Source organism: Aphidius gifuensis, linkage group LG4 (assembly GCF_014905175.1).
Source record: "Aphidius gifuensis isolate YNYX2018 linkage group LG4, ASM1490517v1, whole genome shotgun sequence".
NCBI classification, from domain to species: Eukaryota; Metazoa; Arthropoda; class Insecta; order Hymenoptera; family Braconidae; genus Aphidius; species Aphidius gifuensis.
The window spans coordinates 1621746-2677451 of record NC_057791.1 but is presented as its reverse complement, the minus strand read 5'-3'; the positions used below and the strand labels follow the sequence as shown (position 1 = coordinate 2677451).

Here is a 1055706-nt window from a genome sequence, read left to right as displayed (position 1 = left end):
TTAAATAATGTTTTTCAATGCGCCCACTACTTTTTTTTTTTTTGTCGTACAAATATTCAAGTACATTTATTGGATATTAATATAAGCATTTAAATGAGAATCGATTAAATCTGAATAAAAAAAAAAATTATATTATTAAATATATATGTTCATTAATAAATCTTTTTTGAAAAAAAAAATTGATAAAAACGTTATGTCTTATAATACTGAGGGTTATAAAGAAGGCTCGAATTCGAGAGATGAAAATTTAAAATAATAAAATATAAATAAACAATTTAAATGAAAATAATAACATTAATAATAATAATTCACGCTCTCTGTCGTGTCTCTCTTTACATAGTTAATGTTAAAAAAACGTATATATATATTATAAATATTTGAATGAAAAAATTAAATAAAAATTATAAATATAGTTAAAATAAATTAATAATTGATTAAATAATAAAAATGTGAAATAATATCTCACATGTCTGCATATACGAATAATTAGAAATATTAAAAATTAAATTTTTATCTAATTTACTTTGTTATTATGATCAATATTTCTTACACAATCTTCATAGTTGTCACGAGTAATTTTCAAATTGAAAAAAAAATAAAACCAAGATAAATAATGAAAAATATTTCAAAAAAATTAAATTTGTAAACATTTTTGCCATCGTATTAAAAATAAATACATTAATTAAAAAAATTAATTGAATAAAAAACACTTTCGAGAACTTGAAGATAAAAATAACAAAAAAAAAAAAAAATATTTAATTTATTGCAGATATATATATACTAAATAATATTATAAATATAAAATTGAAATTAAATTTAATAAATAGTTATTTCTACTACTCTATTTCATCGCTTCTCTACGTGTGATTGTTGTATAAAAAAATAATAATAATAAATTGATAATTATTATTTATTTCTTATTTAATATTTAATTAATACAAAAATTCATATATAACAATAATAATTATGATGATAAAAAAAATAAAAAAAAAAAGGTTACCATGTACACGTTAAAAATCTATCACTATTTATAAATTAATTTATAAATTATTATTTTGTTTGTTATATAATTTTATTAATATAATATATTGTTTTGTTTTTATTTTATATTTACATTAATAAAAAATTTATTATTTTGCCGCACGAATGACATTGTCTAGCTGATAAAATTAATTTATAAAAAAAATATAAATAAATAAAATTAAATAACAATAATTATTATTTTAATTATTATTTGTTACGATAATTGAAAGTTTAATAATGACCAGATGGAAATATTATCAACGTTTTTATTTGTTATTTAAATTTATTGATAATATATGTAGAAAAAAATAAAAAGTAGAAAATTTCTTACTGTAAAAGTTGAGAAATTTAAATTAAAAAAGGGTATAAAAGTATAAGTAAAAAATAATATCGAGCTATGAATTTGGATATTGTTAATATTGTATTTGCAATGAATTGACTTGAATTTGTAAAACAATTTCTATGTGTCTGTTTTTATTCTGATCTTGAATGAATCAATAATTAAATGCTTTTTTCTGATAAATAAATAAATATATTTCATCGAATACGTGATGTCTTGGAGGGATAAGTATTGTTCATTACAAAATATTTAAATAAATACAATTTTATTTCATTTGTATTATCTTGTATTATTTATCAAAAAAAAATATTTTTCTTTTTCTCTGGTTGATTACGTTTTTTTTTTTCCATTGAAATTTAAAACTTTTATTTTAATTTTACATCAATTGTTGTAATAACAGTGTTTGTCCCTCAAAAAATATTTGGCCTAATAAATGATTTAGCGTCTGTTATAAATTCTCAATTAAAAAAAGTTTTAAAATACTGAGAATTTTAAATTTAAAAAAAAAACGAAAGTATTTTGTATGGACGCAATTTCTTAATAATATTATTATCAGTACATATAACTATCTGGAAATTTTTTTTAAAAAGAGAAGAACTATGAGAAGAGTTGCAAAAATAAAATATTAAAATATATCCTGTGGTTATTAATTTTTACAAGTAATTTATTTAAACAATTTAATAAAAACGAAATAAAAAATAATTACTAAGAGCAAAAGTTTAAATTTACATGGTAAAATATAATATAAAAAAAAAAGTTTAATAATGCAGGATATTGATTAATATTATTTTTTTCATGTTTTTTTAATTTTTCTATTTTATCCCTTTATGAAATTTTCTTTTGTATGTAGTCTTTTTATATTTCATGTGCGATAAAATTGTGTTATCGCATCGCCAGAAATGTCATTTGAAATTTAAGAAGAATAATAATAAATAAAACAATTTTAATAAAATATATGAAAAAAAAAAAAAAAACAATGTACCTGGTGGGTAACTCTCTGGCGAGTTTCTAATGCAGAAATAAATGCAGATGAAAAGTTAAGGTAAAAAAAAAAAGAAAAATAATAATTAAAACATAAACTAATAATATATTAAAAACTAAAAAAAGTTTTATTTATAATTAAGTCAATAATTTATAGCTGATAATAATTTTATTAAAGTTTTTTTTATTTATTATAAATTTCATGTAGTTAAATTTGATGTACTTAATCAGCTGTTAAAATTGATTATTAATAATGTAATTTGTGCTGGTCAAAAGGTTCTAAGTAGTTACAATTATTTCTACTTACATGATCAAACAAATTTAGAACTGATTAATCAGTCAAACGTGATTACTACTTATTTTGATTGCTGATTGAAGTATCCAAGCTTCAACTACATTTATTAATACCCGTAAATTGCTTTTTCTTGTTGTTATATTAATTTAATAAAATATGTGTATGCAGGAAAAAATCCGGTTGGGGTAAACTGAAAAAAATAATTATAAAAGACAGTAATAATAATTATCTTCTAACATATTTTCATCGTGGCTTTCCTACTTTTTATTGGGATAATAAAAAAATTTAAAAAATAATAATATTATTAGCTATGAAACATAAAAATGTTTGTCTATTAATTTTTATAAATATATCAGTCTCCATGAACGACCATTATTTAAATAAACTGGTTATAATAAATAAACTAATTAATAAACAATAGAAAAGCATGCAAATAAAAAATAATAATAAATAAAATACTTGCTTTTTTCAAGAAAATAAGAAAAAATAAAATAAATTATAATAACAAAAGAAGAAATGACTTTTGCCAAGTCTACTATGAAATTATTATCAATATTTGAAATAATATTAATTCTTAGATAATATTATATTTATTACTTTCATTACTGTTACTGTTAACAATATTTTTAATTAATATGAATATTATTCCTTAAATTTATGATGAATTTATCATTGAATAAAAAATAATAAGAAGAATCATTTACATTTTTGTTCTACTCATTATACGAGAGAAATATTTCGAAATCATACAATATAATTTGTCGCAAAAAATTCGAATACTTCTTTGGACATTCTATGTTCCTGTTACATGTCATTAGTTTTTCAAATAAAAAATTTTATATATTTTTTAATTAGAAACAGGAACTAAATCATTAATTGGATAAAAATGATATTTTTTTTAAATTATTTATTATTTTTTCTTATTTTTTTTTAAAAAATAAATTTTATTTTTAGGATTTTTAAAATATCAAAAAAACAGGAAATACAGGAGGTGAATCATGAATTAAATGAAATACCTCTTGCATTGTTCTATGATCCTGTTCAAAAAAAAAATTTTTCGATTTTTTTTTGTAAAATGAATTTTGTTTTTAAAAACTCTGTAATACTAATATCAGAAACACAGGGAGCACAGAAGGTGAACCATAAATTGAAGGAAATACAGAGAGCAGGTAACAGAAGAGGTAAATTAGAAATTACATATAATTATACCTCTTTCTTCATTCTATGATCCTGTGAAAAAATTAAACTCCCCACTCTTTTTTTTCTAATTGTTTTTTGAAAAATAGAATTTGCTCTCAAAATATCAGGAGAGCAGGTAACAGAGGAGGTGAACTAGAAATCACATGAAATACCTCTTTGCTCATTCTATGATCCTATGAAAAAATGAATCTCCCCACTATTTTTTTTCTAATTGCTTTTAAAATAATAAAAATTATTCTTGAAATATCAGGAGAGCAGGTAACAGAAGAGGTAAACTAGAAATTACATAAAATAATTCAAGTATGTTGCAATAAGAACAACAACAAATGTATTATGCTAGAAACCGAAAAATGTAAAACTTAGTTTATAACTTAATATGTTGTTTATTTATTGTTGTTATTTGTTGTTATGACAGGTAAAGACAGCTGGCTACGGTCACGACGCCAAAATGCCGTGAGAATAACAAAAATTAATTGCGCAAAACTTACTGCGCATTTAGATAATTATTTTTGCAATTACTCATCGAAAATAATTAATTAAAATTATTTAGACAATTAAGTATAATCAATCAATTAAGTTTAGTCAATCGATATTGAAGTTTAGTAAAACCCACTCTAGTACATATATGTATACATATCTCATCTCATCTGCTGGGTAGAATCGCCTCCATCTTGATATATGAACCGAACGGAGGTTTGGGAACGTACCCCTGGCTTGCTTTATAACAATTGATACCATTGATACACTTACCAGTGCAAATTTAATTTTCTCATCATCGAATAACGTAAGAAAATTAATAAAAAATATATATTAAATACTAAATATTATAACAAATTAATAAATATAATACTCGTATATATTTTATAATTATTTAAAACAATTATAATGCATTTTTTAACACTGTGATGGTCCATAAAAAAAGGGATGCTGGTCATCATCTGCGGTTGCAGGACTTTTCTCACGTGCAAAATTCACATTTTTATTTTAACAAATACCTATATTATATATTAATTATATATTATTTAATTAAAATTAATTTTAACATTATAATTAATTATTAGGAGAGATAGGGGTAAAATGGACCCTGAAAAAAAAAATTTTTTTATAGTAAATTAATAATATGACACTTGCTTTTGACAGAAAATAAAAAAAAAAAATTTGACAGGTCACATTAACAACATTTTTCTAAAATATATTTTTTAGCAACATAATACAGCTGTTGATGTTAGCCATATTCAAATAATTACAAAAAAAGATTACATTCATGACTCATTGTTATTAAAAATTAAATAAAAAAAAATTTTTTTGTTGAAAAAAATTTATTTGTAATAAAAAAATAAAGTGTCCATTTTGCCCCGAGTGTCCATTTTACCCCTATCTCCACTATAGTATTACGTGTGATTATCGAACCACGTATTGATTGTTGATAGTAAAATATGTATGTACCTATACGACAATTTTGCTCTCAATATTAAAAAATATATAGACATATTATTATAAATATTATTTTTTTTTTGTTTTTCAATTTCTAGACAATCACAAAAAAATAAAAAATGAGCTCAAAAGTGTTAATATTTTCATTTTTTCTGGCTTTTATTGCTACAAGTAAGTTATCATATATAAAACCACCGCCCTCAAACACAAAACATGATTGTATGATATGTATTATTTTTTTCAGTAAACATTAATGAAGCAAAAATGGTGCCAATAGAACCAGATGTTATAGAAGCATTTAAACCATATTTTTACAACATGAGCTTGGCTCTAGACTGGATTGAAAACCTCGCACCAACCACCAATGACTACCAAAAGCATGAATTACTTGAGGTCATGAATAATCAAGTAAAAAAAAATGTTAAAGCTAATATGCTTTACTTTATTAATAGAATACTGATGATCTGTTGGCCAGAAATATCTAAAACTAATGAACTATTATTTCCTATTACGAATTTATTAAACAACGTTTCAAGGTCAACTGATGTTGATGAATCTACGAAGCAAATTAAAACAACAATTGACATTATGAAGAGTCAAAACATTTCATCATCATTAAAAAAACAATTAGAAGTATTGGAAAAATTGAATGATACCAGTTTTTTGTTAATTGAAGTTATAAAGACGTGGACAACATTCTATCGTATACTACCGGATAAAAATGAAACATCAACAATTAACAATAATATGGAATTAGATCCTGAAAAAAATATTTCAACTATATTAATTACTAGTGTTGGCATTATCTCATGTATCATTTGTGCTTTTGCTATATATTTGATACATCTTGTATGTAAAAGTTTTAATTATAAAGCAGCTCATAAAAAAAATATTATTCAAGCGTAGATTGATATTTAAATGAATAATTAAAAAAAAACGATTAAGCATTGCGAGCTGACAATTAAAATTTAATACCGTGTTTATTTATTAGGTATATAATTTTTATTTTGCGTGATAATAAAATAGGATAATCAATTTTTTTGTAAATAATATTTGTAATAATGCATTGTGATACATTTTCAAAATAAATTATAATAACAAAAGAAGATATGACTTTTGCCAAGTCTACTATGAAATTATTATCAATATATTTGAAATAATATTAATTCTTAGATAATATTATATTTATTACTTTCATTACTGTTACTGTTAACGATATTTTTAATTAATATGAATATCATTCCTTAATTAAAAGCATTAATGAATTTTCAAATTATTAGATGTGCATAACATAGAACAAATAAGCTACGAAAACTATTAAATATCTCTTTAAACATGCTATGTTCCTGTTGATATCTTCATTTTTTCCAATAGTAAATTTTAAAAATTTTGGAATTAAAAAAAAAAAAAATATAAAATAAGGGAGATAGGGTACGGAAACTATTGAATATCTCTTTAGACATTCTATGTTCTCGTTACATATCAACAGTTTTTCAAATTGAAGAATTTTTAAATTTTTAAATCAGAAACAGCAGCTGGAGCTGAATTATAAATTGAATAAAATAAATTAATATTTTTTATTATTTATTATTTTTTTTTAGAGAATAAATTTTATTTTTAAAATTTTTAAAATATCAGAAAAACAAGAAGCACAGGAGGTGAACCAAAAATTAAATAAAATACCTCTTGGATTGTTCTATGATCCTGTTCGAAAAGGAAATTTTTTTTTTTTTGGCAAAAACATTTTTTTTTTCAAATTTTCTAAATATCAGGAAAACAGGTAGCACAGGAGGTGAACCATAAATTGAATAAAATACTTCTTGCATTGTCCTATTATCCTGTTCAAAAAAAATTTTTTTTTTTTTTAATTTTTCTATTTTATCTTTAAAAAATAATTTTTTTTTTTTTAATTTTCTAAATATCAGGAAAACAGAAACAACAGAAAGTGAACTAAAAATTTTTTTAAAAAGTTAAATTTGCTCTCAAAATATCAGAAGAGCAGGTAACAAAGGAGGTAAAATAGGAATGACATAAAATACCTCTATGCTCATTCTACGATCCTGTGAAGAAACGAATCTCCCCACTATTTTTTTTCTAATTGTTTTTTAAAAAATAAACCTTCCTCTTGAAATATCAGGAGAGCAGGCAACGAAGGAGGTGAACTAGAAATTACATCAAATACCTCTTTGCTCGATCTATAATCCTGTGAAAAAACTAATCTCCCCACTATTTTTTTTCTGAATGTTTTTTAAAAAATAAATCTTGCTCTTGAACTATCAGGAGAGCAGGTAACAAAGGAGGTAAACTAGGAATTACAGAAAATACCTCTTTGCTCATTCTACGATCCTGTGGAAAAACTAAGCTCTCCACTATTTTCCTTTTAATTGTTTTTTAAAAATCAAATCTTGCTCTTGAAATATCAGGAGAGCAGGTAACGAAGGAGGTAAACTAGAAATTGTACAAAATACCTCTTTGCCTGTTCTATGATCCTGTGAAAAAATTGATGTCGCCACTATTTTTTTTTTCATTGTTTTGAAAGAAATAAAATTATTTTTGAAATATCAGGAGAGCAGGTACTGCAGGAGGTGAACTAGAAATTGTACAAAATACCTCTTTGCCTGTTCTATGATCCTGTTAAAAAATTGATGTCGCCACAATTTTTTTTCTAATTGTTTTTAAAGGAATAAAATTATTTTTGAAATATCAGGAGAACAGGTACTGCAGGAGGTAAACTAGAAATTGTACAAAATACCTCTTTGCCTGTTCTATGATCCTGTTAAAAAATTGATGTCACCACTATTTTACTTTTAATTGTTTTTCAAAAATTAAATCTTGCTCTTGAAATATCAGGAGAGCAGGTAACGAAGGAGGTGAACTAGAAATTGTACAAAATACCTCTTTGACTGTTCTATGATCCTGTTAAAAAATTATTGTCGCCACTATTTATTTTTTCATTGATTTGAAAGAAATAAAAATTTTTTTGAAATATCAGGAGAGCAGGGACTGCAGGAGGTGAACTAGAAATTGTTCGAAATACCTCTTTGCCTGTTCTATGATCCTGTTAAAAGATTAATGTCGCCACTATTTTTTTTCTAATTGTTTTTAAAGAAATAAAATTTATTTTTGAAATATCAGGAGAGCAGGTAACGCAGGAGGTGAACTAGAAATTGTACAAAATACCTCTTTGCCTGTTCTATGATCCTGTTAAAAAATTATTGTCGCCACTATTTTCCTTTTAATTGTTTTTTAAAAATTAAATCTTGCTCTTAAAATATCAGGAGAGCAGGTAACGCAAGAGGTGAACTAGAAATCAAATAAAATACCTCTTTGCCTGTTCTATGATCCTGTTAAAAAATTAATGTCGCCACAATTTTTTTTCTAATTGTTTTTAAAGAAATAAAATTCATTTTTGAAATATCAGGAGAGCAGGTAATGCAGGAGGTGAACTAGAAAATGTACAAAAGACCTCTTTGCCTGTTCTATGATCCTGTTAAAAAATTAATGTCGCCACTATTTTTTTTCTAATTTTTTTTAAAGAAATAAAAATTATTTTTGAAATATCAGGAGAACAGGTAACGCAGGAGGTGAACTAGGAATTGTACAAAATACCTCTTTGACTGTTCTATGATCCTGTTAAAAAATGAATGTCGCCACTATTTTCCTTTTAATTGTTTTTTAAAAATTAAATCTTGCTCTTAAAATATCAGGAGAGCAGGTAACGCAAGAGGTGAACTAGAAATCAAATAAAATACCTCTTTGCCTGTTCTATGATCCTGTTAAAAAATTAATGTCGCCAATTTTTTCTAATTGTTTTCGAGGAAATAAAATTTATTTTTGAAATATCAGGAGAGCAGGTAACGCAGGAGGTGAACTAGGAATCAAATAAAATACCTCTTTGCCTGTTCTATGATCCTGTTAAAAAATTAATGTCGCCACAATTTTTTTTCTAATTGTTTTTAAAGAAATAAAATTTATTTGTGAAATATCAGGAGAGCAGGTAATGCAGGAGGTGAACTAGGAATCAAATAAAATACCTCTTTGCCTGTTCTATGATCCTGTTAAAAATTTAATGTCGCCACTATTTTTTTTCTAATTGTTTTCGAGGAAATAAAATTTATTTTTGGAATATCAGGAGAACAGGTAACGCAGGAGGTGAACTAGAAAATGTACAAAATACCTCTTTGCCTTTTCTATGATCCTGTTAAAAAATTATTGTCGCCACTATTTTTTTTTTCATTGATTTGAAAGAAATAAAATTTATTTTTAGAATATCAGGAGAGCAGGTAACGCAGGAGGTGAACTAGAAATTAAATGAAATACCTCTTTGCCTGTTCTATGATCCTGTTAAAAAATTAATGTCGCCACTATTTTTTTTCTAATTGTTTTCTAAATAAATTTGTTTGTGAAATATCAGGAGAGCAGGTAATGCAGGAGGTGAACTAGGAATCAAATAAAATACCTCTTTGCCTGTTCTATGATCCTGTTGAAAAATTAATGTCGCTACTATTTTCCTTTTAATTGTTTTTTGAAAATTAAATCTTGCTCTTGAAATATCAGGAGAGCAGGTAACGCAAGAGGTGAACTAGAAATCAAATAAAATACCTCTTCGCCTGTTCTATGATCCTGTTAAAAAATTAATGTCACTACAATTTTTCTAATTGTTTTTAAAGAAATAAAAATCTATTTTTTGAAATATCAGGAGAACAGGTAATGCAGGAGGTGAACTAGAAATGTACCAAAATACCTCTTTTGCCTGTTCTATGATCCTGCTGAAAAATTCAATGTCGCCACTATTTTACTCTTAATTGTTTTTTAAAAAATTAAATCTTGCTCTTTAAAATATCAGAGAGCAGGTAACGCAAGAGGTGAACTAGAAATCAAAATGAAATACCTCTTTGCCTATTCTATGATCCTGTTAAAAAATTCAACTCGCCACAATTTTTCTAATTGTTTTTAAAAAATAAAATTTATTTTTGAAATATCAGGAGAGCAGGTAACGGGAGGTGAACTAGAAATCAAATAAAATACCTCTTTGCCTGTTCTATGATCCTGTTAAAAATTAATGTCGCCACTATTTTTCTAATTGTTTTAAAGAAATAAAACTTATTTTTGAAATATCAGAGAGCAGGTAACGCAGGAGGTGAACTAGGAATCAAATAAATACCTCTTTGCCTGTTCTATGATCCTGTTGAAAAATTAATGTCGCCACTATTTTTCTAATTGTTTTAAAAAATAAAATTTATTTTGAAATATCAGGAGAACAGGTAACGCAGGAGTGAACTAGAAATTGTACAAAATACCTCTTTGACTGTTCTATGATCCTGTTGAAAATTGATGTCGCCACTATTTCCTTTTAATTGTTTTTAAAATTAAATCTTGCTCTTAAAAATATCAGGAGAGCAGGTAACGCAGGAGGTGAACTGGAAATTAAATAAAATACCTCTTTGCCTGTTCTATGATCCTGTTAAAATAATGTCGCCAATTTTTTCTAATTGTTTTAAAGAAATAAAATACTTTTGAAATATCAGGAGAGCAGGTAATGCAGGAGGTGAACTAGAAAAATGTACAAAATACCTCTTGCCTGTTCTATGATCCTGTTAAAAAATTAATGTCGCCAATTATTTTTTTCTTAATTGTTTTTAAAAATTAAATCTTGCTCTTTGAAATATCAGGAGAGCAGTTAACGCAGGAGGTGAACTAGAAATCAAATAAAATACCTCCTCGCTTATTCTATGATCCTGTTAAAAAATTAATGTCGCTACTATTTTTTTTCTAATTGTTTTCAAAGAAATAATATTTATTTTTGAAATATCAGGAGAGCAGGTAACATAAAAGGTAAACTAGAAGATGTACAAATTACCTCTTTGCTTGTTCTATGATCCTGTGAAAAAATTAATCTCCCCACTATTGTTTTTCTAATTGTTTTCAAAGAAATAAATTTTTTTCTAAAATATTAGAGCAGGTAATGCAGGGAGGAACTAGGAATCAAATAAAATACCTTTTGCCTGTTCTATGATCCTGTTAAAAAATTAATGTCGCCACTATTTTTTTTAATTGTTTTTTAAAAATTAAATCTTGCTTTAAAATATATCAGGAGAGCAGGTAACGCAAGAGGTGAACTAGAAATCAAATAAAATACCTCTTTGCCTGTTCTATGATCCTGTTAAAAAATTAATGTCGCTACTATTTTTTCTAATTGTTTATTGAAATAAAATTTATTTTGAAATATCAGGAGAGCAAGCAACGCAGGAGGTGAACTAGAAATTAAATAAATAAAATACCTCTTGCCTGTTCTATGATCCTGTTAAAAATTAATGTCGCTATTTTACTTTTAATTGTTTTTCAAAAATTAAATATTTGCTTTTGAAATATCAGGAGAGCAGGTAACGCAAGAGGTGAACTAGAAATCAAATAAAATACCTCTTTGCCTGTTCTATGATCCTGTGAAAAAATTAATGTCGCCACTATTTTTTTTTTTATTGTTTTGAAAGAAATAAAATTCATTTTCAAAATATCAGGAGAGCAGGTAACGCAAGAGGTGAACTAGAAATTAAATAAAATACCTCTTTGCCTGTTCTATGATCCTGTTAAAAAATTAATGTCGCCACAATTTTTTTTCTAATTGTTTTTAAAGAAATAAAATTTATTTTCGAAATATCAGGAGAGCAGGTAATGCAGGAGGTGAACTAGAAAATGTACAAAATACCTCTTTGCCTGTTCTATGATCCTGTTGAAAAATTAATGTCGCCACTATTTTCCTTTTAATTGTTTTTTAAAAATTAAATCTTGCTCTTGAAATATCAGGAGAGCAGGTAACGAAGGAGGTGAACTAGAAATTGTACAAAATACCTCTTTGCCTGTTCTATGATCCTGTTAAAAAATTATTGTCGCCACTATTTTCCTTTTAATTGTTTTTTAAAAATAAAATTTATTTGTGAAATATCAGGAGAGCAGGTAATGCAGGAGGTGAACTAGGAATCAAATAAAATACCTCTTTGCCTGTTCTATGATCCTGTTAAAAATTTAATGTCGCCACTATTTTTTTTCTAATTGTTTTCGAGGAAATAAAATTTATTTTTGGAATATCAGGAGAGCAGGTAACGCAGGAGGTGAACTAGGAATCAAATAAAATACCTCTTTGCCTGTTCTATGATCCTGTTGAAAAATTAATGTCGCTACTATTTTCCTTTTAATTGTTTTTTAAAAATTAAATCTTGCTCTTGAAATATCAGGAGAGCAGGTAACGCAAGAGGTGAACTAGAAATCAAATAAAATACCTCTTCGCCTGTTCTATGATCCTGTTAAAAAAATAATGTCGCCAATATTTTTTTTCTAATTGTTTTTAGAGAAATAAAATTTATTTTTGAAATATCAGGAGAACAGGTAACGAAGGAGGTGAACTAGAAAATGTACAAAATACCTCTTTGCCTGTTCTATGATCCTGTTAAAAAAATAATGTCGCCAATATTTTTTTTCTAATTGTTTTTAGAGAAATAAAATTTATTTTTGAAATATCAGGAGAACAGGTAACGAAGGAGGTGAACTAGAAATTGTACAAAATACCTCTTTGACTGTTCTACGATCCTGTTAAAAAATTGATGTCGCCACTATTTTCCTTTTAATTGTTTTTTAAAAATTAAATCTTGCTCTTAAAATATCAGGAGAGCAGGTAACGCAAGAGGTGAACTAGAAATCAAATAAAATACCTCTTTGCCTGTTCTATGATCCTGTTAAAAAATTAATGTCGCCACAATTTTTTTTCTAATTGTTTTTAAAGAAATAAAATTCATTTTCAAAATATCAGGAGAGCAGGTAATGCAGGAGGAGAACTAGGAATCAAAGAAAATACCTCTTTGCCTGTTCTATGATCCTGTTAAAAAATTAATGTCGCCACAATTTTTTTTCTAATTGATTTTAAAGAAATAAAATTTATTTTTAAAATATCAGGAGAGCAGGTAATGCAGGAGGTGAACTAGGAATCAAATAAAATACCTCTTTGCCTGTTCTATGATCCTGTTAAAAAATTAGGGTCACCACTATTTCACTTTTAATTGTTTTTCAAAAATTAAATTTTGCTCTTGAAATATCAGGAGAGCAGGTAACGAAGGAGGTGAACTAGAAATTGTACAAAATACCTCTTTGACTGTTCTATGATCCTGTCAAAAAATTATTGTCGCCACTATTTTTTTTTCATTGATTTGAAAGATATAAAAATTTTTTTTGAAATATCAGGAGAGCAGGTACTGCAGGAGGTGAACTAGAAATTGTACAAAATACCTCTTTGCCTGTTCTATGATCCTGTTAAAAAATTGATGTCGCCACTATTTTACTTTTAATTGTTTTTCAAAAATTAAATCTTGCTCTTGAAATATCAGGAGAGCAGGTAACGCAAGAGGTGAACTAGAAATCAAATAAAATACCTCTTTGCCTGTTCTATGATCCTGTTAAAAAATTAATGTCGCCACTATTTTCCTCTTAATTGTTTTTTAAAAATTAAATCTTGCTCTTAAAATATCAGGAGAGCAGATAACGCAAGAGGTGAACTAGAAATCAAGTAAAATACCTCTTTGCCTGTTCTATGATCCTGTTGAAAAATTAATGTCGCCACAATTTTTTTTCTAATTGTTTTTAAAGAAATAAAATTTATTTTTGAAATATCAGGAGAGCAGGTAATGCAGGAGGTGAACTAGAAAATGTACAAAATACCTCTTTGCCTGTTCTATGATCCCGTTAAAAAATTAATGTCGCCACTATTTTCCTCTTAATTGTTTTTTAAAAATTAAATCTTGCTCTTAAAATATCAGGAGAGCAGGTAACGCAAGAGGTGAACTAGAAATCAAATGAAATACCTCTTTGCCTGTTCTATGATCCTGTTAAAAAATTAATGTCGCCACAATTTTTTTTCTAATTGTTTTTAAAGAAATAAAATTTATTTTTGAAATATCAGGAGAGCAGGTAATGCAGGAGGTGAACTAGGAATCAAATAAAATACCTCTTTGCCTGTTCTATGATCCTGTTAAAAAATTAATGTCGCCACTATTTTTTTTCTAATTGTTTTCGAGGAAATAAAATTTATTTTTGGAATATCAGGAGAGCAGGTAACGCAGGAGGTGAACTAGGAATCAAATAAAATACCTCTTTGCCTGTTCTATGATCCTGTTAAAAAAATAATGTCGCCAATATTTTTTTTCTAATTGTTTTTAGAGAAATAAAATTTATTTTTGAAATATCAGGAGAACAGGTAACGAAGGAGGTGAACTAGAAATTGTACAAAATACCTCTTTGCCTTTTCTATGATCCTGTTAAAAAATTATTGTCGCCACTATTTTCTTTTTAATTGTTTTTCAAAAATTAAATCTTGCTCTTAAAATATCAGGAGAGCAGGTAACGCAAGAGGTGAACTAGAAATCAAATAAAATACCTCTTTGCCTGTTCTATGATCCTGTTAAAAAATTAATGTCGCCACAATTTTTTTTCTAATTGTTTTTAAAGAAATAAAATTTATTTTCGAAATATCAGGAGAGCAGGTAATGCAGGAGGTGAACTAGAAAATGTACAAAATACCTCTTTGCCTGTTCTATGATCCTGTTAAAAAATTAATGTCGCCACTATTTTCCTCTTAATTGTTTTTTAAAAATTCAATCTTGCTCTTAAAATATCAGGAGAGCAGGTAACGCAAGAGGTGAACTAGAAATTGTACAAAATACCTCTTTGCCTGTTCTATGATCCTGTTAAAAAATTAATGTCACCACAATTTTTTTCTAATTGTTTTTAAAGAAATAAAATTTATTTTTTAAATATCAGGAGAACAGGTAACGCAGGAGGTGAACTAGAAAATGTACAAAATACCTCTTCGCCTGTTCTATGATCCTGTGAAAAAATTAATGTCGCCACAATTTTTTTTCTAATTGTTTTTAAAGAAATAAAATTTATTTTTGAAATATCAGGAGAGCAGGTAATGCAGGAGGTGAACTAGGAATCAAATAAAATACCTCTTTGCCTGTTCTATGATCCTGTTAAAAAATTAATGTCGCCACTATTTTCCTCTTAATTGTTTTTTAAAAATTAAATCTTGCTCTTAAAATATCAGGAGAGCAGGTAACGCAGGAGGTGAACTAGAAATCAAATGAAATACCTCTTTGCCTGTTCTATGATCCTGTTAAAAAATTAATGTCGCCACTAATTTTTTTCTAATTGTTTTTAAAGAAATAAAATTTATTTTTGAAATATCAGGAGAGCAGGTAACGCAGGAGGTGAACTAGAAATTAAATGAAATACCTCTTTGCCTGTTCTATGATCCTGTTAAAAAATTAATCTCGCCACTATTTTTTTTCTAATTGTTTTTTGAAAAATAAAATTTATTTTTGAAATATCAGGAGAGCAGGTAACGCAGGAGGTGAACTAGAAATTAAATGAAATACCTCTTTGCCTGTTCTATGATCCTGTTAAAAAATTAATGTCGCCACTATTTTCCTTTTAATTGTTTTTTAAAAATTAAATCTTGCTCTTAAAATATCAGGAGAGCAGGTAACGCAAGAGGTGAACTAGAAATCAAATAAAATACCTCTTCGCCTGTTCTATGATCCTGTTAAAAAAATTAATCTCCCCACTATTGTTTTTCTAATTATTTTCAAAGAAATAAAATTTATTTTTAAATATCAGGAGAGCAAGCAACGCAGGAGGTGAACTAGAAATTAAATAAAATACCTCTTTGCCTGTTCTATGATCCTGTTAAAAAATTGATGTCGCCACTATTTTACTTTTAATTGTTTTTCAAAAATTAAATCTTGCTCTTGAAATATCAGGAGAGCAGGTAACGCAAGAGGTGAACTAGAAATCAAATAAAATACCTCTTTGCCTGTTCTATGATCCTGTTAAAAAATTAATGTCGCCACTATTTTCCTCTTAATTGTTTTTCAAAAATTAAATCTTGCTCTTGAAATATCAGGAGAGCAGGTAACGCAAGAGGTGAACTAGAAATCAAATAAAATACCTCTTTGCTTGTTCTATGATCCTGTTAAAAAATTAATGTCGCCACTATTTTCCTCTTAATTGTTTTTTAAAAATTAAATCTTGCTCTTAAAATATCAGGAGAGCAGATAACGCAAGAGGTGAACTAGAAATCAAATAAAATACCTCTTTGCCTGTTCTATGATCCTGTTAAAAAATTAATGTCGCCACTATTTTTTTTCTAATTGTTTTCAAAGAAATAAAATTTATTTTCAAAATATCAGGAGAGCAAGCAACGCAGGAGGTGAACTAGAAATTAAATAAAATACCTCTTTGCCTGTTCTATGATCCTGTTAAAAAATTAATGTCGCCACTATTTTTTTTCTAATTGTTTTTAAAGAAATAAAATTTATTTTTGAAATATCAGGAGAACAGGTAACGCAGGAGGTGAACTAGAAATTGTACAAAATACCTCTTTGCCTGTTCTATGATCCTGTTAAAAAATTAATGTCGCCACAATTAGGAGAGCAGGTAATGCAGAAATCCGAAGAAGTAATTTCCAATAAGATTTTTTTTTTTTTTATCAGGAATATAGAATGCTAAAGGAGGTATAATTGAGATTCTCAAATATTAATTTAACATAAAAATAAGTTTACTATGTAGTTTACTAAATAAGTTATAATATGTAAATTTTTTAATTTATTCATTTCTTTTCCGTTTTTCTTTTTTTTTATATAACAAAATAATCATAAACTTTTGAAATTTTTCTTTTATTTTACATATAAAAAGAAAAAATAATAGCACCATTATGGCACAATACATCATCATTTTTATCCTAATTAAATATCATTCTAAATTCAAATAATAAACGAAACAAAAACAATATTATGTGTTTAAAGTACTACAAATTTTCATTCACCGTGTTAATTATTGCACTAGATCATATGATTGATCAATCACTTATGATGATTCTTTTACCGATAAATTTTTTTATTTTTTAAGTATTCTAATTGTTTTTATATTTCGAATGAATTGTTTTTTTTCATAATTTCACTTGATCGATAATTTAATATCTTTTTCTTATTCATTATTTTCAAATAAAATAGTGATATAAGGCACATGTATGCATATATTTGCTTTGTTGATGAAATAAAAATTATTATTATTAGGCATTGTAAATTAGACCTGTACTGAAAATTATGTAAATGAAATTTCGATTAAATACGTTATTAAACAAAAAAAAAATGCGAAAATCAGAGACACGTTTAAATAATTGTCAATTATTTTTGTTTCAATGAATTGAATTGCAAAATGAATATTGTCATCTTTTAATTATTTAGAAGCTATGAGGATGAAGATCAAATGATTTATTTTACCCCCCTCTCAAGTCATCAGCTTCATCACCACTTCTCCTCCGGTTTCGTCCGCGTCCTATGAACATTTTTAATATCCAACATAATAATAAAAATAATAACTTGTACTTTAATAAGAATCTCAAGCAGTTTACAATTGAGTTGTTTAAAAATTAATTAATTAAAAAAAAAAATAATATTAATAATCACAAATTTCAAATGCTCGGTGTTAATTATTGTTAGGATAAAATAATTGAAAAAAAACTAGCTAAATACATTATTAAAATCCAGTTGATATCTATGTACAAATTTTAACTAATTCTCCATAGCTTTTTTTAGCACAAAAATTCGCCAAATGATGAATGGAGAAATAATAATTGAAAAAATAATATTAATGAATGTTAGCAGAAATTAAAAGCATTCTACAAGTTACATTCCAAAAAATAACGAGAATCCAGGTTCACAATCATAAATTATCGCTACCTCTGCGAATCTGATTGAGACAAGCAAGCATCCTGATCATAAATACTGCTGGTACTGTTATTGTATCTTTTGTTTCTTCCAGCATAACTGCATTACGTTTTTGAAGCTAAAATAAAAATAAATAAATGAAAAAATATATATAATTATAAATTAAATAAAATTTATCTTACATCTTCAGCAAAATTACAATCAAAATTTGATTCTTCATTGATTGGTGACCATAATTTAACATCATAATCAATACCAGATGTTGCAAGCATTGGTAAAAATGGATGTGGTTGTAAACAATTAACAACATGTTGATCAGCTTCAAGTAACATACATAGCTTTGCTGTTTCACGATCCCAAATAAATACATGTCCACAATCACTTCCTGACATAACGTAATTATCACCCCAAAAGTTTGCTTCCTTAATCATGGTCCTAAAGAAACTAGAGTCAAACCAGGGAAGGACAAACGATCAGAAATATTGGATGGGCTGATGCTAATTGGCCCAGTCCGCTTGGAGGCTTTCTTTTTAAATATTTATTAATTTTCATTGTTTGCTTCTTTGTTAACTAATTTTTTTTTCAATTTTTTTTTTACAAGAAATAATAAATAAATCAATTACGTAATTAATTGACGAGATACTTTTTTCGTTACTAATTCCTGCTAATAACAACGTGTAAAATTGGCTGGAACATCTATTTGTTTTTTTTTTAATTTTGTGTTTTGTATTTCGAATAAGAATTCAACAAAAAAAAAAAAGGGGGAAATGGGGAAAGAAAGTAAGTAGAGTAGTATAATAAAATAAATAAATTCATACCTCGCATTGCGATGACCCATGTATTTTTGTTTGACATGTATTTCTGGTGAAGTAATATCATCAAATGATGTTTCATTTTGACCCAATGAATTTCTCCTTTCAGATTTATCAATTTCAACACCAATTGGATTAATTTTAATACCAGTATCATCACCATCATCATCATCACTGTCATTGTATACATCTTCATCTGTTTGTTCATGTATTGAGCTATAATTTGTTTGTGTAATACGACTTGGTCCAGCTGTAGCTGAACTTTGACTTCCAGATGGTCCTGGATGATAATTATCACGCATAACTTCATTACCAACACCCATTGATATTGTTGCTCCAGTTGAACTTTTATCTGAATAAGTTAAACTAACAGCAGGTTCACTTCCATGTTTTTCTAAATATCCATCACGCATTGTTGTCAATCTGTCTTGTAAATTTTCCATCATATTTTCATCTCTAACATTTTCAATTGGATTTTCCTCAATTTGATTAACAGAATTATTATCATCATGTTCATTATCATCTTGTGATATACTTAATGTTGTAAATGATTGTATTGATGCTTTAGTATTTTCAGATTGACTAGTTTCTTGTTGTTGCTGTTGTTGTAATACATCATTATTTGAATTATCTGATAATTGTTGTATTGGAAATGAATTAATATCATCACTTTCAGGCTCATCATCACCAAGTGATTCAGTATTTGTTGAATCTAAATTATTTTCAATTGTCGTACCCATACTACCAGTCTCTATGCTATCATCAATTGCTTGTGCATTTGATTCTGTATCCATTGATGATTGTGCATCACTATTTCTTTCTTCATTATTAATATCTAAATCAGCATCTTGTTGTACACCTGCTGCATGTTGATCAATAACACCCTCAAGACTATCTTCACCACCACCACTTAATGCTGCTCTTGTTGCTGGATCATTTAACATTCTACTTAATACATCTGTCATTCTTTGCATAAGTGATGTATGAAGTACTGGTCTTGCTTGTGCTATTTCTGTACCATTACGACGTCCACCTTCACGTTCTGGTCTTGCATCTGGTCCAGTATCAGACCAATCACCACGTAATCTTAAACGTCTTACTGGTTGTGGAGATCTTACAATTTGTTTTTTATTACTTTTATTAGATTTTTCAATTGGTAATTCTGTTTTAAATTTTACAATTCCTTGATCTTTAACACTGAATAAATAAAGATGATCACTACTGTAACTAACAAGTACATCATTACCATCTGGACTATAACTCAATGATGTTATTCTATATGGACTACCATCAAATTCAGGAACAGTAAAAAGTGATATTGGTGGTGTTATTGAATCATTATTATCTGTACAATTTGGATCACGTGTACTTAACATTCGACGATCATAAATTCTTACTGTACTGTCAGAACAACCAACAGCCAAATAATGAGATGTTATGGGATTCACAGACATTGCTGTTACTGCTCGTTGACATGATATTAATATACCCTATTAAAAATAAAAACAATTAAACAACAAAAAAATCAATGAAACAATCAATAAAATATAAAAATTACTTACTTCTTTACATCTTGGTGTATTGCAAGATGACTTAATACGTAAATCAAAATATCTAACAGTACAATCTTCACCACAACTTAAAAAACTATGAGGTTCACTAGGTATTGTTGCTATTTCATATGTTGTACCATTGTGACAAGTAAATTGATTATTAAAAGTTTCAGTTTTTCTCATCAAATCTATAAAATATAAAAATTTAAATTAGTATTTTTATTTATTGTCATTAATGAAGTATCAAAAAAATATATTCACCTGTATAAAGTATAATTCCATCACCACTACATGATACAATACGATGATCACCACTGTTTGGTAAAAATTTGGCACTAAATATATTGGCTCTGTGACTCGTTTTGTAGTCTGTTAGAACCTTGAATGTTTTTGTAAAAAAAAAAAAAAGGAAACACAAAAATAACCACGAGATTAAAATGATTATTGTTGTTATTTATATTTATTTGTTAAAAGTACTGTGTTCCAGTGAGCTTGTAAAAAGGATCAGTCTATTGTAACACTTGGTCTTAATAAAATTTGACAAAGTCAATGAGAATAAAATGATGATTTATCACATCAACAAAATTGTCTTGTATTATCTTTGTAATACAACAAGTTCTAGATTAAATGAATAAAATTAGAATAAAAAAAAAAGAACAACACGTGCATGTTTTTTCATCCCATTTGGCAAAGATACTTAATTTTTAATGTGGGTCAATGTTAAGTCTATATTAACATTATGACAAATTAATTTATATTTATTTCATTCAAAAAAAATTGAAAATTACCTTGTAATTGTATACATTTGTTAAAACAAGATGTTGATCATCACTTCCTGATAATATCAAGTCTCCATTATCATTCCAACAAATTGAATTAACACAACCATTATGAACTTTTAAACGTTTTACTAATGACATTCGTTGAAGAAGCTCCAAACTTGCTGTTTAAATATAAACAAAACAAACATAAATAACTGTCTTTATAAATAAAAATATAACAAGAAATTTACCTTTACTGCTGGAGTATAATTTGAGTCTTGTTCCATAATCATATGGTTGATTGTAGATATCATAAAAAAGATTTGTTTTTGTTCGTTTCATTGTTTAACATATGATAAATCAACAATAACCTTCAATCAATTGTTGAATGTTTATTTAATTGTTTATCAACTTCATGGAAAGATAATTTATGAATCAACTTGTTCAGATTGTCAGTGATGATTATTGTAATCCTGTAAAAAAAAAAATGCAATAAGCAAGTGAGCTTTGTCAGGTCGTTACACTGAATGAATATACTCTGGTGAAAATTTTTATCTTTTTGACTAGATGATGTTGTACATATGTATGTTAAATATCATCATCACCCACCCCTTTTTTTTACCACCAACATTGCCAAAGTTAAACTAAAAATAAAACATTTAAAAAAAAAAATCTTCATGATGATATTGCTGTTGTTTGAAACAAAGGTTTTCTTGAAAAAAAAAATTTAAAAAAAAGCAAATGATAATTTAATAAATATATGTAGTATCTATACAATGACATTATTTTCTTGAATTAAAAATACAAAATTCAATGAAAATTTATATAAAATTGACAATGACAGTGTTAAATTATTACTTTAAAATATAAAAATTAATTAAAAAACAAGTTTAATGACATAATTTTATGATAAATTAAAGACATACCTCGTAAATATTTCATTGGATTATCATGTTTTTTTTTATTTTTGTCGATAATGACTTTGTAATCAACAATATTTGATCACTGATGATCTGACGTACTTTAATGTTTTTATTTATTTATTTTTGATTGAAAAATAGATGAAGTTTTTTTATTTTATGCTCCGGGGGAAAGAAAATCAACATACGCTCTTGAATGTTAAGTCTTAACCTTAAATCTAAAAGTCTATTACAGAAAAAAAAACACAACACATTATAGAACTCTAATTAATATTTAAATTGTCTTTTGTTAATAATAATAGTAAAAATCACAAGACAATAATAAAAGGTAATAGAAATAATAAACTCTATTTTTCAAGTCTGTTAGAAAACGTAAATAAAGTGTTTTAACATAAATGTATTTCGATACCGGTTATAAATTGTTGTATAATTATTAACAATTATTTTATAATTACAGCTGATTATCATTTATCAACATGCTGCCGTTTTTAAGAATTGGATCAATAAATAGGTACGTTAAATAATATAAGTCACCTTACTGTTTTTATAAATGTTTTATTATCAAACTTGTTTTAAAAAACTAACCTTTATATTTTTGTTGATTAAATGTCATGTTATCTTGTAATTATTATTTTTCAAGGTGCTCAATAACACACAATGCTTTGAAAATACAACAAGTTAGATTGTCAAGTAATGATAATGACTCTTCATCTTCTTCTGATTCATCAGACTCTGACAATGAACAAGTCAAATCAACAAAAAAAATAATTACTGACAATACTAGTTTAGATGAAACTAAAAAAGAAACTGCTAATTTGTTAAATAGTTTATTGACAAAAATGACAGAGGTAATAAATTAAATTAAATAATTTTGCTTATAGTATTAGTACAACAATAATAATTATTTAATTTTGTTAATTCAGGAAAAATTAGTTACAAAAACTATTGATTTTGCTGTACCAAAAAAAAAGCCATTTTTAAAAAAAGAAAAAATACCTACATTAGAAGAAAATATTCAAGTTGCAGCACGACAAGCTGCATCAAGTCTTGGTGGTGATGTTGAACAAAAAGAAAAAGATCTATTGGGAAAAGTATTTTCAGCTGGAGTTCCAGGATTAAATGAAACACCTGAGAATTTAAAAGAAACACCTACTAAATCACTTGGGTATGTTATAACTATTACTTTTTGTAATTAAAAAATAAATAAAAATAAATTAATTTTGTTTTTACAGTGAAATTTTATCTGGTATGAAAGTTGACAATACAAAAAGACCAGCAAAACAATTTTCTCATGATACTATGCCATATTCAAGATCAGCAAAAATTCAAGAATTAGCAAGAAAATTCCAAAATGTTCGTAAACGTGATGGATTTAATGAGACACGTACTCCCATCAATGTTGGGTAAATATCTATTTAATTTTACACTTCAACTAATTACAAATGGTAAAATATATTTAATTTAACTGATGATATAAAATTGTTACAGAGAAAAAGGACAAGCAGCTGATTTGTTTGGTGGACGTCCACTTGGAATATTTAAAAAAAATATGGAACAAACAGGTGAAACAGTTACATTAACAACTTGGGAAAAATTATACGAGAAAGAATTAAATATGCTGTTGGTTCATCCACCAGAAAATTACTTCCAAGAATTAATACAGTGGACAAATCGTGGATTAATTTGGAAATTTCCAATTGACAATGAACAAGGTAAAATGATAATTAAATTATTTTGTTTATCAATTACTAAAATAAAATATATTTTTAGGATTAGAAGCTGAACAAAGTGTTCATTTTTCTGAGCACGTTTTTTTGGAAGGACATATCAAAGATTGGTGTCCTAAAAAAGGACCAATTCGTCATTTTATGGAGCTAGTTTGTGTTGGATTATCGAAAAATCCTTACATGACTGTTCAAGAAAAAAAAGATCATATTGCATGGTTTAGAGAATACTTTGGACTTAATCAAGAGCTACTTAAAGAGCTTAATTGTATTCAAGATGATATACCAGTTGATGTACCTAAAGATAAAAATCTTTTTTCAATTGCTGCATCATAAATTAATTTTGTAAATATCATTAATCATTTTGAAAATATATACTATTAAAATATTTGAGTAATTTTTATTTTTAAATTAATACCAAGTCATTAAAAAAAAAATGCATTTTTCAGCTACTAATTATTGAGTAATTATTTATTTATTTTCTTTAACTATATACATAGTTGAAATTGATGAAGAAAATTTACTTATTTAATTAATTTTTTGTTATCAAAACAAAAAAAAAAAATATATTAATGAAAAATTAATAACTGAAAGTATTAATTACATAGATAAATGTTTGTTAACATGTTATAAAAAAATTATAATAATATAACGACAAGTTGATGAGTTAATCCATAAGAAAAAATTAATTCTAAATTGATAAAATAAAAAAGAAAACAGTAATTTACTTTGAATTTAATTATTGTTGATAGATTTGGATGATGACCAAGGTGCAAGAACAGCATATGACTCACCAGGTATTTTAGTTAAATTTTTTTCATCAACATCAACAACACTTGGAAATTTTGGAGCAAGACGTCTAAGACGTGAAAGTTTTTCAACAAGTTTCTTCTTGCTTTTTTCTTTATCATCATCAACATTATTTACCTGATCATTTAATTTTATTTTATCCAAATCATCAGTAATATTATCAACCAGTTTTTCATTAGAATCTTTGTTTTCTAATTTTTTAGTAGCAGGAACATCAGCTTCTTCAACAACAGTTGATGTGTCTTGAAGATTTTGTTGTGAAGCACTAAGCAATTCTCTTTTAAGTTTTCCCATCGATATACTTTCCAATGACATGGTTTTTGATTGACTTCTTGGGAGTCTCATTTTATTAGGCAATTGTAATTCTGATCCAGCATAAATTGATGATAATCTACCATCATAACTTGATGTATCACTACCAAGTTGATGTCGTTTACGTTCTGCCAAACGAAAATCTTTTCTTTCTTTTTTACTTGCTACAGACAATTGTCTGATAATCATTTTTTCACCAATGGTTTTATTTGGATCATATCCTGGTCCAGTTTTTGCCTATAAATAATTATAAATCCACATTAATTAAAAATAATTATCAATTACAATTTAAATATCGTCAATTGTTGTAATGATAAAGATAATACTCACACTGTCCCAATTTTCTTCACCAAAGTCTAGACCTTCCTGGTGTTTTATAACTTCTTCAAGTGTTAATACTCCAGCCAATGGTTTTTGATCAGTGTTGTAAGTGTACTGATGAACACTTATTGCATCTGGACATGTTTCAAGATGATGCTAAAAGCAAAATAAATATTAATTAATTATTTAAATATTAATTAACAAATTGTAGGGTTGAAAAATAAATTAAACTTACTGGAAAGACAATAGTGTCAACAATGTGTGTTAAATTATATGGACATTTTGATTTTTTAGTCATATCATGTTGTCTTTCACATTTTGTTAAATGTGTTTGAATCCTTTTTTTTAATATAACATGGTGGACATCAAGTGGACAAACCACATATGCACTTTCAACTGGCATTTTTTATCTCGTAGCCTTGAAGATACACAAATAAAAAAAAAGAATAAACATTATGAAAATTAATAAACTAATTATAATATAATTATTTAATGAATTAACTTACTTGAGATTTTTTTAAAAAAGATAATATCTTGTTGGCTGTCTTTTGTAATGTATCACTTTGTTGTTGCTAAGCTGATGATTCGGTGGTTTTTGTTAGATAACTCCAAATGACTTCAAAGCGATTCTCAACTCTCAAGCACTCTCAAGTACTTGGGGGACCTATGGGAGAATATACACAAATAAAAATAACGCTTCTTCTTGATGCCCAATCTAGACCAATCAGCTGTTTCCAATCCACCGAATTCCAGGTATTCTATTTTTTACAGTATGGCGTCTTATTATTGTGATTTGTGAGCAATTTTAGGAAAACTTATTTCACATAACCTACCCTGATAATAATAATAATTTTGCAACTGTTTGCAACGGTCAATTACGTAAATTATATTATTAAAAAAAAGCCAAAAAACATTATAAATAAATTGATAATGTCGGAACAAACTGAAGAAGTATTAAAGTCTCCAGAAAAAGTAAATTTATCAAATGATAAAAATGATTTTATTGATTTAAATGGAGTAAATTTAGGACAAGAAGAATTTACTTTTTCAAAGTCAATGAAAAGTTTGATACATAAAAATTCAACAGTAACAGATGCATCAGAAACATTGGAAATATTTAAACAAGATAATGAAAATTTCGACTGGTTAACAACTGATTATGTTGAAGTAGTATTGAGCAATGAAACAATACCAATAGAAATAAATAATAGTATAACAAAAGAGTGTTGTTTTCCAACTTGTTTTAATAATCAATTAACAGTACCAGATAAATTTTTTTATGCATTACCAGCTGAAAAAAATGAATTGAATTCTTGGCTAACAGAACTTGGTTTACATTTACCAAATGAAAATAATTCTAATAATTCATATTACATATGTGGTGATCATATTGCCACTCCTGAAACATCAATTTCATCAAAAAATAATCAACTTTGTCCACTTGCAACTGGTTTAAGTAGTTTAACTGTCTCAGAAGTTGATGAAAATGATTTAAAAACAATTAATGGTAATTATATAATATCTACAATTGTTTTTATTACTGTTATTTTATTTAACATGATGTTTTTTTTAATTATTTTCAGAGCCAAATTTTAGAAAAAGTCCAGTTGAAAAGATTAACAAACCACCCAGTATAATTAATCGATCATATGGTGCATCAAGTTGTCCAGAATTATTGTGCAGACTTTGTGGTAGATGTACAACAACTTTAAAATCAATTTATTCTGTAAAAGATCAACAAGATGGTTATAATTTAGCTGAGAAAATAAATTTTTGTTTACCAATAACAATATCATTACTTGATAAATCATCAAAGTACATTTGCTCTGAATGTGAAAGAAAAGTTAATATATCATTCAACTTGAGTATCATGAGTATAGAGACAGCTCAATTATTTAAATCATCATCAGGACAAAAAAATAATGACAATATAAATAACATAAGTTTAAAGTGTCCATTATGTAATGATGGTAAAATAATTAAAACAAGTACACCAAAAAAAACTTTAAATACATATGAATTAAAAGAAAAACTTAATAATGCAAAATCATTGATTGATAATAAGGATGATAAAAATGACAAAGATGATAAAGATGATAAAGATGATAAAGATGATGAAGATGATGACACTAAAAAATATAATACTGTTTGTCCAATATCAAGAGTAGCTACTGTATTAACATTTAATGATGAAAAACCAAGTAAAAATGAATATGAAGATGCTGAATCAATAATGGATGATACAAAAACAATTACTGATGATGAATTTGCTTGTTCATATTGTTCACGAACAATATGTGATGAAGAATCACATGAATGTCAGTCAAAAGGTAGAAGAGGAGGAAAAGGATATTACATATCAAAAAGATCATATGCTTGTATTCAAGAAATTAATCCTGAATTAGCTGATAATATTTCTGAAGATCGTAGTGATGATGGTCGTCCAGCAAAGCAAATGAAATATGATACACACTATGAAAATTGGTAATATTAAAATTATATTTTACATTATTTATTATATCCTGTTGTTGTTTAATAAAATAATTAATAATTTTTGTTTGTTTTTTTGTTTAAGGTTCGAGTGTAACATGTGTTTTACGACATTTAGCCATCGTGATCGTTTGACTGAACATTTGAATAGCCATCGTTTAAAAAGACCAATAAATCATTGGTGTGATTTTTGTCAAACTGAATTTCCTCGTAATGCTATTTTACAAAAACACATTGCAAGTGTACATGAAGCAGAATATTTAGTACAAAATAAATGTTTTAAATGCACTGGTTGTTGTCGTGTATTCACAAAAGAAGATGATGCATTTACTCATGCATCACGTCATTGTAGTTTTATTATTCAAAATAAATATTCAAACAAGGATCAATTAATTCATGAAGTTTACATTGAAAATGTATATATATGTGAATTTTGTAATGAATGTTACAGTCTTCCAACAACACTTCATGATCACAGAAGTAGAAAACATGTTACTGAAGATTATCATTGTTCAACATGTGATAAAAGTTTTACATCACGTAAACAACTTGTTTTACATATACAAAATAATGAACATTTAGAAGATTTTCGTATATTATGGATAAATCGTTATTTTGTTTGTAAATATTGTAATAAAACATTTTTACATTATTCATCATTTTTATCACATGTTATACAACATCAAGATGATGAGCCTTATTCATGTAGAATTTGTAATCGTACATTTACAAATTATGATGAAGTTTGTGCACATCGTGAAAATGCACACAGTTATCAACTTATTATACAAGAACGTTCATCAAGATCTTATGTTTGTCCTTATTGTCAAAAAGAATTAGAAAATGAAATGGAATTTGCTAAACACATGAGATCTCATACTGGTGAGTTTTTAAACAATACACATATATATTTATTTAATTACAAATCAATAACTATTCTCATTATTGTTTTTTTATTTATCAATTCATAGCTGCACACTTTGCTCGACGTTTTCCACCAGAAAATGAATAAAAAATATCAAAAACAACAAGCCAATTATTTGACTATTAGACCAAGACTGTTGGTAATTAAATATTTGATATATTTATAGACTTGATCAGTTTTAATTAGTCAATATCAAAATGACTTGATAGTAATTATATATTTGATAAAATCAATAGTTTATATTATATCATTTAAAAATTCATAAACGTTAGAATATATTTTTGTTCTTTTTATTTGCTTTAAAAATATTATATTATTATCAATTAAATTCATTAACGAATCAAAAAAAAAAAAAAAATATATGATATTAAGGTCAAATATATTAGGACTGATTTGATTGATATAATACCATTTGAATATTTATTTTCTTTTTAATATTATACATACTTTCATATAACTCAGTAAATTAATTTAAATATTTTATAAATTTAATATTTTGATTTAAATAATATGTCAATATTTATATATTATTGAAACACTGACAATACATAAATTAATTTTAAAAATTCTACATTGTCATTATAGATTAATTGACTTTTTTTTTTTTTTTTACAATATGGTTGATTAAATTGCACCTAAAAAAAATTGATTTAAAAATTTGTATTAATATTTTTCATGGAAATACGAATAAACATATATTTATTTATGTTTTAAAAATTAAATATTAAAATGTAATATGTAAAATAAAAAGATATAAATTTTGAAAATAATTATTTTTTAATTATCGTTGAATAACAGATTTTAAAATACTCAAATATGAGTATAAATTAAATATAAAAAAACGAAAACCTTGCATATTTACACCCTCAAGTATACCAAGTTTAAATAATTTTTGAGTTTTCATTAACATTAATTTAATGGCATTTTGATTTTTCGAATTACACTTGTACCAGTCACAATGAATTAATGCATGTTGTATTTTACATTCTGTTTGTAACAATGTCTCTCCAACATAACAAACCAAAAAAGCAGTTAAAATATTTGCAACAAACATTCCTGTAGTCTTAGAAATTACAACTTCATTTGTCGACTAAATAAAAAATAATAATAATTAATTTTAAAAACTTGCTAAACGTATTGAATAAACATTTTTAAATAATTTATTTACCGAAAGAATTACCCAACCAGATCCACAGCCACCAAACATACACCCAAGAAATTTTATAGAAAGCATACTTGATAATAATCGACAAATTTTTTTTCCATGAGCAATGACAATACTATGAAAATTAATTGTTGTTTCAATAACATCTTCAGTACCAAATTTTCTAATTTTTGCTGCAACAATTTCAAGCTCACCACAAAGATGACAAATTAAATAAATTGACAATACATCTTCTACCAGTAATCCAACTGCAGCTAGTAATACCACGAGTCCTTCAATAATATAAAATACATAATACCTAAATATAAATAATAATTTATTGTATTAATTAATTTAAAAAATATTGAGTTATATTTATCGAAAAATTTACCATGTTCCAGTGTACATGTAGAATGGAAGAGCAACACCAATAGGTAAAATTTTTTCATACGATAAAATTGGTCCAATAATATATAGTACTGCTCCAGTTGCATACATTTTTGATAAATATTTAATAATTTTACAATTATGTAATTGCCATTTTTTTCTAATAGCTAATGTCTCTTGATTTTTTTCAACTGATATTTTTTCAGTTTCTATTATCAATAGAAAAATATAATTTCTAAAAATAATTAATTACTTATTTTAATTAAATAATGTTGGTTCTTTTTTTTTAACATAATTTTTCTTGGTAATTATTAATTAATTAGTAGTATTAATTTTTATACCTTTGTGAAATTGTCCAAAATAATCTAGATGATATAATAATCATTTGTGTGACATCAAAAATATTTCTAAAATTAAAAAAAAAAAAAATAATGATCAAGTTTTAATATCAAATTAATTAGTTTAATATTATAATGATAACTTACACAATAAGTGATGGAACATTCATGTCATTGACATTTGAAAATATAACGATACAGTTGAATATTAACATCAATAAATACATACCAGCTACAATATTAAATATAAATTTATTTGATTTATTTTCCGGCCAATAGCCAATGATTTTTAAAAAAAGCTTACTATGTTTTAATTGCTCACAAATAACATGTTGTTGTTTATTTTTATTAAACTCATTCATTGTAAATACTGGCTTTTGAATTTGACTAATCGAGCCTAAACAAGTTGTTAGACTAAATATATTTTTTGACTTTATGAATCTACATCATGAAGCTCATGTATTATTAAACAGTACAATCAATATTATAATTACAAAAAAACAAAAATGTTATTACATTAGATACAAATAATTTTTTAAGCACGCTATCACTGTTAGCTTCTTTTCTTCCTACTTGTAAATTATAAATTAATGTAGCTGAGGAATAACAAAAAACCAAATCGAAAAATGTTAAATTAATGATATTTGTTATTCAGCTATTATTAATATTATTATTAATATTGTTCTTGCATTTTTAAAAATTATTATTACCATATGAAAAGTAAAAATAAAAATACTATTATTAATTATTTAGGAAATGGAAAAAATAAGAGTGAATTTGATGATATGACAACAAAATCATAGGTTTGTATATATAAGTTAAAAATAGAAAAAAAAATTATAATAATAATATAATGGTTTTTTTTTACAGGTTGTAGTGTATTATATAATTTTCAATGATGATTAAATTTGGACCCTAAAGTTCTATTGTGGTGACAATAAATCTTTCTTTAAATCCCCAAGGGATTCCAGTTCGATAGATAAATAGTTGACCTAGGACCGGTTGTTACCTAAAACCGGATTGACTCAAAAATTCATTGTTACATTATATAAAAATAAGAAAACGAAACGAAAATATTCTTACTTTGATTTCTTACGTAGTCATAAGAGTATAATCGAGATTTAACTGGAAAATCTCAATCTCGATTTTCGAGTAAGTAAACGCGTTATTAAATTTATTAGAAATTTTTCCTAAATATATTTTATACTTCTATGATAAACAATTGACATAAAAAATTATCATAAATAAATTTAAATACTTTTTAACTATGCAATAGTAACAATAGCATTTATTTCGATTTTCAAATAAAATAATCATTTTTATTTCGAATAAAATTTTTAAATAAAGAAGAAAGTAAAACATTAGAATTATTAAATTATTAAATAATTTTTTCTTCTTTTTTTTATTGATAAAAAACAAATATAATATACGTGTTAAATAAAAAATTAATATTTTAAAAAATATCAATTTTTTAAAATAAAAAAAATAATAATTAAGATTTCTTTGTCATCAATTTATTATCAGAGTTGAAAATCATTTCTTTAAATATTTAAAATAAATATATAAAACTAAAAAATATTTAAAATAAAAAAAATTATGATGATTAATAATAGATGATTATTATTTTTTATTTTTTTATAAGTAATCTGAGTAGTATTAACGACGTGGATTTTTTTAATAATTTTATTTTTTATCACAATATATTGGTTGGATGATTTTTTATTTTCTTCATAAGGTGATTGATCATAGAAGTGTTAAGACTTAAGTTCGTAGACTTTATTTATCCAGGCGATAGAAAAAATAAAATATAAAATAAGATATCAATAAGTTGTTTGAATGGTTTCTGAATTTATTTTTCATTAAATTATTCAAAAATACAGGTTAAAAAAAAAAAAAAATAAAATAAAAATGGTGGAGATTAATTTGCCAAAAGAAAAAAACCATGATGCTGATGACAAACTTCTTTGGAATGGAACATATAAAATTATAAGAGATCAACCATATGGATCACCAGTTGATGAATCACATGATGCAGTTGATGGATCAAACGATGCAGTTAATAAAATGATTGAGACAATGGTTGAGAATCGTGACATTGAATGTGGTATCAGCTGTTTTCGAGGATCATTACTTCAAAAATTTGCAAATAAAAAAGCATTTGTCATTGCTTATGGAATTTGTTCACTTATGCTGACTGCTTCGGCGGGATATTACATTGCAATTGGATCGACACTGGAAAAAATATTTAAAATATCATCAGTAACAGCTGGTAAGTAAAGTAAATTAAAAAATAATATTCTCTTTAAATATATATTTATTTGATATCCATTTTTTTTTTGTTTTATTATGAATACTTTAACATTTAAAAATATTTAATTGATGATGACGAAAGTACTTTGAGTTAATACTTTTTAATGTTATTTATTTAATCTATAAAAGCTAAAATTATTAGAGCTGTTTTTTTTTTTATATAAAGAAATTAAATTAATCAAATTTATATAAATAAATAAATAAATTTTTATCGAATCATTAAAGTATTTTTCAGATATTCATTATTAAATTATTTAAAAAAAATTAATATCATTTATTTAATTCATAAAAGGTAAAATTATTGGAGGTATTTTTTTTTTTTATATAAATAAATTTTATTTATCAATTATTTTTTTTTGTATAAATATATAAATAAATTTTTATCGAATCAATAAAGTATTTTTTTAAAAAATAAAAAAATTTAATTGTAGTCTTATCTAGACTTGTTCACTTTTATCAGTTTGAAAAATAAAAAATTTTTCCAAGAAATAGTTAACTACCTGGCATTTATCTTATCGTATTTTTTTTTTTTTAAAAGTTTTAACTTTTATTAATTATAATTATTTATTAAAAAATAATTGTTTTAAAAATATATGTAATATTTTCAGCTTTAATTTCAAATGGTAATAATATTGGATTATTAATAACATGCAATGTACTCTCATACTGTGCCAACAAAGGACACAAGCCTCGATGGATGGCAGCTGGACTTTTCATTGTAAGTTTTAATTAAACTTTATTAAAAATAAAAATCTAAAAAATATATTTCTTTTCAGATGACTATATCCTGTTGTTTATTTTTTTTGACTCATATAATCTATGGTCCAGGTCAAGACCTTAAACATCTTACCAATAATGATCACTCAGATTTATCAATAAAGACAATAATGCTTCATCAAAGAATAGCATCACTTTGTCACGATAAAGAATTCAATACAAGTACCTTGCACTATGATCATTCAAAAGACGGTAATATTGGTGCACAAATGATTTTATTTACTGCAAGATTTCTTCATGGTATCAGTGATGCTGTTCTCTTCAGTCTGGGCTTGGCTTATATGGATGACAACATCAAAAAGAGTAAAATACCAATATTAATTGGAATTTCATATCTCATAAAAATGGCAGGGCCATCAATTGGTTTTCAATTCAGTGCAATTACTCTCAGCAAATTTATTCTTCTTAATTCAACTCCATCTATAACACCAAATGATCCAAGATGGCTTGGAGCTTGGTGGCTTGGATGGATAGTGTTTTCAGTTATAATTTTTATCATGGCCTGTATTATGATGTGTTTTCCAAAGACTTTACCCAGAGCAGAAGCAAGACGTCTTCTTGCATTGAGAATAAATCAATCAAATGATAATAATAATGATAAAAATAATAATAACAATGATACAAATAAAGAAGTAAAAGAAGTTGTATCATTTTGGAGTACAATTGAAGCTTTCATACGTTTAGCAAAAAATAAAACATTGGTATGCATCAATATAGCATCTGTTCTTTTTGTTTTTGGCTATTGTCCATTTTGGTATCATGTTGTTAAATACATTGAAGTTGTATATCAACTATCAGCATCAGTATCTGCTTCTGAAACAGGTAATGTTTCTTTATGGTGTGGTGGATTAGGAATAATATTATCTGGAATAATTGTTGCCACATTTAAACCAAGTGCTAGATATTTAGCAGGATTTAATGCATTCTCATGTGGTATTGCATGTCTGGGAATATTATCTTATACTTTTATTAATTGTGCAGCTAATGAAAATCAAATAATACAAATGAAAGCTGTTACTTCTAATTCTGGAAGATTGTTAACATGTACTGATAGTTGTACATGTGAATTTTCTAAATACAACCCAATTTGTACTGAAGATAACAGAACATTTGTGTCACCATGTCATGCAGGATGCCAGCATTTTACTGTAAGTTGATACTTTTTTTTATTAAACAATTGATTAGCTAATATTTTTTAATATTTATATATATATATATTTTTTTTTTTTTTGATTAGACTGGGGAAGATGGTTCAATAACTTACACAAAATGTAGCTGTGTAAATAGTAAAGATCAAGGATTACCAAGTGAAATATATGACAATCATTTACCATCACCAACAGAAAGATTGGGTACAGCAAAACCTGGTGCATGTAAAGTTGACTGCACGGATCAAAAAGATTTGTTTATGATTGTTTTTAGTGTTATAACATTCATTGTATCAGCTGGAGCAGTGCCAAGTTTCTTGCTTTCATTGAGATGTGTAGATAAAAGAGACAAAGCTCTAACAATGGGTGTTAATCTTGCAATAATTGGTCTTTTTGCATTAATGATATCTCCAATTATATTTGCACGCATTTTTGGTAATTTATTTTTATATTTTTCATGTAAATTTAATTGATTTTAATAAATTTTATTTCTTAATTCAGATGACACTTGTCTTTTTTGGGGTAAAACTAATACCAGCTCAGGAAATTGCTGGTTATACGATAGTGGAAAGCTACGATACAGATTTAATCTAATTTCAGCTGGTAAATATTTTAATTATTTTAATAGTCTATTTATATTTTTAAATAATATATTTATTTTTTTATTTTTCAAGCTTTTGTTGGAGTTGGAACATTTTTCTACATGGCAGTTTGGTATTTAGTAAGGGATTTAAAAATTTTTGATGATGAAAAAAATCGAGCAGTAAGATTTTAAATATGCATCTTAATTATTGTTTTAAAAATAATTGTAAAAATCTATTTACCTTGTAATAAATATTTGAAAAAATTTAATTCAATTCAGTTTTATTTTTACCACAAAGGTTTCCGTTTATACCGATTTACAAAACTATATTATTATTATTTTTTTACACACACAAGTGTGTGTGTTTACCTGTTACGTTTGTTGTTGTTATTTTTAAAATGATCAACGTGTGAATAGTGATTACATCAGATTACATAAAAATTACTGATAATTAATTTAAATTACGTTTAAATGGCATTTCTACAGCAATGTGGAAATTTGATTCGAGTGTTTGTGAATTTATCTGCATCTTGTCAAAACATACTTACACCAAGACTAGTAGTAAACAATGTATTTGGTGGTTATGTTAGCTCAATGTCAACAACATATTCACAAAAATATGCTTATTCAACAACAACTAATAAACAATTGGACTTTGATACATCTAATAATTCAAAATCAATGTTATTAAAATTATTAGAAGAATCTTTACAATCCAGTCAACGAGATACATCAATTGAAATATTAGAAAAATTAAAAACAAATCAAATTGAAATTAGAACACATTATTATTGGCCATTACTTGTTCAAGCATCAACAGAAGGAGAAACAAGTATTATATCAACAATTAAACATATGTTAAATTTAGGAGTTGAAATTGATCATACAACATTGATAGAATTTATTTTACCATTTATTAACACATCAAATCCTTCAATGACATTACAAAAATTAACAAGTATTGGATTAACACTATCACAAGTTAAAAATTCACTTGTTTGTTATTATCTTGAGCATGAAAAAATAAATGAAACAATTAATTTTTTAACAACAACAAAAGGAAGTTTAAATTTTGATAAAATAAATAATTCATTAGTTAAATATTTTCAACTTTCAAATGATGTTGATGGTTGTTCAAGAATTTTACAATTTTCAACAAAATATAAAAATTATGCTGGTATATTTCTTGATAAAATTTTTTTAACAAAAACAAATAAATATGATATATTAGTACTTGATAAATTTATAAATTCATTTGAACAACATAAAATATATATTTCTAGTGATACTTTAAAATTATTAAGAGATAATTTTTCATCAAATAATTACAAAGATCATTTTAATATTTTAATGAGATTAAATAATATTGAAAATGTTAATCTTGAACAATTAAATTCTGAAAGATTATCAGGTATTCCACATCCACATAATATGACACTTGAAGAACTTGAATGTCATCTTGTTGAATTAAAATCAAAAGGTTTTAATACACGTGGTGTGCTAAGAAAATTATTAATAATACATTGTAAAAATAATAATTTAAATAGAGTTGAAGAGCTTAGAGATGAAATTAAAAAATCAGATATGATTATGTCACCAGCAATGAAAGCTCATCTTCTAGATATTTATACTAAAAATGAAAATGTCGATGAAGTTTGTTTTTTTATAATGGATTTACAAAAAAATCATCCAAGTTTTGTCATTGACTCATTCAAGCTTATCAATGCAGCAACAATGCTGGTGAAGCATAATAAAATACAAAAAACATTAGAAATTATAAATAGCTATGGAAATGCTTTGCATCAAGCACCATCTGAATGCTGGAAATTGTTAGATACAATAGCTAGAAGTGAACATGCTGAAATGACTCATAATTTTTTAATAACATTAGTCAAAAAAAATTATTGTGAGATTAATAATACAATCTTGGGGCCTTTAATTCGACGTCATTTGATTAAAAATGATCTGGTATCTGCTGTTGATACATTTGATGTTCTTTCAAAAATGTATTCATTGACTCCACTAAAACAAGAGTTAATTTGTGCTCTAGTTGAAACAAAGAGTGATGATAAAATAGCAAAACTTTTAAAAATTGTTAGTGATATTGTTTTAAGTACTCATGGACAACCAACACTTGATATGGAATTGACAATTGCTTATGCAAAACATGGAATGATTGATGAACTTAAAAATTTATTAAAAGTATAATTAAATTTTTTTTATAATTTATAAATTAAAAATTAATATTATAATTTAATAATTTAATTATTTTTTTTTGTTTTAGAACTTTGTACATTTAAATGTTTTAATTGAAAATTCAACAAAACATATTCCTGATGATTTTAAGGAAAATATTTTAATAAATATTTTAGAAGCAAGCAAAGGATTAGAAAAAATTGATCGAGTAGGAATTTATGAACTAATTTTAGATATTTATTGTAAGTATTTTATATTAAAAATTAATTTATTAACTTTTATCTTTATTTTATTAATAATTTTTTATTTTTTACATTCAGGCAAAAATGAAAATTATCAAGCTGCTATTGAGCTGTGGAATAAAATTAAATTAGAAGATGTTATTCCTCCATTAACATTAAAAACAAAATTTACAAATTTATTATCAAGACACAATGTTCCTGTACCTCAATAGAATATTTAAAACAAAAAAAAAATAATAAATGGTAACATGTTTTTTAATAATTAATTAATAAGCACGTTTTGTATTTTGTTGCAAAAATATATTATATTTTGTAACCAATGAAAATGTTTGTTCTTTTAGTGGCTCATAATTAACACTATCACGTTCTTGATTAATTAATTTTGATATATTTTCATTGGTATCTTTTAATTTATCATATTTTTCTTCTAATGCATTAATTTGTAAATACGTTTCATTTTTATCAAGTTCATTTTTTAATGTATCATATTCTTTTTTAATAATTAATAATTCTTTTTCATATTTTGGATATTTATTTTTTAAATCATCTTTTCTATTTAATAATTCTTTGTGTTGTTCATCTGTACGTGTTTTTAAACCATCTAAATCTTCAAGTACAATAAGTTCATTTTTTTGCTTATTTATTATTTCATTACGTTCTGTAATTTCTAATTTAAGTTTTTTTTCAAGTGCTTTCATTTTAATGATAACATATTGTAGTCTTATGTGTTCTTTAGTAAGACCTTCAAAGCTACGATCAACATCTTGTGATTGTTCATTTGTTGTTGGAGAAAAATTTAATATTGACATTTCATCAGTAAATTGTCCAGAATCATGATCAATTGAAAATGAAAGTTGTTGTAATTTATCAATAATATTTTGTTCTAATTTTTCAATTTTTTCAAGTTCATCAATTTTATTATCATCAAATGATGGCATAAATTGTTCAATAGCTTCTTCTCTTTTTTTTAATTCAATATATTTAGCTTGTTTTTCCGAATGATTATCTTCCATATCAATTTCAATTTGTTCTAATTCTTGTTCAAGTTCATTAATATGTTTTTTTGCATCTTCAATTCTTCTTTCAGCTGCAACAATATCCATATTATCTTGTTTAACTTTAGCCAATAAACGTTCACGTTCTTCATCAGGTGATAATTTATTTTTAAGTTCATCTTGTAATTTTTTACGTTTATCTTCAACTTCATTTATTTTTAATTTTAATTTAACAACTTCTTGTTTAACTTGTGATAATGAAATTTGTTCTTCATAATTTACCTTTTCATTTGATAATAAATCAATGTCTTCTTGTAATTTTGATATATCATTTTCTAGCTCATTTCTTTGATTTATTAATTTATCATATTTTAATTTTACATCTGATGTCATTGATTCAATAATTCTTTCTTCTTTTTGTTTTTCAGATATTATTTGTTCTTCCATATCACGTAAATGTTGTTCTTTTGATATTCTTTGTTCATAAAGTTTATCAACTTCTGTTGATGCTTTGTCATTTAGCTCTCTTAAATCTTTAGTTTCTTGTTCAATTGTTTCTTTATCAATATTTGATGTTGCCTTATCAATAACAATATTTAAATCAGCTAATTTACCCTGAAGATCAGTTAATTCTGCTGCCAATTCTTTAGCACGATTATCATAATGAATAAATGTTGCACGTTCTCTATTTTGACTATCAATTTCACGTTTTATTATTCCAATTTCATTTGTTAATTCACGAATTTTAACTTGAATCATGCCTTCGTAATATCTTTTGTCTTGAATTTGTCTAAAGATAATTTAAAAAAATAAAATAAACATTATTATATAATTTTTTGTTTAAAAAAAATTAATTTACCTTGTCATTGGTAATCCTCTTGTAGTTCCAGGTCTAATACCAGCAAGACCCTGTTGAGTTATTGGTCGATCCATCATATTATAATTAACTTGTGAAGTTGATGGTAAACCAGTACCTATTCTTTTAATTCCCATTGCTGATGATATTGTATTAATTCTTGAATTTGCTGTACTTCCACGATTTGAGCTGACTGATGCAGATGGTGGTCTTGTTTGTGGATTTTTTGATATTGGTGTTCCAGCTCTATATGAATTACTATCACGTGATAAATCATTTTGTGTACCTCGTCGTGATACTGGACGTTCAATTCGTGTTTGTGGTCTTGCTGTCATTGTTGATGGTCTATCAGTTTTACTATCAGATGTACCATATTCATCATCACGTCGTAATTGCATTGCAAGTCTTGCACTTGTTCTTGGTCGTTCAGAATCCATGCTTTTTTTTTTTTTTACTTTAAAATTCTATTTTATTTATAATAATATTATTATTACTATGTTTACACAAATATTTTTATATTTGTTGTGACATTTTAATTGTCATGGAAACATAAAAATTAATTTATCGATTTTATGTTGTTGAATATAATTTACAGGTTGTTGTCAAGGTAACAATTATACAATATACAAAACAACTGTTAACAAATCTAAACATAAACATTTTTATTATCTTAAAAATAAATAAGTAATTGTTGATATTTAATAATTAAAGTTTAAAAAATATAAGTATAATCATGACAATTACACAGCCAGATATTGATGATGATATTTATGGTGGTTACAATGAATATCCATCGGTATATAGTACCCAAGATTTGGATCAAGATATTGTATTTCAAGAAGCCGTACAAATGAGTAATATTAAAAGAAATATTTATACACCAAAAGTACCAGGTACAGCAATGAGATTAGGTACATCAACTGGTTTTCAACGTAATGGTAGAATTTTAACTGGTAGACCTGGTACTGGAGCAAGACCAATGACTGCTGTACGTGGTGCTGGTTATACAAGTCAACGTCAAACAAATTTTGATCCTTTAAATATGGGAAGTTCATCAAGAGGACCAGCACCACCATTAGAAGCTGGTAAAGAAGATACAACTGAAGAAAAAATTAAAATTGCTGAACAAAAAATTATGAATTTAATTGAAAGTTCAGCTGATGCTGCTAGTAATAATAATATGAAAGTTGCATTAGAAAGAGCTAGAGAAGCATCATCAAGAGAAAGAAATCTTATTCGTATACAAGAACAAGCTGGTCTCAGTGATAATCATAATGTTGATTTGACATTTGCTGTTTTATTTAATCTTGCAAGCCAGTATACAAATAATGAAATGTACACAGAGGCACTTGCAACGTATCAAGCAATAACACGAAATAAAATGTTTACAAATAGTTCAAGACTTAAAATGAATATGGGAAATATTTATGTTAAAATTGGACAATTATCTGAAGCTGTTAAAATGTACAGAAAAGCATTAGATCAAACATCTGTTGCTCAAAAAGATATAAGGTAATCATCATTAAATATTTTTATAATAAAATTATCATTTAAATTTATAAATTTATGTTTTTTTTTTATTTGATAGAATTAAAATAACTCATAATATTGCAATGTTATTTGTACAAATGGGAAGATTAGAAGAAGCAGCTAAAAGTTTTGAATATGTCATGGGACAAAGAGCTGAATTTAAAGCTGGTTTACATATTATACTGTGTTATTTTGCTCTTGGACATCGTGATAAAATGAGAAAAGGATTTATTGAATTACTAATGGTACCATTAAATATTGATCAAGATGATAAATATATCATTCATTCGGTAAGTCTTTTGTATAATTTATAAATTAATTTTGTTAAAAAAATATATATATATATTGATTTTTTTAAGGATGATCTTGCAGCAAATATATTAAATGAAGTTATTAAAACAGATGAATTATCAAAATTAGAAAATGAAATGAAACAAGAAGCTCAAAAAGCAATTTTAAGTGCTGCTAAATTAATTGCACCAGTTATTGAAGATACTTTATCAGCTGGTTTTGCATGGTACAAAATAAATATTAAATTATTTTCAATTAATTTTACAAATAAAAATACTTATTGGTATATATTTTTTTTTAATCAGGTGTGTACATCAAATAAGATCATCTGCATATGCACCTCTTGCTGCTGATTTAGAAATAAACAAAGCCATGGTATTTTTACATAATCGTGAAACAAATATGGCAATAGATACCCTTAAAATGTTTGAAAATCTTGAGACGAAAGCCAACAGTGCAGCTTCAACAATGTTATCATTTATTTATTTTTTGGTAATTTAGTTTTTAATATTTATTGCCATATTTAATATTTATTATGATAATAATTTTAGCAAGGTGATTATGAGCAAGCTGAACGTTATGGAGAAGCAGCAAGAAAAGCAGATAGTTATAATGCAGCAGCTTATGTTAATTTATCAGCATGTGCTATAAAAAAAGGTGAATTAGAAAGAGCAAGAGAACTTCTTCTATGTGCTCTTGACAGTGATGCTAGTCATGTTCAAGCTCTCTATAATTTAGGTAAGAAAAAAAATAATATAACGTAAGCAAAAAAAAGCAAACTAATAATTATTTATTATTATTTATTATTAGGATTAGTTTATAAAAAACAAGAATGGTATGAAGAATCTCTAGAATGTTTTTGGAAACTACGAAATATCGTACGATATGATCCACAAACATTATATCAGATTGGACATTTGTATCAGCTTATTAAAGACATGGATCAAGCATCGGAATGGTACCAAGCATTTTATCAATCAATTTATTTATATTAATCACATTAAACTTATTATCATATTTTAATATTATTATTATTTGTTATTTTTAAATTAGGTATAATCAATTGTTGGGAATAATACCATCGGACCCTGGAGTACTTCAAAAATTAGGAGAAATGTATGATAATCTTGGTGATAAACAACAAGCATATCAGTACTACAGTGATGTGAGTAATAATGTTATCTAATTTATGAAATTTATATATATTAATTTAATAATAATAATGACAACTTGGCATTTTTTTAATAATTCATTTTGTATAATGAATTATCAAAAGAGCAATAGCCAGATAAAAATAAATAACATGACCCAGTGATGAATCTATTAATTAAAAAAAAATTCTTAAGATTATATTCAAGGTTTTTATTTATTTTTTTGTCTTATTTATTTCAGTCTTTTAGATATTATTCAGCAAATTTCGAGGTGATTGATTGGCTGGGATCTTACTTCATCTCCATGCAGGTAATGAAAAAATAAAAAAAAAATATATGAATGAAATAAAAAAATATAAATAATATGCGTAGTAAAAATTTAAATATGTTAATTTATTTAAATATAATTTAAATATATAAAAAGGTTGCTGAAAAAGCATTGACGTATTTTGAAAGAGCAGTTGAGTTATCACCAGATCAACCACGTTGGCGTTTACTTGTTGCTGCTTGTTTACGAAGAACTGGACAATTTCACAAAGCCCTAGAAGAATATCAAGATATTCATAGAAAATTTCCAGATAATATTGAATGTTTAAAATTTTTAATACGTTTATGTAGTGATTTAGGATTAAAAGAGGCACAATTATATGCAGCTGAATTAAAAAAAGCTGAAAAAACTAAAGAAATTAAAGAACGACAAACTTCTGGACGACCTGGTACACAATAATAAAATATTAATAAGATAAAATTTATTTATTATGATTTATTAATAATGGTATTATAATATTTCAAGGTTCAAGAAGAAGTAATAGTGGTAATTCATCACGTGGTGGTTCTGAAATGAGTGTACAATCGGATCATCGTTCTAGTCCAATTGCAAATCGTAAAGAATTTCGCAGTTCAGTCAGTGGTGGACAATCACGATTTAATCGTTTAAATGTTTTTGAAAATTATGAAGAATCAACAACTGAATTACAAAATGGTAATGTACCATTTATTTTTAGAGTTTTTTTTTTAATTTAAATATACTTAATGTATATATAATTGAAAAAAAATAGATTTTTATTTTTTTTATTATTTTGTATCTCTTGTGAGTAAGTGTCCTTGACAACTAGCATGATTGGATCAATTCACATTATCACAATGTCCATACTTGTGGCAATGAACTTTATTATTCTCATATACAAATTGTTAATTGTTAAATAGCTCATCAGTAATACTAGTTGCACTCTGATAAACACAAAACTTAATTATTTTATTATAAAAACTTTTTACTTAATTTTTTTAAATATCACATCTTTTATTTATTTCCAATTAATTTAAAATTTAAAATTATTAATTTCATTTTGTGAATAACAGATAAAAAAAAAATTTTATCATTATTTTTAGTTAATTACGTAATTAGGGTTAAAAAGAGGAAAAAATTAAAAAAATATCAAGACAGGTCAAGTTTGATAATTATTTGACGCAATTAATTTCTAGAAATTTATATTGATGTGTTTTGATAATGATTATTTTCTGGTAAATATTTATTTTTTTCTTTCTCAAGTCTTGGAAATTTGTAAATTATATGGAATTTTTCAAGCGAAACGCAGTGTCAGTTATGTGCGTAGTTTCTAGACATCAATAAGCTAAACATAAATGCAATAATGTACTTGTATTACGCATATAGCCCTAATGGATTGAATTGATGATGTATAAATTCAACTGATTTACAACATCTATTTCTAGACTAGTCATATATTCTCAGCCCTTTTTCTATTGTGAAATTAATTCTCGATATTTCAATATTTCAATGTCAATGAATGAAAATTATTTCCGCTTTTCTGTTGTTGCTATTTTATTTATTTTATAAAATTATTTTTACAGAAGTAAATTATGCAGATCCAATTGGTCCATTGCCAACAAGACCAATGACAGCTGCTGGAAAAAGAGATGATGATTTTGGTGATGAAGAACTTGGTGATGATCTTCTGCCAGTTTGACCTCAACAAATGAAACATAAACAATTTTATATCAATGAATATTGTGATAATATATCATTTATATTATTCAAACTTTCAAGAAGCTACTTTATTATTATATTCAAATTTAACTTGCATTTAATTTAATTCAAAGTATATAAATTTAAAAAAAAAAAATAAAATTGGGTCACTTAAATCAAGTCAATTTATTAAATTAAATCAGAAATAAAAGTTTAATTGGAAGGTCTCATATATGAATAAAAAATAAATATATAATATTAATTTTTGATAAATATAATGTATAAATAAATAAAAATTATTTATTTATTGTTTTTGTCCTTCAATTGTTATTAACATTATTTTCTTTTTAATATCATTTTTAAAAGTTTATACGACAACGAATATTATATGTGTATTATGATCGAAAAAACTGGTTTCGAAATTCATTCAAGCTTCATGAACGAGTTATATATCAACTTGCATATGGCTTTAAAGTTATTTTTTAGTTTTTTAAATTCATCATTTTCAATCATTTGTAATTATAAATAATTTAAAATTGTTATTTCAATTGATTCAAGTTCATCTATATTCAATACACATTATTCACAATTTAATATTCAAATATAATTTGATTGATAAATAAATAAATATATTTTTGTTAAAGAAGGGTTTATCAATAAATAAATAACAGAAAAAAAAAAAAAAGAATAGATATTTTAAAAAAACAAAATAAAGATCATTATTCTGCTCCAATTGAATTGACCCTAGCAAAATTATTGATAGCGATAATCATTTTGTGAAATATAAAAATTGTCTTAAACAGAGGGTGATAATTTTATCAAAAAAAATATAAAAAATAATGTTTAAAAAACATTGCACATTAAGTAAATGAAGAAATTATTATTGTAATTCAATTGTAATGTCAAGAAAAGTTTTAGAAAAAAAAAAAATGAATCTGTTGATAAAGGTGAATGGACCAAAGACATTTTTGCAAGTAATTGAAAAAAAAAGAAAATTGATCTACTCATTAATATGAATTAATTATATCGTAGATTCTTTGAATGTGCAGAGGTGGCACATACCAAAAACAAAAAAAAAAAAATAAAAAAATAAATAATATCGCGTGTCTGAAACACATACAAAGACAAGTTGAATTATTTATCAGCGAATAAGTTTGTCCATCTTGCTTGGACTTGTGCTTTATTGACAGCTCAAAAAGAGCAAGATAATAAGCAAATAAAAAATAACAAAAAAATTTTTTGATGTGGTGGGAGGAATATAGAGACATGACCAGACGTGGTCATCATGAAGATTCACATTTGGTGAATTCACACTGTTCCGCACTCATTCGAACGGTACGTAACGCGCGGCTAGTCCGAACAATAATAAAACCAAAGTTAACTTTTAATACAATTCTTTTAATCATTTAAATATATTTATTTTAAACATTGATATTAATTTTAAATAAACATTTGTCTTTTACTTATATTGTGTATTGATAAATTATTTTTTTTATTGATAATCAATATAAGCTTCAATTTATTTCGATTTTTATTAATTACTATTAAATATAAATTTTATTATTTCAATCTTAATTGTTTTTTTAAATAAAAAGTCATACGTGATTTTAAGTGATATATTAAATATTGGATCAAAGTTTAATAATTAATATTAATTTTTTTTTTTTAAAACTAATTTGATAGGTGAGTTTGTTATGTATATTTTATGAAATATGTAGATTAATTTTATTATACATCTCGAATTTCAATATGAAAAAACACGTGGTGATTAAAATACATATACGCAACAAGTTGAATATTTAAAAAATACTTTGTACAATATAATAAAATATATTATAAAAAAAAATAACATAAGTTTAGCATAAAAATACATTTTAAATGGACATAAATTTCAATTAAATTATCACATTGATTTTAATATTTTTTATTAAATTATTTATTGTATTGTGTTTGTGTTTTTATTATTTTAAAAAAAAGTTAGAAATATAAATTGACTTAAGGTACATTATATACTTAAAAATAAATAAAAAAAAAAATAACATTATCAGGATTTTTTAAGTTACTAAATAATCGTGATAGTAATCAAATGTATATATGAAAAAAAATAATACTTTGACAGTTTATATTATTAATATTGGTATCAGAGATTTAGCTGATATATTTTTTATTAATTGCAAAATAACCAGCAAATTCCCACCAGCTGATATCTATTTATGATTGAGATTTTTTATATGAGTCTATATTAAACTAAAATATTTATTTCGATTAAAAACATTTCGGGTGTTTCTAATATATTATAGTAATTAAATCGAGACTCTCGTTTTGTTTGTTTATATAATAAGTAAATAGAAATAGCTTCTATATATATATAAAAAAGTCATTTAGAAAATAGCTCTTGTGTTTATAATTCTGGATGGTCAAGTGATAAGTTCGTATTACTTAATGTAGATACCAAATTAAAATAGCAAGTCAGGTCAACTAACTAAACAATTGCAACTGACGTTTACACCTTTCAATTGATTTTAATCAAGCTTCATTCCAGTATTTTTTTACATTTGTTGCTAATTTTTTTTTTTTTTACAATCTTAATATCGCAAATTATTAAATGCGTTTTTTATTTTTTATTTTTATCATACAATTGTTGAATTAAAAAATTTTATCTGTATAATATCTGATGACTTGTGGCCATGATATTCAAGCCACGTGAATTTTGTCTCATTTAATATCTCAATTAGACGAAATTACATTTCTCACTTTTTTATTATACTCTAATCTTTAAAAAAAAATTAATTAATTAATTTAAAAATAACTTGAAGACGATTTTTTTTTTTTTTTTCATCAGTAATAAATCTTGAATATGATTTATTTCAAAGAAATTTCAATTATTTATATTCTTTTTATTTTAAAAATATATTACAAAATTAAATTTTTATTTAAATCTATGATTGTATAAAAAAAAAATAAATTTAAAAATCAAAATTATTAGTCACATGGAAATTAAAATATCTAAGTATATTTCCTTATCTGGCCAAGCTTATCATTAGCTTCCGAAAACATCAACAGAACAATAAAAAGATAACGATTTACTTAAATATAGCTTTAGACAAGTTTTAAATTTAGTTGTCACTGATTTTTAAGATTGCTTACAAGTTATATTTAAAAAAAAAAAAAAAAAACAACAGACAATTATATAACTTTAATTTGTCAATCAAAATTATTTACATTCAAGCTCATAACACGTACAATTATTTTTAAAAAAATTATGGAAATAAATTATCTATTATACTACAAATAAAATAATTAAAAAATTATTTAATTTGTAAAAAGTAAATTAAAAATTAACATTTACTTTTACAGCTGATAGTAAGTTATCAATTTTTTTTTTTTTTTTTCCATTCTACATTTAGTAAAGAAAAAAAAAAAAAAATTTGTTAAATGATAACAAAATTTATTGACTTTGTACGATTAAATTAGGACAAGTATGGCGTTAGTAATCATGCGCACATCTATATGCATAAATATAATTTACAAAACCGCGTACATGTAATTAAACGAGTATCATGTGTTGCATTCTACAAATACTCTTACAATTAAAACAATACGTAGTTCATGATAAAAAAATTAAAAAAAAAAAAAACTCGTGACGTATTTGTGTAGCTAAGTCATTAAATCATAATATACACGTGTGTAATATCATTGTCTCGTGTGTTGTTTTATTACATTTAGTATAGATTAAAAAGAAAAAAAAAATTTTTTTTCAAGTGTTTATAAATAATTAAAAAACAATTAAATAAAATATAATTTCTTTTTTTTTTTTTGGCATCATTTTAAGTTTTTTTTTTAAATTTTTAAAAATTTTTTACGATGGCTGATTTGTTGGTATATTAATGTGACGCGAATGGGCTCACTTTAATAAACCAACCAGCAACGTCAACTTCAAAGAGGTCGGGATGATGGCTAGAGAGGATTGACGACGATCATGATGAGGAGGAGGAGGGCAATATTTGTGTTGTAACAGGTTTCCACGTTGCGTGTTTTCATGACACTCTACGTAAGCACGAATGTCGAGCGTTTATTTACTTATTATTATTAGAAAAATAATAAATTCATTAACAATCAATCAAATTGATTTTTTAAAATTATTTATATAAAATAATAATAATAAATTAAATAAATGGAAATAAATAAAATTTAAATTCATAAAGTGTACTTGATCTAAATTCAGTCGAAAATTCGTGATACAAAAAAAAAATAAGATCATAAAAATTTCCATTCATGCGGGTACGATATCATTTTGTACAATGATCTTTAAATTTTACCTTTAATTTTTAATATTGATAAAAATTTAAAACAAACAAAAAATTTATGATTGTTTTTATATCTTATGAATTTTTTTGATAATAAATATATATATAGAAAAATTTTATTGTAATAATTTTTTTTTCTTTTTTAAAATTGTTTTAGAAATATAAAGAGTCTGGAAATTTGAGTATAATGGTTCCAAGTGATAGAACATTGCATGATGCGATTCAGGTGGCACCATTGGAAATTCCTGATGACGTTAAAAGACAAAAGGTAATCTAAAAAATTAAAAAAAAAATATATTTATATTGATAAACAAATATAATTAGGTATTCCGGGAATTTTTATTTTTCTTGTTTGTTGAATATTGCAATTATCACAGAAATGATATTCAGTAAACAATAATTAAAACATTTAAAAAAAAAATAATTAAAATTATATAAGAATGATTATTTATTATTTCTACAATGTTATATTATTTTTAATGATCCTATTTCGATTTGTCAATTTAAACTCGTGATCAATTTATAAATATTGGATGAATAAAAATATATATTCTATTGTCGGATTAAAATTTATTGTCGAGAGAGCCCTTCGATATTGCTGACACTAATAATAGCATACTTTAGTTGTCAAGCAAATCAACTTCAAGTGTTTAAAAGTGGCAAAGTAATATGCCATATAGTTATTATAATAACACTTAAAAATATCAGTAAAAAAAAAAAAAAATTAATTAATATATATTATATAATTTTGTTGAGATAAATTTTGCAATTTTGATTTATATAATTATTATTGAATTTATAATTTCTCAGGGTTATCAAAAACGTCTTAACTTTTTCGAGCAATGTCCACTGACCTGAACTTGAGATTATCATATTTATTTTTTTTTTTCCCCCTTAAGGTTGACCTTATTCACTCTAATGATAATAAAAATAATTTTATAATTTGTAAATATTATATTTTTATTTTAAATTAAAAAATAGCTAATTAATAAAAAAATTTGAAAATATATTTTTTATAATTGAGACATTGGACGAGCCCCTTTCTATCAAAAATAAAAATAATAAAAAAATCTATTAGCAAATTATCTTTTTCTCCTCAGGCTAAAAATATATCATTAAACCTGATATTTTTTGGCAAAATAGAAACAAACAAATATTATTTTTATATAATTAAAAAAAAAAAAAAATAAAACAATTTTTTTAAAGTTATTAGAATGAGTATTTTTTATTTTATTCGATTGCTTTAAATTAATGACGTAATTTAAACAATTAATTATGTGAACTGTAAATTGTATGTGACTTGAAAAATTCATGATTTACTTTATTGTATTTTAAATTGCAAAGAGGTGGGTGGTTAAATACCCTCATTGACACTGACTAATTAAAGGATTGCATTTTATTACTTTTAAGTATTTATATATTTGCAATTTTTTTTTTATTTACCAATGATTTTCAAGAATTTAATATTTTAGATGATTAAATAAGCAAAAAGAAAAAAAAAACTGAGATGATAAAATAATCAATTATAAAAAAAAAAAAAAAAAGTATTGACACGACAAAATGTTATCAAGTTTTTTAATGATCTTGTCGAACTAATTTACAAAAGTTTCTTGGGGCTTGTCGGGCAATTTGTAGTCGAAAAAAATAAAAAAAAAAATAGCTATCATTGATCTGATGTTGGTGGGTTCGTCCTCATTAAATAAACTTTCTTAAATGAATGCAAATTATGATTCAATTTGAATATGATGAAATATTAATTTTACTTTAAATAAAAAAAATATTTATAAATTTTTTGGAGTAGTAATTTTAAATTATTTCTTTTTGATATTTAGATTGAAAATTTGTTGGAACAAATGAGATTGTCAGCAGCAACTGTTAGAAAAATTCAAGATGTTTTTTTATCAGAAATGATAAAAGGCATTCATCAACAAGATTCATCATTGCAAATGGAAAATACATATATTCCAGAATTGCCTGATGGAACTGGTTCGTTAAAAAATAATAATTTATTCAATGAAAATAAATAAATTTTGCATCAATAATGATTTTTTTTTAAATGTATTTTTAGAGGAAGGACTTTTTTTAGCTCTTGATCTTGGTGGAACAAATTTTAGAGTACTCTTACTTGAACTTGTAAATGGTGTTGTTGTCAGAGAAGACGTAAAAAAATATCACATTGATGCTCATCTTAGAACTGGCTCGGGTATTCCTCTATTTGAGTATCTTGCTGAATGTGTCAGTAATTTTGTCATCAGCGAGGGTCTTCAAGACGTAGAGCTTCCTTTAGGTAATTCAAATATATTGATTTTTTTTCATTATTATTATAATTTCTACTTGTTTGTCATTGCCACTTTAATTACAATCATTTGATACTAGAAAAACAAAAAAATAAATGTTAAGTTTTATAAAAATAATTAATTAAAATATATTTATAAATATTTTTAGGTTTTACATTTTCATTTCCAATGATACAACATTCACTTGATGTTGGTATACTTGTAACATGGACAAAAAGTTTTAATTGTCCTGATGTTGTTAATAAGGATGCAGTACAATTATTGAGAGAAGCATTGGATAGACGTGGTGATACAAGAGTACAAGTTGTTGCTGTTTTAAATGATACAACTGGTACACTTGTTCAAGGTGCAACACAAGATCCACACACAGCAATTGGTCTTGTTTTAGGTACTGGTAGTAATGCTTGTTATCTTGAACGTGCTGATAAAGTTGAACATTGGGAACCAGAAAGACATGGAGAAAAAGAAGTAAATATTACCAAACTCATTTTACTTTATTTTTTTTCTTTTTTATTCTTTAATAATTACAATAATTTTTTAAATATTTTTAGGTAATTATTGACATTGAATGGGGAGCATTTGGTGATAATGGTGTTTTAGATTTTATCAAGACAGATTTTGATTTGGAAAATGATGCTAATTCATTGCTTGTTAATTCATTTACGTATGTTATTAAATAATTATTAAAATTTATATATTTTTTGTTTAAATAATATAATTAATTTGATGTAATTAAATTTTATAGATTTGAAAAATATATAAGTGGTAAATATCTTGGTGAAGTTGTGAGAATAATACTTGCAAAATTGTGTAAAGATGGTTTGTTATATACAAAACAAACACCAGAATCTCTTTTTACTACTGGTAAATTTTTGACTGATTATATATCTATGATTGAACAAGATACTGTTGATGGTGGTAGTGACAATGCCAAGGAAGTTTTAACTAAATTTGGTATTAATCCTGATGAAGAGGATCTTAAAATAACACAATATGTATGTGAAGTTGCATCAAATCGTGCTGCATTATTAGTTTCAATATGTAAGAGTTATTAATATATTTATATTTTGTATTGTAAAAAAAAAAAAAATAAAGAAATACATTATTTATTGATTATTTAACAGGTGCAGCAACACTTTTGGATCACATGGAAAGAGAAGATGTTACAATAGCTGTTGATGGATCATTATATGAACATCATCCACGATTAGAAACCTGGATGAATCAATACATTAGTCTTCTTGCACCTGCTCGCAAAGTAATTTAAATTTAAATTATTCTACCTTTATTATTATTCATATTTTAAAATGATAATTGTGTTTTTTGTTTATAGTTTAAATTAATTCATGCACAAGATGGCAGTGGAAAAGGAGCTGCAATTGTTGCTGCAATTGCTCTCAAGTTAAAAAAGCGATTTGAATGAAATATAATAATTGAAATAATAAAAAAAAAAAAACAAAAAGACACCAGTTGTTTAAATAATTTTGCACGGCTTTGCCTTTTGTGATGATTTACATATTTGCCAATTGATTTAGTAAATATTTCACAATGATAATGAAATTTTACACGAGTCTTTCGATCAAAATTTTTTAACAACGTGGATTATCTTCTTATTTTGATCAAATCAATTGTTTTTATTTCAATAAGCTGATAGTATAATTTAATTTTTATTCTATGCAGTTTTATGTAACACGTTTTTTAGAGTATAGAAAAAAAAAAACAATCCATATAATTAGCTCAGGAAGCTTCCTTATTTTTTTTAATTTTATTTTAATATTGTTGTTTATGAAAAATTTTTAAAAAGATAAATTGATAAATATATCATATGGTAGTTGAATAGTTTTCATTTTGGAATATTGAGGCATTCCAGTTGTACATAAAACTTAAGAAATTATAAATATTTTTAATATTAATTAAAAAGAACAACGTTAAATTTATATTGCACATTAATTAATAATCAAAATTTTGATATTTTATTTTTTTTTTTAAAATTGATTGAAGATTAAAATATACTTTGATATAATTTTTTATATGTATAAAATAATATTGTAATGAAAAGAAAATTTGGGTTATTTTAAAAATATGAAAATTGTCATTTGTAAATTAGTAATTTAATTTTCTTATAAATAAATAAATAAATAAAATGACAAGTTGACGATTTGATTTTATTTTAGAAAATTAGTAAATATATAAAATGTTGAATTTTTAGTATTTTGTGATATCTCAATACATATTGTGACATAACATGAGACTTGATACTATTGTTAGTTACACTTATCAGCCAAGATAAAGATAGGCAGTCTCGCCCACGCAGACCAAAGAATAAAATAGTAAGCTTACAATACTTTTCAATGATATATATTTAATTCCACTAAAATTTAAACATTAATTTTAATTTTTGTGCTTTTATAATAAAAGAAAATAATTAATTACTATATGTTGATTAATTTTTATTACATACACAGTTTTTACATAAATATAAACTAAAATTAATTACATTGGTTTATTAATCAAGTCACTCAAATTTATTATTACATAATAATTTAAAATATTATTCAAAGCAAGCCTCAATTAAATTCCTAGCTTTCTCCTCGTGTTTTTAATAAAATGATAAATTGATAATAATTGTGAAATAATTAATCTGTGATATCAAAATAGTTTAACAATAAAAATACAAAATCCAATAGTCGATCCTGTTGCTAAAAATTTAAAAACAAAATATATATGTTGACGTTTAAGAGGTCTTGGTTCGTCAGATGTTTTATCATTTTATATTTTATTTACATGCAATAATTTATTTTCAAATACTTCATGCTCGGAATATTTATTTAAAATATCATTAAATCGCTTTGTTAAAGGCTTATTTCTTCCCATTGCTAAAACTGAATAAGTTTGAATAAATGGTTTTTTTACCAAATACAATTGTGGATATTGCAAAGCTTTATCTCTTAACACCAACATTCCATTCACACAAACACTATTTTTACTGCTATAGACCGATTAATTAATTCTTCATCCAATAGGTGTAAAAATGATGATTTATTATTGTACAATTAAAAAAAATTGTTAAATTGAATTGTACTAATAATATTTTGAAATACGTACCGCTAATGGTAACAAAGTTGAAATCTAAATATCAAAAGGATTAATTTCTTAGTATGGTGTTACCTTAATTTTAAACCTAGCCAAAATAATTTTATACTTTTATTTATATATACTGATATTATTTTTTTCTATAATAACTTTTTTGGATAATTCATTTTTTTTTAATCTCAACAACTTGGTGATTGTCGATGTATTCGGTTACCAACTATAATCATTAGTAAAAAAATATAAATAAATCCTGGAAAGACAAGTAATTGTGGTAATTGTGTGTTGACGATTTGTTCTTATTTTAGAAAATTAGTAAGTATATTCAATGTCACGTCGGTGTGTCAGTACTAGATGTGACAAACACAAAATAGTAAAAAATTACCTTTAATGTTCTACACTCCCAATGGATTTGACAGAGAAATAAATAAAAAAACCTAAATGTATATATGGTATGCAATTAATTTTATAAAATGATGAAATATTATTTTTATTATTTTTTTAAAAATAAATAGAAATATTAAATAAATATCTTTTGTATACTTGTTTCTTAAATGATACAAGATGAGGGATAAAATAATTTAACTGATATTCAATTCTTTGTACAATGTCCACGAGTATAAATTATTAATGTAAAAAAGAATGATTAAAGAAACAACAAAAAGAATGCATAATAAGTCATCATTGATGAAAAAAATAAATTGTTTTCTCGTAGAAAAAAAATGTCAAGTTGCTTAAAAAATTGTATTTTACTTAATGATTTATAATTTCAATAATAATTATATTACTATTGTCATCATAGAATACTATAATCTTTTTATAGTCTTTAATATGTATATTTTACTTTTATTTCTTTGCATAAAATGTTTTTTGTTATGAACGATGATCGCTCAATCTGTCTTGTTTTTTAACACTAGTGCCAACAGCTGAATTACTACGAATGTAGACGCCAAACTGATAACTAAAAGAAAAAAAAATATATTTAAACTAAACGGCTGAGTTTTGAAAGGAAAAAACAATATAAATAAAATTTAGCATGATTATTGCAACATACAGAAAGCAGAATAGCAAAACAATTCTAATAAAAATTGTGGCAGATAATGAGACTTGATTTGTCCGGCATCTACACTCACCGCCCAACACCAAGATATCAGCAACTCGACCATACGGACGATTAAATAAAATCCCAAGCCCGGAACCGATCCCTAGAAATAAAAGAAAAAAAGTTATCAATTAAGCAAAATAATATGTATTGTAAATAAAAAAAATCGAATTATCATAATTTTACTTTTCTTTCAATTAACCTTAATCACACTAATATAACCCAATAAATTGGCAAGAAAGAGCAAGCTTATCAGAAACATCTCATCTCTGAAGGGCATATTTTCCAAAGTCATTATTCGGCCACTCTCCCTATCTGGTATGATCGGTACCCTTAACTCACCATATTGACTACTAATTACTTGTACCGTTAATGGTAACAACAGAGCTGAAATCTAAATAACAAAAAGAATAAATTTTTAGTATGCGGTGTTGTTGTAATTTACTGATATCTTAATTTTATATTCAGTAATAATAATATATATTTTCTATACTTACAACGCCATGAAGAGCGAAAAATCTACCAGCTCTATAAAGAGCACAGCGGTAGAAAGTATCCTGACATTTTATCTGTTTTATCTATAGAAAAACAATAAATAAAATCATGAACAGCTGATTGTTGAATGCAAGATTTTATATTTTTTCGATTTGGCATTTAAATAATTGAAACGTTTTAATTCTCGAAATTATGAAAAGAGTGCTATCAATATATTGAAGATATTTTGAGTTTAAAATGATTTTTTTAACTAACCTCTTTATTTGTCAATGGTAACATCGTGGTAATTCATCAATTTTTTTTTTCACGCCCCTGAGATCAGCGAAAATTTGAAATTCCTTAGTATTAATATAAATTTAAAAGACTGATAAACATACATATACCGCTGAAATAAGTAGAGTTTATAAATAATTTGTAATCTTAATTATTATAATAATTTCATTGGAAATGACAAGACCACGTGTTTATAGCAACAGGTACGAGATAAATTTTATATACTGTTTACGTGCACTCAGCTGATTCGGATTGACATTTGCCTTAGAGAAAGAGACACACGAACCAGTGCACAATGCACTGCGTTGCGCATTAAAAAAAAAAATTAGTTTTCTTGCAAGATGTCTTCTAGATGTCTGTCCATTTTCACAACTGCAATGGTCAAAAACACCATCATATGTTTTTATGTTAATTAGGTAAATATCAATCTAATAATGAAACTCTATAATAATCAAATTATTATAACACCTTAATAAATAATGAAAATTAAGCAATCGATTTGTTTGAGACCATAAACGTATAAGTATGTATATTCTCCAAAATAATTATTTTTGTTGACTATTAAATAAACACCAGTAAACAATTTATAGCAGGAATTCACCAATTAAAAGTTGCTAGAAAAATTGTATTTTAATTCGATTTATAATTACAATAATAATTATATTACTATTGTCCTTATAAAATACTATATACTTTTTATAATTTTCAATATGCATATATTTTTATTTTATTTTTGTTGCGCTTAAATTTTCTTTTTGTTGTAAATAATGCTCGCTAAATAAGCATGATCTCCGGTAATTATTCCAAACACTCATTCCTTCTTGCATTTTATGACTTTAAATGTCACTACATGTATTATAGATGTAAACACGAGTTCGATAACTAAAAAAAAAAAAAAAAAACATTTTAAACTTAACGGCTGAGTACTATTAGTAAAAAAAATAAAAATCAATATGATTATTTCAACATACTGAAAGCGAAGAAGCAATACCATCCCAATACAATTTGTGACATAACATGAGACTTGATATGATCCTTAGTTACACTTATGAACCAAGAAAAATATAGGATGGACTCGCCAAAACGGACGAAAAAATAAAATAGTAAGACTGCAGCCCATTTCTAGAATTGAAGAAAATAAATTGTCAATTACAAAAAATAATTTGTATCATAAATAAAAAAAATCGAATCATCATAATTTTGATGTTCTTTCAACCAACCTTAATCACACCAATAAAACCTATTAAATGCGCAAAAAAGAGCAGGCTTATCAGAACCACTTCATGTAAGACAGACATATCTGTCAAAGACAGTATTATCATATCAGGGTCTGTTGATTTAAGTTTAAACGCGCACACCAACACACCATATTGACCACCAATTACTTGTACCGTTAATGGTAACAACAGAGTTGTAATCTGAATAGTAAACAGATTAATTTCTTAGTGTGGTGTTGATTTAATTGATTGTTAAATTTTAAATTTAGTCAAAAAAATCTTATTCATTTTATATACTTACAGCACCATAAAGTGAGATATATTTACCATGACGCATAAGATCAGCGTGGCCTAAATGCTTGGGTTTTATCTATAAAAAAATTAATTAAGTCATAAATAGCTAATTGATTCATATTCCAAGATTTTATATTCTTTCGATTTTGCATATTAATTTTAAATTATGAAAATAGCTTTATTAATATAATAAATATATATTTTGAGTTTAAATCGATTTTTTCAACTCACCTCTTCTTTATTTGTCAATGGTATCATCTTGGTAATAGTAAAATTTTTCCACGCCCTGATATCACCTAAAATATTAACATAACATTTTAACATTATATTTAAAGTAAAAAATCACTAATTATATTTATTTAAAATTAGTTGACGTGAATAAAACACTATATATATATAGATCACCGAAAATTTAAACTTTTTATGTAATTATAAAATTCAAAGACTGATAATTATACCACTAAAATAATTTGATTTTAATAATTCGATTTAAAATTACAAAACTACATATTTATGGAAAATTCTATATATTGTTTACAAACACGCAGCTGACTGTCAGATTGACATTTGTCTACGAGAGAGACATATGAACTATTTAAGGGCAGATAGCTCAAGTCAAATCGTTTTCCCACTGCGCTGCGATGCGCATTAGAAAAAAAAAATCAATTGAATTATAATTTATTAGTGTACAAAAAACATTCTATTGAATTATAGGAATTATTTAAAATTTTATAATCAAAAACTGTATATTTTGTAAGTATTTAAAATGTTGAATTTTTTGTATTCTGAAATATTTACCAGCACGATAAAAAGCACAGCGGTAAAAAGTATCTTGACATTTTATCGATTTTACCGATAGAAAAATGAACGAAATCATGAACAGCTGCTGCTTGATGAGTACAAGATTTTATATATTTTTCGATATGCCATTTAAATATTTAAAAGGTTTCGATTCTCGAAATAATGAAAATAGCTAAAGTTAATGTAATGAAGATAATTCTAATTTAAACTGATTTTTTATTTAACTGACCTTTTTATTTGTCAATGGTATACCATCGTAATAATATTAAACTTTTGCCACGCCCTGATATTACATAAATGTATTAGTATTTCAAGAATCTACTGTATAAATTTCAAAGCATTCTCATATTCGGAAAAAAATCGACGAAATACCTTAAAATTACAAAGCTACGTATTTATAGCAAATTTTACATATTGTTTACATACACTCAGCTGACTGTCAGATTGACATAATGCCATGTGAGACATACAAACCAATGCGCTGCAAATTATTTTCCCTGTTGCTTGAAAAATTGTTAATTACAAAAATAATTATATTACTATTGTCATTATAAAATACTATATATACTTTCGATAATTTTTAATATATAAATATATTTTCATTTTATTTTTGTTACGTTTAAATGTTTTTTGTTGTAAACGATGATCGCTAAATAAGCATGATCCTTGGTAACTCGACACTTATTCGTCCTTGTCTTTGTCTGCTTCGATTGCCATTGCAAGTATTACATAGAGAGAGAAGAGTGCGTTCACTAAAAAAAAAATAAAACATTTTTTAACTTGACCGCTGAAAATTATTAGTAAAAAAAAATAAAATTCAACAGAATTAGTTCAACGTACGGAGAGAAAAGCTGCAACACCATTTCAATAAATATTGTGACATCACATGAGACTTGATACTTTCGTCGACTGCACTAATCAACCAAAAAAAAAAGAAAAACAGTTCTACTACACGGACAAGAAAATAAAGTACTATGTATCCAGTCCATTTCTAGAATTAAAGATATATCCAAATTATCAATTAATAAAATTACTTGTATCTTAAATAAAAAAAATCAAATTATCATAATTTTGCTTTTTTATCAACTAACCTTAATCACACTAATAAAACCAAATAAATGCACAAGGGCGAGCAGGGTTATCGGAATAGCCTCAACTGCGGCAGGCACATCTGTGAAAGTAAAGAGTTTTTCAAAACGGCCTTCGCTGGGGTATATAAGCACACCATATTGACCACCAATTACTTGTATCGTTAATGGTAACAACAAAGTTGTAATCTGAATAGTAAAAAGGTTTATTTTTTTGTATGCCGTTGTTGCTATTGACTGTTAGCTTAAGTTTAAATTTGGTCAAAAGAACATGTGTATTTTATTATACTTACAAGGCTATACAGTGCGACAAATTTAGCAAATGCATAAGTACTGAAGCAGCAAATTCTACTGTGACGTAGTATTTCGTCCTGCGTCTATAAAAAAATAATAAAATCATAAACAGCTGATTGATGAATGCAAGATTTCAGGTATTTTTTGGATTTTATACGTGTAAATAGTAGAATAGCCTTTTAATTTTCAAATTATAAGTTTTAATATAGGCAATGAAGATAATTTAAATTTAAATTATTTTTATCAACTAACCTTTTGATGTGTCAATGGTAATAACATCGTGATAATATCAAATTTTTTCCACTCCCTGATATCACCGATAATATCAACTTTTTTGTAATCATAAAATTCAAAAACTGATAATTATACTAAAAAACTGATGATTATTGCTAATTTTATATGCACCCAACTGACACTGACTGTTCAATTATATAGGGATGTTTTTAAGTGATTATAAAATTTAAAGACTGATAATTAAATTATATTACATATACACTTGAAATAAGTAGAGTTTATAAATAATTTGTAATCTTATTATTATAATAATTTCATTGAAAATGACAAGACTACGTGTTGATAGTGACAGGTACGAGATAAACTTTATATATTGTTTATATGCACTCAGCTGCGATTGGGATGACATTTGCCTTAGAGAAAGAGACGGACGAACCAGTGCACAATGCACTGCGTTGCGCATTAAAAAAAAAAAATTAGTTTTCTCTCTCAGAAAAACCAAGATGTCTGTCCATTTTCACAACTGCAATGGTCAAAAACACAACCATATGTTTTCGTGTTCATTAGATAAATATCAATCTAATAAGCAAACTCTCAGACAAAATTTATTTATTCATTTTTTTACTTTAATTGATGAAATATTTAATACATGATATTGAAAGACATTTTAATAATTATTTTAACGACTTAATAAATAATGAAAATTAAGCAATCGATTTGTTTGAGACCACATTAAATAAACACCAGTAAACAATTTATAGCAGAAATTCACCACTAGAAAGTTGCTAGAAAAATTGTATTTTAATTCGATTTATAATTACAATAATAATTTTATCGCTATTGTCCTTATAAAATATATACTTTTTATAATTTTTAATGTATACACAGTAAAAAATAGTTGGTAAAATTAACAAATTCAGTTTGTTAATTTAGGTCCACCAACAAAACGTTTGTTAATTTAACAAACATTTTATTTGCAGTAAATTAGGTCTGAAATAACTGTTTGTTAATTTTACAAATTTTGTTTGTAAAATAAAACTACAAACAGCTGTTTGTTAATTTTACAAATACTTTTTGTTAAATTTTTTTTTTTTTGTGCAAGCAAAAAAATAAATGTCTATTCATTTATATAATATTTTTTGATACGTAAATTTTATTATTTTTTCAAATATTCTACTTATTTTTACATTAAATCTTCATTTATATATTCTTCGAGCAATTTAACACAAAAAAATTTGTAAAATTAACAACCATATTGTAAAAACATTTTAAAATTTTTGTTGGTAAAATTAACAAACAATTTGTAAAATTAACAAACGGAGTTTGTAAAAATATTTTACAAATTTTTTGTTTTGTAAAATTAACAAATAAAATTTGTCAAAAGATTTTACAAATTTTTTTTTGTTAAATTAACAAACAAAAATTTGACAAACGACTAAAGTCTACAAATTACAAACGAATTACCAACTTTTTTTTACTGTGTATATATATATTTTCATATTATTTTCGTTGCTTTCAAATTTCTTTTGTTAAAAATAATGCTCGCTAAATAAGCATGATCTTCGGTGTAACTTTTTCAGACTCTTATTCTTTCTTACATTTAATGACTCGAACTGTCACTGAAAGTACTAAGGCTGAAGTTAAGAATTCGATAACTAAAAAAAAACATTTGTTAACTTAATGGCTGAGTACTATTGGTAAAAAAAAAATAAAACAAGATAATTATTTAAACATACCGATAGGAAAGAAGCAATACCATCCCAATACAAATTGTGACATAACATGAGACTTGATACTATTGTTAGTGACACTTCCCAACCAAGATAAAGATAGGCATGTCTCGCCCAAACGGACCAAAGAATAAAATAGTAAACCTACAACCCATTTCTAGAATTGAAGAAAATAAATTATCGATTAAAAAAAATAATATGTATCATAAATAAAAAAAATCAAATCATCATAATTTTGCTTTTTTTTAAACTAACCTTAAGCACACTGAAAAAACCTATCAAATGCGCAAAAAAGAGCAGGCTTATCAGAACCGCTTCATGTAGCAAAGTCATATCTGTCAAAGACAGTATTTTCACATCAGGCTCTTTTGAGTGAGGATCATTGTTCGGGTTGATCACCTCACCATATTGGCCACCAATTACTTGTACCGTTAGTGGTAACAACAGAGTTGTAACCTAAATAGTAAAAAGATTAACTTTTTTAGTGTGGTGTTGATTTAATTGACTGTTAACTAAATTTTAAATTCAACCGAAAAAATATTATTCATTCTATATATACTTACAGCGCCATGAAGTGAGGCATATTTACCAGCCCACATAAGAGTGGAGTGGCAGAAAGGATTCTTGGGTTTTATCTATAAAAAAATTAATAAAGCCATGAAGGGCTTATTGATAAATCCAAGGTTTTATATTTTTTTAATTTTCTCTTAAATTATGCGATATTAATTAATATGATGAAAATTTTTCGACTAACCTCTTTATTTGTCAATGGTATCATTGTGGTAATATCGAACTTTTTTTCGCACCTGAGATCCTCGAAAATTCAAACTTTTCATGTGATTATAAAATTCAAAGACTGATAATATTTTATTGAAAATAACAAGACTACGTGTTTATAGCAACAGGTACGAGATATAATTTTATATACTGTTTATATGCACTCAGCTGATTGGGATGACATTTGCCTTAGAGAAAGAGACACACGAACCAGTGCACAATGCACTAAGTTGCGCATTAAAAATAAAAATTAGTTTTCTCGCAGAAAAACCAAGATGTCTGACCATTTTCACAACTGCAATGGTCAAAAACACCATCATATGTTTTCGTGTTCATTAGATATAAATATCAATCCAATAATCAATCTCCAAAACAAAATTTATTTACTTATTTTTTTGCTTTAAATGATGAAATATTTAGCACATGATATTGAAAAAAATATTAATAATTATTATAACACCATAATAAATAATGAAGATTAAGCAATCGATTTTTTTCAGATCATTAACGTATATATTCTCTAAAATAGTTTTTTTTTTTTTTGACTATTAAATAAACACCAGTAAAATATTTCTAGCAGAAATTCACTACTATAGAGATTTGCTAGAAAAATTTGTATTTAATTCGATTTATAATCACAATAATAATTTTATTACTATCGTCCTTATAAAATACTATTTATACTTTCGATAATTTTTAATATATAAATATATTTTCATTTTATTTTTGTTACGTTTAAATGTTTTTTGTTGTAAACGATGATCGCTAAATAAGCATGATCCTTGGTAACTCGACACTTATTCGTCCTTGTCTTTGTCTGCTTCGATTGCCATTGCAAGTATTACATATAGAGAGAAGAGTGCGTTCACTAAAAAAAAAAAATATTTTTTAACTTGACCGCTGAAAATTATTAGTAAAAAATAAAACTCAAAAATATTAGTTCAACGTACGGAAAGAAAAGGCGGAACACCATTTCAATAAATATTGTGACATCACATGAGACTTGATACTTTCTTCTGCACCTACACTAACCAACCAAAAAAAAAAGAAAAGCACTTCTACTGCACGGGCAACAAAATAAAGTAATATGTATTGAGTCCATTTCTAAAATTAAAGATATCAAAATTATCAATTAATAAAATTATTTGTATCTTCTTAAATAAAAAAAATCAAATTATCATATAATTTTGCTTTTTTATCAACCAACCTTAAGCACACTAATAAAACCAAATAAATGCACAAGGGCGAGCAGGGTTATCGGAATAGCCTCAACTGCGGCAGGCACATCTGTGAAAGTAAAGAGTTTTTTAAGACCGCCTTCGGTGGGGTATATAAGCACACCATATTGACCACCAATTACTTGTACCGTTAATGGTAACAACACAGTTGAAATCTAAATACCAAAAAGATTCATTCTTTAGTATGCTGTTGTTGTTATTGACTGTTAACTCAAGTTTAAATTTGGTCAAAAGAACATGTGTATTTTATTATACTTACAAGGCTATACAGTGTGACAAATTTAGCAAATGCATAAGTACTGAAGCAGCAAACCCTACTGTGACGTGGTATTTCGTCCTGCGCCTATAAAAAAATAATAAAATCATGAACAGCTGATTGATGAATGCCAGATTTCATCTATTTTTTTGATTTTACGTGTAAATAGTAGAATAGCCTTTTAATTTTCGAATTATAAGTTTTAATATAAGCAAAGAAGATAATTTAAATTTAAATTATTTTTATTAACTAACCTTTTGATGTGTCAATGGTAATAACATCGTGGTAATATCAAATTTTTTCCACTCCCTGATATCACCGATAATATCAACTTTTTTGTAATCATAAAATTCAAAAACTGATAATTATATTAAAAAACTGATGATTATTGCTAATTTTATATGCACCCAACTGACACTGACTGTTCCATTAGAAATTTTTCTAAGTGATTATAAAATTCAAAGACTGATAATTAAATTATATTATATATACACTTGAAATAAGTAGAGTTTATAAATAATTTGTAATCTTATTATTATGATAATTTCATTGAAAATGACAAGACCACGTGTTTATAGCAACAGGTACGAGATAAATTTTATATATTGTTTATATGCACTCAGCTGATTGGGATGACATTTGCCTTAGAGAAAGAGACACACGAACCAGTGCACAATGCACTGCGTTGCGCATTAAAAAAATAAATTAGTTTTTTCAGAAAAACCAAGACGTCCGACCATTTTTACAACTGCAATGGTCGAAAACACCATCATATGTTTTTGTGTTCATTAAATAAATATCAATCCAATAATCAATCTCCAAAACAAAATTTATTTATTTATTTTTTTGCTTTAAATGATGAAATATTTAGTACATGATATTAAAAGACATTTTTATAATTATTATAAAATCTTAATAAATAATGAAAATTAAGTAATCGATTTGTTTGAGACCATTAACGTATATGTATATTCTCCAGAATAATTATTTTTGTTGACTATTAAATAAACACCAGTAAACGATTTATAGCAGAAATTCACAACTAGAAAGTTGCTAGAAAAATTGTATTTTTTATTTCGATTTAAAATTACGATAATAATAATATTACTATTGTCTTTATAAAATACTATATACTTTTTATAATTTTCAATATACATATATTTTTATTTCATTTTTGTTGCGCTTAAATTTTCTTTTTGTTGTAAATAATGCTCGCTCAATAAGCATGATCTTCGGTAATTATTCCAGACACTTATTCTTTTTTACATTTTACGACTTGAACTGTCACTAGAAGTACCAAAACTGCAGACATGAATTGGATAACTAAAAAAAAAAACAAAAACACATTCTTGAACTTAACGACTGAGTACTATTAGTAATAAAAAAAATAAAACTCAACATGATTATTTCAACATACAGAAAGCAAAGAAGCAATACCATCCCAATACAAATTGTGACATAACATGAGACTTCATATGATTGGTAATTACACTTATCCACCAAGAAAAAGATATGCATGTCTCGCCTATATGGACCAGGAAATAAAATATTAAGCCTACACCCCATTTCTAGAAATTAAGAAAAATGAATTATCAATTTAAAAAAATAATATTTATCATAAATAAAAATAATTATCGTAGTTTTGCTTTTCTTTGAACTAACCTTGATCACACTAATCAAACCTATTAAATGCGCAAAAAAGAGCAGGCTTATCAGAACCACTTCATGTAAGACAGTCATATCTGTCAAAGACAGCAATATCATATTAGGCTCTATTGGGTCATTGTCACCTTTTGGGTGTATCACCTGACCATATTGACCACCAATTACTTGAACCGTTAATGGTAACAACAGAGTTGAAATCTAAATAGTAAAAAGATTAATTTTTCAGTGTGGTGTTGTTATTAACTGTTAACTAAATTTTAAATTCAGTCAAAAAAATATTATTCATTTTATATACTTACAGCGCCATAAAATGAGACATATTTACCGGCACATATAATAGTAGAGTAGTTGTAAGTTTTATTGGGTTTTATCTATAAAAAAATTAGTAAAGTCATGAATAGCTTATTAATAAATCCAGGGTTTTAAATTTTTTAATTTTATCATATATCTTAAATTATGAAAATGGTGATATTAACATAATAAAAATAATTTAAGTTTGAATTTATTTTTTTAATTAACCTCTTTATTTGTCAATGGTAACATCGCGGTAGTATATTAATTTTTTTTTTTTCACGCCCTGAGATCACCGAAAATTTAAACTTCTTCAGTATTAATATAAAATTAAAAGACTGATAATTATACCAAAAAACTGATGATTATTGCTAATTTTATATGCACCCAACTCACACCGACTGTTCGATTAGGGATGTTTTTAAATGATTTTAAAATTCAGACTGATAATTAAATTATATACATATGTACAACTGAAATAAGTAAAGTTTATAAATAATTTGTAATCTTAATTATTATAATAATTTCATTGAAAATGACAAGACCACGTGTTTATAGCTACAGGTCTGAGATAAATTTTATATATGTACTGTTTACATGCACTCAGCTGATTGGGATTGACATTTGCCTTAGAGAAAGAGACACACAAGCCAGTGCACAATGCACTGCGTTGCGCATTGAAAAAAAAATTAGTTTTCTCTCAGCAAAACCAAGATGTCAGACCATTTTCACAACTGCAATGGTCGAAAACATCCCATCATATGTTTTTGTGTTCATTAAATAATTATCAAAAAATAAAATCTAATAATCAAACTTAGACAAAATTCAATTATTAACTTTTTTACTTTAAATGATGAAGTATTTAGTATACATGATTTTCAAAGACATTTTAATAATTATTCTAACACCTTAATAAATAATGAAAATTAAGCAATCGATTTGTTTGAGACCATTAACGTAGATATTGTTTGGAATAGTTTTTTTTTTTTTTGACTATTAAATAAACACCAGTAAACAATTTATAGAAGAAATTCACTACTAGAAAGTTGCTAGAAAAATTGTATTTTAATTCGATTTATAATTACAATAATAATTATATTACTATTGTCCTTATAAAATACTATATACTTTTTATAATTTTTAGTAGATATATTTTTTTATTTTATTTTTGTTGCGCTTAAATTTTTTTTTTGTTGTAAATAATACCCGCTTAATAAGCATGATTTCTGGTAATTATTCCAGACACTCATTCCTTCTTCTTGCATTTTAGGACTTGAACTGTTACTGCAAGTACCAAAACTGAAGATATGAATTCGATAACTAAAAAAAAAAAAACCATTTGTTAACTTCATGGTTGAGTACTATTGGTAAAAAAAATAAAACAAGATAATTATTTAAACATACCTAAAGCAAATAAGCAATACCATCCCAATTCAAATTGTGACATAACATGAGACTTGATACTATTGTTAGTTACACTTATGAACCAAGTAAAAGATAGGCATAACTCTCCTCCACGGACCAGAAAATAAAATACTAAGCCTATTCCCCATTTCTAGAAATATAGAGAAATAAATTATCAATTTAAAAAAATAATATGTATCATAAACAAAAGAAATTAAATTATCGTAATTTTGCTTTTCTCTCAACTAACCTTGATCACACTAATCAAACCTATTAAATGCGCAAAAAAGAGCAGGCTTATTAGAACCACTTCATGTAAGACAGTCATATCTGTCAAAGACAGTATTTTTATATTAGGCTCTATTGGGTCATATTCAGTCTTCGGGTGTATCAACTCACCATATTGACCACCAATTACTTGTATCGTCAATGGTAACAACAGAGTTGAAATCTAAATAGTGAAAATAATAATTTTTTAGTGTGGTGTTGTTGTTATTGATTGTTAACTAAATTTTAAATTCAGTCAAAAAAATATTATTCATTTTATATACTTACAACACCATGCAATGAGACATATTTACCAGCACACATAATAGTAGAGTAGTTGTAAGTATTCTTGGGTTTTAGCTATAAGAAAATTAATGAAGTCATGAATAGCTAATCGATAAAACCAAGGTTTTATATTTTTTCGATTTTGCATATTAATATCATATATTGTATATTATGAAAATAGTGATATTAACATATAATAAAGATAATTGAACTTTAAATTCATTTTTTTAACTAACCTCTTTATTTGTCAATGGTAACATCGTGGTAGTATATATAATAATATAATATCAAATTTTTTTTTGCACGCCCTGAGATCACCGAAAATTTAAACTTCCTCAGTATTAATATAAAATTAAAAGACTGATAATTATACATATACAACTGAAATAAATAGAGTTTATAAATAATTTGTAAACTTAATTATTATAATAATTTCATTGAAATTGATAAGACTACGTGTTTATAGCAACAAGTACGAGGTAAATTTTATATACTGTTTACATGCACTCAGCTGATTGGGATTGACATTTGCCTTAGAGAACGAGATACACAAGCCAGTGCACAATGCACTGCGTTGCGCATTAAAAAGAAAAATTAGTTTTCTCTCTGAAAAACCAAGATGTCTGACCATTTTTACAACTGCAATGGTCAAACACACCATCATATGTTTTTGTGTTAATCAGAAGAATATAAATCTAATAATCAAACTCTTATAACACTTTAATAAATAATGAAAATTAAGTAATTGATTTGTTTGAGACCATTTCAACGTATATATTCAAATTTAACGGATATATATGAATAATTTTTTTTTTAATATTAAATAAACACCAGTAAACAATTTATAGCAGAAATCCACTACTAGAAAGTTGCTAGCAAAATTGTATTTTTTATTTCGATTTAAAATTAAAATAATAATTATATTATTATTGTCTTCATAAAATACTATATACTTTTTATAATTTTCAATATACATATATTTTTATTTTCATTTTTGTTGCGCTTAAATTTTCTTTTTGTTGTAAATAATGCTCGCTCAATAAGCATGGACTTCGGTAATTATTCCAGACACTTATTCTTTTTTACATTTTATGACTTGAACTGTTACTAGAAGTATCAAAACTGCAGACATGAATTGGATAACTAAAAAAAAAAACAAAAACACATTCTTGAACTTAACGACTGAGTACTATTAGTAATAAAAAAAATAATTAAATAAAATTCAACATGATTATTTCAACATACAGAAAGCAAAGAAGCAATACCATTCCAATACAAATTGTGACATAACATGTGACTTCATATGATTGGTAATTACACCTATCCACCAAGAAAAACATATATGCATGTCTCGCCCAAACGGACTAGGAAATAAAATATTAAGCCTACACCCCATTTCTAGAAATAAAGAAAAATGAATTATCAATTAAAAAAAAAATATGTATCATAAATAAAAATAATTAAATTATCGTAATTTTGCTTTTCCTTGAACTAACCTCGATCATACTAATCAAACCTATTAAATGCGCAAAAAAGAGCAGGCTTATCAAAACCACGAAAACCACTTTATCTCTGACAGTCATATCTGTCAAAGACAGCAATATCATATTAGGCTCTATTGGGTCATTGTCACCTTTTGGGTGTATCACCTGACCATATTGACCACCAATTACTTGAGTAAAAAGATTAATTTTTTAGTGTGGTGTTGTTATTAATTGTTAACTAAATTTTAAATTCAGTCAAAAAAATATTATTCATTTTATATACTTACAGCACCATAAAGTGAGATACATTTACCAAGACACATAATAGTAAAAAAAGGAGTAAGTTTTATTGGGTTTTATCTATAAAAAAATTAGTAAAGTCATGAATAGCTTATTAATAAGTCCAGGGTTTTATATTTTTTCAATTTTATCATATATCTTAAATTATGAAAATAGTGATATTAACATAATAAAAATAATTTAAGTTTGAATTTATTTTTTTAACTAATCTTTTTATTCGCCAATGGTAACATCGTGGTAGTATATTATTTTTTTTTTTTTCACGTCCTGAGATCACCGAAAATTTAAACTAACAGCGCCACTAGAGAGACTCGACGACTCGGTAAGCTGCGGGGGTGTGCAGTAGTGTGGACAACTTCGTAGCGTGCGGACGTACTTTTTGTCGTCCGTCTTTTTTTTTTGTACATTTCTCTCAGTGTGGTGTAGGCTCCCGAAAAATGTAGCTGCTTTTTTTCTGTTCCTGCTTTTTTATTTATTTTTGCTGTTATTATGGTATTGTGTTTTTTCATACATCATTATTATTATTTAATATTCATTTATAAATAAATTTTCAACTAATTAATTATTTATCGTGTTATTTTTTAATTTTATAATATTAATTTTTTATGGCGTCGTATATTCGGCACGTAAAATGGCCGTCAATCATTAGTTGAAAATTTATTTATTTCATTCATTTGTTTTGTTACTCAAATTATTACTTATTATTTGTGTTTGTTTTTACTCCTTTTTTTTAATTAATATTTTTAACAATTAACATTAATGGGTTGCCGAAAAAACACGGTGAATAATTTTTTTTTTTTTCTATTTCTCGTCTCTTGCCGGGCAACGGCAACCGACGCCATTCGTCCAAAATCGTCAATTTTACGTTGTATTTTTTTTTTTTATTTATAAATAAATAATTCGTCAATAATACTCTGCGAAATTTATTTATTTTTTAATAAATATTTTTTTAACAGCGATTTCCAATTTTTTAATAATATTTTTGTTATTATTAATTAATTGATTTTTTTTTTTTTTCTCGTCTTGCCGGGCAACGGCAGCCGATGCCATTAGTCCAAAATCATCAATTTTACGTTGTATTTTTTTTTTTATTGATAAATAAAATATTCGTCAATAATAATTGGTGAAATTTTTTTATTAACAACGATTTTGAATTTTTTTAATAATATTTTTATTATTAATAAATTGTTTTGTTTCTTTTTTTTTTTTTTTATTTCTTTTCTCTCTCGTCAGTCGACCCACACCGACGCCATTAGTTCAAAATCATCGATTTACGTTTTATTTTTTCGACTCGATTTTTTTTTTTTTTTGTTGAAATAAATAATTCGTTAATATCAATTAGCGAAATTTTTTTATTTTTTAATAAATATTTTTATTAACAACAATCTCGGATTTTTATAATAATAATTTTATTATTATTATTAATAAATTAGTTTTTTTTTTTTTTTACCCCTCTCTCGCAAAAATAGTGGTGGGAGAAAAAAAAAAAAAATTAAATTTTGCTGCTTGAATTCGCTGATAGGTAGCGTCTATCAGTCCGCCATATTTGATAATAAAAGCGCGCCATGCCGCCATTCTCGTTTCCAATTCAAATTCCGTTTTATGGATTTTGCGACTCGATACAATATATTTAGCAATTATTTATTTTTTATTTATTCAATCTAACGTTTTTTGGATTTATTAAAAATAAAATAGCCTTTTTTATTTTTTTAAATTATTCGTACTTTGGGTGCATGTATATTTTTGTGTAAGCTTTTTTTCTTTTTTTTGTTCTGTGTTCTTTATTTTTCAAAAAATGTTAAAAGATGAATGATAAAACAGCTTGATAGCTATTTTGAAAAAACAATTTTCCCTACCTCCCATACGTTGTTATTTTATCGAAATCTCTTCGGTAAACATTCGAAAGGTGAATAATTTTTCTTCATGAAAAATTACAAAATTTCGTAATTAAAAGAAAAAAAGAATTCAAAATATTCGATCGGTCGTTCGTTGTTTCCCGGCTACAAGTTGTATTAAAAAATTCTAATACATCATTACCAGAACAATTTTTAATTTAATTAATAATAAAAACAATAATTTATTTTTTTTTTAAATAATAAATATTCACTTTCATGTGAAATATAAAAATATTATTCTTGATTTAAATTTAAATACTTTACAACATAAATTGCCAAATAAATAAAAACAAACTCAATGACAAAATAAAAAAAGCTATAAATAATTAATTAGTTTATATCATTTATTATGAATATAAAAAAAAAAAAAAATAATTTATATTGATCCCTCAGTTACCAGGTGGTCTGAGCGCGCGTGTATTTCAAACCACTTGTATTAAATAGTACAAATTTAATTCGTTAGATGTCTCAGTCAGTACAAAAACACACTTTGTTTTTATTTTTCTCTGAGAAAGTGACAGTTCTTATCAACTGACAGCGGCATTTAAAATGACAAAATTTATCAAATAACTATAGTATAAAAAATTAATAAAAATCCAAAAATAAACATTTAATAATATTAAATAAATATTATAGTATTTATTTAAAATTATTAAATAATATTATTGATATTAAAATTGTTTATTACAATGGATTAATGGTGGGTGTGCACGCAGATAGGAACAGCTCGCCGGTTCACTCAGTCTGCTGGAAGATTCCATTGTGAGTGGGTTTAAAAAAGTATTAGCTCAGTTATAAAAATTGTTTTTAAGTGTTATTCAACGTTTATTAATATTATAACATTAACATATCAAGGTCAGTTAATTACTATAAATATAATAAATTTTTTAAATTAATAAATTACATAATAAATATGTAATTTTATTAAAATTTTTCATTTTAAAATGCTGGAAATATATCTGTCCTTTTCTCCAAGATTCAGCTGGGTTCGTCAGCTGACGACCAGCTCTTGGCCAGCGACCGGTTTTACATGATATTTTTTTAAAAATGCCCTTTACCCTCGACAACCGCATCTTCCACTAGGATATATTTTTAACTTGATAATATATATATTTTTTTAATTATAATAATACAAAAAATAATCAAGAAATCCTTTTATTTTTTAAAGTAAATATTCTTCAACTTAAAATAATTTTTATTTAATATTGATCAGCTGTTTGTGTTGTTTTAAATACCATTGAGTTGTTGTTGTTATTGATTTTTTTTTTAATGTTCTACTTGATAATTTTAGTTATTTAATTTACGAGTTAATTGTTGTTATATTATTTGGGCAATATCAGTGAATTTAATTAAAAGCAACTGGTGCGTTATGTGAAAATCATTCAACTGAATTATTAGCAAAAATTATAAATCATTCAATTGAATATGTCATCGTGACTTTGTATCAGTTTATTATTGAATTTAAATTGATGAAAATTAGTTACAATTTATATTTTTAAATTGATAAATTAATTTGTGCTTGTATATATGATGTTGGTGAAGGATTTACTCATTGAAATTTACTCGAGGGGTGATTTAAAATTGGGGGATTTTAATTATTAACTACAAGAAAATTGAATGAGCAATTTTGCATAAAAATGCATACACATTTGATATGATTTTATAAATATGCAAATTGGATACTGGACATTTTTTTTTTAATTATTTTTTTTATATCCACTATACAGAGTTTTTTATTTTATTTTTATTTGTTATTTAAATTAGATTTTTAGACAAGTATTATTATCATTTTTAATTTGCCTTAATTAATTTTAATTATTTAATTTTCTCAATTAGTTATCAATTCTCATTTTTTATTTCCAAAATCTCAAGTTACTTGTGGCTTAAAGATAATATAATTCATAAAAAATTCCATGAAATTTAATATACAATTTTTTTTTTTTTTTGCTCATTAAACAAAACAATAATAAATTAAAAAATTATAGTCATAAATTACATGTTTGATAATTAACTAATTTCAATAATATTCATTGTTTTGCATGACTAAACAAAAACAATAATTTTTCATTGGAAATTTTTTTTTTTAACCAACATCATTATTATATATACAAATTTTCTCTTTTTATATATTTATTTTTCTAATTTTATTATTTTTTTTTCCATCACAATTATTATTATTGTTATAAGCATTATTATTTCATTATCAGGTAAAATTACTCGGTTAACCAGGCATATCACGCGACTTGTTATCGTCATATTGTAAAAACCAGGGTACAAAAAGTTTCTCGTTATAAACAACGACGATTTCTCGTGACGTGACACATCAACTTAAAATGGTGCACGACCTCAGAAAATATATACGATAAACTATTATTCAGGTGAAGAAAACTAAAATATAAATTTAATTTTTTTTAATTACAAAAATTTTTTTAACATTAAAATTAATGATTAAAATCATTTTACAAAAATACGTAGAAGTTATAAACAGGAAAGACATTGGAGTAAATAAAAAAAAGAGCTTGCACAATCACCTGACAAATGATGTGTTTACCTCCTGTTGTTACTCTTGCCTTTTTTTATATTTTTTTTTTAAACGTATTTTTAAACTTCTCTTTCATTTTCATCTTATTTATATCCCAATTTATATATATTTTTTTTATAAACACATCATCATATGAAACACCTTTTGCTGACCCACGTGAGTCTTTACTAAATCGGGGTCGTCGAATTTACCAATCGATCCATCGGCCTCTCTCACGATCAGCTGATCATGCCGGGTGCGGACCGGTTTGCAATATATTTTATTGACAATATAACAAGAAAATAAATAAATTAATATTGACAAAAATATATCTATCATGTATTTATGTATACATATATATACATAAATTTAATTTACTTTTATTATTTTTTTCTTCTCTGGAGTACTCTTTCTCATTTATTTCTATTCGCTTTTTCTCTGTCTCCCTATTATTTTTCGCTTACTTGCATTAGTCAGTTCACCTTTCACATGCAACTGCCTTAACTTTTTTTATTTTTCTATAAAAGTACATATACTCGTTTCACCTCCTGTCGACGCGAGATTTTTTTTTTCCTCTTCTTCTTCTTCTTGTGCTTCTGCTTCTTCAGCAACAGCAGCAGTATGATGTTGTGTATGAACTCGCGGACCTTTGCATTATCCATTTTTTTGGCTGACTATTCCTCTTATATTACTACTTTTTTTTACACTATAACTCTTACTACACATGTATAATATCTTTTTCTATCTTTATTGTTTTTTTTAAGCCAGTATCACCCTGTACATATAACTTGTGTATAAAATATAATCCTTTATTGTTCGTGCAAGTCGTCAGTAGGCCATTGTATATATATGTTGAGGTTAGCGAACTTTTATAAACTCTATATAACAACCACCAGCACCACTGAACGGTTTTTCATTCGTTGGCTTTTATTTTATATTTTTTTTTTTGTTCAATAAATTATCAATTTAATTTTTCTGTATCGAAGAAAAATCATTTGAAATTTCATTTTTTATATCATCTCAATTCATTTAAATTTATTTATCAATTTTTTTTTTTTTTTGATACGAATGGAAAAATATAAATTGATTTGATATTGTTCGGATGGTTCAAGTGTGGATGTCGAGTCCTTTGGGGGCTGTAAATATGCCATCCTGTGCCAATTTAAAAAAATGTTCAAAGAGAAAAAAATATATATCTTGGGATCGAATGAGATTCAATGTGTTTATTATTCTATTTCATTATTTTTTTATTATTTTATTTCTTTATAAACTAGCAGACACTTGCCAATAATATATATATAATTTTTTTTCATTTTTTATGTATTTGGTTTTTGATTTTTTTTGTGCCATAACACAGCTGTTTTGTTCATGCTTGGCTGAGTGGTTCTTACGTTTCGTATAAAAGTCACGCGTCGATGGTCATGCTGCGAGATAAATAAAATAATTATGTGCAAAATGAGAAAAAAAAAAAAAAAGAAATAATAAATAAATAAAAATCTTGTGAGGATAGTGATATGTGAGTAGGCAGTAAGACAACTGATAATTCTGTTGAATCACCACTTGAACAAAAAAAAAATATGCTTACTGGTTTTTTTTTTTTTTCTATTTTTTAAATATTATTTTGAGCGGTCTTTCTGAAGATCTGTCACTGACTTGTCGTACCTTAATCATGAATTATGTTTTTTTTTTTTTTAAATTCTTAAATTAAAATGCCAGAAAAAAATTGTGAAATATCATTTGTATAGAACAGAAGGAAAAATTGTATACAAAAAAAAACAATCATACGTAAATTAAAAGAAAAATAAAAAAAAAATTAAATAATGCATTTTGCTGACGAGTTTTTTTTTTATTTTTTTTTTAAATGAGTGGACAATTGTCAATTGTCGTTTTTTATTTATTTATTATATTTTTTTGCTGACCACATACAGAGACTAAAAGCTCCATAAAGTATATATACATAGGCTCTTTATATATTTATACATATAAATTGTAAATCAAAATCTGACTCTGCAGACTTTACCGGTAGCTGTACACATTTAAACATCGACATCCTCACGCGATATATATTCAAACACTTAATTTTTTTTTTTTATGACTTTTTTCTCACTGTTACCTTTTTTATTCTTTTAAAACTGGCCGTCGGTGAATTTATAAAACACTCATGTATACATATATATTTTATACTATAAACAGAAGGATTTTAATCGTATATCGCGTGAAAGGTACCGATTAAAAATAGTTAGCACGAAAGCTTGGTCAGGCATCATTCATTCACAGTATGCCCATACGTTTTAACTTAAATTTTTGATAAAATTAAAAATCGCAAGTAGAAAAAGAGTGAAAAAAAAACTTTCTCTTGTGCAATATTTCCATCATCATCTCACTTTATTATTTAAATAAAATTTTTCTTTATTTCTAATTTTAACATTAAACATACGTTTATCATGCTACTTTGATGTCATGATTTTATTTTCACAAATAAATAAATAAATAAATAAACATTTTAAATAAAAACTAAAGTAATTTTATAGACTACTAATGGCAATGTCAATGACAATGCAAAAAAAATATACGCACATTTAGTTTGACCAAGCATAATTATTATTTTCCACAATATATATATCATTGCTTCAGTATAAAAATAACACTGTAGGGTAAAATGTTATTAAGTGTTATTATTGTAGTATATATAGATCTATGGTATGCGTGTGGTGGTTAGAAAATAATAAAATAAGCCTGTGGCTTGACTGTAGAGCAATATTAAGATTGAAAGATTAAAAATAAACTACAATCTTTTCATATTATTATTCTTCTTCTTTTTCTCTCCTTGCAATAACACCAACAGCATCAGTATCAACATAATAAGTAACACCCAAGCAGATGCAATTTAACTACAACATGAAAATTTATCATTTCATAATTGTTTTTTGACGTGTCCTTGTACATTGAAATAAATGTAACTGACCTTCTCTTTACAACATATATAATTACTCAAATGTGACCGATAACAACATACTCTGTTATCGTATATTATGTATGTCAAGTTTTTTATATTTATCCAACCAGCTGTTTTGATAATTCCCTACGGGTTCTCTAAAAAAAAAAATTGAATATACGCATAAAATAAAGATGAATAATATATATTTAATATTTTGACATTTTTTTTTTTTCTTTTTATACTCGCACAAGTTATAATTTATCGTTTATTTTATATATAATTTTTTTTTTTTTTTTAATTTATATTTTAAAATAGATTTTATGCTTGTGTATTTAAAAGCTAAATTTATTTATGATTCATTTAAAAAGGAAAATTATCTGCCAAAAATTTATAAAATTTATTATTGTGTTGACTGATAAAATTGTCAATAATTAATTTAAAGTAAATATAAATATTTAAATTTTAAATATAATATACAGTATTATAATTAGACAAATTTTAAATTTAATAATTATTATTACGTATTATAATTATTTATATATGTAAATTATTGAAATTGTTAGTATGTTTATTGTAATGTTATTTGCAAATTTCATATATATATATAATTGGTAATATCGTTGTGGATTTAGATATATAAACAGAATTTCAAATGGCCAATTTCGACTATTCGCTAGCCGGAAATGAAGTGGTCCAACGGAAATGGCTATTACCATATTCTACATAGCATCCAATACAATCTCATTTACAAATCCTCCTCATCCTTGCACTAGCCAATGTCTACATTTACCCTTCTTCTATATATGTATATATATTTTATATATATACACACCCAAAATGTACATGGTTCAGTCCAATAATCATGATGTTATCTGAAAAGCCATTTTCGACATGCAAAAATATACAGCAGTTTTAAAAAATCCCCTCGTTTCTTTTTACCATCACAGTGTTGCTCTATATTTATATTTTTTTTAAATTTAATTTTTATATTTTTGTTTGACAATTCATTGAGATAGAACAATATCCATTTGAACAAAAAATAAAAAAAAATATAAAAACAACCCCTGACACTATCAAGTTTGTTTTTTTTTTTTTGAATTTTATTTTGAGTTTGAATCATCGTTGCAAAGTTAACGTGTTATTATCACATTTATAACTGCAGTGTGTTATCAGTATATAATAATCGCTGCTGGCAAAAAGTCGTTCTCAATAAATCATATTTATGGGTTTTTAAAAATAAAATAAAGGGCTTAACGGTATTTTTATTATTATTTTATTTATTTATATTTATGAAACAAAGGATAAAAAGAAATATATATATTTTTTTAAAAATGATTTATAGATGTTCAACATCAGGTGTCTTTTATGCGCTTGACTATACAAATTAATTATCATTTTAAAAAGAGGCGTAGACTGTGTTGAATCTTGGTCGTGTTGATTTTTTTTTTTTTTTAATTTTATTATATATTTAAGTGGAACGCCAACGTGACTGCGAATGAAAGAGGAAGAAGACGAATAGCCAAAGACGACACCTAAGGTCACGTTGGATTTTTGTAAACAATATTAAAGGTCGTTGAACTTATAATATGTTTGAATTTTATATATAAATGTTGTTCAGTTTATTGAGTAAATTATTTTTTTTTTTTTAATATTTTTTTTAATACTCATTATTCTGTAATGATCTCAAATTGAGCATTCAATAGTCACGTGTTATTATTCCATATTAAGAGTTGTTAGATCATATTAGATTATAAACACAAAGGCAAATACTATAACTCTATGCTATATATATGCATTGCTAATATAGTGTTAGAATCACACAAAATACGTATGGATTTTTGAACAAGTACATGTCTACTTTTATATGTATACATACTGGATATACTACTAAGATATTTATGTTGATTAAATAATTCAATAGTTCCTGTCTAGATCATTCATGTTTGTGTTAATATTCTTTATTTTCATAATTTTGCATAATTTAAATTTACACAATCTCAGCTTTAAAAAAATTTAATGTGTCGGAAAAATATTTTTAATTTTAGTGAATAAATATATAGAGCTTTTTAAAATACATAATAGCAGAGTTGAAAAAAATTGTTTAAATTATTATTTGACTTGAATTTCAAGGGCTTTTAGTAAAAGTCATTATTAATATTATTAATAAGATAAATTTGGCAATTTTATCTGCGCTATAATTGATTTTAAATTAATAAACTTTTGGGGGGTATGGAGCTTTAACATAAATGAGCTTTTATTTTTTGCTTTGTACTATATATATTTAAAAGAAAAATAATTTGATTTATAACTACAATACCACAAACGAATATTATTATTATTTTTTTTTGATTATGCATTTTTAATGTGCGTTGTATATATGCAAAATAATAATAAATAATAATGATAATAATAAATATACACCCATCATCATCAGTGCAGTGTTTGCAACTTTGTATTTTGCTAGTTTCATCTCCGGGTAACCCATGATTTACCGCTATATATTCCCGCTGGCTTACGTATTCTTTTCATGCATATACATACTCTTTATTTTTATTTTTTTTTTTTGTTTTTCATTTCCTTTTTATATACATTTTTTTTTTATCTCTACAGCTATTTTTTTTTTTTTTTCTAGTGTGTTTTACTTTGTTCCGGTTACTTTATTCATCATATCCGCCCTTTTAAAGCTCATAATTTATTTCTCCGAAATATAAAATCAAATAAAAATTTTATGGTCAATACGTATTAACAAAAGTTCATTAATATGATATGCTTGTACAAACAAATTTATATCATAGTACAAGTGAGATTCCACTCGTTGAATATTTATCATTCGTCACGCTTGATAATAATCGAACAATTGTTTAATTTCACATATGCAAACTGACCCTCCTTCGTCATATTTTTTTAGTTATGCCTTTTGGATATATTTAATATTTATATATAGATTTAAAGATAATTTTTTCATGGATTTTACAATAGTCATACGCATAAATATAGTTTTAGCTATTCACCAACGGATGGCTGATCTTGAATGGTGTTTTGAGATTTGTAGGACAAGTAACGTGACATTGTCAGATTTTATTTAAAATTATATTTAAATAAATTTACAATTTTTTTCTCTTAATTTTAAAATAGTAAATTTAAAAAAATAATATTTCATAATAATTTTTTTTTTAAATTACTATGTTTTATATCCCACTATATTATTTATTTTAATTTTTTTTTTTATTTTATAGTCTATAATTAAGTGTCTGCAAATAAAAATTTAATTTGTAAAAATTTTTTTTTTATACTTTATTTTATGAAATTTTAAATTAAATAAAATATAATTTTTATTAGTAGAAAAAATATTTTAAAATAATTATTAAATTATATTGTGTTTTGAAAAAAAAAAAAAACTTTTTTAACCTTTAATTTTTTAATAAATAAATTTTTATTATAAAAATTATTGAATTTATTTAAATGAAAATCTACAATTGTTGAATTAAATGAGATGTAGGATTATGCGAGAATGGCATTTTGTTAGTATAAACTGATTTGAATAAACATGCGCTTGATGAGTCTCAATGTCAGACAGTATATTATCTCAATTTACAGTAGACTGACAAGTATAAAATGAGATGAAAAATCAAAATAATAAATATAATTGTTAGTTTAAAATTATTGTTTAAATTATTCTTCATATGATTATATTCATATTTCCTAAATACAATATCAAATCGTTGATGAATTTTGTTTAAAACTTCTAAAGTTTTTTTTAAATAGCCTCATCGTTAATTCAATTCAGTTTGCCTTTGCTATTTACCTGTCATTTTCCATCATTTCCGTTGTTTATCGTACAAACTATTAACCCTTATTTACAACATGTTTATATACTATCTCCCTTTTTGAATTTTATTCACACTACTGAACACACACACACACACTTTGATGGTCTATTCTAGTAAATACAAACCATCAACTTGTACTATGTACTTTCATCATTCACTACTTTACATGTACTTTACTGTCTACTTTACGATTTTTGCCATATTATCTTTATCCAGTTTATTCATTCAACAAATACTCTTGATTAATTTTTACACTTATTTTAAAATTATATTATGTAAATCAAGTATGTAAATTTTTTTTTATTCTTTTACAACGTTATATAATTAAATGACTATTATTTTTTTTATATTTTACATATATTTTTTTTTTTTTCCATTGATGTTTTATAAAATTATTTTGAAATATGAGGATAATGAATTCATCACTGATCTTGTCTCTCTGGCAGCATATATTACTGCGAGATTTTATTCTTTTTTTGCTTGGCAAGTGTAAGTCTTCAACATTTACAACAGCGAGTATAAGAGATATATATAGACATAGAGCTTTATCAAAGTGATTTTGTCTTTTAAACTTGAAGAGATTTTATTTTATTCTAAAACGTGAATAGGGATGAATCAGTTGTCTTGAAACTTGATGTCTCTATACACATATCATTTGCATACATATGTATGTGTGTATGTAAATATATGATAATAATTTGCATGCATACAGAGTTGACTAAAGCACAAGCCAAATGAATTACTCTAATTTAAAGCAAATGCTGTGCTTGCTTCTGTATTCTATGTAATATTTCCGGCTCTGTCTGTCCCTACGACCTTTATTCTTAAACTAAGATACTTCATTCACTATTTTTTTTTTTTTTTTTCATTCTCAAATGCATCTAGTTTATTATATAATTTTTTATTCGTTTAATCAAAAAGTATTCAAAATAAAATAAGACAAATGTATTTATTGTTATTTTTTTTTTTCTTTTCATTTTGCGATAATATTTATAAGTAACAAAAAAATTTCAAATGTAAATATTTATTTCAAAACTGTGCATTTAAAAAGAATGAAAAAATAAAATAAAATCTTCGTAGGTATAAAAGTAATATCCACTTTAAAAAAGAATACATAAAAAGTGTGGAATATTTTAGAGAAAAAAAAAAAATATATATATATGATACAATTCTTTTGATATTTTTGCGAAAATTCATGAGACAATATACATCCACGTGTTTCACTGTGTCCGGGAATAAAAAGAGCTGCAAAAAATGAAAAAAAAAATATATATAAAGTGTTCAGGGTGTAGTAAGCAAACTTTGGCATATAAGAAAGTGGTAAAAGACAGGCTGTTCAACATACAACAACGACGACGAGCGGAAGAATAAAGTAAAAATAATAAAAATAAAAAAATTGTATTTACAAAGAAGGTTTTTGGCTCGATGAACGAGGGGAATTGTGACAGTAAAAATATAAGAGCATATATACATAAACACTTTTGTACATAGATACATACATAAATGTAAAATATGAATAATATTAATATTTTATGTATGTATTTCTCTACTTAAAATAACATATATAAAAAAATATAGTGCCAATATAGTGCCAGGTGGCACTTACAATTCGCCAAGAGACTTCAACGAGAAGGCCAAGTCCTTTTGGAAAAGGCATCGTGTGTGCACCATTTCCCTCGGGCTACTAACTTTCGTAATAGAATTTCGTTTATGTATTTCCACCGTCCAACTTTTGCCGTCTTTTCATAAAAAAACTTTCTAATAATCCACATGGTAAAGTCTTCGTGGTAATAATTTCAAAGTCAAAGTAAAGAATGAAAAAAAAAAAACACCTTAGAAATGCTATGAAAATTAAGTTTTATTTGAAAAAAAAAAAATTATTATTACAAATTTTAATGCAATGTCTTCTTTCGTAAATATTACAAAATTTTTTATTTTATTTTATTGTTTGGGTAAATATGTTTATTTGTTATAATCGCATGGCAATAAATATCTGGGTTTATGTTTGTTGCACATGGAGAACATGAGCTTTTTTTTTTTTTTTATTTTTTATTCGTTTGACTGATTTCTTCGACCACTCCTACATTATCTTGTTGTTTTTCATCATAACAATGCTTCTGTATTATTATTATTTCAATTTTATAAAAACGAAAATTTATATTTATCTGATAATCTTCAGAGGATTATTTATAAATTGTTTTTAATGGATTTTGATTTTTTCGATATTTTTTTCATCATCAATTTTACTTTTTTTCCTCCTTTTTTAATTAAAAAAAAAAATAAAATTTTTTTATATATATAATCACTAAATCCATAGAGAGCGTCAAATGTTTTTTATTTTGTTTAAAAATTAATAATAGTAATGAGAGTATATTTTTAATATTTCGAAATTTCATGTGATAATATCGAAATAAGTGATTCCACGCTCAATGTAATATTTCGTACGTTAGAAAGCACGTTATTGGCTGTGTTTTGTGAAATGGAAAATTACAAGTTATATGTGTATTTATATATGTACAAAATTTTGTATTTGGAGGTGCGTTATCTTTTCCTGAGGCAAGAAGATCCCTGTCGGCTGATATTCCACATGAATGCATGTATATCAAAAGTGCGACGAAATATTTATCTCTTCTACTTTTTTTTTTTTTTCATTATTATTATTTTTTTTTTCTTCTTTACCTTGCAATATTTTTCTTTGAAATATTTTTTTTTATTTTCTTCATATCGTCAAGGATATATACACATTTACTTGAATCACGCAAATAACTTGGTATATGAATAACTCATGTTAAAAAATAATAAAAAAAAAGGAAAATTCTTTTTTAAACATATTTTTTTTTTAATCTGAATTTCACATTTTTTATGTGTAATCGCACTTTCATGACAATCAAGCTAAAACGTGTAAAACGATCCATCAAGGTTCACCAACATACACACACATTTACAAAATGCCTCACCCATTAGTTTCATGACAATCCCATATTATTAATTTGCTTTTATTTTTACATATATTTTTGTTTATTATTTTCTTTGTTTTATACTGATATAAACTGATGAAAAAGTAAATATAAAAACATTAGTTAATTATGCTGAGGAAATGCAAAAATAGCGTGACCGTTGGTTTATATAGATGACCAATGAAAAATATAAAAAAATAAATAAATAAAGTCGGTTTTATAAATACGTAAGAGGCTTATTAAAAAAAAAAACAAATTATTTATGTATCTAAACTACAATCACATCATCATCAATTGATTACATTCTGGGTTTTTATTTTTTTTTTTTATCTTTCTCATCATTTTTAATCAATTTGATAAATCAAAGTCAGGATGAGACAGGTCATTTAATGATAAAATATGCGTGAACAACATTAGCAGAAATATCAAATAATTCAAAACAACAAAGTTTTGTTTGTAATGTGTAAGAGAGACAAAGAAAGACCATGTATATATTAAAGTTTTAAACACGAGAGAGAGAATTTTAGAGAGTAAAAGTCAAGTGTAGAGAAATACAAGGACTTGGTGTATATGAAAGAGATTGAGAGAGATTGAGAGAGAATGATAATGCAAAATGAAGAAGAGATAAATAGATAAGTGTTGGGTGGTGGGTGGTAGTAGTGGTGGTGGCGGTGGTTTATGTAGGAGTTATCGTTGGTTGCCACTGGTGCATGCAGCCATCAGGGCCAAAAAGATATATAGATGCGAAATTTGGTGTAGAGTCTAGACACAGACTGGCTCGATGAAGAAGAAAGTAGGATACCTAATACCATACACAATGAGAGAGGGTGGTTATGCAAGTGGGTAAAAGAGTTTTAAAAAAAAAAAATGAGGAGAAGAGCAAGAGGTGGTGATGGTGGTGGTTTTTTAGAGGTTCATTTGAAAAAACAAAAAATATAAAAAGGATGAATAAGGGTGAAATTCAAGTGAAGTCTCGTCTCAAGGGGTGTTATTAGACGTCCATACAAGTTGAAGGAATAAATGTATAACTATATATGCACACACAATGATGATGACGGTCAAAGTAAAAGAAAAAATTTACAATAAATAAGTATGTATATAACAAAGAAAGAATAACTATGTATATATATAAAACTATGTACAAGTGAATGGAAGTTGAAGAGAACTCGTATAGACGCTCGTTTGAGTTGACTGCTCCAGCCACTGACTTTTATCGTTGGCTTACTTTACGACTTTGAATCGGTCATCAATTATTTTATTTTTTATTTTATTTTATTTTATATATATATTTTTTTTTCATTCTACCTTTTTTATTATTTATTTTTTTTCTTCACCTGGCAGTTTAATATACTTTCGTTGAGAGGAAAAAAAAAAAAAAATAAAAAAAAAACAACTTTTGCTAACTGTGTAAAGAAATAGAAAAAAAAATAAAATTCAACAAGAAATAATATAAAATTATTAAGAATAAAAAAAAATAAAAAAATCCACAAAACGTGAAAGTTTTATCGCAAAGAAAATTATATTTTTGATGAACTAAGTACATCATTAGTAGAACTGAAAGTATTTAAATTTAAAAATATAATATTTTGTTATTCATATATATTTTATATTATAATGAGTTTTTATATTTATTTTAATAATTTAAGTAATTAGCTTTTATTAGAAAATCAAACAAATTTAAATTATAAAACTTTATTTTTTTTTCTTTGAAATTTATATACACGTGTTAGTAATGTTTATATATGAAATTAAAACATGTTGACTAAAACAATAATTTACAGTCTCAATTTAACCATGTAGAATATCGCGTTCATTGTAATTTTAAAGACAAAGTAGATAGCCCTGATTGTGTTAAGCCATTGGATAGTGTTAGTTTGTTATTATTGTCATTGTTCTATGATAAAGGTCTAGTACACAAATATGTGCATTGGAGGGTAGCATCCTCTTGAGAGAAACACAACATTGAAATACACTTTATTTCACATAAAATACAAATATCATTTCTCTCTATGCTAAATAAACGACACGTGACAATGTAAACTTTATTATTGAGTATTCTGTTTTCATTGTTTTACATATATATCACTGAGGGAATCTATTATTTAAAAAAAAAAATATAAATATACATACTAAAAATAAATAAACTCTATCTTTATCTAAATCTCGTGAATTTAAAATACAAGAAATGCAAAGAAATAATTAAACTTTTTCAACAACAAATTACATATACAAACTTGGGACTTGTAAAAATCCTTAAATGATATTTTGATGGGTCATTAATTTAACATTTATTATTAATAACATGCAGTAATATCAAAAATTAAATAAATAAAAAATTTCAATATAAGGTCAGTTGAATATTAACAGCAGCTGTTATTACATGTCTTGATAATTTACATAGTAACTCCAAATATGGATTCATTTTTTACATTAAACAACAGTACATACAAATATACAATTATATTTATATTTAAATTTTTTAAAAATACATTTACAATATAGTTTTTTAAATAACAAAATAACTGCATTGTTGATAAAATAAAATATGATATATTATATGAAACAAACGCAGGTGGTATATGGATAACCATAAGCTTAAATGTATTATACAGATTATACAAATATCCATCTATATGATTGCTATTAAATTTATCACATGCTACTGTGTTGGTACTACTTCGTTGCACGACTATCATTTATCCCACGCCACTACGAGTCTACGACAGTTCAGAAGAGCCAAGTGAAATCACTATATGCACACACGATGATCATAGTAAATAAAATTCAACAGTATAAATAAATATATAAATAAAAAAAATATGAAAATTATAAATTAAATTAAAAAACATGAACAAAGCAACTGCACTGTATGTGTTTGTGTTGAATTGGTTCATTGCCGACATGTACAAGATTGTGTACGCGTATGTTGCCACTAATGGGAAGTCGGTGTTTTAATATAACATCGTATGATATTCATCGAAACTATATATACATATATGTATTTTGTTAAATCAAGTTTATGATGTTCAATCGTGCGAGAAATTAATGGCATGCTATTAATGTTTTAATTTTTTTTTATTTTTGTTATTGATTTATTTATTTTTTTTCTTGAATTTTTTTTTTTTTTTTTTTTTCATCATAATAATGTTCAAAATTTCATAAACAAATATTGTTTAATAAATAAATTTATTATTTATTTGAATATATTTTAAATTGAGCTTTAACTTTCATCTCATATATTTTTATAAATATATATGAATGTTTTAATATTATTTTAAATAAAACCACATGCAGTATGGTTTTTTTTTTTTTTTCATATTATTGTAAGTTGATGATCGTGCAAAAAAAAATATATTATAATTTATTAAGTGTAATACTGTTAGGTTCTTGGAACGTCATTATCACGATTATGTTGTTAAACACAATTTGTGTCCTGGTGATTTTATTGTTATTATTTTTTTTTTTATTATCATATGGTATATTATTAATTTTTTTAAGCAACAATTTTTAAATTTATTTCAAATCTAACTGTTAGCTTGTTGTTATTTAAAAATATTTTATAATAAATAGTTCTTTTTTTTTCTTTCTTTTCTTACCATGATTTTAGAAAGTTAATTTTTCGTTTAAAAACATATACTATTTAATATTTGAAAAATAAAAATACAAATAGGTTTTTTTTTATGTGAATAATATTTTTTTTTTTCGAATAATAAAATATATATTTTTATTTAAAATATTATATTTATAAATAAATACATGGACGATCCATTGTCTCATTGAATTTTCGTTGAATCATTAAAATTCCAAGAATCGCTAATTATCCGTGACGTGTGCAACCAGGTGTTGTGTTAGGAAAGTAAAGAAATAATAATCAGCTGTTTTCATTTAACAAAAAAAAATTTCAGTTATAAAAAAATTATATTTATAAATAATACATAAATAATTAATTATATATAGTAAAGTATAAACAGTTTCATACACAATAAGGGAGGAATAATAATTATTTTTATAATTTTTTAAAAAAATGATTGATGGATTAATATCGTGTATGGAATATGTAAATAAACCTAATATCATGATAATCATTATATTCATTATCACACAATAAAATTTATATAAAATTATAAATTATATTAAAAAAAATTAAAATACAACAAAATAAGTTGCAATTAAACTTGTTACGTTTACTTTTTAATCAAGAAAAATTTATATTAACATTAAATTATAATTTTACATTAAAGTTACTGTAAATGTAGATGATGATGATGTTGATGAGGATTAGCACAATTATTCTGTTCTATTCGTTTTTTTTTTGCTTTGCTTTTGCTTTTTTTATCTGTTCCAATCAGATGATTACTCAAGCCTTCATCTATTAATAATGCTGACACGCAAACTTTGTATGTTTTTCTTTTGTTCACCATTGGATATACATATAAATGTATATAGTATTTAGTCATGTCGATGTCATTTTCTGTTGCATATATAATGATAAACAAAACATATCGATAAAAAAAAAAAACACAAATCCCTGATATCATATTATCTCATGTGTTTGTTCTGCTTTGTCTACAGTAGTTTGTTGTTTTTTTTATTCTCTTTTATTTTTTTTTATGGTCATGTTTTGATGTATACACTATTGATGATGATGATACATCTGCATAATGAATGTTTTAAAACGCATTATTGGTAATATAAAATAATACATACCCTTGTGTAAATATGTATTACCGTTCTATTCATTTGCCATGTCTGTCTATCACTTGTCATTTATTTTACGTGTGATTTGAAGACTTAACGTGCAACATTAGTCATTCTAATCTTATAAATATGCAAACAAGTTACTAATTTACCTTATTCTTGATTTTTTTTTTTTGTTTGGATAATTAGAAATTATTTATAAATAAATTTATTTACAATTTACTATTCAAATTATTGTTAACAAGTTTGAATTGCAGAGAAACTTGGGGCTTGAGAAAGCCAGTGTGATCATGACGTTTGTATGTGATCATGCAATTGTTATAATTTTCATTGTACTGTATGCAAATTAAAATTGAAATTCAATAGGGACAGCAAATTTAAGGTTGTCAACGTCAAAATAAAAAAAAAAAAATTATAAAATAACAGTAATATTGTAATGTGTATTTAAAGCTTAACTAACAATCAACAAAATATCAAAGTAAAATAATAAAAAATTCTCTCTGTATAAAATAAAAAATAATATTGAATTTTTTGAAATGAAAAATTTATTTATAAAGTTTTTGTGAATTTTAAAAATGTTGAAATACATTTGTATTTTTTTTTTTTTTCGTTTTCATATCAATAATAATAGTCTCAAATTGAATTTTTTAAAAAATATTTTTCAGTAAAGTTTTAAAGTATTAAAATAACATTTCTAAAAAAAAAAAAAAAATAAATGAAAAACAAATTTTTATAAACAAAAAGTTGCAACATTTGATATTGATTTTTGCATGCACAACAAAATTAAATAAATCATACATTCAATTTTATAAAGAATTTATTTTTTTTTAAAAAAACAGTATATTCATATCAAACTACAAAATTGATTTATACAATCGAAAAAACAGTATATAAAATACCGTGACAACCACATGATATTTTTCCAAAGCTATATATCATAAATATAAAAATGAAAAAAAAATCAAAAACCACTATAAGCTGATAATTTAATTAAGCACATTGATATTATCAATCAATTTAAAAAGTAGTAAAACGAGATTACTAATTAAAAATAGATTAACGTCATGTCTAAGTGCTATTATATATATTCAAATATATAAATTCAACATGTATTTGAAATAGATATTCTGTTGATGAATTGAAATGATGCTCATGTGCCTGAATGTTCATCAAAATCAATGCTCGTTTATTAAAGCTTCTTATGAATTATATAGCCCTGAGTGAATAATACATAAATATGTACATCAATATCAGCTTTCAGCTTGCTAATATCACTCAATGTTTTGTGTACAATATGTGAAATTGGTGCATGTATCTTCTGTGTCTAACCCTTATTATTATTTTTGTCATGTGTATGATTTAAATAGAGATTTATACAATATGTCAATGTCAGTGTCATTGTACAGAAAACACACCCAACTGTTGGATAAATTATACCACCAAAAAGGTTTAACATTTTCACCTTTTTCTCACTTTATTTTAAACTCTTGTGATGCTTCTTTTGTGATAGAGTTTATATCTTTTTCATGTGGCTAGCTTACATCCTCTTCCACTGCAATTCAGTTAGACAGACCGGGTCATTATATGTATCTGACTTTGAGGCACAAGAGAAATGAAAAGAAAAAGTTAAAAAAAAAAATGAAAAATCTTTAAGATAATGTAAAAAAAACTGCAGACACAAAAACAAGATGGTAGAAAAAAAGTATGATGACTACGGTTAAGTTATATACTTTTTTTCTTTTAGCTAAAACCTTTTTTGCTTGACTGCCATTATATAACGACAATTTTCATGTCAAAAAGATATTTTTCACCGAGACATCGTTTTAATATTTAAAAAACTACAAAAACGCATCAGTAGATATCTTTAAAAATAACCCAACTGCCAATATTACCCAACGGTTCTTAACAATTGAAAATAATATTTTTTTATTTCTCAACTCATAAAAGTATATATAAAATTTGAAGAGCAATTGTCAATAGATACTTTGAATAAAAATATATAAAATAATTGAAAAAATGAATATATTTATTGACAAAGAAACATTGTAATAAAAAATTTTCTTTTTTTAGTATCAAAATAACTATGAATATAAAATTGTAGTAGGTAAAAGGTCAGACTGTATATATATTCAGAAAAAAATATTTATGGTAGCCAGTAACAGCTATATGCTGTCATGTCACATTACATACACATTTTTTTTTTTTTATGTATTTTAAAATCGATAAATAAAGTACGTATATAACTTGATATTGGTGTACATAAACATATACAATTAATGCTGTTTACAAGTCCCAGGTTCGTATAAATTTTCGACTCATCTGGGGCACCTTGCAATTTTTCTTTTCAACTCTTGTTACCCCCTCGAGTCTAAAATATATTTACATACATTGTTGGCATATAATAAATCAAAGAGAAAAAAATACACAATGTAAATAATAAAATTTTAATAAAAAAGAAAAATATATATATTAAAACAAACAGCCCTGATATTGTATTAGAGCTAAAGCTGTATTTTGAGGCTGAAATATATATACTGGATAAAGCATTGAGTCAGCAAAAGAAAAATGAAAAAAGAGTTGAATTTTTTTTGTTTTTGCTTCAAAGGGATTGAGGATAAAGTAACAGTCGACTAGGCAAAGTGACCAAATAACGAGCTTTATATAACCATTGACTAGACGGTACTATTTTTAATCGTCCTGTATACAAAACTCTTTTATCAAAAAATATTTCATATACACTGAGAAGAAAAAAATCTATAACCAACAATTAAAAAAACATAATAACAATGACAGGTGAATGTACTGAGATTAGTTGTCAAAATAAAATTAAAGCTACTTCAGGTCAATGGAGTCTGAACTTTAAGTCTTGAAAAAAAAAAAAATAATAATAAAGCCTTACGTAATTGATATTGAGATTGTTTTTATAATTGATTTATAATGAGATGTTCATTTTATTCACGTAATATTATCTCGAGCTACTCGTTGGACTTGATCTCGAATAATAATGTAAATAAAAATTTTTATAGACTGGTTAAACTTTTGATTACGTAATAGGGAATTGTACAATCTCAATGTTCAAGTGGAAAATAATGATAATAAAAAAAACATCAAAACAATGGAATATCTGATAAAATTAAATTAAAAAAAAATATTTATAAAATTGCATATGTATCAAGACGGTTTTTTATTTCCAGCTGAGAGTCGAATGACCGAGATAATGGTGCCGAGGTCTCTCTTAGTATATATATTTACGTAACTCAGAGAGTATTATTTATTTTTTATATATCTGTGTAATATTGCCTTGGATAAGGCTGATGTCAATGTAACAGCAGATATTGCAAGTTCAAAAATTTTAAATTAAAAAAAGACTGAAAATTAAATCTCTCCAAATTAAATTTTGCTAATTTATCATTTTAAACAACAAAAAAGTACATGTCAATTTATATTTAACATTATTTTTTTTATTCTCAATATTTATAGTAGTAAAAAAGAAAAAAAAAATGTTTTAAAAAAGTAAAGAAAACGATCAGTCAGCTCGTACCGTTTATCCCGACACGCTTGGTTTGTTCGTCGTGAAACTCTGCGCGTAGCGGTGAGATCGTGTTTACTTGGTTCCTAACGAGCCCGCGCTTCTGCGAAATGCCAATTACAGTTTTAACTTCTTTAGAGTTTTCGCTTCACCGCGATATCTCGTTAAGAACTTATGAATCGAAAATATCATCAATTTTACAACATTTTGTATTAACCGACCGACTCATCTTCATAGTTAGTATTAAATAATTATTGAAATAAATTTTAAAGAACTTTACAACTATTTAAATTATAAAAAATTATTAACAAACAAAAATTCGTTTTGTCTATATTTTAATTATAAAAAAAAATTAATAAGCCTTGTAGAAAAATTCAGTTGGTCCGACTTAACCGACTTATGTGCTTACAAATTTCTACCAAGGAAAATGATAATTAAATTAAAAAACAATTTTTATTTTTATATATATTTAAAGCTCAACTGCACTAAATATATTTTTCAATTTACTATATAATTATATTTCCGATGGTATATATATTATTAAATAAATATTGAATGAAAATTATAATAATAATAAAAGATATATTACCTTAAAACTATTAAAAATATATTAAGAAAGGTGCGGTTTGCACGATGTCTTGAAACGATGGGAATTAAATTGAAGTTACAGTAGTGAAAAAGGAGAAGGAATATATGTAGTCAGTATATATATGGGGGTGATGATGGCAGTATATGTACACTGGGACGTAATGATGATCGCTTTGGCGATGATAGGGCACGATTCACCGATAGCTATCCTATCCTATCCTATACAACGCGTATACGTGTAGAAATTATTCCAAGTCCATGTGAGTATACATGCCTCGAAAGATGTATAACTTGGTGAACGTGTATATATACTCGAGTGATTGTGAACAAGAGAGAGAGCGAGTCTTGTCATTATGGCGGTGATGATGCTAACATCGCGGAAGGGAGCATCAGGTAGAGGTGCTTGCGGACTTTTATTTGTACATATATGTGTGTATGTTTGTGTCATTGTATTGAAATATTGTATATATGCAAGAATAGATAAGTGCAGTTGCATTATATTGACGCTTGCTTGCTATTTAACAATGTGAACACGCTGGGCCCGATGTGGTTACCTTATCGATCACATTTTCCGGGGCTGACGACCTCGAAATATACACAAGACTATATTTTAAACTATACATCGTCATTGTAACATCTCACTAATATTTACCAACCACTTATATTCACGTCTTTACTGTAAATATATGAGTATTATATTTATTCACAAATAAACAAACATCACGAATCAACTCACTATATATAATTATGTATATTTATATATATATTTTGTTATTTTTATTTTTTTTTGCATTTTAAATTTTATTTTGCAACAAGTGTAAATACCAAACTTGGGTAGTGCAAAGTTTAAGATATACCGTAATGTAATTATATAGAAAAAGAGGGAGGTAGATAGGGGGGTCAGTTAGATAGCGTGCTAAGCCATAACTTTGTTGCTTAAAGGGGTTTTAGCTTCTAATAAAGTTTTACCTTTGACACAGAATTAACTTTAGTAAATATTTTTTTTTTTTTCATAAAATAATAATGATTTGTAACTATAGAATTTTTTAAAAACTTAATTTTAATTTTTTTCAAGTACTAAATCAAGTACAAACTGATGTATTTAAACTTTTTTTATTTTAAAAAATTTTTAAAAACACAAAAATATCGTGTTTTAAATTATTTTTCATTTTTAAATAAAAAGTTTATGTACATCAACTTTAAAATTCATTACAATTTTATACGACAGAGATTGAAATTGATGTCTTGTATATTTTACCGCTATAGAATTTATGAAGCTCATACTTTGGTGCTAGTGATCCTCATCATAAACGGGAGCATAGCATGATACTTTATTATTAAGATAGTTTTCAACATTGAAGGTAAAGGATATTAGCTAAACCATCAACTTGTGAGTTAGCGTTGTCGAACTTTTATGTAAATGCATATAAGATGAAGAGTTTTATATACATAAAACTTTTAAAAAAAATTAAATAAATAAAACAATAAAGTAAGGGTTTTAAGATAATCAAAACCTCATAACTTAGTTGTTTTACTACAACACTTGTATAACTTGGAACATTAATATACACAACATGAACATAAATACAAATACACTTGAGAATAATAATAACACTGTCAAATGACTTGACTAAATTTTGATGATGATGAATGTGTAGTAATCTCAATGTTAACTATCTTCTGATGAGTTTTATTTTTATTATGAAAATTACCATCAACGCATTGATAAAAAAAAAACAAATTAATTTTATAACAAAAATTTACCTAAATTGTGCCAGTCACAAATGTTATTATATTTTTTTCTCAGCAATGAGTCATTTGACCCTGGGAGACCTTGACCTGTGAATGAAATCGATTGAAAATAGGGTAGGGTATATAGTGACGTTTTATTCTCCCTATATATATTTTTTTTATATTTATTTTTATTATACTTTATCTGAACCACACTTGCAGATTGCTTGGTAACACGCCTTACAAATGAAATCCGACTTATTCATTGTCATGACCTTGAAATAAATATGAAATAATTACTGTATAAGTTTTAAAGCTTTTTATTTGATTATAACAGTTGAGCTTTTTTATTTTTTATAAATAAATTCATAATGAAAATTATAAAAAATAAAAAAAAATTGAACAATTGAATCTTGTCTTTTTTTTTTTTTTACAAGTGTATTTATTTTTATAATTATTTTTTTGTTGTGTTATTTTGTATTGATTAATATGCAACCTTGAAAAAATTAAATGAATTATTATTTTCAAACTATCATGCTATCTTTTGATCAAAAAAAAAAAATATTAAATAAAATTATACTTGAATTTTGACATCTTTGCAGTAGAATGTCAATTTTAATTTATTTTTTAAAAGTACTCTAGATTGAAAGTGCTCTTTTGCCAAGTACCTTGACCTTGAGGTAAACTTTTGCTCTGATAGTGAGAGTGAAATATAATATCTACATAATCTATAATAATAAATTTTTTTTTATAAATAAATATGAAGTAAATTTTTTTTTTTTTTGATTCAATTTTATTTATAAAAATTGCTAATTTAAATAAAATTGATAAAATAAAAAAAAAATTGAAATACAAATTGAAAGCTTGATTAAAAATAAATAATAATAGATGAGAAAAAATAAAAAAAAATTAAATATATAATATCTAAACAAAATTGAACGAATGAATTTGTTTCATCTGATGAGTAGAAATTAGTGGTTAGAAATGAAATCACAACGTGTGTGTATATTTGATACAGTCGTATTTTCATATAACTGTAAGAGCAATTGGAATTGAGATTGCCGAGTTATTGAGATTATAGAACACATATAAAATTATATATGTATATTCACAAATGTAAATTTGTTTGTTTGGGTGTCAGGAAGAGTCACTGTGCGCGATGCAAAAAATGAAATGAAAAAAAATAAGCAACGATTCACATCAATAACAACGACGATGTGTTCTAGTTGGCTGATGGGCGTGCCATGAAACTTTTTTTTATGTATATATACCTACCTTTCTTGATTTACACTACATACCAATATCATATATACAAACAAAGACCAAGTAGTTGATTTTTTATACCGTCAAAAGGTGTTCAAACTTTGATGCAAAAATATCGCACGCGCGAATAATTTTACCGGATACAGACAATTATATTTACTGCTCTCTTATTTTATACAAAAAATATTTTTAAAATATTAATAATCATTTGGTTTTATGAATTTTTAAGATAACCATTTCATTTGGAATTTTTAACATGTACATAACGAATTTTAAATACCAAAAGCCCATAAATTAATTTAATTTTTAATCTAAAAGTTACTCTGTTTTATTAAAGCTAAATTGGAAAAAAAATTTAAAATTCAATTTTAGATATTTCTATATAGATAATATATTATTAAATAAATTTTTTTATATTGTTATTTTATACTTGAATGATTTCAATTTTATTGATTGAATATTATTAATATATATATATTTTTTTTTTATTTACAGAAAGAATAACTCAGTGAAATCGTGGACCAAGATAACCTGATGGCAAGAGAAAAATCATGAGAAAAATGTAATGCTGGAATAAATATATATTTGTGCGCGGGGGCGGAGTTAAAGTAGTCACACACCAAGAAACTTAAATTCAATTTCTTCAATTCTTGGCTTATTTCATATTTTTTATATCTTTCAATTTTTTCATCATTGTACTTCTGGTTTATCATCTTCTACAATCACACAAGTAAGATACAAATATCTATAAAAATATATCTATTCATGTGCATGATAGTTGATATTGAAAATCTTGATTTTTTTTCTTTGTTTTATTTTTTTTTTATAAATAGATCAAGAGCTAGTAATATATATCCTTGAATAAAGGAAGTTATTCGTAATCCTACGGAGCCTTCGGTTACCGTTATATGGAGTTTCTACTTTTGTATATTGAAACACACTTCGCCCACCGTTTTACAGCAGCAGTAAACGTCAAGGGATAGTAATAAGTAACAACAGACAAGAGAAGTGCATAATATTGTTTATGAGCAATTTTCAAGACAAAAAAACCAACCAGATAAGACCACAAAATAATAAAAAATTCTCAAACATTATTACAAGACAGAAAAAATTCAAAGGAAACAAAAAAATAAAAAGAAGAATAAAATATAATTATATTTCCATTATTGTTCGAGGTTGATTTGTTTTTTTTTTTATCTTTCAAATATTATTTTATACTGATTTAGCTTCATTTTTTTTTATTTGATGCCATTACATCAAAACGTGCGGAGCTTAAATCAGCTGTAAAAACACGTGTACTGAAGGTTGACACAAATAGTCACAGCTGTCAATATTTCAATACAATAACAAAACAAAAAAAAACGTCAAGAAAAAAATTGAATAAATGGTTAATACCCATTTTTTTCTAAACTTTTATCATCAGCTTATTTTGTGATAGACTTACTAATTAAATATATTTGAATTAAATTTGTTTACTATAAAAACAAATATTAAATTAAAATCTTGATAGATAAAATTAGCTATTTAAAAAATAAAGAGGAAGATTTGCAATTAAAATTTTTTGCAAAAATAAATAGTAATAACAATATAAATTCTGTGCTGTGAACGAATAGAGATAATTTTTTAAATAAAGTGGAAAAGTACGAGATGATAATAGACAAGTTCCCAAGAGGCGAATAAAATAAACCTACAAAAATAAGTAGAAAAAAAAACAATACCCAGTGAATAAATAGGGTAGCTTCAAAATATCTCACTGAGAAAATTTATATGTTAATATATGCAAATAGTCATTGAAGATTATAAGGCATATAAATATCAAGGTTTTAAAAGAAGCATATGTCTGAAATAGTGTATAGAATATACAGATGACATACTTGAAATGAATTTTTAGTTTTTAAACAAAAAAAAATTGATTAACAACATTAAATCTACTTGAATATAAATGACAAAATAAATAATTAAATTATACATAAATAAATAGAATAAATTTGCATAAAAACTAATCTAAAATAGAAGAGATTTTTTTGTTGTAAAAATAAAGAAAAAAGGCATGTACAGAGATAGAAATAAATCGTCAGGAAGTGGTTCGTCGACAAAAGGCGACGAAGTAGAAATTGTCAGTAAATTTTTGGCTCCCCTGTGTGACCGGGATGAAACTGCGAGAAATATTGCTCTTGCCGCAGCGCAAACCACCGTTGAGGGTTGGCTTGGTGGTGTTGCTGAACCAAATCATTGTCAGGAAGAAATAGAACGAATGAAAAATTCAAGAGATGAGCAAATTGTAAAATTCAAAGGCCAAAATGGCAGGTGAGTTTTAACTCTTTACATTTATCCTCCATACTTTTCTTTTTTCTTTTTAATTGAAAAAAAAATTTAACTATTATTCTTGCTTCATTTTTTAATGAACATGTCAAATTTTAAAACTTTAAAATTTTTATTCTTCATTTAAAGTTGAACTTTAATTAGATGAAATATAATTATCTATAAATTTAATGAACATGTTTTTTTAATTACAGATATGACATGAGTATTGAGCGTACACCGACAAAAATTGATGAAAAATATCAAAATGATAATCAAAGATATCAAATAAATCAAGTTAAAAATATTCATGATAATTTTGGAACAGAAAGTTTTTTTCCTCAGAGTGTAACAGAACATTTAGCCTTTCCATGTGATAGTAGTAGTAATCTTGATTGTATCGATAAATATCATTTAGAATCATTTGATTGTGTTGATGGACGTACAAGTAATAGTAACACTTTACCTTCATCAACAAATAAGGATAGACGTCATATTATGGATAGAGTCGTTGATAATGTTGCACCATCAAATACCACATCATTCGACGAGGCTAAAGGTTTGAAAATTGAAAATCGTGGTAAAAGATTTAATAGAGATAATGATACAAGGTTCAGTTCAAGTGGTGATAGTGAACGTAAATTATTATATTATTCATCGAGTGATAAAATAAATGAATTACAACAAACAACAAGTGATGATACAAAACATCGGTTTTTTAGAAACAAAGGAGCTAGACAAAAACAATTAGATGATGATGATTTGGATTCTGATACAAGATTATATGGAAAGAGTCCAAAATTTGATGATAATATGGGAAATTTTGGGTATTTTGAATCAAATTATCGCAGTTATCTTTCAAGCAGTGAACCTGGAAGACGTTCTATTGATCAAGGAATGAGTGGTTATTTTTTTGACTTTGATGAAACATCACTTAATGATGATCAGTCAACTAAAACAAAAACAACAACAACAAATAATCCTGATGGTGTTGTATTTAATACACTTGATGGTTTTGAAAATGATTATATGATTGCATCTTATGATGAAGTATTGGAAACTATAAATTTAGAATGTACAAATCCATCAAATGACAAGATAATTGAGCCGTCAAGATGTTACGAGTCATCATTTCAAGATCACTATTTGCGTAATAATGATGATAGAAAATTTACTGCTGGTCAAACAAAACGACCTTTATCACAAGATGAAGATGTATCATCTAAAAATGGTCGGCTTCTCAAGGGTCCAGAAGTAACACCTGGTGATGTTGGTAGAATGCTTAATCTTGGTAATGCACTCGATGGTCCACGTCAGCAAACACAGCCCAATAAATATTTGAGCCTCGTGACGATGCATCTTCCGGTTATTCTTCGGCTGAGCGTTAATTGTCCATTCCAAAATGTTCGTATCAAGTGTAGCGAGATTTTACAACTGGTCAAGGTGAGTTGAGCTAATAAAAATTATTACTTTTTTTTTTTTTTCTCTTTTTCTTTCTATAATGATTTCATTTTAATTATAGAGGATTGTCTTGAGTCATTTATTTGTGCCTTTATTAGAGTAAATTGTTTATAATTATATCTGTATATAATAAATGTTACGAATGCGAAAAAAAAAAAACAATCATAACGTTACAGTATCAAAGACCTTGAAAGTTAATCGGTTGGAATTTTTGAAAAAAAATGCAACAGCATCAGGGCTGGAAAAATATAACCGATATCCATTAACATGCTTACCTTATACCCCTGCACCTTTTAAATCTTAAAATAGCTTTTTATTTTCGTGTATTTATGAGGGTTCTGTGAAGCTTATCTAGTAAGGGCGACTGACAAATTATTTTGGTGACACAATGCTCTTCTTCAATGCCAAAATAACTTGTTATAATCTTAGAAACTTTTTATGTTTTTTAATAAAAAATGTGTATGTATACATATCGGATAAATTGATAGGGCACGTTTTCTAAACAACTTGAAATTGTTTATGTTCGAACAAAACAAAAGGAAAAAAATATACAATGTGATGCGATTAAATAACAATATTTCTACAACCTAATGAGTGTTTGATTTATTTATTTTTTTTATATATATATAGATACACAAAGAGTGTATGTATGAAAAAAAATAAAAAAACAAAAAAAAACATATACAAATTCTAGTGATAGGATCTGAGATCGTGACTTCTCTCTTTCATTTCGTGATATGAATTATTTATACTGTCAGCACGTACTCGAAGTAGAGTAAGTGTAACCTAGTTAACCCGATGTGAAGTGTAACGGACGGACTGTAAAAGAAAAGAAAAGCTAACAGGATTGATTAACGTTGAATTATTAAGATACATCAAGTATGAAATGTTGGAACATATCAATTCAATTTAACCATGTATTTTTTTTACATGTTCTTAATGTGTTGTTGTATCGTTCTTTGAATTACTTTTTTTTCTTTGACTTGCAAATTACTTATATTTACATTTTACAGTGCCAAAGTACAAAGCAACAAATCTATGTATAGTCGGCGTGTTTTTTAAATTGAGAAATATATTTTTAAATTTTCTGGAGTTTAAAATTCTATCGTTATATACTTAGAATTTGTATATCAATAATTGATTTTTATTTTTAAATGCATATTTAAAAAACACTCAAGTGAAAGTAAATTAAACAGAAAAAATTCATAGTTTTATATCTCATCGTTAATTTTTGTTTTCAATTAAATATTTTGCATAATATGCGTGGATGAATATGGCTTTATCATTAATCTTTATTTTTTTACTTTCTAATAAAATCTATCGACAATATAAAAAAAGATAAATAATAAAATAACTGTATAAAAAAAAATTGATATACGTGAGATTAGCTATAGCTTTCTTGTACGAATTTTTTATGGAAAAAGATGGCAAAAAGTATGTTCGCCCAAACAGGGACTTGAACCCTGGACCCTCAGATTAAAAGTCTGATGCTCTACCGACTGAGCTATCTAGGCGCCGACTGGTGTAACAGGGCGCACAATTGCCTTCATAACTAAAAAATCATCAAATATATATAATAATAAAAATTTACATTGTCACCACTGAAATATAATAAAACTGGAAGGTGAACTCCTATGCTTAGCCAATGCACGGAGTGTCGCTAGAGATAGCAATATATTGGATGGCTTTCCCTCTCACTCACGCATGCGCACATTAAAACTTGTACAGTCAACGTCAAAACAAACTAGTACTACACGATATAAAAGTTACATTATATTTCAGTACAGTCTCAACCAACTTTAGTTGACGTGACTGTACCGACAAGGACAAAAGCCCATCCATTGAATCTCTCTCTCGGCGACGCTAAGTTCGGCTTCCAGTTTTATTATATTTCAGTGATTGTCACATGTTTTTCATCGATAACGTAGAAAATATTTTATTGTCAGAACATATAGCACAAATAAATTTTATGTTACGGTTACAGCTTAGAAGTAATTTGTGGAGGCAATTGTCCGCCCTGTTACACCAGTCGGCGCCTAGATAGCTCAGTCGGTAGAGCATCAGACTTTTAATCTGAGGGTCCAGGGTTCAAGTCCCTGTTTGGGCGATCATACTTTTTGCTATTTTTTTTTTGTGAAGATGGTTGAATTGTTGGCCAATTCGTCAGATATCCGTAAGGTTTTATTAAAAAATCATTAATTGTTAAATTGGACTTTGCGGAGAAGTATTATTATTTGGTAACAATGTTTTTTGGATTTTGCAAAAAGTGGCAAAAAGTATGATCGCCCAAACAGGGACTTGAACCCTGGACCCTCAGATTAAAAGTCTGATGCTCTACCGACTGAGCTATCTAGGCGCCGACTGCTGTAGCAAGGCAACAATGGCATGCAAAATTTGCTTGCACCGAAAAACCTACGTGCTTCGTTGTTACTATTTAATTTAACTTGAAAACGGAAAATACCTTATGATTACTTTGCAAATACTTAAAGCTTTTTGAATAAACAACTTCTTTATTTTTCTGATATTTGTTGTTCGTTATTTGTTTAGGATCGAGGGCTACCCGTTCCAGTACCTACATTTGATGGTCCAAGTACATTTGTCCCAACATCAGAGGTGAGTTTTACTCTTACAAATATTCATGCTACTGTATTCCCCCTTTTAATCGAATTTCACTTTACGAAAGAGTCTAAAAACAGCGAAACTAAAAAAATTATACATCTGCCACACACATTTAAATGCAATAACACATTTTGTTCGGTCAAATTAAATTTAAAGAATATTTAAATTGTGTGAGCCAAGTGTTAATTATGCAAAGTGCGTAGCATATTAAGGGCTTCTGAAGGCATCTACATAGTCATGCTATTATGCAATAGCGTGACCAAAGGTATAGCATAAATAACTTAGAAGTCAGGAATGTCAACGCTTCGTGTATTCTATTTTCTTTTTTTTTTAATCGTCATATTTAGCTTTTATCACTTTCGTTTTGCTAGATTTAGGCTGTATATTTTTTTTTCTGTTTAAAAATGACCGCTAAGAGTAGATCTCCAAATCACATCTTGCAAAAAAAAAGAACCCACGACAAATTCAGTCAGTTATAATTATACACTTCTCGCAAAGTTCTCGTTAAAAAATACTAAAGCAGGTTGCCAATTTTTGTGGTTTAATGCACGGTTAATTAATACATTGCAAAAAAAAAAAAATTAGTTTCATTTAAAGATAATAAACTCGGAAACACAAAATAACTTATAAATTCTTTTAAATAAAATTGTACACTTTGTATTTGTCTCCGCGTAATCTCCAATTTATTTTAATCATAAGCAATTAGAGCTCGTTCATGTGGGTTTAGTAACTATCTATGATATATAAATGTTCAATGCAACTTTTAATGAGGTCATGAAATCTTATTTATCGACTGTGATAATTGAGTTCTCGGTAGAGTTAAAATAAAACTTTTCTCTTGATCATACACAGGAAACTCAGCAGCTGTTAGCAGTTTTTTTTTAAAACCTTTCAACTGAGTGTACGTAAAGTAGAGTTCTAGTTTGCCACAAGTTAATCTAAATTTATGAAACTTAAAAATTATTAATTTATTTTTTCACTAAGCAATAATAGTAGAGATGAAAGATTGCATTACTAATAATAAAAAAAAAAAAATAGGTGACTTTTTGACACGTTCAGCTTGGCTTGCTTGATAACTTGTGACGTGTTTACTACCTTGTCCCAACGTATTTGGCAACAAGCTTTGACATTCTTGATTTCTCAAGTACTTTAATTTTGCTATTCAAGTATTCATGTCTTGCTTTTGGCACTAATAAAATTGTACTGCCTCGTTGAAATGCACTCGTCTGAAAAACCAATTTTGTTAGCTTTAATTATTTTTTTACACCAAGATATTTTTCGGTGTATCTGTCTCTGAAATTTTTTTGATTAAATATAACTTTTTTCGTATATGTAATTCAATAATTTTTTCAATTTGAAATACTATTTTTTTTCATAGTTCTCATGCAAAGATTTGTGAGTTTATCTAAAAATTTTTCTCACAATATTTTTCTGCTTTTTTTGTATCTCACTGAGAGGATTACAACGTAATCTTACAGAGTGCTGCAAATACTGAGTCAAGGGAAATTCCTCTTAAAGGTTTTTGAATCAAACTGGATGAATATATCTATAGACTTGAGTTTGTTAACAATTTATAACTATCTTTTCTATCTCAGCTGTTGCGTTATTCAATTTTACCACCAATTGAAACATTCAATAAATTTTTTTTGCTTCTTAAAATCTAAAGTTTTCATTGTAACAATACACAGAAATCGAAAAAAGTTTTTTTTACCCCTGAACGGTAGTTATTTAATAAAATATTCATAAAACAATATTAAACTGACTGTTATAGATTATTATCCTTCGAATGAATAAATACTTGAATAGTAAAATAATCAATAAAGACTTGAGACCCTCCGTCAAGTGGAATTCGTTATTCGACATGATCCCTTTCAGCAATTACAATTAATTGTCAATTCTATATTTAAACGATCCATTCATTTGCAAAAAAATAGTGAAACGAAAATTCTATAAATATAATTCATTGTGAAAAAAAATTAGTGGCATCAGTTCGACCTTTATTGAAGACAGGTAAGTGAAATTTATATTGAATCATATTAAAATATATAATACTTAATTTATAATACGAAAAATATTAAATTTTCTATTTACAAAAAACTCATGGTAATATTGATTTTCGATAAAGCAATAGACTGTATTGTTTTATTTATAAATTTTGATAGTTATTTATTTTTATCGGTTTTAATATTTTAAAAACAACTTTTTTTTTTTTTTCCTGTTCATATGTCATATCATGATAAGAATAGCGACTCAAGTCCCATTCGAGTATATCCACCAAAATGAACAATGCTCGTGAAATATATTTTTGTGAAAATGTTGCCGGTCGTAAAGTCAGAACAGCAATGACAAATGTTGACAAATAGAGTTCTGGACGAAAATAACAAAAAAAAAAAAAAATTTGTACATCACATATCGCTTACGATCTTCTCTAGAGACATTCACGTTTACCTTCAATTTTTTTCCCCCCATTTTTTATTGGAAGTGCTCTCTTGTTGAGGGTTGAAATGGAGAAAAATACCACATTTCCTGAAGCATTTTCAAAAGAATCATGACTAACGGTTGGTAGATTTTTTTTTTTTCTACTTCTGTATTGAACAGGAGAGACAGAAATTCATATTTTATGTATTAACAAAATAAGAAATGAAATGATATATGAAATACATAGCATAAAATCGATTTTCCAAGGCATTTGCGATACTTTTGTGTTTATAAATTTGTTTGTCTGGCGCATATCTAACACTATATTTTATAAAATTTGTTTTAAATCAAGTAGAAAGTGATATATACTTGATTTTCATTTCAAGATAAATTACAAACTGAACAAACAAAACTTGAATGGTTCTTTTGGTAAAGCTTTTCAAACATTTTAATGATGATGTTGATAATTAATTAAAAAATTCCAACTGTTATTATATAGTTTGAGGTTTGTTTATTCATCAAAAAAGCTTGATGACTTGTGACTTTGTGGCTGGTGATAGTATTTGAGTTGAATTTTTTATTTTCATTTGAAAACCACAAAATTGAATGAATATAAAAGAAAATGAAATTGAATATATATAAAAAGAGGTTTTCTTTTTTTTTTCTGCATCTTCAAACGAATAAGATAATAAAACTATACATGTTCAGGTATATTAAAATTCTACAGAGAATTTTTATTATTGATGAAAAAACCTAACATAGATATTGAGAATTTATTTTCTTCTTGTTACTTGAGATTTTTGCCTCATTTTTTTTCTTTCATTTCCTTCATTTCTATTTGAACAAAAAAAAAAAAAAGTTATTTATATAATGCATTTTTATTTGCAGACATTTTTTTGTTTTTTTTCATTTTATTGTAAAAATATTTTTTTTTCCATTAAGTTAAATATATTATTTTTCTGCAGTAGAGCCTTTTTTATTTTTTTATTTTTTCATTATCAACCATCTATAAAAATAGTCACGTCACACAGATTTCATTCATGCTTGTACACCTGAATTAAACTTGTGTTCCCTCGACATTTCATTCGGTCGGATTTGCCGGTTCAACTGAACTATCGAACATCCCTTGAGAGAATATTTTTTTTTATTTTTAACAACATACATTCGTAGTACGAATCATATGCTTTGCGGCAGAAATGTCAACACATGATGCGTTCAGAAAGGGCATGAATATATCTATACTAAAAAGCACTAAAAAGCAAAATGAAAAATAAAAAAAAATCCAGCTACATGGTGCATATATGAAAAAGAAAAAAAAGAAACAGAAAAATGCAACTCATCTCTTTGATTCTCTGTCAGAGAGATCGTTGCAGTAAAATACGATAAATATTGAAATGCAAAACAAAAAAAAAAAACAAGCTTTTATATACTATATTATTTTTCATTTTTTCATACAGAAATTATGACCTTATTTTTTTTTAATATTCTTTATCCATTTTTGAATAGATGCGAAATTTTATGTATACAATTTTTTTCATAATACAATTTAATCTTTTATTAAAATTTAAAATTATGTTTTCAAAATATTATTAATATACAATGTAATGAGGAAAATAAATTTCGTTTATATTTTAATTTTGCTTATACATGTTTGATTAATATCACAGTGACAAGCTCAATTCTGACGCTCATATTATCATGGAAAATTTCATTTTTATTTTTTACTACATATTGGATATTTTCTGTCAGTCATAAAGATCAAGTTAAGTCACCAATATAACCAGTTACTATAAATATATATTTTCGTTAAATATATATCACAGAGCCATTTCATTGTCTTCATTACATTGACATATTATACCAAGTTTTATTATTATCTTATTTTTTACTATTTTTTTTTTCATTCTGAAAAACTTTTCCAACTAATTATTTCCTATAGTCCGTCAATAAATCTTTAGTTGTAAACTTTCTAAATTGTATTTACTATATACGTGACCAAAGACTTAAATTTTACCATCTTTTTCATTTTATCTGTTTCAAACTTTATTTTAAGACTAATTTTTCTTTTTATTATATTTTTTTTCTCGAAGAAAAACAGCCTGTTCAAATTCACATTAATTTTTTTTCTTTTTATTTTATTTAATACGTAAATTTATTTATATTATTTATTTTTTTTTTTTCGTACTTTTACTAGCTATTAGATACACCTGAATTATTATTTTCGTTTAAGATATTTTTATTCAGTATATATAGAGATATATATATAGAATGTACTTATCTCCATTGGGTATTATATATCCGTCAAAGAGTTTTTGAGATAAAGTTTTTCATCCTCTACTTGAAAACCAACGAAACCACTCTGTTGCAGTTAATATAAACCTCAAGTGCGCTTCGAATACGTAATATTCTTCTTGTTCAATGTGTGTATGTGTGTGTATGACTATATGAAAAATAAAATTTTCGAAACTATAGTCCTTTTCATGTTGTCATAAACCAGCTCGATTTAGACCCAAGTGTGTAGTTTAAAAGTTACAACGTTAGTTAAATAATAAAAAAAGGAAATAATATTATGCATATATCATAATACATCCTTTGCTGTTAGAATAAAAAATTAAGTTTTCTTGAGATCTTTTAGAGATCTCTCCTAAATTTCGATTGTGAGACGGATATAGATTTTTAGAGACATATTAAAAAAGAATAGAAGAAAAATTAGAGACAATAAAAAAATTTCTCAGAGACAAAACAGATAAAAATTACAGACGAATTAAAGATAAATTTAACAAGTTAACCATGAATAACTTTTTGAACTTTTTTTCAATAAATAATAAATAATAATATTTTATTTTTTTTTATTTATACTTATATTATATTTTTCTATTTATATTTTACCTCATTTTTTCAAAAACGTAGAGTCGTACTTAAGGTCGGAGTCGGACTTAAGGTCAGAGTTAGAGCTGGTGCAAGTAGTTATTGTTAAATTTTCAAATTTGAGTGTTTACTTATTTAATTGTATTATTATTAAATCAAAGACTTTATTAACACATATTTAAGTTAAACTTGGAATCCACATTTCAGAAAAAAACGTAGAGTCGGACTTAGGGTCGGAGTCGGAGTCGAAACCTAAGGTCAGAGTCAGACTTAAGGTCGGAGTTAGAGCAAGTAGATATTATTGAATTTTCAAATTTGAGTGTTTACTTATTTAATTGTGTTATTATTTATTCAAAGAGTTCATTAACTTATATTTACGTCGAACTTGGAACCCACATTTTAAAAAAAACGTAGAGTCGGACTTAGGGTCGGAGTCGGACTTAAGATCAGAGTTAGAGTTGGTGCAAGTAGTTATTGTTAAATTTTCAAATTTGAGTGTTTACTTATTTAATTGTATTATTATTAAATCAAAGACTTTATTAACACATATTTAAGTTAAACTTGGAATCCACATTTCAGAAAAAAACGTAGAGTCGGACTTAGGGTCGGAGTCGGAGTCGAACCTAAGGTCAGAGTCAGACTTAAGGTCGGAGTTAGAGCTGGTGCAAGTAGTTATTGTTGAATTTACAAATTTGAGTGTTTACTTATTTAATTGTGTTATTATTCATTCAAAGAACTCATTTACACATATTTAGGTCAAACTTGGAATCCATATTTAAAAAAAAAACGTAGAGTTCGATTTAGGGTCAGAGTCGGTGCAAGTATATAGATCAACTTGTTCAATTTATCTCTAATTCGTCTCTAAGTTCTATCTGTTTTGTCTTTGAGAATTATATAACGCATCAACAAAGCTCCTTTTTTTATATGTAAAATATAGAACAACCAATGTGATAGATGTATCAACAAATTGTGCGACTCAATTCAATAGTCACTTGATGTTTGTTGTTCCTTTCAGTTCAACATGAAACTAAACCATTGGTTCTTCAACGTGACCAAACCTGTTTGTATATATAGTGATCATGATTTTTTGATTCTCTGTTTATTCCACCGTTATTTCCAATGATCCTCTTTAGTTCATGTTTTATCTATAAACCGGAAATTAAGTAGGTATTTATGAAGATACATGCACAGTATATACTCAGTCTCAATGAATATTGAATGATTTGTATTGTGTGCGTTGTTATTGGAGAATTATCACTGTACTAAAATCCATGTAATGCTATACAGAAACGTAATAAACATTTCAATGAAGTATATATATATATAATATTATAAGCTCAGAGTAAATGACATATTTCAATGAATTAATATTTGTATCTATTCAAACTTTACTTTAACAATGACATATTTACCTTGGGGTAATAATCTGTCGTATGTTTAACTAAAGTTTGTTTTGTTTTATCAAAATTACTAAAGTTTAATTTGATTGTTTTTGAAAATGCTTTTGACATTTATAAAAGTTTATTTTCATTAGTTTAAAATTTTATTTATTTATATTAAATTTTATCAAGAAGCAATTTATAAAAATGGAATGTAAAATATATTTTAAAAGAGCAAAAAAATACGTAAAAATTTTGATTACATGTACGATATAAAAATTATTACCCAAAGAGGATTTACTTTAACCGGATGAAACGACAATTGAGATATAATATCACTTGCGAATATATTTTATCCTCGTGTTGCCTTGTGGCTCGTGTTTTTTTTTTATCACTGGGAAAAAAATGACTACCAGCTGACAATGTCATATCATCTGAATAATATGATAAAATTGTTCAATCGAGTGACATGTCACATTTCATACGATACATTTTTTTTTTTACATAGCCATGACATCGAAGCTCGTGCGTCATAATCATTAGTCGGACTTAATGATATTGATAAATTATCAACATTTATATTTTTCATTTTCCCGTACGTTAATTTATATTTTCAATTAATAATTCATTCATAATAAAAATATATATTTTAATTTTAGTATCATATAAATTCATATCAAAATAAAAAGTATAAATAAATATATAAATAAAAATATACTTCAAGTGAATCAAACCTTGAAAGGTTTGTGGTTGAAAATTTTGCGGTATCCATAATACTAAATGATCCAAAAAATTCAGAAAATCTTCAGCTGATATTGGCCAGTTGAATTTTGAAAAAAATAAATATGGCAAAGAGCGATATACCAAAAGGCCAATCGACTTGGCTTCAATTCACTTCAGTATATACCAATCCCTTGCCAGTATCATTTTTTTTTTTTTATCTTTTTCTGTTATATGCAGGCTACTTGTTTTTCCATCATGATCCCTTACCCTCGTCTTTAACTTCTACACCAGCCGATCTGTTTTCTTCTCCTTTCTTTTCTCTTGTATATATATGATGTATATATCCTCTTCTGTTCATGGCATAACCGCTTTCTTGAAAGGCATCATACCGAAACGATGTGCCCTAGTTGTCTGGCAAGATGAAAAGGGGCACGAGTGCTTGTTTTTTAGTCGTAAAAAAATAAAAAAATAAAACTTTAAGATGAAACTGCGAAAGGAAAATGCTTGAAGAAAGACCCACCACCACTACTACCATCATGCCTTTTTTTTTTATTCCTCCCAAGTTGAACAGGATGTCTGATTTATTGAGAGGGATGCAGAAAAGAAAAATGTGATTTTTACAGAGCCAGTGTATATTTGTGTTTGTATGTTTGTGTGTCTTTATATATATGATGATATTGTTTGTGTTAAAATACGGTCTCTATAGATAGTGGTGTTATATTATTCTATATATTTTGTAGAAGCCAAATTTACGGTTGTTAAAAAAAAAAAAAAAAAGCTATATGTGTATGAGCCTCGACGAAAAGTTTGGCCATTCATCTGGCAAAGGACTCTTGTGCGACCATTTTGCCATGATAGTAAAACGAAGAAAGCGATAAAAAATAGTCGAAAGAAAATTACCAATAAAAAAAAAAACAAAAAAACAATGAAAAATAAAACAAATTCACACTTAGCTATATAGCCAAGTCTTTTTTTTTTTTCTCTCTTTATGTTTGGGCCATTGCTTCTTTCAATATTATATGTTTTTGACCTGTTTTATTATCTTTCTCTCTTTATCTACTCTACCCATCTATTTACCCCTTGAACAAATCGAAGTTTAATTGATCGAACACAGAGTTTTAATTGCCTGGAGAATTGGATATCAACCATTGAACATATTGCTGTTTTATTTTCTTTGTAAACATTTTACTTTGTTTTTTTTTTTTTTTTCATTGTTATTTGTCGTTTGCTTTTGTACTATCAAACTTATAAGAAAGAGCATTTAAAACACGTATATATATTATTATATTTACATTTATTTTTAATTATTATCTATTTATTTCTCAATTAAATAAAAAAAAAAAAATATATACATAAACAAGTTTATTGAGTTTCAAGAGCTGATAACTATGACATTGTTTCATCAATAAATGCAATTGAACTTTGTCCAGATAATCAATAAAAAATTATATTTACTAATAAAATGATGATTATAATTTAATATATACATACACATACTATTTTCTAGATTATAATTCAAGTATAAAATTCAAACAAAAGACAGTAAACATTAAACATGCGGTCAAAGAGATTTTGATTAATCAAGTTTATAAGGAATATCTAGTGTCTCTATAGTGAAGTGTATTTTGAGATGGTTTTGGTGTATATAAACTTGATACTTATCAATGTTTCAAGTATCTATAGATAAAGCAAAAGGGTTTTGCTGACACATTCTAAAGTACGATGAAATTCAAGGCACATTTCTAAAGCCTAAACTACATTTAGTGTGGTAATCCTTTCTATTTCATACTATATACATTATTTCTCTCTCTCATTTTACTGTTGTCTGGACTACCACCCCTTTTCCACCCCTGGTATTTTCAAAGTCCATTCTGATGGTACATCTTTTGTTCATTTACGTTGTTGTATATATATTTCGAGTAAACCCAAAAGCAAATTCTCTCACAAAAGCAATAGATGCTTCTATGATCCACACAAATACACATACAAACAGACTAAATATTTCTAACCATAGAGCTTTTGAGTATAGATGTGTATATGTGTTTGCAATGACTGAAGATATTTATCTATTGATATAAACTTAACTGTCTGAGAGAATGATAAATGCCAAAACAAGATGAAACGATCAAAACTTTATATTCATATCTAAATTTATGTATGTATTTTATATATTATATGTTTGTTTGATGGTATGAGTGAACTATATTATATATATACTTGATTCAATGCGCAAAGGTCATGCGATAGTTCAACTGACCACAAGTGGCTGTTAAAGCTTCTTTAACTCTCTACCAACAACGAGACTTCATCGAAGATTTAAATGATCTCTCATGCGGTTACCAACGAATTTCACTGACCCCGAGAGTAGTTAATGCATATATAAACTTAACCATCATGATGAAACAAGTTTTAACTTATACTTTTCGAATTAAAGTGACTTTTCTTTTTCGTTTTTTCTTTTTATATATATAAAAAAAACTTATTTAACTTTTTGATGAATTCTTTGGAGTTTTTTTTTTTTTTTTCTTTTTACATGATATTTTATTTTTTTTTATTTTAATCTAATTTTTTTTTTTAACTTTTGAATTGTATTTTTTAGTTATTTATTTTTTATTTTTTTTTATGGGTAAAAAGTCCTTTACTGTTCAGTGGGTTGGTCTCACCAGTGGGACTTGTTCAATTTTCGAATTTTGTATTACGGAGTTTATATATTATATTTGTTCGTGGAAAATTTATTGCAAAACCAATTGACGCACGATGGAGAATGTGGTAGAGGTGATGTAGTGAATTTCAAACAACTCGTTGAGTTGCTTGGAAGCAGAGTGCCCATTAGTAGAAATAGTCTCGAGACAGGACACAACTGAAGTGAGTATTGTTGTTAGGATCACAAAGAGAAAGAGAGAAATAGTAACAAGATAATATGATGGGGTGGAAAGTCAATATATATATAGAATCTTCTATCTTTGCCAAAGTCAATTTGACGTTGACTCAAACGTTCCTTGAACTTTGCTTCTCCCCAAGCATCATCATGTCTACAATTTGTACTTGACGCTCAATCAAATACATATTTTTAAATTAAACAAAAAAAAAATAATACGATACATTTTAATAGTAACAAAACATTGAAAATTTATTACACTGACAATTTTGTTTTTTTTTTTGAGATTGTATTCTCATGGAAAACACGGTATCCCTTGTCACTTTTCACATGTCATCTCATTCAAAATTTTTTTTTTTTTATTTTGTTCTCACTTTGACTCTTTTTCAACGTACATCTTCAAGTCAGCGAAAAACTTATTTCTTCAACATCACGCCCGCATTGAACGATTCACTAAAAAAAAAAAAAAGAAGTAATATAATGTTAAAAGAAAAAAAAACTAAAAACCCCTCCACCTGTTCTCGTTCTTATACTATCCATAGACGACGTAGACGACGACTTTTAGGTCCCAAAGGAGATAAAGATAACATTTATCACATTCTAGAAATCCCTTTAGAGCAACGTGTTTTTTATAGAACATGATAAATGTATAGTAAACGTACGTGCCTACATTAGTTCTTGTCTTTCAATTATTTAAAAAGTAGAAGAAAAAAAAAAATTCTTTAAATTATTTTCAAATGTCAGAAAAATTAAATGAAAAAATACTTTTAAAAAATAATTTCAACATTGAATTGCATAATTTATTTTCAATTTTATATAACAATTTTAATAATATAAAAATTTTTAATTATTTTAATAATACCATACATTGTACAAATTTTCAACACTATTATTAAATATATTAAAAGTTTATTCAATATTTAATTTTCCATTGAATAGTCATTAAAAACTTTGGCTATATTCCAGTGTTTTACAAGCTTTCAATTAATTATTGAATACGGTTTGAAAATTCTAACGTGATTGTTGCAATATGCACAAGTGTTACACATACATAAAAAGCTTTGCAACCCTTGAATATATAAAGACCATTATTAAACTAGAAAAAGAAAATTAATAAAAATATTCAACATGTTAAACAAAATAGTAATAAAAAATAACATACTGATAAAATGTCATAAAAGTGTGTTGAAAAGCCAAGCTACTCACTTGCCTCAATTAAAACAAAGAGAGGCCAAATCTAGTTTGTTTAATGTACATATATGTGTACATAAAATTTATCTATATATAGATATATTTAAATCACACTATTTTGAACAGTTTGAATTAACATGAGCCAATTAACTGGTAAACGAGTGCAAACAATTTCAGATAAATGTGATTATACATACACACATGCATACACATCCATACATACACTGCGATGATAATAATAAAATAGTAAAATTTACTGTTGTATTACAGCACTAACTATCTCATATCGTTGTCTCATTTTTGGTTTATAATAGTGCAACTGTTTTATTCCCCTTGTGGCTGAAAGTTTTTTACATATTTATACTAATATATATATGTGTGTGAATGTGTGTCGGGATATTATAAATATATTATATATATATATGTATTTGCAAGTCGACCCTTAACCACGGAAAATGTCGGTAAAATGAAGAGTTGAAGTGGAGAGAAATTGGTGTGAGAGGCAATTGTATACACTGGAAACTATAGCCTTCATTGTCGGTGGTAATAAACGGCGTTCCCAGTGCAAAATTAATTATTCTCGGTTTGTGGAATAGCTTGTAGATATATATGTATATTTTTGTTGATAATATAATAGTGTTGGTAATATGAGTGTGCGTGGACGCATGTTGATATGAGCCAACACTGAATCTGTTTGCCTGCAGGTGGTAGCCTGATTATATTCACATAGTAGACATAACCGATATCACTATATCCCAGTTGTACAACTTTACAAAATAATTAACGATGTGATTATTGCTTGGTAAATGTTTCCCGGTCATATCTTTTCATGTACTTAACAAAAAATACCTTACAAATTTTTAAATGAGAATTTTTTTTTTATTTTTATTTTTAATACGTTTAGCTGGTAGACTTGATTGTATTTTTTTCATTTTAATATTTCAACTTTTTAAGTAGTTAGTAGACAAGTCAGACAGAGTTGAATTAATTTTAAAAATATATTTTAAATCGCATTATTTAAATAGAGCTTTTTTTTACAATTTTTGTATACGAATAATTTTTCTTTCATTTTCAATTACGAATAATAAAATTATTCGGTTTACTAATTATTTTCATAAACTGTCTACAGTTTGACTTTTTAAAACTGATATATATGTATTTATTAAAATATGTTATTGAGCATCATTCGTTAATTTTATTTCTCTTTGATTGGTCGGTATATTGAACATATAAAGTCTTTCATATTTAATTAAATCAGTCAATTTTAATTAGTTTTTATTTTGTCGATTTTAAATTCAATTAACGGCTGGTCAACTAATTTAATATTAAAATTTATTTTCAATGGATTAATATTTCATCAATAAAGCTCTAAAGTACTGCTATGATTTTTATTTAATTATAGATAATATAAAATAGAGATATTACTTTTTTTATTTCAATATTATTTCAAATATTATTATGAAAAAATATCTATATTCAGCGCTTATCATTTTTTATTTTTTCTTTAAAATTGAAATACTCAGAAGACGCAAATCTGATTGGACTAAACAAGAATAAAATTGCAGAGGGGTCAGAAAATGCCTGTGGCCATTTTTTTTTTTTTTTTTTTATAAAATTTAAAAAGTTTCCTAAAGCGGATTTCTTTGAGAAAAAAAAAAACGGAGATTACAAAAAATATAAATAAAATAAAAAAGAACGAAATAAAATTGAGAAATAATTTTTTTTTTCTCCTTTAAAACCCAGGTATTATACCGAGTTTTATTTATTTTTTTTTTTTTCAAGAGTAAGTTGATTGGACCCAAGCAAATTCCACTATCTCATTATAGAAATAAATTTGAGCTTTCAATATATAAACACAAAAGCTCGTTGATAATATAATAATATCCATTTTATCATCTTAATTTACGTTTATAATATAATAATAATAGCATTTACATTTTATTATTTTGATATTATCACATAGTTATAACTCGTGATAAATTGAAAACAAAAAGGAAATGAAATTGCAATATCTCATTGAAAATTCTGCAGTGTTTATGCTTGTTTTATTTCATTTTTTTTTTTTTTTTTGTACAAAGCATCGTCACGTAAATAATCACTGGTATTTTCACTTCCATTTTGCTACTATATAGCGTGCTTTTTACTATACTATTTTCATCACTTTTACTCAAGGGAAGAACACCTCTACTGCTGTAACGAATTTAAACCTGTGACACCCTATTTGCCTCAAGCCATTATGGAAATAAAAAAATGTTCCCTTGGCAGCGGTTTACATTTTTCTTTTACTCTTCTCATACCATTTTTATTTTTTAATACCATTTTGCATTATTTATTTTTTTTTTTTCTTCAACAATCTCTGATAATTACTGGATTTGCATATTCCTGTGTTTTTTTTTTATAAACAAAAAATTTATTTTTAATCTTATTAATTTATTATTCTGATAAAGTACATATAGGGTAAAAAAATAAATATATATTTAACGAAAAATAGTTAATTAATTAATTAATTATTTATCAGTGAGTTTGATGAATATGTTATTTTATATTTTGAGTTAAACGATCATTCGTGGATTATATTCAAATTCATTTATATATTACGTTGTTCAATGACACATGTATTTTTGTTTTTGTATTATCTCGTAAACATAATTTCAGGAAAACTGATGGTTATCCCTGTCAAACTGTCCACTGAAAAATATTTAAATACCATATAAAATTTAAAAGCCATCAGATATACCATCTACATTTATGTTGTTCTGTATTTTCGTGTTCGTTATGTATCGTGTTAATCACTTCATTAAATTTTATAATCGTCAAAGCACAACCAGTATAGTTTATTCATTTATTTTTTTTCAACATATATGAATTGCAGTTAATTGTAATCCACATGCGGATATAAACAAATTCTATTTCCTCTCTATTTGAAATAATAATACCAATAAAATACCGAAAAAAAAAAGAAAGGAAATCTACTGTGTAAAACATGGAAAAAAAAAAACAAATGGATGATAAAGAAGGAAACAATTTACACCGAGTGAATAAAAAAAAAGTTGAGGTTTTTTAATGTCAAGTAGAATATTTGTTTAGTAAGTGAAAATGAATTATTACTTTTTGTACGCTTTCGAAAAATAAAGGAAAAGAAAAAATAAATAAAACCGTTGGTAAAGGGTAGTTGGGGTGGAGTCAGAAAAAAAAAAAAAAAAATGGAAACACCATTATTAACCATGAAAGAAGTCTATTGAATTCCGGAGGTGTTGAACCAAGTCGCGAGAAGGCTCTTGAGAATTTAAATTCATGTTTTTTTTCCCAACTATTTTCTCTATTTTTTCTCTTGTAAAACACTTTTGTCTGACATGTATATACATTGATAAAAATAAAAATATATAAAAACCTGAATTTTTTTTAAAAAAGTACACTGTGAAAAATTTCTTCTGAATTTTAGAAGAAAACTTCTTGGCAAAAAATGGTTTGAAATAAAAAAAAAATTATTTATTTTAAATAAAAAATGGTTTGTTTAGAGATACAAAAAATTCTTGTTTTAAATAATAAATTGTTTATAATATTCAGATAGAGTCTTGTTAAAAACGATAAGTGGTTTGCGTCAAGAAGAAAAACTTCTAAACGCAATCCCCACTACTCCTTGACAGAAGCACTATTATGATTATTATATTCCATAAGTTTCTCGTTTCAAACGGCAGGGGGATTTTTTCAAGCCGAAAACTTCTAAAGTTATGCCACATGACGTTTGACGTAAACGTTGGCTGTTTGTAAAAAGACAATTGTCATTTGTTTAAAACGATATACTGTTTGTTTCAAATGACAGATGACTCAATAAAAACAATAAAAGTAATGAATTAAGAAAAATTAAATTTTGTTATAAACAAAAAGGGTTTTTGAAGGAATCAATGTTTGGTTTGATACAAACGGTGTTTTCTTTTAATCAAACTAATATTCTGTTGGAAATGTGAAAAAAAAAAAAATTAAAAATTTAATTTTTTTTTTATGTTGAATTATTTATATTGTTATTAACTTTATCCAACTGTAAGATTGAATTTTTTTTTTGTTTTTTTTTCCTAAAACTAAACTACCTAAACGGGGATCGAACCGAGATCCTTTGGGGCGGGAGGCGAGCGCGTTATCCGATTGACCGCGAGATCGAATGTAAAATACAAATTTTAATTCTGTCACATAGAGAATTTTGAAATTGCCGGAAATAATAATAATTTTTTTTTTGAATAACAATTCAATTAATTAATTCCAAATTGATTGGTTATATGTAGTTAAAAAATTATTGTATTTAATTTAATTTTTGTGTTTTCATTATTTTTTTTTTTTTTATATCAACTTTTTTTCTTTTCAACCTAAAACTGAATCAAATCATCTTTAATATTGAATAATAATTATATACAATAATTTTTTGACTATAATTAATCAATTTGGAATTAATTAATTAAGGTTGCTTCCCAGAGATTGAATTTCTATTGAATTTTTTTTTTTTTTGGCTTATTTTGTAAATGAAATAATTATCTATCTGGTAAATTTTTTTCAATTTTTTCTGACGTGGATCTTTTGAGATAATTAGTCTCAAAGTTGATAACTTTTATACATGAGGATAGGGGGGAACTTTACATTTTGATTTTTAGCTTATTCGTTGTCTATTAAAAAACCTTCCATTTACTACAAAATTTTAGTGATTACAAAGATACATACGATAAAAAATTTTGAATTTTTTCTGACGTGGATTTTAAAAAATAAATAACTTTAAAATATTAAAACTTTGCTAGATGCGCGGCACACTGACATGAACACAAGCATGGTTTTGGCGTACTACGTAAACTTTGTTTGCTAGTGTGTTGCCGCGCACACACATACTACTAAAGAACTTGGTTTTTTCATCAGTGGCGCCACAAAAATTTCAGGACACGAGAATAAAAAATAGCGTTATCAATATACGGGCCCTTCGTGGCATAAATATTGGTTCGGTAATGCGACTGGGAAGCAACCTTAAGTTATTATTCAAAAAAAAAAATTATTATTCTCGGCAATTGAGGGTCCGGCTGCAACAATATGAGCATATAGGCGTCCGCGAGAGAAGAAGCTGACGATCACGCATATATCGCCCTTACGGCAGCTCGCGGATTGTTGTTAAATTAATAACTCAGTAAATAATTAATAAAAATATCTAAAAATTCGTACGAAACACATGATATACTGCTCATGGCAATATCGCCACTGACGAGTTACTCAATTTTAAATTTCTCTGACTCTTTTCCATTCAAGTAAATTCAAATACAATAATTTTTTAACTACATATAACCAATCAATTTGGAATTAATTAATGAATTGTTATTCAAAAAAATTATTATTATTTAAACTTATTTCAAAATTCTCTATGTGACAAATTAAAATTTATATTTTACATTCGATCTCGCGGTCAATCGGATAATTTTGCTCGCCTCCTGCCCAAAAGGATCTCGGTTCGATCCCCGTTTTGAGTAAAGTTTTAGGAAAAAAAACAAAAAAATTCAATCCTACAGTTGGATAAAGTTAATAACAATATAAATAATTCAACATAAAAAAAAAATTAAATTTTTAATTTTTTTTTTTTTCACATTTCCAACAGAATATTAGTTAGATTAAAAGAAAACACCGTTTGTATCAAACCAAACATTGATTCCTTCAAAAACCCTTTTTGTTTATAACAAAATTTAATTTTTCTCAATTCATTACTTTCATTGTTTTTATTGAGTCATCTGTCATTTGAAACAAACAGTATATCGTTTTAAACAAATGACAATTGTCTTTTTACAAACAGCCAACGTTTACGTCAAACGTCATGTGGCATAACTTTAGAAGTTTTCGGCTTGAAAAAATCCCCCTGCCGTTTGAAACGAGAAACTTATGGAATATAATAATCATAATAGTGCTTCTGTCAAGGAGTAGTGGGGATTGCGTTTAGAAGTTTTTCTTCTTGACGCAAACCACTTATCGTTTTTAACAAGACTCTATCTGAATATTATAAACAATTTATTATTTAAAACAAGAATTTTTTGTATCTCTAAACAAACCATTTTTTATTTAAAATAAATAATTTTTTTTTTATTTCAAACTATTTTTTGCCAAGAAGTTTTCTTCTAAAATTAAGAACAATTCCATTTATTTATAACCAAAAATTTTCACAGTGTATGTTCAAAAACACGTGCAGATTTTCTAATTGGTTCGTTACTTAATTAACGTAAATTTAAAGGACACTCCAAGTGTTTTTAATAACTCTATCTATCCAATATTATATAACTGAATATTAATATAAATTCAAAGAAAATTTTGCAATTATAATAGTCATTATTTCATGATAAAAAATTAAAAACAATTGAAATTAAATTTTAAAACAAATAAAATCAATTATTAAAATTATAATTACTCGCAATTGTTTACAAAAATTTCTCATAATTTTTTAAAAATGTTTTCCTTTTTTTTCTATTACATTTTGCTGATTCAATATTATTTTATCGAATACTGTTGTATACGAGTTTTATAATATCAAAAAACTGAATATATACGTTTTGTATTCACCAGGATTATTTTTTATTTGAAACAATATAAAATATTCTTGTGGATATAAACTCTGTAACTATATCTATATATGAAGAGATGTTTGCCAGTAGTTTCAACCAACACTTTTCCAAACCTCCCTTTTCACCCAGTGTATAATCGAAGCTTTTGCCTGAAGGATATAGAATTTTGCCAAACCGCGCACATATACACACCATTGGACACGAGGTTTCTCACGTTGGTTTCAATATAACTAAACTTTATATACATGTATCCTAGCAATCGATCGTTAAATCGGTAAATTCGCGGTGTTACACCCCTTATCCTTTATCTTTCTCTATTTTCTATCCTTTTTTTTTTTTCTATACCACATCTCAACCCTTGCCTGTCTCTATATATATATACGATTGTAATTAGATCCAATGTTGGGTATACGACGACATTAATTTATCGGAAGCTTTCCAACGATGTGCCTTTCGAACATTGTATGTTTCAAACCTAAAATACTTCCTCTCTTTATCACTTCCTCTTTCTCTATATTGCCAAAGTAGTTGTGTGTTAGATTGTTCGATTTATTTAGCTAACTTAATGTATACCTGTATGGCTTTATCGATCTATGTATCTTTACACATTTTCAATCTTATTTGCACTTGTTATATTGCACTGGTATTTTTAATTTTTTTTTCAATTAGATAATTTTTTGTATTTATTACATAATTTCGAAAAAAATTATAAATAATTTAAATTTTTTAAATGTCAATTATAATCATTTGTAATAAAATTTAAATGTTGAGCTTTTTTTTTTTAAGACTCTATATGTTATATACTCTACTGACCTCATTTTTTTATTATATAATTTTTTTTTTTTTCTTTTCAAAAAAACACTGCTGCTGCTACTGCTGGTTATTTTATTTTAAAAAATTTTTTTCTACCCGACAAGTGGCGCGTTTCCTTGCAATCGTTTGTCGTTCGTTTGGGTTTTTTTTTGGCTTATTTTTTTTTATTTTTCCTGTTCACAGCTACTGCTATATAGATATATATAATATTAGAGGCACATATAGAGTGCCTTCATTGGCCCATGGCACCGACATGACTCCAGGCTCTGCCAGTAAATTCGAAGAGTTATCGGAGACCACCCTGGTTTTCTTATCGTCTCGTCGTCACTCTTTCTCTCTTGCTATTTTTTTTTTTTTTCTCTCAGTATTTCAACTCACTCGCCAACCCTCAAAAGGTAGATCTACTGTTTTATCAGCTCCTTCTATGTTTGATGTACGCGTACATGAACTCAACCTACATATACATGCTGATATGGTTCAGCCAAAGTGCCTTTATCATAAAAAAAAAAAAGAAAAATTCATTTCAATTTTCTTTTTTATTCTTATTCTTTATTCACATTCATCTCATTCTTTCAGTTATTTCAATTTTATGTTTTTACATAAATTTTTGGATTACTATCATTTTATATATAATATTTTTATTATTTCAAAATAATAATATAAAATGAAAATAACAAAGTCAATTTTAGTGAAAATACGTACGTTGGTTTTAAATTTATCCTGTGATATTTTGATGATATAATAAGAGTGTTAACCAGATGGTTCGTAGTTGAGCTTTTACAAAATACTTTGCGCAAATTTTCAAAATGTACATTTTACATATACGTATATATATATACTCAACTAAATATATAGATATGTATCAAAAGCACCGGAGAATTTTCCCTCACATCGAGCATACCAGCTGGTTTTCCATTACATAACTTTGTCATACTCAAGTGCAGACATTGTTATCGTGTGTAGCCCAGTATGCATAATATCAAAATTTACTCAGACCAACAAAATAATAATAATAATAATAACAAAATGTCATTATTTTCTAACAAAGAAACATTTCGAGAAATTGCTTTTTAATTTCATTCGTATTTATGTACTGGTTGATGTTGTTTTTAAAATAAATGGAATATTTTTTTTGTGATGACCTCTGATTATTTGCATTCACGTATTTGATGACGATATTATCATCGTATGTTTAAACACAATAATCGTATCAATAATAGTGTCAATAAAATTCAGCTTTTTTTTTTAAATCAATTTCCATGAATTTTCAATCGTAAATATGTTGATAGTACGTTATGAATTGTTTATCTTTATTATCCAAACAAATTATTCAAAGTGACCAAAGTGTTGACACTATAGTTTGTTGATAATGACATATCATATTTATCTAACCAACTAGTGTATATTATTAATAATAATTTTAAAAACACTATAAACATTTAAAATGTTTATTTTTATTTATTTTTGAATTTAATAATAATATCTTTGCTACACAGTCAATTACCGTGAAAATTTCATTCAAGAAAGTCATAGCTGGAATATTGCCAGCTGTTGGGTTTATATTATTTTTTTTTTAAATAACAAATTCATAAATTTATTTTTTTCGAATATAATATAACAAATAAACACAATGCCTATCGAAAAAATATTCCAGCCAAGGTGAAAATAATACTGTAAATTTATTTTTTTCTATACTAAAAATAAATAAAATATTTAAAAGATATTTTCTAAATAAATATTGATATGTTGGTGAATATTTACTGGTATATCAAATTCACCAATTTGATATGAGGAATTCAAGAAGATTCGCTTTGTAAAGTATGTCAAATTGATGATGCGGGAATTGTGTATGCGTGGTAAAATTTGATGATAAGGGCTTCTGTATCTTGAAGTGTGTATATAGTGCATTGTGACGTTGAGATCCATGACAACCAATCAACCTGAGAACATGATGAAATGTCCAGAGGCTTGTCCCAGCATTTGATCACTCAAGTGTCTCTCTCTTGTTCCATTATTAAATCAAACCAATATCGATTCATTTCATTGAAAATTTAATTTAATTAAATTATACAACAAATAGCAGTCACATAACTCGTACATCCTTCAATCATTAATATTAATAATTATAATAAATTAATAATATATAATATTTTAATTACACAAACGAATGTTTTATTATTTTAAAAATAATAAATCATTTTTACAGTATAATTAGATTGAAAAGCAAAATTATTTATAAAGTTTAAATTGATATTGAAAAATTTTATGAATAAAAAAAAAAATTTAACAAAATATAACGAGCTTTTTCTTGTATTAAATAAATTAAATTAATAAATATATATGATTAAAAATATATATTAAGAGTGTATATATATTGAAAAATAATTTATATAAAATATTTTTAATTTTTTCGTTTTTAATCAGATGTGAAATTTAATTTTTTTAATCTTGTAAGACGTCGATTTGATGAGACAACATGATGAAAATTTCCGAGGCTCGTTCAAGCCATTTAATTCTGATACATGATGTGATGACGTGGTTTAGTCCCGCGCTCTTACTTATCATCCAATCGAATGCTTTTGTACAATCGAAGTATGACGCGCGGGCGCATACTGAATACTTGTTATGCTGGGGGTAACGGCGGGACACGTCGGCTCGTCTTTCATGAACATTCTCAGTATCAGCGGCACTTTACTCGCGTGCCAAACGTGTATTTAAAACTACTTGTTTGATAATCACATGTCACATATACTTAATTTATATATCGCTTAATTTTTTATTGAATTTTAAATACAAAAAAAAAAATTACGATAATAAAAATTTATCTGTAATAAATTATTGTTTTAATTTTCGTCAATAAATTCAAGTTAATATTGTTGAATATTTCGAATCAACGTGTCTATTTATTAGCAGATCAACACAATAATTTTTGGTATGTTTCATTTATTTTATAAACAAATATAATTGTATTTAAAAAAAAAAATTAAATTCAACAAATTCTATAAATTTACAGATTCAATGCAATTTTTTTTTTATTTAATTTTTTTTATTTGACAGTGAAAAAAAATTTTCCAAACAAAACAATGGAACTCTTTATATATGATATTGTCAAAAGTCTTTTTTACAATTTTTTTTTTTTGTTTTTATATATCGCTATTGTTTTTTTCAGAACAATAGTTGTGTCTTATACCAAGATTTTAAAACAGTAGAAAAAAAAAAAATGAAAAAACACATATTGGACAAAACACAACATGCTATTTTCTTTTTTTCAATTGTTATTTAATTTTTTTTATTTTATTTTTTCATTTGACAATTTTTTAAATTTATTAATTAATTTTTTTACTCTTTTTTTTTTGTACTTTTTTGATGATAAAAGAGACAATGCTATTTGGTGATAATAAAAGTGGGCTTTGATTAATTGACTTGAAAGCCTTTTAATACTCGTCAGTATTATACAGAATATAATAATGAAAAAATTTAATATATTAAAAATGTTCTTTTGATTTTAACCGAAAATATTATTTGATATTATATTTAATATTATGTTAAACTTTTTTGACAGAAACCGGTCATTTAATGTCTTTCTTAAAAAAGCCCTTTATATCTATAAAAAGTGGCACTTTTAGAGACAGAAGAAAAAGATAAAAAAAACCTCTTTTTACATCTTTTGAATAATAAAGCATCGTGGCTTGAAAATATTCGTGTTAGTGTGGATAACGTACATTTATTTTTTTCTATATTTCTCTTGTTACTTTAAAAAATGCCACATTTTCATGCAAGCTCGTCTAAAAAGCTTTTTTTTTTTCTGCTCTATTTATACACACTCACATACTGTATATATTCAAAAATATAAAAAAAAAATATAATCCATATTTGCCATTATGTTTATCATATTTTTTTTTTTTATTTTAACTATTTTTTTTATAATATTAAAAACGTGAATACCAAGAGAGATCCACTTCGAAATCTTAGCATGCTTGGTACGCGCCCTCTAGCAATCTGGATTTATATAATAAAAAAAAAAAAAATAAAATAATAATTCCAGCGTGCATGCATAACACCAGTGGTAATAAAAATTTGCTTTTCGATTTTTACCAACCTTGCTTTTTTTTAAAAAAAAGCAAATTTTTTTTAAAATTTTTTTTTCCTTACCAAGGAGAAAGAATGAGATAAAGTTGAGATAGGATTATAAAAGAATAAAAGAAAAAAAAAAAAAATGATAATAATAATCTAAAAATAACAGAGTTAAATTTACATAAGTTGACACAAGATTTTATCCGTTTATGAAAATCGATTTGGTAAAGTTTATATATTCATTATAGTCTTATTCCACTTATGCTGAAAAAAAGAAAAAAAATAATTTTTTATTCATATTAAAAATTCTATTGTTTTGAAAATGATTTTTTTATTAATTTTGTGGTATTTTATTATTTTTGAATAATAAATAAATTACCTTAAATTAAATTAATAATTCAAAATTATAAAAATACAAAATTCATCAATATATAGATTAAAAATTATAAATTCCATTTTGACACTGTTCAAGTATTCATAATAGAGACTATACACAATGAATATATCTATATGATGATATATGAAATATATTTCTCAAGCTATATATATTTCTAAATCAGTAGTTTCAAATTTGTGCACGTACTGGCGCGAATTTTGTCGTCAATATAATCCTGTATTCTCTTTTACTTTTGGTACCTCAAACGAGTGGGTGGTTTAAAAAGGGCTGGGTATTACTGGGATTGGAAAATAAGGGTGGTACTGGCAAAGTAATATAAACCTATATATGTACAAAATATATATAGTCTAGAGAAAACCGCATCAGAGACTCATTTTAGATTCACGGTTGTTTGAGAACAACGACTAGAAGCTTTGAAGCTTATTGGAAATATATATCTGAATAAACTATATAGAAATGAATTTTTTTTTTTTTTTTACTTTTTATCGATTAACGTCAATTATACATTACCTAGAACTACTTAACCAATAAAATATAAGAATATACGCTTTATTCTAAAAATAAATAATTTTTTTTTTTTTTTATTGATTTAATTTGACAGTGGAAATTATTTAAATCATAAAAATTAAATAAATTAAAATTTAAAATTGATATTAATTTTTAATGTAATTTAAAAAATTGTAGTAACAATTTTTTTTGTTAATTTTTATATATATTTTTTTATTTTTCACACGTATAACGCCTAGTTAATGGAAAGAAAAAAGTGCTTGCTCAGTTTTTTTTTTTTTTTCATTTTCTTTTGTATTATTTATCATTTCTCTAATTTTTTTTTTTTTTCTATTTTTCCTCATCTTTTATACCTCACAACTGCTCTCTCAGTTATTGCCACAGGCGTGCTGTGACTTTTCTAGCAAAAGTAATCTTTCACTCTAAAAAAAATATATATATATTATTTCTTTTCATTTTTATTTATTTATATTTTTTTTTTTACCTTGAGAATTTCTTGGTTGGCCACTGCCGGAAATATTTGGTTGGTGCTGCCGCAAGAGCAGTTGAATAATGAAAATTAAAGACCCTGGAGAAAACAAGGGATGAAAAAATGTATTGCTTGTGGGATACTTAATATATCTAGTACAGTATATAAAGGTTTAAAAAACGTAAGGCCTCGTACTTGTATAAAAATCCCCCGAAAAAAAAAATACTTATAAATCGTGAATTGTAATTTTTCATAGTTTCTTTTATATTTCATTTTTCTTTTGTATTTTTTTTTTTTTTATTTCTTTTCAACTCTACCAAATAACCTGTAAGTGAAATATACGACAAATTTTACTGATATATTATTATTGTTAGTCTCAAGGAAAAAATAAAAAAATATTTATTCACAAGTAATATTCCATTTTTTCATTTTGAAATAATAAAGTTACTTTATATATTGTATAATGTAAAGAAATAATTTTTTATATACATACTACTTTTACTCTTATTATTACTTATCATACTTTTTTTTTTTTTTTTTGTTATATTTTTTTTACAAGTACATTAACAAACAGCTGCATATAAAACGTAATATTAATCATCTCAATATTCTCTCAGCTTAAAAATATAATAATAATTATAACAAAAATGATATAGTAATTACTAATCAAAATCAGACTCTACGTTTTTTTTAAAAAAAAAAGAATTCTGTGATTGACTTAAATATGTGTAAATAAATTTTTTTAATTTAATAATAACACAATCAAATAGATAAACAACTAAATTTTAAAATACAACAGTATCTACTTGCACCAGCTCTAACTCCGACCTTAAGTCCGACTTCGACTCGGACTCTGACCCTAAATCCGACTCTACGTTTTTTTTGAAAAAAGGATTCTAAGATCGACCCAAATATGTGTAAATAATTTTTTTTAATTTAATAATAACACAATCAAATAGATAAACACTTAAATTTTAAAATTTAATAGTATTTACTTGCGCCAGCTCTAACTCCGACTTTAAGTCCGACTCTGACTTTAAGTTCGACTCCGACTCTGACCCTAAGTCCGACTCTACGTTTTTTTTGAAATGTGGATTCCAAGTTTGACTTAAATATGTGTTAATGAACTCTTCGATTCAATAATAACATAATTAAATAAGTAAACACTCAAATTTGAAAATTTAACATTAACTACTTGCACCAGCTCTAATTCCGACTTCAAGTCCGACTCCAACTCCGACCTTAAGTCCGATTCTACATGTTTTTCTATCTCTTCTGTCACTGGGAAATTTTTTTACCGTCTATAATTTTTCTTCAATTCTTTTTTAATTTATCTCTGAAAAATCTCTATCCGTCTCACAAATATTCGTTAATTAACTTTAGAACAATTGATTTGGATAAATTGATATAATACATTTGTTGTTAAAATTTATATATAATTGTAAAAAATATATATTACCCTTGGTCATGTGTTTCCCAATGGCAAACAACTAACCCCATGTTACACACCATCCGTTTAAATTACGTCAAGTAATTGGGCTTCGCATAGCATTCAATCTTGACACAAACACACTGATGGTCAAAGGACTGTATACATACAATATAAATTACACATATTATACACACACATATACATGTATATACATGTAATTGTATAAATACAATTAACCATACAAACCAAACTATATTCTAAACGTCAATTTATAATTGCACAACTTTATTATATTATTATTGATTGACAAATATTAATTAAATTTTCCCAACATATTAATTTGACAGTATTTTTTAAATTTCAATTTACTTTTAATACACTTTTTTCTTTTGTTTATTTATATTGTTATTTAAAAAAAAAAAATATTTCCGGAAATAATATGAACTTTGAAATTATCATCATATTTTTTTTTTAACACATTAAATAAACATTATTAATTAATTAGTAATCATTTTAGAGGTGTTGTTAATGACAACTTTTATATACACATGTTCGATAAACTTTGAACCTGAGTTATAAACATTTATTTTTTTTTTCAATCAAGCCAAATGCCAATGATCGATAAATAAAATAAAAATTTTATATTTTTTTTTGGTTTATTATTATTTTCTTATTTATTTATTTATTATTATTATTATTTATTTTTATGAAATGGCAGTTGTATGTGTCACGTTCGATACTTTTGTTACCTTTTGAATATATATATTGAGTTTACGTGACGTTATCAAAAAACATCCTTGGAGAATTAACATGTTTGTATTACTAAACATTTGCGGTATGTCAGCAACAAACGTCAATGTTTAATAATATATTGACATATATACATTTACAATATAAACAATAAAAACGTATACCTAAATAAACTGAACAATATAAATAAAAAAAAATAGTTTTTTCATTATCAAGTTTTAAGTCTATACCCGGAAGTTAATGACATCAATATACGAATATTATTTTGCGCAGTTAAACACATTAATTAACAACTTTAATGTACTATTTAATTTACGTAATTTTGTATTTTTATTTTGCCTTGAATTGATGACTAAATAGCCAGTTTAATGATAACTATTGTTTTTTTTTTTTTCATTGTTTATCGCAATAACGAATAACGTGTTGATATTTTTGCATAGACATTTTTTAATTTAAATTATCAATTATGTAATTGTAGGAAATATATTTGTTGGTATTTTTTTTTAATTATAAAATAGTCAAATATATATCGAGTGATATGATATTTGTTATTTGTAAAATAAATATTTCAGAATATAGCAGCAATGATCTGATAAAATAATCATTAACCTCAATTAAACGGATTTATATATAAATAGAAAACTCTTGTGAATTGTTGACATTTAATTTATTTATTTGTTTGATTTAATATTTAAAAAAAAAACAGAAAATATATCTTGAGTGTTTTTTAATTATCTTTTTTTTTATATAACATGTTTTTATTTTTTTTTTTTTTCAAAAGATAAATAATTTTAAATTAAGAATTTCAAGGCAAAGTTTAATAAACTTTTTTTTTATAGACATTAAAGATGTTTATATTTAAAAATTATTTTTTTTATTAATCTAATTTTTGGTTTTTATTTATGTGAGATATATTTTTACAAAATAGAAATAATTTATATTGAGTGCTTGTTAATATTTTTCTACTCAATACATATTTGTTTTTAATGTTTTTTAGTTTTTTTTTTTCTTCGTTGCAATATGAAGTTTTATTTTCGTTTGTCATATATACGAGTTTCCATTGAGTTGTATAAAAGCTAGGATATAACTATCGATATAAATATGACGTAGTAACATATTTTTATGACAATATATGAATATGATAACTCAGTTGAATGATAGAAAAACATTATTGGTTTTGCACTATACCCTACACATAAACATTTCCAACAATATTCAACAAAAAAAAAAAGAAAAAAGAAAACATACAAACGTACAATACATGAGCTCTCTTAATTTAAAAATATCAAAATTGTAGAAAAAATAACGTATCAAAATGTTATACAAACATGTACCTATACTGATATTTTATTTTTCTTGGCACTCTATTTTTTTCATTGCCAAGTAGTTTTATTTATTTAAAATTATTAATGATCTATTGCTAAAAATAAATATTATTTTAATAATAATAAAAAAAATATTTATAAAAATATACAATGAATATTACAATAGTTTATATATTTTTTTTATTGACTACATTGATACATCTATTTCATTTTTATTCTTAAACTTTATCGTTTTTAATAAAAATCAATAATACACATTTTATTTATTTATTTATTTTTTATACTATCATCTAGCTTTCGATATATTACATCCATATGTATTGTGCTATTGATGTTGTATATATATTTATTTTTCCATTTCCATCAAAAGCATCAAGTTGGAAAATGTGTTTTTATCATGATTATGAATAATCCATATCTTTGATCAGCAAATATATGTCTGTATATTTGTGTGTGCATGCATTTATATATTAAATATGTTTTCAATAATGCCAACACACACACAATATTTGTATATATATATTATATATATTTATTTATAAAATATAACGTATTTCAAAATTGAATAGTTGAGTCTTTGAGCTTTGATATTGAATGACATATTTGATTTTCAATAAATATATCAATACAAACATAAAATTATTTATCAAAATTTTATTATTAAACATACAATTTATTATTTTTAATTTTATTATACTTTCATTTTGGTAATTTTATTTTAAACATCAAATATCATTTATTTAATTTTTTTAAATTACTTTTTCTCTGACATTTACCAATGGAATATGTATAGGGCTAGAGCGAAATAAGGTTAATACGATTTTAACAACTACCAATAGTACGTTTGGATTTTCGTATCCCTTTCATATCCAACTGGACCCGAATAAAGTATCAGTTATCTTTGTACCATGGAATTGGAATATATATGAATTATTGCATCCGTTATTATATTATCTTTTTTTTTATCAATCGTTACTTTTTTTTTTATCATTTTATAATTTTTTTCTAAAAATATCAAATCTTTATTCAATAAACCTCTTTTTTTTCTTCCTTTTTAAAATGTGATTTTGATAAATAATATTGAAAAGTCATTGGCATTTATTTAATATAAATATTAAATTCATAAAAAATATTAACCATCTTTTTTCGTATCAGCTGTATGGCATGTAGATTTTTGATAAGAATATATCTTGACAATAAAAATGAATTTAATTTTTATCTCGTTTATATTTTATTTATTAAAAAATTTTATGTAGATATAAAAAATTATCATAATAAAGATCCTTAATTTTTCATGTTATCGTAATTAAATTTTTGTGCTTTGAATTTAACTAGATGAGTAAACATAATGAATTGCTTTATTAAAAAAAAAGGAAGTAAATATAAATAAAAAATGCATTTTATTCAAGCACAAAGAAAAATTTCTGCTTGGTTAAATTGAATTAATTTTTGAAATATTATTATTTTATATTAAGTATAAAAGGTGAATGTATTTTGCCAATGTTTTATTATATTTTATATACACAAATTTTAAAAAATTAAAACATCTATTTTCATTGAGAGTTTTGGGTAATCCATGTGTATGTGTTAAATTTATTTTGTATATTTTTGGTGTTTTGTTTAATGCGAATTTCATGTTGTGCCTTAGGTGCTTGGGCCAAATTTAAACAAAGTAGTGTGAGAAAGTTGTTTTCGACTGGTCAAAAACCTTTTGGGTCAACATGCACGTTATTAATTTGTCCAGCAAAATATATTAATCTGTTAAAACATACAATTTATACATTTAAAACATTAAAATATAACACGAAAATTACAATTTATCATTTAAATTGTTTTTTTTTTTTTTTTTTAAATAAAAACAATTATCAAATATCATTGAAAAATATCTCTTCGTCATAAAAAGACATATGATTTCGAATAATAATAATAATACAAAAAAAAAAAAGTGACGAGAGAGGTAAAAAAAATAAATAAGTAGATAATTAAAAATCAGACAAGTCCGGTGAAAGTCAGGAAAGATTATAAAACTAGAGATTCAAGTACTTTTGATCTGTCGAGTTTTTCTATCGAAAAGTATCAAGTACGACGTTATAACTTGACGATAAATTACTTATCAAATGACAGGTCAAGAGTCCAATACGGATATCAATAATATTAAAAATAAATAACAAAAAAAAAATTGATTAAATTTATCAAATTAATCGATATTAATAATTATTAATTTACTAATTTATTTTTGTAAATATTATAATTTTTTTTTGATAATAACAAATCATGTGTTTATTATTATTTTTTATTTTAAAAAAATATACACTGCTCAGTTCTTTTTTTTTTTTCTTTTACCTCATCAATGCTCATTTATTCGAAAGTCGGCCAACTCTCTCCTCAACTAAATGTTAATATTTCTATCTTTTGCTAATTATATTCTGCTTGCATAAATTTTGAAAATCTTCCTCACAGAATCCTCATATTTTACCAATTAAGAAACTGTAGCAATTAAAAATTCATTCATATAAATTATTTTTTTTTTCATCCAATTTTATAACAAACTAAATAATTTACAATTACATTTATTTTTGAACATGATATAATAATAATGTCAGAATTAAAATACATAAACGTGTATATTTTTATAATTACAATATTTTCATTTTTTTTTTTTTCACATCAGTAATATAATATTTTTACTGTTTCTATAAATGTACTTTCATACATTGTATATCTTGTACAAATTTTACATAAATTTAGATAGTTCATGTTATTTAATTCAATATATATTTTATTATTATATATAATATAATTTCATATTAATAATTAATTCAATATTTAATATTTTAATAATCAACAATAAAATATATTATTTATTAAAAATTTACATAATTTTTACATTTTTTATTTAGTTACATTTGTATATATAATAATATTTTAAAATTAGTAAATTACTAATAGTACTTCGTATCATATATTTATGATATAAATTAAATAAGTATGCATCAATTTTTTGATATATACCACATATAAAATTACATATTAATTTTTTCACTTAATTCAAATTATTATTTGTAATATATTATTTAATTATAATTCATTTTCTGAAAATTTTCAGACTCTCACTAGACCATACAAATTTTCTATTTTTATTATTTCATTGTAATAAAAAGGGATGACAGTTATAGCATCAAGTTCAATTTAAGAGCGTCTGTTTTTTATTAGGTTAACATGACTCGACGAATCGCATTTTTCACTCATATATAAAAATACTTTTTTCTTACCTTTTTTTATATCCTGTATATACTTTGATAATTCCTTTTTTTTTTACTTAAACTTTTCATTCGATACTTTTACCTTGCTAGAAAATAGAGCTATTAAACAAGACGATCAAAAAATATATCGCGTGACTGCACATGTTAAATCAGAGAATATATTTTTTAATAATCAACAACGAGAAAATATCTAACATTAATATTCTAAATTAAAAAAAAAAAAAACCAAACGTAATAGTTTACACAATTATTGATTTATTTTTTGCAGTTATTTTTAGTTTGTTCGCGTATATACAATTAAATATTTGTAGATCGTTAACTATTGTAATATAATTATTAAGTTTATCCTGGCATCATCATCATTATATCATTGATATAAGAGAACCACCGAGTCAGGAGGAATTGCAAATTAAATAAAGCTCTTCTATCTATACACTGACTGTCAATTCGGCTGAATTTAATCGTATTTGAAGTAGTGAAGAGGATAGTGGAAATGATGAGAGAAGGGTGGAGATACAAGAACCATGCTTGCAGATAGGTTTCTAATTGAGAATCAAGCTCAGTGTAGAGCTTTTTTTTTTTTCTTTATTTTTCTTCATCTTCATTTTCTTTTCTTTATTCTTTATCGACTATCAGACTTTTTTTTTCATTTCAACGAAATAAAATCTTTGATACCACCTACAACCCTTCGTTCACTTTTTTTTTTCTTCTATTAATTTTTATTTTTTCTTTTATCTACAACTACTTTTTTCTACAAAAAAGTTTGATGAACATAATAACAATCTGTGAATGGCTTTTGGTTCTTTCATTTGTGGAAATAAAAAAATTTTAAAAAATAAAAAAAAAATACGTACAATGAAAATGTGGGTATGAGATAAAAAATAATTAGTTTAATATAAATGCCTGAATGTAAAAAATGTTTTTTTTTTTTTTTTTTAAAAAATATTTAATTACATATAGTAATTGAGATATTTTTATTAGTATTTATATATATTTTACATGAATATTAAATTCATTTAAAGCACAAAAATTCAGCTTCTAATTTTTTTACAATTTTTATATTATATAATATTAAAGCAATAACAAAGTCTTATAAAATTGTTTTTTCTTCTTATTATTATTTTCAATTATCCACTGAATCAAACAAAGAGTAAAAAAAAAAAAAGCTAAATAATAAATACTTTTGTAAATTTCAAAGACCTAATTTTCCATTACGAAATTCCAAAAGTTTCAAATTTTCTCGAGCGAAAACACAATACAATTTAGCATCGTCAAGTAAAATCTTTAGTCAAATAAATGTATGAAGCACAATAGTGAGTTTGTGAGTTTGTGACAGACAATTGGACCTGGCTCTGATGTGTATTATTCCAAAAAGGAAAATGAATAAAATATATGTAAAAAATTCAAGAGACAACATGATGATCAGTTTTTGACTTGAAAAAAAAATAAAAAAAATATTGTTTTAAACTAAATTTGAGGATGGTTAATGGTATAGAATGAAAAAGAGAAAGAGAGATAGAAACAAAACAAGAAGAAGATAAAGAGCTTTATTATTTTCTATATATATAGTGTAAATGGTTTGGAAAAAGGTATGAGTGGTATACAAGAACATTGAGCTAAAGGCGATATCGCATCCTAAACTCGAAGGACAAGTTAGAAATGTCATGGACTTTTCAATGTATATATACGAAGTACAGAATATAGGATTAAATCGAGAGATGCACATTGAAAATAGCTGGTAAAATGGATGGCAATATATATAACAAATAGATAGATCGACATATATATACACAAGGATATAAAATAGAACAGGAAAACGACGTAAAGTCGATGACAGCCAAGTTCTAACCAACCAAAAGATAGTTGTGTTTCCATTCCCTCTTGATTCTCCAATACTTTAGTTTTGCTTGAAAAAGCGTCAATCCCATTTTCCATTCTCTTATTCCCTTATACATATATCTCCATATAGGTATCTTCTAATCTTTCTTTCTCACTTACTCTCACTTAAAAAATTTTAATATATATATATATACACATCCCTCTTGATTTTTCCTCTTTACTATTTTCCCACTTTACTCCTTCACTCTGGCTCTAATGGTCTTTAACAACGAGCAGCAAAGCACTGGAACGAGATTAAAGCCCGGAAGCACACGTTCAATGTTCGTACGGAAACATTTCTTTTTCTTTTTTTGAAATAAAAAGAAAAAAAAAACATCAAACTTACCTCGACTTTCTCACTCACTCACTCTTTAATTCACACGATCGAAATCTATTTTGTACTTGGATAACTCAAGCTATACACACTCAATGCTGCTTTATTTGTGGTGGAATATAAAAAATATATATATGTATTATATTTTATAAAGAAAAAAAAACACTATACAGAAAAACGATTATACTTGTTCACGAATGAGTCGAGGGATGTGAAAAGGTGCACTGCAAGGGGTCATTACGCGAAAACGTACTCTTCCAATCTGGAAATGAAAAAAAAAAAAAACATTTTAAAGTAGGATGTAGTTTTATTTTATTTTTTTATTCTGTTATTTTTATTTTTTTATTGCAAACTTGGACAAAACGAGACCCTTGAGAACTTACCAAGAAAAAATTTACGGTTATCCTTTGGATTATAAAAATCTACTGCACACAGTGTATATGCTCTTGAGAATTTAATTTTCATTCGTTTCAATAAATCAAATTTTTTTTTTACCAACAGAATAATCTGATATATATTTTACTTGATTTTTTTTTTTTCTAAAATTTTAATTTATCTCAAGTATATATTTAAGTTATTAATAAAATTAAATTTCAAGTAAATTATTATTAAATTTTTTAATAAGAATATTTAATTTATTATAAATTCAAAATACAATAAAACAATAAATATAGCAGACAAAGTTGTCGTGAAACTGGGCAAATTGCAGCCGTCGTCTTTCTCAAGCTTATTATTCCTAACGAGCATTTAGAGACAAACAAATTAAAGAAACATGCAAGACTCGGAAATGTTTGCAAAATGGTTGCAAGTGAAAAGCCCGAGGGAATTTATACGTATATATATATTCAGTAAAATGTCAGGTTGAATAAAGAAACTAGGTGAAATAACTGAGGGGTGAAAAGATACTTCTGTCAAGTAGAAAAAGTAAATGACAAGTCAGACGTACGAGAGATAAGTCATAGTGACATTGGGCCCTAGGCTAGCATGTGTTTTTTTGCTTCAATAAAAAAAAAAAAAAAACTATAACAAAAGAAAAATGAATCGAAATAAAATATTCACATAATAATAATACAACAATTATTTAAAAATAAAAAAAAAAGAAAAGTCATGAATTCAATAGAAATGAATGAAAAATATCAGGAAATAAAATGAAAAATAATATCATGTTGCATACAAAGAATAAAAAAAAAAAACATTTTTAACCATGCATAAAAAAAAATTTCGCGCTTTTCCATCTGTCAACGTCGTTTCACATCCGCAAAGTCTCGCCAGGGGATTATTTTATTTCACGCATACCAACTCTTATACGCGTCACCCCATATGCCAAATAAAAAGACAAAAAAAAATTATTATTTTTTATTTTTCCTCTGAATAGACGTTGTATATAATAATTTTTTTTTTTTTTTTTAATTTTTATTTTATATACAAGGCTTTTTTATACCTTTTTTTTTTTTCATTTTGTTTGTAGACTTTTTTTTTTTTTATGTTTACAGCACTATGTTTTCATTAATTATCTAAAGGACAGGTATATGATCACACTGACTCTCATTTCTATGAATATTTATCTTTGAAAATGTTTGCTGATTTGTCAAACGAATTTTGTACTTACTATCTAACTCAAAAAAAAGGGCTTTGAACAAACAAATAAACTAGCCAAATTGACATTGTTGTATATATTTTTTTTTTAAATTATAAATTACTAAAAAAATTATACTTTTTTTTTTTTTAAATTAATATTTATGTATGCATAAAACTTGACACTACATTTTTTTAAATTTATACTTTTACTTCTCTTTTTTTTTTTGGTAAATTAAAGAAATAAAAAAAAAAGAAACTTTACCAATCCAGGTTGAAATGTAAATTTGTATTTCGCTTTTATCATCAACTTTTTCTGATTTCTTTATGCTTTTTTTTTTTTCTGTTACTGTACAGAAGAAAACTTGGTTTTTTAAGCTCATTGCAACTTTTAATTAATATACTTTTTTTCCAAAGACCAAATATTATTTCAACATTTTAAAATACAATTTTTTTTGAATAGTAAATAAATTATATTCCATTTTTTTTTTACTTATTTTTTCATTATTTTATCGTGATATATTCTTTGATGTTCAATATCATCAACTTGTTTATATTTATTTATGTAAATTGAGTTTGTAAACGAGTTCATATTTCAAATATATTTTTTTCATATAATCAAGTAAGGTGTCCTTTATGGCTTTCAATATTATTAATAATAATAAATAAATATTTTCATTATTAAAAATATATTTTCCCAGTTGTAAATTTGACTCTTGGGTATAGAATAAAATCGCAAATTCTTATCAGACATTTACAGCATTGAACTTTAAACATACAAATATACAAACTCAAATTGAAGTGCATTTCTCTATTTCACTTGGATACATTGTATTTTTACGATTGCTATATAAAATTTTAGGTATAACTTTAAAGTCAAACTTTGTTTTAAACTAAAATCAATCATTATTTTTACTTTATTTTCCACTTTATATATTATTATTATTACAAAAATATTTGAGTATATAAATTTATCAAATAATCCAAGAAACATAAACTTACAGTGTCATTTATTGATCGTTGAAAAATAAAATAATATATTTTATAAAAATAAGTAAATATAAATTTTATATAAAAAGTTGATATAAAAATAAAAAAATAACTTTACGTGAGCAGGAAACGAGGAAAGGAATACAAACTATCCGTCGGTTGCAAGAAAATGCGTACTTCAAAAACTCCGGAAACTCGCAAGTTTACTTTTGTATATTTTACTTGATATACGTCTGTATATATATATACATAAAGTAAAACGACGATGTTGTTGTATATGCAAAAAGAAAAAAAAAAAAAATATTCTTTTGACGTTGTGTGTATATATATTTTCCAAAGTCTTGGGTACACTTTTCAGTAATGCAGGTAACTGATAAGCACTGTGCATATATATACACTCAACAACTTGCCTCCTTTTACCTTTGTTATAATATTCAGCATAAAAAATTACAAAAAACTATAAATTAAAAAATAAAAAAAAAAAAAAAGGTAGTAGATAAATTCGTGGTTGTGTTTTTGAATATTAAAAATAAATATTTTCAATACAGAGTAGCAAACTGGAGGGTTTGATTTGCTTATAAATCAGTAGTAAAATTTTAATTGAATATTGTAATTAAAAAAAAATATTATTATTCAACTAAAATTTTTGAAGCATTATTTATTGCTTGCTGGTGTTTGCAAGTAAATTATTCAAACTGGATTTTATAATTTTCGATATTTCTCTTGTTATATTTTTTGCTTTTTTTTAATTACTTGATCAAAATAAATTTATTATTTTTCGAGCTTACAGAATATATATTAAAAAATATACTAAATAATTTATTTATTATTATTTATTTTAAATAATAATTATTGAAATTACTAATTAACATAATTTTTACATTTCAATTGATTTGGGCAAAACAAAAGAACCAGTTAAAATATTGAAAAGCTTCAAGTTGTTTCTTGTTCTAATTTTTTTTTTTTGTTCTTCTTAGAGTAGTTAGTTTTTATTTATTTTTTTTTCTATTTTTTATATATTGTCGTCGTATACATTGTCTGACCAACGGTGCGACCAACATGTGCACCGAATTGCCCAATCGCAAATAAACTTTTCAACAGTATGAAAGAAAACGAGTAAAAGTTTTACAAAAAAAAAAGTAAAAACCACAGACTGAAATTATACGAAAAAACCACATGAAAAGTCTTGTGTATGATACGAGTTAAGTTGAGGGTAGTTTATTCAACCTAGTTTTGTATTTTATTATTTATTTATTTTTTTTTTTTTCTAAACCAGATGAAGCGTTATCATCCAAGCTGTTGGTGATTATCTGCAAAACCACATTATTCTGCATACTCAACATAAAAAGCAGAATAAAAAATTATATATATATAATATGAGTCGTTTTTTTTTTTTCAATCTCATTTATATAATTATGTTCAGAAACTTTTATCATCATAATATTAAATTTTTTTATTAAATTATAAATTTATATTTATGAAAATTATACTCAGTATTTGTTGTACAATTTTTTAATATTTGTTTTAATAATTTTATCAAAAGAAAAAAACAAAATAATAATAATATAATTATTATTTTTTTAATATAACATTTTTTTTCTTTTGAATAAAAAAATAATGAGTATAATGAATAGACTAGATATATATTTTTTTTTTTGTGTTTTGCTAAAAAGGTATAATGAAGCTTTTTTTTTTTTTTTAATTGACCAATTTCATTGCAAAAGTATATACTTGAATTTTTATTTTTTTTGTTATTACAATATTTTTGTTATCTCTTATTTCAGAAAGAAATAAATTTTTTTATTTTTCTCTCTGCCAAAAGTATATGCTCAAGTTTTTCATGCCCACAATTGCATTCGATAAGTTGTAGGGAATAAAAAGAAGATAACAAATAAGAAAATAAAATGAAAAAATAAAAAAAAATAAAACAAACTCACAAACTTGTATGGTATTTGAGTCCAAAAGTCTCGTTTTTCTCTCATCCGATAACAATCAGAATCGAATATGCCCCCATGTTTTGCAAAACTCCCCCAATCTTAGCCAAGTATTTTTCGATGGGCGTATATAGTACTTTTTGCTAGTAAATTATCCACTCGTACACGCACGTACAAGAAATTGCATTTGAAAATCTCGTTACCACAACTTCACGATACTTTATCGCAATGTAAAATGTCTGAACAACAACAAGAGACATTTGTTTCCAATTTATTTTTTTCTATACTAAATTTTATTATTTTTACTTCTATTACTTTAAAATATTTTTAAAGAATAAAAAATACTATTGTTCTCTACATAACAGACAGTTTGACAAAGACAAAATTTTATTTTTTCCCTTATTTTTTGACATTTACGAGTTTACAATAAAAAAAATTTAAATAATAATTTTAAAAAATTTATTTAAAACTTTGTTCTGAATAAAAACTATTATTATTATTTTAATTTTAATAAAAAAATATTTTTAAAGAGTTATTTGTAAATAGAAAATGCATTTAAATTTTCAATTTTTATATATTATTGTGTAAAAATATTTATAATAATTTTTTTATTTCAGATAAACACAAAAAACAACCAAATTGAAGAAAAATTTACGGAAAATAAAACAATAATAATAAGCAAATCCTCACCGAGGTGCTGTGAAAATCGTGGCAAAACATAAATTTAATAAAAATAAAAAAAATATATTAATATTGAATAAAGTAAAAGAAGATAAAATGCAGATGACACGAATGTTGTTACAAGAACCAGGATGGAAATTGGAAAAAAAAGGTTCAGCATTGTTTTTACGACGTGACAGTTCTCATACAAAATCAACTCGTGTATGTTTTAAATGTGACGTTGAAGTTAGAGAATATGAAAGAGATGAAGATTATGGTGACAATGAACAACAAGAAATTGCAGCAAGTCCATTGGCAATGTGTGCAAGTTGTCTTGCTGCACTTTGTGTCACTGTTTTATTGCCATGGTTACTTCTTGGTGGTTAAATTAATCAACTCTATTTTTTTTCATCTTGATTGATTATTTAATTTATAAAATTATTCCTTCTTTTTTTCTTTTAATTAAGATTGTTATTTATTTTTTATTTTTTAATTAAAACTGAAAAATAATCAAATGTGATGAGTGATTTGTTGAGAAACTAATAATAAGACTGTTTATAATTTTTTTTCTTTTATTTTATTTTCAATTATTTTGTATATATTTATATATAATATTAGAAAAAATATAAAATGAAAAATCTGATAAAGAAAACTGATGGTTTCTTTGTGAAAAGTGATTTTATGAAATTGAATGAAATGAAACTTCAAAAGAAAATTGTTTGAGTAAAAACAAGATAAAAAAAAACAGTCAAATGTGGATATAGGATTTTATTCGTATACATGTACTGTATGTATTTTAGAATTTTTGAAAGATTGACAAATCTAGGATACTTGAAAGCAAAAATAAACAAAAAATATTCTATTATTTTAGATAAAATTTTTCATCTTGCTTTTATACAATTGATGTATTTATTTTTCTTTGGCATCTGATGAATTTACTAAAACAACTGTAGCTCTAAACACTGTGTATTTATTTTTTTTCTTCAAATGACAAAAAAAAAAAAAGATATCAAACTTGTTTACACGTTATTTCAATGGAAGTTATCTGATAGCCAACAAAATTCGTTTAACATTGTTTATAAGAAAACATAAATAACAGTATGAAAAAAAAAAAAGTTTATCGATCTCTTGAATTGCATGTGCAAAAGTTAAAAAATTCGTGATCAATTTCATCAACTGCCAAACTTTTAATTCTTTTTTTCTAATCTGATCACCTAAATTTTCTGTGAAACATAACAAAATAAAATATGACTGTTACGTGACAAGGCAATGAATTTTTTTTTTCTCATCTTCAAAAACTGTTAAAAAAAATCTATTTAAAATGATAAAATAAATTTCATTTAAATCTACAACATAAAGGCAATAATTTTTTAAAAAATAACTATTATAAAAATATAATTTTTGATATGCACTATTTAATTTCTATTAAATATTTTATGCTACATTTGTTTGATGTTTTTTTTTCTTTATAAAATTACTATGAGAAATTAAAAATAAGGTCAGATTGAAAAATTACCTACTTGAATGAATAAGTTAATATTGATTTTACAACTACGTATATAAATAATTAATGATATCATGTATTTCCAAGACAAACATCGTTAATAATAATTGGCAAATAAAAAATTTGCATATTATATAATAATAACTAATGATAATAATTATCATATTCATAAAAATTAAATGTTTTTTGCTTGTGGTGCTTTTAATAATATTATTGTAATTATTATAACAATCAAAGGTTATTACATCAACGAAATATTAAACAAATAAATATTAAACCAAGTCATGTATATACCATAATATTAAATAATATTTATAACATTGATTTATAATAAATTTTTATTAATGTAATTTAATATTGTCAAAAATAAAAAAAATAAAAATGTAACAATTTCGTTATGTTTTCAATAATATAAAAGCTAAAAAAAATTTCAATAAAAACTATGTAAATTTATTTCATAATTCATTTTTTTATTGTTTTATTTTTTTATTTTTGTATTTTATTTTTTTTTTATGGTCAAATACTCGATAGTTGGTGTGAAAAATGATTGAAACGTGACGAGAATATCATTCGATTTGAAGCATTCATTTTCCAGTGGTCGCAAATTGGTGAAATAAAAAAATTCAAATAATAAACGATCTCGATGAAATATATATATACCTATATATTTTTTTCAACTAACTGGATTTTCGGAAAATCAACATACTGTGACAGACAGCCTATGGAAATTTTTCATTTTTAAAATTAATAAAATTGAAAAGGGGTGTAGAATCAATTCCATTCAAATATAAACAGAAAAATTAATACGTAACTGGAAAAAAAGGGGAAGTTTTCAAATCACAAGTTGAATAATTATATATATAATAAAAAAATCCTTGACGTAGCAGAAAAGTTTTTTAGTTTAATTAAACTTTTTGGCTTGAGATAATAAATCATAACATTTTTATTATTTTAATTGTATTTTATTTGTTTTTTTTTTTCGTTTATACATTTTTTTTTTTTGCTAAACCAGCAAAAAATTAAATAGCGGTCAGCTAATTATTAACCCAATGAATAATTAAATAACGTGGTTTTCGTGATACAATTACATTATATGTGAAAATTTAATTGTCATCAAATATACCGCTATGTTGACTCACACTCTCAATCACTTCAGATTTTTATATTTTAAATTAATTTGCATATATAATGAATAATTAAAAGTCGAGAGATTAGATGGTGTCATGATTTTTTTTTTAATTAATTTTTTTCAATTAGCTGTACTTATAAATGACATAAAAATCATTAAAAGTTTTTTTTTTTATTATTTTTTTCGCCTGAAAAAAATACAATTAAATAAAATTTAAATAAATATCTATTTTTTATATTTATTTAACTATTCAATTCTAATTAATTAACAACAAAATCCATTTATTTATTTTTATTATAATTTCATATATTTATTTTCAAATTTCCGCGCCTTATTTTTTTTTTTTTTCTCAAGTTTTCGGCCATGATTCTATTCGGCCGCTTATTGGTCGAGAGAAAATAGAAAAAAAAAACCAAAATCTTGACCTTGGGCCAGTCGTTACTCTGATGAACAAGCGGACGCATCATTTCGGGATAATTATCAATCGTTTTTAATTAAAAGTAAACATTAATTGAAAATAATTTAACAATCTAATTACTCAAACAAGCGATGATTATTGATATTTCAAAAAAAAGTCAAATCGTGAATTATATATTGTGTTATTTATTAGTTTTTTGTGGAATTAAAAAAAAAAAAAAAAAATGATGCAAACTTCTTGACGTTTTTTATCGTGATTTTTACATTATAAAAATATACAAGTGTTTTTATTTATTTAATTTTAATTTGTGTTGTTAATGTTATCAAGTGATTATTGATTTATTTGTTAAAAATTATTTCCAAATCGAGATGATGGATATTTCGTCACAGCTGGGGTTTCTAAGAGTATGTCATTTTATTTTCCATTTATTTTAAATAATTCAACCAGTTAGATAATTAATTAATACACATTTTATCGATTATTAATTTTTTTCATTCATAAAAATCGAGTTCAATACAAGTGTGATGGATTCGGATGAGTTATTTTTTTCTCCGGGACATTACCCTTTTCGTCAATAAAAAAAAAAAAAAAACGCCATCGTCATCCTCCATTATATCATAGTGTTATTATCCCCTTCGTGATTGGTCGTTTACACACCCACACATACGTCATCAAAATATCATTACTCCATGTTTTTTTTTTTTTGGAGTAAAAAAAATACAAAACAATACTCAATAGCGAAAAAATTCGCGTCAATAGTTGACTGCTCTTTTTATAATAATTTTGATATTAAAAATAAAATGAAAAAAAAAAAAATGATTAAAAAGTAAATAACATTGAGTTGAAGTATATGAAAAAAGTTGAATGAAAAAAAAAATAAATAAACAAGAGGAATCTTGACACTCCAGTGTCTGTCATAATATTTATTTTTTTTTTTCTTTGCACTGTTTTGTGATACTCTGTTTCACTCTGTTTGATTGTCACTATTATTAATTTTTTTTTTTTTTCTAAAAAAACTATCTTGCAATAATTTTACAATATTTTTATTATTTTAACGGTCAGTATGTGTGTTAGTCAAGACAAAAAAATAGCCAGACTTGTTAAACTAAAATTTACATGACAAACGTTTATTATTTACTTTGTATAATATTACTAAATTTATATAACATTACAATATTGAGAAAAAAAATGAGATAGAGTGTGTGTATGTTGTTGGAGTGATTCTAAAATTTAACCGAAATATTATTAGCATCACGTGAGAACACTTTGTTCATGGTAATCAAAGACAATGCATCTTCTTGGTCGTGTTGATGCCTCAGAGACAAGAGCAAACGTCACAAACGTGTCTTGCATTTAAATAACCTTAATCGATTTCTTGAAAATGCTTTTTTTTTTTTATTTATTTATTTGAATTTCATTCGTATGCCTTTATCGAAATTGCATATTCAAAAATAAAAAAAAAAATCAAACAATCAAATTCCTTTCAGATATTTCTTCTCATTGAGGTAGTTCGTTCATTTTTTTTTTTTTTCATTTCTTTTCATGGCGTTATTTCCTTCCTTTATTTTTCTTTTATTTTGTCTCGGCAAATTCTGTTGATGAAAGTCGTGAATAAAATAATAATAATAATAAAATTAAATAAAAAATAAAATATTCTCTTAACATTGATTGCACGTTCGTGATATATATATTATTTTTTTTTTTTTAAGTGGTATGAGGTGTCTCACGAATTTCACTTAATACCACTGAACGATAGTAATGAATTCTCTTGTGTACGGATAATCAGCAATATGGCATTTCGTCGACACTCGGTTTTGCGGCAAACTAAAGTCAGAGAAATGCAATTATAGCTGCTTCGTTAGAAACACCTTCACAAAATCATCTATTTAACTTGAACCGAGAATGATACTCAATAATTAATTACATTCTTTGCTTTTTTGTTTTTATATATATTCTCATGATAATTCTTTTTAATTTTAAACCAAAGTTTTAGTAAAATGAATTGGTATAAATCACGAAATAAAATTTCATATTAAATTCATTAATTAAGTTTTGAAAATCAACCTTCTTTTACTTGGCATGTTGATACAATTTTTTATACTATTTTTTTTTTTTTTCTACTGGATTGAAATTTTAATTTCAACTACCCACACAGACTTTTTCAATGAGTTAATAATAGCACTTGTTATATGACAAAGTACACTTGTTCTTAAATTGATTTCAACACGCAATTTATCAAGAAAAATTAAATTTTTTTATTTTTCAACAGATTGCGACGAATTATTTTTAAAAAAAATTCATGTAAATTATGTTGGACTTGTAACGACATCTAATTACACACTGATTCTGTTTTATAAATATATTTTAAATTTTCAGAAAATATAAATGACTTTATCTACTGAAGTTTTTAAAGCCCACTGCTGATTTTTTATTTACAGTTTTTTTTTCAGACTGTCGGTATTGTTGCTCTAGTAAAAACTGCAATACCAATGAAAATTGATAAAACAGTTTTTAGCTTCGTTTAACTTGATCATTCTACCGCTAGTCGCTTGCCTCAATTTGCCCCTTTAATTTTTTAAAATCCAATAATCATAGTAAATATTTGAAATATAAATAATATAATTTATTAATTTAATTTATTTTTCTGTTTTAGCTTCCAGACGTCAACAGCCTCGATGAAAGGGTGAGTGAAGCCAAAAAGTTTGCATTTATTTTCTTTATTTTAAATTTGTAGGTGTAAAGAAAAAATTATTTTAAAAACAATAGAATATAACGAGCTCAAGCCCAAGCTAAATAAATATTTAAATAAATATTTTTTCAAAGAAAAATAATACCCTGTTGATAACGTTGACCTAATTTAATATTGTTCAGTATAATAACGTATGAAAATATATATTTTATAGATTATTATTTGACTTGAATATAAATAAAATAATTTGGTAAAGTTTATGTTTATGAATATAGCACAGTTGATGTGATTATATGCCAGATGATTTTTGATGTTGTGTATACAATAACGCAATGTATACATTATACAATGTACGAAAGACACTAAATTATATTTTTGATCTGCTGGACCATTGCCCACTCTCACGCGATACCTTCTGTCATCTCATTTAATTATAAAATTCTGTCACATAAATAACCAACCAGTCAAAGGTAATATAATTATTTATTTATTTATTTTTTTATCTCACACATACAAAATAAATTTTCACATTTTAAATTTAGCTTGTGTGTGTGTGTATATTTAACACGATAATTTTATATATACGCCCATTCAATGAAGATTTATATTTAAATCCCTTTCTTCTTTATCATCTCTGATTTTTGCCTCACAAGAAAATTCGTAGAAGCCCATTTGCACAAAATTATGTGAGCAAATTTTTCCGTCTTTTGAGGTTGAAGTACGCGTACGTTAGTCATCATAAAATTAGTGTCGATATATAAAGATCTTCCGGGAATGCCAAGTTCGTTAGCACCACTTTTGAAGTAATGATTATTTATCAAACATATATACAAACTGATTTACTGAAATTTAAACATATAATTTATTCAACGAAATAAATTCAAATAAAATTAAATAAGTAGTATAAAAGTTCAAAAAAAAAGACTAATGTTTGAAGTAGTTATAAGCCCATCATGATCAAACTTGTGACAGGTAAAAATAATATTATTTTTATATAAAACTTGTACGGTAAATTTATATATACATATTTTTATTTTGCCTTTTATGAATTTAAGTTTGTAATAGAGGGAAAATTGTTAAATTGCAAAGGATAATTTCTCATGCTTCATGTTGAAATGTTGAGGGCATGTATACTGTACATTCAACTCGAGAATGAAGTAGTGCTTGAAGCTTTGCGTAAAGTAGAAAATATATATATTATAAATAAAATAAAATTAATGGTTGAATGAGGTTTTAACTTGCGTGCTTCAAAGTTGTATAAGATATATAGTATTTAAATCGACATAAAACGTCATTCTGACATTTAAAACTGTATATCGATTCTTCAATGTCCACTTCATCGTGTTTTTGTACGGTTTATATAGTCACTTGTCTAATGTCCTTCTATCCATATTTTACAACATTTCTCAACCCTGAAATTTAGGTTAATGTTTTTTGGCATGCTGGGACAAGTATATTGAAATACCCACCTCAGTTACACTTCATTGCAAATAATATTATAAATATCATGTTGATTAATCATTTAAATATTAATCATAGTTTTTAGTTTTTTAATTTAAATTTGCTTTAAAGAATCAGTTTACTTTTTATTATTTAGAAACCGTAATATCAGAAAGAAAAAAAAGTTGATAATCATTTTTGAATGTGTGTGTCTTATCAGTTGGTTTATAACGTCTTATCAAAATGTCTGAGTTTATGTATATATTTGTTTATACATGAAACGAGTGAAATTTATTATTTCATGTAGTTCATCAACCAAGTCACGTTTGTCGTCGTCAAGATATCCAACACCCTCACACCTTATAGCATATATTGCTTTCATCGATTTCTTTTTTTTATTTTATCTATTTACAATACACACCTTTACTCACACCTTTTATAATTTTTTTTTTCTTCTAAAACTCAGTACACAACCCTTTTTTAAATATATATTTTTTTTATATTATTTTATTTTGCTATTGTTAAATCTTGCGCTCTGTTACCTGTCAGTATTCATTGGGCTTCCCAAGCGTAAAACGATTGAACACTGATCGGATTGTCTCGACGAGGTATAGATACTTTTACAAATAATCAATGACAAAATATCGGTGTCAGAGCGATGAACCGAAGTATCAAAAATCTAATACGTTAACAAATTTTTTTATAATAATAAATAGACTAAAATTTACATATTTATTTTTTAAAAAAAAGTTTTATATTTTTTATAAATCTATTTTCTGCTTTAAAAAATTTAATTTTAATATTTAGAAATTATTTAAAATATACAAGATGATTTTTTTTTTCAATTTAAACATGAAAATGCTAATGATGTATCAATAACCACTAATAAATTAACACAAATACATATATTTTCAATGAATACATAAATATAATTGTACTTGAAATTCTCATACTCGTGTATTATGTGCAAATTTAAATGCATATAAAAAAAATTAACACAAACAATATCTACCAGATATATAAAAAATAATTTAAATAAATTTGTCTTAAAAATTATAGGATATTTTATATCAGTCAAGCTTTGCTTTGTATTACTGAACGAGTAGTATAACAAATAAATTTTTAAATTGAAAAAAAAAAAAAAAACAATGATAAACTTAATAAAACTCGACAATCAAGTTAAATAAAAATAGTTAATTAAAAGTATACATGTGTGTGTACTAATACCATAATAGATTAGCAGATAAATATATACACAATTATAAAAATATTTTATATTTTTATACACGTCAATTTTTAAGTAGTATAGGTAAACGTATGTGTATCCACAATGATATATGGCATAATGGCTCACCGAATATGGACGGACTTGGTAAACAACAGTGGTTGCCAAATACCAAGAAATCCTATTTATAATTTAAAAAATTCATTTGCGTAATAAATAAAATAATAAATGTAAAAAATGAAAAAAAAAAATTATACTATTTTTTTCTTTTTTTTTTTTACATCAGAAAATTATTATTAATTAATTCGTTTATTTATAATAATTCACATAGCCTATTTAATTTTATTTATCTAATTGTTTTTATGATTGCTTTTTTTTTTTTTTTTTCTTTTTATACAAAAATTTACATCGTTATTAATTTATTACTTTTTAACAATATAAATTTTTTTTTTTTTTAAAAAACACATCAAGGTTATATATATTGTTTATTATTTTATTTTTTATTTTTTTAATAAATTAAAATTACAATTGAAAGAATGAAACATAATGTTTTGTTGACCAAAAATGAAAAAAAACAAAAAAAAAGATAAAAAATAATGAATAGAGACTTTTGTGTGTATGTATATTTTTTATGATGATAAAAAAAACAGTAAAATTGCGGAAATGTTTGTGAGATTATGTTTTCTTGTTTTTTTTTATTTTATTTTTTTTCACCAATTTATATACATCGTGAAACCTCCAACTGAGTTACATTATCAAATTGAGGTTAATTGAGCGTCATTTACAAGTGAGTCTAAACGACTCATGAAATTCTACTGGAGATATATTTTTTTTAATTTTATATATTCATATTAGCAACACGTTGTTGAATATATATATTCAATATTATCATCATTTTTTTTTTTATATTCTTTATTTCATTTATATATTTATTTATTTATTTATGAATAAATAAACATGCAAAATGTGCAATGTTTAATGATGTTAGATGGTTTATTCAAAAATTAATTGGACACGGCGTCATATATTAATGTGATGATTCGATATTGGATTATAAACTTTCACATTGGGCTGGGATGAACCCATGGGGGAGATCGTGGGATATCTTGAAATCACATTATATATATATTTTTATTTTTATAAAAATACATGGGTGTGTTTGTGCTGCGCATTTGGATTAACAGAGTAGGAGTATAGGTCAATCAACATGTCCTAATATATTAATTTATGATATTATTAAAATTTTAATTATCAATTAATATAAAATAAATTTTAAATAGATTTTTAATAATATATTATTGTTTTTATTATTAATTCAAATAAATATAAAATTTCATTGCTAAATTTATTTAAATTTATTTTTTTTCATATCATATTATTCGCGCAATTGATTAAAAATTTTAGTAGTTTTTTTTTAAAAACATGTATCTCTTCAAGGTTAATGACTTGAAAATAAAATAAATTGGAATATATAAATGAAATTTTATGTATTTGTTTATATGACGAAGCAAGTGAATTTTTGTGTGCCATGTTTTTCTAAAACTTTGATTAATGATGTATACTAAAACGCTCTTCCTCATTTATTCGCAATGACCTCGGTATTTTCTTCCTGGGTGTGTTATTTGTTTTATATATCTATATTTTTTTTTTTCTAAAATTTTATTTTTTGCTAGTCTTTCTTCTACTCTTGCTCTTGTGATTATTATTATTTTTTTTTACTTTATCTATACAACGAAGAAAGTGGCGCCAAACAACTATAGACGAGAGATTTATTTTTGCCTGGGCTTGTTGAGTAATAAACCGGCGCCAGATTCGATGGCGCTGCACTTTCGATACACACTTCTCAATCTTTATTAAAAAAAAATTTTTTTCTCTTTTATACATCATATTTGTTTTCTTCATTCTCATCTCGTGAAAAAAAAAAAAATGAATAAATAAACATTTTATTTATCATAATTCAAGGATAAAAAAATTTTTTGATTATATTTTCAATATTTTCTTGTATATATTCGAAAGTCGAGGGACGACCAGTTTTCTATTGTGCAAATTTACTTTTCTCATTGACCATACAAATAGTATTTGAATCATAATGAAAAATAAAGAAAAAAATATTTTTTATTTATATATTTTGTATGTACCAATTAAATGATTTTTTATTTATGAATTTGTGGGTGATTTATGTTTGAATTTTAAAAAATATATTTATATAAATATGTGTTTATCATTATTTCCGGCCTCGTATAAATGTGCAAGAAGCAATATCGTGATTTTTCCCCACCTCTTTATGTATTTTTTCCATCTCGGTAACGTCCGACACTGGCGAATATCATTTTATTTGCATAAATTACTCCAACCAAGTATTATAATCACTGACCTGATTTTTTTATTTCAATTTTTTTTTTTTCACCCCTTTTTCCCCTCATCACAACTCAACTTGTTGACAATATTATCTTTTATTATATTTCAAAGCAATGCAAATATTTTTTTATTTAGCTTTTATTAATTTATTTAAAAATAAAATATAACATTTATTTTTCTCAAGATGTAATATATTGATTAAATTTTTATATTTAATCTTCTTAAGAATTTTATAAATAAATAATTTAAGACATCTGATATGTTTGCTTTTGAGATGAAAGATCAACCTATCACTCAATTGTTTGTCAGAGTTTTGAAATAAATATGAAAATTAAAATTCTTCTTTTTTTATTTTTTATTTTTTAATATAAAGTCGTAATTTATTATTTCTCATTGAATATTTATTTTATTTTTTATTATTACAGTGACCTAATTTCATTATAAATTATATTAATTTTAATTATTTTCAATATACGTGCAATAAATGAAGAAAATACACGCGACAAAATAATGAAACAATTTGTAAAAATTAGCTATAATAGTTTGTATCTTTTTTATTGTTTTTTTTTTCTATTGCGTTCACAATTCTTCTCGCCATCAGAGTTCATTAAACTCCCGATGATTGCGAGCTAATTGCACTTGATTAAAGTTTATCAGTGGCGCGACTTTAAGAATATAAAATTGTGAAGAAAAAAAAGAGTGGGAAAGATAGAAAGGAAAAGCTACTACGACGAAATTCTTAGGTATATGTGCGAAAAAAAAAAACATAAAAAAACTTATAAATCTATACGAAATATATTAAAATAACGGTAAAGAAAAAAAAAAAATCAGCATACATATAAATATATTAAAACACACACAACTTTCTTGGGTGTATAATAAAGCAATGAAAAATGATTATGTATTTTTATATAACCATTTTAAGACGGCCGTTATCGGGAACCACCTCAAGATTTATTGTGCGTCTGTAGATAATCAATGTGTCGAAATAAAAATATATTTTATAAATATTATTTAAAGTCTAAAAAGAATAAATGAAAATAAATAAATGTAATGAAAAAAACCAATCATACTGGACTTTTAAAATCGATTTAAAAGCATATATTGTTTTTCTTTTTTTTTTTTTTTTCATTTAAATTGATATTTATTGGGTGAAAAATTTAGCAATTTATTATTTAAATAAATATTTTTAAATGCAAAACAGGGGAATGATTTTTTCGAGTATAAAGATACATTTTAATTTCAATTTTTTAACCCCTATAAAGCTACTATTATACAGTTTAATTAATCCCTATGAAAATTGACTAATCAACAAATTAAATCAGCACAATTGCATTTTTATTTGTGTTAAAAAATTTACAAAATTATGACAGTTTAATATGTGGCATTGAATAAAAAGATCAACGGACGACCTATAATATGCGTGAGGTCAATTACCCCATACTTAGCACCAGTTGCATCAACAAAATATAAAAAAAAAAAAAAAATAATAAATAAATCACACTAAAAAACATTTACAATTAATATTTAACAAAAATATATATTTCAAAAAAATAAATAAAGTTATCATAAATAATAAAAGCTTATAAATTTTGATACACGAATTTTTTAAATTAAAATACAAATTAATTTTTTGAATAATGTCAAAGTCATATATTTACTAAAAAATTAATTTTATTATATTTTTTTTTTTTTTATATCACTATCATGGCTGACCTTACGTACACTCTGATCTCATTTGAGGTCAACTACATGGAGAATGTCCCTATCACTTATCACCGAGTCACTTGAAAAAATTTTCAAATATTCTTTTTCCTCATATGATTTTTAATAAAAAAAAAAAAATAAAGACATTTGTAATGAATCATTACACAAATGATAATAAAAATTGTGTTATATTTAAATTATATTTTCATTTTAAATTTTTTCGCGTTAGGTATATATCTATAAATTTAAAAATATATTTTTTATTTTAAATATTTTAATGGAAAAATTCTTTGTGTAGGTGTATAATGGATGTTATTTGTATGATTTGTGTGTCTGTATAATTTGATTAAACATTAAATTGAAAGAAGCCATGATGGCACGCAAACAATATCAGTATTTACTTATCAACAAACAAGAGCTTCTGGTTTTTTGATTATGCAATTATGCACTATGCAAATGTTATAAATTTAAAATTACTTAAAATCTACACGTGCACATCTATGTAGAAGCATCAAAAGTCGTTGTGTATACATAAAATCATCTTTCAATGTTAATACTCATTGCATCAAAAATATTTTATCCTATATCTGATCAGCATCGTAAATACATCGTTATTTTATTTTTTTTTATTTTTCAAATACACGTGTAATTAATTAAAATCTAAATAAACACGTATCAATTTAAATTACTAATTAAATTCAACCACAATATTATTAATAATTTAATCTATATTCATGTAGCTATAATTATTTCAATTAATTTTTTTCATTTGGCTTATTTTATTATAAATTATTGGCTCATCATCAAATAATTTACATTGTTATAAATTATTATATTATTTATAAAAAAAAAAAAGAAAAACAATGTTGTATTAAAAGTCACACATGCATAATGTCTTTTACTATCTTGTCAATGATGTTTTTTAATTTTATTTCTTTTGTTTTTTAAAATATATTCACTGATATATATATATTTATTGCACGTGCCGTTTTACACAAATGTACATTACATCAGTGTTAGATAAATGCATATATGTGTGTGTGTTACTGCATTTTATTGTATGTGTTAGTGCAGCGCATGTTAAGCTTCAAAGTAATATCTCTCTCTTGCTCACTCTCACTTTTAATACCAACAAATGAAGCAGAGCCATGCGGTCATTATATTAAAGCAGAACTTGTCATTAAATTTTATTGAAAATAAAATTTGTCAAAAGCTTTTTTTTTTTTTATAATTAATTAGATATTTTTTCTTTTTTAATTCGAATAATAATTCTTGTAGAAAGAATTTTTATTTTATAAAATATATTTGAATATACAGATAATCTATGATATTATGGCTCTCATTAGCTGAATACTTGGCAATTAGCATAATAACTTTGTTCGTTTAGTTCAATGAAAAATCTCTTATTGTTATTATTTTTTTTTTTTTTAATTTAATTTGCTTCTTGTTAGTTTGGATATTTCAAATTGTTCGTGAAATAAATTTTTAAATCAAATACAATAATTATATTCTTTAAAAGAAACACAAAAAAGAAAGTTTTCTTTTAATGAATTTTCTTTTTTAATTTATAAAATTTCTTTATAGTTGAATTATTATTTTTTTTTTTTATTAATTATTGCTAAAATTATAATGTAATTTTTGAGTTTTTTAATTGATAAATAGGACATTGCCAAGTGTCATTTTAAAAACTAGTTATTTTAAAAATGGAAAAAAAATATAATAAATAAAGATAAGCTCTTGATATATGAGCTTTTTTGGATAAATGCCAAATGCATTTTAATATTTTATCTTGTTTTTTATTTTTTGTCAAAATTTGAATCAACAAAATTTATAAAAACTCATCGTATAGTTTCGTTTATAATTATAATTTTAATTAAAAATCTCAACAATTTTATGACTTGGATTGAAAAACAGTCTCTTGTTTTATTTAAATTTTATAATATTTTGTTATCATCATCTTCAATGAAAATTAAACTATATACAAAATATTATTTTTATTTTTCAATCAATAATTATAAGCTGATGTAATTATTACAATATTTTCGACATTTAATGATAGCAATTTCTTTTGTGGTTAATAATAATATTATTTTTTTTTTTTTCCATTTTTAATCACTAACTGCAGTTGTGATAATTGTTCACGACTATTCTGTTGACATGTTTGTCACTGTTTTGCGTTAAAATATTCACGTTAACACTCGTAAATATGTTGCCAAAAAATTTATATATATTTATTTATTGTTTTAATTTTGTATATAATTTTTTTTATTTCTTTCTCAATTTTGCATTCCAGTTTATTAATATAAAGTTTAAAAAATTTTTTGCTATACAACGGTGCATATAAATTTTTATTCATGTTCAATAAACTTGGGTAAATTTATAAATGAAAAATATATATATTTTTGATGGGCAAATGTCCAAAGCACGATCAAAAAAAGACCGAAATAAATAATCGAAAAAAAAAAAACAAGCAAAATAATTTTACCTGCTATATTTATGTCAACCTGTTATTATTTAGTAAGATGATAAATTTTCTATTTATTTATCTATTTACGCACAAGCATGTTTTCGCCAAGTTTCAATGTTGCTTTGGGGTTATCCGCGCTGAAAGTGGAAGTGGTTGAATAACCTGTTTAACTCTTCTTTTAAATTTTTTATCGTGCGTCATTTCCGGTTTTTTTTAAAAATGCATTACAATGTTTTCTTTTATTTTCTTTTTTTATCAAATAACAAGTATATTTAATAATTTAAAAAAAAAAAAAAATACATAAAATTTCACTTTATTTATAATTCATTGATTACTATTATCATTGTTGTGACTATTTCGATTTTTTTTATTCCTTTAAATCTTTATGATTATTTATTCATTTTATGAAGAGTTTTATAGATATACAGCTGTTCTATTTACTGGCGGCCGATGGACCCTCCTTATCTATTTGGTGCAAAAAAATTATTATAAACTGGTTATAATTCTGCAATATATTCTTGATGATTTTGTTGTGATATTACTAAATCATCTTGTGGCATAAATTAATCATTATATTACAATGCAATAAATATTTTAAATTGAAACAATTTTTGTATTATAATATAAGTCAATTTATATTTTGACGGATATATATTTCTTATCGAAAAATGCTTATTTACGTTCTCACATGATCATCAAAGTATCAAAGGTTATTCATATTGGGAGAACAAAAAAAACGGTGACGATTCGTGTGTATAGTATCGAATGATTTAAAATAAGTACGTAAGTAATATCTTTTTTTTTTTTTTTTTTATTATTTGGTAATATATTAATATGGAAAGACAAAAAAAAATTTATCATTTATCGCGGCTATTTATAAACTTAAATGGGGACATAATCTAGACGTTGATGTTGTAGTACTACTGCACTCGAATTCTCTTATTAAAATTAATCAATCACTGAAAATATTATATTTATCTATAAATAATTTTTCAAATTGATTAATAATAAACAAACTATTATTATTAATTCATTCTGATGACGTTTATAAACTTGTTTATGTAGATGCTTTCTCTCTCATCATATTATTTCAATTATTTATAATTTTTTTATTATAATAATAAATCACACAAGCCACGTGCATATGCGACCACCAATCTACCGCCTCTTAAATCAACGAAAATAAATAAATATATATTTTCTAGACTGTTTTGATTTACGTTAGTCATATAGTTTTTTTTTTATATTTGTTGATACAAAATTTTTGAGACCTTCAAATGCAAAAGAAACGATGGACAAATATTTATCTATCAACAATGATTATCAATGTGAAAAAAAAAAAAAAAATGAAATAATAAAGAATATATTTATTCAATATTTATATTATAAGTGACGGTGGAATTGAGGAATGGTGCATATACTTTATATCTGTTTAAGATAATACCGCCTATACGTTGAGCCTGTCATACACTTTTCGTTTTTTTTTTTTTTTTAGTTTTTCTTTTTTTTTTGTTTTACACACGTGCTTTGATACTAGAATATCATGTTTATCACGTGAACTTTGTGTGATCTTCTATTAAAATGAATACGTTTATTTTTCTTTTTTTTTCTTTTTCAAATTAACCAGTGTCTTTTAAAGTCTTCAATGTGACAAAATGTAAATGAGATAATTTTTACTTGTTAATTTAAAAGTTATATTATATTTCAATACGTTGTAATAAATATTAATATATTATATCAATAATCAATCACTTGACACCTCATGATGATTATAAATAAATTGAAAATTTAATTTTTTAAAAATTTAATATCCATCATCTTGATGATTTTGTTTATGTATATAGTTAATTTTTTTCAATGTAAATTTATCTTAAATTTATGATTATTATATTTGGAACAAAATCCAAGTGTTATATTAAAAGTTCCTGATGACACTTAATGTCCTTGAATTTATCATTGAATCTTGCTATGACTCATTGTTATATTAATATATATTATTATTATTATTTGTCGTTCATCTTTGTCAGACCCTTAAATTAAAATGAATAAAATCATACCACTTATCTTGTTTATGCTTCACATATATAACTAATTCATTTGATGTTAAAATTACATTTTATTTATTAAATCAATTTTCTACTTGATATTATTATTTATTAAATTAATGTAAAAAAATTATAAAAGAAAAAAAAAATAAATATATTAGATATAGTGACAAGAAAGATTATATACAAACTGTCAGTGTACATAGCAATTTACAAGTCCCGCATGTCTGATTCTCGATAAACACTTTATTTCTGGCCATGTCGAAACGTTGCGGTGGTACCGCATGCCATGCGTCCCACTAAAAATACGTGAGTTTGCCACTGTGCACCGCAGAGAGTAACTGCTAACGAAAATAACTTGATGGAAACACCTGGCCTCATACGCGGGTGCATTTTTGTTACCTCGTTTTTTTTTTCTTTTTACACACATAAACATGTACGCAAGCATATCTATATCATCATCACATTTATATAGATCATTCATTTAATTTATTTAATTTATTTGTTTTTTTTTTTCTTTAAATTCTTTATACATATCATGAGTATATGTGGGTGTAGGGTGTAGGTATACCTGACTCAACTAAAAAATTTAACCAATGAAAATCATTGAATCTGCTGATAAAAGTTATTCGATGAATGCTTCCTCTGGCCTCATGTCAAACTCACGTCTAAATACAAATTCAAAACAGGCGAGTCAAGAATAACATATATACATTTATGCAAATTGTAAACACTGCACATATTATTTATTTATTATTCTATTTTATTTTTTTTTTAATTATTATATTAATAATTCTAAACAGCATTGTATATTGATATTCCATGATGAAATATATATGTCCATAAATGCAAATGTAGTTAATATAAAAAATAATTAAATTTATAATTATTTTTATTATTTGTAATTATAACTATATATATTTTTTTAAATTATACATACTCGACCTTAATTGCATTGTATATATTGTTACCGCAACAATGAGCCTGAATTATCATTCTAATTTGGCTTGGTAAGACTAATGAGAATATCATTGAAAATAACAATGATTACTTAACTCGCGTGACTTTAAATAAAAACGAATATACCATTGCTTATAGACATATGCCATTTTTTTTTTTTCTCTTACAGAAAATTTATGTTTACATAAAACATGTAAACATTAAAGTGGTACAATTATTATTTTATTTTAATTATTGAGTTTTTTTTTTTTGTCATTTACCACAATCAGCTGATACAGCTTGTCACAATGCACCTGTTTTTAAATTATCATGAATTTTTTTATATAAAATGAGAAAAGGTATAATTTTACTGTGTTGGTAAATTTTTAAAAAGTTTTTAATATTATTATGGAAAAGTTGAGTAGTTTGGAGGGCAAGAGGAAAGAACAATTGTATCATTGTGAATCACATTTCTTTGTTTCAACTGTGTTACCACCCATAAAAGTGAATCGCGAGTAATAAAACCAATTTACACACACAGTAAATGCCTGAGTCACGAACTAAATGTTTAGCAAAACCTTCAAACTCTTTTTACTTTTGGTATTTATTTGTTTTTTTTTTTTTTTTCCACACTTTATTTATTTATTTATTTTTTATCTCAGAGTCATGTATTTATTAAGATAAATAGATAATAAATAAAACACATGTCTCAAATGGATTTAAATGTCTTCAGATGTCTAATATGGCAGGGATTAAATAAAAGTAAAAAAAAAAAATTGAAATAATATTAAGAGTATGTAGTTAGTTTTGTGGCTCTGACAGAGCTCGTAACATTTTGATGGTAGAAGAAAAATAATTGTATCAATTTTATAAATAAAGACGTGAAATTAGAGCAAACCATTTAACTAAACGAAAATTATAAGTTCCAAAACTGTTGTCAAGTGTTAAACTTTTAATGCCAACTTCACTGACTATAACATCACTTTCAAGCTGTTCATCATTTCTAGGTTTCTTGCGAATAACTTTTATCTATATAGTATATAATTCGGTTGGATAAAATCTTGAGCTTGTAGACTTGACAAGGATTTATTTTATCATTTGATGTATACATTTATCGAAGTTTATATACGGAAGCACCTTTTGATGTTTTTGGCCGGATTAATAGATGTATTAGTTTTTAATGCTTGAAAAACTTATGAGACTTCTACTTGAAATAATTCAGTATAGAAAATTTTTATTCCCGTGTTTTAAATGGTTATCCTCTAATGACATCTGTGAATTCTCTATTTTGGAAGCTTAAAGTTTAATCTGCTCATAAAAGATTCTCTTTTCTCGACAAAATTTAGGGCTATACTATACTGTGGATCAGTAGAGGTTTTTTAAGCAGTTTCATAGTGATTACTGCTATCTAAGAGTATTTTTTTATCGCCCATGTCGTTAAATTCTGTCATATCGGTGTGAATTCGAACTGTGTGCGCCTGTGAAGATGATTGAATTGCTGATCAATTCATTCGGTATCCTTAAGGTTTTATTAAAAAATCGTTAATTGTTAAATCGGACTCTGCGGAGAAGCATTATTATTTGGTAACAATGTTCTTTTGATTTTGCAAAAAATGGCAAAAAGTATGATCGCCCAAACAGGGACTTGAACCCTGGACCCTCAGATTAAAAGTCTGATGCTCTACCGACTGAGCTATCTAGGCGCCGACTGGTGTAACAAGGCGCACAATTGCCTTCATAACTAAAAAATCATCAAATATATATAATAATAAAAATTTACCTTGTCACATGTTTTTCATCGATAACGTAGAAAATATTTTAATGTCAGAACATATAGCGCAAATAAATTTTATGTTACGGTTACAGCTTAGAAGTAATTTTTGGAGGCAATTGTGCGCCCTGTTACACCAGTCGGCGCCTAGATAGCTCAGTCGGTAGAGCATCAGACTTTTAATCTGAGGGTCCAGGGTTCAAGTCCCTGTTTGGGCGATCATACTTTTTGCCATTTTTTTTTTAAATTCCGAAAACATTTTTACCAAACAACAATGCTATTTAGATACAATAATCCTTTTACAAAGAGAACAATTATAACTAAAACAATTGAGAAAAAAATAAATAGTAATATTCCAAGTTTTTCAAGTATGTATGTAGCAATTAAAATAGGTAGAATAACGCACTCCAAATACCTTGTAAGCAAAATTAAAATCAATGTTGATAGAGCATATATTAAACGACTGATGATAAAAGTTGTGTGTATAATTGATGATTGACAGTCTGATTAATAATTATTACATTCAAGTTTTAAAGACTATACTTGATTCATTCATTTCTTGATTGTAATAATTTTGAAATAATTCAAGAGAAAAATGAGAAATTGAAATAAAATAAATAAACAAAAATAAAATTTTTACATTGTTGGCAAATTTCCAAACAAATGCTTGCAAGCTTCAGGAATTTTTGACCACACGGTATATAACTATGAACGCAACCAGGTCGACGAACCACTAAATATCTACAGATTTACTGGGTTAATCACCCAGCAAGAGTTTTATTTCACCCTAGCAACTTGCAAATCGCGCCTCATAGCGGTTAACTTGGATAAATTTTGTAACTTCAAATTGTATATATAGATATTTAAATATCATCACATTTATAAACATAAATTTATGCATAAGCTATATATGCAAACACTTTTTTTTTTTTTTTTTTTTTCATAGAGTTGAAACAAGTTGTTTACTACATTATCACGTGACTTTTCAAATGTAAACATAAATATGTAGTAAAAAATTCATTTTCTCACAGCCCCACAATGCAAAAACATATTGTTCATTTATTCATGAACATAGTAAAAGTGTGAAATGAGTTATCGACACTTTAAAAGTGCAGAATAAATAATTGATGAGTAATGTTCTCTTTAATGTCTTGCTTGATTTTTTTCATTTATTTTCAACTCTTCCATATTTTTTTTTTTCATTCTTTAGTTACTTTTAAACATTATCATTGATGATTCAGCAAGATAGGAAAGAACAAACGATTCTATATAAACCTGATTGTGAATATTTATTCAATCAACAAAGAAAATTTTAATCAATTTTGCTTTTGACCTAGTTGCAATTTAGTGATTCATTTAATAAATAATTTTTTAAATAATATTACAAGTGTTTTATGCGGTTATCATTTTTTTTTTTTTTTATATCTTTCGATCTTCTACTTCTACAAAAAATTAAAAATAAGAAATGTCAAGACAAAAAAAGCTGAAATGACACTGTCGACAGCTGTGTTGTATGACGTAAACATGTTCTTGAACTGTCATGTCATGCTTTTTCATTTTTATCCTTTTTTTTTTTTCACTTATACTGTATAAGATTTACTAATCGGTGTCTGGTAACAGCCAATAGCTAGAGCAGAAACTCTTAAAAGCTGTAAGCGATTATTCTTCCCTCGTCAATCATCAAAAAATACAGAATAGACAACAAAAAATCAAATCATATTTAAAAACAACTTGCGTTTATTATTGCTTATAGCCTTATTTATACAGAGCAAATTAATTTTATTTGTCTTTATGTTAAAAATTGACGTCATGATGACAACCAATGGGTTGAACAGAAGGTCATGAGGAGGAAATCGGGCTTTTGACACATGGGAAAATCACTAGTGGCACGACTCCAAGAATTTTTTTTTTTTTTCTACTCCCCTAATATCCTCTTGACTATTTTTTATTTTATTTTTTTTACGTTGATTTTTTTCTTCACCTCGTCGTGCAGCTGGACGTAAGTTTTTTTTATGTTTTTTTCTTTCGTTATATTGGTCTAGCACGAGGTAAAACCCAAGTCAATATAACAAGGTAAAAATAAAACTAGAAATAATAAAGTAAATCCCGATCATGGCCATGAAGAAAAATAAAATTTATATACAAATAAAATTCTAACACAACAATGCAAGTATTAAATAAAAATGGCATGCATAAATAAAATTGTAAATAAAAATTTCATGACACTGATAGACACCCTAAACTTAAAATTTGACGTATAAAAAAAGGCCCATAATTTGTGAATTTACAAAAGTATCTTGTCACATTTTATGCGTTCAATTCAAATGATTTTTCGTTGGGGGGCTGTTTAAATTCGATAGAAAAGTTTCATTTTTATCTATTTCCTTATATTTTTTTTTTCAATGACTTTAATGGCTCGAGATCTATACAACAAATTTAACGATTTTTTTTTTTTTCTTTGTAAAAGATCTTATATAGAAGATCAAAGTTAATGCGTTCGATATGTCGAGTATATTTTTTTGGGGGCCAGTTTACATAAACGTCATTCTCATTTTTTGTTTATTATATCAACGATACGGTTTGAGAGCCAAAAATAGCACAAGAAATTAGCCACATATGTTTGGGTAATTTAAAAGATGTGGATAAAAAGAAAAAAAAAAAACAATAATAAAAATTTAAGAGAGAAACCAGCTGGAAAACGACTAGATATATACTTTGCCAAATAATCAAATGGAAATTAGAAAATTATTTTGTTTTTCATAATACACAGTTTATTTAATATACATAGACCACATGTTTTTTTAATTTTATTTTTATTTTACCAAGAAATTTTATGATATATTAAATAATAATATTTTTATACCACTACTGCTTTTATATTTATTATTATTATATTTTTATTAATATTTTTGTTATTTGATTCGCTCCAATTTAACAAAACTTTCCAATGTAATTTTCTTGACGATTATTTTACGATCGGTTGTGCTGTCTGAATTTAGCACAGTTGCATATACGTATTCAGGTCGTTGGTCTCTATTTTTGGGACATTATACACACCAAGTGGAATTCAAAGTGCCTCCCATCATGCTTCTAAAAATTTTATTATCACCTCAAAAATTTATATTATATTCAAATTATAATGATCGTTTATATTATGAAAATTTTTTGATTGATGGTTATATCTTTATTATCATTTTATATTCATATAATTTTACTCTACTTTTATTTCTTTTTATTTTTTTTTTTTATTGTTGTTGTTGTTGGTAGTGGTATGGTTATTATTTTATTAGTATTTTTTAGTTTTTCCTTTATATATACATTTCATTTAAACTTTATTGGACATAATGTAAAGTAAATACTTGCGTATTTTTGTGTATGACTATCTCGGAAATCAATATTTACCATGAACACGAATAACAAACTGGTTGTTGTCCTTCGAAGCAACCCCGATGCCGTTAGATTATCGTAAATTTATGAATTTTCACCGGGTCATTGACGCTAGCAACCTTCCAATGAAAAATAAAAAGAAGTACAAGATAAAAATTCTGAAAAATAAAATAACAAAAAATAAAACAAAGTCGTGAGTTTGAAAATAATACGAGTAAAATCCGGTTATTGTCGGGCGATATATATATTTTTCTTTTTTTTCTTTCATGTTGAATTATGATTTTTTTAAAAGCTCAAAAAATATAAAAAAAAATCAAAGAAAATAAATAAAAATATATATATTTCAGTTTTAAAATAAAAATTCTAGAAAAATAACTTGTTTTCAATTTACTAATAAATATATATTTATAAAAAAAAAATCTTTTGAAAAACATGTTATTCAAAAAATTAATAAGTCAATAAAATAAATTAAATTGTATTATACAATTATATAGCTGTTCTTATCACAAATTTGTTGATTTGAAAAATACATTAATCTTAAATAAAAAATATAATTAATAGTTTTCAAATAATAAATTTAGTGTTATAAAAAAAAAAAAAATTAAGTTACATAATTTTATTTAGAAATGATAAATATTTATATAATTTATATTAATTTAATTATTAATATATTATTTAAATAGTATTTATTTTATAAATATATTTTCATGTATTTATATGGCTTATGTCTAAAGCTAACACACATTGCAATTTTTCAATCAATGACTTGCGCTCTTTCTTTATTTATATATATATGGACACAGTGGCAATTCGCGCCAACTTTCTCACTGGCATATTATGCGTGTGTTCCGGCGCAAGCCAATCGATTTTATATATATATTCACATATATACTGACCATAATGTCAGCTGTAATTTGCATGCGAATGTTGCAGTACAAACCGTCCATACATTGTACATTGTATTGCGACATGAGATACACATTGAATTGAGATAGTAGTTGAGTGTATTCACGTGTCTTTGAAAACACATTATTTCTCATTAAAAAGATAATAATTTTACTTAATTCATTGTTTTAGATATTTGGTCATTTAAATTATCAATATTTCATTAATTTTATTAAATTAACAAATTATAAAATGCCCGTTAAAAACAATTTAATTTCGTTTTAATAATTTTCTTTTTTTATTTTTATTTATGAAAATTATTTAAGTCTTTTCGAGACATATAAAAAATAGAAAAGTAGATCATGAATAATTTATTAGCATATTACAAATATTATTTTGAAAAAAAAATAAAATTGTTTTGTTGTATATTTTATTTGAATAAACTCAAGTCGACATTTGCGTAGTCAAGAAATTGTAATAAAAAAAAAAAAAAAGAATAATTGATGAAGTAACAATATTGAATACAATGGAGATTAGCTTTTTGATATTTTTATTGTTCGTATATTATGATTTTTAAATTTATTCTTAGATATTTTTTTAATGTTAATGTTGATCTAAAAGTTTTTTTTTTTTAATTTTGTGATTAATTCTAATTACATGAATTGCACCATCACAGTTTGTCAACAAACTTTTTTTATATGTATATTTTAATCAAGGATATATTGGATTATCTATTTGCTTTAATGTCAAATGATAATTTTATTTTTTTTATTTTCAAGTGTCGGTTTGACGAGAAACAATGTATGCGAGGTTAAAAGTTATAATGATTAGCCTCGAAACACCAAGAATACATTTTGAAATCTTGTCAATTTTAATATTTTACTATTTACTTAAGAAATAAGTATCATTACAAAAATTTACAATTATTATTAAACCTTGAATAAAAATTTGTAACTCTTTTTTTTTCATATTTTAAATTTAGATAAACGTAGAAAAAAAAAACACAAATTTTCTGTTTTTTTTTTTTTAATATTATTAATGTTTAAAAGCAATCACCAAGATATAATAATCAAAAAATAATATTTCATGATTCACGTGTTACTTTAGAAAAATAAAATTAAAAAAAAAAAATAATACAAGATCGGTGTTTAGTAATGAAAGAAAACCGTCATCACAAAAATGAAGGGGTTCGCTCCGTTCTTTATTTCAATTTTTTTTTCTTCTCTTTCTTTCGCTGTGGATGTTTTAAAAATACTTATATAGGTAGTGTGACTTTGTTCACGGATTGAAATAAAAAAGTTTAAAAAAAAAAAATGAATAATAAAAAAACGTATCCCGTTGAAAGGGTGCAAACGACGAGGGAGTCAAGACAGTATAAATTTGATGCTTCTTCCCTTTTTTATTTCATTTTATTTATTTTTTCATTTTAATCATTTTTTTTTTTCTCCTTTTTATTCCGGCTATATCGGTATAAACGACGTGGCGTGATGATGATGATGATGATGATGATAATGATGGAGCACATCACAGATAATACCCATCTTATGGCCCAAAGTTGTTCTTTATTTAGCTCGAAGCCGGTTCCATCTGTCCGTTATATACAAAATACATACACATACACAGTAGCTGACCAGTTACAACCCTTTCGACTTTAAAACACCTCCAATAATTTTTTTTCTTTTTTTTTAAACCACTGAATATATATCTAAATAAAAAAAAAAGCGTCAACTCATCAAAAAAATATATTCATTTTATTTTTGTTATTATTTTTAAAATATAAAAATGCTTATTATATGCTGAGAATTAAACCGTTGAAGTTGGTGGTGATTATATAATAATGAATATCTGTGTATATCCATTAGTCTCGTGAATTTTGTTGCCTCTCATTTTGGCATCATTATTCATTCCATTCGCGTCAACGTTTGACAAATTACATCGATATATATACCATAACATCACAGCAATATATATATTCTAATATATACACATATACAAAGTATGTATATGTATATAGAGTGTATATTCATGTTGTACATTTACTGAGGCAATTATCTTTGCTTCTATTTCATCTCTCCTTTCTCTTACATACACACAGGTAATAGTCAAATTGCATATACATATTGGTTGAGTCAATTTGGACAATCCAGACTCCCTTTGTCCAAGCTGTGTGCAATATGCAATTAACTTGATGAATACGTACACCAAGTTCAACGATATATAATGATAATAAATCTATCAATTGATGATAAATTAATCTATCAATATATATAATTTGTTTTATAATTTCATCAATATATATTGCGTTAATAACAAAGTGGAAAATAAATTTTAAATAAAAAAGGAATATTTAAAATTTATATAATTTAGCTTTGTTTAAATCATAAAATTATGTAGTTTTGTTTTTCTTTTAAATACCGTAAGATGATTCAAGTTTGTATGATCGAAAATATCATTCGCGTTTCATGCTTCCAAAAATATATCTAAATAGTTTCTTTTAGACTCAACAGTTTTATGTTTTTCTTCATCTTTTTCATCTCTTTGTTTAAATTTATATTTATAATAAATTATTTAAATTATTGAAAATTTTTGAGACAATTTGATGCCAAGAAGAGTTATCACGGTATTTAATTTTAAAATTGTGACGATGAATTGGTACATAGGGCGCCACAGCGGATATTCAAGTCCCGACCTCTCATTTCCGAATACAATTTTGTTCTCTTCATCTTTTATTTTATTTGGCAAACTGTTGAAAACCATTACTATCACACTGTATATATCTCATTTGATTGGTTAAGGTGACACTATAAAGTCAATGCTCAATAGTTTTCAATGGATCTCAATGGATCATTAAATTTCTAGTGAGACTAAAAGATATTATGTTCATTGTCATTTGTACTCAGACATTTATCTATTTAAATAGTTTTTTTTTCGTATATCTAAACATATATATTTTCGGTTAAAAAAATAATCTATCGACATTTATTCACGTATAAAAATGGCTTCTGTCCAACTCATGAAATTTCTATGGAAATATATTGATAGTTTATATGCTACCACATGTGCTCAATATATTAAAAAAAAAATTTTTTTTTTTTCTATTATTAATATCAAAATTTTAGCACTGTCAATTCATTCGTAGATTGAAATTCTATACATAAAAATCAAAAAAGACATTTTTCTCATATTCAATAAATCAGTTTTTTTTTTATATTTTATTGTAATCAATAAATTTATTCTCTATGAAACATTCATAAATATTATCTATAAACTTCAAATTTTCAATGAATTTATTGGATTTACTTCAAGTAATATCAAGAAAATTTTATTTACTGAATATTGAAATTTAGTATTTTTTAAATTACATAAGAAAATCCGAATATTCAATTGTGTTTAGAGAAAATTGTTGCATTTATTTATCGTGAAAATAAATTTGATTTTGATTATAAAAACATCTTTACGTAATATATAAGTATCCACACTTTAAAGAAATCATTTTGAGGATATATTCAAACCACATAAGACAGTCATTTGAATGTTTTTGTGGTCCACGTGTTTCCTGGAAGGCACACCTTTCATATATAATCCGATATGTACACAATAAAATATCTCATTACATCCATACACGTACAATTTTCATCAAAATATTCTTCAATTATATTAATATACTTCCTTATTTTATTCTTAATAAAATTGAAACAAAAAATAAATAAAATTTCAATGACATAATTTTTTTTCTCAACTAAATAAACTAAAAAAAATTAATAGTCATTGTTTCACTGAAGAAAGTAATTTATAAAGTTTCTAAGCACGCTTTAAAACTTGGATTAGCTTTCAACTCTTTGTCCATGTAATGGCTAACCAATTTACATTTCCGTCTGTGATGGCAAAACCTCACCCATAACAAAAAATAAACTTTTCATTACATGAGAATTTTTTATCTTCTACATATTAAACTTTTTTTGTAATTTACCATACATTATAACGAAAAATAAATAAAACAAAAAAAAAGTTTATACATTTACCATTGACCCAATTTGCCATATATAATTTAGTAGACAATCATTAAGAAATAAATAAATTAAATAAAAAATATCAAGAGGAAATGAAGTCCCTCCATATAACCAGATGTTATTTGATATGTATATATTTTTACATGTACATACACATGCATCTATACATATATATTTGTTAATGAAACTCAAATATCATTATAACCTAGGTCGTATTACTTTCAGACATGATTTTTGTTATACATCCATGGATACACAAAAAAAAAAAAAAAAAAATGAAAAGATAAAAAAGATCTAGAAGAATAAATAAAGAAACATAAAAAGACTTTTTTTTTTTTTCTTGTAAATCTTACGTCAAAATATTATAGAAAAAAAAAAAAAACAAGTAGTATAGATAAGTTTGTGTGGAGACACTAGCCAACTTTGTTCTTATTTTATTTTTTAAATTTATTTATTGTGCATTATTTGGGTGAATTTTTAGTGCGTGTGGTTGGCAATGGCTACTAAGAATTCAACATCAACGTTGATGTGATTCTTGCAGACGGCCTGGTGCCAGGCCCCAACACAACTTGCTTTGGATCCAAGCAGTCTCTTGTATATTCTGTTCTCGTTTCGTTTTTTATTTTTTTATACACATTTTTTTTATCTTTTTTTTTTCTATCTCTTTATTCACTGGTGAACCTCTCTTTTCCCTTGCCTCTTTACTTATTCACTCACTCACTCTTATTCATCGTTTTACTCTGTAAAATATAAACACGCCAAGAGACAGTAGATATACACACTATATATTTAATATCGTCACGCATTTTCTCGTTCTCGTTCTACAGAGTTAAGATCTTTTTACCTCTGAGTTAGAAAAAGAGAAAAATAAATATCTATCTTACTCTTTCATTATGTAACTCTCATCACTGAGATTGTAATTGGCACCTTCAACACCTCAAGTCTGTTCATTTTTATTTTTATTATCTAAACATACGTTTTTCTAACTCTCTTTTTTTTTTTACATTATTATTTGTTTTTCTTTTTTAGTAGTAATTTTTTTATATCAAATTTAATTTTATTTATTTTTTCCTCTTTCAATTTGAGACAAACATTATTTTAATTGCATTTTTTTTTTTCGTTTTTCAAAATGATGCAACGCTGATTATGCTTTATTTAACTGTATAATTAGTCTGAGTCTCTCCCTAAATGAATAAATAAAAAAAAAAAAAAAAAATGAATTACAAATAGCTATATATTGTCCTCGAGCTTAGTTTGCATGTTTTTACTCGTTAAAATGTCACTTTAGCCTCATTTGAGTGTCACATAAACGCGTCTTCGTGAGATCAGCTTGTTGCTGGATATATGTAAACAAGCTGGACAGAATAATGGTCTTTTTTTTTTTCAAAAATAAATTCCCTATTAAACGCATATAATTATTTTCATTAATCTAGCCCATTTTATTTTTTGGTTTTTATTATTATTTTAATATAGAAGCTGTTGATTGACAAGTGCATGAGATTAAACCTTGAGAGTGACAATATATTGATCAATGTGAAATTTGAGTCGATGGCATGATTACTATTATTAGTTTAACATGGTGTAAAAATTGTACCACATTTACCAAATGATAATTGAAAAATGTACAAATAAAAATTAACTGAAAATAATATTATAAAAATAAAATAAGAGTTTTAAAAACACGTTTAAGAATGAAAAGTGAGGGCAATGAAGTATATATAATACTATTTGCGTATATTTGCCTGGCAACTGATGTGCGTTTTTTTTATTTTTTTTTCGAGATCTAAACTTGTGCCCAGGCACACTGATGGGTGCTTCACATAGTAATACATATTAACATTAAATACATGCATGTATATTTACTTGCACCTGTGCATGCATTTCATGGACACGCGCAACCGCAATGATGTATTAAAATATATTGATACTAACATTATTACACGTGCCAATGTTTGTGATGATGATGATAATGATGATGATGATGATTGTGTGTGTATTAATATCAATGAGTGTTGGCAATGATTTTTTTTTTTTTTTTCTACAATTTAACACAATCGAGAAACAAACAAGTCCAACCAGGACAATCCTTCAAGCATTGCAAGTATTACTTTAGCGGTTGACTGAGTCACGTACAGATCGATCGACAATCAAAATATCATGCTATTAACAATCTATCTCATTTTGTTTTTTGTTTTGTAATTTTTATGTATTTTTTTACTTGTCATTATAATTGTCTTTAATTTCATGTATATTATTTATATTCTTTCTTAGCTGGATAATAAAAATAATATATAAAATTAAAGACAAGCAAAGAAAATTAAATTAAAATGATAATAAATATTTGATACCATCAGAAGCAATAAAAAATATATACAAACAAACAACATGATAGTGAAAAATATTTAATTTAATTTCGGAGGCTCGACACACATATACTTTGACTCTTTATATATTTATATACTTTCACCTTCATTTTGACCTTTTTTATTTTATTGTTATTGTTATCAATTTGTATTTTTTTTTTGTCCCTTTATATATATATTTTTTTTATCAATTCTATAATTTTATTTCTCAAGCTGTTTTTTTTTTTTTAACGTATTTTAATATTTCTTTTGGAGATTGTTGGATGATCCCTTATCGAGTACGTCATTTTATCAACTCAACGATAACATACCCCAAGGCCATATTTATAAATTAAAAAAATAAAATAAAAAATGAGGACAATAAATATAAAAAAAAAAAAAATTTATGCAAATTTTTTACGATTAGTCAAAGAAGCAATTGAGATATTTTTTTGAAATAAAAAAATTTATTTTTTCATTAATAAAAAGTAGACTATATATATATAATACTTGTTTACATGAAAAATATTTTTTTTTTGTGTATTTATAAATTGTTATTTTTTTATTAAATTTTTTTTATTTTATTTTTCTTTAATCAGTGGTTGTTATGCACGCAAAGAGATTGAAAAATTCCTCGATGTTTATAAGTACATATATGATTATATTTTTTATTTTTTTAAACGGCAAAAATTACGCACGTGACTGCTTGGTTTACGCTTTGTGATTTGATACGCGAGACGTCTTTAATATATATAGATTTATAAATAAATATAATCATATTACCTGTGTACATAAAAATATATTTAAAAATTGCTCGGAAGCATTTGATGTCGATTCGTAAGGTCAAGCATTTTTGCATATTTAATGTTCGATTGTTTTCATGTTTATTTAGCCACTATATACACCTAAATACTTGAATTAAATATCCCTGAACGTGTAATTATGTTTTATTTTATTTTTCAATTTATATTTATTTATTTTCATAGTGTTGCAACTCACACTAACGGTACGTGATTCATTTTGTCATTTTTTATTTCCCTTTTTCAAGCATACCTGTTTCATCTTGCTTTTAAATTTTATTATTATTTTTTATGTATATATATTCTATAGATTTTTACCCCTTAGCATTCTTGTCTGTCCTGTGTCCTACTATTTTCTCACTGTAATCTTCCAGACTTTACGATAAACACGTACCATGAAAAAAACCAAAATTCAAAAGCTTCCATACGAATTACCGCCCGGGTAGTGTCCTCGTTTTCTTCCGGTTACAGAGAAAGAGGCTACAGAGTAGATATATATATATAAAAAATATAATAAAAAATACAAACCAGGAGTGAAAATGGGAGGAAACTCGTCTACACTTTTGCAGGCATCGTCCTTGCTATATGCTGGGGCAAAATCACCATAGAAACGACTTTACCTTCCGGTCCCGGGAAATGACGCAACTTGTTCGCTTTTCAACTTCATATATATTTTTTTTATATATATGGGGATAATAAAAAAAAAAAGTATCTATAGTGTTTTTTAAAAATGGTATGTGTTCTGTTATTTTAAAATATTCGTACAATTCAAACGAGTATACAAACAGAAATAGCTTCAAACTCGAAGTTATTGTCAGATATCCTTGGTGGAATTTTTTTTGACGTCAATCCTCATTAGAAATTTTTTTTTTGTTCTTTCCAATTTAATATATGAAAAAATATTTGTATAATTAAAAATAATTCATTTATATTTTTTTTATATCCATAGTTGAAGGATAGAAATTTAATAATAAAATTTTAAATATTGAGATGAGATTTAATTTTTTAGTGTCTGATATAAATTTGGATGAATAAATTTGATTTATTTATTTAATTTTTTTCAATAAATAATATATTTATATAGTTAAATATTGATCATCCATGACGATTATTATCATAGAGGAAATAATAAATATATAAATGCATAGGAAACAAGATTGTCGGGGATCACCGATTTGTCTCTGCATATTGCATTTGAATTTGTAGCATTTATTGACTAAATTTATACGCGTATATATATCCAAGCAATAACGGAAATTGCATTTATAATCTGTAAAAAAAAAATAAATAATATTTATTACAAAAAACAATGCATATGTGTGTGTGTGGTCTTACGAGATATGCGCAAGGTTTTGTTGATTTATATTCACCAAGTGCATGACCATCGGAAATCAAAATGCAAATATCAACAATAAAGAAATTAAATTAAAAAATAAAAAATTCCATATTCACATTTGTTGGAAAAATAAAGTACAGTACATTGGAAAATACAACAGATTAATTCAGTTAAAAACAATCGGAATTTTACAGTACTGTAATAACAAGAAATTTAAAATTTTATTTTATTATTTTATAGCACATTATCTCATTGAAAATATATCCAAATATAATAGATATTAAAAAATTCTATTTTTGTTAATAAAAAAACAAAAAGTAAATTAAACTTTTTATATTAAAAAATACAAACTGAACAATAGACAAATAAAAAAAAATGCATGAACGGAATTTTTTTTTTTTTAACAATGTTTTTATCATCAGAAAAACAACCTGTTTTCCATGTGTATGTTATATGAAAAAATTATTTCATAAAATATTCCGTATACACAACGTTGTAACCACGATTTTTCTACACAATGCAAAATATTTGATAAGATTATCAACAAGCTAATGAGTAGCTTCAAGTCCTTGTTATTGAATGACTGTAATTTTTTTAAATAAAAAAAAAAATGATACATAAAATATCGCAATTTTTAAAATTAAAAGTAGATAAAAATAAATATATATAAAAAAAAATAAAAAACAATATATAATTGTTATAATATATTGTTTTATATTTCTATTGTTTTCAACTGGATATATATTATTTTATTATCGCAGCGATAGCCTTCAACAATATTTAATTGTAACGAAAAAAATAGTGACGTCACAACGTCCGATAGATTCAATCCAATTGATAATTAATTCTTATATATATGAAAAAAAAATATCATCGATTTTTATTCTTTTTATAAATTGTTTACTGTATCTTAATTTTTTTTTTTTTAATTTAAATTTGAGATCGAGTGTGGCGAACGTGACAAACTGCATGCCCATTTTCTTTCAAGATATTTTCAGCTACAAATCACTGTCTAATTTATTTTTTTTTTTTATATTTTTAATTCGTTATCTTCATCTCAGTCTCGGTCATTTGACAACACAAAAATATCATAATAAAATTTTATTTTTATATTTTTAATAATGACATCAATAATATTTATTAAAAAATCATTTAATGTTTTTTTTTTTTTTTATCAAATGTTGTTTATTTAAATTGGTTTTCTTTTTTTTTTTTTGAATATACTTGTCAACTTGTTTTTCATATTGCATCATTATAATTTTAAAAAATATTAAATTATCAATTATTACTGTGTGGAGATTTTTATTTTTTTTATCTTCAAAGAATTTACGTCAATAAAAAATTTCACACGAGACTATCCGTGTATTACGTTAAATTCCACAATATGAAATTCAATTCGATGCTCGTTTAACCAATTTATTAGTGACGTATTTTCACGTCGACTAATCAATTTAATTATATGAAAAAATAAAAAACAAAAAAAAAAACAATTATTTGATAATTTTTAATCTAAATTGATGATAAATTTTTTTTTAAATTTTACAAAAAATAATTTAATAATATTCACGTAAATAAATGAATTACCGTATTATAAATATCGATTATTCATTTTTTTTTTTTTTATTTATATTAAATGTAAAAAATAATAAATAATAAATTATTTTACGACGAGTTTTGTTAATCGAGATTCACTCTACATATGTTTTTATGATAATAAATAATATTATTGATCAATTTTTATATTTGCCATTGATTGTAGTAGTTTCAGACTTTGATAATAAAAATATATTTATCCAAATGATAATTTGTTGCTTAAAACTGGTTAAAACTGGTTTTATAGAATCAACAATTCGACAGGTGCAATACCTCATTGTACTTAAGCATTGCAATAACATCCTTTTTCAGACTTTTAATTTTCTCAATTTATTTATTTTTTTTTTTTATTTCAATGCTATTATAAATGTGTCTATATATATATACTAGATCAAACAGAAAATACCGTCTAAGAAAAATAAAATTCTTACATTTTTTTTTGGCTGAATAAATATTTACAGTACTCCTTATTCAACAGTGCGATTATACTCTATATGGTTTTGCCATTAAATGATAATTGACATTTGAACAAAAAAAAAAAAAACCAAAGTATGCATGAAAATAAAAATAAAAAAAATATATATATAAAAACAACAAGTTTTATTATCATTGATAAAATATTTTTCAAGATATTCTATTTAATATCTAGCAGTCTTGAAAAATATATCTTGTAATAACAAATTTATATTGAATTTAAAAATTCCTTTAAAATGAGTAAATGACATATTTTTATTTTATGAATCAATATAAACTTTACTTGTAAAATTATTCACACATATGTTTAATGACTAAGCCATTATAATTATTATTATTATCATCAGAACAAATAACATAATAATAAATGTTTTTTAACATATAAAAAATTTTCATTAGTCAAAAAACAATATAATAACAAAATTATTTCCAAATGTACTTGTAAATTTAAAAGAGAGAAAATTTTTTTTTCCTTTCTTTTTTTATCATTCATTGTTATACTTTTTTTTTTTCTTTGCATACATCTTCTTGCTTTTATTATTCGTTTTCATCTGACGAAAGGGTGATGTTTTTTGTGATCGTGTGGGCCCAGGAAAATAGTAATGAATAATTTTTAAAACTCTTTTTTTTTTTTTTTTTCATGAAGCAACATGGGGCGAGACAAAGACTCCATGATCCCTTTGTGTTTTGTTATAAAAACGAGAATATGAATTTCCGTATAGGGCTGTAGTATAACACTGTAGGCAAAGTTGAAGTAAGTCAACCGTTTCGCTTGGACGATCTGAATCTCGATAGTTACTTTGACGCTCCCATTAATCATTGTGCACAAGTATAACACAGCTACCAAGCTACGCTTCAACGCCATCATCACATAAATATATCATATATACACTCACACACTCTAACACACTGATGAATACAACTCATCAAGACGATTATCACGGATCACACTCTTATTCAAAGAATAAAAAAAAAAAAACCTTCTCAATCTTTCAAATTTTGTCGTATAAAAAAAAAAAAAAAAACTAAAAAAACAAACAGCAACAAAATAAAAAAAACTTACATCACCAAAATCTAACGTCTTTGAAACGATGACTAGTCATATTTCATCTGACCATGACAGTGAAACGGTATAAAATATAAAATATATAAAAATATAAAAAAAAAACATGACCTTTGCCTATCAAAAAAAATAAAATAAAAATAAACGACCATCATAAAAATTTCCATGAAATTACGTAGGCACACTTTGATAATAATCTTTTTTTTTTAAACCATAAATTTAATCAAAAATATATACACAATTTAAAATATTTCATACAACAACATGAAAATTCAATTAAGTTATAATTTTTTTAAATTTTAAAAAATTTTAATTGTCTAGCTTAAAATGTATTATTAATTATTTTAATTTTTATATATATAACTGTGAAATATTTTAATGATATAGATAATTTTTTTTTTTCTATTTTTAAGCTATTTACGGTTGAATTTCATCTAGGAATAATGTTTTTAAGTCGACTTAAAATCTCTGTGCTTCCTCTTTCTCTTCTTACATATAAATTTTTTTTTTTTTTCTTTAACTTAACGTTTCAACAGCGACACCAATAATACTATTATAATAATTCCTGTCTCGGGTTTAATCGCGATTGAAAATTTGCATAAATTTATATATGGTACATCACAAGGACTCATTATACATGGTAAAAATACTTAGTGGTAACTTTAATGAGACTAGAAGAAACTTTGACACTCATCTGCTTGACAGACTTGTTATGTGGTATTATTATTATTTTTTTTTCTTTTGCCTCTTTACTTTGGTTTTATCATTTTATTTTTTTTTTTGTGAAGGATAATGTTACCTCAGAAATGTACTAAAGAACATCGACATGGGGGAAAACAACTTCCCTCCATCAATGCTTCATTGCTTTGTTAATTCCTTTTTTTTCTTTTTTATGTTTATATACTTTTTTTTTTTTTTCTCTTTTTACTCTTCACGTTTTAATGCAAGACGCACGATAAAACGTGGTGGAAAGTCGAAATCAACTCTTGAGCACGACCCTTAAACCCTTGGATCATGTGCAATAGTTCTTTGTTACCTTCCGACAATATATAAAACGTGTAATAACTCAAACAGTCTGTTGAATTACTTCAACTTTTTATTGAAACAGATGATGAAAATAAAAAATATAAAAAGTATAAAATAATGATCATTCATAAAAAATAAAATATAGAAAGTAAATTAAATAAATTGATATATATTTTACAAAAATAAATGAAATATAAATTTGTTTTTGTTTTCATTGATTTTATTTAATTTTTTTTTTCAATTTTAATAAAAAATTTATTAGCTCATATTTTTAGCTTTTTAATATCCACGATATTTTCATAAATAAGGGTTGCTTATATTAAAAAATCAGGCTTAAAATATATACCTTTATATCTATAAATTTTTTTAATGATAATTTTTTTATTTTTCCCAAATATAAAAGGATAAATAATCCGGTGATTTTAAAAGTTTATTTAATCTGAAAAAATATTTACTCAAATTATTTTTATTACTTTTACAAATATGACTGATGCTTTTTCAAGTCAGCCAAAAGTTTATGGTAAATAATAATATATAATTTTTGATTGTATTGATGAATGAAATAATGATTGGGTATACAAAAGAAATAGCAAAAAGTTCATGAACAATGTTTAAAAGTAAAATAACGTTATAATAATAATATATAGGAAATGAACACCCTATTTCCAAGGGGATAAAAAGTATAAAAAATATAAAGAAAAATTTCAATTTAAAATACCCTGAGTTTCATTGTTGTGTATACATGAGCCTTCGACCCTTATTTATTTTTTCAAACATATTATATTTTAATTATTTTATTATTTATGCAAATAATATGGGTATCGAGTGGAAAAATACAAAATGCCAGAGGATATATTAAACGGTTACCCAAAAAAATTTAGGTCATATTATGCATGATGGGTCAATTTTAAACGTAACAAATAAAATAATATGTTATCATGATCATTAATGACAACTTGACGAAATGATTATCCAACATTTAACATTTGTGTTGCTATCTTAATCACAAATACTAATTCATAATTTTATTTTGATACAAATTTTTAATTTTATACATTAAACACTTAATTAAAAAAAAATTTATATATATATTTGATAAATAAAATCAACACTGCTTGATTTAAAAAATAAATTAATTTTTTTTGATTAATTTTTAATGAGGTCAACAAAATAGTTTTGGATATAAAAATTATTAATTATTACCACCATTTTATCACAACCTATAGATGATGAAATTTATTTCCGCATTGCATTATTTTTTAATAATGATAATTTATATATTGATCGAAGTCCCTGGGTCCAAAGCTATCATCATGTACATTATTATCAAATTGATTTTATTTATTTTTTTATTTTTTATTAAATCACATATTTACTAAACTGATTACTTTCTTGCATACATGAACAAAAAAGTAAATTTTTATTTTATACTTGAATTTATTTTTTGTCGTAAAACACACACATTTTTTAATTGTTGTTTTTTATTTTTAAAATTGCATAAATTATCATATCAGTTGTGGAATGTCACATTTTTTTTTTATTTTATGTTTTTCTTTATTCCAATTATTTCAATGACCAATTTTAATACTTAATACTTTTGACCATGGCCTTCCTTTTGAATAAATTATACTGTGGAAATTTTCTTTGTTCTCTTTTTTTTTTGTTCACGTGTTTTTCGTTCCAGTCATGTTGTTATTGTCACAAACACCCTTGCATATCGCACTATATCCATATAGCCATTTACAATACAATCATGTTGAATAAATGTTCATGTTAGTCACGATTCAGAGGACCCCTTCGGTCGTGTAAATGTTTCTTTATGTATGCCAGGGTGTGAAGTTTTTCCGAAACAAAGTAGACCAAATCTAAATCTATGTCCTTGATTTTTCGTGTGTAGAAATAAAATAGAAATATATACATACACTTCATATAACACCCATCAAAATCTATTTGATTTGTTGATGTCTTACATATGTATATTTGTCTCATGTTACTTTTTTTGTTTTCAAAAATAAAAAAACACGTTTTTCTTTGTTTCATCATCTACGTCATCAACCATGAACTCTTCCCTCATTTCACCCTTAATACAAAAAAAAAAAACCAATCAAATTGCAACAACAAAAACACGACAATAAAATGTCACTGTTGTAGCATAAAAATATCATAATCGTAAAAAATTATTGGTATAAATTGTTGGATTAAGTCTTATGAGTTCTTTACTTTTCTTTTTTATTACTTTTTTTTTTTCCATTTTTATATTATCTCCTTATTTTTGTTTACATAGTGGGGGGATTTTTTTCTTAACATCTTTTATTTTGGCATTTTTATTTTTCATCCCTTATTTTATCCATGACGTCACAAAGAAAATTTGTGCCAAGGCAAAGTTGTGTTATAACAGAAGTTGCAAGAGATGAAATAAAATTGTGAGAAAAAAAAAAAAGGGAAGAAATAGATGCTTGTATTATTTTTTTTTTTTTCTTTGTGTAACAAACTCATGCTGTGGTAGTCAGCTGACATATAAAACCAACTATGTGTTTTATATCTATGTATGCTTTGAAAGTTGTATTCGCAACGGGACATCTCTCTCTGGGGGTATACTGTCATACATATGCACTCGGATTTTGCTATAAGATGAAAATTTATATATGTGTGTGTGTGTGATTTTTTACGATTTCCCCCATTATATATTTTCCATGACATTTACGATCGATAAAAAAATATCAAAAAAAAAAAAAAACTAAAATTTGTGGTAAAAGATAAAATTATACTTGTATATTTTAAAATATTTATTTATTTTTTTAAATAATAATGTTTATATATTTTGTCATTTAATTTATTAGAATTTTTTTTTTAAATTTTGATGGATGATAACTTGATAAACTGATAAGTTATCATTTACAAAATGATAACACATAAAAAAAGTTGCGTGGTTTTATTGTCTATAAATTTATGTTGTTATTTTAATTTTACCTCTCTTTATATTACTGAAAATATTTAAACTTTGTACACTCTCACGTGTCCAATAGTTTTTCCGATATTCTTTGTTTGACAGAACAAATAAAATTATAGATTTGTAGGGGAAGTTTACGATAATTCTTTGTGTGTTTACTGTACATAACTGATCGGCAATTGGGCGTCAATCTGTACATATATATTCTTCTTTATTCTTATATATTTACCCTCATGCAGTTAAATTTATTGTGCCACTTCTTCAACCCTTCACTGCATCAACAGTTTTTATTCTTTCATAAATTTGTTATTTTATTTTTGTTATTAAATATATACAACTGCGGTTGTATGTACACTCAACACATACTAATCCATTACATAAATTTGTATCGAACCGTTGCTCCATCAACTGGAAATGGTTCTTGTATATATCGAAATTTAGGATTCTTTTGTATTGTAACTTGTGAAAAAAAAAATCATAAATGATGGATATTTTTATACAGAAAATTCAGTCATGATAAAACATTAAATATATATAAACGTTTTTTTTTTATTTTTTTTTCAGTATTATCTGTTGGAAAAGAATAAAATCAAATATATAGATTTTTTTTTTTTTTGAAATTACAGCTTATTTTATTTATTAGATTATCAAAAAAATGTGTAGGTTAAAATTGAAATTGGATTTCAATTTTCAATTTCAAATAATGTCGAAGATATTTTTTTCAGTTGATAAAATTGTTGCATCAGCGAAAAGACAAATGAACTATACTTTTATCTGTAATAGCAGACTTTTTTTATCTTAATTTTATTTTTCTTTTTAATCAGAAATAACGGTTTTTCAAAATCAATCATTGTAAAGAAAATTACAACACAAAAGTTTCAACCAATTTTCGAGTATTTCAATTTTGATTAAATCAAAGAAAAAAAAATTTAATAGAAAAAAAATATCACAAGTATTGTTAATATACTATAATTTACTTGATATTTTTTAAGTCTATTTATTTTCTATTTTAACTTTATCATGATTTTTTTAACAAAGAAAAAAATATAAGTTGATTTAATCTTAATTTTTAATGCTTCTTTGTGGTTTTCATTCTTACCGGCTTATGTGATATAAGTTTAGATTGTTATGTCAAGTTACAAAGATCATCTACATTTAGATATTACTTGTTTTTTTTTATTTCAACAAAAAAAAATAATATAAATTTATAATAATGCAAATTTATAAATTATGTCATGTTCGTAGATTAGACAGATTAATTTTAAAAATATATTTAAAAAAAATATATAAGAGTTGATTTTATATTTGTGTCACTTGATTGACTGGTCTTTAAACTTTTATTTTTTTGAATTTTAATTTTAGAATATTATCATATTTTTTTTTTATCATTGTACACATATTTTTCAAATCGTGGTCAACATAAAAAAAATTCTATATTTGAATTTAATCTATCAGTATATATTTTTAGATTTTTTTTTTTATTTGTTTTTTTGATAAAAATAAAAAAGAAGAAAAAAAAAACACGTGAGAAAAAATAAAATCGAATGTTCATAAATTGTTGATTATCACGAATAATTATCATTCAAATAACAACTGATTAAAAATTTTATTTTCGTAGCATGATAATTAAATAACTACAAACGTATAATTGTAAACAATTTAAAAAAATACATTTTTTAATTAAAATTAAAACTTTTATTTTTGAATCAAATTTTAAGTCAAGTTTATTATGTATAGATTGAATTAAACCACAAGTGTCACGATAAATTTTGCAGTGACTAATTTTATTGAATTTAGTATCTATTAGTAGATCAATTGCTAAGATTAAACAAAAAAAATAAAAAATAAATAAAACACGTGTACATACACACACACATCCTTTCAAAGAAAATTCAATAATCATCAAGTATCAGGTATTTAATTAAATTAAGTTTTTATTTTTTTTCTTTTTTACTATACCTAATAATTAGTAGCTTTTTTTTATAAATTTTAATTTCAAGATAATTTCATGTTTTTGAATAACATTCATGATAGTCTGTTTATGACACCCCTTTAATTTGAAGCTGAGTTGTATTGGGCCCACGAAGATACTTGTTTTGAGAAATCTGGCGCCAATAAGTTGAATAGTATGTCTGGTTTGTCTGTCGCCACAAAAATTGAAGGTTTCATTTGATTATGTTTACAAAATTTTAAGCCCAAACCTCATAAGCTCTATGAATTTTATCACAGTATTTTTTTCTCTTTTTTTTTAAATAAGATTCTAGTTTAAATTACAAATAATATATAAAACAAGTTTATCAATATACATATATTGTTAAAAAATATTGACGCAAGAATCTTTTTATTTTTATTCCTCTTCCTCGTCATCAAGGCTTGTACTATTACTATAGATAGTCAGGTTGAGTCATTCTATTTGTGATGTATATATATTTTTTTTTATCAAGGGCAAGCCAATTAATATTCGTCGTTCATCGAACGTTATATACAAACACACACAAGTACATAATTTATGCATGTGTAACGAGTTGTATAAAATATATAAAAAAAAAAAAACAAATATAATTATATAAATATTCTATTTATCGACAAAGTAATATAAATCGAAAAAAAAAAAATTATGTGATCGACTTGAGGATCAGCCAATCATTGTTCCTTGTGCGTAGTCATTTTTTTTTTTTTTTTCATTTAGCTGTTGCTATTATTATTATTAATTTTTTATTTATTTATTTATTATCTCTTTGTTTCTTTATTTTTTATTTTAGCTAGTCACGAACACCAACTGGCTATTTTATGAGCTATATTAAAATTTGTTATTATTATAATATCAATAAAAAAAAAATAATGTTTTTTATTTTTAATAATAATTATAACATAAATAAATAAAAATTCATGATTGTTAAATATTATATACTTATGTTCAACTAAATTATATATATTTCAACTTGATTGAATATTTATTTTATATTGTTATATTATATTTATTTTTTAATTTAAAATCTTTTATACTGTATAGCGTGCAGTACAATGATAATCGGTATATATTATTAAAAATAAATAATTTTTTTTTATGATGACTTCTGTATTGGTTAGTTTGAAAAATAAATATAAAATTTAAAAAAAATAAAATAAAATTGCCATAAAAAAAAGAATAACAATATCAGTGCTTGATTCGACTGACTAACGGAGACTTTGGTAATAGGAGGTATGGGTGGATCGAACGACGTGTTATGCATTGCAAAAAAGCATTTCATATGTTGCAATATATAAATACATGTGAAAAATATATAAGTGTATGTGTAGACAAAGTCTTCCATGAGTATATACAGTTTTGCGAGCAAACTGAGTTGAAAACACTGAACCGGTTTTATAAATCGTAAAGTACTGTCCAATGTGAACATAACATGTATATATATACACAAATGTTCATCCAACAAAATATATATATATTTTAATATAAAAAAATCAACTACATTTATACCAATGTCAACCATTCGCCTTTATATATTTAATTTTTTCATTATTTATTTTTTTCTTAATTTTATACAAACTTTTATGATTCCAGTCGTTTTATATACTCTCAACGTTCTAAATAATAATAACAATAAAATAAAAAATTCAGTCGTTAATCGCAGTGTGCCTCATCATTCAATTTAAATTGCCCACGCGAATTATTATTATTTTTATCTTAAAAAAAAAAGAAATAAAAATATTAATTTACTTTTTTTGCCAAGCACAATTGTCTTCATTTATTTTTATCATGTAATTTATCAAAATATCTTTTAGCATATAAATAATATCATATGTTTATATAGACTTTTATTTATTTTTTTAAATTTTATATTAACATTTTTATTTTGCATATGAGAAATATATATAAGAGCTACTGTGTATTTTATATAATCATGTTTTTTTTTTTATTTTTTTAACTGTTAAATTTTGCAGGTGTATATTTATAGCGGTTTATTTTATATATATTTTTTTTTATTCTGCATAAAATTATTATAAATAGGTGAATTATTTGAATTCTAGGGTCTATGTAACCCATTGACCTAGTGATGAAGAGGGCGGTGTATCGAAAAAAAAAAGGGGGAATAAATAAAATTCAATGGGGTTGTAACAAAGAAAGTATCGCGCTGAGTTGACTAAAAAAAAAATTATATATTTAATTGAATGTAAAAAAAAATATGATGGGGAAAAATATGTACACCATTTGTCTCATTCTCGTTGACAAAAATATTTCTGTAAAGAGATGAAAAATTAAAAGGGAATAAAAAATGTAAATAGAAACCTATAATTTTATTCGTTGTGGCCAATGATCATACTGTGTTGGCAAATCATTTGTCAAAGATTTTGTAGACTGTAAAAAAAATTATTTTCAATGTTAATATTTTATTAACTTTTATATAAAAATATTTAGCCGTTATAACGGCCTCTGATTTACTTTGTTTTGTATTTATAGTTGTGTTGTTGATGGACAGCTGAAGAAAGGAATACAAAACGAATATATATGATGAAAAAAAAAAAAAAGATAAAAATGAAAAAAGATAGATAGGTATATAGAGATAGACAACAGATAGATTTCTTGGGTGATGGTGTGGTAATAGCAGTAGCAAGTATATGGCATAGTAGCATAGTAGTGCCGTAACGAGACGCGCTTTCTCGTTCGTTGAACTCTAGTCATGTTTCTTTTTAACAACACTAACCTCGCCCAATCTTCTTTTATGAGTTATTGGAAATAATTCCCCGCAACTTGGTGCAATTTTATACTACCTACAGTAGTTGCTTACAATTAAATTAATCTTTATTTTCCTCTCATCATTTTTTAAAATTTTTTTTAGCTGTTTTGTGCTTTTTTTTTGCTTCTCTTCTTCAAAAGAATACATTTTTTTTTTTTAATAACCTTAATAATTTTTTATTTTTAATGATTATTGTGTGTTTTTATTTTTTATTATCAAAAATTTTAAGATACATTTGAAACGGTTAATCTTTTTTTTTCTTTTTTTTACACCTATATATATCACGATGTAAATTTATTGTTAATAAACAAAATTTACGATAAAATAAAACGATAAAATGAGTATGAAAATTAACATTAAATTTTTCTTCAAAGAGAAGGCACAGTTGTGTCGAAAAATTATCTATATAAACAGTGAGTAATGCTCAAAAGGTTTTTTTAGAAAAACATGTATATGAATTATTTTTCAATGTACATTTGGGAATTGGATATATATAATAACGGATATTAAAAAAAAAAAAAATGGTTTTCCTTTCAAACTCACTATACCGTAGCAAATTAACGAGATAAAAAAATATATCCAACATAAAATGACAATAAAAATAATTATTTATTCTAGTAAACAATTAAAGTAAAAAAAAAAAAAAAAAAAACTATAATTGAATTTTAAATAAAATTATTTTTTTTCTTTATGGATTTTTATTATATTGTTAAAAAATTTATTTATACTTTTTTTATAGTGTAATGTTATTTTTTGAATATCGATTAACAGACGGGGTTAAACACAATAAGTATAAAAGGTGTCACGGAAGTTCGGGTGCACCGACCGTGCTAACTATTAACATAATAGCATAATGCCTTCCGAGTTTGCTAGACGATGGAATTAATAATTTAAATGTGTATATTAAAAAAAAAAAAAAATATGAATATCTATTTTTCAGTTATTGATCAATAACTTTATTTTTCTATTTAAATCTGTTTTTAATTTTCTGTCATTTCCGCAATTTCAAAACTTATTTTTTATTTGTTTTTTTTCATACATAAAATTATTCTTCATGACAATAAAAAAGACAGTGAATATATATTTCACGATCAACTGTAGGAAACGTTTTGTTATTGATGCCTCAAGGCATATTTTTTTATTTCAATCAATCAGTATTCAAAAATGACTGTTTAATTTATTATTTGACTCGTCATATTATTGATTAATTCCATTATTTAATTTGCAAAAATATCATTAAAACAATTGTAGATATAACAAATAAATAAATAAAACAATGACAATGAAAATGGCAGTAATTTGGCACGATGAGTCATACCGGTGGCATGACACACACTTACTGTCTCGTTAAATTTATTTACTTGTTTTCTTTATCACTAAACTTTAATAACAAATTCCTCCTTTAAAATTATCAAAATATTTAAAATTCAATTGCGCAAGAATTGCTGAAAAATAAAAAACACACACAATTCTATTAAAATACATTTTTCTATTTTAAAATGTTAGCAGAAAAAAAATATATATACATCATCAGTCTTATATATATTTTTTGTCATTAACAAACTATTTAGAAATGTAAAAAAATAATAATAATAATTTTGAAGTTGAAAAGAAATTTGTTGCAATCTATATATATACACTATATTCAGACGGTTTCTAGTGAAAAAATGTTGAAGTAAAAAAAAAAAAATTCATAGCCACATTTATACAAAAAAATGTTGTATATATATGTAGAGATGTCTTTTGACCTAGAATGGTATAAAAAAAAAATTGATAATAGAATTTAAAGTACAAAATAAATAAAAATTTATAATTATATATATATATACAAAATTAGAAAATGATTGTATATTATGTTTTATTGTAATTTTATGATTTATGTCAATGGTCTATAAAAATTCAACATAAAATTATGTTATTAATATAATTCAGATAGAAGATTTTCTGTTTAGCTCAAAACTGCATTATTTTATACAAAAATTATTCATAAAAGATAAATGATATATATGTCAACATATAAGGATGCGAAATGACTGTTAATTTATTAATGATCTTAGAAACAGTTACATAGATAAGCAATGAAAATGACATGTAACGTGATTTATTACTTGTTTTTTATTCTAGATATGATAACCAAAGTAACGTATAAATTGTTAGCATCATATATTTGCATTAACAAATATGATAAGTTTGAAATAAAATAATTTTTTTGAATTTTTATTGCTATAGATTAAGTCTTCAAAAATTCGTATGATTTGTATACCGTAAAACTATATATATACAGAAAAGAGTGCTTCTATTTTGTATCATGTCAACGCACGCTTCACAAGGATGCGAACAAAGACTCTTAGTGAGCAAAGGCCTGTATGGAAAATGGTATGAAACCGTTGTTGGCTCTGAACTGCAAGATGTGAAGTTTTTTTTTTTTTTTTTTTTTATTCTATAATAGTAATGTGAAGCCGAGTAACTATATGAGACACACATACGACAAAGAAAAGGAAGCATTAAGCAAGAAGGCTTCCTTCATCGTTGTCACGCCCTCTCCTCTTTTCCCCCTTTTTCCTCCCCCAAGGCCCCCTTTTTTTCATTTTTATTTTTTTTTTTATTTTGCTGTTTTTATATACAGGAAACCCCTTGGCATCTTCATTGCTATCAAAGACAAAGGGACATTACTAAACGGCCACTGCCTGATAGCTTTTCCTTTTTTTTTTTTATTTTTTATTGTTTTCAACCCCCAGTCGTATTTTCATCATTTTATTTTTTTCTATTTTCCGAGATTCGCTTCAAACATATACATGTATACATGTACATATATTATTATTATCTCGAGACCCTGAATTCATCGATTCTTCACCCGGAAATAAAATATACCCTCTCAATGGAAAATGCAGGATACTGTAATAAACATACCAAAAAATATATATACATACATCTCTATGTTCTAATATTACGCATTTTCCGGATTTTCACCCACGTTAAAATAAACAAAAGAAAAAAAAAAATGTATTGGAAAAATAAATATATCCATCACATATCCAAAGTTAACAGAATATAAAAAACAAAAATAGAGGAAATAATGATTTAGGGGTTGTTAAATTATTAATAAAAATTATTTTTACGTCAAAAAAATTATCATTTTTATAATTTTAAATTCATTCTAGTTAAATAAATAAATATAATATTTACATAAATACTTTTTTTTTATTATTTTTTATTATGTCATTTAAAGCTCTGTTGTTGTTTCATTAAATGCATATATATGTTGTTTACTTATATTGCCGCACCTTGCAACAAGTCATACTGAAATAAACGTCATAAATCCATCAATGTAACAATAATAATTGAAATAATAAAATTAAAAATTATTATTATTATTGATTTACCGGAAGTTAACTATCTTGAAATAGAAAAAAACAACAAAAATTAATAAACATGTTATTTTCATTTTTTTAATATTCAAATATTTGAAATATAAGACAATTTTATTGTGTTGAATTTTCATTTTCTAAGCAATGTATATGTGTACATAGCTTATAAATGTGTGTGTGAATATAATGTTGATTCTTACGAATGAGCAAAATATATTTTTAGAATGGCTAGTATAACTCTTGTTGCTAGGGTATCAGCTGATTCAAGTCAGCCGCTTTTGCCGGTTCAGTAACGTATATTATAAAATATCTAACCCTGTGCAAATGTTCTTTGTTCACAATGACTATTATAAATCATACTATTTACAAAAATTTTTCAATTAATTTATCCAAAACTAAGGTCTATCAATTGTCAATAAAACCATACACACTAAAATTAAATTGCCTAATAATTATTTCGATTATCTTAAGTACAAAAAGTCTTATTGATAAAGTTAAGCCAAAAAATGAGTCTTAAGTTTTTTTGGATAAGTTATTTAAATCGTAATCGTTATAATGATGTTAATATAAATTACAAACTTAGAATATATGTATATTTTCTAGGGTAAATTCGATAATTTGAATTTAAAAAATGAAAAATTCTGACGGCCCTGAATGATCGAAGTAGAATTATATACATAGAAGTATATAGAGTGTGTAATAGTGAGCAGAGGGGTATTCAACACTGTTCAACACATTGATATTTTGAAGGAGAAATTTATACCGGCATACCCCCCACTATCATTATTACATACATTGCCCGGCTCTTTGCCTCCCACCATTAAAATAATGTCCCGGCCAGATGATCGCATGGCAGCAGTGGCCACGGGTACTTCATACTTTGAAAGCTCTGAAACTTTGAGAGGCGTCAGTTAGCAACCGGCTCTCTCCAAGTCTAGATGCTTCTTCCGTTATTAAAATATATATTATTTAAATCGTGATGTTCAGTGTAACTTGAACTTGTCAATAATAATTATCACGTATTATATATTGATAAACGTGTCATCGCGATTTAACAAAAAAATATAATAATAAATAGTAAAAAAAAAAAAAGATTTTTAAAAAACGTGAAAAAGGAGAGATTATTTATTTACAATTTAAAAAATATATATTAATCAAAAGATAATAATTAAATAGAGAAGAAAAAAGTGATATAAATTGATATAATAATATAAATATTTTTTTAAAATAATAATAATAAAGACAAAAAATAATTATTTGAGTTTTTTTTTTTTTTCGTTTTTTTATGAATGTATAAATTTTTTAAATGTTGGTAGAAAAATATTTTACCGGCCGCTCGTGAACATCTGTGATATATCAAATTGTTTTTAATCAAAAGTGACAATTAACGGTTGTATTATTATTTAATACTGATTTTCATATGTGCCGTATAATAAAAATATATAAAATTTAAAATCAGTGATATAAGAATATTATTTAATTATATACTTGATTAATTTATTCATTGAGTTTAAATTATTATCATTGATTTTTTTGTTCTTTAATAATTAAAGACAAAAATTTTATAAAAAAAAAAAAGCTCAATTGAAAAATAAAAATTAATTAATTAATTAATTGATAATAATAGCTATATAATTATAAAAAAAGACAAGAAAAAATTAATTTTTTTTTTTTTAAAGTTATAAATTTATTATTTTGACGTGTTGTGTTTATTGAAGTCATTCAAAATTCCTGTGGCGGACGAAATAGGTCTCCACCCGGAGGCGGATACCGCGCGTGGTGGTGGTTCTTCTATAATGGGTCAAATTGGAAATGACGTGAGTTTAATTATTACATATTTATCTTGATTTACAAAATTATCCATTGGTCCGAAACATGCTACCGGTGTTTTTTTGCTTTTTTTTTTTTTTTCATTTTCAAAGGCTATTTTATATATTTTACTTTTTTAAATTATAACAATGTTTTTTGGAGCAGTCATTTAATATTTTTCTTTTTCTTAAATTCATTTTAGTTTTTGTCTTTATATATATATTTTTTTATTTTGGAGCAAAATTAAAGCCGATGTTTCGATACTTGTGAAACGCCGGCTCGAAATTTAAAACTCATCGAACTGTCTCTTTAAATTTGACTCGAATCAATTGACATGAAATATTTAAAAAAGCAAAAATTATTTTATTCAATATTAACAATAAAACATTAATAAATTCATCATTGTTATGACTTTTTTTTTTTTTCGGTACCATTCCATTACAAGGAATTCCTATATATATTTTTATTTTTTAATTCTTTATTGAACTATGAATAGTTTGTTTTATTTATAAAGTATGTTATTCATGCGTGATTTTTATACCAAATAAGTGTCATTAATTAGTCATTGTCATCATGTTGATGAACAATATAAAACGAGGTAATTTAATCAAGTCAGTACGTGTTTATATTGATGTATATACTGTCACATAAAATCATAAAAACTCTTCTAAATATTCATGCTCTACTTTATAACAGTATTGTTTCATAGAAAATAAAATTTCATCAGCTAAAAAAATAAAATTACATCAGAAAAAAAAAAAAATAAAAAGCTCCCTGACTTATACTGACGTCAGTATTATTATTCTATTTTTTAAAAATATTTTTTTTATCACAAATATAAGAGCTATAAAAAATATTAACAAATAAATAATATATATGATCATTTTTAAAAATAGTTTAACAAATAGTAATAAATAAATATAACAATTTATTTTACAAATAAAAAAACAAGTCATTTTAATTACATTACAATTTATATAATTAATATAAAAAAATTAAATAGAGTAATAATACTAATAATCTAATGAAAAAGTCTGCGTAATCGAGGGTCACAAAAAAAAAAATGCATAAACAATCAAGTATATAACTGTAATCAATATTTTCTCAAACAATTATTTTATCAAATGAATTCAATAATAAATTATTTTATCATCAAAGTGTATTTGTAAATTTATATTCTTCAAGTACATATAATATCGTATAAAATTTAAACAACTGCCAAGTAATATTTGAATAAATAAATTAATAATAATTTTAACAAACTGACTTTTGCCAATATTCAATGATAAAAATAACATAAATATATACATTTTTTTTATTAAATAAAAAAATAAAGACATAAACAAGATGACATTATTTATTATTCATGTAATAAAATCTTATAAGATTTGTAGTATAGTCAATTTGTCCTTGACAAAAAGAAAAAAAAAATCATTTAATATTGAAACACATATATGTATTATAGTAAATGACTATATATTTTATCGGCAAAGTACCTGTTACCATTGATGAGTAGAGCTTTGTATCGAACAAAGGGATATATTGTTGATGCTTTGTATGAATACAGCAAGATAAAAATAATAAAAAAATATAAACAAGATCAGGCAAAAATATTTTTTTTACATAATAGTATATATATCTATATGAAAATTGCATGTATACATATATATTCACACATCTATCATCATATGGGGGAGCTTTTCCCCTCTGCATTATTCACAAAATTATCTTTACTCCACTTCAATCAAAAATTCTATTTATACACATATTTTTTCATGATTATTATGATTATTTTTTCTTCATCATGTTTTTTGTCTTATAATTGTGTGAAATTAATTAAAAAAAAAAAAATAAAAGTACATGGTATTTTTTTTCTTTCATTATGTATTTGAAAATTAGATTTTTTTCAGTATAAAAACAAATCTGTCCTCGTTTTTTTATTTTATATTTAATTTCAAATACTTGAGTAAAATTGTTTTCCAAGAGTGCGAGAATAACCGGTTTACCTGTTGAGATCTGGGTTCTCGTTTCCAATGTTGTTTACGCTCGGTCATAGGCCGTACTTTGCCTTCACGACCTCGGGGCCTGATCCTTTGCAAAAAGGATATTATATAGCTATATATATATGGAAAAAAAAATCAAGTAAAATAAGTAAAATACACTATATTAAATCTATGCTTTTGAACACTGTGTATTATTTATTTTATTTCATTATTTCTTATAAATTTTTTCCTTTGATATTATAGAAAAAAAAATAAATCAATTTTACTGGTTGGTTGTTTAAGTCTTAGTTTTACTTGAACCTTGTTATTATTTTTTAAATATAATTTAATAGTTGAATTAGATGGTATTACTAAAAATAAAAATTGATTTTACACGTGTTGCAAAAAATAAATTTTATTACAAATAAACAAAATATATATTATAAATTTAGTTTATTTAAGATATTTTGTAATTTTTATTTATTTTTTTATACTTTGATTTCCGTATAGATTTTATGAGACTGTTAAAAAAAAATACAAAATTTAACTGCCATACACAATGTGTAAATTTTTTATTTATATATTTTTTTAAATTGAGTCGATAAACATCTTGTTTAAAGAGAACATAAGATGATTCGGAGTATATAATATAAAGGGAGTGGAAATTGTATCTCATTATAAATTTCTTTTTTTTTTTTATTTTTTTGTTTTTTACGCTCTTTAAATTCAAATTATAAAGAGTAAATGTAAATTAAATAAAAATATATTTATAACTATATATATTTATATAAATATTTGAATATTAATTATATATTTGATATGAAAATTGGAAAATTTACATTTTTATTAATTTTTCAAAAAAAAAAAAAAAAACCAAATAATGGATATATTTATGATTTTTTTAATTTTTATTTTCGTTATTATTTGCTTCTTTTTTTTATTGAACCAGAATTGAGAATATTGTGGGAAGGTGCGCCTTGTGTATATGTGTGTATTGTGATTGGGTGATAGCGTCCCATCCCAGTTAGAAAGTCATTGTTTATGGTGTTGCTTGCGGACCGGTTATATCTTGAGGCATCGTTCTCTCGAAAGCACATGAGAGAGAATCACAACCATTGCTTCAAGATTCGTATAATTGGTCCAGCAAAAAAATATTCATTCTTTTATTATTATACCAAAATCATTGATAATAATTTTTTAAATTAATAAAAATATCTAGACCTTCAAATAAAAAAAATTTAAAAAAAACCAATCATTTCCTAATAATTTAAAAAATAGGAAGTACAAAAAAATAAATAATTAATAGATCAATGAACTTAAAATATTAAAATTCAAAATAAGTTTTTTAAATAACAAATTTTTTTATATTTTTATTTACTATTCAAATTTTTATATTCAAGTATATAAATTGCGTCACTGTGCACGTGTATCAAAATTGTTCAATGATATTGAAAAAAAAAAAAAATTAAATTAATCAGTAGTATTTACTTATCAACACGTGACATAAAATTTTTTTTTATATATGTTAAAATAATTTTTGAGATTATATTACTATCAAGTCTTCATTTGTCTTCTCTTATGTCGCAACTAAAAAAAAAAAATAAAAAACAAATCTAATATAAAACTGCCGAATGATGCCTCTATTTGTACATACGAGAAAAAAATTGTTTGAATATATATGAGATACCGATAAGATTGGGTATAGAGGAATTTCCCCAGAGGGCTTTTTTCATGGCTTATGTAATAGTCAACTTTTAAGTTTAAAAAAAAAAAATAGAATACAAATTTATTTATGAATATTGGCAGACAAAGACAAGACAATCGAATACTGCAAAACATTGTTTATTGATGATGGAATATTTTTGTGTCTCTTGAGTATAGATGTAGCCAATTTATTTATGTCCTTGATGTTAAGAATTAAATAATATCAATATTAATCTTCAGGGTCTGACTATACTTTAAATTATCATTTGACTCTTACAAGGTCCCAAAATATTTTTTGTATTGCCCGAGGACTTTTTTTATATTTTATTTTATTTTCTATATATATTCTTCAGGTCATTGTGTTTTTATTATAAAATATACAACGAATTTTATTTGTGCGTGACCAGAAATTATTACATCAAGTTATAATACTATCTTCCATTTCAAATACAATAAACATATCTGTTATTTTTTTCTTCCTTTTTATAGTTCTTATCAAGCTAATCATCAGGAGGGACTGAGTTACACGTACCTGCCCAAAACGAATACACAAAAAACATTAACAATAATAACAAAAAATTTAATAGTTTCCCCTAACGGAAGTATCTCTCTGTATTGTACAATAAATATATTTTTTTTTTCCATATAAAAAAACAATTTATATATATAAGAAAGATCAATACCAACCGACCTAACTTTACGGCTTTTTTTTTTTTTGTGTACTTGTTAATGGACGATGCGCCAGTAACACAAAACACAATCGTCATTGTCTTTCGTCAGGGTGTGTTATGTGCAAAAGAAAGTCTTGAATTGGACAGAGAAGTTGAACAGAAAAAAAAATATTTATATTGCAATGAATATAAGAATACACCAGTATTCTCTCCTCTCGTTGCTCATTGTTTTCGTTCATTTAAATTGTTTTTTTTTATCTTCCCTCAACTGTATTGGTTCAACCCCAGCATAATAATGAAAAAATAACACATTTTTTTTCAACATCATCTTATTCTTTTATTTAACTTTTAAAAAAAATATATTTTTATCTTGTGGGTATATATATTAAGTGAGCATTTATGCAATTATGCTTCCCTTGATATAAATTATCGTATCAATTTATCATATTTTTTCCCCCTCATTTGATCTGCATTTATTCTTCGATTTATTAAATGGATGATAAATATTTTTATCAGCTTGATTATTTAGTTTGAAACTTTAATATTCATGTTTGAAAAAAATTTTAAATAGTTGCAACATTTACTCACCGAGGTGGCGTTAAAAACGTTATAGCTTTTTTTTTTTTCAAATAATTAAACATGATAATTATGATACCATATCTGTATATAGTAATGCTAATTTAATAAAATTGAAAAAGTGAAATTCATAGTTGAAAGGAAGTAAATTGAATTGTATCAAATATAATTGTTGCGTGTTTACAATATTGAAGGTAGTCTTGCGTATAATATATAGCAATGGTTTTTTTTTTATTCTCACCTTTTATCAATGTATAGTTTATTTACACACACGCGATTTTATAAAAATAAAAATATCTAAATATTATTATTAATATTAAACTTGTTGATATATTATATTGTTTTTGTCATAATAATATTTTTATTTATATATTATTTTTTAAGGGCCCATTTTTATAATGGCAATAAATTTAATCAGTCTCGACCCTCGAGCCGGATAAACGAGTTTTTTTTATCTCTCTGTTTATTCCATGTATTTGGCTCACTTTTTCGCTTCGCATATTTAATAATGGGGACCTAAAAATAGACTAAAATAACCGAGCTTTTTGTGTGCTTTTTTTTTAATCTTCTTTCCTTTAATATATATATATTTTTTTATTTTCTATTTGAAACCACACACGCTATATTACGTTGTATCTTCTTGGGCACGTATTTTATTATACTCCTACAATAATTTAGTAGAATTTTTCAAGTTGGTCTCAGGTAATTTGAACGAGGGGTAGAAATGTAGATATATTTTTTTTTTCTTTTATTATGAAATGATGTATCCAAGTGTAAATTAACGGGATAAAGTAGTGGATCCCCTTTTTTTTATTTGGTTGTTGTTTACTCTTTTTAAAATTTTTGGTAGCTTAAATTCTTAGAAACAACAAAATAAAAAAACCTGCCACTACTCTTACGCTAGATATAAATTCTTTGAAATTTACATATATTTTTAAGATAGTAAATTTCTCAAGTCTAGCCATGTGGATAGTTCTTCAACATATTTTTTATTTTTTTTTTGGAGCTGTCTCAGTTTACTGCTTCGAGAATTTTATAGCTATTTTTTTTTTTTCTTGTTTAATTTTATTTTTTTTCTTTCTTTTTTTCATGTTTGTTATGCTAAGGAAGTATTTTTAAAGGTTAAGGGCGGTGATATGTGCACCTGTGTGTCATTCTTATAAACCACTTTAGAGCAGTTTTTTTTTTTTTTTTCTTTTTTCGTTATTCTTTTCGTTAGATGCAGGTTCATGCATTTGATGCATTATTTGTACTCTGACCCAAAGTTTCTTTTGACAAATAAATAAGGAAAAAAAAAAAATCTCGGGATTGTGATTTGTATTGTGGTGAAACAGCTGTTTAGTCAACCACGAAATATAGAGAGAAAAATCAGGTCAGGAACTATATTTTGGGGACCACTTCAACAAATAATACCCTCTCAAATACAAACTGAATAAAATATACAAATATATTCATTTAATTTTAACGATAAACATATTTAAATAATTTTCTAGTAAATCGTAAAGAAAAAGTTCTTTTATTTCATCAATTCCATATACTTATGAACATTTTTTTTTTTTTTTTTTTTTATCTTTTAAAAATTTCTCGCGACCCAAATCAACCTCGACATTTTCACTAACACATGGTTATCGTATTTTTAATTTTATTACATATATTTATGGCTTTTTTTTCGATGCTTCAAGGATACTGGAATTTAGCAAGGCATTTAGTAGACAATATAAATAAATAAATATTTTATTATTTAACCAGTAAGCATGATCAGGCAAACTCGCTGACTCTTGGGCAGCTAACCCAGCTATTATAACCAAAGCCTAAAAAAAAACTAGACCTAATACATAAACACACACTTTGTGTATACAATTAAACATATCACTTTTGATTTCTCATATATCAGTAACATATATAATCTCGTGTTCCAACTCAATACAGCTGAAAACTTGAGTCGGTAAAATTCCATTTCAACAGTAAATATATTTTTTCTCTCGTAAAATATTCGCTTTAAAATAAAAAAAATTGTATAAACTATAAATCATCTTTGTTAGAATAATTCTTGATTATTTTTTATTCAATTTTTTTTATATTGATATTTTTTAGACCTCTGACACTATAAAATTAAATAATTTATTAAAAAAAATCATCTGTTATGTATATACAAAATTACATCACATTTTTAGATGTCGATAATTTTTTTTTATTATATTATAAAATTTATTATTATCAATAATTAATTTGACAAAAATTTTAATTTTCTGGCACTATCAAAATTAATATCTTGCAAATGAAAAAAAAAAAACATACAATATAAATGCAAAATAAATATAAAAAAAAATTGATAAATAAATAAAAAATTAACTCTCATCTTGTGTGTGTGGGAGGAGAATAAAAAGAAGATGATTGGCTCGTGAGACAAGTGTATGCCATCAAGAAAAAAAATATAAAATCTAAAGAAAAAAATAAAAAGAAAGGTGGATAATATTATAATGTTTGTTCAGGCCACGCAAACAAGTGCTCAAGTGTTACATACACATACATGTAAATTTATACATATAAAATTATAAAATGTTAGAAATATGAGTTTCAATAGTTAAACAACTGAGACTTTATTTTTTTAACAATTCAACAGAGAGATAGAATGATGATGATGATGAATAAAGACTTCATTAAAATCAATAACCTTTCCACTCTCGTCGACCAGTGTTAATTGACAAAAATTGAAATAAACATTCTATATTATTTTTTTTTTAAATAATCAATTAATTTAAATTATTAATTTAATCATCAGTAACTCAAGAAATAAAAAATTTAATAATCATAAATTTAAGGTATAAATAAAAAAATAAATATTTTATAATTTTTATACGGTAGATATTAATAAAAAAAAAAAAAATTACTGAAAAACAACGTTCAGAAGATGGGGCAAATAAAAAAATAAAAAATGTTTTTACCAGTAGCTTGAATCGACCGGTTCGATAGCCCTCGAGCGGTTTTGATATTATCCATGACAAATGAATCCCATTAATCCATGCAAAACAATTTTTTTTTTTTTTTCTTTTTTTATCCATCTTCTTTTTTTTATCTTATTTTTTTCGACGAGGTCAAAATCATTGAAATTTTAAATTTATCTTACGCAAGTTTTGATGAAAATATATTTTAAAAAATTATAAATTTATTTATATTTTAAAAAATGTCGACAATTTCAATAGATCTTGATGTTTTTTTATGTTTTTTTTTTTACGATATCTAATGAATTGATATAATTATCTGCGTACTTGGCAATTTGAGGGGCGTGTAGGCACTTGTCATTGAGCTTTGTTAAATGTGATACAATAAAACGTGGTTTGATTTGTACATTATCGAGTAAATATCGGATTTGTAAAAAAACTTGTTGATGGAAAATAAAAAAAAATTAAATGTATCAATACGAGTTTAAAGAAAAAAACCATTTTATTATAAAAAAAAAAAATAGAAATGCGAGGAAAACTGCGGGTAATTGTTGTCAAGTAGTCTTCTTCTACTAGGGTATAATTAAATTTAATTAGTACCCGGATAAATTATTTCAGTAAAATCCTCAATGACGTGAATTTATAAAAGTAATTTAAATTATCTAATTTTCTATATAAATAAACTTTCTTTTTTTAATTATTTTTTTATTGTTTTATATTTTGTATATTATTTTTTTTTTTTTAATTTATCATAGTTGATTGTTGACTCCAAATTCAACTCATAAAATTATTATTATGATGATGATTATCATGATAATACGCCCTGCTCCGAATTGGAAAAATAAAAATATAAAATAACTCAAGGTCGTATTGTGTAATCAGCTGGCAAACTACTCGTCATTTGTAATTTTATTTTATTATTTTTTGTTTTTTATTAATTCAGTGTTATTAAATCAATTAAATATCATTTTATTTATTTATTTAAATTTAATAACTCTTTTTTTTAGGTTAAAAAAGTAAGCATAGATTAAATGATCTTTTTTTTTTTCCGTCAATATTTTTTAATTTCTGTATTGTTTTATGAATTCTATAACACGTAAATTAGCAATACAGTCGGTTGAACCTGTCGCAATTAACGTCAGATGTTTATCCTGCTCATTTATTTATTATTATATTTTTTTATGACCCGAGTAGTTCCACACTTGCCTTTTGTTAACCGAAAAAAAAAAATATATATATAATAAAAAATATAAATGATCTAGCTATTTACAAGCAGTGAATTTCCGTACTTTGGTTTAGAACAATTGTGTGTCATGTTTTTGTCTCAATTGTTATTTGCCCTTGCGTGTCGTACCAGAAATTATGAAAAAAAAAAAAAATAACATGTACATAATTAAATAAACAAAAACAATATATGAAATATAAATAAAAACGAGTAAATGAAAGATCAGTAGCAGAGACAAAATACACAAAAGAGTAAATAATAAAAAAATGATGGAAAAAAAAAAAAAAAACAATTTTAAATAAAAGAAATGTTGCATATATTCATGCAGTTTGTAGTTCAGATTTTGTGCAGGAAGCACAACTAAAATCCGATTCATTCGTCATGGCCATTGTCTTTATGCTTGGCCAAACACGGAAATCTCATAAATTTAATTCTATTTCTCCTGCCCTTTTATTTTACCCTGGAGATACTATCAATAACCATCGTACATACACGTTTCCAATAAACACAAAAATATAAAATCATATATCTATATTCATTAAAAGCTTTTTTTTTAAATTAAAAAAATATAAAATCTACTTAAATATACAATACATACATATTATTTTTTTGTAATTATATCAGCATCTAAATAATCATCAATAGCTTATCATTCATATGTTTATACTTCTGAATTTTTTTTTTTTTTGTTTCAAGTCATACATTTAAGTGTGTATAATATTTCATGCCTCAAAAGATTAAAGTTTACAAACAAAAAAATAATTAAAAAAAATTAGTTATAATAATTATTGCATGATATGTATATGATTTTTTTTTTATCTTAATTTTAAATTTATTGTTTATGAAAAAAATTAAATAAATATGAATCAAACAGAGATGAGTACAAAGTAGGTTGATGATATTTTTTTTTTAACACTAGCAAAAATAATAAAAAAATAAATTAAAGAGTTTTATAGTGATGATAATAATGATCATTATAGTTGTAGTTATATATATGTGGCTATTTAAATACATCCCCTATTGCTAAATTTGGCAGTGTGGTTGCTCAGGGCAACAGAACGTTTTACGATCAGCCTCCACAACATTACATCTGGTTTTCGTAAAAGGCTCCAGTCTCATTCACTTTCTTTTTTATTTATCTCATCCCCCTGCCACCCTCTGCTTGTTTTTTAACTCCCTTGTATTTAGCTGGTTATTTTTTTTTATTTTTTTCTATTTTATATATACAACATTGCCGTTGCTTTCTGCTCAAGCTCACCAGGACACTTCGGGCCATTTAAATATCGAGGATATTAAATATCGTATTCGAGGAACATATATAAATAAAAAAAACCATAAAATAATATATAAGAATGATCATCAGCTGGCCTTTTTTCCCCAGAACCGGAAGAATTTTTTTTTTTTTCTCTTCTTTATATTCCTTTTTTTAGTTCTTTATATATTGAGAATAAGAAAATTTTTCTTATACATTTTAGTTTAGAAGTTTCTCTTTTTTTTTTCTTTTTGAATTTGTTATTTTCATGATTATATATATTTAATTTTTTAGTTTATCTATTCTTCTTTTGGGTCGATTTAAATCCTGGATTAGTTTAGTTGGGATTTGTGAAAATCCATAGGTTAGATGTATATTTATGAAGATCTCTTTTTTGTGATAGTTATTTACAGAATTTAGTGAACATCAAGTCCTGTCCTAATTTTTGGATTATCTAAATTTTTTGTTCTTTTTGTAATTTTTTTTGTTTTCCACTGTTTTAGATAAAATGTAAATTTTCAAAGATTACCAAAAGTATGTTCATATATAATTCAAAGATTTCGTTTCAAGCTGTAAATGCCAAATTTGCTTTTTTTTTTTTCTCCTCTGGCACTTTGCAATTTTGCTGTTAAGCCAGACGAAAATATTTATATTGAAAGACTTGACTTTACTACACGTGTAAATATATCTCGCCTTTTTTTTCAACTATTTTATTTTTTTGTTAATTTAAAAAGTTTGTTTCACGTCAAAGTCTGAAGATAAATAATTTTTGTCATTTTTAATGATATAATGTTGATTAAAAAAATATATTTACTCAAATCTATATATACCTTGTTTTCAAATTAACTTTTACATGAAAATAAATCGTTGATTATTTTTGTTATCAAGTAAATTAATAATAACAATTATTTATTGACATGACTCGTGGCTCTCATGCAAAGCCACGATATCATTGATAACAATATTGAGATGAAATTAAAAATAATCATTCGTAAATGAAAAAAATAATAATAAAAAATAGAAAATATAAAAATATTATTGATATATAATATTGAAATATAAATTTATCTTTCAATTTTTACGTGATAAGAAATAATAATTTATAATGATGAAAATTTATGTACTTGTTTGTTAAATGTGTTTTTAAAATAAAATAATTCTTGCACGATTTCCATATAAATTTTTAACATAAATATTTTTTTTTTTCTCTTTATATAATAATAATTCTTTCACTTAAAAAATTTTTTAAACAGATAATAATTATTTAAGTTATTTTTATCGCTCAGTTAATGGATTATTAAATTTATTATACAAAAAAATATGTAAATAAATCAAAAAACAGTTGTTAATTATTATTTTTTTTTATTTATTTTTTGTATGATAGTCATGTGTTAAATAAATTTTTCGACAATGTAAATAATAATGGCTCATTTTACGAATTTATGATGCGTTTGGTTGAAAGGGAGTAACTTAAGCGTATCGCTAGTGTATAAATCTTGTAATCGAGCCTCGTAATGGCTCAATTACGAACCCCATCTATGTTTTAATATGAATTCTCAACTTCCGGTGTCATCAATAAATCACTTTCCGTACATTAATATTATCTTTTTTGTTTTAATTTTTTTTTAAACATACATATACCTAAAATAAAATTTTAAAAAATAAAAAAAATCTGGCGCCCGTAATTCTATATTTTGTCTCGACATTTTTAAAGATTTTATATATATCTAAACCTTTTTTTTAAACATACTAGTGTATAGATTTTTTTTTTATTCTTCCCTATGGTTTTTTTATTTATTATTTTTTATTTTCTCCACGTGTAACTTCGTTTGTTCGAGCGCGTCCTTTACTTTGGCAATAGGGGAAAAAAAAAAAAATACGTGAAAGAAAAAATAAAATATCAGCAAAGAGAGAGACTACTGGTGTTATATCGCCATTCTTTTGAAAGGGTGGCTTTACGTTGCAAAAAGGGGTGAGCAAAGAAAGAATAAAAAAAAAAAAAATAAAAAAAAATAAGGGTAACCCTATGGTTTTATGTTCCGGTGGGCGAAGAGCCAGCTACTCGTGCCAAATTTTCATGAAATATTTCACTCAGTTTATTGTCGAGTTTATATATATGATTTTCAAATACCAACACAATATATAAATATAGTAAACTCATTAATCATCAACTATATATAAATTAAAAAAAATAAAATCTTTGTTTTTTAAATTTTTTCATTATGTGTTTTTAAATTATTTTTTTTTTCAAATGCGGAAGTTATTTTGTTTTTATTAGTATTATCATACATTCAAGTGTCTTTTTGTGTTTTACATCTTGTTTAATAAAACTTTGTGCTCATGTGCCAAAACTTTATATGTACATATATATTATTAAGAATTTAATTGAGTAATATTTGTTATAAAAATGGTAGTAGTATTATATTTTGCACAAGTTTTCGAGTTGAATTTTCATGCTGGTTTTTGCTATTTATAAATTCATATTACAATATTTTAAATATATAACGGCGCCAATGGATAAACACGTTTTTGTGTATTGATATGTATATAAATAAATAAATAACATGAAATTATGGCACTTGTTCACTCAGGCGTGTGGCTGACCAGTGCGGCTGCTGTTCTACTGCGCTTACAAAAAATATACGCATTTTTAATTATTTCAAATAAATGCATTATTATTATTTAATATTTTTTTTTGTTTTGTCTTATCAAAAAGCAACGTCATCTTGTTAATTTTTGTATATCCGTTGCTCTATATATATTTTAGTTTGATAATTATTTTTTTCGCAGTTGTAAATTTTTTATTTTGACGCTGATTTTTTTTTTCTTTTTCTTTTGCGCATAATTGGATGACAAACAATATGTGTATAGTGATGTGATATTTATTTATTTTTTAAACGGATTAAGAACTTCTTTTTTTTTTTCGTCTAGATATGTACTTAACTTTATACGATTTTAACTGCAGGTGGAAAGCCAGACAATTAAATCCGATTTTAATTGTAAATATATTTTTAATATTTTTTTTTTATATTTAGAGATTATATACTAAAATAAATTATGCGTGATTTTATTATGTAATTGACATTGTGTTTATTATTGACTAGTTTATTTTAAATTGTTTAGTCAATTTTTTTTTTATCAATATAATGACTGTTGGCATATTGACATTAACAACTCGCTTTGTTCAATTTATTATCTTTTTAATGATTTATTTCTTAAAATAATTTATAAAAGACAAAATATATTTTCAAAATATAAAAGAAAAAAATAAATAAATAACAGATAAGATTAAAACTTTTTTTTTTTTTAATTATCTTCGTTGTTTTTTTATTATTAGTAAATTCATTTTCGTTTTAAAATATAAAAAAATAAGAATCATTATATAATTTAATCAATTGTTTTATAAATATATTTTTTATCATTTAAAAAAAAAAAAAAAAAAAAACTAACCGGATGGTTGAATTTGAGAATGATAAAAATTATTTTTAAAAACTGTGTTTGAAAAATCGGCCATCATTTAAAATACGTATGTATATAATGAATCGTGTTGAGAATCAATGATATTTTCATGATACACACATATACACTCATTGAAACATCTCAGTGGGCTTTCTTTCTTGTTCATCATAATTTTTTATCAGTACTGTATTATCGAGTTCGCCGACCAGTCATAAGACAATAGTCTAACAACACACACACACACTCCTATATACACATGTTATTTTTGTATGTATATCAATATTTAAAAAAAAATTCAAGTCACTCGAAACATACTTGTAAAGTCACTATACGTAAATACATATTTTTTTTTTCACATCTGATGTCGGATGATCAGGTGTGGTTTATTTTATTTTTTATTATAACACAAAAAAATAAAATAAAAAAAAAGTATATGTATACAGTTTAAAAATTTTAAGAATGTGACAAATGTAAAATTTATTTAAGTGCTATTAATTATTCGCATTTGTGAGTAATGTAATATTAAATTTGTTGAGTGATATTAAATTCATCACACATGTGTGTATACCTCGCAAGTATTTTTCCATTTTTTTTTTTTTTTTAAATTTTAAAATTTCTGTATCATCGTTATTATGATTAAAGATTTTTTTACATGTTATACATAATTCATACATTATATATTAAATACACATTTACTTTTTTATTAAATACACACAAATATATTATAAATATAAATGTGTGAATCTTTATTATCGTGGCGACACGCGGACTCGCCTTGCCAGTATAATTGTTAACAAGGCAAAACACATTATAGAAAATATATTTATCTATGCGAATTTGCACTTATTTATTTAAACATATATATATATTCATTTACCAACACGTGTAGATGATTGATCATTGTATAAACATGATGCAATATCAAATAAATATTGCATATACCAACTAAGGTGTTCCCTAATGACAAAATAAAGATGTTTTGTTAATCGAAGGAAAAAAAAAAAAAAACATTTATCTCTTTATTTTTTTAATTTTATTTATTCGATTTTATCATCATCATCATCATTATAACTATCATGATGATTATAACTATATATATACATTTATGTTCCCTTTCGTCGGTTGAGAGAAATTATCCATGTCGATAATGCGAAGCGATTTATTTTTCAAAAATAAAAAAATAAACTTGTTGGCCTCCAAACATATATGAAAAACCGGTTGTATCGGTCGCAAACCATATACCAGATACATGCAATTATATGTAGGAAATATATATATATGACAGTGTATATATATACACCACAAATCATAATTTGCCTGATGGGCTTTTATAAATATTTATTTTTGTTTACAAAAATTTTGTACATCAAAATTATATTAGTTTGAAAAAAAAAAAGCACAAAATACGTGTGTATATAATTAAATATTGTATAAATTTTTTTTTATCATTTAAAATTGAATAGAAAAAAAAAAAAATAATTGCTAATGTTTATTATTATTATAATATTAATTTGAATTTTTTTTTTTTTTGCAGACACACATGTTGTTGATGGATGCTTTCCTACAAAATAATCGTTTGGATCATGTATCCCGGGTGATGTCCTCGCACCCATCATACCTGGAACATTTTCTCAGGACACAACACTTTATCTTACGAGGAGACGGACCCTTGCCCTACGACTATCGTCATCTCATTGCTATTATGGTAAGAATTTATTTTTTTATTTTCTCTTTTTTGCCAAGTTGATCTGTTAATAAAAAAAACAAACAAGTTCAAGAAAATAAAAAATTCTGTTAAATGTGAATTGACAGGATAGTGTAGGTCGTTGGATAAAAATTATAAATAAGTATATAAGCAATACACAATTGTGAAATTGAAGTTGATTGATAGATCAACATTCATCGATTGAAAGTAATATAGAAAACAGGTCCAAGATTATAATAATACTGATTGTGATTACGTTGAATTTAATATTCAAATAACAATTTTCGTAGAATTTATAGATAATGCATTTTTGATCATTCGTAAATGCTTTTTGTGTTGCGTGATAATATATGAAGCTGATCTAGATTCTAAAAGCTATTAAATATTAAAAAGAAAAAATTATAATTATTTAAATTAAATATTAATAACTATTTTTAAATATTTTCATTGATTTAATATTATTTATTTTATTTCACAAATGTGAGTTAAAACTTTTGGCCTTGACGATGCATATAATGAAAAATAAATAAAAAATTGCGTAGGATCACGTTGAATGCAAAAGACAAAGATGAAAAAAATAAATGTATATAAAATAAAAAATTCTCATATTGATAAATTAAGAAAAAAAAAAAAAGCACTTTGCTTATAACAACGGAGCACTGTTATATTCACATTTCGCGCATCTGTGTTATCGAGTTTATCATTTAAAAAAAATTATATTTATTATTATTTAAAAAACACGATATGATAAGATGATATATATTTTGACAGCTAAGCGCAAATTTAAATTACACTTCTATCATTTAATAATCTTGATAAATTAATTTTTATATATATTATTTTTTTTTTATAAACTATTTTTATTAATCTTTGTGTATAGTCGATTAAAAAAAAAAAAATAACTGATTAATAACAAGCACTCGTAATGAATTAATATGGGTCAGAAATAAATGCATGAAAAAAAAATAAAATAAATATATATTTGTCTGAACGCATTTGTGATAAGATATATATTTAATAAAAATAAATATTAGCACTGATAAAAACAGAACAATGTCTATGATTAACTAGAGACAATGATTAAAGTTATATGAATTGAATATAAATAATATATATATTTAATTAATAATGCAAAATAGTTTCAAGAACAAATATTTATTTATGCAAGTGAGTTTATTAAATCCCTGAAATGACCCGAGGCAATAAAATACTAAATTGTTGTTGTTGTTGTTGGTGTTACAGACACTTGCCCTTGTTAACGATCATTGACACTATCATGAATTTATAATTTTATTATGTATATTAATTTTTTTGTTTTTAAATTTTTTAAGGCTGCTGGCAGACATCAATGCAGTTACCTAATAAATTTACAAAAGAGTGAGTTTATACTTCAAAGTGGTGATCCAACATGGCTTCAGGGTCTTCGTTCAATACCCAATAAACTACAAAATCTCTATGAAATTAATAAAATATTAGCACACCGACCTTGGTTATTAAATAAAACTCACATAGAGGTATAATTTTTAATAATATAAATATAAAAATATTTTTTTTATTTAGTTAATATAATATGATAATAATAATTTTATTTTTTAAAATAGAAATTAACAAAAGGTGCAGACAACTGGTCACTTGCTGAGGTTGTTCATGCAATAGTTTTATTGGCACATTTTCATTCATTATCATCATTTGTATTTTCCTGTGGTATCAATGAAGAACTTGATAATGTTACGGGTCATCATTACAAAGAAAATGTACCAGACAACAGCAATAATTTGCAACCTGCCAAAGACAAACTTTCAAGTAGTCCTAAAAAAATACCCACTGGCTGTGGTAAGACTGGTAATTATTATTATTATCATCATCATCATCATTATTATTGAATTTATATTTTATTATTTATTTTTAAATTTATTTTTTAAACAGATAATATCCCATCGCCACCTTCATCACCAAGTATAGTAGGAGAACAAGAAGTTGGTGTTGAAACACTTTTAGAAAGAATGAAAAGACTTTCAGAAAAATCAGAATCATATGAAATAACACAAGAAGAATTATCAAAACGTTTTGAAAGTGTTGAAACACAATCAGCTGAACTTGCTGCTGCACCACAAAGAAATAGTAAAGTTCTTGATTCTGATATTGGTCTTTTTATTGAAGATCCCACCTTTATATACCAAGATTTTGCCAAGGTAAATTTAAATTAAATAAAACAATCTTTCTAATTTAAAAAAATATTAATTAAATTAATTTTTACTTATTATTATAAATAGAGGGGACAATTGAATGACATACCAACGTTTCGTGTACAAGATTATTCATGGGATGATCATGGTTATTCATTGGTTAATCGTTTGTACAATGATGTTGGAAATCTTTTAGATGATAAATTTAAAATAGCATACAATTTAACGTATTACACAATGGGTGCACATGATAAGGTTGATACATCAAGATTTAGAAGAGCCATTTGGAATTATATACAGTGTATGTTTGGTATAAGACATGATGATTATGATTACAATGAAGTTAATCAATTATTAGAACGTAGTCTCAAGACATTTATCAAAAGTGCTGTGTGTTATCCAGAACGTGTCACCAAGAGGGATTATGATAGAGTTATGAGAGAATTCAAGCACAGTGAAAAGGTATATTTTATTTTATTTTTGCTTAATAATTTATCATTAATTATTCTTATCAATTTTATTTATTTATTTTTTATAACTTAGGTTCATGTCAATTTGATGATACTTGAAGCTCGTATGCAAGCGGAGTTATTATATGCTCTACGTGCTGTGATGAGATACATGACTTAATTCAATCAAGTATTTACTTGTTCAACCTGTCTGTCTGATAGTCATTTGGTCAGTTGGTCGATTATTTAATCGTATTCACGTCGAATTTCTCAGTGGCTTCTTGATAATTTATTGTCTCATAAACAAACAAAAAAAAAACAAAACAAACAAACAAACAAACAAACAAATAAACAAACAATTGATTAATTTATTAATCATGCTTATTATTATTATTATTATATATGACGAATAAAATAAATAAATAAATATCAAGAAGCCTATCAGCACTTTGAGAAGCATATAAATATATATAACACACACACATAAATATTTGCAACACATAAATATATATGAAACCACGTTGAAAAATTGTGGATGTCGTGGGATTGGAAAATGTCAACCCTTGTTTCTGTCACCGGAGATGAAAATCAAGAAATGTGGTAATACTCTTCGAGTGGATTTTTTTTATTTTGTGATGATAATTATTAATATTTTTATTATAATTATAATATTATTTTATTTTTTTTTTTTTTTTTATGATTTTTTGTTAAATTTCCAAAGATAAATAACGCTGTTGAGGGCTCAGATTAACATAAAATTATTATTATTTTTTTAATTTAATGATAAACATGATAGTATTCTCTGAATAAAAGAAAAATTTATTTAAAAAAAAAAAATTTTTTTTAACTTTTAAATTTTGTTTTTACAGTCAGATAAATTCAGTTTTAATTTTTTAATTTTTTTTTTTAATATTTAAAATTGAAACGTTTGCATTCAAATTATTTATTTATTTTTATTTTTATCATTATTTTTGTTATTTAAATGATTTTTATGACTGGTCACTCTACTTGCCTTGAAAAGAAAACAATTTGAATTAGATTTTATTGAATGCAAATGGATTGTACGTCGGAGAGAAAGACGATTTAGTGAGATGATTGAAGCTAGTGACAGCAATGAAGGATGGAATATTTTTTCAAAAACATATTTTAAAAGAGAATGATTTAAAATTAGTGAGTTTGTTTGAGAGAGAGAAAGAGTAAGAATGAGAGATCGTAAAAAGAGAGTTTAAAAAAACGTAGTTTTATGAAATTTACCCCTTTTTAAAGAACAATGGGACTTTTTAGTTATTTGTAAATAAATATATATATATATCGTGTCTTCGTGTACCTTCAGCACGTTTTATTAGATTTTTTTTTTTTTTTCAAATTTGCCCATTGTAGTATGATATAAAAAGCTAAAAAAATAACATAAAAATATCGTTTTTTTTTTATTGAAATTTTTTAAATTATTTACATTCTTTCAATTTTTTATTTTTTGTTTCTTTTTTTTTTTACTATTATTTTCATTGAAAGAATAAAAATAATTTATATAAATTTATGCAAAAATTAAAATAGTAGATTTTTTTAAATTTTCTTTATATAAACTTAAAAAATAAATAATAAATTTAAAAACAAAATACGTATAATTGTTGTCAAGAATTTTCATAAATCATATTGATTTTATTTTATTTAAATTTTTTTTTACTGCTATTTATTCATATAAAATATATATAATAAAAATAGCAAAATAAAAGAAATTTTTTTAAAAGTACAACCTCCATAATCGTCAACTTGACAATGTAGAAACTCTTTCTAATTAAATATACTATATTTATGTATATATTTATTCTTTTGAAACATAAAAAAATCAAATGTTATTCAAAGTTATCATTGTGAAAATAAAAATTAATAAATTCAATTTATTTGGGTACACATTTCAAATATAAAATTTCATTGGCTACTGTTGATAATTGAAAAATTAATATGATGAAAAACAATTAGAGTTTTGAATTTTTCACAAAAAACAAATCAAATTTTCAACAAAACAATTTAAAAATTGAACCAATTAAATGTACAGTTATCAACGAATAATCATGCCTTTGATGTTAGAAATTTACATTAACCGAATAAACAAAAAAAAAATAAAGTAAATCAACTTTGATGTTTTTTAAAAATAATAAATAAAAACCTACGTATTGTATAACTAGATGAGAAAAACTTGAAAAACCATAAAAATATAAAAACCAAGAACAAAATATAAAAAATATTTGGGAGCAAAATAATTTTCATTTATCTGAAGACCAATGGTCATTATTTTTTGTCACTTATTCGCGTTTGCGATCAATGGAGGTAAAAAAAAAAAAAAAAAAACGTGTTGATTCGTTAATTCAAAAAAACAAAAATAATAATTAACGCAAGTCGTAATTAATAAATAACGACACAAAAAAGAAAATTAAAATAAACACGAATTATCCATGTTCTGTGATCGCAATATAACAAATAAAAATAATAATTATAAATAAAAAAAAAATATATATGTATATAGAAATATATATTATATACATTAAGAAAAAAAAAAAAAATTAAAGTTAAATAAATAAGAAAAGAGATGGATTGAAGAAACATGCGGTTGACGATATAATTAAGCAATTAAAAATGAAAAAAATATTTCAAATACCGTCTCTGTTAATTATATAATTGTGGATGTGCACTTTAGATTTACGTGTGGAGAATTAAAAAGAGCATGAAGTAGAAATATAGATTATGATTTATCATGAAAATCATCAGCGAAAAAACAAATAATCCATGTGAAAATGAATGTTGATAGAAATTAAATTTTTATCTTTAAAGAAAAGATGAAAAAAAACATTCTTGACCAATAGCCATGCGTCAATATCGTCGCGTATTTTTCACTAACAACATCCAACATATCAGACAGAATTTATCATACAGAAAACTGTATATTAAATATAGTATTCTGCATTGATAAATATTTTTTTTTTTTTTCCCTCAATGTGTCGGAATTCATTATATTAAAAAAAATATAAATGTGAGAATATTTTAATTAACTTTTTTTTTTCTCCCACTCTCACACGACTAATTATTATTATGCTTATTGTAATATTATTATTTTTTTTAAAAATGATTATTTTTATTTTTTTAATCGGCAAAATAATGATATTTTTTCATGCAAAATTTGTTAAAAAGCCAAGTGACAGTATTGTGGTTAAATTATTTTGTAGACATTTTTATTATTATTATTTTTATTTCTTCCTTTCTTTGAGCATTATTCTTTCCCAATATAATTAATTAATTTTCTTTTAATCGTGAATGTAGTTGCAGAAAAAATAAATAAATATATCTAGGCTGAATTTTTTATTCACGAATTTTTTAGATGAATGTCTTTAAATAAAATATGACAATTATTTCTATGGTAGATTACAAGTTTATATAGATGATTAAATAAAAATAAAAATACATAACGTAAATGAAATAAAAGTCAGCCTCAATGTCCAAAGAAATCATACGAAGCATAAAGAAAATAAATTTTTGTGATGAAAATAATAATATGAATAAAATCAAATGGGAATTTTAAGACTAATGTCAAAAGAAAGAGAAGATTTCGATTCATTTTTTAATTATTTAATTCTTTTTTTTTTATTTACAAATTAATTTTTTATTTTTAAAATTTCATAAACGTATTTGACGAATAGAAAATTCATGCATCACACATTTAATTTGAACTCTGGTAGTTCCAGCTTTAAAAAAAAAATTTATTTTTATTTTTTTTTAAACAACTGAGTGACTTGATACTTGAGAAAAATTTTACACAATTTGCATACATTTTTTTTTTAGTAGATAGAATTTTAATTTAATTTTTTTTTTGAATTATGTTGCTTTTTCCTATTGCTTACTATTTTTCATTAATGAATATTTAAAAAGATAAACAAAAAAACAAATATTCAAAATATCAATATTTGCTATTTGCCAATAATATGTAAAAATTTTATTTAAATACAAAAAAAAAATCTCACGTTTGCACTTTGTATTTACATAATAATAAATATGACTTTTGTTTTTAAATTAGCTTAAAGAAAAATATATATTTGCAATAATTTTTTTAGAAAAACAACCAAGTACAAACGTGAATTTTGAGTGAATGATTATTTCAAATAGCTGAACAAAAAATAAACTTTAAAAAAATATATAAAAACAATTATCCAGTATATTTTTTGTTTTATTATTCTTTTTTTTTTTTTCGTATTCAAAGGCACGAAAATAGTATAGAATTACAATTATATATTGTGAAGAACAAAAGAAAAAAATTTAAATCAAAGAAAGAACAAAAGTGAATAATTTTTATCGAATTTTGTTTGGGTCAAAATGCAAAAAAAAATATTAATGTATATCACTAATAACGACTGTTTTTTTTTTCTTTATAAAATAAGAAAAAAAAATTATATATATAACTGATTGTTAATTGAAAAATGGATATATATTTCAAGAAATCTTACTTGCTTATAAATCATTTAAAAGTTTATTATTATTCAGTTTTAATGTGATTGATATTCAACGAAACAATGAACAATGGGCGATGAGATTTCAACACTCATGTATGTCAAATGAAAAAACAAGTTAATAAATTAAGTTTATTAATGTTTGACCCACACACACACACACACTTGCACACATGATTAATATTCAAGATAATTATCTAAAAAATTTTTATTCTTGCATTTTTATTCATGAACAAAAAAAAAAACTTGTATTAGAAAGAAAAACAAACAAGAACAATAAGCGACAACAAGATAAAGAAAGAGAAAAAAAAAAATAATGTTAAAATTTAAAACTAAACAAAAAAAATATTGTATTTTGTGTTTAATTTAAAATTAATTTTGAAAAATGTATGTTTTTTTTTTTTTTTAAATGTTCATTGACAAATTGTAAGTTATATTTTTTATTTTTTTTTTTCATTTAATTTTGTGTATTTATACTGAGATTTTTATTTCTGAAAATTATAATTAAACAGAAAAAAAATTATTAATAATAGCGTCTTACTTTTGTTGCATAAGAAAAAAAAATATATATATAAAATAACGCCTCGAAACATATAGTCAAAAAAAAAAACGAAAAAACAAAAAAAAAAAACTGTGAAAAATGTCTCAATGTGTTGGCAAATATTATGATTATTATTTTTATGAATTGTCCTTATTATCTGTTAGCATTAATCAAGTTCATCAACTCTGAGAGTCACAAAGTATATAAATATATATATTAACTGTAAAACATTTGATTGTGTGATAATTGAGGTGATTTGACTTGGCCCTTCCAAGAATTAAATAATTGATAAATTAAAAACAAAAAATACATAATTAAATTTAACAAATAAAAAAATAATAGGCAATTGTAAAACACACTGTTGAGCCTATGGACACGAATCTTCAGACACTTTTTTAATATTTTAAATTATTATTTCAAATTATTATTTAAAAACAAACTCTTATGATGTTTATGACTTGATTAAGCTTGCGGTCATGCCTAATCTTGTCATTCTTCATTTTGAGCTAGTTGATAAATAAATAATTGAATTAATAAATAAAAAATATGTATAATTATTCAATTAACGATTATTTCTTTTGTATTATTTTTAAATTTTTAAATGCATAAATACAAGATAAGGTGTCTCAAGTGTCGAGTCCCAGTGTACCATTAACTGTACAAGAAGATGTGATTTCTTTTATATCGTAATGAATAATGAACACTTTAAGAAATGTTATAGTTTCCTATAAGCGATATGTTATTTGTCATTTATTTTATCCCTTAATAAATGATGTTATATAAAAAAAAAAAAATTATAATTGTTTTATTTGATTACTGACTTGTTTTATATGTTTAACAATTAACAATTTCTTATTGATTTTTTCATTTCAGTGATTGTTACGATGCAAGCGAATTTGTATCGGAAAATATTAAATATTCTATGTTCCTGTTACATATCTTTGTTTTTTCGAATAAAAGTTTGTAGAAATTTTTAGATTGATAAGATAACATAACATAGAAGAAGTAAGCTACAAAAACCATTAAATACCTCTTTTAAATTAATTGTTTTTTAAAAAATAAAATTTGCTCTTGAAATATCAGGAGAGCAGGTAACAAAAGAAGTGAACTAGGAATTACAGAAAATACCTCTTTGCTCATTCTATAATCCTGTTAAAAAATTATTCACCCCACTATTTTTTTTCTAATTGTTTTTCAAAATATAAAATTTGCTCTTAAAATATCAGGAGAGCAGGTAACATAGGAGGTGAACTAGAAATTATATCAAATACCTCTTTGCTCATTCTATGATCCTGTTAGAAAATTAATCACCCCACTATTTTTTTTTTAATTGTTTTTTGAAAAATAAAATTTATTTTCAAAATATCAGGAGAGCAGGTAACAGAGGAGGTAAAATAGAAATTATATAAAATACCTCTTTGCTCATTCTATGATCCTGTGAAAAAATAATTCCCCTCACTTTTTTTTTTTAAATTGTTTTTTAAAAAATAAAATTTGCTCTTGAAATATCAGGAGAGCAGGTAACAAAGGAGGTAAAATAGAAATTATATAAAATACGTCTTTGCTCATTCTATAATCCTGTTAAAAAATTAATCATCCCACTTTTTTTTTTTAAATTGTTTTTCAAAAAATAAAATTCGCTCTCAAAATATCAGGAGAGCTGGTAACAGAGGAGGTGAACTCAGGAGCAGGAATGACAGAAGGTGAAATAAAAATAGATCTAAATACCTCTTCGTCCATTCTATAATCCTGTGAAAAAATTGATATGCTACCTTAATTTTTTCTATTTATTCTCAAATAAAAGAAATCAGATTACGAATGACATTCGGTCAAGTGTCCTTTTTATAATAGGAATTTATTTATATTCTAGATTCATGTATACATGTAAAATGACATCAAACATCAAACGATTACTCTTCCATTATCACTATATATTTTAATATTACTTTTTTATCATAATAATTTGAATTAATTTAACTAGCACACGTGTTATTTACAAAATTTCATCATCAAGCCTCTTCTAAATTGTGGCAATATTATTGGCTCAAAACCACAATTGAAAAGAACCAGTGTTGGCTCATATTGACGTGATAATGTGCAAATTAATTTGTGGCACAATGACTCTGCTTCAACGAGGACAAGTATCATATTAAATTATATCAAATATAATAAATCAGAGCAAAAGGACGAATTAAAGCTGTGTTTTATTACATGAGATTTTTATAATAAATACTTGTCCACATTGACGAATTGTCAGTGTCACTTTAAACAGCGATAATCATCACTATACAAAAAATTATTTTTTTCCATTCAGTCGTATTATTTAACTTATCTCATTGGCAATATTAATAATATTTTTTTTTTCTTTTTTACTTTCTCATAAATGATAGAACAATTATGATTTATTTTTATATATAATTATTCAGTTTCCTTCGTAATCATGAGGAACATGATGATGCATGTGAATGTGAGCCGGTATATCAGCTCCCAAACTGTTTCGCTGAAATAATTTTAATTTGTTATAATAAATTGTGTTTTATATTAAAATAATAAATAATAAATACCTGTGATCTTATCCCATTTATTGGTGTTACAGAAGGATTATCCAGTGTATAACCAACTACATGTGTCGAGCATTTTTCACATCCTTTACGTTTTCTAGATGATGGACGACAACTAAGTGTACGACATAATTCACGTGCCATTTCCGTGCACAATGATTCTTGATTATGTTGATGCTGATTATGTTGTCCAATCTGCGATATTGTTTGCAGTGATCCAGAACAAGTTGGTAGAGTTGGTACTGATGGAATTTCCTATTTTAAAAATAGATAATTAAAGTTAATTGAAAAAAATAAAATAATATCATCAAGAAAATTATTTAAATATGGTTGATACTAATTGACTTACAGTAAATAAAAAAAAAAAAATAAAAAAATACCAGCACCTTTATATTCAGTGACAAGGAGGGCTTCAGACTAGACTATATATTTACAATGTACTTGGTGTATTTGAAGGGACTCACCTCTTCCATTCACAATCGATTTTTGCAGGTAATATGACAATTAGCATGCTTCAGATGATTATTTCATGCTATCATTTTCATGCAAGCAAAAATAAAATGATGAATAAATTTTATAACAAAAATATTTAATATATAACAATAACATGCATTTAATATAATTATTTTTATTATATTTACCCGTTCGTTGACTGAAGATTTTCTTGAATTATAGCAAAATTCACATATTGCAACAAGCACAGCAAATGCCAGTCCACAAAGAAGAACCACAAATACTCCACCTTTAAAATAATAAAATATTGTTAAATAAAATTTTCTCATATTAATATATTATTCAAAATAAATATATAAATATACCAATACTAGAAACACCCAAAGCATTTGCTTTATTTTCTTTTCCTTTTTCTTTTCTTTTGCATATATCACTCGGTAACTTCCACCATTTATTATACAACATTTGTATTTCACCTTTCTCTTGTAATTCTAGTATTGCCAGTGAAATTTTATCTCTCCATGGTGATCCTATAATGAATAACAATGATAATATTATTATAAATCAATAAGATATATAAATTTTCAATTATAATTGTTACGTGAGTTAATTTAATTTGTCTATCTAGCAGTTATAGTTATCATGAAATGTATATTGTACAACATACCCATTGGTGTTGCTATACCATAACCCTTAGTATCAAGAAGTCCACCAATTTGGGTGAGATTGCAATCACGTTGTACAGAATAATCAAGCATTGTTGATTCCATGAGAAATGCATAATTACCCTGCAGTACACGTTGTATGCCTTCTTCATATGTTGGCACAAATACTGATGGTTTTTTATTTTCCATAAAACGCCACATTTTTTTATATGTTTCAATCATTGAGTCCTGTAATTAATTTTATTTTAATTATTACTAAATATAATAGAATAAATAGAATAATTATTTGAATTATTTATTATTTATTTACACGAAAAAATGTCATAGTACTGCCACTGTCAAGAGTTCCATAAAATATGTCTGTTTGTCCAGCAAGATCTTCAGCATTTTCAATTGGTGTTATCATTCTTTCGACTGTTAAAAACGCTGCTAAATTTGCAGTATATGATGATATTATAATTAATGTAAAAAACCACCATATTCCACTGACAATTCTTGTACTTGCAGCCTGAAAAAAATACAAATAAATACAATATTAAAATAAAGAGCTTTTTTATAAAATTATATACTCTCTCAGCATGCAAGACAAATGGATTTGAATAGTTGTGAAATAAATTTAATGGAAAAACTGAATTTAGTATATATATGAGTTTTGTACAGCCACAATGTATATAAGTGAACTCAAAAATAGCACGTCTTGAGATTTTTTTTGTGGTAAAGATAAAGATATAGAAAATGTATCTATATTATTTTATTTTTTTTTATCTACATTTTTCTTTATATTACCATGTCTCTACCACAGCTTAAAGTCGATATAATACATTTGTAGAAAAATCTTAGTCAGCATTTTTATCTATTCTTCAACTATTTTTTTATATGAGTAATAAAATAATTTTTTTTTTCCTCAGTATAAAATATTATTTTCAATATAATTTGATTTTTTATTTTACATATTTATTTCAATAAGGAGAATGATGATTTACTAGAAAATAGATAAATTGAATAAAAATATATATGTGATAGAATAAAATTTAATAATAAATTTATCGTGTTAAGAATTATAAAAAAAATTTTGAAAAATTGAAGATTTGTATTAGGAACATAAAATAAGCAAAGAGGTATTTTGTTTTTTAAAGGAATTACTTTTCTATATTATGTTTTCCTAATTTATTTGAAAATTCAATTTAATTTTATTTGAAAAAATTAAAGATTTGTATTAGGAGTATAGAACAGGCAAAGAGGTATTTTCATTTTTATACGAATTACTTTTTTCATATTATGTTTTTCTAATTTATTTGAAAATTCAATTTAATTTTATTTGAAAAAATTAAAGATTTGTATTAGGAGTATAGAACAGGCAAAGAGGTATTTTCATTTTTATACGAATTACTTTCTTTATATTATGTTCTCCTAATTTATTTGAAAATTCAATTTAATTTTATTTGAAAAATTGAAGATTTGTATTAGGAGTATAGAACAGGGAAAGAGGTATTTTTATTTTTATACGAATTACTTTTTTCATATTATGTTTTCCTAATTTATTTGAAAATTCAATTGAAATTTGTTTGAAAAAATTAGAGATTTGTAACAGGAATATAGAACAGGCAAAGAGGTATTTTTATTTTAATACGAATTACTTTCTTTATATTATGTTTTCCTAATTTATTTGAAAATTCAATTTTATTTCATTTGAAAAATTGAAGATTTGTATTAGGAATATAGAACAGACAAAGAGGTATTTTTATTAGGTACAAAGAGGTATAAAAGGAATAAATCGTTGACACATCAGTGCTAGTGACGTTGATATTTCATTTGCAGTATTTGATCAAAAAGCAAGTGGCTATTTTTTTTTGTTAATAACCGAAGCAAAAAAAAAAAGTAAATACTCTATGTTTTAATAAAAAGAAATTTAATATATAAGTTTATTTGCACTCTTCAATATTGGATTAAAGAAACTTTCACAAATTATCGAAAAAAAAAATATCGAAATGTCTAAAAAATTAAAAATTAAAGATAAATTAAATGAGTGACATTCTAAATACCTTTGGATTGAGATCACTGCCTTGCTGCATCAGCGTTCCAATGGTAAACCAAAAACTATTTGACATGGAAAATTGATTCTCGACAATATCTTCAGCTCCAGTGTGACATGGATGTGGATTGTTCCATTCATAAGGACTGAATCTAGCAACGACAAACATTGTCACGGAGACCAAGACATATGCTGCCAATGCATATAGCCAAATTTCAACAGCCAGTGGATTCATGAATGAAAATAATCGTGCTGGATGACTCGTAGGTACCTGAAATTATTATTTTTCATATCTAAAAAAATTACGATTGAATAACATTATAAAAAATAATTTAAAACTTGCTATTTATATATTTTTTTAACAACATTATTGTCTATTTTAATAAATACCCTTAGGTACTTTCATTAAAACTTGAATTTGCATTTAAAAATTTTCCAATATTGAGGAGGCATGAGAAATGAGAATTATTATTTTCATTTTTTATCGTTGTAAATTGAGGATCAAAATTTTCATGCATGTAAATTATTACAAGATTGTAAAATGAATTTAAAAGAAAATTAAAATAGATTATAAAGAAAAGCATAAGAAATTTATGTATTTCAGTATTTTCTATAACATCAAAGTAGATAATTTAATTGAAGTCTTTTGCGCTTGATAGAATTTCAATATTATTGAGTCACGTTTGAGATTTTCAAGATGAATGTTATAAGGTTAAATTTATCTTCAAAAATATATAGATATATTAATTTTATTTTTGTGATGGTTCAAAGAAAGGGTCGAGATAAATAATGAGATGCCCAAGGGCAATATTAATTGATATTAATTGGTTACTATCGAAAATGATTTGTCTGATCGTCAGGATAAAATAGACATTGATTGGTATAATTAAGAAAAGTCAAATTAAACCAATGAATTTATCAGTAAGTAAAACTTGTTAAATTTTACGTCAATTAACACTGCATTATCGTTATTATTATTTCAATATCTAATCAATAATCTATAAAATCATTTGTGACAATTTAATAGACATTGCTTTCAACTAAAAGTTTTTCAATAAAACTTTAATTTTTGTGGTAATGATAGAGACTGATAGAAAGAATAAAAATAAAATAAATTAATCAAGTGCTTACAGTTAATTTGATAAAAGGCTTATTGTTTTTAATGACAATTTGGCACCAAAAAAATTTAATTTCTTATGTAAAAAAATCATTGGAAATTAGAAGTTTTTGTTTGTTAAAACACAACAGTATGTTTGAAAAAAGAGCAAATTAGATTTGATAAAGAAAAAAAAATATATAATGATAATCTTTGAATTATATTGCTGGGAATTATCATCACTCAATGTTTTTTTTTTTCGTTGTTAGAGAGTGATAACATAGAGTAAAAATTAACTTAAATTTTATGAGTTTAGCTGATTGCACGTAAAGTTTTCAGTGATGCTTATGCACGTATGCTTTTTAGTGAAAGCTAAAGTTTTCCAGTGGTTGAATTAATACGAATATTTAACATTAAATTGGTACTTTTGGCTTCTACATCAAAGAGAGTGGAAAATAAGTAATTAAAGCATGCTCATAATTATCTCGTGGATTAAAAAAAATAAAAAATTCAGTAAATAAAATATAACGTTTTGATACAGAAACAAACATTTGAAAAATTAATTGACATTAAAATTGTTGAATGTTTTTTCTTCATTTTTAATGAAAAATTATATTTTGGTTAAATTTTTATTGTAAAAGTTTTTTCTTTTAATTTCATCTTTTACTTTTGTTCTTGATTTATAATTGTGGGGTTTTTGCAATTTGCTTACATTGTTAATTACAAAATTTCATAATTATAAAGTCAAAATAGTTGAGCTTAAAAAGCAGATGGCAAAAATAATTAAATAACAAAAAACCATGTTAAAATAAATTGATGATTTAAAAATCATAAAATATTTTAACTTTCAAATGTATATAACTAAAGAAATTTTTTATTTTAATTTTTTTCGTGGTAATTTAATTAATGTATATCAAGTTTCAACAGAGGGTTGTGAAAACTGTTAAAAAAAAAATTAAATTTTAACAATACTTTCTCATGGGATAGCAGGTGATGAGTAAAAAAAAAAAAAGGTCCATAAAAATGAGATAAAATGTGCAATAAAAAATAGAGAAATAAATCAAGTAATGTATTTAAAAAACTAAATAAAAATTTTCAAATAAAAAAAAAAAAAAAGAGAATATAAAATTGAGGTGGAATAAAAAGTATGATAGCCTTCCAAGTAATTTCCAATGGTTAACTGGAATTTAAGTGGAACTTTATTTAGGAGACCATTCAAAAATTTGTATTGCTCATTCTAGAACAAACGTAATTGCCAAGTCGTAATGACAGAGCTAGTAATATCCCCACGTGATCAAAACAACTCGTAAAAAAAAAAAAGTATTAATTTTTTTAAATTTCAAGATGATGTCTCTTTCAAAGTTTATTCAATTATTTTCTATTTTATTTTTTATACGTTACGTGTCTTGTTAACCCTTTGATAGTACCTTGAAGAGTATGGAGATCCCCAGGTTCATGAATGGCTTCGTAAAGTCAATGACACTTTCCCGAGCGTAATTTATTGTCATCGATCCAACTGCCAGGTCTGCTTTCTGTTGAAAAAAAAAATTAAAATAAATGTATAGATAATTGATATGTTATATAATAAAATATGTAACTGGATATTATTTTATTTTTTTTTCAAAATAAATTAAAAATAAAATATTACATATTCATTTGATGTTTAATGTTCATTGAGGCAAGTTAACTCTATGAATGAATGCATATCAGATGAATATACAAAATACCTAACAATGTCTATTTGATGTCAATTAAACCGAAATAATTTAACGAGACAAAGTATTCATTAAATTTTCATGTATTTTTAAATATTTATATTCTAATTCTTTTGTTATTTATAATTTATTATACTTGATTCTTTTTTTTTTTTTCTTTGAATTTAGTTTAGGCTGCGTTAATCACTGAAAATATTTCACGAAAATTAATGGTTCATGATAAAAAAATACAAATACGCAAAAAGTGCTTTCATTTTAATTTTTTATTTTTCAACGTTGATGGAGAGAAAAAGATGATTGTGAGCTTGGAAAATCTGTGCGAGAACTTGCTGGGTGATTTGTCATGCTTGAAAATCCTTGGGCGACCGTGTGAGAGATTGAAAGAGGTGAGGGATGGATGATGTTGAGGAAAAAAAAAAAAAAGAAAATAAAGAATGCCCAGCTGTAATTCACGATTTCCATAATGCCTGGACGAACATCTCCGATAATCGTGCACTCACCAAAATTCCCTCTCACTTATTTTATTTTTTCCTAATACTTTTCTCACTCGAAATTTTTTTAACAATACATTTTTTATTTTATTTTTTTTTATTCAGCTTGTTTTTGATATAAAAAAAAACCTCGAAAAATATGTGAAAAAAGAAATATATAAAAAAAAAGTAGTATAAAGTTAAACAACGTCAGACATTAATTTTGAGGAAAAAAAAATAATGATATAAATTTAAAAAAAAAAAGTGAGTTATGATTGCCAAAAGCATGATAATGGATCTTTAGGATTTTTCTTTTTTTACTATTTTCAATTTATCTTTTTCTTTTTTAATTCTAGCCTCAACCCCATTTTCATTTCTTCTCTTATGTCTTTTCTGCATACACCGACTATTTTACTAATTTTTTACTTTTACTTATTTTTTTAAAAATCCAATTCACCATACCATTTCGTAAAATTTTCCTCTAATTGCAACTTTTCGACTTGATTGCCGAGAGAACCAGAGGAATTATTTTCTCAATTCATACTCAACGAACAAAAGTCTCGTTACTACACAAGGTTATTCGAAATTTTTTTTTTACTTTTTATTAATATTATCTTACTGTGTTTTTTATCTGATTTTTTTTTTACCTTTTCTTTTTTTATACTATTCATCTACAACGATTAATATATGTTCAAGTGAAAGAGAAAATTTATAAAATTTTTTTTTTATATCTCAACTTTTGATATGATGAATAGCTGAATAAATTTGTTTTATTCAATTGAATTAGATTAAATATTTCGCAAATATTATTTTTATAATAAAAATAAAAATAAAATTATTAAAAAAATTTTGTTTACTTGTATGTATCCCGGACAAATATTCAAAACATAAATTAATTAAATAAATAAATATTTACCTTTTCCATTAGTTCACGTACCTATAAAACAAAAAATATATAAATAAAATTGTAATAAATATTAATAGAATATATAATTTCATTATTGTCACGTACAATTCCATTCCATTCTTTTGTTTCGTAATTGTAAACGCCATATTTGCCATCAGGCACAAGTTCAATTCTGTATGTGAATCCTACCATTTGTGCAATTTCTCTTAGCAAATCGATGCAAAATCCCTCGTACCTTTCATTACCACTAAAATTACCAGTGTTTCTCAGCATAACATATGGCTGCTCCTGTAATAAACATAAATGTTAAACATTAAAATTCACTTTTTTATTATTATTTAAATAATCAATTAAATACAAGTCATTATGTTTAATTTTTATTTCGAAAAAAACCTATTCTTTTTTTTATATTTCCACGTAAAAAAGTTAATGGAAATGTGTATCATATATACATTGAAAAACATTGAAATAAATAAAGATAAACTCGTAAAATTTGAAGCTGTAATTATTACTAAAATGCGCTGAGTTGTTATAGAGTAAAGTAAATATATATATATATTTGTATATATTATGATTCATGGAGCAAAAAATTTAATTAATATTGCGAAAATACGGATATATATAAACCCAGCCATCTACAGTGTTTCACTACACATAATTGATTTACAGTTCTCAACGGTGTTTTATACATGATCAATGCCATTTTTATTTTTATTTATGAGCATATATTTTATAATGCAAATATGCAATATAAAAAAAATAGTTTCGTCCTGTTGCTTTGTCAGTGGTATTTTTTTTTTCCATCTAGTTTTGCATCAGCAAAAAAAAAAAGTCTCAATATATTGTATGTTTGAAATATAAAAATGTTATACAATAATAAATGCTAATAAATTGAAAAAACATGTATGATTTGATTTGATATTTTTTAAAAATACTTTGTATTTTTAGTTGGAAAAAAAATACTTCAAATGATATATTAAATATACATTCGTTGCTGTTGCCTCAAGGACATTTACGAAAGAAAAAAAAATAGTAAACCAATTGTTACGAATGTAGATTTTCTGCATCATCACGTACAACTTCTTCTGTATTTGGCACAGATTTATATATATATTTTAAATACATACGACTCACATAATATAAAGCAATATACAATAATGAGCGACAGTTGAAAAGAAAAAAATATTTTAAAAAGAAAAAAAAAAAAAAAAAAAAAATGCGACCAAATCAACGAGAGAAATTTGTTATAGAAAGTATAATAATAAAAGAGAAAAAAATTATTAACCCGTAGCTACAGGTTTTATTTGAAACTAAAGTTCTCGTTGCACGTTCGACTAACGGTAACTTCTTTATTTGTTGATTAAATTACGAATTACCTCAATGAAAAAAAAATAAAAAAATTACAGTGTCTATACTCGAAATCATGAATAAAAATAATATCGAAAAAAAGAATAATAATAATTAATTTTATATTAAAAATGTGTGATCAATTGCCATTTATCTTTGACTAAAATATTTTGTATATTTTAAAAAACATTATTGGGTTTTGAATTTAAGAATAGAAAAATTTCGAAAGCTATATTTTTTTCTAGAGAAATAAATTATTTATCATATATAGCAAAGTAAATGTACTGTGTCAATTTTGGCATTTCGATTTAAATATTTTTACAGCTTCCAAGCGCACAAAAGGGATTCGCTCAAAAATTAATTATATAGAATAAAGAGAAAAACATTCATATGAATAAATTTATGTGTAAATTTAAATACGTTAGTGGATTTATAATAAAATTGATTCAGTTGATGAATGCATGTATATAGTAAAGTACTTTGTTAATTGGTCGATTTAGATATTCATGTGTCTGTATGGAAGAAGCCCTGAAGATTCATTAACGTATAGTTGCTTTGAAGGTAAACGAGCATAATATAAAATGACGATAGTTGATAATGTTTAAATGTGGTATTGTTTGTAAACGCTTACTTGTAAATTTTGTATAAATTATTTGAACATACTAACGAAGTTGCTTGTTAATCTCAAACATAATTTTCAAAGTGCAACTACATTAAATCTCATAACTTTATTTACTCATATTTCATAAATTTATTAACTATTTTATTTTTAAATAAATAATATATCAATATTGATTTGTAATATCTCAAATAAATAAAAAATGTATAATAAAAAATTTATACTGACTGATAAAAATATTTACTTTATGTATTTTAGATATTCTAAAATTTTGTATTTATATATGCCATTAAACAAATGTCTTATACGAATAATAAAATTTTTATAAAATGAACGAAATAAATTATGATAAAAAAAAAAAAAGTGTATATTCAGTCCAGACTATTGAGCAAGTCACGTGTTATATCCACTTCTCGATCAAGCATATAAACTATAGAGCACATTTTATCCACCCCCAAACTCTAAAAGCACTTGAAACACCCTTGCTATTTCTGCATATACACGGAATAACGATATTTACTCTGTTGGCCATGTTACACTACTATACATCCTCATAAATTCAATGGATAAACTGTTGTCTCCTTTGAACATCCTCTCAACATCTCAATGTATGTTATTTTTTTTTTATTTCAACACTTATTTATTTGTCATTTTTGATTATTTTTAAATTATTAATATTTAAATATTTATATTTGTTTTTCAAACAACTTACTGGTATTGTTACGACGATCAATGTGACATTGACAATTCCAGGCTCAAAAAATGCTGCTGTATCTGTTACATTAACACCCAAACTAGGACTCCATTCTCCGACCTTAAATATAAATTAAAATAAATAATAATTTTATAAAAGTATTTATAAAAAAAAAATATATAAAAATTACCTTTACGAGTGAGTGTTGTTTTAATTTTAATAAATCTAATTTAAATTGTATTCTACGGCCTTCTTTAAATTCAATTGGACCAGATAGTCCTTTCATTTCCACCTGTAATAAAAAAAAAAAAATACAAAATTACTAAAAAAATTTACCATAATATTATTAAAAATTATAATAAATAAATAAACATATAAATTTCAAGTTAAAAGTACATTAACTTTAGATCAGTACTAAAAATCGATTATAAAAAAAATATATACAGTTATTCATTTCTTTAAATTCAACTTAAGTTGATCCATCTTATATACTTATACTTTTTCTTTCAGTAAGATGCAAGAAAAAGCTTTTGGATGAATTCTCGCTTTTGGTGTTTTGAAATTTGATGTAGTGTATTACTTATATTTTTAAATGTAAAAGAAACTCTGAATTTCTATAGAATTTTTTGTTAAACTTTTATTTTTCGTTGATTTTTTTTATCTAAAAAGTACTGATAGAAAAACAGTCAATATCTATGTGAATAAATCTTGTTTTTTTACTATTTCATATTTCTTTAGTACTGAAAAAAAAATAATATATATGTATATTCTCTGTTGATAAAGCTATATGTATATAATCATGTCAATAAAAAGTAGGTATAATGTATATGCAAAATGAAGATTTCCGTAACTATTACTGGTAATGGTATTACCTCTTTTACCACTTGAAAAGTTGGAAAATCTTTTGCAATAATAGCCTTATAGAATTGACTGTGAAAATACAATAATAATAATGATGATGATGTAATGAAAAAAAAAAAATAAAATGCTGTCAGAACAAGTATCAAGTGTCTCTTGATATTCATCGATAACAGTTTTCTTTTCTCAATTTACCATCTAACCGAGAATTATTATTTGATATAAACTTAAATGCATCTATTTACTAGCTTTGATGCTTCTCTGAATTTCTATTTCACTGAGTTCTAATAATATTACATTACATTCAAGAAATCCAAGATTTCATATTGTAAAACACGATTTGAATATTTTTATTTTATTACTACAATATATATATTTTTTTTTTCTCTTCTGGTTTTTATGTTAGACTGGAACTTTATAAAATTAGATAACTAAAAATCCCTTGACATTGTGGTTGCGTTGTCAGTTTGATATTCGATTCAATTTATTTGATGTCAAAACACATGACATTTTTAGTTATTTTTTTTTTTTTTTCATTTGGATTACATATATGGTTAAAGTTGCACAACTTTTAGCTACACATTTTGACTGAGAATAAGTTTTTCAAAGCTCTGGGCATGAGTCTACTCAGTGCTAAATCCTGTCTCGTTGCTTGTCAAGCTTCTCCATTACTTGGTTATATCTTTTGTACGCGATAGGAATATGACATTGGTTATTAAGCCAAAAATACCATTCAGCTTTTTTCGTTTGTTTTTTTATTTATTTGTTTTTTGTTCATTAATTGTTATTGATTGAGATTAGTAAATAAAAGATAAATTAATAAATTTCATATCAATCAACTGTCTAATATTAAATTTAAAAAAAATATATATAATAAGCAAAGTAAACAAGATGAATAATTTTTTTTGTATATTTGATAGTAACAAAATGTCACTTTTTAAGTAACATGAGTAAAGTAAAGACAATAAAGTTAGTTGGTTGGTGAGTAAAACGAGAAGACCAAATTGAAACTCGGATTACAAGTATGGTCATAAATTAAGGAACTGGTTAATGTTTAAGTTGAGACAAAACTTGAGGGTTTTCAAACTATTTTGTAGTAGAAAGTAAAAGAGTGACAAAGAAAGAGAGTGTTGTGTAAGAACAAGACACATTGTGCAAGTGAAAATTTCTCATTCCTTCATTTTCCTTTCTTTACCATGAGCCATTTAAGACTGTCTATTTCCATCAGTCTTTATCAACAATCTGAACCTTAACTTGGTAGTACAGGATCGTGAGTGCTTACTGCTTGTGGATCAAAAGTGGCTAAATTTACTTTGGTACGAACATGATGTTCAACCACTGTACTTATATTATTTTTCTTTTTCAATTATTTTTACTTGCATACTTTAACATCACTTTGTAATACATAAACCACATTGATCTAGCTCATCAAGTATCAAAATAAATTTAACTTAACTTTGTCCCTTGATTAACTGATTTACATTCTTCAAACTAATCATCATAAACATTTATTTAATTAATTTCCAAGTCACAAGTCTTGTAATGAAATTTAAAATAATTATCATGGCTATTTTTTTTTCATATACACGCTGAAAATTTAAGTCTCATTAAAGAGCTTTAATTATAATTTCAACAAACACTTGTTGATTTAAAAATAGGTGCAAATTCTCACGTTAAAAACTAAATTTCATGTTAAATAAAACAAATATTTATACAAATATATTAAGAGAGATATAAACTGAGACTCAAACTATTTTTTATTTTGTTGATTTTCAGAAGCAAAAAAAAAAAAAAAGACTCTAGTAAATTTGTAGGTTGCATGACACTAAACTCTAGTGAATTCTAAAGTCGGATAAACAGAGCCGTGGAAAAGTTGATCCCCACATAGCTTTGTTGAATTTAATCCTCATGTTTCGTGAATAAATGTCTAGGGATTTCATAGAGAGTTTGAATAATATATAGCTTGTGAAAAGTACCATTCAGAAAATAGATTATGAAGTTGTATTGTATTGAATAACTTATTATTGTTTTCTATTAATTACTCTTTACTCGATTTAATTTACGTTCAATTGATGTGATAGCTTTATTGAGTATTCAAATCGATAAATCTGTCTCCATTAAATCTCAACAATTAAATCAATTTCTCAATCTTTTAGCCTAAAATGAATAATATTTAAAGAGAAAAAAAATAATTTAAGCACGAATAAATTTCACTCAAAGATGGCACAATAATGATGATAATATCGTCGTTGGTAATGTGCCAAAATCTAAAACATGACGCTCAATAATCCCTTTCACGTATATCCGGAACCTTGTATCTGGATATATCCAATAGAAATTTAAAGCTGACACGATTTAGTTGGTTCGTTTAAATAGTGTCAGTGCACTATCACACACACCTACACATTATACAAATTATGATGGCAATATATATATATTTTAGCACAAAATAACGATCTTGACATGCTTGAAAATTCAACATGTGCATATATCATATACACACACTATGATAGAATACGTAATCTCAATATAACTGAGGTGTGAACATGCATCTGTAATTACGATCTCGATATATACTAAATTCGAAATTTCTACAATCTATACATACTCATATATGAAGATATATCAAACAAGTAAATTTCAAGAATTCAATATTCTATTTTATGATTTATTTTACACTACAATAATTAAGATGTAAAGAGAAATATTATAATTTTTTTTTTTTTGTTATTTTAAATATATATTCTTGTTTTAAATATATATACTTTTTGTTTGTATATAAATTTGACATTTATGAAAACACGAAAAGAGTTGAATAATCCATATTCATGAAAAACACATTGTATTTTGTATGATGTTACTTTTTAAATTAGCATAATTTATAATTTTATAGTTACATATGTTTTTAGTAATAAAATTAGTTGAAATATATTATCAAAATTTATAATTAGTCACTGAAAATTTATGTCAAATTTTCTTTTGTTATTTTTTTTTTAGAATAATTTATAAATAAGGTTCTAAGATAAAAAATTGACGAATTAAAAAAAAAATAAATAATGAAAATATCAAACAAAGAACTAACACAAAAATAGGATTTAAATTATATGTACAAATATATATATTTTTTTTCTTATTAGTGAGAAAAATCTTAGTGAGAAAAAGTAGTGGTATCAATGGATATATAGTGGAGAATAAAATTTTGAGGTAGATGAAGAGGGTCACTTCCTGAAGGGCGTTGTACGACGTCACAAAAGGATTTGTGGCTTTTGCAGATGACAGCTTTTGTGCCATTCATTATGTCGTATTAAACAATTTATCCGTACTGGTGCTTTTACGTGAGTGCCAAGAGCTTTAGTTACATATACACAATATACTTTTACAATTTTTATACTACTACACTAAATTTATACCGTTATTTTAATTTATTGAACTACTTTAACACAATTATTTGCTCTATTTGTTGAATAACAAAGTAAAAGTTTTAGATTAAATTATGAACAAAAAAAAAAAAAAAATTATAAATCCGGCTCTCAAATGGATTGTAAATTTTTAATTGATTTTTTTTCCATCAGTAAATAGAATACATTTTTTTAAGTTTTAATTTTTTTTTTTAAGGGCAAATGGAAAACGTATCAGATGTCATAAAATTTGGATTTTTGCCAAAGAATATTGTTGCAATTTTCACGAGAAACTATCCCTAAAATATCACCCTAATTCACTACTACTTGCAAGATTCGTTGACAAGAAAATTTCGAATATCTTTTTAAAAAAATATATATTTATTTCTTACCGAATTTATGTAGTTGATGAGACTAAGACCACCGTCCCAGGGATGCTCAAGTTCACATGATACATTTGCTGGACGAAGGGCATGTGATTGTTCCAGGGTTCTAAGACCAACAGCAAATACCTGGACACTGTCATAGATCAAAGCTGGTTCAGCCTAGAACAAAAATACAATATAAATTTATTAAAAAAATAAAATAACATGACAAACATATTTTTTAGATAAATATTATATAAATAAATAATACAAATTCTGTCATTTATACAATAAACAATTTCTTTGATTTTTATTTTCTACTTCAATTGTTTCGAAGTTTTAAAAATAAAAATATGTTTTTACAAAAATTGTCTTACATAAAAGTGAGATTGATAAAAGCAAGATTTTAAAAATAATTGTGAGTTGAAAGTTAAAAGACAAACAAAGAATTTTTTTGATATAAATATTAGAAAAAAAAGCAAAAAATATTTTCGTTAAAATCAAAAGAAAAACTAGTATTAAAAAAACAAAAAAACAGGATATTGCATATAGGTAGAGTCCATCTACAAGTGCAAAGAAGCAAAGTTAAATGAGGGCATTTCCTTTCAATTTCCCGTCAACTCTCGTCGTTCAAAACGTCTAGAAAATAAACTTGGAAATGCACTAATGCATCTTCGTCTGTATTTTTTTTTTCACCCGAAAACAATACGAGTTTTCTCAGTTGACTTATTTTATTTATACTTCAATGTCCACTATTTATAAATATTAAAATAATTTTTTAAAACTCATAATTCATATTATTACCGTTATGAATCTAGTTGAAATATATTTAAATTTGAAAAAAGTATATTTTCTTTTCTTATTGATTTATATTCATGTAAAAAGTTTTTGAATTAATGAAGTGCTTGCTTGACTTGATTCAATGTTGTTAATCATGAGAAGAGTTAAAATTTAACTTGACTTGATCCAGGCAATTACTGGGTTTATTTGCACTGTAAATATTGAGGGATTGAAACTTGTAAGATAACATGAAATCTGATAATCAAAGAGAGGTTGTAAAACTATCTTCAGGTGTCGTGGTCTAAGTTGGCTACTCTATTTATACAATTACTCTACACGTACATGATTTTCGAAATACAATTGAATTTATATTTATACTTTGGCATAGAAAAAAATAAAGTTAATAAAGTTTTTCTAATGACTTAATAATTTTCATAGTTGTTATATTATTAGTTTTGTTTTTTAATTGAGTTACTATTGTATTTTTTAATAGAAAAATTCTTTTAATTTGATAAATAAAAAAAAAATATGTAAACGAGCATTGTAGAAAATAAACGTGACTTTGAACTTTTGGTTTTTTTCCAGATATTTGATCGTGAAGAAAAGTTTTTTTAAAAAAAATATACAAAAAGTCAATACAAGCTTTAATGTGAAAAAAAAAAAAAAATAAGAAAAAAAATGTCAGCAACGCCAAATGACTTTATCAACTTCAGGAAAAGTGTTTAAAATAGAACTGAATAGCTTGACTAGTTGAAATGATAAAAAAGATAAGAAAAACTTTACAGTTGGTGGTATATATTCAAGACACTAGAAAAATACGGATATTGCATTTAAAATCTAGTAAAAAAAAAAAAAAGAAAAATGAGATCTTCCTATATTAAAAAGTACATGTGTAAAACTCCATAGCGTCTTTTCGTTGGCTGAAAAGGTTTTGTTTATTTTTTTCTATCATTTTTTCCCTTGGCTATTGTCAAGAACAAGTATTCTAATGTTTTTTATAATCGAATGAATTTAAACTAGGGCGTTAACTAATGCCAATTGAAATTAAATTTAATTGTAAAATTGATTATTTTTAAAATAATCCACATTAGATTTTTTGATTAAAAAAAAAAAGTATTTAAACATTTGTACTTGAACAAAGTTATTCATTTGAAAATAACAAAATTCAAATAAAAAAAGTTACATTTATCTGTGGCACACGCATAAATTTTTATTTTTATATTCAAATTTAAAAAATATTTTATATCAAGTGATTCTATTTGATTTTTCTCATTGTTTTTTTTTTTTGATATATGTCTTTTATTTTAAAATTTGATTTATTCATATTTTTCTTGTAAAATTTTACATTTTTTTTCTTCATCTATTTAAATTTATATTCAATCTATATCGAGACAGTTTGTCTTTATCTATCATTTCCGTATCTTGAGTGTTTTTGTCTTTAAATTTCAAACGCAGGTATTACTCTGGTAAACTTTTTCTTACGCTTCATATTTTTTATTTATAAACATAACTATAATATTATATTATTTTATACTCTGTCGTGTTATAATTTATATTTATATGCGATAAAATATTTGCATTTAGAGTGAAATACCAAGATACTCTAGTGAACTAACCGAAAAAAAAAAAAAAAACAAATGGCTCATCTTGCGCACTGCATTCCATCCGTTGAATAAGCAGAATAACTTAAAAATATTCTTGAAGATCAGTTAAGAACTCTGGTGTCCATGTCATTAGACAGCCTTTTGAAATTTTATATATACTAATCGACCTTCTGCTCGTAATAAAAAAATTTATATAAGATTTTTATATAAGCAAAGATGAACATCTTGCTTTGATTAAATATCAGTGTCATCATCGTGATTCTCTTTACATATTTATTGAGCGATGAAATATTTATGTCAAGTATAATATTTTGATTTTGATGATATGTGTTTTCATGTTACTGTTCATCAACATATGTCATCTCAAATGCATGACAGTTGTCAAAGTCTCGTATTCATAGTAAAGTTACTGTCGTATTTTTGACACGAACGAAATCACAGAAATTTATATTTATTTCGATTTTATATTTAAAGTTAGATGGATAAAAAAATCATAAACAGTTTTAAAATTAAGCTGTTGTAGTTTGTTGAATGAATCAACAATAAAACATTATCTTAAATTTCATTAAACTTTAGGCACGTAGTTGGGTTGCATATATCAACATTTATATCAACTATGTAAGGTCATGCACCAGAGAAACTCTCAACCAGTAATTATACACCAGTAAGTGTAAAAAATATTTTATGTTCAGATTTTTTTTTTTGCTCGTTTGATATTCAATCTTATTTTTCATTTACTATTTATAAATATGACTACATAATATATTTAACAACGGATACCTAGTTATCTACTTTTGATAAAAAAAAAAAAATAAATATTACGAGATAGTAAAATTTAGTGTCAGAGGGTTATCCACTTTATGTTGTGAAAATTTGCTAATTTATTGGCTACCTCATCTACGTCGTGAACAAGCCATTAACACCGTATCTACAATTTTAAATCCACTTTTACGTTCTTTTTATTTTACATGGTTTTTTAATTTATTTTCAGTATCTTTTTTATATATACAAGAGCAACCCCGCGCCTCTATTTTATAATTTTCTAATAAAAAAAAAATAAGACAATAATATCTACCACTTTTATTTTTTGACTACTATCAATATTATTTTAACTACTATCAACCCAAAGCAGCCCGTATAATAAATAAAATACCTCCGACAAAAAAATATGAGTTCATCATGTGAATGAATCAATATGCTACCTGATATTTCACTCGGCTATAACGAGACCAACAACATCTTATTTTTACACTGAATTTTTTTACTTCACTACCTTCAAGTGATATAAAATTCTCTCTAAAAAAAAATAATGAAGAATTCATTACATCAATTTTTTATTTACTTGACATATTTTTTATTATTTATATATATTTTTTTTACTATCATTATGTTTTTATTTCTTTGCTTCGTTAAAAAGAAAAAAAAAACTTTCTCAAAAGTGTGAAGTACTTAGTTTATTTACATTTATAATCAACTTGCTTCTCATTAACTTCTCACTGTCTTAAAACTTGGATTAAATCATCAGCTCATAGTTTTCGTCTTCAATAAAATTCAGAATAAACTTTATTTTGAATTTTATTTTTACTTTGCTTCTTATCTCATTTTTTTTTTTTTCCTGTATTTTCTTTGCTTTACTTTATATATTTTATTTTTCAAGTCTTTATTTTATTTTAGCACACAAGTGCCTCTAGCTTTTCTACAACTCCCTTGATTGTGGCTACACTTTTTCTGATCTTTAGCCACAGGCATTCACGGTCGTTTAACACGGACACAAATAAAAGACTGCACAAACGAAGGAAAAAGTGGATGATGGAATACATCGAATTTCAAATGCTTTTCAAATCATTTAAATTCATTTTTTTTTTATCTCAAATAAACGTTCTTTTTTTTGGATGAGTTTTGAAAAAAAAAAATAAAAAAAGCTTATGAATTGTTGCATGAAAAATTACAGTCTATTGTTGAGTTGTAAAATGAGGATGAAATTCGGTTTGTGGTATAAATGGAGCAACATTTACTGAAATCGATGTGACCACATTTATTCGTTGTATTTATGCGGTGAGTAGACATCAATGTTAAAATAAAAAATATTATATTTATTATGTCTACACACACACGTGTACCTTGTCTGTTTTATTTTGCATAGCAATGTGAAATTTTATGCTCTAATTATAGTTATACCAAATTATTTTGTGAGAAAAACACAGAGTAGAAAATGTTTTTCACAAATGTTACAGCTATAAAATTATATGAATTTATTTTTTTCGTTTAACTGTGTTGTGTTTATTTGAAAAAAAAATATATTAATTTGAATAAATGTCTCACCTGAATGACACGTGATTTATTGAGAATTGTATTACCAGCTGGCTGAAAACGTTCCATGTCACGAAGTATTCCCCTGACACCAACGTCGTCTGCATCGACTAGACGAAAAGCGGTGATATTGACAAAATTGTACTTGAAATCCTCGAGATCGAATGTTTCAATATCCTACAATAGATATTTCAATTTATATTTTTCAATTTATTTTTCTTCAATTCAATGACTCAATAATCATTTATATATTATTAATTTTTTTGTTTATATATTTTTTATAATTTAATATTGATATTTTACTTACAAAAGTTGTGAAGAGGTAGTGATATTTGTAGTCATTCATTTGCAATTGTAGTATCTAAAATTATTATTTAATAAATATGAAAAATAATTAATTTTAATATAATTTGTTATTGATTTAAAAAATTAATAAAAATAAATATTTACCATGCGTAAAAAATGATGCATATTTTCTGGTTTAGTGTCGACAATTAGATTACATATTTCTTTGCTTTTAATATCAGTTAGGACCTGCCTGTAACTATCTGGATCTGCCTGTCTAAGAACCACATCGATGGCTTGATTTGATCTCACTAAATCTCGTAACTTGATGAATCCTAAAATGAAATTTCAAAAATTAAAATTATTCAAAAAAATTAAGCAATTGTATACATAAAAAAGAAACTTTTTTTTCTTCATTCTTAAAATAGCCTTTTGCTAGTAAGCCTCTAGTATGATAAGAAAAAATAAAATAAATTTCACGACGATCGTTAAATGAGTATGGGAAACCTGTGAACGGCCATTCGTGTTTTTCGATGAAATCGATACGTTGGTGGTATAGTGCCAGAGTAATCAAGGTATCATCTTAACATGTGGGTCTTCTTTGCTTGGTATATTTTCGATCACTAGTAATACATATAGATATATGATTTTTTTTTTCGAAATAGTTTGTCGACAACTGAGTGGATAAAAAAATAGTAAAGTGACAAAATCGAAGGTAAGAAGCAACTGAGTACTGCTCCTATGACCCTGTTGTGTCGAGAGGGTGATATAACCCAAGGGAATTGTGACTACAATTTCATTTCATCCAACCAAAATGAACTTTCTTTTTTCCTTCTCTAACATTTTCGCATTCTCACACTTTTTTTTTATATCCACGTCTCAACAATCGAAATACTCTCGATACTTTTTTTTTTTTGTTTTTTTTTTTTTTCCAAGGGTCTTATCGAATCCTCTCTAGTCTTCATTGGCACTACGGTGATACTACTAATCGGTGTCTCTTTTCAAACCACCTAAAACTCTTTGTTCTATATCTATTTTTTATTTTTTCACAGAAAAAAATAAAAAGTTGTGAAAACTACAAACAAAGCACTTGAAGAAACTTTTTATCAAGTTCGATTTACACTAGCCACCAATGGGATTTACTTTAAAATATTTCAAATGTTAAATTATAATTTTCAGATTAATTTAAACTTTTTGATTAAAAATTAATGGACTGAATATTAAATTTTATATTAATTTAAATATTTAATAATTTTCTTGACTTGATGAAGGGAAAAAAATAAAAAAAATAAACGTTTAATTACTTAGGTATAAAAGTCAAATTTTAATGGTATTAATAATTTATTGCTGATGTTACTTTTTGAGCTTAATTATTATAATATTCAATAAAAATAAATAACTGTTAAATTTCATGAATAATATATTTAATATTTAGAAATGATTTTTTCAACTATATTTTATTGTCACTTGGAAAATATTATTGAGTAATTTAAAATTATGACAAGGATAAAAATAAAAAAAAAATGATAAAGTTGTCAAATAAGATGAAGGTAACCTGGCGATAAATAAAAGCAACGTATAAATCCAACTGTGCCAGGTTTTTCGTGTTGAGGAAAACGTCTGAGATAATTGGCTGAATCGTCCATTTGGTTTGGCAACAATTTGGGATGAAAAAAAGTAAAAATAAAATGTCGAGTTTGGTTTGCAATAAAGAGACAGATAATTTCTCTTGGGACTATCTTAGATACCATGGTGTCACGGAAAACTACGATGCACTTTCCCAATTTATATACCACAAATCTTATAATCTATCCATTTTGTATTTTATAAAAAAAAAAAAATCATGTTCAATTCTTTTTAATGATGATATTAATCGATCATCTCTGCAAGCGTGATTTTTATTTTTATATTTTTATAAATAATATAAAAAATAAGGACTTTAATATTCCAAAGGTTATCTTGTTATATATTTTCAATCTTTGAACTCACTGAAACTTAAAAAATAAATACTAATCGAATGAGGTCAACGAACTTTAAATTGATTTTTTAAAACTAATGTTTCATTAGTAAACGAGAAGGCCAAAGGTGTGTTTCTACGACGTTAGTTGAAAATAATATTCAAATATAAAAAATGGATAAAAATACATTTTCCATTTGTTTAAAAATTTTGTTTTTATTAAATGTAATTTCAATAATTACTTGTGAATATTGTCAAACTATTGAAAATGGTTTTACGGTTTGTGAAAGGTCAGGCATACTGGTATCTGTTAAAGAGAGTAGTCATAAAAACAAAAGTTTAAAAAATGCTACAAAATTTGTTTATGTAGAATCAAGACTCAAAGGTATTGCTGCAAATGCATTTGTTGATAATATTTCAATTTCCGAAATTGAATTGTCTTTTATAAAAAACAGTGAGATCAGTCTTAATGAAGATTCCTTTCGAGGTTTAAAACAAACACGAGTATTGAAAATTAATTCAGGATATATTCCACCAGTTGAAGATTTATTTAAACAAATTAAATTATTAACTGAACTGGAATTGATTGTCAATGAAAATCATCCAACTTTAAAAAAAGTTTTGAGAAACCTTGGATATTTAAAAACTTTAAAAATTCATAGTAGCATATTGAATCGTGTCAATGCTGATTTGTTTTCAACAATACGGTACGTATCAACTTTGGAAATTAAACAATGTATTATTTCTGAAATTGAACCGAAAGCTTTTTCTACGCTTCTAATTCCATTTTGGCTAACTACTCTTCGATTGCATGATAATAACTTGAAGCACCTTTGGCCTAAAACATTTGAAGATCTTAATCATCTTAAAACACTTGAAATAACTGGAAATAATTTCACAACAATTAAGTACAATGTTTTTAATGCTCTGTATGAATTACAACATCTTGATATCAGTCGTAATTCAATAAAATATATTGAATCGAGAGCATTTGAAGGATTGAAACTTCAGTCGTTGAATCTAGCAAAAAATGATTTGAAGGTCATCATGCCTGGAATGTTTGGAGGACTTATCACTCTTCATCTTGATCTTTCTAGAAACCCTATGCTTCAAGTTGAAGACAATGCATTTAGGAATACCACAATTGATATGATTTATACGAGTAATATGGATTGGTTTGTCAACTGGTCTGTTTATGGTTTATCAAAGACAACAAAAATTTTTACAGCATCATATTTACAATAAGAAAAATATGTTTTTTTCGTTTTGATATCATCATACGATACAATTGGGTCATAAAAATCATCAAACAGCAATAAAAAATGTATCGACGATTATAAAACACAAAAATATTGTAAACAAATTTGCCTCGAGGCCAATTTGCTCATTTCTAAACTTTTTTGTCATTAATAAATGAAATAATCGAAACTTTTTTCTTTTTTTTTTTTTTAACTAATAAAAAATATTGATTCTAAATAATAATTTGCAATTGTTAATAATTAAATTCTATTGAATAATAATAATAAAATATGTTAAATAAAAAATAATGCAAAAAATATATGGTTAATTTTTTAAAATAAATTTACTTGAATCTGATGATGTAAATATAATATAATAATATATATTAAATTTTTAATAAATATTATTTATAAGATTTACGTATTGAATATGTATAGACGTAGATAATAATATCATACATTAATATTTATTTTATTAGAACTAATGAGAATCTAGACAGTAGTAATAAATAGGATATGTGATTCAAAAATTCGTATAATAATAAACAGATCGATAAAATTAAATAATCATTCGATTAAAAAATCAATATTGATATGAAATAAATAAAATAATTCATAAATATATATACTAGCAAAATAATATATAATCATCGTTTCAAATTATTCTTTATCATGATGTAAATATGTTTGATATATAAATAAGAAATGATTTTATTTTTTTTTTTATATATTTTTTATCTTGAAAGTCACGTAGAAAAGTATAGGCACTGTCATTTCACTACATTGTATTTATTGGTAAGTAATGGAGCAGACAAAAATTCATTGAAAATTCAAAAAGCGTATGAAACAACAACTGAAAAAAAAAAAATAAAAAAAAAAAATAATCATCGAAATATTGGTCTGTTTTTGCCAAGTATTTTAGACAGAATTATTAGTCCCTTCGACACAATATTATACAAGTTTATTTACTATGAAAAAAAAATATATTTCTTATATCATTAATTTTTTTCGAGCATGAATTTATTCGTTTTTATATCTATATTGATTTTATTTTAATCTTATTTTTCTTTTTTTTTTTTTTCAAAAACCACAAAAAATGCCAAAAGAAGAAGATTTGAAAGTATACTAAAAAAAACTAGAGCAACAGCAGCAATTTTATTTTTCCATTGAAAGCATTGTGCATTCGTTTTTCGTCGTATTGGAAATGACATATGAAATCTAGTGTATTTTCATGTTCTCCATGCACATCAAAATACAGATGGTGTGTATGAAATCGATAAACTTGTCAATAAAATTTACCTACAAAATGATTTTACATAAAAAAAAAAAAAGCAGAAAAAAAATCTCTCCGAGACCAAAAAATGAACAGAAAAATTTAATAAACATTTTGATAAATAAGTATACATTTATTTCCATGCATTGTGCACTTTATCAGCAAGACAGTAGTAATCATTGTCAACTCTCTTTGGATATAAGGTCATAAAATCTAATCCCTTCTACGATTTCTCCCTTCGAATATAATAAAATATACTATATCTCGGTAACACAACGTTAAGTCCTTTAGTACGAGAAAATCCTCATGAATAATATTCAATTTCCACAAGTGATATGCACGTTAAACAACATCAATGTTTTTCAGGAAATAACAAAGAATAAACTGACTTGGAATTATTGGTAAGAATGAATCAAGCCTATTTTATATGTAAATAAATAAATTTAAAAATCTAATTCTATCAAACAGAAATGAATCAAGCATTTTTTTTTTTTTTTATGTACAGAAAACTGTGGAGGTTTGAATGATGCATCTTCAGTTGCATCAAAATAAATTATGGATATAGTGTAACTCTTCAGCACACGTTTAAATAATTTTTTTTTCTTCTAGTGAAAAATAACATTGGTAAATGAAATTTACGACAGTTTTTAATTTTTTTGAAAATATTATATGAGGTACAAGAATTTATGATTGACATTTACATTTAATTTGAATATTTACTTGAAAATTATTTATATAAATATCATCAAATATATTTTATCGTATTTAACGTTGCTATAAAATTTTCAAGTTAAAATGAAAATTTTATTTATGATCTGTACAGATTGACTTGATGATTTTTTTATATTTTTTTGCTTTTACTACTAGCAAAATATTGGCAAGGTCAAAAGTTTAGTGATGAAACTTTAAATTCATGTTTACTCATCTAAAAACTTATTGAAGTTAATCTTCACTTGGAATATCTCTTTTTATGCCCTTGGCAAAATTGTAAAAAAAAGTTTTATGATTACCAATCTCTCTGGTAAAATTAAGAAATAATGAAATAATAATAATATTAAATAATTTAAATAATAAAACAATTAAAATTGTAGATAAATAAATTTTTATCTAGATTCAAAGTAAAAGTGATTCAAAAAAAAAAAAATTGAAAAATGCTGCATATTTTTTGTGTTGATAAAATTGTATATAAAAATAAAAATAAAAAATCAATAACAATTAATTTTAACTGATTTAAATGACAAATAAATTTTGATATATTATTTGATTTTTAAAATGATAATATTTTGTATTATTTTAAAAGAAATTTATTTTAATAAAAAAATATATTTTTTAATAAACCAAACAGAAACTGAGAAAGATAATTTTGTATTCTTAATATTAAACAAAAACTTGTATAATATTTTAGAAAGTTTAAGATAAAACTTTAAGGGATTATTCTCAAACACTTTAAACAAAGTTGTATGAATGATTTTGTTGTTAAAGGTTAAGTACTAAGGCTTTGCATTTAGCATATCTAGATTTGCTAACAGAATAACATGTGAATGTGAAAATTCTTAAACCAAAAACTATCATACCCTTGTCAGACTATTTTCTCACAATCTCACCTCGAAAATTTTGTCTGACACAAATACTTAAAAATTACAATTGCATAAAAATTTTACATACATAAATAACTTCCACATGAGCTTCATAAATTCAACCTGGATAAACCAATTTTATCTATCTTCAAGTAAATAATACAAAAACAAATAAAGAAAAATTATACGTAGAAAGAAAAAAAAAATAAAAATATATATGAAATAATATAAATAAATATAAAAGAAAAATAAAAAAATTTGCCAGTTCGTGTTGGGAATTTGGAACAGGTTGGACAAGTATCTAACGTGTATATGTACGCGTATTTTGTGATCCGGAAAATACACTGGGATCTCGTAAATTTTCAAGCAATGGTATGAGGGGTTTCCGAGGGTGGACGTTTTAATCGACGTGTATGATTCCATCCGTTGCTGAAGGAAAATAAAAATAAAAAAACCTTGTGGCTTTTTAAGGAAACTCATTTCTTACTACATTTTTTTAAATTATCATTTATACTTTTATTTTTTATATTTCATTATTCTTTATTTTCGTTTATTATCAATGAAAAATAATATTTTTTCATCAAAATAAAAATAAATAAATAAATTGAAATATTGTTTAATAATTATGTATTTTTTTTTAAATAGAAAATTTATAATTTATGATGAAATATGATTTATAATTAATAGGAAAATATAGATTGATGATAAAATTATATTTCATCGTGAAATCAAATAATAATGTTTTCGCTGATATTTATAATGACATCGTTATGTCTTGTTGAGAAGCCAGGGTCTTAAAAGAGTCAATCTATATTTAACTCATAGCAAAAAGAATCTTTAGATGCTTTTCACGATACTACTGGTGATATTGGAAAAGAAAAATAAAATGAATAAATAATTCTTCAATTATATATTTGTTTCTTTTTTTCTTTCCAATAAAAATTCAAGAATTTTAAATTTTTCAAAGAAGGGTAAAGAATATTAAAGATGAATTGATCAATATTTGGTTTTATAATAAAGATACTTTCTTGGAATACCAATCAAGGTGATGAGAGCACATTTATATTGCCTTTTTTTTTTTTCTTAATAAACTGTCATACCAGTCTTATGAATATTCATTTTTCGATATGATTACTTTATCACGATGGTTATTGAACTTGAAGAATCCACTTTTCTCATCACTATATATGAATTGGGTATGCTGTTATGTTTTATTTTTTTTCGTCAAGCATGAACATCTATAACGACACCACCACCACCACCACATTCCAGATATTGAGGGTGAAGAAAAGAAAAAATAAAATTATAAGAAAATTGAGTATAGTGTAGGATGTGTTGAGAAATTCTTGAATGAATCGATAAAACTGAAAATATTATAATGAGAATGAAAGAGGGAAAAAAAATAATAATAAAAAATTAATATACATAAAATAAATGAAAAAAAAAAAAAAAAGTAAATAAAAAACAACGAGGAATGAAAACAGTTTAAAACTCTGTGGTAATCATGATGATGAAACAATAAGCAAAGTGTTCAGTTAATCAGATAGATAAAGTTTTTTAAACTTTTAAATTAACCATAAGTTATTTTTAAATTAACTATTAAAGTTAATATTATTATTAATGACAAATAATATTAAGCTATAAATTTTAATTAAAGCTTTTAACCCTTTTTTTTTCTTTTTAAAAATTTATACTGTCATAATTTAATAAAAATAAACAACTTACCATAATCATCTTCATAAATAATTGCAACTTTTGTCCAATTAAGAAAATTCATAACGTCTTGATAGGCAGCATTGAGCAAAGCTTGTGCGGGATGCAGATTGATACTGAATTCTTTAGCCTCAATGTCAAGATCCAGCCTGACTTCAAGATGTGGAATATCCAGTGCGTCGCATATACTGTGAATGTGCTGACCAAGAATTGAATCAGATGGTCCAAAAACTGCTTGAACACCAAATTTAACCTGTTGACAGGCTGAAAAAAAAAACATACATAAATATTAATAATAATCAATAGTTTAAATAAATGATTTGAATTTTTAATTATGCTATTATAATTTATATTTGATAATTGTGCTATTAAATATAATATATTATTCACGTGAATAACAATATTCTATAGAGCATTAAATAGCACGACTCGTATAAATGAATGATAAAAACAAGCGTTAAATCCCGGATGTTCCAGGGATTTTGTGTTCAGTTGTAAAATCAATGGTACTCCCTGAACATCATCATTATTATAGATCCAGTATTTGAAATAACCTACTCGTAGTAATACCCTTTAGCCTACAATGAAAATTCCGAGTGCATTAAATTTATTAACTAAAAGCCACTGTGTTCAATTTAATAATAAAAAATGATTCAATCACATCAACAGAGTGATGGAATGATTGTATAAATAATTTAATGTATATATTCCATATGTAGTATTTATTATTCCTTTTTGAATATTAAAAAAAAACCCTTGATTCCATTAGCGAAATTATGTGTTAAACAATTTATGTTTATCAATATATTGCAACTACGTTGAGATAACTCCTTTTGAGATTATCATGGAACCAGAAGGATTTTATATGATGTCATTTATTGCACAATGAAGCTTATCTTGGATAGTTGGAAAGGTCGTTAGGCCTCGTTTACGATGACAACATTAACTTGTAGGATCTTTGGATACTTTTTTTTTTATTTTTGATTATACTTGCTATATCTTGCCAACATTTTTCACTACATTATAAATATATCTATATAATTTTTTTTTTTTTGTTTATTTTAATAAGATTTGTTGGTCATTAACTATTCATAAAATTGAACAATGAAAAAGTTTTAAACTTATTTTTAAAAAAAAATTTTAAAGACGAAAAAAGAAGAAAGGTTAATAACATTGTAAACTGACAAGTGTAATCCTGAAGAAATGATAAAACTGTCTGAGCTTTGTAACTCTTTTTATGAAAAAAAAAGCTCATTGTTTCCATCGGTCAGTTACAAACTTGATCATTCTTTGTTCAAAAAAATCTCATTGTATATTACAAGTAAAAAAAAATATTTTTTGATATAGTGATCAATTTTAGGCATCATGTTTGTAATAAAATTGTATAATATATGACAATGTTTTAGATTAATTTAATATGTCAAAATTAATTGATACAATGTGTATGTTAAATGAAGAAAATTTAATCAACTGTAACCCTTTATTGTAGTTGATGTTCACAATTCACATTGGACATGTATACAGGGAATAAAACAGAATAATCAATTTATTTGTTATTGACATGATGAAACACCTGGGTTAATTCTGATAAGTCATTTTATATATTTTTTTTCTCTGTCAATAATTATACTCCCTTTCAATCTTGATGAATCGACAAAAAACAAAGATATGGTTTTCAATTTTACATTGAGTAAATTGAGGAAATGGAATTGACTGAACAATGAATTCACAACTGTGATCCTTTGAATATGCAAATTGGAATAAAGTTTCATTTCATTGAGATACTGGGCAGTTTTTTTATTATACAAAATTTATTTTCTTTTTCAGTCTTCAATTGTCTGTCAACATCATTATGACTATGTTAGTTTGTTGCCTTTTTTTCTTCTATTTTTTTGAGAATTATTATGAGTGTATCATGAAATAATATTACAGTCCAATAAAGCACGTTGTGTATATACATAGAGACATTTGTGGTAATAAAATGTTAAAACGAGAAGGCATATAAAAATAAAATAAAAATGTAAAAAAAGCAACAAACGAGTTAAAGAGATGAATAAAAATACAGAGAGAATAGAAAGTAAGCCATGTTTGTTTATGATCTTTTACGTGGCAGAAAAAAAAAAAAAGAGAATCACAGTGGATGATGCTGGATTGCATAAAATAAATAATAAAGTTAATGTCTTTAACCACCAATGCTGTTGTTGCCAAGACAACCATATTTGCTGTTTGAATGACTACATATGTAATGTCTTTATGAGAAATATTTTTAAATTATTTTCTATGCTTTTAAATTTTTTATGATAAAATATTTCTAATCAAACGACCCAATTTATTATTATATAAACATCAACTGTTTAAATTGTAATTTTTTTCATTTTCTTTTCTCAGAGATTAACATCAAAAATTGGTAGATAACTCGTGTGAATTTATATATATAGATAAAAAAAAAAATACGATAATAGAAAAGAAAAAAAAAAAAGATTGAACATCAAAGTTAAATCCAAGGATATTCCTGTTGATTCAATTGGAAAAATATGTTATAAGGATTCTATGAAAAAAAAAACAAAATCAATCTTCTCTTTTTGTGGGGCATTATTTCATTGGTCAAATATACTTGTGTAACGCAGGACTATAATTTTTTTTTTTCCTTTTTAATATATATTTTTCTTTGTGATAAATGAGATAACAAAAGTGCTGAAAGAGAGCATTGAGTACACGCCACTACACGTTTTTAAAGAGCTCTTAAAGGTGTTTCCTCACTTTCTATATATACACTTGGTCACTTTTCTTTGGGCTTTTAAAGACTTTTCGTATCTAACAACTTCAAATAAATGTGAGTGCTATGAGTTTATTACTAGTTTTTTTATTATACCAAATGAAAATGTATACCATGAAATCTTGATATGAAATTTTGTTGTTATTTTATTTTATCTTCAAGTTACTACATATATTTTGGGTAGAATCTTTTGATATCATCATGCTGTTTTTTTTTTTTTCATTTAATTAATAAATTATTTTATTTATTGAATTTTTTTTTGGTAGTTTTGATTTTAATTTTAAATTTTTATTTCGTTTATTGTTTGAGTATTGAAATTAGAATAAAACATAAGTATTTTGGCAGTGGAGCATGAAACTCTCTGTATTCATACAGTTACTCGAAAAGTATATGAAAAAAAGATGAAAAAAAAAAAAGAAGAAGTAAGTACTACTTGAGCTATGGCTTGACTACGATAGATTTATAGCCGAAAAGTCTCCTCATTGGTACAATGGATGCATCCGTGAATTTTGTAAACTAACATACAAGTGAACATTCGCTTAGACATATTCAAGCATAAAAAGATAGCCGTTATTTTATGCCAAGAATAAACTTTACTATGGTTATCTTTTTCAAAAACACTCAACTACTGTAAAACAAAATTTAATTGCATGAAAAATATTATTGTATATTTTTAAAATTAAGGATAAATTTAAAATAAAAGAACATCTAGTTTTTTATTTGATGACAATTCATCACTGTCAATGTTAAAGAAGCACTCTAATTTTCAACTGAAGTTGATTGTTAGCTCTGTGTATATTTTGATGACTCTAATAAATTACCGAATTTATTAATCCGTTAAAGTAACCATATACTTTTAGAAGATTAAACAATTGATTAAATAACTCAATATTATTTCATTAATTTAACTAATTATAAAAAAAAACGATCGTATATTTTACCAAGTTACATGAAATTATTTAGAACTGTTGTAACAAAAAGAGCATAAGTATCATCTCATTTCTACAACGAAAATAAAACATACTAAATTATTATAAATTCATTTAATTAAATTTTTTAATTAATAATTAACATTACAAATTTATAAATTAATTTATGACAAGAGCTTTTTTTCAAAAATGATAATTTCAAGATATTTTTTTAGTACTTGAGATTTTTATATAATTTCTCAATTAGATAAAACACGTGTTTGATAACGAATTGAAAAAAAAAAAAAAAATTGCAGCGTAGTATATTTAATGATAAAAGAAAAATTTGGTATTATCGAGGTTGAGTGAAATTTGAATAGGCTGAGGCTAACTGAATGTTAGCTAAATTTGCATTATATATCAACACATTGTAATGTAATCTTTGAGCACTTGATTTGACAACAGCTTTATACTTGAAATGTATATATGCACTTAAGAAACGTCGACAAAACGTCAAGTGTTTTCATAGGTATGCTTGGAGATATATATCAAGGATCATATGTATGCAAGGTGGTAAGCTAAAGTGGGCAATTTTGCAAAAGCTTGATCTTACTGAAGAATGAGCTGAATGAGAAAATGAAGTAAAAGACTGGTGATATCATGATGCGTGGCTATGTGTTCGTGTGTGATAGTGTATACGTAAGAAAGGTACGTTATCTATGAACACGTCACATACCAGAGCACCACATTTGAAATAGACACGATCTGGTTATTATTCATTGTTCATTGTTGAGTTTGCAAAGTGTACGTATTTTATAAAATTGTATACATATATTTATCTCGATTGGTCGACTATTCTTCACTGAGAATATAAAGTATCACAGATAAATTTGATTTGAGAACGTCGTTTTCTTCACCTGTCTAACAAGTGATGACAATAAAAAAAATAAATAAATAAAATCAGTCAAATTGTTAAATTATTTTCAAGTCAAATGATAATATTTATTTATTTTTATTTCATCTGTCACTTTCAGATTTTTATTTTTAATAATCATTATATCATGTTATTCTATTTTATTATACTTTTTTTTTTGATATAATAAAACTTATTTAAGGGTCTAGAGATTTTTAAATGTAAGTGTGTTTCGAACAGGTTGAGTCAGCAATGTGTGTAGTAACGAGTTGGCTTGTTTCGTTTCAACTACAATTTGTTAGATATGTTACTAACACAGAATATAATGTCATCCAACTATCTTGAAACTTTCTGTATTTTAATGTAACAACCTATATATTGGATATGTTGGTGTAAATATTGTGGTATGTATTTTACGAAATTTATATGTGTCAAATGTGGTATTTGATAGGTGGTTTGAACATGTCATGTTTGCAATAATGTTTTCGAGGGTTTTAAGTTTGTTTAGACAAGACAAACTTGTCAATTAAAATACTGTCAATATAAGAAAAAAAATATAAAATATATATGACTTTAATCAAAAAGTATTCAAATAATATGTAGCTAATATTTAAAAAATAAAATAAATTCTAAATCTCCAAGCAAAATAAAAACTTTTGGTTGAATCAAAGCTTTTTAAGTGTTGCAATTTTTTTGTTTTTATTCTATCATTATTTATAGAAAAAAAAAAAACTTTTTCAACATTTCATTCACAACTTTTACATTTGATTTTTATTGCTAATGAGAATAGAATAAAAACATAAAAACATAGAGTCCATTAGATTAAATAGAGGTAATCTTTTTTTAGAATGAATGAGTTTTCTATTTACCGAAAATCGAAAAACTTTTATTTCATTTGATTTCTTTTATTTTGTAAACTAACACTAAATCTAAACATAAATCTAATATATCATAAATTTTTTTCAAGATAAATAAAGTTCCTTAATTTATAAATCATTATTTCTTTATCTATTTTCATCAAATAAAATCAAATAATCATGTTATAATAACACAATGAAATAAATTGTAATTTGAGAAAAGGGAAAAAAAATAAAATTTAATTGTTTACTCAGGATATAATTTGAAACTCAGACAAAGAGCAGTGACTTACAGTTATGGTTCAATATCGGGAAATATATAATAATAGTTAAAAGGGGTTGAATTACCGGTAAGACGACATAATGGAAATGTAGAAAGTGGTGAGGATTTGTGTGTGTCGAGTAGACCGTTATCTACTTAAATTATGTGGTATACAGATGTATAAATTTTCCCTTCTCATAACATATTTTTTATACCAATGGTCTCTCTTGACAACATCTTCAACTACTTTACTATGTAATACTCTACAACTGCCGGATTATTTGAGTTTATTTATGCAAGAAATATCTATTTATTCTGTGAATTATTTCAATTTTAAAATAAAAAAAATTGCATCGCTATTATTTATTATGAATATTAAAAATTCTATTAAATGCAAATGAACAAGATGAATCTAATTAGTGACAGTACTTGTAAAAAATTTCACCAAGGTTTTTTATAATATTAAATTTAATTATACTTTTGAATTAATTAACTAACCTTTTTTTGATGCATGAAATGAATCATCTCTGGGCACATATTGTATATCGTAAACAAGATTTGTTTTTGGTAATATGACCTTCTCTTTGTTGATTTTATAAACTGCGTATTTGAAGGCCAGCTCTGTGCTGCTATCCTTTTGGTCATGAGTGAATATGGCACCTTAAATTATAAAAATAATAATAATTATAATAATTATCTTAATTAATTTTTCAAAATATTAAAACTAGGACAATTATTTTCATTTTTTTTTTTTTTTTGTCTTGAGTATCATATACAAGTGTATACAAGTGTATACAAGCTGAATACGCTCATTTAAAACCTGCTGATGAATACATTTTTATTGTCAAGTATCTTGATTACAAGAGTTTTCTAAAATAATACATTTTTTGATAAAAGACCTTGTTTCAGCTCGTTAGACATTGACATTGAACCAGTTTTATAATTTTTTTTTTTTTATTGTTTAGAAAGAATTTTTTTTTCAGTTTATGTCAGCATGATTTTGATTTTACTTATCAAGTGTGTATAGTAATATTTTGTAGTCATGTTATTCATGTCGAAAACAAATGGATACATCAACAACCCTATGGGCATATGAAAATATAAGAAAAAAAAAAAACCCTTTATGTATGTAAAAATGGAAAATATTTAGTAGGTCACTTATTCTGTTGCCTCATTTAGAATACATACTTCAATTTTGAGTCTATTGCCTAAATGCTTTGAGCTATTTACATGTAATCTTACTTTTCTTCACACATTTGTGACATACAACCTGCGGCAATAGCATTTGTGGTTTTTACGAAAGAGCTTAGTCATGATTAAGATCAAGAAATTTATATAAGAAAAATAATAATAATTCTTAAGGATTTCTATGGAGACAGAAGAGCCCTAGGCTTCACGAAAATATTACTTTTTTATATTAAAAACAATTGATAGACTTTGTATGAAAATAAATTGCTTTTGAAACTTGTGTAGACTAAATTCAGATTTTTTTTTCTGATAATTAATATTTACTCTTTTTTTTTACAAGTCCAATGGTTTTTTTTTTTTTTCTTGTTTTTCTGTATGTATAATTAATTTTTTTGTTGAAATAATTATTTCTTGAATTGAGTTGAAAAAAAAAAAAAAAAAGTATAAGAAGAGAAAAAAAAGTTTATACAGTTGGTATAAATTTTCTTTTAATTTAAAATCACTTTTAAGATATGGAAAATTATTATCTTGATGGAAAAAAAATTTTATCAGTGTATTTTATTTATTTTTGATTTATCAAACATAATATAAGCCTGTTGATGAGCTTTGATAGTGCTTTGATCAAAGAAAATGATCACGTTGAAGTTTACAAAGTTCACCTACTTTTGAGTAACTTGTTCAAGTTTGTTATGGTTTGATTCTGTGAAAACTATCATCTTTGACTGACCAATGATCATTTATCTATGTAATTTGATACTCTCGGATTATCCTGGTCTTTGCTTGTCAGATCTTAAACAATTTCCCAAGGGATTTGTCGTTTTTGAGTACCAGTTGAGATTAACCACACTGGGGTTGATCTCAAAACAAATATGTCAAGAGTACATATATATCTTAACTCTTGCAAGTTAAATATAATCATATTCACAAGAATTTTGCAGTTTTTTTTGTTTAAAAAATCAGTTGTATTTTTTTTTATCTGCAGTTTATATACATAAAATATTGTTGATAAATGACTTGGCAACGAAGAGAGTGGTGAAGAAAAAAATAAGCTTGAATACTTTACGAGAAGTAAGAATGTATATCTCTAACTTTATTCATCTTTGAGATTGTAACTCTACAGTGAATATGAATCTTAGGGAATTTTTCTTGACTATCTATAGTTAAGAGTGAGTCAGGGGAAATAAATTCACTTTCTATTCGTCTCAGTTTTTTTTTCTTTTTATATTCTACATTAATTTTTTTATTTATATTTTTTTTAAATACTTCATTGCGTACTTTTTATGTAAAACTTTACAAAAAAAATTGTATTGACAGTAAAGCCACTGATGTGAAATACTCATTATGTAAAATTTAAACCAACTTTTACCGTAATAAAATTTTTGTAGTTTTGCTATATAAAAATACAATATAAGCAGTTTTATAATTTCAATAGAATTATACTTTTATGTATAAGAAGTATGATAAAATCAAGTATGGGCTTATCCCCACAGCTTTCTGAGATTTTCTTCATGAGTTTTATCTCTGACAAGATTTTGAAATGAAGTGATTTTATTTTTCTGTTTTATTTACACTTGAGCTTTTTTCCCTCAGGTATTTGTCGAATATGTTGCGGTAATTCAGCATAAAAAAAAAATAAAAAAAATAAAAACAGAAGCAAATAGATACAGGCTTCAACTACTCTTAAAAAAATTCCCAACGTGGGTCAATTATTATTTTTCACAAAATAAAAATAAAATAAAAATTAGGAAAAAAGTATTATAAAACAAAAATGTTTGTCTATTTATCATCAAAGTAGTTATGCAATATTTTTTATTATAACCAAATTTATGTATGAAAGAAAATAAAAAAGATTAAGTAACAGAATTTTTTAACTGAAATTTTCCAAGTTCTTATATTTTTTTTTAATCAAAACTCGTCGTATATAAGTAATATAATGAAAAAAAAAAAAAGATTAAAAAATAATTTACGAATCCAATAGAAATCCGTTCATGAATAATAATAATTCAATTATATGAGTTTAATAAAGAAGGTAGACGTTATACGATTAGTGAACGACTAGGTAAAGTTAAATCCGTAAATTACCATAAAATTTACTGCTGGGAATTGTGAGGTGGGCACATTAACTTTTCTCTATAGTAAAATGTTAACGAAGGCCCGAAAGTTCATGCAACAAATTCCCGAATGAAGAAGCTAGCTACTCAAAAAATAAATTATGAATAAAATACATGCCCAAAGGGTGTAAAAAAGTCCACAAAATTGTAACACAGTTTTTGGTCTTGGTGTTGATTTAATAATGATAAGGATCATACATTAAACTAGCATCTGTATTGATTGTGTTTTCCTGGGAGGTTCAATTAACCGGATGAGTTTATAACTAGCCTCATTATATAGACATATGTTTAACATTTAATTAAAATATCATTTTGCAAACATCCGGTTAATAAAAGTAAATACAGCTTGAATAAAATATAAAAGCCAAAAGAATCAATAAAACTAATTGAACTCCTATCAATCTTATTAACAAAATAAATTAATTATAATTCAATTTGTTAATTAAAAACATATTAACATACATTTTATAAGTTTTAAATTTACCAAGTTATTGAAAGGTATCTTTTTTAAAGTTATAATAATGAATTTAATATTTCAAATTTTCATAATAACTTTCTACCAATAATATTGCAAATTAAATATATATACCAGTTTTTAAATCTTTTTTTTTTTTTTGTTTTAAGATTGTTCTTAAATAAAGAATATGTAAAAATTTTTACTAGAAAATCGATACTGACATAATAATTCTAGAGTCGGGCGTCACCTCTCTTAGATTACCTTGATATCACCTGTCTACTGCAGATACAGCTTTTTTTTAAATATACAAAAAGAAAAAAAGTGTAAAAAAAAAAGAATAAGAAAGTTCAATAAACTGCAAAAAAAACGTAATAAAAATAAATCTCGGAAATGAGAATTTTAACGTGAAAAGAAAGCCAATAAATATGGAAAAAAAAAAAAAACTATTTAATATTCAAAAATTTGAGCTAAACTTACAAGAATGTTGGCTGTAGAAAATTTCAGCGAATTGTAAAAAAAAATAAAAAACCATGACATGCCATGTAGAAATAATAATTTAATATAAAATATAAAGAGGATAGTATAATGTATAAGAGTGCATGAGGGCAGAGTTGATTCGGTAAATATCATTTCATTTTAAAGAATCGATTCAAACACAGTCCTAATTCAATCTGATATGGTACAAGACCACAAACATACATATCAACTGGCTGTATATGTAAGCTCGGTAGGTGCCAAGTGGTTTTCAAACCGATATTCTGTCGTGATGTTTATATATCAAGCACTTTAGATAACAGATTTTGTTTTTTTTTTTTTTTCTATTTCTCTTTGATCATTGCTACTGCCAGCACGTTTTCCAACCATTTGAAATGTGTCGACACGTGCGGGTACAGGCTTTTCAAACAATATCTGACTATTTTTTTTTTTAAATAATGCTGGTTAGATTATAATGCAAACAATGTATATTGATTGATACTGTGTGGCTTGAGTTGTCATGATATATACTCATTCATCGTTATTGAAATAAAAATTATATGTACAATATTTTATGTAGCATAATTTACAGACTCATATATTATTTATTCTAATGGGAATTTGTCGGACTATCTATTGATGTGTACTACTTAAAATTTTGTCTTATATATATTTACAAAAAATGTAAGCAGCTTACATTGTATATGTAAAAATACACTACTGTCCTAAAAAAGGTTAAACCTAAAGCCACATAAAAGAAGAAAAAAAAAAATAAAATAAAACAAGTCATTAGCAATAGCTGGATGACCATGACGGATACGTTCAGTTTGCTCTGCGGGATGCACAATCAGTCATGCGATTAACCAAAATACACAACTGTACAATTACGACTCACCACTACATCATTGTAAATGATGATTTATTATTTTCATTTAAATTGGTTTTGAGTTATTTACGGCTAGTTGATGACATAATTTTAAAATAAAAAATAATAATTGTATCATGGATTGAATAACCCCAGTTGATTAACTCAAAAACAAATAATTTTAAATTGATCAAACTTTGAAAATCAAAGAGTACAGAGTGGATGAAAATTCAGATATATATATATATATAATATAAAAATGAGATGGTCAATTTCAGGTATTTATGTCCCTTGAGAATATAATCAGTATATGGTTATTCCATCGTTGAGGTAGATAGTTGAGTGGGTAGATTTTACAACAGTAAAAGCCATATGAACCCAAGGGACATCGCATTGAGTATGACCACAAGATTTTCCTCAGATAAAATGATATAATAATACTATGATTATCGTAGCAATATGCCTGGATTTTATTTGACTTTACATTTATATACTCTCTCACCAAGTTCAATCGACTACACGATATAAGAATCATTTATCCTTTCTCTCTCTCTCTCACACACACACACACAATTTTTCTATATTTTATATTTCATTCCCATTTATTTACGAATATAGACAGCTCGTTTAACCTCGGATAACGATAACGACTTTTTTTTTCGTTTTTTATTATTACTTTTTTTTTTTTTTTTTTTATTGCTCATGAATATCGAATGTATCAAGGCACTTATGTCCTTTTATTCCATCACGCATCATTCAATTCAGCAAAAAATAAAAAAAATAAATAAAAAATAATAATATATGCTTTGCTTGGCTCACCGAACAAATCGAATAACAATAAAACTTGCAAAATAATAATAATAATGATGATGATAAAAAAAGGTGAATAAAAAATATAAATGTGAATTCATGACGAAAAAGAAATATATATAATATATAAAATGAATATATAAAAAAAAAAAAAAATTGATCGTGACAGTGGTACAAAATGAGTGGCTTACGAAAAATTGATCTGACAAACGAACCACATTTCCCTTTAGGCACAAAAAATTGATAGCTATCATGGGCATGTAAAATGTGGTAGTGAAAAATGAAAATATATATACTAAAAAATAAAAAAAAGGTAACAGAAAAAAAAAAAAAAGCTTGGTTTTTATTATTTTATATTTTTTTTTTTGAGTCGCTAGTGAAATGTCTGTGTTTTGGTCAGCCACATGCGAATCGATAACACTACTCTAGTAGTAAATTTTTTTTAAATACTATTTAGTATTTTGTTCAACTTGATGGGTTTTCACTTGTTATATTAACGAACACTGTACTTGAAATACAAAAAAATATCCTAAAAAAAAAAAACAAATGACTCCGACAATTAGTAAAGATAAAAGAAAAAAAAAAAATAAAGTTTACGATAAGAAAAATTCTCAGGTAATTGATATCTTATCTGGAATTGCAACGTGCTTCGACTAATATTTTTAAACTGACCATATCACACAAGTATTTTTTCCGACTAATTAAAAAAAAAAAAAAAACAAATTTGAAATGAATTAAGTGGTAATTTATATCTTTGATGAACTGAGGTATTTTATGACGCACCCTTACAGCTCATTTACTTAATTTGAGAAAATATGGACTGTTGAATTATTCAACAATATGTACCCAGTCACGAACCAAGCGTAAACTTGAATATACCCATGGCAAGCTTGATATTGTTGGTGGCCTTCCTACAGTTTGCTTCTCTTATACTCTATATTACTTTTTTTTTTTTATTAAAACTCATTATGATCTTAGCATTGCTAAGTAAAATTTTCATAACAATCTCTTTTGTTTATTTATTTATTTATGATTGAAAGATGTTGTAAGAGTAGAGTTTAATTCTAAATAAATATTGAAAAATAATTGTTTTTACTATATGCACTCACTTGGAAACATGTAGAAAAACATTGTTCAAAATTTTGCAAAATACAAAACATAAATGGTACTGTAAAACTACTGTAGATTTTATTTTAATTTTTATAACGATCTACAAGCTGGTTTGTTAATTGCAGTGGGCAACGACGTATTCATTTTTAGTGAGTGACCTCATTTGCATTTCTACAAACCTCACCATTAACTCATCTGCCATGGTTTCAGTACTCTCAAATTATCGTTGAAAATTTTATTTATTTTTTTCTTAAATTTATTCTATTTTTTCATTGTAAAAATGTCTTGTGTTTTGTTATTGTAATTTGATTATCAGGACAAAGGTGTGATGAAACATAGACTGGAGTGTATAGAACCACAGAATCGAAACATCAATTGGTTGAAGGTAGGGTTTAATTTAGCCAGTTACCACAGACAATTAGTGTGAGGTAGACACATTGATCAAGGGAGAAAAAAATATATATATACTCATAGGTTTATATGTATAGAGAGAAACGTATAATTTTCTGATCGTCACGTACGCTTTCACCACATAGAGTTTCTAAAAATAGCTTCTGATAAAATTTTTCTTATATAGATCACGAATTGCTAAGTCATCAAGCTAAATGAAGAGTTCAAAAAAAAAAAAAATATATTTATATAATACAATGAAATTTCAATTTAAAAATGTAAGTTGAATTAGTTTTAAGTTCATTATTTCGATACGTTTTTTAAATTTTTTTTTGTCGTCATTAATTAAAAAACGAGACAAAAAAAAAATTTGCTGTATAGTTAGAAGAAAAAAATGATCAAAAATTTATATAAAATAAAAAATGACGCATTGCGTAAGACAGTCACCTCGTCATATTGTAGTTCAGTGTTCTAACTCACTAACGCGATTTAACAATCTATCCACTTTGTTCATGTTAACCTCAAATAAGCTATTATTCACCAACTAACTCGTTGGCTGTCAGATAAAGTAAGAAAAAATAAAAATAAAAAAAATGTCCAAGATCGATCCCCTTGTTTTCAGCGGCATTTGTCCCTACGATGTTGCTACCCAAGTCATGTTCTGTCAGTTTTAATGTTTCACTGTTAACTCAGTACTCAGTATCTTTACCTGCAAGTGGAATCGCGTGAAATGGTAGTCAGTGAATGCCACAGACAATAAGCAAGAAATCCCGTGAAGGTCCCAAGAGTGAGGTAGTTGGCTGAAGCCCTTGAGTATAATCGCATTAACTGCCCTCATGTATTGCTCTAATTATTATATACCGCACTACAACTCAACTCACCTATAGAGTCAACTCAATTCTTGTTCTTTTTTAACAACATAAAACTATAATTTTTTATTGCTGAATTTAAAAAATAAAATAAAATTTTATTATGTGTATTTTGATTATTTTACTGTACAAGTATAATCAACCAACGTATCAAACGAAACGAGAATTTAACTTGTTGAGTGACTCAACAAGACTCGGAAAATGTTAAATCTACTAAAATCTGAAATTTCATTATAATGATATGATGACAAGTAAGAAATTGAATAACTTTAAGACAATAGAAACTCTTGAAAGCGTGTTAAATATACTGAGAATATATTTTGAGGTTAGAAACTTATCTGTAAAGTAGTATTTTATCTTTGGCTACTTCCTTTACTATTACGGAAGTCATTTATGAAAGGGAAAACTATAAACCCAGTGAATATTGCGAAACTGATTTCAAGTCACTGGGTTCAAAATTGATTTCAGTATTAACACCAGGGCTAGTGTAGTAACACATTTAAGATCAGAAAATTTCAAATCAATTTGATGATTAGATGCCAGAAAACAAGCTTTAAAAAAAAATTAACAGAAAATAACTGAGTTATTATAAAATAAAAGTAGAAAAAAAAATAGTTGAATAGGAAAATTAAATATATTTTTTGAATAAATTACAAGTCAAGAACAAAATACCGCACAAAAGAATAAATTGTAAATCAGAATTCCATTAAAAGAGAAAAAAAAAAAAAATAAGTCTTGGGTTGTATCTTGAACTTTGTGTTTTCTTTGAAACTCTTAGAACTTTAATGTAGACAGTTCTAAACAGAACAAAGCTAATAATATTTCAACAATCGTGGTCAGTATTTCATATTTGAAAAAAACTTTAACCAACTTGTCAAAGTTGCTAGAAAAAAAAAAAAAAAACGAATGACAGCCACATTCAGCTACAAGCTTTTACTCCATCAAATGTGCATGGACAATTTAAAGACTGTTGAAAATAATCGACGGGGCTTCACCAAATAGCACGCAGTTGGATTTTATTTATTAGATTCATTTTATCGGTAACCTTAACTCTGTGTATCTCACAGTGTGTTGGGTCAGAAGGACGCCAACTTGCCTTAAACTGTCTCGCCAAGTTGTCTCGAGCCAAAAGTTTTTCCATTTAATCATTTTGAAATCCACGCATGGCATAACACAATAACGAGAATGAGGAACAGTGGTTAAATTTTAGATGAATAAAAAAAAAAAAAAAACAAAGATAATAGAACAAGATTTTATTGAGTACCGAAAAAAAGATAAAATCCATAAGGGTGACAAAAAATACCGTATGATTGACTTTGGTAATTTAAATTTAGTATAAAATAGTTGAATAAAAAAACGAAGAAAAAAATATAAAGCAAAAAAAAAAGGTCAAAAAATAAGGCACGAGGGTTTGTCGTGAAAAAAAAAAAAAAAATGGATAACAGACGTTGGAAACACCAGTGAGTTATGAGTACTGATAACCCACCTTCCCACCCACTTACTCATATACCCCTCCAAACCACAAAATTTATTCATCTGGCATCGTTGGGTTTTTCCAGGCACGATGAAGAATATCTATGTCATTTTGGCGCAAAGAAAAAAAGTACGAGAGTGCGAAAACGTACATATATAAAATGTCATTCCCCAAGGCTACTTTGGTTAACATGTGAATGAAGAAAAAAAATTCCATGATGGAAAGTAAATAAATAAATATAAATTTTAATTTTTTTCCCTTCAGTATTATCACATTTAAATTTGTGCTTTGAATCAAATTTAAATATCATATTCTGTTTACTCGCTAGAATTTTGATATCATTGAGTCTCTTATTTTGAGTCAACAGATTTAATAAACGCATGAATTAAACTTTTACAAAGCTCCTTTGAAAGTCATTTTTCATCCTTTAAGGTTTTACTATACTATATATTAATTAAATTCAAAAGTTCAAAATTAAATTTCTGTAAAAATATCATTTCATTTAGTGTCAAAGACAGCATTACGTTGTGAAAATTAATTTTCAAATATGAATGGTACATTTGTAAATTTAAAAATATTTCTTTTTGTAAAAAAAAAAAAATAGTAAAATAGAAAAATTGTAATCAACAAAAATGAAAAATTATATAAATAAAAAAAAAAAAATATTTATGTATATGCTGCTTATTATTATCAACTATATTTCAGGATGTTTATCTTGAAAAATGAAATTATGAGAAAAACGGTATATATTATTTTATAAAAATAATACATTTCCACGTGAACATACAAAAAAAATATAAATATAAAAATCAAGAATAAAATATATTACGAGATAAATGTCTTCACATTTTATTATCTGTATATATGACTATAGAAAAGTCTGTACTTCCTCATGAGAGGCTACGTTGGTGGTTTACTTTAACAACATTCTGGATACGATGCCCCAGAGAATGTGATCGTAACTTTGAATTTTTTTTTTCCTTAAATAAGTCGAAATTCTTTATTTTTTTTTTAACCCCAAACACTGGTATAGAAAAAAAAAGAGAAAAAATTTGAAATTTAAAAACTCATGTTCATGTATGATAAGCTGATGAGACAATAAAAAATTTAAATAACATTACAGTTAATTTTCTTATTTTTGTTTATTGATTTTCTTGAAAAATACTAATTTTTTTTATACTATGTATTTTTTATTGTCTGAATTCATTTTTCTTTGTATACTATTGTTTCTAATTTTGTTTTATTGTCTCAACAACAAAAAAAAAAATACACCACAAAATTATTAAAAGCATTTTCCTGTTTATCTCTCATAGAATTTTTCTCACTCGATCTACAAAAGTGAGTCAAAAGACATTGAAGAAAGAGTGAGTAAAAAAAAAAAGATAAAATAATTCGAATATATTTTGCTGAAGCGTTACCATGGTTACTAACATGTTTGCCTGAAAAATTCTTTTAGTTTGAAAATATATAAAATAAAATATATTCAACATTGAAGAATCAAGCTTCCATTGTTCACAACCACTTGCATATAAAAAAAAATCGCATATATGAATGACGTTTATATCGTGTTTGCATTGTTAAATTATTATGATAATTATTTATTCATTTTTTTATCATCTATATTTCTCTAATATTACGTGATATAACTGTCAAAATTTCAGGATGATTATCAAGCCACTAGAGTGCTTCTGATTTACGGTGTTTTAAGGATTAAAATTAATATGTACATTCATGAAAATTTTTAAAGGTGACATAAAATTTTGCACCATCGTTAAATTATGTAAACATGTCATATTAATTCTCTCACATAACTTGGTGGGAAAGTATTTGTGTTAATTAAATTGCTTTTATATGTGTATGTTTAAATTTGTCATGAAAATAAAAATATATATTTTAATGTAGTGAATATTATTTGTCATTCTATGTATGTTTTTGACAATATAATTGTGACATAATGTAATATTAAAAATTGTAGTTTTATTGTGTTTGTATAGAAAATATAAAAGAACAAAATTAAACTCAGCTCGTCGACAGTATAATGAAATAATTTAATTTCACTAAAGAAAAAAACACGATAGATTTTTCTTTTGGTATGATACAAAGATTATTTTTTTATCTATAACTTTTTTTTTAAATAAAAAAAATAATTGTGGGTAGTTTAATGACATTGTTGAGAATAAAATTGAGTTGAAAAAAAATCACTTTAATAATATTAAGACATTCCCTCTATTTATTTGTTTCTACAGTCGATGAAAACATTATTTTACTGTATCAGATTGAAGCTTTTTTTGTTTTTGTTCTATTTGAAAAAAAAAAAACTTGATAAAGTCTTACTGAAGTGACGAAATTAAAGGTGACATAAAGAGGGTGACTCAGAGGCAAGTAAACTATTTGTGTAAGAAAGATAATAAAAAAAAAAATAAACGACTGTATGCGTATGTATAAAAAGTTGGTAAAAGTTTTCGCATTGTGACAAAACGATGAAAGTTATATCTAGTCTTTATACCAACACATGCCAATCTTTAGTTTCCTCAATATTTTCTCGACAGAAATATAAAATCAGATAAAAATATATATATATTTATAAAACAACAGAAAAAAAAAAAAGCAAAAATTCTAAGCACATTTGGCACAGAAATATTTTCAATTTCATTTATTTTTTTTTATATTCTTTATATAAAAATTTTTCGAAATAAAATATCAACTAATATGATTGTTTTATTTATTGTTTTTTTTTTTCTTTTGAATTTTAAATTTATCTGTGGTTTAATTAAATTATATGGTAAATTGAATTTTCTAAAAGGGGCTTATCCATAAATTGAATTGAAAAGATAAAATTGAATTTTTGATAATTCCCTGATTCATTAAGGTTTTTTTTTTTTTCTATAAATTAAAACTTTTCTTGAATTACGAAAAAAAATATACGTGCTGAGATTTAAAAAATCCATGCATATATATTTTTTATTTTAGTTTTTTCAACGAAAAACATTTTAACTGTTTATTTGTTTTTATTATTATTAGAATAGTTTATATTTTATTTTTTTTTTTTTGTCGTAAAGTGTGACTATAAATCTTGGTAGATAGTGACAAGGGTTCAGAGTGTCTTGTATATTTGTTTATTTTTCAAACAAACACCTACAGTATAGAATGAAAAATAGTTTGAAATTCAAGGAGACATCATGACTCCTTCTTGGGTCGTTTTACTACAGTCTTTTATCCCGGAGGCAGATAAACATTTTGGTGAATTAAGTTTAGATTTATCATATTCCCTTGGTAACACGTTACTTCAACTGTCAACTATACAACACTCTTGGGAATTTTTCAACTCAAGGTTAATAAATTGAAGATCTACATCATAATCATCAACGATTGTAAAATAAAAGAATAAAATTTTAAAATAAACAGATAAAAATCAAGTCAAAAAATATATTTTTCTTTTACTAAATTTAAAAAAGAATTAATTAGGTATTTTTTTTTATAAACTAAAAAAAAATTTCATTGTTTACTAATAATTTTTTACTGAACTCTAGGAATATTTCCATAAAAAAAATCAATTACTTTTAAATTTAGAAAAGCTTTTATCAACCCATGAGACAGTTAATTATATAATTATTGATATATTTTGTTGTACAAAAAAATTGAGGGATACTTTACAGAGTCTCTTGATATTTAATAAAAAAAAATAATAATAATAAAAGTAGCAAGTAAAATATGACTGTTTATTATTGAATTTAAAAATCCCAATAGAATTGTCGAATTCTCAGAGGGTTTAGCTAAAAAATTTTTTGTCAATGAATCATGAAAAATCACCTATATCGATTTGAAAAATTACTATTTATCCTATGAATTTATTTTCAGTGACAAATATCAACATTGAGATAAATGTATACACAAATATAGATGACATAAAACCATAATAAAGAATATATGGTTGACTAGACAGTAGCTGTTTTCCGGACTGGTCAGTATTCATTTGAAATTCGATATTTCATTCCCTCTTTACCCTCATTTATTATGAATAAAAAAAAAACAAAATTTGCACAATTTTTTATATTTGTTTTTTCAATATTCAAAATACAACACAATATTTAAATATATATTTAAAAAAAGATAAATATCAAATTATTTTGTATTTTATAAATCAATAAAAAGTTTCACAAAATCTAATTATTATTTCTACCGATATTGGATGCACTGATATTAATTTATAATTAACTTTTTTTGCTTTTTTTTAATTGCAATAAATGTATTAATAATTTCAATTTATTAACTAATAATTTCATTATGCATTTCATAACTTAAATGATATAATTTCACTTTAAAATTGATGAAAAGTTATTTGACAATTATAGATGGAAATTTATTTTATGAAATAAAATAAATGATACATAATTCTATTTAATGAAAATTTATACAATTATGAATACCAAATATTGTATAATTAGATAGCATAATAATTTAAATAAAAGGAATAATTTTAAAAATAAAAACGATATTGAAAGTATTCGCATAAATCAATTGTCATATTGATTGGAGGACAAAAAGCATTGGGTCATCACAATGATTGACATGAAGCATCATGAAACATTATTATTATAACAGTAGTGGTTACGTACGTGGGTAAAACGCATATAATGTTTAAATGCTCATAAATTAATAGCCAGTAAATGGGTATGGCATTCAGAAGCATCTATAGTTTGTAACACAAGTGTCCTATATAGATATAGTTTACGGTAAACCAAGCCACCAAACCATATTTGCTCTTCATTTAACCGCACTGTTTCAAATATCTGTAATATCTACGATTTCTCTAGTGTGACTAAATTCTCATCAATAATTAAATCCAAATTACACAAGCTATATTTTTTTATATCTAGTCACGATATTTTTCTATGAGTTTTTTTTTTGTTTTTAAATAAAATAAGCAAGATATTATAATAAATTTTTTAAGAAAAACTTACCAATCTTGACGATGGGTGGTAGTGCTGTAGTATAAATATTTTTCTGGGCCAATTGTACAATGATGATGGCTAGGAAACAGCCTAGGGCACACTTCATAGCTCATCTCGAAAACGCTCACCCTTGGCGGTCTTTGCGCTTGCAAGCACACGTCAAAATTTTGACGCAGTGCAGCGCTACAACCCCCTTTCAAAGGGTGTCAAAGCGCCGCACATCTACATTAACCTGGAAAAAAAAAATCATACATATGTAATATCTGAAAAAAAAATAATAATAATATGATTTTATCAATTTTTCTAAAAAAGAAAAATAATAAATGATTACTTGGGGGAGCTTTTCATTTTTTCTCAAATTTACAAGTCTCAAATAACCGTTAACATAATATTATACTGAAAATATTAAAACACTTTTATATTCATCTCTAGGGGTTCAATATAATCACAAGAATAAAGCCCCCAATTTGAAAAGTTAGCCCGAGGCAATGATCACCTTTCTATGGTGATATTTGAACAAATGTGAAAATGCAAATACAGCCAATATCATTGTATTTGTTATTGCAACATTGTTTGTACAATTGGTTATAAGGTGGGGTGTATTATTTACTCGTATTTATTTGTGTATATATCTATGATTCAATTGTCAAATAAACAAGACAACTGCGCAAGTGACAGTGGGATAGAAAAGGGAAAAGAAAAATGGACATGATAAAATTTTAAGCCTACTGGATCGATGATTTGCACGCTTTCATAAGTACCATACATGTGAAAATATAGTAGTAAAATACTACTTTATACTCAGCGACAATTTAATAATGATTTTTTTTTTCATTTTTTATCTGTAAAATTGAAACATCAGCAAATACCATGCACGTGGTATATTCTCAGGCTTTTATATTTTATCTATTTTATCTATTATTTCTATTTTCAATTTTTTTTTGTTTGTATTTTATGATCAATCCCTAGTCCAGCGAATTTTATTTTTATTTTTTCTTTATATGTATCTCATACACAACGGTAAATTCCATGAAATTGAGTTTTTGAAATGCGAGTAAGTGCATAGCAATCTCTTGCGCAAACATTATGATGACAGTAGTTTGGCATTTATATAGGTTCAGTGCCCATTGCGATAAAATTACATTCAACAAAAAATATATCTATATATATATCGATTGCCCTGAAGGCATTCCCGAGAGACGGAAAATTAAATTTGCCAGTAGAGTGAAAAAAAAAAAAAATATTGCTTCCGCTACTAAAATATAAATAAAAAAAAAAAAATCCAAGTTAAATAAATAATTAATTTAATAAACCAAAATAAATAATAAAAAAAAAAAATTTTTAGCTTAATGAAGGTTATATATTTGATTGGAATTTGTCATAATATATCATTGGTTTTTTTTTAATTCAACTTTTAGGTCTTCGTAATCTTGAAAATTATTTCTACATTGTAATCGATTCACCCTCTTTTGACAATCTCATTAACCTGACGTAAATTATGAGCATAAAATCAATACAAAAAAATTTCAGTTAAAACGATAAAAGTCTGTGGTGGTAGCAACAATGTATTTAAAAAAAAAAAAATTCATTTTAAGAAAAAAAATTACACAAAACATTTCAAATACTTTTTCAGTCGATAATAGTTATTATTATTTATCCAAAAAAGCTTGAAGCTTATTCAACTAAAAAAGAAGGAAAAAATACTAAAAGAGCTTATGTGTGTGTAAAAAATATATATATTCAAAATTAAATAATGAAAAAAAAATAAAGATATAAAACAAACAAGAAAAAGCTTTTTGCATCTGATTGATTATGACTATACCGACAAATTTTTGATGCTAATTTTAATAATAAATCATACGTAAATAAAAAAATATATTAATGAAACTTACGTCAGTCAGGTTAACGTGTGTTCACTAAAACAATTTTCCAAATGAAAATCTGTCTTTTTTTTATTCCAGAAAAACATGAGCCATCAACGAAAACATGCATTGATTCGTTTCTTTATTTTTCTTGTATTTTTATCTCACAATTTTTATTACTATTGTCTATTTATTATTATTTTTTTAGTTTAAAAAAAAAAATTCAACAACTCAAAATATATATTTTACTATTTTTTATATAACAATTAGAAAAAAAAAAAAAAAATACGTATAAAACTTTTTAAATAACAAAACTTCGTGCGATATGTTCAAACTCACCAAGACGGAATAAAACGGATCTCACTGTGACAGCGGCTCGCGCGCGACTGTTCGTATTTCGTCGGCACCCTATTCTCGTACAATCTATACACAGGGTGGTTTATATATTTTGCTGATCATTTCCACGTGTTTTGCAAGATCCTGCGCTTGCGTTCCACGTGGTTTATTATTTTAGCGGGAATATAAATATCATCAAACTAAACGTTATTTTCTTTGAACTTGAAAATTATTTAAAATATAGTTTTAAACAACTTGAATAGTTTATAATTTGAAAGATTAATAATACTAATTTATTTTGATAAATAAATCAATATAAACATGTGTATATTTTATTTTTATTGTAATTTTTTAAATTTAATTTGTGAAATTACTGTGTGCATTTAAAAAATTGTAATACTCATTTTCGCACCCTCAAAATTGTAATTTAGCAAGTATTTTAATATTATTGGATTGTATTAACCCCTCTGTCGATAGAACAGAATCCAAGTAGGCAATTGGAATAATTTTTTGGGGTAAAAAAAAAATAGAGCATCAATTTTTCCCGGTAAGAATCTTGAACAATTGAAGTCACAGAAATTTGATACATCAAGCACAATGTGTATAAATATAAATTGTAATGAGAAAAAAAAATAAAAATAAAATTAGGGTAAGGGGGTTTAAGTAATGAATAATATATATAGATGAAATTGAGAGCAATTGCGAGGTCGATATTGACAAAGAAATAATATACAAATGTAGTAAAAAAGAAAAAGTTATTAAAATATAAAATAATAAAAAAAATATATACGATTAAAGTATAACATAGTTTAAGGGATATATTTCTTTTTATTTTTTCATACTTTTCATCATTATTCAGCATTTATTTTTCATTGGTATTTCTTGAAAATTGAATGTGTATATGAAAAATAAAAATGCTCTATTTTAAACACAAAAGATATAACCACAATATTTTTTTTTTATATTTTTTATTTCTTTGTCACTTTCATCTTTTCACTAGAGGGTTATCACGTATTTAATAATGTGAATATATATATCATATAGTCGTAAAAGTATTTTAAGATCCTATTCTAGAGTGCATTTTTCTTTTTATCAATAAAAGAGTCAATAATCATTTCGAATAATTAAATAGTAAATTTTTTATTTCACGAAAACTCAGAAAATAAAAAAAATTATTTATTTATTTATAAAATAAATAAATGAATAATAAAAATTGATAGATTTTTATCGAAATTATAATAAAATTAGATGACTGAAATTAATAATTAATATGAAATAATTTTTTATTTAAATTATTTTCCTCCAGGCAAAAAAAAAATTAATTAAACTTGACTTTGAACTAAGTGTTGCTCTAATTGACGTAGCAAATGAATTTTAATTATTTTTTCTATTAATTACAAGTGTGAATTAATTATAAAAATATAATACGATGTAGTTGGTATATGTTTTTTTTTATGTCATAAAGTGTTACTTTATTTTTAAGATAGATATTTATATGTCGTAACACATAACGAGTATATTTTTATCTACTATTGTTATATATTATGATATATAAAATTTTATACGACTGTTTATTTCAACTTAAATTTTAAAATATTTATTTATGCAGCTTCTTCAAGTTGTTAAAAAAAATTTTATATTATTTTTTATCATATTGGTTGAATAGTACTCGAGTTATTCACGAGTGACAATAACCATCAACATTGAAAAATTCAATTATGAAAATAACTTTAAGAAAAAAAAAAAAAATTCTCTGCGCATGATTGCAGTCAATTCAAAAAATTTGCAATTATAATATCAAATAAATTCATTAATAAATAAAGAAAGAAATCATAAATTTTAATAGAAAAAAAAATCAATAATTTATCTGATCTTTTGATAAATGTATTTTAATTTTTTTACAAAACAAAAATTATAAATTTAAATTGAAGATAAACAATTTAATACTCATAATTAACAGGTGAATAAATTATTTAGTATTTTTTTTTTTTATTATCTGATAGGAATAGTGATTGAGCCGAGACTCAAACCTGCTTTTTATATAACAAGAGCCAGTAGTTTCACGAATTTCCCAAATGATGGCGTTATACTATCACATCGACCGTCCTCAAAAATTTTCCAACAAGTACGAATATTTTTTCTTCTCTTTATATACATATGTAATTTTTTTTTTTTATTATCATTATTTTTATTCATTAAATGGGGGGTTTTTTTATTTATTTTTTTATCTCATTTTCTAAATGCTCACCTCAGCAAATCTCATTGCAAAAATCCGTACGAGTGTCCTCAGTCTATGGTCTTTTTATTTTTATATATTTTTTTTTATTTTTGCTTTATCTGGCTTTTTTTTTTTTTATCTACTTCACACTGAAGCATACCCCAGGGAAAAGTTTTCTCCCTTTGTCTTAACCGACCATTTTTTTCTAGCGTCGACTTGTGTGCCCTGATGCGTATAGAAATGATACAAGAGTCCAAAAAAAAAAAAAAATAATAATTTTTTTTTAAATGTAAAACGCCGAGTAAGATTAAAATAATTGTGTTATCTTGAATTTTTTAAATGTCAATTATCCAAGATTTTATATGTACACTATTTTTTACCCAATTTTTTAAATATACACCTTTTTTTTTTCTATAGAAACTTTTTCTATCAGGCATTTCGAAATACAAGATTATAAGTAGATTTAATACTGACGCAAAGTTAAAAATACTTGAAAAAAAAACAAGTCTATTGTATAAACAATAAATAAAAACAAAAATACCAGAAACAATGATACTTTGTTTAAACGAGCGTCAAATAAAACACGAAAAAATAAAATGAATAAATAGAATTCATATCCCGTGTCAATTTATTTGTTTCGATTCAAATATTACAAATTTTTCTCGTCAAATATATCAATAGAGACTAAAAAAAAAAAAAAAGTTTGATAAATATATATTCTATTTATTTATTATATTTCGAGCTTAAAGTTTTTTTCTATATTTTTGTCGATGGGATAACTTCCATGCGGTTGGTTTCGACGCTTTTTTTTTTTTATTAATTTTTCAAGACAATTGTCAGGAAAAACAATTTTTGTTTTTTTATTTTACCAGAGGGTGAAAACTTTCTCAAGGGGATTTTTTTTTATCCCTGAATATTTGTGAATACTATTTTATTTTTTATTTTAATTCTTCATGATATTTATCACCGTATTTTGTATATTTTTATTTTTTATTCGCTTGCAGTCTTGTATACATGACGTTATTTTATATAACGTGAAATAGGAGTTGCAAATGGAAATAATAAATGTGAATAAAAAATAATAAATCAATGTGTTCACATCAGTGTAAATGTGGGCCTGTAACTTGAGAGAGAAAGAACTATGCAAACCTAAAGATTCTTTGGGTTTTTAGATTGTGGTGCTTGTGGATTACGTCAAGTCGTAACTCATGAAGTATCAAGTGAAGCGTAACCGTAAGAAAAAAGCTCGGTATGCGAATAAAGAGATCCAGTAATTTGTTGCAATGCATTGATAAGATAAAATGATGAAAAATATGCGTGTTAGCAAATACAGTAAGATAAAAAAATACATATATTTAAAAATTTAGAAAAACGTTTTGGAATTTTTAATTCAAGACTAAAAATATTTTATTACACGTTCACGAGAAAATAAGGTTGTATAATAAAATTCATCATTTATAATTTTAGCCACTTTCATTTTGATAAGAGGAGAAATAAAAATAGGGAGTGAAAATTGTCGTGAAAAGCATTCTCGAGATGATGAAATAACGGAAATGGAGTTACACTTAGTGTGAAAATAAAAAGTTAAAAAAAATGTATATATATTTTGGACAAAGGCGAATTTGTGTCCGAGAGAGTATGATAAAAAAGAGGATCAAAGGTCTACAACTGTAAAGCTACTTTTATATATATATATATGATGCTCAGAGATTAAGTGATGATGGAGTGTCGAGACATCACGATGAATAGTCTGATTTTACTCGTGTTAGTGAACTGTATTATTATTATTTATTTTTTTTCACATTACTAATGTCTATTATTATAAATTTTTTTTCTACCCTTGAATACGACAGTTGTTTTGCTTTTTTTTTTTTTGCTATTATTTTTTAAGCACATTGTTGTAAAAAATGATTTGTTCAATGGAAAATTTTACGATCCAATTCCAACATGGTGATTCGAGTGAAAAAATCAAGACCATTAGTTTAATGATGTCGAATTATTGAAAATCGTAAAATTCTTATTGGTTCAATTTTGTACCAGTTTTTTTCAAAATCATTATATTAATTATATAAATAAAATATTTGAAAAATTTAAATCGTATTTGAATGAATAATTATTATTCATGCACGAGTTTGTTTCTAATAAATTTTACTCATTTGTCATAATTTAATTAGTTAAATTTATCGAGTAAAAATCAAATTAAAAATAAATAAAAAATAATTAACTAAGTAGAAAAATTATTCTCGAACATGTCAAGACGAGACATGATCAATCAAACGTTTTCTGATAATTTTTCTAAAAATAAAAATTAAATTTGTATAGATTTAAAAAAAATATTATTACATACTTGATAAAGCAGATCCAAGATCTTGATTTTTGTCAGCAAATAAATGACATCATTTAATGATTGACTAGACAAGCACCTGAAAAGATATAAAATAATTAATTTTCATTATCAATTATTATTTTTGAGGTTATTGAACTACTCAATTTAACTTTGATAAAATTAATAAAAGTATTAACACACTGACATCATCAATCAAAAATTAACAATTATTTAAAAAAAAAAATTAAACAATGTAATTAAAAAAATAATTATATATTCTTACTTAATTTTGAAACTCAAAAAAAGACAAGTCACTTGACAACAAATGAGTCTTGTCATTTGATGTTCAACAAAATCCTGGAAAAAATGATTCACTTTAATTATTAAACATTTCATCCCAATGATTTGTTTATTTCAGATAATTAAATAATTAAGATTGATTTAAATTAATAAAATAATGAAAATGATAAAAATATGAGTAGGTATAAACACACAAACGACATAAAAATTATTATCAATCAAAGTCACACTAACACATTATTAAATCAAAAACCACAACAATTATTCAAAATTATATTAAACAAAAATTAATAAAGATAATTAAAATATATATTAAAAACAAAATAATACATACGTGATGTTAAAACAATATTTATCAACAAGCCACATCATGTTTGACATCAACGATTCGTCATATTTTGACGTTCAACAAAAGCCTGAAAAAAACAAAACAATTCACTTTGATTACTAAATATTTTTACACAAACACAATGATATTTTAGATGCACATATTTTTTTTATTAATTAATTTATATTTATAAGCACGTTAATACCTTGATGACATTTTTATTTGTGATTGTTTTAACGTCCTATGCATAGCTATGGTGGTACGTAAATGACTCAGTAAATTTCTAAGGGCAACACGGGATACAAAATGGCCGACGTCATTAACAGCCGCCATATTTAAATAAAAGATGTCGCACAAAAAAGTGCGCCAATAATTTTGAATTTGAAAATAAAAAAAATATAATTTGTTATAAAATGAGAATAACCATGTAATAATAAAGTTAAATTTATGAATTTAATTAATGGTGAATATATATACGACTGGTATTTACTTTGAAGCCACATGCATCAGACAAACCTAGTTATATACCGTCATTTCTAAATGAAGTGAAATTTAGTTTAATTTAATTTCCTCTAAATTCTACACAAAGTCCAAGAGGTTTTCTCTATCACCTGTATTATCTATATGGAATTTTACTGAATAATTATTACACAGTTATAATTTTAACTCAATTAATATTTAATTAAATTAATCATGTCATTGATGTAATATATACAAAACAAAATAATAAATAATAAAATTCAATAAAGATTCAAAAATAATATATAAATTGTTTATTTTTTATTTAAGTTTGTGAAACTTTTAATAAATAAATATAATTTTTTTTTTTTTAATGAAAAACATTTTTTTGACACGTACATGAAAATTATTTATTATATTATCACAATAAATAATTAAAAAATCATTGAAATTCCGAGGTTAAAATAATGTTGTTATATTTTTTTTTTTTCTGGTTACGTAATATGTTTGACCATACAAATTTTAACACATTGCAGAGTATCATATAATGTTGAGGACAAGTTCATCGTGGCTTCAATGTTTTTGCTGACTATGTATAAAATTTACAATTTATATATAGGAATTTATTTACCATTGTGTCAACATTTCATTACATATATATTTTTTCTTTTTTTCTCTTGTACATTTACGTATTCTCGACCACATCGTAACCTACACACACCAAAAATTATGAGCTTTATGGTTTTGCTTGTGGTTATGAAAAACCACACAATAAAAGATATGCTTCCATGTGTGCAAAATATATATTTTATTTAAAATTCTAGCTTTAATTATATCGATGTTGTTTAAAATTTTATCTTTTTTTTTTTATTTAATGTATATATCATTACTCTGATCAATAAAAGAAAAAAAAATCAAAGCGTTTAGGCATTTAGAAAATGTCTGATAGGGAGATGAAAAGCTGACAATAAATATTGATTGACATGGCTGTTTTTCTTGTAGATAAATTTATTCAATATTTTATTTGATATATTTAATGTCAAAACGAATCTCATAAGCAAATAAATCATCTACTAAATATAATGAAATACAAAAAAGTTTGAAACCAAGGTTTTTTTTTTTTTCATAAACAAGTACTTGTTATTATGAAAATAATTTTTTTTTTTCTTTATCTTCCTGAATAAACTACGCACTCGATATAATAAGCTTTCTCATATTAAATTTACTTATAAATTACTCCGCAATATATATTGAACCAGAAAAATAAATCTGACACTTTTTAGAAAATTTTAAAAACGACAATGGAAACAAAATCTTGACAAATTGATTTTCAAGCTGGTGTTGATAAAGAAAAATAAAAAAATAGTGAATTTATAAAAAAAAAAAATTAAATTAGATCTTTATTCGCTGAAGAGTTTTGCAAGTGACGTCCCGCATGGATGATTAATCGACTAAATTCTTTGACGTAAAATAAACGTAAAAAAAACAAATAAATGTGATACGAGATATTTTTTCATACTTTGTGAACACACGTGCAGTAGATTGAATTTTTTCAAAAGAATTTTTTGATAAATATATAATTAAAATTTATCATCTCAATATTAACAATTGTCAAATACTTTAGTTGATAAATTCATGATGATTATAAAATTATGTCAAGTTTTAAAAATTTAAAAACAATTTTCAGGTCAGGTTTTGTACATCAAATATAATCAAAAACATAACATACGTGAATAATCAACTTGTAATGAATCAGAGTAAAAGTCACGTGCTAATAAAAATGTCACGTTTTAGTTATTAAAATTTAGTCATAGCAGTGTATATAAAGCGAACGTACAAAGTCAAGGCTTCAGTTGAACTTTGTGTTTCTTTTAATATTTCAGTAATAAAAAAAAAATAATCCAAAGTCAAAGTAACAACATTAAAATGGCCAAAATAAGTCTTATTGTTTTTGCAGTTTTGTTGATTTCACAATTGAATGTAAGTTTTAAATCATGTAATTAAACAATTGATTTTTTTTCATATTTAATTATATTATTATTTAATGATTTCCAGTTAATTCAATTTGTCGTCATGGGTGCTCCTGCTCCAGAAGAAGTAGCTACAACAGCTGCATCAGCAAATCCAGCAGGACCAGTAGATGGAATTCTACCAGTAACTTTACCAACAGATCTATTGATTCAATCAAAAAATTTAACTGCAATTATAGACCTTATTCCATCTACAAGCAGTAATCCATTAACAGCTATTGGACCAATTACAAATGTCACTGGAAATGTCTCACAACAAATTGGTATGATTTTATCATCAGTACCACTAGTTGGAAAAGTTCAACAAATTATTTCTGAAAATTTAAACACAGCAAAAAATATTCTTCTAGGTGGTATTGTTGGTACTGTTAGTACTATTGGTACTGTTAAACCACCTGTACTTTTCAATCCTTCGGTAGGAAAATCTCAAGTAGGAAAACAATTTCTACCAGGATTTCCACCAGTAGAATTACCAACAGTTCAACCTCCTACAGGACAACAACCTACTACAGCACAACCTCCAGTTCCACTTGCATAGATTGCTTTAAAATATATTTGCTATTGTTTTAATATTTGAACTCGCTGTCCAGGAATTGTACACTAATTATAACTTTTTAATATATAAATGTTTTAATATAAATAAAGGAAAAAAAAAAATTATAATAAATAAACTTAATTATTTTATTTTTTGTTAAAAAAATATTATTTAAAAATAAAATCGTAATAAAAAGGTAAGTAGTATCATACTAAAATAACAAAATTTATCTTGAGAATCATTGTTGTACTTGTGTCACTAAAGTTGAAGTGCACAATGAAGCATGCACGAAGATAAAGTTTCTTACTATTTTCTTTCTTCTTTTATTATTTTTTTCTTTTATCCACCCTCTGGTTTTTTTTTTTTTCGTTTATGGATGTGGTAACAAGTGGAGTTTTGATGTTGTTGAAGTGTAGACCTTTTCTGTGTATTTTAACTCCCACAATGAGGAGGGAAAAAGTCAGCAAGTAGCTGTGAGAGTATAAATCTGCTGGATAAAAGTTGCACACAAGATAAACCAGTGTCCATTTGTTCCTCAAATTTGCAGCACCAAACAGTGAGTTTTTTCATTTTATTTTCTTTTTTTTTTTCCATCACTTTTTTCCATATATAATTTAAAAAAAAAAAATATATATATAAAAGAAAATACTACGTTCCTTATTTTGTTTTCATGACTTTTTTTGTTTTCTGAACTTGATGAGATCCAATTGTCTTGGATTTTTTTTTTTTCTTTATTCTTTCCAGACAATTACCTGAAAGGTGGTAGCAATAAAGTTTATTACCAACTTGGCTAACGTCTTCATCTTCTGCTTTTTTTATGTAACAATGTGACTATCAAGATGATACACTTTTCAAGAAATTTAAAGCTCATTTTCCAGTGTCATCATCCACAGTAGTTTTTTTTTTTTTTTTTTGTAAATTTAACTTCGAATAAACCAACCTGTAACATTACACTTTTTGCTGCTCCAGAATCATTCCCCCGTTTTAAATAAATTTAAAAAAAAAAATACTTTACATACTCGTATTATTTTGTAACCCAAAAAAATTTGATATCAGCTTATGAATAAGTAAATAAAAAATTTAATCAATACTAGAAAATATTGTATCCCATTCTTTCTGATGGTTAATTTTGTTTTTTTTTTTCTTTTAATTATTTTTTTTTCAAGAGTATATTTTATATCACCTGTTGCCTTGGGCAATATTTTTTCCGATTCATGATGAGCTGAGATACTGTCATGAGAAGGCTGGTCACCCTGGGGGGATCAAGAGATTGCGATTGATAAAACAAAATTGGTTTCAGTTGAATACTACAGTCTACAGAACAAATGAAATTCTTGTCTCGATTGAGAAAAATAAAAAAAATATAAAAAATTACAATTCATGTATATATAATTCCACCAGGACCAACTGGATATTTTTACAATACATATTTTCAGATAAAGATAAGAAGACAATTTTCATAAAATTGTAAAGTTTAATAAAAAACCATTTTAAATAGAAATAATCGCTTCTTTTTTTTTTTCTCTTTATAGTTAAAAATATATAAAATAAAAAAGTTTATTTATTGATTTTTGAAAAAAATTCATAAAAAATACTTGTTTATTATAAAGTAAAAACAAAATACTTCTTGTTTTTATTTTTTGATAGGAAAACAAATAAACAATCAAATTAAAAAATAAAATTTAATGCATTTACTTTGTTATTTCAACAATGTATTTGGTCTGTTAAATTTGTAAATTAATACTAATTTGAAATATCAAATATCACATATCAAATTTGAATATTATTATGTAAATAATTACATGTAATAAATATTTTGCTTTAATAGTTTTTCCGAATTTAAATAAATGTATGATCATTGTATATTATTCTCTTCATAATTATTGAGATATTATAATACTGTGTTTTGATTAACGATCAACACATATGAATTAATTTATTATTTTAATTGTCGAGACAAATCCTTGTATCTGTCTAATTTTAATGAAGAGATAATACAATGTAATATTGTACTATATTATAGCAGAAAGTGGTATAATGTGTTATTACAAATAAATTTATTATACTCATTTGTTATTCACTTTATTAAATAAACACCAGTATTTTTGTTTTTTTTTTTTCTTGTTAATTTTTTTTTTATCTTTATTTCTCAATATAATTGTTTAATTTTTTTTTTATTTAAGAGCTTTATTTGTAAAACAAAATGAAATTTTCAATCATTTTCTTCATATGTAAAATAATAAAAATAAAAAACTATAGAAAAAGTTATTGAATATTAAAGTTGTGCCATATGTAAACAGCTATATTCTACACACTTGTATACTTTTTTTTTTTTTTACTTTAAATATTTTTTCATAACAATTTTATGTATAAAAAAAACTTTTATATTTAACAATACAAATAATAAAAAAAAGAGATTACCTAACTTTCTTTTTTTTTATATTTACAAGTTTAAATGTAAAAAGATAATATTTTAATTATTATAATTATATTAATATTTAAAAAAAAATTAAAATTATATTTAAATTACTGAAATATTTTCACTGTTTTTTGAGATAAAACCACAAGGTTTAATTTTGTTAATTTACTCTAAAGCCTTTTTGAAATATCGGTCATTAAAAGTTTTTACTAACCCACATAAATGAAAGTTATTTTGTCATGTATGAATTTACGAATAATCTGTATTTAGCTTTTGTAAAGTGTTAAAAAAATAAATAAAATAGTCTGACTAAATTTGTATGTTTTATTAACAAATACACTTGTTAATAAATTTTAAAAAAATAATAATTTCTATTGTATTTTAATGAGTCTTGTTATTGCAGTTTTGGCCAAGCAGTATCAGGTGATTTTCTGATTTTTCTAAAAATAATTATCAGTTTGTTTTTCAATAATCAACTACTCGCACATTATACATATTAACACTATCACCAATAATTGCACCTGTTTCAATTGGTAAATCTAAATAATAACGACCTAATAACGAGATGAAATTTATTTATTTATTTCAGCGATAGCTAACAGTTTAGAAATTTATTCTCAAGGGAACTCTTGTTTGAGTCTAAAATTTTACGCCACTGACCTATTCCCTCTTATTATTTAATTACAAAGAATATACTTTTATTGTAATGCAACACTTTGTAATTTTCTTTATAAAAATTCTTTTTAATCTAGCTTTTTAATAAATTCCTTCAAAAAAAAAAAAATTCTATTTGTATTATTGCTTTAAATTGAATGAATAAATTTAATTTACAACTTTAATTAAAAGCACATTTGTAAGCTTTTGTTTAATGAAAACAAATAAAAAAAAAACAAACAAACACTAGAGATTTTGTTTGAATCATTTCTATACAAGTAGTTTCTACTTGCAGTAAATTGAAATATTAAATATCTTTTTTACCTGGAAAAAAAAATAAATAAAACTTTATAGCTTTTAATTAAGCTCTAAAAATTTTCATTACTTTTTTTAATTGTTTTGTTTTGAATAAATATTTAAATAATATTATCACTTTGATAATAATATTGTAATCAATCATTGAGATAATTTATGAAAATTCTAATGTCATATCAGTTAATCATTCATCAATGTAAGATGAATGTATTTTATTGTTTGATTTGGATAAAAAATGAAAGATAAATAAATAAGAGCATGAATTAATGAGACATTATTTGGGTCATTCAACTTTACCGACTTTTCTGACACTTGTCAAAATATTGATAGTCATTCAACATTAATTATCTCTGAGACTGATAACAACAACTTGTTATGAATCTTTATTTTTTCAATCGTCATTAAACGACAGATAATGAATAGAACATCAGTTAATTTTCATCCTCAAAATATTTCAACTTTCAACAAGTAAGTTAATTCAATAATTCAAGCTTATTAATATTAATAAAATTTCAATTTTATTTACAGTCTTGAAAAAAACAATAATAATATTCATGATGAGGATAAATTTCATTGGAAATTTTGGAAAAAGCGTCGTTATGTTGTTGGATTATTGGCATTTTTTGGTTTTTTTGTTTCATATATTTTACGAGCAGGTTTGAGTATAGCAATTGTTGTTATGACTACAAGCTCTAATAAGGTTAGTAATATAAAAAAATTATTAAAACATATTTTAATATTTTAAAATATTTAAATTAAAAAAATTATTTTAGGGTGATGCTGAGTTTGATTGGGATTTAAAGCTTCAAGGTTTAATTCTAAGTGCATTTTTTTATGGATATGTATCAAGTCAAATATTTGGTGGTATATTAAGTTCAAAAATTGGTGGTAAAAAAGTGCTTGGATTTGGAATTGGTATTACTGCACTACTAACAATAATAACTCCTCCTTTAACACGTACAAGTGTTTATCTTTTGATTATTGTACGAGTATTTGTTGGAATTTGTGAAGTAAATTTTTCTTTTATTTTTAATAATAAATATTTTTTTTGTAAATATAAGATTAATTTAATTTAATTTTTTAATTTAGGGTGTAACATTTCCAAGCATGCATACAATGTGGACATATTGGGCTCCACCAGTTGAAAGAACGAGGCTTGCAACTTTGTCCTTGGCTGGTAGTATTTTTGGGTCAGTTTTTGCAATGCCAATGTCAGGTGTCATAGCTCAACGATTTAATTGGGACTCGATATTTTATATTTATGGATCACTTGGTGTATTATGGTTTTTTTTGTGGATTTTTTTTGTCTTTGATAAACCAGATGATGATCCATATATTTCAATAACCGAACGTGATTACATCAATAATTCTCTTGCAAATGATAAAACTGAAAAAGTATGATGATTTTTTTTTTTTCGTATTTTGTATTACTTTGTGTTTAATATTTATCTATATTTTTTTGACATTCTAGAATTCATCATATCCATGGAAATCTATCCTGACATCAATACCATTTTGGGCCATTGTTGTAAGTCACTTTTGTGAAAGTTGGGGAAGCCAAACTATGGTCACTCAGTTGCCAATATTTATGCATGGTAAATCACTTTTTATACAGCTTAATAAATATTTAAATAGCCTTTAACTATATTATAATTGTTTTGTATAGATATCTTAAAATTCGAAACTGAACAAATGGGATTTGTTTCGGCATTGCCATTTTTTGGAATGGGAGTTGTTGTTTTATTTTCTGGACATATTGCTGATTATTTACAATCTCATAATTATCTCAATACAACGCAGGTAATTTTATAAATAAATACAGGTATTTATATGTAAATAGACAAATTAATTTTCTTTTATTTAAAGGTACGTAAAGTATTTACTTGTGGTGCATTTTTGGGTCAAACAATTTTCATAGTCTTGGCAGGATTTATGACCTCAACTATTTTTGTTGTTACTTGTATTACAATTGCTTCCACTGTTGGTGGTTTTGCTTGGGCTGGTTTTATGGTAAACATGCTGGACATTGCACCTCAACATGCTAGTATTTTGTTAGGTATAAGTACAACTATTTCAATGGTACCTGGTATAATTAGTCCAGTTCTCACTGGTTATATTGTCACAAATAAAGTATGTATATTTATATTATACCTCTTGTATTATTATTACGATTGATTTTCATTTTTTGTAAAATTATATTTTAGACTGCTGAAGAGTGGAGAATTGTTTTTATTATTATTGCTGTATTTTATATCATTGGAGCTTTTATTTTTGCAATTTTTGCATCAGGAAAAAAACAAAAATGGGCTGATAATTCAAATAAACAAAATGCAGTTAGTTATTATAATTCAGCAATGGTTTGTGAATAAATTTTAATTATATTTAAATAATAATCTAGTCAAATATTACTTGTTGGATTTTAATTTATTTTTTTAACTAGAATAAATTATACTCAAATAAATTTTTACTTTAAATAATAAATAAATAGATAATAAACCTTTGTTTTGTCAGTAAATAGAAATTTTTATTTATAAAAAAAAAATGTTATTACAATAAATTGTAAAGATAATTTTAAATACAATGTAAAATGTTTTTAGAAAAAAAGGATAGATAGTTGGCAGTATATAGTTGAATATTATATGAATATTTTAAAACCATTTAATCTGTAAAAAAAAAAATTAATTGGTGTATGAGGCTGTTATTAAAATATCCACATGTAAAATCCATTATTTTGTGAGTATTTAATAGAAGGATATTTTAAAAATCAATAAACTTCATGTAGTCAATAAGAATAAATTGAAAAAGCCAATTTCGTTGAAATAATAATGTTTCCAATGGTCTGATAATGGTGCAATTATACAGTGTTAACATTTGTAAATTGAGATGTTATTTATACAATAATGCCATGGGCACCAATTAAACCAGCACCAATTCCAGTGGAAATTGTACCAGATGGTCCAGCAACAAGAGTAGCACCTAAAATACAAATATGTATTTATTAAATTTAATATAAAAATTGAATTTATATTTCGTCAATTTTAGTTTGAATTTTAACCTGGAGCGGGTCCAACAACAGCTGCGTTCAAAGCTCCATGTCCAAGAACAGCTCCGTGTAAACCATGGGCTCCAACAATAGCTGCACTACCTAAAATTTATATATTTATAATACCATTCATCACTATTGTTATAATTATGATTTATTATTTGTGTTGTTATTAATATAAAATAAAGAAATTACCAGCATTTGGTCCAATGACAGCTGTAGAGCCTGTAAATTATTATTTATTATCATAAAAATTATCAAACTTTATTTTTTTATTTTATATTTATTTGAATAAAATACTATAGTTACCGGCATTAGGTCCAATAACAGCAACTGATGGTGCTGATGGTCCAACAACAGCAGTTGATCCTAAATTTAATAATATATATTTATTGTAATTTGTTGATAAAATTATTAAATTTAAATTAAATACATACCTGCAGAAGGTCCAACAACGGCTACTGATGGTGCTGATGGTCCAACTATTGCTGTTGATGGAGCAAGACCAAGACCAAGTCCAAGACCTGCATGTCCAAGACCACCAAGACCAAGACCTCCAAGTCCAATACCATTAATTCCTAATGGTACTCCACCGAGTACTACAGCTCCATTGTGACCCCAACCAAGTGAACGACGTTGACGTTCTGGAGCTGCTGAAACAGCTACGGCTACGAGAGCAATGGCAATCTACAAGAAAAAATAATTATATCAGATCTATATTATTACTGTTATTTTGTTTTTTTTTTTAAAGTTATTAAAATTAAACTTACGAAGAATTTCATGATTGATATTGTTATTGTTGGTGCTTGAGTGCTCCTTATTAGAACTGGATGCTGATCGATACTGTAACACCTCTTTATATACCCGTGCTATTTAACGCTTTTTTTAACCCTGTTAAAACGTCACAGATTGACATTGTTGATGTACAAGGTGTGGTTATTAAAATAACATATAAAACAATGAGGAAATTATGAAAAAAATACTGGTTTTTAATTAGTATACATTTTCTCGAAGGTCAGAAATGGAATTATAAATATAAACTTTTCACTGTTATTAAATATTCATTATTTCCTACCTGATAACACTGCATATTTTAATAAAACTTGCTACATACGTGGAATATTTAAAAGTCAATTATTTGCGGTGTAAAAAAAATATATAATCCATATTTTTTTTTATCTATTTTCATGTTATCACTTTTCACTTATCACTGGAAATTTTTTGTTGGATCTAACATGATTAATCCAGTACGTGGATCAATCATATTTAAAAATCGAAATATATTTTAATATTTTACTTTCAAGTATCTTCATTTAGAAAAATAAATTTCAATCAGTAAAATTGCAATGTTAATACCATTTTATTTCTTAATTTATATAACTCAATAGAAAAATTTCAACAATCAAATTATATTGTTTGAAAAAATATTTAATAATTAATTTTTTTCATTGTTTTATAATTGAAAAATTATAATTATCAGGGAAGTTTATTAATTAATGAACTAGCATTTTAATTTAACAAAAAATTTAATAAAATTTTTGTATTTTTACAGAACTTTGGTCCTCTGAATAACTCACTTGTTCATAACAATGTATAGACCGAACAAGTTTGGAAACATTGAATTAAATTCAAATAGCCGAGAAACTCATATGTTACATGCTTCCAGCTCGAAACACATCATTCTATTTGCATCGTCAAATCCTGACAATTCTTTCGCTTTGTTTAATTTTAAAACAAGGCATTTTTTTTTATTGTTTTTTCGTGTAAAAAAAAAATGCATTTTACGAGGTAAAAATTAATTTTATAGTTTAATAATTTGAAAAGAGATATTGAATTTTTTTTATTACACGACCTTGATTAGAGATTAAAATCTCCTGGTGTAAATCAATAAAGTATGAACATTCAATTATACTTTCTTAGGAATTCGACGGTATCGATGGATAAATGTCATGACATTGAGCATACCTTTTATTAATTTTTTTATTTTTAATTAAAATTCTATAGATATTACTTAAATCGATACGAATAAAAACGTATTATAATACGAGAACATATTTTTCAATATCATTATTAGAGTTTTCATCTTATTTTTTTTCCAACTTCTGAACGTAAAGAAGGATTGTCTTAAAAATTTTCTGGATAATAAAAAAAATAATCCTAGATAATTTAGAGTCAAAAAATCCTGCAAGGAATTTTTTGTTCCAGAGAAATAAATTCGATATGGCAATTCTAAATTACTAATTGACAATTATTAAAATGTTTCATTATAAATTATTGTCTTGGTAAAATATCTCATTGAAATTATTGATGATAATCAAATATCAAATGTAAGATAATCATATTTATTAAATATAATAAAAATAACGAAATATTGTTTGAATTTTTAATGCAATTTTTATTCATATCAATATAAGTTTATGCAAGTTTACATAGATGTATGATAACGCTCGTAATTTACACACTTAACAAAATCATCGAGGTACTATAGCGGTAAAAAAAACATTGCTAAAAAAAAACATGAAACTTTGTTGGGTATGCTGGTGGTCTGTAGAATGATGATCAGTAATTGTTCGTTGAAAATTGACGATTTTAGATGGTTTTCATAAATTATTTTCTTAATAGTGAGCACCATAGTATCCACGTGCAATACCACCAGTGGCACCATATCCAGTAACAATGCTACCAGATGGTCCAGCAACAACAGCAGGAACTGAAACAGCACCAGTAAGTGCAGCACTTGCAGCGTGTGGTCCAGCAATTACAGCTCCTATTAAAACAAAAAAAAAAAAAAACAATAATAATTAATATCTTAATAAATTGATAATAATAAATTAATAAATTAATTAAAAATATAAAAATAATTACCGTGTCCAAGACCAAGTCCAAGAGCTGGTGCTCCCCAACCAAGTGGTGATACACCAAGACCATGAACACCTGGTACACCAAGACCAAGAACAGATGGTGCATATCCATAGCCTTGTTCAACAACAGCTGTACCACCAACAACACTTCCAGATACAACTGATGGTCCAGCAACTGATCCAGTTACAACAGCACCTCCATCAACAGCACCAGATATTCTTTGTGGTCCAACAACTGGTCCAGCAAGTGATGATGGTGGTACAACTGGTCCAGCAAGATTTGATCCATAACCATAAATACCAGATGGTGCTGCAATACTTACTGCAATTGTTGCAACCAACAAAATAGCAATTTGACTGTACATTTTGTTATTGGATTTTTTAATTTACTTTTTTTACAAAGTTAATTTGTTTGTCACGGCTTGTTGGTGTACAACGATGATGTGATGTTGTCTGTTAAATTTACTCTGGCTTTTATAGTTATGTCCATTGTATTCAACTACAAGGTTTTCACTCAATATCAGGGCGGGGCAAAAGAAAACGCAAATAATTCACACTCTCGTATTTTAAACATTGGGTGGCTTATCACAAGTAATAGTCCACTCCCCTGGAATTACAATTTCTCAATGACAATTGAGAAAAAAATATAAATAAAAATAATATTTATATGTATTAGTACCATAATGTATTTGTATTTGTGACAATTACCCTACGTGGTGATTAAAATATACACAGGGAGGTCAGTGACAGGTTTATTCATTTCAAATGTTCATAATGAATCACTCAACACTATCAATAATTTAAGTAGGCGAGTGTAATGCTAGTAGTCAGCATCCGTTTATATTTTTTTTTTACAATCTTGTAAAACAAGTGGTATTTTTATTTTTATATTGGAAAAATAAAAACAAGGTTGTTGCTTGACTTTTGATATTTGATATCATAAACCATACAAGGGATGATTTGATATTAATTTTAGCTTAATACCTGAATAATAATGATGAAATTATTTTAAATTTGTATTAATTTTTGAAGTATTATTGTTGAAGGTAGAAAAATTATAATGAGAAAGTATTTACGTGGGATAACATTGATAAGAGGCGTTGTGCATCCGCTTGTATTGGACACGTGAATGTTGTTTGGTACCACAATCTTTACCCACGTAAATACTTCAAGAATAAGAGCGATAAATTTCTATTGTATTTATTATATATTACGTATGTTGTATTGAACTACTGAAGTATGTTGAACTACTAAGTGACAACATCATAATTTTTTTTTTTTTTTCACATAAATAAAATATAAAAATACTTGATAAAATATTTTTTTGTCAGGTTTATATGGTAGACACTTTGGATTTTCAAGTGGAGGCGTTGATGGCTGTTTTTTTTTTTTCAGAGTAATAATCGCGATTAATAAAATATACAAGTCCAACAATATAAAAGTGGGATAATAAATCGAAATAATAATATTTTAAATAACATTTAAATTTAAAATGTACAATTTTTATTTACATGGATTATTTTTAAACTTCAAATTGTAATCCAAAGATTCACATAATATCTGTTGAATTTTTTTTTAATATTTAAAATGTACAATTTCCATTAGCAAAATTATTTTTATTATTATTTATAAAAATTCTATATTAAAAAAATACTTGGATTTGCATTAAAAAAGCTCAAAAATTGAAAAAAAAAATTAAAGAAATAAAAAATAAATCACCAACGAGTGAATGCAAGTAAAAAAAATATTTAGAGATAATATTTATTTATTTATTTTTGGTGCTATATAGATATATAATAAATTCTTCATCATTGTTTTCGATGAAAATGTAAATTTGCTAGCGATATTGAAAATACCAAATACCCATGGGTTCAACCTATTCTCATTTGATTATACATTTGCCGGTTTATAATTACTCGGTATGGAAAATTTTGTTTATATTTCAACGTATAGAAGCATTGATCCCATGGGTGATATATATAAACACAAGAACAAAATTCATATCTCGATTTTCATCAGTGTGAAAAAAAAGGTATTTATACTGGAAAGAGGGCAAGCACTAAAACTCAATGTTAATGATATTTAACATGATCTTTTAATTGGTAGATCATCACGTTACATTCATGTGATTAAAGAGGGTGTATCAAGCGAATAATGGACCATTCTTTATTGTCTTTCATCCCTTATTTGTTGATTCTTTTAAACGACTACATCGATCCAATTTTGGAAAGCTTTTTCTTTTTTAATTAATGGCATTGTTAATGATAACAATAATATAATAATTATATTGTAAGATCAATTTATCATAATTAATTTCACAAGATATATATCTTTTTTTTTTTTTTTTTGTCATATATATTAGTGATAAATAATATTGTTGGAATTTATTTATGACATATTACCAAGACGTAATAATAAATTAAAAAATTCTAAAACAGGATACTGATGAATTCCAGTTGCAATGTCGTACATAGGAATTTTCTTTATCTGTCTTTATCCTGAATTGATCTATTTGCGTGTTTATGACATCTATATATGCTTAACAATGTCGCCAACTCGTGTTTTATTTTTTTTCTTTTTTTTTTTTCATTTTCCAATAGAATAAAATTGCGCAAGAAACGCAGCAAATTGTATTTTCTTTTACTTTGTGTTTTTTTTTTTTCATTTATTTATTTGTTATTTTTATTTTTTTTAGTTTAAAGGCTGATTGTATTTTATTTTTATCCAGGTTTTTATATATATTTTTTTTTATCAACAGCATTGCTGTGTGCCCCGCCCAGCATAGCTTGAACCTTCTGAAGTAAAATCACCGACCCACGTGTGCTTGTTAGACTATAAAGGCTTTTTTCAAATCGACATGGATGACAATCTTTGCCCGGATCCCATCGAGGATTTATATTAACCGGTAAAAAAATTTGTTTCAATTTTATTATTTTTTTTGCGCGATAGTTGCGGGTTATATGCACGATAGTAATTTTCTGTCGTCAAAAAAAAAAAAAAAAGTGAAGAGAAACAATCGAAATTCGAAATTCGAAACCTGTCTCTGAATAAAATAATAATTGAATAAAAAATTTTTGTAATAATAAAAACACAATAAAATAATTTTATTTTTCATTTGCATTCAATGAATAATATTCAATTTATTATCAAGTTTATCGTTGAATATTGGTGATGAAATTTCGTGGTCATTGGAAAATCTAATAAACTAAATAACCATAAATTGAGGTCAATGGGTTTTTGGTATTCATGGGATTTCTGGTAGATACTAAAATGGTAATTTTACTAACATATAATATATATATTTTGTATCATTTCTTCTTTATTTCTTTATAAGATTTATTGAAATTTATATAAGCAATTCATTGACCTTTTTCTATGCATGCATTTAACGCATCAATTATCAAAAGGTTATAAGGGCCAAAACAAATTAACCATCTGTGACAGTTTATATATGAATTGCAGTTTCAGGCTTTTCTAGTTTTGTTGACCGCTACACAATTGATCAATAATTCAATCAACCTTGCTCGATCACCCGTCATTGGCGCGGGAAACCATAGAATAATCACGTGTCCACCTCTTTTGCCACCCGCGCATTCGCTATAGATAACTATACATATAATTACGTAACCGCACCTTTCATCGTATATTCGTCTAATCAAACTTAATCAGATATAAAATGTTATACGTGATAATGTTAAACCCTGAACATGACAAAAAAAAAAAATAATTTTAAATTAGGTCACGTTTGTTTTGCTTAGATTTAGCATGAAGAAATACATCTGAATGCAATTTGTAATTTTTTTTATTATTTTTATTGACCTCAAATTCAAAGTTCATATTGGAGAAGAAAAATAATATATTTATCATAATAATTGGAGTAGGGTTAATGTATGGAAAACACTTATTGTGTTAGCTATAAAAAATCATTAAAAAAAAATTTGAAATGGTCAAGAATGTGAGGCGTGAGTAATTCGACATTGAAGATTAAATATATATATAAATATTTTTTTTATTATCAACATTAGATCAGACACGCATGATTGTATGCAACATTAATATTCCAATTGATCGTAAATTATTATTTTTCACAATTATTTTAATGTATATAAAAAAATAAATATACATCTATATTGATTTATCAGCCTCGAACAAAAGTAGAGTAACCGTATATAGTATTTTAAATAAAACAATAAAAAATAAATAATTTAAATATCAATGAGTTAATTTTTATTTAAATTTATGATTTTAAGTTACTTTTGGATTTACCAATTGAATTTTTATTTGGTTGGTATGGATATGGTATTATTTACTCAACTCGTAAAATAATGAAGATAAATATTTGGCTATTGAATCGTGTGAAGTAGTTGATATTGAGAGTTTATGTAAATAGTGTATGTTAATAGTAATGTGGATCCATAACACATGACAAACGACAGTTGAACATTGTGTTATTACAATATATAGACAAAATATTCAAAGGCAAACTGATTTTGGCTTTACTATATGAGTATGTCATGTTGTCAATGATGTTACGTGGGAAGTTGTTGGATGAAGGACGAATCTTTATAGAAAATATTTGTGTGCAAGTTTGATTATGCATTAATAATTGCACAGTGTGTCATGGGTATATATAGAAATGCTAACGAAACAGAGCAAATTACCAGAGTGTTTGTGCAAGTTAATGCAATTTCATGATCTCTTGGGATACAATATACTGACACCATCTCTATTTGTTTATCTATCTATCTCTATTTTTCTCTTGCTACATATATATTTAGAACGTTTTATTGTGAGAATAATTTTATTCATAAACATAATGATCTATAATTATTTGTATAAAAATTTAATAATGTCTTCTTGGAAATTTATTTATAAAATCTAAAAATCTCCTTATATATATTGTCTTTGCAAAATCGTTATCTCAAATTGATGAATAAATTATTAAATATATATAAATTTATCTAAATAAAATTAACAGATCATTTAATTTTGCATGAACAATTTAATTAAATTTAATTGATTCATAATGTATATTTATTATTTTAATATCAATTTTAATTTATTGTGATTTAAATTTGTTATTAGTAATTGAAACTGACCATTTAGCTGTTTTTAATTATTTAAATATATACAAATAATAATGAAATTTATTAATTCATTTGTTTTTTATTTATAAGTATATAACTTTTGTTTAAATTATTCAACAGTTTTGTTGGAGAAGGTTCGTCAAAGTTATTATGTGTTAAATATTCTACAAGTATTTTTGAAATATTTAATACTCAACGACAATATACAATATATCGATTTAATATATTAAAATATATAAAAGTTGATAATTTTTAAAATAATTAATTAAATTTCAAAATTCATACAAACAGAAAATTTATTGAGACATATCAATGAATAAACTTTCATAAAAAATGTAAATAAATAAATACTCATTGTTTCAAATAAAAAAACTTTATTTCGCTCGTATAACAGACTCGACTTGTTTTATGTACATATATATAAAAAAAAAGTAATATTACGATATTCAATTAAAATTGCTACCGATTTATAAATATAAAAATTTCATTATCCAGATGTTTTTTTTTTTTCCTTTGATGTATTAAATTATTGACAAAATTAATTTATCAAGTAAAATATTTAGTAATGTCCTGTATGTATTGCAGCTCCGTGTCCAGCTCCATGAGCAGTAATTTTACCGGATGGTCCTTGAATGACAACATCACCAGCAGATGGACCAGATACAGCAGCATTACCAGAATGTGGACCAGCAACAACTGCTCCATGGCTGTGTGGACCAGCAAGAACAGTACCATGACCACCATAAACAGCACCATGAGCTGGAGCATAACCACTATGACTAGCATAAACGGATCCATGAATTGCTGGTCCAGCAATTACAACACCAGATGGTCCATGTCCATATCCTGCAAAAGTTAGCCAATTAATAATTGAAAAAAATAACATCAAAAACAAAAGGTTAGTAATGTATTTGATTTATTTACCTCCAACATATTTATTTGCATATCCTGCATATGGATAAGCAGTGTGTGCATAACCAGCATGTGCATATCCACCATGTGCATAAGCACCATTACCATAAACATCATAAGATCCATCATAATCACTACCATATCCTTCAACGTATGCTGGACCAGCAACTGATCCAGTTACAGTTGCACTACCAGCAACAGCACCTGATACATGTACTGGTCCAGATACAGGTCCAGCAAGATGGCTACTACCAATAGCAGGTCCAGATATAACACTACCTGGTACATGGGGTCCAGCTACAGCAATACCATGAGCTCCATATCCTCCATATCCTCCATATACAGTTGGTACATATGAACCGGCATTTGCCAAGCCACATACAGCCAATGAAATAATTATCTAAGAATACACAAACACAAACACCATCACAATATTGAATATTAATGAATGACAAATAATGTCAAGATATAATTTATAAATATATATATCACACACTTAGATATTTATTGTTACACTTTGATTACTTACAAATGCGTTCATCTTGTCTGGATACTTCTTAGGGACGCTTAGTAGACAGAGTGTGCATTTAACTGGCATTATTCAATCTTATATACCAACAACACTAGGATGTTAAACTGTGCCCCCCGCACTTATCCCTTCAAATAATAATATCCGTTGATGGTATTTTCATTTATTTATTTTGCAAGAAGGTCGTTTAAATGCCACGCCCAATTGACCGGGTGCACTCGGTTTTATTTTGTCCTTCAGTCAGTGTTATTACCTATTATAATCCAGGTAAACATCAAATGTATGTAAAAAAAATCATTGATTTCTTCATTAACAGAATCAAAGAAAGGGAGAATGATACGTGTTAAATTCCATACTCTCGTAATAATAGTTAAATATTTTTTAACTAGGTCAATGTGTTTTTTTTTTTTTCTTCTATGTATCAATTTTTTTTTTTTCCTTTTTTTGTATTCAATGTGAGAGTGTTCGAGGGTGACTCGGAATTTTTTTCATTTTTCATGGATTGTGGTCTTGATAATATTCTCTTTGTGTCTATATATATGAGACTATTTAACTTTTATATATAGTTTGAATCAGAGTAGGCGTATAATAATATAATCCAAGTGATTGAAGTAGACAGTGTGTTTCACACGCTTCATCTATTTGGTTCTATGACGTTAAACAAAGTGTATTATATACAGTGTAATCAATATATAAAAAAATTTGAAAAATAAAAAAAAAACAAAATGAAATGAAACGAAACGAAAAAGTTGGGCAAGAGATGTTAAGGTAAGTGTATAGCACCAATATTACACCAACTACAATTAGTACTGCTGTGGTCGTAAATGTTGGACGATGGTTATACACAATATTCAAACTCTCGAACTCGACCTTTAAGAGAGGTGCATATTGCGAAAACTAGTTAATGTCGAAGAACACATTGATGGTAAGACTTTGGATATACATACCTTTTTGACGATCTAGTTTTAAAACTTTTCGCATCATCGCACAAAAGTTTAAAAACTTACTAACAACACATCATCATCAACGAAACTCATCACTTCACTAGATAAACAATATAGCTTGCCTATTGCCAATACAATAGATAATAATTTAGACTTGTTATTTTTCTTTTCTTTTTTATAATTATACTAATATCTATATTATGTAATTTTTTACTTCAAATTTAAATTTGTTATGACTATGATTATATTTTATTGCAGAATAAATCAATGTTTAAGAAATTGAAAAAAAAAGATAAGAAATATAATCGACCTATACTTGACATTTCACTATTATTGTCTATATTTTTTAAAACTAAGTAGTGTAATAAGATTATCAGAGTAGATTGTATATTGTAAACCTTCACTTTTTCGGCATTTTATTCATAGACAAAAGAAATCATTAGTATTAAGTAAATAAATTACATTACATCAATATATTTTATGAAATGAATGTTTGATAATAAACATACTTTGTAGGATAATTAATTATAAATAATTAAATTACTTGATATGAGTAATTTTTTATTTTTTAAGTGCCAATAATATTTTTTCTTTAAATTGCATCATTAATTTTATAAATATATATTATGATTTTTATTTTCTTTGGATAGTTAAACTTGATGGAGTATTAATATAAATTTTGATTGTGTAATTAATAATTAAAAAATATATTGATTTAAAGTTTTGTTATTTTAAATGAAAAAAATAAAAATAGCAAAGATAATTTATTGGATTCTTAATATCTATTTGTTAAGATCAATTTTCAATCAAAAGTTTTATTTTTTATTTATTTAATTAAAAATTTTATCGTTTTTATAATTGAATGATATTTTATATTGCGTTTGAGTCATTACTTTTGTTACATATATATACTGAGACATTGAGAAGATGGTATAATAGATAGTCACACTTGTAAGACAAACACACACTTGTTAGGTGTACAGGCAAGGTGATCAATCTGTGGTCAGCGAAGCGTATTATATTGCACTATATATGAACATGCTACACATCCATATCATCTATTTTCGATGATGATATGATATAACAAAAATAAATATATATTCAATCATCTGATACTTTTAAAAAATATAAAATAACAAGTTTATCTTTTAAAAAATTTCATAGATTGTTTAATTATTTTTTAAAATTTAATTCTTAATTTTGCGACTCAATACTATTATTTTTATTTTTATATTTATTTAATTTTCAAGTTCAAATTTTTATGTATATATTTATTTTTTTTGTTTTTTTTTCAGATTTTGTACAGTACTTCCGCAAGTTCGATTTATTTCTTTTGAATTTTTTATAACTTTGCTAACATCAGGAAAAAAAAGTCTTCAAATATTTGATGGAAAAGTTTACGTTTGAATTATTTTGTTGATTTCGTCAATGCGAGGTAAGATTTTATATTAATGCTTCTTTCATAAGGCTTTTATATTTTTTCAAAATCAATAATTAATTTTGAGTGATGTATATTTTAATTATGGAAACTTTAATATGGAAAAAATATTATTTTTTCATTAGCATTGTTTTAAAATTAAAAAACAACGAATTTTTATATTATAATTTATCGTAATTTAATTTTTGTTTTGTTTATTTTTCAGTGATTTTACCAATTGGTCATCGCAAAATTATTTAAAAAATCTTTGTTGTCCATAAAAACCGAAAGTTTCTGGTTTTGACTTATTCTGGGATAACGATGGCGATAAATACGAAAATTCATGTATGGAAATTCAGAGGAGGGTCAGCAATTATCTCGGGACTTTCAAGTAGGTCGTTGATTCGTGGGACGAAAATTACGAGAGTACGTAAATTATTGAACAGTTTGCAACCAAAATGTGGAGAGAATGAGAGAACTGAACTGAAAAGTTAATTAATTAAAAGCTAAACTAATAGGCAAGTTTAGAGAAAGAATTTTTCAAAAGGTACCTCAACAAACAAGCTATGAAAAAAAAAAAAAAAAAATTAACAAAGTTATAATATGATAGTTACTAACTACTAATTAGGTGAAGAAAAAAAAACCTTTGTTATGTTGAATCTTTTCACTATGATGACGTACATCATGTTTCGTGACATTTGCAATTTTCTTGATCATTTTCATGAGAAAATAAAGCATATAACATAGTAAATATGAAATATTATACTAAAAGAGAAGAAAATTAAAAAACCTAATGAGTGTACGTTCTGGTGTTTAAACGATAGTATAGAGAGTTTAATGAGTAAGCTTCAGCAATGGCTAACTCAATATTCTCCAACTAATTTTCCTATGAATTATTAATTGTTCATGTTTAACGACAAGCTGTCATTTCAAAGTAAAAATCACTAATAAAATTTAGTCAACAGCTTACTGTTTATAGCAAGATGATTCATATGATGACGAAAAATTTTAAATACTTTTGTAGTTGAGCTTCAAGTACTAATGCTTTATTTAATTTATTTTTTTATATTAAGAAATATATTGTTTATATAGATAAATTGTTAAAGTAAGTAGTATCTATTTACGATGATTGTAAAAGATGATAGTTGCCAACAGAACAAACAATAGACAAACTGTGATAGTCAATGATCAACGATGGATGAACGACAAGTGTTGATGAACACAATGATATATCTCAACAAATATGAACAATTGAATTTGCGAATGTATTGCGATTTGTCAACGATTACTTGATGGAACAAGTATTTTTAAAACAAGTTGCATTTTATAAATGCTATGAATGATACTTAAATATATAGGTAGATTAGGTATAGTATGTTTAAGTAAATAAAAAGACATTTGTAATTTATGTAATAAAAAATATGTATGCTTGGGTGCGGCAGTGAGTATAACAACTGGTGGGATGATGTAGTTTTTAGACAACATCACCTCATCAAGGGATAGCATATGCGAGTGAGAACGTCGGCCATTATTTGTTTTTTTTGATGGTTTGGTAAGTTGTAAATATATATATATAAATGTATAAAAAAAAAACGAAGTCGTGATGAGATAGTAAGGCTGTTGGCCAACGTTGGATGTTCAATGAAGTAGAACAGATCCCAGTTGGTCCCGCAGACGATTGATGGTATTTTTATGTTTTTCTTTTTTTTTTCTAATAATGGATGGTGAATTGATTGAAGTCTTTGTTAGCCCATTTACTGATTCAACTTTTGCGGTCAACTATTGATGTGATAAATTGGCTAAATGATGATACTACGTTGAATCAATAATTCTCAATGACTTTTGGACTGACTTGACTCACTACTTGACTGACTGTCCAACTGATAACTCCTTAATTGCCATGGCTTCGATTGTTTTTATGATGATATAATAATAATACGAAGCTCTGGATAAGTAGAAGACGTTGCACGCGCTGAGGATATGTTGATCGGTATGGCCATGATAAAAGTTTTGCCGCCGTCGCCGAACCGAGATTGCTGGATTCATGGACTAAATTAGTATTTGCCATAACCTCCTGGGATGATAGCTCCGTGGGAGCCAAGACCAGCGTGGATGGCACCTGATGGTCCGTTAATCACAGCAACTCCGGCATCGTGTCCACCAATACCACCGGCAATACCTGGACCTCCTCCAATAACAGCGATTGCACCAGCACCTGCAAAACCGTTGTATCCTATTAGAAATAATATAAAGGTTACAGAATTTTGATTGTTGATTTGATTTAATGAATCATGATAATGATGATGGTGATGATGATGAAGATGTTGTGTTCCGATTGATGAGTGGCGTCCAACCAATACTAACCATAGGCACCACCTGGAGCAGCAGCAGCAGCTGAGCCGGAGCTACCATCATCACCGTTGATTCCACCGGATCCGGCGTAGAAAGCAACTCCACCGTAGCTTGGTCCAACAAGGTTAGCAGTAGCTTGGCTTGGTCCTACAAGGGTAGCAGTTCCTTGGCTTGGTCCAACAAGGGTTGATGGTCCAGCAGCTGGTCCAACAAGGCTGTTGATAAATTAAAATTGTTGATTAATAATTTGTCAAATGATATAATTAACAAAATAATTAATAGATATTCAATTTGAATGATGTTTACCTGGTTGGTCCGGTACGTGGTCCTCCAATGGATTTTGCTCCTTCCTACAATGTTGAATTAAGAGATGATTAATAATAATTCAAGATATAAAAAAATATAAGAAAAATTGTCTATTGTGTAATGTTGTTTGACATACTTGTGGTCCAGCACTGTCATATGGTCCTGATTGTGGTCCTACGTTGGCTTTTGGTCCTTCTGCTGGTCCAATGTCTGATCTTCCACCAGTAACTCCTCCAGAGACAATTTGTTGTACTCCAGCAGCGCCGGCAGCAGAGGCTGCACCAGCGGCATAGCTAGCACCAAGACCACCTGATCCCAAGCTGGATGCACCACCTTGGAGGGATGCAGCGGTACCAGCTCCAGCGGCAAGACCACCGCTGAAACCTGCACCACCGTGACCACCAAGTGAGTAGCCACTTGAGTAGCCACCATATCCTCCGTGGGCGATTCCAGCACGGGCTGCTGCGACTGCCAAGCAAGCGAATACGATCTAAAAGTAAAAATAAATAATAAAAATTCATTAGTAAATATAAAATAATATAATTTCTTTGTGAAGAGAAATTTTTTTTTTTTTTTCATTTTAATATGAATGAATAATTCCAAGTATGAAAAACAATGCTTTTAAATGCAACACTAGAGTACTGAGATTATAGGCTTGAGTGTCGACAAAGTCGTGAGTTTACTCGCGCTATATACTCTCTCAGGAAGTATTAACTGTTTTGTGTAAGGCTTTCACTTTCAATGCACGTTGCAATAATACCAGGAACATTGGGTGTGCACAGTATCCAAGATGATAGTATATAGCTATGACAACTTACAAGTTAATTTCATTTTTATTTTGTATTTTTATGATTATTGTTTTCTTTTTTTTAAATAAAAAAAATAACTTGTTGTGTTGTTTGGCTAGATAAATGAGACAGTGTATTATTGAAAAAAAAAAAAAAAAAACTGTTAAACTTTTCACAATTGATTGCAATATTTGTTAAGTGTTTTCCATATTTGTATGTATTTATCTAAAAGTTCAAATGCGAAATTACTGTTGAATTTAACTGCCAGAGTTATGTCATAAAATAGAAGTAATGAGCGTTCTGTTTAAGTACCGGTAAAAATTTATACAACAAGAGTCTTCGAGCAACAATGATGTAACGTTTCCTAATTGGAGTGATAGTGCAAGCCAATTGCAGTTTTTACTTTTTTTTTTTTATTTCTCAGACTAAACAACATTTTGCGACTTGGTAGTTAAATGTTTTATTTTTTTCAATAGGTGCCATATTTGGCTGAAAATTTTTCCCGGTAAAATATTGCGTTAGGTAATTAAGAGAAAAAGTATATTTTTACAGTAAAAGTGATTTGAAATTTAACTATATACAAATTTGGATTTAATTAAATTGAACAAAAATATTTTTAAGGGTTTTTGTGCTTTAAAAAACAATAATGAATAATTTTTAAATTTAATAATTTTAAAAATAAGCTTTCACGTTTTATCGTTGATAATTTTTTATAATTTATTATGATAATGAAATGCATTTAAATGATATATTTTTTAGTTTAGCAAACCGGTTTTATACTGATTCTATTTTTTTTAATTTCTATCCAAGATATAACTATTTATTTTCTTATGAATGAATTTAAACTCTTGAATGCAATATTAAAAATTTTCAAAGTTAAAAATGCCAACTAATTAAAAACTTGGTAATAAAAAATTTTGAATATATATAAAAAAGACAATATAAATTATATAAAAAATAATTGATAATTTAAAATAAATGTATTGAATATTGATGTATGAGACTTGTACCACCCCGTTATACTCACAAAGGCCTTCATGGTTGCTGTGTGTATGGTGGGTTGATAGTCCAGTGAATGACTGACTTGGGTTGGGTTTGCGGTGCTTATATACTCAAAACTCAACTACTCTTGCCACGCTCCACAATCACCATCCTTTCGAAAGCCGTGCGCCTCCACCCTCTCTCTCCCCTCCTGCTTGCGAAAAAAAGAAAAACTATGATCCTCGATAGTTTGTCCGATGGTCGGCAACAGCAAGTATATAGATACAAGATCAGTACGTATGAAGAAAAAGAAAAAGATGAAATATATATAAATTATAAATAAAAGATAAAGATAGTAAAAAAGAAGTGCAATGATAAGGAGAGGAACGGGACAGGGTGGCCAGTGTAGGTAGGCAATACCCACCACTAGTTTTTCATTTTTATTTTTATATACATATTTTATACAACATCACATTTGCTCTCGTATATCTAGTTTATGTATAATATTTATTTTCTTTATTTATCACAGTATATTAATAATTATTTTTCTCTTATATATATATTTTTAAATATATCTTCCCTTCTTACCGTTTCTCTCTTAGCCATAGATGTCAAACGACAGCCGCAACCCAGAAGCATCGTACCAAGTGCAACATAGACACCGGGTTAAACTGGTCACCCATACAATTTACAAATATATCATACATATATTATTTTTTTTAAATGTATATGTCTACATTAAACATTAAACTATAGATTTTGCGGGTGTGGTGAGAAATAGCCTAGAGTTAAAAATATATATATATATATATTTAAACGCTCTTTCATCAATTTAATTCCCATCGTGTATAATTTTTTATTTTATCAAAAAAAATATTTAATTTATTTATTGATTCATTGTCTTTTTTAATTTAAACAACGCAACAATACATACATATTTTTTATAATGTCTTTTTATTTAATTAGTAATGGAAAATAAAAATATGTTAATAAGAAAATATTTATAGAAAATTTAAGGTCTCTTTTTGCAGCAGTATATTTAAAATATTATTGTGGGTTGTTGAGTTATCTTTGAGGTTTTTTTTTTCCTTAAGATTATAAAGGTGTTGTCACGAAGATATTTTGTGTTATCAGTTTGAATTTATTAGTTGGTAAAAGACCTATTGGTAGGGTGAATAAGGGGACACTAGATGCTGGGTCATATATGGGAAATAAAATGACTTTTAGAGATATGAGAATTTTGTTGGAGGATTTTTTATTTTAGCGTCTTTTTTAGGAATCCGTAGTACACATTGGTAAGGAAGTACAACACCGTAACTTTGGATAACATTGGAAGCAGTTTCGAATTTTCTTTTTGGATGAATTACGTTTTTTTTTTTTTTTCCCTTATAACTCAATGGTGGAAAGAAAAGATTAGTAAAGACGTTGGTGCCAATTAAATTACTGGGAGTATTAATGTGTGTTCTGGCTAACCAATGTTTGATCTATATTTTTGTCCCTCGAGTTTTCAAGTGTGATTAATCGATGGCTTTTTTTTTTCCTCTTGACATGAAACACACATCAAGATCTCTTTTTTCTTCAGTTATTTTTTTTTATTATTTTTATTATTATTTATTTTTTTTTTTTCTTATTTATGAGGGTGAAGTAGTTGACGATAAAACAGTTGACAGTATACCTTCAACATCATCGTGTACATAATACTGAGTATAACAATGTTAAAAAAAGAAAAAAAAATCTATTTTATTTTTATTTTCAAATAGATTGGCTCACTGTCAGACCCAAAGCCATTATCTCAACCTACTAATTTCAGTAGCTGATTGCCAGGGGGTTACATTCTCACAGCAAAAGTGGTAATTTAAATTACTCAAACTCAAATTGTGATCTAGTTTTTTTATTATTCTTATTTATCAATTTTTTTTTTTTTTTTTCAAAAGCTAATTTATTCTTTTAAACATGTATATATTTATTTTAATTTTTTATCCATTTATTTTATCATTTATAATTTAGTAAATTATTAACTTGTCTAGTTAGTTTTATTTTTTTTTCAAATAGAGTGCTATATTTCTGACGCAATATATTCTAAACACCAGAAATCATTAAAAATAAAAAATATAAAAAAATCAGTACAACCCTAATATGTAAACTAATATCTACTTTTTTTTTTTTTTTTTGGTTGACGTTTAGTTGAGTTACTTGTGCATGTAGACATAGTTTTTTTTTTTATTTTTAATGTCGATCATATCGATGAAAAGTGAAAGCCATTATTGGAGATAAATGATAAATGTAAAAATAATAATAAAATAAATAAAATAGAAATAAAAATTGTTAAGTTAAGTAAAAAATAAAAAAAAGTAAAATTATAGTTGTCCAATAGAGTGTACGAATGGGCATAATGGGGCTCTGGTTACAGAGAGCACATGGTTCGCGAATCTTTTTAACTCGGCCCTGACCGGTTTCAATAAAAGTATATATAAGTTAGCATGTCTGGACACAGAGTCTTTCATTCGCTTCTATTCCAAAGAGCTGAAAGCAGTTGATCTATACATACAGTTATCAAATATATATATATATATATATTTATTTAAAAAAAAAAAAAAATTCAAATTTCTTTTTCGTTTTTTATTATTTGCGCTATCATAATTGGAAACGGGTTAAATAAAAGCACTCGTTACTTGCTTTTTTTTTTTTTTTTCGCCACAAAGATATTTATCACTTTTATTTTTTTTTCTTTCGTTTAATTTTTACTATCATTTATTTTTTAAAAATGTTTTTTTTTTTTTTCATTTTTATTTTTCTTTTTCGTTGTCATCTCTTCACCACCACGTAGATAAACTTAAATCCATACTTTATACTTGTTATATAAATTAAAACGACTTCTGATAACTACCGGTTTGTAGATGGAATTTTTTTTTTTTTTTTATTATAGTCAATTTCTGCTTTGAAAAAATAAAAAAAATAAATAACCTTATCGTTATACGATTCTATATTGCTCCAGTTTTTCTTCCTGCTTATAATAAAATTTCTGGTTTTCTAGTCCAGTTTATACATTTTTATTTTGTCGTTTCATCTTTTTTTTTAATTTTTTTGTCAATGTGTCAAACTAGTAATCATTTTAGATTATCGACATTTTAATTTTTACAGACATAAATTTTTATTTTATTTTAAATCATTAATTTTAATATACGAGGTTTTGCAATTTTTTTTTTATGGTTTATTTTCAAAAAAAAAAAAATTTACAACATGAAATCGTGATTTAAGGAGGGGCAATTGCTATAAACGTCAATGACTGGTGACTGATAATAATTTTAACTTAATGATATATTCAATTGGTGATTTTAAAACTGCAACATGAACAGTCGGACTTTTATAGGGAAAGTTTAAATAATTTTTTGCTAAGCAATTGATTTTTAAGGGTCGCGTAAAAAGTCAAACAGCATAAAGACTCAATAAATAAATTTAGAAACCCTTGTTAAATTAGAGAGCAAGTATAGTTTAAAAAAATATATAGATAATGTCAATCCAAGTGCACTTTCTACATTACGTGAGGACAATTTCCATGTAAACTAATCGGCAGTGACAATTTAGGTGAAAAAAAAAAAAAATACATATAACTTGACTAGCTTACAGTTAAACTAGATAATAATATAATAAAAAAAAAAAAAGAAATAATAATAATTAATAGTCAAGAAAGTTGAATGAAGAAAAAATGTTTAAAATAATATTATAGTAATTATTATAAATAATTTTAAAATTCATAGAATTGTGGTTTTAAATTTCAAAGTTGTTTAAAACTGTATGCCATAAGCCAATGACACTTTGTGGCTATTTTTTTTTAAATTTTTATTTATTAATGATGAGATAAATGCTTGGTCAAGGCTAATACATCTTCTCCGTTATCCTTGAATATTACTTTCCTTCACCAGCAAACTAATGCACATACACACATTGCAATTACTTTCAAATCAACATTCAGTGTTGTTGAATTTAACACTGATAATGCTGATAAGAAATACACGCTTTATAATTTTTAGCATTTTTTATTTTAAACGCGATTAGAAAATATTGAATGAAAAACAAAAAAAAAAAGTAATTGATATATATTCTTTATCAAAACTAGAAAGTAGCGCAAATATATTCACAAGGAAATGTGTTTCTAATTTTTCCTCGTTTTTTTTTCATTATATTTATTTATTATAATTTTATTGTTTTTATTACTATAATATTTTTCATTGATTTTATTTTATTATTACATTTTTTTTAAAAGTGTCGATTGGTATGTAGACACTGTAATTATATTGCATGTTGTGGAGTTTACATGCGGGGATACCAACGGTAGAAATAAGGAAATAATTTTCGAGACTATTCAAAAGCATCAAGGTTGCGCAAGTCATTTATAAAAGTAAAATACTTGAAGCATTAAATACTCACTTGATTAAAAAATATTATAATAATAAAAAATATAAAAGTTTTTGTCATTTAAAATTTAAATATTGTTTGCTTATCTTCCAGTAAAAAAAAAAAATACTAACGCAAAATAAGAAAGAATAGAAAAAAAGTGATGAAAAAGGATAAAAAATTAAAAATTGGAAAATAAAATGAGGTGCTCAGTCAAGTGGAAAAAAAATTGGCGAATTCAAGGCTGTCGAATTGATCTGATATTCGATACGCTGCGTCTGTGCCAAAAGCGTTTTTCATCGATTCTATATATGTAAAGAAAAACGCAAGTAAGGGGTGAAATTAAATCCCTTGAAAAAAAAAAAATATATATTTCATACGTGTGAAAACGAGAAAAAAAAAATAAATAAATAAAAAAAATAACGTCTATAAAAGCCAAGCCTCAGACTAAATTCGTCTTTGATCCAATTTTTATCTCTTTATGTAAGAACAATGATGTGAAAATGGAAATTCATGAAAGTCAGTTGTATATAGATATAAAAAATAAAAAATATAATATACATTTATCTATTTTTTATTCTTTGTTGTATCATCAATTTTATATTTTTTATTTTACATGTTGTAAAAATTTTAAAATATTTATTTTGATTTTTGTCGAGGTATATTTATACTCTTCAAAATAACTAGCTTCTTATTAAAAAGCCCACATAGTTAAATGCAAATTGTGTAATTTTATACGTATATACTCGTTATTTTATATAAAAACTGTAGACTATGATATGTAATTTTTTACAATGTAAAATTTTCCATGTTCATGACAGCTCACAGAAATTCTGTTGAAATAGGAAAAAAAAAAAAGATAATATTTTTTTTCTCATTGCATATATAAAATTAATTTTATTATTTTTTTTTTTCATATGTCTACAAAACACTTGTCAAGATAAGAAAAACAAAATGAAAAAAAAAAATACATTTATCATACTATTGTCTTGACATTTTTCCAGAAACTTGTATCGATTTATTCGACATCACTCAGTGTGTACATATACCAATAGTGCACATTTTCATAGCTGAATTGAAACTGCAAAATCAGCGGAAAATTGTGCGAACTGGGTCAGTGAATTCATCAAGCCATTTAATTTGCTTTATTTTGCCAAAAAATAAAAAATAAAATTCAATGAAAAACAATAAAAAATAAAACTTTTTCAAATTGGTAGACTAAAATTTTCTTTTCTCATTTCTTTAAATCTATTTTGTTTTAAATTTTACTATTTTTGTAATTGTCATAATTATTATTTAAATTTAAATTTTTTATATCAAGAACAAGTCGTTAAATATGCATCAATTTAAAAATTATTTTTTCAATATTGCCAGTCAATTATCGGATTTTCTATCGTTTGCATACGATATGATGAGTAAAAAAAAAAAAAGTACAAAAATTCAAATGTAAATTTGACAGTTGAAAAAAAAAAGCAAAAATTAAATTTGATAATTATTAAAACCTACTGTACTGTGTAATTTATTAATTCAAAAAAAAAAAAAAAAAAAAAACGATACCGTTTAAATATTCTAAAGCCTTTTTTTTTAAAACCAGTAATTGAAAAAAATTAAATGCAAATGACACGTTATATACTTGTCATTGAATATAAAAAAGTTGAATTTAAAAAAAAAATCGTCACGTGTGCAGGCTGGGTTTATGGTTCTCGGCATTGGCACACACAGAAACCGCAATGCTTCAATAGCAAAGCCGATCTGTACACCAGAGAGCTCGAAAGTGTTTTTTCCTTGTGTAACACATAACGTGTAGAAGAATTGTGTGGGCTATCAGAACAACCAATGTGGCCAACACGACTACCCACCATTTCCGTGTTCTAAAACATTATTCTACTTCATTGCATATAGATTTTTCAATATATATATATCTCAACCAAGAAAATCCTGTCTGCACAACCAAACGTAAAATGGTAAGTCGACGCTTCGATGTTTATCCATCAATGCTGACCAACATTTTCCATTAAATGGGTTTTTAAAAAAAGTAAAAAAAAATTAAAATGGAATAAAATTTAACAAAAATTTACCTAAACCACTTACAAATATATATTATTTTTATTAAAATGATTTAAAAAAAAAAATTATGAAAGCTAATTTAAAAAAAAATATAATAAAATAATGAGCTCGATGAATATACAGACAATTGGAAGCAATACACTGTGTTAAGTTGAGTATAGACAAGAGTCTGCAACATTGCTGATTTATTGTCAGATAAGTATGTACCTATATACTGTGTCTACAATCGACTTAAATTGTACATCAAATGAGTCCAAGTGTAAGCAATTTATATACATTATATAAAGTATGAAATATATCGTGATACAAATGTATCGATGGGTAAAATCGACATAAGCGTGTGGGAACGCAGACGATTAAGAGGAATTTTCATCAGGCGCGTCCAAGAAAATATACTTGTTTTAAGAAAGTGAGTGAGTGCAAGTATAAGTACATTGTATATATAATAATAAATTGAATTAAAAAACTAGATAAAAATAGTACAAAAAGAAAGAGTGAAAAAATCATATACTGTAAAAATTTATAGTCGTCAATTTTGTCTCACTCAGTTTAACTTGAGAATTTTCAACTTAGCTAATGAGAGATTCAATGTTTCAATCACTCATACAATATATATACAATTGCAAATAAAATTAAATGTTGTAAATTTAAAAAAATAAAAATAAAAATAAACAAGAAGTTTATATAAAATATAATATTTATTATTATTTATTTATTATTTGTTTGTTTATTTATATTTTATTAAAGTGATCACATCGATGCTTTTAAATACCATGAGAATGTGAGCAACTTGACCGAGTAACGATCGATCGTGAACTCTGTGATCTTCTGTTCAATATTGCATGCTTTCCAAAGATTACGATGCAGCTTCCTCACATATATACATTATTATATATACATGTAAATTTAACACATATATATGTTTGTACTCATGAATATCATGTTACTGTATAATACAATAACTCACACACAGATATATTTATGACTCATTTTATATGAGCTAAAAAAAAAATTATAAAACCAGAATTTAAAAAAAAAAAAAAATGTTAATTTTTCTTTTAGAAAATTTTTTCTTATCATCATTAATTAAATTTTTTTTACTTCAGAAATATATATTGGAATTAATTAATCAATTGATAAAAATTATTTTTTCTTCGAAAAAATCAAGAAAAACTTGTTGAAAATTAATTTTTGTTTGTTATTAATTTAAAATAAAATATAAATATTATTTTTTTTTTTTCAAAAAAGGCAATATATAACTGAATAAAATTATATATAAAATTAAATTATATGCTTTATGAAAAAATTGATATACATGATAAACGTTGTATATAATAAAAACTACTTTTTCAAAGATTATTTTTGCGATAATAATTTTAAAAAAAAATAGAAACTAGTAATAATAATTTACTATCAGTATAATTACTTATTCCGATAAAATATTTAACATGATTATAAATTTTATAAATATATATCTTTTTTCAATATGCAAATGCATTTATTAATTATATATTTATAAGCTAAATGTTTTTTTGTGTTTTTATTAACAGTAGCATATACAATATGCTGTTAATTTATTTACCGCTTATACTTTTACATATCGTATTCTAGTCTATTCTAAATTGACAGTTCAACTTGTGTATATTTTTATTTGGTCTTTGTTGGAAATATAAACTTTAATCTTGCATATTTAAAATTAAAAAATCAAAACGTATATAGCCAGTGCAATCAGGCGAGCGTGTCGTTTGCAAAATGTTGAATAACAACATTTTCTATCTCGACAGCACATATACATTCATGCGTATATAACAGTATATATAACAGTAAAAATGTATGATCATATTACCGGTCTATATCTTCAATGAGATAGCCACTCAATGCACTCTTATATTTTTCTTTTTTTACATTAACATTTAAAACAAAGTTGGTATACCATTATCACGCCATTCAAGAAGCACTTGATGAAACCAATGAAAATAACTTTTCTTCATCCCCTATCTAATGAAAATAAAAAAAAACTTTTCAAACATGAAATTTCAATCTATAAGTTTTTTTTTTTTTTATATTTTAGTTGAAAATTAATTTACTCCAATTTCATAGCATTGCATAATCATCATATTTGGTTCATTAATTTTTCATTTTTATATTATTGAATAATCAGCAATTGCTTATTTTTCATTCTTAATTATTTAATTGAAATTTAAATTAATTTTTTTTTTTTTAACTTGGTTATGAGTAACACGACACTTAAGAAGTTTATAATAACAATTTTAAAAAAAAATTATTATACATAATTAATTGACCGTTACGAATGGTATACATATTTAAATATAATATTATTTTTTTGTTATACAAGGTATTTTCATAACAATAGAATTCAGGAAAAAAATAGAATTTTAAATGAGCAAGGAAAAAAAATAAATTAATTAATTTGTGAATAAAAAATAAATTATATTGTTTAGGGGTGGATGATAATTATGAGGCGTCATAAGAAGTCTGTTGAATAGATACTTTAAATCAAAAGAAAAAACAAAAAAAATTATATAGAGGCTAGCGTGCATTTAAAAATAATAAACAAAGCTAAAAAAATGTGAAAAAAAAATTGTTCTATTGTAAATTTATTCTAGAAATGCTCATGAAACTTTTAGGAATATTTTTCTTTGTTTGTTTGTTAAAATTAATTATCTACTGTTTATTAAAAAATACATATTGTGTGGTATTTGATTTTAATATTGTTGGATAATTCAAGTACTTTGATCATGAACTGCTCAAATAAAATTTCAAGGTATTCTTTGACACTAAATTTTGGATAATAAATTGTTCACTTGATTAGAATTTTATTATAAATTCCACTATAATTTTTTTAATAAAGTCCTACATTTTAGCTTTGTTTGAATTATCCATATGTTTTTCGACAAAATTGTTTATTAATTTAATTTATTAGCTTTATAACTCATACTTCAAACATAAAAAAAAATCATGAATATTTAATAATAATAAAAATACAACTAATGAAGATAATAAAAATTTCCCTCAATAAATATTATTGAAATTCATATAAATAAAATTTGATATGAAGCTCCGGGATAATTTGTCCTCGCGTGAGCTTTCAAACCGAGAAATATAGAAACCAAATACCATATATACGCGTGAGATCGATGAAATAGAATTTTGTCTAGCTGTGTAATATTAGCCCTCATTTGAGGCCAACAGGTATATTCAGTTCTCGTTTTTTTTTAACCAACATGTAAAATAAAATTTCCAATATATTTTCTATTGTAATTTTTATCAAATTTCGATTTTTCATTGCCTCTATAAAAAAAAATATATTCAAGCGAATTTAAATTAAAATGGAAATATGAGAAGCTTAAAATATAAAAAAACTAAATTAAAAATAATATAAAGATGATATTTGAAATGACATTTTAAATATAAATTTACTGGAGTATTCGCAAAGTACATTACTTTTAGAAATATAGGTATATATATCAACATGAGTAGTAATGTAATTTTTAATTTTTTTTTTTTTTCATTTAATTATTACGCAAAAACTACGGCGAAGTAAGTAAAAAAATTACATATATATATACACACATACATCTATGTATATATGACAATATTTTTACTTGTTTTATTTTGTATTATTTGTAATTTCATGACTTTCATTATGCGTGTGTTGGTATTATCGTATAACCTGACGTTATTTTCTTGCAGTTATCCACTAGCAGACTAGGTGACCAGTTCTATTTATTGCTGTATCATTACATTTTGTATATATAATCTCAAACAAAGTATTTGAAATATACGTATATACGTAAAAACAACATTTATCATCAACTTTTATTGCACGATCAATTCACGTGACACTATTCAACCTTTCCATTTTTATATATTTTTTATATATTTACATTTTTATATTTTTGTATTTTATTATTTTATGATGTACGAGTCAAGACTATATTGATTAATTAAGAATTGAACAAAAAAATTTTAAAAAAATATCAACTCAATTATTTTATATTTTATTTCAATAACTCAACTGTGAGTATTTAAATATTTATTTTTATTATTTTCAATATTGCAATGCCTTTTTTTTATTTTAATTTTTATCAGTGAAAAAATTATAATGTTATATATTTTTATAAATGCATAAACATGAACGTTCATATCACTGGAAAAGAAAAAAAAATTGAAAAAAAAAAATCCATTCAGTGTATAGTTTTTTTTTTTTCATATTTTTTTTTTCTTTCAAGCACTCTGGATTTGAGTTTTCTTTGTCATTCTCAGTGCCATCACCGACCACTTCACACACCTCTTGAATTCAACAGCGCGTTTTTTCCATTTCAGAAGTAAATTTTTTCGTAAACTTAAAAAAATAAAGTAAAAAAAAAATAAATAAATGTAGAAAAAGTTTTTCTCAAGGTAGAAAGAATTAACGATCCTTCTACATTTTTGTTTCTTTAAAGTAAAAAAAAAAAACAGCAACTATCTTTTTGGTATAATAAAACAAACAGGTAATCCTCGTAAATTCGTTTACAGTGTGTGGGACACATTTTTCTGCACAATTTAACGAGAGTAATTGCAATATAACCAGTCAATGTTATGAGTTTATTTCTTTTAATATTTATTTTATTATATCTTTCATATTTATTTTTTATTTTAAAATTTATCAGTTGACTGGTTTTGATATAGTGTTTATAGATTTAAGAGCAGTTCCTGTGTATCTACTATTTTTTTTTTTTTTTTTAAATAAATATTTGTCAAATTTAAAAAACTCAAACAGCTCGTATAATCTAGCAATGTAATAATTTCTCAAAATATTTTATGTTTATTGAAAAATTTCTTTTTCATTTATTATTTTTCACATAAAAAAAAAATTAAATTTAAAATATAAACATAAAGTTATTTTTTATATCGTCACAAATTGAAATTTTTTTATTTATATTATTTAAAAAATTAAAAAAAAAAAAAAGGTAGCTAAAATATTCAACTCATTTAATTAATTTAATTAAAGCAATACCAAACAAGTAGTTTAATAATTTTTAAATTTTAAATTCTTATAAATAAGATTATTTAGTATGTCAAGTATTTCAATTGAACTTTACTTTGATGATATAATTATTAATTGTTAAAAATAATAAAATTAAATGCCAATTTATTATGATAATTTTAAAAATACTTGCAGCATATAAATATACAAGATAAATTTTAATTTTTTTTATCCAATCATAATGATTAGTTGTTACAAAGATATACAGTGTCTAAATAAAAAATTTGATTAAATTATATATATTTTTTTTCACATGGCAAAATAACGTTGCGTGACTTGTTTGATTTTGCGGGGGGGTTATAGTGACGAGAGGGGTAAGTAAGAGGAATATGAAAAGGTAACGATTACATCGTATTATAACGCCCACAAGCTAGTAACCACCTCACACACAAACACGCCTCTTGTATTTGGTTGCAATTTCAGTATGCCAATTAATTAATGCCATTTACAATGAAGTAATCATGAGAGATGTTATCCTAGGTGATGCGAAACCGTCAATTTACTACGACACTACTTGTATATCTATATTTTCATTTATTTATTATAAAATATGAAAAAAAAATAAAATCCATATAAATAATTTTGTGGAAATAAAAAAATAACGAAAATAATAAAACTTATTGACAATACGCATAAAATTTTAAAGATGTTTATCAAATAATATTCAATCAAATACTATTTATTACGTATATAATATTGAGACAAGAATTGTAGCTGTGAGAGGTCATGGTTCTCCAACATGATATAATCACTTCTGGCATCAATTTATTGTTGTATATTATTTGCTACGTGAGAACTTCTTGCTAACTTTCTAAGTTAAACTGAGAATTGCGTTTTGAATCGTACATGCATTTATATATTCTCTCGTCTTATATAAGATACATGAATTATTTTCTATTTCTTCGACAATGCAACTCAATAGAATAATAATAAAACAAAAATATAATAATATTAAGTTAAAAAAATATATAAATAATATACAATGATTATTATTAGTTAAATTATGAAAAATTAACTTAAGTAAAGAAATTTAATTTGTGGTTTTTTTTCAATATAATCATATTTAATTTTTATTTTTATACTTAGTTGTATATTTTTGTTATTCATATATAAACCGACTACTATTTATTATATTTTTTATTGTAAATTTATTCATCACGAAATGCATATATATTTAATTATTTTTCTTTCACCTTAATAATCATGAATGTATTGTTACCAAAGATTAAATCACTATGTAAATTCAGAGAATTTAAATTAACTCATCCAAGTCAAATTCATGCACACAGGAAGTATTATTGTTGCTATGATTTGTTTTATTATTTTTGAGGAAATAAAAAATTATTTATTATTTTATTCATTGTTTAATTATAAATAATAAACACATGTTATTTTACTTGATGTTCATGTTATTATTGATTGGAAAGTTGAACTAATTATTATATATTTTTTTTTTTAATTTCTAATATTTTATTTTATGGATTTTTAATAGTCTAGTATTTTACTTGAGTATGATGTGGATACTTTGAACGTCATTATCAAAGGTTTGACCATATTGGAAATTTTAGATTTTTTAAAAACCACATGAAAGGATCAATTTTACATTTAAAAAAAATCGTAATTATAATTACTATATATACATCGGAAATATTTTTTAAGTATAATTTAAACATAAATAAATTATCGTCCTTAATGTCTTTATGATTTAAAAAATACATGTAATTCCAATGTTAAAATTCATTTCGTAATAACGTTTCGCTCTGTTTAGAAGTTTTTTTTTATTTATAATGTTTAAATTACGAATAAGGTTGATGTACGCAATTTACCAATTACCGAATGAAATTCAATGATCCACGTAATGTTTGTCGTTTGCCTCAATTAATTAACTATTTTGTTTTTCGTTTTCTTCAACAGATATTAGGAATTTATCTATTCATTATATTTTCCCAATTTGTATAACTGAATTTGTAGTATAACTTTATAAGGTATTATCATGTGATTAAGGTTTTCTTGAGATTTTATATCTATATTTTGTTTTTATTGATGATTTTTCTTTTTTATTTTTTTTTTTGGTCATATAAAACGGCGGTCAGATGAGCTAGGAGGAAATGGAAAAGCCACTTGTGGCAATATCCGATATTCGTTTCCTTTTTAGACAATAAAGTCTCAAGTTGTCAATGACCCGAGGGTTATTCTTTCAATGTGTTTCAATATTTAATATACCTTTAAGATTTTTTTACTTTTTTTTTTTTTCTTTTTAATTTTATCGTTTCTAGTTACAGCAGAAAAAAAAAAATTACGTTATTACTATTATTGATGCAGAAAAAAATTTACATAAATCAATCTTTTTAATAAATTTTAAATTATTATATATTTTTGTTCATGCTGATATATTAATAATAAAATTTAAATTTATTATTACAAAATTTATTCTAATGTCAAATTGATTCTTGTATTTTTTACTTGAAATTTTATTAAAATGAATTACATTTAAGTCAATGAATTCATGTCATTCGATTCAGTATTATTGGCATTTGTAATATTGGCTATTTGAAATGTATATTTGATTGAATATTCATCGGAACAAGTGTATTATTAATAATAATAAATTGAAACTCAATTTATATAAAATAAACACATGACTTATTTTGTATTTATTTTATGTAGATCATCATTGGTCAAATATGAGTAGGCTGTATATTGACTCAAAATAATTATTCGAAATTGAATAAAATAAATTAATTTATATTTGCCACAGTGATGATAAAGGTTTTTCTTTTTTTTTTCGTCTATCAATTTTTGTATTTTTTATCAACGAAAAATAATTGAATAGTTCCGATTCAATTATTTTATCATTATGACAACAAGATAATGTTAATTGCAAATTTAAAAATTGTGTATATTTGTTAAAACGCGAATAATATAAATTTAAAAATTCACTCTTCATTTATAAATAATTTTGCAATAAATTTATGTTTATATTATTCTTTTTTTTATTATTGTCATCACATCATAAATCGTATTAACAGCAATTTCCAATTTGAAATCTACAACGAAGGCATGATTGCCACTACTTAGCATTTTTTTCTCATTTATTTTAATATCAAACTACAAAAGAATAATAAAATAATGAGTCTTTTTATTTTCTTCACCCTCAAATGAATATACTATTATTTAAACAGCATATCAATATCAATGATAAAAAATTTCTATTCATATATTCTGCTAAAATTTACCTTTTGATATAATAATTATCTATTCATTTTTTTTTTTTTTTTAATTTTTTATATCATTATTATGTAAAATTCATCAATTTTTCTTTTTGTTATTACATTGTTATTTACAGTTTTTTTTCTTCATTATATATGATATACTTGAAGTATGATTCGTCACTATTATACTAAGGGCCAATTAAATTTTTTCAACAATACAGAAATTAATTCACGAGATATACTTCAAATTTCTGAGAAAAAAAAAATAAAAAGATATATAACTTTAAGAAAAAACAGACACTCGCAGTGGAATAAAAATAAAGAAAAAAACTGGAAAAAAAAAATGAATAACAAGTGTCAAACATAAAGCTGAAGATAAAATTTTTTATAACGATTTAAAATTCAAATTAAATCGAATAAAAATATCGAAATTAAGATATTGAAATTTTAATAAATGTTTATATTTGAAGGACTGTTGATTTTCATATATTTTATGTATTATAAATCAAAAAAAAATAATTAAAAAAAAACTAAATGCATACTTGAATCTTATTTCAACTCATATTTTTAATCCTCTTATGAGCTGACTATTTTTTTTTTTTTGCAAATCTGACTTTGCCACCTATACAATGATTAAAAAAATTTTTTTTTCAGGAATATAAAACGGCAAAACAACTGCAAGCGAGCATATACTCATGTGAATTTTTTTGCATGTATATAAACACTTATATACAAGTTAAATGTGACGTTTGTATACTCTGTTATATACACTTGACGTTATATGCGTAATAAAAATATGTTTTTTTGCAGTATTATTATACTCTCGTCATGCTTCATGAGAAAATATTTATACTTTCACTGCACAAGTGTCATATACAAACACAAATATAGTGTGCATTTAAAAAATATCATAAAAAAATAAATAAAATAACGTAATAATACTGTAATTAATTGAAATTTTGCAGTTAAATTTTTATTTATTTTTCTTTTTTTTTAAATGGTAAATATTAGTGTAAAATATTTATAAATAATTATGTTGGTCAATAATTTTTGTTTTATATATACACTGTATGGTAAAGCTAAAATTTTAATTAATCAAAAAGTGTACTCAATGTTTGTATGTTCAATAAAAAACAAATAATTGTGAGTAAATTTATTTTTTGCTGTTGAAAAATACCTGCTTTATAATTTGACAAAATGTGTAAATGTGAGATATTTTTATATTATTTTTGTTGACGAAAAAAAATTAATTAACCACACGCATAGCTAAGCACAAGTTCAAAATCATTTAACAGAAAATACTGTAGAGTTTGGTCGCCTGAAAATCGAAATAATTGATAAACTCACCACTGCTGCAACTGATGATGGAAATTCTAAATTGATACCTTCAACTTGTCCCATTGAAATTCATACAATCTACAACAAAAATTAAAAAAGAGAAAAATTAGATAATTAAAATAAAAAATAATCTTCATGCAAGAGATAATACTTTTAATAATATACTGAATTTTATTATTTTATTTTATATATAAAAAGTAAAAAAATAGAAAAAAAATTGTAGACAATGTGTGTAGCAGAGTTTCACAAAACACTTTTAATGGAATGAGTCAACTTCCGGTTGGACAACAAAGTTTGCTTGATATGCTACAACGACTTTAGACGAGACGAAAGGATATGGCCCACAGAACGAATCTATTTGTTTGAAATAAAAAAATAAAATAACTTGTTACAGGCCAAAAGAGATAAGAAAAATATTATCTGAATTTGTTTTTTTTTCATATAACTTGGCATGTAACTGTTTGAGTGAAAAAAAAGGGTATGTTCATGCCCTCTATTTAAAATATATAATATATTAATTTCAGTATGTGATGATAAATATATATAGAGAGAAGAAAATAAGTCATTAGTTTTTCTGGCATTTCTCATTAAGGTTATCATTGGCCTCGGTTAAATTTATTCACCATACGATAAGTGGATCAGTATGAAAACAGAATGAACCAACTAGTATAATACGATAAGAATGGTGGATCGTGAGGCTTTTCTTCACCTTTTTCAAAAAAAAAAAAAACTTGGAAAAAAAAAATGAGCCAAAGAAAGAGAGAAAAATGCGAATGAAGGAAATTTTTTTCTCAACTAATTTTTATTTGTTTTTTTTTAATCAACAAATCAGCCCCTTTTGTTTTTGCCAGGATAATTAACGTTTATGCTAATGGTATACTTGGTGCACATATATAATATTCAAAAAAAATTGAGCACAAGCTATAATATTTCATTAAATCTACTAGATTTAAGAGACTGTTAGAATTTAAGATATTGAATTTAATCATGGCAATAAATCTATCAACAGATTTTTTTTATTTAAATTGTATAATAATTTACATTGTAGAAAAAAATATATATGGCTTAATTAGATATATTCAATTAAGTCAAATTATATTACTTTTTAAAATGAAATAGAAAAAAATTTTACTTGTATATTTGCAATGCTAATTTTAGATAATTTAATTTATTTATTTTACAAAAAAGTTTTCTTATTTTTAGTGAAAAAGTCAAACTTTTTATAGAAAAGACCAACTGAATATAAAAAAAAATATACTCATGTAAAAAATCACTTTGATCAAAGCATTTTATTGTAGTAGTTTCAAGATACATCCTTTCAATCTCTGTTGAAAATTCAAGGATTAATCTTATCATAAAGACATGGCTAATAGAAAAGAAACCCTTGTAAGACGATACCGATTGATTTTATCCACAAAATAAACATTATCTTGATGATATAGACCACGAGAAGAAAAAAATACAATCGTAGTTTTTCAAAGAGATCAAATGACGTTTAAATGAAAAATAATAAAAAAAAAAAGATTATTACATGAATGTCTAGAACAATATTTCACTGAAAAACAAATCTTATTAATAATTTTCATTTTATTTTTATAGAATTGTCATTATTAATAAACAAAAAGTATCTTTAATAAAATAGAGCTATTCTGCTAATCACTTTGTATCTATTGATTGATATTGTTTTTATTTACTAAACTAATTTAAATACAAGTTTATTTTATAAAAGTTTTTTTACTATTAACTTTAACAATTTATATTTGTCTTTCAAAAGATGGCTTGAAATGGAGAGGATTAAAGTGGAGGTACAATAGTATATATACAAGAACAAAACTTTTTATCCATTGTCGTATTTTGTTTCAAGTTACAAGTTGATATAGTTTTTTTTTTTTTCAACAATAAATTGACCATTTTTGAGGATCAAACATGTCTTATTTAATAATTAACAAATTGAAAATAGTAATAATTAATTAATAATAATAATGAAAATATTTAAAAAGTATGATTTTTTATTTTTAAAATATTTAAATCATTCATTAAAAAAAAAATATTCATTAACAAGTTAAGAGTCGTCAAAGAGTGAATTAATTGAGAAAAAAAAATTCCTCGCAAGTTTTACATAGGTCAACTAAACTACGATAAAATAAATAATTTTATATTTTCAAAAGCATTTTTTTAACATGACGTTGAAGATGAAGTGCAAACACACTCAAAGACTCTTACAATAATAATTTTTTTTTTTTTTTGTAAATCTTCAAGTTTTTATGCCTGAAGCTAAGTATGTTTCTGGTCTTAGCATACTCATTTACGTGGGTATATAGTCTGTCTATTTTATGACAAAGATAAAGATAGAAAGGATCAAAATTTGAATGTAAATGCGCAAGCTCTGTAACATTAAAATTAATTGCAGATTTACTACACTTGAAGGGGATGAGGTTATTGTGTGTCAGAGGGATGATAACGACCTTGAAGAATCTACTCTATTCGATGGTATATTCTGATTGTTGGTACTCAACAACTTGGACTACTTGGGCGTTGTCAATATAACCACGACTAATCATCTCTCTTCATATTCCATTAGTCAAAGTAAGCTTTTTTTTTTTTCTCAAGACAATTTTCTTGCATTTTTTAGTCAAGATAATGAGCCACTTGATTTTAATTGTATTCCAATGTTACACTTAAAACTTGAAATTTTAATGACAAAATAAAAAAAAAATAAAATGAAAAAAATTGTATTCATAAAGCTCAAGTTTTTATTATTGACAAGCAATTATTATTTTTGAATTTTTGTTTATTTGTAAGAGTATATAAAATTTGAAAAATTAAATAGCTCATGAAAATTATAATGTTCACTAACCCACATAACAGTTTACATATTAAAACGTTTCAATGTTTAAAGGGTAATACTTGAGGCATCGCGCCAATCATATACGCATGCGTCATTTACAAGGGGTGGCGTTACCATCCTCTAAAAAGCAAACCCCTGTGATATCACGATGGCTCGTTTTGGTCTTCCAAAGTTTTGTCAGCCAGTGCCCGCGCGTCTTTCGCGATTGTTGGACCGCGCATTTTATTTATTGTCAAGTGTTATTTCAATGTCACACAATAATTTTCATCTTCGTATTATTAAATAGACCAAAAAAATTTTAATATAATTGTTATAATTAGTATAGTGTAAAATTATATTTATATATAAAAAAAAATTGTATAAAAATCAATTAAAAATGACAGTCGTACAAAAAAAAAATTGATTATTTTAATAGTGAATCGTCAAGTGATTATATTTACAAAATAAAAAAAAATATATATAGTTGGAATAAGTTGTTATATTTGTTGAGATGTAAGTGATTTTTTTTTAAATGAATATCATTAGGTGTATTGTAATGGTATATAAAATTTTTGGTGTTAAATTGTTCTATGAAAAATGTGTAAAACATTTATATAAATTATTATATAAATGAAAAAAAAATAATAAAATTTAAAAATGATATACGTGAGGTTACACAGCCAATTATAAAAATTGACATATCAAAATAAAACTGTCATTTTTTTTTAACATATTTAAATATTTAAATGATGATGGTATATAAAAGTGGGTGTAATTTTTTTTTTACGTGTTTATTTTACATAAAATGTTTGAAGTGAAATTTAAAAATTTCTGTTTACTGTAAAGTGACAGAACTATTTGACAGTTACATCCAACTGGGAATATAAATATTGGAAATGAAATTTTTGATATTTTGAACAGTTTTGTGAATACAGTAGTTACAAAGTTAAAAACGTTTATCGAAAAGTTATTTAAAGTTGGTAAATAAAAAAAAAAAAAAATCTATTACACTGGTAAGCAATGATTTTCAAAATCCAATAAGCATTTCAAGTTAAAGAAGATGCTCACTGCAATAATCACATTTAAATGTTGATAAAAAAAAAATTCTCAATGATTCTCAAAGGAATACTTTATAACCAAGAATCACTGACATTACAAGAAAAGTTTTTTTATTATTAAGAAATAAAAAAAGAAAAAAAAAATGACAATAAAAAAGTTCGATATAATTATCAGTTGGTAAAATTAAAAATAATAATATTAAAAAAAATTAAATTACAAAAGAAATAAGTGAAATATAAAGAATAAATTTTATAAAAAAAAAAAAAAAATAAAACAATTAATTTATTTTTAATTACAAATGTGTATTGTTGTTGTTTTTTTTTTTTTTTTATTTTATTAAAGTGTTCAAGTGTTAAAGTGATTGTAGAATATTATAAATAATGAATTAAAAAAATATCAAATTAATTGATGACGACGTATCAATAGATAAGGAGTTGACTTTGTTACTTCAAAGGATGCACTTGTGGATACAGACAAAATGCTGACGATGACAATAGTTGACAAGTACTATTAAGGATTTCCAGTAATTTTCACTTTGAAAGCCAAATGGGTGAGAATTCATTGATGTTAATGAGTTTAATTTTAACTAACTATTTCCAATTCGTTGAACATTATTCAATAATTCGAAAAAAAATAAATAATAATAAAATAATTAATATTATTTTCATGTGATTAAATTTTAATTACCTTTCAAATAAAATAAATTACATTAATATTACATTTAAAGTGGTGAGTGTTTAATGTAAATTGCAGTATTCATCAATTTAATTGTCTCATCAATGTTACAATATATTGAGATGCTTTATATATTACACAATTACACAATTTAACACGAATTTAATTTGTACACCAATATATTGACAGTTCGACTACTTGTTGTCTCTCTATTTGTAATTATAAAAAAAAAAAATCTATTGTATTATATTAATCATACTGATAATCAAAGGTAATACATTTCAAATAGTTAACAATTAATTGAACAATAATCATGTCAATAAAATTGATAATTATTTTTTGTAATTTTTATAAAATAAAATTTAAATTTTACATAGCCAAATGTATTTTTAAATAATTTAAAAATATATTCAAAGCATGAATATATAATTAACTGCATAAATTAATGATTAAATAATATTTAAATAAAAAAAAAAAATTACGCTGTATAAATTTTTAATTATTTCATTTACAATCCACCTACTTAATTTTTTTTTATTTTTTATTAAGTGTCTTGTAGTAAACCCTTTCTTTCTAGACAATCAAAATTTTAATAGCTATAAGCGGTTTTTCGAGAAAACAATTATACATTACATACAAAAAAAAAATAATAATAATAACGAGAGTAATAAAAAATATACACAATGTATTTAAGTAAACGTCAACAGTAATAAAAAAGTTTGAGTTATTTTATTTCATAGACAGGTTACGTGTTATTTTTCTTTTCTAGTAGTTATACCTCAGAGAATTGGTACATGTATGTAATACACATATGGACATGTACTGATAGAACAATCGTACAGAAAAGTAACTCACCCTATATGAAATTTATTTTTTTCCCTTACATCCCTATTGTCACTTGTTCACTACTATTGAAGAATGCAATAAACTTGTTTGTTAGATATATAGAAAAATAATAAAAGTATTTATATAAAAAAAAAAAAAGAATAAAAATTTCATGCTTCTTATTTGTAGAATAGTAGTAAATACAGTCATAAAATCCACTTTTAGCAAAGCAGCACAAATGACTGTACTAGATATACATTCAGTATTTTTCGTTGATTTTTTTTTCTCTTTTCGATGTCATGATTTTACTGGTATTTTATGGCTTGTCAAAAAATATTAGGGGTATATTATACTTGCGCATGGACTTGTTTTGATTGACGCCAGTTTTTCTGTTCAAGTAGATATAGCCTTCAATACAAATATATTTACGTAAACATATTAATATACGTCAGTCTCATAAACTAAGCTGAACTTTTACTATTATTTTTAATATAAAAAAAAAAAATAATATGATTGACTATGATTGATTAATTGTTGTGTCAGGCAATTGACGATATTCAAGTTTATTATATTTTTTTTTTTCAGTAGATTAATAAGAGAATTTTCACTAATTTAATTTATGAACTTGACGTTTAATTAGTCTGTAATGTTTGCATATATAAAAATACTTTTTTTATTTCTTTTTAATTAAAGTATGAGTTAACGTATATTTGTCTATGTACATAGTGATTTAATTTAGAAATTCATTTGACTATTTGAATGTATGACTTACTTCTTGCTTCTATTTGTAAATAAATCTTTAAACTTTAATGAAACAACAAACAAACTAAGACTGACTTAAAGTTTAACAAATGAATCAAATTAAGTTAATAAAATCTTCATAGTTGAATTAGTAAATATAATACAAGTCTTATTTTTATGATAAATTTTAACATGATACTTTTTCATTGTGACTTTTAAAAGTATCTCTAAAATTATTCTAATAAACCAGTAATAAAATATAAGTGATTTTATATGTATACGTTAACTATAGTTAAAGTCATTTACATTATTTTATTATAAAGAGTGCTCTAACTAAAATATTGGTTGTTTATGTTTATAAAAGTTTAATGAAGTCTATGTAAGAGTTTTTAATTTGATAGTTTTATGAAAAATAATCGTATTAGTTTTCCGGATGATAAAAATAATGATACTCTTGTTTCATCGTCAGTGAAGCATCCCACCAACTGCAAAATCTTCAATTTTTTTTCTCGGTTATAAAAATAAAAAAAAGAATCAACAACTAAATAAAAAATAAAAACTGTAAATACAAGCTGATATATAAATTGCAAGTAACGTAGGAAGCAAAATTTACGTTGTCTCTTTTTTTTTTTCTAGTTTTTTCGTAACCATCTTCACACTATTTTTTATTTAACGTGCACAATCTTTTTCAGTCGAGCTTATCTTATGGGCAATATCATCAGAAGCCATCTTTATTGCCAATAAAACTTAGATTTCCAGTTTACCACGATTTAAAAAATAAAAACTCTTTTATTTTTGTTTCAATAAAAAATATATATTTTTTTTTTTATTGATAATGTGGATTAAGTATTACTGAATAATTGTGATAAAAAAAAAAAATATTTTTAATAGTAAAAATGGATCTTACGAAAAAAAAAAAAATAACGAGAATGGCAATTTCAAAAGTAGCAAGTTTATGGGAATGTGTCAAGACACGTCTTTATCGGAAATCTTGACGTCACGTGCATTTCCGTTTTACAATCTTTTTTTGAAAAATTCGATAAAAAAAAATAAAAAAATTACGTGACGTGAAATATATCGAAATAAAAAGATGAAGCCTCTCAGAGTTTCTATTGATTGAAATAAAAAAAAAAAAATATATCAATATTTATTTGAAAATTGGGTTTAAAAAAATAAAATAATAAATTTTTTTTTCCTGAAATTTACCTACGCGTTTCGACGTGTCACATATATTTTTTTTAATTTATTTATTTTTTGCATAATTAAGTAGGAGGTACAAATAAAATAATCCGAATCAGTAAAGTGGAATATAAGTATATACAGGAAGTTGAAATGAAAATAAAAAAAAATGATAATCATATAAAAATAAAATAAAAATACCTCGAGATAATGTAGGCGGAAAATAATAGAAAAAAAAAAAGGAATATCATTCCCCGGATGGTAACGATTTACGAGTGAAATTCGAGATACATGTCCAACAGATATTTTTTATTTGATTTTTCTATTTTGTTTATTTATTTATTTTTATTGTTTGTCCAGGTCAATGCAACTTGACGTGTGCGTGTATACATGAACTGTCACAAGCCAACGAATTAAATAGAACATGGAAGAAAGTTTTTAAAATGACAAAAGACAAAAAAAAAATAAATGAAAAAAATAGTTTAGTAGACAATACATGATGCAAATTTACATCATGTTGGTCTAAATGAAATCTAAAAATTTGCATTTACACATTAAAACTATAGAGATACAAAAAATATTTCAAATGTAAAAAATTTATACCATTGGACAAACTTAAATTAAAATTATTATTTAATTTATATTGAAATTGGTTTGTCTATTACAATAGAAAACTCATTAAGTTTTTTAAAAAAATACAATTAAAACAATCGGTAGGGAAATAAAATGAAAAATAAATTTAATTGAGTATGCTTAATTTGTAAAAAAGAAAAAAAAATAATAAACGAATTTAATATATATTTAAAAAAAAGTTAATCAAAATGAATGAAGCAATGAATTGACATTTTTTTTTCTTCTTCAAATATGTGTAGGGTTTTAAGAATAATAATATTTTCAAAGTTAAATTTTATCTCATGAATATATATGTACATAAATATTATATATTCTGTCACTTGTTTAATACCTTCTATATTACAAACCATAGCTTTTATCATAATTTATCTTTCTCAAGCTTTCATCATCAAGAAGCAAGATTGTTTGAATTTTTAATTTAATTATTTCTTAAAAAATCAACATGAAAAATAAAAATGCCACATGAAAAATCTTGTTATAATAATTAATACTTCAAATGACACTCTGAAAATATTTTAATCTTTTATTTTTTGCTCCTTTATTGATTCAATAAATTATTATGTGTAATATTTTTTATCTTTTCAGAATGCAACATAAAAGCAGAAAAAATGTTAACAATATTGGGCTACTGTTAAAATTCTACACTCGTCGAAAAAGCAACAATGTTTCATTGACAAAAAAAAAAAATAAATAATTTAACAGAGTCGAATGAAGTGAACTAAACAAACACACGGAATTCACTATGGCACTTTTATATGCTGTTATTGTAATCCTCGTTACAACAGCAATGTCATTGCCACCGGTAATACGAATTGGTGAGTAAAAATATATCTCAAATAAAATCATTCTTTTTTATTTTTATATAATAACAGTATCGACAATTTATATTTGATCAAATCGTTTATTTTTAAAATACTGATACTTGTGTAAATATAAAGTTTAAATTTGAAGAAAAATAAAAAAATTATAAACAAGTATTTTTTTTTTATATAAAAAAATAAAACTTTTATTATTAAAAATAATAATAAAATTTTTGTAGTTATTTATTGTCTTGTTGGTTATTTTTTTTTTTCAATAAAATATATACCACCTGTTAAATAATATGAAGTTTTAAAAAATGTTGAAACCACCTGAGTGTAAAAGAACGAGTAGAATTGAATGATAAAACTTCATGAAAAGTATGTCACTTCATGCTCTTCCATAGTAATCTAAAGATTCATTGGAATCGGAATTTTTAAGCTCGTTTTATTTCTTACTCTCTTCTTTTTTTTTTTTTCTTATTGCTTCTACTTTGAAGACGTTTTTGTTCACACACAAATTTGTATATAGACTCTTCACTTGATTTTAAAGTGAATCTTTTTACAGTGTCTTAAAAAGTTTGACAGTTACTATAACGATTTCAACTGCAATACCAAATAAACAAAAGATATTTAAAGTTTAACAATTTAAAAACTGTTTATTTTATTTCTAGGTATTTGCATTTTTTGTTTTTTGTAGTGGAAAAAGCATTCCCTTGTTTAATTTTAAAACTTTCAAGAAGAATGATATTTAAATGACACATTTGACGAATAATTATGAATTTTTGATTTATGAATAAATGTTAAATGAATTTTAAACTTGAAGAATTTTAAGTTTTTCATAGTATAGGTAAATATATTTATATTTTATTCATTTAACTTTTGAATTTTAGAGTATTATTATTCGGTAAACCATAAAAGATAAGATATTGTTTTGCTACAATCTAATGCCAAGTTAAATGACATGAGAATTTGACAGAATTTAAGTTACAAATTATAGGAATTCGATATGAGATCAACGCGTCAAATTGAAATTGAGTTTGAATTTCTACCCAAGCATGTTTCTTCTCAATAGTCTGATATATTACTTTTTTATATTATAAAAATTTTTGTTACTCTCAAAACATTACCTTGCATTTAGAGGAAAAAAAAAAAAAAAGAAACAAATTATTTAGGTAAAATTTACGTATAAATATAAACAATAAATTTATTTATTTTCAATTTATACTGTCTTTGACAGATTGTTCGATAAAAGTTTTCATGTATTCAAGTCTAACATTGACTTTGTAGTAGTTTTAGTAAGTACTTGGTAACTTTGTTTACGATCAGATCATAAAAAAATCTCTTCAAGTTAAAAATAAAAAAAAAATATAATCATTGAAAGAGAATATATAATATTATCGACTCAAATACGGTTTTAATAATTTTTTTTTTATATTTTATAATTTAATATTATACCTATATATAGTTTTAAAAAATTGATAAGAAAATCATGTTAAATTTGTATTATAAATATATAATACTTATTCATAACTATAAATAAATATATTTTTAAATTAAAAACATGGCACAAAATACAAAGTGTGAAGCTGCTGTAGCTTAATAACTTTTCCAACACGAATAATAATTGAACACAAACTTCAATTGCAAAAGTAGATGACTGACTCAATACTTGGTAGAAACTTTGCCGTAATTTCCGTATTGAAAGGATAGAATTCGAGAAACCTGAGCGTCACGTAAGGATTATACTACATAAACGTATACGTATTTATAGAGAGAATGAATTTGTCTGATGAATAGAACAATCCATATAGAATTCGTAAGTACGAAGAAAACGAAACAAACAAAAAAAAAAAAAAAATTACTGAATAAACAAATACAAAAAATAGTCGAAATTAGAACTAGGACAATGCCAAAGGGATGTTGAAATAATTGTAAGGTTGAAAATTATATACGAAATCCATCAACGAGGGAATAATACACCCTGGGCTTTTTAGGGTTAAAATAAAAGTTCGAAATTTTTTTTTTTATAACAAATATATGCAGTGTTAAATATTCAGGACAAAAAAAAATTGATTAAATAAATTATAAAGAATTTTTTATAAAATTTATAAATCAAAATAATTTTATTCTGTCAATGTGATAAATATAATCGAATATTATAACATGATTTGAAACTTTTTAAATAGTCATTATGAATATAAATAAAAATAAAATATGATAGTCTATATAATATACTACTCTTTTGTAAATTTTATCTATGAAAAAATTTACTCATAAATGAGGCGTTTTGGCTCGCTGCCATAGTATTTACATTTTCACGATATATACGCTTTGTTCATAAGGCTTTTATAGTTTAGTCAGAGGTTTAGCAAGTTTGAATATTTTCAAAAAAAAAAAAAAGAAATACAATACTGATACTATGTATATATTTTAGAACACTGTAACTCAAGAACACAAAATTTACCAAGTATATTTCATGCGGTATAGACTATTAGAAACTGTAAATTGATTCTTTGCTCAGAATTTTCTTCTACTTGCTACTTTTTTCTATATATGATATTATTCGATTCATCGAGTAAAGTATAATAGTATTTTTTTTATTTTTTGGATTTGTGGCAAAGCTGTAAGACGAGTTCTTCATTGCACCATTTCCATTATGATCATACTATTGGAAAATGACTTAAAGTAATATGAAAAATTTCGATAATGTTATATATAAAATGACAAATAAAAAAAAGCTCATTGAATTTGATATTTTATATATATGTTTAAAATTTTTAATTATAACATTTTTTTTTTAAATATAATTGAAAAAATTTCTATAATATTATTAAAAAAGTTTAATTAATTTATATATGATGAAATTATAAATTTAATTAAATCAATTAAACAATAAAATAAATATTTTAAATTAAAAATAATTAAACTAATTTTTAGCTACTAGCTGTAATATTAAAAATATTTAAAAATTGTAATTGCAAAAATTGAAGAAAAAAGGAAATTTAATTGGTTTTTTTTTTTCCGGTCAATTATTTAATTTTTTATTTGTGAAATTACAATTTTTATTAGTCAAGTATATATAGCTTTAAATTTAATTTAAATCTTGATATATTTATAAATTGTAATTAGAGCAAATTAATGATTTTGTTTAATCAAAATTTTCATCACGTTGATAATGAAAAAGTTTTGAATATATAATATTGATATATATAATAAGATATATTTATATTGACTATTTATTTGTGTATCTATGTTCAAAACACGAACCAATGTATATTCTCATCATCTAAAATATATATTTGAAATACGATGTATAAATATCTAGAGTACAACAGCATACACATACAATTGTTTTGTATGGATATGCGACAACTGTGCTTCAATTGCATCCCCTTAAAACAAACGCACCCTCTGTCTATATTTATATATATATACAAACATCCACACACACATACAATCTTTGAACAGTGACATCGAGGGTTAATGCACTTGTATTTGAATCACGATTTTCAAACGTACTTGGAATTTATTCTCTATTTTATACATCCAGATATTACTATCTGCTTCAAGAATTTTTCTTCTCTTGTCTATTTAAAATTTATCAACTAAAATAATCAATTTAAATGTAATTTTATTTACCCGAAACTTTTAATTTAAATAAAAATATAAACTGAGTAATTAAAATAAATTAAAAAAATAATTTATATTTTTTTTATTTTTATAAAAAAGATTTCTAGCTGATAAAAAGATATGCAAATGAAAAAAGAACAAAAAAAAAGAATTATAAATTGTATATAGTTTAGCTTGAAAATGAATTAATCAATATATAAATAATTTTGAAAAATATTGCTGATTAAAAAAAAAAGCAAAATTTACTGAGTTTGCAGTTTTTAAGTTTCAAGTAGCAAAGTATATTTGTATGGGCCTTGATCCACATTAAATTTACAATACTGCATCAAAGTAGCTCTACATATATATAAAATTTTTATTTTAAATCAGCCACTGTCACAATTTACAGTCACATTCAATGACGATAATTGATGTATACCAACTCAAAAATGTAATAGCAAATGGAATATAAATTGTCTTAAACATATGGCCTTCGGCTCTTATCAAACGATTTTATTTCAGGCGAAAGTTTTAACTCTATATTGCAATATATATTTGAAAGTAGAACGGAACAATATTATTAATTATTTGAAATTATAATTGACCATTTCAAAAAGAAAAAAAAAAAAATTAATAATAATAAAAAAAAGATTTGATGTGTTATATTTTCAATTGGATTATTTCTACAAATAACAATAATTTTGAATTTTGGATGTATCAATTGATATAACTTGTGTTAATTTTGATATATATTTTCATGATATTTTGTATTTTAAATATATAAATTTACATGTATAAATTAGTTACATCATCAATAATATCATGAATTAAATTGGATTCAAATAAAATGAACTCTTGTAACTCAACAACTTTTTTTGCTGACGCTATTAGGTCTTCATTGAAGCACCAGTAACGCTCCACTCAATTAATACAATAAATAAAATACGTTTTATTTATTTTTATTTTTTAACTATATTCTTGAATAGAAATAAAATTATTGGCAATAAAATTATGACTTTAATACTGTAAATATTAACTATAAATATTCATAATTATACTTGGTGCTTATTAATTTTCTATTTTTTATTTATTTATTATTTTAATAACTGATGATTGTTATTATTGAGTAGTTGATGTTAACTTTCTTCATATTAATGAGATGTTTATTATCTTGTATATTAACTGTATATTGCATATTCACGACAAGTTGTTTGAAACGATCAGGCATTCAGAAAATATATAAAGAAGGGAAAGAAAATTGTTGATTGATGAAAGGGAATAAAACGAGCACTTTTATCGACACACCATATTATCGTCAACAAATATTTATGGAATCTCACGTCTCAAGTCACGATGCCAGGAAAGTGGTTCTCCTATTTCTAAAAATAAAATAATGAGGGAAAGATGAAAAAAAAAAAAAAAAAAACCACATCAACGAGGTGATTGAAACTATCGAAGAATTCCCATATTGAGAATCGAGCTATTTCCAATAGAAAAGGAGAGTTTTAAACACTTGTTTTATGTAGTAGAGAGAGAAACATATGTTAGTATAAATTTTTACTATAGATCGATTGTGTTTATATACATTGAACTTCCTTTGATGCTTTTTGTTTAAATATTTTTGTCGAAAAAACGGTATTTTTTTTAAAATATTGTTTTGTTTATTGATGCATTAATAATGAATAGTAATAATTATTGTCATAACGCACCAATGAACTACAATATGAATTGTTTTTTTTTTTTTTTTTTTTAAGAGCTGCTCATACTTGAACATACGTACATATTAGATTTCTGTATATAGATTGTTCAGAATTTTTTAACGATAAAAAGTTTGTTTGTTCTATGAAATTTTTTTAATGAAATTTTTTTTTTTTTTTTCTACTATTGTTATCCAGTTTTTCATGTTTGAATTTTATATTATTTTTTGGAAATTTATCATTTTTTTTTTTAATTAAAGAAAACATTAAATTTTCATTCATTTGATTTTTTTTTTTTTCGTTTTTTCTTTTTGTATTTTATTTTCAAAAAAGTTGCATTTAAAAAAGGTCAATTAATTTTTGTGATATAATAGTAGATGATTTTAGATCAGCTGATATTATATTGCCAATCAACTGGAGTTGTTGAAAAATCTTTTTTTTTTTTATTGAGTTAATATAATAGCCTTCCCATACTACCAATTTTCTTGTTTGGTAATCATTAATTTTATGTTCATTTTGTTCACGAAATTTAATAATTTAATGTATCAATATTTATCGTGATGAGTTGAAAATAAAAATAATTACATTGAATCAAATTATAATTAAAAAAAAATATATATACATTGAGTATATAAATTATTTAAATATATTTTATGAAATTTATTAAAATTACTCTTAAAATAATAAAAGATTTAAAAACTCACTGTTGTTGACGATGAACATTACGTAGTCCAGATTGATGTTCTCAGCTTTTGATGATCATTGGAATTGACATCATCTGCAACAATAATTAATAAAAAATTTTATAATAAAAATAAAAAATACGCTCATATATTAATTGATGTGAATATTTGTTCTGAATTTTATTATTTTATTTTATTAAAAAATATAAGCTCAATCAAAAAAGAATGATGGCTTGTCTAGCTCAATAAAAGCGAATAATATGTGCAAAATAAAATAAAAAATTTGATCGAATCAAAAAGTCAACGACGTAATTTTTTATTGAAAAAAAAAAAAAAAATTAATTAACGCATTGATCTAGTGTCCATTAATTTATTTGACCGTAAATTTTGTTTTTCAACGTCGATTTGAGCAATACATAGCTTGACATTTTAAGCTTCAATAAAGCTCGATTTTTGATGTCCAATTAACATTAAATTTTAAACTGAAATATAAATAAAATATATAATTTGCTACCAAGTCAACAATACTATTTGACCTATTGTTTAAATTTGCAATATAGCTCCAAAGAAAAAGTTTAAATTGTTATATATATATTGTGCAATGGTCTAAAGATCAAACTTTTGTAAACTTGAGTCGGTCCTTTCGACTGTAATAACCATTGGACTGCTTACTTTGGATAACAGTAAGGGGATGATCGGCATTATTACCATAACAGTGATATTCAACTGGAAAGTAGATTGCAATACATACGACTTTATAACACACTTGTTATTAAACCGAGCGACATTGTGTTTGTTTAACTGGTTAAAACAAGTTTATATATAAAACAAAAACGACAAAATAAATGACAAGTTAAACAGAAAAAAATAACAAAAACAAATAGTAAAAAAAAAGTCAGGAAAAAATTGAGATAACGCGAAAAATAAATAGAGTAATATTAATAACAAACAATGAAGAACAAACTGTATAATTGATGTTTGATTTTTTATTTTTTTTTCGTCAATAGTAGGAGCAGGGTTAGCAGGCTGATATTGTCGAACGGGATGTGAAATAAAAAAATCATTTCGGCGATGAGATCAGCCTGTCGAACTCGGCGCCGTTTCAAATTATTTATTTTATTATATAACAAATGTATTTTCTTTTTTCATCATTTTATTATATTGTAATATAATTAAAAAACTGTTTTATATTATAATTTAGATTTAAATTAAATTAATAATAATTATTCAGTCGTTTTTTTTTAAATTTTTTTTGAATTTAATTTGTATATAGTTAATGCAATTAAAAAATGAAATGCAACAATTACAAAAATTAACATTTTTCGTCACAATAAATTTAATTTGATTATTCATTTATTTTTATATGCAAAGAATTTTTATTTTATAATTAAAAACAATTAAAATTTATTTGCCAAATTTTTTTTTTTAATGAAAAAAAAATACCTTTATAAATTATTAGCTAAATTTGATTAAATATTGAATCAATTATTTAACTGAAAATGAGAATTTTAATTTAATTTTTTTGTAAAAATATTTTTAAAAAATTATTAAATAATTGTATTAGTAAGCTTTTTTTTTGCCAAAAATAAAAAAAATAATCAAAAGTAAATTAACACGACCTTTTTTTTTAGTCTGATTATAAGACAAATTCGATAATAAAAAAAAAAAAATATTTTATCAGTCAATCGATGATATTAGATAAGACAGTAATACGAAAAACCCACAGAGCTTATTCAATTTTTTTAATTTTAAATTATATCAAAAAATAGAAAAAAAATGCGAGTTAATACGTTTTTATTTTATTTACTTATCAAAATCCAAGATTTAAAAGAATTTTTAAGTCATTTAGTCAATGCAATAAAATGAAAACTAAGTATTATCGTTTTACAAAAAAAAATATATATATAAAACTTGATCATTTTGATTTAAAAAATAAAAAATTGGGGTACTTGAAACATTCGATATCGATAGAAGCAAGAAATATGGAGTACTTGGTTGAACGTACGTGTACATACTTGCCTCATAATTCTAAATTTATTGCCATTGCTCACCTCATTTTATATCGTTTTTCGCTGCTCTCAATTTTTCATTTATTTATTTACTTTTTATTTATTATATATCTTGATTTTTTATTTTCTTTAAAGTAAAGATTCAAACCCTCTCAACGATTCTCATAAAATTGTTTGATCGTTCTCAAGAGTAAAATACAGACATTGTAAATATATTTTATATAACAATATTACTATCTCATTTTACATTCCACCAATGAATAAAGTTCTCAGAGTGTCAGGATCATCAGAACATTCAACACTTCAAATTTAAAACATCAAAAAAATTCCTAAAAATCTTTTGTAACATTTTATAACTAGTTAAAATTAGTTATCTTAAATATTTAAAATATATATTCTCAATTTTTAAAAATACAATATTAATTTACGTATTTTTCTTTTTATATAGAAAAATTTATGACATAACTGGCGACACATATATATATTTAAAAAAATTTAATATTAATTGATTTTTACCATTACGAGAGTCAACTTTATTTCATGTACAACAAAAAATATTCACTTGAAAAATAACCATAAAATTCAAGTTAAATTGTTTACAGGCAAAAAGCCAAATGGTATTTTGCAATATTCTCAACAATCTATTATTATTTATATCTACAAATTTTAAAATATTACGCGAAAACTATTCAACATGGTTACATACAGAAAACTATATAATGTGCTTACGAAAAGAATAATATGTATTGACAATACTGAAAAAGATTCTAACCAGCAAGCACGATTTAATCTTACTGATTTATGTGATTGTCGACAATAACTTTACCTCACTGGTTGTGTATATATATATAAAAATATATATCTCATTGCAAATTTCCAATTCCGGCAAAATTCATTGAGCATACGTACAATCAATCGTAGTTTTATTTATTTTTCCTATAAATATACTGTTTTTTTTATTTTTTCATTTACAACTCAAGAATCACATAGTTAAATTCCAACAATTTCATTTTTTTTTTCAACAAAAATAACTAGTAATATTATTTTTATTTAAAATCTTATTGTTGGCTTTGTATTAATTTTTTCTTTGATATTTAAAATAAATTCTGTTATCTATTGAAATAAATATAAAGCTATTCATTTGTTTCGTTAATAATAACTTTGCTCTTCAACTTGATGAGATAATTAACAAAGACATCAATTGTATATTCATTCATTCAAGTAAATTAGTGTAGCAATGAAGATCCTGAAATTGGCAGAATATCAGTGAATTCATTTGCATGATATCAGTAGATATTATCTTTAGATCTTGTGTTAATAACTAGTGAAATAAGCCACGTGATAGCAGTCGGTAAGACAGTACGTATTTTAATATATATTAAATTATTGACAATGACTATTCGTGCATTAATATACATAATGATTGACATTTGAATACCAGCATAAAGCCAAGTAGTTATTTGATCAGAGAAACTAATAATATACCCATACACATATATCCAATTAAAATTAGTTTTCTATACTTAATCTAGAAGCTTAATTATTTTTTTTTTTTTTGATAAATAATTAGTCTCTTTGACAAATGAATTAAAAAGAAAATGAAAAATTATAATTTTTATTATAAAAAAAAATAATGAAACAATGAAATAAAAAAATTAAAAAATTGCACATATATATTGGTAAGAAATTATTACGAGTTTTTATTTCATAATGGTTCACGTGAGAGGAAAAAAAAAAAGACAGTTAACGATGGAGGACGTTTTGTCTTGAAAACACAAGACAGCTGGAGCTTTTTTTTTCTTATTCCCTAACGATCTTGTAGCATCAGTTAAAAGAAAAAAAAATATCAACGTGTAAGAACACAATTATTGTGGTGCTTTGTAAAAAAAATGACAGAGATAAACACTGTGCACAGCTAAAAATGAAATACAAGTACTCAAACAATGCATCAAGTAGCATGTTGACAACAATAATAATAACTTCCAAAAATATATGTAAAAAAAAAAAATATGAAATATAATAAAACGAAAATGGAATAGAGCTATTTAGTAATCACAATTTTTTTAAATCTCTAAATTTATATATTTTTAACTGCATAAATATAGTTTACTGGTTTTTTTTTTTTATATTCAGTCAACATAAAATCAGTGGAATTATAATAGAGCTATATTTTTGTCTGAATTGCGACAGTTAAAATTTAACCAAAGCGAAAGTACAAATTATCTGTGAACATTAAATTCTGTTTATCGTTGAAAATTATCTTGGCATAGATTTTTAATTTATCTGTTGTATACAAATGCATGTCATAAAATTTAAAATATTTATTTTCATAAGCAAATTTTATATTAAATTTATTTAATTTAAATAATAAAAATATATATTATTATTTATAAATTTAATAAAAAAATTTTAACTATCAAATTAATATTTAATTTATTCAATTGAATTTTTTTTTTCATTATAATTTTACTTTTTTATTATTCAAAAAGTTTTTTCGGCTAAATTTTGGCAAGTATTTTAACGAAAGAAAGACACATTTTGACGAAACTATGTATATATATAAATTTATATGATAAGAAAAATAAAAAAAAAAAAAAAAAACTGATCTCTTTTTCTATGCTGGATAAAGGCCATTGGACTGTCGCCAGGATTGGATGACAAACGGAACTTGAGGTATCTGCACAATTCATGTGGTCGACCCTCAGAATTTTTAGACACAATTGTAAAGTTTTTATAATATATATTATATGTATTTTTTGACTTTTCAAAGTTTTTAAAAACCTTTCTGGAATTTTTAAAATAATATAATACATATTTTTTTTTTTTCTAACTTAAATACATTTATAAATTTATGTATTTTATTTTAAAAACTAATTTTATTTTTCATTGTTAATTGATAATATATTACTGTAAATTTTCAATGATTTATGTAATTTATTTTATTGGAAGCAATGACTAATTATTATCATGTAGTTCAACTAAGTTACCAGCAACAAACAGATAGATTTATCAGAATGTCTAGTCATTCGTATCGAACTATGGAACTAGTACATTCGAGATGAAGACACAGACTAAACACTGAAGCAAAATTTGAAACCCTCCGGGTCAATTAGATGTTACGTTCGACATGTAGATATATACAAATGTGACTCAATCGAGTAATTAGTTCGACAGTCCATGAACATCAGTTTCGTACGTGTTATGCTTGACTTGATCATTGACAAACAGTTGACTCAAACTAATTTATATTATAAAATATATAAAATACAAGCTTAATGAGCTTTTTAAAGTTCATATTCAATATTTATTTCGAATTTTCTTTAAATCTATATTTACATAATTTAAATTTTTAAAATAATTTAGTATTCAGATAATATTTTAATAAACTTTTCAAAATTTTTTTTTGTTTGTCTATGTCAATGTCTACTCAAAAATATGTTGACAAATATTATTTTTATATGTAATATAAATTTATGAAATATTATCAGACAGTTTTATTGAAATATAAAAATCGATCAGTCGAAAATAGAAGACATATATATAATTTGTATTTTTTTTTGAGCTGTATGAGTTTCATCATATGAAATAAAAAATGATAACAAAAATAAGCAGATAAATATAATACACATATGATATGGAATATTTGGTGAAAATTCTAAATTGAATTGCTTGGAATATTGCAGAGTTTTTATGTATTTTAAAAATTTTATCATATTCGATATATTATTATTATTTTAATAATAAGTAATAACGTAAGTTATATTATTTCAAGGATAACCTTTTGAATGTCGAGCATATTTGATTGGATTTTTTGTATATTTTTTGTATATTTTTTTATTTGTTCATACGAAATTCAATAATGTTATATATATCGGGGTTTAAGGACGGCTAAACTTTTGAGGTTATATTCTTGAAAATCCAAAGAGTCGTAAGAACAATATGTATAAAAAATCTGATAGCTTTACTTGAAAGTTACCAGTGTACAATAAAATTTGCATACACATACCCATCAAGTTTTCTTTGTTGTAAAAAATTGCTATGCACCTGTTTATAATACGATATTATAAATAATAAAAAACTTGGCTTTTTTTTTTTTATAATTCAATTTCAACATCTTGAAGTTTTTAAAGATTTTATTACAAAATATGTAAAAAATTAAGTAATAAAGATTTTCATTTTAATATTTAAAAATAACAATTTTAACTCAAATAATTTTATAAAATAAATATAAAATATTTTTTGAAAAATTTCAACTGAAGAAACCTAAAATATAGACTGATACTGAGGGTGAAAACATTGACCCCGGATATTGTATGGTTGCAATGATGCGTGACATAAATACAAGGTAGAAAATAATATGTCTGACTATTCCTATACTTATACTACTTGTTTTGTACTAAAAAAATTTTTGTCCGCTAAAATCAATAGAAAATTATACTTTTTGATTTTAAATTTTTGTAATAAAAAAATATAAAACTACTGTTAAATTAAAAAATCGTAATAACTTGATGTTTTTTAAAATAAAAATGATACTGTTTAAGTGTTTTTTCAACTGTGAACAGTATTTTAATTTTTAAAATAAATATTTTAATAAAAACTTCTATAAAAACTTCTATTAACTTGATGATTTTTCGATGCAAATGAATACTCAGTACTGTATGAAATTGTCAGAGTATTAATCTAGATGACGAATATATATATAAATATTGATCGAAGGAAACGTACTATGACATTGCTTCCGAATGAGGCATTAAATGATTAAATGGAATTTCATATACCGTGTGAAATCATATCTGAACAATATATATTTGTATATTCTAAGTGCATCATCATCATCATCATCATTGATTTGACAATGAAAATGATCAGATAGTTGCACTATCTACTAAATTGTGCATGTTAACGAGACACTTGACGAGGGACCACTTCCCAACCAATTTGTCTTTCCTAACCAATATATTCAATGGGTCTGAATACCACACAACATATATATATATACATTTGAGAATCTCAAAATCTTCAGACTAGCTTGGAATTAACAACAAGACATGATATATAATTTCAAATATATTCTATCTCAAACCACAATCAATAATTAATTTATTTGTAAATACTTTGACATCTAGAGAACCAACATGATAGATTTCATCTAAATTCTATCCATTAGCTAATTAAAATTGAGTAAATTGGACATAATAATAATCACAGTATTATTTTATAAAGAAATTTAAAAAGCATTTTTTTTTATTAAGCAATATAATCAAGCTACGATATAATATATAATTATGTCACCGAAAAAAGTTGATGATAAATTCTATAATTAAAATGAAATATATAAAATAATGAAAAAAAAATATTAAAATTTATATCTAGTAAATTAGAAATACATCAATGTCAATAAACTGAACCAATAACTATATTACAAAATCTGTCGTGTGAATAATAGATCGTATTGATCAATGATATATTGCAACGATGCTTGAAACGACCAATTGTATGTTCAGTTACATGAAAACAGTAAGAGAAAAGCATACAGTTGTCATTGTTTCTAATTCATTCTCTCTCTCTTTCAACATTGGTGGTAGATTTACCTGTTGTTTAGTGGCTCGTAGTTGGTCCATTATTACTCCTGTGGGTAAATTTACCCATTTACGGTTGTAACAAGTACACGAATAACCACAATTGTAACGATTTTATGTCAACTAACTGTTAAATAAACAACTCATCCAGCAAAATGAGCAATTCAACTATTGTTAAACTAACTCAAATATTCTAAAATATTAAATAATTTAATAACATTTATTTATTGAAATATTAAAATAATATTTTTATAAATAAGCAATTGAAATAAATGGGGTAATTTAATTTTATTAGTAACAATGTTTGCAAAAAAGAAAAAAAATAATAAAAAAACAAATTTTCCTCTCGGAAAAGGATATTGCACTTCCTCAATATCTTAAAAATATCTATAGATAAAAATAAAAATATAGAATATAAAAAAAAAAAAAGATATAATGAAAAGGAAAAAAAAAAATATGGGAGGGTATATGGTTCAGTAGAGTTGGCACTCACTTCCATTAGGGTTGAAGTATAGGAAAGATGACTACTTCAGGAAAGCTCTTACGTTCCATTAACAAGTGGGCACTGCAGCGCAGCTTGAAAGCATGGCTGCTATATGCAAATCTTTGAGTGAGTTCAATGTGGCTGTATATGTATGATTTGTATTCACCACTGATTGATTATATTATTGTACATATAAATATAATATTTGAGTGAAAATTAAATAATAGGTTAACACCTTATACTGCGAGTGAACAAGCTTGACCATATAAATTTAACTTTTGTTAATATTACGATATGAAATTTTAGGTCATTAATAATTATTAAGTAGTCAAGTATAACTTTTAAGTATATATAAACATCAACCATCAACTCACTTGAATAGATTTTATTTCATGTAATTACTGCTTTGTTATTTTGCCAATCATTTTAAATTAATATCATTTAATAGAATTTATTGTTGGACAGTTTAAAAGTGTATTATATAGTTTTTAATTGAGTTATTTTTATTTATAAGTAGTTTTTTTTTTTTCTTTTTTAACATTCTATTATTTCTAATCATTATTTTTATGATGGCTCTTGAAAAATTGTCTTGAAAATTTCTTCACATTGACATGTTCAAATACTTGAAATGTTTATTGAAGTACAGTGTAACTTTTAACTGGATTTTTTATATTTTTATTTCTTTGTAAAAGAGAATTACTTTTTTTTTTTTTTTCTTGTCTGATCAATATAAATGAAAAACTTTTAAAAAAACTTTTGTCTTTTGTGAGAATAAAAATTTTAGAGGCTTGAAGAAAAGAGGGTTTTATGGCTAGTGTGAAGATCTTTAAAATTTCAAAACAAAAGACTCAACAAACTATTAGTCAGCAAACTTTTTGAGATCGATTGATGTCATCTAAGAAAATATATAAAAAAGAAAAATACAAAACTGTATGTATAAGAACTTTTTGGATGTGATTGAATAAAATGAACTATAGATTATCGTTGAACATTTTTGACTCAAATAAGTGATGATGTTGAGTCAGTTTACCAAATATAGTATCAAATATCTAACCATTATTTTATATAATAAAACTAGAGAAAATCTTTCAGTCAAAAAGCAATGCAAAGGATCAAACTCTATGCATTATTCAAAAAAATGGATCATGACTCATGACTGATATAAAAAACGTGCACGTATTTATAGAAAAGTCTAGCATCACGATCAGGCAAACTCTATTTTTTTTTTTTTTCATTTTTGAAAATACAAAAAAACTAATATTTTTTTTTATATAAAATACTTAAAAATATATCATTGCTTATATAAATTTTCAAGCTTATAAATTTAGCAGATATTTCTATCTGTATTATTATTTATAAAAATAAAATAGTCATTTATTATGTTGACATTATAAATTAATAATAAAAAACTAAAAATTTGAGTTTTTATATTTAAATGATAGCTTGAAAATGAATTTATGAAAATAATACTTAATATTTTTCATGGCTTTAACTGAGATTTCAAATAATACATTGACCAGTTAAATGATTGTAGTTGTGTGTATACAAAAGTACCTCTAAATGTATATAGAGTAACAGAAATTCAGTGTGTAAAAATAAGCTTTTTTATCTGTATATTTATACAAACTGGAAAAACAAAAACGTGACTCTGTGGCTATATAGTCACAGTCATTTCGGTCGTAGGTATTATACGTGAGTTGCATAATATTTTAACGTTTAAAATACATTTTCTTGTTTCTTCAATCCCTTATATTCTTATATATACTTTAACCGACATTTTCAGTGTGGACATACATATCATTTTCAGTATACTAAATAAAGATAAAAAATAAAAAAATAATTTAAATGCAAAAAAAGAGAGATCAAGATTTACGTGTACAAATTTTCATAAAATACTGGAATACTTAATTTTTTGATTATCTATTATTTATAAAATTTAGAAAATTTAATTTAAATTTATTTAAACAAAATAATTTTTTTATAAATATTATAACTTTTTTTTTTTTACGTAAAATATTTATTTTATTTATTTTTTATCTTAGGGATAATATGTAAACCCTACTGAAATAGTCATATCGGCGCCAAAGCAGATCGAATGTCTCGACGACAACAGAAGAGAATATAAAATAAAATAATATAAAAAAAAAAAAAAAATATGTATGCGTTGAACATGTCGAGGAAGTCTGCCGGAAGCCTCACATTTACATGGTTAGTTACGTCAACGACCTATATATATGGTTGAAACTTTGTACGAGCTAGGGTAGTTGTACTGAGGCTTGTTCAATCGATGATGATAAAAAAAATATACAATAAAAAAGGATAAAAATAACAATCCAAAAAGGATTTTTATTGTAAAAAGTTTCCGACTATTAAATAAAGATAATTATAGTCTTTGATAAAAAATCATTGTTACATTTATTAATATATAAAAAATTGGATAATTAAAAAGGATAATAAATGAGGATGAAATTAAAAATAAAAAAAATAAACTGCTTGGATCAGCGAAACATTTATTTTTGTCAGGAAACTACTGGTGGATATACCAACACTTTATGAAACGACTACCTTTGTAGAATAATTCATGAATTCTGTGGTAAGTTAGACAACTGAGAAAATATTCTTGAATCAGAGTCACGTTTTTACTTGAAAGACGCTGCATATGTGCTTCTTTTGGTATAAAAAAGTTATACGTTTTTTAAAATCCTTTTTTTATGAATAAATTTAGTTTTTAAAAAATACAATTAAAAAAATAAAAATTATCATGTGGGTTTTAAATGAAAAATATATTTGTGATAAAAAGCTATCTGTTATCAAAATCAACATTAATTATGATCAATATTTTTCAAATATTATATCCATTGTAATTAATGGTAAATGCATTTTGTTATCTTATAATTATCAGTTTGAAATAATAGTATTACACTATCAAATTTCAAATCGCATTGAATTATACTCTTACTACAGTGTAACTCTGATAATTATTTGACTTTTCATAAGCTGATAATAATATTACCTTTATCAATAAAATTTATAAATGATGATGAATATTTTCTAAAAAGAATATATCATTGATTAAATTTTAATTCATTAAAGAATGATTATTGCTTTTAGTTTTTTTTTTTTTAAATGAATTTTGTATTAATTCATTAGACTTAACAAAAAGTAGGAACAGCTGCTGAGTCAGTGATGTAAGACAAATTTTTGTAAAAAAATAAAGTAGTATATAATTTTGAGACTTTATATAAGAACAGATGGACTTTTTAAATTATCAGATGCTTGTTCTACAAAATCACCTTTTTTATCTTTACCACGTTTTCTAACAGAGCTTTTTTCTTGGTTTATTTTATTTTTTTTCTTTTTCATCACAATCGCTCACTTGGATATTTTTTATTTTTCTTTCTATGTTATTATCAGGACATTGTTTATTATTTTTCTCGAGAAAAATAGCATTTAATACATTTATATTTAATGATAATATAAATAAAATACTTTCATATAAATATTTGAATTTATTAGAAATAATCAAACTCAATGAAAATAATTTTAAAAGGGCACCAATAAAATATTGGATGACAACAATGATTAAATCGATATTTACAAATACATTTGAGTTTCTTTGACAAAAAAATAAAATTAAACTAAAAAAAAAAAAGATGAAAGATATTTAAAAAATTATTACATAAACTACTTTTACTTATTCATATTGCAGACAAAAAAAAAAACTCGATTATAAAGTTATTTTATCTTAATTTGAGTTTTTTATGTAGAAAGAAAAAATTTATTTAATAATAATAAAAATAATAGTGTTCTTGTCATGTACAGCAAATAAACTGAAACACCAGCACACAATTTTAGAGAATTTTTTTTGATTCTAGAAAGGATTTTCCGATAGTGGTGACATAAATATCACCAGTACTTTTCTCATAGAGTTCACACTGAGAAAAACTTTTGGTGGTGCACGAACGCAAGTAGCTTAAAAAAAAATAAGACATTCAACATATAAAAAATAAAATTAAAAAAATAAGAAAATAAAAATGCCAACGAAAGAGAAGCTTTAAAACAAAACTAACTATAAAAAAGATAAAAAAAAAAAAAAAAGGACAAAAATATAAGTCTTAAATTTGTCGTTGAGAAATAAAAAAAATTCATGATAAAAATTATTATATTTTTTTTTTTTTTTGACTAAAATATTTTTCAATTTAAAATTTTCAATTATATTCAGCTTTGTAAATTATTTTACATAAAAATCATTTATATCAATGAATTTTATATAAATTTTCCAAACAATAAAAAAATTGAATTTTATTTAAAACAGGATTTAAATAATTGTACCGGAAAAAATTTACAAAAATAATGAAATATCAATTAAACACGGTGTAGTTGAATTGTTGAAAAAAAAAAAATTATTTTAAATTAATCACTTCTGGTTCACCTCTATGGTGTAATGACAATAATTATTTTTAAAACTGAAAAGAATTTCTGTTGTTAAAATAATTTAAAACAAAGCAATATAAATATTTTAATTGATTGAAAAATTACTGTACAAAAATTGATTTAATTTTATTAATTGTTGAAATTGTCATGTATTAATTAATTGTAGTGTCAAATAATTAAGACTTCTTATTACCACAGCATACGCAATATATGATTTTCATAATAACAAATTTAATATACTGTGTGTCATCAAGACACCGTGTGTGTCGAAATTCAAAATCGCTTGAGGTTTAAGATAAAGCCGATTAAGAGACAACAATTTCAACAAAGGTATATTCTCGTCTTTATGTATAAACACTAAAAATAAATACGGAATATACAATTCTCGTTGTCTAATATATTTACTTAATTTCAACCACAATTTTAGTCAATGAAAATATTCATATTAAAATATGAGTTGCGTTCATTGTCTTACAAATAAAATTAAATTAAAAATACCATACAATGTTTTTTATTTTAATCTAATTAAAAACATACTCTCGAGTTATCTTTTAATTTTAAAAATTCAATTAAATATGCTAATTAAAAAAACAAAAAAAAATTATATTAAAAATAAAATCCAGCACAACAACAAGATGCACTCTACAAAACAATGAATAATTTCATAACACGCATTGTCAAAAAATAAAAATAAAAACAATAGATAAAAAATAAAAAATAAAATGTAATTGAGGAAGGTGATAAGTCTCAACAGTAATTAGCAACATACACAACCACAAAAGATAACTCGTTGGTTGGTAAAGCGTAACTATGTTCAAGTTTAGCCAAGCTGGTTAAGCATTGTCAACGGAAACTAGATATGGTAAAATGGAAAATAGGCTAATTGGATTTTGAGGGGATAGTAGACAATCTATTCAAGAATAAGACTAATTTTTTTCTTAACTATAAAATCACGTGATTGCATATAAATGTCATAGGCTATAATCAACAAAATTATTTATAAAAAATATGTTTAAATATTTTTTATTTTGTTAATTTGTCAATATATATTTAAATGATAAATAGTGTATCAAAATGATGATAAATATGTTTAGAAATATATACAGAAAAATCTACTTTTTAGTTGAAATATTTGAGGGTGAGTTTGTAAATGAGATTTATCGTGGTGGAGAATGAATTCAGTGTAAACACCCCTTGAAACCATTTATTCAACTTGAATAGCTGTATAGTTATATAATGTATACAGCTGAGATGGTTTACTTCTTGTATATAAAATGGGGGTAAAATTAAAGACAGTGATAAGTCTAAAGGTAATTACTTCACTTTACCCATGGAGTCTCAAGTAGTAGAGTGGTTATAAGCAACTAGAAATTGTATCCAATTGTGTTTGCTTATTTTTAACAAAAAAAAAAAATTAAAAAACAAGTGCTCTGTTTTATAAAACGAGCAAGTGTACAACGTCTTGATTTCAATCTGCTTTTTTTTCAACAATGAATCTAATTTCTTTTATGAATTTCTTCTATATTTTTTTTTATACACTTTTACAAATTTTTTTTTTTTTTTCATTTCAAATAAAGTACAGCTTTACTGCTATCATAGTTAATCTTTTCTTTCAAATAGCAGATATTTTTTTGACAGTTGAATTTTTTTATTTTAACATCACTAATGTTATTATATATTTTTTTTTTGCTCACTTGAGAATCTAACTTTCAGGGCTTTCTTAAAGTTGCCTCAGGCGCTCCAAGTGACTTGTGTTTCACTTGTCTAGGAACCACCTTTATTGCACACTTGTTGCATAACCAATTATTGCACAACTATTCACATAAATTATGATATGCTAAAATAAAAATAATAATCAAAGAAAAAATAGCTAAAGAATCGACAAAATTAATGAGGTAATAAGTGAGTTGAAATTTTTATTTTAATTGCATTTCATTGTTTTTCCTCTGATTCATATATATTAATACTATAAAATGTACATTTAGGTTTTCACTGATAACGATAAGAAGTTGGTGGTTGGCACTGAATAACGATGTATAATTACAATTCGTGGATACGATTGCAGTGAAAATTTGTCGTACAATTGCATCATTTAAAATTTGATAATTGGATCATTAATATTATTAATTATTTTATATAAATTATTAAATTTTAATCAAACAAAAAGATTTAAATAATCATTTTTATAATGAAAAAAAAAATAATACTAAAAAGCACACATTATTCTTATCATTGAGATTGAATAATCTTGTGCCTCTGGGTTTAAAAAAAAAAATGAAAAAACAAGTTAATCGAGAAAATAATATATGCATATTATACATACGAGTATAATGAAAAAATCAATAGGTGTTTGATAATGCCTGGCGGTGACAATATCAAATCCTGATGGCGTTAAAATGATAACGAAAAAAAAAAAAGCTGACAGATAATAAAACACGAGTTTCTTTTTTTTTTTCTTCAAATATATATCGAAAAGTTGATTTAAAAACTTTTTGATTTTTGTTTTTTCTAATTAAACAATTTCTGACTAATAAAAAATTCTTTGTTTTTGTATTTTTTATTTGTTGATTGTTTAAAATTTATCAGGTAAACTACAAAATAAATACAATATAAAGTTTGTTAAACTGACAAGTTTCATAATCCAGTGACTTTTTGTCAACACAGCTAAATTCGCTAGAGTGTTCAATAATAATCGCTCAACTATGAGTATTTTGTTATCACTATAATATTTGAAAAAAATTGAGATGTTTTACTCGTATAACTATGACATGTATGAGGTATTTTAATATTGTCTCTTGGGAATGTCACTGCCCAGACTAAATTTTCCACCGGAATAAAATCCCCAGCTGAATTGAAAAACAAAAAAAAATAATTAAATAAAAACTTGGTATTTTTATTTTTACAACAATCATGATAATCATGATAAATTTTGTCAATTTTAAAACTCCTAGGGAAATTGTATTAAACAAATAAACGTCAAGCAATAAAAAGATTTTTTTCATTTAAAATTTTTTTTTCATATTAAAACTTTTAAATAAATAAAAAATTTAAATTTTAAATTATTTTATAAAGATGTAATGTGATTTAAAAAATTGAAAATTAAATTTGAATAATAAAAAAATTTCAGCTCTAAATTAACCAATATTAAATATGAAATTTATTACAACACTATGTAATTTCTATTGAACAATAAAAATTATATAAAAAGAAAATTTAATTACCTAAAATTATATAAATTCAACTGATATTTAAATTAAAATTAAAAAGAGGTGATAAGTTGAAATTTAGTTGTTCTATATGTCAAAGAAATAGCAATGTAGGAAGTAAATTTAATTTTATTTTGCTCTCAAAGTGACTTATCAAAGTGGTTATATAACTCTATCTATATAAAAATTTTTTTTTCTATTTTGTAACCCTCAGAGAGATATATACAGGTACCACAATAAATGTACTTTAAACCGTAAATAATATCTGTACAAGTCAGAAAGAATTCTCATCAATTTATTTACCTTAAGATCTATGACTCAATGAAAAAAAAAAAAATAAATAAAAATTCGATTGGCTCGGTAAATTCTTGGTATCTTCTAGTTGGTACCAACTCACATACACCATACAAAATTCGATATATTCGTTACGTGATCTAGTGTTTATGGTATTATAGTTTTTTTATTTTTTTACCTTGATAGTACTGGTGTATCAAATAACTTGTTACAGTGAAACTATAACACTGACAAATAAGTTGTCTTTCTTAATAAATTTTTGGACTCTTTCTCTAGAGCATTGCACATTTTGCACTTGGCTTCAATATAAGCCAAATCAATTATGTTCAATTGATATATAACAAAAAAAAATATACAGATATACATAAAGAAGTGGAGAAAAAAATTGTTACCAGTGTCAGATTACATAAAATCAAGTGAAATTGCTTTGTAAAGTTCAATGATATTTATTAAGTTTTCTTCGAACAATTTCAAAAGATTTCCATTGGGACATTTGATACTTGACGATGTATCTTTCAACTTTTTTCATCAATATAAATTTAAAATAATAAAAATAATATTATCAATACAATATATGACAATATTGTAAGGACAATTAGAGTTACACATAAACAATTCTTGGGTATAAAATTGTCTAATTTTAGATACAAAGATGCAGATAATAAATTAGCCTATTTGAAATTATCACACTCGAGAGTTTGGATCCCTCGGGAAATACGTTTGGTGGATACAAGCGAATACCGATAATACCTTTCCGGAACAAATGCAAATAGATATATTGAACCGGGTTCGTAAAGCTTACTGTTGACACACGAATGGATTTATAATCCTATTTGTTGATTATTAAAACATGAATAACTAAGATGAAAGATAAATAATAAAGTATTATTTATGTACTATGAACATGATTTGTTCATTTTATTATAATATACAGTAATTATTTTATAATAAAGTATATTATTAAATATTTTTGTAGTTGCTCTATTCACGTGAACACACAATAGATTATTAATATCATAAATATATTCATTTTTATTCCAAAATAATATAAAAATTAAAAATAATTTAAAAAATACAACAAAAGTGGTTGATTTAAAAAATTATTTTTCATATTTTGGTATAAATATAATTTTAAAACTTAATAAACAAGACGAAGAATGAGAAAAAAAAATAAATTGTTTTTTATATTTTAGCTTATGAACTGACCTTTCGCAACGAGAAAAAAATTATAAAGAAATTTAAAAAAATAATAAAGAGAAAGAAAAAAGTGTCATAAAAAAAAAAAAAAAAATACTGTACATATAAACACGAGATTCTTTTTGTTTTTATTTTTATTTTTTTAACCTTTCTCATCAGCTTTATCGACTTATTTATTCTTTTTTTTTTTTTTTCGTTCTCAATTTTATTTTGTAATTTTAAAATAAAATTTTTTAAATACATCAAGTTATGTTTTATATTTTTTTATAACTCCAAAAAAATAAAATAGAAAACTATTGACTGATCATATATGAATTATAATATGATAATTATTTAATAAAAAAAAAAAAATTACAAATTCAATTTAAATAAATATAGAAATAAAATTACATACCTTGAGTGTCCAAACAAGTCTAAAATTGTTCAAGCGTGTCCATACAGCCAACAAATTGCATCATGCTTATTCTTGATCAACTCCAGAAAATAAATATTTGAACTCACTCCTATTTTTTTATCACTAATTAACACTTGTAAATCAACAAAAAAAAAAAAATAAAAATTCGCGACGTTTGTATATTCCCGCCAATTACAAAGTTCAATATGGCGGCATAATGGCCGACAATGAGTCATTAGTTTTTTTTTTTTTTTTACTCCTTTTTTTCGCGCACGGAAGGGGTACAATGAGATGAAAAAAAAATCGATGTTTGATGACGTCATCATTTTTTTCTCTACTCCGAAAAACAAAATCAACACAAAATGCACTAAGTTTATCACTTTTTAAGTAAAATTGTATTGTTGACACTCAAAACTATAACATTAATATATTTTTTTAATTAATTTAGAGTTATAAACACCAAAATTGTGCTCCGAAAATGTCGGTGTTTTACACGACGTCCTTTTTTTTGTCACAAAATTAACACATAATACACCGAATAAATCACTTTTTTCATGATTGAAAATGTCTGCTATTAAAACTACCAAATAATACTATTTTTATAATTAATCAGCTCTTTTAATTAACAAATATGTAATTTTATCACGGCTAATGCCCGAGAGCGATGCGATCGTGGGGGGGCCCCGAAAAAAACTGAATTTATTTTTTTTTTTTTTTTATTGCTTGAGTGCAACGCAAACTAGCGGACAAAAAAAGAAACAAAAAAAAAATATTTGAATATAAATTATATATAAATAAATAACTAAATATTTATTTAAAATTGATGATTAATAAATTTTAAAAAATTAAATAAATAATAAATTAGTTATATTTGTAATTATTATTAATATATTTTTGATTTATGTTTATTTATTTTTTTCTTGTTTCTCTTTTTGACCGCTGATGGCGCTCACGAGAGAAAAAAAAAAAAAAAAAAGTTCGGAGTTCTTTTGAGACCCCCTGTAATTGCGTCTCTCTAAAATATTTGCTCCAATATTTATTATAATTGTAAGTACAAATTAACTAAAAAAATATAATAATATAATTTATAATTAAGTAGATAATACGAATCTACTCTCAAAGTGATAATTTTAGTGTATTATGTGAGATTATATTAAAAAAAAAATTAAGCATCATCAAATGTTTTGTCTAAACAAAAATAATAATTTTATATTGTGTTTTTTTTTTAAATATTATAGGTCATTATTTAACAATGTTCATAAATTCCGAATATAAATTAATTAAAAATGTGAGTAACTTGTCAGTTTTCATTTATCATTATTTATTTTTTAGTGTCTAATTTTTCTCACAAAATCGGACCTCTCTCTCATGCAAAAAAAAAAAAAAAAAAAAAACAATGACCTTCAGTGTCTGCCATTAACATATTTGGCGGTAAAATACAAATCGCAAATTCTCATTATTTGTTTTTTTTTTATTTAAAAAATTGTTGAATTAAATTTTAATTTAAAAAATAAAAATTATAAAAATTACAATCTATAAAGAATGAAAGAAAAAAATGACATTTTTTAAAGAATTATTATCTCAAAACTTATCGTCACGTAAAACATTTTTTAAAACTTATAAGTAGCATCACACCACAGGGATGTTAATTATTTTTTAATAATAAAATTCTTTCTTTTCTACATGGAATTTTTATAATTAATTTTTTGCTAATAGTTAATTAATTAAAAAACTTTATTTTCTATGAAAAAAAAAAATTGAATTTTCAGTATAATTTTGTCTTGTATTGATTTCATTTATTTTTTAATCTTGTTCATTTGATTATTGTTATTTTTTTATTGTTTCAGGCGCCATATTCACTGAGGATCAGAAGGATAGTCCATCAGAGTTGGCATTCAAGTATGCTGTTTACAGAATCAACAAGGATAAAAGTCTTTTGCCAAATACTACTCTCGTTTATGATATTCAATACGTGCCAAAAGACGACTCATTTAGAACATCAAAAAAAGGTTTGTAATTTTTACATTTTAACATTATAATATTTTATTTTTTTTTTGCATTATAAAAATAATATTTAACAGGAAAATATATTTTTTAAATGATTGTAATTATTATTAATAATTATCAGTAATTTAATCAGTTTTCTTTTATAGATTTATTTTTTATTAAATAACAAGTTTGAGTAACTCATTTGATGGTCATGTATGACAAACCAATCGAGTTTCACAAGTTGCTTAAGAACCTGACTTTTCAGTGTCGATAAGACACGTTTTTTTTTTTACAATCAGATAAATATTTATCACACTGACTTGCCTATCTTGGCATGTTTTTTTTCCACTTGATAGACACGAAGAAAATCATGATAAATGAGAAAATTGGGTTACAGAGCCAAGTGCTTGATGGTACAGTAATATATATATATAATTTTTTTTGTTTTTATTTTTTTAATTTGACGTCTTTCTTCTTGACAAAACTACTACTCCATGTACTTGACAACAACGATGACAAACATACTATACATTAACAATTTAGCATGTAGTATTGAACTGTTATCATTTTCTGGAACTAATCCAGATTATAAACCGAGATTAACGATTATTTTTTGATGAGGCACGCGCAACGATTTTTTATATACATCCTATGGCCAAAGGCAAAGTCTAAAACATTGAAAGACATTTTTTTTTATTTTTATTCTTTAGTGAGAATAAAAAAAAAAGTATCTCTTTGAGTAATCTTTTTGAAATTGCCAAAACAAAAATATATAAATGAAAAAATATATATAAAAATATGTTGACGTCTTTTTTACTATTATTTTTGTATTTTTCTTTCGTTCAATCTCAATTTACGAATTTTTAGTATATAAATTGTCAATGTAAAAAGAGCCTCGTGACCTCATTACGTATCATCAGTAGCTAAGAAAAAATTGCTATTTCTGAGAGAAAACTTAATGAAAAAAAATTGTAAAATTATATATAATTAAAATAATTTATGATAATTAAATTATCAAATAAATTTGTTGATAATTTGAAGTATATTAATACAAATATAAGTCGTGTTTAAGTTAACAAATTAATGCAATTTTAACTTTGAAGTATGTGACATATTTTATGCACGTACTTTAACTAATAAATTTAAAACAATTACAAATGACTAAGTATACTGAGAGCAAATTACAGTTGGATAGTTGGATACTAATAAATGAATCGAATGAATATCAATTAAAGCATTTTATAATTTTTAAATAACTGTGAAGAATAATTAGAAGATGTTATTTAAGTAAAGTTTTACGTTAATTAAAATAAAATTTAATATCTATAAATTAATATCAATTGACATGAAATAGTTACAAATATATCCACGATTTAGATGCATAATTATAATTTAAAATATTCAATAATTAATTAATTGGATACTTGAATTGACTAGGTGACTTGTTTAACAAAAAAAAAGTCAATTTGACTGAAAGAAAAAGTGTAACATCATTCAAAAAATTTACAAACAAATTTTGTTTTTTAATTGATATGAAAGAATAATATTTTTTAATATTAAAAGTCATGATAAATATTATTTTTTTTGAATGAAAATAATTGAATTACTGCATCCCTTTGCTCATTGTTTTTTATTGAAATAAAAAATCATTTATTTATTTTTTTCTTTCAACAAATAAATGCAAATTTATTGAGCTGAGCAATGTATTCAACACTTCATATTTAAATATTTCATTTCAAGAAACAAGGATAGTGTAATATTCAACAAAAAAAAAAGGGGGTAAAAAAAAGAATTTAAGAAAAATGAAATGCCTAAAGAAATAGTCAAGAGGGTGAAAAAACGATACGAAATAACTATCTGTCGTTTTTATATATAGCTTCTCATGATTATTCTACTTTTTTTTTTATTTATTTTTTCTCTCTCATTCGAAATGTCATTTCGAAAATCCCTGTGAGTGAATAAAATATCTTTCATTCAGGATATAATCGCAATTTTTCCCCCATATATATAGTCAAATAAAAATAATAATAACAAAATAAGAAATGAAAAAAAAAAATTGAAAAATTGATGCGACGAAAAAAGTAAAGAATGTAAATAATGCATCAGCAGTATTGAATCCATCACTCTTCAGCAGATTTTATTTCTTAAATTTTTTTTATTTCTTCAGTGAAAATTAGGAAGGCGTTTAACCCAATAGTTGAAAAAAAGAATAAAAGTGAAAAGCATTTGAGGAAAAAAAACGAAAATGCCGTCTCTGCATTTGTCGAGATAAGACGTTGCAATAAGAAAAAAAAAAAGAATATAAAATATCTTAAATCCAAAACATGAAAAGCTTTTTGTTTTTTTTTTTTTATTTTCATAGACAATAATTGATTGTTCCTTATTGGACACGGATAAGTCAGTTTTTTTTTCGCCATATTTAGCATCCCCAAGGACGTTTTTATTACGATAAAATTCAAACTCGTCGATGATGCTATTCACTTTTGTTGGCATATCCTCTGGGGAAAAAAAAAAACCGAAAAGTGTTTCACATAGTAGTCTTTTTTCACCCGAGTTACTTTTATGCTCTTGAATAATTCATACAACATCAGTGGTGAATCGCGGACACACTATCAAAGATCGTATTGTCGATATGAAAAATTGAACGAAAAAAAAACATAAATGAGTAAATAAATAAACAATAAGAATAAAAAAAAAAAGGAAAATTTACTCCTGTTTATCAGTGTTCTATTCTTGAAAATACGTGGTTTGAATATTTAACAAAGAAACGTCAAACTTAGTCCTTTTTAACTAATACAATATAAAAATAAAATAAAATTGATTATTGTTAATCAATCACCGTGTAATTTCATAAATATAAAAAGAAAAAATTCCTCGCTTTTATTGAATAATGATTATTATTTTTCTGACTCATTAAATCTTCAATACATTTTCTTGAAATAAAAAAAAATGATTAATTGATTATATTCAATCTTGATATATATATAAAAATTTATTAAATATACTGAAAGATGAAATACAATTTTAATAATTTTGATTAATATTTCAGCATGTAAACAGCTTTCAAGATCAGTACAAGGAATATTTGGACCTTCAGATCCACTTTTAGGTGCTCATATTCAAAGTATATGTGAAGCCCTTGATGTACCACATCTTGAAGCAAGAATGGACTTTGAATCAACTTTCAAAGAATTTAGTATTAATCTTTATCCATCTCAGGATCATATGAATAAAGCATTTAAAGATCTCATGTCATTTCTCAATTGGACAAGAGTTGCAATAATATATGAAGAAAATTTTGGTAAGTTTAATAAATATTAATTAATCCTATCAAAGTATGAATTTTTTTTCTTTGATCTTTATTTTATATTTACATAAAAAAAAACTCTGGTCAAATTTAAATTATTAAAGGTATTTCACAAGGTTTATTTACTTGAAAAATATAAAACTTTTCATGATGATTCTGTTTGCATTTGTCATATACAAAATCACAGTATTTTATATATATATTGACTTGAGCTTACCCTCAACTTATGAAAATCCTCTTAATTCTTATATCATCAATCATTTATAAAAAAAAAAATAAACCAAACACCATATAGCTTCATTTATTTCAAATCTAACTTGACATTTATTTATTTGTTTTTATTTATCATCTTGTCTTATATATATTTTATTATTATTTTTCCATTTGCCCTCTTTGTTTGTTTTTTCTTTTTTATTTTTATTTTTTATATACGTGATATCTATTAGACTCTTGAACATCTTTTAAATCTGCTTTACAATATTCCATATAAAATTTATAAAGTACATATATATTTCGTTGTGCTTTTATCTTTATAATAGTGAATTTATTATCAGCCATCTTACTTGTATTATTAAATAACAATTTTTTCTTTACTCAGAATACTTAAAGTTTATTTTTTATAATAATAAAATGTACTGGTTGGTTCAAAGGTTTACTTTGTACCTGCTTTGTCGTAATACACTTTGAATTTTGTGGGTTAAAAAGAATAGTTCCCTCGGGACATTTATCCTATTGCTGCTGACGATAAAAAAATTACTTTTTTTTTTTTTTATTATTTAATTTTTAATTTATTTGTTGTTTTATAATTAATTCCAAGATACTAGTTTTATATAGAATAAATTGAATTTTTAATTTACAGTTATTTAAAAAATTTTTAATTATTGAAAAATTATTAATAATTAAAAAAACAAAAAAAAATTTTTAAACTAATTTATTAGTAGCAAAGAAAAAATCAAAAGAAAAAAGAAAAATTTGAAAAAAATCAGTCTGACAACTTTTTAAACGAGTTAATAAATCCTGATTATTTTTTTCACCCAACTTTACCGTTAAAAAAAAAAAAAAAAAAATACTCCACCTCTTCGTTAACGAATGTACAACTTATCTTGTAGACTTTATTTTTTTTATTTTTAAAAAACCGGATAGTTCGTATACCACCAAACACGCTCTACCAATAATTAGTTGGTGTATACGCTGTAAAATAATTAAATTTACAAAGAAAATATAAGAAAAATTAAAACAACAAAGTATGTATCGTTTGTGAGTTCATGATTTTTTAATTTCGAGTAAGAATAAAGCCTTTGTTAATGTGACAAATACACAAATTTTATAAGAGAATCTACCTGATTAATTTTTTATTGGTCTTACTGTTTTTTCTGTCTTTTTTTTTCTTTTATTTCTTTTGATTGTACTTGGTATATGAGTAGGTTTCCTTTGCTCTTTCTCTATATATAATTTTCTGCATCATCAGGTTGTCCTTTTTCATCTCATTGTTCAATATTTGTGTGATTCAAACTCATCCACATACTCAAGGATACTCGATAATTCGAGCTTTGTAAACATCAAAAAGCCAAACATATATGAAAGATTCCTACATCAAAGCATTCATGTGAATACTGAAGCCTTAAATATTTCGAACATTTCATTAAAGGACATTTTTGACCTCAAAATACCTACCAATTATATTTTCTAATTGACCAAATAGAATATATTTTATTCTTAGCAAAATTTTAATTAGTGTACTCATCCATTTAGCCAAGTTGACAAGAAAAATAAAAGCGAATTTTTTTATTTATCTTTTCTTTTGGAATTAGTTTATAAATTACATAGTACAATTGAAGATAAAATAAGAGGATTTCCAACTGATTATGTTGAATATAATTTCGTATGAAATACATTATCTCGAATAGAAATTAATTGGAAAAATTTTGAAATGCAAATAATAAAACTGACTGAATAAATTCTGTTCTTCTTGATGGAATTATCTTATTATTTTTTTGTTAAATAGTTAAATTAAATTTTAATATAAAAAAAGCGTCAATTTTTTTTTTTTTTTCAATTAACATGTATATTTTTAATACAAATAACTACCAATTATTTTTATCAATAGTTATTATAAATTTTAATTTGAATAGTAAAAAAAAAAAATTTTAATTGATATCATTTTACGTGTATAAATATTTTAATAATATTAATTTATATATTTTTATTTCAATAGGTTTATTCAAATTGCAAGATCTCGTTAAATCACCACCAACACCAAGAACTGAGTTGTATATACGCCAAGCTGGTCCTGGCTCATACAGACAAGTACTCAAAGAAATAAGACAAAAAGAAATTTATAAACTCATCGTTGATACTGATCCAGCACATATGCAAAAATTTTTTCGAGCAGTAAGTACAACATTATTACTTCATAAATTACACGAACAATTTCTCCAATTAATTATTTTAATTTAATTAATTGATTTTAAAAAGTAATTAAAATTGATAAAAAAAAAAAAAGTCAAAGATTATCATGAACATTCAATAGAACTGCTAAAAATAAAATAAAGATAAAATTTTAGTGTTAAAGAATGAAGAAAAAGTATATACTTATAGAGAAAAGAAAATAGTGAAATAAAAAATAGCCAAAAGAAAAATAAAATTGGTAAGACTTAATTAAGAAGAAGACTTGGTCGTTTCGTGGAATTAAAACTTTTACGTAACTTGGTGAGATGGGCTACCCGTACAATTGCTAAATTTCTTCAAGATATATTCTTGTGCAATTTTTTTTTTTAACACATCTTTATAAGAATTCTAATTGGCAGCTATTATAAAACTCAATCTCACGATAATTAAAATTATAAATATTCTACAAATATTTTTGTTTCAATTTTTTTTTTTTCGTTTTATAAACATTATCAATATTGAAGATAATTAACTTTGTTTATTGTATAAAATTTATGAATAGTATATCGAAAAAAAAAAATGCTAATTAGTAAGTTTAACTTGATGGAAAAAAAAAGCCGATAAATTTTAAATTCTTGAGATAGATTAATAATACGTCGAGCTGGGAAGATTAAAGTAGTTGCCTTCATTATAGGACAAACATGAAACGATATCACGTTTACAATTTTGTCTACTGTATATCCATTAGATCTATCAAGAGGATGAGATTGATGTACATATAATTCCAGTTGAGTAAAAGTTTCCCAATTAATGTTATTAATTGTCCATATTGCAAGAGTAAAATTATCTTATGAAGTTTCTACAAAAAAATACAACCTTCATTAGACCCAGTCGGTTGTAAAATGTATCTTTTATAAATAATTTTAATTAAATAAACAATAAACATATGTTTATTTTTTTTTTTTTATAAAATTATTTTTTTATTAGTAAAGTTTCAACACAAGTGAATTAAATATTTTCAAATTGAAAATTTTTGTTTTCATTTTCCTACTACAATTATTATTATTATATTTATTTTCTTTCATACTTTTCTATTTTTTTTTCATCAATTTTTACTTTATTTATTTATTTAGTTTTTTTTTTCTTCGTTCATCTATTTATTTTTATTTATTCTACAATTTTTTCTTATATACGTGCTCTTGTACCACGGTTATTGCGGTGATATTTTTTTTTTTTTCTAAACCACAAAAACGAATCACCACAGTTACCGAAGGATACCCAGAGATTTATGAACCGACAAAGAAAATACAAAGTTCGTGAAACCCATCGTATTTTTTGAGAATAATAGATATACTTTGCACTCGTCTTACATGTATATCTATTTACTATTTACTGATGATAACACTCGGTATGACGAGTCGATATTGCACTTCCGGTTGAGGCATTTTTTTTTTTTTTTTTTCTTATTTATTTATATTTTTTCACCCTTTACTATTTGCCATTTTATATAAAGCGTGAAGGATGCTTATAAGAATCGAAAAATATGTATATATCTTTGAATATAGAAACTCGTAAAATACCAGGATCTTTGTTATGACCATACTGGTTGAATTGCAGATTTTATTTTTATTTATTTTCTTATTTTTTTTATTTATTTATTCTCTGTATTTCTTTTATTTTTTTTCTCCGATGTTATTCGACGTCTTATGTTGTATTCGAAAGATTCAATCATTCTTTCGAAAATCCACAAACAGAATGTCATTTATTTTATTAGAAAATTATAAATAAATATTTATAATAAATTTTATAAATATTTCATAATTAAATAAATATTAATTCTATTTTTTTAAAATATTTTTCAGATCCTTCAATTGCAAATGAATGATCATCGATACCACTACATGTTCACTACATTTGTAAGTAAAAAATTTATCTATATAAAATTTATTTACCATTTTTTTTTAAGTATATAAAAACAAATATAATTCAATTAATCAAAAGCATATTGCTTTAGTTTTAGTTTGGATTAAGTCAAAAAAAAAAAGCACACGGTCCCTTTAAGAAAATAAAGACGAGCTTATTCAATTTATCTTGACAATCGTACATCCTTTAATGTATCCAAGTTTTATACTGTCAAGATTATGAGGAAAAAATGTATTTTTTTTTTTCACAAAGCTGTGCATTTCAATCCTCTGCAAATCTTACAATTTTTCTGTTAGTTTTTACCTCGGAATTAACTTGTCTATTGTCAGACAAATAATGAAAAATTTACTCGAAAAGTTTATTCAGCGTAAAAAAACCATTTTCAATTATAAAAAATAATAGTAATAAATTTTTTTTTTCCTCTTTTAATTGTTTTTTTTTTTTTTTAATTTAAATTTATTTAGCTTTGGTTTTTGTATGCTGTTTATATTATTATCAGGGACAAAATACAGTATATTATTACAACTGACATTGGAACAATGTTTGTGACCATAAAAAACCACGTTATTCACGTTAACGATCCTTGTTGTCCTATGCATTATGGTGTAATTATAAATCACAGAAGTACTGGACATCCTAAGCAAAGACATTGCTACAACATCCCTATAGTTAATCTGGTTTGTACAGTAACACTGTATATATACCATGTTATTTTACCTATTAAAATCTTTTTCGTATAATATATTCAACGTGTTTTGTTGTATTTTGCATTTTGTTTCTTCATTAATAATACTAAACTTTATACAATGTAAATTGAAGCAATGATAATTAATTATTAAACTGCAAGCTTAAAAATTTATAGAAAATCCTCTTCGATTCGAGTCATGGTTTACAAATAAATAATTAAAATTTTTCAAAAACTTTGTTTACTAAATTTTAAGCTCTTTGTGTTTTAAATTATTTATCTATTTATTTTCAGGATATTGAAACATTTGATCTTGAAGATTTTAAATACAACAGTGTTAACATGACAGCATTTCGTCTGGTAGATCTTGAAGAGCCAAAAGTTGCTGATGTATTACGACAAATGGAACGATTTCAACCAATTGGACATGCAATATTAAATCGTACTGGTGTTATTCAGGTTTGTATTTAAAAAATAATTACAAAAATCATTATGAATTTTTAATTTAGTTAATTTATCATACAATAATTAGAATTTCTAGCTTAACATTATGTTAATTTTTTAGAATAAATATTATAAAATAATAAAGCCATTAATTATTAATAGATTATTTAAAATGTATAAAACAAACATAATAATAAATGAATTATAAATATGATAAATGTATAATTTATATTTTCATATGAAAACTATTATATATTAATGCAAATATATTAAACACATGTTTCAGGCAGAACCAGCTCTTGTTTATGACAGTGTACAAGTATTTGCCCATGGATTAGCATCATTAGATCGTAGTCATACTTTACGACCAGTTAATTTATCATGCGACAAAGAAGAACCATGGGATGATGGACCATCACTCTACAATTACATAAATGCAGTACGTATTAATAAATCTTGTCATCAATTTATTATTTCAAATAGTAATTTATTTTAAAAGCAAGAGAATTTATCATTTATCAATCAATGATTAAAAATTATTACAAATCAATATAGCTTTTTATTCAAAATTATTTTATATTTATTAGATTCAATAAATTATTTTTTATCTTCTTTTGATCATGAAACAATTCAAAAAGTTTTTATCATATTCTCATAGTAATTTTATCCGGAAAAGGATGTAGATTTGGTGGATGAACATGAAAGAAAAGAGCCAAAATACATGGAAAAAAAAAAAAATATATAAATAAATAAATAAAATATAAAATAAAATCCCACAAAGCTAGGGAAATTGGGTAGACGATGGACCGGGACGAATGGCAACGACGCGTCTCTTTTACTCGACCGGCTTCTTGTACTTTTCTCAACTTACATCTACCAACCGGAAGTTCAAGAACTCTGTTGGAATATTCAAGTTTTTACCAAAGAAATATCAAATGTGGTGTGGGAAAGAATGAACACCATTGAAAAGTTCATTAACTTTTCAGTAAAAAATTTTCTTGAATGCCATAATAAACTTTAAAATATTTCCGTTGAAAAAAGAATAATGCACAAAAAAAAATCAGCCAATAATAATCATAATCTATTGCATATATAAAAGTCAATATCTATAAATATATATGCATCGATATATATATTTTTTTTTTTTTAATTTTTAGCTTATATTTTTATTTAAAAATATAAAAATTTTATCGTTAAAAATTTGTTACGTTAATTTGTTATAAACTCCAATATACAAACTAATTTTCATTGCAATAATTTGGGAATAATTGAATTGTCTAGATGCGAGCATGTGTGCTAGAACAAATCACTTTGATATAATGTCAATTTATTTTTAAAACTAATTAACAAACGAATTTACATGAAATAAATTTACAACAAAATTAGATTTTATTTCAATGTTCAATCGATGAAAAACGCTAAATAGTCATTTTAAAATATAATCTACAGTATTACTTATAATGAAAAAAAAAAAGACAATGAAATAATAAATGATTTTTTTTTTTAATAATAGGCAGGACTGCATGGACTAACTGGTCATATAGAATTCAACGAGGGAAAAAGAAATAACTTTAAATTGGATTTATTAAAGTTGAAAAAAGAAGAATTAGTAAAAGTTGGTGAATGGCGACCTGGACATGGTGTTAATGTTACTGATGTTGGTGCATTTTATGAAACAAATTCAAATAATATTACACTTGTTGTTATGACACGTGAAGTAAGTAAACAAAAAATATATTTGTATTTTTTTAGTCAATTTATTTATAATTTTTTTATCATAAGCCTTATTTAAATTTTAAATTTTTTATTTGTTGACATTATATTTTCGTTATTATTAATTTAATAAAGGTAAATAGAAAATTTAAATTTTAATTATCGTTTATATTTATAAAACAATGGCTATATTATATCCTGAAAATTCATATGTAAATACTGTTATACCGGAAGGTGCTATTGATTTTTAACGAACTTGTATACAATTGAACGTTATGTACGCATTGAAAATTATTAATGCGTTTAAAAAAGTAGTGTTAATTTTTTCAGTGAAAAATTCGGAAGTTAAATATTTACAAAACAATGATACACTATTTTTTTTTTTACCAAATTAAATACCTGTAATAGGTTTAAAGCATGAAAAAAATTAGAAAAATGTTTTATATAATTTATAAGCATTACTTAATCATAAGTCTATAAACTATATATAATTTTTAAAATTAAAACTAAAATAATCCATTTATCAGAGTTTTTTTCTTTGTTATATATATATTTTAATATTGATTCCATCATTTTTTTTATTTTTTTTTAGGAAAGACCCTACGTTATGGTAAAAGAAGACAAAAATTTAACTGGCAATGCAAGGTTTGAAGGTTTTTGTATTGACTTGTTAAAATGGATTGCTGCTCAAGTGGGATTTCAATATGCAATACGACTTGTACCTGATCATATGTATGGTGTTTATGATCCTGAAACAAAAGAATATAATGGCATTGTACGTGAATTAATGGAAAAGGTAAATATTTATTACAAGTAAATTTACCCTATTTTTATAGTATTTTATTTTTTTTTTTATTTTTTTTATGTATACATCTATTCGATTTTATATATATAGACATTGAATTTTTTTATCCAAGCTTTAAAAATGCTTGAAATTGGCTCAGGCATCGATTCATAGACACTAGCTTATACAGATGTTACCATAGATATTTCAGTTACGTTATTTGAATTTAAAAATCAGAGATTATTAAAATCCACTGGCGTCACCTGAAACAAGTGAAAAAAAAAAAAAAAAAAACCCAACTTGATTTTCTCGTTTTTATTATATTTTTTTTTCAATACCTTAGCATTGAAATGGTCAAGAATTTTCTTTGTAGTATCAAGAAAAATACAAGGATTATATTGTTTTTTCCTTACATCAGGTGCAGGTTGCTACGTGATGTGTTGTAAAAATTTTTCATATCAAAAAAAATAAATACAAATCAATATCAAAGGAAAAAGAAAAAAAAAAAAAAATTCACAAATAAGTAAAAAATAAAATTTCAAAAGCATTTATTATGTTTTTTATTAAAAATAATTTAAATAATTTAATTTATATCTAAATTAAAATCATTTGTGAATTTTTTTTTATTTTTTAAATTTCATTCAATAAAAATTCAATGAATATTTTCCAGGAATAGGGTCGTTTTTATTTTCCCTTTAATTTGTCTCTTTAAAAATGTTTTTCTGAGGAATTCTATTTTTTTTTGTTTACGCAAGTGAATAAATTTTATTTTCTGTGTGACCTATATTTTTTTTCTTGGTAAAATAATATAATGACAAAAATTTAAATACTGTTTTTATTGTCATTGATATTTAAATATTTTATTTTTCAATTTACTTTATGATTTATTTTTTGTACAATCTTATCACTGTCACCTATTGTTTAAAAGTTTATGAAACTTTGTATAGAATATATCTAACAAATATTTTTACGCTTATGTTTATTTATTTTTAAACTATTATAGATATACTATTCTCTCCTCACTCAAACAAGACTAAATAAATATTTTTCCTTGCGAAATAACATGATGTATTTTTGATAATGCTATACAGAAAATAGTTGATGCTCTTTGAAAAGAGTTTAGAGTAAAAAAAAATTTTAAACTGCAGACAGCTCACTTCACTCTTATCTATTATCATACCCACAATTGTTAATGAATATTTTATTATTATAAAAGTTAACTGCACACATTCAAAATAATTAAATATTTCATATATATTTTGTTTCAGCGTGCAGATTTAGCTGTTGCATCAATGACAATAAATTATGCACGTGAAAGTGTCATTGATTTTACAAAACCATTTATGAATCTTGGTATTGGAATATTATTTAAGGTGAGTTGAATAATTTTCATTTAATTTAAACGAATTTATTAATACGAAATATCATGATCTTGTTGCTCGAGAAAAATAATAATAATAATGGTCTCTGATAAATGTTTAAAAAAAGAAATAAAAAATGATGACTATGAGATCATTTTAATTAAAATTATAGCATCAATTAATATAGGTACCATCAAGTCAACCAACAAGATTATTTTCATTTATGAATCCATTAGCAGTGGAAATATGGCTATATGTTTTGGCAGCTTATATACTTGTGAGTTTTACATTATTCGTAATGGCTCGTTTTAGTCCATATGAATGGAATAATCCTCATCCATGTTTAGCCGAAAGTGATGTTGTTGAAAATCAATTTAGTGTCAGTAACAGCTTCTGGTTCATCACTGGTACATTTTTAAGACAAGGAAGTGGTTTAAATCCCAAGGTAAACTTGCATGTCAATACCAAATCATCAACCTCAATCAAAATTTTATATATCAATCAATCCTAATTTGTATTCCTCTTCCAAAACTTTATTCATTCAAATTTCCTTTCAATTTTCTACTACTTGTGGTGATTCATGGTGGTCGTCGTCGTGCTAGATGGTGGTTTTAAATAAGAGAACATAAAAGATCTGGAAACTTTGAAAATTACAGATAATCAAGTATTAACTGATAAATAATTTAAACATTTAACATTCAAGAAAGCAGATAAAGTTTTAAATTTTTTTATATAACAATTATTTATGTAGAATGCATAATATAAATGCTTCAGGTATCAAGACGCGCACCCTCCCGACTCTTCTCATTCATGAATCCCTTTGCCGTGGAAATATGGCTGTCAATGCTGGGTGCATATGCAATGGTATCATTGACTATTTGGATAGTTGCTAGACTATCACCATATGAATGGGTTGAACCAGCACCTTGTCCAAGCTGCAAGTGTGCTCTACAGGTAGGCTCTCGCCAAGTTTGAAAAAAAAAAAAATGAATATATGTATAACAATCATTAATATTAACAATATGATTATTTTTTTTTTTTTTAACAATTCAATTAACTCAATACATCAACGAGCAATTATATCAATGTCACATAATGTTTTTATTTTTTCTTTATGCAACAGACAGTTTTTGGTCAATTGTCAATGATTAAAATTTAAAAATATATTTTTTTTCCATCATATTCACTCGTGTGAATAATGTTATTAATATTTTTTTGTTATTGCTATTATGTATTTGTTTGTTTTATCTTTTTTTAGTCAGTTGACACACGAACATGTACATTATATATATATATACACTAGGCAGGGTAAACAATTTACCTCATGTCCAAGAGCTGCTACTGAAAGCTTCCGCAACGTTGCATTTCATTTCCATAAATTTCCATAAAAGTATAATGAATAGGTGTAGAGACGTGTTCCATGACATGATGTACATTTTGGCCAAAACACGTACATGCATACATATAATTTAGCATTATAACTTATAAGTATGTATGTAAAGAAATAAGAAAACAGCTTTATTAAGTTGTAGAACAAAAAAACTATATTTATTAATTGTTTAATAATTGATAATATCAAGTGTAATTGCTCGTTTTTGTTATTGTTATGTTATTTGATGAATATTAAAGATAATAATATTGTTAATAATGATTAATTTGACATCACTTGGCGGGGGTTTATATTATATCTCAGGGTGGTCATGTGAGTGCATTGGAGCCAGAGAGTGATGACATCCCTCTACCAAGAACAATCAATGACTTCAGTTTGGCCAACAGCTTTTGGTTTGCAGTTGGTACACTTATGCAACAAGGCAGTGATCTCAATCCCAAGGTAAATCATGTCACAGAGCCGATCAAATAAAAAATATAAATACAATAAAATATTATATTCTATTAAATAATTAAACTATTGAATATATAAAAATGAAAAATGAAAAATTTTAACAATCAATAGATTTTATAAAATTTATTTTTCACTTTAATTACATTATAAAATAACAAATATAAAAAAGCAATTTGCTAACTTTTGATTTTTTAGTTTAAATTAAATTTAAATTAATTTTTATTTAAAAACCTGCATGTGCATGCTAAGCTAAACACTGAAATTTTTTTTATTTAAATTCTTCGAATTGATATTGTCGAATATAATTGTTTAATGATGATAATTATTATGAAAATTATAAACATAATATATTGTTTTAATGATGTTTTAAATTTTATTAAAGTCACTGTTAAAGTTTACCATGTGAAATTTAATTTAGCCAATGAAATGAGCTTGATGAATTTTGTGCTTTAATTGTGTGTGAATGACGTAAACCATGGATATTTATTAACAATAATTTTTATATTATTTTTTAATTAATTACTAGAAAATTTACATATTTTTTATGATTTAAAATTAATTTATCTACATAAAGGATTAAAATTATTTATAATCAACTTTAAATTATCAAAAAAAACTTTTATTAAATTTTTAAGAATTTTATTTCTAAATTTGCATTTTATAATTTCGGTTTGAATATTTTTTTTACCAAAAAGTTTTTTTATTTTTTTTATTTTTATACTCTTGTTCAATATCGAAAAGTTTTTTGACTTTTTAAAACCACGAAGTGCATCGGGTCGACGACTGGAAGATGAATTTTATTTTATTTTTTGTTCATTTATGGAAAAAGTAATGAAAAGAAAAAAAAAAAAAAAATGAATGAATGTCCCCAATGAATATTTTTCTCTCATTTGTTGAGTCTAGAAAATGATTATATATACATATATATATATTTTTTTTTATAAATATTTTTACTCGTAACTTTATTTTTTTTTTTGCATGAAATTTTGTTTTAGAAAATATTTTTTTCCATTAGTAAAGCAAAAATTAAAAATACGAGTATAGAATTTTCTATATTTCAACTATGATTAAATCAATTGCAAATTTAAAAAAAACAGTATAATTTTTCACGATACAGTAGAAAAAACCCCACTCAAAAAATTATCATGCACTCTAAAAAAAAAAAAAAAACAGGATAAATAACAAAATTTAAATTAAAAGCTTGTAAATATTAATTTTGCATGAATACACCGTTAGCTAACAAGAAAAAAAATAATTAAAATTGCCAAAAATAAATTAATTTATATTTCTGTGTTTCTAAAAAATTCAAATGTTGATATTCTTTTTTTAAACAAATATTCTACAACATATGGTGCTGAACCGGCTCTGTGTACATGCGGGGATGTCATTGCCTGTGGCTACTAATTTACACCGACAATCCATCAAAAATTTCATGTAAAAAAAATTTTATTTGATATAACCATAAACAAAGACAAAAAAAATCTTTACAAAAAATAATAATATATATGTAAATATATATTTTTTCCATTTATTCTATAGACATAAAAACAAAAAAAAAAAAAGAATTATTTCGTTACAATAACCAATTAGTTTTTCGTAAAAAAAAATATATTGTTTTAAAAAATATATTTAAATTTAAACAAATATATATTTATTCAATATAATTTTTAAAAAAATCAAATAAAAGTCAAATGAAATATAAAATATTTCTCATCGTAAAATTTATGAATGGCTTTTTTTTTTTAAATTTTATTTTCATAATTTTAAACCACCATGTATTGCTACGTTTCTCTGGGCTTCCAATGTGTTTTCATTGTACATTTTTTTTTTTTAACTACTATCTGTTGTCTGTAAAAAAAAAAACAAAAAATAATAAAACCACTTATGCTTCCATATTCCTTTATACCATTCCACAAATACCAACATTAAAGTCCTTTCATAAATGCTTTCTGTTGTGATAAAAAAATAAAAAATAATATTCATTAACCACAATCCACACTCAATAGACTCTCATTTATATATTTTACATTCAAATGAAATTTTCAAATACCTATAAATTATTAAATCTTGTGTAATATATAAAATCGATATGCAAGTATTGTCTAGTTTAGACAAAACAATATATTACAATATAACTAGAAATCATTGAGTGTATTTTGATGATCTAAAAATATTATTTAAAAATATCACAATAGATAATTTACTAATAATAATTAATTAACTATAAAATTACCATTAAATTTTAGAAGAAAAAAAAAATGTTGATATTATTTAACAGGCAACCAGTACGAGAATTGTTGGTGGAATATGGTGGTTCTTCACATTGATTATAATATCATCATATACTGCAAATCTTGCTGCATTTTTAACTGTTGAAAGAATGATAACACCAATTGAAAGTGCTGCTGATTTAGCTGAACAAACTGAAATATCATATGGTACACTTGAAGGTGGAAGTACCATGACATTTTTTAGGGTAATTTATTTGTAATAATTTCAATTTTATTTTTGGTAAATCATATTGATTTTGAAATTTGATTTAAAATAGGATTCAAAAATTGGTATTTATCAAAAAATGTGGCGTTTTATGGATGCAAAAAGATCATCAGTATTTGTATCGACATATGAAGAAGGAGTTAAAAGAGTACTGGAAGGTGATTATGCATTTTTGATGGAATCTACAATGCTTGATTATGCTGTACAAAGAGATTGTAATTTAACGCAAATTGGTGGATTACTTGATAGTAAAGGATATGGAATTGCAACACCAAAAGGTTTAAATTATTTACATCGATTTTTTTATATATATTGTTGATAATAAATAAATTAAATAAATATATATTATTTTTACTTACAGGCTCACCTTGGAGAGATAAAATATCTCTGGCAATTCTTGAACTTCAAGAGAAGGGTGTTATACAAATTCTTTATGATAAATGGTGGAAAAATACTGGGGATGTTTGTAATAGAGATGAAAAAAGTAAAGAGAGCAAAGCAAATGCACTTGGAGTTGAAAATATTGGTAAGTTTACTACAAACAATTTTATACATAAATGCATGCAATCGTTTTTTTTTTTTTCCATCAAAATAACTTTATCATTAATTACATTTATATTTTTTATTTATTTATTTTTATTTTTTGATATCTGCACAAAACACTTGTCAGATAAATGGCTTTCGTTTTGTAAAGAAAAATATAAATGTTAAAAAAACTCAAAAGTAAAATCTATTCTAAAGTCTCAAAGTAAAAATGATGATAAAAAAATTACATAAAGACACAGAAAAAATAAAAAAACACAGTATACTGTGTACACAAGAGAGCAAACTCAGCATTTGCTTTTTCATATATAAAAATAAATTTATTTTTATTTTTTTGTTGTTTCATATACAACAAACCTTTTGTAAAAAAAAAAAAACATTCAAGTTTTTCCAAAAAGCCATTCGTAAATTTTGTATAACTTGCAACAAGTTTTTACCATTTTTATTTAAAACTTTTTTTTTATTTTATTGTTTTTAAAACGAGTTTTTACGATGACACATATTAACCTTACTAACTTTTTAAATTTAATTTTTTATTCGGATCGTTATAATTTTTGCTTGGTGTATTGTTTCGAGTGATTTTAAAGTGGCAATTGAAAACTATATTTATTCAAAAAATAAACGACTAAATTGATGATAGAATTATTAAAAATAATAGCTAATTTACTAACAAGTAATAGGAGCGTGTCCATCTGTCTCGTATAAGATAAATAAATGTTCTCACTACACTCTACTATTTTATTTATTTTTTTTATTTTATTTGAGTAGTTTTTATCTCTTACTTTTCTTGGATGATCATTTGGTCCAGCGACGGAAATACTTGAAAACTGCCAATATCTATTGAAAACTTTTGCAATTGCCTCGAGATACATATACACTTTTTTTTTTTTCTCGTTTTTCATTCTAAAGTTATCAATTAAACATTTTTTTTTAATTTTTTTTTCATCTGCAATTGAGTTTTTAAATTCTAATGAAAAAGAATAAAACTTTTTATTCATAATTGATATTTCAAAAACCAAATCAATTAAAAGTATTCGAACTTTTTTAACATTTTTTTTTTTTTGTTCTTTACCTATACATTTATTTCATTTTTATTAATTTTTTTTTATTATTTTTGAAGTTTGAAGTATTTATGGCTTGTTGTAAATTGTGCAAAGTTGGCCAGAAATTTGAGCAAGTTTGTATCATTAATCACTGTTTGGAGGAAGGACATTTCTGTCTTTGTTTCTGAAACTGTAAAATTATTTATAAAGTGTGAGTTAAATTTTCAAATCTCATGAAAAAGTCAGTTGCTAAAGATTTTAACGTAACACACTATATTAAGTGCTATTTCTCAAATAAAATTTACGACTCATTAATTGATAAAGTTTCTCGTAATTATGAAGCTGTTTGGTGTTAATGTGGTTGAAAAAAATATTAATATTAAATTAAGTCATTAATTTATATTTTATTTTATAAAACAACCTTTGTAAAAGTATGAAAAAAAAACTTTCATTAAAATTTTATAATGAATAACAAAGAATAAATAAATTTTAAATCAACAGGGTTAATTCATTTGCATAAATGAAATTCAAATGAAATTAAATGTCATAAAAAATATTAAATTAAATAAAAAGCAAAGCTTTATCAGTTTGTTAAACATCCAAAGGAAAAATAAGAATATATAAAAAATAAAAAAAGAAGAATAATCTTCTTCGAAGTACATATACAATGAGGATGAGCGTAAAAGTTTGTCCAACGTGTCTCAAAGTCAGAGTTTCAGTTTTCAAGTGTTCCGGATGTCACCCTAAATCACGTACCTTTTACCCATCTTTGTAAATTATGTAAATCCACATTACTCTGGTCCTTTAGTCGCTTCGTCTCCTTTATTCATTGACGATAAGTGTTACCTCTGGTCCACCAACCCAGAAGCAACATCATCCATTCATAAATTCATACTAAATCCTTGTAAAATTACTAAAATCTTTCAAACGACAAGCTGATTAATTTAATTGAAATTATCAAATTTATCTAGTGAAAAAAATAAACAGCAATAATGTCACACGCATTGTAAACTCAAAGAATAACATGACAAGAAAAAAGAATAGATTTTTTTTTATATAGATGATAGAAATAGTTTCCAAATAAATCCACTACTTGAAGATAGTCAGACAAAAAAATAAATAAAATAAACAAGGTTTATTCCCAATAGATTTAAAAAATAAAGATGAAAAAAGATTTTTATTTCATGATTCTCTTGAGAATAGAGAAAACAAACCGAAAACGTTTTTAGAATTTTACGCAGAATACAAATCAAATTGTTCAGGGTTTTAAAAAAAAAACAATGAATATGTTTATATCAAGAATCAAGTAAAAAAAATTTTATACAATGTCTTGGCTAAATCCAATTTTAAAAATTTCAGCATACTTGGTAAATGAAGTTGTTAGCTTTTTTTTCTTCTTTTTTTTATTCATGATGAGTTTTCTAAAATAGTAAATAGAGTAATTTTTGTTCTACTTTATATTTTGCCTTGAATCTTTATATTTTTTAAAACAAATTTCACAAAAAATATGTAACGCAAAAAAAAAGGTATAGAAATGTAAAATTAGTAAAAAAAAAAAAAATATGAGACCACAAGAAAATGTGGAAAAGAAAATGACCAAGTTTTAGATAAAGTCTGGGGTTTGTCCATGAATATATAATGACTGTTGTATTGTTGAAACTTCAAGACGACATCAACGTGAAAAAAAATCATCATACAAAAAAATAAATAAGTAAATATATTTAAGAAAAAAAATTCTGATTTAAGTGTTGTAATATTGTGAAGATTTGAATATTGCTTCGAGTATTTGAATGGAATATATATTTAACTGGCTTCTTGCAAATATTTTCTGTGGGAATACGATGCACTTTGAATATGGATACACGCTCAATTCACCTCGGACCTCCACACGATCCCATTTGCTTTCATGACTAACACTATTTTTTGAACGTTTTATTTTTTTTTCAATATGACTATTTCCTTTCTTTTTATAAAATGGAAATAATCATTTTTTTATTTGCTTATGTTAACTCATCAATCAAATTTAATTCTTTTTTTAAAAAAAAAAAAATCTAATAAATTTATTTATAATCGAAAAAAACAAATTGAGACTACAAAAAGACACAAATTATCGTCTCGATAATTCTTTTAACTTTTCAAGTTCATTAAAAATTCCTTGCACGATTTTTTAGTCACGTGAAATTTCTAATTTTCTTCAATAATTTTGTGAAAAAAAAAATGTTGTTTTTGTCTTTAAAAAACATTGAGTATGGTACTTTTTCTAACTTGTTCATATCTCAGGTAAGACTTGAATAATTTTTTTTCGTTTTTTGTATGAAAAGTTTTTTAAAAAAACTCGACCAATTTGAGACAAGGTCTTTTTAAGTTGCCGGCCAAGGTGCGATGGTCCGGAAATCCGAAAGACATTATAGAAGAGACACTTCAAGCATAAAACTAATGAGCCGACCACCAGCGTTCTACTTTTTACGTAGGCGAAGCCTATAGTATTAAATTCATACACGTTTTTTTTAAAATGATCATATCTTGTAAAGTAATAAAGGTAGAAGGATCGTATTAGGACCAAATTATTTGTCTATGAAAATACTAAAACCAGGGACTTACTAAAAGTAATTTTAATTGTTAGTTAATTTATTATTAACAAAACGATCGTGTAATTTTCAAATCAAATAATAAGAAAACTAAGAACAAATCATGGATGCGATTTTTGCCAGGATATTAAGAATGACGGAATTTATAATAATCGAGTTGAAATTGTTTTAATGTCGTTGAAGATTTAATAAACAAAAAAACAAAATTGCTGTTTTTTATGTTTTGCATAACTTTAAAATTTTAACTTTTGTGCTTTGTTTATAGCTCAAATTAATTCTTTTGATATGAGAGCCATCTCTGATAAAATTGTTCTGATCATTCGTTAATTAGATATCAGCAATTGTTTATAACAATCACTATCAGCCTTTATATGTTACAGTCGAAAAATAGTAACGAAAGTGATTTTAGCGATTTATCAGGACAATGGCTCTCAGAATTTAATAATATCAAATTTTTGAGCTAATAAAACTTTTTATGTTAATTTGTTCAAAAGTTATCCGAAATATAAACAATTACCGATTTTTATTTTGAACATTTTTTCTTCAAAAGAGTTTAAAGCGCATGCGTAAAACTTTTCTTGCTGTGGTTACAATTGCTTGATCGATAAAATAAGTTATTTATATTACACATGTTATTAAAAGAAAAAAACTACCATGGACAAATTTTCATAAATAAAAGTAATAAACAAATGGTTCTAAAAGATTTATTCAGTTTAAAAAGTAAATTGAACGATTTATTTTCTTTTTATATTTGTATTGATTTCTTTTTTGAACGAATCTAATAAAATTATTAATTACAAGTGGTATAACCTCAAATTTTTTTCATCTGTATTTTGATTTATGTACATAATTTGACAGGTGAAAAACAGCGCGAAAAAAACAAAAAATATTTAATCATATAATTTAAAATTATTAATGAAAAAAAAAAAACTAAAATGAATTTGGAATAATCAAGAGGAACCACACGGGCTTTCGCCGGAGTTTTGAAAATTTTCAATTTTCAATAGAACGAATCCGTTACTAAAATTTTTCTTACTTTACTTTTTTTTTTCTTCATCCTCATCTTATTCTTTGTCTTCTTCTTCTTCTGATATTTTTTCTTGAACATGTATTTTTTAAAAATTACCTTTTATCACTTATCTTTTTTATTTTTTTATTTTTACAGGTGGTGTATTCGTGGTGCTTCTGTGTGGACTTGCATTTGCAATTCTCGTAGCAATACTTGAATTTTGCTGGAATTCTAAAAAAAATGTACAATCTGATCGGGTAAGTCGTCTTTTAAATATATCTATCAACAAAATTGCAAATGAATAATATTTTAATTGTTTTTTTTTTTCTATAATTTTATTCATTTATTTCTATTGCAATTTTTTTTTAGCAATAATATAATTTGCATGTTTAATAAATGTTTATTTGTATAATTGTTTGTCTGGTGTATTTGTCATGTTGTACAAACCTACGTTCATCTTGGAAACTTGATGCACGTCCGCAACTTCAAAACAACAATTCTACCTGAAACAAACAACATTTATCCAACTTTTTATAACCACGTGTGTTACATCAAACTGATGATTTCTCAATATGGTGCATCTATGTTTTCTTTGTTAACTATAATTTGCAAAACTGATTTATCAAAAATTAAATCAAAATTTAATTAATATTAAATATCTGCTGCATGATTGTGTTGATATTTAAGTCTTTATGTGCGGAAATGGCATCAGAATTACGTTTTGCATTACGTTGTGGTTCACGTCAACGACCAGCAATTAAAAATCGTAACAATCAAAATGTTTGTGTCACATCATCATTGGTAACATGTCGACAATGTAGTCCACCATCAACAGCATCAGTTGGAAGATTACGTACACGCTACAGTCATGATGAAACAACATATTTACCAAGCATTGAGATGAATCAATTAAACGGTGTAAGTTCGTAATGCATGAAAACGTCCAGTATCTTTTTTAAATTTTTATCAAAACGAAAAAAAAAAACATTAATTAAATTTCAATAATAATAATAATAGCTTTATTATTATTATTATTTTTGGTAAAGTTTAACTGAGATATATCAGATAAAAAATTTGGTGATGATTAATCATATTTTTCTTCATCAAATTTTTATCTGCTGAGACGTGATTTTATTAATTAGACAAGACAAAATATAAAAAAAAAAAATGTGTAATTAATTTACTAACTTTGCTTCATGTGTTATTTCGAATTTTGCTTTTTTTTTTACTCGTCATTGTCGTTTTCTTGCGCATCCTATATAATATATGGTCAGATATTGATTTAATTATTTTTACGGCTTCTGCTTTTTTTCTTGTGCTTTGATGATTTTTTTTTTTCTTTATTTAACATTATTCTTTCATGTCATTTTAATTTTTTTTTATTTTTTATTTGTTTATTTATAAATCTATGTGTATAGTTTTAAAATAAAAAAATAAGTATGCTTGGAATTAAATTTTAAATCATAAACTTTATGTTTTATATTATTCTTTTTTTGTTTTTCGATATTATTTCACGAGTCCCGATAATATTTAAAAATAAAACGAAAACTATAAAATATCGAAAAAAAAAATTCTAAATCTTTTTTTTTTTTTTAATATTTTATTTATTATTTCTTCGTTTTTTATTTTTCATTTGTATTTTCAACGAACAGCCGCGTGCACTCGAATTTATTCAACAAAACTTCTTCAAAAAAAAATATTAATACACCAAAAATAAAACACTATTGCACTGAAAATGAAATTGAATAAAATTTTTTTAAATAAATTTATTTCCATACACTATCTTTTCTATATAGAAAATCTATAAAAATCCAGTGTTTTTAAAACTCACATTTAATTTCCCCAGTGATGGCAAAATATAAAAACGTTTCATTTCGTTTGTGTAATAAAATTCTTTTATAAATTTAAATCCCACAAAATAAATAAAAAATATTATATATTTTTTTACAAAAAAACCGAAAAAGATCGAGTGTTAGTGAACAATCAATTCATTTTTACACGGAATTATGATAAAACCATTAAACATCAAAATGAAAAACACAGATTTTTTTTATTTCGATACGTGAATTGTTAAATAATATTTTTACCAAACCCTTTGTTCTTTTGGTATTTCAATAAAAATTCAATTATCGATACATACACACGAAAAATTCATCTATTCAACTATCAAATTTGATTTAAAAATAAACTCTCAATTCGAAAATAACAGAAAAATAGTATTGATCAAATTAATAAATACATATTCTAAAAAAAAAAAATCATGTAATAATAATTTTAAATTAATATAAACAGCAGGAAACTGGTGTCCTACCAATGACGGAACTGAAGAAATCATTGAACTTCGAACAAGTGGGGACATGCCATGGCGGGAACACCTAGCACAGGCTACATCAACACCAGCATCATCAGCAATTACAACAGCATCAACAACACCAACAACAGCAACAGCAACATTTACAACAACACCCACCCCCACCCCCATCAGTATGCCATGCCAGTCTAACACACGTTCGTCATTGTCATTGTCACTCCCACTTACACAATCACAATCACAGTCATTTACACAAACATCAACATCTATCATTGAAACAAAAAAAAACCGCACCAGGCATCAGTCTAGCTCAAGGTAAATATTACAATTTAAATGATAATAATATATTTTTAATTTTATTAATTTTTTAATTTTATTATTTTCATCATAAACCAAATGATAGATCAAAAAAATAATTAAATTATCTTGACGAGTTTATGCTTGCTAAATATACAATCAATTTTTTTTTTTTATTTATATTTTATCTAGGAGGTGACCACCCTGAAAGCATATTATGGAGATTCGATTGCGATCTTGCGGGTGAACCTGATGTAATATCACCACCACCACCTCCTCCACCTCCACCACCACCACCATCATCATCATCAGCATCAGTATCTCGAACTACAACCCTTTGACCAATACTTGAGGAGGTACCAACTGGTGTGCCATTGAATAATAATAATTTACCAACTCATAATACAATTGTTGTCAATGTCGATCAGAAAGATACATGCTCATAGCCTTTGTGATGCCCTGAGAGGGCTCATAATAAAGTCAACAAGACATGATGATGCAGGGACCAGTGAATAACAACACTCTATAAAAATAAAATAAACATTCTAGACAAGTCATTGACATTTTTACTGCAAAGAAACAAGTCAACCGTAAATCAATATATACATTTTTCATGTCACATCATTAACTTTTTAATATAATTAACGTGTAGCTTTGTATATTTTTTATTTTTCATTATTCATCGTTTAGAGTTTCTTCAAATGAAAAAAAAAATTATACTGATAAATGGTACCTTCTCATTGTATATGAATATAGTTCGATATATATAAATATATATTTTATTTATAATCCATAGATTTTTCAAAATAAAACTTGAAATATTTATTTGAAAAATAAAAATTGCAAAAATCAAATAACACTGTCACTGCCAAATAAAAAAAAAAACAACAATAATTCTATCTAGTCGTGTAAATCAGAATTTTTATACGGCTCGTTTAATACGAATAACTTGCGGTCTAGATAAAAAAAAAAATTGTATAGTAATTTATCCAATGCATGAGCAATGACGTGTTAAAAAATAATCGGTCAGTGTATATTGTATAAAGTTTATTCACGAAATAAATATAAAGTTAACATGAAATAAGAAATAAATAATACAAGATATGTGATTATTAAAAAGAATATATCACATTTGAAAAAATATATATTGTCCATAAAAAAAACTTTGTATAATTCAATGATAAAAGAAGAAAAAAAAAATGTATAAATTATAAGTGTTGTAAAGTCAATGTGGCTTGTGAAAATCCATTTGTTTTTTTTTTTTTTTAGATAATAGATAGGTGACATTTTTTGTATTCAATGATATATTTAATTTCTATAGAAAAAGAGTTAGAAAAATTGTAAATAATATCAAATTAAAAAGTTGGTAAAAAGGAGAGAATAAAAAACAACTGAGTGAAGAATTTGACTATTTTAAAAATATAAAATTTCTGTTTCGAAATTCTGATTGATTAAAAATTCTCATTGACAAAAGGAGTGCATGTACATATTAAATTATATTATATATATTATGTACACAAATTATCGAATATATTGAAAAAAAAAAAAAATAACAAGTGTTTAAAAAATATAAATATATAAACTGAATATCATGGCCTACATTGCATAATTTTTTTTTGATATTGTGAAATAATTATCGTTAGTAAATAACGTACAAAAAAATAATTGGTTGTGTTAAAAAAGCAAAAATCAACGATATTTACGATAATGATTTTTTTTTTTCGAATAATCTAGTTTTTAGATTAATTTAAAAGAAAAAATATATATGTAAATGAATATTGGTTGTAAAGAAAAAAAATAATTAGTTTAATTCACTTTAACTAATGTATAAATAATTATCGTACACATGTATATAATAAATTAAATTTGTTACATAAGTTATGGTTTATTTATTTTGTTTCCTTTTTTTTTTTTTTTTAATGTAAATTTTATGTAATAATTATTTTATCTTTTTATATGACACCTTGTTATTGAATCAAAGTTTTAAATAAATCCAGTAAAGACGTGAATAAAGTCCACTTTAAATCGTTAAAATTTTTATAATTTTTATAATGATGATTAAAAAATAAAACCCTGAATATTTTAAAAGCTGATTAAAATAGATTTTTTTTTTTTATCAAAAGAACGAGGTTGATGAGTTGAAATAGATTATTTTTTTTTAATGCATTAACATTTTTATCTATTTTATATTCAATTCTATTTTCAAAAGATGTATAAAAATTTATTTGAATATTATTTTTAAATGAATACTGAGGTTATTACATTGAGTGATCCCGGAAAAAATAATAAAACAAACGTGGTAATATTTTTAAATTACTCATCAACGAGTATAAATATTTATTTATTTTTAAATATAAAATATTTAATTACAGTATTTTGATAGTGTGAGGGGTTATCCATTAAATGAAAATTGGAGTAGATTTGAGCAAGTGTTAAATTTGTTTTCGTAAATTTCGGGAAGATGACTATCACATTGATCTCCGCCAAGAACATAAATTCTCATAAAGTCAACACAATCCAGCTCGCCGTTTTTATTACAGCTCTTAAAAAAATTGAAAAATAAAGGTTCAATTAGTACAATAATATAATTTAATTTTTACAATATTACAATTTAATTTTTCTACATATATTTTGTTAAATTTATCTATTATTTTTATCTCACCTCTCCTGAAAAATTATTGATGTAAGCTCGAACTACTTTGCGGATACAACGAATGTCTTCTTGACAATCAAATAAATTTTGAAATTCTTCATAATTATTATTTTTCAATATCGAAATATCCATTGAATTAATAACATTATTTATACAGAAAACACAGCCATCAGTAACATTATGTTGAACATTATTATTTTCTCCTATATATTAAAAAAAATTATGTATCAAATATTGTTTATTTTCTAATTAACTTATTAATTTATTGATAAAAAATATTACCGTTTATACTCGACAGGAGAAAAATAGAAAAAATAAGAATACTCCCAATCATTTTTATTTTCAAAGAAAAGAAATGGGATCTTAATATTTATATTGTTGATAGGTTGAAGGTTCGTAAAACTATGATGAGCATTTTATAAAACTGGTTGATGAACCGAATATATTTTTTTAAATAGAGGGGATAAGAAAAAAAATAAAACTAATTTCTAATGATGTGACCACGACCTTGGTTATAAAACAAGATCATTGACCCATTTATCTTTAGACTATAGTCCAATATTTTATTCTAATCAGTGTGAAAAATAATACTGCTTAGTCGAATTTAAATTGAGAAAGTTTTTAACTCAAAGATGTTTAAAATTTATACATTAATTTTTTTAATTAAAATTTTTTTTTGTAGTTGAACTTGGATGAAAAATTTTAGTATTAAGACTCATTTCAGATGGTAATATACAATCATATAAATTCTAAACAATTTTCCATTTTAAATGATGAATGTCTCCCCACTGTGAATACCAGTGTTTGGATGAATATAAAAAAAAATGATTGGTTTAGGATCAAACTTTGTGGTCGAATAAATGATAAACCAATTTTATTTAACACGAAAAAAAAAAAAAAAAAAAAACATTTTAATGGAAACTAAACTCAACAGTTGTTGGTTTCCCTATTTTAACAGATTTTTTTGTAATCAATTTATCTTGGTATACAAAAAATATAAAAAAATCATTGAATCAATCAATAGGTAAAGGCAATTCACATTTCACAATGATCACAATTTACTGCGGCTCACTTTTGTATAAAAAAATTATTTTTTTTTTAAATTTATTCATCTATTTTTTTAATGATGATGGTATTCATCGAATATTAACATCGAAATAATAAGTTTTTAAAATATATACAAAGTTAAGTAGTTGATACAATAATAGTTATTTATCAGAAGATTAATTACTGAGTTTGATAAAGGTCAGAGTAAGCCGGAAACTTTGAAATAATTCATATCATATTTTTGTACATACGTAAAATCATATAGAAATTTGTAAGTATATAAGGTTGTCGCAATTCTGGTTGTACTCATCCCCCTGGAAAATCAAATTTGTCTAATCACTCTTATAAATCTAAACTTGATTTCTCTAACTGCATTTATATCTGTCCATCTACTGATGACTTTACTGTTTCAACTTCTCTATCATAAATTAAATCAAAAAATGATTATTATTTTTTTTAGATTATATTCACTGATAATTAAAATTATTTAATATACAAATGTATAAATGTTTTTAAAATTAATAATTTAACTTTAACAATAATTTATTTTTCGTCTTTTTACTATTCAAATTCAAAAACAAAAAAATATAATTAAGAGCAAAATATAGATAATTCTATTTAGAGAAAAGAAAAAAAAAAAAATTATTTTGATTACAGAGAAAGACGCATAAGCTGGCTTTCAGTTTACGATTCGTCGGCCATTTGAAAGTCGATAATGGAATAGACTCAGGGGTGCCAAAGAGCTTCAACAGAACAAAGAGAAACAAAAACGATATAAAAATTCCATTCATCAAAGCTGGTTAAAGCTTGACTCAGATCTGTATATTTTTTACCATTCTTCTATAACTAATTTTTCTTTTTTTTTTTTTCCATCATTTATTCCAGCACTTTTTATTTACATTTATTTCAATTTACTCAGCATGTCCGATTGGAGACTATTAAAATTTCAATATTCAATAAAAGTAAATAAAAAAATGAATTTAATATTGATCGATCATCATTAAATAATCGCTCGAATTATTTTACACAATCAGACAAATATTCACGATTTTATTATTTCCACCTTAATTTAATTATGAATAAATATTTTAATTGCTTTATGATTTTTTTTTCTTCGTCATTTAAAAGTATATAAAAAAAAATTAACAAGTAATTAGTTTATTTAAATAATTTCAATGTGATTAATTAGAATGATAAATCCTCGTCAATTAGTTAATATTTCCATTTCCGGTTATTGATGAATCAATGATGCATTTACAAAATTTATTGTTCAAATATTAATCATTGTTATGTAAACAATATAAACAAATATATTTCGAAATAATCGATTGAATATAATTTAAATTAATTAGTCATTCATCACTAAGTACACTTTATAATTTTGAGTTTTTGTAAGTATTGATTTAATGATGAAACTTAGAAAAATAACAAAGCCCCTGCCTGTAAATCGAACCCGTTCATTTTTGCTTTTCCGGGCAAACGCCTTGACCAAAAGACCACAGGCTTATCTTTCTAAATTTCATCAAGTTAACTCCGACGTCTTTTAAGTTTCAATTCATTTTTTATTATTATTAAGTTTAAAAACCAGAGACTTGTTTGAAACCCAAAACCTTAAAGCACCTTAAAACTAAAAAAAAACCTAAAAACCTAAAAAACCTAAAACCTAAAGACCTGAAAAACTAAAAACCTCAAAAACCTTAAACCTTTTCATTTTTTCATTTTTTAGTTTTCATTTTTTCATTTTTTAGTTTTCATTTTTTCATTTTTCATTTTTTCATTTTTTCATTTTTCATTTTTTAGTTTTCATTTTTTCATTTTTCAGTTTTCATTTTTCAGTTTTCATTTTTTCATTTTTTCATTTTTTAGTTTTCATTTTTTCATTTTTTCATTTTTTAGTTTTCATTTTTTCATTTTTTAGTTTTCATTTTTTCATTTTTTCATTTTTCATTTTTTCATTTTTTCATTTTTCAGTTTTCATTTTTTCATTTTTTCATTTTTCAGTTTTCATTTTTTCATTTTTTCATTTTTTAGTTTTCATTTTTTCATTTTTTAGTTTTCATTTTTTCATTTTTCATTTTTTCATTTTTCATTTTTTCATTTTTCATTTTTTCATTTTTTCATTTTTCATTTTTTAGTTTTCATTTTTTCATTTTTTAGTTTTCATTTTTTCATTTTTCATTTTTTCATTTTTTCATTTTTCATTTTTTCATTTTTTCATTTTTCATTTTTTCATTTTTTCATTTTTCATTTTTTAGTTTTCATTTTTTCATTTTTCAGTTTTCATTTTTTAGTTTTCATTTTTTCATTTTTTAGTTTTCATTTTTTCATTTTTCATTTTTTCATTTTTTCATTTTTTAGTTTTCATTTTTTCATTTTTTAGTTTTTCATTTTTCATTTTTCATTTTTTAGTTTTTCATTTTTCATTTTTTCATTTTTCATTTTTCAGTTTTCATTTTTCATTTTTTAGTTTTTCATTTTTTAGTTTTTCATTTTTCATTTTTTCATTTTTTAGTTTTCATTTTTTCATTTTTTAGTTTTTCATTTTTCATTTTTTAGTTTTTCATTTTTCATTTTTCATTTTTTAGTTTTTCATTTTTTAGTTTTTCATTTTTCATTTTTTAGTTTTCATTTTTTCATTTTTTAGTTTTTCATTTTTTAGTTTTTCATTTTTTCATTTTTTAGTTTTTCATTTTTCATTTTTCATTTTTTAGTTTTTCATTTTTCATTTTTTCATTTTTTAGTTTTTCATTTTTTCATTTTTCAGTTTTCATTTTTTCATTTTTTAGTTTTCATTTTTTCATTTTTTAGTTTTCATTTTTTCATTTTTCATTTTTTCATTTTTTCATTTTTCAGTTTTCATTTTTTCATTTTTCAGTTTTCATTTTTTCATTTTTTAGTTTTCATTTTTTCAGTTTTCAGTTTTCAGTTTTCAGTTTTCATTTTTTCATTTTTTAGTTTTCATTTTTTCATTTTTTAGTTTTCATTTTTTCATTTTTTCATTTTTTCATTTTTTCATTTTTTAGTTTTCATTTTTTCATTTTTTCATTTTTTCATTTTTCATTTTTTAGTTTTCATTTTTTCATTTTTTCATTTTTTCATTTTTTAGTTTTCATTTTTTCATTTTTTCATTTTTCATTTTTCAGTTTTCATTTTTTCATTTTTCATTTTTTAGTTTTCATTTTTTCATTTTTCAGTTTTTCATTTTTTTAGTTTTCATTTTTCATTTTTCAGTTTTCATTTTTTCATTTTTCATTTTTTCATTTTTCATTTTTTCATTTTTCAGTTTTCATTTTTTCATTTTTTCATTTTTTAGTTTTCATTTTTTCATTTTTTTGTTTTTCTTTTTTTCTTTTTTTTTTTTTTTTTTTTTCTTTTTTTCTTTTTTTATTTTTTCTTTTTTCATTTTTTCATTTTTTCATTTTTTAGTTTTCATTTTTTCATTTTTTCATTTTTCATTTTTCATTTTTTCATTTTTTAGTTTTTCATTTTTTCATTTTTTCATTTTTTAGTTTTTCATTTTTTCATTTTTTCATTTTTTAGTTTTTCATTTTTCATTTTTTCATTTTTTCATTTTTTCATTTTTTCATTTTTTAGTTTTCATTTTTTCATTTTTTAGTTTTTCATTTTTCATTTTTTAGTTTTTCATTTTTCACTTTTCAGTTTTCATTTTTTCATTTTTTCATTTTTTAGTTTTCATTTTTTCATTTTTTCATTTTTTAGTTTTCATTTTTTCATTTTTCATTTTTTCATTTTTTCATTTTTCATTTTTTAGTTTTCATTTTTTCATTTTTTCATTTTTTCATTTTTCATTTTTTCATTTTTTCATTTTTTCATTTTTTCATTTTTTCATTTTTCATTTTTTAGTTTTCATTTTTTCATTTTTTAGTTTTCATTTTTTCATTTTTCAGTTTTCATTTTTTCATTTTTCATTTTTTAGTTTTCATTTTTTCATTTTTTAGTTTTCATTTTTTCATTTTTCATTTTTCAGTTTTCATTTTTTCATTTTTCAGTTTTCATTTTTTCATTTTTTCATTTTTCAGTTTTCATTTTTTCATCTTCTTCAAACGCCTTGACCACTAGACCACTACTTGTTCCTGTTCATATTCTCTATTTTTTCGATATAAAATTTTAAATTTAACATTCAAAAGACACCTCCTTGCGTATCCTATATTTTTTCTAAATAAAATTCTAAATTTAAAATTTAAAATGTTGCTTAAGACAAAATACCTCTTAAGTTACTTGGGTTTTTAGGTTTTAGGTTTTTTAGGTTTTTTTTTAGGTTTTTCTAGGTTTTTTTTAGTTTTTTTTGAGTTTTTTTTATTATTATTAAGTTTAAAAAAACCAGAGACTTCAGGTTTGAAACCCAAAAACCTCAAAACTATAAAACCTAAAAACCTAAAAAGTTACTTAACCTTAAAACTAAAAAAACTAAAAAAAAACCTAAAAACCTAAAAAACCTAAAACCTAAAAACCTGAAAAACTAAAAACCTCAAAAACCTTAAACCTTAGAACCTAAAAACACTGAAAAACTAAAAACCTAAAAAACCTAAAACCTTAGAACCTAAAAACACTTTTAAAAAAACCTAAAACCTGAAAAACCTAAAAAACTCAAAAACCTAAAAAAATTAAAAAGTTACTTGGGTTTTTTAACTTTGGCACAACTTTTAACATTGGCTCTTATGGAGAATGCGATTTTCGTCAAAAAAAAATCCATTAAAATACCAATATCTCCAATCGACAATATGACATCATGAAAAAAAAACTATCGGGTTATAAAATGAGACAAAAGAAAACTTATAGAAAAAAAATAAAAGAGGTTTGGAGCATAGTTTTTTTACAATTAATAATTAAAGTATGAAAAAATGGATTTTTATGAGGAATTATTGAAAAATCACTAGAGACCTCTTGCGGATGACTTTTAGAAACACAATATTTCTATGAGTGCGAAAAAGACAAAAAACAGAGAAAAAATGTTGTCTCTCTCTTCGTTTTAAAAAATCGTCCAAATCCCTTAATTTGATGAAACTTAAAAAGTTTCTGGTTTTTTTCATGGTCCTGTTAATATTCTCAATTTTTTCCATATAAAATTCAAAATTTAAAATTCAAAATACAAAATACCTAAGTAGTATATATCGGGAATCATAGGTACCAATTGTTTTTTTACCGGGATTGATATAACAAATGAAAAGTAAATTAATATGCACGATCACAAATCATTGCTGTTTTTTATTATTTATTTTTATGGAATGAGAACTGGCTGAGACTCGCCAATTATAAATGCGATAAATAATTGATAATTATTGTAATACATATGTATTATTTACATATGTATTTAAATTACGTTTATCAACATAACAATTATTGATTTTCACGTTCGTCCGAATTCAACGAAAAATTATAAATTTTTAATTTTCCATAAAAGACAAACTTGTTACCAAGGCTTTTTTTTTTTTTTTACGTTCTGGTACCTTGGGAAATTCATATTTTCCTTATAATCCTGGAAACAAATTTTAATCTTTTAGTTTCTTCACTATAAATTTCCAGATAATCAATTATCGATTCTCCCCAAATACTAAAGTTGAATTTATTGCTCATCAAATTTGAATCCAATTAAATTTTATAAACTTGATTTTTTTTTATTCAAAAATAAAATATATTCATTATTTGTCATTTAATAATAATATTATGTATTAATTGAAATTTCATATACTAATGATGATTGTTAATTGAAACTTTGTTATAATTAGACAACTACGTTGATGACTTTCGCTTCAATTTTATTAAAAAAATTCATAGTTTTTTTTAATGATTTATTTTTTTTTATGTTGAGCTTTTAATCAATTGAAAAACTGATTGATACTTGAATAAATTTAATTAGTAATCAATCATTTACCAGATGAAGAACACAATCACGTGAAATACCATAATCCCGCAATGTAAATCCAAAATGATCAAGTCTCTTTGGTGAATATCTGCAATTAAATTATTCATTTTTAATTATCATTATGATTAATTATTGATGAAGAATTAATTCGATAATATTGTTTTAATATTTACCCGCTGATGAGTATTTTATAGCCAACTGTTGGTCGCTTTCTAAAATTCACTGCAGTATCCAGCAATTGATAAAGTCGTGCAACTGTATCATCAGGTGTTAAATGTACCAGATAAACTGTACTGCCATTCATTGATCTTACTTTCAATCTGAGTTCACCAAATTTATCAGATGCTGAATTTATCTCACGTACAAGTGGTAACTAAAAAAAGAAGAAAAAAAAAAAACAGATAAATTATACATCTTGTAGCATTTTTATAAACATACTTATAAACAAGTTTGATAAATTAAATTATCATTGTGACTATTAATTATATATCATGCTAGTTAGCATTGAAAATAAATAATAATTTTTCTTTCACACAATGTATTTAATGAGTATTAATTATGAATTACCTCACACTTATTTTTATTCAATGTCATTGATTTTGATATTCGTAATTTTCCATTTTTATTTTTTGATGTTTTTATATTTTTTGATGTAACAATTAAATTGTCATTTGTATTTAATCTTAATGGTGATCTTGGCTTAATACTATTTCCGGTTAAACTTGCTGATCTAGATCGTATTCTATTGTTACATGTTCCACTCTGTCGGCTATTTGAAAAATATATTTTTTTATTAACTTTTTTGCAAGTATAATTTTACATTTTTTTTAAATTAAATAATCTACACTTGTTTTAATAAATATTATAGATTTTTTTTGCAAGGAAAAAAAAAACAAAAAACCGGAAAAAAAAACAGAAAGTCATTAGTGTAAAAATAAAAATAAAGTCACGCTGTGAAACTTTAATTACTGGTGTTGCTGTTTATTCAAAAAAAAAAAAAAAACTGCGCACACAAATAATTAAGTAATTTTCCATGAGTTTAAATGTAAAGAACAATGACTAGTTGGTATTTAATTGAAATTTTTTTTTGATAATAATGATTGATTACCTGACTGGTGTGCTGAATGTTGTTCTTTCAATTGAGCTAATTCGACATGTTTTATTTTTTTTAGGTGAAATGTTTGACAATTTTTCTGGTACATTACAGTGCTGTTCTTTAATTGGTAAAATGCATTCTGTACTTTGTGGTATCATTGGAATTCTCTGTAAATTAAATTAAAATTATAATTTTTTCTTAATTTAATATTAATAGCAATATACCTTATCAGTTTTTGTGGACAATGAAAATTCAGCATTCATGTGAGATCGTAGATGACTGTCTGAACAATTATTATTATGTGAAGCTAATATTTGTGATCTCAAATTGCTCAAACCAAAATCAATTAATCTAAAAAAAAAATATAGTAACGTGATTCACAGAAAAACAAATTAAATGCGTAGGCGAAAAACCTACGTAAAAATAAAAAAATCAATCAACATGATTACGTGGGATTGTTTACCTTGCTGATGATGTTTTTGGTAAATCATAAGTACCCTCATGAGTCTCAGGTCTATCCCTGAAATATCAATGATTATTTTATTAAAAAAAAAAGATAATAATAATTAAAAATTACAAATGATTACCTTGCAGTTAATGATGGTCGAGAAGAACAATTTAAATTATTAATATTCCATGATTGTTTAGCATCTGGTGTTGATTTAACTTTTGGTATAATTTTAACTTGACTTGACAATGCTAATTGACGAATTTGACTCAGTGATTGTTTTCCCAATTGATAACCATGTCCAGGATAATTTGCACCATCACCCAAATAATTTTCCATTCTGTGATCTTCAACCTTTAATCAGAAAAAATATATATTTAATTAACAAAATAAATCTAAAACAGATTGTGTTATTTAAATTTAAAAAAAAAAAAAATGGATGAACCTTAAATGGTACACCATTTGGATAATCACGTTGTAATTCAGATGGAAAATAACCATCTAAAATATCTTGAATAAATGATTTTGTTTGGGAACTATTGTATGATCTTAATTTTCCTTTTTTTACAATTAAACCATTTTTATAAAATTTCAATGTCATACAAGATGGACTTTTAAATACTGCACCACCTTGATTATGACAAACATGCATTTCTCCTTTTCCAACTGATAAATTTAAATCTTCAATATTTGATATAATCTTGGAATAATATTTTTTTATTATATCACTAAAAAATAATAATATAAATATATTTGTATAAAGAGGAAAAATAATATATTTATCAATTGATGATATTATTTTTTTATCAATTGATGATAAATTTTTATCAACAAACTTTGGTAAATCTTCAGAATTTTTAAGAGTACCCTTACTCTTTTTTTCTCCAACCCAAACTAATCCATAATCTGATAGAAATTTTTCCATTTCAAATATTTTTGTTTCTAATTTTATATATTTTTTATGAATATAATCAGCATTATCAATTTGTAATTGTTGTTTTTGTAATTCTTTTTTATGAATAATATTTTGATTTTTAAAATTTATCTCCCATTCTCTTACCTATCATTGTCAAACAAAAAAAAACTATTATAAAAAACTATTTCTAAAGCTTTTCATGCTATGAATTGTATATCATTTTATAAATAATAAATAAAGGGTTGAAAAATCTACAAACTTTTCTTTTCAGACGACCAATTTCTACGTCTTTTGTCTTCAACCGGTCTTCCGCTTTCTTTAATACAACCTGCATTCTTTGCATCTGATTACCAGCTAGGTAAAGTTGTTTGGACAACATTCCAATGAGTTCACCCTCTGTAATAACCATGGAAAAAAAAATTATCATTTATTCACATATGCAAAAATGAAATAATAAATATAAACAAGGTTAAAAAAATTCGTGACTCGTGACTTACATTTTACAAATTGAACAGTCACGTTAAAAAAAAAACGACGAAATTTATATTTTTTTTTTTACATAAACCGAATTAATTAATATAGAATTTAAAAAACCTTGGAATAAATATTTTGCATATATATTATTATATTTTAATTGAGAAAAAAATTGTCTGGACAATATTAAATATCAGTAAAATAAAATATCAAAATATACAATTGTTAATACGATACGTAATAGCTAGACTCATATTAATATTAAACACATTATGAAAACAATACTTGATAACTAACCTTTCTCAACTTTTCCAATATCTGGTCTTGATATATTCAATAATTTTTTACTTGTTAAATCAATGCCAGACATCTGAAACAAAAATTAAAAATTAATAAATCATGATAACAGAAATTTAAAAATATATTTATATTAACTTTTGATCTGTAATTATTTAAACAATTTAATGTAATATTGCTATCTTCTAAAATAATTGTATTATTTTTGTATCGATTATGATAAATCATTGCACTGATAACATCACTGATCGATGAACTCAAAGACATTTGCATTAAAAAAAAAATGAAATTTTAGTTTTTTATTATTTTCAAAACATTGCAATGAATTTATTAAACTATTGTTAATTAATTATTTAAATTGTAAAATAAAAAATTTTGAATTATGACAAAATTAATTTGGGTTAGAAATTTTAATGATTGTCTTGACGTTAGTTAAACTTTGGCTTCATTCATTTGATTTAGAAATAAAAAAAAAAAAAAATAGAAAAAAAAAATGAAAGTGTTAATAGTAATAGCAGTAGTAATAGTAGATAGTAATATTTAGTCAGTAGATTTACATTTTTTTTTTAAATTTCCTATAAATTAAAAATAGAATCAACTCTATTTTTATAATTTTGTAATTTATTTTTCTCGTTCTCATTTTTCTAGTATTACTATCAAGAAATGGTGTCATTTAACTTGTTAAATTTTCTACGTTTTATTTTTTATCTTTATTTTTTAAATATATTTCTCTTTATCAGTGTCGACTATCGATCCTTGAGTATATGTTGTTGCGTCGTCTAAACTTTAGCATTTTGCCGACATCGACATACCACCAATCACAAGTACGTAATTTTAATCACGTGACTTACAATGACGTCATGAACAAGTGAACCTGAGGTCGAGGCTACATTTATTTTGCCCATCCGCGAATCGTCGTCGTCGTCGTCGCCGTCGCCGTCGTTGTCCGTCTGTTCGACTTTTGTATAATACTGTCTCCGTGACTGTTTCGATTCTTCAACATCTACGTGTGTGTTCTCACATTACAGTGATACTTTTTTATTTATTTTTTTGTTTAAATAATCTTCAAAGTTGTTTATTTAATTTACTTTTTTTTTTTTCATTTGTATATTTTAATTTACAATTTTATATTAATCAATAACACTTATCAATTAATTACGTTATTTAAATCGAAACAAAATATTTCGAAATCGAAATATTATTTATAAATACATTAATTAATATTTCGAAATTTTAAAGTATGGTAGAAATCAAAGAAATTTTGTATATTTATTCGCATTTAATATTTAAGTTTCAAGATATTATTTTGTGCATTTGATAATTTTACCTCATACATATAAAACGAGTTCAACATCTGCTAAAAAAAAAAAATCATGCCTTTTTGTTGAAAGAGGTTGCCGGCATGACACAAAACACATTTACGAATTTTTAACTCTTTATCTTTTTCTTATTTTGTCTGAGTGTATATACATAGTATTTGTGAGTTTTATATATTCGAAAATGCGGAAGAGCATGAGGCAATCATACACAACAAATTTTGTGCATCACAGATACGGTATTAAGGTAAATTAATTTATCAATATTGACGCATAATTAATTTTTTTTTATCCTTAATTTTTATTATTATTTATTAATTTTTATCAATTTATATTAATCATTTTCCGTTGTATTTGCATATTTTCTTTAAGTTAATTTGGATAAATTTATAAATATAAATGATGATGAAACACTGCTCCGGAATTCGGTCAATATTTTAATTATTCTATCGTGCATATGTGATATCGCTAATCGTCGAGACTCTTATCAAATGTTTACTCATTTTTCGAGTAATTTTTTTTTATTGCAATGTAAAAAAAAAATAATCAACATTTAAATGGAACAAATATGGACGATAATTTTACATATCGAATTTTTGCAATAATTAATGTCATGATTTTTTTTTTTTTTTTTCATCATTTGTCAGCGTCTAGGATAATCTCATTAATACAACCCCAGGATACTAAACACCCACGTGGTTTCTTGTATTATTATTATTTTTTTTTTTTCAAATACAAAAACTATATTTCCGGTCCTTTGATATTTTATTTTTTTGATCCTTTCTAGAATTCATTTTCCATTTTCTACAAGGGCGTGTCTGACAAATATTAAAAATCATATTTTACAATGATGATTTTTCTTTGTATTTCATTAAATAATTTATCATTATTTTTTGTTTGAATGGAAAATACGTGACACTGAGTAACAATAATAAATAAAATCTCATGAATTATTTAAACAATTTTTTTTTCTGACTAAAACTATTGCTTCTAGAAATCTGGTATTTTCTTTTTCCTTGAATTGGCTTTACACTGTGCATTTATCGACAATAATTATTATTAAAATAATATGTATTATTCTTTTTTTTTTTTTTTTTCGTTCTCACATTGACTTGATATGTTAAATAAAAATTTAATCAGACATAGGAGTAACACTGAATTTATTACGCGGAGTATGTTTGGTTTTTTTTTTTTTCCACATCGATCACTACTTGTATAATATTAAAACTAAAACAAAAAGGTCTATAAGTATTCTATATCTAAAAAAAAATTATTCATTAAATGGATAAAATAAAAAAAAAAAGTTGCATGAATAATAATTCACCTGTCCGTTTAAAAAATGATCGATAAATATTATATTTTACTAATGTCATGGTCAATTGATAACGCAGTAAAAAAAAAAAATTGATTTTACAATTAACGTCGTTTTTTAAAGCACGTAAAAATATAATAAAAAACTAACAAACTCTTTTGTTGTTTTAATTAAAAATAAATTTTTAAATCCAAAAAAATGTAAAATGACTAGTCATAATCATCAATCAGATATAGCTGATTATTAGCATAGCCATACAAAAATTAATCATCATCATGATTGGCATGATTCCAATGAAGGAGAAGATAAAAATTTTAGAAAATAAAAATTGGTAGTCACGAGTTAAAAGTCTCGTGACTTGTTACATTTTATTGAGCCTCGTGCCAATCAATTAAACTCATATAAATTAATAAAATAATATATTGAAAAGGGCTTTAAATTAATATGTCAATGTGTGATACATAATATTTGTTTAATTCTGCATTGTATGTATGTATAAATGTTGCACATGATTGTGCAAAGTTGTTTTGATGATTAATTTTAAGTTAAACTGAACCTAATGAATTGGGATTTGTACTATAGCATTAAAAGAATATTTAAAAAAAATATAAATGAAATGAAAAAAAAGACTTTGTCACGCTGATGATCAGCACTTTCCTCAGGATCACAATGTATATTTTGGTGGGGATAAACACTTGGTTGAATATCGTCAAAGGCCTCGTGCTTATGCTGTCTGGCTTTTTGCTTTCAGTGACGATAGTATTCTTGGTTTGATGACATCGAAAGTTCCTTTTTTTTTTTTACATTGAATCATCTCTTCAGTGTCTATAAAAGTGATTAGTTTTGTGTGAAATTAATTTTTTTTTATTATAAACAAATTTGTTTATTTAGAAATTATTTTATCAAGTTGTTTGGAATTTTGCAGTTTATTTATTTGGTGATTTATTTATTTATTTAAAATATTTTATATAATTATTACAATTTAATTATTTATTTATTTATAATTTTTTTTCTGTTCGTATATTTTAATTTTAAGTGATTAATAGTATACTTTTTTCAAAACTTTTGTCAATTAAATTTATCGAAACGTAATTTATTCGAAATATGTTTTTTTTTTTAAATTATTTTTTCCAGTTAAAAGCTAAAAAAAAATTAAATTAATATTAAAAAATCTGTTTAGCCCTTTGAAAATTAAAAAACAAATATTTTTTTGATATTACATAGATCATTAAATTTACCAATAAATTTCATCATTTTAATCAAAATTTTTAATATTTTTTTAGTGTTACTAACTATATTATTTTGGCATAATTAATATTTGAAAAAAAAAATTCACACATGTCTAAACAATTTTTTAAATATATATTAAAATTTAATATTCAATTGATAACTTGTGTAGATAAACACTAAGCATGTGCCAAATTGATCTATAAAAAAAAAAAAAAGTGTATATATGAATAAATCACACCATGTTTTCGATAAAAGTTTTTATTTACTTTTCATTAAAAAATTTATATTTGTTTAATATTTTTTAATAAAGGTCGTAATGATAAAAAAAAGCAATAAAATTCATTACAACTTTTAAAAAGTTGACCTAGAATTATAAAATATTTAACAACAATAAAATACGCCAAGTTATTTACCACTGTGCTTTAGACTTCAGTCACAGTTTGATATGAGTTTTTCCAAGAATTTTTCATTATATTTTCTTTCATAAAAGAGATAAAAAAAAAAAACTACCGCCTACAAAAAATAAAATAAGGGACAAATACGTAGTACTAATGATAAAGAATTTATCCAGCTGTCTAATAAATTATTTATATCTAGAATATAATTTATCGAGTTATAATAATTATTGTCTGACTTATGTGTATATTTTTTTTTTATTTTATAAATAATCAATATCAGACAATCGTATTTTAATGACACTTGAATTATCATTGAAAATAATAAAAATTATAAATGAATTATTAATTAAAAAACCAACGGGAAGTTACATAAACAATTTGCATTAAAAAATTATAATTTACAAAAAAAAAAAAAAAAACAATATATCTAAATAATAACAATAAAATTGACAGGATGTTGCACAAACGTGATAATTCTGTAATTTTTTATTTTTCATTATGAGAATTAACTGTGTCTGTTAAATTTATTGTAATTAATTTTCATATTTTTATGATTATTTATATTTTTTATGTCTTCTAATTAAAAATATAAATTAAATGTTGTTGTTTAATTTTGTTATAGAATCCAAGGTGATTGTGGCTTCGTAAAATTCCATTTCACTTGTGGAGAAAGAAGAAGAAGAAGAAAAAAATTAAATAAATAATCAAATATAAATAACAATTGGTTTCTTGATATTATATAAACAAGTGATACAATGGAGGATCCTCAGAAGTGAGTTTTAAAAAAAATAAAATTATCATGTGAATGGACTACTTGAATTACATAAGTAAACAAAAAAAAAAAATTTTTCATGTTAACAGATACGAAGATTCATCTATTTACAAACAACCATCATCAACGTTCAACGTTCATCGTTCTCGAGGTATAGATAAAAAAATAAATGTATTTATAAATAAAATATAAAATAACATTATAATTTATATATTAATAAATGTATTTAAACTATTTTTAAATATACAGATATGGTACCAGCACGTGTGGTTTTATATATTCTATCATTTACTGGCTTTGTCGTATCTTTTATGATGAGAACAGATATCAATATAACAATTGTGGAAATGGTTACCCACAGACCACCAAAAAATAATAGTACTTACTGTTATGTTCCAAATTATGATACTGTATTAAATTCAAATACATCAAATAATAATTTTATTAAAAATAATATTGTAAGTTATAATTAATTTACTTTTAAACAAAAATATAATATTTAAAATTTTTTAAATTACTTTCTTCCAGGGTAATGGAGAATTTGATTGGAGTCCAACAATACAAGGAATAATAATAAGTAGTTTTTACTGGTGTTATATATTATCACAAGTTGTTGGAGGTGTATTAACACAAAATTTTGGTACAAAAACAGTATTTGGTGGTTCACAATTGGTTACAGCAATTTGTAGTTTGCTCATTCCAAAAGCTGCTGAACTTCATTATGGTGCAATTATTGTACTTCGAAGTATTCAAGGAATTGCAAGTGTAAGTATCATTCATTTAAAAAAAAAAAAAAATATATTAAATAATGATATTATATTTATAACAACAATAACAATAATTTAATAAAATTAAAAAAAATATTAAATCAGGGTTTAACATGGCCAGCAATGTACGCAGTTGTTGGTCACTGGATTCCACCAGCTGAACGATCACGTTTCATGTCTTCCTTTCAAGGTAAGTTTGTAATTGAACTTGTTCATGAAATAATAATCATGATAAGTTGACCGGTAATAAAAAAAAAAATATAAATAAATCATCAACTAAAGAAGTTTTTATGTGTTACAGTGAAACTTCCATATGTGTATTTTTCATATATAAATATGTAAACCTATATATGTAATTGCCCATTATGCTTGATCTATATTTATGTAACATTATTATTTATTTATTCATATCTCATATACACATCAAAGCCCAAAAAAAAAGCCCACACCAATTATTCTTTAATCAACAAAAAAAAAAAACTCAATGTATAATTATATATACACACTAATGAGCATGATTCTTATTTCAGTTTAATGCGGATTATATAAAAAAATTTTATTTACAAAAAAATAATAATAATGATAATTTATAATAGATAATTTTTTGATAATCAATGTCAATGTAAACCACTAAACATATCGAATTCTTTCAGTTAATTTGTGATATAATATTTTGTATCTCTAATATTTTGTAGATGATTATTTAATTTTAAATTTATTGTTAATAATAATATTCGTTGGTTTAGCCACCATGGTTGTTGAATTCGTCGGAGCTCATGGGGTATACTCAATAACGCTCAACAGCATGAGATCGGCAAGAGAGTATACCTTCTTGGCCTGGACGAATCAGTCGGGGACTTGATTCACACAAGTTTGTACACCTTAAAATTCCAAAAAAAAAAAAACTTGAATCAAAAACAATTAAGCAGTACGGTAGTCCAAGATTTTTCGATTGTTTTTTACATAACAGCTTTACAGATAGAAGTTTCATTGTTTCACCAAAATTAACAATCAACCCAAAAAAAAACTAAACAAACAAACAAACAAAAAAATTAAAAAGAAGCTTGCAGAAGTTGTACAATCAGTATCACCCCATTATCACACTAAAAAATCCATTTGGATCGCATTGCAGAGTACTCAAAGCTGTTATGGATTAATTGACGAGTCCCTGTGGCACAAACAAGTTAAATGATGTCAATGGCCCCCATTTGACGAACGTCATGTATCATCTTCTCTTCCGGGTTCGTGGGGTGAGCTACTCCTAACACCTCGATTATATCTATATTCAGGGTTCAGTTTTGGAATCGGCCTGACCTATCCACTGTGCGGTTTTATACTCGACAACTTTGGATGGAGACCAGTCTTCTATACAACTGGAAGTGTTGGTGTTCTATGGTGTATTGTCTGGTATTTCCTTGCTTTCGATACTCCATCAATTCATCCAAGGATTTGTAAAAGAGAACTTGATTTTATTGAAGGAAGCGTTTGTAATCAAGTTCTCGGATGTAGTGAGGTAAAAATTATTATAATATTCTTTTTTTTTTATATAAATTATATTATTTATTTTAATTATTTGTTTATTTACTTTAGGAAATACCAGTACCTTGGAAATCCATCCTGACGTCCTTGCCAGCCTGGGCGATTGGCATTACCACCTTCGGCAGAATATGGGTCTCCTACATCTTCATCACATCTGGACCAACTTATATGAAAAGAGTTCTTGGATTGAGTATTCAAGCAGTAAGTATATTTAAATCAATTTAAAAAATACTCAGCTAATTTTTTTTTAATTAAAATAAATTTTATTTTTATTTTTTTGTCATTGCAGAATGGTATACTATCTGGAGCACCATTTATTTGTAGCTATTTTAGTTCTGTTGTATTTTGTTATGTTGCTGATCTTCTTGTTACTCGAAGAATCATGACACTGACAAATGTTCGCAAAGTATTTACAGCAATGGGTAAATTTAAAGATTTATTTTCTATTTTTTTTTAAATTTATTTTCAGCTAATTTAATAATGTATAACAAAAAAAATAATTTGTCATATTTATAGCTCAAGTTATTCCTGGAATTCTTGTATTACTTATTGGATATCTTGGCTGTGACATTGTTCCAGTTCTCATTGTTTGGTTTATTGCTGTTACATTTATAACAGCAGCTTATGCTGGTGCAATGGCTAATATCGTTGACATTGCACCAAATTTTGCCGGTTAGTTATTACTCATTAAATCAATATTAATTTTTATATATCAGTGCCAATTTTGTTACATGTAATCTTGTATTTTTTTATTTCTATTTCTTTTTATTTGACTAACAACAGGACCAGTTTTGGCATTTGCTCAAACAATTCACATGACAGCAAGTTTTCTGTCTCCATTGGCAACTGGTATTTTAACTGATGAAGATGTAAGACAAATGATAATTTATTATTTATTATTAACAATAGTATTTAGTGATAATTTAATTTATATTTAATTATTTTTTAACAGCAAAGCTTTGATGCCTGGAATAAAGTTTTTGCAGTAACAGCAATCATATCATGTGGTACTTATATTATGTATCAAGTATTTGGTACAGCTGATATACAAACTTGGAATTATCCAGATCAAAAACTGCCACAATCAAGTGATGATGATGTGGAACCACTCAATGATACACATTATAAAAATGGTAAAAAAGTATCAATTGTTTCAAATAATTCAGAAGAGCCTTAGCTACATAAAATAAATACCACTTTTATTATTAATTACAAATGAAAAAAATAAAAAAGTATCATACAGAATTATTTATTCTGTATCTCTCAATTGATTTATTAATTTTTTTTTTAAATGAGCTAAAGTTTTCTTTTTTTTTTTTTTTTGTAAATGTAGCACAAAAATATAAGTGAAAAATTATTAACAAAGACAGTGTAGATTAATTTTTAATCATCAAACGCGTATATTTACAATTTTGTATTTTGTGATTAAATTTTTTATGCAGTGTTAATTGATAGTTTATTAAACGAACATTGATCTTCTTAGATATTTTAATAATATGACACAAAAAAGAGACATTATCTGCCATTATGAATGATACTTGAAATTTAAAAAGAAAAAGATTCGTATGAATTTTTATAAATAAAGATCAAAAAAAAAAGAAAATGTAAATTAATGAAAAAAATATTAACACAATACGTAATTGTTGTGACAAATTTGTAAATATTAAATATATAGATATATATTTGGCTCATTAAGTTGATTGAGCAATTCTGTCAATGAGCATTTTTGGGCAATTCATGACAAAATATAATAATTAATTAACAGCACATTCTATAATAAAAAAAATATATATATATTATCAGTGCCTTGCATTAAATCATGAAGTTATAATCAATTCATCTTCCATAAAAGAAAGTATTTTTATTGATCACTCCACTAGATATCTAGTTGTACTCATTGTAAAATTAAAAAAAAAATATAACGACATACACAAATTTTTTTTTTTTTAATTTTAATCATCAAGTACTTAAATTGATTCAATTTTTTTTTCTTTTTATAACATTTTAATGTAAATATTTTTATTGTCAAATTTTTTCGTTAAATTCATTTCGATTATTATTAAATAAAAATGTACCTAAACGAAATATAATCTCTAAAAAATCATTAAAATTCGAGTGAAATATTCAAAAAAAAAAAAAGTAGATCAGTTTAAAAATTACTTCAGTAAATAAATAAATAATAATGAAATTTATTATTCAAGCCTATTGAGAAAAATTTCCAAATTTTTTCTCAAAAAAAATATTTAAAGTTTTTTAAATATAAAAAACAAATTATTCCATTCAATAAATTCAAAAACTGTATTTTCTGATTAAAAAATTATTAATTTTTTGGACTTTTAAAACCGGTTTTAAAGAGGGTAGCATTTTTTAAAGGTAAAAGAGCCCTTACTTGGTTTTTTTAATTTACATTGAAATATAAAATGAATTAAAAAATTTAAACATTTAATGTTGTTCCGTTCCGAAATAAAAAACAACATACAATTCAAAATAATTAATACTGTATTCTTCAATTAAAAGAAAAAAAAAAATATATATATATATATAGGATCTGTGATCCTTGTTGATTAAAATTAAAACAAAAATAAAATTTCAATAAATAAAAACACTGCGTATTATCTAATAAGTTAACTACCCAAAAAAATAAATATATAGTATTTTTTAAATTTTATTTAAACTACTATTACTCTTAAATAAAAAAAAATATCATGATTATAATTATTGTGTTGAATATAAATCATCGAAAGGATTAAAATCGTGTCGTATAATGATAAGACGTAAATGGAAAAATTGTGAAAATTAGAATATTCAGGTCGACTTTGTTTACAACGTAAAAAAAAAAAATAATAACAGTAATTATTATCCATACTGTAATGATAATTTACATAAAATTATTTGTCATTATTAATTAATAATGACTCATTTACAATAAAAATATAAATATATATTTTTAAACAAAAGCTAAATGTATTTTTTTATTTAAAAAAATTTCCTTTGTTAAAATATTTAAATGAAAAAACAAAATCTATTTTAATTTGATGAACTAGTTTTCAAGATCTTGAAGATGACTTAGAGATGATAAATACAAAAATTATATTTACTCTAGGATTTTTGACTTATGATAAAAGTCTTTATAAAAGACTGATTTTATATTTCACAATCAGTTTTGATTTATCAGTTGAAAATTGCACATTGTAATATATAATTTAGAGCAATTATAAAGAAAAATATTGTAGACAAGAAATTTAAAAAAAAATGAGGTAAGTATTGATAAAAATACTCACGATATTTTTAAATATCGAATGATTAAATATAATTGCAAATTTCTTATTACAGAATTATTGTAGTCGTTGCACTTTTAATGTGCATTTTATTAATTCTATCTGAAAATATTGATGCAAAGAAAAAAGGAAATAATAAAAAGAAATATATCAATAATGAAGATTCAAGGTAAATCTAGCTAATTTTTTTTTTCTTTAATACATCAGGCAAGTTGACAAGAGAAAAATATTATTCCAAGATAAATATTTATGTTTTTTAGAGATAGTAATATTGATGTTTATAAAAAGAGTAAAAATAAACAGTCCACACCTAGAAAGGTAAGTCGACGTTCCAGATCAGTTGATGAAATTGATGATCCATCATCATGTCAAGAAAAAAATTTTCAATACAATGACATTGATGAATCTTCATGTTCCAAAGTTTCAAAAAAAAATAAACAAAAAAAAACTGACACAACAAAAGACGATAAAAAATTGAAAAATAAAAAAATTAAATATTCTCTTAATGATGAAAATTTAATTGATGAAAATATGAATAAAAAAAAAAATGAAAAACTTGTAAGAAGAGAAAAAATTAAGATACAAGAAATTGATGATATTGAGGAAGATCCAACAGATGATCCATTAGAGGACATTGAAAATATTGATGAAGAAAATTTGGAAACTTGCAACTTGGAAACAACTAATGAAGATGAAAATGAATAATTAAAAAAATATATTAACATGAAAATATTGACACAAATAAGAGTGTCAATAAATATTGCACAGTAAACATTCAAACAATCTCACAAAGATAAATATTTTATCAAGATTTATTATATATATTTTTTTATTCTTTTACATAGATGAAAAAAAATTATTTTACCTTATGTTACATCCATTGATTCAAGAGTTCCACTATCATTAACTGAAAAATAAAATATATGTAAAAACAATAATAAAAATTACTCAACTAATAAATTAAATTCTTACATTCTTCAACAGCTGTAAAACTAATAACCCAACCAGTTCCACCATTATTTTTGCTCGTATAATACGACACAGAAACTTCATTTGTTTCACTGCGATATCTAGCTGGTTTATCCTGCAACAAACACACAAATATTAATTCAAAAAAAAAAAATTAATACAACATTAAGTAAGGAGCAAATAAATTAATTGTTACTTACATTACCACAATATGACAGAGTACGTTCATTTTTAGGTTGTATAATTTCAACAAAATCACTTGTACAAGCATCAACATTTGATCCAAGATCAAAAACAATAAAATCCAATTGTATTTTAAAACCTCTTGGTACACTTAATTCCCATACACAATGACTTCTATTACGATAATTCATTGGATACATTGGTGATGTAAATCTACCAGCATAATTATGAATTTTACCACCACAACCACGTCCTTTATCAGTTGATGTATAAAGTATATCATAATTTTCATAAACAGCACCACGATTTGAATTTGAATGTAAACTTAATTTATTTGTTTTACTAAATATTGGTGATGGTAATCCAACACCACATACTGTTGCAATATTTTCATCATTAAAACTACCATCATATATTTTAATATAACTATTTTCACATGTATCACGTCCATATATATTAATTGATTTAAAATATAATGATATTGTATAATTAATTGGTACTGTTATTGTTATCCAACAATTTATAAAACCTTGATGTACTATTCTTCCATTTTCACTTGTATAATTTCTATTACAATCAGCAATTGATACATCAAATTTAAATTTTCTTGGTTTATTTGAATTATTATTATTTGTTTTTAATAATATTTCAATTTCATTACCATTACTATAATAATCATAATTTTCAATTTTTGAACAAAATGAAAATGATGATAATGGTGAACGTTGATATGATGAAAATGGAAGTGAATGATATTTACCACTATAAATAAATTTTTCACCAAATTCACGAACAGTAAATTTATTATATTTTTTATCAGTTATTTGAAGTTTATCACCTTCACATTTATCTGTATCTTCCATATCAATATTTGTCAAATGTACATGTATATCATGAGCACGTGTTGATGATATAATCCATTTACATTGTATTCCTAATGGATAATTATTTGGATAACCTGGTGATGTTATTGTCTCAGTATTATTACTAATTCTTATAAATGGTGTACCACATGGTGAATCAATTGGTTCAATTGTTGCAATAGCACCAGATCCATTATTTTCACCATCACTTGCAAATCTTATCCATAATACATTTAAACTTGATGTTATTGGTACTGGTATATTTGTACCACAATAACGATTAATTAAATCAGAAAATAAATCTCTTCCATCACGTATTTCTATAAAATCTCCATTGCAAGAAGATGATAATGTTGTTGATGATATTGATGTTGTATTTGTTGAATTTGTTGAATTTTTAAGATCCATATTTGTTATTGTAAATTTAATATTTTTACCTGGTAATGTTTGAATTATCCAAAAACAATCTTCAAATGATTCATAATTTGTTTCACTTTGTGTTTTCCATATTATTGATTTTGTTAAATTTATATTACCACCACAACCTGATTCAATACTTTTTGTAAATAATATTTGTGCATTAAAACCATCAAAATTATTATTTATATCTGAATGAAAATTTATTGTCATTATATTACTTTTTGATTTAATAACAGGCAATGATTCATTTAAATTACCACAAAGTTTTGCAATCATTTTATTTGAATCAATAAATGAACCTTCATAAACATTAAAATGATCAAAAAAACATCTACTATGATATTCAAGATGAAACATATTAAATCTTAATAATACATTTTTATCTTTTGGTGCTTCAATAATCCATGTACAATTTTGTTGCATAAGATATTGATTTAATGAATTTGTTGGTGGTTTTAAAATTTCTTGATTTGTTATTTTACCACCACATTCATTGATAAAATATGTCAATTGAAAACCACGTTTTTGTAATAATGAATCAGTACGAAATATAATACTAATTTTATTACTTGATAATTGTATTGGTGGTTTATCATCACCACAATAAGTTATTGGTAGATGATTCCATCCAAATTCATTTTTATAAATTGTTAAATTATCATATTTACAATCGCTACTTTTTTCAAGTGAAAATTCATTAAATTCAATAAATACAGATTTATTTTCTGGTGTTATTATTGTATAATTACAATATAAATTTTTATCATAAGAATCTGGATAATGTGGTGATTCAATAATTTGACGATATTTTGTTGCTTCAAATGTACCACCACAATTTTCATCCCAAATTGCACGAAAACCATCACCTTCAATTTCATTATTTGAACGAAATATAACTTTCATACGATTTGTTGTTGAATTAAATGATGATGGTACATTACGTCCACATACTTTACCAATTGAATTCCATAAATTATTACTATTATTCCAATCATAAATTTCAACAAAATCATTATTACATAAATTACTTGTTTCAATATTAAAACGATCAACAAATGATAAACCAATATGATAACCATTATCAGCTTTTATTTCCCATGTACATTCAGCATTATTTGAATAACGATTTGGAAAATTTGGTGATGTTATTTCACGACTTGAACCATGCATTAAACCACCACAACCATCTGTTACTGTATTTAATGTTAATTCAAAATCAGCAGGTCCAATTGATGCCCAATATTCAATCCATAATTTATTTGATGAACTTGTAAAATTATCAGGCAATATATTACCACAATATTTACCAATTTGTGGTGACATTGGACCACCATTTTTAACAATAATATATCCTTTATCACAACTATCAAGATTAAGACGATTAAATTTCATCATAATAACTTCACCATCATCAGAAAATTCAACTTTCCATGCACAACTTATTGGATATGTTATATTTATTGGTGCTTTTAATATATTTGATGGACCAGTTAATATTCCTCCACAATTTTGCCATTTATATTTAATATCATATTTCATTAATCCACCATATGTACCATTTAATATTTTAACTGTATTTTCTAATGATGGACTACGTATTATAAATGGTTGTTGTGTTGCATTACCACAAACTTCACTAATTGATCCATGCTTATCAGATACAACTATATTTTTTGCCATAGCATTACATGGTCTAAAATCACGTGATTTTCCAATATCACCTGTTACAGTAATTGTCAATGTTTTTGGTTCAATTGACGTTTCAATTTCATCACTAAATAATATTCTAGATGGTGGTTTTAATAACCACTGACAATAATATGATGTTGAATTAAATGGTGATACTCTTGGTGCTAATAATTCACCTTCTTCATTTGTAATAATACCACCACAAGGAGCTGGTACAATTGCTTGATAATTTGCTTTTAATCCACGACGTCCACTTGTTGACCAATAAACTACTAACATTATATTTGATGAACTTTTAATAACAGTTGGATAATCAGTTTTTCTAATTGAAATAATAAGTGATCTTGTTTTCAAATCATTATAAAATGCTAAATTAAAACCATAACTATCATCATTACTTATTTCTAAATCTTCAATATCAACACGTATTTGTGTACCAAGTGGTCCTTCAATTTCCCATTCACAATAAATTGGACGTATATTTGGATTTGGATAACCACGTGATTTAAATTGTCCAGTAATACCATTTAAATGACTACTACATGCATCTTTAGTTGCTGTAAAATTTAAACTAAAACCACGATAATTAATATGACTTTTAATATCAGTATGAAATGAAACAATAGCTTCATTAAATGATGTTTTAATAATTGATGGTTTATTATAACCACAATAATTACCAATAATTATTTTTGTATCATTATTTGGTAATTTTTCACTAATTTCAATATTATCTGAAAATTCACAAAGACGAAAACCAGGTAAATGAATATCACGAAATTGTATTTTAAGTGTATGATCTGGTGGTGCAATAATAATCCATGTACAATTTTGATTTTGTTTATATGGTCCAGGATAATTTGGTGATGTTATAACACCATTTTTACCACGTAATATACCACCACAAATTTCACCAGTTGTTATTGATGCTTTAAAACCATTTTTAGGATCAGGAATATCAGTAAAAAAATGTGCATAAAGCATATTACCAGTTGTTGACATACTACTTGGTGCAATATCATTACAAAATTGTCCAAGTAATTTTGATGAATCAGTACCACCATCACGTAATTCAATATATTCTTTAGTACAACCATCACTTGTTGTTAAATCAAATCTATCAATAAAATGTATTGTTAATCTTTCACCAGGTGGTGCCATAAATGTCCAAAAACATTCAGAATATGGTGATGGTATATTTGGATAATTTGGTGATGAAAATTCAATTTTATTATTTATTTTTGTTAATTCATATCTACCACCACATTCCATACCAATTTCACGATATGTTAAATAAAATGATACATGTGAACCACCACCAACTGATTTAACATATAATTTATTTCCAGTTGTTGTTAATACATTATTACTATATGTTGTATTTCCACAATATTTACCATTACCAAGTAATGGTGAATTTGGACCTTCACCATTTTTTAACATTAAATAATAATCACCACATATATTGCCATTTGTTTGAATTGATAATCTTTCAATTTTAACTTCAATTTTTCTACCAGTTCTAACTGTTATATTCCATTCACAATTATAATTCATTGAACTCAATGAACGAATTGTTATATCATTATGAAAATCAATTTCACCATTTGCTGATTTTAATTCACCACCACATTTACTATAAACTAATGCACGAAAACCAGTTTTATTCATATATGAATTTGTTGTAAATTTAACAGTCATTGTATTACTTGCTTCGACATATGAATTTGTTTGATTTGTTAAACAATATCTACCAAGTAATTTTTCTTCTGGTGATGATATATCCTCGGATGAAAAACCAGAATATATTGAAACTGCATCATCTAAACATTCATTTGATTCATAAAGATCAAGTGATATAAAACGAAAAACAAGATGTGTTCCTGGTGGTGATGTAAATATCCAATTGCAATTGAGATTAATATCATAGCCATCTGGCCAACCAGGTGAATTGAAATAATAAGTTGTATTTAAAGAATCAACAAGTGATATTTCTTCGTGACATTTAGACAATACTGTATCAGTATTTTCTCCGTCAGTTGATTGTCTAGGTACTTGATACCAATGTAAATGAAACCAATTTCCTTCATTAACATTACTACTGCCAAATACTAAATAAATAATATTACTTGTTGATTGTATTGGATCAGGTGTTACAATTCCACAAATACTTTTTAAAGTTGGTGCTTCATCATCATAACCATCGTAAACCCTTAACGATGCTCCATATGAACATCGTGAACTTGAAAAATATGTTTCCATATGAAAATCATAAAATTCAATTTTAATTGAAAAACCAAAATCAACAGTAATTCTCCATGTTATTTCATCGGATTTTTTAAATGGATATGGATAAAGTGGTGATGCAATTTCACCAGAAGAACCACTTAAATCATTACCATGTTCAAATGTATAATCAGCTAAAAATCCATTACCCGTACCAGTAGCATCACTACTAAATTTAATCCACAATGGATAACTTGATTTAATTTCATTTATTTGATTAATACCACAATAACTACCAATAAGTTTACCAGTTGCTGATATTTCTCTTATTTCAAGATAATCACGATCACAATTTTCACTTGATTCAATATCAAATTTACTAAATAATAAACTTAATTTATTACCAGGAGCAACATGAAGTAACCAAGTACATTCAGCATTTGTTGGATAACTATCAGGATAATTTGGTGATGCAATATTACCTTTTTCAGAATAATAATCACCACCACAAGCTGTATTAAGTACTGTATATATTGCATCAAATGTTAATTCATTTGAATAATTTGAAAATAAATGTACAGTAAGTGATCTTCCTTTGCTGATAATTGGTGGTGGAGTTTTAGTACCTTGCCAAGTACCAATAAGTGGTCCATCAGTACCATCACCCTCATAAACATTAATTACTTCTGATACACCAGTTTCAAAATCATCTTGATTATCATCACCAATATCCATATGATAAAATCTCAATGTAATATGATCACTTGGATCATATGCACTTATAATCCATGTACAATTTGCTCGTTCATCAGAATGACGTAAATGTAAATTTGATGCAACATTTAATTCACCAATATCATCTGCTATTATTCTTGCACCACATGCACGATTAAATTCAGCTTTAAAACCTTTTGCTGATAAAAAACTATCACTTCTCATAACAACAAGCATTTTATTACCAGTTGAAAATATTGATGGTGGTAACTGTGATTTACAAAATGATCCTAATATATTATTATCACGTGTTTCACCATCAAATATTCTAACATAATCATCAGTACAATTTGTTGTATCTTCAATATCAAAATCAATAAATGTTAAATTAACAATATGATTTTTATCAACTTCAATTAACCATTCACAATTTTCATTATGTGGATAATTTTTTGGATAATTTTGTGAATATATTAATCCTTGATCAGATAAAAATACACCACCACATAATAATGGTACTGTTTTATAATTTGCAGAAAAACCACTACCAAATATTGTTGAATCTGATATAAATTTAATAAATAATTTATTTTTTGAACTTGTTAATTTAATTGCTTCATTTGAATAACAATATTCAGCTATTTTTGGTGAGTTTTCATCTTCACCACTGTAAAGTATAACTTTATCATTTGAACATGTATTAACTTTTTCTAGTATTATTTTATCAAAATATATTTCAATACTATGACCATAATCAACTTCAATTAACCATTCACAAATAGTATCAGCTGGATATTCTAATGGATAATTTGGTGATGTTATAATACCTTCAGATCTAGTTAAATGACCACCACAACCATTAAGTATCCATTCAAGACGAAAACCACTGTGTTCAACATATGAATCTGATATAAAATTAATAAACACTTGATTTTGTTTTGATGCAATTTTCATTGGTAAATTTAATGTTCCACAATATTTACCAATTTTTGTATTTGGTTTTTCATTTGTACCTTCTTCTATTAATAAATAATCATCAATACAATCAGCACTTATTGAACTTCCAATATTTTCAAGATCAAAATGTGAAAATGTTAAATTAATTTTATTACCCTCTGTTACATCAATAATCCAGCTACAATTTATACTTGTTGGATATTTATTAGGAAAATTTGGTGATTCAATAACACCATAATGACCATGTACTTTATTATTACATAATGCAGTATATTTAATGAAAAATCCACGTGCTGAATTTGTATAATCACTACGAAAACGTATTGTTGCTAAATTTGAATTTAATTCAATGGTTGATGGTGTTGGTGGTGTTGAACCACAATATGTATTAGTATTTTTTTTTTTACCATCAACACCCTCTGATATTTCAAGATAATCAAATTTACAATAAACATGATGCTCTAAATCAAGATCAACAAATATAATTTGTATACGACTACCAGATGCAACAGCAATTTTCCATATACATTCTGATGATTGTGCATACATTTGTGGATAATATGGTGACATAATATCACCACTTGAACCTGATAATGTACCACCACAACCATATGTTGTACTGTCCCATGTTAAATGAAAACCTTGTTCACCTTGTGATGAATCAGATACAAATTTAATATACAATTGATTTGTTAAACTGTATATTAATGATGGTATTTTATCACCACAAAATTTACCAATTAATGGTGATGTTGAATAACCACCATTACGAATTTCTAAATGATCAAATTTACATTCACTATGACTTTCTAAATCAAATTTTGTTATATTAAGTATTATACGTTTTTTATTTGGTGCTTCAATGACCCATGAACATTCACGATCTGGTGGATATCTATCTGGATAACCTGGACTATATAAAACACCATTTGATGTATAATAATTACCACCACAAAATTCTTTAACATCAATAAATATATAATCAATTGTAAAACCATCAGATGTTATTGTATTATCAGATACAAATCTTATTTTTGCAATATCACTTTGTGTTTTAATTATTGGTGGTTTTTTATTACCACAATATGTACCAATTTTTAATGCTTCACCTCTAAATAATTCTTCAACAGTAACATAATCAGATGCACAATTATCATGATATTCTAAATTAAAATTTGTCCATGTTAATTGTACAATATAACCAGGTGGTGCACGTATAAACCAAGTACAATCTTCAACATTATTATAACCATTATCACCACCTGGACTTTGAATTGTACCAGGTGATTGATTTAATATACCACCACATCTACGATCAATTGTTGTATAATTTGCAAGAAAACCTCTACCATGAATACTTGAATCAGCTTTAAATTGTAAAAACATATAATTATGTGTTGAATAAAATGGTTGTGATGGCATATTATCAATTTCACCACATATTTCACCAAGTAATGTTGAATTTTCATTATCACCATCACGTACTTGTACATGATCAAAATAACAACTTTCAAATGAACCACCCTCAATTTCAAGATCAATAAATTTTAATATAATTGCTTTACCTGGTGGTTGAATAATACGATATGTACATGTTTTTGCTGCTGGATAATTATGTGGATAATATGGTGATTTTAAAATACCACTTGTTTCATAAAATTCACCACCACAATGTGTATTATAATTTAATTTAAAACCTTTACCAGACATTGTAAAATCTGAATTAAATATTATTAAGGCTTCATTTGAATCAAGTATTTGTGATGGTGGTTTACTATCACCACAATATTTACCTATTAATGGTGAATCAGTATTTGGTCCTTCAAATATTTCAACATAATCAAATCTACATGGTTTTGAGCCTTCAATATCAAATTCTTGCCAATCAATAAATATTTTTTCACCAATTGGTAATTGTATTTTCCATTCACATACTAAATTATGTTCATATGTATTACCATCCATTGGTGTTGATATTGAACCAGATTCTTTAGTATATATACCACCACAACCAGGTATACCTTCAATACTTGAATATGTTAATTGAAAACCAAGATCTTGTCCTTTATTATCTGAATGAAAATGTACTGATGCAAATGATCCTGATGTTACAAGTGGTACTGGATGTGTATGATTACAATATAAACCTAATTGTACATTTCTATCTAATAATGTTTCATTTATTTCAAGATAATCTTTATCACATTTTGGATGTATTTCAAATAATACAGTAAAAAAATGAAATTGTATACGTTTACCAGGACGTACAGATATTTCCCATATACAATCACGATTTGGTGAATATTTACCTGGTGAACCAGGTGAACTTATTGTACCATGTTCAGCAGTTAATAAACCACCACAAATTGGCTCAATACTATTCCAATTAATTGTAAAACCAGTTTTAGCATCACTACTATCTGTATTTAACCATAAATAAATCATATTATGTGTTGTTATAATATTACCACCAAGTGGTAATTGTGTACCACAAAAACGTCCTAATTGATGACTAGCAGCATTACCACCATCATGAATTTGTAAAAAATCATGACGACAACCAGCTGTTAATTCAATATCAAATTTACTAAATGTTACATTTAATACAAGTGATGAATTTGTAACAATAACAAATGCACAACTTAAATCATGTGAATATACAATACTTTTTGATGGATATGTTAATATTCCTGATTGATCTCTAATAATACCACCACAAGTTTCTTTTGGTGTATCACAACGAGGACCTTGATATGAAGCTGTACATTCACATGTTATTGTATTAAATTTAATTGAACATTTACCATCATTTTTACAAGGATTTGGTATGCATAAATTAATTGCTGTTGAACATGTTTCACCAGTATAACCAGCATCACAACGACACATAAATGTATTGTCATATGATATACAAGTACCATGAATACAAGGATTACTAGAACAACTATTTATTACAGCTTGACAACCTTGAGGTCCCATTCCACTACCTTGATAACCATTTGGACATCTACACTCAACAATAACATTTGATAAATTTGGATTTTCAATGCATGTTGCAAGTGAATGACAACCACCATTATTTATTCTACATGCACCAACTAAAACACAAGTTATTCCATTTCCTTGATAACCAGGTGGACATGAACCACATGTATATGAACCTCTTGTATTAATACATGATACTTTTGGTAATGTACTACAACCACCATTGTCAATAGAACATTCATCAATATCAGTACAATAATAACCATTTCCAGTATAACCAGATGGACAACCACCACAATAATAACTTCCTGGTACATTAATACATGGTACTGGTGGATCATGTGAACATGCAGGATGATTACCATTACATTCATCAACATCAATACTACATGCTGGATTTGAACCTTCAGATTTCCAGCCTTGATCACAAATACATGAATAACCAAGTGGTGTACCAGGTTTTGATACACAAACACCTTTACCACATAATTCAGCTGAATTTTCAGCATTACAACCACTTGATTTTTGAGTACAATGAATACCACTCCAATTTGTTGTACAACCACAACGATATGAACCTGGTAAATTAGTACATGTTGCACCATTTTGACAACCCAAATCAGTACCAAAAAATCTTGCACATTCATTTACATCTGTTGCACAATTTAAACCTTCCCAAGTTGATGGACAAATACATTGATAACCATCATAAATACGTATACATGTACCACCATTTGAACAAGGATTACTTGTACATTGATTTGTTGTTAGCTTTGTAATAACATTACGTAAACGAGTTTCAATTCTTCTTACCTGGTTAAATTTTAATTATCAATTATTAACTGTACTATTTAATGATATTATTTTGTTTATTAAAAATATACTTACTCGACTAGTAAGACCAGAAATTGATAGTCTATTTACAGCACCAGTTGTCTGTAATAATAAATTTAAATTATTAATATAATTTTCCAATTAATTATCATTTTTAAATACTTACATCATCAATTGGTGGTCTTGGAGAATTTGAAGAATTTGTCGTTCCATCACTGATCCAACTTGCTGAATTAATTCTCTTCATTAAGCCATTTGGACCTTCAACTTCATCGACTAATCGTATAACTTGACTATGTAATTCTTGCATATATCCATCTCTCCATCGTTGCACAACTACTGCTGCACTTTTTGCCTTAAAAAAAATACAAAATAAATAAGCCAATTATTAAATAAATAATTCTAAATAAAAATAGAATATTTATTCTTACCGAAATTGCTACATGTAAAAGATCAATATCATTTACAGTTACTGATCCTTTTCCAATAGTTTTTAATGTTATATTTTTATCTTTTGCACTTGAAATAAATAAATTTCCATCAACTGATTCCAATACAGGTCTAAGGAAAAATTGATATCAGTAATAGTTATTATTATTTTTAAAAAATTATTTATTGAAAAAAATCTTTCCTACCTTTCATCCATCCATCCAGTACATATTGTTACACTTAATATTAATATAAAAATAATTTTATATTTCATTTTTTACAAATTTAAATTTTTTTTAAATATTTATTTAAACATGACATAAGCTTGATGAGATCTTTTCATCACAGCATCTAGACATAAACTGGAGAATTAATCTCATCGTAAATGGGCGTGTATTTTTTAAATTAAAATATATCTTAATACACCCCATGAATTATTTAATCAAATTACGTTATCATATCAACTATTACCGCCCACATGACCGATCAATTTTCGACATATCAATTTTTAAAAAAATATATAAATCTTGATAAAAAAAAATTCAAAATACATACGACGAGCTGATTAAAAAATCATGACTGATTGAACGAAATTGATTAGAGCTTGCGTGCAGGTGATGCACCTGTCTCTCCCTGTCTATGGACAACAATAAAAAAAAAAAAAAAAAAATGAACACGAGTGTCTATATGACAACAGTGTAGTTGAAAAATCATTGGCCACTACTTTTGCAATAGCATGGCATGCTTTTGTTTATGACCAGACTAGTACAGTAATCCGACTGTTACACCTGAACAGTGCAAGCTCACACCTGATTTAAAATTTTCTTTGGCTTTATTTCAACATGGTAAGTAAAAAAAAATATATTATCAAGCTTAAAAATATTTTTTTTTAAATCTATTTTTAAGTATTTACTAAATTTATCATTTATTTAATTTTAATAAATTTATTTAACTCATTATTTTTATTTTAAAAAAATTAATTTTTTGCTTTTTAATAATCGAAATAATATAAATTTTTTATTTCGACATTTGCGTGGTTGTAATAAATTACTACAATCACATTGAAAATAATAAATATCATAAAATGATAAAAAATCGATTTATAAAATTAATTGTCGAGTTCGAAAAATATATTTATATTTAAAAAATAACATTTTGATTATTCATTTAAATAAAAAATTTAAAAGATAATTAATATTTACAACTCAAAGAAAATTGCTTGAATCATTGAAAATAATTAATCAAAAAAAAATATTATCATCTAGGATTTAAAAGAAATAAAAAAAAAGGATGTCACGTCGATGTCAATACAAGTACGATCTAGCTACCATAGTAACAAGCCTTTCAAAATCGATTGTCCACTTTTTTATAAGTTCATTTAAACACACACATTGTTAAAAATAAATAAATAAAATTTAACTCAGTATATGGAAAAGTTGCCTAGTGTAAAGAATAAATACATCAATTTATTTCACATAGATTATTCAATTATTGAATGAAAATAATAATGCTAGGTCAAGGTTTTGAGCTATGAAATCTATTTTCAGATATCCTAGACATGTCAACACCAGTTGGTGACAAACTGTCACAATTGTCGTTACTCATTTTAAAAAATATTAATCACTGATTGTTTGTTAATTATTATTTAGTTCATTCAATGTCTTTTTCAAATAATAAAATGTCAAAAAAGGTGATTAATTAATTAGCGCATCTATTGAATCAATGAGTAATTTAATTTTTATAATTTAAAAATAGCGAGAGTGTATATCAATACACATTGGACAAGCAGGTGTTCAAATGGGTAATGCCTGTTGGGAACTTTATTGTCTTGAGCATGGTATATCAAATGATGGAACACCAATTGACACTGAATCTGATGGTAAAACTGATGATTCATTTAATACATTTTTTGCTGAAAGTGATACAGGAAAACATGTACCACGTGCTGTATATGTAGATCTTGAACCTACTGTAATAGGTTTGTTATTAAAATTATTATTTTTAAAAAAAAGATATTAATTATATTTTTATGATGACAATAGATGAAATCAGAACAGGAACATATCGTGGATTATTTCATCCAGAACAATTGATAACTGGTAAAGAAGATGCAGCAAATAATTATGCACGTGGTCATTATACAATTGGAAAAGATATTGTTGATATTACAATGGATAGAATTCGTAAAACAACAGAAGTATGCAAAGGCCTTCAGGGTTTTTTGATATTTCATTCATTTGGAGGTGGTACTGGATCAGGATTTTCAAGTCTTTTAATGGAACAACTCACTGCTGAGTATCCTAAAAAAAGTAAACTTACTTTTAGTATTTATCCAGCACCACAGGTAAAAGTACTACATTGTCGTATTTGTTTTTTTTTTATTTTTTCAATTGATGATTGTTAGGTATCTACTGCTGTTGTTGAACCATACAATGCTATTCTTCATACACATCCTACTCTTGAACATTGTGATGTTGCATTCATCGTTGATAATGAAGTAAATTAAAAATTCATTTATTCATTATTTATTTGTCTTCTGTAATCTTTAATTTATTTTCAGGCAATTTATGATATATGTAGACGACATTTGAGTATTGATAGACCATCATATAAAAATTTAAATCGACTTATTGGTCAAATTGTTTCTTCAATAACAGCAAGTCTTCGTTTTGATGGAGCATTAAATGTTGATTTAAATGAATTTCAAACAAATTTAGTACCATATCCCAGGATACATTTTCCCTTGGTAAATAATTTAAATAAATTCTTAAATCAATTAATAATATTTTTCTATTTTATCCTAAAGGTTACTTATGCACCAGTATTATCATCTGACAAATCTGGATATGAAAAATCATCATGTATGGATATAACAGCTGCATGTTTTGAGCCAAATCATCAAATGGTTAATTGTGATCCAAGAAAAGGTAAATACATGGCAGTATGTATGCTTTACAGAGGTGATGTTGTTCCTAAAGATGTTAATGCAGCAATTTCCATGATTAAAAAACAAAAACATATTCAATTTGTTGAATGGAGTCCAACTGGTTTTAAGGTATTAAATGTATGTTTTAATTTACAAATAAACATTGTAAATTTAATCTATATATTTCGTTTTTTTATTTATTTTAGGTAGGTATAAATTATCAACCACCAACAGTAGTTCCAGGTGGTGATTTAGCAAAAACTGACAGAGCAGTTTGTTGCTTGAGTAATACAACAGCAATTGTCGAAGCCTGGGGAAGACTTGATCATAAATTTGATCTTATGTATTCAAAAAGAGCATTTGTTCATTGGTAATTTATTGAAACGATACATTTAAATAATAAAAATATTTTTAATTGTTGTTTTTTTTTTTTGTTTAAAAAGGTTCGTTGGTGAAGGAATGGAAGAGGGAGAATTTGCTGAAGCAAGAGAGGATCTTGCTGCATTAGAACTTGATTATCGTGAGGTCCAAGAAGACGCTGTTAATACAGACGAAGATGAACAGTAAATTTTTCATAAATTAATATGCTCAAATGACAAAGTAAACTTCAATAAAATTGATAAATTATTTTAAATATTATTTATCATTTTCTACACTTTAAAATAATTATTCTATAAACTTATAGCAACGTGAAATTGAATTTTAAAATTATCACAATTTTAATTTGTGATTTTAAATAATATAATTAATATTAATTAATTAAAATTTTTATTTGTAAATAATTAATTAATTATGTGAAAATTAAATTTATTTAAAAACAGATAACTGTGATTTATGTATATGTACAGTATTTTATTTGATAGTGTTTAAAGCCACCAATATAATCAACCCCTTGAAATATTGATCCTCAGTGGGATGAGATAATATTTAGTTGCTACAGCACATGCTCCAACTTTATATCTCTCAGCTGGTTAACAAGCATCCAATACCACACGGTTGGTTCTTATTTTTTACCGTTATAATGTTCATCGCCATGCCGCCTGATTGTTATTTAATAAAAATGTTTATCAACCGTTAAATAATTTTACATTGCTATTATGTGAAATGTAGTTTTAATAGCTATATTGCCTTAAGGGCAGTATATTTATTTTGCTAAACTGTCGTAATAAAGGTGAGTTAAATTTTTTATTAAAAAAAAAAAATTATTTATTTTTATTTTTATGATTTAATTTCATTGATTTTCATTAATTAATTAGAATATTTTATATAAATTTAATTACATTATAAAAAAAAGCTATTTATTTATTGTTTTATTTTATATAAAAATTAATTTATAAAATTGAAAAAAAATATACAAAGCCTCCGCCCAGTGGGGAAAAAAATCTGCGCGAAAACTTTCAAGACATGTATCTTGAGACATCTAATGCTCATCCACTTGACACTGTACTGTCATTCTAATATTCATTAGAAAATATAAAAATTTTTTATTGGTTAATTTTGATAATAAATTTTCATTATTTTTTTGTTTTTAATTTATTATTGTCAAACATATCATTGTCTCTATCTAAAAAGAAAAAAGAAAAAAAAAAACTTCACACACCACGTGACAGACAAACTGTCAACATGAGGATAATGAAAATTAATCAAATGAAAAATATAATTATAATATAAATGTGTTAAATAAAATTTGAAAAATTATGTTGAATAATTTTTACAGCTTATGTTTTTGCAATAAAAACGGTGAAATTAATATTGCTGCGACGTGAGTATATATTACATCATAAAAAAAAATCATTGATGATAAAAAAAAATGCTTGATATTAAAAAAAAAAATTATAAATGTATAAATATATTTATATTGGCTTGTGTGTTATCTTATTTTGTTACATGTTTATATGTAATATAATTAGCTTATATTTAGATTATATATTTTGCTGTTAATAAAATGCAAAAAAATAAAAAATTGATAATAGCTTTTAGAAGAGACAAAAAAAATTCATAGAAATTTCGATAGAAAAATTTTCCATAATTGCATGACTATGACAAAGTTATAAAACTATCAAAGCCAAAACAAATTTTTATAATATTATATAAGATAAAAATTATCTGTTCAATTGATATAACTTTTTATCCATTTCGAAATTAAAAAAAAATATATGTAAACCTATTTTGATATTTAAAAAATGTTTAATTAATTTTATATTTTTTTTTCTACCTGTCTGTATGTTTATCTATTTACATGTATTGATATAAAAAATAAAAAATTAGAACAAAAAGTAATGATGTATATTATTTTTAGAAATAAATTTTAAAAAAAAACATAAATAAATGTAACAGTTAAATGCTTGAAAAACCTGACAAAATTGACATAGCATTTTCTGATAATTAAAAAAAAAATAAATAAATATACGTAGATTAATTGAAAAGATTTTAAAAAATAAATTAATAATTTTTATATTTTCAGGCCTCATCATTGCGAATATAATTCCAATAATGATGCTCGGGCGAAAGCAGAGCCTCAAGGGGGAGCCTGTTCTGGCTGATTATGGACCAGAAGAGTGCCTGAATGAGAGTGCTGATATCGAATGGGTTAACAAAGTAAAGCAAAAAAAAAATTATCAAATCAATACTAAAATTATATTTAAAAAAAAAATATAAATAAATATTAATTTTTAATATTTTAGTTTTGGGTAAGACGATTGATGAGATTTTGTGCATTGGTATCACTTGCTTCAGTTTGTTTAAATACTCCAAAGACATTTGAAAAAATACCAGAACTTGAATATGTTACATTTACTTGTGATCTTATTGTCACATTTCTATTTACTGCTGAGATGATTGCTAAAATGCACATTCGAGGAATCATCAAGGTAATATTATAAAAAAATATATTATTTTTTAAAATAATATTATTACTTTCAGAGAGACAAGTCATATCTAAAAGATCATTGGTGTCAATTTGATGCAACAATGGTACTTGTATTATGGCTATCAGTTGTACTTCAAATGTTTGAAATGCTTGGAATTGTTTTAAAATACAGTGCAGTATCTGTTATCAGATCACCAAGACCTCTTATCATGATACGTTTTCTTCGTGTATTTCTCAAATTTTCAATGCCAAAAGCCAGAATTAATCAAATTTTCAAGTAAAAAAAAATTACCATAATTTATAAATTAATAAAATATAATTAATATCTAATTATTTTTCATTTTTCAGACGTTCTGGTCAACAAATTTACAATGTAACTTTATTCTTTTTATTCTTCATGTCACTTTATGGTCTTTTGGGTGTACAATTTTTTGGAGAATTATCAAATCATTGTGTTTTAAATACAACAGATCCAAATCACATTACAATAAATAGTCTTGCAATACCCGATACATTTTGTTCAACTGATCCAGAATCAGGTTATCAATGTCCCGAGGGAATGAAATGTTTAAAATTAGAATTATCAAAATACATAATGGGTTTCAATGGATTTGATGAATTTGGTTTGTTAAAAACTTTATGTTTTTTATTTAAAAAAAAAAAAAAAGACTCAAATAATTTACTAAAATTTGGTTTAATTTTTGTTTTAGCAACAAGTATTTTTACAGTTTATCAAGCAGCATCACAAGAAGGCTGGGTATTTATTATGTACAGAGCAATTGATAGTTTACCAGCATGGCGAGCTGTACTTTATTTCAGTACAATGATATTTTTTCTTGCTTGGCTTGTTAAAAATGTATTTATTGCTGTTATAACTGAAACATTTAATGAAATACGAGTACAATTTCAACAAATGTGGGGTATCAGAGGAACAATAACCAACAGACCAGCTTCACAGGTATTCAAATAAAACAATGAAATTATATCTTGAAATAAATTATACAATTATGACAAATTTTAAATAAAACTTTAAGATACTTTGTGGTGATGAAAATGGATGGAAACTTATAACAATGGAAGAAAATAAACATGGTGGTCTTGCATCACCACTTTGTCAAGCAATTTTACGTTCACCACATTTTCGTATGATTGTTATGTGTGCAATACTTGCTAATGGTTTAACAACAGCAACAATGAATTTTAAACATGATGAAAAACCACGTCATACATATTATGATAATTATTATTATGCTGAAATTGCATTTACAATATTTCTTGATTTAGAAACAATGTTTAAAATTTGGTGTCTTGGATTTAAAAATTATTATAAACATTCTGTTCATAAATTTGAGCTTCTACTTGCAATTGGTACAACAATACATATTTTTCCATTTTTTTATTTATCTGGATTTACGTATTTTCAAGTAAGTGCAACATTTGTTTTTATTTTTTAAATTATTTATGTTTTTTTGAATAAAATATTTTTTTTTTTTTCTTTTAGGTTTTAAGAGTTGTTAGACTTATCAAAGCATCACCAATGTTGGAAGATTTTGTTTATAAAATATTTGGACCAGGAAAAAAACTTGGAAGTCTTATTATATTTACAATGTGTTTACTTGTTATATCTTCAAGTATATCAATGCAGTTATTTTGTTTTTTATGTGACTTTACAAAATTTGAAACATTTCCAGAAGCTTTTATGTCTATGTTTCAAATATTAACACAAGAAGCATGGGTTGAAGTTATGGATGAAACAATGGTGAGAACACACGAAACAATATCACCTTTTGTTGCTGTTTATTTTATTCTTTATCATCTTTTTGTAACTTTGGTAAGTTTAAATTTAAACAAACAAAAATATATATAAATAATAAAATAAATAATTATTTTTTTGTTTTTCATGTGTTTAGATTGTGTTGAGTCTTTTCGTTGCTGTTATTCTTGATAATTTAGAACTTGATGAAGATATTAAAAAATTAAAACAATTAAAATTTCGTGAACAAAGTGCAGAAATAAAAGAAACACTACCATTTCGTTTACGTATATTTGAAAAATTTCCAGATAGTCCACAAATGACATGTTTACATAAAGTACCATCAGATTTTAATCTTCCAAAAGTACGTGAAAGTTTTATGAGACAATTTGTATTTGAAGTTGAAGATGAAGATAATGAAATGGCTAAAAAAATTAATGAAACATTTGATTCAAAAATGGTATATCATAAACAACGACCAGTTAAAATTTTAAATAATCCACCAAAATCAAGAAATATTGCAACATGTTTAAAAAAAGCTGCTATTATTTACATAATAAAGTATGTAAAAAAATTAGATATTTATTATTAAAATATATTAATGTAATAATATTTTTCAGTGATTCTAATAATCAAAGATTATTACTTGGTGACTCAGCAATGATACCAGTACCAGGAAAAGGTCTTTTAAAACCTCAAGGAACAATTAGCAGTGCCAAACAATTGAGAATTGATCAAAAAAAGTAAAAAAAAAAATCAATTTTTCAAATAAATATAATTGTAGAATAGATTTCTTGTGAAATATCAATTTATTAATAATTTTTAGATCAATTCGACGTAGTGTTAGAAGTGGCTCGATAAAATTAAAACAAACATATGAACATTTAATTGAAAATGGTGATATTGGAGCAATAAATCGAGTTACTTCATCAAGAAGTAGACCACATGATTTGGATATTAAATTACTTCAAGCAAAGAGACAACAAGCTGAGATGAGAAGGTAAATTAACACAACAAAAAACAAATAAATAAATAAAAAATCACCCAGTAATTAATTACCCGATGATTATTATTTAATATAGAAATCAAAGAGAAGATGATCTTCGTGAAAATCATCCATTTTTTGATACACCATTATTTGCTGTTCCACGTGAAAGTAAATTTCGTAAAATTTGTCAGTTACTTGTTTATGCAAGATACGATGCAAGATTAAAAGATCCATTAACTGGTAAAGAACGTAAAGTTCAATACAAAAGTCTTCAGTAAGTTTCATTTTTTTTTTTTTTACTTTTTAAATACATAAATAAAATATTATTAATAATAGCTATTGTTTTTTTTTTTTTTAAAGCAATTTTTTAGGTCTTGTTACGTATCTTGATTGGGTAATGATATTGGCAACAACAATGTCATGTATATCAATGATGTTTGAAACACCACAATACAGAGTTATGGAAATATCTGTATTACAAGTTGCTGAATATGGTTTTGTTGTATTTATGAGTCTTGAATTAGCATTAAAAATACTTGCTGATGGTTTATTTTTTACACCAAAAGCATATATTAAAGATGTTGCATCAGTACTTGATGTATTTATTTATATTGTTAGTCTTGTATTTCTTTGTTGGATGCCAAAAAGTGTACCACCAAATTCTGGAGCACAATTATTAATGATATTACGTTGTGTTAGACCATTACGTATATTTACACTAGTGCCTCATATGAAAAAAGTTGTATATGAATTATGTCGAGGTTTTAAAGAAATATTATTAGTATCAACATTACTTATATTATTAATGTTTGTATTTGCAAGTTATGGTGTACAATTATATGGTGGTAGATTAGCACGTTGTAATGATCCAACAATACTTAAAAGAGAAGATTGTGTTGGTGTATTTATGAGACGTGTATTTGTAACTAAAATGAAATTAAAACCTGGTAATAATGAAAGTTATCCATCAATGCTTGTACCACGTGTTTGGTAAATATAAATAATTTCTTTGTTTTTTTATTGTATTGTATATTTTAAATAATTAAAAATATATATTATTCAAGGGCTAATCCAAGAAGATTTAATTTTGATAATATTGGTGATGCAATGATGGCATTATTTGAAGTTTTATCATTCAAAGGATGGCTTGATGTTAGAGATGTTCTTATCAAAGCACTTGGACCAGTAAGTATTTAATTTGCAACATCACAACAACAAAAAAAATATATAATAATTTTATCTTTCATTAATCAATAGGTTCATGCAATTTACATTCATATTTATATATTTCTTGGTTGTATGATTGGACTAACACTATTTGTTGGTGTTGTTATTGCAAATTATTCAGAAAATAAAGGAACAGCATTGTTGACTGTTGATCAAAGACGTTGGTGTGATTTAAAAAAAAGATTAAAAATTGCACAACCACTTCATTTACCACCAAGACCAGATGGTAAAAAATTTCGTGCATTTACTTATGATATAACACAAAATATATCTTTTAAAAGATTTATTGCTGTTATGGTTTTAATTAACAGTTGTCTTCTTTGTGTTGCAGTACGTAATTACTACATATTATTATTTAAAAAAATATTTATAATTTAATTAATTTGTATTTTTATTTTAGTGGAGAATTGAAGAATCACATACTGAAGCACTTGCAACAATATCAACAATACTTGTACTTGTATTTGTTGTTGAAGTTATTATGAAAAATATTGCATTTACACCACGTGGTTATTGGCAATCACGTAGAAATCGTTATGATCTTCTTGTGACTGTTGTTGGTGTAATATGGATTGTTATTCATTGCACAATTAAAAGTGATTTATCATATGTTATTGGTTTTGTTGTTGTTATATTGAGATTTTTTACAATAACTGGAAAACATACAACATTAAAAATGCTTATGTTAACTGTTGGTGTATCTGTTTGTAAAAGTTTTTTTATAATATTTGGTATGTTTTTACTTGTATTTTTTTATGCACTTGCTGGTACAATATTATTTGGTACAGTTAAATATGGTGAAGGTATTGGTAGACATGCTAATTTTGAATCACCAGTAACTGGTGTTGCAATGTTATTTAGAATTGTTACTGGTGAAGATTGGAATAAAATAATGCATGATTGTATGATACAACCACCTTATTGTACAGCAGCATCAAATTATTGGGAAACTGATTGTGGAAATTTTCATGCTTCGTTATTCTACTTTTGTACATTTTACGTTATCATAACGTATATTGTTTTGAATCTTTTAGTTGGTAAGTTTTTTTTGTTTAAAGTATTATATTATAATAATTAGTATAATTAATTTTAATATAATATATTACAGCTATTATCATGGAGAATTTTTCTTTATTTTATTCAAATGAAGAAGATGCATTGCTGTCTTATGCTGATATTAGAAATTTTCAAAATACATGGAATGTTGTGGATATTCATCAGCGTGGTGTCATACCAGTTAGACGGGTAAATTATCCCTTTTTTATTATTAAAAATTAATTAATTTTTTAAGCTAAAATTAGATTGGGACAACAGTAATGATATGACAGTGTATTTTAGGTAAAATTTATTCTACGATTATTGAAAGGTAGATTGGAAACTGATCCACAAAAAGATAGATTATTATTCAAGTACATGTGTTACGAATTGGAAAGGCTGCACAATGGTGAAGATGTTACATTTCACGATGTCATCAAGTGAGTTATTTGTTTCTAAATTGTATTTTTTTTCTATAAAGACATTTAATTTAATTTTTCTTTGAGCAGCATGCTATCATATCGTTCAGTAGATATTAGAAAAGCATTACAACTTGAAGAATTATTAGCCCGTGAAGAATTTGAATATATTATTGAAGAAGAAGTTGCAAAACAAACAATTCGTACATGGTTGGAGGGTTGTTTAAAAAAAATTCGAGCAACTGGCGTAAGTAATATAAAAACTTGAAAGAAAAACAACAAATATAAATAATATTAAAATTAATTTTAGAAACAGCAAAATAGTCTTATTGCGGGATTACGAGCAACAAATGATTTAGCTGCAACAGCAGTTGATCATTTAGAAGAAAAAGCTAAAGAAAATAATACAATTGATAAAGAGGAAGAAAATGAAAATAAAGATACTGATGGTATTAGAAATAGAGTTAAAAAACCACCAGTAATACCAAGATCTGATAGTATTGGAAGTAGTTCTGGTAGAAAATATTTAGCACCAACACTATCAGATCCAGCATCAGTACGTCCTGATAAAGAAAAAATATCAGTATCAAAAAAAAGAAATACAAGACCTGCACGTGAGTATTTATTATTTAAACATAATAATTTGTCTAAAATTTAATTTAATAAATGCTTGAATTATTTCAGCGCTAACCAAGACAAATTTGCCTTATTTAACTGAAGGTACTGAACAAAATAGACAACCAAGAGAAACAATAAACACAAAAATTCCAACTCCAAAAGTATCTAGTGTTATGCTAGAAGTTAAAGATTGGTGGCATGAACAACTTGCCTACAGCAGTGAATCCAGTGAGGATGAATTTTGAATAGCAATTAATAATTTTTTAAAATATGTGAATTAATAATTTTGATAATAATTATACAGCACTGTAATTACAGACTGTTTATAATTAAATCACATGATAAAATAATTATCTGGTAAGGTTCACTGTGAAAAGTGAACCTATATGAAAATTTTTTAAACAAAAAAAAAAAAAACCAGATTATAAATTCTAGACAACAGAATATTTATAATTCCACGACACAATTGTTTAAAAAAATTAAATAACAAACACAAAAATATTTGATAAATTAAAAAAATATCCAGACGCACATAAAGAAAATATTTTATAATTAAAAAAAAAATAAAATAAATGAACAATGACAGTTTTTCTCGGGTGCCTAAATAAATTTTTAGAAAAATTAATTTTTCGTTTTATTTTATAAAAAAAATTTCGATTATATTTAACATTTTTTTTTTAATCAAAATAAATAAATTCAATTTTTCTTTTTTTAAATATTAGAAAAAAAATATTATTTTTAAATACCCACAAGATTTGCCCAATCGTAGAGACTGCTCGATAGAAAAATAAATTTGATGTTTGAAATAAAAAATTTAGAAAATTTATACGTAGATAATTGAGTAGATTTTTTTACGTGTGGTTAATCATCCACAAAAATGATAGGATTATTTTAGTGATGATAAACATTCACTTATAAAAATGAAATAAAAGAAAATGATTAAGGGCAACTGTAGTACAATGAGCGCAGGATACGATTCGACAAGTCTTTTTAGCAATGAAAAACGTTCCGGCTCCTCCGATTAAAATAATTAATAAAATAAAAATTTATGAGTTAAGCCAATTAGACATTATACTGCATGTTACAGTGATTAGATTTTTTACGATATTAAATGCCTATAAAATTTGGGTCTAAATAATAATAGTTAAACTTCTTCTTAAACAAAAAAAATAAATAAAAAACAATTTAAAAAAAAAAATAAAAGAAATAATATATACTAAATTATTTAATGTTGAAAAAGAAAATAATAAATTAATAATATTTAATAAAACTAAAAAGAAAAATTAATAAAAAATTTGATTAAAGAATTAATTAGATTAAAATTAAATTTAAAAAAAAATATATATCAAAATGAATTAGCTTGCCAAAGTAAGCACAAATTAATAATAGAATAAATAAAAAAAAATATATATATATAATTGTTTGTAATTACGTGACGCTAATTACTGGCGTTATAAATTGTTGAAATTGAGTATCATGGTGTTGTTTTAACGTCGTAGATTATTGAAACGTTATTTATTTTAATACCATGTAGCACAATTTGTAGCAAATAATTAATTTGATGAAAAAATGTTGTAAAGTTTAAAAAAAAAAAAAAAGGAAATTTGATACATGAGCCTTCGGGATTTGCTTTGTTTTTAATTTATTAAAATATAAATAGTATATTTTTTATGATAACCAACTAGCAGGATTGATTCCTCAATTGGATGGTGATGCACCAAATCCGTTCATCGTATTTTAAACGATAATTTAATTTACGTAGAGTCAAATGACAATAGAGAAAGCGTGTGATTATAATAAAAATATATATATGAAAAAAAAAATAAATAATATTATTGAGTTTGTAGAAACAAAGATATACGAAAAAAAAAATAAATAAACGAAATAAATTAATAAATAAATGAAGAATACAATTATAAAAAAAAAAAAATTAAAAGAAAAACACTAAATTAATTGTAAGAGTAATTAATTAGTAATCCTGCCTAAATGTTAGCTGAAAACATTCACTAAAATAAACAAATAATTATGAAGTAAATTTTATATATACAATATATGCATATATATATTTACATGGGAAAAAAAAAAAATAAAAATTAAATGAAAAAAAAAAATTGGATAATGTAAACTATCGCATAATGTTTACGTTAACGTGATAAATGTTGATAATTGTTGCCTAGTTAATGTGCCAATGTGTTGTACCATAATAAAATTAATAAATGTTGTTAGAAAATAAAAATAAAATAATTAATATTATTTAAAAAACATTGTAATCTTAATTTTTATTTTTTTCTAATATAAAAAGTATAGTTTAAATTATTACAAACGCATGAATGAAAAAAAAAAAATAAAATAAAATAATGGCAATACTTACATATTACAGAATAATATTACTGATAATAATAATAATAAGTTTGATATTTTTTTGTTTAAATTTAAATAAGAAAAACTTGATCATCAGCAAGCATGAGTTGATTGGCATCAGTCATTTTGTTAATTGCAGCTGTAACTTCACCAGATGTAAATTCAGGTGTATGTTGTTGATTTAAAAATTCTTTAACTTTGTCAAGTGCTAATGATTGTGCACGTTGTTGTTGGAATAATTTATGAAGTGTTGTTTTAAATGTACTAAATCTTGTATCAGTAATTGCTACAATTTCAGTTGAATCATCTTGTTCCATGGTTTCTTCAGCTTCTTCTGTTTCTTCTTGTATTGTTTGTGATCTTGTTGCAACTCTTACAGCATCATCAACATGTGAATCATCATCATCAGCATCACTATTATATTCATAAACATCATTTTCACCATCAGCAGTAATACTTCCTTTTCTTGTTCTTTTTGATTTTCTTGGTTGTTCATCAGCTTCACCAGCATTACTTGTTTCACTATCTTGTCTTCTACGTTTTTTCTTTTCTTTTTCAAGTACACGTTTAAAATATGCAAATTGTACAAGTTCAATAGCTGCTTGTGCATCTTCAACAGTAACTGTTTTTGATAATCTTGCTTTAGCATGTGCTGTTGATAAACGAATAAGTGTTTCAAGTGCACGAGGTGTTATTGGTTGTGTTCTAGCAACATCTGTTTGTACATTATCCTCTGATCTTAAACGTGAATATTCATCAGCAATTGTTCTACTAGCTTCTTCAGTTAATTTTGGTTTCATACATTTTGCAATATGTATATATTTTCTCATAAATTTAATACTCAATATTTGATCACTTTTAAGACGTGATTTACCATGTAATAATGGATCATATTTTTCATATATTGATTTATCATTTTCTTCAATTTCAACAGCATCAGGATTTTTAGTACTTAACATATCAATATTACTATTAACAGATAATGCCTCACCATCTTGTTCATTTGCTGATCTATATCTATGCATTCTAACAACATGATCACTAACAATATTATCTTGTGCTGAATCAACAATATCCAACATAACAAATAATAAATCAAAACGTGATAAAAGTGAATCTTGTAAGCCAATATTTTCCATTGGTGTTTTATATTGATCATATCTACCATATACTGGATTTGCAGCAGCTAATACTGAACATCTTGCATTTAAACTTGCATGTATACCAGCTTTTGCAATAGTAACTCTTCCTTGTTCCATAACTTCATGAATAGCTGTTCTATCAATATCAGACATTTTATCAAATTCATCAATACAAATAACACCACGATCAGCTAATACCATAGCACCAGCTTCTAATCTTCTTTCACCAGTTTCTTGATCAACCGTAACAGCTGCTGTTAAACCAACACCAGATGAACCACGTCCAGTTGTTGGTATTGCTCTTGGTGCAGTACATAATACATAACGTAATAATTGTGATTTTGCAACTGATGGATCACCAATTAATAATATATTAATATCACCTCTTAATCTTGTACCATTTGGTAATATTTTTTCAATTCCACCAAGTAATAAACAAAGTATTGCTTTTTTAATATATTCATGACCAAATATTGATGGTGCTAATGATTGTGCAAGTAATTCAAATATATTTTTACGTGAATTATGTTTAGCTAATTTTTTACACATTGCAACATCATCATGTGATATATTTAATGTTGCTTCTTTACTTAATTGTGTTATATTATTTGCAATAATAATTGTTCTAAATGTACCATTTGTATAACCATTATGTTTACCAGGTAAACATCTAAAATTACCAACAATTTGTACTCTATCACCTGGTTTACAAAGATCAACTAAATCATTATCACATATTATATCAACACTACGTGGTAATTGACCAGCTGGTGCTTTTTCTGGCATTTCTTGAATTGTCAAAGTTTGATGATCTTTAAATGATGATAAACCAAATTCAGTTTCCAATGGATTACCATCAGCATCTGTTGTTGGATATACAGCTGATCCTGGAAATGCATCAAATGATGTCATATCGGTATATGCTCTTTCCATAACTGTTTTTGTTGCAGGACAATAGTGAACACTTCTTACAATTTTTGGACGTATCAATGAACCTGTATATAAAATAATTATATTAATAAAAAAGAAACAGTGATAGTTAAAATAATTAACTTACATCTTGTTACAATTCCTTCAACACAAACAAGATTTCCCAAAAATCTTGATGTCAGTGTTCTTGGTGTTGTGTGTTTTGTACCAAAACTACCCTCAAATCCAATGAAAAATTCAGCATTATCTTTTGTATAATCTGGATCAACTGTTGATACAAATTGTTTCAAGGCATTTTGAAATGCCATTTGTTCTTCAAAAGAATTGTTTAATAAACTAAAAGAAAAAAAATATACATAATAAATTAATTAGCTGTAATTATTATTCAAAAAATTAAATTAATTGAAAAAATAATAGTAGATTAGTGGTATACTTTTTGAATCAACTTCTTTTTTTATATTTTTCAGGATAATTATTTTTTAAGTTGACACTTATTTTTATTCAAAAAAAAAACCTATATTGGATAGAAAATAAATATTTTGTTGATAACAACAAACAAATTTACCATACAGTGAACAAATTATCACTGTTAAAAGATCAAACAATTGAAAATAATGACAGGTCAGCATACAAGTGTTTATGTATGTCAATAACATGGCTTCTATGAGGGTTTAAGCAAAAGAATCAATTTTTCTACTTGAAAACAATGTGGTTATTAATTTGATAATCATATTATTAATTATTATTAAATAATAATCTTTTACCCATTAGCTATCAACATTCAAGATACGTTAGAGCTACCTGTTGCTCCAATTCAATTAAAAAAAAAACTTAATAAACTTACTTGGCAGCTCTGACTGGATTTTTACGTCGAAGATCATTGATGTTAACATGAAGACGATATTTTTCTTCTTCAATCATATTTTTAACCAGGTTCAAGTATACCCCTTGATCTTCCTGTAGATGATTCAAAACACACATTATAAAAATTTTATAGGTTATAAAAAAAATAAACAACAATAATGAAATGAATTAAGTGATAAACTTACCACATCGTCTAGGAAATCGAGATATTCTCGTTCCATATCCTTAATTCGTTGTTCAATATCCATTTTTATTTATTTTTTATTAACAATATATCAATAACAATTGTATTTTTAGACAGAGCGTCTACACTGCACTTGACACTTTTTTAGCTCTACAATCTAGTATTGCGCGCCAAATTTACCGGTACAAACAACGAGTGCGCGCGCCACTCAGGAGCATCACCACCACCAAAAATACACCAAAATGGCTGACCATTTTTTGAAAATTTCCAACATTTACGAAATAGTTCGACTAACGTCATAAAAGTTTTATAATAAAATAAAATAAAATATTAACATACTTAAAAAATAATAATAAATAAATGAAATCTTCAAAAGACACATTATAAAACTTTATGAAAAGAAAAATATATGATGTTGCGCTTAAAGCAGCAAATATAAATGGGTTTAATAATAAATTAATTGATTTTTTTATATGCACGTCATCAAATTATCACATAATACATAAATCAAAGTGAAAAAAAAAGCAGAATGACCTAAATAATAAATTACAGAGTATCATGGAGTTTTAAACAAGATCATAAATGCAATTATATTTTAAAACAATTATTAATTGAATAAAATCCTACCTTGTAAGCGGATGTTCATCTTTCCATGCTGGTCATCAAATTGCTCAGGATACTGCAATCCATGAAGACTAGAGGATGTTGCACTCATGTGATGATGGAGATGATGAATCAATCTGATCATCAACAGGTTCAATGGTTACACACACGTACACAAAACAATAATCACCACACTTTTTTAGCAAAACTATTTTAAAAACACTTTTCACTCCACCACTTGTAAGTGTAACCGAAAAAGAACAACACATATTAACTTGTATAGTTTATAAAGTACCTAATATCTCTTATAGATATTCACTTGATAATAAACTATTTGACTTGATTATTTAAAAACTATAATAAATTGTTATATTATATTTTTAAATATAGTTTATATTATTATTATTATTTGAAAGTGGTTTATCAATTTCAAAAGAAGGTCTCGAGTTGTTGGCTAGTTGAATTGATAATATACACATCGTTGTTATAAAGGCAAGCTCTTTGATGGAGCGAGCTCTTTAGCAGAGGCAGAATATTCTTGACACTCTTAACTCTCAAGACCAACATGTTATGATTTATCAGCAACACCAGTAGTTTACCAATGACAATTTCAATAAAAATTGGTAAATGTTTAACAATATAACAACAACAAGTGGTACATTAGGTAGATCATACGAATCAATAACACCAGCACCACCAGTTATTGATTGTTCCAGTAAAAGATAGATAAAATCATATCTAATAGCTCATGCATCGTGAGATTTCATTTAAACTTGACATGTTTTGGATTTAATTGCACTTGCAAAATGTAAATAATTGAGTAATGATTATTCATTATCAAGGACTCATCACTGTTGAATCATAAGCATATTTGATTAATTTTAAAAGCACCGGGTAAAACAAACTAAAATCAACGATTTAACTAATGACACGTTTTAACACTATAATCATTTGCTTAGTATTGTTCATGTTATATTTTAGCATTCAAGCAGTCCTACTTGTTGTAAATAAAGCAGTTACTCTCTCTTCGTATTCTTTTTTTTTTTAATTATGCTAATCTGATATTACATATTATATATTGGCAATACAAATGTTTTTGTCCCCAGATATATTTGATGCAACTGTAATAATAAATTATTGGGTAAATACTTTTATTTATAAAAAATGAAATAAATTAACTCACTGTACTCAAAAATGATCTTGGCTCCACTGACAAACCAATTTAGTCATTTGTTAAGTCCCGTTTTTAATAATGTTAATTAATTGCATTAGCACATCAGATATTTTAGCATATTTTAGCTAAACTTCTTGTTGTTTATCTGTAAACAATAAAAATATAAAATGAACATTGCATTATGAGTATTTTTCTAATTGGAGTAAATATTAACAACGAAAATAAGTAAATAAAAATGGCAATTGGCAATATTAAATAAATAAATGATATTTAAACAAATAAATAAATAGTAAATCACTATTATTATTATTACTATTTTATATTAAAAAAATATTCTTTATAATTATAATAATAATAAATAAATTCAAGTGACAATAGAATAAATGAAAAATTATAGACTGGACGTGGATCTAGCATTTTTCATCACAAATAACAAAACACCAAAATAAATGAAAAAAAAAAAAAAATATTTACACTTTATTGTTTTTGTCAACTTGGTTTTGTTGTTGTCATGATTTTAGAGTTAAACGTAAATATGATAGACATCAAGGCTCTTTGAAAAAAAAATATATTTTCATTTAAATATCTAGTCTAGAATGATCCTAGTTGATCATTGGAAAAAAATACTTTTATTGTAAGTATATAAACAATAATGATCAAAAAAAAAAAAAAACATTACGACAAAATACAAATTTAACTTTATAAAATAATCATAATAATCATGATGTTCCATAACAAAGGATTTTAATGTTCAATAAATATTTTTGTCATGTTGTAAATTATATTTAGATAAATAATTAAAAATATTTATTTAATTGAGTTAATAATTATTGTTAATTTTAGTTACCAAGCAATACTACTTTGCCAGCACGACAAATTAATTTGTTAATTTAAAAAAAGGAAAAAGAAAACCAACAACAATGGATAGTTTATTTACTCAAAATGTATCTGATGAGCCTGATGATATTCCACAAACTCAAGAGCCAGTTTGGATATTTGGAAAAAAATATAATGCTATTAAAGGTATGCTATAAATTGTTGTTATTAATAATTACACATGATGTTAATAATAAATTTTTTAGAACTGGACACAATACGTAGATTCATAAGATCAAAATTATGGTTTACATATAGAAAAGGATTTGTACCAATTGGTGGTTGTAGTTCAGCATATACATCTGATAAAGGATGGGGCTGTATGTTGAGATGTGGACAAATGGTTCTTGCCCAAGCTCTTGTAGCTTTACATTTGGGTTGGTTATTAATTTGTAATATTAATAATAAAAATAATATTACATTTGTTATTAACTTGATGAAATTATTCAGGACATGATTGGCAATGGAATCCACAAACTAAAGACAGTACATATTTAAAAATTTTAAGTAAATTTGAGGACAAACGTACTGCTCCATTTTCAATTCATCAAATTGCACTTATGGGAGCATCTGAAGGCAAAGAAGTTGGTCAATGGTTTGGTCCAAATACAATTGCCCAAGTATTAAAGTAAGAATTTAAAAAAAAAAATAATAGAATAATTAAACAATAAACAGAAAAGTGTTTCATATCTTTTTTTTTGTTGCTTAAATTATTTTTTAATTATAGAAAATTAGTTGCTTACGATGAATGGAGCTCTATAACAATCCATGTTGCCTTGGACAATACACTGATTGTCAATGATGTTTGTGAGTATTTAAAAATTATATTTTATATTTTAAATAAAATGTTAAATTAAAAAAAAAAACATACTTTAGTGAGACAGTGTCGAGTTGAGGGTGCAACAGCTGCTGAAGAAGACAAAACAGAAGAGCCTTTTCGTGCACCAAGTCAATGGAAACCTTTGTTATTATTGATACCACTTCGTCTTGGTTTGAGTGATATTAATCCTGTTTACATAAATGGTCTTAAAGTATGAATATTATTTTTATTAATTTAATTTTAAAAATAGTATTTTATAAATAAATTGTTGTTTTTTTTATAGACGTCATTTAAAATTCCACAATCACTTGGTGTTATTGGAGGTAAACCAAATCTAGCATTGTATTTTATTGGATGTGTTGAGGATCAAGTGATATTTTTGGATCCACACACAACTCAAAGATACGGTTGCGTTGATCAAAAAATTGACGATGAAGATGTAGAAATGGATCAAACATATCATTGTAAAGCTGCTAGTCGTATTCCAATAAGTGGAATTGATCCATCAGTTGCTCTTGTTAGTAAATATATTTTAAATCAAATAATATTTAAATATATATTATTTTATTAATGTTTTCTTCTTTCTTCTTTACTATTTAGTGTTTTTTTTGTGCAACTGAAAAAGAATTTAAATCACTTTGTAAATCAATGCAAAGTGAATTAATTACACCAGAAAAACAGCCTCTATTTGAACTATGTGCAGAACGTCCAGCACACTGGTCACCAGTTGAAGATATTGCAACTGAAGCTTTAGGTGTTGCATCATCAAATCGTTAGTTCACTTTATACTTTAAATTAAATTAACAAAAAAATATAAAAAAAGATTGACATGTAAAATTAAATTTTTAGTTTTAGATTTTGAGCCGCTTGATCGACAGTACGACGACTCTGATGAAGAATTTGAACTTCTGGGATAACAAAGCTTTATTTCTGAATAATTAATTTAAAAAAAAAAAAAAATATATATTATATAAAAAATTATTAACATTTTTGTAAATATTATCGAGCTCACATTTTTAATATAGTCCATTGCTGAAATACAAATTAATGTAAAATTATTAATTCCCTTGATTGTTTGGAAACATATAAACATTTATTTGAAATTTTTAAAAATGAAATAATCAATTTTTATTTATGATTATATTAAAAATATGTTTATAATTACAGAGATTGTCAATGTTTTTTATTATTGACAATAATTAAAACTTGTTGTCAAAATTGAGTATTTTAAAATATAAATAAAAATAATTTAAACTTTTTTTATTCTTTAATAAAACGAGCAAAAATATCAGAATGAGAATCAAAAGAAGTTACTTTTTTTAAACCAATATCATCAGCAATTTTTTGAATATCTTCACTAAATTTTATATGATCTTCTTTACGTAATTCTGTCATAAATTTTCGTGATTCAATTAAAATTAATGAGCCTTTTTTTATTGAATCAATTAAATTTGGTAATTGATTTGTCATATTGTTGGCAATAAATACAACATTAAATTTATTTTTATACTGTTCTTTAGTTTTGCATCGTTCAATAAACGAAGGTAAATAAAAAGATATCTGAAATTATTATTAAAAAAATTAATATTTTGCCTCGAAATTTAGATAATATGAAGAAAAAAAAAACAATTATACCATGGAATTTTTTAAATCAATCCAAGGATTAATATCATTTTTTTTAACTAAAAGTTCCTCAAGTTTCCAAGGTTCTTGTTCAGCATCAGAATCAAGTATCTGAGTGACCAAAGTTCCATCGAGTATTGAGCTATCACGATGAGCAGCAATGACATTATCTGGACAAATTTCATTAGACCTAATTTGATATATTGATTTCATGATTTGTTTTTCTGCAACATCAGTTGCTCGCAGTTTTCTAAATAAAAAAAATTAACAAAATATAAAAATTTAATATTTTTAACACCCTTGACTTGAAAGATAAATCAAATAACTACTTGTTCTTTTCAGATTCATCAAGTGCCCAGGTAAAAAATGGACCATTGGTGATATCTCCCTGATAAGCATAATGAATGAATCCTCCTCCAACTGGAATAATATGATTTAACAATGTAGGATTACTTCTTGATGGATCAGTTTCAATCCAAGTAAATGCAACTCCATTATTTCGCCAAAATTTATACTCTTGAATTGTCAAATTTGGTAAATTTTTATCCTTCAATATCATATTGTAATCCCAATCAAATACACCATCACGATAATCATAACGAGTTTTTAAATTTTTTCTAATTCTTCTGTCCCAATAATCCAAAATTGGTACACCATCACAAAGTGCTCGTGACCAAAATCTAAAATTTATAAATTTTAAAATAAAAAAAAATTATAAATATTTATAATTTAATTATTATTTTTATTATTATTTACTTGAAAATTCCTTCAATCAAGTCTCTGTCTTTATACTTTAAACCCTCTAAATTTAACCAAGAACAAGTAAATGTTTGTGTCACAATTTTAATCAAACGTTGACTAGCTCTAACAATATGTTTACCAGTTGCTGGTGTCAACAAAGTATTACCAAGTATTTCTAAAAAATATCGACTTGCTTCCAACAAACCTAAACACTCAAAATAACGAATAAAATATTTTTTTATCTTTCATTTATAATAAGTATATAAAAAAAAAAAAAAAAAAAAAAAAAAAGAAACAATTACCCAGATTTTTATCCAGTGCAATGTCAAGTTGAAGTATTGATCTAGCAATAGCCTCTGGTGTTGCTTCAATTGAATGAAAATTTATAATTATTTCTTGATGACAATAACACTCGGATAAAGTCTTGATAATATGTCTGGCATCTGTTCCACCAACAATCAATATATCCAAGGTATTTAATTCATTTGATTCTTCATTATTTTTATATATTTCATTTTGTAAATCAAGTGGAGGACTATTTCCCCAAAACATATTTATATTTTTTAAATATTTCTAAACAAAGTAAACAATACTTAAAATAAATTATTATTATTATTATAAATTAAAAATTAAATACACAAACCTTGTTGTCTTGGAAACAGCAAAAATTTTTCTCATTCACTCATGTTTCGAATGATAAAACATTTTTTTTTTTTTCTTAAATAAAAACAAACTTTTTGAAAAAACATTAATTTATTAAATCTGGGACAGATATTTAAAAAAAAAAAAATTGTACTGTCTAGCATTTTTTCTTTTTTTCGACATTCCATGTATAAAGTTTTTTTGTTGTTTTTTTTTATTTAAATTGTATTATTATTATTATTTTATTTATATTTAAATTTTAAAAATCTTAATTGTAAATTACACTACTTATCCCGCTTTTTTTGAGACCGTTTAGTATTGCCACACCGTTGTAGTATCTCATTGACATGGCTTTTATGTTGAAATATTGTTATTAATTGAGATCTTGCTTCAATGATGCCTTCACTTATCAAACTACTTCGTTGCATATTACCTTTTATTAATTCATTAACACGATCTGATAACATTTTTTCACTATCATTACCATCATCTTGTCTATTTTTATTTGTTTGTTGTGATTCAAATTTTACCAATTGTGCTTTAAATCTTTCATGAACCTTAAAGAAGACAAAAAATAATATAAAAATTTAATTAAAATTTACAGATAAATAATTATTTTTCAATTATTGAATATTTATATTTATTTTTTTGCAATACCTGTTGTTCTAATTCTGCTAAATCTTCCATCTGTGCAGTTAATTGATAAACTTTCCAGCCATCAATTTTTTGTAAAACATGTTTTTGTTGTCCAATTTCAGCAACAGTTGGTCTTCTTTCTTCTTTCGGTCTAACATCACTCGGCCTGCGATAATGATGCAATCGACTATTACATCTACTTTTCCATGATGAACCAAGTAAACCTGGTCTCGGTCTTCTTTTAATAATATCTGTTTGATGACGTACTCCAATATGACCATCATTTTGTAAATGTATATTTGTTTTTCTGTTAATACAATATTTATCTTTAATAATATTATCATTAATTGTATCTCTTTTTAATTTATCTTCTGTAATAAATTGCATTTCTTCTTCTGTACATCTTGATTCAGTTAATTCAACACCAGTTAATTGTTGTTTACGTGGTTTTTTTCTTGGTGACATTTCCATTGTTTGATTTATTATTGTTATTCTTGATTGTTCTGGTTCATCATCAAGACCAGGTGATGATGTTGCTGATACAGTTGTTGAACCAGAACTTTGATTACCACTTTCTCTATCTCTTGGTGGTGATAATGGTGGACTTGCTTGTAATAATGCTAATACAGGAGCAAGATTTTTAGCAATATTTTTAGCTGGTGAATTATCATGATCACGTTTACGTAATATACTTGGTCTTGGTGATGCATTTGGTTTACCATGTGTATCATCATGACTTGATTCAACTATATATGCTGATGTTATTCTCATTGGTGGTGTTGATAGTGGTGTTGTTACTGGTCGATACTGTGTGTACATTGATCCTTGTGATAATTGAGTTGGTGAATTAATATTATTATTATTATTATTACTATTATTATTATTTGTATTCATAATAATTGTTGCTGTTGTTGATGATGGTGGCGGTGGTGGTGTTGATAATAATGATGATGATGTTGTTACAATTGTTGTCGGAATATTTGATGGTGTAACACGTAACGGCTGTAAATTTGTTTTTAATTGTATTTGACCTGGTATTGTTTTAATAGTTGATGTTGTTGTTGTTGTTGTTGTTTGTGCTGCTGCTGCTGGTGGTGGTTGTTGTGGTCTTGATAATGGTACTGAATGAAGTGTCATACCAGCTAATCTTCCAACTGGTGCTTGTTGTGATGGTGTTACACGTGTATTTGATGAATTTGATGTTGTTATAACACGTTGTACTCCACTAATATTTGGCAACATTGCTGGTACAGCACGAGCTGTATTTATTGGATGCCCTTGTATTTGTGATGGTTGTACTTGTTGTAATGCTTGTGTTACTACTCTACCAAATGTCGTTTGTGTTGGTCCTGTTGGTGAATTTATTGTTAATTGACGATTTAAAAGTGCTGGTGCACCAGATGCAGTTACACTTGTTATTCTACTTGCTGTTGCTACAGCTGATGTTGTTACTGTTACACGATTTGTTGTTGTTGGAGTTCCTGATAATGTTCTTACAATTTGATTTGTCTGTAATTATATAAAAATTAAAACATTGTTATTATTATTATTTAAATATATTATAATTATTATTAAATAAGAAATAAATACCTGAATTGTTTGTTGTTGATGTCGATTTGGTTGAACTATTGGATTAGTTATTTGTGGACCAGTTGGTCTAACTTGAGATCCAGTATTCCTTGTTAAAGCATTATTTGATTGTAAAACTGGATTTGGTAGTCGTGTTGGAGCTCCTGTCGTAACAGTAGGAACAACTGTTGATTGAACAATTGTTGTTGTTGGAACTGGAGTCCTCACATGGCCTGGAGCTACAATACGTGCTGTTTGAGCACTGTAAACAGCTGGTGGTCGATTTGTTATTCGACCAACTGGATGTCTTGGAGATTGAGCATATATTAGTGGTGTTTTATTTGCCCACTGGGGTTGATTTGATACTGTTGTATTGACTCTAAATAATTATAATACAAAATTACAAAATGACAAATATAGTTTTTTTTCTTTTTTTTTTTTTCTTTAAAGAAAACAATTTTTTATTGACATGAAAAATTACCCTGGTCTTAATATTGGCAATGAAGATTGTCCAGTTGCTCTGATAATTGGTGTTGCAAGTGGTGTTGATCTTGGTGCTGATATATTTGCAACAGCAGCTGGTCCACGTGGTACATGATAAGTTGCTGATAGTGTTGTAACAACTTGCTGTGAAGCTTGTATTTGTTGTGTTTGTCCTTGTCCTTGCACTGGTGTTTGTCTCTCAACATTTGTTAATGTACCAGGTGACATTAATCTAACTGGTTGACATAGCTAAAATTAAAAATATAATATTTTTAATTTATATTTTAACTTATTTAACACTGATATTTATTATAATTAAATAAAACATAAAATACTCACAGTTGTTATTTTACCACGTTCATTAGAAAACTGCGTAGAACCAGATTGTATATTAGATTTAATAAATGGCAATTTTTGATTAATTGATTCACCAACAATTGTATTACACGATGATGCAACTGCATTAACAGTTTGACCTGATTGTATTGTTGATACATTTGTTGCAGTTATATTTCCAACAGTCTGTAGATGTTGAATTTTTTGAATTGTTGTCATATTATGTGAAATGTTTGTATGTACACCTGTTTCTGGAAGTCTCTTGTCACCGGTTGGATCCATTGTGTTGCTGATATTTGGATCCATTTTTCACCTTTTATTTAAAAAAAAAAAAAAAAAAACAATCACAATCACAAACTTTTATTAACTAATTATATTTTAATATTTATTATATCAGATAAATAAATAATTTTAAAGATAAAATTTTGTCAAGTTAAAAGAGAGAGAGAGAGAGAAAATAAAATAAAATACTGTTTACTTGGTGTTTATAGTTGTCAGATAGGTTACAAAAAATATAATTTGTGGGAAAATAATCATCCGTATTAGCTATGTTGAAATAAATGTATTAAAATAATAAATTTAATCAATGAATATAAAAATTTAAATGATGAATAACGTAAGGTAAAATAAGTCGTACATTAAATATCCACATCAAAAAACTTTAAAACAATTAAGAATGCTGACAAGTTTACATTTATATTCAGTTAAAACACTACGGATTATTCACTGACACATGGTAGCCCAGAGTAAATGTTTTAAAAAAAATTTAAAATAACTGTATTTTAAATATTTAAAAAATCCAATTATTTAGTGATTGGCAATAAAATTTTAAGAAAAAAAATAACAAAAAAAATAGACAATGTGTTGGCTTTTATTAACTTTTTGCCTCTCAATATTCCGATTAGTTATTACAACGACTGTTGCAGGCTATGTATATAATAATTATAACAATGAAAATACACTTTGGAGCAGAGGGGCATAAAAAAAACATCATGGAAAAAAAAAAAATACATAATAAATAGAAAAAAAAAAAAAAAAAAAAACCAATGACGCCAGGTCTTGAATTGCGAGTTGACATTTTCTCCGTGTGACAGCGCGTTTTCCCGCTAGCACAAGAATTTAATCTTCACGACATCTGGCCCTTTGATTATTTATAAATTAAAGCTTAAACAAAAAGTCATAAAAAATATTAATTAAAGGATTAACAAGCATCATTAAACGAAAAATTGAATGCTACATAGATTATTTAATATTATTTTAGTAATAATAAATTAAAAACAATTAAAAATTGCTATACAATGTCATTGGAATTGCGTCAGCCATTTCGTCATATCGACCCCCCTCTCTCTCTCTCCCGGTGTCGCTGTTATAGCATAACCTAACATTCATCCAGTCCATCGTTGAATATTTTTCTGAGGCTCTTTTCAATAGTACTTCAATATGGGTAAGGAGTGCGATTTCTTGAAGCTAAATTTAATCGAATAACATCAACATTTTAATTGCAATAATAATGATATTAAATAATTTAAACAATTGTGTTATTAATTAATTAATCGTGTTGTGATAATATAATTTGTGATTTTTATTGTTAAATAAAATTTTATGGAGTTTAATTGATAAGTCTTGGCTAACCGCCATGATGGACAACCATCATTTTTGTTATTCACAAAAAATTTTAATTATCAAAATTGTTGCAATTTTATGTTAAACAAATTGTTGTCAAGTTTATTAAATATTAAATTGTGTTACTTGTATTTTTTATAATACAATTAAAATTAATTTTTTAATTTGAAAAAAAAATGAGGTGTGGAAAAAAAAAGTTCAAGTGTATTAACCTAATATTTCACGTGTTATAGGTATTTCGCGGGATCACGCGCACAAGCGCCGTGCCACTGGTGGTAAAAGGAAGCCCCTCAGAAAGAAGAGGAAGTTCGAATTAGGTCGCCCTGCTGCCAACACCAAGCTTGGACCCCAGAGAATCCACACAGTAAGTTGATTTTTTAACATCAAAATGTTCATTAATTTGAAGCAAAAATCAAAAAACAAAAGATTGCCCAAAAGCTTCAACAGCTTCCTGGACAAATATTTGATATGATGATAACCCTTACCTACTCTGAGTGCCATGACGACACACTCCCACAGCGTTCTGAAGTAACACCTAACCCCAAGATGATACCCAATACTTTACCCTGATTTAATACTAATAAAGTTTTTTTATTTTGTTGATTGAATTAAATCAATAGGTTCGTACTCGTGGTGGAAACAAAAAATACAGAGCACTCCGTTTGGATCATGGTAATTTTGCCTGGGGCTCTGAATCAATTGCACGCAAAACACGTGTCATCGATGTTGTCTACAATGCATCAAACAATGAATTGGTCAGAACCAAAACTTTGGTAAAGAATGCAATTGTTGTTATTGATGCTGGACCATTCAGACAATGGTATGAATCCCACTACCTCATGACTCTTGGACGCAAACGTGGTGCCAAATTGGTAATTATTTTTGATAATTTATATTATATATTTTTTATTGTAAAACAAATCAATATGATGATAAAACTTTTTTTTGGTTACCTGAGTGCCTTGATGACAAAATCCCACAGCGTTCTGAAGTTTAAAAAAAATAATAGTTTTTATTAATTTAATTGTTTAATTGATATTTAATTAGTATTTTGTTATTTTGTTTAGACCGAAGTTGAAGAAGAAAACATGAACAAAAAACGTTCAAAGAAAACCGAAGCTAAATACAAGGCCAGACAACGTACAGCCAAAGTTGAACCAGCTTTAGATGATCAATTCATGACCGGACGTGTACTTGGTAAGAATCAATTACTATTGATTAATTTTTTTCATTCAAGATTATAACTTGTGTATCATTTAATAATTTGTTATTTTATTTGTTTTTCCAGCTTGTGTCTCAAGTCGCCCAGGACAATGTGGTCGTGCTGATGGTTACATTCTTGAAGGAAAAGAATTGGAATTCTACATGCGTAAGATCAAGAGCAAAAAAGCTAAATAAATGTAACAAACACCACTTTTAAAATTAATAAAAAAAAAAAAACATAAAAAAAACAATTTTATCATGTGATTTGTTTATTTAAAATGACCTATTTATTTTATAGTAGATGACATGGTTTATTAACATTTTATTTTTATAATTTGATACTTTATTGTTGCACTTGCTGATAGGTCATTATACAGGTGTTATAAATTTATTGTTTTTCTATTTGTTCGTTTAAATTGACAATTTGTCGACTGAAAAAATCACTAAATTAGTCACCGAAATGATTTTTAATATAATGATTAAATTTTGATATTTTATAGATAGAAATTTTGCCAACATACAGTTGCTTACAGAGGCTGTAAGCGAAAGCGGTTTGTAATTGGAAGAAAACAAATAATTAAATTCTCAATTTTTTACAATTATTTTTTTTGTAAATGTCTAGAAGACCGATGACAGCTGTAATCACTACAACTAGTAAGTACATGTCAATAAAAACTCCTTAAAATTAGTTATAAATAATTGAATAAACACAATATAATAATTTGATAAATATTTTATTAAATCTTTCAATAATACAGCAATAAAATATTTTGTATCTGGAAATAGAAAAATGAATAATATTAATAATATAATATTTATAAAAAGAAAAAAAAAAAAAAAACTAATATAAAGTTTCAATGGAAAGTAAACTTTGGATGTTAAGAATTAATATTTTTGTACTCTAATTACAAAAGAAAATAAAAAGGGAAAAATCAACTGAGTTTTTTAAACTTAGTTTTACAATTTACATGTTTTTTTTTTTGTCTTTTCTTTTTTTTTTTTTTTGTTTTTATAATGAAAAATATATGGTAATATAATATAATATATTGATGAATTAGGCCTCTTTGATATTTTCCAAAGCATAATGAGAATTTACTTCAAGCTTTGGCATGATATCTTGATGACTTTCATCTTCATCATTATCTTTGCTGTTCCCTGGTAAATTTTCATTGTAAATTTTTGAATGTTTACGTTCACACAAAGACATATGAATCTTCCAGTGATCACGTTGACAATCAATACAACAATATGATGTATTCCAACAACAATAGTAAATAGCTTCATTACTACATGAAACACACCACTGTTTTTTTTTGGTCTCTTCAATGCATTTTGTTAATTCTTCTTCATGTTGTCTTTTATTATCTTCAATAACTCTTATTCTTTCAGCATCAAAACTTAATCTCATTTCACGTAATGTTTTTTCAGCATTATGTTTTAATTCAGCAATTTGTTGTTCATGAAGCCATCTCATTCTTTCAATTTGTAGTCCTAATGAATATACTTTTGTTTGATGATTATCAATTGAATTTCCCATATTGTCTAATTGTTTTTCAGCAGCATCTTTAACTGTTTCTTCCATTATTTGAGCCATTCTTTTGACTAATTCATTGGCACCTTTGTTTAATTGGGCACTCAGAGGACCAGCCTCTGGTGGAGGTAGCTCATAATTTGATATTGCAGCCATTCGTTCACTTGGAATACAAACCATTGGTTTTTGAGATGATGATGATGACGATGTTGACGATGATGATGATGCTTCTTGTTTAGGTGAGTTCAATTGAGATTTTTTAGCTTTATTTGATCTTGATGATGAAAAATCTAAATTATCACTTGATGATGTTGATGGTTTTTCTAAGCTACCAGAAAATCCATTCTCTTGATCTTGTTCATCATTGTGATTTGATGAATAATTTTTAAAATCAGAATTCCAGTCTGTTGAATCGTCAATACTCTTGTCATCAATGTTTTCTAATTTTGGCTTAAAATTATTTTGTTTTAAGGCTGCTTTTGTTAATCTTCCATTTGGTGCTGATGTATGATCAATTTTTTTTGTTGGTGATGAACGTTTTTTAACAACATTTTTATCATTTGATTCATCTTTTAATTTTTTTTTAACTTCTGTTACTTTTTTTGTTACTCTACGTGATACAGATGGTTTTTTTTGAGTATCAATTGATGATGGTGTTGATTCAGTTTGTGTTGGTAATTTTTGTCCTCTTTTTTTTTGTTTAACACCCTCAGCAATGTCCAATGTTGGAATTGGTGAATCATTAAATGTTTCATGTAAATTATTGTCAAATCGATCATTTAATTCAGGCATAGTAGAAGTATCAGTTGTAAATTTTTGTGGTGATTCAGATCGTCGTGATGATGATGAAGATGATGACAATAATAATGTTGGTGGTGGTGGTGATGTTATAGAACTTTTTAAAATTGGAAGAATATTTTTTGTTGGTGTTGAACGTCCATTTCTTAAATTAACAGTATTCTGATTACTTGATGATATTAAATTAATTATTGGCACAGCTGGAGGTTCATATTTTGGTAAAAGAAGTTTAATTTGCATTGGATCATTAAGATTATATGGTGTTTTAGGTGGTGCATATGTAAATGAACCAAATGATTCTTCTAATTTTTGACAATGACGTTCAACTTCTTTAAAACATGATGCCATTTCTAGTCTTTTTTTTCTTGGTAATATTGTTGGTGGATCAATTGAATATAAATAAAGATCTTTTGGTGATACCCATGCACGATCATGTTCACCAAAAAATCTAACATCAATAAAACCTTGATTATTTATTCTTGGCATTGCTTTTGCTGGCCAATATGGAAAACCTTTTAATTTTGCCCATACAAGTGGATGAGGTGGATGACAAGATTCAATAAACCATGATGGTTGTGGTCTTGGTAAATTTCTACCTCTAATATAACAATCAGCACATGCTTCAATTTGAGATACTTCTTGACGAGCCATTTTTAAAACTTGTCGTGCTGAATTTGTTAGCTTTGATGTGTCTGGATAAGTTCCACCACCTAAAAACAAAATAATAATTTATTATTATTTATTTTTATTAATAATCAATTATATATAAATATAAAATTAATACTTACATGTATTAAAAACAATGCAATTATGTAATATCCATTTTGCATCAGCCATAAATGCTTCAGTACTGCCATACATTTTATCTCTAATATTTGACTCAAGTAAAGCTAAATCCATTGGTTTAACAATATATTCAAGATAATTTGGTACTTCATCAAGATCAACTGCTTTCCAAAATGGTTCAGAACCAGCTGTCATTCTTAATCTTTCAACAATATAACGTAAAATCATACACAATTGTTCAACAGTTAAATTAGCCATTATTGGTGATTGTGTTGATGGATTTTCAGCTTTTAAAATACAAGCACATTCACCACATATCCAATTCATTTCACTTGATGATATTGATGTACCACCAATACATTTACGATGCCATGAACGTGGACATGTACTACAAAATGATTCAACAGAATCACGATGACATCGCCAGCAATATTCATCACTTGTTTGTTTTTCACGTTTTGATTTTGATTCTTGTTCTTCTTCACATTTTTCTATTGTTTTATCTTTTTTTTCATCAATTGATGCACTACGTTTACGTTTTTCTCCAGGTGATGGTTCAATTATTGATTTTTGTGCTGATGAATCATGTGTTGTACTTGGTTCTACATAATTTTTATCTTCAATTGGTGTTTCAACATCCATCACTGTGGTGTTTGGTATTTTTTCAATTTCTTTTGTTGTTATATTGTTATCATCAACTTGCATGTCTGTAACTTGTGAATTATCTTGAAAAGTATTGTCATCTTTTTTTAAATATTCTTCAGCATTATTAGTTATCATTTGTTCAGTTGGATTTTCTTGTTTTTTAGCTTCATCTCCAGATTTTACTGGTGAATTGTAATTTTCCAATTGAATACTTGGTGCTGGTTGATCATCATTGTTCATCATCATCATCATCATTGGGTTGGGAGAATCAACTGGTAACTCACTTGGTGAGAGTTGTTGATTTTCAACTGAGTTGTCTGTCCAAATGTTGTTGATAAAATTTATAACTGAACTTTCAGAAGATGCAGATGCCATTTTATGTTGTTTTTTTTTTGTTTATTTCTTTAAAACAGAATTATCAATGTTTGATTGATTTTTTTTAAAAAACCAGGTCAATCATCTCAATGAAATTTCCAACAAAACTTGCCTGAATGATTTATCAGACTCTGTAAATATAAAACAAAATTTGTCAGTTATTATTGTTGGCAGAAAATCCTCTACAATCATCTTACCTTTATTTTTTTTTTAGCATAAATAATGACAAACAATATTTGTTTGAATAAAAAAAGCCTCAATCTAGCTTGTTGGTCAACGTCATAAAATTTTACAAAATTATTAGCTGTCCTTGTTTCCCCTTGAACAGTATTTTTATTAATTTTTTTTCTTTGTGATTTATCTTTTGTCAATTCTCTATGTATGTAATCACGTTATATTTTTTTTTTTTTTTTTTTCTGGAGAGTGCTGCCACCACCCACAAAATGATTTTTCAATTTTGTAAAAAAAAATTTTTACAAATGATTTTTTATTGAAAAACAATTTCAATATTTATATCTGTGTATTTATTTATGTTTGTGTGACAATTTATCAAATGAACTGTTAATAATGTCACAGTTCAAAGCCGATTATTGCATAAAAAATTTGTCCAAATTTTTTATTTTTTCATCATTATTGATATCTAAAACAAACAATGTTACATGAAGCATTAATTTGCATACAATAAAGCCAATATTATCAATAAAAACATGATTTTTTATAATAATAAAAAAATCGACTAATCTATAAGTGAATGATTTAATAATAGCTTACCAAATACCGGATATTTTGTCTTTATTTTTTTTTATCAACAAAGCGTAATAGTTGTTTATTTTTCGAACACCAATAATAATAATACAGAGAAAAACATCGACAATACATGTAAAAATATTCTCACATATAGATACGCAAATCAACGCAAGTAGTGGGGATTATTATTTATTATAGAAAAAAAAAAAAAAAAACAATTAGAATTGTTTAGAAATCCAGCCAATCACAGAATATTTTGCCGGCATGTTTTTTTTTTGTTTAATTATTATCAACGGTCAATAAAACAGAAACAAGAGATTGGAAACGCAGCTTTAAGATTAGAAACAATAAAATTGATTGGAAATGCATCTTTAAGATTAGAAATGAATTAAATTTAGAAACAATTAATAGGTTATGTCTGGCAACAAAATTAAATGCTCCAATAAATAAATAAAATTACTTTTTATTGCTTTTTATCAATAAATAATTGTATACAACATAAACGAGTTAAAAAAAAAACTAGTCATAATGTCTGTTTATGGAATGTTATTAGCATTTTCAAAGTAAGTAATAAAAATCTAAATTTATATTTAAAAATTAAATTTTGTTTACATGTTATTTAATTATTGTTGGCTTATTTTAGATTGTCAGTTCAACCTGTCACATCATTAACAAGAAATATTTCAACAAGTAGTTCTCTTTACTTTAGAGGAACTAGTGTTCTATTGTAAGTAAAAGCTTAAAAAAAAAAAAGAAAAAGAATGTCATGTTGTTTATTATTAAATTCATAATTGAAATAATTTTACAGTGGAGAACCATTGAAGAAAAAGAAAAGAATGGATCCAGCTGTATTAAGAAACAGAGAAGAACGTAAAAAGAGAAAACTTGAAAAACAAATTCGTCGTTTGGAAAAAAATTCTAGGCAGCTTAAACCTATTAGTGAACTTGAGCCTGCATTTAAACTTATTGATCAGCAAGCGTAAGTATTTATTTACCAATCTCCAATTTATTTACTAAAGAAAGAAATAATAATGTATTAAATATTTTAATAATAATTTAGAAAACGAACTCGTCCAAAGCCAGTACATACACAAGAATATCTAGAACAAAGAATATTGCTGACAAAAGAATGGTCAAGATTTAAAAATGCTCAATTTATGGAAGACATTAGAATGCTTGATAATGTTATGCTATCACAGCAAAAAGCACTTGATGAATTACGAGCTGAATCTGAGGAACTTTATCAAGAAGCAATTCAACCAGATGTCAATTTAATGCCTCACATTACCAAAGGACCACTAAACACAATTGCAATTCCAAATTACGAAAAGCCTGATGGTGATTACATTGATGTTACAAAAAAATACGATGGTGAAGATCAAATATTTCAACAAGTAATTGATACTAAAAAAAAATAATTAAAAAATTCATTGAATACATTTAAAGCCAGATTTTTCTTTTTTTTTTTTTCAAATTGTAGAAATAAAAATAAATAATGTTTAATGACAAACAATAATGCATTATTTGTATTATTGTTGTAAATTTTTTCCTATTTCAGAAGAAAATGACAATTTTTTGTTTTTAATTAATTTCTGTATTTGGATAAAAAAAGTGATTAAATTATTTACAGAGAGTTTTAATAAATACTACTTATCCTAGTCTTAGAAAAAAAAAAAAAAGTGACTAGATTTAAGTTGAGTATTTTGGTACCAAGATAAAAAAACAAAATACTATTTTCAAGAAAAAAAATAGAATTATCAATAATACAAACGTATGTTCTTGTTTTAGATAAAATAAATTAATCAAATTTTAATTCACGTTTACACATTGGACACTTATCACTGGTTTTTAAACATTGTCTAAGACAATCAGCATGAAATAGATGATGACAAGGTGTTATTCTTGCTTTAATCATTCCAAATAAACAAACAGCACAAACATCATCAAATTTATCAATTTCTTCAACAGTTGCTTTACGATATTTATTTAATATTTTACGTTCAGCAATTAATGCTGCACCATGATAATGAACAAGTTCTTTTATTCTAATCCAAATATTAAGATATCCAGCAATAAGAATAAATTTCCATGGTGATATTGGTACTAGTATAAGTGTAAATATCATTGACATACTGATGGTAAAACAACGTAGTATAACAGGTGCATAAAGATTTTCCAAATTTTCAAGTGCTTCAATTTGAAAATAATTAAGTATTGGTAAAAACATATCGACAAATATTTTTTCTGTTGCTGAATAATAACCCCAGGTAATTGTCGTATACATAATTGATGGTCTAACATAAAAATTAAATTTATTAGCTTACAAAATAAGTTAATAATGCAAAAAATAATAATTAATCATTGGTTTTTTTTTTTAAAGTAAACTTACTTGTAATTTTGTAGTCCTTGTTCAAGACCAAATACAAGTAACATAAATGTAACAGTTATAGCAAATGTAACAGCTTTTGTCCATTCTAATACAATTTTCGTTGCTGACATTGCAAGATGTTTTATTCTTGATCTTTCAGTTATTGTTACATAAGGAGTCCAATCTTCTTTTTCAATTAGCTCTTTAATATATCCCATGCAATATGCAATGACATTATAAAACATTAATGTATAAAGACATGTCATACGTTGATGTGGTGGTACCAATACTTTATCAGCAAGAATAAAAAAAACCAATTGATTAATCATAACTGATAAATTTTTCATTTTAAGAAATAAATTTTCAGCACGATCAATTGGTCCATAAAGACAAAGTAATGAACGACTAAGTGGACTCCATGTGTGCTTGGCAACAGCTGAAATATAAAAAAACAAAAAATTAATGATACAAGTATTAATATTCATTTTTATAGAAATTAAAATATGAAAATACATATAAAAAAAAAAAAAAAACAGAGTTAACGGTATAATGATAATAAATTGTGTTTTAATTTTTGTTGACTGTTATTATCTTTCATGAATATATACTTACTACAATGTTGTATAATAATTTAATGATATTTATATTTGAAAGCTTGTAACATGTGATTTGAGCTTTAATTAAATGTACTTAAAAACGCCCCTATTTAATATATACATATATACTTTCAGTATAATTGGAATTCTATAATAAACGAGAAACCACGACAACTCACCAATCATTTTTTTTGTTGCCAAACGAATGGACACCATGTATTAGCATATTAATCGACACATCAAGAGAAAATATATAATAAAAAAAAAAGGATTTTAGATTGAGACTTGATGACAATATATTGGACAAGATTGAAAGGATATAGACAGGTTGGAGAGAGGGTGAGAAAATTGCGTGGCAACTGGGAATATTATTTTGAGGATCCTCTGGGGTATAAAATAACATGAACCAAGAGTAACGAGATCACTTGGTCAACAGAGCTTTAACCTGCAAGCTCAACTACTTCGAAAAAAAAAAACTGCAAGGACTAAAATGTGAGTATACTTTATTTGGACTTGATATTATTTATTATTGTTTGTTTTTTTTTTTTTAAATGATAGATGAAACAAATTAAAGAGTCATACTAAATTTAAAAAAAAAAAAATTGATAATTTATTTAAACAAGTCTATTTTTTAGTTGAGTATTTTTTTTTTTGGTCAACAAGATAAATTATTTTTGATTTTCATTTTTAACTAATAACATCTGTTAGTATATATTTTCACAAAAGAATTTTTATAAATAAGAGAATATATTTCATTAAAATAACATAGAAATTTTTTTTAACTCGAAATTATTTTTATGCTTTTGTTTATTTTGAGATGTGAGTGACATATATGACTTGTGTAAATTAATATTATTAATATTTTTATATGTATTATGTATACTAACCAATGGTAGTTTCAATAAGAGTCTTGAGAGTTCCAACAGGATATCTATAGTTAGCACTTAAAACAACAGGTAATACTAGAAAAGAATATAGAGCAGGTGCTGGAGCAGGTAATAGTGGTAAAGGACCCCTTGGACAATAAGGCAATAAAAGTATTGCACTTAATAAGCAAACACTTTGAGCTGTTCTTTCTTTATCCACACCAAATGAATTTGCTCTTACTCTTCCTCTAACACGCGTAATCATCCCCATGTTTTTTTTTATTTTTTTTTTCTCTGAAAAAAAAAGAACAAAAAACTTAAAATAATGTACTTGTTGCGTTTAATAAAAGTTGGTAAATTTATAAACAAAAAAAAAAAGAAAAGAAAAACACAAAAACTTGGAAAACTATCAATTTTTTTAGTCATTTCGATTTTTTTTGCGATTTAATTTTCTACCAAACAAAGTCAAAACGCAATAGTTTTATTTTTTTATATAATATATATATATTTTTTTCAAGGAAAGATTATTGTTATTTAATTTTATTGTTTATCTAGACCAGACGAAATCGATGAATTAATTATAAAATAAATTTATTGATGCATCATACTGTTTACAATTATTTTAGTAAATAACATCGAAACCGGATATTAATATATAAAATAACAAATACTTAATATTCTATTTTTTTTTTTTTTTTTTTTCATATAAATAAATCGCATTTAATTCTTATTTTTTTTCTTTTTTTTTTTTGGCGTCCAATTAAGTTATGAATTTTGACTTGTGTACTTTGTCGATTGCATTTTTTTATGACATATTTAATTCATCAATATTTTCTTTTTATATTTAACATAAAAATTTAATTTATTTTTCAAGTAAAATTATCATTTTTTAATCATTATTTTTTTATTCAATTTTTATTAATTTGTTTACCGGTAGAATTAAAAATAATATATACAAAACAATGTGTGGATATTTTTATTTTTTTTTTATAGAAACTCGTGCCAAAATTTAAGAATCACTTGGATATTGCCACTGACGTATTAATTCTTTGTCACGTGTGAGTGTTTTTAAAAGTTTCATTTTCAATATTTCATTCACAATTGATTAATTTTGTTTTTTTAATATTTTTTTTTACCGGGTTATTCAACTCAAATCGACTGACGTCTTTCTGACTTATTTTTCATTCAAGTTTAAAGATTTTTTTTAATTTTTAAAAAACTTAAAAATACAAAAATAAAATAAATATATTTGAATAAGACTATATGATAAATGTTATTTACATTAATTATTAAATAAAATAAATGTGTATTTTATTTTTTAAATATTTAATTTGTTAACTTTATATATTTTTTTTTTCAATATACAATATTTTTTGACGATTCAAACAGAACGAAAACTCGGAGAAAACTGACGCGATTTGTGAATAAGTCGCGATATTGTCGACGAGGGAACGCAGAAACATTTTCAATACATCTATTATTAGATTTTGACTGAAGAAAAAAATGATCTTTATACCATTTGCTCGTTGTTCATGACACATTAATTTTTTTTTATATATTCTTTAATCTTTTTATATATTTTTCAAAGACATGCAAAATATCGCGTGGTATTTAATCACATGTGCCTTTTTTTTTATTTTAAATTTTTCTTATTTAATTTCTAAACATGAAAGATCCGTTCTTTTTTTATCGAAATATATATTTCTAACCACCCTCACATTTCCGTTTATTTAATAAAAAAAATTTTGTCTTAATTAAAAAGTATATTCTCATATTTTTTTTTCTTTTTATTTTTGGCAACGCTTCAAACCCGCGGCTTTCTCATTTTTCTTTCCGCAAGAGTGCATCGACTTTTCCAAGGCATTTTATTTCTATCAGCAAAAAAAAAAAAGAAATAATAATAAATAGTTTTTTATCTTCTCCCCCGTTGACAGCTGGAAAATGTTTGGATTTTTTTATTTTAATTTCATCATTAATCAGGCTAATAAATTTGTCGTAAACTTTGTTCTCTGCATTTCTCTACATATAAGGTTTTTTCTCTTGAATCATTCAACAATTTCATTCGGACAATTTTTTTTTTTATAAATTTTAATTCATTTTATTAATTCAAAAACATTCAAATTTATCATACTTTCTCCCCCTTCTGACCTTGACACCTTTTTTATTATAAATCGAAAAAAATATATATATATTTTAAGCAATGAATTGAACTAAATAAAATATATTTATTTAAGTATAACAGCTATCTAAATGATAAAGATGATCATTCTCACGTACCATCATTATGTCTATATAAATTTTGCATAAATATATTGCACAATTTTTTAATTATAATCATGATAATTTATTGACTTGAAAATATATTTTTTCCATTCGAAAAATTTAATTGATTCGATAAACAAATGGAAAAAAAAAACAATTGCAATTTTCAATAAATAAATAAATATATTAAAGAAAAAAAAGAAAAAGAAATATGCCACGTGTTGGCTGGTGACAATAATATCTTTCGAAATATGATTATAAATATATGAGAGGGAGAAAAAGTCAAAGATAAGACTTTGTGATAAACCAATCGAAAGGTTGCACCTATGTTCCAATGTCTAGTTTTTTTTTCAAAATGATAATTAATATTTTAATAATAACTGGGGGGGCTATACTCATTAACCTTTTACAGTAAAAAAAACTTTGGTGGATATATTAGAGTGGGGATATTTATGTTACCCCCAAGACTCTGGAGACACAACCACTTTGGTCTTGCTGATATAGTACTTCTTGTGCACTCCAAGCAAAATCTCTTATTCTCGTTAATTTTTTAAATTTATATAAAAAAAGAAAAATCAAAAAAAAAGTCGAATGAAAATTAGTATTATATTAAAATTAAATATTATTATTTTTGATATATATATTAAATTTTTTTTTTTTTAATTATTTTAAATATAATTGAAAATACCAAAAACTGTGATTATATAAATTTTTTTTTTTTTTTTTTTAATTTTAATTATATAATATTAATTTATTAATTTAATTGTGAATAAAAAAAGTTATTGTAAATAATTTAAATAATTTAAAAACTTTTTAAAATAAATGAGTGAAATTCAAATTAATTTTAATTTTTTTTTACTGATAATTATATCAAGTGATTAGAATTAAATTTAATAAAAAGGTAGTTAATTATTTTGATGAAAAAAATAATTTTTTAAATATTAATAATAATAGATTATTTTAAAAATTAATTTTCATATGTTTAAACAAAGATATTAATTAAATTTTTTTTTTTTTAATTATTGCGTCAATTCTAAATGTGTATATATTGTCGCGACTAGATGAATTAACGGAAAGATCAAGAAATAATAAACATGCGTTAGATAAACTGGATAAAAGTGCAGCATATGTCCCCGATTCTCATCTTGTTCCACATACCACACACACCATAGTCTCACCTATATTATTTCAAGAAATAATTTCACGTTGTCATAGCTAGATGAGACGACAAGTCTCTTGTTTGTTTTTTCTATTTTATAACTCTATAAAACATATGTTTTATTTACCTTGAATAATATATTGTCTTTAAATATAATTTAATCATTTAAAAACTCATGAAAATTAATTATATTATTCTAGACAAATTCAATCAAAATGATGACCATAAAAACCATCTTCATTGCTGCATTCATTCTCATTATTCCATCGTGAGTATAAACTATAGAAAAAAATTATTAAAACATAAATAAAATATGATAATTAATTTTTTCTTTATTGTTTAGATATACACTGTCAATTCCATCAATAAGATTTGAACCTAAAGAAAGAGATGATGATGTTTGTCAGGGTTGTGGTGTAAATTGTGATAACTGTAAATATGGGGTTACTATTTCTTCTTGTCGTGTTCTCGAATGTCGAAAGGTATGTGTACTTAATAAATATATTATTTATAAAAAATAAAAAATAATTCTATATTTAAATAATTTAAAAAAACTTTTAATAATATCAAATCAATTTTTTTATTTTTAAAAATATAGTCAATGACCTCACAACCATCAGATAAAGTTTTTTATGTTTTAAAGTTTCCACCCAATGTAGAGATAACGAGTGTTATAATTGCTGAAAAAAAATAAAATAACTAAAACTTGTTCCAAATGATTTAAAAGATCATAACTTTCACTTTAATATCTTTCTTATATATAGCTTTTTCTTTTATCCAGTTTTTAAATCATTGAAAATAAAAATTTTTATTTTAATTTTATGTGTGTGTATACATAAATTTTAATGATCCTATAAATAGGGACCAGGTGATGATTGTGGTGGTGTAAAAGGTACATGTGGAGAAGGAATGATATGCATATGTGACAAATGCATTGGTTGCAGTATCAACACCCTTGAATGTGCTAGTTCTGATATCATCAGAGATTGTCTACCTCATCGTAATCGTAATTCTCGTTATTTAAATTTAGAACGCGATAATCATTTTACTCTTGTCAAATAAATTAATATATACAGATTAACAACAAAGGCAGTGATATAAACAAAAAAAAAAAGACAAAACGATTTATGAACGTAGAGTATATATATTTTTTTTCTAAATATTTAAAACACAATTAAAATAACCAACAGCATTAAACAATACATTCCAATTCGCGTTTAGAATTAAATGATAATTTTGCTAGAGGTCCAATGTCATGATTTTATTTGTGATTATTATTATTAATATTATATTTTTCAATTATTATTATTTTATATTAATTTTAGGAAATAAACCCAGACACTGTGTTAGTGAGTAGATCAATGGGCTGTTGTATTTATCCAGTATTTCAAGAACTTGATATTGTTCTCGCCATTACTACATTTTTTTATAGTTTCTTTATTGTTTTGATTTTTTTTTTTCTATTAATATTATCAAGATTTATATGAATACGCCAATAATGAATATGTTTTTAAAATTATAATTAAATTTATTTTAATTGTAACTATATAAAATGGAAACTTGGATCTTTAAAAAGAAAAATTTTCTAAATTTTTTTTTCTTCATTTTCATGTATAAAGAAAAATATATTAATTGAAAATTTAATTTTATATAATCATCGATTGGCGGTATTTAATATATAAAAATTTAACGAGTTTTAATTTTGATAAATAAATAAATTGTGAATATTGAAAAAAAAAAAGAAAAGTCAAATCAATATAGTATTTTTTTTTTTTTTTAATTAATATCAAGCTCGATCATCACGTCTTTGTGATTTAGAAATAATAAGTTGTGCATTTAAAATGTATTATCTGTTTGTGTGTAAATGATATAAAAATAAATAAAATAAATAATGTTTTAAATAAACTATATACTATAAAATTTTAAAATGACCAAATTATTTTTATCCAATTGCAAATTCTAATGATTAATCTTTGATAAATTTAGAAATTGTTAAATTTTGTTTTATAAATAAATATACATTCATCAAAGAATATTATTTCTTGGAATTTTTAAATTTAAATAAACAATATAAATAAATATTATTGTAGAAAAATTTTTTTATTTGAATTAGCAGTACCATCTACCAGTGTAATTGTCAGTTATTTGAATTTTGGCGCTGATGATTTACGCACTTGTTCACCTTCAAATATACGTTTCTTTTTGAAATATTATTTATTCTGTTATTTTATATACCGTATATTCAACAATGCGATAACAATAACTGGGGAATTTAAAAAGATAATTAATTTCAAACAAGGAAGTATTGTAAAAACAAATAAATCAATAATTAAAAATTTTTTTTTTTTGTTTCTTTTTTAGCGATTGTGTACATATATATTTTTTTTATTTAACAATGAATACAAAAAATTTTATTATTTACATTTCTGATATAATGATATATTATATTAAAAATTTTTAATGAGTTTATTAACTTTATTTCCTTTTTTTTTTGTTCCAACAAAGTCAATGTACTTTTTCTCATTTTTTTTTTATCAGCTGAAAATAAATTTATAAATACTTTGCAATTAATTATTTTCGATATATATGCTTTTTAATTATTGCAAATAATACATAATTAAAAACACTGATATTTTAAATATATATCTATTTATTAATTAAAAATAAACAAAAAAAATTGTGATAATAATGATTTTTAAAAAAAATATATATATACAAACATTTATTTCATTGTTTTAAAAGATAATAATTTTTTTTTCTAGAAAAAAACACAATAAGAAAAACAGCTAAAAAATCAAGATAAATAATAAAAAATAATTTATTTATTTGTTTTTTTGTTCATTGAAATTTTAAATTTATAATAATAGATATATTTTTTCTTGAAAAGACATTCCTCAGTCAACAGTATTTATATTATTTTTTTAAAAATAAAAATATATTTATATAAAATATGAATAGAAGAATAAAATTAAAAATAAATTATGATGATTACGATAAAGAAGAAGAAGAAGAAGAAGAAGAAGAAATGTGTCATTTTTATGTATATTTCAAGGCAAGTGCAACAACGCCTTCGCCGGGCCAAGGTCGAGCCGGTGAACGTGATGATAATTGTCTCCTTCTTCTTGTTCTTGGTGATGTACCAACAATAATTGGTAATGCACTTTTTTTAAGGATAACACTTATTCCAAGTACACGTACATGACAACCTCCAGTACGTCTATGTAATGATAAATTATTATCATTAACATTATTATTAATAGAATGTATAACAGTATTATTATAATTAAAATTATAATTATATTCCTTATGTCAATGATTTATTTGTTTTAATTGTTTTCTTGTTTTAAAACCACGAAAACCAGCTTGTATTGTTATAGCTGCTTCTTGTGCAATTTGATTTCTTTTTCTCACTAAAAAACCTCTAATACCAGCTTGTATTTTTGTTGCTGATTTTTCTTCAAGTTTTTTTCTTGTATCTTGATATTTTAATGATTTATTATCCATAGCTTTATTATTATCAAATAATTTTGGTAATTTTAATTGTTTTCGTACACGATAGCCACGAAAACCAGCTTGTATTTTTGTTGCTGCTGAATTTGCTTTCATTGTTTCTTCTTCAACTGAATTTATAATCGACATGGACAATTTAATCAGATAATTATTTTTTAATATTTTCAATAATTAAAGAAATTTATATAAATAATAATTAAGTATTTTGTTTGTCTATGATATATTTTTATTGTTTAAATTTTTTCCAAGTTTTTATGAATCACTGAGTGACACTTGATCACAAGTAGTTTAATTGGGTCTAAGCCAACTTGCACCTTGGAGTTCAACAACGAAACTGATGGATCAGACGCATGGTCTCAGCATCTCTATCAACTAAATGTCTCTGTATATTGTTATCTTGCGCGTGCGCAATTTTTTTTAAATTTTAATTATTTATTTCTTTATTCTTTTTAATCTTAACATACAACTATTATAGTATTAATTTATTGATGTAAATAAATCATTTAAATCTCCAGGAAAAAATTACAGGAAAATTAAAAAATTCCATGCAAATAAATTAATCAATTAATTTACCTTTAATTTTTTTATTTGCAAATTAAAATAACATTATTTTTTATCACTTTATTATACAATGTTTATTTTAAATTTTTTATTTTAATTTTCTAGAGCAATGGATTATTTTGTTATTTTTCCATCATTATAAGCAGAATATAATATCGACCATGACACTCATTGACTTGAATATTACTATGGTAAAATATATATCAACAATAAAATTTTTTATGTGAATAAAAACGTTGAAATTTTAAGCATAATAATATTTAATAATATTAATTTATTTGTGAGTTGTTTATATTTAAAAAATTAAATAATATTAAAACTCGTAAATGATTAATAAAACTAGACGCAGTTTAATTTCAATTTATTTTTTTTAATTGACTCGTGGCAGTATCCCTTTTGATAAATAAATTCATTTGGGCTCAACAAGCTTTGATTACATACAACAAATAAATTATTATTTTGTCATATTACATAACTCCACATCACCCTCAATATTAAAATATTTTTTTTACATATAAAAATCATAATTAATTTACAGTTATATATTAGTTTCATATTTTTTTTTTTTTTCAATCTCGATGTTTACTTAAATAATTTTATTTGAAAGTTAAAATAAAAATCATATATTAAGTGCAAAAAATATTTTAAAATACAAACATCTGGAACTTTTAAATTTTATCGTAATAAATTTTGAAAAATGAAAAAAAAAAAAATATATAAAATCATCATCAGTTGATAATCATTGTACAACCTCGAATTTGTCATCACCCTTGGGATACTACTCTCTCATCCTACGCAAATATTTTGTATTTTATTACTTTTAATATGTTTATGCAAATAGCTGAAGGTACTTTAACCGATAAAATCATTTCAATCATCATCTGATCTTAATGGAGCAATTTTTAAATCAAATAAACAAAAATATATAAAAACAAAATATAAAACCTTATATAAAATATTTTTATTTTTTTTCTATTAATAAATTTTAAATATTATCATTATTTTTTATTTATTTTTAATTATTACTGACGTAAATAATTATTAAAATTTCTTCATCTTAAGATTAATATCTTTTGTCGTAATTTTTGTATATATATTTTGTTTTTAATTATTCTTTGTGGTGATATAATATATTTTTTTAATTAATCATCGACTTTGAAAATGTTATTTTTGTACCTTCAATGAGACACAGACACACAATGCGCACACTTTAACTATAGAATGACGTACTAGTAGTAAAATTATCACGTCATTTTCAATGACGTCAAGTAAATTGATTGTTTAAATAATTATGATATTGTCTGTACTTGTTTAAAATTGTATCACGAGTTTATGGACAATATAATAACGTGATAATCAAATGTGTTTATATTCAAGTCAACTTGTAAAAGAGGGGAATGTACATGTAAATTACGAACGTCATCTATTTATTTTACTGATTTAATTTTATGTAAAAATGCGTACGAGTTTATTGATAATAATTAATAATATAAAAAATTTTTGACATACCTTTTTCGATTGAAAAAAAAAAAAAACACTGTTGGACTTTGATATATTTATTTTATTAATTACTCAAGGTCAATTGATCAACTACCCTTTAGTAAGTACTAAGTTCATTTTTTTTATTTTTTTTTTCTATTTATTTTTTCGATATGAAATTACTAATTAAAGCTCAATTTATTGATTAAATTTAATAACAAGTTTCTTCACCCTTGTTTAATGTTTGTTCGTTAGCAATTCATTTAATTTTTTTTTTCATTTAAAGCTTTATATAATTTAAAAAAGAAAAAATAATATATTATTGGTATTTCGTGATTTAATTATTTAAGTTTTAAAATACACTGCTTCGCCTAATTTACCTAGTTTAGCGAAAAATATTTGGCAAGGAAAAATCATTAACTTGTATTAAAAATTTTAAATAAATGACGTTGTGATTTTTTTTTTTTTCTAAAAGACTGATTGGTATAATAATAACTCAATTACTTTGAATATTTTAATTATTATATTTTTAATTATTTTGTATGAGTTTACATATTTTATTTTTAAAATAATTATTAATTTATATTTAAGAAATATTATTTGATATTATTGTTATATTTTTTTTTGAATTTTCATCTGTTTGTAATTTTAATATTTTACTTTGATCTTTGATACTTTCATATTGTTTTTCATCATTACTTGATGGTATATCAGATGAATCATCTCGTACAAGTGATTCAGATCTTGTAGGTGGTACAATTTGCATCATGGTAATTGGTGATTCGATACGATCACCAGCAAGTTGACTCTCTTGTGACAAGCTTAATGATTTTGTTGGATTACTTGGGGTCAAGGTTGTATCATGAGAAACTGAATAATCCTCAGATCCATACTGTGATAATTTATTTTCTTGTGTTGGACATTTTAAATTTATTATTTTTTTTTCTTTTTCAATGTTTAAATTATCTGTCGATTCATTTACTTTATCATCATTTTTTTTTTCAATAATTTGTTTATCATTTACCTGAACTACTTGTGTATCTATTTTTTCATTGGATACATTTTCTTCTATGTCAGATTGTGCTTTTGATGATTCTTTTATTTCTTGTAATATTTTTGCTTCTTCGAGGCTCGTTATTTCCTCAATAATAACTCCTTTTCTTGGACTAAAATCCATTGATTCCTGAGTATTATCTTCAACTAATGAATCATTTAATTGATCAGCTTGTTTTAATTGATCTGTCGAATTTTTTATTAAATGAGGATTAATATCAGTGTCTTCAACACTTGTTATAAAATTTAAATAACTATTTTGAACAGTTGATTCGTCTTTAGTAATTACAACTACATCAACAAGTTTATTTATTTTTGGAACTATACCAAATTGTACAACTGGTGTATTTGGTGAAATTTCAAACATCATTCCAAGTTCTTTTTGTTTATTTTTTTTATCTAAGGTGTCCATTGATATTTCATCGAATTTGTTTGTCATTAAACTTTCAGTTTGTGTATTATTATCATCATTTTTCATAAAGTCGAAGATGGGAAGTGGAATACAATCATGGAATTCACCAGTATGACAAATTCCATTATCACCAAATGCTCGTTCCATTGATAGTGTTGTTTTTTGCATTGCATCTTCACGTCGTAGACGTTGTCTTGCTTTGTAACTGCGAAAATTACTTTGAATTTTTTTAGCTGCATCCTCAAGCTCAACTGTTGGCTCCAGATTATCCAATGAATTTCCATCAATCTGTAAAATGGATTAATTTTAACTCTGTAAATATATGATCATTATGTAAATTAATGACGACATTTATTCTTATGAATTTAATTTTTTTTCGAAATTCGCCGGACCGATTTTGAATTTTATTAGGAAATAATAAATTAGAAGAAGTGAACTTTAAAAAACAAAATACCTCATTGCTCATTATGCTTGCCTAATACAAGAATTTATTTGTTTTTTTCAAATTTCGCCGGACCAATTTTGAATTTTATTAGAAAATAATAAATTAGAAGAGGTGAACTTTAAAAAACAAAATACCTCTTCTCTCATTATGATTGCCTAATACAAGAATTTATTTTTTTTTCAAATTTCGCCGGACCAATTTTGAATTTTATTAGGAAATAATAAATTAAAAGAGGTACACTTTAAAAAACAAAATACCTCCTTGCTCATTATGCTTGCCTAATACAAGAATTTATTTTTTTTTTCAAATTTCGCCGGACCAATTTTGAATTTTATTAGGAAATAATAAATTAGAAGAGATGAACTTTAAAAAACAAAATACCTCCTTGCTCATTATGCTTGCCTAATACAAGAATTTAATTTATTTGCAAATTTCGCCGGACCGATTTTGAATTTTATTAGGGAGTAATAAATTAGAAGAGGTACACTTTATAAAACAAAATACCTCTTCTCTTATTATGCTTGCCTAATACAAGAATTTATTTTTTTTTCAAATTTCGCCGGACCGATTTTGAATTGTATTAGGAAATAATAAATTAGAAGAGGTGAACTTTGAAAATCAAAATACCTTCTTGTTCATTATGCTTGCCTAATACAAGAATTTAATTTTTTTCGAAATTCGCCGGACCGATTTAGAATTTTATTAGGGAATAATAAATTAGAAGAGGTGAACTTTAAAAAACAAAATACCTCCTTGCTCATTATGCTTGCCTAATACAAGAATTTATTTTTTTTTCAAATTTCGCCGGACCGATTTTGAATTTTATTAGGAAATAATAAATTAGAAGAGGTGAACTTTGAAAAACAAAATACCTCCTTGCTCATTATGCTTGCCTAATACAAGAATTTAATTTTTTTCGAAATTCGCCGGACCGATTTTGAATTTTATTAGGGAATAATAAATTAGAAGAGGTGAACTTTAAAAAACAAAATACCTCCTTGCTCATTATGCTTGCCTAATACAAGAATTTATTTTTTTTTCAAATTTCGCCGGACCGATTTTGAATTTTATTAGGGAATAATAAATTAGAAGAGGTGAACTTTAAAAAACAAAATACCTCCTTGCTCATTATGCTTGCCTAATACAAGAATTTAATTTTTTTTCAAATTTCGCCGGACCGATTTTGAATTTTATTAGGAAATAATAAATTAGAAGAGGTGAACTTTAAAAAACAAAATACCTCCTTGCTCATTATGCTTGCCTAATACAAGAATTTATTTTTTTTTCAAATTTCGCCGGACCGATTTTGAATTTTATTAGGAAATAATAAATTAGAAGAGGTGAACTTTAAAAAACAAAATACCTCTTCTCTCATTATGCTTGCCTAATACAAGAATTTATTTTTTTTTCAAATTTCGCCGGACCGATTTTGAATTTTATTAGGAAATAATAAATTAGAAGAGGTAAACTTTAAAAAACAAAATACCTCCTTGCTCATTATGCTTGCCTAATACAAGAATTTATTTTTTTTTCAAATTTCGCCGGACCAATTTTGAATTTTATTAGGAAATAATAAATTAGAAGAGGTGAACTTTAAAATACAAAATACCTCCTTGCTCATTATGCTTGCCTAATACAAGAATTTATTTTTTTTCAAATTTCGCCGGACCGATTTTGAATTTTATTAGGAAATAATAAATTAGAAGAGGTAAACTTTAAAAAACAAAATACCTCCTTGCTCATTATGCTTTCCTAATACAAAAACTTATTTTTTTTTTAAATTTCGCCGGACCGATTTTGAATTTTATTAGGAAATAATAAATTAAAAGAGGTGAATTTTGAAAAACTAAATACCTCTTTGCTCATTATGCTTGCCTAATACAAGAATTTAATTTTTTTCGAAATTCGCCGGACCGATTTTGAATTTTATTAGGAGATAATAAATTAGAAGAGGTAAACTTTAAAAAACAAAATACCTCCTTGCTCATTATGCTTGCCTAATACAAGAATTTATTTTTTTTTCAAATTTCGCCGGACCGATTTTGAATTTTATTAGGAAATAATAAATTAGAAGAGGTAAACTTTAAAATACAAAATACCTCCTTGCTCATTATGCTTGCCTAATACAAGAATTTAATTTTTTTCGAAATTCGCCGGACCGATTTTGAATTTTATTAGGAGATAATAAATTAGAAGAGGTAAACTTTAAAAAACAAAATACCTCCTTGCTCATTATGCTTGCCTAATACAAGAATTTATTTTTTTTTTCAAATTTCGCCGGACCGATTTTGAATTTTATTAGGAAATAATAAATTAAAAGAGGTGAACTTTGAAAAACAAAATACCTCTTTGCTCATTATGCTTGCCTAATACAAGAATTTAATTTTTTTCGAAATTCGCCGGACCGATTTTGAATTTTATTAGGAAATAATAAATTAGAAGAGGTGAAATTTAAAAAACAAAATACCTCCTTGCTCATTATGCTTGCCTAATACAAGAATTTAATTTTTTTTCAAATTTCGCCGGACCGATTTTGAATTTTATTAGGAAATAATAAATTAGAAGAGGTAAACTTTAAAAAACAAAATACCTCTTTGCTCATTATGCTTGCCTAATACAAAAACTTATTTTTTTTTCAAAATTCGCCGGACGAATTTCCAATTTTATTAAGGAATTATAAATTATAAGGGGTACACTTAAAAAAACAAAATACCTCTATAATTTTATTTTTATTATTGAATTTTTTCTATTAATGCAAAACTTTTATTTTTTTTTTAATTCAGTAATACAAACGATTGGAGACATAGAATTGTTAATTTTTTTATCATCAGCATCACCTGCAATGGTTGTAGAAAAAGCTCGTGCGTTGGACTTGCTAGAAGTGAACGTGTAGCATTAACACAATTACTCGGTGATTATAGAACACGATGTCTGGCTTTTAAAAAACTTGTGAAAGTAAATTTTATTGTGATCGTAAACATAATAATGTGTATCACATTACACTATAGAAAAACCATATGTTTTTTAAATGTGATATCTTTTTTTTTGTTACGGAAATATACTACAAATGACATGAGCTTATTTAATGCATCAAAATATGAGATGTTATTACAGATGGTATAGCATTGACTACGACAACAAACTGCATGATTTTAAAATGCCTTTTTTTTTTTTTTATTATTACATTAACAGTGCAGCTAAAAATTATTCAGCTTCGTTAAGCCGTTACAAATTATACCGAGACGTATGTCCTACAATTTATATTAATAACTATAAAAATAATCTTCTTGTTAAATTTACAATTAATTTACAAATTAATATTAACAAATAAATTACACAATTATTTAAAAAACATATATTACTTAAAATGACATGTAAACATGTTTGTTTTCATAATATTCAGTAAAAGAAAAAAATTTTTCAAACGTTGTTGACATCAATGACGAAATACAAATTTGATTAATGCAATTTTATAATGTTCATTTATAAAACAAGAATATCTAAGAAAATAAAATAAAAAAAAATCATATATATAGAATAAATAGTCAAATAGATTTATAAGTATAAAAACCAAGTCAAGTTTGAGTGGTAATTATTTAAAAATGCACATTTTACTTGTCTCTTTGCCAAGGTTTGAGCATCAATTCGTCTTTTTCATATGACAGGTACCTCTCGACGGTCTATACAACACGCAATATACTTTACAACGATTAGCTAAAATTGCGTCAGTTTATTATTTCAAAAGTAAAAAAAAAAAATTAAATAAATATAAAACTTGAATGAAGCCAAAAGAATCAAGTACTTCTACTATTTTATTTTTATTTAAAATGAAATTTCAATCATCAATGTTTACCTACTTATCAAAAAAAAATAAAAATAAATAAAAAGAGAGTTTTAAAAAATTCCGGATGTAAGCTATCATTATAATTTGTAAAATTTAGTCACATCCGGTACATTCGATGAGTCTATTTTGAGATATATAAATCGCGTGTGCAAAAAGCATTTTTGGCAGTGAGTTAAAAAAATGAGATAAAATTTTGTGTGGTGAATCTTCACCTGAGAAAAGACACCCGGTATGTGTGTGATCATTTAAAATCAGGGCATATTAGACTACTCAAATAAAAAAAGTAAAATATAAAAATACAAATTTGTGATGAATATTAAAAAGATAAATAAATAAATAAAAAAATAAGGTAGTGTATTATCAAGTTGGCACTGAACAAAATAAACTGTGATGTATTTTACTGAATGACGTCAACACATTCATGATAAAATGAATAGTCAAGACATGAGTATCTCTTCCATCATAGTCTAGTTTTAATTTTAAATAAAAACACACATAAGAGAGAGAAAGAAATTAAAAAATAATAAAAAGAGAGTAATATACTAACAGACAAACACTTGGATTTTGTTTTTTTTTTCTATAAAAAAATATTTTGTTTGATGAGCTATATATTAAACTTGAAGTTATTTGCACTTTGTCCATAATAAAATAATTTTAATTCTCACATCAACTGGCTTAAATATTGACGTAGCCAATTTATTCATGTTCCCAAGAAAACTAAAAAACAAAGAAAATAAAAAAAACATAAAAATAAGATAAAATAAAAAATTAATATATAAAATATATAAAGATAAATTAAAAAATAAATTATAATATATAATTTTTTATGTTAATATTATGAATATATTTTCATTGACATTTTAAATTAATTATTTCACCCTTTTAAATAATGATAAATAGTTCAATGAACCAAGACAATTAAATGGCTTTACGACTTCCTCGAATAACATTACAAAATTGATTTGAATAATAATTATTACGAAACATACTAAATGATTTTCAAATGATAATAATTTTTTTTTTTTTTTCTTTTATAAATTGAATAGTAAATTTATTCCATTGTTTTTATTATGATATATTGAACAATGCATTTCAAGTAATTTGCATTAGAGATTGTTTTGTGGATTTAGTAAATTGTAGGTGCAACTTGCCGTAGGATAATTTACGTATAATAATTTGTGGCTCTACTGATAAGACACGACAATGCTATGGTATATTAATTTATGCATATGTATATGTAATACGTACCACAATACTGTCTTGAATCGATGGCACGCTATTTAAAGTTGAGTTAAGGTGGTGCATTCGTTGAAAACGTCTACGTGTCAGGAAACCTCTAACACCTTTTATAAAAAAAAAAACAATTTAATAATCATTAAAATTTATTTAATATTATATTTAATTATATTTAATAAGTAAAATTATATTTAAATATACCTGCTTGTATTTTTGTTGCAGCTGAATTAAAACTAGATTCCGTTGTTGTTATTGTTGTGGTTTCTTCAGTTTGATCTAATTCTGGTACATATATATGATATTTTCGTGATTCTTCAAGAGCATTTTCATTGCTTATATCATCATTGGAATTTCCAGCAGACACGAGGTCATTAAACTCACTTGATTCATCGACAATTGTTATATCAAGAGATTCATTTAATTTTATTTCTTCTTTTAATAATGTATTATCAAGCTTTGGAGTTGTTGGCTTGTCTTTTATTGATTCATTTGTCATTTCTATTTCTTCTCCTTCATCAAAACGTTGTTCTTCTTTTAATCTAGCTAAATTACCAGAACTCACTCGACGAGTTGTACATTGACTTGCTGATCTTGAAACTGCCAATGGTGTATCTTCATCAACAAAATTGTCCTCAATTTCTTCTGTTCCTTGATCACTTTCTGATGCTTTTTCTAAATTATTTTCTATTATTTTTTTTTCATTTTCATCAGATTTTAAATCAATTGTTTGATCAGGTAAATTATCAGGAACTGAGCTTTCATTATTAACAACATCTGGCTCTATGAGTTTGACAATTTCTTTTTCAAATGGAGGCTCTACAATTTCTACATATTTTTTTATACAAGGCTCTTCAATAATTTCTGGAGTAATTAAATTTTCATCTTGAAATTCATTTGACTCATTTAATACTATTTTTTCACTTCCAGTTGTTTCAGATTCAACATCTACCACTAAATCAGCATCAGAAAATTCAAATATATTTAACTCTTCATCTTCTTCTCTTGCTGTTGTTGTTGTTGTTGTTGTAATTTTTTTATGTTCATCAGGAGTTAATGTTTCAGTAATTGAAGTAATTGTATTTTCTTGATCAATTTCACCTGGATCTTCATTATCATCTTCAGTCATTTTAAATGATGATACAGTAATATCCTGAAGTGAATCAAGATTTAATTCAGGAATAAATGGACGCATTGGATCCAAAGAAAAACTAGTACCATCAGTTACTGTTGTTTCTTTTGCTTCATTTGTCGTTTCAGCTGATACAGTATCACTGCTTAATTCTTCATTTTCAGCTGAATTTTCTTGTCTTTTTGACAGTTCAATTTGTCCATCAGTTACTGTTGTTTCTTTGGCTGATGTTGAGAGTGTTGATGTATTATCAATACCTGTCAAATCACCAGATATATCTGAAGTATCAATTCTACTTGTTGATATTAAATTACCAGAATCTTCTTCAATATTTTGAATATCTTTTGGTGAATTTAATTGATTATTATTTTCAATTAATTCTTCTTCATGTAGCACGTCTTCATTGATTGATTGCAAATCTTTTTTAGGAATTATTATCAGCTCGTCCATTGGAGAAACAAAATCAACTGAAGACTCTGGATTGTCTTCTGGTAAAATTACTTCACCGAGTGACTCAAGATTAACTGGAATTGATGTTGCATCAACTGATTCATCAAGCTCTTCTATTGTCATACTTAAACCTGGAATTAATTCAGCAGCTTCACTGTCTCCAATTTCAAAGTCAATTGGAAGACTGTCTGAGTCAGGTGTTTGTGGAAAATCTGGAATTATAACTGTTGTAACTGTTTCTGGAATATCAGTGGGGGATTTTTCTGATAAAATATATGTATCTGATGATTCTCCCAAATTTTTATTTTCTTCAATTTCAAGCTTTTTTACGTTTTCTTTGCTTTCCAAAATTTCTATTTTTTCTGCTTCATTTTCCTTGTCTAATAAATTTTCTTCTGTATTTTCTACAAGTTGATTATCAACTAAAATTTTTTCAATTCCTTTTTCAACTTCCATTAACTCTATTAATTTTTCTTTGAATGGATCTTTGGAATTTGTTTCTTTATTTTCATCTGTTGTAAATATTTTTTCAATATTTTTTTCAGCCTCTTGAATTTCCAAGAGTTTGTCTTTTAAATCACTTGTTAAATCTTGTTCTTCTGGTTCAAGAGAATCAGGTCTCAGTGGAAGATCCAAAGGCTCTGGAGTCACATCAAGACTATCTTTAAAAACTTCATCTACCTGTACTTTATTTATATAATTTTCTCTTGAAATACTATCAGCTGAACCTGGCAATTTGGAGTCTTCAAGGGTAGATGAAAGAGGTGGTGAAGTTCCTGGAGATGATAAAATTGGAAGAGAAAATTCATCTTTTTTTGAAGCTGATTTTGAAACTTCTGGTGAAATTGCAGGTAAAATAATAGCTTGTGAATCATTTTTAACATGATTTTTACTGTTATTTTTAGCAGATGGTGGTCTAACAACTGGAAGAGAAACTTCAATATTTTTTTGCGACTCTGCATGATCAGATTCATCAGATTTTGATGATAATGATGATGCATTACCACTACCACGTGATTTTCTAAGTCCATTTTGTTCTGTAAAATTTGAAGAAATATTTTTCGTTTCATTTAACATTGTTTCTAATTCTTCACTTTTTTGACTACTTAAATCTGATGTTAAATTTGAACGAGATCCTTTTTCTGATCTTGAACAACGTACTGGTTTTGGAAAACCAGAATAAATATTTTCAAGTATATTTTTTGTCTCATTTAATCTTGTATCTAATCCATCTTTTTTTCTATTTTCAATTAATAATGCAGATATCATAAGTTCTTCATTTTTATCTGTATTATCAGCATTTGAATCTTCACTAGACATTGTTGATACACTTTTCATTCGACGAAGACCTCTTGCTGATTTTGAACGACGATTTGATTTACCTAAATTTGCTGATAAATTATCTAAAACATTATTTGTCTCAGTTAATTTTCCTTCAATACCACTAGACTCTCTAGATTTATTTTCAGCATCAATATTATTTTTACTATTTGATCTTGAACGTAATTTTTTATCAATATAAATTCCATTTTTTAATTGTTCAACTTTTTCCTTAATAATTTGTCCAGTTTCATCAATAATTTCTTGTACTTTTTCAACATACTTGACTGATTGAAGTTCTTCAATACTTTTTGTTGTTGAAAATTTATGAACAACATAATCTTTAACTTTATCCATACTCGGAGTTTTTATCATTCGATTACCGGAAGACTCAATTAAATTTTCACTACTTCTTCGACGTAATTGACTGTCATCTTGCCCACGTTGACCAGATGATTTTCTCGATGATGATCTTATATCATAATTATTAATTTCATTTGTATCAGATCTTTGTCTTTCATCAGGTTTACACCTTGAACTTCTTCTTTCACGACTGCTTATTCTATTTTTTCTGAGTTCAGTTTTAATATCTTTAGCTAGCATTCCAGTACTTGGTATTCTTGTTATTATTTTTGGATTATTTTTTGTTTCAGTACTACAAAATAAACGATCTTCAATTGACCAAGAACGTTGATTAAATCTTTTTGAATATTTTTGATAATTTTCATCTGATGTATTATCATTTGTATAATTATATTTATTAATTGGAGATATTCGATCATTATTATTAACTCTACTACGTATTATTGTAAATGCATCACCAGAATCTCCAATATCACCAACAATACTTCTATGTCGTTTTAATACTTTTGCTGTTTGATTAACAGACCATCCACTTTGTTCAGCTGTATCTCTAGCTCTTGTTAAATCTTTTTCATTTTTTGGAATCATTAAATGACTCAATCCCATATCTCTTAATGTTCTTGAATCTTTTTCCAATGGAATACCACTTGTTCCATACTCTTGACGTAATTTTAATAATTTTTCAAAATGATGAGCAGCAAATACATAAATATCTTCAGGACGTTGACGTATTACTTCTCGTGTTAAACCTTCTACAGCTGCTGCAAGACCCTGTGGAACTCTTGGAGCCACCAGGTAACCACTTGGATGCTTTGAACTCTCTGTTGCCATGTTTTTTTTTTTGTGCTTTGGAAGCTGAAACATTATGAATTTATTTATTTATCAAAATGAAAAATATTTAAATAATTCAAAAACATTGTTTGATGATGATATTTATAGGTAAAAAAAAGTTTCGAAAATTGTAAATATATTCTGTCACGATATATGAATTGTTAAAAAGAATTGGCGTGACCATGCAATAAACTAGAGGCCGATCGATCCCCCAGGACGAATAATTGTAATTACAAAAATAAAAAAAAATACATTGTTACTGTTTATCGTTCAATCTTTATGAGAATTTTTTTGATAAATGTTAAATATTCTAAGATAAAAATTTATAAAAAAGTGATTAAAACCATAAGTACCTGAATGATTGTTGGAAGAAAATAAAACTCGATAGCAGGTCTAGAAAAAAAATTAAATAACAAAAAAAAAAAAAAAAACAAAAAGGTTTACAGAGTAGTGAGACAGTGACAACGGTGACAGGTACGTTGATGATGGTTTTTCGAGCTCAACTGACTCGTGCCTTAAGTCTTTGCCAACAGCCTGAGTTCACCTTCGTCGTTGTTGGGGAGAACGATCGATTATGTTGAGAATCGATTTCACGAACTCTCCATGGCCACCTCGTTGTACAACAAATACAACACGCGTCCATCCAACTTGATATATATTAAAAAAAAAAAACCTTCAACACATACATATTCCATTAACTCTATTTACATACTGTGACATGTTGAATTTTATATAAAATTTTACAATGTCAGACATCGGTCAATTGAGGGACAAGGGTGAAATCGAAATAGTTTTTAAAAACAATAATACTTAACGCTAACAATTAATTTTGTATTCTTGTTGATTTAATTTATTTAATATGTTTCAATAATTTTCGAAAATTCTTCTTTGTTTATTGAAAATTTAATAAGATATTCAACTTCAAGAGGATGTAATTTTTTAGCAGGAATTATCAAACAATGAAGTGGTGGTCCAAGATCTGTTGTACTCATTTCATTGAGACTGCAAGCAAGTATTTTTTGACTGTCTGATCCTATTCTTGCAAGACCAACTGCAAGATCATTTTCAGTAAAATCTATAGAAAACAAAAATAAATAAAACAAGCTATAATTTTCAGAAAAATTAAAAGAAAAAAAAAATTTTTGATATTTGTTTACTTACCAAGATCTTGTTCAGCTAATTTTCTATTTTTTAATGTTTCAATTAATTGTTGAGATGCTTCAGCAACACTCATAAATCTAGGTGGCATATATTCTTTTTTTTTTTTCATAATACTTTCAAAAGTTGGCTCTTTAACTTTAATATCCAACAAACAAAGTGTATGTAAACCTCGTTTAATATTTCCAGCAATTTTTTCATAAAAACTATCAGGTTTCCATGTATCTGTCCAGTAAGGAATTGAAACTGTTTCACCATAAGAATACAATTGAAGACCACAACAACCAATTGCATTCATTATTGAAGCATTATGAATAACTTGTACTTTTATTCCTTGTTCTTCAGCACGTATTATTAAATCAGTATGAGTTGTTGCACCAAATGGATCACCAATAACCAAAAAAGCAACATCTTCAGTATCACTTTTACATAAAATTTCATCAGCACCACTTTCTACTAATTCTCGATCAGCAACAATTACTGGACGACCATAAAATTTTTCCTGAAACATAAATAAATTAATTAATTAATTAATATTATTAATTTCATTGTATATCATAACAATAATGACATACTAAAACTTCTGGTCCAACAGTCAACATTGACGTGTATGATTCTAAATAAACTCTGTCACATTTTTTAATAATTTCTAAACCTTTAACTGTGACATCCTTGGCATCACCAAGTCCCAGACCAATTACATAAAACATTATTATATATTTTTAAGTATATTAATTAATAAAATTTTTGTTTATTTTTTTGTAAATAAACCGGCATGTAAAACGTGAAAATTCCACGGTGTAAATTAAGTATATTTTTTAAGATGAGTGTTCACTGTGCCAATTTTCGATGCAAGATTTTGTATTGACTGGTATAGTGAACACCTTCTTTAGCTTCTTTTTATTTACCATTATTAACAGTAAATAAAAAATAAAAAAAAAAACACAAGCAATTGTTGACATATTGATAAAGCTTTTGACAATTGTTTACACCCATTGACAATTGACATTTTTCGATTATTTTGTGAAAAAACAATTAGTGCTAATCTTTATTATCTTAATAGCTATTTTATGTTTAAAAAATGTTTGTTAATATTAAAAAAACCAGTTCTAATTGACATTGACAGTGTACTTAACGTAAACATTAATTAACAATAGTATTTTACAAATCTAATTATGAAGATTGAGTTTAATTAGTTGAGAATAAAATATAAATATTTAAAAAAATCATGGAGACTACTGTTGATTGTAGAAATAATCAGAGTTCTGGTGAACAATCGAACAGTGAAAGTCCAGGTAAGTAAACAAATACATAATAAAATTTTAATCAAGTACATCATATACTAATTGTCAATTTTTTACAGATTCAGAACTTGAATGTGTTGATATGCCAATATGTGCTCTTTGGTGGAGAGAAAATACTGATTTTGAAATAAATGATGTTAATAATACAAACGACATTGAGACTGTTGTATTAGATGAGTCTACTGACAACAGTGATGATTTAATAGAACAAGTTGATCCAATAGAAATTGATAGTGATAAAAAATCAAGACCAAGAGACAGTGGACCTCGTGTTAAACAGCCAGAAAATTGGAAAGTTAATGTTAAAAAAATTGCAAGACTGAAAGGAGAAGAATACATTGGCAAAGGAGGTAATTAAATTAATCAAAAAAAAAATCTTTAAACAATATTAATTGAATACTGTTTTTTCTTTTTGACTTTGATTTATCTATGTTAGGTTTTTTTAATTTTGTTTTTTTCTTCAAGGTAAAATTGTTCCTGCAAAATTAATGGGACCACCTTGTGATTGTCGTATGTTGTGCAGTGAAAAAGTTAGTGAAAAAATACGTAATCAATTGCATGAAGTTTTTTGGAAAACATGTAATTGGGAACAACGTAAACAATATATTGCAATGTCAGTTAAAGAATCACCAAAAAAACGTACACGGGTACCAGGAAAAAAAAAAGAAGAAACACGAAGACAAGTTACTTTGACATATTCATTAATTGTAGATAATGAAAATATAACTGTTTGTAAAACAATGTTTCTTCGTACATTTTCATTGTCAGAAAAATTTGTACGACATGCTATGGAAAAAAAACGTACATCACCTGGTGGTATTATTGGTCCAGATCAACGTGGTAGACATACACCAATTACAAAAAAAAGTGAAAAAGTTAAAAATCTTGTTAGAGAACATATTAATTCATTTCCAACAGATAATATACGAGATAAAAATGGTAAAAAATATTTAGATAGTACATTAAATATTGCAACAATGCACAAACTTTATGTTCAAAAATCTATAAATGATGGTGTACCAAGTTGTGATATTGTAAAAGAAAGTTACTATCGTGAAATGTTTAAAAATGAATTTAATCTTGGTTTTAAACCATTACCAGTTGCTAGGAACAATAAAAAACCTCCAAAAAAAATAAAAAGACTTAATAAAAAACCTTCAGCTTCATAAAAAAAAAAGGATAATTAATTAGTTTTCAAATATGTACATTATTAATAATCATCAATTTATCATGATAATTATAACGATTCATTATAATTTTGTAGAATTAAACAAATTATTTATTTTGAGAATCATCATTAGATTAATTAAACAGTAAAAAAAAAAAAAAAAAAGGAATCATCAAGGTACTTGGAAAATAATAAAACTAAATCTATATTAAAAAAATTAAAACACAACAAAACAAATAGACTTGGCCTAAAGTTGAAGGCCATATTACAGTCTCATAATAATCACGTTGATAAAAATTAAATCAATCGTAATATTTCAGACTTATAATAATTGAAAAAAAAAATAAATTAAAAATTACTTACTGGAGCTAAATTCTTTGCATCTTTGAGTTGCAACTTCAATAGCACCAATAAGAGAATTTCTTAATCCATTTTTTTCAAGATGATGAATAGCAGCAATTGTTGAACCAGCTGGTGATGCAACATCATCTTTTAATTGTCCAGGATGTATACCAGTTTCACGTACCATCATACCAGCACCAATAACTGTTTGTGCTGCTAATTTAATAGCAAGTTGTCTTGGCATACCCATTTTAACTGCTCCATCTGCCATTGCTTCAATCATCATATAAACCTAAATTAAAAAAAAAACAATAATAAATAATTAATTTATTAAAATTTATGTCAATGATAAATTAAATACATACATAAGCAGGACCAGAACCAGCTAATGCAGTTACTGGATCAATTAAATTTTCATCAACTTCTTGACATATTCCAATTGATGAAAAAAGTTTTTCTGTAACTTCAGCAGCTTCTTCATCAGCATGTGTACCTCTTGAAAATACTGTTGCACCACATCCAACTAATGCAGGTGTATTTGGCATAACTCTTACAACTGGTGTACCATTTGGTAAGCCCTGATTACATAAAATCATTAGTTAAACAATAGTTATAATTAAAATAATTTATTAATTAACTATTTCTTACCTGTTCCAGTGATGATATTGATATACCCATGGCAATTGATAAAATAAGCTTACTTGGATCTTGAATATCTGGCAAAACTTTTGGCACAACTTGTGGTTTAACTGATAATATCAATACATCACTTTGCTCAGCAACTGCATTATTTGTAAAAACTGTTTTTGATCCAATTTCCTATTGATATAATTTATTTTTCATTAAGTATTATTTTTAATCAAGATGATGATGAATATCTAATCATTAAAATTTGTCACTAGTATATTGTTTTGTTTTATTTACTGATAAGACTTGAAAAAAAAATAATATAAAATGACACAAATATTATACTCTAGTTGTTTTGACAAATTGCGGTATTGATAAAAAAAAAAATTTATCAGATGCCGTTGTTTATCAAATTAATCTTTGTTTATTGATATTGTTTATCGATACAACAAGTTGATCTTATCATTTATTTATTTTTTTGTGAGAATGTTCTGGAAAGTGAGCAAGTCAAAACAAGATCAATAGCCAGTGATTAAAATCATTTAAAGTGTTTTAAAATAATTATTATTTATCAGTATGATACAATTACTAAAATGATTGTCAAATTAAAATATAAAATTAAATATTTAAATAGATATTTAATGTTCAGATAATTACTGAGATTATATATAAATTATCGTCAAGTATGAATAATTGTTTTTTTAAAATGAGCTAATAATCATTGGATCAAAGTACAAAAATAACAATGATTTTAATCGTTCAAACAAAGGCTATTTGATTTAGTATTGTGAAACAAGTAACATTGAGTTTTTGTTTTATTTTTTTTTACCTTGAATGCATTGATGCTTCCTTTGTCACTTGGTAAGCAACTAGCCATTATCATTTCACCTTTACTAAGACCTAAAAATTAAACAATAAATATTTTAATTTAAAGCTAAGTTAATTTAATGTTTTTTTTATAATATTCTTATTTATTTTTCTCTTTAGCTTACCAGCATTGATAAAGCCTTTGGCCAATGCCTGGGCCATTTTTCCACCACCAACAAATCCAATTTTCAACATATTCGTGTCAATATTTAATGGAATTCTTCTGGATTTTTCTTCAATATCAGCAAGTAAATCATCACTGACTGGAAAAACAAATTGAAATATTTTTTTTCTTTAAACTATCAAGCATTTGTACATGTTAATAATATAATTGAACACTGTTCTCTTACCATTTCTTTCATTTATTCTTCTTCGAAGACTCCGGGTTATCTTCATTAACCCCATTGCACGAAGGCCAACAGTCATCTTGCCAATTGGTTATTGCAGTAAACAACAAATTTATATTATTATTTTTCTTCTTCACCACAATTCTTCACCTAACTGGTAAAATCTTTAAAAAAAACAATTATTAATTCATTATTTATTCCAGGTAAAATTAATTTATAATAAATTAAAAATAATAAATAAATTACTCACCGAATAAAATGAAAAATTATAATAATTAATTAATAAATTATATCTAAAACGTTCAGAATTTTCTCTAGCTGTTTGTTTTTTTAAATATGAACAATCATGAAGCTGTTGTACATCACCCATAGGCCCACGAAGGTAATAATTTTCCTTCCTGGTAAGTTTTATCTTAGACGTCTAAGATACAACTGATGTGACCTGAGAATAATATTCACGTGTTTATATACCAACATGTTAACCGATATCAGACAATAGCATATATATTCTTATCAATCTTCATAAAATTACATATGGAATCTTTCCACACAATCATATTAATTTTATTATTTTTCATTAGCTGTTGTGGCTGGTCATGTACCTAATCATCATCATCATTATTCGTCATCAAATTTAAATTCATCTTATAATTATCAAAAAAAAATATTTTTAAAAGATATACTTCTATAAATATGATATATATTTTTCTTTAAGGAAAAATGAAAATACTCTTGGCGCCAGTGATAAATCATTAAACAATCATATGGATATTTTTTTTACTTCTATAAATCATGTGTTACAGATTAAAATGAAAAAAAATATTATATAACTGCATTTTAAACATGTGTATGACATATAAAACTTGTGTATATATATATATTATTAAATTTTTTTATTGGCTGTGTAAACTAAGGTTTTGGAAAAAAACTGGGTAAAAGATTATTAACTGATAATATGATAAATGTTTGTGTAAATATTGGTCACGGGACATCGAGGTACTCGACTTGTTCATTATTATCAGACAAATGTTTTTATTTATTTTGATGAAATAAAATTATTAAATAAACAAGGAAAAAAGATACTCGTGTTTTTCATATTTAAATATTACCGCCAATTTTACGTCATTAATCTAGAGGATTTATTTATTTTACTAACTTACATTTATTACTATGATCAGCTGGCTGGATTTTTTTTTTCTTCACCAGGGACGTTGTCATCATCATTATCATCATCATTATCATGATTCATCTTCATGTGTGTATGTGTATTAGTGCATGGCAGATACAACCTAGTTTCTCCAAATAATTTCTACGTGTAATACCATGTAATACGATCCATTGACCTAATGTGGTAGTGACTAATTTATTTTTTTTTTCTTCATACTGCAATTATAAAAATAACAAAAAAAAATTATTACTTGATATATTTAATATTTTGATTTTTAAAAAGACAAATTATTGACAAGTAAAATGGTAAGTTTTTGGAGCATTTATTATGATTGTTGACAAACAAATAGATTTTTTATTGTTTTATTTATTATAAATAAATAGATAAATTTTTTTTTGTTCTTTATTTTAGCAAAATCCAAATGAAGATACTGAATGGAATGATATTCTCAGGGCAAAAGGAATTATTCCACAAAAAGAAAAAGAAATAACAGAAGATCAAATTGTTGATCTTTTAGAAAATGCAATTGACAAAAAAACTGGACGTGGTAAGTTTGCTCAATAATATTATTAATGATTAAAAATTGTTAATTATATTTTTTATGATCTTTAGAAACAACTAATTTGGAGGATAAAAGTCTTGATGAGCTTGATGAACTTGAAGATGATGAGGATGAAATTGTACTTTTAGAATATCGTAAAAAAAGAATTGCAGAAATGCAAGCACTTGCTTGTAAATCGAAATATGGTGAAGTAAGAGATATATCTGCTCAAGATTATGTACAAGAAGTTAATAATGCTGGTGAAGATATTTGGGTGATTCTTCATCTATACAAACAAGGGTAAATTATTAATCAAAAATTGGATAACAAAATATCATTAAAAATAAATATTTAATAATTATTTTTTCTTTGAATATAGAATACCATTGTGTGCATTGATCAATCAACATTTGGCAGTACTTGCTAAAAAATTTCCAACAACAAAATTTTTAAAAAGTGTCTCTAATACATGTATACCAAATTGGCCAGATAAAAATTTACCTACATTATTTATTTATCATAATGGAACAATGACTAAACAAATTATTGGACCAATTGAACTTCGAGGCATGAAATTAACTGAAGCTGGTATGTTTAAAATTAACATTTAATTTCTTAAAACTATTATTTATCAATTATTTTTTTGTTAATAGAACTTGAATGGATGCTTGGTCAAGCTGAAGCAATACCAACAAAAATCAAGGATGATCCAAAACCAAAAGTACGAGATGTTTTATTTTCAAATTTAAAAATATCCAACAATAATAAAGATGATGATTTATCAGACAACGATGACTGGTGATCTTATCCAGTCTTAATTAAAATATAAAAAAAAAAATTCAACTAACCAAAATTTATTATGGAAACTTGCATTTTTTTAATAAGCCTTTTTATTAACAATAATCTTAATTTTTTTTTTTCGAAATTAAGTAAATAAAAATAAACAATATTTGACAGTTGTATATTTATTATCTGTATTGTTATTATTTATTGCCTTCATGTTTTTTTTTTTCGTCGACAATGTAGATCCCTAAATGATTACTATGTTTTAGAATCAAATCGACAAATCAATCTTAAAAAAAAACAATACATTTCAGTTGTTAAAAACATGAGAATAATGAATTGCAATTATCAAAAAAAAATATAATTATTAATATAAAAAATAAAAAAAAAAGTCGTGCAATACCAATGTTATTAAATAGAAAAAAATTTTCCATTAGAAATTAATCATATTTTTGTAACATCAAGACCAAAAATATTCAAATTCATTTATCCTCAAAATTTACCTGGTGATAAATCAAATTAAATTATAAAAAAATTCATTGATTAATAATAATAATATAAATGATAAAATAAATTTAATAAATATTAAAATAGATAAAGCATCATGTGATGATATTGATAATAATTTATTTACATGTGATTCAAGTCCAATGTGGTGTATAAATATTCATACAAATGATGATGATTATATAAATGATATTAAGGGTCAAATAAAAAAGACAGAAATAGTTATACAGTCTCTTCCAATTCATAGCATAATTGAAGATATCTCACTACTCGAATTTATTGATCCAAATGTTCACGAAGTTACTACTGCTGCTGGAAAAGCATTCGAGTCAGTTTGCTTGAATTCAACTAACAATGCCTGATACAGACAAGAAAAATGCTTCAGGCAAAATACAAATGAACAAAATATGTTGTTGAAGTTATTGTTGTATATATTTATCATCATAATTTAATGTTGAAAAGCAACATAATGTATATAGATATATTTAAAATAAAAAATAATTATCTAACAAATTTATGTAACATAAACATTATTATAAAAATATTATTTTTTTCATTTTTTTTTTTAAGGTAAATTTCCAAGAATTTTTTATTTTTAAAATGACATTAAAAATATATAATATTTTTGTATTTTATATATGGACGTTGAATTTTTAAAAAATTATATTTTTATTATTATTGTTAATTTGTTTGACGACAGTAAATTTTAATAGTCATATTTTATCATTTATAAGCAATTTGCTAAAATGAATAATTAATTATCTGTTGCTATCAGTCATTTATTAATTTTTAGTAATATTATTTTGTGTATCGATTGTGAGGAAAATGATGCTGATTTAGTAGTTGTATCAAATTAATAATTTTAAAATAGAAAATATAAAAATACAATTAATACAACAAAAAATAAATAAGGTTAGTAAAAAAAAAAATATTAGTCAGTGTTTTATTAAATTTAATATTTCGTTGATGTTAAAATTGATTGATACATCTTAACGGTGTAATGTTATTTATTTAAAAAATAATTTAAAAAAGTGTTTTTAGTTTATTTTCGTTGATGTTAAAATTGATTGATACATCTTAAAGTATTCAATTAAAAAAAAAGTATTGTTATATTAAAAATTCATTCTTTATTAACTCTTAGAAATTTATCAAATTGTGTTTAATAATTTTTTCATTCCAATTGAAGATTTGTTTGATATATTGTTATCAACAAAATGCTAAACTTTTTATTTATTTTTTTCATTCTTTTGTCAACTTTTATGATTATCTTTGTCGTCGAATCGATAGGTTTGTCATTCAACTGTAATTTTGTTATATACAATTTATATTTTTTTTTCATCGCTTCAATGATAATCGAAGAGTATGTTTGAGGTAAAATTTATGAGTTGAATTTTTTTTCTGTTATTTTTATTATTTATAAGAACTTTTCATGTTGACTTTGGATGAATACAGTATATATATAAAGTTATAGAACCCTCAAGAATGTGATAGAAATACAAATGTGTGTTTATTCGATTGTAGATAACTGCATTTTATTTTTCGTTGTTATTTTTGTCACACACTTTTCTGACGAATAACTTCTTTCTAACTATCAACACTAGCATAGAAATACACTGACAAATAAAAAAAAAAAATTTAAACAAGTACAATTGTATATTATCATATTAACTTGAATTTTCAAAGCTACGATCAAAGAAAAATTGATGGAAGCAATATTACGTGACTTATAAAATTAAATGTATGCATAAAAATATTTGCTAGATAATTAAAAAAAAATATTAAAAATCTTTAAAATTGAATAACTAATCATTTTATTTGATTATAAAGTTTTTTTTTTTTTGATATAATTAAATAGATTACGTCTTTGTGGTATATGTAATATTATAATTGAATAAATTAAAGATAAAATAGTCAAAGGACTAATTATTTTGTTGTATATATATAAATTAATAATTATACATCTTTGAACAAGTTGAGGTTCAATTAGTTCTGCACATGAAACAAGTGTATATATATAAAATCATAGTTTATTGGTTAATATTTTGATGATTAAAATGTAAATACACACAAGTGTACATATCACATTTATATCAATACTATTTTCATTGCCACAATAACATAAGCTATTACTAAAAAGGGTCGATGTAAATTAAACCAAATATTTGTATTATTAATATTCATCTATTGTAAATTAATAAAATAAATATAATTTTATACTATAAAGTAAATAATAATACTGTATATACAATAATTTTTTAAAATTAAAAAACAATAATAATATGTAATTATTTTTAAATGCTCATAAAATATTTACTATTTTATTAAATTTAGCTTTTTAAATTTATCTTTTATTATTATGTGATTGAAAAATTGAGTAAATTTTTTAACTTCATTAATTTATAATAGAACCTTTGTATTTTATTCAAGTATTTAATTAACGAGATACAGAAACAGAAAATGGAAAATCAACTATCAAAGGTAATAGAAGGTACTTGAAAATTAATTCTAATAAATAATTAAATTTAATTTCATGGATTATACTAAAAAGAAAAAATGTAAAATACTTATAAATTAATATTTCAAGTTAATTACTTTTTTTTTTTTTTTTTTAATTTTATTTAAATACACTAAGAGATTTTTTTTTTCATATTTATTTGATGAACTTTGTAGTATTTAATACTTGATATACATATTTTTAAATATTAAACAATTAAGTGGAATAATTTTATCCTAAAATGCAATTAAAGTTGCAATTTTTTTAGTGTTGATAAATTCAAAAAAAAATTATTATTTTCCAGATTTTATTGATATGAGAAATGATAAATATGATCCTGCTGAAGTAACATACTGTAAAAATAATACGAAACATTAAAAACAATGTTATAAAAATGCAAAAAAAAAAAAACAATTAAAACTTTAAAAAAATATTTATATACCTCTTTAAAAAATTCAAGTGACATGGTAAAAAATTTACCAGCAGTTATTGTCATTGGATTATTTGAACACTGCATTATAATCAATATTATTTCTCGAATTATTTTTCGTGAAGGATATTTAAACCAATCAATATTATATATAGCAGTTCGTATTTTATCAGATGCTATATTTAATTTTTCACCAACCAAACAGTAGACAAAACAACTCAGCAATATTGAGCTCAAATAAAATATATTAATTAACACAGTTGCAACAGTCAAATATTCTCGCTATATAAAAAAATAAATAAAATTAATTATATAAAGAACAATATTAAAAATATTTTTATAAAGTAAATATAATTTTTTTTTTTTTACTTGGCTAACAAGATATCCTGCAATGGAAATTTGTAAAATTCCAAGTACAAGTCTCAAAAAAATAATAAAATTAATTTGATTGTCAATTGCTTTGGTAAGTCTGTTGATGAAAAAATAAAATATATTTATTAAAAATAATTTATAATAATATAAATTTAAATTAATATACATACTCAATTAATGAAATGTGATTATTAATAATACAATGAAGACAATTACAGTGAGATTTAACACTGTCATTAATTTTTGAATGTCTTACTTGGCCATCATACTGACTAATTGCCTCAACAAGTATCTCAATTTGACCACAAATATGAAATATAATTAATATAAGAAATCCATCAACACAAGAAAGTATCATTGCATCATAAAAAATACCAATTGAATATATAAAAATTGTTATTTCAAAATTTGGTGTTGATTCAACATCAAATGGAAACCAAACACTATTACCAAATTTTTTAATTGTTGATTTTTCAATAATACCAATGACAATTGGTTGTAAAATATATCCTCAAAAATTAAATAAATTAATTAATAATTATACTTTAATTTAATAATATATTGAAATATTTTTTTAATAATTACTTACCAATATAACTTGCCAACATAATTGCATATGTAATTAAAATAATTTTTTTTCCACGATGTCCATATTTAATCATAACACTGTGATAATGTAAATCATCATCTGAAGCTTGCCAATTATTCATCATCAAATTAAGTATATATATAATATTATATTTTTTATATTTAAAAATTATTATTTCAATAAAACCAATGAAAAATGTACCACAATGTATTATTATATTCATTATATCATCATTTGATTTTATAAAAAATAAACTTAAAAAACATGGTAAAAGTGTTGTTAATGTGAATAACAATGAAATTATAAATTTTATATTATTTAAAAATTTATTATCTGGCCATAAACCAAGTATTTCCATTGGATATTTGACAAATGATATTTCCCAATTATAGCTCATAATTGTATGTGATACTTGAAATATATTTTTACTATTGAAATTTATTTTTTGTTTGTTTGAAAATTTCATAAATATATGTTTACATATTGTGTTTACATTTATAATTGACTGTTTCGTGTTATTTGTACTATTCAATATTTTATGATAAAACAGTTTACATGATTATCCAGGTGGTTTTATGGTATAAAAAAAAACAAAATATACAGGTGGGTAGGACAATAAATTAAGCGTCCATGTATCATTTATTAAAAATAAAAAAAATAATAATGGATTTTGCTCACGCTCATTTTTAAAAATTCATCGGTATTCTTAGTAAAAAAAAAAAAAAAAAGGGGAAGATTATTTTGTATTACAGAGTAGTCACGAAAATCTTGTGAGAAAATAAATAAAAAATGAAAAATTATATGATAAGAAAAAACATATAAAAAAAAAAAAGATAAACACAATTTTTTTTGAAAAATAGTTATTAATTGAATTATTTTTTGAAGTGTTTGAATATGTTCAGTTCATAATTCACATATGAAAAATAATGACTGACAATGCATTCGGGGTATATAAATCATGATAAATGACTATTCTCTATGTGGTTATTGTACCGGATAATATCCAGGTTATCATCAATGATACCACACATGATGCAAGATTATAATTTGTCTGACAATTATGATTAATGATATGCATGATGTAACCATCAATGATATTCAATTGCATTGACAACCACAAAAACCAAAATATAAAAATACAAAATTTCATTAAATTAAATGTGTTATATATCCATTATCATTCAATATACAAACTAAATATTTTTAATTGATGAAAATTGATTTGAAATAAATGTCAACCGCAAAACTAATTTTAGTCAATTTAATTTTATCATAAATTATTAAATTCATTATAGCGATTATTATTTTATTGCTTATAGACTTAACAACTAAATTTTTTATTATAAAAAAAAAAAAAAAAAATCATTTTATTAAATTATTGTAACTCATTTCATATTCCATCTATATATATATTAGTTTTGTGATATTATTTTCTCATTTAAAATATTCTATAAAGTATTCACTGCGAGACTAGATTTTATATCTTCCTTGAAATTTATACATTATAAGATAAAAAAAAGTAAAAAGAAATTTAATAATAAAAAATCACAATTGCAAAATGCGCACTATCAAAGAAAAAAAAAAAAAAAGAAAAATCTACTATGCAATTCATAAAAACAATGATAATAATAATAAAAAAAAAATTTACAAAATATTAACTAAATTGAAATTATAATTTTATAAACTTTTTATTTTCATATATAACATCTTGTGGTATATATCAATCAAAAGTTTTATGTTTGGTTATGAGTTTTTGAACACGTGTATTAACGTACATAGAACTTGGTGTACTTGACGTTGCAAGAAAGGATAATAATGATAAAAAAAGAGAGAGAAAGAGAGAACGAGATATTATATGATAAGAGAGAAAAAAATAAGAGAGACGATGGCGGTTGTGATAGCGACGGCGACGATGAAGGTACAACGTTGGCGATAGCAGCATCGTCGCTCTGTATATTTCGTTGAAGGGAAAGCAGATGAAGTAAGGGTTGAAAATAGAGAGAAGATCAAGGGGGGAAGGAAAGGAAAAAAAAAAATTGAGAGAGCGACGACCAGCAGCAATGGTGTGTCGATTGTAGAGGGGTTGTTTGTTGCAGATGGTAAAATAAAGAGAGCAATGAGTATAGAGCGATGAAAATGGTAGAGATGGTATATATAAAGGATGAACATAAAAAGGGGATGATGCGAATGGAGCCGGAGTCTGGGTCTATGGTGGCACCTTCATGCGGTGAAAATTGTAATCAGAGCTTGCGCCGGAACGATATGGAACAACAGTAGTTGCCCGGTCGTTGTCACGGGCGTAGCTGGATGCTGGATGATTTTAATCAAAAGGGTGGATGCCACCTCGTTGTTGCAATTACATTCAACGCAGCAACGAACGTGGCTGTTGGGGTTATCGTATTGTCGAAACTATATATAGCCATATAATTATTATTTGTTTGATAAATTAATTGAACTTGAATAAATTATAAAACTATAAAATACAAATAAAAGTTTAAATAAAAAAAAATTAAAAAGATCTGTATTATTAATAATAATAATTATATATAATTATTAAAAATAAAAAAAATAAATAAAATAAAAAAACTAAATTTTCAAATAGATATTTATTTATAATTTTTTTTTCTTTTTTTTTTTTTTTTAAAAATTATCCATCTTAAAGTGTTGAAAATATAATAGTGAAAGAAAAAAAAAAGACTTGGAAAAACGCCACGTCGTTTCTGCCGTATTATTCGTTGAGTTGTATCACTGAATTTATTTATTTTCTAAAAAAAAAAAAGCTCAATATTTTTTGTGTTGTTTTATACTCAAGTGTTGTGTTAATTATTAATAATAATATATAATAATAAGTGTGTTGAGTGAATAATTATTTTATCAAGTGACTTGTGATTTTATTTATATATATTATTTTGGAATGATGCTGTTTATTCATACATGGACCGATGAGTCCACACTACGACATAATGCTAGGTAAGTTTTATATATTCTCCGTATAATCTTGGCTAATTATTATTATTATTTTCTTTATTTTAAATAGTTTTTTTATTATTTTATTTTAATGAATAAATAGTCATTGAGAGAGGTTACAATGGAGCTAGACAAAGGGATGTGAGAGACCGGTTGGTATTCGTCTGACGTTCATTATTGTTTAGCTTGTTTTTGTTGTCTGTGCTGTTTCACTTTCAGTCTATCTTGGGAAAAGAAGATTATTATTATCCTACATACAAGGTGAAATAAAGCCATGTATATAAAAAAAAAAAATAAATAAATAACAACAACAACAACAACAACAACAACCATGTACTGGCTTAAATAGAGATTTCGATTTTTAATAAAGCCATGGGGGTACGAGGGAAACAAAGAATTAGAGTGGAAGTGAACAAGGGAAAAACCCTGAGTTTCCTACGACATTACACCCGATATTTATCTTATTTTTTTTTTTTTTTATTATTAATCTTTATATATATTTTTTTTATTTTTGTCAAGAGTATTTACTTTATTTTATATTTTTAACTAATGTGATAACCTTGTTTTATTTTTAAAATATATATACTGTGTGTATATAACATACAAATATAGTGTATATATTTTTCAAAGCTTGAATCAAATATTTACTTGAATATAGAGAAAATTTTATTGTTTTGAATGTAATTTTGTTACATTGCCGATGGCAGTCTAATTCGCTTGAGAAGCACAAAGATATATTTATCGTTCGTCATGAGTTTTTCCTTTTTTTTTTTTTTTTTTTTCAATGTCCTTTGAGGTGTTTTTTTTTTTTATTTCTCTGGCATTTTCTTTTATCGCATTGTCAAGGGAGACGGAGGGTCGATAATCGTAAGGGGGGTTGAAAATACAAGAGAGGGGAAAAAAGAAGATGGCTGGTAGATGAAAGAGTGAGTAAAATTTCAAGATACTCACGTGGAGCTTTTCTCATGTTTTCAGAGACTGACTCTGCTTTTTTTTTTTTCCAATTTATATTTCTTTTTTTTTTATGTTAAAATTATTTAAAAAATTATAACCACGTGTTTTTATCACATAAATATATATACTGTATTTAAAAAATAAAATTCTATTCAATGTTTCACTGAATGAGGATAAAATAAAAAAATTTTAAAAAATTAAACGAAAAACCTAATAATCTTTTTCATTGAATTCTAAATTCTTAATACTAAAATCCTATTAATAATTTGATCTCAATTTAACAATTTGAAAAATTATTATCTATATTTTTTTGAATATTTAAAAAGCTTAAAAAAATAAAAAATCTTTTTATATATTTGAATTTTTTTGTAAAATTTAAAATTATTAAATTTACTTTTGACTTTGATAAATTAGTCGTCAGTATGACCAAGTATTTTCACTTTGATTCAAACAGAATACAAACAATGTGATATGCACACTCATATACAGTGTGTATACTCATCTCAATTCAGTTCTGCTTCCATGGATAAACGTTTGAGCCCAAAACGGAATGCTTTACTGAATAAATGTGTATTTTGGTATTTCTTGTGTATATACAGTGATGTATACAACTTAAATATATATATACGAGTGAGTGAATAAAGTTGAATGATAGTTTCATTTATATAGTGGGCATCATGACTAGGCTTAACCATAAAATTACATTGGCATTTGGTAAAGTTGGTGGACACACAACCAACCGTTCTTTCAACAATTATCAAACTTTAATCCAAAAAGACATATTTAAAATAATGATTCCCCTTTTATCTATTTTTTTTTTATATACACTATTTAAATTTATATTAGTATATAAATATTTAGTCATTTTACAAACAGTATATATGTATTATCAATGAGAAAAAAAAAATATATATATTTACACATGTATTTATGTTAATTTTTTTTGCTTTCACCCTAACTGTATTTTTGCATATTGATTTTTTACTTCAATATCTGATGTTTTTTATTGGTTTATATTTTTTACCAGAGGCACTTGATGTCCTTGTACATTATAGTGATGTATTTACCTTACAAAAATGATTGCAAACTTCATGTTTTTTTATATGATTTATTATACTTGTGATATATTTTTTTTTTTTTATGGTTTAAAGTGGTTTTATATATGTCATTTTAAAATTAATAATAAGAAATATAATATTTTATGTATTTTTATTTTACATATAAGCTATTGTTTAAAAGTGCATTTTTAAATGTCACAGTGGATAGATATAAAAGTGCTGGTTATATGATATAAACCATATTCTGTTTATGGCTATGACAGAAGTTAAATTAAAATTTTTTTTTGTTTTTTTTTATAATAATAATAATAATAAATGAGCTTTTTTTAAAAAAATGAGTATTTGAAAAATTATATTTTAAAATGTTATTTAGTTTGTTTAAAAAAATATTATATATTAGTAAAATGATTGATTTATTTATATTTTTTTCTTGTATCAATTTAAAAATGATTGAAAAATATTTTTTTTCTTTTAAATTGAAAATAAAAATGAAAAATATCGACGTCTAAGTTTACATCAAGTTAACTCCGACGTCCTTCTATGCGTCAATTCATTTTTTGAAATCCAGAAACTTAGAAAAATTATATTTTAAAATGTTATTTAGTTTGGATATTAGAACCCGGTCTTTGCTTTCCGATTGGGCAAACGCCTAAAAATGACCACTAGACCAAAGGGAATTACTGTATTATATTATCTGTTTCATCAAGTTAACTCCGACGTCCTTCTATGCGTCAATTCATTTTTTTCATTTATATTAATTTATTATTTAAAAAAAATTATAACTCTATTTTAGTATACTGAGAATCATCAAATTTTAACTAAATTGAATTATTAAATTTAAGTATATAAAAATTTAATGTCTATTTTACTTGTAAAATTGTAAAATAAAATTTTCAGTCTGACAATGAACGACTTGTACTACTGAAATATCTATTCTCAATTTTTTTCCAAATAAAATTATTAAATACAATTTAAAAAAAAATTAAATATAAAACATTAATTTAATTATTTTAATTAAATAATTTTCTCATTACATATTCTACATGTAAAGTACAAAAAGAATAAAATTTTAAGTCTAACCCTGTCATTGACTTGTACTACTGAGAATAATGGTGCACCACAGATTTGCATGATTTTATTTAATTTTAACTATTAAATTTTGACAATAGCCTAGCAACAAGAGAAAAAAAGATAAAAAATAAACGAAATTGTTCAACAAATGAAATGATGTTATGAAGTCTTACAACCTTTCTCTGTTTTAAAAGAAAAAAAATAAAATACATAGTATAAAATAAATGCGTCAAGCTTGTGAATATTTTATTTTAACGCTTTGTCTTTAGGGATTTTAAATTGTATCACGTCTACTTTTTATACGAAAATATATCGAGCTTGTTACGACGCTTTTTTTTTGCCCCCTTGTCTTCCCCCCTATTCTTTCTTAACTTTGCTGTTTTTATAATGTCTTTATTTTTTTCTTCTCCCTTTTTTTTTTTCTTATATACTTATTATAATAATAATAATGATAATGATATCAATATTAATAATCATAAAAATAATAAAACTAGGTCATGTCCAGAATGCCGGAAGATTCTGAGAATCTTTACCCCCTTTTATTTCTTATTTCTTAAATATATTTATTATTATTTTTAAAAATAATATATTCATGTATTTTAAAAAATAATGTTTAAAGTTTGTGTAATGAAAATTTACTTAATTATTATAAAAAACTAATGATGCTTAAAAATCACTTACTTAAAGATTATTCTGTCGTAAATAAAAGTTGAAATTTTTAAATAAAACCAATAAAGATTAAGACATTTAAAACTAAATTTTTTAGTATATTTTATTCACTTGATATTTTTCAATGTCTCAATAATTTTAATTTTTATTATTATATTTTCATACTGAATTGTTTAAATATTTTTTTTATAAAAAAATAAAATAATTTCTAATGGATAAATATATTTTACAAGTGAATGTACGATAAAATTAAATTTAGAGTAATGGTTTTAGATAGAATAAGGTAAAATAAGTAGTATAAAGAGGAACTAGTGATTTTTTTTTATTTGGATGAGTTTGTAGTGGTAATGAAACTTTTCTTTTCTGTGGGATGTGGCCCTTTCGCTTTCGACGACGAGCAAGGACACGTGCCTTGACTGTAAATTTTTTTTTCTACTAAGAAACGATAGGGTTAGATACTTTGTTGGGCGGAATAATTTGCCAAAAAATATAGGGTAGTTTTAAAAAAAATAAAAAAGATAAAATAAATTATAATTATCGTTGGTTTTTACACACTAGTCACGATGAATATTTATATAATGTCAATGTACAAGTATGACCAAATTTGCTGACATGTTAATTTTTTTATTTTAAAACAGAATAAAATTAAACTTTCGATTCTTTAGATATTTTTAAAAACATGCATTTTTAATTTGTTAAAATAATAAATTTTATTTTTGTTGTTTAACTGACAATTTTTGCCGATTTATTTATTTTATTTTTGACCTTTTTGAATTGCAATCACGAACCAATACCACATCGGCCATTTACGTGACTGCAATTGCAAGATAAAGAGACGAGTTACTTGGCAGAAAGAAAAGCCGAGATGTGGTTACTTTAAAAATGTCTTGAATGTTTTTATTTAACCACAAATGTTGCTGAATAAAATTCTAAGAAAGAAATATTTATTAAGGATTAAAAAAAGGTTTATAAAAAAAAAAAAAAATGTGGATAGCTTCAAGTGTGACTCTAAATTAATTATATAAATTAATGATGATGATTTGAGGAAAAAAAATGAATAAGACAAATAAGTTAGATGAGAAATGACAAAAAAAATAAAAAAATAAAAAGAAAAATGAGTGGATCGTTAAGAATAAACCGAGGTAAATTGCACACCTTTTTTTTTTTTTTTTCTTTCTTCACCAGTTGGTTTGAGATTTTTTTTTTTAACTTTATTTCTGTAATTTTTTTATCTTATTTTATTCTCAATAAACAGAGCCACAACTGATAGCAAAGAAAAAAAAAATTACAGACGCTTACTCGACGTCTAGACTTCCTGAGTCATGATTAATTTATCCCTCTGTTTTGTCTATATTTTTTCTTTCGATATATTCCAAGATGTCGATTCTCTTGATAACCAGGAATAAAAAAATAATATAAAAAAAATGAAAAAAAAAAAACCCTCAAATTCTACGAATATGTATATGCAAGTTTTTCGACTGTGACTTTGAATTACAATGAGCTTGCAAAAATTAAAATAGTGTCTCAGGGGGAAACAAGGGGAATTCTCCTTAGCTTGATTAGATCTCAAAGAGATAAAAAATTTAAATTTTAAAATTTCTTTTTCCTTATCAAAAAGATCTAACTTTTTCTTTAAAAAAAAAAAATCTTTTCTCTCTTCAAAAAAATATAAAAATTCGATTTTTTTGCAAACAAAGTTTTTCATTTTTTAATTTTAATTATAATTTTCTTCAATTAAATTATTGAGACTGAAAAATTCTTTGTATATTCTTTTGTCAATTTATACTCGAAAAGAATAATATGAAAAATATTTTATTTCTTTCAAACTAATAATAATAAAAAATATATAATTTATAAAGGTGTATAATGTACACTAAAATTTAATGTAAATATAAACGAAAAAAAAAAAAAAAATTTTAAATAAAAGAGTGGGTAAAATATTCCATAGAGTCAATCGGGCACGATTACAAAGTGTCTCTAGGGTATATCCTAGTGTGCACATCGATTTTACATAATGTATACAAGATGCAAATTTAACAGCAATGTGTAGTTTTCATTTCATTTTTCATTGACTCATTGTCATTTTAGCATTAACCATTCATATTGACTTTTATACACGATTACATTATTTTTTTTTTCTTATCCATTTAATAGTATAAATAAATATCTAAAAAAATTTATTCATATATATTTTTTATTTTATTTTTCATCAACATTAAATCAATAATTTAAATTATTAAATTTTAACTGATATTTTCTTCTCTTCGACGAGACGAGACGAAAAGATAACATTACAACTACAAGAAAAAAAAAAAGCTATATAAAAAATATATATATTTTATATGAATATAAAAGTAATAAATAATTATTTATATATATTAATTTTCTTGTCGCTTTTATACATAGAAGATATAATATCTTCTATAATTCCGCGTTTGCTTATACTCACAGCCGTCATTTCAAAATCCACCCCTTCTTTGCAATGTCAGTCTCTAAAATTTATGCTCATTATCTCACCTCTAATGTTATATAAAATTATACATGTACATACGCACCAATGCTTTTCTCAGAATTTTGCATAATGATGATTTTCTCTATATGTATAACTATTTACTTTGAATTTTATCTGAATTATATATATATTTATTTCAATGATTAAAAATATATATACATTTTTTTTTTTAAATATAAAAAAATATATAAATATTAAATATATAAATTAGAAAAAAATATTTTTATTATTCTTATTATAAAAATAAAAATCGACTTTAATATAATCATCAAAGTGACGAATAAATTAAATCAAAGAATTTAATTAACGGTTTTATATCGATGCTGGATAGAAGGCCGCAAGTGAACAATTTAAATCGAAAAATGACAAAGTAAAAAAAAGGAAAAAATAATAGTAATAAAAGAAAAAAAGAATATTAGAAAAATGTGTCGATGAAAACGGGGTAACGATCAACGCGTGTCAATGTTGGAGTATTTTACTGAGCAAATAGAAAAGAAAAAGTGGGAAATAAAAAAAATTACGCATGCGTATTATATCAAAAAAAAAAAAAGCTTCTATGGACAGAATGACGTCACAAACGCACCCTCTATATTTTATTATATACAATATGTGTTAAAATATTTATAAAAGATTTTTACGTATTTTTTTTTTTTTTTACCAAAAAAATTTGCTGGGAAAATGGAATAGTGCTCATTGGGGATTTCCTTCTTCTGTTATTTCATTTATTATTATTATTATTTTTTTTTTAATACTGAAATCGATTTGTATTTTCTTTTATCACGAACACAAAATATCCATAATGCAAATATGTATTTAGGAAAATAAAATTTTTTTTGTTATGACAATATTTTAAGAGCAAATATTAGATTTTTTTTTTTTTGATATTTTTTTTGCAATAACATGACGAAATGTATATATATTTTAATTAGTTACAATGTATACATTTCATTATAATTTTAATAATAAAAAAAAAAGAAATTTTATTTTTAATTTAAAGTGTAAAATAAAAATTATATGAATTTTCTTTTTTTTTAGTTTTAATATTATAATGAAAAGTATACATTGTAACCGATTAAATTAAAATATATAAATGAAAAATAAAAACTAATTAATTTTCATGTTATAAAATATATTTTTATACAATATATAAATTACTTTTTCAAAAAAAAAAACAATGTAATTAATGTTTTTTTACGTTAAATTGTAAAATAAAAAAAAATAATAAAAAAAAAGTCATTACAAGAGTTGATGAATTTTGAATTATTACATAAATTTAAAATCCCATTAACAATTATTCATTTATTTGAAATACATAAAAAATTTTTTTTCATTATTTAATAAAAGTACATTGTATATTTTGCAAATTAATAGTTACTTTGTATTTTTATTGAAATCGTTTTATATTTATAGAAAAATACGTAATAAAAAATGAAAAAAAAACAAAAAAAAAACTAAATAAATAATGAAAAAATCATACAAAGGAAATAAGAGAGCAAATGGGCAAGTCAAAAAGTCACGTAACATAACGAGCAAGTCATCTATATATGTCTAGGGGAATAGAGCAATGACTTGCAGCATATCCACCGACATGAAAAAAAAATATATATAAAAAAAAAAGAGAAAAAAAAACTACAGTAGGGTCATAATTTTTATATGCGGATGTGTATATGTTACACACGTACTCACATGTACACACTGATCTTAACATCAATGACAAATACAGCTCAATGCTTTTCGTATAAAAGTATGAGATGAAATAAAAAAAAAAGCCAAAAATCGGACTATATCGATCCTAGTGAGCCCTTCACCATCATGACGTCAAGAAAGAAAAATAAAATTGACTACAAATTTTGTTCTTTTACACATAAACACATGACTCAATCAACCAGTATATTAAAAACTTTTACAAAAAAAAAAAAAATATAATAAAAACATACACAAGGTAAATTAAAATAAAAATAATAAAAAAAAAAAAAAAAACTTTAAAAGTATATGTGTATAAGAAAATGAAAAAGTTTACGAGCAATTTTTTTTGAACAAAGTTATGTAAAGATTTTTGTAAATTGATACAAACCAACAAACTTAAATTTTTACGTACATAAAAATAGAAATAAAATAAGCAAATCCATGTTAGATAAAAAAAAAAGTTTCATTGGCTAAATGATATAGGTATTTTTTTCAAAAATCTTATGTAAAACTTTCAATTACAACGAAAAATCTGCAGCAATTTATTTTACGTAAAGAAATTTTAAAAAATAACGAACAAAAATCCTAGGATTACTTTCGAAAATTTTCCCCAAGAAAAAACTTTTTTTTTTTTCTTTTATCAAAAAAATTCAGATAAAAATCATTCGAAAAAATCGATAGTAAATTAAACACACAATTACCCAGAGCATTTAATTTACAGTCAATAATTTTGGGTTAAAAAAAAAATAGAACATAAAGGATTTCGATGATCACTGACCCATGCAAGGTCATGTACTTTTCTATGACATTAAATCATTAAAATCATTACAAATCATTTCTCTTCCTCTCAAGCCCCTTTAAATTTACACACATTTTTAAATGGACATATTGGTCACATCACAGATCCATTGAACTATGTTAATTAGAATTATACATGTGTATGTCCAATCAGTATATAAATACTTGTACATGTATGTAAAAATAAAAAATATCTATATGTTTATTTGTACAGACTTTGGACTATATTTACACTATACCTATTTGACTATTTGTATAATTTTCATTCCCTTGTTTTATAATAAATTTTTGATATTCATTTTATAAAATTGTTTATATACTCGTTTATTTATTCAACAGAGTATATTGTTTTTATTATTAAAAAAAAATAAAATAAATAAATAATCAACATTCATTTTGTATTTAAAAAATAAATATGAAATATTTATTATATTTTTTTTTAAATTTATCATTTAGGTATGTATGAAAAAAAAAAAAATATATATATACTTTTTTAAAATGAAAAAAAAAAAAATAAAATATTAACGGTGTATTTTAAATTGAAGTTTTTAGTTACGAAAAATGATGTGGGTTAAAAAGATGAGTTGGGAGGTAAAAAAAAATTGTGATAAGGTTTACGGAAAAGTGAAAAAATATTTGTTGTGTTAAACGCGTCAAGGGTAATTCTAGAAAATGTATTTCGCTCGTTTTTTTTTTATATTTTTTTTTTTTCTTTATTTAATTTTATTTATATCTACCGTGAAAATAAATTCTTGTGAGTGATATTTATATTTCACTAAGAATAAAATATTTTCTTAAAAATTATACAAGTAGCTGAGTATAATATTTTTTTTTCTTTTTAAAAATTTTCTTTTAAGTAATTGGTATATGTCAATATATATTTTACTCTTTTTTATTTAAACTATATATAGGTATAAAATAAAATTTATTTTTTTTCATTTATTTTAGCTTGTGGATTGTTGAAGGGAGTTTGCAATTAACGCCTGATTGTATATACACATATATAAAGTAACTTTTTGTCTTTTTTTTTTTTTTTTTTTGATGACACGTTGACGAGGGTAAACATTTTGCGACAAGCCCCTATATTCTGTGGTTGTGTGAAAACTTGACTTCACTTGTCTTTTCTCCATTATGTGTATATCTAATCCTATACTTGACACTCGACCTGCTACTCACGAAATTTAGATTTTCCAAAAAAAAAAAATAATGTTGTCTAAGAAATTCCAAGTGCAATTTAAATTCAACAAAATAATAATAATAATAATGATAAGACAAAACAACAAAGTTTTATCATTATAAAACTTGTTTATTTTAATAAAAAAACTTTTTATCATTATTACTATTATTATTATTAAAGTTAAGTACATTAAAAATATTGTTAATTTTCTAGTGATTAATAAAAATACTAAATATACTATATTGATTAAATTTTATCACTTAAAAATTATCTGTATATTTCAATGAGATAAATAATTTTTAATAAAAGCTAAAAATACAGTTAATTTAATTTGATTATTTCAAAGAATTTTAAATTATTTAGTTTGACCTAAATAAGATAAAATATAAGAAAAAATATAAATTGTTTTTGTATATAATTATAATTAAAAAAAAATTAATTTATTATAATATTATTTCAATGATTTATATTTTATAATCAAGTTGCATTTTATTAGCTCAATGTAGCTAATTGTGAGATTAAATTTAAGAAGTATATATTATTGACTCTTGAGATCAAAGAAAAAATAAATAAAACAATGCTATATGTAATATAAAGCATGTATGCCGATGAAAAAAAAAAGATATAGTCAAGTATATAATCGAGTATCATCGTTAAAAGTATCTACTTGAATTTTCAATTTGATAACTACTATATCTTTATAATGTTCTCTTTTAATTCATATAACAATTTACCAATGTTTTTTTCATCTTTATAATATTAAACATTTAAATATTAAAATTTTTTTTTTTTTTGTTAACCTTTCAAGTATAAAAGATTTATATAAAACCGCTAAAAAATAAAAATACAATAATGCAGATTTTCTGTCAGTCTTTTCATGTTTATGGCAACCTTTATTATCCTCGTGGGAAATAAATTTTTAATATCAAATGGATGATGAGATGTTTAGTGTTTATGCTATGCTATTTTTATACTCTCTGTATTATTTTTTTTTAAAGAAAATAAATAATAAAAATTGGTAATCTTATTATCTGAATAACAAAATAAAAAAAAAACCACGTAATGATAAATTAATATAAAATAAATTCAAATAAAAAAAAAAAATAGTGCAAATTGAGATTTTTCAAAATTATTTTAAACTAAATTTTAACTCAACTATATTTTTATTAGAATTGAAAAAATGAAATTTGAATTACAATAATAATAATAAATATTAAAAAAAAAAAAATGTATTTTAGTATTTTTTGTTATTATTTGTTTGTTTATTTTAATTGAAAGCTAGTGAGACTACTTAATGTAGATAAACAAATGTAAATTATGTACGTGTTGTCTTAAAAAGCAATGTAAAGAGTATGTTTGAACATATGTTGACTCTTTGGCTAACAGATTATTATTTGTGTTGTTTACATTTTAAGATTGAATCTTGATGTATTTATATATTATCATAAAATTATTTAAAAAAAGTAATTTAATATTTTTTAATTTAAAATTAATATTATATTATTTGAGTATTTTAAATAAAATTATATATTAAATTTATAACTTTATATATAGTAATAAATTCTAAAAGGTTTGATTAAATTTTATAAAGTTGTGTAGAGGTTTAAATATATACTTACACACAAGCTTTTCAAGCACTATCACATATACAAGTTGGATCACTGACAGATGTTACTTAAATTACATAACTGTTTTCAATTTCTTCATATTTCAATTTACCACAACTCTTTTTTTTTATTTATTCAATTTTTTCATTTCATAATATTTTGTTGTTTTATTTTATTCATAAGCCATAAATTTAACTTACAATTTTGTATATGCAATTCCAAAAAAAGCATGTTTTAAATTTTTTAACAAAAAAAAAAAAAAATGTACCATCTTGTTACCGGAAAAAGAAAAATTTTAAAAAAAAAAACTAAAAATCATATTTTCTATGAAATATAAAGATCATTTTTAGAGCATTGTGCAAAATGAAAAAATTTACTTTACATAATATGACATTATTAACTCTGCTGTAATTGTCATTGCTCCGAAATTCTTCTCAATTTCAAAATATATTTAAAAATAAAATAAAAAAAAAAAATTCAAAAAAAGTACATAGCCCAAGGGAATGTAATATAAAAAAAGTTATTCAAAATCTTTTTTGTAGCTAATTATCATTCTCGAGTGTAACAATACCAAAAAAAAAAAAAAATATTTACCTATTCAGTTTATTTTTTTTTCAACCATTTAATTTTTGTCCTTTTATTTAAAAACACACAAAGCGAATAATTTTTCCGAGTATATATATCATACTCTTTTGTATGAAAGGTACGAAGTGCATTTTTTTTTTGTAACTATATAACTGTATGTCCTTGAGGTTTATTTTCAAAGCCAGGGATATAAGTTTCATCGAGCTGTTTATCTAGATAACAGAAGGGTATACTGCCAGATGAAGGGTAGTGGTGAGAAGTGATATGATAAAAAAAAAAAAAAAAAGGCTTGTGAAAAAAAAATAGTTTGGAGGATAAAGTAAAAAAGATACAGTTTGTGTCCACCAGAGACAAAGATAAAAGCTCGCAAGGTAAAAAGGCACGCTTGAGTCAGCCAAAGCTATCTCCTTTTTTTTTTTTTTTTTTATATATTTTATTTATTTATTTTCTCTATTTTATAATATATCTTTCTCGTCTTCTCTTATATATCAAGGCTACTATTTTTCTGTGATGCTGTGAGCCTCTTTTTTTTTTTCTTTTTCTCGTTGCCTGCCTACCAGATATCGATCCAAATATATAACAAACCGATATATACCAGCTTGTGGTTTTAACCACACATCTCTCCCCTCTCTCTCTCTCCCCTCTCTCATATTTTATTTTTTTTATATTTTACTCAAACACCTACACACACAGCTGTTACATTTTTGACAATTCCAACATTTTTAATAATAATTATAAATTAAATTAAAAAAAAAAAACATACCGAGAAAAAATAATACTAGTATAACAAGTGGAAACAACTAAAAGTTTTTCAAATAAAAAATATGGTAGTTAAAAAAACAACATTGTGATATTGGTTTAATTAATTTGACAAGACCAGGCAACAATTAAAAGTTTTTTTTAAAAATCAAATAATAATAATAAATATGAATATGTTAATGAAAAAAAAAAAAGAAAAACACGAAATGATTTCAATTAATTTGTTTATAATAATTTATCAAAAGAAAAAAAAATAATATTAATATTGTGGATCTGTGAAAATTATGCATATGTTTGAGTATATTTTTTTGTTTTTTATTTTAAATATCAGAATTAGCAAAATTTCATCTGCACAATGCCTATTATTTTCAGTTCAATGGGTTTTGCTGGAAATTTTCAAATTGATAATAATTTTGTAAAGATAAAAAATTTAATAAAATCATTTACCTTTTTTTTTCTTCATTATTCGATATTAATAATGAATATTAATATTTTATGCTAATTGTTATTATGATGATTGAAATGATATCGTAGCTTTGAGTGTATTTGTGTGCATTGATAAGTGCTTTTTTTTAATTTTAAATTAATATTATTGTTAGATATTAATTTTGGGGTATTATAATTTTGATGATGTGCGCATTTCATGAAAATCAATGAATACAAAATAGGTGTTATTTATTTAGTTTTGTTAAATTTCTTTTGCACAATTTCTATATATACTATTTTGCCAAGTAGTACGACTGTTGCCAAGTCAGACAAGCAGGATAAGCAGGTTTTTTGATTCTATTTTTTTTTTACAATAACCCCTATTCTATTTTTCTTTGATTCATGATATTTTACTTTTTTGGAATGAACCCAAATGTTGAATGAAAGAAAAAATCATGTTGGTTAAATAAAAAAAAAAAAATATATATATATTATGTTTAACACTGCATTAGGCTACCATAAAACTGATATTTTTATTTATAATGTTTTTGTTTTGTTGGTGATATATAAGAAGGCTCTTTGGGTTTGTGTTTTTGTTTAAAATTTCTTTTGTTAAATTTTTCATATTAATCTTTAAAAAAAAAAAATAACTGTGAATTACGAGTACACTTCGAATCAACAAACGACTTTACATAATTTTTATTATAAAAAATTATTTAAAACAAATATATTATATTATTAAAATTTAAATTATTTTGAAGCTTTATTAAATAAAAAAATTAATTTATACGTTAAAAATAATATATCTAAATTTTATGCAATTCTACTGATTCTCAGTACAACTCTGGAAATAATCCAACTGGTTCTCGTGAATATTTAAATATCTTGGTATACCATTGAGTAAAGTACCACCAGTATTTTCTCAATTTTCAAGTTTTAGAATACTTTATTCGGGGTAATTAGCAAACTGTGGATTTACTTTCACATCGTTGCATTTCTTCAGTATGGTTTCAATTTTTAATCATCTTTTAAAACTTTTAAATATGACTTTTTTATATATACATTTATTTTCTCAACAAACTTTTGCTTTTTTTTTAAAAAAAATTTTGTTTATTCAAATATTATTTTATTAATTAAAATAATGCTAATTTTCATTATTATATATTTTATTATTTAATTTATTTTTTTAATTATTTAAAAGTTTGATTAGTCTTTTATTTTATGCTTAATGATAATTTTTAAAAAGTTCAAAAAAAATATGAAAAAAAAAAATTATTCTAATTACTTTTGTTTTATATATTTTCACGAGGTTAATTGTATTATTTTATTTTTTATTTGTTTGTATTGGGTATTTTATTTTCATCAAATATTTTTATAAAAATACAAAAGTAGATACTTTTATATTGTTATAGTAAAGTTGCAAGTTGTGTATATAAAAAAAAAAGAGATTTTGGGTATGTGTAACACGTGGATACAGTAGATATTTACACGAAGGCGCCTGAGCTTTGTCATTTTAGCCTCACCTTTTTAGCGTCTCTTGGGGAGTTAACTTGCTACCGATTAAATAAAAGAAAAAAATAGAGCAAAAAAAAAAATAAAATACATATAAAGAAAAGTGAACGAAGCAAGACATTAAAGTGAGAAAAATAATCTTGAAGGCGACTAGGTGACGATGGTACTTACTTTTAAAAATAGCAAAATGTAATTTGTTTTTTTTACTGCAGACAAGACGTGTGCAAGTAAAGAAAAAAAAAAAAAAAAAGAAAACAAGTACACATGTTTTATTTCAATTTTATTATTTATCTTATTGTATTTTACTTTCATGTATTTTTTTTTTTTTTCTTTTTTACTTATGCATTAAATACTCTTAAGCAACATTTTATTAAGAATCATTTTGTGGAGTAGTTTTAAAATAAATAAATAACAACAGCCAAATTTAAAAAAAGCGCGTCTATTTTTGTAGTATATAAAGAAAGAATTCTTTTATATATACAAAAGCGGATTAAATGCATTTATTTGCGACAGGTGAAGTACATTTAAAATGAAATGAGAATCTTCATTCTTGAGACAATTGAAATCCAGTATAAACACACACTAAATTTTCATTGTTTTTTTTTTGTTCAATTTTATTTTTTTCTTTTCATTTTCAAATCCCTTTTTTGTGTTTATTATTATTATTATTATTATTATTTTTATTGCTGGCTATAGCAATTTATTTATTTTCTCATTTTCCAAGCACTCAAGAGTTTCATGTTTGTTGCTTAAAAATACAAATACAAAAATATATATATATCCACCCATTCACACTGTATTATGCCATAAATTTTTTTGTTTTACCCTCTGGATCACGATGGGACGTCCTTTTCGTAGTTACTCTACAAATGGAATTCCCGGTGGTTATAATACTATAGTCGATAATTCGATAACCAACTTCGGATATAGTAGGCACTGTTATTTGATTCTCCAAATTGATTATTTAATTTTAAAAATTTAATTATAATTCAAGATAAAATAAATTTAAAATATATATTAATTAAATTTTTTTATTTGATTTATAAAAAAAAATAATAATAATCATAACAAATTTCAAGTGACAATAAAGATGAGAGTAAAAAATACGAAAGTAGAAAAAACTACGTTTGGTCAGACAAAGTGAATGACAAAATACCACTTTAGATAACAATGAAATTTTTTTTTTATTATTATTATTTTCACGTGGATGAAAAATATTGGAAAAATAAGTTGATAGAGAAAATTGCTAACAAAAAAAAATTGATAGGGACATTGTGTATTAAATTGAATGAAATAAATCTTTAAAGTTTATCTAGAGTATACGTAAAAAGCGATCACTATTCAAATGTTAAAAAATAAAAAAAATTAGTGCGAAAGATGTAAAAAAAAAAAAAAAAAGAAAATAACGCAATATGTAAAACGTCCATTATCACGTTGAGGTTGGCTCAAAAATTTTGTTGGATCGACAATTTTGTGTTGGTTGATTTTACAGCCACAAAAAGAATATTAAAAAAAAAAAAAACAACCAACAATTTTCAGTTGAACATTTTGTTTGCTTGTTTGTTGGTTTTTTTCATATATACCTATATTCATATTTTTTATTTATTTATTTTTATTGCTTATAGCAAATATGTGTATCACGTAAAATACAAACTCCAGCAGCATTCCGTGCTCTTTGGATGAAATACTATTATGTGATTGCAAAGACACAACGAGGCAAAAGTCGTCTCTGAAGTATCCAACAATTGCTCCAGAGACGGCAACTTTTACGTATTTTTTCTTTCCTTTTTTTTTGATTATTATTATTACTGTTATTATTATTATCTTTTTTTTTTTCTTATATATTTTGTTCAACGATTCATCGAGTACGTAAACTCAAACAGGAGGTCGAGGTCGACAATTTAATTCAGCTACAAACTAAAAAGTCCAATGATCTTATATTTTTTTTTATTTATTATTTTATACCAAGTATGTTCAATACTTAAGTTTTATGTACTTTTTATTTATTTTATATATTGATTTATCATGCACTTTAAATAATACAAATAGAAAAAAAATATATATACATAAATATGTATATAAATAAATTCAAGTTACTATCAGTAATATCAGTTGAAAATTTTTTCTAACGATAATGATCTTCTCTGTCCTGCATTTCTATTATTTATCTATCTATTTTTTTTTTTTATACTGACATGTATTTTCTTTTCTTGAAAAATAAACATAGCAAGTTGTTTTTTTTTTTTTTATTGATAAAAATCAATTGTAAATGTATAAAGAGTCATTGTTAAAAATAATAAAAATAAAAAAGATATATTTGTAATGTACTTTGTCAAGCATCTTGTAGTTTTTAGAAATGTAATTTGATAAAAAAGTATTCTTGATTTTTGTTATCTTGGGTTATTTCAATATAAAACAAAGAAATAATGTATATATTTATTTTCTTTGAATTTCTATTTTGTGAAAAAGTAAATCATTGTTCTTCGTCATACGACTATTTCGTATTTTTATATATTCTTTTTTTTTTACATTTGTCCAGTACATTTGGACGTTAACTTAAAAGAATCATCTAGACAACAGTCGAACGAGTATCACGAACACAGTGAAACGTGCTGCCTCTGGGCCATGGAAATAAATAAATAAAATAACAAAATGAAACCATTCGAAGACTTTCCTGAGGGACTCGTACATGTACCAGATTTTCAAAAGTATCAAGCACTTTTACCATCAATTTTTTATACCCTTTCATACATATATATTTTTCAAATTTTATTGTACCAGTTAATCATGTGATAGCACAACAAAAAAAAAAAACGAACAAAAAATAATCATTCAATTGCAAGTCACGTATTGACATTTTATATATCTTGAGATGTTTTTGTAAATTTAAACTTTTGCCATATAAATTTTCACATTATTCTGCAGTAAATTAAAACGAAAAAAAAAAAAACAATTTATGTTTTATTTAAAATTTATACTGTTAATAATTTTAAAAATACAAAAAGCTATATCCAAGTATTTTTAATGAAAGGGCGAAAAGAACAAAAAAGCTCATTGACAAATCTAGCCACGTGAAATAAAAATATAGTCGATCGACGTGATCTTTTTTGATAATCTATTGGTCATTTATAATTTTTTTTTATTTTTATAAATTTATCTATAAGTATATTTGAAAAAAATAATTTCCAACGAATTCGTGCATGAGTGTTATTAAAGAGTCTTTTTATTTTTTTTATTTTTATGTTATAACATTTCAATAATATTGAGCTGAATTGAAAAAAAAAAAAAAATAATAAAGTTTGCGTGTTGAATGACAAATTTAAACTTATTCAAACAAACTCATTCACACTTGGGTAAAGTTTTTGAGGATGGAGTTCAAGTGTGAATGTATTTTGGTGGATTAAATGATGTGTCTTTTCCATTAACTTGAGACTTATATTATTATTGTATATAGCTTGGTGTTTGGACCACCAACCTCAACTTCAACTATACTGATTAATTACTAACTTCTCAGTTAGTTCATGAATCAGTACAGACTGACGTTCAAGTTTATGTGTCACTTGAATTTTACGTTCTTCTAATTCTGACATTTCTTTTATTCTATTTAATTCAATTTTTTTATTTTTTTTATATGAACGATTATTTTCTAATATTAAAAATGCTGCAAGCATTGTAAATACTAAACTCTGAAATAATTAAAATTAATATTATATGTATATTGTAAAATATTTTAAAAATTATTTATACAAGTCTACGTTAAATATAATATAAAAAAAAATATTTTACATTATATATATTTTTTTATGTAAAAGTTTAAAGAGTTTTCAAGATGATTTCCGCTTTTTTTTTTTTTTTATTTAAAAAGATTTGTATGAATGTTTTTATTGCAAAAGTCTTGTTGTTAAATTGTAAGAAATTTAACATTATAATAATGTACTTTTATAAAACTTTAAAATAATAAATATAAAATATTTTTTATGTTTGTTATTTTATACAAAAAAAAATAAACAAATAAAAAAGAAATATATAAAACTGACCTCAAGTAAAAGTTGTGCACCAATTTTTTCAGCATCAGTATCATCAATATGACTTACAAATTTTTCATAAAATTTTTTATCATTTTTAAGTATATAATATTTACTATATAAATCAATATTATGATATATTTTACCAGGTAAAATTAAACCATAACGACGAAAAAAATCATGACGTTTTGAAAAATTTACTATTGACATTGACAGAGGTTTTGCAAGTTGTCTGCATAATAAAACAACAAGATTTGCTAGTGGAAAGTCACCGTGTTTCATAATTAAATAGTTATTTAAAAAAACCAAAAAAAAAAAAAAAAAACTTTGTCACATTAACGTTAGAAATGTTGTAGAAATTCCAGACTCGTTGAAAATTTCGAGTTGTGGCTTGAAAGCCAAGGGAGTATAAAACAAAAGTTTTATGGTTCAGAATTTATATACACACACAACCTCAAAACTCCTCAAGATACCAAAAGAAATAAATAAAAAAAAAATGTCATATGAAAATTTAATAACAAATGAAAAAAGTAATAGAAATTGTTATTATAAAATAATAATAAAAATAATAATAATGACACACCATATAATATTTTGATAAATTTATAATTTTATAAATTTGTCATTATCGTTTATTATTATTATTTTTTTATTCATCTCAATGATTAATGATTTTTTATTCAACCCTGTTGAAATAAATGAAAAAGAAAGTAAAAAAAAAAAAAAAAACCAGCAACAACGCGTAGGGACAACGACAACAAAAAAAAAAATGATAATAAATAAATAAAAAAAAAAAAAAAGAGATGAAGATGAAGGTCATGATGTAGCCTTAGAAAGTTCAGGGTTCATTATTTTATCGTATTGCCCTTTTATATCTTGAAAATGAGTTATTTATGAGTCTATATCAAAAATAAAGAAAAAATAAAATAAAATTGCCTTATAAAATTGCAAAAACCCTTGTGTGGGTGTTAAGAGATATACAATGTATTTATGTACTCGAACGTAAAAAAAGAAAAAAAAAAAGGCCAGTATAAAAGTTCACTTAGTTATTTATACAATTATGTTGTCAATCACTTTTTAAATAAACATATGAAAAATAAAAATATAACTTGATTTAAATCAGGTTATATTATTATAATTATTTTTCATAATTATTATTAAAATAATGATTGATTTTAAATTTAGACAGGTGATACGACAAGAGAATGCCTTCATTAATCTATCGTATTTTTTACTCGAGATAATGGAACGGTCAAGTATGAGTTGGTGTCTCATTCCCTTGTATTTGTAGTTGATAATGATTCTTGGCAGCTCATGAAAGTTCATGGTTTGTACCTTTGTCATATTATACCCCCTTGTCTAATCATGTTTTTTTATTTATTTTTTTTTCTCTCGTGTCTAACACTCATTTCAAATTTCCTCTTTCTCTCTCTCTTCGTATGCTGTTCAAGTGTCGATAATACTCGAATAAGTTTTCGTACTTGATATCGATGTCGATAACGTATACAAACATGTTGTCATTATCGAAAAAATTCACTCAACTTGTTCGAAATATATATATTTATCTTAAATTCTTCAGTTTATCGATAGACTGAATTATACTTGGATGGTTTTGCTCTATTATAATGTTTTTTCGTAGCATAAATTTTCAATGATTTCATTTGGTATTTAAATATTTTCATGAATTACTTTTATTCATTTATTTATTGAAAAAAAAAAAATATACTTTAATGTAAATAGAAATGTTGGGTATATTTGCATTTAACTGTATTTGATTTGTATCAAAATAAATTGAGATTATTATTCTATTTTATTTTTTAATCTCTACTATTTATACTATTACGATTTTATCTTAAACAAATTAACGTGTATATTTTTTAACATGTATATTGACTATGATGGAATTTAATACACACATGCTAATCTTATTTATATTATTATTATAAAAAAAAAAAAATTGACATTTTGTATGATAAAAATTACACAGTGTAAAATTTTTATTCCATAAATTTATTGATTTAAATTTTAAAATAATTTATTTTCATTAAAAAAAAAAGTAATAATAAACTTTTAAAAATATTATTTTATATCAATTTTTATAAAAATAATAGAAATATAATACACTTGTTTTTTTTTTTATTTTCAAAATGAAATTTTTATATTTTTTTATTCTAAATAATAATAATGGAATTTCGATTTCGAATTTCAATGTTTGTTTTTTTTTTATTATTGTAATATGTTTTATTTTTTTTATCGGAAAAATATGCACAACCATAATGAGTTTATTTACCATACAAATGAATTAATAAGTAACATCATTAAAAGCAATAAGCCAAAATGAAACGAACCAATAATTTGAATAAAAAAAAAAAAATAAACTAAAAACAAATTGTGTATATATAAAAAAAAAAAAAAATTGCATACTGATACTATGATTATTTTTCTGTTGCAGGTAATATATGAAATTCCATTTTTCAATTAAATGTAATATCAAAAAAATATTTTACTAAAAAAGATATATAAAAAGAAATAAAAAAAAAAAAAAAATCTAACGATATATAGAGTATAGTCGTGCTGTTTGGCTTTTGGGATGGATATGTTTCAGGTGAATTGGATAAATATCATCGGGTAAGTAAAACAAGACAAGCGTAAATATATATATATATAAATAAATAAGCACACCGGTGCCCACTTTGTCGCAGTATATAGGCTCTGACGCAAATCCCAACGTTGAAAGAGCCGGTTGACCCGGGACAGTCGACCGAATGCGCAGTTCGGCGGGTGGTTTAAAGGGGTTAAATACGGACAGGGGAATAAGCAAAATAAAGAAAGGGTAAAATGGAAAATTGCACATGCACCGGTTGGCTCTTCAAAAGCATGTACACAACCACCACCACCATTACCATCACCAGCATCATCAGCAAGCATCACTTTAATATAAAAGTAGTATTCAGATCAAATCAAGTTTTTTTTTTTTCAACCCCCCCAAGCTCATCCTATATACATTTTTTTTTTTTTTTTTTTGTTTCCGGCACAATCCTCTCTTATACGCTTATTCTTTTTATGAATTTTTTATTTTTTTGCTTTTCTACATTTTACCTTTAAATATGAACTAGCTAAAATAACTCAAGTCATTGGATTTTTTTTTGTCTACTTGTTTTTTTTTTTTCATTGGGTCAAACTTTACGTAGTTTATCTAAATATTTTATATACATATTATTCAACTAGGTATATATAATTTGTATACTTTTTACTTTGAAAATTTGCCTCTGGCATTACCTTTGTTTTCAAAAAAATATATTTGTAAACAAACTAGAGTTATAATTGTATATTTTAATTTAATTTATTTATTTATTTATTTTTTTTCATCTATTACATTTCTCAAAGAAAATTTAATTTGATTTTCATATTGTTATGTTATTATTATTATTATAATTATATAAATTACTTTTTTTTAATTTTTTTGTTTAAATGAATATACAAATGTATATGTAAAATTACAAAATGAAATTCATATATAATGTGAATGTAATATTTTACTTTGATATAAATAAAAAATAATTGAATTTACGGATAATAATTTTAATTAAATACTGATCAATTAAAACTTAATTAAAGCAAAATGCATTGTGTGTTAGGATATATGCCCTAGTGATTTTGTGAACAACAAGAAGCATGCCACTTACTCACTCATTTACTCATTCACGTATTCACTCATTTACTCTATATATTTTTCATCTCTTTTAAATATTATTTTTATTCTCTCTGACAAAATTTAATTAACATGATAAAATTATACTATAAAAATGATTAAAAAAAAAGTGAAAATATAATATTAAATATATGTACAAATGATATTTATGTTTTATATTTTTACTCATAATTTTTGTTTCAATTTATAATAATTTTATCGTTATATTAATTTAAAAAAATAAAAAATTATTGTTGATTATATTTAAAAAAAAATTTAAATATTGTAAAATTTTCAAACATCTTATTATCAAATATATATAAGGTGCGGTTTTGTCAATTGTGTCTTGGTTCTTGTCATTGTTTTTATCGTGGCTTGTCGAATGGTCCCGCGCACGCTTAGACAAACGCCACAACGCCGACGCTCTTTGGTTATCGTGTTGATGATGACGACGACGACGTCAACGTCGACAATTCTATATGTATATGTGTGTATTGGTGAAAGTTGAATATAAAAAAAAAAATACAACCAATGCTGGATGCTTGGCAATAGAGGGAGGAAAACAGCAAGTAGAATAGTAGGGGTTTGAGGAGATTCCCGACGCTTGAATTCTATTTATAGAAATGAGAAACTATTTATAGACCACGAGCTTTGGGTCTCAGTCGGTTGTACAGAACCTAGATGATTTCATCTCTTCCATTGGAGTATGATAGAACTATGACTGGGTCAAAAAAGTGGAAAATTCAAGAAAAAGAGGGATGATAAAATAATGGCTGGAGTTTGTACGTGGTTGGTAGTGGTGGTGTAAGTTCAATGAAACCAGGCCAACATCCCGCTTCGTATTTACCACTCCCTTGTATCCTTTTTTCATTACATTTTTTTTCTTTTTTTTTTATTTTTCCCTCAAATATATGTACGTACTTGTGTACTTTCATGTATACATACATCATGCACGATTGAGGCACTTTTCTTCTTCATCTCCTTGCTAAGTTGTATTTTTATTTTTAAATTTTTCAAAATATTATTGTTTTTTTTTTTTATTTTAATTTTTATACCATTGAAGCTGAGACTAACTTTATTATATAATATTTTTTATAATTATACACGCTTTGTGATATATTTTTTTTCTTCTTATATAATATCGTTTAAGCTTTTTTTTTTTTGCCCCTCAATTTATTTTATATAATTTTAAATATTCATGTTTTTTAATCACGTATAAAATCTCGCATATTGATACAATCGATTTTTTTTTTTTTTCGTGTGTTTACTAAAAAACATAGAGATTCTTTTGAATTTAACTTTTTTTAAAATTATTTTATGTTTATTAAAAAATTTATAAAACTTTAAATATTATTTTTAGCTATTCGCTTTTATCGTATGTGGTTTTTATATAATTATTAATATAAAAAAAAAAAATTTATTTTTATTTTTCTATTTGAGTCGAGTTGAGGTTTCAATGGGGGAAAGATTTTTTCAAGTGGTATAAAAAACTAGGTCATCATTTTTCACCCTCAAGAAAAAGCATTTTCCACAACACGACGCATTCAGAAATGAAATGCCTTGAGATCGTCTTCATCACTTTCGCCTGTGTGGAATTTTTTTATTTATATATTTACTTTTTTCTTCTATTTTTTTTATTTGTAAGTTAAATTTTTCATTTTCAAATATACTTTGGTGGAAAAATGATGGAAAAATTTCAATGCTATCAAAATTTTGCTGGAGGATATCATTTATGAAATTGGTGCAACATTTTGTTGTGTGTATTTACGAGTATAACTTTTCTCATTCTCTCTCTATCTCTCTCTGCTGTTATTTCCGCATCGAATTCACACTGTCAATGATGTACACGGTAAAGTCTGATATACCAGAACCATCGACGTGATCATTTCACGTACGTGTTTCTCGTCCAATCGTAATTGCTCCTGAACTTTACCAATAATGTGATTGAGTTTAAATCGAATCATGACTCGATAAAACAAGCTTTACATTTTTTCTCTACACTATCACTACTACACCTTGTATTATATATTTTATTTCATCAAATTTATTTTTTAAATCCTTAAGTTTTTAATAAAATTAAAAAATAATAAATATATCAAATTACATTATACTTTGACAATGAATTTAAATTTATTATTTTAGTTTGTAGCTGTTTATTTTTTTTTTTAAAAAAAAGTAAACGAGATTTAGTAAAGATTGGCTGAGCTAGTAGTATAAACTATGTATAGTCAGACGTACTACAACAAAACTGTTAAAACCAATAGTAAATATATTTTTTTTAATTTCCCGTTTGTTCTTAAAGCATCATAAACAACTTTAACTCTATAAAAACGACAAAATTGCTTTTTTTTTCATTTAAAAAACCATTTATTCAACGATTTTTCTGAATAAAATTTTTTCTTTTTTTTGCGTGTATTGCGTCACGCACCTAATTCTACTAAAAATATAACTCATCTCGTCAAATTCACTAACAAACCATGACATTGATAAATCGCTATTAAAAAAAAAAAAATAAATAAAAAACTAATGGATATATAAATAATAGAACATTATAACTTTTATAAAATACTTGTTGTTTTTTTTTTTTTTTAACATAAAATAATAAAACATTTTAATTGATAAAGACAAGGGTCGTACGTCGTTTTTACTATAAAAAATATATTTCTCATAAAAGATCCTTAAACGAAAAACTTTGTTGCTTTACACTTATAATTTTATTTAAAAATTCTAAATGTTGTTAAAGTTATATCCACTGACTGACTTTACTATGCATTTTCTTTTTAATTTTTTTTTTTCTTTTTCTCCTTCACAGCTTTAATAACCAACTTGTTATTATAATTATTGTAATTTACAAACTTTCAATTGACGATCATGAATTTAAAATATACAATATATATTTTATGTTAAAAATAAAATAATATTTATATATCTGTTTACAGAGTAAAACTTTTTTAAAAAAAAAAACATTCATAAATATAAATGTATATTTTATCGAAGAGACAAAAAAAATAAAAATAAAAATAATAAAATAGTTTACAGGGGATATATTGAATAAGTTGAATAATATAAAAATTTGTTTGATCAAATGTTACAAGCACACGAAAAATAAATAGTATAATGTTAAAAAATATTTAAATATACTATTGTAGAATAGTATGTTTTTTTTTTCAAATTAAATTTTCAAGTAATTTGAATTATACACGTGCCAATGCACTTGTGTAATTAGTAATACGGTAATTAGTCAGGATATACCAACCGACACCAATAGTGGTTGCATAGTCATGCCAACTCTGTCAATTTGCTAGGCCTATCTTGGTAAAGGTGGTGGTAGTGGTGGTGGTGGTGGGTTATGATGGTGGTATAGTGATACGTGGCTTATCTGATGTACAATTTATATATACACACATGTATGTATAGAAATTATGTTTATATATCAAGATGCCGAAAGGCAGAAATTGATTGAGAAGTGTTGGCTTGTTTAATTTCAAAATACATATATGTTTATATTATTGAACAACAATATATTATTATACAACAGCTTTAACTTAACATAAAGCAGTAACAAGCTATCTAGATTGGTACAACTAATAGAACTTTACTAGATGTCCAATTGACCAACGATTCTCACCTAATGCTCCAAACGATTACCTTAATGAACGTTCGTAAATTCATGATTATTATACACTATAATTGTTCGCATGTACATATCTATATATATATTTTGTTGGTCTGATTATCAACCAGTCAATACATTAACCTACATTTTCTATATGTCAATATTAATAAAAATCATTTGAATATATTAATTTATAATAATTATTAATTCGCTTTTTTAAAAATAGAAATAATGAATTTAAAAAAAAAAAAATATATATCTTTTTTCGTTTGGTTTATATCAATTATTTTGTATGGCTTTCATTTATAATGGAATTATTATTTTTATAATTTTTTTATGTTAAAAATATATATTTAAAGGATAAAATTTTACATCAATATAAAATTTTAATTTTTTTTTTTTTTTTTTCCATTGTTAAATTCTATTTTTACATTTCAATGTAGGTTTATATCTTTATAATAAAAAAATAAAATAAAATTGTAGAATAAAAATAACTTCAACATAAACCAATATATAGGCATAATATAAAAAAAAAAAAAAAATAATAAAATTACTTGTTAATATATAGTATATATCATGAAATAATATTTTATAATAAAAAAATAATTTTTTTTTATAACAGAAAGTTTTTGATATTCCCGGGGGTTATTTTGCCATATTTCCGAACATATTATATTCCAAGTATCTTGAAAATTTTAAAACTCGATAAGAAAAAAAATTACATCGCGTAGAAAATCAAATAACAACAACAACAGTATCTGAAAAATTAATTATTTTAAATTTAAAAGTTTTGCTTAATTTTTTTTTTAGTATAAAAAAAAAAATTAAATTTATATATAAAATATAAATATTATTATAACATAATTAATAATGAAAAGAAAAATGTTAAAATTTGCCTCGATTGATCGTGGGTAGCATGTGTTGACTTACGAAAATTAACGCTGCATGTTTGCGTCATTGTGGCGGACCGCATTGCATATATGCATAAGAATATATTAATATGCGTGTGTGTACTCATAAATTTAAATTCATGTTATATATATATATTAAACTATACATAATAAAAAAAATATAAAAAAAATTAAATTAAACACTGTTAATAATTATTTTAAAACCATTAAAAACAATTACATAATAAAAAAAAATTAAACAAATGAATTATATTATAAAAAAAAATAAATAATAATCAAGTAATTGTGCCTTGATATAGTTAGTCTCATTTATATAATTGATATTAATAAATGTAGTAACTGCAAAAGAGACAAATCTTCCATGACTTAAATAATAAACCTACTTTAGAAATTTTAAGTGAACAACCGGAAACAATATCGTTGTAATTTCCTATACGAATGACATTGATTACCGGTTTATTTCTGAGTATTTTAAAAGATGGGTCGACAGGAAACGAATAGGATTACTATGATGTAGAAGATGCATCATGTGAAAACACACACTGTTTTCAATGTTTTATATATATATAAAATCATTTTTCATGTTAAATCCATTGAGAATTTAAGGCATTAAATAAATAAGCTCCGTTTGTTAAATACTAAATACAAACAAGAGAGAAATATTTTCATTATCAACATCAAAGGTAACACTTAATCTCCTTGATAAAATAAAAAAAATTAATTTTTATTTTTTAATTAATTATAAATAATTAATATTACATAATATAATGTAAATTTAATTTATTATTTTTTATAATTTTTCAATCAAACTATCATATTTATAATTTTTATTATAAAAATTATTTTTTATTTTTTTTTTTTTTTGTGTTAAATAAAAGAAGAAAAAAAGTCAAATAATAAAACAATATATATATTTTTTTTGTTCATATATAAAATCCACAGAAACACAAAATCAAATCAACACAAAAAATAAAATAAATAAAAAAAAAGCTATTTCATTTCAAAGATCCTGGTTTAATAATTTTTCATTCCTCAATTTTTACCTTTTATTTTTTACGCTTCTGTTGTTTATCCTTAATTTTTTTTTTTTTTTTTTTTTTCTATTTATTTTTCTACGTGTCTATATAACATCTTGAAAATATATATAGCGTGATGAAAATTCACCTGATTTTAAAATTACCCCCAGTGAAAATTACTAAAGCTTTTCACACACACACACACACAGTGTTAAATTTATAGATGTATGTACATATATATTTTTAACACAAATAAATGTTTGAATAGATGTTTGTGTTGAGTATGTGTTACCCTCTCAAGAGGTAACTCAAGAGAAGCTTGAGATGAAGTTTAAGATGAGCCAAGAGATATTTGTACCATCATAAAAATAAAAAAAAAAAAAAATATGTGATGGTATGTATGATGAAAAGAATAGAGAGTGAATTTCGTGTGTGAGATAAAATTTTTTATATTTATTTTATTTTTTTTTTTCATATACTACAATGGTATTTGTTAAAAATAAAATAAGACAAATAAATGAATACGACAATGCATACATACACTAGAATTTTTGAGGGGGTAAATTTGATATTTATATATAAATAAAAAAAAAAAAAAATCGGGTCAAATTTACGCAACAAAAAAAAAAAGCATCAGTTGAACATATACGTGAGCTTTATATGACACAGGACAATACCGCATTGCGGCTGTGTTATCATATACGATACTCTAGATATTTTCTAAAATATGCGTTTACCCTGTCTTTATTATTTTAAAATTATATATATGTTGACACTCTTATCACATGTACACAACAACTAAAATAAAAAATTAAGCTAACTATTTTTTAAATTCACTTTAATTCACATTTGCTTCATTCACAAAATTTTATCTTGGCAATCGATTATACGCATGGATAAATAAATATTCAAACAAATTTAAAAAAAAAAAGCTCATATCGTAAAAATCCACTCATCTAGTTATTTTTTAAATTTTTATTATTAATACAAAAATAGTATTTTTTTTTTTTTTTTATCAGTCAGTGAATCATGGAATTAACGCAAAGAATTATCATTTTTCGTAACAGTAAATTTTTTTTTTATCTTTTGAAAGTTTGCCAAATGGAAAAAAAAAAAGGATTTTTTTATACTTGAAATATTTGATTTTATCGTTTTTTTTTTTTTGCTTTAATTACTTTTTATTATATATTTAATGATTATCACAGGTTGAGAATTTAAAATTGTCGCAGTAGGATTTAATGGTTGACCGAACGACCGAGTTTTGTATTATTTTTACAATAGTAAAAGTGTAATTTTTCATTTTATTGTGTATTGTTTAAAGAGGATATATTCAAAGTGAGTAAAAATGATAGTGAAATTTGTGAAAATGTTAAATTTACGTGAAGTAAAGATACCGGAGTCTTTTGGGATTTGCATATGAGCGTCTCGAAGAAGCTTTGTGAGCAAGTATGTACGTAATATATATGTCGAAATGAAAAATCCCAAAGTGAGAAAAGTGAGTAGAGTTAAAATATAGGCAGGAGAGTGTTTGAGTGAGAAAAAAAAAAAAGAGAATAAAAAAAAAAGAAAAACTGATTTTCACCCGCGAAAGATTTATTATCGACAAAGATGTCTTAAGGATGTGCGACGTCTTTCTTTTGAATGCTTCGATCCTGACGTTTTCTGCCAAGAAGATGGAGCTACTTGAATTCTTATTTTTTTTATTTTTTTTTTTAAATTCTTCAATTTATTTTTTATTTTATTTTTAGGTATATATACGCATATGAAAAAAAGTCGCGAAGAAATATTTTTATATATTTTCTTTTCGTCACTATTTGCATTTTCGGTAAATAATTTTTATGATGTACTTGTCACGGAAAATATATACTATTACGGAATTTTGAAAAATATTATCAGCAATTTTTTAAAACATCGAAGACGTATATGTAAGTTTTTTTTATAAATATTAGATCAATAAAATTATATTAAATAAAATCCTACCTTTTTAGCGGATGTCATCCCATGCAGGTGTCTCAATTATTGTCAGGTAGTTTGCCATAATGATTTCAATCGTAGCGAGTCGACTCTTGACACACATCTGTAACAGAAAAAAATTTAAAATTAATAAAATTCAAAATTAAATTATAAAATAATTATGTTTTTTATTTTTCTTTTTTTTATTAACTTGATAAATTCAAAAAGAATGAATCTTGTTAAAAATTACTTAATTATTCGCTCAGTAAAATTGAAATGTATTGATATTTAATGAACTGAAAAAGAAAAGTCAGTTTCTAGTTTTTGTTATACAGATATAGATTTTTATCTACACGACTTTGGTAAAAAAATATATTTAGTTAAAAAAAAGTTTTATTTACCTAACGTATTTTTCAAACTGTATATAGACTTTTAACTAAAGTGTAGACTTCACAAAATCCACTTCAAAAAGTCTCAAACCACATATTTTTATTTCAACTTTATATATAAAAAACTAAAAAACAATATTGAAAATAAAATAAATTAAAATTACTAATTCTTTATTTTTTAAAAAACTTTTTTCATAGAGCATATGAAGAAAATAGAAAAAAAAAAAAAGCGAAAAAGTTATTTAAAATTGCAAATATGTAGATTTAAAAAATATTGTTCATATAAAGTTTAAATAAGCAAAATATAAATTTATAAAAAAAAAGGAAAAAATATGACAATCTTTGTATTAACTTGACAATAATTTTCAAGCAAATATTTGCCAATTTCATAACCCCACATGCAATTTGCAATATCATCAACTTTATAATGAAACTTTTTTCTTTTTCAAAATTTCCACGAGAATTTAACGACTAAAATTTTCAATATATTTCATTGAACCACATTTGCTGAATATCATCAAATATTTGTTCACATTGTTTTGTCAAAATTAACATAACTAATAAAATTAAAAAAAAAGATAAAGTAAATCCGAATAGTAATAAATACATAAATTAAAATTTTTCGCAAATTAAATTAAACGATGTAAACTTAATGGCATCATTGACATAAAAGTATAACAAGAATGATACAAGGTACTCTTTGGTTTTCCGCATAAATAAACTCAAATCTCGTTACTCTTAAAATCATAGCGTTGAATCCCATCACAAAGTTAACCATGAATCTGTTAAAGCTTACGCACCAGTTTCTCCGTAATCCCAAAGGATTCGTTTTATCTATCTAACCCTTACCCCCTTCTCTCTATCTTTTATCAAAATCCATGCTAAAATTTGCTTTACACATATACCAAACCAAACAAAAAATAACTCTATCATTTAATAAAATTATATATAAAATAAAATATTCGCACAAAATTCAAGATTATACTTGAAAAAATTATTATAAATTATATATTTAATTTATAATTTGTATAAATATACACAAATGTATATACATAATGGCCATTTTGAATTTGTTAAATTGACATCAAGAGTATCAAAAACTGTCTATACATATCATCATGATAGGCAATGATGTTGCAAAAGCATATCTATGTAGTTATCGTTATGACATAAATGCGGATAAAATGGCATTTTCATTGACAATAATCTTCATAACACGTGTTCCTTTTAGCCAACAACATTGACGTGTCCAGGAAATTTTGTTGGATAGATATAGCCATATCAATTACACTGTTGTTGTCATTATATATATATAACATTCACAAAGGAAATTGTATTTTCAATATTGATTTCATGACGTACAATGTAGTATTAAATTTTTTTCATTTTACAAATTTTCTTTGTTATATTGCATTTATTTAAAAAAAAAATATTTCTAAATAAAATTTTTGGTTAAATTATACTTTAATTATTTAACCAATACTTAAATATATTGTCAGCCATAATAAGTTTTTAAAAATTAATTTTAGCTATTTTTATTTTTTAAAAAACATTAAGAAATAAAAAAATCTTCAAAATAAAGAGAGACGATACTGTACTATTTATCGATACTTAAAAATATAAAAAAATTTTTTAAAAAATTAAAACCACTGACAATTTGATTACGTAATGTTATAAAATAAAAATAAAGTTGATTTTATAGATAAAAATTCACTATACAGTTGGCTAGTAGTAGTATAGGTCGTCCACTAGTCAGACGCATCGGGATGGTGATTAATTTCAAGAATCACGCCGTTCCCAGGCGTCTCGTTAGTTGAAGATTGATCGATCCCCGTAGACCACGAGCAACAGTGAGATAGAAAAAATAAATAAATAAATAAAAATAGTGAGCTTGTGCTTTTATTTATTTATTTTTTTAATGATTATTCTTGGATTTTTTTTTTGTGTGTGTGTATGCTTTTATCTATAATGCCAGTCATCTCCGTGTCGACTTATTATCTTTTCATTTGTCCTTCTGTTATTTTTATCATTTGTTGTGGCGCCAAAAAAAATATAAAAATCCAATTGACAGATAAATGTTATTTTTTAAATAATAAAAAATAAAATAACGAGCTGAATAAAATTTTAAAAAAATTCGTAATAGCTAAATAAATTGTTGTATGTAATTAAGTAATTAATCAAATAGTTTCCTTGAAGACTAAAATTAACTATTTTAACTATACAAGAGAGACTTTGATGCAGAGAAAATCGATTTGTTGAATTTTCTTTATGTATATATATCAACCAAACCTTTATAGTTTTATATCATCCACGATAATTGCCTCGTTGCCTTGGTTTTTTATTTTTCATTTTATTTTTTCCATCTTCTATTTCCGTTATCGTCTTGTCATGTACAGTAAAATAAGTCTAGTCTCCAAGTTGATGGTTCGAAAGAGATGAAAGAATGCTTTGCTTCTCGACTTTCATGACGACGAAAAAAAAAAAACGTCAACTAAAGAAGAAGAACGTACTTGGCGTGTTGTCTTTCACCAAGAATTTTCCACTAAAAATGGTTCCAATTGCAATTAAGAAACCTAATTTTTCTCAAATTACTTAAATTTTATTTTACTATTTATTTTTTATTTATTTTATTTTTTCATTCTACTTTTTTTTATATCATTTTATAAATTGTGCGTAGTTTTAACATTGACGTCATTTTGTAAAAAAAAATTTTCTATTACAAAAAAAAATTCCTTCGGTTATCGGTCAAGGCTGAGTCTTTCAAGTCAGCATATAGCATATCATTGACTATAAATCTCAAATGTCGATATTCAAGATTTGCCTTGCAATATCCTTTTTGTATCATTCAGCATTTATTTGTATTTCATTCTTCATAGCACGGTTTTTAATGAAAAAAAAAATACAGACGAATTTTATACAAATATATATTAAAAAAAAAAAAGAAATTTTTCATATTCCATTATTCCTGTTATAAAAAGAATAGTCGTCATCGATAATTGTGAAATAGAGGTAGATAGAATATGTTTAAGTGTGTTACATTATATTTAAAAAAAAAAAAAAATCAAATAAGGTATTTAGTGTTTGAGGAAGATATATCCTGTCGTAGACTACGTGCGTAGTTCACATGGTCTATGATAGATTATATTTGCCCCAAACAGCAGATGAAATTTTTGGTTATACTCATCATATAAAAGAGACACTCCTGAATATTACGGGATTTGAACTCGACAAATATGGCATCGAAAGCTAAGGCATCTTTCCGACTTAACCATCAGCTCATTCGATGAACTATGAAAAATAATTATCTTTTATTATTGATTTAAAAAAAAATTCAACTAAAATTTAAATTATTCATTATGTCATTGCATTTACTCTCAAAAAAAAAAAAGAAATTCTTCATATTCCATTATATATTATTAATATTATTGTAAAAATATTTTAACAATATTTTTAACAAACAAAAACTCTTGTGGTTGTTTCAATTTTAAATACTCAAAAATTTACCGGTAAAATGTAAAATAAATATTTAATAATTACTTTTTAATATTATAACAAAAATATATATTTAATATTATTCATTATTGTTTTATGTTAAAATATAACACAAACTGTCAAAAGCAATTTATAAATAAAATAAAGTAAAAATCAATTATTTTTTGGAATTAATAACTGATGAAAATGAGTAGGTTATAATAAGCTTCAAATATATAACAGATGAGAGAGAAAAAAAGAGTGTAAGAGCAGAAAAAATGAAGAGGATGATGATAACTGAAGCAACGAGTTCATGTGTAAGTAGGCCAATGGGTGAGAGAACGTATAAGTGATATAAAACAAAGTGCTTTATTTACCATAGCAGGTCACGGTTAAAATAGTAACAATTCAATAAAATATCTGTATAAACTGGTTTTAAATAATGAAAGACAATCGAATCAAAATACTCAAATGATATCATTTCATTTCTCCAAAGAGAAATAATTTCCTTTTTATATTTGTCACTTTTATTTCTTCATTTCCCATTACAATTGAATTTCAATGCACGTAAATTAAACATCCAAATGAATTTTCAAAAATGAGATATCATTTTAAACAACTCTTTCCTTTTTTTTTTGTTAAATAAAAAAAGTGTCAATATTTATTTTGAGAACAACGAGTTTTTAATTGATCAAAGCTTTAATCAATATAAAAGCTCGACTAAAAAATTTATTAATAAATTAGATAATTGGTTTTTTTTTTTTTTTATTTTCAATTTAATAATTCAAATATAATGAATATGAAAAAATAAAATATTATTCATATATATTTTTATATTTTTAAAAATATTATATCATACTTTTCAAACTACTTTAAATTGTTTAGAAAAAAAAAAAGGAAAAAAAATTCACTTATACATTTGCAGGCATATCATAAAAGTTTTATTTTATTTTTTTCCTGTTTAAAACGTTTCAAACTACTTTTTCTAAAAGAAATGTTCATAACCATGCCACGAAAAAATGGATTTTTTTTTTTTTTCATTTTATACATAACTATTATTTTGAATTAGTTTTTTTTTTGGGTTTTTTCTATAGTACAAAAATAATGTACAGTTGAATAAAGATCTGAATTCAGTAAGTACTTATAGACTACATAACATGAAAGAATAAAAAAAAATATATATTTATATAAAAATGAGAGTAAATTTTGTTTGATAATATAATTGAATATTAAATATCAAATTTACATATCATTTTATAATAAAACTATGATTTTTTTAGGACTATTAAAAAATAATAATAATAACTTGACATTATATTCTTGACTATTCCATCATCTCTATAAATTTTATCATTATTTTTTTGGCTTATTTTCATCGTCATAGAAGCATTCACACAACACACACTTTTAACGGTCCAACCAACCTGTCGCATACTGACCATTCCATTTGCTGTCACACACTCAACATTCACAAAGTTTTATCGTCATGCACTGTATGAAAAATTTACCAGTACATAACGTATAATCCACCTACATATGCATACACACCTACTTTGCACAATAAAAAAAAAATAAAATAAAACTAAAAATGCAATTTATATATATGCTATTTTTTAATTTATATTTTTGTTTTTTTTTTTTGCTTGTTTTTATTTATTTATTGAGCTTTTTTTATTTTTTTTTTTTTTTACACAAATTTATTAATTATTTGACTTGTTGTTTATGTTTACTGATCGTTGACAAACTCATTCATTTTTTCGATTTTCAATTGTTGAACCAACGAATTTATTGATCACGAAAAAAATAAATAATGTCAAAATGTTAAAAATAAATTTACGTAATTGTATTTTTTTTATAATCAATTTTTTTTCTATTTAAAAAATGGATAAATATTTAAGCTTAAAATGTGTCAATCAAATATCACAGTTAAAAAAATTCATAAAGTCAAATTTAGAATTTAATAGTACATTAATTAATTATATATGATTCAAAATATTCTATGTTTTTAAAATCAAATTTTAATAAAATATTATCATATTACAATAATGCAAATTTTTCATAAGATTAGATAAATAATTAATATTAATTATCAAGAAATATATAATTATTTATTAATATAATTTTATTTTAATTAATGAATATGATTATTATATATTTTAAAATTAACTGTTTAAATAAAATTGTTTATGTTCAAATCAAAATTAATATATTTATAAACTTAATATTTTAAAAAATCATAAGTGAACTTTTTGTTTTACTGTACTAATTGACATTAATTAACAATATTACTGAATAAATAAGAATAAATAAATATATTCAATATAATAATATTTGATTTATAAAATATAAATATTATATATGATATAATTTATAAATGTAAATTCATGTATGTTCATATATAAAAATTTTGGCTTATTTTCAGTCACAATGCATTAACACACATTAAAACATGTAAATGTCAACATGATATTTTAATTATTAATGTTAAAATAAGAGTAGTTAAATGCTGTTATATAAACAATTTATAAAATGTTTATTTTCTATTTATATTTAATTTTTTTATATATATATACAATGATTATTCATAATATTTAGTTTACACATTTATATCAATAAAATGAAAATAATTATTTTTACATCAATTTATATTTAAAAATTTCATTGAAAATACATATAATTCAAGTATTAAAAAATCAATTATTTATACGAATATTTTTTTTTTTTAATTTTTTTAAAAATTGTATTAAGAAAATGTCGGTTTTATAACGAGTCCAAAAAGTAGTGAAACTTGTTTACTTAGAAATATAAAACGAGTGGATTTTTTATACTATAAAAGTGTTGGTCTATATAATTTATATATTAATACATATATAACCATTGCCATGGCGATCGTCAGTGATAAACATTGTCCGATATCGAAATTTGAGAGTAGATAAAGCACCCAGACAATGGATTTACTCTACTGAGCCCTATATATTTTCCAACAGCAATAAATGATAAACCAATACACAATTTTCTCCCGAATTTTGTTATTTTTTTTTTTTTATTATTCTCTTCTTCAATCTTTTGGATAAATTGATGAGCCTCTTGTAAATTATCACAAACATAAAATAAAAATAAATAAATAATGAATAACCTTTATTATAAAACAAATCTCTTTCCAACTCATTGATAACACACGTTCCATTTTTTTTTTTTTTTTATATCTATTTGTTATTTTATATTTATTTATTTCTTTTATCATTCTACTAAATTGTAAAATTTTAATTTTATAACTTGCTTTTTGCTAGTTGTTTTTTTAAACTTAATATTTCATGCTAAAATCTATTATATATATTTTTTTTCTATTACATACAAATGAAAGAAAAATAAATTTATAAAAATAAGTTTTTTTAAAAAATACTATTACCACTGCACAAAATATTTAATTTAAAAAAAAAATAAAATAAACTTATCAAAAAAACTTTTTGTAAGTATAAAAAAATAATAAAAACTGACGTTTTTATATGATTTTTTTCTTTAACGTTTCTATTGTTGAATGGAAATTTTTTATAATGAAACTTGTAAAAGTAAATTATGTTGAAACTCAATGATGAGAAAGTAAAGTCAAGTTGTAACAAAATTTTTTTTTATATAAACTTTTGAATTGGTAAGTTGGGTTGGTGTTGAGCTAAGAGTCAAGAGCAATCAGATATAAAAGCACTATATCCCTTTGAGTACATATTGTACATGTGTATATTGTATATGTATGTACAAAGGATGTAACTAGTGACTATCCAACATCCGGACACAATGTCTCTTGAGGATTATCAAACTAATTGATGTTAAAATACATCAAATCTTACAGCTACTTATGCATTATAAACCAACCACAAACTTTAAACTGTTCAACAATATTAACATTATTTCAAGCAATTCATTGTAAAAAAATTTTGTAAAACGCTATCACGTTTTTCTTAAAAAACAACCAATTTTATATATATTTTAAGTCTATTTTCAAAGCTCGGATCGCGTACCATGATGGCAGAATTCAAAAATAAAATTTATAATTTCAAAATTCGTTCCAATGTTAGCAACTAAATTTTTCTGTCTGATTTTTTTTGCATTGGATCAATTAAAATACCAATTTATTCGTGTAATAAATTGTAAAAATTGATCATGAAGATTAACAATAAAAAAAATTAACAAGTAAAAAAAAAAAAAAAAGTAATAAATAAATGTAAATTCCAAAATAAAAGCTTTTTTTTTATTTACACTAGTTTTTTTCATAAAAAAATAATGGTTTTTGTTTTCTTTGTAATATAATATTATTATATAATTCAAATAATATTCATAAAAAATTAAATTTATAATTAACTTTGACAATGAAATTGAGACTTTTCATCTTATTTACCAATTATAATTAAATTTTAAAATAAAAAAGCTTATTATAGAGCTTGGATTTAATGGATATTGATTTCAATCAAATTCCATTTATTATTTAAAGTTATTTTGTATTAAATTTATTTACAAAACTCAAAAACAAATAGGTCATTTGGATTAAAAAAAAAACATGTGGCTTCTGATAAATATGAAATTTTCGAGTTGAAATTTAACTCTACATAACTTGAAAATATATAATAATTTATACATTTTGAAAAAAAAAAAAAAAATTAAGTATACGTTGACGTATGTGTTTGTGTGTATTTGAGCAGTTGAAAGAGAGTTTGTTAAATTCCAGTTGAATTTACTTGAATAAACAACTACTGGCCGTGCAAAGTAATTAATCGGACGTTGTTGCCAGTTGCCACCGCAACTGCACACATTTTACAGTTACTCGTCATTTGTACAATAAGTTTTGGCAAAATTCCAAACCAAAGCAACAAAAATAGATGAATAGACTACAACAATATTAACAATTGATCCCAGAAAATTACTTTTCTATTTTTTTAATATGAAAAAGAAAAAAAAAAAAGAAAATAATTCCAAACAAAATATTCCATATACTTTGTGAATAATTAATAATTATAATTTAGGTTTACAGCTAAATTATAATTTATAATATAGTGTATAATTAACTAATTACTATCAGTGTTGATTGACAACGATCCAACGACAAAGAAGCTATCTAACTGTTATCTAATATTATATAGAAAAGCATGATGATGGAAAATGTTTCGATAACAATTGCACGAACGATGGAAAATTTAAATCTATTGTAATATTATACTTTGATAGAACTTTGAAAGTCTATAAATATTTAACAAAAAATAATAATAATAAATTAAAGGTAAATTTTATCCCGGGTTACTCAATTATTTTATAAAAATATTATATTTTTTTCTATTGTCAATGAAATAAAAAATAAAAATAGAAAAACTCATCAGAATTTTTTAAAATTGTCAGGCAATTAAATACAGATTTCCAAAATATTCTCGAAAAAATTCTCATAGCCAAGTATTATTAATTGCTAAAATAAAATAAAATCTATTTTAAATTTTTTATTTTTTTTTTTTTTTACAATAAATATGTAGTCTACTTTTGGGATTATTATTTATTTTATTTTTTTCTCATGAATATTTACGTTAAAATTTAATATAAAAACGTTGGTGGATTTTAAAGTCAAGTTGAATTGGGCACTGAGTCGGATATAATTTTTGCTTTTTGCCCTGTGCCAATTGAACTGATAAAATAAAAAAAAATAAATAAAAAACCAAGAAAAGAAAAACCAGCCATGAATTTTGTGCCTACAGAGTAACTGCATTGCGGGACTACGCTTATTTTAGATCTCATTTGATAAAAAAAAAAAAAAAAAATATGATAAAAAAGCATGCATATCAGTGTTCATGTTGGTAGAAATAATAAAATTTCCACTTGCAATCATACTAAAAATAAAAGAACAAAAAACTCATACATAATAATTCCAAAAAAAAAAAAGCAAAAAAAAACTACAAGAAATGGCAATGATGTCAAAAAAAAAAAAAGAAAAAAAACCAATATACATTTATAAATATTTCAATATACAAGAGAGTGACTGTAAAACATAATTAAACAAGTTATCAAATTCAATTTGACAAGTTGATGGACCAGCATATAAGGTTGGTTTAACGAGGTGTGCCCATCATCAAGACTAGTTCAAAGTTTATAACATAAATTTTACAGTCATTAATGTTCATGTATATATATATATATAAATTTAATACATATATATGCGTATTATAATAAGATGAATTTCTACTCTTAGTTTTGATCCTTTGGTACAACTTTACACACAGTTATATATATTTATCTCACTTCATACATATATTTTATACAACGTTAAAACATATGCCAAAGTGCAGCATAATCTATACGTAGCTTATTACAAATATACATGTATATAAGAAACTTTGCTCTAAATCCTTGTCAGTTTAAAATCAAATGATACAGAGTTGTGGTGTAAGAGAAATTGTAGAAAGGTGTACAGTGCATCAAGTAAGATGTACATACTGCATTGTATATTTTAAATGAATACCGCGAGTATATGTATGTATATATAAATTTATATATGTATGTTTAACAATTGTAGAAACAAAAAGATTTATATATATAAATTTGTGTGTGTGTGTGTGGGGGGGTATAAAGTAGAGAGTGAGAAAATTGTTGCCAATGCAACTGAGATCGTAAAACCATGCTAAAATAAATTGGATCAGTTACAACATAGAACACACCTGGGCTTAACCCCCGTATATATACTACAATACATGATGACACTCTTGGTTTTATAAAACAACCACAGTCACAGTGACATTTACGTGATCGCATTATCCACTGAAATGAAGTTACTTGCTTTTAAACTTTAGATATTTTGTAAAATACTATATAGAAAACTTTTTTGTTTTTTTTTATATATAATCTTGGAGATATTGTATACATTAATTGTGTAGGTATACATTTACAACAATTATATACTGTGCATGAATTAAATTATATCTTTTTACATATATTACGAAGAATTTATATAACCTTTTGAAATTATTTTATGTAAATTAAATTAATTGTATTGTAAAATATTTTATATAAGTTGTAAAAACCATACAAAATGATTTATTTATTATTATAATAATAATTTTTAATACTTTTTTAATATGCTTTTTATGCATCAAATAAATATTAATTAAATAATAACATTTTTTATTTTATAGAATTTTTTATATGATTGTAATGTATTTACGAGTAATAAAACAAAAAATGATATAAATAATATTTTACTATTTTTGATGTAAATGATAATTTATGATGTATAAAATGATTAATTTTGATAGTAATATAAATTATTATTTATAAAGTATAATATATATTTGGTAAGGTTAAATACTGATTAAGTCATTGAGCCGCTTTATTTAAAATCAAAAAATTAATAATACCTTTTAATTATTATAAAACTTTTAAAATTTTTTTTAATCCAAAAATTAATTGAAAAATAAAGCTTTTATCTTATTTTATTATTAAATAAATTAATATATTTAATTATTAATAAATTTATATGAAAATAAATTTATTTATTTATCTATAAATTTATATTTACTAAAATAATGATTAAAAAATTTTAATTAAATTATTTATATCTTTTTTTAATTGAAATTTTAAATTAATTTTAAAAAACTATATTTATGTTTGACTAAAGCCTGACATGTTCTACTTGCACCAACTAAAATAACAATTAATAAAATATTAATAATTTAAATTCATTAAAAATAATTTTATTTTTAAAAAACGATTTTATCTATATATTTAATAATCTGATATTAATTTCAAGTTATTTTCAATGAGATCATTTGTTTATTCCACTTGTAAAAAAAAAAAAAACACCCTTGATATTGATTTTTAATATATTTTTATCTAACGAATTGTAAAATAAATTATTTCACGAGTACTTGGCAAAGAGCAAGTGTCATCATTAAATAAAATAATATATAAATATATAGAAAGCATAAACAAATAGTTTATCGAGTATAAAAAAAAAAAAAACCATCTATTGAAAAAGAGACAATTGATTGTATTACAATCTGAATGATCAAAGTATACATATTGACCGTTGAAGAAAATTGAGCAGATATTTTTTCACGTTGTATATGTATCTTTTCTTCGGGTTTTATAAAACACGTCATGAATGCATTCATGAATCGAAGCATATATATATATTTCTGTATAGATTTGAAACATGTTCATCTAAAAAAACACACATACAAATCCATAATATATCTACATGTATACGTGCCATCCATATTATGTATTTGAAATTTTTTTTTATGTATGTATGCATTGTACTTGCTGAGTCTACTTTCAAGCCTTCGAGTCTCCAGATTGTTTTTTTTATATTTTATATATATTTTTTTTTTTTGACTGTAGATGAGTTTGTCCATGTATTGTATAAGTGTTGGATAGTAAAACTAAAATATATATACACCTATCTATGTATAAAAAAGTGTTAGAGACAAAAAAAAATAGAATAAAAAATAATAAATCTGAACACGAAGACGAGATTTTTTTTTTCACTTGTAAAATAGTGTTACAACGATGTACCCCCGGCAATGGTCGAAAGCTAAACTACATTTTCTTTCTTTCTTATATTCCTTCAGTCATTTTTCATTTCTATCTTCAATTTTTTTTTTTTTTTTTACATATATACACTTGTAACATCCTTGCTTTCTTGGCAAAATATTTTTCATTGACATGGTTACTCGGTAAAAATAAAATTTTTCAACATACTGTGCGACAGAAAAAAAATACATATAGGTATCACAAATGTTTTGTGCACAGATGGCTCAAATTTTCTCATCTATATACACTTTTATTTGAATTGTAATTTTATTATTATTATTTTTATGATATTAATCAATATATATTTTAAAAAATATTTTTTCTATATTTTAAATGATTTATTTCATTTGTATTATTTCAACTGTAGATGTTAACATACATTTTTTTTATTATGATTTTTTTGTTTGAAAAAATACTTTTTATTTATGGATTATTTTTATGAAAAATATATTGTGTGTGTGTGGGTGGATGGGTGATTTTTTGAGGCAAATGTTTAAACACGTTTTGCAGCAGTAATTCATGTCTATTGTTTGTAGCTCTCTTTATCGAATTTTTTTTTTCTTTTTAAAATTGAATTTTTTGTTCTTTTTCGAGGTGAATTTTTTTACTCGGTTGTAGAAAATTGTGTTTACATTCAACCTAATCATGGCTCATGATAAAAACTCACGTTTAATATTATTATTATATTTTTTTTTTTCTTTGTTTGTAAATAAAAAAAATAAATAAAATATGTTGATTAGATTAAAAAGTATATATAATTAAATTAAAAAGTTTGAGATAGTGAAAATTAAATTGTTCAAAGTTAAAAATCATTTATTTATTTATTTTTTTTTTTTTTTAGTGTACTTTATTCTTAATATCCATCAAAAATATCAAACATCGAAGAATGAAAAAAAATTCATTTTTATCCACCATATCGTGGCAATCTATCATATTTTTTTTTTTGAATCATACCTTTACTATTTTGACATTTTCAATCGATATTTTACTTAACTTTTTTCACGCCAATTTTCATCTCGTTCAATTCATAAATTCATTCATCTTCAAGACGTAAAACTAAAAATATTTCTAAAATTTTTCTACCTTTTTTTAAACTCAATTTTCTTTTTTAAATAATCTTTTTGTCTTTTTCATTTTGAATCTTTGATTCGTGATAAAAATATTTGAAAAAAAAAAAAATATAAAATAATAAGCCATTGTATAAATATGTAATTTGTCTTTTTGAAAAAGTGTTGAAATTTTTTTTTGTCATCCAAGTTTTGTATATTGCAAAAAATTTACATTGACCTATCTGTCTGTACAAACTTTGAATGTATTTTTCAACTCAACTTTTTATTTATTTATTTATTTATTGAAGTCAGATGGGTCACAGTAGAATCTCAGAAATATTTAGTGCCATAGGGATCGTTTTTGTTGGACAGGAAATTTCTTACAGCAAATAGTCGCATAAAATAAATAATGTACATGGAAAACCATTTGTCATTCAAACTTGTTCAATCCAAACCTCAGAAAATAAAACAAAAATAGTTGACCTGACTAAATTCCCTTCAGTATATATATATCTCTATACAAAATTAAATTGTATTTATAAATTTTATAAATCTGCATTTTATATATCTACCTGCAGTCTCATTATCAAAACATTAAGATTAAAATAAAATTTTATTTTTTTCCATTTACTAAAATATATTATGATAATTATAAATTAAATCTCAAAGTATATTTTTAATTTTTTAAATATATATTTTTCATAAATAAAAAATTTTTATTGAAAATAATAAATGGAAAATTTTACTAAAATGTTCAAGTGATGTTTGAACAGAAAATACCGGCACCATACTAGTTATTAAAACAAATAAATTGGTCTGAACTTTGATGTATATTCCCAGCATGAATATGGTAAATGGAAAAAAGCAATTTTTTCTTATTAAATATTTTTTTTTTAAAATCTGTGTTTGATAGAGATAAATATGTTTATCAATAAAATCAATCTACTCATATACAATTCTAATTTGATTTTTTATATTTATATATATTCACTATATTTATTTATACTTTAATCTAATTGATTATTAAAAAACTATTCTACCTATTATTGTAAATAAATTTATAAATACTGTATATTAAAAATAATTTAAATAATCAAATTAAAAAAAGTATTATATTTTAAAAAATCAATCATAATTTAATTTTCTTCTTTTTTCTTTCATTGTATTATCGAAAGATTGGCTATTAAATTTTTTATAATTTATTTTAAAAATATATGAATAAAATATTTACTCAAAGGCTATGAATTTTTTTTAGAATATTATTATTATTTTTTATTGATAAATTTACCAAGTAAAAGTATTACTTTAAAATTGAAAAAATATTTGATTTTAATAATAACTATTAAGTAAAAATATTGATAACAATAAATAATAATATAAAATTTAAAAAAATATATATATATCTTCATTGTCTATAAATACATCTATCAAAAAAAAAAAAACTCTTTAGCTTTTCTTTGCTTTATATATATAAAATAAAATTTCAAGAGAATCAATATAAAATATAGCAATATGAATGCATTCTTGACAATATTTATGTTGTCATTTCCTTGGCTCATCCCGGAAACTATTCGGATACATAAACTTCCCTCTTCAATTTAATCAATAATCGATGTTCTACTATATTTGATTTTTCATTTTTTAAAAGAAGTTAAAGAAGATAAAAAAAAAAATAAATAAATAAATAAATAAAATTCAGAAATCACACTTTGCCACAAAGTCTTTTGGTTAAAAGGTTGAATTTTTTTTTTATCTCTCTTTTTGGTATATATTTTTTTTTTTCTAAATTTTGTTAAAACGTTTTACCAGTGATCAAACGTCCCTGAGAGATCATTGTCCTGGTGGTTGGTCCAAGTACAATTCCTGGTTTATTTTTATCACAATAATGTTGGGTTCTATTCTCGTCTATTTTCGATATTGGATCGATTTGATTGTGGTGTATAGCTATATATACAATTTGTGGTTTAGGTAAACTTAGTAAATATAAGTGAGAAAAACATACCAAAAACAGAGAAAACAAAAAAAATCTTCTCACTCAGTTATTTTTAAAAAGAGAAAGAGAATTTAAATTGATCTCACTTGAAAGGGTCTAGCCAAATTCTATATTTATTATCCCCAGAGAGACTATTGCAAAAACTACACAAAAAATATACAGAAATTATAGTAGAAAACATAAGGTATTGATCCGTAAAAGTATATCAACGAATGAAAAAAACCAAGATATTTTTTAGCTATTCTTAGAACTAACATTACATGATTTTTATTATTTTTTTTTTTTTTATTCTACTTTTTTATCCTTTCATCTAATAACTTCAAACGATTGTACTTTGAGGACTAAAAAAAATATATATTTTTCATCAAAAAGTAAATTTTATATCAAACTAAATTTATATATAATATTTATTTTATTATATTTAAAAAAAAATAATAATAATTTTAGTATTTAGATTTAAGGATAATCATAAATACCAAATTAGCCATTTTCATTTTCTTTTTTTTCTTATTATTTATTATTAGTGTATAAAAAATATATTCTTGTTTAAAACTGTCAACTATCAAAAAAACTTTTTCATCTAACCGAGGATAAAAAAATTTAAAATTAAATTACGTAATAAATTTTTATATAAATTGTAAAATAAAAAACTTGGATGACAAAAAAAAAAAACGAAAAAGAAGCTAAAATCATAAACATCTCATAACGTCATTATGAAAATAAATGACCATTAAATAACAAAAAAAAAACATCAAATAAAATTTTAATAACTATAATAAATTATATTACGTAAAATAATAATGATATTATAAATCAAGAATTATATACGTAATAATAAAAATAAAATTAATAAAAAAAAAGAAAATTTATTGATATTAAATAATGAAAAATTCAATCAACTTAATAGTCATATATTGTTGAGTAAAATCAGTAGATAATATTCGCATTTATTGAGCGGAAGATAGTAATTTACAAGGTCGTCATGCCTTTTCCTACGATTGATATCTCTAATATTCAATATGAGCAAAGCTTTTATATTATATAAAAGCAGAAATACTAAATTCAATATACCAAGACTATTATTAAATCTATTACAATCTCTAATAATGTGATTTTCAAATTTTCCTAACAATTATACAGTCAACCATTCTCTTTGTATTCACTCAATATAAACTTGTGTACTAATTTTTTTCTCTTTTTACATTTATCATTTCACACACACACACACAATGATTTAATCAATTTCAAAACAATAGATGAGAAAATTACTATCAGTAACTTTGTGTATTTATTACTTATAATCCGTATTAATACAATTATTTTCTCATACAAACAAACACATTGTGTGTGTATATGTTTATTCACCCTAACCCATTCATCATCACGTCTTGCAATCGACATCAATTAAATATAGAAGTCTATTAGGCTTTCAGCTTGTTTCTATCGTCATATTATATTTTCGTATTTAGGCCATGCTAAAAGTTCACCTTTTGTTCCTTTCAAGCCATTAATTTTTTTTCTTTTTTTTTTACTCCTCGTTTTTTATAATATTGAAATTATAAAATATAAGATTTAAAAAAAAAAAAAGCTTTCAGTTTATTATTAAATATTTGGCACAATGCGTTAATTATTTATTTTTTTATATTATGAAAAATTTCAATTTTTTATTAAACATAATTAAATATAGGAGAAAAAAAATTTAATAATTTTTTTTTATATTGAAAATAGTAAAAGGAAATTAAATTATACAGATCGTATAAATTTGTTGAACTGGTATATTATTAGTTTAATTTAACAAAGAGACATTCGAAGAAGAAAAAAAAAAAAATTAATAAAAAAAATTCAACTGTCTTTTTCGATAGCAGCATTTGGAGATATTCTCTGTCGAAAAAATCGACGTGGATTAGCTAAGCTTACGTTATCGAAATCGCTTTCGTGCAAAGACTGGTTTCACGCGAAAATAATAAAAAAAAAATATATATATAAATTTATAAAAGTAGTAAAAATAAAAAAGTATAATGAAACTTTTTTTTTTTTTTTTTTGACTATCTAAAAATATATATATATCAACGTTATTCTAGAAATGACGTTTCTACACTTTATTATTTTTTTAAATTTATATACTTTTTTCTTTTTTACAGTCATTTGTTATTTTATATATAGTTTTTTTATTTAGTCATTTGCTATCCTAGTTGTTGGAAAAGAAATAAAAAAAAAAAAAAAGAAAATTTATTTTTAATCCTTCTCTTGCAATAGCATTACAATTTTCATTGCGAAGACAGCAAAGCGGAGTAAAAGTAGCGAACGTAAGAAGCAAAGTGAAAAAAAAAAAAGAATATCCAATAAACTTTATTTTTATTTAATTTTTTTTTATCCTATAAGACTTGGGCTAATCGTAATAGGAAACTTAGTAATTCCAGGGAAAAAAAATATAGATATATTTATGTATTTTTACACACATTTTGGTATATAAATTTAAAAAATAATTATTATTATTATTAAATAAACAAAAAATAAGATTATTCACAAATAATTAAAAATATTTTATTCAACTAAAAATTAATAGTTTAAAAAATTATTAAAATTCAATGAATGAATAAAATTTTTTCTCTTCTAATAAATAAATATAAATAAGAAAAAATATTTCCTTTCACGTATCTTGAAAAGTTGGTTCGATATGTTATACACGAAAAGAGTTGAGAAAAAAAATAAATAAACGAATAAATAAAAAAAAATAAAAAAACTGTAAAAGTTTAAAGAACCAGAGGCAAGCGAGTGTAAAAGTCCCCTGCGGAAATATATATTATTATAAAATGCATGAAAGAAAAATGTTTCCGAAACTCGCGAATATTTTATGAATAAAAAATATGTTGTATTATATATATGTTGAGATCAGCAAAAGTCGAGAAATTTTTTTCATAGATTTTTAAAAAAGATTGTGATGATACGAATATCAAGCCAATTGTGTGTCAGATATCAATATACAAATATGAATATGTATAAAACTTATTGTGTGTAGTATCTAACTTGTGTTATTTCGAAAAAAAAAAAAAAAAATACAATAAAAAATCATCATCTCATGTCCAAGCTAATGCTGAAAGGCAGAGAGAATAAATAAATAAATAATAAAAAAAAAAAAAAAAAACCAACAAGCTTCCGTTCGATTTGCTTTTGGATAAAATTGCTTTTGAATTTTCTCATCCATGTGGACTCTCGAATATTCACGATTTGATATATATAAATCCTTCTGTACTATTCATATACGAGAATCGACACTCTAGTTCACTGAGTGAACAAAAAAATAAATAAATAAATGAAAAAAAAAAAATGTGATATAATATATGGTTGAATTTATTTCAATGATTCTATTTAAATTATTACTCTTAATATTATTAAATTTTCATTAAAAAAAAAAAAAAAAAAAAATTTAACCAGTTAATGAAATATCAATAAATTTATATTGGTTTTTTTTTTTTTTCATTTTGATAATAATAGAAGTTACAATAAAATGTGTAATATTTGAAAGTAATCAACAAAATTGAAAAATAATAAAATTGAAATTTTATTTTCAATCAGAAAAATAAATATATTTTCAATTGAATAAAAAAAAATAAATTTCCTGCAACACGTGCTTTATTTTCATGAGTATGTTATTTAACTCATATTGAATATCGATATGCACACCATGTATTTTTAATAATAAATTAAATATTATTATTTTGAAAATTGTCGAGTATTTTATTTAGAAAAAAATTATAATTAAATATTATATTGCTGAGAGTAAAAAAAAAAGGTTTTTTAATATTTATATTATATATTTTTTTCTTTTATAATAATATATATGACATTAATGACCAACGCTAAATTATTTTATAATCTTGATTAGGGTATTCACGATTTCGTTTCAACTTATAAACGTAATAAATCATCCACAAGCCCAAAACTGTTCACCAATAAATTAAAATGATTTATTATAATAATTTATCTATCATTATATTTTTCGATTAAAATTAAATCGACTGAGCCATTTTATTTAAAATCAAAAGATTAATAATACCTTTTAATTATTATAAAACTTTTAAAATTTTTTTTTAATCCAAAAATAAATAAAAAAATAAAGCTTTTATTTTATTTCATTATTAAATAAATTAATATATTTAATTATTAATAAATTTATATGAAAATAAATTTATTTATTTATTAATAAATTTATATTTACTAAAATAAGGATTAAAAAATTTTAATTAAATTATTTATATCCTTTTTTAATTGAAATTTTAAATTAATTTTAAAAAACTATATTTATGTTTGACTAAAGCCTGACATGTTCTACTTGCACCAACTAAAATAACAATTAATAAAATATTAATAATTTAAATTCATTAAAAATAATTTTATTTTTAAAAAACGATTTTATCTATATATTTAATAATCTGATATTAATTTCAAGTTATTTTCAATGAGATCATTTGTTCATTCCACTTGTTAAAAAAAAAAAACACCCTTGATATTGATTTTTAATATATTTTTATCTAACGAATTGTAAAATAAATTATTTCGCAAATACTTGGCAAAGAGAAAGTGTCATCATTAAATAAAATAATAAACATAGTGATAGTAAAAAAAAAAAAAATTTTTAAATATGTTTCAGTAATTGGAGTGAAAGCGCGACGAGTCGCTAGTCCAAGTAATGGCGGTGACGTGGCGGTGGGAGCAGCGAAAGCACTGCCATATCATTCCACTCGAGCCTTTGTCATACACAAAGGGAAACACGAAAAAGGCTGCTGGTAAGTGTCAGCATAGTTACTCAACTGACACATTCATGATGCTTAAATGTCGTTGCCTCAATTTCCTTTAAGATATAATTTCTACCATGAACATAATTTTCTCTTTCTACTTATACTACCCCCCTAACCACTTCTATTGTTGCATCCACCATACACACAAAAAGGTCAAAGGATATATATACATAATACAAATTTTTTTTTTTTTTTCTTTTCTTTATATTCATGAAACTTGTTCTGAACACATCGTAATTCCGATTTTACTTGATTCTATTGTCAGTACTAGGGGGGTCACTGGTCAAAGGTGAATACGTAAAACTCACCGGATCTGTCTATTTTCATCCTTGACCCTTGCATATAATATCTATATATATCTATACCTTTATCAGTTTTTTTTTTTTTTTTTATTTTATTATTTGACCCTACTTTACTTGACAATTTTCTTTTTTTTTTTTTTTTTTCTTCGATTCTCCCCTTATTTTCTTTTTTTTTTTTTCACTCTTCATTTTCTCATTCCCTACATGATATATATCTCAGATATACGCCCTCAGTGTCCTCTATAATCAAAGAGAAAATTGGCTTCATTGTTGTTTACAATCAAAGGTCCTACCGACAATTTTCTTTTTTCTTTTTTATTTATTTATTTCTTTCATATAACTTTTCTAAATATATATTTTTTATCATCAATTTTACTTTATGCACATTTTTTTTTTCTATTCTATAGACAAGCGAAAAAAAATTGTTTGGAGTGCAAGGAAGCAAGTCATGATCACGAGGATGTGGAATTGTTGTTGGACGAACTGTAATCAAATATTAGCTTGGATAAACAAACGCAAGATTTATTTTAAGACAAATTATTGTCATTAGACAGGCCAAAGAGGGTCATTATAATGGGCCCAAAATTACATTCGGTATATCACTGAGAAATGCAAGTAGTTTGGGCCGAGGCCCTACTAGTGAGCATGTGGCTCACTAGAGAATGAAGAAGCAAAACGTCCGGACCCTATCGTTGATCGTCTGCACGTTCACCTACCTCCTCGTTGGCGCTGCAATATTTGACGTCCTCGAGTCCGAGACGGAGAAACGGCGCAAAGAAGCGTTGGACGGTTTGTTTAATTAATTTAAAAAATAACGCGAAATTTAATCAATTATTATAATAATTTTATATATTTAATTTTTTTAGCCATTGAAAGAATGGTTATACGCAAATACAACATTAGCGAGGACGACTACAAGATCATGGAAACTGTCGTGCTGAAGACTGAGCCACACAAGGCTGGGCAACAGTGGAAGTTTGCCGGTGCTTTCTACTATGCAACCACGGTCCTCACCACTATCGGTCTGAATTTATAAATTACATAATTTTATTTAGTTATTCCTATCATTATTGATGCTCATTTAATATTTTTTTTTTTTCATTAATTTTTTTCTCTTTATCTTTTCCCACCTTTTACGAGTTTTTTTTTTTTTTTTCCTCACTCACTTTAATGTTTTTTTTTTTTTTGTCCTACTTTTATTTTTATCAAGCTTAACTTTCCATTATCAGGTTACGGGCACTCGACGCCGAACACGATAAGCGGCAAGCTGTTCACAATGTTCTACGCGATAGTCGGCATCCCTCTGGGCCTCGTCATGTTCCAAAGTATAGGAGAACGGTTAAATAAATTTTCGTCTGTTGTAATAAGAAAAGTCAAGCAACTACTCAATTGCAAAGACGTTCAGGTAATTATTTAAATAAATATTTTTTTATATATATTTATAAAATATTTGATAATTAATTTTAAAAAATAATTATATTTTAGGCATCAGAAATAAATTTAATATTTGTCGTGACATTTTTATCAAGTTTAACAATAACTTGTGGTGCTGCTGCATTTTCACGTTATGAGGGTTGGTCATATTTTGATTCTGTCTATTATTGTTTTATAACATTAACGACAATTGGATTTGGTGATATGGTAGCATTACAAAAAGATAATGCACTTGATAATAAACCCGAGTATGTAATATTTGCATTAATATTTATTCTATTTGGTTTGGCAATTGTTGCTGCATCTTTAAATCTTCTTGTATTACGTTTTGTAACAATGAATACTGAAGATGAACGACGAGATGAGGCAGAAGCTCTTCAGGTAATCAATTATTTTATAATAATATTAGAATTTAAAAAAAAAAAAAAATTACAATAACAAAGTTATTAAAATATTTAGTGATATATTAACATAAATTAATATGTGTTATATGCACAAGAGAATATATATTTGAGCCTTTTAGCTCATGTAAATGAATGTAGTACAAAATAATAATCATAAATATTATAGTAATCCATAAAATTAATACTACAAAATTTAATGTTTAATTTAAATAGGCTGCACAAGGAGCTGTAAGACTTGAGGGTGATGTGATAACAGCAAATGGCTCAATATTATCAGGTCAAATGGGTAATCAGGGTGATACAATATCTCTATATGATGATGATACATCAGTATGTAGCTGTAGATGCAGTGGTTTTTATAGAAAAAAAAGAAGACCAGGTTATACTGTACGTCGTCCACCAAGTAAAATATCACATTTATTACCAATGCAACAATTTACAACAACAAATTATAGAGATGACATACATCCATTACCATTAACACCAATATTATTACCAACAATATATCAACATAGAGCAAGTATTTGACGTCCACCGTCAGTCAAAACTTTACCAATACATGAGTATCATCCATATATACCACAAATTCAAATACGACGTGAATCGGTATAATGAATTATTGAAAAAAAAAAAAAATTAATTGCGTCTTAACAATTCATAAATAAAAAAATATATAAATTAATATATGTATAAATAATACAATATTAATAACAACACCGAAATCAACAAAAAAAAAATAAAAAAATAGATAAATCAATTGTGATATATGAAGAAGGTGGTATTTATATATAAATTATGTAATTAATTATAGAATGAATAAGTAGAAAAAAAAAATTGCGATGAATTAACCGGCCATCGCAATTTTCTTCAAATTCATTCTCAATTTGCCATCTTAATATTTATATATATACATATGTGTACATAGATGATATATATGTGTATATATAAATACTTTTTATTCATTAAAAAAAATATTAATAATTTTAAATAAATAAATAAAAAAAAAGGAAATAATTTTGATGAAAAATAAAAAAGTTCCTCTTTTTTTTTTGTTTTTTTGTTTTTTTTTTTCGCTCAAATGATTATATAGAAAAACATTAACGCGTTAAAATCCGATCCACGTTATGTATTTTGATCTTCCCTTGAATGAAATTAAATTAAATAATTTAAATAAGTATATATATTTAAAAGAAAATACAAATTTAAAAATCAAGAAAATAATGGTGTGCATGTGATCATGTGTTTTGTAGTAAAAAAAAAAAACAAATTAATTATTATTATATAAAAATAATAACACAAGAAAAGCACCCAGATTAAATAAATAAAATAAAAAATATATTATAATATATAAATATATAAATAAATAGAAATTATTATTTAAATATTAAAAAAAAAAAAAAGTTCAGTCTTCGAAATATTAATATAAAAGATGTGAAGGATAAGATTAATTATTTAATTAAAAAAAAAAAAAAAAAATGGAATAAAATTTTTCATTGATAAACAAATTATTTAATTTGTATGTAAATATGAGAGGTATACATATAATTAAACGATAGTTTTTAGGTGCTAAAACGAGATGAGGTGACCTCGTGCCTCGATTGTATATAAAAAAAAAAAAAATTTAAGAAATATATATTAAAAAAATAAAAAAAAAACCAGAGAAAAGTTATTAAAAATAATTATAAAATAAATAAATACAACATAAATATCGTTTGAGGTGCAACAATAAACGAAGAATTCGAAATTTTTCACGTCTCTATTAATTAATAAACAATTGCCAAAATAACAAATAATAATAATAATAAAAAGAAAATCACTTAATTGGCGCGATAAATTATAATTCAATGAGTGATAAAATTAAATTGATGAAAAAAAACAAAAAATTATTAATCATTCATACATAAAAAAAACAATTATTTTTTTTTTTTTTTGGACTCTTTGTAAACTGCTTTATCAATCTAGCAAAATCATTTTGAAGCAGCTCGTTTAAAAAATATTGTAATCTTTGATAATAAAATTAAAAAAAGAAAAAGTTTTATTGGTATAAAAAGAAAATAAAAATCGTTTGAAAGATAAAATAGTCATTAAAATAAAAAAAATAAAAAGCATTTAGCAAAAGTTAAAGGATTTGTAGAAGAAAATTATTTCCAGATAGAAAACGAGCTGGTAAATGACATCGTCAAAGCAGAAAAGTACATTTTCATATATGAAAAAAAAAAATGCTTTTGAAATTAATTAACATTACAAAACGGGTTGTAGTATTAATTTACAGGTGAATATTAAAATTTACCAAGGATCCTTTCAATTTTCGAATAATCATAGAAAAAAAATAAATAAATGAATAAAATCTAAATTAAAAAAAATAAATAAATATATAGCTTGATAAAGTTTAAATGTCCGTCGACTGTGTGGGCGACGGTGCTTAGTTAGAAATGGGACGCAATTAGTGATACGATGTGAAATGTGCTTTGCTAGTTTAAATGAGTACAAATGGCTATAACAAATGCAAGATTATAAAAAGAAAAGAATTAAAATAAAACTGCGAGAAAGGTAACAAGGCAGAGAGAGAGAGAGAGATATTTAAAAAAAAATTTTAAATTGTAAATTTGAAATTGTATAGTATTATTTTATTATAATACAAAAAAATATATGAAAGCAAGAAATATAAAAATTTTAAAAAAATTGATAAAGATTGAAAGAAAATATGTTAGAAATAATTTTCATTTAAATATACATTGCATTTGTCATTAATAAACCAGCTAAATTGTAGAATAAAAATTTATTAAAAGAGCAAAATAAAAAGAAGAAGAAAAACAAAAAAAAAATTCCATAAGCCAAAAAGACACTATTAATCAATTATCTATTATACAAGGAATATTCATATTTTCCATAATTTTCCTCTTATTAAATATTACTTCCACTCTCGTTCATTAAAACTCTTTTTATAAAAAAAAAAAAAAAAAACAAGTCTCGAAAAAAAAAAAGACAATTTGATAAATTAGAAAGCAAAAAAAGTTCATTATTATTTCTTTGTTGGAAAAAAAAATAATAAAGTATCGATGTTGTGAATTGAAATACAATAATATTTGATGAAATTAATTATAATAATTTCATATAAATATATAAAACCATTTGCCAACGAATTTAAGACCAAAAATTAATTTTCCAATGTCGACGACTAAATAGTGAGAAGATAAATTATATAATGCTTAAATAAATTGGCCAAATAATCATTTTTTTTTTTTTTTAATTTAAAAAACCATAGAAAAAAAAAATAGAAAATTATATATAATTAAAATTGTAAATTTCTTTTGTTACAGAGTCTAGTGGTTTTAGAAAATTTTATTTACTTATTTGCCAAAAAATTTTAATCGATTGTGCCAACCAATCTATAATTACAAATTGTCATTGTTCTTCCCTCTACTAGCCAAAATAGTAAAAAAAAAAATAAAGCCACTGACTTTGTGCAATCGCAATGAGTCTGAGGAAAATAGATGCAATTGGAAATTGGCTTGGTCAAGACAGCCCAATTAGTTGAATGAAATTCCGATTGCTTGACATTTAAAAAAATTAATTAAATAAAACTACAAAAAAAAAAAAACAATAAATAAATCCTCACCTAATTGAAAATTGCTAATCCATTGAGTCCAATTTCCGATTGTGCCGATAAATAAATAAATAAAAAAAAGAATTAAAAAATATATTGATATTTTAAATCGGCACAATGATTTGCACGAATCGAAATTTAAACTTCCCGGATTTTTAACTTTATATATATTTAAATAATTAAAAAAACAAGGTAATATTATAATAGAGATAATATATTATATATACACAATATAATTATATATTTGTAATAGTTGTAAAGATAAAAAAAAAAAAAATAATAAAAAATTAATAAATCATAATAATAAAACCAAAAAAAAATAAAATAAAATAAAGATCGAATAATAAAATTTTAAAAAGTCATCATAATAAAATTATAAAAAAAGATATGAAAAAAAAATTTTTTGCTATTATTGTTATAGCATTTAAAAAAGAAAAATTGTATAGTTATGAATTTTCAATAAATTCAATTAATCAACTTGTATTAACTATGTATAACAAATGATAAAAAAAAAATATTGAAAAGAATAATAATGATACTGATTTAATAATAATAATAATAATAATATTAGTAATAATAATATTGATAATGCATCGAAAGCATCGACTGTTTGTTGAGCCATGAATTTAACGTGTAAACTGAGCCCTCTTGTTTTGAAAAGCCATTTGCATTATGATAAGAAGAATAAACATTGTGAATAATAAATAAATAACAATTAATCGAATGACAATTGAATAGATAAAAAAGCAAAAAAAAAATTATGAAAAATGCCAATGAAAAATTTGAATAATCTAACGAAAGTAATATTAATTACAAGATATATCATCGAGGCCAAAATAATTATGTCAAATGACATTGAAAATTATTATCTTAATAAATTTATTTATTATTCGGCTTTATATTTATTAATATAGTAATTTTTCTGCATTCAGTTTCAATATGTATAGAATAAAAAAATATAAAGCAAATGGAAAAAACAAAAAGAAAATATATTGAAAAACAAAAAAAAAAAAAAAAAAAAAGAAATCCATTTGCCGTTATATTCAATATAGAAAAAAAAAAAAAAAATTAGAAGGGAGGACAGAATTATCAAGAAAAAAAAACAGAGTGGAAAAATTTTTTTTAAATAAGTAAACACCTGTCAAGAGTATTTAGACGAGAGTGCCTATCGAGTAAAAAAAAAAAGTATTAAAAAGAAAAATTATATTTAAAAATCACGTTGATAGTTGCGGAACGATTCGAGAGAAATAAATAAATAAAAAAAAAGCTTAACGAAATAATGTTCCACATATCTCCTTTTTCAAATAAAAAAAAAAATAAATAAATATTAAAAAAATTGAATATGAGGATTTCTGTACTTGTAATATCATATATATATATAATTTCCAATGTGCAAAAATAAATTATCATGTGTGTGAGGATTTATGCTGTACCGAATTAAAAGAAAAAAAAAATAAATAAATATATTTAGATTGATATTCACATCGACAAACGTACAGACATCATAAAATACCAAAAGATCAAATAAAAAAATTAATAATTATTAATGTCGTGTACCAAAACATCTTCAATTGCATCGTAATTTTTTAATAACTATGAATTCCTTGATTATATGATGGTATGATAATACATGTGTTCTGCCACAATAAAGCAGTTTTTTAAATTAAAAAAAAGAAAAAAAAAAAAGTTAAAAAATATTATGCTTTGTTTGATTATTTATATATCCTACTCCTAATTAATCCTTAAAAAATAATTATCATTATTTATTTAATTAAAATAATAATGTTATTCAAGGCTTGTGATTTTTTATTACATTTTAATTCACGTTGAATTTGATTTTATTAAATTTCGTTCAAAACGAAATTTGAACTTGTCGCCAAAATTGGCGCGCTTTTTTTTATCGAAAATGGCGGCTTGATGCATGAATTGTCAGAGGCAACGTTGTTGTAGAAAAAAAAAATATATACCTAATAAATATTTTAGTAATTGATATTATACATAAATATCAATTAAATTATCGGATATATCTTTGGGGAACATTGATGAGTAATAATTTGTTTAAACGAAAATAAAACAAAACGTATTACTCGTCGATTGTCAATGACGCCGACAAAAAAAAACAACATCATTGTCACGACTCCGAAAATAATTGTATAAATTTGTCTAATTTTTTATTATCGTCAATAAAAAATTAAATAAATTATTTACAATAACGTCGGGTAATTTATGTTGCATAAAATATGATACAAAAAATAAATTTTCAACTTATAAATGGCGCCGGCTTTGTAGTAAAAAAAATTTATATATTATATTGTAAATATTTTTAAAAAATCAAGAAATAAAATTATACCAAATAATTAGTTAAAATATAAGTTGAAAATTTATTATTTGTGTGAATGAATAAAATAAAATAATGAAGTATATGAAATGACACAGTACCGAAACAAAACAGCACGAAGCAGGAACACAAAAATATTCTCCTTGAGATTCACACGTACACAGCAATTCGCAATATGACATCATTATGAGTTATGACAGGGACATCTAATTTTTCATGAAAATAAATTAAATTAGTAAAATATAAATTATAATAATAAAAAAAAAAATATTAGTAATGCAATTTATAATTTCTTTTTTATTTTTTATTAAATGAGTAATAAAAAAATAAACTTTCAATGGCTCGCCGGCAACGACGCCATTTCGAGTAACTCGAAAAATATTATTTGATAAAAGTGAATAAAACTATTGAAAATTATATCGAATAATTGATTACAAATCGTTGAAAGTTTATTTTTTAATTAATAAAATAACAAAAATAAAGTATAAAATAAAAAATAATACCAAAAAAAAAAAAATGCGGGAGCAGTAAATGAAAACAACATCCTTTGGCTTCTGGATTACGCACACAACTGAAGCACCATGACGCACTCGGAGGATTCAAGTGGATTCAAGTGCTACCTCCCCGAGCCCCGCGGGGGTTAAATATCTCGAGTGGCGCGCGCGACAATATCGATTGTGTAAAGGGTTATTTGATATTACTTGATGGTAATATTGTTCAAAATTTCAAATTTGTATATTTGTTAATAATAAAAAAAATTAAAATCATTTCTTTTGCCAAAATCTTTACCTGGAGCTCCAGGTGAACGCTATCAATTCGATTTTGGTGAAAGAAAACTCCTATTATTATTTAAAAATTAACGAAATATTTATGAGTAACCTCATAAAGGACTTAAAATGAAATGAAATATGATATTGCGCTTAAAGCAGCAAATTTAAATAGATTTAACAAAAAAGTACTTGGTGTTTTTATGTACACTGATGTACATGATAACGATAACGATACGCATCATTTAATCAATATCATGGCACCTAAATTATCACTTAACACATAGATCAAAGTAAAAAGAAAAAAATAAACAAACAGAATGACTCAACGAATACTTTACAGAGCATCATGGAGTTTCAAACAAGATCATAAATGAAATTATATTTTAAAACAATTATTAATTGAATAAAATCCTACCTTGTAAGCGGATGTTCATCTTGCCACGCTGGTCATCAAATTGCTCAGGATACTGCAATCCATGAAGACTAGAGGATGTTGCACTCATGTGATGATGGAGATGATGAATCAATCTGATCATCAATAGGTTCAATGGTTACACACACGTACACAAAACAATAATCACCACACTTTTTTAGCGAAACTATTGCAAAAACACTTTTCACTCCACCACTTGTAAGTGTAACCGAAAAAGAACAACACATATTAACTTGTATAGTTTATAAAGTACCTAATATCTCTTATAGGTATTCACTTGATGATAAACTATTTGACTTGATTATTTAAAAACTATAATAAATTGTTATATTATATTTTTAAATATAGTTTATATTATTATTATTATTTGAAAGTGGTTTATCAATTTCAAAAGAAGGTCTCGAGTTGTTGGCTGGTTGAATTGATAATATACACATCGTTGTTATAAAGGCAAGCTTTTTGATGAAGCGAGCTCTTTAGTAGAGGCAGAATATTCTTGACACTCTCAACTCTCAAGACTAACAAGTTATGATTTATCAGCAACACCAGCAGTTTACCAATGACAATTTCAATATAAATTGGTAAATGTTTAACAATATAACAACAACAACAACAAGTGGTAGATTAGAAAGAGCATAAGAGTCAATAACACCAGCAGCATGTGATGCTATTGATTGTTCCAGTGAAAGATAGATAAAATCATATTTAATAGATCATACAGTGTTAGATTTTAGTTAAACTTGACATTTGTTAAATTCAAATGCACATGCAAAATGTAAATAATTAAGTAGTGATTTTTCATCATCAAGATTTCATCATAGTTGAAGCATAAGCATATCATGTAGATGGTTTTGGTGCATTTTATGTTGTTGCTGGTTCAATTTTTGTACTGGAAGATTTTCGATGATTTTTAAATTGTCAAATAGTTTATAAACAATTTGATTAATTTTTATAGCATTTAATAAAACAAACGAAAATTAACGATGCAAGTAATGACACTTTTAACACAATAATCATTTGCTATAGTTTGTGTTATATTTTTTAGCAATCAAGCAGTTCTGGTTGGAGTATATAAGACAGTTACTCTCTTTCTCTCTTCATATTCTTCTTTTTTTATTATGTAAATCTGATATTACATAATTTGATGCAACTGTAACAATAAATTATCAAATTATTATTGGATAAATACTTTTATTTATAATAAATGAAATAAAATAACTCACTAGACTCCAAAATGATCTTGGCACCAATGACAGTCCAATTTAGTCATTTGTTTAGTCCCATTTTTAATAATGTTCTTGAATTAATTGCATAAGCACATTAAATATTTTAGCCACACTTGTTGTTATGTATCTGTAAACAATAAAAATATAAAATAAACATTATGTTATAAATATTTGTCAAATTGGAGTAATTATTATCAACAAAAAAAGAGTAAATAAAAGTAGCATTATTAAATAAATAAATAAATGATAATTAAACAAATAAATAAATAGTAAATGTATGAAAAATAGATAATTAAGCAATAATTAAATAAATCAACAGTGAAAAATTAAATTTTAAAGTCAATAAATTGATACTAAACACTGACAATAAAAACTGACAAAGACCTCAAACAATGGAAAATTGATATTTAATTATTTCACATTTTTTTGATTATTATTAATAAAAAAACGATTGTTATACACTAAGGATGCTACAACAATGCTATAAATAATAAAAATTTATAATTATTTATAAATAAATTAATAATTTTTTTGTCTTTGTAAAAAATGACAGCCTAACCTCAAATTGATCATTTTAATTTGTCAAAATTATTGATAAAAATTACGTAATTATGTTTGTTTATGCTTTAAATAATTAATAGCAATGAAAAAACATAATATTTACATACCATTTGTCCATTATTTAACAAATTAATAGCTGCTTTTGTCAGCTCCAACGCCATTGACATGTCCATTATTATTGGTCAAAATTTACAAAACTTTACAATAATTTATATTACATTCTGTTCAGAATAATTTAATTAATCGATTCAACAATAATTTATAATTGTTTAACAATCATTATTACAACAACAAGTCTATAAAGTCACGAGTGTCATTTCCACTGTAACAATACCGCGGCCATTTTGAATTCGGTCGATAAAGGAAAATTCATAATTATCAATAAAAAAAATTGCGCCATCTAGCTAAAAAATGACCGACTATTATTTTGTCAATAAATAAACAATAATAATAATTAATTGCAATTATTAATAATAATAAATAATAAATAATCAATTTTATAAAATAAATTAATTCCATAAAATGATAATCTAATTTTTTTCTGTCATCTCGCTATTAAATTATTTATTTACAATCAAAGAGAGAAAAGTAGAAAGTGGTTCTTTATTTTCATTGGTCGACGAGTTCAACGGAAATCTGTCTCTCTTTAATCCAACGGATATCCTTACATCTTTTTTTTCATTTGTTCTCATACAAGAAGTCTATTCTTATCTCTCTCTTTCCCCACTTGGCGTCGGTGCAATCAATAAAGAAGCCGAATTACAACGAACTAAAACGAACTTACCCGAGTTGCACAGTTCATCGAGAAACACCAAGCAGTCGGCGTTGTGCAGTGAACAATCTCTCTGTGCCTGTGTGTTCTTACTGATAAATAAAAAAAAAAAAAAAGATAATAAATTAGCGTCCAACGGGCGAGGCTTGGTGTTTTATCGAATTGGCATTTATTAAACGGCTATAAAATGTCATCAATCGATTATTTAGATTTGTGCCGATTGTGCCTTGTTAAAGAAAGCGCTTTTGTGCCAATATTTGATGGCGAAGGTGATGGCAGACAAATATTTCTTAAAATCGCTGCCTGCCTGCCGGTCAAGGTAAGTCAACTACGCCACAGCCATTATACTCCCTAAAACCGCCATCTTGAACATTCATTTCTCTCTCTTTTTTTTTTTTTTTTTTATACATATTTTTTATCCACTCTTTCTCTCTCATATTTTACTTAATTTATTCTACCACACATACTTGGCTAGCTGTAATTATCATGATTATTATTTAATCAATTTTTTTTTCTATTAAAATTTCTTTTATGTTATTATTTTTTATTTTTTTTTTTCGCGTCAATGTGCTATTTGTCTTTTTAACAAGCATGGCGTCATTTCGCTCGTTTCATCAAGACGCCTAAGGGCATTATATTTTTCATCATTTTGCCGCGCTTTTATTTTTTTTAATTATTGCTGATTTTTTTGTTTTATTATTTTTGTATATTTCAATCTATGGCTATGTCGTTTTTCAAGTATTATTACTATTATTATTATTTACAATTACTTTCTTTTGTCCTTCTGTGGCACAGCAGTCTTTTTTTTTTTTTTTTTTTTCTGTTGGTCAATATTTTTATCCCAATAACATGATGATTTTATGACAGTTCCTGGTATAACGAAATAAAATATTTTACAATGAAATTCAAGCAGAGAAAAATTTCTGCTTACAGAATTTTCAAGTATTGAAAGAAAAATTTATTCTAATTTTAGTAAATCAATTCTAATTGACGAGAATTCGTTAACATTTGGTCTACATATTTATTATTATTATTATTTTATTACAGTAAATAAAATAATTTTATTTGTTTCAATTTGTAGTCTTTCAAGCATGACAACCCTTTTGTTTCTTGTTGGCCTGTTCTCTTGTTTCCTTTCTCACCATTACCTTGAACGCATCCTTTTTTTTTCCACCAACAAAGAACTGTGATTTTTTTTTTCTCTTCATAACGTTTTTGTTTTTTTTGGTTTACTAAAAATACAGAAATACTTTTCTTTATGTATAAAATTTTATTATGAATGAAATTGGAATATTAATTATTTATTTATTATGTTGTAATTTAGGTGACCAGAGATGATAAATTGCCAAAAAAAATATGCAACGAGTGTGTACAAAAAATTGAATTATTTTATCAATTTTGTAACACAACGACAAATGCTGAAAAACAATTGTTAGAATGGATTGGTGGAGTTGATTTGAATGACAAACAAACATATGTATCTGCAGTAATTAATCAGGTATGTAAATTAATTGTTGATGCAACAAAAATAATTTTTTTTATGCTTTTATTTTTTGGCTTGTTACATTGTTATAATATTCATTTGATTTGTTTATCAGGATCAATCATCTAACAACAGACTTGATGGAAATGTAATGCAACAAACAAATGAACAACACCAAAATAACATTGATATGAACATGATGGAATCAATAGGACTAGAAATGCCAATGATGATTCAACAAAATCAAACTCAAATGACAATTAATTACACAAACAACACAAATGCTCAGTCAATGCAATCAAACACAGCTGCTCAACAACAAAATAACTCTAAAAATATGGATGATTCTGATGATGATCATTGTGGTGGTGATGATGACATGGGACAAAATGAAGGTAAAATAATTAATTTTCTATTGCTACATGTTGCCATTGTTATTTTTATTTTCATTCATAATTATTAATTATTTTTTTATTTGAATTTTATTCAACAGAACTTTCTGTCAAAGAAGAAATACACGATTCAAACAGAACCATTGAGCCAGCATTTGTTAATGTCTCAATTCCTTGTGAAGAAGCTGGACCATCTGGTCTTCAACAAAAATCTGGTGATATTCCAGATGGACAATTTCTTGCTGGACAATCAACTGATGGAGATCCCAAGTCAGGGTGAGTTTCATTGTTTCATGTTTTATTATTTTATATTTACTTTTGTTCTACAAAAGCCAAAGATGCTATTAAACTATGTTGTGGTTATTACATACATTATTATTCACCTTACACATTCAACCACTTGGTATAATTATTTATTTTTTTTATTTTTAAATTTATTTGCTGTTTTAAATTTACTATTATTAATGATACCATTTGTTTATTTAAATATAAATTATTCGAAACAATCGAAACAAAAATTAACAATTAACGTAGTAATATTAGATTTTTTTTCATATTTTAAAAATAAATTTGCAGTGGTTGAATTAGATATTATAATTTAAATTCAACAATTGATTTAGTTGAGTTCTTTTTTTGATAACAAAATAATTATTTGAGATTGATGCCTTGAGGCAGGTAAGTGTTCACACACACCACAACCATCTTTGGCTTCTTTCATCCAACAATTTGTATTTTAATATTTATCAAGTCATTAAATTGAATATTAAAATTTTATTTAACATTTTTAAACTATTTTAAAGAATTAATAATACAATAGAAATTATTAAAATACAAATTGCTGGATGTGTCTCTTTGATATTGTCATAAATGTTGATAAACAAAAAGCATGAATTCGAGAACGTTGAAATTAATTTAATATTTTAAATTAAAATAAATATCACCTGATAATATTCACATGCTTTATTCACATATTATTAAGTTATAAAATATGCATTTAAAATAAAAAAAAAAAATACATATCGATTTCAACGTTTGTCGCATCATAAATGTTGCCTAATGGACAGGAAAATTTTATCTTTGAAAAAAATTTTTAAATAATTTATTTTGAATTTTTATAAATAACTATTTAAAGTTACTTGTCAGTATTATTATTGATATTTAAATATTAAATAAAGTTTTTTTTTTGCAACTAAATTCACCTGTCCATGTTATAAATAATGTATCTTGTGTCGATATAATATTCCCACGCTTACGTGAAGGCACTATTGCCGCACTCGACTAGAGCTGGTCAAACAATTCAGCTTACGATCGATATATATTTTATAAATTCGTATGTTACGTTCGGTTTGCCAATAAATGAATGACCTCCAATATAACCATTATAATATATTTATATTAAAAAATATATGCATATATATTTTTGACAAAAAAAATCTACATTCTTAATTTTATTATTTTTTATCTAAACAATGAATTCGGTTGCTTTGAATTACTGCGATAAACTTGGTTTAAAAAAAAAAAAAAAAAACAATTTATTTATTATAAAAAGCGAAATTTTGATTGAATATTTAATAATTATTATCAAGAAAAATATATATTATTTGCTTGAATCGGTGGCAATGTATGAGCTGTTGCAATAAAAAAAAATAAAAGAAAGAAAATAATGGGATTAATAAAAGACAAATACAATTGAGTTAATTGAGAGATTGAAAAGAAAGTGCTCATATAAATCATCAACAATTCAAGACAACTGGAATTGGAAGACACTTCAACATTTCAAGAGGAACAAGCTGTTTTTATTTACTCTAAAGGCGAGTATTAATCATCAAAAAATTAATATATTATTTTAAAATTTTATCTTGATTATAAAACAAACCAATTATCTTTTATTTTTTTTTTTAAGTGCGCTTGTACGCATTTTATATTTTCGTTGATTGATTTACAAATTTTTTTTTTTTTTTTTTTTGTTAAAAAAGAGCTGTTTTTTTTTTCATTTACAAAGCTCTTTTTTAATATCGAAATTTTTGTATTTTTTTAATTTGATTAGTTGTTTTAAAGAGCGTGCTTTTGTTGAATATTATAATTTTTTTTTTTATTAAACAAAGGTCTTTGTTGAAGTAAAATGAGAGAAGTACGAAGGGGATGGATGGTTGGTATTTTAGTTTGACGAACCGGTTTACTCAGCAAGCGCAGTTCGTGAATAAAACGTGATTATTTTTCTACCTTTGACCATGACTAAATCCAGTAAAGGATTTGCCTTTTGCAATCTATTTTGGATAAACTTGCTGCTGCTGAATGTTTACTGATTCGTTGCATTTTTTTTAAAAACCAATTATGCTTTCCTTCTCTTCAATATTTAACTTCTTTTTACTTTGTTATAATATTTATATATTTAACATGATTATAATCCTTTGACATTTTTTAAAAACACACTCGTTACCCAATCCAATTTTATTTCTTGTTACTTATTTTTTATAAATTTTATTTTTATGATTACTGATTACATGGCTGCAATTTTTTAGCGCCGGTACAGTGACTCAATTTTTTTTTCTATTGAATAATATTGCTCTGAAGAAATAGAAAATAATTTCTATCAAAGCAAATGTTATTTTAGTTTTTTTTTTTTTATTTATATAAAAAAAAATATATATGTATATAAAAGTGAAAAGAAGATTATGAATTTCATTGAGGTTCCTGAAGAGAAGAGAAGAAATAAAAGAAGTTCTATTTACAAGAAGGTGAGAGACCCATTATTTCTTTTTTTTTTAATTTTTTATTTTTTATATGCAATTAAAATTGATAAACCAAATTATATTTACGGGTTAGTATTAATTGCAATTTTTTTTATCGCAATATATTTATTATTATTTTTTGTTGTTATTTATTAATGTTTGTCTAATTAATTTTATTATTATTAAATAATAATCAACCGTCTCAGCAATGCATATAGCACCTTGCACGACCACTTCGCAATAATCATTGTCTCATTGACGTTTTTAAAATCAGCTTGAAAAAAAAAAAAAAAAAAAGTAATTATTAAAACGTCTACCCAAGGATAAAAGTAGTCAGTGTGTGCATAGGTGTTTTGTGTAAATTGCAGGGAAGGTGATAGCTTCGGTGGCTTATCAGGAATGCTGCGTCAAATACTTTCACCATCACCTGAGACTGGTGATGGATCATACACCAGCTATTGTAGCATGATTCAGCCCAGTATCTTCACCAACTATCCAATGCTGTCCCCAACCATTCAGCATGTATTACCAACATCATCTCCGTATCATCATACCTCACTTTCAAATTCTTTAATATCCCTTGAACAAGCAACAACATTATCAACAATTCAACACATTGATATACATGTTGAATCACAACAATGTCCACATTGTGGTATTAATTTTCGTAATATAACAAAATTAAATAATCACATTCGTATGTGTCATCAAAATAATAATACAAATGATGAACGTAATAATCATAATGATGGTGGTATTGATATTATACAAACACAAAGTGTACTTAAATATTCTTGTACACTTTGTGGACGTTTATTTCAAGCATTAAGTCATTTAAAAATGCATGAAGTTAGTCATCAACAAATACAAACAAATCAACAACAAACAATTGATATTATAACAACAAATAATGAACAACCATTTCGTTGTGATATATGTCATGCAAGTTTTCGTTATAAAACATTACTTGAACGTCATAAAAAAATGCATACAAATGGACAAGATAAACCATATGTTTGTCCACGTTGTCCAATGCGTTTTGAAACAAGAACACTTTATAATCATCATGCTAAAACTCATAAAACAATTATTAATAATACAACAACAATTGCTCAAAATATAACAAATAATAATCATTTAAATTCAACAACAACAATAACAGCATTTGATCAAAGTATTGATGCAAATAAACAATTAGATACAGCAGTATCATATCCATGTGATTCTTGTACAAAACAATTTTTAACAATTGAATCATTAACAAGCCACAAAGCAGTACATCGTTTACGTCCACTTGTTTGTGATGTTTGTGGAAAAGGTTTTACACATCGTAAATATTATGTTGTTCATCAGCGTATACATACTGGTGAAAGACCTTATTTATGTTCAATGTGTGGTAAATCATTTACTCAAGCATCAACATTGACAGTACATAGACGTTATCATACTGGTGAACGTCCTTATACTTGTACTCTTTGTGGAAAGGGATTTGTTACGCGTACTATTATGCTCAATCACATGAAAAAACATTAATTTATTGGTTTTTTTTTTTTTTTTTTTTTTAATATCAATTTCTATTGTTGTTGCTGTGATAATTGTTGAGTATTGTTGTAGGTTATTTATTATGCAATATAATGCCAATTTAATTGAGGTAGAATAAATGGCTAGTAGTTTTTTATTTTTTATTATTTTTAAAATGTTGATTATTTTAATTAATATTGCTCAGGTTTTTTTCGTAAATTATTACAATTTTTATGACTTGATATATCAACAGGCTGTTCATTTTTGTTTAGTCTTTTTTTTTATTTAGTTTTATTGAATGCATTAAAAGGTTGTTTTTTTTTTTTTTTAATTATTAAATTAACCTGTTGATTTTAGAGTAAATTTTAATTGAAAAATAAATATACCTGAGCTTTATTTTTGTAAAAATTTTGCAAAGCATATTTAGAAATTTTTAATATATATAAATATATTTGTGTTAATTTTAAATAATAATTATTAATATTATCTGGTGTATTTTATACACCAGAGCCAATATTGTGCCTTAAATATTCGTGTTTACGAATGTAATTTAAAAATCAAAAAAAGAAAAAATTCAATGTGCCTTGATTATATTTATAGAGGTACTATTTTTCGATATTTTCTGTATTCACATTTGCAATAACTTTACTAGCAAAAAAAAAATAATACAATAGATAATTTTTTTCTATCATAAACATAGTAATTGTGTTGTCAAAGTGGCAAATAATTTTAAAGCAAAAAAAACAATATCAAACAGGTGATACATATTTAGCTCAGAATTAAAAAAAAAAAAAAAAACTTGTTATCGACGTTAATACGTGTAAATTATTGGTAACTGTAATTTATAATTTTTTTTTTTTCAATTTTTTTTTATTTACAAAACGTATATTTAGTTGAATAAATTTCTTATAAATTTATTGACACTTTTCAGCTGTTGCCAAATGAAATACATTTTTTAATATTAATAATAAAAAAAAAAAAGGTAAGAGTTAAACCTTCAGCTCACTAGATACACATAAAAATTAAAATTTGTAAAATTATTATTATTTTATTTTTCACAATGATAAAAAATAATAATATTAGTTGAAAAATAAATTTATTATTATTATCTGTCATTGGTATTAATTTTTTTTCTGTATTGTGCTTTTGTACATTTTCAGGAATAGCTGAAGTAAAAAAAAAAATACAAGATGAAGAGGAATATAATTTTATAAATTAGCTATCGATTATAATTCGCGTCACAAAACAGATGTTTTTTATTCCACGAGTTTTTCTTTTATATAGTTGCGCTTGCGTAACGCGTTTTCATCGTTTAAATCGATTTGTATTTTTTATTTTTTTTTTTTTGTATTGTAACTCTACATGCTGTCTTACATACTTTGGTGCCAAAGAAAGACGGTCAATGACACTTCGCTAACATATAATGTATTTTTTTATTTTCCCTTTTTTTTTTTTTTTTATACACAATGTGTTTTAAGTTACCCAAGTTTTTTAGCAACGACAAATTTATTTGAAATAGCTTCAGGTTATATCCCCAAATGAAAATCAACATAGAGGTCAAAAGAGCTCCCTTATTTTTTTGTTTTTTTTATATTTTTTTAACTCTTATTAATTTTCATTGTACTTCAAATATTAAAACTAGAGCCAGAATAAATGATAAAAAATAAAAAGTAACTGATGCATCGGAAATATTGACAGGTTGAATTGATTCCCTTGTGTCTCTTATTTCCAGATATTTTATTCCAAAACTCGCAATGCTGTCGTCAAGCGAGTGCAACGTCGATGATATGAAGGTATTAGTGGAGGGTAGCACGGAATTAATCATGATCACTGGTGGTGGTCTTCACATTCCAAAAATCGAAACAATAGATGATATTGTTCATAATCAACAAATATCATCATTAATTCATTGTGAATTATGTGATGAGGGTTTCATCAATGAATTAGAATTATCACAACATATTAAAAGTCATGAATCACTGCAAGCTCATAATATTGAAATGAATATTATTAAACAAACAGATATTGATAATGATAATGATGATATCGATGAAGAAGAAGTAGAAGATAATAATGGTGGTGGTGTTGTTGAGGAAGAAGATGATGATGATGACGATGATGATGATGATGACTTTTATAATGGTGATTTTGATAATAATATTGATGATGATAATGAAAATGCAATATATGTTTGTGAACATTGTGGACGTAGTTTTTCAACAACAACACTATTAAAAAATCATCAATTACAAGTACATTGTTCAAGTCCAGTTAATGATAATAATAAATTAAATGATTGTAGCTATACATTATTAAATAACAAACAATTAAATAATGAAAAAGAAATTGAACAAGAATATATATTAAATTGTGATGAATGTAATAAAATTTTTTATACACGTGATAGTTATGAAGAACATCAACAATTACATTCTGGTGATAAACCATTTGAATGTAATTTATGTCCAGCAACATTTAGATATAGACAAGGTCTTCGTCTTCATGCAAAACTTCATCAACCAGATTATGTACCACCACAAAAAAAACATCTTTGTGAATTATGTAATAAAAGATTTTCACGTAAACAAGTATTACTTGTACATATGCGTACACATTCAAATGCTGGACCACAAAATGAATATGTATGTCATATTTGTAATAAATCAGTATCAAGTAAAACATATTTAACAGTACATGTTAGAAAACATACTGGTGAAAAACCTCATGTTTGTGATCTTTGTAATAAAGCATTTATATCACAAAATTATTTAAGTGTACATAGACGTACACATACTGGTGAAAGACCACATAAATGTACACATTGTGAAAAACGTTTTACACAAAGAACAACATTAGTTGTACATTTACGTGGACATACTGGTGATAGACCATATCCTTGTCCATATTGTTATAAATCATTTGCATCAAAAACAATGTTAAATAGTCATTTAAAAACTCATGCTAAACAAAATGCCAGACAACAAGAACAAATACCTTCTGAACTTATAACGTCTGAACAAAATCTTGATAGTATGCAATTTGAAGAATTACAAGATGATGTTATTGGACATGATGAATTACAAAATCAATCACATACAGAGGGACTAGATACTATTGTTTTATTGCCAAGTTAAATATTAATAATACTCAAATAATACTATTTTTTTTTTTATTTTTCTTATTTTTTTTTTTTCTTCTCAGGTAGCTTTATATAAAGCTTCTTCTTTAATCCAAGTATTCTTATATTAATTCAATAATATTCTTGCCGTTTTTTTTTTATTTTAAATTTGTATTTTTTTCTTAAATTTTTTTTTTTATATAGATTTTTTTATTTTTATACTTCTAGTATGAATTGTAAATTTTTTTCTAGAAATTAAAAAAAAAAAACAATTATGTTTATAAATGTTAATAAAAATAAGTGCCTAAAATTTTTATAAAGGTAGATAAGACAATTAAATGTTTGTAAATGCCAAACGTGAAAAAAAAAAAAAAAACATCTCATTTTTTCATATAAAATTATGATAAATAGTTTATTATTAATTTTTATATATAATTTTTGATAAAACTTAAATGTCTTATTATGACTGTTAGTATCGTGCCTAATTAAATGATAATTATAATATTAATAATTATAATAGTATAAAATAAATAAATAAATATTCAAAAGCTTCGAAAATCTTTACACAAATACAGAATTTAAAAAAAAACGAACAATTTATTATAAAAATAAAGCACAATTTATAATTTTTCAAGCTCATTTATAAAATAGCAGAAAAAAAAAACAATAATGACAATTAATGTTTTTAATTACTCGACACATTGTTCTAATTAATTTTTACGCGAGCAGCTGATATTAATTTTTTATATTAATAATAAATAATAGATTTAAAAAAAATACTAATGCCGCGTTGAGTACTGAAATGAAATACATAACCGTCCGTCATTGTTGACTAATAATTCACGTGATAATTATTAAATAATTTTTTTAATTTTCTTCCTATCCGAGCCTAATATAAAATAGTTATAAATAAGAAATTGAAAAAATTTTTTACTGACAAATTTACTTTTCAGTATTTTTTATTAAATTTTATTATTTTTTTTCGTTTTGTCTTATGATAAAATTCAAGCACAAGTGTAAATGTATTTCGTTGATAATTTTTTTTGAGAATAATTGATTGTTTTATTTTTTTGTATATAAAAATAGAAAAAAAAATTATATGTAAATGTGGAATTATTGAGATTTGTTTTGATTAATTTTGATTGGAAAAAAATAATAATTATGAAATAATTAGTTGAATTTGTGCCTTAGTTAAACGTAGTGGCAAATATTAATATAATAATTATGTGACAAATACAATTGCAATGTAATTAAATGGTGCATTTTTTAAAAATTGACGATAATAATAAGTGTCAAAGTAGTTCGTACACAAAGCCTAACACATTCCATGAAAAATAAGAAAATATATATATAATTAAATCATTTTGATATGACAAATGTTTTGTTCTATCATAGGTAACTCGAACGTATAAGTGCAATTTTTATTTTATTTTATATACAATAGTTTAATTGAAAAAAAAAAAAAAAAAAAAAAAATTTGAAAAATTTATAAAATGTAAATTAAATTGTCGATGAATTTTCTCAGGCAATAAGTAGTATCAATTATCAAAAATAAAAAAAAATATATATGTAATAAATTTATATTTAATAATAATAAAGGTACATTATATACTTTTCAATAAAACAAAATTATAATTCAATTTTTTTGTTAATATATATCCCAAAGGTATCAATGAAGACAAAAAAAAAAAAAAAAAAATTATAATCATTTAAAATCATCAACAATATAATTTTTTTCTTAAATTATTTCTTAAAATTTCTATCAGTTTATCGAAAGTGAAAATAATGATAATAGAAAGATCTCTCTTCAACATTCAAATTTTTATAATTTCAGGGTTAATGATGTCAGCCAAGAAGATGTATCATCTTCAGAGTTAAACAGTTCAACTTTGGATTCATCAATGAGTACAAACAACAACACAATTGAAAAAAATTCATCTTCCTCAAAAAAACAAAAATCAAATTCATGTAAAACTTGCAATTTAAGCTTTTCCAGTGACATAGATTTATTGACCCATGAAACAGTTGATGATTGTACTGCTGAAAATACACCAGCTAAAAAAACATCTAAAAAAAGAAAATCATTATTTAACGATGATAAAATTAATCATACTAAAAAACGTCGTATTACATTTAAAGATGATCCATTTATTTGTTATATTTGTAATTTTCGTGTTAAAGATCAAATTGAACTTGATAATCATCATGAATCAAATCACGTTAATAATGATTGTGAATTTTTTTCACATACAAGAAAAGTAATTCCATTATCTGAAAGCCAAACAAGTAATGTATATCAACGTTTTCGTTATTGTTACGATTGTTTATTGTGTAAAAAAAAATTTAGTAACTTTGTTTATTTAAAAAATCATACAATGAGATGTCATCAAATGCCAACTGCAAATAAAAAATATACATGTATTGAATGTCATTTTAAAACATATTATGAACATGGTTACAAAGAACACATGTGGTCACATGCAAATGACATTAGAATACCATGTAGTATTTGTTATAAAGTATTGAATCGTTCTTATATGAGCAATCATATGAAAATTCATGATGGTAAAAAAACTGAAATGTGTTTCATTTGCAGTCGTAAATTTGTAACGAAAAAATATCTTAATAACCATATGCTTAGTCACTCACGTGATGATAAATCAAATGAACAATAGTCTAATGTCTATCAAGCTCATTCGTAATATGTTTTTTTTTTTTTTCGTTTATTAATATTTGTTTAAAACAAATTTAAAAAATATTTATATTTAATATTACATAACTTTTTGGTATATTATTTTTCTTTAACTTAATTTTTCATAAAAATTTACATTATCGTTTTTTATTTTCTAAATATTAAATTAGACTTAACATAACAAAAAATTATACTCAAGTATTATCATGTTGTAAATCAACTAAAAAAGAAGTTAAAAAACAAAAAATGTGATTGTTATTCTTGACATAAGATAGAGTTGTTAAGGATTTAAAAAAAAAAAAAAATTACACTTGATGTATAATTTTGATTACGACTCTGAGAGTTGACTCGTTTTTTTTTTTTTCTATGTAAAGAAAATTAAATAAAAAAAAATGTTACAGTTTTGTTTGCCAAATGATTGGTATCAAATTAAATTATTATTATTTTCTTTTAATTCTATACCTTGATTAATTCATCAACAAAAACAAGCAATGAATTCACCAATGAAGAATATCGATTTATAAAAAGAATATTAACAATTAAATAATTTATTTATTTCAAGTAGAGAGGTATGCAGTTAATTAAAATCAGAAAATAAACAATTTTCTGAATTAATAAAATTTATTATTTTCAGGTCAATTAGGGCAACGGATGAGATTTATTCAAAACAACAATCAACAACAATTGGCACTAGTTGTAGTAATAACAACAGTGAAATAATTGACAAATTTTTTCAACAAGATACTACATTTAATGATGATGAAAGTATTGATGATATCAGCTCAGATGAATATATTTTAGGCAGTGTTGATATAGAAGAAACAGATTTAGATATTGTTGAAGAAAACAAACATTTAATTGATGATTCAACAAGTACAATTAAAAAACTAAATATTAAAAAAAATAGAAGTAAAAAATTATCATCAAAAAGTAGAAATAAAACAAGTAATAAAGTAACAAATTTTCAAGGTGAATGTGATATATGTAAGAAAATTTTTACAACAATGAAAAGTTTAAAAAAACATATAATTAAATTACACACAAAAGAAACACCATATCCATGTGAAATATGTAATAAATGTTTCAAGACAAATGAATTTTTAAAAATTCATATGAAACAACATAATAAACGTTTTATTTGTGATATATGTGGTACATCAAAAGTATCAAATTATGATTTACAATTACATAAAAAAAAACATAATAAAGAATATATATTTTTTTGTGATATATGTAAAAAAGGTTTTTATACAAATCAAACATTACAAAGACATATTGTAACACATACACAAGAAAAACAATTTATATGTACAATTTGTAAACAATCATATGCAAGCTCAGCATATTTAAATACACATATGAAAACTCATGGTGAACGTGAAATATTTAATTGTTCAATTTGTGATTTTAAAAGTTATTGGAAATCAGCATTAAAAACACATTTAAAAATTCACAATGGTGATAATCAATATCCATGTAATATATGTTCTAAAGTTATGTCAAGTCAAAATTATTTACGAGTACATATGCGTTTACATAGTGGTGAAAAACCACATCTTTGTACTGTTTGTGGTAAATCATTTAGTGTTAATAAATATTTAATAATACATAGTAGAACTCATACTGGTGAAAAACCATTTGAATGTCAAATATGCCATAAACGTTTTACCCAACAAAGTTCACTTAATTCACACAAAAAAGCTCATCATAAAAATTAATTAAAAAAATTTTTTTTTTAAACAAATCGTATTAAATAAAAATGAAATTCATATAAATTATTGTCTTTTATTTGATAAAAATTAGACTGCTATCCTATTGAATAAATAAAATTATAAAAATATTTATAAAGCAGATTAATTAACGGTATGTATTCTGCTTGGTTTGTCCCTGTAAAAAATATATATTTTAATTTTCAGATAAATATTATATATATTTACAGATTAATAATAAATTAAAAAAATAATTTAAGTTTTATATTAAAATAAAATAAGCGTCATCTGACAAAAATTTTATTAAATTTTTTTCAGATCTGTTCAAAAAGTGTTGTCTTCAACAAAGGAGGATAAATCAAAAGTTAATAGGAGTCTTCAAAAATTAGAAAAACCAGTAATAACAAAGCCACCTAATCAAGCAAGTGTTATAATTTATTTACCAGAAAATATAACATCAAAAACAAGTGGAGCTCCTGTCAAAGTTGTTAATATAACAAAATTAATAAATCAAAAAAAATTAAAATTAGTTAATATAAAATCTTTGAATATTAATAATCCATCAAAAATAGATAATACACAAAATATAATTAAAAAAGAAAGCATTATAAATTGTCATGAATGTTCAACATGTAAAAAAAAATTTCCATCATTAAAACTTTTAAAGACTCATTTAGTAACACACAGTGATGCTCGTCCTTATAAATGTAAAGTATGTGATAAAACATTTAAACGTTCATGTACATTAGCAATACATAATAAAATTCATGCAAAAGAACGTAAATATGTATGTGAAGTATGTCAACGTGCATTTATACAAAAAGCAGCATTAGAAGTACATCGTCGTCGTCATTTTGAAAATTTTACATTACATTGTGAACATTGTAATAAAGGTTTTGTAACAAAAGCTGAACATCATGCACATATGAATGTTAAACATGGTGCAAGAGAACATGTATGTACAACATGTCAAAATTCATATCCAAATAATCATAGTTTAGTACGTCATATGAAAAAACATGATCCAAATTATAAACCAATGTTATATTATTGTAATGATTGTGATAAATCATTTTTATCAAAAAGATCATTAATAGCACATATTGGTAATCATACTGGTCAAAGAAAAAAATTTAAATGTGATATTTGTGGTAAATATATATCATCAAATGCATCATTACAAGATCATTTACGTTTACATAGAGGTGATAAACCATATGTATGTGATGTTTGTGGTCATACATTTCATAAACGTGGTACATTAGTAACTCATCAACGTACACATACTGGAGAAAGACCATATTCTTGTGATACATGTAATAAATCATTTACACAACGTTCTTCACTTGTCATACACAAAAGATATCATACTGGTGAACGACCATATGAGTGTTCATATTGTGAAAAAAATTTTGTATCAAGAGCTCTTCTTAATGGACATGCCAAAGTTCATAGATAATCATCGACAACTACATCGACCTTTTTTTGTTTGTTTTTTTTTCTCATCAAAATTAATTTCTTAGGTTTTCAATTTTTTTTTTCTTTCTTCATTTGTTCAATTTGTATTCAATTGTTTCATTAATAAAAGTCTTTATGCTGATATGTCTTAAAAATTGATAATTGATTTTGAATTTTAATCATTTTACAAATGTAAATATTTAAAAATAAAATTAGTATTTTAGTTTATGTTATGAAAATGAATAACAAAAAATTAAAAAATATAGTGTTGTGTGATAAATAGTGAAATAGTTTTTGAGAAAAAAAAATAAATTAAAACAAATAAATTTTGACTAACATTGAATTTTAAATTTCAGATTAAATGAAAATATGATACCTGGAAACATTAGAGAAGTAAGAAGAAGAAAATCTAAAAGTATTTCAATTATTGATGTAGAAGAAGATATATTGAAAAAAAAAAAAAAAATTGAAGAAATAATAATAATTGATTCAGATTTGAATCAAGAAGATTTTCCATTAGCTTATTTTTGTTCAATGTGTCGTGAATTATTTGAAAATAAGCAAACACTTGACACTCACATGTTGACTCACAATGATGAAAAATTAAATAACACATGTAAAGAGTGTGATCGAGTATTTCGTAATAATAAAATATTAAATCAACACATGATTAATTTTCATATATTAAAAAATAATGAATATAAATGTGAGACATGTAATGAAACTTTTGATCATATACAAAAATATAGAAATCATTTACAAGATCATATTCCTCATGATGATCTAATATGTGAATATTGTGATGATTCATTTAATTCAAAAATGGAATTATTAGAACATCTTCGTGAAATTCATCCTAGAAGTAAAAAAGTAAAAAACACAACTTGTAATATTTGTGGTAATATTTTATCATCAAGTCGTTCACTAAAAAGACATTTAGAAAGTCATAATCCAACAAAATCATATCTTTGTGATTTTTGTGGTAAATCATTGAGTAGTAGTGAACATTTAAAAAAACATAGACGTATACATACTGGTGAAAAACCATATATATGTCATACTTGTGGTAAAGGTTTTTCTGTCTCGGCAAATTTACTTTTACATATACGTACTCATACTGGTGAAAAACCATATAAATGTGATGTTTGTTCAAAAACATTTTCTCAAAAAACAACACTTACTATTCATCGACGTAGACATACTGGTGAACGTCCTTATGTTTGTGAAAGATGTAAACGTGGATTTTCTTGTCGAGGAAATTTAACTGCTCATCAAAAAACTTATTGTCTTTAAATTATTTTTTTTTCTTTATTTAAATATTGTTTTGTTTTGTTCTTTTTTTTCAATAATAATCAATTCATGTATTAATCTATTAAATAAAATTTAAATTGTAAACAATTTTTTCATTTTAATGATTCAATTTTAAATTCTTTTTTATTATAAGTTTTTTTAGCAAATTCATCATGGGAGTTCTCTGTCAGCTTATACTACGTAAGTAAAAAAAAAAAAAATTTTTAATTTAATATAATTTTTTCTTTTTCTTTTATTAAATATAAAGTCAAAAAAAATTTATGTATTATTTTGAATTGTTTGTAAATTGCTATTTATTTTTATTAATTTTTTTTTTATTATTATTTTTTGTTTCAGAATTATTATTAAAAACATATCAGCAGCAGCAACAACAACAACAATGTATAGAGTTGTTGTTGTTTGTAATTCAGATGGTGATAAATCAGCATCACTTATAATGGGTGATCAAGAAGTAGCTAGAAATATAACAATGTTACGACCCCAAGTTGATCCTCTTGGTGACAATCAATTAGTTAAAACTGAAGAATTTACAAGCCACAAAAATATAGCACATAAAACTTCATACAATTGCTCATCTTGCAATGATATATTTATGACCAAAAAAAGTCTTTCAATACATTTAAAAACTCATGTTAAAAATGATCTATATAGTTGTAATAAATGTACAAAAAAATACAAACGACAAGAAGGATTAAATCTTCATATGATACGTAAACATAATAATAACAAACCAAAATTTATATGTGATAATTGTAATAAAGGTTATCAATTTAAATCTGATTTATCAGCACATATGATACGTGCTCATATACCTCAAAAATGTGATGTATGTGAAACATTTGTAAATGATATTAAGAGTCATATTAAAAAACATGAAAAAGATGCTAAAGATATGACTGAATTATCATGTGAATATTGTCAACAAAAATTTACATCAATTAAAAAATTTGAATTACATAAAAAAAAACATATAGATTCTAAAAATCTTAAATGTAAAGAATGTAATTTAATATTTCCTGGTAGAAGAGCATTGATTAATCATCGTGATAGAGAACACAGATCTGGTACGACATGTGAATTATGTCATAAAACATTTTATTCAATTACAAATTATTATTTACATATATTAACACATGCTAATATTAAACCATACAAGTGTGATATTTGTGGTGAATTATTTACTCAACGTACAAGTTGTAAAAGACATCGTGAACGTCATAGTGGTGAACTTCCACCTTTTGATGAAGTTACTAGAGTTGCACATCTTGCTAAGCAATATCTTGATAGTTTAAATAAACATTAAAAATAATATTTTATTAATATATAAAAAATTAAATTAATGCTTTAAATTCAAATTTTAATATTGATTGTTAGATACGATATTAATTTTTATATACTTATATATTTTTATTTTATAAATAAATAAAAAAAGAAAAGATTTTTAATAATAAAAAAAAGGGAGAAATCACATCTATTAAATTTTTTTTTTGTTTTTTTTTTCTTTTTCACATCAACACTGTAACCCAAAAAAAAAAAAAAAAGACGAGAGTTTATATGAATTAATTATTATTATTATTGTCTTATTTTATTATGTTTAGGATAAAGAAGAAAAGAGGACGTCCAAAAAAAAAAACAACAACCAATACTTGTGGCAGATCAAATGGCTCATCAAAACAAATAATTAAAGTTGAAACTACAACACCAACAACAGCCACAACACCAAGGGGACGTAAAAATGGAAAAATATTAAATTCACCAAGATCATCATTACGTACACGATCAGTTATGAAAAATGAAATAATTCCAAAAATTGGCTTGGTACCAATTAAAGAATTAATATTATCACCAAATTTTGATGAAGAAAAAGAAACATCACCTGAATTAAAGAATGATCCATTATTATCATCAGAATCTGAAGAGGATGATAATAGCTGGTGGAGTAAATGTAAACCAAAAGATGATGATGAATGGCAAACAGAACAAGAAAAAAAATTAAAAGCATTAAAAGAAAAAAAATTACGTTTAGAAGAATTAAAAAAACTAAAAAAATTACAACGTCAAATTCGAGTAACATGTACTGAATGTAATAAAACATTTGGTAAAGTTGATACATTAAGAACTCATATGAGAACACATACTGGTAATAAACCATATAATTGTAAAATTTGTGAAAAAACATTTATAAGACGTACACATCTTAAACAACATGCTCTAATTCATAGTGGCTCAACACCTTATATTTGTAATGCTATTATTGATGGTGTACTTTGTGGTAAAGCATTTGCACAAAAACCAGGTTTAATTGGTCATAGAAAAAGTCATACTGGTGTATTACCACCTCTTCCAAAAGTTTCAATTGATTTACTTTTACGAGGTGTTAAGTATGAATAAATTTTAACAAAAAAAAAAAAAAAAAACGAGTTTACCTGTTTGTTTTAATTTTTATTGACAAATGTATAAAGTTTTAATTGAAGAAGAAAAAAAAAAAAAACATTAAAACATAATAAATAATAATAAGAACTTTTTGATTAAAAAATAATTATTGTGTATGTGTTTAATTATTAATTTTAATTATTCCAAAAAATGAAAAATGTATAACAATGTTATTTTTATTTTTTACTGTTTGTTGGTATGTTTTACTTAGTTTTTTTTTTATAGTTTGATTTTTATTGCAATTAAATATATTGGCAAATTAATTTGCCATATTGTACTGACAATTGTTTGTAATTTTTTTTTAGGTCTGTACCGATTGATAATAATCTTTCATCAGAATCATCAGAATCATCAGAAAATGAAGATGAAGATGATGAAGACGATGATGATGATGATGATGATAATGATGAAGAAGAAGAAGAAGATGATGATGAAGAAGAAGAAGATGATGATGAGGATGAGGATGAGGATGATGATGATGATGATGATGATGATGATAATGAAGAGGATGATGAAGATGATAAGACTGAAATACAATTAAAAAAAAAATTAGTAACTACAAAAAAAATTCATACATGTCATATTTGTAATAAAAATTACAATAAAAATAGTGGATTGATAAATCACATGGTGAGTCATTCTGATTCACGTCCTCATAAATGTTCAATGTGTTCAAATACATTTAAAACAAAAATTGGTTTATCACGACATATTGAAATACATGAAGAAAATCCAACAGTATATTTTTGTCATTTTGAAAATTGTGATTTTTCAGCACGTTCAAAATCATATGTTAAAGTACATTATATTAGAAAACATACAAATGATTATAAATTAAAATGTGAATATTGTGGTAAATTATTTAAAATACAATCAGATTTAACAACTCATATGAAAGATCATGATAATGAATCATGTATATGTGATATTTGTGGTAAAACATATAATAATAAAAGTTCATTAACATATCATCGTTATAATAAACATAAAGAAATTATTAAAAATTTTTCATGTGAAGATTGTAATAAACGTTTTAAAACTAAAAAAAATTTATCAAATCATATGGAATTACATAAAACAAAATATATATGTGAAGAATGTGGTGCACAATTAAAAACAAAATATGGTCTTACAAAACATCGTAAAATACATTTAGAAAAATCACATGTATGTCCAATTTGTGGAGTTGCATTTTCAAATTTAAGTTCACAAAAAGTACATTTATTAAGACACGTTGGTGAAAGACCATATGTATGTGATATATGTGGTCAAAATTTTTCACAAAGATCACCAATGATGTCACATCGTAAAAGAAAACATCCTGGTGATTTACCACCATTACCACCAATTAAAATAACTGATTTACTTCATGGAGTTCGTGATAAAAGTACAAACAACAAGTGACAATAATTATTTATTATTTTAAGTATTGCCAATTGTTAATTTATTTACTTTTTTTTTTTCATATACATTTGGAAAAATTAAATAAATATTATTCGGCACATATACAATTAGATTATAACAAAAAAAAAAAATTTTTTTTTTTTTTTGTTTTTTTAATCTTGATTTATTGGTTTTTGTGTGATACACTTATTTCATAAATTTGTCACGCAGTTGTTATTTATTTATTTATTTTTTTTTTTTTGTCAAAGAAAAAGTCATTTAAAGGGCTAATTATTATTTCTGATTTTATTATGTTCAGGAAAAGAAAGAGAGGCCAACCATTAAGTGCATCAAAGCCATCGGCAATGGTCATCATCCATGTTCCAGACTTGGAAAAAAGCAGAAAAAAAAAATCAAGTAAAAATGATGATCTACTGGAAGATACAATTATTATAAATAAAAATAAAAAAAGTCTACGTAGTAGTTGTACTAAAAATACATCAAAATTACCTGAAAATAATGAAAACATGACAAAAGAAGAACCAATTGATATTGATGATGATGATGATATTGATGAAGATTTAGAAATATTAAATGAAAGACGTATTATGCCAAATAGAAAATCAAGTTTAACTGTTAGAAAAATTAAAAAAATATCTAATAGAAATTCAGATAATAGAAGAAATGATTCAGAATCAAGTGAAGATAGCAGCAATGATGATGATGATGATGATGATGATGCTGATAGTGATGATGTTTGGGAACCAGAAGAAAAACAAAAAGACAAAGAAAAAGTTGAAAAAATACATAAAAATAAAAAAACTTATGAATGTACATTATGTGATATAACATTTGAATTATCAAAAAGATATAAACAACATATGTATAAACATTATAAATCAAAAACATTTGAATGTGAATATTGTCATAAAAAATTTAAAACACATGCTATTATTAAAAGTCATATGAAAAATCAACACAGTGAAACACGTATATATTATTGTGATCAATGTCCATTTGAAACAAAATATGCAGCAACAATAACGACCCATAAAAATCGTAAACATCGTACAAATAATGATCCACAATTTTCATGTGATTATTGTAAAAGACAATTTTTCATGAAATCAGATTGGGAAACACATGTTAAAAATATACATGAAAGTGGTCCACAAACATGTGAAATATGTGGTCTTATTTGTCCATCAAGAAATTCTTTAATTGGACATAAAAATTATCGTCATAAAGAAAAAAAATTTCCATGTACAAAATGTAATAGAAAATTAACAACAGCTGAAAATTTAGAAGCACATATTAAACAACATGATTTAATATTTGTTTGTGAAATTTGTGGTATGCAATTTAAAAAAAGAAATGGTTTAAAAAAACATGAATTTGTACATATGGGTAAAACATTTACATGTACATTTGATGGTTGTGATAAAAAATTTACAACAATTATGACATTAAGAGTACATTTATTAACTCATAAAGGTGTTAAACCATATAGTTGTAATGTTTGTCCAAAAACATTTACTCAAAGATCATCATTAATGCATCATTGGAAAAAAGCACATAATGATGCTGCTGTACCACCACCTTCTGTACCCCTAAAACGTATTGTCGATACATAATTATATATATTATTTATTTATTAATTAATTACACAAATTAATTACATATATTAATCAAAAAATAATTTAATAACTTTTTTGTTTTTTTTTTTCTATTTTATCCCAGTGTGTTGTACCTACAATAATATTGTATTACTTTCATCAATAATTATTTGTAATAGATTTAATTTTTCACAGTTATATAAATGTAAAATTTTTGTTTTTGTATTCACAATAAAAAAGAAAAATCAAATGAAAAATCAATGGGATTTTTGTGTTTTTTAAAAAATCTCTTTTTTCAGCTCGAAAAAATCTTGTGAATTTCAAAGTTGTGAGTATTTTATTTAACACATTAAAATACATAATAATTTATAATAATAAATATATTTATTTTTTTGTATTTTTAGAATAAAATGATGTCATTCAAAATGCTGCGAAAGAAAAATGAAATCCAAATGAATGAAAGAAAACAAAAAAAAAAAAAAAAATACAGAAATTATAAATTGTTGGAAAAAAATTAAAAATAATTTCAATTTAATATTAATAATGTTTTAATTGTATTATGTAACTATTGAAAAAAAAAAAAAAAATCTAATAATAATAATAATAAATAAGATATGTTTTTAAAATTGAAATTTTTTTTTTTTTATAAATAAATTATATTTAATTATTTAAATAAATTTATTTATAAAATTATAAGATTAAAAAATTAAACATTATTTTTATTTAAAGTTCGTTAATAATATTAATTTTTTTTTTTTGTTTTTTTATGTTCTAGTCTATCTGAAATGCCTGGAATCGAAGGATTCATTGATATGAAGCCAATTTTGCCACGTTCATGTGATAAATGTGACATATTATTTTCATCAAAAAAAGATTTAATTGATCACAAAGTACGTCACAAGATGGATGATGAACAATCAAATACAACAAAATTTTACAATACATATGTAATTGCAACTGTTCCATCATCTCCAAATAATATTCAAATTTTATTGCCAAAATCAGATGTATTAAACAAATTAATTAAAATCGAAAATCTTAAAACAGAATCTATAACAGATAATGAACAAGAAAATGAATCAATTAAAGTATTAGAAGATGAGCAAGAAGTACTAGTTGAAGAAGAAATTAATGAAGAAGTAGTAGAAGAAGAAAAAGAAGACGAAGGAGTAATATTAGCACAATTAAGTTCTGACGAATTTCCTTATGATGAAGTAAATAAAGAGTCTAATGAAGAAACTATGAATGAAGATGATTCATTTGAAGATGTATATGATGATAACATAAATTTAGAAATTGCAAATAAAGAAATTGTATATGATGAAGAAGAAGATGTATATGATGATAACATAAATATAGAAATTGCAAATAAAGAAATTGGACCAGATGAAAATATAATTATATATCAAATTGAAGATGATATAGATTTTAAAGATGAAACAATTGATAATAGTAATAATATTGAAAGTGATGAACTATTATCACTAGAATTTGATGAAGATTTACAAGCTGATAATGATGATACAACATCATCAATTGAACAATCAAAAAATAAAGATAAAAAAACAAATAAAAAAACAATATATCAATGTGATACATGTGATTTTGAATGTGAAAAAAAAACAACACTTTATAGTCATGTTAGTCGTAAACATCGTCATGCTAATGATAATATTTATTCATGTACTGATTGTGATTTTACATCATTAAAAAAAGCATCATTAGCATCACATTTAAAAAAACATACAAAAGATGAAATACAAATATTTGCATGTAGTGTTTGTAATTATCGTACAAATAAAAAAACAACATTATATTCACATATACGTCATAAACATGATCCAAAACAATTATTAAAATTACAACAATTATATGCTTGTCCAGAGGATAATTGTAATTATCGTAATCGTAGTAAACATGAATTAAAAGTACATATTGCACGTAAACATAATGATGAATATAATTTTCCATGTGATCAATGTGATAAAAAATATAAAGTTAAAGGTGATTTAACAAATCATGTACGTTTTGATCATATTGAAAAACCAGTAATATGTGAAGTTTGTGGTAAAACATGTCGTAATAGTCATTCATTATTTGTACATCAAAAATTTGCACATTTTAAAGCTAGTTTTGAATGTAATATATGTAAAAGACGTATGGTTACACAAGAAAATTTAGATGAACATATGTTTAGACAACATGAACATCGTGAACATGCACAATGTCCACAATGTTCAAAAATATTTAATAAAGCAAGTGTATTAAAAATACATATGAGAATACATTCTGGTGAAAGACCATATGCCTGCAAATTATGTGAAAAAAAATTTGTAAGAAGAACAGCATTACGTCAACATGCACTTACACATACTGATTTTAAACCATATGTATGTGATGTTGTTGTTAATGGTGTTGTTTGTGGTAAATCATTTACACAAAAACCTGGTTTAACATGCCACAGAAAAACTCATCCAGGAGATCATCCAGCAGCACCACCAGTTTTTATCAGTCAATTTTTAACTGATGTTTTGGATGATTAATTTAACATTATATATTATATAAAAAAAAGAAAAAAAACAACAATTTAAATTAAACATTACAATCAATTTACACAAAGTGACATACACAAATAAACATAATTAAAAATAATATTAATAATGATAATAATAATTAATGTGTTAATAATAAATTAAAAAAAAAAAACAAATATATAAAAACATATATATTTAATTTGATGTATCACAGTATTTAATAATTATTTTTTATTGTTTTTAAATTTTTCATATTCCTCTCATATTTACCTGTTTATTTAAAAGTGTTTGTTTTGTTTTTTTTTTCTCTTTTTTTTCAGTTGTATAAATAAATTAAATAATCAAAAAAAAAAAAAAAAAATCTAATTTAAGTATTTTTTATTGTTGTAAATTAATTAAATTATAATAATATAAATTAATGTAAAATATTTATCTAATAAAAAAATAAATTAATGTTTCAGATTATATATAAAAAGGAAAGAAATTGAAGCTGGAAATTCACGTGGATTATTTACCTTTGATCAGTCATCAGTTGTTATGAAAAAATGGCAAATATTAGAATTTGATGGTAAGCCATATTATGTATTTGTGCCAGAACATGATAAACCAATTGATACAAATAATATACCATCTGAAAATGATAGTGATAATCAAACTGATAATGATGATGGTGGTGATGATAATGATGGTGATGATGATGAGAGTATAAATGATTATAATTATAATGAATTTGATAATTATCATGATGATGAAATTGATGAAATTCAAGATGTTAAACCAATATTATTAAAAGGAGAAGTATATGATGGTGAAAATAGTGCAGATGCATCATCAAGTGGTGAATTATATCAAGTTAATTTTGAGGGTAATTTAATAACATTACAAAAAATAAATAATAATAATAATGAGGATGATGATGATGATAATAATACCAAAGAAATAAAAAAAATTTTAAAAGTTGATGAGACAATAACACCTGAAAATGATAATGGTAGTCAGTATAATTCAATTGATGAAGATGATCAATATGAATCAATTGAAAATAATAATGATGAAGAAGAAAGTCAAAATGAAGAAATTGATGATATAGAAGATGTTAATGATGCTGATTATTATGATGAAGATTATCAAACAACACAAGAAGATGACATTGAACAGTATCAAGAAAAAAATATTAATGAATCTGATTTATTAGAATATATATCTGTTGAAGAGCAAGAAAATGATAATGAAGAAGATGTTGATGATGTTGATAGTATTAATAATGAAATAAAAAATAATAAATTAGAAAAAATACAAGATAATAAACGTTTACGTCATCGTAAAATATTAAAACATTTAAAATGTAAATTATGTGATGATACATTTGAATCTAAAATTGCATTTAGAAAACATGTTGCATGGACACATAAAAAAAAAGTATATATACAAGATAATGGTATATTTATATGTTCAGTTTGTGATTTTAGAACATCAAAAAAAAGTTTATTTGCTGCACATATTGAACGTAAACATGAAACTGGACCTGGTAGAAGAGGACAAAATCTTGAATTTCCATGTCCAATATGTAATTTTATATGTCGTTCAAAACATTCATTACAATCACATCATACACGTAAACATACTGATACATTTCAGCATCAATGTAATCATTGTGATAAAAAATTTAAAGTTAAAGGTGATTTAACAAATCATATTAGATTTCATCATAAAGAAAAACCAGTTAAATGTAATGTATGTGGTAAAATTTGTCAAAATACTGGTTCATTATATGTACATCAAAAATGGGCACATTATAAACCAAAATATGAATGTAGAATATGTAAAAGACGAATGGTTACACAAAAAAATCTTGATCAACATATGGTATCACAACATGAAAAAAGAGAAAAAATATCATGTGAACTTTGTTCTAAAACATTTACTAAAAAAGATTCATATAAACGTCATATGGCTGTTCATACTGGTAGCAAACCACATTCTTGTCCTGTATGTAAAAAAAAATTTGCCAGACAATCACAATTACGTCAACATGTTTTAATTCATACTGGACAAAGAGCATTTGGATGTGATCTTTGTCCAAAAACATTTACACAAAAACCTGGTCTTATTTGTCATCGTAAAACTCATCCTGGTCCTCATCCACCATTGCCTGTTATGCCAATTGCTGATATTGTTGAAAAATTTATTTCTACACAAATGCTTGAACAAAATAAAGAATCATTTGAAGGAGATGAAGAAGAAGAAGAAGAAGATGATGTAGAAAATTTAGAGGAAGAAGAAGAAGAAGAGCAAGAAGGTGAAAGAGGCGAAGAAGGAGATGGAGATGATGAAGGAGAAGAACAACTCGAAGAAGCTAGTGAATAATTATTTATTTTTTTTTTCTAATTCATATAAATTAATTATTAAATTTAAAAAATAATAATAATTAATTTCGTCTTTTAAAATTTATAATTAATTAATTCATCACAAGCAATTAAATTTCATGTAATGTTAATTAATATTTTTATAATAAGATGACAATTGTTTTTTTTTTTTTTTTTTTTTTTTTTTTACATATAAAAATGAAAGTTATTATAATAAAAAAAATAAATAAACTTTAAATATAGATAAAATAGATATTTTTTTTCTTTTTTATATTAATAAATATATTTAATTTCAGAAATAATATGTATTTTTTTTTTTTTTTTTTTTTTGTAAGTTTTGTATTAATATATTTGACTAATATTTTATATTTTCTTTTTTTTTTTTTTAGGAATAAAAAAATAGAATCAGAGGACAATCAAGTATCAGCAGCAAATTTTAGTTTCATTGACATTCAAAATATTAAAGAAGAAGAAGAAGATGATGATGATGCCTCGACAGTTGATGAAGCATATTATTGTAGAATTTGTGAATCAATATTTGACTCGCAATCAGAATTGGCTAATCATAAAATAAACTTTCATTCGGACAAATTAAATACTACATTATCTATAAAAAATGTTAATTTTCCATGCAGTTTGTGTAACAAAAAATATCGTACGAAATTTAGTTTACGTCGTCATACTGATTCAAGACACAAATCATCATTGAATAATCAAGCTAATAATTCACCTAGAAAAAATGTATCAACACAAAAAACACCTGCAAAAAAAAATAATACAAAAAATACTGCAAATAATCAATTGACAGATTCAATGAATAATAAAACATCAGTTAATATTCCATGCAGCTATTGTAATAAAAGTTATCGTACCAATTTTAGTTTACATCGTCATATTGAGTTGAGACACAAATCATTAAAACAACAAATCTTAAATAATACTGAAATAAGAAATATATTGAATCAAACTTTATGCAATAGTGATCCAATAAATGTATCAAGTATTTCAGAGGATAATGACAAGAAATTTTGTTGTCCATATTGTCCTAAAAAATATAAATCATCTAGTGGTTTGAGTGATCATAAAAAAACTCATTTAGGCAAATATATTAAATGTGATAAATGTACATTTAGCACAAATTATCAAAGAAATTTACGTATACATCAATCATTGGTACATAATATGGCATATGATTATCAGTGTGAATATTGTAGTAAACAATATAATATACGTAAAGAATTAACAAAACATGAAAGACGGAGACATCTTGAATTATTACCAGCTGAATCATATTTTAAATGTAATAAATGTCCAAAAATATATGGAACAAGAGAAAATTTATTAAAACATTTAAAAAATCATCCAAATAATATTAATCCTATTTTATATAATTGCGATGAATGTAATTATACATCAAAACAAAGATGTAATTTAACTCAACATGTTAAATTACGTCATCGATCTGGAAAATTTGATCATGCATGTCAAATATGTCATAAAAAATATAAACTTCTTAAATCATTAAAGTATCATGTTAAAATAAAACATGATGCTAATTTTTTACATAGCACATTTGAGTGTGATTTTTGTAAAAAATCATTTCTTTATAAAGATAGTATACGAAAACACATGCCAATACATATGAGACTTGGGACTTTATAATTTTTCTACTGGTTGTATACTTGTTAATTAATTTTTTTTTTTTTTTTTTAGTAAACTTTTGTAGGAATTGGTGGATAATATTTTTAAGATTTGACTAGTAAATTTCGACAAACGAAAAATATTATACTATTCTATTTTTTTTTTTTTTTTTCTATTATTATTTTTTAAGTTACTGTATTACGAAAAGCTGATTAGCTGAGATTTTTTAATATTATAAAATAATGAAATGATAATTATGTATTCTTAAAACTAAATAATCATGTTGAATAAAAAAAAATACATACATTCCTAAATTAAATAATAGTAATTTGAGAAATATAAAAATTGTTTTATTGATAATATTAATTTTTCATGTTTTTTTATTTATTTTTAGAAATTGAAATATGATAATTTTCACTGTGTAAAGTATTACAGAAAAATCAGTATTTTTTTATTAATTGATAAAAATATTAAATTAATAGTGTTAATTTGATGTAATAAGTTTTTTTTTTTTGTTTTAGAAATGGAGTTAATGAAGAAAATAATATTGAACATAAAACTTGTCGTTGTAATTATTTGTTATAAAAATCGTTCGATTGAATATATTAATTAATTCCAGGAACAAAATACCCTCAAGATAAAAAATAAAAATGAAAAAAAAACACACACCAACAACCTTAAAAACAAATGACGAGATAAAAAATATAACAAGAAAAAATATTATTCAATCTAAAATGTAATTATTATCTCATAATTAAATTTAATATTAACTCATTAATTTTAAGTGTTTTAAATAATTTTATAAATACTTGTAAAAAAGCTTTTTTTGTTGTTATTTGATTTGACAATTTTTAAAAAATTTATTACACATGATGTTTCCACAAGAAAACAATAATTTTTATTTTTTTTTTCTAACCAAATTATAAATATTTATCTGTTACAGAGTATTGATGATCGACATGGAAAATGATATGGAAAAAGATCCATTAATGGATGAAGAAATAACACCAATTGCTGATGATGAATTTTTGGATTGTTCAGTACCTGAAACAATTTTTAAAAGTAAATTTGATTTAAATGAAAATAAACAAGCACTTTATTTGTATGAATTAGATCCTCAAGAATTTAATATGGATGAAGATTCTAAAGAAAAATTATTAACATCATTTTCATCACATTTTATGAGTCAAGATGATGATCAGATTTTATCATCACCATCATCATCATCAACACATGAAATTTATGATTCTTCTACATATCAAAATGGAGTGACATGTGAACATTGTGGAAAAACATTAAAAAATTTATCTTATCTTAAAGCACATATGAAAAATCTTCATTTTCAATTACTACCAGTTGATACACAATTTAAATGTGATAGTTGTGGTAAAAAATATACAAATAAAAATAATTTAATAACACATTTTGATACATGTAAAATGTCATCAACTGAAATTCAAAATAACACTTTAAATACATATCAACAATTATCACATATTGATGATGATTATACCAACAAAGATACAACACAATTTTTATGTAAATTTTGTAAAAAAGAATACAAACTTAAATCAAGTTTATCACGTCATATTAGAAAAGTACATAGTTAATTAATGTTTTGTTCAAAAAAATTTATTACACTATTAAATATTTTTATCACTTCACAAATAAAAAAATTTTATCAACACTATTATTTAAAATATTAAAAATGTTTTTTTTTTTTTTTTTACAAAATATTGTTATTGTTGGATTGACTATATATAATTAATAAATATTGTTTATTAAATATCACTTGGCTTTTGTAATTATAGCTAACGATAAAATTTCCCTAAAAAAAAAATTATAGAATCGTAAGTTTACTATAATTATAATATAAAAATAAAACCTTGATGATTTAATGTTAATTTTTAATTTAAGTTAAAAGATGATAATTAATTTTGTTTATTTTAAAATGAAATTATTTATGTTTCAGATTTTTTAAAATTGAGGAAGAATCAATGGATGATGAATATTTTGATTGTTCAATATGTGAATCAACATTTGAAAATAATTTACTTTTAATTGAGCATAAAAAAAATGTTCATTCAAGGTTTAATAGAACAAAAAAAATTAAATATCCTGTTGATCCTTTGATGGATGTTTCTACCAGTGATTCATATGCTGATGAAAATTCAAATAATTTTGATGAAGCACCAAAATCACGTTACTATCATAGTTACTTTAATAAACCAATTACTTCAAAGCAACATGAAGTATTTATTTGTAATCATTGTAATAAAAAATATTCATCAAAAGGTAGCCTGAATTGGCATATGAAAATACATTCAAATGAATTTTTAAATTGTAAGCTATGTGATTATAAAACTCCTTACAAAGCTACATTTCAAGATCATATGGCATCTGTACATAAAACAACTCGTGATGTCAAATGCGATCATTGTTTGAAAAAATTTAAAAATGATAGAAGTATGCGTAAACACATAAGACAATTTCATCCAAATGATTGAGATAAATAAAGCAAAAAATTATCATTGTCAATAGACATTTTAAATGATTATATTAATGATCAATTAAAATATATTTTTAAACAATTGATAAATGATTAAATGTAATAAAAAAATAGTTTAAATTTTGTTCAGGAATTTTTTTTCTTTATAATTTTTTGTAATGTAAATTACAATAAATCATTTGAAAAATTGATATTTTATTTGTTTTTTTTTTTTTTAAATATACACATCAATGTAGCAACTAATTTAAAACCTATTTATTTAAGTCTCTATCTTTTTTTCTTTCTATTTCTTATAAATACAGTGAGCTGGAAAAAAAAAAACTATGTCATGTTTAAGTAAGGTATGTTTTTCGGGTGTTGAAAAAATTATTGTATATGTTTTATGATGATTTTTCAACCTGCATTATTTATTTGAATCAACTAATATAATTTTATGTATTTTTTTATGTTTCAGAATTCAGTCATCCATGGAGATTGAAGTGAAAAAAGAGCAACAAGTATGGCCACTTGTACATCTTGATGATTTAAAAAAAGAAATTCAAGATGACACTGAGGAATCGTGTTTGACACAATCAATAAATACTGAATTACACCAAGTGAAAAAAGAACTTTTAAATGAAGCAATATCAATTGACGTTGATGATATTTATGATTGTTCATACTGTGGTGAAATTTTTAATAGTGAATTAATATTGAGTCAACATCAAGCCAAGAGTCATCCAATTCTATCAAACGATAATAACAAAATCCAAGATGTTAAAATTGAAGATATCAAGCTTAAAGATGAACCCATGAATGTTGATGAACCAAAATTAAAATCAAATCTTTTTGATAAAGTTTTGTCAGTTGTTGTCGAACGAATTCTCGAGTGTTCTTACTGTGGACAAATATTTTACAGTAATATTAAACTTACTGATCATGAAGCCAAGTGTCAATCATCATTATCAAACAGTGATTCACCAAGTAGTCCCATAAAACAAATTCAACCTGATACTCTTCATTCTAAAACGACTGAGTTAAAATTATCAATCAAAAATGAAAATAATACTAGCATTGTTTCAAGTCAATCGAAACTGGATAATATTGTTCCAACATCATCTAAATTTCCAGTCAATTTACCAGAGAAATTACAAGAAAATATTGAAAGCATTAAATTGGAAAATGTTCCGCAACCTTCGTCGTCATTGTCAAGTGTTGGTGTGATGAATAATCAAAATTTGTCTAGCTCTTCTGTTGAGACATCATTAACATCAAGTATTAATATCGATGATAATTTAATAAGAGATAGAAAAAAAGTATACAATTTACGTGAACAAATAAAAAAACCAGACAGATTAAGTGATCATATAACAAAAGATAATCAACTTAAAAAAGTAAAAGTTGAAGAATTATTTGATTATTCAAGTGATGAATCAACTGATTCAGCTAAATCAATTGTTGTTAATAATGAAAGAGCAATTATTAAACTTCCAAGTACATCAAAAGAACCAGAGCCTGTAAAATTTGTTAGAGAATTAATATGTCAATTTTGTAATGAAACTTTTGATTGTAATAATTTAAGATTAAATCATATTAAAAATATGCATAATTTGTCATTAATTAGTTGTCAACTTTGTCCATTTGAAACAGAATGGCATGTTACATTTAGAAAACATATACAAATGCATCAAGCAAAAAATATAATACCAATAATAACAAAATGTGAGATATGTAAACGTGATTTAAAAAGTAATAGATCATTAATTTATCACAAGGAAATATATCATTCTGATTATACTAAAAAATATGTTTGTGAATATGATAATTGTAAATATGTATCACATTCACAAAAAAGAGTTAGAGATCATTATGAACGTTGGCATACAAATAAAGAATTATTACATTGTAAAGTAGGTTCTTGTAAAGCAGCTTTTAATAAACAATGTAATCTTAATTTTCATTTATTATATAAACATCCAGAAACAATATCAGAACCAATATTTAGTTGTGAACGTTGTCATAAAAAATTTTTAAGTGAGCCAAAATACAAAAAACATATTGAATCACATGATAATCAAAATGTTAATAAAGCAATATTTAAATGTAAATTATGCCCTGAAGAATTTCCAAGTGATCATTTTCGTAAAAAACATTTTTTTAGTAAACATAAATCATCACAATATTCATGTAAACAATGTGATGAAAAATTTAAAGAAAGACAGTTATTAACAGAACACATGAAAGAACGACATACAGCACCAAAAGTTGTAAAAATATTTGATTGTAAAGATTGTGGAAAAATATTGAAAACAAAATCATTGTTGATAAAACATTCATCAATTCATTCGAGTGAATTTTTTGAGTGTGATTATTGTGGATATAAAGCTAAATTAAAAGAATTACTTGTAAGACACATTGTACGTTTGCATACTAAAAAATATAATTTTAAATGCAAAACACCTGGATGTGATAAGAAATATAAATTGTTTATTGATTATCAATGGCATATTAAAAAACACCACAGTTAATTTTTTTTTTCTTTCAATTAACAAGTACATTAATTATGATGTTTGTTTTATCAGTTAATTTCTAAAAATGTAATTGGGTTTTTTTTTTTTTTAATTAAAACCAAATGATAAACCAAATGTGTCTATTTTATTGTAACAAGCTTTTTTTTTCAAGCTATTATTTTGATGAAATTTTAACACCTTTTTTTCATAAAAAATAATCAGCTAATAATTGCAAAAAAAAAAAAAATACTGTAACTGTTAAAATAAAACTTTAATTTTTAATAAATAAATGTCATGAAAATTTTGTATATTTTTAGTTTATTATTTTATTTATAAATTAAGAATTTCAGCAGACGAATATTCATCTCATCATCTCATCAGCATGATTTTACTTTTTTAAATCTAAAATAATTTAAATTAATTAAAAAAATTTTTATATCTTTGTTTTAGATTCAAAAAATTGGAAGAAAATAATAATATTTTGGTAAATAATGATTTTGGACAACCGACAATAGCAATAAATTCATTTCAAAAATTAAATTTAAAAAATTATCGTAAATCTAATTTGGATAATGAAAAAATATTTACATGTAATATATGTGCGTATCAATGTCGTCGTTCAAGATATCTCAGAAATCACATTATAATGCGTCACACAAATGATTTTAATTTTCCATGTACAATTGATTATTGTACAAAAAAATTTAAAACAAAAAGTCAATTAAATAATCATACTAGATTATATCATAAAAATGATTTAATATTAGTTTACAAGTGTATTGAATGTGGTGAAAAATTTAAAAACAAAACAAATTTTCTAAAACATCAAAAAATTCATCCAAAACAATATGAATGTGATACATGTGGATATAAAACTTCACGTAAAGATTCATTAAGATCTCATGTTCTTGCTAAACACACTGATTTATCTGGATATTCATGTAATTTTTGTGATAAAAAATTTCAACACATTAAATCTATAAAAGCACATATTAAACATGAGCATACTCTTGCTTACGAGTGTACAATTAAAGATTGTAACAAAAAATTTTCAACTCAATTAAATTTAGATAAACATTATAAATCACATCCAGTTCATTTATTTAAATGTGATAAATGTGATTATGTTAGTGGTCGTAAATTAACACTTGAAAAACATATTACACGACAGCATGAACAAAGTCATCGTTACTCGTGCGATAAATGTAAAAAAGAATTTAAACATAAAGCTACTTATGCTGAACATAAAAAACGTAATACTTGTAAGTCATTGAAAGAAAAAAAAAAATTATCAATTTGTGATTATTGTGGTAAATGTTTATCAAATACAGGTAATCTTAATCGACATATGAAAGTTCATTCTAAAAATCTTTGATGTTAAATCCTTTTTTTTTTTTTTTTTTAACACAATTCATATTGTAACTAATAAAATTTTAGTTAATGAGAAAAACACATGAAATTATTGATAGAATGTTTATTTATTTTTTTAATAATCCTTTTTAGTAAATTTAATTTTTTAATTCACAACAGAAATATTAAGTCGATCTTGTGGTGTATCTTATCGCATATGGTAGTTGAAATTTTTTTATTAAAATATTTGATATATTATTTGGGGAATTATATGAATGAAAGTATAATGACATTTATTAATTTTGTTACAGATGTATCGTGTATATCAAGGAAGAAATTCATCTAGACAATTTAGATCAACCGATGATGGTAGAAACAAATGAGAAAGATGAACTGTTTAATAAAGCCACGTCTGTTAAAGTCAATGATTTGTATGACTGTTCACACTGTGAATTAGTATTTCCAACTAAATTAATTGCCAAAGAGCATGAACTCGTTCGTCATTCGAAAAAAATTGATAAATGTAGATTGTGTAATTCAAAAAGGAACTGTTCACATACAACTGTTAAACATTCTGTACATGCTGATGATGATGATGATTATGATTATGATGATGATGAAGATGATGATGATACCAATGACACTAAGGTTGGTAAGAATGATAGACAACGACCTTGGCAAAAAGGGGGACGAAATCGAGCCCAACTTGCCCAAGGTTTTTTTGTATTTATCGACACTAAAGAACTAGAATATATTGAGAAAAGAAAAATTAAAGAACCATCACAACTGGTGAGTGTTGTAATGCGAAAAATTTTAGGAAAAACTAGGTTAAAGAATATGAGCCTTACCGGTCGAGGGGGAAAGGAGGTAATTCCAAAAGATGTCATCAATGCGGTAAAGAGTAAGTGCATTTTTAATTTATTTATCTCAAGGAATTTAAATGAAATTATCACATTAACATTATTTTCTTTTTTATTTTCAGAATATGTGACCAATAAAATTCCAAACAAGGTATTGGCAAAGGCAAATTTGCGGAGATGCATCACAATTTTGTGTCGTAACATGCGTCGTGCTAAATAATAAATATAATAATTATAATAAACTTAAGAAACGTAAAAATATTTATAAAGAATAAAAGAAAAGAGATGATTATAATAAAATGAAATATTCTAATTAAAATAATAAAACATTTTTGTTGAAACATTATTTTGTAATTTGTAAATTATTATTTATTTATTAGCCCAATTAATTTTTAAAATCATTCGAAATTTATTCAGAAAGTCCGAATACTTCTTATGTCATTCTATGTTCCTGATACCGAAATGATTTTTTTCTTCGAAAAGATTTGAAAAAATATTTGTAAAATTAGGGAAACATAAAATGAAAGAAGTAAACTTACTGGAAGACCAAATACCTCTTATGCCATTCTATGTCCCTGTTACGTATATTTATTTGTTTAATAAAAAATAATTAAAATATTTTTTTATATATTAAAATAACATAACTTAGTAGAAGTAAGCTACTAAAACCATTAGATACCTCTTTGATTTATATATGTTCCTAATACATAACTTTGTTTTTTAAATAAAAATTTATAGATATATATTTTTATTATTAAGAGAACATAACTTGAAAGACGTGAGTTACAGAAACGATCAAATACCTCTTTGGCCGTTATATTATCCTGATAAAGAATTTTTTTTTTCCTATAAATTTTGAGGGTTTTTAACTCTCTAAGTATCAGGCAAATATAAAATCGAGGAGGTAAATTTTGAAAAATCGAATACCTCTTTAGTCATTATATTCTCCTGATACAAATCGAATTTTTTTTTTTATAATTATCAGGCAAATATAAAATCAAGGAGGTAAATTTTGAAAATATTGAACACCTCTTTAGTCATTATATTTTCCTGATACAAATCGAAATTTTTTTTTTTAAAGTATCAGGCAAATATAAAGTCGAGAAGGTAAATTTTAAAAATATTGAATACCTCTTCAGTCATTCTATTCTCCTGTTTCAAATCACAAAAAATTTGAAAAAATAGGAGGCGTTCCGTAGTGTAACTTAAACAATACCTCTTTTCCTGTCCTATAACCCTGATAAAACAGCGTTCTTCTATCTATTAATTTTCAATGTTTTTCCCCTATGGTTCCAAAAAAAAACAATAGATGGCGTTTCGTAGTGTGACTCAAAAAATACCGCTTTTTCAGTTCTATACTCCTGATAAAACAGCCCTCTCCTATCTTTGATATTTAAATGTGTTTATCCTGTAGTTTAAAAAAAAATAATAGATGGCGCTTCAATGTGTGTCTTAAAAAATCCCTCTTTTCTTGTTCTATCCTCCTGATAACACAACCCTCTTTTATCTATGATATTTAAATGTTTTTACTATATAGTTCCAAAAAAATACGATAGATGGCGCTTTGGTGTGTGATTCAAAAAATACTGCTTCTCCTGTTTTATACTCCTGATAAAACAGCCCTCTTCTATCTATGAAATTTCAATGTTCTGACTCTATAGTTTCGAAAAAAAACAATAGATGGCGCTTCGCAGTGTGACCCAAAAAATACCTCTTTTCCTGTTCTATAACCCTGATAAAACAGTTTCCTACTATCTATTGATTTTAAGTGTTTTCCATCTATAGTTTCGAAAAAAAACAATAGATGGCGCTTCGTAGTGTGACCCAAAAAATACCTCTTTTCTTGTTCTATAACCCTGATAAATTAGTTTCCTACTATCTATTGATTTTAAGTGTTTTCCATCTATAGTTTCGAAAAAAAACAATAGATGGCGCTTCGTAGTGTGATCCAAAAAATACCTCTTTTCTTGTTCTATAACCCTCATAAATTAGTTTCCTACTATCTATTGATTTTGAGTGTTTTTCATATATAGTTCATAAAAAAAATAATAGATGGCGCTTTTAAAAATTTTTATCAAATACCTCTTACCATGTTATGTGTTCCTGATACAAATTGAATTTTTTTTTTTTTATTAATTATCAGGCAAATATAAAATCGAGGAGGTAAATTTTGAAAAATGGAATACCTCTTCAGTCATTATATTCTCCTGATACAAATTGAATTTTTTTTTTTAAGTATTAGGCAAATATAAAATCGAGGAGGTAAATTTTAAAAAATCGAATACCTCTTCAGTCATTATATTCTCCTGATACAAATCGAATTTTTTTTTTTAAGTATTAGGCAAATATAAAATCGAGGAGGTAAATTTTACAAAATCGAATACCTCTTCAGTCATTATTTTCTCCTGATACAAATCGAATTTTTTTTTTTAAGTATTAGGCAAATATAAAATCGAGGAGGTAAATTTTAAAAAATCGAATACCTCTTCAGTCATTATATTCTCCTGATACAAATCGAATTTTTTTTTTTAAGTATTAGGCAAATATAAAATCGAGGAGGTAAATTTTAAAAATATTGAATACCTCTTCAGTCATTCTATTCTCCTGTTACAAATCACAAAAATTCTGAAAAAAAAATTAGGCAATCAGAAAATCGAGGAGGTAATTTCTCAAAAAATACCGAATACCTCTTTGTCCATTCTATGTCCCCAATACACATTTCTGAAAAATTACTAGGTATAATAAATAAAAAACAAAATGATGAATATACAAAGTAACATTTTAATATTATTTATTCAAAAATATCAAATACATAAGTATACTTAAAGACTAATTACTATAGCTAAAGTTTTAAATTATTTAAATATAAAAAACATAAATTAAAATTAAATTAATAAATGAAAAAAGTAATAAGTATATATACTTCTTTCTAATTACCATTTTGTAATATATAAAATTATAATGAAATTTATGAATTTTTTTTACAGACATGTCGTGTATATCAAGGAAGAATTTCATTCAGACAATTTGCAAATGTTAGATGAACCAACAATAATAGAAACAGATGAGGATGGTGAACTGTTTAATAAAGCCATGTCTGTTGAAGTCAATGATTTGTATGAATGTTCACACTGTGAATTATTATTTCCAACTGAAATAATTACCAAAGAGCATGAACTCACTGTTCATCATAAGAAAAATACAAATGAACTCCCATGCAATGTTTGTTGCTTTAAAACCAACACTGAGTCATCATTGTATCAAGATGATGATGAAACAACATTAACAGAAGTTTCAATAATTAACGACAATCCAGAAAATCCATCTCAATCACCAAATTTAATTTTAACTGAAAGTGAACAAAATATTTTAAAAGAACATCTTGCCAATAATAGAATAATAAATGAATTAGATTTTAAATGTGGCTATTGTAAGAATAGATATGAAGATAAAATGGATCTTGTTAAACATTTTGAATCATGTACTACTGTTGAATGTCAAGGTCAAGTACAATGTCGACTATGTTATTACACTGATTTAATTACAAGAAGAATTCATGCACATTATTATAATTCACATTCAACTAATTACTTCACATGTAATTATTGTAATATAAAATTTTTAATGCTCAGTGAGCTACTTGATCACAAAAAATATAATCATTCAAATGAATTAAAACTACTTGAATGTGATATATGTAATAAAAAATTTACTTGTCAAAAAAGTTTAGATATTCATACGTTTTTTCATAAATATGAATCATCGGTTTTTGCTGGATTTAATGAAAAAAAATTATTTACAACTATTGATTCTAAGGCTAGTAATGAAACTAAAGTTAATAAAATTCATATATGCTTAGAGTGTAATAAACAATTTAAAAATAATGAAGATTTACTTGAACATATTAATGATAAACATGATGAAAATACACCTTACATTAAGGAATATCCATGTAACGAGTGTAATTTAAAATTTACACTACGATCTGATTTAATAAAACACTCGAAAGATCATAGATTAATTTATTTTGCTTGTCAAAAATGTGGCTATCGTACAGCTAATGAAAAGATATTTGATGAACATATAAAAAATCATAAAAACAAAAATAGATTAAAAGAAAAAATTGATGATTATAAGAGAAAAAAATTAATATTAACATCAAATTTAAAAAATACTAAATCACATGAAATAAATGGAAATAAAAAAATGCTTGAGTTAATAAATAGAGTTGATTCAGAGAATGAATCAAAATCATGTAAAACATTTGATTGTAAAAATTTAACAAAAAAAAGTTACAAAGAACATTCAGCTAAATCATCAAGTTCTTATTTTCATTGTGATGTTTGTAAATTAAGTTTTAAATTTGAGCAAATGTTTAGAAAACATGTAGAAACTGCGCACAATGATATTACATATCTTAATAAAAAAATTTATAAATGTAGTGAATGTTCATTGAAGACAATTGAAAGAAGTGTTCTTATAAAACACATGAGAAGACACTCGATCACTTTTGAGACAGCATCTACTATAATACCAAAAGCTACATATTCAAAAAACATAATTACTAAGGATTCAAAATCATCATCTAAAACAACATAGCAATAATTATTTGTAAAATTTTGATTAACAAAATTCAAAAAAAAAAATAAGCTATGTGTTGTTAAAGAATTTATTTTGTTTATTAATAATTATTTAGTTTTAATAAAATAAATTAAAACCATGTTCGATAATAAAAATCAATAACTATTAATAATGATTTAATTTAAAAAATAAAATTTAAAACAAGTTATTTCTCAAGAGCGACCTTACGAATTTTTAAAATTTCAGGATATTAAAAATTAGAATAGGTATATCTTTCCATTAAAAAAAAATACCTCTCCGCTTATCCTATGTCCCTAATACAAACTTGTCATCATTTTAAAAAAAAATACATAGTCGTATTTTTTAAATTTCAGGGTATTATAAATTAAAAGAGGTATATTTTCCACCAAAAAAAATATCTCCTCGCTTATCCTATAACCCTGATACGAACTTGTCTTTTTTTAAAAAAATACATAGTCGAATTTTTAAAATTTCAGGGTATTATAAATTGCAAGAGCTATTTTTTCCACAAAAAAAAATACCTCTTTGCCTATCCTATGTCCCTGATACGAACTTGTCTTTTTTTAAAAAAATACATAGTCGAATTTTTAAAATTTCAGGGTATTATAAATTAAAAGAGGTATATTTTCTACAAAAAAAATACCTCTTTGCCTATCCTATGTCCCTGATATGAACTTGTCTTTTTTAAAAAAAATACATAGTCGAATTTTTAAAATTTCAGGGTATTATGAATTGCAAGAGCTATATTTTCCACTATACAAAATATCTCCTTGCCTATTCTATAACCCTGATACGAACTTGTCTTTTTTAAAAAAAATACATAGTTGAATTTTTAAAATATCAGGGTATCATAAATTAAAAGAGGCATTTTTTCCATAAAAAAAATACTTCATCGCTTATTCTATAATCCTGATACGAACTTGTCTTTTTTAAAAAAAATACATAGTCGATTTTTTACAATTTCAGGGTATTATAAAATAAAAGAGGTATATTTTCTACAAAAAAAAATACCTCTTGAATGTGGTCAAGTGTCCTTTCTATAATAGGATTATTTAGTTTATATCAACCTTAAAAATATTCCTATTACACAAATGACAATTGTTATTAGCTTAAAAAATTAATAATTAATTTCTATGTTTATTTTTTCTTAAATGTAAATAACGCCACTCTTTACCAGCTCTTCTTAAATTAATTGTAATAAAACAATATAAATATTTAAAGTTTTAAAACAAGTACATAACAAGATACAAATTTCAAGCCCTCATATTTTTCAAAGATCCAAATTAAATACACTAATTTTGTCTACATAATTAACTAACAACAAAACAATATTTTACCTTTGTAAAGCTTCAAGAATTTTAAATTCTTTTATTATAAAAAAAAAAATAAAAAAAATCATTGAATTACATTTTTGTTGTAAAAATAATTTATATAAAAAAAAAATTTAGTAATAAAAAAGAAGAGAAGATGTTGGATCTTCAATACGAAAATCAACTCTTTGATCATATAATTTTTGATTATACTGATAAGTAATATCAGTTAATATTTGTCGATTTCTTGTATTAACATTTTTAGGTTTAACATGAATTTTTGAAAATTTAGTTTTACATAATGTTTGAAGTTTAATAATATCATTGAGTACACCTAAATTTTGTATAATACCATCGTATTGTAATCGTGTAAGTTGTTTACATTTTTGTAGCATTGATACAAGTAAATCATCAAGAAGTTCACGATTATATCTCAGTTGTAATATAACTTCCTCTGGACATATAAATAGACAAATAAATGAAAATTTAAATAGACATATTATTAATTGCATATATATAGTTGCATTGAAATTAGCAAAAGTTTGTATATATATATACCAAGAGTATTTGTATAATGGGTGATTAAAAGTCCAACTGTGCTACGAAAGTTTCGAGATCGACTTTGGTCCCATACGTGTCCTCCATACATTTCAAAACGACTAAGTGGAACACTTGGCAGCAAAAGGTAAGACATATCATCGTAATGTGAAATGTTGACTGTAAATTTTAAACAAATTTAATAATAAAAGTTTTTTTTTCTTTTTATTTTAAAATATTATTTCTTAGTTTTTTTTTATTTATTCTTTTAATGATATAATTTAACTTTTTAAATTAAAACCTTTAAACTATGGAAATATCATTGAATAATTTATATGAAAAAATAAAAAATAAAGTTCAATATACTAGACTTTTAAAAGAATAAAAAATTAAATTTTATAATTGTTTATATTTTCATAATTTTAAACTTTTCAAACTAACACTTTATTATTAGTTTTTTTTTTGAATAAATATGGACACTAAATTTAACTGAGTTTATATTTTAGTTTTAATTTCTTGTGTTTCTCTATATATTTTTTAATATAAATAGAAAATATTTTACAAGAAAAATTCAAGTGTATTTATGCAGAAAATAAAATTGTGAAAATATTAAAATTAGTTGGTAAAAATATTTAAATTAATTTACCAATTGTATAAGAAACTTTGAGGTCTGGACAATCAATAGCTAAATTACTCCAAGCACTATCACCAACAGTATGCTGACGCACGTCTGAATCACGAATTGAAATATTAAAATTTTTAAGAGTTTTTGATGCACCATTTGCCAAAGCATACAAAACTTGATCTGATAATGCTGGATAGTCTAAATGCAAGGTGTTTAATGCATGCATTCGACCCAAATAACGAAGATATCTAAAAATCAATTGAAAAAAAAAAAAAAATAGCAATTATTATTTAATTAACATATTTAAAATATATTTATCAATTAAATATTTATTAATTAATCAATATAGCAAAATCAAATAAAATTTAATTAATTTGTCATATTTCAGGTGAAAAAAAAAATAGGTCATTGACTTGACTGCTGTTTAATCTACATAAATATTTGATTTGAAATTTTGTTGAGTTGATTTTCAGCTCCAAAAATATATATCAATTTAATTACATTATATTTTTTTTTTTTTATTAACAAGTAAATTTGTCAGGAAGCCAATTATTGATGACTTTTTTAAAATATAAAATTTATTAGTTAAAAAATAATTTGGCATTTACCTAGAATTGGTGTGAGGTGCTTGCCAATCTCTGAAAGCTCCACGAATGTCTAATGTTTTTAAATGATAACCCGAAGAGTTGGCAACAGCTCTAAGAAGACGTAAAACATCACTGACACCAAGATATGCATTTAAAAGGCTCAATGTAAGTAAATTTTCTTGACATCTATATTTATTTTTTTTAAATTATATATTAATTTATTTTTCAATTTTGTTAATTAAATATTAACCTTATAAATATTGCAATTGCAGCTAAAAGTTTACTACGATTATTCCAATTTGTACTAAAAAACCAATTTGTTAAAATAAATTCTTTAATTTGTATATTTTTATTTTTCAATATTTCAATAAAATCAAGACCCTCTTTAGCACGAATATTTGATGATAAACGAAATTCACGAGGATTTATATAAGGTCTTGACCAAGCCATTTCTAAACTTCTCATATGTTGTCCATACTTGATCTGTAAAATATTATATATCGATACAAAATAAATAAATTAAATATATATAAAAAAATACTTACTGCTATTTCTGTTGCCAAGGGAAATCCACTTCTTAAATCTCTGTCAATTAAAATAGTAACACATCTCCAGAGAATTGGTGATGCCAATGCATGATTCCATGATTGACAAGTTTTACCAACATTACAACGATCCTCACAGTCAAGATAATGAAATATATTTGTTAATATCAGCTCAGGCAGCTGACTCCACATTTCCCAGCTATATTCATTTTCTATTTGTTTATCAGTTTTTAACGAAACAGCTGTCAAGCTCAAAATATCAATCAACTGCCAGCTCAATAAATCTCTATAACTTTTTTTTTTTTTTATTCAATGTCATATATATTTTTTTGAAAAAAATAAACAAATGAAAATATAACTCAATATATTTACTCATTTATTTACTTTTTTTTTTTTTTATTAATTTTGATTTTTTTTTCATCATGTACCAATCTACAACATGGACAGTTGAATATTTTTTTTATCAATTTTAATTGAACATTTAAGGAAACTGTAATTTTTTTTTTTTTTTGTATTTTTATTTTGTCATTTTATTTATACATATATATATTTTTTTATAATTTTTTTTTTTTTTATTTTTTTACTATTATATATGTAGCCTTTTTCAATTTCGATAAGGGAAATATATATTATATTTAACCTGTTGCGATCATTATTAATTGTTACGTTTAATTTTTTAAATATTAACCTGTTTTTTTTTTTTTTTTTATTTTAATTTTTTGTTATTTTATTATTCAAAATTACGTGCATATTTTTATCACTCAATATGTCCAGTTTCACATTTACATGTATTTTTAATATGATTATACTTTTTTATAATGATATTTTTTCTTTTTTAATTTTTTTTTTTTTTTATAAACAGTTTATATACTTTCTGTGTCTGGACACATATTGATCTTTTTTTTTATCAATTTATTTCATTTATGAGAACATAAACTATTTACATAACACGGATATTACAACATTGTATAATTAAAATAATTTTTTCGATACAAAAAAAATAAATAATATTTAAAGAAAATTAAAAAAACAAATTGCCATTAATAATAATAAATTTTTCATAATGAAATAATGAAAGCAAAAAATATTTTGAAAATAATTTAAATATTCCCAAGAATTTTTTGAAATGAAAAATATAATTTTTATAATTTAATAAAGTCCATTAACATTAAATAATATTTATATTTTTTTTTCTGTATGACATTACTTGTTAATAATAAAAAAAAAAAAACAAATTTATTTATTAACCTTATTGACTTTTAGATATCTTTTCATTGTCGACAATTTTCAACAACGATTTTTTAACTGTGTTAATTTTCTTGATAGTCGTTGTCACTGGTATAATAGTTGACTGCAGGTAAGTTGCTTGTGTCGATGAAACATGCTTCTGGAATTAAAATAAAGTACGTGAGAAACTTTTACTAAAACTTTTTTATTGAATCAACCGTATGGGAATAGATCCTACGTAAAAGTTTTCATAATTTTTTTTTCCATTATTATTATAAAAAAAGAAAATATAATAAAATGATAAAAAAAGGAGAGACTTTTTTTTTCATAAGTCATGCTGTGCATGGATTGTCGGTAGATATATGATAAAAAAATTCAGCAAGAAGAGCAGACTCATCACCAATGCATCCACCAACTTTGACGACGACCACGATGGTCGTTTATGACCAACTTTTTCAATCCTAAACCATACTGCTTCATCTGATTTTTTTTTATTTTTTATTCCCTCTGTTGTCATTACTATTATTTTTATATATTTTTACTTTCTATCTCATTTATTTTATCTTCATACACGTGGGACTCATTCACCCACACGTATAAACACACTCAAGAATCATCACCCGATTTATCCACATAAAAGTTATCTGGTCTGACGACTCAAGATATTGCCAGGCAGTACCAAAGGGAATTATATCCAACAGAAAAAAACTTTTGACCAATTTTTCACGTGTCATAGAATTTTTTTTTTTTTGTCTTTGCTTTTAGCTATCTATTTTTATTTAGTTTTTTTTTTTTTTATATCCACACACAGGTTTATTTCTTTTTCCTTTTTGCAATTACATGCACAAAGCTACACAAGGCACAACATGAAAGAATTGATAAAATAAAAACAAAAAAGTAATAATAATAAATTTAATAAAAAAAAAAAGAACATGATCGACCACCCGTTGCTTTAGAAATTGCAAGTCTGTTTCTAATTGCAATGCCGAGTTTAAAACACACAAAGTTTTTACGTTATTTACGCAAGGTTTGGTCGCGTTGCTCAGGAAATTACAAGCCTTTTACTTGTTTTTTTTTTCCTTTTTTTTATTTTATATTAGAATACCCAAGCATTCAGGCAATGCGCTTTTTTGTGACACTCTTCTTTTATTCATTCATTTATTCATTTTATTTTTTTATTATTATTATTCTGTTTCCGTATTGCAGTGGTGGTTAAATTCCAAGGGGACATACACCTCAATCTGTGGTTTGCAGCAGTCCCGACCATGTCGTTTATTTGTCTGCAAGTGGAAAACCTCAGCAAGTATATATTTTTATTTTTTTTTATTTTACACTCTCACCCTATTATTTCTCACTGAGACATTGAAGATTTAATTAACGCTTGAGCAATGATAAAAAATTTCTGTGATGAATGAAAATTCAATTAAACTATTTCTTTTTAGCTAGTATTTTTATAACTTAATTTTGATTTAAAAATAATATTTATGAAATATTAATTTAACAATTTTTTAAATAAATAATTATAAAGTTTTTTTTGTTAATTTATTTTAATATATAAAAATATACTGTCAAGTAATTTTTATTATTTTAAAAGCTGAGAAGTCAGCAACGAGAGAGTTGCATCTGGTAAATGTTTATTTATTCCCATTGGATTTTAAACTTAAAAATAAAAAATAAATAAAGTTTTTTTTTAAAAATAAATATACTTCTTTGGATAGTTGAGGTATATAGTAACACACCAAGTGAAAACTAACGAAAAAACATAAGGAACATAAAAAATAGAAAATGAAAAAAAAAAAAAAAAAACCATTTTACTTAGTGTTCAGTGAGCTATTCGTCTTTAACTCTAGCGTCCACTTTAGCAAGAAAGTTCACAGTTATACATGATATTTCTTTAACTCTCCCTTACATACAACTTGTCCCTTGTGTTTCCTTAAATTTCCCCAGAGTGTTATTCTTAGCCGGAAGTACAAAAAGAAAAACAAAAAAAAAAAAAAAAGAAATGTTATTCATTTTTTGTGTTTGTCTTTGTAATAATTACTTTTGTGAATATTTTAAGTAACAAAAAAAACAAAAAAAGCAAGACTTAAAGTTTACTGAGACATTGTCTAAAGATGTATTTTGTATAATTATATACTTACATTAAAATGATTTTGTCTAAGATCATCAAGTTGATTTTCTAAAGTATCTTTTTTTATTATTATTTTATCTCTACTAGCATTAACACTTTTTTTCCATGGTGTTTGTTGAAATAACATTTGTCTTGTTGGATCATCATGATTACTATTAATATTATTATCAATTGGAATTTCTTCAATATCATTTTTATGCCAATCATTAACAGATGACAATGCAGATACAGCAATATATGAATTTTTTGTTTTTGTTTGATCAATATTACCTGTTTTAGTTAATGGTAAATTATTAACTTTATGATAAGTAAATTGTTTCCATTTTGGTGACCATGTTACTTGATTATTTGATTGTTTTGTCAATTCAATATCCCAATTATTTAATTTACTTGGCCAATTATCATCATTATCTGGCCATTTTTCATGTGTTTTCCAATTATTATTATTTAAATTTAATTGTGATTCTTTTATTTCACTTATTTTATTATCATCATCATTATTATTTTTAACATTTAATAATCTATTTTGTTTATCTAATCCTAATTTATGAACAAGTTCAGCATTTGGATTATATGATTTTCCATTTTTATCTTTTGGCCATGGTTTAGCACCTGATAATTTAAATGGCCATGTTGCTGGATCTGATGTTAAACTATTCCATGTTGTCATTGTTATTTTTGGTAATGGTAAATTTTCATTTTTTATATTATCATTTTTTAATGTATCATTTATAATATTTTTATTATTATTTATATCTTTATTTCTATTAATTTTATTATTATAAATATTTTTTCTTGTATCATCAATTATTTTCCATGGTATTTTTTCATTTTTTGTTATACTTATATCATCAACTGGCCATGTACTATCAAATTTACCATAAATACGATGATTATTTCCTGTTTTATCAATTTCTTCATCAACTTGAATAATTGGTCGCCAATAATCTTTCCATTGACGCCATCGTGTTGACCAATTTTTACGATTATTATATTTATTTTGAATATTTTTTCTTTCATTATTTCTATAGCCATCATCATCATCATTATTATCATCATCATAAAGTGGATCATGAAATTTTGACATATCAAATCTTTGATATTTTCTTGGTTTATTTCGAAAACCAGAACGTAAACGTGAATAATCAACGTCAGTATAAGTATCATCATAATCAATAATTGGATCAGTGTCAAAATCACGTTGAAGATTCATATTTCGATATGGATGTTGTTGCTGATACTGATATTGATTGTACATGTCACTTGTAAATTTTGGACGTTGCTGTTGTTGTTGTTGTTGTTGATGATGATAAGCACGTTCTGACAAATCATAATCAAGTAATCGAGAATTACTTGAATCACTTGTATCAACTTTATATCTTGATGATAAAGTATCATGTTGATTTTGTGGTGATCCTTGCATTGTGGCTATTGATAATACGTTGACGTGTATATGGATTAAATGACATTGTTGTTGATGATGGATATATTGTGGATTTTTTGGCTTTACAATTGGTGATTTTGTTGATACTTTTAAATCATCAAATAAAGTTGGTGAAGAACTACGTTTTGAATTACTTCTTGATGCCTCCAAATGATCCAATAAATTTTCTAAAAAAAAAAAAAAAAAGAAATTAAAATTATACATATAAAATAATTAAAGTTATTTTCATGATAATTCAGCAAAAATATATTTCTATTATCTCAAATAGTTTTTTTTTTCTTTCTCAATTTAGTTTGATAAAAATAAATTGAGATTCAATTCAGTGACTTTGTACGATTGAAAATCCTCAAAGTTTAATAAAACTTTTTCGTTTAAAATAAAGTAATTTTATCAACTAAATTATTTGATTATTTATAAAAATTTGTTTTCATATTATATATAACCCTTTTTAAATAGAAAAAAAAAGCAATTCTTTATGTAAACTATTGTAATTACAATATTACAAAATTAAGAAAAGCCGACTTTATGTAAAAATAAAAATAAGAACAATAAAATGAGAACAATATATTATAGTAGTAGAATTATAGATGGCTAATCATGATGAGAGCTGATGGTGCAAATGGTAAAACGGTAATTAAGCTATGAAATGGCCAAGTATACTAGTAAAGAAGATGCACACTTGGTGTGTGTAATATGCCATGTGCGGTGAAATTGTTGGAACAATTGTTCGGCTAATAATCCAAGCTCATTCAACATTTCTAGAATAATCATTTTCAAACGTCTCTTTTCAACCAATTTTCCTAAACCTGCTTTTAATTCTCTCTCTATCTCTATCTACCTCTTTTACAATTTCCACAAATACAACTAAATATATTCAACAAGCCAACTATCAATTTCGTTCTCTAAAGTGCTTTTATATCCTAGCTTCAACTGATCCTCATTTCTATCCTTTAACATAATTCCTTTGTTACATCAAAATTTATATAATTACAAAGTTACCATGTCATCCTTGTCAATATATCATATTACGAAAATTGAATTTTATAATTATATATGTAAATTTTTATACAAATTAATAATTAATATACAAAGAAATTAGTAGAGAATAAATTATTATGTTATTTATTTTTTGAAATATTATTTAATTCAAACTTCAATTTAATATTTTTAATTTATTCAATATTTATTTTAACACACGTTTTAATTAATGAGCTTGAAAATAGCTTAAAAATATTACGAAAAAGATTACTAAATAATCCAATGCATTAAAAATTATGTAGAATCATGGAAATTAATTTTTAAATTTATAAAAAAACACTTGCTAAGCTATTTAATAATATTTGATAAAATTATCAATCAATAATAATTTTCTACTAATTAAGCATGTTCATATAATGTTCAATAATAATTAACCAAACATAAAATTGAATTATTAATAAATTTTTAATTTTAATAAATGATAAATTGTATAATTTATCATCTACAATGTCAATGGTTAATAGAGACAAATAAAAACTTTGAAATATAATAATTACTTGACAATAAACTAATGATACAGACAATTATATTTTAGTAAAATATATATGTTTTACTTACTCAGCAAACGGCTTGCATAGTCATACTGGGATGGACGACTTGCAAGTTTAGTTAGGATCCGATCCATCAACTCTTCAGCCAGTACTGTTTCTAGCTCCTGGTCAACAAGGAAATAAACTTTAGTTGGACTTTGTGAATACATGTATTTGGGTTATTTGTTTCAATGAAAATATATATATATATATGTGTGTTTATTTTGGTTCAAGTGTAGCCAAGTTTAATGGTCAAGCTAGAGATGTTTCTCTTACCATACAAAAATAAGTGTATGTAAACATTACATCTCTATTTTCTCTCTTCCTTTTGAAGCCAACTTGAGTTATATATTTTTTTATTTTTTTTTATACTTTTTTAGTAAAGGATAAATGCAAATGTAAACATAGATAAGAGTACTATCATCCTTATACATGCAAAAAAAAAACACTCACGTATTCTCGATCATTGACGACAGAAATAGGATAATGTAATGTTAGCTGAGAATGATAAATGATTATCACGATTTTTTAAAATGAGGTGCAACATTGTCTTCACTGAATGAGGTCAAATTAGAATTAAGGTAATTTGACGTGTTTTTTTTTTATTTTTTTAATACTCTAGATTTAAAGATTGATCGTTGCACCTGGTTGACTGTGAACCAGATTGATGTGTTTAATCGAAGTGTTCGAAGTGTTCGTAAAAAAAAAAAAGTCAATGAAAAAAAATAAAAATCATTATTGAAGAGATTAATGGAATTGAAACTTGATTTTTTCTTTTTTTTTTTTAAATTTATTTTGCATGCAAAACTGATGGAAAAATTGTTGACACTGTAAAAAAAATATTCAAGTGCTGATGAAGTTTTCAAGCTCGTTCTTTCAACTCAAATGAAATTGAGATTTTTATCTATATCAGTTAAATGAATTAAATTTTTTAAATTATGAAAAAAAAATAAAATTTTACATGTTAAATAAAGTAATAAATTATTTTGTCTTTTTTTTGATAAAATTTTGAAATTGGATTTGTGACGAGTAATCGATAACTGTGGACAATTCGACAGAGTTGATGGATTACGAGTCGTTTCAATGGTTCACCGCTAAAACCATAAAGGGGTTGAAGAGGTGTCTGAGTCATTTTCAAACGTCACAATCTGGACATGTGATAGATCGATTTTCAGAGACATGAATTTTATTTCTTAGCATATTATTTGTGATTTTTTTTTTAGTTTGATCATGATATCACAAAGAATTTTAGATAAAGTTGCAAAGAGAATAAAAGACAATGATATGTTTCATAAAGCTATACATTTTTGTATATGATCGAGATGACAATATAGATATAGAGAGAAGAGACACACTAAAACATGCCAAAGACATTCAGCATTTCACCAGGAAATTGACTCGTGAACTGAACCGAATACATAGCACTTGGTCACAAAACTGATGGCATGCAGCAACCAACCAACCAACCAACTAACCAACCAATCCCACAATTTTCATTCAACAAAATTCTTTTCATTTTATTTTTTCGTTCTCAATCCTCATTCCATTGATACTCGTCATGGAAATGCTGACGATATTGGATCGTGATTTTTTTTTTCTTTTTTACCATTTGGTTATATGGAAAGGGAATAAATGTCATGGGTACCACAAAATTGTGAGAATAAGAGAAAAACATCAGAAATAAAAGAAAAAAAAAAATATATATATATATAATAAAGAGAAATAAAAAAAAAAAAAAAAAGAAACGAAATGTTTGGTAAAAAAGTTTGTGTGGAACAATGTGGAAAATAGCACTTTGGATACTAAAAATTCTAGTTTAAAGTTTATAGTAGAATATTTACTTGAAAAGTAAATTGAGAATTTTATAAAAAAAAAAAAAAAAAGAGAAAAAGATACTTTGTTTGAATTTCTACATTTTTTTATGATCAACATAAAAAAATAGTTAATCTAGCTTTTAAAAATATCACTGATTTTAACCAACAGACAAAAATATATTTGAAAAAAAAAAAATAAATAAAAAGATTTTATATTTATATATAAAAAAATAAAAATTTTGTAACTTTTTAAAAGTTATATTTGAGATTGTAAATGTTTAGAATGATATAAAAAAAAAAAAAAGTAAATTATTCCAGTGACTAACCTCAGTAACTTCTTGAATTTCTGAATGTTTTTCAAACTCTGGTATATGTGGACTAGGTGGATAAGCCTCTGAAGAATCAAGATCAGATTCTTGTCTTTTATCAAGTTTTCCAAGTATCTGTAAAGATGTATCTGAATCCACATATTCGTCACCAGGTATAACTTCACCTTGTATATTTTTTTCAGAATTTAAATGTCGAATACCATCTTGATCCATCTGTTGAAAAAAACAAATCAACAAATAAATAAATAAACAAACAAAATAAAAGTAAAGAGAAAAAAAAAAAATGAAGAAAAATTGAATTTAACAGATATGAAAATAATCCATCAGTTAAAATTGGATAATAAAAGTTTAATAATAAAATAAAAAATCAACTAACTTACCAAGTCATTCGTTCTGACAGGCGAATATCCAATTCTTTTATCCTCCAATTGACTTGTAATTTTCGTTGGCTCAGCAAGTACACTTACATTTCCTTGAATTTCTTTTTGTGTACTTAATTCTTTTTTAACAGTTGGTACACGTTTTATTTTTTTTTTTTTATCATCAAATAAATGTTTAAATTCCAACAATTCTTTTACCTTAAATAAATTAATTAAATTATAATTTAATTTTGGTAATTTATAATACATTTTTTTTTAATTTTAAATACTTACTTCTTTATCATTTTCTGTACTAATTGCTTCATTTGATGTTATACTTTCATCTGAATGTTCTTCAATACTTTTTTCATGTGAATCAAAATTACGAATTGCTTTATTTTCATCAGTAAATATACTTGAATCAGAATTATTTATTTTAACTGTTGAATTATGTCTATCGTCTCTGGACATTGCTTCGTGTGATTCTGCAACCTCACGTAGTTCAACCTCATACTCATCAATTTTTTTTTCATTTTCATTTTCACCAGTATTTTTTTCATTTGTCTCATCATCATCATCATCATCTTCCTCTTCATCTTCATCCTCATACTCGACATCTTCTCCAAGAATTTTATCTGTCGTCACATCCTGAATGTAAAAAAAAAAAAAAATAAACAAATTATTATTAAATTAATTTAAATGATAAATTCATTTTTTTGTTACTGTTCTTTTTGTTATTTTTTTTGGACTTTTTCAGTACTAATTTGTGTACAAAAATTTTAATGAAATGGGAATATAAATATATAAAAAAAACTTACCAAAATAGCCTCAGGTGATTCACCGGATATATCTGTTTTGTTGATGCTCTTGTTGTGACCCTCAGCAACTAAAAGAAGAATATTAAAAAAATTTTAAGTTACATAAAAAATTTTTTTTTATCATCAACTTATGTATACAAAAAAAAAAAGAGAAAAAAAGTAACAAAATTAATAAAGCATGAGGGTAGACTAAGAATATTTTTTCATATAAGTATACTTGATAAATTTAATTATGCGTCATTAAAATTCTACTCTCATCTTCTCTTCAGTATAATGACAAAGTGGCTTTTTTTTTTTTATGGCGTTGATGAAGCTATCGAGCCTTGTGGGTGTTATATTTTATAAGTGGAATATAATGAGACATGAATTTATCAATATTAATTAGATTATTCACATGATTAATGTATGACAAATTTAAATAATTTTTTACGTCTTAATTTAAAAATTATTTATGTCAAATGTGTGTTTTTATTTTTTCATAAGATAATAATAACTAAAAATTTTTAAATTTAAACCACGTAAAACTATTGAAAATATAATTATTAAAAAATAAAAAAAATAAAATTTATTAAACTGTTTTTTTGTTAATTAAACAAGTCGAGTAGAAAAAAAAAAATAAATAAAATTCATGTCTGACACTGGTTGACTTGTACTACTGAAATATCATATGTCGTGTTAATTTTAAATTTAAAAAATTTTCCCAATTAAAATTATTAAATATAATTATAAAAATAAATTATTTTCATGTTATTAAATATTTTTTTCATGTATTTTACATGTAAAATATAAAATTTTCAATTGAAAACTGCCATTGAGATATTTAATATAACGGCTCACTTTTCGCTTGCATGATTTTATTGAATTTTAAATAATTACTATTTGATAATACCAGAAAATCGTTGAGCCAATAAAAAGACGTAATAAAGTCTTAAAACTTTTATTTTTAATATCGAGAAAAAAAAAAGGGGGAATTGTAACTTGAAATATAATCGACTGAATTTTTATTTTTGCAACATTGCAACAAATGTTTTCATTGACAAAAATAAAAAAAATTCAAATAATAAAATAAAAACATAAAATTGGAAAAATAAAATAAGCTGAATGGTCAGACATAAATGTAACTTTTTTTTTTTTATTATTTTCAACTGGTCGTTTTAATTCTTTTTAATGCTAGTCGTGCGACGTATGCCATTTTCTGTGACTTCAAAACCATTCCTGTTTCAACATTCATTTAATTTTTTTTTTTATTCTTTTTAACAATTTTATTTCTTTAATTCTTGTTTTTACGAGACAAATTTTTTTATATTTTTTTTTTCTTTACTGAAACCACATTAGTTTCACACCAAAAAGTTAGTTGAAAAAAGTCTCATTTAATATTTTCAAGCTTTTACCTTTTACTTAAATATTTGGTAACACATGCAACCAATGAATATTTTGTTGATGCGTCATTTTTAATTAACCATCATAATTTAAGCTTAAAAAAAAAAAATTTTAATAAAAAAATTTCAAAAGAAATACACACCAAAATGAGGTAAAATAAAATACAACATAAAGAGAAAAAAATTGATAAATAAAAAAAAATAAATAACAAACTTAAAAAGAGTCTGGTTAGAGGGCGAAAAAAACATTATACGAAAGAAAAAAAAAAAAATACTGATATATACATTACTATCGTGTACACAGCCCGGGTAAAATACATAAATTTTTTTTTCATATATTTATTTGAAAAATTTTATGGAAAACGATATAATTCATGTAAAATTTTCAAACGAAAAATCAATTTACTTATTTATACTAAATGAAAAAAAAAAAAATACCATTAATACTGTTTTTTTTTTTAATTAAATAAATGAAATGTAAACTAAATAATTGAAAAAAAAAGCTCTATAAGTATATTTCAACACGTCATTTAACGATCTATAGCATTTTTATTTTTTTCAATTTTAATTTACCTTTTTTTTAATTTAAATTTCCTTTGAATATATTTTTTTAATTTCCAGTGGTTTTTTATTTTATTTTTTGTAGATGAAATGGCAAGACGACTGTACGAGAGTACGTTTACACAGCACGTGATCGGTGTTTGAAATATATCGAACGCCCACAAGGGTTTATTACGACTATACAAACTTTAACACACATGTAACATTTTTTTTATATGTTGAAAAATACATATGGACTCTAGATAGACTTATATTTTTGTGTATACTAGTGTTGTATATATAGACACCATACAGAGGGTGAATATCATAGGTTTTTTCTAAAAAAAAATAAAAAAAAAATGAACTTATATCAAGCCCGAATATTAAAGGTAATACATATCGACTTTTTCCAATATTTTATCCAACAACGACAGGCCGCACCTCTCGTTATTATCCCTTATTTATTTTTTATCATTATTTGTATTTATTTATATATTTTTTATAGCATATAATACATCACAACCCATTCATCTATTATTTTTATTTTTTAATTTTTCTCATATTTTATAAAATTGTTTTTTTTTTTTTTATTATCATGATTTATATTTTATTTACTTTTTTTTTCTTATTTTTTTATTATTAGATAAAAAATATACGAATAAAAATCACAGCCAACACACATGCCACAAGGGACATTTCCAAAGCTTCCGTAAGGCTAATAAACCGGAAACCAACTCGATCGCCAATCTCCAATGGACAAATATTACGTGAGTTGACAATAAAATAGGAAAAATATTTTTATTCAACTATATACACTCAGTGTACACTTCAATTTAAATTTAAAGTTTGTACAGTAAAAAAATAAAAAATAAATATATATACACTGGATTAATTTAACACAATATAAAATTTAAAATATGTCAATGATAAATATTTTTTACAACTGTCAATGACAGATAATAAAATTCATAACTGTCATTTTATATAATTTAATATTTTATTTTAATTATTAAAAATTTTTCAATAATTAAAATAATATATATGATGATTAAATAAATACATGAAAAGTAGTAGAGCTTTTTTAAATTTAATTTTATTTTTAAACAATAATTTGTATTTATATTTGGGACTTCAACAAGTGCCAATGTGAAAGATTAAAGTCACCATTGGCCGGAGGATATTCATTCGGGTAATGTTGTATTTTTCCATTCGATTGAACATGTTTACCAAAAAGTATGTGTTTATCGTATATACAAACAAAATAACTTGCTGTTCGATATATTAATAGATAAATTTTATCACTTTTATATAAGTCTAAATTTTTATTATATCATTAAAAATATAATAAAAATAATATTTAATAAGCAAGATAAATAATTTAAGTAGAGCTTTTTTATGTTGGTAAATAGATAAATTTTTTTACTTCCTAGAATATTATTTATTATATACTCAGTATAGTATTATTTTAATTTTTTATCAAATATAAATTAATTAATACTCGGAATTGAAAATTACGTGGAATTAATTTATCAAAGTGTAGATTTAAATATAAATTTAAAAAAAGGTTTAAATATTTAAAAAAAAAAAAATGAAATTGTTGTTTATTTACAGGAAACAAAAGTTAATATACAATACATATTTACGATGGAAATTGTCATTTTGAAAAGCATTTCGTCATTTCATCTACTGAATTTCCGTTATTTTCAACAGTTTGTATTCAATGTGCATCAGTTAACTGACATACACGAATACAAACAATGACAATTGACTGGATACATGAATTTTTGTTTATTTTTATCAGTGGTTATTGTTTGTATATATGTAAAACAAAAACCAATTTTAAATTGACAAACTCAACCAAATAACATCAAAATTACAAAATTAATTATTTTAATTATACAATATACAAAAATTATTATTTAAAAATAAACTATATTGTCCTCAATTATATTCAATTAATAAATTCATTTATTTATTTATTTTTTTTCATAAATCTGTTGATGTTTAATTGACACAGAATTTTATTTATTTATGAAAAGCAAAAAAAATGTTTATCAATTTTTTGATTAAATGTTAATACACAGTTATTTTTAAAGGAAATAAAATCACAATTTTACAAATGCCAATCAAATTCTTTGTTGAGCAGAGTAATGACAAACAATTGTTTCCCTTTTTTTTTTTTTTTTTGTTTTATATCTATTTTTGAGATGTGTCAATTTTTGGAGGGTGAAATGTGTCAGTTAAATTTTGTTTTTGTTATAAATAATGGTGATGAACAAAACAAGATACAGCTTTGGTCCGTTGGGAGCATTTTAATGGTTGTTTGTTTGTTATTCAAAAAAAAAAAAAAAAATACATATATGCAAGTCAATGTATACACATTTTATTTGAATTGGTTCGGTGAATTTTATACTATTTTCCCTAGTGTTCGTTGTGTCAATACATTATATGTATATATTTTGTAATAACGAATGCACCGTGATAAATCGACATCGAATGTACAAGAGCTTTTTGGTATTTTGTGGTTTTTGATGCAATGTGAATATTATATACACAAAGCAAATTCTATATACACTCTTCACATTATTAGATTTTTTTTTTATTTTCTATTTTTATAAAAAATGAATAAATATAAATGAAAATGAAAAAAACAAAACAAAAGGGTATTCTTTGAGCATGAATGAATCATTTTGAAATAATAATTACATAAAATGTATAATTATTTTTATAACAACAAAAAACTACTTGTATAACCTGTTTAAAAATATTATTATACAAATTTTATGTAATTAAAAAGAACAATTTTAACAATTAATTATTGTTATTAAATTAATAAAACAATTATGTAATTTTTTTACGACAAAAAAAGGATTAAAAAATTTATCAATTGACTTAATTGTTTGAAAAAAATTTAAATTAATATTTAAAATAAATTTTTACGGATAATTTAAATGTTAAATAAAAGTTTTAAATTTAAAGCTCAAGGAGCTTTTTAGTACAATCGATAGAACAGACGCATATTTTCTTATTTTTTTATTTATTTATTTAAAAACAAACGGGAAGCTAAAAAATTATGAAAATTTGTGAATATATAAAGCAAAACCCCCTGAATATTATCCACCATATGGATTTCCAACTGAAACGTTTGTTGTTAAATAAATAAATACAGAAAATCAATCTCTTAATTTTTTTCTATGCGCGTATATGTAAGTGACATTAAAAAAATGAATTCAAGACTCATTAAGTGTGTACTGAACGTAGAGATGAAAAAAATATTAAAACAAAAGATAAAAAGTGTAAAAAAAAAAAATATATATATACAAAAAAACTAAAAATAAAAAATAGTGAAAGAGTTGAATTTTGTAAGGCTGGCAGGCAATATTGCTTCACGCCTCTTTGTCTTTTCTTCTATGTTAAAAATAAATAAAAGCTACATGTACGTCACAGAAAGCTCAAGTAAAATACCATCATCGCTTTTCCTTACAAAAAAAAAATATATACATCAAGCCACATTCTTTTTATTTATATATTTTTTTCACCAACACATTTTCAAGTTTTGCCATCATCTCTAACGAATTGGGTACCGAATAAAAAAAATACATACACAAACACACATAGATGTTCAATCAAACAGTAAAAAATAAAAGATGAGACAAAAAAAAAAAACAGCCCCTTCATATATAGATATTTTTTTTATATTGTTTGTGATCGAGTAACGTCCAACAGTTTTTTTTACCTCGTCGTTTCACCTGAGTTTTATATATATTTTTATTTTTTATTCATCCCCTTCGAATTAGACGTCACGAAGTAGCAAGGAAACCAGATAAAGAATTGATCACAAGACCCGAGTGAACGAGAAAAAAATAAACTAAATATAAAAAAATAAATAAGCTTAAAAAAAAATAGTATTATCTAACGATCACAGTCCATTTGTTGCACACGAAAATTCACGATATACGATCTGGCAATATCCACTTTCAAAGTGGTTTTAAAAAAATATCTTTATATAAAAAAAAAAACCGAGAAAATTTGATACAAAAATAAAGAAAACAAAATTGCTTGTTTTATAATGACAAAAAAAAAAAAAAAAAAAAACAAATATGCTATAACGAACACAAAAGTTTTTTAAATAAAGTACATTTTACAAAATGAAGGTAAAAAAAAAAAAAAACAAGGTAAAATGTATTCTACACTTGTAAAATTGTAAAAATATATATACAATATATTTTTGTTAAATTTTCATGAAAATAAAAAAAAAATAACAAGTGACAAAAGACAAAAGTTTAATCAAATAATATGTGGAGTATTTGTAAAAGCTTGTCAAATACGAGTGAAATATTACCAACAGGTGAAATACATACACAAACACCTTTGTCCAGACATATATTAATTCAGTTTAGTTTAATAATTATATAGCTCATTGTTTATTCAAATGTCAAAACCACTATATCGTCTATATAATTGCAAATAATTTATTCTAATATTACTAAATATTAATAGTAATTAGAAATTTATTATTCAAAGTCAATTAATATATATATAATATCATTTTAATTTTTATACTCAATTGATGTTTTGTATTTCAAATTTTACACTAATTTTTATGGTATTTAAAGTTGAACTCAAACAATGTAACGTAATCATTCTATTAATTTTTAAAATCATAATTTAATTTATTATGTTAATTTCATTTTAAAATTTATTCAATTAAATTTCATGAATTATTAAACATTTTATGTTGTGTCGTTGTTATTTTCATGTACTGATTTTATAAATTTTCATTATTATTTTCAAGATATATAAATTTATAGCAAGATTATTAATTTGTTTATTCTCATTTTGTACATTATATATACAAGTTTAATATGCTTACTTACATTTTAATATTACATGAATGTATTTAAATATTTTAGTAATAATAATATAAAGAAAAAAAAAAAAAAGAAAAAAAATTTTCATATTGCATTTAAAATGAAAATCTTATATGTTCATACACACATGCACAAAAGATAAAACTCTTTAGATGATTCAAGTTATAACCCAGTTTTGTAAGACGTATAATTCTTATTTTTCGAGTGAAATATGAACGAAATAATACAAGTTTAAAAGTTTTATAAATATATATAAAGAAAAAAAAAAAGTGAGAGGTAAAGAATTTTTAAAAAAGTCATATTTTTCATTATGATAAATAATCCTAATATTAAAAAACAAATAAATAAATAATTTATTCTTAATAATGAATTGACAATAATATGAAAAACTATAAAAAATTATTTTATTAAGTATATAGAATTAGTAAATTAAAAGTTACTTAAATTTACATAGTCAAAAAAAAATATATATATATTGCAAACTAAACATTCTAAAACATTGGTAAATTTCGGGACATTAATTTCGTGATAAATTTGGTAAAGCAAGTTTATATATATGTATAATTGTTAAGAGAGAACAAAAGCAATATAGATATGGTGATAGTAGTAATAGTGATGGTAGTTGTGGTGGCATAGAGAAATAGTCAAAAAGAGCAAGACCAAAGTTAGCTGAAGCATAGTTAAGTCAGGATTTTGCTTTTGCTTGGTTGGACATCTTATAGTTCTATATATGGACAACCAAGAAAATTGAAAATTTTCTAATAAGTTAAACCGCATGTGAATACTATTTTATCACACAATAAAAAAGACAAATAACTTGTTATTTCTACAAGTAAAAAAACAAGACAAACATGTTGTTGACTAGTTGTTAACTCTTGTCAACACTGAGATACAAAAAAATAATAATTATTATTATCCAACTAACAATTATATATCTTTATAATTTAATTTTTTTTAATCTTATAATTAATACGAAATTGTAAAATTAATAATAGTGTTGGGATGAAGAAAGTTGACAAGTTTGAGCCGATTAATAATCACCAGACGAACGAGTGTAATTGAATGGGGAAGACCACAAAAGACCAGGGACAAACTAATCAAGATCGACAAGTGGAAAGTTGGGGAAGAATCATGATGAAGCTTCTTGAATTATGTTACACAATAATTAAATCAAAGTCAAATGAAATTGAATTTATATTCTTTTTCTTGTTTATTTTTTTTCATTTATATTTTTACCCTCACATTCAATTTTATTACAATTATTATTATTTTTTTTTCCTTATTTTCTTTTATTTTCTTGTCTATTTTTAATATATTTTTATACGTCATAATTGGAGAAAAACATTTTTGTGGCTTTACTAAATTAATGAGTATGTTATTTTTATTTTTTTTTACTTATTCTTCAAAACTACTTGCTATATTTTTTTTAAAAAATAAAAAGTAATGAATCTTTTCACATCTGGAGCTTTTTTTTTTTTTTTTTTTTTATTTATACGAAACTTTGAAGAAGAAGAATAAGTGAAATTTTTTTTTTTTTTTTTTATGAAAATTTTTTATCGATTCATCATAAAAATGAAAACGATTGAAGAGAAAAAAATTTCATGTAATATAAAAGTAGATATTACAAAATAATTTTTAAATAAAAAAAAATAATATTAAAATTATTTTTGTTAAATTGAGCATTTTATATATATTTTTTTTTTTTCGTTGAATTATTATTTCCGGTAATCAAAAAAGCTAATAAAATACAGGTACACCAGTTGGATAATTTAAGGGTTTATGTATAGAAGCAGTTTCATTTTGGGCGTGTACATCCACTTGGTTCTTTCTCGTAATTAAACCACGCTTCGGGCAACCGCGTCCGGAGCACGTTTTCCATCTACACCACGGTTTTGCAATTAACCCCCTTTATTGTCGTGGACAAGCGATTGTCGGTTGTGCTCACACATATATATCTTTCTTTATTTTTTCATTAAATAATTTATATATAATACATAACACTGTTAATGAATTTATTTTATCAAATGACAATAAAATAAATTTAAACATACTATATACTATTCTTCTTCATGTCTTTTTATTAAAAAAAAAAAAAAAAAAGCTCTATACTATTTAATTTAAATTTTAAACAACACCTCACAATTATTTTGATTTTATTTCGATTTTATAATTCGCCATGACTCTGCAGACAAAATTCGAAATTTTTCGCTTTAAGTTATATTTACTAAAAAAAATTATTTCTAAATCAAATTTTCATGAAATTATTCTTCTATTATTTAAACAACACTTAAATATTGTTATCCTAAAAGTTTTATAAATTAATCTCAATTATTTTTATTTTTTTTTTAAATAAAATCAAATGTAAAAAAAAAATTATGTCAAGTTTTTTTTTTTTTTTTTCATTTTAATTTAAATCAACAATTAAATGTGACTACTACATTGATGTAGTTATTATCACTTCTGTTTACTGTACAAATTTGATTTACTCTGGGGAAATTGAAAGTTTAATGTGACCCCGAATACGAATATTGTGAATCCTTTGGTATTCAAATTTATCTCCGAGTTTTACACAATTTACTATATATATTTCTACATTTCAACATTAACACGTTTCTTTTGTTCTTTATATTTAAATTTTTATTTTTAAATTTTACTTTGTACTTCATTTTCATAGTTTTTATTTTCTTTATATATATTTAACTTTTTTTTTTTTTATTATTTATCGTTTCAATTTTATACAAAAGAATATTCACCAAATAAATTACATAGAATTTTATTTTCTTTTATTTTTTTATTGTAAAAAAAAAATTGAGTTATCATGTAAAGCCAATAATTTTTATATGAACATTTGTATATAGTTTTTTAAATTTTATATTTATTCAGGTTATTTTATGTGATATTTTTATTATTATAGCAAGTATGATAAAGTAGCTTTGAAGATAATCATAGCCAATAACTGTAATAATTTTTATATCTATATTTATTTGTAATATATATTTATAGATATATATAAAATTGTAAAATAAAAAAATTATTAAAGCAAATATTTATAAATTCAAAAATACCTCCTATTTTAGTTTTATAAAATAATATTATTTTTAAATTATAAATATAATTTAATAAAGAAAAACTATGATTTCTTAAAATTTTTTTTTTTCTTACTTTTGAATCATTATTTATGTATATATTTTATTTTTAAAACTTTTTCCAGGGCAAGTAGAATATTCGAAAATAGAAAACTTTTGAATTAGAAATTGATATGAGTCTGTCAGAAAATTTTATGTCACCGTGTGTGGTATAACTGTAGTATATAAATAAATAAATAAATAAATAAAAAAAATAAAAATAAAAAAAAACAATTTTGAACTCAAAGTTTTATCTTATTTGTTTGTTTTTTTTTTTTCTTTTTGGAATGACAGTGATACCTGTATATATATTTTTCTAAAAAAAAAAAGCTCGTAAAGTTCGATTTGTGGTAGTTGCTGAGGCCGACGCCTATTGCTTGAACACTTTTAGCCAATGTTGGTGTTTGTAACAATATATATATACATTAACCCTGCACTCTGGAGAATTGACCAAGAAAAAGTCTGTAACTTGGACTTTAGTGTACAAAAGCTCACCCCGATCAATCGTATAGATATTCAATTTTTCCTTTTTTTAAATTTATTTTATTTACTTTTTTTTTAACAACGATAAAGTAATTGATATTAAAATAAGAAAATTTATTTCAAGATGCAATTAAATTTATACTTTCAATTGCAATTTGTATAAAATAAAATATATTTTTTTATGACATAAAAATTTGTTGAAGTATTAAAAAAAAGAAATTTTTTTAATTTTAATTAAACCACAGTATATCTTTACAATTTTAATTGAATAATTAATAAATTAATTGTATTTTTTTTTTTTTAAGCTTTATATATAAATTATTCTAGTTGTTATTTATTTTTATTTACATTTATTTTAGTTGTAAAAAATATGTTTTATATGATTTAAAAAAGATAAAACAACTTGACGATTATCTCGAGTCTTGAAACGATGACTATCACTGAGTTTGCACTGCGTTAACAACATGGCAGTTTGCCAGTGATATTCCCAGATGATATTTTTTTTTTTTTTATTTATCTTTATTTTTTTTCGCTTATTCTTTATTTTTTTTTCTTAAAAAATGGTATTCTCCAGAGGAATATCCATGTGTAGGGAAAACCACTGACTGGACGAAAAATTTACCGGATAAAAATCGCTCAGGCCGTTGAAGAGATAATAAAAACAAGTATATATTTATAAAAAAATATAAAATTCTTTGACCTGATATATACAAGACTTCCGGTAGAAAAAACTTTTAAAACTTAAACTTTAACTGTGTAGTTTTCTACTTCAAAGAAATAGACAACGACTCTCAAAGACCAATAGTGTAACTTTTTTAATTCACTTTTTTTTTTTTTTATATTTATTTATTTATTTTGACATTATTTATATATTTTAAAAATAAATTTAATTTAAAATTTAATAGTATAGTATATTATTTATTTATTTTCTTTTACTATTTTACTTATCTCTTTGTCAGCATATTTGTAAATGCAGTATATGCAAATATAAAATATTCGTCTACATACGTTTTAATGCATAAATGCATGTTTCATATATATAACATTGGTACAAGGCTGACTGAATATTGAATGACACCTCGGCAACCCACAACTCGACGCATCTGTTTTGTCTACATCAAGATCAATAAATTTTTAAATTTAATTTTTTAAACTTATTTTAAAAAAAAAAAATAATAATAAAAATAAATATATTTTCTATCCATTTTCTTATATAAAATAAATTATTGTAAATTTTTTTTTTTTATTTCAAATGAAAACATATATAAATAAATAAATAAATAATAATTTATTTTTTAAAATAAATTATGCAGGTCAGAACAGTCACGCAATTTTCGCATCGATCCATAAAATTTTATTATTTTCTGATTGAAAATTTCATCATAAATATAAATAAATAGAAAAAATATATTCATTTTATTGCCAAGTGTATATTTTGAATATTAAAAGCCTTTTTTTTTTAGAAAAAAAAAAAGTATTAAAACATTGTAAAATTTAATTATACTATTTTAATAATTGGTTATAGTTAATTTAATTATTTATACGCCGCGACAAGTAAAGTATATAATTCAAATTATTATTAAAAATATATAATTATAAAGACAATGTGTATTTCAAGTTATACTATAAAATGTACACATAGTTGTTGAAGATCGATCGTTGTAGCGTTTTGTTTTAGTCGAACGACTCGGTTACCGCCTCGACCCATTTTCTTGACAGTCGTGCACTCATGGGCCTCGATAATCAATGGTTAACATTAGCTGTAGAATTAATCAGTCGACGGTTGCCAGTTCAGGTAGTCAAGTACATTATACACATTACTATACACATGTAACTATATATACTAGTATACTGTCAGTAACAGACGTTAAATTTATACATATATATTTTAATCGATAATAATTATTAATTGGATATTCCTTTATCAAGATAACTCAATTATTTTTTATATATATATATATAATTATTTAAACTTTGTTAATTTAACTAAAAGTTTTTTTTATTCTATAATTTAAATGATGAAAATTCAACGGAAAATGTTAATTGACCAAATTTATTTATATACTTTTTATATGGAATTGATTTTTTTTTAAATTATTTTTTTCGATGAAATAGAGTATTTAATATTTAATTATAATTCAATAAGATATTTGACCTGAGGTTATTCAAATATATATATCGCATCTTTTTTATTTTATTGTATTTTTTAATAGCAGAATTAATTTTATCATGTTTATATGATCAATTTATTCATTTAAAAATGTTTTTTTTTTTCTATTTAATCCTTTTTTTATTTTTCTCTTCTCTGGCTTTTGAATTATCATTGATTAACCGGTAGTGCGATAAACGTTTGTACATTTACGATCTTTAATTTATCGTTTAAATGAATTAATGAAATTCCGAGGGTATTTCACGCGGTCTCACCGCACATATCATCCGATTATAGCACAATTTGTGTGTGTAAAAGGGGGACGCATTCACTAACATCAAAATATAATCGGCTTAATTGCAAAATGATAAATGTCTCTAACTGATGGATTATTGTGGTTAATTTATTATTTTTTATATGATATATATTAATTGCAAAAGAATTGTAATTAAAAATTTTAATGTTTGATGAGAGTCATATAATAAATTCCGAGGACAAAAAAGGGATCAAGAAGAATAAGTTTCAGGTCAGTTGAGTTACATGTATATATACGAGTCAATAGAATACAACCGACAAGCCAAATCCTCTCATGACGACAACGTAGGTAGTTTTAGCAGATTAAGTTTGGATTAAATTTGACCTGCCGTGAATTTTGATATGTCTCGAGTATGATTTTTAAATTAATCTCTCTAGTGTTTCTTTGAAGCTTTTGATAAAATAAAAATATCACAATATTATATAATAAAAATTAAACAATTTTTAAATACAATAACTCTATAATATTTTTAAAACAAATTTTATTTTTTAATTCAAAGCTAAAGCTAAAAATATCAAAAAAATAAAATTCATTTTAATATTTTTAATTGACAAGTATATTTTGATGATAAATAAAAATCAATATTTTCAAGTAGTTAAAATCAATATACTGTCAGACAAAAAATTATTTTTGTATATTTGATAAATCCAAGTAGTATAAATAGATATGTCAGTCAAAAAAAAAATGATGAGTGTATTAATTTAATAAATTCAAAGAGTAAAATGTCAGTATAAAAATAATAGTTAATAATAACTTGATAATTTAAAAGAAAAATAAATATATATAGAGCATTCAAACGAGTAGTCAAGCTAGTTTTCGTCCTCTTATCACTGTGTATATATATAGATAGTCTCATGTAAACTAATCAGGTGTTTCGGAGGCTCGTTAGCATCGTGGTGCATTGCATCAAGTCACGTAATTTTGAGGACGTGCCCGAGATCTAGCAAGGTGCAAGTATCCACTACACTTGGTAAACTATACAACTATATATACCACTATCTAATATATATTTATATACTTATAGGTGTATGCGTCTGTGTGTTTATGTTATAAACCTACAGTATAAACTATTTTATAAAACAAAATACAAGCTGTATATATATTTATCTAATAAACTATTTATGTATAAATATATTGCACCGCACATTTAGTTGGACCAGTCATTTTTGTTGTTATAACATGAAAATTTACCCTAGTATATAAATACAAAAATACACGTCATCCATGAATTATATCCAGCTACATGATACATGACTTAATGAAAATTGAAAAATATATTTTATCAATATATTTTTTAATATTTATTTTAAATAATTTAAAATTACTTTAATTTATTTTCTTTTTGCAAATTAAATATCCAAAATTTCTTGAAACTTATTTTTATTCAGAAAAAATTTATTATTAATATTTCGTTTTTAAATATTATCAACTAATAAATACCAAGAAATATTTTTAAAAAAATTTTTTTATTTCTAGAATAAAATTAAATAGAAAAAAATAATAATACGATATTACTGCTTGAGGATATTTATTTTTTATAATAATAGTCGTAATCAATATGATGAGGTGGATGTCCGGGGGTCGTGCAACATGCACATTCTCTATATATACTCCATGACTAAATAAAAAAAAAAAAAACAATAACAAAATCGAATAAGATAAAAAAAAAAAATATGAAAAAATAAACAAAGAATAAAAAATATATATTACAAAATGTGTTGTGAAATTCGTGATCCAATATAATACCCAGTATTTTTTTTCATTTCATTTATTTATTTATTCTTTTATTGTTTATTATATTTATTATATTTATAATCCTTTTTTTTATTTGTTATATATTTTCTTTATAATTTTTTTGATCAATGTCCATTGAGATTTTGAGAGATGATCATGTTTATTTGTTGATTTTTTATTTATTTATATATATTTTTTTTTTGTTAGAATATATTTTGAAATATATATTCTACGAGTGTGAATGTATTTGTAGGTATTTATATATTTATGTATGGGTCTAAAGGCATCTGGATATCTCGATCACCGACAGACGAATACCAAGCTACTCATAGAAAATCCATTTGAATCATTCATACACGTTATCAGGCTTATCAATACATACAAGTGTATATACGTACAACACGTTATGTATGCTTCGTATACGTGCTTTATAAAAATTTACCCTATCATATATATAAAAAAAGAAAAATCTATATATATATTTTTTATATTTTCAATCAATCGAAAACCTTTTTAGCATTATTCTCTATTATATATCGTGTCAATCAAAAATTCAACACATACGAAAAAATGTTGTTTTAAAATTTTGAAAATTTAAATAATTACTAAAAAGGTTTTTAAAATTAAAATAAAAATATTTATCCCTATGTTTAATTAATATATAAAATATAAAAATTATTTTTACTTTTATTTGTTGTTTTTATTTGGTTTATTTCAACAAAAATATCAAGTAAAAATGGTGAATTTATATTAAGTAGCATAGCGCACAAGTTTAATAAAAATAAAATATATAAAAAGTTTTAATAATACAATTTGAATAATCGTGAGATAAAGAAATTGAATATAAGCGAAAAACTAAAAAAAAAATACAAATGAAAAAATAAAAAATCCTTTAATCCAAGAGATCTTGAGAGACACTTGAGATTCTAGGATATTACAAAAATAATTTTCGACTTTTTACATCTCTTCAAGTGTCAGATATAATCACTCGTTATTTTTTTTTTTTTCAAATTTAAAGTTTATAATAAAACAGAGAAGAAAAGTTAAATTGATTTGAAAATTTTAGTTATATTAGTTGTTAAAAAAAAAAAAGCAAATTTATTTTTTTTTTATATGTTTTTGATGAATTATAAATTTATTCAGTGATAAATATCAACGCTATGGTCAGACATAATAAACTACCATATGAAATTGTAATTTAATGTCAAGTTTTTTGTGGTTAATAATTTTCTTGGTCATTCAATTCATTTGTACAAATATCAAAATGACTTTTCTTAGCATTATAAATTATGATAATGTCAGTGTGACCATGCAGGAAACCACAACGGTTCGTTGCCATTTTGGAAAAGCCATGCAAATCATGTGGTTTATGATCCGAAGCTTGCTAGACAATCAATTATCTTCAAAATAAAGTCAATCGATATTTTATATAAATTTATCAAGATTTTATAAATTTATATTAATAATAAATTTCAATAAATATTTATATTATTTTTATTAAACAATTGTTTTTTTTTTTTTTATTATATCAATCAATTTATCATTTAAATTTTATTTTCTTTGTGTATTTTAAAATATTTCAAGTTTTACACTGTGTATACATGAAAACTAGTTTCAAAAAGATTTATTACTTCACTTTAACCGTAATTGAAAATTTTCTTAACTTTCCAATCATGTTAGCAAATTTAAAAAAATAAAAAAAAAAAACCGTCAATTGATTTTTATTGATATTCAAAGTTGCAATCAAGATTAAATTAAAAAAAAAAAAACAATTTATATATATAAATAGAAAAACTAAATGTATTTTAAATTATTTTTCATAAAAAAATATAAATTAAAATTTAATAACGAAATTTTTTATTAAACGATATTTTTAATTCTAATAATTATTAAAATATTCTATAAAAATAAAAAATTAATAATTTTTAAAGAATTAAAATAAAAAAGAATTAAAATAAAAATTTTTTTTTTTTTTTAAATTCAAATACAAAAAGAGATACATAAATAATAGCAGCAGCGACAATGAAAAAATTTAAAATTCATTTTTTTTTTTTCTCTATTTAAATTTATTTATTTTTATTATATAGCTAAAAACAGTGATGAAAATACTTGTTGACTAATTGCATTTTAAATTCAGTAAAGAAAAAAAAAAAAAAAATTTCACACACAGTGTGTGTAATGAACGAGTGAGTGTAAAATGTCCGGCACGATGAAAGCGACGATGCAAAAAAAACCACACAAATTTTTATTTTTTTTATTTTATTATTACTATTATTATCATTATTATTATGCATTTTTATTTTATTTTTTTATGACAAAATACTCGTGCTTTATTCTATACCCACGACGATTAATAATGCTTGTTCCAGGGCATGCACTTCAACATTGGAATACAACTACCCTTGTCAAACAATTTTTCAACATTTTTCAATTTTTTTTTTCGCTTGAGACTGACGTGTTTTAGATGGTTTATATTATTATTATTATTATATTTATATTTTTTAATAGTTTTTTTTTATAAATTTATTAATTCATATATTTATTTTATTTATTTACATTTATCTAAAGGATTAATTTATTTATCTCTATGTTTGTTTAATTTTCACCCTTTTGAGCTTTATAATCTTCTTATCATTACGATAATATTTGTTAATGTAAAAGAAGAGAAGAAACACGATTGATGATTATACACAAACATATATATAAACTCAATATACATGAGCTGTATAAAAACATTTGTACAATTTGTTCTATTCCATGGCATGTTGAAAGTTTATTTCTCTCACTATATATACTCGCATTGTAATTAACGTTATAACCTCCTACTGCCAATTTTACCTCCCTCTTTTAACATCATACCAGCCATTAGGGGTTTCAGTTGAGTGTTCGACCGAGATTTCACTAAAATTCATTCCCCATTATTTCCTCACCTAGCACTCTATATAACTCGAGAACAAAATAATAGTGGAATGCTTACCAAAATACCAAACTTGCTTTCAATTAAAAACAAACGAAAAAAAAAAAAATCTCTACTTGTTATAATTGAAACAAAAAGAAAATAAAATTTTCAATCAATTAATTTTTTAAATTTTTAAAATTAATTAAAACTCAATAAAAATATTTATCCTTGTAATACAAATAGACAAATAAACCTTGAATATAAGCCAACAAAAAAAAAGATAAAAATTGATAGCATAAAAAATCAACATTAAACCATAAAATCCTTGACTCCATTTAAGTTTTCCTCGACTTAAAACCCACACTAAAGATAAAATATAATCATCCAGTATATATTATATACATATATATCATTATCAAGGATCTAAATTTGAAGTGTTATTTTACTATTTTACTATATACCTATCAACTATATCTCTATATATTCCCTTTTTTTTATATATATATTATTTTAAACCATGTCATGATAACTTTACAATCAATGTAAAAAAAAAAAGCTCATTTCATTTTCTTTATATAAACAATGAAAATAAATAGAACATGAAACACATACTCTTGACGAATAAAATTGAAAAAAAACGAAAAACTAAAGTGAAAAGAAAAAAAAGAAGAAATGAAATGTTTTTTTTAAATTATTTTTTTATTTTTACAGTATATCCATGAAGAATAACTGTACGATCGTTGAAAGAGTTGGGGTAAAAAAAAAGGGTAAATATATATATGATGATGATGATGAAAGTTAACCAACCAATGGTCGAAAATGCCACGCAATAACCAACGAAAATCCTCTTCATGACCGCTTTTGAAAGTCGTTTAAACTCCAATTGTATGCTACCTTCCGCTTTGCGAATTGTAAAATTTGTGTGTTGGTTTTAGAGAGATAGAGATAGAAACAATATGGATAAATGCCAAACGAATTGAGAGTACCATGAATTATGCATTAGCATTCAACGAATTACTTTGAATTGTACCAAATGATAATAATAACCATAAAAAAAAAAGTAAATATAATAATAATAATAATAATTCATTTGATGATAATCAAGTAACATAAATTTGTATATATAAAATTGTAACTCAAAATTACGATAATATGTCAATAAATTTATCAACATAACTGAACAAATATTAATTTATAAATTGATATTACTATTTTATATATATTTTAACAAATGTATTAATTTAAAATTTAGGTCAAAGGGTGTTTAAGTCAGTTTGATATAAAATAAAAAATAAAAAAAAAGCTTGAATTATATATTGTAAATAAAGTATCCATTGTATTTTTTTATTTTTTCATTTAGCTGATTGGTAAAATCCATCTGTACTTTTTTTTACATTTTATTTATAATGTAATAAAAAAAAATTAAAAATAAATTTATTTAATAATACTAAAAAAAAAACTTATTATTATATATTTAAATTTTTTTTATAAAAATATTCTAAATGTGTAGTACCATTGAAATAATTTACGAAAAAAAGGTCAAGTGAATTTTATAACTTGTTCTTTTTTTTTTTTTTTGTTTCAAGTAGAAAAAATAAAAAATTTATCTTTATTTTTTTCATATCGAGAAAAGAAAAAATAATAAAGATAAAAAAAAAAATATATATATATAGAGGTTGGATAAATTGAAGTAAAGTTTAAAGAAATTTTTTTCGGAAAAATAGAAAAAATTTTGTTGGGTAAAAATCACGACACTTGAAATTCTCGTGGTTGGCTTTCATATACTTGACTGAAGAAAGACCACCCACTACCACCCACCACTTTGAATCTCAAGAAAAGTACATAGACACACACATACATACATATAAAAAACACACAAATTTATCCATAAATACAACGACATTTACAGTGCATAGTTTGAATATTTTCTGTCTTTTTTTTAAACCACCATAAGCATCCCTCTCTGACTACCCTTCCAACAAACGTTATCTTCTTGTATGTTCACTTCACTTTGATATACGAGCAACGTTTGGAATTTTCATGTGAATTTTCTATACATATATATTTAAAGGTGTCTGTTCTGCTTGTCCATTCAGTCGAAAAGAATTCACAGCTTCCAAAAGATGACTTGAATAAATAATGTAAAGTTAAAAATTCTAAGGCTTTGATTCTTTTTGAAACAAAAAACTATATATTTCAAAATCAAAGAATGATTTTATTTTTTTTTTTTTTCCTCTCAATATATTTTTTTGTAATTTAAATTTTTTTTAAGGTTTTATATATATATATCAGTTGTATAAATTTTATATAAGTATATTGAATTTAAAGTTTTAAAAATTTATTGATTTTATTGTTGATAAAAAATAAAAAGAAATAAAAAAAAAATGAAAAACAATTTTAGAGGGTTAATAGTTTTCAAGATGTTTACTATGTGAACACTTGTGTATTTTTTTTTTTCATTTTTATATAGATAACAATATATACAATTTCATATGTTTACTTGTGCGAATGTATGTGGATTTGATTTTCTCTAGTATTCCCTTGCCGGCCACTGGTTGAATGTTATTTTCAGTGGTAAAGATTTAAAAAAAATTTTTTTTATACTTTTTAAAAAACAAATTTTATATAAAATAAATAATAATAAAAAATCATATACTTAAAATAAATCCAACTACTCATATTAAATAAAAGAAAAATTTTCTTTTTCAATAAATGAAAATTATTCAATTTTAAAAGCAAGAAAAAAATATAATATTTAATTTTATATTTTACTGACAATCAAACTTTTTTTTTTTTTTAATCAATTTTTTATAATTTAATTATAATTTTAATTTTTTTTCTACTCTGTACATGAAAGATAATAAAAAAAAATAAATTTTTCAAACGAGTTAACTATTTAATTATTAAATTTGTAATTAATAATAATAAAAAAAATATAATAATTAAATTAATTTTCTTTTATCTTTCAACTAAAATTGCTTTGTATATTTATTTTAAAATATATTTCAAAGGTTAATAAACTTTTGTTATAATTTAAAAATTAAAGTTTATATATGATTAAAAATTAAATCTCACCGACTACAATAAAATTCTAATAATAATAAATAACCTTTTTAAAATATCATCTATATTATGTATATCAAAAATTTATAATTCAATAAATTCCAAAAACTTTGTTAAAATATAAAATTAATATTAAATTTTAAACAATAAAATTCCAAATATAAATTATAATTTCAAAAGTAAATGTCACATTTAAATGGTATAAAAATATTTAATAATTAATATAATTAAATAAAATCAATTGAATTTAAAATTAAATATCGATTTTTAATAAACTAAATATCAACGATAATTTTTAATAATTTATTATCCATAAATATCGAATATATAAATATAAAATTATAATTTTTATTTGAAAAAAAATTCTATGATATTCATTATATTTAAGCTCATTTGTTGGCAAAAGAAACAAGGATATATTTACGTAAAGAAAAGAGCTATATATATAAAATGCAAGAAAATAGGTAGAGAAGATTTTCTCAGTGTAGAACAATTACAATTCTATTCAGTTTCGTCGGTATGTCAAGTTGTTAAAATATGACTTGCGCATCGGTGGAAATTCATGCTGCAAAGACCAGACAAAAAGGAAACATGCCAGCAAAGTACAGCAATTATACCAGGCAATTAACCCAAAGCTTTTACTTAAAAATAATTAGCAAATCTAATAAAACACATCATTTTTTTAATTTTTTTTTTCAATTTATCATTAAAATTTTTTTTAAAATGAATATTATATTTTTTTATAAATACCTTCAATGTATTATTTAAATATAAAAAAAAAAATAAAATAATAATTGAAAAACTATTTTATGAAAAAGCTAAAAAAAGTGTGAAATAGTTTTTAAAAAATTGATGGATTTTATATAGTGATATATAACAAATTACCCGACCGACTGAACTAGATTTCAATGACCTAAATTTTCACAATATTTGTATAACTATATATACTATGTAAAATAGTACATGAACATATTTTATGACTATGTATATTCTGATTATTATTTTTTCATGGTCATATTACTCAAGTACACTCTATTCCTTCCTTTCTTTTTTTTTTTGCGTCGTGTTTTTTTTCATTTCCTCTTTTTTTTTTATGTCTTAAAAATCAAGCTACTTAATAATCCTACCTAAATTTGCATATCTACCTCAAGATATATCCATTTCGACAATATGAGTAAAAATTATTAAAAGAAAAAAATTTTTTATTAAAAAAAAAAATTTATATATATAATAAAGTGACTTTTTTCTTTATGATTATAAATGAATTTTAAATTTTTTCATAAGTATAATTTAAAATTAACGATGATTGATGTTAAAAAATTGAAAAAAAAAAAAACTAAAATTTAATAAAGATAAATTGAAATAAATATTATTTGTAAATTTAAAAAATAAATATAATTGTTAAAAATTTATATCAAGACAATTGTAATGATATACATAAATAAATATATACAATGTAGAGAACATTGTATTGAGTTGGTACATTGAATAATTAAGCTCTGCCAAACAATTCAAATCAAATTGTCAAATGATTAAATGATTATACGTTGAGGATGTTGATTGGATGGTAGGTAGATGGTTGATTTTAACAGAGGAAGGAAAGAGCTTGCTTCCAATTTCATATAGCACCCTCAATTCTCATCTATATATAGATATATATTTTCAGTCAGTAAAATCCTTTCCCCATAACACACCAAAACCAGCCAACCATACACCACCACCACCACCACCACCAACAGCAGCAACTTCGATCGAGCCTTATTCAGCTTGTCCTGAGGGGATGTACAGATGGATAGAGACATAGACATCAACATCAGAGACACGGTTACGATGAGAGGTGATCATCGGATTACGATGCTTGCAACATGCTGCAGACAACGTCATTGCTAAAAGCTTACAAATAGTCATTTATTTTCGGCTCCTAGCCTCCGTAAAAAAGCTTGATTGTATATATATTCTTTTATTTAGGGGCTTATTTTATTGCTTATCGATAGAATTAAATTTAGTTAATGTAATCTCACTCTTTTTTTGAAAACAAAAAAATGACGGAGTAATATCGGAGAAAATTAGTTATAAACGTACAAATATCGGAGAATAACAAAGAAATATCGGAGTAATATCGGAGAAAATTAGTTATAAACGTACAAATATCGGAGAATAACAAAGAAATATCGGAGAGAAACAAAAAATATACGGAGAAAAGCAAAAAAATGACGGAGAAATATCGGAGAAATTTTTTTTCTAGGGATTAAAGCAACCAAACTATAGATTTTTATTATAAATGAAAAAAATGATAATTTGCAATTGTTATTATTAAAATATTATTAATTTCAATGTTATTAATATATAAATAAAACAATTTAACATTAAATGTCAAAAAAAATTGAAAAAAAAAGAATTGGTGCTCTCGTTATGGTCCGCGCTTGTTCACATGATAGCATCAAATTTACACATAAAATCATAATGACGTCTCGATTTTTACACAAAAAAAAAAAAAACCAAAAAAAAAAAAAAACCAAAAAAATTATAATTGAAAACACATCCTGCAGTTATTCGCCACAGAATAGAATTATTCTGTGGGTCTCAAAACTGGATGTATATGAAAAAGTTTTATTCTTTTTGAAAAAATAAAAAATACAAATAGTTCCGCAATGATCCTCGGAGACAACCGATGAGGTGAGCGGTAAAGTTTTGTATTTGTCCGAAAGGACGTAGTCTGGCGGCAAGGCTTGTGTAAAAACAAGTCTGGCTTACAAGGGCTAAAAGCATCGTTGCTATACCTTTTTACTCGGGGCTTTTCTCTTTTATTCTTTTACTATCGCTATTATCTACTATTTTTTTTTTTTATATCTATTTTTTTTCTTCTTTCTTGATTGTATCCATCATCATTATCATCAATAATAATAATACTATATTCAATCATAATTTATACAAATTTATTTTAAAAGTCTTTCATCGTAATACTTTGACAGATTTAAAATTTATTTTAAATTATAATTTTAAATAATTTAATTTAACTTTATTGTAAAAGATTTTTTAAATAACAATTATTTTCTGACTAATTTATGTAATAAAAATTTTATTAATTTTCGTAATTGTAATTTTAATTTTTGTCAGTAGAATATATCAAGCTTTAGTCATACATGAAAATAGTATTATTGAAAATTGGGTTAAAAAAAAAAAAATAATAATAAATAACATTTAAAATCTTTTACTGGAATTGAAATTTTAGTTAATCATAAATTTATTTATAAAAATTATTAATTATTATTATTATAAATAAATTTGAATTAGATTTATAAAAAAATTTAAAAAAAAAACAGGTCATTTTGGGTAAATAAAAAAATTTTTTTTTGATATCTAGATTTCGTGATGGCGTGGTAGATTTTTATATACACAATATTCTCGCAAAATACTCATTCATCATCAAGCACCTTCCGTTCGTGAGTAGAAAAATTAATATCAAAGAATAAAAAAAAAATATATAGATATAAATTAACCCAATTATTATTAACAGTAGTTTACTTTTTTCATTTTTTCATATACTCGTAATTGGTAAAAAAAAATAGAAAATTAAATAAACAATATTCTATTTATTTATTTAAACAGTAAACTAAAATTTAAAAAAAAAAAAAAATATTAATATTTATTATTAAAAACTTTTTAAAAAAAGTATTTTTAATTTATAACTTTAATTTTTTTTTATATTTTATTTTTTTTAAAATAATTGAATTTTTTATTTTTTTTTTTCAGCTCTCGAGTTTTATTACACTTGATGTAACTTTGTTCAGGCAATTTCAACCCTTTATATAAAACCACACACACACACATGCATATGTAAAAAAAAACATTGATATTAAATTGTAGAAAAAAAAAATTTGTCGAGTTTTTTAAGAGTTAATCAAAATTTAAAAAATTCATTTATATATAATTTTTATATATACTAATTTTTAAGTCCCATGATAAAAAAGAGACTTAAAAAAATAAAAAAATAAAAAAATAGATAATACAAAACAAAATTTAAATAAACCTTTTGACAAACAAAGAATATTTTGAACAAAAAAAAAGTTATAACTTGTAAAGATATACAAGAAAATGTACTTCAATTAAAGCATTGAAAAAAATAGAATAAAAAAATAACAAGGGTAATAAAAAATAAAAAATAAATAGAAAAAGAAAAAAATAATAATACAAGTATCAAAGAACTCGCGAGTATTGACTCTGTTTATTTTTCTCATCGTGAAACTCTCCTCTCTTCTCTGGGGAATATAATATGTAAAAGATGTGAAGAGATAAACTAACATACCTGGGGGCTTCAACAGACGTATACGCGTCCATCTTCAATATAAACCTTGATGTTAAATTTACTCTTTATTTTACATTCAAATAAACTCGATTTTCATTTAAATAAACACAAAAATATATACTCTCTCTATTTCCTTTTTTTTTTGTTATACAAATTTTTTCTATTAATGTTTGTAAATGTTTTTTTAAAAAGATAGAATTTAATTTAAGTCAATAATTTTTTTTGTTTTAATTTTGTAAAATCAACTTGCAATAAATCCTTTTTATTAAAAAAATATTTTAAACAATATTGTGTTTTAAGCTATTTTTATAACATTATTTATTTTGAAATATTATATATATTTGTTGTATAAAATATTAAAACATGAAAACTGTCAAAAATTTCATATAGATTTTTAGATTTTTTTTTTACCCTGTTGCAAGGGATCAAGGGAGGTTTGACGTATTTTTTTTACTTTACTTTAACTTTAACTTTACTTTACTTCACTTGACTCTCTCTACTTTACTTAGCCTTACTATTTTATTTTTTTTATTTCTGACAGTTTTTTGTGAATACCGTCCACTTTGCAATTCATTTGATTCAACTTGTCATGTCCAGAAAAATCAAATTTTTCTTCAACCTTTATAAAATTATTCAAAAAGTTATTTAAACTTTTATATTGTAATGTAATTTTTCAAGTCTGTCATTTACAACTTTTTATGAAAGAAAAAAAATGTATATATAAAATAAATAAATATTTTTAGCAATTGATTTTGATAAATATATATTTGTAATTGAGAAAAATAAAACCAATAGAATATTTGATTGAAAAAATAATAATTTAAAATATTTAGAATCAAATGAAAATTTATTCAAGTGAATTTTTCAGTTGAATTCATTTAAAAATGTTCATTTTTTTCATCAAAGTTCATCACTTGGGTAAAAAAAAAATACGATTAGCTATATATATATAAATAATTCTTTGAGTATATATAACGCTCGAGTTACGTTAATTCAATTTGAAACGCTCAATAAAAATGAACTATATTTTTTTTAAATAATATATTTAGATGAAGATATATAACAACAATGTTTGCATAATCATATATATAATCATAAGTTTGTTAAAGTGATTGGCAACAACTTTTTCATGGCACAATTTAACATAAATTTTTTTAAAACTTTTTTTTCTATATTTTTTTAAAATTGAATATTCAGTGTCATCAGCAGCTCTCTAACAATAAGTCATCTTGTTTACTTTCTTGTTCAATAATATTATCATTAAATAATGCCATTAAAAAATTTACATACACAAAATAAATATATTTATCATAAAAAAAATATAAATTCATTAGAAAAATAAAATTAAAAAAAGAAGTTATTTAATTTTTTTATTTCGAATTCAAAAAAAAATTATAATATCATTTCGAAATAATAGTAAAATATCAAAATAATATTACAATTATTTAAACAAAAAAACTGAATAATTTTTTTAGTTAAAAAAATATATTATCATATGGACAAATTGAATTTAAAAATAGCTATGAAAATTTTAAAAATAAATGAATGAATTTTTATTTTTTTTTTTTTTTGATAAATAAATATAAAAATGTTTACTCAACTTGATGAGATGATACAAAAAAAAATAAAAATTCATTAAAGAAATTGAAGAAGAATAATAAAAAAAAAAAAAAGGTTAATCCAGCTGAATATAAAGAGGTATTTCATTGATCCGCATGTGATCACAACTCAAGTGAATTTAACAATAAATTTTATAATCCATAATTCACACTAAATTTCTTTGATATTTTTCACTCATCAAATCTACTACCTACACAAATTTACTCATCCATTCATTTATTCAAAATACACATACAACACCTACATTTACAAATTACAAACCACCAAGATATACACGCGGGACTTTGTACGCAAAGCAACATAATCACCACCGGATATTTCCAGGCAAGTGCCTCTCATGTTGTCTCGATTTCACGCTGGATAAAGTTAACATAAACCAACTGCATATAATTAATCTCTCAAAATAATAATAAACCTAAAATTATCCTCTTTTTTCCATGTGTATTAAAACATTATTTTTTTTTTTTTAATATATATTTTACTCACCACCAGTGTTGATGGAAAAAATAAAAGTTACAAAAATCAGCACTACCACTGTCGGTCGTAGCATAGTTCATTTATTAATTAATAATTTTTTTCAAAATTATTATTTAAATAAAAAACATTTCATCATTCAGTCAGAAAAGATAATTTTTATTTTAAATTAATTTTAAATCCTCAAGAATCAATCACTTTTTCATAAAAATCACTTTTCATTTTGCAAAACAAAAAAAAAAAAAAAAACTCAATTACAGTTTTAAATTACAAGCTAATTTAAATTTATTATTAAATAAATTATTTTTTTATTTATTTATATGTAAATTAAAAAAAACCACGGGTATATTTATTTTTATATTATCAACGAACATAACTTTATGAAAGTCAAACGGACACTGAACGATAGTCACAAGTAACTCTAACGCGGGTAGACGCGCGCACCCATAACATCCCCTATTTTCATCCCTAAAAATTGTAAAAAAAAAAATTTTTTTTTTTTTTTTATACCAATTCGACCCTCTTTTGTAAGTACATACCTCTTGACAATGTATATATTTAGTGGCATATGTGTTGGAACTGTAGATTAAAGTGGTTAATATTTGTCATATATTGTAAAACATCATGTGACCAAATTTATAACCGCAAATTTTGAAATTAATTTGTATGGATAAATAAATTATCGCTTCGTTTGATTAATATAGAAAATTGAATTTTATTTTATTTTATTAATTAATAGATTGTAAATTTACTTTGATTAAATATATGTAAAATATTTGCTTTGCTATTTTACTTTTTGCAATTGATTTTTACAATTAATTTGTTGTAAAATTTAAAAGAATAAAAATGAATAATTAAATCCTGATATTTCATTGTAAAATATTCTATTAATGCTGTTGTCAATTAACTTTTATTTATAAATGTATATTAATTGACATTTACGAATTATAAAACCAGAAAAATAAAATGAATATAATTGTAAAATTTGATGTATTATTTAAAAAATATTGATTCAATGGTTTAAATTATAAATGTCCATTAAGCTTTTATTTTTTTTTTTTCTATTAAAAGTCAATCTTTTTTTTCTTTCAAGTGAATATTCATTGAGACACTTAACATTTGCATGAAAATAATTTTTTATATCCTGTCTCTTTGTAGATAAAATGTCAATAAAGAAATTATTTTTAACAAGAAGAAAATTTAAAAAAGTAAAAGGTCAAAAAATGTTCAGGACTATTTTGAGTTTACATAAATAATTTGTAATATTATTTTAAAATTTATATTGTTAAATGTGTCGACTTGAATGGCATGAATTTAATATTTATTATTAGCTTTTGAACTTACTGACCTGGGACAACGAAAAAAAAAAATAAAATCACATTATCTAATGACTAAAATATTTTGAATATAATATCAGCATTAGACTGATGAAATACCGAATTATTATTTATCAATTATTGATTAAAAATAAAATATATATTGATTAATGATAAAATTTAACTATCATAATTATTTAACAAAAAATATAATTAAAATAAATAAAATTCTTACCTTTTTTGTTGAAACGAGGATTCCAAGGTGTCCAAAAAATCCAATGAATTATCTCATGATTTTTCTGGAAACAAAAAAATGAAAAAATAATTATTATAAATTCATTCACTTTTTAACAAAAAAAATAATTTTTGTATTTTCCCCCCAAATGTAGTATTTAATTGAGATAAAGTATAGCTGCCAGTTAAAAGTTATTATTTATTTTTTTTTTTCGGTGATAAAAAAAAACCGTCAAAATTGGATATCACGAGTTAATGATCAATTAAATATTGACTCAATCTTATCGATATTATATCCACAATATTATGAATCACATCAAAATAATTCTTACTATTCAATTATTACACTTTTTTTTATAATTAATTTGCACTATAAAATTGATAAAAATCATTTCAGTGTTGAGTACCACAATAGTGGGAGGGAGAGAGATTTAAAACTAAAAGTAAATTGATATTTTGTTTTTTCTTTTAAATTATTAATTAATGCAATTAGTAAAAAATTAAGTAAATATAATTATTTTATATTCACACGTCAAGTTATTCAAAAATAAATAAAAGTTAATAAATCTAAAATAATATACTAAATATACTTAAAAATGCAAATTAAAATGCAATGTTATTATTTAAAAAAAAAAAAAAACAAGTAGTTTTACGTATTGTTATAAAAATAAAATAAAGTACTACAGTACTAAAATATTTTGAAGCATTCTTGAAATATTTTTAAAACATTAAAAAATACCAGACAAAAAAATATAAACTAAATGAAAAAAAAAAAATAAATAAAAAGATTAAATTTATAAATGAAAAGAAAAGAAAAAAAAATGAAAAATTCACTCATACGAAAAACTTCATTCATCTAAAACTCTTTTAAAACTCTGTAAAAAATAAAAAATAAAAAAATTTCAAAAAAACCAATAAAATTACCAAGATTAAAAAAAAAAAATACATATATAAATTTCTTTTGAAATTGTGGAAAAAAATAATCATCGAACCATCAAGAGAACAAGTTGAATAGTCACTATTATTTCAATAGAATAAATTCCAAATCTTTTTACCAAAAAACTTTTAAATAAAACAAAAAAATATAAAGCAAAAAAAAAAAATCAAACTGTAACAATATAATAATAATAATAACAAAATTTTTGCTAAAAAAAAAAAAAAATACAAAATAACACAATTTCCTAACAAAAAAAATTTATAATAAATAATGACAACTTGAAGTAAATTAATTTTGCTGATAAAATATTTAAAAATTCAATAAAAAAATTGATTTAAATTACATGAAAAGGGAAAGAGAACAAGGAGAGAGAGAGAGAGGATGAAAGGAGAGACAAATAATGTCCAAATGTAAATTTGTGTTTGTGCAAATTGTCGGATACTTGTCCAATGGAAATTATGCAACACCACCATCATTGTCACCACCACCACCACCACCACTGTTTCCATTATCACCAACAATCCAACGTCATGGGGTTTGTTCTAGAATAGAATTGGTGACACTTGAGTCTCACAAGTGCCTACGGATGTTAATGTTACTCTATGACTGTTATACACAATATACATATATATATATAAATCTGTATTGGCATGTACATAAATTCTTGACTAAATATTATCAGGGACATCTAATTATACATATTGTAAAGTTCAAAATCTCTTATCTAAATAAATAAATATATATACATGTATACAGTTGTTGAGTATGTTGATCCAACACTGCAATTGTTTCATCAACAAATGTCGGGATATCAACAGAATAGAGATACATCTCTTCCTTGTATTATCCATTTGGTCATGACACATGACACAACATGCATGATTATTCACAACCACAAAATTCAATTCAATTCAATTTTAAATTATTATTATTATTATCACATGAATATTATAAATTTTTAATTTAATTATTCTTGAATATTTAGGCTCAAGAAAATTTAAATAAATTAATATATTGATTATATAATTAATTAATTAATTAATTAGTAAATGAATATTCATTGTATATTTTTTTTATCTAAAATATATTTAAAGATTTTCAATCATTTTATTTTTGAGTGATTTGAAAAGTCTTGGTATTTTATATTGATGATTTTTTTTTTTTATTTTCTTTTGAGAATGGATGCTGGATATGACGATATAAGAGAAACTTTTTGTTAAGAATATTGTACTGGTGTATGTTCTGAAGTTGAAGGAAAAAAATTGAGAAAGTTTAAAAGAAAAAAATAAAATAAAAGAAATAATAATAATGATAAACAAACAGATAAAAGACAAGCTTGACAGTACAATTTATACAAAAGAATAATAAATGAAAAAAAAAAATTAAATTAATAAATTAGAAAATAAATTCAAAGATTTTCTTTTTTTTTTTTTTAATTGTTCTGATCAAAGTAATTAACTCCTATCAAACTCAGTTGTAAAATAAAAAAGAAATAAAAATAAAAAAAAAAAGTAGCATTTGAAATAAGTCTTGTATTGTATTTTTCTTATTTTATTTTATTATTTTTTTTTTTTCTATAAAATATATATCAAACGAGGATCCAATTTCCACCGACAGTTTTTTTTTAATTAGTTTGCCTCATTCCATTTAGTTATCCCTAATTTTATGCTCTTTAATTGCAAGCAGTACTAACGAAGGTACAAGTTTTCATTCAAACGATTAACATACTTGTCAATTGTTATTAAAGACTAACTTTATATTTTCATCAACCTGGATATAACAATGAAAATTTTCTATTGTTCGATAACAACTTAACTATATTTAAACTATCGAATTATCAAAGCTTGTAACTTGATTATTTTAACTTTTTTTTTCATTTATTTGTTTATTGTTTTTTTTTTTTTTTGTATAATTATGTATTATTATTTAATAAGTATTATATTAAAATATTATTTTAATTAATGTACAAAGTTTTTATTATATAGAATATTTCTTTTCACATTTCTGCACGTTAGTATTTTTCGGAGAAAAAAATTCTCTCATTTCTCCGCATGGATCAACATGAGAAAAAATCGGAGGAATCACGGAGAAATTCAAAGTCATCGCAAAAAAAATTCAGAAAAATATTTTTACAAAAGTTGTAGTGAAAAAAAAGTGCAAATACTGAATAACTAAACGTGACTACACCTTGACTACTTGTTACTACACCATGACTACACTCAGAATGACACCATGACTACACTAATGACACCATGACTACACCAATGATACCATGACTACACCAATGAATGATGGAGAAGTGTCTCTCTAAAAAAAATCATTCATACATGAAGTATGAATTTAAAAAAAATAAAAATAAAAAAGTCATGGTTCCTTACATGTACAAACCATTTATTTGATTGTCGTTGAATCCACAGTGCTTGAATATAATTCTTGGAATTTCTTTTTTGTCTTGAAGATAAATATTCATCATTGTTTTCCAATTAGTGTCTGTTAATAATCTTGTTATATTTCGTCTTGTATATTCCAGGAGATAATTTTTCAATGTTGTTGCATTAAAATATTCTGATAGATAAATATAAAGAACAAAAGTTAAGTGTCTCTCTCTTGATAAACATCAATACGTAAATATTCACTGATATCATTTTTCATATAATTTTTTGCATTTGAAAATTGAAATAAATATGCCAATAGAAGTATCCTTATTTTATTATGTAAACATTTTAATGCAAAAACATTGAAAAATTATCTCCTAGAATATACAAGACGAAATATAACAAGATTATTGACAGACACTAATTGGAAAACAAGGATGAATGTTTATCTTCAAGACAAAAAAGAAATTGCAAGAATGATATTTAAGCATTGTAGATTCAACGACTATCCAATTGATACTTTGGACTGGAACCACGACTTTTTATTTTCATTTTTTTTAATTTATACTTCATGTATGAATGATTTTTTTTATTAAATATTTTTTTTTCTTCTAATTGTAAATGTGTAATTTTAATTTCAATTTTTCTATTTGAAAATAATATTTTAATTTATTTGTTTGTATTTTTATTTTAAATGACTGCGAATTTTGTATTTTCCATTGTATTTTTTGTCTATTTTTTTTAAGTCCAAATTTAAAGAAATAACAAATTTAAAATTAATTTTTTTCTAAAATTGTATTTACCATTTTTCATAAATATATCTTATAATAATCTAATAATTTTTTTTTTAAATGTAAAATGATTTTTTTTTTGTGTCAATAAATTGAACAATCTAATTTAATAATAAATTTTATGTTTTAAATATTTTTTTATATCCAAAAATCCAAAAATTAAAATTAATATTATAGTCTAGACATTCCGAGTCATTTAATATTATCCATAAAATTTTTTCTCTATTTTTACTACTCAAGTTAATAATTTAAAAAAAAAAAACTCCGTAAAATATAAAATAAAAGTCAAGCTGTTCTTATCCAGATGGTATTATGGTGATTTGGCACTTATCAAATAGCCAGACAAAGCGACAGAAGTTGACGATATTAAAAATTAAAATAAAATTCAATATTAACTTGAATAACGATTTAAAATTCTTGTTTATATTCCCTTTTTATATTTTCCATAATTTCCATATTAATAAACTGTTACTTGAATAATTTTAATTATGAAATTTATAAATTATTTATCATTCTTTAATAACAATCAATAATTTATATTTTAAATATTTTATCTTCATAAATAAATAAATAAAATCCCTGTAGTATATTTAAATTCACTAGCAAAAAAAAAAACTGCCTACTCGTTGAAAAATTCTATTCTTTATTTTATTTTTTACGCTAGATTACTCAGCATTGCTGTGGGGGATTAACGACTTTGGTGTGCTGACCAATTTTATTGCAGTACGATCAACGAGGTGGAAATCAAAAATTCAACTAACTCAACAGCTTTAATTTTACTTTTTTTCTATTCAATTCAATCATCAGTAAAGTCTACATAACTATTAAATTGACTTGATAATATTCTACAATAATAAATACCTCTTTATTAAAATTAAAAAATTAAACTTTCTCAGAATAAAACGTTTGACAATATTGATCATCTTCATTAAAATTAAGATTAACTTGGACCTGATAGGAATTGGAATTTGTGTGATGATTAACAATCAAAAAAACTCCAATAAAAAAAAAATTAAATAAATGAAAAAAATATATATTAAATTACAAATGTATCGTTACAATTTGAACAAAAAAATAATATATAAAATTTCATTTTTTTTTTAAATTTTCAATAACAGTAGGAATATGTTTTAATAAATCATCTTTTGTCATTTTAAAATCACTATCAATCCATATTTTTTTTAATCCACTAATAACTTTACCCATAATTTTTGGATGTGTTAATTGTGTTTTAAGATCATTACCATTAATTGGAATTTTAGGTTGTTGCCAATTTTTAAATTCTTCAGCAAGTTCTGGCATTCCTTTGTATTTAAATATTTCAACAATATATTCACGTATATTTTGTACTTTTCCACTAGTTGTTAATACAATATACTGATATGGTTTTAATGGATCAGTTGTTATTTTTTGTTCTCTATGAACAATCATAAATATTGCAAGTTCACGATTATAAGATGACCAATGAAGTCTATTATGTAATTGCAATACATCATCTTCATTATTAAGTAATGATGATACCATTGTAACTGGATGTAATTTAATACCTTTTAATTTTGCATTATTACATTGTAATTTAAAATTTTCAATATTTGGATTATCTGGTAGTCCAATGTATTTACCAACACCACATTCCAACATTTTAATTGTCAATTCATCTCCAAATTTACCATCAAGTATTTTACTCCATTCACTCCATATACGTTCACCAGATACACGCTCAAGACCATTAACATTATCTTTAATAGCTTTTATTGTATCATCCTCATGATTATCAACAACATCAGATATTCTTCCATAAAACCGAAAGTATCTAGACACAAAAAAATCAATAATTATTCAAAAAATATTAACGAAATTAAATGCTTTTAATCAACAATAATTTACCTTAATATTCTTAGATAATCTTCACAAATACGAGTTGCAGCATCACCAACAAATGCAACACGTTTATTTTTTAAATCATCAAAACCATAAAAATAATCATAAACATTACCATCAAAATCTAAAAACATTGAATTTATTGTTAAATCTCTTCTATTTGCATCAAGTTTCCAATCAGTTGTAAATTCAATATCAGCATGTCTACCATCAGTTACAACATCAATTCTTAATGTTGTTACTTCAAAATTTTCTTTATCATTTATTCTAGCAGTTATTGTACCATGTTTTTCACCTTTTGTATTTAACATTCTTATTTCTTCATTATTAAACATTATTTTCATTTCATCTGGTGTTGCACTTGTTGCAAAATCAAGATCATGAGGTATTTTTTCCATTAATATATCACGTACAGCACCACCAGCAACACGTAACTCATAATTATTTTTTTTAAATAACTTTGTTAATATTTCTAATTCTGGAGTAAATATTGAACGAAATTCTGGACTATTTAATTTTGTTATCACTGGATTATCTCTTGATTTTGGCATTTTTTCTTGCATATTTTTTATTCTTTGCCACTTTAAATTATCTTTAACGTTTTTTATGCCTGTCTATAATAAAACATAAATTATTAAACAATTGAAAAATTTTTTTTAAAATTATATATTATAACCTCAAAAAAGAATCATGCTTAATAATTATAAAATAATAAATTTACCTGAGTTTGAAGTTGACGAGAAAATGATTTAATTGTTTTTACAATTAGGGGTATTATTAGCATGACTATTTTTAATTATTTATTAAATTTTTTGTCTTGTTAACAGCACTTGTATTAAAATTTAATAAATTACGACTTAGTAGTACATCATGCTGGAACATTGATAAATTATTTATTATATGCAATTATGCAATTACAATGCAGCTGTCAGCAACGTGGTTTCTCTGATCTCTTTCTCTCACTCTCCTTCTTTCGGCCATTTTTCTTTTACACATAATCCTGTTAAATTTCTACGTTATCGATCTCAATTTAAATTTGAATAAACCATCATAAAAATATATAATAATATTAAATATTTATACTTACCGGAGAAAAAATAAATAAAAAACTATTTTTTAACACGCACTAAATTTTTACACAACAAGTTATTAAGCGGTACAAAAAAAATTAAACATTTGCGCTTTAAGCAGCAAATTTTGATGACGCATTTAATAAAAAATTAACTAATTGAGGGGTTTTTTAGATACATATATCAAGGAGTTTTAAATAATATAAATATCAATTAGATCATTAAATAAACAATGAAACATATGAAATTATTAATTAAGTTGAATAAAATCCTACCTTTCTAGTGGATGTTCATCTTCCCATGCTGATCATCAAAGGATACTGCAATCCATGAAGACTAGAGAATGTGATGATTCAATCTGATGAACAGGTTCAATGATCATAGCCAAGCTAAAACTTGCACTACACTTTCACAAAACAATCACTACACTTTTCACTATAACTTTTTCACAAAAACACTTTTTAACATCACCTTTATATACCATCAATATCACCACTTTTATAACACTTATAACAGAAGAAATCTATCATAAAATTAACAGTTTATAAATTAGTTCAGTTTTGTTTATCTTTTTTCATGTTAACTGAATGAAATTGAATTGTTTTTAACACTTCATTTTGATTGTCTTATTGATAATAAACTATTTAATTTGTATAAATATATTTTTAAATAGTTTATTGATACTTGAAAATGATTTATCAAGCTCGACTCGACTACGACTCGACTAGATGATATGCCATGCATACTTTTTGGTAGAGGCAGGAGATTCTTGAAACTCTAGAGCAACACGTTGTTTTGTTGTGAACAACAACAGCTGCTTACCAAACTACACATGTATATGTTTACCCACAGTAATAGTACATTAGGCACAGCATTAAATCAATAACATCAACACACTGTGATTTTTTTTAGTAATAGAAATATTGAGTAATAGAAATTTGATGATAAAATCACATCAAATAACTCATGATGTGTTGGATTTCATTTAAACTTGACACTTGTTGAATTAAATTGCACATGCCAATGTAAATAATTGAGTAATAATTTTTCATTATCAAGGACTCATCATTGTTGAAGCATAAGCATATCATGTACTTGGTCTTCATGCTTTTTATTTTGTAGTGTACCAGTATTTGATGATTGTTAAATTGTCAAATAGTTTATAAACAATTTGATTAATTTTTAAAGCACTTCGTAACACAAACTTAGATCAACGATGTAACTAATTACACCGTTAACACTACAATCATTTGCTTGGTATTGTTCATGTTGTATTTTAGCATTCAAGCAGTCTTGATTGTTGTAAATATAGCAATTAGTCTCTTTTTTGCTTCATATATTCTCCTTTTTTTATTATGTCAATCTGATATTACATAATTTGATGCAACTGTAACAATAAATTATCAAATTATTATTGGATAAATACTTTCAATTATAAAAAAAGAAATAAATCAACTCACTAGACTCTAAAATGATCTTGGCACCAATGACAAACCAATTTAGTCATTTATTCAGTCCCATTTTTAATTAAGTTCTTGAATTAATTGCATAAGCACATCAAATATTTTAGCCACACTTGTTGTTATATATCTGTAAACAATAAAAATATAAAATAAACATTATGTTATAAATGTTTGTCAAATTGGAGTAATTATTATCAACAAAAAAAGAGTAAATGAAAGTGACATTATTAAATAAATAAATAAAAGATAATTAAACAAATAAATAAATAGTAAATTTATAAAAAATCGATAAATAAGCAATAATTAAACAAAACAACAATAAAAAATTAAGTTGTAAAGTCAATAAATTGATACTAAACACTGACAATAAAAACTGACAAAGACCTCAGACAATGGAAAATTAATATTGAAATACTTCACATTTTTTTGATTATTATTAATAAAAAAACGATTGTTATACACTAAGGATGCTACAACAATGCTATAAATAATAAAAATTTATAATTATTTATAAATAAATTAATAATATCTTTGTCTTTGTAAAAAATGACAACCTAACCTCAAATTGATAATTTTAATTTGTCAAAATTATTGATAAAAATTACGTAATTATGTTTGTTTATGCTCTAAATAATTAATAACAATGAAAAAACATAATATTTACATACCATTTGTCCATTATTTAACAAATTAATAGCTGCCTTTGTCAGCTTCAACGCCATTGACATGTCCATTATTATTGGTCAAAATTTACAAAACTTTACAATAATTTATATCACATTTTGTTCAGAATAGATTAATTAACCGATTTATTAACAATTTATAATTGTTTAACAATTATTATTGCAAAAATAAGTGTAAAAAGTCACGACACTGAACGACACAAGTTCTCTCTCTAACAAAGGCGCGGCCATTTTGGATTTCAGAAAAAATTTATCGCGCCATCTAGCTGAAAAATTACCGACTATTATTTGTCGATAAGTAGAAATTTGTAATTTAATTCAATTTAAAATAAATTAAAAATAAATTAAAAATAATATAATTAATTAATAATTATGAATAAATTATAATTTATTTATACTGAATTTAGTTATTATAATTACATTCAGTTAATTACATCTCAAATTATCATGTAATAATTATATATATAAAAAAAAAAATATTATAATATAAATAAACAAATGAATAATCAATAACAATTATTATTATTTTTTTTAAATGAGTAAAAATAATAATTATAGGTATACAATTAAGTATAATTATTAATTATTATTATTATTTGTTATTGTATATATGTCTAATAATTTAAGCCATTCTTTTTCAATTGTTTAAACTAATAATAAAAATGATAATACAAACGAAAGAATGAATAATTAAGGAATTTAATTTTATCGTGTGCAATATTCATTAGCTAATTTGCTTTTAATATAATTTATTAATTGTTATCGACAAAAATATAATTATAATTACACATAGATAATTATAATTTTTTTAAATACGTAAAAGCTTTTTAATTAAATTTAATTGAACTCCTTGTTAAAACAGCTATAAATACAATTTCCTTCAAACATTTATTTAAATGTGAAATTCTAAATCAACAAATAACATTAAACAAGGTAAGCCGCATTTAAATTATAATTATTTATTATTTAATTGTATTGAAGAAATAAAAAAATAAAAAAATTTTTCAAGATGAAAAACTTGTCGATGCTGGTGATGATACTTTTGGAGTTAAATTTGATATTTTTTGTCAATTCATTACCAGTAAATTATGAAAATCATACTGAAACGAATCGTATCAAGAGAGGATTTTTTGATGACTGTAGTGATAGAAAAGGATGCGATACAAAAAAAGGGATTTGTTGGGCAGGATGCATGGGTATCGCACATATGTGGTGCTACACAGGAAGAGAAGACCATATGGGCACACATTTAAATAAGTGTACTCAAGACGCTGATTGCAAATTATGTTCAATATGTTTTAATACTTGCTCGTGGAAAAAAGAACAAGAAGTTTCAGGAATATTTAAACCCGATCATTCAATAAAATATGCGTTAAATATTGGATAATATATAAATTTGTATATACAAAATTAACATACGAATATTAATAAAAATAATAATAATAATAAATATTTGTTATTGTATACGTGGCTAATAATTTAAGCCATTATTCTTTAATTATTTATAATAATAACAATACAAACGAAAGAATAAATAATTGCGTTATTTAATTTATCGTGTTCAATATTCATTAGCTAATTTGCTTTTAATATAATTTGTTAATTGTTATCGAAAAAAATATTATTATAATTATAATTTTTATTAAAATTCGTAAAAGCTTTTTAATTAAACTTCAAATTCAAATAGCTGTAAATAAATTTTTTTTCGAAGATTTATTCATGTAAAATTCTAAATATAAAAATAAAATTATTAATTGATAAAAAAATTAAACGCTAATCGAAATATTTCAAATAATTATAAATAAAAGTTTCTATTTCTACACATCTAGGGATATGTTGTTTTATTATTTTTCAAGACAGCTGATCATATAGTAACATTCACCAATTATTAAAAAGAGAAAGAGCCTGCATTTATTTCTAACAAATTAATAAAAAAAAAAAAAGCTCAAGTCCGACAACGTCATCCGTGTTTCCAGAGTCAATATACAATAATTACAAAATTAATTGTAATAATTGCATTAAATAAAACAAAGTGCCATCAGTATATACATCGTCAAACCGGAGTGAAATTAATTACTCTTTAAATTAATAACAAACGAAAAATAAAACGTGAGTGTTCTCGAGTTTGATTTGAGAAAATACAAAAAAAAAAATATAAAGATAAATAAATAAATATCTCAAATCCAGTCAATCGAATCGTGTTGTCCTTAATAAAAATATAATTATGCATAAAATATATTTAATTTCTTCTTAAAGTAATTTTCTTTTACAATATTTATTTAAAAAACAAAAAGTTAAATATTAAAAGTAAAATTCAAAAAAGGTTTTTCAATCGTAAAATAAATTCGATATGACATTATTTGCATGCAAAGTTGTTGTTTATATTTATTTATATTAATTTAAATAACAATTATCACAATAGACATATTTATAAATACTGATTATTGATTATAATAGAAAATTTAAAATGGCTGGTGATAATGACAAAAAGAAAAAAAAAAATATTACAGTTAAACAACAATGTTCTGTCTGTCACGTGTTATTAATAATAAATAAATAATATAAATTAATTATAAAAAAATAAAATCAAAATGAAAAATGTAAAATGGATGCTGATGATGATGATGTGTGTGTGGCGTCGGATGAATCACCACGTATCATTTCGGTCGTGATCGGTTCGTCTCGGTGGTCATCGGACATGACCAGGCTCGTTCTCTTTGATCAGGTTCGTGTTGACCTTGAGAATGTTTATATTTTTTAAATAATAATTTAAATGTAAATTCATTGACCCTGGCCAGGTCATCATCGTCGTATCATATTCATTATTTTAAATAAATTTTATAAAACATCAAATTGATCATTATTATAAAATTAGTTTAATTAATTTATGTTGTTGTTGTTGTTGTTGTTGTTGGTTTGAGGGTACGTGGTTATCGTGATGCACTTGCTCTCGGTGATGGTGCTCGTCGTCAATGAACAACCGGTCGTGTTCAAAACCCTCACCTTTATTTACTATAAATTGGATTGATCATTGACAGACAGAACAATCGGATATTTATTTAAAAAAAAAAAATATAATTAAATTACACGTATATCATGATGAAAAATGTGGTAAAATAATTGTGATTGTTTATTGGCTATGACTATTTAAAAAAAAAAAAAAGTTTGTTTTCTATTTTTTAGAATTTTTATTTTTATTTTTATTTATTTTATTTATTGAATAATATGCTGTTAAATAAATCGTGATAATGAAAATTAACGTCTTGCACTATAATCACAGGAGTGGATATTGGATTTAAAAAAAAAATAAATAAATAAAAAATAAAAGAAAAACACAAAACGCTGTTGTTATAACATCGCGATTGTTTTGGAGGATTAATTATTATTCAAGAAAGATAATCGGTATGTAAAAATATATTGTTGATTAATTTTTTTCTATAGAAAAAAATATTAATTAATTTGTTTATTTAATTAAAGCGATGTCACGATACGACGATGGTAGAAGACGTGGAAATACAACAAGTACCAGTAGCAGTTCAAGTAAAATGCGTATGGATACAGGTGTACAATCACGTGGATATGGTGAACGTGATAATTCGACAAGTAAACGTAAAGAGTTGGATAATGTTATGAGAAAAGCACGTGAATCACAATCAAGTTATTGGAATAAAAAATTACTTGAAGCTGAAGAACGTGATCCAAATCGTTGGCGTCATTCTGGTTATAAAGAATTATATGTTGGTGGAAGTGGTGGTGGACAAGGACAAGGACAAAGTAGTAGTAATGATACTGGACGTAATCATAATCCAAGAAGTCCACGTAGTCCAAGACCAAGATCACCACATTCACCAAAAACACGTAGTCCAAGAGGTGAACAAATACGTGAACGTACAAATATTAAAACACGTCCAGCACGTAGTCCAAGTAGTGGTAGTACATGTTCTGATAAATCATGTTCAGTATGTTCACCACGTGATAATAATAGATATCGTCGTACAACTGGAAATTCAAGATCACGTTCAAGATCAATTTTAACACCAGTTAGACAACGTCATACAAAAGAAACAATTGTATCAACAACAAATTCATCATCACGTCAAACAGCACAACATCGTACAAGACCAAGATCACCACCATTACCACCAATGCCAAGACCACGTTCACCACCTTTACGTGAAGCAGCATCATCATCATCATCACAACAACAACAGCATCATCAACATCATCATCAACAACAACAACAACAGCAACATTTATCAAGACAACAACATAAAGAATACAGAGCAATTAAAGAAAAAGAAGCTAAATTAAGACGTAAAGAAAGATCAGAAAGACAACATTCAAGGGTACCTGAGGATCCAAGAGTGCCTGATCCAATACCATTGGTATCGTACTTGAATTATTTATTATATTTAAAGCAACAATATGATATTATTTCAGATTAATTGTGTTAATTTAATAGGAATAAGTAAATTTAATTTTTTTTTTATTTTTTTTTGATATATTTTATATTTTGCTAGATGAGAAGACCAGTTAAAATTGAAAAAACAAGTAGTGGACATGGTAAAGTAGCAGCTGTATCACATCCAGTTGTTGAATCATCAGTTAGTGAAGATAGTGATAGTTCATCAAATGCATCACAAGTTGGTCCACCAAAAATGACTCTATCAGAAAGGTATATTTATTAATACTATATTTATTTAAATAATGAATAATTAATAATTAAAAATTTTCATAAATAGATTTGGTAAAATGGCACAATGGAGTGTTGATAGACGTGATATGGAAAATATGAGAATAACAAAAGATGGTGAAAATGCAATGAAAGTTGTTATTGAAGGTGAAGAAAGAATTGCTAGATTAGGATATGATTCACCACCACCAGGACATTATCCAGAATCATTAGCAGCACAAGGACCACGTGGTCTTGATTGTTGGGATGATGTACGTGTTAGATATGATTATTATAAAGCACGTGGTTATTTACGTGATTTAACACTTGATGATTATGTTAAATGGGAAGAATGGTGGTATAAATATCAAGAATGGCTTGAAGCTGAACGTTATTATGAACAATGGGCAACATCTGGTGGACGTCTTGGTGGAGGTGGTGGTAGAAAACGTCGTGGTAGACGTAACAATCCTAATCATTAATCATTTCATTATTGTTTTTATTCTATTTTTTCCTTATTTTTTTTTTCATATTATTTCATCAAGTTTATAATAACAATTACATTGATTAAATCATCATTTTAATTATTAATAATCAATTGATTATTATCATTATTTATCTTTAAATATATTTCTTTCCATAACTAATCATGCTTAGTTGTTAAATGAACAAAATTATAAAGTTTATTGTAAACGGTATTGTATATTAATTAATTAATTAATAAAAACAAAATAAATATATACTTAATGACAAAAATATAAAGGTTTAAGTTGGTTTATTTATTGTTAATTATTGTTATTTATTGGATTAATTATAGTAAAAAGTATATTGTTTATTTCTGTCATTAGAAATGTTTGTCGCCGACAAAGGCTTTGATGTAAACGCACCTTTAGGGATTACTATAAAGAAAAAAAAAAAAAAGAAGGGGTGTTTCTTGACATATTTGTGCGTCGGGTGTTTGGTCCATTGCTCAGATGCTGGACAAAGAATTTCTTTATAATACATAAAACATTTATAATAAAAAAGAAAATTAAACTCTTTTTTTTTTTTTTAGAAACTTTTTCTTTAGAAAAATATTTAAATATTATATTTTGTAGTATTGATTTTATAAATATTATTGGAGTATTTTATAGTTGATATTGTTATTTATAAATATTAGTGTTTTAATTGTCAACAAATAATTTATTTGTGTTTTTTTTTTTACAAGTAAAAATGAGCATCAGTGATTAATTATTGTTGAATGAAAATAAATATGAAAAATTATTTAATTTAAATCTGTTTTAATAACAAGTATTAATCTATTTTTGTTGGAAAAATTTCGAGTGTTTCGAAACGTCAATTTGACAAGTAATATATTTTTTTTTCTAATCCGAAATATCATGACCATGTCGGCGGCAGATACAACAGTAATTTTTGCAAAGCTTGAAGCAGTCAAGGATATAAGGTATACTCCAGTAAAATTAAAATAATTTTATCCAATTTTACTTGATGAAAAACACAAAGAAAAAATTAATAAATTGACTCTTTTTTTTTTATTTTATTTTGTTGGATTATATTCTGAAAATAGTAGTTGTCATTTGTCACCATCTGCTAGATATTTCCCTTTTTTTTTTTTCCATAAATTTAAATTACTTATATTTTTATCTCACTAAAAATAACATTTTATATTCTATTGATTTATTTTTTTCCCCTTTTCTTTTGTTATATATATTTTTTATATTTTAATTTACAGATCAAAAACAGTTCAACTTGAAAAAATGAAATCAAGAATTGTTCAAGAAGTTGAACAAACTGAACAAGAAGATAAATGTTTAATGGAATATAAACAAGAAATGGAATTATTAATGCAAGAAAAAATGGCACATGTTGAAGAATTACGTCAAATTCATGCTGATATTAATGCGGTATGAATAAATAAACAAATTAAAATTTCATAGAAATTTATTAATTGTTAAAAATTAATAATTTTACAGATGGAATCAGTTATAAAACAAGCTGAAGAAGCAAGAAATCGTGCTCGTGATCATGCAAAATTAATTCATAATAATGAATATCAACCATTGAAGCATGATATTGATCGTATGCGTAGAGAATATTTGGGTCTTGAAAGATTACCTGAACTTTATGAAACTGAGACTGATTTAATAGCACCAGAGTATGTTATAATAAATTTTAAAAAACAAACATTCAATTGTTTGTATTTATCAATTAATGTATATCATTTTTTTTTTAGTTATTTTGATCGTCCAATGCAAAAAGCTGAATGGCGAGTTGAAGTACGTGGTGAAGATTTAATGCAACCACTTGGTATGCATGGACATCCTGGTCATTCTGGTAATTCAACACCATTTTTAGCACCACAACCAATACAAGGACCAAGTAAACCAGAACAAAGACCACTTCCACCAGCTACTGGACCACCAGCTCCAACATTCAGGTACCACTGGTATAACAAAAATTTTTTATTCATTATATTTATCTATTTTTATATATCACATCTGCTTAATGAGGTTTTATTATAGTTTAAATCTTTGAAATTATATTTAATTGTCGGTGTTATTGATAGATCAATAACAAAAAAAATATCATAGCTCTTTGTTGCAGCTTAAATAGAATTTTTAACTTGTTGGATTAATTGTTGGTTTTACTAATTGTTTAGTCGTTTTGTTTTGTTTTTTTTTTTTCATATAATAATAACCTCAGATACAGCAGATACAACAATCGATTACTATTATCTAATTTTTTTCGATTTTAATATTTTTTTTTTAGGCAACAACCACCACCAATGAAATCATGCTTATCTTGTCATCAACAGATTCACAGAAATGCACCAATATGTCCACTGTGTAAAGCAAAATCACGTTCACGTAATCCAAAAAAACCAAAGAAAAAGGACTAATTTAAATCATATATTTTTCATTTACAAATAATTTTTTTTATTAATTAACTAATATATTTAAAAATATAATTAAAATTGCCATAAAAATATAATTTCAATCGTATTTAAAAAATATGATAAAAAAAACATTTTATTTAAATTAGATAAATTTTTTTTCTTTTATTTTAATTAAATAGTTACGTCAAGTATTACGTCCAATAAAAATTATATTAATACGATTAAATTAAACTTGAAAAATGGGCGATCTTGAAATAGCAAAAAAAAAAAAAAAATCGCCAAGAAAATCAGCAATCGAAATTAACCTTCCATAATTATAGTTTTGTTTTCTTTTTTAATTTTATAAAAATTTTCTAAAAAATAAAACAAAAACATTATTAATATATACTTAATCTCTAGATCTCTACTCAATCTCTCAAGGTACTAAGTAATTAGCGATAATAATCAAATTATATGTAAACTTTATAATAAAAAAAAAAAATAAAAAAAATAACTTTGTAGTTATAAAAACCATCGAAAAATGAGAATAAATTTTTTTTAATTTAAATATAAACTAGGTATAATAAAAAAAAATAAATTATAAACTTGACTTTTTAATAAATTCTTTTTGTTTTTTTCAAGTTGTCAAAAAGTTTTGTTAATACATTGAATGGTTTGTTAATTTTTAAAAAAGGTATCACGCGATGCAACCGTAACATACGTAACAAGAAATTGGGGTAAGTTTAAATCTTGTAACAAAAAAAAAAAAAAAACTTGAAGTGAAAAATAAAATTAAGAGTTACAATATCACGTGTTATATTTATGTTTAAAAATAATTATCCAATTTTTGTTGCAGGTAAAATTAATAACATGAAAAAAATAATTAAACAATTTTAAAATTTTTTTAAAAATAAGGTCAAGGACGTTCTTATCAAATAAGTGATGATTATCCTAATTTTTATTCATTCGATTTAAAAATAAATATATAAATAAATAAAAAAAAAAAACGAAATACCGTGTCGTGATGAAAGATTGTCGTCTTGATTCGTCGAAAAGTTTATTACGATATATTTATAATATAGATATACATGTTGTTCATTTAACCGATAATAATACACCTACGTTGAACGAAAAAAAAAAAAATTAAATATATAAAAAAAAACTAGGTATACAAATAATAAAAGAAAAAAATAAACTAAAACGTTTCGACTAAACGGCAAAGCACTAAGAGAGTGCCAGTTTGTCGTTGGCGTTTGTCCCGATCAGATCGTTATTTAAAAAAAAAAAAAAAATGTTTATTTATTATTTATCATTATTTTTTTTTAATTCAATTTATTGTCTATCTTTGTCCATGATATTTTAAGAAATACAATTTAAATTGAAATATAAAAAGAAGTAAGGGGGATGAACTGGATTGGGTGATTTTTAAAATACGCAAGCGCAATTTTTGCACAAAATACACAAAAAATCATCACATTTCCCGCCTTGGATTATATTGTTAGTTGCAAAACTTGGTGAACAGAAGAAGCCACTCTAATTTTATTTTTTTTTTTATTGCTAGTATTTAAATCTACTGATGAGAAAATAAAATTTTTTCAATTTATTTATATTTTATTTGGAAATTTGTTATGCAAGTTGATATCAATGATTATTATTTGTTTTTATGATGATTTTTTTTTGTTTAATTTAAACTGACTAATGAGTTGTGAGAGGAGTTTATTATGATTGTTAAATAGACGTGTGTGGTAATGAACAATTGTTAGACAAGATGTAAAAAAGTGTCGAAACAAGTTTATCATCAAAGTGGCATTATTCATTGAACAGAAAAAAAAAGATATTCATCAAAATTATTTATTAAATATTGGTTGATTTTTTAGCATATAAATTCATCAATGTTCAATCAGAAAGTTTAAAAATGAAAAAAAAATATCAATTAAAGTCTGGAGGTGTTAAACAACCAGGACATCATCCATAAAATCAAACGTGAGTTGAATAAAAATATTGAAATTTACAAACCCCTGAATCTTTTTTTTTTTTTTCTATCAAAGTAACAAATTTTTTTTATTTTTTAAAAATTAATTACACACTAAATTCAATATTCAATTTTTTTTTTTTTTTTTAATTTAATCAATAAGTCAAATGAAAAATGTAAAAAGAAAAAAAAAAAATTTTATATATAAAATCTGCATCTCGGTAAAATTAAAAAAAAAAAAAAAAATGGTATTATTGAATTTATTGAAAAATTATTGATGCAATGAATTTAAAACAAAAGAATTTTTTTAATAAATAAATTAAATACAAAAAAAAAAAAAAAGAGAAAAAAAATTTAGTAAAATATATATGACATTCTTTAGACACATTGATTGCTAAAATTCAATTGAAGATAATTTTGATTTTCAGCCAAAAAATGTCATATAAACAATAAAAATTTAAATAATTTGTCATAATATAAATTTATATTTAAATAATAAATAGAAAAAGTATTATTTTTGTTTGTTTTTTATGATTAATATCTAATAATAATATCAAATAGAAATTTAAATTTATTTTATGAAATTTTTCTTTGATTTTTTATTTAGTTATTTTGTTATTATGTTAAACCACTGTGTTTAATAGCATCATTATCATCATCGGCTGACAGTCATGGCGATGGTGTTTATTTTAACATGCCCCTGGGTATATGGATATTAAATGATTTTGGCTGTTTGCCCAAGCTTTAACTTGATGGTCCATTCATGTCTATAGAAATCTTGAAATTTCAATAATCGATTTCTCTTCATTTTCATGTCAATTTAATTTATATAATATCTAAATATATACCACAGCTAACAACAATTGAACACCATTAAAAAATTGATAATTAAAAATTTTTTAATTATTATTATTTAAATAAACTCAATAATTCTAAATGCATATTTAAAAATTTCTATTTCTTTTGACCTCTATTTTATCTTTTTATTTTTTTACTAACAAATATCTTTTTTTTTTTTCTCTATTCATTCATGAATATATTTTTTTATATTTTTCTATTCTTATTTAAATTTTATATATATATTTTTTATATAATATTTCATTATTTTTAGTCTTTTTTATTAAATGGAAAAAACATATAGTTCAATAAACTGTTATTGAAAAAAATTCTCAATATTTTTTCAATACAGGAAATGAGATTTTAAATTAAATATATTTTATTACCGGATATTATATATTAGAATATTCTGATATTTATTTATTTATTATAAATTGAATTACATAAAAATAGAAAAAAATATTAATTAATATTAAAAAAATCAATATTTATTAATTTATTTACAAAATAAAAGGAGAAGAACATTTACATTTTATTTATCATCTATATGCCATTAATTAAAATCCAATTATTTTTTGATTTTTATAAAATTGCAAGTAAATTCACAAGGGAAATATAATACAAAGCGAATAAAATGAAAAACAAAGAAATACTATATTGAAGTAGATAATAATAATATAAATTTTTATAGAAAAATAAAAGTAATAATAAAAAAAAAAAAAAAAAAAATATCATCGATTTGGTTTTCATGATCAGTGAGTTTGTTGCCAAATATTCACTTTTATAAATGGAATATAAAATAGATAATATAAAAAAAAAAATAATAATAAAATTGTGAATATCAAAAGGATATTTAGAAGAAAAAAAAATAAATATCAGTAATAATAAAAGAATGAAATAAAAATTTTAAAAAACTAAAATATATATTGTTTGTTTGTTCGTGTTTTTGTGTCAAAACTTTTGTATCATTTGCATATATTGTTGAATGTGATACAGTAGAATGAATGACTTGTACTAAAATTAAAATTTTTAAAAAACAAGTAAAATATAAAATAGCTTATTTTATAATATATTTTAATAAATTTTTCATTGTTTAAATAATAAACAAAAGACGTGTGTTTTTGATATTATAATAAATTTAGTTTTAAAAATAATAAAAATAATTTAGTTAATTATAAATTAAATTAATTAATAAATAAACAAGTATGTATTATTTAATTTTTAAAACAATGAAAAATTTACGTTAAAAGTTATTAATTAATAATTTTATAAATTATTTGCAGAGAGATAGTATGCTTTTTTAAAAAAAAGAAAGTAAAAATTATATTTTTTTTTTTTAAATGGCATCAGTGAAAATCTAACTAAAGTTGGTTACACTTGAGAAACCAGAGTCAAGAGAAGTTGGGTAATTACTATACACTTGTCGGTTGTGAAATTTAATATACATATGTATTAAATTTTACATTGTGTATTTTATATTGTATTATTATTTCAAGTAAATTTAATATACAAGTTTAGTCATAAATTTTATTATTATAATAATTAATTGATAATCAAATTAATTTGATTTTATTTTTTTATTTATTTTTAAGGCTAAAAAAATAATCAATTTTTACGTAAGTTCATTTAAGACTAAATTTAACAACAATGTAATTTGTCATTCAAATAATTCCATTCAATGTCCAACAAAACAATAATATTCTTCTTCACGTTTTCAAACATGTGATTAATAATTTTCCTTTATTTATTTTTTAAATTAATTAACAATTTTATTTTTATAATTACTTGAAATTATTAAAAATTGATAATTAATAATTTTATAAACACTAGAGTGTTTTTTTTTTTTAAATAGAATATATATCAAAGAAAAAAAAATAAATAAAAATTCAATTTTATAAATCTAGTACTTGAATATTTTCAAGTATCATTTAAAAAAAGCTTTAAAACTGAAATATCATTTTATTTTCGAATTTCTATGTTTCAAGAAAAAAATATATATATTTAAAACAGACAAGCAAAAATTTAGCCTTTAGAGGTATATACTTATCTATTTACCTATCTATCTAGTTTCATGTTGTAGGGCATGTATACATTCATTTATATATACCATCAAGTAAATGGTTACATAGTTGTATCTTGTATTGCAAACTGAGCCGCACCCATCACGTGAATCCTTCAACCCCCTTCTGATGTTCCCTTATGTACCCCGATGTCCTCAACTTTACAACAAAAAATACAACAATCTCTTTCGTTTTTTTTTTTTTTTTTATTTATTTTTTTTTTGTCTATTCTTTAATATACGCTTCAACAATTTTCAATTCTATTTTTAACCACACACACAAATACTTGTTGTACATTTTCAATGTACTTTTTATTTATTTTTTTTTTCAGTGAGCTTGTACCACAGTGATTGTGATGGTATCGATATTTTTTTTTTTTTAAATTCACTCAGTCAATTGCTTATATACGCACACTCAAACAAATAAATTTTTTTTTTTTAGTTATTTATTTAATGTATGTATTAATTTAACCAACAGGTGTTGAAAATAATTAATTAATATTTTATAAAATTCAATAATAGATATTTGTTTGTTCTGTAAAGGATCTAAAGAAACAACACAAACAAGTCTAAGTAATTATTTTTAAATTATTGTTAATTAATTACTGTTTGGCAAAATAAAATTTATAAAAACAAATTTTACAAGTCAAGTAGAATAGTGACTGTTCTTGATGAAACATTGTTCTTGTTTATTTTTTTTTTTTGTCTTTCAAGTAACAAGTATTTTAATTAATTAAAATTTCTTTACTATTATTTAGCATCTATTTATCATTGTTTTTTTTTTTCTTAGTTGTCATTCAAGTTTGATATTGTTTTTATGATTTTTATTAAAACTAATTTATCATATATGTTAATGAACATTGAACAAATGTGCGCATATAAACTTTGATAATTATTGATGCTTATAATTAATTTTAAATTGATTGAAACATAATAGAAATCAAACATGTATTTGAAGTAATTATTGTATCTATTTTGATGATTCATTGATTAATTAATTTTTCATTTATAAAGTGTTATTTGATTTCACTCAAACAATTTTATCAATGAAATTTTAAATACAATTTAATCAATTATGAATGAATAATTTAAAAAATCAAGTAAACAAGTAAATACATTTTAAAATAATCAAATAAATAAATATTTTTTTTTCTTGTTTAGAAAAAAATTAGAAATACAAATTAATTAATTAAAAAAATTTTATTTATCAATTTAAATATAAAATTATCAATATTTATTTATTGATTTTTTTGAAAATATAAAAGTACAAGAAATTCAAGGGATGCTAATATTAAATTGCAAAAAAATAAAAAATGTTATCCACTGCATCTGGTTGTCATTATACAATGATTTTTTTCTTACTAGTCGTATTGCAATTTACGCCAAGTCTCATTGATATTCAGTGAGGGTAGTTTTTTGCCACTATTACTTTTTTATATTTTTTTAACTTTTTTTTTTTTACTTTTGGCACTTTTACCCTTCTACTTTATTTAACCCCACCAGTTTTTCTACTTTATTTATTTCTATCTCTATCTTGTTTTAAACTCTTTTTTTCTATTTTTTTACTTTCATAGGATCAACTGTGAATATATCTTTCTACTTGTTTCAATCGTTTTAGAAAAAAAAGAAAATTTGTTTTTATATATTTTTTTTTTTTATTTATAGAGGAAAGTATTTACAAACAAAATTCGTGATTATTACCCAAGCTTGGTCATTATCTAAATAAACATTTTTTTTTTAAATCCTCAAGTCTATTTACTCTATTTTTAATTATTTTCTTTATAACTTTTTTATTTTTTATCTCTAAAAATTCATTTTTTTTTTTTACTCTATTTTTTATTTTTCATGATTTATTTATTCATAATTATTTTAGTTATATATACTAAAAGCTATAGAGATTTGTTATTTATTCATTTAAAAAAATTGAATATTTTTTTAACAACTTGCACATAGTTATATCAATGACAGAAAAATATATTTATACTAAAAAAATAAAAGCAGTAATTTTATTATTTTTCTTTGTTATAAAATAATTTGCCTGACAAGATAATATAGCTATCAATATATTTAAAAATATGAAAAATAAATAAACTCAATTGACATTATTATTATTATGCAAGTAAGCGTGACAGTGGATCGTCTGGAGGGCTATAGATCCGTATCATATTGAGAAAATCTTGACCTACGTGACACCTGTATTTTATTTTTGACATTGTATTTAAACAATGATTTTTTATTTTTTTTGACATTGTAAATTTTCCATTTTATTGTATAAAATTGCAATGAAAATAATAATAACAGCAGTCTTGACATTTAAAAAATAAAAAAAAAAAAAAAAAACACTGAGCACTTCATTTTTCTATGTACTCAATTCAAAAGCTTTTTTTTTTATATTATTTCAACTAAACTCTACACTTAATTATATTTTTTTATTAAATATTAATTTTTAATTATAATTAAAAATATATTTTTATTAATTTTAAATTAATTAATAATTATATATTATTTTATATTTGAAGAAATAATTTTATATAAAGTGTTAGTTGTTGATGCTTATGATTTGGGGTTAAAAAAAAAAATGTTTAATAACTTAAGAGAGAGAGAGAAAGAAAGAGAGTAAATGAGAGAGAAAAAGGGCAAGTGGATCATGAAAAGGTTGACTTACTTTAATAAGGAATCTCTAGTTATCTCAACATTTAGTATGGATGAAAGGTTGGCTGATAAAGGTTTTTGAAAACGATGAAAAAAGGGGGTTGGGGATGGTAGACTAATAGGTATATGAATTTTCTAAAGGGGCAGGTGGATGGGTAAAGAGACAGAGGGAAAGGAAAATGAGAAGAGTTGGGATGAATTTTAGTATATAGATATATCAACAGAATAGAAGGCGTTGCGCTCGCGATATTCGTTTTGGAGACAAGTGGGCCAAGCATTGAAATCTGCTACGTCATCAACTTATAATAGTGAAAAGGATGTATGTATATATAGAATGATATTTATATGTATATATATATAGATGTCTTGAAAATTGAGGGTACTTAACACGCAAGTTTGCAAGGCACCAGAGACGTTAGAAGGCCATTTTATAAGCTATTAATTTTCCACCACTTTTATATATATTACAATCTCACATCCCATTCTCAAAATCATGTCCTTGAACAAATATATAGTTCAAGTTTAATACTGATGATTAAAATCAAAATCAATATCAACATTTGCATAGTTTTAAAAAATTCAATTTACAAAAAAATAAGTGAAAAAAAAAAAAATGATTTTATTATTTAAATAATCAAAGAATAAATGAAAATTGAATTTTTTAAATTCAATTTGTAGTTAAATTAATCATTAAATTTTGATGATTCAATTTAACTAAATTTAAAAAAAAAATATATTCAATTATTAAAGAAATTTTTCTTTTTTTTTAAAAAAAAATTTTAAATTAAATTTATTTAATTGAAAAATATATTTTAAATAAATTATTTAAATTATTTATACGAAAAATAAAAATATTGACAAACGTCTAGTTTAAATAAATTATGTATTTTAAATTTTTTCGCGCGCAAAATAAAACAAAAAAATTTTGAGTAACGGTCATTGCCATTTTTTTTTTCAGTGTGTGTGTTGTATGTGGAGGAGAAAAAAGGACGCTCCAGTTTATCGTCATGTTTTTGTTAATTTTAGAACAATTTATAAGTGTTAATAAATTATAAAAATATAAACATTTGATAGTTTAAACAATGAAGATTACAATTGCGTATAAATTTTTTAAAATCAAAGTGAATTAGTTGTTTAATTTAAGCTGGTGCATTTGTGTTGAATGTGGATACATGGATGTAACCTGCGAAATATTTTTCTTCATGTATGTATTATTATTTCTATTATTATTATTAATCTTGACATATTAATTTCATTATCTTATAATTAATTACTATAATCAAAAATAATTATCAAGTTTATTTGATTGATTAATCTTTTTTTTAATTGATTTTTTTTCGTTGCAAAAATTTCTAAAATGTATGTAAACACACACACATACATACACATTAGAGCATTCGTAATTATTATTATTTTTTGGAGTAAAATAAAAAAAGCATTACGTAGTGCTTTTAAAATTTTTAGCTGATGATTAAAAAATTGTAGGTAACTATTAAGATAATTATTTTTTTTAATTCTAAATTTTTCAATTAACGGTAAATCCCTTTTCTATTTTTTTTTTTTGATAAATTATAATCAAATGCTTTGAATAGAAATATTTTCTACAAAATAAATATAATAGTAATTATTGAAAAATAAAACTAAACAGTTGAACAAGTTAATAAATAAATTGAAAATATTTTTTAGATCAATTTTGTCATAAAAAAATTGATTTAGCCATGATAGTTATGGCTAAATCAATTTTATGATTTTGTTAATAATATAAGCAATGATTTCATATAAATATTAACACAATAATTGTAAGTAAAAATAATAATAAATGCAAAAAAACTATAATATGAATAAATTGAAATGAATTTACTTTTATTTAAAATTTAAAATATTATTATTGTAAAATCGATATTCAAGTTATATTGCGGTTGAATAGAATTATAGAAAAAAATTGTTGCATATGTCAAAGTACATGTATGGATAAAAGCAATGTGAATCCTTATACCAACCCTTATTTTATACAGCCTCGTTGTAACTTTACGATCTCGAAGATGAGAAAATTCACGAAGCGCATATTACCTGTGTGCTTGACTATACATAACCCATGCATATAAAAATATATCAGCAAAAAAAAAAAAAAATAATAAAAAGGCTATATATACAAAATATATATGTTTTTTTTAAAAAAAAGTTGAGTAAAAGAGAAAATAAGTGAGACGAACAATCAAAAAGATAAAAAAAATAAAATCTTGTCCTTCGGCTTCTTCTTTTCTTATTCGAAGCCTCAAGCAACACACCATTTACTCAGAGTTATGTACTCACAAAAAAAAAATCGACCTCTCTTTTTATCTTTTCTTCAATTCCCTCCCATCATATCCCTCATATTTATTTTCTTTTACATTGCATCACCGCATCGCTTCATTTCTTCTTACTCATTCATATAAAATCGTCTTTTTTTTTTTTTTGCTTTTAAAAGTCTCAAAAGACCGTAGGATAAAGCTAAACTACTAGATACGAGTAGAGAGAAAAAAAGAATATCTCCAAGGAAAATACAGGGAATATAAAAAAATGGAAGATAATAAAGGAAAAAGAAATTATAACTTGAAAGAAAAAAAAAAAATAGAAATATAGTTAAAGAGAAAAAATGATTAAAACACAAAAAAAAAAAAAAAGTTTGAAAAAAAATTGGGACATAGAGATATAAAGTTGGGGGTGTATATGGTATTGTTCCCCGTGGGATTTTTCAATCAAATATATATTGGTAGAACAGTAGCTGATGGGAGGAATAAAAGGGGTGGTATGAAGTGAAAATATTTTTCGCGCTCAGTTGAATCAATGTATCGTCACCATGATGAATATCATTGATTGTTGTACTGATAAAAAAAAAAAAAAAAAAAACAATTGTACGCGTGGCACAATTGCATATTCATCGAGTTTTTAAACGATAAAAAAAAAAATATAAATTAAAATACAGATACCTATATGCTGCAGCATATGACAAAATAAAAAAATGTCAAATCAATAAAATGGGAATATTACTTCTTTTTTTTTTTTACCTTTATTTTTTTTTTTTTAAAGGTATGATGATGATTTATGAGAAATAATTTTAATTAATTTTTTGAGTCTTTTTTGTGTTTATATTAAAAAAATTTAAATAAATTAAAATGCTATGTTAATTAAATAATTTTTATAATTGAATAAAATTATCATGTATTATTAATTAGTAAAAAAATTATTGTTTAATATTAAAAAAAAATTTAATTTAATTTATACAAATATTTCTATGATTTATTAATGAAATTTTATTAAATATTAAATCATAATTTGATCCTAAACACACAGACAAATTTCAAATCAATGAAAAATAAATTTAAAAAATATAAAAATACTTTTCAATTAAATTATCTGTATACACAAATATTTCTACAAATTAATAGTCAACATGAATATTCGCTGAATGTCTTTTACACCCTCTATCTCTTTTCCTCTCTCATCAAATTTAAATACCCCATCAATGCTGGTAATCACTTATCCAAGTATATCCAAATCAACCCCGAAAATAAGCCCCAAAGAAACAAATTAAAAATACATCAAAATATAATTATAAATATACCCAGTATATATCCATCAAATAGATCAACTTAATATCAACAGTTAATAATAATAACATCAAGCATTAAACTTGAAATATATTTCTCATCTTCATCAACACTCATAAACACAAATAATAATCTTCAAAATTATCATCATCATGATGATTAAATTTCTCCATTAAATAAACAATATATTATTACTATTTAAAATATATTTATCAACTTATAAAACAAAAAATAATGATAATGATTATTGAGTTGTTAGCTAGATAAATATATAAAATTGTGTCAAAGTAACTTGGACTTTGTTTATACGGTCAAACAAATACATTTGGCTTGATTCTATTTATATATATGTATATAAATATATTAGACAAGGGTCAAAGGAAAAAAAGAGAAAGAGAATAAGGTAATTTAATGTTGTGAATAAAAGAGAGAAAAGGAAATAATGGGTTTTGGTCGATTGGCCTAGTCTACTAGCCAGTGATAAATCTCAGTGTAGATTGTCGACAAGAGAAGGAAATTGGAGATCGTGATATTGAGTCTTATCTAACTTACAATACACATACATTAATGCATTTATATATACTATTGATTTGACATATACATATGTATTTTAGTTTAATTCTTGACTATTTGTTGAATTTTTTTTTTTTTTTATTTAAAAATGTTTATTTTATTATTTTTATTTGTTTGAGACAATTGAGAAAGACTTGTATACAAATGGGGCTTAAATTTATCTATGTTTATGTATGTAGACATATATGTAGTAACTATATATCTTGTAGATATTGTGCTTTGGTGTCTTCCTGGAATTTGTACAATTCAAGATCTTCAATTTAGTCACGATTTCAGTAAATGTCATTCCTCTGTGTCAACTATTTCTCTCACTCATATCTTGTATTAAAACTAGAAAACTTTTACTTGCATCAAGATTCTATCTAGCATCAATAACTATGTTACTATATTTTTAATACAAGCCACATAGTTTTTTTTTTTATTTTAGTAACTCCTTTAACTCTCTTTTTTTCTTTGAAAAATTCTTTTTATATTTGATTTTCTTTGTTAGAAATATCTTGTGCATTACGATTTTTATAAAATATATATATATTTTGGAAAATATATTTGTGAAGAATATAAATGCATTTTTATGTTGATGTATTATGGATAACAAATCTGAGAAAAATTTTTTTCCATTTACTATTTTTTTTTTTATGCTAAATATGATTGAAAATAAATATATGAAAATAAAATTTATTTATTATTTTACAATGGTAATTTTGATAAGAAGATTTTGAAATATTATTTTTTTATTTATTTTTTATATAAATATATATATTTGATTTATTGATAGAAAAAAAAAAAAAAAATTATTAATTAATTCTCTAGGGATTATTGTTGTTTAAAATATAATTTATGATAATATATGGGTTTGTTGGTAATTAGTTTTTGGCTTGGTGTTGTTTGAAGCTTTTCATATTTTCACATAAAATTTTTATGATATTAAGTTGCTGATATTTATTCGTGACTTTGTTTTAATAATAGTTTTAAAGCTTTTTTTTTTTTAATACATATTAATTATAATAGTTAAAAGTTTTATATTGGTTAACAAATAGCATCGATTTTATTATTAATGACATGTACGTTTTAAATTCGTTATGAATATCAAAATCGTGTTTAAATTCGTTAAATAATTATTCATGTTAAATAAATTAAAAATTAATAAAAAAATAGTTTGTAAAATTTATTTATATTATTTATTTTATTAATAATAATATTTAAAATAAATCATTGATTTTTTTTGTCAATAAAAAATGTGTAACAGCTTATGTCTGACTATTTTTTGGCATAACTACTTGTTATACAAAGTCAGCAAATTATTACCCAGTATATTAACATTTGATTAAAAATAAAAATAATACTATTCATTTAAATTTTTTAGAGTAAATTAACACGTTAATTTGAATTATTTAAAAATAAAATTTCTAAAATATATAGTTAACTTTATAATAAATGAAAATATATTTAAATAAAGTTTTAAAAATTTGATTTTCATTTCTTTTTAAAAAGTTAAATTATAGTAAAAATAAAATAATTTTTAAATAAAAATCAAAAGTTGTTAATTAACATTGGATGAGAGATATCTGAGATAAAGTTTTTTCAACTTAAATTATGACTTTTTTTTATGATACATAAAAGAAAATAATATAAAAAAATTGAATTATATATTATTTTTAATTAAAAAAAAAATTATTTAAATAATAATTCAACAGTAGAAAGATTGCCAGAGATGATGAAACTCAATTTAAATTACATCGTAATTAATAATGTGATTCAGGGACATTTATTTTTTTTTTTTTTCATTTTCTTTCATCGTTTGTGTCTTTTATACACCATGTATTTTTTTTTTTTTTTGTTTCATTTTCTTGATTGCATGTAGTTGTGCTACTCGAATAATAGATCACTCAACGAATTTCTTGAAATTTAGGCCAAACGAATTATTTCTATTCAACAAAATGTAAAACCGAATTGAAACACTCTGTGGTTTTTTGAGCTTCAAGAACAATACAAAGATTTTACTCGCAATTTTCAAACAATATTTAACGAGTGTGTGAATTTTTACATATGTTGTATATTCAATTGTTTTTTTTTCATCAAAAAAAAAAAATCAATGAAAAATAAAATTCTATGGTTTTAAATTCATGAAAATTTTTTAAAAAATAAATAACAATGTGTGTAAAAAATATATATATACCTTTTTTATATTGGCAAAAAGGTTATAGAAAAAGTCAAGTGGTTGAGAAGTGAAAATTATAAAATGCCGCGTGCTCATTCCCTTGAGGACACTCTTTCTCGACTGACAATAACTTCCACTCTATTGCCTATGACTTGGACCATTTCAATTTCTTTTTAACCCTTGGTTTTTTTTTTTTTTTCCAATTCTTCAAATACATCTATAAACTAGAAACCATTTTCTATTCTTTTAACTTTTATTTTTACAATTTTGCTATTATTTTTTATTTATTTTGATTTTCAATATGTACTTAGTCTGTTTAAATAAATTTAATTAAACAATAAAATTATCAAAATTTTCATCTATTTTATTACAAATTTATAAAACAATAACTCTAAAAAATTTGTAATATATTTAAATAATTTTTCTTCTCATTTTTATACACTCAAATAAAATTCTATAACAATAATTTCTATAATTATAATAAGGGATGAAAAATAATATTACATTAATGGCATTATAAAAAAAACTATCAAAACAATAATTACAAAATACGCTGCAAAAAAAATAAACAAATAATCAATGTAAAAAAATAAAAATAGAAGAGAAAAAAAGTGCAAAAATAAATTCAAATTAAAAAATGTATATATATATCCACATGGAGGGTTGAAAATTTGAGGGATTGTCAAGGGGTGAGTATTCAGTAGAGCAGGAAAGAGTGTTGATAAAAGAAAAAATAATCCAAAGAGGGTGAATTTTTATATAAAAAAAAAAAAAAGGGAAGATGCCGTGACACTGGTTGAGTTTTCTACTGTTTTGGGGATGAATCTGTAAAAGCTTGAGGTGTGTATCGATTTAAGTAGGGCAAATGGTCACTGTTTGAAATGTATATAAATAGCAAGCTTGTTGTGCTTTTTTTTTTTTTTTTTTTGTGAATTGGGGGATAAAATAACTATAAGGGTGGCAACGTGATCCGTAACATCTTCCAAATAAAAACAGCTGTGCTTTTTTCCATATATACTTTTTTTTTTTTTTATTTATTTTTACGTGTCTCACTCAACAGCCCTTATTTCTTTAATGTTTTTCTTTTTTTGCCCTTTTATTTTTTCATCCCTTTTGTTGATAACACGCTCAGGCGGATTATGTTCAACGTCATGTTAAAGTCGGTGATGATGGAAGAGTATAAATTTATTGGACTGAATTAATTTATACATTGTCGGGTATCAATCAAAATTATATATAACAAATCAAATGTATTGTTTTTCAATGAAATTTAATCATCACATTTGTTTTGAATCAATAAAATTTTTTTATAATTTATTTAATGATAAATTGTTGAATATTTTATTGATTGAAAAAATTAATTTTAATTTATTGTTGTTAATAAATACGGGAAAATATTTATTAAAATTACCAAGTGTTTTGGGGAAATGGAAATTATATTGTTGGCAAAAGAATTTGCAAATCATCATCCCTGGCAAATGTTTATTTTCATATGTAATTTGTTAGCCATTGTGTGAATTATAAAATGATGGAAAATTATTTATAATTTATCAGATTATTTTGTTAACTCACTGTCAATGTATTATGATTTTTTTCAATAAAATATTTCAAATAATTTATCAATTTTTTTTTCTATTTAAAAAGTGATATAATATTCGAGAAAATTTATTTCATTTGATGGATTTTGTCGAGGATTTTTTAGTCTTATGTATTATAAATTATTTTAAAAATTTAGAATAAAATTTAAAAATCACAAATCAATTATTAAACAGGTCAAACATTAAAAAAGCTAAATAAAATTTCACAATTATTTAACATTTTTTTACTTTTTACAAAAGAAAAAAAAAATTATCTATATTTACATTTGTCTATTGAAACTTTAGCAATTACATTTGTTTATTTATTGAATTTTTTTTTTTTATTTAAAAAATTCGAGGCTGTGTCACAAGGACTAAAAAAAAAAAATGTAAATATCAAAGTAAATATAAAACTGAGCGTTTCGTGTGTCAATCGATTTGAACTAAAGCAACCGAATAATTTCGAAGGACATGGCTTATTTAATGTCAATATATTTTTTTTTTTACTTTTATTATACAAAAATTTTACTTTTTTTCGTTTTATTATCTTGAATTTATTTTCAGTATATGATAATATTTTTTTAGGCTCAATGTAATGGGGTAATTTTTTTTTATTTTTTATATATTTGTCGTATTTTTCAGTAAACACATGTATAATTATTTACGTTGTGGATTTTATTTTTTTTGCTTGTTTTATTGTGATGACTTTGGTATAAGTGATTGGCCACAGTTATTTTACTAATGGAGACGAAAATATATTTATTTTTTTTTCGAGTTATAGCCACGTAAAGTTTGAAAAATAAAATCATCAATATTATTCGATATTTCGATGGTTTTTTATTCAAATAATAGTCATTAATATTCAGAACGTGTTGAATAAAAATTGATGGTTTTTTAAAAAAAAATCTATTGAATTTAAAATATATTTTTATTTATTGAGTTGTGGACAGATGAAAAATATAATTTATGATCCGTAAAGATTAACTTAACTCTCGTTAGTCTTGAAATAAAAAAATATATAAAAAGACAAATCTTTATGTCACTATTCATCACTGAAAAAAAAAAAAAAATCACACCAGTGAGAATAAAAAAAAATTTAACGAGATAAATATTTTATGAATAATTATATATTTTATTTTCTTAAAAATAAATTACTCTCTGTGTTAATTTATTTATAAATATATATTCCATTTTAAAAGTTTTATTTTACATCTAAATGTATATGAAAAGATAGGAAAAAAAAAATAAATAACTAATTAATATAAATGTTTTTCATTATTTAAAAATGAAAAAGACAGGTTCATTAATAGGTCAGTTGAAAAAATATAATGAAAAATATTATTTTGTCAGTCTTTTAGTTGTATTTTAAAATAAGAAAAGTTAAAAATATTTGTGTAGCTTGGAGACACACACTCAGGCACATATAATAAAGCAAAAAAAAAAAAAAATGTATAAAAAATTTAAAAGAAACAAAAAAATATTTATATATACCTACGAATGAGATGACAAAAAAATTAAAAAACAAAAAAGTTTTAAAGTAAAAGAGAAAAACTTTTTTTACGCGTCATAGCATTAATTATACTAATGTACTGTCGCTCGTTTTTACATTTTACAAGTAGTTTTTTAACCACAAATATTTTTTTTTATTTATTTAACAATCTTCAAGCTTTCATCTTAGCTATATATGTAAATTATTTTTTACGTTATTATATTTTATTTACATTATTTTAGCTTTTTTAAATATAAAAAAGATTTTATTTGGCATTTCATTTATTCTTTAAAAGTTATTATAAAATGTGTTTTGAATTTTATTAAATAATGAAAATTATTTAGTAATTTTCTTTAGTGAAATTTGGAAGATTGAAAATCATTTTGATGTTTTTTTTGAAATCAATTTATTTGATTATTTATTTAGAGATATTTAGTGATTTTCTTTTTCTTTTTTTTGTTTTGTGGTCTTCTTACAACACTTTGTTTTCTTCGTAAATAACAAAAAATAAAAATAAAATATATACTTTTTTTTTTTCGTCAATGAAATACACAATTTTAGCAAAAAAGTTTTCTTGTTATTTGACAAAATAGGTGACAACCCTGTAATACTTTTTCCAATGTAGAAAAAAAGTAAAAAAAAATTTTTTTTTTTTGGTTAAATAAAGAGTATGAAAAAAAAAAAATATCACTAAATCAGAGAATATAAATCAACAAATTTTATTATTGAAAAATAAAATAAACGAAAAAAAACTTTATTTGCACAGAAATTTTTATTTTATTTTAGTCAAAAGATAATAAAAATACACCCAATTAAAATTAGTAAAACACACGTTAAATAAAAGTATAAAATACACCAGAAAAAGTAGAAAAAAAAAATCTCTATCATAATATATCAAAAGATATATAGTATAAATAAATTTTTATAAAAAAAATTTTTCTTTACTGTGGTTTTGCAGTGGTAAAAAAAAAAATGAAAATTATTGTAGATAAAAATGATAATAAAGAATAAAAAATTAACCCAGTGAGTCAATATTTTATCCATGAGTATAAAAAATAAATAAATTTAAAAATATAATAAATATTAGCCATGCAAAATAAATTGAGCTGATTTTTTTATATTTTAAAAATATTTTTATAAATAGAATAGACAATACACTCATTTAATAATAATGATTCGTAGAAAAATAAAATATTAAAAATACAATTGTAAAATCAAGTGGAAAATTATAAACGTTCTGAAAATTAAGTGATCATAGCTTGAAGTATCATTCAAAGAATTTCGATCTCTTCCATTATTTCTAAAGCTTATTAAATGGAAAAAAAAATCCAGGAAAACATCTACACAAAAATGAGTAAAAAAATAAAATTAAATTAATAAATAATGAGCAATTCAAAGAATCAAATAAATCTTAAAAAATATATAAGAAAATAAAATACTCATCATTCTTCAATATTTTCACCAACACTCTCTAAATTTTTCACAAAATAAAATGCATTTTTATATACATATATACATTATAAATTTTCAACGTGCACTACATTATTCAAAGGTAAAATAAAAAAAATATAATATAAAAATTCGACGAAACAGGTCAAGCCTTTATTCTTTTCAAGTATCCTCAAGTATTATATATATAAAACAAAAATCAAAATAATAATAGTAATATAAAAAAAAAGGTAATAATAAAAAAATAAAACTTTTAAAAAATTTCAGTATAAAATATTTTCTATATATCTATAAAATATATATTATAAAAATTCATAAAATATATTTTAAAATGAAGCTAAACAATAATAAAAATTTAAATAACATAGGTGTATTTTCATTGAAATTATCACGTAAAATTTAAGCGATTCAAGCGATAATACACACAATGTGTCATAAAAATTAAATATTTTAAAAAATATTTTTTTTTATTTTAAAAACAATAAAGTTATTTAAATATTTATTATTGTATTTTTTTTTTTTCAAATAGTTATAACAAAAAGAAAAATATTGAATAAAGCAAAAAAAATATTAAACACAAAGAGAAAATAAATATAAAATACATTATAAACACACAAGCGGGTAATTATAATAAAAAAAAGTTTTTGTCTAGGTGTGTGTAGGGGGACTTTATGAAATTTCTCGAAAGCTTTGTTAATGTCTGTCCAGTTTGAAATTATATATAGATGTGTCTTTGCCTTTGCCCGAGTCAAACACAGAGAAGAGACACAAATGTAAATAAATATATGCATAGAAACAGATAGTGAAGTCAAGCAAAAGCTGCATCCGATTACAAATACATTTCATTTCCACATGAGTGATTAAATTCAAAATGTTATAAACTGATATCAATATCCACATCTCATTATTCAAATTGAATCTACTATATACTGTCAAAATAGATACTTAATTATTATATTTTCAATATTTTAAATTTTTTTTTTTTCTTTACATTTCATCTTTATCGGAAAAAAAAAACAAATTAATAGTTTACAAGTGAATATATTTAAAAATAATTTGTTAATAATTTAATACTTTATTGTTTTTTAATAAACAATTAACAATTAAAATTTTTAGTTGTTTTTTTTGATGTTAAAGACGTAAAGTTTAATATTTTTCTTTTGAAACTATTTCAATTTCTTTGTAGAAATATTGTATTTTTTATATTTTGTTATTGTATAATTTTTGTTTTATTGTTTTGTTAACAACATGTCCTTATTTTGTCAGTAGTAACAACACATTTAACAACCACAAAGACGATAATCTCTTTGACCTTTTTGTTGTCTTGTTGCTTGTCTGACTATACATGTGTTTTTCTACTGTACATAAATCATTGTCCTACTAACACAAGGGTCCAAGTTGTTTAGTATTTTTATTTTCAACAAATTCCACAATATAAGAAAAATAATTAATCGATAAGTCGAGATGTGTTTTATATAAATATTATAAAAATTAAAAAATATTTTATAAATATTTAACAAACAAATATGTTAATAATTTATTCGAAAAAAAAAAGGTTTTATAATTTTTTTATTTTTAATTCTTTTTAGATTGATAAATTATTTACGTGAAAATTTAAAAAGCTACTTTAAAAATAATCCAAGATGATAAAAAATATTAAAGATTAGTTAATAAATATTTTTTACAAATTTTATGAAATTTTAATTATTGAATGACCTCAATATAATATTTGAATTTAATGATAAAATTTTCTATTGATTTTTCAATATGTTATTTTAACTACCAGTTGAATATTATTAATGAAAATTTGTTTTATTAATTTTCAATAGTTTTTTTAATTTAAAATATTGTATTTCTTGTTTTATAAATTTTATTTTGTTTCATTTTTTAATGATGGATATTGATTTGAAAATTTGCTGTTATTTTTTTCGTGTAAATTTGTGAATTTTTTTTTTTTTTTTTGTTTTTCATTTTAAATTAACCCCAGTAATTTTCCGACATACTTCACATTGTCTTTTTTTATATATTTTTCATCTTTTATCTTTAGCTTTTTTCCACCAAGTTTTTACGACCCTAGCCAAAGTGTTACCTATACTTTTAACGAAACTTTTTTCAAGTATAAAAAAACAAAAAAAAAAAAAAAATGAAAAGTGAGCTCAAGCCTGTGACGATAATAAAAACACATATATAAGTATACACAAAACCAGGAAATGATACATTGTGTATTTTCCAATTTCACATATTGTTTGTTTCTTTATTTATTTATTTTTATATATTTTTTTTTTCTCCTGCTAATCCACAATATTAAAAACTCCAAAACTTGAATACATAAAAAAAAAATATCATTTTTTTTCCCCTTATATTTAAAATATATAAATAAATAAAAAAAAAAAAAGTATTTTAATTACGAGAAATATTATTCTTCAATTTATTTTCAATAATCTACCCAATTTTTTTTTCTGTTTGTTTTTATTTTTTTAAGAAAAAAAAACAAATTTGATAACAAAAAAAAAAAAAAAAATTTACAAGTCATTTATTGACAGTGTAAAAAAATTTTTTTGAGATAAATATGTTTGACTTTTCTTTTTGATAGAGACATATACAGATCAACATTCGTAGGGAAAATAAAAAAAATAAAAAAAATAAAAATACCTTTTGACAGTTTGTGAGTGACTCGTATTGAATTGTATATTTGTTTTTTTTTTTTTTCTTCACCCCTGTGAATTCTCACCCTTCAATATAATCTACAATTTTTAAAAATGGATATATAACAGGTATATATATTTTTCATGCGCGCGTTTAACTCATATATTATATTTTTATCCAGAAATGTGTCTGACACATTTACATTTCTATCCCTTACAAATTTACTTTCTGACCCCCTCATTCAACTCGTTCATCACACCTCATACCAACCCCCACAATCCAGCTGACTATTTGATCAACATACATGCACATTAGTTGAGCATATCAAAACCATAAATCAACCCCTAAAATTCACTTCATATTCAGACATGAAAATTTTACTTTTTTTTTATTTTTTCGATTACACACAATGTCTACTCATCATATTAAATCAGATTGAAAATCGAGAAAATTTTTTATAAATATATCCATGTATAAATAAAATAATATTAATTTTATATTTGCAAAATTTTTAATATTAATTAATTAATAAATTTATTCCACAAAAAAAAACAAAATTTAAGGTAGATTTAAAAAATAAAGAATTTTCCATGCCCCCTTTCAAATGATTTTTTTTTTTGTTCTACTTTCTTGATATTTTTTATATATTTTGACCTGGGTTGAATGACTACCCCAACACACATTTTTATAATATACATATATTTATATATCCAATTTACTATGTCTATAAAAATTTTTTTTTTTTTTTAACATAAAACAGGTGTGCCTCAAGGTCGACAACGAGACAGTTAATATTGAAATATCAATCTGTTGTATATTTTTATAATAATCATCAAAATATATGTAGTTTTTTATTTAATACATAAAATCAATTTTATATTATTTATAAAAAATTTATTATTATTATTATTCTCATTAAAATGAAAAAAATATAAAAAATATCTTTGCCATTTTACCTGACAGCTCAATCGACTTGCCGACTTTATAAATTTATTTTACTATTTTTTTTATTCATATACAAACTTTATTTAAAAAATTACTTTTTATTTGAATATAATAATATGAAATACGAGATGTATTTTTTTTTTTTTCAAGTTAACTTAGATATATATATTTGACTTTTTTTAGCATTTATCGAAAAACGAATCTCAGGATAACACGCCGGAATGATTTCATTTCATTTTGTCGTTTTTTTTTTTTTTATTTTTATTTTACCTTAACTCTTTTCTTTATTTTCTGGTTTTTATATCTATATTTTTATCTATATATTTATTATTTTGTTGGTGATGGGAGTTGCGAATAAAAGGGATTGGTAAGGTCGTTGGTGATGATGATATTTGTGGCTGGGACTAGATTTCAACTACTGTGTGTACTTGCGATATAAGGGTAGTAATAGAGAAAGAGAGGAAAAGGGAGGTTAAAGTTTTCTGGGCAAGTCAAAATTTTACTGTCTATATATGTGGATTTAAAGTGAGAGAGAGTATCAACGAGTATCTCTACACTCAAAACCAACTCACAACTATTTAATACATATATAGTGTTCAATTGGAGTAAGTCAAGTTGCGCATGCGATATGTAATATATATATTCATTCTAGACTATAGTGCTACAGTGCCAATGTATTCCCGGATCTTGTCCAGTGCGCTCAGCATCGCGAACGCGACAACAACATATTCATAATATCAATCATCTTTCCTCAACATTATTATCCTTAATTATTATTTTTAAAATTTTATCAATTATTTATTTTTTTTTTTTATTATAAATAATGTAATTTATTTTTTGTTTTTATTCTTTTTTAAATAAAAAATTTATTTGGCTTATTTGTTTTTAAATTTTTTTATTATTTTTGATGGGTTGATGGGGGTTTTTTTTAATAATTAAATTTTGAAAATTTTTCGTATGATTTTTCGAAATAATATTATTTATTTTTTTCTTGTTTTTTTTTTTTGATGTGCAACACTGTTTTTGTGATGATATAGTTTGTATTTAAAAATGATAAAATGTGGAGAATTTAAATGTTCAATTAGGTAGGTTTTTTAAATATTTAAAAAATTATTTAAATTTTTAATGAAATATTATTTCAAGTTGTTTATTTATTTTTAAATATTTATATAATTTTTAAGAAATTAATTTAAATATTTTTAACAAATTAACAAATTTCATTCATGTTTTGCTTTCATTCACAGAGTAAATAAAATTTTTTTAGTAGTAAAAAGATAAATGAAAAATAAATTATTAAAAATATAAAAAAATTTTAATTAAAATATTACAGTTAGATAAATAATGAATAATAATAAACTAAATGAATGAAAAAAAAAAAATAGAAATAATTATCTTTAAATATCGTCGTGAAAATATGTTGTTATAAAAAAAAAATTTTATACAATAAAAAAAAAATTAAATTGAGCATGTGCAACAAGAAAATCCGAGCATTCATATTCAGCATACCGATGACTCAATGGATTTATCAAAGTGTTTTTTCTTACTAGTACAAATGACAGTTAATGTCCTCCAGGTAAATCCTCCACATTGAAAATAAAAAAAACTGCAGCCAAGAAAAATCCCGGAAAGCAAAAAAATAAAAATTAAAAAAAAATAAAAATATAAATAAAAGCCCAAAAACGTGCAGCATCATTTGACCTTTTTTTGAAACGCGTGGGGTTGATAAAATAGAAGGGGAAAATTCAAGAGGAAAATAAAAAAAGAAAAAAAAATACATCAAGAAGGTTGAAGAGCCCCGCCAATTAATAAAGTTACAATACCAAGTTAAAAAAATAATTTAGTCAAACTAAAACTTCCCTTTAAATAAATATAAAAAAAAAAAAAAAACGTGATTAGAATTGAATCACGTATTTTATATATTTATTTCATTGAATCTTTTTATTTCTTTGAATATTTTTATTTCAATTTAATTTGTTATTTATATCAATTTGATTAAATAAAATTTACTTTTTTTAAAAATATTTAATTTACACAAATTCATTTTATATTTATTTCGTAAATTTTATAATTGATTTATATTATTATTTTTTTTTTATTAAATTAAATGATTGAGAATTGAAATAGCAATTAATCGATGATGATAAAGTTTATTGTACACGTGCAAGTTAAAACGAAGGACAAGAAAGACAATTGGCTCGTTAGGTGGACGACTAAACTCTCTCGTAACAAATTCAACTATAGCACTAACTTTTATGTAATATATATACATGTAATAATGTATATATGATAATTATTATTTTGTAGACAAACTTGAGTGTAACAAAACTCGTATATAATTATGTTAAAGCAAAGCTCCGAGAAACATGAGAAGAGAATAAAAATTTATATATATACAAATTTATTTATTAAACTTGTTAGTTAATAATTTTATTAAATATTATTTAATAATTATTATTATTTATTTTATTATTATTTAGTTTGAGATATTGTTAAGTTTAAATGACTTTATGTCTGACCATATCGTTGAGATTTTCACTAGAATAAAAGAGCCAAAAAGCAGAAAAAAAAAAACATTTTATTTTGTGGCTATATAATCGGCAACCTGTAGGATTAACTTTATATATATTATTATTTTTTTTTTTTTTTCATTTATTATTTTTATATATAACACACTATATTTTACATATTAAAATTTATTATTATTAATTTTTATCTTGACTTGTTTTTTTTTTATATTTAAAATATAATTTTTTTCTATAATTTATTATTCATGATTTTTATAAATAGTTTTAAAACTCATTTTTGTTATAAACTTTTAATAATATTATACTGAATAATTCATTAATATTATTATAAAAATATTTTTATCATTTAAAAGAAAAAAATATATATTTTTATTGTATTTTTTAAATATCTTCTCAACGATAATGATTTAAACTTGAGGATGACAATTTTCTATCGTTAAAATATATAACAATAAATAATGATAATAATAATTTTTAACAATTTAAAAATATATATATATTATTTTTATTTTTTTTTCATTATAAAATAAAAAATATAATATACCCGTTGGCAAATCAACGTATTTTTTAAACCAGAAAACAGGATTTGCAAAGATGATTCGACGAACCATTCATTTTTCTTATTTATCGAAAAATAGAATATTTCATCTTGTTCCTTGGGGGATATAAGAAAAACGATGGATCTTTTTCATACAAAAAAAAAAAAAAGTATAAAAAAAATAAAATAAAACAACTTGTATACCACTCGACGTGTTTCATTGAAAGGGTCTTTAAGAAAGTCTTCAAAAAAATACAAAAAAAATAGGTATATATTCAAAAAAAAAAAAAAGGAAAATAGAGTAAATGAATATGAAAAAAATAAAAAAAAAAATATATATTCATACGGGCCAGTTTGAAGCACCAAACTACGCTTCAACACCCTCGGGCTTCTTTTTGACATTTTTTTTTATATTTTTTTATTGCGTCTCTTTCATTGATCACCCTCGTTCTATTTTCAGTATGCAAATATATTTTTTTTTTTTTTTTTATCTACACATAAATAAAGTTTTTTTGATGAATTTCCAGCTTTCGATTGACTAATGTGAATTTTTATCTTTGATTTATATATTTTTATGTATTTTTTATTTTACAGAAAACATGGAATTTGTTTACTTCCTCGTCATAGAGTCAAGGAAATATGAATAAATAATAAATATATTAATCGAAAAAATATGGAAAATTCTGTCAGCAAATATACGAAAATATATAATATTTAATATTGTGAAAAATAAATATTACTAATGTTGATAATCAAAGAGAGGAATAATTTTTTTTTTCGAAAATATAAATAATATTATCATCATCATAAAAAGATTTATAAAAATTACAAAAGAATTTATGATTTGAAAGGAAAAAAAAAAAAATAAAGAAGAAATTATTATTTTATATATAAAAAAGGATAATGTGTCACAAAGTGAAGGATAAAAAAGTTAATAGAAGCCTCGGTATGTTGGTCAGGCACTATCGCCGGTACCGAAAGTACCGAAAGATCTTTTGATTAAACGATCTCACCACAAACGATAAAAAAAAAAAAAATTAATAAATTACAATAAAAAAAATATAAGTGAGACTTAAATATAAATTATTTTTTAAATTTTCAGTGATAAAAATTTTTAATTTTAAAATTAAACTCCAGTGTAATTATCAAATAGCCAATTATAATTTTTAAAAAACAAAATTTGACAATAATTTAACTCTAAGGCTGATAAATATTTACCTCGTTTTTACATAAAAATTTTTTTGAAAAATTAACAAAAGAAGAAGAAAAAAACGTGAATACAGTGAAAAAAAAAAATAAATAAATAGTGATTTCAAATTAATTTAGTGAGTGAAATAAGAAAAAAAAAAATTAATTGATTTTCAAGAAAAAATGAGACACTTGAAGGACTAAAATAAGAAATATAAAAAAAGTAAAAAAAAAATGCTAGTTGAAAGATAAAAAAAAAAAAAACCAAAAGATAAAAAAAAAAAAAAAAAAAATAATGTTTGATTGATAAGAGAGAGAGTGAGGGAAAAGTGTTGTTAAAGTGATAAGATGAAAATAAGATGGATGAGAGTAGGTTATTTGAGCAACCACAGCTCATCATCATTAAATGTATTAACAAAAAAATGGACAAAAAATATAATAGTTTCAATAATAATAATAGTAAAACCGTAAAAAAAACGGTTTTTAAAAATTTTTAATAATGCGGGAATTAAATGCAAGTACGTGTAATGGTCTGTATGAAAAAGTTGAATGGTCGGGTACAAGTATTATTGGTACTCTTGTTATTTTAGCATTAGTTGATGTTATGGTTATACTTGGTAATTTACTTGTAATACTTGCTGTATATCATACAACAAAACTACGAAATGTCACGAATATGTTCATTGTTAGTTTGGCTGTTGCTGATCTTCTTGTTGGAGTTGCTGTATTACCATTTAGTGCAACATTAGAAGTATTTGAGGTCAGTAATTATACATAAATTATCATTAATAATTTTACAATTATTTTTCATTTAAATTAATTAATTATCAATTTTTTAATTTAAATAATTTTACAGTTATTATTCAATTTATTGTAATTTTTTTTTACAAAAAAAAAATATATATTGTTGACTTGTATCCTCAACTAATTATATTTATTATTATTATTATTATTATTATTATTTTTAATATCAAAAGAATTAACTGTTATAGCTTATTATAACTTTATTAAAAATTTTTTTACAGTATATTATTACGATCATTATAAAGTAGAAAAAAAAAAAAAAAAATTAATAATAAATATATCAAAGTTTCAAGAGAAATAAAATTTAAAAAAAAAAAAAAAACTCAAGTCACGATTATCGATAAAAATACGACAATAAATTTAAAGATTTATATTATTAAAAATTAATTTATATATTTCAAAACTAAAAACCAATGATACCAGATAAAATTGATTTTATATTAACCTCTCATCTGCTCCCATCACAATCAAGAAAATAAATGATAATAATAATAATAATAGCAAAGAAACGATACATTTGAAATTTGTCAGATTATGATGATTAATACTGTTCTATTTTTGGATGAAAAAAAAAATAATATATATATGACCTTGTTCAATCAATAAAAGGCCTTTAAAAAAAAAATACAAAATTGTTTGTCAGACATAAGAAAAAATAGAAAAAAAAAAAAAAGAAATGTTTATATATAGATTAACAATATATTAAAACAACTGTTGGTTTTTTAAATAAAATATTTTTATTATTGACTTGTTGATAGGTATGGATATTTGGTGATATATGGTGCTCAGTGTGGCTTGCAGTGGACGTATGGATGTGCACTGCGTCAATTTTAAACCTCTGTGCAATCAGCCTGGACAGATACCTAGCGGTCACTCGGCCCGTCAGTTATCCACAGGTAAAATTTATATCACTCAATTTCACAATCTACTCAATGTAAATCAATATATAAATCAAACATCATTTAGTCCTCGAAATATTTTAAATGAAAAATCCTTTAAAAAAAAAAAACAGTAAACTGTTCTCTTAGAAAATTGATAACAGAGCATGTACAAAGTTTTGAATTTAATTAACGTGTGGGTAATTTTGAGGCTAGCATAAAGTCAAATATTTTGTATATATTATAATGATGGTAATTTACAGATAATGTCACCAAAAAGAGCAAGACTACTTGTCGCAGCTGTATGGGTGCTGAGCTTTGTCATATGTTTTCCACCATTAGTTGGCTGGAAAGATCAAATGGTATTTAAATTTTTGAATAAATAATTATATAATAATTAGTTAATTATTTATTACTAAATTTATAAAAATTTTTTTTATATTTATCAAGTCACAAAGTGCTAAAAATAATAGTGAAATTGATGGTCCATTCAATACAACAATTATTATTGTTCCGGTTAAACCGTGTCCTTGGATTTGTGAGTTGACAAATGATGCTGGTTATGTTGTTTACAGGTATAAATTATAAAAAAAAAATATTAATAATTTATTATTCATATTATAAATTATATATTAATATTTATTTATGAATTTAATAATTGTGGGTTATTTATTTTTAATAGTGCACTTGGATCTTTTTACATACCAATGCTTGTTATGATGTTTTTCTATTGGAGAATTTATAATGCAGCAGTGTCAACAACAAAAGCAATTAATAGAGGTTTTCGTACAACAAAATCATCAAAAATGTTTGGCTCAAGGTGAGATTAATAAGTTATATAAATAAATTGCTTTTTTTATTTTAAATAAATTAATTTGTGGTTTTACTATGTGTAGTAATAAATTATATTTTATATTGATAAAATAAAAAATATAAATTTATCAAGGTAAAATTGAGTAGGTTTACATATATAGTTATATGAAAAAACAACTTACAATTAGCATCTGCATTGAAGAGATAAAACTTTACTTCGTTAATTAACAGGTTAAAGTTTACTAGCTCGTTTGACAAAACAAATGTTTAACAACATTATTTTAAAGTAACGTAAAATGAATAAGATTTATCTTGTAGTAGTTTAAGATAAAAAATAAATTATAACATAAAAATATTAATTTATAATATTATTTTCAAGACGAGAAAAAATTAATCTAATATTATTTTATTTTTATTTAAATTACAGTAGTTTTATAAAAATTTAAAAATATTATATTAAAATAATAAAAATAGATTAATAATATTTTTTAAATAAATAAAAATAAATGATAAATTTAAAAAAATATTAAAAAATAGTTAAGTCCGACTTTTCGATAAGCGTATATGGTAATATGAAGAAATAAAATCGCCCACATTGTTTTTTTTTTTTGTTTTAGTATGATGTATATACATTATCACCGTATATTCAACGATACGGATAATTTATTGCATCTAGTATTTACTCATTATTGAAAGAATTTACTCACGTAATTACTTTACTTTATTTGTCATTGAAATTTTAATAGTAATTTTATTTTTCTTTTCAATATCCTTGTGTTAATTTTTTTTTTCTTTCAAATTTAATTCAATATATATTTTTCATTATTATTTTATTATTTATTATTATTATTTTTTTATTCTAGTGAAAAAGTGTTAGCCATTAAAGCTCAATTGTTTGTAGTATGTTTTGTTTCAAAACTTTGTTAAATCTTTATGACTCAAAGATTTGTTTTTTTTTTTTTTATTTTCTCAAGATAAATTACTTTTGATGTTTTTAAAGTTACATTTTTTATTTTTTTTATTTTTCTATATTTTGCGACAAAACTTTTTCAACATATAATATACATGTATATTGTTTTTTTTTAATTTTTTTTGTTTAAAAGAAAATGTAGATTTGTTTTTGTAAAGTGTAATTTATATTATTTTCTATTGTTTGTTTTTTGATTGAAAAGTGAAATAATAATTGAATTTATTTATTTGTGAGATTGATATTTAATTTGTTTATTTTTTAATGATGATTTTAGATTTGATGAACAACGACTTACATTGAGAATTCATCGTGGTCGTGGAAGTGTACATAATGGAGGACATAATAGTACTAGTCCAAAAAGTCCAGAGTCAAGTAATAATCCATCAGGACGTCGTGATAAAATTAAAATATCAGTATCTTATCCAAGTACTGAGACACTTAATACTAAGTGTAATACACTTGAAAGAACACCATCAAAATGTTCACAAGTATCTGTGCATTATAGTAATGGACAAACACAAAATCAACTGTCAACTAGAAATACACATTTAAAGGTAAACATTTTTTTTTTTTCATACATTATTCCTGTATCCATTTACACAATTTATACAGTATATTTTACATTTAATGAAATGTAAAATTTACATAAATCTACATTAATATATATTATTATTATCTATACATTATAGAATTAATTTATTTAAATTTTACAAGTAATTTAAAATATTTTACATATTTTTTGTTCAACGAAATATTGGATTTTATATATAGGTATTATTTTTGTAATTAAATATTTAAATCAGACAGTAATTTTGAGGTAAAATATTATAGGAAAAACTATAATAATAATTAATAATTATTAAAATAATAATTACTATGTTGAAAAATAATAATTTGAAATTTTATGCTCTAAAAATTATAATCTTTTTTTAGTATTACAAAAGCTTTTTATTTAAAAATAAAAAAATATGCATGAATTGTTTTTTTTTTTTTAAATAGACAGTAGAATAAATTGAAAATTAAAAAAAAAATATTATTTTAAAAATTTAAATAATTATTAAATAATAATGAAAAAATTGTAAAATTAATTTTTCGAAAATTTCGAAATTTCGAATATTTTTATTTCTATTATAATTTCGAAATAATATGCAATTAATTTTTTTTTTTTTTTTATGAATTTTTAATTAATCAGCTATTTTAAATATCCAAAATTACGTTTATTAATGCCGAATAATAATAATAAATTTTAAATATTAAATTATTTAAAAAAAAGCTTTTTTTCTTTCAAATAAAAAATTTACTAATTATTAAAAATTAATTTAAAAATAAATAATATACATTTATAAAAAAAAAAAATAAATATTTATATTTTAAAAAATAATAATAAAACATATTTGGTAGACTGAATATTGAGTTGACATTTATTTAAACTCAATTGCAGCATCAAAATCGTTTGACGTAGCCGCAAACAATATCAATTTATATATAAATGTTTTTTCTATGTATTTATTTTTATACATATGAAAAAAAAACAATTTTTATCATTTAATAAACTCACATGTACATAGTGAAAATCATATTGTGATGTATTGTTTTAATTGCCAATGTTTGCATGACCAAACAGACCAGTCAATTGATATATACTCATCAATATAAATAATAATAAAATATATATCAACAAAACATGTGGTATATATAATAAATAATAATAATTATTATAAAATTTATATATTATACAATGACAATTGATTGTTTAATCAATTATTCAAATTTAATTCAATCAAAATTTAATTCAATCTGTTATTTAATTTGTCGCGTTTAATTATAAATTTAAATAATAATTTAACACAAAAATTTTATTATTTTTTTTTACTATTAGGTAGGTGGAATAAATAGAATTGGAAGTACAAAAAAACAAAATAGAAGAAGTAGTTGTGAGAGCCAAATGACAGGTGATGAAGTTTCACTTCGTGAATTGACTCCATGCAATGAAGGAAAACCAAGAGTCATGAAAATGGGAAAAAGAAATATAAAAGCACAGGTAGGTTACTTGGCCATCAGCCAATCAATTATATATATATTTTTTTTTTTTTCGATATCCAATACTGCTGTTACAGCAAATCCACATGTCATCAAAAAAAAGCTCAATAATAAAAGCTCTTACATGAAGATATTAATTTAATTATTTATTTATTATTGTTTTAATTTATTTATATTAATTAATAATATTTATTTTTTTTTTTTTTAGGTCAAGAGATTTCGAATGGAGACAAAAGCAGCTAAAACACTGGGAATAATTGTTGGTGGATTTATTGTTTGTTGGTTACCATTTTTCACAATGTATTTGATACGTGCATTTTGTGCAAAATGTATACATCCAACAGTATTTAGTGTATTATTTTGGCTTGGATACTGTAATTCAGCAATAAATCCATGTATATATGCATTATTCAGTAAAGATTTTAGATTTGCATTTAAACGTATTATATGCAATTGTTTATGCAATAAAAATAAAAATTCATTACGACGTGGAAGTGATGGAAGTCAACTGGCAACAAGGTAAATTTTTCATTTTGTAATATATATATATTAACAATAATAAATAATAAAACAAAAAATATTAAAAAACTAAACATTCATATTCTTTATATTATGCTTTTCAATTTCGAAATATTTCCCAGTTTTTTTTTTTTAATTAAAATGAAAATATAGTTGATTAAACTTGTCGAAAATTGATTTTAAAAATATTTTTCATATCAGAAATAATGGCTATTATTTCTGTGAATTTATTTTTAATTAAGTTTCTTAAAATTTCGATAAATTTATATTTTTTTTAAATCATTCATTTAGCGGAATTTCGAATGGATTAAATGTACATTTAATTTTTTTTTTCTATCGATTTGTTATAAATCGAAAAGTAAAAATGAAAAAAAGAAATTATTTGTAGTAATAATAATTACAGAAATGACAGAAGTCCAAGTTATACAATACGTGTACCACAGCATGGTGTATCAATTGAAGATTCTGATCCAGATCCATGCTCTGATCAAAATACTCATTCACAAAGTGATTCAAGGTGACTGTAGCGTACGCGGGGCGGCACGCACCGCGTCATATTTAATAATAAAAAAAAAAGTATGATAAGTAACGTGCCATCACATAATAAATCATCTATCAATGATGATAAATCAACCACAATAACCACAAATAGAACAACCTCTTTCTCTTGCATCAAAACCACCATGACAACTACCACCTAGTCTCCACAAATTTGTCATCTAGCCACCAACAAATTAAACCATCACAAACCAAACAAAAAAAAAAAAAACAATGAATTAAAATAATTAATTAATCACCCATTAATTATTCAATATCCATGTTTAATAAACCAACATCAAAAAAATATGATAAATCTAGTCAAAAAAATAAAAATAAAACCAAAAAATATCGACAAAAATAAACAATAAATAATTATTAAATTCAATAATTGATACATTGTTTAAGTAATAAATAAAAAGACAAAAAATAAATTATAAAAATTAATTAAAACAACCAAAATTTTATATTTAAAAAAAAAAAAAAATCTAATAAATTTGGAAGTAAAATAAATAAATGAAATAATTGGATAATATTAAAATTAATAATACAAAATATGACTGAATAAAAAAAAAAAGAAAAAATAATAATTTACTCAATAATTATAAATAAATAATAATAATATCATATTTGCATGTATTTACATATAATATTTAATGATGTACGTGTTTTTAATGTTACCATCATACATGTTGTATATATAATCATACGTATTTTATTTATTTATTTATTTTTCAATATTACTCCTCCTTTTTACTGTTATATTTTTCATATTTTATTATTCATCCTTAATTATTTTCAGCCATAATTTGAGCATATCATATTTCTTGGAATAAAAAAAGTTCAATTTTTTTTTTATCAAACTGACATAATTATTTTCACTGGCTATAGAAAAATAAATAAATAAATAAATAAACAATAGCTTAGTATAATTTATAAACACGCGAAATACTAATAATAATAATAACAATAATATATTATTATTATTAAAACAACAAATGAGTTTTAAAAATATTTTACTAGATAGAAAAAATAAAATATTTAAAAATTTCGTAATTTTAATAATAATAAAATATTAATTATTATTGTTATTATTATTAATGAGTAAATTGTATTTGATAATACTCAAAAATGTGTAAATGATAAGAATGAAATAATAATAATTAATAAGTATTATATAAATAAAATTAATAATAAAATTAAATATTTGTTGTGATATGTTAAAATGAAAAATATTAAAATAGGTCAAATCAAAGTGATGATAATGATAAAAAAAATATATGTGAATGAATTTTGATTTTGTTGATAATTTCTAGTTAAAATTTAATTCCTCGAAACACACATAAGGTATATTATTTAATGTGTACTTTATTTAATACAAGTATGTCAATCCCTTGGGCTATTTTCATTTGTCCTTTGGGTAAAACCAACCCCTGTTTAAACCCCCGTCGACAGTTTTATTTTTTTATTTTATTTTTCATAATTTTTCCAACAGGTTAAAAAGTTTTATAATTTTTTTTTTATCTTATTTATGAATAAGCTTTTTTTTTTTTTAATGTTTTAGAATTTTTTTCTTTTCAGATCACATGGAAATTGGGGTGAGAAATAATTTAAAAAACATATATTTTTTTTAAAAAAAAAAAGTTTATTTATTTTATTTATTTTTTTTAAGTTGAGTTATAAAATTATATAATTAAAAAAAAAAAATATTCAGTCGTCTCAAGTGGATTTACATTTAATCCACGACCTGTTGAATCAACTCAAAATGCATTCAATGATATTATTAAATTCTATTTGATATTTATACACAAATGTTATATAAATATTTCCCAAAATTTTCCATTACCATATTATTATTATTTCTTTTTTCTTTTTTATTAAATTATAATGTCTTTTTTTTTTTTTTTAAACCATTAAATCATTTTTTATTAAAATTCCAAGATTTTATTATAATATATGTTTTAAAAAAAATTTCATAATACTGTCGAAAAAAAAACCAACTAATTTAATCAAAAAGAAAAAAAAAAATAATATATTTTCTACTTTAAAAAAGTCAATAAATAATTGATTTAAAAAAAAAAAAAGAACAATCAATCTGATTTTATTTATAATATAAAATAAATTTTCAATTTATCTGTCAACTGCAGAAAGATCAAAGCTTTTTTTTTATTACTATTATCAGTGTGAAAGTAGATCGAAAAATAAAAATAAAAAAAAAAGGGTAAAATGAAAAAATTGATGGAAGAGACTATCGATTGAAATTATGAAGGTAAATTAGTAGCAAGTACTCGGAATCCATTGTGATCAGCGATATAATGTACCTGGCAAAACGAAAAGTAAATTAAAAGCTAGAAAAAAAAATGAAATTAAATTATAAAAGATGATGTACCTGTTGTAAAATACCATTGGCATCAATATAGCTGTATGCACCTCTTGTAGTTCCATCCAATGATCTTGATTCACTTTTGGCACTGGTATCACCAGTGTAAGTGTAATCATATTGTCCTAAACTATCTTGAGTATGATGTAATGAACTATGCATTCTTCTTGCTGGAACAAATGCAGCAGCTGCTGGAACAAATGCAGCAGCTGCTGGAACAAACGCAGTAGCTGCTGGAACAAATGATGACGTTGCTGGATAAGAAGACACTGGTAAAATCCATGATGAAGAAGCTACTGGTTGTGTTGATTTTATTTCTATTGGTAATGCTGATGATGAAGCTCCATTATTACCATTATAATAATCAATTTGTTTATTTATTAAATGCATATTTGTTGGTACCGGTACATTGATACTTGATGCCTCAGCTTTTGTTAATAAATATGGATTTTTAATTAATTCATTTTTAGAAATATCATCAGCATTCAATGGATTTTCATTGTTATTATCATATTGAGATATATGATTTTTTTGTGATTCAGCAATATCTGATTTTTCAATCAATTGTAAATTATTATTTTCAATTTGTTTTGGTATATTACTTCCACTTATACGAAAACCATTCACATCATCTGCTGTGTATTGAACTGCTTGGAGAATTCCATTAGCATCAATATATGAATATCCTATATATTTTTTTTATACAAAAAAAAAATCATTCAAATTTAATAAAATTCAATTTATTTATTTTTATATTTTTTACATCGATATGTATTTTTTTTTTTTTAAATAAATTTTATTTGTTTAAAAATATTTTTTACATTTTTTATGATAAATTTCTACGAATAATTATCTGCAGGATTTTATAGTAAACTCATATTTTACGAACCAGTGTTGTATAAATTTAAAAAATTTTAATTAATATTTTATATAATAAAATAATTTATTTGATGAATAAAGTTATTTATTGATTTAATTTGCAAAAATTAAATGAAGCAAATACGATTGAATTTATATATGAAAAATTAAACTTACCACCTTGGGTAATTCCATTTGTTCTTGTTTCACTTTTTGAATGATAAGGTGATGTATAACCATAACGATAAGAACCCAAAGAATCTTGATTATGATACTGAGATTCAGGCCAAGTATTTCTAATTGTCGATCCAAAACCACCAACTGCAAGACCAACAAACAATCCCATCTATCCCAAAACAAAAACAAATAAATATCTATCGAAATTTAACACAACTTTTATCAATTTTTTTTTTTAAATTTAAATTTAAAATAATATCAAATTTTTCATTTAATTTATTTTATTTCTATATGATAAATTAATTAAATTTACTCACAAATTTTAACATTTTTAAAATATTTTTATCACTCAGTTAATGATATTGTTGATGATGATGATGACCAAGATACTGATGATGGTGAGAATGTATAGTTAGGGTCACTTAGAGGATAATGCATCCTCTTATATAGAAGAGTCATGAATCCCCCTTATTTCTCACTTATTTTTCCCCACCTATTTTACATTGAACCAAGATATCCATGAAGCTATCACATCTAGATACATGATGGTAAATTATTGTGGTATCATATACTGAATAAACCAACAACCATCACAAATCAAATCTTGATTTTTAAAAACGATAAATCATACTTTATATTGCTTTCAACACCAACTGATACAATTATTTATTTATTTTTTATCTATATATATTTTTTTTTTTTTTGACTCCAAGTTTTTTATTTTTAATTGATGCATATATTTTTTATAATTGGTTGTTGTTTGAATTATTTTTTAGGGATTTTTTCACAGCAAATATTGTATTTATTTTTATGTTTAGAGATTATTAACTGACATGTTTTGCTGGTATTTTTATTTTTAAAAATAAATTTATTTGTTACGAGTAGTGATGAGTGATGATGGATGTACAAGTAGGACTACAATTCCATTCATCTTACTCATGAAAAAATAAATAAAAATAAATAATACAATGGAAAGTACATGTAGGTGCTAATAAACGCGTTGGTTTTGACATTGACACTAAAATTTTTTTGTTGTTGTTTAGATGCAATTACTAATTATTGTTTTTAAAAAAATTAAAAATTTATCGGTAATTGTTTTGTTATTGTTCAAAGCTATTCAAGTTTTATTTTAACAATTTTTATCGGTCGAAATATTTTCCATAAAATTTAATAATAGCTTTTTAATAATTAAATTTGTTTTTTTTTTTTAAAAATATAACAAGTTTATAAGTAATTTTTTATGTAATAAAATTTTATCCGTCGAAATATTAAGTGGAACACTCAATGTCAACTTTAATACTTAACTTGAAAATTCTATTTTAAAATTGCTTTATATTTTTTTTTTTTTTATAAAATACTGTTCAATTTATCAGAAAAAAAAATAAAAATTTTTTTTTATTTTCATTAGTTCATTTACTGTATATAACTGATGATAATAATGAAAATATTTAATTAATTTTAATTTTAAAAAATAGATAAATTTATACAGCAATAAATTTTCATCATGATTGAAATTTTTTTTTTATTTATTTTAAATTTCCAAATATATATTGGACAAAATAAATATTTTTTTTTGACATGAAAAATAAGCAGTATATTTATTATTCATGCACAATCAATATAAAAAAAAAAAAAATTAAATAAATAAATGTCAATCAAGGGATGTTTTATATTCAAGCAAGCATTTTAATATATTTCATCGTGTTGATCTTGTTCATAACGTGGGGGTCCAGCATCAAACGTAAATATGAAACGAAAAAAAAAAAAAATTTAAATAACATGAATATAAAACCAGGTATGTATATTTGTACTTCCGTCATATTAAGCAATGTAAAGCGAATATTATTATTGGAAGGCATGGTAAATCGTTTATTTTTAATATTTTATATTTTTTTTTTTATCAGCCCTTTACACAGTATTTGCATCCGCACCTACGCTCAAGTCAACTACGCAAAAGGTTTTCTCACGGTGAAATAGGAGAGAGAATGTTGAATGAAAAAAAAAAAAAAATAAAAATACAATAAAGATAAAAAATTATTATATAAAATAAAATCAAATTGATAAAAAAAAAATAATAATAAGATGAATAAATTCTTGAATAATACAATGTATTGAATATAAAAAAAAATTATATATAAAATTTTATATAATAAAATCATCAAACGAAAAATCGAGTAGAATAAAAATGTCATGAAGAAAAACAAGTTTGGAGTGCATACCATGCAAGTATATATTCGCATCGTGTATTTATATAGAGCCATGCGTTATTTCCAACTTGTCTGCTGGAAAAAGAGCTGGAAATTTTTTTTATTAAAAATAATAATAAAAGTATTGTATAGCGTATCTTTTTAACCCCATTGAACATGCTGAATAAGTACTTTGTTTTTTTTTAAAAAAAAGATTAAAACTTTTTTAAAAACAAATATATTTTTCTATATAAAAATAAAAAAAAAATAACATTGAGAATGAGAATACCAGTAAAACGATCTAATCTAAAGTCGAGAGAGTTCATTGCCACTAACTTTATAAATTTACATATTTCCGTTACTTTTTAAAAAGAAAATGTTTTATTTATTTTTATTTTTTCATGATATTGCTATTTAATATATTCATTGGTTTAAAAAATCAATGTATATTTAAATCGAAAAAAAAAAAAAAACATATTCAATTGAGCCAAAAATATGAAAATTTAATTATTTAATTTTTCGTCAAATTAATTAATTAATTTAAACTATTTTATTTTTTATTTATTTCACATTTTTATTGTTCATTTTTTCTATGTTAAAAAGTCATAAAATTATGAACAATAATAGAGGTATTAAACACAAGTAGCTTATGTTAAAAAAAAAAAGTTTTTAAAAAAAACTGGTAAGTGAGTTGAATGTGTAGGCGAACATCAAAGTACCACGCACATAAATGTATGATTATTATTTAATTTATTTTTGTTAAAATAAAAAAATATATATATATAAATTAAATAGTTATTAAATTTGCAAGTACATTTGGCGCCAGTTTGATATCATCAACCACACCCTAGAAAAATTTACAATTTTTTTTTATATTCTTCTATTCACTCATTCTTTTACCATATAATATTTTATATTGTTTTTTACATTTTTTATTATTTCTTTGATACAGTAAAATACCTTAACGATCGGCACAATTCTCTTTGTGAATAAATTTTTTTTATTTTATTTTTCAAGTATGTATTGTGTTTCTCTTTTTTTTTTTTTATAGTATATATTCAAACATCTTCAGGTTCAATGCGGAGTTTAAATATCTCACCATTTCTAAGAATTTTCAGGGTCAAGATACCCGATGTTTCAAGTGCTTTGTATATACTTGTTGCTGATGTTGCTGGTTCATCATTAACATGAGTTATAATATCTCCAGCTTTAAGACCACCACTGAAATATAAATATTTTATTTTTAATTATTACAATTAATCATTAATGTATTTGATATGTTTATTTTTAAACGTACTTGTTGGCAGGAGATCCCAGCATGACTTTCCATATTAATACACCATGTCTTATTGATGATGGTACATTATTATTTCTTTGTTGCAATTCAAATAGTATATCTGGTGTAAGTGTCAACATTGTTATACCCAAGTAACGTCTAACAGATGACTCGTTAAATTTTTTAACATGATTTATATCTAAAAAAAAAATATTAATCTACATTATTTTTGTTTATTGTTTTTATTTTGATAAATTACCTTTATTTTTACGTCGATTTTCTGTCTTTTTTAAAAAATCTTTTGCATAATCAATTGGTATTGCAAATGATATACCAGCTGTTACTTTCATGGCATTTATTCCAATAACTTCACCACTTAGATTAACCAATGGACCACCAGAATTACCAAACTATCATCAATAATATATTGAATATTAAAATTAAAATAATGATAAATTAATTATTTACTCACAGTTATTGCAGCATCTGTTTGTATGTATTCCATTTGTTTATTCATCAAACCAAGCTCAGAACTTTGACGATTAACACTACTAACAACACCACTTGTTATTGTGTTACTTAATGCAAGTGGTGATCCAATTGCAACGACAAATTCACCAGGACGAATTTGTGATGATGTACCAAGTTTCATAACTGGTAAATTTTTCTATCAAGTTGATGAATAGTTATTGAATTTTATTGATGAATAATAACTAAGGAAAATAGAAAATTTACCTTGTTAATTCTAATTGTGGCTAAATCACTTTGCATATCAACATCTTCAACAATTCCTGAATAAGTTGTACCATCTTGAAGTCTTACCTAGTAATGGATTGAGATTATTTCAATAAATTTATTTGCATATAAATATATAAATATTTTATGATTTAATTAAATTGATAGGACTGGTTGAGGATTATTGTGATACCTTGAGTGGAAATATGAGGATATTTTATTGGGACTTACGTTTACCTTGACAATTGTATTTGGTTTGTTAACAACAACATGAGCATTTGTTAGAATTAAGCCATCTTCGCCGACAATAAAACCAGATCCATTACTTGTTGTAGCTGGTTTACCTGTAAAATAATCAATTCTATTTTTTTCAATTTAATTTTTTTATTCCAAGTTATGTTATATTACCTTTTGTGATCTTTTATTTCTATGTACACAACTGATGGTGCTGATATTTCAACAACATCAGCAATGAAATTATATCTTTCACGATTTTCACTGACATTTGTTGTTATTAATTTTGCAGCTTCAACAACTGGTATTAATATTATCTTATCATCAATATAATTAATAATATTATTTTTGTATTTATAAATAACATAACCAATGCCGAATGAACAAAATGTCAAAATATAATCTAATTTTGAGCATTGATAATTGCTTTTTGATTCATCATTATATTTTTTATAATTTTTATTTGTACTAATACTTGATATTGATAGAGGCACGTGGTATTTATTATTTATACGATTTTTTAATAGAGTATTTAAAATTATACGCGATAATAAACTCGCCATTTTATTAGAATGTTTTTTATCTTTTTATTTTTATTATTTATATTTTTATTTTTATTTTTTTGCCCGGGAAGTTGCCATGTTTGATTAAATATATTTTAAAATGAGAAAAAAAATGAAGGTAAGTAACATGTCTAGCACATGTTTGTTATTATGAATGAAAAAATTATTTGTAATAGTTTATTTGGAGATAGAAAAAATATAGTTGATAGTAACAAGGAATAATTCAAGGAACATCAACAAAAAGCATATTAATTTTTCAATAAGGTTTTTTTATTTTTTATAAATCATAATCAGGATAAAATAAGGTTGTCGATATTTGTTGTTTACCAGTTTTGAACAGTTTGAACGTATTGATGTGCTAATGGTGTTGCAACATTGTAAACTGAAGCAGCTTGATAAACTGGTGATGCAACAGATTTAACAACAAGTGGTGTAGCTGGAACAGCAACAGTGGCTGTTTGATCTTTACGTACAACTGCATTAAATCCATTGACATCATCAGCAGTATAATCAACTGTTCTTGTGGTTCCATCACTTTCAACAAATGAATAGCTGCCTGTAACTTGGTCTCCATTACGAGTTTCATATTGGCTCTTGTGATCACCAGTCAAAGGATCTGATACACCATAGTCTATGAAAAAAAAACATCAAGTATTTATTAATTATCAAGTTGTCAATTAAAACAACAACAACAAAAGTTTACTTACTGTAACTGTATTTGGGATTTGGGTTGTATGGCTCTACAACTTGTTGATTGGTGATGATTGGAGCAGTGTAAGCCAAAGGTACACCAGAAGCAGCATATGCATATGGTGATGCTGCATAAGTTGCACCATAAGCAAGTGGTCCAACTGAGCTGATGAAGCTAGCATTGGCTGCTGCTACCAAAGCCAAAAGAGTGATAAACTACAAAAAAAAACAAATAACATTAGATTTAAATATTAAATTATCAAGACAAAGTTTGTATATTATAATATCTACCTTGAATGCCATTTTTGTTGTTGAGATACTTTGTTTATTGATAGCTCAAAGTGAATGATATCTTTTCAGTGAGATACTTGAGTTTATATAGTGGTTTACGATCTACAAATATTAGTGCAATCGTTAAATTGGACCTCGAATTAGGCAGGAGAGACGCCACACCCTTTCCTCAAGTGATAGTCATACGTTACATGTGTCCACGTTATAGAATTGGTGCTTGATACGTCCAATCTAGGAAATGACCTTGTCTCTCTAATGTTACATTATTTTAGTCATAGTTATTGGATCATTTTTTTTTTTTTGGTAAATTTCATAATTTAAATCTAGATATGATTCATGAAATCATAAATTGAAAAATATATATTTTAATTAATGATTATAAACCTTTTTCATGGTCATTTAAAAATTATATATTCAATAGAAAATCGAAATTAATATTTAAATGAAAAAATAAAAATATCTCACGTTCTATTAGTGGAAGATTTTTCTTTATTTCAATTATATAATTATTTTACAACTTTAATGATAACATCGTCAAATGGAGAATGATAATTATTACAATTGTCTTTTGCATTATTTGATAATTATTAAGAAATGGTTATTCATATTTATTGATCATTATCAGAAGAAATTCTTGGATATTCTTGTCCAATTTTTTTATCATAATCTTCATTAGTTTTACAAGTTGCATCAATTGAACAATTTTCTATAGTAAATAAAATAACAATTATTTATTTTATTTATAATTCTTTATTTAATTTTTTAAATTTACCTTGAGAACAACAGATTCCATTAGCAGCACATCTTCCATTATTATCACGACACATTGCAAAACCAGCAATGCATGGTCTTGAATAAAGACTTTCCATTCTGCATTTATAAGTTTCTGGTGTACCAATAAAACATCCAATATTTGTTCCACAACAAATATTTGGTCCAAAACACTGGCCTTGATGTCCTGGACCACAACTTTGGCACTAAAAAAAAAAATTTAATTATCCCTATCAACTACCCTGAATGATCAAAAAGAAAATATTTTTAAAAAATTAATAAACTCACTTCTTTAACAAGACCTTGCATTGATAAAAATGGTGATTCACCTCGTTTACCACCACGTGGACAATTAACAATAAGACAAGCCAAACTGGCTGAGACAAGTAAACTCATCACAATAATTTCCTTCATCATTATTTATATTTTACTATCTTCAAATGTCAAACTAACTTGTTACTCACTGGCTGAGTTTCTTCTGATCTTTCTCATCATCAACATCTTCTATTTATACTAAAAAAATTGTATCATTTTATATTCAAAGTATCATCACAAATCACAATGTGACAAATCACAATAGAGCACTCAAAAGATTATCACCAACAAATACATAAAAGAATAATTCAAATAAAATTTTCATAAAATTCTATTACTCTTTATTCTATGATTATCTTTTAAAAAAAAAAAATATAGTCATATAAATACGTAATAATAAAACAACAAAATTTAAATATAAAAATTTTTATATTTTTATTTAAAAAAAAACAGAAAAAACTTACAATTTTTTAATATTTTTTTTTGTTTTTTTAACAATAGTAGTTTTCATGTTGACAATTTTTTTAGTTTTATTTTTTTTTTGCTTATCAGAAACATCATTAGTATTTTTTTTAATTTTTTTAATTTTTGGTGATTCAATTGTGTCATTATTTTTACGTTTTTTACTTGGTTTACCAACAGGACAATCTTTTTCAATATGATCTAAAGAAAAAAAAAATAAATAATTAATTAAACATTGAATTAAATTATGTTAAATATATAAAAATTATATTGTTAATATTTACCAGTTGATTTGCATTTGAAACATTCACCAGTTATTCTTGGTTTAACACCACAAGTATGAGTTTCTAATAGACATCTTTCACATTTTTTACAATGTTTCCAAGTTGGTTTAACACAACGATTACATATATTACAATGTCTGTATCTTCTTCCATCTTTTGATGTGCATGATTTACATTTTTTACAATGTTTATTTTCTTGTGATGACCATTTATCACATCTTTTACAATATTTATAACCATCTTGTTCTGATAATTTGATTAAATTTAATGGTAAATTTGTAAATATTCTAACTGGTGAACCAAATTTTCTTCCTTTATCATTATTTATAAACAATGGATGATTATCATAGTCAACTTTATAATCAGCCATTTTAAGTTCTTTTAAACCACCATCAATACCTGGAGGATTTGCTTTCATTTTCATAGCTGGTTCCATGAAATATGGAAATATAAAAAATATTTTTAACGATGTTTCATCATCAAGTTTGTTCCAGCTTTTATGGAGATCAGATATTGTCTTAATTGTTTGTGAAATATATTCAAGACGACCACCAAATGGTGGATCACAAACGAGAAATATATTTTTTCCACCATCTTGTGTTAAATAATCTTTAAATACATCTTTTGATTCTTCATTGAAAAAATGATTATTAAAAAGATTATACCAACAGAAATTTAATGGTCCAAAAAAATTGTGCTGCAATAATTCAAGATTAATTATTAATTAAACATTTAAATTATTAATTATTTAGTGTATTAATTATACTTACATATCTTGGATCAAAATCCAAAAGTAAACTTGATATTTTATCATTGTAATTTTTATTTATGTACTCATATATTCTTGGTGCTCCAATACACAATACATGTTTACCACCAGCTTCAATAATCATATTAACAATGTCAATTGTTGATTTTTTAGAAAACATATATTGTGCTTCTTTTTTTGGATTTGATAATGGTTTTAATATCATTGTTGGATTATTCATTTGTTCATCAGTTAATGACCATTTTATTTCATGATTTTCATGTTTATTTTTTTCGCTTATATTTAATAATCTTTCACATGTATAACAATAGCCACGATTATCATTTTTAATTGATAATAATTCATTAAATTTAATGAAAAATTTAACATGACTACTGTATGGATTTAGATAATTTTTAATTTGTTCTTGCCAAAATGATTGTTGAATTTTCGATAAAACTTTACCTTTTTCAAGATAAAAATTACATAATTTACGATCACGACATGCTGAACATGAATAAAATTCTCGCAATTCACCATCAATTCGTTTTCCAAATGATAATGTTGGTCCTGTTATTAATACAATTGTAGGTTAGATATCATTTTAATAAATATAATTCATTTAATTAACAAAAAAAATTACCATGTGGACATTTTGGATGATCCTTGAGACTTCCCCATGAACATTCAACACTTGATCGATCAATTTTAATATCAACATCCATTATTTAATATATTATTTCGACAATGTTAATTGTAAATAGCTGTTGGATTTTGTTGGAGACCAACATGGATCAACACATGTGTCAAATAATTCTTATTATTATTTCGATTATTTCTAAGAGTAGTGCCAGTAGTAACCGCACATTTTACTATAATACTATATCAAATTTTAATTATTTAATTAAACAAATTACCCTTGCATGATAAATATAATTAATATTAATAACTAAATTTAAAAAAAACACAAAAAAATAATCAATTTATTCATTTTATTTCAAAGAAAAGTTTATACAAATTAATTTCTATATTTTACCAGTAAATTTGTTGAATTTTTTATAATTAGCATACAAATTTTTAAATATTTCTTGCATTGATGATGGTAATACTCTACTTAACAATGATATTGCATGATGATCACAAATACTCAAATAAAGACCAACAGTTTCATCAATTGATTCTTTAACATAAAATGGTATAACACCATCAGCATAAATTTTAATTAAATCACCAATAAAATAAGGACTTAATCTAGCAAAATCTTTTTTCATTTTAATCAATGCACTTGATATTTTATTAATTTCAATAGTTAATAATGTTATTTTATGTTGATTTATCATGTCAATTCTTGATTGATTAATTGTATAATTAATGAGTTTTTTAAATAATATTAAAAAACATGGTAAACGATCAGCAATCATATTGATACGATGTCTCAAAAAACCAGAGCATAATTTAAGTGTTTCATAGCAAATATCAATGTTTATTGATTCATCAATAATATTATTAATTACAAATAATATATTGTCAATTATTTTTTCATTAATATGCATGTGTTTTGATGCAACAATTGATGTTATTAATATTATAACATTATCACGACTATTTTCATATGGTACTGTTGATGTTTTTAATGTTTCCAACATCATGTTTATCATTGCTTGTCTAACTTTAGCACGTTCTGATCCCATATCTGCTTTGGCAATTAAATTCCAAAGTAATAAACAATTATTAAATAATTCTTCATTTTCATTATTTATTTTTTTTAATGTTGTGAATGTTTGTTTTTTAAGTGAATTTAATACAACACCAAGAATCTTTGAATCAGTTGCTTCAATCAATGATGGTATTATATCTTCTGATGATTTTTTTAACATCAATGTCCATATATTTTTAACAACAACATTATCAAGTACTATACCATTTGATTTATTGTGCAGAACAATTTTAATAAATTGTTGTCCTTCTTTTGTTGATTCAAGACCATCAATTTTATTATCACCAATCAATAAATTAAGAGCTGAATGAATTGCTTGCAACAACTCGTCATCATCAAATTTATTATTTTGTGTTACTGTGTATTTAATAACAAGTGTTAAACGTTTTAATTTATCAGCATTATCAACGTCATCATTCATATTATTTCTTATTATTTTCTGCAACTTTTTATCAATTTTTGTTAAACAATCTTTAACATCTTGTAGCTTTATTTTTGATTTTATTTTATCAAGAACTTCAATAAGTTTTATTGATGTTTTATTTAATTTAATATTATCTGGATTTTCTTTTATCAATGATTTAAGTGTTTCTAAATTTTCATAGTTTGTTAATGCAGATTCAAGAATTTTTGTTATTATTAATTCTGATTGTGCTGATAAATCCTCGAGGATAACATTCAATGGTATGTATTTGAGTATATCAAACGTGCATGATTCACTAATATCATGTAAAATTTTAATACAAATTAATCTACTTTCTGATTTATCTGGAAATTCATTTTTAAATGTAAACATCAGTAAAAATATAAGTTCTTTTAGATCTTCTTGACAGTACATCAATGGTAATGACAATAAATTTTTTAAGCAATTATTTATAACATCGCTTTCATCAATTTTTGACCATTCTGGTTTTGTCAATTGTTTTTTATAATATTTAAAAATTTTACTTGATGATTCATCATCCCACCAATCAATTCCATCAATTTTATTTATCAACTTTTTAGATATTGATCCACAATCATCAGGAAGAACTGAGTTTATACTGTTTAACAGTTCAAGTATCAATGCAGTTACGAAATTTCGATTATTTCTAACAATTTTACATGAAATTAATTCATCAATTGTCGTTAAATTTTTTAATAAACAATTTGATAATTTTTTTAACTGTAAATTATCAAGATGTAAAACACCATGAGGATATTGATTAATCAATGCTTCACCAAAATCATCAATGTCATTAAAAACAGTATCATTTTTTAATAATTTATGAAATAAATTTTTCTTTTCACATATTCTATTTTCTTCAAATTTACAAAAAAATTTATATTTTCTTGTTGTTGTATTATCATCAATATTTTTAGTAATTGTTTTGATAATTTCATTGACATTTTTGATGTTATCATTTGTAACTGCATCTGGTGAATAATGTTTAAATAAATCAATTAAAATTTGCCAATTTTCTGTCATTGATAAAATATAAATATTAATTTTTTCATCATAAGTTGTGTTTTTTATTTTGTCAATAAAGCTTAGCAGGGTTTTTCCAAAATCCATAAGGATACTTATGAATTTTTTTTGAACAGGTAAAAGCCAAGTATTGTCAGCAATTGGAACACCTTCAATGAATATTATAAATAGCCTAGTGGTGACAGCTAATACAACGACATCTTGATTTGTAATTGAGCTTGAATTTGATGGAATTAAAGAAATATGATAATTAAAACTCATTGCAACACTTGCTACTTGTTGATTTGTCATGTTTCTCATTGACAATGTAAATTTATCAGTAAATTTTTTAGGAACAATATCATCAACATTAAAATCTATTATTTTGCTTTTCATTAGAGAATCATTTAGTGATACTAATATTGATGATATTAATTTTTTATCTCTACGAAGACGAACACATGCATCAAATATTTCTATCATTAATTGTTCATATGATTGTTTATCTTCAATTGTTGTTTTTTTTTCTAATAAAATTCTTTTAAATATTTCAGATAATTGTTTTTCAATTAATAAAGGATTTTGTTTTGATATTTCTGCCAATGAATCATACTCTGATGATGCTATTTTTTTATTTGTTAATAATGTTGTTATTAATTTATCTTGTATGTCTGATAAACTTGGCTCTTTAATGTCATCTTGACAATCCATTTTTTCTTCTTCTTCTTGTTTATTCATTGTTTTTGATTTTTTAGGTGTTTTTTTAGTCAACTTTTGACGCTTTTTTTGGGGACTCATGTCCTCTGTGTCTAAATTTTTTGTCATATCTGTAGATAAATAATAAAAAATTAGATTTAACAACTATGAGTAAAATATTTTTAAGCTATTTTTTGTTATTTTGTAGAGTTACCTGATGTTAAAATAGTCATTGTTGATTTTTATTAATTAAAATAAATACACAGCTATTTTTTTTGTTTATTTTTAATTAAAACTATTATTTTTTTTTATTAATTATTTAATATTTTATTGTATTTTTAACAACACGTGTTTATTTTGTTTATTAAAGAACATAGGTTATGATTTAATGTGGTGGTTCTATTATTTTTTTTTTAATTGATCATGCGCTGTGTGTCAATTTTTTCATTGGTCTATTGTATCGCCATTTTAAGTCATGTGACTATTTTGAATTTGAAATTCTTATAAACGAATTGAATTATTAAAAACATTATAAAAAAAAATTGATTTACTCAGTTTGACAATTAATTACAAAAATTAATAATAAAAAATTTTTATAAACAAAATAATAATTATTATTAACAATGGTAAACAAATATTATAATTTTTTAAAAAAATTTAATAATAAATTATGATTATTTAAAGTTTAAATAAATAAAAAAAATTAATCTTAAACAAAATTAACATAAAATTAGTCCGAAAAAAATGAAAAATTCGTAACGTAAAAAAGAAAACTTTTCAAATTTTCACAAAGTACAATTGATTGACCCAATTAAATAAATAAAAAAAAAAAATAATAATAATAATCAATGATGATACGTTAACGTGTTAATTAATTTGACAAAAAAAAAAAATAAAAATTCTTTATAAATAATTGCAAATAAGTTGTATCCTGTTGAAAAAAAAAAAAAAAATGCATGTTTGGATATAATCACGAAATATGTAAATAAAAAATTAAATAAAAACAAAAAGGGTAACAAATTAAATAAATAAATAAAATGTATCATGAGACAGGCGCAATGCTGGCTATTTTCCAAGTTGCGCCTTGGTCACATAGTGCGAACTCAAGTTAAGCTAGCAGCTGAGTATCTCAGTCGTGGATTGTCTCCTCAAAGCTCTCCGCAGTGCTTAAATAAATATAATAATACAATCAAAGATAGAGAGAGAGTACAAGCAAGAGAGAGAGAGCAAAAGAGACAGAGAAAAAGCTCAAAGTAAAAAAAAAAAAGCACAAAGAAAAATATATACATCCCACGACTCAGCCTGTCAAAATTCACAATCGTATCAATTAATTTTTTTATTTACATTTCAAATAATAATATAAAAAAAAAAAAAAAATTTGAAAAAAAAAAACCCATAAAGTGTCTTTTTATTATTGAGGAATTGAATTGTGAAAAAAATTAATTAACTTGTAATAAATTATTAAAGTGTTTATTGCACATAATTTAGTGATAGCACGAAAAAAAAAAAAAAAAAAAAATTAGCAAAAATTAGTGTAAATTAAATGTGTGTGTGTATGTGTTATGTTAATGTGAGAAAATCTAAAAACGCGATTGCGTTAAATTATATATGTATATATTAAAAACATATATATAATAATAATAATAATTGAGCTTTAAGGGGGGGCACACATGGCAATCGATAGTGATGCGAGTCGTGGTTGCTTGCAGCGCCCATGAAACAAGTGGTAAAGCACGTTTTTCAAAGTACTTATCAATCAAGGCGTTTTTTTTTTTTTTATAATTAATATTAATTTTTATTGTTAATTATATTTATTTTTATTTTATAATTATTATAATATGTTTAACGTTAAAGTGATGATATTTTTATTCATCGTTGTTATGATTAATCAGGATCTTCCTTAAAAAGGGTAAGTTAATATTAATTAATTAATTTATTTATTTATTATTAATTATACTATTTATTTATATCTTTTTAAAAATTATATTGTATATAAATTTTATATTTTATTTATATATTATATTTATATTTTAAAAAACAATTTTTATCAAATTTTTTATTTCTATTTTTATTTTTTATTTTTTATATAGACTTAATTGTTTATTTATTTGAATGGAATTGTTTTTTTTTTTTTTTTATGACAATATAGTTGATGTTATATCACCCTCAACACTATGACTATAATATTTTTTTTTTTACTATTTTTTTTTTTGTGTTTATTCTTTGTTCAACCCCCCAAGTGTTTTGCAATAAACGACTAATGTAAGTATGTACATCTTGAATAAACCAACTAATCGTGTGATTCCGGAATAACACCGGGTGGTAAAACGACATGATCATTGTGGTAATTGCCACCAGGGTATTTTAACAATCAAATTTAAACGTGATTTTCAACCCCCAATAAACAAGCAATAAAAAAAAAAAAACTACCTACAAACTAATCAACAAACTAAAAATAAAAAAAAATTAAATATTCATGAAATAATAAAATTAGAGGGTTATAAATTTATAAATCATTATTACATATCTATATAACAAAAAAAATTAAAATATATATATGATAAAATCAAGCGGAAGTAGTTTGTTCTATTCAAAGTTTTGATATCTTAATATAAAATCCACCCTTTTAGCCATGAGGAAGTGTTCAATTATCTCATCAATAACAATAATTTAAAAAAAAAAAAATTAAAACAAAGAAAAATATAATATTTTTAATTTAAAAATAAAAAATCAATAAAATATATATTTATTTATTTAAATTGATTATTAAAACACAAATGAAGGCTGTCGATTTTCATAATGGAATAAGGATAAAATTATTATTATTATTATTATAATTTCAAGGATGAATATTTAAATGACAAGGAGGAGTTTGATATATCTAGGGCAAAAAATAAAAAAGCCCCCAGGCTGGCACATCGACTCGTATGCCACGGCCTTGCGGGGGTCGAATCATTGAACCCACCCTATTTAGGCCAGTAGAACATACCCACCCTCTTCATACCTCTATCACTAATTCCCTCTCTCTCCTCTCTCTCCTTCCTTCTCTCTTGTACATTAAATGTGTTTGTATATAAATTTTATATCGTTCAGTTTTCTGCTTCAATACGATAAACAACTCAACTATTTCCGCATCAATCATATCAATCTATATTTAATCCTTTTCATTTATTCCCTCAAATACACGTCAAAAGTTTATTCGAAATCCTTTATATTACTTTGTAAAATATTACTACGATTATCGTAATATCTTGGCCTATTTTTTTCAAATTTAATTTCATATTTAATCTTTTAATACAAACTTTATTTTTTTCTTGCGTTTCGAAATCATCCCTTTTATATTTCGATATTTATTTCTATATTTCGAAATGATCATCTATTGATACTTTCAATTTGAAAATAATATTTGGAAATATTCATTCTTGTTTTTATTATTTTAATTTGATTAATTATATTGTTTATTTATTTTTTTTTTTTGTTGCGCGTGACGATATAAAATTATCTTGAGGCGGTCCATGGTCGAGCAATTGGCCTTGACGTGGTGTAGGTTGATACATGACCCTTAAATAAATAAAAAATACATAATGCATTTGTCCTAAATTTTTATAAAATTAATCCAAATTATAGAATTTATTTTTCGTCATACACATTCTTTGCTCTTATTATAACTATTGTTGTTATTTTTTTTTTTTTTATATTCAAAATATCTGGCTCAAAAATTGTTGGGAAAATTTATTATTCGAATAGCTAAAAGTCGGTCGCTGTTTGATTCCCAGCCAAGATCACGCGCTATAAAAAAAAGTTTTTTTTTTTTTTATTTTTTCTTTTGATTATTTTTTTTTTTTTTTCTCGTAATATGTTAAGTGGGGAAGATGCGACACAGATCAGTCGAAATTGAGTAAAAAAAAAAAAGTATTTTTTTCTTTTTCCAGTAGCTCTATTTTTCCAATTCAATTTATTATTATTTTTTTTTTTTCTTTATCAAGTGTAATATATTATTTTTGTTTGCCTAGTTTGGGTCCATTTGGTGACCTTATTATTTTGATGGATTTTTTGGCTTAAAATTAATAATAAATAATCCAGATAAAATTATATTTACAATATAAATATTTGTAGTATATTTTAATTTTTTATATTTTTTATTTACCTGTCAGTGGTGTAATAATTTCAATACTAAATTTAACATTTTTGTTTATACATAAAAGATTGTTTAATGTCACGATCGCACATTGAGATCACTTGGCATATAACTTTAGTTCAAGGCCAAAATTTTAAGTATACATAATATCGTAGTAAAGCCTACCCCACATCAATATAATACCATGATGATAAATTGCATTTTTTTTTTTTTTATTTTTTATTCTTTATTTGTGACGTCTTGTGTTACGTTGTTGCAATGCGTGATCAGGGTATATTAAAATGTTTTTTTTTTTTCTACTAAAAATTACGTATCTATAAGTAGAGGAAAAAAACAACGAGTAATTGATTTAATTAATATTTAAAAGTGCACGTAATACTGCTAAATAAAATGAAAAAATAATTAGATATAAATTTGACGTATTTTTTAATAAAAAAAACTTGAATCGAAACTTGAAAAATAAACTTGCAATTAATTTATAATATTTTTTTATATTTTTTTTTTAAAATCGATAAACTAATTTTAGAGTTTAACAAAAGTTATGTACATTTAAATTATCAACAATAGTAAAAACAAATAAAAATAAAAATAAAAAAAAATTATAGTAGTAACATAATAATAAAATATATAAGAGGATATTTTTAGTTAGAAAAAAAAAGAATCAAATAAAAAAAAAAAAGAAAGAAAACTTTTAAAATATAATTCTAAAAATACAAAAAATATTTTAAAAATAGATAAAAATAATTATTTGTTTATTAAAATTAAAAATTTAATTAATTATTAAAAATGTATATATTGAATTTAGATTATGAGGTGGCTTCGAGCCACATTGATGACGATGGCGACGAGCAATTGTGCCGAAGGATGAAAGAAAAAAAGAAAAAACAATTTATTCACATTAATTGGAAAATAATAATTCTAATAAAAAATCATATATAAAAAAAAAAAACTTAAATTGATATAATATAATCTCAGCATTGTGAATAAAAAGAAAAAATTAAAAAAAAAAAAAAATCTCATCTGATGCTGAACGATAGAAGATACGAGGAAGACGCGGGAGTTGATAAAGAAAGAAATGGAAATGATTTTGTATCAGCAATGTACTCGAGCGATGGTTTTTTTGAAAATCAACAGCTTATATCATCAAGTTCATCACAATTACCACAAACATCATCACCATCATCATCATCATCAACAGCTGCAGCTTCAACATCATCACCAGCAACAGCAGCAACATCATCAACATCATCAACATCAACATCAACATCAACAGCAGCAGCAGCAGCACAATCATCATCATCATCAACAACAATATGCTCAACGCCATTACCAACATCAATTGGTTTATCAAAAATTGGTATTATTGATTGTCCAAATATTTCAACAACATCATCAACAACTGGAACAACAATATGCCAACAAACAAATAATAATAATAATAGTATTAACAATATTAATAATTATAATAATAATAATATTAGTGGATGGACAAAAGAAGTACGTTATGCACCATTTGATACAACAATATCAACAACAACAACAGCATCAATACCACCGCCCCCGCCACCGATGCCACCAATGCCACCACCAGATGCTCTTCCTCTTCAGATGCAACAAAGGACTTACTCCCGATCCATGACCTCATTACCACCAGAACCATTTATGATAATGCGTTCAAAAGCATTAAATAGACGTGTATCAATTAATGTTGGTGGTGTTAAACATGAAGTATTATGGAGAACATTAGAAAGATTACCACATACTAGATTAGGACGTTTACGTGATTGTAATACACATGAATCAATAACTGAATTATGTGATGATTATTCATTAATTGATAATGAATATTTTTTTGATAGACATCCAAAATCATTTAGTTCAATATTAAATTTTTATCGTACTGGTAAATTACATCTTGTTGATGAAATGTGTGTATTAGCATTTAGTGATGATCTTGAATATTGGGGTGTTGATGAATTATATTTAGAAAGTTGTTGTCAACATAAATATCATCAAAGAAAAGAACATGTACATGAGGAGATGAGAAAGGAGGCTGAGTCATTGAGGCAAAGAGAGGAGGAGGAATTTGGTGATGGTAAATGTGCACAATATCAAAAATGGCTATGGGATTTATTGGAAAAACCAACTACATCAATTGCTGCTAGGGTAAGTTTTCTATCATTTAATTAATTATTTAATTATTTTTTTTTTTTTTTAATTAACAATACTGAATTGTTATTTAAAAATTAAATAATTGGATATAAAAACAAGAGCAAAAAATTTATAAACAAATTTAGGCTTTATTTCGAATTAGGTAATTCATTTATTTAATTTTACGTAAAAAACAAACTTTTATATGAGCTGTTAAATTATAAAAATAATATTAAATATCTATATTTAAAACAGGAAATGTTGCAAACATGATAGTTAAATTTAAAAGAAAGAAAAAAAAGGCTTGAATAAATATCAGCTGTTTTTTTTCTACCCAAGCTTGTAATTTGTTTATTTAATTTTTTTTATTAATCGAAATAATTGTCATAATGTAAGCTAATTTTTCTTACATTTGCTTATGTTTATATTTTTTTTTTTTTATCACTATCACGCATTAAATAATTGATATCAATGTTGTATTTTTAAATGTGTTAATTAATTTTTAGGTAAATTGATAGAAATGATTCTTCAGAGGAAAAAAAATCATATATATATTTTATTGTTTAATAAATAAATGTCTGCTTTTTTTTATATTTCATGTATCTACAAACCAAGTGGCAGCATCAGTGAATATATTGTCAATGTGATTTTTTTTTTTTTTGTATATTATTTTGAGGTGATAATAATGGGAGGGTTTATACGCGATTACCAGATACCACAGAGAAGGTCCTCTCGATACCGCTCCCTCATTTAAATTATTTTGTTATTTCAATATATTAATATACTGTTAAACAAAATAATTTAAATTATTATTTATTTTTTTTTTTTTAAACAAAGAGGGAACGGGATTTTGAGGCTACGGTATGTTTGATATAAGGGCTCGTTAATCTTGCCTCACATACTTGCCAACACCCCTTTTAATTTAAATTCAAAAAATATTATTTATTGATAAATAAAATTCGGAGATTATTATTTTCCAAAATATATTAATAAATTACTTTATTTTTTATTATTTTTTTTTCATTAACAATAATAACATATTAATCAAAAAATTTTCAAAAAATATTTTCATTTATAAAAGTTTTTTTTTTTTTTTTTAAATTTAAAAATAAAAAATTAATCGCGAGCCCGCAAGTTTTTTTTTTTTTTGATATACTGTGTGAATGCGCAATTTTTTTATATACTTGAAAAAAAATAATAAAAAAATATATATATTTTAAAAAATCAATGTTTATACGATTTGATGATTAATCGAGTATTTTGTCAAGTTGCCAAAAAACATTTTTTTTTTTATTATATTCAATCTGGATAAATAATTAATTTTTGTGTCAAATAAATAGCCAAAGATTGTATCTTTAATTTTATGATATTTTTTAATAACATATATATTTTTTTAAATTGTTTTATTATTTTAATTGTTTTAATTGTTTTTTTGATGAATGTGAATAAATGAAATTGTATGCACGTGTGTATAAATGAAAAATAATTGAAATTAAAATTCAGCTTCAATGAGATTTGTTTCGTTTTAAAAATCTCCAAAGTTATTCATTAGTAGATAAAAAAAAAAAAAAAATCATTAATAAATCAATTAGAGTCATCAATCAAATAAAATATCACAGCTTTTTTTTTTTTATCACCTCAAAAATTGCACTAAATGTGTGAATATGCTGTATGAATAATTTTGGGTCTGTGTATTGCTTAACGTTTTCATGTGTTTGCTAAAAAGACAATAAATTTATTTTTATTTTTTAATTTTTTCATAAAGCTAATTTACTAATTAAATTAATTTACATAAAAATAATTCATAAATGCATAAGGCGTTAAGGTAATATACAGGAACGTAACAATCTCCGAAGCGCGTAAATTTATCAAAAAAAAAAAGATACATAATTTCTTTTTTTTTTCCTAATTAATTGGCATTAAAAAAAAAAAAAAATTTATAATAATGATGCAACGAAAGGCTGAGGTGGTCGTAGAAAAAATACTACGTTCTGAAGATAATTAAGTCTTATAAATTGGTGCCTTGATGGTTCTAAAAAATAATGAGAGAAAAATATAAAAATTTAAAAAACAAAAATATAAAGAAGAGCATAATTTTAAATAAATAAATAATTAAATAATTAATAGTTAAAAGAGAGAGAGAGAGAAAAAAACTGATGAATTTTCGATTGAAATAAAATTACAGGTGATAGCTGTGATATCAATATTGTTTATTGTGTTATCAACAATAGCATTAACACTAAACACCATTCCAAGTTTTCAAGTAAATGATGAAAAAGGAAATTTTCAAGATAATCCACAATTAGCTATGGTAGAAGCAGTATGTATAACATGGTTTACATTAGAATATGTACTACGTTTTAGTGCATCACCAGATAAATGGAAATTTTTCAAAGGTGGTTTAAATGTTATTGATTTATTGGCAATATTACCATATTTTGTATCATTATTTCTTGTTGAAACAAATAAAAATGCAAATGATCAATTTCAAGATGTACGTCGTGTTGTACAAATATTTCGTATTATGAGAATATTAAGAATATTAAAATTAGCACGTCATTCAACTGGTTTACAAAGTCTTGGTTTTACATTACGTAATTCATATAAAGAACTTGGTTTATTAATGCTTTTTTTGGCAATGGGAGTACTTATATTTTCAAGTCTTGCATATTTTGCTGAAAAAGAAGAACCAGGTACAAAATTTATAAGCATTCCAGAAACGTTTTGGTGGGCTGGTATCACCATGACGACTGTTGGTTACGGAGACATTTATCCTACGACACCTCTTGGTAAAGTGATTGGAAGTGTGTGTTGTATATGTGGTGTACTGGTAATTGCGTTGCCTATTCCTATTATTGTTAATAATTTTGCTGAATTTTATAAAAATCAAATGAGACGAGAAAAAGCACTTAAAAGACGTGAAGCACTTGAACGTGCTAAACGTGAAGGAAGTATTGTTTCATTTCATCATATTAATTTGAGAGATGCATTTGCCAAGAGTATGGATCTTATTGATGTCATTGTTGATACTGGTAAGATTAATATACCCTTATAATTTATTTATATATTCATTCATTGTACATAGAATCGTAAATCAAACGTAAAATTTATTTCAGAAAGTTAATAATTATCTTTAAATATATAGGTATATATAATTTGTAATTTAATTTTAATATATGAAAAAATGTACAGGTCACAATATGTCAGGTGTTGATGGTAACAGTACAGAGGGTGATTCAGTATGTGGAAGAGGACCAGCACAAACTGGTCCTGGTTGTTATCGTAACTATGAACATTATAGTTTATCACGTCATAGAAGAAGTGCTTCGTCATCATTTGCAGCATTACCAAATGATTTACCAACAACACCAGATAGTCCAAATCGTCGACTACTTGATTTTGCTCAAAATATACCTGGCAGTCAAGCTGATGATTATTATCAAGATGATTTACCAACACAACATTCTAATCATGGAAATACAACACCCAGTGTAAGTCTCTCCCTCATATTTCATTTCATTTTTTACATTATTTTTCATTTATGTTCTTTCTATTATCATCATCAAACAAAATGCTTTTCTATCAACTAAATAAATATTTAATCAACTTTTTTTAAAAACTCCCGTATATGTATTTTTAATCATGCATTATGGCATTTATTTTTTAATTTTTTTGGCTTCATTTGGAATCATTTTAATATTCACGTAATATCGGTAGTAAAATATCATGAAAAATAATAATTGATATGATAATGTTTTATTTGAAATTTAAACTATCGATTTTATGAGAATAAGTAGAAAAAAATTGTCATTGATTGCGATTATTCAAAAGCAATAAATAAAATTATTTTTAATTAAAAATTTATTCAGCAATTTTTAATTTTTTGGTATTTTCATATAAAATTAATTATATTTTTAATAAATATTTGAAATTCTTTTGTAATAATTATAAAGAATTTCAATAATGAAAAAATATTTTAAGATAAAATTAAATAAGTATATTTAATCAATATTCTTGATTAAATTTTATGAATAATTTATGAGGTCAATGACCGAAATAATTATTTTAATGATATTTAAAAATAGTACTGGTGAATTTCGAGATATTTTTTAACAGGCACAATGGAGTTAATGCAATATTCACATGACAAACCGATTGCCGAGATGTCAATCAACAAAAAAAAATATTATTATTTGAAGATAATAATATTAAGGGTAAATAGTTGAATAAAAATAAAATAAAAATTAATTATTACTGGTTGTATATTTAAAATTAATTAATAAATTTTATAAATAATTTAACAGCCAGTAATAATTATTTATTTATTAGCTAGAAATATATTAGTAATAATTGCTTTACACAATTTACACACATTTACTTGTTAAAAAAAAAACCAAACAGACAATTTGTTTTATTTTCTTTTTGTTTAACAATAAATACAAAATAAATAAAAAATGAATTGCTTGATTAAAGAGTAACGCATATCAATGCAAATAATTTTCTACTGTCATTGTCATAATTATCCTTAAACATTATCATATCATATATTCAAAATCATAAAACATCACAATAGCTAGAGCTTTTTTGCTTACGAATTATAAATCTGCTTTCTTATGTTAATTAACTACCAAAATTTACTAATAACTTGAGGAGCCCGAAAGACTAGAAAATGATTATTTAAATACAAGAAAAATTTACATGTAAAAATTAATATAAAAAAAGAGAAGTTAATTTTTATCAAAAAAGTAAAAAAGTCGTTTTATTTTTTATCACTCTGGTGTTATAGCTATAGTGAACAAAGAAAAAAAAGTTATAAAAAATAGCATATAGTTTGGAAGAATAACAGCTGCATCAAGTTAATAATTCCATAAGACTTTACCGACGTCTAATGCAACTGGTGCATTTTTTATTGAAGTTAAAAAAAATATAAAAAAAATCAATCACTTTTTGTCAGTAAATGTCGAGTTTTTTTATCTGAAAAATAATAAAGTTTTATCAAGTTTTTTATAGACAAACAGGGTCAAGAATGTGCCACTTGAAAAAATAAAAAAATCTTGTAAAATAATAGTGTAACTAACATATAAAAAAAAAGGAAAAAAAAAATTATTTTTCAGCTTGAAATATTGTCAATATTTTTGCAATTTTTTTTGAGTATTATTGATTTATTTATTTGAATTATTTAAACATTATTTTTGTTATCGAATGAAAGGTGGTTTTTTTTTTTCTCTAGATAAAATGTTTTGGCCTGGGATAAATAATTTATTATTGTCTAGACCTAAATGGAAAATCGATCCAAGTTTATATAGCCAAAGTGTATATGTATTTTTTTTTTTTACTATTATTGTCGTGTATTTTTGGCTGACATGTTATTTTCAAATTGAAGTCTGAGCCAATGACAGAGCTAATTTATTATACACATTAAAAAATAAAATAATACTACCGCGTTATTATTAATTAAAGTATTTTAATTTTCTAAACTTTAAAGTGATGAATTTTAATTTTTATATTTTTTTTACGGAGGTGGGATAGACGCGAAGCGTCCCACCATAGTATCGTTTTATATTATTTTTATGTTTAAAATTAGCTGATAGTTTTTACTATCATCATAACTGTTACTATTATTTTTGTAATAAATTAATTTATATTTTTTGTTTTGTTAATTTTTAAATAGCCTATTTTATAAATTATATTTCGTATAAATTTTTCACATTTAATTATCAGAGTTAATGTCACTTTTTAAATTAATAATATAATTAAAAATTAATGTGCTAATAGAAAAATATATTGCACAAAAAAATAAATAGAAAATGAAAAAAAATTTCCTGTATTTATTTCCAGGATAAACTTAGTCGATTTTTCATCAACAAACTCTGCCCTTGAAGTCATTCTTCATGGTAATTTAGGTAATTAAATAAAGTGAAGGTTTTTTTAATTAATAAATGACATTAGATAGAATTAAAAAAAGAAAAAATTATTGACAAATTAAGGGAACTAATATAAACACTTAAATTAATTATAATTTTATTTATGGTATAATTTTAGATTTAATTAATTTTTAATTTATAAAACAACAATTTAAATGAAGATTAAATTTTATGAAAAAATTAGAAAATATTATCACAGTATTTGTGGCTATTTTTCAGACAATGCTGCCTGATTATGACAGTGTGTACGAATGAAGATAACTGTTATCAATGACGACATTTAAATGGCAGATGATTTTTTCGTCAAACTACTTGAATAAACAACAAACATTCCACAAATTTCATTAATTAATCAATGATTATTAGATAGAAAACATTAGAAAAACAAGGTAGATCAAGGGAGAGACAGAAAAAAAATACAACAGAAAAAAAAACACTTGTGCACTTGCAAAATAAAAGAAAAATTATTTTAAAAAATTAGATAAAATTTCATAACAGGGATTATTTGTAAATACACAATTTAATAAATGATTATTTTTTTTCTATTAAACTGTTTGTTTTATTTTTTTAAATCATTATTTAATTTATTATTTTTTGGTAAGTAAAGTGGCATTTTCTAAACCTGTTTTAAAAATATAATTGTCTCTCTGGCTCTCCATAGTTAAATAATAAAAATAAATTTTAAAAATTTATAAATAAAAATAAACAATCACGCTGTTAGAAATTTTGATGCACATTACTCGATGAAAATTCCTGAATTAAAAGAGTAAAAAAAATTAAAAAGAAATTAAGGAATTATCAGTGGGTTTAAATTTCAGAATAAAAATATTATATTAAATAATCATTAGCACAAATATTCATGTACATGAAATGTGTGTAATATATTATAGGATGAAGATAGAAAAGATGGGAGAAAAATCGAGAAAATTGATGAGTTTCCTAGTGAATTCGAGTGTTGCTTTTGTACCACGAAGGTATTTACAAATCATTAACAAAAAAAAATATCATTAGTTAGAAAAAAAAAAAGAATATATAGTTTTTATTTTTAAAACAAAAAAATTAATAATTACATTTACATCATTTGGCAGTAATCTAACACGTAAATGCCTTCAAATAATGTTATGGTAATTGCAATAATAATAAATATAATTCACGTGTGTGTGTTCTGCCACATGAAGCAAAAATTAAATTAAATCATTTATTTGTTCATTGAGTCATCAAAAAATCATGTCATATTTTTTTTTTTATACTATCTATCACTCTCTGTTTTTGTCTTAAATTATATATAAATAATATTATTAATCAACAAATTGGAATAGTAAACAAGGTGAGTCAGCAATCAACCAACAAAAAAAAATAAATAAAAATGATTTATTTAATTTAAAAAAAAGAGCTGACTAAATTAACTAGTTGATTTTTAATTAATAATTCGAAATTTATGTTTATTTATTTTTTTTTAAATTAATTTTTTAGGAATACAAAGATTATCGAGATGCTGAAGATATAATGCCCCTAGCAACAAGTGATTTTCGCAATCCAGTTTGTCAAGAATTACGTTCATTGCGTGAATGTAGCATTGAAACAAGTGCATTTGGTGATCCATTATTATCACCAATACGTCCAATAACAATGATAACTGAAACAGCATCAACAATAATATATCCAATAAATAAAACAACAACAACACCATACAATGAACGTGGTAGTGTTGATAGTACAGATACATATGCTAGTTGTCAAACACATCCATTTCATTCACAAGAATTATTAGGTGATGGTGATACTATTGCTGAACATGATAGTAATCTTTATATTAATCCACTTGAAGGAACTGATAATAATAAATGTCGTGATATTGATAATGATATTAATAAATCATTATCACGTGAACAATCAACATTTTTTAATGGTAATGATTTTAATAAAAATTTACAACAATCACAGCAGCAACAATCACAACAACAAAAAGGAAATTTAATGACTGATATATTACCAAAGCATAAAAAGACACGTTTATCAAAGGTAAAAGCTTATTTTGTTTTTTAAATTTGATTTGCTATCATTGTTATTTATAATAATATTTTTTTTTTATATTAGAGTTTATCAGGAAAAAGAAAATTATCAACAAGTGTTAAAGAAACAGAATCACCACGTCATGCAAGTTTTGATAGACAAGATTCATCAGAAGATAATAATGATAATCGTGTTACAAGGCCTACATCTAAAACAACAAATTCATCATTAACAAGTCTTGTATCAGCATCACGTATATTAAATCAACAACTTCTGGGAAATTTGAGCGGTTCGAAACAATACTCTGGTAAATGAATTATAGAAAAAAAAAACAAACAAAAATAAACGTTCAAATTAAATAAAAACACACATTTTCATTAGAATAATATTTGAATAAATATAATAGATATTAAATAAATACAATCACCAGTTTATCACAAGTTTAAAAAATACTCACGAATCATAGACAAAAAGTTTGTAATAATACCACGCATTATTATTATCATCATTGTAGATTAATAGTTTATTATTAAAATACAAATCATCGCTGAGAAATTCACATGCTTTAATTAGTTTTCACGATAATTTAAAGTTGAAAAAAAAAAATATCATTATTTTAGCTCAGCAAGTGTTTTTTTTTTAATTTTCATTTATCATCGCAAGTGTTTTGCAAGTGTACATAAATCATTGTAAGATAGTTAAATAGTTGAAAGAAAAATAAGAAAATTTATTGAAATAATTGAAAGAGAGAGAGTTTACATATCATTCCCTGTTTTAAGAGAAGGATAATAATTTTTATTTATTTATAAAACTTGTTACTTCCATTTTGGATTGTTGGAACTAAAAAAAAAAAAAATTTTAAATAATTATTAATTAGCTTAAAAAAAGATATATTAATTATTAAAATATATTATAAATTTTTAATGTAAATTTTGCACGCACTATGTTCACAAAACAATTGTTCCACGATTTAAAAAAAAACATAAATATTATAAAAACAAATTTAAAAAGAAAGACAGTTTTTATCTTTTTTTTTTTTTTTGTATCATTTGTGATTGCTGATTTATTGTATCGCATTTTTTGCAGCCTCAGCACGATTAGTAATTTATGAGCATGATCATTAGAACTATTTTTTTTTTAAACAATTATCAAAAAAAAAATATGATAATTATTTTACAACTGTATATATGTATAAATAATTACATCGAACGAATTAATAATTGATCAATCAATTAATTAAGCCTAGAAAAAAAAATAAAATCTTGAAATTTTTTTTTTTCCAACAGTTCATTAAAAATAGTTTAAAATAAATTATATAATTATGTGCACGTCACAAAAATTTTTAAATCTCTAGCAAAATAATATTATAAAAAAGAAAAAAAATCTAGTTTTTAAATTGCAATATATTTATCGCAATAAAAAAATGCACTTTTAAAGCTAAAAAACGTTTTTTTTTTTCTTTTGTTAATTTTTTTTATTTATTAAATTTAAAAAAAAAAAAAAAGAAATGTTGATATATAATAAACATAACGTGATTTTTTTTATTTAAATAAATAATATTTATTTATGCTCAAGTTTGAATATTTATCTGCTCATTAGTTGACGATGTAGAAAAATCATGCAATTTTTAGTGGAATGAAAGAAAAATATTTAAAAAAAAAAAAAATAGTAATTATTGTTATTATGAAAGACATTGTTATACGTTATTTGGCTGATTGGAAATGGACTCTCATGCTCTTGTAAATATATTTATTTTTTATATCAAAATAAAAATACAAAAAAAAAAAAATGATACTAGTAGTAAAAACCAAGCGTTGGTCAGCCAATAACTTTAACGTTACGAATTTTTTTATTTATTAATTAGTAAGTTAAATATTGTTAAGAATGTCTGAAGCAAATAATTTATTTAATTTATTTTTTTTAAACATTTTATTTATACAAATTTTATCATCGATTGTTTTATTTTTTTTTTTTTCTATTTTTTTTTCCATTAAAATGATGAAACTTTACAACGAAATAAATAAATTATTATTTATATTAAAAGTAGTGCACTTTCATGCTTAAACCAATCCCATTTCCACCTATAATTTAATATAAATAATTAATTTGAAAAAAAAAAAAATATAAAAAATAATTTTACAGGTACATCAAGTGGTAACAAATTATCATTATCAGCTGATTCAATTGACAGTGAAAAAATATCATATATGACAAAACGTCAACGTGCAAAATCAATATTAAAAAAATCCGAAAATATTAAAAATTGTTGTGATGATGATGATGATGATGATATGAATGGTGATACTGATAAATTAATAATTGATAATACAAATATAAATAATTTACGTACACGTCCATCAACAGTATCACCATTTTTTACAAATCAAGTATTGGGTGCATTATTAAGAACAAATAATAATATTGAACAATCAAGTCCAACATCAATTAAATCTGGATGTGATAAATTATCAAAAATATATTATGATAATTGTAAAGATATAAATAATGATAAAAAATATAAAATTAAAAATAATGGACAATCTAGTAGTCAATCAAGTATTGTTAAAATAACAAAACCATCAAAAACAATTAAAAAAATTAATAAAAAAAAACGTAATAATAATCCTGATGAAGGTAGCAGTGATATTAATCGTCTACTTGAAGATACACCAACACCACCACGACGTAATTCATAAATTAATTGCCATTTAATATTTTAAAAAATATAATAAAAATGTTTAGCTTAAAATAATTAATCAAAAATAAAATGTTGTTATAATAAGGTCAAATAACAGAGGTAAGTTTACTTCTGAGAAATTTTATTTACAATTTTATTCAGCAATTAAATTAATTATCATAATAAGTGACCAAATTAATTAATCAAGCTGAAATAAAAAAATTTTAAAAGTAAATTAATACATCAAAGTAAAGTAAATTAAAAATTTTTTTTTTTGTCAATTGTTAAGAGTCGTCGTTTGTCGTTTTTAAACACTAACAATAATGTGCCTTTGTATATTTATTATGCAAGCAATAGATTGCTCTGAAATTTAATTACTCAAGCTCCATGTGTTCAAATGGAAAAACACAATTGGCATTTTTTTAAATAACTTTTTTTTGGTTTTATGTGATACAGATAAATTATTGCCACAATTTTATCTATAATAAAATAATATTTAATTTATGTAATAATGTATAAATTAATATTTGAAAATTAAACAACGAATTTTGCTGATTAAATTGTAGATAATGCTTATCGCATTTGTATATTATTTGCAATTATTATTTAAAACACTCAAATGCGAAATTTTAAAAATAAATCAAATATAGTATGCTAATTATAAGAAAAAAAAAAATCATGTACAAATAGAAAAAAAAAATGTTTTAAAATGTCTAGATGACGATGAGTATATATATATATTAATTGATAAATAAATTATAAATAAATAAATACATTTATTGTGAATAGCATTTAAAAAAAAACCAAATTAATTTTTCTTTTGCTAGATCCTTTTGTAGTTGTCTCGTAATTATGTTGTGATAATTGATGTTTTTTTGGTGGATTATTGATGTAATTCAGGGTCAATTAATTTGCATGTAGTAATATTTAATAATAAATATGTTAAGTAATAGATATTTTTATCGAATTGAGTAAATCGTTTGATGATGTTCCTGAATATTTGTCTTTTTTTTTAAAATAAACTTTTTCAAGTTTTTTTATGTACTCTTGATGATCCTTTGTTTTTTTCATTATCCAATATATTGAAAATCTGTTTAAACATTAATTAGAAAAATTAATTAAAAATTAATTTAAGAGTAAAAAATTAATTGAAATTTATTGTTTTTCGACTTTATAAAAAATTTTTTGTATTAAAATATGTTGCATTATCAAAAAAACAAAAAAAAAAAAAGGTCAAGGATATTAAATTGTCTCATTAAAATTAACTAGAATAAAAAGGGTAAATAAATATTTAAATACTTTATTGATTAAATGAAAAATTAAATAAAAAATTTTAATGATAAACTTTATCAATAGAAAAATAATATTTTAATGATTATTTGTTTATTACTAACTTGTCAATAAAATGTGGATAATTGTTGTTAATATTTTCACTTGTTTGTTTAATATATTCTCCACGTTTTCCATAACGAATTGCAGTTGATAATTTTTCTGGTCTTATTCCTCGAAGATCACGAGATTTCATTCTTTGTTTATTTAAAATTGTTGTATCTCGAAATAATTTACTAAAATCAAGGCCCATCACCATTTTCATCATAAAAAATATGATCAATAGCCACAGTATAATCTAAAATAAATTTTTTTTTAAATTGAAATATATATATTACAAAAAAAGTCTCGCCCATTAAACACAAAGTTTCTCCCATAAAAATTATTGAGGGGTAATTTAATTAAATTAAACATGCACATTTAAGGTGTGACAAGTTTTTTTTTACGTCATGATAAATTAAATATTATAAATATATATAAAAAATATAAACAAATATTAAACTTTTTAAAATGTAAAACTTTAAAAATTAATTTAAATTTCATTAATTAATTTATTGCTAACATTTTTAAATGATCCAGTTGTCTTTTTTCGTATCTTCATTGTTGAAATAAAAATTGATAAATTATTCAAATAAATAATAAATAATTGAAAAATTTATTAAATAAAATAATGTAAATTATATTTCTTTTTATTTAATTTAAATATTAAATATATTTCTTAATATTTCACAGTATAAATAATGCAACAAGTACTATCGTGACATGTTTTTTGTCAACTGAAGTAAAATTTTAACTGATACGTTGTTTTTGTATGATAAATATATATATACTGACTATGATATACCCCTGACGGCGTTGTTTGTTACGGTTAAAATATATATATTCTCCTCAAGTGACATCCTTCCACTATTTTACCACTAAAAGATATACAAATCTAATGCAATTTGTCGTCGACGCATCACTTACATTATATATACATATTAACAATATACCATATTGATACTCTACTTTCCTTTAATATACTCTTCAATCATCGATCTCAATATAAGCACTTACTATTAATTTCAACTATAAAAAAACAATTATATAAAGAATATCTTTTTTCATTATTTAATTATTTTTTTATATTGATCAATAACAATTGCTGGTATATTTTTTAATATTTTTAATTTTTCTATGTTTGAGTATTTCGAAATTAATTGTAGATAGTAAATAATTGTTGTTGCTTCTGTTTCGAAATCATTTCCAATTTTTCCACTGTAAAAAAAAACAAAAAAGTTTGTTTAATTTATATTGTTTTTCATTTAGTATTTAATTATATACTTTTACCTTTCTGATGATACAAATGTCAATACATAATCACATAATAAACTTATGTATTTATCAAAAATATCAGTTGGAAATTGACGCAAAAGTGTATGTATGCCAATGGTAAATACAATTGAATCAATTGGATCTTGTATTTTTTTACTCAAAAGACTTGCTGCAAAAAAGAAAAAAGAAAAAAAATATTGTCAATTTATACTTCAAACCCTTTTACATTGATGTATTTTATTATAAAATAAATTGAATTTTATTCAAAGTAGTTTTTATGTAAATTTATTTTAAAAATAGAAATAATATTAAGAAGAAAATAAGAAAATAAAAAAAGTAATTTAGTTGGAAAATTAATTAAGTATATATTTTAATCAAATTACCTGTATTTTTGCAGTAATATAATTTATGAAGATGATAAATTGTAAATAAAAATAAAATACAATCAAAATTATGATAATTTAAAAATTGTATAAATTTTTTATTTAATGGATCATTAATACCAGTCCATTCAAGACGAACACTTAGTTCTCTAATTAATTGATTTTCATCATCATTAATATGTTGATTATATTTTTTTTTTTTTAATTCATTTAATAATGCATTATTAAAAGTTCTCAATGATGCTTCCATATGTTTAGCTTCAAATTTACAAGCAGTATTTAATTCATATGATATATTACTTCTTAATAATTGATAATTACCAATTTTTAATAAACAATCAATCATTGACTGCCATAATTTACCACCATAATTAATTAAATTATTACACAATTTACCTGGATTTATTTTATAATAATCGGTATTATTTATAACAGCTAAACTTTCATCAATAATAATTTTTAAATTTTTATCTTTATTAAATAAATCAATGTGTTTATAAATATTATTTAATTCTTGATTAATATAATGTGATAGTAATTTATCAAGACCATATAAACCAGGTGTTCCCATTGCTCGTAATATTATTGAAAATATTTTATGATTTAATAGCTCATTTTGATTTTTTAAATCATACCATGCCAATGTGTGTTCAATGTAAATTGTTAATTTTGGATCTGTTATTTTAATTAATTCTTTAGCAAGTCTACCAAGAAATGTATCACCATTATTGTTGCTGCTGTTAGTGATGCTACTGCTGCTATTATCAATAAATGTAACATCATTTTTATTTGTATTATTTATTAATAAATTTTTTAAACTTTTACCAGGTATCCAAGTTGAATTTTTAAGCTCATCTTCAAGTGCAATATTAATAATATACGTAACTTCTTCATGCCAAATTTTTAAACTATTTATATTAATATAATCTTGTATATATTGAAATGCTTTACGATAACCATCCATGATAATTGTTAAATAATTTAATTTATCAATTAAATTATATTTATTTTTACTATCAAATGTTAAATTATTATGTAATGATTGAGTAATTTTTTTAACAAGTTCTTGACGTATACCATCTTCTAGTAGTCTTGTTGAATCAACACGTAATATACCAAGTGATACACTTCTCAATGACAATACACCATTTGTAAATACAGATACTGAATATGTTAATTTAGCCATTTCTAATCTTTCATTTAACTGTGCATAATCTTTAAGTTTATCTTTATATAATTTTGTTGGTATTTCTTTAAATATATTTGTTTCAAGATTAACAATTTTAGCAAGTAAACCAAATACAGTTTCTGGTATTATTTGTAATACTCTTCTAGCATAACTTTCTAATTCACGACTATAATATTGTGATACTGATATTAAATCAGGACTTTTAGCTTGATTAATACGTAATAATGGTGTTTCAAGTGCTGATGACATTTTTAAAAATAATGCTTTTAATTTAATAACTGTTGGTGGATTTGTTTTAATTGTATTTTGCATTGTATCAATAAATGTTTCCATTATATTCCATGCATAACAACAATCAGTCATAATATTTATTGATATTATTGTTGTTTCATTGATATTTGTTGTATTTAACATACCAAGTAGGATATCACGTGTTTCATTAATACATTGTGTTACTTGTAAATTATGTTCAAGTTGATGAAATTCTTGTACTTCTTCAAGTGCTTGTAATAATTGTACAATTTTTCTACTATCATCTTCAACAAGTGATTCAACATGTCCACTTATTTTTTTAAACCAATTTTCAAGACAATCATTTATTTCAATACCAACAATTTTTTTTTTACCACCAAATACATCTGATAATTCATTAATTTTATTAACACATTTAATTTTATTATCTAACCATTTATTATCTTTATCTAATAATAAATTTTTATACATTAATTTTAAATCTTGTTCAATTTTAGCTGTTGATAATAATAAACGTAAACAATTAATTGAATTATATTTTGTATCATTTATTATTTGTTGACGTAATTGACGTGAACGTTTTGTTTCATCTTGTAATATTGTTGGTATTGTTGTATGTAATAATATCCAATGTAAACAAATATTTGTTTCACGTATTAATTTAATAATTGTTTCAATTTCATTTTCATCAAGTGTAACAGCAAGTTGTAATTTTTCACAATCAATTATTAATTTATCAAGTTTATCACCATATTTTTTAGATAATAATTTTATATTTGTTATATCAAGTGTATTATTTAATGCTATTTTAGCTGATTTATATGGTAACCACCAATCATAAAGATTAATAACAATTCCCATGTAAATACTTATAACCCAATTATCAGGAAAAAATCTATCAACAATTTCACGCATTATTGCTGAGCTATTATTTAATATTGATGGTTGAAATGATAATATTATAACAAGCATTGAAGCTTGATTTGCTGAAGCAATACTACGATTTTCTGGATTTGGAAATGCAATTGTTTGATTATATATTTCATCTGATCTCAATTTGCCAATTAATAAATCAATAAAATTTGTTTTAATTGGTACACGTTTAAAGTAATCATCTGGATAATTTGGTGGACGTTTTTGTGATGTTTTTGAAAAACCAGTTGAACGTAAAAGTAAACATATTTCATCAACTTGTGTTGATGATGAACGTTGGGCATTATAACGATAATAAGATACTATTAATCTTTCACGTATTTGACCTTCAAATTGATGATCAACAAGAAGAAGCATTACACCATAAAGATATAATGCTTCACACTAAAAATAATTTAGATATTAATTTATTAAACATCATTGTTTGGTAACTGGTACTTACTAGTAATTGTTTTCCTTCATCATTCAACATGACAGTTTCAAGTGATTGTTGAATATAAACATTATCCTCTAAATCATCAACATAACTATTTAATTCAGTTATGTATTTATGGATACTTTCAAATGCAAGATAAAAACGTGTTAAAACATCTGAATAATTTTCACGTAAATTTTCATCACGTTCTTGAAGTATCTTTAATATTAAACAAAATAATTTTTTTATTTATAATGATATTTTTAATGAAAATATGTGTTAAATAAATGTCATATTTACTGGATCATTTTCTATTTTTTGTTCATGTATATTTGCTGCTTTGAAATAAGCAAAATCCAATATAATTGAATTGTATTTTTGAGTATGTTGTTTTGAATCGAGTCTGAAAATTTAATAATTATTAATAAAATACTAATTATTGTTGATTAAATATAAGGTGTTTTTGTTTTTATTATAATAACCTGAAAACTGGAGGAACATATTCTTTGAGTCTCATTAATTCTGCAAGTATTGCATTTCCTCTTGAAACAAGTCGTAATAAATTTTGTCCACAATTGTTATTGTTTGCTATAAAATCACCCATTTTAAATAATATTGTCTATAATATTAAATTGATAAAAACACTTGTTAGCAGATTGAAAAACAAAAAGTGACATATTTTTTATTTATTTTTCTTTTTTGACAGCATAATCATCAATATAAGTATAGATTTCTACTTTTCCAACTGGATATTTTGCGCGGGAAGTTTAAATAGTACATACGAGAAGAAATAAATTAAAACGAATAAAATAACAATATTTATTTTATTCATCATAAATAAAATTTCTATCAATCACTTTTTTTATTTTTAATAACTCACTAAATACCTCTTTAGTATGGCGCTGAAATTAGCGTCTAAGTTAGCGCAAGTTAGCGTCTCGAATCTCCTGATCCAGGGATGATTCGGGTTCCAAGGTCCCAACATGAATAAATAATTAAAAATGATATAAATTTTAATAAAATTTATTAGAAATTATTAATTAAGTATTAATATACCCCAAAGAAGTCACAGATATAAAAAAACAACCCTCTGGAATAAGTTACATCGTATTTAAAGAAAACAAATTGAGGGGTTGTTGGCTAAATAATTTTTTTGTCTATGATGGGGTTGAGCCATCCTCGTAATTTTTTTTTCATTTAATTTTCTAGGATCAAAGCTAATTAAGGGAAAAAAATTATAATTTTTGAAATGGTCAAAAGGGGGTAGAGGGTGGATTTATACGATTCTACGACGACTACTGGTTTTTAATTTTTTTTAACTATGATAGAGTTGAGCTATCCTCGTAATTTTTTTTTCATTAAATTGTCTAGGATCAAAGCTAGTTTAGGAAAAAAAATTATAATTTTTGAAATGGTCAAAAGGGGGTAGAGGGTGGATTTTAACTATTTTTATTTTTTTTTGTCTATGATGGGGTTGAGCCATCCCCGTAATTTTTTTTTCATTAAATTGTCTAAGATCTAAGCTAGTTCAGAAAAAAAAATTACGAAGATCGCTCAACCCCATCATAGACAAAAAAAATAAAAATAGTTAAAATCCACCCCCTACCCCCCTTTGACCATTTCAAAAATTCCCATTTTTTTTCCTAAACTAGCTTTAATCCTAAACAATTGAATAAAAAAAAAATTACGAGGATAGCTCTATTTTTATTAATAATTGATTATAAAAGTTAAGGCCCAAGAAAACCTCTATGTTCTCTGTACTTTAAATTTCTAGACGCTATAATTTCAGCGCCATTCTTTAGTGAGTTATTAAACCTGATACCAATTTGTAAAAATTTTTTCTGAAAATATCAGGCTAACAGAAAATCGAAGAAATCATTTTCAAAGACTTTACTAGATATTTTTCGAGAATATAGAATGCTAAAAGACCTTTTATTGAATTTTTCAAAAACTAAATAAACTAGATTATCTTACAAATGAATTATCTAAGTTTTACTGAGATATATTCAAAGTTGCTTTAACACAAATAGCATTTTTATTTAATTTTCAGAAAACTATAATCTAACAAATGATATAAATAATCTGTAAAATAAATAACTTTATTTTATAAGACATATTCATAATGTATTTAAAGTAGATATACTAATTTGTCATCATCAAAAATTTTGACACAATAAAATAGTTATTGATATATTTCATAAATATTCATATAATCAAATTAACAGTAAAATAAGTTTACTATTTCAAATAAAAGAGTGACCTCACTCCACCGCTGCTGATTGTATATATTCTTGTGTATCTTAATTATAAGTATATTATTTATCACAATTAAAATAAACAAACGTATTAACCACACAACAACATATAGAAACGTGTCAATGTAAGAAAGAAAACAATAAAAGTGTAATTATAAACAAATTAGCAACAATTAGATTATAAATAAAAAACGGTCAAGTGTCTTTTTTTATAATAGAAGGAATTTTTTTATTTTTTGTTTGCATAATCAGAATAAAATAAGGTTGTCGATATTTGTTGTTTACCAGTTTTGAACAGTTTGAACGTATTGATGTGCTAATGGTGTTGCAACATTGTAAACTGAAGCAGCTTGATAAACTGGTGATGCAACAGATTTAACAACAAGTGGTGTAGCTGGAACAGCAACAGTGGCTGTTTGATCTTTACGTACAACTGCATTAAATCCATTGACATCATCAGCAGTATAATCAACTGTTCTTGTGGTTCCATCACTTTCAACAAATGAATAGCTGCCTTTAACTTGGTCTCCATTACGAGTTTCATATTGGCTCTTGTGATCACCAGTCAAAGGATCTGATACACCATAGTCTATGAAAAAAAAAACATCAAGTATTTATTAATTATCAAGTTGTCAATTAAAACGACAACAACAAAAGTTTACTTACTGTAACTGTATTTGGGATTTGGGTTGTATGGCTCTACAACTTGCTGATTGGTGATGATTGGAGCAGTGTAAGCCAAAGGTACACCAGAAGCAGCATATGCATATGGTGATGCTGCATAAGTTGCACCATAAGCAAGTGGTCCAACTGAGCTGATGAAGCTAGCATTGGCGGCTGCTACTAAAGCCAAAAGAGTGATAAACTACAAAAAAAACAAATAACATTAGATTTAAATATTAAATTATCAAGACAAAGTTTGTATATTATAATATCTACCTTGAATGCCATTTTTGTTGTTGAGATACTTTGTTTATTGATAGCTCAAAGTGAATGATATCTTTTCAGTGAGATACTTGAGTTTATATAGTGGTTTACGATCTACAAATATTAGTGCAATCGTTAAATTGGACCTCGAATTAGGCAGGAGAGACGCCACACCCTTTCCTCAAGTGATAGTCATACGTTACATGTGTCCACGTTATAGAATTGGTGCTTGATACGTCCAATCTAGGAAATGACCTTGTCTCTCTAATGTTACATTATTTTAGTCATAGTTATTGGATCATTTTTTTTTGGTAAATTTCATAATTTAAATCTAGATATTATTCAATTGAAAAATATATATTTTAATTAATGATTATAAACCTTTTTCATGGTCATTTAAAAATTATATATTCAATAAAAAAAATAAGTCTAGAATATAAAGACAAATAATAGAAATAAAAAAATAAAATTTACAAACGATGGTAAGTACATCATTATTTATTATTTCAATTAAAAATTTAATTATTATTTTTCACATGATAATTCACAAGAATGTTAAATAATTAATCAACAACAGTATATTCAGCAAAATCTTTCTCTAAATCTAAAATAGATTTGCTTTTGACAGTTGTGTCTATCGACTCATAAATTCCCACACTTGGATGAACATTTGAATTTACAGGCATGTTTATAACACTTGGATGTACAATTTGATTTTTTTTCGTTTTTCTAGTTATTTCAAATGGAATGTTTTTATTCTCTTTTTCAGTTTTCTTGAGTCTATAAAAAAACAAAAAATAAAAAAATTTATAAATTATACAAACTACAAATCAAAATAATTAACAACTACTTACTCTTTTTCATTTTTAATTATTCTCCAAAAAATTGGTTGTGGTTCTCCTGCATATCCTGCATACAAAAATAAAAAATAATTATCATCATAAATTAACAATGATTAATAATAGTAATAATATTTACAAACCTTCATGAACAATAATATTAAAACATACAGAAAAACTTCCTGTATTACCATTCTCGAAACTAATAACATAATCTTTGGCATAACTTAAATCATTTTGTGAATAAACTTCTGTCCTCTCTCGAGAAAAAAAATTTAATTCAACACGTTCAATCTGTAATCAATTTTAATATAAAAAAAAAAAAAAAAAATCATTAATTTATTTTATAATTTAATTATGAAAAATATTAAAACAATAATAAACAATTATTTACCTTTATATTGACAGATTGGCCTACAATTTGTCCAAACGTAATTTTCAAAAAAACTTTTGAATTTTTTCCATGATTTTGTTCTGCACAAGTTTCACCAGGTGGATAATTGAATTGTCTTCCTTCATATTGAGCCTCAATCAGAGATACTATTGATAAAATAAATACCACAAAAATCAACCTCATACTTTGTTTTTTTTTTTAATTGAAAAAAGTTTAAACAAATGTGATAGAAAGACTGTTGATTGACTTCGGGTGAGGTCTAGATAACCTTGGTCTTTTTATTTTATTTTTCACGTATTTATATAGAATACATGATGATATAAGAACATCAGGTGATAAACAATGTCATTAGCACAAAATATCAAAATAAATTTCGTCAAAAATCAAAGGTTGTTTTAAATTTACCAATTTTATATAAGAAAAAAAATTTATATAAGTTTTTTTTTATTCTATAAACAATTAAAGATTGTTTTATAATAATTTGATATTTAAGCTTGAAATAAAATAATCTAATTTGATGAAGAATTAATGATCTATAGAATATATTTTTAGAAATTCAGGTCAATTGTTTTTATTTTATTTTTGAAAACGTAAAATATTTAATGAACATTATTTACTATTTTATTTGGCTAAACAATTAATTGAGCAATTAAAAAGAGGTAAAAATAATTGAATTGTTATTAAATATTATTAAGCAAATTTTATACTTTTCATTAATTTTCTAACTTACTTGAGCAATAAACAATAACGAAGAAAATTAAAAAATTGTAAAATATTGATAGCTTCATATTGACAATTACTCTTTTACTAGAAAAATAATTAAACTGAATGTTTTTTTCTACGTGTTGTGTGTATTTATACTGAAAAAGTGGAATAAATAGATGATAAGTTATGTCACCTATGAAAAAAACAAACCCATTAATTTCTATTATTTTCTTCCCATTAAATTCTATTATAAGTTTTTTTTTTATTTATGCCTAAAATATATTAAAACAAATTTCAATTAATGATTTATGATAGTCAACTATTTCAAGTAGTATTTAATAGAAAGAAAATTGAGATAAAAAAATTCATATCATCTGATTTATTATATATTCAAAGGTTTACTCAGGTGACAGTGGAAAAAAAAATACATGAGCCATAAAATAGCATATTTATTGACTTAGAATTTTATCTATTAGAAGAAGATATATATATATTATTTATTAGCATGTGTAAATATTTTTAATACGACTGAAAAATAAAACATACATATTAAAAAACAAAAAAATTTCCATGGCTCTTACAGTATATTATTAAATGACAAATAAATTATTAATTATTTTCTTTATGTCTTTTCCAAGTCACCCAAGAGGTAAGACATACGTGACTCGTTTTTTTTTTTTTATAAGTGGTTTCTCCAGTAGACCTAATCCACTTGAGTTACGTTTTTCGCATGTTATCTAGCTGCAGCTAGATTTATTTCGATATACGGATTTGAATGTTTCGATTGCGCTCGCAAAGCAGCAAGTACTGATCAGTCGACGCTAATGTACTGATCAGTCGACGCAAATGTACTGATCAGTCGACGCAAATGTACTGACCAGTCGACGCAAATGTAAAAAAAAAAAAAAAAAAAATATGTGTGGACCTAATTCACTATGCCACTATCACTCGCTGTGATAGGACATTTTTAGGTTTAATTTCTTTTAATTCACTATGCCACTATCACTCGCTGTGATAGGACATTTCAAGATTAATTTAATTTAATTCACTATGCCACTATCACTCACTGTGATAGGACATTTCAAAGCTTAATTTCATTTAATTCACTATGCCATTATCACTCATTGTGATAAGACATTTCTATAGGCTTGATTTTCTGTATTCCATCATTTTACTATGCAATCTTCAATAAGTGATCCTCTTGTATTCGAAATATGATCCTCAAAAAACAGCAGATGACGTAGTCTTGAAAATTCTGAAACAAATAAAATCTTCAAAATATTAAAATCATGTCAAACATAAAAAACTTGAAACAATTGAAATCCTGAAAAACAAAATCCTGAAATATTATTAAAACATTAGTATTTGGAAAAGTGCGTAAAATATCAAATAAAAAAACCTTACATATTAACATACATCGGGATTGGAAAAGGGTGATAATTTATCTATTATAAATTATCACGATAGATAATAATAAATCCTAATCACCCCCGTCTACTCTGTTTGAGGAAGACAGGGTCAATTCATTTTGACTTTTATACTAACGACATTTAATTTGCCATAAAAATTAAATATAATTAATGAAAAAAAACAGTCAAAATAAATTTAAACAACAAATCAAATAATATATAATTTGGAACGACAAGAAGTTTCAAAAAAATATAGCAAACATTTTTTTGTAACTTCAAGGATATTAAAGCACTTTTCTGGGATAGGTGAATAATTACAACTAGTCGTTCTCGATCTAGAGGAACTTACCTTATTACAGCAACCAGCAAAATTCTCAAAGGTAGTCCAGGTAGTCTCCAATAATCCAATTAAATTCTCTCAGCTAAGCCATGTAGAAATCGTCAAGGTAGACCCGAATAATCCAATAAAATTCCTCTCAGCTAAGCCATGTAAAAATCGTCAAGGTGGATCCCAATAATCCAATAAAATTTGTCTCAGCAAAGCCATGTAGAAAACGTCAAGGTAGTCTCCAATAATTCAATATAAAATTCTCTCAGCAAAGCCATGTAGAAAATGTCAAGGTATATTCCAATAATCCAATGAAATCCGGTTATTTTTCTCAGCAAATAGCCAAGTAGAGGCGTCAATCCATGCATAAAAAACTAATTCATTTTGTTAAATCCCGGAAAAAAAAATGTGCACAGTTTTCCCGACACTGCCCAGGATGCATCAGAAGGAGCACCTGCATAATTTACATGCACTTTTATGTTAAATATCGTATGATCATATGTTTTTCGATAAATAAATTTCCCCCACAAATACGTATTGATTGATTGATATTTTCAATTTTGTGACGCGAATAGAGTACAGTTTTCCCGACATTACCCAGGATACATCACAAGGAGCACCTGCATAATTAACATGTACTTTTTATAATAAACATCGTGTGATCATATGTTTTTCAATAAATAAATTCTTCCCTACGAATACGAATTTTCTTATCATTTTAAAACTAGACACGAAATAGAGTACAGTTTTCCCGAAATCACCCAGGATACTCACATGGAGCACCTGCATAATTAACATGTACTTTCAATTGTTTATCATATGTTTCATTTTTCTTAAAAAATAAATTTCCCCCACAAATACGTAGTAGTTGATATATTTTTAATTTTGTCACGCATATAGAGTACAGTTTTCCCGAGATTACCCAGGATACTCACATAGAGCACCTGCATAATTAACATGTACTTTGAATCGCTTATCAAATGTTTAAGTTTTTTTAAAAAATAAATTCCCCTTATAAATACGTATTATTGATATACTTCATAGACGTATATAAAGTACAGTTTCTTTGAGACTACCCAGGATACTCACATAGAGCACCTGCATAATTAACATGTACTTTTAATTGTTTATCATATTTTCAAGTTCGAGACGCAAATAGAGTACAGTTTTCCCAATATTACCCAGGTTACTCACATAGAGCACCTGCATAATTAAAATGTACTTTTATCCACTTATTATATGTTTCAGTTTTTTTTTTAAATAAATTCCCCTTACAATTACGTATTGTATATCATATTTTCAGTTTTGTGACGCATATAGAGTACAGTTTTCCCGAGATTACCCAGGATACTCACATGGAGCACCTGCATAATTAACATGTACTTTTAATTGTTTATCATATTTTCAAGTTCGAGACGCAAATAGAGTACAGTGTTCCCGAGATACCCAGAATACTCACATAGAGCACCTGCATAACCAACATGTACTTTTAATCGTTTATCATATGTTCAAGTTTTTTTTTCTAATAAATTTCCCACAAACACGCAATCTACACATCAAATTTTTAAAATTAAACATTTTTTCTAAAAACCCGCACTAGCTATACCCAAAAATTCAAAGCCATTATTAAGTAAACCCATAAATATTATACATATAGTTTAGCTAACATCGAACATTTTTCAAAACTCTAAAACGAAAAAATAATAAAAAAACCCCCATGATATTTCACGAAAAAGATGCGAATAAGCAGTGAAGCAATGCCTTCTATACGCAGTTGCGGCGCAACCCTTGCTTGGCTTGGGCAGATTACTTAACGAACAAATCATTGGATCTAAGATACGCTACGTATGTTTACGTTAGAGATCAACTTACCAGTTAATTAGAAATGAGCATGGATGACACCCACCGCCAACCAGAACCAATAAATGACTTAAGAAAAATTTAGCTGGGCTTGAGAGTATAATAACTTCGAAAAGTTATCGTCGTCAATCTGCCAGGATCTGACAGCCAGCTAAATTTTAATTAATCAAGCCAAGATTGGGGCAGAATTTCTCGATTAAACTCACCGTACCCTGGACCGGTAAGGACTTAAGAAAAATTTAGCCGAGAATCATAGAATAATAGAATTCTGTTTATTTGATTACTCATACCAGTCTGCGATTGGTATGTCAGGTAAATATTTTCAAATAAATCACTTAGCTAAGAGTAAGGGCAAGAAAACCTTGAAATAAATGCCATTCATTCCTCATGACTAAAGTCTCACAACAAATTTTTTTTAATTTGCGACTGACACAATCAACTTGGTTTAAGAAGTACACAATTGCTTCAGCAGTCTCGCGTTCCGACCAGAGGCCACAGATAATCATATTGACACAACGTAGCAGCTGCATGCTAATGAATATCGCATAGTTTTCTATGAATTCGAGAAATAGTTCAGCTGAGTTTGGGTGCAAGTTGACTTCAGAAGTCCATAGATCAGTCTGAGTAACTGCCGCCATCCTGCCCGGTGAATACTTCAAGTATATCATTTATCACAAAATAGGGGTAGACTAAAGACTCAAGAAAAATTTAGCTGGGCTTGAGAGCTAACTGCAAGAGTTGTTGTCGTCAAACTACCAGGATCTGGTAGCCAGCTAAATTTTCGCGAAAAATATCAAAAAAAAAATAAAAAAAAAAGACTAATTACAAATGTCGATTTCAGTAAAACTATATATATAAATTTATCTATTCTTGAATTGAAAAATTCCCCGTACAAATATGCATTGTTTGACATTTTTTAATTTGTGACACAGAGTACAGTTTTTCCGAGATTACCCAGGATACTCACATGGAGCACCTGCATAATTAACATGTACTTTTAATTGTTTATCATATGTTTCATTATTTTCTTAAAAAATAAATTTTCCCCACAAATACGTAGTAGTCGATATATTTTTAATTTTGTCACGCATATAGAGTACAGTTTTCCCGAGATTACCCAGGATACTCACATAGAGCACCTGCATAACTAACATGTACTTTCAATTGTTTATCATATGTTTCATTTTTCTTAAAATATAAATTCCCCTTACAAATACGTATTAATTATCATATTTTCAAATTCGAGACGCACATAAAGTACAGTTTTCCCGAGATTACCCAGGATACTCACATAGAGCACCTGCATAATTAACATGTACTTTTAATTGTTTATCATATGTTTCATTATTTTCCTAAAAAATAAATTTTCCCCACAAATACGTATTAATTATCATATTTTCAAATTCGAGACGCAAATAGAGTACCGTTTTCCCGAGATTACCCAGGTTACTCACATAGAGCACCTGCATAATTAACATGTACTTTCAATTGTTTATCATATGTTTCATTTTTCTTAAAAAATAAATTCCCCTTACAAATACGTATTAATTATCATATTTTCAAATTCGAGCCGCAAATAGAGTACAGTTTTCCCGATATTACCCAGGATACTCACATAGAGCACCTGCATAATTAACATGTACTTTTACTCGCTTATCATATGTTCAATTTATCTTAAGAAATAAATTCTCCCCTACGAATACGCATTTTCTTATCATTTTAAAAATAGTCACGAAATAGAGTACAGTTATCCCGACATTACCCAGAATGCATCACAAGGAGCACCTGCATAATTTACATGTACTTTTAATTGTTTATCATATTTTTAAGTTCGAGACGCAAATAGAGTACAGTTATCCCGACATCACCCAGAATGCATCACAAGGAGCACCTGCATAATTAACCTGTACTATTTAAATTAAATTTATTTTAGTTATATTAGATAATCAACCCCTCCCTCCCCCAAACGTACGCACCGGTTGATATTCGTAAAATTTATGACGCAAATAAATTATCGATTATATTCTTAAAAAATTAACGCTTCATGTAATTCAATTTGTTCCCTAAAAAAAATATTCAACAGACTTCTTGGCATTAACCAGGATGCACCACGTGGAGGTCATGTCTGTTCTAGCATCCCATGATCCCCACGTACACACTGAACAATTCTGAATGATTTTATAAAACTGAAAAATTTATTTTGTCCCGGATGCAACCCCCAACCCAACCCCAAATAATTCAAGTCAAAAGATAATTTATATACTTAGGAATCTACTGAATTGCCACAATATTAAAATAAAATTATCAAACTAATTACTCGAGAAAAAGAATTTAAAGGTATATTTTATATTTATATTATGAATTTATTTTAATTTTAAATTATCTACGTATCACCCATTATCTCCCAAATTTATAAAGCAAGTAGTAACAACGTAATATTACTGAAAAGTCATATTTGATTAAAATTTAATATTTATATTAAGATAAAATTAATTACAAAATCCACAAAATTAATGCAAGCTTTTAGAGATATAAAATAATTATCTAATGAATTTTTTTACCCGATAAAATTCAATTTATATTTTTATTTAATTGTTTCTATTTCAAAAAAATAAAATCGCGCCCAAAATTTAAATACAAAACGTAAAATAAAAATATTTTATTGGAAAAGTGCTCTAAAGTCAATCAAAAAAAAACTTACATACTAGTATACATCGCAATAGAAAAGAGTGATAATTTATCTAGTATAAATGATCACGATAGATAATAATGAAATCCTAATCACCCCCGTCTACTCTGTTTGAGGAAGACAGGGTTGACCCATTTTGACTTTGTTTAAAAATTGAATTTAATTAATGAAGAAAAAAAAATAGTCAAAATGAATCTAAACAATAAATTAAATAATAGTTTGGAACGACAAGAGGCTTTAAAAAATATAACAACAATTTTTTAAAACTTCAGGGACATTTAAAGCACTTTTCCGGGATGGGTTAATAATTACAACTAGTCGATCTCGATCTAGAGGAACTTACCTTGTAACTGCAAACTGCAAAATCCTGTAGAAGTTGTCCAGGTAGATTCCAATAGTCCAATAAAATCCTTCCATCAAAGCCATATTCTGTAGAAGTTGTCCAGGTAGTCACCAATAATCCAAAAAAAGTAACAGGCACTATTAAAATTTGCACATTTTTTTTTTTTTTCTATATTAAAAAACTACTTGTTCACGGAAAATGTTCACTTGTTAATTTAAAATAATTCTAATTAAACTTCTAAATTAATTTACCGGACAAAAAATTAAATCAAAAAAAATTTTCCAAGGAAAAGCCACGAGGCTGCACGTGTTTCGAAAATTTCTAACCAAATTTATTTTAAAATACCGAAAAAACTTGAACGCACTCCGCAGAGAATGAAGGCAAAATGAAATAATTTATCTAGGAAGGCTAGGAAGATGAGAGGTCGCTGCGATTTCCTATGTCTCATTGTCTACAGGTGAGTCATCGGTTGACTGCGAGAGAAATTTAGAAAAACACGTGTTGAACAGCACAATGACGAAATAAAAGAAACATATGTTCGGAGAAAATTCTAACGGTGTTTCAAATAAAAATCTATAATTATCTAAAACTTTTAAATATCTTTTAAAAAACTAATTGTAAAAACCACGACAAAAAAAAAAATATTATTTTAAAATCTAAATGGAAAAAAAAATGGAAATAATTTTGTAATAATTATTGTAAAAATCAAGACAAGAAAAAAAATTAATATTATTTTTAAATCTAAATGAAAAAAAAAAATTGGAAATAATTTAACAATAATGATTGGTTTGTCACGATAATAATAAAATAATATTCGTATCTAATTTGAACTTGCACGTTTTTTTTTTTACAATTAAAAACCACGAGATAATTTCCACAAATAAATTTACCTGTATAATTCTTTTTGATGAAACAATCGAGCACGTTATTTAATTGACGAAACACTTGCACTTTTTTTTTTTTTAACCAAAAACCACGAGGCTGCACGTGCAGTAATTTTAAATACTTTTGTTAAAACTTTTAAAATTATTTAACTAGATGAAAATGTTAAATCAAAAAAAATTTTCTACGGAAAAACCACGAGGCTGCATGTGTTGCGAATATTTATAACCAAATTTTTTTTAAAATACCGAAAAAACTTAAACGCACTCCGCAGAGAATGAACACGGACTGAAATAATTTATCTAGGAAGACGAGAGGTCACTGCGATTTTCTATGACTCATCGTCGACGAGAGAAACTTGTAAAACATGTGTTGAACATCACGATGACGAAATAGAAAAAACACATGTACGGAGAAAATTCTAACGGTGTTTCAAATAAAAATCTATAATTATTTAAAACTTTAAAATATTTTTAAAAAAAAACTAATTGAAAAATTCACGACAAAAAAAAAATATACTTATTTAAAAATTAAATGTAAAAAAAAAAAATGGAAATAAATTTGTAATAATTATTGTAAAAACCACGACACGAGAAAAAATATATACTAATTTGAAATTTAAATGTAAAAAAAAAATTGGAAATAATTTTATAATTGTTACTGTAAAAATCCCGACGAGAAAAAAAAAATTAATTTAACCTTACTTGCACCTTTTTACAATTAAAAACCACGAGATAATTTCTACAAATAAATTTACCTGTACGATTTTTCTTGATCTAACAAACGAGCACATTATTTAATCGACGAAACACTTGCACTTTTATTTTTTTAATTGAAAAACACGATGCTGCACGTGCAATAATTTTAAATACTTTAATTAAAACTTTTAAAAATTATTAAAATTTATCAAAAAACTTACTTAAAATAATTTACTACTCTTAATTTAATTTTTTAACAATGCACGTGCAGCTACTTCAACGATTTCTAACCAAATTTTATAAATTATTTCCGAACCCGTAAAATTGCTGTTCACTCCGCTGCAGCCAAAGACTAACTAAACTTGTCTAGGCCCAGCTGCTGCTCTCTCGATGACTAGCTCTGTCCATGAGTCATCCCTTATCAACAAGCAACATTTGTTAACTCAACAATACGTCCATATGGAAAAAAAAAAAATCAATACTTAAAAAAAAAAAAAAATAACCTTGAAAAAAAAATTCTAATATATTCTTTCCTTATTTTATTTTCAAAACTAAAATTACTAAAATTATTAAATCATTTTGAACAATTTTTAATCATTAAAAAAAAAATTATTTTACTATTATTCTATCAAATATATACATCGTATTTATATATTGTTTTAAATTCAAACCACGAGCGGAAGTTAGGCTGGAAAAAAAATATCCCCAATCGTGAGCGCTAGTAACTTTGCTAGATGAGAGAGACCTCTATATTTTTCTCGCTTGCTTTTGACAGTAAACAACCAAGTGAAAACGCCTCTTTAAATTAAACAAAAACAATTAACATGACAATAACAAATACTAATTAAATAAAATTAAAAAAATTAACAACAACATAACCATAATAATTTGTTATGACAAGTCACAATTTGACAGTGACATTGCTTGATAATCAATGTAAATAATCATCAAAACTCTAATAACAATGTTAATAACAAAAATAAATTAATTAAAAAATACAATCAAGCTTAAGATTAAAATTTATTAATAATAAATCAAACACACTGTTGTTATAAAATGTCTGGTTTTTTATATTGTTTATTAAATTGTTCATTACTTTGGATATATCTTGAGACAATATTATTTATATTAATAAGTATTCTTTATTATTTTTCAATACCATGGATAGTATGGGGAACATTATTGCTATTAATAATAATGTGGATATTAAAAAATGCCCAACCAGATAAAAAAATTGTCAATGAAATATTAGGAATTGATCCTTGTTTGATAAATAACAATAGTAATGATAATTTAATTAATAATAATCAACAGTATTGTATGAGAGTTGTTGGACATCGTGGTGGTGGATATGATTATCCTGAAAATAGTTTATCAGCATTTCAAAATGTAAATTAACATAAATAATTTATTAACATAAAAAAATTTATTTTAATTTAATTTATTTACAGTGTAAGGACAAAGGTTGTTCTGCAGTTGAATTTGATCTTGCATTGACCAAAGACAAAGTACCAATAATATTTCATGATGATACTATTGAAAGATTGACTGGTCAATTGGGAATCATCAATCAAATGACTTGGGATGAATTAAAAAACCTTGATATATCAGCAAGACATCCTTTGAGGTAATTTGAATCATCTAAAATTATTAAAAAACTTATTATTAATTTAAAAATATTATTTGTCAACAGGGATAAATTTAATGGACATGAAAAAATTGCTTTATTTGATGAAACAATTGATAAATGTTTGAAGAATAATCTACGTGTATTCATTGATGTCAAAGAAAATAATTTAGAAATTGTACAAATTATTTTAGATGCATACAAAAAATATCCAGAATTATATAAAAAATCAATTGTCACTAGTTTTTATCCGCTAATTATTTACATGGTAATTATTTAATTAAATGTTTTATGCTATTTATTTTGATATAAAAAATATAAATTAATTTACAGTTGAGAAAACGTAATTCAAAAATCATTGGAAGTTTGTCATATAGACCAAAATTTTTTTCATCAATAACATGGAGTGGTAGTGATGGTCCTGGTGAATCAAGATCAAATAATATATTTAAACATTTGTCAAATTGTTTTATTGATTATGTATATGACTGGGCACTTGCACGTTTTGTTTATAACATCATTGGAATTTCGACGATACTATTACACAAGGATGTAGTTAATTTGTAAGTTAATTTAAATTAAATATTATAATTTATTGAATTTAATTTTGCTAATTAATTTACAGACAAGTTATTAATAATTGGAAAAATCTTGGTGTACGTGTTATTGCTTGGAGTATTAATTTACCATCTGAAAAATTACTTTATTCAAAAGTATATAAAATAACATATTTTACTGATACATTATTAACTGAAAAAAGTTAAATAATTAATTTTAAAATTAACACAAAAAGCACAAATTATATATCTTCATAATGCAGCTATAAATTATAATTAAATACCAAAACAGCACATTCTATATTAACAGTATTAGAAGTACCTTATATTATTTTTTATTTTAAACTCAAAATAATACGTAAGTTTTTATATTCAAATGATAATATCTAGTCTAGAATAAAATTAATATATATTTACTCTATTCAAATTTAATTATAAACAAGTATATTAACTTTTATTAATAAAATGTAATGATTATAATAATATATATCAAATAATTTACAGATAAATATAAAAATAATATCCAATAACTTGAAGAATGCTATGTATAATTTTGATGAAGGAAATAATAAAAATATTTCTTGGCGACTATCACGTTACACAAATACATAATACCCTCACTCTATTGAAAAAAAAAAAAAAATAGAATTTATGTTGAGACATATTTGTTTGTGTGTATGACGTAGTATTATTATTTTTTCTTTGCTTCAGTTTCTTGAAGGTCTACGATGAGGTTAAACGTTTAAATCGTCTCATTCTTTTTGGAGTAATAATATTTTTTTTTCATATGTGTATTTTTAATGTGTGTATTAAATATACATTGTTAAATTATTTAACATCTTTATTTATCATTACAAATGTATTATCGAGGTGAATAAATATTAAATGGCCACAGTGAGTAATTAGTAACAATAAATAATTACAGTGATTAAGTAATTTTTCGAAATATCTTAAAATAAATATTTAATAGATTTATTTTATGTGAAATAATTATTTGTTATTTTAATATTTTTTTTTTATTTTCGTTTTTCTTTACAGTGTCATCATCATACTGCAGACAGGCCAGCTGGCTTTCACTAATTTAACTGGAATTTTCAAGTTATTTTGACGTTTTAATATTCAACGAAATTTCGAAGACGTTCCATTTTTAAATGTGCCATTGAAAAGACAACAACGTCTTTTCGTTTTCTCTCAAATGTTGATCTCAATATTTAGCTGAAAAAAATTAATAATACACGTACACACACAGTGTATTTTTTTTCTACTCGTTGTTAATATGATTATATTATTTCGATTCGAAATTTGATAGTAAAATAATAATTGTGAGTTTTAAAAATATATATTTTTGTAAAAAATAAATTGAAGGTTTAAGGTATGTTTGATATAAATAATTATTGCTTATTTTAATTATGTCAATTGATGTTAATATATTTTTTTTTTTAGTTTCAGATAATAAATTTAAACTCACTCATTATTTTAAATAAAGAATTTAAAATATTTTAAATGGACAAGTGGATAAGTCGTGGTAAAAAAACAGAAAAATGGGAAATAAGCCAAGAAAAAAAAAATATAGAAAATACTCATAATAAAGATGATAGTTGTTTGAAAAAAAAAAATAAAAAATGGTCAATTGGTGGTTTATTTAAAAAAAAGCAAAAACAAGAATCATGTCAAATTGTTTCATCACCATCAATAATATACAAAAAATCACCAGAAGATATACCAGGTCCAAGTAATTCGACATCTGAAATAATAAATAAACAAACATTAAAAGATTTAAATATAAATTCAAATAATTCCAATGAAAAAATAAGAGATTCATTGACAATAAATCAAGAAGAATTTATAAAATTTGATGATAAAATTAAAACAAATGACACAATTAATAAAATATTAATAAAAAATCGTAAAAAACCAAGATGTCAAATGAAAAATGAACGTTATTTTAAAAGTAGTTCAGATGAAAATGATGATGATGATGATTCAACACAAACAATGCACTGCCAAAGTGAAGATTTTTCATACAAAAAAATTGATTTACCAAATAAAAAACGTTCACGTGGTGCTAGAACAGAACGTTATATGAAACGTATTTATCGTGATGATAATTATGATACAAATAAATTATTAAAATCACAAAAAAAATATTTATCTGATACATTAACACCAAAAATATTAACACTTAATAATGATACATCTAAAAAACAATATTTAACAAATAAATCATATTCATATGATAATAATAATCATGATTTATTTAATAGCCAATTAAACATATCATTATGTCCAACAAAAAGTTACAATTGTTATCCTCATATACAACAAAATGAATGTTGTTTTAGAGATAATAATTATGATGATAATAATCAACAACCACCAGAACCACCACCAAGATCATGCAAATCAAAAATAATACAACCAACAAGATATTCATTACAACAATCAGACATTGATATTACACATAAAAAACAACAACAATATATCAATACTGGATCACTTGATAATGATTATATAAAAAAGCTAAAAAATCATGATATAAATGATGATATTATTATGGAAAAAAAATTAAATGATGCTGAAAAACGTAGATATTCAAAAAATTTAGAAGAAGCATTACAAGAATTGGAGACAATATATAATTCATTGAAGCTTGATGATAAAGATTTATTAGATCGTGCTGAAAAACGTTGTATGGATGAATATAGATATAAATTATCATGTAAAAATAATAGCAGTTCATTAAAAAGTTTATCAGATACATCATCAAATGATTTAACAAAAGAATTATCATGGCGTGATGATGATAATACACGTTTAAATGATGACATGGCATATAGACGTATGAAAAAATCATCAATATCAAAAACATCATTATATGAACAACAATTACCACGTGGTAGTTATTTATCATCACCAATATTATTATCATCAACATCACAAAATGATTATAAAATAAATAGTAATCGTACAACACCTGATTTAACAAAAGATGATGTTGCATATCGTTGTATAAATCATTCAATAAATACACTTAAAATTAATGATCCACAACCACCATTTGGTATACCAATTGGTCCAGTAACATGTTCACCTGAAAGTGATTATTTACATCATGATTTAGCTAATAATAATAATAATAATAGATCAATTTATTTACCAAAAAATGAGCCAGATATTATAACTGATGATTTGGCATTTAGAAATTTACGTAAAGATAATAATATTAAGAATAATTATTTAATTAAAAATGGACAACAGGATAATAATAAAAAAAAAAAAGCAACAAGAAGTATGTCTGCTGATATTTATGGTATTATTAATAGTAATAATAATAAAAATAAACAAAGTACTTGGTACAAAGAATATGTTAAGCTTAATCGTCCAACAAGAATATCTGGATTTATTGATAATTACATGGATAAATATCAAATAAATGATGTGCCTAATAAATTACATGATGATGATAATAATGATGATGATAATTGTCATAGAAAAACAATAAATTTTGAAGAAATTCAATGTAAAAATAAGCATGATATTGATGATAATTTTCCACATGATAATATATTTAATAATTGTTCTTTGACAAATGAAAAAAATATAAAATTAACAATAAGTGATAAAGAATTAACAGAGTATAAACAATTATGTCATGATCTTGAAAATTTAATTATGAAAACATCTGAACAAGTTAAATTAACAGATAACAACAATAACAATGATGATGTATCAAAAACATCATTTGATGAATTTATTGAATTAGAAGAAATGATTAAAAATAATGTTGATGAATTGAATAATATTGATGATAAAATTAGTGATGTTATTGATGTGATTGATGAAAAAAAAAATAGCAATGAATTAATAATGAATAATGATAATTTCGATGACGATGATATTGAATTAAAATTTCAAGAAATTTATAATTCAACTGATGATAATAATATTGAAAATTATTTGCCTTTTAATAGTGATATTGGTATTGATAAATTATCAATAAATAATCATGATAATTTAGATAAATTACAGGATAATAAAAAGGTAAAATTAAATGATAATAATGATGATGAAAATTTGATGATAACAAGAAAAATTGAAGGTGAGATATTTGACAATAAATGTAAAGCTAAAAATTTCAATATATTGAAATCAATTGCTAATATTTGCTTCGTTACTAATTGCTTAACAATATACACCATTGCATTGTTGTCTATTTTTCTAACACTTTTAATAGCAATTATAATTGCACTGTTAAAATTATAATGATACAATTGATTAAGACTGAACATTTTTTTTTTTTTTTCTCGTTAAATTTGCAAGTGTTTTTGTGTGTCATTGTTTTTGTTTGCATTCATGAGTGATATTGTGTATTGCTTGTAAATAATATATAAAAAAAACAAGTTTATTATAATTTTTGTTTTATTTTGTTGAATTATAAATATAATGTCGCAGGTCGGGTAACAGCTCTATGATGGCGTCGTTGATCGACGTTTCTTGGAAATTCTACAAATCAAATTTTATATATTAAAAATATAAACAATAAATTAATTAATGTTTATTAAAAAAAAAAATTAATAATAAATATATTGTTATTATTTAAGCAATATTTATGTTTGTTTTGTTTATAATAAATATATATTATTTTTTATTTAATCATAGTCTTACCTTTGAAAAATATGTTAATATATTATTACTGGTTTTTCTTGTTTTCTGTTGTTCACAAAATAAATTATTATTATTGTTATAAAAAAAATTAAAAAATTTGTATTATTTTTTGTATATTTGTTTTTTTTTTTCATAAATTTTAGAAAATAATTTTATCATTATTTTTCATTCATTAGTATTTTTTTTCAGCAAAACAAATTATTCAAATTTGAATATATATTTCTATATAGAAAAAAAAGTTTAAAGCATCATTAAAATCTACATTAATATATATAATTTTTTTTTATTATTAAATTTAATTATATACAATATTATAAACAATCAATGTCAATTTAATAATCGATTGACAAATTTATTATAATTTTTATTGAATTTTTTAAATATAAAATTACTATTTTAATTAATTTTTTTTTTATACAAATAGTTATTAATTATACTAGCGATTATTTATAATTATTAATTTGCTTTGACATCGATTGTTTGACTGTATTTTTAATCATCGATTATTATTTTTATTATATTTTTTAGACGTGATTTTGAACGAAAAAATACATCTAGAACCAGTGAGCCCACTGACAAATATCTTGCTTTTTTTGTTTGTTTCATCATTGAAATTATCAAATGACGTCAAATAATCAATCAGTCCAATTTATATATTTATATTATTTATATTTTATTTAAATCTTTTTCAAATTTAATTTATGGATTGATTGATCAAGACATCAAGCAATCATCTTCATTTAGATACGTACAAATATCACTTTACTACTTTCAACTATGAAAACTATTTAATTACAATTATTTATAATTCATATTTATATATTTATATATTATTTTGTGTTTTTATCTTTTAATTGTTGAATTTTTTTTTTTTTTTTCCACTATTAATTTTAACTCAGTTTTTTAATTATATATTTTTGTTTTTTTTGATTCTTTATATTTAGTACAATTATTTAATTTATTTTTTTAAATTTATGTATTTTCTTTTTTTTATGACAATGTTATGTATACATGAAATTTTTTTTTTTTTTTTTATGAATCATCAATTACATATTTTTATATATTGCCATTATCAGATATTTTTTTTTTTCATTAAAACATTGATAATACATTTTAAATTAATCGTATAAAAAAAAACATGATTTTTTATTAATTTCTTTCATTCAAAATGATAAACATACAATTTGAATTATTTAAGTACATTTAAAAAGTATTTTATTTATTTAAATTTATAGTATAATTATTTGTATTTTAATTGCTTCATCAGGTCAGCTAATTTTAAGTGAAATTAACACTTTAAATTAATTTATAGTCAAAATTCTACGGAAGTTAATGCGGTTTGATGAAAAAATAATAAATAAAATATGTTATTTGAGGTTGAATATGGAAGGACATTGTTATTTTAAATAATTTATCATTTTTTTTATATTATATTTGTTTTTTCTCTGTATTAGATATATTATTATGTTAATTTTTTTTTTTAAATCTGTTTATTGTTTGGTGTAAAAATATAAAACATTTGAAATTTTTTATTTATCATTTGTTAATAATAATTTTTTTTTTGTTCTATTATTTTTGAATTATATATGGATAAGTTTGATCACTTTTTTTTGTTATTTTATATTTATATAATATTTGTATTATGTTGTTGCCCGGTTGAGCAAAGGCGTTAACATTTTCCTGCAAATTAAATTATTGTTTTTATTGATTTAAACTATTATTTATTTAACAATTATTATTGTATTTTTTTTTTTTGTTAATTATCTCCGAGATTAACTGTACAACATGTCAAGGTAAAATAATTTTTACAATATGCAAATAAAATTTATGTAATTTAAAAATAAAAAAAGTATCTTGTAAATTTTTTTTTTTTTTGCCTTGTTTCTTTTTTTAAATTCAATCTCATTTTATATTTCGATTTTAATCTATACGTGGGACTAGTAGGTGAGAATTCATGTAAGATGAATAAAAAAAAAAAAAGGGTATAATAAAAAAAAAAATAAAATAAGAGAGAGAAAGGACCAGACGCAGGTCTAGACGGGATCGAATTTGGTTATCAAGGCTGTTTGGTCGATGATTCACACGCGATTGAATTCAACGCAGTAAATTTTTATATCGTATACCATCAACCAAGCATATATACACACATAAATATATATATCAAGAAAAGTATCAGTCTCAACAAAGAAGCCACGAAGAGACTGATGTCCCTAAAAAAAAATTATCAATATTTCATTCTGTTATTTAAGCCATAAAGTTGAATAGACTCTTGACAAAAAAAAAATATCTAAATAATTATTATAAATAATAAAATTTAAATAATATATAAACAAAAAGCTAGTAAAAAAAAATAAAATATATTATTTTGCATTGTTGAAAAATAATTAAAAGCCAAAAATGCATTTTTAAAATGAAAAAAAAAAAGTTTAAGAATCTTTTTCTTCGTGTTCATTACATTATGCACAATATATATTTTTTTCTGGTTTACCCTGTACGTGTTTATACATGCATGTGGATACATATATTTAAAGAAATATATATTTTTTTTTATGAAAAAAAAAAAACTTGTGGTTTTTTTTATGCCGCATCGCACGTTCCTTTACCACTTGCCCGAATGCGCTATAACGAATGCTAGTAGGTATGCCTGTATGTGCTCAGACCGAAAGAGTACCATGAAAAAAAAAAATATATTTAAAATGGTCAGACTCAGTTTCGAAGGTCATATGGACTCTAAAACATTGGCGTAGATGCCGTCTGATGCGAAAAATGCATCAGCGTCCGCATAAATAAAATATAATATTTAAAAAAAATATATAAATTATTGCTAATATAACAAAGAAATATATTAACAAAATTAATTAATACAACAAGTAAATAATAAATTTAGAAAAAAAAAAATTAAATAGTTTGAGGGTAAATTAAAAAACAAATTAAAATTTAAACAACAAGTGTTTTTTTCGATTTAATTTTTCTTTTTTAAATTTTCCATTTGTTTGAAGCTTTTTTTTTTTATTGTATTATTATTTTGACTACTAAAAATAATAGTAAAATATAAAAAAATATAATAAAATATAAATAATAAATAAATAAATATAAAAATAAAGAAAAACAAAGTACAAAAACAGGAAGTATATAAGCTGGACACCTTTTTTGTCGTTATAACTTTTTTTTTTTTTTTTATAAATTTTTGTTTTTTATTTTATAATATATATATTTTTTAATATAAAAAAAGAAAAGCTCTGTTGTCCTTTGGGACGATTGCCTTGAACCTCGTCAGTAGAGTAGTAGGCCAAGTGGAAGTAAAGAAACTTCCTTGGAATCTTTTTATTTCGTTTAACAACTAAACTTGTTCATTTTTTATATTTTTATTTGAAATTTTTTTATTCATATATATTCTTTTAGATTTTTTTTTTTTACTCATTTTATTTCTTGTGTGTTTTATGTTATCTGTTGTACCCTTTTTTGTTATTTTATTTTTATATTGGCGCGTTTTTTCGTGTGCCCCGTGAGAGAATAAAGAAAAAAAAAAAAAATTATTTATTTTTTAAAAATAAAAGGAGTAGAAGAATTGAGAGTCTGTGTTGGCGTCTTGATGGTACAACATTGGGCGGGAATATAAATAAAAAAAAAAAAGTTTAAAAAAATAAAAAAAAAAGTTTAAGGATAAGTAGGAGGTGGGAGGAAACTGAGAGGAACTCGAAGGAGATTTTTGCCCGCGGTTTTTTACAACTACATATATAAATCTTTTCAAACACACACACACATATATTTTTTTTTTAATTTATTTTTATCTTTGTACAAGATATATATATATATTTTTTTTCTTGCAAATCTTTCTCTCTCATTGGCAATTCTCAAGCGACCACAGACAGCGAAAACTACTCTCTCCCTTGGTTCTCAACCCACTTTTATTTTTCATTATATTTTTTACTTTTTTCAATAATACGCTACCGAAAAAACCAAAAAAAAAATCAACCTCACTATATATGCATATTAAAAAAATTAAAAGGCTAAAAAATAAATAAATAATTATTATTATTCAAGGAGGAAATTGCATGATAATTAGAGCGAACAAAAAAAAAAAAATCCAAGTAATTTGAATACATAAAAAAAAAAAAAGGGAAATAGTGTTGTATATTTTTTGGTGATTGAGGTGTGGTGATAAAATTGCATGTAACCTTCGACCCACATAAATGAAAAATAAAAAAATATATTTTCTCGAATTACGAGGACAACGACAATTTTTGTAAAATCAACGATTTTTTTTTTTTCATGTGTTCACTCAAATGTATCGGCCTCGAAGGGATCAACTTGCCATATCATAATAATAATAATAATAAATAAAATTAATAATAATTTAAAATTGAATTAATATATTCATTGCTAAAATTTCTATGTTATTTATTTCGTTTAAAATTTCGAATGTAGGATGCATATAATTTTATTTGATAATGTTGATTTACGAATTGAGAAACTCTGGTTGAAAGAAATGAGACATGTTGGCTCAAGGCCACATGACGACGATGACGATGACGATCATGATGATGATCAAGACGATCAAGACGAAAACGACGGACCCACTCCCTCGCGAATTTAAATCAAGGGCGTTATCCCTACCCCATTATTTATCCATATAACAAAAAAAAAAAAAAAAAAGATTTTATTTTTTTTTTCTTTTATCCTTTTATTTTTACAATATATACACATATATATTTTAAAATACATATACAGAATCTCCATCATCATCATCATCAACAACAGAGTATATCGCGCTTCTTAAAGATCCCCACTATATTCGCGGAACATGAGAAAATAAAAAGGGGAAAGGAGCAAGAATTAATGAAAAAAAAAAAAAAACATGACGGGCCCCCGTGTGGGCTCAACTTGTATTTATACGATCAACTACGAGGCCCCGATGATGCTGAGACCAAATAAATGCCTCACAGACTGCATCTTTTTTTGACTTGCAATATAAAAATTCATGTGTTTATTATTTTAAACAAAGAAAATTATAGAATCATTCAATTATGGCTTAAATAATATCCTTTTTTGATAGTAATACATTTTTTTTTTTCTTTTAGCTTTATGTATTTTTGATTGCAATTTTTAATTTGATCGAGTTGAAAATGTTTTATTTCTTTTTTTTTTTGCGATTTTTTTTAGCAATTTGATAATTATTTTATGAAGAGGATAAAGAAACGAAGATTTACATATTTAAAATTGAAGGATTTTTTCAATTTTTCTATGACAAATCCTTTAGTTTTTTGGTTTTTTGATTTTATTTTTATTTTTTGAAAATATAAGCTCAAGAAATTATTAATTATCCGTAGATGCTGTGTTAATTTAAATCCAGATGGATGAGATTTAAAATTTATTTTGAAGAAATTAAGAGAGAATTGTTATTTATAATTTTGAAAAAAAATAATAATATTGCAATATGTGGAGGAATTGTGTGTCCATGTTGAAGAGAAACCGAAAGTGCGATCACGCGAAAATCTAATGTAGCCAGTGGTTTAACCGGTCTGACCGGATTCAGGGGATGCGCGAGGGTTAACACGACAAAACGACGAGGACGATGGCCACTGAGACTCACGAATCATGACTTTCAATCCTACCAGTATTATATTCATTTATAATACATAAAAAAAAAACATAATAATAATCAAATAAATAATATAACAAAGAAAAAATAACAAAATTTTCGCTATAGAAAAATTTTAAAAACAAATTTTTCTTTTTAATTTTTTTAATTAAATTATAGCTTGATTGATTTATCTATTTTTTGTCTATTTTTCTTTTTAAAACTTCTATTGATATGCATGATAATTTTTTTTTTCATTTGGCTATTTAATAGTGTAATTATTTTTTTTTAAGTAGTATAAACAAATATGCAATCAGACAAATATTTTTGAGATAAATTAGATGAACTTAATGATTAATATTAATTGGTAAAAAATTATAATATTATTTTTTGATTATTATTTATTGCCTTGAAATTATTGTTATATTATTTAGTTAAAAAATATATTAATAAATTTTGCAAGTCATTTTTTTTTATGGTATAAAAAAAAAAAAATCATAAAATTTTTTTACGATAATTATTAATGACACTAAATAAATGAAGTAAATAAAATTAATAGAATATTATATATTTTTTTAAATTATATATTTACCACAAAACTATTTATCGGATCGTTAATTTTAAGTTTGTGGCAAGACACGGTTATTAAACAACATTAACAATAGTAATAAAATAAAAATAATAAAATTAAATGAAAATAAAATATAAATGATCATTTTTATAAAATGCATTATCAATTAAATTTAAATTACAATATCAAGTTTAATTTAAAAATTAAAATAATTTCAAATTAAATTTTAATAATTGTTATTTAAAAAATTAGTCTATGTATTTTGATTTATTGAGCAATTGACTTTTGACAAATGCAAAAAAATTAACAATAATACTGCACAAAAAAATCATAAAATTAAATTTTAAAAAAAATAATAAAATCACGTATATATTGTTTATCATTTTAACAAGATTAAATTGATATTTAAAAAAAAAAAAAATTACTCTACAGCATCTGTTAACTTCCGTGTAATAAAAACTGCATAATAAAGCACCTTTTGATGGTGAAATTAAAGCTGGTATTTAATAATTAAATAATAATAATAATATTAATATAAAAACGAGTTTATAATTTTATATCGTTTGGCTGTAATATACTATCGATAACGATAATATAAATTAATAATAATAAATTATTAAAATGGGATATTAACAAAATAAAAAAAATATCATCAATATATTCTAATTGTTTTTTTTTTTTTATCTTTCTTTTCTTTTTTATGAAAAATACAAAATAATTTAAAATTAATAAAATGTTATAATTGATTATTATAATTTTATATTAAACAAAAAAAAATAATAATTAATTGAATAATTAAAAATGAAAAACTCTAGTATAAAAAGGAGGTGCATCATATATCGATGCAAAATCTCTTGAAAAACTTAATAATATATATTTTTAAAAAAAAAATTTATAGTACGTTAATTTGTGTATAATAATTGAAAAAAAAATTTAATTATAATCTACATATTTGTAGGCCATATAAATAATTTAAAAATAAAAAAAAAAAAAGTTATTAATCACACGCAAGGTCAATGTGACGGTTGTGTTTAAATTAGCTTTTTAAATATATAAATTTAATTAATATATTATTTTTTAATAGCTCAAATAAACCGGATATCAATTGAGAAAAAAAAAAAAATAAATTACTTTGATTATTTTTGATAATTAAAAATGAGAAAAAAAAAAAGTTTGTAAGTACATATTTGGTTGTTTGTCGAGTGAATCGTGGTGATAAAGCAAAAACTCGTTAAACTTTTTTTTTTTTTTTTTTAAATAACAAAAAAAAATAATAATATTATTGTAATTTAATCTGTTTTGTTGTTATATATATATTTTTCCATTGATAAATCCCTGAAGTATTTTTTTTTTTAAAGATAACAGTGTCAAAGTTTTTTTTTTTATTTTATTTTAATCTTAACGCGAAACTTGTTGCTTATATTTGTTCGTTTATTTTTCATGATAAATTAAATTTTTATATATGAAATTAAAGGTATTTTTATCTAAATTTACATGGTTTAATTAATTTTTTTTTTGTAGAATATGAAAAAAAAAATAAATAAAAACAATGACGTTATAATTAAGATACTATGAAAAAAAAAACACAACGTTTATGTTACAGTAGTAATAAAAAAAAAAAAATAAAAATAAACTAGATAAATGGCATTATTGCATAAACGAAATATATATATATATTTTTTCTTGTTAATAAATATATTTATGTAAATATTTAACGTGTGGTTTTTTGTATTTTATTTATTTTCTGTACGCAGTGACTCGCGAATCGCTGACCTTAAATTTATATTATTTTTTCAAATAAAATTATATAGTTTCCTCGTTGAGAAAGGTCAGTTGGTGTTGTTTTTATGTATTTTAATTATTTCGACAAGTTTGATAACGGATTTTTTTTAATTATTATTTGATTTTGTTTAGTCAATTCTTGGAGAAAAATTATATATACAAATACGTAGACGATGCAATCGATACTTAATAACAAGTGTATTGTTCTTAATTTATTTATTTTTTTTTTATCAATTGTTCTTTTGTAAAAATCAAACAACAGCATCAACGGATAAGTCTTATTATTATTTAAATGCCTAATAATTAAATTCAATTTTCAAAAGAAAATTATTAGTTTGTCTTTTATTACGTATTTGAATTATCGAGCTTGTTTTTTTTATTTAAAAAAAAAAAAATTCAACACCCTGGTGGTCCTGCCGGTAGTTTAAAAAAAAAAATAATTTTCAAAAAAATAATAACAATATAATAAACAATATAAAATAAGGATAAAGCCAAATAAAGAAACAAAAAAATAATTTTTTTCACATTTACTTATGTTTTTTTTTTTTTCTCTTTTAATATTTTTTTTTTTTGCATTTTTTTTTTTTTTTTTATATAGAAAAAATCTCGAATTAAACAAATTTAGATATCTTTTTTTTTATATCAAGAGCCACGATCACATCGTCAAAGTACTGTACACACTTTGTTGCTTATTTTTTTTTTTTAATTATCTTTCATTTTATTTTGGCGCCTTGGTACTTTTGTTTTTTTTTTAATTATTTTTTTCCATTTTTTAAGATATATATATACTATGAATAATATATAAGATAATAATTAATTAATAATTTAAATGAATGAGTTGTATTTATATTTTTAGCGTGACAAAAATCTCGATGACACGTTTATTTTTTTTTTTTTAATTCAAATTAATTAAATCTTGATATTAATTTTTCTTTATTTTCTTAATAAATCATCTTACTCAAAGTACCGATAATAATTGCAGTTATTATAATTATTTATATATATATAATATATATATTTTATTTTTTTTGTTATTTTTATCTTTTTTATTCTTTTTTTTTCGTTTTTTTTTTTTTTTATATATTTTCAATATTAATTAATTAATATACCATTTCTAAAATATGATCAAATCACTGCCGCGAGCAGCAATTCCGAGGCACTACGAACAGGCCACAGCAAAATATGGCCGCACAATTACTCATCTTTATCAAATCTCTTATTTTTTTTTTCCACTAAATCATAAGACTATATATGACCTAATATATAATTAAATTTAAATGTATTTTTAATTTCTTCGTACGTTACTTGTGTTTTTGTTTTTTAAAATTCATATCTCGATCACTAGATATATTAATTATTTAATTTACAATAATTAGAGAGATCACACGGCTTAATATAGAAATTTCAAAAAGACTATGTTCTAGCACGTAAAATCTTTTTAATTTTTAAAAATCATTATAATGATTTTTTTTTATTATTATTTTTTCATTTAAGTATTGCCACGAAATGTACGGTTTATAATAGTCATATACATATACACAAAGACATGTAGTTGTTATATATACATATGTATATATATAATTTGATGAGCAGACAGCAACTGTCCTTGAGTTGAGCCACACCATCTACTATGTTTTTTATTATTATTTTCATTTAAAAATTTTTAACTTATTATCTATACACTACAATTTTTCTCAGCCTTTCTTTTTTCGACGTTTATTTTTTTTTTTTTTTTACTATTTTTCATATAATTTTTATCGTCGCTTAACTATGTATCAGCACCAATCTGATTTTTTTAAATTGAAATTACGTGTTTGTGTTTTTTTGTGTGGGTGTTTTATAGAGAGTGTAATTGTTCTTATTCTATATTTTTTTAAAATCTTTTTTTTTTTTTTCTTTTTCGTTTTTCTTTCTTTTTGTATAAATATACATTGAAATATTGTTTAATAGTATACACAAGAATCATAGTGCTCTTCTAGTACATTTTTTTTTTTTTTTTTATATTTATTTTTTTAATTAGCGTCAAATATTGTTGTGACGTTGGTTTTTTTTTTTTCTTTCGGTTTCGTGGGTTATCCGTCCGTCTATACAATTTTAAAATTATTTATCTATGTCTCATATGTTTTTTTTTTTAAATTTTTCTCGAGAGAAAATTTGATATCGTATACTCACTCGCGGCTGCCGTCGACATATTTTTTAAATCTTTTTTTTTTTTTTGTTATTTAATATATACTTTAATTTTTTATTCCATTTTTTTCATCTTTTTTTCTTGTCAAATATCAAACACCCATTCTTTTGTGCTCTCTCTCTGTTATTATTATTTTATTTTTTTAAAATTAATAATCATTTAATTCTTTTTGTTCTTGTTATTAGTATTATTTTGTTTCTTTTTTTTTTTTTACATATTTACAGACGTTCTTCTCTTCGAAATCTTTATCCTCTTGCACAATTTTATTTATTTTTCACATACTCAACTTGACGTTATTATTATTTTATTTGTTTTTAATTTTTAAAAATCATTAAAACAATAGACAAGTTAAATATTGTATCACAATCGTTTCAGTCTGGTCGAAATCGAACATTTTCAACCCATTATTTATTTAAATTTTTTTTACCACAAGAGAAAGAAACACGTGAATTTATTTAAAAAAAAAAAAAAAATTTTTTGATAATTTAAAAGACATAAACAAAAACAATGAATTAAAATTAATAAATTTTTAAAACATTTATTATAATAATAATTTTTAAAATTGATTTAAAAAATTTGTCATTCGATTGCGCGTTGTTGCAAATATTTTTTTTTCTTTGTTCTTTAATATAATTATATATTTATTTTTAATTTTTTTCGGAGGAGGGAAGCGCTGTTGCTCTCGCGATGCGAGATAAACATTAACGAAATATATATATATTTATGTATATATGTATGTATGAGAAGAAGACAGACTCTAGAGGGTTGAAAAAAAAATAACGAGGGAAAAAAAAAATAATATTAATAATAATAATAATGATAATAATGAAGGGAGGAAAAAAAAATGAGATGAAATGCAAGTTTAATAATAAATGCACGATAAAAATGTGTCACGGGTAATGTTGCTGTAGATGGCCTGGCACAAATGTGACAAATCTTGGGCTGTTGATGTTGCTGTTGCTTTCTTGATTGTTGTCGATAAGTTATTATAAATCTTGATGATGATGATGATGATGACGATAATTTAAACTCGGAATAAACGCTGTTTTCTTTTTTATATTTCTTTTAGTTTATATTTAGTATATATATATATATTTTTTTTTTGTTTGTTTCAATTAAATTCAGCGATAAATTCCTGCTTGCTAGTAGGCGGCAGGATGAACGGTTAGTCACTGTGGTGGTAAAGCTGATGGTGCTTTAAATTCACCAGTTACACCATTTGTTTGTCCTGGAAATTGTGATGATGATACTGGTGGTTGATGATTAAATGCTGGTGCATAACATTGTGGAAAATATAATTCTGGTTTAACAACAGTTGGTGTTAAACCACGTGGTACTGGTACTGGTCCTAATGATGATGATGTACCACCACCACCACCTCCACCACCTCCACCACCAGTACCACTTGTTTTACCATCACTTGATGAATTTCTTCTGACTTTACTTGCATGTGGATTCATATGATTATCAATGTGTTTTTTAACTTCTGGTTCAGTTGCAAATCTACGTCTACAATTTGGCATTGGACAACAAAATGGTCTATCACCTTGATGTGTACGTGTATGCTGATCAAGTATAGCTTTTTGACGAAAATCTTTACCACATTGTTGGCATTTATATGGTTTTTCACCAGTATGTATACGTAAATGTTGATTAAGAATTGTTCTTTGACGAAAATTACGTCCACAATAAACACAACCATATGGTTTTTCATTTGTATGAATACGTAAATGTTGTGTTAAATGTGATTGTTGACGAAATCTTTTACCACATTCTGGACATGGATAAGGTCTTGATTCAATATGTATACAACCATGTTGTAATAATGTTGATTTTTGTTTAAATTCTTTTTGACATATTGGACAACGTACGTATAGTGGCATACCTGCTGATCTTCCGTGTTGTATTACGTCTGGTAAACAATTTTTACCGTTTGTACCACTACCACCACTACCACCTTGTTGTTTAATATATTGTAATGCACCAAAACTACTACCACCAGCACCAAATACTGAATGATTATTTCCTTTTGGATCCTTAAAATATGCTGGATATTGTATTGAACTGCCGTCTGGTGATGGACTAAATGCACCTGATTGAGTATCGTTATCACCAAATGTTGATGCAACTTCTTCTTTTCCGTCTTCAGGTGGAAATGGCACGTCCTGAGGCCACAATGTTGGTGTCATTCCGTTCTTGAAGATGAGATGGGGACTCACATCTGCAATTACAATTTATACATTTAGGGAATACACACACGTTCATCCGCTCTTAAACTTTACTTTTTTTATTTTTTTTTCACTTTGTACTTTTATTTATTTTTTTTTTTTTTTTTTGTTTTTCGTGAGTTTTTGTTTTATCCTTTTATTTTATTTTTTTTTATTTTCAAGATGTTTATTTATGTGCATATACATATTACCTGTATTATATTGTTATTGTACACATAATAACAATTATTTTCAAATGAAAAATTAATTAAACTTTTTTTTTTTTTATAAATTTATATGTATATACACATAAAAAATGATGTCTGACAAATACAAAAGCAGTAATCGGCGAATCGGATATCTCGTGCCTCCAACGAATCATTGAACAAATCGCTCATAATAAAAAAAAAAAAATAAATAAAATATTTCATTATCGCATATACAATAAAATTGAAAAAAAATTAAAAATAAACACATATAATATGCGAAAATTTATAATATAATTTATTATATTTTTAAATCTTGAAATTAAAAATTCATCAAGATATTAAAAAAATAAAAAAACTAATAATTAAAATTAAATAGAAAAACGTCCATAGAAAAAACATTCCCACCAAATTTTGACTTTTTTTCTCTGCCTGTGTGTCAATATATAATATAAATTTTGTTTAATTTAAAAAAAAAAAAAAAATAGCATTGTTTATAAATATATTAATAATAATAATTATGTTTTTTTTTTTATTAATTTTTTTTATTTGTTTTTATTATTATTATTATTTGGTTAAGCAAGGATCATAAATATATATCTATTTTCTATATTATAAAATTTAAGAAAAAAAAAAAGAAATAATTTTTTTTTTTTGTTATATATATTTTTAATATAATAATAAATAGTAGTGATATATTATATAATAATAATAAACATATAAAAATAAAAATATAGATATAGATATATAAAGATGTATGTGTGTATATATACGAGACCTTGAGGCAATCCGTAGGCCCGACCTCGGTGAGGGAAGTAAGCTGATGGTGAAGATGAAAGTAAGGACGGATCGCAAGGTATCAATCAAGGCATATAATATAACGGCAATGCGTGATATTAATACTTTTATCGCTTTTTTTTTTTAAGTTTTTGTTGTTGTTGTTGTAGTTGTTGTTGTTGTTGTTTTGATGATGAAAAAAATTATGTTGAATGAAAATTATTATTAATATTATTATTATTATTATTATGTATTAATATTATGATTATTATTGTGTAATGTTGGTAATTTGTTATGAATATAATTATTTGAAAAAAAAAAAAAAAATATAAATAAATAAATTCATTTAGATTTTTTTTTTTTAATATCAAGGGAGCATTTTTTTTTTTTTTTTTTTTTGTTAAAAGTATTAATTAGCAGTGGTAATTAATTAGCAGTAGTAGCAACAGCGGCAAAAAAAAAAAAAAAGTAGTAACAAGATAATAAGCATTTGGATTTTGTCAATATATTATTTAAAAATTTTTTTTTTTTTTTTTTTAAATATCGTCTGATTAATATATTATTATTAATTATTATTATTTGTTTATGTCTTTAGTTTTTTGGTCATTCTTTCTATCAGCATTATATTATTTTTTGTTTCTAATAATTTTTCAGTTTTTTTTTTTTTTCATTTTTCTATTAAAAGCATTGTTTTTTTTTTTTTCATCTAATTAACCGTTAATTAAAAAAATTTAATATTTTTTCTACTTATTAAAAGTAATATATATATATGTAATTTTAATATAAATTTTGTTTGTTTTTTTTTTTTTTTTGGTTTGTTAATTATTATTAATATATGTATGTATTTATATATATTAATATTATTATTTTTTTTTTTGTTCAACTATGCTTTTTTTGAATATATTTTTTCTTTATATTTGAAAATTTTATGAAAATTATTAAGGGTCAGCAAGGGTCAGTGTGGTTCGTGGCGCTCGCCCTCTGGGGATTCGGGAGGCAGAGAGAAATGCTCGCCTTGGTGTGTGCGGACGTGCTGATTCAGGATCGCCTTCTGACGGAAGTGTTTTCCGCACTCCGGACATTGGTATGGCTTCTCACCCGAGTGGATGCGCAGATGCTGATTGAGGATGGCACGCTGACGGAAGGTTCTCTCGCAGTATACACATGAATATGGCTTCTCATTAGCATGTATACGTAGATGTTGGGTTAGATGTGATTGTTGACGAAATCTCTTTCCACATTCTGGACATCCATATGGTCGGCTATCTGTATGAATCCTTTCATGTTGTAATAATGTTGATTTTTGTTTAAAATCTTTACCACATGTTAAACATTTAAATAGTCTTAGGTCATTATTTGCACCACCAACTTTACTTGATTTACCATTTTGTTGTACAATATCAGGCAATACACTTGACATATTTGGACCACCAGATGAACCATACTGATGTGATTCAAGACTTGCACCACCATCACCTTGTCCAAGTGATGTTAACATAACACCAGGTTGTTTTAAATAATGTAATGCTGAAAAACCACCAGGTGTTAACATATGAGGTGGTACTGATGGTGATGGATGTGGTCTTGCATCTTTAAAATAATGTTGTGGATATTGTTGTAAATCACCAGTACCAGGAAAACAATCACTACGTTCAACTTCATGTGGTGTCATTTGTTGTTGTGGTGAATGTTCCTGTTGTCCACCACCACCTCCTCCACCACCCTGTTGTTGTTGTTGTTGTTGCTGTTGTTGTTGCTGCTGTTGTTGTTGTTGTTGTTGTTGCTGTTGTTGCTGTTGTTGTGCTGCAGCTACTGCTGCTTGTTGTTGTGCTTGTTGTTGTGCCGCTGCTGCTGCTGCCTGTTGTTGTGCAACTTGTTGTTGTTGTTGTTGTGCAACTTGTTGTTGTTGTTGTGCAACTTGTTGAGCTGTTTGTTGACTACTTGATTGACCAATATCATCATCTGGTGGTGTTAATGCTTGTGGTTCTGGTGGTGCTGATGGATATGGTGATGGTACTGGTGATGTTAATGGTGGTGCTCCAGTATCACCACCTTCAACTGGTGGTCCACATGCTTGTTGTGGACTACCAGATGATGATGATGCTTGTTGGCCTTGTTGTGACTGTTGTTGTTGTTGTTGTTGTTGTTGTGGTTGTTGTTGTTGTTGCTGTTGTTGTTGTGGCTGTTGTGCATACAGTCCTCCATCCTGGAGAGAACCCGGCCCTGGCGCCCACTGGCCCTGGGGTCTCTCCATATTGTCCTTGTACAGTACGTACGGCGCGCCAGTATCTGTAATTATAATTCAAACAAAAAAAAAAAACATGTTTATTTGTTTTTTTATTTTATGATGATGATGATAAAGATGATGATGATGATGGTGGTCGTGGTGATAATAGTGATGTTGATGATCACGATGATTATATGGGTATATAAATTTTTTATTTTTTATTTATTTAATCCACTGTTGCTACTGTTATTATATTACTTAATTATTATTATTAATTTATATTATTTTATTACAAGTTAATGGGATATTTTTTTTTGTTATAAAATTAATACAAAATACGACTAAGAGGCGTTATTATTTAAAAAAAAAAAAAACAAGCAGAAGAAGAGACACATTTGGCGAGAATATCCGACGGACGAATTTTATTTTATTTTATTTATTTATTTATTTATTATTCACTGTCAGTGGTCAGGTTTTACCGACCAATTTTTATTTTTTATTTTATTTCAATAAACCCAGCATGTATATATATTTATTTATATACATTCAAGCTGATTATTTAAAGCCGCTTGACCACCTTGAGTTTTCAGAGAAAGTGAAAGAGATTTTCACGGATTTAAAATTTTTCTTTCCCTCCCACAATTAACTAATACGGATTAGAAAAAGATTTAGTACAAGTGCCTTGTTAGCACAAGTCATTGATACAAAATATTTTGTCATATATATATAAATTAATTATTTATGGGATTCATTTGAAATAAGTTGAGTCACAGTTAATAAATTCAAGGAGACAAAAATTTCATATACAAGAACTTGCACTAACAAAGTTCAACGAACGTAATCATTCTCTCTTTTTTAACCCCACCAATAATCATTATACTTTATTTATTCTCTCTCTCTCTCTAGTAAAACACATAAATTTTTTATTTTATTTTATCTTTCTCACTATTGCTTGCTATTCGTCAACTGCCGAACATTGCTTTGCTTTCTATACATCATCACACACATCTTGAAATTAAATCTAAATATATACAACACATACACACATGTTTATTTAACATCTATATAGATATATTAAACACATGTATATATTAATTAATTATAATAATATCAGTGCCACATGGCAAAAATTAAATAATTTACCAATAAATTGCAATGTCAATATTTCACTTGTTTTTTATTATTAAAATAATAATTATAAAATAATCCCGATAAAATGTTTTTATTATTTATATTTTTTATCATCATATGAGACATACACAAGGGTCTCGTTGTATACTGTCTCTCTCTCTTCTCTTTCTCTATTTTTTTTATATCAAAATGTTTTTTTATTCAGTCTGTCGAAAATATTCACTCATACAACATTGAAAAACTCTTGTGATAATCAATTAAATTCTAAATAAAAACAACCAATACACTGTGTTTATAATAATATATATTATAATAATAATAATTACGTTTTTTTTGCAATTATAAATAAATTAATGTCAAATCCAATTGTCGTCAATCACAACACACATTGAGCATAATTTTAGTGTTGAAAATTCATCCATAATTTTTTTTTTTTTTTATTTATTATTGTTGATTTTATATCGCGAGAAAAAAAAAAGAGTTTAATTTAGTTTTTTTTTTTTTGCACGTCTATATCAAAGGGGGCCACACACGACAGCACACAACGCCGTTGGCTTCAAGTGTCTTCGATCGTGCGTGTCAGCCGCCCAAGATTAAAGTTTGTACGCTCCTGATCTCTCCGTTGACCGCTGACCCACAATCTCTCTTTCTCTCTCTTTCTCTTAGCACATAATATTATCACGAATATATCGAGCAGTTCTCAAACTAATTAAATAACAATATTTTTTTTCAAACAAAAAAAAAAACAACATCAAACTAACAACACGCTTTTTTTTTTTTTATCAAAGAAATTAAACAAGTCACTGTTATTTTTTTTTATTGACGAGAATATTACAGATTAATATAGGTTTTTTTAAAGAAAAAAAAAAAAAAAAAAGACGTAGACTATCGCGAGGAGAGCGTCTGGCGCCGTTAGAAACCGTCGGGTTATATCTTGTCGCTTGGTTATTATAGCCGACAGTTGGCAAAGCAGTCAAGAGACACAATCGTCGGCTTATAAATTTTTGAGGTTTGGTTATTCACGTTAAAAATAAAAAACATATTTAAACACTTAATATATATTATTATAATTTATTGTTGATATATTTTAATTATTATTTCAATTAAACATTTATTTATAACACAGATAATAATTGTTTATGTAAAGCCACGCCACAGGGTATTAAGCCACGTGCTTGTTTACACTAATAAAGCATAAACTATTGTCCAGCTTACACGGATACACACGCACACAAGTAAATTGACGTGTGAGTCAATGAATTTTATGTTGAAAATAAAAAATAGTTTTATAAACAATGAAGTAATGTGGAGAAGAGAGAAAAAAAGAAAAAAAAAAAAAAAAAAATGACTGTCTCGTCACAACAGTATCACACAAAAATGGTTGGTGGTCACAAAGTTTTCTTCGAAATTAAATATATAATACCACACACATAAAAAAAAAATGGCAGTAATAATTCCCTTGGTTTTGTATTAAAAAAAAAATGTAATGATACTTTGTGATTAATAAACCGAATAGAGATAGAGTTTGACTCACGGATGAATGGCTGAATGTGATTTTATAATAACGATGTTATAAATATATAAAAAGTGAGTATATATATATATTTTAATCATATAATATTTGTTAAGAGATACACACACATATAGATTGGCACGCGTTACAGCACTAACAGTTCCATCGGTGGCAATAAGGCGGGCCTATCGTTTCGAGATCTGCGAGGCAATCGGCGAGGTGGCGTGGCGGCTTAAACCGAGGGGGTATCATGTATGACAATATCTTGGCGGGATAATTTGAATTACTGCTTTTAATATATTCAATATTAAAATCCAAAATTTAATTAATTTTATCAACTAATTATTAATTTTTTTTTTTTTTTTTAATTAATAATGTATCAAGGCAATTTGTCAATTATTTCAATGCTTAATTTTATATATATTTTTTTTTTTTCATGATTTTTTAATGGTTGCCGGTAGTAACAACTTGAAATTCGCGAACAAAACACAAACACACTTTATTCACATGTATACATGTACACACAAACACACACACGCAATTTATGAATGTGTCTTTCTTTTACTTGCTTTTTTTTTTTTTCATTCGTTTTATCAATGTCAATCTCCTTCTGCTTGAAAAATTACTTTCAAATTATTTGATTAATGTGTTTTTTTTTTTAGTCGCCTCTTTGTCGTTATTTTTTTTTTTTAATTTAATTTTTGGAGGGAAAATATGATTATGATGTAATTATGAATTATTTTTTTAAATATTTTAATACTCACCGGAATTGTAATATTCCTTAAAATAGCGTGTCGCAGCGCGCTGGACAATCGAATAATACAGGTTGACGTACGACGTTGACTGATTCTGTGCGGAGAGCGCCATTTACGCCGTATTTGATTCGCAACTTGTGGATATTTTTTTTTTTTTTTATACACACGCTAGTCGACAATAATCGACGACAAAACGTGCTTTAAACAGTAAAAAAAATAATAATTTTTTTCTCTTTTTTTAAATATTTTCCTTTTTTTTTGTTAACCGAAACAACAACAAATAATATAATCCAACAAAGTCAACAAACTAATATATATATATTTGTATATATATATATATAAAAAATTAAAAATAAAATAAACAGACAACAATTATTGTGTGTAATGATATTTATATATAGCCTATATAAATATATATTTTATTATTAATTTTTTTCAAACTTTTCTTGGTGGTTAATTAATAATTTTAAATAATAATATGTGTAAAATAATATAAACGTCTGTTATTAACACTTGAAGCTTTTTTTACATTTAAAAAAAAAAAACAATTATTAAAAAAAAATATATATTTAAAAAAAAAAAAAAAAAAAATTTATTAGAAATTAAAAAACACCGTAGCACACACACAACGGGGATAGACGTTGCGTGTATTAATTTTTTTAAACATGTATGTAGTATATGATGTATATTTTTTGTTAAATTTTTTTTTTTTTTTTATTTATAACACGACGTCTAAAAACCACATATACACGCGCGCGCGTTTATTGGTATAAAGACGATGCGAGAGCGCGGGTTTGTCGTCGAGGAAAAAAGAGGCGGCGGGTGGTGCCGGGTGGATGGCGGAAAACAACAAGAGGGGGTAGTATATTTAAGGGGGGAATCAAGGGGAATAAGGTGGTGGTAGTGGCGGGAGTTATAAGAGACGTACGTTGATGCACGACGACGACGACGACGATTTTCAAACGTCGACGTGCTATCGTATATTTTTTTTCTCTTTTTTTCTATCTCTATTTATCTCACACACACACAAACACACACTCTTGTATTCCTTTTTTTACTTTTTTTTTTTTTTATCCTGATATTTTTCTCTTTCTCAATTTCTTTCTCTCTCTCTCTCTTTCTCTCTCACTCAATTTCGCTCTTTTTTATTATTATTATTATTTTCCAATTCCCCGTCTATTGCTTTCATATATGTTACTCCAATAATTATTGTTTTTTTTTTAAATTTTATTTATTTATAAATATAACTCAACGAAAAACAGAAAAAAAAAAAAATTTTAAATATATATACAAATTGTCTGTTTATTAATATTTTTGTTAAATTAATTGTTTTACTTTTTTTTGTTTGTATTATTAATCCTTTTTTAATCATTTATTTTATTACTTTTGTTGTTTGTTTATTTTGTTGATTTTTTTTAATTAATTTTTTTTTTTTTTTTTTTAATTAATTAATTCACGTTAACCGTAATTTCGGCATTTTGATAATCCGTGAATTTCTTTTTTTTTTTTTTTATATATACATATATATATATATAATATTTGAGAAGAAAAAAAAAAATAAACACGGAACGACACGATAAAACTTTTTCGCGACTTATCTCCCGTGTTCTTTTCGGGTATATACGCGCCGGTAGACAAACTCGGTAGACTCAGTTGGCCCCCCGAGTAACTTGCCAAGACCGAGACGCTCTCGACAAACGGCGCGCAACGTTGCCGTATTTCCGTCGGCGGTATATTCAAGTACTGGAATGGCGGTGATGGTGATGATGGTGGTGGTGGTGGTGCCTGGTGGGATAGACGAATAAAAACGGGGTGATGTAGAGAGAAAAAAAAATAAAAAAATAATAATAATAGAACGAGAAAGAGTAATACCAAAATGCTTCTGGGATTGAGTTTGGTACATGCTATGTGTGAGAGATAAATAAAGAAAGAAATATAAAGAATGAGGGTTGAGAGTAATACAAAAATGGTAGAGGAGATGGTGACAAAGAAAACCTTGCAATTCCGCCATATAATTTTTTGCACTTTTAAATAAGAGCAAGTGAGATAGTTGAATGGAAAAAAAAAAAAAAAAAATGGGTCTCTCTACTGCGAACCCCACTCAATACATATATAGACAAGCCCCCCTCTGTATAACCCCACCGACAAGGCTTCATCTCTCCTTTTTTTTTCCTCCTTTTTCTTCCCCCCTTCCGACCCTTGTCCACCGATCAAATCAACTCTTGCTTGCTCTGGCTGTTGTTAAACGCAAGAACGGTGGGGAAAATAAAAAAAAAAAAAAACAGAAAAAGGTGGTAGGAAATATTGTGATTTAGAGTGGGGATTATGGGAGTCCCCCCATGTAGAAGGGATATTATATAGCATCGCGTTTAGGCAACGCGGGTTGGGTGGTTTTAGGGGGTTGGTTTGATGAAAAATAAAAAAAAAAAAAAAAAGGGGAAATCGCGAGAGGCAATGTTGCCTGTAGCACTCGACTATGGCGAGCAAGGGATTCAAGGGGGAAAAAATGAGTAAAAAAAAAAAAATTGAGTATGCGACGTGCGGGCGGTATAACCCAGCCGCGATGTTGGCCCCCTCGATGCGCGCTGCGCTGATGCATCGCGAACTATTCTCTCCTCTTTATATACCTTGTATTCTCTCCTCTCTATGTATTTTTTTTTTTTTTTTATATAACATTGAGAGAGAGTCACATGGTACGCTCGTGCCACGAGTACGAAGCCTCGACCAAATCAATATCACTCGTATATAAAAAATAAAAAAAAAAATAAAAATATATATAAAAATGAGAGAAGAGGGTGGCTGGATGAGGAAAAACAAAAATTAAATTAAAACATATATATATGTGAAAATTTAAAGTGTACATATGTATTTTTTTTTTAAATTAATTTTTCAAAAATTTCAAATTCGTCTTGTATTTTCATATTTGATTCAAAATGATGAGGAAAATTTGAATTGTTGTTTTTAATAGTAGAAACCCCCCCTCCCTCAAAAATTGTTTCTTATTTGATTATTTTGAACGGTAGATTTTTAAAGGAGAAAAGATTGAGATAGGTTAGTCACTTGGCGCTGGTTTTCCTTTAACCCCTCTACGCCGAAGCGTCGTCGTCAAGTCTTTTTACTTATTTACTTGGTCGCGTCCACGAGGAGAGATGAGAATCCAAGGGCCAATATATGTTTCCCGCCACTTTTCTCAGCCTGCTGTTTCAGGCTTGCTCAACACACGAGGTTTACTAACGCACGCGGTCTCTGTAATCATTTCCCTCTCTTTCTCTCTCTAACCCGCGTAAATATATATACACTCAATTTATACCTTTTTTTTTTTTTTTACAATTTTTGTGTGTCTCACTCATTTTATCTCACTCATGTCCAAGTTCACGAATCATTCTCATCATATGGAACCTACCACATGCAGAGAACATCAACACATATTTACTGACTATTTTTTTTTATATTTATTTTTCATTTATTTTCCATATTTGTGTGTAAAAGAGAAGCAGACAATTTTTTTTTTTTTTCATTTCCCCTTTATGTATTTTCCAACACTCGTTGTGTTTTTATCTCACTTGGTATATATACAAAATGAAAATAATATATATACACATTGCGTGAATGGTGCTGTTTGTTACGACCTTGCGGCAAGGTGGATACACTTTTTATATTTTTTTTTCATTTTTCGATGACTCTCGTGCCACACAGATATGCATTCACGATAGTCATTTACCTTCTACCCACAACACTCCCGTAAATGCTTCTGCTTTTTAATAGCTACCTTTTTTTTTATTATTGTTATTATTTTTTTCATTCATTTTCATTTTTATTTATTTTTTCCACACTATACTATTTGTTGTCATTTGCTTTTTTTTTTTTAAAATACGTCATTTTGGGAATTGGAGTATTTTAAATTTTACTCCAATTTTCATTGTGAAAATAAATTCATTGTTTTTTTTTATTTTTCAATAATTGAAAATATAATTTTTGTATACAATTTTTTGCCAATTTATTTTACTCCAAAAAATTACAAATTAAAATTTGTCGAGTAAATGGAAAGGTTTAAAAAAAAATTAAAAATTTCTTTGATTTTCTTTATTAAATTGCATTTCGAAATTTTTTAATGCAAAAAAAAAAAATGGAGTAAATCAGAGAATAAATAGCGAAGACAGTGTTATTAAATAATTAAAAAAAATCAACTGGTTATAAATATGAATTTTATAATTTATAATTAAACAGTATTTAATCAAAAAAAAAATAATAAATATTAAAAATCTTTTTACACGATGATGATGAAGATTAAATATACACCTGGTGTACATTATCGTGTCCATGGGATTATGGGAAAGAGCATATAAAGACACCAATGCCCTTGACAAGTTATTGGCAAATGAACTTGCCGAGTAGTTGTTGAGTAAAGCAAATAAATAATAATAAATATAAACACAAATGAAAATAAATTGAAAATAAAAAAAGTATTAAAGTGTCATTTGTATACTATAGACCTGGGTTAACTATGAAAATAGTAACCCAGTTCAAAGGTCACTAGACAATATAAAAAAAAAAAATAATAAAATTAGATGTCTTTGTTTATTTTATTATAAATAAACAAGTTTAAATAATGAACAAGTTAAACTAAATTCTCAAACAACTTGACTGAATTTTAAAAACTTTTATACATTTATACATTAATACATATATACATTTGTAAACAACGGTTCATACCCCCTACTCTCTTTTGAAAAACATCGTCCTTTCACAACAACAAAACTCACTGTAGTAAAATAATGAAAATAAAAAAAAAAAATGATAAAAAAAAAAAATGGGAAAAAATATATATATAAACTACCTTTCCCCAACACAAAATTCCAAAGCCAACTTCATTCATGCCATCAAGGTCATCATCATCATCATCATCATCGTAGTCGTCATTATTATGATTATTTTTATTTCCCCTTTTCAATATCATCCCCCATCAAAATGTTAACAAGTAGTTTTTATTTTTATATTACTTTTTTTCTTGCTTTTTTTTATATCAAAATTTTTATGTTTATTTAATTAATTGATTAATTATTAATTTTTTTTTTGAATTTAAATTTTAGTTTTTTGATAAAAAAAAGAAAATTTTCTTTTTTTTTTTTTTGCATCTTATGTCAGTCATTTCTTTTTAAAAGTTTTATAAATTTTTTGTTCATTTTTTTTTTTATATAAAAAAAGAGTCTAGTGTGTCTCTCGCATGTAGATATTTTTTAGGGCGCAGCTGCAAGTGCCGGGCACTGATAGGATGGACGCCTGCACAAGCCAGGGTGTAATGGCCTAAACCTAAAATCGATACACTAGCGAAGAAAAACGTCGGCGGATGCCCCGGGAGATAAATGGCCGCTCATTGGAAACCCTTCTACCTTTAAATCCTCAACCCTCTTTTTTTTTTTTTTTTTTTTTCTCATCTACCCTTTATACCTCGGAACCTCATACTCTTTTTTATTTTTCCGACCAACCTCTCTATACATATAATTTTTTTTTTATCTCATTTTTATTCTTTCTATTTCACCTTTTTTTTTTATTCTTTATCATTCTCTTTTTTCATATATCCCACTGATGTACAGATCTGTGCGCCACGATACTCGCACCACCATCGCGAGACTACCCTCATCTCTCTCTCTCTTTATATTTTTTTTTCTCTCTCTATCTTTAACCCGTACCTCCATGCCACTTTTAACCACCCACTCTCTCTCCCCCAACGAACCTTTATCCGGACCTGCCTGGACTATGCGCTCCAGTCCCGTCCGCGGCTTTAAGGTTTTTTTTTTTTTTTTCTATATACCCTCCTCATTTCCTCTCACTTCCTCTCACCTCTTTTTTTTTCCTCCCCCTCAGGCTTTTGTCTGTCTTTTTTTATCTCTTGATAGTTTTGTGAATTTCTCTTTTCCTACATCCCAATTTTTTTTTCACCCACCAATCTCTCTCTGTATTCTATAGTATTTTTTTTTTTTTTTTTTTACGTTCAATTCGCTGGACCGGGCAAATGCGCTCGTCGAACGGGCGATGCCTGGAAAAGTAATGTAGAAAAATAAATAAAAAAAAAAAAAAAAGATATATACGATGGCTGTGTAAAATTCTCTCTCGTGACGTTTTATTGATAAAATGAATTTTTTACGTGAATTTTTTTTTTTTTCGCTCTGACGTCTTTTTTTTTGGTAGGTTGCGATTGTGAAATTTTATATAGCTTTGGCTTGTTGGAATTAAAATAGAAGAAAAAATAATTCTAATGGTTAATTTTTTTGATTTTTTTTTTTAAATTTAATCATATTATTATTTTAAATTTATGGGGTGATTTTTATTTTTATTTGTGGTTAATTATTAATAATGAAATTAAAAATGTATTTATTGTGGTAAATTGGAAAGCTCATTTCCTGCTCATTATCAATTGTATATACACACAAGAAACAATTCATTTGTGCATTGCATGCATCCCCTTGTTGGGTTTTTATTTGTTTGAACTTTTGCGTGTTGAAATTTATAACTTTGTATAAACTTTAAGGGCGTGTATTAAGTAACGCTCATTTGTACTCAAATAATTACTTATATATATTTTTTTTTTCAAAGATAAATGAGTTGCAAAAATTATTCAGTATTTGGAAAATTTTATTTACAAACCATTTTTATTTATATTTGTTTTTTTTTATGATTGTGCATTCAAGTATTTTAAGTAATTCAGGTTGTGTCGTAAATTTTATCAACCTGTAGAACGATATTCGAATACCAAAACTTGATTATTTTTTTATTTTTTTATTTTTTTAGAATCATGTATATTTCTTGTGCGGTTTCATGAAGGAAAATTTTATTTTTATTCGGTTAGGTCAGTGAATTTTCTACGATAGAAATACTTTGATAAAGATATTTCTACTTGAAAATAAAAAAATAATATTTATTAAAAAAACGAGAAAAAATAACTTATAAATATTTTTTAATAAAGTATTTATAGTATTTCGTTGAAAAATAAAATTAAAAGTTGAAAGAATAATTAAGCTTTTAAATATTTTATATAGTTTACATAATTAATCAGATAAAATTCTTTTTTTTTTTTTTGTTTTATAAATGAATAAATGAAAATCTAGTATAGATATATAATTTATTTATAATTATTGCAAGTATATTTTAGTATTTTTCATGAGCTTTAAAATTATTATTATCAAGTCACTAAAATAATTATAAATAGTCGGATTTCAAGTCTAAGTAGTTACGGCCAAATTCACACTACTTACAGTCTGACCAGTACAAACCTCCGGCTGTAACTACTTCCACTCAAATTGCCCACTTTTCTTCTAACAAAATATTCATATCATTTTTACACCAATTTAAAAAATTAACCAACAATGTAAATTAAATAATTTTACCTCAATTTAATTTACAAACAAGAATTTTTTTTAAAAAAAAGACAAACAAAAGTTTTTAAAAAAAAGAAATAAAATTTTACCAATAATAGTTGTATCAATTTTAAATTAAACTTTTCAAGTTCAAAAATATTAACCATTTATTTCTTTAAATACCAGCAATAAATAGTATTAAAAAAAAAAAATTAATTACCAATATAAAAATATGATTTTCAATATTACAAAAATATAATTTTATAATTTTTTAAATCTCAAATTTAAAAATCCGTATAAAAAATTTTTTTTAAACTTAAATATCACAACAAGTATAATTTAAATATTAGACAAAGTTACGTTAAAACCCTACATACATATTAAAATATAGATATATAAATTTAGAATGCAATATTTGGCCTGAACATCCAAACCATTCGGGGAGAGACATTCGTCTGTCGTTTTCCAGGCCTTCAAGCATTTCTCTGCTCGCCTATATACAGCAATGAAAAACATAAAAAAAATAAAAACAAATAAATAAATAAATAAATAATTCATATACATATATAAAATTTCACATATATATATAAATAATATATAAAATAATATTAATACATGTAAAAAACGTTTGGCGTTCTTCAACATCTAACATCTTTTTCATCTTTTGCATATAAAGACAGTATTGGTGTTTAAATAAACCCATGTGTTTGTAATATTTCTTGGCTTCACAATCACGCATAAAATAGTACCACATATACATACAAAAAAAAAAAAACATTTAACTTATTTTCATCTCTCTTATATTCATTCGTCATCCTTATATTTCGATCTGCATATTTCTGTAACATTCTCTTTTTATTTTTTCAGCTCACACATGTACATACATATATACATAAAATTCACTATTACTATGAATACATATATAAAGTATTAGTTGTGAACAGGCGTGGTTCTTTGCCCTCTGATGTCTCGACGTATTTATATCTAACGAGAAGCGCACTGCAAAACGAGTGCACGCGGTCTCATTTGCTGGACCAAGTATTTTTTTTTTTTTTTTCTTCTTTTTTTTGTTGCGCTTATTCAATACACTATAAATATATATATATGTATATGTATATTTTTCATTTTTTTTTCATCTTTTCATATACTATCGTCATCACCCCCTCCCTCTCACCCTCTCTCTCCCGCCCTCACCCCGATAACCAGAAAGTTTTCAAGTCTTGCAAGCATCGTTTCGCATGACTGAACTTGTTTAATATATATCTATGCAAAAAAATTAAACCAGAATTTAATTTCCTTTTTTTTTATCCTTTTTTATATTCTCTCTATTTGAGATTATTTTTTTTTTTTTACTTCAACATTTCCGGTGGCATTCAGGGTCATGCATCTTAATAAAAATTATTATTATTATTTCAAGGTGTACAGTGTTAAATTTTTAATTATATAATTTTTTTTTTTTTTTTTTTATTTAATAATAATAAATTGTTTATAATTTTTTTTTTTTATTTCAACAATATATGACCTAATTTTGAGGGTCTTATCTATGTATTGTAAATTTATTGTAAGAGGTATAATTGCTGAGTTTGCTAAGCAGCAAGTTTCATGTCTCTTGAGAGCAAATTCTTTTTGTTATAAATAAATTTTTTTTTTTTTTTTATATTTTTTATGTATATAGCTTAAATTTTTTATTCATTTTCTCGTGGTCAAAGAAATCATTCACCACAGAAAGTTGGCACTTAATGATTCCATTCATTCTGTCGTTTTTTTTTTTTTATTTTTTTTTTTGAATGAATACTGCTTTTATTTTGTATTATTTTTTAAGGGGAGTATATAGCATTGATGTTTATTGCTCATTGAGGTGTACACATATGTGATTCAATATATGAAAATTTTGTGTGTTTAAAGTCCGGTAATACAATCCCGGTAAATGACAATGAACGGATGGACGAAACGCACTTGCGCGTGTATATATAAATTCAATCTCACTTTTATGTACAGTGCATAAAATATACATGACTAAAAAAAAATTTTAAAATACCCCTTTTACTATGATGATGATGAGGAATGAGAGAATGGTTATATTGTATATTTCATCAACATCCCTCTTTGTTTCTCTATACCACTAACCGCCTGGCTAACATTTAACCCCTAACTCTGTTGGCACGTCGAACATTTGACATTGCTAAAATATCAAAAATGACACTTGTTGCATTTTGTTAAAGTAGATCGAGTGATGACTATGTACACTATATACATACATTGACCATTTATGTATTTTTATATTTTACCATCATCCCCTAAAATCAACCTCCATCCCCCATATCATTCTATATCCATATAAAAAAATTTTTTTTTTTTTATTCTATTTTTGTTTTGCTTTAAATTTTGATTTAATTTTTATTTTTTAGTCGACAAACATTGACCATTTGACACCAATTTAACACACCCTTTTAAACATGATAATAAAATTTTTTTAAAATATTAAAATATATAAACAACTATAAATAATTAAATAAAAAATAGAAAAAATAAAAATAATTTAAATGACTTAAATATATTTGAAAAAACCAATTGAAAATTAAATTAATATAAAATTTTTTTTCACGCCTATATAAACAATAAGACTAACTTTTTTTTTTTTTTAAATTTTATTTCAATTATTATTTACATAAATAAAATAATAAATAATAATTTATCGATTATATATAGTTGACGAAAGAAAAAAGTGCAAATAAATAATAAATCCATTCCCAAGGAATAAAAAAATAATTAAAAAAATAATAACAATATAAAAAAAATAATAATAATAATAATAAAAAGTCATGTAATTCGGTCGATGGGCGACGCGTTTCGCGCGCGCGGTCTCGCAAGTTCGTCGCCCTGTTATATATATATACATAAAATTCATCCCACACTGTGTCGTGTAACCAACCCCCTCTATTTCTCCACCTCCCATCCCTTGCTTACTTCTCAAAAAAGAAAATTTTGTATCTTTTTTACTCTTTTATATATATTAATCTATGTCTTTCTTGCTTTATATTCTTGCGACTATATGTACTAAGTTTCATTTGGTCGTAAAACGTTGAGCCCTCTTGCTCACTACCACCCCCCACCCAGTTTGATTTTTTTTTTTTTTTTTTTTGCTCCCGTCGGTCTCAACGTCGCCGACGCCGTCACGATCGCGTCTCTATACATATATATACACTTAAATTTTATCCCAGCTATATATATATAAACTCAACTTCCCTTTCTTCGCGTATATTTCTTGGCGTTTTGCTCGTTGCAAGGTCAACAAACTTCGTCTCGATGAAGAAAAAAAATCAAATAATATATATATAGAGGGAGAGAGAGAGAGGAAAAAAAATAATAATAAATGTTGGGGTGGAAAGACGTAGTTTATATATATGTAAAAGTAAAATTGCAAAAAATAAAAAAATGAGAAAACCAAAAGTGATGTTTGAAATTGTAACAGTTGCAACAGTTGATGGAAATAAAATAATAAAAAAAATTTAGATTGATCTTGAGTTGCGATATACACGACTTAAAGGGGCAGTAGTCTTCGTCACATTGATTATTTTATTTTTTATTTTTTTTTTTTGCCTCTTTATAATATGGCTCATATCGTGGGATTGAAATATTGCTGTAAATAAAGCTCAAAGTGTTTTTATTATTTTTTCTTTTTCAATCGTTTATGAGTATTTTTTTTTATATTTTTTATTTGATTATTGAAATTTTTATTGTGTAATAATACTGGGTAATTATTGATAATAAATTAATTAATTAATTTTTGTTGAAATAATTGTTAAAGAATTTTTTTTTGAGCTTTTTTTGAGCTTTTTTTTTTAGAGTAAATGAGTTTTGGTGTTAATAAATAATAGTGAATTTTTGATTGACATTTAAATTATTAAATTAATATAATAGTATTTAATTGAATGAATGAAAAAAATTTATCTTTTGTGGGTCACTTTTTTTTTTTAGTCCTTATGACAAGGTCTAAAATTAAAACTTCTCTAAAGTTGCCATTTTAAAAGTGAATATACATCACCCGGCTAAGGTTAGCATGACTCTTTTGATTTTTTTTTTATTTCTTTCTATTCTTTTGATGCACATTTTCTTAAAAATACATGTATCTCTCTTATTTAAAACTTACAACAGTCTCTGTCAGTGCCAGACATCCCTCTTTTCACACATGTATCTTCTATGTCTAATTCTTTGTCTCCAACATTGTTGCTTTTTTTTATTTTTCATTCTCGCATATATATACATTTTAACATGAAAAAAGACACCATTTTTTTTCTTTTAATTTTAAAAAAAAATTTGCACAATTTACAATCCGTTGGTCTCTTCATGAATTTACAAATGCGTCTTTATGTAATTTTTTTTTTTCGCCTGAAATTGACACTCTATTATTTTTTTATTTTTATTATAATTTATTCAGAGGGTTAGATTTTTTTTACAGCTATATATAAGGTAAATTCAAAAATATATATTATTATAATTTTTCAGGAAATAATAATATACAGTTAAATTTTGAGTTAAAAATTTTCTAAAATATATATTAAGACATCAAATTTAACAATAGAAAAATCGACGACAATAATCGACAGGTTTAAGGGTCTAAGGGTGCAAGAAACCCCGTTGTTTTGTATAGAAAACAGGAAAATAAATAAAGGAAAAAAAAAATATAATATATATATACATGAATGGTCAGTGGTAAAGTGATTGTAAAGATGTTTAAATTGCATAGGCGTTGAAAATTGTTTGAATGATGTCCAGCTGACTAGTGGTTTGTTCGTTCAAATAATAGGAAAATAATAATAATAAAAAGTAAATAAACTTGTGGATATTTTAACGACACAATAAAAACTACTTTTCCGTAAACAACTTAATTTTATATTATTTATTTATTATTAAATTTCATATACAACCAATAAAATAATACTTGAAAAAAAATTATAATTTTTATATTATTATTACTATTAAAATTAAAAATAATTTATTAAATTTTTTTTTGAAAAATAAATAAATATTTATATAATTGATTATTAGATTTATTTAAAAAAATATTTTTTGTTTATTTATAATTTAAATTATGTATTTATTTGGTGATAGAAAAAGTTGAATAAAAATATTTTTTAAATTCAAGAAAATGCGATTATTTTTAATAATTTTAGTCGTAATTTTATGAATAATTTTAGATGCTTTTAAATATAGGCAGAATAACGTTGTTTTTTATGTTCAATTGGTGATTTTGCTGGTGATAATATTGATGCTATGAGTCCCATTGGTTCATGAAGTTGAATTTCTATCCAGCATGGTGTATGTTCAATATTTTTGCATTCGTAATTATTTCCCCAGCCTTCAACAAATGACATTCTAAAAAAAAATAAAAAATTTATTAATTTTTTGGTAATTTAGATAATTATTTAAACATAATATTAAAAATGATAATTAATATGTGAAAAATTAACTTACTTGATGATACACATTCGAAGTAAATCACTGACTGACGAAACATCACGTTGAATATAATGAAATATTAATTCTTGAAATACTGAATGATTAAAAATCATAATAGAAACACCACTTTTAATTTCATAAATAAATTCATCATCAGATTTATTGAAGTAATTCATATTTTTAGACTGTATAAATATTGAATTTAATGAATGATTTGTTGCTAAAATATCACGACCATCACAATAAAATTCAATTCCATTACCAATTTTTTGTCTTGTATTTTTGATAAATGGTGTTAAATTTAAATTTATTAATGAACCAATTGAAAAACAATTTGATAAATTATTTAATAATTCAATTGAGTTATTATTATTGACTTTTATTGATTTTGTTTTACAATGATAAACATTTCCAATTATATTATCAAATTCATGATAAATTATTGATGACCAATATTCTGGTGGTTTTAAACATGTAAAATCAATTTTAATTGCTGATAATCTATTATTTATGTTGAATGATTTTTTATTATCTTCACGTAATTTTATATTTGTTGATGATAATGTTTTTTTTAAACTGTTTTCATTTAATTTACTATTTTTTCTTCGAAGGGTAGAAAATCTACGTGTTAATGTTGTTATTTTCATTTTAATTAATTTTTTTATATTAACTTTTTAATTATGTTTTACAATATCACGTTTTGGTTTTATGAAAATTTATATTATTTATTGTCGTGTGCAACCGTTTGGGATTGCTGTTAGTCAACAACTGAATTTTATTTTTTGAAATATTTAAAAATTAAGGGAAATTAAATAAATATATCTAAAATTATTTATTTATTTTATTTTAAAGATTCTCTTATTTTAAAATTAAATTTATTTTTATTTATTATATTTATTAAATGATAATTCATTTGCGATGAAATTTGTTTTTCACTTACTTCAGTAATTTTCCTTAATCCATAAAATAAATTAAAATTATCTATAAAATTTATTGATTTATTTAAAATTGAATTTTTCAATTACCAAATAATAATATTTACTTAATTTTTAAAGATTGAAAAAGATATATTTTATTACTTTCATTATAGCACAAAAAAAAAAAAAAAGGCAATTTAATAAAATTTATTTAAGTATTTCAATTTCGTCAATTGTTATTTAAACTATTTTTAAAAAATATTAATTCCGATAAATATAAATAAATAAAACAAATAAAAATAATTTATAAATTTCACATAATAATTTATTTACATTTGCCAAAATACATACTTAAGTCTAAAAAAGAAAAACTGCATGTTCACAATTTCTAAAAGAATTACAATAAAAAAAAAAAAAAGCCTCAACAAAAAAAAGATATAATTAGAATCAAGAGTAAAATCAAAAGAAATAGTAAAAAAATAAAATGCAATGAAATAAAAAAGTTTGAGGATTAATTTAACGCTTCTATGCGAGACGAGTTATATTCCACTACTGTTTCTTTTTTTTTGCCTTGACCACAGATACAAGTTTCTCTATATACAAGTCTACAAATAATAAAAATAATATATATACCTATCAAGAAAAAAAAAATAGCAATAATAAAAAAAAAGTGATAAAAAAAAATTACTAGCGAATAATCGTTCAGTAGCAAACTATTAGACTCGAAGCAATTGACTTTTCTAAACAAGACAAAAAAAATATATTTATAAGAAAAGCCCATAACGAATTCTCCGTTATGCTTTTTATCATTTTCCTTAGCTTTTTTTATTCTCTTTAATATGTTTTTTATGATTATTTTTGTTTTTATTATATATATATATTTTAACCTTATTTTTTTAACAAACGAAAAAACAATAGGGTAAAAAAAATAGCGTATTTTTCCTCAAGCTAAATGTGAAAATAGTCGGATGAATTGGATGGTAAAAAAATATATATATATTCACGATGGATGGCTAAGAAAAATAAACATTAAAATAGAGATTAAATGAAAATAAAAAAATATTATTTTTGCATGTCCATTGGATGACTCAAGTTGAGTAAATTATTTTCAATTGAACTCATTCGAAAAATAATATATATACTTTGAAAGATGGCAAAGAAAAAAGAAGAAAAAATAAATAAAAAAATAACAAAATTATAAATAAAATTATTAAATATAAAAAATTGTTTTATTATATTTTGCAAAGAAATAAAATAACAGGATGAAATAGGGGGGTTTTTGATATGTTTCAAATGAAGCACTTGAAGCCACCAAGGTAATTGCAAGTAAAATTTATTTATGGGCGTGCCTGGTGGCTTCACTTGAATCATTTTTTTTTTTTTTTTTTTCATGATTTTTTTTTTCATAATGTCATTTTCCAGTAAATTTAATATTTTCTTTTAAAAATTTTTTAATAATATATATGATCTAGCATAAAACCCTAAAAGTATTTTGTAAATAAATTTAATTTTAAAAAATTGATTGTGCTTTTTTTTTTTATTAAAATATCATGTTTCAATTATAAAAAGAAATCAGTTTTTTATTACAACAAAATAAATGTATATTGAATTTTAATTATTAAAATAATTTTTAAATATTTAATTAATATACAAGTATTAATTAGCTTATTATCAACAATGTTGAACATTTAAAAATATATTTAATTGCGATTGTATTTTAATTTATTTCAATGTATTAATTACACTTAAAGTTTTTAAAAATAAAAAAATAAAAATATCATAGAAGCATTAGTCATTATATAATTAAATAAAACAAGAATAAAATAATTAAATGTCATCATTTAATCGTGATCAGTAAAAGGAAAAAAAAAAAAAAACCAAATAACTTAACTTTAACAAAAAATTTCTCCAATTAAAATATATAAATACCAAAAAAAAAAAAAGCTTTATCAATTGAAAATTAATTTCCAAATGTTTAAACAATTAATAAAATAATAATAATAAATATTTTTTAAATTTACAATCAATTCTATCAAATGCAAATATAAAAAAACAAATCAAACAAAAAAGTAATTAATTTTTCGTCAAAGTCAAAACTTCATAACTATATATAATTACACAATTTATCAGTTAAATACCAATATAATAACCAGATGAATATCTACATGTATATTTCTACTAGAAAAAAAAAAAAAAAAAAAAAAAAAGTCATCTACGAGTCAAGTTACGTGATCCAGGAACTCGTTGAGTCCGGTGCCTCCGGTGATGGTGTTTAGCCTCACCGCCCTCTTCCGATCGATTTTTTTTCCTCCAATTTTATCCTTTTTTTTTTGCTTTTTTTTTCTTTATCATCTCTCTCCTCTTTCCTTTGCGCATACATTTTTTTTTTACCCTCATTTTTCCTATATATATTTGCCCCCACTATTGCCAATCAGAAGCTCAAGCGAGTCCATTAAAATCACCTCAGTGTACATTGTCCATGTACATATATACCTTGAGTAAAGTAGAAAAAAAAAAAAAATACATATAGTGTAACAAGTACGAAGGCTAGAGGGCGCGAAAAAAAATTAACAACAAAAAATATATATAATACTTAAAGATATATATTTAATTTTCTTTTTGTTCAAGTGAGAAAACCGGTTGATCGAGTAGATGCGGTCTTGATGTACTGGCGCTTCAACATTGCATTTATTTATTTATTTATAAAATATTGTTGTATATATATTTCTTGAATGTATATTGATAATTTACAAATGAAGCCTGTAGGTATTCTACCAATAACTACATGAGATATATTCAAGCTCGTCTAACGGAAGCTGCTTCAGATGCATCTAACCATCTGATGTGTTTTTTTATTTTTTTATTATATATATTTATTTTAATACTTGCACAAAACTCCTCCTCTTATTTTTAACATCCATTTTTTTTTTTTTTTTTCCTCTTATTATTTCTTAAAATTATTTTTACACGCACAACTTTTTTAATCATCAAGTTTACTTTGATTTTTTAAACAATTTTTTTTCTTTATTTTATAGTCGAGCTAGGTGTATGAGGCGTTGATATATAATGCCACCACAATATTTTTTTTCTTGTAAAAAAAAAAATCAATATTAAAAAAAAAAATTATTATAAAACATTGTAATATATAAATAAAAAAAAAAAGTATATGTACCGACAAAGCCGTTAGGTTTAGGAGTGCCTGCAAAAGTCAGAAGTTATCGGCAACCAACACCACCAACAACACACACACACACTTTCATGTTGAACAACCATCGAACTGAAAAAATTTTTGTACATCATCAGAGATTAAAAAATGGTATTAAAAATAAAAACAAAATATATAAAACGTTTGACACTTTTGATCGGGGATGAAAATCAAAAAGATTGCGATAAAAAAAAAAAACAAAAATTCCTTAAAAAAATAATAATAGATTGTCGATTTTTTTAAGGATACTTTAATGTACCAGAATTTAATCAGTAGATTTTTTTTTTTTAATTTTATTGTGATGTCTAAACTACCCTTGACAAATGCCAATTTAAAAAAAAAAAATTTCAAAACTGTTAATTAGATTTTAGCGAAAAAAAAAGGAAAAAAAATGCTAGAAATTTTTTGTAATGAGCTTTTTATTTAAGTAGACAAATAGCACTATTTAAAAAAAAAAAAATAATAACGATAATTATATGTGAAAATAAAAAAAAACGAATGTATTTTATATTGATATTTTATATCTAACATTATTGTTAAATTAGTACGTTATAAATTTTTTATGAATTTATTTTGATGACTAAAACGTTCGTGAAAGTAGCCTCTTCATTTATAATAATAATTATAAAAATTATCAGTGGATATATTCAAATGTAATGCTATATATATTACGACCTCATGATAAGTGGTAATCAAACCATAAATTGCCACTGAAAAATAATAATAAAAGTAATTTTTTATTTAAAAAAAAACATCATAAAATAAATATACATATATATCTTTTTTTTTTTTAAATATACTTTGCGTGATCAGTTGCTCATTACAGTAAAAAAAAATAAGATACAAAAATAAATTAGAAGAAAAGAAAATAAAAAATTCACAAACGTTTTAAAGATGAGACTGAATATATAATTACCAACAAAAGTTTAGACTTCTATGGTGCAAAAAAGTGCGTTTTGCATAGCATCATTGAACAAGAAAAATAAAATAAAAAAATAAACATTTGCATAAAGAAAGAAAAAAAAAAAAAAAATCTAAAAACGCAGAGTGTGTGCTTATGCGAGCATCAGAGAGAAGGTTGAAAAATAAGAAGTTGGCATAACGAATGGATATAAAATGAGAAACATAGCGAAAAAAAAAAAAAATAATACAAAAAGATAATTAAAAAAAAAAAAAAAAATTAAAAGTGTAAAGGAGAGAGAAAGAGACGGTCAAGAGATGAGGCAAGGAGAAAAAATTAAAAATAAAAAAAAAGAGTTGATGCAGCAGTGGAGCCAAGGCAGTGAGCACCATGCAACAACTGTCTCCATCCGTCATCTAGCACTGTACATTTATTTTATATTTTATATATTGTGAGCCATAAGACATATATAGGTATAACATACGTTTTAGTACCTCAGTCATGGCCATCAACACACGATGCTCCCGTTCATGGCCTTCTTGATGCATTTTATTTATTTGATGCCTCAGAAATAAAAAATCACAACGCAAAAGTACATCTATATAAATATTATATTCATTAAATTTTACATTTAAATAATTAATTTTTCATATTAAATTACATATTTATTTATCTTTTAATAGTTTTAATAATATTATTCAAAAATTTTAATGAAAAATTAAAATTTTAAGTAGAAAAACCCTATATTTGGTCAGACAATTTTTTTATTTTTTCAAATAAAAAATATAGCGGCATGATAATAACATTATAAATATAAACAAATGTTTTAATTATGATTTAAATTCATTTTTTGTCATTTAATTATTTGTGTAAATTAATATAATAACTTGATGTACGTTTTTTTAGTTGAAAATAAACGTCAGCGAAAAATAAAAAGAGTAAAAATCATTTAATCCTTTTATTCATTTATTTATTTATTTATTTATTTATTTATCAAATTTGGTTGTGGTTAGTTTTTTTTTTTTGATTCTGAATATAGAGATTCGAGTCGACATTGATGGTAAAAATGTTGATATGGGTGTATTGGTGCCTCAGGTATTCCATCATTCTTACCTTCGTGATACGATAAGATCTTAAACTGCGTCAAGTAACCTGGACCTTCTTTGATGCTGTTGGCATTTTATTCACTCTGTATAATATGTATAGAAAGCCCCGAGGATTAAATTCAATGTATTAATAATATAATCAGACTTTGGAAATACGAAACACTTGGCATTTCTTTTTTATTCATCTTATTTTTATTTTTTTTTTCATTTTATTTCATTCTCAATCTTATTCTTGTTTTATTTTAATTTTTTTTTACTTCTTCTTCTTCCTTGCTATATATTTTTTTTTATTTTTTATTTTTATGTATCTATTTTTTTTTTTATTTTTTATTGTTATTTAATGTAACGCCTGTTGAATACGGAAAACCTTGACCTCACTTTTACAAAACTTGGCTGTATAAACTGAAAAACAAAAAAAAAAAAAAATATTATTCATATATAAATATATAAAAAAGTAAAAATTAGATCATAGAAGACTTCAAGTATATTTTTTATACTTTATTTTATATATAAAACTTTTTTACAACTTTAAAAATTTTATTTTTGTTTATTTCATTCAGTTAAATTGTATATAACTTTTATATTTTAAATTAAATTTTTATTTTTACATCAAAAAATAAAACAACAACAATAACAAACAATTAACATGTAATTTATTTCGAAAAAAAAAAGATTTATATTTATCATTATTATTATTTTAAATATCTCAATTTTTCAAATATTTTTTTTTTATTTTTTCATTTGCAAAAAATAAAATAAAGAAGCAGTCTATATAGCTGAATAGTACATTGTAAAGAACGGAAAGAGCGAGAAGAAATGATACTGAGGCTGATTTTTTTATTTTATATTTTTTTTTTTTTCGCCTCGGGCGTGTATTAGCATCGAGAGGTATAACGAGAAAAAAAAATGATAAAAAAAATTCCAAAAGAAATAATAAAAAAGTGAGACAGGTAGATAAATGCATAGATAGAGAGATAAAAAGAAAAAAAAATTGCCAAGAGTGCGAAAGAGAAAGATTAAAAAAAAAAAAAAAAAAAAAAGTTGAGATAAAAAAGGCGGGCGCAGCTGCCTGGATACTCGCGAGAGATCGCGAATAGAAAAATCTATGCAGGTGTGGTGGGTTTATACTCAGTGTTGCGCAGACGAGAAAAATGTTCACTCTGCAATTCACTCTGTTCCTCTCATACTGTATATCCTGAACGAAAAAAAAGATGCAAAAAAAAAATTGACGAAAAAAAGGAAAAAAAAATTGCAAATGTTGAATGAGAAGGGGATGAGGAATAGATGAGGATAAATAAGGAGGGAAATTGTTGGGTGGTAAGTTAAAAAAAGATAAAATTAATGAAAAAAAAAATAATAAAAAGGGGCGGTTGATGGGTGGGTGAGGAAGAGGGTAAAAGGGGAAAGGGCGTCGGCCGGCCTCGCCAAGCGCCACTCGGTCAAGCTCACTGCCATCGTCCATCGCCTAGCCCCCGTCGCTTGGTTACCTCTTTCATTTCTTTACTCTCAACTTGATTTTATATATATTTCATTCTATATCCAATATATATTGACGCATTATTTATAATATTTATTATTATTATATGCCTCGCCCTCTATTTTAGAATGAGGAGAGCGCAATTTTTTCTCTCTTATATTCACATTATAGTCATCATACATGAATACATTTTAAAAAACACTTATACTCACTTTTAAACTTCCTTGTTGTGTATATTTATTTATATATTATCTATTCACTCATTCACTTGAAGTTACTTTGTCCATTTATTTGTACACTTGCTTATTTATTCAAGCATTTTATTTCAAATTAACACGTTAATAATTAAATTAGAAATTTAAGTTGTTTAATTTTTATTATTGACAAATAATATTTTTATTAATTTTAAATAAGGTTTTGTTGACTATTTTTTTATTTTTTTTCATTGATTAAAACTGTAATGTAATTATGGCTTTTTTTTCTATTGAATTTATAAAAAAAAGTTAATGAAATTTCTACATGCAAATGGAGTTATCTTCAATAATATTGCATGATATTAAATTAATATACTATATATTGAAAATTATTATAAATAACGGAAATGATAAATGATTAAAATAAATCTTATAGATTATTATTTTTCTTGTTATAGAAAATAAAAAAAAAAAAAATTTAATGACTACCTTGTATTTAAAAACACGACATAGTTGCATATTTGACCGTTATCAACCAGCACTCATTAGAAAATCATAAAATAAATTCAACTATAAGTATTAACTTTAAATTATTTTCAAAAAATAAAAATAATAAAATTACTACATTTTATAATATATAAAAAAAGGATTAAAATAAAAAAAAAAACAATCACTCCTTTTTTTTTTTGTATATATCAGATATAAAATCATTGCGGATATTAAATTAAAATTTAAATAAAAAAAAATAATAATACACTGTGTGACGAATTAAACATGAATAACTCGATTAAATAAAAAATAAAAAATAAATTTTTAATACAATATTAAAAAACATAATAATAATTATATATTATATTTTTTTTTTGGCCTAATTTTTTTCGTTACGGTTGACCAATATTCCGCATGATAATTAATCAAATATATATAAAAAATTAAATTATAAAAATTGTAGAAAATGTACATGAATATTGATTGACCATATTGAATTTTTTATTTATATTTTTGCTTGAATAGATAACATTAAACGAGTTGATATTTTAACAACACATCATCATCATGATATATTGTATGTATATTGGCGGTATTCGAGCGCCACTTTCACATTTTCCACAGAGCTAGGTTAATTATAAACTTTCTTCATTCTATAAGCTTCCATAGGATCAGCTTAAATTTAATATTAAATATATAGCCACACAATTATGCCACATATATGTGTCGAGTTAACAACTATTGATATAACCGCACAATTACAAAAAACTTTCATGATCTTGAGTGATATATACAAATTAATTTTTTACATTTAAATATGCTCTTTAACTTGCTAGTTTGAATTTTCATCATCGTATATGTATAGTGATTAGAAATGTTTTTTTTTTTTTTAACTTGTCTAATGATATTTATTCATCGTTCATCATATTTAATTTAATTTTTTAAATATTTTTTATAATTTAAATTGCAGTGTTTGCAATGCAAGTCATCGTATTTTCTATTATTGATTATTCTTTCAAGTGCAGCTTGTCCTTGGCTCTTTGTAAAAGAGACATTTATATATATGTCTATATAAATAAATATAGACAACAGATAAAATTCTTAAGTATTTTTTGCTAAGAACTCGACCTGCTGAACCGCATGTGACACACTGCTTGGACATCTATAGACTGGAAAAATAGAGAAAAAAAAAGCTCTCACATAGTTTAGATAGAAAAAAAGAATAAGAAAAAAATAACTGGGAAAAAAAAAAAAGAAATAGAGACAAAGATAGAGGAATTTAAAAATAGAAAAAAAAGATATAAATAAAAAAAAAGATTTTTGAAGTGTGACAGTGTTATGTCAATTGACTTGATGATGAATAAAATATAGGGATTTGAAGGGATGAAAATGGAGAAAGAATTAGGGAAAATATAAATAAAAAATATAAATTTGTGGCAAGGGGCCAAAGTATATTTGCACAAGAGAAGTTTTAATTATCCTGGGCGTCTTGTGTCTTGTGGCACGCGTCTCTCGAAGGTTATTCGCACTAACAAAACGGAAATACACATACACGTACAGTACATACTTAAACCTATACAATTTTAAAATTAATCTATATTTATCTGGTAATCATGAGTCTTGAAATTTTACTTGTTTCCTATATTTTATTTAAAATATATATTAAAAGTTTTTAGAAAAAAAGAAAACGAGTATTTAAGAGTTGCTGATTTATTTCAAGTATATGTATGATATGTATCAATAATTATTAAATAACGTAATAACACAAAAAAATTCGTATCAGACTTATATAGCATGAGGTATTTTTTTTTAAAAAAGACAAGTCCGTATCAGGAACATAGAATAAGCGAGGAGGTATTTTTTTTGTGAAAAAAATACCTCTTCTAATTTATAATTCCCTGAAAAAAAAAAATTTCGACTATGTATTTTTTTTAAAAAAGACAAGTTCGTATCAGGAACATAGAATAGGCAAGGAGGTATTTTTTTTTGTAAAAAAAATACCTCTTCTAATTTATAATTCCCTGAAAAAAAAAAATTTCGACTATGTATTTTTTTTAAAAAAGACAAGTTCGTATCAGGAACATAGGATGGACATAGAGGTATTTTTTTTTGTGGAAAAAATACCTCTTCTAATTTATAATTCCCTGAAAAAAAAAAATTTCGACTATGTATTTTTTTTAAAAAAGACAAGTTCGTATCAGGAACATAGGATAGGCAAGGAGGTATTTTTTTTTGTGGAAAAAATACCTCTTTTAATTTATAATACCCTGGAATTTTAAAATTTCGACTATGTATTTTTTTTTAAAAAGACAAGTTTGTATTAGGAACGTAGAATAGGCAAAGAGGTATTTTTTGAAAAGAAAAATATAATTTTAATTTATAATTCCCTAAACAAAAAATTGACTATGTATTTTTTTCAAAAAAGACAAGTTTGTATTAGGAATGTAGGATAGGCAAAGAGGTATTTTTTTTATGGAAAATTTCTAAATCTGCCATTTCTAAAAAATCGGCTTCATCTCAATAAAAGCTCATCAAAAGCAAAAGCCAATCGTCAATTTAAAAAAAATTACATTCATTGTCATTAAAAAAGTCATAGCATATTATTATCTGTGCCCCTTATTAATCCACGAAATAAGCAATTAAATTGTTTAATTTACACACGCACTGATACATACTCAGTATATATATTTATATATGCAAATTGAATAAAGCACTTTTGTTTTTATACATATATACATACATATATAGAGTGAGAAAGTTTTGCAAGCTTGTGCATGCAAGTTGTGAGGTTGAATTGTTGTAAAATAAATAAAAAGATAAAAATAGTAAAAGGGTAATTTAGGGTGAAAGAAAGAGTGAAATATACTTGTTTTATTATTGAGAGAGAAAAGTGCAATGCAGTGCATATATACATACGCGTGAGACGTTTTCCATTATGAGCTCATATATTGCATATACGTGTATCGTGTACACCTGTTGCCCCAAAAATCACAAACATTGTTATATACATATTTATATTCATATATTTAAATACAACTATACACATATCCTTTCCATTTTCATTCAAAACTTACAAATGAATTTTTTATTTTCATTTTTTTTTTTTTCATTTTTTGCTCATTCAACCATTGACCCAGAATAATAAAATTGATTAATGATTTTTTTATTTCATTTTTTATCAAAATAAATTCAAAACAAGTTATACAATCTATATAAAATTTACAATCGTTTATGCTTTTTTTTTGTATAAAAATTACAGCTTTTCAATATGATTTTTTATTTATTTATTCCATCGATATCATTAAATTCATTTAACAATATAAATTAATATTCAATAAATTGAAAATAGATAAAATAAAATTCAATATAAATAAATAAATAAAATAAAAAAAAAAAAAAAACATCAAGCATTGTTTTTGCTATATCATTTTAAATGAAAAATAAATAAAAAAAAAAGCTCAATTTTTATTTTTATCAGGTCAATGAAAAAGCTGAACACTTTGTCATGAAAAAAAGTAAAAAAAAACTTAAGAGTCGTTTGTATCATTTACGAGGGTAAAAAAAATATAAAGGTTACAGTAGAAAAAAAAAAAAATAATAATAAAAAAAGAAAATATAAAAAAGAATGAAAGGTTAGTATCGAAAAGTTTTGCAGTTTCCGCGAGTTAAACGCGTCATCCAAGGGACGAAGGGTTGCTAGGGTTTGAAGAAGGGTAAAGGGGGGGTGTTGGTAGTAAAGGGAGAAATTGAAGGGATGAGGGTCAGGTAGTGAATCAGTACTAAAATGAATGAAGCGCAACAGGTCGACGCAATAGTTGCATGGAGTAAGCTTATGGCACATGGACAAAAAGGAAATGAGAATAAAAAAAAAAAAAGCTTTTACAAGTTGAGATACAAACTTGAATTGTGGTGTACTTGTACTACAGATGATAAAGCAAGATAAATATAGACAATTCAAAAGACAAAAAAAATAAATAGAAAATTAAAATAGAAAATTTTTTTTGGCTCACAATTTTTCAATAAAAAAAAATAAATAAAAAGTTTAAAAAAATTTTAAACTTAATTTTATGTTATTACAAAAATATTTCAGTTAAAAAAATTATAGAAAAAAAATGTGTTGATAAAGAGTAGAGCTTGTAGAGTCTTATGTTCATTTTTTAAATTTTTTCGTTTCATCAAAAATTGAAGCATTTATATGATGATTTAAATAAATAAATAAAAACATGAATGAAATAATTAAATAATAAATAAAAAAATTGTATAAAAAAAAAAATAAGAATATGTGTAGTTATATATAATTGGGTAGGTGTGAGAAATGAGGAGATAAATTTCTTCTGAACAAGTGGATTTTAGTTTAAAAAAAAAAAAAATGTATACTCTTAAACACACAAGTGTTTTAACTTTTTATTTGTTTTTTTTTTAATTTTTTTCGTTTTTTATTAGTCTGATGTATTGTTTTTATTTATTTTTTTTATTTATATTGAATTAAATTATGTAATATGCATATATGTGTGTATAAAAGTATAAACTACTGTCTGAAATTCTTTTATTTTTTTTTTATTTCAACTCTCACTTTTAATCTTTTTATATATGGTTTTTTTTTTTTCTTATTCGTGAGGCATTTTTCTCCTTCTTGTGCCCACAAAATATCCCAGGGTCTTATACACACTTTGTCTGGACCCTAATATATCCAAAACTCGTTCGAAAACACGTATTTGCCCCAAAGAAGCCTGTGCATGCCTCAACTTGAATATGTTTTTTTTTATTTTAAATAATATAGCAGTTTTTTTTTATTATTTACCTCAATTTTCTTAAATACTACCTCTTAAAAAGTCTTTAAAAAAGTACAAAAAAAAATATATACATTCAAAAAAAGAAACAGCGAAAAAAAATTTACATGCACATTATGTTAAATAAATTTTTAAAAAATAAAATAAAAATTGTCAAACACTTCTGGTTAACGAGGTAGTCTTGGATTGCCGAAAAAAAAAAAAATAATATTTTAAAAAAAAATAAATACCTTTCACTTGTTAAAAGTAAAAAGAAATAATAAAAATTAATTTTTTATTTTTCATTCCTTCTTCTTCTTTTCTTCACACACAAACCATAAAAACCGACAAACGCGTTTGCATATAAAATCCTTGTGCTTGTAAAATAATATTAAAAAAACCCAAATAAAAATATAAATTAAAAATATAATTTAATTAAATAATAAAAATAAAATTATATACCATTTGTTAAAAATTTTAAATGATTTAAGACACATGTATGTTACACACATGAAAAATATAATAAAAAAAAAAAAAAAATTATTAGAAACAGGATATTCCAAGCGATGGCAAACAGAAGCGACAAAATGCAATCAGAATAGTAATTAAGGATTCATTTAAAATATCCACATATACATATTGTTTAACACAACCCAATTTGAGTATAAAAACAACTTAAGACTATACAAAAGAAAGACATTGGCTACAAACGAGTTAAAAAATTAAAAATAAAAAAAAAAAAAGGGTGTGTATCTGTATGTACACACACACATAGTGTAAATCGACTCTTGGTTAAATTCATCCTAGCAAGGAACTCGTACTGCTAGGATATTTCTTGTCCTTTTTTCTCTATATACTTTGCTCTTCAGCATCACAAGAAACACCACCCACCCAGCCACCCATACACATACACAGAACCAAGTATGTATAGAATCAAATACAACCCCTTTTTTTTTATTTTTTTTTTTTTTTCACCTATCATCCTGTCTGGAAATCGCATTGAAAAAGGAGAGACATATTCAATGTAAAAAACTACGTGAATCAGGGGAAATAGCTGCTATATATATAATGAACATTGCAAGCGTCTGATCGAAGAAGAGTCCAATGCGAAGAGGGAATAATGGGGGAGGACAAGAAAGAGGAGGAAGTGATGGAAGAAAAAAGACAAAAAAAAAAAAAAAAACCTCTTCAAGAGGGGGGAGAACATTTAGTTCTCCTCGCAATGTTAAAAAAAAAAAAAAGTAATGGCGGGGTAATGTATATATATACAAAGAGTATCAGAGGAATAAAGCGAGTTTTGTAAGCGAGTCGAGTGAACTGGCGGGTATTCGCGACTTTGAGGGAACAAGAGGGAAGAAATTCCTATGCACCGCCATGGTCTCTCGCTCGCCCCTTCTTTGGCTGGTATTTTTATTATTATTTCATTTTTTTTTGCCAACTATTTGAGCTCTTGCAAACGTTGTGTCTCGTCGTACTTTCGTGTGAGTTTTAAATCGACGAAACTCTCATATATTGCTGCGAAAGAAAAAGGATAAAAATATATTTTTTTTTTTTTTTCGATATGTCAAAAGAGGATGCAAGATGTTGATGGTTATTCGCGGTGGGTTGGGAAGGAGGTAAATTTGTGCGCGATAAAAAGGGGGGTTAAAGAGGACAGCAAAGGCGGGAGGGGAAAAGAGGCGAAAGAAAAATAGAAAGAAAGAAAAAAATTGAAAAAAAAAAAAATGTTAGCCAATAGGAGATGTTGGTGGACGTTGAAGCGGGAAGATCCGACAACGTTGCAGTCGAGTTTTTGTTTACCGCCTCTGTTATATAGAGGTAGGTTCTTGTTGGTTGTGTATTATTGGTGGGGGTAAATGTTGGCGGATGATGTTGATAAGGGGGTGAGGAAGAGGAGTTACAGAGGAAATCAAGGGTGGTACGAGAGGTGGAGTGAAGGGTTCGCGGGTATACATATTTGGCAAAAAAAAAAAAAGAGGTGGATGAGAAATAAAGCAAAAAAAAAAATATGCAAGAGGAATTTTGAAATTTAAAAGATATTAAAGAAAGAGAAAAAAATATATATATATCAAGTTTTGCAAATCGTGGCGGTTGCAGAGCTCTTCGATGACGCGATGCAACTAATATTTTTCATCTTTGTTGTCTATATGGTCCTGCAATTGCACACTTCATCAAAGAAATTTATTTCTATTTCTTGATGATTTTAATTTTGCTATATTGATAAACCCACAATCATCAAATTTCTCCAGCCAAATCTCCATACAATTACGAAAAATATAAAATTCATATTTTAAATTTACCATAGTGTGGATTTTTTAAATATTTTTTTCTCGTTTTTTTTTGAATTGTAAAAAATTTCAACTTAAAAATTCATCATACATAAAAATTTTCTTCATAATGGAATGAAATAAAACGAGAAAAAAATTTAGGTAACTCTATTTGAGACTAAAAATGCTCTTCAAATGTTAAAAAATAAAATTAAAAAAAAAAAAGGATTTAATAGCACCCTTTTTCTCTCGCTTCTAAATGACATTTCGTGTTTTTTTTTTTCTTTCTTTCTTTTAGTACGAAATACCTCAAATTAATGCGACCATTTTGTTAAACATGAAGCTACTTGACTTTAATTATTGATATACATAATTCAATAAAATATTTAACTAAATAAAACCTATGAAATTTCGAAATACGAAATTTCTACAATAGAAATTTAACAAGTTATTTCGATAATTGATATTTTTTTTTTTATTCGATTATAAAGCTTTTTAATTAATCTGTTAATTTCAATAAATTATTAATAAATTATATATGAATTTTTAAATGATTTCATGAGCTTTAATTAACAATCATCAACAATCGTTTTAAATTTATTGTGTTGCGCCATCTTGCGGTTAATACAACAAGTGTATTTCTTTGAAAGAATTTTTTTTATGAATATATACAAGTATAAAAAAAGGGTCCGCGGTTATATATATATTTTTAGTATGATCATCAACCATCCACGCATGAGTAAATTATAATAAAGAGTAACTTGCGGGTCACGCATAACAAGCATTATTTTATCTTGGTTATTCGTCATTATCATCGTCCTCAACATCACCAGTGCCAAATAATATTTTAACGTATATTATTCATAAAATATATGTTCATTTAATTTTTTATTCATTCATTCATTCATCATAATGAATTGCATATTTTTTATCAATTTAAAAAACAATTATATCTTTAAAAAAGAAAATATATTTTATAACAAGTTAAATATTAATTAAATTAAAATTCATTAATAATATAAAAATAATTGCAAATTTTTTTAGAGTAACAGCAAATATTTTTCTAAATTTATTAGAAATTTATTCTATAAATTTTTCGAAATTTAAAAGTACATGAAAAAGCTTGGAGCTTTTTTTTTTACATTAGTGTAAATTGCACAGTAAAATATCTAACATTTAAACTTATAAAAAATAAATTAATTTAAAAAAATGTACATTCGAAATATATACATAGAAATACTAAAATTATTTCGAAAATATTTCTACAATTTTAATCCTCTAAACTAACAAATCACGCATATTTTTTATTCTCCATTTTACTATTGTTAATTTACTAAAAAATTATATAACATAAAACTAGAAAAAATAATTTTTTTATCTAATCTTCAAATAGATCTATTAATAGTAAAAAAAAAATGAATTTATAAGTTAGAATTTCGTTTGAAGCCACAACAAATGAAAAAGAAAAAAAAAAAAAAAAATGACACATGTATTTAATTCTTTATCGGATGATTTTTATAAATAGATCAATGGAATAATGGCCAGTTGATGTAATGAATAATAATAAAAATAAATATAAAAAGCAACGAGGTGATAGTGTACATATGGCTATTGGTTAAACCAGGTGATAATAATTTACCGAACTAATAAAAATCTCATCAATAAACATATTTATATTTTTTACAAAGTCAACTAAAGATAAAAAAATAAAAATAAATTACGATGATAATGTAATGATAATGATGTCTCTTTATTGTCTATATAATTTAAGTTTTTATTATTATTATGAATGATCGCTTCAACACTTGATTGTGTGTCAAACTGGAAAACTTTCGGCCAGGTGGAATAATTTTTAGTTACAGATGACTGGATCAATTCGTTTATTCTCACTCAAACTATTTTGTCACTTGATTATTTCACTATTATTTTTTTCATACATGATATATTTTTTTTTTTTTCAAATTATAATATATATTTTTCCCAATAATAATCGTTTCAATTGTTGCAATTATTTTATATGTAAAAAAAAAAAATAACAAGTGGGGCACGTGGCCACGACAAGGCCGAAGGAAAGTCAGCAACTGAAGATGCCAGTGTCACGAGGAAGTGTGTTTCGAATAAAAAAAAAAACTATAAAGAAAATAAGATGAAATAAAAATAAACCAAGATAATAACGAGATAAAAAAAAAAGGAATAATAAAGAATAAAAATAAAAGAGTTAAAAAGTTTTTTAAAAAAATACCTGCACACATTTGAGGGGGATGTAAAATGAAAACAAATATATAAAAAAAAAATTGTGAATAAGTTGGTGTTGGCAAAAGGTTGAAGGACATGAAAAGAATAAAAGAATGAAAAACTAAAGAAAAATAAAAAATAAATTCTATATAAAAGGGAAATAAATGTATAAAAAATAGAAAAAAAAAAAAACTTAGTAGTCTAGTAGTAGTAGTGGGGCCCAAAGAACAATAAAAAAAAAATAAAAAATACGACAAAGTAGACGACGACGACAACGATGAAGAATAAAAAAAAAATGTATAATAAAAAATAATAAAATAAAAAAAAAGGGTAGATAGAGAAATAAGATGAGTAAAAAATAAAAATAAGAAAGAAAAAGTGTAGTAGGGCACTAGTGGGGCAAACTGACTACCGTTGGGTCCATTCAGACCAGTTGGTCTTGGTCTTGGTTTTCTTGTATACAACATGAATAAAAAAAAATATAAAAAAACCCACGATGTGATTCTTACTTCGATGAAAGAACCAAAACAACTTGCAAGTGCCCCTGAATTCTATAACCAACTTAAATTTCCCCTCTACGCCCTTATAAAACCCCACACACATACATTTTATTCCCTTTTTTTTTTTATCATTTTTGTGCTTTTTGTTTTTCTTACAGTTTATTTTACCACTTTCTCTCTCTTGATTTTTTCTTATTTTTCATTTTTTATTATTTCTTCTTTTGTATATTTTTTTTTTTAACTTTTTATCACTTCACATATCTTCCTATCTACCTCTCACTCTTTATAAACATTTTTTTTTTTTATTTTTATTATACTCTTTTTTTTTTTTAATACAACTACTTTTACCCTTTTTTTTTTTCAAGAAATTTTAGTCCTTTTATTTTATCGTACGTTTGTACTACACTTTGGATTTCCTTATGTCTATTTTTTTTTTACTCGTTTTTTATTTGCACACCTTTTTTTTATTTTGAATATTGTTTAATACTTTTTGGTATGATGGACCATATAAACTTGATCTTTATCCATGACCTAACAATATTTTTAAAATTTTTTTTTTTTTATACTTTGATGTTTTTCATTTTTGTTTCATCCCTTTTTTATTTGCTTATTTTTATTCTATTCAATATCATGGCTTTTAGCCTATTTTCAATTAAACCCCTTTATTCAAAAAGCAAAATAAACCACAAATATTTTAAATTAAAATAAAACAATTATTATTTTTTTTCCATTTACAAAATAATTCATTTTTTTTTTTTAATTAATATTTTCAGATATTTTAATTTAAACAATAAATGAATAGTATTTTTTTTTTTTTATAAATAAAAGTACAGGGCAAGTATGTAGGAAAAAAAAAAAAAGGTTTTTTACCCAGCATGAGAAAAGATGAAAAAAAAAAAAAAAAGAGTACTCTTCGTCGTGAAGGTAAAAGAGGTCCAGAAAAAGGATGAAATAGGTTTGGGTAAATGCAAGAGGGTCTACATGGCAAAAAAAAAAAAAAAAGATGTGAGTATGCGACAGCAAGACAAGGGGGTTGGTGGCTGAAGGGATGAAAAAAGAGTAGTTGCCCCAGTAAAAATCGATCCTCCCCTCTACGAATACTTTTTTCGTATACCTCGGTATTTTTTTTTCATCATTTCCAACGAAACCCCCTGGAAAAAGTTTGCTATATAGCAAAAATGTTGCGATGAAGGAGGAGGATGAGGGTTGAAGAGGCAACGTCGGGACGCCTGTTCGACGTCTAGTGCACGCCTTCGTTTGTATACGAGTACGATAGACACACACACACACCAATGTGAATATATTTTTTCGTAAAAAAAAATGAAATAAAAGATAAGGGGGTTGGGTGAGAGGGTAAAGTGAGGGTGAATGCCAGAATGAGGGGACTAAAGGGAGGAAAAAAGAAATATATAAAAAAAAAAATTGCATAGAGTAGGGAGAGATGGTTGTATGTATGGAAAAAGAGGAAGTGAACGAAAAAAATTAAAAAAAAAAAAAAAAAAAACTAAAGTAGGGATAAAAAAAATTGCAAAGAATATATATAGCAATGGATGGGATTTTGTGTGTACGAGGGAAGGCCCCCTACGGTATATAAAAATGGAGGAAAGAGGGTTGCAATGGCGGAGGAAAAAAAAAAAATTAGGGGGATGAGAAAATAAAAAAAAAAAAAAAAAGAAAATTGCATTTGTAGTAGTAATAGTAGTAGTTGGGTCTGTGGCAAAATCCACCTTCTCATTCCTCTTACCGCCCACTCGTCAAGCATCCTCTTTGCCTCTTTCCTCCCTTGGTTCCTTCATCCCTCTCTCTTATACTCCTGTCGTCCGTTGCAACGATGAAAAATTACCCAGAAGCACCCAGTGAGCAATTTTTTTTTCTTTTTTTTTTTTTTCAAACCAACGTCGTCTAGCGTGGAGTCCGCGTGCCTGACAGACAGCTGCACCCCGAGCCCTGATATATCGACCCGGTTACCGGACCTCCTAACCAACCAAACCTCCCCCAACCCCCTCAAACGTTATCGTTCTTTTTCACCCACGTATAACCACCCACTTATCCACCCATCTACCCACATATACCCCAAACCCTATCATCTCTCTTTTCTACTCGGCAATTTTTTTTTTTTTTTACTCGCACTATATTTCTTTCTCTCTTAGTTGTGTTGAATGGAGAATCGTAGACTCACTTACTCACTCTTTTAAAGGTTTTTTTTTTTCAACCCCTATTTTTTTACTTTTTTGTCAAACCCCTCCTCCTTCTTCTTTACCTCCTCTCACTGAGCTCCTTTTTTTTTTCTAGCCAAGCAAATTTTTTTTCTGCTCTTGCTATTATACACCTGCAGCTCTATTCGGTAGTTGAAGATGTGGGGGTGGTGAACACATCGCCAGAGGCTAACTATTCTCTATCGTTTTAACGTTAACACACACACATATATGTGTGTGATAGATAAGGATAGATACAGAGGATCATCTGCTTTTTTTTTTCATTTTATTTTTTTGGGACAAAAAAAAATACGTTCTAACGATCTCGCAAAATTTTTTTTTTCTTTTTTTTTTATCAATCTATGACAAAAAATGAAAGGAGCTTTGTGTCTTTTTTTTTTTCTATAGGTGGGAGATGAAGCGAAAATTGCTATGATGATTTCGCCTTTTAATGATAGATGTATGGTTTTTTTTTTTAATTTTCTATTTGAAGAAATTTATAGATGTTTTTTATAATTTAGAGCTTTTTTTTTATTATTTAATTTAGAGCTTTTTTTTTTATTATTTATAGTAATTTTTATAGGAAATTATTGATAGGATAAATTTTTTTTTTTTGCTAATATACGTTTATATAATTTTATTTTAAAAGTTTTTGAAGAAAAAAAATAATAATAAAATTCAAAGGGAACGTATAAACACTTGTTCCAATGTAATTTTTATTATACAATATGCCTACTTTTTATGCTGAACATAAGACATCCATAAATTCCGTTTTTATTTTTGGAATGTCCATTTATATATTATTGTATACTCACACACATTTATTTATTTTTTTTATATATATTTTAAATATATATTGAGAGAAAACCTTTTGCGGTAAATAAATTGTTTTTTTTTTTTTTTTAAATTATTTTGATTTTATTCTTTTAAACTTTGGAATAGTTTAACTATTTTTTTTTTACTTGTTTTTTATATTTTTATTTCAAATGAATATATAATGAAATTGAATTGTTTTATATTTATATTTAGAATTAGTTTTAAAAGAGATTCTCATGACTATTTAAAACGTGCCGTGTTCATTTGACATGAGACAATACAATTTCTTTGGCATATGATTAATAATTTTTTTTTATTTATATTATGAATATTTTTAAATTGTTTTTTTTTTTTTTTCGTTTAATATATATTTATAGTTCCCGGGCAGTATGATAAAATTTAAAAAAAAAGTAATAAAAAATTGTCAACGAAATTAAAAAAAAAATGCAATTTTTTTTTTTTTTTTTTGATGAAGATTAATTTAAATGGGTAAAGTTTAATCCTATTTAATTATTTATTCAAACATTCTGCTATCTGTGATATTATCTCATAAAATTCATTTAATTTATTTTTTTAATTTTAGTTAATTGATTTAAAAAATTTTTTCAAGCTTTATTTTATAAATTGAAAAATTTAATTTTTAATTTAGTCTTTTATTTTTTTGTAATAAATTAAAATTATTTATTGTTGAAACTTGAATGTACATCCTTTATCCTCAATTAATTCATGAAAATTTCAAATAATTTTTCAGTATTTTTCTTTTAAATATTTTATTAATGTTTATTGGATTTTTTTTTTTTTTTAAATCTTTTAACAGATATTTTTTTTTGTTCAATTTAATAATTCTGGTCCAACTTTTATTTTATACATATATGTATTCTATGTATATGTGTGTTTATATATTTTTTATAATTATATAAATGTTTTTTTTGTTTAATAACTACAACCCCTTACACACATAAATAATTATAATTTTTTATTTCAATGTTTTTCATTAGCTGGTAACTTTAATAATTAATTTTTTAATTAAAAATTTATATAATTTTATTAACTGCATATAGTAATTATTTATATATTATATATCACACTTCACAACAAAAATTTTGTTCGTTTTTAATAATAATCTTATATTATATTTTTACAATAAAAAATTTTTTTTTAAATCAATAAAAACCTCGGTCTTCATTTCCTATCCCACATGGCAAAAAAAATAGAAAAACAATTATTTTTTTTTTCAACTATAAAATGCAATAAATAAATTCTACTTGTAAAAAATTTAATTTAAAAAACAAAAATATAAATTAATTATCAAAAAAATTGGAAGAAAAAAAAAATCTTTTTGTATAAAAAGGAAGAAAATTTCGAATACATTTCTATAAAGTCAAACGTTTCTATTTTTTTTTTTTTTTTGTGTATTTTTCATTCCACCAGTATCAAATAAGGAGAAAAAAAATATATATATACATATTTGACTGGCATAAAATGATGCTTCATATTATACTAATGAAAAAAAATGTATTAAATTCGAAAAAAAAAATATAAATAAATAACTTGTATATTAAATAATCGGGGATAGGCAATTAATGACTTTTGGAAGTATATATATATGTAAATATTATAAACAATTAAATAATATACCCCTCATAATAATTTCTATACAAAAAAAATAAAATAAAAATAATTTTATCATCATAACTGTCGAAATTCATTCACACATTTTGTACATTTTGCCATGCAACACAAATTAATTAACAATAAATTGTGTAATTATTATTAGCTTTAAATAACCTTGTTTAAATATTTTTTGTCTTATATTGAGTATTTCAAATACTTGTTAAACAAATTATAAAAAAAAAACAAATGTACAATTAAAATAAGTAAAAATTATAAGAAAAAAATAGATATATATTTAGTTAATGATTAGACGTTATTTACGTTGATGTATCTTCATGATTACCACCGTCTTGATCAAGTCTTGATGTGCCACAAACACGACATTTACAACAAACAATACATGGTGCTGCTAGTAATAATAATGGTGATGCAACAAGAAGTAATAGACCAAAACCAGCAAATATACCAATAACTTGTGTTCGATGCCAAATAACAGATGCACGTGAATGGCCTAATTTATTTTTACATGGTCCTTTATCATAGTGTCTCAATAAAAAATCATCCTAAAAAAAAAACAATTCATTTATTAATAAAACTAATATAGAAACAAGAAACAACAAACAACAGGTGACTTGAATTTTTATAATTGAAAAAAAACAAAACAATAATGACTAATAGAATTTTTTTTTCATGTTTTTTTTTTAGTATAAAATAAAATAACTGACCTACGATATTAACTCAATTAAAACTGTATTTTTTTGTTGTTTAAACTTGTATATTTAAATCTGTTAATTTTTCATCAATAAAAGTAACTTAAGATAAAAAGAAAAAATTGAAAAAACGACTTACATCTAATGATGCCAAGCAGTACCAGCAAAAAACATGTTTGCATCTTTTACACATCATTTGTGCACATCCTTCATCTTTTTCAATTGGTACTGAACACATTGGACAGCATTTAATATGATCATTATCAAATGGTATACCAAGTGGTAAATTTGGACACTGTCCATTGTGCCAAGGTTCACGACAAATTGAACAAAAATCAGTTGAACAATTTGGACAATGTACTGGACCAGGTGTAACAGCACTACCATCATCACCACTATCACCATCACTGTTATTACCATTTTTAACTGAACATATTGTTTCACATCCAGCACGTGGACACCATGCACGATCTTTATCCATTGAAACATCTGTAATAAAAAATAATAATTAATCTTCTTATTTTGTAAATTAAATTGCTAATAATAATTACCTCTATTTAAACGAAATTTATGATGTTTTTCCATAAGTTCTGGTGTTACAAGACTTGATATTTCCTTGAGTGTCAATACAGATGACCAATCACATTGTGAATCTGGACAACTTATTTCATATGCACCTTCTTCAATTTCAAATTCAACATAATTTTTCATACACTGTAAATAAAAAATTAATCAATCAATCAATTATTATAAATTTAAAATATAAAAAAAAAATACATACGTCTTTACAATAATAACATCCACATCCTTCAATTCTAAATGTTTGATTAAATGATACATCAACAAGACATATTTTACATAAATATTGTTTAATATTTTTTTTTGGTGTTGTTATTGTTGTTGTTGTTGACGAAGATGAAGATGACGAAGACGATGTTGTTGTTGATGTTGTTGGTACAAAATTACCAGCAGCAAGACTATAACGTGAACTTGATGCTAATGATAATAAACTTGAACATCTTGAACATACTCTACTACGATTAATTGGTCTATCAATAGTTAATGTACTAAGACCAACAGTTGTTTCACATTTACGTAAATTTGTTTTACCAATATTAATCCAATTACTACTACGTGCTGCTTCAAGACTAGCACTACTTTCATGTCTTATTAATGGTTTATTAATATCATTATTTATAATATTATTATTATCATTATTTAATGTTAAATTAATGGCACTTTTTTCTTTTTTTATTAATGGTAATTTAATAACATTTAATTTATTAATTTTTTTATCTAATTTTATATTATTATTTATATTATTTATATTATTATTATTATTTATATTATTATTACTTTTCATTGTATTTGGTTGATTTTTAATTGTTTGATTAACAGATGTTACTGAACTTGTTGCTGTACCCATTTCCATTAGAGGATTAGCTCGTCGTACGACGAGCGAATGTAGACTAGGCATCCCCTAATTACCCTTTTATAATATTTTTATTATAAATACATTTATATATTATTTATTTGTTTATTTATTAATTTTTATTTTTAATCATTAAGTTTATTTAAGTTCACTATCATCAACACACTATTCATAAAAACAAAACACAAAAAAGTATTTGTTTTTTTTTTCTATATTTTCAATTTATTTTAACTATTATTTATTTATTATTTAATAATTATTAAATCTACAATATATCATCATCAAAATAGAGTCTTATATAAATTTAATGATAATAATAATAATGATATTTAATTAATAGTTATATGTGTGTGTGTGTAATTTTAATGAGGTGGTGAGTTCAAGTTGGATTTTATTTGTTTTTAACTTTAATTAAATTGTTTCATCAATTATTATCAACACACATATATATTATTAACACACATTAACAATATTATTTTTTAAATAATAACACTTTGATGATATCATTAAATCAGTAAGTGATAAATTAATAATTGTCACATATAAAAAGACACATCAGTGTAACACTTGCACAACTGTTTGGAAAAATAAAGAAAATATTTTTTTTTTTGTTTTTATAATTGATAATGATTTATGAACAAGATGATGATGTTGATGTTGATGATGATGATGATGTTGAAATGTATATTAAAAATAGTGATAATAATAATAATTTTTTATAGTAATAATTAGTGTTGGTGATGTATCAGTAAGACACTTGGTAAAAGTTTTGTTGCCAATCCGGTGGTGACATCAAATCGATGCTTGGATTGATATATATGTATTATATTTTTGTATATGTATATATTACAATATGTTTGGTTTAACTGTCTTTTCAACTTGTGTGAATTCGTTTAGTGTTCACCTTTTTTTATTTTTTTTTTTTTTTTGTTAACAAGATTTATCCCTGGTTGTCACTTTGTATGTCTCGTTTTTTTTTTTTTATTATTATTTACTTCTCCTTCTTTATTTAACCAAAAATTTACTTTAACAAACACACTAAATCCAAGGTGAATGTATAATATAAATAAACAAATAATTTATGGATATTTTTATTTGTCTATATATTATTTTTCTTATATTTTAACGACCAAGATTAATTTGATAAAAATTTTTTGTTGTTGTTTTCTTTTCTTTTTTTTCATTTATTAATGTATAAATTTTTTTTTTTTTTATATCTACGAGACTGAGCGCCCGCTTGCGCGGTCGTTTTTATTTAACTTGAAAGGTTGATGTCATATGTTTGGGAATAGTTACGTTTTTTCATATGTTTTTTTATATACATACACTAATTTGATATGCATTTACATACTTTCAGTTTGTTATTGTATCAATGGCCTTTTTCATTTAACTGTACATATATATAAAAACAAAATGAAATATGATGAATATTCCGATATTCAGTGCAAATATTTTATATCAATTTCATTAATTTTAATTCTAAATAACTGAACATATTGTTTCACCATCAAGGGACACTATTCATTAGTGTAGTCATGGTGTAGTATCGTGTAGTAACAGTGTAGTTATGTAGTCATTGTAATTTTTTGACTACAACTTTTGTAGTTATTTTATGTAGTTATTCGTAGTTACACCAGAAAAATAATAATAAAGAAAAAATAAAAGAAAAATAAAAAAAAAAAAGTGAGATCACAGTTCTAGAAATAAAACAATATTTTCAATGAAAATTTAAAAAAAATATATATATTTTCTTGATAATTACACTATAGTATAATATTCTTTACGTATATTTATATATCTATATAAATATATAGAATAATATTTATATGAATATACTAATTTAATTTAATTAATATTAAATATTATTTAATATTATTGAAAGTTTATTAAATGTATCGATAAAGAAAATAAATACATTCAAATAAATTAAATTTCATTATATCATAATCCCTCATAAATAATTCCATTATATTATAATAATAATATTAATGATAATAATTATCATTATTATTAAACAATATTGTGTATCATATGATAGTGTTAATAATATTAATAAAAATATTAATAAAAATATCAATAATAATAATATTAATTCAAAATGTGTAGTGAACAGTGTAGTTATTTATTAAATGGTATTTAGTCATTGTAGTATTGTAGTCATCATATTTTATTGTTGTAGTCATTTGTAGTTATTGTAGTTATTATAATATTATTAGTAGGTGTAGTATTTGTCTTTTTTGACTACATTATGTAGCCATGGTGTCACTAAATCTGGCCGTGAATAGCCCCTCGCTTAAATCATTAATATCTATAAAGTTCTATTTCAATAGATAATTCCAATAATTGTAATGTTGATCAACATGCGAAGAAAAATCAAAAAATGACGTGTAGATCGTGCTTTTCGGGCACTCAACTTTGACTGTCTATTCCTTTTTTAAAAAAACTAAAATGTATTTCAAAGATTTTTGTTCCAAATTGTATTGGTGCTAATGGTGTTATTCAATGATTATCGAATCAATTAATACAATTTGACCATTATTTTGGCTCCGTATGTGTGTAAATATTCATTACTTTCTCATTCATGTTTTTCGACAAATTATAACTTATCTTAATTTTTTATCAACTGATGGCATTACTGATAGGTATACCAAACGTTGCTTTAAGTTCACTAAATTATTTATCAAATGTATTTGATTTGATAATATTTGCAATTAAGTTTTGACCATTTTATATAATGTTGCACATGCTGTTGTTGATGTATTAATAGTTGGAACAACATATTAAAAATAGTGATACAATGATACTTGATATTGATTTAATTATTTGCATATAGTTTATAATGTTTTAATAACATACTCCAGTGGCACTTTTATTGAAAATATTTTATATATAAATAAAATATGTTTGACATTATTTCAACTTGTGAATATGAGTGCAAGGTTTTTTTTATTATTCTGTTTACAGTGTACTCAATAGTGTTTATAACTATTAAATTGCATATTAATTAACTTAGCCACTATTTAAATATATCGATTTATTGAATATATCGAACGTATAACGATGTATGTGTGTATAATAACAATAATGAAAATGGATTTGTCGATATATTAAGCCAATAGAATTTTACGAATAAATGTTGCCACTTTTTTTTTTAACTGATAAGTGTCTTTTTTTTCATATTTATTTTATCATTGTTTATTTTAGAAGGTTAATAAAACCATTAAACTTGTTTTTAAGTCTTTGTTTTGGAGCAAGTGTCCTTTCTACTTGTGATGAATCATAAAATTCATGATGAAAAAATATACAGAAAATATAATAATAGTATCAATTATTCATTGAATTTTTGTTTATTAGTTATGTTGGCACTGTTGTCTGTTTTATTGTAGACATTGTCAAGACAAAACAATTTGCAAATAATAATAATTATTATTATTTTCACTAAATATCAACTTTCACAATTTTTTTTTTTGTTATTTTCATTTTTTTTTTACTCTTATTTGTTTAATAATCCAACTTTTATTTTATTTAAATATTATAGGATTATTTAAATAATATTTATATTATTTATTATTAATTTTTCATGACTACGAGGTATTAACAATTCTATCGATTCTTGATAAAATCATTAAGCCCTCGTTTTCAGCCATGACAAATGAATATTTAGAAAAAAAAAAATTTCTAATTTATTAAAACACTTGATAATTAAACAAATAAATATATCATTTTTATGATAAGATAATTTAATGACTAATAATTCAATGATTTTGTCTGGAAAAATAATAAATAAATATACACACACACATATAAACACATACACTTGTCAAAGACAATTGTTTAAATTTTTTGTTGATTGTTTTGTATTTATTTGTTTAAAACTTTAGTATATTAACACACCCATATGACGTATATTTAAAAAATTTATTTATTGTTATTATTGTTACTTAAGTATTTTTTATTTGCATTATTTAGCGTTGGTAAAATTTGCCACCGCAAAAACACAAGAAATAAAAAAAAAATTCACTGAGTGTGTGGGTGTTTGTGTGCAGAGAAATATGAGCTTGGTGGGGAAGCTTTGGAGTTGTTTGAAGCCAATCCAAAGTCACGTAGGCAAAAAAAAAAAAATTTTTTTCTATTTTTTATATAAATAAATATATATTTAGTTTATTATAAAATTAACCAATGAAATTTATTTATGATAGTAATACTATAATAATTGTATAGAAATTAAAAAATGCTGTAGAAATTATTCGAAATAAATGAACTATAGTTTTACTAATTTACAAATAAAAATTAGTAAATAATAAAATTATAAATTTTAATTAAACAATATATGACCTTGTTGATTTAATTTATTTATAAATGATTATTATCAATGTATTTAATTACCTTTATAAGTGGTATTAATTATTTCATTGTTTTATTTACAAATAAAATGATGACTGGTTCTTTATTTTTTTCATGTCAACCAACCTGTTTTTTCATATTAAAACTCAACTTAAATTATTTTTAAAATAATTATCAGGAATAAACAATTAATATTTAATAACAAAAAAAAAAAAAAAAAGCTTTTAATATATTTTTAAAAACAATTGTATTTGAATTACACAAAAAAAAAAAACAAAAAAATAGTTAATTTAAAAAAATAATAATATTAATTAAAATTCTAAAATAAATTAAATTTTTTTATTTATTTTATTTTTCGTTATTAGATGTAAAAACTTAAGCAACTAAAGTTCCTTTTTTTTATTTTTATCACAAGGATTGTAGCGGCAGTACAACAGATTTTTGTTATTTTATCAAAAACAAACTAGATTTAATGGAAAATAAAAAGACAATGCTCCAGTTAAACAAAACAAAAAAAATACATTAAAAACAAGTTAATAAAAATTAAGTATAAATGACATTATCTATACATAATTTACAAACTATATTGATCGCACACATATTAATAGATTTTTTTTTTTTTTATGATTTTTGTAAATGTTTTTTAAATACAACTCATATTTTCTCTTTTTGTTATAATTACTATTGTTATTACTAATCCTTATTATAAATTTTAATCATTTACTAATATTTTTTTTTAAATCGTTATATTCTTTTACAAATAAATAAAATTGGATATATATATTTAATTTTTCAAATCAAACATTGATACCCAATGGAAAACGAGTTTTTTTTTTTTTCTATAAACGAGACATTTTTGCCAAACACTTTGATGTTTTTATTATTATTTAAATAATTTAAAGAGTTATATTTCCTGGTAGACTAAATTCGCCAAGTCTTCCATGACAATCAACAGCTCTCACAGCAAAATAATAATTATTTCCCTCTAAAAACTGCATAAATAAAAAAATACATTAATTGTTATTTTTTGAAATTGGTATAAATTATTAATTGTTATTTTTAATTTACCTGTGTTAGTGTACATGCCATTGGCAATGGTAATGCTCTAACATCACCAACTTTTTTCCAAAGACTTGAACTTGGTGGTGTTGTTGATATTTCTTGGTATGCAAATAATTGGTAGCTTGCTATATCAGCACATTTATCAGACAGTATCATATTCCAAGACAACACAATTCCTTAAAAAATTATTTAAATTAAATAATGATTCAATCAATAATATAATTTTAATTTAACATTATTTATATTTGACTTATTGATAATATATTTATCATTTACTTACCATGTGTTACTTTTGATATTTTTAACGAAGGTGCAGGTGGTGACATTTTCCATAATGGATTATGTGTATGTGTTGGTGTGGCTGGAAGTGGTGCTGGATGCTAAAAAAAATAATATTCAATTTATAAAAAACAACATATCAATTTGCTTATTTTTGCTTGTTGAAAATGAAAAAATTAAATAACAACATGAATTTTAAAAAACAAATAAAACTTGGCTCTAATCATCAAGGCAATCTATTTTATAGCATGCATTTATAATTGATAATATTTAAATATAAATAAAAAATACACAAACAACAACGACTACTTACATTTACCTTGACTAATTGTACTGGTGGATTGGCACCAGGCATAACTCTTACTGGAGTAGTTTTAGGAACTGTTGTTATACCTAAAAAACAAGCATTAGCATTATATAATTCTAAAATTGTTTAAATGATAAACGTACCACTTGGTGCTATGTTGATGAATGAATTTCTTGAAGAACTTGCTGCAGTAACAACACTCGTTCGTGACTAAAATAAAATATAACAAAAAATAACATTAAAATTATGTTTTTAATGATGATAATAATTTTTATTTATTTATAATAAAATTACCGTTGATGCAGCTGATGTTAAAATAAGTTGTCGTGAAGGTGAACCACCTGGATGCATAAATATTACCCTTTGTCCATTAACATTATTAACTATTCCAGTAGGTTGTCCTTGTTGTCCAGTAACAACACGAATATTTGGCTGAGAAATTGTAACATGTGCTGATGAATTTGATGGTATCATTCTTGTTTGACGTTGTTGATTTTTTGGCAAAGTTGTTGAGGTAGTTACTGGTGCCACAAGTGCAGTCAATGCAGGTGGACCAGATAATATTTTTGTTTTTTCTTCCTCTTCAGTTAAATCAATTAAATTTTCACCATTTATACTTGTACGATTATTGATATTATTATTATTATTATTTTGATTGTTTATTGTTGTATTTCTTGTTTGACGATATTGTATATTTGGTGAATTTCCATTAACAATAATTGATGTATTATTATTATTATTATTAGATTGTGCTGTTGGTGAATTTGTTGGAGCAATTGTTATTCTTGTATCATTTACTTTTGGTACAACAATTGGTGATGTTATTGAATTAATAATATTCATTTGATTTGGTAATTGATTTTGTATATTTGCAATAACTTGTGGATGTACATCACCACCACGTCTTGGTGATCTTATTTTAATACCTTTACGTAATTGTACATTTGAATCATCAATTTGCATTGATGTTACTGTTGTACTCATATTACCACCACTCATAGAAACACCACTAACAATAACTTGAGTTGATGAATTATTTATTAATCTATTATTATTATTATTTATATTATTCATATTATTATTATTATTATTGGCATGATTATTTATGTTATTATTTTTATTAATTGTTGTTGTATTTTGTTGTGATATTTTATTATTAACTTGACGTAAATTTTGTACACCACGATCAGTTAAAAAATTTACTTGTAAACCAACTGAACGATTAATTTTTGTTGGTGCAAGATATATATCTGGATTTTTTTCACGATCACTTGCATAACGATTTATAATCATTTCAAAATCTTTAATTTGTTTAGCTAATGATGCACATTTTTGTTGTGATAATTCTTTAGCACGTTCAGATAATTTTGCTTGTTCACGTAATTTACCAATTTCATCACGCATTGTTATTGTTTCAATAATTTTTTGTATTAATAATTCTTCAAGATCTTCTTGTCTCATATTTGTTAGCTTTTGTTTACAATCACGTAATAATATTTTACGTAAATTTGTAAATGGTTTTATTTTTCTATTTGTTAAATATGTTTCTGTTTTAATTTCAATTTTTGGCTCAATTTTATTATCAATTTTTAAACGTTTATTATCAATTAAATCTGTCATTTCATTTGTTCGTTTTAATGAATTTGGTGATGTTGTTGGTTTTATTTTAATATCATAACTATCACTATCTGAATCATCATTTGCCATTTGACTATCTTTACGTATTAACTCTTCAGCTTTTTGTGCTGTTTCACGTTTAACCCGTAAACGTAAATTTTCTTTTTCTGTAAGAAAAAATAAAATAAAATAAAGTAATGATAGTAATATTATCTTAAATTAAATATATATATATTTACCTGGGTCAAGTGAATCACCAATAGTCTTAATTGATTTTCTTTTTCGTTTATTACACTGTTGTTTAGATGATCCATCAGGTGAATCAACCTGTTGTTCTTGATTGATAACTGAAATTTCATTATTTGATGTGCCAATTGATTCCTGATCATCAACAATCATATCTACTTTTTCATTATCACTACTTGTTGTTTTTACATCAACATCATTTGATTTTTCTTCAATTTTATCTATTTTTTCAACGTTTGATCCAACTGTTACTTCGTCAATTGTAACAATATCCATTGACTCAACAAGTTTTGAATCATCAGTAATAATTGTCTCTTCAGTTTTTTCTAAATCATTAGTTGATACATTTAATGTGGGTTCTTCACGTTCCAATACATGAATACACTCTTCATTTTTATTTATTTCTGTTACTATTATTTCAGAATTATTAATTTCCATTATTTCATTAACATTATTATTTTTATTTTCTTGCTCAATTTCTATTTCTGGTGTTAATATTGGTGGTTGTTCATTAATAACTATTTTATCTTTTATTAATTCTTCATTTGTATCTTTTAAAATTTCATCATTTTCAGTTACAGATGCAGATGTTGATACAAAACCGGAATCTGATGATTCATCTGTTTTAGTTGCTTCAATTTCCGTATTGTCATTTTTAGTATCAATATTTTCCACGACTTCTGTACTCTCAACACCATTTGTTATGATTTCAACATTTTTATTTGGATTCTTTTCAATATCATCAGAACTACTTACAGTCACTTCTGTTGTTGTTGTTGTTGCTGTTGTTGTGTTTTTATTATTAACCAATTGTGATTTATCAATATTTATATTATCTAAAATACCATTGACTTGTTTTTTGGGTAATTCAAATTGTAAAGAATCTGTACTTTCATCAGTACCTTGATCAAAATTTTTATCAGTCATTTTGTTATTTTTTTCAATTATATCTACATTTGAAATATTATTTTTTGGATTATCTAATTTTTCATCAATCATATCATTTTTAGATTTAATAATTACATTATCATTAGTTTGAATTTTTGAAATTGGAGGAAATATTTTTGTCATAAATTTCGGTGGTGATGATGATGACGATGATGATGGTGGTAATAAACTTGTATTTTTTTTATTTAAATATACTTTTTTATCATTTGAATTAACATTTTCATTAGTTGAATTTTTTAAACGTTCACAAGTTTTACGTATATTGTAATAATTTAAATTTAATGTATCAGGTATATATGAATTATTTTGTAATTGTTTAAAATTTGATATACGCAAAAAATTATGATAATTTTTATGACGATAACGTGATGATTTACCACCTAATCTCCAAGAATTATCATATGCTGATTGTGAAAATTGATTTAGAGTTATAGTTTTATCAATTATTTCTTTAACTGATAGCAAGTCATTTTCATTATCATCATTATTACAAAAATTAATTCCCAATAATGTATCATCTTCGGTAAAATCAATTTTATCCAAATCATCATTTATTCCATTTGTATATATTGGTATTAAATTATCATCTCTGACAACTGATGATTCTGCAATCATACAGAGTACTCATTATTATCATTCATTTTATTTACAATAAATTATATTAATTTCATTAACCACTACTACTAATAAATATATAAAAAACAAAAAAAAAAAAAAAACTATTAACCTTTATTATTGTTATTTATTGTTAATAGTTTTTTTTTTTTTTTTTTCTTTTTTATTAATAGAATAGAAAAAAAAAAAATGATGCAAGTCATGCTGAAGCTCCAAATGAAATCAAAATGGCGCATGACTTTATCAAAATGGCGGCAATAAAAACTGTTATTAATTATTTGAAATAAATAAAAAAAATTTAATTTAAATAAAACTTACCGTTAGCCATGTCATCATGAATTTTTTTTAAGGGATTATTAAGAGCTGATTCAGATGCACCACTTGATTTATCAGCATTTTCATCATCATCAGCTTCAACATCAGAATATCTTAATCGTATACTACCCTCAGATTGTGCATCATCTTCATCCTCTAAAACTTGATCCTCTGAGAAATTATCACTCAATAGTTGATCCTCCATTTCAGGTGTTATTTCATCATTATCAATACATTTTTCTGTATTTGACATTAAAGATGATGACAATGTTTTTGTCTCTGTTACATGTAACGCTTGTGTTTCCATTGCTTATATGTTTTTTTTTTCTCTTCTCTTTTCTTTTCTTTTCAATTGATTTATCCTTATTTTTTTATATATTTTTTATATTATATCTAACGATTATTATACAGTCATGTGAATTTTTTTAAATATAACATTTACATTTGTTATTATCATTAAATTTTTAAAATTAATAGTCAGTTCAAGTTGTAAAAAAAAAAAAAAAAAAGAATTATGTTTTTTTAAATCAAATGTAGAATTATTTGATTTAAATTTATGAATATTATCATTTGGTGAGACTAGATGTGTAATATTCTGGCCAAAATTCTCCCTCGAAATTATTCTAGGACAAAAAAATAAATCGATAACAGTTAAAATTGTGTATTACACAAAAAAATATATATATTAAAAAATTATAAAATGCAAAGTAAAATTTACACTAAAAATTTCAAATTTAGAATAAAAAAAAATATATCAAACATCAACAATTATTTACAAAAAAAAAAACAACAATTATTTAAAAAAAAATTTAAACACTTGATTAATTAAATAGGTTATTTGAAACTATAATAATAATAAAAAAAAAATAGTATAAATATTATCAATTTAAAAAACCCACAAATAAAAAAAAGTTGTTACACTCCTGGGTGGAGGTAACAGCTGAAGGCTGGCTTTGGCCCCGTAGCGTCTTAAATTGTAAAAATGTATACACTTAATGTTTGGACTAGTTGACTAACAATACTCCAAAAAAAATCAACTCAATAAACGACATAACACTTGTATTAAAATTACATATCACAAAAACACTTGTAAAAAATGTTTTAAAAATTTAAAAAAAAAAACAACATGGAGGAAAAATATATGAAAAAAAATTAAAGATACCGAGTAAATTTTCGTGAGACAAGTTTTTACTGACGGGATTGCACGAATGTGTAGAACAGTGAACCCAGGCCCAGGGATACATCATAACCGAACTAAACCGAATAATAACGAACTAACCAATATGCCGGTTAGAATGGTTTTATTCCAATAATTCCAAGAAAGATCAATTTCGATCCAAAATTATTTTTAAATTATTTAAAAAATTTCTAATATTCATTTACTAAATAATTTGTATAAATTTTCTTGTAAATTTTTTCAAGCTAATACTCATTGAGCTTCATTTAGTTTGGAAAAAAATTACAATCAAATTTTAATAATCATAAAAATTTATACGAATGCTTGTTTAAAAAATATATTGTGAAAAAAATTTCTAAAATGTTGGGAGAATTGTTGATTGGCTTATTCAGAACGTCACCACGAATTTGTTCTAAATATAGAAATTATGAATTTATCAAAAAAAAACTGATAAGATACTTTCCTATCAGTGAAAAAAAAATATATATGTATATGCATGTAGATGTATATACGTTAAAAATAAAAAATAAAAATTTTGGCAATTTTTCAAATGTAGAACGACGACGCCATTTTGTATATAGATAATTTTTTAAAATATTTAAATTATGAATAATATGTATTTAGAAGGAAAATTTCTTAGATAAACTTCATGTAGAATTATTGATTTATTGATAATTTTATTTTTTAGGCCATTGCGCATAAGAAATATAGAGAATTAATTTTTTTGATAATTAAATTAATTGATGTAATTTTTGTTTTTAAATATGAATTAATAAATATTATTCTATTCATATTAAATCCCCCACCTAACGTTTGAAAGTGCTAACAAAACTGCAATATCACCAGCTTCTCTTAAACAAATCGATTCGGCGCAGTGACCAAAAATTTTCTCATTATTTTTATTTTTCTCTCAGTATAATAATAAAAAATATCTCGTTTTTTTTTTTTTTTATCATTATTTTTTTAAATTCAAAGATAAATATTGGTCATTAATCAGCTCATTATTTTATAATAACGTTTATGATTATTTATCAATTTTTAAAAAAATAATAATATAACAAAATGTTTTTTGTAAATGGCTTAAAATACTTATTGAATGACGTAAAGTCACGTGGTATGGAAAGCTACCGCCAGGCCCAGTGAGACTCGATGCGTAGTTTATATTGTCGAGAAATCGATAAGCTCCGAAAAATTGCTTCCCTATGTACATCAGTAATAATAATAATAAATTTTAAACAAGACTTAAACTATTAAATTATTCATAGAATTTCATGTTAAATTTAAATTTTTTTATAATTTTTTATTATTAATTTATACCAACTATTCGTAAACATTAATAATAATAATTTAAAAAAATTTAATTTGTTTATATTTTTAGGCTATATTGACTATTATAATTATTATAATTATTGATGTATTATTATTTTCTATAGTGGTACTATACGGTACAGGCGTGAAACTAAAATTCATGGAATTGTACCGCATACGTAAATTCCTAGCAACTTCATATGAAGTTTGTTATCATAAAAATCCTAAAATCGGCTTCAAAACAAATAATTAATTTTTGTAAATTTTCCATGAAAACTAACCTCAATAACTTAAAAATTTTCCGCCATTAAATAATGATAATAATAATTGGTTAAATATAATTTTTGAATTGTATAATAAAATTGTTGTTATTGTGGGATTAATAATAATGTAAAAAATATTATTAATAATAAATTTTTACTATGATAAACAATCGATTTTTAAAAAATTCCGATAAATAGTTTGCTAGCCATTGTGAGTTCCGGCGATACCATCCTTGAGTCCTACTACCAAACGTGTTTTTATATACTTTTATCCCCTCTTAATACTACTTAGTGCTAACGTTGTATATATATAGATATACAGAATATATATATATATACATTTATGATCTATAATATAATTGTAATGTTGTCTTACCAAAGAGCGTCATGTTGGTTATAATATTGTTGTATTACATTTGGGACTCACAAATGAAAATGAATAGAAAATGAAAGATAATTTTCTATATAGTATTAAATAGTTTTCAGGCACGCCAACGCCAACCACAGTTGTACGAGGTAGCTACAACACTGCACGAGGAGGAAACGAGTTTGCAACGTTGCCGCTTCATTACAGTGTTGCATGATGAAAATATCATGGTTATATAAAATTTTTAGTTTATTTTTTAATATAAAATTATATATTATTATATATTATATTAATAAATATAATTTTTTATAAATAAAAAATTTTTTTTTCTTTTTATTTTAAGTAATATTAATTATACTTGATTATATAAACAATTTTATATGATCTTTTTTTAGTATCATACGATTTTCTTAGCGCATGCGTACTAGTAAATGATTTTTCCAAAGAAAAAAAAAACTTCATTCTTGAAGTTGAAGTTAATATTTTTTTTTTTTAAATATTAATTATTAATATTTAAAAAATTTCATTACAATTACATTGAGATACGTATATAGGCCATGATATTTTCGGAAAATAAAATCTATTAAAAATATATAAAAATTTTTATATAAAATTAATAAATATCTTTTTGAAATTTAATTATTATAAAACAAAAAAAAAAAAAAATAATTAAAATGACACTTTGGACAGTGTGTTACACATCATTTTCCGTTTAATCGATTAATGTATAATTTTTAACATTGGTGGCGCTGTTAAATGAGTCATTCTGACACAAAAAAAAAATGGTCTCATAGCAACAAAAAATTATCTATTTTTCATATATTATTATTTATCAAAAAGATCATCTCAATTTGTGTCATTAAAATTTCTCTAATTTCCTTCAATATCATTAAGCAATTACAAAATCCACTGAACCTCTACCTAACGCTTTTCCAACTTTCCATAAATTATTCTCTAATGCCCGTTATCGCCTGCAGTTCAACGCCCACAACTTCTTGTTAGAAAAATATGAAAAAAAAAAAACTACAACTTGCAGAATAAACTTGTTAATATTAAATCAATCATGGAATAAATAATAAATTATCTATTGAATTATAGAGAGCTATTGATTATAATAATAATCAAATGATCAAGTTGAATTCATGATTACAATTGAATACAATTCACACACAGTGAAAGATGTGTGAAAGATCAAGGACAAAATAAAATTTATTTATCTAACGATGACTGTATACATATATATATTTTGTGAATTTTGAAAGATGAAATTGATTATACGTATATATTATTTTATTAAAGACAAAGAGGCCAGTTAATTATGACGTCATAAAAACCAAATATACATTATGTTATTATGGTTGTGTGTGTTGAGTCTTAAGTAACAATACTTTCTATTGGTTAAAAGTCATTGGAAGGGATATGGTTTAATAAATAAACCAAGTTGATGGAGCCACTTGCTTGATAAATTTTTCTCTGACTCATCTTTTTTGCTTTGGCTTACTACTTTAATATATATAGACTAGCTTATTCATGTTTTTGTCTCATACACGATCTCGTTGTTCTCTCGTCTCTTGTAAAAATTCACTAATATTTTTTAGATCTATTTTCTTTTAGCTATATACGTTGTGAATTGAATTTTCATTATGAAAATTTTTAAATAGAAAATATTTTAATTTATTTTCTTGGGTAATTATTAAAATTTAAATTTACGATTTAAAAATTAATTTTTACACGAGTTTTATGTGGCTATAATGAAAATTAATAAAAACGGAAAATAAAAGTGAGAGTAACAAGTCAAAGATCAAAAAAGTTCAAATGAATTTGACACTATGAACTATGATGCGCTATAGTTTTAATAATTTATATTTCAAAACAAGATTATATTTATTTATTTTTAAAAATTATATTTTTCATTTTATAAAAAAATTTTAATTATTAATATTTTTTTTTTTTTTTTACCTTGTAAATATAAAATTATTATCAAGAGGCTAAAATTTACGTCTTATCAGTTCTTGGAAATTTTAGTTATTTAAAAAAATAAATTTTTATCTTATTGTTAGAATAGAAAATAAAAAAATTATCTAGAATTTTTTTTTTTTAAATTATAGAATATGTATTTTGAAAATTTTTTAGATAAGGCTATTTTCAAAAATCAATTGTTGTTTAATTTTTTAAATTTGATATTTTAACGATTAAGAATTTTTGTGATATATATCTGATATTGTATATAGTAGTTTGAATTTATCGATCGCATGAATTGATAGCATGATAGTATTTAGGAGGGTTGGGCAAGCATGACGTACTCCAACTTCCGAGCAACGATTAGATAGAACAGTAATCTAAATACGCTTCCTACTTCTAGCAGACAATATTTTGAAAATAAAAAAAATTAATTTGCTTTTAATATCAATGTTCTTCTCTATTATGACCTAATTTTTTTTTCAAAACTTGAACACAAGACACACTCGGAATTATTTCGAAATCAATTGAAATAAATTTTCCAATGTTTTTTTGCTATAATTTAATAACAATAACAATTAAGGAGGAATTTACCTTTCGTCTAATTAAGGTTAAATGAATAATTACAAAGAAAAATTACTTTTATCGATTTTAAAAAGTTTTCAAGTTGGCTAAAAGTTATCACAGACTTCCGAGAACTTTGTGACTTGTTCAAGTCGTATTGGTCGAAAAATTTCTAAATTAATTCCGCTGTCAAACGCATTTGTGAGGTTAGGTCAAATAGGGAAATCAAAAATATATATGTAAATAATTTTCATTAACGTCAATAAAACATTATTGTTTTTTTTTTTTTTTTGTATCCATTTTTGAATATTTTTTTTTTTGACAATTACAATATTTTTTACTGCAAAAAAAATTGTTTAACCGAGAAAAAGCCAAAAAAAAAAAAAAAAACGGTTAACTATTTTAGATACTATGATAAAAAATTAAATTGTTTATAATCATCAGTCTAAAAACGAAAAAAATATCAAATATTTCCGACTACCTAACCTAAAAAATCTCAAAATCAATAACAATTAATTTGACAAAAAAAAAAAGCAAGCCACGAATTTCCAAATTCTTTTGTTTTATAGATAAATAAAAAACAATTGTTGCATGCAAATTAATAATTAATAATAAATAATGCATACCTCGATGGATCATTTTGAAATACTTGTAAAAATATACACTAGGAGTAATGATAAAAATGATAAACCGGTGTGTTAAAAAAATTACCTCAAAAATTTTCACAAACACTACACATATACAATATAAAAATATAAACAAACAATAATAATAGTATTTTGATTGTCTATCTCTCTTCATGTTAAAAAAAGGAGCAACTAAATATTTTTATTGGTTAAAATTTAAAAGGGGGAGAGAGAGGGTAAATTTGAACTCTCTAATTTCCAGGCAGATAGAGCCACCTTCTTGATGCATAAATTTTTAAGATTTATTTTCATAACTGCGACTGTAGCTTTCATGAAAATCAGCCTAAAAACCGGCTCTTTTTTTTCGTTGTTCAATTGTTTTTTTTTTTTGTTTTTTAATCAGGCCAAATCATTGAACAGCCCTCGTCATTGTTAACTGAAATCATCATCAGACAGACGTTCATTTTGTTTCCAACTGAGAACAAAACCAAGCCATCAAATTGTACGTATTATTTATTAAAAAAAAAATTAATTAATTTGTAAATTTGACTGATAAATAAAAGCATATATTGTCAGTTGATAAAGTAATTAAACAATTGTCAATGATTTATAATTTTTGTTTTAATAATTCGAATGGGCGGTGCCGTTTTGTCTTGATAAAATTGATCAATCATTTAAAAGTTTATCAGTTAATTAAATCACCAATTTTTTTATCAATAATTATAATAATTTAATGATAAAAAAAATTAATTATTAACCGGCTTGTGTTCAACGTCATTGCATTTTTTTTTTTACATTTTATAATTTTTTTTCAGTCAAGATGCCAAGCTACAAGGTCACTTATTTTCCAGTCAAAGCTCTTGCTGAACCAATTCGTATGATTCTCAGTTATGCTGGACAAGAATTTGAAGATGATCGTTTTGATCGTGAAGATTGGCCAACTAAAATAAAGCCAAGTAAGTTTATTGATAATTTAAATGATTGATAAATCATTTGTTAATTAAAAAATAAATTTAATGATTTAATAGCAATGCCATTTGGACAAGTACCAGTATTGGAAGTTGATGGTAAAAGAATAAATCAATCAACTGCAATATGTCGTTATCTTGCCAAGCAATATGGTCTTGTTGGTAAAGACGACTGGGAAAATCTTGAAATTGATTCAACTGTTGATACAATTCATGATATGCGTTCGAGTAAGTTTTTACTATTTAAAAATTATTATGATTTCTTTATAAAATTGTTGATTATTATCAACAGAAATTGCTGGATTTTTCTATGAGGATGATACAAATGCCGAAGCCAAGGCTAAGAAAAAAGAGGTTGCATTGAAAGAAACAGTACCATTTTATCTTGAACGTCTTGATGCTCAAGTTAAAAAAAACAATGGTTACTTTGTTGGTGGTAAATTAACATGGGCTGACTTTGTTTTTGTTGGTATCATTGATTATCTTAATGCCATGGCTGGCTATAATATCATTGATAAATATGATAATTTAAAATCACTCAATGAAAAAGTACTTGCTCTTCCAAAAATCAAGGAATGGGTTGCTAAACGTCCAGTTACTGAATTTTAATTTTCATTTTTTTACTTTATGCTTCCACAACTTGGTGTTGAACTATTTGGCATCAAGTTACTTCATTTATTTTTCGTACTATTAAAATATATATTCAATGTTTCTGTTAGTCATAATGCCAGAAATAATTTATAAATTGTTTAAACAATCATCAAGAAGTTTTCCATAAAAAAAATAATTCATTTTATTTTTTTTCTATGTTCATTAAATTAATTATTTCCTGGCTTTAAACGACTACAGTATTTATAATTTTGCACCAAGAATATTTTCAATATATAAAAATAACAAAATGTTATAATCTTTGATAAAATTATAATAAAAAAACATTTATAAATAAAAAAAAAGTTCTTTTTTAATTAATTTTTCTTGATAATTACGTTTTTTTTTTTTGCTGATTATTCATATGGCTTTGTTGACTTGTGACATTCATAATATTTAAATGTTTATTTAGCTTTTTTTTATAATATTTTTTACATTGAGTAATGAGATGATTAGATATTGTACTTGCTGAGTCATGAGTCGAGAATATTCTGCAGGTACATTTGAAAATAATATTTAATCATTGATCGCTTTGAATGTATATTTATTTTTATCAAAAAAGTCAACAAGATAAACATGATAACGTATTTATTTGGCTTTTTTTTTTGATGTCATGAAAGAGAATAATCGATCTGCTTGAATAAAATTATCCTAGATCAATGTTTCATGTCGTAATCACCGTGACGATGGCAACAATCCATCATCACAAAAATATTTATCTATAAAAATTATTTTCAATATAAAATTATAAATATTAAATAATGTCAAGTTAAATAAACAGCATGAAAAATATATTTTTGCAATATATTTTTAATCGAAAATTATCATTATCTTACTTGATAAATACAGACTTTTTTATTTTATTTATTAACAACAGTACCAAGCTGAGTTTATTTAATTAATATATATTTTTTTTTTTTCTTTTTGCATTGTCATTTTGTTGACTCAAATGTTTACATAAATTTTTACAGATAAAATTATATAATCCTTTTTGTTTTTTTGTATTTTAAATTTAGCTATTGGAAAAAAAAATTATTGTAATTTTTTTCTGTAACATTTAAAAATTGTTCGTCCTCGAAAAAAATTAATTATAATAAATTTAAAAAACAAGTTTATTATTAAATTATAGATTATCAAATTTAAATTGTCTTTTTTTTTTTTTAAATATCCAGTTTGGTAAGTTTATTTCCAAGAAGATCCATTAAGTCATCTTGTAATTTTTTTTTTCGAATAAAATTAAACATGCATTGACTTTTTTTTTTAGTTTTCGTAATATAAATATAAATTTCGATGATATAAAATTACAACATGTTTAATTAATTTTATGTATTTAATGTTTATTTTTTTCTTAATCAACATTATTTTTGATAAGTTTTATAAAATTGATTGAATATATTCTGGATTATTTAGCATGTACACAGAAACGAAGGAGATTGTCGAGGTCAAAAGAATGGAAAATTTTCCACCTTCTAACTCATGTCCTGATTGAGTTCAATTAAAATAAAGGACAAACTAACATTATTAAAAATAATTACAAGATGAAAAAAAATAAATAAATAAACAAATGATTTTTCATTAAATCAAATAACTACTTAAAACTCTAAAAAATTAATTGAAAAAACAAAGAAAAACTAGGCCATCTTATCAGCTAAAATAAAAACTAATTATTCTTTTTTTTTCTAAACAATAAATTCTAAATAATAACAAAAATAATTTGAAAAATAAATAAATTATTTCATTGTAAAATATTAATTTAAAAAAAAATATTAATATTATTTTAAAAATAAAATTTTTTAATTTTTTTTTCTATTTAATTTTTATAATAGAAATTTTAATTATCTACCTAGAAATAATTATGAAAAATATTATTTATTTAAAATCACAATGCCATTGTATTTTTTTATCCAAGAAATATTTTTTTTTTTTTAAATTTTTTATATATACAATAGATGTTTTTAATGTGTACATTTTGTTACAATGTACTGTTATTTATTATTTCTAAATAGAAGGGGAATTATTTCTACCATAAATTCTAAATGACGTAACAAATAAAACAATATATATACCAAGCCTGTTTTATTTTATTTTTTTCGAGGCAGATAAATTGTAATAAGTTGTATCAAGAGTCAGTCGTGTTGAGCTATCCAGTGCAGCAACAGCTAAAATAAATTTCTCTCGTTATAATTTCAAGGTAGCGTAGATAATTACTATTTTTAAAATAATATTTATCTAAATATTAACACCTAAATTTATCATCAAAATAAATAATCTCTTCAAAAAAAAAATAAATAATTTTCATTTGTTTATAATCTGGAATAAACTTAGTTTAATTAATTGCAATTTTTTTTAAATTTTTGCTTTGACTTTTTTGCTCTAAATATTTATCTTGTTATTACGTAATAAATTTCAAATTGCAATTAATAACTAGTGGGTGTGATAATAATTTTATAAAATAAATATAGAATGTAAGAAAAAAAGGCCTTGAATAATTTTTATAATATTTTAATTTATTTTACTTTCAAAAGGATATTGAAAATTTTAAAAAAATGCCAAGCTACAAGTTGACTTATTTCAACATTACCGGTCTTGGTGAACCAATCAGGTATTTGCTGAGTTATGGAGGAGTTGATTTCGAAGACAAACGTGTCAGTTTCGATGAATGGCCTGCATTAAAATCCCGTTAGTATAGCCACAAAAAAAAAAAAAAAAAATTAATTGAACATAAGAGATGAAAAAAATACAAAAAAGAAATCATGATTGTTAACTTTTTAATTTTTTTTGTTAATTAGAAATGCCAATGGGACAAATGCCATTATTAGAAATTGATGGAAAAAAATATAATCAATCACAAGCAATTCTTCGTTATCTTGCTAAAAAATTTAAAGTTGCTGGTGGTGATGATGATGAAGCATACGAAATTGACAATGCTGTTGATACCATGGCTGACATGAGAATTGGTAATTTTATAAATTATTTAAACATTTATTTCATAATTATTACAAGGTAATTTATAAAAATTAAATTTTTTTTCTTTACATTGATTTAATCTTGAAAAAAAATAAACAAGTGATGACGTAATGATGAGATAAATGAAAAAAAATTCTTAATGATTCAACAATTTTTATAAAATAATATTTCATCATTTTTAGTTTGTTTAAAATAATTTTATTTTCATTTTTCTATAATTTAATTTAATTATTATTAAATTCATACAATATTTATACATAGATAGTTAATCATAATTAATTATTTTTTTAATTAAAGCATTGGCAACTTGGCACTTTGAAGCTGACGCAGCAGCAAAAGAAAGGCAAAAGGAAAAAGCATTTAGTAAAATGGATTTAGTACTTGGAAAACTTGAGGAAACTGTCAAGAAAAATAGCGGCTATTTAGTTCGTGGAAAAGTGAGAAATTTTTTTCTTTTTTATTATTATTATTTTCTTAAAAATTTTGTAATTATATTTTATATTTTTTGCAGTTATCATGGGCAGATATTAGTTTAGCTGCTTACAATGATTTTTTGTCAAAAGTTATTGGAAAAAGTCTTGTTGCTGATTATCCAGAATTGAAAAAACTCATTGAAAAAGTATCAGCAGTTCCAAATATTAAAAAATATCTTGAAAAACGTCCAGTTACACAAATGTAATTAAAAACTGAACAATAATCAATATAAATTTGATATCTTTTACTGTTTTTTATTGTTATTTTTGTTTATTTTTTAACTAACAATTAAAACACAAATGTAATCATTAATAATACATAAAACATTTAATTATTTTATTCTTATACACAAATATATTATTGAATAATTAAAAATATTGTTTAAATTATTTTTCATTTTACATATATATTTTAATTAATTGCATTCAGCATAAATTAAATATCAATCACAGGTTGCTTGAAAAATAATACAAAATTATTTCGATTATTTCGTTGCTTTTTTTTTACTTCAATTCAGTCGTTGAATTTAAATAATTAAACACTATAACAAATACGCTCCTTTGGAAATTTTTTAACACAAGAGAATGTAAAAAAAAAAAAAAATTATTTTAATTTATTTAAACAATGGTAATTGTTTTTTTTTTTTCTGGTTTGTTCAGTCATTGTTTGACTATCATCTCATGGTCATTATAACTAAAATTAAAAAAATAAATAAATAATAATTGTAATATAAAATTTGGATTTTTTTTTGTGATATTAAAGAGTAGAGCTTGTAATTATTTTTAATGTAAATTTATGTAATAATATCGTAATTTAACTCGCCCATGTAACGTGCCAATTCAGAGCCAGTAAATTCAGTTTCATCTAAATCTTGAAGACTTGAATTACTTATTGTATTTGCACTACCAATACTCAATGTATGCTGAATTTTAGTTTGTACATTTTGTTGTTGTAAATTATTATTATCACTTTTTTGTTGTCTATTTTGATTAGTGAATAGACCCTTTGTTCCAGATCTAAATCGTTCAGCAAGTACACCTTTAAAATAGAAAAAAAAATTACAATTATTAGTAATTATTATTTTTTTTGATAAAATTTTTATATTATATAGTGAATTTTCATTGATCGGTCTGTTTTTATGTACATAAATTTAACGAAAAAGTCGCATATACAAACGTTCAAGTGGAACGCATATAAACCTTTTTTTTTTTATTTTTTTATATTTGTCTATCAATGTAAAGGTTGCGGTGGGAAATTGCGCAAGCGACCTTTTTCGTTGAATTTTTTTTCTACATCAAGTAAAAAAAAAAAAAAAAATGAAATACATTTGTAAAACGTGACAGTTTTTGAAAAATAGACAGTAAAAAATCTTTGTTGACAAAAATATCGAAAAAAAAAAAAGGGTCTATTGTTTCGAAAAGAAAAAAATCTGAAAAAATCTTTATTTCTTAAAACAAATTATTTTCCTGTCAATCGATGTTTGAATATAAAAAATAGTAAAAAAATTCGATAACGTTATAAATAAATTTCGAATAATTATAATTCATATTTTTTTATGTCTATTATTGTAATATAAAATGTATATATAATGAGGAGAGACAATTTGTGTCTATCAAAATTTTGACATTAATTGAAAAGAAAACGAGAGAAAAAAACAACAAAGAAACTATTTTAATATCTAAAAATATAACAATAGAAATAAAATTTAAATTATAAAAAGAGCAAAAAAAAAATATAAGCTTTAGAAAATTATTATTTATATTCTAAACAGTAAATGCTTATTTTCAAATTAAATACTAGGTGGGGCGCTTCGCGCCTATCCCACCTCCGTAAAAACAAAAAAATGTATCTTACCAAGTGAAACAGTTTTATGAGAACGTTGACTTTTATTTAAACATAAATTAACTGGTGCATGTGATAGCCCACCATTATTATGACATCCTTCATTAAAACTTTTAGCTAATGATGTTACAATTGTTATTTGATTTTGGCAATTATCATTTGTCTGTAAATGATTTTTATTCCATTCACAATTATCATCATTAACAATATGACAAATAACTTTTGGCTCAACTAAATTAATTTTACTTGATGATAACTTATTAATATTAATATTTTTATTTTTATTATCTTTTATTATTATTGGTAAATCATTATTTTCAATATTTAATTTATCAATTTTATCAATACGTTTTATTGTTGTTAAACGTTGTGTCTCATCACTGCCAGAATATGATCCTGAATTTTTTTCTTGTTTTTTAATTATTGATTTATTATTATAACGTGATAAACTACTGTATGTTAAACGACGTGGACTTGTTGTTTGAAGTGATCTTCCTCCACAATGTTCAGCCAACATTGACTATATTTTAAAAAAAAGCAAAAATTATCAAATATTTATTCTTCAAAGTTTAAAAAAAAGTTTAAAATTAAAAATTTTTTTTTTTGTAATATTATTATAATAATTATTATTAAATAAATATTATCTTAATAAAAAATTTTATTGATTTTTTAAAAAATTTTAATATAAATTATTCAGTATATATAATTTACCTTGAATGCTTCACGAAACTTGTTTGACATGATGTTGTATAAAAGTGGATTAACCGTTGTTGAAAGAAAATATAATATTCCAGAAATATATGTCACTATTTTGTAGACTGTTGATAAATCTGTTTCAATTTGTGAACCAAGACTTTTAGCATAAACAGCAAGTAATCTTTGAGCATGAAATGGAGCCCAACAAACACCAAATGCAACTGTAACAAATACTGTAACAAAAAAATTCATAAATTATTAATAAGTTTATGTAAAAAAAAAAAAAAAATTATAATAAAAGAATGAATTAAAGGGAGAAATAATAGGGTGAAAAAAGTTTTTTTTTATTGAGGGTAGATGGATATAAATTAAATTGCTTTATAAATTTTTCTTTTTGAAAATATTTTACTTGATGACATGAATTTACGTTTATTTATTAATTTTTTTATCATAATCAACACATACTTGATAACATTTCACTCATTAATTATTAATCCTTGAAGTATTTTTTGTTAATTTAAATTTCATGTGGTGAAAACCAGTCTTTTAATTTATTTCCTATTCAAGTTTGACCTTCAAGTCCATATTCGGCGTTATTTTAAACGTAAAAATAATATTTTTTTAAGTGAAAAAAAAAACATAAATCAAGTCTAATTATTATATTGGTTTTAGTCAATATTTATTTTGGAATTGTAGCATTAATTAGTCAGCAATTTTTAATAACTTAATTGTCATTTAGTGGGTCAACAGTTCGTGGTTTTGTGCAAGACTGAATCTTGATGATCCAAATAATGACATAAATACATGGTCAATTTAATTCTACTGTCCTACAGAAACAGGAAAATTCTTTTGTCTTTATAATTAATTGTCTGATCAAGGATAAACCTTTTTTTTTTTTTTATAAAATCATATTTTATCAATTAGTCCGTTCAAAAGATATATTGTCACATTTAAATAAGATGACATTTATAATTTTTTTTTCAAATTATATACCTGATCCAGTGACTTGCATAATTATTTTTTTTATAAATAAAATTATTTGTTTATCAATCTCATAATCAATATTATGTCTAGGAATTTTTTTTACACTATTATGTATTTTTTTTTTCTATAGTAAAAATTAATCTCAAGCTGCGAAATTATCATCAACGTTGAGACAACATTAATTTGTCTTACAATATAAAAATATTATTTAAAAAAATTAAAAAATAACAATAATTATTTAAAGATTATTTATAACAATTTTTTGTTGTTTATCTACTTTATTAAAAAAATATTTTTCAATTAAATATTGACGGAAAATATAGGTACACTTTTTTTTATGATTTTTTAAAAAATTTATTTTCAAAAAGTTTTATTAAATAATATAATAATAATGCTTATATTATTGTTTCATTAAATTTTATGGTATTTTGAGTTTATTAAAGATTTTATTTTTTCATTTTTAAACCATCATGTTTATTTTTTTTATATATTTTTCTTTTGTCCTATGGGAAAATTTGTTTTTATAAGTTTGCTGTTTAAATAAAGACCCTCAAGGTTTTACCATTGAACCTTTTAAGGGGTGAAAATTTAAATAATAAATTACACAAGAAAAAAAAAAAAAAAAAGAATATACTCACAATCTTTATATATACTCACAACCTAGCAGTAGAATGCCAATTTCCGGTGGATCAATGTCTTTTGAATTTTTATATTTTCTATTTTCTCAGTTTACTCTTGAAGAAAATATTATATTTTCTTTATTGATCTATTTTACTTTTTTAAATAGCTTTTGTAACAGCTTACGTATTTTTTTTTTAATCCTATATTTTTACTTGTTATTGTTATTTAATTATTTACTAATTATTAAGGGTGAATTTCGATCCTCCAGTTTTTAAGTAATTTATATTTATTTCGAATTGTTTTCTATAGAAAATATTGACAATTGGGGATCCATTTCGATACACAAAATCACAAGATTATTTTCCGTTTTAATGAATATTATTTCAGCTGTATTATCATTATTTTATTTTTCTTTAAATTTATTTACTTCTTGGAAATTAGATTTTTTCAAGGACCATCCAATTTTTTTTTATATACAGTTATTTTTAAAAATTCATTTAAACAATTTATAATTGACATTAATTAAATTAGATATTTTGAAATTAAATTATTTTCATAATGTAATAACGTAATTAGAAATATGTCATTAAAATAAACAGCAATGAAGGTTGAAATTATAGTTAGTTTTAGTTGAATGAATCGTCAACAAATGTTGATTACGATTCTGTCATTGCAATGTGTATGTTTTTTCATGTAAACAAACATCCAAAGCGTCACATTTATCCACGTGTATATCTATTTCTTTATGGCAAGAATAAAAAATAAATAATCAACGAAATAAAAAACCCGGAAGTACATGCAATGAAAAATTTGCAGATGGAATTTCTAGAGTTTATGAGCTAATTTAAATAACTTTGATTATATCCAAAAATAGAAATGAATAAAAAATGCAAAAGAAGCAATTTTTTTAATTGAAAAAATTAGATGAAAAAGAGTATTGATTTAGTTCAATATTAAATAATAAGAAATGAAAACTTTGAGTGCACATTGATGTACCAAAATTATGGAAAATAATTGGTAAAATTTGTTGAGATATTAAATAATAAACTGATATAATATTTCACACTAACAAAATATATTACACGTGCAGGGATTTTGTAAGATCAATTACTTATTTATCTTCTCTGGCGTAAAATAAATGCCAAACTGGTCAAATGTCAGATTATTCATAATGGATTTATTTTTGTCTAGAGTATATTTTTTTTTTTCAGCTGATTTATTGATTTCGCCACGTGGAAACTCGAATTTTTCTATGTACTAAATCATATTCAAATTTATCAATAATAATTTTTGAATTAAATTTTTTTTAAAATATACATATTGTATATTAATAATTAATTTATAAAATTTTTTTTGATTTATCTATTTATACTTTTTCATTGAAATTAATTCGAATGAATTTATCATGATTTGTTTATCCTAGAAATATTTGTAGACTATTCAGATGTCATGTTGTCTATAAAAATAATAATCCTATCAAAAAAAAAAAAAAAAAAGCATAATGTCCTTATCAGAGAATAAAAACTAATGATAAAAATTATTCAATTTTCATTATCTCTTTTTATCTCAATATAATTTTTTTCCATTTTTTAAAATTTTTAATTTCTTCTTTCACATTATCGTTAATTTTTTTTTTCATTTTATAATTTTACTAATACCAAATTTATGCTTAAAACATTACCCAAGAAAAAAAAAAGAGGGAAAACTAATGACGCAAAAATTCAATTATTAAAAATTGGATAATTAAATTAATTTATAAATTTATTAAGTGTTAAAATTAAGAAAGATCAACAACCTGATTTAAAAAATTTTCCTTTCTTTATTAAAATAAATTAAAAAAAAATAAAGTTAGATGATGTTTTACGTCAAGAAGTTGTTGTCTAAGGGTGCCCTGATATTTTCCTTCGTCATAATAACATAAAAGACCATGCCGAAAATTTTTCCCAAACCATCATCGAGCTTTCCAAGCCAAATGGCAATATTCAGCCAACGAAAGTGTGCCATTTTTTTCTTACCCTCAAAACTAATGGGTTTCTTTGCCTTACTTGTTATTTTTTTTTTTTTTTTTTATTACTTTTTCTTTTTCTGCAAGATTCTTTTTCATATATATATATTTTCTCACCCTGATGTATTTTTTTTTTCAAGTATATCCACATTGTCTCTCCCTTTTGCATTAAATATTTTATCAACCTAGCACAATAAAATGTGTCGTCTCTTCTTTTTTTCATATCACAAAAATATATATTTCCTATTTATTTTTTTCTTCTATAAATATCACGACAAGTTATCAAATTTATTTTACTATTTTATTGTCTTCATGATAGCTAGAATAGTCAAGGTCATAAATGTATTTTTAAATTTATTTTTATTTTATTTATCGTAGGTTTTAGCATGGCTGTAATTAAATAATTATTGTGCAATTAAATGCACTAAAATTACCCCACTTAATTCACCCAAAGTGTCGGTGTAAATGTTCAATAAATATATATTAAAAATACAATAAAATAAAATTAAGAAAATGCAATATAAATTTAAAAATAAGAAAAAAAAAATTATGTAAATATAAATTAAGTTGATGTTTATTATGAAATCTAAAAGTTTAAATTGATGATGAAATTTTATAGACATGTTTAACTATTTTTGTGTGTCATTATGATCATCATATGTGAATAAAAATAAATTAAATACATTAAATAAAGAATGACAAAAAAAATAAAAAAAAATTTATTTGTAAAAACGTCGTTAGGAATGTTGAATGGACTGGTTCTTTACCAATGACCTTTTATTTTACATTTCCGTTGAATTTTGCAGTTTTGGATTGTTTGTGAAAGCCAAAAAAAAAAAATAGGTTAAACAAAAAAAAATTAATTAATTATACTCGAAATTAATTAAACAAAAATAAAACTCAATGTATTTCGATTTTCGATTCTATTTCTACAGTGTATCTTATCGAAATTCGTAAGATAAAAAAAAAAAATAAAATAAATTTTATCGATAATAGATTCTAGCCTTTCCTAAAAAAATAAAAAAAACTTTTTTTTTTATCATAAATTGCCCTCTGATATAATCAAATCAAAATAACATTTACAAATTATTCGAAAAAATTTTCGTAGAAAAAAAAATACAAATCGAAATACAAAAAAAAGTTTCTCATGAATTTTCTTGTATTTTATCTTAATAATAAATCTTTTTTTTTTTTTGTTATCATGTAAGAAATTTTGAATAATATATTTTTTAAAATTATATTGTTATTAGAGGAAAAAAAAAAAATTAAATATTAATTATAAAAATATATTTTAAAAACTCACCGAGCATTCGAATGATATTTCTTTGTGACGCTACTCTTGATCTTCCACTTTCAGTGTTATTTAAACTTCCAGGTATATTATTACGTTTAACAGAAATAAGTATTCTTGAATCACGTAAATTCATGCCAATTAATATATATAGTACTGTTATTATTGTCATTGGTAAAACAAAAAATATAATTGTCGAAATTTCAAATGCATGATCAAGAATTTTCCATTTAACTGAACATGTTGCTGAATCTGGTAGCTTCGCACCATTTTTATCAAATTCATATATTATTCCAAATTGTATTGCTTGTGGTATTGCTAAACACAATGCAAAAAACCATATGAAAATTACGTATTTTATTGCACGTGATAGCTTAGACATTGTGTGAGACAAAAATGGATGACAAATTGCAACATATCTGAAATTAAATAAATAAATAACTATATTAATTTATAAATAAATAATCTAATAAATAAATAAAAAAGTTGATAAACCAATAAATAAATAAATAAATAAATAAATTTTACATTTATTTAAATTATCATGCAAGAGAATCAGGCTCGAAATTTATGAGAATTATTTCGAAAATTTTAGAAATCTGATATCAAAGAAAAAAAAAAATAAATCTAATATTTCAAATAAAATAAAAATTTTTCCATTTAATTTTTTAGATTTATAATAAAATAATAAACAATTTAGCAATATTTAACAATTAATTATTTAAAAAATAAAATCTCCAAATAAATAAATAAACTAGTTTTAATTCATTTTATTTTATCGAAAAAAAAAAATTTCTTTTTTCTTTAAATATTTATATTATTATTAATATTATCATGATTTTTTTTTTTTTTTACTAAACATAATACTTTTATAAATTTAAAAATAAAATATAAAATATTTTTCGTATATATATTTTAAAGCCAATAAATTTTTATTCTTTATGATAACATTTTTATTTATTTTTTTTTCTAGCTGACAACTTTCTTTTTCGATTTTAAATTAATAATAACAACAATATATAAAAATAAAAAAAATATTTATAAATTAATAGATTGATATTTAAAAAAAATAAATTAATAATAAAAAAATGAGATAACCTTTCAACAGTAAATGCAGTGATTGTTAGAACAGTTGCATTTGCAGATGTCTCAGCCGCAAATGATGATATTATACAAAATGTTTCACCAAATATATATGGATAATGTGACCACATGTAATACATTTCTGGTGGTAAACCAGATATTAAAAGTAACAAATCAGATATTGCAAGACTAAATAAATAATAATTTGTTGCTGTATGCATTGAACGATTTTTAGCAATAACAACACAAGTTGATATATTTCCAATAAGACCAGTTATAAATATTGCAATATATATTATTGTTATTGGTACAATTATTATTAATGCATCATGTTTATCTGATACTTGATTATTATTTATCAATAATTTATCAATTGAAACATTTATATGACTTGATAAATCATTTGTCTCAATCGAAACATTTTTCATCAATTCGAAATTCATTTTACTATTATTTCTATCTTCAATTACACTTTTATATATATTTTCTATTTTTGTAATTTTTCTTTAATTAAATATTTTTATTATTTTTATTTTATTTATTAAATTTACAGTCAATGACATTTTAAATTATATTTTTATACTTTTTTTTTCTTTTGCCACATTTTATTATTCAGAGGAAAGATTTTTTTAAATATTATAAAAATATAAATAATTATAAATCAACGAAATATGTACTTTGTATTTTGCCACAAATAAATAAAAAATTTTTTTTTTTTTACAAAAGAAACTCTTTCTTGATTTTATTTTTGAATATATGTTGATTTTTTTTGTATCTATTTTTATGTCAAACAGAATATATATATATTTTTTTTTTATTTTTTAAACTTGAGTGTTTTTTTTTTTTACTCTTATATTCATCACTATTTTAAATATAATTATAATTCAAAAAAAAAAATAATACGTCAAATAATTTTTCACCATCACTTTTTAAACCCAATTAAAAATAAATTCAAAACTATCACCAAAAAAAACAAAATTTTTAATTTATAATATTTTTATTAAAAAATCCATCAATAAATTATGGAAAAAAAATTTTTTATCTGTTTTCACAGGTGTGCACCAGATAAAATAATTTTGACAATTTATATTGATTTTAAATTTCATCAGTTAGTATTTAAATCGAAACAGAAAAATTTAAAAATGTAATTTAAATGTAAATGAAAAAAACTATATAAAAATACATTGGCTTATTAAAAAAAATATGAAAAAGTTATAAAAAATCACAATAAATAAAAAATAGCCAAGTATTGGCCTTGTAAAAAAGCCGGTGTATCATCCCTGCTTGGTGATATTGGTCTTGATCGTTTGAACGTGAACGTACGACTAGAATTGCTAACACTGATCTTGATCATCACATATACAGTTTATCATACAGTATATAAAACCCACATGAGAGTCTGTTTGTATATAAAAAAAAACACACAGCCACCAATTCAACGGATACTATATATTTAAAGGTGGGAGTTGAATTCACTGTATAATATTAAGTTTTTAAAATTTTGTGATTGGACCAGTTGATTGCATACTCGTGAAATTTATCCACCAGGTTTTTTAAAATATTACCGAATAATCCGTTATTCACCTGGGGGATGAAAATTTAAAATTTTTATTACTATTATTATATTCAACAAAAAAAAAATCAACAATCTTTGATGGAAAGTTTTTTTTTTTTTAATTTTAGATACAATTTAATAAATAAGTTTCTTGATTTATGTAAAATTATTTAAGCTTCAATTTTGATTGAATTTTTTAAATATTAATTATTTTTAAGTCAATCAATTTTGTATTGTTCATGTTATAAATCCTTGAGATGAAAAAGTTTTATGAGCTTTATTTTTTAAATTATAGATTAAAAAGTTATGATCGAAATTAATTTATAATTTGTATATGTTTTTGGATTTCTTGGAAATAATATTTCGTTTTTTTTTTTTACCAATTAATTATTACTGGAAATTATTCAGTAAATGGAATTTTTATGTGAATTTAATATTTATGAAAAAAATAATGTACAAAAAGAAAAAAAATTTGTAAATTATTTGACACTTGTTGCACTTGAATTGCAAGTGCATATAAATTTGAAAAAATATTATCAAATAATGCAAAAAATAAACCGTCTTTTTATTATGAAATTTATACCTGTTGCATAAAAAAAAAAAAAGCCATCAAAGAATTAAGTGCAATGATCTTAGGATCTATTTTTAATTTTTAAAATCATGTTGAATTTATTATTTAATTAAATTTCCATCTAGTTTGTGTCAGACAGGATTCCAATTATTTTTTTTTTTTTGAATCTACCTTGGATTTTTCACTTTATTATTACCGGTTTTTCCCATTCACTAATTTTATTTTTATCTCAGTCAGACGATTTAAATTACAGTTCAACAGACTGATAAACTAAAAACTCTTTGAAATAAAAAAATAATAATATACATTATTAATAATAATGTCTATTAAAATAATATAAATGAAAGAAAAAAATTTTTTTTTCTCTTTTGTTGACGTGTAAAAATTTATATTTGATTGATGTTAATTTTGGCAAGTTTCGTGTTCAACTGGTCGCGTGGCTCAGTTGTTAGACTTGATCAAGGTAAAATATATATCTCTTCAAAAAAAAATATAAAAAAAAACATGATAATATTTAAGGGAGGGAGTTGCGCCAGCGCTCAAGTACTTTTGCTCTTGTATGATCTTGAATTGTGCGCAAAAAAATGCATTGCAAGTGTTGAAAAAAATTAATAAATTGACAGAATGATAATTAAAATAGTAGAAAATTAAAAAAATAAATAATTTGTTACCAGGAAATTAATTTAACATGAAAATTTAATTTTTATAATTACTAGAAACCACCCTCTTTGTGTTATCAATAATTTTCAATCACTAAAACTTTGAACAATTTTCAATCACTTAATTTCAATTTATTTTCCATCAAAATTATTTTAATTTAATTGATCTTTTCAAGTTTTATTTTATTGAAATTTTTTTTTTTTTTCTTCTGTTATACTGACATTGTTTCTAAGAGAAAAATATAAATTTAATTTTTTTGTTTTTTACCTTTATCAATTTTATAAAATAAGCCAAAAAAATTAAGCAAAAAGTAACAAAAAAAAATGATGTTTTTATTTCAAAGAAAATACTTGGTTAATTTATTTAGAAAATATAAAAATATAGATTATTATTATAGCTAAGTTTCGAAAGATTATTTTGACATTAATTATGTGATTTAACTGCGCATAAATTTTTTACTAATATACTAACAAAAATTTAAAACCTTTATTTTATTTTTACATTGAAAAATTTCTTTCGTCTTTTTTTTGCTTTGAATAATCATTTCAAAAATATATTTAGTCAATAAATATTATTATTTTTAAAAATTATATATATATTTTTAATTAAACAAGACTTTTCGACTAATTTAATTTTAAACTTTTCAAGTACTTTTGTTTTAAAACTCCATAGGATCATTATCAAATTTAATATAATTTTTTATAAACATATTTATTTGTTTATACCTTTAAATTTCAAAAGATAAAAATATTATATTTACAATAACAATTATAAAATAATCTTTTTATAAAAATAAATAAAAATTTTCTTCTAACATGTACTAAAAATGTCAAGGTTTTTTTTAAAACTAATTAAAAATATAAATTTATTTATCTTTTAGAAATAGTTAAAAATAATATTTTTGTATGTTTTACAATTTTTTTTATATATATTTTTTTAATGAATTTTATTATTTTGGTTGTATATTGCGTGTCACTGAATTTTCACAATTTTATTTATTTTACTTACAAGGTCGATTTATGAACTTCCAAAAATACATTCATAAAAAGATTAATATAAAATATATTTTCTTAAAAGTCTTATTTATTGTTTAACATTATTTGTATATTTTTTTCTTCATCATTTGTTTTTCTTTTTTTAATCGAAATAATTCGAAATATAAATGAAAATAATACAAGATGATGATAAAGAAATTAAATTTTATATTTTATCATGGATAATGTCGTGTTTGTTTAATCGAGCATATGACGTTGATTAATTGCAAATGTATTCATATTAAAACTTCTGCATCACTATCATCTCAGCTTGATATTTTTACTATTTTTTTTTAAAATAAAATCCAATTGTAATATTAAATAAATCAATTATTTTTACACTCAAAGGGATTTAATTATGCTTCAAATAAAATTTATAAAAATAATTTAATCAACTTGCTAAAATTAATAACAAATGAAACGTTAAAATTTTAATTTTGATCTATATTATTTTGTATAACAGTAAAATATTTTCATGCTAATTTAAATGACAATAACCGTATCGACATGTGATGTAGAAAATTATTGATAAAAATTTTTCCAACAAGAAAATCCAGGTCAACATATGGCATTTATTTCCCTTTATTTTTTTTTCTATTTGATTTCGAAATTTTCCTGGTTTTTCATATTGCCTTGAAGCTTAAAAGCTCGTTCAATCTGAGAAAAGTCGTTGAAGAAATTAGCCACAATTTTAATAAAATTCTAAAAAGAAATAAAAGTTTTTTTTAAATTAAGAAAATTTACATTGAAAATTATTTCTCAGTGTTAAAATCAATTCACACATATTTTAGAATTTTTCAATTTAGTATTTCGACCGTAATGTGATGGATAAATAATTTTTTTTAGCAAATTTCTTTGCAAGTTTCGGTGAATTATAGCTTATCGATTTGTTAGAATTTTCTGATAAGTATATATTTACTGTCTATTATCTTTACCCTCTATTCATGGGTTAATATTTTTTGTTTTTTATTTTGAGCTTTTATTGCCACTGATAGTGAATCAGATTTTATTTTATATATTTTTCGATAGTAGCAGTAAAGTATGATGAATGAATTCAGTAAATTGGGTAGCTTTTTCCGACAAATTATCAATTCATTCGTATATACATGAAACTTTGTATGTGTTGAAATAAAATTTATTTTAGGATAAAAAAAGAAAAATATAAAAATTATTATCGTTAGGAAAATGAAAATTTACGTTTCATGAAAACACCAGTGGCCAATTAAATCATAATAAATGAAATAAAAAATATAAAGTAAAAAAAAAATAAAAGGACTTTTTAACATGCTAAATTTAGTATGTTAAAAATAATTTAAATTAAATTATAGCTTCAACAAATTATTTAAATTCTTACATTATAAATGTAGACTATAAATTTACGAAAAACAAAATATACAAAAATGTTTTTCACGGCTTATTTTAATATAATCCTTTTTAAATTTTTTATCAATTTTTAAATTTAAAAATACAAAAATCATCACCGTTATCTCAACCCTGCACATATTCACTCAAGTATTTGTATTATTTTTTTTTTGTTCATATTATTATTTTTTTCCTAGAGGGAAAATAAAAAAAAAAAAAAAATGTTTATTCGATTGTCATGAGAAATTCCAAGCACGACGATCGTAACTTTTCATTTTAACTTTCATATATACAACTCGTCCAATTTGAAGGCCAAAAAAAAATATTGGAAATACTGTAACATAAAGAAACACACAATGCGACAATAACGAATGAAAATGAAAGTATTGTTTTATTTTTTTTTTTTCGTATGAGAAAATAGGAAGAAGATATTTTTTGACCCTGAAGAGAGGTCAAAGACAGGAAAGCATAACTTTAAATTGGCTTATTTGATAAATAAAAAACACCAAAAGCCATAAAAAGTTAAATTAATATAAAAAACAATAAAATTATGTATAAAGTTTTTTTTTTCACAATGAAATATAATAAAATATAATAAAATTGGGTATAAAAACATTTTTTTTTTTTTTTATATTATACGGAAGTTAAATGTTGTGAATTGTCAAGAAGGAATTTTATGATTTCACTAAACAAAATTCATTCTGTATTATTATGTCTAGACTTGTCTCGACACCTTATATTTGTCAGCCCTGTAATTGGTACTCTCGTATAAATTGTAAAAATAAATTATCGAAATTTAATTATTTCATTTAACAAAAAAAAATTCAAATAATATAAAAAAATATTAAAAATACAATGAATTTTTTTATCTTATCTCAATTTTTTTCTATAGAAACGTATACGTTAGAAATCGAAATTTTAAAAGTATAAAAATCGAAAATATTTTATCGAAATTTTTAAAAAATTTTTGACACAATATTTCAATTAGACTGTCTATCTAAAAATAGAAAAAATAATTTAATAATAAATCTATAAATAGAATATTAAAAAAATAAAATTATAGTTTTATTTTTTTATCATTATATACGCCTACGTATTGTCTGGAGAGGCAATGTATGTGAATAAAAGTTTTTCAACTTTTGACTAAAAATAAAAAAAAAGGAAGTTTCTACATCACACGAAAAAAATAAATAAAAAATAGATGAACAAAAAAAAAAAATATAATAAATAAAAATAAACTACATAATACCCAGAGTAATTTCGATTCTTTTTTTAGGGGAAAAATTTTATATGAATAAAATATATTGAAGTAAATTATTGTACTTCACGAGATTTTGTTAGGGACGTTATGACATTCTTAGTTTTCTGATATACCACGACAAACAATAATAAAAAAAAAAAAAAAAATAGTAATAGAAATAATACAAGAAAATGTATATTTTGTCATAGTAAGTCAAGCAACTTGAGATATATTTATTACTATTTATTATTTTCTGTGATGAAAATATTTTCAAACTTTTATTTGGTGCCAGATTGTCGTCTTTCTATTGACATACAAAAAAATAATATCGACTGTAATAAAAAGTAGACAAAAAAAAAATGATAAATAGAAAATTTATGTAAAAAAAAAATTACTAATAAGTATAAATAGAAATATTTTATTTTTAATTTTTTCTAAATGAAGAAATAATTTTTGAAAATATTTAACCTGTCGAATTGGATGATTATATTTAATTGATGATTTAAGATATACATCATTTTACCATATTGAACGAAAAAAAAAAAAAAAAAATTGATAAATTTTTCTACAAAGAAATACTCGGGTATTTCGATGTCGAAAATTTCTGATCATAACGATCTAGACAAACAAAATAAGGGGAGACTAATGCGAAAAAAAAAAAAAAAAAATAACTAAATGCGAAATAAATGATCAATTGAATGTAATAATCATTTGATCTATTTAATATTTGTCATACAGCCGAAATAAGATAAAATAATGTCATTGACAAATAAATTTTGTGGGGTTCAATAAGCAAGGTCAAGATTATCAAAATGTCATTTATAACAGTTAAACATTGTTAAATTTAATTTAATTTTTTTATTTTTATGCAAAATTTGTTTATCTAATTATTTAATAATAATTTAAAAATATTTAATCAATTGTTTTTCGGTGAATTATCATTTAAAGGTTTTTTAATTTCAAAAAGAAATTCATTTTTTTTAAGGAAAATTTATTTGTTATTTTTGTCACGATTTGAATTTAATTATTACAATGGTTTTATGCGGTAATTGAGAATAGAGCTTTTATTTAAAACAATGAGCTTTATATTAATTTTTATTTAATTATCGTCAAGAATTTTTTGAATGGAAATTAAATAGATTGAGGCTAAAGAAAAAATAAGAAATAGGCGGAAAAATATTTAAAAAAAAAATCTATGAGTATTGAGAAAAGAAAAAGCTGGCAGAAATAATGTTTTTTTATGTAGAAATAGTTGTTCCCTGAGGCTTTTTTTTTTTTTTTTTATTATAAGCACAGTGGTACTCGGGAGAGTTGTAAATACAATCTCATTATACTCACTGGCTTGATGGTTTATTTTTATAATAAAAATTAAAAATATTTTAATCTTCTATAAATATTTAAATTTTATTTATAGCAAAATATTATTAAATAAATTCACTCTAAATTTCCGGAATAAAAAAATATTTAAAAACATTTATAAAATATAATAAAATTTTTTAAAATAAACAATCAATATTATTGAAAATTGAGAAATAAAAAAAAATAAAATTGATGATGTTTTATGTATGCTATAAATTAATAGTGAAATACTCAATTTTCTATGAAATAAATTTTTCGCAAATAATTGTTTTTTGGTATCATATTATAACAAAACTAATTCAATAAAAAAAAAAATATATACAAAATATACAGTAAATATATTACTAAATTTCGATATGATAAAAAATCCAGGTCAAATTAAATGTATAACATATGCTAGTCTAACACAAAAAAAAAAAGACCTATCATTATTGCTTCATATTTTTTTGTTGAAAATACGGGTCATCAATATATAATGTACATATTAAAATAAAAAAAAAGGAATCAATACTTACAGAAAATAAATATAAAGAGATATAAAAATAAAAAGAATTATTTTATTTTAGTAATTTAAAAATACTATTTCGATCGAAATATTATTTCGTCTATATTATTTTTCATCGTAAATTTCAGTCATCCATATTATCGCTATAGACTAATTAAAAAAAAAAATAAATAAAACACGATACGTACTATGAATTAATTAATAACAAAAAGAGATAAAAAAAAAACTTTTCAATTTGAAAAACGAGTTAAATTTATCGACGAAAAATGTAAGATAGAAAAATCGAAATTTGATGTTTCATAAAGTTTACTATTTACAAATTGAATTTCCCAAATAGTTTTAATATTTTTGTATAAATATTTATTAATTTAATTCTCCCAACATGAAATTTATCTTATGCAAAAAATTAGCTACCATTAAATCGTTTAACCGGTAAAGGACATCCTTTTTCACCGTAAATAATTGAGCATATTTTCGTAACACGTTGACCAAGTTTATCAGAAAATCTCTGAGCTGTATTATCTTCAATAATTCCCTTAAGATAACAACCAGTTTCTTCAGCTTCACATGGTGCATAATGATGTAATAATGCCACTTCTGGATCCACCGAAATTTCATTAAAATCTTTATTTAAAAAAAAAAATTAATTCTCATTTAAAAGAACACCTAAAGCTTTGTAATTATTAATTTCAATTATTTTGACATTCAATTAGCCCAAAAAAATAATTATTTTTTTATTACTTACAATTTTTTTTATTCATCAATGAACCATCACGTAATTTCCAAGTATTATAATTGCCAATTTCTACAGTATTTTGACCTTGAACAATATATCTACTTCTATCTCTTGGCTCATGTGGTTTTTTAAGTCGTTTTGTTTTAGCTCTTGTATAAAGATATGGCTGTTCTATAATCAACAATAAATAATTATTATTAATTTATAAAATTTTCAAATTATTAATTAATTAAATTTCGATTATAAAAATCGAATCACCTTGTTTGTTTCTATCCTCATACATTGTATAGAAATAAACATTTCTAAATAAAAAAGATGCAGTATTATCAGTTTTATTATTATCCAAATAATTCATTAAATCATTAAAATTATTATATTTTTTTGGCACTAAAAATTCATCAATATCAAATACTCCTGTGTAACGATAATTATAATCAATTGTATTACGATATAAACAATCATTTAGAGCTGCAAATAAACCCTCTTTTCTTAATGTTTGTTCGTATATATATTGTGATGGTAATGTCCAATTTAATATATCATATGAATATAAATAATCATTGTATTTATAATGTTCAAGTACTCTATTAACATCACTTGTTATTGATGAATTATAAAATGTAAAATGATCAACTCCCATTAATTTATAATATTCAATAAATTCAATAAGTTCCAGTGGACGATTAAATTTATGATCAAATACTAGAAAAAGCAGAAAAAAAAAAAAAAAAATTGTAATTTAAATTTCGAAAGATAGAAATAGAAATTTAATTTATTTCTTTGTCAATGGAAATTAATAATTAAATTTAAATGAAGATTTCTCTGTACATTTTTAAAATAAAAAAAAAAGAAAAATTTTTATATTAACACCTGGTACACATACAGCCATAAATTTATCATATTTTCGATCAAATTTTTCGATTCCATATTTAGGATAATGAATATCAATAAAATTAATATTACTATTGATATTATTTTTAGCTTGAATACCAATTGATTCTGGTAATTGTTTAACATCATAAAAATAATTAAAATTTTTTTTAAATAAATATGAAAGATCACAAATAATAAATGCTGCTGAATATTTTAAATTCCAATTTTCATTAATTAAATTAATACTTGTTATGATATTTTTTTTGTAAATAATATTACGTTGATTTGTTTCATATTTAAATATACATTCAATATTGTTTATTTCAATGTTATTTGGTAAAATAGCTATTATACGAATTTCAGCCCAAGTTACTTTTTTCCATTGATGATTATAATTAATTATTATTTCAGGACGTGTATCGAAATATGACGAATAAATATGACCATCAATATTATTTGCTTCTGTCCATTTATCATATTCTGGTGTCATTCTTTTAGCCATATATTTTATTTCTAAATTTAATACTTCTTTTATTGATTCTTGAAATTTATAAATTTCTTTTAATCTTTCTATTTTCTATAAAATTAAAATCAAATATTAATTATCAAAAAATACTATTTTAATTATATCCTTACCGTTTTTTTGTTAATTAAAAAATACATTATCAATAAAATAATTATAAATGATACAATCAATTTCCAACGTTTTAAAATCCTCATGAAATTCGAAACACTTGGTCTTCTTATTAAATGATACTCTGTCATTTTAGTAATATATTTTTTTATAACATAATAATAATCATCAACTGCACTACTTGAAGATGCACATTTAAATTTTAAACTTATTATTTTTTATCGACTATTAATTTATCAAACAATAACATAATTAAATGTGTATATTTCTAATAAAATCAACACATAGCTTTCTTTTTTTATTAAAAAAGGGTTTGTTATATTTTCTTACTAAGAGTTCATCTGTGTTTTTTTTTTATCGTGTTTTATCTACATTTACCGAGGTGAAGATAACAAATCGTGCTACTGATGTCGTTCGTTTCCGTTAATCACCTGACAATATTATAAATTATTATCACACTTTATAGATATTTAATTCTCAACTATTACACACGTACTTGTAAAAAATGATAATATTTATTGTTCAATTTTAATGATAGTGTAGCTTTTAATTTAACGAACTACTTGGTCTAGGTCTAGGTATACTATGACTCTAAGGACAAGGTATAATTTACATGTCAAACAAATTCAATGTCACAATTTTAATTATTTATTTTCTATGCCAGTTGATAGTAGTTAAATGTCCTTGATGTTTATTATAAAACACCTATGCAATTTTTCAATATACTTTAAACATTGCACTTTATAAACTTAAACATTTTTTTTTATTTATTATTGAACGTATTATTATTAATATTATCATTAAAAAAAATATACAAAATCATTCATATGCAAGGCTTATTTAATAGTAATTTAAAATTTTATTTTTTATGTAAATTTTATTTATTGTTTATTTAATAATTCATGACAATTTATAACAATGATAAATTTTTTATTTTTTTTTATTTTTCATAATCAATTGTTTTATTATTGAAAATAAAAAATTTAAATGCTTTTTATTGCTGGTCTATTTAGAATTTATTATAATTTATTAAAATTTTTCGAAATTTTTTACTTTTAATATATATTTTACTATTTACTCTATTTTAATAGAAATTTTTTAAAAACTTTTATCAGACTTTATTTTATTTATTTGAGAATTTATTTTATGATGTATTTTTTTTTGTTTTTTTATTATTATTTAATTGATTACATGACATTACGATTTAAAGAAAAAAAAGAAAAATTTAATTTAAATTGGCATCAAGCCATTTTTCAAGTTTATCACTATTTTTTTTGACCCACTTGATATTATTTGATATTGTTTCAAGTGCCATTATGCGATATGATTTACCAGCACCAGCTTCTGGATATTTATTGAAAAATTCTTTGACTTCATTGAGTTTTAATTCAGTAGCAAATTTTGATGTTATACCTGGTACTAATTGTCCCAAGTAACGATCATTAAGAGTATATCTTTTAACAAGAAATTCCCAATTTTCACGTACCCAATCCCATACTAATGGTGTACCAATTGGATTTCTAGCTATTTTTAAAAGACAGCCAAATGTATCTTGTGATCTGACATATTTTTCATCAACAGCAATACCAATAAATCTGTAAATAAATATTAATATTAATTTAGCATTTATTATACTACTTATTTTACATTATTTATCAACTTACTTGTTTAGTAAAAATGTTGATTGTACACCAGCAAGACCATCAGATAATTTAAGTTTTTCAGTAGCACTATTTTCATTAATAAATTTTTCTAATAATGCATTCCATTCAGTTTCTTTACCAACATGACTCATACCATATTTATAAATAAAACTTCTTATATCTGGATGTGGTCTAGTATCTCTTGGATCTTCAATCCATGCTTTAAACATTGCACCAGCTTCATCAAGACACTCAGTATGTCCAACAGCACATGCTAAATTTAATATTGTTGATCTTAATCTTAATGTATCATGATCCTCATAATTATCAATTTGCCATGTAACATCATGATATGGAATTTCAACAAGTTTACGTATATATTGACGATATTTTATTGATACATTTGTTGATAATAATAAATCATCAATTGTTAATAATTTAGCAGCAGCAACTCTCCATGGTACTGAACTATGTTCTTTACCAAGATATGATGTCATTTTCATAGCAATTGTATAATCTAATTCTGATGCTTGAGCAAGACTAAATGCATCTTCAATAATATTTGTTCTATCTGATATTGATAATCTTTTATGATGCCATTGTAATACATCAAATAATTTTTCCCATTCTTTATCATCATAATTAACTCTATAATAACCAATTTGATCACAATTAAATTTAATCCATTCAGCTGGTTCATTTAATATAACATCAATTTTATCAGAATCTTTATCAAACCATATTAATGTTGGATCAGAAATTTTATCAGTAATATATGTTATTGGTATTGTCCATTTATAACCATAATCAGATTCATTTGCATCATATTTAGCTTCTGAATCAGCTAAAAATCTTTTTTGTTTTAATGTATAATGTGTTGAATTAATTTTTTTAATATTAACAACTGGATAACCCATTTGTCTTGTCCATGTATCCATAATTGATGTTATATTTACACGTACATTTGGTTCATTTTGTAATATACTAAATAAATCAGATGTTTCAGCATTTTTATATGCATATTTATTGAGATATTTTGTAATACCATTATTAAATATTTCATTACCAATAAAATTATTTAACATACGTAATACAGATGCACCTTTACTGTATGTTATTGAATCAAATATTGCTGTTATTTCATCTGGATTATTGACACTTTGTACAATTGGATGTGAGCTTATTTTTGAATCAGTTATTAATACACCATGTAATGTTTCTGGTAAAAATCTATCCATAACACCCCAATCAGGCATTATTGCATTTGCACTTTTATATTGCATATAACTAGCAAAACCTTCATTTAACCATAAATCATTCCACCATTTCATTGTAACTAAATTACCAAACCACATATGTGCAAATTCATGTGCAATAACTTGTACAACACTTTCTTTATCAGCAGTTGAACTTGTATTTTCATCATATAATAATCTAGCTTCTCTGTATGTTATTAAACCCCAATTTTCCATAGCACCAGATACAAAATCTGGTATTGCAGCCATATCAAGTTTTGGTAATGGATAATCAATTTTAAATATATTTGTATACCATTGAATTATTTTAATTCCAACATCAAGTGAAAATAATGCTTTATCACGATGTTGTCTTGTTGTATAAACACTTAAAGGAAATGTATTAATATCATCAAGTTTTTTAGCTTTACCAGTAACAGAAACAAAATCACTAACAATAAAACATATTAAATATGTTGACATTGGTACACTTCTAGCAAATGTAACTGTTGTTAAACCTTTATGTGGTTTATCAACAAGTGTACTTTCAATATTCATACTTGATAATGCAGAATAACAATCACCACTTGGATGTACAAGTTTAATTGTAAATTCAGCTTTAAATGATGGTTCATCAAAACATGGAAAACCACGTCTAGCATATGTTGGCTCAAATTTTGATGTTGCTATTTTACGTATTTTATTATTTTCATCTTTATATTTACTTGAATAAAAACCAACTATTTTATCTGGTTCCATTGTACCATTAAATTCAAGTGTTAATAAATATATACCAATTTTAATATCATTATTAAATGATATAACAAGTTCTTCATATTTATCAATCATTAATATTTCTTTGACATTTATATCATAGCTATCTTCAATATCACGAGTTTTTAATATTGCTGATGTTACTTTTAAATCTTTTTGATGTAATGCAATGTAATTACGTTGTTCTAATATTTCAACAAGTATTGTTACATTTCCTTGAAATTTTCCAGTATCAAGATTTGGATAAAGATAAAGATCATAATGAAGAGGTATAACTTCTTTTGACAAACGAAATGTCGTTTCTGGAGCTCCTTTATTTGACATTTTATTAAATCCTTCTGAATTAAATTCTAAAAAACAATTAAAAAGCATTTTAATTAAAAAACATTATTAATTTTTTTTAATAATTAAATAATATACATACTAATATTTTTATAATAATTTCTATTATTATTAAATAATGATAATGTTATTATTTTTTTTCTATTTAAAAAACATAAATATCTTGGCTTTAGAAATTTACACAAAAAACGACAAGACATGTTTATTATTTGCCTTAAATAATTTTAAAATAATACTTAAAAATTAAAATTACTCTATTTACATATAAACATAATAATAACAATAACAATAGTCCACCATATTTGATGATTAGTTAATTTTTGTGTGTGAAAATAGTAACAGAAAAAAAAAAAAAGAGAAATCGAAATTTTTGTTTGACAAAGGTAAGGTCAATAAATATATTTTTAATATGTATTAATTAATATAATTTACCTTTTAGAGAAGTGGCTGTTGCTCCCCTTGAATGAAAAACAACAAGTAAACTTATTGTTATAAAACAAATAAATGTTAAAAAAACACAACAACAACAGACACACCCAAATAAATTTGAGGTTAGTTTTGTTTGTTTGATAATATGGCGTTGATGTGGTGTCAATGACCGATCATGTACATCTTGATGATGATCATTATTATCGTTATCATATTCAACAGAAGTCATGTGACGTTTACCTTTCATTATTCAGGTATTACTTAATTGTTATCTAATTTTTTTTCTAGAATTAAAAATACCGGGAAATTTTAAATTTAAATTAAAGCAAATTTTAATTTTTTTAAAACTTTATTTATAAATTTTATGTATAATTAAAACTTGCTAATGAATATGAAATAGTTAAATTAAACTTTTAATTGATAAAATAGATTTTGTTTATGCAAAATTAGAAAAAATTTATCATATTTATTTGTAAATTGAATTTTTAGTATAATTTTTTTCGAATTTTTATTTTGCAATTTTTCAAGATGTAACACAAGAAAACAACAAGACTATACTGTTCAATGATTTTTTTTAAAATGACCTTCTTACTTGTTGATTATTTCCTCCTCTTTTTTCATCAAGCCCCTTATTTATTAAAATTTTTTTTTAAATTTCTTTTGCTTGTTATTTTTTAATCAGCCTCGATTTCACTTTTAAACGTCATGACAAATAGCAAATACAATAATTAAAAAAAAAAAATTATCCTCAACTTTTTTTTTAAATGTATATTATCAATATGTTAAACACGTATATTTTATCTAGCACGGAAATGCAATGTGTAATGAAAATTAACCTGGAGGTCTTTATGCTCAATCGAAATTTACACCCTAATTTTTCGACTCACTGTTTAATTTATAATTCGATTAAGTCATTAATTATTAACAATAAAAATATATGAATAACATTTAAAAATAGATAATTAATTTCTTCTATTTTATGCACAAAAATAAATGCAATTTTTTACTTAGCAACAATTAACAAATAGCAATAAATAGGATAGAAAATTTAAATGAATAATAAGAGATTAAGTTTTTTTTTTTTCTCTAAATGCATTAGTAAAATTAGGGTTAATTATATCAAAAGGTTAATTGCTAAAAAAATATGTGGGCAGCCTCGCCTATAATGCACATTAAAAGATAAAAAAAGATATTGAACATTCAAGACAAATATTTTGATAGGAAGTTTGTTTTTACTTTTTTTTTTTTTTCGTGCAGAAAAATCAGCGTTATTTCGAGAAATTTATGACTCGTTGAAGGACAAAAGTATATATTTCTCAATATTTATATATACATGCACTTGTATTTACTTCGTGTTTATTAACTTTTTTTTTTTTTAAACATTGTGAAATGGTATTTGTCACGTTTGTATGAGAAAAACTAAAATTGGAATATGAAACATTAAAATAAATGTAAAATACATTATAAAAATTAATGAAAAAAAAAAAAAAAATATCATTTTTTGATAAATAAATGAACAATAAATAAAGTAATGATAAATAATTTCATAAATTATTATTAACTTTTATAATAAAATTAAAAAATAATAGACAAAAATAGAATTTTCAATTTAATTATTTCGAATTTTTGACAACAATAATTTAAAAATATTTTTTATATTGTTAATTTATAATTAAAATATATTATTAATTACATTTTAAAACAACAAATAATATATAAGAATGCTAGAAAAAAAACTTGATAAATATAAATTAGATAATCGAAATTTTCTTTCTTTTTTTTATTCCCTGAAATTTTTTCGATTGACGAGTTTATACAATTATTATCTTTATTATCATTTATACATATTATTTTTATAATAATAATTATCAGTATGAAAATACACTCGTCAATAATAAACAATTTGTTAAATAATTGTTAAAAAATCATCAAAAAAAAAATGTAAAAGGAAGACTGATTTGACTCTTTAATTAAAAAAAAAAAAAAAAAACCTTTTCATATTAATATTTACGATTCTTCCTTAATTTATTCAATAATATATATTTTTTTTTTTTTAAATTTTTATAATTAAAATTTAACAATATACGTTAAATAATCACAATACAATTTTGTGCATTTTAAATAATTATTTTTCAATATTTATTTATAATAATCCATTACGCCTTTAATTTTTTTACGGATTTTAAATTGTTTTTTTCGAATATAATTTATTTCGTTTTCGAGCTTCTTTTTTCATCATACTTAAAAGAAGACAATAATCATTGTAATAATGATACTGTTTTTTTTTGATAATTTATTGTAATTAATTTAATCACCCTTGTTGATAATTTGTGCATCATTAATATCATCAACAGACATATCTTGATCACCCCAGCCCCAAATGGCACCCTCATGTGAATGTGTTTTATTATGTTTTTTTCCATTTCTAGTACCATCACCAGTTCTTGCTGCTCTTTTTTCAACCATTGATACTGGTACTGTTTTAAGATCATATGCTTGTCCCATTGATGCAAATAAATCAATAAATGCTGTTGTTGCATTACCACGATAATTACCTAATTCAGCTGCTTTATAATCCCATGGAAAAACATGATGATAATTATGCCATCCTTCACCAAATGCACCAATTGCTATTTTAAGATTATCAGTTGGACTTATTGAGCTAAAAATTATTAATCAAACATTATTTAACATGTTTATATTATTATAAAAATTTTAAAAAATATATATTTACTTGTCATATGGCTTGGTACCCCAAATATGAGCTGCTGAATTAACTAGCCATGTTAAATTTAATGATATTGTATATCTAAATATTGTTAAATACCATGCATACATTGGTTTTTCATTCCAAAAATGAATTGGTATCCATGTTGGTAATAAAAAACAAAATATTGGCATTAATAAAATATATAATCTTCTTTGCCAAACAACAACTGGATCACTATCAAGATCACTCATATCAACTGTTTTTCCTTTAGCAATAACATCAGGATGTTTACGTACAAGTAACCAGCCAATATGAGAAAAAAAAAATCCACGTGTTGCATTATGTGGATCAGCATCAGTGTCTGTAAATTTATGATGTACTCGATGATCTCTTACCCACTCGTAAATATGATTCTGTGATAAATATTTAAATTGAACAAATTAATATACAAGCTAGCTATGAGTTGGTTAATAAATTATAATATTAATTTACCTGAAATGCAACTGTTTGAAATACCATGAGGATAACTCTCATTGGCCATTTAGCTTTGTATGCACGATGTGCCCATAGTCGATGAGCACCAGCTGTTATTCCAACACCAGCCAAAAAACTCAGTAATAAATCTAGAAAATACAATTGTTTATTAAATTAATTAACAAATAATTTAATGGTATTTTTTTCTGGGAGTTATTGATTTACTTACGAAATACTGTTGATAATAATTTAGCTCCAGTAAACATTAGATATAAACCATACAATGCACCACCATGTAAATAAATAAATGCAACAACATTTCTCCATACAATTTGCCATTTATATTTACGTGTATTTTTTTTATTATCATCATTTTTAGTATCATTTAAATCATTTGATTTATTATTTTGATCTACATTTTGTGATGCTTCGAGAAATAGTGTCGCCGAATTTCCATAGAGATTCGGTGCCATTTTAAAAACAACAACTGAAAATTAGAAAAAAAAAATATGCATTTTAATTTTTAATACGTATTTTAAAATAGCTAAATTCATTTAAATAAATAAATAATATGTTTGATTTTTTTTTTTATAATTATTTTTCAGTACTTTGTAAATTGACTCTTGAATATAAATTATCATGACAAATAAATTTAAAAATTATTTCTTTAAATAATTTAAAGATTATGGTTTTTTTTTTTTTATTATTTTAGCATTTATTGTCATTTAAAAATTTCATATCAATCAATCAAATTAATGACTGTAAATTTTAAAAAATAATTAGTTGTACAAAAAAAAAAAACCATGAATATTTTTTTTTTAAATTCTTTTGTTATGCTATTGTATAAATTATTTTTCAATTGAAAATCATCTTGATGTAATATATGTGATGGTCACTAATTGACTTTGAATACACATTCAAAAATTTGCATCGATGATAAACTTGTCAACAATTTTTTTTCCAATAGAAATAATAAAAAATAAAATATTAATTTATAAATGTTTTTCCCCATAAATTTTGAGTCATTAACTGACTCATATAATTATTTAAAAAAAAAAAAAATTATTAATTTTATTATTACTTAAATTTTAGACATAAAAATATATAACTTTAAGCAATCAAAAATTGAATATTTATTAATTTATAAAATTACCTTGAACCGTCAGAAAAAAAAAACCAAAAAATTATTTTGAAATTCCAAGTATGGTAAATAGCTCTATCAATATTTTCGTAACTCATTTTGAATATCATTAATGGGCAAGTTTTTAAGTAGACAAAAAAATAAAAAATCCAGTACATAAAAAAACCACATAAACTTTTCAATTGATTAGATATATTTAAATTTGAATAAATTTATTAAACAAAAAACAATATTTTATTAAATAATTTTTCTGTTATGTGAATTTATTATCCCAAAAAAAATAACAGTATAATTTCTTTCGTCAATAAATCATGTTAATAATTCCAATTAAAAAAAATATATATAATTTTTATATAATAATTAATTAATCTAAGCATTTAAAATTATATAAATTTTAATATTGATCATCAAAAATAGCCACGTGTTTTCTAAATAATTTCTTCACCTTTTTATTTTTTTATTTCAAAAATATTCAAACGAGCAAGTTGTTTACGTCAATCACAAAATTCTAAGAATACTAAACATTAGATATAAACTATTTATTTTCTCTAAAATGTATATTTTTATCTAAATAAATATAAAAAAAATTCACAGTTTTAAAATGAATTTACCATTTGAAAAAATGCCATTAAAAAATTTCTATAATTATGAATATTTTAAGTATATTTTAACAAATAAAAATGTTAATAAAAAATGAAATAAAAAAATATTTAACGAGACCAATAAAAGCAACAATGTGTAAAATTTTAAAAAATATAAAATTGACATATTTACATTGTGCAAGAATCAAATTTAGCATGTCAATGAAAAATTAAGTATGACTTGTTGTCTCAATACCGAAATATTAAAATGAAAAAATATATATTTACATATAATAAAAGAAAAAGAAACATAAGAAATTTGTTAATCATAAAATTTTGTAATGCTCTAACTGACAGTAAGTTTAGAAGGTAAAAAAAAAAAGTTATTAGAATAATTCGTTGTGTTTATGAGACTTGTCTACATGTTACCTTCATGTGTTAATTAGGGTGAAGGTTAAACAAAATTATTAGATGTATAAACAACCCGATATATCAAATTTAAAAAAAAATAATATAAATAAATAAAATTAACAAAGTATTTATAAAATATATTTAAATATTGATTGAAATTTTTTTCAAAAAAAAGTCAATGAACGGAGAAAGGATGTCAACGGTACTTGTTGATGATGCTGTTGCTCCGAATATTTCAACGCTTTCTTTGACTCAAAAAATAACATTTAAAATTAATAATAAAAAATGATATTTTTAATGAAAAAAAAAAAAACACAGAGTTTAAAAATGTGGGCCACATTGAATATTATTTTTTAAAAGCTCCATAAATTTTATCAATTTATAAATATTTTTTTTGAAATAATTATAGAATATTTTTCTGATTATATAAAGATAAAAAAATTGATAGTTTTATACTGATTTATTTATTTAATATTTAAGTATTTAAATTTTTTTTTTTTTCATTGATTATTTGTGATGGAAAAAAAAAAAATAGAAAATATATGATAATTTAATGGTCATTTAAAAATGGTCAGTGAAATTATGAAAATAGAAAATTTGGTTTTTTTATTTATGATAATTTTATAGCGTGATTATTATCATGTGAATAGAAATAATGTATAGAAATTATTATTTAAGATTAAAAAAATATTTGTATTGTAAAAAGGAGAAAAATCATAAGAAAAAAGGACACGTGGGTAAGCAAGCGTACAGACGGAAGTGAGATGTAGATTTTTCACTGTTTAATGGAGAACAGGTTCCACTTGAAGATCGAGGTCAATGGAGTTTTTCAGGTCGTGTGTTAATCCTGTATATAAACTACTTATACCATGTACCATTCGATAAATTGTAGTCCCGTTTATCAACAATTTTTATAACCGCACATTAATGTAACAAAAAAAAAATAAATATCTCATACTTAATTTCATTATTTTCAACGCATAAACTTTCTTTTCAATTATTCAGATTCTAAATATTAAATATCATTAAATTTTTTTTTCTAATTAAAACACATATACCAATAAAATAATCAATTTTCTTCTATAAAATTATTTTTTTTATGTTATCTTTTTTTTTTTTTTCTATCTATATAATAGACTAGTCAAGTTGTTTATTTTTTTTTTTTTTTTTACTTACTGATAATGAAAGTTTATAAAATTATTCATATCATATTTTTATTTTTTTTTTATTTTCACGAATAGACAATTAAATATTAAATTTTCATAGCTACGTCAAACGACATTTATTTTTTTTCATGTACAAGGATAAATAGATAAGAAAAAAAAATAAAAATATTTAATAATTAAAATGAAATTAAGCAATAAAATATTTATAAAAAAAGAAAAAAAAAATTAAATAATATTAATAATAAAATGCAAAAACTTACGTTTAAAAATTCCAGTAAAATCCAAAAAAATATTTAAATAATTAAAAAAATAATAAATAATTATCCTGACAACTGAAATTTATATAAATTAACTGATTGAACACTTTTTTTTTTTTTTTTTTAGTAAATAAAAAATAAAAAAAAAAAAAAAAGTTGCAAACGTGTCTGTTCTGATCGCGAGTTCAAAATGATATACGGGGATGTGATGATCGTATGTCCCACTTATGTGTCACGACGATGCCCCTCTTGGTATCATAAAATAACATAAAACCTTCTTCATACTCCCACCTACTCAACCCCTTCTTTATTTTTTACATATTTACGTTGACTTTGCACTGATGATAAAATAAATAATATTTAAAAAAAAAGTATATATTTCATATATTATTCTGCAAAAAAAAAATTTTTTTTTCCTTTAAATTTTCATTGAAAAAAAAAAATGATCGTAAAAAGAAATTATAATAATTGAATAATAGCAAAAAGACTTGTATTTTTTTTTAAAAAAACCTTCTAGAATGAAATTTAAATTTACCAGAAATTTATTATAATTTTTTTCAGATCAACAAGTATTTTATTCTCAAAGTCAATGGAAATTTTGTATTTCGATTTTCATTTAATATCATTTAATTTTAATTTTTATAATAATAAATTTATAAATAAATACTATTATTATATTTTCAAGTTCATCAAGATCATTGTATGATTTTTTTTATTATCATCTAAATTATGTTTCTCTTAGAAAAGTAGGTTAAACAATAACAAAATTTGTTAATACTGATTGATCATTTATTATACTACCTTAATATTGTGTAAATTAAAAAAATTAATAAATAAATAAATGAGGTAGTTTAAATGTAATTTTATTTGTTAATAAAAATGAATTATTACCAATGCTTTTAATAAATAAATAATTGAATGAAAATAAAAATTAGGAGATATAAAAAAAAAAGGAACACGAAAAAAAAAAAATTTTCAAAATAAATCCTTCACCTTTAACCCCATTTCACAATGCAAATGGATTGTCTAAGTATCTACAAATAAACTCGTTATTCTTGCATTGAAATCTAGTACATATATTCAAGTATCATTTAAATTTTAATAAATTATATATTATAATAATGAAAATAATAGATTTTTTCAAGGTTTTAAATTTTTTCGATAATTATTTATTGAATAAATAGAAAACTAGCTTTAAATTTTTTACTAAAAAAATTTCTATGAGTTATTTTAAATTAACTTTGTATATGTGTGACTAAATTTATATATTTTTTTTTTTTTAAATTAATTTTTTCGAATGGGTTTTGAGATGAGAAATAATAGGGCAATGAACGCTCGACAGCAAATGTGCCTACGTGCCGAAATACCAAGGTGTCATTGATTTCTCCTCAGGTAATTTTGTAATTATCAAAAAATAATAAATAATAAAATTATATTGATTTTAAATATATTAATTTTAAATGATATAATTTTTTTTTTATATATTTTAATTCAAATCGAAAAAGCGTCCTACCTACGTAAATAAATTTTTATAAATTTTTTTTTTTTAATAATTTATTAATTAGCATTAATTCATAGTCAATTTGAAATTTGTTGAATTTTAAAAATTAGGATTTATCATAAATATATATAGAAAATAAAAAAAAATCATGTATTTATATTAAAAATTCATTTTATTTTTTCATTAGATTTATTTTAGATTTTTTTGAATTAACGAGTCTCTTTTTGTGTTTGTTATTTAAAGGGTAATTAATATTAAATAATTATATTAATTATTTTATTCTTTGTATATTTATTAACAATTAATATGTATGTTTATAAATAAATCTATATAAAATTTTTATAATAAATAAGTATATTTATACAAAACGAAACAAAACAAAAAAAAATACTACGATTGTCTGATTACTGTCTGCTTATCACTCAATTGCAAGCCAAGTAAATTGTCTTTATTTATTTTCCGCACTATCATCAAAAGGAAAATAAAAAAATAATAGCTCAAAAAAAAATACAAGTAATAATTTACAACAATAAAATACCAAATAAAGTAAAAAAAATAGTTTGAATTTTTAAAAATTTAAGAAAGTTTTTTTTTTCGATAAATAAAATACTTGACTATTTTTTATATTAATATTCAACTGGCTATAAAAAAAGTACACAAGATGATGGAGAAATATTGGTATTCGTGTATTCGTATGACGTTAACAATTTTTTTTTTTTTTCGTTGACAGGAAGAAAGCGGTTAAGGTCACTTTATTCGTCGAAATGATTTCGTCTGTATTAGCGACAATGCCAATATATAAAAATAAAAAAAAAAAAATATATATTAAGTAATAATTATCCTTCGATTTTCAAGGGCATATATCTGTGCATGAAAATATGCAATAATTAACTGAGTCATTGACCGACAAATAATCCTAAATAAACAATATAAAAAACTTTTTAAAAAATAGTCATATCTTAAAAAAAAAAAATAACATTTATTATCTTATTTCGTTAAAAAAATATTAAATATTTATTTATAAATAAAGCTATAATATTAATAAAACAATTTTCTCTTTTATTTTTATTAAATTGCAATTTGCAAAAACCATAAAAAAAAATACATCTATCATCAAATATCAAAATGAAAAAATAAATTTTTTTTATATGTTTATTATTAATTTGAATTATTATAATAATAGTTTGTTATAAAAATATTAATAATGACCTTGAAAATGGTCATCAACATTATACACAGTCAAGGTTGATAAATAATAAAATATTATTATAATTATGGATAATTAATTTTATGATTATTTATTATTTTTATTCAACAAATAGTATTCAATGCATGGAATATGAGTGTTCATGTGACACGTTAAGATGGAAAACCAAGACTCTAAAACGTGCATAGAATAAATTTTTTTTTTTATCTTTTAAATTACGCAATATATTTGTGGGGTGTATGTATATATTTGTATATATATTCAGAATTGCAATGGGCTTGTTAACGACTCTTTTGTGCGCTAAATTTTTATATTTGATTATTTTTTTTAAATTTTTCAACACCTTGTATGTAAACTGAGGTGTTTTATTTGTTACCTCACAAGATGAAAGGATTATTTCAAATTTTATATTCAGTGTTGTTGTTTATTAATTATTTATAATTTATTATTTAATAATATCAAAAATATATTTGATAATATTGAAATGTTTTTTTTTTTCATGATGGCACTTTAAATATATACTCAAATTTATTTTGACATTTTGAACTAATGAAATATCAAAGTTTTGAAAAATTATTTCTACATAATTTATGTGTTAATTATGTGTAATTATCTGGTTATTTTTTCTCATCGTTACATATATGCTACCTTGAAATTTATCATTTGAAAAATATATATTGATTTGTGTCATGATTTTTTTTTTTGATGAAATAATTACATTTGATATGAAATAAAATACTAAAATAGATTTAATATGTGTTAATATATTTTTAATGAGAAATTAAAAATATTTTTCAATGGTTTACTTTGATTGATTAAAGAATTTTTTTTTTTTTTTAATTCAGGATAATAACGGTAGGCAAAGGAAAAAAAAATTAAATGTGATCAAGCTTCGAATTTATACGGACCAGCATCTTGCGGTATATATGCTAAATAAAAAATCGAAATAAAAAAATTAAACAACAAATTTATTGGAATATTTTTTGAGGTACATGATTGGTACAAATGGTAAAAATAAAATAAACAGAGTGAGAATGACGTGTGTCATTTTTAATAATAAAAAAAAAATTGATAAATTACTTTGTTTTTAAATGGTGTATTTAACAATAAAAGTAGCAAAAAAATATTTAAAAAATTTCATACTCTATTTGTGATTAAAAGCGAGACGAAAAAAATATCATGAAATAATTTCGTTTGAAAGAGAAAATAATTATAAAAAAGTCTCATAAAATATTGATAAATTGTTATATAATAAAATTTATTTTTCAATTTATTTATTTATAAATTGCATGAATATTATTTAACAAATAAAATAAACAAAAATATTTTTTAAAAAATATATAATTTCAGTTTGTTTTGAATTTATTTCCTTATTATTTTTATTAACAATAATTTATATATATTTTTTAAATATGAATAACACATTGTATTATTTAAAAAATATATAAAAATATCACGTTCAGAGTCAAAGTATTAAACCACTCAAGCATATATATTTATAAATTTTTTTTTTCGTTATAAATATTTGTCTTTTATCCTCTAAAACCAACGTGATAAATTGTGAAAATAATTATACCAAAAAAAAAAAAAAAAAAAATCTGCAATACAATATAATTGTTAATGTAAAAAAAAAAAAAAATTTCAACATTACTAATTTTTTTTCTATAGAAATAATAGTTTATAATTAGATAAAAAATTTTTGTATACAGCTATAAATAAGTTCTACAAAAACGAATAAAATCGAAATAAAAATTCCATTAAAAATGCAAAAATTATAATTACAATATATGATAAATAAAAATAAAGCTTTATAATGAGTTATTGAACCATCTGACCCTTCTGTTCAGCTGCAAAGGGGTTGTCGAAAAAAAAGGGTAGCAACTCACAAAATTTATCCAAAAAAACCTTCACAATTTTAATGTCACAGTCAACACATCAACACTGACTATTAAATTAATTGCTTATTTTCATTGTTGTTATTATAAACAAGACTAATTTAATTATTATTAATTTAAGTATAAAAAATTTCAGTAGAAAAAGTCTATAAACGATCAGCCGGCTTGATCCTACACTAGCGCTAAACCCATAATGATAACAACCATAGTAATAATAATAATACTGATAGAAAAAAAAAATTATTATTAGTAAAATTGTGTCGGTAAAATAGCCTTTCGCAATAGGATATAATTATTATTTATTTAATTATTAAATTCATTAGTAAAGACTAATTACAAGGTTATAAAAAAATTAATGTTTTATGTTTTTTTTGAATTTTTTTTCGAGTGTTATTAATAGTAATTTAAAATAATATATGAATTTTAAATTTAGCTGTTTTTTTTTAAATTTTCTATTGAGTTGCAAATATTGGCAATTGTGAAAATAATATTAAAAAATAAACCTTGTCATCGTGGATTTAATAATTATTATACATTTGTTAGTATATAGATGTGTCAATATGACTAACCTACTGTAAATTATTAATGATTTTAAATAATAATTGTTTAGTCATGGATTTGATTTTAAATGAAATTAAAATTTCTAAAGAATTTCATTATTATTTTAATTTTTTGTTATTGTAGTTAAGTAATTAAATCAGTGACGATAGAAAAAAAAAAATTTTTCGAAACAAATTTATTAAGAAAAGATCTTATTAATCAATCAAAAGATAAATAAATAATTGAACAATTATTACAAGTTTTATTTTAAAATATAGAACAACATATTATTAAAAATACTGACATTGTTTTTGTTTTTTTAATAATTATATAATTTTAATAAACAAATAAAACAAAGATTATTTTATTTTTTGTTGATCGACAAAGTTTAAATTTCTATTTCGAAATTCCCGGCATTAATGAGTTTACCGACAGATAAAAAAAATAGTTAATATTTTTATCGCACAGTAGTGTAACTTTAATATTCTAATTAAAAAAAATTCGATTGTGCTGACATTGTTTTGTCAGCCATTTTTCACCATTTTTACCCCATTTTACCGCCATGTTGGCGAATTATTTTTGTGGTGTATTGTGCGCGTCGTTTGGCAAGTAATAATTTGCCGGATAATAACATATTTAACAACAATAAAATAGTGTTAAATCAAACATAATAATATTGACATATTAAAAAATTGTTTATTTATAATAATATCCCTGAAGATTTTGAGGATTATCCTCATAATCAGCAGTGGAAAATCAGCCATCTGATCATCAACCTAAACCGGAGCCAAATAAATTATCTATTTTTTGTGGAGTAAAATTAGCTTGGCAACATGATGTATACGGTAAATTGATATTAACAATATATTCGTTTGATTAATCATATAATTTTAATAATAAATTTATCATTATTATGTAATTATTTAATATATTTTTTTATAATAACAGGGGACAACAGCATCGCAGGACACGCGGTTCAGTGATAAGGAAAAAAAATTATTAAAGCAAATGAAATTTGGTGATTCGTTAAATCAAAAGGTACATCACTTGTATACACTTGAATTATCAATTAAATATAATTAGCAATATCGATATTATCTTATGTTTTTTAATTAAGAATTACTCAATAATAATTGATGATTAATATTTAATTTATTATCATATTAAACAGGTTGACATGAGCAAGGTAAAGTTGGATGTAATTAAACCCTGGATAACAACAAAAATAACTGAAATAATTGGTATTGAAGATGATGTTATTGTTGAATTTGTTTACAATCAATTGGAGGAGAAGGTAAGCTTATAAAATATACATTATACATCAACAATTTATTATTAATAATAATCATATCAGTATTACTAATTTAATATTAACAATAATCAGCCCGATAAACATGCTCTCACTAGGCTTTTTCCCCTCATCATAGGAAAATTTAAAAAACATAAAAGCAAAAAGAAAACAAAAGATAATACAGTTAAAAAAAAAAAAAAAAAGAATTATATACAATTTTTTCAGCTTCAAGATATCATAATGACTTGGTAACTCGACGTTGAAAAAAGAAACAAAATAATTTTTTATATTAAATAGTTAAAATATACATAAAATATTCATTTGTTGTTTTTTTTTTTTTAAACATTTTTTTGTTTGTGCTTTTTCATTATTATTATCACTGGAAATTAGTTTTGTCCATCAAGAATTTATAAAATTTATAAATAAAAAAAAAAAAAGTCAATTAACACTAATATTCAGTAGCAAGAACTTGATGAAATAATTAACTTGATAACAAGTAATTTCTTATCACGTATCTTTGAATTCCCCGTTAGTATAAGTAGAGACCGTTGCTGAGGGCTTCAACCCTTATATCCAAATGGCATTCATGTGATCAACTCGATCATCCGTAACTTCCCGGTGGTGTACAATTGTCTTCATCATTGCTGTGACATACTGAGTTGTCATAAACAACATAATCCTGTCGACATCATTCAACAACAACAGCAGCAGCAGCATCAGTCATCATCATCAACAATCTTCAACTGGAGTCTTTCCTTAAAGACTAACTTCAACATCATCAACATCGTCATCATGATCATCATCAACTACAAGACATCAAATGGCATTGTCATAAAATGCCAATCAACATTCATCACCTGTTCATCACTCAGTAATTTATTTGTGACATAAATTCACAAATTAAAACTGAGAATCAATCTGGATATTTTTCATTAATTTGAAAATTGGATAAATGATGATTATTTGGATAAAAATAAATGATATTTATTTTTAATCATCTTGATGTCAATCTTGATGTCAATCAACATGAATTTGGCTGCTGTAATTCAATCAACTCAACAGCTGCTGTATTGTATCATCAGCATGTTATTGTATCAACAACAAACAACAACCACATGATGATGTATCAACTCACGATGATGACAACATCATTTATCGCATGATTGTCATTTCATGCATGGAGGTATTGTCAAGCAATTGTTGTCTATATTTGACATGAATTACAATCGATTATTATAACGATTATTAATTTATGTCGATGTGACAGGTTGGTGATTAATGCCTACCTTGGATTAGTGTTTATTTATTTTTTTTTTTATTTATAATAATTTAGAATTATAAATAAAATAAAAAAAAAAAACAATGATTATTATATTATTTCAGATTATTTATAAATTTAGGATGGTGATTATTATTTCATGGAGGATACTGACGTTGATTAACAATTTTTTAATTATTTGTATTTGTTATTTAATAATATTGTAGCTTATCGAAAAAAGGGCTGCTGGTTGGTAAGATTAATAGAGAATAAAAATTATCCGCTATAAACGAGGGGGAAAAGCAGTTGATTGAGATAATTAATATTTGTTTTTTTTTTTTTTCATTAATATTATGGTGGCTTTTTTATATATTTTATTGTTAATTAATTTTAATTTAAACAAAAATATCTAATTGTTTGTTTAGTTGATTAATTTGTTTATTTTTTTTTTTATTTAACAGTATCCAGATCCAAGAAAAATGCAAATTAATTTAACTGGTTTTTTGAATGGAATTAATGCAAGATCATTTATGGGTGAATTATGGGATCTTCTTGTTTCTGCCCAAGAAAATGTCAGTGGTATACCAGAGGCATTTTTACAGCAAAAAAAAGATCAAATTAAAAAACGTTTGGTTAGTATTTTAAAATTAATTAAATATATTGTCAATTATATTAATTTTATATATTTAAAATTTAGGAAGAACAAGAAAAACTTCAGGCATTGGCAATTAAAGAAGAAAAAGAAAAAGATGATAATGATAAATTAAAAAAAGATGATAGAGATCGTGGAAGTTCAAAGGATAGAAAACGTGATCGTAGTCGTGAACGTGATAGAGACAGGTTTGTTATTAATTAATAAATCTAAATTAAAAATATAATATCTTGATTATTGTTATTAATTTTAGTAGAAGCAGAAGAAGTCGTTCTAGAGATCGTCATCGTGATCGTGATCGTTCAAGTCGTAAACACAAATCAGTATCACCAAATAAATCACCCAGTAAATTATCATCAAAAGATAATGGAAAAACAACGTCTGATAATAAAACACAAAAAACTGATACAGCACAAATTGATAATTCAGTAGCTGTATTACCAATTAAAACAAAACCAGAAGCAGCTGTTGCAATATCACGATTACAAGCAAAATTAATGAGTATTGCTGATGGTAAAAAAAAAAATAATAATCGTTCACCATCACCTGAACAAGAAGATAAAACAATCAAAAAAACATCATCAAAATCACCATCAAGAGTTAAAAAATCACATTCAAAATCACCGATAAATAAAAATCAACGTGCATCACGTTCACCAATTAAAACACGTCGTACACGTTCAAAATCAAAACAACGTAAATCACGTTCAAGATCTAAAACAACAAAACGTTCAAAATCAAGATCAATTGATACAAAATCTAAAACACGTAAATCAAAATCACGTTCAAGATCAAAATCACAATTACGTGGTATTAAAAAATCAAGATCAAAAAGTTTAATACGTAGTAATAAAACAAGAAAATCAAGATCAATATCAAGTGAATCAAGAACATCAAAATCACGTTCAAAATCACCAATAAATAATAAACGTAATAAAGAACATTCTAAAAGAAATCATAGTACAAGTACAGATACAGATAGTGATGGTGATGATAAACGTGGAAAGGATAATAAAAATGATTTTGAAATACGTAAAAAAAAAGATGGTATACAAGCTAAAAGATCATATAGAAAAACAAATAAAGATGATAGTGGTAGTGATACTGATTCAAGTCGTGATCGTAAAACTGGAGGTAGAAGACGTAGTATTACACCAAGAAGAGATCGTGATAGATCAAGAGATCGTTCACTTGATAAATCAAATGATCGTAATAGAAGGTATTTTTATTTATTTATTTATATTAATTATAGCTTGTAATTTATTATTAATATTATTTTTATTATTGCATTAAATAGAGGAGGAGAACGTGACAGAAAGAGAGATCATGATCGTGAACGTGGGGATAGAATGGATAGATACGGTGGTAATCGTAATATGAGACTTCAATCATCTCGAAATAGTTGGCGAAGGTATAAAAATTTAATTTAATATAATTATTATGTTAATTTTTCCAAATGATAATTATTATTAATAAATTATAGAAGTCCACCACGTAGAAGTCCACCACGTTATCGTCGTAGATCACCAAGTCCAGCTGATCGTCGTCGTCGACGTACACCAGATCGTCGTGATCGTCGTCGTTCACCAGATCGTCGTAATAGTAGACGTTTATCACCAGAACAACGTGATCGTTCAAATAGATATGATAGATCAACATCACGTGATAGATCAAATCGTCGTGATCGTTCACGTGAACGTCGTGATAATAGAGATCGTAAATCAAGATCAAAAGAACCAAAAACATCATTAGATAGATCAAAGGATATTGCTAAAAAATCACCAGAAAGAACTAAAGATATTAAAGATAAACCAAAAGATAATAAAAAACAAGTAATTGTTGATGAAAAAAATAAAGAATTAGATGATGTTTTGGTACGTAAAGAATCAAGAAATGGAAGATCAAAATCAACTAGTTCAAATAGCAGTCAAAGTAGTTCATCTGATAGTGATACTGAAGAAACATCAATAAAATTAGCTGAAAATAAATTAGCACAAGAAAAACATGAACGTGAATTACGTGAACAACATGAACGTGAACAAAATGAACGTGAACAACAAGAAAAAGAACAACGTGAACGTGAATATAATGAAGAAATGAAAAGACGTGAATTAAAAGAACGTTTAGCTAAAGAAGAAGCAATAAAACGTCAAGAACAAAAAAAAATTGATATTGTTAAAAATGTATCACCAAAAAAATTACAAACAACTTTACCAATAACACGTCATAGATTTTCAAAAAGTCTTTCACGTACACCATCACCATTTAAAAAAACCGAGGATATCATTGCTGCAGCAACAAAAACAAAATTTATGGCATTAAAAGAAGTAACTAAATCATCAGAACCACAAAAATCAACAACTGTTGATACATTTTTAATGAAAAAAGATCAACGTACAATAAAAGGACAAAAAATTCATCAAATTGATGAAAAAAAAATAACAAAAACAGCTGAATTATCATCAAGTGTTAAAAAACCAATTGAATCATTGAAAAAAATTGATAATTCAACAGATTCTGATGACAGTGATGACAGTGATAATGATGATGATGATGATGATGATAATAATAAGAAAAAACATCGTATTGAAAAATCAAGAAAACGTAAAAATTCAACAGATGATGAAAAATCAGATAAAAATAATAGCTCAGATTCTGATAATGATAGAAAACGTAGTAATGATAATTTAAAACGTGGCAAAGATACATCATCATCATCACGTAATAATTTAATTGAAGAAAAATATAAAGAACGTAAAGATATTAAAAAACGTGATTTAAATGAAAGTGATTTACGTAAAAAATTAATGAAAAAAGAACATGATGAAGATAATGCCAATAAAAGAATTAAAAAAACAAGAAAAAATTCATCATCTGACAATGATGATGTAAAAATAAGTAAAAAATATATTAATAAAAATGACGATGATAAATTGAGATCTAGAAAAATTAAAAAAGACACAAGTTCAGATGATGAGCCTAAAAAATCACGTAAAAATCGTGATAGTTCATCGGATAATGAAAAATCAAGATCAAGAAAAATACAAAATACTGATGATAATGATGATAATCGTCAAAAATCTAAAAAAATAAAAAAAGATACAAGCTCAGATGATGAAGATATTCCTGATAAAGAAATGAAAAAAAAACGTAAAATTGATGATAGTACTGATGATGAAAAAATTAAAAAAAAACGTAAAAAAAAATCTAAAACAAGTACTAGTAGTGAATCAGATGATAGTGAAGTTGAAGAAAAAAAAAAGAAAAAAGATAAAAAACATAAAAAACATAAGAAACACAAGAAACATCGTAAACATAAAAAAAAAAAAACAGCTGATTCAGAAGATACAGATGTAAGTGAAGGTAATAATGAAGAATTGGAAAAAAAATTACGTGAAAAAGCACTGAAGTCAATGAAAAAAGGACACAGTATTGATGGAAGTGACTAAAATCTAATTAAATGAAGCAAATATTTGTCATCAATTTTTTAAAAAATCATAAAAACTACAACCAAGTTAATTTCAATACTTGAATTATAAAATCATAACGATATTATGAATTTCTAATTAAATTTATTTAAAAAAAAAAAAAAAAGTCAAATGAACCAACAAGATATCACTTGTTAATCTTGTTTAATTTTATTTTGTTTTTCAATTCAATAAATTGTAAAAAAAAAAAAAAACAATTTAGCAATTTTTTTCTTTATTAATATTAACCAGACAATATTGAATCAATTGTCATAATTAAAATTTGTAAACAATGTCATCCTAATATTATCAATAAAAAATATTGATAAATTAATTTATTAATTTTTCCTTTATAAATAAGACATAATAAAAAAAATAAATATATATTAATAAATGTGATTTCAAATGGAATTGAATTTTGTAATCAATTTTCTTTTATTTTTTTTAATATATTTTTTATTATCGTGTATGTTGTGTGAAAATGAAGATGTACATGAAAATTAATTATTAATAATTTTGTTTTTTCATACATTTGCTAGCATTGATTCCCAGGATGGTGTACAATTAAGTGTATTAGAAATTGATCCAAGATTAATGAGATTATTTTTATTATTTTCCAATTTAGCAGCAATAAGATCCTTGAAAAATTAAACAAATTTTAATTATACTTAACACAATTTCGATTAATCAAATTAATTAATATTTACCTGACGAAAACAACGCTTTAATGCAATATCAATATGCAATGTATTATTACCAACTTTTAAATATGCTTTTCCAGATTTATGAATTTGTATTTTTCCAATTAATCCTTCTTTTAAACTATTTAATTTACAATAATCATTTTTTTTACTATTATCATCATTTTCTGCTGATGATTTTTCACTTTCTTTCTTTAAATTTTTACTATCCTTGCTGAAATTTTCATCATCATCGTCTTTTTTAAATCCTGGCATACAATCTGGCAGCTAAAATATTTAAATAATTAATTTTTCTAATTTTCTTTTTTATATTTTAAATACTCACCTCAATTAGTAAATATTCATTCAATTGTTTTTCACTATTATTTTCAAATAAACTTGCTGGATTTATTGCTGGTAAATCTTCAACAACTTTTTTTTTTTCTAATGGTTTATTTTTAAGTAATTTTTTACTTTCAACATGACCATTTTCTGATATTACTGGTTTTTCATCAACTTTATTTTCTTTTTTAATTGCAACATCTTTATCTGTCAAATTTGGATCAGTTTTAACTTCTAACTGAGCTAAAAAAAATAATATACAATATTATTATCTTGTAACAATAAAAAATAGTTATATTTACCTTTTGAAATAACAGGTAATGTATATGGTGAATCACCAGCATATCCATCATCACCATCATCAATAAAATCATCTTTATAAATTGATTTTAATACTTCTTCATCAGCTTTTGTGTTAATAGCTTGTTTTATGTCAACTGTTGGCTTGATAATTGATGCTCGTGATTCTCTATCACCACCACTACCTCCACCACCACCTCGATTACTTGAACGACGTGATTCACTTAATGATGATGCTTCAGTTGCAACACCAAGACTCTTAAATACATTAATTAATCAATTATCTTGTAATTTCTATTTAAATGAAATTTTTATAAACTTACCACTGTTTGATTTTTTCCACGACCTCGAACACGCTCCACAGGTGCTTTACGTTCTTTACGTACTTTAATTGGTTCTTGTTTAACAACAACATCTCTTTAATAATAAAAATATAATAATTTTAATATAGATAATATTTTTATTATTTATAGTAATAATTAACTTACTCTTTTTTTTTTCTTTGATAATTTGCAACATTTGGACCAACTGTTTTTCTTGTTGGTTTTTCTGTTTTAACAGTTATAAGATTTAAATCACGATTATGTACAAAACTTTTTAATCTTCCTGTTCCAACAATATTATTCATTTGTGATGATGATGATGCAGATGATGTTCCTGGTTCTTCTTTTATTTTAATATTACCAAATAATGAACTTGGTTCTGATGGTTTTTTCGATGCCATTGTTGATAATTTAAATTAACAATAATAAATAAATTTAAATGATTAGTTAATTCAATTATTTATTAGGGTTAAGTGTCTTAATGTTGAATATTTTATATTGTTAACTAACAAATAACAATTGATTCAATACTTTATTTTAATTGTTTAAATAATCTGGTTTTTTTAATTAGATTTATTGATTTATGATGTATTTTTTCAAGTAATAATTGAAATAAATAATCAATATATAAATAAATAAATATATGGAAATTGTCATTCACACGTGTTTTAATAAAAAAACTAAACACTTTGTTTTTTTTTTTATATAGAATTTCGAGCCCACGTTTAAGGTGCATTTTCAATTAGTCAGCCATCTTTTTTAATTCAACGAAAATCGTTGAAAACTAGTTTTAATAATTCAAATTTACGGTATTATTAAAAAAAAAAAAATTAAATTAAATTAAGCATGCTATTTATTGACAATTTTTTTATTGTTAAAAAATTATATTTTAATTATTTATATTTTTTTTAAAGCGAAGAAACATTGCAAATTGCTTGTTTCGAAAAATTTTTAATATAAAAAAATCGAAATTTTATTTTTTCTTTTGTTAATAAATAAATAATTTATCAAACATTCTTGGCACAATAAATTGTGACAATAATAACTTAATTATTAACTTATGACTCATTATTTTCATTTATTTTTATTGTTATCAAATTGCTCATGAAATACCAATGGAAAATTTTTTAAATACTTTTTCTCTTTACTTCGTAATTTGATTTTGAAAATTAATACAAAATTGTAATACTAAACTCAAACTGATAACAAAAATAATACATTGAATAACAAAACTTGCATTATTTTTTTTTTTTATGATAATATTCATTTACATCAGGCTTAATTATCAGTGTCATTTTTGCAACTATGTAATTCAATCCAAAAAATCTACATCAGCTTAAATTTTTTTAATAATAAAAATCAGTTTAAAAAAAAAAAAACAATAAACTTCACGCGCGTTTTTGCTTATTTTTATTATTTTTTTTTTTTTGTTCATTTCCTGTGCAAACAACAACACTCAATAAAAAACAAAACACACCACCTATTTTTTATTATTCTGGCCAATTCCGTTGAAGCACTTTGAAGTTGTACCGATCAACGCGATCAACAGGACGCCTCATTCGCCGTTTGTCTTTTGATATGTCTCTATCAGTAAGTTGGCGTCTTAAATTTTTTTACTTAATAAAAATTTATATAAAATATTTTTAATTAATTAATTAAACAATACATTAATTATATTTATTTAATTTCATTTGTATAAAAAATAATTTTGCCATAATATTTTGATTTTTTTTTATCATTGATACGTCGTAAATCAAATTTCCTTTGTTATTTTTTTTTGATATTTTAATAATTTTTACATTGTATAACAAATAATTTATTAAACATTAAAAATTACAATCAAGTGAAGTAAAAAACAATTAGTTAATTAATAATTACAATATTAATCGGTAGAAAAATTAATAAATTTTGAGAACTTTTTTTTTCTATCAAACTTCTTTTGTTTTTTTTTTATTGAGACGCATATTAATTGTTATTATTATTATTATATACAAAAGTTTGATTGTGTTTTTTTTTTATTTATTAGATGAACAAAATGTGAAGCCTGAGAATTTTGTGTTTCATTTGGTCATCCATTTCAACGAATGAAATAAAAACCAGTGGAATTGAATTAAAGTTTTACACGTAAGTTAATTATAGATTATTGAAAAAATATTAAAAATTAAATAATAAATTATTCTTGATAATTTATTAATTGTGTTATACATAAATAAAACAGTTTTTCTTTTTTTGTTATATCTAGATCAATGTGAAGCGTGCACATGAAGAAAAGATTTGTACTTTGCTTGATAAATAAATTTCGAAAGCAATAAATATTTCTACGTAAGTTTCAAGTGATGAATTAAATTGATTATTAAAATATATATTATTATTAAATATTAATTATAATTTCAATTTTTCTTTTGTTTCAGGATCATGAATTTTCAGTGGCTGATTGACCAGTGTCAGCGAGATCAACGTCGAGTAATCCAGTTAATCTGTTCGGATGATGTGAATAATTATTACTCGGATGATGTATCAGATGTAACTGAATTTCAAGTTAGTTATATCAAACCATCAAGTGTCCAAGTAACATTAAAAAATGATTGTCAATTAAAATTTGCCATAAGTGAAGCATCGACATTTATTCATGATTATACATATGATTGTTTTTATAATTCAAAAGATTCTATTAAAACAAAAGAATTTATATCTCTTGGTGATATAAAAAAATTAAACAATCCATCAAATAAAATGACACCTGGACAAATTATTGAAACTGAAAATTTCATTGTTGTTGTTGTTTTAAAAACAAGCAGATTTGAAATTGATGAATCATCTGGTAAATCAATATTTAAACGAGAAAAATATATTTATACACCACCATTACGTGAACGTGCTATAGCTGTTAATAAAAATATTCATTTATTTATTATTATCATGACACCAAGTTCAATTATCACAAATGCCAATAACATGCCAGTTGATTTGATTCATCATTTAATTAGTCGACATCGTTTTGCTATTGCAATTGGAGAAAAATTACTTGAAGAGCTGAAATTTAATATATTTGAAGAAGGAAAAAAAAATGATTATCATCGTGAATGTGAATCAATATTTCAAGCAATATATATTAATAGATTGCCCAATGATACATTTTTTACTGAAAAAGTAATTGAACATTGTAAAAATCCAATTGATGCTCGTGATTATTGTATAGCTCGAAAACACATGACACATGCACAAAAATTAGCTGAAGAAAAATTGCATAAGGAAACTCATAATAACAATGGTGAACTTGATCAAGAATTTATTAAAAATCAAAGACTTGTAAAGTTGAATGCAAAATGGTCACAAATGTGTAATGCACAAAAAAACAAGGTCAAAACAATAACACATAAGTGTGTTGTTCAAATACCATATGTTAATTTGAGACCATTAAATCAAGATGAAATAAATAACAATAGTATTGATTTTACTGACTGGACAGTTGGTAAAAGTGATAATCCAACTCACTGGTTAATTAAAGAATCAATTAATTGTGTTAAATCATCATCTAATTCAACAGTAATAAATTCAGCTGATGAACATAATGATGATGTTGAAATACAACTTGCGAAACACAACATGAAGTATCATCGAGTTGAGCCAAGTCTGCCAATGAATATAGCTGAACAACTAGCAACATGGGGTGTTAATAAAGAATCGTTTGAAAATAATAGTGAAGTTTATAAAAATGCAGTACAAGAAAGGTCAACACCATATTCTTTATTGACAAATACTGATGATATAAATAAATGGATAACAAGTGTTGATCATTTTCAATTATTACCACATAAATATTTTGATAATGAATATTCAAGAGATTCCATGATAAAAAAAGCAATTAAAATTTCAAGTTTTAATACAAATGATGTTGCATTTAGTGAGGATGTACTGGATAGATTTAAATCATCAAAAATTGGCAGGTGGTCAAGAATAATGTCTGATGTTGGTGATCAATTGTCCATTGCATTACATCAACGTGCCAAGAAAAATGAATGGTTATTAAAAAAATTGAGATATTTTAACATGTATTTATTGATAAAACCAACTGATCAATCAGAAAATTTGTACTACACTCTATTTTGGAAAAATAGTGAAGAGATTTATTCAAGAGGTAAAGATTCTGATGATTGTTTTGTCACTAAAAATATTCATACTGATGGATTTATATCATGGGTTGATTTATCATCACAAAATACATCTAAACTTGTTAACTTGGTTGAATTTGAGTCTCAACTTTTGTGTAATTTTGTATTTGAATGTGAAAATTTTAATTTAAATTTCATGCTAAAAGAAGATATATTTGTTGATGAAACAAGTGAAAAAATATCAAATGCTAGACAGAGTCTTTTGTTGAGTATGTTGGTGATGAATAATGATAAAATTAAACTAGATGAATTAATGTCTAATGCAAGATTTATTGTGATGGAAGGATTTAAATCACACCCACTTGTTCCTGATCCAGGTAAAATGTTGGATAAATTTCCAACAGTTTATAGAAATAGATTAGAAATTTGGGCAGCCAATAGAATGCTTGAAACATCAAGAAAAATCATTGAAAATTTAGGATATGTTTGTGATAACACATCTAATGATGAAGACTCATTCAAGTGGACTGGTTTATTTGATCCATTTCTTCATATTCCATTGGCAAATCCTCATCAGCTAATCAATGCAGTCTATTACAATTATTGCAAAAATAAAGATGAACTGGCCCATGTCAGTGGTAGTTCAAAAATGATGGCTAAAATATTATCATATGAAGATCGATTACCATTGACAAATGATTATCTTGGCTCATATTCACCTAATGATTTAACGTATTACACTCATGAATTTTCACCACATCTTGTTAGAGTTATGTCCAAAGGGCTTGCTGAAAAGTTGGAAAACAAATTGGGTCTTGAATGGAAGACAATTATCAAAGGTGAAATATTTGATGATTTAAATTATCTAGACTTGGAGACAATATCAACTCTAAAAGCCAGTGCTGCTTTTACTGACTCTGGTGAATCAAGAGGCAAAAGACCAAGAGCCGTTGAAGAAATAAGAAAAATTTGGTCTAGATCAGGTAAAACAGGATGGCAAGCAATTCATTTATTACTTCCAGCATTAACAGAAACATATAGAACACAAGGATTACGTATTGACTTGATGAGAAAAAATCAACATGGTGGTTTACGTGAAGTTTACATCATGAGTATTTCATCAAGAATAATACAATTAGTCTTGGAACAAATTTCAAGATCATTATGTAAACATTTTAATTCTGAAATGTTAACTCATTCAAGTATGAGATTATCAACACCAGCTGATCATTCAGAAAAAGCCAAAAAAATGTCAAAAGGTCAAAATAAAAATATAACAGTATGTACAAGTGATGATGCATCAAAATGGAATCAAGGACATTTTGTTACAAAATTTGGCATAATGTTATGTCAATTAACTGATCCAATATTTCATCCATTCATCATAAGAGCATTGGATTTATGGACCAAAAAAAAAATATATTTACCAAGAGCATTGATAAATATGTTTGAAAATAATCCAAATTACAACAGTGTACCTGGTGATGAATATATCAATAAAATTTACAAATGTTATATTGGTTTTTCATCAGAAAAATGGATGCAACCAAAGACCAATTATATTCAAACAAAAAGTGGCATGATGCAGGGTATTTTACATGTAACAAGTTCATTATTTCACACATTGATTCAAGAATATATGAAAGATCAAGTTCAGGTGATAATAACAAAAAAATATTTCAATATTGATAGAGTTGTAACTGTAATGCAATCATCAGATGATAGTGGTATGATGGTAAGTCTACCAACTGATAATGATGAAGATGCATCAAATAAAAAACTCTTGATAACATCATTATTTTATATGAAACATGAACTTGGAAAAATGATTGGTATATATCCATCAGAAAAATGTACAGTTGGTACAATAAATATATTTGAATTTAATTCAGAATTTTTTATTTGGGGTAGTGCTGTTAGACCAACACGTAAATGGATTTATGCTGTAAGTAGTATTGTTGAATGTGATTCATTATATGCAAGACAAATGGCAAATTATAATTTAATAAGTGAAATACTTGAAGGTGGTGGAAGTAGTATCACTGCTTGGTTTTGTCAAATATCACAAGCAATGATGTATTATCGAATGTTGGGTTGTAGTATAAGTCCATTATGGTATGAATATGCTGAAAAAATATCAAAAATTTTAGATCCAACAATGGGTTTTTATTATATTGATAATCCAAGATATTGTGGTTTAGCATCAATACGTTTTGGTCTTTGGTTATTGACTAAAAATAGTCAAATTTTATCGAAAAAATTAAATCATATTATTCATGCATCTGCTGAAAAAAGACAAGAAGCTAAAAAAGAAGGTTTAGCTGATTTTCATGATATAATGGGTGTACTTGGTGCTAGTTTTGTCACTGGAACATCAACAATTAATACTGAAAACTTGGAAAAATTAAAGAAAATAGTAAACAATTTAAATTTAAATCCAAAATGGCAAGAACAAGTTGAAAATCGTCCAGTTGTTTTATACAGACCAGCATTAAATGCCGATGAGTATGATTTAAAATTAGCTGTAAAAATGCATCAACCAGGTATCAGCACATCATTGTCTAGAGAAAATTGTGTATCACGTATGATTTTTTCTAGTCTTAATTTTCTCAGTAATAATATTTCATTACCAATTGTCAATGATGTCAATGAACAAGAACTAGATGAAGAAGGAGAATGTATTATTTTTCCTCTTAAACAAGAATACTTACAGCTTGTTAATTTGGCAAATGAAATTGATTTAACTGGTACACTAAATAGCTATCAAAATTTAAAAAAGAAAAGATTTGATATTGTTGTATTTAAATCACCAATACCAAATGATTATTCACTGGAAAAATTAGTTGCTTGGAAATGGTTTGGCATGAAAATACCATTGTCAAATAGTTTAGCTGAAAAATTATTCAAACAGTATAAAAAAAATATCAGATGGCTCAAGGATACACCAAAAGAAACTCTTTTAAAATCACCATTTATCAATCAAATCATGATGCAAACATACTTGTCAAGTTCTGATTTAAAAGATCGTACAATACTGATAAATACAAGTGTCGTTGGGGCAAGATCAACTCTGAGTGTTATATTATCACAAAACATGTGGCCAAATTGGCGACCAAACTGTTGCAGACCAACTGAATTAATTCATGATAATCTACAGCTTCTATCACATGGTATTTACATGAGCACTTGCAGTGGAATGGAGAGAAAAATAATTAATAATACTATTTTAAATTTATTGAAATATTCAAAGCCACTTTTACCACCGACTATTAAAATAATTCACAGTCCAAGATCTGCTTTGTATTTGATGCAAAGATTAGCACAAAGAATGACATCTTTACATGATAATGATTCAAGTATTAATATAACTAAAACAAATTTAAGAAATTGGATACATGATTGCTATTATTATGCAATTGGTTGTTTTGGTTATTTTGTTGATATTAAACAAAATGCAAATGAACAAAGTAATGGTGAATTTATATGGTCTGGTAGAATGGATAAATGTGTTATTCAAATACATGGTGATAGCTACAGAACATATGATGCTTGTGTTACTAAAATAATAGTTAACAGTAGTGAAAATTTTCACGCTGCTTGGCCAATATTTAAGCAGTGGCTAGAAGATCATAAAGTTTTATTAGATTTACCAAGAAAATACAATATAATAAAAGGTGACAAAATAATTGCCAGAATATTGAATAATAAATTAACAGTTGAACGATTGAAAACTGCAATTGGAATTCCAGTTGTAATGAATACGTATACAAATTTTATTGAGCTCGATGAAAATTGGTTTGATATTTCAACAATATTTTTTGAATCTGATGAGCATAAAATATCCGTTCAGATAACCATGAAAGATAATAAGTCACAAACAGTGTTGTCTTGTCCAATTGAATACTTGGATAAATCAATTATTTCATTACCAATAACTGCTTATGATTTCATGCCAAATCCTCCAGTATTATGGAAAAATTTTGTAACATTAAAGTTACTATCAGCTGATAAAATTGATAAATTACTTAGAATTATTATTGCCAATAATTATCAAGAAATATTGACTTCTGAAAACAATGATATTTTACCAGATAAAATAAAGAAATTATTTTGGGATTGTGCTGAATCATCAACATTAGAAATTGATAGATCAATTGAGACTGACGAAAAGTCGGACGAAGAATATTCAATTGATTACCTTCTACCTGATTACTATGAAAATAAGATAAATAGTTGTGAAACTAATTTGATTTTGAGTTGTAATACTCAAGATAACATGCTAAATGTCGTTGAGGCAACTTCAACATGGAGTTCTACACACATCAATGTATCAAATTTAATGATTAAAAAATGGTTGGACCAATTGGCTAAAAAATTCTCGTCAACCAAAATGACCAATGAAACTTATTGGCCAGATCATTAATTAACATTTTTATTGTTAGTTAACTTCAAACCGTTTGAACATGTTGTAACTGGAGGCTTTAACTCTTGATAAAATAATATTATCGATAATTTCGATATTTAAATACAGTATTACAATTTTATTGTAATCGAAATAGATATATATTATATCTAAAAAACATTTTTTACTATTTGAATTTACTCAACACACTTTGAGTTAATAATTTCGTTTTTTTTTTTTCATCTAACTTTTTTTAATATTCAATATTTTATGTTAAAAAAAAAATTGAGTATAATTTTAATATAATTTTAAATAATATAACAGGGTAATTGACAACTAAAACAAATATTTTTTTATTGTATATTTAAAAAAAAAGAATAAATAAATATTGATAAACTTAATTACAAAACAAATACAAAAAGATTAATTTATCATTTAATTATAATTAATAATTACTGATCTTCATCATCATCATCATCATCGTCATCTTGCTGAGCATCACTTGGTAAACCAATTTCAATTGGTAATATATTTGCTAAACCAATTGGATATTTAAATAATTTTAAAAAACGATTTCGAAATGTATGAAATGCACGTTTACCATTTGTCGTTATTTTTGTTTTACTATTTTTAATATCATTTTTAGACCAGTGTAATTTTTCTTTATTTTTTTTCATATTTTGTATTGCATCAAAGCCAATAATTGTTGTTAATGATGGCTCAAAAAAACTACGATCACGAATAATATTATCATTTTTATCATATGGCAACCAAATTTTATCAATTTTTTTTTTTGTTACTTCATGATAAACATCATCATCATCATCACCATCAATATCAATATCAACATCACTATCATTCTTATTATTAGAATTTAATAATACATTTCTATTTTCAATTTTACATTCACGTTTTTTCAAACATTCATCACCAAATAATAATGACAGCTTATCAAACACCCTTTTTTCTTTATCATCAATTTTTTCATCAATAATATTTGGTGTTTCTATATTATTCATTGATAAATCATACTTAAAATTTTCATCAATTTCTATTGAATTAATATTACTATTTTTGATAATTTTTTTATTACGATTTTGATATAATCCAAATGGTGCTGGTGGTATAAAATGTTGTACGTCATTTGATGTTGATGGTGTTAAATTTAATGGAAACATTTTTTTACGATATTCTTCAATTTTATTTGTTGTTAATGTACCTTGACAAATTTTTTTATATGTTGTTAATATATCAATATCATTGTCATTTAATTCACTGATATTTAAATCATCTGGTACTTCAAGTTTTGCTGATAATGATGAAAATATATTATACAATTCTTTAGCTGATTTAACTGGATCATAATAATTTTCAATTTTAATTTGTCCACCAATTGGTTTCATTGTTGGTAAATGTGAAACTCTAATAAATTCCAATATTTTATCATCAATTTTATTCATTTCACTATCATATGCAATATCAACATCATCATCATCATCAACATCATCAACAACATCAACATCTGTAGCATTTGCATTTTGTCTATTTTCAATTTCATCAACAAGACGTTTTCTTGGTATTGATTTTAAACTATAGCCTTTATTAATATAACGCATTAATGCTAAATGACGATGACGTAAATATGTTCTATCTTTTTTCATAATTTTAGCAATAAGACTCCATTGTGATTCATGTTGTTTATAAAGTTCAAGTAATTTTTTATCCTCAGCAAGTGTCCATAAATTAAATTTATCATCAGTTTTTAATAATAATAAACGAAAACGTGATGCAATTTGTACACTTGTTCTATGTGGCATTAATTTTGTTGATATTTTTGAATAATTACGTCCATATTTAGCAACACCATCAAGTATTATTTGATCTTCTTCACATGTAAATCTACCTTTTTTTAATGTTGGATCAATACTATATTTCCAATGGCTATATACTTGATTTTTTGTACGATCATCAATATAATAAACAACAATACTCCATGGTATATAATCACCAATTTTTAATTTATCAATACATATATTTAATATAATATTTTCTTCTTTTGACCATGGTTTATCTTTGTCATTTGATTTCATACATTTTAAAATTGTATTGTATCTTATAAAACATTGATAACCAGATCTTGATGTATTTAATTTTTCAGCAATTAAATCCCAATTTTGATGTTTATATTTATTAGCTATTCTTTTTAAATCATTGTCTTCTTTTGTTTTCCATTTTTTTTTACTAATATCAGGATGTAAATATACATTCCACATAACACGTAATTCTTCAGCAGTATGACGATGATAAAATAAATCAACAGATAATTTCATCCAATCAAATTCACGTGTACCAAGTGGACCAACAATTTCATTAAAACTTTTTTTTTGAATTGATAAATTATCAGACATTAAATTTTCAGCAATAACAAATTCAAAACTTGAACTTGATGATTCAATTTGTATTTTTTTTAATAATTCACGACGATCTCTACCACTCCATCTTTTTGGTTTTGATTGATAAACAACCATTAATTCATTTTTATTTATTTTTGTTTTAGCATCAATATTTAATGGTGCTGAAAACATTTGGGAATCTTTAAAATATGGCATACCAACTTTTGTCCATTGTGTATATGGTATATTTTTAATTTTTTTATCTGTTATTTGTGTTGCTAAATTAATTTCTTCAATTTCATTTTTACATTTTATTAATTTTTTTTCAATAATTAATCTTGCTTTTTTATATTTTTCCATTAATTCAATATTTAATTTTAATGATTTTTCAATATTTATTAATTCATTATTGCTATTAATTGTTTCTTGATCATTTGAATCATCATTTGGTAAATCAATTTCACAATCTAAAGAATCAGAATCAGAATCAGCAAATGTTGATGAATGAAATTTAAATTTTTTATTATCATATTCATCTATTTCACTTTCAATTTCACTTTCAATTTCAATTTCACTATCATCACTTTCAATTTCTTTTTTAGCTTTATGTTCAGCCAATATTTCTTGTAATTTTTTATTAACATCCTCTTCTTCATCTTCATAATCATTGACATTCATATTTTTTTTTTATATTTAAAAAAAAATTCTGTAAATAAATAAATAAACAATTAATAAATATTTAATTTTTTCATCATTAAAATAATATCCATAAATTAAATCAAATAAAAATTGTCATTCTAACCTTAAAAATAATCAAACAAATAATGCTATTTAAAAATTAATTATTCATTAACAACACAAACAAGCCAATTAAACAAAATCATTAACAATTAATAAACTAACCTTGATAAATAATTCAATTGACTATTATTTTATTTCTATTTAAATTCAACCTTGAATCCAGCAGGTTTGACATTCGCCCGGAAGTATATGATCACATATGTACGTATTTATGTTGTTTTTTTTTTTTTATCAACAACAATTAATTATCATAACAATAATAATCCAAACAATCGACATGCGCAATGAAAAAATAAACCATAAAAAACCCTAGATTATCAAGTGTTCAGTTGGCTGAATGGCCTTGTGCAAAAAAAAAACTAAAACAAATATGTCGCTTGTCTGTCTTTGATGATGATGATGATGAGCTAAAGAAAAATAAGTGTCATTGATATATATATTTTTAATAAATTAATAACATTTTCAAGAAAATATACCCTGACGATTGTAAGCATTTATTAAATTATAAAAATTAATTAAATAATCACAATATCAATAAATAAATTGATTAATTTTTATCAACGATACGTGACATCATCAACAGCATCATCAAACTGTTGTTTTTTCTCTCAGTGTGTTTTGACATAAAAGTTATTTCATTTCTGTCAAACTAAAACTACGTCTTGATTTATTTTAATTTATTCTTTTCAACAATTAATTGTCGTTGTTGTTTTTTAATTTTAATTAGTACTTTTGTGCATTTTTGTGTATGTGTGTTATATAGAAACACATTATTGTAATGATAATTTAATATATTTATTTATCGTTGATGATGTGTATGTAATTTGCTTTTTTTTTTTAGCGCGCGGCTTTCTCGCGCAATCGTGCTCCAGATAAGCATTCGTGTAGAGGAACCTTATGTCAAACAGCAGCCAGTTTTTCTATAACCAGAGTATAAGACAGCAGAGTGTGTCAACATGAAGAAACTCTTCTCCAAGATTGACAATACATCAAAAGAGCCAAATAGCTACCTGGGAAAAGTATTTGTTGTTGGACGACACACTGTTACAGTTGAAGAAATTTTAGCTGAAGGTAATGCATTTCGAAATTTAATTAATTTTATAAATACAGACCTTGCTCCTCATCATTATCATCATAATTCATTTCGTTATTTATACGCCCACAAATTTTATCATAAACATTACTTTATTTAAACTGTCAACTTCTTTTTTTTTTTCCTTCTTTTTTTCAATGCGAATTTTGTAAATGACATTGTCACAATATTTATCAATAATTATTATGATTATTTTACTATATAAATTGTGACTTGATGTTGCCTTGATGCGTAGAACTTGACTGTTTTATTAGACAAGAACAAAAAAAAAAGATAATATTGATGACTTGTCAAGCCTTAAATTTTTATTTATTTAAAAAACTAAATTAAGTGTATATTATTTAACAAATTAATTTATTAACTTGTATGTGTATTAAAAAATTTTGATGTACAATTTGATAAATTTCAGTTGTCTTATCTTTGTCATGTTAAATTTGTGATAAATAAATTGATAAAAATAATGAAATTATTAAATTTAATATTTTCAGGTGGTTTTGCAATTGTATTTTTGGTCAAGTCTTCAAGTGGACGATATGCACTCAAGCGTATGTATGTCAATAACGAGCATGATCTCAATGTTTGTAAGAGGGAGATACAAATTGCAGTAAGTAGACAATTACTAATAATTTATTTCAAAGCAACAACAAATAATAATAATAAAATAGTAAATTAAATGTTTTGCTTTACTTTGCGTGTTGATTGTTTTTTTTTTATTATTTATTTCAGAGTAACTTGAGTGGACACAAAAATATTATAGGATATATTGATAGTAGTATAACACATACTGGAGGTGGTGTTCATGAACTTTTATTATTAATGCCTTATTGTAAATCTCAAGTTCTTCAAATGATGAATAATAGGTAATGATTAATATTTAAAAACGAAATAAACAATTTATATAATTAATTTATTTGTTTATCAATAGGTTACAAAGTGGCTTTACTGAATCTGAAGTGCTACAAATATTCTGTGATGTTTGTGAAGCCGTATCACGATTACATCATTGTCAAACGCCAATAATTCACAGGGATCTAAAGGTAAACCTTATAAATATAATAATTATCCTTAAAGCTCAAAAAAAAAAACAAAAATAAATTAAATTTGTTATTTTTGTTTTGTTTTTAGGTTGAAAATATATTATTAGCTGATTCAGGTCATTATGTACTATGTGATTTTGGTTCAGCAACTGGAAAAATATTAAATCCAAGTATACAAGGAGCTTCAATTGTTGAAGAAGAAATTAAAAAATATACAACACTTAGTTATAGATCACCTGAAATGGTTGATATGTATTGTGGATATCCAATAACAACAAAATCAGATATATGGGCACTTGGTTGTTTACTATATAAATTATGTTATTTTACATTACCATTTGGTGATAGTACACTTGCAATATCATCAGGAAATTTTGTAATACCAGATAATTCAAAATACAGTAAACAACTTAATAATTTAATACGTTATATGCTTGAAATTGATCCAGAATTAAGACCAGATATTTATCAAGTATCAATTATTGCATTTAAATTACAAGGTAAAGATTGTCCAGTACAAAATTTACATAAAGTTACAACTCCAACAATTGAATTATTACCAAATGCAATAACTGAAACAGAAAATTTAAAAAAATTATCAACAGTTAAAATAACAAAAGCATCAACATCAGCATTAGTTGAAGGTACATCAGTAACACCAAGACAAAGACCAAAAGGTCAAGTTACTACTATTGGTAGTGGTCCTATTAGTTTATCTGGTCAAATTGTTAGTCAAATATCTGGTCAAGGACAAGTAAATACACAACAACAACAACAACAACAAACAGTAACATCAACAGTATCTGTAATACCAACACCACCAGTATTACAATTATCAATGCAATCAACATTTAATCAAGTACCACAACAAAATATATCATCACCAAATCAAACATCAAGTCCATTAATTGTAAATTCACCAATTTTACAACAACAATCACCAGTAACAATACAAGATAAAAATACATTTTATTTTGATGCTAAACAAATTGATAATAAAACAACAACAAAAATTGAAGTACGTGATGATAATTTAGAAGCTTTATTTCCACCATCTGGTTATCCAGATCCATTTAAAGATGATTCACGTACAATGCCACCACCATCTAAAATTCCACCTCCAGTTGCACCAAAACCAACAACAACAACAACTCCAAAAGTACTTCCAAAATTAACAACACCAACAAATACAGTTCCACCATTAAAATTCATATCAACAAATCAAATATCAACAAAATTAAATACACCTATTGTTCTTAATAAAATAACAACAATAGCACCACCAAGTACATCAAAAATAAATAATAAAAATGAGAGTCAAAGTCAAAATATTAGTGCAAATATATCACCTCCAGATAGTCCAACAATGACACCATCAAGACACAGAAGAAATGTCAGTGATACAAGTGCATTTAACAAGTAAGATTATTATTATTTTTTATTTGTTAAACTGTTAAATTAATTGATATAAATTAATTTTTAAATTACAGAGTATTTGCAAATGAAACATCACAATTTTTAGCACCATATGATGCATCAGTAAGACCACAATCTGGTGAAATAACACCACCAGAAAATAAAACAGATTATAAACCAGGAATTGGTGCTAGTGTATCACATGTACGTATTGTAAGTAGAATAATGCACAGTTTTTTGTTTTTTATATTATTATTTAATTGATTTATTTGTTTTAATTTTTTATAATTTAAACTGCACTAAGTAACTTTAGATAAAAATATTAAGAAAAGAAAAAGAGTAATAGAACAATTTATTTATTAAAATAAAACAGGGTGAACTTTCAAGTGTTACAACAAATGATAGTCGTTCATTAAGCAGTGATGTTGCAACATGGAATCCATTTGAGGATGCTCAACCATTTAATCAACTTACTGAGGATCATATATTTGGTGCTGAATTTGATAAAATAAGAAGAGGCAGTAGTAGCAGTATAAGTGGTGTTAAAAGTCGTGAAAGTTTAGTTATGACTTATACTGATGTACCAGTTGATGATCCATTTGAATCAGCACCATTTAAATTACCAAGTGAGTTAAATTTATATATATTAAATCATGCATTTATAGCTATAAATAGTTTATATATATTTTATAATTTATTAGATTGAAAAGTGCATGCTAAAAATTAATTTTATTTCAGCGGGTAAAAAATCAAAACTCGGTTCAAAGACGGCTGCAATTGCTGGAGGTAATGCTTGAGACATTTACTTAACTGTAATTTATCTTTCTTCCTCTTTTCTATATTTCTTCTTATATAAAAAATTAATTAATATTTAAAAAAACAAAAAACAGAGTTAGTTTTAAAATCAAGAACAAATGAAAAAATATGTAAATATATATTTACTAACAAAATTTAATTATTAAGGTTTTATGTTTTAATGTGGGATTTAAAATTAATTTAATACAAAAAAAAAAAACCAATTTATTAATATCATGGAATAATGGAATATATTAATAATTAATTTGGTATTGTTTGTTGGATTATTGTTTGTACAAAAAACAATTGTCTTCCATTTTTAATATATTGTTAATTTTTATTTTTATCATTTTTTGGAGAAGATAAAAGGCTAGAACATTAATAACACTCGTTTTTAGATTGAAAAATAAGAATAATAAAAAGTTCAATGACAGTAATGAATTATTAGTTAATATTATTATAATTTTGCTTAGAAAAACAAAAAATAATATGACGGCTTGCTAATGAGTATTAGAGACTTTTTTTTTTATTTATCATCGCTGTTTTATTTATCAGTATGATAAAAATTGATCAACTCTTCCATGTCAGTTTGTAGCTATCTCAAAATTATTATCGAAAATAAATACATCACCAAAGATACTCATGATAAATATATCTATTTTTTTTTCTTAAAAACTTTGATAGTTAAAAAACTTTACTAATAGAAAAAAACAAAATAATCATCTAGCTTATTATTATTTAAACATAATTATTTATTATTAATATTAACAATCAATTATTGATTTTAAAATTTTAATTATTTATCAAATTTATTTTTTTATTTAATAAATAGTATTGTGATTTATTTTGCTCATTTAGTAGCACGCTCAATTATTCATACAACATCGATTTTAAAAAAAAAACATATTAATTTTTATTTATCTATTTCTATAGAAGTACAAAAACAAAAAAAAAAAAATATTCATTGAGCACAAAGAAATAAAAAGAATTGATAATTTAAAAAAAGCTATAATAGTAAATTAATTGAATATAATTATCGTAATTATTAAATATAGAAAAAAAAGCTTTAAAAAAATCCATATGATTTAAATAATTTACTTGTTCTGTCTGTTTTTTTGATGAAAATAAATATAGATAAAAAAAAAAAATGGACAAAATTAAAAAATAGAAATGCTATTTCGTAATCTCTGTCGTCTTGTTCTAGATGTGCTTATTAATTTCTGTTTCTTATCGGGTGTGAATGGTGTGGGTTAACATATTGGCAATTGTTTAATGTTAAAAATCGCTTTGTTTTTTTTGAAAGATGAAAATATATTAAAAAAAAAAATTAAATTAAAACGATTGAAATATATAAAATACTAATTAAAATTATCCCCATTACGAATGGATTAATAATGAGTGTGTTGGTGAAGTGTTGCATAACAATTATTATGCATATGTAAAAATAAAAAAATATGAATGAAATTGTGTTGCATAAAAAATTGTGAGTGACGTTATCTTGGCTGAATATTTTTTTTCTATTGCATTGTGTGTGATATAATATTGTATAGAAGGTGATAATAATACTGATACGACGAGACGAAAGTAAACTCTATAATGACTCAAAAATATAAAAAAAAAAAAGAATTATTTTCAATAATTTTTATGTCTATTACGAAGAAAAAAGAAATAACTTAATTTATATATAAAAATTTAATTAAAGTAGACATACAATTTGTACATAATAATTTTGAAAAAGTATTAGCTAAGGGCAATTAAGCCATATTAACATTTAAAAATATTATTATTAAAAAAACTAAAATAGTTGTCTTGCGTCTGACAATAGTTAAAAAATTTAGCTTAATAATTTATATTTGTTTTTTATTTTATTTTATTATGCACACTATCATCGCCAAGGATGCATCACTTTTTCTAATTAAAATTAAATGAAATAAATAATTATCCACTGTCTGGAACACCCTGATGATGAATTTGGGAAGAGGTGACAAATAACTCGGGCTTCCTTTTTTTTTTTCGATCAAGTCAAAGTGATTATTATTCAATCAACTTTTCTACGTTACCAAATTAATTTTGTATTGAAGATGAATAATATTTAAATAATATAAACAAAATTAACAAGTTGGCAAGGGGTAAAATATACATGAAACATAATTGTCATTGTGTTTTTATTTTTTTATTTTTTTTTGCCTTAAATAAAATAAAATAAAAAACAAACAACTTCGGTTTTTACAGCTGTATCTTTGTTTAAATCTACAGCAATAAATATGTACATTAGAAATCAAAATTTTGCTTATTTTCTTTAAAATCAATTGTTTAAATTTGAAAAAAAAACGCAGCAATTTTTTTTAAATTAAAAAATTACTGCGTTTTAAAAACAATCGATTCCTGACCCCCAAAATCTGATTAGGACTGTTCCAGACAAAGTGAATTACTATTTTTAAAAAAAGTTATATATAAAAATAATAATATTTTTAAATATAATAATATTATTTCAATTAATTTTTTAGTAAATAAATAAATTAGGCTTATAAAAAAAAAACAGGGCAGACCTAATCAGACACTCCTTTTCTCATAAATTAATCACAAAAAAAAATTATAATTAAATTATTATAATAATTAATTTTATAATTCGAAAATGTCAATGACACATGACTGTCTTTTCATCTTTGTCTTGGGCTATTATTTCTCCAGTTATCTAATTTTTTTAAGATATAAGAAAATTCAAATAAAAATATTATAAAATAAATAAATGGATTCATCACAGCGCAGCACATAAATGTGTATGATATATCATCAATTTTTAGGTAAGTATATGTTACCATCTAAAAAAAAAAAAAAATCCCAGTTATTGCTGCGTTGATGATCTGGGCTGCAATTAAGACCCCATAACAACATTTGCTTTAGCTTGACTAACCCAAAAGATATATAAAAAAATAAATTAATATTAAGTATTAAAAATAAAACAAAAATAGTAATAAAATATTTTATCTATATGTTTATATTATTGTGATATTTAATAATGTTATTATTAATAATTTTATTTTATTTTTCAGGCCCAATACCAGATAATAAAGGAAAAATAACAGTTCATTGGAGTCCACAAATTGAGACACAAACAATTGATGATGAAGAAAAATTATTAACCGAGTCTAGTCCAGTATCACCACCATTTGTACGTATTCCAATTGAAGATAGATCAAAATATGAAAAATTAGCATTTAATATTGATGATTTATCAAGTGATAGTGATAAAGAAATTGCACAAAGAAATGAAGAAAGATTAAAAAAAAAAAGACGTCGTGTTAAGGGTGTATTAATTAGAAAAAAAAAAGATATAGGTAATAATAATAATAGTAATATAGAAATAGATCAAGCAAAAGTTGAATATGAATCAGATGATTCAATTGGTTCAGCAAGTGATTTAAAAGCAATGAATGATGAAGATATTAATAATGAAGAACGTGATAAATCAAAAATTGATGAAACAATATCAGAAAGTGTTCGTACTTGTGGTAGTTCAGCATATCATGCTGAATGTGAATCAGTTGCAACTCATGATGATGATAATAGAATTAAAAAAATTAAAAAACATCATAATAAATATAATAATGATAAATTATTAACAATAATTGATACAACAGATCCAATTGTTGGTCATGATTATGGTGAAAAACCATTATTATTAGATGATGAATTAGATCCAGAATCAAAACCTGAACAATCACATGGTGATCCATTTGTAAGTCATCAATATAATAAAACAATAAATAAACAAATATTATTTGGTAATTGTAGTTCATCAGATGAAATGGATAATTTAAAAATTAATAATGGTATATTTAAAAAAGATGATGATGTTTTTTCAATGGCACCATTTACAAGACTATCAAGTAATTCAAGAAAAAGTAATTGTAGTCGTGAAAGTGCTACAAGACTTGTTAGATCATCTAGTCTTGCAAGTACACCACCACCACCACCAATAACATCAACATCAACATCAAATGCCAATTTTAAAAATATTAGTATTGATGAAAATTTAATAACATCAACTCCAACAAAATCATCAAATAAACAAGAAAAAATTATAAATAATAATTATGAAAATATTGAATTTACTGTTACACATAAAACAACTGAATTTAAAAAAATACCAGTTATAAATGATGAAGATTTATTTGGTTCATCACCATTTAATTCAACTGGTTTTACAAATCCATTTAATAAACATAATTATACAACAATAGATAATAAAAATAATAATTGTATTGATAGTAATAATGATACTGTTGTATCAACATCAAAATATGGACAAGTTACTGTTAATTCAAAAAGCATAATAACAAGTGAATCACAAAAAGATTTATTTGGCTCAATTCCATTTGATGATTTTGCAACAATGACTATTATTAATAATCAACAACGACCAACATCTTTACCATTATCACAAACACCAACATTTGTTGATTCTGTATTAACACAATTATTAACAACAAGTTCACAATCAAATAATACAACATCAATGATTAATCATAATAATCCAATTAATTTAAATTCTCAACAATTAAATAAACAACATAATATTGCTAATGTTATTGTTAATCCAACAAATAATATTTCAATATTTAATATTAATTGTTCTGATGATACATCAGTAACTATGTCACCACAATCACTTGTTGTTACTGATGATTTACAAAAATTAAAAAAAGATAAATGTAAAAATGACAAAACAAAATATCAACTTATTAATGAAAATAAAAGTGATATGATTAATGTGTTGCCATTAAAAACAACACAAAAGTTAAAAAATATTGCTTATAAAAAAAATTCAAAAGGTAAAAAAAAAACAGTTGTTAATGCTGGTTTTAGTAATTTAAGTTTTGAAGATTTTCCAAGTGATGAAAATGATGATAAAATAATAACTGGTGATAAAAAAATTGTACCATTTGAAGTTATACGTGAACCAGAAAAACGTTTTGGATCATTAAAAAGAAGAAGTAATCCATTTACATGAGATGAAAATTTTTGCAGCTTTTACAAAAATTTATAATATGTAAATTTATATTAATAAACAAATTATTTAATAGCAGTATTTCGATTTTTATATGTATTAAAAATATCCTTGTTTATTGGATAATAATAATATAAAAAAAAAACAACAACAACAAAAAAGAAAATGGTGCGTTTAATATAATAACAAGTGATAAATACTTACATAGGTGTTTATTTATAAAATGAATTTGTAAAGTTTTGTCTTTAATAACTTGACAGCTTAATACCAAAAAGAAAAAATAATGAAAATATTCAATTAACATAATTGAAAAATAAATTAATACACGTGGCATCTATTTTTGCAGCTCAGCCTTTTTTCATTACATTTATACATGAGATTTTTAGATAATTAAATTATTATTTTTTTTTTTCAACTCAAATGGTTGTTAATTAAAAATTTCGCATTTATTTAAATTTTCTTATTGACTTTTTTTTTTTTTTCTATCAATATGAAAATTCATAAAATACATTTAAAAAATAATTAATCATTAAATAAAGGCGCAGTTTATAATATAAATAAATTTATACACTATCATGATTTTTGATAATCAAAATTTTTTGATATATATTATTTATAATTTAAAGATAAAAAATTCATGGCCTTAGAATTTTTCGAGCTAAACAGATGACTGTTATTTTGACACGTTTATATACAAATTAATTCAATAAATTAATTTATATACTGCGTCTTTAATTTTAAATAATATATCAATAAATATTTGACGAAAAATAGAGACAATTATAGTATGAAATATTAAAAAAAAATTTACAATGAATTTATAAAAATAGCAAAGGCAAAAATAAATATATAAACAATAATTAAAATAATTTAATAAACTGTAATTAGGTGCCTTCCTTTATCTAAATAAATATCCCGGAGTATTGATTAATAAATAAAATAATTAATAGAAATATAAATTTATAATAAAATTTTAAAAAACAGTCAGGTAGTAAAAAAAAGTCTATTGTACCTTTTGCTTATTATACAAATGGTTATGAATTATGATACTATTAAATAATGCCAACGAAACCTCAATAGTTACAATAGTTAATAATAAATAACTCCTTAAAATTATTTATGTATTTAAAATTTTGTTATTTAATTTTTTTTCCATTTAAATTTCTTACATTCCCCACTTGTTTATTATTTTCACTGTATTTATTTTTATTAATATAATTTTATTGTTGATTTGCACTTGTATTATTATTATTTATAATTTTTTTTTTCTTCAAATTATTTGCTTATTTTTTTACACTGCCTTGTACCGAATTTTTTTTTTTTTATATATAAAACAAAACAGTGTATAAAAAAAAAGAAATTAATTTTTTTGTTTCAATGAAATATGTATTTTAAAATAAAAAAAACAATTGTACAAAAAATAATTATTATTGTATAAATATTTGGTTGTTGATTTGTATTTTTTTTTTTATAGTTTATATGAGGTTTTGCAATGTGCATAAGTAGATTTATTATGAAAAATAAAAGATAAAAATATATATAAAAATAATTTGAGTTAATGATTTAATTAATTCAAAGTGATTAATGAATTTTAATCAAGTATTTTTTCTATTATACTATTGTAGTTTGTATTGCTCTTTGTATGAGTCAATAGTGTAAATAAAAAATATAATTTAAATGTATATTCTATGTATAAAAAGAAAATAAAAAAGAAAAAATAAATGTATTATAAATAAAACATTTAAAAATATAATAATTTATGTTCTAAATTTATTTTTTTTTTATTAATCTAGCATTATATACCATATTAATAGTCTGTTATTAGCAAACTTGGTTAATTGTTATATATGGCGATTCATATTGTTTTTTATCACACTTAAATGAGACATCTAATATCAAATTTTGTTTTCGATTTCTTGATATCTCGGCTGCTTTTTTAATAAATTCAACAGTTACACTTGTGTCCAGAACAGAAAGCACCTCTATCTTTGGTGAATTTTCGAGAACTTTCGTGGCTAAATCATCAGTAATTTTATTGTTGTTTGGAAACCTTGCTAACTTCAGGTTTTTAAGCAAGCTGATTGATGAAGAATCAATAACGTTATTACAGCTAGTAAAAGCAAGAACTGTTAAGTTTATCTTTGAAATTGTTACAATACCAACATTAGTTATATTATTCCAAGACATGTGTAACAGTTTCAACTGCTTCAAGTTATTGGCAATAGTATACAAACCATCATCTGTAACTTTAAATCTAGCCAAATTCAATTTCTCGATATTTCGGAGATGATCCGTCTCAACTAATTGAAAGTAAATATTATGAACAGCAAATACTGACATCTTATCAAACAGATATTTGTGAAGATCTTGGGTAAGTCTTATGCCACCAATATCAACTCTTTTCAGGGCTTTTAATTCACGAATCACCTGTAAACGCAATTATTTATTAGTATATAAATAAAAAATAAAAATAATATGTTACGTACTACATAATATTTTTGATTTTTGTAATGTAGATATAAAGTTTAACTTACACAAATTGTTTCTTCTAAAACTTTACAGGGGCCACGCTCTTTATTTAGCCAATTTAACAGAATCAGATCAGTCAATGTATCAGCAACATTTCTTAATGAATAAATTAAATTAAGAGGTATAAATTTATCATTAAAATTTTGAAATATAATTGCTAATACTATATTAATGCATATAATATCACATGGTCAATGTGAAAAATTGACAATTCATTATAATACTAACAATGACATCAAAATTTATTAGATATTTCTTCAAACAAGTTGGATATTTCTTCAAACAAGTTGGATACTCATCATATTCCCAATGAGTTAGTTCAAGTTTTTTGACATTACTCCAAGAATAATAAAGAGCTCTTTTCCATTTTTGACATACTAAAAAATAAATATATTAATTATCATAAGTAAAACAATTTTTTAATTAATTAATTGATATTGTAATTATCACATACCCAATGCAATTTTTGGTCTTTCACATGCTGGTACATACATAAATATTGCAGCTAGACAATCATCATTTACAAGGTCAATTATTATATTTTGATGCTGACAGTATATCTAAAAAAAAATAATGAATATTTATATTTAACAACACTAATTGAATAATTAATTTACAAGCATTTTTTTTACTACAACTGTACTTTTAACTAACCTCATTTTTTTTTTCATTAGAGTAACATGCTAAAATTTTACTATTAAACTTGTATTTTTTAACAAAAGGATTTTCTAGCTCTGATTTACGTTTTTTTCTAAACTCTTTCATATTTGATGAAATTAAAGCAAAATATTCATAAAATATATAAATTATATCAAAAATTTATTAATTACTTTTTAATTGAAAAATTTGGTCAAGAAAGTGATTTAAAAAATGATTGCACAGATGTGAGAACGGAAACTAACGAACAAGAAAGAGTTGTGCGAGTTGTGTTCGTTCACTTTTTACACGAAGCGTATGTAAGGAAGCACTTTAGTCGTGCGGTCATTACAGTGGGTATAAGCAGAGTGGAGTGGGTGAAGTGGTGCCAAATGGTGACCTGAATTGACCTGCATGACCTGAACCCGCTCTAGCGGTCATTCAAAAAAACTTTAGTAAATAATACTATTTATTTATTGTTATTTGTTTTTTCCACTTTTTTATTTAATAATTCGTTGTAGAAAATAAAAAATATAAATTTTATTAAAAACAATTCATGTGTTGTATTTATTTTTAAAAATAAAATTGATAATTTCTGGAGGGAATAATTTTTCTGCAATATCCAGCATTTCTCTTCCTTTCTCCGCCTTTTTCTGCCCTTCTCTGCTATTTACCCATAACTGCAGTCATAGTTTCAGCAAATTAAATTTTTTCAAAAATTCTATGCATTTTAATTTTTTTTTTCTGATTTCTTTTTAATGAATCGCAAATTATTTATTATAAATTAATCGTATATCGTTAACAAAGTATACTTAAGTGAAATACCAGTACTCAAACAAATAGTTGTTAATATGAAAAAATTAAAAATTAAAAATTTCGCATTTATTTTAATTTTTTTATTGATTTTGAATTCATAAAATACATTAAAAAATAATTAATTAATCATTAAATAAAGGCGCAGTTTATGATATAAATAAATTTATACAATATCATCATTTTTGATATATATTATTTAAAGAAAAAAAATTAATGGCCTTAGAATTTTGGAGCTAAATAGTTATGATATTTCGAATTTTTTTTTTTTATATATAAAACAAAACAGTGTATAAAAAAAAAGAAATTAATTTTTTTGTTTCAATGAAATATGTATTTTAAAATATAAAAAACAATTGTACAAAAAATAATTATTATTGTATAAATATTTGGTTGTTGATTTGTATTTTTTTTTTATAGTTTATATGAGGTTTTGCAATGTGCATAAGTAGATTTATTATGAAAAATAAAAGATAAAAATATATATAAAAATAATTTGAGTTAATGATTTAATTAATTCAAAGTGATTAATGAATTTTAATCAAGTATTTTTTCTATTATACTATTGTAGTTTGTATTGCTCTTTGTATGAGTCAATAGTGTAAATAAAAAATATAATTTAAATGTATATTCTATGTATAAAAAGAAAAAATAAATGTATTATAAATAAAACATTTAAAAATATAATAATTTATGTTCTAAATTTATTTTTTTTTTGTCTAGCCATGTGAATATTAATGACAAAAATAATAATCCATGATAAAAAATTAAGCCAAGATGTTACAATGGTAATTTGAAAAAAATAACCAGTATAAATTTCAACTCCTCTTCTCCAATAATAATTATCTGGATGTAAATAATCCATATAATCAAATATTGCATTGCAACTTAAACGATTATGAATTGCCTGTAAAAATATAAAATAAATTAAAAAATCAAATTAATTTTAAAAATAAATATAACATTTACCTGTACTTCACGTCCAGTTGAACCAAGAGTTTGAATAATATATTTTCTATATTCATCACAAGTTTGATAATACCCATCCAAGATAAAATAAGCATGTGCCAATGAAATGAGACAAATAATTGCTGCTAAAAAACCAGGTATCCACCAAACTCTACATGGTGATCGTTTTTTAGGACCAACAATAAATACATTGCCACAATTATCACCATCAATTTCACTACATAAATAAATTTAATAATTAATAACATTATAAAAATATTATAATAATTAAAATAATAAATTAATTATAATACCCAACAACTTGGCTTATTTGTGGATCATCTAAATTTCTATGTATAAAACTTCTGTAAGCATGATAAACACCAAGTATCAATCCAACAGTCATTGATGGAATCAAACTGTAAATTGGATATTTACAAAAACTAACATCACGTCCACGAAAATTTTTATAACTATTTACACTGTATAATATACATCCACAATCAATTTCTATACAATCATTTAAAGTTTCTGACCAGTATTTCCATATTATTGTAAAAAAAATTGTTGATATTGATGATAATATTAATGATGATAAATAAAATATTGCTAGTTTACGTTCAGCTTGTTTTCCATTCATTTTTTACAAGTTTTATTTTGTAATTTATTATCTTATTTGTAATCTTTAGGTCGTGCCCTTTTTAGATCATCAAAATTTCTTGTAAATTATTTTAGAATATATACTTTTTTTTTTTTCATGAAATATTATTCAATTATATTTAGAATAAAATAATTAATAGTTTTATTTTTTTTTTTTTGATTTATTTATATTGTGTATTTTATATTCATTTTTAAATAATCAAAATTTATTTTTTAGTTGATTAATATTTTTTTTTTTATTGGCTCTAAACTGCGCAACAGTCTTCAAACAACTGTCGTTTTCATCAGTTAACTTTTGATTCTACTACTGATCGATAATCCTAAAAAAAGAAAAAATATTAATTGAAAAATATGGATAATAATTAGTTTATAATATATTGCTAATATAAAAAAATAATACATTAATTTTAATGTTGTTTTTTTTAATGGTGGGATATTTAAATAAACAATTTTCAACTATTAATAGATTGGACATTGTTTAGATAAGATGAATTTAATAAGAAAAATAATAAAATTAATTTTAAAATACTAGTTTTTAGAAAAATAGAAATTTTTTTTAAATAAATAATTAATATTTAAAAATATATTAAATAAACAATTTTTTAAATAAATAAAAGATATGTATTTTTTTGAATTTTAAATTCTGAGTTTATTGTTTCAATGAACTTGCAATTTTATTTTTTATTTTTATTATAATTTTTCAAAGATGTGTGAAAATAACCACCTGGTAAAATAAAAAAATAAACACATGTGAGTTTTATTATTCGATCATTAAATGCAATTTTTTTTTTTCTCGAGGTCAAGTGGAAAAAAAAAAAAAATTCAAATAGATAAATTAAATATTTACTTAAAATATCATGACAAATTTTATTACCACTGTCCGGTTGTAAAATTATAATATCAATCAGTATTATTTTAATCTTTTATAAAACAATATTGTAAATTTTTTCAGCAAGTGAAATAAATAAATAAATTATTTTTTCATTAATTTAAATGTTCTTTTAATTATTTACTATTAATAAATATTTTTTTCTGCAACTTAAAACACACATCTAGGTAAATAAAAAAATTTAATATATATTTTTATACTGTAACATGACTAGAACTTAATTTTAAAAATAAAATAAAATATATCTTAAAAGGTGTGCCTGTTTGATAAATAACATTGTACCGTTTTGATGAAATAAAAAAAAAAAAAACTAATTGTTATCAGAAAATCACAAACGAGAGATATAATAAGATAAGATTATTTTTCCTCTTTTGACTGTGTATATTGTGTGTTCTACAATATTCAATGATTAAAAAAAAAAAATAATATAAAATTGTCAAGAGACAATACACAGTTAATTTTTTTTTATCATTTAACATATTATATTTGTTTACTCACTGTTGCTTATTGGTGTAAATATAATAGTTTATCACTTAAATTTGCCAAAAATCCATTTAGTCGTCTCAGCACTTGAATTTTCTAATAGATTTATAATTTAATTATTAATAAATCTTATAAATTTTTAGCTTTTAAATTTAAACTTACAACTCTAGTTTGACATGACAATATTTTTATATTTTTCTAGTGAATACTGAATAGTGTTTCGTTGGAATTTAAGGGAGAAGAATGAAAGATAAATAATATTTCCATAGACCGGTTTTCCCTTTAGGTTTTCCACAATCGTGAATCGCGATGGTCCTACAGCCTGCACATTTAAAATTTCCCAGAATCACAACGACGCTTAAAAAATCTCAGGTATCATTGTAGATCTTTTTTTTAGATTTTCTATTTCATCTATTGCATCTATTCTCAAGTGCTAAGGGCTGTAGGCCTTTGGTCAACCAGTTGCACACAATTGCATCTTGGTAACATTGACATCTTTCCTGTCACTCAAGTTACAAATTAAAATTAAAAATATACTTTACAATTAAATTACAAATTAATAAATTTAAAAATAATAATCAAAATTAAATCTTATTAATTTTTAATTTTTGCATAGTTTATTTATTCAATTATTAATCGTTTCGTTTTATATTTATTATCTATCATCTTTGTGACGAAATATTACAATTTATTTTGTTTAATAATAATTCATATTATTTCTTTTTTTTTCTTTCACTTAATTATGCACAATTAATTATTTACAAAGTGAAGAATTTATGCTAGATGCTAGACCATTGGTTGATTGTAATTAAGTCATTTGGATCTGTAATAATAATATAAGGTTTTTATTAATAAATCATCAAGTTAATAATAATAAATTTATCATATATCAATTGTCAATTTAATTATGTTTCTAAATTATTTAATTACATTTTATAAATCATACCAGTTATTATTTTTTGTTATCTATAATTTTAAATATGAAATTAAAAAATTAAAATTATTATTTAATAATAATTCAAACTTCAAGTACACAATTATTATTTTCAAATAAAAAAAAATTTGTTCAATTATTATTCAGGCTCAATTGTTTTGTCAAAGATATTAAACAGTAAAAAATAAAAAAAGATATTTAAAACAGTTAATTTTTTTTCAACAATGAAAGATTATTTTTATTTTTATCTGTTTTTGGCATGACTTGATAGCTAAAGGTATTGATGATACACACATAATCTTACGCCGGATTCATACGATGATGTCTAATTTCAGAGAGTGCTTCACGATTATTCCACAAACACCAAATTGATGCAAGTGCTAAACCAACACCACCACCCATAACACATTTTCTAAGTCCTCCTATTGATAAACAATAAAATAATGATAAATATATATAATTTTTTTAAATGATTACTTATTATTATACTTGAAAACAAACCTGATGATTTATAAAACATTCCAGTTACTGTTGCAGCACCAAGTGCATTTAATGGATCCTCAGTTTCTCTAAAATATTCTAATAAAACACCAAAACCATTGTACAACATTGTAACTGCTCCAAGTTTAGTTGCTACTGTTGATCCATTTTTCATAAAATGATTTATTAATCTAAATAAATAATTAAATAACAATTATAAATAAACAAATTATGAATGATCAAAAACAATTGATTAATAATGTAATAATAAAACTTACTGGGTTCTTCTAAGTTTACCAGTTTGGCCAGCCAATGTTGTTGCTTTTAATCCTCTATAAAAACCAAGTGTACCACCAATACTAGCACCAATCATACTTGCTCCTCCAATGTGAACAAATGCATGCTCAAAACGTCCACGTTGTTTATTATCCTCAAGTGTTATAAATTCAGGCGCATTTTCTTGCAAATATGATGGATCAAAATTAAGATATGGACTTAGTGAACGTGTACCATGTTGTGATGTTACTAAAACATATTATTTCATCATTAAATTATATTTATTTAATTGTAATTATTAAAATGATGATGCAAATACATGAACTAAATTTAAAAAAAAAAAAAAAATCATGCAGATAAAATATAAATTTACATGAGATTAAAATCAATGTCAATTGATTGAATAACAATAATAACAATTTATAAAAAAAATTTAAAATAACAACATTATGTAATTATGATAGTTGATAAATGATTTAGATATTATTGATTTATGAATTAATATATAAGCACATTGAACAAAAAAGAGGTTGGAAATTAATTTTTTTATATATGATCATGGTAGAAATATGTATATATAGTATATTTCTAGTATAGTATAGTATATTTCTACCATGTATATGATGATTAATGAAGACAAAAATTTAACATATAAAAATTAATTTACCTGGAATATTGAGGTCGTCATTATTTATTGAAGATGTGTTTGTTCCGTTTGTGTTATTATTCCAAAAATCCATGATTTTTATTAATTATTATTACCAAATTACTTTGTTAAATTGTCGTACTTGGATTGTCTTGGATATCAAAAAAATAATTTATTAACACATACACAAATAATGGGTGTGATTGTGTTAGTGTTAGATGATGAAAAACGCATGATGAAATAATTGGAAACTCACCAAACAAAAAGTTACACATCATGGATGTTTTCATGAAAAAAAAAATTCTTCTTTATCGACTAAAAATGGCTTCTGTTATTTGAAAATTTACGAATTAAATATTTAATTATACTTAATTATATAATGGACATAATTAAATATTTAAATTTAGTATAGATAAATTAATTTAAATTAATTTGAATTAAATTACAAATTTCTACTTATCGACAAATAATAGTCGGTAATTTTTCAGCTAGATGGCGCGATAAATTTTTTCTGAAATCCAAAATGGCCGCGCCTTTGTTAGAGAGAGAACAGTGTCATAACTTTTTACACTTATTTTTGCAATAATAATTGTTAAAAAATTATAAATTGTTAATAAATCGGTTAATTAAATTATTCTGAACAAAATGTGCTATAATTTATTGTGAATTTTTGTAAATTTTGACCAAAAATAATGGACATGTCAATGGCTTTGGAGCTGACAAAGGCAGCTATTAATTTGTTAAATAATGGACAAATGGTATGTAAATATTATGTTTTTTCATTGTTATTAATTATTTAGAGCATAAACAAACATAATTATGTAATTTTTATCAATAATTTTGACAAATTAAAATGATCAATTTGAGGTTAGGTTGTCATTTTTTACAAAGACAAAGATATTATTAATTTATTTATAAATAATTATAAATTTTTATTGTTTATAGCATTGTTGTAGCATCCTTAGTGTATAACAATCGTTTTTTTATTAATAATAATCAAAAAAATGTGAAATAATTAAATATTAATTTTCCATTGTCTGAGGTCTTTGTCAGTTTTTATTGTCAGTGTTTAGTATCAATTTATTGACTTTACAACAAATTTTTTTATTGTTGTTATGTTTAATTATTGCTTATTTATCTATTTTTTATAAATTTACTATTTATTTATTTGTTTAATTATCATTTATTTATTTATTTAATAATGACACTTTCATTTACTCTTTTTTTGTTGATAATAATTACTCCAATTTGACAAATATTTATAACATAATGTTTATTTTATATTTTTATTGTTTACAGATATATAACAACAAGTGTGGCTAAAATATTTGATGTGCTTATGCAATTAATTCAAGAATATTATTAAAAATGGGACTGAATAAATGACTCAATTGGTTTGTCATTGAAGCCAAGATCATTTTAGAGTCTAGTGAGTTATTTTATTTCATTTATTATAATTAAAAGTATTTATCCAATAATAATTTGATAATTTATTGTTACAGTTGCATCAAATTATGTAATATCAGATTGACATAATAAAAAAGAAGAATATGAAGCAAAAAAGAGACTAATTGCTATATTTACAACAATCAAGACTGCTTGAATGCTAAAATACAACATGAACAATACCAAGCAAATGATTGTAGTGTTAACAGTGTAATTAGTTACATTGTTGATTTAAGTTTGTGTTACCAAATGTTTTAAAAATTAATCAAATTATTTATAAACTATTTGACAATTTTAGAATCATCAAATACTGGTACACTTGAACCAGCAACAAATTAAAAAGCAACAAGACCAACTACATGATATGCTTATGCTTCAACAATGATGAATCCCTGATGACAAATAATCATTACTCAATTATTTACATTTTGTATGTGCAATTTAATTCAACAACTGTCAAGTTTAAATGAAATCCAACATATCATGAGTCATCTTTTACTGGAACAATCAATAAAATCACATGGTGCTGGTGTTATGCTCCCTATGATGGTCTTATGACTCTCATGCTCTCTTAAATGTACCACTTATCGTTATTATGTTGTTAAACATTTACCAATTTTTATTGAAATTGTCTTTGGTAAAGTGCTGGTGTTCCTCATGAATCACAACATGTTGGTCTTGAAAGTTGAGAGCCGCTGAGAGTATCAGAACTTGCTGCCTCTATTAAAGAGCTTGTCTCTATCAAAGAGCTTGCCGTTATAGCAACAACGTGTATATTATCAACCACCACCACCCAACAACTCAAAACACCACTTTGAAATAATAATAATAGTATAAACTATATTTAAAAATATAATATAACAATTTATTATAGTTTTTAAATAATCAAGTCAAATAGTTTATCGTCAAGTGAATACAAGTATAAGTGACATTAGGTACTTTATAAACTATACAAGTTGTTTTTTTTTTGTTAACAAGTGTTTTAGTGAAGTGTAGTGATCATTGTTTTGTGTTCGTGTGTATAGTGCTTTTGTATGATCAGTGAACCTGTTGATGATCAGATTGAATCATCACATCAACTACATGGAGGATAGCATCTTCTAGTCTTCATGGATTGCAGTATCCTGAGAAATTTTGATGACCAGCGTGGGAAGATGAACATCCGCTTACAAGGTAGGATTTTATTTAATTAATAATTGTATTGATATATAATTAAATTTATGATCTTGTTTGAAATTCCATGATATTTAAATATACTCTAAAAATATTGAATTAATGGGCTTTAAATAAAACCAAAAATTAAGAGTTAAAGTTAACCTTTTAGCGGAAATCTATTACTCCAGGCCATTAATAAATAATCCAAAAAACTCTTTTCTTTTTTTACATAATAATTGTTTTTTTTTTCTTGTATTTTAACAATGTCGTCAATTTTTAATGGCTCTGGTTTTATTATTGTTGTTTGATTATTTATTTCTGTTGAATTTTCTGTTATATTATAATTATTAAATTCATCTTGATTTTCTTTATATTCTGTAGTTTTTGTTATTTGTTGTTCTTCAATTTCTATTATTTCATTTTGTATAGGTAATTTATTTTCAGTTTTATTTTCTTTATCATTTGATAATTGTTCAATTTTCATTATTTGTGTTGGTATTTCTGTTGTCATTTGTGTAAAATTTATATTTATTTCACGTTTTTTTTCTGTATCATCAATTCTATTAGTTTCATAATCATTAATTATTACTGTTTTATTTTCATTTAACAATATGTTTTTTATATTTTTTATTTCAATTTTTTGTATTTCAATTTGTTTAATTTCTGGTTGAATTTGTTTTTCTATTAGTGTTTTATTAACATCCTCAACCAAATCTTGTTTCATTTTAATTTCAGTATTATTTTTTTGATATTCCTTATTTATTATTAATTCATTTTCGCCTCTCCATGAATTAGCTGTACTTGTTGTCTCATTTTTTTGTATTTCAATTTGTCTATTTTCCGGTTTAATTTGTTTATTTATTAGTGTTTTATTAGCCTCCTCAACTGAGTCTTGCTTTATTTTAATTTCAGTATCATTTTTTTGATATTTTTCATTTATTATTTGTTCATTTTTGTCTCTCAATGAATTGGCTGTACTTGTTGTCTCATTTTTTTGTAATAATTGTTTTTCCATATCTATTCCTTTTTTAATTTCTTCTTCCATTTCATTTTGATTTTTTTTATGATCTGTAGTTTTATTTATTTGTTGTTCTTCAATTTTAATTATTTCATTTTGAATAGGTAATTTATTTTCAGTTTTATTTTCTTTATTATTCGATAATTGTTCAATTTTTAATGTTTGTTTTGGTATTTCTGTTATCATTTTTGTAAAATTTATGCTTTCAATTATTTCACGATTATATTTTGTATTATCAGTTTTATTTTTTTTATAATCACCAATTTTCATTGAGACTGGATCAAGTAATTTAATGAGTTTTACCATATCTTCATTCACTTTTTTTATATCCATTTGAAGTTCTTCAATTTTTATTTCCAATCGATTATTTATTCTACTATTAATTATTGTTCCAACTTCCAAATCAACTTTTTCTTTTTTCAATTTTCTTTCTTTTACTTTTTCCGCCGTTTCCATTTGTTCTCTTTTGATAAAAAAAAAAAAACAAAAAAATTAATTATCATAAGCAGCAAAAATTAAATACCAAAATAGCTGTGTTTTTTTATTTTAAATTAAAAAAATAATTTTCTTACTCTTTATTTTTATCAAAACCATAGTTAAGATAATAGCTAAATGGCAATAAATTTTCCAAAGAATCATCACCTATAAAAATGAATATATTAAAATAAATTAATAAAATATAAAACATCATTAAATAGCAATTAAATAAAAATATTTACTTGATTTTTTTATTCGTCCAAAACAATACATAAAATTTTGTTGACTTTTAAAATTGTAGTTGTATATTTTACCACTCATTTCAACTGGAATATAATGCATTAATTTATCATTTTCTTCCATACTTTGAATCCACAACTAAAATTTTATAAATTAACAATATAAATAATTACATTAATTAATTAAAAAAGTAACTAATCATTTTAGTATATTATACGAAACAGTTACATAATTTTTTTGAATTAAAAATTTAAATATACTCACAGTTAAAACAATTGATTGTGATATAAAATTTACTTTATATAAAATTTCAATATCACTGTAATTTACATTTTTATGTGCATCATGACAACAAGTACGATAATAGCAAGTTTCAATTCCCCTGACAAATCCATCAATATTTATCAAAAAAAATATTATTACACTTGTTATAAAAATATCAATATTCATTGTAATATATATTTATTTATTTAAAATTTAAAGTTTTATAGTAATAAATAGAAGGAATATATTTTCACAATTTTTAATATATATAATTTTTTTTTTATCATAATTTAATCGAGTTAATAGTCAAGTGTTGATGGAAGCTAATCAGAATGATGACTAAAATAAAAAAAAACGCTGATACATTGTCTATTTTAAAAATTTCTAATAACATATAAGAAAGTTGATAACTTCAAAAGTTATAATCATTATCATCATTAAAGGTGTCAAGGCTGTTACTAATTACTGTTAATATAAATAAAAATTAACTTAAATATCACATCTATTAATATAAAATTATTTTAAACAGAAATGAATTTTTTTTTAAATATTTTTTTTAAACATGATTAGAAAAAATAAATTCAGAAGACTGTCGCATTTTGCTCGTGAGATATGATAATGATATTTTTAAATTAATTTGACCTTTTTTTTATATTGTTTTTTTTTCTTTTATTTAATATATTTCAAGTTTTTTATTTTTATTTTTTGTATTATAGTTTTGAAGATTTTTATTTAATTGTTATCTTGTCTATTAAATATATCAATGATATTTTTTTAATTTATTTGACCTTTTTTTTTTTTTATTGTTACTATTCATTTTTGTGTGATATAAAATAAAATCAACGGTCAAGGTCAAGGCTTAAATTGCCACGTGAAAATTTATCTTTATAAATTTAGTAATAAGAAATAAAGTTTAATTGTTTTTTTTATTTTTATTTATTTATAATAATTAATGAAATTTATATTTAAAATACTGGAAAATTTCTATCGCAAGTTCAATTTAGTTTCACGTGAACTTGGATGTACATGTCCCATACTTCAAAATTAAATCTATGTTGAGAAAGGGGGAGAGATCTGTTGAATTACTGCTAAATTACGCCAAAAACCACTTTCTTCTTCTTCTACATGTTTATCTTCTTTTTCTTTTTGTATTTTAACAATATCGTCAACTTTTAAAGGCTCTGATTTTATTATTGTTGTTTGATTTTTTATTTCTGTTGAATTTTTTGTAATATTATAATTATTAAATTCATCTTGAACTTCTTTATATTTTGTAGTTTTATTTTCTTTATCATTTGATAATTGTTCAATTTTTAATGTTTGTTTTGGTATTTCTGTTGTCATTTGTGTAAAATTCATATTTATATTACGTTTTTCTTCTGTATCATTAATTTTTTTAGTTTCATCATCATTGGATATTTTTTGACTAAAAAATAATAATAAAATTAATATTCAAATTTTATGAAATTATTAATAAAATAATGATGAGTATTTTTTCAATAATATATATTACTTACTTTTTTGCTGCATTATTTTCATATCCAAAAGAAAAAGTAAATGGCGTTGTACTGCTACTATTCTCTTCTTAAAATTAATAAATTAATAAATTAATTATTGGAATAAATAAAAATAAATTTAATAATTAAATAAATGATCATTACTTCCATATTTTATTGCATTGAAACAATATTCAAAATCGTCTCGTGCTGAAAATTCCCAACTTTGTGATGTTGCTGTTTTGTTAGTTGTAAATGAATATAATTTTGGTTCACTTTGTTTTGCGTTTTCTAGCCAAATCTAAAATTAAATAAATATAAAAATTAAATTTTAAATTTATAAAACAATCAAGTAAAAATTTATTTAAAATAAATATACTCACAGTTAAAACTACTTCATCAACAGTAAAATTAATTGAATATTCAATTAAAACATCTGAATAATTTGATGGTTTAAATGCTCTTCGACAACATGATCCATAACATGTATAATTATCATATTTTAATATTTTTGCATTAATAATATTTGGTGTAATAATTACAATTGCAAAAAATATAAAAAATACCAAATTCATTTTAGTATTTAATTTTTTATTTTAAAAAATTTAATAAAATTAGTACAGTCAAGTTGTTGAAGTTGAGTTTTTATATTTGACTTGATGAGTGACAATTAACAACTGACCAAATAATTTACCTGAATATATATTATACCCAATTTTAATTACAGTAGGAGGTAAAAAAAAAAGAGAAAAAATTTTAATGCGCATGATTTTAGAATAAATAACAGGTTGAATTGTTTATTTTTTCGGGCACCTTTCTTTTTTAAAAAAAAAAAATCAAATAAAATGAAATAAAATCAACGGTCAAGGTCAAGGCCTAAACGGCACGTGGAAATTTATCATGATAAGAAAAAATAAATTAAGAAGACTGTTGCATTTGTTCTGCTGCTATCAATTCTGATAGATAATTTGAATCATTGTAATTTAAATTTTTTATATTTAAAATTTTTATAAAATTTTTTTAATCCTATCAGCCAAAAAAAAAAAATAATAATAATCGAATTCTAGACATCACCCCAACGAGGCATGATCATAAATAAATAACAAATAAACACATAATATAAAAATTTCGTTAAAAAATGTTTGAACAAATATACAATGTCATCAAAGCGCGATAAAAGAATACAAATTACATGAATAAATCCAAGCTTATCTCTCAACCTACAGACACAATAATAATTATTATTCAAACAATTAATACAGTATGTGAAAAAAAAAAAAAAATAACATAAGTAAATAATTTATAACAAAGTAGCGATGAAATTTTATTACGAAATTATTTGTTGATACACAATGTTATTAAATTAAATGATAAAAACTCGTTGGAATTTTTAATACACATTACAAAGCGTTCAATTTAATCAAATGAAAATATTTTATATAGAAATATTTGACATACGTGTATTACGAAAAACTATAAACCCCAAGTTAAATAAAACGATTTCGAAAAAATAAAAAAATCTCATGTATACATATAATTAAATAATTTTTTTTCACTTATACCATAAAAATATTGAATTAATGGATTTTAAATAAAACAAAAAATTAAAAGATAAAATATAATTTTAGAAAAAGAGGATATAAAAAAAAAATAAACAGTAAATAATTTTTAGTTTAATTAAATTTTCTTTATTTTATTTATATTTTTTTCGTTGGAATTTTTTTTTTTTTTTTTTTAAGCTCTTCTTGTTGCCCACGATTTTTTCCAAATTGCTCCAAAATAATTAAAAAAGTTTTTTGTATATTTTACATCTTGATCAGTTTTTAATGAATCTGATTTTATTATTGTTTTTTGATTTTTTATTTCTGTTGAATTTTTTGTAATATTATAATTATTAAATTCATCTTGATTTTCTTTATATTCTGTAGTTTTATTTTTTTGTTGTTCTTCAATTTTCATTATTTGTATTGGTATTTCTGTTGTCATTTGTGTAAAATTTATATTTATTTCACGTCTTTTTTTTGTATCATCAATTTTATTAGTTTCATAATCATTAATTATTATTGTTTTATTTTCATTTAACAATTCGTTTTTTATATTTTTTATTTCAATTTTTTGTACTTCAATTTGTTTATTTTCTGGTTGAATTTGTTTTTCTATTGTTGTTTTATTAACACCCTCAACCAAATCTTGTTTCATTTTAATTTCAGTATTATTTTTTTGATATTCCTTATTTATTATTAATTCATTTTCGCCTCTCCATGAATTAGCTGTACTTGTTGTCTCATTTTTTTGTATTTCAATTTGTCTATTTTCCGGTTTAATTTGTTTATTTATTAGTGTTTTATTAACCTCCTCAACTGAGTCTTGTTTTATTTTAATTTCAATATCATTTTTTTGATATTTTTCATTTATTATTTGTTCATTTTTGTCTCTCAATGAATTGGCTGTACTTGTTGTCTCATTTTTTTGTAATAATTGTTTTTCCATATCTATTTCTTTTTCAACTTCTTTTTCCCATTCTTTTTCTTTAATTTTTTTTCTCAATTCAAAATGTTATTAATTAAATTATTAACTATTTTTAATATATTTTATTGTTAAAACAAAATGAAATGTTTTGTACTGAAAACTTTTATATTCTGTTGATACTTGTAATAATGATTAATTCTGGATAATAAAATAGTTAATCTGGATATATTTATGCTAAATATTAAATATTCTGTAAAATTTAAGTTTATAATGTAACTGTCACAGTTGAATATTGGCCTTCTTCCATTCTCTATTTGAATCTTCATCGTAATTTGATATGTTGTCAATGTTTATGGTGCTGGTGTTCACTTAAACATATATTTTAAATTTTATGGTTTAATGACGGAATACTGTTCTCTACTGTATATGTTATATATTTTGTATTTATTTTTAGGTGTCATTTACCTGAAGTGGTTGGGCTGGCAATGTTGGCACCGCTACTTTTATAGATAACCCATTATTTTAGTTTGGTCTGGATACTTCACCTTATTTTTAAATATACTGGTTATTTGCTTTTTATTTCGTTTATTGCTTTGAATTGTGAGCAATACTACAATAACGTACAGATGCGGTAAATTATTGTTCAACTAGCCCATGGATTATAGGTTGAAAATGTATTGATAGTTTTAATATTTTTGTTATTATCGTTGATTTTTTTAAACTAAATTAAAGTGAAACACTTGCGTTTTTCAGAAGTTTTTTGAACGCCACCCATTGACAACGTTCTTGTTCAATTTACAATGGCGTTTATTATTATTTTATGATGATGTTGAATATATATGTTTATTTAGACTATTCTATTTATTAAAAATATTGTTTTCTTTCGAAAACCACAGTTATTTATGTTCATATCAAACGTGCTAAATTTTCTTTAGTACTTTATATAGTTATTTTAATTATAAAAGATATTAATAGAACTTGTCTATATAATTGTTCCAAAATTTGTTTTTATTTCTTTTAATCATTATTTAATTTTTAGTTTGTTCTTTTTGTCCCCATTTATTACACATGCTGTAACTATATTGGTATTTTCTTATTTCATGACATTTAATATTTTACTATTTCTTTACACAGCTGCTAACTGTATGTTTTGTTCTTACTACCAACTTTCTCTTTTCCCTTGATGAATATTTTATATTTGTGCTTGTGTATTATTTACTCGTTTGCCCACTTTGAACGTTTGGCACGCTGTTGTTAATTCTTTATTATTTCAAATCATTTTGTACAAAAACGTTGTGTATTCGCAATTAATGAACGGTGGCATAAATGATTTGCTGTTCCACCCATTGAATTATACTGGTGTCGTTGTTACAGTTTTAAACTTTGAATTGATTTGATATATTTGAAAATTACTTGTGCAGATTAATTAAAAATACTTCTATTCAGTAATATTATATTAATTCTCAATGGCCCAAACCATTTGTCTATTGCCTTCTTCTACTGTGTCTTACAATATTTTAACTTTAAAATTTATTTTAAAATTTAAAAAATTGACAATAATTCTTTATTAATATTTAAACTATTAAAAATTATTTAAAACTATTTACTATCCACCCACCATTTGCTATTTAAAATTTTAACTTGAATAGCCCCACAACTGTTGTAAATTATGGTGTCATTTTTGATTTATTTCCTTCTTAATAAATAGTTAAACAACTAAATTCTAAAATGTTTAAAACTAAGCTATGCTTTTTTTTATTTTTTATTTTAATTTATTTATAATAGTTAATAAAATAAAAATTTAAAATATTAGAAAATTTCTATCGTGTATATACAAATTATAGTTATAATTATAATTTCAAATTCAAATATAAATTTACTCTTATGATATTGTAGAAATAAAATCTAGTCGGTCAAAAAGTTTACAAAAAAAAAAAAAAAATATACACACACACACACAACAATAATAAAAATCTCAACTCTATCACTTTGTTTACATTCACAAACTTCACGTGTTCAAATTAAATAAATAAAAAATAAAACAATAATTATAAAAATTAAAAAATGGTTATTGCAATTGGTTTTGAAGGTAGTGCTAATAAATTAGCAATTGGTATTATAAATGACAACGAGGTATTGTCAAATGTACGTAAAACATATGTAACACCACCTGGTGAAGGTAAGTAAATAAACAATAATAAACAAATAAATAATTATTTAATCATAATTAAAAATTAAATATTAATTATAAATTTATTTGACAGGTTTTTTACCAAGAGAAACAGCAATTCATCATCGTACTTATGTTTTAGAAATATTAAAAAAAGCATTAAATGATGCTAAATTAACAATGAAAGATATAAATGTTATTTGTTATACAAAAGGACCAGGTATGGGTGGTCCATTATCAGCACTTGCTATTGTTGCACGTACTGTTGCACAAATATATAATAAACCAATTATTGCTGTTAATCATTGTATTGGACATATTGAAATGGGAAGATTAATAACTGGTAGTAAAAATCCAACAATACTTTATGTATCTGGTGGTAATACACAAATAATAGCATATTCAAGAAATAAATATAGAATATTTGGTGAAACAATTGATATTGCTGTTGGTAATTGTCTTGATAGATTTGCAAGATTACTTATGTTATCAAATGATCCATCACCAGGTTATAATATTGAACAAATGGCTAAAAAGTAATGTTCATTTTTTTTTACCATCATTATAGCTAATTAAATTAATATATTAATAATTTTTTTTTTGTTTAATAATAGAGGTAAAAAGCTAGCACCATTACCATATACTGTCAAAGGAATGGATGTATCATTTTCTGGTATATTATCAAATATTGAAGAACATCTTGATGATTGGTTAAATTGTAAAAAATATACAAAAGAAGATTTATGTTTTTCATTACAAGAAACAACATTTTCAATGCTTATTGAAATAACTGAACGTGCAATGGCACATGTTGGATCAAATGAAGTATTAATTGTTGGTGGTGTTGGTTGTAATTTACATCTTCAAGATATGATGAAAATAATGTGTGAAGAACGTGGTGCAATTTTACATGCAACTGATGAACGTTTTTGTATTGATAATGGTGTTATGATTGCTGTTGCTGGTTTATTACAATTTAAACATGATAAATCAACACCATTTGGTGATACAACTTGTGTACAAAGATATCGTACTGATGATGTACATGTTTCTTGGAGAGATTAAATAATTATTATATTTTTTTTTTTTTTTTTGATAATAAATTAAAATGATAAATTAAGTGGATTTCTTTTTTATTATTTTACTTGGCTCTCTTTGCTCCCCCTACAAGTATACTTGTCATATGTTTGTTAAATGTTAATATAAACTGTCATTTAAAAAATTGTTGATTTTATTTATTTTTTTATTATTTTTTTAAATAATTATGTGTAATAAAATAAAAGCAATATTAATTGATCTTAGTGGAACACTTCATATTGATAATAATGTTATTCCTGGTGCTATTGAAGCATTAAAAAGGTATGTTATTTTTTTAGGTTTGGTTTTATAATAAAATATATTTATTGTTTTGTTTTTTTCATTTATATAGACTTCGTGGTATTGATGCAAAAATTAAATTTGTTACAAATACAACAAAGGAATCAAAAACAAATTTACATAATCGTTTGATAAAATTGGGTTTTGATATTAATAAAAATGAAATATTTAGCTCACTTGGTGCTGCAAGAGAGCTTATTGCAAAAAGAAAACTTAATCCATATTTGTTAATTGATGATGATGCATTTGAAGATTTTGAAGATTTAATTGATTCAAATGAAAAGCCAAATGTTGTTGTTGTTGGATTAGCACCAAATAAATTTAATTATGAAGAATTAAATAAATCATTTAGGTATTTATTTTCTTAATATTGTTTATTTTCTTTATTTAATTTTGATGGAAATTAATTTTGTTAGATTACTTATTGATGGAGCATCATTAATTGCAATACATGAAGGTCGTTATTACAAACGTCCAGATGGATTATCACTTGGACCTGGAGCATTTATAAAAGGTCTTGAATATTCAGCAAATGTCAAAGCTGAAGTTGTTGGAAAACCAAATAAAGAATTTTTTAAAGCAGCTTTAGATAACATTGCACCTGAGGATGCAATAATGATTGGAGATGTATGAATAATTTGAATGATCATTAATCAATATTTTATTAATAAAAAAAAAATTGAATTGCAGGATGTTAGAGATGATGTGGCTGGTGCACAAGCTGTTGGAATACGTGGATATCTTGTAAAAACTGGTAAATATCGTACAGGTGATGAGGAAACAATTACACCAAGACCAACAAATGTTTTTTCATCATTTGTTGAAGCTGTTGATGATATTATTAATGAATACAATAATAAATAAATTAACAAACAAGTGATAGTAAAGCCACATTTATATTCAGTCGATTGATTATGAGTAGAGGATTGTTACAGTATTTTTTTTTTTTAAATTGTCAATGGTTTTTCTTTTTGTTTCAATATAAAAATCAGATTAATTATAATTATTTTATTTTGAGATTCAAACAAACTTATCAAAGACACATTCTTAATTATCATATACTTTTTTTTATCATTCAGCTTGTATCAATTGGCAATCAATCACCATCAAATATTTATTTAGGCCAATAACTTATCAAATATAAAGTAATCAAACTTAAATTATTGACTTTTTAATTGTTTTTTTTTTTTTTAATATTTACTAAAAGAAAAATAGCAGCTCAATGCTGAAGTGTAAATTAACAACAAATTCATTTGTGCTTTTTTTTTTTTTATTTAAATTGGCATTTAAAAATAATAATGAAGATTCATATATATCTTAAAATTAAAAAGACAAAAATTTAATATAATAGTTAACAAATTAAGAAAAATAAAATTATTATTAAATTGTGATTTAATGATAATTGTGATTTTATTTTTGGGAAGACAAAGAATGATTCATTTACAGTACTAAAAATCTAACAGAGTTTTTTTTTTTTTTTTTAAATTATAAACTAAATTTCAATTCTTTTTTTTTTTTTTACAATTGTTTTCTTTTTCTTCCCAATTTTAATGAATTTATTTATCTTATTTAATTATTTATACTGAAAATCTTTTTTTTTTTTCTTTCTTTTACTATAATAAGTTAGCTTCTGATTTACAGTTTTTTTTGTTTTTTTAAATTTACATCGTACGGTTTTTAATTTTCTACAAAAAGAAAAATATTCAAATTTGAATATTTTTTTGTTTTTTGTATTTTGTCATAATAAAATAAACCAGTTAACTATTATTTATTTTGATAATTAACATCAAAATTATAACTGAAATTTCAATTGTTTTTTTTTTGAAAAAAATTTCTTCTTTTTCTTTTTTTTTTTTTTGGCAACATTGGAGACGTGTAATTTAGTTGATAAATTAACGTCGTTTAATTCACGTTGTGTATCGTCGATATATTAACAATTTTTAATTTTGTATTTATTTACTTGGCCACAGTACAAAACCAGGCACATTTAAGATGACCACCAAGTGTTAATCGTGATCCCAACTATTTAACAGGTCTATAATAAAGTGTTAAATCTGCTGAATTTTTCCAGATAAAATGTTTGACCTAAAAACAAAACAAAAATAAATATTAATAATTAAAAAAAAATAAATAAATAAATAATGATTAAATTACCGTTCTAAGATCCATTGATGGATCAAGTACTTGATCATTACAAAGTAGCTCAACTTTTTCTTCAGCAAGTGATGCATTATCAGCATTTGAATCAGTATTAGCACGATCACCAGCTGGTGAACCACCAGATACAGTATTACCACCACCTCCTCCACCACTACTACTACCACCACCACCAGCACCACCAGCAACTGAACCAGAATCACTACCAGCTCCCAATACTTTATCATAAACATGCTCAACAACTTTACGTACTTGTATAAAATCATTTGCAATTAATCTGTCTTTTTTACAATTTTTAAATCCTGATGATGGATGTGGTGATAAATGAAATGGTATTTTAATAAATTTTGGTAAATTTTTATCAACAACAATATCAACAACCCATGATGGTACTGTTTCATTTAATAATGCACGTTCAGTATCACCAGATGCATCACGTACAAGTAATCTATATAATGTTTTACCACCAACTTCACTAAATATAACTGGTGTATGTCCTGGTACTGAAAAATATGTATTACCATCTTTATTATTATTTTGTCCATTTATACCACCACCACCACCACCAATACCACCAATACCATCATTACTATTTGTATCATTATTATCATCATCAGCATGCATTGGTTTCCACCAATTTTCAAGTAATGCTTGTAATAATAAATTACCATAATTAACTTTTTGATCAGCACTATCATTATCAGTAATACCAGTATCACGTGCTGATACCCATGCTGAAAAACAATCATTTTCATCTTGTCCTAAATGTATTGTTAACATACCAGTTTTAAGATCAACATTAAACCAATTTGGTATATATACAATTTTATTTCTTTTTTTAATTTCTTGTTCAAAATCAATTTTTCCAAGATCTTCAACTTTACATGCTTTTAATACATCATATAATGATACATTATCTTCAGTATCTTTTGTTAATACATATCTTCTATCATTTAATATAACATGATGTCTTATTGCTGGACCACCAATTATTGATTGTGTTGGTTCAGTATTACGTGGTGTCATAATAATACCAACACCAGAATTACTACCACCACTATTACTACTACTATTATTATTATTATTGTTGTTGTTGTTATTATTAATATTATTACTATTATTATTATTTGGTGGATCAATACAATAATCATTTGATTGCCAATCTTTAATATTAATTGACCAATTATTAATTGTTGATTCACTTGTTGCAACCCATATACTTGATTGATCTGGTGTCATAACCATTTTTAATACTGGTGCATTTTCTTCACATATTAATATTGGTCTATCTGGATTTCTTAGCTCAGTCATAATAATACGTTTATCACGTCCAGCTGATATAACATGACTAAATGTATCTGTTGCTAATAATGACCATACACCTTCATTATGTACTCTAAATGTTTGCATACACATTTGTTGTGCTAATGACCATAATTTAATAGTACCATCTGAACTTGCTGATAAACATTGACTACCATCACGATTTAATACAAGTGCTTTAATATTATCAGCATGTCCACGTAATTTCATTAATTTACTACATGTACGTGGATCCCATACTCTTAATACTTTTTCAGTACTACCACTAACAATAACTGAACCTTGTGGATTCATAGCTAAACTATATATTGAATCTTTATTACCAGTTAGTGATGATGTTGTTACTGTATTATTACTTGCTGTTAATGCTGTTAATGTATTAACATCCCATAAAAAAATTTGTCTATCTAAACCAGCACTTGCAACTTGTTCTCTATCTTTGGCATATGCTAATGTTTTAACATAATCTTTATGTGTTCGCAATGTTGACATACAAAAACCTTTATGTGCATTCCATACTTTAACTGTTGTATCAGAACTTGCTGATATTAAATTTTTACCACCACAACATAATACAATATCATTAACCCAATCTGTATGATGTTCAATTGATTGTATAAATGGTTCTTTTATATTTTTACAATTCCATATTCTAATAATACTGTCACGTCCAGCTGAATAAAGACGATTTAATGCTGGATCATATTGAAGTGAATTAACACCAGCTCTATGTTTTTTTTCAATTTCATCACGTATTACCATTGATACCTATTTATTTATTAAAAAAAAAATTATTTATTATTATTGTTTTTTTGTATTTAAATGACAAAATATTTATGAATATTTTAGTAAAGTTGGCTCATGTCAAAGTGCAATTGTCATTCATAAGCACAACATTTTGTATAAAATATTTTTAATATTTGTTTTTTTTTGATAAAAATAATGTTTGTATTGTTACCTGTACTTTTTTTCGGGCATTTTGCCCACCTGTCTTGTGAGCTGCCATTGTTTCCACTATCAACTATTATATCTCTCCTTTTTTTTGTAAATTGTTATTTTGATTATTTATTTTAATTATTGTTATTTTTATTAATATTATGATTAATAAATCTATTTTATTTAAATAAATATTGATAATATTTATTTTTAATTAACCGGTATAATTTTTCTTAAATTTATTTATAAAAAAACTTCACATTTTTTGTTTTTTTTTTTTTGTTAATTGAATATTTATTGTTTATCAATTTTCATTTGTACACTTTTTAGAATGACACAATTTAATATTATTGTGATGTATAAGTGTTGTTAATTTTTCTAACAAAAATAATAATATTGTTGAAAAAAAAAAAATATACACAACCACTAAATATTTCTCTCTCTCTCACCGATAGAAATTTTATTTTTTTATTTTTTGACATCAATGGTTTTGGCTGCGTTCATAAACTACCCTATAATAAAAATAATAATAAAAATAACAATAAAAAACACCCTTGACAATCTTGACATAAATAAAAAAATTTTTTTACATTTAAAAAGTGAGGTTATACAATTATTATTTCAATTTAAATTTCCAGAGTTTTTTTGATTTATCCATTTTTTTTTTTTTTTTTTTCAATTAAAATTTATTTAGTTAATAATTACACGAGGTATAAGCATACACACTAACACTGTTTAATACAATTTAATTTATTATTTATTATTATGATAATAATAATAATAAAAAATTATTCAAAATGGCGGGGATTAAAATTTAAAAGTGGGAGAGAATTTTATTTGTCGGTGTAACATCTGTCAGAGTGGTCAGAATAAAAATGGAATAAAAAATAATATAACGTAAATGTATTGAGTTTATTTTTATATATATATGTGCAAAAAAAAAAAATAATCTTAGATATTTGGGGTACGTTCATTTGAAATAATAATAAAAAATAAATAAAATATATCAACGACACACACAAAACTAACATGGCGATGAAACACACAAATTGCATGTGATATTTTTTACATCTTGCAAATAAAATATTAAAATAATAAATAATAAAGTTATTTATAATTAAATTGTTATCGTCAAGTGATTAACATATTGTTGTTGTTTATAAAAAAAAAATTATTGTTATTTATTTTGATTTTGTGTGTGTGAAATTATTCGCCGACAATTGTAAACAGTTTCGAAACCGGAGGGTCTCATTTCGAAATTTCTAATAAACAAAAAAAAACAAAATAATTAACAATACAATTGTTTAAAGTGTAAATAATAGTTTATTATTTTGTTTATATTTTTTTTTATTCCATTGTTGGAATAATAACCTGAAAGTAAGTTGATCTATATTTTTTATTTTTTTTTTTTAATTGATTATTTTTTTTATGTCTTGTTGTCCTCATTTTTACACATACATATTTATTTTTATTTTTTATTATTATTATTTTTTTTTAAATATTAATTAATATTGTATGTAATTTATAATTTTATTAATGTGTTGTTTAGTTAATTTATTGTTTTTATAATCATTTTTATTTTTATTGTTATTGTTGTTTCATTACAGGCTTGGCAACTTTTATTATTATTTTTATTTTTTTTTTTTTCTTTTGATTTTGGGTGTGGAGTAGTTGTTTACTAATTTCAAGAAATATTTTTTAAAATAATTATTGCAAAAAATTTATGTAAAATGTATTAAAAAGAATATTTAAATTTTTTAAAAATGTTTTTTTTTTTTATTATTGTAATGTTTGTCAAATTTGCTATTTGCTTTATATTTGTAATTAGAATTATCTTTATTAAATTCAGAAAAATAGAAAAAGAAAAAGAAAAAAAAAAATTGTGTATGGAGTTTCCATACAAGGTATGTTTCAGGTGTGGAGTAATAATCGCTATCCTCGAAATAATAGTTGCCAGGCCAGATTTCACACATTTAAAACGTAATATTATACTAACAATAATTTAATTAATAATTATTATTCATTTAAGTATATAATCAACAACAATTAATCATATTAATCATCATTATAATTATTGAGGAATAATGTTTTTAACTATGATGAATGATGATGAATCATATGATGATATAAAATTGTCATTAAAAGTTTTTTCTATATGTTAAAAATTAATTAATAATTATTATTTTATTTGTAAATATAGAGTTCGTGATACAAGTCAAGAACAAACAACTGAAACAATGAGTTCTGGAAGACCAATAAAGTGTGTTGTTGTTGGTGATGGTACAGTTGGTAAAACTTGTATGTTGATATCATATACAACTGATAGTTTTCCTGGTGAATATGTGCCTACAGTGTAAGTTTATTTAACAAAAAATAAATATCCATCAATATTATAAATTAATTAGTTATTTATAATTTTTTAAATATAAAAAACAACTTTCTAAATATATAAAAATGATATTTTTAATATCTTTTACTTTCTATATTTCTTTACTTTTTATATTTAAATATATATATATATTTTTTTTGTCTCATAATTCTTCCTAAGAACAGTTAAACTAGGGTGGCTAATAATAGTCTTGTCAAGCACTAACAAAAATCTTCTGCACAGAGGAAGTAATTCATTTAGATATATGTCCAATTTTTCTTTTTTTTTAATGGCTAATTTATTTGTTAAAATATTGTTTAACAAATAATCCATTTAAAATAACGATAAAAAAAAAAAAATGTATTATAATTTATAAATACTACAACGTTGTCTTTGTTTAAATGGTAATGATTTTTGTTTTCTTTTTTTTGATTAATAGATTTGATAATTATTCAGCACCAATGGTTGTCGATGGTATACCAGTTAGTTTAGGTCTTTGGGATACAGCTGGACAAGAAGATTATGATAGATTACGTCCATTATCATATCCACAAACAGATGTATTTTTAATTTGTTTTTCTGTAACAAGTCCATCATCATTTGAAAATGTTACAAGTAAATGGTATCCAGAAATAAAACATCATTGTCCAGATGCACCAATGATACTTGTTGGTACTAAAATTGATTTACGAGATGATAGAGAAACATTAACAGCATTAGCTGAACAAGGATTAAGTGCTATTAAACGTGAACAAGGACAAAAATTAGCAAATAAAGTAAAAAAAAAATATTATTATTATTATTTATAATTAATTATATTTAACAATAAAAATATTAATTAATTAATTTAATTAATACAGATACGTGCTGTTAAATACATGGAATGTTCAGCTTTAACGCAACGTGGATTAAAACAAGTTTTTGATGAAGCTGTTCGTGCTGTTTTACGACCTGAACCACAAAAACGTAGACAACGACGATGCATTCTACTATAAGGTACATGATTTTATAAACAAAAAAAAAAAAAACAAATACACAATGAAAATCAATTCAACATAAATTTCAATTAAGGCATACAATTATAGAAAATATAAATATATAGACAAAAAAATAAAAATCATTTATAATTGCCATTTAAAGAACTGTAATTACGTTTACTGATAAAAAAATAATAATAATATTAATAAAACATCATGAATTATTTAATGATATTAGCACCGTGATTATCATAGTTCAAAAAAAAAATTTTAATTGGCATATAATTTTTTTTTCTATATGATTTTCTTTTTTTTTTTTGCCAAATAGAATCTCAATTTTTTTATAGTAATAATTGCTATAATTAATTAAAAAAATAAACATAATTATTGAGTAAATTAAGTCATTGAAAGTTTAGATGAATATAGGATCAGTTGAGTTCAATAGAAAAATATAAATTAATAATTAATAACAAGCACATGAACCGACTGAACTTGAAACAGTTGTCAATTTAATAAAAAGCTCCATTTTTTTATTGACTATATTTTGTCTTTTTTATCATTTCGTATACAACGATTGTAGTAATTTTTGAAACAATTAACTTTTATAATAATTTAACAATGGCCATTAATTATGTGCGTCGGATAAACAGTTTTAATTTTTGTTTATCTGTAAAATGTGCCATTTAAAAAATTTTTATAAATTTGGCCAATATCCAACGTACATTAATAATTATTTTATTGAATTTAATACCAGTTATAAGAAGACTGTATTCGTGTGAGCATAACTGCCATATGTACATTAGTAGATAAAATTTAAAAAAGACGAGTTTTTTTTTTTTTTTTAAATATAATAGTTATGGTTTTAATTCCTAGCTAAAAATAAAAGGATATTGAAAAAAAAAAAAGAAAAAAATTACCTCGAAAAGTTGAAGAATTTTTCTATTTTAATTGACGCACGCGAATTTAAAATATAGTGGTTGCTTTGAATGGTTACTAATCCAAATATATATATATAAATCTTGATATTTTTATCGGGATAATATGAAATATATAAAATCAAAAAGAAAAATAGAATTAATAAAAAAAAAAAATCAACGATTGGCAGACGCAAGTTGGATAATGAGAGAGCATTAAAGTCAACATAAAAAATAAATATAATTTACTTAAATAAAAATGAAAATAATAACTTGATTGAATTAAAAAAACAACGATTATAATTAATATATTTAAAATGTTTTTATAATTGCATTTAATAGTTTTTTTGTATCTAGTAAAATGGGATAGGAATTAGAATTCCTTTTGTTTTTTTTTTTTTGTATTTACTCATCATCCACTTGGTCTTCTCTATGCAAGCTCAGGCATTACAAGTACATAAATATTGTAATGATTTAAAGAATGAAAATAATGAATTTAAAAAGAAAAAAAAAATGATAATTGCTCGAGCTAGTTTCAGGTACCTTATCCACAGTGAATTAATGATATTCCTGTATTTGCAAACATGCTATTTTTTATATTTAAAATGAAAGAAAAAATAAAAAAATAATTATAAATAAATAAAGCTTAGCAAAACGTTGTTTATTGTGATGATAATTTTTAATCAACAATTAAAACGTTTGCCTTATATTGAAACTAGATTCTATGCTCTATTCTATTTGTGTTTAGATTATTTAAAAAAAAAATTAATTAATAAAACATGATACCAAAATGAAAATAAAAAATATGAAAAAATAAAAAACAATTATAATGAAATAAAGATACAAGACCGACCTAATTAAAACAAGAAAAAAATAATATTTAAAAAAAAAAGCTCATGATGCTTTTTAGAATGTATATAATGTAGCATAAAAAAAAAATGAAAAAAAAAAAATAACAAATAACTCCAATTCCATCAATGATTTTTAATTTTTTTTTTTTTTAATAGTTTTATTATTGACTGGTAATAATCAGTCAATTGTTGCAAATTAAATTTACAATTTTAATTTTTCGTAATTTCATTGTTTTGGATGAATATTTTTTTGTTTTTTTTTTTTCTCAAATTTTTGATTATTTTGACGAAATGTTTTTGCTATTTAAATAATCCAAGTAATGAATAATTTTTTGGTGCTCTTCCTAAAGTTTATTTATTTCTTTAAATTATAAAAAAAAAAAAAACAAAAAAATAATAATTAAAATTATAGAAAATACAATTATTATATAAGAGAACGAAAAAAAATTATAAAAATAGATTCGAAATTTTATAAAAATCAGGAAATTAAAAATCGAAAAAAAAAAAAAAATATTGTCAATAAAGCAAAATGACTTTGCATTTTGTATTAATGATTATCATGACGTTAATTTTAAGTAGTGCATTTATTTACTAATTTTGATGATTAAAAGAAAAAACATTTAATTATTAATTGCACATTTAAAAAAAAAAAAAAAAAAAAATCAACCAGTTTCGAATTGAGCTTTTATTTACAAAAGAAAAAAAGAAATATAATAAAAATCAATTAACAATAGTGAATTTTCATATCGAATTAAACAATTATTATCATTAATTATATAAATTAAAAATTAAGTTGATAATTATTTAATTAAAAATATAAATTATCAAAAATGTTTTCTTTTTTTTTCTTTTTTTATATATAATTTTTCTATTGTTATTTAAAACGAGTCATTGGAGTATATCCACAAGAATCATTTATCAGATTATTAGAATTCCTATATTCATGAATATTTATGTAATGATTTATGAAAAAAAAAAAAAGAAAAAACGTTGTTTCGTCGATTTAATGTTGCTGTAAGCCAAAGCTCTTTTATACTCGATACAATGTTTTTTATATTATAATTATTGTCATTATTATTTCATTGTAATTTTTTTTTTTTTTAATTATAATTATTATTAATTTTTAATACGTAATTGTTTTAAGTGATACCATAGATAAAAACCGTGAATATTGTGAATTATTCTAGTCAGAATAAAAACTGTTTCTGATTATAATTATTATCTTTTTTTTTTTTTAATTTTTGTTTGAAAGATAAAAAATTAGGTAATTTTCTATTTTTCTTGTAAATTTAAATGGAAATAATAGTTGCTTTTTAAATGTGGTATGCTCTGATGATTCTTGTGGAAGAATGTTAGTTTAATATTTAAAAAAAAACAAAATTAATAATGTCATATGTAAAAAAAAAAAAAAAAAACAAATAAAAATTGAATTTTGTAGCACAAAAAATTTATTATTATTAATTTATTAATGTATAATTATTTTTTTTTTTAGTTTGATAAAGGGGATTGTCTAATATTTGATACGTATTAGAATTTAAAACTGCTGATATCTAGCGTTGACTATCTGTAAGTTAGAAAAAAATAAATTGTTATTATTTTTCTTTTTTTTTCTAAGAGAAAAAAATTATTAATTAAATTAATTAATGATAATAACAATTTTTAATGAACTTTATTTATTTATTAAAAATAATTTTTTAATAATTAAATTTTTTTTAAAGCAACAAGTTTATTATTTTTACAAAAAAATAACAACAAAAAGTCTTGAGAAATTTTTCGAAATTTTCTATTTTGTTGCTATTTCTTTTTTTTGTTGATTAAAAAATAATTTAATTTTTATTTTTTTAAATTTAATAAATAAACAATAAAACATGTAATAAATTTTACTAATAATTTTTTTTTACAGGTTGTCTAGTCTTGGTTGTGTTGTACCTGTATAAAATTCATGAAAAATAATATGCAATAAATAATTTAATTTCTCTTTTATTTAAATTTATCTAAATTAATTGATAATAATTAGCAACGATTAAAAATAGGACTTGAGTTATCATCAACTACCTTTATTGTAAATTTTTACATTAATATTGACTCATTTTTTTTGTTGCAGTTGGAAACAACCGTTGATTCTAAATTCAATATGGCGAATATATGTATATTTATTCAATGAAAAGACTCGTTTTAACGTCAACCGTTCAATAACCCATCTCAGTATATAATGTGTATGATTTAGACATCATACTTTCACTTTATTTACAAATATTTTTCTGCATTTTAAATGCAGTTATAATGAATTTATTTGTAAGATTTTATGATAATTTTTAATGGCTATTTTGTGTTATTACATCTGAAATATTGTTATCATATTTTTTATTTTATCATGGCTTTTTCATTCTTATCATGGTCGTTACATCATGTTGATAAGGAAAATACACATAAATTTTTTTAGAATGATGACAAATTATAAAGTATAATTTTCTTTGTATTTTATTGTCATTCACATACAAGTAGCAAGTATATATCGATTTTCTTATTTCATCAACAATCTTTTAGAAAATGAATGAATTTTATTTTAATGATAATAACATTTTAATAAAGCAAAATATAAATTAATTAATTAAATAAATTTTAGGACACTATATAATTGATCTTTAGATGAAATATTTAAGATTTTTATTGACATTAATTTTGAAGTTATATACATTCAAGCATCAGAAAATCAATACGAAGTAGACAGCATAATTTTTACAGTCTACTTCAACTTCGTTTCGCACCATTTAAAATTCTTTTATATACAAAAAAAAAAAGTGGTCTATACTCTTGAAGGATTTTTGTTGAGCAACATGTTCATAAAAGGTCATGTTGAATTGAAATTTTTCATTCAAGAAGCTGCAGAGACTGGATGAGTCTTATGATGAATTTTTACATTTAACGAAATTGAATAAATATCAACAAGCATCATTCAAATATAAATTTAATTAAACAAAATAAAATTCATCAATATATAGAAGAAATGATCGATCATAATGATCATATTTTAATTGTGTGTGTTATTTTTTTGCAGACTTGAAATATGAAGCTGAAGTTGAAGACAAAAAATTAAACCAATTGAAGAAAATTAAATTAAAACAAGTATGCTATTTTAACAATAAACTATTGTTAATATTAAATAATAAAAAAAATAGTATAAATGAGGAGGGGATGATGAAGTGTATAATATTTGTAGAGGTCAAAGGAGAATTGTGTAAATTGCAGATGGCGCCTGACTGCGCGGCGAACACAGAAAAAGAGTGAGAGAAAAATTATAAGAAAAGAAGAAAGAAAGACACCGGGTGTGTTGTTGGGTTGGTTTGGAGGAATCACAAGGAATTCATCATAAGGGGCCACCAAGTGTGTACCATCAGCACCATCATTTATCTGCATCAGTTATCTATATATTATTCAAGGGAGGAGTAAATTTGTCCTCGTGGCTTCATTCTGCTTCATCAAGAAGACTTAAGACAAGTATATTTATTTTATAATTATTACATATAACAATATTGATAATATTCATAAACAATTAAATAATATTTATAAAAAACAATAGAACAAATAGATCATGGGGGCAAAAAACAACAACAAAAAAAACAACTACGTGAAAGAGTGTGTGTGGTGCCAAAGAATTATTAACGGAAATTTTAAAAAATAAATATATAAATTATGAAAATAAATGAATAATTAATTTATTAAATTATTAATAATTTAATAAATTAATTATTTTTATTATAAATATTATTAATTAAATAATTAAATGCTTATAATAAAATAATGTTATTTGTTTTTTTGGAATAAAAAATTCTCTTCTAGCCCTGGATTGGTACAAAATTAATCCGTTGGGTGCGTTTTACATTGCAACACACACACACACATGTTAAAAATTTCTGCTTAATATTTTACTCCATTTTATTCTTTTAGTTTTTTTTTTTTTTGCATTTAGTATATATAGTTTTTTACTCCCGTTTTCTTGTGCGAAGTTTATCAAAGAACAATTGATTGATTATTGTTGAGGAAGATTGTTTGTTTATTGTAAAATAATAAACAGTGTTAATTTAATTAGAATTTTAATTGATTAAACATTTGACATTAGTTAATTATCATTGTGGTGTTTTAGTTTTTTTTTTTTTTTTATATATGAAAGGTTATTTAACGCCATTGTTGACTGTCGAGGGTCATCCGAAGTTGCTGATGAATATTCACTAGTGAAGGTGATTTTTTTTTTGTTTAGGTATGTTTTTTATATATCCAAATTTTTTTTTAGATAAAGAGTTAATGTGTATAAACAAAATAACACGTGGATTTATTGTTAACTAATAGAAAAAAATGATTATGATTTTTTATGTTGTTTAATTGTTTTTGAATTAACAAAAACTGGGAATTAATGAAAAGAATAAAATTAATTGTTTGTTTGGTTTTTTTGCAGGTTTTAAATATATATTTTTAAATGTCTTCAAAGTCACCACGTTTAAGAGCACTTCGTGCAAGACCAACTTCAACAACAGTTGACAAAGATGCACAAAAAAAAACAGATTTACAAGATGACAATGTTGATGAAATGTCTGATGAAAATAGTGCTGATAATGTTGATGTAAATCCAGCTGAAAATATAAATGATAAAGCTGATGAAACTGATGAAATTATAGCTGATAATAATGATGACAATGATGATGATGATAAAATAGTAACTGATAATCAAGATGAAAGTAAAAATGATGAGGCTGATGATAGTAAAACTGATGAGGTTGATGAAAGTAAAACTGATGAGGTTGATGAAGGTAAAACTGAAGAGTCTGATGAAGGTAAAACTGAAGAGTCTGATGAAGGTAAAACTGAAGAGGCTGATGAAGGTAAAACTGAAGAGGCTGTTGAAAGTTTAACTGAAAAAATTGATGAGAATTTAACTGAAAAAATTGATGAGAATTTAACTGAAAAAATTGATGAAAATTTAACTGATAAACTTGATGAGAATTCAACTGATAAACCTGATGAAAATAAAACTGAAGAGCCTATTGAAAATTCAACTGAAGAGCCTGATGAAAATAAAACTGAAGAGCCTGTTAAAAGTTCAACTGAAGAGCCTATGGAAAGTTCAACTGATAAACCTGATGAAAATGTAACTGATAAACCTGATGTAATAAATTCAACTGGAGAACTTACTGGAACTATAACTATGACATATGTAACAGATGAATTAAATAGTCTTCAGTATGATGATGATGATGATGATGAAGATGAAAATGCTATTGATTATATGGATGAAGATGAAAATGTCGAATTAAAAGATGACGAAAGTGATTCTGATAATGAGTCAAGACTTGTTATTAAAGAAGAAGAAATAGAAGAACATACAATTGATGATAAACAAGATGATAATACAACTAACAATCAACAAGATGAAACATTTAATTGTGAATCTTGTAATTTAAAACCAGGATTTATAAATCTTGCTGATTATTTAGATCACATGAAAGACAATCATCAAGAAAAGGTATTTAATATATTTTGCAATTTTTGTTTTTAATATTGTTTGTTAATTTTTTTTAATTTTTTTGTTTTTATTTTTTTTTTGCTTATATATTTGGGAATAAGTTTATGGTATTATTATTTGCTTTTTATTAATTTTTTTTTTAAATAATAATAATATATAAAATAGTTATTATAAATTCATGAAATTATTTTTATCAGAATCAACAATGGGGTTTTAATAAAAATACAATAATAATGAATAAAAAATATAGTACAACTGTTAAAGCATTAAAATGTAAACAGTGTAAATATATTGCTGTTAATACAAATGATTTGGATTGTCATCAACGTTTGAATCATCTTAAACGTCGTTATTTTCGTTGTATGAAATGTTCATACGCAACACATGTACGTGCAAGATTTACAAAACATGTTAAATATCATTCAATGCCAATGATTAAATGTAATGATTGTGATTTTAAAACACCATACAAGGTAAAACTTATTCCCAAAAAAAATAAACAAGCAACAATATCTATAAATGAATTAAAATTAATTTAAAAATTAATTAATTTATTAAAATTTTTAATTTATTTACAGTGGAATTTAGATAGACACAATAGAAGTCATGCTGGTGGTGGTCCATTACAATGTCGTGCATGTAATTTTACAGCAGATATTAGACAAAGTTTAACTGTTCATGAATTAAATCATCATGATCCACCAGTTGGTAATATGAGTAAAAATAATTTAATAGAAAGAATGAATAAAAATTTATTAAAACGTCACAATCAGGTAAGCTAGCTAGAAAATATTATTGTTAATATTGAAATAATAAATTGTATAATAATGATTTATATCTATTATTTTTAAATTACAGGTTGGTGGTAGTGATTATCGTGATCAATCAAAATCACCAATTGATAAATTAAATAATGAACAAATGGAAATTGATGATGAATTAACAAGTGAAATGGTTGATAATACTGGTTGTATTGCATTAAGTTGTTGTGAAAAAGGTTGTCCATTTGTAACATCATGGGATTCAGAAATGCAAAGACATTTATCTGAGGTACATAGTGAATCACAATCACCAACAAATAAATTAATGAAAAAACCAATACCAATGTTGATACCACTTAGTCCTGGTAGTAAAACATCAAGTGTAACATCATCATCATCATCAAATGAAAAAATACAAAATTCATTAAATGTACCAAGAGTTAGAGTTAGACCAGAGCTTGCTAAAATTGCAAGAGATTCTGAAATTGCAAAATTATACAGAAGTCATGAGGTAATTATATCATTTTATTTATTTGCATCATGTTAATCTTTTTTTTCTATTTTTTTTTTTTTGTGCATTGAATGTATGTTTGTGTGAAATTTTTTTTATGTTTTTATTATCGTAAATTTATTATATAAAAATAACCGAGAGCTGGATAAAATTTTGTTTTTTTTTTTTTCTTGTAAAATCAATCATCAAATTAAAAAAAAAAAAAAAAATATAAATATGATTTCGTAATTACACAGTCATCATCACAGACGTTTGAGAAACCTGTTAATTCAATTAAAGTAAGGGATTCAATATTTTTGGATAAACTAAAAGATCATCTTAATTCAACAAAGCCAATAAGTGGAATAACAAATTCTCTAAATGATAATATAACAATAAATAATTTAAAATGTTGGTGTACATATCAAGCAACATGTCAAAATGATTATGATAATCATAAAAAAACTCATCATACTGCATTGAGTGTATTAAAAATAGATGATGATAATGATGATGATGAAGATTATAATGATTATGATGATAATGATGATCAAACAAGATGTAATAAATGTTTTAAAATATTTGATAATGTTGTTGATAAAAATTTACATATACAAAATTGTTATAATGAAGATACAAGTTACAACAATAGTCTTGAATTATCCGATCAAATGGAATGGAATTGTTATCATGGTGGAGTTAATACATCTGTAGCCTCGGTACGCGGTTATAATTTTATGGTTTTATACTTATTCTATTTTTTATTTAACACATTTAGTTAATCATTTACTTTTTTTCCTTTTACTATGGCATTAATAATATTAATTGTGTGTTTTTGGTTTTATTTCTATTTCTATTTTTTTTCTTTTCTTTTTTGCTTGGTTGATTTTATTTTTTTTTTTCAATAACGAGTGTGTGGTTTTAAAAAATTTATTTAATATATTAAATACTATCATCAGCAGTTAATTGATAAATATTTTAACAATTTTTTTTTTAATGCTGTTGTTATTTAAACATATATTTATATATTATAATAATAAAACGTATTGTAATTTTATATATTTATTAGATTAATGGATATACAACAAAAAGTGAAAATATTAAAAAAAGAAAAGTATTTAAATGTCCACATTGTGTATTTTGGGCAGCAACAGCAAGTAGATTTCATGTACATATTGTTGGACATTTAAATAAAAAACCATTTGAATGTTCACTTTGTTCATATAAATCAAATTGGCGATGGGATATTACAAAACATATTAGAATAAAAGGAACAAAAGATTCTGATCATGTTAATGCTCGTGTACTTATGACTGATGAAACTGGAAGAAGAAATTATTCAAAATATAATAAATATATTGTTGAGGTAATAATTTCATTATTAAAATACAAAAAATAATTTACAATTTCACATATTGTCTTCTATTTAATGTTTTATTATTTCTAATTATTCAGGATCTTTTAGTTTTATTATTTAACTGTGTTTTAATTTAATGTTAATTAATAAAAAACATCTATTATAATTTACAAAAAATTAATAATAAATTATTGTTTTATTTTTTAGATGAATGTATCAAGTGGACATGATTCACATTACGATGAAAATCAAGGTGATTCACCAAGAAAAAAGAAAAAATTATCACACATAAGATCATCAGAACAACCTGATTTTCGTTCATCACGTGTTATTTCACAAAGTATTAAAAATTCATTATCAGTTGATGTTAATTCATCATCATCATCATCACAATCATTATATAATAATAATAATTATTATAATGAAAATTTATTAAAAATACATACATCAACAACAAATAAAATGCCAAATTTATCAAATATATCAGTTGATAATTTAACGTCATCAATACGAAATGATGAAACAAGACAATGGAGATGTAAAATATGTGATTATCGTTCACCAAATAAACAGTCAATTTTACAACATGTTAGTGCTCATTATGGTACACTTATAAATCAACAAAATCCAGCAATAATAATAAACAACACGACTACCACAAATACCAACATCAAAAACAGCAGCAGCAGCAACAACATCATCAACAACAACAACAATATTGACAATGGTAAAAGTGTTAATTATAAATGTGATATATGTCCATTTATTTCAAAAGATGAATCAATATTAAAAGATCATAAAAAATATCATCTTACTAATCTTGGAGCTGTATTTAAATGTTTTTATTGTCCATTTTATGTGAATAAAAAAGCTTTATTACTTGAACATGCTGTTCTTCATAATAAAATTATAAATGATAAAGATAAGACAAATCAAAATAATGATTGTATTAAAACATTAAATATATCATTATTGTCGTCGTCGTCGTCGTCGTCATCATCTTCATCATCACCAGCAATAGCACCAGCAGTAGCACCAACAGTAGCACCAGCAGTAGCACCACCACCACCACCACCTCCACCACCATCATCAATACCAAGTGGATCAAATATAAATAATGCACCACCAATACTTCTTGATACACGTGCATTATCAGAAAGTCCAATGGTTTGGGTATCACGTAATAATGGTGAATTTTTAAAAATGTTAAAATGTCGTTATTGTCCTTATATATCATCACGTCGTGCAAATGTACGTGATCATGAAACAATGCATTCATTAAATTTAAAAAAATTACAAAGTTATATAAGATGTACTGATTGTAGTTTTAGTTGTCAAAAAAATGATCTTATGGATATACATAAAAATATACATAAAGGTGTACTTGGTACAGTACATTGTCTTGTTGATAATAATCGTAATGATAAACAACAACTTGATGATTTAAAAATACTACTTGGAATAAATAGTATAAGAACAATTGGTAAAGAACCAGATGTAAATGATGCTAGAATTGTATTTTCATGTTATATGTGTCCAGCAATATTTTTATATGAAAAAGAATTAAATATACATTTACGTGCACATAGTAATAAAACATCATTAGCATATACATGTGAATGGTGTACATATACAGCAAGACAAGAATTACATTTACAATCACATTATCGTGTACATGCTGATGAATATCAAGTTAAAACACATCATTTACAAGATATATATGGATGGTCACAACGTTATCCACCACCAATGACAGCATGTGTTGAAACAAATAAAAATGATTTAAATCATATTAATAAATCTTTAAGTACTGCATGGATTGTTGTTGAACCAGGCTCACCAAATAATATTAATAATACAAATCATAAAAAAAATAATTATAAAAATAATAATACAAATATTAATAGCCAAGAAAAACCATCTAGAAGTGGTGGTGGTCGTGGTGGTGGTGGTAGTAGTCGTGGTGGTATTATTGATGATGAACAATCAAATGTATTTAAATGTGAAAAATGTCCATCAAAATATTTTAAAATTGATGCATTAAATTATCACAAAACATTACATGGCTCAAATAATCATTTTAAATGTCAACAATGTGATTATGCATCAAAAACATCACAAAATTTAATAAAACATCAAGTTGTTCATCGAAGATATTATCAAACAATTGCACCTAATATTAATAATCATAATAATAATCATCATAATGAAAGTCATGAAGTAAAAAATACTGAAAAATTAAATGATATTAATATACAAAATAATATAATTAATAGCACTAATAACAATAATAATAGTGTCATTAAAAATACAGATGATAATGTTAAAAATCGAAAAATATATAAATGCAAAAAATGTCCAGCAATATTTAATGAACGTTATAAATTAAAGGTACATTTATCAACGCATTCTTTAACAAATCAACGTTTTAAATGTGATAAATGTGATTATTCATCATCAAATTTTACAAATTATACAAAACATATAACGGAACATGATAATTATGATAATATTAATAAACAAAATGATATTAATAATGATGATAATATTGTTATTGATGAAAAAATTGATGTTAATATTGTTAAGGATGATGATGATGATGATGATAATGATGATAAAGATATAATAAATAAAACAAGTAGAAAATCAATATCAAGTAGTGATAATATTTATCAGACAAAAATAAAAGATGATTGTTCAGTAATATCAAATCAGGATAAACAATCAATATTATTAATGCAAATAAAAAATAGTAAATTAGAAAATAATGATAATAAAGTTTATAATCATTTAAAATGTCATGATTGTCCATATGTTACAAATGACAAAGATTTATTTGATCTTCATAAAAGACGTCATCGTAGTGAATCACAAATATTACCATGTCCACATTGTAATTATGTACCAAAAAAAGATGAAAATATTAATGAACATATTAAATTACATTTTACAAGATTATATAAACCTGAGGGATATCTTGTTATTGATAATATAACATTAAATATGAAATTAATTGATGAGAGTAAAAAATCAACATATAATGATGAATTATTATTTCGTCAAGTTGATGATCATACATATTTACCATATTCCGATTTTTCATCTGTTATTTTATCATCTAAAAATATAAAAGATCAACAAAAAATTATGATTGATCCTAATACTGGAGAGACAACAAATTCATACAGAATTTGAAAAGTATAATTGAAATTTCTTTTATTTTTCATTTAAAGTTTTGATGTCATTTTGATTTAAACAATCAAATTGGTTTTTTTTTTTTTTATTCAATGGCTGCTGCTGCTGCTTTTTTTTTGTATTTATTTATTATTTTTTTTTATCGAAATAATCTATTGCAAGCTATGCAATTATTTCGAAATTGGCCAGTAGAATTGTTTGGTTGATAAAAATGATTTTTCTATTAAATCTTTATGCAAAAATAAAAATTTCGATTGATTTTTTTTTTTTTATTTGTACCTTTAAGTTATTATAAATTTAAAAAATAAAAAACTCAATGTATATTTGAGATACTTTAATTGCCATATCAAATGTAAAATAAATTTATTTAAAATAAAAAAAAAAAATATAAATATATTTAATTAATTGTCGATGGCTTTGGAAGATCTTTATAATAATATTTTTTTACTTCCAGATTTTCCCTGAAAAATAATTCATTGATGCACAAAGAAAAAACAAATTTATACACATTAAAAATTATTTTATTAATTAAACAGACACGAAAAAATTATGTCCCAGTAATGTACCTACAATTATCATTGATTTTTTTTTTTTTTTTTACATTTAAAACAGAAGGAAAAACAAAAAAAACGAAATACTTAATCATTAATTTATCGAGTGCATGATTAAATATAATTGATGGGTAAATTTCATTAGAATATTTACCTCAAAACATATACAAAAAACAAAAAAAATATATTTTTAAAATAATGGTGTTTTTACTTGGATTTTTTTTTCATAAATTACATTTAAATATTTTTATCAATTCAATTACAAAAAGCACAAAATTTGTCAAACTAATTTAACTATTTTCAGAACAAAAAAAAAAAAGATACTATCAATGCTATTTTTTTTTTTTTTTCCTCGTTATATAAACACAGATTTAATTTTCAATTGAATTTAAAGAAACAAAAAAAAATACAAAACTAGTTGAATATTTTTACTAATTGTTATTATTATTTTTTTCAGTTTCTATTTAAATGAATAAAACTAATTGCCTATTTGCAGTAAAGTAATAATCAATGTCCAGATATTTCATTAATGCACATATTAAGAATTGGTCGTAGTTCTTGTTGTGCATAATCTTCAGGAAGTGGTAATTGTGATACAAGTTGAACAAGAACTCTTGCAATTGAGATGTCTTCATGTGATTGTAGCATCAGTAAACTTCTAGCAAGATGAAGTGTTCTTTTGGCAATTTCAGCTTGACATAATCTTAATTTAGCTGTTGGACATGGAAATTGATTAATTTTTGTACAAAGTGATGTTAATTGTGGCTGTAATAATTCCAGTTTATATCCAATTTTAGAATAATCAGTATTTTTTAAAAATTCTTCAATTTCACCAACAATTTCCATGTATTCCCATAATAATTGTCCTTGATATGACCAGCCATTAATAACACTATGACATTCATCAGAAACAAGTGGTATTAATAATGATTTTAAATAATAATAATTTTCATTGATAATAGCATCAGCAGCAATATGTTCAATGATAATTTCATGTGCTTTATTCCAATGTTGTGCTTGTAAATAATACCATGCAGCTTCACTGTATCTTTTCATAGCACATGATTTAATTGCTTTGGCTTCATTAATCCACATTGATGGTATACCAAGTTCATCAATTAAAAATTTTTCTCTATCAGCATAATCATCATTATCATCAATTTCAACATGACGTGATAGTAAATCAAGTATAGCTTTTTTTCTAATTGATGAATCATTTAAATGTAGTACAACAAATATTGACCAATGCCAAAGATTTGCTGCTTCAAGTTGAGATGAAAAATTAGTGTGTGTCATTGATGAAACATGATCAGATAAATGTGAATAACCAAGTGCAATAATTGTTTGTTGTAGTAACCAAGTTAGTCGATAATCTAATGGATCAGATGTATGTGTCATTGGATTTAATAATTCTTCCAATGAATGATTACCAGTTGAATATAATTTTAATAAATGATAACACAAATCATATGTTTTAATTTTACCATTTAATATTGGCTCAAATTCTTCATCTTTATAATCTGGTAATGGTGGTGCTGCATAAATATCATCTGATTCAATATTAAATGATGCATCATATAATTCAATGACATCTGTTATTGATGCTGTTGGTGATGATAAATACCATAAATGAATTGCCAATGAACGTTTCCAATCAAAGCTTTCACAAACATTTATAATATCATTATTAAAATTTATTAAATGTTCACCAGCAACAAGCATATATATTTTTAAACGACATAATGATATATTATTAATAACATCAGTTGCTTGCCAAAGACCAATTGTTTGTTTTATTAATTCTTTAACTGATGAATAACCACTTATTTGTGATATTAATAATGCAAGTGTATAATCACCAATTTTACGTGATAATTCACATGCTTCTTCAAGTTTATTTGCTGATAATAATGACAGTATTAATTCATCATCATTATTAATTTTTTTAATTTCATCTTGATGTGTATTTTCAACTACGTATTTAAGCCATTCACTAAATGCATCACGACGTACCATAACATTATCATGACACTCGGAATTTTTATCAGTATCAATGTCAGGTAAACTTCCCCATAATGCTGTACATAATTGCCAAACATCACTTGCATACATAGATAAACGATCAGCATTTCCACTATCAGCAATGTCAATTGATAAATTACAATGTTCATGAAGTGATAATATACCAGAATTACCATTTGCTGGACGTATCAAAGGACAAATTGATTTATCATTATCAATAATACAATATTTTAATTGTATTTTTAAATGTTCTTCAATACTATCAGAAAATAATTTTATATAATCTGTTGATGTACTTTTACCACCAAGTATTTGTATACGTTGTACAATATTTGTTGATGTTTTATCATCAATCATACGTCCACAAACATAATTATCAATTTGACTTATTTTATTAACAAGTGGTATTGTTGATGATTGTTCATGACTACTTAATGATACAAGTGTCAAACCAGGACCCCATGATGCTTTAAATTTTCTACCCATTTGTATACTAGTATCAGCAATTGTTTGATAATTTAATTTATTACCAATTGTTTTATCAAGTGGTATAACTTCACATTTATATTTTAATACAACTGTTTTTGGTTTTATAATTGGTGCTGGAAAAAATTTATTCATTATTGATTTATTATTATCATTTATAATTTTTTCATTTTTTTTCATTTCATTTATTTTATCATATGATGTATTTAATTCATTTTTTAATGATGTATCAATTTGAGTTAAATTTTTACGTAATAATGATAATGGATTATTATCAATATTATCATCATGATAATTAAATTTTTTTTTTAATTTTATAATATCATTATTGCTGTTATTTATTAACTTGTCATTTTGTTCATCATTAAAATCATTTGTATCGAAAAAACTTGCTTTCATTAATTGTAATTTATGACTGTCTGTACCAGTTAAACGTGCATATATTGATGTTGGACTTAGTGGTGTTTGTTTATTATTATTTTTATTATTAATACTGTCATCATCATCATCTTCTTCTTCCTCATTATCTTCATCATTATTATTGTCATACCACATTTTATCAGCATCAGCATCCATTTCCATTTTTTCATTAGTATTTAAACCATGTTTTTGTTGTTGTTTAACATCTTTTTTTGTATTAATTTTATCATTTGTTGTAGCTTTTTTTAATAATGACGATACAGGTTTATTGGTTAGTTTTAATTTTTTAGCTGCTAAATTTTGTGATAAATCATCATCATCTTCATCATCTGAATCACCAAGACCATATTTTGAAAAATGATCAACTTTAAATACCCATGAACCAGTCTCTGGACGATAATCAACAAATCTTGTATCATATTTTGCTGATACACGACGTAATTTACCCTCAAAATTCATTGCAATTAAACGTTGAGTATCTCTTATTGGTTCATGTGTATTTTTATCATGTGGCCATACACAATCAAGTGTTACTTGTGCACGTCTATTTAAACCTTGTCCAATTGGTGGTTTTTTATCATCATCTGGATATATTGTAACTTCTTTATTACGAAAATGTACAATTTCATCTAAATTTAAACCATATATATCAATTGATTCAGGAAAATATACATTTCCATAACCCTGACGACCAATTGTAAAATTTGGTACAATACAAGTTTCACCATGTACATAATCATCAAGTTTATCAATTGGTGGATTAATATAATAACCAGCACGACGTAATATAACATTTGCTGAATTTAATTCATAATCATTTTGTAATTGTGGTAATAAACTTTCATCAAGATCACGACTTGAATCATTAAATAATGCTGATACTTCAGCACTTTTATTACCACTTGTTGATGTATTATTATTAATATTAATATTTGGTGATGAAGATGATGTTGATGATGATTGTAATTGATTATCTTTTGTTGCTTGATTATTAATAGCATGTTGACGTATTTCAGTTACTGTATTTTCAAGTGCATCTTCTGGTATATCTGATGTATTAAATGGTGATTTTTGTCCATCAAAATCTTCATCATTTAATCTAGCAATACGTGGAAGTTGTGATTTAAGCCATGATGTTGATGATCTACGATCACCACCTGGTTGTCTATTACCTTGTTGTAAATTTTCTTTATTAACTGTTATTTCATTATTATCATTATTATTATTATTATTATTATTTGGACTTAATTGTATACTATTATTTGCATCAATTGTATTATTAATATTAAATGTTTCATCATTATTTGTACCACTAGTACTACTACTTATTATTGCTGGACTTGATGATACTGATTTTGGACGTAAAACAAGACGTTTTGCATTTGATTTTGGTTGAAATGCTTCAAGTAAAGATGGATCACCCTCTTCAAGACCATCAAATAATGATTTTTTTGATAATTGTGATGGTGTTACAACTCTTGCTTTAACTCTTGGTGAATTATTATTTGATGTTGATATTTTAAAATGTGTATTACTCATTGATTTTGTTGGATTTGCTGGTTTAAGAATTTGTTCAGCTTTACCAGATGCTGGTAATAAATTTTTTAATAATGGTGAATCACCAAATGGTGCTGATACAAGTGCTAATATTTGTTGATGTACAGCTGCTGATGATGAATTTTGTGATAATTGATTATTAGTATAATTTCCATTATTCATTAAACCACTCATACCAAGTGTACTTGTATTATTTGTTGTATTACCAAAACCACTATTATTATTATTATTATTATTAAATGTATTTGTTGTATTACCAAATTGTGTTGTTGTACCAGAAAATAATGGTTTATTTTGTCCAAATAAACCACCAGTTAAACCAGTATTTGTACCAAGTGCTGTTGTACCACTTGCTGGTGTTGAATTAAATGAAAAACCAGTTTGTGCTGGTTTTGAAAATGTTGATGATGTATTAAATAGTGATTGTGTTGTATTTTGTTGTGTACCAAATGATGTTGTTGTACCAAATGATGGTGCTTGTTGTTGTCCAAATGATGCACCAAAACCAGGTGTTGTTGTTGGTTTAGCACCAAATAAACCAGTATTTGTATTTGGTGTTGCTGTTTGATTAAATGAAAAACCAGTATTTGGTGTTGGATTAAAACCAGTTTTAGGTTGTTGTCCAAATAAACCAATTGATTGATTTTGTGGTTGTGTACCAAATAATGTTGATGGTTGATTATTATTAACATTACCAAATGTTGATTGTGGTTGTTGTGCTGTATTTGTATTACCAAATAAACTAGTACCAGGTGTTGTACCAAAACCTTTATTTGCTTGTGTATTTGCAAATAAATTTGTTGTTGATGTTGTTGGATTAAATGTAAAGCCACTTGTTGTTGTTGCTGTTGGTGCACCAAATTGTGATTTACCAAATAATGTACTTGTTGTTGTTGGTTGATTTGTATTACCAAAACCACTTGACATTTGTCCAAAACCAGTTGTTGTTGGATTTGTTGTTGTATTTGTATTACCAAAACCAAGAGATGCTGTTGGTGCACCAAATAAACCAGTTGTTTGTTGTTGTGGTTGTTGTTGTTGTTGTGTTTGTTGTGCTGGTCCTTTTAAACCAGCTTGATAATCTTCAAGACGTAGTTCTTCAAATGATTTACCCTCATATTCTTTCATACACATTATACATTGATGACGTGTTTGTATATTTGTTGTTTGATTATTTTTCATCATTGTATCAGTTGATAATAATGGTGAAAATTTAACAATAGCTGTACCAGTTGTTGGTTTATTACCCAAAAAACTTGTATTACCTGCTGTACCAAATACATTTGATGTTGTTGCTGTATTTGTTTGTCCAAATGGTGTTGATTGTTGTACTGATTGTTGTGCTGGTGCACCCCAATTTAAACCAGTACTTGTTGACGTACCAAAACCAAAACCAGTTGATTTTGATGCTTGTCCAAATGCTGGTGTTGTACTATTTGTACCAAATAAACTTGTATTTGCGTTTTGTTGAGTACCAAATAAACTTGTATTTGCTGGTTGTGCATTAAAATTACCAAATGTTGATTGTGTTGTTGCAGGTTGACCAAATGCTGGTGCTGCTGTTGAACCAAATAAACCACCAGTTGTTGCTGTTGCTGGTTTTGGATTAAATAATGATGTTTGATTATTTGTACCAAATACATTTGGAGCTGGTGTTGTGCCAAAACTTGTTGATCCAATTGGTTTACCAAATGCTGTTGCTGTTGATTGACCAAATGGACTACTTTGGGCTGGATTAGAAAATCCACCTTAATAAAAAATTCAATATTGTTATTATCTAAATGTAAGGTTTTTATTTTTTAATTTTTATAGTTGTATTTGCTTAATAATTATATAATAAATTTACACTTGTTGTGATAATTTATTAACTAACCAAAAGAAGTATTTGCAGGATTTGTAAACATGGTTGCTGTTGACACCTTGTTGGCTTGATTTAACTTTTTTTTTTATCTAAAAAATACATAAAATAAAAATATAATAGAGCACTAATTATTTATCAACAAATAATATTGTTATTTAACAACAAAAATAAACTATGTAATAGCAATTTAATAATATGAGTTATAATTAAATAAATGTTGACCACATGAAAGCAAGAAAAAGAAGGACAAAAAAATGCTTACCTCCAAAATTGACAAGTCAATATGTGTTATTAAAAATAGCCAAAAAAATATTGTTGCACAATCACTATTGTTATGATAACACAGGTAATTTTACTCAGACAATATAGTCTGAGTAAATATTAATAATTTATCCGAGTAATTATTTATATTTTTTTTACCACGCAATAGAATTATTATAACCTGCGTATTAAAAGCAACGGAAATTTTGGAATGTGTGTGTTTATTGTGTGTGTGTAATTGTATTATTCAGTATTATTATTATTTTATTTATAGTGGTGCCAACTACATTGAACTATTTACATATTGTTAAATGCTAAATTAATTTTAGATATAAGCACTATTAAATACTGCAACGTTTAAAATTTTAACATTCATTTAAAACATTAATGATTATTTATTAGTTTGTTAATTAAAAAAATAATTACAAGTAATTTTTTTTAATCTTTACAGAGAAAAAAATATGATTGGTCGAGAGATGGGACGCCGCCATTTTTACCCGCTAGAATGATGATAAATTTAAAATTATTTTGAAATAAATGTACTGTGCACAATGAAAAATAAGAAAAAAAAAAAAATAAGATAAATATTGTATTTATGATGAATAAAATGGTTATAATAAAATACACAAAAAGGCTAGTTATTTTAATGTTAAGTTAGTATTTAAAAAATTCAATAATACCTCTTTTAGCATTCTATATTCCTGATAAATAATAAGTAAAATCTTTGAAAATTACTTCTTCGATTGTCTGTTAGCCTGATATTCTTAGAGAAAAATTTTATCGATTCGTATTAGGAACAATTTACCTCTTTCATTTTATATTTGCCTAATACTTAAAAAAAAAAAAATTCAATTTGTATCAGGAGCATAGAATGACCGAAGAGGTATTCGATTTTTTTTTTAAATTTACCTCCTCGATTTTATATTTGCCTGATACTTTTGAAAAAAAAAAAAATTTCAATTTGTATCAGGAACATAGAATGACCGAGGAGGTATTTGATGTTTTTGAAAATTTACCTCCTCGATTTTATATTTGCCTAATACTTGAAAAAAAAAAAATTCAATGTATCAGGAACATAGAATGACTAAAGAGGTATTCGATTTTTTTTTTTTTTTCAAATTACTTCCTCAATTTTATATTTGCCTGATACTTTGAAAAAAAAAAATTTTATTTGTATCAGGAATATAGAATGACCGAAGAGGTATTTGATGTTTTTGAAAATTTACCTCCTCGATTTTATATTTGCCTAATACTTAAAAAAAAAAAATTTCAATTTGTATCAGGAATATAGAATAATCGAAGAGGTATTCGATTTTTTTTAAATTTACCTCCTTAATTTTATATTTGCCTAATACTTAAAAAAAAAAAAATTTCAATGTATCAGGAACATAGAATGACCGAAGAGGTATTCGATTTTTTTTTTAATTTACCTCCTCAATTTTATATTTGCCTGATACTTTTGAAAAAAAAAAAATTTCAATTTGTATCAGGAACATAGAATGACCAAAGAGGTATTCGATGTTTTTAAAAATTTACCTCCTCGATTTTATATTTGCCTAATATTTAAAAAAAAAAAATTCAATTTGTATCAGGAATATAGAATGACCAAAGAGGTATTCGATGTTTTTAAAAATTTACCTCCTTGATTTTATATTTGCCTAATACTTGATGAAAAAATAAAATGTTTTGTATCAGGATAACAGAATGGGCAAAGAGGTATTTAATGAGTTAAGAAAAATAAAGAAAGTAATTGATAAAAATTCTAATTATGATGAATAAAATGTTTACAATTTATTAAGATACACCAGAATATACTCAATCACGTGCTGGAGGCGTGAAGTCACTCTTGTAATTAGAAAAAAACAATTTATAAATTTATAATTAAATCGAGTACCTATCTAATATTTTTATTTTTAAATATCTATTACTATTTGTCTAGATAAATTAATTTAACCTTCGGGTTTTTTTTATATACTTATTGTATAAGTAAAATATATTTTTAAAACACTGATATTTTTATTATTTATAAACCAGCTTAATCTTTAATTTTTTTTCGACTATTTTTATAGCCTTATCAATTGTTTTTAATAGCTTTTTATAAATTATATTCTATTGTTCGTTTGACTAAATATAAAAATAGTTTATTAATATTTTAAAACCAAGTTAATAATAAAATTTTAACTCATTTAACTACTGACTCTTCTACTATTCATTTCATTTTTAAATGTGAATGAATTATTAAATTTTTTTTAACAATGAATTTCGCGATTTTAATTGTTGGTGTGGTATTATTTTCTGCTACAAATATTGATGGACTCATTGAAAATACTAAAAGTTTCAAGTGCAAGTTTTCTTCGTGCTGTCATAATGCACAAAAACCATCAAATTATAGTCATGTAAAAATTGAATATACAGTTAATTTTACATCTGAATCTGCATACTTAACAGTAAGTGTATTTTTATTTTTATATAATAAGTTTTAATTTAGATTGAATAGTATTTAAAATTGATTTTTATTTTACAGATATTATCAATGAATCAAGAGGAAAAAAACAATATAATTTATCGAGTTTCAAATATAACAAGTGCTGAGCCTGGAAACCACACATTAAAAACTCGAGACAATTTTATCTATTGCTTTTTTCAAGTGAAAAATCAAAGTAAATATTTTATTTTTATTTAAAAAACAATTACATATTAATTTTTTATTAATTATTTTCTTAAATATAAATTTTCAGGCGAACTTTCGAATAAAAAAATACCATTTTTTTATTCATTTGGATATGAGTTTGATGAAGATTCTTTTAAAGCGTGAGTAAATTTATTTATTTATTTATTTTAATGAATTTTTAATGATTTTTTTTCTTTTTGTTTAAGTGAAACACAACAAATTCAAGGACAACTGGAAGAAAAGAGAAAAATAGAAGAAGAAATTAAAGAAAATGTAAAGAATATTACAAAAGAAGAAGAAATAAAAATTGGAGAGAAATCAATTGAAATTAAAGAACAAGTAGGAAGTAAAAATATTACAGAAGAAAAAATAGAAACTGCTGAGAAAGATAAACTTGATAAATCAATTAAAATAGAAGACGAACAAATAAAAATTAAAGAAAATACAAAAAATATTACGAAAGAAGAAGAAATAAAAATTGAAGAGAAATCAATTGAAATTAAAGAACAAGTAGAAAGTAAAAATATTACAGAAGAAAAAATAGAGATTGCTGAGAAAGATAAACTTGATAAATCAATAAAAATAGAAGACGAACAAATAAAAATAAAAGAAAATACAAAAAATATTACTGAAGAAAAAATAAAAATTGACGAGAAACAAGAGCTTGAAAAATCAATTGAAATAAAAAATAATGATAAACAAGAAAACAATAATAACGAAGAAGATAAAAAAATAAAAAACCAAGATTTTGGAATTAAAAGTAGCCAAGAGAAATTAACAAGTGATAATTGTACTAAAATACAAGAAGAAACATTTAAAAAAGAAGAAATTAAAGAAACATTTAAAAAAGAAGAAATAAAAGAAGAAAAAAAGAAGAACCAAGATATTTTTTCTTTAGGTTATTTGGTAAAAATTTGGGAAAAAGCCTGGAGTATGAGAAAGGGTTAAACCTGAACCTAAATAAAAAAGGTTTAATTTAAAATATTAATAAAATAAAATTTAATTAATCTTTAAACACTTGTCTGTGTATTTTAATAATAAATATTCTAAAATAATTATACGTTGACCTTATTTTATTTCTATTTTTATTCAAAAGTAATTAATTTCACATTTATCTTTAGACATAATTAAAAAAAAATAAATATTTAATTTATAAATAACTGATATGACTGATGAATCATCAGCACGACATCTTAATCATTTTTAATTATAATATTTCGTTAAAAATTAAAAAGAGATGCTATAAATATTTAATAAGACATAAATTATTATTTCAAATAAATAAATGTTAATCCCGCGTACGATTTTTATTGGTTGAAATTAAAAACAACTTGGACCAATAGGAAAAATGTCAGGTGACCAGTATGGCTGCGTTTAGCGGGTTGTTGTTGTCCTGTTGATCAGCTGGATCAACACGTTGTGGACAACGTGTATCAAATTATCAACACAACGTTATTTTGATATACGTTTGTAAACGTATTTTAAAATTTCTAGTTGACTGATACTCAGTCGTTTCACATCAGTCTTGATCAGTCTACATCATCAGCAACAACCAGCTCGCACGTGTTAAAACTTGTTCATTTTAATTTTTGTAATTTACTGATTAACAACGATATCGAGTGATAAAAATATTATTTCTGAACTTCTGGTAAGTGAATAAAATTATTACAACACGTGTAAATATTAATTTATAATTATTAAACATTGTAGAAAAGAAAAATATATAATTAATTTGGTTATTTTGTTTTAGATAAGTTTGACGAGCCAGCTCAACATATAATTCAACTGGTATTATTAAATTCTCAGCAACCATGTTTACAAATTCTGCAAAAACTACTTTTGGTAAGTTGATAAAATATCACAACAAGTGTAAATTTATTATTTAATTATTAAATAAATACAACTGCAAATTAAAATAAAGCATAACAATATTTATAATATCTTTATTGAATTTTTTGTCAAGGTGGAAATTCTAATGGAGCTCAAAGTGGTCCATTTGGTCAACCAGCAGCAACATCATTTGGCCAACCAGCAGCAACATCATTTGGCCAACCAGCAGCAACATCATTTGGCCAAGCATTAACAGCAAGTGGTTTTGCTACACCAACTATTGGATCAAATTGGGGTGCACAAGCACAACAATCAACATCATTTGGACAAACAAATACAGCAACAACATCACATATATTTAGTTCACCAGGTTTTTCGGGTAGTAGACCAACAACATCATTTGGACAAGCAAATACAGCAACAACATCACATATATTTAGTTCACCAGGTTTTTCGGGTAGTAGACCAACAGCATCATTTGGACAAGCAAATACAGCAACAACATCAAATAGATTTGGTTCACCAGGTTTTACGGGTAGTAGACCAACAACTGGTACAACTATTGCTAGATTTTCACCAGTATTATCAACTGAAACAATAATAAAAAATAATGAAGCAACAAATATACAAACACGTCATCAATGTATAACGAGTATGACCGAATATGAGGGTAAATCATTTGAAGAGCTACGTCTTGAAGATGATCATGCTGGTTTAAAACGAAGAATGATATTTCGTCAACCAGCATCAAGTGGATTTGGTGAAAATTATAAAACATTTTTATGTAATCCAAAACCAACACCAAGTACAACAACTGGTAATTTATTTGCTCCAACAACACCACGAGCATTTAGTCAACCAGCTAATATCGGTGGATTTGGTGCAAGTAATCCAACATCAATAGTACAACCGTCTCGTTTAAGCTGGGGTGTAAGTTTTAACACATTTAATGAGGAAGCACCAACAGCACTTCTTGAAAGTTCGAATAATTCTTTATTCGTACAACAAACTACACCAGCTTTTGGAAGACAATCTTTCGACTATTTAAGGTAATAATTTTTATAATATATATAAATATTTATTTTATTTTTATGTTTTTATCATTAATTTTTTTTAAATAATTTTTATTTCTTCATGTGTGTGTAAACTAATTAATTATTTTTGTTTTTCTTGTAGAAAACCACTGGATAATGAAGAGAATTTAACATCATGGTGTGTCACTCATACATTTGTTAAAAAAGATAGCTTCAAATGGACAATTGAAAATTTTAGATATCGAACAGAAGCACGTGGTGAGTCAATTAAATCATCAATATTTACATCTGGACAAGGAACTGAATGTGAGCACAATTGGCGTTTCGATTATTATCCAAATGGTTTTTATGATAGTAGTATGGATTTTGTTGGTCTGAAAATTAATTTGCTGGATGACAAACGTCCAGATAACGTTCAAGTCACCATGAAAATTTCAATTTTAAATTCTTTTGATCAAGCAGTACATACTGTTGGTAAAAACGCCATGACAATAACAATTCCAGAAACAGGAGTTATTTATTGTCCTAATTTTTTGAACAAACCAGAAATTATTAACAATTCTTTGTCATTCTTTCCAAATGATAACTTGAAAATACTTATTGAAATTGGTACAATGATTGGAACTTCAACAAAATCCAAGAAAACAAAACAAGCATATTCACCAAAAGATCAATTACGTGATCAAATGTTTGAATATTTTAATTCTGAAAAATTAACTGATGTTGTTATTGAAGTTGATGAATCAGAAATTAAAGCCCACAAGTTAATTTTATCAACTCAAAGTCCAATATTTGCTGCAATGTTTGATGAAGAAATCAATAATAATCGTATTAAAATTGATGACATGAAGCTTGATGTTGCAAAACAATTGCTGGAATTTATTTATACAAATAAAAAACCAACAAGAATCAATGAATTTACAAATGAACTGATAATTGCTGCACAAAAATATCAAATTGCTGGATTAAGAATTATGTGTGAAGAAATTTTGTTTGATTCATTATCAATTGACAATGCCATAAAAATTTTGCTTCTTGCACACAAGCATGACATCAACGACTTGAAAGATTTTGTTATTAAATTTATCCAGACTCATGGAAGCATACTGAGATCAAATGAATTCAAGGATTTGGAAAATGACCGTCCTGCTTTGGCTATGGAAGTATACCGTGTAATTGCCATTGAAAAAGCAGATAATTAAGTATTCAACTATCTCAAATTAAATACCAGTCTTTATTATTAAAAAAAATACAAAACAAGTACCTTATTTTTAAGTAAAATTCAACGAAAAATAATGAATATGTAATTTAAATTTAAACAAGTTATTTATACTCAATATTAAATAATAAACATATTAAATTATTGTTCAAATTGTTTGGATACGAGGTTGATGAAGATTCTTTTGAAGCATGAGAATCTAAAAACATTTGACTGTGTAATTTAATAAATATCTTTTTTCTAAAATAAATTATATGTTGACGTTATTTTATTTTTATTTTTATTTATAGGTAAGTCATTAATTTTCACATTTATCTTCAGGCATAATTAAAAAAAAAATAAATATTCAATTTGTAAATAACTGATATGACTGATGAATCATCAGCACGACATCTTTATCATACAATATTTTTCATAATAATCTTTTTCAATATGACAAATAAATAAATAAACAAATAAATAAATAAATAAATGTAATCACGATTTATATTGAAAAATAATAGAAAACAATTGGGAAAAATAGGAGAGAAATGTTAGATGACAAGCGCCCTCGCACACTATACGTTTTGGATTTTTTGAGCATCAGCTAGATCAGTCGATCACTGATCGACAATTTGTATTGATATTTGCCAGCACGTTGTTTACAATTAATGTTTTCCAATTTTTAATTTACTCATACTGAATAGTGACTACTGGGACTACTGAGTCATCCAGTCCACATTGTCAGCTCCAACGTACTTAACGTGTTTACTGTGTTCACTTTTATTTTTGTGTTTATCAACGTTATTTTTCAATTTCTAGTTGACTCATACTGAGTCATCCAGTCAACATCTTTCATCAGCTTTAATCAGCTCAAACGTGCTAAAAGTTTTTCACTTTTATTTCTGTGTTTTACTGATTAACAACGATGTCGACTGATAAAAATAATAATTCTGGTAAGTGAATAAAATTATTACAACACGTAAAAATATTAATTTATAATTATTTAACATATTAATATTATAATTAATTTGGTTAATTTATTTTAGATGAGTTTGACAAGACAGCTCAAAGTCTATCTGGTACATATGTTTTTAAATTTACACCAGATCTCTTTTCTGGTGATTCAACAAATGAAAAATCACGTCCTCAATGTATAACAAGTACGAAAGAATTTAATAAGAAATCAGTTGAAAAATTACAACCTAAAATTGTTAAATATAGTTTAGAAGAACCAAAAGAACAAACAATTGGTTTATTTAGTAGATCAAGTGAATCGTTGGGTTTTATTGATCCAAATAAGCCAACAACAAGTGCATTATTTACTCAACCATTATCAAGTATGCTTGATGGAAATAATAAAACATCACCATGTAATCCAACACCAACATCAAGTACAATAACTGTTGGTTTATTTAGTTCAACAACAGCACAATCATTAGGCGAAACAGCAACAAGTCAACCATCATTTGGTAGTAATGATTTACAACCAGCAAGTACACCTTTATTTGGATCAAAAAAAAATGCAAGTAGAAGTGTAAAACCGAATAATACAAGTACGAAAGAATTAAATGAGAAATCATTTGAAAAATTACAACTTAAAGATGATGAAGCTGGTTTAGAAGAACCAGAAACACCAAGAAATGGTTTATTTAGTAGATCAAATGAATCGTTGGGTTTTATTGATCAAAATAAACCGAAAACAAGTGTATTATTTAGTCAACCAGCATCGAGAACATCTGGTGAAAATGATAAAACATCACCATGTAATCCATCACTAACACCAAGTACAACAACTGGTGGTTTATTAAGTTCAACAACAGCACAAGCATCCGGCGAAACAGCAACAAGTCAACCATCATTTGGTATTGATGATTTACAACCAGCAAATAAACCTTCTGAACAAAATGAAAAAAAAAGTATATTAAGTTCAAGTCTATTAAGTGCAAGTAACCCAACATCAATATCACAACCGACCCGTTATTGTTGTGGATTAAGATTTAACACATTTGATGGAAAGGCACCAACAGAACAACAACAACAATCAGCACAATTTGGACCATGGAATACTGATAATTCACTTTTTAAGTTTTCGAATAATCCTTTACCCATTCCACAAACTAAACCAGCTTTTGGAATAACATCTTTCAACGATTCAAAGTAATAATTTTTATAATACATATTTATTTTATTTTTACGTTTATCATTAATTTTTTTAAATTAATATTTATAAAATAATTTTTATTTTTTTATGTGTGTATAAATTAATTTATTATTTTTATTTTTTTTGTAGAAAAACCCCAGAAGAAGAAACAGATGGTTTAAAAGAACAAGAAGATCAAACAAATGGTTTATTTAGTACATCAAGTGAATCGTTGGGTTTTATTGATCCAAATGAGCCAACAACAAGTACATTATTTAGTCAACCAGCATCAATCACATCTGGTGAAAATAATAAAACATCACTAGGTAACCCAACACCAAGTACAACAACTGGTGGTTTATTTGGTTCAAGAACAGCACAATCATTTGGCGAAACAGCAACAAGTCAACCATCATTTGGTAGTAATGATTTACAACCAGCAAGTACACCTTCATTTGGATTGGAAAAAAATGCAAATGGAAGTGTAACACCAATAATACAACCGGCTGGTTTTGGTTGTGGTGTAAGTTTTAACTCATTTGATTGGAAGGCATCAACAGAACAACAACTACAACAACAACCAACACAATTTGGACCAACGAATAATAATAATTCAATTTCTAAGTTTTCGTATAATCCTTTATCCATTCCACAAACAAAACCAGCTTTTGGAATAACATCTTTCAGTGATTCAAAGTAATAATTTTTATAATACATATTTATTTTATTTTTAAGTTTTTATAAAATAATTTTTATTTTTTTATGTGTGTATAAATTAATTTATTATTTTTATTTTTTTTGTAGAAAAACTTTGATTGAAAGAGAAAATTTAACATCATGGTGTGTCACTCATACATTTGTTAAAAAAGATAGCTTCAAATGGACAATTGAAAATTTTAGATATCGAACAGAAGCTCGTGGTGAGTCAATTAAATCATCAACATTTACATCTGGACAAGGAAGTGAATGCGAGCATCATTGGCGTTTTGATATTTATCCAAATGGTTATTATGACAGTAGTATGGACTTTGTTGGTCTGAAAATTAATTTGCTGGATGACAAACGTCCAGATAACGTTCAAGTCACCATGAAGATTTCAATTTTAAATTCTTATGATAATCCAGTACATACTGTTGGTAAAAACGCCATGACAATAACAATTCCAGAAACAGGAATTATTTATTGCCCTAATTTTTTAAATAAACAAGAAATTATTAATAATTCTTCTTGTATATTGTCAAATGGTAACTTGAAAATACTTTTTGAGATTGGTACATTGATTGGAACTTCAACAAAATCCAAGAAAATAAAACAAGCATATTCACCAAAAGATCAATTACGTGATCAAATATTTAAATATTTTAATTCTGAAAAATTAAGTGATGTTGTTATTGAAGTTGATGAATCAGAAATTAAAGCCCACAAGTTAATTTTATCAACTCAAAGTCCAATATTTGCTGCAATGTTTGATGAAGAAATCAATAAAAATCGTATTAAAATTGATGACATGAAGCTTGATGTTGCAAAACAATTGTTGGAATTTATTTATACAAATAAAAAACCAACAAGAATCAATGAATTTACAACTGAGCTGATAATTGCTGCACAAAAATATCAAATTGCTGAATTAAGAATTATGTGTGAAGAAATTTTGCTTGATTCATTATCATTTGACAATGCCATAAAAATTTTGCTTCTTGCACACAAGCATGACATCAACAAGTTGAAAGATTTTGTTATTGAATTTATCCAGGCTAATGGAAGCATACTGAAATCAAATGAATTCAAGGATTTGGAAAATGAACATCCTGCTTTGGCTATGGAAGTATATCGTTTAATTGCCATTGAAAAAGCAGTCAATTAATTATGCAACAATATCAAATCAAATGCCAATGTTTATATTTATTTAAAAAAATACAAAACAATCACCTTATTTTTAAGTTAAATTTAATGAAAAATAATGAATATGTAATTTAAATTTAAACCAGTTATTAATACTCAATATTAAATAATAAATATATTAATTTTTTAAATTATTTTTAATACAAAAAATATACTTGTTATTATTTTTTTTTATAAAACAACATGTAGGCTGTTTTTCTATCATCTTTTTTTGTAACAATTGATTCATCAATTTTCTTGACAATACTGTCATTAAATTCATACCAGCTAAAATGAGAAAAACAACATTTGAAATTATTTCATTTAAAATAAAAATTCGCTAATAATTAGTTTATAATAATAAAATTTACCTGTTGGTATCAGAATGAAATATATAGGAAAAATAATGACCAACTTTGAGTAATTGTTGTCCACTAGTATCTTCATGAACAATAACACCAACCAAGTCAAACTCTTCTTGCTGATCCATTGAATTTTGCTGATCATCATCATCATCCAAAAATTTATTCATCTTTAATCCTTTTGTTGGAAAATCAACATGACAATTATTTTTTGTTCCATCATTACAAAATCGCATCAGTTGAATAATCATCACTGGTGGAAGTTCAAGTGGTTCCAATATTATTGTACGACTTTGACTACCACAACCATCAACTGCACAATTTGTATTATCCAATGGTTGTTCCTCGAAATATTTCTTAAGACAATTCTAATATTTAAAAACAAAAACAACAGGTATTAATTTAAATTTAAAAAAGTAAATATTCAATTTAATGATAGAAAAAAATGTCTGGACAACTAACAGCAAGTGAAATATCGTCTTCAGCTGGCAGAGGAGCCAATAAAATATATTCTGTTTTTCTAGAATCATTCTCATTGAAACAAGATTGACATAGAATTTTTTGTCTTACTGTCATTTCAAAAGTATCTTTGATAATCGAACGTTCTTCTGATAAAATTCCATCATTTTCCTTTAACAAAAAAACCAATAAAAATATTAATATACACAACATCATTTACAGATAATAAAATTATATATTTACCCTTTTTAAATCATTATGAAGTTCATTGAATAATAGTGTCAGAAATTCTTGTGAATCTTGTTGATCATCAACGTTAAAATTTTTTTGAATTCCAACATGTTTTTTAAATGCATCCTTAAAAACAAAACAAACAAAATTAATTGTTAATAATTAAAATATTAAATTTATAATTAATTTAAAAAATTAAATATACCTTGAATGAATTAGGTGTAAATGCTGGTTGATCAATTTCATTTAATTTTTTAAGCATTTTGATAAATTCACCAGCAACTGATCCTTTTTCGTATTTCATTTTTAATATATGCTTTTTAAACTCATCAATCTTATCAAGACACTGAATTGCACAATTCATGTAGCATGTTTTACCACCAATATTAGCAAGACCTCTTAGCCCAGGTTCTTGTTGAATAGCTTCATCATTTTCATATCTTGATAAAATTAAATCTTCTGTTTGTAATGTTTTTTTCAAATTTGTTTTTCTCTTTGGTTTAATTTTTGATCTAGTTGCTGGTTTAATGTTGTTGTTCTTTTTTTTAGTTGATATATTTATTTTATCAACATCTGGTAGTATTTGAGAATCAGTTAGCTCATCATGAAGATTATTACGAATTTGATTGAAGCTTGTATTGGTCAATGGAAATTGTAATGATGTTTCAACTCGAGCTGTTGTTTGTTGACCTTGGTTATTCAATTGTAATTGACTTTCATCTATGTTATTTTCACCACCCTCTTCTTCTTCATGTTCATGTTCATCATTATCATCAAACTCTGAATAAAGTTGCATTATTTTTTCTTCCCAAATAACATGCTCTTGTTGTAAATTATCCAAACGTTTTACAAGTGACTGATAAGAAGATCGTAAAAATTGGATAATCTTTTCATGCTTGTTCAATTTCATCATACCATTGTAGCTGATATTTTCAATTTTATTCTCAATATATTCTTTGTTCTTTGTAATATTATTGAGTTTATTAAATTCTCTTGCTAATTTATATTTAAATAATTTACGATCACTGCTTGTACTTGATAAAGAATAATTATTCGAATAATCTTTAGTCAAATTAATATAATTATTTTCCCATTTAATTTCATTTTTTCTTATGTCAATGAGTTTTTCATATAATTGTATTACAGTATTATATACTCTACATGATTTTTTCATTTCAAGTATTAATTGTATTCTTTGTAGCTCACTGGAGATATAATCATCTGGAGAAATGTCATTTTTATTAAATTTAAAATACCAATGTGGATATTCAATGTCACCAATTGGTTCATCACGATGTTGGAATGCATGTATCGGTATTAATTTATCATGAGGATTTGTTAATATGTTTGGACAATTTGTAATTAATGCTGAGTAACCACCTTCAACAATTGATACATTTTTACAACGATCGAAATCCCATTTTGTTAGAATTATTCTCATTAATTCAGCTTTACGATTTTCTGTGATGTTGTCTTTTGTTGTTGACCAGTCTAAGATAAATACTTGACCAGCGTAATAACGTTCATGAAATAATTTTTGATGTGTAACATCATTGTACTGACGTGTGTCCTTGTTGTAGACTGAATTGCTAAGTTTTGTTTCTTGAAGATATGCTTCATATACAGATGCTCTTTCTCTATCAATAAAAAAAATTAATTAATTAAATATTCATGATTAATAGTTGAAATAAATTCTTACCCAAGCTTGATGGCATCTTCTTGTATGAAAACAATACGATCACTCTTAACATGATTCTTAACAAAATCATTTTTTGGTCTAACATCAATGATTAGATTCAACTTTTGATTATCAATGTTTTGACAAAACGTTGACCAACTGACAAAGTTGTCGGATGAGTTCCATCCAGTAGGAGACTCTGGTATGTCTGATGTATTCATTGATTCATCAACCTGGTGATTATCGTTCCTGTCACTCTTATCAGAGCCAAATAAACTGCTTCCTCGTGATGACATCATCTCGAGAGGCATTGCAATGCTCCAGTTAATATTATAACACAAGATGAACGACTATTTTTTTAGCAGCAATAAACAATTAATTATTGTTCATTGTTTGTTACAATTATTGATAGAATTTTAAGACAACAAATTTGATGAATTTATTGTAATAATAATTGGAGCAATATGAATTATAATTAACCATAAAAAAATTCAACAAAGCTTTTTAGGACGCTCTCATTATCTCTCTCTCTCTCTTCATAAAAAACACTTTTTTATTTTATTTTTTATTTATTACCAATGACAGAGCTTATATCCCCACTTAGTGTGAGTCCTTTTTTTTATTCTCGTGGACAACTCTCATTGGCTCAATTTAACCGCCAATATTTCGAATCATTTTTAAATTGATTAAATAGTTTTCGAAATATTTATTTCAATATAAATCAACAGGGACAATGATAAACTATCATATTTTTCAAGTGAATAGATAAATAAAGAAATAAAAAAATTATAATCTCAAATAAAAGTCATATTTCTTCATGTTTTTTGTATAAATTTAATGTCCAAATAATTTTACTTGGATTTTAAAAATAATAAACCTTGACATATATACTTTTGATTAAACTGGCTGTAAAAAAATGTATAAACTTTTTGGGATAATTAATTTTGACCTAATATGTTTATCAAATGAATGAAAAAAAAATTATCTACTGATTATTTATTATTTTTAAACGCATTGAAAAGCTAAACATCTTGAAGAAAAAAAAAAAACATAAACAAGATAAAAAAGAGTGAAATAAATTATGAATCATCTGATAAACAGCTAAAATCAAATAAAAAATTGATAAACAATGCTGTTTGTTCAAAATAAATAAACCATATTTTTTATTTTTCTATAATACAGTCTTTTATTGAATTTTTTATTAGAAAATATAATTATTTATTGGATACAGCCATACAGGTCAACAAGGCCATTCAACACGTGATATCTTTTATTTTTTTTTTTCTTGTGAAAAAATTTCCAAGAGATACATATGAATCCAGTTATTGTTTTGGTGGCAACGAAGCAAGTGTCAAGTGTATTTTCTCACAGTTCTTGAACACATTTATAAATAATTAAATAAATTAATTAAAACTTTGATCTTTGTCAACCAAATTATTGATGTTAAATTGAAGAATAAAATATTTATCAATTTAAATTATTAAATCACTGATCATCAACAGGTAATTGACATTTTTTTAAAAAATTTATTTACGTATTTATTAAGAGTTTTTCCTTTTTATATCTCAATATTGATATAAATGAATAATAAAAATAGAAGATTGATTAAATGATTAGATGTATTTTTGACAATTTTATGCAGCTGATAAAAAAAAAAAATATGGAAAGATTAGATCTACATGAATGCAAAGTGAAAAATAAAATTTCAAAATTGCGTCAAGCAATTCCACAATTTTGTGCAGTTGGTGCTGAAAATTTATTACTAGTTACACTTGGTTCTACAATTGGATTTTCATCAATTCTCATACCAGAATTGACTAAAGATAAGACAGATATATTTCTTGACCGTGATGACGAGTCATGGATAAGTAAGTACCACATTAAAACAGCTATTATTATTACTGATTAATTTAATTTTTAATTGCAGGTTCTATGAATTTATTTACTGCACCATTTGGCTGCTTGTTAAGTGGTCTAGCATCAACATATTTTGGTAGAAAAACAACAATGCAATTGGCAATGTTTCCTTATATATTAAGTTGGTTAATTTTTTATTTATCAACAACTAAACAAATGTTGTTTATTGCACTTGTATTGGCTGGCTTAAATAATGGTATTGTTGAAGCATCAGTATTGACTTATGTTGCTGAAGTATCACAGCCTCATTTACGAGGAATATTATCATCTACATTGAGTGTTGCTGTTATTCTTGGATTTCTTACTCAATCACTCACAACAACATTAACAAATTGGCGAACAACTTGTCTTGTTAATATAACATATCCTGTTATTGGTTTTATAGCATTTTGCTTGGTTCCAGAAAGTCCATATTGGCTAGCAGGTTATTAAATTACAAACACATATTCATAAATTTTTTAATCATTCATTTTGTAAATTTATTTTTTTAGAAAAACAACAAATTGTTAATGCTGAAAAAGCACTTTGTTGGCTAAGAGGATGGGTATCCAGTTGTCAAATTAAAAATGAACTTGAAATTATTTGCATCTCTGTCAAGCCAAAAGATAACAAGCATAAAAATAAAAAACATTGGAAAGAGTTTACAAAACAAACATTTATATCACCATTTATATTGGTCATTGTTTGTTTTGTTATTGTTAATTTTGCTGGTTCTGTTTGTATTCAAACATATTCTGTTGAAATATTTAAAGAACTCAATACACCAATTGGCATTAAAATAGCTCCAGTTTATTTGATACTTGCTCAATTAATTGGAACAATAATTTGTGTTGTTTCAATATTTTTTACTGGCAAAAGAACAATCAATTTTATTTCAATTGCAGGAGGTGGTTTATGTTCCTTAGGAATTTCTATTTATATTTATCTTGTTGAATTTAATTTTATTCATGAAAATAAATACACCTGGTTACCATCATTGTTACTTATTGGCACAGCATTTATTTCACATATTGGAATCAGATTATTAGTGTGGATTATTGTTGGAGAAGTTTTTCCTTCAAAGGTAATTTTAAAATATATTTATTATATTTTTTATTGTACTAAATTAAATATGTTTTAGGTCAAATCAATTGCTACGAGTGTTTCTGTTGCAATTAATTACGCATTTTCAGGTATAGCTAATAAAACTTATCTTGGTTTAAAGGACATTATTGGTTTGTCTGGAACATTTATGCTATATGCTATTATTTATTTTATCGGTCTTGTTGCACTTTATTTTATGCTACCAGAAACAGAAGGTAAAACACTTCAAGAAATTCAACAACATTATTCTGGTATTCACAAGTTAAATAAAAATCAACAAAAAGAACAAAAAATATTAATTTAATTATTATAATAATCGTTAATATATTTTTTTAACAATATTTATTTATACATATTTTCTTGTAAACATTTATTTTATATAACTGAAATATAAAAAAGAAAAAAAAAATAAAAATACTTGACATTTATTTTATCAACATTTGTGGTTCAACTTCCTTACAATGTTTAATGGCAATATCATGAGGAGATTATTCCACCCACTGAGCTCATCGGGGTATCACGTAAAAGGTTATTTGACGTAAAAAAAAAAATAGAATGAAAAAAAAAAAAAGATCGATTTCAAACGAGTAACGTACGTTGTTCAGCTTTAACTAACGCAATATTGTTTTTCAATTAAAAAAAAAGCATAATTCAAGTAATTATTAACAATATTTATAAATAAATTTAATATTTTAATAATAACAATTTAAATATTAAATTTATTAATAAACTTTTCAATTATTTTAAATTGTTTGATGACTTTTTTTGAATTTTTGAATGATTTTTAGATAAAAAAAATTGGAAATATTTTTAGTAATTTATTTCATTGGGAATATGTATTGCCTAGCAAGATTTTCTGTATAAGGCTTATAATAATATGTATACCACGTGTTTCTGTAGGCAATAAAAAAAAATATATATGTATCCAAGTATGCGCAAGCGTTACGACGAAAGAGTTAACCGCGAGACAGTCGTGAGTCAAGTTTCGAATCACGTTGTTGATTTGTGATTCTACTCATTAAGTGACACCATGTGTTTGACAGTTAAATAAATAAATAATAACAACAATCAAAAGTTAAATAAAAAAAAAATATAAATAAACAGATAAATAATTAAATCTGTAATGAAAAAAAAACGAGAGAAATAATGAAAAAAAACGACGAAAAAAATACAAGTTAAGACAAAAAATAAATAATTTACTTGTGAAAATTATTAAAGATAAAATTAATTATCATTAACAAGTGTCATTGATCAATTGGTACATGTAATTTAGCCTTTTTTTTAATTAAAATCTTTCGCATGATTTGTTTTGTCACATTACATCAATGAAATAATTTTTTTCAAATAAAATAAATGGCTAAAAATGAATTAAATTAATTAAAAAAAAAGCTGTTTGATCGTTTGTGTCATCATTTATATAAAAAATTTTGTGTTGTGACATTTGACATGACTACAATTCGATAAAAGTGATCCAATTTTTACAATTAACTTCCGTCAATTTCATCATAAAAATAAAAACGAATATATTTTTTTTTAATTTCTTTTGACTATCGTTATTTATTATGATTATATTTTCATTATCATTATTTCAAGTTCAATGGTGATTTATTTATCATATCGTGTTGGAATTTTTTTTTTATTTACTCGTTATTTATATCGTTTATTTATCAATTTTATTTAATGGATCAGTGATTTTATTGAATGATTATAAACAGGCATGAGTTTGATTATAAAATTTAGTGAAATTGTTTGTTTAATTTTACAAAGAAATATATATAAATAAATAATTAAAAAATAATTGCAATATGTTTATAAACATTTAAAGATAATTGGTTAATTATTTTTATTATAATTGTGTTTATTAAAAATGAATAGACATCGATATTCGTCGGTTGAATCATTTGGCAATGAGGTAAAATTTTTTTTTTACTATCAAATTTATTTTAATAATATTTATAAAATTTAAATAATAATATACATAAATACAAATTTATTTAAATTATTTATATATTTTATTTTTTAAAGGAGAATTTTTTTTATTCATTGACCTTGTTTTTCATATGAAGCAGCAACACACAAGGTCATATAAGATTTTTAAAAAAAAATTATTATTTTACCTTCTTTTTGTTCACGCACTAGACCGACATAATTGAGTAATCATCTACATGATGACCCTTGAACACTTCTCAATATAAACATATTTTTTTTTAAATAAATTTTTATTATGAAAAATATTTTTCTCCCAAAATTAAAGTGTCCTTCGAGTGTTTCAATTCAACACGAATAAAATCGCATGTCATATCTAATTCAAAAATGAAATAAAAAAAAAATATGATAAAATTTTTTTTTTAAGAATGATGTCATGATGGCATGATATAAATATTTTATTTCTAAGAATAACATAATTGAAATTAATATTATATGTATGATGAATATTAAATTTATTTATTATTTATAATAATATATATAAATTAATTCGCGAATTAATGTCGTAAGTAAAATAACAACAAAATTTTATTTACAAATATGTTGAATAAATAAGAGTGCAACCATGCTTATCGATGACTCATAGAAATTATTATTTACATTTAAAATTTAATATAAATATAAAGCTGAAAAAAAAATTTATATAATTATTGTTAATTTGTTGAAGAAAAAATTATATTTATTTTACAGTTTATTATTTAATTCATGTGATTTTTATTTATACAATTTCGAAAATTGTTTCGAAATAACGTGGCTGGTATTTTTCGATATAGTTAATTTTTTCTAATGACATTATTTTTTATAAATAATCAGTAAGATAATATATATAAAAATAAAAATATTTCTTGTGTATTATTTAGAGGTTTTTTTTTATCGAAAAAATATTATTTTATATTTTTTTAATGATCAGTCAATTTGTTGTACAAACATTAAAATTTTTAAGTATATTTGTTTGCCCAGATATCTAAATGAAAAGAGACATTGAATAGTTTACATTGAAAATAATAGTTGTTTCAAAATATACATCTATTGATTTTTTTTTTTTAACATAAATATAAATTATTTAAACAAGATCAACAATCATTTTATTGTAATGACATACTTTGAATTGTTCAGCTGAATAATATTGAGATAAAAAAAAATAAATATATAAATATTTTCACGAAATTGTTTAGGTATATATAGCCTCTCGTTTTAATAATACAACAAGTCAACTAATTGCTTGCTTACATTGTGATTTAATTAACAAAATAATATACATTTCAATCAATACCAAGTAATTAAAAAAAACCAATTAATTACGACACATTAAATTCATTTAATTTTAGCAAAATCTATTTGTTAAATAACTAACAAATAAATAATTTTAAATTATACGCAATAATATTTATTTTAAGTATCGAGATAATTTTATTTTTTGGTACAAATTAGAGGATTTTTTTTTTTCGCTTAAATTTATTGATTCAACAAAATAAATGTTTGTTGAAAAAATAAAAATGATAGTGAAAATAATGAGTCACTGTTCGTGTGGATTAACGTAGAATTATTTTTTATTATTATCATGATTTTTTTAATTGTTTTATTTGGATGTTAGTTGATTTTTTTGTAGAAATATTTTTTCAATTTTATGATGAGAAAACTAAATTATTTCAAGGGTTTCTTTGCTATAATTTGATGAAATTTTATACTTGAAATATATATGAAAATATTTTATTTAATTATTTATTTATGTTAATTATAAGAACAATGAAATTCATGAATTTTAGGAATTCATGCAACTGTTATACATGAATTCTCATTACCAAAAACAATAATGAAATTAAAAAAATATAAATTACACATTTAAATTATAATTAAGACTCTTTTATGTATGATTTTTAACAAATTGATTTCGTTATTAAAATACAAAATTATTAAATTTTTTTTGTTATAAATTAGTAGATTTTTCGATTTGATAACAATATTTTTTTATGATGAATTGTGATAACAATCTGCCACTCCTGTTTTTGAGATATCTAAAAGCTGCGCCTATTGATAAAAATTTTTTTATTATTTTTTTTATTCCTTGTGTTTATATTTTTATTGGCTTTTGAATTTTTATATTTTACATGGTTTTATAATTTTTTTTCTTTTGTTGAAAAATTTTTTAGCTTTGAAAAAATTAATTGTACAGTGATTAATTAATTACAGTGACTAAAAGAGTCAATCGATTTATTAAAATTTATTATTTAAAAAATACAATATAGTATAATTATCGAGGTGTAATTTTTGTAACGAGTTATCATTTTTTTTTAAATTTTAAATCGCTTCATAGCAACGACACGTTGACTCGGATATTGATGTAACAAATGTAATAAAAAATACGAATGATTTCTCTTTTATATCATTCAAATTTCAAACACGCAAAATATATTTTTAATTAATGATTTTCTTTTATTATTTAATCATAAATGTGCAGTTTTTTTTTATTTTTAACTTGAGAAATTTGACACGTGGATATACTTGTTAAGATTTTTATTTTTTTTATTTATATTTCGTTAATTTCTCATTCAAGAAAAATCCTCAACTAATTTTACTTTTACCAACCAATAAAATTAATTACCATGACTTGAAAATATTATCAAGCAACAAGATGTCATTATTCATTAAAAAAAAACAAATTTAAACTCATTAGTAATCTTTATATTTAATTTAAAAAATTTCACAAAGAAAGTCCGTATTTTCTTTTTAATTTAATTATAAAATTTTATTGTTTTTTTAAAAAACATTTATATAGTTTATTTTTATCATTTTTATTAACCATTTAATAATTTAATAAAAAAAAAAAATTTAATAATACTAAAAAGATTTGTTAAAAAATCAATAAATTATTTTTCTTTTTTTAATAAATTTTATACTTGTAATTAAATATTTAATAGTTTATTTTTTTGTAATAAAAAAATATATTATAAATTTTTTAATTTACGATGTTTTGGAATATATTTTTTAGTGTCATCGTAATTTTTTTTTTTTTACAACTATATTTATTTTAATTATTGTGTAATTATTTAGAAATGAAAAATATATTATTTTTAAAATTTACTTTTATATATAATTTAGAAATTATATTTTTATTTTTTTTTTTCACAATAATTAATCTGTTTTAAATTAGACATTACATGTAATTTCTTTTGATGTAAAAAATTCTCTTAATTTTCTCAATTCTCTCTCATCAAAACCAACAGATTTATCTTGACTATTTTTTATTTATAAAATTAAAATGACACGATGTATCCAGTAAAAGGAAACAGTGGGCTGCTTTGTTTATTTTACGCCTCTTATAAAATACCACATTAAACAAAAATAAAAAAATTATAAATAAAAAACTCTCATCAATTCCCAGAATATAAAATAATAATTACAAACACATGTATTAATAATTTTTCTATTTTCATTATTTTAATATATTAATCATAATTTACAAATAATTTAATTTTTTTTTTCATCAAAATTTTCTTTCAATTACAAATGATTATTTAAATTAGCATTAATGAATTATTGAAAGATGAATTATTTTAATTATTATTAATTTATTAATCATTGATATATTAATATTTTTTTTTTTTTTTTTAAATTGTATTTTGTGTTTGAAAAATCGTGGGAAGTACGTCTCGACTTGTGTGAAACTTGTGAGTGAATAAATTCGAATGGTCTTGGTGTCATGAATAATGCATAATTTAACACCGATGGATCATAATGCGTGGGGATATGTCTATGTTGTATACTGAAATCAATAAAATGCATTAACTAAATAAATATAAAATTAATACTGTCAAATATTTAATTTTATATCAATTGAAATTTTTTTTTTATTTTTCAACTAGCACTATATCGATACAATTTTTATTTCGTATTTATATATTTTTTTTTTAAATAAATTTTAATAAATTTACATAGTTAGATTGATTTTTAGATACTGCTTTAAATAGATTATGTGAATTTATTTTTTTTTATTATAAAAGTTAAATAATTTACAATGATGAAAAATTTGAATTAAAAATTTTATCATCATTTTAAAATTGCCGAATTAATCAACCCATGAAATTATTTCAACTTGATAAATAATTTCACTATTATATTTGCAAATTAACATGGAAAAATTTGAATTAATTTAATGTTTATTATTATTTTTTTTAAATATTATTAATACTTTAAATTTCTTCATGATGAAATATTAATATATCATAGTTCACAAGTCTCATTGTGACTTTCTCCCTAGTAAAAATAAAAATAAACTTGAAAAAAAAATTTATTTTACAAGTTCGATTACGATCCGGACATTAACCATGTTCATTGTTAAAATTCAAAACATATTGGTTCATATAGACAACATTTATCCTTTTTTTTTTTTTTTTTCATTTTTTTTCTAGGCATTTTATCTAGTCTAGGTCCATGATATATGAACAAGTTTTACATCGCATTTGCACACGCCTTTCAATTTTAATTTTTTTTATTAATCACATAAAAAAATTAATAAAAGATAATTCAGTTCAATTTATCAAGTAAATAATAATATTTAAATAACGCCAAGTTATTAACAATCAAAATTATCTTTTATTTTTTTTATTTATAAACATGAAATTTTAAAATCAATGAATATAATTATTAATTCATTCGAATCACAAAACGGAACAATAATCACTAGCCCATGAAAATCCGGGTATCGATATTGAATAAATAAAAAACCATAAAATACATTTTTTTTTTAAATTTATTATAATACAAATCTTCCATGAAGCATTTAATCTAATTTAAAAAAAAAAATAATTCCGTTATGATAATTAAAATATACCAAGGCTTGTTATTATTATTTAAACATGGTTCATTGCGGGAGTATATCATCGAGGAGGTAAATTTTATATTTATTTATATTTTTAATCTTTAATAAATATTATTTGTGTATTTTTTAAGACAAGGGTGCGTAACACCTGTTTGAATTTTCCCGCGCATTTATTTTTAATTTATCGAGAGAGAAAGAGAGTGAGAAAAAGAGTGAGAAAGAGTTAATAATATGAGAATGCACTTTGTCATGTTTGTCGGACCAACTGGACCAACACATTGCCACCGCATTCGTCACTGTTTAATCGCTGATTCATCAAAACCAATTTGAGTTCTTCGACCTCATAAAAATAGCCTCAAGAAAATATTAAGATTATATTTTTAAATAAATTTAAAATATCCAAGAAATTTAAATTTTTATCTTCATGATAGGATTAGGTATGTAAAATCCATTAATCATTCATGATAAAATATTATAATAATAAAATAATAAATATTATTTTGTCAATTGTTGTTAGGTTAATATTAAAAAGAAAAAAAAAATATTGATGTGTTTTGTTTTTGACATAAACAGTCAGTTATCTTTAATCACTGTTGTCAAAAATTTTTGCCAGCCATCTTTGATATTTTTTTTAACCTCAAGATATATAAACAAAAAAAATAAAAAATGCAAAGAGGGTGAGTACGGTGGCCAAGTTTGTTGAAGAATAAAAAATTTATAATAAAAAAAAAATAAAAAGCCACGACGAGCACACACCGACCACAACATATAAAGTGAAAAAAAAAAGGGAAAAATCAAGAGCAAACTCTTGAAGGAAGATGAAATAATAAACGAGGATAAAAAATAAATATTTGTGGTGTAAAAAGAGAGACACAAGTGTACATATATACAAGAGAGGAAAAGATGAAATAAAAAAAAAAATATCATATATATGGAAGCTGCAAAGAAAAGAATAAGAAAGAAGAAAAGATGAGGTAAAAGAGGTAAAAAAAAAAAGGTGTACCAAACGAACGCATGTTGAAGTGCACGCGAGTACGTGAAAGTCACCGGCAAAGTTTCAGGGTCATTTTGACCCACCTCGTCTTCTTCTTCTTGTTGTATTTTTATTTATTTTTATTTATTCTTTCTTTTTTAAACATAAAAATATGGGGGGAGACCCGTTGGTCTCTCCTGCTGCTTGGGTTTTGGTTCTGATCAACTAGTGGATTCGGTGATTCAGCCTCAGACTGAAACGATCACAACGTCGTGGTGTTTTTTTATTTTTTTTTCTACAAATAATATTTCATAATATAACAAGAAACAAGCAAAAAGTGTTAAAATTAATAATAAAAATTGTGTTGTTTTTGATTAAAAAAAAAAAAAAAAGTGAGTTAAAACACAAATATGAGTTCAAAATATTGGAATACATGGTCAAAAGAAGAGGAAAAAGTACGTTCATCAATATTACCAAAAATTCATCATGATAAAAAAAATTATGATGATAATGCTAAAATAATATCTAAAAAAAATGATACTGTTATTAATAATGAAAGTGAAAATGATGATGATTATTTAATAAGAAGAAGAAGAAAAAAAAAATGTGATTTATATACAACAACATGGTTAGAAAAAACAAAAGGTGCTGGAGGTATTATAATTGACAATGTAGACAGTGACAACAACAAATTCAGTGATGTGAGACTGATGAACGGAAAATCAAACAACAGTTTTATGAAACAGGTCAAGCGATTCAATGAAAAATCAGGATGCCATGACGCTGATAATGACGACAACGATGATGATGATGATGATGATGGTGATACCAATTCAATAAATAATAATAAAATACAACAAAATGATTATAATAATGAATTTTTGCTATATAAAAATAGTGAAAAAAATAATAATTTAATACAACGTAAGGTATCATCAGATGATAAATTAAAATCATTGGTAAATGTTGATAATAATCATCAAAAAAATACATTAATTTACAATGAAAAAAAATATTTACGTCATAAAAATCAAGATAATACAACTGGAAGAGACATTGAAATGTTGAGAGATATTAATGGACGTTTTTTTATAAATAAAAATAGAAAAAATATATATGATAATGATGATAATGATACTGATAATACTGATGAAGATTATGATGATGATAAAAAATATCAACAACAAAAATATACACGTAAAATTAAAAAAAAAATAATACAATTAAATCGTAGTAATAATCATCATGAACCTGATAATTTTAATGTACAATTTAGAAGTTATAATATTGGAAATTGTGAAACAAGACAAGATTATCATCTAGTCAATAAAAATTATAAAAAAAAAAATAAAATTAATGATATAGATATTGAATTAAGTAGAAAAAGTTCATTTGAATATCATCGTGATTTTGATAATAATAATTATCAAAAAAAAAATCAATTATTTAATAATAATTGTGATGATATTGATGATGAACAAGATGATGATGATGATGTTGATGTTGATGATGTTAATGAGGATGGAGATGAAGATGATGATGAAGACGACAGTGATTCATTAACAACCCAAAAAATATTACAAAAATTATTACCAATTAATATTAAATACCAAAATAATAATTCTGAAAATATATCATCATCAAAAAATCAAAAAATTGATACATGGAAAAATAATAGATATTTACGTCCATTAACACCACCAAAATTAAATCATGATATTAATAAATCACCAAATAATACAATTTATTTATCAAATAAAAAAACTTATGATAATAAAAAAGAGCTGTCATGGTTTTCTGATGATGATGATGAATCATCCCTATCATCACCAGATAGACCATTTATTAATATTAAAAATAATCATAATTATATTGATGATGGATTTTCAACAATTGAAAAAAATGGTAAAACAGTTATACACATACGTACAGAATCAGTTAGTCCAGTTGGTTTTGATGATAAAAAATTTGATAGAGCAACAAGACGTGATATTAAAAATCAGCAATTTAAATATCAAGATGTTCAAGATGTTCATGATGATACTGATGATGATGATGATGGTGCAAAGTGTCTTCAAAAAAATCAACAATTGGTATTTTATTTATATTTTTTTTTTGTTCTTTAATCTAGTGCATGTAGAAACGATTTTATAATATTTAATTTTTAATTTTTATCCTTCTTGGTAATTATTAATTATTAGAAAAATAATTACTAGGTTGTTAACAGTTATTTAAAGTATTAATTTTATACTTTTATCCTTTTTTATTGATGTGGTTTTTTTTTCTTCTACTTTTTATTTTGATGGAAGGGTCGATGGACTTTCTATATTAAAAAAAAAAAATAACTGCAACATTAAAATAAAATCTTGCACAATTTAAGCATACCCACAACATCGTTGTCATATCAGTAATACGTAAATATTGAAGTCAAACAGAAAAGCGCACACGCCTACATGCTGTAAAATCAAACATCTCGCGTAGGATATTATACACCCTATAAACACAACTATTTTTTTTTTCTTTATCAACTTGTATCTAACATGTGTTAGAAAAAAATCTATATGATGTTTCATTTGGTATATGAAAAATCATATAAATACTAACATAAAAAAAACATCATAACCGTTATAAAAAAAAAAAAAAAACATAAAAATTAATGGAAAAAAATAAAAATGTGTTTTTCCATAATCAGAAAATCATAAATTAAAACTGGTAATTTTCTTCTTCTTTTATCGCATTTAATTTAAATTATTATTTTTATTTTTAAAATAGTTGTAGTGATATTTCAAGGGCATTAAAAAAATATAATGATAACGAGTGTTTTTTGCGGGGTTTATTAATTAAATGTACAACAAGTTTCATCACGTTTACAAGGACAACTTGTCACGGAAGTTTATGTCGGAATCTTTTGATTATTTTTTTAACACAATTAAAATCATCATGACAATTACAAAAAAATTTTTATTATTTAAAATATATATTATTTTTGTTTTTTAAATTAATTTTTATATATTCATTTTTTTTTTTTTTTTTTGATTAACAAGTTTTTTTTTTTTTTCGATTTTTATCGGATCTAGTCAATATTTGGCAATGTACAAACTGCCTCAACTTATTCTTGTTTATGTAGGCGAACATACCATATTTGTTTAACAAAATAAAATTAAAAAAAAAATTTTTGAAACTGCTTTTTTCGTATTCTCTTTTGATCTTTTTAATATTTTAATTTGTCGTTTTTTTTTTTTGTTTATTTATAAGAAAACATATTGAATATTTTTCTTTGAAGTGTGTTGTTTTAAAAATAATATATTCTTTATTAATTTAAATTATTAATTTGTATTTTTTTTTTTTATTTTTTCAGAATGTCTGTATCACTGATCTTGTTGATGGTCAACCGTGTTTACAATGCGGCGAGACATGTCCAGGATTTTCGCCACACATCTGGAGGTAAGTCAAAGAGCCTATTTTTCACTTTTATTTTTTTTATTTAGAAATTTATTTTTTAAACTCGTTAAATAATTGCGGTTAAATAACATTAAAATATGAGAATTAAATAACAATGACTTCCGTTTACTTTGGCTGTTGAAATATTTATAAAAATAAAATATATATTTTAGTCGAAATATTATTATACAAATGACTTGAAAAAAAAATATTTCAAGTTGTAATAAAAATAATATAAATAGCTTAATAATTATATGACTCATCCAAACAATAAAAAAAAAGTAGTATATACAGGTAGCTTTGTCGATAAATACTTGAGCAATCTAATTGCACTTAAACGTTGAAAAAAATTTCCTTAGAAAAAAAAAAAAATTTCGAAATACGTACTTGGTAATTACCAGGAGAGAAACATTGTTAATAAATCATAACTAATTTAAAAAAATATAAAACAAAATAAATCATCAGTAAATAAAATTTATATAAATTAATTTTCTATTTTCATCAAATTAATTAACTTTTAAAATGAAAGTTTATTAAATTTTTTTATTATTTAATATAAAAAAAATTACATAGAAAATAAATTTATAAATTTTATTTATTGTCAATCAGCTTGATTGTTCAATTCGTAGCTTCAATTGAGACAGGTTTTTCTACAAAAGTAAAATTAAATAATCGAAAAAAAAAAATGATCAAATAATGATAGTAGAAACGTCGAGTCAAAAAATAAAAAAAAATATAAAAGTCGTCGCACCAAGAGAGGTCTCTCAAGAATACTTGGAGTGTGTTAATATCAAATATATATGCAACATAAGTGCTTCTTCTCTATTTCTGCATTTTCAATATAATCATAACACGTACATACGCATGTACATGTGATTTAAAAATCTCCCAGCAACCACAAATATGCAATGCAACACACGAGTTAAATTTTTTGGCTCAGTTTATTCCCAACTTCTTCATTGCAAAGACGACGAAAAAAAAAAAATATTATTTACACTTTGAATTGATTATTTATTTATCTAAATAATAGACATATTTATCATAATTAAATTTCATTTATTATAATTATTTTAAATTATCTGTGAATTTTTTTCCATCAATTTTCGATTTGACAAAATCTATATTTACGAATTGTTTTTTTATTTTTTCATAAAAAAAGATATTTAATTTTCCTGGGATTTGGGAAAAGTTGTATCGGGTCATTGGACGATCAATTTTATACCACATGGTATCCTGGAAATTTGCCAATTTCTTGGTAACATTGTTGTGATTTTTAAATTAATAATTTAAATAAAATTTTAAAAGTTAAAAAATAAAAAATCTTGGGAATATTTTATCAATTATATTTGAGTGTATTTAGTGGAAAATTTTTATAAATTCAGTGACTCAGTTATCATCAGCTTATTTAATAATTATTGACAATTTTTTTTTAAATTTTATACAAATTAAAAAAATTTATAAATTTGATATTTAAATAATACACGTTACTTTACATTCGTTGAATTTTAAATTCTTATTTTTTACTGAAATAAAAAAAATTTATTTACAAACTTGTATTGAATTAATTAGCTGAATCAATTAATCAATTTTAGTAATCTAATTATACTCATTGATTTTATGATAATAATTATTGAATAATATTAAAAAATAATCGTAGCTAAATGAAAGAAAAAAAAAATATTACCACGTGGATCATTGAATACATAAATTATGTTAATAAAGTAAATGACTCGAGTAGAGATTAGTCATTTGGATAATTATCTCAGGACTATGACGTGTTTCTAAGAAATTTTAAAAACAATTTTGCATACTTATATACTGCAGCTGATGCACTGCAGTCATTGACAAAAATTATTTCAACAGTGCTTATTAAATTATCATGATTTTTTTTTGTTAAAGTGAATAAATAACAAGTGTGTTTTATTATTTTTTAAATAAAATAATAATAAACAATGCTACAAGTTTTTAGATAATTAAAAAAAATATATATCTTCAAAATATGTACGTATTTTTTTTCATACAAATAATATTTAATTAAAATTTTAATTAAATAATTTTTTTTTCTCTCATTTTTATTGATTTTTCGTCAATATATTTATGATATTTATTTTTTTTCTCTATCAAGCAATGGATGACATTAGAAATAGCTAATTTAAAAATAATTTCAAGTTTTCAAGTGAATCTTACAGAAAAATTAGTATTTTAGTATTTTTTTTTTTTTTGCAAGGGACGTTTAACAAAGTAAATATTATAAATAATGTTTTTTTTTATATTGTGTGTATATATTTCGTCAGATGACAAGAGATGACTTGACTGTCTTCATGTTCATACATTACCCACGCGAATTTTGACAGGGATGAAAATTAAAAATGAGATCATCATTATCCTCCAACTAAACTTAGTCACTTATGTTCACTGAACCACAATATACATTTAAAAAAATTTTTTTTTTCATTTAAATAATGCTCTGCAACAGTTATTATTTTTTATTTTTCAATTTTAATATTTTTGTTTTCTTCTTATTTTCAATTTCAAAATAAACCAAACAAATTTTTCGTTCTATTTTTATTAATGGCTACATTGCTTTTTAAACCTGACACACATTTATTTATTTTTATTATTTTTTTTTTATTTATTCATTATTATTATTTAGTTGAAAAAAATAATAATTTTTTAATTTTTTTTTTTTACGTTCAAAGATTCATTACACAATATTATACAAAGAAAAATAATTGTATAAAAAAAATTTTAAAAATTATGCGGGTAATGGCTTATCATGACTGCGTCATTGAAATTAATTATATTTAAATAACCTTGAACCTTGAGATAATAATTAGTGTCTTAAAAATGTGTTGAAAATAAAAAAAATATGATATTTTTAAAATTTAAATTTGATAACGTTGAATTTGATAATTTTAAATAAATAGTTGAATAATATTTTTAATGTTGGATAAGATAAAAGTGCCAACAGGTATAAACTTGACATAAGTGCATTTGTAATCTTTCTATGAATGATTTCATACAGCGCAACCGCAAAAATATTAAGATAAGGTCTTTATGAGCATATGACAGCTGAACAAGACTAACTCAAACGAGTGTACTCAGTCTTGTCGGTTATTTTTATTTTCATTGTCAAATTAACATGACGAATAAAAAATTTTTTTTCGTTTTATTTTTTATATAAATAATTTTTCATAATGAGTGGGAGTTTTGTGATTATATGGATTTCAAGTATTTGTGTTTTTATCTACTGTAGAAAAAAAAATATTAAACTATTTTTAGATAATTAAAAAAATAAAAATAAAAAAACCATCTAGTTATCATTTAGACAAGAAAAAATCAAATATAAAAAAAAAAATTTCCATCGTGACACACACACACAGCTGATAATGGAACTTTTATTTTGAATTTTTTTTTTATTTATTTTTATTTTAGTGTTAAAGTTGTTGTCAGTGTGAAGTGATAACTAAAATTATTTCTTTGAAATTAAGGTTAAATTGAAATTAATAATTAAGGAAAAAAAAATATATTTATTTAAAAAATACAGGTGAATTTTAATTGTTTGTTTGAGCCACTTGGATACATAAATTATAAAAAAAATTATTTTTTATTATTTAAATATATCTTGATGGTTTTTTTTTAAATAAATCTTGTATATTTTCAAGTATCACAAGAGCAAGTTTTTAATGAAAAAAAAAATATATATAAATTAAATTCAGTTTGAGATTATATTTCTTTCACTTAATAATGGAAACCAGATGTAAAGTTAAAGAACACTTGACTATTGTTGAAACTGCTGTGAGTGAATATGATGAAGTTAATGAGGTTAAAAATCTTTATGAATCATTGAGAATTAAAAAATTTGGGTGAGTGGTTGTTGATGAAAATTAAAAAAAATTTAATATATAAATTACACACAATATAATTGAAGATAAAAAAAAAATTATCCATCAAATTTTACGTCACCAAATTAAAATATTAAAGAATAAAGCCTAATTGATTTTTCCAAGTAAACATTTTAATAAAAAAAAATTTTTTAATCACCTCTAAATATAACTAAAAAACACCTTATCAATTTAAAATATTTTTCTTTTTCTTATTTCAATTTTTAAATAAATTTTTAACTTATTTATTGTACAACAATTTTATTATGAATATTATAATGATAAATTACAAACACTTGTTGCTTAATACAATAAAAAATTTAAATACTTGGAAGTGATAAAAATTGAGATATCAATTATTGTGTATAAAATATGCCAATTGAGCTGAATGAATTTTATTAAATTTGCAATTAAATTATAAATCATCTCAATTTAAAGTTCAAACAATTTTTCTTTTCGCAATTACATATTATTATTTTTATAAAACAATAATTACAATATTTAATATAAATTATTATTATCAATTAATTTATATTTTTATAAATAATTTATCCATACTCCCATTTGATTCGTAATATTTTTTTTTAATTTATCCTTTCAAACAAAGTGAGTTTCTGACAAAAAGTGAAAGTTAGCTACCAGTTAAATAATTTTTTTTTTTCATTTATTATTTACAATTGTTATTTTTATTATTTCAATGTATTTATTTAATTTTTATATTTATTTTTTATCCCATTTACCTCGACATATTATTATTATTATTAAATTTTTTTTTTATTTTTATTGTAAATGATCATTACATCGATCGACGTCAGTCGGACAATGGCACGTAATGCAGACTTGATCATGAAGGCCAATGAAGACTCACAATTCTCGGCATAAATATATTTATTTTTTTAATTTTATTTTCCGTCATTCGCTTATATTTTTTTTATAGGTATTCTTTAACCTACGATTTAATTTTTGTGTTGTTCTTATCTTGTGTGTCATTGTGTCGACAACGCGACTCTCTGTCCTCGCGGTTTTTTTTTTTTTCTTTTATTTTTTTCGAAAAAGAGCATAAAGACAATACATTAACACAAACTTAAAGTGTTAATTTATTATTATTATTATTTATTTAATTTTGTTGGTGTGTTTGTGGTATTTTTATAAATTTTTTTTTGATTATCACACGTTGACTCATTAGTGTTAAAATATTAGTCGTCGCTGTGACCACAAGTGACCGAAAAAAAAACCTGTTCAATTTTTAATTTTCATTGTTTAAATATTTATTAAATTATTATTATTTTTTAACGTTCCGGGTAATAATTTTTAGACAATGGAATAATTATAAATTCAAGTTTAAATTAAAATATATATTCTTAAAGAATAATAATTAATTAAAATAAATTTTTTTTTAAACAATGGTTTGGGATTTAAAATTATCTGTTAAACAAGTTAGTGTAGAAAAAAAAAAAACTCCAAAATTTCCATCACGTGAAAGAAATCATGCTGTTAGACGACGTTGTGTTGAAAATAAAAATGATTTAATTAGTGATACAGTTTCATTGAGTGAAATATCAGATAATTTACATGATAAAAAAATATTTGGTGATTGTGGAAAAGTTGGATGTCAAGAGTGTCTCATTCGTTCATACAGCTTGTAAGATTATTTTAAAATTTCTATTTAAACAACAAAACACAAATAGCTAATTAAAATCTAATTAAAAATTTTTTAAACAATTTTTTTATTGAGTTTTTTAAGTATAAAAGTAAAAATCATTCAAAAAATTTATTAAAAGCAACTTGTAATTTATTTAAACACACGTGAAGTTCATTAATATTAATATATAATTTTTTTTTAATTAAACAAAATGACATGATTAAAAATAACAATAATTTTATTTGAAAAAAAAAAAAAAATAGTCACCCGGAAACATCTGGTTATGATATTTATGACTGCTATAATATTATCACCCATAAATATAAAAAAAAAAAATGGAATATATTTTTTAAATGTATTTGTTTAATTATTATATTATTATTTAAAAATTTTATTCGATGAACGATATGTTTATTTAACTAACGCTTAAGTGTTTATTTTATTTTTTTTTATTATAATTTTTTTTTTTTTTTATTTAACATACAACATAAATCTGTAAAGTCAAATGTATAGAAACAAAATATTAACCAGTTGAATTTTTTATTATTTTTACTTTTTTACGATCTCATTTCCAAACTATCGTGACATATGAAGAGTTTCTATATTTACAACGCAATAATATCCATAAATAATTTTACAACAAAGTTTATGTATCGTAATATATTCGATTGGTGTTTTTTTATTTTATTTTTCCTTTTATGTCAAATGATTGTAAATATATAAAAATAGTTTTATTAAGTACTTAAAAAAATATATAATTTCAACATCTATATTAGATATTATTTATTCATTACTATGAGAATTTATTTCTATATTTCGAATCGATAAATTTTTTTTACTATCGAAATTAAAAATTTTTTTTCGTTCATACATATAAGAAAAAAAAAGATTTACTATTATTTTAAATATATAATTCGGATATATGATTTCGTGGAAGTATTTATTAATCGAAAAAACAAAAAAAAAAAATTAAACATTCACATAAAACAGGAAATAGAATTTTTTTTTATTGTTATTTTCAAATTTATGAAAAAAAATAATTTCTAAAGATTTTAAATTTAATTTAAAATATTCAGGATGTGTTTGGTAGGCTCATGACAGTCCCAGCAAAAAAAAAAAATACGAAATGAAAAAATAAAAAAAAAATTAAAAGTTAGCCAAATGCACGTCAAGTCATGTCATAATCTTGGCGTTAAACTACGCAGCATTTTAACTGAGCTTTTTCGGCTGAATATAATATATTTGAATATTCTATATTAGCTCATTTGACTTACGTAAAAATATTTTCCGTTAAGTTCCCCTTCCAATAATAATTTGTTTCTTTTAGTTATTGCTATGCGGTAGTAGTTGTTTTAAGTAGAAAGAACATACAAGGTCAGACACAAGTTGTTGTTGCTCTGTCACACTAATGAAATTTGAAAAAAAATTAGATATCCCTCATCACTCATGTCATCATAACTACTCTGAAAATTTCTCACCAGACTGTCTGTATTTTTTTATAATAAATAAAGCATAAATTAAAAAATTAAAATCAAAGAAAAATTATATTTATCGTCAAGTTTTTTTTTTATGTAAAATAGAAAAATTAAAAAAACAAATACATATTTGCACATAAATGGAATGACAATTTAATAAATGCATATAAATTTATTTTAAAAAATTATTAAAACAAATTTATATGATACTGAACAAGTAGAATTTTAGTTAGAAATTTGTTATTTTAAAAATACATTTATGGTATGAAAAATTTTATGATGGGGAGTGATGTTTTGATGGTGATGATAGACAAAAAAATAAAAGCTCTTGTGCTTGCAAAGATGACACATGTTTTTTCAAATTATTTAAAATTCTATATAAAAAAAAATTATTTAAAAAACATTATGAATATTTTAAATTTTGCGCTTGCGCGACTTTTGCTTTTTCCATGTGTATATAGGTAACTCTACCTACGATGTAGTCGCGTGGCGCCAGTTTGAAGTAAACTCCTTCTCTGGATGTGCAACATTTTCTTCTTCTATTAAAAAAAAAATTACAATTATTTAATCCCTCAAATTTTAAATAAAAAAGCGAAATTAATAACAAAACAAAATTATCAAATTAATAGCCTTTAAAAATTGTAAAAAAAAAAAATATATTTTTCGAAAAAAAAGCTTGTGCCAGTTGTGAATAAAATCAACATGTGTATCATCATTGATTCCCACGAGCAAGAAAGGTGCAGCTACTGTGTAGGAAGTTAAATAAAATTATAAAAAAAAAATTTATTGGAAATGCTGCACTGTCATAAATCTGGATCACATAAAAACCAAGTCAAATTGTGAAATGATAAATGACAAATAATAAAAATAAATTGATTCTAATGACAATTAGCACGAATGTGAAATCACGCATAAAAATAAGTAGATATATATAAATAAATATTTAAACCGATGACCATTACCTGTCTTTTTTTATACACATTAAAATTTTTATCTAATTAATAGCCATTAGCCAGAGCTACCGATCAGCAAACACGTAGGAGTCATCGTGTGGCCTTTTTTGATAACACCTAAATTTACATTATCATTATTTGATTTATTTATTTAATTTTTTTTCAAATAAATTAAATTATTTACTTTATAATTACTATCATTTTTTAATACCACCATCTTTTTTATATTTTTATTATTATTTTAAATAATATAAAAAAAAATATTTTCTTGTTATTTTTTTATGTCAGATTTATCGTGATAATCGAATCGAACATCGTTAGGCACTCCAATTTTATTGACTCAAAAAAAAAAAAAGGGAAAGATAATACAAAAAAAGATACGTCTAAAAGAAAAGGGAATCGTTTATTCTCAGATGCCGATATAATAACTGAGTTTTTTGTAAGTTTTTTTTTTTTTTTTTTTGTGACAAGGTCAAATATCAAGGAGCTTTTTTCCCAAACTAGCTACACTAAAAAAAATAAAGATAAATATAACATTTGTATAATTATCATCTGTTTGATCTATTAAATAGAAATAGAGAAAAAAAAAAAAATAATTTATATATATTTTTCTAAGTCATCCTGAAGCTTGTTATAAATTAACAAAAAAAGTTTCACCTAGTTTTTTGAATATTTAAATAATATTATAGTAAAATAATTGAAATATAAATATGAGAGAATGAAAAATAATTTGTTTAATTGAATTGATTATTAATTTTAATTGGTAAAAAGAAAAAAAATAAATATATTAAACTGATTGGTCGACTTCAGAGGCGTCATACGACGCCAGTATTAGTTGGTGGTGTTGGTGGTGGTGAGGTATCATCATCATCATCAAAAATGAGTCCAAAAGGACAAACTCAAGATGTACCAAAAATGGAAGTACGTGTATCATGTATAACAACACCTGGTGCTGAACCACAAGGTATACGTGTTAAAATACCAGAACCTAAAAAACGTCCAATAAGTCCAATAACATGTAAAACAACAACATTAATACGTACAAGATGTCCTTCAATGAGTGAAAAAGATTATTATAAAAAAACACCATCATTTGATCGTCGTGATAGATATACAACATTATCTGGTGCTGAAATAAAACAGCTATCATCAATAAATGATGATAATAATATATTTAATAATACAAGACATAAAAGACATTTAATGTTTGATAGAAAAAATCGTTTTCCAACATTAACTGGTACAGAATTTAAAAAAACATTAAAAATTGGTAAATGTCCACTTGAAGATGGTTTGGATCTTAGTTTGGCACCTTGGCCTGGTATGAAATGGACATGTGTCAGGGTATTACATCTTTATTGTAAAATATTTGATCAAATTGGACTATTTGAATTAATTGTTAGGTAAAAATAATAATCATATATTATTTTTGTGTGGTATTTTAATTAATAAATTAATAAAAATTATTTTTTTTATTTTTGTCAATAAAGCTAAATGTTTTTACGTTTATTTTTATTTATTTTTTTTTGAGCTGGATTAATTTGAATTGTGCTTTATCTTGGTGTTTATTTGAATTTTTTTTTTTATTGATAATTTATTGCCAAAGGGCGTAGTCATTTATATCATAAGAATATATCATTTTTATATTGACTAATTGATTGTGAATTTTTTTTTTTTTAAATAATTGTTATTTAAATTATTTAAAAGTATTAAAAATAAAAAGGACTTTAAGGGTGACAATTAAAATGTCAAAACATGTCGTTTAATATGAAAAAAAAATATATAAAAAATAACAAGCGTATGAAGTTTGTACTGAGTGTGTTTGTCAATGGCATTTATCTTTTTTTTTTTTTTATATTATTATTTTATTGCCACTTTTTTTTATTCTTCTTCTTTCAGCGACCTCAATATAAATAAAACAAATAAAAAAATAACTACCCTGAAGATAAAATCCCCTGTGAATAAATCTTAACGATTGACAAGAGAACTATTAACATTTTTTTTATTTTGATTTTTATATTTTTTTATACAATTGTCATTAACAATGAGCGAAAAAAAAAAAATCATAAATTTACATATTTTTTTTTCAATATCATTTGCGATAAAGTTCAACGTCATTGACATTTAAAATATTAATATGATAAAAATCATTTTCATTTCCGGTTATTATCATAAATATAGATAATATTATTTAAATATTTAAAATCATGATGATGACGATAATGAACTTGAATAAATTTCTAAAAATAAATAAATTTACGTATGACAATATTTCATTTTTTTTAAAAAATGTTTGAATGTACTTTGCGTCATATTATTTTACATATAGAAATTTTAAATTCGAGCCAATTTATATTACATTTAAGTAAAAAAATAATAATTTTCTATTTTTTCATTTTAAAGGATATTTAAAATAACATTAATAAAAAAAAAAAAAAATCATTATTTAGTCAAAGAAAATGTTGACTTTTTATTCGAGCATATTTTTCGTTTTTATTTTTCGTTACTTTGACAGAGTCCCACATAAACTGGTGGACAAAAAAAAAAAAAATATTTTTTTTTTATTATTTTTACAATACTAAAAGCTTTTTTTTTTTTTATGATTTCCGATCACAGCATGAATGATTATTTTAACAGAGACAGTCTGTTCTCAATTATACATAAACATAAATAATTTTTTTTCAAATTTTATTTTTGGCAAATTCTCGTCACACTAATAATTGCAAGTATTTTCTTGGCAAAAAAAAAATTGAGCTTTTATTTTTTATACTTGAATGACGTCCTAAAAGGTGTGTCAGAAAAAAAATTTATCCAGTTAATGCATCTAGCTGATTACTATGATTGTTTGATGATAAAAAATTTTACCATTTATCGCGTGTCTTTAATTTCAAGACTTCCTAACATCAAAAAAAAAAACTAAATACAAATAAAAAATATTAATTTTCCATAAAGATAATTATAAAAAAATAATAAAATTAATTATCTAATAAATTTATTAATTATTTTAATTTGTAAATGGTTTTTTTCTATTGATTAAAAAATATTAACAACACCCACATGTGAATTTTTTTAAAAATAAAATAAAGTGATATAATAAAAATAATAAAATGAATGTAATCACGTAGCAAACACACATTGAGATGGCAATAAAATTTTATGACAAAAATAAAATAAAATAAAAATATAGTAGGTTGGATATCTAGGCTCTAATGAAAGGTGTGCTCATCGCAAATATTTATTGTAACAACATTGTCCCGGTGACATTGATTAACTTGATCAAAAAAAAAAATATATATATATAAATTAATTTAATATTTAATTATTAATTTACAGAAAAAATTGTACGAGTTGCAAGTGTCCAAAGGAATCTCACGATGTGTGTCACGAAGAGTGGGTGTCAGTTCGAGCAAGATTGGGCCTAAAAGGTGAGGGACCAAACAATCATGTTGGTCTTGATCCACGTGAAAGAGGCTTGGCATGGGCACCACCAGGTCTATCACCAAACAAGGTGATACATTGATTAATTATCCTAATTTATATATTAATATAAATTTTATTTATTAATTATATACCATAAAAGTCATGGCTCATCCAACTTGATGAGTAATAATATTGACAGAATAAAAAATTGATGAATAGAAATCCCAAAAGAAACAAAAAAAAAAAATCTACAAGATATATTAATAGACAAAATACAAGATACGTCCACATAAATATAAAATATGAAATTAAACTTCAAAAGACACAGTAGAAATTAAATCTTAGTAATTATTTAACTGCGTTGATAATATTTTTTTTTTGTTTTTGTTTATTAATTTATTTTTTTTTCTTTTATAAATTTACGAGGTTATTAAATAATATACGTGAAGGGTGTTTAATACCACCTTCGAATGATTTTGTCATTAAATTTGCCATTTAACAATGACACATAAAATGATTAACCAGTAAAATAACATGATTTTAATGTTCAATAACTTCATGCATCATAAATTGGCAAATATTCAAGTCTCATAATAAATTTAAAAAAAAATAAATTACTTTTTCATATCTTGATTGAAAAGTTTTAAAATTAACAAATTTTTTTATTTATAAATTTTTTTTAAATAGTAATTATAATCTGCCTTTTTTTTTTCGATTGATTTTCAATTTTTTTTTTGATTAAATTTTTATGCAATAGAGTTAAATGATTATGCACTTGTATACAGTATATAAAATTTACGATGTTGATGTACAATATTCTCAAGTGGATAATGTAGATGAGTTTTGGTTCAAAGCCAAGTAATACATCATAAATTAAAAACGATTAAAATCAATGATAATATTATAATAACATTTAATTATTTATTTAACTTGTATATTTTGTATTTTTTTTTTTATTACAACTTGATTAATTAATTTATTATATTTATTCAGGTGGATGAGTATTTTTCATTATTACCAGAAATATCAGTTCCACGACTTGGTACACCTGGTGAACGTTATCGTGATCGTCAATTATCAACTCAATTACCAAAACAAGATCTTGCAAGAGCATATTGTCGACATTTAGATACAAAAAATTCAGCAAGTGCTGATGATTTTATGGCAGCTAGAAATGAAATTGCACTTGATATTGGTAGTGTACAAGAAATATGTGAAAGAAATCAGGTAATTTAATTTAATTATTTAAAAAAAAAATATATATTTTCAATTATAATTAAAAGACAAAACATTAATTATATTAATTTTGATTTTAGGAATGTGCAGAGTGTCATGAATCATTAAAATATGGTAGCCTTGGTGTTATTGCTAGTAAACTTGGACAATTTTATCATCCATCATGTTTTAAATGTACATGCTGTAAAGAACTTCTTGTTGATCTTGCTTACTGTGTTCATGATGATTTACTTTACTGTGAAAGACATTATGCAGAACAACTCAAACCAAGATGTGCTGCATGTGATGAGGTAATGTTAAAAAACAATTTTATATATTTTATTTTCCATAAAAAAAAAAAGTCCAGTATTTTTATTATCATTGTTTTTCTATTTTTTCAATTGTTAAATTTAATTTTCAACTATTGAATTTAATTTTCAATTGGTAAATTCAATTTTTAGTTGTTTAATTTAATTTTTTTACCACGAGAAATTGAGTTGTTGTTAAGTCTGACTATTATTGTCTATGACTACTTATCACCAACAATTATTAACGTAATTTTTATTATGTCTGACTATTGATATCGTCGACTACTTACCATTGTTATTAATATTATTGGCGGTAAGTAGTCACCGACAATAGTGGTCAGACTTGTCTATCGTTGCTCTCAATTTAATCTAACTTATCAAAAAACAAATTCAACTTTACCGGCTTTTAAACAGGTATCTTTTTTACTTCATCTCTTCATTTGAAAATAATAATAATAAATAAAAATTATAATAAATATATTCTCTTGATAAATCATTTTTATTTGAATATTTATTTTTGGATAAAATCCAAATAGCACATCTTCAAAGAATTTTATTTATTTTATTTATTTAACTTATTATTATTATTTCCATAAACAAATGAAAATAAAATTGAACCTGACAAGTTGTCCACCAAATTTAATATAAAATACCAGACATTGAAGGCCCACAAGTTGTTGAGTTTATATTTTTTTTTATTTTTAACCATATTTGGTAAATTCCAAACGTTTAAAAATGTTGTTTTATATTTTATTTAACAGTTTATTTCGTAATTTATATTTATTGAGACGATTTAAACACAAGACACTGTCAAAGTAGTTATTTAATAATAAATTACTTTTATTACAATTATAAAAATTAAATTAAAGTAAATAAATACCAGTAAAACATTGACAGAAAAAAATTATTTTTTAAATAATTTTTATTTACTATATAGTAACTTTATTTATTTATTTATTGGAGTATATTTCGACAGTTTTAATTCAATTAAATCAAACGAAATTCAACATAGAATTAATGACTATAATATTCGAAATAACTGAAATATATTTAAATATATTTTCGTTGATTATTTCATGTTTATAATAGAGCAATGTGTCGATGAGTCTTCGGTTGGCTTGATATTCAAACTAGTCTACATCACGACTTTATTTAGATTAAAAAAAAAAAAAACAAAATATGATAATTTAAATATCGAAATATTTATGTGAATAAATTTCAAGTTATTTAAATTATTTTTAGCTGATAATTTGATCATTTAAATTGTCATTAATTCGTTATTAATTTAAATACTTGTATTTTTTTTTAAATCAAATTTGGTTTACTTCCAAATTTAAGTATTACTTGATTTAATTAAGATACCATTTTCATGTATATCTATTTTGAAAATTAAATATTCCCAATTTTATATTTTATCGTTCAAATTTAACTCAATAATTACATTAAATTTTAAACATAATCTGAAAAATCTTTCATCAATTTTAGTTGATATTATAATTTTATTCATAAATATATTTAAATTATTTAAATATATGTCTGATAAAGATCATTTTATAATTCACAGTTGAGTGAATTTTTTATTTTTTCGAATAATATCATCATATCGATTTGCTATTAATATTCAAGCAATTATTATTTCATTTCTAAATTTCTTTATTTTAGTTTAAGCTAGAAAATAAATGAATATTATTTTTGCATTGATTTACTTGATTTTATATAAAAAAAAAAAATTAATTTTAAACATCTATTGTTTATTTTTAGCTAAATTTAAGGATGACATAGGTTTATATAAATTTCAAACAAGCAAAATTCAAGTTAAAATATATACGATGAACATTATACTAGCTCTTGTCATCATCGTCAACTTGGCACTAATTTTTTTTTAAATATATTTTTTAACTTCCTATTCTCTTTGTTAATCATTAATCTCCTGAAAATTTAGTCACGGATATAATCAATCTATCTCATACTGATTTATTAACAATTTTCCAGACACTTGTTCTCAAAGTAAATGCACGCGAAACCACCAAATATCAAGAGTCATTTTATCACTATCTTTTTTTAAATTCATCTACAGTTTTTTGTATTTTTTTTTTTTTTTATACCCGCATTCACTGAGTAACCTTGACATCGTAACGCTTTGTGCCAGGCATATTCGACAATTAGCTTTTGAACTTTTCGTGTAAAGAAAATTTTTTAATTTATTTGTTCCCTTATCATTTCGATTTTTAATTTAATACAAATTTTTTTTTACATTTAAAATTGATTTTTCTTTTCTAAATTAAAGTAGAAAGAATTAAAAATAAATAAATAATTAATTGTATTATTTAATTTGAAATAAAAAATATAAATAATTTTTTTTTCTAAAAAGTTTATTTGTTATTAGGATAATTAAAAAAAAAAACTGTCTATTTTAATTATTATTTTTTGTTTACTATAAAAAAATAGTGCCAATAATAATTATATCGTTAATTTTATAAATAACTTGATCTATTTTTGAATAAATATTATTGTACTCGATAGTATCAAAAATATAAATATATAAAATATAAAAGCTCATGAGTTCGATAGATTTTTAGAGTCAGTATATCAAGTTTTTAATTATTGGCAAATTGCCAAGATTAAAAAAAATAGTACCGGGTGCAAAACACGTATGGATGATATTATGACGTTGGTATGTTGATCCAATGATGTAGTAACCAGAAATAAAATAATTCCCTCACCTACTAAAATTTATAAATTTCATATATCTGTAGAAAATAATTTTCTAAACAACAAATCAATAATATATTTAAATTACAAAAAAAAAAAATTATTATTAGGTCAATGGGGTTATAATTTATTAGCAAAAACACTAGCCAAAATAAAATTAAGATAATAATATTATAGTATTTTGAATATTAGGATAAACCCAACTGCCAAAAGTGCAGCGACACATTTAAATTGAGCATAAATTTATTCAATGACAATCATTAGCTTCATTCAACATTGAACAACATGATCTCTTAATTTTCCAAGAAAAAAATTTAATAGAATTAAAAAAAATTATCAACACAATGAAATGCAAAATGAATTGTTTTTAGAGAAATTAAATAATGCCAAAAAACTGTCATTATTAAATGAAAAAAAAATATTACAATATCATCGATAATTTTAAGTTGTCAAGTAAATGAACATTAAGGACACAACCATCTGCATTCGAGGACAATATTCTAACTTTAGATATCAGCAAACCAGGCATAATATGTTCATTTAAAATGTCTAGACTCTGATCTCATCAACATCATCATCATCATCACCATCATCAGCATCATCATCATCATCATCAGTATGATCATCAAAGAAACGAAATTACTTTGAACTGGCAACAGTTACATTTGATCACTCTTTGCAACGGCCTAAATTAAATAGTTGTGCATCGTATTTTACTATAAAGTTATTTTATTTTATAAATTGTTATACAATAAATTATATTTTTAATAATGTTGTAATAATATTTTGACATTAAAAAAACAACGATACATTTTTTTAATGATTATAATGCTAGCAACAGGAAAATCATCATCATCATTCCAAGTGAACTAAATAATAATATTAAAAATCATATTACAAAATTTTCAAGATCATTAAACTTTATGGAATATTATTGGCAGAGATAAATATTTTGATACTATGTGGGTGTAAAAATGTTACAAAATATTAATATTTGTGATTATTTTAAACATGATTTTCACATCACGTGATTAACACTTAAAAAAAGATGTTTGTGTTAAATTAAAAACGAAAAAATAAATTGAATCAATTAATAATGGGGCTATTATTATCAATACTTGTTGGTTGTGTTGGTGTTATTGAATTGATTGATCTATTAAAATGCAAAGACAATGAAATAACATTAAAATCACCAGCTTGTTTGTCATATCACGAATCAGATACAACTGAAAATTTAAGTTTCCATGATTCAATATGTGGATTAAGTCATTCAAGTAGTTTAAATTTATCAAAAAGTGCACGTTGTAAACTAGAAAATCTTCATGAATATAGTTTAAAAGTTAGAAGTGAACTTAGATCACGTGGCTATGATGATGCTTGTACATTATCAGATTTTAGTTGTCGAGATATTTTTGGAATGTCTAGACCAGATTCACGAGCAAGTTTAGACTTTGATTTGCCTCATGATGATGATGACGATGAAAATGATGAAAAACATTCAGCATATTCAATTGATGTTGATAAATCAATAAATAATAATTATGAAATTAATAAAATATCAATAAATGAATTACATGATAAATTACAATCATCAAATTCATCAATTGATTTAACAACTTCATTTGACAATGATGACTCTGAAAATGAATTAACAAATAATAATAATAAAAATTCATCATCATCAACATCACCACAATCATCAACAGAGCCAATTCATAAATGTTGTATTAAAAATATAAAATTACAAACAACAAATTATGATGGTGATACACTTGTATTAATACAAGATAAAAATATAAATAAAAATTGCAATAAGCTAATAATGAATAATGATAGAAAATTAATTAAAAAAAGTACAAGTATATTGAGAAAACCAACACGTTTAAAATCACGTAATGCTGATATAAGTAAATCAGCTGAAAATATTGTTTATAATAATAGTAATAAATTGACAAAACGTCAACGTAATCCAGAAAGAAGAAAATCTGATATTTCAGTACAAACAAATAATCAATATCATGATGAATCAACAAATACAATATCAAATGATTTTAATGAAACAATATCAACAAGTAGACAAAGTATATCAGTTGAAGTACAAACAAATTTTAATGATTGTAATAATACATTATTTAATGAATTATTATTACCAAAAACTGGATTTAAAAAAGAATATATAAATAAATATGATAAATTTATAAAATCACGTTCACTTGATGATTGTATAATTGATTATTATTATGATAAAAATTTAGAAAACAATTTACCTGGTATTTCTGTGAGAAATATTTCTCTGTATGATAGAGACAATGAATTGTACAATTGGAATTTAACAAAGAAAATAAATTCCAAAAGTTTTTTGAAAATTTCAAATTCTCAGACGATGAATACGAAGACAATGACGAAAACGATGCATGAGAATGAAGAGGATTCAATTGATGAAGAGTTCTTAGATGCTGTTGAGATGGTAACTTGTGAACCTGGATCGAATAATGACTGCATTAATTTTTCTAATAAAAATGACAAAAATACTAGGGTAATGCAAATTTTTTTATATAAATTTTATACTATTTTATTATTTAAATTAATAATATAAATTTGCAATTTTTTTTATTTTTTTATTTTTATTTATATTAAAATGTTTGTTGAATAAGTTAAATATTTTTTTAGTGTAGTGCCGTGTGAATATTGTCACGACTCGTGTAAAATATAAAAGACAAAAATACAAATGCTAATCTTGTCAACAATATTTTCATTTATTTTATTTTGTTGAAAAAAAAAAAATATATATATATCTTGTTTATATATATAACTAAGCAAAAGATTATTCAATTTTTTTTTTATCTTAAATAATAATTATATAAGGAAAATTACATTTTATATTTAATTAATTTAAATACTGGCAAAAAAAAAAAAAAATGACCTACTTTTTTTTCCATTTACATATAACATTGATTAATTTAAAAAAAAAATCAAATTGATTCTCAATATGTCAACTGGTTAAATCAATCATTAAATTAAGTTCACAAGATATCAAATGAATGTTAAAAAATTCATGAATATTTTTAATTTAAAATTTAAAGAGCAATCAATCAAAAAAAGTAGCTAAAAAATAAATTTTTTTTTCGTTTTATTTCAAGTGAATTTTTAAGTTGTCTCTTGAGACTTTATAACACTCAAATGTATAATTAATAAGGCAATTATGCTGAAATACATATTGATGTTTTTTAAACATCTTGTAAAATTCATGAAAATTTTTTTGATAAACCTGCTTTCATCATCAAAGCTACAAGGTTGTTTTATTTGCTGGTTTTTTTTTTTGTGTATAATATGGAACACACACAACTTGCCCTTTTTCAAAAAAAAAAAAATTTTATAATATTATTTTAATTGACAAAAAAAAAAATGGAGGAATAAAGAAAAATATTTAATTTGATATTATGAACAATTGTGTAGGCGAACATGAGACATTGGTGATGCGTGGAAAATACCGACCCACTTTTCGTTACCATCGCTTCTGTTATTTTTTTATGTTTTTATTTTTCTGTCTTCTATTTTTCATCGTTTATTGGTACTCTGATCTGTCTTCCACACAAAAAAACACATCAACTTTGTTTGTAAACCACCTGCTTGGCAAAATATCAAAAAAACTTTTTATCTTCAGAGTAATTTTCGTGGTGATGTGTGGAAAACTCGGAGAAATCAAGTAAAAGCTAATTGTAAAAAAAAAAATTATCCTCATATTTTTCTTTTAAAACAGCCAAATGAATATAAAAAAAATAAATTTTTACATTCATGAATGTTTAACATAGAAATTTACCCACATTTACCTGATTTTTTTTTTACAACAAAAATATAAATAAGAGGTCAAGTTAAAAGTTTGTTAGACAACATAGATAAAAAAAAAAAAAAAAACAATTAGTCTTTGGGTTTTTTGATAAACAAAAATATTGATAAATATAATAAATAAAAAAAATTTTTTTTTTATTATTTCGATATAACATTTATCATCAACGATAACACTAGATAAAATTTAAAAATACATTTTTTTTTTTGATAAAAAACAATAGAAAGACCAAAAAATATCAAAGTAAAAATATTTTCATTTGAATTTTAATATTCATCGATATATTTTCAAGCAACTAACATTGCAAGATAAAAAAAATATTTTTTATTATTTTTATTTACGTATTATTTATAATAATTCTCAAGTTTTTTTTCATTCTACGTTTGAGTGCTTTTGTTCAAGTAAGCTACAAATACATCAAGCTCAAAAAAAATTCAAGGGTTAGAAAAAATAAATTACTAGCAATATTATATAGTAAATAAATAAATAAATAAATAAATAAATTTTTTGGGGGGGAGTGAATAGTATACACAGTGGTGGAAAAATTATTAATATGAAATAATTTTGGGTGGGAAAAATAGAAAAATAAAAAATATGTAAAATTGCACCCGGCACACTTGCATTAACCTGAGCCAATGTAATATTTATTTAACATGAGTATATTTATCGTAATACATATATACTAAATAATACATATGTGTATGTTTTTTTTAATGGAAAAAAGGGAGAAGGGGCTGGAGTCGTCTTTGTGACCAAAATAGTGTCTCGATATGAGACGATACTCAGTACTGTTTCTTCCAACTTTTCAGTCAGTTCATAAACTCACAAGCAACACCGTGGCTTTTTAATTAATTTCTTTTTTTTTTTTTTGATATATTATTTAATAAAAAAAAAATATAAACAAATTATTGATTGAATAATTTAGTTTTTTTTTTTTAAACTGGTGTTAATATTGTTACTCTTTGTTGAGTTAAATTATAAAAGTTATTGATAATATAAATAAAATTGATAATTATAATGGCGGATGTACAAACAGCTGTGTTTACAACAACCGAAAGAAAAGTACGAAAAGTGAAGAAAACAACAAAACGCAGAGAAAGTCAAGATCAAAATTCGGAAGTACAAATTACCGAAATCGACAATACAACCGAAAGCTCGACAAAAAATATCAGCAACAACGACGAAAATCCGGCTATCGAGGAGTATGTGCTGACTGAAGGCTAATTTAGTTTTTTTTTTTTAAATTTTTATCAATTTGTTTATTAGAAATGATTTTTTTTTTTTATTTAAAAAAATTTAAAAATCGAAAAAAAAATTTCTTTGAGTTTTTTTATATTTCTTTTCGATTCTCAATTTTGAAATTATGTCTTCAGCCAGCACATACATCATCACTAATTAAAGGTACATATCATTGGCGAAAAAAGAAAAAAAATGATAATAAAAAATTGGACAAGCTTTAACAATCGAAAAATAAAACTGTTAAATTTTACAATCGAAATTGTTGAATTTTAAATTCGTCGAAATAATTGATAATTTGGTTTTTTTTTTGATAGATAAATTAATGAAAAAAATTTGTTACAGTTAATTTTCAGTGGGGAATACACAAAAGCAATGAACAAGGATTGGCACAGCGGTCATTTTTGTTGTTGGCAGTGCGACGAGTCGCTGACCGGTCAACGTTATGTACTGAGAGACGAACATCCTTATTGCATAAATTGCTACGAAAGTGTCTTTGCCAACAATTGCGAGGAGTGCGGCAAGATCATAGGCATAGACTCCAAGGTAAATTCATGCAAGGTACTATCTATTTCTTACTATTTTAATTAGCTAACACAATGGAGATTAAAATATAAATGAAAAAAGACAAAAATTAAACGAAAAATTACATAAATATATTCAAATTATCAAATTATTTTACAATTTTTTAAACACAATCAACAAGTAAGTTTAAATTCGATGGAAAAAACATACATAGTTTTAAATAAATTAAAAAATTCATTGATGAAATTTAAAAATAATAATTCATTGAGAAAGAAATAAAAAATTTAGTCAAAAAATCCAGTTCAAACTGAGTGTCTTACTCACAGCTAGAAATAGAATTTACCCTCTTTTTTATTTAATTTTTTTTAATTTTTTTTTTTCACCAGCCAAGTAGTAGTCTTAAACATTTTGTTAAATATTATCGCAAATTTATTTTGGTCCACCAACGCAGTGCTAAAATACGACAAACATTTCCCTCTAAAAAATATTTTTATTTTAAAATTTATTTCTTTTTCTTCTTCCTCTTCCTCTTATTTCGTTTTTATTTTTTATTTTTTATTTTTATTATCAACAACATGTCGTATTAATCTTGTAAAAGTGTCAAAAAAAAAAAAAAAAACATATTAGCCAAAATAAAAATTAATATTCAACAATAATAAATATAAATAAAAAATTTTAATAAACTTGGCTAATTTACAAAGAAAAAAATAAATTATTATTCATGTTTTTACACTTGTTTATTTTAAAAATAGTTTATTTTTTTTTTTTCATTTTTATTTATCTCCATTGAATTGCTAGTTATCTATTATTTTTTTTTTTGTTGTTTTGAATTATTATTAATTTAATTTTGTTTTTTTTTTTAGGATCTATCTTACAAGGACAAGCATTGGCACGAGGCATGCTTCCTTTGCTTCAAGTGCAGAGTTTCACTGGTAGAAAAACAATTTGGAAGCAAGGGAGACAAAATTTATTGCGGCAATTGTTACGATACCCAATTTGCAAGTCGTTGCGATGGTTGCGGCGAAATTTTCCGTGCTGGTAAGTTCATTAAAAATTTGATAATTATAAAATCAAAAGAAAAAACAAAAACAACAACAACAATTATATTAATAATTACTACGTAAATTGATTGAGTCCATTTAAAAAAAAATATAATCAAGTTGTTGTTGTTGTTTTTAATTAGATTAAATAAATTAATTTTTATGATAAATTTGAAGAATAGTGTATATAAAATGAAAACAAGGTGATAGATTTATCACATTTTATATATTTTATTTATTTATTTATTTTCTCATTACGGTAAATCAGTCAAGGTTTTTTTATGATCGCAAAACACAGCGGGACAAAATTATCGACATGTTCAGAAGGACTGATCCTCCTTCAGGCAAAATAAAAAAAATTATAATTATATTTTTTTTTGATATGATATTCCATTCATTTCATATTCAAAGAAAATTATTATTATCATGGAAAAATAAAAAAAATTTTAATACACAAAATTGATGAAAAAAATGAAAAGAAAAAAAATGTGGATAAAAGTTGGTTACACGCCCACTTTAAAACGATCTTTTGGGCTTGAATGTAGGCCATGGTCTGGATTGCCATCAAGGTGATGGTTCAAAGGTCATAAAAATTTTTTACAATCGTAAAAAATTTTTATCACTACAAAGCAAACTATTTTATTGATTTTTTCATCTTTATTTTTCTCATAATAATTATAAACAATTTAAAGGAAAAAAAAACAGTTAATAAATGTATAAAATTTATTTTTTTAATTTAATTTTTTAATCTTTATAATTCGTTGGCAATAATAAAATGATTGGTATTATTTTAATGACCGGTTTAATAATTTAACGCTCGTTCGAAAATTATTATACTTTGATAAATTTAGTATCAAGTTTTGCTGGTGATAAAAAATAACGTTAACAATATATATTTTGCATAAGTAAATCTCGTTTGGCACTTTGTCGATGATGATGATGATGACAAAGTAAACTCTCGTAAATCCAAGTAAATACTTAAAAACATGGTAACAATACTGCGACTTTTATTATAAAGTTGTTAATCATCAAAACCGATTGACGTATTATGCAAGAAATTTTTTTTTCATAAATAGTTTTAATATTTTTCAATCCAAGGACAAATGAATATAGAAAACTAAAAAATTAAAACGCAAAAATAAAAAAATTAATAAATAACTTGGCAATAATATTTTTGTTTACTTAAATATAAATAATATATAAAAATATTTCCTTATTTTTATTTAGAAATAAAAATAATCCAGTATTTCGAATTAAAAAAAAAATTTAAAAAACAAGTAAATATTTAAGGAAAAGAATTTTTCGATAAAGACATTTCTTTAGTCGTAATTATTGCAAGAATTTCGTAGTGAGAAAATTGTTAATTTATTTTTGATTATACGTAAAATAGATTAAGTTTTTTTTTATGTCTAAGTATAGTTCATGAAAGTTATCGTGTAAATGTTGCGCCTGCCCAAGTTGTGATGTTGATTCCAGTTGAGTTGAGACATGAATTTTCTTTGCAGTATTATTCACAAGTCTTTAAGACGCACAACATAATTTAAATACTACCATATATAAAAAAAAAAAATAATAAATCATGTTTAAAAATAAATGTTAATTTAAATCATTAGCTTAGTAAATGAAAAAATAAATAAAAAAAATATGAAATGATAATTTGAATGAGAAAAATCAAACTTGATAAGTTATTAACATCAATTATTTATTAATAAACAATAATTATTAATAATATAAAAAATCATTGATGCGTAAATTTTAATTTTTTAATTAACAGTTAGATTATTGCTATTATTATTTTTTTTTTTTATTAACAAATTAATTTAAATTTTATTCATAAAAATCAAGTAAATGAAAATTCGGAGTAAATCGAAATTTATTGTTACGCACGTGGTTGTCGTTCATTTCTAGACGGCTTGACGCAAATAAAAAAAAAAAGATGAAACAGATATATAATAAAATAAAAAAAATAATAAAGTAGAAAAAGAAAAAAAAATATTAACTGAAGAAACGTGTCTCGGTGTTGAGGCGAGAAAATAATGGAAGGGGTTTTGTGACTTTTTTCAATAAGTATCTCGACAAATTGAAGAAGACGGTGATTCTACTTTCTGTAATCGCAACCTCGTGCCTCAAGAATATAGTGAATATTTAATAATAAACTTTTTTCATCAACAAAATACAATATTGATTCGTTTTTTTTTTCTCTTTTTCAATATAATAAAACTATATAAATTAATTCAAAGTGATATTTAAAATAAAAAATCTGTGATATATATAAAAGTGATTTTTAAATAAAATATAAAATGGCAACAGAAGCATTACGTGAAAGATTATCAAATAATTTACGTTTAAAAACAAAAACAGTTGGTGATGATAAAATTAAAAAAGCTAAAGATAATGGTGATGATGTTGCAATATTTAGCATGGTACCACTTGAAGGTGATACAAAATTTTGTTGTTCACTTGGAAGAGATTGTCGTATTGGTGATTGTAAAAAAGCCACACCAGGTGATTTTAAAAAAAATTAAAAAATAATTATCTACAATTAGCGTAAAACATAAATAATAAATTAAAAATTAATCTAATTAAAAAATATAAATTAAATTACAACAATTAACCAAAAAAAATTATTTTTATATTTTTCATCGAATTTTTTCTAGTAGAAAAAAAAATTCAATAATTGATTTGTAATGGAAAAATAGAAAAATTACTATAGAATAGTGAACATGTGGGTTGTTTATTTTCTACATAATTATATCTATATAAATATGATATATACGTAACGAAAAACCGGTCGGTTTCGATTTGCGATCATAGGAGACGTGACCTTATTGGGAATACACAAGCAAGCAAGTTACCAAGTTGCCAAGAGCACTGTTCAATTGAGCTGCATGTAGTATTATATATATAATATTGCCATTGGCATGTTTAACATAACATCAAAACCACCTTAATTATATTTCTATCAATATATTATTATTATAAATACATCTGTATTCAATGCATTATATCATTTGCTCCAAATTATCATTTATATATAAATTTTTTGTTTTTATTTTTTATTTACATTTATAATTATTATTTTTATCGATTAATTAATACCTTGACATCTGTTGGGCACGGTTGACCTTTATACCAAACCTCAGTTTACTCATTAAATTTTACTTTAATTAGTATTAAAAAAATATTTTAAAAACAACACACAATGGTAATTTTTTTTTTTCGCGTTTTTTTTATTCAATTTTATTACACTTTTTATTTTATTCATGATAATTTTTTGTTTTATTTAATTTTATTACTTTCCATTTAGTTTGTTTTTTTTTTTAAAAAAAAGTTCATAATGAGTTGTACATTTTTACATTTAAAAAATGTTGATTTTAGCGTAGGTCAAGATAATTTACTTTTTTTGTTTAAATACGTATTTATTGTTATTATTATTTTGAGGATTTTATAATGATGATTATAATAATGATAATGAGTGAATATTTAAAAAAAAAAAAATAATATTTGTAATGGGTCAATTTTTAAATGGACAGAGGAGGTGCGGTTTTAAATAAATTGTGAAATAAAAAAAAGCCTTGATGACCATACAATACACACATGCAAACTGGACAAAGTGACATCATTTTACTGGTCCAACTGAGTCACATATTGAAATTAAAAAAAAAAAAATTAAATAAAAAAATATAAATATTATAATTAAAATAAATAAAAAACATATTAAAATCTAAATATCATAAAAAATAATCCACATAAACTTCCGCATTGTAATTTACTATTTATTTCGATTCATTGAATCGAAATATTTCGAAATAGTAAATACAAAATTTAAATTAAATATATATTATAATCATTATATTTTAAACTTAGATCATCGTTTTAAATAAATATTTGAATGCTAAAAAAATAATATTGTTATTATAATAATAATGTTATTTTAAAAAATAATTATGAAAAATAAAAATGACTCTTAACCGCCTACAAATAATCACAATATTCTGACTCACATAAGTGGTTTAAAAAAAAATTTTAAATAATTATTTATTAACAATATATAAAATAACAAAAATGATAAAAAAAAAATGAAAATTTAATTTTAAATAACATTGATAAATATCAGTTTAAAATAATTTTTTTTTAAATTTTATAATAAGCAGAAATTTTTCTGATGATAATTATTATTGATTGGTAATTTCACATTAATGTTGATGATGGTTAGTAAATATACATGAATAATTAAATCTGATAAAACATAAAATAATAATAAAAATTAATAAAAATATATTTACGTTTGTTGTTGTACGTCATCATCGGTTATTAATGTCCCAAAAATAAACGTGGCGAAATGTTGATGAATAATTTTGGTCTAGTCATCTACGTGGGCCTATGAATGACGTAGAAATTATCATAACCAGTTCATGACTGTACCCCTATTGCAATATTGCAAAACAATGGTCATCTTCAAATAAATAAATAAAATAATTATAAAAATATTATTTATCATAAAATATATTCATTTTGAAAAATTTTGTTTAAATATTTTCAACTGTATTAAGCCGGTTTTAAATAACATTTAAAAAATAAAAAAAATCACCTTCAAATGTTCAAGAGAATCGGGTCAATAAAATTCCATTGCACTTGATCCAAAAAAAGCATAAATGTGTATACAGTGATTTATTATCTTTCAATATATATTTTTAATACTTTTTTTTATTTTTTATAATTTAAATTACATATACTTTTGGCTATCTACTTGCATAACAGGTGTGGTTTGATTGAAAGATGATTTTATAAATAAATAAATATGACTATATAAAAATAAAAAGTATAAATAATTTTTAATTTATTATAAAATGTTATTTATTAGACACTTTGAGGTAATACGGATATGTTGTTTTTTTTTGAAGGACAATATTTCCATTTTTACATAGTAAAATTTACACTTTTTTATTTAATTTATCTATAAAAATATATAGATTTTATAATAGAGATAAATTAAAAGAGAGAAAATAAATAAATTGTACGTCTGAGTTGATAGACAATTTGACGCCACACGCGATAATAAAATGATAATAAAATTAACTATAATTTAAAATAAATAATTTTAAATGTTTATTTATTTATTGTATTATTAATGTATAAAAAAATATAATTTATAGGCACGAAAAAGATGGAATACAAGACGAGACAATGGCACGAAAAATGCTTTTGTTGCGTTGTATGCAAAAATGCCATTGGATTGAAAAGCTTCATACCACGTGAACAAGAAATATACTGTGCTGGTTGTTATGAGGATAAATTTGCAACTCGTTGTATCAAATGTAACAAGGTAATAAAAGCATAAAAATATTAATTTTATTTTTATTTTTCCCCACAATATTGTATAGTAATTATAAAATAATAATTTATTTTTAATTTGTAGATTATAACAAGTGGTGGTGTTACATATAAAAATGATCCATGGCATAGAGAATGTTTTACTTGTACAAATTGTGACAATTGTTTGGCTGGTCAACGTTTTACATCAAGAGATGAAAAACCATATTGTGCTGAGTGCTTTGGTGAATTATTTGCCAAAAGATGTACCTCATGCACCAAGCCAATAACTGGTTAGTTTAATTTTCCTTAAAATACAAGAAAGCTCAATTAAAATATATTCGTTGTTTTGTAAATTAATATTGTATTTTTCTTTTAAATTAACAGGCATTGGTGGCACACGTTTTATTTCATTTGAGGATAGACATTGGCACAATGATTGTTTCATTTGTGCTGGATGTAAAAGTTCACTTGTTGGTCGTGGATTTATAACTGATGCTGATGATATTATTTGTCCAGAGTGCGCCAAGGTAAAACTCACAACAGAATAAGTCAAAAAGAGAACAAGAGAGCGAGAGAGAGAAGAGAGATAAAATTAAAAAACAACGATTAATGAAAAGATAAAATATGATAACGAATCAAAAAGAAAATATAGCGAGAGTAAATAAAAGAGATGGAATTATTAATAATAATAATTTAAAAATAAATGGTTGTCAATTTAAAATATTTATAATCTCGCTACGATTTAAACAGCCATAATAAAAGAAAAAAAAAAAAAAAACAATTATCCTCACAATCATTTTACATAGTACACTTTAGTTTTTATTATTATTTTTTTTTTTTGGTCATGAAGAGTTTTTAAAATTACATTTTTATTTAATACATTGAAAGTATTGTTTTTATTTTTTTTTTTTAAATCGTAGCGATATTAGTCATTTATTAATTGTAATAGTCATTTTTAATTTCGACTTTCTATATAATGTTTTAGGTGTGTAATTTCTTTATAATTATTACAACGAGTCTGAATGAATTAATCTTAAAAAAAAATGTCTCAAAGAATAACTCAAATTCATTCAGGCTCAAAAATTGTGTATGAAATAAAAAAAAAAAAGGAAAAAGAAAAAAAAAATGTTTAAAATATAATCATAATAAAAATAATATAAATAAAATTATTTGTCATATATTGTAACTTGATATCATGATGGGAACAACCCGCAGATGCCTTAAATATTATCAACGAATAATTGAATTTCATTTATATATTAATTCATATATTGTGTTTAATTAAACAAAAACAAAAATACGATCAAGTCGATGAGAGCAAACAATGTGTTATTAATTTTATTATTCCTTTTTTTTTTTATTTAAATAATACTAGAAATTAATTGCTGCTACTAATATTTGTCATTGTTAATTTTTATATTTTTAAAAATCGAAATGATGGAAAAAAAAATCGAAATTTTTGATTGTTATTATTTTTTATTATTTCAAAATGTTTTGAATTATTATTTTGTGCAGTTGAATATTATTTTAAAAGTTACTTTTTTATAGTGTGCACTCATCGATGCACGTCATCAAAAAAAAAAATGATAAATATATTGACAAAAAGGTGCTGTATTAATCATCGAAATACAAGTGATTTTAATTTAATTATATTATTTTTAAATGAAAATAATGAATAAACAAAAATCAATGTTAATTTCTATGTCAATACAAATAAATATATACATGTTATAAACAAAATAATAAATAAACTATAAATGCGTTTAATTAAATTGTTTAATTAACCGATAAATATGCATAAATATACTACAGTTGTATAAATGTACAAAATTTGTGGCCTTATAAAATTAATTTATATAACACAAGTTGACAATGCAAATCCATTTATATATTTCAATGAAAAATTCATAAAAAATAAATATACAAATTTAATTAAAACAAATAGTAATTCAAATAATAATAAAAATAATAAATATACATTTATTTTTATTATTTATTATTGAAATTAGATCAAATATTATTTCCCAGAAAAAAAAAGTATCTGTATTGATGGTAATAAAAATCTATAAAATTTCGATTTCGATATTTTTGATTTAAATAAAAATTTAACAATATAAATAATAATGATGATAAGCATTCGATTGATTATTAAATATATTTAAATAAATTACCTCCTTTTTAATTGATTTTTTGATATTTTTTTTACCCCACGCGAGATGGCAGCAGCCAAGAATTTCCTAGAGCTTGTATTTTGTTAAAACAGCTGATTGTTTGGCATTGACTATGGCGTAGAGTTTTATCACAATGTCACATTGTTTTATTTTTTTTTTTCAATTCATCTTAAATAATTGGCTTTTCCAAGTACTCATTGAAAGTTAATAAAACGTCTAAATCAACAGTGCTACCTCAATATTAATTAAATTTCTTTTGTTTTCATTTAAAGTTGTTTATTTTTTTTTTTTATTAAAAAGTGTGTGTGTGTTATTAGTGATAAAAAAGAAAAAAACAATACATTTTGTTATTAGTTTTATATTAAAATTACTATGTAAAGTTTATTTATTTATTTATATTTAATTTGTGATGTTTCATTGACAATTTGACAGCATGATTACGTGATAACCAACAAAATAATTTCAACAATAAGGTTAGTCATATTTTAAATCAATTAATTTATATTTAAATCATTGTTTATTAATTAACAATTAATATATATATGTATTAATAATAATATAAAAATATTTAAATTGATATTATTGTTTAGAAAAATTATGTGTATTTAATGTGTTAGTTTAAATAACTTTCGAATAGTCAACGTGACTTTTTAGGGATTGTACAAATCACTCACATGTCTGACTAAAATCGAAATTACTACTTAACGCTGTGGTTTTATATTTTAGTGTCAATTAATTAAGATAACATGATAAATCTTTTTAAATTTTTTACAATAAAAATAAATAAATATGCACTCAACAATTGGTGAGGGTATCCTGTCAATCTGACCAATGTTAACAGTGTAAAACTTTCAAGGATCAATGATCCTGGAAATCCCATTAATACTACTTTCATTTAAAATAAAAAAAAAAACTACTAGCTTTTATTTTTTCTTTTGGTTTTTTTTTTCTTTACATTCTTTCGTTCATTTAGCTCTGTTGATCGACAATCCAGATCACGCATTTGTCGGACTTTTCGCGGATTATTTAAAAAAAAAAGAAAAAAAATACGTCAAGTACGTGAGAAATTTTCTTTTATTTTTTTCTGTTCTTCTCTTTCAATAGTATTTTTGTGTGTGTCACATTCCCGGTTTAATGAAATTTTAGACAAGCTTTTAAATAAGAAGAATATCAATTTTTTTTTTGGTTTAAAAAATTTTTAATTTTCATAAAAGCATAAATATGATTTTTTTTAATTTGAAAAAATTTAATTTGATTATAAAAATTAATTAACTAACTGTCTTTGAAAATTTGATAATATAAGTTTTATTATTTTATTTTTCACACGTTTTACAATCTTAAAAATGTCAGATAAAAAAAAAAAAAATCTTTGAAAGTTTTATTTATTACTGTTGAAATTTTATTGTCGTCAGACTTAAAAATATAAAATCAATAGTTAAAAACGAAAGATAAAAATTGTTATATCCTTCACATTGATTGTTAATCGTTCGTGTTGGAATTTCATTTTAAAGGATCTTCAATCTGGTAATTTATCGTAAAGTCTTTGAATTCCAATATTTTATCTAAAGAATTTCGACAGTATATTTTTTATTTTTTTATGTTTTATTTGTGAAATTTTTTATGGTGACAATTTTTAAGTACACTGCTATTTCAATGACAATATTTTAGCTTAAAAAAAAAATTAATTAAAATAATAAAACCGAGAAATTGATAATATATTTACAAAAAATTATTAATAGACTTTAATATTTATTTATTTTTAAAGCTTCAAGTCAAGATGTCAAGATTAAAGTGCTGAGTTTTAAAAAGTTTAAATTTTTACCATTAAGATAGTAATCTTTGACAAAGACATAATCCACGATATATTTTTTCAACACGTGTAAAATTGAGAGACATTACTTTGACGACATCGTAAAAGTAAACTTCTAATCTTATCGATTTTCAATGCATCATCTATTTTTTACTCCAGCAAGTATATTGACTTTAAAAAAAATATATAAAAATAAAATATTTACATCAACAACGAGAATCAAGTTTCATTTTATTTTTTATTATTTTATTTTTTTACCATTTGGTCTAGACACATAGTTTTAAATGGAGACACGATTGATGTTTTTACTGCGACTTTTAACACATCAAATCCAGCTTAATATTATCATGCCACAAATTTATAGAACAATTCTTTCTACAGACTTGTAAAGATGTTTATACAATCGAAAAATAAAAATCAAAAAACCTTGTATAAACGTTGTTGAAAAAAAAAAAGAATATAAGAAAGGATTTGACTTTTTTTTAGAAAACTTTTCTTTTTATGGACAAGTGCATCGATCATTCGTTTTTAGAATTTAAAAGAGGGTTACTTTATATTAGCCAAAGTATAAAAAAATAAAGCTGCAAAAGCACCATGTCTGACTTTTTAAAATATTTTATAATGGAGGATATGATTTCGTATACCACGTGAATATAATATTTATATATAAAAAAAAAAGAAAAATAAAATATTTAAATTATGTATTTAAAATAAATAAAATAATGTACATTGTACAAATTTATTTTGTAGAATTTTAATGAACTTTTCATTATTTATTTTAAATGAATATTTATTGTTTATTTAAATTCATATTTTTTAATTATTATTATCAAATTAATAAACAATTCATTCCAAATATAAATAACTTATTTATAAAAATTTAAAAATAATTTTTTAAAACATTAATTCAGTAGCTGTGGATTTTTTTTAGCTTTTTTTCTATAAAAATTGTACAAAATCCAAGAAAACAAACTTGGCAAGCAATACCATTCAACATTGATGATCCATGTCAAAATACAAAACTCAGTCTATTTCCAACTGTCATACTTTTAATATTACGATATGGACTTGTGAAAGAATATATTTTTTTTTTTTTTCTTTACCAGAAAATAGATAACACTTTTGTTGACAATAAAAACTTTTCAGTTAAAAAATACAACGTTTCTAAAAATGACATGGATTGTTAAATTGAACTGCTCTTTGTTCAATTAATGATTTTTTTTTTATTGTTAAAAAATTATTATAAATCAATTTTCGTGTATTTTTATTTGAACTTTTTTCTCTTTAATTCGTTATAAATTCAAAAATGAAAATAAACAAAAATTAAATAAATAAATAGAATTGATTTTTGAAGCAACATTGAATCTTTGTGATATCCAACGTAAAAGAAATAAAAATATATCAAAAATTTGAAACCTGTATATCAGTTACAAACACAAGTACCGTTCGTTTGTACTTTGGTTGTTGATAAAGAGTTGTTGTTGTTGTTGTTTTGTTATACTAAACAATCCATGGTTCTTTGGCCAGTGAAGCACCATATTATCACTATATATATATTTGCATTAAACTGGCACAAATCCAACTTCAACAATTCACTGTAACAAAATACTCTCTCCTCTTTCTCAATCTGTCTGTCGAATATATATACAGTTGAATCTTCATTGGTACCAACCCAACAAACCCTTTTAATCTTCAGTCTAGCTGACAAAAAATCCAAATCCCATGACCACAATTTCACTCTCAACCTTCAAAAACAAGTATATAAACTTTATTTTACAAACTACAGTATTCATCATCATCCCCTTTTACCACAAAATATTTTCATTTACTACTATACCAATTCACTTGTGTATCGTTACATTTGTCATTTATTTTTTTATTAATTATTAAATTATTTATCAGACAAATTTAATTGGAATAATGTAGATTTTTATTGCTTTATTTTAAAAATTTTTAAATAACAATTTTAAATCTATATGGAGGTTGTAAAAAATTATAAATTAGTACAGTTATGTTTACATTGAATAGCCCCATTGGTGGATCAATAAAGTCGAGCTTAAAATTCTATCTAATTTCTCGTTTTACCCTTTCATTATGTTAACGTTTATTCACTCATGTTTGTTGAATATTTTTGAATTGAGGTAAATTTCAACTACATCTGTGTGAATTTAACAGATGCTAGAATTGTTTTTTTTTTTTAATTTTAATCCATCTGCTATATCGATCAATATTAGAGGTAATGATAATAATTGATTAACGGTTTTTGTTGGTATTTAAACAAATTTATTTACATTAAATAATTAATGGAAATTGATATATGATATTTATTTTATCAACAGGAATATTTTTCTATTAGATAATTTAATTATTTTTATTAATTATATATGTTTTAAAATATAATTCAAATTTTGATGAATTTATTATTTATTTATTCACTTGATATTTATAAAATAATAGAATTAAAAGTACAATGTTTTTATCTAATAAATAAATATATTTAATATAAATTTTATAAAACAAAGAACATTGCAATTGAGTGAGTTTGGTTAACCAATGCGCAGGATTATGGTGCAATGGATCGTTCAATTGTGGTATGTTTCCTATTTGGATACAACGTTGCATCTATTACATCAAATGAATGAATACAGATGCAAAATTCTCTTGACCGAAAAAAAAAAAGTAAATAATGGAAAAATAAATGAATTAACAATGAATTAAATTATAGATAAATTATCTTTATAAAGTTTATCATCATAGGGTTTCAAGAATGTATTGATTTTTAAATTTAAAAAATGGAAATTTTAAATATATAAAAGAAATAAAAAAAATATATATATATTTAAATCAGTAAACTTTTTACGAATCAATTTGAAATTCTGATTGGTTGCCTCTTTTTTTATAAATAGTTTGAAATAGTTATTCATCGTATATATATATTTTTTTTTGTGTGTGAAAAGTTGAAAACATGAAGTGCGGCAAGATCTAATTCATTTTGTAGCGTCGATTTTACAATAGAATTTTTCAGTAGGGATGGAATAAAAAAGGGTTGTGCGAGGTTCAAAAAGGAAAGGCTATATGGCAAGTAGTTTGAGTTTTAAAAAAAACTAAAAAAAAGTTTATAAAGTTTTTTGTGAATACAAGACGAGACTTGAGCTAAAATGGGCCGGGGTTTTTGGTGCATTTTCGAGAAAGGAAAATGCTTTGAGTATCGTGGTGGTTGTATTGTCGTTTGTGAAGAGAAACATGATGGATGCGTCAAGAAATTCTCAGAATAGCTGAGATATTCTTCATCGTATATACTCTTCCTGACTCTAGTAATTTATCACACTGTGTCTCGTATATTTATTTATTTTTTTAACATACAAATCAATGACGGTAATTTAAAGAGCGTTATATAGTGAAATTATTATTTTGTATTTAATTTATAACATTTAAAGATTAAATTTTACTGGTTTTTTTTTAATACTTGAATGAAATTAATTTGTTCAGTTTAGTAGCTTTCCTCCTATCAGTTATGTTTTCTTGATTATTAAAGTATTTTTACCTCTTCTAATTTATAATTCCCTGAAAAAAAAAAAATTCGACTATGTATTTTTTTAAAAAAAGACAAGTTCGTATCAGGAACATAGGATAGGCAAGGAGGTATTTTTTTTTGTGGAAAAAATACCTCTTCTAATTTATAATACCCTGAAAAAAAAAAATTTCGACTATGTATTTTTTTTAAAAAAGACAAGTTTGTATCAGGAACATAGGATAGGCAAGGAGGTATTTTTTTTTGTGGAAAAAATACCTCTTCTAATTTATAATACCCTAAAAAAAAAAAATTTCGACTATGTATTTTTTTTAAAAAAGACAAGTTCGTATCAGGAACATAGGATAAGCAAGGAGGTATTTTTTTTGTGGAAAAAAAACCTCTTCTAATTTATAATACCCTGAAAAAAAAAAATTTCGACTATGTATTTTTTTTAAAAAAGACAAGTTTGTATCAGGAACATAGGATGGACATAGAGGTATTTTTTTTTGTGGAAAAAATACCTCTTCTAATTTATAATACCCTAAAAAAAAAAAATTTCGACTATGTATTTTTTTTAAAAAAGACAAGTTCGTATCAGGAACATAGGATAGGCAAGGAGGTATTTTTTTTTGTGGAATAAATACCTCTTTTAATTTATAATACCCTATTTATCACCAATCTAATTTTTTTTTAAATTTTGATTCGAAAAAAATAAAGATATGTAACAGGATAATAGAATGATCAAAGAGGTGTATGGTGTTTTGGCAAGGTCACTTTCTCTTTCATTTAATCTCACAATCATTTCAAATTTACACTGTTAATTGAAAAAAAAACTATATTTTTAACAGGATAACATAATGACCAAGGAGGTATTCGATGTTTCATAAAGCTTACTTTTTGTACTTTTTGGTTATTTAAATGTTATAAGATATTGATAAGAGAGATGTTATTAAAGCTTTCTTTTGTATATCATAACGAGATGAGCAACTTGGGCTTAAACACAGGGTATGAATTCAATTATAGATAAGGTGTTTCGCAGCTTAAATCGTGTACAATCAAGAGATCAAGGGATTTTATTAACATGGCGTGTTTCTGTTAACTTTATATCTTTATATCTTCATCATATGGAAAGATTAAAATATTTTTAAGCTGTAAAGATGAAATTTTAATTGATAACTTTATTTTTATTATGCAGGATACATATTTAGTAGACCTATATACATATTCATTTATTAAAATTATAAAAATGAATTATTTATTTATTTTATTTTTTGAATTGCTAAAAAAAGTTGACAACTTTGTGACTTTTTGTAATGAGTTTTCTTTGACTTTTGATACTGTTGAAGTGAGAATTGTAAATACCATAATAATCAAGCCACAAAGTCACTTTGAATTACTTTTTTTTCTATTTTTGTTTTCTACTCTTTTAATGTTGAAACTCATTTTCATCTTTCCAAAATATTTTTTTTATTCTCTTGATGAATTTAATGATAATTTTTTTACTATTAATTATAAATACTTTACAGTAATTTTCTTAAAGTAATTAGTAGTACAAATTTTAAATTATTTAAAGCCAAAATAACAAAATTACAATTTATTTATTTTTGTGTTACTCAGAGCTTTTATTTTTTTAATTTTATTTATTTATAAAATATGAAATTACAGATTAATTTGATCTTTGCTTATTATAATTTTAAATAATATATTTCCATCGTTTTTTTTCAAAGGTTTTAATGACCCTTGTTAATTTAAAAAAATAATTACAAATAAGATAACAAGATTATCATAAAGAAACAATATAAATATTTAAATGCTGTAAAAAGTTAAATACAATTTTTAATCCGGATAAACAAAAGTGTATTTAAAAATTGAAACAAAAGTACAAATGCCAAAACAATTATCATTGTATCCAATTTTACTTGGTTGTTTTGTTAGTTAAAATTATTATTAGAAGCTAGCAATTTTTTCAAAAGATTCTTATACATAACTGATCTTGTTATTTATTTATTTTTCGGGTATACACAAATTGTTTATGGATTTATAGAAAATAAAAATAATTGAAAAAAAGCTATCATACTGATAACGAGGAATTGGATCTTACTTGAGTTGAAGGACTTGAGCCACTTTAACAAGATGGTAGAACAAGAAACCGGAAGCTCTATACTTTATGTCTATTTTCTTGAATGACAACAAGAATCCTCAGGATTTATTTCTCTCAATCCTATTTCGTCTATTATTTTTTAAACTTTATTTTTTTTTTTATTTTTCATTTTATCTTCTTATTTTTTACCATTATTATCTTTTCAAGTACAACTCTATTTTTCAACGCCATTATTTCACAAGTTCTCTTGACACAAAAAAACATTATCAATTTATTTAATTTATTATGTTGCTAAATATAAAATTTATTAAATAAATAATTTAAAAAAAAAAGCTTCTTGATGATGGGAGATAAAAAGACTATTAAATTATTTGTCAAATGGAAAATAAAAGAAAGAAAAAAAATAATGAATATTTAATCACCAGTATTTGTATATATTTCATCATTATAATGATGTCTTTTTTTTTGCTGGTATTATTGTACGGCATTATGATAAAATAACAATGAGCTTGAGTGAGTATCGTCACGGAGTGTTGACGATCTATCGGACTTGTTTCCGATACAGTTCACTTCACGTTTAATTAGTGATGAATTGTTGATCGGAAACAGAAACAAGGCTGTAAATTCTTGTACAATACTAATCATCATTAATCATCATAATACTAATTATCATTTGAGTAACATCGTATTTCAAAATTCAATAAACTATACAACAACTCATGCTTGTATTAATAATTTATCTAAACTACAAATTACTAACTAATTAGCTGATTAAATTATAGAACAAAAAGAACAATGTATTTTTAATTTTTCCATTCAATCATTTAAATTACAATGATGTATATTTACTTGGGCCAAAATAATATCTTGATCATATAACAAAATTGCTGAAATATTTTAAAATCAATTTATTAGAATTTAAAAAACAATAACAGCAAAAAGTTTTTAGATATTTTAAATGATTTTACAAGTAGATCAAATTAAAGCTCGTAAGAAAGCTAATTAATTTATAAAATGAAAAATTAAGTTGACTAATTAATAATCAAGTTAAAAATATAAAAAAAAGGGGAAATAAATAATTTATTTTATTTTAAAAGTTGAATAAACTAAATAAATGATATCTATATATGAAAATTATTTAAACTTTATTTATTTATTAATTTTCTCTATTTAAATAGAGGAATATATAATGTATGTAGTTGAACAATTAAATTTGTAAATCTATCGTGTAATATAGTCACGTGTATGAGGCACATTTGTATATTTATCGAATAAAGTTACGAATAGCGATTACATGACATACAGTGAGTATTATAACGAAAGCATGTTATCTCATTTTGCCAGGAGTTCGTCTTTCCACATTTTACTATGTTCCATATAGAAAGATTTATCTACTACTTGTATATTTTATGTTACTTAAAATAGGTTAAAATGTAAATTGTTTTTTTATGTTAATATATATTTTACTTAAATTTTCATAATATATATTATAAAATTATTCTATATATTTATTTAATTGTTTAATATAAATTAAAAAAATTCATTTCAACAAATTTTTTGTGTATAATTTAAATATTATTTATTTTGCTAAAATCTCATCAAGTTGTCAGGTTAAAATTTTTTAAATAAAGCACATTATTTGATGAATAAAAAAGTCATAAAATAATTTAAAAAATATATATATGTTTGAGTGAAAATAGAGAAGCTTTAATTGGAATATCACATTGGTCAAAGCTTTGACTCTAAGCAGCAATAATGACATATTCATATCATCAAAAATATACACAAATTTATATACATATATTAAAGTTGCTATTCAAAATTCAACTATCATATATGTTACCACAGTAGCCATTGAAATTCATATGATTATTTGGTAATAAATTAAAATATCACGATATATTTAGTATAGTTATTTCAATCATAATATTTGTACTGAATATTAATTTATTATATGTTTTAAATTTTAATTATCAATTATAATAAAATACATATAACAACAACAACAAATTTACTAATTAATTAATATCATTATTTAAATACTTGATATTTTAAATTTAATTGAATATTCTTTTCTTTTTTTTCAAATTTCATTTTGCTGTAATTATAATTAAACACATTGAATGTTAATGATAATTACAATGTAGCAATTTGATTATAAAATATTAGTTGAAAGGTTAATGCAATAATAAATTGAATAGTAAAAAAAATTTTAAATAAATTTTTTAAATTAGCAATAATTATCTTCAATTACATATTTATTAATTATATTTATTTTTTTAACTTATGAGTTATTTATAGATCCAAAAAAATACATAACAACGTTCTAATAATTTTTTATGAATGATTTTAATTCTTATTTTAAAATAGTAAATTTAAGGTAATATATTTTAAATATATTTACACTAAATATTTTATAATTTTATAACAAAAATGATTACGATTTAGTTTATGAAGCCAAAGGCTGATTCACCAAGTTTCTATTTTATCACTTGCCCAAGGCAAAAGCATGTGCTTACATAGAAAAGTTTCTAGGTAATGTGCATTCTACGTTAAGTCAAAATACATATATATAAAAGTGCATTTGCTGGTCTTGCATATTATAATTAACATGACAAAATTTTGACCATATGACTTTCAGTTTTATCACATCAATTGTGATAAACAAAAAAAATGAAAATTCTTTTATAAATTTCTCATTCACATGCCACTGAATTTCATCTGTATTTTTGTGTTTTTAAAAATGGAAAATATTTTAAAAATTTTAAAAAATAGATAAAAAAAAATAAACGACCAATGAGAAAAACAGAAAAATAAAATGTAACATGCAAAAATATATAAAAAAAAACAAATGGAATCTATTGTATTCAAGCTGAAATGGAAAACAGTTGTAATTGTTATCACGCGAAATTCGAACGAATATTTTTTGCATTTCTCACTGCGACAGTTATAAAAAAAACATCAAAGCTTTGACATTGCTAGATAAAAAATATAAAAATAAAAAAAGTTATATGAATTAACGCTGTATAAAGAATTCTTCAGTTTATTTTATTATTATTTTTATTTTAAAGTTTATTATACGTCAATTTTTCTCACTAAGAAAATTGAAAATTCACTTTAGAATTTTCTTTAATTAATTAATTAGTTTTTATTTTATCATTTCTTTCAGTATTTTTTAACATCATTTATTTAAATAAATAAATTAAATAAAAATTACGTATTAATAGCATAAATAAGTATTTTTTTTAAACAATTTTTATTATTCAAATATAAAAAAAATAATTATTTATTCATCAAAGAAAAATATTTATATTATTTTTTATTTTCTCGTATTCAAGTGATTGTATTTTTTCTATATATGACAAAATATTTTTTCCAGTGATTAAAATCCAAAGACAAAGGAAAAACACAGTAGAAAAAAAAATCAGATAAATAGTACAATATTGTGCAGGTGTTTTTATGTTTTATAAATAAAAAAATAAAAAAAATAAAATAAACAAAAAAGAATTGTTGAAAATATACGAAAGAAAAAAATAAAAAATTTGTAATATTTTGGCGTCAGTGAATTTCGCGTATGAACGCGGTTAAAATTACTATAAAAAAAAAACAAAGAGTAAAGTATGAAATTGAGGTTAATGGTACTACCGGGTAATAAACCGTGGTGTAACACAAATTGCGACATTGCTTGCACGCGTATTCCAACTTTTCAAATCGAGCTTTGTGCAATAACTTTATAAATATCAAAGTTGATATAGTTATAGGTACATTCATATATAAAAAAATAGTCGATGAAGAAGAAGAAAAAGAGGAAAGAAAATAAGGGTTGCTCGCGTCTCTCCATATTAGTAACGTCCGATTCGTCGTTGGCCAACCACAACCCTACATGCCAACCCCAATTCTAAAGAAGAAAAAAAAAAAAAAACAATAAAAAATAAAAATACAATTCCATTTACAATCACTCACACACATATATAGATGTATTTTTGACCCAAGTAAATGTCGAAAGGGTGGTTAAAATAGAGGGTTAAAGAGTGAGATATATAAAAAGAAAAAAATAAAAAAATATAAGAGAAAAATGTGTATGTAACTATAGGCGAAATATAAAAAGAAAAAAATAAAAAGACTAGTATCACGGAAACCAAGACATCGATCAACTTCTTGGCTGGTTGCTTTTTGAAAGCTCTATAGAGGGTCGATATTGCCTTCCGCTCGATTGTTCGCTCAACCAAGCGTATATTAAATCAAAAGATCCATATATTTTTTGTTTTTTTTTCTTTAATAGACCAAGTCCTATCATTGTCTCCAATTAATAAAATATATATTACAAGTTTTTTTATGTTATTTATTTATTTTTTTTTTTGTCAATCAAGTATTGTTCAAATATTCTTAAAATACACAATTTAAAAATTAAATTTACAAAAGAAAAACATGAAAAAAATAAATAAATAAATAAAAATAAAATAGGCATTATTTATAAATTTTATTTAAACATTTTTTTTTATTTTTTTTAAATATTATAAGCTTGTAATTTTGTCTTTTATTATTCTTTTTTTTATGAAACAAAAATTTTAAATTTTCAAAGACATCCTTTGTATAAAATAAAAAATACATTATTATGATTTTTTAGATTTAGATAATACCTCGAGTTAATGTAGAATAATTTTAACATTTATTATTTTATTTATTTTTAAAAACAAAGTCTATTTTTTTTTTTTTATCTATATTGTGTAATTTTATACTCGAGTGTAATGAATATCCCAGAGGATGTTCAGTAACAATACTGTGTGTGTATACCAACTGATGTCTGTCACAATATTTGTGTATGCATGAATTTTTGATAAAAGCACATTGCAAAGTACTTGGATGACTTTGACATACATAGTATTTGTATGAAAAAATACAGAGACCAAATGGAATGATTACACTAGTCTCTTGATTTTACTTTTTTTTTAAAACTACCTGCTTACTTGTCAAACGTTATTTTATTTATTTATTATTTTTTATTATTTATATTACCTCGTCATAACCTGACCAAGCTGCTGGATTTTGTTTTTATCTATTTTTTTTCGCTTTTTTATCTCCCTTGGATCGTCTGAGTGCTTCACGACATTGTTAGGGGTTGAGGGGTTGAAAATTCTCATGTTTAATTCATTCGGCTTGCAGAACCATTCTTGACGAGCTTAAAAAAAAAAAAAAAAAAATTAGAAAATAGCAAAAAAGCACATTGATACTGAGACTTTATATATCCTTAATTTAATTTGTATATTTATGAATATTTAAAATAATTATTATCATATATTTTATTTATAAAATTGCTTCATAATTGATTTCGTTTATAAAAAAAAATAGTAGATTCAATATCAGCTCGATTGAATTCTTTTTAATAGTATAAAAAGCTTTGATATTAAATTTCAATTTTACTTAAGATTATGACACAAATTGGTGAAGCATAAAAACTTTGAAAAGACCTAAAATAGAAAATGAAAATGATAATAATCTGTGCTATTTTCAGTACAATAAGAAATGCTTTTTTAATCAAATATCCTTTCTTTTGAAGTACAATATTTGAATTTAACTTGATGAAAATAAAATAATAACAATGAAGGATACTTAAAAATATAATAGACGTAATTTAAAATATTTCTATTATATTTACAAAGAAAAAAAGAATGATAATAAATGAATAAATAATTTATAAATATATGATTTAATTATATTGACAATAGACTATCAAAATTTTTATCTTTACAGTTTTTTAATTTTAACTTTTTCTATTGTTCAAATGAATTAGCTAATGGACTGCTTTGATGTTGCTGATCTAATACTATCAAAGATCTTTCAAAATTAAATTTTAACAATATGACAAGATAATTCATTACTTAATTAAATCAAAATTTTCCAAGTGTCATTATAATTTAATGAAAAAATTTAATTATACAAGAGAATAAAAAAAATATATTCAAGATAATTGTAAAAATAATTTTCATGATGAATTATTGTTTATACAAAATTATATAAATATTTTATTGAAAGTTAACGAGTAAATGTGGTTTGCATTGTCTTTGAAACCTCTTGATAATTATGAGTGTAAAATACCAAAAGTTCTACTTTGTATATATGCATAAAGAGAATATAATAATAAAATATTGAAAACAGAAAATACGGATATTAATCCAAGTGGTAACTCACCACAAAATTTTACTCTTTGGACTTTTGTTATATAATTGTTTTTTTTTTTTTTTTAATTCATAAGCTCTTTTTTGACCGTCTTTTATTATATCTCTCTTTTTCACTTGTTAACCGCAAAACTCATCTTGCACCAGTGCAATTTACCACAATGCCAAACTTTCTGTACCATTTTTATTTTTTTTACTTTTTTACACTGGTATAATTTCAATGGCTACAATTTTCATACAACCATGGATATATATTTTTTTTATGAGATTAATTCTATCGATTTATCGTGATTCAAAATTTATAAATACAATATTATTATTTTTTTTCAAAGCCTAATTAATTTAATCATTCCATTTTTGTGAATTAAAAAATTAATATTATATTGCATATTTTCATAGGGAATAATTGACGCAGTGTAATTATTCAATTGAGGAAAAATTAATTAAAAAAAGTTAATGATATGTTTGTATAAATGAATAATATGTGTTGTTGAATTTGTATATTTATTGAATAATCATGCGAGCCAATCAGTCTTGGATATTGTTAATCAATCCGTGAACTAGTTGATAAGCAAATTACAATGTGGATTTTGAAATTTACATGACAACTCAGCATACATACCTAAAATTGATTTTATAAATTTTTTATTTTTATAATTTCATTACAAGCTTAAATTATTTTCAAGTTAGTATAATATACATGTATATATTTTATATCTCAAAAAATAAATGATTAATTTTTTTTATCATTTTTAAGCATTGACTTCTGGTATTTAGCAAACGATTCACTTAATTCGTCAGCATAACAAATTTTTTTTAAAAATTTAACATATGACTTTGTTGGTAAGTTTCTGCAAAAAAAAATATTTTTTTTTTAATTAATAAATAATTAAATAAATAAACAAAAAAATAATAAATTAATAATTACTCTATTAATGGAAAAACAAATTTTAAATATCCAGGCAAGACTATAGTTTTTTTGTTTGTCAAAATTCCAAATACTATTTCATCAGCTAGGTAATTTGGATCAAGTGCATCTGGGAATCTAAAACAGAATTTATTTAAATACAAGATACAACAATTTTAATATTTTTTAAATAAAATTTAAAAAAAATAATATACCTTGGTTTTACAATTGGAAATAAGCCGACAGTATGAAAAAAATATGGACATACCAGTGTTGTTTGAATTCCATCATATCCATCAATCTATTAATTTAATCTATTAGTATTTTTTTATTTTTATTTAAATAATAATTATATATAATTATACTTTTAAATCTGCAAACAATGCATTGTGATAACCATTAGCTGCAAATTTAGTTGCTGAATAACCAGTAAGTCTATATGCACCACCTAATCCAGCAGCACTCGAAATAGTAACAATATGACCATGATTATTTTTCATCATCTCTGGTAAAAATGTTTTATTTATCTGTAAAAATTTTAATAAATTAAAATCAATTACATATTATAATAAATTTATGCAAATTATATTTACCAAAAAATGAGAAATTATATTTATTTTAAATATTTTTTCAATTTCATCGTCATTAGTGTCAACAAATGCTTTTCCATATGCAAAACCAGCATTATTTATAATTATTGTAACCTACATATTGACACAATAAAATATTAATATTATTCAATTACAAATATTAATAAAAAATAATAGCTTACATTTCCAATTTCTTTTTTAATAATACTAGCTGTTTTATAAATTTCTTGTTTATCAGTTATGTCACAAACATAGCCAGTACATTTTCCATTTAATGATTTAATTTCATCAACAACTTTTTTAATATCTAAAAAATATATATTTTTATAAATAATAATAATATGAAGTATAATTGAATTGATAATAAATATTATTACCTGATTCATTGATATCCCAAATAACAACATGAGCACCAAGTGCAGCAAGTTTAATTGAAAGTAATCTTCCAAGACCACCAGCTCCACCAGTTATTAATACAATTTCATTATCAATTTTTTTACATCTGTATTTTCGTGGTATCAGTGATTTAAAAAAACTATGAAATATGTCAATTAATGCTGTTAATAAGAATAGAAAAATATCACAAGCAATACTCATTTTGTTGAGTAAATCCATTTTACTATTTAAAATAATATCACTTTACTGTTTGTGTCACTTTCGATTCCCGATCTGATGCGGATGTGTACAAACAATATCGCGTAATGCTTGTATCATCTTAGAAACAGTTATAAATTTATCACAGACTTTGTACTGACATAGTTGGATAATGGAGTTACAATTATGTTAATTATGAAAATGTATGGACTTTTGAAAATTAATTAATAAATTATTTTTCTTATTAAAATCACAAAGATAAAAAAGAAAAAAAAAAACATTTTATAATTCATATAAAAAAAATTGTTGATCGTAGTGGAATTATGTCTTTATGAAAAATATTTCTTCGATAATATTATCTTTTTTTTCTTGACAAAAAAAAATAAATATAAATAACGTGTTAATTTTAAAAATGCAGTTTTTATTTTATTATTCTGACTAGATTTCTTGCATCTTAATCGATTTTATTACATCATTTCATTATAATTCATACCATACAGGAAATATCCTTGTTGTATAAAATATTTACAAACAGTTGTGTATCGATAAAAAAATTTATTAATATTATTTTTTTCTTCTACGTATATTTTTTGTGTATTTCTACTGACACGTGGCAAATTTGTGCAATCAAATGTAAAACATAAATATTTTCAATAAATAAATAAACAAATTTTAAATTTTTATATGAATTATTTAAAAATAATTTATCATTTAATTTAGTTTATTTATTAAATTTTCAGCAACTGCTGTGTACATTTTTATGATACTTATGAAAAATTAAGAAAAAAAAAATGAGTAAAAAAAAGTTAATCCAAAGTAATTGCTCCAAGCTAACAATAACATTGTGTCGGATTTACATTCGCTCTACATCTCCACCATGACCAACATTTTTTTTTATCCCTTTTTTTTCACCTGTTTTTTTTAATTTTAATTTTTTTTTTTTATTTTAATCTTCTTTTATGTCCATAATACCTCGTACAATCTCATCATATATCTTGCCTGCAGCACTAAGCAAAAAAAAAAAAATATATATATAAATTTCTCGCGCATGCGGCATCTTTTTTTTTTTTATTTTTTCACATTTGTCGTTCAACAGACAGGACATTTTATTATTATCATCATCATCATCATATTTTTTTTTCAACTTACTTATTTTTTTGTGGCCCTTTGGGCAAAGAAAATGAAGTGAGAGAAGATCACTTGTTCTTTTATATATATAAAAAATATTTTTTAGTATTTTTTGATGGTAAAAAGTTTGCTGATACCATTGACGACAACGACAAAGCATTTCACCTTCAAATGACGAAGGAGTAATACTTTTCCAAGCCATCCTCTATGTCGATATATAGCACCATCAAGCATCATTTGCATCAGCTCCCTTTTCCTTCTACTTTCATCTCTTTTTTTTTTCGTATATATATTTATTTTTTTTACTCCATATATTTTATGTTTTAGAATATATGTTTTTTTTGCATATGCAGTTGATGGTCTGTTCTTGACTTTTATAAATAATCGCTCCATTACAAACGACAAGTTTGCTTCTGAAATGTACCATATCGTCATTATTCAAACTTTATTTTATGTAAAAATTTTAATGGATTATTCTTGAGCTTTTAAATATCAAAGAATATTCTTTTTTTTTTCTTATTGTAAGTTATTTAAAACATGACACTTTGTTTGTAAATTATAATTAAATATTATATAAACAAATAGTTTTGATAAAGTTTTATGAAAATTTTCGTTTATCGATAATCCACTTGAGTTTAAACACAGCATTATACAAAAGTTTTTCATTGTATTAAACTTTTGTATTATAATGATGATAACAAGTTGATGTTGCTATTATTATACACACTTTTTAATCATTTTATTTTTTTTTATTTGTCTTATCAATCTGTGACACAAATATTGCTATTTAATAAAAAAAATGTATCCATCATTTTTCGTATATTTTTAAAATGGAAAAATTTACTTTTTTAAATTTCAAATTAAATAAGATGAGTTAATTATTAAATATAAGGTTTTATGATTTTATTTTACTATACTTTATTCTTTTGAAGCTTTAAAACAATTTTTTTCATTTATTTTTTTTTTGCAAATATCTAAAAACTTTGTGCTTAGCGAAAATATGTGCTTCTTTTGTATTCAATGTTTGACTTGAATTTCAACAACTCGTTTCTATTGCAAAATCTTTTATTTTACTTTTAACCTGTATTAGTTTTTTTTTGCTTTTTATATAATAAATAAATCTAAGGTTTTTGTTGACTGATTCAAAAGTATTTAAAAGTGGCAGGCAATGTTGTTTGAGTAAAACGAAAGACTTTGTCATTTTGCTTGCCTTTTAATACTTACTATTAAATTTTGTCTGTAAAGTTTTGTTTGAGTTACTGTAATTTGCCGTGATTTCTATACTAACTTTGTTCTTCTGACGAGTCATCTTGAATCGATTGGAAGACCTATCTCTTTTTTTTTTCATTTTTAAATATGCGAATTATAAGTTTAAGTTTTATTATCAGAAATTCAATTAATACTTGAATTTCAAAGTTATTTTAGAAAAATTTTCTTTAGCTTCATTAATTATAACAATCCTTCAATTAGTTTAAAATTACATTGACGTTGTCTTGTACCATCAATTTAACTTTTTCTAATCGATAAAAAATAGCCAATTTATTCATGAAAAAAAATAAAGATATTGCTCTGATTTTTAAATTTATTTCAAATATAAAATAAAATATAAAAAAGAATTCAAATGTTTTTTCTTTTTTTTTGCCTTTGTCAGTAACAATTTCCGTGAATTTTATAAAACGAGAGGTGACAAATTTTTGTTACACCTGCAAACACAAAGGTAATTCAAGTGGAATAAGTATCCCATTTTCTACCAATTTTTTTTTGGTTTTTTTTTTTTTCATTTATTTTCTTCACAGCACTTGTGTAACCTTAGCATCAAACTTTTCGCATTATTTTTTTTTTCCTTTATACAAATAAAATTTGAAAGAAAATAAAAATATTTTTTACATGATTTAACCTATTCAAGTGGACTTGTCAAGGTATCATTTGAATTATTAAAAAGTTGAACTAAATTTTCAAATAAATAAAATGATTTTTACTTTATAAATTTATTTATAAAAATTTGGGTAATTTATTATGGTTTATTGAACTTATAGATTGACAGAAAAAAAGGAAAAAAAAAATAGATAAAACATTCTTTTGATGCTGATAGATATCTAATGTCCCCTGATTTTTTTTTTTCTTTTTTATCTCAGTCAGTCAGACGGAAGAGATAACGTAAATTAATGATCTACATGTGATCCAGCAGAATAACAAAAAAAAAAAAAAACTGTTTTTATTTAAACAAACTAAAGTCTAAAAAGTAATATTTATTCTTCTCTTCAAGGTAACACGTTGTAATTAAGTTGAATTAAAATTTATGCTTGAAAAATAATTTTTTATTATGACTGTATAAGTTCATCTGTTAAAATAATGACATCACAATTTTCTCGACAATTAAACCAGTTAATAAAATAAAGAAAATAGTCTAATAGTTTTTTTTTATTGGTTGGACTTTTTGTTGTTGACCTAAAATATTCATAAATATTTTTATGAATTATTTATTATTAAAAATACTTTTCAAGATGTTCGACAAAAAGTTGAAAAAAAAGGGTATGTTGAGACTTTTAAATAAATTTATTTTTCAACCCTTATCAGTGACTAGATATTGTCAATTTTCAATGTCTATTTTTAATTCTGGCTGATGGCCACGCCGTAAACATTCTTTCAAAGTCGATAAAACGACTGCGAGAAAAAGAAAAATGATTAGAAAATAAAACAAAAAGAAAAATAATTGAAAAAACAAACAAATTAAAAATTAAATTTATAGAATTATAAAAAAAGGTGTAATGAGATTGGGGGTTGATTCAATTTAACTTGGAAGTAATTTAGACAAGGATTGGTTGGTACTAGAAAATGAAGGACACTAGTCTGTCTTTATCTCAAATTGTGTCACCTTATTTATCTCTTACTAATTCTTAACTTCATGAAGTTGTTACCAACTCAAAGTATCTAAATACATGAGTTAAGAAACTGTCAAAGTAAGCTATTTCCACAAATAAATTATTCATTTCCTCTTGAATTTTACTATAGTTTTCTCTGAAATTAATTATCAAATATTGTCTTGATAAGTATTAAATTAGTCTCAAATTGATAACAATTATTAATAAATATTTAACAAAGTTTATATGTACAGCAATATGATATTCATTAAATTTAAATATCAATTCAATGGACAGCAGAAATAATTTTCAAGTAAAAAAAAATAGAAATAATATTAAAAAAGAATGCTTGATTGCTGGCTTAACTAGTTCAATATATAAGCAGCTAATTTAAAAGAGGCTTAGGCCATTCAAATTAATACGTAATTTCTCATTTACAAAGTAAAATCAATGAAAATACATAAGTACAGTGATTATGAACTATAATGATTCTTAATAAGCATAATTGCCATGCAGATATTTTCGATTGTAATAGTCTGCATTATAGCAAAATACATTGGCCATCAAAGTACATTTTACTTTATCTTCCCTTTCATTCTTGTTATAGTCTAAAACTAAAATTTCTCTTTCACCCTCTCGTACAACAGCAGCAGCTAGCTAGCTAGCATACACGTATTTCTCCATCAATGTGTAATGTTCTTGGGCAAGTGAGACAAATGACATTGCCACATAGTGGTTGTATGTTCTATTAATTTGTATTCACTTCATATATATATGTGTACATGCAAGAGTTTGCTATAGCCAAATAGCACTTTTGTTGGATAATGCGTCTGGCTGGTTGTTGGACACACGTTACATACCACGTTACAATATATACTGTATAACAACTTTATGTACATTAATAGATGAATATCGTAATGCTCTATTGGTTTCAAGTATCAACATTATCACTATTATCAGTAAGTAATGTAATTGTTCATCATGTGACAGTATACAAAGGACTGCATATACTTCAAAGAATATTTATTGTTTTGCATGAGATAAATATATTATGTATATCAATTTTTATATTGTAATTTTATCAATTTGATCGGGAGTGTGTTATGAATAAAGACGATTTGATATAATTGTATAAAGATATTGAGAACAGTGTGATAAACGTAATGTAAAAATTACGTTAAAATAATGGCTTATTATTATTGCACATTGAGTAGTCCCGTGTGTCCGGATGAATATTCGACACATCTGGCGGCAAATTCAATTGCATTTAAAGTACCAGATTGAATATTTGAATTAGTGGTGTGTGTATTTGTATATATACGATACTTGCGGTTAAATGCAGAATATATATATTTTGTAAATGTAGAACTGGAAGAAAAAACTAGTTGTTAAATGTGAAAAAAAAAAATATTATAAAATTATAAAAATGTTATTCTAGAAATCACATATTTATAAGTTTTATTTTTTTCGATTTTAATTACCGTTTCATACAAATAGACGACAAAGTTATAAAACAATTATTCCTGAATTACAGTATTTATGATTTTAATTTTTTTAATGATACAGGATAACCGGTCCGATTATGTATTGATACATTCATATACAAATCCAAGTCACTCATTTTCATGTTTGTCGATAATTCATAGTTACGAATAACATGAGAAATAATAGTTTTTAAACAAGCAAGTCCATATTTATAGCCTGAAAATTTATGATTAAATATTAATTATCAAAAATAAAGAATAGATATATTTTTCTTTAATGATAATTTATACCTGGACACATTCTAGCCCCTCCACTGAATGGAATGTAGGCATATTTTGGACGATTTTTAGAGTTTTCAACTGAAAAACGTTCTGGATTAAATTTATCTGGTTCAATCCAATATTTTGGATTTTTATGGACTCCCAATGCAAACAAAGCGATAGAGCATCCTTTGGGTACTGTATGTGAAGCTGAAAAAAAAAAGTAATTACTAATAATTATAAAATATACGTATGTATTTGAAAAATATATTTAGGTTATTTAAAAAAATAAATTTACTTAGTTTTAAATCATCACTAGTAACTCTTCCCATAAGAGGTGCTATAGGAAAAAGTCGTATTATCTCTTTCAGTGTCATATCAATATATGTTAAATTGTTTAAAACATTTTCATTGATTAATTCATCACCAACAATTTCATTAACTTCTTGACGTATTTTATCTTGAACTTCTTGATGCATTGCAATCATTAATAACGAAAACGATATGGTACCATGTAGAGTATCGTGTGACTACAATTAGAAAAAAAAATAAAATTCAATACCTAATCATGAAAATTTTGTTATTTTTAAATAAATGTTATTATATTATTAAATATACTGCTAAAAACAATGTGAATAAATTCGTCTTTGTTTCTTCTTTAGTCCATTTTTGTGTTGCCTCAACATTGCTAAATAATTGATCGAATAATGAACAACGAAATTTAGAATCGTTTTCATTATCTTTAGATTTTGGATAATTTTTTGTTTTTTCAGCAATCAACTAGAAAATATTAAATATTTTTTCAATTAATTAAAAAATAGCATTTATAATGAATCAAATACAAAATAAAGTATTTATACATTACATTTTCAAGAAAAAAATCTATTCCAGTTTTCGTGTGATACCATTCTTTCGAATGTTTGCTTAATACATTGAATAAAAAATCAAAATGCCATAATGGATTTAATGCTCTTTGAAAGAGTAACTCCATTACTCTATTTTTTTTTTTTTTTCAAATATAAAAAATAATTATAAAAAATTTAAATTTATGAAACATACAATCAATTCATCGATTTTATAATTAATTTATTTATACCTTTCCATGAGACAAACGAATTTGTCTCTAGAGCTGTGTTGGTTTTTACCTGTAGGTATACCAAATATTGTTTCAAACACTATGTTTCCTAGACAATGTGACATATTATTTGACACGTCAAACTCCCCTTTGTCAACTTTATTTTCGAGTACTTCAACAAGTACTTTCGCATGATAGTTGAATGTATTAATGAATTTAAAAACATATTTACTATTAATTATTGACATAAACAATTTTTTATCACTACGATATGTTTTATCACCTGTAATGAAAAAATTATTTTTTCAAGAAATATTTCTATTATTTTTTATTCAAGTAAGTAAAAAAAACGAATAGTTACTAATTTTAACTATTATTTCAGAATAACATTTAATTTTTTCAAAAAAAATTAGTTTATACTCATAGACTTCTAAGTATTGATATTTTGTTGAATATATATGTTATTATAATTCTTTAGAATTTTTGTATTTTAAATGAATAATAAAAAAGAAAAAATATCCATTTTATAAGTTTTTTAAATTTACCAACCTTTTGCTGAAAGTAAACTTGTTGGACCCACCATTTTATCAAACATTTTATACATTGTTGGTTCTTTATCTGTAGTCAATGGACTCTTTAAAATAATCTATAAAGAGAAAATTATTTTTTTAAATAATTTCTTTTTGATAAAGTATTGTTTATAGTTTATAAAAAAAAAAAAAAAAACCTCTATATCATCTGGCTCAACTATAAACACTCCTAAAATGGGACCAAACCACATACAAAAGTTTGTTTTCAAATGACGACTTAATTTTTCTAGTGCAGCCGGTGCATCTAAATATTAATATTACATTATAAATACATATGACGTTACAATAACACAAATATAGATAAATATTCAAAAAATTGATATTACTGTTTTTATGTTTAAAAGCAAATATTAAATTTCCAATGAATGGAAAAGTTGGAACTCCTGGTAAATTTTTTGAAAATTCAATCATTTTTTTTCGATAAACAAAAAATTTATAACATGGTTTTAACCAGTATAACAATAAAATTCCTATGATTGAATAAATAATCAAAAATTCTAAAACACAAGAAAAAATAAATGTAAAGTAAAATAAATAAATGTAAAATAAATTTTAAATATTCAATAAATACCTTGATTCGACATTTTTAATTAAAAATTAAAAAAACGTTATAAAATAAATTACAAATGCGAGCTAGTTCACTTTTAAAGATAATTAATAAAATAATGTTAAGAAACATTTTATCGCAGTTATATTTATATGGACAGATGAACGCGTATCAGGCTGACATGTAATAAAAACAAATTTACGTGACTTAAAACAAAAAAAAAAAACTAATTTTAGCCAACAATATTCAGTTTTGTCGTGTTGATTTTGGTGTATTATTAAAGCTGATGTGCGGATAATAACAAAAAATACGAAAAAAAAAACTGTTAGCATATTAGTTTAGTTTTTACATATAAGTACATGTGTTGTAATATTAGTTTTTTTTTTGTTTCATTATATGTAGAGCAAGAAGACAAAATTTAGTGCAAAAAAAAATCAGACAAAGTTATGAGATAATTATTTTTAAATTACAGTATTTATGATTTTAATTTTTTTAATGATACAGGATAACCAGTACGATTATGTATTGATACATTCATATACAAATCCAAGTCACTCATTTTCATGCTTGTCGATAATTCATAGTTACGAATAACATGACAAATAATAATTTTTAAACAAGCAAGTCCATATTTATAGCCTGAAAATATAATAATAAATATTAATAATTAAAAATAAAATAATTATATTGTTTTTTAAATAATAATTTATACCTGGACACATTCTAACACCTCTGCTAAATGGAATGTTTTTAGAGTTTTCAGGTGTAAAACGTTCTGGATTAAATTTATCTGGTTCAATCCAATAATTTGGATTTCTCTGGACTCCAAATGCTAACAAAGCGATAGAGCATCCTTTGGGTAGTGTATATGAAGCTAAAAAAATAATAGTAATTATTAATAATTATATAAAATACATACAAAAGGTAAATTTAAAAAATAATTTTACTTAGTTTTAGATCATCATTTGTAACCCTTCCTAATAATGGTGTTATAGGAAAAAGTCGAAATACTTCTTTAAGTGTCATATCAATATATTTTAAATTGTTTAAAACATTTTCATTAATTAATTCATCACCAACAACTTCTTTAACTTCTTGACGTATTTTATCTTGAACTTCTTGATGCATTGCAATCATTAATAATGAAAATGATATGAGACCGTGCAGAGTGTCATGTGCCTACAATCGAAAAAAAAAAAAAAAGAAATATATGAAATTATGAATAATTCGTTTATTTTTTGAATTGATATTGTTGGATTATTCAATATACTGTAACATATAATGTGAGTAAATGTTTCTTTATGTCGTCCTTGGTCCATTCTTGTGTTGCCTCATCACTGCTAAATAATTGATTGAATAATGAAAAATTAAATTGAAGTTTGTTTTCATTATCTTCACGTTTTGAATTACTTTTTGTTTTCTCAGCAATCAACTAGAAAATATTAAATATTTACCCAATTAATTAAAAAATAGTATATACATAAAAAATTAAATACAAAATAGAGTATTTATACATTACGTTTTCAAAAAATGAATCTGTCTCAGTTTTCGCGAGATACCATTGTTTTGAATGTTTGCTAAATAACTTGTATAAAAAATCAAAATGCCATAATGGATTAATTGCCCTTTGATATGCTAACTCCGCTAAACTATTTTTTTTTTTTTAATAAAAGAAATAATTATTAAAAAATTTACATTTATAACATACAATAAATTTATATATTAATTAAATAAATTTACCTTTCTATATGAGATACGGACTTGTCTACAGAGCCTTGTTGGTTTTTACCTGGTATACCAAATATCGTTTCAAATACTATGTCTGCTATACAATGTGACATATTATTCAACACGTCAAATTCTCCTTTGTCAACTTTATTTTCAAGTACGTTAACAAGTACGTTTGCATGATAGTTGAATGTATCAATGAATTTAAAAACATATTTACTATTAATTATTGACATAATTAATTTTTTATCACTACGATATGTTTTATCAGCTGTAATAAAACATTTAATTTTTTAAGAAATATTTTTGTTATTTTTAAATTTTAGATAACATTTTTTTTATTTTTAATAATTAAAAAAAACAAATAGTTACTAATTTCAACTATTACCTGAATAATAGTTTGTTTTTTTTTCAAATTGAAAAGAATTAATTTACTCATAGACTTTTAAGTATTTATATTTTGTTGAATATGTTATTATAATTATTTATATTTTTTGTATTCTAAATAAACATTAAAAAAAAAAAAAATATTTTTTGAATTTACAAACCTTTTGATGGCTGTAAACTTGTTGGACCCAGAAATTTAGCAAATATTTCATAGATAGTTGGTTCTTTATCTGCAGTTAATGGACTCGTCAAGATAATCTTTAGAAACAAAAATTATTTTTCTCAATTATTTAACTATAATTAAGGTTTACACTTTTATAAAAAATAAACATACCTCTATATCATCTGGCTCAACTATAAACACTCCAAAAATGGGACCAAACCATATACCAAAATTTTTTTTCAATTGACGACTTACTTTTTCTAGTGCAATTGGTAAATCTAAATATAAAATTTAAATTATAAATACACATTATGTGACAATTGCAAATATAGATAAATATTTAAAAAATTAATATTACTTTTTTTATTTTTTAAAAGAAATGTTAAATTTCCAATAAATGGCAAAGTTGGAATTCCTGGTAATTTTTTTGAAAATTTGACCACTGTTTTTTGATAAACAAAAAATTTATAACATGGTTTTAAACAGTATGACAATAAAATTCCTATGATTATACAAATAATCAAAAATTCTAAAACAAAAAAATTAAATTGAATGTGTGAAAAACAATGAATTTTTAAATTAAATTAAAAACAATGAAATGATGGTTAAACTTATTAATATTCAATAAATACCTTGATTCAACATGTTTAATAAAAAATTAATAAACGCTATTAAACAAATTACGAACGAGCTAGTTTACTTTCAAAGGAATAATGTTAAGGAATCTCAGTCATCTTTATATGGATTAAAACTAATTTTATAGTCAACAATATTCAGTAATGTCTGGTTGACTTTGGCGTATTATAAAAACTGATTTGTAGATAATAGCAAAACATGCAATCGAAGGTCGCTAGCATATCAGCTCAGTCCTTACACATACATGTATTGTATAAAATTAATTTTTTCTTCTTATTACAAGTACAATTACGCATGTATGCTTAAGCAAGAAAAAAAATATAGTTGAATGCAGAAAAAATAAAACATAATAAAATCTTTAAATAGTTGATTCTGAAATTGCATATTTATAAATTTTTTTTTTTTTAATTTATTTATCACTTTATACAAATAGAGGACAAAATTATGATATAATTACTTTTTAATTAATACTGAATTTTTTTTATTTCAATTATTTTTTTTTTTTAATTAAAATTGTACAAAATAAAAAAAAAAAATTGTTGATGATAAAAATTTAAAATAATTTGTACATTTCTTTGTTGATTTAAATATTTAAAATTTTAAAAAGATGTATGTAAGGTATTTCAAATAGAACATAGAATATATACGCAGCAAAATATGTCAAGAATATCATTTCCAAATAAAATTATAATAGAATAAAAATATCTAAAATGAAAATTTTGTATCATCAAAAAAAGATAGAAAGTGAGAGTTGCAAAACAAGTAGTATGACTAGCTGTATGCTCAGACGACCCATACAAAGTGACATGTTCGAAACTAGTTTTGGCTACACAATATATATATTACCAACAAGCTTTTATTCATAGTCATTATAAATAAACTAATTTAAAACTCGTTACTCAACTTTTTTTAAAATTATAATTACGTGTCAAAATAAGAAAACTTTTTTTTTTTTCATTAATATTTTATTGTCATTGTGATATGATGGCAAATAAATGATAGGTGAGTTTTTTTTAAAGGTGATGTATAATTTATATTTAATAAAAAAAAGAGACTAGTTTTGGTCTATGAAAATATATAAAAATAAATAATTAGATAAATAAATTTTCATACATTAATTTATAAAAATGTTTAAAATTAAAATCATCAAAGGATAAATTATTAACAAACATAAATTAAATTTTACAATTGTTTTATATATATAAACAAAGACAAGATTGAAAAGCAATTGTTTGATGTTAGATATAAATTTTGCAACAAAAGTGCCTTATATATATACGTTTATTGTCCGTAAATCCCAACGTTGGAATTCTGACCACAACAATATACAACTCTAATTTCAAATACATATGTATGTTTGTAAATGTAAACGCACAATACAAGTTACAATGTTGATGTATGTGCTGACGTAGAATATGGCACGCGTATTTACCATGTTACGTGTATTTATACTGTGAGACGAAAGGCAACCGTGTGCAGAACAAACCTGACCTATACGTCAACGATTTACGGACGAGATCACATAGACTGTTGTGTTCATGTCAGCGGTAGATGTTGAATTTGGAAGCTTTCAAGTGTCAGAGAATAAAGGGGTAAAGCTTTGAAATTTGTAGTCATAAAATGTTTATATAAAAGAAAAAATATACATAAACTTTTGAGGCATTATTTCAATGCGAAAACTCGTCATCGTCATCTACTTTGAATAACAAATTACAATGACATTGTATTTTAAAATAAATATATACAAAGTATTAATATTATTCAGTTGAAAATAATTTATTTACAAAAACAATAAAAAAATTCATTTAAATATGAAAAACTGGATTTGAAAAAAAAAAAAAAAATGCATAAAACGTTTTTTTATTTTGATTAATGATTATTTTTTTGTAAAAATTTTTTTATTTATCCAGGGTTTTTAATTTTTTATGTTGTTTTTTCATCATCATTTAGTTTTATGTTTTTAATCAAAATGATATAGTATATAAAATAAACATTTCAATCATTTTTGCATGAGTGAAAATTAAAAAAAAAATATTTATTGAAATGAGATTCTGAAAATTATATGATACGTTAAATTATTATCAATATTAAATGTCAGCAATATTAAAATTTATCGTTTTACCAATCGAGTATAAAAAAAAAATAAAATTGAAATTTTTTTATTCATTAAAAAATATTTTTTTACGTACTATTGAAATTTTCAAAGCAAAAAAAAATTAAAATGGGTAGTTTAATTACACTATATAAAAATAGTAAATTTTATTGGAAATTAATTTTTTAAATTTCTTTTCATTTGATAATTATAAGAGAAAAAAAATTATATAAAATAATAATTTAGGTCATGGATATACCACAGCAATTTTAATTATCGAAAATATAATTTAATTAAATTAATTTATCTGTTATTTAACAAAAAGAAAAATTGTTAATTTAAAAAACCCACAAAAACATTTAACATTTTTGTAAATATTTAATTTCCAATTATTAAAAAATAATTATAAACTCAATTATCAAATAATCCAATGTCATTTTGTTAACAATTGATCTAAATAAAAGAAAAAACTATTCAACTGTTTGGATAATAATTAGCATTGTCAATTCAAGCCATTGCAATTACCAACAACACGTTATTCAAACTCACTTTGTTGTCGGTTTACCAACAAAATTCTATGGCTAAATATTTCATGATGAGATTACTATAGCTTTGTATTGATGTCAATTGCATAATGTATATACAATTCAAATAAAATGTGTACAAATATATGTCGACAAAATTTACAAATGTACTTACTAATATATCCTCATCGAAAAATTAATTTAGTATACAATGAAAATGATAATTTGTTATCAATTTTATAACAATTTCTACAAAGAAATTTTTAAATTTATTTGTTAATATTAATTTTTCGTATGATAATACTTAAAATATATCTACAATTTTAATTTTATAACTGTAGAAATATTTTATTTAAAAATTTAATGTCTATTAACGTTATCAAGTTAAAATAATCTTATCACAAATGAAGTATATATGGAGCTTACTGATGTAATGATTCTGTCAAATACCGTGAATAACATGGTAAATTATAATGAAGATATTGTCTATGTATTGTAACATGTAATGTAACAAGAAGATTGGAATGTCAAGACTGATATATACTATAAGCATTATGCTTAATCTAAATTATCTGACATTATCATTATTATTAAACAAAACAATCATGTAAATAACATCACTATGAGAATCAACATTTGGCAAATATTAATTATAAAAATTTCTAGTTTTTCATTAAAATTAATTATAACTTAATTCTTTAAGAAATTATATTCCTAAAAATGAAGAATTTATTTTATTTAATATTCGATGAATTATTTTGATAAAAAAATAAGAATATTTTTTAATTATTTTGAATAATATAATGACAAGATGATTAATATTAATATTTTATTTTATAAAATGATAAAATTGTTGTTGCAAAATGCAGATAATATATTTTTTTTAAATAAAATTGATGATTAAAAAAAGGAAACATTTTATACAATAGTGCAAAGTGTTTTTTGATAATAAATTATATATTTTTTTTCTTTTCCAATAAGTAGTAATTTTCTCTGTTCTGTAGTTTCTAATAACCCACCCCCATAACTAACAATAAAATGTGAAATATTAAAAGAAAAAAAAAAAAATAAAAAAATAAGAAACAATAAGCACCTCGAGGTTGATACTGTGAACCACGTTGGAATTATTATTCCAAGCTGGTACCCATGGTCGACGAATGAGATTTTTTATTTTTTCTATTTTTTTATCGGTCACGTATTCACATTTTATATTACACGAATAATACGTTGTAAAAAAATCATTTATCATCATTCATTAGAAAAATAAAAAAAATTAACTTTTCTAATCTAATCAGTGATTTTTATTTTTTCGTTTAAATTATTTAATAAATTTTTTTTCATCATTTTAGTCTAATTTAAATGTGATTATTCATGCTAGAAATTTTTATCTTTTTATTATGCCTAGTCACCTTATTATAAAAATAAAAAACAATGAACTTGAAAAAATTTATTTTTAAAAATTGTTAATGTGTTTATAATTGTCATGAAAAAATTCAAATACATTCTTAATTTTTTTTTTGTTTGACAATCGTATGATTATATAGTAAACCAATCATATTCAAGAATTATATTTTTTATATTTTTTTTATATTCAACTGTCCACCAAGTTAAAAGCAATCGTTAAACAAAATCATTGTGACACGAGCCACTGGCATTAGTCAAGTTAAACGACTCATAATATTTATAAACATTAATTACTAATTTCTTTTTAAATATATTTTAAAACCAAACCAACAATTTAAATATGAAAAATATTATTGTTATTTATTTCTTGTCATTTGCACTGCTTATTTTTCAAGAAAGTGAATTAAAAATATTTGGAAATCATAGATTACATACAACATTTAAAAATTCGCATAATATTCTTGTTAATGTAAGTCAAAATTTAGTTGAATTACGAATTGAAAGTCTTGAAACATTGGAAGATACTATGAACGAGGCATTTGATCAATTGAATAACTGGGTTGTCAATATTATAAATAAAAGTATTAACCATGAACCTGCTGTATTTGATAGTTGTATAAACAAAATGAGCAAGGACATAACTTACACTTATGATGTTAAAAAATTAGAAATTATAGAATTTTTTAATTCTAATTTAATTACCATGGAGACAAGTGTTTTATCAAGGCGTAAGGTAATTACTATCTAACAATCTATAATTAAGGGCTTTATAATAATTTTTATCTTGATTATTATTTATTTTTTTTTTAGCTTGCAAAGGCACTTAATAATATTTATAATCAAACAATGACTGATTGTGCAAGTCATATGAAAAATAATTCAAGTACAGCTTGTATGTCACTGAATCTTAAATCATTAACTAGATATCTATTGACACGTCCACAAAGTAATGATGAATTAATGAAACTTGGTGTTCGATTGACAGATGAAATGACTTATTCATGTAATGAATGTTTAAAAAGTTTTCAAAAAAAAATCAACGTCACAAGACAAATGGATGAGTGTTTAAAATTTCATAATGATTTTACATTTAATAATGGTATGACTATTGTCATCAATGAATCAGAACAACAATCTTCCTATAATTCCAATTATACTTATAATGTTTAAAAACACTTGTTGACTAAAGTTTTCAATAAAAATAAAAATCAATAAATAACCTTGATTTAATTAATCACCTTGGCATTTGGCAATTAAGAATCATAATAAAAATAGATCAAATAATATTAACGACATATTTTTTTATTGTTAAATAATCACCTCAATTTAAAAATATTATTTATTTATATTCTTTATCAATAGATTTTTTTTTTATGTTTATATTTTTTTCAAGTCTCTTTTACGTTATCATGTTTTTTTTTTTTAAAACGACACAATGATTATATAGAGTGTGTGTGTGTAGGTAAACAGGCCGACGTTTTTATATTTTTTTATTCTTTGTTAAATAAAAAAATCATGACCTAAATTTTTAATACTATTAATATGATTCAGAGAAAAATCATATATATAGGTTAGTCACATTGTACAATGAAATGATTGACAGGTTTATTATTGAATCGAAGTGTGAATAAAATACTATTTCAGTCACATTGAAAACTGTGGATGACAACAACCTACCCAAGTGAAAAAAATATATTTATTGGAAATATAAAATAAATTTAATTTATATTTAAATTATATGTGAATTAAATTTGATTAATGTTTTAAAAAATATAAATTAAATTTAATTTACATGTAATTTATATTTAATTCATATGTAATCTATATCTATACAAAAAGTAAATTTATTTCATATTTTTGGAAAATATAAATTAAATTTGAAGTACATCCAAATTTTTTTTTTGCAATGTCGAAAAAAAAAAATTTTAAGTAAATTTATTTTATGTTATGAAAATACATTTACTTTCGATATAGATTACATATGAATTAAGTGTAAATTACATGTAAATTAAATTAAATTTATATTTTTTAAAACATTAATTAAATTTAATTCACATATATTTTAAATATAAATTAAATTTATTTTATATTTCCAATAAATATATTTTTTTCACTTGGGTATAGAATAAATATTATCATTTTTATTTTTATAAATAAAAATAGGGTGTAGCCATTAGACATTTCAGTAAAAAGCAATGATTCTTTGTGGAAAAAAAATATATATATAAATAAATAAAGATTTTAAAAATTTGATAATATATTATAGAGGTAGAAAATAAAGTAAAGTTTTAAGCTGAGATAATAATTAGCATGAAATAATAAGAATAAATATTACGATGCTAATTGCTCAATTTATTAACGTAAAGCTCTTGTGGCATTGTTTTACATTGTTCTATATTTTATTTTTATAATTCCCATTACTATTTTCAAACCAACATATGGCTGGAATGCTGCAATTATACTGAAGATGATTTAACTAGTTTATTTATCAACAAGTTGTACTAATATCAAAAGGGTTTAAACAATATTTTCAAGTAGTTTTGTATACCGAGCCAAGTGCACTACTGTTGTATCAATTTTTAAAACAAAGTACCTGAGTTTTTTTTTTATTTTCCATTTATGATAACGATGATGGTTTCGAAATCTACTAGTACTTTTAAAATCTACTGATATTTTCTAAATGTTTTTATGAATATTATACCGTCATTGAAATATCTAGCATGAATTTATTTAGTTGCAAATAATTGATGTGCTTTTTATATCAAAAATTATCATCAAAAAAATTATATGCTCGTGTATTATATAATTTATTTATAATCACTGATTACGATTATCTTATTTCATTTTGTCTCGTTTTTTTTTTCTTGTCTTATTTTTTTGTTCTTGCTCTGGCTTTCTCACTCGATGTCGAGCTTTCAAGCTCTCGGTTTTTTTTTTTTACTTTAATATATCTTTGCTTCGTTTAACGGATACCTTGTAAAGTACATACATTTCCGTTGGCAATTCTAGACTCTTGCTTGTGACATTTATGAAATTGATTTGTCACATTTCTACATATAAAAAAAAATCATGTATGCACAAGAAAAATGAAATAAATAAATATAAAAAAAAAAAAACAAATCTCATATATATTATTATTTATAAATCAACTTGCAAATTTCATTTTTATTTTGTTATACTATTATTTTTAAAAAATTCTACAAGTTTAATTGACACTCAATAGATAATTTTAATTAAATAAAATTCATTATTTATATTTTTTTTTAAATTAATCAATTAATTTTCATTAATTTCCAAATATATAAAATTATTTTTAGTCTTTTGAGTGATGAATATATATATTTTAAATTTGAATCGTCTTTGTATATTGTATACCTTACTTAAATTGCAAATTAAAGTACTTGAATATACAACAACTATAGAGAATATTTTTCCAGTATAAAATCTCACGGGAGAAATTAAGTTTTCCGTTTTCACTGTGAATTTTTTTCTTTTATCTTTTTTATTATTATTTTTTATTTATTTCATTTCTCCTACATTTATATAGATATTCTTTATACAATTTTCCATTTGTAAAAGTCCCACTGCGCCTTATCTTGTTTGTATTATTTTTATAAAAATATTTTTTTTTTTTTTAATTTTCTGTCTCGTTCGTACTTTTAATGTTTTTCTTTTGTTTTGGTCTTAAGTTGTTGTGGTTTTTTTGTTCCTTTAACTAAGTCAATTAAAATGTAAATTAAATTTTACAATACAATACAATTGTAAAAGTCTAAAAATTAATAATCTTCATCTTCGTTTTATTAAATCGATCAATTTTTTGTTTAACTTTTTTTATGATTTATATTTTTTATTTATTGTTTTATTGACTCGAAGAAATAATTAACCGTCATTAAATAAAACCGGTTTATCTTTTTCAATGTAACAAGTTTTTTATGCTAATATTAACTACTTAGTATTTATTTATCATCAAATGTATTATTAATTTTTTTTTTTTTTTATTTTCCATATTTGTATATTGATTGACACTTGAGTCAACAGTTGTTTTAAATATTTTTTTATTTATAATTATAGACTATTGCAGATCATTATGTGTCTAAAGCATAACACTTAATAAATTATTTATTCAAAAAAATATTCTATTTAGTCTCAGCATTTAAATAGACGAAAAAAAAATTGAAAAAAAACTACAATTAAAATTCTGCAACAAAGCATAAATACATTTATTCTGAATAATTTAATTTTAATTACGTAAGCATTAGTTTTTCTTGTAACTATCCTCATTATAAGTTCATTAAAAATTTATTTAATTTTTTTTATAATATCAGATTTTTATAGTTTTATTATTGTTATTTTTTTTTCTTTTAACTTTTTTTTTTTAGTTTATTCATTTAACTAGTTTATTATTATTCAATTTTTAATATAAATTTTTTACGTTTTATTTCTTCCAATTCGCAATGGGGGTCTTAATCTCATCAACCACTTCACAAACTTCACTTGGCGACTGGTAAATCGAATTTTTCTACTTACCGCAGCAACTTTATCCAACATAGAGAGAACTATTTTCCCTTCAGTCTTTTTTGTCTAATATCGTTTACCATTTACCATCAGCTTTGTAAAGTTTTTTATTTTTAATTTTTTCAATCAATGTCCAATTCGGTATTGCAATTATTCGCTTGAAATAAAATGTATTGGTCCATTTGATTTTTCTATCTTTTTATCATTATAATTCATGAACTTTTTATATGAGATACGGAATTATCTCCAGAGCATTGTTAGTTTTTACCTGGTATACCAAATATTGTTTCAAATACTATGTCTGATATACAATGCAACATATGATTTATGAACATTGGATTATAAGCAAAAAAAAAGTTGTTTTAAATATTCAATAAATACCTTGACTTAACATGTTTAAGAAAAAATTAAAAATGTTATAAAAAAAATTATAAATAAGCTGGTTTCCTATCAAAAAAATAATGTTGAAAAACATTTTAACAATATTCAGTATTGTCCTGTTGACTTTGGTGTATATTATAAAAAGTGATCTGTGAGTAATAGCGAAAAATGCAATCAAAATACAATGTTAAGTGTAGGAGAAAAAAACATGATAAAATCATAAAATAGTTATTCTAGAAATTACATATTTATATTTTTTTTTTAGAATCAATTATCGTTTCGTACAAACAGATGGCGAGATTATGAAATAATTACTTTCGAATAAATATTTATGATTTTAATTTTTTTATTGATATAGGATATCCAGTTCGATTATGTATTGATATATTCATATACAAATCCAAGTCACTCATTTTCATGCTTGTCGATAATTCATAGTTACGAATAACATGACAAATAATAATTTTTAAACAAGCAAGTCCATATTTATAGCCTGAAAATATAATAATAAATATATATATTTATAATTAAAAATAAAATGATTATATTGTTTTTTAAATAATAATTTATACCTGGACACATTCTAACACCTCTGCTAAATGGAATGTAGGCATAGTTTGGTCGATTTTTAGAGTTTTCAGGTGTAAAACGTTCTGGATTAAATTTATCTGGTTCAATCCAATAATTTGGATTTCTCTGGACTCCAAATGCTAACAAAGCGATAGAGCATCCTTTGGGTAGTGTATATGAAGCTAAAAAAATAATAGCAATTATTAATAATTATATAAAATACATACAAAAGGTAAATTTAAAAAAAAATTTTACTTAGTTTTAGATCATCATTTGTAACTCTTCCTAATAACGGTGTTATAGGAAAAAGTCGGATTATCTCTTTCAGTGTCATATCAATATATGTTAAATTGTTTAAAACATTTTCATTGATTAATTCATCACCAACAATTTCATTAACTTCTTCACGAATTTTATCTTGAACTTCTTGATGCATTGCAATCATTAATAATGAAAATGATATGAGACCATGGACAGTGTCATGTGACTAGAATTAAAAAAAAAGGAAAATAATATAAAAAATTATGGATATTTTGTTATTTTACCAATTAATATTATTATATTTTTCAATATACTGTAACATATAATGTGAGTAAATGCGTCTTTATTTCGTCCTTAGTCCATTTTTGTGTTGCCTCATCACTGCTAAATAATTGATCAAATAATGAAAAATTAAATTGAGGTTTGTTTTCATTATCTTCACGTTTTGAATTACTCTCTGTTTTCGCAGCAAACAACTTGAAAATATTAAATATCAATCAATCAATTAATCAATTAAAAAATAGTATATACATGATAAATTAAATACAAAATAGAGTATACATTACATTTTCAAAAAATAAATCTATCTCTGTTTTCGCGAGGTACCATTGTTTTGAATGTTTGCTAAATAACTTGAATAAAAAATCAGGATGAAATAATGGATTAATTCCCCTTTGATATCCTAACTCCGCTAAACTATTTTTTTTTTTTTTTTAATATAAAAAATAATTATTAAAAAATTTAAATAGATTTATATTTATTTATCAGTGGTTTTATACCTTTCTATATGAAATACGGATTTGTCTATCGTGCCTTGTTGGTTTTTACCTGGTATACCAAATAATGTTTCAAATACTATGTCTGCTATACAATGTGACATATCATTCAACACGTCAAATTCTCCTTTGTCAACTTTATTTTCAAGTACTTTAACAAGTACGTTTGCATGATAGTTGAATGTATCAATGAATTTAAAAACATATTTACTATTAATTATTGACATAATTAATTTTTTATCATTGCGATATGTTTTATCAGCTGTAATAAAAAATTAAAATTTTCAATAAATATTTTCATTATTCTTCAATTTTAAATTATTTTTTTCTTTTTAATTTGATAAAAGAACGAATAGATATTAATTCCGACTATATCCTAAATAATATTTTGCTTTTTACAAATTAAAAGGAATTAATTTACTCGCGTATGTTACGTTATGATACGTTATTATAATTATTTAGATTTTTTGTATTTCGTAAAAAACAATAAAAAACTATTATCTTGATGAGTTTTATGTATTTACAAACCTTTTGATGACTGTAAAGTTGTTGGACCCAGAAATTTAGCGAATATTTTATAGATAGTTGGTTCTTTATCTGCAGTTAATGGACTCGACAAGATAATCTTTAGAAACAAAAATTATTTTTCACAATTATTTAACTATAATCAAGGTTTACACTTTTATAAAAAATAAACATACCTCTATATCATCTGGCTCAACTATAAACACTACGAAAATGGGACCAAACCATATACCAAAATTTTTTTTCAATTGACGACTCACTTTTTCTAGTGCGATTGGTAAATCTAAATATAAAATTTAAATTATAAATACACATTATGTGACAATTGCAAATATAGATAAATATTTAAAAAATTAATATTACTTTTTTTATTTTTTAAAAGAAATGTTAAATTTCCAATAAATGGCAAAGTTGGAATTCCTGGTAATTTTTTTGAAAATTTAATCACTGTTTTTTGATAAACAAAAAATTTATAACATGGTTTTAAACAGTATGACAATAAAATTCCTATGATTATACAAATAATCAAAAATTCTAAAACAAAAAAATTAAATTGAATGTGTGAAAAACAATAAATTTAAAAATTAAATTAAAAACAATAAAATGATGGTTAAACTTATTAATATTCAATAAATACCTTGATTCAACATGTTTAATAAAAAATTAAAAGATATTATCAAATAAAATTATAAATGAGCTAGTTCACTTTTAAAGAAATAATGTTAGGAAAACATTTTTTCTCAGTCTTATTTATATGGTCAGAAACTAATTGCATAGTCAACGATATTCAGTAATGTCTGGTTGACTTTGGCGTATTATAAAAACTGATTTGTAGATAATAGCAAAAAATGCAATCGAAGGTCGCTAGCATATCAGCTCAGTCCTTATACATACATGTATTGTATAAAATTAATTTTTTTTTTTTATTACAAGTACAATTACGCATGTATGCTTAAGCAAGAAAAAAAATATAGTTGAATGCAGAAAAAATAAAACATAATAAAATCTTTAAATAGTTGATTTTGAAATTGCATATTTATAAATTTTTTTTTTTTTAATTTATTTATCACTTCATACAAATAGAGGACAAAATTATGATATAATTACTTTTTAATTAATACTGAATTTTTTTTATTTCAATTATTTTTTTTTTTTTAATTAAAATTGTACAAAATAAAAAAAAAAGTTGTTGATGATAAAAATTTAAAATAATTTGTACATTTATTTGTTGATTTAAATATTTAAAATTTTAAAAAGATGTATGTAAGGTATTTCAAATAGAACATAGAATATATACGCAGCAAAATATGTCAAGAAGATCATTATATATATAGAAAAATATATATTTACCTCCATGATTAGTTGAAGAAGCAACAACAATTCAACCAATAATCAATGCTCAAATTATTCTGTATAATCCAACATAAAGTGCTGTTTGAAAAATAGATATCTGTTTGTCATACGTAAAAAAAATGTCTGGTTGACTTTGGTATATTATAAAAACTGATTCGTGGATAATAGCAAAAAAATGCAATCAGAGGTCACTAGCATATCAGTATAATATTAACTTTTTTTCTGATTATATGTACAATAACATGTATGCTTAAGCAAGAAAAAATATTTGGTACAAAAAAGTTGTTGAATGTAAGAAAAAAAAACATGATAAAATCATAAAATAGTTATTCTAGAAATTATATATTTATATAAATTTTTTTTTTTTCGAATTTAATTACTGTTTTATACAAACAGACAACATAGTTATAAAATAATTACTTATAAATAAATACAATATTTATGATTTTAATTTTTTTATTGATACAGGATAACCAGTGCGATTACGTATTGATAAATTCATATACAAATCCAAGTCACTCATTTTCATGCTTGTCGATAATTCATAGTTACGAATAACATGACAAATAATATAAATAAATATTATTAAATCATAATTAATTAAATTGTTTTGTTGTGAAAAATAACTCAAGTGTTGAATAAAATTATATATTAAAATGCATTGATCTGAATTATTTGATTTTTTTATTTTTCAGATGAATAGAAATGGAAATATATTCATGACGTATTTTACAATTTGAAAAAAATATATTTATATATAAAAAATATGAAAAATAATATTGTAAAAAATAGTGACAGGTAGTTTTATACAACTCAATGGTGATGATTCACCATGTGCTTGAAAAATCAAACCTTGAAAAATAATAGTTTTTTGGGGTGTGGTAGTTTTATATTGTGAATTTAAGAAAAAAATTGTGATCATAAAATTCTCTTACAGATGGAGTATATAAACTTGCTTGAAACTTTAAATATTTGCACTGACACAGAAACGTGCAAGCTTTGTAAAAAATATATATTTCAATTTCAAGACTGTGCAATAATACACTACAAAAAAAAAACGTATATATATATTCTTAAATTTTCTTCATCGTAAGTTTGTATACGAAGACATTTTTACGTTGATATAAAGAAAAAAATAATAAAAAAATAGCAAATCTTTTAACTTTTGTAAATTCCTCAGCTTTATTTTATTAAAAAAAAAAAAATATATTTAAAAAAATTTATTTCATTCGTTTGTTGTTGGGTAAACATTTCTGGAATTCAAATTTAAATTTTATTACAAATTTAAATTTTCATAAACACAAATATATATTTTATTAAATTAAAACATTGTTTTCATCAAGAAAAAAAATTACTCTCTTAATTATTCCATTTGTAAATGAATTTAAAAATCACTTTTTCTTTATGATAAAAATAAAATTGAAAAAAAAACATACAATATACATTTATTTTTTTGTTGATAGAACTAAAAAAAAAATAATCAAAAAAAAAAGAAAAAAATCTATATAAAAAATGTAAATACGAAACGAAGAAAGTCGATTTCCTCGACGTCACATATATTTATACTTAATATATCACACAAAATAATGCATAGAAAAAGCTTGGTTGAATATAAGTAGTTGAGATATATATTTCCTTGTGGATTTACACACATATATATATCTAATATATTATTAAAAGATTTTTATTGTTTAAGAAAACTATGGATTGTCCAATCCTCTTGTTCTTCATGTTGAATTTATATTTTTTTTTCCATGTAAAATTTGAATTTTAAAATACGTTTTCAGCCACTTGACATAAGCTTTCAATTTCCATAACAATAATATACAATCAAAATTTAAAACCTGATATTAAAAATAATCCCCAAAATAATTAATAAATTAATTTTACAATATAAAACTGTAATTTTGAATTTTCTCGACATAAATAAATATATATTCTTTTGTATTAACTTAAAATGTCCAAAAAAAAAAAATTTGATAAACAAAATATTCTATAAAATTGAATTTTCATTATGTATATATTTTTTTTTCTAAATAATTAATAGTAATTTATTCACAAACAATGACAACAATGCTCTATGAAAATATTTAACCTAATAATAAATATTTGTAAACACTGTGTGAATATAAATAAATATTTTCTATTATCATGTTGAAATTTTTGGCATATTCAAAAGTATCTTATGGAAATAAGGCAATACTATCATGCACGTGGTTATAATAATAATAATGATAATAATAATAATAATAACAACAACAACTTTGCATTCTCGTATCAACTGCTTCAAGCGTAAAACTTTTCTAAGGCAATTTTGAAAGTGCACCTTCAACATTCACATAGACTTAAAGTATTAGCGTTGAAACAATTGCCCAAAGTTCTTTGTTGAAAATATGATTGGGTTTTGCCATAGTTTTAGTATTCACGTTTTATATTTTGTTTTTTATTTATTTTCAATTTTTATTATGTTTTTCTTTTTTTTTTTTTTTAAACAATTTCAATTGAAAAACTCTGAGCAACACAGATATTGGCAATATAAATATTTACTACCCCTCTTGTGTATATATTTTTTTAAAAATTATTTATTTATAAAAATTAAATTTTATATTGAAAATTAAAAATATAAATAATTGCTATTTGTTATATTATTTTTTAAATTTTAAATTAAAATATATAAGTTGGGCTATTCACTTGGCTGCATTCCCATTTTGCTTTTACGATTATTATCATTTTTTCATTTACAAAAAAAAATTTTTTTTTTCTTTCATTTTATAATTTCATATTTTATTCTTTATCTCTTTTGCTCTCTGTGTTTTTCCATCTCTTATTCGGAGACATATTCACTCATTTTCTCTCGTTGGAAAGTATTTTGTTTTCTATTTTTTTTTACCTGCCTCAAGTCAAAGCCATCCTATCGCAAGTAGAAAAAAAAATTTTTTTAATTTATTTTTATCTTTGTATATTTTAATCTAGCTGAAGAATATATATATATTTTTTTCCATTTTCTTTATAAACTATATTTTTCAATATTATATATGTTTATTCTTGTCTTGAAGATAATTGAATAACTCAAAGATTTTTTCTCTAAAATTATAATTCTTTTTTTCATATTTTCCGGTTCTTTTATTTTGTGTAAATTATTTTTTTGTTGTGTTTTTTAAATGTCATTGCAGTGGAGGATTGAAGGAAAATCTTATACTCTACAAACTAAAAGATATAATACGACTGGCGTGGATAGTAAAAAACCACTGAATATGTATGATGACAACCGCCACTCGAAAAAACACACACATACACAATGCACACTCGCGAAAAGTGACTTGTGGTATTCAAAAAAAAAGAGTTACGGTGAGACGGGGTCATGCTTCCGCCTTTGAAATTCTCAGACCATGACGGCTAACCTCTGCGACCTTACGTTGTCAATTTTTTTTAAATAAAACAAAAAAAAAAGCAAAAAAAACTAAGAAAAAAAAATGAAGCAAGTAGTATACATCAGTTTTTGGTCAGACCACTTATCGATTAACTCAAAAAAACCGAAAAATAAAATAAATAAAAATAAAATAAATCAATTTTCAATGAATAATAATTCATCAGAATATTTTTGCTTTATTTAAAAAATTATTTTGTATTAATGAAAAATATTATTAATTAAAAAGTATATTTTATTTTTCAATTTAATAATTTTTTTTTGATTCAAAAGGATATTTATTTTAATGTTAATGAGATTTTATTATTATTATTTCTTCATTTGGATTAACAGATTATTTTATTTGATGTTTATGATATTTATTTTTAATTTGCTCAATGTTAAAATAATTTGATATCGATATTTTTTTTAAGATAGTGCCAATGTTGATGTTGTAATTTTCAATACGGATAAATTGTTAATGTATATATATATTTTAGGATTTGTTGAAGTATATAATACGCTACTGGGCATAATACCACTGCCAGAAGGTTTGCAATATTCGTGCATTGAGAGAGATAACCAAAACTCTCATGGGAAAACGTGAAAATTCGATTTCATATTGGCTCTCGAAAAAAAAGTTAAAAAAAAACTCAATACAGAGCTTTTTATTCGAAAAAAAAAATTGGAATAACATAAATTCCATGTTTCATTTATAAATCATAACTGTATGATATAAAAATATACTCATACAATAAACCACAAAATAATAATAAAAATTTATTATCAAAAAATTGGATTGTATATTTAAAAAAAAATTAAATTAATTAGCATATTTTTGTTAATTTTTTTACTTTTTGTAGATAAAATATTTAAACTATAATTGATGTAATTTTTTATTTTACAAAATACCTTAGTTAAATCACAGTCAATTATTTGAAATTTAAATTGTTTCACAGTCCATGAAATTCCACAAGATAAGTGAGTATCTACATTGATATAAAAAAAAAAAAAAAGCAATGTGAAAAAATTTGAAATGTTTTTTATTTCTTGGCAAGGATTTTTTTTTTTTTTTTATTTTATTTCAACTGTAAAAGTAACTCACATATATCTGAATAGAATTTTTACGTCATACATGTATATTTAAAAGTGGTTTGTGAGGAGGGTCGGAAAAAAAGCTCTGTTACAAAAAACACACCCGACATTCACCCTTGTATTTTTTTTTTTTTTTTGTTCCTTTTATACATCTTGATAAGAATTTTATATATCTCACTCATTTTTTTATCTTATTTTTTTTTTTGCATTTATTATTTATTTTTTTTTTCTTTTCGAATTGCTTAACGCATCGTTGCGCATTCTTTTACCCTCGTTTTTTTTTTTTTCTGTAAAATCACAATCCGCGCGTGTAACGAGCTCTTTCCATTTTCTTGTTCAACAATTTCATCTTTTTTTTATTTTAAATATTTTTCAAAATACAAAGTTATAAATACTTAACATAGTTGACTTTATTTATTACGAAATTTAACCCTCATCTTTTCCTCCTAGTTTTATTATTATTATGTATTTTTTTTTATCATTCAAAAACAACTACAAATTTAATAGTCGTTCACTAAACTAGTAGTAAAATTGTTTATTGTTTCTTATTTTGCCCTAAACTATTAAATGACTATTTTTTTTATTTTTTTATTTTTTAAATCTTGAGTACTCTGTTTTATGGCTTTTGATTTTATTATTTTTTTTTTCCCAAAGGTTAGTCTTGCTATTTATTCCTTGACCTATAAATATATAGTATTTATTTTTTGTCCAAATAAAGCAAAAAAAATAAGCAGTTTTAAAATATTTATTATGAGAATTATTTGTGTGAATGTGTCAAGGTTCGTCATTCACATTGCATCAACTTCTTGGTGTAAAATTTAACAAAGGTTTACCCCATTCCTTTAGTTTGGAGTCATGGCTGTATTTCAACAATGCTTGTAACAAAGTTTCAGTAAACTTCTGTTATATCAAGCGACGACCTCTCTTTTCTTGCTATTTCACTCGTTGAATTTCACTATTTTCTCTTTACTATATTTTTTTTTTTTTCTTATTTATCGTATTCTTATTCTACTTTGTCTTCTATTTTCTTATTTCTCTGTATTTTTATTCTACTTCTTCATTTTCTTGATTCAAGTCTACTTCCTTCAGAATTTAACAAGAACTTTGATAAAAGAATTGTTCAGTAAAGACGGATAAAATGAGTGAGAGAAATACCGCGGGCTTTTTTTTTTTTGTTTTTGTACTTTTCTTTTCATTGTTTTTTCTACCAACCGTCGACTCTATTTCCTTTCTCATAAATCGATGTAAATATATACACACAGGCTTTTGGTAATTTTTTTTTTTATTCTTCTTCTTCAAGCATGATTCAAGAATTTTTTTTTTTTTCTTCTTTTATTATCGTGTCAAAAACTTTTTAACAAGGAATAATAAATAAATTCATAAATGAAACTATTAACGAATTTTTAAATTTTACATAAGTGTGCTTTTATCATCGTCGTATGATTTATTGATTTTCAATTTAATAATTATTCAATTACATTAAAATTAAATTATTTTGCGAGCTGCAAGTTGCTTTTAAATCTGCATTTGTATTTTTTATTTTTTGCTACAAGTTGATGCAAAAAAAGGTCAAATTTTTATGAAGAGAAATAAATTAATCAACTCAAAGTAGTTGCACTTTCTTTTTCTTCAATTCATTACACAAAAAAAATAAAAATAAAAATAAACAAGCTATCCTACTTTATTACACTTTAAATAATTTTTTTAATTTAATTTTTAAAAAAATTTTAAATTAAATATTAATATAATAAATTTATAGTATCAATTTGATTTTAAATTTTATAATTTAATTATTTAATTATAGACTGCAATAAAAATGTCATCAAATAATAAAAAATACTTGAACATTCTTACAAGTAAAGTACATTTAATGCAAAAAAAAATTCTTCAATTGCCAAGAACTATTGCTTGAAAATTATCAAAAATAAACTACTGGCAATATGTTTAAATTTTTTATACCCCAACATTTTATCATCAAATGCAATTTATATTTTTTTTTCCACCATAAATGAACACACATATAACTAGCGATAAATTCAAGATAATATTCCATCAGAAAAAAAAAAAATACATACATCCACTTTAAAAGAAAAAAAAGTAACAGTAACAGTAGTCAGGGTTCATATCTGTTCCGACATGCTAAGCCATTTCTTATCAGTTGTATAAATAATAATAATGACAACAACAACAGGAACCTTTTGGTAGATGTTATAGAGAGTGTCATTCGCATGGGCCAAGTTTTCCTCCCAACAGACAGACACTGGCGTCTAGCCTTTGCAAAACGAAAATAAAAAAAGAAACATTGAAATGAGAGCATTGACGTCTGACCCAACTCGGAGTATTACTACTGACATTATAAGAAAAATAAAAAATCAACTGTGAATATTCACTGATGCTAAATATATTTATGATGAAAATAATATTTTTTTTTTTATCCTGAATTGTCAACTGATAATATAAAATCATTATTATTATTATTTTTTATATATTATAATAGTATCCTATTTATTGTGATATGTATTTTGATTAAATAAATTTAATTGTAACTTTCGAGATCAAGCATCATTGATTTTATTATAAATTGTCATGTGATGTTGAGAGATTCAATAGTTACAATAACCTATAGTATTTATAAACAATGACAATTCATGCTTTGAGCTTTATCAAAGTATTGTTATCAAAAATATCTATACATCTTTTGTTTGAAAATATATATTATAATTTTTCATTGTTAATATTTTCTGCAAGTCACATGTATAAATGTCAAATAATAGCTATTTATTTAAATCAATAAATAAATTATTATTGAAATTTAATATAAATAAATTTGCTTGATATTTAAAAATATATTTAATAGAGAATTAACATGATTTATGTATTTTTTAAACGAGAATTTGCTTGTTTTCAAATTTTATTGTTTTTTTTTTTGGTTATTTATTTATTAGTTGTTTTATTTTGTATCAGTTTATCATTTGTATTGAATGGATATTTGGTTAAGCTTAGTTTGAATGTACTTTCGACAATTGGAGATTATCGTGTTCCATGACTTTGGCTTATATTAACACTTCGATGAACTTGAATGAGGTAACGTATCGTGAGACAGACTCAAGCCCTGCCTTGATGAAGAAAATCCGCTTAATCTTTAACAATTCTATTTATACATTGTGTTGCATGCTTTATCATAATGCTTCCATTCAACAAGATATATATATTATTATATAACTTTGTTATAATATCCTCCTGTTGATTGAACAATTTAAATTTTATTCGAGCTTTAAATTTATTTAATAATATTAATATATATTTTAAGCGTGATCACTATTGTTTTTTTTTTTTTCAACTCAAATTTATCATAACAAAAGACTGTATCTCCAAATTCATACATGCTTTTTAATTTAAATTTTATTCTACACAATGTTTAAAAAATAAATTAAAATTACAAAATTTAATTCATATTATATAAAAACATTGAAATAATTTTAATTAATTAATTCATGTTTTTTAACTTTATGAAAAAACATTTAAAAAAAATAATTATCTATCAAATTTGTTATTAAAATATATATTCAATATTGAAATATTTTTAATGCTCATATTAAAATTGTATAAAATAATTTTTTGCTATTAAATTTTTCATATTGTTTTGTAATTTAATATGAACATCATTTTTTTTTTGTTATAAAAGCTCAACAGCTAAACATTTTTATGTATAAAATTATAAAAAAGCGTGTATAATATTTATGATTATAAATAAAAAATGTAGGTATATAAATTAATTATTCATTTAAAAAAAGTATAATTAAAATTTGCATTTTGGTAATAAAATTTTATCAATGCTGTAACAGGTTATACAGTATGGTGGACAATAATGTGTAATGGTTGCGCAGTTGTTTTTGGTGGTAGTAGTCGATATATACATTTGAAAATTAAATGTGTACATGGTAGAGAAGTAGTATAGCCAATTTTTTGTCAATTTCAGTCCAATAACGTGTTCTATCGAGTACGAAAATGGTCATACACACATACAAAAATCGGACAAAAGCACAATACATAAAAAAAATAATCAAGAGAACATAGTAATAATGTAAATGACGTCATAAATATTCAGATAAATATCGTAGTCTATAGATCCGACTATTAATTTCATTGCAATTTACACATGAAATTGGATATTACTATTCTTTATTTTATTTTAAAATTACAGTAGAAAGGATTCACTTAGAAATTTCAGCCAACTGTTAAATTTTGATCAATGAAAAAAATAGCTTTTTTTTTTTATATTTATTTTTTTTATTTCGCTTTTTTTTTCTATTTTCGACAAATTGCTGATTCTCTTTCTGGATATTGGATACTTATCTTTAGTCAACGGGCTTCAATAAGGCTGTGCCGGAAGTGCTTTCAACAAACGGAAACGAAACATCGATTGCTTCGGCCAGGCACGATCAATGTGCGGCTAGTAACAAGTGCGACAGAATAAAACAAAAAATAAAACACAGAAATGGAAAATTAAAAAAATAAATAAAAAGAGTAAAACTGATTGCGGAATAAAAGGTCACGAGGCTATATCCGTCTATCAAAAATAGATTAAATGTAAGATTGTACCGGAATAATAGTTCAAGTTCCACGCCTACAAATTCCTTCTACCAATTACTTTTAGCTTTTTTTTTTTTTTTCTTTTTAATATAAACGACAGCTAAGAAAAATTTATAGAAATTTTAACGAATAACTTAATGCTTCAATAACTGCCAGTGTTTTTTTTTTTTTTTTTGCAATAAAGAATCATGTCACTAGCTTTTTAATTTGGCAAAACTCTTTCGTATGTCGTTCAAGTATTTTTTAATGAATTTTTCATTAGATTCAATGTCTCAAATCATACGGTTGAAAAGATGCACCATTTCGAATTTCGATTGACGTTGATTCTATTTTACAAGCGTAACATTTTGACTTTAATTTTAGTTTGTATTTTTGACAGTAATTTGGACCTGAGATTCTCATTATACTGATGATATTATTATAAATTTAATTATCATTATTTTTATTTTATTTGTCAAAGAGATGGAAAAAAAAAAAATACTTTTTAATGAGTAGAATATTTTAAATCTTAATCTTCATTAAAGAATTCGTATATAAAGTTGTACATGTATTTATAAATTTATAGTTATGGTTTTGAAGTTTGTTTATGTTATGATGCTCTTGAGAATAATATTCGTCTGTAAAGTAATTACTAAATTAACGTCTTTGGTACATATTGCAAGAAGCGTCATCTGCCGTCTACGTTAGCGTTTTAACCGCAAATCGTACGAATGTAAATTGAAGGCAATGTAAATTTTGCGTTTTCAAAATAGCTTAACCATAAACTACTGCGTAACTGTTTTCAATTTTACTCTCTTGGCAAAATGCACTTGTGAAATATATATTTGTTTGAGAAGTCGAAATATTTTATACTCTCTTTTGTGGTGTAAGCTATATTTTGATTACTGATCAAGCAAATAACAAATAAATTTGTTTTATTTTATTTAAAAATACACTACCTCTTCTTTTAAGTTTATAAAAAAATTTTAAATTAATTAACATTTTTTGTTTATTTTAAAAAAGCAGAAAATATTTCAAGTGAAATAAGTCAATATTTGTGCCGACAGAAAATAGAATAATAAATATAATAACTTCTTGTAAATTTTTTTAAATTTTTTTCCTAATTTATAGTAATTGGATGAGAATAAAAATAAATTAATTTTTTTTTTTTTATTATTATCATTTCACTATCGCATTAAGAAAATTGATTTTTCCATAAAAACTTTTCAAGTTATTTTTTTTATAAGATGAAAAAAAATAATAATAATTTGCAGTAAAAATTGATATTATATAATACAATTATTTTACATCGATAAATATTTGTAGAAAAATAATAATAATAAAATTTTACAACAGATAAAAATCATATACTTGATTCATCAATTGTCTGTCAAATAAAAAACTGATTTTTATTATATTGAACATGGTAAATAAAAAATTGATAATTTATAAATATTTAATAATAAAAATGATTTTCTTTTTTACTTAACAATAAATATAATTGACATAAAGAAAAAAGGGTAAACAGCATTGTATTTTTTTTTTATATATGTATGTTCTTTATGAAAAAAAAAAAAAATATATAGAGTCTATAAAGAGTGGTAAAAGGCAAAGTTCCACAACGCCTTGTGCGAGTGAACGTCTGCAAAAAAAAAAAAAAAAAATACGAAGGGAGAAATTCTTATATGGATGCCCGTCGTACTTTCTGATGGTATAAAGTTTTCATGGTACCGCCCTCTCTTTGCAAAGGTGGCCAGAAGGGTTGGGGTTAAAAAATACTGGGACAAGAAGAGTGAGAACTTGTGGGCTCTGAAACCAGAGTTGGATTCCAACGATGCCCGTTGGCTTTGCTGAATAAAAGGAGACAAGAAGACAGCACGTAGAAAAGTAAAAAAAAAAAAATAAAAAATGCAGAAGACGTAAAAAAAATAAGAAAATAAATAAAGAAAAAAAATTAGAGGATGGTGAGTATAAAGTCGAGCGACGCCAAGATGAAGGAGAAAGAAAAAAATTCTAGGGTTGGTGTATAAAGCTTAAGTCCTCTCCGCGGGAAATCGACGAAACTTTTCGCGAGAGGGTAAATTAACGAGGCTAATAAAACTCAGATCGCCTCCGACGCTTTACCATTTGGATTTTTTTTTTTTTTTTTCTTATTTAGTTTGTTTTATTTATTTTTTTTTTTTTCACCCTGCTTTATTAAACCGATCTTTTCAAAGCATCCTTTTTACCTCGTTGAATTTATCACAATAAGGTAAATTTTAAGGGGGTTTGTAAAAAAAAAAAAATTCTAAAAAACTTAATATATATGTATATAACTTTGTGGAAAAATAAAAAAATAAAAACATTATTTTTAAACGGGTAATAGAGCTTTTTAATATGCCAATTCTTTTGAAATTTAAAGTTTGTTGTTATTACTCAATGGCGATGTTTTTAAAAAATAAAAAATAAATAATTGGAAAAAGAACAAAGGGGTGAAAATACTTGATAATTTATTCAAGTGTAAATAAAGTATAATGATTGTTTTAATGACAATGATCATTATAATATTTTATACTTGAAATAATTTTAATAATCAATTTTTAATTTGCTTTTAATAATAGTTTCAATTTTATTTTTTTTTTTTAATTTGAATTTTAGCTTGCATTCAAGTAAGTTATTCAAAATATGTGATTTACTTTTTTTCATTATTTCAAATATCATCTCAAAAAAGCTCAGCATATTTTTTTTTTTTCAAAAATTCAATTTGTTATTTTTAAAAATTTTTCTTCAGTATATATATGGAATATTCAAAAAAATGTTTTCTATTCAATCTTCTACTCCTGACATTTTCTTTGACATTAAATATATATTTTTATTGTCAAACGAAATATGCAAAATAATAACAACAGATGTAACCCCACACAGAAAATACATATAAATCATTTTTATAATATAAAAAAATTGTATTATAAATTGAATTTTATTTGAAACAATAATACTTATATATTTAAATTTTTATTCATGAAAATATCATGTTGAAAAATTAAATATATACTTATCTGTAAATGTGCAAGTGCAGAAGTAAAAAAATAATGTAAAAAAAAAAATTATTTTCATCATATTAAAGCTTACGGGGATAATGTAAAATTTGAAAATCCTACAAAATATAAATTTTGAAAATATTATTATATCCTCTTTGTAATTTTTTATCCACGACATATAGATGATACTAATCCCATCAGTAAAAAGTCTACATATTTAAATGTAAATGAAAAAAGAAAAAAAAAAATTTTTTTATTTCGTTAACTCATTATGTGATGATAAAAGCTATATACTTTCGTTAATTAATTTTTTCTTTTTTTAAATTTTATCAGAACATACTGCTAATGAGATTTGTTTTTTTAAAAATATTTTTTTCTTTCAGCTTGGAAAATAATAATTTATAAAATTATTAAAATTAAAACGATATTTTAGATTTTTATATTTTATATATTTAAAGTTATCAATGAGATTGTAACTGTATATTTTTGTTAAGGGTTTGGAGGATTGTATTATCAAGTTGCACAGAGTATAGATACGCAACACGATAAGATAGCATTGTACATGAACCTTCTCGTTGTTCAAAGCTTCCAACGGTTCATGTTACATTTTGTCTTGTTCAAATTATCGTTGAATTAACTAGAGTTCTCATTTAATTTTTTTTTTTTCCTTTTCTACAATTTATCAAGGGGTTAAAACAAATGAAAAAAAAAACAGAATAAATTATCCCAACTAATTTTTATCTTGCTCTTTTTTTTAATCTAATAAATGCATTTAATATTTTTACTCTACGTTGATTTGTTTTGTAAATTTTAAAACCACATTCACATGTGGTTGAGGACATCAAGTTTATTGGAAAATTTTACTTTTTCGTTGTTGAAAGGACAGAGACATGACCCAAGTAAATTCAAAAATGCAACTGTCACGATAGAATTTACATTCTCTCGTGACAGACATTCACTGAAGAATAAAAAAAATTCTAGTAACTTGACATTTTGAGAAACCAATAAATTCCAAGTACATTCATATAATCTCAATAATACATTTAGAAAATCAGCCACTAAAATGTCAACAATAAAAAATATTCAACGTGAAATAATGAAAATTTATAGACTAGATATTAACAGTCATAAAAAATATAATTTTTTTGTTAATTATATTGAATTTTTATACTTTGTTTAAATATATATCAATGGAAAAAAAAAAAAAAAATGTATGAAAGTTTGAGTGGGCCGTTTGAATAAAACCACCAAAGTGATTAAATTTAATTGAGTAGTGAATTTAGGGCATGAAAATGTACTAACCAGGGTAATGAAAAACGAGGATGTCTGGTAGCATTGTGGTATGTTAGACGAGGAAATGACATTAGTGTTAATGAGACTTCATTTGGTTTAAGTTGTTGAAAATTAAGTTTGATATATAAATTTGTTATTGATGTTAATTTAAAATTTAATTCTATACATCTAATCTATCTAGATACTTATTAAACAAATAAATATTACATATTAATTTTATCAATTAAAAATTTTCATTATTTTTAGCTTTAAATAATTTTTTTCAACTGAAATATATACAAGTATTCAAATACATTTAAAGTAGACGTTATTATTATATAAATCTTTCCAAATGTAAAAAAAAAAAATGTAACGAAAAGAAAAATATATAAAAAAAAAAAAACATTTAAATTTATGAATCCATGCATATGTAATACGCAAAGCAGAAGGCCAAAACGTTTTCTCATGTGGCACCACTGAGTCCTTCCATTTGTACAATAAAAATATGAAAAAAAAATGATAAAAATCCTACAAATACATTAGATCCCACAAGAAACCTGCGGACATTTAATTTTCCAGCATGAATAGCTACGGAAATTCATGTACAACATCTAACCATAAATAAATATATTCACATGAATAAACAACATAATATTCCATACATGTTTGATTTTATATATACAAAATTTACCAAAATGAAATACCCATGAAACTAAACTATACGACACATCAATTGCATTTCAAAATCAGACAAAATTGTATTTATAATCACTTAATAAAATTACCATATGCTTTTTGACATTAACAAAATTATCATTCAATAATACAAATATTATATGCAAACATACATTAGACGAGATACCACAAATATACAGAATTCTAAATACCAGAAATATATCAGTTTATGTTGTGTTGTTGTTAATTTGTGTTGAACACAATTTTGTAGATGTATTGAAACATCTGAGAAGCATATATTCAGAATTATTGACTATGTATAATGAAGAGTAAGATGGAAATATAATTCCAAGTAAAGAGGATAGAAACACAAACATTAAACTATTTGGGACAATACAAACTATGTGTTGAGTAATTTCGTACAATCCTAATACAGATATTCACAATTGAAACTATCCAAGATCCATACAAGTCTTCCTTCATCATTACATCTTAGTAAAATAGGATTCGAATATATATACATGCGCTAAGAACCCTTCATATAATTTCTTGTTATATTGGATGGGCGTATGTTCAAAGTGTCGACACGCGAATCACGTTGAACACCCAACGAGACAAACTAAGTTCTTGGCAAAACTTTGTATATGTCGTGTGCACTCACCTGTCGTTCACAAATAAAATTTTCTTCATGATTTTGTTATAGAAGTAACAAGTGCGACACACCAGTGTTTAGGGTATAGTAATGGTTCAACTTTTTTTTTTTTTTGAAACACACTGCACAGCACCTTTATAACCTTAACTTTTTTTATTTTGAACTTTTTTTTTTTATTTTACTTTTTAGTTGCCTAGGGCACACGCGACTTGAAGTTTTAACCAAAATTCGTGGTACTTTTTGTATATATATTTTACAGAGACCTTTACACTGAAATATTGTATAATTAAAATTGTTTTAGTCTTCATTGTGTAGATATATATGTACATTGGCTCTTGGCTGACCCTCTTTAAAGTCTAAAAGCATCCCTTAGAAACCCGAGGGAAAGTATAATGTCAAAGAAACGAGAAGTTTCGACTAAAACTTTGTATATATGACCCACGTTAATTTGTCACCCTTATGCCACCCTATTTCACTTTCTATTCACTTATAAAATACCTTTATATAATTTCTTTTTTTTTTTTTTTTTACAATGATAAATATTCATCTCTTGTAAAGTGTATTAACAAATGTATGAGGGTTACATCTTTGTGGGGTATATTTTAGTTTCAGCGTCGAATTCATAATTTTTAGAATATTAAATCTTTGTTAGATATATATAATTTCTACCTTTTTTTTTTTGTTCCTAGGTTAAGCTAGGTTTGGAGGTTATAAAGGGTAATTGTATAATTATTTTTTATGAGTTATAAATTGTGATAATGAAAAGAATGAAGTGGCAAATGAGAAAGGCAAGATGAAGATGAAAGAGAGACAGAGGTGTTCTTAATTAGTTGAACACATTTTACAAAGGTTGAGAGAAAACTACAAAAGGTCGTAATTAGCAACATCTGTGTTGTAAAATGTCTTATTATTATATTTATAGTTAAATAACTTATCTATTATAGTTTTAATAATTAAATCTTTTTTTTTAAATATTAATTTATGTCAGTTTGTTTTGCTGATAAATAATTTAAATTATTTATTTATATGTGAGAGAATAATATAATTTTGAATTTAACAATTAGAGATGATTTTAATTTGCAAACAGTATTATAATACTCAAAAGCAAATTAGTAGAATTTAAAAGAGTAAAAAAAAAAAAGGTTTGAGCTCAAATTATAATACTAGAATTAATTGGCTTGAATAAAGATTTTGATGTTGGATTATTTCAGGCATCAGTTTTAAGTTTGGTGGTACAATTATATACTGTACCGGATGCAAGTGATTCTCTTGATCTTTCTAGCAAAGTTAAAGCTTTGTTATATCCACAGCCACACCTTAACTCTTATTCTGTTTCTTAGATTTATCTAAACAATTGGACCACGTCAGCTGTCTAGACAAATTTGCAAAGATTTAGTGAATACTCATTGCAAAGTCAACTGAATTGATAAAATTATTACGCTTAATAAATATATATACAATATAACTTAGATATATATTTTAATATTCTTCTGTCTTGTATATAAACTTGTTGTTTCGCAAAACTTTTATAAACAAATTGTTTGGAAAATCAAAGGTACAACTTGCCAAGGCATTTTGTGAAACCTCAAAACTTTTCATTCTATTGTTCAAGTATCCAGCTGCGCAAACACAATCACAATAACTTTTGATTTATTAAATTTATATATTTTTACCATATTGATGTATCAACAGACTTTTTTTTTTTATTTATTTATTTTCCATCAAAAGTCAAGAGAGCGTGTGTAATTATTATTTAAAAATCTCGTGACATTTTAAAATAAAAAATAAAAGTCATTTATAAATATATGTATAAACATTGCTGTATATTTTTTTTTATTTATATTTTCATTGGTATTTTTCACCGGAAAATTGCTGTTCACTATAAACTCACGCTCCGAAAGACTCACGGTAAATCTCATTTCCGTGTTGCTTTATTTTATATGGCTTTTGGTAGGAAGTGGCAAAAAAATAAAAATGTAATATATAATATTAAAATAAAGTATTAAACAGTCAAGCCGTATAGTATCATTCTGGAAAATTATACAGCTTGCATACGGTAATATGCAGTCTTGTTTTCCTTTACTAAGAAATTATGAGATTAAAAATAACCCGAGAGAAAATCTCAGCTGTTGTTTATCTAAGATTTTTCATTTAAAAAAAAACAAAATAAATAACTAAATCTTTACCATCTATTATGAGTGCGAAAAAAATTATAAATAATATCTTTTTTTTTTTCTCCTTGCCACTTTATTATTTTAATCTTGTTGAGAACAACAAAGTAATATTTATCATATTTAATTTTTTTTATTATAATAAAATATTATATTCACTGTTTTTTTTAGAAAAAATTAATAATTATATTTTCATCAAATTAATAACTTGTTTTATGAAGCAAAAAAAAAAAAAAGATTAAACTGCTGTATGAGCTGGTAAATAACTAAATTAGTGATATGGAAGATTTCTTAATTAAGCACAAAATTCAACAGTCAACTTTCCTACGGTTCGTTAGATAATTCATCCTATTAAAATAAAAAAATTAAAATAATAAATAATTGTGATTACACAAACTAATTAACGAGCGTCAAATAACAAATGTATACATAACATTTTTTAATCCACGTATTTGCTAGATTAAAAAACTAAAATAAAACAACGATATTGGAAAAAGATTATTCCATGATAATAATAAATAAATAAAAATATAAAAAAAAAAATTTTAAATATATCAGCTAAATATTTACAATAAGAGATAATGATCGTGAAAAATTTAAATAATCACTTCATCAAAATATATTGAATTTTAGATTGTAACCGAAAGATAATGAGTTTATTAACATTTTTTTTTTTTTTTTTGTTTTCTTTTTTTATAGCCCTGTTGGAGGCTTTATTTTTTATAATAATAATAATTATTTTTTATGTGTTTTAGCTTACTGGATTTAGTGAATACACAACACTTTGTATATCGATAATTTTAAAGTTGTCTAGTCTAATAAAATCCGCTTATCCACACGCACGTTTTACGTATCGTGACTCATTGAGTAAGCATTAATTTACATTGTAAAATTGTCACTAAACATTCAACAAAATTTTGTTGCGTGTATATATTTGCTGTGCAAAATAAAATACAATAAATCAAAACGAAAGAAAAATACTTATTAAGCTATATAAACAATATTTATTTATTACTATTTATTTATCTTTATTTTAATCGTAAAACAAACATTTATTATTTTTTATTATTCCGGAATATTTTATTTGAAAAAAAAAAATATATGCGGTTTAATTTTATCTGTATATTTATTTTTAATCAATTTAATGGTTTAAAGTAGAAAAAAAAAAAAAAATCATTTGGTCTACTACGAATCAATATTACGTATTAACTAACAATGAATTTTTTTTTTTTTTTCATGTAAAACTCGATCAAGTTTACTCCGGATTCGTTTAAAAGAAAATTCAATTTACTTCTATTTACATTTCATCAATTTTTCTCGAGTTTAAATAAATGGTATTTTAACATAAAAAAATTCGTATGATTTTTAAGGATATGAATGAATATAGTGCTGCTTTTTTTTTCGAGTTCAATAGGGATTTTTAGAAATTATCTCATGTATTTATGTATGGGATATGAAGTGCTTTTAGCAGTTGCATTACTTATGCTACAACGAAATTTTTTTTATATATCTTTTAGCAACTGAAAATTAAATTTACGTCGTTCATGTAATTTTTTTTTCTATACTCTTTTCAATATCGAACGTATACAAATGTTGTTTTTTTATTTTTTCAATTTTTATTTACAGAATTTCAGGGATTTTTCAATGATATAATGTATAGTCTTGCATGAATGAGTACTATAATTTTTATTTCCATTGAAGATAAACAAAATAAAAAGAAATAAATAAAAGATAAAAATATTTTGTTGTTGAATTTTTTAAAGTTTGAAACTATTCAATCAACAAAATAAAAGATATTGGTTAACTGTCGATATCTAAATAAGCTTTCTGATTTGTGGTCTCTGATCCCCCTATGGACTTTAGTATATACTTTTGACATTTTAAAAATAATATCCATCTACTTTTTTTCAAAAACTTTTACTCATGTCTCAAGACACATATCATCATAATACAAAACTATTAAATGAAAAAACAAAAAAAAAAAAAAATCATTTCTATATCATAAATAAAATAGTAAAATATTTTATAAATAAAAATAGCAATCATAATATTTATTTTTCAATATAAAGAAAAATAAATAAGCTAAAGAAAAACCTGAATTACTTTTATTTCCAAACAATAATATTTTTTATTTTTCAATTTATTATTCAATTAAATTGTACTTAAAAAATTAAAGACGAAAAAAATAATTAATGATAGTAATTTGAAAAAAAAAATTATTATAATAATTTAAAGTTAATATCTATTATTGATGGTGTCAAGTTTGATTCATTAGAGTTCCGGTATTTCTAATAGACTGTACGTGTTAGAGGTGATAGTCGTAAGCACCTGGTTAGGCACTCTTCTTAGGTTTAGGGTTTGGCTTATGATGTTTATAAGTATGTATGTTTGAGTATGTCTATATACACAAACTTTATATATATATATAAATTTTGAATCTGAGAACAATTTGAACACGCGGACTTTGAAACCAGCAATTTTAGCAGTAAGTTATCGACTCGTAGATTATAGTTTGTACGTGACCTGAATACCACTTTGAATTGTCTGAGAGAAGGACATATACCTAGTTTGATAGGGTATATATATATATTATAGGCTATGTTTGTTTTGCCGGTAGTTATATATGTATATAGGTACCGGATCCATGTGGGATTCACATTGCAACGATAGGATCAAACTTCAAGGCGTTAATGCTGTTCATGTTACGTATACTACTGGACATTGGCAAAGTGACATTACTAGCACAATCTAACATCAAAGCATTATCGTATTTTATGTGTATTAGCTAATATTAGTCTATATATATACATGTATTATATTTAAATATACACACACTATTTTCGATGCAATTTCTACCAAATGTGCAGAAGCAATATGCATAAATTTTATATATTCTTAAAGCTTTTTTAATTATTATTAATAATATTATATTAAAACTTTTAAAAGTATATTTTAATTATTTCATAATTGCAAGTGTTTATTTTGTTCTACAAGTATTATCATAAAAAAAAAAAAGAATGAATAAATTGACGAAAAATTTTTTAAATTTATTTATTTACACATGAATCACACAATTCACACGTAATTTTTAGTCTAATAACATCGAGATTACATCTTTACTGAAGAAGTTGTGCTACCTTAATATGTCAATTTTAAAAAAAAATATAAAAAATATTTTAAAAAATTTTGTTTTTGAATTATTTCTTCACACATAAAAACACATAATTCGAACGAAATTTTAAGCCAAATTGCATAAAGATCTAATAATTATTAAAAAAGTTGTGCTAGCTTAATATTTGAATTTTTTAAAAAAATGTAATAAAAAATAAAAAATTTTCTTTCTAATTATTTCTTCAAATAAAAACACATAATTCGCACAAAATTTCAAGCCCAATTGCATCAAGATCTAATAATTATTAAAAAGTTGTGCTAGCTTAATATGTCAATTTAAAAAAATATATAAAAATATTTTAAAAAATTTTTCTTTCAATTTATTTTTTTCAACATAAAAAACACATAATTATAAAAATTTTAAGCAATTGCATCGAGATCCGATGATTATTGAAAAGTTGTGCTAGCTTAATATTTGAATTTTTAAAAATTTAAAAATAAAAAAAATTTTCTTTTAAGTATTTCTTCAATAAACACATAATTAGCACAAAATTTTTAAGCCCAATTGGTCGAGATCCGATGATTATTGAAAAGTTGTGCTAGCAATATCAGTTTTTAAAAGTATAAAAATATTTAAAAATAAAAAAATTTTCTTTCAAATTTATTTCTTCACACATAAAACACATAATTCGCACAAAATTTCAAGCAATTGCATCGAGATCCGATGATTATTGAGAAAGTTGTGCTAGCTTAATGTTGAATTTTTTAAAAATGTAAAAAATAAAAAATTTTTCTTTCAAATTTATTTCTTACACATAAAAACACATAATTCGCACAAAATTTTTGAATTTAATTGCATTAAGATATATGATTATTGAAAAAGTTGTGCTAGTTAATATATCAATTTTAAAAAATATAAAAAATATTAAAAAATTTTCTTTCAAATTTATTTCTTCACACATAAAAAACATGAATTCGCACAAAATTACAAGCACAATTGCATCAAGATCTAATAATTATTAAAAAATTGTGTTTAGCTAATATGTCAATTTATATAAATATCATAAAAAATTTTGTTTACACACTTTTTTGATGTTTTTCGTTGCTAACAGAAATAAATAAATTAATATAAATTCAAACTTTAAATTTTATTAATAAGTTATAAAAAACTTTGAAAATAAAATTTCGGAATTTCATGAGTTTGTATTTTTATTTCAGTATTAATTTTTATGACGATAATTAAACGTTCAATTATTTTAAATTCTTAAAAAAAATTTCAACATGGTTCAAACATTATTGATGGCTCAAAAAGTTAAAGTAGTTTGTCCTAGCTTTATGGACCTATTTGTTATCTACATTTTTATTGTATTCTTGATAAAATTTTTTATTTACAATAGTAAAAAAAAAAAAATAATAATAAAAATTCTTTAAAGAACAAAATAAATTTAATTATCAATAAAATAAATTTAATAATGTCTATCATATACAAGAATATATATATTTGTAATAAAATCAATACTGTACAAAAAAATCACAATACATCATTAAATTTTTTATTAATGTTATTTATGATTTTATGTATACAAATATATAAAATTTTCTATATAAAATAAAATATAAAAAATATAATAAATTATCCACTTGCAAACAGATTGATCAGTTCAATAGATATTTACGATTAAATTGATATATATCTATATGTAACAAACACCGCATCTTTCCAACCAATGTGTTATTTATTGGTAAATTTTGTACAGCACGCGATGAACCACATGTGTTTGAAACTAGATTGTTCATACAATATATTTATTTGAAAAAGATGTATACAATATAACTACTGTATATATATGATATTACCCTTTTGACCAGTGGCCAGTTGTTCCCTTCACGATCATAAATAATTTTGTTATACATATGTGAAATGCACAATACTATGGATTACACCTAAACACGATACACGTGATGAAAATCAAATAAATTTTATCATATTTTTTATTTTAAATAAAATCATTCTAGTCTCTTTAATTTTGCAATATTACTGATCATCAAATGACAACACAATTCGTAGCAAAAGCACACACAAGTCAATATAGTACATTTTAAAATTGAAAAATAAAAAAATTGTGATGCACATTTGACAAGTTCGTGAGCATTTGCCACAACGTTCATCGTCATAACGACCATGGAAAATAAAAAAAAATATATATTAAACTAGAAAATGAATAAATATAAAAGAAGAAAAAAAAAAATAGATAATAAATTGAATGTGAATAAAGATGAGAAAAAGAATAAAAAAAAAAATAGAAAAGTCAGAACAGTATGAGATAAATTGAGTTTGTGGTTTATACGTGTACTGGATTTAATTTAATGAAGCATATGCACATGGTATTATATCGATGATTTGAACTCGTATATTTTCAATGGCTTGCTTCAATATTTGTTAATCAAAATGGTCTTTTTGTGTATGTAAATATCTACGTCATCATGAGATGTAATTTTTTTTTTTTTATTTATTTATTATTTTAATATTGACATTAAAATATATCAGCTCAACTGTGAGATAAAATCTCGTGTCACGTTTGAATAAATATATGTGGTCAAAATTTTACCAAACTATGGAAAATTTATATCATGCTTATTTTTCATCTTTTTAAATTATTTTGTATGTAACCAATGTAGGTCACAAAAGCTGAAAATCAAACACGTCGAAAACTCATTCAAATGTAAATTGATAATTTTGTATCGATATCACGTATCATATATATTTTTTTATTTTTATTTTACGAGACTGATGACGCTTTTTTTTTTGCGCGAGTGTTTTTGACATTCATTTAATTAATATTTAGTCATGTAATAAAATCTCATTCAAGTAGGCAGCTTTTGATTGTAAAATGCCGAAAATATTTATGAAAAATTAACATTGCTTTTGATGAAAATCAAGAGGCATTTGTCATTTAAAAAAAATAAAAATAATTAAAAAATAATCAGGCAAATTAAGATATACATTTCAACTATTTAAAAAAAAAAAAAAATTCATCATTAACCAAGTATTATTTAAAGCTCAAAAAATTAAATTAAATTTTCAAGTTATATTAAGTCTTTTTGAGATCTCATAGATCTCGTTTGTGAGACGGATAGAGATTTTTTCCGAGACAAATTAAAGAAGAATTGAAGAAAAATTAGAGACGATAAAAAAATTTCTCTGTTAAAACAGATAAAAATTAGAGATGAATTAGAGATAAATTAAACAATTTAACAATGAATATCTAATTGCATCGACTCTGACCCTAACTCCGACTCTACGTTTTTTTTTGAAATATGGATTCCAAGTTTGACCGAAATATGTGTAAATGAACTCTTTGAATTAATAATAACACAATTAAATAAGTAAACACTCAAATTTTAAAATTCAACAATATCTACTTGCACCAGCTCTAACTCCGACCTTAAGTCCAACTCTGACTCCGACCCTAAGTCCGACTTTACGTTTTTGAAAAAAATGAGGTAAAATATAAATAGAAAAATATAATATAAGTATAAATAAAAAAAATAAAATATTATTATTTATTATTTATTGAAAAAAAAGTTCAAAAAGTTATTTATTATTAATTTAAGTTAACAATTGTTTAATTTATCTCTAATTCGTTTACCTGTTTTGTCTCTAAGAAATTTTTTTATCGTCTTTAATAATTATTTACTGAAAAATTGATAGTAATATATAAAAGTAATTTTTTTTTTCAGTGTAAAATAAATAAATAATTTAAAATATTTCAAGTAAAAGTTTATGCTGTGATAAAATTATAAATTGTGAATATTTAATTCATGACTTAATAAACTCTAATATTTCAAATAGATACACACTCGAATTCATGTATTAAGTTATCAAAATGTTTAAATACAAAATGCACTGTGTCGCATGCGAGAAAAGCAAAGTGGTGAGTTTATATTATATATAGTACAGCAATAAGGGCTGCGATGATGAGTAAGATAGAGATATAAATATATATATAAGAGGTGCGGGTATATAATATCAAGAGAACCGAGGCGTATACAGCGCTTTAAACTTTATCGAAACTCGTTTTAACAAACTGTAACGAGAAATATCCAGGCAACGCTTTCCAGTACGTCGGACAGAGAATTGAACGAAAATTGGGGTGCGTTAATTTGGAGTTAAATTACGTTGCTGCATCCCGAGAAATACGAGAGTGCTTTTCAAAATTCACATTTATATCACCAACTATATACAAGTTTTTTTGTATTTTTTATTTTTATCAACATTTATAAAGTGTAATTCCTGTATTTTTTTTTTATTTTTTTAACATACATATGTTTGCATTTATAAACTAGATGTAATATTTTTTTATAAAAAATAACTCAACTTACATATTTACAAGTAGTTTTATTTTTTTTTTTTTTAAACTATTCATCGTTATGATATATTTTTCATTCGTATATAATGAAATTGAAAAACTTTTATTTAATTTAAAAAATAAAGCTAATAATAAATTTATTAAAAAAGTAGTATAACTGTAAATTATATTTAAAATTATATATCTTATTTTTATAAATGTTAAAAAAAAATATAAGCTCATAAAATTTATTTTAGTTTGTTAAAATATTATATTTTCTTTTCTGTTAAAAATTTATAATTTTCGTTGATAAGAGTATCATGAAATTTTTATGAAGGGAGAGTAAGGGATGAATAGAAATTGAAACAAAGCATCAAAAACAAAAAAAAACATGAGAGAAAAAAATATCATCATAATATTGAAAAGCTTGCTAAGTATTTGTTATGCATGCATAGTGAAAAATTCTCGGCTAGCCTCTTTCGAAAACATTGCCTTAAGGATGCAATGTAAAATGATGGTTTACTGTATAGACATATTTTGCTTTGGCACAAACGATGGCCAAGTCCAACCCCCTTTTATTCACACTGTTTATATACATACACCTTTTGTGCAATATGCAACGAGAACCCTCAGAAGCCAATAAAGATTTTTTGCTTCATCTATTATTATACTGTGCATATTTAAATATATGTGACATATTGAAAATTCATACAAACAAAAAAAGTATATCAAAAAAATATGCAAAAAATAATTTTACAAATGTTGATTTTGTTTTTAAAAAAAAATATTTTTTAAACTTTAAATACATTTATTTTATACTAGGGATTATTTAATTAAAATCAAATTATTATTTGTAAAATATTTAAAAGAAAGTAAACTTTTAAATTGTAATTTTATTATAAATATTGAAAAAATATAATTTTACATCTTTAAAATTAATATTGCTTGTGTATATATAAAAAAAAAAAAATAAAAGTTTATGAATCGTGTAACAGCAGGCATCTCTAACATTATTTTTTGATACTTTTTTTATTTATTTTTTTGAACTTGTTAAAGTTTTTTTTTCAAACGTAAAGTTTGTTAGAAAAGAAAAAAAAAAATAAAAAGTTATGAATTTTGTTTTGGAGTATATGTTGGTTGTTTTTTGATTTATAGCTTACCCAAAGAGTATCTCGTTAATATTTTATCAAAGATATCAAAAGACAAAGATAGATAGATACATAAAGTAACCATAATTATAAAACCAAAGCAAAGTTAACTCGAAACATACCAACAAAATTACTAAAACAATAATCAATTATTTAAAAAATTTCAAAAGTCTCTAGACCAATTACCAGATGATTGGTCTTCCCAGAATAATTTAAGCTAATTTAACAATTGAAAAAAATAAATTTTGTATTTCATCGATAGTTCTAAACAAGATCAAGTTTTACTGTGCTAACTTTATGTTGAATTGAACATACGTCAACATACAAACATCAAATTCAATACATACATTATCTTTCAATTCAAGTAAATTAAACATTTTCATATCAATTTAACAATTAAATTATAATAAACTAAATTATAATGATAAAATAGATAGTCAAGTATTCAAGTTAATCGTATTTGATAAAATTGAATCAAACCATTTTCTTCTGCTTTGATAACTAATCGTAGAAGAGCCACAAAGTTGCCACTAGTGTAGAGAGTACAGAAAGAGAGCCGAGAGAGAACGAGAGAAAAGTTTATTATATATATAGGATGAGATGTCCTATGAGAGTAGCAAACTTATCCCAAAAGTTGTCACTTCGAATAGACAGCATTGGACAAATTCTCAATGGAGTTTATAACTGCGTACTAACATAGAGGAATATGTCCATAGAGTGTTAGTTTATATATACATGTGTCTGTGTTGGTTTTTAGTATATATATTTTGATATATATAAACATGCTTAAATATTGTAAATTATATACATAGATATATGCTTGTTTTGATATGTATATATTTACCTGTACAATTGACATTTTCAAACTTAACATCTTGTTACATTCAACAAATTTCTGTATAAACTACTTTGAATTAATTGCATTAAACTGTGCAGATGGAAAGACAACAAATCGATTCATCATTTTATATCCTAACTTTATTCATCAATATCAGTGTATATTTAACACGATGATGATATTTTAAATGTCAACATTGCTTATTTTATTTTTTTAATAAACAATGTTATCTATTTATTTTTTGTTTAGTTTTAATTCGCAATCATTTATTATTTTTGTTTTATTTAATATACAATTTCGTTTTAGGTTTTAAATTCTTTTTTGAAATTCTTTTTTACAGATATAAAATTCAAGTTGGCGTTACGCGCTGCGTAACTCTATATGTTGTGGGTTTTATTGTATACTTTACTATAAAAATATTACAAAGATTATGATGCATATATGCTATAAACTTGCAGTGAGCGTACTTTAATATAATGAGTGTATTTTTTGTTTGTTTATTTATTTAAATATTCTAAGCAGTTTAACTTAAGTTTAATACATAATTGATTTTTAAAAAATTCATTTGAACGTATCAAGCAATATTATATAGCTTTAAAAGAAATCATTATTATAATAATATAAAATTATTATAAATATATATAAATGATAATTATAACAACAATAATTTTGATAATATTACAATTATTCAAATATTGTAAATATCAATAATAATATCTATAAATAAATAAATTTTAGTAATCAAAATACAATAATTATCAATATTTATATATGAATTTGTTATAAATATTATTATTCATATTATTAATACATATTGTATAAATCGATAATATTATTGTTGCCATTACTAATATTAATGTGATATTATTATTATCGTAGTATTTTTGAAATTATTATTTTATTTATACTATGGTTATATATAGGGCAATATTATTATAAATAATATTAACTCAATAATATGATTGAAATAATAATAAATAAATATTAGTAATGTATCAATATCAAATTATATCTCGCATTAATAATGAATTAAAAAGTGCAAAAACGTCAATTTTAAAAGAAAACTAAGTGCAAATTTATAAATTTTGGGTTTATTAATTTTTATAATACACATTTATAAGAATAAAAAATCTAGCTAAGTAAAAATTTGGCTAAGTAAACAATATAGATATTGATTGTTCATTTACAATTACAGCTAAGTAAAATCTGACTAAGTGAAAAAATTAGCTAAGTAAAATATATAGATATTGATTGTGTGGCTATAATTGAAGCTAAGTAAAAATCTGAAGTGAAAAATTAGCTAAATGAAATAATGTAGATATTGGTTGTGTCTACAATTACAGCTAAGTAAAAATTTAGCTAAGTAAAATAATGTAGATATTGATTGTTTTACAATTACAGTAAATAAAAAATTAGCTAAGTAAAATAATCCAGATATCTAAATTTTTTTAAAGACTTATTTTTGTAAAATTTAATTTTTTCTAAGTCCATTGTTTTCAACATCAAAATAGACAAACTAGTCGAAAATAAAATGACAAACTCATAACCAGTATACATAAGTCACGTTACAAACACTGAATTGAATATTCTTTAATACTTAAAAGCAGAATACTAACAACTTTGATAAGGATAAGAGCATGTCAGGATTTACTTTTGTTATCAAAATAATTTTGATAAAAGATAGAGACATACTTTCAATTTTATTTGAAATTCATTTAATAGGCAGATTTTTAAATTCATTTGTTTACTGATAATTATACATAATTTGTTATCAATAAGACATATAATTACAAATCTTCATCTTTTATTAAAAATATTTTGAAATATAAAAATGCTTAATCTAATTTATATATTTTCTTTAAGCTTATTGGATGCAAAAAATTTATAAATTCGCACTTTTTTCTTTTAATAAAAAATTCCTATAAAATACATTATTTTTTGCATGTGTGAATATAAATAATAAAATTTATTATAATAATATATTCTAAATATAAATAATATATTATTAACTAATAATATTTATATTTGAATATTATTGTTATTAATATTATTATTTTATTATTATTATTATTATTATTATTAATATTTAGCGTAATTATTTAAAAGTTTTATTTGTATTAAAGTTTTTTTTGCTTTTGTATTTATAAATTTTTACAGTGGGGTTATATAAACATTCAAGTGGTGTCAATGAGCCAGCCTGTCGTGCCAAACAACACGCTAAATTGACAAAAAAAAAACAATGGGTTTTAATGCAATGCAGTAAAATATTTTAGCTATAAAAAATATTACACAAGATTGATGTTAATATACGCACTGAATGTAGTTTTGTGTTTGCTAAAAATGAGGTAATTTTTATATATGTATTTGAGTGTTGTAAATTGGTAATGTCAATTGTTGGTAATTCAAGTAAAATATATGAGGGCTAAGAGAGACGAGGGTTTATGATTGAGACAATTTTATATATTTTCATAATGGCTTGTTGAAAAAGACGTTGAGAAATGACAGACACATATATATAGACTTGAAGAAGAAAAAAAATTAATGCAACTGAATATAAAACTATTTTTTTTTTTTTGCATGATAATGACTATGGTTTTTTTTTTTGACTTAGGGTTGTTATTAATGTTTTTTTTTTTTTGTCTTTTTATTTTTAACGTTTAATTAACTTTGATTCAAGAAAAAAATAATTTAATAATGACAAAAAATAACGTCTGTAATTTTACTTTACACTGAAGTACATTAGAAATACGAATAGCAAAGTGAAATGCGAAGCTAATAGAAAACGACTACTACAATTGCACTTTTGTGAATTAATTGAACATTAAGTGTCGCCATGTTTTCTTTGAACACTAACAATTTTCCTGGAGAATCTAATTTTCACGCAAGTTACAAAATGAAAATAGCAAATCCCCTGTGGGCTTAATTACCGTATAGTTGAGTGTGTCTCTTGACAGTTGACGAATAAATACGGGTATTAAATTAACAATATAACAGTATTGTTGTATATATACTTTTTATATCTCTATTTATATAAAAAAAATAAACAACATGCTATAAAAATAGTCTGTTTTATATCTTGAAAATAAATTAACTTTATAATATATTTTTAGACATGATTAATTTATACTATATATACATTTAAAAAAATTAAATTATCATTGTTGGCTATCAAACTTTTATATACATTGAATGACATAAAAATAATTGCTCCAATAAAACTGACTAACTCAAAAAAGATTTGTCCGAAGGATTTTTCTTTAAATTAAATTTTTTGTCTCTTTATTTTATATACGAAAATAATTAATACAAATGAAAAAAAAAAAGGTGGACATTTATGACATTTATCATAGTGACTTTTGGGTGTGACCTTGTTGTTTTTTTTTTTTTTTTGCGAATAAAAAATAATAATCCCTCCTCATTGAGTTCCTCACTCGTATATTAAAATGTTTAAAATTGTATATTTTTCACATGCGAACATAAGAGTTAATTCTACAAGTGTGTATATATTTTTTGTATTATTGCATTTGATATTTTGATGTGTGCGTAGTATTATAGTATGACGTCGATGGCGCCGGCGGCTAGAGACACTCGAATGAAGCATTGAATCGAGCCAGATTTCTCCACCATCGGTTTTCTAAAACTCCACACAAAAGAGAGAGGGAGAAAATACAGTATGAGGAGGCACGACAAGTTTAAAAGCAAACTGAGTAAATGAGTGTGAGAGAGAGACCAAAAGAAAAGAGAAAATATTTCTCCCTCAATTCAGGGTGTCGGCAAGAATTTTCATGGAAGGCCGTCAGGTCGACGAATGGGTGGTAAAGGGTGAGAGGTTGAAGGGGCAAAGTAAGAGGAACAATAACCTGATTGACATACTAGTGCAACAGAGAGAAAATTATAATATTTATCCAAGAATTTTGTAGGTTGAAATGAGACAAAATGATCCATGTGTTCGTCAACGACGGCGCGTTGAGAATCGCGCGCACCGGTACACTTGCTTTATCTATCTTTTTTTTACTACTACTATTATTTATTTTCTATCTTTCTCTTTATGATACTCTCTTATACACACACAACGACTTACTCACTCACTCTAGCATCAACAAAAACTCAAACTCTCGGCGCAAACTTTGTCTATCTCATTTGCTCCAACATACAAATGCAACTTACACTCACTGACATTGCTCACCAACTATGTTTTCACTTGTACGCCAGTTCGATGCCGGTCGTGCACCTAGCATGTTTGCATTTATACGTCATCTGTTATACTCGAATTTTCATCAATTAAATTATGTACAATAATAACATTAAAAATTTATAAAAATACTTTAATAACTATTATTGTTTTTGCTAATTTGTAACTTGTAATTTGTTTTTTTTCTTTTTGATAAATTTATTTTGATATTTGAGCAATTTTTAGTAAATATTAACGTGTTTATTGTTAAATATTTTTTATATATTACATTGTCGTATAGTGAATTTATTATGTCTATAAAATTTAAATAGACAAGTAGGTAAATGTGTTACCATAATAATAAAAATAAATAAATCTGTTGTTAGCAACGCCAAATGTGTTAATCTAACCTCAAATAAATTGACAATATTAATTCTTAATTGTTGACATTAATTTTTTTTTTTTTTTTTCTATTAATTTTATGTGAAATAATATCAAAATGATTATATTGTTTTTGTTTATATTTTAAATATTTATTTATATATTTTTTTGGTGACAGCTTAGTGAAGAAATTAAAAAAAAAACAAGTTGGCATTCGTGAGGTTATGTTTTATGTTGTTGGTTGGTCCATTTTGACACACTTAATGACGTTTGTGTTGGTATTTATAAAAATTGAGGAATTTTAGTGCAACGTTGGAATTTAAAAAATTTTGGTGAGTTTATTTTTTTTTATAACTATTATGATTCTTTTTACTAACTAAAAGAAAAAAAAAAATACATATTTTTATCTCACATTGTTTACACAACAATGTGTTGTTTACCCTGTTTGTTATTATTATTATTTTTTGATAATAATGGAATTCAGTGTAATTATGATTGTACTTAATGTGTATTTTATTTTTTTTGTGTCTCAACTAATTTTATATGCAGTGTTTAATCTTGAAACTTGTGTCACGTGCCACAGTAGATGATGTAGCAAAATAATGAGAGAGTACATCTATTCACGTCGTTTATTTTTTCATTATAAACATACTCAACTGCTAAATACGATAAAAGAAATAATAGAAAAAAATTTTTTACAATAATCTAATCTAGTTTTTTTTTAGTCTTAATGACTTTTTAATTTGAATAAATAAATAAATAATTCATTCGTTAATGAATGAGTAATGCTTGTCAATCAATGTGTCAGTTGAATGACAACGACACGTGTGATTAGTGATTATTGATTAATACCCAACGATTAAATGACAAACAGCATTTTTCTGATAATTTATTTAAAAATAAAATAGCCAGTTGATATAATAAAATCAACAGACTCATAATATTGCTAATAATAAAAACTCTTGATATAAAAATATCCATGACTATATAAAAAAACTTTCACATCGATTTATAATTAATTACAAAAAAAAAAACCTTTAAGTTTAATGCAATTTATATTTTTTTTATGATATTCTTGTTCTTTTTAATTTGATTTTTATGTTAATTTAAATGATTGAAAAATATTACAAGTTTAAATATAGTAGTAGTTGCTTGTTACACTTTGAAGTTTAAAGTTGTAATCGTAAAGCATTCAGGCGATGATAGGTAAACGCATTTTAGCCTGAGTAAATATTCGAGACTGTTAGTTATTTTTTTTTTTTTATATAAAACAATTTCATGTATACATGAAGACTGATAAAATATGTAACATGGGTGAAATGTATTCATGCACCAAAAACACTGAGTTTATATATTATTTTTTTTGTTCCCTTTAACAATATGAGTTGTTCCCCTTTAACCGCAAATATACAACTCTACACATCTTTAAAAAAAATTAAAAAACGGTGCTGTTGAAGAAGAAGAAGCCCTCGTCAAGAATGATCCAGGGTTAGCTTTAAAATTTTTAAAATTATTCTGCAGAAGAAAAGCCCTCGTAAAAATAAAGAAAAAATATTTAAAAAGAAGTAAAAAAAAATCTATATAAGGTGCATAGTAGCATCAATGTTCCACACGTCCATTGGGGATTTTTCGTTTGTTCAAATAGTGAGGGGTTGTTGAAGAGCTTTGAAAGAAAAAAATTATATAAAAAGAACTTTTTGGCTGAGTGTAAAAACAAAATAGAACAAAAAAAAAAAAAAATAAAAACGATAGACGTGTGTATGTTTTAGAGGGTAGAAATAAATAAAAAGGGAGAACCAATAACGAATCTTGGAAGCCAAGTGTGTTGAAGTAAATAAAGTAAAGCAAAGTATGTCGTTGAAATGAGAAGAAAAAAAATAATGATAATGATTTTTTTAAAAAATATATAACAACAACAACAACAACAACAATAAAAAAGAAGGAAAAAAAAAAAAAACGGTACAAAGCCATTGGGCAAAAGTTTTCGTTTGGGGAGATTCGGTTCTGATTTATCCGATGAGTTGCCTTTCAGTAGACGAAAAAAAAAAACTAAGAATTGACCCTCGAAAACGTCGGAAATTCTTGGAGGGTCTTAAAACACCAGTTGTATATACGTGCCTTAATAAAATAGTAAAAAAAATATATTTAAAATAGAAAAAATGGTTGGGGGAGTTGAAAAATATAAATAAAAAGCTCTTGAAGTTTTTTTTTTTTTGCCAGTTTATTAGACCGGATAAATCAGAAATAATGATTATTAAATAATTGATTTAATGCGACTATTTGGTAAATTTTGGGGGGATTTAACTTGGGGTGATTTCAATGCTGAATATAACGTTGTTCTATGTTGTTTGAGAGTTGAATTGTGAGGGTTGTTTTTATGGCTAAATGTGGGTGTAGACTGTTGTGACTAGTGAGAGATGAAAAGTGTTTACACAGATGCTATAGTTAATTGTTTCTTTACACAATTACATGTTTAACTAAAAATTAGTTTTTTTGTTTAAATAAAATAATTAAAAAATTTTAATTATGATTATTTTTTTTTTTATCTCAAGTTTTATGTATATACTCTACTTTTATAGAGTTTTTTATTCAATTTTTTTTCTTTTTTTTCATTTGTATTTTGAGGTCATATTAGAGCCTGGATTATTTATCAAGCACCAAGGAAAATAAATGGTTCTAGACCGATAGTACGACAGCTTGAAACCACTAATCCATTGAGCTTTTTTCGTGGTCTTGATCTGCACGGTGAATCTTGTCAGTTCTCGTCTCACACATACTCTTTTGGATAGAAAAAAAAATAATAAAAAAATTCCCCCTTTTTTTATTTCATTTGAGAACAACTTTGAGGTGAATATCGATTTT

General features: G+C 24.0%; 103 protein-coding genes, 5 long non-coding RNA genes and 5 other non-coding genes across 185 annotated transcripts; 56 read left to right on the top strand and 57 right to left on the bottom strand.

The window, feature by feature from the left end:
* Positions 1-16886: 16886 nt before the first annotated feature.
* LOC122854468 (DDB1- and CUL4-associated factor 6-like) lies at positions 16887-22224 on the bottom strand. 3 transcript variants are annotated; one of them, XM_044155131.1, is made up of 9 exons: positions 22099-22210; positions 21424-21645; positions 21200-21354; positions 20673-20790; positions 20421-20599; positions 18865-20348; positions 18229-18481; positions 18059-18164; positions 16887-17654 (listed from the first exon to the last, which is right to left on the bottom strand). In XM_044155131.1, exons 2-9 carry the CDS (start codon positions 21512-21514, stop codon positions 17596-17598), a joined length of 2445 nt encoding a protein of 814 aa, XP_044011066.1. In that variant the 5' UTR covers positions 21515-21645; positions 22099-22210; the 3' UTR covers positions 16887-17595. The 3 variants fall into 3 exon arrangements, with proteins under 3 accessions (XP_044011066.1, XP_044011064.1, XP_044011067.1); XM_044155129.1 differs by having other exon boundaries at positions 16896-17654; positions 18229-18490; positions 22099-22224; XM_044155132.1 differs by lacking the exon at positions 16887-17654 and having other exon boundaries at positions 17851-18164; positions 18229-18490; positions 22099-22224.
* A 79-nt stretch (positions 22225-22303) lies between these two features.
* Positions 22304-24204, top strand: LOC122854469 (28S ribosomal protein S31, mitochondrial). The gene is made up of 7 exons (XM_044155133.1): positions 22304-22420; positions 22550-22603; positions 22733-22940; positions 23016-23257; positions 23325-23495; positions 23581-23804; positions 23863-24204. The coding sequence occupies exons 2-7, from the start codon at positions 22569-22571 to the stop codon at positions 24150-24152; spliced, it is 1170 nt and encodes a 389-aa protein (XP_044011068.1). The 5' UTR covers positions 22304-22420; positions 22550-22568; the 3' UTR covers positions 24153-24204.
* A 217-nt stretch (positions 24205-24421) lies between these two features.
* LOC122854467 lies at positions 24422-25930 on the bottom strand. The gene is made up of 4 exons (XM_044155128.1): positions 25766-25930; positions 25495-25677; positions 25269-25415; positions 24422-25175 (listed from the first exon to the last, which is right to left on the bottom strand). The coding sequence occupies exons 2-4, from the start codon at positions 25660-25662 to the stop codon at positions 24552-24554; spliced, it is 939 nt and encodes a 312-aa protein (XP_044011063.1). The 5' UTR covers positions 25663-25677; positions 25766-25930; the 3' UTR covers positions 24422-24551.
* A 1424-nt stretch (positions 25931-27354) lies between these two features.
* Positions 27355-28807, top strand: LOC122854466 (zinc finger protein OZF-like). Its single transcript, XM_044155127.1, has 3 exons — positions 27355-27743; positions 27835-28631; positions 28721-28807. Exons 1-3 carry the CDS (start codon positions 27493-27495, stop codon positions 28759-28761), a joined length of 1089 nt encoding a protein of 362 aa, XP_044011062.1. The 5' UTR covers positions 27355-27492; the 3' UTR covers positions 28762-28807.
* A 5167-nt stretch (positions 28808-33974) lies between these two features.
* On the top strand, positions 33975-35635 carry LOC122853708 (solute carrier organic anion transporter family member 2B1-like). The gene is made up of 6 exons (XM_044154125.1): positions 33975-34134; positions 34264-34563; positions 34642-34778; positions 34868-35213; positions 35280-35381; positions 35453-35635. Exons 1-6 carry the CDS (start codon positions 33975-33977, stop codon positions 35551-35553), a joined length of 1146 nt encoding a protein of 381 aa, XP_044010060.1. The 3' UTR covers positions 35554-35635.
* A 94-nt stretch (positions 35636-35729) lies between these two features.
* On the top strand, positions 35730-38040 carry LOC122854464 (leucine-rich PPR motif-containing protein, mitochondrial). Its single transcript, XM_044155125.1, has 3 exons — positions 35730-37563; positions 37646-37799; positions 37878-38040. Exons 1-3 carry the CDS (start codon positions 35833-35835, stop codon positions 38009-38011), a joined length of 2019 nt encoding a protein of 672 aa, XP_044011060.1. The 5' UTR covers positions 35730-35832; the 3' UTR covers positions 38012-38040.
* On the bottom strand, positions 37825-40176 carry LOC122854465 (intraflagellar transport protein 74 homolog). The gene is made up of 2 exons (XM_044155126.1): positions 39654-40176; positions 37825-39584 (listed from the first exon to the last, which is right to left on the bottom strand). Exons 1-2 carry the CDS (start codon positions 40085-40087, stop codon positions 38066-38068), a joined length of 1953 nt encoding a protein of 650 aa, XP_044011061.1. The 5' UTR covers positions 40088-40176; the 3' UTR covers positions 37825-38065.
* A 19-nt stretch (positions 40177-40195) lies between these two features.
* LOC122854462 (intraflagellar transport protein 88 homolog) lies at positions 40196-45291 on the top strand. 2 transcript variants are annotated; one of them, XM_044155120.1, is made up of 11 exons: positions 40196-41162; positions 41287-41470; positions 41540-41697; positions 41777-41963; positions 42023-42209; positions 42282-42429; positions 42525-42636; positions 42864-42932; positions 43047-43338; positions 43416-43604; positions 44492-44879. In XM_044155120.1, exons 1-11 carry the CDS (start codon positions 40384-40386, stop codon positions 44605-44607), a joined length of 2421 nt encoding a protein of 806 aa, XP_044011055.1. In that variant the 5' UTR covers positions 40196-40383; the 3' UTR covers positions 44608-44879. The 2 variants fall into 2 exon arrangements, with proteins under 2 accessions (XP_044011055.1, XP_044011054.1); XM_044155119.1 differs by having other exon boundaries at positions 40197-41162; positions 41239-41470; positions 44492-45291.
* Positions 45292-45716: 425 nt separating this feature from the next.
* On the top strand, positions 45717-53363 carry LOC122854463 (hexokinase-2-like). 3 transcript variants are annotated; one of them, XM_044155121.1, is made up of 9 exons: positions 45717-45941; positions 49071-49181; positions 50746-50899; positions 50982-51200; positions 51359-51678; positions 51762-51874; positions 51956-52251; positions 52335-52468; positions 52544-53363. In XM_044155121.1, exons 1-9 carry the CDS (start codon positions 45849-45851, stop codon positions 52631-52633), a joined length of 1530 nt encoding a protein of 509 aa, XP_044011056.1. In that variant the 5' UTR covers positions 45717-45848; the 3' UTR covers positions 52634-53363. The 3 variants fall into 3 exon arrangements, with proteins under 3 accessions (XP_044011056.1, XP_044011058.1, XP_044011059.1); XM_044155123.1 differs by lacking the exon at positions 45717-45941 and adding an exon at positions 47579-48657 and having other exon boundaries at positions 52544-53361; XM_044155124.1 differs by lacking the exon at positions 45717-45941 and adding an exon at positions 48646-48887.
* A 1787-nt stretch (positions 53364-55150) lies between these two features.
* LOC122854461 lies at positions 55151-55790 on the bottom strand. Of its 2 annotated transcripts, none has more exons than XR_006373966.1 (3): positions 55605-55790; positions 55434-55505; positions 55151-55261 (listed from the first exon to the last, which is right to left on the bottom strand). It is a non-coding gene; the product is annotated as an uncharacterized LOC122854461 (long non-coding RNA). The 2 variants fall into 2 exon arrangements; XR_006373965.1 differs by having other exon boundaries at positions 55199-55261; positions 55355-55505.
* Positions 55791-56851: 1061 nt separating this feature from the next.
* LOC122854460 lies at positions 56852-57757 on the bottom strand. The gene is made up of 4 exons (XR_006373964.1): positions 57689-57757; positions 57391-57588; positions 57142-57292; positions 56852-57052 (listed from the first exon to the last, which is right to left on the bottom strand). It is a non-coding gene; the product is annotated as an uncharacterized LOC122854460 (long non-coding RNA).
* A 1111-nt stretch (positions 57758-58868) lies between these two features.
* On the bottom strand, positions 58869-64463 carry LOC122854459. The gene is made up of 5 exons (XM_044155118.1): positions 64354-64463; positions 59864-59947; positions 59574-59759; positions 59323-59473; positions 58869-59234 (listed from the first exon to the last, which is right to left on the bottom strand). The coding sequence occupies exons 1-5, from the start codon at positions 64378-64380 to the stop codon at positions 59164-59166; spliced, it is 519 nt and encodes a 172-aa protein (XP_044011053.1). The 5' UTR covers positions 64381-64463; the 3' UTR covers positions 58869-59163.
* A 2804-nt stretch (positions 64464-67267) lies between these two features.
* On the bottom strand, positions 67268-68364 carry LOC122854458. The gene is made up of 5 exons (XM_044155117.1): positions 68248-68364; positions 68015-68086; positions 67710-67910; positions 67460-67610; positions 67268-67375 (listed from the first exon to the last, which is right to left on the bottom strand). The coding sequence occupies exons 1-5, from the start codon at positions 68269-68271 to the stop codon at positions 67302-67304; spliced, it is 522 nt and encodes a 173-aa protein (XP_044011052.1). The 5' UTR covers positions 68272-68364; the 3' UTR covers positions 67268-67301.
* Positions 68365-72415: 4051 nt separating this feature from the next.
* On the top strand, positions 72416-105402 carry LOC122854454. Its single transcript, XM_044155111.1, has 5 exons — positions 72416-72545; positions 96241-96475; positions 96579-98052; positions 98262-99489; positions 102055-105402. The coding sequence occupies exons 3-5, from the start codon at positions 97796-97798 to the stop codon at positions 102289-102291; spliced, it is 1722 nt and encodes a 573-aa protein (XP_044011046.1). The 5' UTR covers positions 72416-72545; positions 96241-96475; positions 96579-97795; the 3' UTR covers positions 102292-105402.
* Trnak-uuu lies at positions 100949-101021 on the bottom strand. The gene has a single exon. It is a non-coding gene; the product is annotated as a tRNA-Lys (tRNA).
* Positions 101542-101614, top strand: Trnak-uuu. The gene has a single exon. It is a non-coding gene; the product is annotated as a tRNA-Lys (tRNA).
* Trnak-uuu lies at positions 101791-101863 on the bottom strand. Its single transcript has one exon. It is a non-coding gene; the product is annotated as a tRNA-Lys (tRNA).
* A 35118-nt stretch (positions 105403-140520) lies between the features above and the next one.
* Positions 140521-141594, top strand: LOC122854457. Its single transcript, XM_044155116.1, has one exon. The coding sequence runs from the start codon at positions 140677-140679 to the stop codon at positions 140944-140946; it is 270 nt and encodes an 89-aa protein (XP_044011051.1). The 5' UTR covers positions 140521-140676; the 3' UTR covers positions 140947-141594.
* Positions 141595-146267: 4673 nt separating this feature from the next.
* On the top strand, positions 146268-210349 carry LOC122854456 (sestrin homolog). Of its 3 annotated transcripts, none has more exons than XM_044155114.1 (7): positions 146268-146293; positions 205376-205546; positions 206878-207060; positions 207148-207388; positions 207473-207738; positions 207820-208194; positions 208276-210349. In XM_044155114.1, the coding sequence occupies exons 2-7, from the start codon at positions 205382-205384 to the stop codon at positions 208360-208362; spliced, it is 1317 nt and encodes a 438-aa protein (XP_044011049.1). In that variant the 5' UTR covers positions 146268-146293; positions 205376-205381; the 3' UTR covers positions 208363-210349. The 3 variants fall into 3 exon arrangements, with proteins under 3 accessions (XP_044011049.1, XP_044011047.1, XP_044011048.1); XM_044155112.1 differs by lacking the exon at positions 146268-146293 and adding an exon at positions 189062-190038; XM_044155113.1 differs by lacking the exon at positions 146268-146293 and adding an exon at positions 189084-190038 and having other exon boundaries at positions 207148-207379.
* On the bottom strand, positions 160111-160183 carry Trnak-uuu. Its single transcript has one exon. It is a non-coding gene; the product is annotated as a tRNA-Lys (tRNA).
* On the top strand, positions 160397-160469 carry Trnak-uuu. The gene has a single exon. It is a non-coding gene; the product is annotated as a tRNA-Lys (tRNA).
* A 5204-nt stretch (positions 210350-215553) lies between the features above and the next one.
* On the bottom strand, positions 215554-271141 carry LOC122854453 (glutamate receptor ionotropic, kainate 2-like). 4 transcript variants are annotated; one of them, XM_044155110.1, is made up of 22 exons: positions 271127-271141; positions 270928-271009; positions 270315-270390; positions 263561-263783; positions 249350-249511; positions 243148-243399; positions 235543-235712; positions 235400-235453; positions 235105-235269; positions 230426-230578; positions 225968-226069; positions 225796-225897; positions 223223-223405; positions 223127-223147; positions 221453-221557; positions 218940-219200; positions 217208-217405; positions 216900-217125; positions 216598-216762; positions 216421-216521; positions 215783-216034; positions 215554-215718 (listed from the first exon to the last, which is right to left on the bottom strand). In XM_044155110.1, the coding sequence occupies exons 4-22, from the start codon at positions 263655-263657 to the stop codon at positions 215641-215643; spliced, it is 2847 nt and encodes a 948-aa protein (XP_044011045.1). In that variant the 5' UTR covers positions 263658-263783; positions 270315-270390; positions 270928-271009; positions 271127-271141; the 3' UTR covers positions 215554-215640. The 4 variants fall into 4 exon arrangements, 3 of the variants coding, with proteins under 3 accessions (XP_044011045.1, XP_044011044.1, XP_044011043.1); XM_044155109.1 differs by lacking the exons at positions 270315-270390; positions 270928-271009; positions 271127-271141 and adding an exon at positions 265444-265849; XM_044155108.1 differs by lacking the exons at positions 270315-270390; positions 270928-271009; positions 271127-271141 and adding an exon at positions 265753-265844.
* Positions 271142-273055: 1914 nt separating this feature from the next.
* Positions 273056-274094, top strand: LOC122854452. Its single transcript, XM_044155106.1, has 3 exons — positions 273056-273360; positions 273436-273673; positions 273761-274094. Exons 1-3 carry the CDS (start codon positions 273307-273309, stop codon positions 273946-273948), a joined length of 480 nt encoding a protein of 159 aa, XP_044011041.1. The 5' UTR covers positions 273056-273306; the 3' UTR covers positions 273949-274094.
* Positions 274095-277696: 3602 nt separating this feature from the next.
* Positions 277697-279772, top strand: LOC122854451 (sialin-like). The gene is made up of 8 exons (XM_044155105.1): positions 277697-277801; positions 277862-278033; positions 278107-278343; positions 278423-278728; positions 278805-278928; positions 279000-279133; positions 279200-279463; positions 279538-279772. Exons 1-8 carry the CDS (start codon positions 277749-277751, stop codon positions 279700-279702), a joined length of 1455 nt encoding a protein of 484 aa, XP_044011040.1. The 5' UTR covers positions 277697-277748; the 3' UTR covers positions 279703-279772.
* A 58-nt stretch (positions 279773-279830) lies between these two features.
* Positions 279831-281230, bottom strand: LOC122854449 (elastin-like). 2 transcript variants are annotated; one of them, XM_044155102.1, is made up of 6 exons: positions 281147-281230; positions 280814-281063; positions 280686-280745; positions 280572-280601; positions 280389-280478; positions 279831-280309 (listed from the first exon to the last, which is right to left on the bottom strand). In XM_044155102.1, the coding sequence occupies exons 1-6, from the start codon at positions 281156-281158 to the stop codon at positions 280224-280226; spliced, it is 528 nt and encodes a 175-aa protein (XP_044011037.1). In that variant the 5' UTR covers positions 281159-281230; the 3' UTR covers positions 279831-280223. The 2 variants fall into 2 exon arrangements, with proteins under 2 accessions (XP_044011037.1, XP_044011038.1); XM_044155103.1 differs by having other exon boundaries at positions 280572-280592; positions 281147-281217.
* A 1517-nt stretch (positions 281231-282747) lies between these two features.
* Positions 282748-283711, bottom strand: LOC122854450 (dirigent protein 10-like). The gene is made up of 2 exons (XM_044155104.1): positions 283242-283711; positions 282748-283143 (listed from the first exon to the last, which is right to left on the bottom strand). Exons 1-2 carry the CDS (start codon positions 283600-283602, stop codon positions 282992-282994), a joined length of 513 nt encoding a protein of 170 aa, XP_044011039.1. The 5' UTR covers positions 283603-283711; the 3' UTR covers positions 282748-282991.
* A 4784-nt stretch (positions 283712-288495) lies between these two features.
* LOC122854446 (shematrin-like protein 3) lies at positions 288496-290869 on the bottom strand. Its single transcript, XM_044155100.1, has 3 exons — positions 289766-290869; positions 289249-289636; positions 288496-289170 (listed from the first exon to the last, which is right to left on the bottom strand). The coding sequence occupies exons 1-3, from the start codon at positions 289832-289834 to the stop codon at positions 288884-288886; spliced, it is 744 nt and encodes a 247-aa protein (XP_044011035.1). The 5' UTR covers positions 289835-290869; the 3' UTR covers positions 288496-288883.
* Positions 290870-291915: 1046 nt separating this feature from the next.
* On the top strand, positions 291916-293875 carry LOC122854448. The gene is made up of 2 exons (XR_006373962.1): positions 291916-292144; positions 292353-293875. It is a non-coding gene; the product is annotated as an uncharacterized LOC122854448 (long non-coding RNA).
* Positions 293531-296732, bottom strand: LOC122854445 (spidroin-1-like). Of its 2 annotated transcripts, none has more exons than XM_044155097.1 (5): positions 296600-296732; positions 294921-295274; positions 294785-294828; positions 294491-294693; positions 293531-294359 (listed from the first exon to the last, which is right to left on the bottom strand). In XM_044155097.1, exons 1-5 carry the CDS (start codon positions 296609-296611, stop codon positions 294181-294183), a joined length of 792 nt encoding a protein of 263 aa, XP_044011032.1. In that variant the 5' UTR covers positions 296612-296732; the 3' UTR covers positions 293531-294180. The 2 variants fall into 2 exon arrangements, with proteins under 2 accessions (XP_044011032.1, XP_044011033.1); XM_044155098.1 differs by having other exon boundaries at positions 293531-294341; positions 296600-296731.
* A 10293-nt stretch (positions 296733-307025) lies between these two features.
* Positions 307026-371973, top strand: LOC122854440 (glutamate receptor ionotropic, kainate 2). Of its 10 annotated transcripts, XM_044155077.1 has the most exons (23): positions 307026-307056; positions 315026-315201; positions 315515-317051; positions 321140-321369; positions 346788-346949; positions 349979-350230; positions 352452-352627; positions 354487-354540; positions 355527-355691; positions 355963-356115; positions 357190-357393; positions 357982-358185; positions 359442-359546; positions 359722-359979; positions 360309-360488; positions 361228-361365; positions 363656-363853; positions 363926-364151; positions 364235-364399; positions 369213-369313; positions 369744-369972; positions 371349-371682; positions 371857-371973. In XM_044155077.1, exons 4-23 carry the CDS (start codon positions 321297-321299, stop codon positions 371861-371863), a joined length of 3384 nt encoding a protein of 1127 aa, XP_044011012.1. In that variant the 5' UTR covers positions 307026-307056; positions 315026-315201; positions 315515-317051; positions 321140-321296; the 3' UTR covers positions 371864-371973. The 10 variants fall into 10 exon arrangements, with proteins under 10 accessions (XP_044011012.1, XP_044011014.1, XP_044011022.1 ...); XM_044155079.1 differs by lacking the exons at positions 315026-315201; positions 315515-317051 and having other exon boundaries at positions 307035-307056; XM_044155078.1 differs by lacking the exons at positions 307026-307056; positions 315515-317051 and having other exon boundaries at positions 314836-315201.
* Positions 371974-380405: 8432 nt separating this feature from the next.
* On the bottom strand, positions 380406-425604 carry LOC122854442. Of its 4 annotated transcripts, none has more exons than XM_044155093.1 (12): positions 425304-425604; positions 384480-384552; positions 383968-384104; positions 383629-383852; positions 383238-383520; positions 382932-383146; positions 382808-382864; positions 382569-382695; positions 382357-382511; positions 381816-382017; positions 381422-381621; positions 380406-381336 (listed from the first exon to the last, which is right to left on the bottom strand). In XM_044155093.1, exons 2-12 carry the CDS (start codon positions 384550-384552, stop codon positions 381246-381248), a joined length of 1764 nt encoding a protein of 587 aa, XP_044011028.1. In that variant the 5' UTR covers positions 425304-425604; the 3' UTR covers positions 380406-381245. The 4 variants fall into 4 exon arrangements, with proteins under 4 accessions (XP_044011028.1, XP_044011026.1, XP_044011027.1 ...); XM_044155091.1 differs by lacking the exon at positions 425304-425604 and adding an exon at positions 385331-385422; XM_044155092.1 differs by lacking the exon at positions 425304-425604 and adding an exon at positions 385037-385144.
* LOC122854443 (sodium-dependent phosphate transport protein 1-like) lies at positions 385388-394771 on the top strand. Of its 2 annotated transcripts, none has more exons than XM_044155094.1 (12): positions 385388-386042; positions 389358-389507; positions 389597-389658; positions 389757-389965; positions 390036-390272; positions 390380-390464; positions 391564-391787; positions 391865-392014; positions 392103-392235; positions 392330-392485; positions 392597-392682; positions 392766-394771. In XM_044155094.1, exons 2-12 carry the CDS (start codon positions 389491-389493, stop codon positions 392988-392990), a joined length of 1584 nt encoding a protein of 527 aa, XP_044011029.1. In that variant the 5' UTR covers positions 385388-386042; positions 389358-389490; the 3' UTR covers positions 392991-394771. The 2 variants fall into 2 exon arrangements, with proteins under 2 accessions (XP_044011029.1, XP_044011030.1); XM_044155095.1 differs by lacking the exon at positions 385388-386042 and adding an exon at positions 387856-388044.
* Positions 390860-407446, bottom strand: LOC122854438 (cubilin). The gene is made up of 7 exons (XM_044155074.1): positions 407363-407446; positions 407098-407286; positions 406986-407033; positions 396261-406910; positions 396064-396175; positions 395957-395998; positions 390860-391155 (listed from the first exon to the last, which is right to left on the bottom strand). The coding sequence occupies exons 2-6, from the start codon at positions 407239-407241 to the stop codon at positions 395958-395960; spliced, it is 10995 nt and encodes a 3664-aa protein (XP_044011009.1). The 5' UTR covers positions 407242-407286; positions 407363-407446; the 3' UTR covers positions 390860-391155; position 395957.
* Positions 394962-397021, top strand: LOC122854447 (protein FYV8-like). The gene is made up of 3 exons (XM_044155101.1): positions 394962-395070; positions 395147-395260; positions 395352-397021. The coding sequence occupies exons 1-3, from the start codon at positions 395066-395068 to the stop codon at positions 395794-395796; spliced, it is 564 nt and encodes a 187-aa protein (XP_044011036.1). The 5' UTR covers positions 394962-395065; the 3' UTR covers positions 395797-397021.
* LOC122854444 (tubulin alpha-3 chain-like) lies at positions 408100-411108 on the top strand. The gene is made up of 8 exons (XM_044155096.1): positions 408100-408205; positions 409116-409338; positions 409403-409704; positions 409765-409857; positions 409921-410106; positions 410167-410415; positions 410493-410656; positions 410730-411108. The coding sequence occupies exons 1-8, from the start codon at positions 408203-408205 to the stop codon at positions 410851-410853; spliced, it is 1344 nt and encodes a 447-aa protein (XP_044011031.1). The 5' UTR covers positions 408100-408202; the 3' UTR covers positions 410854-411108.
* On the top strand, positions 411266-421144 carry LOC122854439 (sodium leak channel non-selective protein). Of its 2 annotated transcripts, XM_044155075.1 has the most exons (22): positions 411266-411457; positions 412004-412048; positions 412751-412884; positions 412971-413156; positions 413209-413432; positions 413504-413778; positions 413866-414113; positions 414190-414579; positions 414657-414986; positions 415066-415469; positions 415529-415651; positions 415735-415908; positions 415991-416170; positions 416257-416886; positions 416961-417081; positions 417154-417453; positions 417524-418160; positions 418232-418368; positions 418462-418598; positions 418668-418824; positions 418888-419191; positions 419262-421144. In XM_044155075.1, exons 3-22 carry the CDS (start codon positions 412780-412782, stop codon positions 419438-419440), a joined length of 5241 nt encoding a protein of 1746 aa, XP_044011010.1. In that variant the 5' UTR covers positions 411266-411457; positions 412004-412048; positions 412751-412779; the 3' UTR covers positions 419441-421144. The 2 variants fall into 2 exon arrangements, with proteins under 2 accessions (XP_044011010.1, XP_044011011.1); XM_044155076.1 differs by lacking the exon at positions 412004-412048.
* Positions 420211-424846, bottom strand: LOC122854441 (DNA replication licensing factor Mcm3). The gene is made up of 4 exons (XM_044155088.1): positions 424678-424846; positions 424473-424585; positions 423756-423964; positions 420211-423693 (listed from the first exon to the last, which is right to left on the bottom strand). Exons 1-4 carry the CDS (start codon positions 424738-424740, stop codon positions 421628-421630), a joined length of 2451 nt encoding a protein of 816 aa, XP_044011023.1. The 5' UTR covers positions 424741-424846; the 3' UTR covers positions 420211-421627.
* Positions 425605-426848: 1244 nt separating the features above from the next.
* LOC122854436 (cysteine protease ATG4B) lies at positions 426849-429436 on the top strand. 2 transcript variants are annotated; one of them, XM_044155070.1, is made up of 9 exons: positions 426849-427087; positions 427297-427476; positions 427536-427706; positions 427780-427957; positions 428057-428136; positions 428206-428360; positions 428433-428666; positions 428750-428921; positions 428999-429436. In XM_044155070.1, exons 2-9 carry the CDS (start codon positions 427374-427376, stop codon positions 429064-429066), a joined length of 1161 nt encoding a protein of 386 aa, XP_044011005.1. In that variant the 5' UTR covers positions 426849-427087; positions 427297-427373; the 3' UTR covers positions 429067-429436. The 2 variants fall into 2 exon arrangements, with proteins under 2 accessions (XP_044011005.1, XP_044011007.1); XM_044155072.1 differs by having other exon boundaries at positions 426905-427087; positions 429005-429171.
* Positions 429240-431270, bottom strand: LOC122854435 (dynein axonemal assembly factor 3 homolog). Its single transcript, XM_044155069.1, has 6 exons — positions 431157-431270; positions 430816-431086; positions 430529-430718; positions 430102-430452; positions 429785-430022; positions 429240-429709 (listed from the first exon to the last, which is right to left on the bottom strand). Exons 2-6 carry the CDS (start codon positions 431063-431065, stop codon positions 429410-429412), a joined length of 1329 nt encoding a protein of 442 aa, XP_044011004.1. The 5' UTR covers positions 431066-431086; positions 431157-431270; the 3' UTR covers positions 429240-429409.
* On the bottom strand, positions 431248-442018 carry LOC122853707. The gene is made up of 9 exons (XM_044154124.1): positions 441912-442018; positions 441338-441780; positions 440123-441271; positions 438066-440044; positions 434183-434488; positions 433842-434092; positions 433382-433739; positions 431813-433300; positions 431248-431712 (listed from the first exon to the last, which is right to left on the bottom strand). The coding sequence occupies exons 3-9, from the start codon at positions 441138-441140 to the stop codon at positions 431440-431442; spliced, it is 5673 nt and encodes a 1890-aa protein (XP_044010059.1). The 5' UTR covers positions 441141-441271; positions 441338-441780; positions 441912-442018; the 3' UTR covers positions 431248-431439.
* On the top strand, positions 435520-437259 carry LOC122854437 (40S ribosomal protein S8). Its single transcript, XM_044155073.1, has 5 exons — positions 435520-435623; positions 436036-436166; positions 436423-436674; positions 436870-436999; positions 437091-437259. The coding sequence occupies exons 1-5, from the start codon at positions 435620-435622 to the stop codon at positions 437198-437200; spliced, it is 627 nt and encodes a 208-aa protein (XP_044011008.1). The 5' UTR covers positions 435520-435619; the 3' UTR covers positions 437201-437259.
* A 276-nt stretch (positions 442019-442294) lies between the features above and the next one.
* On the top strand, positions 442295-443400 carry LOC122854434 (39S ribosomal protein L40, mitochondrial). The gene is made up of 4 exons (XM_044155068.1): positions 442295-442450; positions 442531-442614; positions 442696-442866; positions 442948-443400. The coding sequence occupies exons 1-4, from the start codon at positions 442416-442418 to the stop codon at positions 443303-443305; spliced, it is 648 nt and encodes a 215-aa protein (XP_044011003.1). The 5' UTR covers positions 442295-442415; the 3' UTR covers positions 443306-443400.
* A 57-nt stretch (positions 443401-443457) lies between these two features.
* On the bottom strand, positions 443458-447273 carry LOC122854432. 2 transcript variants are annotated; one of them, XM_044155064.1, is made up of 4 exons: positions 447234-447273; positions 445739-446011; positions 444277-444691; positions 443458-444181 (listed from the first exon to the last, which is right to left on the bottom strand). In XM_044155064.1, exons 1-4 carry the CDS (start codon positions 447256-447258, stop codon positions 443686-443688), a joined length of 1209 nt encoding a protein of 402 aa, XP_044010999.1. In that variant the 5' UTR covers positions 447259-447273; the 3' UTR covers positions 443458-443685. The 2 variants fall into 2 exon arrangements, with proteins under 2 accessions (XP_044010999.1, XP_044011000.1); XM_044155065.1 differs by lacking the exon at positions 447234-447273 and adding an exon at positions 446649-446981 and having other exon boundaries at positions 443532-444181.
* Positions 444872-450274, top strand: LOC122854433 (single insulin-like growth factor-binding domain protein-2). 2 transcript variants are annotated; one of them, XM_044155066.1, is made up of 4 exons: positions 444872-445343; positions 449339-449406; positions 449482-449620; positions 450000-450274. In XM_044155066.1, exons 2-4 carry the CDS (start codon positions 449354-449356, stop codon positions 450198-450200), a joined length of 393 nt encoding a protein of 130 aa, XP_044011001.1. In that variant the 5' UTR covers positions 444872-445343; positions 449339-449353; the 3' UTR covers positions 450201-450274. The 2 variants fall into 2 exon arrangements, with proteins under 2 accessions (XP_044011001.1, XP_044011002.1); XM_044155067.1 differs by lacking the exon at positions 444872-445343 and adding an exon at positions 448487-448880.
* Positions 450275-452089: 1815 nt separating this feature from the next.
* LOC122854431 (neuromodulin) lies at positions 452090-453060 on the bottom strand. The gene has a single exon (XM_044155062.1). It carries the CDS (start codon positions 452775-452777, stop codon positions 452448-452450), a length of 330 nt encoding a protein of 109 aa, XP_044010997.1. The 5' UTR covers positions 452778-453060; the 3' UTR covers positions 452090-452447.
* A 2268-nt stretch (positions 453061-455328) lies between these two features.
* On the bottom strand, positions 455329-466288 carry LOC122854426 (the record flags this gene model as incomplete). The annotated part of the gene is made up of 4 exons (XM_044155057.1): positions 466125-466288; positions 461880-465795; positions 461691-461785; positions 455329-456441 (listed from the first exon to the last, which is right to left on the bottom strand). Coding segments are annotated over exons 2-4 (5100 nt in total), but the record flags the coding sequence as incomplete, so codon positions are not given.
* Positions 466289-466625: 337 nt separating this feature from the next.
* Positions 466626-467639, bottom strand: LOC122854429 (diphthine methyl ester synthase). Its single transcript, XM_044155060.1, has 3 exons — positions 467505-467639; positions 466933-467431; positions 466626-466846 (listed from the first exon to the last, which is right to left on the bottom strand). The coding sequence occupies exons 1-3, from the start codon at positions 467637-467639 to the stop codon at positions 466626-466628; spliced, it is 855 nt and encodes a 284-aa protein (XP_044010995.1).
* LOC122854428 (pyrroline-5-carboxylate reductase) lies at positions 467332-472178 on the bottom strand. Its single transcript, XM_044155059.1, has 8 exons — positions 471835-472178; positions 471588-471748; positions 471363-471500; positions 471200-471270; positions 470392-470562; positions 470109-470321; positions 469765-470035; positions 467332-467431 (listed from the first exon to the last, which is right to left on the bottom strand). Exons 2-8 carry the CDS (start codon positions 471661-471663, stop codon positions 467397-467399), a joined length of 975 nt encoding a protein of 324 aa, XP_044010994.1. The 5' UTR covers positions 471664-471748; positions 471835-472178; the 3' UTR covers positions 467332-467396.
* Positions 467874-469566, top strand: LOC122854427. The gene is made up of 3 exons (XM_044155058.1): positions 467874-468224; positions 468293-468583; positions 468699-469566. Exons 1-3 carry the CDS (start codon positions 468158-468160, stop codon positions 469400-469402), a joined length of 1062 nt encoding a protein of 353 aa, XP_044010993.1. The 5' UTR covers positions 467874-468157; the 3' UTR covers positions 469403-469566.
* Positions 472179-472794: 616 nt separating the features above from the next.
* Positions 472795-474255, top strand: LOC122854430 (viral IAP-associated factor homolog). The gene is made up of 5 exons (XM_044155061.1): positions 472795-473057; positions 473164-473299; positions 473365-473593; positions 473673-473881; positions 473947-474255. The coding sequence occupies exons 1-5, from the start codon at positions 473055-473057 to the stop codon at positions 474093-474095; spliced, it is 726 nt and encodes a 241-aa protein (XP_044010996.1). The 5' UTR covers positions 472795-473054; the 3' UTR covers positions 474096-474255.
* Positions 474256-480740: 6485 nt separating this feature from the next.
* On the top strand, positions 480741-532514 carry LOC122854425. Its single transcript, XR_006373961.1, has 3 exons — positions 480741-481438; positions 531577-531712; positions 532434-532514. It is a non-coding gene; the product is annotated as an uncharacterized LOC122854425 (long non-coding RNA).
* A 36-nt stretch (positions 532515-532550) lies between these two features.
* On the top strand, positions 532551-534485 carry LOC122854424 (two pore potassium channel protein sup-9). The gene is made up of 5 exons (XM_044155055.1): positions 532551-532815; positions 532893-533048; positions 533256-533431; positions 533512-533841; positions 534078-534485. The coding sequence occupies exons 1-5, from the start codon at positions 532689-532691 to the stop codon at positions 534390-534392; spliced, it is 1104 nt and encodes a 367-aa protein (XP_044010990.1). The 5' UTR covers positions 532551-532688; the 3' UTR covers positions 534393-534485.
* A 9122-nt stretch (positions 534486-543607) lies between these two features.
* On the top strand, positions 543608-570835 carry LOC122853706. The gene is made up of 7 exons (XM_044154123.1): positions 543608-543890; positions 544896-545069; positions 545170-545449; positions 545548-545722; positions 566195-567958; positions 568415-570312; positions 570709-570835. The coding sequence occupies exons 1-7, from the start codon at positions 543759-543761 to the stop codon at positions 570720-570722; spliced, it is 4437 nt and encodes a 1478-aa protein (XP_044010058.1). The 5' UTR covers positions 543608-543758; the 3' UTR covers positions 570723-570835.
* Positions 559033-560069, top strand: LOC122854419 (zinc finger protein 239-like). The gene has a single exon (XM_044155051.1). The coding sequence runs from the start codon at positions 559046-559048 to the stop codon at positions 559967-559969; it is 924 nt and encodes a 307-aa protein (XP_044010986.1). The 5' UTR covers positions 559033-559045; the 3' UTR covers positions 559970-560069.
* Positions 560051-561697, top strand: LOC122854421 (zinc finger protein 606-like). The gene is made up of 3 exons (XM_044155053.1): positions 560051-560167; positions 560324-561051; positions 561586-561697. Exons 2-3 carry the CDS (start codon positions 560367-560369, stop codon positions 561588-561590), a joined length of 690 nt encoding a protein of 229 aa, XP_044010988.1. The 5' UTR covers positions 560051-560167; positions 560324-560366; the 3' UTR covers positions 561591-561697.
* Positions 562948-564257, top strand: LOC122854422 (putative zinc finger protein 66). Its single transcript, XM_044155054.1, has 3 exons — positions 562948-563050; positions 563196-563807; positions 564123-564257. The coding sequence occupies exons 2-3, from the start codon at positions 563312-563314 to the stop codon at positions 564146-564148; spliced, it is 522 nt and encodes a 173-aa protein (XP_044010989.1). The 5' UTR covers positions 562948-563050; positions 563196-563311; the 3' UTR covers positions 564149-564257.
* Positions 570836-570860: 25 nt separating the features above from the next.
* On the top strand, positions 570861-574049 carry LOC122854420 (zinc finger protein OZF-like). The gene is made up of 3 exons (XM_044155052.1): positions 570861-572696; positions 572904-573810; positions 573933-574049. Exons 1-2 carry the CDS (start codon positions 572611-572613, stop codon positions 573568-573570), a joined length of 753 nt encoding a protein of 250 aa, XP_044010987.1. The 5' UTR covers positions 570861-572610; the 3' UTR covers positions 573571-573810; positions 573933-574049.
* Positions 571133-571857, top strand: LOC122853705 (zinc finger protein 91-like). Its single transcript, XM_044154121.1, has 2 exons — positions 571133-571619; positions 571847-571857. The coding sequence occupies exons 1-2, from the start codon at positions 571133-571135 to the stop codon at positions 571855-571857; spliced, it is 498 nt and encodes a 165-aa protein (XP_044010056.1).
* A 43-nt stretch (positions 574050-574092) lies between the features above and the next one.
* On the top strand, positions 574093-574467 carry LOC122853704 (zinc finger and BTB domain-containing protein 26-like). Its single transcript, XM_044154120.1, has one exon. It carries the CDS (start codon positions 574093-574095, stop codon positions 574465-574467), a length of 375 nt encoding a protein of 124 aa, XP_044010055.1.
* Positions 574468-574684: 217 nt separating this feature from the next.
* Positions 574685-577130, top strand: LOC122854416 (zinc finger protein 708-like). Its single transcript, XM_044155047.1, has 2 exons — positions 574685-574810; positions 574924-577130. The coding sequence occupies exon 2, from the start codon at positions 574937-574939 to the stop codon at positions 576974-576976; it is 2040 nt and encodes a 679-aa protein (XP_044010982.1). The 5' UTR covers positions 574685-574810; positions 574924-574936; the 3' UTR covers positions 576977-577130.
* Positions 577093-578613, top strand: LOC122853703 (gastrula zinc finger protein xFG20-1-like). Its single transcript, XM_044154119.1, has 2 exons — positions 577093-577108; positions 577474-578613. The coding sequence occupies exons 1-2, from the start codon at positions 577093-577095 to the stop codon at positions 578331-578333; spliced, it is 876 nt and encodes a 291-aa protein (XP_044010054.1). The 3' UTR covers positions 578334-578613.
* A 3588-nt stretch (positions 578614-582201) lies between these two features.
* Positions 582202-583767, top strand: LOC122853701 (zinc finger protein 225-like). Its single transcript, XM_044154118.1, has 2 exons — positions 582202-583129; positions 583397-583767. Exons 1-2 carry the CDS (start codon positions 582202-582204, stop codon positions 583765-583767), a joined length of 1299 nt encoding a protein of 432 aa, XP_044010053.1.
* A 1334-nt stretch (positions 583768-585101) lies between these two features.
* On the bottom strand, positions 585102-587686 carry LOC122854418 (F-box only protein 39-like). Its single transcript, XM_044155050.1, has 6 exons — positions 587375-587686; positions 587080-587312; positions 586851-587015; positions 586264-586490; positions 585639-585797; positions 585102-585534 (listed from the first exon to the last, which is right to left on the bottom strand). Exons 1-6 carry the CDS (start codon positions 587564-587566, stop codon positions 585215-585217), a joined length of 1296 nt encoding a protein of 431 aa, XP_044010985.1. The 5' UTR covers positions 587567-587686; the 3' UTR covers positions 585102-585214.
* An 854-nt stretch (positions 587687-588540) lies between these two features.
* LOC122853700 (putative uncharacterized protein DDB_G0282133) lies at positions 588541-624178 on the bottom strand. Its single transcript, XM_044154117.1, has 8 exons — positions 624036-624178; positions 597065-597132; positions 596541-596894; positions 596268-596465; positions 595885-596100; positions 593773-593869; positions 590743-592343; positions 588541-588761 (listed from the first exon to the last, which is right to left on the bottom strand). The coding sequence occupies exons 1-8, from the start codon at positions 624097-624099 to the stop codon at positions 588624-588626; spliced, it is 2736 nt and encodes a 911-aa protein (XP_044010052.1). The 5' UTR covers positions 624100-624178; the 3' UTR covers positions 588541-588623.
* A 6510-nt stretch (positions 624179-630688) lies between these two features.
* On the bottom strand, positions 630689-632490 carry LOC122854417 (CCA tRNA nucleotidyltransferase 1, mitochondrial). The gene is made up of 3 exons (XM_044155048.1): positions 632279-632490; positions 631564-632171; positions 630689-631489 (listed from the first exon to the last, which is right to left on the bottom strand). Exons 1-3 carry the CDS (start codon positions 632339-632341, stop codon positions 630766-630768), a joined length of 1395 nt encoding a protein of 464 aa, XP_044010983.1. The 5' UTR covers positions 632342-632490; the 3' UTR covers positions 630689-630765.
* Positions 632491-633968: 1478 nt separating this feature from the next.
* On the bottom strand, positions 633969-634991 carry LOC122854423. The gene is made up of 3 exons (XR_006373960.1): positions 634759-634991; positions 634088-634217; positions 633969-634014 (listed from the first exon to the last, which is right to left on the bottom strand). It is a non-coding gene; the product is annotated as an uncharacterized LOC122854423 (long non-coding RNA).
* Positions 634992-636694: 1703 nt separating this feature from the next.
* Positions 636695-640164, top strand: LOC122854415 (serine/arginine repetitive matrix protein 2). Its single transcript, XM_044155046.1, has 5 exons — positions 636695-636882; positions 638054-638175; positions 638251-639158; positions 639294-639448; positions 639516-640164. Exons 3-5 carry the CDS (start codon positions 638253-638255, stop codon positions 639925-639927), a joined length of 1473 nt encoding a protein of 490 aa, XP_044010981.1. The 5' UTR covers positions 636695-636882; positions 638054-638175; positions 638251-638252; the 3' UTR covers positions 639928-640164.
* Positions 640165-640369: 205 nt separating this feature from the next.
* On the top strand, positions 640370-642920 carry LOC122854414 (zinc finger C4H2 domain-containing protein). Of its 2 annotated transcripts, none has more exons than XM_044155044.1 (5): positions 640370-640889; positions 641178-641349; positions 641419-641600; positions 641679-641891; positions 642215-642920. In XM_044155044.1, the coding sequence occupies exons 1-5, from the start codon at positions 640825-640827 to the stop codon at positions 642342-642344; spliced, it is 762 nt and encodes a 253-aa protein (XP_044010979.1). In that variant the 5' UTR covers positions 640370-640824; the 3' UTR covers positions 642345-642920. The 2 variants fall into 2 exon arrangements, with proteins under 2 accessions (XP_044010979.1, XP_044010980.1); XM_044155045.1 differs by having other exon boundaries at positions 640665-640889; positions 641679-641882; positions 642215-642421.
* A 654-nt stretch (positions 642921-643574) lies between these two features.
* Positions 643575-675311, top strand: LOC122854407 (octopamine receptor Oamb-like). 3 transcript variants are annotated; one of them, XM_044155034.1, is made up of 10 exons: positions 643575-644303; positions 667925-669278; positions 670081-670218; positions 670464-670562; positions 670651-670775; positions 670883-671020; positions 672258-672537; positions 673863-674024; positions 674232-674542; positions 674946-675311. In XM_044155034.1, exons 2-10 carry the CDS (start codon positions 669018-669020, stop codon positions 675061-675063), a joined length of 1632 nt encoding a protein of 543 aa, XP_044010969.1. In that variant the 5' UTR covers positions 643575-644303; positions 667925-669017; the 3' UTR covers positions 675064-675311. The 3 variants fall into 3 exon arrangements, with proteins under 3 accessions (XP_044010969.1, XP_044010970.1, XP_044010968.1); XM_044155035.1 differs by lacking the exon at positions 643575-644303 and adding an exon at positions 650821-651044; XM_044155033.1 differs by lacking the exon at positions 643575-644303 and adding an exon at positions 665246-665352.
* Positions 675312-677220: 1909 nt separating this feature from the next.
* Positions 677221-678943, bottom strand: LOC122854410. The gene is made up of 4 exons (XM_044155039.1): positions 678812-678943; positions 678495-678663; positions 677469-678145; positions 677221-677400 (listed from the first exon to the last, which is right to left on the bottom strand). The coding sequence occupies exons 1-4, from the start codon at positions 678821-678823 to the stop codon at positions 677341-677343; spliced, it is 918 nt and encodes a 305-aa protein (XP_044010974.1). The 5' UTR covers positions 678824-678943; the 3' UTR covers positions 677221-677340.
* Positions 678944-681668: 2725 nt separating this feature from the next.
* LOC122854409 (serine protease HTRA2, mitochondrial) lies at positions 681669-683520 on the bottom strand. Of its 2 annotated transcripts, none has more exons than XM_044155037.1 (7): positions 683100-683520; positions 682923-683052; positions 682692-682778; positions 682429-682623; positions 682216-682366; positions 681978-682155; positions 681669-681901 (listed from the first exon to the last, which is right to left on the bottom strand). In XM_044155037.1, the coding sequence occupies exons 1-7, from the start codon at positions 683486-683488 to the stop codon at positions 681739-681741; spliced, it is 1293 nt and encodes a 430-aa protein (XP_044010972.1). In that variant the 5' UTR covers positions 683489-683520; the 3' UTR covers positions 681669-681738. The 2 variants fall into 2 exon arrangements, with proteins under 2 accessions (XP_044010972.1, XP_044010973.1); XM_044155038.1 differs by having other exon boundaries at positions 682929-683052; positions 683100-683488.
* Positions 683521-683782: 262 nt separating this feature from the next.
* LOC122854411 (larval cuticle protein A3A-like) lies at positions 683783-684653 on the bottom strand. Its single transcript, XM_044155040.1, has 3 exons — positions 684470-684653; positions 684196-684394; positions 683783-684119 (listed from the first exon to the last, which is right to left on the bottom strand). Exons 1-3 carry the CDS (start codon positions 684479-684481, stop codon positions 683812-683814), a joined length of 519 nt encoding a protein of 172 aa, XP_044010975.1. The 5' UTR covers positions 684482-684653; the 3' UTR covers positions 683783-683811.
* A 357-nt stretch (positions 684654-685010) lies between these two features.
* On the bottom strand, positions 685011-685758 carry LOC122854413 (neurophysin 1-like). The gene is made up of 3 exons (XM_044155043.1): positions 685529-685758; positions 685242-685446; positions 685011-685175 (listed from the first exon to the last, which is right to left on the bottom strand). The coding sequence occupies exons 1-3, from the start codon at positions 685655-685657 to the stop codon at positions 685078-685080; spliced, it is 432 nt and encodes a 143-aa protein (XP_044010978.1). The 5' UTR covers positions 685658-685758; the 3' UTR covers positions 685011-685077.
* Positions 685759-685969: 211 nt separating this feature from the next.
* LOC122854408 (rRNA N6-adenosine-methyltransferase ZCCHC4-like) lies at positions 685970-687867 on the bottom strand. Its single transcript, XM_044155036.1, has 4 exons — positions 687693-687867; positions 687072-687619; positions 686302-686998; positions 685970-686218 (listed from the first exon to the last, which is right to left on the bottom strand). The coding sequence occupies exons 1-4, from the start codon at positions 687772-687774 to the stop codon at positions 686016-686018; spliced, it is 1530 nt and encodes a 509-aa protein (XP_044010971.1). The 5' UTR covers positions 687775-687867; the 3' UTR covers positions 685970-686015.
* Positions 687868-688074: 207 nt separating this feature from the next.
* LOC122854406 lies at positions 688075-691180 on the bottom strand. The gene is made up of 2 exons (XM_044155031.1): positions 691124-691180; positions 688075-691040 (listed from the first exon to the last, which is right to left on the bottom strand). Exons 1-2 carry the CDS (start codon positions 691140-691142, stop codon positions 688075-688077), a joined length of 2985 nt encoding a protein of 994 aa, XP_044010966.1. The 5' UTR covers positions 691143-691180.
* Positions 691181-692017: 837 nt separating this feature from the next.
* On the top strand, positions 692018-708876 carry LOC122854404 (potassium voltage-gated channel protein Shab). 3 transcript variants are annotated; one of them, XM_044155028.1, is made up of 9 exons: positions 692018-692635; positions 692764-692818; positions 695853-697213; positions 699384-700230; positions 700391-700689; positions 704013-704096; positions 704596-705144; positions 705220-705442; positions 707278-708876. In XM_044155028.1, exons 3-9 carry the CDS (start codon positions 696071-696073, stop codon positions 707829-707831), a joined length of 3699 nt encoding a protein of 1232 aa, XP_044010963.1. In that variant the 5' UTR covers positions 692018-692635; positions 692764-692818; positions 695853-696070; the 3' UTR covers positions 707832-708876. The 3 variants fall into 3 exon arrangements, with proteins under 3 accessions (XP_044010963.1, XP_044010962.1, XP_044010964.1); XM_044155027.1 differs by having other exon boundaries at positions 692018-692818; XM_044155029.1 differs by lacking the exons at positions 704013-704096; positions 707278-708876 and having other exon boundaries at positions 692018-692818; positions 705220-705934.
* Positions 708877-709848: 972 nt separating this feature from the next.
* Positions 709849-714289, bottom strand: LOC122854405 (WASH complex subunit 5-like). The gene is made up of 6 exons (XM_044155030.1): positions 714110-714289; positions 713928-714030; positions 713655-713846; positions 710839-713596; positions 710471-710624; positions 709849-710398 (listed from the first exon to the last, which is right to left on the bottom strand). The coding sequence occupies exons 1-6, from the start codon at positions 714229-714231 to the stop codon at positions 710248-710250; spliced, it is 3480 nt and encodes a 1159-aa protein (XP_044010965.1). The 5' UTR covers positions 714232-714289; the 3' UTR covers positions 709849-710247.
* Positions 714290-716151: 1862 nt separating this feature from the next.
* Positions 716152-717008, bottom strand: LOC122854412 (larval cuticle protein A3A-like). The gene is made up of 3 exons (XM_044155042.1): positions 716822-717008; positions 716549-716747; positions 716152-716471 (listed from the first exon to the last, which is right to left on the bottom strand). The coding sequence occupies exons 1-3, from the start codon at positions 716831-716833 to the stop codon at positions 716164-716166; spliced, it is 519 nt and encodes a 172-aa protein (XP_044010977.1). The 5' UTR covers positions 716834-717008; the 3' UTR covers positions 716152-716163.
* An 8807-nt stretch (positions 717009-725815) lies between these two features.
* LOC122853699 (glycerophosphodiester phosphodiesterase 1) lies at positions 725816-729347 on the top strand. The gene is made up of 6 exons (XM_044154116.1): positions 725816-725833; positions 728271-728345; positions 728408-728583; positions 728827-728851; positions 728917-729146; positions 729209-729347. The coding sequence occupies exons 1-6, from the start codon at positions 725816-725818 to the stop codon at positions 729345-729347; spliced, it is 663 nt and encodes a 220-aa protein (XP_044010051.1).
* A 310-nt stretch (positions 729348-729657) lies between these two features.
* On the top strand, positions 729658-733901 carry LOC122854403 (uncharacterized protein MAL13P1.304-like). 2 transcript variants are annotated; one of them, XM_044155026.1, is made up of 4 exons: positions 729658-730010; positions 730179-730512; positions 730584-733239; positions 733593-733901. In XM_044155026.1, the coding sequence occupies exons 3-4, from the start codon at positions 730644-730646 to the stop codon at positions 733610-733612; spliced, it is 2616 nt and encodes an 871-aa protein (XP_044010961.1). In that variant the 5' UTR covers positions 729658-730010; positions 730179-730512; positions 730584-730643; the 3' UTR covers positions 733613-733901. The 2 variants fall into 2 exon arrangements, with proteins under 2 accessions (XP_044010961.1, XP_044010960.1); XM_044155025.1 differs by having other exon boundaries at positions 729658-730034.
* A 9821-nt stretch (positions 733902-743722) lies between these two features.
* Positions 743723-753818, bottom strand: LOC122854402 (zinc finger protein 768-like). Of its 5 annotated transcripts, none has more exons than XM_044155019.1 (3): positions 752753-753818; positions 748132-749406; positions 743723-746148 (listed from the first exon to the last, which is right to left on the bottom strand). In XM_044155019.1, exons 1-3 carry the CDS (start codon positions 752853-752855, stop codon positions 745097-745099), a joined length of 2430 nt encoding a protein of 809 aa, XP_044010954.1. In that variant the 5' UTR covers positions 752856-753818; the 3' UTR covers positions 743723-745096. The 5 variants fall into 5 exon arrangements, with proteins under 5 accessions (XP_044010954.1, XP_044010955.1, XP_044010959.1 ...); XM_044155020.1 differs by having other exon boundaries at positions 748216-749406; XM_044155024.1 differs by lacking the exon at positions 752753-753818 and adding an exon at positions 752010-752141 and having other exon boundaries at positions 748216-749406.
* An 11467-nt stretch (positions 753819-765285) lies between these two features.
* LOC122854401 (mothers against decapentaplegic homolog 5-like) lies at positions 765286-765784 on the bottom strand. Its single transcript, XM_044155018.1, has 2 exons — positions 765574-765784; positions 765286-765474 (listed from the first exon to the last, which is right to left on the bottom strand). Exons 1-2 carry the CDS (start codon positions 765732-765734, stop codon positions 765303-765305), a joined length of 333 nt encoding a protein of 110 aa, XP_044010953.1. The 5' UTR covers positions 765735-765784; the 3' UTR covers positions 765286-765302.
* Positions 765785-787802: 22018 nt separating this feature from the next.
* On the bottom strand, positions 787803-790639 carry LOC122854400 (E3 ubiquitin-protein ligase RNF144A). The gene is made up of 4 exons (XM_044155017.1): positions 789735-790639; positions 789505-789667; positions 789093-789442; positions 787803-788806 (listed from the first exon to the last, which is right to left on the bottom strand). The coding sequence occupies exons 1-4, from the start codon at positions 790428-790430 to the stop codon at positions 788561-788563; spliced, it is 1455 nt and encodes a 484-aa protein (XP_044010952.1). The 5' UTR covers positions 790431-790639; the 3' UTR covers positions 787803-788560.
* Positions 790640-794961: 4322 nt separating this feature from the next.
* LOC122854398 (putative uncharacterized protein DDB_G0291812) lies at positions 794962-806510 on the bottom strand. Of its 4 annotated transcripts, none has more exons than XM_044155011.1 (9): positions 803243-803388; positions 800122-800741; positions 798234-799793; positions 796672-798161; positions 796521-796587; positions 796384-796463; positions 796072-796171; positions 795798-795967; positions 794962-795721 (listed from the first exon to the last, which is right to left on the bottom strand). In XM_044155011.1, the coding sequence occupies exons 2-9, from the start codon at positions 800423-800425 to the stop codon at positions 795626-795628; spliced, it is 3867 nt and encodes a 1288-aa protein (XP_044010946.1). In that variant the 5' UTR covers positions 800426-800741; positions 803243-803388; the 3' UTR covers positions 794962-795625. The 4 variants fall into 4 exon arrangements, with proteins under 4 accessions (XP_044010946.1, XP_044010950.1, XP_044010947.1 ...); XM_044155015.1 differs by lacking the exon at positions 803243-803388 and adding an exon at positions 806383-806510 and having other exon boundaries at positions 795102-795721; positions 796390-796463; XM_044155012.1 differs by lacking the exon at positions 803243-803388 and adding an exon at positions 806383-806509 and having other exon boundaries at positions 795103-795721.
* A 238-nt stretch (positions 806511-806748) lies between these two features.
* On the top strand, positions 806749-811652 carry LOC122853698. The gene is made up of 9 exons (XM_044154115.1): positions 806749-806884; positions 807198-807338; positions 807411-807578; positions 807643-807954; positions 810113-810189; positions 810524-810677; positions 810788-810955; positions 811263-811402; positions 811477-811652. The coding sequence occupies exons 2-9, from the start codon at positions 807203-807205 to the stop codon at positions 811642-811644; spliced, it is 1323 nt and encodes a 440-aa protein (XP_044010050.1). The 5' UTR covers positions 806749-806884; positions 807198-807202; the 3' UTR covers positions 811645-811652.
* A 524-nt stretch (positions 811653-812176) lies between these two features.
* On the bottom strand, positions 812177-820524 carry LOC122854399 (thyrotropin-releasing hormone receptor-like). The gene is given in 5 exon segments (XM_044155016.1): positions 812177-812477; positions 813294-813801; positions 813993-814210; positions 818891-819297; positions 819977-820524. Coding segments are annotated over 5 exon segments (1926 nt in total). The 3' UTR covers positions 812177-812232.
* A 7125-nt stretch (positions 820525-827649) lies between these two features.
* On the bottom strand, positions 827650-830962 carry LOC122854396. The gene is made up of 5 exons (XM_044155008.1): positions 830493-830962; positions 829854-830433; positions 829242-829685; positions 828993-829154; positions 827650-828871 (listed from the first exon to the last, which is right to left on the bottom strand). Exons 1-5 carry the CDS (start codon positions 830619-830621, stop codon positions 828654-828656), a joined length of 1533 nt encoding a protein of 510 aa, XP_044010943.1. The 5' UTR covers positions 830622-830962; the 3' UTR covers positions 827650-828653.
* A 158-nt stretch (positions 830963-831120) lies between these two features.
* Positions 831121-835864, bottom strand: LOC122854395 (glutamyl aminopeptidase-like). The gene is made up of 3 exons (XM_044155007.1): positions 834917-835864; positions 832155-834492; positions 831121-832085 (listed from the first exon to the last, which is right to left on the bottom strand). Exons 1-3 carry the CDS (start codon positions 835158-835160, stop codon positions 831716-831718), a joined length of 2952 nt encoding a protein of 983 aa, XP_044010942.1. The 5' UTR covers positions 835161-835864; the 3' UTR covers positions 831121-831715.
* A 1325-nt stretch (positions 835865-837189) lies between these two features.
* On the bottom strand, positions 837190-841704 carry LOC122854397 (acyl-CoA Delta-9 desaturase-like). 2 transcript variants are annotated; one of them, XM_044155010.1, is made up of 5 exons: positions 841657-841704; positions 838327-838584; positions 838116-838246; positions 837648-838036; positions 837190-837575 (listed from the first exon to the last, which is right to left on the bottom strand). In XM_044155010.1, exons 2-5 carry the CDS (start codon positions 838568-838570, stop codon positions 837221-837223), a joined length of 1119 nt encoding a protein of 372 aa, XP_044010945.1. In that variant the 5' UTR covers positions 838571-838584; positions 841657-841704; the 3' UTR covers positions 837190-837220. The 2 variants fall into 2 exon arrangements, with proteins under 2 accessions (XP_044010945.1, XP_044010944.1); XM_044155009.1 differs by having other exon boundaries at positions 838327-838581; positions 841657-841676.
* Positions 841705-847342: 5638 nt separating this feature from the next.
* LOC122854394 (serine/arginine repetitive matrix protein 1) lies at positions 847343-853688 on the top strand. 4 transcript variants are annotated; one of them, XM_044155002.1, is made up of 8 exons: positions 847343-847641; positions 847745-847834; positions 847968-848090; positions 849807-849977; positions 850043-850185; positions 850251-851216; positions 851295-851408; positions 851481-853687. In XM_044155002.1, the coding sequence occupies exons 1-8, from the start codon at positions 847630-847632 to the stop codon at positions 853444-853446; spliced, it is 3585 nt and encodes a 1194-aa protein (XP_044010937.1). In that variant the 5' UTR covers positions 847343-847629; the 3' UTR covers positions 853447-853687. The 4 variants fall into 4 exon arrangements, with proteins under 4 accessions (XP_044010937.1, XP_044010938.1, XP_044010939.1 ...); XM_044155003.1 differs by having other exon boundaries at positions 847356-847641; positions 850254-851216; positions 851481-853688; XM_044155004.1 differs by lacking the exons at positions 847343-847641; positions 847745-847834 and adding an exon at positions 848621-849270 and having other exon boundaries at positions 847977-848090.
* A 217-nt stretch (positions 853689-853905) lies between these two features.
* Positions 853906-855598, bottom strand: LOC122854393. Its single transcript, XM_044155001.1, has 6 exons — positions 855275-855598; positions 855110-855203; positions 854789-855044; positions 854491-854729; positions 854172-854432; positions 853906-854102 (listed from the first exon to the last, which is right to left on the bottom strand). Exons 1-6 carry the CDS (start codon positions 855508-855510, stop codon positions 853989-853991), a joined length of 1200 nt encoding a protein of 399 aa, XP_044010936.1. The 5' UTR covers positions 855511-855598; the 3' UTR covers positions 853906-853988.
* A 964-nt stretch (positions 855599-856562) lies between these two features.
* Positions 856563-863728, top strand: LOC122854392. Its single transcript, XM_044155000.1, has 4 exons — positions 856563-856699; positions 857136-857233; positions 857352-857431; positions 857521-863728. Exon 4 carries the CDS (start codon positions 857525-857527, stop codon positions 863642-863644), a length of 6120 nt encoding a protein of 2039 aa, XP_044010935.1. The 5' UTR covers positions 856563-856699; positions 857136-857233; positions 857352-857431; positions 857521-857524; the 3' UTR covers positions 863645-863728.
* Positions 863729-863951: 223 nt separating this feature from the next.
* On the bottom strand, positions 863952-867034 carry LOC122854391 (snRNA-activating protein complex subunit 4). Its single transcript, XM_044154999.1, has 2 exons — positions 866920-867034; positions 863952-866722 (listed from the first exon to the last, which is right to left on the bottom strand). The coding sequence occupies exon 2, from the start codon at positions 866692-866694 to the stop codon at positions 864076-864078; it is 2619 nt and encodes an 872-aa protein (XP_044010934.1). The 5' UTR covers positions 866695-866722; positions 866920-867034; the 3' UTR covers positions 863952-864075.
* Positions 867035-867167: 133 nt separating this feature from the next.
* LOC122854390 (AP2-associated protein kinase 1) lies at positions 867168-876541 on the top strand. 4 transcript variants are annotated; one of them, XM_044154997.1, is made up of 10 exons: positions 867168-867303; positions 867659-867888; positions 868399-868514; positions 868637-868770; positions 868836-868947; positions 869036-870366; positions 870438-870567; positions 870737-870989; positions 871102-871149; positions 874212-876541. In XM_044154997.1, the coding sequence occupies exons 2-10, from the start codon at positions 867774-867776 to the stop codon at positions 876170-876172; spliced, it is 4200 nt and encodes a 1399-aa protein (XP_044010932.1). In that variant the 5' UTR covers positions 867168-867303; positions 867659-867773; the 3' UTR covers positions 876173-876541. The 4 variants fall into 4 exon arrangements, with proteins under 4 accessions (XP_044010932.1, XP_044010929.1, XP_044010933.1 ...); XM_044154994.1 differs by having other exon boundaries at positions 870438-870576; XM_044154995.1 differs by lacking the exon at positions 867168-867303 and adding an exon at positions 867386-867563 and having other exon boundaries at positions 870438-870576.
* Positions 876542-878881: 2340 nt separating this feature from the next.
* On the bottom strand, positions 878882-879463 carry LOC122853697. The gene is made up of 3 exons (XM_044154114.1): positions 879353-879463; positions 879153-879258; positions 878882-879075 (listed from the first exon to the last, which is right to left on the bottom strand). The coding sequence occupies exons 1-3, from the start codon at positions 879461-879463 to the stop codon at positions 878882-878884; spliced, it is 411 nt and encodes a 136-aa protein (XP_044010049.1).
* Positions 879464-880068: 605 nt separating this feature from the next.
* LOC122854388 lies at positions 880069-882901 on the bottom strand. The gene is made up of 4 exons (XM_044154991.1): positions 882630-882901; positions 881410-882075; positions 881117-881333; positions 880069-881054 (listed from the first exon to the last, which is right to left on the bottom strand). The coding sequence occupies exons 2-4, from the start codon at positions 881733-881735 to the stop codon at positions 880839-880841; spliced, it is 759 nt and encodes a 252-aa protein (XP_044010926.1). The 5' UTR covers positions 881736-882075; positions 882630-882901; the 3' UTR covers positions 880069-880838.
* Positions 882902-883857: 956 nt separating this feature from the next.
* LOC122854389 (mitochondrial import inner membrane translocase subunit Tim23) lies at positions 883858-885685 on the bottom strand. 2 transcript variants are annotated; one of them, XM_044154993.1, is made up of 5 exons: positions 885485-885685; positions 884820-885066; positions 884563-884732; positions 884356-884483; positions 883858-883950 (listed from the first exon to the last, which is right to left on the bottom strand). In XM_044154993.1, the coding sequence occupies exons 1-4, from the start codon at positions 885555-885557 to the stop codon at positions 884362-884364; spliced, it is 612 nt and encodes a 203-aa protein (XP_044010928.1). In that variant the 5' UTR covers positions 885558-885685; the 3' UTR covers positions 883858-883950; positions 884356-884361. The 2 variants fall into 2 exon arrangements, with proteins under 2 accessions (XP_044010928.1, XP_044010927.1); XM_044154992.1 differs by having other exon boundaries at positions 884366-884483.
* Positions 885686-891698: 6013 nt separating this feature from the next.
* On the bottom strand, positions 891699-892194 carry LOC122853696. The gene is made up of 2 exons (XM_044154113.1): positions 891943-892194; positions 891699-891860 (listed from the first exon to the last, which is right to left on the bottom strand). Exons 1-2 carry the CDS (start codon positions 892132-892134, stop codon positions 891699-891701), a joined length of 354 nt encoding a protein of 117 aa, XP_044010048.1. The 5' UTR covers positions 892135-892194.
* Positions 892195-896025: 3831 nt separating this feature from the next.
* Positions 896026-897291, top strand: LOC122854385 (probable tRNA N6-adenosine threonylcarbamoyltransferase). Its single transcript, XM_044154985.1, has 3 exons — positions 896026-896207; positions 896293-896734; positions 896813-897291. Exons 1-3 carry the CDS (start codon positions 896093-896095, stop codon positions 897261-897263), a joined length of 1008 nt encoding a protein of 335 aa, XP_044010920.1. The 5' UTR covers positions 896026-896092; the 3' UTR covers positions 897264-897291.
* Positions 897292-897362: 71 nt separating this feature from the next.
* LOC122854386 (haloacid dehalogenase-like hydrolase domain-containing protein 2) lies at positions 897363-899553 on the top strand. The gene is made up of 4 exons (XM_044154986.1): positions 897363-897557; positions 897628-897927; positions 897992-898202; positions 898266-899553. Exons 1-4 carry the CDS (start codon positions 897463-897465, stop codon positions 898437-898439), a joined length of 780 nt encoding a protein of 259 aa, XP_044010921.1. The 5' UTR covers positions 897363-897462; the 3' UTR covers positions 898440-899553.
* LOC122854384 (WD repeat-containing protein 48) lies at positions 899400-902719 on the bottom strand. The gene is made up of 4 exons (XM_044154984.1): positions 902582-902719; positions 902014-902503; positions 899730-901823; positions 899400-899660 (listed from the first exon to the last, which is right to left on the bottom strand). The coding sequence occupies exons 2-4, from the start codon at positions 902059-902061 to the stop codon at positions 899598-899600; spliced, it is 2205 nt and encodes a 734-aa protein (XP_044010919.1). The 5' UTR covers positions 902062-902503; positions 902582-902719; the 3' UTR covers positions 899400-899597.
* Positions 902720-902843: 124 nt separating this feature from the next.
* On the top strand, positions 902844-908654 carry LOC122854387 (ras-related C3 botulinum toxin substrate 1). 3 transcript variants are annotated; one of them, XM_044154989.1, is made up of 6 exons: positions 902844-903368; positions 903884-903971; positions 904192-904344; positions 904799-905135; positions 905220-905355; positions 908594-908654. In XM_044154989.1, exons 2-5 carry the CDS (start codon positions 903898-903900, stop codon positions 905352-905354), a joined length of 699 nt encoding a protein of 232 aa, XP_044010924.1. In that variant the 5' UTR covers positions 902844-903368; positions 903884-903897; the 3' UTR covers position 905355; positions 908594-908654. The 3 variants fall into 3 exon arrangements, with proteins under 3 accessions (XP_044010924.1, XP_044010925.1, XP_044010923.1); XM_044154990.1 differs by lacking the exon at positions 908594-908654 and having other exon boundaries at positions 903907-903971; positions 905220-906772; XM_044154988.1 differs by lacking the exon at positions 908594-908654 and having other exon boundaries at positions 905220-906772.
* Positions 908655-909840: 1186 nt separating this feature from the next.
* Positions 909841-918515, top strand: LOC122854383 (zinc finger protein 91-like). Of its 8 annotated transcripts, none has more exons than XM_044154975.1 (10): positions 909841-910227; positions 910351-910599; positions 911273-911339; positions 911555-912619; positions 912817-913092; positions 913198-913392; positions 913478-913891; positions 914128-914589; positions 914940-915236; positions 915435-918515. In XM_044154975.1, exons 4-10 carry the CDS (start codon positions 911576-911578, stop codon positions 918420-918422), a joined length of 5676 nt encoding a protein of 1891 aa, XP_044010910.1. In that variant the 5' UTR covers positions 909841-910227; positions 910351-910599; positions 911273-911339; positions 911555-911575; the 3' UTR covers positions 918423-918515. The 8 variants fall into 8 exon arrangements, with proteins under 8 accessions (XP_044010910.1, XP_044010911.1, XP_044010912.1 ...); XM_044154976.1 differs by having other exon boundaries at positions 911273-911359; XM_044154977.1 differs by lacking the exon at positions 911273-911339.
* A 406-nt stretch (positions 918516-918921) lies between these two features.
* On the bottom strand, positions 918922-925822 carry LOC122854382 (nuclear pore complex protein Nup98-Nup96). Its single transcript, XM_044154974.1, has 3 exons — positions 925582-925822; positions 925332-925408; positions 918922-925206 (listed from the first exon to the last, which is right to left on the bottom strand). Exons 2-3 carry the CDS (start codon positions 925360-925362, stop codon positions 919481-919483), a joined length of 5757 nt encoding a protein of 1918 aa, XP_044010909.1. The 5' UTR covers positions 925363-925408; positions 925582-925822; the 3' UTR covers positions 918922-919480.
* Positions 925823-929604: 3782 nt separating this feature from the next.
* Positions 929605-932590, top strand: LOC122854381 (protein roadkill-like). The gene is made up of 4 exons (XM_044154973.1): positions 929605-929899; positions 930002-930093; positions 930215-931130; positions 931258-932590. Exons 2-4 carry the CDS (start codon positions 930063-930065, stop codon positions 932315-932317), a joined length of 2007 nt encoding a protein of 668 aa, XP_044010908.1. The 5' UTR covers positions 929605-929899; positions 930002-930062; the 3' UTR covers positions 932318-932590.
* A 337-nt stretch (positions 932591-932927) lies between these two features.
* LOC122853695 (flocculation protein FLO11-like) lies at positions 932928-936320 on the top strand. Its single transcript, XM_044154112.1, has 4 exons — positions 932928-933269; positions 933363-934473; positions 934607-935152; positions 935357-936320. The coding sequence occupies exons 1-4, from the start codon at positions 933242-933244 to the stop codon at positions 936318-936320; spliced, it is 2649 nt and encodes an 882-aa protein (XP_044010047.1). The 5' UTR covers positions 932928-933241.
* Positions 936321-936512: 192 nt separating this feature from the next.
* Positions 936513-939567, bottom strand: LOC122854380. Of its 2 annotated transcripts, XM_044154972.1 has the most exons (7): positions 939089-939567; positions 938770-939026; positions 937595-938610; positions 937402-937515; positions 937162-937329; positions 936709-937067; positions 936513-936625 (listed from the first exon to the last, which is right to left on the bottom strand). In XM_044154972.1, exons 1-7 carry the CDS (start codon positions 939376-939378, stop codon positions 936520-936522), a joined length of 2310 nt encoding a protein of 769 aa, XP_044010907.1. In that variant the 5' UTR covers positions 939379-939567; the 3' UTR covers positions 936513-936519. The 2 variants fall into 2 exon arrangements, with proteins under 2 accessions (XP_044010907.1, XP_044010906.1); XM_044154971.1 differs by having other exon boundaries at positions 937595-939026.
* An 820-nt stretch (positions 939568-940387) lies between these two features.
* On the top strand, positions 940388-942482 carry LOC122854379 (facilitated trehalose transporter Tret1-like). The gene is made up of 5 exons (XM_044154970.1): positions 940388-940569; positions 940710-940935; positions 940995-941408; positions 941476-942047; positions 942105-942482. The coding sequence occupies exons 2-5, from the start codon at positions 940728-940730 to the stop codon at positions 942369-942371; spliced, it is 1461 nt and encodes a 486-aa protein (XP_044010905.1). The 5' UTR covers positions 940388-940569; positions 940710-940727; the 3' UTR covers positions 942372-942482.
* A 543-nt stretch (positions 942483-943025) lies between these two features.
* LOC122854378 (four and a half LIM domains protein 2) lies at positions 943026-982528 on the top strand. 9 transcript variants are annotated; one of them, XM_044154963.1, is made up of 10 exons: positions 943026-943979; positions 953204-953289; positions 964574-964748; positions 965654-965887; positions 965977-966186; positions 974324-974539; positions 975367-975541; positions 980700-980869; positions 980963-981149; positions 981244-982465. In XM_044154963.1, exons 1-10 carry the CDS (start codon positions 943935-943937, stop codon positions 981405-981407), a joined length of 1662 nt encoding a protein of 553 aa, XP_044010898.1. In that variant the 5' UTR covers positions 943026-943934; the 3' UTR covers positions 981408-982465. The 9 variants fall into 9 exon arrangements, with proteins under 9 accessions (XP_044010898.1, XP_044010900.1, XP_044010902.1 ...); XM_044154965.1 differs by having other exon boundaries at positions 943031-943979; positions 974324-974524; positions 981244-982528; XM_044154967.1 differs by lacking the exon at positions 943026-943979 and adding an exon at positions 951607-951938.
* On the top strand, positions 949144-952623 carry LOC122854109 (protein PFC0760c-like). Its single transcript, XM_044154520.1, has 5 exons — positions 949144-949309; positions 949390-950731; positions 951122-951231; positions 951778-951938; positions 952618-952623. The coding sequence occupies exons 2-5, from the start codon at positions 950256-950258 to the stop codon at positions 952621-952623; spliced, it is 753 nt and encodes a 250-aa protein (XP_044010455.1). The 5' UTR covers positions 949144-949309; positions 949390-950255.
* Positions 982529-997364: 14836 nt separating the features above from the next.
* Positions 997365-998743, bottom strand: LOC122853694 (estradiol 17-beta-dehydrogenase 11-like). Its single transcript, XM_044154110.1, has 7 exons — positions 998506-998743; positions 998311-998435; positions 998132-998242; positions 997904-998065; positions 997754-997839; positions 997566-997676; positions 997365-997482 (listed from the first exon to the last, which is right to left on the bottom strand). Exons 1-7 carry the CDS (start codon positions 998741-998743, stop codon positions 997365-997367), a joined length of 951 nt encoding a protein of 316 aa, XP_044010045.1.
* A 5505-nt stretch (positions 998744-1004248) lies between these two features.
* On the bottom strand, positions 1004249-1009591 carry LOC122853693 (cytochrome P450 4d1-like). The gene is made up of 11 exons (XM_044154109.1): positions 1009579-1009591; positions 1009118-1009224; positions 1007939-1008100; positions 1007745-1007847; positions 1007616-1007681; positions 1007381-1007542; positions 1007171-1007307; positions 1005075-1005236; positions 1004755-1004986; positions 1004487-1004666; positions 1004249-1004412 (listed from the first exon to the last, which is right to left on the bottom strand). Exons 1-11 carry the CDS (start codon positions 1009589-1009591, stop codon positions 1004249-1004251), a joined length of 1488 nt encoding a protein of 495 aa, XP_044010044.1.
* A 7633-nt stretch (positions 1009592-1017224) lies between these two features.
* On the bottom strand, positions 1017225-1020884 carry LOC122854377 (probable cytochrome P450 4ac1). Of its 3 annotated transcripts, XM_044154958.1 has the most exons (5): positions 1020807-1020884; positions 1020634-1020730; positions 1019324-1019805; positions 1019071-1019250; positions 1018724-1018991 (listed from the first exon to the last, which is right to left on the bottom strand). In XM_044154958.1, the coding sequence occupies exons 3-5, from the start codon at positions 1019511-1019513 to the stop codon at positions 1018828-1018830; spliced, it is 534 nt and encodes a 177-aa protein (XP_044010893.1). In that variant the 5' UTR covers positions 1019514-1019805; positions 1020634-1020730; positions 1020807-1020884; the 3' UTR covers positions 1018724-1018827. The 3 variants fall into 3 exon arrangements, with proteins under 3 accessions (XP_044010891.1, XP_044010893.1, XP_044010892.1); XM_044154957.1 differs by lacking the exons at positions 1020634-1020730; positions 1020807-1020884 and adding an exon at positions 1019896-1019964; XM_044154956.1 differs by lacking the exons at positions 1020634-1020730; positions 1020807-1020884 and having other exon boundaries at positions 1017225-1018991; positions 1019324-1019549.
* Between the last annotated feature and the right edge of the window lie 34822 nt (positions 1020885-1055706).

Bases quoted from the DNA above. Each gene is read 5' to 3' on its own strand.
- LOC122854458 (XM_044155117.1), bottom strand. From the start codon at position 68,271: ATGTTACCATTGACAAATAAAGAG. The intron at 67,911-68,014 runs GTAAGTATATAA...TTCACTATTTAG, and splicing joins ATGTCTCATTGCATGGTGTT to ATTTCAACTCTGTTGTTACC. The intron at 67,611-67,709 runs GTTAGTTGAGAG...CTATATTTCTAG, and splicing joins GTTTGATTAGTGTGATCAAG to AAATGGGGAATAGGCTTAGT.
- LOC122854422 (XM_044155054.1), top strand. From the start codon at position 563,312: ATGAAAGATCATGATAATGAATCATGTATATGTGATATTTGTGGTAAA. The intron at 563,808-564,122 runs GTACAAACAACA...TATTATGTTCAG, and splicing joins TCATGGAGTTCGTGATAAAA to GAAAAGAAAGAGAGGCCAAC.
- LOC122853695 (XM_044154112.1), top strand. From the start codon at position 933,242: ATGTCGACTGATAAAAATAATAATTCTG. The intron at 933,270-933,362 runs GTAAGTGAATAA...AATTTATTTTAG, and splicing joins TGATAAAAATAATAATTCTG to ATGAGTTTGACAAGACAGCT. The intron at 935,153-935,356 runs GTAATAATTTTT...TGAAAATTTTAG, and splicing joins ACATCTTTCAGTGATTCAAA to ATATCGAACAGAAGCTCGTG.
- LOC122854433 (XM_044155066.1), top strand. From the start codon at position 449,354: ATGATGACCATAAAAACCATCTTCATTGCTGCATTCATTCTCATTATT. The intron at 449,407-449,481 runs GTGAGTATAAAC...TTTATTGTTTAG, and splicing joins TTCATTCTCATTATTCCATC to ATATACACTGTCAATTCCAT. The intron at 449,621-449,999 runs GTATGTGTACTT...TCCTATAAATAG, and splicing joins GTGTTCTCGAATGTCGAAAG to GGACCAGGTGATGATTGTGG.
- LOC122854385 (XM_044154985.1), top strand. From the start codon at position 896,093: ATGGTTATTGCAATTGGTTTTGAAGGTAGTGCTAATAAATTAGCAATT. The intron at 896,208-896,292 runs GTAAGTAAATAA...TTTATTTGACAG, and splicing joins TGTAACACCACCTGGTGAAG to GTTTTTTACCAAGAGAAACA. The intron at 896,735-896,812 runs GTAATGTTCATT...GTTTAATAATAG, and splicing joins ATTGAACAAATGGCTAAAAA to AGGTAAAAAGCTAGCACCAT.
- LOC122854379 (XM_044154970.1), top strand. From the start codon at position 940,728: ATGGAAAGATTAGATCTACATGAATGCAAAGTGAAAAATAAAATTTCA. The intron at 940,936-940,994 runs GTAAGTACCACA...TTTTAATTGCAG, and splicing joins TGATGACGAGTCATGGATAA to GTTCTATGAATTTATTTACT. The intron at 941,409-941,475 runs GTTATTAAATTA...TTATTTTTTTAG, and splicing joins AAGTCCATATTGGCTAGCAG to AAAAACAACAAATTGTTAAT.
- LOC122854378 (XM_044154960.1), top strand. From the start codon at position 962,120: ATGAGTCCAAAAGGACAAACTCAAGATGTACCAAAAATGGAAGTACGT. The intron at 964,749-965,653 runs GTGATACATTGA...ATATTTATTCAG, and splicing joins CAGGTCTATCACCAAACAAG to GTGGATGAGTATTTTTCATT. The intron at 975,542-980,699 runs GTAAGTTCATTA...TATAATTTATAG, and splicing joins CGGCGAAATTTTCCGTGCTG to GCACGAAAAAGATGGAATAC.
- LOC122854440 (XM_044155077.1), top strand. From the start codon at position 321,297: ATGGCACTTTTATATGCTGTTATTGTAATCCTCGTTACAACAGCAATG. The intron at 358,186-359,441 runs GTAAATATTTAT...ATTTTGTTTCAG, and splicing joins TACGTGAATTAATGGAAAAG to CGTGCAGATTTAGCTGTTGC. The intron at 364,152-364,234 runs GTTTAAATTATT...TTTTACTTACAG, and splicing joins TGGAATTGCAACACCAAAAG to GCTCACCTTGGAGAGATAAA.
- LOC122854412 (XM_044155042.1), bottom strand. The intron at 716,472-716,548 runs GTAAGTAAACTT...TTTTTTTCATAG, and splicing joins AAATCCCAAATACAGTTACA to ACTATGGTGTATCAGATCCT.
- LOC122854387 (XM_044154989.1), top strand. From the start codon at position 903,898: ATGTTTCAGGTGTGGAGTAATAATCGCTATCCTCGAAATAATAGTTGC. The intron at 903,972-904,191 runs GTAATATTATAC...TTGTAAATATAG, and splicing joins AGATTTCACACATTTAAAAC to AGTTCGTGATACAAGTCAAG. The intron at 905,136-905,219 runs GTAAAAAAAAAA...TAATTAATACAG, and splicing joins GACAAAAATTAGCAAATAAA to ATACGTGCTGTTAAATACAT.
- LOC122854402 (XM_044155019.1), bottom strand. From the start codon at position 752,855: ATGGCGCTCTCCGCACAGAATCAGTCAACGTCGTACGTCAACCTGTAT. The intron at 749,407-752,752 runs GTGAGTATTAAA...TTATAATTACAG, and splicing joins TAAGGAATATTACAATTCCG to ATACTGGCGCGCCGTACGTA. The intron at 746,149-748,131 runs GCGAGCATTTCT...TTGTAATTGCAG, and splicing joins GCACGTCCGCACACACCAAG to ATGTGAGTCCCCATCTCATC.
- LOC122854424 (XM_044155055.1), top strand. From the start codon at position 532,689: ATGAAGAAGCAAAACGTCCGGACCCTATCGTTGATCGTCTGCACGTTC. The intron at 532,816-532,892 runs GTTTGTTTAATT...TAATTTTTTTAG, and splicing joins GCGCAAAGAAGCGTTGGACG to CCATTGAAAGAATGGTTATA. The intron at 533,049-533,255 runs GTCTGAATTTAT...TTCCATTATCAG, and splicing joins CACGGTCCTCACCACTATCG to GTTACGGGCACTCGACGCCG.
- LOC122854446 (XM_044155100.1), bottom strand. From the start codon at position 289,834: ATGCCAGTTAAATGCACACTCTGTCTACTAAGCGTCCCTAAGAAGTAT. The intron at 289,637-289,765 runs GTAAGTAATCAA...GTGTATTCTTAG, and splicing joins CAGACAAGATGAACGCATTT to ATAATTATTTCATTGGCTGT. The intron at 289,171-289,248 runs GTAAATAAATCA...TAACTTTTGCAG, and splicing joins TGCAAATAAATATGTTGGAG to GATATGGACATGGACCATCT.
- LOC122854386 (XM_044154986.1), top strand. From the start codon at position 897,463: ATGTGTAATAAAATAAAAGCAATATTAATTGATCTTAGTGGAACACTT. The intron at 897,558-897,627 runs GTATGTTATTTT...TCATTTATATAG, and splicing joins GCTATTGAAGCATTAAAAAG to ACTTCGTGGTATTGATGCAA. The intron at 898,203-898,265 runs GTATGAATAATT...ATTGAATTGCAG, and splicing joins ATGCAATAATGATTGGAGAT to GATGTTAGAGATGATGTGGC.
- LOC122854391 (XM_044154999.1), bottom strand. From the start codon at position 866,694: ATGAATGTCAATGATTATGAAGATGAAGAAGAGGATGTTAATAAAAAA.
- LOC122854418 (XM_044155050.1), bottom strand. From the start codon at position 587,566: ATGTGGAGTCAGCTGCCTGAGCTGATATTAACAAATATATTTCATTAT. The intron at 585,798-586,263 runs GTAAATTAATTT...TAAAATTTACAG, and splicing joins CAAAGTTTCTTATACAATTG to TCAACATTTCACATTACGAT. The intron at 585,535-585,638 runs GTATATATATAT...TTATATGTCCAG, and splicing joins CCATTATACAAATACTCTTG to AGGAAGTTATATTACAACTG.
- LOC122854414 (XM_044155044.1), top strand. From the start codon at position 640,825: ATGACCATGTCGGCGGCAGATACAACAGTAATTTTTGCAAAGCTTGAA. The intron at 640,890-641,177 runs GTATACTCCAGT...TTTAATTTACAG, and splicing joins GAAGCAGTCAAGGATATAAG to ATCAAAAACAGTTCAACTTG. The intron at 641,892-642,214 runs GTATAACAAAAA...TTTTTTTTTTAG, and splicing joins CCAACATTCAGGTACCACTG to GCAACAACCACCACCAATGA.
- LOC122854450 (XM_044155104.1), bottom strand. From the start codon at position 283,602: ATGTACAGTCAAATTGCTATTTTGTTGGTTGCAACAATTGCAGTAAGT. The intron at 283,144-283,241 runs GTAATTATTTTT...TTGTTTTAATAG, and splicing joins TGGACTTGGTCTTGGACACG to GAGCTGTAATTGCTGGACCA.
- LOC122853698 (XM_044154115.1), top strand. From the start codon at position 807,203: ATGCCAAGCTACAAGGTCACTTATTTTCCAGTCAAAGCTCTTGCTGAA. The intron at 807,955-810,112 runs TTTAATTTTCAT...AATTGTAATAAG, and splicing joins TAAACGTCCAGTTACTGAAT to TTGTATCAAGAGTCAGTCGT. The intron at 811,403-811,476 runs GTGAGAAATTTT...TATTTTTTGCAG, and splicing joins GCTATTTAGTTCGTGGAAAA to TTATCATGGGCAGATATTAG.
- LOC122854427 (XM_044155058.1), top strand. From the start codon at position 468,158: ATGGAGACTACTGTTGATTGTAGAAATAATCAGAGTTCTGGTGAACAA. The intron at 468,225-468,292 runs GTAAGTAAACAA...AATTTTTTACAG, and splicing joins ATCGAACAGTGAAAGTCCAG to ATTCAGAACTTGAATGTGTT. The intron at 468,584-468,698 runs GTAATTAAATTA...TTTTTCTTCAAG, and splicing joins AGAATACATTGGCAAAGGAG to GTAAAATTGTTCCTGCAAAA.
- LOC122853704 (XM_044154120.1), top strand. From the start codon at position 574,093: ATGGATGTTTCTACCAGTGATTCATATGCTGATGAAAATTCAAATAAT.
- LOC122854413 (XM_044155043.1), bottom strand. From the start codon at position 685,657: ATGATGAAGGAAATTATTGTGATGAGTTTACTTGTCTCAGCCAGTTTG. The intron at 685,447-685,528 runs GTGAGTTTATTA...TTTTTTTTTTAG, and splicing joins TGCAAGGTCTTGTTAAAGAA to TGCCAAAGTTGTGGTCCAGG. The intron at 685,176-685,241 runs GTAAATTTAAAA...TATTTACTATAG, and splicing joins TGGAATCTGTTGTTCTCAAG to AAAATTGTTCAATTGATGCA.
- LOC122854447 (XM_044155101.1), top strand. The intron at 395,261-395,351 runs GTAAATCTAGCT...TATGTTTTTTAG, and splicing joins ATCAATAATGAAGATTCAAG to AGATAGTAATATTGATGTTT.
- LOC122854437 (XM_044155073.1), top strand. The intron at 436,167-436,422 runs GTAAGTTGATTT...TTAAATCAATAG, and splicing joins GACCCCAGAGAATCCACACA to GTTCGTACTCGTGGTGGAAA. The intron at 437,000-437,090 runs GTAAGAATCAAT...TTGTTTTTCCAG, and splicing joins CATGACCGGACGTGTACTTG to CTTGTGTCTCAAGTCGCCCA.
- LOC122854380 (XM_044154971.1), bottom strand. From the start codon at position 939,378: ATGCCTCTCGAGATGATGTCATCACGAGGAAGCAGTTTATTTGGCTCT. The intron at 939,027-939,088 runs GTAAGAATTTAT...TTTTATTGATAG, and splicing joins GAAGATGCCATCAAGCTTGG to AGAAAGAGCATCTGTATATG. The intron at 937,068-937,161 runs GTTAGTTGTCCA...TTTAAATATTAG, and splicing joins AAGACGATATTTCACTTGCT to AATTGTCTTAAGAAATATTT.
- LOC122854430 (XM_044155061.1), top strand. The intron at 473,300-473,364 runs GTAAGTTTGCTC...TATGATCTTTAG, and splicing joins TGACAAAAAAACTGGACGTG to AAACAACTAATTTGGAGGAT. The intron at 473,882-473,946 runs GTATGTTTAAAA...TTTTGTTAATAG, and splicing joins CATGAAATTAACTGAAGCTG to AACTTGAATGGATGCTTGGT.
- LOC122854453 (XM_044155110.1), bottom strand. From the start codon at position 263,657: ATGAAGTGTGCCCTAGGCTGTTTCCTAGCCATCATCATTGTACAATTG. The intron at 230,579-235,104 runs GTGAGACATTTA...TTTTTGTTCTAG, and splicing joins ATAAATCACGTGTCATTCAG to GCTGAACCAGCTTTGATCTA. The intron at 216,522-216,597 runs GTATATTTATAT...ATTATTTTAAAG, and splicing joins TTTGGGTGTTTCTAGTATTG to GTGGAGTATTTGTGGTTCTT.
- LOC122854383 (XM_044154977.1), top strand. From the start codon at position 911,576: ATGTCTTCAAAGTCACCACGTTTAAGAGCACTTCGTGCAAGACCAACT. The intron at 913,093-913,197 runs GTAAAACTTATT...ATTTATTTACAG, and splicing joins ATTTTAAAACACCATACAAG to TGGAATTTAGATAGACACAA. The intron at 913,892-914,127 runs GTAATTATATCA...GTAATTACACAG, and splicing joins AATTATACAGAAGTCATGAG to TCATCATCACAGACGTTTGA.
- LOC122854432 (XM_044155064.1), bottom strand. From the start codon at position 447,258: ATGTGTCATGAACAACGAGCAAATG. The intron at 444,692-445,738 runs GTTAGTATACAT...TTTATATTTCAG, and splicing joins TCTTATTGAAACTACCATTG to CTGTTGCCAAGCACACATGG. The intron at 444,182-444,276 runs GTAAGTTTACTT...TTTTTATGTTAG, and splicing joins CAAGGACTACAAAATTACAA to ACCATCAATTATGTATACGA.
- LOC122854429 (XM_044155060.1), bottom strand. From the start codon at position 467,639: ATGTTTTATGTAATTGGTCTGGGACTTGGTGATGCCAAGGATGTCACA. The intron at 467,432-467,504 runs GTATGTCATTAT...TTTATGTTTCAG, and splicing joins CTGTTGGACCAGAAGTTTTA to GAAAAATTTTATGGTCGTCC. The intron at 466,847-466,932 runs GTAAGTAAACAA...TGTTTTCTATAG, and splicing joins ATTAGCTGAACAAGATCTTG to ATTTTACTGAAAATGATCTT.
- LOC122854377 (XM_044154958.1), bottom strand. From the start codon at position 1,019,513: ATGATTGCAATGCATCAAGAAGTTCAAGATAAAATTCGTGAAGAAGTT. The intron at 1,019,251-1,019,323 runs GTAAAATTTTTT...TTATTTTTTTAG, and splicing joins AAATGATGATCTAAAACTAA to CTTCATATACACTACCCAAA. The intron at 1,018,992-1,019,070 runs GTATAAATTATT...TTATATTTTCAG, and splicing joins AGGTGTTAGAATGTGTCCAG to GCTATAAATATGGACTTGCT.
- LOC122854417 (XM_044155048.1), bottom strand. From the start codon at position 632,341: ATGCTAATAATACCCCTAATTGTAAAAACAATTAAATCATTTTCTCGT. The intron at 632,172-632,278 runs GTAAATTTATTA...GTTTTATTATAG, and splicing joins CTCGTCAACTTCAAACTCAG to ACAGGCATAAAAAACGTTAA. The intron at 631,490-631,563 runs GTAAATTATTGT...TTTTGTGTCTAG, and splicing joins GATTATCTAAGAATATTAAG to ATACTTTCGGTTTTATGGAA.
- LOC122854388 (XM_044154991.1), bottom strand. From the start codon at position 881,735: ATGAATGGAAAACAAGCTGAACGTAAACTAGCAATATTTTATTTATCA. The intron at 881,334-881,409 runs GTATTATAATTA...TTATTTATGTAG, and splicing joins CAAATAAGCCAAGTTGTTGG to TGAAATTGATGGTGATAATT. The intron at 881,055-881,116 runs GTAAATGTTATA...ATATTTTTACAG, and splicing joins CAACTGGACGTGAAGTACAG to GCAATTCATAATCGTTTAAG.
- LOC122854381 (XM_044154973.1), top strand. From the start codon at position 930,063: ATGTTTACAAATTCTGCAAAAACTACTTTTG. The intron at 930,094-930,214 runs GTAAGTTGATAA...TTTTTTGTCAAG, and splicing joins TTCTGCAAAAACTACTTTTG to GTGGAAATTCTAATGGAGCT. The intron at 931,131-931,257 runs GTAATAATTTTT...TTTTTCTTGTAG, and splicing joins CAATCTTTCGACTATTTAAG to AAAACCACTGGATAATGAAG.
- LOC122853697 (XM_044154114.1), bottom strand. From the start codon at position 879,463: ATGAAAGAGTTTAGAAAAAAACGTAAATCAGAGCTAGAAAATCCTTTT. The intron at 879,259-879,352 runs GTTAGTTAAAAG...ATTTTTTTTTAG, and splicing joins CTAATGAAAAAAAAAATGAG to ATATACTGTCAGCATCAAAA. The intron at 879,076-879,152 runs GTATGTGATAAT...TTTATTTTTTAG, and splicing joins AAGACCAAAAATTGCATTGG to TATGTCAAAAATGGAAAAGA.
- LOC122853700 (XM_044154117.1), bottom strand. From the start codon at position 624,099: ATGCTACGACCGACAGTGGTAGTGCTGATTTTTGTAACTTTTATTTTT. The intron at 596,101-596,267 runs GTAAGTTAGTTG...TTTTTTCAACAG, and splicing joins CTGTCAGAACGAATGACTTG to ATGGATCAAGATGGTATTCG. The intron at 588,762-590,742 runs GTAAGTATATAA...TTTTAATTCCAG, and splicing joins TTAGACAAAATCATTTTAAT to AAGCATGTTTCATCGACACA.
- LOC122854394 (XM_044155002.1), top strand. The intron at 849,978-850,042 runs GTTAGTATTTTA...TTTAAAATTTAG, and splicing joins ATCAAATTAAAAAACGTTTG to GAAGAACAAGAAAAACTTCA. The intron at 850,186-850,250 runs GTTTGTTATTAA...TATTAATTTTAG, and splicing joins CGTGAACGTGATAGAGACAG to TAGAAGCAGAAGAAGTCGTT.
- LOC122854407 (XM_044155034.1), top strand. From the start codon at position 669,018: ATGCGGGAATTAAATGCAAGTACGTGTAATGGTCTGTATGAAAAAGTT. The intron at 670,563-670,650 runs GTATTTAAATTT...ATATTTATCAAG, and splicing joins TTGGCTGGAAAGATCAAATG to TCACAAAGTGCTAAAAATAA. The intron at 674,025-674,231 runs GTAGGTTACTTG...TTTTTTTTTTAG, and splicing joins AAAGAAATATAAAAGCACAG to GTCAAGAGATTTCGAATGGA.
- LOC122854434 (XM_044155068.1), top strand. From the start codon at position 442,416: ATGTCTGTTTATGGAATGTTATTAGCATTTTCAAA. The intron at 442,615-442,695 runs GTAAGTAAAAGC...ATAATTTTACAG, and splicing joins AGAGGAACTAGTGTTCTATT to TGGAGAACCATTGAAGAAAA. The intron at 442,867-442,947 runs GTAAGTATTTAT...ATAATAATTTAG, and splicing joins AAACTTATTGATCAGCAAGC to AAAACGAACTCGTCCAAAGC.
- LOC122854390 (XM_044154994.1), top strand. From the start codon at position 867,774: ATGAAGAAACTCTTCTCCAAGATTGACAATACATCAAAAGAGCCAAAT. The intron at 868,948-869,035 runs GTAAACCTTATA...TTTTGTTTTTAG, and splicing joins TAATTCACAGGGATCTAAAG to GTTGAAAATATATTATTAGC. The intron at 870,990-871,101 runs GTGAGTTAAATT...ATTTTATTTCAG, and splicing joins AGCACCATTTAAATTACCAA to CGGGTAAAAAATCAAAACTC.
- LOC122854405 (XM_044155030.1), bottom strand. From the start codon at position 714,231: ATGGGTGATTTTATAGCAAACAATAACAATTGTGGACAAAATTTATTA. The intron at 714,031-714,109 runs GTTATTATAATA...TTAAATTTTCAG, and splicing joins TATGTTCCTCCAGTTTTCAG to ACTCGATTCAAAACAACATA. The intron at 710,399-710,470 runs GTAAAAGTATAT...TTTTTTTTACAG, and splicing joins ACATTTGTATCATCAGAAAG to TGGAAAAATTGGAAATGATT.
- LOC122854464 (XM_044155125.1), top strand. From the start codon at position 35,833: ATGGCATTTCTACAGCAATGTGGAAATTTGATTCGAGTGTTTGTGAAT. The intron at 37,564-37,645 runs GTATAATTAAAT...TTTTTGTTTTAG, and splicing joins AACTTAAAAATTTATTAAAA to AACTTTGTACATTTAAATGT. The intron at 37,800-37,877 runs GTAAGTATTTTA...TTTTACATTCAG, and splicing joins ACTAATTTTAGATATTTATT to GCAAAAATGAAAATTATCAA.
- LOC122854459 (XM_044155118.1), bottom strand. From the start codon at position 64,380: ATGTTATTACCATTGACACATCAAAAG. The intron at 59,474-59,573 runs GTTAGTTGATAA...CTTTAATTCTAG, and splicing joins GTTTTATTAGTGTGATTAAG to AAATGGACTGGATACATAGT. The intron at 59,235-59,322 runs GTACGTTGAACT...TTTTTTTTTTAG, and splicing joins GTGTTGCAGCTTTTCTCTCC to TGAACGCACTCTTCTCTCTC.
- LOC122853699 (XM_044154116.1), top strand. The intron at 728,584-728,826 runs GTAATTTGAATC...AATTGTCACTAG, and splicing joins TCAGCAAGACATCCTTTGAG to TTTTTATCCGCTAATTATTT. The intron at 728,852-728,916 runs GTAATTATTTAA...ATTAATTTACAG, and splicing joins ATCCGCTAATTATTTACATG to TTGAGAAAACGTAATTCAAA.
- LOC122854420 (XM_044155052.1), top strand. From the start codon at position 572,611: ATGAAAAAAAAACACACACCAACAACCTTAAAAACAAATGACGAGATA. The intron at 572,697-572,903 runs GTAATTATTATC...TATCTGTTACAG, and splicing joins AATATTATTCAATCTAAAAT to AGTATTGATGATCGACATGG.
- LOC122854397 (XM_044155010.1), bottom strand. From the start codon at position 838,570: ATGGCACCGAATCTCTATGGAAATTCGGCGACACTATTTCTCGAAGCA. The intron at 838,247-838,326 runs GTAAGTAAATCA...TGTATTTTCTAG, and splicing joins ATTATTATCAACAGTATTTC to ATTTATTACTGAGTTTTTTG. The intron at 838,037-838,115 runs GTAAATTAATAT...TATTTATCACAG, and splicing joins TTCAAACAGTTGCATTTCAG to AATCATATTTACGAGTGGGT.
- LOC122854435 (XM_044155069.1), bottom strand. From the start codon at position 431,065: ATGTTTTGGGGAAATAGTCCTCCACTTGATTTACAAAATGAAATATAT. The intron at 430,719-430,815 runs GTAATTGTTTCT...TTGAGTGTTTAG, and splicing joins TGCACTGGATAAAAATCTGG to GTTTGTTGGAAGCAAGTCGA. The intron at 429,710-429,784 runs GTATAATTGTTT...TAATAATTTCAG, and splicing joins TTGATTTAAAAAATTCCATG to ATATCTTTTTATTTACCTTC.
- LOC122854436 (XM_044155070.1), top strand. From the start codon at position 427,374: ATGGATAGTTTATTTACTCAAAATGTATCTGATGAGCCTGATGATATT. The intron at 427,958-428,056 runs GTAAGAATTTAA...TTTTAATTATAG, and splicing joins ACAATTGCCCAAGTATTAAA to AAAATTAGTTGCTTACGATG. The intron at 428,922-428,998 runs GTTAGTTCACTT...TTAAATTTTTAG, and splicing joins AGGTGTTGCATCATCAAATC to TTTTAGATTTTGAGCCGCTT.
- LOC122853696 (XM_044154113.1), bottom strand. From the start codon at position 892,134: ATGAATTTGGTATTTTTTATATTTTTTGCAATTGTAATTATTACACCA. The intron at 891,861-891,942 runs GTGAGTATATTT...ATTTAATTTTAG, and splicing joins TTGATGAAGTAGTTTTAACT to ATTTGGCTAGAAAACGCAAA.
- LOC122854442 (XM_044155089.1), bottom strand. From the start codon at position 384,752: ATGCAAATGTCTTTGAGTTCATCGATCAGTGATGTTATCAGTGCAATG. The intron at 381,622-381,815 runs GTAATTCATAAT...TTCTTTTTTTAG, and splicing joins TGAATAAAAATAAGTGTGAG to TTACCACTTGTACGTGAGAT. The intron at 381,337-381,421 runs GTAAATATTAAA...ATTTAATTGCAG, and splicing joins TATAAAATACTCATCAGCGG to ATATTCACCAAAGAGACTTG.
- LOC122854451 (XM_044155105.1), top strand. From the start codon at position 277,749: ATGAATAGAACATCAGTTAATTTTCATCCTCAAAATATTTCAACTTTC. The intron at 278,729-278,804 runs GTATGATGATTT...TTGACATTCTAG, and splicing joins CAAATGATAAAACTGAAAAA to AATTCATCATATCCATGGAA. The intron at 279,464-279,537 runs GTATGTATATTT...ATTATATTTTAG, and splicing joins GTTATATTGTCACAAATAAA to ACTGCTGAAGAGTGGAGAAT.
- LOC122854457 (XM_044155116.1), top strand. From the start codon at position 140,677: ATGCAGATGACACGAATGTTGTTACAAGAACCAGGATGGAAATTGGAA.
- LOC122854398 (XM_044155012.1), bottom strand. From the start codon at position 800,425: ATGGAAACACAAGCGTTACATGTAACAGAGACAAAAACATTGTCATCA. The intron at 799,794-800,121 runs GTAAGTTTTATT...GTATGATTGCAG, and splicing joins TCATGATGACATGGCTAACG to AATCATCAGTTGTCAGAGAT. The intron at 796,464-796,520 runs GTACGTTTATCA...CTTGTTTTTTAG, and splicing joins CATCAACATAGCACCAAGTG to GTATAACAACAGTTCCTAAA.
- LOC122854452 (XM_044155106.1), top strand. From the start codon at position 273,307: ATGGCCAAAATAAGTCTTATTGTTTTTGCAGTTTTGTTGATTTCACAA. The intron at 273,361-273,435 runs GTAAGTTTTAAA...AATGATTTCCAG, and splicing joins TGTTGATTTCACAATTGAAT to TTAATTCAATTTGTCGTCAT. The intron at 273,674-273,760 runs GTATGATTTTAT...ATATTCTTCTAG, and splicing joins AAATGTCTCACAACAAATTG to GTGGTATTGTTGGTACTGTT.
- LOC122854411 (XM_044155040.1), bottom strand. The intron at 684,120-684,195 runs GTAAGTAAACTT...TTTTTTTCATAG, and splicing joins AAATCCCAAATACAGTTACA to ACTATGGTGTATCAGATCCT.
- LOC122854403 (XM_044155026.1), top strand. From the start codon at position 730,644: ATGGACAAGTGGATAAGTCGTGGTAAAAAAACAGAAAAATGGGAAATA. The intron at 733,240-733,592 runs GTGAGATATTTG...ATAATGTCGCAG, and splicing joins GATAACAAGAAAAATTGAAG to GTCGGGTAACAGCTCTATGA.
- LOC122854415 (XM_044155046.1), top strand. From the start codon at position 638,253: ATGTCACGATACGACGATGGTAGAAGACGTGGAAATACAACAAGTACC. The intron at 639,159-639,293 runs GTATCGTACTTG...ATATTTTGCTAG, and splicing joins TGCCTGATCCAATACCATTG to ATGAGAAGACCAGTTAAAAT. The intron at 639,449-639,515 runs GTATATTTATTA...TTTCATAAATAG, and splicing joins AAAATGACTCTATCAGAAAG to ATTTGGTAAAATGGCACAAT.
- LOC122853701 (XM_044154118.1), top strand. From the start codon at position 582,202: ATGTTAGATGAACCAACAATAATAGAAACAGATGAGGATGGTGAACTG. The intron at 583,130-583,396 runs GTAATTTAAAAT...TAATAAATAGAG, and splicing joins GGAATATCCATGTAACGAGT to TTGATTCAGAGAATGAATCA.
- LOC122853708 (XM_044154125.1), top strand. From the start codon at position 33,975: ATGGCAGGGCCATCAATTGGTTTTCAATTCAGTGCAATTACTCTCAGC. The intron at 34,135-34,263 runs GTATTATGATGT...CAAATAAAGAAG, and splicing joins TATAATTTTTATCATGGCCT to TAAAAGAAGTTGTATCATTT. The intron at 35,214-35,279 runs GTAATTTATTTT...TTCTTAATTCAG, and splicing joins TATATTTGCACGCATTTTTG to ATGACACTTGTCTTTTTTGG.
- LOC122854109 (XM_044154520.1), top strand. From the start codon at position 950,256: ATGAGTTCAAAATATTGGAATACATGGTCAAAAGAAGAGGAAAAAGTA. The intron at 950,732-951,121 runs ATATAAAAATAG...TGTACAATTTAG, and splicing joins TATAATAATGAATTTTTGCT to AAGTTATAATATTGGAAATT. The intron at 951,232-951,777 runs GTTCATTTGAAT...ACATACGTACAG, and splicing joins TATTGAATTAAGTAGAAAAA to AATCAGTTAGTCCAGTTGGT.
- LOC122854445 (XM_044155097.1), bottom strand. The intron at 294,694-294,784 runs GTAAACATCATT...ATTTATCAACAG, and splicing joins CCACGTACCGGACCAACCAG to CCTTGTTGGACCAGCTGCTG. The intron at 294,360-294,490 runs GTTAGTATTGGT...TATTTCTAATAG, and splicing joins TGCTCCAGGTGGTGCCTATG to GATACAACGGTTTTGCAGGT.
- LOC122854467 (XM_044155128.1), bottom strand. From the start codon at position 25,662: ATGCCAGTTGAAAGTGCATATGTGGTTTGTCCACTTGATGTCCACCAT. The intron at 25,416-25,494 runs GTAAGTTTAATT...TTTTGCTTTTAG, and splicing joins TTGACACTATTGTCTTTCCA to CATCATCTTGAAACATGTCC. The intron at 25,176-25,268 runs GTGAGTATTATC...AATTATTTATAG, and splicing joins GTGAAGAAAATTGGGACAGT to GCAAAAACTGGACCAGGATA.
- LOC122854395 (XM_044155007.1), bottom strand. From the start codon at position 835,160: ATGAAAGGTAAACGTCACATGACTTCTGTTGAATATGATAACGATAAT. The intron at 834,493-834,916 runs GTAAATTATATT...ATTGTTTTTTAG, and splicing joins AACAGCCACTTCTCTAAAAG to AATTTAATTCAGAAGGATTT. The intron at 832,086-832,154 runs GTAAGTTGATAA...ATTTATTTACAG, and splicing joins TCAACATTTTTACTAAACAA to ATTTATTGGTATTGCTGTTG.
- LOC122854454 (XM_044155111.1), top strand. From the start codon at position 97,796: ATGTACAGAGATAGAAATAAATCGTCAGGAAGTGGTTCGTCGACAAAA. The intron at 98,053-98,261 runs GTGAGTTTTAAC...TTTTAATTACAG, and splicing joins TTCAAAGGCCAAAATGGCAG to ATATGACATGAGTATTGAGC. The intron at 99,490-102,054 runs GTGAGTTGAGCT...TTATTTGTTTAG, and splicing joins AGATTTTACAACTGGTCAAG to GATCGAGGGCTACCCGTTCC.
- LOC122854462 (XM_044155119.1), top strand. From the start codon at position 40,384: ATGACAATTACACAGCCAGATATTGATGATGATATTTATGGTGGTTAC. The intron at 42,933-43,046 runs GTAATGAAAAAA...ATATATAAAAAG, and splicing joins CTTACTTCATCTCCATGCAG to GTTGCTGAAAAAGCATTGAC. The intron at 43,339-43,415 runs GTACACAATAAT...TAATATTTCAAG, and splicing joins ACAAACTTCTGGACGACCTG to GTTCAAGAAGAAGTAATAGT.
- LOC122853694 (XM_044154110.1), bottom strand. From the start codon at position 998,743: ATGGATTTACTCAACAAAATGAGTATTGCTTGTGATATTTTTCTATTC. The intron at 998,243-998,310 runs GTAAGCTATTAT...GTCAATATGTAG, and splicing joins TTAAAAAAGAAATTGGAAAT to GTTACAATAATTATAAATAA. The intron at 998,066-998,131 runs GTAAATATAATT...AAATTTTTACAG, and splicing joins ATATAATTTCTCATTTTTTG to ATAAATAAAACATTTTTACC.
- LOC122854393 (XM_044155001.1), bottom strand. From the start codon at position 855,510: ATGGCATCGAAAAAACCATCAGAACCAAGTTCATTATTTGGTAATATT. The intron at 855,045-855,109 runs GTAAGTTTATAA...AATGTATTTAAG, and splicing joins GTGGAAAAAATCAAACAGTG to AGTCTTGGTGTTGCAACTGA. The intron at 854,433-854,490 runs GTGAGTATTTAA...TAAATATTTTAG, and splicing joins ATGAATATTTACTAATTGAG to CTGCCAGATTGTATGCCAGG.
- LOC122854466 (XM_044155127.1), top strand. From the start codon at position 27,493: ATGGATGATACAAAAACAATTACTGATGATGAATTTGCTTGTTCATAT. The intron at 27,744-27,834 runs GTAATATTAAAA...TTTTTGTTTAAG, and splicing joins GATACACACTATGAAAATTG to GTTCGAGTGTAACATGTGTT. The intron at 28,632-28,720 runs GTGAGTTTTTAA...ATCAATTCATAG, and splicing joins ACACATGAGATCTCATACTG to CTGCACACTTTGCTCGACGT.
- LOC122854408 (XM_044155036.1), bottom strand. From the start codon at position 687,774: ATGGATGTTGATATTAAAATTGATCGATCAAGTGTTGAATGTTCATGG. The intron at 687,620-687,692 runs GTAATTTTTTTT...TATTAATAACAG, and splicing joins TCATCCAAAATGTCCACATG to GACCAACATTATCATTTGGA. The intron at 686,999-687,071 runs GTAAGTATAATT...GAATTATTGCAG, and splicing joins TGGATTTTGATCCAAGATAT to CACAATTTTTTTGGACCATT.
- LOC122854421 (XM_044155053.1), top strand. From the start codon at position 560,367: ATGTATAGAGTTGTTGTTGTTTGTAATTCAGATGGTGATAAATCAGCA.
- LOC122854416 (XM_044155047.1), top strand. From the start codon at position 574,937: ATGGAGATTGAAGTGAAAAAAGAGCAACAAGTATGGCCACTTGTACAT.
- LOC122854384 (XM_044154984.1), bottom strand. From the start codon at position 902,061: ATGGCAGCTCACAAGACAGGTGGGCAAAATGCCCGAAAAAAAGTACAG. The intron at 901,824-902,013 runs GTAACAATACAA...ATAAATAAATAG, and splicing joins ATGCCCGAAAAAAAGTACAG to GTATCAATGGTAATACGTGA. The intron at 899,661-899,729 runs GTAATTTAATCA...TTTTGTTTTTAG, and splicing joins CATCAATGGATCTTAGAACG to GTCAAACATTTTATCTGGAA.
- LOC122854431 (XM_044155062.1), bottom strand. From the start codon at position 452,777: ATGTCGATTATAAATTCAGTTGAAGAAGAAACAATGAAAGCAAATTCA.
- LOC122854389 (XM_044154992.1), bottom strand. From the start codon at position 885,557: ATGGATTTTTGGAATAATAACACAAACGGAACAAACACATCTTCAATA. The intron at 885,067-885,484 runs GTAAATTAATTT...AATATGTTTTAG, and splicing joins TGACGACCTCAATATTCCAG to TAACATCACAACATGGTACA. The intron at 884,733-884,819 runs GTAAGTTTTATT...TTATTTATTTAG, and splicing joins GGTAAACTTAGAAGAACCCA to ATTAATAAATCATTTTATGA.
- LOC122854409 (XM_044155037.1), bottom strand. From the start codon at position 683,488: ATGGCGAGTTTATTATCGCGTATAATTTTAAATACTCTATTAAAAAAT. The intron at 682,779-682,922 runs GTAAGTCCCAAT...ATCCATTACTAG, and splicing joins ATACAATTGTCAAGGTAAAC to GTAAGACTTCAAGATGGTAC. The intron at 682,156-682,215 runs GTAATTTATCAA...TTTTTTTTTTAG, and splicing joins AAATCGACGTAAAAATAAAG to ATATAAATCATGTTAAAAAA.
- LOC122854468 (XM_044155129.1), bottom strand. From the start codon at position 21,514: ATGAAACGAACAAAAACAAATCTTTTTTATGATATCTACAATCAACCA. The intron at 21,355-21,423 runs GTAAATTTCTTG...ATATTTAAACAG, and splicing joins ATTATACTCCAGCAGTAAAG to CAAGTTTGGAGCTTCTTCAA. The intron at 20,791-21,199 runs GTAATTTTCAAT...AAAACATTCAAG, and splicing joins CAAATGTATACAATTACAAG to GTTCTAACAGACTACAAAAC.
- LOC122854444 (XM_044155096.1), top strand. The intron at 409,339-409,402 runs GTTTGTTATTAA...TGATGACAATAG, and splicing joins TCTTGAACCTACTGTAATAG to ATGAAATCAGAACAGGAACA. The intron at 409,858-409,920 runs GTAAATTAAAAA...ATTTATTTTCAG, and splicing joins CATTCATCGTTGATAATGAA to GCAATTTATGATATATGTAG.
- LOC122854439 (XM_044155076.1), top strand. From the start codon at position 412,780: ATGATGCTCGGGCGAAAGCAGAGCCTCAAGGGGGAGCCTGTTCTGGCT. The intron at 414,580-414,656 runs GTAAGTGCAACA...TTTTTCTTTTAG, and splicing joins CTGGATTTACGTATTTTCAA to GTTTTAAGAGTTGTTAGACT. The intron at 415,470-415,528 runs GTATGTAAAAAA...AATATTTTTCAG, and splicing joins GCTATTATTTACATAATAAA to TGATTCTAATAATCAAAGAT.
- LOC122854382 (XM_044154974.1), bottom strand. From the start codon at position 925,362: ATGTTTACAAATCCTGCAAATACTTCTTTTG. The intron at 925,207-925,331 runs GTTAGTTAATAA...TTTTTTATTAAG, and splicing joins TCCTGCAAATACTTCTTTTG to GTGGATTTTCTAATCCAGCC.
- LOC122853707 (XM_044154124.1), bottom strand. From the start codon at position 441,140: ATGGCATCTGCATCTTCTGAAAGTTCAGTTATAAATTTTATCAACAAC. The intron at 433,301-433,381 runs GTATTTATTTCT...ATATAATTACAG, and splicing joins ATCAACAACAAACAATTCAG to ACAAATCAAATTGTAAGAAC. The intron at 431,713-431,812 runs GTATTGCAAAAA...GTCTTCTTTAAG, and splicing joins TAGCAGAATTAGAACAACAG to GTTCATGAAAGATTTAAAGC.
- LOC122853693 (XM_044154109.1), bottom strand. The intron at 1,008,101-1,009,117 runs GTATGTTTATTT...AATATTTTCTAG, and splicing joins TTGAGCCAGATGATATAGAG to TTGATTGCTGAGAAAACAAA. The intron at 1,005,237-1,007,170 runs GTATCATTAAAA...AATATTTTCTAG, and splicing joins ATAATCGTACTGGTTATCCT to TTGATTGCTGAAAAAACAAA.
- LOC122854465 (XM_044155126.1), bottom strand. From the start codon at position 40,087: ATGGATTCTGAACGACCAAGAACAAGTGCAAGACTTGCAATGCAATTA. The intron at 39,585-39,653 runs GTAAATTAATTT...AATTATCTTTAG, and splicing joins AGAGGATTACCAATGACAAG to ACAAATTCAAGACAAAAGAT.
- LOC122854396 (XM_044155008.1), bottom strand. From the start codon at position 830,621: ATGACAGAGTATCATTTAATAAGAAGACCAAGTGTTTCGAATTTCATG. The intron at 830,434-830,492 runs GTAAGGATATAA...TTAATTTTATAG, and splicing joins TTTTAATTAACAAAAAAACG to AAAATAGAAAGATTAAAAGA. The intron at 829,155-829,241 runs GTGATTCGATTT...TGTTGATTATAG, and splicing joins TGAGGATAGAAACAAACAAG to AACAGCCATATCTTTATACA.
- LOC122854400 (XM_044155017.1), bottom strand. From the start codon at position 790,430: ATGCCTAGTCTACATTCGCTCGTCGTACGACGAGCTAATCCTCTAATG. The intron at 789,668-789,734 runs GTATGTATTTTT...TTTTATTTACAG, and splicing joins GATGTTATTATTGTAAAGAC to TGTATGAAAAATTATGTTGA. The intron at 789,443-789,504 runs GTAATTATTATT...TTTTTATTACAG, and splicing joins TAAATTTCGTTTAAATAGAG to ATGTTTCAATGGATAAAGAT.
- LOC122854438 (XM_044155074.1), bottom strand. From the start codon at position 407,241: ATGCAAGAATTACATAGTCAAGTTATACGATTAGTCGATGAAGTTGAA. The intron at 406,911-406,985 runs GTAAGTATATTT...AAATTTAACCAG, and splicing joins TTTCTGGTCTTACTAGTCGA to GTAAGAAGAATTGAAACTCG. The intron at 396,176-396,260 runs GTAAGTAACAAT...TGTTTGTTGCAG, and splicing joins CTCTGTCATATTGTGGTAAT to GATAAACCAGCTAGATATCG.
- LOC122854401 (XM_044155018.1), bottom strand. From the start codon at position 765,734: ATGAATTACTTCAATAAATCTGATGATGAATTTATTTATGAAATTAAA. The intron at 765,475-765,573 runs GTAAGTTAATTT...ATTTTTTTTTAG, and splicing joins CTTCGAATGTGTATCATCAA to AATGTCATTTGTTGAAGGCT.
- LOC122853706 (XM_044154123.1), top strand. From the start codon at position 543,759: ATGTCATCAATCGATTATTTAGATTTGTGCCGATTGTGCCTTGTTAAA. The intron at 543,891-544,895 runs GTAAGTCAACTA...GTTGTAATTTAG, and splicing joins CTGCCTGCCTGCCGGTCAAG to GTGACCAGAGATGATAAATT. The intron at 545,070-545,169 runs GTATGTAAATTA...TTTGTTTATCAG, and splicing joins TATCTGCAGTAATTAATCAG to GATCAATCATCTAACAACAG.
- LOC122854463 (XM_044155121.1), top strand. From the start codon at position 45,849: ATGTGGTGGGAGGAATATAGAGACATGACCAGACGTGGTCATCATGAA. The intron at 45,942-49,070 runs GTACGTAACGCG...AAATTGTTTTAG, and splicing joins GTTCCGCACTCATTCGAACG to AAATATAAAGAGTCTGGAAA. The intron at 50,900-50,981 runs GTTCGTTAAAAA...ATGTATTTTTAG, and splicing joins AGAATTGCCTGATGGAACTG to AGGAAGGACTTTTTTTAGCT.
- LOC122854456 (XM_044155112.1), top strand. From the start codon at position 190,018: ATGGGTCAAATTGGAAATGAC. The intron at 207,061-207,147 runs GTATAATTTTTA...TTTTTAAAATAG, and splicing joins TAAATAAAACTCACATAGAG to AAATTAACAAAAGGTGCAGA. The intron at 208,195-208,275 runs GTATATTTTATT...TTTATAACTTAG, and splicing joins AATTCAAGCACAGTGAAAAG to GTTCATGTCAATTTGATGAT.
- LOC122854410 (XM_044155039.1), bottom strand. The intron at 678,146-678,494 runs GTAAGTTTAATT...AAAAATATATAG, and splicing joins AAATGGAATTACCCAAGGTG to GATATTCATATATTGATGCT. The intron at 677,401-677,468 runs GTACATCATCTT...TCGTTTTGCCAG, and splicing joins CCAATGGTATTTTACAACAG to GTACATTATATCGCTGATCA.
- LOC122854469 (XM_044155133.1), top strand. From the start codon at position 22,569: ATGCTGCCGTTTTTAAGAATTGGATCAATAAATAG. The intron at 23,258-23,324 runs GTATGTTATAAC...TTGTTTTTACAG, and splicing joins ACACCTACTAAATCACTTGG to TGAAATTTTATCTGGTATGA. The intron at 23,805-23,862 runs GTAAAATGATAA...ATATATTTTTAG, and splicing joins TCCAATTGACAATGAACAAG to GATTAGAAGCTGAACAAAGT.
- LOC122854419 (XM_044155051.1), top strand. From the start codon at position 559,046: ATGATACCTGGAAACATTAGAGAAGTAAGAAGAAGAAAATCTAAAAGT.
- LOC122854428 (XM_044155059.1), bottom strand. From the start codon at position 471,663: ATGACTGTTGGCCTTCGTGCAATGGGGTTAATGAAGATAACCCGGAGT. The intron at 470,322-470,391 runs GTAAGAAATAGT...TTATGTAATCAG, and splicing joins CAATATCATCACTGGAACAG to GGCTTACCAAATGGTACACC. The intron at 470,036-470,108 runs GTATGTATTTAA...TTTTTAATTTAG, and splicing joins CTGGTTCTGGTCCTGCTTAT to GTTTATATGATGATTGAAGC.
- LOC122853705 (XM_044154121.1), top strand. From the start codon at position 571,133: ATGAATAATAAAACATCAGTTAATATTCCATGCAGCTATTGTAATAAA.
- LOC122854449 (XM_044155102.1), bottom strand. The intron at 280,746-280,813 runs GTATGTATTTAA...TATTAAATTTAG, and splicing joins CGTTGTTGGACCTTCTGCAG to GATCAACTGCTGTTGTTGGA. The intron at 280,479-280,571 runs GTAATTTCTTTA...TATAAATTTTAG, and splicing joins TGTCATTGGACCAAATGCTG to GTAGTGCAGCTATTGTTGGA.
- LOC122854392 (XM_044155000.1), top strand. From the start codon at position 857,525: ATGAATTTTCAGTGGCTGATTGACCAGTGTCAGCGAGATCAACGTCGA.
- LOC122854441 (XM_044155088.1), bottom strand. From the start codon at position 424,740: ATGGATATTGAACAACGAATTAAGGATATGGAACGAGAATATCTCGAT. The intron at 423,965-424,472 runs GTAAGTTTATTA...TTTTTCTTTTAG, and splicing joins AATCCAGTCAGAGCTGCCAA to TTTATTAAACAATTCTTTTG. The intron at 423,694-423,755 runs GTAAGTTAATTA...TTTTATATACAG, and splicing joins TGAAGGAATTGTAACAAGAT to GTTCATTGATACGTCCAAAA.
- LOC122854443 (XM_044155094.1), top strand. The intron at 390,273-390,379 runs GTAAGTATCATT...ATATTAAATCAG, and splicing joins GTATTCAAGGAATTGCAAGT to GGTTTAACATGGCCAGCAAT. The intron at 392,015-392,102 runs GTAAGTATATTT...TTGTCATTGCAG, and splicing joins TTGGATTGAGTATTCAAGCA to AATGGTATACTATCTGGAGC.
- LOC122854404 (XM_044155028.1), top strand. From the start codon at position 696,071: ATGCTGAACGATAGAAGATACGAGGAAGACGCGGGAGTTGATAAAGAA. The intron at 697,214-699,383 runs GTAAGTTTTCTA...ATAAAATTACAG, and splicing joins CTACATCAATTGCTGCTAGG to GTGATAGCTGTGATATCAAT. The intron at 704,097-704,595 runs GTATTTACAAAT...TTAATTTTTTAG, and splicing joins GTTGCTTTTGTACCACGAAG to GAATACAAAGATTATCGAGA.